Here is a 1146030-nt window from a genome sequence, read left to right as displayed (position 1 = left end):
TTTTTATCTATTATCTACTTTTGAAATCTTTTTCATTGGTTTATGTTTTTTCTTTTTTTTTCTTTGTTTCTAAAAAACATTCCATCACATAGAAACTTTTTTTTTTTTAATCTTAAGCATGAACTTTATTTTGTCACTTGTACTTTTCTATCTGGCCACAAGATGTCAGTGTTTTCTAAGGAAACTACAGAGTTTGGTGCTCACTGAAAAACATGAAACATTTTAATGATATTAAAGGATTTTTCAAGGATTCTATAATTTCTTTTGAGTAAGTTTTCATTTGAACAATGCAATGACATTTATACACATTAAATCTGTTTTATCATGAAAAACGCAGCAAAATCACACCTGCAATCTCAATTTGTGTGTTAAAATATTCTGTAAACAATCTGAAAACAATGTTATCTGAAATGGTAATCATAATGTAAACCTGGATACTTTAACATGAGAATGATCCAGAAACAGACTCTATTTCATGAGAGGTTCTGATATCGATCCGAGCGTCGCTGCGGAGACAGAAAGTCTTCTTTTATTGATCCTCAATGAGGAGAAGTTGGGAGTTCGCTTCAGGCCAAAGCACCCCCCCCCCCTCCCCCGCAAGTCAAACGGAACGTTTGTGAAACCTCAGCAGAAGAGTTAAGAAGCTTCTCACATTAAACTTTCACTGACGCTAATGGTGCTTTCTTTAATCTGCAGAGGCTTTTCTTCCCGTTTACCTCACATGACTGGGAGGAGGTTTGAAGTTTAGTCCTCCAGACACGTGACGCCTCATTGAACATCAGTGAAACGTTTTCCTCAAGTAATGCCAAGAACTTTAACGATTGTGATCGAACAAAGAATATTTTTCAATGATCAACCTCTTTGCATGGCTTTTTCTGCTACACTGACGCTCTCTGTAGGACTACTGCCCTCTGCTGGCCAGTGTTGCGTTTTCTCCTTCAAAATGAAGAACAGCAGTGACTGTTTGGAAGAAAACTAACATTTATACTCCGATTGTATCAAGTGGAAACTGGTTTTATACATTTTAGAGATAATATATTCATTTTAAAAGTGTTGAAATGTGTGTTTGGTGGATTATTTCTATTTTCTGGACGAGTCGCATACGTCAAAAAATTGTGCTTTCAGCTCACAATTAGCCTCCTTAGTTGTTTTCATCACAGTAACAGTCTCTCGCACACTCTCAGCGCTTTTTGGAGACCCTCTTCTTAATTCTGTTGGTTAAACTAAATATTAAAGGAGGTTTTTCTTTCTGTGGCGCAGTTTTCTGTTGTCATACAGTGACATCTAGTGGTCAAACGTGGTATGTTGGGATCTCAGAGAAACTGGACTCGTTCACGTGACAACGGCGTCAAGTGGAGCCGGAAAACTTCCGTGGTGTTTTGGCGTTCTGCTTAACGATGGTCGGAGCGACTGAAAATACAGTCCGACTCCGTGGACTTGGGTCAGTTTCTTTGGAACGGTTGTAGATTTCACCGGAGCCCGACGAGCTGCTCCTTCAGGTTCAATGTGAAGAAGTGAAGCTAAACGTGGAGTCATGTTCTCTTTGTGGAAGATCAAAAGCCACATTATTGAACCGAAGATGAAAAATTGTTGGTTGCTCTTCAGGTGTCCCCCCCCTGACAAACAAATCCAATAAGTTCAGGTTCAATGGGGTGTTAATTTCATCAAGTGGGGGAATTTATGGGCACCGTAAAGCCGGCGGCCTCCGGCTGGACGACGGAGCACGGGCATGTGGAGCGTCTGAAAGGTAGTGGGGGAGGGGCACCGAGGCCACGAAGACATCCTGCTTATCGGGTTTATGTGGGGGCTAATTACAGGGGGGGGGGGGGGGGGGGGGGGGCTGTCAGCAGGGACAGTAATATCTCCAGTGAGGAGGAGGAGGAGGAGGAGGAGGAGGAATGATGCTGCAGTGTATTAATGGCAGCAGGTAATGAAAAATGCAGGCGGGTGGCGACACAGATGCTCCTTCTGCTCAGGTGTCCGCGGCTCTCGCCGGATCTGAAAACTCTAATTAGGATGAATTATTGATCGGGATTGTTTTTCTCCTCAGCACTTTCTCGGAGACGCCGTTCAGAGCCAACAAACTGTTTCTGTGTATGACACAGCGCTGCCCGACGAGCGGCACTACAGCAAACCACAATAAACAACAACAAGCTACAATCTAACTACAAGACCTCCGGATAAATCAGAGTCAATCTACAAGAAACTACAAGAAACTACAAGAAACGGTTTGCGTACGACACAGAGCTGCCTGACGAGTGACACCAGAAGACCGGCACAGTCAAACTACGTCGGTTCCATCTACAACAAACTACAATTCTAAATGAAAAAAACTTAATACAGAATACTCCAAAAACAAACTTTAATAAACTACAAACACCAACATCTACATCAAAACTACAACTGAACACACAAAAGCTTCAAATACAATAAACTACCATAAAGAACTGCTCCAAGTACGACAAACTACAACCGAACATGCAAAAGCTCCAACTACAACAAACTACACCACCTTCATATTATACTATGATAAACTACAACAAATAAAACAAATCCCTCCATCTACAACAACCAACAATGGCTCCATCTACAATAAACTACAACAAATAAAACAAATCCCTCCATCTACAACAACCAACAATGGCTCCATCTACAATAAACTACAACAAATAAGACAAACTACAGCAAACAATGGCGCATCTACAACAAACGCATTAAAGCTGCAACAAACTATAAGGAACACCAACAAACTACGACAATGGCCCAATTTGCTGCAAACCACAAATGAATACAGAAAAAGCTCCAACTACAACAAACTACAACACCTCCAAATGAAAAACAATGGCCAAATCTACAACAAACTATGACTGAATACACAAAACGCTGCAAACTAAAATTAACAAACTACGACAATGTCTCTAACCTAATTAAACAATAACATCTCTAAATACAAAATCGTCTTCAAATAGAACAAACTACAACGTTCCTAACCACAACAAAGAGACTCTAAATCCAATAAACAATGGCTGCAATTACAACAAACTACAATACGCTACAACAAACAGCTCCGACTACAACACAAACTACGATGTTGCAAATACAACAAACACCATCCTTAATGACAACAAAACCTTCCAACAACAACAATGCCATCAATTAAAATAAACTACAAGAAACAAGACCTCCAACTACAACAAATGAGAACAACAAAAACTACAGTAGCAACAACTAAATCACAAACAGACTCAAACACCTTCAACAACAACAAAAGCAACAGTAACAATGATCAACTTTTACCATGTATTTTTGAATTTCCCGTGTTTTGTTTATAGTGCTTTTTATGTATATATAGTGCATTTTATGTACAGCACTTAGATTTTTATCAATACAAAGCGCTTGATAAATAAACTTACTTACTTACAACAGTATCAGAACTGAGAACAGCAATGAAAAAAGAACAAAAAACAACAACAACAATCACATCAACAACACCGACAACAAAAAATATTTTTTTTTACGGTTTGTTAAAAGAATTACAAAAGATTATTTCACACAGTTGCACTATGGAACTGAACGATGAAGAATTTGTAATAAACACAAATGACACAGAAGTTTAAGAAAAATGCTTTTTTTTAATTTTATTTTATTTTGTACACCTTTAAAAAGCAACATTTTTAAAGCACAAAGATTTCCTCTGTATATAAACACCTCTCTCCCGAAGGACTAAAAAAATGGTAGCATATGCACATTGTGCTTGGATTGCAGAGTCTGTACAACGGCTCTGGGCCTCTCGTGGTGTCACGACCCCAGTAAACATTTTATTGCATAAATCACAATTTGACCTCAGCGGTCAATTGTTAAGTTTTTTTTTTTTTTTTTTTTTTTTTTAAACAGAAGGTGGAAAAAACAAAAAGAAAAACCAAAGTAAGAAGCTCTCGTAGCTGCTACACAGTGAACAACAGCAGCAGCTTTCTTAATGAAGGCGTCACAGGTCGTCCTGAAAGGAAAACAAACAAACAAACAAACAAACAAAAGAAGGTGACGACAGACGACAGTTGTGCTTTTATCTAACTAGAAAAACCAAAAATTATCGGAACTCTCCACAGACGACTCCCAACACTCACAGCTCATTTCCCTTTAGAACAATAGCAGGCTAAATACTAAACTCTAGTTGCACACCCCCGTTAACAAAAAGCAATTTTTTACATTATCTGGATTTTTACGTTTTTTTTTTTTTTTTTTGCTAAAATTTATTCACCCGACTCTGGAAAAAACTAGCATCTGTCAGAAGGCAGTGTCTCTCTGCGGCGTCTCCGGTGAGACACGACGTCGATAAATGCTTAATGGAAGTCACTTCGCACAAAAATATACAGATTCAAAATAGACTGGAGTCAATGACTTTGGTATAAACGACATGACGTGTGTCACACACACACACACACAAGCGGACACACACAAACTGGTCTTTGTGGTTTAAGGGGCCCGTGATCCGAATGGTCACTGGTGGGGACCACGACTTCTGTACGCTCCATTTGGGAATTTCGTTTTCCTTTTTTTTTGGTAAAATAGCTAATTATAATATCGGACAGTACTGTCCTAGTGGACCGGGTGGGTACTGAGCACATTTGGAAGATGCGTTTGTGTGGCGAGACGTGAGTGCAGTACCCGCGTCCGACCCATGGTGGAGCTGTGTGCGTTCGGATCCAAAAGGGAAATAGGCGTTTTGCATCAAAGCTAAGATGCCAAAGCCTTCTTTAGAATCGCTTCAAGAAATATTCTCTGATGTCCCCACAGCGTGACCGGAGGATAGAGGTTAATGTCCCCTTAAAGACAGGAAGACAGACATACAGACACACACACACACACACATACATACACACACACAAAATGTCAGTTCCTGAATGTTCCCTTTAAACTACTCTGGACAAAATATAAGTGATCAACTGGAGGAAAAGAAAATCTAAGAAAAACTAATAACTCTACATTCAGGCAAGGAAGCTTTTGATAAAACAAACCCAACATCGATAGTTTGAATCTTTGAAAAGAAATGTACATTTCAACAGTTTTAATGTAAGACATCCGCTCAATGCCCATGTGTTAAAACATTTTATATCATTTTCTAGTACATAAGTATTTTGCTTTCTTCTTTTCAGGCGAGTAGATCTTTACGTCACACCTTTGACGCTTCGCCGGCGTCATCGAGACGTTTCTGATAAAGACGGAACAACATCGTCAAACATGGGAAAAACCTGCTTGTGTGAAAAGAAATAAAGTGAAAAAACTTACTAACAAACTAAAAGGCCTAATTAACTCAAATGAAGAAATGAAAGTCTGATGATTTTATCTGTCATACTTAGAAGACGCTCACAATTTTGGACCAAAACTGAGATTTTACTGTGTTGAAATGAGTAAATTCGCTGATCCACGCGTTTCTGTGATGGCGGGTTTCAATAAAAAGATTCCGGAGGCGAGAATGTGCTGCCTCCCGTTAATAATCTGCGAGGGAGATCGATGAGGGCCTCGCTGATGCCGAGGGCTCTGCTTTGTTTTTCCACGGCGACGCCAGCGAGTGCTGAGTCATCGGCGTCTCGCGACTCTCCGGCCTATTAGCCCGGTGAGTTGTTGGTGTCTTGGCGAGCGTCTCTCCGCTCGCGTGAAAAGCGCTGAGTTCACGGACTCTCGGCAGCGGAGAGCGGCGAGCGGATTATTATTATTGTCGATTTAGAGCGTTGTGAATTGACACGGCGGTGATGGCGGCCCACGTGAATACACAGCGCAGACATCCGCGCCGCCCACACACGTCTCCTGCCATTAGCGTTTTGAAAGATGGGTTACGGAGGAAGGCAGATCCTGAGGCGGCGCAGGTAAATAACGACCTGAGGCGAGACGGGGGAGGGGGAGGGGGAGGGGAGGGGGGGGGGGGGGGGGTGGAGCTACAGATCAGTGCAAAGTTTATTGACGTCATGACAAGTTTCTGGTGAAAGAGTTTTAGTTATCCGGAGTTATCTTTGATCCAAAATGACCTCAAAAGAAGCCAAGAAGTAAAATAAAAAGACGCTTCTATAAGGCCTAATGGGAATCGCACTACCAACTTCTAGATCAGACGTGACCAACAGCTCCATCGATGAAATAAAGCTTTGAAAAAAAAAAAAAAATCTTTTTCAAAAAGACAAAATTCACAACTACATGTTGCAGCAGATGAAGGACTGATGGAGAATCTCAGCTGAGCTTTGGACTGTTTTTCATTTCAAACCAATTTCAAGTGGTATTTATTCATTTATTTATTTAGTTAAAGTAGTGGTTTTGTACCGATTCCAGACGTGTTTTTAAATTAGTTTGATGTTTTTCACATTTATTCTCGATGTCGTAGAGAATCCCTCACTACTGGTTTCCCTTCCCTGGAATCATTAGTGGACCTTTTTTTTTAATTTTATTTTTTTTTTTTGCATTGTGATCCAAGAAAACAACCAGTTCCTGTGGACTTGAAGTCCAAACTCCTCAGATCTCGGCCCAAACCAACAATCCATCATTTAAAAAAGCTGCGAACGCGTTGGCACCTTCAGAGGTCGAGAAGAGTCCGAGTCTCAGCCCGACCTCGATGGAATGGAATAAACCGAAAGCTCACAACGTAAACGTGAAAAAGCAACTTCCTGTTTGCCTGTGATCATCAAAGACGTCCCGTCTCCTGCTTCACCTCTGTGGAGGCGTCTGCAGCTCGTTACCATGAATTATTGAGACGTTTTCTGGGATTGTCTCGGGCCTGGCGGGACGGCGCAGCAGCTGGTGGCCTCAGATGTTACACATTCTGCAGAGCTGATTTTCTTTGCAGCATTTTACCACAGAAAAAAATGAGTAATTTGTAATTACCGAATGTGACTTAAGATTACAGTTTACTCGTATTTATGTGCATTTAGAGCAATAAGATTAGTAAAAAAACTGATTTGTAAGCATTTAAATCAGTTGGGTTTCAAAGTGTGATGAGATATTAACTGTGGAGATCTACAAGCAAAAGAAACCTTGTGCTTATTGGATTCACTGAATTTCAAAAGTCCAGAATTTAGTTCTTAACTACCGTAACTTTTTGGTTCTGTACTAAAGCTTATTTAAAATTTGCAATGTGTTCAGAATTGTGGGTTTTAATTAAGTATCCGAGTTTGACACATATTTCTGGTCATGATTTGTTTGATGTTTGGAAAAGGCTCTCTGGCGCCCCCCAGAGGATTCCACATGCAAACTTTGAAAAACACGGATTTAAACTGAAAATGAAGTTTGATGAACTGTGTAGAAGAAAAACTTCCTGATTAGAGTATTTTAGCAGAGAACTAAAAAAAAACCTAAACTGTTTATATGTTGTTTTTCTTTATAGATATGTTGTTGTTTTTTTGGCAACTTTCTCTATTAGATCATTTGTAATATCTGTTATTTACATCTTAAATGATTTAATAAACTCTAAATATGACATGATGTGGTAAAAAAATACAGTTGCAGAAGGAAACTGGTGGATGCATTGAAGAAACAACACACACACACACACACACACACACACACACACACACACACACACACACACACACACACACACACACACACACCAAACTGAAGTGTGTGTATGAAGATTTGTGTGTGTGTAGTACGTTTGGTTCGTAATAGGAAAACTGAGATGTGTGTGTACAAAGAATGTCGTGTGTGTGTGTGTGTGTGTGTGTGTGTGTGTGTGTGTGTGTGTGTGTGTGTGTGTGTGTGTGTGTGTGTAATATACGTTTGTTGTATGTGTACACCATTTTTGAATTCGTAACAATGTGTGTGTGGAAGTAAGTATATACAAAAGTGTGTATGTAATTAGATTTGTGTGTGCATCACAAACTGTAAACAATTGATATTTCCGTCTCGATAATATGATTTGTAAGTTCGCACTACTTTTTGCAGCCAAACTGATAAAACGTGTTTTTTTGCCATTTCAGATCCAGATTAAGATTTTCTACAAGCTGTTCAGACTCTGGACGTTGTTCTTCATGTTTTCTCACACGATCATCAACACCGTTAGTTTGTAAGAAACAGGAAGTAGCATGGAAGTTTTCAAATATGGTCATTAGCCAATAAAGGGTTATGTACGCACCATTATCTTTACAGACACACAAATCGTGATACACACGCACACACACACACACACACACACACACACACACACACACACACACACACACACACACACACACGCACACACTAATATATCCTGGAACCGGCGGCTCTCGCTCACAGATCTTTTCACTGGTCTAGTTGTGCTTGGCCCGGATGCCTTTCATGTAGCTCTTCCAGCGCTTGACCACATCTTTGAAGATGGGCGCGCTGTCGATGGAGGCCAGCAGCTGCAGCTGGTTGATGTGCGTTGTGTGGTAGTCCCAGCGCGCCAGGTTGAGCGGCGCGCCCAGCATGAAGTGCCGCAGGTCGTAGATGCTACCGGAGCCTGAGTCGTAGAGCGGCAGCATGGCCTTCAGCGACTCCATGCCGCGCTCGTACAGCTGCGCCGCCTCGCGGCCCACCTTTTTCCCGGCGGTCTCCTTCAGGTCGTAGAGTCCCAGCAGGGAGTAGATGAAGCCGTTGAGGACGAAGGAGCCGGGCGTGGTGGGGTACTCCTCGTACCAGTCGTACTTGTTCATGAACACGGCTTTGACGCCATGCTGCGCCGACGGCACCTTGTAGGGCCCCGTGGCCTTGAGGGCCGCGTTGAGGTACGGCTGGTCCCTGGTGAGCAGGTAGGCCCTGATCAGCGTGGACATGGCCTGGCCCTGGGCCATGGCCGAGTACCAGCCGGGCTCCAGCGGCCGGAAGCCCTCGCCCAGCTTGCGGGTGACCATGATGGGCCAGCCGCCGTGCTCGTCCTGGTTGCGCAGCAGCCAGTCGCTGGCGGCGAAGAAGGCGGCCATGTGGGCGGTGGTGGAGATGGTGATGTTGTCCACAAAGCCGCGCCCGTGCAGGACCAGCCGGACCACCCGGCGAGGCATGATCTGGGAGGAGAACACAAACCGACAAGGGAGAGACGTGACTTCAACCAAAACTTGGTCAACGCAGTCAAAATGCTGGGAGGTTATTCACCTGCACCGAGGGCTCACCACAAAGAGAGGAAGAAGATTTTTGGCAAAGTGGTAAAAATAGATGAGAGAAAAGAAAAAAGTCGAAAAGAAAAAGGTTATTTATTTACACAATTCATGTTGAAAAAAAATTGCATATAGAAATAAGAAATTAATGTGGAAAAAACTAGGGATGCACCGATACCACTTATTTGAAGTCCAAGGAGCTAATTGCCAATACCGAGTACAAGTACTTATTAAATTCCATTAAGCCTAATTCATGCTGTATAAGCAAACCATATGTGAAGGCTATGTGATGGAAGAAAACAGCCTCTGTGCCGACGCTACTCACCCCTCCAGCAGTATGCTACTGGACTGCAGTGTGCACAGGGCAGTGTGGCGCCGTGGTACATAAAGATATGCACTGCTAAGCGTTCTGTAGACTGAGGCCACACGCTCCAGTTCACCGTTAATGAGTGTATCAGTCATACTTTAATCATGTTCAGCATGTAGCCTCGCTACTGCATGAGCCCCGAAGCAGGTTAGCATGTAGCACGGTCGGGGTTACGTGTTGCCCCTGAAAGCATCACTCAGGGTTCTCGGTTATTGCAGTTAAAACCGGACCATCATGGCGGCCCGCACACAATCGTTCTCTTTTATTACTGAAAACAGTTCAGAGAAATGTATTTCTGAAAACATCTGAAGCGAGAAATGCAGTTGAAAAGTTAAAACAGTTTTACAAAAGTGAGCCTGCTGTGAGGGGGCGTGGCCTGTCGTGAGGGGCGTGGCCTGTCTTCAGGGGGCGAAGCCTGCGAGTTCGACAGCTTCTTCTCAAGAGTATGAACTCTCCTGCCAAACACGATTTTTTTTTAATGGGAGTATGCAGGGGTCTTAACTCTGCTGGTCCAAATGACAATGTATTAATGTCTGTTGTATCGGGGAGCACATCCTGGTATTGGCATCAGTGCATCACTAGAAAATAATAAACGTGTATTTAAGTGAAAAAATAATTATGTAAATAAATAGATAAATAGAAAAAGAATATCCCTACACCCTGCCCACACCAGGGTGTGAATCGTTTTCTCTTTCCCCAAACAGAAAAACACAAAGTCACCTCGTTTGGTTTTGGTTCTGCAGGACTCTCCATCTTGGTCTGGTTTTTCAGAAAGATTCTAGATTTCAGTATGGTTGTGAAAAGGTTTCTTCTTGTTAAAAGAGAGTTTTTCCATTTCTACTCATGCGGAAATGTTGGGTTTTCTCCGTAGAAGTGGCTTGAAAGAGTTCTATTTAGTGCTATAGAAATTGAATTGTCATCATTCTTCTGATTTATTTTTAACGTAAATTTTTCTTTTTTCAAAGCACTTTTCATTTTATGCAAGAAGAAAAGAAAAACCTCTGTGGCGTTTTAACCTCCAGTGTCTTTCAGTTCTCAGGTCCTTTGACTCACCTTGGTGGCTTTCACAGCCTTGGTGTTGGACAGCCCCACGCCCTTCCTGAGGTCGGTGACCAGGTCCCGGGTCAGAGTGCTCCAGGAGGTCCGGGGTCCGATGCCGTAGGTGATGTCCCGGTCCTTGAAGGCGATGAGCTGCGTGTTGGTCACATAGTGGATGGTGAAGGGCAAACCCTTCTCCGTGGTTTCCAGGACCACCGACACGCTGCTGTTAGACACGAACTTGATGTCCAGGCTGAGGATGAAGTCTTTGGCGTTTCCCAGCAGCAGCTGAACGCCGTCCGAGGACTCTGTGCAGGACAAGGGAGGAACTGAGACTTAATGGTCTATTTACAACGTTTACAAGTAGAAACTTCTGTCGTGAAGCCACAGAACCACTGAAAACACAACTTTTAGAAAACGCTCCAACCCAAGTCTCCGTTGAAATGGCGGGAAACGCAACTTTTAAACAACTTTTAAAATGTTCCTACTCCCCCGGAAACATGGAAACAGCCATAATAAATATTTTTTCTGCACATGCTCAGTAGATGGACAATAACAACGATGTTTTCCTTCAGAGTGTCACGACTCCCAGTTCATCTTCTCCGTTACTAGGTAGGTTTTATAGTCGACAGTCACCGTAATAACAATCAAACTCGTCTGACCATACCATTGTCAGTGTACTCCCACTGTTAATGTTTATATCGTATTGTTCTCTGCAGGCATGTGAGTGTGGTTTCATTACAAAAACAACCAACAGCGCCAACTCGTGGCCCGGCATGCTAAGTACACCTCGGCTGTTTGTGTAAACTTACATCGGATTCGAAGCGTTGCTGCGAAAACGAAAGTGCAAAAATTATGCATTTTCACTTGGAATGTCGAGTAAACAGGTACTTAGATTTTCAGTGTTAAACCTGGGAAAAAAAAAAAACACCGGTTGAAAGAGCTGGTTAGCCTGCTCAGTAACACATTTAACATTTAAGTGCGTTCGGCCTGAAAACACATGACGCCTCATGAGTGATTCTAAAACCCTTCAAGCAGGTAAGCACATGAGAAGGGTCTTTTTATAGCACGCTGTCTGGAAGCCTTTTAATACACCCTCCCTTGATAGTCGGTTTATATGATAGCTCCTGTGTCACCTTATTATACTTTGAAGATTAAACAACTTTGGAAATAAACTGAAAATTGCCATTTTTATTAGATGAGCTACTGTATCGTTACCGCTGTGCGCCTGTGTGTGTGTGTGTGTGTGTGTGTGTGTGTGTGTGTGTGTGTGTGTGTGTGTGTGTGTGTGTGTGTGTGTGTGTGTGTGTGTGTGTGTGTGTGTGTGTGTGTGTGTGTGAGGGAGGAGTAGTAGACGAGCATGAACACACACAAACACTCAAAGCTTGTGCAGGTCCTCCTGGGACGTACAGTACAGACGTGTCACTGCAGACTGGGTTTAATTAGGACAGGAGGAAAGAGTCGAGCAGCAGGAAGGAGGAGTAGAAGGAGAAGAGGCTCTGCATCGCCAACTCCCCCCCCATTCCTCCACATCTCGCCTACAAAGCTGAGAGACAGAAACTCAGTTGACGTTCAGTTTCCAGACTGTCGCCGGGCAAGCTGCTCCGACTGTCACTTCACTGGAAGCTCAGACTTCTTTTCAAGCCCGTCAAACTGTGGTTTTCGAAGTGTGGGACGCGTCTGCAGTTCCTCTAGCAGGTGTGAGAGCTGCGTCCGTGTCCTGGGCCATTTAGACGGACTTGTTCAATGTGGTTCACTAGAACGGTTCACAGTGTGACGTGGATCAGCACCTCCAAATCAGAGTCCAGGATGGAGAGGGAGGGGGGGGGGCGAGAGAGAGCGAGAGAGAGAGGGAGAAATGCAGGTTGTTGGTGCAGTCTCCAAGAAATTGTCTGGCAGCTCAAGGTCTTCTCTTTTGGAAGTCGGACTATTGTGGCAGACTTCAAGCAGGGGGGATCGGCAGACTTCTGCTGCTCCCCCACCCCAGTTTTTCATCATTTTTCGGGTTCCGTTCTACCGTTCCTTCCTTGGGTTTCTGTAGTTGCTGTTGCACTTTTGCTTAAACCTTGTTAAAGCTTGAATTTGTTGAATGACGGAGCCTCATTTACTTTTTATTTTGGGATTGTTTATAAGCATTTTAACTTTGAGGACAATCACAGAAACAAAGCTGTGCTTTTGACAATATATCTGATGACTGGACTCATTTTTAAATGCACTGAGAAAAAAGAAATCAAGTCGAAAATCCAAAAAGTTTTTTTGGTGGGGGCCAAATCGCCCAGCCCAGTTTTCAAGAAACCGTGTTTGGCTTCACTGTAAAATTATGTGAATGACAAAGCAAGAAGGGGGGCTGCGGGTTGGGAAGCACCATTGATCTCTACTTTGGCCTACTTTGAAAAAAAAAAAATAAAAAATAGAACTTTTCCTAATCAAGGCTCCCCAAAGGATGCAGAGGTGTGGGTTTCAATGGAAGGGGGAGTAATGTAAAGCCTGAGCCGAGAGAGGGTGAAAATGAGTGAGCAGACAATAAGACGGAGAGATCTCACATGACAGGAGCTGAAGCAGCAGCAGCAGCAGATGAAGCCAGCTGAGACACAAAGACAGTCGATCAGGAGGCGAATGAAGGGAAGAGACAGTCAGGCAGGGGCCTCTGGATGACTACGGCTCTTTAATGCACTCATAAATCCATTACTTAAGGCAATCCACAGAGTAAGTGGATTTGTACTCTGGCCCTGTGATTACTCTGCCATCAATAACGGATGGGCAGGGAATATAGAGGAGATTCCACCTCCACCGCTCCTCCAGCGCCCCGGCTCTTTAGCAATCAGTCTGAAGGTGCTGCCGGAAAAAATGTCCGCGTGTAGGCAGGGGAAACTCTGTTTACACATCGTTTTCAAGTGAAAATATAAATCTTTGGTTGCGTTTTGTGGGTCCGTTTACACGACAACGTTGCTCGGAGACACTGAGATGCAAGGTGGACAATAACAACAACTCCCAGTCCTTATTCTCCTGGGACTCGGTATGCATGCATGTGTGGTTTCATTACAAAAACAAATATCACAAACAGACTCTCACAAATGAGAAGTTTCTGCTGGAGGGATACAAACCGTCTCACAAGTAATGAGAGTCTCATTTACACCGCTTCCATTCGAGGATGATGAAAAACATCATCCGGGTCATGAGCCGACCTGAACAACTGGACAGGCCTTCGTAATAAAGCAGGCATGTTTCAAGTTTTCTTCTTTTCTGTTTTGTGAATGTGTGATTAAGAGCAAGTTGACAATTAAACCTGTGTATAATGATTACATTTTTTTTATAAAACCATTCTTGATTATAGAGCCCAGTAGTATCATTTTGCATGGAGACTGTGAGTGGGAAGCATTTTTCCTCCCACAGATTCCAATTTGGACTCAGTTTCACTTTGATAAAGTTATAATCGCCCAAGTGCTTATGAAAATAAACCCTATAATTAGACATAGTTCTGTTTTTCATTTCTTTGGTCATTTATTCATTCATTTTCTTCCGCTTATCCGTTTCCGGGTCGCGGGGGTGACAGTCTGAGCACCATCACCCAGATCACATCGCACCATTTAAGAACCTTCCTGCAGGTGGTGGGCCCACGGGAAGGTGGCGCCCGGCGTGGGACACGATCCCCCTACCCTGAGATTGTGAGTCTCATGCTCTACCAACTGAGCTAGCCGGGGGACTTTGATCATGTATACACTAATCGAAATACACACAGATTAAAATGGTAAGATTAAGTTTCCTGTAGATTTGAATGGTGAGTTATGAGCAGATGATAATGATCACATTAAAATAAAATCTAAAATTTTATCTTGAACAAGGTGGATTTTTTAATAAAAAAAAAAATTACATTAGGAAAGATATGCCATTTCTGCATACATCACCTTCTTTCTTTTGATTCCGTTGCATCCAAAAATCCAACCATTTATTTTGTGATGATTTATTCATCGAGATCATGCTACGACTAATGATACTTTGCTAATAATAAGGTCACTCATTACTAATTGCACCACTGCTACTAAAACAGTAACATTTTTCTACATTTACTAAATTGAAAAAAATATAAGTATGTGTACATTTAATTCTTGTTTCAAAACTTCCAACTGGTCACAAGTGAGTGTTGCCATTTGTTTTTTGTAATGAAACCAAACACATTAAGCAATATTCTTAAAACATTACTAATGGGAAAACACAGACATTCATATGGACAGTCCATCAAGTTGGATGGTTATTACTCCGACTGTCGACTATAAAACTACCAAGTCACATGAGACTCTGGACTGGGAGTCATGACACTCTAAAGGAACACATTGTTGTTAATGTCCATGTAAGCGCACACGTGCAGTAGAACCTGTGGTGAGCATGTTCAGTTGCAGTGTTTCAGAAAAGTTGTGTTTTACCTGTTTCCACAGAGATGGAGTTGCATTTTTCAGTGGCTTCCAAGCAGCATTGTCGTGTAAACAAACACCAGAAAGGCGACAAAAGTTTTCTACTGTCATTTGAGCACGTCACATAAGCGGGGTCCAAGTGGAAGCGGATGCCGTGAGGCTGTTGTCGAGATGAGCTGCGTTATCTTCTGTTCAGGATTACAGCGTCTCGGTGTAAATGATGTCAAGCTGGCACTGCAGCAGGCTAATACACAGTGGATTGTGAATATCAAAGCCATATGTCAGCGGTTCATTTTCCTCCTGGTCCTCGTCTGGAGAAACTCCACAAAACATGTTTCTGAACTATCGATCGGCCACATAAAGGTGGCTGCTGTCAGGCCCTGCTGGGTCAGGAATGTGCAGATAGAAGATTGTGTGGGGGGGTATTATCAGGGGACACGCCATTGATCTGCTTGTCAGACGCTTTGAGGGATTGTTCAACACCCGTGCCCTCCATACAGTACGGAAGGGAAAAAAAGAGGAGGGAGGCCGAGACAGAAAGAGAAAGTGACAGCAGTGGAAGAGAAGTTTGATGAGAGAGCAGAAAGAGGAATTAGAGCCGCTCCACCAAATGTGACGTTTAGGAAGCAGCAGAGAGCGCCGAGGGCCGGCGAGAGGGCGGAAATGAGTGCACAGAGGTGGAAGACGAAAAGAAACACGAGATAGAAATACAGAACGAGAAAAAATATGAAAGAGAAAAAATGATGGCAGGAGAGAGAGAAAGAATTTATATTTCTAAGTTGTTTTTGAATAAAAGTGACATGATGAGCCAAACTGAAAAAAAAAGAAGGAAAAGTGTGACTTTTAGTCTGTGAAATAAGGTAGTTACTCCCACCGCTGGGAATGTTTTAATAGTATTAAAGTGTTTATGTGATGTGTGAACGTATGACATGAACAGGTCTTGTAAAAAAGCCATTAAAGAGACAAGCTTAATGCCGTCAGTTCCTAATAAAGATAATGGAGGGTAAGCGACTGTGGCTGATAGCATCTGGATAGTTGTGATCGCTGATGCTGGTGTTGTGGCTCAACACAGTGAAAACACTGTTGACTCCGGGTGTTTTTGTGTCTGGTTAAGTGAACTAAGCAGGATAAATGGTGCACTGTTGAGAGACTGTCCTGTCCTCAGGCTGCTCGCCCTGAGGCCATGTGGCTGAGCGGAGGTCTGACATACCTACGGCGCTGAACTGACGCACCACGGTGGCTCTGGCGGCGTCGTGGAAGCGCACCAGGCTGCAGCCCTTCGACACGCTCCAGCTCGCCGAGCTGGCTCGGCTGTCCCTCTCCTCGGCGGTGTCGTAGACCTCCACGGTGGGGGCGCGCTCCGTCAGGTTCTTGCTGTAGTGGCTCAAGCCGTACTGGGCGATCTGGATGGCGTAGAAGTAGCCCTGAGGCCCCCACTGGGTGGACAGGGGCACGCCTGGGCGGAAGAGGAGCAGAGGACAGAGGAGAGTCAGTGAACGTGAAGGGTTTTCTACAGCTTTTTGTGAAAATCAATGAGTCCAACTCGTTTCAGTTCAGGGGCCACATTCAGTCCAATTTCATCTCGATCGCCCAGGGCCGGTAAAGTGGTACCATAATAACCCTTAGATTTAAACTTTAAAGTTTTTCCTTGTTGTTGCAGATTGGAAATTGTTTTGGCCAGCGGGCCTTATGTTTGACACCGCTACTCTAAATCTTTTTGAAACTACGAGATACTGTGAGAGTAACGAATCGCAGTACTTTCTGGAGGTGAGAGTAACAGTTGCATCTGCCATGAAAGTGTCACGATACAAAATGAATCATATCAAGTCTCACTGGTGTTTATTCATTTGTATTCAGAAACATCCGGGTCAGGGTGATGACTTTTCTTTGATTATTGTTCAAGAAATCTTGATCAAATAAAATGAATACAAATCAAATCTACTGAATATTTAATGGCAACACTTTTTTTTTTCTTTTTTTTTTTAGTTGTAAGAGTATTTAAAAAAATATAAAATAGTATTCACAGTTATTTTATAAAAATATGAAGGAATAAATGTATGTATTTGACCACCAGAGTCCGTTCAGGTAATCAGGATTACCACACAGATGTATTGTCCACAATAATAATCATTTCTAGAATTGGACACGTTATACTGATTATACTACGAACCAGCCTCTGATATTTTGCAGTTCCAGCGACATGTGGCCAAATGTTTTATACCTTTGAATCCATCCATCCATCCATCCATCCATCCATCCATCCAACAAAAGAAAACACACGCGCAGCTGTGGTAAACAGTGAAACTCAAGGTAATGTGGAGCGCTTCACTGGAGGCAGAAATAGCTCCGACAGGCAGGAGAATCACTCTGATTAACAGATAGCTCACTTTCAGACCTTGTGATAGAGAGGGCACATGTGCTACCTGATCCCCCGTCCTCCTGAGGAAGAGCTAATACACTCAGATTAAGGCACAAAATGAGCTGCCACCTTTCAAACTAATCACCACGGCACACGCAGCTCAACACTGTGTGCTTTTTAGGTTCCCACATACTCAGGTTATTGTCATCGGGTGGTATTTTGTCAAAGTATGCAACGTATGAGCTACATCGAGAATATTAGTCAAAACTTTTTGTAATCTTTAAGTGAAAACTGCTTTATTTGCTTACATTCGAGGAGGTTTTATAGGTGAAACCGTTCCTATTAGATCTTCATTGGCCAATGGTACGAGGAACTTAAGAAAAAGCTTGGATAGGATTGTTCGGGACATTTAGAGGGAAGCAGAGTAACGACTGAACCTCAGTTTGGTGAGGGTGACCCCTTCTTTAGATAGGGACATTTTACACTGGGATCATTTAATATTTCCAAGTACTATGAAGTAGTGTTGTAGTCAAGATCACCTAACCCGAGTCCAAGTCAAGACCAGAGCATCGCAACACCAAGACCAAGACTTCAAGGCAGAGTCGAGGTCAAGACAAAAACGCTCCAACACCAAGACTAAAGTGTCCCAAGACCAAGACCTTCTTTAAAATGTGGCCTTGAGACCAAGACCGGTCTTGAATACTACAACACCACTATGACGTATTTCCACATAAAACTGGTGGCAGACCAAGTGTTGTATTTTTTTAACTAAACAGGCAGAACTTACTCTTTGAACTGCATTAGAAATCATAAGTAACTGAATTCATGGTGTTTTGCTCTCCTCCCATCTGTCTCCGAACCGTTTGACACAACCTCTGGTACAATCGCCAAACGAAGAAACACAGTCGTTCATTCCTCCGATTGGTAATCAGGCCAATCCTGCTCTCCATCTATGTACCTCCTCTATCAATTCTGTAACTATCTGACCTCTATTTGTTCTGTATGAATCTTTACCGTTTACCGATGCAGTCTCTAATCTGAATGAAACACCTAAATGAAAATGCAACTAACACAACGGCAACTTTTTCTTAATTGAGAACAATTTAAGTACCGTTAACATCTTTACTTAAGGGCAAATTCCAAGTACTCTTGCCACGCCTGATGTATTTCAGTGAGGAGAATCTTCAAGATGTAATCATCCGTTTCCAGATGGGTAAACCTCACATCAGACTGGGCGAAGCCATCACAGCTTTCAGGAGGGAGACATTAGTGTAAATGGTTGGAGACAGTCTCTCATTTTATTGCTTAGAAATCATGGAACTGCTGATAATGAGCATAATGTTAATAACGATCATAAAAAATGTCATTCTGGCATCATTTCAGCTCATAAAATTTGCTTCCAAGTGCTTCACAAACCAGAAAAAAAGCTATTTCAGCAGCAGTTAAAATGACAATGGATGGTTTTTACTGCTAATAAATATTTAAATTAGTGACACTGAAATAAAAATTATCATTTACGCATGCACGCACACACACAATAGTTATTACCTGTTTCAACTATCGGGTGAAACTGGTTCTGTATTCAGATATTGTTTTGTATAAATAATTAGATTTATGCTTTAATTTGCGTCAATTCCTGAAGAAGGAATAGGAAGCTGGTCTGAAGGGTCACAAGTCAACAACAACCTGAATCCCCACTGGTCAGGTTGATTCAGGAAATGAATCCATGGTAAAAACCTGTACAGACTCAAACATGTGCTAGATCAAACTAGTAAAAACATTAACAGAGGTAACATCAGTACATTCACATATAGATATTGATGTATAAACACGGTAATTATGAAACTTATTTAGTCACCCAGAAAGAAAAAGATCAATTTCTCACTCATATAGTTTGAAAACTAACCCGAACATACAAAACTATGATTTCACGACTGATTCAAATCAGAATCCAGTTTTAGTTCCGCAGGTTGAGAAATGCACAGCCAGATCGCCGCTGCTCAAAGGAAACTTCAGAATTCCCTACTGGATGCTCCACGGCATTATCTGGTTCACTTACCGTTATGTTCCCAGCTCTCCCCGTCACAGACATCACATTTAATAGGCAACCGGTGCATTTACAAGTTCAAAACGTCTCTTGTTAAAAAAGTGTGGAGCTTCCAAACCCAAAGATCTACAATTTGTTCCCGTTGATGCCCAATGGGGTTAAATTTGTGACTTTCAGTGTTGGGACTTGGAATCATGGTTGATGGAGACCATCCTCACTCTGAATATACATTTTGTTTTTTACTTGATCATTCTTGTATTTAGTTCGGTATTTGTGGGCCTGGAGATTTGGTAAGTGACCTTGTGTTAACAGGTTCGAGTCCCACTGCTGACAGAACACTACCATGATCCCCCGAGCAAATCCCCTAACCCACTCTGGCAGTCTACTGCTCTTATTACGTGTAGAAAAAACATATACTTTATTGATCACCTTTGGGAGATAATTTTTTTTTTGTATTTAAGCCATCTTGTTGACGGTTAACTCTTCATTACATGTTAGGAGCAGTGGACTGCTACAGGAAAAGAGCTGAGGGTCAATGGACCCATAATGATAAAATGTCGGTACTAACCTGTGGAAAGTGGGACTCCAATCCCCGAACAAAGGCTCAGTTCTCTAACCTGTATTCTTCCACTGCCCTTGAAGTATCACCCAAACAGGGACTTGAACCCTCCACCCTCAAATTATAACCAGTTTACATGACAACGTTTCATCTTATCCTTTTTGCAAGAATCTGAAAACGATGCCCGTTTCAATGGAAACAGCAATAAGACTGAAAATGGTGTTGTTTTCATGTATGGCCACTAGTGGGTGCTGTTGGTTGTTTTAGTCATGAAACCACACACACATACGTGCCGAGAACAATACACTAGAAACATTGATAATGTGAGCAAGCTGATCCGGTGATGGCCAGCTCACCTGCCAGCCGGGAATGGCTCCAGCACCCAGTGACCCAAAGTTGGTTCAGCAGTATAGAAGATGGATTGATTCACGTTCTCAGCCAGGACCTTGGCCAAAGCCCAGAGCACAGGACTCCAAACATCTGCTAGCGTACAGGACCTAATGCAGCAGTGAGGGCGTGACCCCTCAGCAGTGTCCACTCACAAACACTCACATTAGCATTCAATGGTCTTTCCAAGCGTAGAGAGAAGGGAGAGCTACTGAGGATTGACCTGAAGTGATGGATGGTTGCTGTTTGCTTCAGCAGCTCACAGAGAACACTCCTCTTTTAATGCCCGTCTGAAAATGGTCCAGAGCTTGAATTTCACACACTGTATGTAGGCTGGAGACCAATCATCACATCCCGAGTTCTTGTTGGTCACTGCAGACTTCCAGAAGTTGACGAGCAGAAGCGGGAGCTGTCGCCGCTCTCAGCAGCTCCCTGCAGTGTTTTCAGCTGTCTAAACAAGCCATCCTCACACACTCAGCCTCATCCACACAAGTTCTCCATGTGCTGGCACTGGCCCTTCTTTTAAAAGTCACAGAGACATGGGGACGGCTACTGATGTATGAGCAGCTCCTGTCTGCACTAGCTGAATGTGCACCTTTTCACTTCACTACTCAAATACACCATTACACCATGGAGTGGGAATAGGGGATCCCTTTTCCTACTCGAGATTTTCTAACTGTCAATCTCTGTGGAGGTAATCCATCGCTGCATCATGAGTAGACAGTTGTACACTTGATTTTAAAGTTTTAAAGTATTCAAGCAAAAATGCATAGTTTTTGCATTTTCATTTCAGAAATGTTTCACGTCTACACTGCAACATTCTGAAAACGATGTCCATTTACATGGAAGCAGCAGAAACACTGAAACAATGTAATTATCATGCCGGGCCACGAGTTGGCGCTGGCAGTTGTTTTTGCAATGAAACCACACACATGCTACAGAGAACAACACGCTATAAACATAAACAATGGGAGAACATGGACATTCAAGTGGACAGACGACCAAGTTGGATTGTTTTTACAGCGACTGTGAAAATAAAACTGCCAAGCCCTGAAAAATATGGACTGGGAGCCATGACACTCTGGAGACAAACATTGTTCTTATTGGCCATCGACTGAGCAGAACAACTATTTACTACAGACGTGGTGCGCATGCTCAGTAGCAGACAGGGAGACGAGCCTCGACACGCAGTAGAAACATTTTCAGAAAGTGCTCTTTTCACCCGTCTACTCAACGATGGAGTGCAAGTGTTGTTGAAAAGTTTCACTTTGGTTTGGTTTCCAAACAGTTTCGTTCTTGTGTGAACGGACCCACAAAATTCAAGAAAAGTTTCGCATTTTCACTGGAAATCATATAAAGTGGGCCTAAAGCACATTTTAAACACTCAGTATATACAATTTTTTAAGTATTTCCAAGAACAGCTGAAGTTTACTGTAGGAATTTCCCAAAGGGGATTAATAAAATAGGATAAGTTAGTTAGTAACCCTCCTGGTAACGACCTGTTTACATGACAACAATCTACTGAAACGGCATCTTTTTTTGTGTCCGATTCAAAAAAGTTTCATAAGATCAGTCGGTAGCATCAATAGGTAACACCGAGACAGAGAGAGGGGTGTCTGGACAACATTGCAATAATTCACTCACAACACTGTCATTAATATGAAGAGCAATAAAAGCTTCCGGTTTTCATTTGAAGACATAGTGATGCACACTGGGCGCTCTCACTCTCACTGTTAGCGGAAAAAAGCTCATTCCTTTGACTGTCAATATACTACAGAATTGCCAATTTCCTATTACATCTACTAATCACACACGTTCAGTCTCGTCTTTTCTATAAGGACAGTCAACCAACAACGGCAACGGACCTGGCATGCCAACGGCAACGTTTTCAGCATTTTTGCCGTTGCCGTGTAAATGAGAAACATTTCTGATACGAAAACAAACACGATTTGTTTTCACTTGAAACATTGTGTAACCTGTGTTTCAGACTATGAACACCTTATATTTTTTTTACACCTTTATCTCACCGCACTCCAGCTCCCTCAGCTTGAACAATGTTAGTAGTTTGAAATCCCAACAAATTAAATCCTTTTAAGGCTCAGCAGGAAACAGGGGAGAGTGCTATAATGCATGTATGCCCACTGACGCCACCATTATCCTCCGCTCCAATGGTGGATCCACCATAAACAAATCCAAGTGCTTTTGATGAGCTCCAACTCTTCATTAATGTATTTTCACCAGTTTGATCTCGGCTGATCAGGCGGCGAGAGTTTAGTTTAATGTTTGTATTTGAAGGAACGAGGACACAGCATGATCCAGTGGCATGTTGAAGCAACAGTCATCAGAGACGTCTTTGGGAATGGATACGTTTGATGAATGTGTTCATAAGAGGACAAAAAGAGAAAGGCATATTTCCATTCCCCAGACACGGCTCCTCTCGTTACTGGCATCTCTCTTGACGACTCAAGTCAAATGACTGTCAAAGTCTGAACACGTTGCGTAACACCGAGTAATCCACGTGGAGTTGACTGTTAAGCTTCCACATATTCTAAAGACTCTGGAGAGTGGACGTTTCTAGAAATCTTCAAAACAGGATCTTCTGCCAGTTCCACTGAGTTCAAAGTCTGCTGGAATTGCACCATGCTCTCTGACAAAATCCGTTTACCTCCTCTTTTTTTGATCAGTAACTTTGATTTAAACCTCTAGTCAGGGATGCCATGGTTGGTATGTGATAGACCCTTACACTATGCATAATGTTGAAAATGATATGTTAAAGGGGTCATACTATACAGCTTTTCAACACTTTCACTTGGTCTCGTTGGTCCAAAAAAAATGTTATATTCAAAGTTTATTGCCCCAAATCCAACTTCCCCTTGATTTTCCTCCATTTGAATCTTGGATCATAGGAGCTGCATTCAGAATCTGCTGTGTCTGTGTGAGCTGGACTGGCTGGAGGAGGAAGTAGTTCCTGTCGTGGTGCCATGTGCCAGAGCAGAGCTGCCTAATTGTGGGAGGAGTCAAAGGGAGGGCCTACCTTGATTGGGATTGGCTAAACCCCCGATGACACTATATAGGGTTTGATTTCTGATTGGCTGGTTGGAGCAACACACTTTTTAAAACATGAAACAAGCCAGGGAGAGAGAGGACAGACTTTCCTCACATCTGGGGCGTCATTCCAGGTATAGAGTCATATTACTATTGTAAAACCATGAAAAAGTAAATTTTGTAATATGACCCCTTTAAAATAATTGTTACTTGGGCAAATAATTCCTTCCTTATAATTACTGACGTAGGCATCATTTTGACTATATTACATCATAAACACTGTAAACAAAGCATCCTGGATATCAGATTAATCATAGCTCACTTATTGTGGCATAATAGTTGCAGTTTACAGGATTGTATAATATTTTGCTGAAAGTCAGTGCGATGTTCATGTAATTCCCAGCTATCGATCTCAACCAGTGGAGCCCAGGCGGTCACAAAGTCCTCTTCATTCTAACGGGTATAATATTTTTCTAGGTGTGAAAAATAAGTATGTCTGCACTTATTTCACAAAGCTAATTGGTTTCAGCATATGCACTGTACCCTATCACCCTCTTTTAGGTTAATTAAGTCAGGGACACCGTTTTTCTGTCTGTTTGCTGTTTTTATTTTCCTGTTTTTATTTACTTTTATTTATTATGCTTTTATGTTTACACCATGGGCCAGAGAGAAACAGCATTTCAAAACTCGTCCTGTGCATATGCAGTATTGATAATAAATTTGACTTTGACATTAAAAGTGTAAGCAGTGGAAGAATAAACGGTGGAGCATCAGGTGAATTGGAAAGATGAATCGGACAAAAAGAAAAAAGGAGTAAAATGAGAGTTGGATAGAAAATGGTTTCAGAGGAGGAATGGACAAAAATAGAGCTGAATGCATCTTTTGCGGTGAAAAACTGGCGAACGGAACTTTAAAAATGCAAGCTGAAGCATGACCAGTCCAACAAACACCCAGAGACGATGTGTGAACCTACAGTTTATCCTCAGTGAAGAGGAACTCATCCTTACAGGATACAACAAACTATATTTCACTTACGCTCCTTTAACTTTTGATGGAACTGTACAGAGCATGGCAGGGGGCTGCCTAAGAGTCTGTTTAAATGACAACAGTGAAAACGGGTCCCAAGGTGGAACGTTTCAAAAATTCTCAGGCAAAAACGAAACTTCCTGGAAACTGCCACCTACTTCGTTCTCACCGTTTCTGCCGGTTCCATTTAAATGTGACATTTCTCTGAAACGAAAATGCAAAAATTATGGGTTTTTTGGGGGCCTTAATATGTTTTATTAATATACACTCTTGATACGGTTGGTACAGGCCTATGAAAAAAAGAGCAGAGACAAAAAGAGCAACGCTCTCACACCAATTCTGGACCACAGTTTAATTTAATCCAACATGACACAGATGGAGCCAAACTCCACTCGACTCGATTATATATTGTGGTTTTTGTGGCGTTAGAGTAACCCGGCTGCAACCACAACACTTTGCATTAGTGTCCTGGACAGTGTGCGGAGCCCATTCATCCAGGTCTGCCGCAGGCTGCAAAGAGCGGCATCCATCTCAGTCTGTGAGGAGCAACACAAGACCACCTGCAATTCATGCGTTTGTACATTGAGGTTTTATCAAGCATGGAAAAGGTTAGAAGGCATGTTTTCAGATGCTTGTGAAAAGTTCACACGCAAGAGTACAAGCAGGAGGAAGCAATAAAGCTAGTCCAAAAAAACCAATGGGTAAAAAATAAAGAAACAAGAAGCGGGGAAAAGAGTATTGAGATCTTGATTTAAAGTGTTCAAGAGGATCAACTACTTCAAGTATTGACAGTATTCATGCTGCTCAGGTTAATTTTTCCAGTCTTCTCTTCGGAACCGTTTACAAGACAACTTTTTCAAGAGAAAACGCAAAACTTCCGTAGCATTTTGGGGGTTCCTTTACATAACAATAGTGAGCAGAGCCATTAAAAATGCAGCTTTTTTTAAATGGGTTCCAAGGTGGAACACTTGGGCTGCGTCTCTCGTGTAAACCGGCGAAAACAAGACTTGGGCTACGTCCGACCACGCAAACGCAACACGGCCGAGGTAAATAGTTCTTCTGCACATCCCCGAGTAGCTCGACAATGACAACAATCCTCTTAGTGAACAGAATTTGACATTTGGAAAGCAAATCCCACACGCAGGGAGAAAACTCCACATAAAAATGCTCCGAAGCCTGGACTCAAACCGAGAGATGAAAGTGCAAACCATTTAACGTTACATTCAAAGTGTGAGACGTGTGAATGACGAGTTTCATGCTTGTAGCTTCGGTTTGCTACAGCAGTGTAGTGAGAGAGTGTGCAGCGGTGAAGTTAATGTTAAAACATTTAATGCATTTGGCTAAAAGTCCTGTTAAATAACTTTTCCACTGGTATCGGGGTGCACTGGGAGAGAAATGCTCCTATGACCTTGTTTAAGCCCCGAGGAGGCGCCGACTGTGACAGGCTAATTAATGAACTGCTACTTCCACCTAGGAAAATCTGCTAAGTTGAAGAGCGGCATGTATGATTGTGTATGTGGGGTGTTAAAGAGGAACGGGCCTTGGGCTTAATTCAAAGATCCTGGTGTGTGTGTGTGTGTGTGTGTGTGTGTGTGTGTGTGTGTGTGTGTGTGTGTGTGTGTGTGTGTGTGTGTGTGTGTGTGTGTGTGTGTTCTTGACTATATTAAAAGCAGGAACCAGACGAGACACACTCCTCCTCCAGATTTACTCGATTCCTGTCTGTAACCTACTTAATACGTTCTTCCCCAGGTGAGATAAGGTGGTACCATTTAAAAATGTGAGCATGAAATACTGCGATGATGTCATTGAGTATTGTAATCACAATGTGATAAATGCAAACACTTTGACCTTAATGTCTTTGTGCGGTATTGATTATGTTTATGGTCGATGCATTGTGTCTTGGTGTAAGCGATGCCAAATTAGCCTGTGCGGCTAGCCAGCGATGCTAACTGTTGCTTCGGTTCTGTGCAGGTTCCACATTTAAGAGGCGAATGAGGTGAAGAGATCATCTGTCAGAGAACATACATTAACCGTATTCGTCTTCTGAATGAAAGTACTGACCAACTGTGCTGGTGCATGAAAGTTAAGCAGCTTATTCTATTAGCAATGCAACAATACCAGTATCGAGTCCGATACTACACGGAGTACTCGTACTCATTAATGCAATCCGATACAACCCGGAGAGTATCACGTGACGTCCTGCGACAGCAGCGCCACCCACAGATTGACAAGGGAGCAGGGGCAGCAGTTTGGAGATTCTTTGATATTAATGAGAATGACAGAATTAAGACAGACAGAAAGTTGAGTTCATACAAAAAATCAAGAGGAGGAGAAAGATAGTTTGTACAACAGCAGCAACTTAATCACCATAGACACTGGCACCAGCAGAGTTAGCGTGATGTCGCTCGTTACTTTAACCGATCAGTGGATGCAGGAGGATTTTACTCAGAGCCGTGGTACAAATAGCTAAAAGTTAGTACTCATGCTTGTACTCGTCTGCCGATCACCGATACCGATCACATGGATTGGCTGCATATTTTTTAATTTAGTTATAATGAGTGCTACTGGCTAGATGATTTGGAAAAAAGGAACAAAAGGATGTTTTTACTTTTTCAAGAGAAAAGATACAAAAACCTTGCAGGGACAATGCAGCAACTATTCAGTCAAAAAACAACTGACAAACACTTAATTACCTGCTATCAGTAACACAATCTGCAACAGACTGAAAATATTACGGCTCTCAACAGGCCGCAGGGTGCCGTGTCTTCCACCACTGGGAAAGGCTGGTCATCTCGCCTTCAGACTGTCACGCTCATAAGAACGAGTGTTGCCAAGTGTGGGCTGTGTTAACTGCCGTCTCACTGTTACCGTCTTCTTTTCATTGTCTGCCGTGAGCCTCGAAAACTCACCATACTCTGTCAAGTGTTTGCCGGATCAAGTTTTTTTGTGATGAAGCCTTTTAACGTGCTTCCCCCTGCAAGGTTTTTTTTCGTTGCATGTGTTGCAGGATGCAAACTTTGCATCACTCTCACAAATCTTATAAAAGTTCCACGCAGCAGACATGTTTGTTGTTTAGGTTTGCAGCCGTGCCTGCGCAGTGTGAAGGAAAGGGGGAGGGGGCCCTCTGCTGGTTGCAAAGTATAAGATACAGGTGATCGGTTTTGGTGATCGGCAATGAAAGGCTTTGATCGGCAAACGCCGATCACTTACTTTTCCACGGAGATCGGACGATAATTATCGGTGGCCTGTCGATCGGAGCACCACTAATATATATATATATATATATATATATATATATATATATGCTTTGACTGATGATTAAGTTATTATTCGGAATGTTTTGGCTGCTTCATTTTCCACTTCTGAGTGTGAACTGATTTCTCCACTGCACCGCTGCAGCTTTACCTCAATAAAAGAACGACACTTAATATCTGTTTTGTAATTTCATTAAAGCACACAGACACTGTTAAAGGCAGAGAGCAGAACAATATTGATGACAACATGGTTTCAACGAACATCCTTTTAAAACGAGCTATTGATTCTTTCTTGGCTTTGACTTTAAGGCGAAGCTTGAAAAAGGAAAAACAGATCGGAGGAATGACTGGGTGTAACATGAAGGAAAACATTTAACAGATATCCAGATGTTTGTTTCAATGACAACGAAAAACTGTCGTTATGAAGTTAGGTTGCAGATTAGTCTTGTTTGTGTTGAAGAAAACTGAAAGCGTCCAGAAACGATTGGCAGAAAAGAGCATTTGACATTTAAAACATGATTTTTCTCTTGAGCCGAGCTCTATGAAAGCAGATTTTCAAGGTTGTTTTTTTTTGGTTTTTTTAAAATCCTTGAACACTGGTGCAACTTTTCATGATTCAGAAGAGATGTCAAACTCATTTTACTTCAGGGGTCGCATACAGCCCAATTTCATCACAATGAGGCCAGACTAGTCTAACAAAAGCATGAAAACATAACTCCAAAGCCTTCGCTTAGATTGAGTGAAAAAACATCGTGACAAAGTTAGAATTAAACTGCTTTTCAAGAGATCCTTCCCGACAGCGTCTCTCCGCACATTAATCTGAGCTAAAGCATATTTCTTATTAGAAAACTGGATTTCCTGCTGTTATTCTAGTCTAACTGACACACAATGGCAGTTAATTTGATCTAACTTCAGGTTACCTTAGGTAGCCAGCATTCATAGCTGTGCTGAGCATCTCTCGTCTGCTCTTTGCATGAGGTGTTTAAGCTCGTCGGTAAATTGCAGCACCTAAATACTCCCTATGTGAGGTGTTCCAGAACATCTAGAATGCTGTTCAGTTCTAGTTACTGAAATAGTTCCGGCACTTAGTGGACAAATTAAGAACACCTGTAAGCATGGTTGTAGGCAGAAATCTGTGTTTTGAGAGTCCATCCCCAAAATCAGGGTATTCGAAATGTTTTTGATTCGCAACCGGGGCAGGGGATGTTTATTTAAAAAAATAAAAAAATAAAAAAGATAGATAGATAGACCTTCAATGGTGCATTCCAATGCATTCTGGACTACTGCATACAATGCTGTGACATGTAGATTTTGCTTCTTAACATTTTTGCTGTGTACCTTCAAGCAATTCAAGTTTTTGAATAAAGGGTATTGGCAAAAATTATTCTAACCAAGACAAGATCAAGACTTTAAGGGGCCAAGCCTGTTCGAAGACTAAGACCAGAGCATAGAGAGCAGTGGTGGCCTAGAGGCTAGAGAAGCAGACTTGGGATTGGAAGTTTTAAGGGTCAATTCCCACAGTGGAGAGGTCACTACTGTAGGTCCATAAACATGACCCTTGACCCCCATCAGCTCCATGTAGCACCTTATTGTAGCTGCTCACCGCATCCTAGAAATAGGATAGGTAAATGCTGAAAAAGGAATTTTGCCAACGGGATTAATGAAGTAGGATTAGTTTCTTTTCGTTTATTTCTTCACAAAATCTCTTTGCAAGTAAAATAAAGTGAACTTTTAGCCTATTTTGCTTCATTGCACAGACCGCGTTATAGTGTGGCTTCTTTCATACAACTCTGCAGCTTGGTTGAACACACCCAAACTTAATTCACATTTTTCACACTCATGTAGGACAATTGGGGTAACAATTTGATTCTGATGGTCGACAATTCCATAGTGTTACTTTGTGTTTCTCCAGGTTTGTATGCATGTATGTATGCATCTGTATGGACACTTCATGAAACACAGAGGAAGACCTCTTACCTTCCACTCCACTGATACACTTGACACGATCCCGAACCTCCACGTTGTACGCCTCGAAGGACATGAAGACTCCTTCGGGGTGATAAGGCTCACGCTGGGCGTAAACCTTTGAGTAGCTGTGCTGGAACTCAAAGCGCTCATAGCCGTCATACTGGACTATTTTGCCGTATACATCAAAGTACTTTTCTATCCAAGAGAAAGGCATGTAGACCTCCCCGCCCTCTCGCCGCCCTTTGATTGTCGACTCATCGTTGATCAGGCAGTCGATTTCTTCGTACTTGATCCCACCAACGGCCCCGGCGACAGGCGGGGGCTCCGGAGGCTGCGGAGGATGCTGTTGGCTAGCGAGGCTCGCATCTCCGATTTTGGGACTTGTATCCACGAGAGCGGCGCGGGGCAGGAATCGTATGCCGATGTCGCTGGAGCAGCGGTTCCAGAGCAGCACGGTTATGAGAGTGAAGAGGGCGGAGATAACGATGAGGGTCTTGTAGTTTACTCGAGCAGCCAGGCAGCGCATGGTCACAACCTTCCTGCAAGACACAAACCATGAAATCATGAAATCTCATGGGAGCAGGTGGAGAAGTTCACATCAGCTACCCAAAACAGAGAGGAAACTGTGGACATTCATTTTTGACTCAGTTTATGTTATTGGAAAGATTTGTACAGGATACTATAGCCATTGAATTAAACATTATCCTCACGGATTTCACCTCCGTCACTAAATTTCACCAAGTCCAGACAAGTTTTGCGTTTCTTAAAATGAGCTACTTGCCACCAGTTGGTGCCGTTTGTAGTTTCATTGCAAAACCAACAAATAGTTGGGTGCAGAGAACAATACGTTATAAACATTAGCAATGGGAGTACATGGACAATGGACATTCGCATGGACAGACGACTAAGTTGGATAGTTATTACGGTGACTGTCAAAATAAAACTACCAAGTCCCAGGAGATTCTGGACTGAAAGTCATGACACTCTGGAGATAAACGTTATTGTCCATCTATTTGTGCACTTGCAAAAGAACTATTTACTCCGGCTCTGGTGCGCATGCACAGTAGCAAAGCTTGCACTGTCTACTCAGGACTGCGTCAGAGCATTTTAAAAAAAGTTCCACCTTGGGAGATGTTTTCAAAAAGTTGTGTTTTCAGCGACTCCGAGCACTGTTGTCGGGTAAACTGTACCTGACACCCATTAATGATGTATCTGGTTATTCCATCCTAATTTAGTTTTTTTTTATTTCAAGCAGAACATAACACACTGCACCTTTTATCTGTGGCATGCTCAGCTCACACAGTATCTACAGATTTCTGCACCCTTCTTTGTTGTAAAGGTTTACAGCATCGCTCATGCCTACCACTGATATTTTTGAATGCAGTCCTCAGATATTTCTATGCCATGTCTACATCTAATGTAATGTAACCACAAATTGTTTTCCATTCAGCACCTAATGAGGGATTTGGTTCATTTCTAGTCCAAACATGTCACGTTTTTATTCTGATTGTGTTTGCAATAATAGTTGCTCCAGCAAGGGTTTGAATTACAATGCAACAAGCGGACGTGAGTGAACTGACTGGCCTGGACTCATGTTTTCTAGGTTCTCTGTGTTTTTCCTGACATTTTCACCAAGAAAACAAGAAATCAATACACATCCAAGGGTCTTCCTCCTCTTCCTCCTCCTTCACAGCAATTAGAGCTTTCTGCTCAGAGAATAACTATTACAGTGACGACGGAGCCCCTGGTCCTCTGAGGACCGAGGAGGGAGGAAATCATTACTCCCCAAGTTCATTTCACTATCTTAGCTCAACCCAGCACCGCGCTGAAGGTCAGACCAATTAATGCGCACTAATTGGACAATTGTAATCTGTGACAGCTCTGCAGTCGAACCGTTCTGCAAGTGGCCTCTCAAACAAATTTATAGATTGAGATAACCACCTCAACCCTGAAAGTGAGCTTTAAAGGTGTTTCTATGGGAACAAAATATAGAAAGAAAACAGTGAAGAGGTGCAAGTTAGAAATTAGACATGCATGCTTGGTGGTCCAGTTGGTTGAACGACAGGTTTGAGGATTATTGGGAAGGTTACACGGTAGGTAGCTTGCCGGACTTGTTTGTAGCGGTGTTGGTCAGTGGGTGGTCTTGTTGTATGGAGGGGGTTCCTGGGTTATTGGAAATATTGATTGGTTGGTTAGGTTGCTGAGCTGGTTTGTTGGTCAGTGGGTGGATTGTTTGGCTGTCTGGTTGGTGGGCTTGGTGGAGAGTCTCTTGGTTGGTGGAAGATCTTAATGTTTGGTTGGTAATTTCTGGGGTATCAGTGAGTGACTTATTTGGCTGTCTGTTAGTTGGTGGGAGAGCTTATTAGCCGGTTGTTGGTGTTGTTCATGGGTCATTGGGAAAGTTGGTTGGTATGTCAGTTTAATTGTTTGGCTCTCTGGTTGGTGGACTAGTTGGTTGGTGGGAGGGCCCATTAGCTGGTTGGTGTTGTTGGTTGGAGGATGGCCTCATGGGTTATTGTGAATGTTGGCTGGTCAGCCTGCTGGGCTGGTTTGTTGGTCAACGGGTAGATTGTTTAGTTGTCTGGTTTATTGGTGATTTGGTGCTGTGTAGTTTGGAGCTTGTTAGCTAGTTGGAGGTAGGGAAAGGTGTTGGTGCGTTGGCTCATTGGTTGGTGGCACGATTGTTTGGCTGTTTCGTTGGTGTGCTTGTCGGGAGGGCTTATTAGCTGGTTGGTGGGTGAGTTGACTGGAGGGAAGGTTGATGGGTTGTTTGCATGGAAAATTCTTTGTAGGTTGTTGGGTTGGCTCATTAGTCAGTGGGACAATTGTTTGGCTGTTTGGTTGTGGGCACGTTGGAAGCATTGCTGGTTTGAGAGGAGGTTCATGTTCCAGTGTTACATTTTTTTCCGTTATCTGTGTGTCAGAGGGTGAAGGGAACTGTGGAGTATTTCCTCCTCTGATAAATTATTGTCACATAAAAACTATAAGTGATATTTACAAAAACGACAGCCTGGTGCTGTGATGAAAGATTGGGCTGATGGGAGCTGTGACAATGCTGAAAATGGAAGGTGGAAGGAAGGCCTGGGGACCACAACCTGAAAGATAAGTAGGAGCGACCCTGTCAGGGAGCCAGCTATAAATAATTGGCTCTTTTTATAGTGATTCGTTGCTGGTGTTGAGCTGAGGCTCAAACAGGATATACACCGGCTTAAGCACTGCAGCATGAGCAGCATCCTGAAACCTCACTCGGATATGATCGGCCTCAAGTCGAGTCCCATCGCACAAACATCTGAACGCCGGCACAGCAGAGAAGGAGCTAATGTCACGGACAAGCAGATTACAGCGTGCAGTTTGTTTACGGATCACAAACCATGGACAGCCCGACTCGAGAGAGCTCAGACTCTGCAACATGTGACACCAAAATAAGCATCATACTGTTCGCTCCGAGGCTGAGAGCTAAAATCAACCGTGAACCAACTGGAAAAAGGAACATTTTTCATTTAAAAAGTAGCAGAAAGATCCATGATGGAGAGGAAAAAAGGAGTGTACACCCGGGAAAGCTAGTCATAAACTAATTTTTAACAGAGCGAACCGTGCCCTTGATATATCGTTCCAATCCTTCAAATAATCATTTTGACCGTATTGTCCACCTTTTCCGAACAGGAGTTTTGCATGAAAGGACTGAAGGTCTCTCGATGTGCATGGTCTTATTGAAAACCCTTGGTGTTATTTTAAATTTGGAGAGTTCATGAGTGCACAGAAACATAAATCTTCACAGTTCAGTGGTGTGTATATATATTCACATGTAAATATCGTGATGAACATACATTTGCGATATATTGTCAGTGGTAATTTGGACAGTAATTTTTGTATCTTTTATGTAGAAACATTGCTATTTCATATATTATATGAGAAAATTGTTTAAATTGAAAGAAAAGCCTTGCCAACATTGTTTTATTTCTATTTTTTGCTTCTCAATCATGGTTGAAGGCAAATGTAAGCTGCAGGATACAAATTCAACTAAAATAAAATAATGAATTATTTTATAAAAACACATTTCGAGAACTGAAATAATTTTGATAACATGGTGACTAATTTAGAAGTGTGCAAAACAAAGTGTAAAAGCCTCCAACATTTGCAGAACAAGCATTGCATTGCCAGTGAACTCCAACAACTTCTCATAATGATCATTTATCATGTGGAAAAAAAATCAGGAAGTCCTGCATTCATTAAAGAAAATGTGAGAAAAAAAAGCATGTGCGGCGTGAGAGTCGGGGCTCATTCTCCCACATCACCTGCAATTTGTGCAAACCCACAGTTTTACTTACTTTAAATCAACCATAAACTAAAAGCAAAAACAAGGATTTGGGATTTAAATGATGCAGGAAAATGGAGAAAATTACACTGACGGGTTAGGTTTACCAGCTGCAGACAGCGTTATAATAATAATGAAGATGTTTGCAGATGATCCGTGCTGCGATACGCTGGTTAATTACAAGGCAAACAAACAACATTTAGCTTGTTACGCACACAGTAGCTCCGCTGTCCCTGGTGTATTCTGACCTAAATTCACTTACATCCATCAGGAGTCTGTTCTGAGCACAAGAACAACAGCGAATGCTTTGTTTGCTCAAAAGCTTTCAAAGAGTCTCGTTTGTCTGCGACTAACAAGTGGAGAGAAGTGGAGAGATGACTGTGGCCACTCAGCGGAGCAGACATGAGGAGCTATCCACCAGGTCAGAGCACAAAGGGGGCAGATTCCGCTTCAAATGGTCATTTTAATGATTTAATTCAGGCAAAAAAAACTAAATCTTCGCCACATCTTTACTGAATGTTAATACTTTCACAGTTAGGATATTATATTAGAAACATAACAAATAATCTTGAACATCATTAACAATTTATATTTAATGGTTTTTATTGCTATTTCCATGCTTCTACATGCAAACAAAATGTGTTATTTAGGGCCAGCCGAGGCATGAAGTTTAGATGCTGAACAATTTTTTTGGACACATTTTTATCAAGTGTCAATTAAAAATGTTTTGCTCTGAAGTCATTAAAATGTATAAAACGCCACAAGGTTGAAACAATACTATTTATTGGAAAGCAATCTAAAATATATATCAATTTCATTATCAACTACTGTAGTTGTTCAAATAGTACAACCATGATTATGAATGGTAAATTCGCCTTGATACTCATTTACAAGGCACATTAATGGGAAGATTTGTGTTTCTACTATGTTAAGCTTTTAGAGACAGTCCTGTAGACAGCTAGTTTCAGACAGTGGATCTAACTTTTACATTATTAAGTGAACATGCGCCAATATTGTTTAGTATTGCGATATACAGTACAGACCAAAAGTTTGGACACACCTTCTCATTCAAAGAGTTTCCTTTATTTTCATGACTATTGACATTGTAGATTCACACTGAAGGCATCAAAACTATGAATTAACACGTGTGGAAATATGTACTTAACAAAAAAGTGTAAAACAACTGAAAACACGCCTTATATTCTAGATTCTTCAAAGTAGCCACCTTTTGCTCTGATTACTGTTATGGACACACTCTGCATTCTCTTGATGAGCTTCAAGAGGTAGTCACCTGAAAGGGTCTTCACTTCACAGGTGTGCCCTGTCAGGTTTAATAAGTGGGATTTCTTGCCTTATAAATGGGGTTGGGACCATCAGTTGTGTTGTGCAGAAGTCAGGTGGATACACAGCTGATAGTCCTACTGAATTGACTGTTAGAATTGGTATTATGGCAAGAAAAAAGCAGCTAAGTAAAGAAAAATGAGTGGCCATCATTACTTTAAGAAATGAAGGTCAGTCAGTCCGAAAAATTGGGAAAACTTTGAAAGTGTCCCCAAGTGCAGTCGCAAAAACCATCAAGCGCTACAAAGAAACTGGCTCACATGAGGACCGCCCCAGGAAAGGAAGACCAAGAGTCACCTCTGCTGCGGAGGATAAGTTCATCCGAGTCACCAGCCTCAGAAATCGCAGGTTAACAGCAGCTCAGATAAGAGACCAGATCAATACCACACAGAGTTCTAGCAGCAGACACATCTCTAGAACAACTGTTAAGAGGAGACTGTGTGAATCAGACCTTCATGGTAGAATAGCTGCTAGGACACCACTGCTAAGGACAGGCAACAAGCAGAAGAGGGTTGTTTGGGCTAAAGAACACAAGGAATGGACATTAGACCAGTGGAAATCTGTGCTTTGGTCTGATGAGTCCAAATTTGAGATCTTTGGTTCCAACCACCGTGTCTTTGTGCGACGCAGAAAAGGTGAACGGATGGACTCTACATGCCTGGTTCCCACCATGAAGCATGGAGGAGGAGGTGTGATGGTGTGGGGGTGCTTTGCTGGTGACACTGTTGGGGATTTATTCAAAATTGAAGGCATACTGAACCAGCATGGCGACCACAGCATCTTGCAGCGGCATGCTATTCCATCCGGTTTGCGTTTAGTTGGACCATCATTTATTTTTCAACAGGACAATGACCCCAAACACACCTCCAGGCTGTGTAAGGGCTATTTGACCAAGAAGGAGAGTGATGGGGTGCTGCGCCAGATGACCTGGCCTCCACAGTCACCGGACCTGAACCCAATCGAGATGGTTTGGGGTGAGCTGGACCGCAGAGTGAAGGCAAAAGGGCCAACAAGTGCTAAGCATCTCTGGGAACTCCTTCAAGACTGTTGGAAGACCATTTCAGGTGACTACCTCTTGAAGCTCATCAAGAGAATGCAGAGTGTGTCCATAGCAGTAATCAGAGCAAAAGGTGGCTACTTTGAAGAACCTAGAATATAAGGCGTGGTTTCAGTTGTTTTACACTTTTTTGTTAAGTATATAATTCCACATGTGTTAATTCATAGTTTTGATGCCTTCAGTGTGAATCTACAATTTTCATAGTCAAGAAAATAAAGAAAACTCTTTGAATGAGAAGGTGTGTCCAAACTTTTGGTCTGTACTGTAAATCGAGATAAATTACATCATCTATGTCGATGATGTTAATCTTTGTGTCATGATCTTTTCTTTCAAGTAAAATCAAGTCAAATTCAAGTCTTCCCGGTAAACAAAAATTTACGAACATGAGCTGCCATAAAAAAAAAAAAAAAAAACACTAAATTTATCATATCAGGTTTTGATCATAGTCAGATAAACCGATTCAAAACGTCCGTGATTGTCAAGAAAAATATAAGTCACTTTGGTAAATTAGTGGAATCATGATTGTGTGTTGGAAATAAATCAATTAAGTTAAAATAAATAAGTTACTAGAAACTGTGTGCTCTGAAAACCGTTTTCATGTCAACAAACAGCCAAAATGCAATAAAAGTTGACCATTTTCACCGGAAAACATTGTGTAAACTGGGCCTGAGCCTTTAAACTCCAGCAGACATCAGCGTGCAGCGGCCGGAGGATCCATCAAAGCTTCCACGAGTCGGTTTTACTTTGCAGTTTAAGTGGGAGGACTTGTTTATGTGATACAGTATCTCAGTGTAATCCAGCGGTTATCAGGAGATATAGAGTCGATATAATCCCTGCGGTGATGACAGGGAAAACTACACCGACATAAAAACAGACACAAAGAGAAACAGAGAGAGAGAGAGATGAAGCCGGACAGGAGGTGGAAGACAATCCTGTCGGGGGGATGAAAGTCTCCCGTGCTTGGCAGATTAGGGCAAAAAGACGGTGGAAAACAAAAGCAGCTTTTCAGCTTAGACGCTCCTGGTGTCCTGCTTCGGGGAGATGAAGTGACTGTGACGGCAGGTAAGGGCTTGTTGGGTTACACTAAGGAATCACTCTGAGGTGAATATTTGAATTCATACGTAGAAGTCACAGAGAGCAATGAAGGAAAGCCTTTTTTGTGCTTGTGCCTACACAGAAGCACGGGGATTTGCACCGACACCTACTCAGCTCTGCTCAGTTTGTAGTGTTTTCTATTTTCTGGTAAAAGGCCCCAAGCTGCCTTCTTACTGCCTCACAGGTCATTAAAAAAAAGGCGACGAAAGAATGACGTTCAATAAACCACATCTGAAAATGGAGGTCCTTTAAAGCAGGGGTGTCAAACATAAGGCCCGTGGGTCAAAACAATCTGGAAACGAAATCACAAAGCAAATTTCAAAGAAGACGATGGCTTTTTTTTTTCTTAAACAAATTTCTTGAGAATAGCAACACAACACCAAGACCTGATCTGAGATATCAGTGATGCTGCCATGAAATACCAGCTACCTTGTTGCTGGCAAACTAGCATTACTTAGATTGAGTTTGTGAAAACATGGATCAAGCAATAGCTTTCAGAGAAGTTTGTTTCTGGACATTTCACTGTATTTTGAACCAGAAGGTTTCATTAAAATTGTCTCTCTGTTGAGATTGTAGCCATTTTCAGAAGGAATTGTTCACATATAGTCTCCGTAACAACACAGAAAAGCTTTAAAGTTTAAATCTAAAGAAGAAGAATCGTCATATTTTATTAATTCCCTTCGGGAGAATTCTCCATCGGACTGACCCATTGCTGGGCAGCCACAGTACGCTGTGCAGGGGAGCTGGTGGGATTGAGGGTCTTACTCAGGGAACCGGAGTACCTGGAGGACGCCCACATATGCATGGGAAGAACAGCTTTCTGACTGTATATTTTGAATTTCATCTTTTAAAACCGTCTGATCGAAGTGATTCATCAGAAACCCATCACTGATGAAATAAACATTAAAACTGATCATCAGTCGCATGAGAACTTCCACACTAAATCCTCCACTCACAGCACAGTAATACACTGCTGGTAACTCCCCCCAGACTTGGGTAATGATGCGTCTCTGACAGCCCCTATATGACTCTGCTGACAGCTTCACACTCTTGGAGCCGGGGTGAGTGGCAGCTTCACATGATGACAGGTCGAGGAACTTCACAGCCGTGATTCCGGAGGTCCCACAGCACTCGCATGTCTAATAATACTCCGATTCCTCACTGCTGATCACCATCAAAGCAGCTCTGCTCAGATTGGGAATGCGAGTCTCTGAGCTGTACTGACTGGTACTTATGGATTTATTTCAAATTTGATGAAAGTGACATCAGAAAAGAAGGATTTAAACTGATGAATAGCATAGCAGTGAAATATCTTGTATCACTGCAGAATTGTCTTGCAGGCGTATCTTAGCATCATGATATTGGCGGTATTAAGGGTTTTACACTGTATTGTGTTTCATTGTGAGGCAGCCTGCTGATATCAACCAGCAACCATCACAGCTTTACCAGATCTGGTGAGATCTATCCTGGGGCACGCGTTGGGGCGGAAGCCTGCTACACACCCGGTGAGGCGCAGGTGTCGTAGCTCAAACTGAACTCCTGACATTTCCCCACCACGGGTGAAGTAAGTAAGGTGGAGCTTTCAGACTGCCTGCCAATGCTGAGGCTGTGAGACATAAAGTGTGTGTGTGTGTGTGTGTGTGTGTGTGTGTGTGTGTGTGTGTGTGTGTGTGTGTGTGTGTGTGTGTGTGTGTGTGTGTGTGTGTGTGTGTGTGTGTGTGTGTGTGTGTGTGTGTGTGTGTGTGTGTGTGTGCATTCTATGGTTGTGAGCCTGATTATAATACTGCGAAGGCACCCAGCAAATTTAAGGCAATAACTGACAGGATGGAGAAATAAACAACTTCTCCATTTATTCCAGAAGCATTTTGTGTCGAGAAGTTGACTCACTGTAATCTCTTAATCTGTTTGTTCCAGAACTCGCAGTCCCTCACAGTACCGACAAGTATGTAATTAACGTGACGTGTCTAAAGAGCAACCAGACAGACGGGTACCTGTACTGAGATGAAGTCACCTCAAGCAATAATCTAAGAAAATCTTTATCAGAAAACATTTTTAATGATATTGAGGGCACGTATACACGGAAACAATTGCAAGTGAAAACTTTCATAGCGTTTTGCTTTTCTGTTTCCATAACAATTGTGCCTGGAGCCACTGAAAACACAATTTGTTGAAAACGCTTCACCTACATGTAGACGGGCGAAAACAAGACATTCTGAAAATGCTTGGAGCCCGTGTCTTTGTGGAGGGCGGAAACAATGCTACAGTTCACGGACGTGATAAACTCAGTGGAAGGACAGAGTGTCATGACTCCCAGTCCAGATTCCCCAGGGACTCTGTAGTTTTATTTTGACTGTCACCGTAACAACAATCCAACTTGGCTGACTGTCCATTCAAATATCCATGGACTCCCATTGTTAATGTTTATAGTGTGTTGTTCTCTGCAGCCATGTGTGTAGTTTCATTACAAAAACAAACAGCAGCACCCACTAGTGGCCCAACATGAAAACTACATCAATTTGAGTTTTTCTGCTATTGCTATGTAGACGTACATCGTTTTCATAACTTTTCTGAAGCAAAAAACTTGCATGTTAATATAAACACACTCCTAAACCTTGTGGAAAGCTTGACAAGGAGATGAACCTGGGTGGACCGACATATACCGACATAAGAATGTGATGTCACAGAAGTTCATACACGTGAACGCATGCGAGTGAATACTTTCAGCAAGCTATTGGACATAAACATATTTTGTAAAGCTATTTTTTATTGCTTTCGGGCTTGAACCAGACCTCGGTTCCTAGTTCTGTCCCATCTAATGTGTAAACATGTACCGGCCTGACAACAATGTCTCATAAGAAACTGAAAATGTTGCTTTAGTTTGCATGCCAGGCCACTAGTTGATGCTGTGTTTTTGTTAGACAACCATGCAACAAAACAGTTAAAAGTTCTTCTTTCAAATAAAATACTTTTTCCTCCGTCAAATGATTGCAACTTTTTTTAATTGTATTTAATTTTTAAATTAATTGTGGTCATCAAACTTTTTCTTTCATATTTGAAATCCAGTCATTTACAATTTGCAGAGCATGAATGCACAGTGCATAGAAAGATTAAATAGCGCAGTTAAATCAGTCATTTGCAAGATGTAAATGATCCTTGTTTATATTGCGATCACGATTACATTTGCAACATAATGTGCAGCACTAGTATAAAGATATAGTGTAGGTTAAAAGAAACTGTGTCTCAGCCTGTGATCCAGATGACGGTGTAGTAAATGTACACTTTGTTGCAGAAGCACAAACACTCCGGAATAATCCATCATCCTGTCGGCAATCGACTTTCAACTCCTGACTGCAACCATAATGCACATTTACAGTACAACGCGTATCGCAAAAAATGCCATTTCCTGGTTTCATCGACTTCTAATGCTGTTGTCGTGTAAACAAACAGCAACAACGTTTTCATTTTTCACTTTAAAATGTGTTAACAGGGCTTAGAAGTAATCTGAGGGGGCTCCAAGAAAAAAATTAATAAAAATGCCCCAGATACAGTTTTGTTTAGAGGGAGCTAATAAGTGAGTAAACTGCTTTGAAGTTAATGCATCTGTGTTCTTTATCTCTTGTTGGAAGGATTAGGCAGGTCATTACCAAAATGCTTCCAACTGAAATCTGCTGAGGGATTAAGCAAAGTCTTCATCAAAACGAGGAGATTGAGGAGACAAACACAGGAATCGTTTGGGAGGCAGGTCACGTCGGGTACGTGTTCTACAGTACTGTAAAAACCAGAGGTGAAAAGAGCTAAAACACATCCAGAAATGCAGCAAACATGAACGTAGACCTGCTGCCACAGACCCCCCCCCCCCCCCCCCCCCCCCCCTTAAAGAGCGATGGGTGGTACCAGAAATCACAAAGGGGGCTGAAGGCTTTGTCTGCATGGGAGGCGTTAAAATTCAATTTTCACTTGTCATAGAAAACCAGAACAAGACCCTTTCTAGAGTCTAGAGCAGACGTGGGAACCTGCGGAGAGGTTTAACTGAAGATTGAAGCTCATTTTGTAAGTTGGTGAGAATTACTGTGACCACCAGCATTTTAACAGTGTAATCAGAGATTACAGATGTACCTGTATAATGTTTTTTTGCAGGAAATCTTCGGGGGCTCAAAGGAAAGTAAAATTAAAAAAACAAACAAACACTGTCATAAATGGTCCCGCCTGCTCCAGACATCATCTGTGTTCACTGCTGCAGTCCGAATAGGGATACACTAAAAAACATTAATAAGTAACTAAAGGAGACAGCTTAGCTCCGGTTTGCCTTATTTCTTTATATATTTTGAGTCATTCTACACTGCCTGTTCAGGCTGCTTATAGCTACCTCAATGTTCCTGAAATAATTGATCTTGTGAAACAGACAACCTATGATTTTATCCTCAGATATGATGGTAAGAGTGACTTTTTGCAAGTCAAACTAAAACATTTCGATTCTCATCTTATATAAATCTTACTTCACTGGGAAGATAAAAGCAGGCAAATAGACAGAATGCCATCTTGAGCCGTTTTGTGGTTTTCTGAGCTGATAAAAGTCTGCATTTGTACACGTCTGGAGCCTGTGTGTGCAAACAGAACATTTCTCTGCTTTGCCCTCTCCACCCCAACCCCCCACGCTCACTTTCCTTCTGATTATCCATCAAATGAGCTGAGTTCTGCAGAGGGCCAAATGTCATCGTTAGCGGTGCTCAAACATACACAAACACTTCATAACTAAAAGAACTAAAAAAGAGCACGATTGAATGCCATTGCCCTTTTACACTGATAATCCGAGCAAACTGCAGCAGCGAGCGCTCAGTACGGCATACATTAACTGCATGTTCTGATCTGCACACGACTGAATGTACCAAACGACTTCCCAGAGCTCCAGCACATGTGACGGGGCAGCCGTGCCATGAAATGCCGTGTGATTATCTGCAGATTTTAACAGCGCTGCAGAGCGGCGTGTGTCAGAGCCTCGAGTCGAGCGCCTTCTCCTCGCGCAGACACACAATTACCCGGGTTGCACAAGCTAATGGAGCCAGAGTTATTTCAAAGCGCTGCGTCTCTACTTATGCTATCAGCAGTGATTGGGTGGTGGCAGCAGCAGACATGCAGGAGCCGCGTTGGAAGACGTGCTTATTAATTTCATCAAGATCAGTTTTCCTCAGTGGATATAAGAGGAGAAAATGTATAATTTAATTTGTTCATGCAAAACTCTGTATGTAGGAGGGTTTACACTGCATATTAAAACCTTGTTTAAGCGACAATGTTTCAAGGGACAATGCATGGTTTCTTGAATTTTTGTTTCAGAAAAGTTTCATGTTTATACGGCAATGTGTTCAAAGCGATGTTCGTTTACATGAATGGGAGTAGATGCACATTCATATGGGCTCACAACCAAGTTGGATTGATATTACGGTGACAGTCCCAGGAGGATATGGACTGGGAGTCACGACACTCTGCAGTTATTATTGTCCGTCAACTCACACATGAGCAGATGAGCCATTTAGTTTTGTGTCTCCAGTGACTGTCGTCCTGTAAACGGACACCAAAAACAAAGAAGGTTTTGTGTTTTCACATGAAACCGTTGCCGTGTAAGTGGGCCCTAAGTGTGTGTCTGAGTTTAAATATTAACAATAATAGTACTGCAGACAACATTATAACTAGGTCATAATCGCGGAGCATGTATGTGTAAATTATTCATGTTTAATGTCATGTAGCACTTTTGCTACTTATGCAATGGAAAAGGATTTGTCGGTGGAAGGAGCAAGAGTGCATGCATTAGCAGAACAGACGGATATACATTTTAATTCCATCATACAACCAGGAGTTGATTTCAAAAGCTGATAGAAACGTGGAAATATGGACGATTCAAAAATGTGTCTGTAGGAGACAGCCTTATAAACACAACAAAGGGTTTTAGTACAAAGGAGGAGGAGATAAAGAGAAGGTAAGAAAGAAAAACTAACACAAACAAGAAGATAAAAATGATAAAAATGTTGATGAGGATAAAAAAAGACTAATAGAGTAAAGGCAGAACAGAAGATGATGAAGACCACAAAACTAAGATAAAGGACACGATGAAGCAAAAGAACAAGACGAAGGCAATGAACAAACAGCAGATGAATAAGGAGCAGACGGATGAAGACAAGAAGGAAAAATGTAGAAGATGATGACGAACTCAAAGGAAGTAAAATAATAAGAAAAAGCAGATGAATAAGAATGAGACAAAGATGATGGCGAAGTCGACGACAAGACAAAAAAGACAAATAAGCTGATGCAGAAGAAAAGTATGATGAAAGCAAAGAACAGGTATAAGACAAACACAGAGACGAGGAACATGACTGACATGACAACAAAGACAAGAGGGGAAAAAGACGAAGACGAACCAGATGAAGACGACACAAAAGACTGCCAACAATAAGACGAGGAAGACGGAGAGCATGAAGAAGTCAAATGTGAGGAAGAAGATCAGAAAATGAGGAAGGCAACAAAGACGAGGAAGACAAAGTTCAATAAGACAACGAAGAAGTAAAGGAAGGAGACAAAGACAAACAAAACCAGGAAGGGCAACGAAGAACATAAAGAAAAGGACAAAGTAGAAGAGGAAGACAAGGAAGAAAAAAACAAACAATGATGAGACAGAAAAAATAGACGAGGTAGAGGAAGATCAACCACACAAGAACCACAAATTCAAAAAGAAAGAAAAGAAAAATGACAATAACGGCCAATGCCACATCTCGGTGCTCATCAAGGAGTTGAACCGACAAACGTCTTTAAAGAGTAACGTCTGTTAGGAGCACGGATACTGACCTCCTGTAGTCTGGTCACAACGAAGCGCAGATGTTGGATATGCCGTCGGCCTCCACAGCACCTGCACACCGAACACAAACACACACTCATCAAGCCCGACACGGTGTGTGAGGATGTGACACTCGTGTTCGAAATAGAAAATAAAGTAACACATATGGAGATTGGCGGCACTCCTGACGAATTACACAAGCCCTCAAATCAATCTATTAAACTATTTCCATGGGATGTGATTATCTTTTCACATGCATGTATATAAGAACGACAATTCATATAACTGTTGGTAGTATGGCAAGAAGAAATGTACAGCCCTCAGTTCAATTGTCCAATCGCGATCTCGTACGATCACTGATGATTGCCTGGCCCTTAAAATTCACGATCATGAGGTGAAACTAGAAGTGTTTTCTATCGTTTCTTTAGTGTACATGAGAAGATATATTCATTCATTCATTCATTTTCTTCCACTTATCCGTTTCCGGGTCGCGGGGGTGACAGTCTGAGCACCGTCACCCAGATCACATCGCACCATTTAAGAACCTTCCTGCAGGTGGTGAGCCCACGGGAAGGTGGCGCCCGGCGTGGGACACGAACCCACTACCCTGAGATTGTGAGTCTCATGCTCTACCAACTGAGCTAGCCGGGGGACTTGAGAAGATATAAAAGAAGCAAATCAATTGGACTAACAATTGCACGAGGACGGAGTATTGGGGCGTGTTCATCTGATTTCTGCTGACTGTTTACACTCAAATGAGTAATCCGAAAACTCTATTAATGGATTCACGATGACATTTTAAATGTGCTCTAAACTAATGTGAGGAAACAGATGCACGATTTATAATTGTTTCTGTGATTTATTTATAGTCAATGTGAGGCTGATGTATGCATGAAGTAACACGTAGACTATCCCTCGACAGTCGGTCACCCCCCCATTCATCTATAGCCCCATTGAAACAAGCTATTCAATTAAAGACGGTGCTAAATAGCCACATCAAAGAGAACATATTGATCTTCTTATGAAATGTACTTATTGACAAAGCACTTAAACGGGATATTAGAGAAATGAGGAGCAGGCTTCCTCGGCCGGCTGCAGGCTGACATGACAAGGTGAAGTGAGCAATATCTCACAATGTAATGCTGCCCAATTAGCAATAAGGGAAATGAGTGCGAGCACAATTCATTCCCACAGTGATTTGGCCCGTAAATCGTCTCAGACTAAACGTTGATCGACGGCGCAGTGCTTTTCATCGTGATTGAGTGACTTAAGTGTAGTAATACTGGAGTGGGAACAGATAACTTCTTCACACACGTGGTCATTAATGAGCGTCAAAGGTCGCACATTTACTTTGGAATTTCTGAAATGTTTAAGTTTATTTTCTACAGATTGTCTCTTTTTTCCACGAAGATGTCACAAATATATATGTAATAATGGTAATTGGACTTCACTTGAATAGCGTTTTTTAACTGCGTGAGCAGTCTCAAAGGGTTCAGTGTCTTGCTCAATGACACTTCGGCATGTGGACAGGTGGAGAAGGGAATCGAACCTGCAACCTTCCAATTGGGAGACGACCGCTTTGATAATTGTCTTTGTTGTGTGTGTATGACATTGTTTTTGTAAAAAAAAAATTCATGTTCATCATCTATTCTTGTTTTTAAGTTTATACGGGCAAAAAGAAAAAAAATTTTATACACTTGGCAATATAAATATTTCAGATTCACATATTTTTATTATTCATAATGTTGGATTTTAGGTAAAAAAAGTACGGTAACTTAAATTTCTAAACTTTTTCATAAAAGATCTTTTTCTATTGTCATTCATTTTCACAGCAAGTACAATACAAGTACTCGTACTCCTGAGAGCTCCCCCATACAACCCGGCGAGTATTAAGTCAGCAGGTAGACAACAGAGGACGACGTCAGCGGCTTGGAGATTCTTTAATATTAATGAGAATGACAAAAGTAAAACAGACTGTAAATAATATTATGCCAAAATATCAAGAGGAGATGAAAGAGCAGGAACTTAATCACCATTTGGACCAGCAGAGTTAGCCTGATGTCTATCATCATTTTTTTAATAATGCTCCCCAAAAAAAATCATCCCTGCCAATGAACATTTGATTTATGAAGACGACAGTTCAGTGGATGGTGTTTGGGATTTGTGCATATTTCCGAGGATTGGTGTGTTATTTTGGGTGTGAAAGCGTCTCTCACCTGAAGGGAACCCTGCTGCTCGCAGCCTCAATGAAAAAGGAAGCAGAAATGTCAGCAGCCTTAATCAATATTCCCCCGGCTACTGTACTGCATCACCGGGGCAGCGATGCTCGGTGGGGCAGATGGTGAGGAAAACAAAATGAATGTAAACATCAGCCTGGAGCAGCTCCTGGATATCTGCGCTCTGCTCTCCCAACATCTGGAGGCAGCGTACAGAAACATCCATTCACACGGGGTCGACGCGGCAGTATGAATCTCTGCGCTGACGCAGAAAGAGCCATCAAACACACTCGGAACGGGGGCAACAAAAATGTCTTCCTGCAAGATTCTGATAGATTGGAGTTTTAGATTCTATTATACATACTATATTTATTTATTATTTTAATATGCAAAAGTGTACCTGTATAACTGAAATACATTGTAGTTTGCTCTTTTACAATTTCGCACCGACTCCCATCTCGTGGAACTAGGGAGAAAACATTTTTTCAGAGGTGGAACTTGTTTAAGTGGTCCACTGGTGTTCAGCTTCACTTCCCTATTTTGGCAAAGCAGAGATCAGAGAGGAGGTCCGAAGCGTTTCTCAGAAGCACTCCTCTTGAGGGGGCTTCAAGGTTTGGAAGCCGATCAGGAGCAAACACTTTAATCACAGATAATCAAAGAAGCGGTGATTTCATTGGATTTGATGAGCTTATTTTCAAGGCTACTTTTATCTGTAGTGTTTTGAGTCTGACTGGGTGGCGGGGTGGAGCGAGACGTCTAAAAATAACCTCTTCAGAATATGCAATCAAGGGCAGCAAAAGCCGAGCGGCACTCGAACGCCTCATCAGGAATGCGGCTCCTCGTGCCCCGCACAGTGCTGACACCACTTCCACAGCCTCCTCAGATTGTCCCATTCAATCCACCTTTCTGAAGTGAGGGCCTGACATATGAATCATTAACATCGGCTTCCCGCCTCTCTCCTGTGAATACATCTCCCACATTCGGCCGTGGATATGTCTCGTATGACGGTTTGACTGGGAACGATGAGCGGTCATTCATCTGCTCTCGTGGTGACGCACAGCTGTGTGAGACCAACTAAACCCTGTCTGCTGGACATTCAGGCTACACTCATTTCCTCCTGGGAGCGGAGGGCGGTCCAAACGGTGAATGATCGCACCGCCGCTGCTGCCGTAGTACTGGCTGTAAGCGACCATCTGAAGCCCGTAGCAACGCGAAAGAACAGGAAGTTATGAACGACAAGGAGCGCTGCCGGAACCAAGACTTCTGCTGACAGACCGAAGTTGCGCACGGAAATGTATTCTTTAATTCTATTCCGTCTCTATCACTCATACATAGGCCCTGTTCACACGACAATGGTTTCTAGTGTCTCAGTGGAAAACAAAACTTTTCTGAAACACTGTTACTGCGCACTACAGCCGTGGTAATGGTCATTACATTAACAACCAACAGCTTGTGGCCCTGCAGGAAAACTAGTTCATTTACAGCATTTCTGCTGTTTCTGTGTAAACAGACATCAGTTTTCAAATCGTTGCAGTGTAAACACCAAACTTTTCTGAAACGAAAATGCAATAAACAATGCATTTTCATTTGAAACGTGTGGAAATGGGGCCGAACTACAAGGCTGTAAAGTTTGTTTATCAGGTTTTGTTGCTGGGAAAAGGCGTCCCCCTCACCCCCTCCTGCTGAAGTTTTCTCTGGCCTTGACAAAAAGAAACTCAACCCAAAACTTTGAAAAGCGCAGCTTAAATCAGCAGTCCCCTGCAGATCTGTGCAGCCATCATTGTGATTTCCACACTGGATGAAGAGAACAAAGACGTGCTCAGAGGGCCTCGTCACATGCTGCGAGACGTGCTGTGGTTGTCACAAGTGCTCAAGAGTATGGATGGTGAACTTGGCGCTGCTTTGCATTCGTTTAAGCAGCTCTGTGTCTGTTACTGTGGATCTGATGGAGTGCAGCTGTTAACGTCTGAGAAAATCCGAACCCCGCGACATGTCACCTGTGGCTTCATGTGGTACTTACACACTGCAAGGTTCAGCCGTCTGATCGTGGCGGGATCAGGAGGGAGGTGGGGGGAGCCAGCACAACAACACGAAATCAAATTCCCGGAGAGGGAGGCAGCAAAGGAAAGCGTGCGAGAGGAAGCTGAAGATGAAAGCCAAACTCTTGAGTTTGGAAGTTTTCTTGGGGGGGGAAGCTGAGCAAATACCCCCGGCGCCTGTCGACACTCTGTGACGCTCTGTGAAGAGAATCTTCAGTGCTCACGCTTGTTGGCAAAAGCGGGCGGATGAGCGAGTTTAGCATCAAACTGCAGCAATAAGTCACATGATGAGAAAATAAATCCACAAAAACAGCATGTGGGGACAGAAATACACCCGCCGAGGCTCGGGGAGTCTTCACCACCTCATCAAAGATGTCAGACACAGATTCCAGCGAATCTGTTAGAAACACTATGTTTAGGATTTTCTTTTGTAATAATAGAAAAAATGAGGCAGGCAGGCTACAACAAACGATCAATTCCTATCTTTAAAACCGTCATCAATATACTGCTCGTCATTCATCTCCACACTTTATTTACCCTGCACTGCTTCAAACAGGCTGTTCGGCATGTTTGTCATGAATTAAAGTGGATTAAAACTTCAGGAAGAGAAGATACTACTGATTATACTGCAGTTACTGCTATCAGCACCACTAAAGCTGCTAACGCTAGTGCCAAAACTGCTAACAGCGCTACTGTTGATAACATCAGCGCTGTTACTCCTACAACTGAAACCACAATTATAACAACCACACTCCAATAACAGCATTGTTCTGAACGCTCCTGTCACTACAGCTGCAAGTGACAGTTGGCTAGAGCCACAGTGCTAACACCGCTACTGCCACCATCAGTTAAAACCATTAAGTTTGCACGACTTCCACTATGGGCACGTTTAAACAAAAACATTTGCAAGTGAAAAAACAAAACTTTCATTTTGTTTCAGGGTTCTTTTAAACGACACCGGTGCCCGGAGTCACTGAAGATGCAACTTTGTGAGAACGGCTCCCAGTAGATATTCTCCAGGGACTTGGTAGTTTTCTAGCTGAGGGTGACCCTCATACCGTAATCTGTGAACTCGTTATTATTAATGTTTAAAGTGTTTTGTTATGAAACTGTTGAAAAACTGTTATGAAAAGCGTTTCTGCCATTTCTGTAAAAACGGATATCAACTTCAAATAGTTGCCGTGTAAACAAGATGCTTTTCTGAAATGAAAACGCAATGATGATGCGCTTTCTTTTGAAATGTTATCGTGTAAACAGGGCTTATGGCTGTTACTGCGACCACTACAACCACATCTGCGACTACCGCTGATACTTCAATTTGCACCACTACTACCACCGCAACTGCTGCTATCACTTTAAATGCAACCCCCCACCGCTACTGCAACTATTGCTCCTGTTACTACAACCATGTTTGCGATGACCACCAAAACTGACAACAACCGTTACTGCGACTACCATTGAAACTACCACTTCTATGCAAATAGTGCTACTTACGCTCCAGCTAAAGCTCCTGGCACCACTGCCTCCACTGTTACACAAGCGCAGAAAACATTAATTATAACATGTCAAAACGAAGGAAGGTGTGAATCATTTATCAAGCATAATTTTATTCAATCAAACTCGTTGTTAATCATCGTTAATCCTGTTCACTTTCTGACTTGTCTATCTTCTAATAAATCTGAGAATGAGGTTTGAAAGCTGCGGTGCTGTAAAACAGAAAAGGTTTTGTCTGAAAGGACAGAGAACAGACACTCCCGCGGCCCGGGCTCTGAAAATCAAACGACACGAGAAGATCTCGCTGTGGGCCGAGCGTCTGACGAGCAGCTCTGAAGAAGAGGAGGGCTGCTCCCCAGCCGCCTCGCACATGAAGACAAGACTCGCATCCTCGCAACCTTGTTCGTTCTCTGAAAAGGCCACCGACTAGTTTGGAATATTAAGCAGCTCACGCTGTCGGAAATCAAAAGGATTTGGGGAGCGAGTTGGAAGCTTGAAAAAGGCTTTGATGGTATATATCGCTCAATCTGCAGCAGATATGACGGAATGACAGAATAAAGACGGGCTGACAAAGAAGGAGGGCGGAAGAGGTTATTCTTCTCCTCTCACAATGCTGCATCTGCATTTATCATTATTCCACTCTTAAAGTGTCCAGACATCCGAGTGAAGAGATGGAGAGAAAGAGAGAAACAGAAATAGAAGCTAAACGGGGGAAGTAGGACACCAAAATGTTTCAGGTCATTTATCATATCAGACACACTCAAGAAAGGCAAACTCTCACTTCCAGTAATGTAGGAAGGCTTTGGAGCGCATTTACATCATAAATAAGTCAGTCCTATCTCTGTGGCGCTTCCTGCTTTCAGGCCTCGTACTGCAGCGCGAGACCAGAACAAACCCCACACAAAGTTTTAATACTACTGCAAAATCTTCTCTCAGGTAGATTGGAAAACACAACGACAAGATGGAAACATAATGACATCTCCAAGGTTCCTCTTATTTTTATGGCTAAAACAAGGCTAAAACAAGCCCAGAACCCACCTAAACCCAGTCTAATAGCCGCCTAAATTCAGCCCACAACCAGCAACAAACTAGCCTGAAACCATCCCCAAATGGCATTGGCATGAGGCCAAAAACTAGCATAAAACAAGTAAAAGAAACCAGTCTGAAACTATTGTGTGAAATTAGTATAAAAATGTGAATAAATCTAGGCCAAAATCTGTCCTAAAACTGGTCTCAATCTAGCCAGACAATGCAGCCCCAATGTACACTGAAATAAGGCCTAAACCAATATAAAATTAGTCACTAACCAGTCTAAAACCAATTCATAGCGAACATCAATCTTGCCTGAAACCAGCCGGCTCGACTGCAACAAGAGAAAAACTAGAATCAAACTAGCCTGAAACTAAACATGAATCCAGTCAAAAACCAGCATCCAATTAGCCCAAAATTAGAACGCAATAAGACACAAATTAGTATAAAGCAAGCCCAGAACCAGCCTGAAACGAGTCAAAATTTTAGCCTAAATTCAGGCCAAACGTAACAATCTAGTTTTAAATCAGGCTTAAAGTAATCACAACACTGGCATAGAGCTAACATAAAAAAATAACATAAAACTAAAACTCAAAATTCAGTCCAGAAACAACATCAAACTAGCCTAGAACCAACTGAGAACTTGCAGGTCAGATTCCCCATCTCCCCCTGTCTACATGTTAAAGTGTCCTTGAGCGAGACCGTGAACCCCAAACTGCTCCCAATGGATGGCCTGAGCGCCTTGCATGTCGGCCTAAGCCATTGATGTGTGAATATATGTGTGGATGTGATTAACATAAAGCGCTTAGGGGACTGCTCAAGCGGTGGAAAAGCACTGTATGAGTGGAATCCATTTACCATTTTAAACAAAGACGGAATTCAGGAAATTGGCAGAAATGTCAAAAGTCACGAGTAACAAGAGTGAACATGAGTGGTGTTGCAGCGGGGAGCTGCTCCCAGAGAAAGCTACAAGGCCTGAGGTGGTTAAAAACGGTGTCTTTGCAGGTGACCTTGTCTCCAGTGCAGATTATCTGTGACCGGTAAATTCTTCCTCCCGTCAGAGCGGCGCTCTGCTGCCAATCTTATGCTTTCTCTCCTGGATGTAATCGCTCTTTGATAAATCTGTTTGATTGCTCTCTGCAGCTTTTGCCCCACCCGGCCCGCTCTCATTCAGAGTCAGGACATGTGTTGCTATGGCAGCGCACCGATGCGTTCAGGGCAATAAGGTTATTATGGAACATTTATGGGATTCATGACGGCGATCATGTAGATTTAGAGGCTGTGAAACGAGGCGGTGCCGGGTTTTTTGGACAGTGTGTGGGAAGTCTGTCGTGTTGTTGGTTGGATTGTAACCCAGAAGGTCCGCGAGGCTTTGATGCAACACTTCCCTCACGATCCAAATGTCCACTGGAAGCAATTCAGGAGCAGAGTGACTGTGGGAGCCTCTTCCTCTGACCTTTCATCATTACGATGGGTTACTGTTACATGAGCACAATGACTTGTGCCTGCATGTGGACACGTTGCTTTGTGTGTTTATACTTGCCTCAAATTATATTTGTATGAATAAGTATGAAACTAGGCTGGAACAGATCCAAAAAGCACCACAATGTGGTCGGAAGTGGTGCTGATCGTTACCAACTGAGCCATGTTCGCAGTAACACGTAGTAAATCTAGCTTAGTACCAGTCCAGTACTCGCATAAAAATGCTCAATAAACCAGCTCAAAGTTAGATTAAACTTGACTGAAACAGTCCAAAACTAATATGAATCGAAGTTGAAAGTGGCTCAAAACATAAAACAACACGCCAAGTAGCTCAAAACTGTTCAAAACTGACCTGACTAGAGCATAAACTAACAGCAACATAACCTAAAACCAGCATGAACATTAATATAAAACTATCCCAAAACATTCCAGCTAAACAAAATGAAGTGAGCTCGGATCCAGCAAAGAATTAGTCCCAAATGATGACGCTGGTGTTGTTTGAGCAATGTTCTGCTTCCTCTTGATATTTTAGTCGAACATAATTTACAATCTGCGCTACTTTTGTCATTCTCATTAATATTGAAGAATCACTCATCTTCTCTTGTGTATTTGTGCACGACATTGCTGGTGCATGACGTCACACAATACTCAACCAGATTGTATGGCAACGAGTACTTTGTGCAGTACCCACCACATCTGCAGCCGACTGGATAATAATGCATCAGTATGGAGTGCATCGCATCACTCCACACCAACAAGCCTGTTCCTGTGTTGGAAGAGCCTTTACATTAGATGCATAACGATGGCTGAGGATGTGACATTTGAATGGCGCGGAGCCATCAGCTCTGTCAGCACTAACGGGGCCGTCGGAGCCGAGCTGCATGGTAAGTGTGCTCAGATCTACTGTGGATACGGACCGCCGAGGAGCCTTCATGTGTGAAACAGCTCTTCTCTCCGATTTTATTCAGCTGCAGTCAATCACAAGTCAATCAAGGGGAAAAGTTAAAAATCTCTTCAATCAGCTCAGGAGTATCAGAGCATTGTCATCTAAGCAATTTACCGTATTTTCCATTGCACGGCACACTTTTTCAGTCGTTTGCTGGCCGAGGTTTAGGGGAGCTTAGGGTAAGTGAAACAAGTGCTGATGAAGCCAGTGCACTTGGTCTTGGATAAATACTACCGGAACGTCTTTCGAGCTTTGTATGTCCGACAGATCCAATAAAAACTTAACGGGTCTCTGGGGCCAAGGTCGCGCCTCCCACCCCACAAGAAGGAAAACTTCATTTGCAAGTCTAATGGAGTGTGAATGTCACAGGAGCTCGGCAAAGGATAAAGGAGGAAGGCTAATTTCCTTCAGAGAAGATGAGGCGGCTGTAGACTCTCCCAGTTTTGCCATTTCAGACGGAGTGGAGTTGTAAAGGTGGCGATTAAAACAATTAACTAAGACATCCTTTATCCGCAGTGGGTAGTAAGACTGAATGGCTCTTATGAGAGTGAGGAGGGAACGGCAGCCCGGGAATGTTTGACTGCTCGACTTTCATGCACAGAGCCCTTCAATTATTGAACTGGATGGAAAAGAAAGACTTCATAAAGACAAAAGCGTTTGTCAGCTTAAGTAAATCTTTGGTAAAACCACTTTCCTGCTTCAAGAACAATTAGAGCCATTTCAATGTTCTTTAAGTCGAACACGCTGACAGTGGTCATTACCTTTAAAGTTTCAACATAAACTTTAATCAGTGCTTCACAACCTGGGGTCCTGGACCCCCCCCGAGGAATCGATAAAGATCAGAGAAGGGGCCCGAAGTTGGCGTGAGTGGGGCCACTTTTACATGACAACGTTTCACGAGACAACACCTTGACCGTTTAAAGAAAAGTGTTGCGTTTACACTGCAACAGCGGACACACTGACAGCGATGTAGTTAGGATGCCGGGCCATGGAGGGGCGCTGTTGCTTGTTTTTGTAATGAAACCACACACACATTTTTGCAGAGAACAATACTCTATAAATGTGAAAAAAATCGAGAGAACCCAACATTCATGTTGACAGACGACGAATCGGATGCCATCATTGGTGAGTCACAAACTGTAAAACCACCAATATGTACTATAAAACTAGAATACGGACTGGAAGTCATGCCACTATGAGGGCCGCCATGTTTGTTACTGGCGCATGAGCAGAAGGAATGCTTTACCACAGCGAAGGTGCACATGCACAGTAACAGGGCTTGGTCGCCTCCTCTGTGGGGGGAGACGCGACTGTGAAAGAAAAACAACCAACAGCACCAACATGTGTCCTGGCATGTGCTTCTGACGCTTCCGTGAAAACAGACGTTGCAACACAAATGGTTTCTGAAACGAAAATGCAAAAACAATGCATTTTCAATTAAAATATTGTCGTTAATACGGGGCCAGCAATTCTTTATTTGATGAAAAATGCAATTCTTAGCAACTTTATTAGAGACAAACTACAGTTATAAAATATCGTTTGGTAAAAGATCAGAACAGATTGCCAGTATTTGATCAAAAATAACAACTTAATGGTTTTAGCACCAAGTGGAGGCTCATCCTTTAGGACTTTGTTTTGCCTTAGACATTTTAGAGTATTTTGACTCCTATTTAAACACATACGTTTTGTTTGACACCAAAACAAGGTGAAAGAAGGAGGAGCGCGAGTCGTGCTAACTTTGTGTGTCTACTCTGTCCTTGAAGTTCATTTATATTATGGTAATGTGAAGCCGCCTCCTGAATCTGTTTACCAGAGTCCAGGTTTACCAAACCTCCACAGAGGCGGGGGTGAAAGCACAATTAGCACATCCCACAGTTACAATGGTTGCTATTTTAAGAGGGAAGAAGCATGTTAAACAAAGTCCAAGAAGCTCTCTTTAAATGCAAAACAAGTATAAAGTGGAGAAGAGTAAACACACACTCCTCTGGCACGAAAACCAACAAGCCAGCACGCCTCAGACAAACATGCGGTTTGTGTAGTTGGTGCCAAGTTAAGCTTTTCTGAACCTCGGTTCCATTACAGACTGCGATTGTTTGAACAAGTGAATGACACAGGAAGTCTGCAGCGAGTAATAAATGAAGTGTAAAGCATTCAGCCTGTTAGCGTATCACGGGGGGGGGGCTGCAAACTCTGTTCCAGCGTGAATGAGGCGGCCATTGGAGCTTGCAGAGATCTAACACTTGGGATGTTTGAACAGTTCGAGCACTGAGGTCAGACGAGACGAGATGGAGACAAGTGCTCCACGCAAAATGGAACATTATAAAGTGAAGATAAACTTCTATTTTTGAACGAAAGTATCTGATATTGGTCTCGTTTATTTTATGTTTTGGCGAGAGTCATCAATCACATCAAAATTTCTGTTAATTTCTTTCCATACAAAAACTACAGAAAAAGCCGCAGTAACCATACCTGGCCTGCAGAGGCACTGTAACGCCACCACAGAAATATCACAAAAACATAAGACAATAGAAAAAGTTTTTGCGGACAAAAGACAAAGCAAAACTTCAGCTTGGAATCAGACCGGATTATAAACCCAAGAAATTACCGGAGAATATCAACATAAGATCAGTGGCTTTGGCAGCTTGACCACGACAGACATTGTTGTGTCACTGGTTGGCAGGTTACTGCATGCAGGTGAAGGAAGAGGTCAGAGGTCTTCAGAAAAAGATGCTAATTGAGTCTTTTCAGCTTTGGTCACTTTGGGAGATGGTTTCAAAAATGAGCAATTTCACTTTCTGACAACATGGACTTTGTGAAGAAACGTGTAATGGAAGTAAAAAAAAAAAAAAACAACATGTGGAGCTACACTAAACCTGTCTCCATGTGGACGGGTTGATAAAAGTTAGCTTTCATATTCAGAGCAAAGAATCATTAGAATATGTTGAGGTTGAAAAAGTGAAAATGTGCATTCAGCAGGCTGCAGAAAATAGGAGTCTAGAGGTTTTTGCTGACATGAAGAAAAAAAAAAAGTAGCAGGGAACCTTCTTTTTGGTCCGTTGCAATAAAATGTAAAAAGAAAATAAAGTGTTTTCCAACATTTCAGCTGCACCGAGACGCTCCACCGAAAATTCTTTAATGTTGAAATTGCACTTTAGACTTTGCTTTATTTATCCCTTGGGATGACTCCGTCAGGGGAATTTAAGTTCCAGCAACTTAATAGAAGAGGAGCAGCACACAGAGGACAACAAAGATAAGTTACAGAAAAGGGTACAAAGTATGATAGAAACTCTTAACTAACCTTAACTTAACTAAATAAAGAAGTGGCAAAAAGAATAAGACTCCGAGCAAACTAAAGTACAAAAAATAAAAAATAATATGAACTCTTACTAACCTTAACTTAACTAGATGTAGAAGTGGCAAAGAGAGTAATAATACTCCTACCAAAGTTTAGTACATAAAATAATATAGACTCTTAACTAACCTTAACTTAACTAAATATGGAAATGACAAAAAGAATAAGACTCCTAACAAAATATAGGAGTGAAAGTGGCCGAAAGTTAAATTGCACTGTGGTTACAGACAGAATTATTGCACAAGTATGATCATTTGCAGTGATGTACATTTATACATTAAAAATCCCCTTTAGTTTTTTGTGCTTAAATATCGGCATTGTGGTTACTTATAGATAATCGTGCTGTTACTTTATTGGTGCAGCCCATTCAAGAACAAATGGGTTGCATGTGGTCCCTGAGAGCTAAAATAAGACGAACTTCCTCCATGTTAGCATTCCTCGAGCAGGTTGTTAGGTTCTAGCAGCTGTCAATATGAGCTTGTCCTACTATGTGAATGTAACGCTGAAAACATTTTTATATGACTGCGATCCAGCAGACTGATCCGGTGAATGAAGAGGAGCAGCATGTCTGTGGTCTGTGTGCCCGAGGGCAGTGGGAGCCACTTTCTTTTGTTGTACAGAGTGGATGGTATTCATGCCTGGGGGAGAGTCAGGGCTCAAAAAGTATGCAAACATAAGCTGTCTGCATGTTGCCTTTGAAGCAAGCTTTACTGTGGGGGTCACAGGGCAAGAGCAACACCAGCGTCCCACAAAGAGGCTGAACTCGTCCGCCCCCCTCAACCCGCGGCTGGAAAAATGAGGAAATCTGAGCCAGAAACACACACCCACACCCACACCCACACCCACACCCGGACTTAGGGAGCCATTTTCACAAACGTGAGTTTTCAGTGGTTCCAAGCACCGTTGTTGTTTCAACAGACACCCTAAACCCAACTTTTTTTTTTTCACTTGAAATCATTGCCATGTAAACAAACCCTTAGAAGGCAACATTCTTGATACCAGTGTGTCTGTCCAAATAACATAAAACATATAAATCTAAGAGAATTTACGAAAAGCAACAAAGTCAACACACTGCTTCATGTCTGAAACAAGGTTTGAGGAATCCGACGACTCGCATCAAGAATAAAAGCACCAAGATATTGTCAACGAAAGTGTTTAGTTCGAATCACATAGTTATTGCGATACTTGACATTATAAAGATTATGCAGCTGTAATAAAACATATGTGATTTAGACTCGGAGACAAAAGTCGAACGAAGTCCAGCAGCTTGAGAAAAGGCACAAAGCGATGAGCAGCTTCCTGCAGGATTCACATCCAGGCAGCTCGGCATATCAGCTCTCATCTTCTCTTTGAAACTGTTCTTTTCTGATGGAAAGCACCATCACCAACAAATGTGAGGCCACATTCCTCTTTTCAACTGCAGCCGCCTTTGTGCCGGAAGCCTTTCTTCCTCGACACATTCAAGGTTTGCTTAGGAGGATTTCTCAAGCTCTATGTGGTGATTTATATTTAATAAAGCACTTTATTTTCAACAGAAGCACTGCAGCCTGGAGAGGAAGAGAAGCGTCAAACATTTCTTCTGATACTGTCGGTTTCATTTTGAAGGTTCTGGCTGTCGTGTGTTGTTGCTGGCGGTTAAGCCCATCAGCGTTTGGGAGGTTTGGGAACCACTCCCATTAAGCCCCGTTTACACGACAACGTTTCAAGTGAAAACGCATCGTTTGTGTGTTTTCATTTCAGATAAGTTTTGCATTTACACAGAAAACGTTTTGAGAGTAATGTTCATTTACATCGAAAAGATAGAAACGCTGAAAACAACGTGGTTAGCGTGCCACAAGCTGGTGCCGTTAGCCATTTTTGGAAAAATCACAGCATTGTCGGACCCCCTAAACACTACGAAAGTTTTCCGTTTTCACTTGAGAAATTTGTTGTGCAAACGGGGCTTAAGTTTCATGGTTCTGGCATGTTGTTGATAGTAGTTGTCTCCATCAGTGTTTGGCTTCACTGGAAAAATTGGGTAAATCAGGAATAAAAATGAAGGTCCTCAGGTCCAAGAAATAAAGTGTGGCAACCACCCCTCTAAAGATAAGCTTTTGAGGTTCTGTGAATACACACCTTTCTATCAAACCGACCTCCACTCGGGAGGTGATTAAGAAGTAAATCAAGGCAATAAAAGCTTTCAAAGGAACAACGCCCACAAAACGGCAGGTCTGACTGTTCCTTTGTTAGATGGTTCATGTGTGGAAGACCAAAGGTGTTTGTTGTTAACTTCAACCACTCAAGGCGAGCGGCAGAGAATCTGCCATCTGCCAGCCGGATCACAAACAACATCTATCTGATCCTCTCACCTGAGGGCCAGTATAGTGTTTGCAACTTGGAAATAAGCTATATGAAGATACGTACAGTGCATAGTACTTTTCCAGGAATTTAACTGAGACTATAACCAGATGGAAATGTCTGGTTTGTTGCTAACGTGAATGAAGCACCTGACAAACTGATCAGCAACACTGCCTGCAACATATGTTCTTCTTCTTCTTCCCCAAAAACTCTCTGGCTTCCTAAACATTTCTGCTAACCTCTCAACACATAATTACCATAATTACCAAAGTGGAACAAAGAAAAGAGGCAACTAAGTTTTAATTATGCAGTCGATGTGGGGCTGCATACATAAACATAGATTACCCGCTCGTAGTGACGGCTTGCTGACGAGTGTTGTTTTTCTTTTAGCGATAACTGCTGAGGACAAAAGATAACTATTAAAAAAAAAAGAGAGAGAGAGAATGTAAGCTATTTAAAAGTCCACAGCTTATAGCTTGGCAGCATCGTTTGGTTTTTGTGTGCTGTTGGTGGAAAACAGATGGGAGAGCTTCTAGTGTGAGAAGAGAACGAACCTCGAGTAGACCTTTCCTTTAAAGCCTCATTAAGATGATGAACACACTTTGAGAAAGAGCTCTTGTAAACATAGATGAAAATGCATGTTACATTATGCTTTAATATTTAATCGTTCAATCGTTACAATTAGTTAATAATGTTACGGTAACATTGTTAGGAGTTCTCAGAAACACAATGATGGGAAAACGTAGGCATCGGCAGATATTTGAATAGAGAGCAAAAAGATTGATTGAAAGAAAGAAACATATATATATATATATATATAAACATGTATAAAAAGACTTAGAGACCAAAGAACTGAAATCAACGCATCATTTTTGCCTCCAACTCAAAGTGATGTTTCAGATGCCGTCTTTATACAGTTGGCTTTTGCTTTTCTTCTGCCACAGAGATGGGTCGTCAGGCTCTTTTTACACGACAATGTTCCATCCATCCATCCATCCATCCATCCATCCATCGCCGGGTAACAGAGGCAGCAGACTACGCAGGGATGCCCAGACTTCTCTCGCCCCAGACACTTCCTCCAGCTCTTCCGGTGGGACCCCAAGACGTTCCCAGGCCAGCCGAGAGACATAGTCTCTGCAGCGGTTCCAAGGTCTGCCCCGGGGCCTCCTGCCGGAGGGACATGCCCGGAACACCTCTCTAGGGAGGGGTCCGGGGGGCATCCAAAAACCCGAAATTTCTGCATTTTCGTTTCAGGGATGTTTGGCATTTACACGTTTGGAAACAATGTCCGCTCACACAGAAATGGCAGAAACATTGAAGAGGATTCGCATATTGGGCCACGAATTGGTGCCGTTGGTTGTATTTGGGATGAAACCTCACACACATGCACAAAAGGAACCATATGCTATAAACATCAACAATCGGAGTACACTGACATTCGTAGAGACAGACAACCAAGTTTTATTGTTGTCATGGGTGACTCTAAAACTACCAAGTCCCAGGAGAATCTGGACTGGGAGTCATGACACTCTGGAGGAAACATTGTTGTAATTGTCCATCTCCTCACATTTGTGCAGAACTGTTTACTACGGTGGTGTGGATGTGCACTATTTCCCTCGTTTACACAATGACTGAGCCCTAGGCACTTTTGAAAAGTTCAATCTGGAAAAACTTTCTCAAAAAGTTGCGTTTTCAGTGGCCCTGACAACCGCTGTCAATTAAACAGACCCCCAAAACAAAACCTACATATTGCGTAATAGCATAAATATTCTGTTGCATTAACGGGCCCTTAGTACCATCAAAAACTGAGATACTGAAACATGAAGTTATCTTGGAATAAGAAGCAGAAGCTCTGACTCATCGTACATTCTTATCGATTCTAGAACCATCAAATCAGAATAAATCCAGGTGCACTGGTGATAAGAATGTTAAATGTAGACAGAAACAAGCCGAGGCTCCACCTCTCCAGTGATGAATGGGAGGAGAGCACCCATCTCTCCCACTGGTATTAACTTATCACAACCACCCATCTCCCATTCACATCCACTTCCCTCTGCGAGGGCACAGCTGTGTGTAGATGAGAGGAGCTAAGCATTGTAGCTCCTGTTGTATCTCTTTTTAGAACGCTCCTTATGTGTAGTGGTAAACACCACATCCACGTCTCCCCGGAGAGACCGCCAGAACACCGGCGCGATTCGCCTTGATTTTGAAGGACGCCTCATCTCCCCGCTCCGAACTGTGCTGACTACAAACACTCTTGACTTTCAATGTGGGTGACTAGGAAGTCTGAAGAAGTACCTGTGAGAGACATTCAGCCGGTGTTTAGGTCCCGATTGCTGCCAGTTCTTGTTGAGACAGACATGATTAGACGTCAGTGAACTAACCCGGGAATCACACTGTGCTAACATGGATTGATATTTGTTTATAGGCAACTGAAGGGGAATCAAAGGGAAATTTCCAGAGAGTAGGCCCAGGTTTAAAAAGGTAATTACAACAGTGCACTAGACTGGACGTGCCACAACAGGGACAGATGATGGGAGCATTTTAGAGTGAGGGAAGAGCAGTACCGAGACTGAAACCTGGAGTTTAAACAATTTCTTAAAAAAAAAAAAAAAAACATAAAAAAATGAGTGGGAGTTAGTACAAATGTTGCACCAAACTCGCTCTACATACACATAACGATGACACGACTTTGGCAATGTGTATGAAAGTTTTGCGTTTTCACTTGACATTTATTGGCCCCCTCAGTGTAAGGGCACCCAGGTTCAAATTCCAGATGTGCCAGCAAAGGAATCCTGGGGAAAAATCTATCGTCCTTCAACATGCTGCATGAAATATGTCAAATGGACCACCTGAACAGATGTTTCAAATAGACATTCAGAGTCTTAATTAAAAGTTCACTTCCTGATTCACCTTTACACTTTAAAGTGATCGACATTGCTTTGAACCAATGACAGTTGAGGGTCACCACTGAAGCCCTGCCCCAGTACTACAGGTAATATATCTGATTTCCAGTTGCGTTGGGCGGTGCTACGGCCACAGACAAGAGTAGAGTTCAACAGAAAACACCAATTGACAGCTTTCTGGACCCCTACATTTTAAACCCCGGTGTTTGAAACAATAAGAGAGCTTCAGCCGCAAGAACACTTAACTGCTCCGTGCAGTGTAGAGAAATGTGCTGATTAAGAGTCCTCATCAGAGAAGAGACCGAAATGGCTTTGGAAGGACATACATCAATGATAAATCAAAGCGCACAGACATAAAATTGCAGTCAGCCGAAAGCAGCTGACAGGCAGCAGATAGGCCCGCAGTGTTTAATATTTACTGGAAATGATGGAATGAATGGGCAACTGTGGGTTTAACACCATATTTACAGAGAAGCAGCTGCAGATTCAGCAGTTTGCTCTGTCTGTGTCTACAAAGTACACATTCAGGGACGGTATCAAGCTGTAGGTCAGCCAACGCACAATTACTGTTGTTGCAAATGTAGAAGACGGGGGGGGGGGGGGGGGGGGGGGACTTTAAATGCAAGAAAAGACAAACAAATGGATTGCTTGCATGTCTCATTTGCAAAAACATTAGAAAGGAATCAAATGCTATCGGACACACCCACATGAGGTCATTAGTTAGCCCCGCTCCAGCTTCAAGAAAAGGTCTCATTATAGTTTTCTACTCTATATGTGAAAATCTAACTTTGACAGCAACAAAGCAGAATAAGTGTTACGTCCCCTGGAGAGGGGGATGGACCTCAGCTTGGGAACCACCACAGATTAATACATTTTACTCTAGTTTACTGCGAAACCAATAATTGCGTTTCCACATCTGGTTTACGGTCAGAGTCACTGAGAATTGTTCAAACGGTCCTGGTCGACTGCACCAGTAGATGATTCAAACTGAATACAGAATGAAAGAGTTGAAAAATCCCTCTCGAAGGGGGATGACGTAAATATGTAGGTCAGTACTTTCCTCCGTATAATCATCAACATGTGTGACAGACAAAAAGAAATGGAGCCAAGGCGTGAGGTACAATTTGCTCCACAGCAGGAAATGACCACGATACATTTCAGAGAGGCGGGTGAAGCTGTTGATCAATATCGGTGACTAAAGGATTACTTTGCCCTATGCAGAGATTCATGGATTACAAAGCCCTTTGTTGGGTTTAAATTAGATTCTGGGAGTGTAAGGTTCAGTCAGAGTCTTGTCTTTTCTAATGAAGGATTCCAACACTATCTACTTCTAAATACACACATATTTTGCGGTGTGTTTCATTTCCCAGGTTGAGTCCTGTGACGGCTGAGTAGTCTGCGGTGTGAAGCTAATGAAACGAGACGTCTACGGGACATTTCCAGCCTCGTAGCTGTGTCACAACGGCTGCACAGCAGTCATGTAAAAACTGTGGTGTCACTGTACTAATCCAGTGAACTAAAAACCAAGCTGGAGGCAGCAGCTTCACTTTCTTTTGAGATACTTCACAGTATCAGTATTTATCGAGTATTTAAAACACTGTCCTTCACCTTGAGCTCCACTCTTTGGACGTTTGGACGACGTTTCAAGCTAAAAATCCTCGTTTTTGCGTTTTCGTTTTGGAAAAGTTTCACATTTACACGGTAACAGTCTGAGAACAATATTTACAATGTAGTTTTCATGTTCGGCCACTAGTGGGTGCTGCTGTTTGTTTTTGAAATGAAACCACACACACACATTTGCAGGGAACAATAGAACTCTAAACATTAACAATGGCGAGGATACGGAACATAGACTGGCAAACTTATCAGAGCAGGGGTGGCCAACCCGCGGCTCGCGATCCACATTTGGCTCTTTGTCTGTCAAAGTGCGGCTATTTGATCCGTTAACTGGAACCATCGGCGTGCGGCTCCTCCAGCTGAAGATAGATCTCATCTGAAACTCAGAGTTCGGATTTTCTTAAGTCGTACTCAAACGCATCACTCAGCACAAATCACGGTGATCAACCGCAACATTCGTTTCACTCATGTTGTCACACAGTTTAACACAAAACCTGCCTGAACAAGATAATAATGATGGGAGAACAATAAAGGAACAATAATAGAGGATGATAAACCAACTCCAGAGCCAGTGCTACACTATATTTGCCAGGTCAGGCTAGTTAGAGCGTACAATAGCAAGTGAACAAAGGCTCAGGTCCAGAGACACTTCAGATTAGCCAGCACGGAGCAGGTTTGTGAAGAAGTTGAAATTAATTACTGGATTAGACCCAGACACACCTGATGAGAGCAGATTGGTAAAGTTCCGGCATCAATAACTCATCAACACACAAATGATGCTTCTTTCACATCAGTGTGATGTAGGCAATATGATACAAGGTAAATTTTGTCAAATGTCGTTCTGCAAAAACAACATTATTCTCTACGTGGTTCACTTGATCATACGACAGCACTTGGTTTGATATGTGGTTTGTAGTATCTGTCTTCGCTGTTGTAGCGGTTTTGCAGTTTGCAATTTGCAGACGGTCGCTGCACCTTTTTGTGGGCCGAGGTGATGAAATTTTTCCCGTTAATACTGTAAATCCACGCCTTGCCAGCTCTTGTCTAACTTTTGTATTTCCATATGGAGATGTATCATAAATTATATGTATTTTTATGTCATTTCGTGTCTGTGTGGGAGAGGGAGTTTGTTTGTAAGCCCAGATGTGTATGATGTGGCTCTTCCTAGTACCCCCGTCATTTGTGTGGCTCTTGGTCTCTGACTGGTTGGCCACCCCTGGTCTAGGTTTTGTACTGTCCTCGCTAATCATTAGCTGGGATTGGCTCCGGCAACCCTCGACCCTGCATAAGAATAAGTGGTGTAAAAGATGGATGGATGGAGTACAAGGGCATGAAAAAATAGGCTAGGTGTCATTTTGCCTGCCAAGTAAAGAATCCTTCAACCTTCATCCAACCAATGGAAGGCCAATATCATTCATGATGCAACTAAGTTGTTTGAAGGATACCTAATGTGTCCTTCAACAAAGGACACATTAGGTATGAGCTCTATCCTTCATAAATCCTTCTGTTCAGTGGGTTGACGGGGTCAGGACTATCTCATTCATGGTTTACTATGACAGCTAGCAGTAGTAGCCATTGTTCCGTGTAGGTCAGGGGTTAGCAACCTGCGGCTCTCGTTGCTCCCTCTATTGCAGCTCCTTGAGCCTCGGTCCCACTGTGCAGTACCTGCCGGAGCGGGGCAGGCCGGGATGGTACGGTAAGGCAAAGCGCACCCAGATTTCGGTTAAAATGTAGGCGGGGTTGCGAGCGATACGTACCGACGCAGGTATGCAACGTCATTACGTGAGACCAACGTGGAAGTTGTGGCGACAGTTCCACGGCCGTTTGAGGAAAGCCATGAGCCTCCATTCTCTGTGACACAGCTTGGAAAACGTTCTCATTCTGAGCAGCAGCGTTCAGATCCCGCTGAATGTTTTCCTCTCCTGTTACTGAGAGGAGTGTCTGCACTTCGTCGGAAGACCGTGGTGCTGTGGAGGACTCTCAACATTTCAATAAACCCAGTCAACAAAACAGCCAATGTTGAGAGTGACGATCATCACTACCAATCAGCAGACGTGTGGAGGAACGACGCTGATGGTGATCCGTCACCTCTTCACCTCACTGCCACAGACAGCGGCAATTGTTCACATGACGTTAAATAATCAGGATGTATACAAAAACCGAATGACATTGAAAGTGACACCACTCGCACTCATGGGTCTAAAAACTGTGTGTGTGTGTGGGGGGGGGGGGGGGGTGTTCTGTTCAGTGGGAAACGGTTCCAAATGGCTCCTTAAGTGTTGAAAGTTGCCGAACCCTGGTGTGGATTAATATCAAAATGCCAGTTTTTCGTGGCCCAAAATTAATATGGAATTGTTTGCATTTTCTGGATGAAAGTGTGCACCTGTGTGCTCTCTGAAGCACTGTGGGGAAAGGGGTGGCACCACGGCCATCATAAATAATTCTTCTGCAGATGCCTGAGTCGACGGACAATACCAACATTTGCCTCCAGGGTGTCATGACTCCCAGTCCATGTCCTCATCGGACTTGGTAAGTTTACAGTTGACAGTCACCACAATAACAATCTAACTTAGTCTATCCATACAATGTCTGTGTACTCCCATTGTTAACATTTATGGCGTATTGTTCTCTGTGCATGTGGTTTCATGACAAAAACAACCAACAGCGCCAACTCGTAGCCTGGCATGCCAACGACATCGTTTTCAGTGCTTCTGCTCTCTGTAAATGGACGTTGTTTTCAAAACGCTGCTGTGTAAAAGCATACTTTTTCTGAAATTACAGTGCAAAAACCATTGAATTTTCACTTCAAACATTCCCACATTAACGGGACACTCAATTATCATGTGAAAATAGAGGGATTCTTACACACACGCCCCGTCACCGTTCAAAGGATGCAGCGTCTGAATCAGGACGCTGTCACTGTCTCCCATCGTGTGTATATATATATATATATATATATATATATATATATTTTATTTATTTTTTATTTTTTTTCCCGACTGTCTCATTAGCGAAGCTTCCAACTTCTTCCAGTGTTTCTGCAATCTGCCACAAACACAAGGAACAGCCCACCTCCACGCTCCATCGAGCAGTGTGTGTCTTTTCTGGCACGTTTCTAGTCACCCTGGCTGGCTGTGACGACGCAAAAAAAAAATAAAAGCACCAAGATATAGTTTCTAATAATTGTCCCTAGTTTATATGTATTTGCTTGCTTGCTCCCACCAGCCAGCTGGCACAAACTGGTGCCCCACTAACTTTTAAGCAGCTTTAGTCTGTAAGAATGTTTTTTTTTTTTATATATATATTTGACAGATAAAAAGTTTCATTTGAGGATTGGAGCAAGTGCTAAATGTGTACTGATAAGCTTATTAGTGTGCGTTTAAGTGTAGAGATTGTGTCTGTGGAGGAGAAGACAAAGAGCGTGCAAGGAGAGAGATACTAATTGCGGAAACATCATTATTATACACACTCGCGTCAATAAAGATAACTTAATCCAAGAAGAACCGGCTCATTAAGATTGTGTCCACAGTTCCCGGTGAGGGGATTCAATCGTGACTGAAATTAGTCTACAGTACTCCAGAAACTCCACTGTGTATCAGTTATCGGTCACACTTTAATCATGTTTAGCATGTGGCATCGCTAGTGTGCGAGCCCTGAAACTTTTTAGCATGTAGCATGTAGCATAGCACAGAGTAAAAAAGCCTTCCTGTATGCACTTGGCAGTTCAACTAATGAGCGACATCGGCCTAAATCTGCCGGTCCAAATGTCTCTGGTGATGAAGTTGCTGATGTTGTACGAACTATCTTTCATCTCCTCTTGATATTTTGTCAGAACATAAACTACAGTCCGTCTCAAGTTTGTCATTCTCATTAATATTAAAGAATCTCCAAACTGCTGACATCGCTCGTCCTCTGCCGTCTACCTGCTGCTGGCGTTGCTGACGGACGACATCACGAAGTACTCGCCGGATTGTATCCGGGACTTTTGACGAGTACGAGTACTTTGTACTGTATTGAACCCGAGACCTGATCCGTGTATCAGTGCAACACTTATAAAAAATACTTTTGGTAATACTGTGGTCACTCCATCTTCTGAAAAGTGAGTATTTTTCCACAGACGTGAAAACTCTTTGTGTCCCACTCTGATTCCATCGCCTCTCGGATTCTCATGCAAAATACAGAGCGCCAAACCAGAGCAGCCACTTTTAGAAACGATGTTGTGGCCGGCTGCCAGGCTTCAAAGTGGGCTGCTAATGTTGACACAGCAGCTGCCATCATACTGCAGATTACTACAGCCTCTGGATGATTGTGTCCCATATTTCATTTTAAATTTTAACTAACACTCGCTCAAATGTTTGCTTTCCAGGAGTTTCCACCACAGCTCGGAGTCTGTTGATATCCTCGATATCAAACAGTTTAAAGGTGGCTTTTGCTCGTCCCCTCAGGGAAATCAGCTGGTAACATCAAATCACATTATTAACACACACATGCACAAAAACCTCTTTATGGAAGCGAAAACGGCTCAAAAATCAATTGAAATGTATTAACACAAATGCTTTTTCACTTTCAGGTTAAACTGCATTTTTTGACTCATAAATAAAAATTAATAATCAATCATCCAATGCGCCTTAATTAAAATGAAAAAGAAAATGATGATTAAAATTTAATTTTCAAAAGACACTCCAGCAAATAGTGACCAAAATTCATTTTGAATTGTCACATTTGAAAATCAAAATGCTTTTGCAAAAATGCTTTTTCAATTAAATTACATTTCAAATAGATTTTTGAGCCATATTCGCTTCCATACCTCTGAACCTGCGCGCAGTAAAACTGCCAATGAACGAAAACACAAAGTGACAAACGTAAGACAGACTGTGAATCATGTTCTGCCAGATCGACACCAGCATCTTAATCAACAGCAGAGTTAGCCCGATGTCGCTCATTAGTTTAACTGCTCCGTGGATCCAGGAGGATTTTACCCTAAGCCGTGCTACATGCTACATGCTAAAGACTTTCGGGGCTCACACACTTCCGATGCTAAATGCGAAACATGATTAGTGTACGACTGATACACTCAGCAAGATCCCTCGTTCTACAGTTTGCAGTACGCATAGCGCAGTGTTGATTCACGGCAGCACGTACCGTTTGTGTACGGAGCATGAGTAAGGCTTTATGGCATTTAATCAGTACTTAAATTGGTACTCCATCAGAAAATAGCTAAAGGTTAGGATTCATACTCTTTTAAAAATAAACAAGTGGCTTCCTTCATCACAGGTCTGGTGCTCATCTTAACGTTACAAGATGAAACTGAGCTTTAGAAGAACAACCGTCTCTTTGATCCCACTAATTTTCTGCACGATCCTCGTTTATAAAACCTTAAAACCCCCTGAAAAGATATTCCAAAGCATGTTCAGCTGTCACCATTAAAAACAACTCGTTTTTAGTTTGTGGAGTAACATGCCATCCTTTCACTGCGAAATGACTGATTCATTTCTCCGACCCTTCTGTAAAAACCGACTTGAGGCTTTTTTTTTTTGTTGTTTTGTAATTTAATCAACCGCTCCACTACTCGCTGTTTCATCTCATAACTGGAAGGAACAGCATATGGACAATATCTATTATGTAAATGTGGTAAGGTCCGCTGATCTAAATGTAAATCAGGTCGTATGCCATAATCCCGATACACATTTAGATAAGCAAGGTTTAATTTCCCTCTAGTGAAAAATCCTCATTTTCATATAAAATGAATTGATTAGCCTTGTTCGATTGCTGGTGAGATCAATAACAGTAGAGTCGGAGCCATAAATCAGCCGGCCTGATGTATCCGCTGATGTTTCAGGAGCACTGCGCAGGTGGGACAACGTGGAAGAAATAAGTGGGGGAAAAAAGCATTGAGTTCAATTTTAGAATGTACAACATACATGATCCAACTTACGATAGTACTATATTGCATAAAAGTATTTACCTTTTTAAACGTTATATTTGTACTAGGATTTCTGCGAATTTATTTTAAGGTGTTTTATCAGGCGTTATCAGCTAAAACCCCTGGTTTAAACTGATAACACCTTGAAAATGTCAAGTTTGGTGAGCTTGGATGAACCTAACAACAGGGAGGATCTGAAAATAGTATTTCTAGGAGAAATTCACAACTTCAGTGCATTGTCTTTTTGGAGGAACGGGCAAATGGATGGACTGGTGAGCCGCCTTTCCAATGGATGGATACATTGATGGATGGGTGGATTCTTCAGATTGATAAGATAACCTTTTCACATGGATAGTTGATAGAAGCCAAATTCTACACCGAAGCGTCTCAGTCTAGGAAGTAGATAGAATGCATACCTTCTCCAATGTCACCTTTGTCACCATGGAAACCAATGGTTTACAAGGTTATCTGATCCGCCACACCACTCCTTCCATCTTTTGTCATGGTCGATTGAATTGCTTCATGTTATCACTGCTTGACATTGACGTACACACATCTTACAATTTCCGTGTGACGCCTCCCTGACCTTTGACCCCCCCCCAACCAGCAAGCCAACATCACTGCATCATGTGGCATATCAGAGGATAGGGAATTGAAAACTGAACATTTTGCCGTTGGTTTGACATCAATCAGTTTAAAACTTACCGCATTATGGCACAAATACACCTTTGACCTTTTCATGACCTTGACCTTTGACCCAATCGCTCTCAGAATATAATCGATCGGTTCTTGGCTGATTAGAAAATCATTCCTGAAAATTTCATGCAATTTGCGTCAATGGTTTTTTTTGCAAAAAGTTGGTTACACACACGCATGTATGCATGCGCGTTGGCCAAGATAAAACAGTAGGGCCTGTGTTGTTTTATTGGTAAGAAGTGGTAAGTTACTCCAGGCAGTACTCAGACGTGGCGAAATGAATCGGACCGAGAGCCTTGGGAGATATGTTGGAACAAGTCTGATCTGCAGTGGCTGCACTTCACAACATACAGGGACTCTGGACAATTTTTCTTTTTCCATTTCATGAAGGCACAGGCATCAGATGTTATTTTAAGCCACATAATGTCTATTATAGGAGGGGTGGATCATGTTGGAGCTCATCTGTGCATAACTTCCCGTGACAAATGTTCAAATGATTTCATCTCTTCAAAGTATAATCAAATAATTTTTCCTGAAACAACTGAGGGAAAGTTGTTTATTATACAGTTGTAATTATTTTTGCTGCTGAATACTCATTATCAGACACTTCAAACTCAAAGCACAGTTTCTCTTCATATTCCTGCTGCTTGTCATTCCAGCTTTCTTCTTGTTTTGTCAGCCGGTTGTTTGGTGCCTTCAGCTGTCCTTCATTTCTTTAATGATGCTGCATCTGCCAATTGTTTTTAAAGAACTGACACGGGGGAATATTACCTTCCTACCATTAGGAACACGCTTTAACTTGCATGTTTGTATGTGACTTTTGTATGTACAATTGATATAAAGTAGTTGAATTAAGTAATTAATGATTTACCCATACTTAACATTTATTCATATTTATGTGTCCTAATCATTAGGACCCAGTTGACAAGGTTTCACATGAAAATGCTTGCTTTTGTGTTTTTGTTTCGGAAAGGTTTTGTGCTTACACAACAATGTTTTGAAAACGATGCCAACAGTGCCAACTCATGTGGTGAACTTAACTGCCACTAATCCTTTCTTGAGGGCAACCAAAGTAAATGTCTTCCATGGACTAAGATATATGGCGTCATATATCTGTTTTCAGCAATAAATTCAATATGTTTGAAGTCTTTCAAGTCATTTTAAATCCTAATACATGATGAGGCTCACATTATGAGATATTACTGTTCGTGGCCGTAAGGACAAATAGACATTAAAAAGCAGAAGTTGTCTCTTGTTACTTCATTGTCACTCTAATTATCTGGAGAGTCTTTATATAAAGTTTGCAACTGTCAAAACTTTGGTTTTTGCACGAAAACCTATTGAAGACTTGAAATCCACAGTTGTTATGCCAAGAGTCAAAGTCGAAAAACATGTTTACGTTAGCTGATGACACTAACGCCCCGTTTACAAGACGGCGTGTATAATAATCACTAAGCGATGCAAAAACAAGAACAACACTATTTTTTAAAAATCAGATTAGCCATGATCATTAATGAACTGAAATGATAATGGCAAGACCCGGCTCCTCCATTTACTTGCTAATCAACACCACAAAACAATGCTAGTTTACCGGTAGAGTCAGAGCTCCAGAAGCTACCAAGCAAGCGCTGGCTTTCACACTCACCTTGCCTTGTAAATGATTGGTTTCATGATCCCTTGTGACTTGAAGCACTTAAGAACAATCCACAACAAAGACTCATTCATCGCATGCTTCTCTATAAATGTTGTATGTTGTATGTATTGTTTGTGATCTGATTTTCAAGTGTATGCTTCAGGACTTCAAGGCCCTGTTTACACGACAACTTTTCATGTGACGACACCTAATCAGTGGAAAAAAAAGGAGTGTGTTTCCACTGCAGCAGCGGACACAGAGACAACGATGTAGTTAGCATGCCGAGCCACAGGAGGGCTCTGTTGCTTGATTTTGTAATGAAACTACACAGACGCGTGTGCAGAGAACAATACACTGGATCGGCACACTGGTGTCGTGTAAACAGACCCCAGAAAAGTGAAGAAAGTTTTGCGGATACACTCGTTGTCATGTAAACCGGGCTCAAGAGCCTGTTTACGCGACAACGACTCAACTCATAATGCATCATTTTTGCGTTTCCGTTTCAGAAAAGTTTCACGTTTACACGGCAATGTCACAGTAATGGGATTGAACACCGTTTTTGTGTTTGGTTGTTTTTGTAATGACACCACACATGCATGCACGCAGAGAACAATACGCTATCAACATTAACAACGGGAGAACACGGACATTCATATGGACAGTCGGATTATTATTAGATTCCTCCGTTGAGTCTGGAGGAAAATGTTGTTACCGTCTATCGACTGAGCATGTGCAAAACAACTGCTTACTGTGGCCGTGGTCTGCAAGTGCAATACCAGCATTGCTGGACTTCAATGACTTCAATGCTTACAAAAAGTTGGGTTTTTCTCCGTTTCCACGGAGACAGAGTTTGAGCATTATCAAAAAGTTCCATCTTGGAAACCGTTTTCAAAACGTTGCATTTCCAGTGGCTCCGAGCACCGCTGTCATGTTAATGTACTACCAAAACACTACGAAAGTTCTGCGTTTTCACTTGAAAACATTGTTGTGTAAACGTGGCCCAACTGTTTTGCATCATTTACATTGATGCCACAACAAGTTTAAATCGAAAGGATATTATGGCATTTTAAAGGTCCGGACCACTCAAGATGATATTGGACTGTTTGTGAACCCTGAACCAAAACACTCCTACTAGATAAAACTCCCATTAACTAAAACTTTGTCCGGTATGAACCAAACTTTGCCTGTGATTTTTTTCACAAGGACTCTGAGGAGGAGGCAGACATGTCAGACAACTCAAAAGAGCCCGAAAAACCTTCCAGAGAAGAACAGAATAACAGCTGTGGGGCCACCAAAACAGAGCAGGATTAGTCTGTGTCCAAAGTGGTCCTCTCCCCTGGATGTAATGGGACGACAGCCTGTGGGTGGGGTGGAGGATGGAGAAGTTACTGAGCGAAAGAGAGGCAGTCAACATCCAGAGTGGGATGAGCTGGAAAAGTGCGGCTGCTTCACAAACACAGCCTGTCTGGACGCTAAGCTAACAAGTTTGTCAGTTCGGTGTCATGGCTTCCTGTCACAGCCTCCTCTTCCAGGACAGCAGGGCTGATCTTCTGGAGAGGACAGAGACAGCCAGTCTGACATCCAGAGGATCCACTTTGAACCGGGCGGATGTGTCGTTAGCATGCTGGCTAACCGGGGGAGGAGGGGTGCATAACGGAGAAGGGAGCTTTGAAGTTCCTGTATCCATCCCTCCGGTTCCCCGCACACACACCAACAGGCTGCGGGGTCAACAAACACACTGGCACCGCAAAGTGTGTCACTACCGTCACCGGAGCGGAGACACTGGAAGAAGAAGGCGGGCTGAAGTGTCGCTCCGCTGGTGTGAAACTCAAACATCTCGGCTAGCGCCCAGGATCCGTGTCTGGACCGCACCGAGCCACCAGGACGAACCGACGGCAGCCTTACCTGCACGGGGAAAGGTGTCGCCCGGAGCCGGAGTGTGTTCCCGGGAGCCCGCAGACGTGCTTCTCGGCGATTCGGGCAGTTTGAAACACTCCCGTGGTGAAACGAAGAGGAAAAAGACAGAGGGAGTCCGATCGGCTTCAGAGTCACAACAGACTGAACGGAGAGCGGCGGCGGCTGGCTCTCAGCGAGGAACGAGAAGTATCGCGAGAAACCGCGAGAACTGCGAGGGCCAATCAGAGGAGCCGACTGTAGACGGTCTGTTATTGTTAGAGAGGAGCGGTACAAAAATTAAGATAATATAACAACAAATAAATCATAAGCAACAAAAAAACTAATGAATAATAACACATATTTAATGATTAATAATAATGCAGTAAAATAAAAATAAAAACTTGTTAAAATAAGATTAAAAAAAAAGATATCTGTATGAAACAAAATATATTTGAGAATAAAACCAAAACAATGATATTTTAAAAAAGAAAAGGTAAACGGACTTCACTGATAAAGCGCCTTACAGCTGTGTGAGCAGCACCAAAGCACTTTACATAGCTCATCACATTCACCCATTCACACACCATTGAAGGCTGCACCATCTTTCTCCTCCTCGATATTCTGGCAGAACATGATTTACAGTCTGTCTTACATTGTCCATTGTCATTGATAAATAAATTAATCTCGGTTTCGTGACATGAACACGTTCCTCTGTCTAATGCGCTATCGATGTGTCAGTAATTGGCAGTTAAGAGGAGTGTGTGTGTGTGTGTGTGTGTGTGTGTGTGTGTGTGTGTGTGTGTGTGTGTGTGTGTGTGTGTGTGTGTGTGTGTGTGTGTGTGTGTGTGTGTGTGTGTGCAAAATGAAACACAACTAACCTAAATTAAACTGAGCATACGCCAATAATGAATCAATAAATGTTCATTTTGTAATAACTTACTCGGGGCCACTCAGTACAGTATGGTCAACACTATTACATCACTATGAAATTCAGTTCAATTCAATTGGAATAATGCAAAAAAGATAAAGACAAAACAAAATCTTCCCCTTAATAAAACAAAATAGAAAATAACAGAAATTAAGAAAACTACAAGAAAATTTACAAAACAAAATTTACATAAAGTAAAACAAACTAACCTTTAAACAAATGAGGGAATCTGTTCTTTTTACGATTTCTGCACTTTGTCATGTGGACAGTGATGTGGATCAACAACTATACCTCACAGTCAGAATATTAACAAAAAAAACACCTACATGATTTGAATAACTTCAAGCTAAACTCAAGTTTCCTTTTATAAGTACTAAGTTCCCATGTTAGAGACAAAAGAGCTTAAACTGTGACCACAATAACAAAACAAGCAACACAACCAGAAATACGACGATGTTATCATGAAAAACCTGTCAAAAATCAAGCAAAGGCATCTCAACATGAGTGGAAAGCAGAACCACTGAAGCCTGCACACACCAGGGCATCAGGAGAGAATTGAGCTTCAAAATCCGGTGTAAATTATTCCATCAGGAAGGCGGCATACCTGAAGAAAGACTTTCCACTCTCAGCATTTCCCTCAGGAACATGCAGCTGAAAGCAGACTGCAGATCAGACTGTTTGAGGAGGGAAGCGCGAGACCCAGGTGAGGTGGAATGAGCATTATTTGCGATTACAAGAGGAATATATCGGGTTTTTGTGCAGGAAAATGTCTTTATGTGAACTGAAATGCCGTTAATCCTTTCTTGAGGGCAACCGAAGTAAATGTCTTCCATGTACTGAGATACACGGTGTCATATATTATCTCTTTTCAGAAATATACTCTATTTGTTTGAAGTCTTTTTAGTCATTTTAAATCTTAATACATGATGAGACTCGCATAAGGAGATATTATTGTTCACGGCCGCAGGGACAGATAGACAATAAAAAGCAAAAGTCTTCCCCTGTTACTTAGTTGTCACTCTTAAATATCTGGAGAGTCTTTATATAAAGTCTGCAAACACTACCACAGTTTTCCGTTTTCACACGAAAACGCTGTTGTAGTTCTCTTCGCACGCGTGTGTGGTTTCATCACAAAAGCAAAAAACAGCACCAACTAGTGGTGGAGAATGTGGTGGCTAAACTGAGTAGAGCAGATGGATGGATGGAAGATGCCAATAAAAAAAAAAAAAAGTTATACATAAATTTATAGCAAAGAGTGACTATATTTCCGATACGAGTCGGTGCTTTTTTCGATCCCTGCTGATCTTCACATTATTCTGTACGTTGTGTCTCTCACTGGGATCCATTATTCACTTTGTTCAAGCCAATTTTTTTTTCTTCATCTGAATAAAACCACAATTCATCCATGTTCAGTGCCGACGGTATTCAGAGAGCTTCGCCGGGAACCACAACGACCAGTACGAACCTGTCCATTACAAGTCGAACACCCCGTTTACGCAACAACACTTTCAAGTGAAGATGCAAAACGTTTTGAGTGTCTCACACTAACTCACTCACACACACACACACTCACAAAGACACACACACACACACACACACAAAAAACCCTCACAACTTATCCTTGCTGCAACACTAATTGCCCTTCAGGGACACAAATAAAAACTGAACTGAACCACACGAAGCTGTATGTACACACACACACACAGTGTGTGTGTTTTATTTGCACTGAGCCGACAGATCTAACCACTACACCACCGTACCACCATCTAAACTCATTACATAAAACAAAAGGTGTTGAAAGAAAGTATTAGCCTGCAGTGAGAAACAGGACTGATCGTTACTTCCTGCTGCTTTCAGAGTAAATCCCCCAAAGTCCCATACGGATTTTATTTATTTTTTTATCTGTGTAAAACAGAAAACAACTTTAAGGCTTTGGATCAAACATCACAGGAATTCTTCTTCTTTTTTATTTATTTTTTCCATTTTTTTTACAAAATGCCATTGTTGCAGAAATCGTGGCAAAACACTGACTCCCACCGTTTCCTGGCCCCAGAAGATGTATTATTTAATTCCTGTCCTGCAGCGTATGTCCTCTCATTATCTTTCATTTTTATGGACGGTCCCGTGTGTGTGTGTGTGTGTGCGTGTGCTTCCTTGCAGTGTTTTTGTCTCCTCCCTCCGTCAGACTGTTATTCTCTCCCTCGCTTATCTCACTTCAGCTTTGTCGTCTTTATTTGGGCTGCACAAGTTCCTGTGTGTGAGCTCTTCAACACGGTGTGTGTGTGTGTGTGTGTGCATACACTGGGAACTGCTAATGGACACGTGTGTAATTCATTTCAGTTTTCTTTATATGGCGCCAAAAACAACCTATAATTTCCAAAGAATGTACTTTCAAAAAAAAAAAGAGAGAGAGAAAAGACAATTCCACATGAGCAGCTATAGTAAAGGATCCAACAGAGATGAACTCAGACTCTGTTTACACAACGCTTCAAGTGGAAATGCATCATTTTTGTTTCAGGAAAGTTTCACGTTTACACAACAAGGGTTTGAAAACGATGTCCGTATATGGAAATGCTGGAAACACTTCAGTTTTCATGTAGGGCCCCTGATTGGTCAACACGCTATAAACATTAGCAACGAGAGAGCAGGTACATTCTAGTGGACAGAAGAACAAGTTGGATTGTTATTATTGTGACTGTCAAAATAAAAGTACCAAGTCCCAGGAGAACATGAACATTTTCAAAAAGTTGCCTTTTTCCAGTTTCCAATGGAGACAGAGTCTGAGAGCTTTTTGCTACGGCGTGGTGCGCAGTAGCACCGTTTCACAAAGTTGCATTTCCCCTCATTTACATGGGGATGATGTGTTTTCTAAAAGTTGTGTTTTGAGCAGCTCTGAGCATTGGACACCGAAAATACATCAAAAGTTTTTTCCATTTTCACTTGACCAGGCTGTTGCAGTTCTCTGCACGCATGCATGTGTGTGGTTTCTTTACAGAAGCAAAAAGACGGACGTCGTTTTCAATATGTTGCCGTGTAAAACAGAACTTTTCTGACACAAAGAATACTCGAAAATAAATAAACTGTAGAAGTCTGGAATCACAGAGGACTCCGACAAATTCTGGAATCGAAAACATGAAAGCATTTTTACACACAAACACACACACACACACACACTTCTTCCGCTGGCTGTCACAGCTCGTCAGCGTGAAGAAACAAGAAGAAATGTGGGAGTTTTCAAACATGATCAGTGGAACCATAAGGAGTTATTTTTTGACTGGGATGAGGAAACACTGCTGAAACGCTCATCTGTGTTACATAAAGTGCAATTTCAGGCTTTTTGTCTGAGCTGTAATGCCTTATTCACGAGGCCACATGTGGATATCTCACAGGGCCTTCAGTAAGCTACCCCCCCCCCCCCCCCCGTTCACCATGATGCCGAGTCTTATCACCACGAGAAACAGAGACGAGAGATGATATCATTCTGAGCAAAAAAGAAGCCAGAATGCAGCACGTGCATGATGCAAGACTGCAACATCTCCCCGACGTGAAACCCATGGAAGCTTACTCACACTTTATCTGAGTAAGTGTCGCATATATTCCCCCAGTTAACTGGCAGTAATACAGTCATGGAAGCTGGAGTTGTCCCGAGCTGGGGATGCTCATTAAAGAAATGGCTTTAGACGCACCACAGGCGCCTGGTGCTTGATGGTGGGTTCAAGCAGTGTGGATCTGGAAGGAATTCAATCTCCTTCTGTGTTTTCAACTGGAGTTCGGGTGTTTGTCGACATTAAAATGTTGCCTGTTATTCTTTTAATTAAGTCCTTTTCATCTATCCATCTTCTACACAGCTTTATCTGATCCCATCTGACTGTGGATGAAAGAACAAAACCCCGAGGAATCAACCAGGGGTCTGAAACCTTTATGACCCAAAGAGCAGTTTCTGGGTTTCTTTCCCCAAATCAAATTTAACTGGAGCTGCAAAACTCGTTTGACCTTTAAGAAGAGACTACCACGGTTTGTAAGGAAACACGTACAAAACTATGTCTTATGTTGCCTTTTATGAAGTTTCAATTACTATTTGAGATGATAAACATTTCATAACGTATTCACCTGTTTGTGTACCTAATTTTAGAAGTTTTATCCTTCTTGTGTTGCTTCTTTCAGAATTTTTTCACAATTTAACGTCGAATCGAATCGAATCGAATCGAATCGAATCGAATCGAATCGAATCGAATCGAATCGAATCGAATCGAATCGAATCGAATCGAATCGAATTACTTTACTGCTCCACGCAGAATAAAGATAAATGAAATTGAATATAACATAAGACAGGACAGCGGTTGAATTTTAAAGATGAGTATGTAGGAGACTTAACGGCGACTAATATCTGCACAGAGAAGCAAACCCAGTGTTCTTCCACGCTACCAGAGTTTCTTAAGGCCACATGTTCTCTTCTTTCTAATATGTTCTTCTAATATTTCTCTCTTACAAAAACAAAGAAACCCCCAGTGATATTAATTCTACATGTGTTGCTTGGAACTGACTGTGGGGGCTCATTTTCACAGTGCAGTGATCACATACAGTTTAGCTCGCAGCTCTATTTCCAATAAAGATCCTTCTAACAAACCACCTGACAGAGATAAGAAGCAAAAGCCTCCAGGTCGTTCTTTTAATGGGAGATAATGATCCCAAATGATTCAACAAGGCCTGTCAGGAGGACATTGGAAGGGAAATAACTGCCGAAGGTAGTATGATTTCATACTGTCTGGACATGCCTGGATATTTACACAAATAGCTTTTTTATTTACTTTTTTAATTGTGCTTTCTGGATTTATAAAATCTCTGCAACAGCTTCTGCTTTAGATTTATTTTCAGTTGGCAAAATTCACTTTGAAAAGAACCAGAAATATATTGTGGAATCAATTTATGAATGTATGTGGAGACAAATATAAAAAAAAAAAGAAATCCTCATTAAAAAGTGTTTGAGTTTAATCGAGTTCAGTTTAGTTTAATCTCGTTTAGTCAAATATAATTTCTTTTAGTGGAATCCAATCTAGTTTAATCTGGTAGTCTCGTTTTGCACAGTCTAGTCTAGGCTTGTCTTGTTTAGAATGGCCTTCCTCATTCTCGTTCAGCTTAGCCTTGTCTAATCTAGTTTATAGTGTAATCTAGTGTCTTCTTGTTTAGTCTAGTTTTGTCAGGTTTAGCTCAGTGCAGTTTAATCTTCAACTTTTTTAATCCCGTATTGTCTAGTCTAATCCAATTTACTGTGATCTCATCTAGTTTAGGCTAGTTTTGTGTGATTTAGTCGACCCTAGCCTCATCTAGTTCAGTCTAGTCTTCATCAAATTTAAATTAATCCAATGTAGTTTTTTCAAGTTTATTCTAGTGTTGTCTAGTCCGGCGTAATCTTGTTTCATCTAGTCCAGTTTAATCCCATTGAAACTAGGCCCCGTGTACACTACAACACCAGGGCCACAGTGAATAATTGTTGTTAATGTTTATAATGTATTATTCTCTGCACTCGTGTGTGTGTGTGTGTGTGTGTGTGTGTGTGTGTGTGTGTGTGTGTGTGTGTGTGTGTGTGTGTGTGTGTGTGTGTGTGTGTGTGGGTGTGTGGGTGTGTGTGTGTATTACAAAAACAACCAACAGCTCCACCTCATGGCCTGGCAGGCTCACTACATCTTTTTGAGTTTTTCTGCTGTTTCTGTGTAAGCGGACGTCGTTATTTAAGGTATTTACAAGGTAATATTTCTTGTTTTATTTCAGTGTTTAGTGTTTAGTCCATTTTAGTCTGGTCGACTTGAGTTTAGTCGAGTGCAGTCTAATCTAGTTTAGTCTAATCTAGTTTTGTTTAATCTAGTCGTCTTGGTTGTCTATTGCAGTCATGCTTAATCTTCCTTATTCTGATCTGGTCTAGTTTCTTTTGTCTGGTCGATTCCAGTTTAGTTGAATGAAGTCAAGTCAATTCGACTCATGTTAAGTCTTTTTTATTGTCAGCACATGTTTCTGAAGTGTGGGAGGAAGCTGGGTTACCTGGGGGAAACCTGCGTATCCACAGGTAAAACATGCAAACCTTCTACAGCTCGACCCGGATCCTGCTCTCAGCTGTGGGTTTGTAACAGACATCAGGTGTCTACCTTCACTTAACATTCAGCTGTCATCAGCAAACATGTCTCTTTAAAAAAAAAAAAAAAAAAAAAAACAGCTGTGAAATCCATTAATCTGGGATTAAGTTGAGCCAATTCAAGATCATCTTCCTTTTTTTTTGGAGGAAGAATATTTGGTAAAAAGTCAGTCCTTCAGTAGAAGGAGAATATTTCAGCGCTTAATCACTTTCCCGCTAACAGCCGTCTCCATCAAACCCCTCCGGCCGAGGAAAACGTGTTGTTTCATGGAAATTAACAAGCTCTTTTTTTTTTTTTTTTCCCCCTGAATTTAATTCAAGGGCTGATTAAACACATCACAGCTGAAGAGATTTCTGAGTGTATTTTCTCCTCCTGATGGCTAAAAAGCCTAAGTGAACTTCAAAATATGGGCTTGGTGAAGCTGTTTTAAAGGGAGCTTCAAACAGACGTGCTGTTTTTAATTCCTGTCAGGAATCAGTCCGGAGCCACCGCAGCAGAAAAATGGAGATTAGCAGGTTTAATGTCTTAAAAATTACACTCCTCCGGCAGAAAGTGGAGTCACGTGGATCAAACACTTGCTGGAATTACTAAAGGTGGGTGAGTTTTCCCAGCAGGTCATTTATTTTTCTCTTATTTCTGAGGAGAGAACAAACCTGATCGATCGTGAGTCAGCTGCTGCACATTTGGCACATTGAGTCGCCTTCCAGACCCAGTGTTGCTGGTTCAATCCCCATCTCACCGTGTCCTTATGTTGAAGTGTGATTGGGTGAGATTCAGAACCCCAAATGATCCCCATCAATTCTTCTTTTTCTTCCTTGTGTTTCTACCCCGAGATCCTTCCTTTTATCGTGTTAAAATAAGAAAATGAGTTGGGAGAAGTTCCTTAATACGCGTCATTACTGAATACCACCCAAAACACTTGTGTTTTTGCACTGCAGCTGGTTTTCTAATTTGAATTTGCCTTTCTGAGGCGGCTGTGGCTCGGTTTGGTCATCTCTCAATCAGAAAGTGCCCAAACAGTAGAAAAACCTATTTAAGTGAAATCCATTTACCGTCCTGTACGTCATATAAACACTGTAAAATGGTCTCTTTGGCAAAAATAAAGGACAGGTTTAAAATCTACACATTCTTTTTTTTAATCATGATCTTCTTTAGGAATTACAGGAAATAGGGCACGCAGAAAAAAATAATAAAATAAGACAAATTTAAGGTATACAATACAAGCTGCAATACAGATGTTTCAGTGCAACAGATTTGAACGATACATGCTAGATATGGAGACTGTTGGGTATGAAAGTCCCATGAGAATATGAACTGGGAGTCATGACTCTGGAGGAAAACATTGTTGTTATTGTCCTTCTACTGAGCATGTGCATGAGAACTATTGAATACCGCCCTGGATGAACTATCACCGTCTGAGCCCGAGCATTTTCATAAAGTTTCAATGGCTCAGAGCTCTGTCGTCATGTAGCCGGACACTCAAAACACAACAAAAGTTTGACGTATCAGTTGAACACGTTGTCGTGTAAATGGGGGCTGCAAACTCCACACAGCACTGCCTTCGGTTCCTATGCATGATTGTTAAAAAAAGAAAAGAAAATGAAGTTATCATGAATCTAAAGAGTAAACTGCAGCGTGAATTCTACGCGAGCTGCACCTGTAGCCGAGTGCAGCCAGAGGGGCCGACAGGGAGGATTGTCTGAGGCCAGAGTCCTCTCTTTATGCCAACTCCAAACTGACTGACTGGGGGAGATAAGGTGCTCCGGATCCCCTCCCACCCGTTCATTTGATCTCTGGCTATTTGTATTCTCAGCCTGTTTCTCATTTTAACTTTTGGAAAAGGAGGGCAGGCGCTCCACTTTAATGCGCCTGCCCTCCATATCTGAGATCAGCCTCGGGCCGCCAGGAAGGAGAAATGAAGTGAGCGGCGGCGCGGCGTGAACAGAGATGGAGGGAGGTCTCACCGCGGAGGGACAAACGTCTGTCCTTCACAGCCACGTCAGTCTGGCTACATCATTTCTCTGCCACGTCCCATTTTGCACCCGACTAAGCTGTGCTGAGTGTTTAATGCGATTTGCACTAATGAAGAGCGGTGGCGCCGCCTCATGAAACCCACAGAAAAACCCACAGAGACCATTGAGATGGATAAGAGTTTGTTAGTCAGACTGCTAATTTACATCCTCGCTCCTCGAGTACGCTGAAGCTGTGCTGCTAATGGAAAAAGAAGGAGCGCAGAGGGAAATGATCAGATGCAAATTTTCACGCAAGGCAGCTCGGGGACAGACGAGAGACAAGCCTACATGCAGTTAGCTTTGGAAATTATTACGCCTGCAAGCTGTTCGCCGTTACGTTTGGAAGTGAAGCACCGAAACAGGTTCATCAGTTCAGTTTGTCATTTGTGTCACAACCAGTAAAAACTAACAAACCGCCGTGGGGAAGCATGACGGCAAAACCCCCGATGTGACTCTTCATCACAAACAGAGACTTCTGGAGCGAACGTGAAACATATTGTATGGAAAGAACGAAGCACGAGATGGTGGAATAAGTGAGAGCCAGCAGATAATTCGTTGGCAACGTGATGTGGCCTCGAGCCAATATTTGTCTCAGCAACTGACTAGCGGCCGACGGGGGAGGCTGGAGTTCCTCCGTGCATCCACAAGAGGGCGCAGAGAGACTGTGTGATGCTAGTGATGAAGCTAACAGCTGACTGACACCAACCAGGTCTTGAATAATTTGTTTATAAATCCAACACCAATAGGCTAAACTTCCGGGACGGTGGAGAAGAGATTAAACCGCTGTGCGTCCCCGGAAAGAACTGGATCGGTGGTTCTGGAGGAGCTGGCACCGACATGCCAATAGATGGTGTTATTGCCTCTGTGACACAGGTGCCTCAGATTTTCTAAAACATCTGGCAGTCAGATGTTATTGCTGGCGGACCGGCTTTGGCCTGCAGGCTGGACAGTCGATGACCGCTGCGGTGGAGCCGGTCGATCCAGCTGATGAACAGACATGACGTCCACCATCACCAGGAAACGTTTCACCGTCAAAACGTAACGGAAGGTTGTAAAAACCTGCTTGTTTGAAAAGAGGAGGGTAAAATTCTTATGAATAAACCAAAGGCCCCTATTTGTACTTAATTAAGCCTAATTGAACATCTATTCCTTAGGATGTTTTGTTTGTTATGGTAACAACATCATATTGGTATTAGTATGCCACCTGCTGGCCAAATATGGGAAGTGTTTTTGCATAAATATTTTTGCCTTGGCTAACATCCGAGTCTGTTTATAAATAAAGAAGCTTTGTTTGCTCTTTCATGCAGTAACCAATGAAAAGCCCCCCCCCCCCCCCCCCCCCCTTCTGCTTTCCCACTACTTGTATTATGGTATTATCTGCACTTCCTGTTGAGCAGAGCTTCAGCATGACTCCAGGTTTGTGTCTCCGGCCTCTCAGTGTATGACTGACCTGTGATTGATTCCAGCTCAGCCTCTTTTGTCTTCCCTTCATCTGCTGTCTCAGGCCCATGAAACATTCATACCGTATGACCAGCAGTGTTGTTCAACGTACCTGAAGCCGAGTACTGCAGCGACACATGAAGAAAAAGGAAGATTTAGATTGAAGTATTTCATGAACATATTTCATTTGTGTCTCACAGCTCTACCGTCAGAAAATGTTACGTTCATTGGACATATTCCAAAAGTCCACGAGACAACAGGAAGTTGTTTACGACTTCACGGCTGTTGCTACAATCACCACAGAGCCGCTCGTTCTTTGGGAGATTATAGAAGTGCTGAGCCGGCGGCTCCTCTTGACAGCCGAGCCAAAGCTCAGCTTTTTCTGTTACGATCCATCACCGAGCTCAACCGCACTTAAACACACCTGAGTGTGCACGAGGAAACCCATCGTGACTGGCGGAGGAGTTTGTCCATATTCTGAAGTGACAGCTGGTTAGCGTGTGGAAGTCGACCTCTGGTGGAAACACGGGCCACTGCTGAGAGGTACCCAGTGATTGGCTATCGATTGAAGATGCAGGTTTAAGGCCTCAGTATACTCCTGTGTCTACAGTGTGTCGCCTCTACGCCCCTCCACCCCTCCACCCTTCCACCCCTCCACCACTCCACCCCTCCACCCTTCCACCCCTCCACCCTTCCACCCCTCCACCACTCCACCCCTCCACCCCTGGAACTTGTGTGTCCAGGTTTTACAGTCCATCATTAGAAGGATCAGCCACAAAGCTGCGTGAAACTCATTAATAGTGTTTATCTTATAAGATAAGATAAGATAAGATAAGATATCCCTTTATTTATCTCGCATGTGGAGAAATTTGCAGTGGTACAGCAGGATAGTACAGAGAAAGAAGCACACATAGCAGGAACTAAAAAAAAGCAGATAAAAATGCAATATAATAGAAACAATATGCACACGGTGCCTATAAGGGTGGACATGTACAGGCACATGGCTGCACATTTGCAGTATCTCGAGACCGGTCTGGAGTACTACAACACTTAGGTAGTCCTGGAATTCTCTGGACTTGGCCTTGACTCTGCCTTGGATTAGGTGGTCCGACAACACTTAATACAAATGACAAGGGCAGACGTGTGCTGGGAACAATTATGTTTCTTTCTTTATTACATCTAATAATTTGTTTTATGTAGGAAACGTGGCTCAGAATGAAAGTTTCCAAAATGATGAATTTTACCTGGTGTTGATAAAACACTCTAGAAACCACAGTTCTGTGACGTTACTGGCTTGTTGATAAGAAAATATCTGCTAGGAAAAAGAAGAAAAAAAAACCACAAACTCCTGAATAAGTCTCAGAGGATTTCTCACAATCACTCCTTTCTAATGAATATAAATTCTTCCACCTCATAAACAGCTGCAGCTTTTGTTGTAACACTCCAGATTAACTCCATTTTTCCACAAGAGGAGAGGATGAGTAAATAAATAAAAAACGCAGCAGATTGAGGAAGGTGGGCCACTTCTGGATAATGGAAATTATGCAAATGGAGGGCAGAAAAATATCATTTAATCATCTTCACAGCTTCTCTCTTTTACTGCCATGATTTCTATTTCTTTAAGTAAAGTTTGGAACGTATCAAATTATTTTTATGATCTTTCCATCGTCTATATTTTTGCTATTTCATATATTATATGTGGCTCTTTAGCCCCTCTGTTGTGGCTTCATGAAGCCTTTTAGAAAGTTTTATACAAATATTTATCTTTATTACTTTTTGTATTTGCACACTAGACTCATTTTCAAAATGTATTTTACCTCTTGGTTGAAAATATCCTCAAAGGGTAAAACAGCTGAAATGGCGACATGCTCAAATTGCTAATCTGGCTGAAAAAACTAAATAAGCTAGAAAGCAAAACAATGACAAAGAAAAAAGCAAAATTGCGAGAAATAAAATAGCTAAAAAAGACTACAAGCGCTTAAATATAGAGCAAAAGACGTAATAAATCATCAAACATTCTGATGAACGATGATGATATAAGATACCGTTTTATTATATAGCTAAAACTATGCAAGTTCATAAATCGTATCGTCTTCATTTTCAGATTGAAAGATGTTTTGTGGCTCCAGTTGAATTTTATTTTGTGATCTTTTCTTTTGGCCATAAAGATCACAGACGCCTCGACATAACTAAAGCCTCGTTTGACCAGTTTGTCCAGTGAAACGTTTGGAAACGCTTACGTTTACGCGACAATGGAGCTCCAACGTTTTGAGAACGGCTTTTCGAAAATCTTTTTTGATAATGTCCCGACTACATCTCCATGGAAACTGGGGGAAATGCTGCTACTGTCCATGTGCACCACGGTCAAAGGAAGTAGCTGTTCTGCACATGCTCAGTGGCGTTTCTGACGGACATCTTTTTGAAAACATTGCTGTGTAAATGCAAAACTTTTCTGAAACCCCACAATTAATTTTTATTTTTTTTTACAAATATGCTCAAAAATGATATGTTTTTACTTAAAATGCCGTTGTGTAAACGGGGCCTAAGATTTCATTCTGTTTTTCGGGGGAATGTGGAGAACCGAGCTGATCAGAAGGTACATTTTGGTCTGATGGGTCCGTTACTACAGTACGAGGCAGTAAATGTCCTCCAGCAGAACATACAGAGCAGCTGCTTTCAGTCATTCCTCATGTTCAAACCATCAGAGGACCAAACGCTGCCGCAGCCTCTCAGCCTCTCAGCCTCTCAGCCTCATCGCAGCACAGATTATCAGATCTGTGTCAGACGCTCCTCCACCTCATAATTAACGCCAGGACAGCGCCGCAGATTAGCACATCGCAAATACGTAATGATGCATCATCCACCATGTTGAAACATGATTAGGCCCTGGTAGGGCTGCTCGGTGTGCGTGTGTGTGTGTGTGTGTGTGTGTGTGTGTGTGTGTGTGTGTGTGTGTGTGTGTCCTTCTCTTTCAATACACTCAACCTTTACAGTGTGCTCACATTCCTCTTTACGTTCTCTGTCATTTAGTATCATGTACAGATACACTCACAGACACACACACTCACAGACACACACACACACACACACACACACACACACACACACACACACACACACACACACACACTGATCAGACCAGATCTTTACTGAGCTTGACAGCAGCGGCTGCTCCAGTGTGTGCGGATTTACTCTTGCCATTCCTCCACAGTCCAAAAAACAAGTGGATGTTTGTTGATGGTGTGGATGTGAGCGTGGATGTGAGTGTGCGTCTCTCATGTCCAGTGGAGTTCAGCTTTGATGGTTCATTAAGACGTTAGACGTGATGCTTTGGCCAACCTGCTTATCCTCCCTCACTATCTGAGCTCATTGATAAGAATCTAATCCTGCAGCCCATTAAACTCCGTCCCTAAAGGTCTGCGTGTTCTTAAAGAGGCCCGTGATCGTTGTGGAGCTGCAGATGGCGCTGTGGAGTTACCGGGAAGCATCTGACTGCTCCAGTTGAGCAGAACGGAGAGGCCTCATTAAATTTTAATTGCCGCACAACGTCGAGTGCAAAAGGCATCTACGTGGAGACGCATGTGACCTTCTTCTTTTTCTTCCTTCCCCTCCTTTTCCCTCCATTCACTTCTTCCAAACGAGCGTCTCATTTGGCGCCTTGTCAGCTTTGGCAGCGAGCGATTAAATCAAATGAGCTCAAGGAAAAGCCGCCACTCGACTGGGATGCGAAAGAAACGGGAAACAGGAAGTAGATTTCTCAGACGGGAACAACACAAATCACACCCCAGCTTCCAGAATGAAAGAACCCGAGTCCCGCCTTCCTCACGGGTGCAGGATGGTGTGAGAAGACGAGGTTCACGTGAGCAGGAGGCAGGAGGCAGGAGGCAGGAGGGAGGAGGCAGGAGGCAGGAGGGAGGAGGCAGGAGGCAGGAGGCAGGAGGCAGGAAGCAGGAAGCAGGAGGCAGGAGGCAGGAGGCAGGAGGCAGGAGGCAGGAGGGAGGAGGCAGGAGGCAGGAAGCAGGAAGCAGGAAGCAGGAGGCAGGAGGGAGGAGGCAGGAAGCAGGAGGGAGGAGGCAGGAAGCAGGAGGCAGGAAGCAGGAAGCAGGAAGCAGGAAGCAGGAGGCAGGAGGGAGGAGGCAGGAAGCAGGAAGCAGGAGGGAGGAGGCAGGAGGCAGGAGGCAGGAAGCAGGAAGCAGGAAGCAGGAGGGAGGAGGCAGGAGGCAGGAGGCAGGAAGCAGGAGGGAGGAGGCAGGAGGCAGGAGGCAGGAGGCAGGAGGCAGGAGGCAGGAAGCAGGAAGCAGGAGGCAGGAGGCAGGAGGCAGGAAGCAGGAAGCAGGAGGCAGGAGGGAGGAGGCAGGAAGCAGGAAGCAGGAGGGAGGAGGAAGGAGGGAGGAGGCAGGAGGCAGGAGGCAGGAGGGAGGAGGCAGGAAGCAGGAAGCAGGAGGGAGGAGGAAGGAGGGAGGAGGCAGGAGGCAGGAGGCAGGAGGCAGGAGGCAGGAGGCAGGAGGCAGGAGGCAGGAGGCAGCCTGCTCAGTATTCACGCATGCGGGAGATTTGTGTGTGTGTGTGTTTATCGCCTTCCTGTCCAGGATGGGTGTTGCATTACAAGGTACCGTCTCCGAACTGCCAGAATCAATTAACATGAATAATGAATGGCCGGCTGACGCGCTCCGTCCTGAGCGCTCTTCCCCGTCTCGCCTCCCGTCGTTCCCGCACATGCCGAGCAGTTTAATTTTGCAGGGAGGGAATTCTCTCCGCGGTAAAGGGGAGGTGAAGTACGACGTTCTTGTTCGAGGTGAAAGTCCTCATCAAACCTCGCTGAACAACATGGCAGCTCGACCAGAGTTTAATTCACACAGGGTGGGGGGGGGGAGGGGGCACTGAGCCGACACAGACAGGCAACCCTGAGGCAACGAGGGATGTTCCTGAGGCAATGAGAGATGTTCCTGAGGCATCGAGAAATGTTCCTGAGGTAACAAGGGATGTTCATGAGGCATCGAGAGATGTTCCTGAGGCAACGAGGGATGTTCCTGAGGCAACGAGAGATATCCTGAGGCAACGAGGGATGTTCCTGAGGCAACGAGAGATGTTCCTGAGGTAACGAGGGATGTTCCTGAGGCAACGAGAGATGTTCCTGAGACATCGAGAGATGTTCCTGAGGCAACGAGGGATGTTCCTGAGGCAACGAGAGATGTTCCTGAGGCAACGAGGGATGTTCCTGAGGCAACGAGGGATGTTCCTGAGGCCGCTCCGCTGTTCTACGGTGACATCTTTGTTCTTGGTTCTAAATCGGTGACCCTACGTCGCACTGGGACATCGACTCCAGGACGGCCGTCGTCATGGTGATGCCACCAAAGACAACCCGCGATAAAATTCAGACGGTGTTGAAAATTTGGTGACGGCTGTTGTGAACTACGTCAACTAAGGAACCAATAGAAATGCAGGATGAAGAGACAGACTGATGCTTTGCAGCTACGAAGACAAAACACATAAAAAAAGCATGTGAGATGTAAAGAACAATTTGGGGGGGGGGGGGGGGGGGGGGGTCCTCTCCCGTCATGTTTCGCTGGTTTCTTTGTCGTGATTGGACGGCACACGCTTACAACATTTTGTTATTGTTCAACCACGTCGAGTGGTTCAGCGTGATGCGCCTGATTTCACTCTCAGGAGCCGTGCGACGACAAATTCATTAATGCAGTTGTTTTGAAGCAAAGACGCATTTTTAGGCTCCATTTACGACGTTTCAAGTGAAAATGAAATTTTTGTTTTGTTTTTTTACGAGGAAACTTTTCCACAGTGACTCTCAAAGATAAAACTAAGTCCCAAGAGAATCTGGACTGGGAGTCATGACATTCTTTACCTACTGAGCATGTGCAGAAGAAACACTCAGTGGCTCTGAGTATTGTTGTGGAGGAAATGGACACCCGAGACATTCTGTATTTTCACATGAAAACGTTTGAGAGAAATGTCTCCGCAACCTTACAAAGAAAGGAAAATAATCCCAGGTTCAGTGAAATTATCATTTTTCACTTCGGGGTGTGATCACACGTGTTTCTTGTGTTCTCTTAAAGCGACAGAGCTCAATCTGACAAGAGGAAGATTTACTTTTTACAGTGAACAAACGTGAATCTAAACATAAAGCTAATTAATTATAATGAATCAATGACAGGTACAATGAAATTATGACCTGACTATCTCCTCATCAGATGTTTCCTAAAGCAGCAGGAAACATCTGGATCCTTGGTGTCTTATTAGGTTGTTATGTGGTTACTTCTGGGACGAATGAGTTTGACTTGCCGGTTCTGTGATCAGTAGTTTCTGTTTCGTCAACCTGCATCACGTTAATCATTTCTTCTCCTCTCTTTAATGACGTTCTCACTTCCAAGCAGTGAATCCAGACGGCCTCTGCTGGACGTTTCTCCCCTTTCCAAGCTGCTTTTTTTTCTCTTCTTCATCCCCGACATGATCATGTTCTCACATTCAATCTTGTAATTATAAGCGAAAGATGCTTTTTATAGTAAATGCAGTCGAGACAGTACAGCTGCTGTTTTCATTTCACTCGTATACAAGAGCACCTGTTTCAATTCTGCATCTCAAACATAAAAAAAAGAAATATATATATATATATATATATATATATATATATATATATATATATATATATATATATATCTGCCAGGAAAAGCTGCCAAATTACTCCAACAGAGGAGAACGTGTGCTTTAATCAGAGCTGCCGAGGCTTTTTCTGGTGGCTTCGCAGGCAGCTGCTGTCGGGAGAGGACTTAATTAGACTTAACGGCGACGCACCGTAACCAGGAAGATTTAGAGGCGGTGTGAGGTGTTAAGTGCTGCCGCGTGGAGAAAAGTAGACGAACTACATTGTTCCTGCTCCTCCGAGTCGTCGGCCGGCAAGTTAACCAACGAGGGGCTGGCGTCGACTCATCAGTTCATGAGAATTTAAAGCCGGCCTGCGTCCAGTCGACATGCACTCTGCATATTTGACCTTCTCACTGTGAGGCCAGAGCACCAACAATAGTATTTATATCTCATATTTTGGTGTTTAATTCTAATTTGTTAACCATGTAAATTTGTTGTTATCTTATATATGAGAGACAATGGTAAAAACAATGTTAGTGGATTTATTTATTTTTAAGCATGTGTATTATTCTGCACTAATATATGATATCATCGCTCAGCCAGTTGCATCGTGCCATAAATCACATATATCCACTGTGTTCAATCTTCTCGGGTTTGTGGAGCCGTAACTGTAACGCAAATAAAAGAGCCTCAGTGACCATAAAGTTTCTTAATGCGCAGGCGACTTTTTGGACAAAAACAGGGACAACCTGCAAAGTCCACACTGAGAGTCCTCCAGGCCCAAATCTGAGGACATTCTCACAACTGCATTCCGAAAACGTAGGTCAATGTATTGTTTTGATGTTCCGAGATAATGGTATTTTATTACTCTCAGGTTTTGATACGTGTTAATAAGCATGTCAATGATGTGAAATGACATCTTATAAATTAAAGACAATGAGAAGAAATGGCTGGTTGATCACCTTGTGAATCGTCTGTAAAATGTTCTGGATCATATCCACTTTGTAAATAAAGTTTACTTCTGTGGTTTTTGTTGGTTTATTTTGAAATTAATTTCTCATTGCTCAAACTAATTCTGTGAACTGGCGCTGTCTTCTTATCAAATAGTCAAACACTGCCACCTGGTGGTGAAAAACTGTCATTACATTTTCAATTTCCTCCCCAGAAGAAGGAAGTTACGTTTTCCGTAAATTAAACAATAATCACTTGAAATGTAAAAATAAAAGAGAGAGAGAGAGAGAGAGAGAGAGAGAGAGAGAGAGAGAGAGAGAGACCTGCAGCGTATTTCAAATATTACATTCATTCCTATTTATTTCAATAATTATTCATTAATTGTATTGACAGTGATCAGGATTCAACTTGCGTCAGAGTTTTGAATCAGAAACTAAATTCTTCTCTAAATTAATGCAAGAAAAAACTAATAAACTTGTCTGGATTTTATGGAAAACGCAGCACAATAAATATATAATTGTCGCATTTAAACCATTTGAATAAACTAACAAATGTACAGATTTGTTCTCTCTTCAGTTCAAACATGACAGTTTTGCCCTAAAATCTGAGCCAAATTCACACATTTCTACTTCATAATCAGCAAAATAAAATCAGTTTTTTACTGCTTCTGCAAATAATTCTTTTAAAATGATGTGCCATCGAGTACAACTACTTTTTCTTCTACTGCTACTTCCTTATGTGGGTTTGTATCAACACAGAAATGCTTTTTTATCATTCAAACTGTGGAAAAAAATTCATTAAATGTTCATTTGAAAGAATGCAACTTGAACTTAAGGAGCCACATTACATCAAATTGTCGATATAAAATTGCATTAGCTGGGGTGTGGGCCGCGGACCAGGAGTTTATCCACACTGAAGGTTCAAAATGAGACGCTGGAATATTGAACTATTGTACCAAATGTCAAACATAAGGCCCCAGGGCCAAAACCAGAGGCTCCAATCAAACTAACCTCAGAGCCATGATGTCAGGAGGAGCTTATACAAACACCCATAACGCAATTTTTTATTTATATATTTATCTGCCAAGAATGCAATCAAGTCATTGGCGTATATTTGTTTGTCTGAATGCCTGTTTGCAAGATTATGTTAAAACTACTGCCCAATTTGTTTGTCCAAATATTCACCACGGATTGAAATTAGACGATAGAAGATTCCATTAAATTTTAGAGGTAAGGAAATGTTTCGTTTTTTCTAATGTTAACCAACATCATGTGAGTTATTTGTTAAACGTACACATTATTTGTATGTTTTATCTATTAAATGTCTTGACTTGGATAAAAACTGGTTTTAATGGGACTTAATTTTAGATGCTCCTGCTCAATTGTCTTCTTCTAAATATGAATCACAAAGTGTTGATTCATTCTCACTGTGATTTTCCCTCGAACACAATCAGCACATAAAGAGTTAAACCGTAACCTCACAGTTCTCAGGACCTCTGGTGGCAGGAATTAGTCATTACACCCGGACAAAACTTAACAGGAAGATTATTTGACATTAAAAAAAAAAACAAGAAAGGACAACGACATAGTAAATACAACACAAGAATGAAGAATAATTAATAACTGTAACTGAAAAATAGTTAAAGCAGGAGAGAGAAGTGGAAATGATTCAAAGAAGACAAGAAGGAATACTGTCATGATTAAAATAAGGTAAATATGATGCTAAAAACATAATAACCCTAAAAATAAGACGTGGACTGTTCAGATGAAACGATATTATGACAGAAGAAAGATAAAACTGATATTAACAAGCGCATACATATAATTAAGTTAAATCTGGTTATGAAATCTTGGCCAGAAATAATAAAAAGACAAACGAAAAAAAGATGACAAAGTGAAAAATATCAGAAAAAAGATGATTTAAAACATAAAATATGAAGCTGAAATAAATAAGCAGAAACAGAAAAGGTATAGCAGATCGTGAGAAAATAGATTAAAGTAATTAAAAAATACAAAAAAAATGAAAATCAACTCAAACTAGTTGAAACGTGAAGTCTGAAGACAAAGTGAAAAGAATTAGCAGAATAAATGAAAAACTGATATAAAAACAGACTAAATCACTGAAGATGTGAAACAAGAAGATGAAATATTTTAAAAGTTGTGTCCTTAAGGGTGTTTATGGTTGTTGTTTTTTTTAATATTTTGTTGTTTTATCCGTGTTTCTGTGGTCGTTTTACAAGATGTGTACAAATATACATCTTGTATGTTTGTACTCATTTTTTATATTTGTGTCATTTCATGGTTTGTTTCTTGTTTATTTACATCTTGTGAACTTTATTTTTTACGCTTTTTCTGACCTTTTTCTTTGTTCTTTTGTTCTGAGATGAATTTATGAGGCTTCCTGGGTTTTATTTTTATTTTCAGGTCCTTTCATGATTTTTTGAAAGATTTTCTTTTGACTATTTTGTGTTAATATGGATATTTTGGGGGTATTTGTATTGTTGTTTTGTGTCTCTTGAAGAGAATTTGAAGGTTTTGTGTTGATTTATGTTTTCTTAATGTGGTTTATTATTATTATTTAGTGTATTTTTGTATCATCTGTGGTCATTTTAAGTTTCTTTCTGAATTTTTTGAAGATTATTTTCTAATTACTTTGTGTTTGTAATTGTTTCTCTCATTATTTTTCTCTCTTTAACAACTTGTTGAGTCATTGTGGTCATTTTTCATCTTTTTTTTTCCATCTTTTTTGAGCCATAAAGCAAAGCTCTCTGTTTACCGGTCGGTCTACACCCCCCCCCCCCCCCCCCCCCCCCCCCCACCCCACCCCACCCTCACCTATGGTCATGACGTTTCGGTCATGACCCAAAAAATGAGATCGTGGTTACAAGAGGCCCAGATGAGTTTTCTCAACCTTGATGATGGAGTGAGGAACTCAGCCACTCCAGAGAGACTCAGAGTCGAGCTGCTGCTGCTCCTCCACATTGAGAGGAGCCAGTTGAGGTCGTTCAGGCATCTGATTAGGACGCCCCCTGGTGGCCTCCCTTTAGAGGTCTACCAGGCACGTCCATCAGGGTGGAGGCCCAGAGGTTCGGCCCAGGACTCACTGGGGAGATTATATCTCAGGCTTGGTCTGGGGGCGTCTCAGGGTCCCCCCAGAAGAGCTGGGAGAAGGTGTGGGAGACAGGGACGCCTGGACGTCTCTGCTCTCTACCCTGCCACCTCGACCCCAAACGGACGAAGCGGGAAAGAAGATGGATGGATTGATGAATTTTGTTGTATCTCTTTTTTTTTTTTTATTATTAATCACATTACAATCACAATTATGTTAATCAGTTTGTTTTTATACTTCTCTTGTCATATCATGTCTTCTTTTGATTAGTCTTGTTCTTATTCTTTGTTTATTTCCACAAATGTTTTTTTTGTGTACTATTTAAGCTTCTTTCTATACTTTTGTGATTTTTTTTTGTTAATGCATTCCATTTACTGTCGTTTTTGTCTTCAAATAATTTTTACATTTTCTATGGTAATACCTCTTTTTTTGCTGTTCTGAGCTTAATATGTCCTTTTCTTGTGGTAATTTCCAATCTATATTTTTTAAAACAAACATGAATGGACATTAAACTACAATAATAAAAAATATATATATTTTGAAATAGTTTAAATAATATAAATATAGTTTTAGCTGGAGGTTTTGTGGATTCTTGAGTGTTTGACACTATGGACATGCAGCAGAAGGAGTAAAGTGGAAAGCAGGGCGGCAACGACGGCCATTTTCCCCGCTGTCTTATCACTCGTGCACATTATTTATCTCAATTAATACAGACTCTGGGAAAGTCCTCATGCTGGTGAAGTGGTGAGCGCTCTCACTTCACAGCAAGACCATCTCCACTCTGTGTACCACTTGGGCAATTTGTGTTGCTTTTGCGAAAAGTTTTCTTCTCAATACGAGTTAAAAATAGAAAAAACTATTAAAAACTACTGTAGAATAAACTCCTGGTTTCCTCCCACAGTGCAGAAAACAAGTGTTTGAGGTTATTTAGTGGATGTAAATGTAATTAAATCTGTATATATATATATACACTCTGAATTATGTAAAGCAATAAAGAATTACAGGTTAAATTATTTTTTGATAAATTTTAGTCAAAACCTTGAGATCAACAGTTATTCAAACTGACAAGTTTTTTAATACGGTTATAAATGTATTTAATCTCCTCTTGACTTGATTGGTTCTTTATTGTCAATAACGACTGAGTGAAAATAAACCTTTTCTTAAGTGGGTATATTTATTCTTTCATCATGCTGAGATCAAATTCCCACAAACAATATAAAAACAACAAATAGGTAAATAAATAGAAAATAAGAAGCTGTCCTCTTATGTCCTTTTTAAAAACAATGGCAGAGGCCAATCAGATTAGAGTGGTGGTGGTGGTGGTGGTGGTGGGGGGGGGGGTGTCTCCCTGTGCCAGTATGAAAGCTCCACCCCAATCAAAGCCCCGCCCATTTCAAAGCCAAGTCCATGCCAGTTCTTGTTTAAGCCTTAAAAAAAACATCCGCTCTGCTAGAAGCTCCTCTTTTTGCTAAAATAGCAATAACAGCTAAAATGGCGATAACATATAAAATAGCTCCGATGCTACTTTAGCAGTAACAGCTGAAATATGACATCAGCTATAACATCTAAAGTCACTATAACAGCTAAAATAGCAATAACATCTAAAATGGTTATATTATTTGAAATGTCACAAAGACTACATTAGATATAACAGCTAAAATAGCTCAAATGGCTAAAACAGCTGAAAGGCTATATTAGCTAAAACAGTTAAAATAGCTGACACCGCTATTTACCTTTTAGCTGGTGTAGCTGTTATAGCCAATATAGCTAAAATGGCAATAATTTAACATTGTGGAATACAAAAATTAACGTGAGCGGTCAAAACTGTAGCTTTAGAACTATATTGAACACAAACTTTATATGGTATAATAATCTGTGTTATAGAGCATTTATTTGGCGTAAAGTGGTGATTGTGCAAATCTGTGGTACCAGGACTCATTTCTTTGTTGAGTTTGAGGCACTTTAATTTGCTGATGAATAACTCGATTCAGAGTAAAATCCTCCAAAGTGAATAAATTTGAGTAAAACCCTCCAACGTGACTATTTCCATGTAAACTAGAGTTAACAAACAACCAAACCCCGACAACAAAACCCCACCCAGGTTTATTGGCGCGCTCCTATTGGCTGCTCAGTCTGTAAATCCCTTCCCTCCTCATTCCACCGCTCCCATTGGTCGGCGGTGACGACAATCCCGCCACTCGGTCCCGCCCACCGAGCGGATCAAGTTTGAATGAGCAGCAGCAGCCCGCTCCGGAGGTGCTTTACTTGCTTTTTTTTTTGCGGTAATTATTAAAAGTGTGTGTTCGTGTCGCGGGCGCGCGCGTGCGGGACATCGAGGATGGACATGAAGAAGCGGATTCACCTGGAGCTGCGGAACCGCACTCCGTCGGACGTAAGTCGGCCTCGCATGTAGCCCCGCTTCCTGCTCACCGCGGAGGGGGAGAACCGTCTCGGTGTCACGTTCTGGCGCGTGCAGACACAAAGTTTCTCCTTCCGAAGTTTATAAAGGATGGATGGAGCCGCCAGGTCACGCTGCTGCCGCCGCTCCGCGGCGCGCGGCGGGAGCGGCAGCAACTCCGCGGTGGCGCTGGAACTTTTATCCCGACTCCCGCGTCCGCGCGCGGTGCAGCTCGGATGATGCCGCGGCTCGTTTTAACGAGATAAACAAGGCGATAGGAGCCATATTTTGAACTTTTCGTGCCACCAAACGCCGCTAAAATCCCCCTCCCGGTGGCGGAGGCGCTGTTGTTGTTGCCTTCTGCTGGGTGCACGCTCGCGGAAACTCAAAGTCATATATAACAACGATGAATAAAGAGCGTCGCGTGCCGCCTCGCGGAGGGGTTAAAGCGGGGGAGGGGAAGGGGAGGGGAGGGGAGGGGGGTACCGGAGCGGGGCGGCGCGGGACCGCAGCCTCTCCGGCGGGCACAGGGAGCCTCGCTGGCGGGGACCGTTAGAAGCCGCCGGGCCGGGCGACGACACGCAGGAGTCAAACAACCCCCCCTCCCCCTAAAACACGACCGCGTGGCTCATTGTTCGACCCCCCCATACAGTTAAATAGAGAAAAAAGAAAAAAACGCCGCCGCGGTGGAAGACAAACCATCGAAAGGCGCCGTGTTGTTGTCGTCGCTGCTCCAGTTTTCCCAGAACTAGGACAAGCCTCCCGCCGCCATTTTACTCAGAAACAAAAGGCGATCCCAAACGCACCGTAACCCCCCCTTTTTTTATTCGACACGAGCCGCTTCGTCGTACCTGCGTTGTTTTTTTTGTTGTTTTTTTTAATAATAAAACAAGCTGGAGTCCGTTTAGCGACTGTTTAACTCGAGCAACAATGCACCGTTTGCCTGGCAGCGGTCTAATCGGCTTTAAGCGGCCCCTCCTACTCACGAATGACCCCGTGCACGACTCGTACGGCTCCGGAGTGTTTTTACTCCCGCGCGCATCCATGCGCGCGCGCTCACCCGGAAAATAATCGCGCTTTGTCGCTTTCTCGGGGTGGGGGGTGGGGGTAGACAAATCGTGATATTTACGTAATTGACGCATCGCGAGAATAGTGCGCTGACCGATTAATAAAGATGGAGGTTTTTTTTTTTTGCTTCTTTTGTTGTTTTTTTCGTTTAATACGTCCTCGATGCTGATTGGCTGAGACATGGTCAAGGGTGGATAACACATTATTTGCATTACAGTGTGTTCATACATGGTTTACACTTGCAAACAAAAGACCCAAATGTATTCAAATATCAATATAGTTTTTGTTCCGTGTAAACCAGACCTTGTGCTGTAATGTGAGTAGGTCCTTTAAAGGTGTCACATTGGTGGTAATGACACTACAAATCCACTGGGTGGCAGTATCAAGCCTCACCCTCATAGATAGTTTTTAAAGACCTCAGTATACGACTCTGCTACAGGCTAGTGTCGTGTACATTGTCAGTGTGCAAAGCATTATGAACAGCACGGCAACAAGATTTTTTTGAATTTCTTAAAGGTGCCCTATGACATAGTTCCAATCTTGGCCCTCGTCATTTCAGCGTATTTTTTGAATTTTTGGGAAACGAGCTTCGGTCAGCGCAGAGGTTGTTCGCAGCTCCACACAGCCTCTGCTTATGACGAGTAAATTAAGCTTCAGTAAACCGCTGTTTTGGTCTTGTGCTGAGAACAGATACATTTGTACAGTGACTCATTGCATCATCTTGTGGAAGAAAGTGGTATTGCACAGTTGGACAGCTGAGCTAGAGTGGGCTAGCTTGGTAACGCAAAATTTTAAATCTCTCCATTTACAGTAAACAATGTTTTTAAGGGTCAGTTGATTAAAATGTATTATATATTTTTCATTTCTGAAGGAAGGCGTTGGGAAATGTGAACTACGCTGACGCATTGTGAGAGTGCGCTGACCTGCAAATATTGATGTTGGTATTAATGGTTAATTTTTACATAATACTTGATGCTGATTGGCTGAGACATGTTTAATGGGGAAGTATGGGATACCCGCACGCCTGTGGTGCAAAACACAAGAAAAATACACACCCTCATTTTCCACTGATATAAGGTCTTTATGATGGAACGGTGAGGTATTTGACTCCTTTCATGTTTGACCGATTGGAAAAATGATGATTGCATCTGTTGTGCAGGTCAAAGAACTCGTGCTCGACAACTGTCGCTCGAATGAAGGAAAGATCGAGGGTCTCACAGACGAGTTTGAGGAGCTGGAGTTTCTAAGCACAATCAACGTTGGTCTGACAACAGTCGCCCACTTGCCGAAGCTAAATAAACTCAAAAAGGTGGGTGGTTTCGGGTTCTTTTCCTCCGTGCAATGTGTCCTTCACTGTGGGCTTGAATGATTGCGCTAAACTCTTGATTTACCGAATCGACCGGCAGCTTGAACTCAGCGATAACCGGATCTCAGGAGGGTTGGAAGTCCTGGCAGCCAAATGCCCCAACCTCACACATCTCAACCTCAGTGGCAACAAGATCAAAGACCTCAGCACAATAGAGCCGCTGGTAAGTGGTTCGCCGAGACGCTGTGGGTTCAGGTCAGGTCAGAGATGGATGTGTCGTCTCTCAGCCTCCATGTTTCCATGTGTGCAGAAAGAGCTGGGGACCCTGAAAAGTCTAGATCTGTTCAACTGTGAAGTGACGAACCTGAACGAGTACAGAGACAACGTGTTCAAGCTATTACCCCAGCTCACGTACCTGGACGGTTACGACAAAGACGACAAAGAGGCGCCGGACTCGGACGCCGAGGTCTACGCGGAGGGCCTGGACGATGACGAGGACGACGACGAAGGTCAGTTTCAGGACACGCATACCTTCGTCCGTTCGCCTCTAGGAATTAGCAGGTGATTAACCAGCAGCCGTTTTCACCCAGATGTAGACGAGGAAGAGTACGATGAAGACGCAGCGCCAGGAGAGGAGGAAGAGGAGGAAGGAGAGGAAGACGAGGAGGAAAATGAAGAAGAGGAGGACGACGACCTCAGTGGAGAGGTGGGGCAACAGTAACAGAAATACATTCTCTGTAATTGTTCAGTTTGAGGAAACCACACGTCACCAAATCTTGTTTTATTTCCAAGGAGGAAGAGGAGGAGGATTTGAATGACCGAGAGGTTGATGATGAAGATGAAGAAGGTGAGTGACGGGATGGCGGATTTCACATCAGATCACATCTTATCTCTATCGTTTTATACTTGGACACTTCTTAATGTGTTTCTACAACTACGATTTTTAGTGGAACAAAGTAAAAGCCTGTCCTGACGAGGGTCATATTTAAGGAACTTTTCTCTTGAGAAGAAACTCCTAATATTCATTAGCACGTGTCCACAAAGTGGACGACCGAGACGAGACGTTGCAGACAATGTCTTCACATTTGTGGACTGAACCAGCTTGACTTTAACACTTTTAGTGCAGTTTAGTTTCTTCCTGTTCGTCCAATAAGATCGTTTTCCTCCAGAGTGTCATGACTCCCCACTTTATATCCTCCTGGGACCTGGTAGTTTTATTTTGACAGTCACTAAAATAACAATCCAACTTGGTCCTCTTCCCGTTATTAATGTTTATAGCATTTTGTTCTCTGCGTGCATGCGTGTGTAGTTTCAATACAAAAACATAACGGCGCCAACCCGTGGCTCAACGTGCGAACTACACATTTTTCCATTGTTTCTTCAGTTTCCGTGTAAACAAGAGATTGTTTTCAAAATGTTGCCTCGTAAATGCAAAAACTTCTGAAACGAAAACGCAATATTGGAAACGTGTAAACGGGGCTTTAGGGCGTTCAGGAGGAGGTTAAAATTTGCATAGCACACTTTCTTCTTAGTATTTCTTTCAAGCAGAAACTCTCAAGTAAAAAACCTGGAAGTTAAAGTCGCTTTGCATCGAAATAAAATTCAATAACATTTAATTGCTTTGATTTCGATATTTCACTCGTCCTGTACGTTCGTGTGTCTAACCGTGACTCTTGACGCTCTTCCAGAAGAGGAGCGAGGTCAGAAGAGAAAACGGGAACTGGACGAAGAGGGCGAGGAAGACGAAGACGATTGAAAGTCCTCCTCCAGCTAAGTTTGAACTGTTATAAAACTTGTATCTCCCAGTCACTTCCCAGCCCCCTCCCTCCAGTTTCATATTGCGGTAGGAGTGATTTTTTAAATATTATTTTCTCCGTTATCGGCCAGTCAGGTAGCCGGGGTTACCTGGAAGAGAGGGGAGAAAAAAAAACCCCTAAGATTTGTGTACCTTTGATGCTCCCGTGTTCCTTGAGATCCACTTTTACCTGCTGTGGACGCCCGTTTTGTAATATCAACCAATAGCAAAGACCTTTTGAGAAATGTTTTTTTTTTTTCTCTCTCTCTCTCACAGTTTGTGTACGTTTCTGATGACTTGTGTATTTTAAACCCCCTTAAGAGAAAAAAAGAAAACAAAGAAAAAAAAAACTGAGTGCATGTCTAATACATTTTAAAGTCAACTACTGGATTTCATGTATGGCTGTCCTCTCCTCGTCTTAAACTTATATATTTTTTTGCATTGTACTTTTTTCTTTTTTTTTTTTTTAAATGTAAGTTATGTGTTTGTAGTGTCACCAGTATGCCAATACTCTCTGCTGTCCTGGTGTGAAACTTGTGTCTGATCATGCACAGTGTGACCCCGGGGACATATTTTTAAAATCTTAGCAAAAATAATGTCTGCCCTTGTCAAAGCTGCTCCTCCTCCTCCTCCTCCTCCTCCTCCTCCTCCTCTTCCTCCCTCAAACCCTCAGCTTTGATAGTTCGGAAATTACGTGTTCTTGTAAATAATGACCAAATCTATTTTTTTGTATTCTCTTTGATGACGGCAGACATTACACAGACAACTTGAGGAGAAACTACGAATTGTAATAAGATGTTAGATATGTATGCTGCTTTATCGGAGGGGAAAGAAAAAAAAAAAAAAGAAAGAAAAAAGCGAAACACGCAGTGTGAAATTTCTTGAAATTTGAACATAACTTTGTATGCATAATCCTTCCACGAAGAGGAAATGTTCAACATCAGATCTCATTGTTGCTCTTTTACATTTTGTCCTCCCCCCTCTCTCCCCCACCCCCATTCTTTTCCGTGACACACTGGTCGCAATGTTTGAACTTGTGGTGGTAGTGTAGAGAAGTGCTCGATTATAAAACGGAGGATACACCCGCAGCGTTGTGTGCATCGAAAATTTATTGTTTCAAAGTGTAAGACTGTGGAAAACTCTGTCACTCTGTTTTTCTCCGGTTGTACGCGGCGGTCGAATTGGCCTACCTCAGTGATCTCTCACTCTATGTTGATTCCACTGTCATCAGCCAAATTCAGTTTCTTTTTTCTCCCACTCACTTCAAAATAAAATCCCTTTTCTACACGTGTTTGGAGTCTGCGGTCCTTTGTGCGTCGACGTCTTCGGTCTTGATCTGCACATGGGGGGGGGAAACCAACACGGTCCATTTGTAAACGCATTTTTAAAGGTGAATTGTCGCCACACCGCCAGAGAGAGAATTAAACTGAGCTTCACCTGAATCAAGAAAACGAACATGTTGAATGGCAAACAAACACCAGTCAGCCACAACATTAGAACCACCTCCTGATTATTGTGGACGTTCCTCCTCTGGGCGCCGTTAAGCCAAGATCAGTGGTGTACTCCACTTATTCTTCAGTTAGCATCGTGTACGCCCTTCTACAAATCCCCCATGATGCACCACTCGGCAGTATCGACGAGCCAGATTGACCATCTTTTTCCCTAATATGATGGAAGCTATGACTCGCCCTACTCTACCTGGTGGCGAGTACCCGCTGCATGTTTACCGTGCAGCATGAGGGCTGACGAGCCAATCAGAGGCAGACTAGTACGGGTTGTTAAGAGGTAAATACTGCCAACTGATAAATTATACAGAGATTATGTGAAAATGAAAGGACTTTCACTAAATAGTCGTCTTACATGCGACTGTTTCTAAAATAAAAATATGCTTTAAAAGAAGGCAAAGAACGTTCGATCTGTTCAGTCCTGCAAATTGTGAGGTGGAGGCTCGACCTCCGCCTCCAGGATCCTGCACATCCAACAAATGCTCTGTTGGTTTGGATCTAGGGAAACTGGAGGCCAAGTCAACGCCTCAAACTGGTTGTTGGGCTCCTCGAACCTTTTTAACTTTGTGTGGGGGTTGCATTACCAGCCTCGAATCCAGGACCTCTACATCCCATCATGCATGTTTCAGAAGCCTGTTGCAGCAGGAAGAGACCTGAAACACCCTGGGTGGGGGACCTCCAGGGACCAGGGTCGGACTTGTGTTGTACATGGTCTGAGGTTGATGCTACGTGTTAAAGCAACATGCACATGGATGGAAGAAGATTGATGAAAGTGTGAAACTGCCTCCACCAGTTCACCTTCTTCCTATAATGCATCCTGATGGAAGGTATTCCAGAGGCAAACCACACACACCTGAACCACCGTCCATTACACTGTGGTCCAGTTCTGACGCCTAACTGACCGTCGTTGGTTCTTTTGATGGTCTGCTCTGCAGCTTGGGGCCACTGTCGACTGGGAAAACCCCATAAGACCAGCAGGTTTGGAGATATTCAGACCCAGTTGTCATCAAACAGAAAGTTCACTCAAAGCCAGATATATCCCGCCCACTAACGGCAGGAGCCACGATACAGCCCGGGCAGTAGTCATAATGTTATGGCTGAATGGTGTATCACAACTGTACAGAAATACTTTCAGTCATATTATACTCTCTGCATTGATACTTGACATTGATGGCTTACTGTCCCTGCTATGACGTGACGAGAGAAGACTTGTGACATCCAGACCTGAAATTCCTCGTCACTTACAAATCCCATTCTGATGATGCAGGTCTTTGATTGGCCGTTTCGCTTTTCTGAGGTCAAGAGGCTGGATCGTTGATGTGCTCACACTTTATTTGTCTGGTCGCACCCTGGTACAATTTCTGCTTTGAAGAGTTCATTTGATCTGCAGCTTGTGGCTCCAATCTGATTGAAAGGAGGCATCTGTACGCTAGGAAACGGACTGCGGAGCAGCTTCATTGAAGTCCGTTGGGAGTATGGAGTAAACCTTTCAAGGTTTTATAGACTGTGGCTGAGATCTGAGTTGGTCAATATCCAACAATCCGTCCATCCTCTCCACCTTTTTATGGAGTTCAGAGTCACAGGGTGCTGGAGCCAATGTGAGTCATTCAGAATAACCCAGGGTGCATTGCGTCACACACGTGATTGTACGTTCCCCACCTGGATGGGTTGTTGGCACGACGTTCATGAACCAGCAGCTTTAAAGGGAAGTCTTCTCCCCGATACAAAATATACAGTCTGATAACGTATTCCAGGTTAGTTTGTGACGGTAAACGAGTGAATGTTTGTCCTGTGATGGAAAGCCTCCACCCAGTCAGCCGGGGTTCAGCTGCAGTGATTCGCAACTCTGAATTGAACAAGTCGGTACAGAAGATGGGTGTGACTATGTTGCATCGTGGTTCACCTTGAGCCAGGGTGTAACGGCCGTGCACGCAGCTTTTCTGGTGACGTCGTTGCAAAATGAACATCCCTGCACTTCCAATATTAATGTGTGATTTTAAAAATGCTCTTTTGTACCAGGGAGCAACACCACCAAACGTGAACACTGATTCAGTGTAAGACTGAAGGAACGCGTGTTTCACGGTGAAACGGAGGAATTTAAACTCCAATTTTAGGCCAAGTCTATTGGTACGAGTGGAAAAGAGGCAGATGATCCCAAGTCTCCAGAGCCAAACTACAAATCTACAGGCAAACACGTCTCAGTTATAGTGATATACTTAGCTAAAATGTAAAAGGATGGTTATTATTACAGCTTGTACTGTTAGGATTAGGCAAGAGTACGGCTTCATAACGTATCCTCTTATGCTTGCTGGAGTCAAAGAATTACTACTGTCAAAGGTGCCGCTTCACACAAAACCTCGCACCAGAAACATTCAGCGAAAAATCTATCAAGCGTCACAATCATTACTTGCGCAGCCACGTCATACAAAAACAATGGAATTAACAAATATACACGTTGTTAGCTAAAAAGGTAAGGTGTGACAAATAAATAGAAGCAAATATACATCACCCCCTCCCCAACCTCAAAATTAGCCCTAAAAACCAGCAATAGCCAGCAAAGCTTCCCTTCGGACTGCGTTGCCGCGGTAACGCGTCTCCACATCCGCTCTGCTGCGTCCTCGCAACAACACGGAGCTGTCCCGCTTTCCTTGGAAAAAGACTGCATGTTTAAGAGCCGCGCCGTCTGGAGCTGTGAAGTAGATTTATGGCTGACACTGTAGGTGAGTATGGGATAAGCAGCTTTGTGGTGAAAAAAACAAAAAAACAAAAAAGAAACACGTCTGTAAAAGGTGCAAAACTACTTCACGTCCACCATTTTGAGATGATGTTGCAGCTCGCTGCAAAACCGGGTCTGCAGCAGGGTCTAAGGCTTCAGGGAGGAGGAATCAAAAGAAAGAGTCAGTTCATCCCTACGCTATTCACAAAAGGTGGGATTTCTGAGGTGGTTTGGTCGGTGAGGGAGGAGTCCGGGGACGCGATCAAGGCTTCGTCACTTGGACAACAGGGCAGGAATAGTGAGTAATAGTGAGAGGTCCACGTCCGCAGGTTGATTAGCACTTCTCTAAAGCCCCGATGTCTCTGGGCTGCGACAGCAATTATAGATAGACAATTATTTTCAGTTTTCATGAATCTCCTGTAACGTGAATACCACGCCAACACCCTGCAAATATTTGGTCAAAATATGGCCGGAGTTCAGATTCAGCATTCGCTCAAAATTGGCAATCGAACACTCTCTCGATATTTGTACAACACTCCTTCGACTTTCAAACAACACTATTGACATTTTCACGGTAGTCACTCTACATTTCCACGTTACTTTGTAGAGATTCACACAACACTCGCGAAATGCTCGCCCAACGTTCCGTTAAAGCTACAATGACATCCACTCCACATCAACAGACATCCGCAGCACGTTTTGCTCAACAGTTGCACATTTGCAATAATTGTGCGAGACGTTTTTTTCCCCAATTTCAATCTTGTCAGCAAACATCAAAAGTTATGCAAATGTGAAGATCAACATTCTGAAAGCTCTTTTCTCACACGTTCTACTCCACAGAAACTAGATCGAGAAGGTTTGAGATGAGTTGGAGACCTCTGCAACGACTATGAAACTGTTTTACAAAAAGCACAAAGGGAAGCCTTTCGCAGTTTGTCGCAACCCAACGAGATCGGGGCTGAAGTGATCCTACCAATGGAGGGAATGCCAGATCATTCAAGGGGTCATATTAAACAGCTTTTCAACACTTTCACGTGGTCTTTTCGGTCCAAAAACATTGGATTCAAACTTTATTGCCCCAAATCCAGCTTCTCCTTGATTTTCCTCCATTTGAATATTGAATCATAGGAGCTGCATTCAGAATCTGCTGTGTCTCTGTGAGCTGGACTGGCTCCGCTCACACATGCCCATCTTGGGAAGAGGAGTACTTCCTCTCGTGGTGCCATGTGCCAGAGCAGAGCTGCCTAATTGTGGGAGGAGTCAAAGGGAGGGCCTACCTTGATTGGGATTGGCTAAACCCCCGATGACACTATATAGGGTTTGATTTCTGATTGGCTGGTTGGAGCAACACACTTTTTAAAACCTGAAACAAGCCAGGGAGAGAGAGGACAGACTGTCTTCACCTCTGGGGCGTCAGTCCAGGTATGGGGACGATTAGTACTGTTGGAAAACCTTTAGGAAGTGAATTCTGCATAATATGACCCCTTTCATGTTCACCTATAAAAAGAGAAAAATCCTCAAATTGAGCACATCTTGTCTTAAATCATCTCGAATCTTGATTTAATGCTAAAGTTTCACTCTCTCAACTGTCTCTCCTCCATCACTCATGATATTTGTCGTTACTACAATATTCCAGTACTTGCATCAGTTAAGACATTACGCAACATATTATTGAGGGCACTAATGCGGGGCAGCAGAACTGAAGTCATGATATCATGTGGCATATCAAAAGAGCTGGACGTGACGGCTCAGAAGCTCGTCGGAGGTCAGATGGAGGGGCGGGGCCTTGGGGCGGGGCGGGGGAAGCAGCTTGGCCAGTCCCGGAGGCTGAGAGGTCAGACGTTGTTGGGGCTAACGTTCTTCAGGTTGTTGAGCTCCAGCTCCAGCTGGCGTATTCGCACGTCCTTGGTGGTGAGCTCCTCCTTCAGCCGCCGCAGCTCGTCCTGCTGCCGGAAGAACATGCGCAGGAGCTGCCAGAAGACGAAAAAAACAAGAGAAAGCGTGTCCATGTGAATGAATGTCCACAGAAAGAGGATGTCAACAACGAAACAGTTTGCTTTCGCCCCGTTTGTCAGGTCTTCATTGCTCTCTTAACCATAACATCATATCAGACGTAAACCAAGGAAACAATACAGGTGCGATCAACAACTTCCAGGACATCCAGCATCACAAACAGACTCCTCCCTCCAACCAGAGACATTTACTCTGGTTCTTAAAGAACCCAGCTCTATGTTTAGGCCACGAACAGATCATCTTTGGTGGATTCATGTCACATGACTCAGATGTTAGAGCGAGTCATCTCTCCATCAGAATGTTACTGATTCAATCCCCCTTCTGTCAACGTGCCCTTGAGCACGACACTGAACCCCAAACTGCTCTCAATGGATGTATTGATCGCTTTGCATGGCAGCCGCCTCCACTGGTGTGTGTGTGTGTGTGTGTGACTAACGGGGGCTGTTAAATCAGTGGAAAAGTACAGAAAATAGCCAATCCCTCGGAGCAGCTGAAAAATAATTGCCTTCAAGATCAATAAAGCATCTATCATCACCTGATCGTCATCTTGCCCTATGGAATGAGACTTATACCCTTTAAAGCCACATCAAACAAACACACTAAAGTTTTTACCTCCAAGCAGACAGACTCTTTATTCAGATATGTTCAAATCTAACAACCTCAGAGCAGAGAAAGCCTCAGGCTCCTCCGCCATCTTTTCTCATCAAAGAATTGGATCCACTTCCTCGGAGCGCCGTGATTGCAGCCATTTTCTCTGCATACTTCTAATCACATGCTGGTGCAAAGGGTGAGAAGTCAAAGAAAAGATGCGATATTAAGTGTAAAGGACTTCTCCACACCTCGTTCTCCGTCCTGGGCGGTACGTTCTCCAGCAGGTCGATCCCATTCACCACCACGCTCTTCTTCTCCTTCGCCGGCGCCTTGAACACCAACTGGTTTGGCCGCTCGTAACCGTCCTTCAGGGACATCAGCACCGGGTCTGTTTGAACCACCGAGCACAAACACTGTTCACACAAAGCCCACCGGAGCAGCTTAAGACTCCCAGGAAAGCATTTTTAAGAAGCAGGAGAAATCCTCTGACCATCTCCTGACAACAAACCTTATTTACCCAGAAAACCCTTCAATCTAAAACCTTTTCCATCGGGGGACACAATCGTCATTTTAGTGTTGAACGAAGAAAGAATGAAAAACGAGATTCAAACATGAAAACTTTATATAAAACCCTTTCACAAAGACAACACTGTGAAACACTTACATACAGATACAGTGTGGACCTAAAGTGTGAAGAAAGTACTGGATTTGATTTCAAACCACTGAAGTCGTGTTTTTTTCCTGAGTTGATTTCATGAATTATTTATTTGTTCCAATACAGGATTACGAGGTCATTTCCATCAATATTAGTAAATATCTTGTCGACTGTGTCTGTTAGTTTGTTTTCTTTTTTCTTACCTCGATCAATCCCACTCAGCCATTCACTGGCGGTCAGTGCAGGTTGAGTTCCAGCTGTCATGGGGTAGATGTCCTCCTGGTATGTATCTGACTGTAAACACAGTTCAACACGCTTTAATCTGCTTCGCTTTGAAACATCTGAGACAGTAAAAGAAAAGGCATAAAATCTCAGTATCTTCAAGTAATAGCAGGGATTTCTTTGCACACGTCTGAACAGATTCTGAAACGTTGCGAATTTTACTGACACTCAAGTCAACATGAGGGGGTAGAAGATGTTCTGCTCACCTACATCCTATAAACATATTGTATATACAGGTCATGAGATAAACAAGGTCAAAATGCCTGCGTGTCACATGATACTCTATAAGCATAAAGTCCCCGCTCAGAATTCACAGGATATTTGCTCAACATTCACACGATTTCTGCTGGATGTTCACTATGATGTTCACAATATCTGCACATCATTCCCAAGATATGATTCCCTGACATTAGTCGGACTCTCACTCAATATATCCATGTTTATGGCTGGACATTTGCATGATAACGTTTTGTTATTTGCATCAGATTCGCACGACATTCGCATAAAATTTGGGCGACACCCGATCGAGATTTGCACAGTATTCGCTCTACTTTTGCATGGTACTGCCTTGGCAGTTCGTCGACACTCACCAAATATTCGCTCACCATTCACACACTTTGTGTGTAGAGCATTTGTAGAACACTCGCTCAGTGTTTCCATGACACCCAATCGACATTTCCATTATAACACCTTCTTCTTGGCACGATATTCAATTGACTTCACGATACTCGCTCCACATTTGTGTGGTACTGGTTTGGTAGTTGTTTGACATTCACACATCGCTGTCTGCACGTACTTGCTCTACATCTGCATGATGTTTACTTTGCGTTCATAAGATACTTGATATTCCTGTTGCTTGGCGATTGTATGACTTGCTCGACATGCACAAGGTACTCGTGACTCACTCCACATTTGTGCAATTTTCGGTGTTTGCACGGTACTAAAGAAAGAAAAAGAATTAGAAAAGAAATAAAGAATTAGGACCCAAACCTAGGTGAGGACCCCTGGTAACTACTGACGGCTTATATCTCACCACGATGAAACTAAACTGCAAAGGATTCGAGAGTATCTTACTAAAGTTTACACGTTTACACGGGCCAGTCTGGAAAGTTCTTTGTTCTTTGTTGTTCTCTCTCCCTCTTCTATTCCTCTCTCTTCCTCTTCTATTCCTCTCTCTCCCTGTCCTATCCCATGTACTTCTCCCCCCAACCGGTCAAGGCGGATGGCCGCCCTTCCAGAGTCTAGGGTCCGCCCCACGGTTTCTTCCTGAAGAGGGAGTTCTTATGAACTTCTCTCCATGCGAGGGAGTTTTTCCTGGCCACTGTTGCTTGTTACATCTGCTTGCTTTGGAAGGGTTTAGTTGGGTTCTGTTGTGCTCGATCATTGTAAGAGCGCTTTGAGATGTTTGTTGATGTGATTTAGCGCTTTACAAATAAAATTGAATTGAAATTTGACTCTGTTCTCACGATCTGGACCAGCCCAGACGGATCACAGCTGTATATTATTTTTCTCAGTCATCATCTTCGGTTGAAGCCATAAAAACAAACTTTTCCTCCCTTTGTCCTTGTTCCCTCTCAGCTCTGATTAGTTTGCGCTATAATTCTCTCCATGACGAGCCCAAACACTGAATGTCACTGTGCAGCCAAAAGATGTTAAATGAGGCCATTAAGTGGCTGATAAATGTATTAAACCTCAGCCATGATTGATAATGAGAGAACATTATCTCATTTGTATTAAGCCCCACTTACCCTCCGTGGTACAATCATGGAAATGGGCTCAATCAAACCCTTGAGGGTGACTAGTTTGTAGAAGCGAAAGACCTCGCAGGCGGCCACGTCCAGCCCGTGTTTCGGCATCACACCTGCAGACATGAAGCAGAAGTCACGTGGCGACGCCGCAGTTTCCACGACATCGAAACCTCTTCCCAGAATTCATTAAAACCTTGAAGAGGAAGAAAAAAAATCAACCTGCTGCGAAATGAAGCCGCTGGATGCGTTCCGAGGGGCTCATTAAGTTTCACTGGGGGAATATTTTAATTCATCTTTTCACTGGATGAGTTTGAACCTTTCAGGCGTCGTTTTCTGAGCTTATTTTTCACCGTGACTCATTTCCCTCGTTCCTCCGCCGCTCAAGACGGCTAATGAAGCTGGGAGGATTTCTCCTTTCCCAGAGATCGACGGCGGACTCACCGAGTCCTTTCTGCGGAGCCGGGGACCTGAACTCCATGAGGTACTGAAGGTACGGCTTCTCCGTGGTGACCTCGAAGTACCGGATGTTCCCGTCTCCCTGCCAAAGCAGCGTGAGAGTATCCATATCACATTCTTGATATTTAGAAGTATGAATCCGTCCATCTTCTAACCCCGGACAGGTCAATGGTTCATCAATTATTTACGAGTCTGATATGATGATATGTAATATCTTGGGTGAATGTGAGAACAGCCTGGCCTTGGTTTTTGGAACAAAGCCTGTTAGGCTGGACGACAACGTCTTTCCTTCCTGCTCACATATTTGTAACGACAGACTAAGAAAAGCACGAAACACCGAGGCGTCGTTTACACGACAGTGTTTTAAGTGTAAAAGCATTGTTTTTGTGTTTTTCTGTATCTGTCTGAGTATTTGGTGTTCAGCATAAATAACTTTTTTTCTCACTCGCATTCATAATTTCCATTTTGTGTTTTGACTTGCATGTGTTTGTTGTTTCAAGTGGTTTTTTTTTTCTTTCTGTTTTTGGTGTATTTTGGCCAAGTATAAAATGCTGCAGTCTTTTTGTTTTCACAGACACTTTTTTTAAAAAACCTTTTTGTAAACAGAAAGATTTTAACCTGGGTTAGGGTTAGGGTTAGGGTTAGGGTTAGGGTTAGGGTAAGCTGGATGAAGGAGCACAGGAGATGGATGGATCCGGTGTTTGACATATCAGTTTTATTTTTAAATGAGCAAATTATTAATAAAAAAAAAAGATGTAGTAGATAAAAAAAACAAAAAAAAACAACTTTGTGTCTAACCTTGCCTGCCAGGTACAACATGTGTGTGTCGGCATCATAGAAGGGAAACAAGAGTCCTGAGAGGCCGTCGATGTCCTCATCCACAATCGGCATGGACAAATCCTCCTGAGAAGCGCAACACACATGGGATTACACACACACACACACACACACACACACACACACACACACACACACACACACACACACACACACACACACACACACACACACACACACACACACACACACACACCTGGTCCCAGAGAGCGATCTGCCGGGTGTTCCAGCGTGAGACTCCGGTGGTGAGCAGCCGCTTCATGTTGCCCAGGAACACCACTCGGTTCACGCGGTGGTTCTTACAGCTCGCTTGCTGTTGGAGAAGACAGAGAGGAGAAACTAGAGTATCATAACAGAGATATTTTTCATCGCGGGGGCGCCGTCAGTTTCATAAAAACGTGAGACCTGAAGGACTCGTCCGGAGCGCGGCTCGATGACGCGTAGCTTCTTGTCTTTGCAGCTGGTGGCCAGCAGGCCGCCGTCTGTGTTGAAGGACATGCTGAGGATGACGTCGGTGTGGCAGTCGATCATTTTCACCGGCTCTCCGATCTCCAGGTTCCAGATCAGGATCTGACGGAACCACACAGGACTGTTAGTACCACAGCTACTGCTGCCATTACAGTTGTTCAGTCTGGTGTGAAAACACATTGTGCACCTATGAATCGTAGCAAAAATCTCATTACGTATCATTGCCGCCATACCTTGTAGTCGTAGCCGGCGCTGAAGAGGATGCCGCTGCTGGTGGGGTGCCACTCGATCAGGCCCACCCGCCTGCTGTGGCCGTAGAGCTCCAGCACCGCCTCCGTCATGTTGCGCCTCAATCCGCCCTCTGGGATCTCCCACACCCGCACCTGCAACACGCAGGAACACACGCAAACTCACATTGGAAATATGAAATCTGAAGTCCAAATATGTAGTGTAAATAAAACTTTGAAATGTGTCTATTTAACCTCAACTCGTCCTGTTTAGGTCAGTTTTTTTAAACCAGTTGCTGAATATTTTCAATCTTTGTATTTTTAGTGTATATGAATGATTATTTTGTATTCTCCACTGTTGCATCGAGCACAGAGATGGTAGTGGATATGAAAACATCTGTATTAGTACCATGTAGCAGAACAAATTCCCTCAAAGGTCCCATGTAAAACAGTTTTTCAACAATTTCAAATAGTTGTCAGAGGTCAAACAACATTGCATTCAAAGTATATTTCCCCAAATTCAGCCTTGGTCCTGAATTACAGCCAGTCTAAAAGTCCCTCTAGTGACCCGACTGAGAACAGGGTCTTTCTGTGTCTGTACCTTTAAATGCTAACGAGCCGTGTTTATCCACGCCATTCTCTGGGATAAGATGAGTGTTGCCACATTGGGCTTCTTGGGGAGCCTGTTTGTGTTACCCTTATTTATTTAGTGCAGTTTTGTGCTTATGACACATTCTTTATTATGCATATAATAGTGTTATAGTTTTAACACGCGTTTCTACAGAAGTTGAGTTTTGCACTGGTTTTTGTTGAGGATTTATTGCTCGGACTCGTAGAAAATCTGCTTTTCAACCAGTTTGAACCAGAACCTGGCCCAGAAGGAGGCTCCTGAAGACGTTTCAGAATGGTGAGTGTGTTGTTAGCGACTACCAAGTAGCTAACGCTAGCTCCCGCTAACTTTTACGGTTTTTCAGATTTTACTGAATCTATTCAGGATATCAGTCATCTTTGTAAGTTTTTTTATCTACTTGTGTGAGGGTCAAAGTGAGTGTCTATTACCAGAGGGAGTGGATATTTCCCTGCATGACATCATCAAGGGAAAATCTCAGCTTCGCCTGTATGAGCACAGACTTGCTACTCACACACAGGCTAGACTGTAGGGACACATTAATGTTGGACAACCATTAGAAAGTGAATTTTCTTTATAATGTGAGATCTTTAGAGCTGGACTCATGGAATCATGTGTCTTCTCTTTACAGTAACATCATTACTACATGTTAGTGGAACACTCATTTTGTCTCAGTAATGGCCTTTTATTCTTTTTTTTTTTTTATCTCCAGAGCTTTCACTATGAAATCCTCCCGACAATCAGTGCGACACAGCTCCAGATCAAAAATAGCACCAGCTATCAATGCAGCCGGCTGCATTAGGATTAGGCCGGATTACAGCGAAGGCTGGAGGCTCCATGTTGGACCAGATGAGATTATCTTTCAACAAGTGAAAGCCCGACGCAGGACAGAGCTTTAGTGTGCCTGGTGGAGTAATGTAACAGGTGCAGGATGGAGGAGGACGCAGGCCTGCAGCCTTGCTGATGCACATGGAGGAGAAAGGGAAGAGGGACTGAGCTCAGCTGAAGTTTCTTCAATGTAATACAATCTGTGCCTTGCTCAAAGGTTTTTCACATCTGCTATTTGATGTTTTAAGGGCAGAAAACAGCTGCAAACCGCAAACGGAAAGCTTCCGTTGCATTTTTGGTGTCCGTTTACGAGACAACCGTGCTTGGAGCCACTGAAAACGCAACTTTTCGAAAATGCTTTGACTTTGTCTCTGTGGAATTCTTTGGGGGGGAAAACGCTACTTTTCTGAAACGCTGCTACGGCGTATGTCATTGTGGCCGTAGTAACTAGTACTTCCACGCATGCTCAGTAGATGGATAACAACAACGTTTCCCTCCAGATTGCCGTGACTCATTTTCAAATGTCGTGTAAACGTGAAACTTTTGTGGAAAAAAAACACAAAAAAACCCAAAAAAACGCAAAAGCAATTATGTGTTCGTTTTGTCTTGGATACGAGTGTGCTGCATTAAGTTTGGTCGGTGAGGCCTGCTGTCTGACGGCGCCAGTTTACCATTTACCATCTCTGTAGCTCCCACTAGTGGCGAGCGGCTTCATGACAGTTAAGCACATTTTTACGTGAATAAAATTAGTTGAACAGACGAATATTCCTTGTGCAGACGAGCGTTTAACCGTGGAACTTTAGCTATCATGTGTGTCCACACTTATCATTGATTTTATTATGACATGGGATCTTTAGACAAAAATGCACACTGTGAGAATTTATGGCCATCTTTCAGTATTTCGCAGTGTTTTTAATATAATGTGTGTTTTCAGGAATACTGTGGTGAATCGTTTTTGAAATGAATGTATCCAAATATGGACACAAACCTCTGTTTCTCTGCTTTGTGGCAGTGAGAACAAGACAAAAAGACGGGACAATTTCTGCTGAAGATTTAAAATAGCGGTCTAATGAGCCGGGATGTGTGCCACTAACCGAGGTGTCCTCCGAGCAGGACGCGACGATGTTCTCAAAGAACGGATTCCACTTGATGTCCAGCACATTTCCCTGGTGTCCGCACACTTTGGGGAAGTGAGAGTCCAGGCGGCCGGACTGAAACACAAACGCAAACAAATATTTCAGATTTCACAGAAAAACAAATCATCAGTTTGATAAAGGTCTTCATTGAGCTCTCTGTATTTGATTCGGGCCTCTTTAACATAATGTTCAAAATCAAAATGCATCGATTTTGCATTTTCTTGTAAGAAAAGTTTTGCGTTGACACATTTTGAAAATGTGTTTGTTTCCAAAGAAGCTGCAAAAATGATTAAAAAAACCACCAGTTGGCGCTGTTACTTGCTTATTATAGATATAGAGAATTACCAGACAATCTAAATTGAAAGCATCAAACACAAATTAAGCTGAGAAACAAGAAAAAACTTAGTCTACTTCGTTTTTATAGTATATGGCTAAAATCCTCATGTTAACCTGTTGGGTGGTCTAATCCATTAACTTTGAAGCTGAAAGGACAAAACTGAGGTTCATGCTCCATCCCTGTCTTATCACGCTCTCGTAATCTGGATTTTCTACAGTCTATACACGTAACAAAACGATTCACCATTTTAACTGCTGAGAATTAAAGATGTTTCCCATTAAAGTGTAAACTGCGGTTCTAAACTTAGAGCTGACTTTGGTCTAACTACCAACAAAGAAGGAGGATGAAGCTGATTTTTCACATTGATTCAGTACTGTAGTGGTTTGCACGCTCGCCGCACAGTGACAAGTTCCCCGATTCAAGTTCAACATGATAAGTTAAGATATTCAATCATCTGTCCCACAATGGGGGGAAGTGAACAGTTCATAGAAGAGTGGCAAAATAAAATATTATGAACAATAAATAATAATCATGCCAAACAATAACAACAATAGTAAAATTATACAGATTGATATCCAGGGCCTCGCTGTGGAGTTTTCATGTTTTCTCTGCACTACAGCTTCCTCACACAGTTAAGAAAATGTGTTTATCAACACAATAATTAACAAAAATAAATGTGACTACAAATTGAAGCAATTAAAAACAAAATTTGTACAAAACATGAGCAGAAAATATCAGTTTCATATAATCTCAAATTATTGTCTACTGAGTAAAGCCCCGCTTCACTTTTATTGAGCCTGAACGACTCATATGAGGTAATAAAAATGATGCCACTGACGCCACAAACAAGCAGAATGTGTTGAGGTTATTGCGGAGGGACGTCTGAGGTGTTGCTGTAATAACAAGCACAGTCCACAGGGGGGCGCTGGCCCATAACCACACAGAGTGGAAGCCTGCTGAAGTCAGTCAGGAGGTTGTGAATGTTTCATGTCACCTCAAATCCACTGACCCCCTTCTTTTATTTCCTCTGAGATTTGTTCAGGAGCATCAGGTCAGTGTGTGTGTGTGTGTGTGTGTGTGTGTGTGTGTGTGTGTGTGTGTGTGTGTGTGTGTGTGTGTGTGTGTGTGTGTGTGTGTGTGTGTGTGTGTGTGTGTGTGTGTGTGTGTATACTGACTGTCTATCTATCTATCTATCTATCTATCTATCTATCTATCTATCTATCTATCTATCTATCTATCGATCGATCTATCTATCGATCTATCCACTGACAGCCTTGCTGTAGTGAAGCAGATAAAAAGCAGTGAAATGTGATTTTGCGACTCGCTGCCAGACTCGCTGAGTGCGGCGCTAACAAGACTGAGGGACACGAGCCAAAACCAATAGAAGTCATTCTGAGCCAAAACAGTCCAGCGATAATCCAGCCGAGGTGACAGAAGAGAGGAAAGAGGAGACGGAGTGACTCAGCAAGACGCAGCGATTCGACAAACACAATGGACTCTATGACAAAACCTCTTGAAATGTCAAATTGTGAAATGTGTCTCTCTTTTTCCTCCCTTTTGATATTATTCTGTGACTCTATTGAATGTTTAAAACCATAAAATACCTCCAACAAACGCCAGCACCATGTTACCTGACGGTGCGTTCTCTTTCTGTGCCACTAGGCGGCAGTCATTAGCCCAATAAGTCCACCCAGCTTCACTTTGCCCAGAATGCTTTTGAAGACAATGCAGAATTCATGAGTTAACTGTGATGCTTTTAAATTAATTGTCGTCGTTCAACAATTAAACAAAGGACTTAAAAAAGTGTTTTATTAGCATTTATCGTGTAGCTGTTATCTCAGTTCATGTACTGTATATGTGAAAATTAGATTGGCTCTCGGTGGCTCTGCTTAATGTTTTGAAAACAATGTCTGTTTCCGTGGAAACGTCAGAAACCCAGAAAATTATTTAGTTAGCATGACAGGCCATTCGTTGGAATGTTGTTTGTTTATGTAATGAAACCACAAACACATGCCCCGAGAGAACAATACAATATAAACATTAACAATGGGAGAACACGGACATTTGTATGGACAGACGACCCAGTGCAGTTGGATCGTTATTACAGTGACTGTCAAAATAAAACTACCAAGTTGGATTGTTATTACAGTGACTGTCAAAATAAAACTACCAAGTCCCAGGAGAAAATCATCTGGGAGTCATGACACTCTGGAGGAAAACATTCTTACTGTCCATCTACTGAGCATGTGCAGAACAACTATTAACTACAGTGCACATGAGCAGTAGCAGCGTTCAAGAAAACTTGTGTTTTCACAGATATGGATTCAGTGTATTTTCAAAAAGTAGCAAAAGTACCGTCATGTAAATTGACTCCAAAAATGCTATGAAGCTTCATTTGAAAACGCTGTCTATTAAAACGGTGCTTTAATTCATCTGTGGTTATTTCTTCCACAGAAGAAGACACTGAGACAGGAAGTCAAGCAAAGCGATGCTACCGGTGTTAGCACATGTGGCTAATCAGTTTCTTAAAGCCGAAAACACCGATGGGATACAGCAAAATGTGTCTCCGTGTTGAACTGGGATTAGTCAGACTTTTTGTTGTTGTTGTCATGTGCATGTAGTGATTATTTCTCTTTGATTGCCAGCTCGTGCTTCTTCTGCAGGCTTCAGCGTGTTTTCATAAATTCCCACAGAAAACACGGCTTTGATGCTAATGCTACTCCGCTAGCAATCAGGTATTTGGTCCGTTCCGTGGTCGTCTCTCTTAATTCAACACTTTGTAAAGTGATCCTGAGAACCAGAATGGACCTACTATGAGGACAGTTTTGGCCAGTTTTTAAAGAAAGAAATCTAAAAAGTGTAAGATCCAGGGAGCAGAGTGAGTTCTGGCGACAGCTTCTCTCCTACAAGCGTGACAGTGAGTTTTTAACACGGCCTCAAAAACATTAATAAGACAGGATCCCAGGGACTCCCCATTTAGGAGGAGCTAATTACCTGCAAAGAAAGAAGGCCTGCTGGGACCTGAAGGGTTCAGAGAGCGATATGAGGAAATCAGAAAGGATAATGGAACTTTAAATGAATCAAGCTTCACGTCTTCCCCACTGTTACCAGACAAAACATCCCAGAAACGTATGGATCTGGTATCTATCCACGGTTCCAGCTTCAATCCAGCATCTGTCCATATGTCAGATAGTAAACCTCAAACTGCTCCCAATGGATGGACTCAGCGTCTTGCACGGCGTGTGAATGGATGAATGTGACCAACATTGTAAAGTGCTTTGGGGACTCTTAAATCCGAGGAGAAGTAAAATCCATTGACCATGTACTCATACGTTAGCCCTCCAGAGGCTACGAAACAGGATCAACACGACCAAGGTATTTCTACTTCTATTTCTACTGCTGCTTTCGAATCCAACCGGAGACAGAATCTCTCCAGCCGGAGACGTCTTCGTTTTCCCCAGATGTGCATTTTGCCTGTTTTAGAATTTAGAAACACAGAAAACACACAAACAAACAAAGAAAAAGGTTTTGGGCTCCTAAAACATTGCGCCTTGTGAATAATCAGCCAAAAACGGCGTGTTAATGTGAAACAACGTTTTGGTGTGGACAGGGTCCTCAGCCTCATGGTTTGTTCTAAATACATTTTTATGTATTTTCTGAAATGACTGTTATTTCCCAAATTTGACTGTAGAGGACAGAAAACTACATTTTGGATTTGGTGTGCATTACTATGTTTCTCAAGGTTTTGCCAGGTTTAGCCTAATTTATTAATTAAAATGTATTTATTGCAGATTATTGAATGCAGACCAATAGATGTAAATCATATAAATTAAATCTGGTCATTCAAATAATAACAAATGGGATTTTTTTTGTTTGTATTTTTAAAAAATTACTTTGCGGCCCTCAGCCCAATGTTGGGTTCCTTAATCGGCTATCAAAAGTTGAGAACCTCTGAAATAGATCTTAAGATCAGCAAAATCATTTCATACTGATTTATAAACATGAAAGAAAGCAGGGAGAAAATATGTGACGTCATCTTTATTAACATTAGAATTAAACAAGAGAACTTCAGCTATGGGAATGTATACTTGTTTTAAGATGTGTGTAACTTTAAATTAGAACCTTTCAAACCTGCTTGGCACACAATAACAACGATAACAACAAGAATCACTGGAGTACCAGTGAAGGTCCACGCCCACTCTGCTGCTGGTCTTTGTCTGAGCTGACGACCACGTGTCTGTGACCTTGTGGGTTTTTTCTTTTTTTTAATTTCCTGGGTTGGTGCGTGTGCCAGGTGGAGCCAGCAGCAGTCCGTCCTCCCTCCATATGTTCGTCCCGTCGCCATCATGTTTCAGCCACGCTCACACCTCAGAGGACGTGTTTGTTTAGCTGGTGAACAAACACCTCAACAATTCATTTACATGTGCGTCATTGCTCGGTCCGCCTGCAAATGAAGCTGTGAACTGTGAGTTTCTGCACATTTTCGAGACGATCACAGCAACGTTACGATTTAAAGGGGCAGTACGCACATTTGAAGTGGTTTAAGTCTGCTTTAGGGGGCAGTAGTGAGTCAGTGTGATTCTTGCTTTTCTTTATTTCAGCTATTTTGAAGTTTTATAAGAGTTTTGTCAGTTTTTTATAGTTGGGCTGCAGCCTTTATGGTCTTCACTGTTTGATTTTAATGTTTGAGACAAAAAAGAGAAATTATCACCTCAAACTAAATTTTATATTTGATTTAATTTTATTTTATTTGTATGAATGGTGAAGCGTTATGCATTTTAACATGTGTGAACATCACTATAATAAATGTAGCACAGCACAAAAACATCATAAAAGATGTTTTTGTTTGTATTCAAACTTATTTAATTTAAAAAAGACATACCTTGACTTTAAACTAAATATTACAGTTAATGCATGTAATTGTTAAAGCTTCGTAGTTTCTTTCTGATAAGCAAACATTTAAAAAGAAAATCTAATAATGTAGCGTGAATGTGATGACCTTCTATCTTTAGGTTATTTTATAAACATAAATTAGAAAATTAAATACTTTTCAAGCTTTATGAGCATTAGCAAACACATGTCATCAAAAAAAGTGAGAAAAAGATTAAGCTATAACTAATTTAACACAAAGATACCCAAAGATTAATGAATACCACAAATATTAAGTACTGTCTTTTACCTACAGTTACTATAGTGACAAACTGTGAAAGTGTGCAGGTATATTACAAAAGGACATCAATGGGCCTAAAATAACCTAAATACAATTCAGTAAAACAAATTTACTAAAATAAATTCAGAGTACCGTGTTTTCTGGACTATAACTCTCCTTATATTTAGTTGTTTGCGAAAATCATGTGACTGATACTAAGAAGCAAATTATTTGTCATAAATTACTGTACATTCCATGTTGGACCACCAGATGTCAGTAAAACAACAGAAAAACGTTGTTTTTTTTTTTCACTTGAAAACGTTGCCATGTAAACGGGGCCTCCAGCAAACGAAGGGAGAAACGACCCCGTTTCCAGCAGATCGTTCTGGTTTAAACATGCTCTGATGCATGCAGGAGCCTGAACACTGGGATGTTCCTTAAGGGCTTCGCTGAACAAGCACTTTAATCCACGTTAATGAGGGTCTTAGTAAATCAGTCCCTTTCCGTTCTCTAGCAGTGGCTGATTCTTGGAATTTAAGTATTTTGCTTTGCCTCTTCTTTTCTTGACTTGACTTTAAATACTCATGTGCTTTGAGTCTACTTCAGGGGGAGACAAACATGAACCAGAACATCACCAGCAACCACAGACTCACCTAATCTAGTGGCTCTTCTTCCATGACTGAGCACCTTTAACTCGAGAGTCGCTCAGCTTCCTGAATACGTCTTGAGCCTGATAAGAACTCCACTCACGTGGCAGCCCGGAGCTTTTCCGCCACGTTCTCTCTTAAAGAGGCAGAACCCTTCTCTGCTCCTCAGATTCACGGCATCAAAAACATCCGGAGATACAGACCCTGTTTACATGGCAACGTTTTCCAGTGAAAACATAAAGCGTGCAAAATGTTTCAGTTTCCACGATGACGGTGCTAAAACTCTTTGAAAATGCTTTGACTTCTTCTCAAAGGAAACTGGGGGAAAACGCTACTTTTTGAAAACGTTCCGACTCCGTCTATGTGGAAACGGAATAAAACACAACCGCCAGATTGTCTCCAGAGTGTCATGACTCTCAGTCTAACTTCTCCTGGGACTTGGTAATTTTATAGGTGACAGTCACTGGAACTGGAATTTCTGTGTACTGTCATCGTTAACATTTATAGTGTATTGTTCTCTGCACACGTGTGTCTGTGATTTCATTACAAAAACAAACAACAGCACCCACTAGTGGTCTGACCTGCACGCTACATCGTTTTCAGCATTTCTGCCGTTTCCTTGGAAATGTTGCAGTACAAACATGAAACATTGGGCCAGAGGTGTCATTTTGTAATGAAAGTTGACGTGTCGAAGCAGAAAAATGAATAAAGTTCAGACGGTTTGACAAGCATCAGGTCAGAACATAAAAGGGAACTATAGGAAAGTGATAATATAATGTTATGGCTGATGTGTGTAAAAGTAAGCAGAATGAACTTGCTGACACTGAACTGCATGCACACGTTCTCTTTTCCTTTAACGAGAAGGAGAATTTCACACTTTCCGAAGCAACGAGGCAGTTTTTTTGTTGTGTTTATGGGCGATGCAGCTCGGCCTGGACGAGCTTCTCTGGCAACACCACTCTGGCTTCAGATCTGCGGCTGGCAAGCTTTACCACGCCACTTAGAGTCTGGGCTTCATTTCAGTGAAGATTCCGATTTTACTATGCTGGAATGTGGCTGGAAATATCTGTAATTTTAAGCATGTGCACGAGTAGTCAGTTTCATTACATGCACCGAGTCCAAGAAACAGAGTTGATCCCACAGTGAAGTGGAGTGGAGGAGCTGGGACAGAGGAATGAGGGTTACCTGGGACACCGGGATAACGATGAAGGAGCCCCCGCCGGCGCTCTCCGTCACCACGGCGACGAACTTGGAGTTGACGGCACAGAAGTGGTTGTCGTGGACGTTCTTGGTGATGGGGATGCCGTCGTAGCAGTGCTCCCTGTTGCCCACTTTCCCGTAGACGTTTCGAAACTTGGAGCTTCGGTAGGTCGGACGCCATGACATCTGAGCGGGGGACAGAGAGGTCAAAGGTCGGCATCAAGAGATCTGCTGAACCTGCCTTATTCTATCCATCTATACCTGTATCGGGCCCAATACTGCACGGAGTATTCGTACTCAGATATTCAAAAGATCTATGCTACAACTCACTGAGTGTTACGTGACGTTGCCTGCAGGTACGCAAGAAAGCACAAGCAGTCTGGAGATTCTTTAATGTGATTGAGAAACACAAAAGTAAGACAGACTGTAAACTATGTTCTGCCAAATATCAGAAGGAGGAGAAAGATAGTTTGTACATCCCTCCATCCGTTTTATCAGACGGCAAACATTCGTCATTATAACTGCAGAGAAAGAAGCGGTGAAGACTGACGCTATGTTTCCCCTCTCGCAGAACGCACAGTTGCTGGGTAGGCCGTCCCATCTGTTCACACACGATAAGAGTCACACATGCAGTTGTGGGAAATGGTCCAAATTGGTTCTGGGTGTGAGACGTTCAGAGGGTGAAAACTGGGTGGAAAAACCGCTCTGACAGTGTGGCGTGTCGCCTCAGAGCTCATGGTTAATGTGTCAAGGAGGGAAGGCAGGGGTAAAGACATCAATTACACCACAAACAGGAAGCAAAGTGATTGATTTCTGACAGGCAGGTTGTGGAATGTGTATATACACTCATATTTGTTTGTTTTGGTTCTAATAAGTCTTGTTCAACAGAAACTGGTAAATATTCAAGGTTTAACTTTGGGAGCCGCTCTAAAACGTTTTCAACGGCGTTTCAATTTGCATTTTCACTTGAAATCATTGCCGGCATTAAGCAACTTGTGGTTCATTGTCTTCGACAGATGGACAAGAAGGGATATGAAGACGCCACCAATGGAGCCACCAAAGCCGCCATTGTTTGCAGCCATTGACGCCGACAAAGGCAAACCGATCGGACTCAAGACGCCTCCTTTGTTTGCTGATTCACCACACAAACGCGCTTCTGCTGGAAGCTCTGGATTACTGGTCGAAGTCGACTCAGTCACAGGACGTGAATGCAAAACCACCTTTGACCCCCAAATGGACAGAAGCAGCGGGAATTCCTCCAAGCTATAATTGGGGAAACTTTTTCAAACCGGATTCATTTTTCAATGAGACGAATGACTGAGACTTTATCAGTTGACCACAGGAACTCGGCGGGGAGGGGAGGCGGGGGTTCCGACTGTGGTCAGATCAGCAGCAGGGTGACATCAGGCGATCCTCCATTCAGTATTGTTGCTGGGATAAGGAGAGGAACCGGTGTATGCATGCAAATAGGAAGCTTCCCCTGCTGCCTTTGTTTCCCCCCATCAGCTTCAAACAGACCACACAAGGGACGGGGATCACTTCGTGGTTAATTCAGCTACTCAAATAAAGAACTTTCAGTATCTGGCAGCTATTTTAATATTGCTGTGTGATTATGACAGGATTAAGCGGATCAGGTTACTGATGATACTGGTGATTTACCGTGACGACTACTATATACATTTTGTTTCTAGATGGTGTGTCAAACTTATTTAATCTTTCATCAACTCCAATTTAATCATGAGTGGGCAGAACCTTGTAAATTAGTGCTATAATGAGCTTTCAATTTGAACTTTAACGTTTTTCTTTGTTGTTGCGTGGAGTAGACTGATGAAAAGGTCTATATTTTCACAAAACTAGACAATTACTGCAGAATATCACCAAAATCTCAATATGAAACAAATTTTAATGAAACTTTCTGGTGCAAAATGCAGCGAAATGTCCACAAAAACCTCTCATAGCTGTTGCATTCTGATGGTGATTTGAGGTGATCTGAGCATTAATGTTCATCTTGTTTTAACGTCAGCATATCAAATGAATAAAAGTAACCAAGATTCTTTACTTAATCTATTTAGATTAGAGTTTAGTTTTTTTTACAATGTTATTCACCTCTACGCTCTTCACTGGCCGAATGTTTTACACGAGTTTAAAAATATGCTGGATTATTTTATACACGACGGAGTTAATGAACTTAAAAATGTAGCAAATGGAACTAATCAAATCAGAATGCAAATGGCGCCCGTTTGCGATGAAACGTCTCCAGGCTAAAGACGCTTGTTTGTTTTACACGTGTATCTGAGCGTCTCTTGTGGTTTGTCCATCACAGGCAAGCGAACAAAGAAAACAAAGGAGGAAAAAAAAAAACATTTATAAACCCTCCCAGCAAACTGGGCGTAAACCTGCCAACCTCAGTCTGTTGTGATGTTCTTTATAAAACAAAGCGGAAGCCAAAGAAATACGATCGAGACAAAGCAACCGCACAGAATGAAGGAAAACACGAGGACAACGCTCAAATTCTGTTCGATCTATGGGACATTGCTGAAATGGAAATGCAGAGACTCAGAAGGTTTTTGAAGATGTAAACCAGGAGTGTCAAGCTCATTTTAATTTAGACCAATTCCACCTATAGACCTGGCCGGACTGGTTACATCGAGCCATAATGACCTGGACTGGTAACATCGAGCCATAATAACCTTTAACTTTAAACTTTTCTTTGTTGTCACGCAGAGTCTACGTGATGGAAATGTTACAACCAAACAACTACGACCAAAAATAACTACAATCTGAACATGAAGCCAATTTTAATGAAACCTTCTGGAGCAAAATACAGTGAAATGTCCAGAAAACGTCTCCTACAGCTGCTGCATTATGCACGTTTTTTTTTTACAAACTCACCCTGATAAAAAAATGTGAAAATTTGACTTTGTCTTTTGGGGTTTCAGGATTGTTGTTAACCACAAACAATCTGTAAAGAAAATCTCAAGACCGTTGTCTTTCTGAACAAAGCCTCAATGCTGCAACTACAGATCGGTGTAGTTTCTGGTGTTATTTCGAGATTCTCACTGTCTCGTTCGTCTGTGTTGGTTGTGTTCCTGCATTCCTTCTCCTTCTTTTCTCGGTATTTGGATTTTTGTCTTGAAGATCCTGGCTGTGTTGGCTGCTCGCTCCACCTCCCCTTTCCTCCAGTGCTTCCAATAAAGCAAGTTCCTGGAACCTGAGCAGGCTGAGTCTGGCTTAATGAGTCCTTCCTCAATCACCGATCCCCGACAGCCACAGTGCTGTGAAGGACGCACTAACTTTGCGCAACAGTTACAAGAAAATCAGGAATTCTTGACCTCATAAATTTGGCTTCTCGTTCCAGCGAGAGATCATTTTGTCGTCAGACGTCATAAAAGATGACAGGTGAAGTTTTTGATCGTGTTTGAACTCGTAAGACGGACGGAGATTAGTTGAAGACTGAAAAATCAAAAGACAGAAGCATAAATTTTAACCTGAATCTCATTGAATTTAGGTTTTATGTATGTTGAAGGAATGTCGCGTCACCTCCTGGGAAACTCGGGTGAAAATTGGAATTGACGTTGTAAAATACTCTCACGACACTCCCTTCAGATTTGCAGGTGATTTAATTTTGACACGCGCTCGGCACAAATGTTCCACAACAATCACACGATGTTCCATTTTTGCCAAATACTTGGTCAGTAGACACCGAGCAGAATGGAAATCAGAGAATAACTTCAGAAGCTGCTGGATGAAGACCAGACTCACATGCTGAAACCATTTTGATTTCATTTTCGTTTGGGTGTCCGTCTACATGACAACGGTTCTCGGAGCCCCTTGATGACGCCGGAGCTCCACCTCCGTGCTGCTGCTGCACATTGGTGCCACGGACGTAGGAAATAGTTGTTCTGCACACGCTCAGTAGATGAATAATAACAAAAATGTTGGCCTCCAGACTGTCATGACTCCCCGTCCATATTCTCCTGGGACTTGGTAGTTTTATTTTGACAGTCGCCGTACTAACACACTTGTTCGTCTGTCCATACGAACGTTTATAGCGTATGGTTGTCTGTTGCATGTGTGTGTGGCTTCGTTACAAAAACAAACTGACAGCACCAACTGGTGGCCTGACATGCAAACTACATCATTTTCAGTGTACGGAGATTGTTTTCAAAACTTTGCAGAGTAAACACGAAACGTTTCTGCAGAGAAATCTCAAAAACGTTTTCACTTGAAACTTAAACTGGGTCGAAGTTGTGCAGTTTTTTTTTTTCTTTTAATTTATAAAATTTCAAGCAGCATTTTTCCTGAGGCTCCATGATCTTCCAATGTTCCGAAGCATTTGTGCTTTGCTGGAAACACGTTAATGACAGGAACCATGAACCAGACATGACAGATTAGGAAACGACCAAGAAGAACCTCAAGACACGAATCAGTCAAACATAAGAGATGACGAACGCCAGGCCGGTGACGTTCGGTCCCATTGTGAAGGCCTAACTTGTTGCAGAAGACGCTCTCCCGCTGTATATGTGCAGCATGTAAACATCTCATGCCGTCCCTCTGAAAACACGTCTGTCCTGTGTGAGCAGCATAAAGGCGGCTTGTTAAAGAATTAATGTGGAACAGAAGAGCAGCAGCGAGCCGCCGGAGGGACAGTCGGAGGACAGACACGCTCTTTCACTGGTCAGCAGCACAGAGGGGACGTCTGTCTGAGAGCGTCTTTCTTATCTCATGAGGGAGTTCACAGCTTGACGACACACACACACACACACACACACACACACACACACACACACACACACACACACACACACACACACACACACACACACACACACACACACACACACACACACACACACACACAACAATCTAGTATCTCTCACATCATAAGACTTGTGGGTTGTGAGCATGATTCCCTCTGGCGGCACACACTGTGAGGCCGCTCCAACATACTTTCATGTTGTTTTTAACTCCACTTCCACTCATACCTAATAAACCTCACACGCCTCCTCGGCCTCCTAATGCCACCTGAAAATGTCACCTTACCTTCCCGGTGTCGTCACAGTGACACCTCCTCTCAGAATACGAGCATCCGCCCTCCTCTCTGAAGCAGCCGGGACCTTTTCTCTGCCTTCCTTCCCTCTCGAATGCATTTGCTCTTCTTCCTCCTCGCTCATGTTTGACCCCCCCCCCCCTCCCCTTTAAAACTGGCTCTTCCCACCCTCTTCTCCTCCCACGAGTACAGATAGCTGGAGGGCCCCCCCTCCCCCCTCACCCTCCCCTCTCCCATCCTGCCACTCAGACCCTCTCTGCATCTCTTTCTGTCTGCAGACTGGAGGCCATTCATCCTCCTTCCTCTCTCCCACCCGCAGCTTGTTTGGGAACCACATGGCCTTTTCTGGATGATTCCCAGCCAACGCTCACAATTCCCTCACAACCATTTAACTCTCTTATCTCCACACTTGTAATCCTAAACTTTAACGTGGAATCTTTCTAAATTCCCTCATTTGAGCTCAGTTACGAGGCTGAAGTTACGAGGTAATCTGAGTAATCTGATTGGATGGCATTCACATCATGAAAACACCTTTTATCTGATTCAATTATTACAACTGGGCCTCAAGGCTCTGGTCACACAATGTTTTCAAGTGAAAACAGTGTTTTGGGGGGGTCCATTCACACACCACTGGAAACGCAACCTTTGGAATACGGCTTCCAAGGTGAACCTTTTTGAAAATGCTCCAACACTCCATGGAAATGGGGGGGGGGGGGGGGGGGGGGGGGATGGTGTAAGTGTAATCCTCTGCCAGTCCAAGGCAAATGAAACCTCTTAACTGATGATGAAGATAAAGATTAACGAAGTGAGGAATGAGGGGGAAACCGAGGGAGGAGCCGAAGAAATCAGAAAACCCAGGAAAAAAAGTCAAGAAATCATGATGGAGGCAAACGCAGGGGGTGAAGGTAATGGCGGCGAGGCCGCGGCTTGGGGGAAAAAACTGCAGTTTCTGTGGAAATGTACATAATTTTCAAGACGTTGCCGTGGAAACATGAAACTTTTCGCAAACAATGACGCGTTTTAACTTGAAATTTTTTCATATCGACGGGGCCCAAACCTGAAAGATCCTGTCGGTGCGAATGTGAGCGTGTGCTCACCTGTCCGGGTGTTTCAAAAGTCGTATGGAAGACAGACATCTATTAAAAAGTTTTATTATTTTGCTCTTTCAAAGCTAATATAAATCCAATTTGTAGAATTTCCTCGTTTGTTAACAGTCTGTGGAAAACGAATCAGTTCAAGTTGTTGTAGCTCCTTTTCGTCATGTGATTTCCGAGGAATAAACACTGATGTTCAAATTAACTGGAGCTTCTTCAGGAGCTGATTGCGTCTCATCATCACATTTCACACCACAGTAACACAATGATAACAATACGCAGGGTTGAGCGGTTCATTAAAAGTCATCCCCATCACACGTCAATAGCTTTCATAAGATCTTGTAACATGTTAAATCAAGGATAACATAGATTTATATAATAACGTTTCAATGGTTTTGATTGTGAGTGTTGTATTAGAACGTTGAGAAGCCTGCGGCACGTTGCCACAGTGGATCAGGCTCCAGTTGTGTGTTGGCGGTTCGATTTCCCATCTCACCCTGACCATGCACCTACACTAAATGGTACAAAAACAGTTTCTACCACCAACTATCACAGTTTATACAAAGTGATTTTCACAAGCGTTTTCTTTCCGACCATTATATTTACCTTACGTGAACATGTGCCAATACATTTAGCAAAATGAGCTCACGATCACATTCCTAAAAGAAAGTTTATTTACTTATATCTTCTAAATAAATATTTGTGTTTTCCACATATGTGTTTACCTGGACAGGTGAGCACACACTCACATTCACACCTACAGGACACTAAGGCACCGTTTCCACGACATTTCAAGTGAAAACGAATTGTTCTTTTCAGAAAATGTTTGTTTACAAACAACAGAAACACTGAAAATGACATCATGTTGTCTAAGCAAACCCTCAGAACACTACAAACGTTTTCATCTGACAACGTTGTGCAAATGGGGCCGAAGTTTATTCAAAAAGAAGTTTGAAGAAATACAAACTTGTTAAATCTAAACCCGAGCCCATCAGTTTATTAACCAAAATATGCTTTGCAAGTAAGTAATTCTCCATCATACTTTCACTCCAATATTTCTTCATCAACAGTGTGGTTACGTGATACTTTACGCAATATAAGAACAGTCATTTCAAGCGTTCTGTTCACATTTCAACATATCTGTTCCGCTTTAATGAAACAGAAAGTTTCTGCTCGTCAGTACAAACGACCCCGGGTCGGGTCGAGCCGCTGACGCAGGTGTTACGGTGAAAATTGCTTCCCTTGATAATTGTGTGTGTGTGTTTGAGATCTGGACGGACGCCTGCAGCCTCACTGTGAAGGAGGTTCCTCCTGTGTGTGTGTGTGTGTGTGTGTGTGTGTGTGTGTGTGTGTGTGTGTGTGTGCTGTTGTACGTTAGCTGCACCGTTTATTGCCCCAAGGCGGCGGGGTCAGCTGAGAAAAAGAACGTTTATCAAGATTTTTTTCTTCTTGTTGCTTCAGGACACAGGAAACTGTTTCTTTGTTTTTATACCTTTTCTTTCTCCTCACTCTGTATTTGTTTGTTGAGGTAAAAAACTGTTAAAAGAAAGAACTGGCAGTACAACTGCAAAACAACGCACACAAACATTTTTTTTTTTTTTGGTAAATTGAAAACACTATCACAGCACTGAAAATTTTTTTTTCTTTTAAAATCTAAACTGTCTTATTTAGAATATTCATTAAACCTTTAACAGTCAAATGACAATAAAGGCTAACTTTCATATTTCTCCCTATAACCTTAAAAATAATGATAAGTTAATAAAAGTGGTTGAGAAATGTCGCCAACATTTTGACAATGATGTAGTTACCATATAAGCCCACTAGTGGGTGCTGTTGTTTGTTTGTAATCACAATCTTGGTATCTGTTTGAAGGTTAGACACCAGAGAATTTATTTCCAGCCTCGGTAACATAACTATTTCTATAGCTGTGTGAATTGTGAAAACTCAAACGGGTGTGGTGAGCTGGTTACCTCCAGATAAGATGTGAGCGGTATTGTTGGAGAGAGGAGTTGTATATATTGTATGTAAATATGGGAATATTTGTATTTTTTTTACAAGATGTGATATTGGGGATGTTTTTGGTTCTGTCAAGTCAACTAACAGTTTTAGAACGAACGTTACAGGCACTTTTATAGGCGTTGAACCAAAGCGCCACCTGGTGGACCTGGTGCAGAGACCATCAGGTTTTTATCATTAATAAAAATAACACTACACTTTTATTTATCTGCACCTTTCAGGACACCCAATTTCACTGTACACAATGAACATCCTAAAAGACAGATTAAAAAAAGTGAAGTAAAAACCATTAGTAAACTAGTTATGGTCTAATCTGCGATAATAAGATTAAAACGTTTCCAATTTCAAAGTGTTTCAATGATTATAAAGCCATTCGGTAAAATGAATGGATTAAAATATTCCAGTCGGGGCTTTCTTCAGGTCGGTGCCAGATTAGGAAGTGGGACCATCGGAGCCGGCATTGAAAGGAAACAAAAGGGAAATGGACGGGCCGAGCGGCTGTCACTCATCACGTTCGCAGCTTTCTTCCTCTCTGCTGGCTGTGACACTGTACAGTCGCTCTGATGACTTCCCTCATTTCAAACAGAAAAAAAGAAGAGGGAGAGAGATCCTATTAAATCCTTTGGCCAAATTGTCTCCCAGTGTGAAGTGGGCTCTCCGCCTCTGACTCACACAGGAAGCGTCGCAGCTTGGCTTCGAGTGTTTGGATGTTTTCTGCACTTCTATGGCAGCGACGCCTGATGGGAGAGTCGTGCTTATAAAAGCTCTTTGTTTGCCCTGAAGCTGCAGATTATTAGAGCGCAGATGCTTTTCATTTGTTTTTCTTTTCAGCAGAAAGTCATCGATTGGCTCGTAATCCTCGAAGTCACATTTTCTTTCACATTTACAACTGAACTTTATTAAATATTAATCGGCACTAAGAGGAGTTCTGGTAACCAGTTTCTTTACGCGACATGTTCAATTGAAAACTGGAAACTTTATTTTATGGGTCTGTTTACTGAACCAGGGTGCTCGGAGCCACTGAAACGCAACTTTTTGAAAAGGTGGAACAATTTAAAAATGCTTCGTCTCTGTGGAAATCGGGTGAAAATCCAACAAAAACAACAAACGGCACCAACTAGTGGGACAACATGCCAACTACACTATCACTATTTGTCGTTTCTGCGGAAATGGACATCATTTTCAACCTTGCCAAACATGAATCTCATGCAAACATTTTGAAAACGCAACAGTCTCTACAGTTCGTCTCTGTCACTGGTGTTTATTCTGCTATAAAGACTTTTAATAAGTCATGTCATAAGAGAATAGAGAACAAACTATAGATTAATCCTCAATATGCATAATCTAAATTAGTGATATTAAAATGACTTTTTTTTTGGTCTCACAGCATGTTAATAAATGTAATGTCTTTTACAACTGTAATGTGTAATTTCATGCCAGTTCGACATTAACTTTAACTTCCAAAATATATTTTATGACAATAAATAGCATTTTACTCCATTCTTCAATTATTTGCTCCTGAAAAACAAAAACAAAATTGGCATTGCGACAACATGCAGCATTTGTTACAAGCCATACAACACATTAAAGAAGAGGTCAAACTCGCTCATTGCAACACACATGTACAAGTTTCCATTAAAAAGACAGAAACAGAGGAAATAAACCAAGATTGGTCAGAAACCAAAGTCCTTTTCGCCATATTCAATGGAAGTGTCCCATTAACAGAAGTAGCGGCTCAGTGCAGCCTGCACGGCGCAGCCGGCAGCTGTGAGTGAAATAAACCGAGAAGAGAATAGATTTAGCACACCTGCTCCAGCGGCCAGTGAACCGGTCCATCTGGAGCACTGTCAGACTTTCCAGATGGATGCTTCAGGAATGTTGGAGAGGCTCAGTTTTATTTCAGCCTGCATTAATTTCAATCACTTGTAAAGAAAGGTCACATGAGCTGCTGGAAGTCTCTCAGTCCCACTTGTCTGGACCATTAGGGTACATTATAATATTTCTGTGAGTTTCTCTGGCAATTATCGACACACCAGAGAGGCTCAACGTCCCATTAAAATGAACGTCGGGGTTGACTGAGATTGAAAATGTTTCTATTTTACAATGTCAGTCTTTCAGGTGAGGAGGTGGGAGGGTCACATCTGCAAAACTAGAGCAGGTTGCAGCAAACAAACAAACACAGACCCACATCTTTTAAACGGCTTACTGGACCACGGAAGGTAATCGGAGTACCCGGAGCAGACACACGTAGAACATGCAAACTCCACACAGAAAGCTTGGAATCAAACCTGAGATGCAAGAACCACGACACCATTGTGTGGTCACTCATCTGCCATGAAGGTCGCAGACCCCTGCTCCACACCGACTAAACTACTGACCTGTAGGAGGGGTTATTCATCCTACATGGGACGTTCTACCTGTTTGTCTGAATAGTAAAGTTCATTTATAAATTCAAACCTGATTTTACGTTATTCTTACTAATAACGCAAACAAAACAACAATAAAATCAAAGGAGCCACCTTTCAGCGGTCTGAGCCATATAAACCAGCTGAGCCATAATAAAAGGCAGAAGTATGTCAGAGTGGCGTGGCGAACCGACAGTCCACCTTTGGGACCTTTCCGACAGTTCAGAGCCAACCAATCGTGCTTCAGCTCACGAGACAAAAGAAGATCTCAGCAGAAGTGCTGACTGGCTGATCTTTGCTGAGTCTCAGCTTTAATCTTAACGTGACGGGAGGTTTTAAATCAGTTTGCGGCACCTCGTCTATTGGTAAAATCCCCAGATTATTGACGGTGCCACATTCCTACTGACGTGACACCATCCTACGTTTCTTTGTTGCGTGCATTGGTTTCCCCCCACAGTCCAAAACATACATTTGAGGTTAATTGGCCAGCCTAAGGCCATCGTTAATGTTTACAGCATATTGTTCTCTGCGGGCTGATGTGCGGTTTCATTAAGAAACTAAAAACAATCAACAGCGCCGACTCCTGGCCTGGCATGCCAACTACATAATTCATAAATAATCACCTTTACATGACTGAATAATTTAATTAATTCCACTATTTTTCATGGGATTAAGTAGTTATGTGGCAACAATGAAAACCCAATTTTCAGTAACTTGGAAAACAACAATGAAAGTGTTGAGGTGTTGTTGTGAAGAAGGACTTTTGGAGATCGTGTTCATGGTGACGGGACTTCACAGGCTGATAATGACAGGAGATGCTCAGCTAATGGAGGCTCTCAGGCCTTACACCAGCCTCATTACGCAGCTGTAACGCACACACGAGGGCAGGAAACGCAGAAACAACACCGAAGGGCACTTATTGGAGTGGGTGTCTCACAATCCATCCATCACTGGTAAAACGTTATCATCCAGGTAATCCCATTACTACCAGCGTGCACTGTAATAATTCCTGTACCTGCTTCCAAATATTATCGCTCACTGAAAAAACTTGATTTTCCAATAAAACACAAATCAAAGATGCCATTTTTTTTTTTTATCCTTGTTTCACTTAAAAGGTCAATCATCCATAACAAACAGAACGGTCTAAATTAATAATGTCCCCGGAGCCTGGCTGCTTCTCCCTCAGGAGTTCCTGCTTTCTGGAGCATAATGATGGGCCTGAGATGGGGGAGAGAAAAGTCCAGACAAAAGACCTGCAAACAAAAGATATCATCTGCAGAATCGGGGAATAAGGAGAAAGGAAAAAGGAGGAAGAAAGGAAAAGGAAGGCACAATGAAGAGAGATGAAATATTTAAAGAAACAAAGAAGAGAGCAGACAGGGAGGAGGAGCAGGAGGCTTTTAGCAGACTGATTAACTCCCCTCTGTCAGACCACCTGCACACACACACACACACACACACACACACACACACACACACACACACACACACACACACACACACACACACACACACACACACACACACACACACACACACGCGCACACACGCGCACACACACACACACACACACTGAACAAAGATAAACTGTATATATATTGATGCCGACTGAAAAACTCTCTACAGCAGCAACAAGACAATCAAAACATTAACGACTGCTGCTATTGATCAGTGATGTCACAGAGCTGTATTATATGTAGATATAAAAGCGTGAGACTTTTTGACACAGACACACACAGGCCGCGTTTACAAATGGACATAATTTTAGGCCTCATTTAGGACATTTTCAAGTGAAAACACAAAATGTTTGTATCGTTGTGACGGACGATTTACATGCCAACTGCATCATTTTCAGTGTTTTTGCCGTTTCCATGAAAACGTGAAATATAAACACTTTACAAAAACATAAGGCGTTAAATGTCAACATCCGTAACTATAAAACCAAACAAAATGAGCTTGTATCACGTTTATCTGATATCATGCAGCCAAAACCGGAAAACCAATATGACTGTATGAATATTAGATTAGAAACTCTCTTTCTGAAACAAAAACGCAAAAAATGATGCATTGTGACTTCAAACGTAATAATCACTAGTCACGTAATCGGGGCCTTAAAGTGTTCGACCTTTTTCTTTAAACAAACTGCAGATGAATTGTATCTTATAAGATAAAGATCAAGACATGTCATTAGCAGGTTCTGCATATAAATGAGGGTTTCTACATAACAAGAATGATTGAAATGATGGATTTCCACAGATCTCAGTTCCGGCTCATCAACATCAGAGGCAAAGTTGTGTTATTCATAGAGACATCTAATTTGTTACCTGCTGTACTTCCTTTTGTCCAACGAGTATAGAGTATAATTGCAATCATCTTTCTGTGTGGATCTTTTACAGCTGAAATATGAAACATCGTTGATTTATGACACAGGACACAAATTCCATCAGCTTCAAAATGAAAACCCTCCGGCAGTGTTGCAAATATCTGAAAAATAATATGGAGAGAAATGAAGGAGCACTTTCATCAGGTTATTGAAATCCGTCACTGAAGTACGACTGAGGGCTGATTAATCAGCCAGTGAGTTATGATTTCAGATCTGTGATCCGTGTTGGAGGCTGCTGACTGACTCACAGAGAGGAGGTTGCATCATCGGTCATTTAACCCTGCGCCCGGAGAGTGGCGTGGAGATTAAAGAGCCAACCTTGTCGGACGTCTGCCGCTGCAGCCTGAAGCCTGCTGAGAGACTGTAGGTGGACGAGCTGTTCCATCCGTCCGTCTCTCAGCAGTCTGAGGCACCTCAGAGTGTTTTAGTCAGAGAGACGCTTCATGTAAAGTAGGGATGTTCCTCGTGACTAATGCCCGCTGCACACTGTGCGATTTCTGGCCGTCCCAGACAAACGATAACAGTCATGAGAGTATCGTGGGGATTTCTTTGGTCTTGGCTCTAAATCTGGAGGGGGGAGGGGATAACATACAATATCCTTGTTGTGCTACATATATTATTTGCAGTTATCACACTGATCCAAATACTCTCCAACTGTTTTTCGATTAAACCAGCCTGAACAGCCCTATCTAGACAGTAAGATGATTTCTTAGATTAACCAGCCTGAGCAGCTCTATCTAGACAGTAAGATGATTTCTTAGATTAACCAGCCTGAGCAGCTCTATCTAGACAGTAAGATGATTTCTTAGATTAACCAGCCTGAGCAGCCCTATCTAGACAGTAAGATGATTTCTTAGATTAACCAGCCTGAGCAGCCCTATCTAGACAGTAAGATGATTTCTTAGATTAACCAGCCTGAGCAGCTCTATCTAGACAGTAACGTGAAGCAGGAACATGAATTAACAAAGAGGCAACAACAAAAGAGGAACAGGATTTTTAAAGTTCGAGCAAATGATGACAGAGAACAAGCAACTTCAGAAGTAATAAGATGCGATCACGACGGCTGCTGTGACCTTCGCCAACCAACCAACCAATAGAAATGCAGAGTGAAATGACGCACTGATCAGCGCTGAACCCAAATAGATGCTTTGCTGCTACAATGACAAAATGTGCCAAAAATGGTATGCGAGATGTAAACAAAATGTTGGGGGGGGGGGGGTTTCTCTCCAATCAAATTAAAGCCACAAGGGTGAAAGCTCCGTTCATGTTTAGCTAGTTTGTTTTTCCTGATTGGATCATGATGCACAATCAAGTCGACTCACATTTTCATTGAGCAATCTGCACACAGAAAACTTTATGTTGTGGCCTAAAGTTTGTTAGATTAATGTCGTACGGTGTGGCGAGCTGTGGACTTATAGGATTTCTCGTGGGCACAAATTTTAATTCAGACATTTAGTCAGCTCGTCGGAAAAAGGAATCTACTTAAACTGTAAGAATTTAGCCTGAACTTAGTCCTTTAACCTCCTGAAGCCTTTAGACCTTCATCAGTTAAGTGGAAGCAGATTTTGCGAGTGGGATTATAGTGTCTCTGGATAGATTCTATCAAATTAGCCCCTTAAGGCCACGTTCAGACAAGAACGTTTCAAATAAAAACGGGAAACTTTCATTGCGTTTTAGGGTTCCGTTGACATGACAACGGTGCTCAGAGCCACTGAAAAGTGAACCTCATGAAAACAGCTCCAATTCCATCTCCCTGAAAATGGAGCAAACAAAACTTTTCCTGAAACACATCCTCTAGTCAACACGTTGAAGTGTCCCTGAAAAAGGACCCTGAACCTCACCGTTGATCATCACCACAGGAAAGATGGTGACACAGACTGGAACCGAACCAGTTTCTCTGCTCCATAAAAACATCAGTTCAACGAGTGCTTCAACTAATCTGTTTCTCACACAAACCGTATTTTTTGGCCAATCTGAGTTTTCCTCCAAACTGGACGAGGCACAAAGCTTTGAAGCTGTGAACAGCAGAGCGTCGGTCCAGAACCAGACGGACTGAGCCGAGTGGGGAGCATGAAAGAGCAAACCCAGACAGACGAGTGCCAGACCTCCCGCAGAGCCAATAACTTCTGTTCCCTACCGTGACCGTCTGACCCTGAACGACAATCATGGTGTGGCTGAGATAGTCATATTTCTGTCTTTCATGGTACAGATTGGGTACATAATGCAAGTTCTATTTCTCAAAAAACAAGCTATATAAAGCTATATAAAAAACTAGTTATTTTGTCTTTGCCTTTTTGAGTATTTTAAAGTGAAAACACAAAACCTTCATAGTGTTTTCGGTTTCTGTTTCAATGACAAAGATCCTTGGACCAATGAAAATGCAACTTTGAAAAAAACGGCTCCTACGGTGGAACTTTTTGAGAATAGTCGGAGTTTCTCTCCATGTAGAGGGTGAAACCTCTGCTACTGCTACAGCCACAGTAAATCCTTCCTCTGCACATGCTCAGTCGATATACAATAACGACAACGTGTGCCTCCAGAGTGTCGTAAACGGGGTGTTATTCAACAAATGTGGTCCAAGAAACGAAAAGAGTGAACCAATAGGATAGACTTAATGAATTCCTCCCCCGATCTGAAAGCTTGTTTGGGTCAGTGCTGAATCGAAATAAGTGTCTTAGGTTCTAGTGTCACCCCTGTGACCAACTCGCTAAAACGGCCTCAAAATGTTGGAACGTTAATCTGTTATCAAAGAAAGTTTGGGTTCAAGACCACTTCTTCCCATCCTGTGCACTAAAAGGGTTCATGCTTTTAAGCTTTTTTACTTTTTTTTTGCTTTAACGTTCCTGTTTTGGCCTTGAAACTCAAAACGTCAGGAGGTTATGCAGAGAAATGTTGCTCTTTATTTTCAGTACGTGTGCAGACACCGGGCAGCAGTTGAAAGCTGTAACGGGGCTATTTGTGTGATGCTGTTACTCAGGGAAATGAGATAACTACTGTCCTTGTGGAGGAACCTCTTACAAATCAATATCATATTAGTGACCCGGGTCAGATCTCCGTAATCTCTTTACTGTTACTTGTAATTTAATAAAGTATAGGATATACATGGAAGTGGGATGCATGGAGCGCTATGAGAGGAAGTGAAGAAATGTTTGAGATATCACCGTAGCTTCTCTACGTATGAAGTACACACTGAGACACTGACAGCAGTGATTAAGTGACGATGGAGGAGCTGGACCATTGGTTTACCATAAAGCAGGACAGGAATCAGTGGTGCACAAAATATTGCAAACTTTTGGGGGAAATGACATTATTTGGTAACTTCCAAATCGCTTTCTTTGACTTTAGAATTGAGAGGCTTTTCAAGACGTACGAGACAATTAAAATTCAGAATTTTCACTTGAAACTTTGGTGCCTTAGAGACGTTAATAAGGAACAAGATAGAGAACTTTATTGTGTATAAGGCGTTAAATGTCAAGATTGTGATAACATTCCTAACGGGAATACCCAACAAACTTGCTCACTTACAACAGGAATATCAATATGATGATTGTGTTCAATGAGAGGCTCTCGTGATGATATTAATCAGCTCACTTCAGGCTTGTATAACACACACAAAAAAAGACTCAAACTGTGGTGTGAACTGGCATCTCAGCCAGCTTCATAGTGGGGGAGGATAACTCCAGATGTTCCCATTTGTCCAGGTCAGAGGTCATAAAGAAAGACTCCTGATGAGTTTTTCTTCTTAACTGAGCAGGTTGAACTATAACTGCATTAACAGAGTAAAGCCGTTTCCATCGGTAAACAAGCCTGATCAAATCTGATACACTTCAGCACATTTGGATTTATTTCATCCAGCCCCAACAATATGTCATCTTCAGCTTTTGTTTTACATATAATGGAAGGAAACATGCATTTCCTGTTCAAAAAAAAAAAAGAGGAAAAGATACACAGACAGAGAAACAGGCGGCTGAAATCGCCTTTGCGTCTGTGTGTGATCCACATTGGAAATGACAGTATTCCCATATGTGGATGAAGGTTAATGTGTTGTGAATTTGACCCAATTCTGAAAAGCTACAGTGCTGACGTGAACAAACGCTTTCTACGCAGTCTCCCTCCATCCATGTGCCGTCACCTGGTTTACATCACTGTTTCCACTGCTGCAGAGCATCAATTTCCTGGTTTATAGACGAGCATGACCCTCTCTTCCCGGGGCCAATATGTTGGATATCCATCATATGATCACTCATGCACGTCTTTCCAGTCTGTTGCATTGATCTGCTCGTTGCAGCCTGTCGATTGGACTCACAGTACAGTAAGCTTTTGTGTCCCCGTTTAAAAAACAGACCTGATTTCACTTTCCCTCCGTGAAACACTGATGTTTAATTACGTCAACCGAGGACATAATAAAATCATTGACGTATATTTGTTTGTCTGTCTGTATGTCTGATAGCTCTGATAGATCACGTCAAAACTACTCCAGGATTTTGACAACATTTTCACCACAGATATATATTAGGCGATTGGAGATTCCATGAAATGTTGTAGGTGATCCAGAAGTCCAGGTCAACCTTTGTCGTACGTCAGAAATCTCTGATTGCTCCTGTTATGGATGTTTTTTACAGGGAGTTTTTTTCTTTTTACTACGAACTCACTTCAAAAAGTCCTCCTTTATTTCAGTAGCCAAATGTTAAATAATCCCCATCAATCTGAAACCTCTTCAGAATTTTAATAAAGTATTTCTATTCCATTCCATTCCATTCTATTCTATTCTATTCTATTCTATTCTATTCTATTCTATTCTCTAAAGCTTGAGTATTTCTCGAAATGCTATAACACCTATTTACACAACATTTTAAAGTGAAAACAGAAAACCTTCATAGCGTTTTGGGGGTCGTTTCCATGGCAACAGTACTTGAAGTCACTGAAAACGTAGCTTTTTGGAAACGGCTCCTTCGGTGGAACTTTTTCAAAATGCTTCTACTGTGTAAATAGTTGTTCAATAGATGGACAACAACAACAACGTTTCCTCCAGAGTGTCACGACTCCCAGTCCATATTCTCCTGGGACTTGGTAGTTTAATAGTTGACAGTCATGTAATAACAATCCAACTTCTGTCCATAAGAATGTCTGTGTTCTCTCATTGTTAATGTTTATAGCACCGTGTGTGTGTGTGTGTGTGTGTGTGTGTGTGTGTGTGTGTGTGTGTGTGTGTGTGTGTGTGTGTGTGTGTGTGTGTGTGTGTGTGTGTGTGTGTGTGTGTGTGTGTGTGTGGTTTCATTACAAAAACAAACAACAAACAACTCGTGGGCCGGCATGCTGACCACATCGTTTTCATCGTTTCTGGACCGAAAACCAAAAAAACAATGCGTTTTCACTTGAAACGTAAACAAGGCCTCAGCTCGCTTTAAAATCCCTTTCTCTCTTCGCGTCTTTGACATGTGTTTCTCTCCTCCTCCTCTTCTCTTTGTTTCCTCACATGAATAAATGAACGTGCACTGACGAGCCCAGCCAGTGAGCGCTCTCAGCTGCAGTCAGCAGCTCCCTCAGCGAAGGGGCTCACGGCTGGTCTGCAGACACAGCTGGATCTCAGCTGTCCGGTAGACAAGAACACGCCAAGAGAACACAGACGGCAGGAGGACGGCAGGGCACACGTGAGGCTCCGGTCTATGTGGTTGCTAACAAAAAAGGCTGAATGAGATTAGTGGACTAAATCTTCCTATTCAAAGCACATTAGTTGATATCGAAGGGTAATAGAAGAAGAAGTCACTCAAAGAACTCATACCTCCACCTGTCGGGGCAGTTTGCGTATATAACAACAGAGTGCAAAGTTCTCTGTACTTCATCAGCCTCACTAGATCAACACGGCTGCTAAAAATTGTTAAAACAATGGTTGACTCTCACGACACACTAGTGTTTTCTTTATAAAGAGCAGATTTCTGGAACTACCGACAGAATATAGGAGCCAACGATTCAAAAATCTGTCAATAGGAAAGTCAGACAATAGGCAAGCGACGCAACACTGCCCCTCAATGTTCAATAGAGGCATGACTTAGTGTCCCTTTAAGGAAATGATACCCTCACTATCCTTCTGACTTTTTGGGTTGTAAACAGAAGCTGTCAGGAAGGTTTTTACAGGGATAACTGCCGTTTTCATCCATGAATGTCGACTCATCCAAACATAGTGAAGCCGATTCACGTGACGATGTGTCAAGTGAAAACATTGTTTTTGGACATGGACCATTATTGCCCATCTACTTGTGCTTAAGTTTAGAAGAACTATTTACCACGGGTGTGGTGCGCAAATGCAGTAGCAGCATTTCTGACGTCTGAGCGTCTCGGGGCCGGAGTATTTCCAGAAAGTGTCGTTTTTGCCCAGAGCTCCAGCAAAGTTCCACCTTGGGAGCCGATTCAAAAAAGTTGAGTTTTCAGTGGCTTTGAGCATCGCTGTCGGGTAAACAAACACCCAAAATGCAACGAAAGGTTGAAGATTTCACTTGAAAGCATTGCAGTGTAAACGGGGCTTAAGGCAGGCTCGCACTATTGATGAGGCGTTGTTGCAATAGTAATGCTAATATTTCCAGGACCCGTTGATAATACAGTTCATGTTTGGCTCAGCTGGAGTCGTACGAATTCCAAAGTCCTTTCTTTTTTTCCCCAAAAGCTCTTTGCAGCTCATCTTTGTTGTTGCACCGTCTCTTTTCACACATTCGTGCCCACTGCGTTACTATAGTGACAGCAGCAGAAAGTCAGACAGCTGGAATTATTAACAGATTCTCCAAAAATATGAACCGATTGAGCTTCACTCCGATGTTTCTCAGCTGCGAGGGAAAATATCTGGCAAGAACGTGTCAGGAAGATGGATATTTCTGTTGCGAATTTTATTCCAGCATGAATTAAGCTCGGTGACATGTTGTTGTGGCTTCACAAAAGGCCCTAAAGACAAAACCTTTTTCTGTTTGTTCTTAAATTCGAAAATTATACAGTAAACATCTTAGCATCTGACCTGGTTATAATTACCTGCATCTTGATTTAGTCTTTGAAAATCTGCTTTGTATTGTTGCGCTCTTTCCTCAATTTTAGAAAAGTTAAAGTTAAGTAATAAATCCTGTCTGAGTTCTAGGAGATGAATCATCCCAGATCTCATTTCAAGCATCTAAACAAACCATATGAGAGCCGCTCGTGAAAAGCAGTAGCTTTTCCAACACAGCATTTTCAGAAGTTCTCAGCACACTGACAACTGGTTTGGGTTGAATTTTAGCCTTTGTTGGGGTCAGCGTGTGATCAGAATATGCAAATTACCCTAGTGGTAGGCTACCGGAAGGTTCTACCCTGTCAGAGGTAATTTACATATAAACGAATCGCCAAACAGAAGTAAATTGTTATTTACGGGTTGACAATTACTGATCACTAGCGGTAGGCCACCAAAGTAATGGATTACTGGAGTAATAGATTACTAAGGTAATGTACCAAGTGTAAGTTATGCAAAGCTATAAAGGTTGATTGGAGTAAATAGTCAGTTATCGGCCAACAGCTTTGAGCTAAAAAGGGTCGCCTGACGGGAGGAACCTCCACGGGGTCCAATCGCGAAGGCGGTCCACCAGTGGCACGACCGGTCAACAGGCGTGACGGGTCACTCCTTTGTTGACAACTGCGGGTCAGTGGCGTGACCTACCGAAGCGCCTGTGGACCCACAGGAGGCGACTCGCTGGAGTAACCGGGGAAAAGCTCAAGCTGCGAAGGCGTCACAAATGGCTATTGACCTATCAATGAACAACGGTACTTGATTACGAGTGATGATTAAATTACGGAGAGCAACCTATGATTCAAGTTATCAATGAAACAAACCTGCGATTTGTAAGTCAATAACTGAGGGGAGGCTGAATTACTTCGGTGGAGTGGACCACCGAAGGTGATCTGCAAGTAATTTAGAATGGATTGTTAATCAAACAAGTTTGGTTATTTATCTAATAACAATCGGGAGTAATCAAGGAGGAGTTGGAATTAATTAAGTAAAGTCGGGGTTTACTAATTAAATACAATGAGTTATTTGAATGAGCTAAACCATTGAAATTGAATTAAATGCAGTTAGGATTATTAATTGGATAAACTTGCGCTTTATGAATTAATAATACTGGATAATTGGATGCTGAGATGCACGAAAACCACTTAAAAATGATTAAAAGCACTCTTGAGTATTAATTGAATAAATTGACTAATTTATTAATTAATAAAGCATACAAATTATCTATCTGCAACAAAAATAAATGAACAATAGCTTAGAGACAATTCAAGTTGTGATTAGGTTAACTGGGTAACAGATCAATCAATAATAGTGCGGGTAATTAACCACAGAAAATGCGATGAAACACTTAAAATTATTTAAAAGCAATGCGGGTTATTCCCGTGGAAAACCTGCATTCATTCGCCAACGCCTCCTAGGTGTGTTAAATTACCCAAAGCGTTAAAATCATTGAAATTGATTTAAACCATTCAAACTATTAATCAATTGAATATTACCGTTACTTAATCAAAGTCGGGGCACCAGCTGAAGTTAGGGTCTTAAACGAAACATCAGTCTTAAAAAAAAGAAAGTTCAATTAAAATGTTTAAATTATTATTTCTGATTGAAATGATAATCGCAATTTAACTGAAGCAGGAAAGGAAGGCTGTAAATCCGAGCACTGACTGTTACAACCAGCAGTTGTCGCTGAAAAGCACACAAAAACCACCAAGAATCGTTCAATTCAACTATTAAGTGTTTATTAACAAACGTCTATTCCTAAATCATCAATCTATGAATCACATCTAATCAATAAACATCAAGCAAGATCTCATAAAACAACACAATACAAAACAAAGCCAGCTAATAAAGAGTGTGTGTGTGTGTGTGTGTGTGTGTTCGAGTGTGGGGGAGCGATGTGTGTGAGTGGGTGTGTGTGTGTTCGAGTGTGGGGAGCGATGTGTGTGTGTGTGTGTGCGGGTTTGTGGAGCGAAAGGGGCGTGACTTGGTGAGAGGGTAATGACCACGAACGTCCACCAGAGGGAGGTAGACGTCGGCGGTCCGGTGTAATCACCCGATCTGGCCACTAGGTGCGCGTCGGCGCGCGGGGCAGTTGTGATGACTTAATGCAACCACCAGATGGCGGTACGAGCGGTTGCAATTACCCACGCGACTACCAGAGGGCGCCAAACGGCTCGGCGACCCGGCGAGGAAATCGATGTGATTACCCACCCGGTCACCAGAGGCGCTCGGCGTGCTCTGCCTGGGATAGCGTGACGTCACTGAGCTCCGCACGGGCCGTAGCCGTCGGGAGCGCGCCGGATTCCTTGTGGCCGAGAAATCCGAGCCGCAGTGAACTACACACGGTCCCAGGGACGCACTGAAAGGAGGCGCTTGGAGGCAGCGGCGGCCGTACCGTGCGCTGGTTAGTGAACAGGGAAACAGAGGAGAAGAGGAGAGAGAGAGAGGAGAGAGGAGGGGGTGTCTGACTGTGTACACTGACGCGACCGCCTCAGCTTACACGTACAGAGTCCAAAAACGGCTGTTCAGGCAGATATGGACTCTGGGAGCAGAAGCGTGAGCTGAGGATGAGGAGGCTCGCGCGTGCGTGCGATGATTCGCGTGGATGGCCGTCCACGCGTAGACACAAAAGTACTCAGAAACAGGGATCGGCGTCCCAAAGTTACAAGTACCAACAATAAACACACAGCAATAATAATATCACGTTATTCTAATTCCTGCCCAGACTCTAAGCCTTACTTGGTTGGACGAGGGGGAAACGTGCTTCCGTGGCCAGGTGAAATCCGTCGATTTGTGGCCGCGGGCGGTTCTCTGGCGTCCCAGAAAATAGAGACCTGACGTGGACTACGGAGGGGAAACCCGTAGTGTGATCCGAGGGGCGATCAGCAGCTTCTTGCGATGAGGGGGGGAGTGAAGAAGCGATGCTCAGGTCGGTCTGCAGACGAGCGTGCGGTTGCAGCGCGCGCTCGGGGTCCGGAGGATGCAAACAAAAAAAGGAAGAAAAAAAAAGGGGAAACCAAAAATAAAGGGAATTCCCGCTTTTCTTGAGCTCGTCCAGCGAGGTGAAGAAAATTCAGGCCCGGTCCAGGTGCGTTAACACGAGGCGCTTTGTCTCCTTACGAAAAGGTGCGTCTGGGTTGACGCGATTTCGTTTTGGAAGAGGCTGGATCTCTTCCCGGGCCTGAATTTATACCGTTATGATGTCTTCCGGGCTCCCCGCGGCGTTGGCCGTGGTTCAGCCAATCCACGCGGGGTTGGCTTGCGCGTCACCGGGCCGGTGACCCGGTGATGACGGGATTTTGGGTCCCCCTGCCGTCGAGCTGCAGTGCCGCAGCTAGAGGAGGGGGGACCCGGGGGCCCCCCAGGGGGGGGTCATGTGATCAATGGCGAATTTTCCAGGGTTGAGCACATGGTTTCTTTGTTCTCAAAGAAACGTGGCTCACCCCCCTCCTCGCCCCCCCCCCCTTCCTCATGAGGGTGAGTGAACAAAGGATTTTGGCTCCAACATCCCCCCTTTGTTCCGAAGAGTGGGATGCAGGTCACAGTCTTTGGAGCAAACCTGGGCCGAACAATCCATAGAATCTGTGAACGTCCCCATGTCCTGTGAAACATACTGTCCTTCTCTGTCCACCAGTTCACATGTGAGGTTATTTCCTGAGCAGGCTGGGCTAGTCTGGGCAGGCTAAGGCTAGTCTGGGCAGACTTACTATTTCTATTCTAACTATCTAAGCACACATACATTTCATTTCTTAAGGGTCGTCACCAGTGAACATGAAAGAGGTAGGAAAGGGACAGGAGAGTGAGAAATAGGAAGGGAACGGGTGGTTAGGAAAAGGGTTAGTAGGCCGTGCCTTCACCTCTTGGTTGGGTGAGGGCTGGCCTATTGTGTGTTTGTGGATGGGCCCACAAAACGTGGCGAGACCAGGGTCAGGGAATCCAGTCGGGCCTGTAGTTTCTGGATGTACTTGTACATCGCGTACGCCACTACGGCCGTGATGATCCAGCCACTGAGCAACATTCCGAGCGCTGCCATGCTGATGGGATGGTCTTGGTATGGGTGTCCACCTGCCCGCCTAGGGAAAGTGGCTGAGAGCCCTGTGGGCTTTAAATTGAATTTAATCAATTTGGTTCCCTCAGCCAGAAGCTGGCTTTGGAGGGTGGCATCAATTGTGAAATTGTGCCCGACGAATGCATCCATCATCTCAATCTCCACCTCGTGTCGGTCGGCATCGAGATGATGGAGGATTATGTCGTCAATGTGTACTGTAGCCCCTGGTGGGACATTGAGGAATATTGTTTGATTGGGCAGGGTGAGCTTGGTGGCTATATCATGGCGGTCGTAGGACATGGTCGCTTCAGAATGAGGTGTGTTGACGAGCCATCGACTACCTGCTCTCTCTACTCTGGTCTCGGTTCCTTCATCTTTGATGGACAAACTACCTTGACATTTCTGCTCCGGGGCGTCTGCCCTCAGCCCACATAGATAGTTGGTGACATCTCTAATGAAAGGGTTGCTGGGACAGATCCAGTGAATGTCTTTGGTGTTTGTGCACATGCTGAGATTGGGGACCAGGTAGAGTGAGGGGTTGTCGTCGTGGTAGGCGAGTGTGGGTGGCGTTCGGAGGTGTACGTGTGTGTTACCCTCCCAGAATCCCACATTCAATACGGTTTTTAAACGGTACACATTCTGCTTTTCAATGATTGGTAGGTTTAGGATAAATCCTAACTCTAGGTTCTGTGGGTTCACAGAGATCGGAATAGCACTGCCGAGACTATATGCCAGATGTACCTGTGAAGGTTGTACAACAGTGGTGGTAGTGGTCTTGAGAATCTGTTCAACCAGTGTTAGTGGAACTAAGTACGTGGGGATCTTCCCGGTACTGAGGCTACTCACGGAGGAACTGACTTCTCTAAGGAGATCTTGCATAAGATCCCTGACTATTCGCACATACGTTATGTCCTCACTGACGATACTTGACAAGGTTGTTAAGGCATGCAAGGTGTTATTGATTAAAGCAGAATGCAAGTTTACAGTGAGTATGGTTCCCTGAACCGTTTTGGTCAAGCCTTGTAACTGTTCACTCTGTATTAGGAGTCTCTGTTGGATTTCCGGCATTTCTTCTTCGAGTTCCCCGACATGTCTCTGAAGGGCCTTCAGGCTGACCGAGTTGGCTGCGGAGAGGCCAATCGAGAACAGCGAGCCGATGCCTGCTGCTGCGGAGAGCAGTGCACCGAGGAACCGCTTGGGTCGCTTACCGTCGCTGAGGTCTTTCTCAGTGACCATGAATTTGTCCAACTGTTCAAGCATGTGAACCGTTGCCTGTTTCGCATGCTCGATGGTGTCGGTGGTCTGGATTCCGCTTAGCCTCCCCTCAGTCAGCTGGGGGGGCTTGCGGATGTGGTTGCGGTATACATCCCAGGGGTCTAGGCGCACGTAGAACCTCTGGGTGTATAAGCCGCACCGGGTGATGAGAAGTCCAGGCGACCCCTGAAGGATGATGCCCGTTGGGGGGCCTGGTTCAACTATCACCATGGATGAGGTGACTCGGAGGCTGAGCAGGATGCCAAAAATCCAAGGGAGATCCATCCTGGAACAGATGAGGCGGAAGGATTGTTCTTGGGGGGCTCCCCACTCAAAGGCCTTGTCTTTGCGGAGGAGTTCTGTGAGGGGTCTGGCAATGTCCGCATAATCCTCGATGAATTGACGGGAGTAGTTGCAGACCCCAAGAAAGCTCCTCAGTTCTGACACATTAGTTGGGGCTTTGATGTCTTGGATGGCGCGAATCCTCCCCGCTTGGGGTTCGATTCCGTCAGCGCCAACTGTTAACCCCACGTATTCAACCCTGGTACGGCACCACTGACCTTTGCGAAGTGCCAGTTTGGCGCCTGCCGCCAGGAGCTGGTTCAAGACGTGTCTTATCTCGGCTAAATGCTCCTCAAAGGTGCAGCTTCTCATGAGGATGTCATCCACATAGATGAGGTTGCCTCGGGCGGCGGCGTCACTCATCGCTTTGTGGAGGAAGATGTTGAACTCAGATGGTGAGTTTGAGTAGCCGAATGGGCACCGGTTCCAGGTGTACTGGCGGTTGCCAAAGGAAAAAGCAAGTTTGTACTGGTCAGATGGATCCACTTTCATGGTCCAAAATCCATTTGCCACGTCGACTGTGGAAAAGAAACGAGCACCTTTTACTTTGGCCAGCTCCTGATCCAGGTGGATCATGGGCCAGCGAGAAAGAGGAACCTGTTTGTTCAGCGGGCGATAGTCGATGGTAAGCCGCCATTTACCAGTGGGTTTTAATACTGGCCAGATTGGCGAGTTGTACGTCGAGTTGCACTCTCGGATAATGTTCTTCTCTCGCAGTTTGTCAAGGATCTCCTGGATGGATTCATAGGCAGCCAGCGGGATTCTGTACTGGCGTACGAAGGATGGTGGCGCCATTGGGTCGGTAGGAATGCGCACTAGGTGAAGGTCTGTAACCCCACAATCATGTGCATCCCTAGCAAAGATCGCTTGAAATTCGCGGAAAACATTTCTGAGTGCTTCTCGTTGTTCCCGTGTCGTGAGAGCATCTGCTTTTTCAAGTTGCTGCTCAATCTCTGACTCAAAACCAGAGTACGGTTCCTCCGGTGCAGACCCTGGCTGCCCACCGGGGTTCTCAGCACTTTCTGGTTGAGTCGCCAGCGCGTACACTATCATGTCACCTTCGGTGCTGAGGGTTGAACCACAGATTGCCTCCTGTGCGAGGGCTTCGTGACGAGCAATGGTGATCATGCGGGTGGGGAACGTGTACAACACCTTGTCGAGTGTCTCGTCCCTGATGAGGGATGGAGGTAGGTCGCCAATGACGGGCACCCTGAGCTCGAAGTCGTGAAATGAGCTGTCGACCAAGACGCCTAGTGGTTTTCCCGCATTCACCTGAACCGGATTGTGGGTCAGGTTCTGGACTAGCAGGTAGGCTGAGCGGTTGGTTAGCTCTAGAAGGGGTGTGCCACAAATTGTCAGGCAAAGGTCAGAAAAGCACGGTAAGGGTTGAAAGAATGCTTGTGGGCCAAGCATCCTCTGCCCCTTGAGCAGTGCGAGACGGATTGGGAACCCGGCTGTCCGTGCTGGAATTGTGGCTTCCAACTCACTAGCAGCGTGACACGCCTGCGGGATCGTCTGACCGGATGCCATTTGCTCCGGCTCGGTCGTCAGATGCTGCGTGTCCGCGCTCGCCAGTGACCACAAAACCTGGTTCACGGCGTCCAGCTGGACTCCAAGCCTGACAAGGAGATCCGCTCCTATGTGACAAGGAGGGCGGAGCTGCGGGACGACACTCATATAGTGCATGGCTTTCTTCTGCCCTATCTGCACGGAGAGGGCACATACACCAGTTGCTTTGATTAGTGTCTGCGGCGACCCTGCAGCAAGCAGGCGATGGCTGTGCTGCACTTGGACAAGGAGTGCGTTGTGTTGGCACAGATCCTTTAGAAGATCGGCATCAATGGCAGATTTCTCTGACCACAGAGCCAAGAGTGTCTCTGGGACCAAGGTCCCATTCAGGTGTACCCCCCCCACGATGTGGGGATTGTATAGTGGAGATCCATCGTTCGCCAGTGCGCATAGGAATGATGGATGCTCTCTCCGAGACTGATAGCTCCTAGACTGCCGCGACTGCTGGCCGTCAGGGAGCATGACAAGAGGGGTGTTTGAGCCAGATTCTTTGGAAGGCGTACACATGGGATTAGAACTTCTGGACTCGATGGCAGCGTTCATGCTGTCAGAAGAGGGAGGGTCCATGTCTGGACCGATTCGAGTCGGGTTGCGTACTTGGGCCCAAAGGTACCCGCGACGGCAATCGATCAGTGGGGCTAATCGGTTAAGGAGATCTTGGCCAATGAGTAATGGTTCTGTGTCCAGCGTGGTGACATAGATGGGATGCACCAAAGACATCTCTTGGAAAGTGACATCCACCCAGACGCGTTGGGTGATGGGTGAAGTGTCCTGAGTGAAGCTTCTGATGTTAATGCTGCAAGCTTCGACCTGCAGTGGCTTTCCAAGAGACAGCAGAGCTCTCGCAAGCTCGGCGAAGGTGGCTGAACACGTTAGGCTTATTTCGGACCCGGAATCTAACAGCGCGAGGGCGTTTACACATCCTCCCACCACCACGGATGTGTAGATGCGGTTGGCGTTCTCTCGGTGCACGAGATTGCCTAAGAAAGTCAGGAACGGCAAATCGGTGGACTGGGAAGCTGTCGTTCTTGAACGTTCTCCCGCCTCACCTGTTTCTCCCCCCCACCCGACAAGGTAAACCTTGTTTGTGGTGGGTCGGGGCCGCCGCTCTAGTCAGGAGGGAGGGGGCCTACGTCCCCGTCCCCTTGAGGGGGGGTGGCGCCCCCTTTGGTTGGACAGGTCCAAGTTCTGTACAGCCTCTTTGATGCAGGTTTGAACCCACTGCTGTAGCTCAGTCTTTAACTGGTCAGCTCTGTAGCGACCGTGGTCCCTTTCCGAACCTTTCATTTTCCACTTTGAATTCGGGTCGGGCCCTTTCTTCGGTTGGAAGTTTTGTTCTGACCTGGCCCATTTTCCACCCTTTTGATTCTGTTGTCCCCCCTTTTGATTTGGTTGTGCGCCTTTCTGCTCAGACGGAGAGGGTGTACCAGACCCTCCTCCAGCATTCGTTCTGGGTGTCGGCAACTCATCGCCCTCAAGCCTCAAATCCGTGTTTTCCCTTGGCTCCATTTCCAGGACCCTCTGGTCAATGTCAGGCTTCTTACCCGGGCATTGACGCAATTCCCACACCATCTGCGCGTGCTGGCGCAGTTCCTTCATGGTGGGTTTGGCGGTCCTGCAAAATAGAGCCACATCGAACCTCCCACTGTCGTGGAGGTTGTTGACAAACAGAGACTTGAAGGCGTGATCTTCCTCCAACCCCGGTGCATTGCGGCCTTGGAAGTAGGCCACTCGTAGGCGCCTGTAATACTCCTTTGGAGGTTCAGACTTCCGTTGGGTGATCGCGAATGCACCAAACGTTGCCGAAGCAGGGTCATTGTACAATGAATACTCTTCCCGGAGAGCCTGGCAGAGGGTGGAGTACCGGTCTCGGGTGTCTGGCGGCAGGGATTCCATGAAAACATGGACTGTTCTGGACGTTGTTTTCCAGAGAAGCTTTAGCTTCTCCCGCATGGAAGGACGTGCGATGTCGAGGAGGCAGCGTTCAACCTCACGGAGGTAGTCCTCGATACTCGCGTCCTTGTTGCTCGGGTCAAAGCGTTCGATGTCCTTTGCGAGGGATTCGAGCTGGCGGGTCCGGACATCCCACCCCCTCACGGGACTGGGGCCGTCAGAGTCCTCTGACGACAGTTCCCCGTGGACTGCTGTCTGACGCGGGTCGGGGCCGCTAGGGCCATACAAGGGAGGTCTACTGGGGTGTAGAGGCACCCTCCTGGACCCCTGCTCCCGACTGCTAGCGTCGCGTGGGGGCTGCAGATGGGAAGGAGTGGCGGAGTCGTCGAAGCGCACCGTGCTGCGGCTGCGCGTGGGCTGAAAAGAATCACCATCTAAGCTATATGAGGCGTCATACCTCTGCGTTGTGGCGCATGAGGAGTCGATAGTGCCAGACCTCTCTGGCGAAGCCAGATTACGACGACCCCAATTAGGGTCACGTTGCGCACCTAGGGTGGCAGTGTAAAGCTGGTGTCGGAGATTTTCTTCCCTCTCCATGCCCATCGCGATTAGCGACTGAGCTTCTTCTAGGTTTTCCTTTAACTCCTGGATCTGAGGCTCACTCTCTAGTGTGCACTCATCGACCTTCGTCTCCTTATGAGGAGGCAGAGCCCGTTGCTTCTCGGGCTCTGAAGGCTGATCCTCGTCCTTGGAGGCGTCCAGCTCCTGTCGGAGGCGAGCGTTGTCCTTGGATAGCCTCTGGTTGTCCAGACGCAGCCGATCCGTACGCTCCTCCGCCTCCTTTGACTGTAGCTCTGCTCTACGCTGGTAGAGCAGGCTGATCTGGCCCAGGACGTCCGGCACTGTACGTGCCGGCTTGTCCCCTGGGTTGTTGACAAAACTTACCAGCTCTCGGATCTTTTCTTCGCAAATCTCAACGCTGTAGCGTTCGAGATTTGCTTTCTCCTCCAAGGAGAGACGGACGAGGTGGGACACCACGTCTCGTATGGCCGGCTCAGTTAGCACCGGCGGAGCCTCGGCTCCCTGTGCCCGGGAACTCTTACCCTCCATTGAGTGGTTGAGATTTACGCCCGAAGTCAACAACGTTAGCTGTGGTTAACGGCAAATTAGCTTTGCTACTGCACAGGTAACGGCTGTACCTGTGTCTTACAAACCTCTCGGTTTCGTTAATTGCTCGAGCTGCACCCTATCCAAGTTAGTCAGATGCGTCTAACACCTTGGCGAGCAATATTGTTAGTGTCTATTAATCGTAGTCAGAAATCTTAACACAGCGTGTTAATCATGCGTAGAATGCAGGGAAAGCAAGGCACTAACCACTTCACAACTGATTTCACACCACAAGTGACTTTGTTCGACAGTGCTGAAAAAGTGTATCTTGAAAACCAATTCTGGGAGAATAAAGTTAACGGCTACACCTTAAGTGAACGATTCAGGATTATTTTGTGCAGTTATTCGTAACAATGCTGGTTTACAACAGCCTCACACGGGGCACCATTATGTTGGGGTCAGCGTGTGATCAGAATATGCAAATTACCCTAGTGGTAGGCTACCGGAAGGTTCTACCCTGTCAGAGGTAATTTACATATAAACGAATCGCCAAACAGAAGTAAATTGTTATTTACGGGTTGACAATTACTGATCACTAGCGGTAGGCCACCAAAGTAATGGATTACTGGAGTAATAGATTACTAAGGTAATGTACCAAGTGTAAGTTATGCAAAGCTATAAAGGTTGATTGGAGTAAATAGTCAGTTATCGGCCAACAGCTTTGAGCTAAAAAGGGTCGCCTGACGGGAGGAACCTCCACGGGGTCCAATCGCGAAGGCGGTCCACCAGTGGCACGACCGGTCAACAGGCGTGACGGGTCACTCCTTTGTTGACAACTGCGGGTCAGTGGCGTGACCTACCGAAGCGCCTGTGGACCCACAGGAGGCGACTCGCTGGAGTAACCGGGGAAAAGCTCAAGCTGCGAAGGCGTCACAAATGGCTATTGACCTATCAATGAACAACGGTACTTGATTACGAGTGATGATTAAATTACGGAGAGCAACCTATGATTCAAGTTATCAATGAAACAAACCTGCGATTTGTAAGTCAATAACTGAGGGGAGGCTGAATTACTTCGGTGGAGTGGACCACCGAAGGTGATCTGCAAGTAATTTAGAATGGATTGTTAATCAAACAAGTTTGGTTATTTATCTAATAACAATCGGGAGTAATCAAGGAGGAGTTGGAATTAATTAAGTAAAGTCGGGGTTTACTAATTAAATACAATGAGTTATTTGAATGAGCTAAACCATTGAAATTGAATTAAATGCAGTTAGGATTATTAATTGGATAAACTTGCGCTTTATGAATTAATAATACTGGATAATTGGATGCTGAGATGCACGAAAACCACTTAAAAATGATTAAAAGCACTCTTGAGTATTAATTGAATAAATTGACTAATTTATTAATTAATAAAGCATACAAATTATCTATCTGCAACAAAAATAAATGAACAATAGCTTAGAGACAATTCAAGTTGTGATTAGGTTAACTGGGTAACAGATCAATCAATAATAGTGCGGGTAATTAACCACAGAAAATGCGATGAAACACTTAAAATTATTTAAAAGCAATGCGGGTTATTCCCGTGGAAAACCTGCATTCATTCGCCAACGCCTCCTAGGTGTGTTAAATTACCCAAAGCGTTAAAATCATTGAAATTGATTTAAACCATTCAAACTATTAATCAATTGAATATTACCGTTACTTAATCAAAGTCGGGGCACCAGCTGAAGTTAGGGTCTTAAACGAAACATCAGTCTTAAAAAAAAGAAAGTTCAATTAAAATGTTTAAATTATTATTTCTGATTGAAATGATAATCGCAATTTAACTGAAGCAGGAAAGGAAGGCTGTAAATCCGAGCACTGACTGTTACAACCAGCAGTTGTCGCTGAAAAGCACACAAAAACCACCAAGAATCGTTCAATTCAACTATTAAGTGTTTATTAACAAACGTCTATTCCTAAATCATCAATCTATGAATCACATCTAATCAATAAACATCAAGCAAGATCTCATAAAACAACACAATACAAAACAAAGCCAGCTAATAAAGAGTGTGTGTGTGTGTGTGTGTGTGTGTTCGAGTGTGGGGGAGCGATGTGTGTGAGTGGGTGTGTGTGTGTTCGAGTGTGGGGAGCGATGTGTGTGTGTGTGTGTGCGGGTTTGTGGAGCGAAAGGGGCGTGACTTGGTGAGAGGGTAATGACCACGAACGTCCACCAGAGGGAGGTAGACGTCGGCGGTCCGGTGTAATCACCCGATCTGGCCACTAGGTGCGCGTCGGCGCGCGGGGCAGTTGTGATGACTTAATGCAACCACCAGATGGCGGTACGAGCGGTTGCAATTACCCACGCGACTACCAGAGGGCGCCAAACGGCTCGGCGACCCGGCGAGGAAATCGATGTGATTACCCACCCGGTCACCAGAGGCGCTCGGCGTGCTCTGCCTGGGATAGCGTGACGTCACTGAGCTCCGCACGGGCCGTAGCCGTCGGGAGCGCGCCGGATTCCTTGTGGCCGAGAAATCCGAGCCGCAGTGAACTACACACGGTCCCAGGGACGCACTGAAAGGAGGCGCTTGGAGGCAGCGGCGGCCGTACCGTGCGCTGGTTAGTGAACAGGGAAACAGAGGAGAAGAGGAGAGAGAGAGAGGAGAGAGGAGGGGGTGTCTGACTGTGTACACTGACGCGACCGCCTCAGCTTACACGTACAGAGTCCAAAAACGGCTGTTCAGGCAGATATGGACTCTGGGAGCAGAAGCGTGAGCTGAGGATGAGGAGGCTCGCGCGTGCGTGCGATGATTCGCGTGGATGGCCGTCCACGCGTAGACACAAAAGTACTCAGAAACAGGGATCGGCGTCCCAAAGTTACAAGTACCAACAATAAACACACAGCAATAATAATATCACGTTATTCTAATTCCTGCCCAGACTCTAAGCCTTACTTGGTTGGACGAGGGGGAAACGTGCTTCCGTGGCCAGGTGAAATCCGTCGATTTGTGGCCGCGGGCGGTTCTCTGGCGTCCCAGAAAATAGAGACCTGACGTGGACTACGGAGGGGAAACCCGTAGTGTGATCCGAGGGGCGATCAGCAGCTTCTTGCGATGAGGGGGGGAGTGAAGAAGCGATGCTCAGGTCGGTCTGCAGACGAGCGTGCGGTTGCAGCGCGCGCTCGGGGTCCGGAGGATGCAAACAAAAAAAGGAAGAAAAAAAAAGGGGAAACCAAAAATAAAGGGAATTCCCGCTTTTCTTGAGCTCGTCCAGCGAGGTGAAGAAAATTCAGGCCCGGTCCAGGTGCGTTAACACGAGGCGCTTTGTCTCCTTACGAAAAGGTGCGTCTGGGTTGACGCGATTTCGTTTTGGAAGAGGCTGGATCTCTTCCCGGGCCTGAATTTATACCGTTATGATGTCTTCCGGGCTCCCCGCGGCGTTGGCCGTGGTTCAGCCAATCCACGCGGGGTTGGCTTGCGCGTCACCGGGCCGGTGACCCGGTGATGACGGGATTTTGGGTCCCCCTGCCGTCGAGCTGCAGTGCCGCAGCTAGAGGAGGGGGGACCCGGGGGCCCCCCAGGGGGGGGTCATGTGATCAATGGCGAATTTTCCAGGGTTGAGCACATGGTTTCTTTGTTCTCAAAGAAACGTGGCTCACCCCCCTCCTCGCCCCCCCCCCCCTTCCTCATGAGGGTGAGTGAACAAAGGATTTTGGCTCCAACACCTTAATGTTTCAGATGATCAGTAACATGATGGAGCTTCAGGACCAGAACTGGCCTTCAAAGCAGAAATGACATCAATCTGCCATCAAATGTTTATTTTTTTTAATGAGCGAAAGCCACTACCCTAAATGTACTTTCCATAGAACACATGCTGGATTTAAAAAAAAAAATCCTCCTTGTTTACATGACAACATTTCAAGTGAAAATGCGTAATTTTTCCGTTTAGATTTCAAAAAGTTTCACGTTTATACGGCAACATTTTGAAAACAATGCCCGTCTACACGGCAGTGACAGAAACACAAAAAATGATGTACTTAGCATGTTGGGCTACGACTTGGTGCTGTTGTTTGTTTTTGTAAATAAACACACACACACACACACACACACACACACACACACACACACACACACACACACACACACACACACACACACACACACACACACACACACACACACACACACAGAGAACAATACACTGTAAACATTAACAATAGCAATACTTGGACATCTGAATGGACAGACGACCAAGTTGGATTGTTATTACGGTGACTGTAATAAAAGACTATAAAATAAAGAATATAAACTGAGAGTCATGACACTCTGGAGCCAAACATTGTTGTTAATGTCCATCTACTGAGCATGTGCAGAACTATTTACTATGGCCTTGGTGCTCATGCAGTTACTTCCCCGTCTACGTTTAAAAAAAAAAAAAAAATAAATCTTCATTGACAAGGCATATCCACCTGGTTCAGCGCTGCTATGAGCAGCCAAACCTGTAGGGGGCAGTATAGCAAGAAACATGAAGCCATGACAGCCAATCAGAATCCTAGAAAAAAACACCACGTCATGAATTGTGACGTAAATATCCGCCTTCCCCACCTTTAGATGTAACCGGAGAACCAGAGTTTATAAAGATGTCCACTGTGTAGTTTTCAGGAATCATCGTCTGTGGTGAGTAGTAAGTAGCTGTGTTTATGTGTTAAATGCAAGGCCCAGAGGAATATCAAATATCTCGTTTTTTTCAAATACCCGGATACATGTAAACATTACACTACAGTCTGATGGAGGTCGCGTTCAAAATGCAGTGTGAACGACCACCCAATGAAATCGAATCTCAGGGAGAAATCAGAACTGAGCATCAAGACCTGCAGTGTGAACGGAGAATTAGTTTGTCACAGAAAACAGAACATGAACCCTGACACTTTCTTGCCAAGGCAATCTCTCACTTTATATAATGTCCATTGCATAAGCCTTGTTTACCTTCTGCATCTAAGTCACATAATATTAAAAAAATAAAAATATTCATTGCGTTTATATAACAAAGACGTCAGAGGATAAACTGGCTGTAATTTCTCTCTCTTTTCTCTTTTTTTTTAAATAATCCATGGAAAGTCGTATTTATGTTTTTGCAACTCTCCCAGTCAAATGTGTAGAAAAACATTGCAGATTATTTCCTGTTGAAATCCGATTGCTTTGCTCAATTGGCGCACAGCTGAGTCAGGATAATCCAGCTAAGCAAGGACGCACTTCGATGTTCCTCAACACAGTGGGTCCACCCAGGTTTCTGCTTATTTTCCGCCTGCACCACCTGCTTCCTGATCTCTCCGAGCCTCACTTCCAAAAGCGATCGAACTCATTTACCAAACTGCTGACGCATCAGGCTCCAAGTGCAGCTCAATGCTGACACTTTCACCGTAAACTGCTGCCTTCATAAGAGGCTTACACGTAGGGCTTATATGTTTATGGTTCATGTGACCTCCTCACGTGAATCCCCTATCCATTTCATCGCAATAATGTCCCGGTCGAACACTTTTTATACATTGGCTGCATCTTGTTTTCAACTCACCAAACAGCACAGATGGTCATTAAAAATCTGTGAAAGTGAAGTGAAGATTTGAGGAAGGAAAGGCGGCACATGAGCGAGGGGAATGTAAGAAGTGAAGTGCTCTGTGCTACCGAGACTGAAATCTATATTTACATTGTGATCAGTGCCCATAGGCGATACACAGAGCCGGATTTGACCCTGGCGAACTCCGATGTGAAAGTCTGAGTGAGAGAGAGAGTGCAAGGTGTGTGGGTGGTAGTATTTTCCTTGATGGATGTGCGCTCGCCCCACTCCCCACTCAGTACTCTTGTTATGTTCACTCTGCTTTCCAGCACTGTCATATGCAGTGGAAAATACCTGCAGTACATTTCCCACGAGGAAAAATTCCTCATCTAGTTTAGCGGTGAAGTCTGAAGCAGTGCCTCAACACGATGGGACCTAAACAAGTAACACGTCAATAAACACAAACTTTTCAGGTCTTCTCTTATGAAGGAACATACCACCTGTGGCAGAGCTGTACTCTATACATGAGACTGTCAAATGACACATTCCAAGCATCTGATAAAGATGGGTCCTGATCACATCCAATTAAAGGGCCATGTGAAATAAGAAGGAAGCCCAAGGTTCGGCTCAGGAACTGCTGGAGAGACCCATTGCTGCTACCATAACCCTATGTGGACTAAAGGAAAGTTTAATCACTAAAACGCTGATGAAGCCTTTTGTCCTTCTTCTATATCCTCAGTACTTCATGACATGAGGTCTCTGGTTAGGTTTTTGGATCAAAGTGTGACCCAATCTCAGTCTTCAGTTCATTGCTTTGCTCTGTTTCTCCGTCTTTTCTTGGTTTATGTCTCCCCAGTCGCTCTACCCTAACCTTGTTCTCCGGCCATTGGATTCCTGGGTTTATCTCTCAACTCTTGCTCCTGGTGTGACTTGTGTGTGGCCAAAAATCGTGTTATTCTCCTGTAAAATGATCTTTTAGTGCCATTCTCATCTCAATCTCCTGTCTCTTCCAGGTCAATGTTCTCTCTTTATAGTGTTTACTTTAAAAGTGCTGCTAAATAACCATTTTAAATGTGTGTTTGTAGATCGTACTGTATTAGGAACACCTGGAAAAATGCCGATTGGTAGTATTATTCAATCACTTGGCAGCGGTGCAGCACACAAAATCCCCCCCCCGCATCCAGGTCAGGAGCTTCAATCAGAGATCCAACTGCGACCTCTGTGACGTGACTTTGTCCGGGGAACGACTGACGGTGCCAGATGGGGAGGTTTGAATATTTGCTGAATATAAAGAGATGATCTCCGGGGATTTAAACCACAGGAGTTCAGAGAGGGGCAAGAAAAAGCCCTTCACTAATGAGGGGTCAGATGAAAATGGGCAGACTGAAGTTTTCAGACAGATTCTGGAAGCCGAGCCTTCACTTTGAAGATCCACAAAGGGGTTCAGTCCCGAGGGGAAAGGGATGGAACATCAGCCAAAAGCAGAAATATCATCAATTCAATATCACTAATTTATACAAAGTGGATGACTTGAAAAACATGGCGAGGTTTTTTCTACAACGTCTGGTGAGGCTGCAGCTGTAGAGTTTCCCTCCTTCTGGTTGGAGACCATCTCATGGCACCTTTGGGTAACTATCCCGAGGACATGACCCCGGTATCACAATCACAGCATGCGATTCTGAATTCTAAGAGACATTTTCATACTGTCTGTCTTCTTTAATGAGACGCTTCTTCACAAACCAAATATGAACTATATATCCCTTATGCACGTTTTTAAAGCTATAAAGTTGTGATTCTGAAATGTACGTGAGCTCCCTCTGGTGGTATGTGCGGGCGAGTCATACATTTATTGAATTACATTTTCTTTTTTTGATATATTAAATCTAAAAATAGTACAAAACAAAAAAATATAAACCATAAAATTTACATTGAAAAATAAGTATCAGAAATAAGTCCATAGCTAACAGAGTTAGCCTTCGCTACAGTAAGTTCAGGTTAGTCACTTGGTGGAGCCGGATATTTTCTCAGGTGGTACACCGTGAAAAGCTCGAGAGTCACTGCTATAAATCAGAAAATATACATGGTGATTTTGAACTTCAAGTTAAATCAAAGGCACACAATGCTGTTAATGTATTACGTTACCACAGTGTCTTTACGAGTTCTCAGGTTAAAAGAAAATAACCCATTAGAAAGTTCCCTAAAAACCATTGAGGGGCGGCTCTGGCACAGTTGGTTAGTTTACTGTTAATCGGAGGGTTGCAAGTCTGATTCGACGTCTTCCTGTCACTACTTATCGAAGTGTACTTGACCCAGACACTGAACCCCGATTTGCTTTCAAGTATTTCTATTCTATTCTATGAAGAGTTGAGGATGTTAGTTGTGGGTCAAGATTTCAATGGAAACGCTTTGCCGGAGACCTTACTACCAAATATGTTCTCTTTGAATGCCATAACCGGTCGTCCCCAAACTTTTATCCTCAGAGATTTCTCCCATGATCACCTTCAAGAAAGACGACAAACTCCCTTCACGATTTCAGTAAAAACATGGCAGAACGGAAACACTTTATTTTACCAGCATACAAAACTAGTCAGTGAAGACATTCTCTGTTTTTTTTTCTCCAGATTATAGTGCTTTATTCTGGTATAATTTGATATGTGCAAATGGAAAAAGGACCATAAAGTAGTCTAGAACGGCCAGATGAGAACCACCGATGGTTGTAAAGTTGGTTACTGTCTACTCTCAATTGAAAGCTTTTCTCAAATTGGATTAATGATTGTAACTTTTACATAGTCTTTCCTCCGTCACTTGATTCAGATCAGACTGAGTGTCGTCACGTTCTTGGCATAACAGGTGCTTTTTACCGTAAATTAGCAGCCAATGATTATTGTAGTGAGCTCAAAGAATGATGATATACAGTCTGAATCCACGTCAACCCATTTCCACAGAAAGTCGTCTTTGACATATTTAAGGATATTGTCAATAACACTAATCACAGCTACTGCAAGAAATTCTGATTGTTTCAATGAGTCTCTCACGTTAGTGTCACTGCTGATTCCACCAAAGGACTTGAAGGACTTGAAGGACAGTCAAGAAATGCAGAAAAAGACGAAAGCAGAGAGATATAGTGACATTACAAACAAAGCTGAAGAACACAGGTCCAGGGTAAAAGCTAAGGTGAATTCAAAGAAATAATTGGAAACAAGAGTCTGAGTATTGAGCTTGTGTTCATCACTTTCTTACAGTCGAGTTCACCAGATTTCATTCTCAGAAAAGCCGTGGATCCCCTCTCTCTGATTTGTCAAAACTTTAAGGAACAAAAGCACCCATTCGCACTAATGTGAGAGAGCAGAAGCCTTTAAATAAAAAAAGCGCTGGGGCAGTTTCCCCGATACCATCCAGATTGTGGAAAGTTTATTTACATTTGAGGCAACCTCTATTAACCTCAAGAAATGATCAACAAGCAGCTGGTTTTCACTATTACAGTTTAAATCAAACAAGATTCAGGAAAGTAGAGGCGCTTCTCGCTCTGGTCCTGAACGCCGGACCAAAAGCTCCCCTCCTGTTCAGGATGCAGCGGCTGTTTAGTCCACAAACAGGAAGCACGTCCTCCGTCCTGATCGCAGCGGCTTCTCTCACTGACAATCACACTGACTCTCAGCTGAACTGCTGGTAACGGTCACTCTCTGCTTTATTTTCTCTGAAGCAGCCACACAAATACTTTAGAGTGCTTTTATTTCAGAGAAACCTCCCAAAGTTTGAATGATACAAAAAAAAAAAAAAAAAGAGTGTTTTTATCCAAGAAAAGCCACAACAAAGCTCACTCTCTACAATGAATTCCCCTCATATTTTGATTGGAAGGTCCGTGACATCCGTCCCGTGGAAGTCTTCAGGAATTTATGATGATTTATGCAGAGGCACAAAGAGAAGAAGAGTTTCCCAACACTTGGAAATGCACTTTTCTTTTCACACAGAAATGAAGAGCGTAGTTTTAACAGTCGCTCAGAGTGAGGAAGCTTTCTGACAGGCAGTGAGCTCATGAGATCTGAATGTCTTCCTGTGGTGAATGCTTTTCTGTGGCTTTCTCACAACTATTCAGTTTTTTGTTTTTTTTCCCTCCTCACACTTTTTGTTTGCCCGTCCTCTTCACACGTACAACTCGCTCTCTGTTCATTCTCTTATCGGCACCATTAGGAGCGAAGATTTCGGATTTAGTATTCCTAATCTGCTGAGCTGTTGTGTATTTCTCTTGATTGGGGAATGGCAGCTTTTCAAGTTGCTAGGTGAGAGAGGGTGTGCAAGGAAACGTTTATGGGATAATAATCTGGACAGTTTAGATGTGAGAGGGGTCTATTTGTTAATTTTTTTATGTGAACTGGTAAAATCGCGAAAAAAGTACATTGGATGTGGAGTGGACAGGTAGCTCCGATCTGAACAGCAGAAGCCGCTCTATAAACACTGGAAATGGCTTTCAGGCGTCTTTCCAACCACACGTGTGCGCCTGACATCAGAGCAGAGGCCTCCTTCATAATTGGGGTGTTTGCAGAGACGTAATTGCAAACACACTAGACGCAGCTGGAACGCAACTTTGAATTATACACAATTCACGTCAGTGGATTCAACGCACAGCTCAAAGTGGTGTCTTTGTGTGTGTGTGTGTGTGTGTGTGTGTGTGTGTGTGTGTGTGTGTGTGTGTGTGTGTGTGTGTGTGTGTGATCTTGTTTTATCTATACTAAAGAGGACCTGTGGCTGGTTGCACACTGGGGGCATGAGAACAGTAAAAATGTCTACGCAGCTATTTCTGTGCCAGTACTGTGTCATTATGCTTTATAGGCACATGTGTAGAGTTTACTAAAAGCTGGGAAACTTCAGGAATATGAGACTGAGGCCCGTTTTGAGCGTTTTTTTGTTAGCATGACCTCCGTCCTCTGACGGGGTCACATCGTGCCCATGATTCCCCCCACGAGTCCCTGTGGACTGAGCCAAAGGAGAGGTGACAGGAAGGTAACTGTGGGAAGCAAGGCTCTGGTGCTCTCCGTATTGTTGGAGGACACTGAAGTGAGAACAAAGTAAGGGATTTCAGCGTTTTGCTGTCTGGGTGAGAGCGGATTATTTCATGTAACAGAGCAGCTGCAGCAGTAACATCAGGTCAGGGGAGGCTGAACACCACGAAAAGCAAGTTAAAGAATGATAATAAATACGTGCTACAATCGCTTTAATACAGGAATGTCATGGAAAAGCCCCGGGGTGCCCAAACCGGCCTCGAAGCGGCTCGAATCCGGCGGCCAAATGACCAAGCAAATGGTAAAACTCAAAATGTTGCTTGAGTCGCATTTATGTAAAGGGAAGATACTCGATATACGTACATCACAAGATTATAGATCCTTGGAAATCTGCAAAAATATAGTGCTATCTGGTGTTGCTTTGATCATCTCATCACTTGATCGTCTTCTGAGACGTCCAAGCTTAACAATCTAATATGGGAAGTCCACACGCAGCAGGGTTTGCTCTTTAACCGCTCTTCAGAAGCTGTTCAATGCCCAGTACCTCCTCAGTAGTAATTTTCCTCCCACCTACACGTAACATGTCTGCCAGCTCACATTTGTGTCCTCCCACCCGCGTCCACACAGACAGAGCTGTAATCACACAGCTGATGAGAACACAGAGTCCACATATAGTAATCGCCATCTCTGCTGTCAGCTGCGTCGGCAGACTGCCGGCACAGCGGCAAGGAAAACATCTCATTCATTCTCCCATTTGACGTTTCAGTATTGTTCCAGGTCACGGCCAATCGGCTTCGGAGCGGAGGGAGTCAGATGAAGAATCAGAGGTACTGTGAAGAGCCGAGCTCTACTCAATTATACTCAATCCTCTGATGAAACACAGTAAGTTAAAGTGCGGATTTCCTGCATGTTTTATCGATTCAAATTGTAATCTTACAGCAAAGTAAAGAGTCCGGGTCATGTTACCCCTGTGCCCGTGGAGGTTCTTCCCAGGTACTCTGGATTCTTTTCACAGTAAAAAGTAGTGGTGTGTGAGTATGTGTGATCAATCCATTGGACTGGTGAGCTCTCCTGAGCATAACTCATCCACCATCATTCGAAGTTCGCTTCGATATGCTTCAGAGACGTTTGGTTCGGATGGACATACTTTAATGGAAAGAGACAGCTTTAGGTGTACGCCGGGGATCGTAGAGGGGAGGTGAAGAGGTTTTGGAAAATGAAAGACGAAAGCATGATCAAGATGCTCCTCAAATGGAAAGGAGACCCACAAAACCGGCCATTTCTTCTATTTTGAAAGCTCCTGCTTTAGTATGTCTGTGAATTTCGTCTGGCCACTGTAATGTTTTGGCCAATCGGGAGAAGGACAGATCCACAGTCTGTTTTAACGGGCAATACAGACGAGCTACAGTGTGGTAGCACTCAAGAGCGTTCTCGGTTAGAGACTGGCCTCTAGACCACGTTTTCAAGGTCTCTGTCTTGACTCGGTCTCAACCCCTTAAAGTCTTGGTCTTGGGACGCTCTGGTCTTGGTCTTGTCTTGGACTTGGGATGCCATTGAAATGCACAAACCTTCAGTAAATCAAACACACTGTGTCTGTTCATCTAATTCCTTTCTATTGACGTCACGGAACCCTATTTTCTATTTTATTTCTACACCCGGTGAGATTCCTCATGGTCCAAAACACTCAGATTCAAGTTGATGAGTCTCCACCTGAAACTGTTTAAGGATGTCAACATCGTGCAACTTTCCGAGGTAAATTCAGTGAAGAAAACACATCAAAAACGATAAATTTGAGTGTGACTGGGATTCATCAAACTGCCCTCATGATACACATGCTGACTATGATAATAGCCTGTGGGCTAACATGCTAATATGCAGCTGTACAAGCCAAGAATCTATAATCAGATTCCTCTTCCTCTCTCACCGTTCTTGAAGCAAATTCAAACAAACTAAAGCAAAAATGTTGGAAAGGGATTAGATATTTCTTCAAACAATGTTGTATTTCTTGGTTTTCACCGACACTGTAGGATCATTGGAGTTCTCATCCAAACACTGGGGCAGTACTCGGGGTAATATTACACGTCCATGCAGCGCCTTCAGGTATTTTACACTCATGTACTGTTTTTCTATTTGTGGTATGATGATATTTGGTAGCAGTGTATGAGATAAACATCTCGGGCCAAACAAATTATTGCCTGTAGACTTAAGTGTCGGTCTTAAAAGGCTAAAGAGCTTACAGTCCCGTCTCACAGAGGACTCGGAGCGGTGCGGCCGTGTTTGAAAGCAGAGGTCGCGGATTTAAACCGCGATGACCTACTTTCCATGTCAGCACTTTAAAATAAAAATAAATTCTTCTCTCTGTCCGCTTATCTGTTCATCTCATTGAGAAAGAAGCAGAGTTACATCACACCAGAGACCCAAATTCTCCAAATATTCTCATCAATCAAATGAAACTCAATGCAACACTTGAAATGTAAATGGGGACGTTAACGACAACATCCTCCACCAGTCGCTCCTTCTCAGCCCCAATGCAACAATAACCAACAAGTCACGGTTCACTGTGGACACCTGATGTCTGACGGTTCAGTCAGATTAATGCAGATCTAATCCAGCATGGAACACTGAGGCCTTCCATGCTGCTGCGCTGTACAACTCAGCAAAACACCGAGCTGATAATTAAATCACACGCTTTAAAGAAAAGAAAAAAACAAAACAAAACACTTATCACTTATATAAGAACTCACAGATACGATTTGCCATGAAACACAAAATATGAGCAGTTTAAGAGTTAAATCTCACAATGGAGGATAATTGTTGATGTTTGCATGACTGGCTTTCTGGTAGAGTGGCTCTAACCACTTGGAATGGGAAAAGACATACACACACACACACACACACACACACACACACACACACACACACACACACACACACACACACACACACACACACACAGCTGGTTAGATATAATTTCATTCTTTGGTTTTATTTAATGGGACGTTTGTGTAAAATGTACAGAAAGTTGGTGATGGTTCAGGACTGTCTACGTGACAGTAAAACCGTGTTTACGCAACATTTTCAAGTGTAAACACAAACATTTTGTTGACTTTTGGGAGTCAGTTTACGCGACAATATTGCTCGGAGCCACTGGAAAAAAACTTTTCGAAAATGATGCGACTCCGTCTCCATGGAAACGGAGAAAAAAACGTAACGACATTCAATCACTGCTAATGCACATCCGCACACAGTTGTAGTAAATGGTTCTTTTGCACATGCTCAGTCGATGAACAGTAAGAATGTTTTCCTCCAGAGTGTCATGACTCCCAGATAATATTCTCCTGGGACTTGGTATTTTATTTTGACAGTCATCGTAATAACAATCCAACTGTCCACTAGAATGTACATGGACTCCTATTGCTAATATTTATATTTTATTCTCTGCATATGTGTGCGATTTTATTACAAAAACAAGCAACAGCACCAACCCGTGGCCTGGCATGCTAACTACATCATTTTCAGCCTTTCGTTATTGTGAAACTTTTCTGAAACAAATAAGCGTAAATGATGCGTTTTCCCTTGAAATGCCGTTGTGTAAACGAGGCGTCAGCCTGTGGAGATGATGTCAGTGGTGCCGCTCCTCCTTTAAACGCTGAGGTGACATCACGGCGTCTGCGCCAACACCCCCCCCCCCGTTGTAAATCTACTCCGTGATGATGAGAGGTCAGCGACAATAAACGTCGGGTTGGTGAGCTGCGTGTCGTCTCTGTCGGGCAAGATCTGAAGGGAAGCTTCCCGTTTAGCCCCGTCAGCACTCACGCTCTTGTCCTGCATCCATTCCAAGGTGACTTCTGTGCTGTTGGCAGGCAGAGCCATGAAAAAAAAAAAAAACAGCTCCCCAGACTCTCCCTCCCTCCCTGCCTGCCTCTCCCACACACCCGTCATCCTCCACACTGCTGGATAATGCTGCTTTCATACCTTCCTTCACACAGATGTCAAAGCACTTTTTCCACTACCTCGCTTCATTTCCATAATTGCAGGTCGGAATCGAAATGTGAGCAGAAAAGAAAGGACAGGAAGCGCAGAAAGGTTGCAGCCGTTCGAACCGTTCGGCCTCGTCTGCACACGCATTCGGGTTTCGGTTCGATGCCAACGCATGGACACCTGACCTTCTTTCCTCTCTCAGTTCTCGTAGTGGAGAGCGTCCTCCTACGCAGCAGCACACACACACCACCCACACCATCTCTCTCTCACACACACACACACACACACACACACACACACACACACACACACACACACACACACACACACACACACACACACACACACACACACACACACACACACACACACACACACACACACACACACACACACACACACACAGAAAACTCTGGCAGCACACTGTCTGATTGCAAAAATAACAACATCTATGAGCTTCAGGCTGCAGGTGGACCATCAGGAAATAGGTCGTAGTCCCGTCTCTTCACTCGGCCGTCTATTTTCGTCCAGGTTAATACTCTACCCGGGAGTAGGTGTGCTAATTTCCTCTCTCAGAGTCCTCTCTCGCTCTCTGTCTCTTTCTCCCACTTCTAATTGATTAAGAGGATTCACCCGGCTGCTGGAACCTTAAGCACAGACGGCCCAAACAACAACACACACTCACCTGACGTCAAGATCTGCCACCACACACACACACACACACACACACACACACACACACACACACACACACACACACACACACACACACACACACACACACACACACACACACACACACACACACACACACACACACACACACACACACACACACATTTTCGTTTCTTCAATCTAGATTTATTTGTTTTTATAATTCTATAATTTTACATTTCTGCATAGCTGACATTTTATGCCATTTTATATTTCACTTGTTATATTTCTTGTGTACTTTGGTACTTTTTAAAAGATTTTAGCGTTCATACAGTTTTGCACAGTGAACTTATAGCTTTGCTCCATTTGAACATTCTAATCTGAACCTGTACTGTTTTGTACCTGTGCAAATGGAAACAAACATCCAACCCGAGGCTCGGTTTACAACAATCGACTGAAGAGACGCCATCATTTCTGTTTCTGAGAAGTTTTGAGTTCAGACGCAGCGATTTGAAAACGATAGACATTCATACGGTAAAGATGGAATCAATGTGGTTTGCATATTGGGCCACGAGTTGGTGATGTGTTTTCTTCGTAATATAACTACACACACGAGCACGCAGAAATAAGTACGATGTAAACGTTAAAACTAATTCAAACTGTCTTCATGGTGTAGGTCCACTATCTGTTAGAAATGTTCTCCATTTATGCAGATGATGGTGAAGTAAATGTCAGGGAACCTTAATTGTATTTGGAGCAATGATATTAGAACTTATCAAATGCCCTAAAGCCTAATTCATACTGCAAACGCAAATGATGCATCCGTAATTATTCAAAAATATATTTCTTATCACTTACTTGAAATTATGACAGCATTCATAAATGATCACAGCCACTGGTAATGATTTCCAAAGTAGAAAAGTACATTACAAGGTGTATATTGTGCTCGAGTATGAGTATAATTACATATTTTGTAAGTACACTCATAAATGTATACGTACAAAACCTAATTACATTAATTCCAGTATTTAGAATTTCTAATTTCCACCACTTGTGATATTAAAACTTGTAGTGTAGATTAATTGGTGTAAATAGTATTAAAGTAAAAGTAGTATGGAAAAATATAACCAGGAGAGTACAAATACTTGAAAATATCCCTTAATCACATTGAAGAAAGTATTTCTGATTGGTTACTTGAACTCTGAGTTATCTACGTGGAGGTTTTGTCATTTTCACCAGATTACTGCCACGAAACCTCAAAACTCGACACCCAAACATTAACCGGCAGTCGAGTCTGAACCCAGGAATTTAGTGGTTTCTTTCTGAATTCTGAACCATTCATTAGATAAAAGCTTTTAACCAAAGATTTGTACTAATTAAGGCTATTTGAAGCTAAATTGGAAAAAAACTAAACACCATTAAATCATTGACACTGTACGTACACATAGTTAAAGCCTTCACAGCCCTGCAGTCACATCATATTCACATATTGTTTTATATAATTTCTGAATATTACACAATCATTTAAGCACAATCTGTAGTGTTTTAGTTTTGTACATACAAAACACCGATCATAAGCAGTACTTGTGAATCAAGACATGAGTAGGCCATTAACTATCCTGATAAATTAACATTTGTCAAAGCCTCAGAGGAGCTTTAGGAGACACTAACACTGAATCAGTCTCCAAATTAACCCTTTAACATCAACAGTCTTAAACCAGAATTAAACTCTTTAATACGGACCTGTACTTGTTATACTAAACCAAGAACCAGGAAGATTTCTGACATCCACCAAAATGTTCCCGGATCGCCTCCAAACTTTGGACGTAATCAGTCATACAGAAAAAACAACTATACGGCGATGACTTTATTACGTCCGTGGCGGATGTAATTATACATCTTGACCAGGACTCTTCCAAACAGAACAGGGTTCTTGAAAAGTTAAAAAAGTCTTTGAAGAATCCAGTTGTTTTTAACTGGATTATTTTTAGTTTCAGAGTCTGGAACTTGTTCGAAGTACACCTGGAACTGTTGAAACAGATTCTTAGTTACGGTGGCCCTGAAGGGTCAACGCAACAGCAAAACCCACAACGGTAGGGTCCAGACGGAAGAGCAGGCTCTTTGTTTCCAGGGACAATACTTTGTGATGGACTGATTTGACATCGGGAGAGCTTCATGAATCGTAAGTGAAACGCTGCTGCTTGATGATTGTGATTTATGTCGTCTTCACATTCCACCAATGTTGGTCACTGTTACTTTTCATTAAACTCTCCCGTAATCCAATTAGTCCGTCAGAAATATCGTCCCCGGAACGAAAACTTGTTCTTCTGATCACTGTGCACTTCCGTAGTTTAATTCCATTGGCTGTTGCATTTGCATTGTGGCTTTTGCAACCGTCGTTATTTCTTAGCTTCGGCCTCGTTTACACAACAGCATTTCAAGTGAAAATACGTCGTTTTCGCTTTTTTTGTTTAAGTAATGTTTCGCATTTACACAGCAACGTTTGAGAACAATGACGGTTTCCACAGAAACGGCACTGAAAACGTTGTAGTTACTATGTTGGTCCACAAGTTGCCGCTGTTGTTTTGTTGAAACCTGTTGAAACCACAAACGAGTGCTGCAGAGAACAACATGCTATAAACATTAATGATGGGACAACGCGGACATTCTCGTGGACAGGGGACCAAGTTGGATTGTTATTATGGAGACTGTCAAAATAAAACTACCAATCCCCGGGAGAATCTTGACTGGGAGTCAAGACACTCCGGAGGAAAACGTTGTTGTCTACTGAGCATGAGCAGAACAAGTGCCAGAGTTAACCAAGAGACAGTTTCCCATCTGGATTCTCTGGACAGATGTTAGAATCTCATTAACTCTTTATTTAGCAAATGAGTCCCTATAATCTTGTTTTGTTTAATAATGTTGAATTGAAGGAAATACGACAATATAGGAAGTAGTTGTGGTAATGCTTGGGATAGGTTTAAGGATTGTGGTATTCGTTATTTTACCATAAATACCAAAGAGTGCTTTATTACACGTTAGTGTACTGGATTAATGCATTTCTTTAAAAAAAAAAAAAAAGATCTTTGCATCTTTGCTGTACAAAGACAACTACTTTTTAAGTCACATTTAGTGTATTTTCTTTTTTAAATTACATGTATAGGACAGTAGTGCTCAATAATGTATTGGCAGTTGTTAAAATAGGTTAATGCTAAGATAGAGAGTTAACATTTATGAGAAAATGGTGAAAATCTAACTACACATAATGCTGAATCTGCACATTACAATATCACATTTTCTGACTATATGAAGGGTTGCAATCCGAATATGAAAAAAGTCCCTCATCGCGATCTGGAATGAAGTTGAGATAGTTTCCACGGGGACTAGATCAAACTTCCTCGTGTGCCGCTGACACACTGCAGATGTGAGAAAGTCACAGATTGGAGTCCCACCACGGGCGGGCTGCATTAATAATGACAGACGAACACACACACACGCGTCCCGAGGCGGCAGACGAACCGGCTCCACGCAGGAACTGCACTGCAGCGCTGACCTGAAGCTCGTCTTCACATCACCCGCATGAGAACAGATGTCCTTCAGAGACACCGGAGGAGGGGGAGCCATGCAGGAAGTTGCAGTCTTACCTTTGTGACAGTCATGCAGAATCAGTGTGAGGAGCAGGCCGGTGTCCCCTTCAAACAGAGCAGTGCCGCAGGAGAGGCAGAGTGATGAGGAGGAGAGGAGGGCAGGTCTGCTGAATATGCAGAGAGAGAGAGAGCGAGAGAGAGAGCGAGAGAGAGAGAGAGAGAGAGAGAGAGAGAGGAGGGGACAGACAGGTTAGTGTGTCTGGCTCACTCAGTTTGCTGCTGCAGTGAAGTAATGGCTGGCGGTCGGCGTGCAGTTGGTTACTACAACAGGGAAAAGCTTCCTGCTAGGATACACCCTTCCCTCCTCCTCCTCCTCTTCCTCCCACACACACACACACACACTGTGGTGAAACACTCAGAGCCTGCCTGGCCTGCTCTCTCTCTCTCTCTCTCTCTCTCTCTCTCTCTCTCTCTCTCTCTCTCTCTCTCTCTCTCTCTCTCTCTCTCTCTCTCTCTCTCTCTCTCTCTCTCTCTCTCTCTCTCTCTCTCTCTCTCTCTCTCTCTCTCTCACAATATGATTAGTGATGGCTAATACAGCTTATTGATGAGCAGACAGAGCTGCAGGAGGAGCAGCTGGGACAGAGAGGACTGCAGAGTGAGGAGGAGGAGGAGGAGGAGGAGGAGGAGGAGGAGGAGGAGGAGGAGGGAGCTGGACGCTGTGTCGCAGTCTGCTGCTGAAGCATCGAGCTGCACGTCATCCCTATGTGTGTGTGTGTGTGTGTGTGTGTGTGTGTGTGCGCCCATGCTAATCTTTACTCTCATTCAGTTTTGACTGTTTCCTGACTCTGTTTGCGTGTCACACTTCTACGTCACTCGTTTTCATGTTACTTCTTAAATTATTGATGACGGGATTTAAATCGGGCTATCTTTTAATAATTGTTAATAATATTATGAATTAATAATAATTTGTTTTTAATATTATTATTAGATTCTCGTTTGTATGTTTTGTTGAAAGGAGCCAGAAAAAAAAGATGTGTTGCTGTTGTAACAACAACAACAACAATAGTAATATAATTGTTATGATACTCGCTTAATAACTCAAATTAAAAATGTATTCAAATGAAAGTACATTTTGAAAAAAAAATTTAGGAATTGCAGACAAATATACAGCAAATAAACAAACAAATAAAAAAAAATGTACAAAAAGGTAATTTAAAGGTATTTTAAAGAGTTTTTTAAATAGCATTGTGGGTATTTTATTAGATAGACTCTTAGTAAACCTGATATTTTTTGCCTTAATTTATTTTCAACTGTGCAAAGATGAAAATGATGAACCTTTTCAACTAATATTAAGAAAATGTGTGGATAAGTAAGAAGTACTGTTGTATTTTCCTGGCGTTTCCTCGACACACAGCAGTGTAGTACATGTTCGTCCTCCCAGCGTCACTGAGGGTCTCCACTGTTGCTGGAGTGGAGGGAAGATTCCTGCTCAGTCACCGCGGCTCAACATCCCACATGCTGGAGTTAAAGGTCACCCAGACAAACAGAGTCCAGAGAGGAGGCTCTGGACGACAAGCCACCCATCACAAAGCAGGGCATCGTGCTTTTTGAGTCATCAGAGGCCACACGCTCAGCTTTTCCTGACTGGAATAATAGTTTTTCCTGTTTCTATTTTCATTCTGCCATCGTGCAGAGACGGTCTTCAAAATGAGGATTTGGGTAATTTAATGCTTCGTTTAAAGATGAGAGATACAAATCATGTTTTTATTAGAATTATTTGAACAGTGGTGTTATTCTGAATTTTACTTCATTCTAGCAGAAAAAAACGCGTTTTTTTTTTTTTTTTAAAGTGTTGAGATGGCTTCCTCTGGGGGGCGCCACCTGGATTAAAATCTGTAGGCTCAATGGGAGGCCATAGTTTATTTTTTTTTTAAAAAAATTTCAATTTATGAGAAGAAATAATAAGAAAAAAGACGTAAGTGGACGGTTAGTCACTGCAGGTTTCCAGGGTTTCATTAACAGTGAATTGATTTTAAGTGTAACCTAGAAATAGAAATAGAAAATAAAATGACCCAGGACGACGTTTTAAAGTGAAAACATAAAACTTTTTTTGCGTTTTGAGGGTCCGTTTAGGTCAACGGTGCTCGGACCCACTGAAAACACAACTTTTAGAACTCTTAGACTCAGTAGAAACGGTGGAAAACGCAACTTTTCTAAATCGCTACTACTGGTCCTGTGCTTCACGATCGGAGTAAATAGTTGTTCTGCACATGCTCAGTAGAAGGACAATAACAACGTTTCCTCCAGAGTGTCATGACTCAACACGACTTAACTGTTATTGCAGCAACTGCAGACTATATATAAAAGGTTCAACAGATATCTGATATTGAATATTTATGTATTATGTGAAACATGTTATTTGTTTATAGCAGTTGATTCCCAACAGAAATTGAAAATAAACTTGAGAGCAACTTTAAATCATTATTTTTCTTCATAATTCACATTTAATGTGTCCAACGATCACAGCTTTTTATTGGTATTCTAATGGTTTGTCCAGATGACAATAATATCACAATGTGAACAAAACATGTCTGGCATTCTATTAAAAATGATCTTAAAACCCGATTACCCCACCTCCCCATCATCACCTTGAACTTCTGTTAATTGTTCTCAGATTTTCTCCTAGATAAATGCAACATAAGATACAGCTTTTGTACAAAAATCTAAACTATATATATATATACATATATATATATAATGGTAGAAGCTGTGTTAGCCTTATTTTTAAAGGTTAAACGTGTTTAACATTTGATTTGGTGAAAAGTGACAAAAAACCCCGTCTCCTAGGTCATAAAGGTTTCAGACCTCTTATCTTTACGCTCCTATTGAGGGACAGAAAGGTAGACGGAATTCAAATTAGTGTCAAAAATTAATAAATCACACATAAGTAAACAGTAAGTGTAAGACCTTCTATAATCTATTCTCAATAAATATTGAATATAAACCAAATTTACTGTGACCAACAGCTTAGTAACCAAAGCAGACCAAACTTAAGAATCTGCTGCCCTCTAGCGGCCACGTTACCACAATACATCAACGTGATTTCTCACCATGTGATATTTTCCTTATTTGTTCATTAACCACTAAACTTGTAAACTAAAGCTGTTAAAGCTGGAAATAATTACCTTCAAATGGGCTGCAACCATAAATGTGTCAACATCACTGATGTAAAAATGTGGCCCTACAAATGAGAACAGATGAGAAAAAAATAAATAAATCTCTCACTTTATAATCAGATCTCAACAAGCTACTCGAATACTAGTGAATGGACGTGATACACAATGCATGTGGAAATATTTGTGCATTAATAATAATCAAAATAGAAACAATATACATCTGATTGTATAACAATGAACCATATTAAGTACAATGTGTGTGTGTGTGTGTGTGTTCATGTGTGTATTTATTAATTTATAATGTGTAAAAAGTATACATGCGAGTATGAAAAGAGTTGCAGGGAGATATTTAAATCTGGGCAGACTCCCAATGCTCACAGCTCTTTGGCACATTTCAAATACTCAGGTCATCCAGCTGAGGCTCACTTCCAGGGACTTGCAGAGCAAGGTTCACTGGTCAGTTCTATTCAGCTTTACTTCAAGTTTTTCTCTACAAATCAGGGGCATAGTTGATCTCAGCGTTGACCCAGGTTGGTTCTGGTGCCAGCCTAAAGTCACACGCCCCAGCATTCAGTACATCTATGCGCCCCAACCACCACGCTGGATTACTTACCAACAGGTAACGAGGCGTCTGCATTACACCACATGAACAAGGTAAGCTGTCCTGTTTGTTCTATTGGTGTCACGTGTGGACGTAAAACCAACACTTCCCGCCCCTTACTCTATTTAAACCAATCACTGAAGCATGAGTTTACAGAGGCACCACTGATTGGCTGAAGACAGTTTGATTGACAGACGGATCCTCCAGTATTCCTCCTCTGTTGTTCTATATGTAGTATTAGCATAATTAGCCCATCACAATACGCTAAGGCTAATGAAGTGATAAACATTAAATATGGAGAAATGGCTTTTCTTTTTCTTTTTATTACTTCCAATAATGACAACGAGGTTAAAGGTATGTTTATGTTATGAATATTTTTTTAGCATTTCATCTCCCAGTGATTTTTTTGAAAACTATAATTTGTTTTAAATTGTATTTGTTCTCAGGCTCAAAACTCAGTTAAAAATATCATAAAATATTCTAAATTGTGCAATACAAAACACAGTAGATACGGCAAAACTCTCCAACTTTGTCATCATTTTAAAAAGTAAACATGTTTTGAGGCTTTTTTTTGTGTGTCTATTGATCCAGTCATTGTAATAGAATGAGTTTTTAAGGCTGATAAACATCAACAACTGAACAATTTTAAGTTGAACTTCTGCACCAAAGCTCAATTGTCTAATCCAGGGTTGTCAAACATAACAGCGATGGACCAAAACTCGCCCGCAACAGGCTCCAATCTGGCCGCCAAACCATCAACTTTATAACAGTTTTCTTAAGAGGAGTGGACAAAACGACACCGACGCTCCGTTTACAGGACAACGTTTTCAGGTACAAACGAAAAGCTAATGCTGCGACTCTATAGCCCCGTTTCCACACTGCCCCTTGGTACCGGTGCCGGTCAGTTGGGGGTTGACTATCCGTAACCAGACCTGTATCAGTGCCGCGTTTCCATTACACGGGGAACCGTTTGAAATGTAGGCGGGGTTGTGAACGGTTGCGTAATCATGCAGGATGTGACGCCATAACGGGAGGACATTTTCAAAAAAGTTTCCTGATTGCTGCAGAAGAACTGATTGGAAATGGCTGCTTGCTGGGAGAACAGCGGTTGTCACGGACCAATGAGCAGACGGCAGTGTTGAAGCTCCTCCCCTTCATATCCGGCACATTGTGCCTGGTACCCCAAGTGGAGGGGTAGCGAGAAATGGTTACCAATGGTACCGGTTGGTCACGGTTCTGAGTCAGTGGAAACGCACAACAACCGGTTCCGACCTGACCCGTACCGGCACCAAGGGGCACTGTGGAAACAGGGCTTTTGTGGCGCAGGCAACGGAAATGCTGCTATTGCACACGCTCACCACAGCCATAGTAAATAGTTCTGCACATGCTCAGTAGATGAACTCCTCCAGAGTGTCATGATTCTCCTGGGACTTGGTAGTTTTATAGTCGTCAGCCACTGTAATAACGATCCAACTTGGTCGTCTGTTCAAACGAATGTTTGTGTCCTCCCATTGGTAGTGTTTGTAGCGTATTGTTCTCCATGTGTGTTATTTCACTACCAAGGCTTTTTCACACTTTGTAACACTCGTGTTTGCCTCAAAATTCATGCCCTCGGGGTGATTTGTAAAACCATAGGAGTTTTTTTTGTGTTTTTTTTTTTTACATTTCACCAAATTAGTTTTACCAGAAAGTACCATTAAAATTGTCGTTATGTTAAGAATGTAATGATTTTCTGTACAAATTGTGAAATATTTTGCAAAAACATTGACTTCACCGAAGTCTAGAACGTCACAGCAAAATAAAACTATAAAGTTTAAATTTAAAGTTTATTGTTGAATTATTTTACTGCTCTGTCCCACTCAACATGAAATTGGACTGTATGCGGCTTTTGAACTAATATGAGTTTGACACGCCTGGTATTAGACCATTAGTGCAAAATGATTCTTGGTTAATGATTCACCCTCACTGGGTTTCATTCTGCAGACATTATTTAATCAGCATGCTGAGACGACAGTCCTGAAGACAAAACATTTAATATGAGGTGCAAATGTCTGAAAATGAAGTCTTCTCTGGGAGCCCCCGTGGTTGTTGTTGTTTGGCCCCTCGGCTGAGTCACAGTGCAGAGACCACGTTCTAGTCTCGGTCAGACGGATGACTAAATGTCTAACTCAATGTTAAAACTGCACCGGCTGCTTAAAAACTGCAAAGTGCAGGAAAAGTCATGCTCCATGTGGGACTGACACGTTGCGATTAAATCTGTGTGTAAATCTGAGACAGACTTTTACGGCCAGAAGCTGATAAAGAGTTTTAATAATTGGACACAGTTATCCAATGGTATCTAAAGGGACTTTAATATTCCAATAACATTATTATCTAAATGTATTTCATCTCTGTCAGTCAACATTTTAGAATTACATAATCACATGATTCACATCTGAAATTCTGTCTTTATAAATGGACAGTGCAGTTGATGAAATTATTATAATTATAATAATATATATATATATATATATATAATAATTAAGAAAATTGTAACAATAAATTAAAAAATCACTTTGCTACTTTCAGTTAATCCAGAATCTGTGAATTTAAATGAGAAGCGGTGGTTTGTGTAACTCGTAATAATTAGAAACATCCTCCACCATGAGATTTGTGTGGTAGAATAATAATAGTGAGTAAATGCATTACAGGCCTGAGTCACTAGGTGGCGCTGTGATCTTGGGTCATGATTCACTTCTGCTCTTTAACTCTTTCATGTGTTCATTTTACAGCTTTTCTCACTCAGAGAGAAGAAAGAGACATGAAGTGAAGGTATGTGGTCAGATTGGCCCTTTCGGTTCATATTGTCTATCAAAACCCAACTCATCCACCAGCATGGCCATGTTACCCCCCCCACATTATACCCCAGCTCCCCCTTTCTTTCTCCCCCGTTCGGTTCCCCCGACACAAACCCACCGCATGATTTCCCCTCTCAGAAATTGTTGCTCTAGTGGAACATTTAATGCACCAGGGCTCAGATTTCGGCTTCCCCGGTGCACGGCACAGTGTTCCAGCCAGCCACAGTCTGCACACAAACCACTTCCTCTATCTGGGACCAGGAGAAGAAGAAGAAGGAGGAGGAGGGGGGGGGGGGGGGGGGGGGGGGGGGGGCAGGGCCAGGAATAAATGGAAGCAACGGTCTGGAGAAACCAGTGTCCGAGGGAAGTGGAGGTGAGGTTCAAGTCGGTTTAATCTACATATGATTTTCCGCTGGTTTTTAACTCCTCTTTTCCCTTGGTTTCTCTCTCTTTCACTCTTTTCTTTCACCTGCCGGTGACTGGGGCAGATCTACTGCCCCCATCGATCCAAAGCCAGCTCCTCCCAGACCAGGAGGGGCTGATTGTGAATCAAAGTTCTCAAACTTACTCAGACAATCATAACCTGTCTCATATAGACCCCATGAACCCTGTTTTTTAATCATAGATGGTTAGGTTTAGGAAAATATTGAACAGGGGGCCTCCTGCGGGAGGCGCCAGAGAGCTTGTTTCTATGGAAACGGAGTCCGATTGATTGCAAAGAGTAAAATTTCCCGTTTCCACAGACACCAAGTCAGAGCGTTTTGAAAAAGTGACATTTTTCCTGTTTCCATGGCGATGATGCAGTTGGAGCATTTTGGAAAAGTTCTAACTTGGGAGCAAAGTAGTTCACGAAGTAGTTTCCAGTAGTTCTGAGCACTGATGTCGTCTAAATGGACCGACAAAATTCTACAAAAGTTTTCCGTTTTCATTTGAAAACATCACATAGACAAGTCGTTTAACCATTTGTGTCCCAACAGTCATTAGCAGCAACATCTTATGAGATAAAAAAAAACAAAAAACATTCGTGGAACCAGAATTCAACGGAATATTTGCCCTCAGAGTGTCTGCACCGTTTTCCAGGATGGATTAAACTTTAAATCTCAGATCTTCAGTGTTTTTTGATGGTAGTGAGAATCTAGTGTTGCAGATGTGTGACAGGCTGGTGACTCTTGAAGAAGAGCCCTGCGGACCACCAGAATGGTTCGTATATAAGCTTGTTTTTTGACATTCCTCGCGATCATGGATGGTCTTGAAGTGGGAGTTTTGAAGAAACATGTGCGTGCCAAACCTTGACAGTGGTGGCAGGATAGGTTTATAACGGTTAAACGTCGCGTAAACAGTCATCTGCAGTGACCTCAGTCACCCTGCGGTTCACTTATTGATAGTTAGCTTTAAGGATATTATAGATGATTGAATTACGACGCTTTCAGTGATTTATTTCCTCCCATTCAAGGCTGAAACTGAGAAAGCAGCCACATAGACACATCAGTTTCTATATTTCTCGCCCCGTCTCTTCCTGCATCTGCCTTGTCTCACATACACACTCACCACACACAGAGTCTGGAAAACAACACACTCGCGTTCAGCCGGTGACAGCAGTACAAAGGCTTCACATGTGGTAGCAGTTAAGCAGCCCCTTTGCAATCCAGTAGAGCTGAAATAAAGAAGGGAAAAAATGACTGGAAACAGCACACACAGCTTCTTGTCAAATCTAAATGCGACGGGAGAAAAGAGATACCCTTTTACCTCATTCCAGTCGTCAGGCTCTAATAGAAATGTTTTGCTCTTGATGCAGAGGAGCTTCAGTTCACTCCTTTCTCTTCACCGCACCAGCCAAAAACTGTGTATTTGGTTCTCATAAACTTCACTAAGTGCATTCAAAGCTTATTATTCTTCCCCTGGGATCACTCAGTGAGTCAGTCTGGCAAAATCTGTACATTTAAATATTCCTTCGGTCAGCTCTGTCCCCACCAATGAATATAAAGCGACTTTTATGTTCATTTGGTTTCCATTTGTAGCCACGTTGAAGAATACCAAACTGGTACACTCATATTGAAGTAATATGCTGTCATGATCCTGGGGCAGGTACTGTATACAGTATGTGTCGACTTCAGATATTAAAGATCGTGAAGATGTGAGAAGGTTGGCAGGAATAATTAAACATGATTAAAAAGTCAGTCCTCTACTAATAATAAGATACTCTTATTCCTTCATCCATCTTCAGTACTGCTTTATTCATTCCTCGGCTGTGAGGAGCTGATCAAGTTAAGTAACTCACGTTTTACATGACAACGTTTCAGGTGAAAGACATTGTCTTTGCGTTTTCTTTTCTGAAAAGTTTCGTGTTTACACAGCAACATTTGGAAAATTATGTCTGTTTTTTTATATCTACTGATGTGTTTATATCTACTATTATATCTACTGAGCATGTGCAGTAGAACTATTTACCGCAGCAGTGGAGCACCTGAGCAGTAGCAGCGACTGTTTCAGAAAAGTTGCATTTTCAGTTTCACCTTGGGAGTCGTTTCTCAAAAAGTGGCCGAGTACCGTTGTCACGTAAGCAGAATTATTAATATAACTATTTTAAAAACGTTGTCGTGTAAACAGGTTCTAAATGTCCTCTGACACTCTGCCTCTCTGTGATTGGCTGGCGACCCGTCTAGGATGTACTCAGCTTTTCTGCTTTATCCACTTCAGGCTCGCTGTAGCCGATCCCAGCTCACGATCAGAAAATCCAGATTATACCCTGGACAGTTTGCTGGGCCATTAAAGCAAATACCCAAGGGTTATTATCTTTATACAATTCAGGTATTGAGGGGTTAACAACTTCAAAGAGTGACGTCAGGGGCATTATCTCTCTTCTGTAAGCCCATGAGGCCCCTCTTTGCCCTCAATCAGTCCAAAAAACAACATTAGACCCTTTTTTTGTGATTGAGCTGTTTTTGATCCTCCACTGAGATGATAGTCTAAGACAAACAGGAGCAGGATGAGTGCAGTTGTGTGGTCTGCCTTGCTCAAAAGCAGCAGGGACAGACAGACTCAGATCGTCGTCCGGCATTAAGTCCGACGCTCCTTCTCCGATTAGCGCAGCTCCCGTGTTTGCTTACACAGCTTGCTGGCCGGTCTGAAGTTTTCTCTGCTCGGCTTAGTGCTAACAGGCTATGGCTTATCATAAAAGCAGAGGAATGCTATTGAACCTCCTGCGTCTCCTCCAGTGACATGCCAACAGCGAAAACAACGACTCCTGAATCATGTTTGCTTACATCAGAGGGTCAAAAAGTCAGGTTGGAAACTTGATAGTGCCGAAATATCTAAACCATGAAGAATTCTTTCACGAAAAGCTCAAAAAAGTGACACGTGTTGAGTGGTTTTTCTCGATGTGACTCCTTTCTCTGTTCCGTGTTTATCCAACTGAATTTCAGTCCGTGGTTTACTCAACGTTTCAAGCAAAAACATTTCGTTCTTGCATTTTCGTTTCAGAAAATTTTGGCGTTTCCACAACGTGTTGAAAACAATGTCCACTTGAAAACGATGTATTTAGCATGTAGGACCACTCGTGAGTGATGTTGTTTGTTTTAGTATTAAAACTACAAACAGGTGTGCAGAGAACAATACACTATTGTACAATGGGAGTACACAGACATTTGTATGGACAGATGACCACGTTGGATTGTTAGTACAGTGACTGCCGACTATATAACTACCAAGTCCCAGGAGAATATGGAGTCATGACTCTCTGGGGGCAGCCATTGTTGTTTTTGTTCTTCTACTGAGCATGTGCAGAACAACTATTTACTGCTAATGACACAGAGACAGAAACTTGTTTTGTGGGAGCATTCTTAAAAAGTCCCACCCGTTTCCAAAAAGTTGTGTTTTCAGTGGCTCCAAGCACCATTGGTGTATAAGTGAAGCGAATATTTCACGTTTTCTCTTGAAATTGTTGTGTTAACGGGGCCTGAGTTCTCACAACTTTAGTCTTAATTGTGTTTGACTGAGTTGGTAATCAAACGTGGATCACACACACAAACTCAAACCTGAGGCATCTGACATGCAATAAACCAGACAGAGATGTTCGGGCTGAGGATTCCCCCCGGATTCAATATGACACAAAGCAAATCATATGAAATCGCAACACAACAAAAGAAAGATATTACTCAATGTAAACCTCATTACAGGCTGTGTATCCCATTAATAAATAATTGGATTGCTACTCCAATAGCCTGTTTTGTGAAAATGTGACGAATGAAATAAACAATTTAAATAGCTGAACCATGAGAAGCTTGGTCCAGACTCACAAATGAGAAACAGTTTCAGGAAACAGATTTGAATTAAGAGTGAAACAGTGTGTCTGCAGCCTGCTTTTCCTCGTGACGTTGCATCTGCATGCTTTACATGAGAGCGGTTAATAGACATGCAGACAAACAGCTGGGGGATTGAAGGCAAGCACAGTTATTGATTAAGGTCCCGTTTACACGTTAAGGTTTTCAATTAAAAACGGAGAACCTTCGTAGCGTTCTGAGTGTCCGTTAATACGACAACAGTGCTTGAAGTAATTGAAAACGCAACTTTTTGAAAAAGATCCCACTCAGTGGAAATGGGGAAAACATAACTTTTATAAGATACTGCTGTTTGGTCATGTGCGTCACATTTTATTACAAAAAGTAACGACAGTACTCACTAGTGGCCCAACAAGGAAAACTACATTGTTTTCAGACCATTGCTGTCGAAGCACAAAACCTTTCTGAAACAAAAATGCAAAAACAATAAATTTTCACTTAAATTGTTGTGTAAACGGGGCCTAAAAGAAAAATCTTTTTTTTTTACTCGATTACATACTTTTGTCTGCTTCCATCCGACGTCTCCACAGCGGATAATCCTCCTTAATCTCAGCCTTGCCCCTGCCTCCAGCAACCTTCTCCATGTCCTACTTTACTATGAAACCCCTCTGGAGTCTTCATCTTCTCCTCCTGCCGGCAACTCCATCTCCAAAATACTTAATCCCACCGCTCCCAGGAGGAGCATCAGGCACCACTTTGAACCATCTTGATGTAATCTGGCGATTTTATGCCAATCTGACCGACTCTGACATAGTTCAGTTTTCCAGCTCAGCTTGGGTCGGCTCCGTTTTCTCTTGCCTGCCAGTTCCGAAAAAGCGCTGGTCTTTTCAAACAATCCTGGGTTTTCCCGAACATGTACCCAATCCACCTCTCCATCCTTTCTGTGTATTTGGTGTGCCATTCTCTTCTGGTTTGTAATCTTCCATATTTCTTCATTACCAAAGGCCATTGGATCCCAAGGATGTAATGCAGGCACCACTTAGCAAACACCTGGACCCTGTCTGTGATGGTTTTGGTTCCCCCCCAGGTCTCTGCACCGGAGTAAAACAGCTTTGATGTTGCTATTGAAGATCTTCAGCTTGGTCTTGAGGCTGAAGTTCTGGTTCTCTGCGTTGGTCTCAGCAAAATACAAGCAGAACTAACTTAAACAGTTTTTTCCTGCAAATCTTTTTCAAAGCCAAATTTGGTAGAAATAGACAGGTAAAGGCATCTCCAACATGTCTTATGGAATTGATCCATGATCCAAACATTTTAAAGCTGAAACGTCTCTCGCTTTAGTTCTAAAATGCGTCTTCATCTGGGCCTCCTCCAGCTCGGCCTCCAAACCGAACATATCAGGTCTCGTGAACCTGCCCCTTCACTCTTGCCGCTCTCCTCTTGTCACATATAATCCCTCGTCTCCATTCGCTCCATGCTGTCTTTGGTCCCATTCACACAATGTTTTTAAGTGAAAATTTTAACCTTTCGAAGCGTTCTGGGGGTCCGTTTATCTTGCGACGGTGCTCAGAGCCACTGAAAACACAAGTTTTTAAAAATGCTCAGTCTCCGTGGAAACGGAGGAAAGCATAGCTTTTCTTAAACACTGCTACTGCACATATCTGTACAAGAATGTCTGCTTCCAGAGTGTCATGACTCCCAGTCCAGATTCTCCTGGGACTTAGTAGTTTTATAGTTGAGAGTCACTGTAATAACAATCCAACTTTGATATGATACCAGTTTTTAATACCTCTACATGATATTTCATGTTTCTTCACCGTAGCAGTGCAACAACATAATTTGAAAGAAGAAGTGACCAAAGTTAGTGTTACTACAGATATATGAAGCTGAGCTTCACTGCACACTGGACTGATTATACCTCTCACTTGATCAGCAGTATTTCACACAAACAGTTTCACTGGTCATACAGCAGAGATACGAACGAGGACATCCAGGAGATGATCACCAATTCAGGAGTTAACCCAGTCCCAATCCTTGGGATTGGGTATTGGGTATTGACATGTTGGTAAAGAACTAGTTAATAACCAAGCCCAATCCTTTAAGAAAACTTAACGATTGAGTCAGAAAAGTATCAAGATCTGCAGATAATCAATTCTGGAAAATTGGATCAGGGTCAAAACTTCAGATTGGAAACATTCAGAGGTAAGGAACATAAGGAAGTTCCCAATTAATTATACTACTTAATGTTAAAAAAAGCAGGTGCTGATTTACTTACGGACTTCTCATTATCTGTGATATAAGAGCGTAAAAACACAGTTTATAATGCTCACAGTCATGTGTTTTTGACCTGAAGTCTCCAGGTGCCAAAGCGACTCGATGCTCATAAACTGTGTAAAAGTGTCTGGTGGTTCCAGCTGTGGACGTCCACAGGGGGCATATTTACCTGTTCTGGAACAAGGAAACGATCCCTGAGCCGCTCATGGCTACCCCCCTCTTACAGTAAATCACAGCGCGGTCGGGGTCCCAGGAATAGTTCGAACGTCGGAGTTGGTATTTCCAGCTAAACAAGTCAATCCTGGACACCAGCTGCTCGGCGGAGTAAAAATGGGCCGCCGGCCAGCTTTACGTCGTGGTGGTTTCTGGTGAAGGTAGCTGAGGTGTGATTATTTTCTATGGCTTGTTTTTCACACTCTGTGGTGGAAGAAGTGGAGCGTTCATTATATCTTTAATGTGACGTCTTTGGGATAAGTGGCTTTATTCGAGACAGAGAGAGTATGTGTGCGTGTGACTAGCAAATAAATCCTATGTACTCTTAACCAGAATATTACATTGAATTATATAATTCAGTCGAAGCCTGTTTTAGTATTGGTTAAAAATTTGGAAAAAAAAACAACAGTATGCCTGAATATACACAGTATACATAGAAAGAGGATATAAAAAGTTGTATCCACAGTCGTAATTCCATCCAACTTTTAGGGTAAAAAACTCCTGTGATTGAATTCCTTGAGTTTTAACAGTTTCAGCAGCCGAAGTCAATATAAACGCGGCAGCCGTCATTCCATGCAAGTTTAGGTGCTAAGTACTAACTAATGTGGGATTTGTGAGGAATACACTCATATTTTATTGGTCCCCGAAGTCCTTTTAAGTCACTTCAATGAGTTACAGACAAGACTGTAGAGTTTCTCAGGCATTGCCGTCCCCTTTGGGACAATAAACATGCAAAAACTTCACATGCCCAACATGCCTTCATTCAGATGTCTTGTGTTTTCTGTGTACGTGGAAATTGACCTGGAATGATGTGCAGTGGTTAATGATGCAAAATCATAGAAAGTTTCCAAGCAGCTCTGGAATCTAGTTTTTTTTTTCTTTCTAAGGTAATATATAATTATAAAAATTATTTATGGCTTGTTAGTAACAGTAACTGTCTTTGTTGGTCAAGTCTTGTTGTGTTAAGTTAATGATGGACTGGTGACCTGTCCATAGTGCAAACTGCCTTTGTTCCATTGTTGACTTGGACAGATTTCAGATTTTGCAGGCTTCTGATTTTCACGTTGATGTGAATGAGCATGGTTACCAGTGGTTGGCTTCACTATAAAGTCTTATCCAATCAAAGATTTTAGAGTGAGTCTGCAGCCTTACTTAGGTCTGGGATTGAACAAAGGCACCAAAAATATAAATAATCAGTTCCCATTGTCCAAGAATTTCCCCCCCATATAAGCACCTCTAAAAACCTAACGCTCCCAGTATAAGCAGTTTAATATAGTGTGCTATATTCAGTGGCGGTACTGAGTGAGTGTTAAACACCAGTTTTTTCTCACAGATTTGTCTTTTGTAACGTTTTGACCTTTGCTGGCCGTTTTCACACATTTCATCCCATCCCCCCGGTGTCCAGAGGCCTGCGATTGTTAGGCCCCTTGTTGACCTCAGAGCAGGGCTCCATGTGGTGAGAAGCCAGCAGCAGACCTTTGCTTTGATCACACATTAATCTCTAATGCAACAGATGCAAATCTCACAATCTATATGAAAGCCTTTTGAATTTTTCCAACGCTGAAGAGCAGGTCATTTATCAATGTTGACAGCACAGGTTAAACCTGAACACTGTTATAAAATGTTATGAAACTTTTTTTTTATAAATGTACGCCTGCTTCCTACCAGAATCTAAATATAGCAGGTTTGGTTCATTTGAAGGTCTAAACTGAGAGTGTTTCATCGACGTCTTAGTTTTAACTCAGTAGTTAGTGGCACGTTCTCTTCCTGCCTAGTTTCAGACAGATTTATGGTTCCGACAAGGTCCTGCCATCCATCTTCTAAACTACTTTATCCCACCTGGAGTTGTGGGCTTTGGTTACGTCTTGAACAGTCCACCACCACAGGGCAATCACAGTCACAAACTCTTATATTCAATTTTAGAGTCACGGATTAACTTCACATGCATGTTTGTGGACGATGGGCCGTATGAGGGATGAGTGGATACAGTCGGAGCCAGGAGTGGTGGGATTGTGACACGAGGAGATTCACTGACAGAGTTCATCCACAACGTGAGGGTGTAAAGGAACACGTTTGTATACATCTGTCAACGTCTCTCCTCAGGACTCTCCAGACAAGACGAATCTCCATCTCATGTGATTGAAATGGACGTCGCATACATGCGACTTGACAGATCAGATATGGGTCAGAAATGTCCACAGATTGGTTAGCAATGACTTTGTTCAAAGATCCAAGTCCATGCGACATTCATCTGGATCCATTATCAATATGCATTTTATTGCTATGAGCCCATGTTCATACTGAATTACTGTGTTCCTGGGTTAGGCTTTTTTAAAGTTAAAGTGGGCCTTCTGGAGTTTGGGTGTTTTAGACAGTTTCCAGATTTCCAGAGAGTCAAATGCTGGGCCACGTTCATATTTTGTGTTTAGATCCAGATGAAGTTTTTGCTGAGCTACTAGAGCAACTTGGTTTGATGCGTTTAATCATTTCCTAAAGATTCAATCATATGTTCTTCACAAGCATCCATCCTGAATAATCCGTCTTATGGTTCTGAAACACATCAAAAGGGATATGAAGCAACTGTTTCCAGATATTTATGAAAATGTGTATATTTTCACATTAGACTGAATTGTATAATCTTGGAATGACTAATATCCTTCCACATTGTTGCTCTGCTCACACGGAGGACAGTTTAATTCATGCTGAAGTAATCACATTTTAATTTCTCCCAAGCTCAGCTGAAGTAATTTTTCCAAGATTTAAAGGCCCCCCCCATCCAGAATCCATCCTCACAGATGTTTTTAAACATGATGTACAGCACAAACTATAACAGAATTAAAGCTTGTTTATGGCAGACACCATTTTCTCGCCAAATTAAACTGTTTTTTTTTGCAAAATATAAACATAGTCAGGGAAACTATATCCGTCTTCTCCTGCGCTAAAGAACTGCCAAGTCTGGTAGGATAATAAACAGAAGGCTTAAACTCTGGTCGGAACGGTAGCTGCCAGGGTGTAAGACAACAGAAAGACCCATCACACGTCGACTTTCCCTTTGGAAACGCCACGCCACAAGATGTGTTGCATTAACCGTCCATGTGTTGTCATAGGGGCTGCATTGAGAGAGGCTTAACTTGGTGTTCGAGTGGTCAACCTGCAACAGATAATTGCGTATAAGCTTCGTGAAACCTAATAATTACAAGTAGAAAATTGTAGACAGTTTGGTTTTCCATTCAGGTCCAAGAGCAGGGGGGAAAAAAGATGCCCGATACAGTTTTTCCATCTGCGTTACAATGAGTGTAAATCCAGTGAAACAGGAGCGTGTGTTCGCTCAAATGATGTAGACATGACGGAGGGAGAAGTTTATGTTAGGCCACAAGACGGGATGACCTCAGCCTCTGTGTGAGCGGAGAGCTTCGGTTGGCTGGAGGAATGTGGTGAGGGACGGAAATTCAGTTTGTGCATTTACTCAGTGGAGTAACACAAGAATGCACTGATGGGAAATGACAAAGTACGAATACTTTTTTTGTTGCTTTACATAGACTATTTTTCAGATATTTGCAGTTTGTTTTTTGGACACATCAGACCTGGTCATTGTACAGCCTGAAGACTCAGTGCTTTAGCGGTCTCTGACTGTCCATATGCACCTAATCCATGAAATACAATTGCTTTTTTGTAAAGAAGTTGACCTGAAAGTTTAAGTGGACAAAAGCAAAGCGTATATAAAAAATCTCTGTATCTTTATTAAACATTACAAAATATGCTTTATGTATCTCAGTACCTTATTTTCTTAAAAATTAGTAAAAAAAAAAAAATGTTGGTGTTTTTTGTAGTCATTCAACTTATATTAAAAATCATCTTCAATAAAATTAAAAAAAATATGTTCCATCTGAGACCACTGGATGTCACTGTATGACAACAGATTGCTGCTATAGTACAACAAACAGAAACCTCCGTTACTTCTATGTTTGACTGACAGAGCAAGCTAAATGTAGCCCAAAGAAAACGTTACACTGCAGAATTTAAACAAATAAAATGTAAAAATATTTGCAATGGAGTTCATTGTGTGTGAGAAACTTGTGAGGGACTTGAGAAAAGCACAGAAAATGTTACCATGGTCAGGGTTCACTGAAGGTTCTGCTCCAAACAGCAGGTGAAGGAACTGGATTATCAACAGTTACATCTGGACATGGACAAATAAATGTGATTCATACGTCAGCGAGACGAATGTTCTTCAAATTTAGATTTTTAATAGATGAGTCTTAGAGTGTGGAAAACAGGGTAATAAGCATTTTTTTCCCAATTGCCCTTCAATTTCTCATTGTTAGTGAAAATAAATGTACTCTGAAATATTAAATAATTACTTTGTAATAAATAATAAATACTTTTTTCAATGTATTTGCACATGGACAGAAAAATCATTGACCGTAGTGCACATGTGCAGTACTCTGCATTTTAGAAGAGTTCAGAAACCGGTGATTTCAGAAACATTACGCCAACAAAGTCAAAATTCAACCAGAGTTTTCTGTTTCAAAATGTGTAAACAGTCTCTGAGTGCTGTTCTGTTCTGCAAATTTGCCTCGACCTCTCGCCAAGGGATTAAAAACACTGCTGTTCGTCCCTTTCAATTGAAAAACTAATTTCAGTCACTTGCCATGTTTTTCCCAGATTGGGCATCTGAAAACACTTCAGTCTGTGTTGGTCACATTGAACCCATTCAACATTTGACAATTCAACATTTAGATCGATGAGATCGATGTTGAGCTAATGAGCTTGCAACAAGTAATGAACCCAATAATCCAAAATGAAAGAGGCAGGATAATTAGTTTTGGTAGTTTATTGACTAAAAGATACAAGAGAGAATTGGGAATAGTTTGTTTCTGATGGCATGTATCTGAGAGGAAGGGTGTCGAGGAGTGAGGCCAACTCTGAAGAAAGCGTGGCAGTGCTGGAACGAAGCAAAAACAAAGTGGTCACAAACAGTTTCAGAAGAAAAGAAAAAAAGGCCAATTCCAGCTCACAGTACCTAGATACGCAGCTGGCTGAGTAGTTACCACTGAGGTTCAACAACAAACTGGTGAGGAATGCAGAGGCCCAGTATTTATGCTACAGCAGGTGGAGGTGGCAATCAGCGCAGATAGACGGCAAGTGTTCGGTCAGGGGAGTGGCCGAGGAGCTGGGTCGACATCACACACAACACAGAAGAGGGGAGGGAGAACAGAGGGAAACGAAAAACACAAACTAAAACATAAATCCTAACAATCGAACCGCCAACCCTGGGATTGGAAAATGACTCGCTCTGCCGACATAACCACAGCCGCCCCTTTGTCATTTTTCAAGCTTTCATGAAATTCAAGTTCACGAGAGCTTTACTATCCCTCAAGGGGCAAATGGCAAAATTCACATAACGTAAAGAAAACAACACAAACAACATAAAACCCCAACGTATAACGTAGAGTTACAAACGTTCATTCAAACAGCAGCTGGACCAGAGTAGGTTTCTGAGCACGTTTGTTCTGCTTTATTTTATCTGCGCAAGTCTCCGACTGGAAGGAAGCAGAAACATCTCTCTGCAGAATGAATGGCTCAACTCAGCCAGAACTGATCTGTTTATTCCTTTTTCAAACTTGCAACTTTTTCAAAAACAAGTTTTCTGAATTGCTGGTGCTGGACATGTGCACTACGTTGTAGTAAATAGTTCTGCATGTGCGAGAAGTTCAACAACAACAATGAAGGAATCTGGAGTGTTTGTGCTGCTTTCTCTTTAAAATTTACCAACAAGTGTACATTTACCAACATTTACTGCACCATCATCTGCATACAGGCAGATTCAGTTATTACATGCTCCAGATACAGAGTGGGCCTATAGGTTGAAGAAAGACAGATACAAGGAGCCTAATTTTTTGTATTGTACTGTTCTCTGCATCCATGCGTGGGTGACTGTTTAACAAACTACAGCACGTTTTTAACTTTTCTGCCATTTCCGTGTGTACGACAACTGTTTTTTAAATGTTGCCGTCTGAACATGAAACCTCTCTGAAATGAAAACACAAAAAATGCTGCAATTTTCAGTCGATCATTGTTGTTTAAGTGGAGCCTAAATGAACCATTTTTTGAAATCCTGATATGAACTACAATTCAGTAGAAACCCCTAACTGAAGTTCTTTGCTTCTCTCAATACTTGAAACGCCAAAGTAACAAAAAGTTTCACAAATAATATTGATGTTTTACACAACGTGCATGTCGACCATCGCTGTCTTACTTTTCCTGAAACAGATTAGCAAAATCAGATTCTTCCACTTTTACCATTCTTTTTCAATCTCGTATTTGTACATTTCTTAAAGTACAGATGTCATAATTGAGAAATTGTATATGATGTGACTAGGACTGCGTGTCACTCAGAACTGCATCCACTCCCAGGAAGCAGACTGGAGGAAAAAAAGCCAAACCCTGACAGACTCCTAGCACTTTAGTTCATCCACCGGAGTAACTTCATATGAGCAGAAAGACTTTGTATCTAAGCTGGGTGTCGAGAGACACGGCTTTGCCCCGAATCTGGATGTGTGAGCTTTGCGGCATTCCATGGTCGTTCATCTTGTGGCGTGTGGCTTTAGTTTCCACATTAGTCTATTTCCCCACTATTGCTACTGGCGCAGCTCGACCTCCACAAGCATCAGCCAGAGATCTGGAAAAGTTCGCATGACTCACTCCGAGCTCAGACAGCAACTCTTCTCCCATTTTCTCGATGCTGCTCTTGAATATGCTCATTTAGCTAATTTTCCATTGGTCCCAAACTGCTAATGAAAATACATAAAGTACTTGGGTTTAAAGACCGTGCACAATTGATTAACATGAAGATAACAGTGAATTTATTTGGTCCTCCATGGTGGCCAACCGAAAACTGCTGAGTCATCACTTGCCCCATGGATGTCCGTCCTCAAACCGACTATTAAGTGTCTAATGACACAGTATTTTAGATGCTTAAACCAAACTTTTTGTTCTTCAGTTATACTCAGTGTCAACAGAATAAGTGCTTTGGAGCCATTTTGGTTTGGATCGCCATGAACTTTAGAGGAAAACTAAGTTCTGTTCAGATTCATGACATTACTCAGCCAACAAGCCCCTCATCGAGATGCAAAAACCACAGTCATAATATGTGACCATAGAACTAGGGCTGCACAATCTAAAACATGCGATATTCCAAGATTCTGGGATTTGTGCTTCCAAATCGAACAGTGCTCTTTCTCTTCTTGGACCCAGTTTTAACCAGACGCAACTGTGGCCAGATGTGCGTCTCTCTGTGATGCTGCGATATGTACATTTTCAATGATGATACAGCCCAACGTAGAACACAAAATAAAATGAAGGGAAATGAAGAGACTGTGTTGAGGCTGTGCACTGCCCGATGCACTGTAGATGTAGTAATATATATAAGCTTTAAGAGTATCTAATAAAAGTTGACTATCATCTCTGATGTCAGCTCTGATTTGCTCTCTATTGATAAACTCATTGGCTGACAAATTCGGGAAGGTCGAGTCAGATAAAGGCAAATACAACAGTTGCTCTGGATTAAAGATGAACAATTCACAGTTTTAAATTTTCAAAAGTGGAATTGTCAGCCTGAAATATGTGAATTGCATCAAGTTCAGAGATTTACATCTTTGATTTTTTCGAAGAAATCAAGCCATTTGTTTATTTTTATATCATAATTTAATTCAAGCAGAGGTGCCATTAGGTCTCTACCAGTAAAACAACAAAAACACCTGTAATCATTTTATTAGGTCATTAAAAGGTAGAAAAATATACTATTGCTGCATGTTTGGCTGTAGTAGCAAATACAAGCAGAAATATGTTAATTGTGTTAGAACAGTTGATAAATAGTTTTTTTTACGTTATTCTCCTTGCAATCAAAAACAAATGTGTATACCTATTTACACATTCTTAATTAGGCATATATGGCTCTTGTCTGAAAACAAGACTCATTTCTTTCATTTCTCAGCTGACTCTAAAAGACTTAAATAAGGCATTTAAGAATGAGAAAAATTATCTGCATCTACTGTTAGCAGCTTTCTATTATTTTATATTTGAAATGAAAGAACACAATTTCAGAAATAATGCTGCTTTGTGTGATTTATTCCAACTGGGTTATTATTTCTTATTATTATTATTATTCTGTTAAGTTTAATATCTGGTCAATATTTTCTATTTGTTTTGAGTGATTACATGTTTACATCGTGGGGGAACAATCAAGGCAGTATTTTGATTCTTCTATGTGTCTTGCATGTGTAGTAAAGATTGACAGCAAAGCCCACATTGACTTTGACTTTGTAATTTTAAGCAATTCCTGCTTAATTGCTGCCAAAATTATCATCAGTGTAGAACCGTATCTGTATTTATGAAGATGAAACTTGTTTACATTTCATCGTATGTGAGATACATTCCACATCGGCTTAGTTTATCTTAAAACCACAGAGTGCAGATTAAGTGCATCCCTGTGACAGACTTTTGTTTGCTCAAAATACCGTCTTTGGGAAAACGTATACGAAGAATGTATAGATAGTTTCACATACACATAAAGAGACCTCTGCTCTGTTTATTTACTCATCATCTGTGTAGACACATCTCTCTGCAACAACAGAGGGATCATCTTAAGCCCTATGCATCTTCATGGCGGACAGTAACAGCGAGATAAGTTTCACAGGACCCTTTAAAAAAGAATACATTTAAAAAGTCTGCGGCTTAAAAACCACCAGCTTTCTCTGTCCGCCAGCATTCTGTCACTCAAGCTCTCCTCATCCAGATCCTCTCGCATTGCTTTCATTTGTAGTGTTTTATTAGAAGACTGCTTCCTCCTGCTGCTGAGAGATGATTGTCTACATGTGGTGAAACAAAAGAACTGCAACTTTATCTCCAACCGGAATTATTCCAATAAGTGTATCACAGTAAAAAACAAAAAAAATCTATTTCAAACAGTATTGCAGTAGAATAATTGCTTGAATGTTAGATCTACTACAAATAGATGTTGGTCAGGGATGAGATTCAGCTGTGGTTTCCAACTTGGGAGTGGGTACACCAATTGGTGTCTCCACTTTGATCAAAGATCAAATCTCGAGATTTTTTTTTTTCATACTTCAATATTGTCAAAATTACATTTGCACATGTAAACAGAAAACCAGAAAAAGACACTTTAAGTTTTAAGCTGGCGGTTTTTGCACTTTGGTGCCAATGTCAGTGTCTCAGGATAAATGATGTCAAAGTAGAGTGTGGGAATTTTAGGGAAGGAAGTCAGTTTGAAGAGCGTGTGTCTCCTTTGAACATTCTATATGTCTCTCAAATAGTGTGACGAGTCCAGCTACTCCAACGGCTTCATTGTTCAGTTTCATATTTTTGCATTAGGTGCTAACGGCTAGTGGCAATGCATGAAAACGACATTGTTTTCCACGTTTCTTCTGCCATTACCGTTTAAAAGAACATAATTTTCAAAACATTGCTGTGTAAACATGAAACTGTCCTCACACAGAAACGCAAAAACGAGTTCACCTAAAATTTTGTTGGGTAAATGGAGTCTAAGAGTCCAAGTTTAGATTCAAAACTCTGGAGAGAGTCTGGGTCTGGTTTAAAGAGATTCTGTCAGGTTTAAGAAGAAATTATTGATATCAAAGGGTTAAAAATGGTCTAAAATACATGTTAGGAGTTATAAACAATTATTAGGAACAGACGAGTCCTCTGTTTGGATAACAGTTGGAGTCTGTTGGTTCATTTATTCTCCAGCAAGTAATGCTTGACGAAGACCACTTCCTAACACTTTCTCCAGGTTAATGCTTTACGCAGGGCCCCTCTCTCTATGCACCACTCCGCCCCCACCATCCTCACTGCAGATAAAAGCTGAGCCAAAAACCAGCAGCGTGTTTCAAGAAGTTCCTTGGAGAGGACTTTGAGTGAGCGCTCTGTTGCAAAAAAAACCCCATTCATTGTCTCATCCTGCTCTTGCCTTACTTGGCTGCAATTTATGGAAAGTAACATCTCTACGGGCGATAAACTTCAGCATGTACAGTTGGACGAGTGAAGAACAATTTCCATGAAGTACTTCAGGCAGAAACGGGGGTGGGGGAGAGGGAACTAGAGAAGGGTATTGGACTGTTGACATGACGGCTGCACGTCGACCTCCAGGTCGGTGATGGTGGAGGATTCACACCCAGATGAGCGTCCCAGTCGGCTCATCTGTCTGAGTCACGATGTGAACACTCGCTCACTTTGTTTAGACTTAAGGAAAAGCTGAACCTCTGAGAATTTGAGATATGAAAAAGAAGTGGATAAAAGGGAAGTCATTTCCTTTTCTCATAACAAGCTTTGTCCTTGTCTGCCTTTGAAATGGAAGGTTGTGCTGTTTTCGTGACGATTGGCATGAAAATGGAAAGCATTTAGTTTGATTATGGAATATTTAGTGAATAGGTAGACACATGGCTGTGAGTACTGCAGCGTTGCACTTTATTTACTTCACACAGACTGCACAGTGGCTGTGTGGATACACATCCTCACTTTAGTACACCCACTGCATTTTGCACTGTGTGCATTTCATGGGTGTACCAATTTTGCCTGTTTGTGCTTCTTAAAAATGATCTTCTTCTTCTTCTTCTTCTTCTTCTTCTTCTTCTTCTTCTTCTTCTTCTTCTTCATAACAATGAATGTGACATGTGCTTTACACTCTTCAAGTTAACAGCGCTTCTCTAATAAAGTGTACCTTTAGTACACCATCATCTGGATCACATGCCAAGACACATTTTATTTCTCACAAGCTCATGCTGAGTGGCCCAAAATGATGAAGAAAGACGGTTTGAAGGAGCTTCAATGTTTACAGTGTACTGTTCTCATCATGCATACATAGGTGGTTTGATTGCATGAAGATAGTTGTCAAAACGTTTTCATCTAAATGAAAATGCAAAAACTATACCCACGTCTCATGGGAATTTTTCACCGCCGGACTGACTTAAGTGAATAAAACCGATTATCGATATGTCATGGTACCTGTTAGTAGGTGCAATATATCAGGTAGGAAGTGATCATTTTGTCCCCAAATTCAATGTTTGAGGTGGATAAATTTGGAAAAAAGAAAGGATTTGACCGAGTCAAAGTCAAACCTGCAGCTCACTCCTGTTCTTCAGGGAAGCAAAAGTCAGGCTCATGGACGACCAAGTCTTATTGATGTTGGCCCACGTGGTTCGATCTAACAGACGAGCTTCTGTAGTTCAGACTGCAACAGAAGTTCACGCTGGTTTCAATAGAAACCTGCCAGAACACACAGTATGGAAATGGTGATGGAGCTGCAGCACATAGTCGCAGTATCCCACACTATGAAGCAGGTGGTCGTTATGTTGTGGCTTATCAGTGCAAGCAATATGCTTTGTTTCGTTAGTTTTGTCTTGACCTCATTTTGAGTGTTCTTTTTACATTTCCATGTCTGTCTCGTCTCGTCTACTCATATTTGACTCCATTTTTCCTCTCGTCTGCTTTTTTTGCCTTACTTTTTTCGACTGTTGCCTGACTGATTGCCTTTGAACAGAAACTGTCAATGAGCTTACCAAAGTCCAGTGTCAGCTATGTCAGGCATGAATGATGCAACCGTCAGAGATTTTTCTTGCAGTAAAGAACCAAGTAAAAAAAAAAACCTCTGAAACACAGCTGGAGACGTTTGTGGGAAATGACACATTCGAGTCGGACTCATTCAACTCCGACCTTGGCTTCTGAACTAACGCTTAAGAGCTGACGTCTTCTTGCACAGAAGCAGCTGAACTAAAGTGCCAGAGAACAATCACGGAGGTCTCAAACTCGACAACATTGGAGCGTTGCCTCCTTTTGTCCAATCCCAGATGAGTTGTCCCTTTCCAGCATGAGGAAACAGCCGTATATAGTATGTATATATATATCACACACAAACAGATAATCCGGGGGTGATTGGGGTAATTGCTTGCAGTTGTGGCCCCATGTGGAGGAGGGCCAAGGAAAGGTGAGGTAAGAGCAGCTCCTGTTGTGTATTGATTTCAGACTGCGCTGCACAGTGGGACTCTGTGTGGGGAAAATGAATAGGGCTTCATAATCTAATTTTTCACACTCCGTTAAGTTCGCCTCTAGTCCCACTAACCTCAGTCTCCCCCTCGCAGACGGAGAGCTAAATATCTACATGGCAATTTTGGTTAGCAGGAACGGATTGCATCGGACGGCCCACCACCACCACCACAACAACCCCCTTGGTCTTGAAACAGTGACAAGAAAGAGTCGGACTCTTTGAAACGGCGCTGGCACACTGCCTCCATTCAGAGCACCAGACATTAATGTTAATTGCAGGTTCCTCTCGATCGCTCATTTGTCTTGCGAGCTGACACTGGGAGATTCTTTAGCTCTGAGCTTGTAGCCACAATGCTGAATGAAACAATTCATGTTACGAAACTTTTCATGTTCCTACAAAACTATTTCGTGCCATAACATCTGCCAAACCCTAAAATATTCATGACTTTCCTCACAAGTTTGCTCCCAACCAATCTGAAAGTGGAAGAATGCTGCCTTTTAAAGAGATTGGATTGTGTTGGTACGCTGCATGAGGAAATGACTGCGAGCTGCATTTAACTTTCACTTACTATACAATGGACTTGTGTTTGCAAGGTTATGGCTAAAAATGAAAATCACGATTTTTCGGATCAATTTTGAAATTGGGATTATTGAGCGCTACTTTTCTGGACAACATGTTTTTATTTTAACGTCAGTCGAGTTGTACATTGCTTTCTGTTCTGCTGTTTTTACCTCTGCTCAAGCTCTTCTGTCTTCAAAATGAAACTTAGATACAATTCGTATCCACCTCTCTGGAGCAAAACCTGAATTTAATTCAAGATAAAATACAAGTCAATATAATCATGGCCTCTGGCCCCTTTAAATATTGATCAAATATAAATTTTGAAGGTTTTAACAAAAAAGGACTTTTATTTTGAAAAATGTGGAGGGCTTTTATTTTGAAAGCCAACTAAACTCTAATGTAGCTCGTGGCATATAGGCCACCACCTAACCCCAACTCTCATTTTTCTGGTTTCCAGAGATGAGGATCTACTATAGTGAGTGTGGATGGTGGAGGGTCGTGGTGGCCGTTGTAGTGTTTCTAGGTGGCACTAGAGAGCACATTTTGGCACTCTGGAGGTTATTTCCTACATTTTCTTAAAATTTTCACCAGTCTTGAGGAGCGTGCCACATTTGGTCAACATTGGAGCGTGTTTAGTGGGTCAAATCTGGCCTAATGACGCATCAGGAGTCAAAGAAAAAACAATAAGAAACATGACAAATACAATAGGGTCCTGGCCTTTTGGGCTCGGTCCCTAAAAAAAAGCCATCACAGTTTGTGAATACAAAGTTAAACCATTTTAATGATTCTACTAAGATATTAACACCTAGAAATTTTTTCTGGGTATTGAAATTCATTGCTGCAGATCTCCACATTAGAAATTAAACTAAACATGGTCAAGCTCACATATGATTCAGTCACCGATGCTACAAATGAGCAAAAACTAATCACACTTTATAAAAAGCCCCTGAAGCAGATTCCTTCCACATTTCTCCATCATATTTCAAGGACGTGGTGGGCAGCTACATTATGGAGCTTCGGGGAATCTTGATCAAGGATGCACAGTGATGACTGTGACGCACTGTGGGTATTGAACCTGTGAACTCCCGATCCCAAGTCTGCTTCTCAAGCCTCTAGCCGACCATCCCATGTAATTTCTTCTTTTTCTCTCAAAGAAAGAACTCTACTCTGGGTTATTGGCCACGAATGTAATTTACAGCTTTGCCCCCTGCTGGACTGACTGCGCATTAAACGCTCATTACAACTCAATGGACACATGGGCGTATGAAGGCATTTACATTGTTTGAACAGCACATTTCAGTTTTTGTAGAGTGAAAAGAGCCTTATGTCACATTTGATGGCTGCCATGCAAGGTGTTCGACCACCATCGGGAATAATTGAGGTTCAGTGTCTTTCCCAAGAACACTTTGACGTACATACAGAGAAGATGGGGGACTGAACCACCGACCATGGGATTGGAAGACAACCCGCTCTATAAACGGAGGCACAGCCCCCCTGTAATGTCAGAGTCATCAGAGTCGCGATGACGTTTTTACAGTTTAAAGCAGCGGAAAAGTCCTGACATCAATGGCAGATGTGTATACAGCATCAGTCCGTTTAATATTGCTGACTTCCACTCGCGCTGTAATAGAAGCAGGCATTTCAGGATGTGTATCAGCAGTGCAGGGCGGACTCGCTCTTCACACAGTCAGCGCCACGGTGCGCTTAATTTCCTGACTTGAAAGGAGAAACAAGGAGGCCCAACAGTCCACTGAGGAGAAGTGGTGAAGTAGGACTAAAATCCCAACGAGCTTTTAAGCGCCCTTAATGAAAGCAAGCCTTGATTCTGTTGCTTTCTTTTTCTTTCTTTTTTTTTTTTCTGAGGGTTTGGTTGTACCGAGCTGTTTCTGCACACACACACTGGGCCGATTTGTGTGATCTGTGGTCGCTCTGTGATGAAAAGAAAAGGCACCATGATTGCAAACTAAAAGGAAGTTTCTGTTTCTGCCCAAGCCAAGACTGTTTATGCGTCAGCCGGACAGATTTTCAGATCAACGCTCGTGGGATGAATTGCAGGTTTTGTAGATTGAACTGCACAGTCACAACAGGACTGTTGGATCTTGACGGTTAATGTGTATTGTAACATTTCTACTTTTTAACCTCCGCAAACACGAAAGGTTAAAACTAGGGATGCACCGATAGTCCATATCCAGGTGTAAATATATTTGATCTGGAATGTAATCTACAACCACCGCCGGAGTTTTTCCATTTCCACTTTCCAGCCTCAGGTTGGAGACGAGGCCCACGCAGAGCGGAGATGTGCATTAATGTGACGTGTGGCGGTTCAGCGGCCGAGTGCAGATCGTACTAGGTAACCACAAATTGATTTCAAGAGAGCTAATGTACACAAACTATGCCGTGTTACGTAAACGGGGCTATTATACATTCTGGTGCAGGGGCGGGATGGTTCTACTGTGAGGACGTGAGGTAACCTTCAAACCCGCCGTTAATACGCTGGTTACTTTGCGGTCGTGAAATGGTGATACCGTTTTGCTGCGTAGCTTCAGTCTGAGAGATGTTTTTTTATATTCACTATTAAAACTGTCCTCTTTTCTGTCTTTTAAAATGTACTCAAGTGTTTCTTCACAGTTTATAGGACAAATAAACAGTACATTAGAAACTAAAAAATTTAAAGCCATAGCAGTTACCAAACACATTTTTCTGCAGCATGCGAGCACGATTTGGTGATTGAAATGACACAACAGGACTAAGAAAACATTTTAAAGACATACAGTGAGAATTGTAGTCTATTTAGATTTTTTTTTTTAACTACAAGTTGTGAAATAACATGACATGTTGTTCAGTTTTACACTTCCCAACAGATTTTTGTTACATATAAATAACATGGTTAACGTGTTTTTCTTTATTTGAAGTTAACGTGACTTCAAATGAGACCAAACCAGCCTCTAGATGTCCTCTCAAAGGAATGTTGTGGTGTGCTGCTGGTATACCGTCCAACTTTACAAACCAATTTTCTCCAGCCTGTGTAGCTTTGCAGTACAAGTTTGCACCACAAGATGGTGTATTGAGTCACTCACAGAACAGCAATTAATTGACACAAAGATGTCTGGAGCTCTTGGCTGCTAAACAGTGGTGCTGTCTATGTGTTCAGCAGGTATTCAGGATTTATTTACAATGAATCCAATCAGGAACCCAAAAACAAAAAAAAAAGCCAAAACCTGGTTCACAAAGTGACTTAACACTGCCACCCAGTGTACAACAGAGGAATAACTTAAGATTTACATATTGCCCCTTGAAGTCAATAATGTAAAACTCTGAAAATTAATGAATGTATTTGGAAAAACAAGACATTACAGTGGTAATAGTTTAGTCTAATAGTCTATGAACCACTGAAGCTTTCATACCAATAACTTTCTCGTAGGTTGAGTCGTTTGAGAGGATTCAGTCAGTCAGTGTGAGCTGAATGAGTCTGAGAGAGACGAGTATTCCTGCCTTGTGAAAAGAGACGTCTTCCTCCTCCTCCTCCTCCTCCTCCTCCTCCTCCTCCTCCAGTCTCCTCCCACCTTTCCAAAGATATATGCAGCACTTTAACTCAGACTTGGAGTCAATCAGAGTGGGATCTTTAACTGTGCACAGCACTGGGTCTCTGTACCTCAGTCCACATACACACCCACAGCACTCATCACACACGCACACATACACACGCATGCACACATGCGCACACACATACACACACATACACACATACACAGCATCTAGTCTAAGTTTGAACCGGCTAACATATGGAGTACTTATGGTTCCTCCTGCTCTGGATCTGCAGCCAGCAGTTAGGTGAGTGGAAGGTGTTTATAAGTGTGTGTGTGTGTGTGTGTGTGTGTGTGTGTGTGTGTGTGTGTGTGTGTGTGTGTGTGTGTGTGTGTGTGTGTGTGTGTGTGTGTGTGTGTGTGTGTGTGTGTGTGTGTGTGTGTGTGTGTGTGTGTGTGTGTGTGTGTGTGTGTGTGCGTGCGTGTGTGTGTGTGTGTGTTATTCGGACCTTCCTCTGCTCATGTTGCTCTGCAGTATAATAGCAGAAGGCTAATTGTCAGTTATACTTTGACTTGTTCCAACAGCAACTGGAAACTTTGACAGCGTTGTTTTCAAAAGATTTTCTAAACCCGCGGTCATGGCTTTTCTTCTTTACATATTCATATTTCATTCAGAAACTCAAGCTTTTACTGGCCCTCTGTACAAAACGATTACTGAATACCTGAGGTGGATGAACGGCAGTTTTTTCCGAGTGTCATCACAGCTGGACGTCTTCACCCGGTGGAGGCACATCTCAGTGGCGGGAGGATGCGATGTCGCTCTCAGGCAGAGGTGTCAAACACAAGGCCCTCCAATCTGGCCAGCGAAGTCAGCCAAGAGTCGTGGACAGAACACTGGGACCTAAAAGCAGCCATGGCAGTGACGCTGCCATGAAAAGTAGCTCCCCAATGAATGCAATGGTTATCAGAGAAGTTTGTTTTGGACATTTCACCGTATTTTGCATCAGAAGAAATTAAATCATTAAAATTGGCTTTTTGTTGAAGTTGTAGCCGTTTTCGGTACTAATTGTCTGGTTTTGCGAAGACATCGACTTTTTTTTCTTTTTAAACTTACTATACTTTGCACCACAACAACGAAAATCTTTTAAGTGTCAATTTGAAGGTAATTATGGAACTTTATCACTGGTGCCACCCACACAAGATGAAATTGTGCTGTATGTGGCCCCTGAACTAAAATGAGTTTGACCCCCTGCTGAAAGTCAACTTAAGGTCTGGGACCTGCTTATGAGGGTCACTTGAGATCCCAAGAGAAGATCTAACTTGTCAAAATTCCAAATGTCAAAGAAAACCAGAGAGAGAGCAAACTTCCGAAGTTTCATTTCATGTGTCTTAGTGAAGGTCAGCGTGTCCACCAGTGTTTGAATTTACTGTAAATTTTTGGTAAATCAGAAATTGGAAACCGTTGTCTGCAGCCTTCCCGAGAGGCAATCTGAGGGACTAAAAAGATCAAGTTGATTTAGCTGCTAAAACATCATTGGGTACTGTGGATACAGGTTAATGCTGATGTTAAATTTATGAGCGATTGGAAAGGAGGTCACCAGACATTGTTAGGGGTTTTCTCCAGGGTCTTCATAGAGGAAAGTCTAAGGTCCACAGAGGGGCTTTGCGTCTCACGGGGAGCAGACTTGTTCACACAAATGAAAGCTGATGCTATCTATTTGAGTTTCCAGCGACCGGAGCTGCTGGTGCTCGGCCAGAAATGTGGTCAATTACCAGTGAAATCACTATAACAGCAGCGCATGCCAACAGCACCAAGGAAGACAGAGTGGATGAAGGATACCAGAAGCATGTGCTTTACTCCTTTTTTTATTTTTCCATCTAACTTGAGTTGCATGAATGAATATAAAGCCGCCACAAGTTCAAATAAAGTGTGTTCAATCTACTAGTGGATCAAAATGAGTCCACAGTGAACAGCAGCTCTGTTACTGTTCCACTAAACTCCTGTTTGATAGCAGAGAAGCACCTCATTATGATGCTTACGTGATCTTATAAACTGCGGCTTTAATTGAACATCAGTTTTAGCATTTCTACAATTCTTTGAAATAATGAGAGGGAGAGAACGAGAGAGAGAGAGAGAGAGAGAGAGAGAGAGAGAGAAAACAATATCTTTTATTAAGCCCATTGGGGGAAATTCTTCTCTGCATTTTAATCCATCCTATTCATAGCCTCGAGGCAACATAAGTAATAAATTTGGAGTAAGCCTGCTGTTAGCATTAGCGTTGTTTAATTGTCCTGTCTGTTGCTGTCTTGCTCGACTTCTGTTTCCTCGGTGAAACGCTCCCTTATGAATCCTGAAATGACTCAGTCCTTCATTAGCATTAGGCTCCGTTTACACGTTTCAGGTGAAAATGCATCATCTTTTGTGTTTTCATTTTAGAAAAGTTACACAGTGACGTTTACACTTTAGTTTCAGTTTACACAGCAACATTTTGAAAACAGTGTCTATTTACACATAAATGACAGAAACACAGATGTAGTGAGCATGCCAGGCCACGAGTTGGAGCTGTTGGTTGTTTCTGTAATAAAAACACACACGCATCCTCACAAAGAACAATACGCTGTAAACATTAACAATGGCAGTACACAGTTGGTTTGTTTATACCGTGACTGTCGAAATAAAACTACCAAGTCTCAGGAGAATATGGACTGGGAGTCATGACCCTCTGCAGAACAGCTATTTACTATGGCCGTGGTGCGCATGCACAAGAGCAGAAATACTTAAATAATTGATGTCTGTCACATTTGTTCCTCCAAATCACAGTGATCTTTCTCCTAATCAACTCCCTGCCCTGTTTTGTTTTCCTTACGTTCACGTGTTTGTGTGCAGCCTTTCACAAGCGGCTTATGAACTTATTTTTTGTAATTTTTTCTTAATTTTTGTACTTCTTCACTTCTTTTATGATGATATGCATATTTTGCACCTCAGTATCGCGATAATGATACATTCACAATATTTTGTGATTAGTTTTGTGCTTGTGTTTAGTTTTTTATAATTGAGCTGCATAAGTCAGGTTCATTGAAAGTTTTAAAAGTTCAATAAATTCCCTGCTCCCTTTAAATGCACTGGTGAAGCTTCACTTAGTGATACAGGGATGATGAAGCTGTCATGGGAGGTTTTCAATATGACTTTCACTGCATTATTGTTGGCCTGTATTCACAGCAGCAGTTTTTGAGTAAGCATGTGTCTCTATTTTTGAACTTGAGTTGCTTAAATGAAAAGAGTTGCCACAAGTTCATAAAAAACTAATTAAACCGGCTTTAAATGCACTCGTTAGAGCTCAGTTCAGTGTGAAGTACAACCACAGGATTAATCTTTGTGTGTCTCCATAAAAGGCCGTCGACACGATGTTTTACATATTCAGAGGAGCTGCTGTTACTCATTTCATCCACAATACTAGGATTTCTGTTTAAAAAAGTGTTTGCCTCAAATCATAAAACTAAAGAGTGGAAGAGAAGAAGAAGCTTTCTTTTCTAAATATTTGGTTTGTTTTTGTGGAATTCGTTGGCGTGAAGTTCGGACCAGACTCTGACCTTCTAAGTGGACCCTGTGGAGAGAGACGTGATGCTGGCTGTGGTAGGAAGAAGAAGAGGAAGCTTGACTTCACTCTGCCATTTGTAGACTCCTTAGACTGTTTGACCAGCACAAAATAACTCTTAGCCACGCATTTCAAACGCATGCAGATCAGACATTTACTTAAGCTGGGAAAAGCGAGTGGAATTCCTCTGAAACAGCCGACCCATCACGATACAGCAAATATACGTCAATATTCTTTGTCCCATTCAGGGTCACAAGGCAACTGGAAGTGAAATACATGCTTTTAGACTGTGGGACAAAAAGGGAAAACTTTAAATAGTTAATTATTCTTCTGCACATGCTCGGTAGCAGGACAATAACAGAGTGTCATGACTCCCAGTCCAGATTCTCCTGAGACTTGATAGAGAGTCACAGTAACAGCAATCCGACTTCTCATCTGTTCATACGAATGTTTGTGTCTTATGAATGTTTGTAACAGCAGAAGCTTTGCCTTTTTATGGGATTTCTCTCTAAACACATAAATGCCACAAGGTTTAGGGATCCCTTCATGTTTCGCTAGCTTCTCTTTCGTGCATCCGCTTACGACGTCTTATTCTTCTGCAGTCACGTCGACTCACGTACATTGTGCAGTCTGCACACAGCAAACTTCATGTCATGCCCAAAGTTATTAGATTTGTGCTGTACAGTGCAGCTAGCTGTGAATTTACAAGACTGTTAAAAAACACTCAGTGTGTAGCTGGCCTAAGATACAATCCTCGGAGCGTCCCATTAGTAGATCAGTTCCACAAGTTAAGCGTACAAACCTTTAGTCGACCAGGGTATGAATGCTCTAGCACTGAATAAGTCATTGTCGTGTTATATCGGATGAGAGACTCCGGTTGTCATAAAGTGTGACAGTCATTCATACATGTCCTGTATTGTGCTGCCATGGAGACTTAGTTTGAATCCCTGTGGGCCTTTTGCTCGGCTTCTCGTTAAGCATTGCCCAGTTGGCGGTTGTGTAGTGGGAACATCTGGTTTTCGATACCCTGTGCCTTCCCCAGTATTTACTCCGGTCATGATATAGGGTGCCAAAATGTTTGAAAGTATATCGTCCACTGTAAAAATTCTGTAGTTTTCCACTGAAAATCATTGGGATGGAAACCCAGAATGGATCAATGGAAAGTCATTCCGTTGGGTTCCTGCTGGGATTTGTGTTTATGTGAAGACTCGCACTTGTTAAAGCTCATGCTGCTGGCCTCATAACAACAGACACATGCAGAGTGGACATGCTCCTCTACATGAGCAGAATCTTTACAAAAAAGACTATGGGATGCAGTGCAAATTTTCAAACTTTATTACTCGCTATTATCCCATGAAACTCATTTGTCTGATATGAGGACATCTCCATCCCAGAAGTGTGCGCATTGCTCCCGCACGGCTGCTCTTTGTCAGAGGGTCTGCGGTGGATCTCCAGCGGCTTGGTTTTGCGCCAAAGGCAGCACAAGACTAACGTGGGTCGCACCGGCAACCGCTGGCATGGGCTGTGTTTATCTGGGCATCCAGGCCGCGGTGCAGGAAGCTCAGCAAGACTCCAACTTGCAATTCAGAGCCACCGATCTAACTGGGAATATCTGATTGCTCTTCCACTTTAATGGAAACTGGATTATCTCACTTCTTGTGGTTTCACCTTGACCCCCCCCCCCCCCCCCCCTTCCACCATCAAGGTCGCTCATTTCTGGGGCTAGTTTCCTATTTTGCTGATTTTGGTCAATATGCAAGGAATACATCTTGAAATTTTCTTCATAGTGACATGATGGTTATTATTTTGTCTCTTACAGCAAATTCATTTAGGTTATATGATGGTATGATAAACGAAAATACTGCACTGTGATGCTCCTGTTTGGCCATCCATTGTGTTTCCCATTCAATCAGCAGAACCAACTACATTTTGAATGCAAGACCAGACTGGCTGGTGCCGACATGTTGTACTTTTAGAGTGTCATTTTCATACAATTATCAGCCAGATTAGTTGCACTGAAGATATCCGCTGGACTGACATCAGAATATTTCAGCCCGCTGCCCTCCATTTGTGAGCGGATTTCTGCTGCAGTACACCGTGAAGAGTTTCCTGCTGTTTGAATTTATTTCTTTATGCACTTATCTGTTCCCAGCAATCTATTTTCAGTCACCCCTTTTATGTTTCTGGATAAACAGAAACTTCAGGAGGATGTTTGGGGGTCGAATGAAAGTCCTGCTGAACATGTGAACCATTCATACAACAGGAAATGAGCAACGGGGAGATCGTGTCAATATTTACATGAAGACTCTGCGTGACAGAGATGTCCATTTATTTTAACGTGAAAAAGAACAAATGACCTGCAGTCAAGGTGGGATTCGTCCTGGAACCGCCGGTTCACCCACATAATGTCTGAAGTAAACTTGTGGTCTGGATGGTTTGGGGGGTGGGGTTTGGGGTGGGGGGTCGCCCGCTGTCCCAGAGCCCTTAGCTGACACACAGCAGGAGCAGATATTTGCCTTGCTGGTTGTTTAGAACACGTATTAACACTCCTAAATATTCGCTATCTCAGGAATGCAGACAACATCTAATTTCTGTTGCTGGATCTTTTTTTTGTATTCACAGGAATACAGCTGCTCTCCCCTGCAGCTTGAAGCACAAACAGTCGCACGCTCGAGGAAATAAATCTGCTCAGTGAAAAACTGAAGCCAACCTGAGATCCCACCCGGTTTACCAACAGTGTTTATAACTAAATATTAGTGCCGCATATTTTTTCAACCACAAAAATCTTGTGATGATGTTATGAGTTGCAGTAAAAGACTTTGGCCTTACAACAATTAGTAATACAAAGCACAGAAAACCACAGTGTTTTCAATCAGATGTCATTTATTGGTTTATTTATTTCAGAGGCACACTTTACAAGGGACAATGAGAGCACAGGTTAGCCAGAAAACCACAAACAAGCTTAATCATAAGTCATAAATCTGGTGTTAATCTTGTGTTTGGTGTGCCCAGTCAGATCAGTTAGGCCTTTGTCAGTGTTGGAGACTTCCAGAGAAAGAGGTACATGACCTCTTTTGTAAGTGTTTTTTAAACTGATAAAAGATTGAGATCACTCACTGCCATTGTGTCTTGAGGTAAGTTGAACTCGTTTGAGACGACTCGTCACCGAGATTGGATGTGTCAAACTGGGCAAGAAATTGACCAACAAAGGGACTGATCAGTCAATTGATTATTCAATCAATCGGTTCGCCAAAGTCAGAAATCAAACATCCAGCCAGTCAACTAATAATTCAACTTCCTCATAATGAAGCAGTCAACCAACCAACCAAACCCCCTAATGAATACACCAGCTAACTGCCTCATTAACTGTACCAATCAAACAATTAATCAACTAACTCATCAATTAATAAACCGATCAATCAGCCAACCAATATCCCAACCAAATAATTAATGATCCAATCAACTGAATATCAATCAAATAAGCAACCAACCAATTAATGATCTAATCAGCCAACCAATCATTTTAATAATAAATTGATTAAACATTTAATGTTCTAACAAATCAACTGTTCAACCAACCATCTTACAAACACACACACGAGGCAAGCACTTACGCGCGCACGCTCACACACACACACACACACACACACACACACACACACACACACACACACACACACACACACACACAAACCATTGAGTGAAGTATATTTGTTGAATTTTACAAAATGAAGTAAAAACATTAGGAAAATGTAAAAAATATAAATCCTCTTTTAGTTGCTTCATTCAGAAATCTTTCTTTGGCATTGAGAACATAAATGCTATTCAGGACTGACATGCTTTTAATAAGATATTCTAAAAAAACAAACAAAAAAAAACAACATTGTGATTTGAGTTGCTTTCAACTCCGAAGATAAAGCATGGGATGCTTCATTGATGTACAATTTCAGGGAACGTCTGACCTTGAAATGTCATAAACATAAGGACATATTTGTAAGGATGAATAAATGTTCATGTTAAAAGAACAAAACCTTGTTCAGATCGAGGAAACCAGAGAAGACTCACCTTGAGTCTCAAGTCAAACCACACACGGTTGTGTTTGCCCACTTGTAGACTAATACGCTTCTGAGAATCTAATTTTTCCAGCGATACTGTGTAGTTTTCACCTTTCTATTCACATGCAGCTGTAAATTGACAGTATTTGATGTTAGTTGTTATTTATGAAGAGTTGAGAATGCCAAACATTTCCCACAAGGTCAGTTGAAGAGACTCAGCTGCAGCTTTAGAAAACAGGAGCCTGGTACACATCTAACACATCTATGATATCAGGAGTTGAAGAGAAACACTTGTGGTTTGATGACAGGAAATAACATCAGTCAACTTTTCCTAAATTAATTTTGTTGAACAGCACAATCTCTAACTCTGCTATCAGACCCACACACGTGTGCAGAGAACAACTTGTTATAAACTTTAACAATGGGAGTACACAGACATTCATATGGACAGACGACCAAGTTGGATTGTTATTACAGTGACTGTCAAAATAAAACTACCAAGTCCCAGGAGAATATGGAGTCATGACACTGGAGGAAAAGATTGTTGTTATTGTAAATCTACTGAGCATGCACAAAGCAAAATATTTACTACGGCTGTTGTACGCATGACCAAGTCAAGGTTTGAATCCCAGTTGAAGCAGATGGATCATCTGGTGTAAAAAGTAGTCAAGTTACATTTTTAGGTTGAAGGTAATATTGATGTCAATCACAGCTACCAACTCAACACACAACTGTCCGTCTCACGCCAAATATGAAACTTTGTTTGCTTGAACGGCATCTTTTATTTATTTTTTTTTATTTTTTCAGATCAACAGATACTGTTGACAGGAGCTGTTTGTTTCTATAGAGTAAAAACCAGACGCACATGTGTGCTGATTTGAGGATTTTAGTGAAAATGTGGAGGACGTCTTGTTTCATAATGTTACTTTGTGCATTAGGCAGCAGTAGTGAGTCAGTTTAGTGTTCAGTTTGTGACATCACATCTGTTGTTTTTATTTTTTACAAGCTTCTTTTGCACACTTAACATACATTTAAAGACTATATATAGTCTGAAAATGTCAAACTGTTTTTACTTATCATTTCTACTTTTGCACATTTGCCTAATGTGTATTCTAATAAAATAAAAACTAGCACTAGACTATATTACCTCCAAACATAACTGTATTAGATTCGATTGGTGTGTAAAATCTGTTTGCAGCCAACAGCAAAATTGAAGAACAACAAAGTAAATTGTTGCTGAAACAACTAGTTGATTTAATCAATTAAAAATGATTGTTAAAATAGTTGTCAACCAAGTTAGTCATCGATTAGTTGGTTAATAACATTTTTTACAGTGAGCGGCCAGTTTTTTAGAATTTTCAACCAATCTGTTCCAGCAGCAACCACAGTGTGGCAGTAACGAGCCACCCCCGGCTGTAATCTACCAGCACAGCAGGAGAAGAAACCAGATTGTCATTGGCCTCGTTTTGTGTCACGTGTGTCACAGCGCTGTCAATGCTGACTAAATCCACATTGAAGACAGGTGACCTGCGAACTGAGACAAGGTTGGGACAGCAGTTTATATCTTTGTCCAATTATTGCTCATTATTAATTTAGCTCATTGTTTTACAGAAATAATTTCACCAAAATGCTGTAAATGCTGTTTTTCTTTTTTCTTTGTGAAAATATGTTCTCTTAACTTACCTGGGTAAACAAAGGCTAAACCAAAATGTTTTTAAAAAACAAAATCTTAATCAAAAAATCTTAAAAATTAAAGACAGATTAATCGATAAGCAAAGTAATCATGAGCTGCAGCCCTAAAGTAAAGGACAACTTGTCAAATGACAACCCTGGTAAAGCTGTTTTGAATCTGCTCTGAGCTGAAAGTGTGGAGTTAAAAAGCTTTGTTGGGCATTTCATTTCATTTCTGAGTGTCCTTCTACCAGGAGAGGGTTTGACTCTCACAGCTGCTGAGGCGACTCGGTAGCGGGGATGTTTAGTGTGAGGGTGAAGGATCGAATAAACTCAATGGGGTGCAGCCTGGAGCTGCAGCAAGGAGAGAGGTGGTGAGGTCCATGTGGAGGCCTTTGTGCTCTCGGCTCAGCTGTGTGGCGCAAACTATGAGGAAATACTTTACTCATTCAAAGGACTTATTCCACTCACACAGAACAACCATCGAGTCTCATGTCGGATCAAGTCTAAATTCTATACTGTCAATTGTAAAAATGAAAGTTACACATTTTCCTTATTGTTTGTAGAGGAGTCTCATCATGGAGCTTCCAGATGGACCGATGGATGGATGGAAGGATGGGTGGATGTTGGATTGATTATTGATGAATGAAGGACAGATAACTGATGAAGGAAGTATGGATACATGAAGGATGGATGGACGGATCAATACTGATAGAATGACGGACAGCTAGATTGATGGATAACGGGTAGCTGGAAGGACAGATGGATGGATCGATCCTGGATGAATGGAAGAGGAGAAAGTATGAAGATATGGATGGGTTGATGGATCAACAGATGGATGGATGGATGGAGAAACAGATGGATGGATGGATGGATGGAGAAACAGATGGATGGATGGATGGAGAGACAGATGGATGGATAGATGGAGAGACAGATGGATGGATGGATGGAGAGACAGATGGATAAACAAATGGATGATGACAGAAGTAAAGACAGACCGATGGGTTGACAGAAGAATGTGTGTTTTATGTAAATCAGAAACATCTCCAGAGAATCAAACTTTCATTATAATCGATCCAATAAAGATTTGTTGAATTTTGTTTTTATATATATTTTTTACCAGCAAATCAACACTTTGCTATCGTATCAGAGTCACGTCCTACCTGTCTTTTTCTCCCGTGTCTCAGAACACATCCAGTGTATTTTGATCAAGTACTTATCTATATATCCACCTGGAAGGAAGCAAACAGGTTAACTATAGGACACCGCCCGACCTCGAGATTCTCTCTGCTGCTGAAAACCCACTGAAGCTTTGTGACGCTCCAAATGGAAGACTGCTAATGCTAAAAATATGTACACAATCAAACCTGACAGGAACGCCCCTCATTTAGCTCCTCCCACCTGTTCAATCAGGTGATGTGGCCACGCCCTCCTTCTCACAGGAGGCCATCATGGCTGAAATTCTTCACCACCAAGTGAGACACGCTCTTCACTCCTCCTTTTTTATCATCTTATTATGTTTTCATTTGAAATATTTGGTACTTCATGAGTCCGTAGTATTTATCTCTTGTGAATTGGGGTTAGAGTGACGCTCACAAGAGATTAAAACATCAGAGGAGCAACACAAATCATCTTAAGTGTCTGTCAGCTTGTGAGATTATGCAGAAAACACATGACAAGGGAGAGATGAATGAGAGGAAGTTGGAGTGGTTCTGATTACATATTCTTCCCCCTTGTGCTTTGGCAAAAGTGAAATGTCATCACCTCCATGTGCTCGCCTTCAAAAAGAAGGAAATGTTTGTGTTAATGGTGCTGTCATCATTAATAAGTGACACGCACGTGATTCCAAAAAAAAAAACCTCTTCCAATCGGTATTTTAACTGGAAACGTACATCCGCTGCTCTCTTCTGTCATCGTCGCTGAAATGTCTCCAGAAATTCAAGTACACAATCAGGAAAACAGATTTACTTTGATCGAGTCTTTACATCAGGTTACACTTCATCTGTTAGCTGCAATATAAAAATAAAGCTGAGTCCTCTCAATTGGAAGACTTTAGGAGCCTGAACTGTGCAGTTCTTTTGAAAGTGGATTGAAATTTCTGTTTGATGAGGTAGAAGGTGACTGTGGCTCAGCTGGTTCGAGACGCTCAACTTCCAATGCCAGCGTTTGTTGTTTGGTGGTGTAATCCAGACATCTGGCAAGTACTTTGCTTTATTTGTCACCCGTGAGATAGTTCCCCAAAATAAAGCTGTAAGGAGGAAGGTAAATTAAACCAATGTGAACACAGAGTCACTTTGAATTGTTCCTTAGATATTGTAAAAATGATGTTTTTTTTAAGATATGAATGATCAGTGCATGTATTTGGATTCAGTTGCCCAGTCTTGGTGTAATGGTTAGCACTCACTTGATAGAGAGCGTCTTGAGTTGGCCTGTCATACACAATATCTTGACTGTTGTATCAATTACCATTTTACTGTAAAACGGTTTGTTTTTTCCAGGGAAGAGATTGTTGACCTCTGCCAGGAGTTTTCATTGCTGTTGGTTGATTGGTTAGTGGATAAGTTGCTTGTTTCGTTAGTGGATGGTTGGTTAGTTTTCTCTTCTATACTGCTGCTACAATCAAAGACGAACCGTATGATTCCTCTATGCTTTTATGATTCATAGGACATTAAATGCAGGGGTTAAATGCAGAAAACTCATTTGTGTATGTTTTACAAATAAAGCATTCTGTTTCTTTAAGTAAGCCTGGAGATATGAGGCCTGTTTCTGACCTCAAAATATATCTTAATGCAGGCGTCATTTTCCTGCTTTCATTGTCCAACAGCAGATCCAATCTGTGCCACATAAGAGCAAGAAAATCGGAGTTGGGTCACGTTACACTCACAGTGTAAATGTGGCCAAAGTGTCCCTGGGTAGAACGCTGAGCCTATAATTTCTCCTAATGGAGGTCAAGATGTTAAGATACACCAGAAATGGTTATATTTAAAGTGAGTGCGAGGGAAACTAAAAAATAAAAAAGTAACCTGATTGTCTTACATATAAGTAGGGGTGCCATTGGGCAAAAGTAGCCCATGAACTGGGGGTTTGAGGCCCCTGATGTTGGTGGTCATGCAGATGTTTTACCTGTATTTTTTTTTTTTCTGCTTTGTGAATATGTGTTGAAGAATTGTCAAGGTGACAGACGTCATTAATAACTGTTGCCTTGTGCATGAAGTCTGTGTTTAGACTGCAGCAGAGCGACTGAAGAGAGAGGGCAGGGACTATTTAAAGGACGACTTTGGATGTCTCTGCTGCTTTTTGTTGCACTTAGACCAGATGTTTATACCGTCCATAAAACTGCTGATGCTGCCGTTTCACTCTTGAATAACACTCCTGCAACAATGTGAACATTGAACGAGCTGATTCATGACAGAGAAAATATCTTCTTTTTTTTTTTCTTCTTCCCTGAAGGCTTTTATGACTGCTTCAATATCGACACAAAGAGACCCAGGATCATCAAGGGGCCAAAACAGGCGCAGTTCGGATACACTGTTCAGCAGCACGTGGCTGCAGGGGGAGAAAAATGGTAAGAAACTCCTGCAACGTTTTATTACTTTGCAAATGCGTGCAGAGATTCACATTAGCTTGCTTCAATTATGGTCAGCTTCCTTTTTACCTGTTTTGTCGCTGCTACTTGTCATTATTTCATGAAAGAATTTCTTTCAAGAAGCGCAAGCATCCAGACTATAGAGCATCTTCCTCCCACTGACCGTAACTTCAGCTCACATCCAGATTGCTTCAGTACTGATACTCTGCCTGTCTCGCTGGAAAAAGAAGGATGTGTCATTTTTTTTTGTCCTCTGGGAAAGACAGTGGTCCACTGTAGCCCTCCTGCAGCTTCCAGCTTTTCCTCTCATTAATTACTGCTCGCTAAACAAACTGTGGTTCCCGAGCTGAATAGTTCACATTCGTCATGTTACCTCACAGCACAAACTGGCTCCTGATGCACGCTATTATTAGGCCAGCTGGCAGACTGTGGTGGCCTGGACTCGTTTCTGGCTTCCCCAAAATGGAAAACATTGCATTGGAACCGAGCCGAAATCCACTTTCACTTCTGTGGATGTGAATCATTAGTTTTGTTTGTCTGTTCTGATTCTATTTTTCTGTAACTTTGACTCTTTGGCCTGTGAACCGCCATCATTGGAGAAATAATGAGATGGTTACATTTATTTTAACTCTTGAAACTACTTTTTTTGAATTTTTTGAATTTTTTTTTTACTGCAGTGAGCTGAAATTCTGAAACAATGCACGATCGACAAAAAGCCTCTTAGACATTTCAACATCCTTCTGCGCTGTACGATTCCAAACACAGATTTAGTTGAAAAGAAATGACATATCCACTAACCACAAAGCAGGGCTGTGCTAGCCCTTTAATCAGCCCGGCATTGTCCGCAGACTTTACAGTACGACAGAAATACATTTCAAAATGTGAAAACATCTTTCATTTGGACAATTTCGGGATGTACTTAAATTTTTTCTGCACAAAGTGTGAATAAGGAATAGTTTTGATCGGCTAATAAAGGTCTCTCTGAAATCAACAAACCATAAATAATTATGTGAAGTACCAATATTAAATTCAGAGGAGAATAATACTTGATCTAAGGTTATATTTACACAACGTTTTGAGTTCCCGTTAACACAACATTAGTTCAGAGCCACTGAAAACACAATTTTCGGACATCCCGCCTTCGTAACCTTTGTGTAATGATGCTACTGTGCATGAGCGCCAAGAACATGGTAAACAGTTCTTCTGCACATGCTCAGTAGATGGAGTGTCTTGACTCCCTGTGTGTGTGTGTGTGTGTGTGTGTGTGTGTGTGTGTGTGTGTGTGTGTGTGTGTGTGTGTGTGTGTGTGTGTGTGTGTGTGTGTGTGTGTGTGTGTGTGTGTGTGTCTTTATTCAGCACTATTCAAGCCATTCAAGTCATTTTACAATTTTTTTGACACATGGAAGAAACAAGAAATTGTTCATCAGCTTCAAAAAGTGCTTTAAAGAGAAATAATTATGTAAAATTACAAGGATTAACACTTCATGGTTTTCCAGAAGAACGAAACTTTGCCATGTTTGCTTTAATAATCATTCTTTTGACATGTTTTCCAGATTTTTTTTACTTATTTTTTTTTATTTCTTTGTCGCAGTACTAAACTCTGCCACTGTCGCTCAATGGCAGTGTTGTATCCTGCTTTTTTTAAGAATTTGAAACCAGGTAACTATCAGTTGATTTACTAAGATTTTTGAAAGCTCAAGTAATTGTGGCTAATTTAATCACTGTTGCAACAACATGTAGTTAGAAATTAGGAGTTTATAAACCACCAAAAGAAACACCAGAGAATAAATGCTTTAAGTCAGCGTTAAGATAAGGGCACCAGTGTGTGCAGTAAACCCCGTCCAGGCCATGCTGATAGTTTTTATTGTTCTGGCAGGGTCTCCATCCTCAGTCATACACGGGCACCCTGAGGCCAGTCGTGTTGTTTAAGAGTGTGAAAACAGAGGGAGGATTGTGTTCCTGTAAAGCGGCTTTACAATATTGTACTTGGAGATGAAGTCAGAATTTTCTGCTGGCTGAGAGAATCTCATCCCAGTAGCATCACAGGTCACATTTTCAGTCTGCACCCTAGAAGTCAGCCAAGCTGCAGGCGAATAAAGAGCTCTGTAGTGTATTTGTTCAGCTGTCGTCCTCCTGTACTTACTGTAAGTCTTTGTGAGGAAAGTTCACGACCACTAAATGGGAATATGTCTGGTTTTCACTTTTTATGGCTGGTGTGGGGTTGAGATTAAATGGCGCTAACTGGAGGTCAACGGCAGCACAGGTGGGGTCCTCGGTGATCCTCAATGTCCTCGACAGGCAACATTGCTGCTCCTAGTCCCTTCCAGGCGGCGGCGAGACTTTTTCTTCTGCAGCGTCCATGGTGTAAGCCGAGGTGTGCACTGGCTGTTTCTTCCTGAAGTCATTTACTAGATCTTTGATTTGTTTTCTTCCACATTCAAGATCAAATTGTTCCCGTTTCCCCATTCCACAAAGGCCTTCACCTCCTTGCTGTAGTCTTCCTCCTCCTCATCCTCCTCCTCCTCCTCCTCACTTTGGCTATCTTCACTTTACAGGTCTCGATGCTCAATTCAAATTTCTTGCTGAGATCTGATTTCTTTAAGTGATTGTTCACGCTACACTTTCAATGCGACCTCCATCAGAATGCAGTGTGAACGTTATCCGACCCCAAAGTGACCCTCGTGTGTAAGAAGAAGGTGTGACGTTATGCCGAGTTTGCTATTTACTGGAGTAAATATGGATGGAGATTCACTCTCCTAAAACCTCACAATTTTCCCCAAAGATTAATCTCATCACCTTCGTCGACCATGTCTGTTTCTCCCATGTTTATTTCTCAGACATTTTGGCAGTGGCGCTTCCTCCAGCAGATAACGAGGAACTCCCATGCATGCAGTTTGACCATTCAGACATCGGTCACCTTGAAAGACATCAGATACAGATCTGACTGTGCACCACATATGATGCAAAAATTGGAATTGCGACATTCACAGTCGTCACAAATCAGATCGGATACGGGTCATTTGTGAGCAGAAAATTATAATTGAGTCGCATTTTCCTGCAGCGTGAACGGTAGCCTTTGATTCTTGAACCCATCGTCCCTGCTCAAATCCACTGATATAAAGTAAACAGAGCCCTATCTTGGGCCAGAGAGTAAAACTATTAGTGGCTCTCCGTCTATCTTTACCCCAGGACCCAGTTTTACTGCTTAAAAAAACAGGTTCTTTACCATCCTCAGCAGTCGTCAGCCAACCGGTTCTACCAAAGTCCAAAAGGTCTGATGAGGCTGACACGTGTGGAATAAAGGTCACCAGAGACTCAGCTGAGGTAAACGTCTGAGAACGAAGTGTCAACATTAGCAGCGGAAGCACGGAGCGGCTCAGACTGTGAAAACAGCTATCGACTCGAGCGGAGCTGCAGGGATTGGGATTTTGGCACCTTTATTATGTGTTCGTACTCCAAATGAAAAGCGTCTTAATTCATATCTGATGAAATTTGCGGAGGGAAGCACTGCGGTGGAAAATCTGTAGATATTGCTGATCTTGCAACCGCCGCCAAGGAGGTTATGTGATCAGAGCGGATTGATTGTCTGCGAGATTACAGAAGAAAACACAAGGCTGGTTTTATTGAAACTTGGTGGAAGGTTGCTGCTTTGGCACAATAGGAACAGATAAAACTTTGGAATCAAATACAAATTATTTCTCACTTACATGAGCAGTGTAAATGCACAGCCTGCAGAAAGACCTTGCAAAGTGTAGAAATAACAAAGAGTCTTTCAATGGAAGTAAGTGCTATTCCATATTTGTCCACCGGGGGTCACAACACTGAGACCAGCAACGATGCTCGAGTTCAGTGACTCAGCTATGAAAGCTAACTACTTTATTGCTGAGACATTAGCATTAATCCCAAAGGTTAGGTGAAATCACCCTGTGGCTCGTATCGCTGCACAATATATCTCACATTTGTCACCATCATGATGCCAACATATGCATATCCTAAAAAAAACTGAGTGAACTGAGATGAATTATGTTTCCATGTATGAAGTGTTCATGCTCTGCAAATTCAAAATGACAGAATTTTAAACATTAAATGAAAAGTACAATTAAATGTGATTGGTTCATAAAAATCGTGCAAATAATCTATTTTCAAAACTGAATTGATTAACAAAGAAGAAAACACTGTCATTTGGAAAAAGAAACCTCAAGACGTTGTCTACTACATTGCTATTGCGATACAAAACATTACTGCATTTCACATGTGTCCCTAACTACCCCAGTGGCAGGTCAGAGTTCAGATTGTTCTTTCTTTTTAAAGAAATTTAAAACGTTTTTATGCTTGAGTTTGTGACAAATGCAAGAAAGCTGAACTTCATCAGCGTGCACTTGTAATGTTTGCACTATGGGAAAGCGTCTTTTTATTGAGGGGGGGCGCGGTAGCTCGGTTGGTGGTCGTCTCTCTATCACAAGTTTGCAGGTTCGAATCTGATGGCTGTTAATTTCACGATTGCCATCACTGATACTATGAGCTGCTCACAATTAGTTCAATTCCAGCAGAAAAAGATGATGAAAGCAACAGTAAAGCTGCACTAAAACAAAACTGTAAGAGCACGTCCACATTCCCCAGACCCAGTTTCTTAGCGTACGCCTAAATATTACCAAGAACAACTGCGCTGTTCTGGATTTGATCCGTTTATTTATTTTCTGAAGGCACCAGCTGCAAATGTAGTCGGCTAAGGCCGAGGAAAATGTTCTCATTCTCACTTTTATAAAAAGACTATTCATGTTTTATCAGCTCGAGGTTAGATTAGTCTAGTCTGGATGGAGGTCTCAGACAAACACTTCCAGACGTGAACAGATTTCTCCAATAATTCATTCATTGGCTCCCAGATGTAAAGCTCTTTCTGATTATTTTTTGATTTGTCCAATATGTTAACTCTGTGCACACGACAGGATACTACAGCCACCAGGTCAGCTGGTAGAGACAGGAACTCTGTGGTGATGGTACAGTCACAGAAATTCATGACCCCTCTGATCTTGCTTGATATTTATTTCAGTTGGATTTCAGTGCGGACTTATTTTTTTCCTCAGCAAACTAATAGAATCAGATGAGCTGGACGTGGTCGTTTGACCAAGCCCACATCATTTTGAGACATCTCCTGTCTGGACAAATTAGAATGTAGAGATTTGTTCAATTTCGTTCAACTTTCGATGTATTTTTATTTCCAATCTCTTGCATTTTTATGAATCCTACACTTTTACGTCTTTTTATTCTTAGTTTATTCCTCTTGGGCCCCTTTGACACGACAGCGTTTCAAGTGAAAACGCATCGTTTTTATGTTTTCGTTTCCGAAAAGTTTAGTTTTGCATCCATTTGAACGGAAACGGCAGAAACATTGAAAACGATGCAGTTAGCATGCTGGGCCACTAGTGGGTGCTGTTGGAATTAAACCACACGCACATGAACGCAGAAAACAATTCATATGGACAGACGACCAAGTTGGATTGTTATTACAGTGACTGTCAAAATAAAACCACCAAGTCCCAGGAGAATATAAACTGGGAGTCATGACACTCTGGAGGAAAACTGTTGTTGTTGTCAATCTACTGAGCATGTGCAGTAGCACTATCTTTCCACCATCCACAAGGAAACGGAGCCCGAGCATTTCCAAAAGTTGCGTTTTCCCACATTCCCACATAGATGGAGTCAAAGAGATTTTAAAAAAGTTCTCAAAAGATTGCAAGTAACCTTGTCATGTAAGCGGATACCCAAAATAATATTAAAGTGTTTTGTTTTCACTTAATAATAAAAACAGTATGAATGAATGAATGAATATTTGTTATTTAAGTGTCATGCTGACATGGGCCCAGCCCACATGGGCTTATATGACACGATATACATTAATAGGAAGATGACAGTCATGGTACATCTTCAATATAACACAATTCAAAGTCAAGAGTCTGGATACAAAGATTTCAGTCTCACTGTCCATGCTTTTTCCACATATCTTGCCAAACTAAAAATTTCATTTCTAAATAACCAACTCAGTATATCACCTTCTGCCAACCAAAAAAAACCTGCATTTTTGTGTAAATTTTTTTCAAAGAAAGTCATTCCTAAATCATTATACAGTGGACAATATAATAAGAATAATAAGAATAAAAATACATTTTATTTGTAAAGCGCTTTTTAAGACACTCAGAGACACTTTATATCATCACATTAGAAAATCAACATGCATAAAATGGAGAAACATCATAAAAAACTGTCATAAAAACACCTAATAAAAGAAATAGATTTGTGTTAAGTGATAAAAGCAGTTCTGAACAGGTGAGTCTTGATGAAGGCTTTGAAGGTGTTAAGTCGTGTAAGCAAAGCCTTATTCTATATGCCTGTTTCCTTTAATTATAATTTGGGTAACTGCAGATTATTGTAAAGCACTTTTACAAGACGAACTTTGAGTGATACAGAAGCGTCAGACTGGTTAAACAATCTGAACTGCTTGAGAGCAACACCCTGCAGTCAAACTTACTGCTGTGCCGACAGTTGTGAAATCCGCATCGTAAAGTGTAGCCGCTAAGAAGCTTAGAGCATTGTCAAAATCACACACTCTTGTCACATTCACCCATTCACATACATGGTGACAGCTGCTCGCATGGCGTGCCAGCCCACCGCCGAGAACAACTTCCAGTTTGACCACATGAAGAGGTGAAACAAGGTCTATCACAAAGAGCGAGAGACAGTTACTCGCTGACATTCACAAGACTCAACAATTAAACTTGCACTCATAGTTTTGGACTGTTGGAGAAAACCCTGCAGTGAAGGAGAGGGACCCCGGTACTGCAGTGTTGGGAGGTGCAATAACAGCTGCATTCACACTCCACCCGGACCTGCTGTGTATCTGTAGGAGTGTTTGTGCAGCCCAACGTCTGACAGCTCTCAGCTGGCGTCAGGAATGTTTCTAATGAGAAGGTCCAGCATCACTGAGGAAGAGAGGGTCATTAAATCCTGATAAAAACAAATAATCTCATCTGACTCTCTTCCCAGCTGGTACACGGCGTTTAAACACACGATAACACAGTTCAGGACGGTGCTCTGTATACCGAGCAAGCGGATTCAGCGAATGCTAATTTGTGATTGTTTGTTCCGTGAAGTCCCCGAAATATAAAGTTTGGAAAAAGTTATGAAAGTGTGAATGCTTTTTTAAGTCCAATGATAAAAGGTGCAGCACAGGATTGGCCAATCAAATCATGTGTTCTGGGCGTCCCTTTACATGACAACAGTGCTCAGAGTCACTGGCAACGCAACTCTTTGAAAACGGCTGCGACTCTGTCGCCGTGGAAACGGAGGAAACCAATACCAATAAAGCTGCTCCTGTTGCGTGCGCACCACGGCTGATGTAAATAGTTGTTCTGCACATGCTCAGTAGACAGACAATAACAACAATGTTTTCCTCCAGAGTGTCATGACTCCCAGTTCATATTCTCTTGGGACTTGGTAGTTTTATTTTGACAGTCACCGTAATACCCTCCAACTTGGTGGCCTGTCCATACGACTGTCCGTGTTCTCCCATTGTTAATGTCTATAGTGTGTTGTTCTCTGCTACACGTAGGGCAGAGTTGGTGTACATCTCCCCAGTCCATAAGAAGTACTACTGCATGAGAATAGCTGGAGTTGTATTTGCAAAGAGCTCCTGAGTTCTTCCCCAGTTTGCCTGCTTGGTACCAGATCACTTCATCTCCTCCGGCACGTGTTTCATTTCCACGTTTTTAAGGAGAATTTCTCTGCTTGGTTGTTTGAAGTGTGAGGCAGCGACTCCGCAGCTGCTTCTATTTACTCTATTTACAGAAGTGCCTTTACACTCGTATCATTCAATTAAAAACTCGCTCCAAAGCATACTCTCATAATGACTTGAGTCGGTTTCCCAGCCGCTCCGAGCTTTCTTGTCTCTTTTAAAGAAGAATTTAAAGGATGACAATTGCTGACGTCTGAGCCAAACTGCAGCCTAAACTTTTCCAGAGTTGTCTGAGTTTCTAACAAACCCTCAGCTGTGTGTGTTTGGATAAGAACACGATCGCAGCTGGAAAGTTTTTTTTATGACCTTAACCTGAAGCGAGACAGGCTGGCAGGCTTTAAAATACCTTTAACACCGATGATGATCTAAAAAAGAATGAGTATCAAGTAAAATATAACAAATTCTGTGGAATTACAATCATGTAACCTCTGTTTACCTTTTCCTTCAATCAGAACTGGATTTAGCTCAGTTTTCTTTAAGTCTGAGAGAAGAAATTAAAGTACTGGGCAAGTTAATGTGATAATAATGTGTTAAAAGGATAAATGACTGAATGCTAAATTAGTGGACTTTAAAACTGAGATTTATTTAATTACAGCAGCCAGTTTATAACTGTTTTAGATGTAAAAGTAATAAACACACTTTAGAAAATTAGAATACTCTTTCTCCTTGTGAGATCACAGAGTTAATACTATTATATTTTATTGTGGAAATACAGGAAGTCCAGCATTCAGCCAACAATTAATCAAAATGTATGTGGCAAGATTTTTCCGGCCACATACACTTCTCACCAGTTTTGTGAAGAAATCTTTTAAAAGAGGTAATTTACATTTATTTAATTAAATCGGCGTTACAATGATCAAATAAGCTGTAGAACAAAAACATTTATTTAAAAGTATCCTCCACAAAGCTTTTTACAGTTCTGAACAGTTATTACAATAATTTTTTTTAATTGTTGATGTACAGGAAGTCCAGTCTGTAGCCAAAGTCCTTTAGCAAATGCTCACAATGAGGTTTGAAACAGAATTTAGTTGTTTCTAATAAATAGAATTTAGGATTTGCTTTCATTTTTGTGATCGATTTCAAAACTTCAATAGTTTTTTTGACTCTGGTTGATTCGTTGGACTTGGAAAAAAAAAAGTATGAGTATGACATTTGCGAGACATTGAGGAGTTGAGACGTCTCGAGGCTGTTAACAGTTTCTGTCCGTCCCTGATGGAGCTGCCGAGGCTGAGGGAGGGTCAGGATGTCAAGAATGTGCCATTTCCTCACGTGTGGGACGAACATCAGTAAACTCTTTGCCACGCCGCCTCCACCTGGCGAGAGCTCCCGGAAACCTGATGGGACGACGCTGTTTATTTTCTCTACGGTCGAGATGTGACCTTTACTCTGCAGCTCAGTTTCAAGTCGCAAACCCCAAAACTTTTCTTGGCTTGTGTCCAACACTGCACAGAAAAGTGTTTTTTCACCAATCAGGGGGCGGCGTGGTCATAAAACCCAATTCAATCTATTAACTTTGAGTCCAGACACAGCACTCCCAGTGGGTTATTATGTAATTACAGCCACATTATCCCATTAAAACATGCATTCAAACAGGAGGAGTTTAAAAAAGAGTAGAACAGGACTTTGGTTGTCTCTAAAATCACTCGCTTATAACAACATTGTAAATGACACCTTCTAAAAACAGCTACTTTTAGCAGAAAGCACAAGTAACTGATTACTTCTGTGAAATGAGTAATGCAGTCACAATTACTGACGTTAGCTTGAGCTCGTTAATTTAGACTTTTATTGTATGTAAAAACTGTTGAAGAATTGAAGATCATCTTCCTCCCACTAACTATCAGAGTTGATCTGGCCTGTTTATTGGGAGTTGGACACTTTTTAATCCACATTTCATTTTTCACGTCCCGTATTCCAACAAAGATACGGGAACTTGTAGTGTGTAGACACTCACTGTTTGGAAAGCAGCACATTTGGTGGTGAAAGCATGACTCAGCAGTTGTCAGTCATATTCTGAGACGGCACTGAGTGTGACTCAGCGATCACTCCATGTTCGGTGGCACCATGCTGATGTTTAACAGCCCCCCCCCCCCCCCCAAACACACACACACTCGTTGCTTTACTTTGGTATGATAGCATGCTAATTGCTGCTCATTTTCAATAAACACAAAGTCGGAATGAGGCTCGCAGACCAAAGAACTGTAAACATTGAGGGAATCTTATGAGGGCACCAGAGATGGAAAGTAAAAGGATCAGTGGGGGAATTAAATTTGACCCGAGGGTAACATGAATGTACCAAATTTTTGACTTGTAATTGTTGTTGAGTCGCCGCAAATGTCAAGCACATGGCGACGCTCGAGGAAAAGTCGAGGTCTTCAGTGAATCACCAGTCTGGAACCAGAAGCACACTCTCTGTGGCCATCTATGTACATTTTTTTGAAGTTATTTCTCCTTTTAAAGGCTTTGTTATGGAGAATCGAACAGGGAAGGGGAAAAGCTTTATAGGTCACGGTCAGACTGGAAACCGGGAAAATTGCGGTTCCTGGACTGAATCTGAATCCCGAAGCCACATGTCATCATCATCATCATCATCATCATCACCATCATTATCATCCTCATCATCATCATCATCATCACCACCGTCGTGTAGTTCTGATGGTCAGAGTTAGTATTAGGATGGGAACATTGTACTCGATGAGGTAAAAGAGCAACAAAATACACATGGGGTGGCTATTCTAGGTGAAGTTTAAAGTTATGTGTTCACTATTTCGGATAATGCATTTGGATCTTTTTTTTTTTTCAAACAGGAAATGTTAAAAAAAAAAAAAGAATTCACAGAAAATATACTAAAACTCGACAACTTTGAATAAAAATGGAACAGATTTCAAACAAAATTCCAACCACTGCAGCTCATTAATGACATGAAGCAGAAAGAAGCTTAAGTTATGATGATTAAGTCTGCTGAGGTTAAAAACGTTAAAAAGAAAAAAGTTACAACATACAGATAAGTGACCTATAGTTCAGTTATGTGACACTGAATCCCTCCACAATGTGAAATGCACACACTTTTAAGCTCAATTCAATTTAATGTCTCTTTATAGGTACAACCACCCACTCTGTGTATTATGGATGGACTAAAGCACAACGTTGAAGCTGGAAAGTGCTTTAGGAACAATTAATACGTGCTAAAAGAATGAGCTCTTACTGTTCAACTCCTGTTCGCTCGGGGCTCACAGGCGACGTAGACAAGGAAAAGTAATGTCTTTGTGGGGAAATGATGATGTGATCAGATTTATAACAAAAGGACACATATCCTTCTGATGCAGACTAAAGGAATGTGAGGAGGGAGCGTGACATCGGAGGAGCTCGCTCCTGTTTTTGGGGGGCAGGGATGTGGTTTCACGGCGTATACATCTCCCCCTTCCAAATATGAGAAACATTACCACGTTAATGACAGCCTGGGCTCGGAGCGGGCACAGTCCTGTGTTCCCCGCTAACCGTGGTGGAGAACGTCCGGACGTTCGTCACGAGCCGAGCTCTTTTCTTCTGATGCACTGAGACGTTTCTTCTACGTCGTGATTGTTTGCACGGCTTCTGCTGGAACTCAGGACGTCCAGGTCCGGGGCAACAATGGTGGCGTCTCATCAAGGTATCCTCATCTGAACCTCAGCTTCTGTGTCCCTTCTGGCCAATAACCCAGGCAAATCATCATCATACTAATAGCAATGAAAATACGAGCGCTGCTGGAGCCACTGTGGTGAAAAGACTTTCAAATCTGGCTCGGACAGTGAAAACACTGGCGCTCACTTCCTAACCGCAGGCCAACCTGGAGAGAGAAACATTTATTAAATAAGTATTTGACGATATACAGTATCTAACTAAACAAGTAAGTAACTGATTAACAAAATCTGAACATAACCGTCCTCGGTGCTTTCATGATCTGCTCATTCAAAATGAGACGAGGAAGTATAAAAGTTTAAATTCACAAATAACAGCACATTTTTGATCTACTAACAATCCTGATTAATTTAGAAGAAAAACCAAAAAACCCAAACCAAAGCCAACAAGGTATTTTTAAAAACAACGATGGTCGTTGGAACTGCGAACGTGAGTGAAGGATGAGAATCAGCTGGTTAAGAGAAAGAGCGCCGCTATCTGTAATCAAAAAAACGAATTAACATCATATACTTACGCTGTCGAGCCACTAATACTTTACTGTGCAACACATTGTTTTTGCATCCATCTATCCATCCGTCCATCCTTACTGTAAAACTCCCTCCTGTTTTTCATCACTTTTAACTACATTCAGGGACGAAAGTGAACATTGCCGACTTCTTTTCTTGAAGTATCTTTACTCTTTTATCCATGCTTCCCACAATGCACATCACTGTGCGGCTTGCTCGGTTATATCCAGCAGGATTAGGAGCCACTTGACCCAGAAATCGTTAACGTGAAGATCTGTCTTTGTGTAATTGCTCTGCTGTGACCCTTTGACCCTCGCGGGAGGCCGGCCTCGCTCTGTTTTTGCTATAAAGTGGTGTCGAGTGTCGTCCCTCTGCTTGACTCTCCGCTGTTGTTTGAATTCCTGCTGGCCTGCTGTATTTACTGAGGCTTCTCCGGGAATGTGTTTGGTTTAATGCACAACTGGCTGTTTAATGCTTGAATTAGGGGATCTCATGAGAAATAAACCCAGACGAGTCGCAAAAAAAATGTCACGGCTGAAGATTGATGGACTTTGCTTATGTAGTGCATTTTACAGCTCCTGCAGCCGTCACACACACGCAGATGATAGATTGGTATTTAGAGCATGCTTGCATCAAAATTAAACTTTTGAATCGATTGGCTGGATTTATTATTTTTTTTATGTCATTATTTCTGTGTCCCTTTATTTTCACTGATAAAAACTGATTTAACGCTCCAAAACACACATGAAGAAAATAAAATCAGATATTGAAAAAGAACATTTACTAAACCAATACATAAATAACAAGGAATAACTGTAAGACAAACCTCTCAATGTATTGCATTATGTGTTGAGTTGTGATGCCTCGGGGCAAAAAAACATTTTTCTTTTCGCCCAGAGAAAAGAGGGCAGTCCGTTCATGTCCAAGGTTTGAACTGTCTTATATTTAATATACTTGTATGTTGGTTTTTTTTTGCCGTTTTTGACACAGTCACACAAGTAAAACTTTGAAAAATAAACGTTCTTAAATGGAACCAAGTAAAAAAAGTTTTGTCACTTAATTGATGCACCTTTCTTTGGGAGGATTAGGGTTTTTGCATAAACTGGTACAATCAATAGAAGGGTTGTTTATCAGTGTGTGTGCAGCAGTCGGCAATGACAGTCTTGGAGTTAAACTGTAATAATGATGCCAAAAATAAAACCCAAGTTTACACGTTTCATTCCATTATCGGATTTGTTCTGGACTACACAGTGGCGGAGGGGTCAAATTGTTTGTAATCTTCAATAGACTAAGGCCTTGTTTACACAACAACGGTGCTCGAGGCCACTGAAAATGCTACTTTTTGAAAATGGGAAACAATGTGGAACTTTGTGAAAATGCTCTGTGTCCATGGAAACTGCAGGACAAGGTTCCTGAAATGCTGCTACTGGTGATACATGATTGTAGTAAATAGTTGTTCTGCACATGCTCAGTAGACGAACAATAACGACAATGTTTGCCTCCAGAGTGTCACGACTCCTGATTCTCCTGGGACTCGGTAGTTTTGGTAGTTGACAGTAGGGGTGTGCGATATGGCGATATTAGATTATGATGGATTAGAATGTGTTGACAATCTGACAAAGCAGAGAGATTGAAGAATCGTATGTAGAACACATTCTACATGTTGTAGTTCTATGTGTAGCAAAAGAGCGGACAGCGGTTATATTTTGAATAATATCATTCCATAATCATGATCACACATTATTAGATACATTATATATGATATATAATTAGATTATTTAAAAATACATATTTATATTTTTTATTTATTTATGGAGAACGGGTGGGATTTAATGTTGTACTTCTTCCCACTCCTTTTTGAACATGCCTAATGATTCTATTTTACTACTGTCACTTAGTCACTATTTGATTGGTTAAATAGTTTTGGTTTATTGTGCATTGTTGATTTTGACATTTCAATTTGAGCATCTTCAAAATGAAAACATTTTAATGAAATGAAATAACCTCACTTACGTAAGTTTGCCTTTTTATTTGACTCTATTCTCTAATCTGTTTAATAAATTCCTTAGTTTATACAAGGTGATATTTCTATTTTCCCATTTGAAATAAGTCTTCAGTAATATTTGAATTATTTGATATTTTGTTTTGTAATTTTATTTTACTTTTCATGCTCATGTTTCACTGTTCATGTAAAAACTACCTCAAAATCCAGGCGCAGTTTAGATTTTTATGTTGCGAGAGTACACTTTATCACAGTGTTGTTGTTTACCTTTAAGTCATGAAAATATGTTCAGAAAGGTTCTTTGGCCTAAATTGTCTTTTTTGTTCTGTTAGGGCTCTGTTGGGAAACTGTTTTGTTGCACTGTTCAGAAACTTGCGAATTCATCTTACAAATCACTGTAATCATGATATATTTTTCCCATATCGCCCACAACCAGTTGACATTCATCATTCGTTAATGCTGAATTAGATTATTAATGTTAAAGTTCATGGCTGCTGTGAATCCGGTGTCTCATTGGTTTGCGTTCCACTGCTGACATTCACAGGGTCCGATATGACACTTGTTCGAGATCCAGCAGGCTGATCACACGATGGAAGCCTACAGTTAAAACTTTAACTGACAATCCTCAGCCGTCTATCGTACATTCGTCATATGAGTCTGGACTGACATTAGTTGTTCTGTGACTCCGCCAGCTGGAGGCCTTCACAGTTAAATGCTGCTATTGTTGGCCTGTTTTCACCCTGAAGGTGCTCTCGGCTCAAAACACATGTATGTACGGGTTGTATTATATGTACAGTGACATAGAATTTTACAATCCGGAAGAAGAGCTGCAGGCAGTTGGAGTGTTTGCTGGGAGACGGTGAAACCTGGGGCGAGTGTTAAATGGTCCTCGTGACAACAATGCAGCGCTTGGCTGAAGAAATATGGAGGTTTTTTATTGCAAGAATATCACGTGATGCACAGACACACATCATGGGACATGGCATTAAACTCCAAACCACTGAACCACTAAACCAGGGGTTTTCACCTCGGAGCTTTTTGGAATTTTGTTGCTCCTGTTTATAGAAAATCCTTTCCCACCTGCATGACGATGAGCCCAAAAACCTACAGAACTTAATGAGAATTAACAAATCATACAGTAAAATGCTCCATGCACCGTTTACGCGGCAACATGTTGCATCATTTCTTTGTGCTTTTTAGAGAAAAGTTTTTTGTTTACCCGTCAAGCATTTTCGAAAAGTTGCACTTTGGGAGCCGTTTTCCAAAACTTGTGTTTTCAGTGGCTCCCAAAGCGGACAGCCAAAATGCAGCAAAGTTTTTTCTGTTTTCATTGAAGAGGTTGTTGTTTAAAGGGGATATTAGTTTGCATACTTTTGGAATTAAAGGGTTAAACCACATTCTTGTCATTCACAGTTGAGTTACAGTTTTTGCTTTTAGATTTTTATGTCTTGAAAACAGCTGACCTCTATTACCTCTCACACAAAGTCATTTAAAGCCCTCAATCGACGTTTGATTGAAGACGTGAGGCTGAGCTGGACAAGCCACAGATATTGAGGATATTGACGTTTTCATTGGGAATGAGGACGATCGACAAATTAAAAGTGAAGAGATCAGAGGGACACATCAGCTTGAGAGGGTTTGGACAAGTGCAGAGGAGAGATAGTGGATATATTGGATAAAAGATGATCCATTATGTCAGGAGGGTCACACATTCTATTTCAGGGGCCACACACAGCTCAGTTTTATCTCGAGTGGGCCGACCTGATAAAATAGTACCGTAGTAATCTTTAGGTTTACACTTTAAAGCTTTTCTTTGTTGTGGTCCACAGTATACGTGATGAGAATGTCTATAATTTCTCAACCTATCAGATAGAAAATGACTATTATTTCAACATCATGTCATTATTGGTGTTTTTATCAAACTCACCCTGACAGCAAGGCTTGGAGGCGAATGCTCGTTTGATTTCCTGGCAGCATTGCTGATATCTCAGCTCTGGTCTCAGTGTTGTGTTGTGCCTGCTACTCTTATGAAATATGTCTTTCAAAAATCAATGATTTCTGAAATGATCGATGACATTTTTACAATCTGCTCTGTGGTTTGGCTAAATGGAAGCCTCGACATTACATCCTTAAAATGCACATAATTGATCATTATTGTGCTCACAACCACTTGACTTTATAAAGACTTTTTGGGCAGATACGCTGGGCTAGACATTCTGGATTAGACTGGCATACTAAACAGGATTCATAAATGCTTAATTTTGAAACATGACTTTGGGTTATTTGGCAGTCGTCTTTCAATCGCAAGGTTGTTGAATGTTGGATTAACTCTTTCTGACTCAGTTCCTTGATTTTCAGTCATAGGACAGATGTGCTTTTTCCTGAGACGTTATAGGGGAGTGAGTTTCTCACTATTCTTACTTTTCACTATCTTCCCACCAGAGGATTTTTATTAATGCATTGTCCAGACAGCTAATATTGATCACCTGGAAATAAACTCAACCTCCCTCTCACACTGCCTGGACAGAGCAGACTTCCTACACTTCATCAGGGAGGAAAAGATTCATTTCTCAGTTTATCCAGTAAAGTTAGCGACACTCGGGCTCAGACTTTTTTTAATAAGTGGCCGGATTTCTCCACCTTTACCTTTAAAATAAATAAATAAATAAAAGGGTACGACATGCAATTCTGTACAACATGTCAGTTTCTTTAAAAACCCAATCGATGAAGATAAATAAGAGGATTACTTCAAAGATTGATGGAACTAGTGAGGACATGCAGGCCCTTTTCACACATTTTCAAGTCAAAGCTTTAGTTGCGTTTTGGGTGTCGGTTTACACAGCAATGCTCGGAGTCACTGAAAACACTAGAATGTCTGTTTGCTGCCATAGTTAATGTTTAGAGGGTGTTGTTCTCCCCACTCCTGTGTGGTTTCATTACAAAAACAACCGACAGCACCCACTGGTGACTAGCATGCTAACTGCATTGTTTTAAGCATTTCTGCTGCTTCTGTACATCGGATTTAAAATGTTGCTGTGTAAATGCAAATTTTTTTCTGAAAGTTAAAGGCAAAAACGAGTCATTTTCATATGAAACGTCACGTAAACAGCGTTGAAAATGGTTAATTGAACAGTAGAGGAGGCAGATGATCCACTGTAGTGACCCCTGAAGGGAGCATCCAGAAGAAGAGGCCACTAAGACCCCCGACATAACGGAAACTCGCTGTGAAGTCAAGTGCAGAACTGACTCCTCATGATCCCGACGTCACCGGCGAAGAATGCCTCTCACTTCACAGCTCTGAGCAGATGTACGGATCCTGCAGCCGTCACAGACGGCCGCAATCCTCTTTCTTTATTTCAAAAGTCTGGCAGCCGTCACGAACTCTGTGATTTCCCTCAAAGTATCATTTCAGCTGTGACTGGCAGATTTAGAAACCTCAGAGTTGGGAGTGCATGGAAACCATGAGCGCGACTCCCAGCTGCAGAGGTTCGGCACCTGCTTTTAGCGTTTTATATACAACCATCATATATTATTGGTGATTTATATTCCTTGGCTGATGCCTTGTTGTTAGAGACTGAAATATTTCTCAGACTCGCCAAGAAATACACATTCATGATCCCTTGAGGCCAAAAACCTGGTGACTTTCGTGCATCAGCAATTACCTGATTGCACACATTTTTAATCAGTTTTGTGAATTTTTATTTCAATTTCACAGTTTCAGAGACACCATTTGTGTCTGGAAGATAAATGACACCTTTGATTGAGGTGCCTCAGTGATGATCAAATACGTGCTTTTTCCTCTCTTTTTTGAGTGAATCGGTCTGATTTTGGGTTTCGCTTCCGGATAAATGATGATAACTTAATAATTCCCTGATTTCCACGACTTTGTAAACTTTCACGTCTTCATCCTGCACTTTTTGTTTTCAGTGTTTTGGATCGTCAGCTGAATAATTCTCAGAGCTATTGGAGCAGGTGGCCTTATTCATGTGTGTTTTACGAGGTTTTCCCAATTATCAAAGTGACTTCATTAGTTCATGCTGTTTCCTTGAGCAGACTCGCTCGTGACTGACTCGAGTGGACAAATCTGAATATGCATGATTAATGCAACTGATCTTGTAACTTGTGTATCAAAAACTGCTGCTGTGCTAATGAAATGTCATTATGCAGCTAAAGATTTCATTAAATTTAATCATAATAATAATGATAATAATAATAATACATTTTATTTATCAGTGCCTTTCAGCGCAATCACGGTCTCTGTACACAATGAATATGTTAAAATACACTTAAAAGTAGTAATAACATTAAAAAATGTTCAGGCATTTACTGTGAATTCCACTTATCTGTGAAATTGACTATTGAATTTGCCCAAAATATGGCCAAAGGGGAGGAGCTAGATGATGAAGAGGATGGGGCCTAATATAGAGCCGTGGGGGACACCGGAGAAGGGTGGACATGGCTGGGATCTAACTAACTGAGGTGTGACTTGAATCAGTCCAGGGGTGTGTTTGATAGTTGCGATTGACTCTTTATCGTAGCGTCTGTAAGTCGGTGGGATACACCAATCAGCCATAACATTATGACCACCTGCCTAACACCTGTCTGTTTCAAGTGAAGACGCATAATTTTTGCATTTTATTCTCAGAAAGGTTTCGCATTTACACGGCAATTTTTTGAAACCAATGTCCTTTTCCATGTAATTGGCAGAAACAATGAAAATGATGTAGTTCACACGCCAGGCTACGTGTTGGTGCTGTTGATGTTTGTGTAATGAAACCACACACACACATGCACAGAGAACGTTACACTGCAAACATTAACTATGGCGAGTGCACAGACATTTTATATGGACAGACAACTGAGCATCTACTGAGCATGTGCAGAAGATTTACTACGGCCGTGGTGCGCATGTGCAGTAGCAGTATGACAGAAAACGTACATGTTCCCCCGTTTCCACAGAGACAGAGTCAGGTTTTGTTGAGAAGTTCCACCTTAGGAGCCATTTTGAAAAAAAGTTGTGTTTTCAGTGGCTCCCAGCACCATCGCCATGTAAACAGACACCCAAAACGCAACCTTTTCCATTTTTTCACTGTCGGGAAACGGTGCAGAAGAAGCCGCAGATCTTTTAAATCCTGTTGAACTTTTACCACTTGCAGCAGTGAGCTTTGGTTGTATATGACCTTCCCCAGTTCCAGGAACCAGGAACACCCTGTTAGCAGGGGCTTTTCTAGATACTCTGCAGGCTCTTTTAATAACTTAAGATGTTATGAAAGTGTGAGGCCGATATAAGTTGAGTGGTTTACATTGATGACAGAACAATTGTGAGCCTTCCCTTAGTGTGTCCGCTTCCAGCCACTACTAAGCGCCAACAAGGGGGTTTCCCAACATATTGTTTTTGTGTATTTATTGCAGAGTGTATAAGTGAGTTTCTTTATGTTGCTTCTAACCTAGAATATTTTCAACCCTCTCTGGGAATCGTCTACCCTGACAGAAACACCTCACACTTCTACATCAACAGCAACTTTAAGGACAAAATATTATCTCAACAGGTGCAATTATAAATAGATAATCAGTGTTTTTCACATTACATGATATTATAGCTAATTTGTGAATATTAACCGGAATAATAAAAATGACTCACTGGAGAGGACGAGTTGTGCATCCAGGAACGGTGTGGAACTCTTTGTGTTGAATCCCATCCAGCACCTCTAACCTCGTATTCATAGTTAATTACCAGGAAAGTGGAGGTTTGCAATGTTCTCAGTGAGGCCATGTGTCTGAGTCATGGATAACAGAAAGCCAGAATCCATGGAAAGATATTCTCAGAATTGTCCAAATACAGATCTTTGATTATGACTTGTGCTTTGTGTGTATTTGTAGGTTGTTGGTGGGCGCTCCGTATGAAATGAACGGCCCATACCAGACGGGGGATGTTTACAAATGCTCACTGAGCAGGCGAATCAATGGAAACGGCTGCTCCAAGCTCAACTTAGGTACAGTACCGCCAAACCGCTGGGGCATCACAGGATGCACCACACACTGTAAAAAGGATGCACAACATCTGGATGCACGTGACTGCATGTAACGTATCATTGTTTATATTGCTTCCTTCCAGCGTGGATGTCTGTGAGCATGTTGGCGACATGTGCCAGACAGTTCTGTGGGCACCAAACCAGCCATTCCACCTTTTATGATTTTTCTTAATGGTTTATATACATTTCCACATGTGCTTTTCACCGCACGTTTTACTGCGTGCTGCTTCACACGGGCTGCACATGAAGTGTCGGTCAGGTAAAGATATGAGCGGATGTTGACGCTGCTTTGATTCACCTCACATTCCAGACGGGTGGGGGTGGGGGGGGTAGCGTGTTCTTATGTAAACATGTTGGTAGATTGTTCTTGGAAATAAATCTTATAGCATTGGAAAGTCTGATATTCATCCATCCATCCATCCATCCTATGAGCAAGGACAGGATTCACCTGAACAGGTCGTCAGTCCATCACAAGTCACACAACAAGCCTGATTATCCTCCACATTATTATTAAAAAAAAACATGCATTTGCCGGACAAGTGTGAAAAATTGGTCAAATCTTCTCTCCCAATCAGCTTTTCTTTGCTACTGACTCTTGTTTGGTGGATTGGATGAAGAAGAGAGACGTAACGGCACTTTAACAGTTTCTTCCTGGAACAATCGAGAGCTTCAGCAGCATTTGGAGGATCCAATGAGCCTCAACAGTCTCATAACGGTGCTAGCCTGATTACGGGATTCATCCATCATCTGGCCAGAATCAGCCAACGTGGTTGTTGTGGTCACTTTGACATGAAAATGTTCTATGGGGTTGAGGTTGAAACCCGCTGGCAGGTCTTTCCTTCCTCTCCATTCCTGAGTCTCGGAGGGCGTCTCAGATAAATCCCGCTCTCCTGGGACAAACATGGTCATCTTGGAGGATCTGTGGAGCTATGGGATTGCGTGAGAAAAGATTTGGCCAAATTTTTGGCAAATGTGCCCAATTACAGAATAAAGGAACCAAAACTTGAGGATATGTCCTCTTGCTTTAAATTCATAATACCTAATCTCTGAGCTTGTTTTGTTCTTCTTCTCCTACGTTATGCTACCTTTTATCTAAACTGTCTTTGTCTCAACACACTTTGTGACGGTCGCTGCTGGCATCTATAAGGGGGGGAAGTCATCAAGGGCAGCAGAGCTCCTCTGACTGGCTCAATGTCGTGTTGACATGCAGAACATGAATACAACTTATTACAGGCTCCTACAAGGTGTATTTTTAACAGGTTTTCCACTAGTAGAAGACTTAACAAAGAAATGATCCACCAAACACACATGTTCTTACTTTTTGTGCTAGGTTTATGTGTATGATCGCAGAGATCCTCTGAAATTCACTTTTTCTCAAGGAAGGATATCTTTGACCAACGTGTCAGAACGAAAGGACAAGATGAGGCTGGGAATGACGCTCACATCCAACCCAAAGGACAACAGCTTTGTGGTGAGTCCCGTACATCCATCTTCTATATTACTTTACCTAGCAGGGCAGGCTGACTGCAAACCGACGGGACATTTCGGCCCCATTCACAAAGACAACAGTTTAGATTAAAATCTCACCTTTTTTGCCTTTTTGTGTCGGAGAGGTTTTGTGCTTACACAGCGCTGAAAACAACGTCCATTTCCTCGGAAACGGCAGAAACAGAAAAAGGTGAAAATCTTAATAAAATTCAGAATTGGAAAAAAGTAAAATTACGTACAGGGCCAGAGTGTCACGACTCCCAGTCCATACTCTCCTGGGACTCAGGACAACTTTGTTGTCTGTCACTACAAATGCCCATACTACATCAGCGTAAGTGTTTCTGCCGTTTCTATGGAAACAGACATTGTTTTCAAAATCTTGCTGTGTAAACCTTTGTGAAGCAAAAACACAAAAAGCGATTTTGACTTGAAACATTTTACATGTAAACAGTGCCTCACATCGTGGATTAACTTGCTGCGAGACAAGAGCGCTAACCACTACCCCATTCTATATATAACTGTCGTGATGCACAGGAACGGCGTGCTGCTGCAGAAAAACTTATTTGTGAAGCTCGCAGTGATGTGAACAGAAAAAAAATGGAAAATCCCTCAAGAATTTCTTTTGATTACACGCTTGTTCAATTACTGCTGTCTTCACAGGAGTTGTCACACTGCATGAAGCGAGTGTTTTGTTCTACACTGGGTTTAGCTATGAAGCCTGGAAGCATGGTGCAATTCAGTTCAAGGAATGGGTGTCAAACATAAGGCCTGTGGGCCAAAAAACAGCCCGCAAGAGGCTCCAATCCAAATAACCAAACCACAAAGCAAATTGGAAACATACATATAATATATTATTTTATTTATTTATCTTTTCTTCTACAAATTTATTAAGAGTACCGGAGGTTGAGACTTTCTACTGCTCATCAAATCCATGATTTTGGACTGTGGAAGAATCTTATCCAACATGCACATGGAAAACATGCAGATTTCACACAGAAGAATCTCAGAGTGACAGTGACCAGTGCAAACCACTGCTCAACCATGTGTCCTTAAAGCACGTTATCGTGAATGACCTGAGGAAATACACAGCATCATCTTAGAATATTACAATAGTTCAGTGTTTCTTCCAAATTACTGCAATTTGTTGGTGTTCTGCATACTTTCAAAAGAAAATGATGTGTAATAAAAGCTTCTTCCCCCCGTCCGTCCGTCCCCCCCCCCCCCCCCTTCTCCAGGCCTGTGGGCCACTGTGGTCGTACGAGTGTGGCAGCTCTTATTACAGCACGGGGATTTGCTCCAGAGTCAACGCCAGCTTCAAGTTCTCCAGAACGATCGCCCCGGCATTTCAGAGTGAGCTTAAAAAAAAAAAAGAAAACACCCTGAGATTCATCAATGTTAACATCGGGGGCTTATTCGCTCATTATTCCCTCGGTCGGGAACATCTGGTTTCCTCCATGTGTGCTGCTGATTAAAGCTCATCTCTTCGCACTTCTTTTTCCAGGGTGTGAAACTTATATGGACATCGTGATCGTTCTGGACGGATCCAACTCCATTTACCCCTGGTATGAAGTTCAGGCTTTTCTCATCAACGTCCTGCAGAAGTTCCATATTGGACCAGGTCAAATACAGGTGAGAAAAGAAAGGAGTGAAACCTCAACGGAGAGAAATCGGTAGATCCAGCACACTGTGTCTAAACTTAAACGTTAAAGAAATGGCACAGAAGATATGATATTGAGGTGTGCACAACTTATTCTATCAAGTAAAATTGGTGAATTTGCCTCTCACTGAATCCCTATTCATTTTACATAGACAGGTCAGCCATAACATTAAGACCACCTGCCTAATTATGATTGATTGATCTTTGAGAATTCAGAGAGAGCAGGATGACACAGTGGACTTGCTATCCCAACAAAGAGCCAACCTCCAGAGAATATATTCATGACAAGTGCTAAAGCAGACCAAATACATGGAATTCAGACAAGAAGGTTTGTGGACTGAGTGCAGATGTTTGAAGAACTTGTTTTGAGGGATCAGGTTTAAGGCCTTCACACTGACTGAGTCCTAAAAATGTCTCAAAGTGGAACAATCTCAATTCCTGTCATCGACTGGGTGAAAAGGCTGAAAGTGAAGACGAGAGGACAAACCAGGTGGCAAGGGATGTATTAATTAAATTTTATTTCTATACCGCCAAATACTACAAAGTTATTTCAAGGCACTTTTACAGAGTTTGTAGAGCCCCAAAAAGAATACTGTTATCTTCTGGACTACAAATCGCAATTGTCAAAAAAATCATCATGAAAAAACATTTAAATATTACTGGTGAATAAGAACTTTTCTTTGTCCGTGTCCAAATGTATATGTTGGTAAACCAGGTCTATCAACTGTTGTTCCAGAACCTTAAGTAAATTTATTCTGTTGTACTTTTACCCCACGATTAACCTTCGCTGTAACAGTTCCTCTGCTTTTCTCCACAGATTTCTCTCTGTTTATGTTTTTTCTTGGGTACTTTAATATGTGTTAAATGTATCTTTGTATTGTAGGTTTTTCTGGCGCTGTAGCAGCATTCTGTTGTCATACAGTGACAACTAGTGGTCACAGATTGTATGCAGATATAGTTTCATATGTAAGTTGCTTCACCAGCCAAACCATCGAATAAAAATGTGACTCATAGTCCAGAAAATACGGTAATCATGTGGAATTCATCAAGAAAAAGGTAAGGGTTCAAATAGAAAAATAAGAAAACAGCTAGAATTGAACTTAAACCATTAAATTAGAAGCTAGCGTAGCGTGTAGGAGATCCGCCATGAATACCATCAAAGCCAAATTTGTGTCTCGCTGCATTGCAGCATATCAGAACCAACTGGCTCATGTTAACCTGCTCAGAGAGATTCTGATCAGGGTGGGCGGAGCCAAACAGGCCCGACAGCGGTTACAGTCGAGATATATTCAGCATTGATGACTGTCCTCGTGTTTTTCTGCGCAGGTTGGAGTCGTGCAGTACGGAGAGAAGGTGGTCCACGAATTCCGACTGAGCGACTATAAATCAGTGGAGGAAGTGGTGAAACGGGCGCGCAGCATCAACCAGCGGGGAGGAGAGGAGACCAACACTGCTCTTGGCATCAACATAGCGCGGTACATTATTTCCATTCATTAAAACACCAAAAAAACCAGCCGGGTTACGTCAGCGCTGCGGTTTGACGGAGCTGGAACGTTGTCCCACAGCTCGCAGGCTTTCAAACAGGGCGGCCGGCGGGGAGCCAAGAAGGTGATGATCGTGATCACCGACGGAGAGTCGCACGACAGCGCCGACCTCCAGCAGGCCATCGAGGACAGCGAGAAGGACGGCATCACCCGATACGCTATCGCTGTGAGTCCTCAGCCCTCTAAACACAACTGCAACATCACTTTAATGAGCAAGTTGCAGCTGGGGGATGTTGAATTTACATTTCTGATTGAACTGTGGGCCAGCGGCTGGTCCAGAGTAGATTGTTCAGGTTTGGAAACTGCACTTTGGAAACTGCAATTTGAACCGATGTTCAATCTAAGTAAAGACCGTTCACTTCTCCTAATTTATGCTGGAATAGTCCAGCTTTGAGTTTGAGCTCTGCAGCATAACGAGGTGACCTGATGGGGATCAGTTAAAACTCAGTGGAAGTGCAGTTAAAAGGTGTAAATGATCTCCTCCAGGCCACAGAGGCCTTTGGTTTGTTCCACCGCCGGCAGCAGGCCCCCACCAGGGGATAATCTCAAGCCATTTGGTTCACAACCAACTGGAATTGGAGAAAACCAAAGAGTGTTCATGTTGGGACGTTATGAGGCTGTTAAAGTGCGACAGATTTATCATGCTGGTTGACACTTCAGTCCACAATACATGCACTGTGTCCGCATTGAAATGTGTGTGTGAGATTTTGGTTTTCTCGTGCAACTATAAAGTGTTGAATTAAAAAGAAAAAAAAAAAAAACCTGGTGGAAACTGTGTAGTTTTTCTGGTTTTGGAAGAAGTAACACATGTAGATGGAAACATTTTGATTATGCAATAAATGTTAAATTAAATGTTTTCATGCCATGTCAGGAGTTACAAGTTCTTTTTATTTAACACTTTAAAATTAACCCTTTAGAATTTTATAACTCGTAATCCTACTCACTCTCATTATGTTCCATTAACATGTGTTAAAGTATGTTGACAGTCATTGTTCTGATCAAAATCACAGATTTTTTAACAATTTTGTCTTAAAACTTTAATTTTTTTTATCAAAGATTGTCTACGTCGTTGGTGACAAACTTATTTTAGTTCAGGGGTCACAAACAGCACAATTTAATCTCTTGTGGGCTGGAGTGGTAAAATGGTGTCAAAATAACCTTTACATTTGAAGTTTTTCTTTGTTATGGCGTAACGAATACGGGATTAAAATGACTGTGTTTTCATAAAAACAAACAATTAGTACAGAAAATCTCAACATAAAGGCAATTTTAATGAAACATTCTGGTGCAAAATAAAGGGAAATGTCCGACTAATTGTCCTACAGCTGTTGCATTATGGGTGTTTTTACAAACTGTCCATGACAGCATGGCTTTCAGGCTTTGAGGCTTTGAGGCTTTGAGTCCTGTTAGCAATGAGGTAGTTGGCTTTCATGGCAGCATCCCTGATATCTCATGTTGTGTCAATGTTTTCTTTGAAATATTTACCGTTTCCTTGTCGGTTTTGTGAGACTGGAGCTAATTCATCTCACGGCATGATATTCTTAGTGACACACCGCTTATTGTGTCATGTTGTTTTGCATCGCGTCCACACACACTCTTTTATTTTCTCCTTTCAGGTCCTCGGCTACTACAACCGCAGAGGAATCAATCCCGAGGCTTTCCTCAATGAGATCAAGTACATCGCCAGCGACCCCGACGACAAACACTTCTTCAACGTGACGGACGAGTCGGCGCTGAAAGACATCGTGGACGCTCTCGGAGAGCGCATCTTCAGTTTGGAAGGTTTGAGAAGAAAATTATGAATTGTTTTAAAAAAAAAAATAATGTTCAAAACTGGAATAATTTGAGTTCAAACCCCCACAGAAACCCTCATCTTTAGAACTGATTAAAGCCTCATTTACTTGACAGTGTTTTCAAACGAAAACCTTTGTAGCATTTTGGGGATCCATTCACTGAAGACGCAACTTTTTGAAAACGCCCCGTCTCTGAGGAAACAGTAGAAAACACAACTTTTTTTACTAGAGACTCACCGTATTAACAATTATTAAGCTGATGTCAAGTTTGATCTTGGTTTGACTCAGGAAGATTATAGAATGTAAAAACGGGTCAAGTCCACGATGCACATCGGCCCTGAATCGCTAAATTGCTAAAGCTGTAAGTAATATGTGTTAAATCTTCTGGATGTGAGCTCTCCGAGCCTCCAGCGCCATCCTTCACGTTCCGCTGCCGCCGCGGCTGAACACGCCTGAAGCCTGATTTGTTTCCACAGGAACCAGTAAGAACGGGACGGCGTTTGGCCTCCAGATGTCTCAGGCCGGATTCTCCTCTCACCACGTGGAGGTGAGTCCCACTCTCCCGTCTGTCAGAGCTTCTGCCGACTCCTCCCTCCACAACCTGCCATTTGTCGCCCTGCCCTCCACCCTGAGGTTCCTGCACGTTCCCTCAGAGGCTGAGCTCATCCTGATTTAGGAGCCGCTGACGGCGCAGACAGGCTTTTTTTCCACTTCGGCCAGACAGCGATGGGAAATAAGACACCACTTCTTCCCACGGGAGACAGATCAGGGAGGCAGCTTTTTTTTTCTTTTCTTTTTTTTAACTTCCTCGAAGGTTTTTCAATGCAATAAAGTGCAGAGAGTCGCAGGTGAGCTGGAGGAAGAAGATAAAACACTTTCTCCTCCACTGTTCCTGCTCTTTTTGCCAGATTGTTGATTTTCGTTCTTTTCTTACCGACTCCTGTTTGGACCAAAATCATTTCGGCTGAATCATCTTCATCATCACCATGTTGTTGCTTCCTACTATAAGATAGCGTAACTTTTGAAGCGAGTAAAAAAAGACGGTTTTCACCTTGCTGACATGTTTCAACTGCGTCTGCCGTCTTCCTTAGAACGTCATCTGACATAATTGTGACCCCAAGAAACCCCATTCTGTTACTTCTTGAAAAAACATAGTTTCCAGGAGATTGCATTATGGGTATTTTTACAAACTCTCCCTGACAGCATGGCTTTGAGCCTCATACTAGTCTGCTTGTTTTGCGATATCTCAGCTCGGGTTTCAGTGTTGTGTTGCGTCCACTACTCTTAAGAAATTTATCCCAAAAAAAATCAGTGTTTTCATTGAAATATCGATTTGCTCAGTGGTTTGGCCGGATTGGAGCCTCTTGAGGGCCGGTTTTGGCCCACGGGCCTTATATTTAACACCCCTGCTTCTGATCCTCAATTTTTCCAGTTTGACTTCACAGTGTGATTTGTTTGAGGAGAAATAAATATATTTAAATATACGGCAGACTTTGCAGCTGGGTGGCAGGAGCGGCTGGAAACTGTGTCCACAAGGCCGGATTCCAGAGATGCTCGACAGCACCAACCTGAAAGCAGGAGAACTGCTTGGAAGGAATGTCGGGGGCTTTAAAAGGAGAAAAACAGCCCTCGGAGGACCAGATGGTTTTACTGAATATGACGCGGGCCAACTCTGAGGGATGCTTATGTCATATATGCTGTGCATACAATGCAGATCCTCCATCTGCAGGGAGGGATGGAGGAATCTGATCTACATGTCCCCCCATTATGATGAAATACCTTTTGGACATTGTGATTTTGCACCATTTCTCTAGAATTCTGAGGAGAAAAACTTGAAGTAAATGTTTTCTGCTGCCATCATCTTTCACAAATAACTCTAAACTCTCCCACTGAGTCATAAACTTTGGTTGAATGAAGGATATCAGATGTCTCCAAAACAAAACATATTGAATTCAGTGGCTGACATAAACAGTAAGTGACGTGTTGACAGCTGCTGGTTTGAAAGTGAAAGTTTTAAAAAAAATTCTTTTTTTGTAGAGGTTTCATTTAGATAAAATTACACCAACAGCCACAAACTCAAAATGTCAAGACTTCACGTTGGGTTGAACTTAAAGCTTATTCAAAGACACATTCCTGTTTACCACCATTTGGGATCCCACAGTCTCTGAGCTAATCGAGGAGTCAGACCTGAAAATCTGCTTCTGTTACTTTACTTCATATTACTGAATTACCAGTAAAAGTACTGGTCTTTAGAAACACTTGCAAAAGTAAAAAGCAGAGTTTCTGTGCAGTTACTTCGAGAAGAGAGATGAGTAAACAAATAAAAAAATTTGCGATTTATCATTAAAACCTGCTTTTTCCAGCCTTTGTTCTTCCTTGTAGACTAAAAAGAAAAGAAATAGGTTTTGTCTATATCTATTGTTGATAAAACAGTCATTGTAAGTTTGTGGGACTTACTTCGGGAAGAGCGATGATTGGTTTTGTGAAAGAAATGAAACATATTGGAAGAATTCAGTATTTCCCTTTTTACCTGGAAAAAAAACTATTTTTTCTTTACTGAGGAAATACTGTTTTATAAATGTGTCTGATTAATAAAAGTAATTCAGTGTATGGTATGAAGACAAATTAATCCATGTTAAGCCATGAGAAATGCAGAATTATTTATGTATTAAGTTATTGGCTGCAGTTATTACATTTTCAAAGGTTGTTTGTTTTTTTAAAGCTACTTCAATCATGTAATAACTTATTAAATTATTAGCAAAATGTTATTATGATAATGGATCTAATATCATAAGCTATCGACACATTATAATATTATGGATTTATTACATTGTAAAAGGACAAAATGATGACATCACTGGCGGGTATTATGTTTTTGACAGTTGTTACATTGCAGAAAGGATTCCGCTTGTCTTCTTGAAGCTCACAGACCAAACATTGCAGTACCAGCAGTCACCTTTGGGGGCAGTGTCGCGATTAGAAGATAAATTACAAAAGGGTGGAGGTTCTCGAGGCTTTCAGTTAGCGTGGGAAAGCGTATGTGTGTGTTGTGAAAGTTTAGAGTGAAAAGTATGAGCTCAGTGAGCCGGACAGAGCGAGCCAGCGGCTCCGAAGCACACGAAAGTTTCAGTATTTGCGTTTCAGATGCATACATTGCACTTTTCTCCATCTGCTGTTTGTTGACTATAACCAAACATCTCGAAAAAAACAACATTGAGGTCTCATGTCGGCCAAAACGTTCGGCTCAGATCTTATTTGAGTAGCTGATTCCAGTGTTTACCACCATTGAGGAGGAACTGGTGGGGGGGCTGTATATATCCCCCGTCCACTGCTGTGTTTTCCTTTCAAACCACAGCTCCGGCTCCGGCTCCAGCGAGGCAAATGTCCGTACATGCAGCAGCAGAAATAGGTCACTGGTTTATGAGTATGAGCTGTTTTGGGGTTTCGTTCATTTGCCATGGATACCATTTTGACCCAAACAGATAACCGCAGAGGCACGACACTGCTGCTGGAGAGTGACGTAGTGCGAAACGTGGTGAGCGGAACGGCTGCATACGCTCCAACACTGGAAAGTGTGTTGTTGGCATATTGTGTACGGGAGGAGTAAAAAAAAGAAAAAGAGCTCATTAGGCAGAGTAACCCTGCAATTACAGTGTCAGTGATACAAAGTATGGTGAACCGTGGAATATATAAAATCCCTCCTTCAACCCTTCTCGTGTCTGCAGCTAATTGCACATGATGGTTTGTTTCCTTTGTTCGACGACAAGTTAAAAAGTCACTTCGCGGGGTTTTGTAGCGCTCTAACGACAGACTTTACCCTCGATTATCATTGTTATTATGTATGAGTGCGTGTCTTAGCTTTATCATCAGAAGAAGATATGGACTTTAATTGGGGGCTTGTTGTGGTCGTTTAACACAGTAGTTCCAAAGCCTTTTTGTTTTTTTGTTGTTTTTTTCTGGTTGCCCTGCCAGATAAAAGATGTTTATCCCTCCTCCAATCTCTGATTTGTCAAAACTTTAAAGCCAAACGATGGCGAGCACGGTTGAGTCAACGTGGGTAATAACTGGGTAAATAAAACGCTAAGATATACCGTACTTGTTAAACTTGGGTGTGACAGAATTGTCTTCAAACTCAAGGGATTCAGAGTGTCTGCAAATAGTTTCTGGAGTCTACAGGTGCCGTATGTATAGTTTAAGGAATGACAGGAGTGTCGTAGTACTGGAGAGCAGTCTTGGTCTCGAGACTCGTCTCACATTTTCAAGGTCTCAGTCTTGATTTGGTCCCTTAAAGTCTTGGTCTTTGGATGCTCTGGTCCTGGTCTTGCCACTTTTGTCCATTAGGTGGCAGCAGTGAGTTGTTTTTAGTTTTTTTCTTAAACACCTTGTCTTCATTTTATTTTGGTTCTTAATCAGTCAGAGCTGCAGACTCTCTTCGGTTTAATATTCAGGCTGTTTGACCGACTCGAAGCTGAATTCATAAAACTGGACAAGCTCTGCTAGCTGGTTAGCACGCTAATCCATGCTAACTTCAATAGCAAAACAATGAAACATTTCTTTTTCTTTTTTTAGTTACTGCATCTTTAAGTAATTGTTCTTATTCCATCGTCAATGTTTTTCGTAACTGCTGAACATTATGAAATTAGTAACAAAATGTGTGACGTTTAAGTTTCCTTAAGTAACTTAGTTACTTTTGCAGCAAGTAAAAACTGTCTCAGATCTGCTGCATCTTTTCAGTGAAGAGAACTTTACTTTTTGATAAACTCCTGTTTACCAGAGGAGGAGCATCTCATTGATCTTGCACTGATGTCAACCACATCGTTCACAGCGATGTATTTATTAAAATAATTCCTCTCAGGCTGGTGATCATTTGCACAGTTTGCTCAGTTATTGTAGTTTAGATAGTTTAGTTTTCGAAACTTTAATTTGCACTGTTTTCATTGCATTCCTTTAATGTTTTAATTGCAGTTTGTCTGCCTGTTCACACTTGGAGTTTGTCGTTATTTGCACTAACATAATGAGTGAAGTGTTTTGAATGAGATTGAACTGTTGCTGTTGCTGTGAAGCTGCAGAACTGACTGCATGTCAGTAGTCTAGTTTGTTGCTGCTTCTTCCCATTCTGACATCCATTTATTTTTGGTTCATTTGGTTTTCGGCCCCCGTCCTCCACTTAGACATCTTCTTGAATAATGTAATGGTTCAAATTGTTTCACATGGCAAAAGGATGAGCGTCTTTTGGAAAACAGCCCTTTCTCGTGCTTTGGAGCCCAGCAGTTCTCCCTTACCTGTGATCCTATTTCAATAACGTGTTTAATTTTTTATTCATTAAATCCTTCAGCAGCATGAAACTCGTTCAGTGCTGAGAGTAGAAACTCGTGTCCTTTTAAAGTCATAAAGAAGTCTGAAAGGAACCTTGTTTCAAGTTTGTGTTTCTCACTGTTACCAAGATAACATTTCACCACAAGTAGAACCGCACCATCATTAATCTGCCTGAAACACAGACTGAGCTCTGCAGTGGTGGTTAGAGGGGCTCGTGTTCCACCAGTGTCATCATATACAATAATTACCCTGGTGTGTGTGTGTGTGTGTGTGTGTGCGCGCGTGTGTGCGTGTGTGTGTGTGTGTGTGTGTGTGTGCATGGGCAGCACCAGGCGGCACAAACACACTCATACCCCGGACTCTGAATATCACCTGCAGGACGGGATCCTGGTGGGCGCCGTGGGGGCTTATGACTGGAACGGAGCCGTTCTGAAAGAAACCCGTCAGGGGAAAGTCGTCCCCCCAAAGTCGTCCTACGCTGAGGAGTTTCCAGAAGAGCTGAAAAACCACGGGGCTTACTTAGGTAAGTGAAATATGTTTGATAGGCCTCCAGGGGGCACCGGAGAGCATTAGGTAACATATATAATTTAGATTTAGTGTCTTTTGTGAAAACAAACCAAATAAAATTCCAGACATAAACATCAATAATACCTTCAGATTTAAGGTCAACATTCTAAACTCTGTCATGCAGATTCCATAAACTTCTGGTAAACAGCAAGTTTGACTGCACGATGACGCTCTTCACCGTGTCAGAGGTTATGACCTGCTTCATGGAAGAGTAAATGTGTTTTCCTGTACGACATCAAAGTACGCCACTTCAGGAGATCAATTAATGGAGCTAATTAAGAATGAATCTCGGTGTGGAATCAGATTGAGAGCGTGGTCCAACTTTTTATCTCTTTTGGGAATCTGTCCTTTGGTTGCCGGTGTGCTTTGACTGTCGTTTCGCTTACGGAGACTTGGGATCAGAAACTTGCAGGTTCGATCCCAACAACGGGCAGATCCTTGAGCAGACCCCCACCATGACTGACCACTGATGTGAGAAAAAAAGAATCCTACCAAGGGAATACATATTGTCTGATAAGTTAAGGTAAGCATCTGTAGTGGCAGACGCAGATGAGAAATTAAGATCAGACTGTCTGCGGTCACACGACCAAGACGATGCCTGCCTGTGAACCTCTCACACTCAAGTCTACAGATTTTGAGCCACGATCAAAGATATGGTAAATTGATTTTCACTTATAAAGAACTTTTTCACCACTTGATTGAATACATTGTTAATCACATTCACACACACACCAAAGGAGGTAGCTGCCATGCAAGGCGCTCAATCCATCCACTGCTTTTTGATCAAAGAAATTTCGAACCGTGGACGGGGAAGATGAGGAATTGAACCAGCAACCATCCGATTGAGACTACCCCTCTACCAACAGAGCCACAGCTGCTCCTGCCTGCAGCACAGCTGCTTGTTGTATATATAAGAGGGCCAAACAAAACACAGTGGAATGAAGATGTAGAGAGAATGGAAGGATAAATGGACTTTTTTTTTTTTGTCCCTTAAAAATACTACAAATGTGGTTTAAAAGAGGAAAGAAATACAGTTGAAGTCCTCCTCAAGCCATTTTTATTTCCATGTCCATGAGCCTTTATTACATCCCTCTCGCTGGTGAAGAGGTGTCCGGCCTTCCTAGTAAAAGACTTGTGGTTTGACACCAGTTGTCCGAGCTGCAGCCCGTCTCCATAAAGCGTACCCAGTGCTTCTTCCCATCACGTCCATCCCCGTCCCACTCCACCACACCACAGACCTCTGCTTTTCCCATCAGCGGTTTGTCTCCGAGCTGATCCGCCGGGTTGCCAGCGCAAGCCGTTCTGCTCGCTATGGTAATATGAGGTGGAGGCATAACTTTGGACGTGCATGGAGAAAGTCAAAGCTGGGAAAGATGAGAGAAGGTGGTGGAAAAGTATACAAGAAGTCAGTGGAATTTTTTGGGGGGGGAAACGAAGAAATAATAGAAAGAGAAGAAGAAATGTGAGAAACCTGAGAAACCAGAACATCCAGCTGTGAATATTACTGAAAAACGTTTTTTAAATGGTCATTTAAGGTTTTTTTTATGGTTTCTTTAATCTTCATAATGCAAATGTCTGAATCAATACACTTCACTGAGTTTTCTTCAAGTATTTCTAAGTAATGTGTGCGTGTTTGATATTACCAGGTTATACTGTGACGTCTGTGGTGTCGGCCAGGAACGGACGGCTGCTCGTAGCAGGAGCTCCGAGGTTCAACCACACCGGAAAAGTCATCATCTTCACCCTGAAGAACTCGGGAAACCTCACCATCCTGCACTCCCTCAAAGGCCAGCAGGTACTTTATGTCTGCATAATCTCATTTGTCCAGGTGGGAAGCATCTCAGTGCAGATTGGATCTGGTCAACTGGACGTTCTTCAACTTTATTTGTCTTGGAAGATGTTTCACCATTTTATCCAAGCTGCTTCATTAGTTTATGATCATGTTCATAGTTCATTAGGCCTGACTCGTCTTACATTAAGGTTGATAGGGGTTCCACTTATAGTTTGCTGCAAGGACGGTTTGAGGCCGGGGCCTCGTTTGCACTACTTTTTAAAGTGAAAATTTTTAAATAGCGTGTTTTGTGTGCCTGTTTACACAAAAGCGGTGCTCTGAGTCACTGAAAATATAACTTTTCAAAAACTTTTCAACTCCGTCTGTGGGGGGAAATGCACTTTTTCTGAAACACAGTTACTGCGCATGGCGGCCTCCAGAGTCTAGTGACTCCCCGTTCATATTCTCCTGGGACTTGGTAGTTCTATAGTGGACAGTCACCGTAATAACAATCCATTTGTCGTTCCCTGCTCCCCAGCATTATCTGTGTGCTCTCTCATTTTTTCGGTTTTTGGACTCTTGGATTTTTACCCTCTGGACAACTAATTCTACAATAAGCTCAGTTTTTTTTATGGATTTCTGTGAGTCTGCTCCTGGGTTCCCCCTGCACGCCGTGACACTTGCCATGTAAATGCAAAATATTTCTGAAAGGAGAATTCAAAATAACAATGCATTTTCGCTTGAAACGTTGTTGTGTAAACAGGCTGTAGGATTGAGTTGTGGCTCGGGCAACGCTACTCTAGTTTTATACCATGAGTAGTTTAGCCAAAGACACTCCTTGGTTAGTTTGAAGACGTATGTCTTTAACTGCCATAACTGTGTCAATCACATTGTGGAACTTTTACTCTCCATCTAAACCATTCAAACTGTCCTTTTTTACCTTCTCCCTCACGACCTTACTGTACCTGCATCTCATGGCTCCCATGAACTTTACTTTCTAGCTTCAGTAGTTTAAATCAGGGCCTACTAACCAAACACCAATGAGCCTGACTAAAACTAACCACGGTCATTATGTTGAGCTGAGATCATTCAGATCTGCTGCCTCCGCTCGGTGCCAGTTGCACGCTGATGCAGTCCTCATGTTTGCTTTTTAAGTAGACCACAACACAACAAACAATGTCATAAAATATAGTTATAAATAGTTGCACCGCCACTAATAAAGCTCCTTTCCTCTGATCTTTAATGTCGCTGTGCAGCAACGTCTTGCAAGTTATTCTCATGTCACAGCTTTTTGTGCAACAGGCCCAGTCAGTACAACTTTCACAAAACATCTGAACAATATGAAGCGTTGTCGTGCTCTAAATGTGTTGAATTCTATCAGATGTGGCTTTAAATACAACACGGAACTAATCTTTGCTTAACTCAGTTTAGGACATGAAACATTCCCTGACAGATGAAAGAAATAGCACTGATCGTCTCTTTATCGTGGATTCTGCTGGTGGTTTGGATATATCAGGCTGAAGGGGAACGTTGCGTCTTCAAAGTTGATGTGAGATGGAGAAAACTGGAAAAGTGTGAGGATTTGAGTGAGTTTCACAAGAACTGGGAGAGAGCATCTGCAAACCTGCAGTCCTTGTGAGGTATCACAGGTCTGCAGTGGTCAGTATTTATCTTAAGTGGTCCAAAGAAGGAAATCAGGTTAATTTCTGACAATGTGATAATACCTTATGGCTGAAATTCCTGCCCGTTCTGATAGGAATATGGATTTGTTTGGTCTCAGGCTGCATACTTGCACCACCGTAAAGCCCCCCCCCCCCAAAGAAAACCCCCAAAAATCAGCAGTGTATCAGAACCGGACCACGGATCAATAGAAGACGGAGGTCTGGTCTGTTGATCAGCTTCTACTTGACATCAATGAATTTTAGGTCCCGTTTCCACATCAGCAATTTCAAGTGCCATTTCCCCATTGAATGGTCCTTTTTGCATTCATCATTGAAGTTGGTTTAATGTTGGCATGCTGTCAAGTTCTGTTGGGCCAAATCGCCCAACAACTGCCACAACAACCAAGGCTCCCACAACTAAACCCTGTCAGACCACCACACCTGGCCAGAGGTGTCCTTTTGTGCCATTTTAAAACCATCCCTTCCAGCCTGTTGTTTCATTTGTCAGGTCTCGACAAATCAAAGACGATGAGATATACATATCTGAAGCAAGTCACAAATCCGAACTAGAGGCTCCAGGGTACCAATGCCCGGGTTTGCTCACTCGATGGGTCAGGATGGGCAGTTTGACTTGAAGTCTACGACTTGAACATCAAGTCAAAGTGGTGCTTGAGTAAAGATGCAGTCAAAAAAAGTAAACTCAGACATGTTCAGAAAAACAAAAATAAAATGACTTCACATTGAAATAACATTTATCTCACAATTTCTCATAGTTTCTGCTTTGACCGATGACATGGCATCGTTTGTCTTGTCAGCAAAGACTTTTATGTTTGAGAAGTGCTGGTTATGTACTTTAATAGTACTCAGTCATCTTCAAAGACAAAGCAAACTTCTTTCCCTGGTAGATCCTTTTTTATGAACTTACATAATATGTATAAAAAACAGAATGACCGGACGCGGTGTCGGACAGTGTTTAACACAGATTTTAAGATTTATGGGCTCTTCTGTCTTTCTCCTTCACCGTTTTTGACGTCTCACTGTGCAGCATATCCTGCATACTTAACTTTGGAAAGCATTGTAATAATTCCCAATCATTAACATATGAAATTAGACACTGTGTCTGGAAAAATGATCCCAGCAGTGGAAAAGCCTGGTCGCCAACAGGATTTTCATTGTGAAATTTGAGCTCGGTGAAGAAACTGCTTTACGACTTTAGTCCAAATGACATAAACTTGACAGACTGCGCTGATGTTTCCAGTTGACGCGAGTCGCTGCGTGGGAAGCATTGCCATCTTTTTTACTGTTTATCTTTTCAGAATAGATTCCAACTGTTGTCATATAGCTTTAACTTCACGACTTTGAATAAATCATCTGTCTGGGTTCGGTCTCTGTCTGACTTATACTAAGTTTAGAAGCGGTCATCATTTGGAGGGTATGTGGCTCGGCGTGTTAATGACCGCTACACTCATGGCTGGCAGCTGTTCACAGGCTGCAGGCCTGAAGCGATCCTGCAGCAGCTTACAATGTACCTTGTCAGCAACAGCTCATCCAGAACAGCAGTTTTTTTTACTCTCTTTCTTGATCCTACGACTGTGGAGCAGAATCTGTTTTTACAGGCAGATGCTTTCTGATCTCGGAGCCAATAGATGATGTTCGGATCACTGCAGTGACTGGTCAGCCTCTTGTCTGCAGATATTGCATGTGTAGGACTTCCACTGAAGCAACAGAGCATTTGGTTTACCTTCACATGTCCATTATTATACATAAATCATCCATCAATCATCCATCCATTAATTGATCCATTCACCAATCAGTTTCCACATCTGTCTGTACTTCAGCTCATCCATTTGTGTACAATATATTCAGCCATCATACATCCATAGTTTACATCATCTGACTATCCATCAATTTTCATAGAATCTATTTCAACACCAATCATCCATCCATCCATCCATCCATCCATCCATCCATCCATCCATCCATCCATCCATCCATCCATCCATCCATCCATCCAGGGATTCCTGCTGGAAGGTACAAAGAAGAGAAAACACAGAGTACAAGAGCGAGACATACCCTTTTCAAGGCATTGGGGCTATAAAAAACATTTTCCACATATGAACCTTGTAACATTTATCTACAAGAAGCATCATGTTTTATTTAATCATTGGGGCTTTTGTTCCTTTCAGATTGGTTCATATTACGGCAGTGAGATTGCCCCGGTGGACATCGATGGAGACGGAATAACTGACAATCTGTTGGTGGCAGCTCCCATGTTCTTCAGTGGAGGCCTGGAGAAAGGAAAGGTCTACATCTACAGATTAACCGAGCACGTACGTAATTCACAGCCATGCACCACACACACACGCACACAGATATCGTTCAAAGCAATCCCACGACACAGAAAATGGGTCACCCGAGTGTCCAGTAACGGCAGACTGCTGCATTCCTGCGACACAGTTAACCCACTGGCATGCTGCAGGCAGACATCTGACACATGAACCCGTCCAGATGAAATGAGTCGATCAAATGAGAAGGCCGCGCCATGCCAGTGTGCCGACTTTATTGAAAGTGTCAAGTGAACTCAAGAGGAAAGTATTCTGCCCTTTCTAAACCCATTTCCACTGAAGCATTTGAAGGCGAGAACTTTTCTTTTAATAGAGGGAAATTTCCCGGAGTCCCAGGCCTGCGTTGCTCATTGGAATAATAAATGTCTTCAGCTGTTATGAATCCATCGAACAGGCGGAGAGGAAGGTATTCAGATATATGCTGCGCACCAAACCGCAACACAGGTGGCAGCTTTAACTCCAAAAACAAAACACAAACACCATTATTAAAACCGTCTGTCATAATCAGCACCGGCACGCCACGCGTCACGGGCAGTTAATGTGTAGTTGATTCAGGTGTTGCTATGGAAAAGATCGTTCTGGAAAATCACTTATGGGTTAGATTCCTTCATTAGAAAAAGTGTATTGTGTGGTCAAAATGGATGCTTTAAATTCATAACGTCCGCCTGCCAGAGTTGGTAAAAACATCACCAGGCCTTTCTGTGTGGAGTTTGCAAGTTCTCTCTGTGTTTCTTCCCACAGTTCATAAATCTGAGGTTAATTAATGGCCTTCAATGTATGTGTGAGTGTGTCCTGTAAAGGACTGGTGGTCAGTCCAGGGTCTATATCAGTGGTGACAAACACTTTTTAGTTCAGGGGCCACATACAACCAAATTCCATCTTGAGTAGGCTATCATGAAATAGTGCCATAATAACCCTTGAATTTAAACTTTTAAAGTGTTTCTTTGTTGTGGTGCAGCGTATACATGATGATACTGTCTGTATTCTCAGGAAACTAATCAATTACTACCACAAATTCTTTGCAGACCTGGCTTATTTCCAAAGAGACTCAAATGGTTAAAGGCTAAAATGGTTAAAAAGGCTAAAATTGCTTTTGTAAAAAGCACTACAAACCGTTAAAAAAAACAAATCAGAAAAGAAAGAAGTAGCCAAAATATTTGAAATGGTCAAGAATAGACTAAAAACCTATCAAACTTTTAAGATGGTTAAAATGGCCAGAAAATAAGTGGTCAAAAGTCGAAATGACTAAAACAACCAAACTGGATCAGTTAAAATATCCTGAAAAGATTAAAACTTCTAAAAATGACTACAAAAGCTTAAACTGCCAAATTAATTGCAATTTGTAGTGGAACGTCTGGACGGTATGTTTAGCAAAACTACATAAATAACTTCATAACATTTGGTGGAAAGTGACAAAATCCTCTTTTTTCATGGCAAAGCTTGCAGACTCCTTGTCTAACTATTCTGAACGATCAATGAATTGTAGTAAGGAGATGTACAAAATCCTGTCGTCCATAGCAGGGAAAGGGAAATGTAGAGGTGAACGTATATAAGACAAGTGCCAACAAGCTCAACAAAATACGATGCAAACGCTGCAGAAAACGACCTGAAATCTGACTGCTGGTGGAAAATAAAGCCTTCTTCGCACTCTGCAGACTGCTGGTGACCTTTCATAGCCTCCTCACAAAAGTCATATGGTTCGGATTTAAACAGTAGTGAACCCCCCCCACCCCCACCTTCACCTATCGGTCTCCCTCTTGGTCACATGTGCACACGTCAGGTAGCCGAGCTTCCTAAATCAAACTCCCCTCCCATTTGTTCAACTGAAAAAACAAGTGAGCTCACGTTCCGTCTGCCTGAAGCAAATAGTATGACCGAGCGGGACGCCAAGTGGAGCAATGATATGCATGACTACTGATGGATTCAAGTGTTTTGGCTCCGTTTTGTCAGATCGCTTCTATTCCAGAGATTTTCCAGTCGGGCAGTCGCTTTCAAAGACTCGGATATCTTCCATCTGACTTTATGCTCGCTGAGAATAGAACTTCAAATAAATACACCAAAGCCTTTTTTTTTATATCTTCTTTGGTGAAATTCCTCCTTTTTGTGTCGCAAGATGTTTCAGATATTTCGCTTCAAACAGGAAGAGTTAAAGATTTATGTGGAAATACAGAATCTTGTCTTAACATGAACTAAATAAAAAAATTAAAAAATGTCACTGTCAGTGTGGCTGCATAGTGCTGTAGTGGTTAGCAGTATAATTTCGTAGAGGGAAGGTCCATGGTTCAAGTCCAGTTTGGGGTTAGGGCGGGGGTGTGACAAACATTAAGGCCCGTGGACCAAAACTGGCCTGCAAGAGGCTCCAATCTGGCCACCAAAACAACTAGTAAATTATTAAAATTGCAATGAGACGATTTACTTTTTAACACAGTTTTCTTAAGAGTAGCCGACATGAAACTCTGGTCACGTTTACATAGCAACTTTTCAAGTGAAAACATTGCATCATTTTGGCCTTTTTGCTTGAGAAAAGTTTTGTGATTACGCAGCAAATCTTTGAGAACGATGTCCGTTTACACGAAAATGGCGATGTAGTTAGCATCTCAGGCCACGAGTTGGCGCTGCACATGCATGCAGAGAACAATACACTATGAACGTTGACAATGTGAACACACGGACATTCGTATGGCCCAAGTTGGATTGTTACTACAGGGAACCAGTTGGGGGTCAAGGGTCTTGCTTCAAGTGAAGTTCCGATTACGACCACATTCTCAATCTGATTCCACACCCAGCTTTATTCTTGGTCAGCTCAATTTATTGATCTCCTGAAGGTACCATCGGCAAACTTTGATGTTGAAAACATATTTACTCTTTCATGAAGTAGGTTGCAACCTTCGACGCGAAGGAAAGACTGTGCGGTTTGTCGGTAGGAGACTGTACACTGACTATGGGTCCAAACAGAGACAGAGACGGACAGTCACGTTGAGATTCACACCAACAAGACTTTTAAAGTGACCAAGTAATCTCAAATGCATGTTTTTGGACATTCGGACAGACTCCAGAAGAAAACGGCCTGATGTTGTGTCGGCGACTTAAGAAATGTGTGCGTGCGGGGGGGGGGGGGAAATGTTTTCTTTGTAATTTGGGATTACTTTGGAACCTCTTGGACCTTATGTTTGGCACCGCTGACTTACATGTATAGTAAATTCCTCTGGTTTCCATTAGTCTCCATATGCAAATGTTTTTTTTTCTGAGGGGCAAACAATTACCATGAAACCTTTTACTACCATATGGACTGGATTTCCTTCTTTTTTGATTTTATGGCTACAAAATTGTTTAAATATTTGCAATGAGTGAATGTTTCTGCTCTTTTTTGCAAGATAACTTGAATTTTCAATACCTGTCAGTTCTCCAATTATACTGTGTTTTTGACAATACTGAGAAGCTGGTGAATCTTAACTGTAGAAATCCTGGAAATATGAAGACAAAACTCAAATTCTCTGTTGTCTGCTAGTTTTTCAGGTGTCGAGCTCAGAGTTCTGCAACCTGCAGCTGTGCACATCTGGCTCTTTAGTGTCGCTGTATTGGCTCTCTGAAGCTTTCAGAAAATTATTTCATCCTATTATTTTTTTTTTTACATTATTTGCATACCTGGCTTATTTTCAAAATGACGAGGGGAAAAAAAACACATATACTGCAATGGTTTCCCTTGAAAAGTTCAGTAAATATGACTTGAGTTTTATGTCCGCTACTCTTAAGAGAACTGTAAAAAAAAGTCAATCGTCTCATTACAATTCTTACCATTTCCTTTGTGGTTTGGCCGGACTGGAGCCTCCTGCGGGCCGTTTTCGGCCCACGGACCTTATGCTTGACACTCCTGATGGACATGATAACTTGTCTGAGGTTGTTTTGAGTGAGCTGGATGTTGAGCAAAGACAAGACCAGCAAAGTCTCCTTCGACCAGGACGACTGGAGGCGGTGCCAGCAGGCTCGGACCTGCTGCTTGTTAAATAGGACTTTTCTTGACGGACAAACAGTACGCGTCCTATTCTGAAAAATGTCCTTTTGGCGATTACTTTGGTTTCCAAAGAATCTTTTGTGCTGTACAGCTCATACATGTGTGCTGACTGGAACTATCTGTTCTCCTGGCACTGATTGCACTGTCCAGGCTTTGTCAGTGTTATCAATGCTTTAAAGTCATCATGATGACGAGCTCACTAACAACAACCCAACGCTGGAAATCTTACTGCAGTCTGTTTACGTGTTGAGCTCAATTACCCAAGCAGGGGAGCCCTCCCGTAATTTAATTTTGCGAAGGACCTCGATTTGGCCCTAGGCAGCTCCGCACCCATTCCCTGTCTCCTCACCCTTAAGGAACTCACTCACCTCACCCACTTTGACCTGCTTGATCTCACCTAACGTGGCCTACCGTCCTTGTGGGCAACAGCTTAGTTGTATCATGCTGGGGACAATAAAGAGTGGAGAGATGGGGGAGGGGGGGTGGGGGGGGGGGGGGGGGGGGTTCTCGCTCATTAATCAAAAGCAGATATAAATCTAAAGTCTTTAAAATGAAAACAGGTAACAACTGAACTGAGGAATTCGCTTTTTATTTCCTCGTCTCGGTTGTTTTTGATGGGTCATTTTTTCCTTTAAGTGTGCCAAAAGAGGATTCTTCCAAACGCTGGGCCGATACATAAATTGTTATATACGTTCCAAAATGTTGGAGTAGTTCCCAGAGAACAGCTCCACAACTGAGATTAATTTGACCAAACAAATATCAGCCTGAGCCAAATCTGAACCCTATTATGTTTTTATTGCAGAAAGAAAGAAAAAAACACAGCGAAGGCATGTAAGGTGAAAGAATCGTTCCTCAGACTGTGACAAATTCATAGATAAGTCAATCTCTATTTAACGTATCAAGTAAAATCGCGTCGTTTTGTGTTTTCATTTCACAAAAGTTTTGCTTTTACACAGCAATGTTTGGGAAACGATTCCACGGAAACAACAAACGCTGGACACGATGCAGTGAGCATTCCAGGCCTGGAGTGGGTGCTGTTGGTTGTTTATGTAATGAAACGACACACACGCAGGCAGAGAACAACGTTATTGACATTTGATAATAGCAAATACACTGACATTCATGTGGACAGACAACCAAGCAGGATTGTTATCACGGAGACTGTCAACTATAAAACTACCAAGTCCAGGAGAATATGGACTGAGTCATGACACTCTGGAGGAAAACATTGCTCTTATTGTCCATCTGCTGAGCATGTGCAGAAGAAATATGACCATGGTGCGCATGCGCAGTGCTTCTGCCATCTACTCAGTATGGAGACAGAGCTTTTTTAGAAAGTTGTTTTTTGCCATTTTGGGAGCACTTTTCAAAATGTTGCATTTTAGTGGCTCTAAGCACCGATTGTCATGTAAACAGACCAAAGTAAATAAAGTCTAAAATGGCTAAAAACCTCACTGGCTGTCTTTAAAAAGCTTTGGCAGTCCTGTTGTCTCATCCTGATCACCACGTGAGACAAAGGTTTGAACAAACAGGAAGATTGAAGTGTTCACATTGCTTCTTAAATTGCTATCTGATGCTACATTTGAAAGAAAAATGCATTTGGAGGATGAATAGAGGAGCGAAATTTGTTGCGAAATTTAAAAAATAAAAAACAATAAATTTCATCAGTGTCTCAGCCAAGGGTACTTTGACATATCACTGTTGATTTGAAGGAAACTGACTCACAGCTGCTTGATATTGATAATCTACATCACACAATTCGAGATTATTCATGTCTCTCTTCTTCTTCAGAACCGTTTCATCCATGAAGGCGCTTTGGAAATCCACAACGGTGGGCAGAACGCTCGCTTCGGCTCGTCTCTGGCTCCCGTCCCCGACCTGAACGGCGACGGCTTCAACGACCTGGTGGTGGGAGCCCCGCTGGAGGACGATCACAAAGGAGCCATTTACGTTTTCTTCAGCCAGCACAACAGGATCCTGCGTAAATACAAGCAGGTAGCAACCCATCCGTTTGTACATCATTAGATTATGAGCCTCCAAGCTGCTGCTGATTCAGATTTATTTCAGTCCGGGAGCACATCATCTCAAATCAGTATAAATTATAACGGCTCTGCGCTGAGATGCGTGAAGAGTTTGGATCAAAATCCTGTGAGGTGAAGTCAAACCAGAGCAGACAAGAGGAAAGTTAGAGGAATTAAAATTAACTAGAATTCACTTTAAAAGTGTGTGCATTTCACATTGTGGAGAGATTAGGTGTCACAACAAGGATTAAAAACATCAAGAAGTTGATGAAGTTGTACAAGAAGTTCATTTTAAACTATAGATTACCTGTCGGTATGTGGTACTTTTCTTAGTTTTTTGGGGAGGGAAATGTTTTTTCCCGAATTGACCCATCAGTGGGCAAGAAATTAGGATTACTTCCCTAATATAAACCGGAAAATGTCCTGCTGAGAAAAGACAACCCCCGGCCTCCCAGATATCTTCTGTTCAGCCCTTACCCTTTGAAAACAGTATTTATTATGTTTATATTTCAGACCTTCACAATCACAATACACTACTGGTCTATTTTGGTCCAGGTGAAGAATTCCCTAAAAGTAGTCTATTATATCTTTGTGGTGTCAAAATATTATATCTACATCATAAATGGAATATTGATGCCTAATAACTGTTGTAAGGGTAGGGAAAATGGTATTTATAAGTTTTTAAAAATCTAATTTCAAGTGAATAACTTCACACAACAATAGAGCTGATTGTCAGGCTTCCTTCATATTTAATATCAATTTCAGCAGGTATGAGTTAAATGTTACCTTTGGCACTATGAGGCTACAAAAACACCAAAATCATCACATTTCAAGGGAAACTAATTAAGTGTAGGATTTTTTGAACTGCTGTCAAACATGAAAATAGTAAATGCTTGACCAAAATAGATTTAAAGAGCAACACAACTCGATATACAACATTGCATTAATGTGGAATACAAAGGGAAAAAAATTACTAAAAACCAGAAACAGAGAAAAGTTTAGTTGAAAACTCCAAACCAGCTAAAAATAAGAGATGAGAAGTGTATGTAGAGTAAACTGTGGTGGTTGCAGCCTTTGTGCTGGCGCTCAGATTTCCTCTGGCTCGGTTCTGCAGAGGATCGCTGCAGCGGACCTGGCGCCGGGCCTGCAGTACTTTGGCCGCAGCGTCCACGGCAGCATGGACATGAACGATGACGGTTTAGTGGACCTGGCAGTCGGCTCCCTCGGCGCTGCTGTTCTCCTCTGGTGAGATTATTTCTCACAGTAAATAAATAACAGCGTTGTATTTGTTGAATTCTGGCAGGCTTAGTTCTTCACATTGAATCCCATTTGTTACTCTGAAGGTTTCCTTCATGTGACTAGCTGATTGTTACGTAAAAAAATAAAAAAAATAATGCTATGTTGGCGTCCTTGTGAAAGAACAATATTTTCATCTGTTACACCTCGCCGTCCCCGCAGGTCACAGAGCGTCGTCAGGATTTACATCACCGTCAGGTTCGAGCCCAGTAAGGTCAACATCTTTGTGAAGGACTGTCAGCGAGGTGGGAAAGACGTGACCTGCATGTCGGCCATCGTGTGCTTCAACATCACCGCCCGGACGGCCATTCCTCCCACGCAGGAAATCGGTAAGCCAGAAAAGATTATCCACCACAGTGGAAGCATCTCGATACATTTTCCGAGCTCCTAATCCTGTCTTCTACCAACATTAACATCCTTTTGAGGTTTAGCGTATCATATTTCGGATTGGAGCTTAGCACAAACCAGCCAGTCAGATCTGGATCTGATAGAGGACATTAAGAAAACATGTGTTCATATTTTAAAGTAGATTACAGTTTTAGTCAAACATGTTTTCAAATAATCATCGGTATGTTGTCAAAAATTCTATTTTTCTATTTCAATTTTTAGTTAGCCACCTAGTTTGAGTCCGATCTGTTTTGTAATGCCATGTTATACCACAAGATGGTGCAGTGAGTCTCTCGACGGATATTTTCCTGTATTCAGTCCAAAAATAGAAGACGAAAAGTTGTGTTTTCAGTGGCTTCGAGCACTGATGTCATGTAAACAGACCCCCAAATTACAAATAGTTTTCAGTCTACACTTGAAAACGTTAAACGTCGCTCTTGTGTAGGCTCCACCCCCTTTCCCCCTCCATCAACCAGTCACTGCTAAGCAGAGCTGGCAGTGCTTGGCAGAGGGCAGATTGATTGACAGCTATTACAGCTGATTGTGACTTCACCTCATAGTGTCTTTGTTTAGATTAGCAATGTAGCTTTAGCTTAATTTAGTCGGTAAACACCATACGTGATTTTCTCTTTACAGGAAGTGACTATCCTTTGTGAAATGCCAGATTTTTCTAATATACCACAACAAATTTAAAAGTGAAAGACAGAGTACAGTTAGCTTGTGATGTGATTAATCGATTAATCGAGTTAAAGCTTGAGAGTTTGCTTGGATGTTAAACTAAACAGAAGGAAGATACAGGATGTAGGCCAGAGAATTGATATATATACTTTCCACAGCCACTCCAATGCTATCAAAGTGTCCTTCTTGGTAACCATGGGACCGTGTCTCCAGCTTTATCTCTGTATTTGTTTAAAGTCAGACGTTTTGGTGTTGAAAGCTTACAGACGACTCCAGCCTGGAGAGATGTGGCATACCTGGGCATGAGTGAAGGGTTTCCCTGCTCACAGTTTGTTTTAAGAGCCATCAGGGCCGGGTTCGGTTTCACAGTGGATCCTGAGGGAGGCAGGCGGGGGAGCGTGTTCCCAGTTAACCTCCCGACCTCCTGACATCTTTATCACATCCATCACATGTGCCAAAAACAGAGCGGAGGAAGAGCAGAGGCAGGGAATTATCTTGTCTTCCCCGGCTGTGTACAGTGGAACACGTTTATTTAATTTTCCCCTCGTTGTCGTGTCTGGATGCTAACGTGTCGCAGATGTGCTGCTGTTTGCGAATGTTTTCTTTTACCCTTAGTCAATTTAATTAGATTCTTCCAAATGTCTATTAGCTGGATTAGAGAGTAGTAGCTTTAAATACACTCTGAGGACTATTTTTGGAGGTTTTTATTTTATTGTCACTAAATCTGCTGATTATAGGTGTTGCTTTGCAGCACAAAGTGGGTAAAGTCTGATCCAGAATTGTTTTTTTTAACAAAACAAGAACAAAGTGTGCCATTTTCTGGTGGGAATGAGGAAGATATACAACACTACGGATCCCTTCAGCTTGTTTTTACCGCAGGGGAAATCAAATTTCACTGGCACCTCTCACACAATGACAGTAAAACTCACATAATTAACTCTAAACTCACACTTAAACTACACCAAGTGGCGCATCTTGGCTGCAATTCTGATTTCCTTCGATTCGGAAAGTCAAAACTCGGCCACAACAGAGCCAGACAAAATCTGCAAGTTTTGTTCTTCTTATTTTTTAGAAAACACAGATGAAGCTGGAGATACAGTCCTATCTGCACCCTCATACTCAAGGGAAGCTTTCATGGCACCAGAGTGGTTGAGACGGGACTGAGCACATCAAATAAATGTCTTTTAAAATCAGAGTAAAACAGAAACGTCTCCTCTGCTGGATAAAGGCTGAAACTCACAGGATTAACTCTCAACTAGGGATGCACTGATACGAGTGCAAGTGTGAGTATTAACCTTGAGCTACTTGTCGATACGGTGTACAGATACGAGTAATTATTAGTTGTTATTCATACATACATACATCCATATGCAACGAAGGCTATGCAGTGAACCGCCTGTACTAATGTGTACAGTAGACTGAGGGACCGAGCTCATTGTGTGCCTCCACACGCTCCAGCTCATTCATAATGAGTGTATCAGTCGTTCTTTAATCATGTTTACCATGTAGCATTACCGGTCGGAGTAAAACCCTCCTGGATTCACTGAGCAGTTAAACTAATGAGCAACATCGGGAGAACTCTGCCGGGACAAATGTCCCCGGTGATGAAGGTACTTGTACAATCTATCTTTCTTCTCCTCTTGATGTTTCTGCAGAACATAATTTACAGTCCATCTTACTTTTATCCTTCTCATCAATATTACGGAATCTCCAGATAATGTCATGTGATACTCGCTTGGTTGTATCGGGAAGCTTTTACGACTACGAGTCCTGCTACCAGATGCTGGTATTGGTATCGGTGCATCCCTAGTCTAAACTCACATCGACCAGTTAAGTGGTGCGTATTTTCAAAATTAAAGCTTGTGCTATAGAAAGGAGTTTCATAGGTGATTGCAAAAGGCTTTGACTTTGACTCAAGGCTTCACACCTGAAACATTTATTATGCTGCCACACTTTATTGTGTCAACATCAGTCATCACATTTGCTTTTAATCAGATATGAAGTTCTAATGAAGTTAGAAATGTTATTGTGGTAATAATATTCAGGAAATAAGTTCTTGCCGAAGCTCGGTTCCAAATCCACATCTTATTTTAGTCTCCACTTACTGTATCATTCTTTTAATTAATGTTCTTTTATTTGAACCAATATCGATCTCTGGTGTCCAAACCAAGATTGTAACGATCCCCAAGCTGGTTAATCAGACTGAGGCGAGATTCAGATCTGTTTATATTATCATTGATCCGCACGCTTTGATCGAAGTCAAATGTGTAGAGTTACATCTGACCGACTTTAAGGCTTTTTTGGGGGATTATGATGAATAGACATCGGCATAGTTTATGATTTTCATGAAAGCCAGAATCCAGGTCAGGAATCTGTCGCTCTGTAATCCTCCGTTTGACCCCGGACACACACAAGACTTCAGCCCAAGCTGATTTTTCCTCGTCCCATTAAAACACATGGCAATAAACGGAGAGCCTCTTAAACAGTGTGGTTTGGAAGTGACTGTGCTGTTGAGTTTAAAAACGGTTTGTATTCTTATATGTGTTGGTCACACATCCATTGTATGTTTTGGTTTGATCCGCTGCTCCAATTATGTCGTTCATCAATTTGTCCGCATGAACCCGAATTAAAACAGAAGAGGGTCAATCCTTCAAGGCAAAGATATGTGCGGTGTTGGCTTTTCAGCAGGTTTGAACAAAATCCAATCTTTTTTGGCAAATAATCCAAAAGTTTAAGTCTTGAAAATCAACAGAGCGCCACAGTGGGAAGTTAAATATTGAAACAGGCAGCAACACGAGCAGGAGGGTACGCCCTGACTTAAACTGCAGCTCAATGTCATTTCAATGTCTTTCTGCTCCAACCCATCTGAATTTGATAGTTATTACTGTCACAATCTGGTTGTTAAGAGTTTTCTTTCAGGTTTTCTGTAGAGTTTCATAAAATTGTAGTGTCATATGGTAATACAGACCTGTCGTCCTCATATGAGGACAGTGTAAAGAGAACTACTTATTGTGGAAAGATAAAATGTGTTTATTTTTACAGTATCTGGGCCCTTCTGATCCCAAACAGACAGGATTTATTATTTATCTGATTCAAATCTGACCGTCCACAAATGAGGACATAATGTTTTGGGGAAAAACTACTTCCAGTTCATGTTTAGTTTTTATACTTATTACAGTAGGTCCGACTCATCCCAAATAGCAAAGAGAAATGAAAAGCTAGAACAAAGCTCAGGTGTCAGGTGGTCAAAGCCATTCAGGGCTGCAGTCGATACCCGGAGACAACACAGAACCACGAACACATACAAACGGGAAAGATGTGACACAACTGGAGCAGATCGAGACTGAATGGAAAAATAAAGTCAGCGTGAAGTTGAGCAAATTCACAAAACAGGAAAACGAGTATTAAACCGATAACTTCACTGATAATTACGATGTCTTTTCTTGATTCTTTGTTGGACCCACCAGGTATCAAGTATAATGTCTCAATCATGGAGAGACGTTTCAATCCTCGAGCCTTGCTGGACAACCCGTACATGGTGCAGCCTCAAAACCTCACCCTTCTTCCCGGAGAGGAGGCCTGCGAACACATCTACTTTCACGTCATGGTGAGGTCCACAAAAAGAGACGCCACTTGCTTGACATTTTTGAAGACTTGGTAGACATTCGAATGACACAAGCACAACTAATGGACTATATTCTCTCTACTCACTCTACCATGTGCATGACAGTCGCTCAAGACTTGTTTGACATTCTCAGGACACTGGCTCAACATTCGTACGACACAATAATACCATATTTGCATCATCATATGAGCTCAACCGTCGCATGACACTCGCTTAAACTTTGCAAGGTATTGTGCACAGTCACTTGACAGTTATGAAAAATAATATAGACCAAACCTTGAGCTTGTAGTAAGTCCAGAAGCTGCTGGAGGAATGAGTTAGATTCACATGTCCACTATGTGTATCAGATTATTTTGCAAAAAAAAAAAAATTCAAGACCATCAATATAAGAAAAGTGCAAATTCTGCAGTGTTTCTATTGGAAACGTTTCACAAATTCAGCTCGCGGTCCATCACAGCTCACGCAGATCAGGGTTTTATTTCAGTTTTACTTTTGAACTTTGCATTATGGGACTTTGACGTCATGACTGATACAGCTACTGCATATCTGACATTTTTAAGAATGAAATATTTAGTTTCAACATGTTAAAACCAATAAAAACACATCATTATTCACTTTACTCACGATGAAATCTAAAGCACATTTTAGCATTTCTGCCTCCATTATGTTAATGACAAACTTTGAAAAGCACCAAATATGTGAGTGCCATAGATAAAGTGCCATGATAGAAGAAATCCACAAATTAAACTTTGAGTTTTTTGATGTTTGGCAGGAGACCACAGACTATGCCAGGCCCATAGTGTTTGCTGCACAAGTGGGGCTGCAAGATCCGAATAACGAACCGGTTCTGGATGACAGTTGGCCGACCGTAGTGAAGACTGAGGTGAGAGACTCATCCTGGCAACGGGCTGATTCTATCTACCCATAAAGTAAGAGGTTTTCTAGTTTGTTTGACTTCCAAAAACCTTCTTCTTGGGGAAGCTGCCCTTCTGGAACGGCTGCGACGAGGACGACCGCTGTATCCCCGACCTGGCCCTGCAGAGTATGAACGACCTGATGACTCGAAGGTAGGTACACAACGCAAACACACAGTGTTCACAAGGCTACAGGGAATAAACTCTTCTTTTTCCTCCCAGTCAGTTCTGTGGGCAAACGGTACAGTCTCGGGGCGTTTTCTGTCGCCAACAAAGTGACGGAGGGGTGGGGGGACCTCTGCGGGTGCTCGAGGCAAACAGGAGGAGGATGGTGGTCGACGTCCGGCTGGAGAACAAAGGAGAGAACGCCTACGACGCCCAACTTAATATCTCCTACACCCCAAATCTGCGCTTCTCCAGCCTTATTGTGAAGGTAGGTTTTAATAACACCTTGTCCAATCCTGGTCCTGGAGAGTCACTTATTAGCTTAGGCCCCGTTTGCAATGATTCAAGTGAAAACACACGTTTTTTGAATTTTATGTCAACGTTGTCCAAACACAGAAAACACTGAAAGCGATGTAGATCACATGCCAGGCCACTAGTGTACTGTTGTTTGTTTTGGTATTGAAACCACACACACACACACACACACACACACACACGCACACACACACACGTGTGCAGAGAACACATTATAAACATTAACAGTGAGAGAACACAGACATTCTCATGGACACACGACCAAGTTGGATTGTTATTACAGTGACTGTCAACTATAGAACTACCAAGTCCCAAGAGAATATGGACTGGGAGTCATGACACTCTGGAGGAAAACACTGTTATTGACCATCTACTGAGCATGTGCAGAAGAACTATTCACCACGGCTCAAAAACTTTGTTTTCCCCCCGTTCCCATGAAGTCAGAGCATTTTCAAAAACGTATATTTTCTGAGAGCACCCTTGTGATGTAAACGGGCGCCCAAAACGTTACCAACGTTTTCTGTTTTAACTTGAATATATTGTCGTGTAAACAGGGCTTTATTGTCAAAGTCTCCCAACATATTTGAAAATTATATATCAAGCCCTGCTGAAAACTAAATGACAACCTGTTCATTACAACGCATGGCGATGGCCGAAGGCAGTATGAACCGTGTTATTACTGTCCCAGAAGAAAGATGATCATAAATCGTACTTTCAGACTGCCCGTTACTGACATATGGTTTTGCTGTATTTGATCCAGGACAACTCTGACATCCAAATCGAGTGTTACGTGGAGGACAAGCTGAGAAATGAGAAGATCTGCAACGTCAGTGCTCCGTTCATGAGGGCCAAAACACAGGTGAGATCAGCACTGTGAGATGGCTGAGTGATTTCACTGCTTCTGCAGGAAAGAGTTTTCCTGAATCAGGACAGGACCTAAGGTGGTTGGGGGTTTGAGTCCACGTCTCAGACTTCTATTAGTTTATGTCTTTGTGCAAGACACTGAACCCCAATCTCCTCCCGGTGGAGGTCGAGCACTTTGTAAGGGAGGGTGTGACCAACACTGTAGAATACTTTGACACTTCTGAAATGATGAAAGTGTGCTATGTAAGTGAAATACCTAAAGAACAAAGATGCTCAATTGATAATCCTAACGTGACTTCAAGCCTTGGTTTTCAAATCTTTACATCTGAATCAAAAAGTAAGTGCATCGTTTTACCAGCAAATCTAATGTTTCCAGAACTGAGTTGTAAATTATTTGAATATGTTTTAATTTCTGTTGGTTGGCTGGATGGTTGATTGGTTGATATTGGTTGGTTGGTTGGTTGGTTGGCTGGATAGTTGATTGGTTCGATGGTTGATTGGCTGGCTGGTTGGTTGGTTGGTTGGTTGGCTGGATAGTTGATTGGTTGGTTGGTTGGTTGGTTGGTTGGTTTGTTGGTTGGCTGGATAGTTGATTGGTTCGATGGTTGATTGGCTGGCTGGTTGGTTGGTTGGTTGGTTGGTTGGTTGGTTGGTTGGTTGGTTGGTTGGTTGGTTGGTTGGTTGGTTGGTTGGCTGGATAGTTGGTTGGTTGGTTGGTTGGTTGGTTGGTTGGTTGGCTGGATAGTTGATTGGTTGGATGGTTGATTGGCTGGCTGGTTGCTTGGTTGGTTGGTTGCTTGGTTGGCTGGATAGTTGGTTGTTTGGTTGGTTGGTTGGTTGGTTGGTTGGTTGGTTGGTTGGTTGGTTGGTTGGTTGATTGGCTGGCTGGTTGGCCAATCCCTCCAGTTACAACGATACAGTCAAATGTCCAAAAAGCATGTCCTTCAATTGCAGCTAGTATAGATAGCCACGCTAACATGATTCCACTAGCAATAAGCTAGCGAGCGTTCAAAGCTGCATCACTAAACTCTTTGCTCAGCCGCGATTGTCATGGTCATGTTTCATTCATTATTTTAACTGAGAAGGTGCAATCATTTATTAGAAAGCCAATTTCACTTAGAATCAACTTAAGTAATGCTTTCCTGCTGTTGCCTCCACCTGACCTATCCCATCATTTGGCTTTTTTTTGGAAACACTCCATCACACATGTGATCCATGTTGTCAACAGTCACACACTCAAAGTGACTCTCCATGCCTCGAGAGGCTTTTTTTTTTTTCTTTTTTAAAGATAAAAGATTAAAAAAAAACTAATCCTTATTTTCGGCATAAAAATCAGTGGAGCAAACCCTCCTTAAACCATGAATAAACCTCCCACAGAAAACATGTGGTTGTTATTGCGTCTGGAGATGACACATCGTAGCAACAGGATAAACAGTCGAGGAAAAACCGGCCCCTGATTCAGCAGGTGTGTCTGAGTGAAAGACATGTTTTCTCCTCTCATCTGCTTCTCATTGGCACTTTAAGGCTGCTGATTCTGAGCCTTTCCTCAGGCTTGTAATGTCAACTATATTTATGGGACTCTGCGCTTTCCAACAAACTTTACTGAAATCCATTACCTCTTATTCTTAAAAGGCTGATGTTTGAATTCACTTCACTGGGAGACGACACTGATTGTACATCACACCATGATATTAAAAGCTATTACGCGTCTTTTTTTTAATACAAAAGCCTCATTTTCATTTGATGTCTGAACTATTGTCTGCACTGACGTCTGTGCTGATAACAGAACTGCTGAGTAACAAAGTATTTCTACTTAAATACTGTAATCTCTCCAGTAGTTTCTACATTTCATCCCTCCATGTGAAGAAAAATATCAGATATGTCGGTCCTTCATCTCTCAAACGGTTTATACTTCTTATTTTAACCTCTATGAGGACAATTCAGCGTTATGGTGAAAGGATAAAAACAGCTGAAAGTGATATTTATCAATGCTGAAGCTGCAGTTAGTGAAAGTCCTTCTGAAATATAGCTTTCACACTGATTTCACACGGCTTTGTATAAAGCCAAACCAACTCTAAACCTAATTTAAAAACTATGGTAAAAGCGAACCCTTTATAAGGCACTCATACAAAATGATCTGAAATTGAAAATATCAGAGGTCGAGTTCCATTTGAGAATGTTTGAAGCATGGATGTCAAACATTAGGCCCATTGAAAATGCAAAGCTTTCATTATGTTTTGTGTTACCGTTTATTCAACAACGGCCTCCAAACATAAAACTTTTTGAAAACCGGCTGGAAAATGATGCATCAGTAAAGTTTAACGTTCTTTCCTGCTTTTGTACATTTCTGAACCTCTGCTTCTACACTGGAGAGGAGGCACTGAATCATGTCTCTTACTTTGAAAAGTATCTGTAGTTCTTAACTTTGACTGCTGACAGTCTGTAGACACGTGAAGGTGGTGGAAGGATTTCATGAAACCGTGTCATTAAGGCAGAATCTCCCGAGCACCACAGACATCCCAGCATGTGTCTGCGACGCTCCCCGACGACTGAACCGAGAGGACTCGGTCAGCCTTTAAAACTCAGTGAGTGATTCATTCAGCCCGTTCGGTGTCCAGAGCCGCAGGGCCGCTCGGCTGGGCTCCAGAGCTTGGCAGAAATGTGGCAAACCGGCTCCAACCACCGATCGACAAACGGTTTTGAGGTGACCAGTCATCACCTTTGTTCGGTCGTGCTCCTGCTGCAGCAGAGTCCCACCCCAAGCTCATATCCTGTGTTTTGGGATCCTGTGGCTTCGTGCACGGAGACAAGAGACGGTTAGTTGCTGCACTTAGTTGTTTCATGGTTTACAAAGAATTTGGCTCACGCTGCAGAAAAAAAGCCCACAAGCCCTCTTACAGGCTCACAGAGAAATTCATTTTCTAAATTATTTGTTGGTAAAATTGCTTCTTGACGTCATATGTTTTGTTTTTTTGGCTTTTTCTGGGACGACCTGATCAGATACTTCATCCAAAACTCCACCAGCTGGTAGACTTTTACCATTTAAGGTCACTTTTAGCAATCAGGACTTTTTTTCAATGGACTGTGTCACACACTGCTCTCGGCTCCAGCACCACAAAGCTGTGATATAATCAGATATAATACGATATAATGATTATTCTGGTGTCTTTACATTTATTCCTTAATCTTATTCCAGCAGAGTTTTTGAGACATCCACGTCTTCAGTGGGAGACTTTTGTTTAAATAGCCAGTTCGATTTTCTAGCTTTTTCCAGGCCTTAATGTTCTGCAAAATAAAGATATTGTGAACCACAAAGGGACTAAAACTAAGTGAAAAGTTCCTATTTCAACACTATTGCCTCTGGTGTTGTTGTGTTGTAATTTTAATTTCAGGAGTAAAAGAGGAAAATCTGAGGAATTTTAAGATTTACGGGATTGAAAATCTTGTTCTTTTCTGTTTTAAAATAAAGCAACTATGAGCAATGAATTGAACATATAGCAAATATGATGCAAATCAATACTTTAATACATGCAAATTGACATTTACTTTTCTTTTTTCTGTCAAAATGCAAAACTCCTCTGGAAATGATTTCAGGGTCCAGGCTTTACAAAGTTCAATGGAGAACTTGTGAATTTGTTTTTAATGTTGCTATAAGAAAGAAAAACTTTTCTTCTGTATTCTCATGTAAATCTTTGCTGAGGCTTTTCATTTGAAGTTTTTTTTCTTTGTTTCTTCCTGTTCAGTGTTTTCAAAGCCGATTTTCTTCTTCTTCCTTCATCCTCTCTGTCTGTCTCTGCTGCGTCCTTTTTCTTCACTCCAATACAAAATCCTGAAATTGGAGTAGATTCCTCACTCTGAATCTTCTCTTTGATATATTTTTCCTTGCCTGAATGCAGACGGCCGCCGTTGATTTACCATTGTGCTGCGCATTGAGGTGGAAAGATGAGGAAGAGGAGCGTCATACAGTGATTTTCCACATTCAGCCACACAAACATCATCTCACCGCGAGGATCTCGTCTCCCAAACCCTCGGCGATATCATGCGAGCGAGCGTCGGCCTCTGCTCTCTGACGATGAAACATCTCAAACTAAAAGATGTACCGACGTTTCTGATCCGTACCAAAGAAGCACAGAGGTCATTTTTACAGTTCCTGCTTTTTGTAAGGAAGTTCCATCTGCACAGACAGGATTTCATTCCGACTGTAAACAGCTCTCCTCTTCCTCATCCTCCGCTTTCTGCTGCCTTTCTCCTCAGACGCCGGTTCTCCCTCTGTTTTTGTTTAGGATTCCTCCCTCGTTTTCCATCTGCTCCTTCTGCTTCCTGACTCTTGTTGTGTGAACTCAGCGTCGTCCTCAGGAAAGGGGAAATTCCCTCTTCCCGTCTCTTTAAGCAGCAGCAAGCCGCCTCAGGTCAGAGCCTGAGCATTACTGCAGAGTTATTCAAGGATTTAGACCAGAGGTCTGCAGCCGTTTTTGTCACTTTCCACCAAATCAAAAATAACTGGAGCCATAAAGCATGTTTCACTTTTATAATTAGGCGAACACAGCTCTTAAAGTTTCATATAGTTTTGATAAGTGAACATGAACTGTGGCTTGTGTTGCATTTATGACGTTTCAATTACAATTTAGGATGGTACACATTCCATTACATAGTGTTTCTTGTGCCTGGTTTCAGAGGTTCAGTTGTTTTACCATTTTAGCTCTTTTTTAAAGAGTTTAAAGAGTTTGTGTTGTCCAGCGTGCCCTGAAGGGTATCCTCTCCCCAGGCCTCGATTAGGCACCGCGTCTCGGCACACCTTCAGAACGGACGTCCATCTTCTTTTCCATAGTTTCTTTGGAAAACCACACAGCCACAGCCACATGGGGGCGCTCATGGGGGTCGAGGGTCTTGCTCAGGTACCCACAGCGTCAGCTGTGGGAATCAAACCTACAAACTCCCAAACCCAAGTCCTCTTCTCTAACCTCTGTGCCGCCACTGCCCCAAACCAGGGGCTGTGGCTGCCATGCAGGTTGAGCTTCGGTCATTTATGTGTTTTTTTTTATTTCTCTTTCTGTGTAGGTATCGTTTCGCCTGGAGTTCGAGTTCAGTCGGATCGTCTTCCTGGACCACCTGAGGATTATCCTGGAGGCCAGCAGGTGATCAGAACATTTCCCATAAGATAGATAATATTCATCCCACGATTTTCTCCAATTATTCAATTGTTTAAATCAGAAGCTTGAAATCCTTGTTTCCTTGGATTCCTGCAGAACTGCCTTTCATACACATTATTTTTTTATGCCTGTGTTATTAAGGATTAATGACACACACTATGTTATCAGTAATAACTTGTGTCATTGGACTCAAATCCATCACAGTTCCGATGTTTCCATCTAAACCTGAAACTTTTCTAAAATGAAAACGCAACAACGTTTTCACTTGTGTGAACGGGGCCAAAGTCTTCACAGAAAATCTGATCATCAGCAGGTTTCAAACCTAACGAAAGAGAAAAAATAGTCCCTTGAAGCTCTCTGGCGTCCCTCAGGGTCGGCTCACAGGCCCACTATACATTCTGAAAAGCTCTGATGTGGAGCTTGTGAAGACATGCAAACCAACAAAATATATGTTCAGTATTTCATCTTTATAACACTGTTCAGTGTCATTACATACTATATAATTTCCACATATTTTAAAACCCTTCAAACTAAAACTGAGTTCAATGAAAGCTAAAAAACTTGAATCAACTTCAGAAATACCACAGTCCTACTGTAACTTTCATTCTTCAAATATTTTCACAGTGACGGCGAAGAAATGAGCACAGCTGATAATTTCAACGATATCTACTACTCTTTGAAATACGAGGCGGATCTTCTGTTCACCAGGTTTGAAAACTCTACTTTGTTGTTTTTTTTCCCCCCTTTTTCTTTAATGAACTTTCGCGGTTTCCACTCATGAGTTGACTTTGGAAGCAGTGAACTTTGAGGCGTAATTAACGGGAACAAAGTGATTCCATCACATCTGGAAAATGTTGAATAGAAATAAACTGCACATACTGGAGGAGAAATTTGGAACTGTAGTTATCCGTGCGTTTGACTTCCAAATTTTGTTTTGTTTTCCGCTTTGACAGAGACTCGAATCCGACGAGGTATGAGATCAAACCGGAGCTGTCGCTGGAGGAGCCCGGAGTCATCGGACCTCCGTTTAACTTCACTTTCCAGGTGAGAGTCAGTTTGACCTCAAACGCAGCCTGTGCTTTACTATAATCCAAATATATTCCTTTATTTCATCCGATTTTCCTGTTTAAAGCAAAAAATGATGGCTTAAATTGGGTCAGATCTTGAATCTAATCGGAGGATCTTTTTCTGCACTATGAAAATATCCAGTGCACAAGAAGTATTTGAAGTCTCCACCTCATGAAAGTTTTTAAGAACGAACAAATAAGAATCTACATAGACTGGAGATGTGTTTCTCACCGTTTCAAATTGTTTTTTTGTTTTGTTTTTTAGATCCAGAACCTGGGATACTTCCCAGTGAAGAATGTGCAGCTGAACATCGACATCCCAGAAATGACCAAAAATGGCAACCAGCTCCTGCAGATATCAGACTTCCATATTGACCAGGTGAGCACTGAGAGCCAAAGGTACCCTCCGTGGATCAACAGCAGCCCGTCTCCAACCTGCCGCCTTCTATAAGTACCTTTCTCCAATTTTGAGTTGTTCTGCACTGCAGCTGATCTGACAAGTAGAAATTCAAATTAGTATACATGTTTGTATGAATGTCTAGTTTCTATGTTGACGTCTCAAACTAAGAAAGAATGAACAAGAAAAAGGTGAAAATCAGAACTGGGGAAAGCGCCTCCGTCAGAGTCCAGCGTCCTGACCTCTTCTCCTCTCCTGTGACCCTCAGAGAGACGGCAGCCACTGTTTACCCCCCCAGCATGTGGCGCAGAGCAGAGCCTCCCCAGAGGACCTCTCACGTTTCTCCCGCCTGGTAACGTCCCAGCCTGTCCTCTGACGCAGAGCGTCCGCTCGCCGCGCCCCGTCTCTGAACCTGCGTTTGCTCCCTGCAGAACCGATCCAACACGCTGACGCTGCCCATCCAGTGCGAGGTCAACGTGGCGTCCTACAGGGAGATCTCCGTCCGGATCGCCGGGGCGCTGAGGATAGACACTTTACACGCAGTGAGTACGAACCAGGACACGGGCGAGAAGGTCCAGACTCAGGGCTCGAACACACGATAAGGATTTCAAGTGAAAACACAACACAACTTTTTGAAAACAGCTCCTGATGTAGAACTTTTCTAAGATGCTCAGGGCGCCATCGCCATGTGGACGACTGCTACTGCTCATAGTTTTTCTGCTCATGCTCAGTAGAACAACAATAACAACAGAGTGTCATGACTCCCAGTTCATATTCTCCTGGGACTTGGTAGTTTTATTTTGACAGTCACCGTAATAACAATCAAACTGGGTCGTCTGTCCACTAGAACGTCTGTGTTCTCCCATTGCTAATGTTTACTGTATATTGTTCTCTGTGGTGCGTGTGCGTGTGTGTGTGTGGTTTTATTACAGAAACAACCAACAGCACCAACTCATGGCCTGACATGCAAACTACAGCGTTTTCAGTGTTCCTGCCATTTCTGTGGAAACGGACATTGTTTTCAAAACTTTGCAGTATAAACACCAAACTTTTCTGAAACGAAAACGCAAAAACAACGTGTTTTCACTTGAAACGTTGTCGTATATATGGGGCCAAAGTTTTCATGTTCCAAAATTAAAAAAGGGGCATAAAAATAATGCTTTGAAAAGGTTTCACCCTGATCCTCAGATTCTTTTTTCTTTTTTTTTTTCTGCTGTTCCACCCTCCCCCTGAGGCTCTCGGGCATTCCTCAGGGTCGACTCACGGGTCCACTATACATTTTGAAAAATAGTATGTGAAGATATGCAGACAGTACTGCATATTGTAGTTACTTATCACACAATTTCCACATATTTTTGAAAACCTTTAACAACAGCGCCCACTTGTGGAACCAACACGCTAATTACATAATTTCCAGCGTTTCTGTCATTTCCGTGAAAAATGTATATCGTTTTAATGATAATGACGTGTAAATGCCAGAACTTTTCTGAAAACGGAAACCTCCAGAAGCCGATGCATTTTCACTTGTTGTGACGTAAACGTGGCCTCAGATGAGTTCTGCTTCGTCTCCAGCTGAAGTTTAAGATCCTGGAGCTGGTGAGCAGCGCGTCGGTGGAGCTGCCCCCCTCCAGCCCCATGTTCCTCCACGAGCAGCGGCCCGTCAGACATGTGAGTCACACAAACGGCCCCGGCGGTTTAGAAGGAGAAGTGACGTTGCATTTCATAAACATGCAGAGTGGAGGTCAGAGAACATGTGGAGCAGAGAGAGGAGGCTGCTGCTGCTGCAGCACATGTGCTGTGTGGAGCTGTGTGGAGCTGTGTGGAGCTCAGGGACCGAAAGGACCAGCGGCACGGCGTGTCGGAGCCGGGACTCAAACCCTGAACTCTGCTGCCCCCTGTCTGTCACACTCACACACGTCGTCGTCTGCCTTCTGCATGGAGGGACTTTGTTCATTTTAACTGTTGTTTAGCTGTTGACCGTCACATAGATAATGCCGTGAAGGTCCATACAAACAACATAATTAGTAGTAATAAGAGTAATTACTCTCTGATATACAAAAAATACAATATAATTACAATATATTATAATAAAGAATGTAATATAGTATTGGATTATAAATAATAATATATAGAATATAAATATACCACAAGCAATAAGAAAAAAATACACATACAAATATTAAGTAATAAGAAAAATGAAGAAAAAAATCTTACTTAAAAATAATATGATATAATAACTAATAATACATAAAATATCCATATAATGGGATGTAGTATCTTAATACATTTTGTATATTAAGATTGGTTAAAAGTATATTAAAAGCAACTTCAAGAAACAGAAACTTTACTTTCTGGCAGCGATTACTAAGAACCCATACAGTACTTATAAAAATACTGTTAGTGTGTACTATTTCTTCAGTATATTTTAAAAGAATTGCTGTTTTATACATATATTTTTCCACTAGTTGTGGAAAATTCTGTAACTTTTCCGATCAACTCTTCACATCTCAACCACAGTTGATTGGATGACACATACCTGACAGTTACTCTGAGAGTTTGAGTATTTTACTTGTAATTAGGTGCGTGTTTGATGTTCATATCGTTTTAGAGTGATACCTTCAGTGACCAGAGGGGATTAAAAGTACCAGAGCTCACTAGATCATAGTAAATAAACATGAGATCTGCCGTCGTCTCTTCTTCAGATAATATTGGAGATCAGAAAGGAAGGAGATTACAGAATCCCCACCTGGATTATCGTGGGCAGCACGCTGGGAGGACTCTTACTGTTAGCCCTGCTCATCCTCGCCCTGTGGAAGGTGAGTGATCGAACCGAGGAGCCGGTGAAGGAGTGAAGCAGTGGAAACACACTTTCCCCCTTTTGAGCTCGCGCCTCATCTCGCTCTACTTTTTGTTTCCTCTCTCAGCTCGGCTTCTTTCGGAGACAAAAGCGAAAAGAGGAAGACGAGCAGGGGCCCAACGGGAAAGTGACGGAGGAGCGGTAACGCAAGCTGAGGGCCCCCAGCAGACGCCTATTCCACGGGGGGACCCGACACTCAGGGACCGACCCACCCAACCCCCCCCCCAAACCCCCCCCCCCCACCGACACAGTGGCACCGCGTCGACATGACCGCTGAAGCTGATTGAGTGCACTGGACCCGTCCCACGCCGCGACCCCCGGACCCCCCCGAGTCAGCACTGTCACACCCCGGAACCCCCCAACCCCCCCAACCCCACCCCACCCCCCCCCCCCCCCCCCGGTGGTGTCCCGTCAAGGACCTCAGAGCACCAGGCCCCGCCTACCTGATGATTTCAAGTGAAAACACCAAACTTCCGTTGTGTTTTGAGGTTCTTTTTACACGACAACGTTGCTCGGAGTCACTGGAAGCACAACTTTTTTGAAAAATGGCCCCCAAGGTGGAATTTTTATATATTTTTTCAAACGTTCCAAATCCGTCTCGGGAGGAAAACACCATTTTTCAAAAACACTCAAGCTCTGTGGAAACAGGGATAGATGCAACTTTTCGAATATGCTACTACTCCTATCTCCATGGATACTGGGAAAAACGCAACTTTTTGAAAATTCTCCAAATCAGTCTCCATGGAAACGGGGGAAATACAACTTTTCTTAAACGTTGCTCCTGCTCACACGCACCACGGCCATAGTGAATAGTAGTTCTGCACATGCTCAGTAGATGGATGATAATAACAACGTTTCCTCCGTCGTGTCATGACTCCCAGTCCAGATTCTCCTGGGATTCGGTAGTTTTATTTTGACAGTCACCGTAATAACAATCCAACTTGGTCGTGTGTCCACTAGAATGTCTGTTAACCCTAATTGTTGATATTTATCGCGTAGTGTTCTCTGCAGCACGTGTGTGTGGTTTCATTACCAAAACAACAAACAGAGCCACCTTGTGGCCAAATGTGCTAACTACATCATTTTCACTTTTTTTTTTGCCATTTCTGTGGAAACAGACATCGTTTTCAAAACGCTGCCGTGTAAACGCGGAACGGTTCTGAAACAGAAATGTTGAAAAAGATGTTTTCTCTTGAAACGTGTTTTACGCGGGGCCTCGGTCAGTCTGTTCCAAGATGTTGAGGCTGTTTGAGTCGAGGATCTCGCAGCGCCAGTCGTGTCGCCGCTCATTCGTCTTTCGCCTCCTCATGTGTATTTATTTAACTCTTATAATAATAAATAAGTAAAAAAAAAAACATACATGGAAAACCTCAGGGGTGAAATCCACCCAAAAGCTACCAAAATATAAAGTTCTTATACTGTATATTGAATTCGATGCTTAAAAGGGTTTTGTTTTTGTTTTTTTGTAATTTATGAAAAACAAGATTGAATAAAAATCACAAAGAAGATTCATATTGTTTAACTTTTAATGATCGAGATAAATATTCTAAATATGCTTCCTCTCCTTTTCCTTTGATTATTTTCACCCTGGATAAACACGCAGGGTGACCTTTAACCAGTCAATGCACTTTTCTTTTTTTTTTCTTTTTTTTTTTTTTTTTTGTACAAAATTAACTTGAATTTTGTAAATAGTCAGTTACCCTTTTGTACTCTCTGGATATCCCGGTGGTTTTCACGGTATTTTCCACGTGTTTTATGGCATTACTTTGTAGTTAAAGCAGCGAAGCCAATTTACAGAGTCAGCAGCTTTGTCGTACTGAACTTGTTTTTTTATGAATTTGAGACGGTCGCATGCCTTTTTAACGTGCACTGCATCAGAGCGGAGGGCGTGCACACATTACTGCCGGGGATCGCCGGAGGTCGGAGGTCGTCTTTTGACGGAACTTTAACTGTACAGGACGATCTATACGCACGAGATGAGTGAATGCACATTGTTCCTGTTACCAAAGAATGTCACTTTGTTCTGTTTTGATGAGGATGAAGAGCTGTAATATACCTACAAATAAAACTATGTACATGTCCGAGTGGATTTTCTTTAGTTTCAGAGCCAACAAAATAAAATAGTGACATAATGACCTTTAAATTTAAACTTTTAAATCTTTCTTCGTCGTGGCGTAGAGTATATGTGAGGAAAATACTGATATATTTCCAAACAATTACTAGAGAAAATGACATTAATCTAAATCCATTTTTAATGAAGAATTCTCGTGCAAAATACAGTGAAATGTCCAAAAACCTTTTAAAATACTGATTTGATTTTGGACATGCTCAGTATCAGGTCCACAGTGCACAGCAGATAACCAAATATAGTTTACCACACAAACAGTGACTAACTACAGAAGAACAATATTCTCAGAAAGCGTGTCTGAAAAGGAGTGGAAAGAAGTATAACTCATTAACTCCCACCCCTTCTCCATAAATAATATACTTTTCTTCAGCTAATTAAATATTCACAATATTCACTTATTTGATATTCAATTAATTGAAACATGCTAGAACTATTATAAAAACAAAGTATCTCATGAACAAGTATCAATAACTTACATTTGAATAATTAATGATATGTAATATAGAATATTTTGACCATATCCAATTATACACATATACACTTTACATGCATAGAAATACTCAACATGTAGGCATCCAAACTCTCCATCTTTATTTAAAAATCGTCTTTATATATTTTATTGAATTGTATTATGTTTAGTATCTCTTGAGGTCCACGAACTGTTCCAGAGTTTCACTCCACATACAGAAATAAAAGAAACCAACCTTCTCCTCGTTGTGCCGCTCCGATAGAAATATTGGCCCCTTAGATTCTAGACTCCTTCTATAGCTGTTGCATTCTGGGTGTTTTTACAAACGGCGCGGCTTTTAATATGGTAGGTAGGGTTAGGTGGATGTTTATGTAAGAGAGCACATACATGTTTTTTTTAATTGAGGTATTCAGATAAGTATTTATGCAGGTAGGTAGGTATTTTTGTCATGTTTGTAGGAAGGTAGGTTAGTTTCGTGACGCATCTCTGCAGATGAACTGATCCTGACGGCTGCAAATGTTCGAATAAAGAATATTACCGAACAAGAAGGTGAAAAATGCAGTGATACTGACAGAAGAAGGACAAACAGCAACACGGGAATCTACGTACCTTGTCAAGTACATTACCATTTAAATTGGCTTTGGGAAACTTTCAAACGAAAGACTTCCTGTGGTGTTTAATCACAACAACGACACGACAATGAACTGGAGACTGAATCAGCCCGACGAGGCTCGAGCGCCGTCAAAGCTTTAGACGCTCGAATATGAAAAGACAAGATTGATGGAAATTGCTGAATCAAACACAAGTAACTATTAAGTGGAAGTCAACAACGACAAATGGAGGTTCTGGTCTCGTTTGCCTGCTTTGTGACCTGAACTGAGGCAAAAAAAGAAATCAGTGGAAATAATGAAGTTGGAATTGCTGGAGCGTCTTGTGAGGTTTGTTGGGAACTGACAGGACGATGACTGAGTCGAAAACAGCAGAGAAAAGGGCCTTGAGTTCACAGCAACTTTTTTTTTTTTTTTATGATTCACCTTGGATATAAAACGACCAGCCATAACATTATGACCACTGCATGATTATTGAAACCATTACAAACATTAAAACCCCTCGAGGCCTGGACTCCATTCAGACTAGAGGATGTTAGCAGAAGATCTCTCAAGTCCTGGGAGTGATGAGAGGAGACCTGGACGAGAACACTTGTGTCTGTCTCTGTGTGTCTCACCTCGTGTTTCCAATTAACCAATGGCTTCTCCCTCTGTGTGCGCCCATCGCTGTGTTCCACCTGTGTCCACCCCTTCCTTGTGTATTTAAACCTCCTCTCCCTCAGTTGTCCTTGTCGGATCATCTCATCAACATGTCGCGCCGCTCATCGTATTGTCGCGCCGCTCATCGTGTCGCGCTCCTGCGTTTTCCTCGTGTTCCCTGGACTTTGTTTTAATGAACCTGGTTTTGACGGAACTTCCTGAGTCTGAGTTTGGGTCCACCCTGCGTAACCCCGACAACCTGCAGCATCAAATGTTACAATTCATTCCAATTTATTTTGATTTATACATTACCAAAACAACAGTCATCTCAAAGCACTTTAGAGACAAAAAACAAAACTATTACACATGAGCAAGTATAAAAGAAAAGTATATTTACACAAGAGCAAACCTGCAAAACCAACTCTCTCTCTCTCTCTGACCATCGTTTTATTTATTTGCTTCGGTTCAGCGTGTCGGGACCTTCGTGGCAGTTTTCCTTTGTCTTCAAACCTCGTCTGTTTTGGCCTTCGGCTGTGAAACTCCCGTCTGAATGCACAATCCCGTGACGAACAAGCTTGACATCTTTTACTTTCTCCTGTTTGTTATTAATATATACAGTCATTAGAAATGTTGTCCAACATATTGCCTGTCTGAAACAATTTAAACTGTTTCATTATGCAGTATGTCAGTGATGTGTTTAATCCTCTACATCCCTCAGACATGACAGCTGTGGTCACAATTTAAATTTTTGTTTCCATAAATTAAATAAAAATTGTTATGCTCGGAAATTGCTATTTTTTGGGGACAAATTAATATTTCATGACTATAAATTACTATTTCACTTCCACAAATGACTATTTTTTGGGAACAAATGACTATTTCCTGGTCTCAAATTACCATTTCATGGGAACAAATGACATTTTATGGCCACAAATTACTATTTCCTGGCCACCAATTAGTATTTAGTGGCCTCAAAATTTTATTTTTTTGGCAGCCATTACCATTTCATGGCCACAAATTACTACTTCATAGCCATAAAAGACTATTTCCTCTCCACAAAATAGTATTTGTAGCCTCAATTCACTGTTTCGTGGCCACAAATGACCATGTCACAGGAACAAAATACTATTTTGTGATTACAAATTACTATGTCATGGCCAGAATGTTTTAATTTGTGGCCTCAGTATCGAGTTTAATTTCAGATATCATGTCTTGGTCAGGGTAACCCTAACCCTAACCCTATAGATTTTACTTGGAACTCCATGAAGAAACCAGTGGGGGGCAGTAATGAGCACACATGGTTTCCCTCATTTACAGTGTCAACCCAATTTCTGCTTTCATGTGTTTCTGTGAGATAAAATCCAGAGATAAAATCAGAGATTCAAACCAATAAAAAAGTAACGATACTCAGAAAAACGCCTCAATATGATCATTAATAATTTCTCACTTCATCTTTGTAAAACTTTAAAAGTATGAATCAGATGACGTGTTTTACTTTGGTTAATTATACTCTTTGAAAAATGCATCTTACTCAATTTCAACATTTTGCAATTCGTTACTTCCCCCTTTTACAGATTACACAGTAGTCAATCAGATTAGATGCACACAACTTGCACTAGGGTATAATCTAGATGACATTTTTGACAAATAAATAATAACAAATACTCTTTCGTTACAGAAGTGTGAATATTTCTCCTCCTCTGCTCTCTACGACCTTATAGAAGAAGGAAAACACTTGATGACAGCACAATACAGATCACCCTCGATGTGTTTTTATTAATGTGAACGAGCCTCCAGAACTGGCGTGATGCACGTTAGGAATGACGTCACATAAACTCTGTAAAAGGCAGAACTGTAAAGGAAAGAAATAGATGAGAATCGGTCGTTTAAAGTAAATTTGGGACAAAAAGAACTACAAAATCTCAACTGGAAATAACAATTTATTCAGCGACAGATTTACAGGACCGACATGATGGTAAATTGTTGCATTTATCTTCATGGAAACCGGTTGTTTTTTTTTCCTTCTTCACAGCACGGAACGCAGACCAGAATGAGTTCAGATAAAGAATAAAGACATTCAAAGCCTGTCGGTTTAATCCACCAGTTGAACGGGTGTGTTTTCTTCTGTATGTATGAAACACAGGCCACATGAGTCACATTTCTCCATGAGAACACTCGTTTTTACATGAACCCGCTGTGCGCAGCCTTCAAGCGTCCGCAGCGCGCGAAGCTTTACGCACGAGAAACGGCATCCACGGGTGAACCGCCGAGGTCAGCGTGCATACGGGATGTGTTTGTCCACTGATAAGCCTTTCCGGTCGATGATGGACAGCGTGTGCTCTGCATCCCCCACCAGCTGGAGCTGCACCACCCCCCGGCTCTCGCCCTGCGTCACGGAGCGCGTGGCGAAGCCTTTGCTGTGCGCCGGAGCGGACTCTCTCCAGAACAAGCCGCTCAGCATCTTCCTGATCTCCGGCCTCATCAGGCAGTAAAGCACCGGGTTCAAGCAGCTGTTCGCGTGCGCCAAGCACACGGTGACGGGGAACACGTAGGTGTGCACCATGTAATACGACGTGTCCCAGTTGGCAGCGTTGAATTTGACCAAGACGCCCCAGAAGGTGATGGCGTGATTTGGCATCCAGCAGAAGAAGAAAGACAAAACCACTATGGCTACAGACTTGGTGACTCTTGATCTCCGTTTGGGGTTAGTGCCGCCCATGCTTCTCCTCCTCACGAAGCGCAGCAGCATCAGATAGTTGACGGACACGATGAGCATCGGGATGATGAAGGCGATGAGGATCTTCTGGATGTGATAAAGCGCCAGCCAGTCGTATCCCTCTGGAAACCTGAGGAGGCAGAGCTTCTCCCCGGCCACCACGGTCACGGTGGAGAAGATCATGGTGGGAGCCGTGGCCCCCGTGGCCGCCACCCACAGCACCGCGCACACCCACTTTACGCGCCGCGACCTCCGGTGCGCCTTCTTCCTCAGCGATGTGGCCACGGACAGGTAGCGCGTCACGCTCATGGCGGTGAGGAAGAAGACGCTGGCGTACATGTTCATGACCGTGACCGAGAGGATGATCTTACACATGGCATCTCCAAACGGCCAGCTGAAGTCCAGCGCGGTGTCCACGGCCCAGAAGGGCAGCGTGAGCACGAACTGGAAGTCCGTCACCGCCAAGTTGATGATGAAGACGTTGATGGTGGACCTCTTTCGACCCTGCCGCTGCCTCATGAGGAAAAACACGAGCAGGTTCCCCACCAGACCCACCGCGCACACCACGGAGTACACCACGGAGATGAGGATCCGGAGGATCGGCGTCCCGTCCGCGCTCACGTCCACATCCTCAAAGCTGAACGTGTCACCGGCGGAAGAAGTTCCATTCAGAGCTCCGCTGAGGTTAAACAGCTCCTCCATCTTCACCTGCTCCGTCCGCGCTACTGCGCGTCACAGCCGCGCGCCCTTGCTCACCCGCGTCTCCATCCTCATCCTCCTCCTCACACCTCTGTGACTGACTGACAGCTGACCCGCAGGGGACTTTTATACGCGCGTGTCGCCCCGCTGCACAGCCGCGATTGGTCGGGAGAGACGCGCCAGGAGAGCGCACGGTTTCCAACCTCAGAGAGAAGAAACACATCCTGAATCCAGCAGATAACATGAGAAGAATGAAGCTGCCTGTTTCGTTTCGTGTGTTTATGTTTATCATCCTGACTCTGCAGGCTCGATAGAGGTGTGACAGTGTGCACAAGTCCTGCGTTAAACCCACCAAATAGAGCAATTTATAGAAATACGATCAAGTACTACCAAACAATGAATATAGAATTACGTCTTCGTATAGACTGGATGTCTGTATGAAGGGAGATTCTTATTTTACACGCGGGCGTGTCTGATTTGACAAATAAATTGATGTCATTTCCATATTGGCACACAACATAACCTAGAACAGCGAGGCACCTGTGCAATTATGTCTGAACAAACAAACTGGAATTCATTCACAACACTGTCTCAAGGTGCAATTTGCCGGCTGGATGCACATTTTCTCACGACAATTTTTGTATTCACGTTTTTATATTATTCTATTTTAACATCCTCTCGAAGAACAAAAAGAAGAAATGGAAACATTTTGTTGTTAAAATCAGAGATAAACCCTTCAAAAGAGACCCGGACGTTCTAATAATGACCTGAAGTTTTGGAATCTGGACTGGGACTCCATCTGGAGTATTTTACACCTGAACAGATTTCCTTAAAACATATCCGACTTTTTACATCTTTTCAATAAGCACAATCAATGTCTTGACTAACAAACAGGAGTTCATATTAAAGGTGCAAAAAGCTGGAGTTACATTTATCCCACTGATTTTCACATTGAGTTATTATAACAGGCTAAAGAGTTAAATTTTAATAAAAGAAAATAGTAAGAAATGAAAACATTTCTGCTCTTAAAATCTGAGAGAAACTCTTGGAAACAAGACCTGACTTGAAAAATAAAAGTCCTAGAGTTTGTGAAACACTCCGAATTCTTTAACTTTTTTTTAAAAATAAAGGAAAACTTTGAGACAAAAATAAATAAAAGTAAAGCCAAACAGGACTCCTTAAAAACAATCCAGACTTTTTACAGGCAAATTTTCCACATCAGACTTGAAGTCTTGAATCAAAATCTGGACTTTTCAAAGTAAACTTTTGACTTTTTAAACTTCACCTGGATTCTTGAAGGGACTCGGAGTCTTTGTACTGGACTCAAACTCTCATAAATACACCGAGATAATAAACATTAAACACTTGAATCCATTTAACTTGGAGTTTTTCAACAGGAGCTATTCAACTCATAATTTCTCCAAATACAAAACACGACATCATTTCAAGGAACCTTTACAGAGAAAATCTGTAAATTTCCCTCTCGTTGACGTCTTTAAACTATCTGAAGAATCGTTTCTCCACAGAGTCTTTAAACCCTGCTCTTTTACACCACATCAGACTGGAGTGTTTAAAGGTACACATGAACTCTTTAAGCCTGAACGGTGGATCAGTGAGAATTTCATGGGTTCGAACACTGGGTCTTTCTGTGTGCAGTTTGCATGGTCTTCCTGTAGCTACGTGGTGTCCTCCCACAGTCCTAAAACATCCAGTCCATTGTTCACAGCTAGCTGGGCCTCAACACCTTGCTCTTCTCAGCAGAAGATGGATGAATTCTTTATAAATTGGCTCTTTAGAATGAACCCGAATTTTTCTTCATTTGATCCTTTTAACAGGCGAATTCCCGAAACCTTTTGGTAAAAACATGGCTGGACAGCATGATAAAGGTTTAATTTGTTGCTCTTTTGAATGATGACCTTTTCTTCACAGCCCATCCATCATCCTCTGGCATCCAAAATGAGAATAAAACACGGCAGTGGCTTCATTCGACCGCTAGAGGGAGCACCAAGCTCAGATAGATTCATATCAACGACGAACGTAAAAGTATTAAGACCGAGTTTAGTCAGTGTTTGTTTTTGTTTTTTCCCCCATCAAGGAAAACCTTTGTCATGCGCTGTAGTTGAATCTGTGGGAATAAAATGCCTCTATGATTTTTTTTCTCTTATAAAACGAATTAGAATCATATTTTTCAGTAAAGTCTGGCTTAAAAGAGGCTTTTTATGAGTCCTGTACTCAGAATTTCCACTATAAAAAAACTAGAATGTATGTTCTTAGAGGTCAGAAAGGGAGATTGCAACACTTCTTCTTCTTTCTTTCTTTTTTTTTTTTCTTTTTTTTAACGATTATTAATTTTTTACTCCAACTTTACGCACAGCGGTCTCTCCCAGGTCCTCATCTGACCCATCGAGAACCCGGAGCACTTGGGTCACAGCCAACTGGACCGTGTGAGTCCAGAGGATCTGATTTCTTGGGAGTAGCATTCCCCTTTAAGCGTCCAGGCCTCCTGAAAGATGGCCCATTGTCTTGAGTCCACCCATCTGTGGGGGAGGCGCTGCGCAAAAGTTTGCCGAGGAAAGTTTGGTAGCTGTCACTGTCTGTCGGGAGGAGACTGATGGAGGACGGAGGGACCGGCTGCTCTCACACGAACGCGTCTGCAGAGAAAACGAGTGAGAATGAAGCATCAGACGGGAGAGGAGGCTGGAAACGTTCGGCGGGCCTGAAGCGGAGACAGACGCAGCCGCGGCTCGAGTTCGTGCTCGCGCCGCCGCTAAGAGCGCATCCGATTCGGATGGAGATGATCTGAGGTGGCAGTCGACCCAGTGTGTTGGAAGGGCGTTAAATGGTTGGTGAAAGCCCGGCTCCCGTCCCGACACGATGACCCGTTTGGCGTGCGGGCTGCACGCTTCTGGACAAAGAGCGTCTCCCGTCCGCGTCCTGATCCCGGTTCTTCTGCTGCTGCTGCTGCGAACCTGCAGGGCGCAGCGGGCGTCGCGTGAAGCAGGTCAGTGAGCCTGCATGGAGGGCGAGGAGAGCTTCAAGGAGTTTGCATGTGTGTTGTTCATGCAAAACAGGCGGCCTGCGGGCCACAAGTGGTCGGCCATGTGGTCCGATCAGGCCAGAGGTCAAACAAACAAACAAACAAACAAACAGACAAACATACATAAAATTTACTCCTCAACTCGCTGTTTAATTTCTCAAAGGCACCGTTTACGTCAAACTTTAAAGTGAAAATGCTTCGTATCACCAAAGTTTCACGTGTATAAGGCAAAGTTATGAAAAAGGTGTCTGTTACCAAGGAAACAACAGAAATTATGAAAATGATGTAGTTAGTCTGCCAGGCCATGAGTTGGTGCTGTTGGTTGTTTTTGTAATTAAACTACACACACGTGAGCAGAGAACACTACATTGTAAACATTAACACAAGAGCGTTGGATTGTTATTACTGTGACTGTCAAAATAAAAGTACCAAGTCCCGGGAGACTCTGGAGACAAACATTGTTCTTATAGTTTTATCTACTGAGTATCTGCAGAACAACAATTTCCGGTGTAAATGTACGAACAAAAAAACGCAAGAGAAGTTTTGTGTTTTCACTTGAAAACGCGCCTTTAAGTCTCTCTTGTCCTCCAGTGTGAGGGCTTCACAGACTGCAGAGCATAAAGATCATATTCTGACAGCGTCGGAAATGCAAACCAGGATTTTACTTCTTTACACATCACGAGTGTCGGAGTTTATTGTTTGCAGGTGAGGTTGATCTTATTTCCATATTTATTGTTGCGTTACCCTATTTAGGCACCTGGTGGCGGTAATTAGACACAGGTTGTATATGTAGAGGGCATAGGTCAGAGGAGGAGCGAGTCCCGGGAAGGGAGAGGGATCAGGGTTCTCACCAGAGCAGGAACAGATGGCGAGGACAAGATGACAACTTGTTCCAGGAAAACCTCTGTTTGTTCATCATTTACTACAAACCAGCAACTGAACTGCCAGTAGACGAGACTGAGATTCTATTCTCGGGTCTGCGCCGGTTCACTTCTCGTCCACCTGTGTACTAATACCAATAACTGGAATAATAACATTGAATTGTTGTCATTACGTTGAATGTTGCTACGAGCTTCTCACAACGGATAGAAATACTCCAGGAAATGAAGCTTGAAGCGACAACAGACTGATACTCAGCAGATTTCTACAGGAGTTGAACGTCAAGTCTTTTTCTACGAAGACAATAACTTCATGAATTCATCCAGGAGGACGGTCTTATTCTCACACGTTGACGTCAGTCGTACTGATTGTTTAGAATGGAACCCCCTGTTGGAGCCGTTCTGTAGGCACAGTTGACGTTACTTGAGAAATGGCAGCTTTGTGTCGTTGTGCGGCAGGTTGCTACACAACAGCGGCGCTCGGAGTCACTGAGAACGCTCCGTCTCCATGGAAACGGGGGGGAAACGCAACTTATCTGGAACGCCGCTGCTGCATCGCGTCGCGATGAACTGATAAATCTTCCGCAGGAGAAGGATTCAGTCGTAACAGTGGAGGCGGCGTCGGCTCCTCGCTTCTCTAATGCAGTGAACATTTACTACATCATCGTCTGGATCACATGTCCAGACACGTTTTATTTTAGTTAAAGAAAACGATGAAGAAAAAAGGCTTAATAGGAGATTCAGTGTTTACATCGTATTTCTCTGTGAATCTTGAATCTCTTTGTCGTTGTCCCGCTGAAGAGAACAAAAGTCAGATTAGAGCATTTGTACGCTGAATCGCAAATTATGCAATGAAGTGGCTCTTCTCTCCGTCCCACAAACAAACATTGTGTTAAATTAGCGCAATAACTTCGTGGTTTTATTACGTGAAACGGCACCTACTAGTGGCCATGCAGTTTTCAACATCTCTGCCAATTCTGTGGAAACGGACTTCGTTTTCAAAACTTTTCTGAAACGAATGAATCTGCATGAAAGCGGTTCTGGTGCAAACGTTCTGAACTCATCACTCGTGCAAACGTGTTCTGAGCCAGAAACAACGAAACACTTCAACCAGCATCTGCGTGATCAGAAACTGTGGTAGCCCCCCCCCCCTCCCCCCTCGAACCCTGATCCTGAACCAACACGAGTCGGAGTCGTGACTTTGCCACGTCCGATGCCGTCGCCCCGTCTGTTGGGCTCGTTAGTTCGTCTCCCGCCGTCCAGCTGAGACCGGAGCTTTGCTCGCTGAGAGCGAAGAGCAGCTGGGACTTCTGTCTGTTTACAGAGTGTTTGGCCGACCGCAGCAATTAAAGCCGCAGTTCTGCAGCTCGGCGTGGCCGCTGCAGCCGGCTCGGCGTGAATCATCCGAGGTTGACGTATGGCCCGTCTTTTCCATGGTGCGCTGGATGAAAAGACAAAAGCCCGATGCAGCGCTGACAGTCTGGAGTCTGAGCTCCAGCCTCTGACCCGGCCACTGCAGGGCAGGAAACAGGATTTGACGGGGGGATTTTACAGGATGCATTATTATTAGTCTCCTAATCGAGCCGGTTTCCTCGTGGATGTCATCACATCAGGGAATTGCTCCTCTTGTGTCTGGTCGCGTTCACTCCCCCTGACTCCGCCCCCTTTTCATCCCACTGTGCCTCCACTCAGCTCCTGGTTTGGATGTTAAAAGTCAAACTAGAAAATTTCCCATGGAGTTGTGTCGCTCGCTGCCGACCAGAATCCTCTCTGTTTTGTATTCGTCACCAAAATCCCATCGGCTTGATTGGTACATTTTTCTGTCCTTTGTGAATCGTGGAGTAAAAAATAACCCACAATATTCCTGCTTTTTTTAGCGTGTACACGCTCCCATTTCCACCAAAATCCCATCTGCTTGTGAACAATTCCATCGCAGTTTTTTTGCATTTTTTTGCTGAATCCTTAACAAAAGTTACAGCACACCTTTCCCATGTTTTTTTTTTAATATTCGTTTGTCTTCGTGCTCTCTGGGCAAAAAAAGCCGAATTAAACAGACACTGAGGATTGTAATTGTGCCTCGCCTCTTCAAGAGGCAGGTACACAGAAGAAGCTCTGGTGAGATTACAGAAACAAGCAGGTGAAGAAGTTTATCTTCACTCGGTCTCGTACTGTACGACTGGGCTCCAGTCAGACACTCCGGATCTGGAGGAAACCTTCACACAGTCACGTGGCTGATAAACGGGAATCTGAAAGCACTGATACTCGCATCGTTTTCAACGTGAAATAAGAAAAGTTACGTGGTGTTTTTAGATATACATAAAACTGGAAACTTTGCCTTTTACCTCCTAAATATAATCGGCTGTATGAGGACGTTTCTGTTTCTTATTTTTTGACATAAATTCCTCATTGTAATTCTGAGGAGGTAAAAGAAGTGACACAGTTTAAAAAAAAAAGGCCCAGAAAATCAGTTTAATTGGTGTTGATTGAAGAGTGAACCTGGACTCAGGAAGCCCTCAGGGAGCCCTGCTGGTCCCACACCTTATTTAGAGGCTCCTCCTAAGCCACTGTCTTTTGAAATAGAATTTTAATTGAAATTGGTTTCTTCACATCAAGTAATTGCCTGCCCACCCACCATAGCGGAGACGACTGCTTGTATAACAGCTGCAAATTTAATATCTTGCGTGATTGCAATGCAAGTGAGGAAAATCCAACAAGTGGTATGAAATTCATGCGAATCGGTTTTATTCCCTGAAGGCCAACGTTCCCCAGAACGTGTTCTCAGGCAAAGATTAAAACAAAAAGAATGAATTAGAAGCAGATTTTCATTAAAAAGTTAATTAAAGACGCTGTGCTGTTTGCACTCCTTTGTGGCGATGTTTAGGGTTTGTATCGGGCTGGATTGCAAATTAAATTAGAGCGAAGCATGAATGAAAAGAGAAGAGCCGTTCTACTCGTCCATGTTCTGAAGTTCGAGTGATGCTGACGTGGTGATTAAAGCAAACAATGAGCATCGCTGCGGTCCAGGAGTCTCTGGTCCAGGAGTCTCTGGTCCAGGAGTCTCTGGTCCAGGAGTTTTCATGGTTTTCCACCAAATGAAATCTGACTGGAGCCAGAAAACATGCTAATTATCTCAAATAAAGAAATAAAGTCTTTAAAAAAAATAGCTATAGATAAAAAATTTTAATTTTGATTTGTTTAATTACATTTTTAGTTGTGATTTTTAAAGTTATTTTTCATGGATTGTCCAACTTTTTATTTTCGTCTCTTTAGATATTTTGCTGTTTATAGCCGTTGGCTATACATATATATATATATATATATATATATATATATATATATATATATATATAGCAGTTTTAGCAAAACTAGCAATTGTTTTTCCCTTTTTCCTTTTTTTTTCTATTTTTCCCTTTTTCTGTTTTCTTATTTTTTCTTATTTTTTCTTATTTTTTTTTCTTTTCCTCAAAGCTCTGGCTCTTTTACACATTAAGCAGTTTTTATCCTGGAGATTGGACCAGTTTGGAAAAATCAGTTTGAAATGCAAATAGAAAAAAAATGAAATAAATGTTTATTTCCATGTCATATTGTGAAAAGCTTCGGGGAGCCGCTGCAGGCGAGCTGAAGAGCCACACGTGGCTGCAGAGCTGCAGGTTGCAGACCCGTGCTCCACTCTAAACACACACATTCACATCTAAAAGACATTCAGAATCACTAATTAACCTTGGATGCAAATCGAATCGATAGCCAGCTTTAGCCACTGAATGAAAACGGCATATTTGTTCTCTGACTGCAAACTGCATGATGCAGTCTGCTGCAGTAAACAGCAGCTGCTTGATTCACTGCAGCTGTGAGGACCTGGACTTCATCCATCCATCGTCTGGACACTTTCACATTCGCTTCTACGGCGTCACAGAAAAACCTCAAACAATTGTTTCTGGACTGTTTGAGGAAACTGGAGATAAAAACCTCGTGCAACATGCCGACTCCACGCAGAAAAGCCCAGACTGGACCCTTCTCGTTATGAGTGGTGAGTGAGGCTGCAGCATGACGTTGTCTAGTGGTGGAAGTTTACTGGTTCAAATCCCACAGTTAAGTCCTCAGAATGTTACTACGTCTGCAGTGCGTAGAATCTAATCGGTGCCTTCGAGGTTTTAGGCGCCGAGAACCAGTTCACCTCCACAACACTAGGGGGCGTGAGAGAAAGATGGCTTGAAACCCCATGAAACTCGGTGGTGGTGTTTATTTTTTTATTCATATTGAGAAATTTGACACAAAGATCGAAAGTGACGCTGCAAATTTTTTGCTTCTGTTGCAAAGCCGCAGACGAGCGTCGAGCTCGGGCAAAACATTGATGTTACAGATTTATTGAATTTGCAGCTAAAAAATGTTTTTCTTCTACCATTCCCTCTGGGTTTCCGGAGTTGCTGGTGCACATTTGTTTGCACTTTTGACAATATGTCTGATGTCTGAAGTCATTTTAAAGTGCCTCGAGAAAAAAAATCTATCGAATCCTCAAATTTTCTTTAAAAAAAATTATAGATTTCTTTTTTTTTTAGGTGAAATCGACCAGCCCGACGTCCAGCTACGAGCGAGCTTTCTGCACCAAAACTAGAATTTTCCCTGCACCTGAACGCCGTTTCCTTTTCACTCTTTGATTCAACAGTTTTTCCAGTAGAGTGAAACTTTCCTCCTCTATAATCTGGATCGCGTGGAGGTTCTTGGTTCCCCCGGCGTTCCACCGATGACGCGGTCAGAGGCTGCTGGAGTTTGTGGAGGCGGTTTGCGTCAATGCGTAGCCTTCACTTCTTGTTAGTGTGTGGGGTGTGAATCAGACGAGGCCATGCTTCCTGCACAGTCGCTGCCCTCTGATCCACTCGGGACAGATGAAGCCTCGAGGCCAGATTTCACTAAAAGGCCTGTTTGGATTGATGACTTCAGATGAATTGATGTCTTTTTGGCTCTTTTTGTTTTTCCCTTTAAAAAAATGCTTGAGCGTTGGCTCCCACCAGAAGCTGAGCTCTTCGCCTCACTTCTTTTGGTTTATGTCATTTTTCCTTGATTTGCATGCTTCAGAATAAAGACCAAAAATTATGTGAAATACTTCAATCTGATATAATATAAATATGTTGACTTGCATGGCTTTAAGACAGTTTATTCTGGTTCATTTTGGCCCCAATTACATGACAACGGAGCTCAGAACAAAACGCTACCTTTTGAAAACGCTCCGACTCCGTGGAAACTTGGGAAAATGCTGCGACTGGTCATGTGAACAGTTCTTCTGCACATGCTCAGTAGATGGACGACAACAACAGTGTTTTCCTCCATATTATCATGACTCCCAGTCCATTTTCTTCTGGGACTTGGTAGTTTTATTGTGACAGTCACTATAATAACAATCCAACTTGGTCGTCATTTCATATGGATGTCTGTGTTCTCACCATTATTAATAATTCATAGCGTGTTGTTACAAAAGCAAACAGCACCAACTAATGGCCCAAAGTGAAAACTACAAAGTTTCCACCGCTTTCCGTGTAAACGGACATCGTTTTCAAAAGTTGCTGTCTAAATGTGAAACTTTTCTGACATAAAAACTCAGGAATTGAGTGAATTGAAATGTCGTGTGAATGTGTTCTCCTTCCCTGCAAGAAAAAAAAAAAAAACGAGAGGCAGTTTGCATTCAGAAAAGAACGTAAGAGTAACGGCTCTTCGCTCAGTGATTATCATGCAGCCTTCCTTGGGCGTCCTCTGGGCACTTTGGCTTCTTCTCACAGTCCAATAACAGGTTAGTTAATTGGGCCTCTTTCACACTGCAGGGAAAAACGACCCAGTTCAGATTTTTTTGGACTCACAAATGTGTGAAAAAGCCATTCCGATTTAAAAAAATAAAAAATAAAAAATAAAATAAAGAAAAAAAATGTCCCCACCAGACCCAGGCCTCGTTCATATGTGGTACCAATTCCGATATTTTTTCACATGCGACTGCTTCACTATGGACGTGTGACTGACACGTGTCACTGATGAGCACCGAAGGAAGCGACTCCGCCAAAATGTTAAAAGCTGTTAAAAGCTGCGCTCCTTTATCCTCATTATCCTTCTTCTTTCCCTCCTCATGTGTCCAGGTTTTGTCTGTATTTAACAACCACTTAAGAATGAATCTACACGATCGGACCGGCGTTGCCAGATATGGGGGGGGGGTCATCCCCCAATTGCAGAGCCAAATTCTCTTACTTTTTAACTTTGTTTATTTTGTGCATTTGTGTGTTTATGGGACGTTCTTTATTACATATATACTAGTTTAACAGTTTAATCATGATTTCTACACAGGTTGAGATTTGGGTTGGTTTTTATTGAGGCGTGTGGGTTTTGGCTGGAAACAGTGAGTCACATCTGGCAACCCTGGTGCTGACCGGCGTGCCATGTGTAAATAGTGTGCTCAGCGTGACTCCACGTGGTCTTCTGTCCTCTGGGGCCCGAAAACATCCGGTCCGATCACGGTCACGTGGCATTTGAGTTTGAAACGATCACACCAAAAAATTGGGAATTGAGCGTCAAGACCTGCGGTGTGGGCGGAGCTTTGGTGATTTGGTGATCCTCAATTACCCGTAACTGCACTTGTTCTTGTGGATGCTTGTGTTTTTTCTTATATAAGAGAAAGAACTGGTTTGTCCCAGTTTCATGTTTCATGTGCGCTCATGGTGAAGACAGATCCATCATACTTGACGGTCAGCTGAATTAAAAAGACATGCAATTATCTTAGGACTTAATTGTTTAATCTGCTGGCGACAATGAGGCTGGAAAATAGAGGAAAAAAGGACGGCTTATCCTCTTTCCGCCTGGCTCATAATGGCGAGATCTTTGTCTCTTTGGCTTCATTCTGCTTATTCAGCCACTCCAGAAAAGAGGGAACGAGTTTCATGTCTTAGATTAAGTTTGCTGAACATGTGAGGAAAGAGTAAGAGAACAAAAGTTATGCTTGAAAACCGTATATTCAGAAGACTCGTTGGGCTGTGGCTCGGTTGGTAGAGTGGTTGACCCTCAATCGGAAGGTTGCGGGTTTGATTCCCCATCTCCCCCAGTCCACATGTCATAAGTGTCCCCAGCATTTTCTAGAACACTGCTGTCCAATAAACGGCCTGTGGGCCGAAAGCGGTCCGCACAACACGCCAGTCTGGCCAAACCACCAAGCAAATTGTAAAAATTTAAAAGAAAAAATTGATTAATTAAAAAAAACAACTTAATTTCTCAAGAATAGTGAACACAACACGTTTCAAAAAGTTTTTATGAAGAAGCCAAGGAACAGTTTCATGTCAGATCCAGAGATGTCATTGCTTCGTTTTGCCAAAACTGAAGATAGAAAAGGACATGGACACCGACATGTAAGACATAAAATAAATTCACAGAAACACCCGCCCCCGCCCAGGTGCTATTACATTGTTCAAGCCACATTTTCAATCTTTCTACTAACCAATGGTGTTACAATTTCAGAAAGTCACTGAAAGGTTTCCATACTTGATCAAAGTCTGCCAATCTGTCCTTGAAAATATATTGAATCCTTTCAAGATGCAGTGTGTTTTCCATTACTGAGATCCATGCAGTTATGGACAGTATTTCCTTCCTCCTCCACGGGAGGAGAATCAGCCTTTTAGCACACATAAGACCATTAGAAAGGAGACTTTGAGTTCTTCTAGTTGCACTGAATGTATTTATCAAAAATTGGCGAGAGTTAAGGAAATGTGGCATTGCCTTGGTGTAGTTCAGTCTGTGCAGGAATTTGAATTGATTGCGACAGTGTCGTGCATTAATAGAACACAAGCTCACGTACGTCTTGCATCTTGCAAAACTCCTTATTTGTAGATACCTAAAAAAGTCACTGGCAAGTAAATTGTATTTTTCTTTAAGTTGATGGAATGAAGCAGATTTTAATTACAATAAAACAATAATACAATCGCAACATAAATTAATTAAAACAATCTCAACATATTTAGTGACATTAACTTGAATGGACGATTCAGTTCAACTTCCCAGAGTTGTGTTATGTCTGCTAATCTCACTAGAACAGAGCAACCATGAGAGTGGGCTGATTGGAAAGAGCAGACTTTTTCACTCACACATCCATGGAGCCGTGTTGGATCGCTCTGGTGGGCTGGGTTTTGGCGCGCAGGCTGTATGTTTGCCGCCCCTGCTTAAGTGCTTCTCCATACTTGGCAGCTGTATTCAGACATGATTTAGAGTCAGAAGATGAGACGTCCGTGTGGGTTTGTTTAGAGCTTCCCGGCTTTGTTTACAGCTTTACAACCACTCCATTATTTAATCTTGCCTGTATGTCATGATTTATTGACCTCTCGCATCTTCTCGGACAGGGAGACTGCTGCCAGACCTGCCTCAGTATGAAGTGGTTCACCCCACTCGCGTGGATGCCGAAGGTCACTTCCTGTCCAACTTCCTCTCTCACCAATCTCGCCGCGTCCAGCGCCGGGCGGCTTCGGACGAGTCCGCCGACCAGGAAAGAGTCTTCTACCAGTTCTGGCACGCCGGCCGCAGCCTTCACTTTAACCTCACCTTCAACCCGCACCTGCTGGCTCCGGGCTTCCTGACGGAGCGGAGGTACGGGGGCCTGCGTGGGGCCCGGATCCAGCCCCCCGGGGCCTCCACGTGTCATTTCTTAGGGGAAGTGTGGGATGAGGCCACGGTCGGAGGCAGAGCGGCCATTAGTGCCTGTAATGGACTGGTGAGTAGATTAAACAAATGCTGTTATTGCTCTTGAGTTTGTCTGTCTGTCCTCCGTCTGTTGGCTGGTTGGTTTGTTATTTTGTGTCTGAAAGTCTTCAATTATCTTATGATTTTTAGCATTATATCCTTCTGTTCTTGCATCCATGTTGCTCATTTAAAGCTAAGAGATGTCATTTTGAGGAATTCTGGTGTCACAGAGGATCATGGATGTGTTGGCTTTGAGTTTTAACCCACACATCCCCGGTGAGTCCAACACTGCTTTTTAGCCAAAATAAGCAATTTTCTATATTTGGTGACGCAGGAAAGTTGATAAGTGAATTGTAAAGCATTTTTCAGGTACTCCTGGTTCAGTTTGCAGAATAGGTTGTCTTCTAATACCCAGGTCCATAGCTCAGCCCCCATATTGTCGCTAAGCTCTAAATACCTCCAACTGGATGTTGGGGACATTCCACTGATCTGTCCACAGGTTGTGTGAGTGTGTGTGAATGGAGAAGGATGACTCGGAGTATTAAGTACTTTGAGAGTGCAGAAGCACTCCCAAAGAATACCCTTTAATATACGGCCTATATCTATATGACTTCCACTAACTAGCACTACTCAACTCAGTGTTTTATAATGAATATACTTGTAGGAAAAGTTGTGATCATTGGGGTGGCTCGGTTGAGTGGAAAGTTAAAAATTGACAAGTTGAATAAACAATTTTTGCCATTTTCTATACCGACTTCTTTTAGAATATACTTGGCAGCAGACTGAACAAGATGGCATCCATCTACTTCACTCAGTTTATTTTAATCAGGATGGTTTGGCCGATCCCAGCTCAAGGCAGTCTAAATGAAACAGTCACACACAAGAGCAATTAAGAGGCACAACAACTGCAAGTGCAATTTCTTTTGGACTATGAAAGGAAGCGGCAACCTGGAGAAACCCTCAAACAGATTGCTGTGACCGAGAGATCATGATTCTCTAGTTTCACCATCTCATTGTGCGACACCCCCGTACTTGTCTGTGATCCAAATCCAAACCTCCAGGTCCTCCAGAGCTGATCTGTCCAACATACCAGAGATTACATTTAAAAAGCATCTTTTTGTTATTCTCCTGGGGCTTTGGAACCGACTGCCATCTCCTGAAGCATCATCATCTTCAGTGTTTTAAAGAGGCTGCTGAAAATAATCCCATAACACTTTCCACTGCGGTGACTCGGGAAAACGCTCGCATTAGAATTTGTCGGTGGCAAGTTCCTGATGTGATGCGTCCATTCAGGGTGTAACGGTTCACTAAGCTGTTGCTGTAATTCATAATACAATGTCTGCAATATTTTGGAAAGTGGTCATATTATGCAAAAGTCACTTTCTAAAGGTTTTCCAACAGTACTAATCATCCCCGTACCTGGAATGATGTCCCAGAGGTGAAGACAGTCTGTCCTCTCTCTCCCTGGCTTGTTTCAGGTTTTAAAAAGTGTGTTGCTCCAACCAGCCAATCAGAAATCAAACCCTGTATAGTGTCATCGGGGGTTTAGCCAATCCCAATCAAGGTAGGCCATCCCTTTGACTCCTCCCACAATTAGGCAGCTCTGCTCTGGCACATGGCACCACGAGAGGAAGTACTTTCTCTTCTTCCCAAGATGGGCACGTGTGGGCGGAGCCAGTCCAGCTCACACAGACACAGCAGATTCTGAATGCAGCTCCTATGATCCAATATTCAAATGGAGGAAAATCAACGAGGAGCTAGAAACTTAGAATACTGAAGGTTTCTGGACCGACCAGACCAAGTGAAAGGGTTAAAAAGCTGGATGATATGACCTCTTTAACAAAAAAAAAAAATTCTAGACAAATTGTGGCTGAAATATTTAAATAATTTCTGTTAAATCCAACACTGTATTTTCTCGACTTCTTTTCAACGTGTATAAACTTATTTTTATTCCTGAGGTAGGTACAGTAACTAACTGTAAGGCAGATTTACTTTTCTTTGTTAAAGAAGAAGTTAAAATATCTTTTGTCGCAACTAAAATAGAATTAACTAAATTATGAAACAAATCTCACATAGAATAAACTATGAAGAAAATCTGCTCAATAAACAATCAAAGGGGAAATAAACTTTGTTCCCAGCTTTGGATTTTCTCACTGTGAGAAAAGCCAAAATGCTGCCACATCCACCATCTGATACTGGAGGGAGCTTCTTTTATTTTGAAAGAGCCTGAGACCTCAGACATAACTTTGTCCTCATCTGCACCAATGGTCTTGCCCCTCTGGATGTCGAACACGTAGCGACGTGGGATTTTGTCAAGGAAAGTGTCTCAGCTCAAAAGCGAGGAGCATAACTGGATTGCTTCCTCTGCTGTTTGTATCGCGATGCATTTTTTATCCCACCGATTTAATTCGTCACACATGTTCATAGTTCTTTAGTTGTCTCGTGATGCATCGTTACATCCCGAGTCCAGTGAGATTTAAAGTTAGTAAGTTCATTATGCCTTTAGCTTATTCTTTAGGATTTTCCATTCTTCCGGCTTCACCTCGAACATGTTTGACCTTTGAAGTCAATCAATATGGAATTTCTACACTTCAGCACATGTATAATACATGAGTAATACACTATTCTATTTGATTCAGATTTTATACATATTTATTGAGGGAAGCAAAGCCTTTTTGTGGGAAAATGCTCCTTCCTGTTGAGCCTTGTTCTTCCCTTTCGTCTCTTCTTCATGCTCCGTTTGTATTGTGTTGGCCTGACCGTATTTACCTGTAATGTCAGTCATGGTGGGATTTTTTATTATTGAATGTCAGACTGGCTGTCCTTAGCTTTAGCTCAGAGATTCTAATATTGTGAGATGATGATTCACGCACCCACCCGCCGCCTTAAAGAGCTTAAATTGAGCCCCACCCAGTCCCACAAATGCCACGTTGCCCTTCTTCCCTGGTGAAAGTCTGTGCTGCATTCTGCTCCATTTTTCCCATATTATCATTTATATCTAGTTTGGTTTTTAGACCCATATTTTTCCCTAAAAATCTGTGGTATAAATGTGCCAGCATTAATTGATCTTCTGTATGAAAAAGACATTTTCTGTGAAGCTGCGCCCCCTCTGAAGCTGTCCTCGGCCCCCGGGGGAGGCCCGCCCAACACTTTGATAACCACTGCTGCAGGTGAACAATGTTTTATGCAAGCGAGAAAAGAGAGATCCCTTTAGGGTGAATTTGGTTCTGATCTTTTTGCTAACAAAAGAGGGAAGTTATTGACCGTATTCTCTTATTCTAAGTCTCCGTATTCTAAGTTTTATTTATTTTTTAAACCTTTATTCAACCAGGTGAGTCCCTTTGAGATTGCAGAATCTCTCTTTCAAGGAAGGCATGGCCAAGATGGCAGCAGCACCAAGTTACAATTACATTATTTTTTTCTTCTTTTTTTACTTCAGTGCAATATACATAGATAAAATCCGATGTGTTGCACATAGAGTATATAGCTCGACACTAATTTGCAACTCTCGTCCCATGTACCAAACATTAAAATACACATAAATGATGAAATGCGTACATTATAAAATATACATCATTTTGCATAGGAAGCCATGCATTGGCTTGGAAGGAAAGTGTTTACACGGTCCAATAGGATCTGCCTCCACACTTTTCACCACAAGTTTAAATTTCCAAATGAGAATCAGTCCTTGTAACTGCAGTTCAGCCTGCAAGTTATTCCAGGCCGCAGGAGCAGAGAACTTAAAAGTCCATTTAAGCGCAAACCTTACAGAGAATAAAAGGATGCAATTTGACTGGAGACAATAATTGCTAGTTTTAAGTCAAATGTGCCCACAAAGGTAAGAGGGGAGCAGGCCGAAGATGGATTTATTAGATTAAATTGTACCAGTGTGTGAGTCTGCGAATGGTCAGAGAGTGCCACCGAACTCCACCATTTAAGACGCCACGGTGAGTTACAGCTTTGCAGTCTGTGACAAAACCTCAGAGTCATAGTACACAGTTTCCAGGTAGTATAAGTATTGAACAAGAGCATGCATGTACTACACATCAGCACAGTCGGGCAACGGAAAGTACGTTGCCTCTACCAGTTTGTTCCTATCAGCATAGGAAAATCAGGACTTGTTATATGCAACCATGAATTCCTAATAATGCCTCTGCATGTAAGAAATTAGAGTAGAAATGTATCAAGATTTAGTATGAGCTCATAACTAGATTATAGTCCCGTCAACTTGACCCAACAAGCATATAAGTGTTCCTACAGCTGCCACGAAACTTGCAAGAAAGAGTTATTACTAAATAAACATCCACCCCTTCGCTAGTCGGAACAACAAATGTTAGTCCAATGCCGTTATATTTATGTGCAATGCTGCCTCCCACCACTAGTCGGGGCTACAGAGCACTCAGACCGCTGTCCCAGTTGATGCAGTAGTACTCGAGTACACTGCAATGTTGAAATCATCCAATGTTTCTCTCACAATGTCAATGTGGTTTGTTGGTACTTTAATCTAGAAAAAACATCCTGACATAATCACTTAAATATTAAACTGCATGGAAAAACAGCTTCTCCTGCTTGCAGTGCTCAGTGCTCGCCGTACATCGTTTACCCGGAGACGCTGGGATTCTCCCTGGTTTGAGAAGACGACACAGCTAATCAAGACAATGAACCCACAAGACATGATTCCACTTCACTTTGTTGAAGGTGGGAAAGCTTCCAGAAACTTCCTGGGATTTGTTGAGCCTGAATACACAGTGTTAGATTTTCATTGTTTTCTGAGGTTGTTTTTTTTTTTCTTTTTAGAATTGTCAGCTAGACTTAATTAAAAATTTTTGTTTATTCATCAGAGAAGTCAGTCACAGTTAACATCTGTCATAACTGAGACTACAAAACAAGCAAAATTTTCCAATACGGCTGACATGTTTACTAAAAATACTGCCTATTTAACCAGGAGTTTTCCTGTATTGGGCTGATTTGAATTATATTCACATCAAATCATATGTTTTTGACTAAGAGAATGTCAAATATCGGACTGTCAAACGTCTTTGGAGCTTCATGGTCCAATACTATAGATTATTGCTTAAAGAAAACCCTCTTTTGTACAGAATTACATCATTTACACTCCAATTTAGATAAAACTTGACGTCTGTGTGCCTCTATATGTTCGCCGTGTCATCACATGCCCTATCTTTACTCTTTTTATTGCATAATGTTGGATTAATAGACTCCATCATCCAGGATTAAAGTCAGATTAAAGTTTCTGACTGTGGACTTTGAAATATTGCTGTCATCTTGAAGTTGCTAGTATACTTTTCCGAATCCCAAAGTCAGAATAAATACAAATCCTTATGCTTGTATCACAATTGAAAAGATTTGATGTAAGAAGTGTATTGTCTTAGCGGGAATCCTCAAACTAAAGAAGATTAAATATTCAACAGGATCATCAGATTTGATGAAAACGCTGCTCACGCCACAGCTTCTACACTATTTTCACGAATCCATGCTGCTTGAGTCCCAAGCGTCTTGGGTGTTTTTCAGTGGCATCAAAGGTTTGTCCAGATCCAAGGCCGAGGTCTGTGCTGTCATGTTCTTCATCTCGGCTGTCAGCAGTGAAATCAAACTCCATCTCCAGCTGGTTCATCTCCTCTGATTGGGGTTTTGCAAGTACAAAGAGTTTATATATGCAAGCGCCTGTCCGTGCTGGGTCAGATACATCTATTGTGTGATGTGTAATTCTTTATTGCACACTCCTTTAACTGGAAATGCTTCAGTGTGCAAAAAAGCTGCTGCTGAAGAGCTGAACTCGCCACATCTTGCATCCATATGTCTCCAGTCGACAGCCAGCTATCGTCTTGGATGTGTTACTGAGTTGTCTGAATGAGAACTGCATATCCGGAGCCTGTCCGCAAGCTGCCTGATACTCAACAACTACAAAGAGGTGCAGCTGCGAGGATCCAGATTCAGTCCATCCAGCGTCTACACCACTTCTCCAGCTGTTTGCCCCGTGATGGACCTATATCCAAACATAGATAGCAGCTTCGGTTTCCTCACTCACGTGTCTGAGGGTATTTCATGAATCTGTATTACCCGAGGCCCCGTTTACAGGACGATGTTTTCAAGTGAAAACACAAAACTTTTGTTGTGCTTTTGGTGTCTGTTTTCACGACGGCGGAACTCGGAGTCACTGAAAATGCAACTTCTCATGAGAACAATCCAACTTGGCCGTCTGTCCACTAGAATGTCCGTGTTCTCCCATTGTTAATGTTTAGAGCGTGTTGCTCTTTGTGCGTGCGTGCGTGTGTGTGTGTGTGTGTGGTTTCAGTACAAAAACAAATGGCGCCACTAGTTGACCAAACATCGTTTTCAGCATTTCTGTCATTTCCATGTAAATGAATATCATTTTCAGAATGTTGCTGAGTAAACACAAAATTTTACTGAAACGAAAATGGAAAAAACGATGTGTACAGTAGTAACATGGCCTCCATCGTACACACTGCACCTTTAACACACGCGGTTCCTGTTTTTAGCCATTTCAGACTCAGTATTGTGAATGTCTGTGATCCAATGCTTGCAGTCTGTTTCCTTGAAGTTATTTATTGGCAGGACTGAGAAACCACATTTAACAGACCAACTAAACATTCATGAGAAGAAATCCAGCTTCACAGGCGAGTCAGAATTTCCACAAAAAAAAAATGTGTGTAAACTGTAAAACCTGAGCCGAAATACAGAGCTTTATTTTCATAAATGTTTATAACTTATATGTTTGCTGTACAATGATAACCCAAAGAAAAATTACAATTGTTAATTCTTTGCAGACATCTTGGTCGCCCGCAGGAGCAACACAGTGGATTCACACTGATGCTGCTCAGCCACATTCAAATTCGAGTTTTTAACATTTTTCTGGTTTATTCTGGTTTGAGCTCAGTTGATCTAATGTGGACAGAGCACCATTCAGACTCCAAACAATTCACAGTGCGTCACAAAGGCATGGATGGATGGATCTTTCATTGTAATTCAAAATACACACATGAACATCATTTTGTTGCTAATGACTCCGAGGGTAAGACGTAAGTTCACAGCAAGAGGACGTAACGTAGAGCGCAGTGCATTTTGGGTAGTAAACAAACTAAGCTAACAGCACAAATCTGAAGAACCAGATGCAGAAATAAAAAGTTGGTACATGCCTTGTGGAGTAGTGAGGAAGAAGTAGTGAGGAAGGCAGTCGTTGATATACAATCTGAAGACTATATATCGTGGTTGTTTGTGGCTACCTATTAGCTACTAGCCGGCTAAAGGGGCTGGATGTTCGGTCTGGACCAATCAATGAGCTGGGTTTCTCGCCCCCCCGAACAATCAGCTGTTGCAATTGCATGACGTTCTGGCGGTTTGTCCGCTGTCAAGCGAACCAAACCAATTTCACAAGCCCCTCCCCAACCGAACGACGTTCCCGGTCTATCTTGTTGTGAAAGCTTCCTAAAAGTCCCTCTGCTGAGCTCCACTGAGAACAGGCTGTTTCTGTGTCTATACCTTTAAATGCTAATGAGCTGTGTCTGTCCACGCCTACTACACGTCTGTTTCCCAGTAGCATTAGCGAGAAGTAAAAAAATGCCGTCCTCTCGTAATCTTAGATGGTAGAGCTTATCCAAACGCGGGAGGATGAAAGTGAGTATCCACTCGCAGAGGAAGCTTCTCCGCATGATGTCATGAAGGGAAATTCTCTGATTCTTGTGTATGAGCACAGATTCATGCTGGAGCAAGTCAGTGAAGGAGATGACAGACTTTCTTCACTCCTGGGGCGTCGCACACAGGCTGTGGGGAAACATTATTGTTAGAAAACCATTATAGAGAGAATTTTGTATAATAAGGGAGCAACCTCAAAACAAGAAACCCTGTTCCACCGTACGCAGCTGTGACTCAGATGGTGGTGGCAGTGTGGGAGGTAAAAAACAAAAAGCTGAGACGTCCCTACGTCCCCCCACAGCTTCCTGCAGCTCTACTGGGTGGGAATCTCTCCAGCGTGTCCTGAACCGACTCTGGAGTTTCCTCCAAATCTGGAGGATCAGACCGTCATCAAACAAATAAGAAATGGGTCACATTTCGGATTGAGAAGTTGGACTCTGGTCTGCTCCCATCTGAGAGAAACTGGCAGCGTCTGTCACAGTGGAATGTATCAGAACGGATAATAACAAAAGGACTGAATCGTTGACCTGTTTGGAACGCTGCCCATAGCCACGCAAAGATGCTTGGTTGTCATGGAAACTTGATTGTCTTTCAAACATGAGTGTCAGAAGTAAGTGTGAATCAAATGGCCATATTGCTAATGCAACAACACATCATCAGTAGAGTAAAACGAACCTGTGTCATGACGGTCTAATCCCAGCTCACGTTCCATATCAGTGGTGAACAGTCCAACACTGGTGAATTCTGCTTCACTATGATAGGAAGAGCCGAAGGATCATCGAAGGATCATAGAGCGACGGCACTACTTGGCCGCCGCAAGCTAATTATCTCTGTGGTAACTTTTCTGACATCTTCTGCTTTAGGCCTCGCTTTCACACCAACAAGTGTGTTCTTATGGTTGATTTGCATTTAAGTTGAAGGTGTTTCTGGAAGAATGCCCCCCCCCCCCCCCCCCTTCCCCAGAAAGTGATTATTTGAAGCGTGTTTCCTTGTCGCTCTTATTTGAACCCATTGAGAAGAAAAAAACATTTTCTGTAGTATGAGCAGGTCTATTTGATGAAACTTCAGTACGTTTAGGAACATTGGCTACTTATCCTCATCTGCTTTATCTCTGGGTTAGTGAAAGTTTCCTTTATCAGTCACTTTCACTGACGACATTTTATCATATTAAGATTGTAGATACTTCTAATCCTACATAAGACCTTTACGTCTCGGTCCCGTGTGGCAAAGGTGAAGAACATAAGATACGAAGGGCATTTTAAATTTAATGAAAGCTCATTTCTTTGTGTCATGCAGCAGCTCTAACGAAGGTAAACACATCCAGTACATAACACAGAAAGCTTTGTGAACTGGAGTCTATGGAGGTGAAGACCGATCTGCCTGCACTTGAAAGTACAAATAATGTTGAGTCTCTACATGATCAAGGACTGTAACTGAAAGAGAAACGTCCAGGACACCATCTAAAGCTGTTGTGGTTCGTGTCCACAGGATCCGTCAATTTCTTGCATCCCATTCATTGCGAAACTTTCCTAAAACGTCTCAATTTGCTGCCGTGGAACCAAAACGTGGACAGATTCTGCAACCGCACATCTTATTTCTCGTCTCAAATGTTTTCAGAAATGGATTTCACTGAGCTGATGCAGTAATGAAAGAGAGAGTTTGTGACTGAGCCGAGATGTTGGTCCAGTTTGGACTCCAGTGTTGCAGTAAAACCTCATTTTATCTAGACGCCACCTAGTGGCCAGCAAGTGACACGCCCACCAAGTGTGCCATTTTCAGATGCAAGAAGAAAAAAAAACGCCCCTTTCTCTGGTAGAAATGATAAAGAAGTGGACTGAAAACCAAATCAGTATTGCAGTAGCTCACTGCTGCCACCTAATGCACAACGGAGGAATAAGCTAAATATACAAACGGCTCTTTTAACCAGTTAAAATGGATACAGTGATACCCAGAAGTACCTTGAATCAGTAGAATCGGTATTTATCAACAATCTGATCAATTCTGTCTGTCTTCATTAGGATGCCGATATCAGCTCTCTGCATCCTGCGGCTCCAGGGCCACATGTGGCTCCTCAACCCTTCTGTAGCGGCTCCCTCAAGCGTTCACTAAATTATATGTCAATAAACATTTTATCTTGTTTTTCAGTCATCTTTAAAAGGACGTCTAATTCTTGGCTGTAAACGGCTCCAAAAAAGGCACAAAAAAACCAAAAATGGCTAAAATGACAAAGAAACTGCCAAAACATTAAAAAAAGAAGGAAAAAAAAATTGTAAAAGAGTAAGTTTAGAAACGGAAAAAAAGTTGGTTTAAAACGGTAAATTGTAAAAATGATCTCAAAAAGGCCAAAAATAATGTTTGAAAATGATCAAATCTGGTACAAAATGTATTGAGATGTTTAGTTTAGACTTTGATTTGCAGCACCAGTTAAATTACAATTGGTGGAAAGTCACAAAACTGCACCTTTGGTCATAATAATAATAATAATAATGATGCATGGGTTTTATATTGCGCTTTTTTCTAGAAGACTCAAAGAGGCTTTACATTGCATTATTCAGTCACTCCATACTCAATAGTGGTAAACTACGTATGTAGCCACAGTGTTTCAGACCTCTGTACTATACTATGAAAATTAAATTGACATTTTCAGTTGGAAAAAAACTTCTCATCCCTCTCATTACTCACATTTTTGTTTTTAACTTAATTTTTTATTTAGTTAGAATTTTTTAACCATCACAAACAGAAAAACAGAGGTGCATCTCCAGTATGCATGGTTTTTTTTCTCAGTCCTTTAAATGATTCCATTTAGTTCTTGGTGTCACGTTCCCTGGAGGCATTCCATTTTTTTCCAGTTATTCTCAAATGTATGTCCCTTGTATGTTTTGATTGATAAGTCATCTGTTCCACTGAGTGAAAAATCCTTGACGATCCCGAACCATTGCTCCATGCTTGGTGTTTCCTTTCCTCACATTTTAGTGGAAGACATTTAGAGAACAAAGTGCTAAATTTGGACTTTTAATGAGTGTTGAGAATTTTTGACGGGGGACCAGTTTTTACAACACGCATGAGTTATGAGCTGTTACTGTGTTCATCCAAAAAAAACTAACTTTTTTTTTTTAATGTTTCCACATAACCAGCAGTGAAACGCAGGGCGAAGCCGGGTCAGAAGATGTATGAACGAGTCAAAACAAACTTGTATGTGACCTTACTGTTGTTTTCCAGTCCCTGTAATGGACTCAAACGTCTGTCCACAGATGTTCTGAGTGAAAACACAGTGTTTGGACTATTTATCATGGTGTCGGGTCCCAGCTGGGGTTTCCTTGTAAGGTCTGTGATACACAGCCGATTCACAAACAAAAAAAACCCTCCTTGATCCTCTGAAAACAACAGAAAAATGACCACAAGGTAATTTGGAGGGTCAATTTGTATTGGAATTGAGTATTTGTTATCGTGTGTCGTGATTTGTTTGTTTCATTGTGCCTTCTTTGCATTTGCATTTCGTCATCTTTGTCTGGGATTTTGAGTGTCCTCATCATCCAAGATAATTATCAAAGCAAGACGCTTCATTCTGGACATAATAGTATTTATTTAGTTTTTTCTTTCCTTTTATACGAAAGGTCCTTTTATAGATAATGATGGATTGATTGATGGACTGATGCTTGAAATCTCACAATGCGTTGAAGCGTGAAATGGACAATGAACTTTTTAGCCTTGAGATATATGGAAAGTATAAAATATACACGTATGCCTGGCTTCTGAGTTCTAAATGAATAAGTCTCAATTCTATTAAACAGTACAAAGAATCTATACACGTCTCGTCTCGACAATCGTCCTCTTGTACTAAAAAACCCTGTTATATTCAGAATATCTTCATCCTCTAATCCAGGGATGTGAAACGCAAGTCAATAGTGTCGTAATAACCTTGAAATGTAAAAGTTTTCTTTGTTGTAGCGCAGAGTAAACATGATGAAAATGTTTGATAGTTCCGCTAAAGCCAAACAATTACTACCAAAAATGACTACAATCTCAACACAAAGACAATTTTAATGAAAACTTCAGGTGCAAAATACAGTGAAAAGTCAAAAAACTTCTTTAACAGTTGCATTATGGGTGTTTTTCCAAAGTCACCCTGACGATGTGGATTTGAGGCTTTTACTTCTGGTCTCAGCATTGAGTTGTTAAAAAAACAAACATAGTTTGCTCTGAAATATTTACTATTTGCTTGGTAGTTTGGCCAGATCGGAGTCCTTTGACTAACCTGCCATAATCCCTCCTGGTGCCCTCGGGGCTGAAGTACAAAAATAAAGGTAAAATGACCAAAAACAACAAGCTGCAGGCAAGCCCTTCTCTCCGAGGGTTTAGAGAAAACAGTTTATCGTATTGATTTGATTTACATCATCCTTTCATTCAAAAAGCTTGTGGAGGCTGGGAAAACAAAAGGAAGAAAACAAACATCATCAACAACCGCTCAGCTTCTGAAGTGCTGCGGGTGGAAAGAAGTACAAATCCCAAAACACAAAGGCTTTAAGATTAAATACTTCTTTATTCATTTTGAGTTACAAGTGTAAAACCTGACAAAATCATTTTATCTCGCCGCCTCAATCCGACTGTTTCTCTGTATACATATTTTAACTTTATCTGAAAATGTTCATTTGTCAAACAACCTTTGTATTCTTCACAACATATAAGTGTTCTAATCTTTGCTCATGAGTTTTAATGGATCTTCATAAAAGTCCAGATGTTCTTGTTTGGAAGGGAAACGTTCAGGCTTGTTTTGGACAGTTTCCTCCTGAGCAGCTCCCGTCACGGCTCGCCGAAGCCTCGCTGTCGTCTCCAGGACCAAACTCATCCCGTGGCTAAATACTTTCCTTGTGTAACACATGCAGTACTCAGACGGAGGATACAGTATTTTAATTTCCCAGAGACTCCAGATCTCTTTGTTTTGTCAGGTTGTTTACGACCAAACATAGAAGAGTGTGACCTTCTAGTGGGAAAGACCTTTAAAGCCATGTGTGTACACACACACACACACACACATACACACACACACACACACACACACACACACACACACACACACACACACACACACACACACCGTCATTGCAGGAAAAAGTAATCAGTGTGAATCTTTGCTCCATCCATCCATCCATCCATCCATCCATTTAAGGCACCCTTCACTGATTCCATTCTATATTTACTCCAGTATTACCTGGGAGGGAAAGAAGCAATGCCACTACTTTACTCTTTGAGCCAGAATATGCACCATTCTTGTAATCTAAAGTTAAGAGTTCTAACAATAAACAATCTGTTCACACCCTGACTGTTAAAAATTTAATCTAAAGAAACTTACCCACTGGGCAAGAATTTTCTGATGCAGTATTTCCATTATGGTAATTGACTGCATACACATGATAATTACAACAACATTGAGAGCCTTTGCCTTTGTATTTTACAGTAATGATTTGTAGTCATACTGAGTGAAAGTGCAGAAGCATATTCTAAATGTATATCTGCAGAATATTAAACACCACCTCGGTACACATGAATGCAAGAAGAAGAAAGAAAAGGAAAATATTGATTTAAATCATGTTGAGATGCATTCGCTCAGCTGGTATTGACGCTGTGTGTCGATGAGTCATGGCTGAAGCTTCCAAGACGCTTGATGATTTTATCCGGTAACTATCATGTCCTGTCAAACTGATCGGTCAGTGGTTGTTACTGCCCGACATGTGTGATGGTTGATGGATAATTATGAATCAAATGTTAAAAGGTCTGCATACATAATTTGTGGTTTAAGACGCATCATCTCTCACACATTGTTTAACTCACCCAACACCGTTCACCTCACAAGTTGGATTGTTATTATAGTGACTGTCAAAATAAAACTACCAAGTCATGACACTCTGGGGGAAAACATTGTTACTGTTCATCTACTGAGCACGTACAAAAACATATTTACGACAGCTGTGGTGTGCAGCGCTTTTGAAAAGTTCCATTTTTTTCCCACGTTTTCAAGAAGGAAGGTTTTTTCAAAAAGTTGTGTTTTAGTGTCTCCGACCACCGTTGGCATGTAAACAAACCCCTGAAACGCTACGAAGGTTTCCCCTTTAAACTTAAAAACGTTGTCGCATCAACAAGTGGTGTGTTTGTAACGGTGAGCGGACGACTCCTCCACCAATATTTTATTCAGCATTATTGATTTGAAGCATTGGATTTCAAAGTATATTTGACACATTTGGAAGTATTATTAAGTATATTTGACAACATAACCAAACTCAACAGGGGCGCGGTGCACCGGCTCAGATACGTCTTCAGAAATACGATTTTCAGAAATGTATTTCTGAAAACAAATAGGCTGTGCAGATGAAAAGTTAAAACGCCGCTTCGTAACTGACAGCTTTGAGTGATGCGTTCAGGTGCATCACGTAAACCCGCCTTCCGACACGTTAACGAGCTGCGGGGCTCCTACAGTAGAAACGTTACATGATAAACATGATTAAACAGGGCAGTGCCAAAGTTTTGGGGAGGGGGGGGGGCCTCATGTGCGCAAAGACCATTGTTTGCGTATGGACATACACTAGATATATGAAAAATATATGAAATATCAATTACAAGTAATGTATAAAAGTACATTGTACAGGATTTATTTTCTGGAATCTCATCCGTGGACGACTTGTCCTACAATAGGCGACAGGCGATACTGTGTGTAAATAAACGGCGACACGGTAAAAACAAAGCATCCGTCCCACAGGTTTCATTTTCTAAACTTATTTGATCTGCAACTGTCTGTTGTCTCACACACTTCCTGCTCGGACAGGAGCTGCACACACACACACACACACACACACACACACACTCTTTCAAGCTGCCGTCATTGTCGAGAAGTCACAATCAAACTCTTCAGAAACTGCAAACAAGCTCCAGTGGGTCCGTGAGAGCTGAAAGGTCGCCCAGAATTAAATATAAATCCCGGCTGGTCCACTGAAAACGGAGCTGGGCGACTGGAATCTGCTCCTGGCTCGGCGGCGCTGTGATTGAGGGTGCAGTCGCTGACAGACATCTGATCTTTGTCCCGCCTCAGTCCAGCCTGCGTGTCTGCAGCCATCTGGAGACTTGGCCTGTTGGTAAAGGGATCCCCAGCTCCCGTTGCTGCGTGCAAAGGAGAAGTCAGTGCTGCGAGCCTCCAAAATGTTTTATTCAAGAGGCGTCTGCACTCTGTTGGTTATGTATGTGATGTTTAGAAGACCTCCTGAATAGCCGGGTACAAACAATTATCCATTCTGCATCCCAATATATAAACCGATCTGCATGATTGTATGTATTCACTGGGTGCAGTTTGGGAATTGGCACAGCGTTTCGTGGGAAAACGAATGAGCTGGCGGGGAAAATAACAGGAATTTAAAGAGCTCTTATTATTCTTATGGTAATTCATTTACGCTGGAAAAAATACATTGATAATTACATTAATTACTGATTCATAGAGAAGGACAACAAGATGTCTTTATTGACTGCAGCTGTCAAAAGATTGTTCCATGTGGGGATGAAACTGATTACACAGGGCTGGTAATATATATTTTATATGTATATGTGCGTGTGTGTGTGTGTGTGTGTGTGTATATTCACACATTTGCTGGTATGATGAGGCAGAATAAGCCCCTCGCCCTTCGAGAGGCCACAAAATATAAAAATCAAGCCATAATTTTAGTAAGTAAGCCCTGAAAAAAGGAGAATAAATGCAAGAATAGATCAAATCTATCATTTAAACCAGGATCTTCTGTGAAGTGTCCTTCAGGAGACGATGATGAGGAGGAAAAAGCCGTCCATGAAGTGGACAATCTGAGCGTTTATACTAAGAGAACGTTTCCCGAGGGGAGATGGAGAAGTGACTGATGTCTCTCCCCACAAACTACCTTCTTCCTGTGGACTTGTATTGATATCCTGGAGCTGTTTTAATGGGGATCCAATGACTCTGGACGCTTATTTCTCTGCCCTCCTTCCCAGATCTCTTCTTCTTCTGGAGTATTTTTACGGCAGGGGGAGAATAAATCTCCTCTGTATCCTCATTAAAGTTTTGAATAAAAGTCTTATAAAGCCTGAAGCGGAGTGAAACTTAACGATTAACTGTAAACTCACACGCTGCAGAAGAATTTATACATTCAGTCCAATCCTGTACTTAAAAATCAAAATATATTATTAACAAATACATGGCATGTGTTTTAGGTTACACAACAATGTATTCAAGAGAAAACTAAAAACTTTTGGGCTCCGTTTCCGTTTCCGTTGAAAGCGCTCCAACTCCGTCTCCATGGAAACTGGGAAAAACACAACTTTTTGAAAACACTGCTACTGCGCATGTACACCACGTCCTTAGTAAAAAGTTCAGAATATTTATTCTGCACACGTGTGACTAAATGGACAAGAGTATTTGTGTTTATTAGAAAACAAATTTCTCGTATATAAAGATTTTGGTGAAAACCAAAAAAAACCCACATGCATTTAAAGTTCCAGATAAAAATATTAAATAACCAAAGACCAAATAAAGCTGAAATGAAGACTTACATGAACAAAGATTTACAAAAGTCAGAGGACGACAGTAAAAAAAATTATAAATACACCAAAAAATAAACATACTGAAAAATTTTAATTAATAAGATGAAATGGATAAATGAATAAACTTTTCTTTCATGAACGACTGTTTGTTTTAAGCGTTTTATTTAACAATACATTTACTATCTTGTAGCTCCTCAGGTAGGTTGCTGTAGTGGTAAATCTTCCAAGCTGAAATATTTATATATAGTTTTGCACTTCATTTGTCATTTTATCATTACTTTTAATAAATACATCCTATGAACAGGAGGTTCTCTTGCTTTGTGTTAGTTTGAAGCTATTTTCATTTTTTATCTGATTTCTTTTCATTCCCTTCCATTTTCGTTACAACTCACAGCCTGGTTCTATCCTGATGACATTTACAATTCATTGCATTCTTTTTTCAACATTACAACAGAGCCTCTGGACTTTTATTTTTAGAATTTACACAGAGTTCTTTTTATTTCATTGTGTTGCTTTGTTATACCTTGTTCTTCCAGTCTTCAAAATAAACCACATTTTTGCATGAAAGTGTCTTTTAAATGAAATGGTGTCGCGATGTTGGACGTGACATGAAAGCTGACCTGCGGCTCCTCTTCGTTTCAGACCGGGCTGTTCAAGCTGGCGGATGAAGAGTTTTTCATTCAGCCTCTGGAATCGTGGAGCGACGCCGCCTCGGCGCCTCAGGCCCACGCCATCTACAAACGCCATGCTCCCCTTCCCTCCTCCACGCCGCTCGCGCAGCCAATCTCAGGGAAGCAAGCTCACAATGGTACCTGCGGAGTCAAACGTAAGCCACACAGATGGAATTGGCCATGGAAGCCCATGAGCGTTGTTAAAAAGTTGTCTTTTTCTTTTAGGGTAACAGCTTCTTTTTTCATTGGTGATGGTTTTCACTTGTACTTGTACCTGTGCCGGTACCTGACTCACCTCACTCCAAACTTCACTACATGTACTTGTTTGTGCCCCCTGCATTGACACATTTCTATTATCCTCTTAGAAGTTTTTAATTGACTATTAGAGCTTATTTGTTCTCTGCAGGCCTCCTACAGCTGCGTCCCACATACATTGGTGACGGAGCATGATTGTCAATACTTAAATCAAAATCTGCATTTTCACAGCAAAGAATATTTTATTCTTCAATGAAAAGCATGAATGATGTGCAGTTGTCCAAACATTTTGGAAATGAAAAATTAAATCGATCATAGGTCCATAGAATTAGTCCCACCTGTGTGGATTCTGCAGATAGAATTCCTCCGCATCCTGGACGGGAAATTCGTCCAGATTTCTTCTCTCTGCTTCAGCATTTCAACGCATCAAGATGAGTCGGAGAATTACGAACCAATCAGAGGCCGCCTTTCAAAGCGTATAAACCACATGGTATCAATTGACCAAGCACGTTGCTCGAATTTAGGCAAAATTAGCCAGTGACGAGTAGTGATGGACGTTGTACACAGATTTTAGAGGCTTTGAGCAACACCTCTGCTATTTTCTCGGCCGTCTTTTCCGAAAAGTGACCATCCAAATAACGGCTGGACGGCTGGCTGCCTAAAACCATGGCGCATGTGTGTGTGGTTTCATTACAAAAACATGCGACACCCACTAGTGGCGCTACATGCAAACTACATCAATTTCAGCATTTCTGCCATTTCTGTGTAAACTGACATCGTTGTCATAACAAAGCCATGTAAATGCGAATACTTTCTGGAGCAAAAAAATCCAAGAAAAGCTGTCTTCACTTGGGATATTGTGTAAATGTATTATAGTTTTTCCACATTGCAGCAGCATAAAAAGAATTTTCCTCTCTATTGGAAAAAAAACTGTTAATAACTTGGGAACTGTTTATAAAAAACACTCCAAATCTATTGATAACATCTTTTGGAGGGATAATCATTTTTGAAACCTAAAAACAGGAAATCCAATTTATCGCCTGCTGCAGTTTCACTGTTTCTGTCACTAGTTTGGATCCTTTCACTCTGTTCTCATAGAGGCTAAAGCAATGGAGGATTCAGTGTGAAGAATCAAGGTGGAGAAATTACAGAGATTTGTTTTCACATGTAGAGAGGAAAAACAATAAGACATCTTCAAGCCACTTGCCAAATATTCAATGGATTTCTATAATAAAACGTGAGAACACGTGAGAGGAAAACTGTAAGTAGCTCACATTTTGTACATCCATGTACTGATTACTCAAGAGACGATGAAGATTGAGTGCACATATGGTGGCAGATAAAATATAAATGTCTTTCTCACGAGTCTGTCTCCAGCTAATAATCATCAGCGGTCAGAGGAATTAAGTCTCTGATCCAGAAATCGGCTCTTTTAATTTTACATTAGCCTATTTAATCTCTGAGTATCCAGAGACATCATGAACAGGAGCCATTGATGTTTTCTTCAGGAAGCCTCATGTGAAAAATGCCGTCCGTGCAGTGGCGTGTGCGTTACACATTTCACGTTTTCACTTCGAGTATTTAGGGCAAAAGAATTTATAGAAACTTAACGTGGAAACAAATCGTATCAGAAAGTAGTTTCATGTTTCACCTGATGTTGGACCTTCAGGACCAGAATCTGATAAAGTTTTAGATGTGAGGTAAAAAGGTGTGTTTTTGTCTTCAAACTAAAAGTTACAATTCCTCCGAGTTTTTTTAAGAAAGAAAATTAAATGGGTTAAAAAAAAATGGGTTTAAAAACACTTTATTTCTATTTACACGACAACTTCAAGTTTTCGTTTCAGAAAAGTTTCTTGTTACACTAAAACGATGTGTGTTTACATGGAAACCCAGAAATATTATAAACAATGCAGTTAACATGTTGGGCCACGAATTGGTGCAGTTGGTTGTTTCTGTTTTGAAACCACACACGTGCACACAAAACAGTAACAAACAGACGAAGCTTCATTTTCAGTGGCTGCAGGCACTATTGTCATGGAAACGGACCTCCAGAATGCAATGCAAGTTTTCCATTTCAAAACGTTGTCGTACAAAGAGGGCCATAAGGCAGGGATCTGATTTATTTCGATGCTCTGGTTATCAGGGTGAATCCAAGATGCTCCTCCCCGCTCCTTTCACATTTATAAAAATGAAACGACATACCAAAAGTTTGCAGACATTTTTGACGAAGTCAGTCCAGAGTTTACATGATGAGCTCTGGAGTCTCACACTGTGTCCTAATGAGAAGGCCTTTTAATGGGTTTTTTTCCCGTCCCGCGCTCAGATCGAAGCGTCGAACACGCTGAGCGACAGCGGGAGCGGTGGGAGCAGCGGCAGCAGGGGAGGCGGCGGCGAGTCCATCAGCGCTCGGTCAGCAGGGAAAAGTGGGTGGAAACACTGGTGGTGGCCGACCCCAAGATGGTTGACCATCATGGCAGCAAAGCCGTGGAAAGCTACGTCCTTGCAGTCATGAACATTGTAAGTACTTTTCTTTAACAGAAGGTGTAGTATTGCATATGGACCCGGCGCCCTTGTTGACTCTTTCAGATGTTTTGAATTTCGATACCAGAGCATCAGAATGACACTACATACCTTTATCTTTTAAATGACACCCCGTTGCAACAAGTGGGTCTATTCATGGTTTTTGTAGATCAAACAGACATCATGTGATAGGTCACACGTGTGTCCTCGCATACAGGTGAGGCCAACCAAATTGCCATCCGTCCATCTTCTGTCCCACTTTACCCATTGAGCCGGTCTCAGCTGACTGGGTGAAGACGCGTTACATCTTGAACACATCATTTGTTTACACACACACACACACACACACACACACACACACACACACACACACACACACACACACACACACACACACACACACACACACACACACAATGGGTTTTAAAGAGCATTTGAGTAATTTGGGGGTTGGTAACTTTTCAGAAATGCTGCTACTACGCAGGCACACCTCAGCTATAGTAAATGGTTCTTCTGCACATTTGTCAGATGCAGGTGTTTTGGAGAATTAATTCAGGTCAATGTAGAGCTTGTACAGACGCTTATTCACCATAAAGGTTCTGCATTCTCTGATCTAATCCATCAAAAACGACCAACACTCATCACACTTGGCATGGCCTGGCATGCTCGATGGATTATTTTTAGTGTTTCTTCCACTGCCTGTGGAAACGGACGTTTTCAAAACGTCGTGTAAATGCGAAATGCTTTTGAATGCAAAATCTATGTGCTTTTATTGAAACCTTTTCGCGTAAACTAGGCCTTAGATTGTTTAAAAATTCAATTTCGAACCACTGCATCAGGCCAAACATCGAACTCCTTCGTCTTATCACCAGCTCTCATTCTGAGGTTAAGTAAACTGACTCCTTGTCTCTTATTGATCAACACATAAATGAGTTTTTCCAAAATGTGATCATGTCAGCTCCAGGTATCAGGAAAGGGAATTCACTGACAGAAAAGGACACGGATGAACTGATTTAGCAGACAATAATACATGAAGGAAGCAGCCATTATGCCCCACATCCTCTGGTGGTGCCTTCTCGGAGCTCTTTACACTGCAGCTTTGAACTTTGAAGCTCGGGACAATTCAGTTCAGTGAAACAATCTTCTGGGGGAAACAACCTCTTTGGCGTGTCCAAACAATGAGCCATGTCATCATCTTCCTCAGCTGCTCCATTGTCTCATCGCCGACACAGTCGCCGAGCTGTCCGCTTAACAAGAGGTCCATGTTTTGCGTTAAGTGTACACGGCGGCGTGATTTACACACACGTAACAGCCAGCAGAGTCAACAGAAGGCAAGAAAGAGGAGTCAGTCCACTCAAAATAGCTCCCAACTTCCTTTCACAGGGTGATCTGATGGTGAAGTCCTGCATCTTCTCTGGCGTGTTTGTTATTCCTGTGTGCTTCTGAACCAGTAAGGACATATACTGAGAACTGAGTTCCATAGGACGAGATGCGAACGCATGATAAGTGGCTTGTGTCGACGGACAAAACATCAGCAGAGCATTGCTCTGGGAAGAATAGAAGTTTTAAATAGCGACTGCTCTATTTTAAATGCACAAGATGAAGAATGGCGAAAACTTGATAGAGGATGAAAAGGAAAAGTTTTTAGCTGTGTATCATTTATATCTTAAAAGGAGGTTCTTTTTTTATCAATAGTCATTATTATTTGTCTTTTTATTATCGTCTAAAGAAGTATAGTGCAGAGTTGTTAAACACGCTCTCACAATCTTTTTCTTCTTCTTCAAAGAAACATTTAAGACAAGTCAGTAAGAGAGAGCAACAATATTCTTAGACTATAAATGGAACAAAGAAAAGAGGAAAAAAAACAAAGTCAAAATCTGAGCATGGTTGTAAAGATTCTGTGGTTGAGCAACATCGACGAACCTCCCTCACTTTAGGACATAAGTCCACTCCTCCCATCATGCTTTCATCAGTTAAAGTCACGTTTACACAACAGCGTTCTAAAGTGAATACGGAATCCTTTTGCTGCGTTTTCAGCGACACTTAACAGTGCTTGGAGCTACTGACAACACAACTTTTTGAAAACGCTCCGACTCCATCTCAGTGGAAACGGGACAACGCAACCTTTCTGAAACGCTGCATCACGGCTGTTCTTCTGCACATGCTCAGTAGATGGACAATGGCGGCCCCCCGAGAATAGCAAAAAATGTTGCTGCGTTAACGTGAAATATACCTGAAAAGAAAACCCACAATGTGTTTTCACGTGAAACGTTGTGTAAACTGGGCCTAGAATTAACAAATTACAAACACCTTGTCATTGTGTTTCACTGTGCTGTAACTGGGGATTGAAAGTGAAGCGCCCGTTATTTTACCTCTGAGAATGTTTGGCCAACCTGACGTGAAGACTCTTGGTGCGAGTCCAGTTTTTTAAAGGAGAGAGGAAAAAAATCATTGATCGGTAGGTAAACCATCTGATGCAATGTGGGAGGAGGAGGAGGAGGAATGTAGGAATCGTCTGGAGGTTTGCTTCGAAGACCGAAACAGACTGCGAGAGCTGTGGAGTTCTGGTCCTGGAGGATCAATGTCCTGCATATTTTAAATGTTTTCCTCCTCCAGCACACTCAAATATAATGTCCAGCCTGTTGTCAGTATTCCTGCAGAGCTCGACTCGGACTTATTCATCTGATCTATGCTGGGGAGAAAACTAAAACATGCAAGACAACACCTCCCTGAAATCATTTGGCCCGATTGCACATTGTTGACTGTTAGCTTTGTTCAGCTTCCCTCACAGGTAGCGTAACGCTTGACAGGGAAGGTCACAGGTTTTCACACCATGGCTGAAAAAAAACAAAGCGGTCCTTGTGTAGATTCAAGGTCTTGATGAGCCAACACACTATAATTTATCATCACTGAGCTCTGCATCGCAACACAATGTGCTGCTCATTAAAATGAGACGGAGAGACGAGATATTCATGGCGCCCGCTCCGTGGCCCTCCAGGACCAGGATTCACCACATCTGGGTGAAAACTTAAACTAAAAACCCATATTCAGTGTGAACTCTATGACCGCAATAGCCAGCGGCTACACACCTGAACCCAATGAGCCGAGCGCTGCAGAAAGACGAAGTCACGTGCAGAGAACGATACACCATCAACATTAATGGAAGTAACACAGACTTTCGTACGGACAGTCGACCAAGTTGGATTGTTATCACGGAGACTGTCGACTATAAAACTACCCAGTCCCAGGAGAACATGGGCTGGGAGTCTCTGGAGGAAAACCTCATTGTTAATGTCCATCTACTGAGCATGTGCGGAACAACTATTTACCACGGCCGTGGAGCACATGACCAGTAGCAGCGGTTCAGTAAAGTTGTGTTTTCCCCCCATTTCCACTGAGACGCAGTCGGAGCTTTTTTGAAAAGTTATACCTTGGGAGCCATTTTCCAAAACTCAAATCTAAACGTACGGCCAAAACACAACAGAAATCTTGGTTTCACCTGAAAACATGGTTGTGTAAACGGAGTGATGTGATGGCGTGAATGAAAACCGCTAACAGAAAAGTGAAATCCTGGTCCTGGACGATCACGATCCCTGATATGCATGAGCTGAATATTTTCCATCATGGACGGAATCTCTTCACATGAACTTTTGAAGGATGTTGTTCGTTTGGAATTTAGATTACAGAATGTAGAACCTTCATGGTGAATGAAACGTCTGTAAAACCTCCAAAATACCTGCATCTGATAAATGTGCTTCAACTCGTTACTGGCAGGCGTTTCGTAGCCGTGGGACTGAGACTCTTCTGGACCAGGATGGGACACCACTGCTTTAAAAGCTCTTAGGCAGTGTTACCACTTATGGTGCGGTTCCATGATCCCAACCAAAGCTGGAAGAAGAGAGAAAGTTATACTCTGGTTTGCTCTGCGCCCAGAGAGACATTTTAAACATCAGACCAAACCATGTAAACTAAACACATTCTGAACAGCTGCTGTGATGTTTATTCCGCGACATAACATCCTCACGAATGCCGTGAGCCAAGTAACACAATGCATGTTGGAATATTATGGTGGAATCCTGCTTGTTAAGTTCTGAGAAGTTCTACATGAATTATGATGGATTATAAGGATGCAGAGATTCTAAAGTCCTTCACTTCCCGTGTTTAGGCTTCGTTTTTTTTGATTGCATTATGAGTGTCTGTTTACGTCACATCGGTGCTCGGAGCCACTGAATTTCTCATAAGAATTGCAACTGGAATAAAAGGCCCCGTTTGCCCAACAACGTTTTTAAGTGAAGACTACCTGCGTTGTCTTCTGGATGTCCGTTTACTCATCGACGGTGCTCGGAGCCACTGAAAGAGCAACTTTGAAAAATAAAATAAAATAAAAAAGGTTTCCGACTTTGAGGAAACGGGGAAACATAACTTTTCTGCTGTTACTGCGCATTTGCGCACCACGACTGTAATCAATAAATAACAATAATGTTTTTCTCCAGGGTGTCATGACTCGATATTCTCTTGGGACTTGGTAGTTTTATTTTGACAGTCAACGTAATAACAATCCAACTTTGCCGTCTGTCCACGAGAATGTCCGTGTTCTCCCATTGCTAAAGTTCATAGCGTATTCTCTGCATGCATGTGTGTACAGTTAATTTTTTTTTTTTTACAAAAACCAATAACGGCACCAGTAGCGGCCCAACATGCTAATAAGTACATCGTTTTCAACGTTTCTATTTCTGTGTAAATGGACACAGTTTTCAAAACGACAACAAAAATATCGACTGTTATAAACTAAGGCAATTCTGCAAAATATTATTTAACACAGTCATTTAAACAGGATTTAAGTACCAAAACACAAAATAGCTTATTGAAAAGAGTCAAATAAACGTGCAAACTTAAGTTACTGAGGCGATTTCTTAAAGTGCAGCGATTTAAGCAATTATCAAACGCCAATGTCTATAACCTGACTATTAAACATCCAACAGCTTTAGAACATATTACTGCTCAGACATCTGACACAGAGTTTGTCTCTCCTTCTGAAAAGGAGGCACATTATGACAGATCATGTCTGAACCGTGACTTTTGCAAATCACGGTTGTTTTTGAGATTGTGGTCCGGGGGAAAGCCAAACCAATCCCACGCGATGGATGCATGGTTTCTTTTTGAGATCAACTCCCCATTTCCCCTTCAGCCGCGCTTCCTCGCTACACAACCAAAACAGACACGCTCGTAATTCGCTCTGATTGGTTGGTCAGGTGGACGTCTGATAGAACTGGAACATATAAAATGTGTTCTTCAGATGATTCTACAATCTCATCTGCTTTGTTAGATCGTCAACACGTCTCATCCTTTACAATGTAAAATCGCAGCAAAAAAGGAACGGTTTGAAAGCTTTGGACAGAACAGAATCAGCACCGTTGGGGGTTTTAATGACTTTCTTTTAGGCCACATCCACACGAGCCAAAACAATCTTTTTTCTCCCCGCGGTTCTCAAAAAGAATTCCGTCCACACGTCACTATAAACACGGCTCAACATGAGGCTTCAGGAAATGTAATACACATATAGACTCCTGCTCTTAAAACTCTATACAACTCTGAGTTCTATAGGTCTATGGCCCTGCTCCTCCTGCTGCTAGCGTCAGGAGCTTCTGCAGCTCAGATTGGAAAAGTGTTCAAAAAAGCTTTTAAGACGCCGCCTCGTGTGGATGACAGGCCAAAAACGGTTGGTTTACGTGAACCGGCGTTCTCGTGTGGACAGTCCTTTAGCTACTGACTATGTTGTCTTGGTTCTCTCAGATTTCTCTGCTGCATTTGGCCAAGTGGGCCATGAAACCATAATCTCTCATTGGGAGCTGTGGGTTGGGATCCAGGGCGTGGGCCTCCAGCGGGTCACATCTTACTTGGCAGATCAAACTTGTGTGTGTGTCAGTCACCGCTTCCCTCTCTTGGGTGTTCCACAAGGTTCAGTTTCGGGTCCTCTCCTGTTCTTTCTATTTATTGCCCCTCAGATCCATACTCCTAAAACTGGGTGGCCTTAAAGTGTTTAAGCCTTACTGGCATCCAGACAGGAAATGATTGTTGGTTCGAGCCACTGTGACATATGCCGATCGGTCATCCTTCAATTTCAAAGTTGAAAAAACTGGTGACAAATGATTGTCTTTCTGCTACCTTGGAATAAAGCGACAGCGTTCTACCTCTGTAAAGTTGATCTCCTGATCTAATATAAAACTCATCTGGCTTGATGCTCCCACCATTAAAAGAAAGCGTTTATGTGATGAAATGTTTTGATGTGGGCACTCAGCCCGAACAGTCTCTCAAGGCATTTCGTTAATGAGACCTTTAAGAGAGCAGATCGACAGCGATGGTTTGGTGTTCTCGGTCGATAACGATGCCCACAGTCTTGTATGTGGAACGCAGAGCTCCTGTCACCTCAGGCCTTTCCCTCACTTGTCACGCCTTATCTGTCACAAATCCACTGATCTTCAACAATCTACCCCATGCTGCCTCTAACCAAACATAAAGCAATTCTTAGAACCGTCGGATCAAATCAAGACGCTGCTGAAATTATGCACTGAGTAGCCATAACATTATAACCACTTGAATACTATTATGAATGGATGGATGGATGGGGATACTTTATTATTTTTTTAAAAATCAAATAGTAAAACTAGTTAAACTTGTTACTTCAAAATCTTACTTATGTAATTGTAACGGAGACGGATTCAAATCACATGACTCTATAAGTGGAATAGTTTTCGCAGCTAAAAGCTAAACAGACTCAAAAACTATCAATAAATGATCAAACATCAGAAGTATGGTTCCAGTTACTGAAAATTAGTAGATGACTAAAGTGCTTTTTCTTGGGGTTTTTAAAGTGGACATTTGTTACTGGACATAAAATATTTCTTTCACCGTGTTTATTGTCATTTTTATTTTACCCCTCCCCCAACAATCAATCATGAACAGTAATAAGATACATATACCTGCACCGCCTATAATTCCATCTCTACCAGGTCATTCAATATGAAGGTCCAGGTTAGAGTAATGAAGAATTACGATGAGTATGTGTCTGAGATGCTCATAATTACCACATATGTATCATGGGATGCTCATGTATGCTTCCCAAAATTTAAATTCTTTCATTTGCCCCTGGCAATGTACGTCAGTCACTCCTGGAAAGTTCTCGTTGAGACTTTCAATGTAAGAGGCTCCAAACTCTTCCAACAGAGTGCAGTAGTTCTGCTTGCCTGGAGGAATCCAAAGTCCAGAACTTTATACTTTTTCGAGTTCTGAAAAAAATTTAATTCAGCTGAAGTTTCACGAATTAGTGGAAGGAAGATGCTCTATAATGTGTATTAATTGGAACATTTTACGTGCACAGTGAGTCTTCATATACAGGTACATCCTGCAGTTGTCATTACACTCAAGGTTTAGTGCCATGGTTGATGTCATTATATTTGCCTTTTTATTTTGGCTTTAATGAGAAAATCTTTCTTCAGCTGCAGGTTAACGCCGTCAAAGCAAAGACGATTCGAGGAAACTGATGTGTAATTGCACGAGGTGTAATTGCACGAGAATCATATTCGTGTAGTACTTTAAACCCAATGGGATGGCCTAAATTGGATTAATTACAAGCTATGACAAATAGATTGTAAAGGTCTTGGCATTCATGCATTTAATAACCAGTGAGAACGTGGAGAATAATGAGCTGTAAAAGGTTTTGTGATGAGGGATTGGATAGAAGCCGCCACAAATGTAGCCGCACCTGTTCAACCCAGTGTGTTTGTTCTTCTGAGTGACTCACTTCATCCCCCAGTGTGAAGGAAATCTGTTCCTGAAAGAAATGCATTTCATTCATGGTCTTTTTATGACACATTAAAAATTCTGTGGTGATATTTGTTTTCCATCTGTGTCAAAAAAAAAAATTGGTTGGGATTCAAGCTTTCCAGTAGCGTTGGTATTGTTTTCTTAGTTTAATCTCTATCAGCAGATGTATGGTGAAAGTGAAAAATCTGTTTACAGTAGTGTGTCGGGTCAAATATGTCTCAAAAACATGCAATGTTCTTGAGTTCCTCTGCAGCTACCTCCTGGCCTCAGTTTATCAGAGTCTTATGGAGATAAGGGCTTACAGTATGTGGAAGTACATCTTCAACTTCAAATTGAAATTCAACAATTTGGGGAATAAATCCAATGATTTACTTTTCTATTTCAAGCAGTACAGTGCATAATTTGATGGATTTGTTCAATAAAGACCTAAAATGTTCTAATTGTTTGTGTGGTATAAAGTTAATCAATTCTCGATTATCTTGCCACTCTAGATGAGTCTATGCGGGCTCCTTTTGTTCCTGCCAGTAACTGCCTGTATTGATGGTTTTGTTTTTCAGGTGGCCGGCCTCTTCAGGGATCCCAGTATTGGAAATGCAATCAACATCGTGATTGTTCGCCTCATCTTATTGGAGAATGACGAGGTAAAGTTGAATCCGCGTCTGCTTTGGGAGAACTGTGGTCAGTGTTGGAGTACACAAGGGCGAAAACGATTACTTTTTCACAGACACACATTTGGAAACAGAAGGCCCTGTACACGACGTTTTCAAGTGAAAACAGACAACTTTGGTTGCGTTGGGTGTCTGTTTACACAACTGTGCTCAGAGCCACTGAAAATGAAACTTTTTGAAAATGCTTCGTCTCTGTTGCCGTGGAACATCGGAAACGCATGCGCACCACGGCCATACTAAATAGATTTTCTGCACATGCTCAGTAGATGAACAATACCAACAATGTTTTTCTCCAGAGTGTCTTGACTCCCAGTCCAGATTCTCCTGGACTTGGTAGTTTTATTTTGACAGTCGCGGTAATAACAATCCAACTTGATCATCTGTACACTAGAATGTCCGCGTACTCCCATTGTTAATGCTAATATAGTATTTTCTCTGTGCGCAGACTCGTGGTTTCATTACAAAAACAAACAGCAGCAACTAGTGGCTTGGCATGCTAACTACATGGTTTTCAGCGTTATTTCCTCATTTTACATTTTCTCCACTTTTATTTATTAGCACAAAATGTGTTTTTATCAACAAATGAACAGTTTGACGTTCATTTAAAAAAGATCTATAGATTGCCACATGTGGGATCGTTGATCTGTTCACTTCTCTGTCCTTCATACAACACCCAATTTCCCAAAAGTTTGACTGCAGTGTTTTAAAAAATGTCTTTGTAAATCAAAAATTTGATTTAAAGCTTTGAAAAGAAATTCAGTGGTTCTTTAAAATGTAACCTATTGAATTACCGTGATCTACTTGGTAAACGAAAAAGTTTTGACAAATCATCAGTTTCATTGTTTTTTTATGGTTTTTCTTTTTCATAACACAAAACACAACATATTCAAAGGCTGATGTGTTTATTTCCTTGAATAGATCTCAAGGCTTCAAATAGAACTTTTATTTTCTTTGGTCAGTAGATTAATTGCCTAGTGCTTCTGGTGATTAAATGAAAATATATCAAGATTTCTTCTCGTGGATTAATAACATATTTAAATTCCATTCTATTCTATTCGCATTTTGATGGTTCTTAATTCATCATTCATGTAGAATTAATGAAAGGGGAGTAGTTCAGATGAGCAACGGTGAAGACATATTAAACTAAAAAAAGAATCAATGTTTTCTTTAATGTTCTTTTCAGCAGCAGAAAATTGAATGTGTGCAGATGTGATTGAAGATGTGAATCATTAACTCTGCAGAGCTCCTAAAGCAAACACCTCTCTGGATGCTGACATTTATAGCATTTTCATGCCATTTAACACTTTCGATATGTCAGATTTAAATTACTCATTATCCCCTTGGATAAATTACTCAGGTAACATTCATTACACATGCTCGTGGTGGTGGGATGTTGCTCCTCGGGGGGTTGAGGACCTTTCTGATTATGGTTAAATGGTTAAAAGTGGAATTCAATCCAGTTAACATCCAATCAAATCGCAAGCAAACGCCCTTCACGTTCACGGACAAAACGGTATAAAAATGCACAAATATATTAGACGTGCAATAAAGTAGAATATGCTTCCATACACACAGTGGAATTGCAGTCGGACATCCCGGCTATATATATATATATATCTAGAAAAGGGAAAAAATGGATGCAATTGGTTGTACCCTGACTCTAATGTAAAACGGATTCTGTCCTAAATTAAAGAAAAATATCAACAAAAACATGCCGTCTGAAAATATCAGCGCATGGCTCAAACGTGACAGTACAACAGACAGTTTCTTTAGAAGTTGGAGACAGACGTTGCAGATTTCCATGAAAACTACGATTGGTGTAGAGATCAATGTTTTACTGGACAACCTGTCGATCGTGATCGACGGGTTGTAAACCACGACTCTAAATGCTCTGGTGGTGCATTCACTGCTCAGTCGCATCACTGTAGTGTGTAATTTTGTAATTTCGTCTATTGTGGCCTTGACAGGATGACTTAAAGATTACACACCATGCAGACAACAGCCTGAACAGCTTCTGCAAGTGGCAGAAGAAGCTGAACATGAAGGGGGATGAGCACCCGCTGCACCACGACGTGGCCGTCCTCCTCACCAGGTAATCAGGATTTAATCCCACCATGCTGTTTCTCATAATTACACTTCACATCACAATTAGCAGAGCAGCTTCAGTACCTCAATTGAGATGCTTTCAGGGAGAAACATCACAGTATATCTCTTATTTACGCAATGTCTTGATGCCTTGATCAGGGGTGTCATGCATAAGGCCTGGGGGCTTAAACCGGCTCCGATCCCCCAAACCACCAAGCAAACGGTAAAAATTTCCAAGAAAACAAGTTTCTTTTTACAAGTTTCTTAAGACTTGTGGACACACTCAGACTTGAGCTGAGACGTCCGTGATGCTGTCATGAAAAACAGCCACCTCGTTGCTATCAAACTTGCCTCAAAGCCAAGCTGTCAGGGTGTAAATTACACCCATAATGCAACAGAAAAACCTTAAAGTTTAAGTCAAAAGGTTATTACAGCACAATTTACTGATCCGGCCTACTCAAGATGTGGCCCCCTGAACTACGGTAAACTGTGTTTGACACCCCTGATTTAAACCCATATTTCCCACATGTTTCAGTCCAATTTCTTTTACGTTATTTTGCCAGATTTTACTTGTGCCACAGCCTGGAAATGCACTTTATAGTAAAACACAGTTGTACTGAAAGTTAAATATTATATTGTTTTATGCTTGTAAAAAAAAAAAAAAAAAGGGGGGTTTTGGTTTATATTCAGCTTCTGTACAAAAAAACATAAAGAAATACTTTATTTGTTGTCTGTATCCGGGTTAATTAAAAAAAAACTTGTCATCTATTTCTACAAGCTTCTGGTGAATCAAGTGCAGTCGAAACACTTAATAAGATTTCTATTGTTGCTTGCTTGGTTTTTAATTTGGGATGCACGAAATTTGATATGTGCCGATTTAAAATAAAAAAAATAAAAAATAATAATAATAATAACGATTGCCGATTTAATCCACCTGTGCTTCTAATGCAAACTTAATACTGACAACATTAAATCACAATAACAATCTGGTGCTTTTGTCAACGTGTTGATGGGACTGATGTTGTTTTGTACAAAAATAAGAAAACTGATTTATTTTATGAAACAAACTTAAAATAAAAGTGTAAACTCTCTCTAATAGCTTTCTAACAACTAATGCTTTGTAACTGTGAACAATTTCCTTTTGCAGGAATAATGAAAGCGCTGTTTACAGCACAGCCTATATAGCCTCCTAATCGAAATGAATACATTTTAATTTGAGAGCTGCAGGTGATTCATTTAATGAAAGCAATTTTTTCTCCAGAACAGGAGGCTATGTGGTTATATAATGCTTCAAAATATAAACACAACACCAAGGTCACACTATTGTACACAATAATGTAAGCTCCAACCAGTGACAGTCCTGTTTGAAACAAACTAAAGTAAAGAATTCCTCTCAGGTCCAGGGAGAGAGAAAAATTACAATCCTCATATATCATTTACAATGAGAGGCACATTTCTTTCTTCCTATGCCTTTTCTCAATCTATACGATTCCTCTTCTCGTCTGTGACCCGAGGTATTGAACCGGGGAGCGAGCCAGGTTACATTTACACTGAAGGAAAGGGGTTTTAACTCCCACTTGCATGGCTGACGATGAGCATTCATTCCAAACAGCGACTTCATCTGTTTTTAAACCTTAAAAAAATCTCCATGTTTGATTTTTCTTTTGTGCTCATCAACATAATGACGTCTCTCTTTTTTCACCTCGACGGCCTGGCGTGGTCATGGCGTACTCACTCTGACTGCACCTAAAAAAAAAAAGAAGAAATTGGCAATCAACCAGCAGTGTCTCATGTCGATGTTTAATTCTTTCAGTGGCAATAAAAGACAAAGAAACGGGAGCACATCAGATGTTAAATGGATTGGCACCTTCTGATTGATCTGAGCTTTTACACGTCCATGCTCCAGGTTCCTTCCAGGATCAAACGCCGGTTCACGGAAACGCACCGTTTTTGGCCGAGGCGCCGTTTTATTATCCTGAAAATGTTGTTTTTTTTTAACACTGGTCCCAGAGTGGGGAAATTCTGAAACCCCAGTTTGGTTTTGAGTTATGTACGGCAAAGGCGATCGTCTATGGAATACAGATGACACAATCGCTCCGCCTCTCTTTCCCACGGGACGGTACGGTAAGGCAAGGTGTACCCACACCCGACTCTGTTCCATGGATCCACCCAGAGAGTACCGTTAAAATGGGGCCGGGGTTATATTTATTTACAAACTGCCAAAACCCAACATAATTGGTGCTGCTTATGAGGTAAGAAATCCTACTAGTACTATCCACAACTTTTCTCAGTGGTAAAACACGAAAACCTGTACCACATCGTACCGTACCGCCCCAGCTCATACTGCACAGTGGAAACGAGGCTGTTTGTCCTGTCTGGCTTTTAATTCTAGTGGAGCTCTGACACCTTGATGTATAGCATTGTTTATCTTCCTCTGTCAGGTGGTCTGGGACGGGTCTACTGTGTGTTCCCAGAACCAGAACCAAACAAAGTGAAGGACCATTTCATTTAAACGCTCCTCACTTTTGGGACAAACTTCCCAAACACCTGCGGTTTGCTCAAACTGCCGGCTTATTTAAAACGATTCTAAAGTAATTATATGTATTTCTTTGCCTTTGTGAAGCACTTAGAATGGCCTTGGGTATGAACGCTGCAATACAGATAAACTGGACTTGTCTCTATCGGAAGATACCAACGTTCGGCCGATTTTGGCGTGCATCCCGAAGCTGAAAATCACATTAAGAATAATCGTTGGTTGATATTCCGCTCTTGTACCAAGAAACATTTAAGACAATGAGTGTATTAGGATTCATTTAAAAACTTGTCATCCATTTCCACAGGTTGCAGGTGAACCAAGTGCAGCCAAAACGCAGATCCAACCCTTAATGAGATTTCTGTTGTTGCTTGCTTGAGCGTCAATGCACGTGGGAGCCCATTACTGTAGAATGCACATCAATAGAAGAGCCTGCTGTTTTCTGTGATTGTTAAAGAATCACACACAACGAGGGAAAAATGGTCCTTCAAGCTGCCACTTCTCTGTCGGTACAGGGTTCATTATAAGACTTTTATTGCTGACAGACAATTGGATGCACAGTTTTGATGCATTATCTGATATGAAAATTGATCAAAGAGTATATCAGCTTTAACAAAGCGTAGAGATGAGAGATTTCCCAGTCTCTTCTCCAGTGGTCGGGTTGTCATTGTCTGACATTATCACATGTGAAGGCTGTTCTGCCTTGTTCTAGTTGTTGAATTCATTGATTTCTAAACCGGATCTTGAAGATTGAGAGAACATTGAAGCTTGTGATCCTTCACTGATGTTAAGCAGAAACATCTCAGGACGCCTGCAGAGACAAAACAGATGTGAATTTCGAAAAGGGGAGAGAGACAAGCAGACGCATTGGCAAGAAAAAAGGCAAACGGTGGAAACTCTTTGAAAACCTTCATGGTTTTACTCCATTTAATAGTCATAAAGTGTGATTCCGCCGGGTTGTAAATCAAAGGGTGTTTTCTCAATGATGCAAGATGATAAATGGGGGCAATGAAAGATACTAGGAAAGACCAACAAGAAGACATATGGTGTTCAAGCCTGAAAAGAAGAAATGGTCTAGAAGTGTAGAAACGGTCAAATGTTGCAGATGGAAGGTTTGAAAGAAGGACCAAGTTGTCCCATCTTGTCTTTTTGCCGTCTGATGTAACTCGTGTCCTTTTTGATGGATTTCTTTCATCTCTTTCCATCGGCCTCTTTTCCTGCGTTTGATGTTCACATCAGCGCAGGGCTTTCTCTCTACTCTTCATCCTCCTCTTCCTCGCCGTCTGCTCTGTTTTCGTTCCTGTTTATGGGTGAGAAGCACACACAAACAGGTTGTGGTGTGAACGTCCATCTGTGTCTTTACTGCACATTGTTACTCTCATAAAAGACAGGAAGTGGGTTTGGAAATATAAAAATAATCTTTGAGTTGATTCAGATGGATTAAAAAAAAAAAAAATCAAAGTTGAATACTGGTTTGTAATCATTTAATCGTTTTCTCTATTTTCATCTCTCAAATTTTTTGTCCTTCATATTTTTCAGCCTGAAATGACTATCTCTCTGTTACTACTGTTAATTTGTTTGGCTCAATCTATCTTTGTTTCTTCATCTCAATTTCTCTTTATCTCTTTGTTATTTTTTTGTATTTATTTCCTGTTGTCCCACTCTGTTTTTATTATTATTATTACCATTATTATTATTATCACTGTGTTTTTTTCTCTTTCCTTAATTACTTCTCTCTCCTTTTTAACCTAAATCTCTTTTCTATGTTTTTTGATTTATTTCTATTCTTCTCTCTGTTTCTCGTCTCTCTCGCTCTCCCTCTCTTGTTGTCCCTCCTCTCTCTAATAACTCATATCTCGTTAAAATTCTATACATTTTCACTTCATTATTGAAACAATATGTAAGACATTCTATTGCATGTTGTAGTGAGTTGTTCCATATTGACATGGTTTGCAAAATGTATTGGTTCCATTTTAAATTTGGATGTGATAATTATGGAAAATTAAACCACTCGTAAAATTGTGTGTACGTTTTTACCAACTTTAATTTTATACAATTATAAGGCTGTCTGTCGTCTCAACCCCATGTACAGACGTCACTGTATAGAAAACACATCAGATGGTAAGCAGTGCCGGGAGCAACTCAGCAGGGAACTGATGCAATTAACCCTGAACTCACCCTCTCCTTTTGGATTACACAACAGATTGGAGTCATAATCTCTGGCCGAATACTGGATTGTAATTAGTTTCACATTGAAAGATATTGTTAATTACTTGTCAGGATTCATAGACAATAAACAATTTTTTCCTTCAAATCACCTTAAAATAACTTTGATAATATAACTTCTAGTTTCATCTCCACCTACTCCTTTTAAATTAGATTTCACAGTCACAAGAGACAAATTATTTGCTACTGGATGAACCACGTGGCCTTTTTTATTTATTTCTTTTTTATACGTCTGATGCATGAAATTGAACACGTGTCTGTATTCCCTCTCCAAAGGAAGGACATCTGCACCACCATCAACTTGCCCTGTGAGACTCTGGGACTGTCCCATGTGGCGGGAATGTGTCAGCCGCACCGCAGCTGCAGCATCAGCGAGGACACGGGCCTCCCTCTGGCCTTCACCGTGGCTCACGAGATGGGACACAAGTAAGATCATCAAGACACTCAGAACAGCAACAGCACCATCTCCGGGGGCTTTGACCTCGAAACAATATATCCCGTTCAGTACCAATGTAAATAAATGAACGTTAGTCATTTTAGGGTTGATTTACATATAATTATAGAGAATCTTATCTTTAAAATTCTCGAAAATATATAGACTCAAAAGTTACGAAAATTTGATTTGCTCATAAAAAATGCAACTGGAATAAAAGGCCCCGTTTGCCCAACAACGTTTTTAAGTGAAAACTCAAAACCTGCGTAGTCTTCTGGATGTCCGCTTACTCATCGACGGTGCACGGAACCACTGAAAATGCAACTTTTTGAAAACCGCTCCGAAGGTGGAGTCTGTCTCCGTGGAAATGGGGTGGGGGTGGGGGGTTTGAAACTGCTCCGTCTCCATTAAAATAGGTGAAATTGTATTGAATTAACGTATTGAGAATGCTCAGTCTCGTCTTCATGTAAACAGAGGGGAAAAACACAACTTTTTAAAAATCACTCCAACTCGGTCTTATGGAAACGGTGGGAAATGCAACTTTTCGGAAACACATGTTCTGCACATGCTCAGTAGATAGACAATTAAAAAAAAAAGTTTTCTCCAGTATGTCAGGACTCCCAGTCCAGAGTCTCCTGGACTTGGTCGTTTTATAGTCGACTGTCACTGTAATAACAATCTAACTTGGTCCATACGAATGTCTGTGTTCTCCCATTGTTGATGTTTATCACGTGTTATTCTCTGTGTGTGGGTTGTTGTCATTATATAGAAAAACAACAGCACCAGCTCATGGCCTACCTACTGAAATTTTCAGCATGTCTGCTGTTTCCGTGGAAACGGACATCGTCTTCAAACCATTGCCATGTTAATGTGAAACTTTTCGGAAGCAAAAATGTAAAAACGATATTTTCCCTTGAAACATTTTCGAGGACTTTCCAAGATCTGAACAGACACAGGAAACTGTTGACTTTTTATTTTCTGTTTACATTACATGAGCAACACTAATTTCTCTCTTTACTTTGAGTTGTTCTGTCCATCAACCATGTTTTGTTCTTTCAATGTCATCCCACATTTCTATTAGCTTTTCCGATGAAATGTTCTCACTGTAATGACTCCATAACAGCCGGAATTAATGAAGCCAATCACATATAAACATGGAAAAGCTGCTTTCCAGAGTTAATCTTGACAGGAGATTAACACACGGGCTGCTTTAACTTATCATGTGCCCTCTAATTATTTATTTACATTGTTATGCATATCTGGTTAAAAGCACATAAACTGACTCCAGCTTTATCAGCTTAAAACTAAATATTGCAAACTGTCACTCAGCTCATTTAAATTGAATTCATGTAGTCTTTGTTGACCAAATTATCTGAGCAGTAAAATGACATCGCGTTTGCTTCCTCTGTATTTGGATCCTATTTGGATCTACGGGCAGATTCTCGTCCAGCTGAACGTCCACCCAAATAATTCGTCTGTGATCAGTGTCCTCGTTCTCCATCAGCGCGCGTATGATTGGCATCAGGCCCTTCATGTATGTGGGGATTGGCTTGTATTGAACATGTTCACAAGTCGAGGACGGAGTGAAGTCCCACAGGAGGACGGGAAGAGGCTCACGCAGCCTTCAGAAGGACATCCAACCCTTTAACAGTGACATTTTCTTGGAGTCTCACGCAAGTTTCAGCTTGTTTAGTATTTATGTTTGCTGACGGAAATTACGCCCCGTACACACGACAAGGTTTCAAGTGAAAACGCGTCTTTTTTTTTTTGGTTTTCGTTTCGGAAAAGTTTTGTGTTTGCATGGCAATGTCAGTTTCCACGAAAACAGAAGAGACGCTGAAATCAATGTCGGAAGAAAAAAATACAACAAAAGGAAACAAAAAGCAAAACAAACAACCAAACCCTGGTGTAGTTAGCATGCCAGGCCACGAGTGGGCGCTGTTGGTTCAGATCAGCTGCAATAAGCACCAATCTCAAGAAACCTGGCTCAGACCCCAACAATGTCCATGCCCTCCATCTCATCTCTCCCTTTCATATCCAAAAATACTGTTGCATCCCAGATCCACTCACATCAAACCAACAACAACCTGTATGAGTAGTTCCAGTGTTGCTTCCGTCCAGCACACAGCACCGAGACGGCCCTCATAAAAATATCTAATATCCTCATGGCCGCAGACTCCGGACTTCTCGCCATCCTCATCCTGTTGGTCCGGAGTGCTGCCCACACCAACATCTCATAAATAAAATGCCTCATAATTATTATTATCGTTGTTCTTATCTACGGCGCGTATCTATTTACTATGGTGAGCATGCGCAGTAGCGACGTTTCAGAAAAGTTGTGTTTCTACGGAGACGGAGTTAAAAGGTTGTGTTTCCCTCCATCAACACGGAGTCGGAGCGTTCACACAATGTTGTGTTTTCTGTGGCTGTGAGCACCGTTGTCATGTAAACAGTCGCCCAAAACATGGGGAAAGTTTTGCGTTTTGAAAATGTCATTTTACTAAGTAGAGTTTCTGTCGCCCCTAATTTACATCAGGTGTGATCTGCTGGGGGGGGGGGGGGGGGTCTCGTGCAGCAGGGCTCCGTCTGATTGGCCGATTATGTTGACATACAGTGTGTGAATGTGCACATGGATCCTATTCAGGAGAATTAAAGCTTAACAGACACCCTCACAAGAAAGCAAATATCACAGTCAGATGTAACTAGTACCCATCAGCCACAACATTATGACCACTGACAATTTGATTGAGTACAAATATAGTACTCAAAGCTGATGTGTTTGACAGGCTTATTTTTTTGTATCTGCATTGCAGCGACCTCAGGACTACTGCAGAACACAAATCTCAAATGATTTCCTTTAGCCAGTTACAATTACTGGAATTCCTTACTGTTTCTTATCCAGTACTTCTTTTGTACATGAAAACTATTGGCGATGTATTCTTTTGTCCTCCAGCTGAAAAAAGAAACCTCCCAGCAGTCTTTGCCGCCTGCTGTCAGTGACTTTCAGTCTGAATTTTTTCAAAATGTCAAATCAATATAAGCACAATGCTTTACTCCCTTTTGAGCAAGATTTGACCTTCTGGAACGTTTTCCTCGTCTCATCAAATTCAAATATGCAGCAGTTGCATAAATTGAAATCAAGACTTTGAAATAGAATCTGGTACAATAGGTTTTCTCTTCTGTGTCAATTCAACTTTATAACCTATGTTATAATAATAATAATAATAATAATAATATTAATAACAATAATTATAAGAATAGTCTATGAAATCCAGCCATATTTTCATGGAGCCACATTACTGTTTAGATTTATTATCAAGTGTATCATCAGGAAACATTAGTTCTCATGTAAAAGACGTGTTTTAATACCATCTGTTTAAAGTCCCAGTGGAAAGTTGTGACCTTCATGCTGGTGCTTCATGCCAATGTTTAATATTTTAGTGTTTATCGACAGACTCCGACGTTGTGCCAAAATCAATGTGTATCCCTCGTTGGGAGTCACTGTAATAACAATCCAACGTGGTCGTCAGTCCATACGAATGTCCGTGTTCTCCCATTGTTAATGTTTATATTGTTCTCTGCACCATGTGTTTCTGGTATTATTTTTTTTTTTTAAACAGCGCCACCTCATGGCCTGGCATGCTAACTACACCGTTAGTGTCCCCCCCCCCCCCCCCCACTACCCACCCTGATTGGGAATCACTGCTTGAAGTAAAGGGGAAAAAAATGTACAGAATGTACAGACTCCCACACAAACGTACAAGTCATTTTGATAGTATAATAATCCAATTTGAAAGTAAAACGGGAGGGAATGAAGAAGATATGGGGCCATGATAAAGGAAAGATACATGCAGGATACACCGAAAAGAAAAACACACTGTGCTGTCAATCACTGGAGAAGAAAAAGACTCGAGAAACGATCAGCATTTTGCACCTTCAAAACTGCAGGGATCGTATTTTCAGCCTTTGAAGGTGCAGATGTGAAACAGCAGAAACGTGACGGTCCACGTGTTGTCTTTTCTTCATGGATGTGCAGTGATTGTTGTTCTGTTGCAGGGACATTGTGGCGCACCCACAGTGAAGGATAAACATTACATTGTGCAGTTCGCCTACTGTGTACCTTTGTTGTTGCACACTGCTGCTTTGATGTACATGTTTCATGCCATGCTCACTCACTCCATGCCTCCTTTCTGTTTTTTTCTTCCTTCTGGAATGTGCTTTTATGTCACAGCTTTGGGATTCAGCATGATGGCAACGGTAATGACTGTGAACCCATTGGGAAACGACCTTTCGTCATGTCTCCACAGCTCCTGTACGGCACCGCCCTGCCACGGTGGTCACGCTGCAGCCGCCAGTACATCACCCGCTTCCTCGAGTGAGTCAATTACACATTTACATGTTTATCTTTGAGGGTTTGTAGCGCTGCATTATGTTACAATGGTGCAATATGTAATAATGTAATACATTTTCAACTCTTTATGTAATAACGTCACATTTTGTAATAACTTGTTACATACTGCAACAGTTATTACAAAATGTGGGTCAAATGATTAATTGCACTCAGTGGCGCTTACAATCCTGTTATGTGTGTAATGGTTAGTGGAAATACTGGCTGGCTTCTAACTCTAAATATCTGCCGGCCACAATGGCAGGTGATCTGAAAAGTTAAACTTCATTTCGATCCCTGCATTCTATCATTGCTATGTTGGCAGGACATGAGCAAAAACAAAGAGTAACATATAGTTCTTGTCCAACTGAATCACAATTTTTTCTCATTATCAAACACAGACCCATGTGTACTGATAAAGGGGAAAAACTATTATGTAGTACACCAAATTATAAAATTGTATTCCAAAAAAAAAGTGACAAACCCACATTTTACAATAACTGTTGCCATACGTAAGAAGTTATTACAAAAAGCAGCACATTATTACAAAATGCGGCATTATTACATAATGAGGTGAACATTTATTACATTATTCCATATTTCACCATTATTACATAACGCGGCGCTACAGGGTTCATCAGCTCAAAGCTCAAAGCACGAGGCTCAAACACAAACAAAAGTCTGTATTACGTGCATTTCTATGACATTGTTGCTCCGTTTTGGTTTAAAATATTGTTAAGATTGCTTCTCTTAACACGTGATGATTGATTTTGTATCCACAGGTAATATGATATACCCTCTTGGGCAACTTTGATTTTGTTTGTGTTCCTTTTCCATTGTTTTATGATTAAATGGCCAAATACAACAAAGCTCCTGAATTTCTGGAAACTCTTGTCTATTTCTTTCTTTTTCCATTTTTTCTCCTTTTAGTTTATATATATATATATATATATTTTTTTTTTTTTTCCTGTCCATTTTTTTCACATTTTTATTTTCTCTTTATCGTTCATATTTTCCTTTTTTTTTTTTTTTTTACTATTTTCTTTTTTTGTCTTTTTCTTTTTTTCCCTTTTTAAAAATTTTTTTTTCCGCTTTTATTCTTTTCTCCTTTTTTCCTTTTTATGTGTGTCCCCCCCCCCCCCCCCCCCCCCACAGGTCACATTTTCAAGGTCTTTAATATAAGATCTCAGCCCCTTAGATTCTAGGTCTGGTCTTGGTGACTTGGAGAGTCTGGATTTATTGTCCAAATTGCTTGGCTTGCACAGCGATGTCAAGTAGTGTTTGAAAACTGTGGCATACCAACAGATTAAAGTTAATGGAGAACCAAATTCCAGCAGCAATGAATTAGACTGAGTGACGTACATACAACGCTATGATGGAGTGTAAAATTATCTTCTATGTTTTCCTTGAAGAGGTGTGTACTTCATGTGCACTTCTGATTAATGATGCCGTTTCCTGAGTCCTCGCTTCACAACAGAGGCTGTTTTTCACAGTTGGACACATAATGTGTTTCGACAGCACAACTTTCACACTCTTGCTCCCCCACAAACACTCAAAGGGCCTGTTTTTATAAATGATTTCCTCTCAGTGCTTTTCGTTTCATAATCTCTTCACAGGAGGAAAAAAGGGTCTTCAGCCAGTTCATTTCTTTTTATTATTGCCTTGATTTTCTTCCACCATAAAGCCGGAGAGGAAATAGATGCAGGACAATATGGTACCGCGACGATGTGTTCCTATCAAGGACCGTATGTATACAGAAAAAAAGACGGTTGTTTTATTGCTATTGCTGCTGGGATATTGCGGTCTTTAAGCCATTTATGTTTTGTGAGTTTTCATGCTATACTTGTGCCAGATGACCTTCAACAGAGAACAGCGGGATGTCAAACATAAGGTCCACGTGCCAAAACCAGATTTCTGCAAACCGTATGACCATGAGAGTCTTTTTGTCGCTTTCCACCAATTCCAATGTTAAACACATTTAACCTTTTAAAATGAGAATCACTCAGCTTATAACGTTTGTATGTATAGTTTTGATGTACATACAGAAACTGTATTTTATGTTGCTTTACGATTCAGCATTGGTTAATTTTTTTTCCGTTTTTTGAAGCAATTCTTTTCATTTTTTCATTTTTTTTGCTCTTCATGATGTAGTTTTGCGTGGTCTATTTTTAGTATTGATTTTTTGTGTTTTCTGTCATCAAATGTTGTAATTGTGCTTTTTATTTTATAGCCGTTTCACCGTGTGTGTGTGTGTGTGTGTGTGTGTGTGTGTGTGTGTGTGTGTGTGTGTGTGTGTGTGTGTGTGTGTGTGTGTGTGTGTGTGTGTGTGTGTGTGTGTGTGTGTGTGTGTGTGTGTGTGTGTGTGTGTGTGTGTGTGTGTGTGTGTGTGTGTGTGTGTGTGTGTGTGTGTGTGTGTGTGTGTGTGTGTGTGTGTGTCCCAGTTTCTCTGCTCCCAGCATCTGGAATTCATTGAGTGGGTGTTCAGCTCCATGACAGCGACCCGACTCCACCCAGTGGGGCAGGACTAAAAAGAGCCGCGGGTTCATAGTTCCACTAGTTGGTGACATAAAAGCCGTTGTTTTGTTGTGTGTGTTTGTGTGTGCGTGTCTGTCCGTTGAGACGAAGCTGCCTCGGGCCTCATAAACACAGATTTGTGTTTGGCTTCAGTTGGATAGAAGTTTGTGTTGGTTGAAGCTGAAGCGGCTGTGGGAGGACGAGCCCCCGCCCCCCCCCCAATTCTCACGCTGCACTCACTTTTCGTGTCCCGCCAAGTGGAAATCAGTGCTCGGATGTTTGACTTCCTTCAGTTCCTTCACATTAGAAGCTATTATTGATGTTTTGTTGCACTGGGATCCAAAATGAATTTTGATCAATGAAGTTGTAAGATTTTTCATTACAAACACACAAGATCTTCCTCTCCTGATCTGATAGTGACTGCAGAGCTCAACCACACACTAACAGATTGTTCAGCAGAGTATCAGGCTCTGCACCATAGACGTCTATAAAACCATATATGTACAGTAGGTCTATCTTCTTCACGCTCAATATTCCAAATCTTGTGTAGTCAAATGTGACTTCAGTGTAAAACACGGCATGTACATGTAAACAAACATGTTGCCACAAATCAACCTTGGTTCTATTTTACGACTCAGGATTTTCTTTTATTGAGGTAACTTCAGGATTAACTCTGGGTTTTCTGGACTGTGATGCAGATCCACTTCTTACTGGGATAAATCAGCCCGGTACTCTGATGTTAACATAAACTCTGGGAAACCTTTGTTGAAATCGTATAACAGCTTCAGTGGCATTAGTCTGATAAAGATTGTAATCCTAAACGAACGCAGTACAACGGACCACCAGCAGCTCTTTCAGCAATTAACCTGCTTCAGTTGGTTTCTTTTTGAAACTTGGACCTTTTTTTCAAGCCCATCTGTCCTGTCTCTGCGTCTGGCTACAGGACAAAGGCTCCATTGTACGTCCCTTATGCTTTCTCCACAGGCCTCCGTCTGCTGCCTCGGAGGTTTGATCTGTAGGTGTTATTTTATGTGGAATGTTGAGGGTCATTCTGGAGCTGAGCACTGATGCCATCAGACTGATGCCTCACAAAGACTTCAATGTCCAGACTGTCCAAATTCCTGAAGACAAAACTACTCAAACTTTACTTGCTGCAAATCACAGAAGATGAAAATGTTGTAAATAATGTTTCACAAATCCAGATGGCTCATATCTGGACTGAGGATCAGTTTTGAGTTATTTAGAGTCAGGGAAGCGTTAACGACTGGACGTAAACATTTCCTGGTAGTCCGGCTTTGAAGGCGTCCGCGGGGCTGTTCAGTCCCGAGGCACTCATGGAGAACATTTTAATTGCTGCTGTTGATTGAGTCAATTTGACGTTGCGTTGCGTTAATGATATTATTATTCAGTGAGAAACGGTCTGAAATATTGATCACCTCCAGTCTGAAAAAAATACAAATTCCCTTGATAATCACTAGTATAAATGATAAAACTTACCTTAATCTTAATGCACTATTAAAAGAGAGACAGATCTGAAACCTGAGGATGTTGAATGATAAACTTCTGATAACTGATAAAGCTCCTCTCCATCAGCCCTCCATGATTTCCGCATTGCGTGTCTGCAGACTGTGTGCGGGCCACGGGTGATACATGATTGCATCCATACTACACTCTGCGCTCTCCTCTGTGGGCGTTCCATAACGTAACGTAACGTTCTGTAACGTAACCAATCAGAAAATATCTCCACAACAATGCTGTTATTGAGGAAATGTTAGTGTAAACTTCTCATCTTAATGTAAATGAATTTTGCCTCCCTGCAGTCTAAACCCATAGCAGCTCAACTAAGAACACGGTCCAGAGTGAGCTGAACCAGTCCTTAATATCAAACTAACCACTGTCATTCATCCCAGTATAGACCCATGACACATGTTTCCCCTTCAGTCAGTTCTTCAAAAGAGGACGAGTTACTTCACTGACATATTGGTAGAAGACGATCCGTCTGAAGTCCACTCAAATCTGAGAAAATAAGGTCTTTTCAAAACGTGTCCTTCGTGCCCTTACACAGATGCAAAGGCCTCTGTAAGACATTCACACACACACACACACACACACACACCTTTATCTTCGATGAAGACAGTCTTTGAAGATCGGCTTGTCAGAATTGAGATCTCAAGTTCTTAAAGTACTTCTCTCTGAATTTTCTCCAAATATATACGTATATATATTAAACCTATCTGTGACTTTCTGCAATGTCCTTCCGTCTGGTCAACTCTTTCAGCTCCTCTCCAACAAAATAACAAAGTTCGAAACCCAGAAAAGTTACAGTATGGACCAAGTCTCCTTCAGCTTAAGACGAGGTTGTCGTGTTCTGGTTGGATAATATGAGATTAATGGGGTCTTTAAGATAAGATGAAGCCGCTTTGAGACTATCTATTTTGAATGTAATCCAATAAATAAATATCAACATTCAGCGTGTAGCTCAATGTAAAGTTAAATACTTTAGTTACGAGGTGAACGTTCGTGCCCACAGGATCCATTAATTTCTGGCTTCTCATTCAGTGTCTATGTGAACCGCCCCGCTGGGTGCGCTGTGCTGAGTTTTGAGCTGCGTTGCTTTGCGTCGCTCCGGAGCTTTCCCTCAGCTGGTTGCATAAAGTCGAATCCTTCTTTATGCAAATGAGCAGAGGTCCGACGCATGGACATTGAACTTCCTGTTGTGGAACCAAAATGACGACAAATTAAAAAAACTGCTCTGCTTATTTGGGTCATTCCACAATTTTAGGTCATTCAGGCTATAAAATCTTTAAAATGTAAATCTTTTCTTGTTCACTTTTCTGCTATGTATTCATCAATAATGGGTAATAAACTCTGAAAATCTTGATTGGCTCAGCTCAGGCATCAAAGTCATAATTTTAATGACTTATTTACTTTGTTATTCGCTATATTTGGTGCAATCACAGTAAACAGGATTGCAAATTAATGCTCATGGTACCTTTTTCTCAGTGATAGAAACCAGATCTCTTGCTGGCTGTTACGTAAATGTGTAAAGAAAAGAAATATTGTTTTATCCTCATAATTTGCATCACAGTGTTTCGTTGGGTAGAGAGACATTCAAGCAAGGCTGACAACATTATAAAAACATGAACAGTTTGAAGAGAAGACCTACCTCTGCTGTACCCTTGCTGTAGGGAAGCTGTTTGTCATTTGCATTGCGTCATGTGACTCACTGTCTTCTATGCTAAGAATGTTCTCGTAACAGGGCTCCATGCACGTTGACACAGATTCCTTCTATTAAATCTGCATTCTGTGATCTGATCTCTCCATGTAAGTCACACTGAATTAACTTTCTCGTTCTATTAAAAACTACATGTTTGATGGTGATAAAGCTTCATTTAACATGACCTTCGAAGTTATTCACACGTGTTTTCATGCCAAGCTTGGAAACGGCACATTTCTACATACCTTTACATCAGCCATGTGAGGTTGTGCCTGTTATTGTGATTCTTATCGTAACGTCAGATTCCTTTGATTAGCACAGGCTCATTAAACAAAACAGTCCTCTGAGAACTCATTACGGATGCCAGCTAATTATCATGTGACAGAAATGATTCATGTGCATATCATCTTTGTCTAAGACGACAATCCATTGATTTGTGGTCTTTCATCAGTCACTTCAATGGAGATCTCTATTTATAGCCTGCCTATCCAGTTGTATAATTATTAGTATATTGTAAAGAGCGCATTGATAAAACTTCTTAAAAAACCTTTCCGTTATGTCATTCCTTATCAGGTTTTGCCGGATAAATATTCTGATGTCGTTTAACTTCAGGCCTGTAATTGGGTTGTCTTTTATTTCTGGAATGATACCGCATGGTGGAGTTAATGTGCAGCCCATAGTTATGCTCACACGTGATAAAAGTAGAAGAGGTTTTTATTTTTTTTATTTATGTCAATAAATTTTCATTTATTTTCTTCATGAACATGAAATTATGCACCATATGGTGGTCCCTCTTCAGAAACTTTTTATTGAAGCTATTGTCTTTATAATATATGTCAAGTTCCCTATTAAATAAATTAAATTATAATATCCAGCGACTGTTCTTGTTTTGGGAGTTTTGCATTGAGTCAGGTTTTCTTGGTGATTGCACATAAGATTTTAATGAAGTATGAGTCTTCTCTCATCACTATGCAGTTAGGCCCTGTTTACACAACTTTTATTTTTTTTTACACTTTCTTAGAGTTTTGACTATGGTGCATGGAGCCTAACGGCTCCTAAGGTGGAACTTTTTGAAAACGCTTGGGTTCCGTCCTGGTTACACCGCGGAAGAACTGCTACTGGCCGCATGCACAACAGTGGTAGTAAATATTTCTTCAGCACATGCTCAGTAGATGGACAGTACAACGTTTGACCAGAGTGTCATGACCCCCAGTCCATAGTTGACAGTCAATGTGTGTGCGTGGTTTCATTACAAAAAAAACCCGAAAAAACAGCAGCACCCACTAGTGGACCAACATGGTAACTACATGGTTTCCATGTTTCTGCTTTGTCCGTGTAAACAGACATCCTTTTCAAAACGCTGCCCTGAAAACATCAATAAAACAAAAACATAATACACAATGCCTTTTCACTTGAAATGTTGTCGTGTAAACGGGGGCCTCGGTTGAATAGAATACACACAAAAATGAATTGGATGTGTTTTTGCCAGTGAGGTAGCTTTAGTCACGGATAAGTTGAGTTTTACGAGGCCTGTGAAAAAAAATTGAATGACAGGAGGAGACCAGAATGAGGGAATCGCCTCTGATGCGTAACACTGATAGAAATAAGAAGCTGAAACAAGAAGAAGTCGTTATTAGACTGTCGGTAATCGTTCGCCACATCTCTCATTGAAAATATATGATTTCTCTCATTTTTTTACCCCCTTCAAAGCCAGTTCATTACCGTTTTCTGCCCGGTTCCTTCTGGGGCTTGAGCTGTATTGATGTGCCTCATACAGCGTCTGTTACATGAGTGAGGATTATTCTGGCCACAGCACGAATGAATCAATCAATGCTCACTGATACGCTACAGCTTGATGGAATTGTATTTGTGCCACAATGCGCAGTGTGAAATTTGGAGAACAGGAAAGAAAAAGAAAGAAAAAAAAACACTTGAGCAAAGAAAAACTTAATCTGAGCAAACAAAAATCGATTCTGTGCTCAAGGAAAATATTTTTACGTTTGCAACAGTAATATGTGTGACGTCGAGACGCTCTAAAATCCAATGGCAACTGTCCCCTGAAGACAAGTTTCCGCTCTCCAGAGGTCACGAGGACAAATTGTTGGACCCGTTGATATTGATCGAACCAAACACCAAATATGTAATGGAAGAAATATACATTTATTTGAAAGCACATAACTGAACCAATACAAAGAAAACTGTACAAAATTGAATATGTACCAATAATAGAGGTAAAGAAAACTCAGACTAAACTCCTGCTGGTATTTTGATGTCATTGATTTGTATTTGATCCACGCCAGCAGGGACACTGAGCTCCTTCCTGTTTGACCGACAGCAGTATTTTCCTCGGTGGCTCCACGAGGAGACGGCATGAGAAAACTGCTGCATCCGAGTCGTCTCGCAGCACGAATGTCTCATTACTTCTCTGAGCTCAGTAAACCTCTAGGAAACATCAGATGTCGTCGCTGAGTCGTCACTTCCATCGCTCCTCTGTATTTCATATTTATTCATGCGGTAGTTTCTTTGACCTCTTCACTGCACTGTTCTGGTCTTGTACAATGGTTTTTAGATATTTCATTTTTTTATTTTTTTAACATTCTATGACTTTGTACTGTAATTTATAGGTTGTAATATATTTAAATTTATAGAGCGCTTCAAAATAAAATGTAAAATATTTACTTCTTCCTCCCCATGTGTTAGTGTTAGGGTTAGTATATGCATATGAATGTATATTAGTGTAAATAGATAATATTTTTTGTTTTTATGTTTTTGTATTTTGTTTCATTATTTCGTTTGTAACATGTTTGGAACAAATTAAAAATTTACAATAATTATGATGAGTATTACTTGTATAACGTTTTTACACAATTTCAACAGATCAACAGTACTTGAAAATGTTCTATTTAATTGTAATTCATTTTTCTCAGTATGTATGCTGCTGTTCTGCATTATTATTGAGCTTATTTTTTGTTGTTTTTCATTTTTACAAATCTTTTTTTTTCTACCCTCGATCTCCAGTGTGACTGTGTGCTGAATAATCCTTTTAATTATGTGTGCATGTATATATATATATATATATATATATATATATTAGATTTTTTTAAACTAATTTTATAATGAGATGACTTGAGGCATTTTTATACTTATACTTTATACTTATAATGATCATCTCAAAGCAACAATAGTTTATTTTGAATAGAAATGTAAAGAGTGGCGTCGTTTGTGTAACAAAGGGACCTTTCTGTTGTTTTCCCTCAGGATTTCTATTTTTAACCTTCCTCTCTCTCTCTCTCTCTTCCTCTCTCTCTCCCTCCCCGGCAGCCGCGGCTGGGGCTCATGCCTGGACGACCCCCCAGTGAAAGACCGTCTGTCTGTGACTTCGGTGCCCCCCGGGGTTCTGTACAGCGCCGTCCATCAGTGCCGGCTGCAGTACGGACCCGGGTCTCTGCTCTGCGACGACATGGACGTAAGAATCACTGAAACTGCACAAATACATGTTGTTGTTGTTTTTTTTTTTCTAAGGAGAGACTCAGATTGTTTTGTTTGAGATTGGGATGACCTCCAATGGCGAGGTCAGCGTTCCAGTCTTGCCTCCTGCTTTGTTGCCTGCTGTGTGTGTGAATGCTTGATAGCCGAATGTGATTGAAACCGTAAAACACTTTACGACCATCAACATGGGAAAAAAAAGTCTGAGGGAATTCAGTCCATCCACCATTGAGATGGCGTGTGACTCACTTTTCCCCTTGTTGACTTCTTTCGGTGTTTCTTTCGTGTCTTTTGTCCTTGGTGACTTTTTTTTTGCTTTGCTTTGCTTTGTGTTTTCTTTCTTAACTTTTTCTTACTTGTAGGAGTTACTTTTTGACTTTGATTGTGCGGAAGCCAAAACATGCTCAATCAACAAATTCCGCCATTGTTTATGAGATCCATTTCTCGTTTCTCCTCGTCATCATTGAGGCGGAGCGTACATGCTGGCATCCAGATCGTTCCTCTAATCTGATTGGCTGCCCACATGTCCCACCGAGCCAATTCGTTCTAAGCATTGTTGGAATTTAATGCATTAAGTTGGGGGTGTAAAAATAAAGCTCGTGTTCCAATTACAAGCCTGCGTGAGGCTCCAGTCTGGCCAAACTACCAAAAAAACGGTGAACAATTTAAAGAAATCAAAAAAGTTCTGGACACAACACTGAGACCCGAGCTGAGATTTCAGTGATGCTGCCATGAAAGCTCGGTACCTCGTCAAACTAGCCTCAAAGCCATGCCGTTATGGTGAATTGGTAAAAACACCCAGATTGCATCAGCTATAGGACAAGTGTTTTTGGACATTTAAATGTATTTTGCAACAGAAAGTTTAATTAAAATTAAATTTATGTTGATTATTTCCACTACTAGTTGTTTTGTTTTGGTGAAAATATAGACATCATCATCATGTTATACTCTGTGCCATAACAAAGAAAAACTTTATAGATTGCATATAAAAGTTATTATTAATGCTTTCAAAATTGACACATAATGTGGATTAATCCATCGTCATGATTGAAAATTGTTAAAAAAAAAAAAAAAAAAAGGTTTTTAATACAATCAACCCATCACCCACCAAGTTTATGCAAATATGGGGCGGGGAAGTAGACGCTTCGCAAAAGTTTCCTTTCAAGGTCTGAACTCGCTGTTGTAGAACCAAAACGACCACAGATTCAACAACTGCACTTATCTCTCGCCTCAGATGTTTTCAGAAATCTTTTAGCTGAACTGTTTTATGAATAAAAGAGAATAATAAACGAAAAAGTTTGCGACAAAGAGACGCGTCTTCCTGGACAACGTCAACAAGTCCGGGCAAAACATTATTGTGTATAAATGTTTGTTTTGAAAAAGAGAGAAGTTTTTTGTTACCATAAAGTGTTAAAGGGGTTTAATATCTCGTTAAGTGCAGATACATTCCCCTTTTTCCTTGAGTCTGCAACTCATGCAAAACGAAACACAATTAAAAGTTAATGTTAATAATAGTAGCATAAGTAATAAGTAAGTAATAAGTATAATAATAGTTAAAGTAATATTTAATAGGGAAAAATATAAATGAATCCACAGCAACCCTGTGATTAATTAATAAACAATTTTACCTGCCTAGCCCCTCAACTAAAATGTGTTTAACACCTCGCATTCAACGATAACAACAGGGAATGTCGTGCAAGTGACTGATAACTATTCCAAATGTGTCGCCATGATTTGAATTACTGAAGTTTTTGTGAGCTTAATAAATTCCTCACACATAAAAATGAGTGTGGAGCGGCTGCCTCTCTCCCTGTGTCACCGCTTTTACTTTCTGTTGAAGAGGTATTGCATCATCTGCCTTCAATCCTGAGAGACTTCCTCAGATGTGTTCTCCAGCCGTCGGAGCCCGAGCCCAGTAAATTAGCTCGGCTCATATGTAACCTCAGGGACACAACTGTGCCGCTTCCCGCTGCTCTTTACGTTCGCCCCGCAGGGCGCACAGGAACACCGGTATGGAAATTAAGACGGCTGTTATAGAAACACGTTGGTGGCACTCCAGCATGTTCTGGCTTGAATAAGAAAAATAAAAGAATCACTGTCGTCCGATCAATTTGATAAGCTATGAGGCGAGCCAGTAAAACCCAGAAGACGCAGTGATTGAATTTATTGAGAGACGCAGAATATTCACTATATTGTGTCCCGCACACAAGGATTCATCAATCTGCTGTGTCCACAACATTTCACACAAAGATTTTTAATATGCTCTGGGATTGAGTGGACTGTATAGGAGAAAATTATACTGCAAACCTGCAGTGTGTGTCCGCGCGTGTGCGCGTGTGTGTCACGTGGTCATTATGAGTGCTTAACATTAGCAGTGCGTAGCGTCAACACACTGCACTATTCAGACTGTGGGACCGAGCTTCCTGTGTGCCGCCACATGATCCAGCTCGCTGTTATTGAGTGTGTCAGTGATACTTTAATCATGTTTAGTATTTAGCATCACTGATGTGCGAGTTCTGAAACTCTTTAGCGTGTAGCATGTAGCACGGCTCCGAGTTAAACTAATGAGCAACATCAAATGTCTCTGGTGATTAATTTGCTGATGTTGTAGGAACTATCTTTCTCCTCCTCCTTGATGTTTTGTCAGAACATAATTCACAGTCTGTGTTAGTTTTGTCATGATCATTAATATTAAAGAATGTCCAACCCACGGACATCGCTCATGCCCTCCTATCTATTTGTGGACAACGTCGCTGACGCATGACGTCACGTAAAACTTGCCGGCTTGTATCGGAGATCCTTTTTTGAATACGAATACTCCGTGCATAACAGACACTGGTATTGGTGCATCCCCATTTAATGCCAAATTATCTCTGAAATCTGAGCCTCTACAATTAATTAATCATTGTTATTAAATGCAGACATGGTGATGCAGGTCCGCATGTGTCGGGGTCACTGCGTAACAATGGTTCTTAATGGCAGAGAAGCACTGAGCTGTGGGAACGTATCATATTAACAAGTCATTACCGCCAGAGTTGACCTAAGCAGACTGAGTTCTGACCTTTACAATGTTTAGTTCTGTTGAAACAAGTCTAATGAGCTAATCGAGGCTTTTCCCAGTAAATTAGATACTTTAAATAAACCCAGACAGACACAGCGTGGCGACGACTTTATTTTTCATTGTATTTCTTCTCCATCCATCCATTTTCCTGATCCAACTTTAGAGTCACAAGGTTCTGGAGGTCTAGAGGTCACACCCATGGTCACTTTCACTCCCAATAGCCGTTTAGAAAACATTTAAAGCCCAGCCCAGTCCACAGGTTTCACGAGACTCCCACAGATACGAGCGTTAACGACAAACAAAATCTATATCACAGAATCCACAGTGAGCGACAAATAATCGAGAGACGATGCCCCAAGTGGTTAAAATAAGGAATAGCGGCTCGGCCTAAATCTAGCAGGTAATTGGTAATACAGAAAAAGTGCAGTGAGAACTCTTGAATCTCATGACCGCCAGACTCAAGCCAACCAAGCAGATGACAGCTCAGCATCAGCAGCAGCAGCACAGGGGTGTTTGTGTTTGCTCGGACTGAGCAGAAAAAAAAAAGCTGTGGACAATAGTGAATGGATGTGAATCTGAATGCATGTCTTGTCAGCTCCACGGACCCTGCTGAGGAGCTGAGCTGAATTTATACTCACTGCTCAAGTAAAACTCACATCTCGTGTCACCGGTACTGACAACGTGGATCACGTCTACTGTGATCCACGTTGTCAGTCCCGGGGGGGGGGGGGTCTGCTCTGATGAATCATCAGAAGATTCAGGAAGATCAACGCTGGAACCGATTTCAGTATTCAAACTCACTGCTCAGGAATCCTGTAGACTTTGTGTTAATGCGTACATGATTTCTGATCAGAGGTTTTACACACATTAACCCGCCCCCGCCCCCACACACCCCCTCGCCCCCAGCGATTTCTCTGTGCTGTAAGCAACTTTGATTAAATGCATGCAAATAAGAATAAACCCTTTTCTTCAATTACAGCTTTGACGTTCAGAAGGCTCGTGTAAGTTCTGTTTACGGTCTGACATGAATAAATCACATTTACAACATGAGCTTAATTAGACTGTACAGAGGAGGAGCACATGCAGCTATTTCTACAACCATCAAGCTTCTGTACAAAGGAACATCATGTAAAGTGGCAGTTGAAACAGACTGGTCACGCCATGTTACGCTTTGTGAGGAACAACATTAGAGTACACAGATTTACAGCCTCATTAGATTGCTGTTGAACACACTGAAAATGTACATAAAACTCATATAATGCCTCCTCGATAACGTATTTGAGTTATTCCTTGTAAACAAGCATGTTTGCTAAAGTTCTTTGTTTCCCTAAGGTGTTATTCTCTACTTCCACCCCAGTATTCTTCGATATTATGAAGAAAGTAAATCATTGTGTACAACACTAAACAGAAGGTATCCTGTTAAAAAAAAGGTTTTAGGTGCATGTAGCGCAGTCTAATGCTGAAATACTTTCCAGAGGGGCCACATTCATATTGTCCAGGGACTTGGTAGTTTTATAGTTGACAGTTCGTGTACCGTGTGGTTTTATTGCAAAGACAAACAATAGTCACCGCTCTTGGCCTGGCGTGCTCAATACGTCCTTTTCATCGTCTTTGCCGCTTCAATAACTTTTCAAAACGTTGCTGTGTAAGTGTGAAATGTTGTTGGATATGTTTTAACTTGAAACGTTGTCCAGTGAGCGGCAACCTGAGAAGGTCCCGCAGTGTGAGCCACTGAAGTGAGGACCTGAAAAACTAATGAAGGGATGATGAATCCGGGCTTATGCATCTTTCTTTGTGGAGTTTGAATGTTCTCCCAGTGCAGCAGGGATTTTCTTACTTCAATTTAGGAACGTGTTTGAGGCTAAACGCTGAGTTAAAGTACGTGGATGTGAGTGTTTGTGTCTGTGATGTGGTTGTTTCCTCATAGGCGCCATTTTCACGACACTGTTTTGTGTTCACACAGCAACGTTTTGAAAACAATGTGGTTAACAGTGTTGCCACAGTTACCTTGAAAAAAAAAGATTACTTATTACTAGTTACTCTTTTAAATAGTAACTTTGTTACTTCACTGATTGCTTGTTTTTAAAAGTAACTTACTTAGATTACAAGTAACTTTTTAGTTACTTTCTGCAGCTCTCGACAACACCCCCCCCCACCCCCCACGATCTCAACCGGTTTTACTAAAAACTCTGCTGATCACTGCTTCCTGCACCATGTTTATACATATTTTAACCTTTGACCTTCATTCTTTCTTATATTTATATCTGACTCACGGTTTTATTGATTGATTGAAAAATGGGGACGATTTCCTGCCAATATACCTTTTTGAAAATAGTGTAACATCTCTTCAGTTGTTTTATGATTGCAGTGTTAAGGTTTATTGATGATGTTTGTTAGTTCCAATTCTTTTGTGTCACCTGAATGCATCGTTAGAGCGAGTTGGCCTGTGATTGGCTGAGAGTGGAGAAGTGGGCGGGTCAGGTGAGCGTGCAGAGTGTGTGTGTGTGTGTGTGTGTGTGTGTGTGTGTGTGTGTGTGTGTGTGTGTGTGTGTGTGTGTGTGTGTGTGTGTGTGTGTGTGTGTGTGTGTGTGTGTGTGTGTGTGTGTGTGTGTGTGTGTGTGTGTGTGTGTCTCGGTTTGGAGGAGAATGGAGGAGCGGCCCGGTTCTGTTTAATAATAAAGCAGCTTTGCAAGAAACTCGTCCTGCTGGACGCTGCAACAGTAACGCGCAGTGATTTGGATAAGTAATCTGATTACTGGTTTGGAAATAGTAACACATGAGATTACTCGCTACTGAAAAAATTGGTCATATGAGAGTAACGCGTTACTAATTAAGGCGTTACCGACATCACTGGCAGTTAGCATGCCAGGCCACTAGTGGGTGCTGCTGGTTGTTTTTTGTAATGGAACCACACACGCATAGGCACAGATAACAACATGATATTAACATTAACAATGGGAGCACATGGACATTCTAGTGGACAGATGACCAAGTTGGATTGGTATTACGGCCACTGTTAAAATAAAACTACCAAGTCCAGGAGAATGTGGACTGGGAGTCTCGAACCTCTGGAGGAAAACACTGTTGTTGTTGTTGTTGTTCTTATCAGGGCTCAGATTTAGTTGAGGCTTCACCTGAACTCTTTCTCCTCTCAAGCTGATGAAAGACCTGGTGGATATTTGATGTCTTCATTGGACGGTTGAACGATATTGGAGGAGTTCCTGCATTTATCATTTTCTTTACTACCTTGAATCTTCCAGAAGAAGAAAAAAAAAATCATGTTCCCAGTTGGTATCTTTAATCTGGAGATGTTTTGACTTTAACTCATGCAGCTCAAACTTTAACAACGTGAAGTCAAACGACTCGGAGAACCTGTTTGATCTCTCTTGCGTCCCCCTGAGGGAAACACCACCTCATGCTGTGAACCACGGCACAAACCCTTTCCATCTCTTGAAGAATTGAAACGTACTCTAGTATAACCACCGTTACATAGTGGTGGGGGGGGCGTGTTTTCTTTCTATCTGAGGTCTGACGCCTGGTTGATCTGAATCTTCTGTCCAGGTGCTGCTTCCTCTCAGGTTTCACACGCAGCCTCAGAGCTGAGGTACCTTTTGAGGTATTTGGCTGTAAGTGGTGAGCAGAGCTGCATTTTGCTGGGATTGTATTGACAGGAGAGTCTCATCGGATCGCTCAGGTGTCTTGGTTCAGGGGATTACGGAGCGATGGGGATTTGGGAGGGTTTCTTCTTCGATTTGTTTGTTTTGTGTGCATGACGGGATCGGTCTCGGCTTACCTCTCCAAGGGTTCAGAAAGCTGCAGACCTGCTTTTTTTTTTTTTGGAAACAATAATGTTGCGACACAGTGCCTCAGCTGTTTGCTGTTTGTGTGGATTCCTCCAACGCCACAACTGATTATTGGTTTGTTAGTTTTTGTTTCATTCATTGACTAAACAAAAAAAAAGCAATTCAATATAAATGAAAACTAAAGTTTCCAAAGTTCTGAATGAATGGAAGAATAAACTCTGCCCCTTTGTACCAAACAATCATTTTACGATCAACATTAAAACAAACAAATTGACTCTAAAGGTGGCCTGACAGCGACTCACAGTCATCTTATTCATTATCTAGATTGTTCCATAAATTGAACCCTTTCACAGAAATGCATCATTCCATGAATTTTGTCCTAAATCTTGGTTTCATGAAAATCTCTGTTCATTTTAAGTCATATGTACTTTTTCTTTTTGCAACTCTATTTTTGTCATTGACCAGTAAAGTGTCTTTATGAGCTTCATACATAATTTAATATATTATTTAATCTTTATACATTAATTATATATAATCTACTACACCTTCAAACTTCAATAATTGTAACTGAATGATTTATGGTTTGGATCTCTATATTTTCTTCAACTGATTATTCTCATGGCTCTTCTCTGTAAGATTAAAATTGACGGGATGTTTGTCTTACGGCCATTTCCCCAAAATCCAGCACAGTCGCTCAGATATGGAACAATCAGAGAATTGGTCCGACTGTTCCAGGACGTGTGGTGCCGGAGTACGCAGCGCCGCCAGAGACTGTGACAGTCCTGTGTACGTCTGAAGAATTATTATTATTATTATTATTATTATTATTATTATTATTAGTGTGTGAATGCTTTGATCCCCCCCCCAAAAAAGAGAGAGAATTGGTTGTCACGTTGGAGGTTCAATCTCCTGTGTGTCTTTGGGTTTTTAATGGGAGGTTGAGCGCCTTGCATGGCTGCTGCAGCCATTTGTGTGTGCGTGCGTGCGTGCGTGCGTGCGTGCGTGCGTGCGTGCGTGCGTGCGTGCGTGCGTGCGTGTGTGCGTGCGCGTGTGTGTGCGTGCGCGTGCGTGCGTGCGGAGAACACACTATAACCATTAACAGCGGGAGAACACAGACATTCTAGTGGACAGACGACCGAGTCAAAATAAAAGTACCGAGTCCCAGGAGAATATAAACTGGGAATCATGACACTCCTTGTTAAAACCTTGTTATTGCTCTTCTACTCCGTGGCGGGCCGTGCATTTCAGACCTCGGCCTTTACTAGTGCTCGGTATGTTAAAACAAAACAAAAACAATGTTGTCATGCAGAAATGCAGTGTAAAAAAACCGTCGCATCACAGTTCGATGCTCGTGTCATAAATACCTTTACAGATTAATCTAATCCTGGGTGTACGTCTTGGTTGAAGCAGCAGTGTGATCAACACGTATTTTATGCTGCAGGCGCCTTCAGAACAAGACCGTAAAGGCCTCAGGCAGATTTCTTTACCCTGGCAACAAGTGATGAAATGTGATTGGTTCAAAGCTTCATTAGGTATCATCAAGCGGCGCAACTGAGAGAGAAGCCATGGAAGGAAGCGGACAGACCATTTGGACTTAAGCAGCACAAGTATTCATGTACGAAATATAATTAACATCAGTCTGTGCTTCAGATATTTTTCTTGGGCCTCGAGAGAAGACGAGCCACTGCTGCTCACACATCTGCAGAAGAACTGTTCACTACGCTTTGCATGCGCAGTAGCGGCATTTCTGAAAAGTTGCACTTTCCCCGTTCCGCGGAGGAGGAGATGTCAAAGCGTCTTAAGTGGCTCGAAGCACTGCTGTCCAAGCAAACACCCAAAACGCAACAGAAGTTTAGCGTTCTCTCTTGAAAACGTCGTGTATATGCGGCCCGAAGCAAAGTCCATTTACACTCCCAACAATGACAATCTGTCCAGTTTCTCAGCATCCTTTCTCCCTTTTTCACTTAAAGATGTTGCCGTTTTTCAAACAATTTTCTAAACAATTTCCTGTCTTTAAATGTGACCAGTTTGCGCCGTGATCGCCTCCAACACTGCTCGCTTATATAAAGTAGTATAGAATATAGATGGATGAATATCCTGCAAACATTCAGAAATGTCAAGAAACTGGGAATAAGCTTGGACCGTTTCACCGATGGGCCTTGATAAACATGTTTGACCTTTCTGTGTTATCAGAACCAGATTACCACCTCTGGAGGAAATGAACGTCTCCTGTTGGTCTTTTGCCTGGTCATTGTCGATCTGAACACCGTTTATGACCTGCCTTTGCACCAATGCAGTCAAGGCAAACTCAGCTTCTTCCCGTAGAGTAAAGCAACATGTGCTGCGCCTCGCAGACTTGTTGTTTGAAAAGTTTTTTGGGAAAAGTTTTGCTGTGTGTGTTTGAGTGTTACTAGCCAGAATGAAGAGTTTTATTCTCTTTATTGTTGATGGTTAAATGAAGAGCTCTCGTGTCAGATAGAGGCATGAATGGACTGCATCCAACATGTCATCCAGCAGGCACTGCTGGGGGTAGAGGGGGTGGGGGTGGAGGGGGTGAATCATTAATAATTTGTCCATCGATTGATCCATCGTCTACATGGGGCTGCAGTGGACAGGAAAGAGAGTCTCCCCCAGCCCTCCCAGAGCAACATGAACCGACCAAGAGATAAAATCTCTCCAGCAGGTCCGAGGTCGATATCTGAGCCAAATAACAGGAATCAACATCCTTTTGAATCCCAGTGGGTCTAAAATCAGAGAACATAATGCGTCCTGCAAAACCTGTATTAATCATTTTCTCATATTCCATTTTTCTTTCTCTATTTTGACATACCTATTGCACACGTCCTCAGTTTTCCTGCATTGTTTTACATGCACGTTTTATGTAAGTGTAACCATGAGAGGCACATATGGGTCACTTGGTTAAATACGTGTAACTCCACAGTGGGGAAAATAAATTGTATTTGGGCAGCAAATTCGATCTGGGCCTCAAGACTTGCAATGTTAATGCGGCCATAGTTTCTGAACATGAAGACTGGAGACATGTCCACTAGACATCGTGTTTGGACTCGTTATTTGATGAAGGTTATAAATCTCCTGTCCACGTCTACTGTGAGGGATTATTTACACCGTCTGGGCAATAGCGAATGTGAGATAAATTGTTGAAAATCTCAAAGGTCCTGAGTATTGACTGATAAGAAAGAGCAACTAAAAGTAAAGAAAATAAAAAATACACACATATATCTGGCATGGTGTCACTGATAGAGCACTTCATATGGGAACCTACAGAAAGAGGGGCACACTGTTGAACATTATGGGATTTGGGAATATGGGAAGTGCCGTATTTGTCTGTCTTTCCTTACTATTGTTCTGCTTCTGGACCTGAAATGTGTATAAGATGTGAGTGAGCATTCTCAGTAGGTACAATACATCACCTATTAGACACCACAGTGATTCTTCATGTTTTTACACTCTGTCCTTGACATTGGCCTGAACACACATCTTCAGAAGCAATGGTTTACAAAGGAAATACGAGGAATAGTTATCGTTTATTATATTCCAGCAGCAGCTTCATAAGCGACACTAAAGGTCACCCTGGCAAAGTTCCACATCAGGAAGCCCGAATAATGACGAATAACTGATTTTTTTATAATGAATAATTAAATTTAAGTATTTTTCTTTCAAGTTTTTTACTATTATTTGACAGATATATTGAAAGTCATGGAATTTTCAAAAAAGAGAATCATTATTGTTCAAGTAGGGATTCACCGATTTATTTCTTTTTTTAAAGTACAAGTACTTTGAGCAACTTGCCGATACCGAGTCCCGATAAGAGTACTTAAATGTCATAAAGCCTCATTTATACTCTATACACAAAAACGAGGTTGCTTGCTCATGTGGATTCGTTGGGCTTCTCTGTAAGAACTCTGTAACAGTTACTTTGTTGTATTGGTGAGATATAAATAATATAATAATATTGAATTGAATAGATAAAGGCTATGTGTTGCCGTGAACCACCTCTCTCTGCTTTCCTAGAACGTGTGCAGCACTCTGTGGTGCACCGTGGGAACGACCTGCCACTCCAAGCTGGACGGAGCCGTGGACGGGACGAGCTGCGGCGACAACAAGGTGAGACCTTCGTCCCACAGCCGGAGGTGAAAAGAGGCTTTGTTGTCAGATTTTCATTTTATTTTCGACAAGAAGGACGCTGATGAGGTTTTCAGTGCCGGTGATCAGTGGAGTCAACAAGGCAGGCATCTGGAAATATTCACATGTTTTCTATAGACTCGCTTACAGGAACACTTCAGGTGAAAACACAGAGTTATTGTGCTTTTGTCTCGGAAACATTTTGTATTTGCACAGCAACGTTTTGAAAACATTGTAGTTGGCATGCCAGGCCACATGTTGGCACTGTTGTTTGTTTTTGTAATGAGACACACACACACAGAACAATACATATAAACCTTAATAATGGGAGAACACGGACATTCGTATGGACAGACGATAAAGTTAGATTGTTTTTACGATGACCGTCGAAATAAAATTACCAAGTCCCAGAAGAATATAAACTGGGAGTCATGACACTCAAAACTTGCGTTTTCCCGTTTCCACGGAGATGGAGTCAGAGTGTAAAAGACATCTGATTCTTTGACATATTCAAGTTATTTTTAACATTGATTTAATGATTGAGCTCAAATCATAAAGATTGCAACCAAAATATAATCCAGTTTATCTGTAATAAATGTGATATATTGAATTTAATTATAGTAAAAATGTATGTTTCCAGTGTTTTTGGATTATTTTAAATGCACCTGCAGAAAGTTATACCGACACAACAATTGGCCATAAGATTAAGATCACTTCAGGGTGAAATGAAACCAGAGATCCGAGAGACAGAAAGACATGTTTAGATTATATTTACATAGATAAGAGGCAAAGATATAAATAAAACAAAAGTACAAATGTAGTAAGAAATATAAATATCGAGTTGATCTCTTTTCAATACATACACACCTGTAGATATAAAAAGAAAAGTGAATTCTATTGATAATTGCCTTATTATAAGTCCGTAAATGAGCATTTTCTGTTCAGAATCGATGCTAAAAGCAGAAAAATTAAGGGATGTGAATATGAGTCGGTTTGATAGCAACTCTGTCAGTAGAGAAAAGACAGAAAAAAATATGAGCCTGGGAGGTGGACGGGTTTGAGTAACGGGGATGAAATATTGAGAGCAAGATACAAAAAGCATAATGGAGTAGGTGAAGACAAGTGTCAACATTGTTGTTTTCTCATTGTAATTTGTCAGTAAAATTGGAAAAACGAGTTGCAGCGTAAGTGTACCACTCCTAAAATACCTCAGCACACACACACACTCAAGCATCGATTGCCTTTTGGCTACAAAGCTTCCAGATAAATCCGCCTCGGCTCATTAAAGGTAAAAAAAACCAAAAACTGTTAGTTCTGGTAAAGCAGCTCATTAAAAGTTTCCCGTTTTCCTCCAGGATAGTATGTCAAGTTCCCTGTCTCCTGACCTGATGCCATTAATAATTTAGTGAGAGGAAGTCAGAATTAGACTCATTAGCTTTGCATGACGGCGCCTCGTCTGAAAGTCAGTGTCTTTTGATTTTATTGTGAGGCTAAGAGGAGCCGACTGAGCGGCTGCGCTGGAGAATCATCACACAGGACGACTGTTTGCAGATTCACAAGTCAATGACATCTGAATCATTCATGAACCTGAAATTGTGACTTTAATATCTCTTGTTCTCTTGGTTTTTTTTTTTTTTTTTTGTTGGTTTGTTTTACCAGTGGTGTTTCAGTGGGGAGTGTGTGGCGGTGGGTCATCACCCCGACAGTGTGCACGGGGGCTGGGGCTCCTGGAGCGAGTGGTCCGACTGTTCCAGGACGTGTGGTGCCGGAGTACGCAGCGCCGCCAGAGACTGTGACAGTCCTGTGTACGTCTGAAGAATTATTACTATTATTTTTATTATTATTGCTGTGTGAATGCTTTGATCCAAACCTTTGTTATTACTATTCTGACTTCATTTGTAAAAAAAATGTATGCGGTATTTCTTGTACAATCTTTAACTGAGTAGAACCACTCAAATATCAAAATGTGCAGCTCGTTCAGGACATTCCTATTATGATGTGTGCTTTTATATCTTTAATCATTTCTGAATAAATCGCAAAAAGCTGCGGATCAAGCAGATCAAAGGAGATCAGTGTCTGTTTCCATGGAGACACAGTTGCGAGACGCAGCCTTCAGCATTCACACTTGCACTTTCCTTCTGGAAATGCAAACCTCTAATTAACTATTTTTCTAACTGATGAGTTCATTTATTATTGAAAGAAATATTTTCGTCCCATTTCAACTAGATACGTTTATTTGAGGGAAAAAAGTTCACCAAATTTTTGAAATCAACAATGTCATTTATACCAACAAACATTTTTAGACGAGTTTTTCCAAAGAAATCACATAAATGAAATAAACATGTTTATATATATATATATATATATATATATATAAATGAAAGAGTTCTTGATTTCTTTTGAAAATAAAATAAAAATACTTTTTTATGATACACAGAAGCTTTTCTCAATTCAAAAACTAACTTATTTGTCAGCATATTGTTCTCTCTTCACGTGTGTGTGGTTTCATTACAAAAACAAATGACAGCGCCAACTCCTGACTTGGCATGCTGACTACATAATTATCAGTGTTTCTGCTGTTTCCGTGGAAACAGACGTCGTTTTCCAAATGTTGTTGTGTAAACGCAAAACTTTTTCGAAGGAAAAATGCATCAACGATGTGTTTTCACTTGAAATGTTGTCACGGAAACGAGGCCTCAGTCCTCCACTTTAGTCTGTAGCGCCCCCTGGAGGGTCACCTGTCAAGACCCACTGTCGTTTCCCCGTTTTAGAACATTGTAGAAGGTCAACCCAGGCAAGTGAGCGCTCCTGGTACCGTTTTAACTTATCTTCTTTACTTAAGAAGAATGAATGAAAACTTTTTTCCTGATATAGAAGCAATGTACTTATTTAAGTGGGTCGGCCATCCGTCCGAAGTCCCTTCAGCTTTTAATGACTTGACTTCCTCTTGCGAGCCGTTAAACACGCCACAGCCTCTCATTTGGGTTCGAGTTTCCTTTGATTTTCGAGCGACTCTTCCAGTCAGAATGAAGTATTCTGGTCTCAAAGAGCCCAGACGACGCAGGATTTCAACAGAACGAGTGATTGATGTGGAGATCATGGAGGGAGCAGCTGGGAGGAAATTCAATTCAGTCGAGGCAGACAAATCTCACAGTGCCAGAGGTTTGTTTTGACAAATTGCATATTAGTTTTTCTTTTTTCAGTTTTTCAGTTAAAGTTGGACTGACACGTCAGAACCATCAGTTCAGTCAGAGCTGGAGAAAGACAGAAAGGGTGTTTTGCTGATCCTTCCTCTGGGAGCAGTTTTTGTGTGTTTTGCTCAAGGACAGTTCAACATATGGACAAGTAAAGATTGGGAATCGAACCGCCGACTTTTCCGATTGATGAACAGCCACTCTAGCAACCGAGCCATAGCCACCCAAAAGAGAAGTGCGAGACTGTGAAGACCATTTACAAATACTGGTTAGACAGAGGAGAAGTAGCCCCATATGGTCTTTTTAACATGAAAACTTTAATGACACTTCTTCTAATTTGCATATCGCCCCGACCGCCTTCAAACTTCTGTTTCTCTTGTTTTGTTTTTTGCACATGTTCGGAAATAAATAAATAAACTCTCCGGGTTTCTCTAGGTAATATAAATCCCTGTAGTCGGTAATTGGATCAGTTCATCTGAAACACTCTTTCAATAATGGAGAACTGAATTTAATAACTAAATCACAACGGGAAACTCGTTCATCCATTCAAGCGCATCACTAATCGTATGATGTGGCATTTAGCTACCCTAACACAGTTATGGTTGCTCCCACCGTTCACCCGCTCTTCATTGCCACTGGTTTGTCGCTGCTTTCTTGAGGTTTAATTGTGCACTCTTGGAATAACCCGTTGGATCGTCCCGCAGACCGAAGTACCGAGGACGGTACTGTCTGGGAGAGCGGCGGAGGTACAGGATCTGCAACACGGCGCCGTGCCCCCGTGACCTGCCCGCCTTCAGAGACCACCAGTGCAGCCACTTCAACACTTTACCGTACAAGGGGAAGTTCTTCAAGTGGGAAGCCGTCATCAACAGAGGTGAGCCGCTTCTACCTCATTCAGCCTCCGCAGAGTGAATGCTAAAGATGAACCATGACCGCTGTCTTTATTGTGACTGGACTATAGATTTTGTATCTGTGTTGTAGCTTTTCTATCTATTCTAGGTAGTTTTTGTATTTGTGCTGCCGCTTTTGTATTTGTGTTGTAACTCTGATTTTGTGTTGCTTTCCTTTTGTAACTTCTGAGTTTATGTTGCAGCTTTTTGATTTGTGTTGCAGCTTTTGATGAAAATTCCGCATTGTGGCGGTCCTCACATTTCCTCAATGCTTCTGTTGGTTTTCCTCACGTCTCCGTCAGTGAACCCCTGCGAGCTGCACTGCCGTCCTCTGAATGAACATTTTTCTGAAAAGATGCGGGATGCTGTCGCTGATGGAACGCCTTGTTACCAAGGCAACAAGAGCAGAGACATGTGCATCAATGGCATCTGTCAGGTATTAACACTAATACTCCTCATATGCTTGATCAACTAACATGTTTTGCAGGGTTTTTTTTTCCATTTGCTTCCTCTCTTTTGGTTTATAATTAAGCTTCTTATGGTGATTAGTCTTCTCTTGTCTTTACTGATTCATTCTGTTGTTGAGGACGCCACGGTCTTGTTGTCTCTTCAGGCGAGTGATGTGCATTTGACATTCTGTGAGACAATTAGCAGGTTGACTGAGAAATGTGGTCGCTCTTATCGTCCGCGATAGCAGCCTGCCCTTGCCTATCACCCGCGGGCCAAAATGCCAGTCAGTGATGCAGACGCTGTGTTGATACTGAGTGGACAGTAGCCACAGACTCTGGGCTCTCACGTCATGACATTTGGTGACATTTCTGTGTCTTACCTGCTCCGTTTGTGGATGAAGAAACTGTAATGTTAAAGGCCAAATCTGTATAAAGAGACATTATATGATCAACAAACCCGATGCAGTGGCTCCGAGCACCGTTGTTGTGTAATCAGACCACCCAAACACAACAAAAGTTTTCCGTTTTTACTTGAAAATGTGGAATTTAGGGCCACGAATTAACTTCTCAAAGGCAGATCAAGGAGAAAACCCAGACCTGCACAGGTTCAAACTGGGAACTTTCTTGCTGGGCGGCTTTGCTCCACAGTCTCCACATGGCTCCATAAACATTTGTTTGCACGGTTTTGTAATTTTCTATTTCTGTGGCGTGTTTGTGTGTTGCAGAAAATCGGCTGTGATTATGTGGTTGACTCCAGTGCTGTGGAGGATCGCTGTGGAATCTGTCAGGGTAACGGCTCCACCTGCACCACAGTGAGGAAAATGTTTGACGAGAGCGAAGGACTCGGTACGTTTCTCAGTGTTTTGTCGAAGCGGTGAGCGAAGGCAGGCTACACCTGGACAGGTGACACATCCACTGTCACACCGAAGGGCAATTTTGAGCCATTAACTGAAAACACAAGTATTCGACTGAAGGAGTAAACTGGAGAACAACTGTACACACAAAGAGAGGAAGAACATGCAAAAAACTTTCACTTTTTTTTCTTTTTTTCGGGACTCCAATATGTCCGACTCCACATTTTTGTGCCGTAAAGTTCAGATCTTCATCGTGATCACTCGTGAACCATCGCACAATCAATAGCTTACAGCTGATTGTTCTTATTTAAACAACATCTAAAGCACAGAGAGGCTTCATTTAGACTCTGGTTACACAACGTTTCAAGTCAAACTGCGTATTTTGGGTGTTTTTGATTGAGAAAGATTTCATGTTTACGCGTCAACATTTAAACAGCCGCGTTTCAGAAAACAGTTAAAGGAATCCTTACCATCTTGTTTTTTCTATGTAACTGCCTGAAGGAGTCACTGTTTCTCTCGCTTCCAGAAATCGTACATTTCCCTCCGTTTCCATGAATTTGCATTTTCAAAAAGTTGCATTTTCCAGCCTTTCCACTGAGACGGAGGCAGAACGTTTCCAAAAAGTTTAGATTTCACTGGCTCCCAGCAACTTTGTCATTTAAACGTTTTCCTTTTCAACTTGGAATCATCGTCACGTAAACACGACCTTAAACAACTTCACTCTTTGTAAATCTCTTCTGGAAGCGTCCAGGAGCTTCATGCAGAATGTTAGTAAATCACGCCAAGTTGGATAAATTGGAAAAGGGAGTGGAGTACATGTTTGAATCAACACGTTGTGTTTGTTGAAACTACCAGATACAGTTCAACTTTACATTGCACTTAATCGACGTAATTAACTTGTGATGTAAATCCAGACATGTGTTTACGCGTTGATTACCGTTTTGAGTGGTTTTGTGTTTCGATGTCTAACCATTCGGAATTTTCACTTTCAGTTTGTTTCCAGTCCGTTGTGTTACTCTGTGATGTTTTACTAAAACCTCATGTTCCCTCAGGGTACGTGGACATTGGGCTGATCCCAGAGGGAGCCCGGGACATCCGCATTGAGGAGGTGGCCGAAGCCGGGAACTTCTTGGCCCTGCGGGGTGACGACCCCAACCAGTACTTCCTGAACGGGGGCTGGACGATTCAGTGGAACGGAGAGTACAAGGCGGCGGGAACCGTGTTCACCTACGAGAGGACCGGCCACCTGGAGAACCTCACGTCTCCCGGACCCACCATGGAACCGCTGTGGATCCAGGTACCATGGCAAACGAGGGTATTGTTGTTTAGTGACGCTGTCTCATACTGACACGGTCATTTCAGTCTATTTCTGCAAAGAACTGCACACACCTTCTGGGAATCACTGAGAAAGATAAACAGTGGTGCCACAGTCCAAAAACATGTACTTAAGGTTCATCTGTCTCTCCAAACTTTGTGATGATGAGTGTTTGACTGTCTTGTGATGGACTGCTGATTTGACCTCGTAGAACATTTTCTACAGCAGTGATCTGCAACCGTCTTGAAGCCCTCTTGGTATAAAAATGTTGATGTCTTAAAAATAAGTGAGTCATTATTTGATTCATTTATATCACAAAGTTTAAGCGTTTACATTAGAAGTGAAAGCAGCGGTAGAACACAATGGCAGCGTGTGAGTGACCAAGAGTTGCAAAGAATATGGCTTGAAAGACATAATGGACAAAACAAGGACCTGGTTCATACAACAACGTTCTCAAGGTTTCTTTATTGTCACACCAGTAAACACTGTTACATGGCATGGTGCGGAATTCTGCACTTGAAGTCCATAGACGTTGAAACATAAATAACTAAAGAATGAAATAGAATAAAATATAGTCATGTTAAATAGGACAGAACAATTAGAGAGCTGAATGCATTTCTTAAAGTGAAAAACTGGGGAAAACCGAAGAGTTCATCCTTGAGGAAAAGAAACGCTCGTAGCAGAATATGAAAAAAAAAAAAAAAGAAACTGTATTTCATATATGGTGTGTTGTGAGGTTCCTTCAACCTTTTTTTGTTATTCCACATGCTGGGGTGGAGGTTTCGACAAAGTTTAGAACATTTTGATCCCTCGAGGAAAAGGTTGAGAATCATTGTTGTAGAGGACGGAGGGCAGCACTGAAGTCTGGCACGGGTTCTCATGGTTTAATGGTTTTCTTGTCGGTTTTCTGCAGGATAGTTGAAAGTTGCTGTTGGTGTGTGTGTCTCAGCTTCTCTTTCAGGAGACGAATCCAGGGGTTCGGTACGAGTACACCATCAGTCAAAACGTCTCCGAGGACAACAGCCTCCCGGTCTTCTCCTGGAAACACGGCTCGTGGACTGAATGCAGCGCCACGTGTGGAACGGGTCAGTTCAAAACTTTTCTTTATGTGAACAGAGAGAAAAAAGAGAAACTGCCAAATCCCCAGACATCGTGACAAGTACAGATACCTCTTGAATCGATATTTCAATAATAATAACTTTTTACGTTTTTTACTATAACAAAGGTTTTTAAAGTGGTCTCTCAAACAAAGAAATATCTTCAAGATGCAGCTCAGCAAAACAGAGTGTCAAACAAAAGAAAGACCATTACTGTAAAGCTCATGAAGCACGGCAGAGAGAAAACAGATTGGGACGAACAATAGGAATCCTTTCAAACTAAATAAACAAGATACTGCTTCTGAAACTGGATTTCATATATGGTGTGTTGTGAGGTGTGCACATGCTCAGTAGATGGACAATAACAACAATGTTTTCCTCCAGAGTCTCATGACTCCCAGTCCAGATTCTCCTGGGACTTGGTGGTTTTATTTTGACAGTCACCGTAACAACAACCCAACTTGGTTGTCTGTCCACTAGAATGTCTGTGTTACTCCTATTAATGATGTTTGTAGCACATCATTCTCCGTTTGTATGTGTGTGGGGTTTCGTTACTAAAACAACTCGTGGCCTGACATGCTAACGACATCATTTTCAGTGTTTCTGGTATTTTTTTGCTTCCGTCTTCGTGAGAAACGTCCTGTGACTTTGACATTACTGAAGCACACTGTCGAAACATGTCAAACATATGTTTTAAAATACTTTTCTGAAACGGCGACAGAAAAATACACGGACAATTGAAGGCAGAGAAAACTTAATGGAACTAACTAGGGATGTCCCGATCCGATTGGTAGATATCGGATATGCATATGTGGCTTTTTGGTTTATCTTAGCCAGATAGCATTAGCCTGATTTAGCCAGATGATGCTATGCTAACAGTAATTAAGAGAAGGAAACTGGAGGAGAGGGTTATTGTTTCATTCATCTACAGTCTGTTATGGTCACTTCAATGCTCGGCTTTCAGAAAGACTATTGATAACAGCTTCTGCTGGCTTTATTTGCTGACGTTACATTTACTGTACAATCTTGTGCTTTTTGTGTTTTTATACATTAAGTAGCGGTGAAGTCTGGCTCTTCACCACCTAATTACCTCCTTGTTGGTGTCATAAAACCTTGTCCTCACCTTCCTCTCTCTGTTTTTCAGGTGTTCAGAGGCAGATCGTTCACTGCGTGGAAAAGACAACTGGGATAGTGGAGGAGCACTTCTGCGACCCCTCGACCCGACCCGACACCAACCGGACCAGCTGTAACAAGGATTCCTGCCCGGCTGTGTGAGTTCACACATCATTCACACAGCGGCAGAACTCCACAGGCCCGAAGCGCCGCTTGCTTTTCAGTCCCAATACTTTGTAGTTCAGGGTAATGCAATCTGAGAAATTCCCCACCGTAAAGAGTTTTAAGGGAAGAAAGTTTTCTGTTCTTTTCAAGATAAATTATTGTTATTTTGAGCACTTCACATGTTCAGACAGGGGTTTTTTTTGGGTTTTTTTGTTGTTGTTGTCCACTGAAGGAGAGAATAAAAGGCTGAAACGTCTCACAGCACAAAGCTTAAAGGTTTCTTTGCAGAGATCAGAGAAGTTCATCCCACCATTCATGGTCTATACCTGCTTCATCCAGCTCAGGGTCACGGGGGGCCGAATCCTATCTCGGCTGATAATAGGTGAAAGGCAGGACACATCCAGGACAGGTCGACAGTCCATCACAGGCTGACACACACACACACACACACACACACACACACACACACACACACCAGCAATTTAGGCCACGTTTACACAACAACGTTTCAAGTGAAAGTGCATATTTTTTGCACTTTTGTTGCAGATAAGTGTCTCGCATTTAAACAGCAATGTTTTGAAATCAATGTTTTTTTTCTCCATGGCAACGTCAGAAACACTGAAAATGATGTAGTTTTCCTATTAAGGTGCTTTTTTAATGTAATACAACCAAACCAGAAAAGCTATATTTTCAACTGTTGAATATAAATCAGGATGACGCAATTCAGAGAGAACATTAATGAGACCACACTGCTTCTCCTAAAAGATATCAACACCGGGAATTATAATCCAAAACAAACCACCTCAACCACAGCTTTTACCCACAGACAGTGAGAGCCATTGAATTCTTGGAAATGGTGCAAAGACACATGCTCATTGCTAATTTTCCAACAGTTGCACAGCTTAAAGAAATCAAATTAATACCAGCAGTGTACAGGCTGATAGCATAACAGCCCCTGGTGTAACCCCCCGTCTGATTGGACGCCCCTCTGTGTGCAGGTGGTGGGTGGGTGAGTGGCAGAAATGCTCGGCGAGCTGTGGGGGCTCGGGCCAGACTGAGCGGGCCGTCCTGTGCGTCCAGGCGGTGAGCGTGGACGAGCAGAAAGCCCTCGATCCGTCTGACTGTGAGCACATCCCCAAACCAGCGTCTCAGTCCTCCTGCAACACACACGTCCCCTGTCCTGCAGACTGGACCACCGCAGGCTGGTCCAAGGTGAGTTTGCTGTTTCACCTGTAGGGGGCAACTGAGCATATTCCGTATGGTCACGCATTTTTCTTGTTTCTCTAAAAGTATGGGTGATTAGTTTGATCAAAGAAGACGTCAGATTTCTGATTGAAACACAATCATTTAATGGACAAGTGAAGCATCTGTGATTGTGAATATTTTGAGTCAATCGAGATTTTTAGCCAATTATGACTTCTTCTTTTTCTTGTTTTACTCTTTTTCATTTTGGTCCATTTTACACTTTCAGGCCCCGTTTACCCGACGATGTTTCAAATGAAAACACTTTGTTTTTGCATTTTTGCTTCTGGAAAGTTTTGCATTTACACGACAAAGTTTTGATGATAATGTCCTTTTTCACAGCCACGACGGAAATTCTGGCGCAGTTGGTTGTTTTTTAATATGAAACCACACACACACACACACACACACACACACACACACACACACACACACACACACACACACACTCACACCTGCACGTTTGAGAAACATACGCTACAAACAATAGCAATGGGAATACACCGTCATTTAAAGGTTACTCCTGCAGGTGGGAGATAGAAATCAAAATAAAATGTCACATTAGCTCTGCTCATGATACACAGGGTGCCATTTGCTGGAGGTGGTATTTGGGGTAAATCCCGCCCCCCCTCGTCTGCCTTTTCACCTTATGCTGAATTATAGGAATTGATCAAATCTACACTCTCACAATGAATAGTCCCACTTCACCAGATCAAACGTATCTTATAAAGGTATTCAAAAGTAAAGCTGTGCAGACGCCTCTAACACGAACCTGAACTCACCCAATAATGCAGCTGAGCAATCTTTGACTGGAGGTTACAAGCCTTTGGCTCCATTTACATGAGAACGTTTCAGGTAAAATCGCATCGTTTTTGTGTTTTCATTTCATCAAGATTTCGTGTTTACACAGCAACATTTTGAAAACGTCTGTTTCCCTGGAATCAGCAGAAACAATGAAAACGATGTAGTTGGCATGCCAGGCTATGAGTTGGTTGTTTTGTAATGAATCCACAAATGCACGCGGAGACGAATACGCTATAAACATCTATAATGGTCACAGTCTTCATATTATTAGACATTATTATATTATTGGTTGTGTAGAGCACCCTCACAAAATTAGTATTTCTCAGTGCAAAAAGATGATTAATGAAAAATATAGTTCTCATTTAGTCCTTTACTAAACTTGGAATGTAGAAAAATGTATTCATGATTTTCAGACAAAGGCTGGGAAACACAAAGTGACACAGAGCAACAGTAGCTCAAAAAAATCATGTAAAAACAAAACAAAAAAAAACTGCTTTTTATCAAGAGCTGATTCTTATTGAGCAAAACTCAAGTCAACTTATGTCTCGGCCCTCAATAGTTTTGCTAATTTATCATGTGGCCCTTTGGGAAAACTAGTTGCCCACCCCTGGTATAGACAGACGACCAAGTTGGATTGTTATTACGGTGACTGTCAACTATAAAACCACCAAGTTAGAAGGAATGCACTGAAGTTGATACGTGTAAGTTGAGAGAGAGTTGGGAGAGGGAGCTGCGTATACAGATTACAGAGGACAGGCATTGTCTTTGTTACTGTCCCAAAACACAAAAGTCCAAAAATACTGGGAATCTGTTTATCATGAACTGCAACAAATGTGTCATAAATACACAGTATTTAAAGCTGTTTAATGCGCTGACCTTTTGTGCCAGAAAGAATATAATACTTTAGTGGATTTCTCATAATGCCCCCACAATCTCTGGCTGGAACAGGATCATAGTGACGCATATCCCACTTGATTTTCTAACATGTTTGGTCCACTGCAGAACAGCCACTTTTAACAAGATGTGGAAACTCTTTCTCAGACATATGAACACAAATATGTCTGCTGTTTTGACAGGAGGCCTTATTTGTACATCATGTGAAATGTTGTGCTTGTCATTAATGCTATATTTGTTAAATTTATTTTCTTTAATTCTTTTTTTTATTAGAATCTTTTTTGTTACTTTTTTTGTCCCCCTTGTTATTGTGCTGAGTAATGTTGGTGAGATGTTGGTTTTGTTGTAAAAAAAGAAAAATATTCCAAAAACAATAAAACTACAAGGTCCCAGGAGAACATGGACTGTGAGTTATGACATTCTGGAGGTAAACGTCGTTGTTCTTGAACGTGTGCAGAATAATTATGTACTTCTGCTGTGGTGTAGCGGTGTTTCAGTAAAGAGTTAAAAAGATCCTCCCCATCTTGTTTCTTCGAGCTTCATGCCTGAAGGAGTCACCGTTCCTCTCTGTTTCCATCCCGCAGTGCTCTCTGACCTGTGGAAGTGGGGTCCGCCAGCGTAACGTCACCTGCTCCAGGAACACCGGCGTGGACTGCGACCCCCTGAAGAGGCCGCTGGCCGTGGCCACCTGCTACGTTCAGGACTGTCCCCAGGTCGTGGATAACTTCGGGGGAATCGACTGGTCGGGGAGCGGCTGGTCCAGCAAGGAGGTGCTGAACGAAATCAACCCCATCACCGAGGTCAAGTCGAGGGGCCCGCCGAGGGTCCGAGGCGACCCCAACAACCTCAATGACCTCAACGACATCGTGGAGGGAGACTTCCACTACCACAACAACATCGAGAGCTCTCAGGAGAATAGTGTTGAAGTGGATGACTTTTATTACGACTACAATTTTATCAACTTTCATGAGGACTTGTCTGACGATTCGGAGGACGCTCACACGTTCAGTCCTCCTCAGGAGTCCAAACCGACTCCAAGTCCCACAGAACACGAAGATATTCAAACGAAGAGAGCTGCCACAGCTTCTCCTGTTTCAGTCTCCACTGCTCCCACAGCGCAGACCGAAAAACAGCCGAACACAGAAGCAGAAGACGTGAAAGAATCCGAGGATCAGTTCGACTTCCTCGCTGAGGATCACCTTCTACCTGTCTTCACCACTCGCTCACCACTCTCCTCACACCCGGTGGAAGACAAACATCTGCAGGAGCCTGAAAGCATCAGCACAGATCCTCGTCTGGTTTCCACTTCAGGTCCGCCTGCACAGGATGTGAAAGACGATCGCTTCGAGGAGGAGAAAGAGGCGAAAACTCACTCCAAGGACGTCACCGCATCTCCAACGACGACACCCGCGGCCACGACCGAGGGATCTCAGGAGATGGAAGATCATTATTCTTACATGAGCCAGGAAGATGTGGAGAGTCCTGAATATTTGAACTCTCCCACATCAGAAACTATCATTCAGGGTGAAAGTGAAGTCCAGCTGGATGAAATACCTCAGACACTCAGTACAGCAGCTCCAGCTGTCACTCTGGAGGATCATTTCAAAACATCTTATGCCACGAGTGAAGGCAACTCTGACCTCAGAGCGACTCCTCCGCTTGGCTCTGAGCAACACACTCCTCTTCCTTTTCCCCTTTTGCTAATCTCAGGGAACCACGAGGCCTCCGACGGCCCTGCATCAACAGTTGGAACAGAAATCAGACGTCCTGCTGATCTTGAGGGAACCGTGAAGCTTTCTCCAGATGATGTTCGGCCAGTTCCAATAGAGCCTACGACTCCCGCCAGCGCAGATACAACTGGGCCGTTCTCCACATCCCAGCCTGCTTCATATCACCCGGATTTTGACTACAATGAAATAATTCTTCCCCCGATGCCGAGGAGCAGCAGTCCTTCAGGAACAGAGTTTTCCCCAACATCACTGCAGCACACCGAGTCACCGATTCCAGCTGAGCCCATTTTACCAACAACATCCACAGATACTTCCACTTCCAGGGCCGCCTACTGGATCGCAGGAAACTGGAGTGCTGTGAGTTATCGAGCCTTCTGTCAATTGAAGGGTTGCAGTTCCCTTTAGATAATTGTCCTTCTGCTAATTAAGGGCTTGCATAATGAATTATTGATGCTGTGTTCGAGAGAACTAGCCGTGGGGCTTCATCCTTGATAAGTTGTAAATGGCTCTTGACCAATTTGCATTTATTTGTACCACATGAAATTCCAGGGTTAGCCTCGCACACTGTGTGGCCTCCTTTACAATTCTGTCTTTTTAACCCAGAAATAGCAGGCGGTAAGTGTTCTACTGTGTTTGTGAGGCAGTGCTCCACCAGCTGTGGCCTGGGAGCGACCTGGAGGGCTTTAACGTGCAGCACCCGGTTCGATTCTGACTGCGATCCTGCTGAGAGGCCTGCACCGGCGCAGCGCTGCTACCTGAGGCCCTGTTCAACCTGGAGGATCGGGGAATGGAGCAAGGTGAGGTTAATTTTCATATAATAACATATGCACTAGTGGTCAGCAGCCCTCCGCTGTTTTGGCCCGAGGGCTTGTTAATTACCAGTTCCTTGCCTCTGCTGCCATCTACAATTCAGTTTTGGGTGTCGGTCCTGATTCATGTGTCCGATGGAACTGGACAAGCTGGGAAACCCAGTTACTTTGTTATTCCAAGTGTTATTCCATCAGGTGGATTGGACCGTTGAATTTAGACCAAGGGCCATCAGTTTGACCCGTCTCCTGTTCACCTTTACCACATTTTGTTGACCTTTGGATAAAGATCAAGAAAACAGTAATGGAGTGATTAGAGGAATTTCCCCTGAATAAAATTATATCTACATGATTTGATACCAATGGCTCATTGGTCGAATGGTTGGCCGATCGATTCACGACCTCACTCTATCCGTTGGTCGAAGAGTCTTTTGAGCAAGACATTGTCCCCCAATGGAGTTTGAGCACCTTGAACGTCAGCCGTCGTCATTGACGTGTGATTGGCTGATTGTGAGTAACCGTCATGTCCTCCCCTCAGTGCTCCAAAGACTGTGACGGCGGCGTTAAGTTACGGGAGGTGCAGTGTTTCGACCTCAGGGATCAAAGAACTTTACGACCTTTCCACTGCCGAGCCATGTCCTCCAGACCACCGACGCAGATGCCCTGCAGCCTTCAGCCGTGTCTCGAGTGGTACACCTCCTCCTGGGGTCAGGTGAGCGAAAATAACTGAATAACTACAGACATTGTGAGAAGAACACGCAGTCGTGCTTACTTGAGAAGTGATGGAGTGATGGAATGTGTTATGTGGTCGCTTGATGAGTGTAAATCCATCTAGGTTTAGTCACTTTTTACCGTTTTGTCTTGAGAACCTTTATTCATACATTCACTGGATTTTATATATAATTTGCTGGCAGCTGCAGTGAGTGTCCCTGTCCTTTCATTTTCTCTAATTCTATCCCTTAACTACTAATGGAATGGCAGAAAATCTCCCTCTGAGTCTCGTTCTGCAGCTTTACTTCGTTTAAAAGGGAGTTTTTCTTATCCTCCATCTCCTCTACTTGCTCAAGTGGAATTGTTGGTTTTTCCTTTGTCAAAGGTCCTTGAAATGACTCTGTTGTCTGTGGCCTTATATAAATCATCACAAATCTTCATTCTTTGCTTCATAGATTAACCAAGGTGTTGGAGACAGTGTGGTCTGTTTCTGAGTTTCTGAATTTCCGAAACAAAAACACAGAAACGATGTGTTTTCATGCTCAGTATCGCTTTCATTTTGGTTTTGGTGACCATGACCATGATGGGAATATGGAGAAAATCATCAAAGAGAAAATAAAACAAGGCAGAGGGTAACTTATAATGTAGTCCATAAGTAAAAGCCATGGCAAGCCAGTCGAGTAGATATTCAATTCAATTCAATTTTATTTGTAAAGCGCCAAATCATATCAACAGACATCTCAAAGCGCTCTTACAATGATGGAGACAACAGAACCCAACTAAAGATATCTCTCAGCACAATAACTGCAGCATCTCTGATAAAGACTGCGCTGATTCGAAGCATCTTTTTAAACACAACAAAGACAGACACAATCCTAAAAAATACAAATGTTAGCTAGCAGTAGTCTTGGTCTAAGTTTACTTACTCGTCCTGGAGCGACTTCATGTCTCCGTCAGAGTAACTGAAAGACAAGATTCTGAAATTTCTATTCAAAACAGTAAAACGATGAGAGAAGGCATAAAACCTCAGAAACGAGAAACATATTTCTTCAATATACTGTATGTGATTTCAGCCGGGCCAATGTTTCTAACTCTGAGTGTGTTGTTGTGTCTCTCAGTGCTCGGAGGTGTGTGGAGGAGGCGAGCAGCAGCGTATCGTCACCTGTCCGGAGGAAGACCGATGTGACGGGGACCTTCAGCCCAGCAACATCCAGACCTGTAACGGCCAGCCGTGTGCTCAGTGGCTCACTGGATCCTGGGGTCAGGTACGCCTCACCGCGCACAACCGGCACACGACGTGGACAGATTCACCTCAACCCGATCTCATGGAGATTGATATTCTGTGTTGGATGTGACAGGAGGGGCCTGTGAAAAGAGAGTTTTCTGGTTCGTCCAGTGATTGAAATACTCAGAGTGTGTCGAGTCAGCAATTACAAAACAACACTGCACAGTTTGATTAGTCTCGAGATAGTGATAATGATAATAGTTGTGAAAGTACTAGTATTAGTCGTAGTAGTATACCAGCTTGTTATGATGCTCACCACTTTGTTTTGACAACTTAAAGGAAGAGGGTCTTCTACTGCCGATCTATACAACTATTGTTGTAAAGGTTTCCTAACTTCTCTGCTCAGTGTTCAGCTCCCTGCGGTGGAGGACTGCAGCACCGCCTCATCCAGTGCATGGACACCAAGGCTGAGACGGACAAAGAGGTGGATCAAGCTCAGTGTGACAACGAGCTGCAGCCGGAGAGCACGCGGAAATGTAACCTGCAGGAGTGCGAGAGCGCCCTCTCTGGTGAGTCCAGGGAAGCCAACACGTTATGTCGCGTCTGTGTTTGACTCTTTTGATGTAACTCCAGAGGAATTACGTGAATCATTCATCAGACTGATCGTACAGTGCTGATACCTCAATAATACTGCCGTGTCCACATTATGAAGACAGGACACACTGATAGAGACAAGTAACGACAAACAAAGGCCCCATTTACACGACAATGTTTTCAAGTGAAAATGCAAAACCTTTGTTGCGTTATGGGCGTGCTTGGAGTCACTGGAAGTGCAACTTTCTGAAAAACGCTGCGACGCCGTCTCCATGTATACGACGGAAACGCTGCTACTGGCCATGCTCACCACGGCCGCTTCTGCACATGCAGAGTAGATGGACAATAACAGTGTTGGCTGGTCAATAGATGGCGCCGTGCCCCCCCCCCCCCCCCCCCCCGGTGGAAGCAAGAGGATGTTTGTTTTGTTTTTTTAATTAAAAGATATGAAGAAACTGGAATACAGTAATTGGTCAGATCGCCACTGAGCCCCGCCTCCTCAAGGTGGTTTTCCTCAGCACCCATAGCTGCTCTCACACACACACACACACACACACACACACACACACACACACACACACACTACTAGAGAGAGAAATGAAAAAATCCTCTCGTTTATTGAAAATTATCTGTAGAAAATGAAGCGCATACAGTTCAGGGCTCATTGGTAGTTTGTTGGCATGAACTAATTTCGACAGTTTAACACCGGAGCGGCCGACAGAATTAAACCAATCAGCGTCAATACATATCTGAGACTTTGGTCTTTTTAAATGGCCAATCGTCAGACCTGCTCAGTGATTGGCTTAAAGTCCGTTCTGGGTTGTTCACGCGTGTTTCCATGAGATGTTGAGATGAAGACAACAAGCGGTGAGTCTCTGATTATTAACTCCGTCACTTCTCTTCTAATTTACCGGTTTGAAAGAAGAAAATTGTCTGAAAAGCTGCAGGTCAACTTTCTCCATCGTAGTTATTTTTAAATGCACACAAACAGAAATGTGTTCCGAATTTTGCAAATGTGTCCCGGTTTGTTTAAGTTTATAAATGTTTAGACACGCTCATACTTATTAATCACTCAAAATCTAAGAGCTTATAAAAAGCAGTTTATTTTTCACTCCTTTTTTTTTTAGGTTTCCTTCAAAACATTCTAAAATACATCGAAAGATGGATTGATGTGTTGTTTGAAAATATATCTGATATACCTTTTGTTTTCCCTAAACTCTGACTATTTCCAGTAAATATACTCCAAAACACATACATTTTCTTAAAGGGATTAATGAAGGTTCTGCTTGTGTTTCTTTACTAGTTAATTAAAGAGTCTTAATAAGTGCTCTCTATTCACTCTATAATGTGGTTTATAAACACACAGTATTTAAATTAAGTTAACATTGGCTGAAATCGAATAATAATGAAGAGCCAACCTAGGAATTGTATCACCAGCCGCCACTGGACAATAAGAACAACGATTCCTCCAGAGTGTCATGACTTTAAGTTGAGACTCATAAGAAACTGTTTAAATGCTACAGTATGAAAACACATTATTCCTTGTAACTGGTGTAACTTTGTTATGTTCTTGCATTTTGTTAATATTGCAGCATTTTTGTAATAAAAATACACAACACACTACTATTGAATATTGCTCGGAGCTAATACAGTAACATACAGTCACACACACGCATGCAAATCTTTCGGTGTAGAATATATTTACCTGCACACACATGATGTAACAGTCCTCAGTGTAAAGGAGAAGGTATCTATATTTACTGTTATATAATTGTCGAGCTGCAACTCAAAAAAACAAAGAATAAATTGGCCCAAACAAGCTGCGTTCACATAAACAGACACCCACATGCACGTCTATATACGCATATACACACAAATACTTTGGTGTATGTGCCTTCCTATATACAGTTTCTACGCCACCCAGATGTCGTTATGGAATGAATAAAAAGGATATGGTGATGTTTGAGCGTGCGGTTTATTGATAAGACCTGTTGACAGAGTATCTGATGGGGGGGGGGTGTTGCGGGGAGACCGTCTGCATCAGTGGTGTCCCAACAAATTTTTCCTCGAAGCCGTTTCTCATCTGAAAGGTTCCAGCTGAGTGGCGGAGCGTCCCAACGTTTAACCCACCGGGGATGGAACTGTGAGAGACGAGGGGGAAATTACCATACCGGAAATAAATGGAGTTTTTCCAAAATGAATGCTTTTTCTTTTTTTCATGACCTTGAAAATCACACATGGAGATGCCTCTTTGGCTACTTCAGTGCTTCCATATCTTCCTCGTCCGGCTCCTTTCAGTGTCATGGCTGCTGCTTCCCACGCTCGGGCAAGCATTCAGCTCGCTCCACTAATAAATAGACCTGAAGTGGAATAATAGTCATCCAGCTCCTCTCAGGGCCTCACTTTGGTAAACCTCCGACTCATTTTTGGATTTATTTTTAGACTCTTTGAAGATCCACGGCATCTGCATGCTAATGTGTTACCGCGTGATTTCCCCTTGTTTATGCATCCAAATATTGGTACTCATTATCGCTCTCTCAAAGTAATTGAAGCTGCTTTGCCTACGATCTGGAAGAAACACGTCAAATCAAAGTATTTGAGCCTCCCACACGTACTACCACGCATCGTTTGTGGGTTTTTCATTTCAGTGAAGTTTTTGAGTTTACGCAGCAACGCTTGTCCGTTCATGGTAGAAACACTGAAAGCGATGTAGTTGGCATGTTGGGCGCTGTCGGTTAACGTTACTCTCCGCCGACACGGTGCTCAGAATCACTGAAAACCTTTTGAAAATGGCTCCTACAGTGGGACTTTATAAAAGTGCTCAGGAAAACGCTGCTACTGCGCACCACGGCTGCAGGAAATAGTTCTGCACATGCTCAGTAGACGGACAATAACGACAACGTATACCTCCAGAGTGTCATGACTCCCAGTCCACATTCTCCTGGGACTTGGTACTCTTATTTTGATAGTCACCGTAAATTGTTCTCTGAGGTTTTATTACAAAAGCAAGTCTTGGCCTGGCATACTAACCACATCAGTTTCTGCCAAATAAACGTAGTTTTCAAAACATTGCTGTCCAAACGCGAATCTTTTCTGAAACGGAAACACTAAAACAATATGTTTTCACTTGAAACTTTTTTCGTGTAACTTAAATAATCGTAGAAGAACGCCACCCTAAAAAATCATTGACAGGCTCATTAACTATTATTTAAGCATAAACTTGGGTAGGATTTGTGATGAAAAAAACAAAAAAAACAAGGCACAAAGCACAAAGTTCATTTATTACCTGATTACCTGCCAATGACAATGCCAATGTTAGAAAAGCTCCATGTTTATAAAGGGAAAGAAAAAAAGAGAGAAAGATTCTCTGTGATACTGTACATCCAGGTCCTGGATAACAAATGTGTGTTTTTATCATTTTTGCTGGTAGAAACTGAAATGCACAGTGGCTGTGGTCGTTGATTTGAAGCATTACATTAAATTCACCCACTAACAGCTTGTCAGCCGAAGCTTCCATTTTCCATGTTGTTTCTGCAGCAGCCTCCAGCTTGCAGTGCGTGTCATGACCTGCGATTTTTATTTTCTTTTTTTTTTTTTTTTATTGCACCTTTGCCAAATAAAGCAGAACGATTTCAGAAAATCTGTCAACAGATTCGTTTATTGTCCCTCAGTCAGTTCATGCAAAAGGTCACTGAAAGCTTTGGAAACCCGGTTTTTGCAGTAAAAGCATTTATATTTGAATGTGCAATTTGAGTGCTGCATCTGGATGAAGCCGCTTTAGAAGTGTGTGGATGAATGGATGATGTTGATGTGAAGAACCCTTCAAACGTTCACACTTGAAGCTTTTTGCTTGCAGTCTTCACCAGTAGTGTCGTGCTCCCTGGAGAAGTGGATGTACTCTCGATTGTTGCCTTCTTTCAAACCAGCCAGAAGTGCCTTTAAAAAAACAAACAAAAAAAACTTGCATTTATGTTGATTCTCTTTAGTGAAAATCCATCCATAGTATTTGCTCATTGTGACATATTCATTTAATTTATTCATTTATGTGGATGGGCCAGTGCACATTAATGTGCAAACAATCTCAAGAATTTTCATAAATAAGCCGTGTAATAAATAGCGTGTAATGAATGTTAAGAAAAAAGTGATACAGATGACATAAAATACAAATTTTCTGCTGGAAGTTTTATAATTTTCTCTTCCGATTTCTCTTTTTGGGGACATTGTTCTTGCTCTGTAGCTGCTTTCTGTTGTCATACAGTGACATCTCGTGGTCCCAGATGGTATGAACCAGGATATCTAAATGGACACCCAAATTGTTCCAAAAGTTTTCTGTTGTCACTTGAAAATGTCATTTAATCCAGAAAATACAGTACAGTACATTTTAGTATTATAGCTTCTATTTAGCAGCCATCAACAGGTGTTTTCCATTACCTATGGCTCACCTGTTATCTTTCATTTGCTGTGAGACAAATCGCACCATGTTGATTATTTAGTTCCTCTAGTTCTGCTTAAGAATGTGGGTAACGTAATCCTCCCTTTCAGTCCTTCAGAGTTTCAACCTTTAGTACAGTTTTGTTTGTTTCTCGTTCCGTCTTTTGTCTATTTTGTGTTTTGTCTTTTTCGTTTCTGCTTTTATGTGTTTGTCCACGTTCACTGTGTCTCCCCTTGTCCCAGGTGTCTTGTTGCCCCGCCCTCCATGTGTCTCACCCGGTTGCTCACCTTGATCGTCAAGTATGTAAGTGTGTCCGTGTCTGTTTAACTCCTGAATGTTACTCGTCTTAATCTGTCCTCTGAGTTTTTCATTTGCATTTATTGCTTAAAGGAGACATATCATGCTTTTAAATCCTTCCTTTTTACATATAAATCATACAGTTGTGGTCTATACAACGCGAAACTGCAATGCTTGGGTCTGAATTCCTCATTATTAGAGCTCCACAGGCCCCTTTTCAACCCCTTTTCTGATGTGCTTCTGAGAGCAACTCGTTTTGGGGCGGTCTCTTCAAATGCAAATGACACACTTCATACCCCGCCTCCTCTCCAGGTTGCAGAGGTGATACTCGGTTCAACGCCACCCTGTTCGGCCATCTTTGTAGTTTGATAGAACAGATACAATTATCTAGCGGCGCAGAAACTTTATATTCACACATTATTTACAAAATGTCAACAACGGAAGATTTGTCCATCCAGCCATACATGTTGGAGCCAGAGTCGGACCCGGCGGAGCGAGATGAAAATGACGATGATGCACCTACAGAACAACGTCTTCATATGGATGTAACGCAATGGTGTGTTACTATATTTACACTAACTTCTCCATCCATGCCCACTACTACAATACTGCCTGTATTACAACGACTATTTAACACAGAAGTGACATTATAATCTAAAACGAGCACACAGCGCTAACATATGAAGACGGTGCAACTGCTAATGCTAACAAAACAATGACAGGGACGTCTTATCATCACACTTTTTAGCGTTATATACAGCTTACCGAAGTGCTCTGTTCGTCGTCTCCATAGATAGAAGGAACTGACCGCTCAATCAGACCAAGTCTTTCGGCAAATCCTTCTTTATACTGGCGGAGGTTGTTGAAGCAGTCGTCCTTGAAGTGATTCGCGCACACAAAAATGACCTTACCCACAGATGTGGGTACATTTCTGTGAAAAATAAAACTCAACCAGGCACTTCGAAAAGGTTCTGATGCTGGGAGACGGTGTAACGAAGCTTGTGGGTTACTACATCCAACAACCGAACATTTCGACTTATCCTCTCGTAACTTCGGTTGGACTACAAAATCGCAGCGAGAAACAAAAATGGCGGATTGCTCGAAATGTCGATGTCCTAATTTGGCAGTTCCGCTGAGAATACTGTGACGTCATTGTTCAAAAAACGTAATAGAGAATAGAAAAATCGAAACCGATCGCAAAATATGACCAAAACAGAATATAAAGATATCAACGGAGCACCTGAAGAGACTACTTTGAACTTTTCTGTACTTCTAAACACTCTAAATATACAACAAAATGCATTTAAGGGCTAAAAAAGTGGATTTAGCATGATATGTCCCCTTTAAATCGCAGTTTTCGCGCTGTGCTTTACGTTAGCATGGACGTTACGCTTTCCCTCCACTAGGGGGCAGCTCTGAGTCAACAGACCCTGACAACAACTTCTATGGGAACAAAGTAGCAAAGCAAAGTTGTTGAAGAGACTGTGAGAATGTAACGTTTTTCTGTGAACTCTTTTATCAGGGATTACCGATGAGGTAAAACTGACGGCAACAGTATTTTCCATATTCCGTAATATCCGCCAGGATGTTTGATGACTTACTTAAGAATGAATCTGCAGGCTTAGTAACAGAATCCAGTGTGAAACTTTTGATATATGCATTTTCCGGAGGGTATGTCATTCAATAGAAATCACCCTAAAGGACTCGCGTATTTCATTTTTGTGTCTGTTGCACTCAGTAGCCACACTGCCCCCTCATGGCTACTGATGGTACTTCTTTGTCCGTCCATGTCCCTAAGCTTTTTGTAAACGGCCAGAAATACGAGAGAAATTAACATAAGTGTACAGACAGAAGGCTCTGTTTTTAACATTGACAAAATAACCCATTACAACCTTTTGTCCTTCGTAAAACATGCATGTTGTACATTATATATATTGATATATATGATATATCAATATTATTATATCGTTGTGCCAATATCAAGCAAGTACTTTGGTTAATACTCTATGTTTAAAAAGCATTGTGTGATTTCTGTGATGAATCTATATCTTTAACTGTGTCTGGAGACTCAGTTTGTGGGTGTTTTTGTTGTATTTGGACTCCCTCTGCAGGCTTCAGACTAGATTAAATCTGTGTGACAAAGTGAATAACTCTAGATAACAAAGTGTGAGCTGTGAAAAGTCATTTATAAAAGGAGCATGAAAAACAGTTGAATTTGCTGTTGCTACAGAAAAATATATACAGATAAATATTTCTCTCAGATAAATGATGAAAAGTGATAATGAGATGAGTCAGACTGTTTTCTAAAAGTTTAATTTTCCCCTCCGTGTCCACGGAGGTGTAGTTATTTCAAAATGCTGCGTTTTCCTCCAATTTTATGGAAAATTTGCTTTTGCCTCATAAATAATGATTTGTAATTTGCAGTCTGTGTTTCCAGGATGACCTGTGTCAGCACTTGTGGACCTCTGTGCTACTTTTTGTAACCTTCAGAGTCTACAGTGCAGGAAGCACGTGGATCGTTCTCAAAACAATTCAGTCTTTAGGAGGCGCTGTCTGACTTCATAGTTGGACAAACTCCTGGACAATCATGCAAAGGTTGTACTATGAATAATGTCATAAAATTGAAAATGGTTCTCACTCTGAATCCTGTGTATTCTGCCTCCCTGAGGTTTATACGGGGAAATTCTTCTGACACTCCAGCTGGGACACTCCAGCTACACTGAGAGTCAGAGCACTTTTGAAAAGTTGGGTTTTCCCCGGTTTCCATGGAGATGGAATCAGAGCTTTTTCCAAAAGTTTCATCTTGGGAGCCATTTTTTAAAAACGTGCCGTTTTCAATCGCTCTGAGCACTTACTGGTCTTCACTTGATATGTGTGTGCGTACAATCTACTGCCATTAGCACAAGTTTACATTGAATTATTCTATTTCTGGGCTAATTGTCTCACTGTCTCATTTCAATCAAGTTCAAGATTTTTAAAAAAAGATTTTTTTCATTTCGAATTGAGATTAGGCACTTTGAACCGTCTCAACAAGTTAACGTCACGAAAGTTCTTCTGTCCGCCGCATTGCAAGCTCCAGATTTCCCAGAGGAAGAAGAAGAAGTAAGGAGGAGGAGGAGATAATAGCTGCAGTGACTTCTTCTCATTCCAGACCATCAAACAGCAGCTTTGTTATGACTGGGAATCTACCAGCTCTTCATTAAAGATGCCACATCACAGGCGCAGTGGAAAGGCTGACTGCAGTCGCCTCACAGACTTCCTTTGTTCGCTCGGCACACAGAAGAGGAGTCTGGTTTTTCTTTTTTCAAACTTTGAGACACAAGAGGAAGGCATTTGAAATGAAAGCAACTATTCACAACGGTAAAATTATAGTGTGTGTGCTCGCTGCTGCCTGAAACGCATCATTCATCGCTTGACATTTCATTGGACTTTTCTCGCACTGCAGCAACGGTCAGGAGGTGGGAATCTTTACAGATTATTCTGTCTTTGATCAAACTGGATGGCTTTGGCCTCCGGGGTGTGAAATCGACATCAGCCACACAAATGCGGCAAAATCCATGAAGTGGTGGGTGAAGTGACGACTCCACAGGCCACAGGGGTGGTTTGGTAGTTTGGTACAGGAGGGTCATGATCCCACTGACCTGTGGTGGGCCGCAACACTCCCGTGCAGCTGCGAGTCGAATTCAAGACTCATTATTAGTAGAAAGAAGAGCAGCTGTTTAATATTCATTTTACTCTCCCATCAGATTAGAACAAACCAAACGGAACAACAAACTGTCTTTTTAAGTCTTGAAACTGCAGGATGGTCATATCTAATAACAAGTTCCTGCCTTCTGCTTTAGTCATTTCTTTAGCTCAAGTTACAACAAAGTCATCCCACAATGCATCAGGGTTCTTAAAGACTCTGTTATAATTCTTTGTTATTTTCATCCATGTGAAATTCAATATAAATCTCCATTATTACATAAGGTCATAATAGATCTTTATATCATATCAACATCAGTTCTCTGGAACATTACAAGTGCTATGTTTGTCCAACAGACTCATAACATTCATGTTATAAGGTCAGAAAGTGGAACTTCGGAAACTCAAATTCGAGATTTTAATGTGAAATATTAGTTTTTTAGAAGATATGTTGGATTTTTTAACACTTTTATTGACTGATTGTAGTGGTGGGTAATCAGTTAAGTTATATGTTTTATACATATATATATATATATATATATATATATATATATATATAGTCACCGTGGGAACAGCTTTCCTGGAATCATCTGTTTTACTTGAAATCAATGGAAATGTCACCGATATTGAAATGTCACCACACAGTTTATTCAAGAAAGAGACGTCATTCATCGTCATTCCAAGAAAACATAGAACAGTTTCACATTGTAATTGACTCTGTAATTATCAGGATCTTAGTCGGTCGGTCGGTCAGCAGGCAGTCAGATGCATCCTACTTTCCCCCATCACATGCCATGCCACCTTTATAATGAAGTGGCATAGGTGGATGCTATGGAAGGTTTACAGTTATTTCTTTTCAATATTTCATGCCTGGTAGACCCAAGGGAAGGGAATGATCTGACAGCCACACTCAAACTCGCACCTCTGGACAATTCAGTGCCACCAAACTGGTGCTTTTAATGTTTTGGCTCCAAAGCCTGCAAACAGAACTACATTCCAGTTGAAAAAAACCAAATCAAAAAAATTGTAGTAATCACTTTTTTTCCCCTTTAAAACCCCTGATGTCTGCAGTCCACAGCAGTTGATTAGCATTTAATGTTTTATACATCAGATATGAGATGACCGCATGCCTCAGCCTCGTCCATATATTATCATCTTAATACAATTCAGCTCAGGGGCGCTATTAATTCCTTCTGTTTCTCTGCTGGATCAGTCCACGCAGGGTCACAGCTGCCATTGGGCACAGATCAGAAATGAACAAGAGTAGATATTATATAAGATATAAAGCGATGGAGCACAGTTCATTTCATCTATCTGTTGTGCGTGGAGGATGAACTTGTGTGTGCGTGTGTGTCGGGGTTTTTAAAGGATGATGTTTAGACATTTTTATTTATTTATTTTCATTGTTGTGTGTTAATTAATACTGTACTATAAAATAATAATTACAATAATAATATATTTTATTTATAGCACACAGTAAAAACAAAACTCATATATATATATGTGTGAATGCAGGTTGTTTTTTTTAATCATGTACTCATACATTTCTGCAAAAAAAACAAAGACAAACAATAGTGATAGTAAAAACGTCTAATAAAATACTAGCGCTGTTACTAATCCTTAATACTACAGTTATTAGTGTTAATATTATTAACACACACATATATAAATGCAGATTTTTTTAAATATTTTTTTTCATAATGTACACATTGCACTAAAACGATAGGAAACAATAGTAATTGTTTTTATTCCACAGTTTTACTGATCCGTCTGTGACCTCTGAACTGACAGCCCTCTTCCACATGAATATCAGTGATCACTTGTACTCCCGCCGTCACACGGCGAGTTTCCACATTTCATATCGTACATTTAATCAAACCTATTGTGTGTGAATAGACACTGAGCCCGGTGATGATTGACCGACTGATGCAATACACTGCTATCAGCGATTATATTCTTCTTTTTTCATCTCCTTTACTATTTTCATGCCTCTGTGAGAGTCGAGCTCGAATCAAAGGCAAATAATGGCGGCAGAGAATAAAAGCCGATGGCAAACACGCGAGACGACACGTGTGGCGCTGCGTGAAGTCGAGCCACTTTTCTACCTTTGTGTTGCAGATAAAACAGCAGAGCTGCAGGTCATTAAGATCCCAGCGTGAGGCCGCCATGATTGGCCTCCCTTATCAGTCGGAGGATGACATGTACCCAACGCGGGTTCAGACGTCACGCTTGCTCTGCTACACGTCTCTCCAGTGACGGTGATGTTTCTCATATTTCTGGTAATTGAGCTTCGGGGAGCTGCCTCTGGCCACGACCTCGGCTGGATTGAGGGAGGAGGAGTGTGGTCTGTGAGGGGATGAAGACGGAATATCTCACTGTTTGTTTGATTCATTTCTCTTTTGAGTGATAGAATCAATCGCAGGTGGAATTAGCTCCATTTGTGGCTGTGGGGAAGATTTAATACTTCTACTTCTCTCAGTAAAGTGATTGTGACGGCAGAGCTGCCTTTTGTAAATAGTGATTGTGTTCTAGCAATGTGGAGAATAACACTGCCTTTACTGATAATGTACTTAATATAATATACTATAAGAAAACATACTCAAATCGAGGAAATTAGTGACAATAACTGGAGCTTGGTGAACTGGTTAAAGATTCATTACAGTTGGGTCAAACCAGTAAAATGAGTAAAACTCTAAACGTTTCAATTGATAAAGTGCAGTTTGAAAATTTAAATCCAGCATAATGGATGCATGTTGCCAGCCTGGTGACCGCGTATTGACTTCTGCACATCATTGTTAATGTTGAATTTGGATCTGTTGTCCGTTCGTCCCGCCCTAACGCGTTTGTCTCGTTGTGATCCGTCGAGTAAAATGTCAGTTATATTTTGTTACCGTCTTGCCTCCATGTCTTACTTTCTATTTAGATTTTATTAAGTCTTTGTCCGTGAAAACGCTCCATTGACTAATATTTTCCGTCATAGTTTTAGTCGAGGAAATGAACACTGCTGCACATTGCCTGTACGTCGTCTCCACGTTGCTTTGGGAAAGCCCATTGGAGAGGTTAAGTGGGTGAAAGGTTTTCGAAGGTCCCACAGCTCTGGACACGTGGAGCTAATAAGCTTCATTGAACGCTTTCCCTGTCCACTCCTGAGACATAATCGTGCTCTAATGACTCCTTACGAGACTCCTCCACACCACCCAGTGTAAAAGAGTGAGCCAATCTAAACACGGTGAGTCCAGATTATGCATGTCAGTGGTTTAAAATTGTCATTTTAGCACGAATTGAATCCATCCATAGAATTACGTGACAACGGTGAATGAAACATTAATAAGTCAGGAAAAGGATGTTAACATAAGCTTCCTGTTCACTTCTTCCCGCAGAGTAGTCTCATCTTTATCATAAACAGGAACGTTTTTTTGTTTTTTTTTAAGCAATCTCTTTTTATTTTTGGCGCCAATCAGCTGAAACAGGTGGAGTTTCTCCATGTTTGTGTCTGAAACTTCAGATGGCAACATTTTGATAGAAACTGTCAGAATCTCTTAAAATGATGTAAATTGCCTGCCAGTCACTAGTTGGCGCTGTGTCTTCGTAAAGTAACTACTCACTCATGAACAACAAACTCAAGTAAAATCGCTTCCCACAGCCTAAACACATTTACAGCCAGTAAATGACATGTTTCACTACAATTCCATTCATTTAACCATTTGATTTCCAGTGTCCGTCCTCATTCAGGTGTCATCAGTGTCCTGTGGTCACACGTGAGTTTGGAACTTTAAATTTACATACAAAAGCATTTAAATCTAATGACAATAACACATAATCACATTTTTTCATCCAAACTTCCTGATGAGTAAAGATGCATTTTGATTTGAAGGGATTACAGCACGTAGGAAATATGTGAAGGAAAAAAAAAAAAGTGTTTTATATAACAGTGAGATCCCAGCGACCTCTAAAATATCAATCATCTGTTGCAGCCGTGAGCTGTTTGTGTTCACCGGTCCGTCCCCAGCAGGAAAAGTGAGTTTCTCTCTTTTCTCTGCCTCGGCAGTCGTTCCGCTGCAGCGGGGAAACTTGATCACAGGTGGTGAGAAAAAAAAACGGACTTGCCCTCCTGACCTGTGATGTGAAATAATTCGATTAACAGCTGAAGCTCGATCTGTTTTTTCAATTTCACACGTCCACGCCGAGCAGATCGTCGACAGACAGTGTACAAACACCGGGTCTGATCCGGGAGTTTCATCATGTGTCCTACTTTATTGGCGTGATTGAAAGACCAGCCTGTGCTGAGGTGATTAGTGATTTGAGGGGTCGTGAGCTGAACAGTGGATGATAAATCGGTCTGTTCTCTGCATGATATGTGTGTGTGTGTGTGTGTGTGGTTTCATAACGAAAGCAAACAACAGCACCCACCAGTGGCATGGCATGTAATTACATCATTTTCAACATCTCTGCCATTTCCATGTAAACGAACCAATTAAAGTCATGATGGGCCAGTTCAGGAAAGATCTCTCATGAGGACTGCAGGTTGAGCTGGTTTACTTTTTTTTTTTTTCTTTCACAGTAAAAGCAAACCTTTTCCGACAGTCGGGCCACGTTTACGCAACGTTTTCAAGTGAAAATGTGAAACTTTCATGACGTTTTGGATGCCTTTTCACACAACAGTGCTCAAAGCCAAGGAAAAGGAAATAGATTGAAAACGGCTCCCCAATAGCTCCGTCCCCCTGGAAACGGAGAAAACACAACTTTTCTGAAATGCTGCTCCTGCACATGCGTATCGCGTCCAAAGTAATAATTCCTCTGCTCATGCATGAGTAAATTTACAATAACGACAAAGTTTTCCTCCAGAGTGTCACGACTCCCCGTTCATATTCTCCTGGGACTTGGTAGTTTTACTTTGACAGTCACCGTAATAACAATCCAACTTCTGTCCTTACAATTGTCTGTGTACTCTCATTATTATTGTTTATAGCATATTGTTATCTGTGTTTGTGTGGTTTCATTACAAGAACAACCAACAGCACCAGCTTGAGGCCAGGCATGCTGACGACATTGTTCTCAGCATTTCTGCCATTTCCTTAGAGACAGACATCATTTCCAAAAACTGCAGTGTAAATGTGAATCTTTTCTGAAAATGAAAACAATGCATTTCTACTTGTTTCTACTCTAATGTTGTCGTGTACATGCAGCCTAAGAAGTCATACAAGAAACAAAACAGTGTAATAAAAAGTTTAAGAATAAAAGTCACGGGGAGCCAGCTGAGAAAAAGCCTTTTACCACAATAATAGCACTTTTCCACTCAGCCCTGCTCGCCTCGCCTCGGTCATTTTCCATCACAATATAGTAAAGCCACAGTGTTGGGCGGACACATCCGAGTTTTCCCCGTCATGCACAAGTAATCACCCCTGATACGATGCTGAGCGGACATGCATTGAATATCAGCTCAAATAATGAATTGAATAGTATATATTTTTTTATGTTTATTGATAATAATACAAAATGTGGATCGTTAGGACCGTGCTTCACTGTCTCGTGTGTCGGTTTCACTGGTGCCCCTGTTAACTGGTGACTTCTGCCACCAGCCGTGAGCAGCAGCTGATGTTAAAACAAGACCAACAAACGCTACGATACTTTAAACTTTAAAGGAAATGTGGTTAAACTGTGTTCGCCAGGACAGCTACAGGCTTTGGTCGGGTTTTTAACATCTGCTGTGAAAAGCGGGACGCCGGAGGAAGACGGTCACCAATTAACAGGGAAACCGGTTCACCTGAAACACCGGTGGTATCAGTGGCTCGGAGACTCCCCAATCCTCTCGCTTTGTGAGCGTTCAATAGAGCAGCTGAGCTGATTCGCTCCTTCTTTTCAAGTTCTAAACATTGCCAGCCTTTTCAGACCTACAATTCTCAGCACGCATGCCAAATAGTCACCACACAGAGGAGGGCATTTTGAGTCTCAAATTATTGTCAAAAGTATGTTTGTTTTTTGACTGAAACTGGAGAAAATCTACAGGGAGGACAGGCAATTTCCCTACAGAAAATTCTAGGCTGGAACCAGAGGAGACGATCCTCTTCAATCAGTCTCTTATTGAGCTTCAGCGTCTGTTTAACACAGAAGAAGCATTTAAACAATGATTTTTTTTTTTTTCTGCAAAATGGAATAAATGGTCCTCATTAGATTTTATGCACGAAGATGGCAGCTGGCCTGTCGTCATGACAACACACTCAGCTTGTTATTATTAATTTCTACTGAACGGATCCACCCAGATGATTGGTTACCTGCACAGATTATGTTTTTCTTCCAGGTACACGCTCTCTTTCTCAGCTCAGATGAAGAACTGGGTTATTTGCAGTTGTTTTTGTATTATTTCTATGCTGTACTTAACAAGCTTTCCACCTCATAATTAGTTGTTCTTTTCCAACATGTTACTTTGCTCCACATAAATAGAGCTCAGTGAAACAGGAAGAGTTGCAGTGTTGCTAAGTCGATGAGTGTCATGCTCGCTGGTTTCGGCTTCGACTTGTTAAAGATACAATTAAATCACAAACTGTCCGCAAACTTGTTCAATAGCACCAGAAAAACAGTCGGTTAAAAAAGGTTGTTTTCTTCAGTACTTGAGTAGATTCTAGGCTTTTAATCCAGCTTGAGACTCTGCTTCTGTTTTATTTGTTGTCATTTTATTGCATTTCATTATTTTTTTTACCGAATGCACCTTGTGTTTTAATGTGCATTCATGCACAGCACTTCAGGTCTGCTGTGGTTGTTTTTAAAATGAGATCATCTCGAGTTGAGAGTTTTTTTCGTATTCGTTTCAGAAAAATTTCACGTTTGCGTGGCAACATTTTAAAAACGATGTCTGTTTTCACGGAAACAGCAGGAGCACTGAGAATGATGGCGTTAACATGCCAGGCCACGGGCCGGTGCTGTCGTTTGTTTTTGTGCTGAAACCTCACACATATGCGTGCAGAGATCCATACGCTCTAAACATTAACAATGGGAGAACACAGACATTCTAGTGGACAGACGATCCAGTTGGATTGTTATCACGGTGACTGTCAAAATAAAAGTACCAAGTATCAGGAGAATTTAAACGTGGAGTCACAACACTCTGGAGGAAAACATTGTTGTTATTGTTCATCTACTGAGCCTGATCACCGTCTACACGGAATCCCAGTGTCTTCAGAAAGTCGTTTTTTCGCCCATTCCCACAGCGACGGCGTCGGAGCCGTTTTCGAAGAGTTGTGCTTTCAGTGGCTCCGAGCAACGTCGTCATGTAAACATGCACCCAAAAGGATATGAAAGTTTTGCTTTTTCACTTGAAAACGTTGTTTAAACAGAGACTCCGGCTAATTTGACATCATCTCTACGCAGCTTTAAAGATTTCCTATTATAGAGTTTTTGTATTTCACATGGTCCGGTTGGTCCAGCCCCCGGCTAGCTCAGTTGGTAGAGCATGAGACTCGCACTCTCAAGGTAGTGGGCCCGTGTCCCACGCTGGGCGCCACCTTCCCGTGGGCTCGCCACCTGCAGGAAGGTTCTTAATCGGTGCGATGTGATCTGGGTGGTGGCTTTAGAGCAGGGGTGTCCAGCGGCCACATACAGCACAATTTCATCTTGAGTGGGCTGGACTGGTAAAATAGTGCCACAATGACCTTACACTTAAACTTTAAAAAAACTTTTCTTTTTTTTTGGTGGTGCAGAGTATCCATTCATCCATCCATCCATCCATCCATCCATCCATCCATCCATCCTTCCATCCATCCATCCATCCATCCATCGTCAAGTCTCAGTTTCAGTGTTTGATTTGTTGTTTATCTTCTATCAGGATTGAATTATGGGTTTATGAGAGTTGCAAAATCTTAACGATCCAAACATTGGAAGGCTCTCAGGCTTCGGGGTCGTGCTCAAAGACGGAGGGTAGATGGGGAATTGAACCTGCAACCACCGGATTGTGAGACAGCCTCTATAACCCAATAATGTGACTGTGAGAGCGCCTCAGTGTGTCTGACCGCTGTTTCTTTGCCTCTCCTCCACAGGGGCGGTCTGTCTTCGCGACCGGCTGACGTTTCGTTTCTGCCACACCCTCCGCTGGCTCGGCCGCTGCCGCCTGCCCAACGTGCTGCAGCAGTGCTGCAAAACCTGCAGCCTGCGCTCCCGCCCCAGCATCACACCGCTCCACAACAAGTAACCACAGGAGCTCTGCCAAAGTCAACCAGCCGAGCAGATTTACCCACAGAACCAATTAAAGAACAGTCACACTTCGACCCCGATGGAATCGATCAGCGGAGGCGACGCGTGACGACAACAGACTCTACTGTGGTGTTGTAAATATTTGTTTTGCACTTTTTATGCTGCAAATTTTTACCTGAGGGACTTTTTCTTTTAAACGCCATTGTAGCGGATGGGAATCCCCCAGACCAATGTAGCCTGCTTGTCGGTGCATTATTACACAAACCATCCATCCATCCATCCATCCATTTTCTCCTGCTTATCCGTTTCCGGGTCGCGGGGGTGTCACTCTGCACACCGTCACCCAGATCACATTGCACCGATTAAGAACCTTTCCTGCGGGTGGTGAGCCCACGGGAAGGTGGCGCCCGGCGTGGGACATGAACCCTCTACCTTGAGTTTGAGAGTCTCATGCTCTACCAACTGAGCTAGCCGGGGGCGCTATTACACAAACCACTCATGGAATTCAGTGGTTGCTACAGGGCTTCATTCTGTATTTAGAGGAGCAGAAACTGTGCAGCCGTTGCATTTTGTGGTACAAAACAAAACAAAAAGTAGTGAGATCAAATTGTTCTGTGTATGCCCCCTGAACTGGAATACAAATTGAAGCTGCTGCAACACTTCAAAAGCAGCCCGGTTTTACAGGAAAACCTCCAACCTGGCAACACAGCCCCTGATTTAGGGTGATATGACCGGCACCGGCGAGCCACTTGTGTTCCCTCAAAGCACGATCATTCATAGCATCAAGCAGAATGTCACACATCAATCAGATGTTGTTATTTATTGGCCCCCATATACACAACAAAGGTTTCAAGTGAAAACAGAAACTTTTGAGGTGATTTGGGTGTCCGTTTACACAACAACGGTGCTGGAGCCACTCCGTCTCCATAGAAACGAGGGGAAAACACAGCTTCTCTGATTGCTGCTACCGCGCACACACACCGTGGTCGTATTAACTAGTTGTTCTGCTCATGCTCAGTAGATGGACAATAACAACAATGTTTTCCTCCAGAGTGTCACGACTCTGTCCATGTTCTCGTGGGACTTGGTGGTTTTATTTTGACAGTCACTGTAACAACAATCCAACTTGGTCGTCTGTCCACTAGAATGTCTGTGTTCTCCCAGTGCTTATGTTTATAGAGTATGGATCTCTGTATGCATGTGTGTGTGTGGTTTCATCACAAAAACAAACAACAGCGGGAACTCGTGTCCTGGCATGCCAAATACATTGTTTTCAGCACTTTTGCTGTTTCCATGGAAACAGAAATCGTTTTCAAAATGTTGCCATTTAAACGTGACATTTTTCTGAAACAAAACAATGCATTTTCACTGGAACTCGTGTAAGGAGGGCCTTCATTTAAAAAAAAAAATTTAGAATTTTTTTTTTTAGTTTGAAACCAATCACAAGCTGCAAAGCATGATGTTTGACACACTGAGGTGACGACTTGTATTTAGCTCGACGCGCTAATGTCTTGCTGTGTTTTGCTCTGTTGGACCTCCACAGACCTCCTGTCCTTTTTAGAGTTTCTGCAGCTCCTCTGGCCATCTGCTGCCTACAAACCTGATTTAACCACCACCGCTAAAGCAAATGGTCAGTTGTACTAACATGTCTGCTGCAGCTTGTAAAAAAAGAAAGAAGCGAATTCCAGCTGGAGGGTGGTGTTTCAGTAGCAGTGGGCAAACAGTCCTGGTTTATACACTTTGCTTTGCTCTGTGTAAAAAAGTTCAGAACGGCTTTTCTTTAACTTGCCTATTTGTGCTTCTCCCTTATACATTTCGTACATACATCAGAGTGTATTTCAGAGTGGGCAGTTGTATTTCAAAAACACAGCACCTACTAGTGACCTGGCATGCAAACTACAGCAACTCTAGCAGCAGTCATATTCATTATTGTGTAAACAGAGCAACATTCTCAAAGTAAAATGTGAAAGAAAGAAAAAAACTGCAGGAAAATCTTGGTGCTTTTGGCCGTTTCGGCTCCAAATATTATGGGTCAGGTATTGGCAGGCCCAGTGCCTCTTTCTTTTTATTTTACTCTGTTCTTAATAACCACTCCACTGCAATACGAGGGAAATCTAGTATTTCATACAACGTTATTTTAATGGTCATGTTACATCCTAGAACAGTGGATTTGGGAAGATGTATTAAGGTTTTAGTGATATAAAGTAGTATTTTGTACCTTTATGAATGGTTTTATTGTTGTCTGCACTGTCATCAGCCACGACACACACACACACACACACACACACACACACACACACACACACACACACACACACACACACACACACACACACACACACACACACACACACACACACACATTGTTTCTTTGCTTTATGCGGATGATATTTTGACTTATTATTTTCTGCAGACTTACTGTCTGTAACTACTGGTTGACTAACCCTTAACTTAAACCTCTGTCCCATGGACCCGATCTGGGCTGCAAGTTTTTTTTTTTTTTTAATCGTTTTTAGTTATTTCCCCCTCTACAATTCCAAATTAATATTCCAAGCTTGTGGTAAAAAAAATCTGTTTTTTTTTTTTTTTTTTTCCACCGATTGTCAAAAACTAATGTATTTGCTTTTTTATTTTTTTTTTAAGTATGATGAAAATACATAAGTACACAAGTCATATTTGCCCAAGACAAAGTACCATTTTTTTTGTTTCTTGATTTATTGAAAGAGTTCAATTAGGAAATAAATATGCATCCACTTTTGGTAATTTTGTATTATTAGCCTATTTTCTAGAGTATAAGTCATATGTTGTTGTTGTTTTTTAATTGTTTCATTGTTTGGCTGTTCATGTGAGTGACTATTAAACTATTTACAATTTGTCATATAAAAAAAGAAAAAAAAACACAGCACAAATAAAATACGAAATCCTATACAAAAAATATTTTTTGTAATATCTGACAAACAAGTAAAATACTCCTCAAATAAGAAACACTAGATTCTCTTTAGAGGGGTGAATAGCTTGAAATATACAACTTAAAAACCCAAAAACAAACAATTGGGAGGGTTAAGAAGTGATTTAGAGATGAAACCGTACCTGTAGATATCATGTGGGACCACTAGATGTCACTGTAGGACAGCAGGAAGAGGGGACAGCACCACGGAAAATAATAATTACTGCTGTATTTGACGAAGCAAGAAAAAAAGTAAAAATAAAACTTCAGAGTGCAACAAAGAAATTTTGACAGATGGAATTTATAGTTGAGAAAATACGGTAAGCAGTACTGGGAAAAAAAAATGTAAATTACATTTTGAGTAAGTCAGTCATGTGGACCTCCATTAAGCTTACTGTTGAGGAATGAATCTATATGTGAGTGAAAAAGGTTCAGGCCTTCATCAGGATACATGTTTCTACAAAAGCACATCTTTTATCTTTACTCATCTAAATGTGGTGCTAAAGAACACTTCAATACAATTAAATGTCAATTAAATGTAATAATTGTCTCATAAAAAGTGTAAAACTGACATTGTATGTTGCAGTTTTTAATTTTTTTTAAAAAGCTTTCACATGGATGTCTTTTCACGATCCTGTCGCGTCATCCCCACATAGTCCTGCAAACATGACATCAGTAAAGCGGTTTAGATTCGTATTTAACTCAATAGTTAGACCAAGTTTACACAACAATGTTTTCAAGTGAAAACAGAAAATCTTTGTCGTGTTTTGTGGTCTGTTTTCAAGAAAACTGGAAGTGCAAAATTATTACAAATGAAATAAAAAAAACTTTTTTATGAACCAAATAATGTCACGATTTTACCAATTTTATTTGTAACAAAGCCAATATAGTAATTAATATATTGTCAATAATGTCATAAAATAACGAAATTCTCTTTAGATAACTTTCACATCCATAGTTTTTGATAAGCAAACTGCACAAAAACTAACTGTGTGGTTCCATTACAAAAACAACCCACAGCGCCAACCCATGGCCTGGCGTACTAACTACATCATTTTCAGCGATTCTGCCATTTCCATGAAAATGGACATTGATATCAAAGCGTTGCTGTGGAAACGCTAAACTTTTCGGAAATGGCAACGTAAAAAATTACGCATTTTCACTTGAAACATGTAAACGGGGCCGAGATTAAATTCTAACAGAGCTCACGTTAATTTAACTCCATGATTTAGTTTTATAGTAGTTGCCTGCCTGATTCTACAGGATCAATGAAGAGTGAATGTTATTATAACGGCGTACATCATCAAGCGGAGGAAAAATGCTGTGTGAACGTGAAATCCATTTCTCATTTGCCCACCGCTTCCTAAAAAATAGGATGGATGAAGGTGAATAAAGGAATATTGCCAAGGGCATTAATAAAGGATGATTACTTTTAGTTATTAGTTTAGCTAGACAAACACTTGCTGCCTGATTGTTCGACGTAAAAATCTGAATCAGAAAAAAAAAAAATTTTATCCCGAAGGGGCAATTAGGTGGAAAAAATGAGGCACAGTAAAAAAAAGAGTACGAGGAAGCAGTAGATTATGTTTAATGGCAGGTCTGCTGCCAATAACAGGATGAGTAGTTGCTGCAGAGGTGGCCAAGGCAATAGTTTCCATATAAAAGTGCAAGAATATTAAAAGCAGCAAATAAAAACAGCCTCAATGTAGAAACTGTCCAACCTGACCCTACGGACCGTTCTTTCTTTTTATTCATTTCAATCATGTTACTTTCTTTTTCTCACATTTCATGAAGCTCATTCCATCGTGTGCACACGTAATCGAAAAGGAGGACAATGAAAAGAAAATAAACCTGAACCGAACGTCGGTTTTATCGTCTGCAACAGTCAAAACTCCAACCTCAGACTTCAGACACCAGATTTCTTTTGTGGTTGTCCCCAACTTTTTTTATTTTATTTTTTTTAACTTCAGTCAAACCATCGCAGCTCGTTTGTGTTTGTGCCGTTTAAGGACGTCACATCAAACAACAATGAAGCCAAAACAGAATGCTTTGAAAGAGGTCAGTCCTGCCTGCTTTTGTCAAACCCTCGCATTCGATTTCTTCACACTACTTCTTAACGTGCCAATCGCTGTGTGAGCGTCTAACGTCGAAATGACAACCGCGTCACGCTGAAGCCATCAGGGACACAGGCGTGGCGTTGTATCACACAGTAACGTATGTCAAATTGACTAAAACATATTTTCATGTACTTTTGAGCTGCACTGGTGTGACGGTCGCAAATAAAGAAATCTTCTGTTCCATTAGTGTCTCTTTGTATACCTCTTTGTACGTTTTGATTCAGTTGGTTTCCCAGCAAATAGAAATGAAGTTGCTGAAACAAATATCTGAAAGGTAACGTCAATCCAACATTCACAGCAGCTTTAAAACTTGTCGTTCTAAACAGTGAAACACTAGAATAAACTGATATCGTACTCCACACAATACAGTGCTGCATCATTGAAAATTCCTACATTTCTTCTTTGATGTTCTTTCTGTGCACTCTTTGATGTCTTTTTTTGTTGTTTGTGACGGCCACAGGCTGCACTCCTGTCTCTGCCTTCCTCTTTCAGAGCCTCATCGATCGCCCGCCCCTCCACCTCGTTTAGGGATTGGCTTCACCTGCTTGGAACCGTTGAAAACTCGGTGAATCCAAGATGGCTGCTATTGTGACTGAAACTGCCTAATCTATTTAATTGGATGTACCAGCTCGATAGTCATTGTGGCTGTATTAACCATGGAAATTGACCATAGTAATGCTTTAGTCTCTGAATTTCTAAAAAGACCATCTCCTGTACTTTAGTTGACGAAAGATAATTTAGTCGACTTGGCAGGTCATCTGGGCTGTCTGAAACTGACAGGGTACCAAGAAAGGCTGAGATAAGGAGAATAGTTGTTGGGCCGGTTGCATTTTTAGAGTTGGCTCGAGCTACAGCAGCCACAGGCCTGTTTAGTTCTGCACTTTCTGGTTTCATATATGTATATGGAATTGGGAAAAAATCAACACTTGGAACACAAAAGGTAGAGGAATGGATCAACATGTAGTGTGAAGTTGTTCATTTGGGGCAAAGATTTCTCAAAATACCCAATCAGAGATGCAAACAACAGAACTGATTGGCAACGTGTTCACTGGTGTCTTTTCTGTAGCATATCTAACATTTCTCACTGTTTCATCCATAAAACACACACTTCATACCCTCTGGTGTCACTCACAATCACTGTGTCCAGGCTGGACGCACACAAACCATCACGCATTCAAAACAGAGGATCAGCCATTCCAGTAATGCTTATTAAAGTAAGCATGACATCAGAAATACCTACAAAATAAAAGACATGGTGTGAGTACATCACAGCTACATTTATAGGGGGATACACATGATCTCAGCCTGCTTGACTGCAGTGAGAAATTGCGTACGTTTGTGAATGTCTAACCTGCTCCTCCATTTATTTCTGAAAACTTCTGAATCGAGTGCTTCAACATAAACTGTCTTGACAGAATGAAATGAGATGAATGTATGACCTTAGCTGGAAGGAGGAATGGAGGTTCACAATGGTAGGAAGCAGTTTTACAGCCGTTTGCAATGGGGGTAGATTAAACACACGCTGACTGACGACAGCTCAAGATCTCACTCAGATGAAGCGCCATTAAAATGCTAATTGTAATGCTAAGAAATCCGAGCATTCACATACTGTGTACTTTGGGTGTTTTGTAGGTTTGTTTTTGATCTTCTCCTCTCTGCAGAGAGAGCGAGCCTTCGCTGCCTTTCAGTCGCCTACCTTGGTTTGTTTTGGGTTGATTATGTGGAATTTAGCTTTGTTTTACTTTTGATTGTTTATCATTTGTTAATGTGTCAACCTTCCTTTGTTGGGCTTTCCAACCTATCTTTCCATTTGAGACAGTCAACAGAAAAATACACAAAAGCACAATGAGATGCTTCAGCTTTCCTCACAGATCAGAAAAGTTTAATACAGTTTAATGTGGAAGAAAAACAAAATCAATACACGTGAAACAAACAAGTGTAAGTGAAGAAAGTCAAAGTGGGAATTAAATCTCACTGACAAAAATCATGAATGACATCATACGTGTGTGTGTGTGTGTGTGTGTGTGTGTGTGTGTGTGTGTGTGTGTGTGTGTGTGTGTGTGTGTGTGTGTGTGTGTGTGTGTGTGTGTGTGTGTGTGTGTGTGTGTGTGTGTGTGTGTGTGTGTGTGTGTGTGTGTGTGTGTGTGTGTGTCAGTAGTCGGCCGGTGGCAGTGTGACCATCTTTGTGAACTCCACGTAGTTGATTTTCCCCTTCGAGTTGACGTTTGCCTCTTTGAAGAGTTCGTCCACTGCAGGAGAAAAAAGATTCCTGATTACCCGGAAATGAGTTCAAGTGAAAACACTAAACTTTTGTATGTTTTTTTGGTTTGTAGGTTTACACGACAAATGCTCGGGCTCCATCTCCACGTACACGGCAAAACACACTGCTACTGCTACTACTGCTATTGCTACTGCTACTACTGCTACTGCTACTGCGCCCCATGGCAGTAGTAAATAGTAGTTCTGCACATGCTCAGTAGATGGACAATAATAATGTTTTGTCATGACTCCCAGTCCGTGTTCTCCTGGGACTTGGTAGTTTTATTTTGACAGTCACTGTAATAACAATCCAGCTGGGTCGTCTGTCCACTAAAGTGTCTGCGTACTCCCATTGACAATGTTTATAAAGTATTATTCTCTGAGCGCATGTGTGTGTAGTTTCATTACAAACGCAACCAACGGTGCCAACGTATGGCCGGGCATGATAACTACATCTTTTTCAAAACGTTACCATGTAAACAAAACCTTTCTGTAACGAAAGCACAAAAACAATGCTTTCTCGTCTGAAACGTCGTCGGGCCTAAATCACATTGCAAGTTGCAGATGAATCTATTTGCAGAGACGCCTGACACCAGTGACTGCTTCAGCTGATCCTCCAACCTTCTGAGATGTTTCCCCGCTGGGAGGCAGCTGAGTCTCATTTAACTGTCGGCACCCTCTCGCAGCATTTGGCGTTGTGGCTTTACGCCACGCTGAGGCCTTCGACAGCAAACGGGGGGGAGAAGAAACGCAAACGAACCCCCCAGATTAGAGCAGATATCTGCAGCACTGCAGGGAGTCCTTCCATCATATCTCACATGAAAACATCCTGAGCATCAGAGATGTGAAGCTTCATCCAGCAGCACAATAGAGGAGAAATGAAGAGGAGAAAAAGAGCCTTTCCCAGCATTTTGAAAAGCTGGATATTGGATATGAAGGGTTGACAACCTGAGACAGCGACTAAGCTTTCAAACCCCGGTTGAGACAGTTCAAGGTGACAATACCGTTTTTCAGCTGAAATGTGTCGCATCCTAAAAGTTTGCGTATTGCTGCACAATTTCCAACTGCACCTCCCAGTAGGTTAACCATGGTTAACCCAAATGAAGAGATGTTTCAGGGGAAACTAGTCTCAGAGCAACGTCCAAAAAACAACTGTTAATGTGATCATCAGATCCTGTCATCAACTTATGAATCACTTTTTTTGTTTCAAATTAAAAATCGGTTAATGTAGTGTTCAGAGTAACATTGAATCAAGTTAAATAAAAAAAACAAAAACACCACAGAATTTTTTGTAATGTGGGAAAGAGAATTAATATGACACTGCAGTGGCATGCCTTTAGTGGATGGTGGCGCTGTAGAGCTGACTTTTTTTTCCTACAGATGAGTGACGCTGAATATAGTAAACGGCAATAAAGTAATAGTGAAGGAGCCATAATGGCTAAAACTAGTGAAATAACTCGGTTTCGAGCCATAATGGCTAAAACTAGTGAAATAACTCGGTTTCGAAAACTGACATGGCTTAATCCTAAAATAACAAAAAAGTAACAATCATCCAAAAATGCCGTTAAAAAAAGTCTAAATTAACTAAAATAATAACAAGGTTAAAAAACTGCAACGTTTTGACGTTTACACTGAATTGGCAGAAGTGCAGAAAAACAATGTAGTTGGCATGCCAGGCCACGAGCTGGCGCTGTTGGTTGTTTTTGTAATGAAACCACAGACGCGTGAACCGAGAGAACAAAACGCTATAAACATTAGCAATGGGAGCACCTGAGCATTCATATGGACGTACGACCAAGTTGGATTGTTGTTACGGTGACTGTCAAAATAAAAGTACCAAGTCCCAGGAGATATGAACTGGGAGTCATGACACCCTGGAGGAAAACATTGTTGTTATTGTAAATCTACTGAGCATGTGCAGAACAATTTTTTCCACAGCTGCAGTGGTGCGCTTGCAAAGTTGCGTTTTACCCCGTTTCCACTTCGATGGAGCCGAAGCTTTTTTTAAAAAAAAAAGTTCTACCTTGAGAGCCATTTTCAAAAAAGTTGTGCTTTCAGTGGCTCTGAGCAACCGTTGTCTTGTAAACAGAATCCCAAAACACAACGAAAGTTTTCAGTCATAAAAGAGGCCTGAGTCAAAATGGGCTCTCTGGTACAAGGTCCAGTTTGATTCCTGCTCTGATCTCTCAGTGTCCCCCTCCTCCATCTGACACTCACTCCATCCTCCTCAATGGATCATCTTCTGTTACCATCCCCCACACACCCCCCAGGCCTGGTTCCACTTGTATCTCACGCGCAGCTCATCCATCTGAAGACCTTCAGACCCCAGCCCTCCCAGGCACCCGTGGAGTGCCCCAGGGCTCCGTCCCAGGACCCCTTCTCCTCATCATCATCTACCTTCCTCAAATTCAAGATCCATTTCCACGGTTGTGCAGATGACACCCTGCTCTACTGAACCTCCGAGCAGCTTCATCTCACCTTCTTGGTTTGTGAGTTTCTCTCCCAGCATGGTGAGTTTGGCCCTCAGCTCTGACGCCTGGATGTAGCCTCTCTTCTGCTTGTCGGTCATCCTCAGGGCCTCCAGGATCTCCGCTTTGGGATCCTCCTGCTGGATCTGTCTGTGCATCATGGTCAGGAAGGAGGAAAAATCCACCTCGCCTTTTTTTTCTGAGCAAAGGGGTGAAACAAAAAAAAAACTGACATTTGACCAGCTGCGTGCATTTAATTTCCTAAATCTGTTGACAAGAAAGCAAAAATTAAAATGTCCTAGTTTTTTGCACCAAAACAATTATAATCTGGATGTTGGAGGGAAGATGCTCGATAACCCAGGTGTTACAGACAGCAGATCCACATCTGTTTCTCTAGGCTCTCTCTCTTTATGTGCATTTTTACATTCTATTATGCATAAAAACACTAAATTTAATCTAATTCTCAAGCACAGTGATCAAACAAAAAATTTGCTGAAAATCATAAAATAGTTTATTAACAAAATCAAGACAATGAACCTTTACATCAAATTGTCTTCACTTTTCTTAACATCCCACTCTGTCTCCTTGGTTTAACACTCATACAGAACATAAAAGCACCGCACAGACGCTGAATGATGCCAATCGAGGTACCGGTAACCGCTATAATCATATGATCGTGGATTTAGCCTTGGTGCTACGTTCTACAATAACGTCGCATCGTGAAAAGCCTTTCAGGGCTCAGAGAGCCACACTAAACATTTGAAAAGAAGCACTGTCAAAGGTTAAGAGAAATATCTTCTCTCTTGAGAAACACTGAAATAAAGCGACGAGCAAAGCATCATTTCCATACGAAGCCAATGGAGAAAGGTTTGAAGTCAATGCAGGAGAATGAAGCAACATAATCCAGCAGCAAGGCCAGAAACAATGAATTGCAGGAATTGTCGCTCAATAAAGCCTCATTTACGCAACGTTTTCAAGTGAATATGGGAACATTTGATTAGTTTTATAGTTGTCAGTCACCCTAATAACAATCCAACTCGGTTGTCTATCCATACGAATGTCCCTGCACTCAGCATTATTAACATTCATAGTGAATGTTTTAAAAAAATGTCCACCTTAGGAGCTGTTATTGCATTTGCAGCCAAATTGCAAACGTCCGGTAAAAAGAGCCTTAATTCTCCTCAGTATAATGAAATACACATCGTCGCCTGCGTTTCACCTCACTCAGTTAGCTGATGGACACAAGAAGTCACTGAGAGACAGTTTGTCCCGTACACATGGTACAAATGTCTACTGCTATATCTGGATTATATAAACTTTCCCCTGATGGCGCTCATCATCATCAGGGGTGTCAAACAAAGAAACCTTTTTTTTTTTTTTCTTTCGAAAACTAATTTCTTAAAAGTTGCAAACACAACACTGAGACCCGAGCTGAGATATCAAATGGCCTCAAAGCCGTGCTGTCAGGGTAGGTTTGTGAAAACATGCATAATGCAACAGCTATATAAGTGTTCTGGACATTTCACTGCACCAGAAGGTTCCATTCAAATTGGCTTAATGTTGAGATTGTGGTCATTTTCCATTGTAGTTGTTTGGTTTTGTGAAAATATTCCCACTGTCATCGTGTTTCCTCCGCGCCACAACAAAGAAACACCTTAGATTTTAAATTTAAAGGTTATAATGGAACTATTCTCCCAGTCCAGCCCGCTCCAGATGAAAATGGACTGAATGTGGCCCCTGAATTAAAGGTTTTACACCTTTGATCCAGATCCAGAAAAGGTTCCGGATCACTTCTTCCTTGTTCTGTTATCTGCTCCTCTGTCAATTTCTATCACAGTTTTTCCCCTGAGATTTTGAGTTATCCTGCCGGTAAACCAATCAGCAACGAGGGGAACATTTGGTGGAGCTGTGTCTGTGTTTTCTGTGGCATTATAAGGAGGTAAAACACAACTTCTCACCTGTCCTATAAATACTGGATGACGTACACCATCTCACTTCATCAGTATGATTGTTGTTAGGCTTAAAAATAAAGGAAGAATGGAGGTTCTGCCAAATATTTTCCAGAAAAAGGCGTCACATGCAGAGGTTTATTGGACTTTTACCGATTTTGTGAACTTGCAGGTGTCTCTCCACTTCTCCGAATGTGGGGCTGGTACCGAGGCAGCGCATCACCGTGATCAGGTCCGAGGCTTCGATCCTGCCCTTCTGCTTCTTGTCGTACAGCGAGAAACACTCTTTGAACTCTGCACGGGGGGGGGAAACAGACACTTTCTGAAAGATAAAACAGGATGTCCCCGGGACGGGAAGATGAAGGTGAGGTTGTGTTGAAGGGCGGAGCGGAGCGCTCCTCTTACCATTGATCTGAGTTGGGGAGAAGAATTTAGCCTGTAATGTGACGGGAGAGTCGGAGTCCGTTAGGCGTTCACACAAAACACATACGAGTATGTCAAGCAAGCGGAGTTTTCTCTCACCATGACTGAAGCTTCTTTTCCCGGACGAATCTGCTTCCTGTTGCTCCTCCTCTGTTTAAAGTCCACCACCTGACGTAATTTAAGACGTGTCGCCGTGGAAACACTGATACCAGATCCACCGCGCCGCATTGTCCCGTCACGCCACATCAGCATTGCGGCGTAACTTTACTGATGGTCAGAAGGGAAACAGGGAAATGATCCTACTACAAGCCAGTTGTACAAACTTTGAAAACACCCAGTCGGGCAGAAATCAGGTTAGTTAAGCTCAAGTTTCATTCTCAGAAGTTTCTGCATTTCAGAATGAGTCGTGGTTCTATCTTTATATTTTCAAAACCAGAAACGGTGAGTAGAATTTCTGATTCCTGTTTTTACGGTTAAGACCTTCTTTTTTCGAAAAGCAACATGTGCCCACAGTAGTATCCCACAAAACTGTTATTAAAACTCCCAGATACCCGGGCTCCACCATTTACACCAGAAATCGCCAAACTTTTTAAACGAAACCGATTTTTAATACTTTGCTTCAAAGAAAGTTTGCATAGAACCACAAAACATGTTTAACCTTCAAATTGAGGAGAACGCCGCACATAAACTTACATTTTATAACTGAAATTCATGCCACAATGCTAATAGAAAGCTAACATTAACGCAAGGAAAATGTAGGTAGCGTTAGCATCATTGTCGCTAAAGAGCTAAGATTACAGCGTTAGCTTTCTTTTTTTGTTGACAGCATTTACACTGTATTTAAGTCCTTTCGTCTTGCATCTTTGCCTTGTAAATAAACTATATACAGATACATACAAATAAACCTTGTTTACTTATGTTGCTTCGTCTGCCTGATGTTTGCAAATCTTTGAGAAATAAACCTGGACTGTCCTGGAAAGCTCTAATGGAGTTGTAGTTTGTGTCAGCGGTAAAACTATCTTAATTTCTCGGTGACTTATAATATACAGTATATATAGATTAACTTTTGAAGAACAAGTTAAATCAAGTCTATTTTCTTTAACCACTAGTAAATTGTGAAAATGTCCTCAAGTACGAAAGATTAGGCCAAATTTTGTTTCCGTAATAATATTTGTAAATGTGAACACATTGTCAAGAGTTTTTGATCAGAAACTGATTTTTTTTTAATGTTTAAAACAAAAACAAAAAAACCCACTAACAATATGACTGGGTGTTATAAAGAAAATAACAACTGTTTAGATTGATGAGATGTGAGAAAGATGTAAAACTGCATCCAGGCACAGGGAGAACATGCAAACTCCAAATGGGAAGGAAGCAAAGCTGAGTCAGGAAATTTAACCAATTTCTTTTGTATTTTAATTCAACCAAATACACATAAAACAGATTCTTTCAGTGACAAGATGAGAAATACTGTACAGAACATCTCTTCTATACAAAATATGAGTAATTGTGAAGGACATTTTATCAGCTGAATTCAGTTTGTCGACTGAATTACGTCACAGTGATAATTGTGTTTTCAGAATCAGATTGCGTAATACCTGCGCAGATTGAAGGCTGGAGATGAAAGACTAGTTTGTTCTTAAAGGAGTAATAGATTAGATTTTCAAATAAAAGATAATCCTATAGCGTTCATTTTAAATTAATTTATATTTTATTTATTTAAAAATATTTTCCAGATTTGTTTTTTTTTTCTACTTAAATAAGTCTTAATTCATTGTCCGCCTACTTTTGGTTTAACAATGACGCAGACAGCCATAACATTATGGCCACAGACAGATGAAGTGGATTATCTCTCTATCGTGACAGTGGTTTTCTATATACAAGCTCTGGGGTGACAAACATAAGGCCCGTGGGCCGAAATCAGCCCATAAGAGGGTCCAATCCGGCCAAACCACCAAGCAAATGGTAAAAATATCAAATAAAACATTGTATCGTGAACATAACACTGAGACCCGAGCTGAGATACCGTGATGCTGCCATGAAAGCTGGCTGCGTCACACGTTCTGTCAGGGTGCGTTTGTAAGAACACCCATAATGCAACAGTTTGTTTGGGGACATTTTACTGGATGTTGCACCAGAGTTACAATAAATTCGGCTTTATGTTGAGGCTGAAGTTATTTTCTGTAGCAATAGTTTGAAAATAGTGACATTTTCATTATGTTCAATCTATAGCATTACAAAGAAAAATAAAGTTTAAATTTAAAGGTTATTGTGTCATACATTGCCGGCCCTCTCAAGATGAAATTGGGCTGTATGTGGCCCCCTGAACTAAAATGAGTCGAACACGGCTGCTCTACAGTCTTGATTCAGTGGTTCTAATGTTGTGGCTGACCAGTGTCTACCTTTTGACCTTGTGGGTACCTGAGCTCTGGATTTATCTTTAACAGCATGTTGATTGTTTGTGAATGTGCAGCGCTTCCTGTGAAGTGATTCCCGCGTTTGAGAGGTGAAACGTTCGGATGCGGCCGGTCGATCTGTGTTGGACGGTGAAGCTCAGTTCGATCCGTGCCTCCTTTTGTCCGCGTGAAAGGAGAAGTGCTCTCGAGCGAGCTCGCGTTCGCGGGAAGACCTCCTTCAGCGTCCCTCCTTGATGTGCAGCGTGTAGTACGCCCACGGCTCGGGCACGTAGAGGAAGCCGGGGTACTTGTTCCGCAGCACCGGGTCGCTCCACAGAAAGCCGGACCACAGAGCCACCAGCAGGGCTGTGATGCAGAAGCTGCCCAGCAGGAAGAGGCCGTTACTGTCGGCGCCGAGGCCTCGACGCCGCTGCAGCAGCACGATGGAGAGCATGGCGAGGAGGGCGAGGACGAAGAGTTCTGTGATTTGCCCTTCAGTCACCAAGTACCTTGAAGAGAGACATCAGGAGAACCAACATTAATGTTTACTGACAGTCACACGACTCAGGAAGAATGAAGAAATAAATAACTTGCTCACATGAAAATAGAAGGTGAAACTCAAAAATCTGATAAATTACTTTAACATATACATTTGTTAATTTCACTTTGGTGCACTTCCACTAATCCACAGGCAGAGGGGAGTTTATTGTCTTTTTTATTGATATAAATACATTGTTTTATGTTTTTAATGCTTCCGGTTTTATTATCAAACTATCATTTCCTGAAATGATGTTCAGAAACAGAATCCGCCTGACCCAATAGAGACCTGTTTGATTCCACGTTTCGAGTGAAAACGCATCATTTTCATTTCAGAAACGTTTTATGTTTACACGGCAACAATTTGAAAACGACGTCCGTGTCCCTGAAAACAGCAGAAACGCGGGCGCTGTTTGTTTCTGTAATGAAACCACACACACATGCACACAGAGAAAAATATAATAAACATTACTAATGGAAGTACACAGACATTCCAGGACAGACGACCAATTTTAATTGTTATTACAGTGACTGTCGACTGTAAAACCTACGAGGTCCCAGGAGAATATGGACTGGGAGACATGACACTTTGGAGGCAATCGTTGTTGTTGTTGTTATTGTTCATGTACTTGTGCATGTCGAGAACTATTCACTATGGCCGCGGTGCTCATGTCAGTCTGCTCCAGAGCAGCTGTGGCTACATGCGAAGTTTACCACCATCCAGTATGGAGAGAGAATGAATAATGCAATATTAAGCGTCTTTGAATGTCCAGAAAAGCGCTATATAAAACCAATGCATTCTTCTTTTTCTTAATATTATTATTCATTGCCTTTCTTAACCTCCATTAACACAGTGCAATCTGTTTACCACTACTTTAATGAGAAAGGCAGGAAAGTCTTTATCCTGTTAAAACCGGTCATGCATGTTAGGTAAATCCTTTGTCTCTCCTCTTTATAGTTCAATGTCAATCACATCTTCCTTCAACCTTGTTTTCCACTCGAGTGAGCGTTGCTTTGGATGTGGACCTCCACTTTCTCTCTTTACTAAAAGTAACACTGACAATATACAAAACACACTTGTATGAAAAAAAGAGAAGAGCACCTCCAAAGGTTTACCGTTCTATTTCATTTAAAGCCTCGAAAAAAGTTCATGCATGAGCTCCTATATGCACCAAGGTTTCTGTGACTTCAGAAGACCGACCAATAGTAGAGAGCGCTCGGTCCCAGCAGCAGCCAACCAGAGACGGGGAACGTCTTGTCTTCCTCGGAGCTGGAGAAACAACCGCTGAAGTAGATGACCAGGATGGTGAAGAAAGGAATGTACCTGTGAATAACAAAAAACAGAAGACATTATCAGGGATATAAAGCGTGTCCAGTACCTTCACACACATCGACTCTCCACTGGCCACATGGGCTTCTGGAGCAGGTTCAGTGTCTTTCCAAACAGAAATAACTGAGGCAGAAAGACAAATGTATTTATGAGATCTTCATTCAACTTCTAGATCAAAATGTTCCCACTGAAAACACATCTTGGTTTTACACAGCAACATTTTGAAAACAATGTCCATTTTCATGAAAATGTCACAAACGCTGAGATATGGTGTCGTGAGCGACCCAGGCCACAAGTTGGCTATATACTATATTGTTTTCAGTTTTTAACCATTTCAGTGCAAATGCAAAACCTTTCTGAAAGGAAAATGCAAAATGATGCGTTTTCACCTCCTGATGTTAACGGCGCCAAACTGTTGTTGTATTTTTTATTTTTTTTAGATATTCCTAGAACTTCTTGGTCTAAGCTCTGATAGGAATGGGCCATGAAGCTCCTTGAGGGGGTCTGGTGTCGAACCCAGGAACCCAGGAACCCAGATCACTGCTACTCTATAGGCTGTTATGTGAGAGAAAACCAGACAGAAGCATTTTTCTTTCATGCATATTTCCCCGTTGAAGTCCTTCACCCTGTCAGTTCTATTCAGTCACACTCCAGCGGACACATGCAAGGTGCTCTCGTCCTTTGGGACCAACTGGAAGGTTTCAGTGTCGTGCCACTGAGGCTGAAGTGTTTTGGCTCGTGTGGATGTGGCCTTAAATGTTAGACTTTGAGTTTCAGTTCAGCGTGGGCCTTGCATGTTTTGAAGAGAGATGTGATTCGGGTGCCCAGAGAACGATGGAAACTGTTAATTATTGCCAATTAGTCATCTAAGTACACACACAAATGAAAATAATGAACACACACATACCACATGAGGTGTCCCAGCTGCTCATCGTAGTAATAGAGCAGCTCAAAGGAGTCGATCTGTGAAGGAAGGAGACTCATTACAGCCCTCAGAGGTTTGTTTATTTTACTGTGTATAGAAATCCTGATGCAACAGTGCCACCTGCTGGTCAGTCGGTCTACTACAGCAGAAACACATTTCTTCCACCAGCAGGGAGACCATTGCAATTCTTTCGAGAAAATAGTTTCATGGAAGTAAATATTAATTTCACGGTTTGAATGTTGCTGGGGGCAAAAAGGGAATAAAGACGATCTGAGAGGATCCTGAAGAGACCTTGTGAAGCCTTTTCTGTCTTTTGTGTGTCGCCCTTTGACACTGAAACATGCAGACACACAACACTGAGGTTGACCTTACCTGCAGGGGCCAGAACCCCCCCAATGACCCTGACCCTGACCCTGACCTGGACCCCCCGACCCCTCAAGGTCATAAAATGCGAACGTTCAGAAAAACCTTTACAAATCATCCTTTCAAGATAGAAGACCGCACACACACACACACACACACACACACACACACACACACACACTGGATTTATGTGCCTTTACATGCACTGTACGATGTGTATTGCTGCTCCGCAAAGGTTCTACCAGGTGGCTGCTCGTCCTTAACTTGAAAAACTCGCCCTGATTCACACGGTTGATCCTCCACGTGTCTCCTCCAGATCAGGACACGTAATGGACCAAATGAGGCCTTTGTGACGGCGTCTGTCGCTCTACACAAGCTTCAATAAACCGTGGTCAGATGCGCGCGCTCACATGACTTCTCGAATGGTGAGCGTGACATTGAAGATCAGCCTTTTTTTGGGGGGGGGGTCATAAACAGAGTCTGGACAAAACTGTCCTTAAAGTTTACTCAGAAAACCAAAAACAGTCTGAGCCGTCACATGTCAATAGACACGTTTTCTTACTTTCACAGAAAAGGACCTGATTTGATGGATGATACTGTTCAGGAGGGGTGTCAAGCCAGAGGCTCCGGTCCAGCCCACAGAACCACCAAGCAAATGGTAAAAATTTTAAAGAAAACATTGTTCTCTTTTAAAACATATTTTTGAATAGAAACGGACACAGCACAACACTGAAAAGCGAGAAAAACTGGCATTAATCTCAGCCAGTTGCCTTGAAACAGAGTCAGAGTGTTTTGGAAAAGTTGCGTCTTCCTTGTTTACACTAAGACTGAGTTATTTCATTTTTCCCCCTGTTTCCACGGAGATGAAGCATTTTCAAAAAGTCACATCTTCAGTGGTTCAAAGCCCCGTTGTTGTGAAAACAACGCCCACAACACAACAAAAGCTTTCAGTTTTCACTTGAAAATGTTGTGTAATCGGGGCCTTAATGTGTCTTTTACAGTAAAGAATATTGTTTTAAACAGCGGTCAGGATCTATACACCAGTGTTTCACAAACTTTAGTCTTCTTGTAACCGTCTCCACATGCTACCAAAACATTACAGAGAAGCCAAACACAGCTGGTCACGCCGACTTCAACCTACATATGGAGTACGAGGTCTTTTTCCGAGGAGCCACTACGGCAAGGCTGAAGTGCATCAAATCAATATTTCATGAAGATATAAAAAAAAATAAAAATACAGATTGACAACCTGTGTAATAAGCTACTCACAGGTTAGCAGGGAGCAGACGCCACTCCACTGCTGCACCCACTCACTTCAGCCCTTTGTCATGAAGCGTTTGTCCCCTTCAAGGACGCGACATTGGTGGTGAAATATACATCACGGCTTGGTGTTGCAAAGAAAAGAGTCCTTGCAATCATGACGCGTACGGCTGATTTTTACCGTGTGTTACTCTTCATTAATTTAATAACAAACTGCAATCATGCAGACCTTCATCATCTTTCAAACCGCCAGTATTAGAAAGTAACCTATTGTGTAATCAGCATGGAACCACGAAGAGCTTCTTCAACTGTCATTGCAATGTTTTTGCAGTTGACTTTTACGTGGACTAATCTGTCGAGAGTTTATCCTGCCTGCCTTCAGGTCCTACGTTCTACTACAGAGACTGGAACATTTCATCAGGATTGAAGGTACAGCACTGAACTGGTTTCAATCTTATATATCAGACAGATTCCTCTTTATTCATGTCAATAATGACTCTTTATCTCGGACTAATGTTAAACATGGAGTTCCACAGGGTTCTCTCTTGGGACCTATACTTTTCGCATTATGCTTGCATGTTAATGAGTCTGAGCCCGTTCACCTCTTTCCATTCTTTGAAATATTGACCGATGCAGACTGAGAAAACCCCACGAGTGCTTTGTTCCCCCTTGTACCCCATCTACACAGTAAAAGTGGTCACGGCACGCAGACTGCGGTCCTACCAGCGAGGCGGGCTTCAGGTCTTTGATGATGGGGTTTTCTCGGACTGACAGGTGGAGCTGGTATCCGCTCAGGGTGAGCCGGTGGTTGATGGAATCTCCCACCAGGTGGATGCTGGCTCCCATCACGAAGGTGATGATGCAGAGGTAGACGGCCGTGCGGGGCAGCGCCCTGGGACTGCGCTCGATCAGCTGAGAAGAACGCACACACACACGCACACGCACACGCACACACACACACACACACACACACACACACACACACAATTATTCAGTTTTCTTCACACTTACATGACAGCAGCTGCATTTGACAGAAATCCTCTGCCCGCTAGCAGCTTTAGGAATTGAGGTCAACCGTGTGAAAAGGTCTGATTATCCTGTTATCTGCTTCGCACCAACTCAATTCTTAAGAGCGTTCATGACAGAGGAGTCAAACATGAGGGCCGTGGGCCAAAACCGGCCCTCAAGACTGTCAAACCGCCGTGCAAAATTTCAAAGAAAACATTGATTTTTCAACATATTTCTTAAGAGTCGTAGACACAACACAACACTGGGAGCCTATATGAGAGCTCAGTGATGCTGCTGTGAAAGCTCGCCACCTCGTTGCTTTTAAACTTTCAAACTGTCCTTCAGAAAAAAACCTGATGTTTTCATCTGGATCACGTCGATTCTCCGCCGGACCAGACTCACCTTGAGCATCAGAAAGGGAGCGATGACGTTGTAGGCCATGTGGAAATAGTCTCCAGCACTGGGCTTGTTGAGGGGAAACCACTCCAGAGGAAGCACGATCTGATTAATACACACGAATACCAGGAAGTTACTGATGTTCTCTGCCGCCTGAAACGATCATTGGGTCGTCACGGAACGATATAGAGACAAACGGGTCAATGCTGACCTGCAAGTAGGAACGAATGTATCAGGTTTGTTGTAAAGTATTGCAGAAAAGATGTGATTTGAATACAAACACTTGTGTTGCATCGTCATGCTTTTGACATTTGTTATAACAGTGTTCTTTCTCTTGGCCCTTATTTAAAATCCCTGTGACATTGTTGTACAGCGGGGGCAACAAACTTATAATAGTTCAGGAGCCACATACAAACTAATTTCTCCTTCAGTGGATCAGACCGGGAAAATAGTAACATTATAACTGTATTACATTTAAACTTTAAAGTCTTTGTTGTGGCAGGATTATACGTGGTGAAAATGTGTACATTTCTGAGGAAATTACTACTGAAATTGACGACAATCTCAACACTAAACCAAATGAAACCATTTGTGCAAAATACAGTGAAATGTCAAAAGACGTCTCCTATAGCTGTTGCATACGCAGTTGCTGATCAAACCACTTTGAATTGCTTGGGTGTTAAAATGTGCTTTAAAAATGTTTCTGTCTTGGCCGACATTACTGTCAAAAAATAACAAAAGTTTTCACTGATCTTCAACTTTTTTAAACGCATCTACATGTCTACTTTCAGAGTTGTTTTTGCAGTGATGATGTGTTGAGGTTAATTACTTTCAAGCACATTTCTGATTCTCGGTTTCTTGTATGTATGAGAATAGAATAGAATAGAATGCAATTTAACTGAATTTTAAAGTATTAAAAAAGACAGAATAAAAGTCAAATAAGTAAATAATACATATTAAAATGTACAAGGCTTGAATGTGACTAATAAAGCATGGAAATGGATTGTGTTGTATATTGTCAGTGTATGTAGATCCACAATGGTCAAAATATTAGAAACATTTCTCCCTTCAAGCAAAGATGATTAAATAGGGACGATCATGCTGTGCTATAACTGAAAATCTAGAAAAACATGATGCAATTTGAAAAAAGTAGCTCATCACGTCATTATCTGTCTATTTTTGTTCAATAAAAACTTCAAATGAGTAAAATAAAGCTGGTTTGAGTTGTTTGTGATGAAGCCAAGTGTATGACATTTAATATGATAACATTTTTAAAAGAGAACATGTTGAAATGTAAAAGTTTTTCTTCCATAACTGAATGACTGTTAAGGAATAAACTGTTATTGGGTATTTCTGTGCTGTTTGAAGCCACAGGAGCCTGGTTACCATGACGATCGGCCTCCCAAAGTCCAGAATCCAGTTCTGCAGGGTGAGACCGAGCCACAGGTCCAAGTGGAAGAACCGCTGCTGCCGCTTCCCCTGACGCACATCTTCCTTCTGACCACCGGGGGCGCTGCACACACACAGTCACACTTACTGTAACATAAACTGAACACTGCTGGAGTCACCTTTGCTCTTTGTAATAAAAAAAACAAAAACCTGCACTACTTTATATGATTTTTGAAGTTTGAAGTATGAAGTTTAGCACAATAACTACACAGACAGACATTGAGAATCTCATATTATTCCTACAGATATTTCTTTGGACTATTTTTTCTTTTATTCACTCAATGAGAAGACGAATATTTGGTATACCCAATACTTTCGTTTTAATAAATTGTCGGCAGATGAGGTAATAACCACTGCATGATACTACTTAAATGCCTCTACTTCCAGAATATAATATAGTCTTAATGTAGAACTTTTGACCATTTACAATTAGACAGACATATATCCCAAACTTTTGGCGAGTAGTGTAGTTTAGCATTTGGATTAACAGGAAATTTAGATTTTTAACAACATAACTAAAGTCACATGTCAAGCAGAAGCTCAGTCATGTGACAGCAACAGTGATAGATAGATAGATAGATCGATCGATCGATAGATAGATCGATAGATAGATCGATAGATAGATAGATAGATAACTTTCAGAAAGCATCACTGCATGTTTGTTCATTAGCTACTAACACGTATGTATCAGTGTAATGACGTATATTTGCAAGTGAAGTTACACAATTTTTGGTGTATTTACTTTCACGAGTTTACTTTCGTGTGCGCCTCCTGTAGAGTTTGTTTCTCGGTCACGTGCAGAGGAAGGAGATACAGAGAAGTAAATTGCAAAGTGGAATAAAGGAGAACTAGAGGAGTAACAGCAGCGTAAACCTCGTATTAAATGTTCAAACCCGCTTAAATCGTTGCCCCTTCGTTTCCGTACAGTCTGCATCTTTCGTCCTGTGTATCCCCGGTTAACGGTGCTGCTCTCTTCCGGGCTCCAGATGAGACGTTTGGACCGTTTTAAACCGGATTCAAACTCATAAATGCATGTTTCTGTCAGCCGAGTTTCACTTCCTGTTTACAGCCTCCTCCCCGCCCACTCCAGACACATCCACCAATCACAGTGCATCATTGGAATGACGTGTAGTGACGTTCCACGTTTTGACTGGCGGATCAAATTCAACATGTCGACTATTTTGTTTTTTAAATTCAACAATGATTGATATATTGATTTGACTGAAGTTAGATAATCACTGAGTTTCTGGTGTGAATTTGAATCAGGAAAAAATATTATAATTTTTTATCCTCACCTCTATCCAATATATCTTTCTATTCATCTATTCATTACTTATTTTCGTCTTTTTTCTTTACCTACTTATCTATATATGCCTCCATGAATTTATCCACCCAGCGAATTACTGACCTATTCAGGGGTTCAGTGATTCAGTGTTCCTGGGTCAAGTTATGAACAAGAAAAGCTTTTTTTTTTAATCATTAAATAATTCAAGAAACATCAACTGAAGTCACAGTACTGACTGTGAAAGTCAGGCGAGTTATGATTTATTTATCGGTCAATCCTGTTTCATTTACATTTTAGCAGCTTGACTCGTTCCAACAAAGTACATGTACTTTCATGACGTGACTCTTAATCCAACGCCGGTGTGAAAAGTTAACAACATTCTCATAAACAAGATTATAAGAGGCATCGATCTTGTGGAAAGAGCAGAAAGTCCACCATATCATTTTCAGAGGATACACTGACATTAAGAAACCAATAATGCATTTTCTATACGGCTTTGCAGTACTGAAGGTCGTAGAGGGCTGGAGCCGATCCCAGCTGTTGATGGACTAAAAAGTAAATCTTCATCACCATTTGCTCCTTACTGGAGGTCAGTTACTTCCAGTCTGACACACTTCCACTGATCCACAGTGAAGAAAATGTGCTAAACTCTAGGCTCTGAGCCACTTTTGTTTGTGTGTTTCACGTTTGAACGGGAACATTTTGAAAACGATCGCAGAGCACAGAGAAATGCCAAATTAAAACTTTTGAAAATGCTGTAAAATAAAGTTTGAAAGGATGGATGTGAGGCAACGCATGTCCTCTCCAAATTTACAGAATTTACTTAAGCTAGACATTTGGGATTATAATAATATATATAAAAACAAAGAAGATGTGCTGTGAGACCTCCATACCAGACGATATTTTAAACCGTTATTAACCAAAATTTAAAAGAAAAGTTCTAATAATCAATCATCAACAGGCATCACAAGCTAATTGAGTGTCAACTGGTGATTCACCAACATCAAAAGATGTGGGATGTTGGAAAGGAAAAACAGTCCCCCCCCCCCTAAAATATTCAGCAAACAGCAATGTTATAAATTTCCCGGCAGATGTTGACTGTGAAAGTAAAGAAACATATGATCCCCGTGTTCATGATTTATCAAACACTCAACTAGCGTTCATTTATTCATGCACAGCTGAGCTGAGCGGCTTGGCATATTTGACGGGACTCACAAATCACCACTGGTGTGAAAAATTAACCACAGACTCATGAATACGGTATTTATCAAGCTTGGAGAAACACTGATTCAACAAAGATAAGACATTGTGCTAAATGTAGAAAATGCATGTGTGTGTGTGTGGTTTCGTTACCTTCGCCAACGAATTTGGCCGAGAAAGTTTTGTTTCGTCTGCGTGTATTTATTTATTGGTTTCGTATACATGTATGTATGAATGTATGTATTTCACCAACTTTTTGCAAAAAAACTACTCGGGGATGATTTGTCATCGTCCAAGGAACAATCGATTAGATTTTTGGACGTTAACGGCTAAAAAACTGCAAAAAAGTTTCCCATACAAAGCGGACGGGAGAGGCACCTCATGGAGGAGTTAAAAGGAGATCAGCGTCTGTTGCCATGGAGACGCTCCCTGCTCAGTCTTTAACACGGTGATGTAGCTACCGAGTTAGCATCGATATGAGCTAATGGCTAACATGCAAGCGATGCTAACTTGCTTCCGCACACTTTGGCGAAATGTGCGCTCTACCGAGTGTAGCTCTAGTTACAAATCCAATCAACAGCGCCAGCTGGATGCCTGCTAACTGCATGCTAACTGCAGCGTTTTCAGTGTTTCTGCCATTTCTGTGTATACAGACATCGCTAACACAGCGTTTCGACAACGATGTCTGTGTAAACACCGTGTTAGCGCAAAACTTTACTGAAAGGAAAACGCAAATAAAAAAAGTCTTTTCACTTGACACATCGTCGAGTAAATAAGTCCTAAATTTGTCTTTATTCCAGGATGTGGTGCTTTAGATCATCTGTTTCATCAAATTTTAGTCTCATCAAGAGTCTTTTGTTATTGTTGTTGTTGTTGTTGTTGGGGATTTATTTTCTAGAATACGGTGATTCAGTAGCGCTATACTGACATAAAAACTAATGAAGACACTTAAAAGGGAATCAGTCGCCGTGTCACTTTGATGCACTTCTACTGATCCATAGGCAGAAGCAAAAATAAAAGAAGCTATTTTTTAAGATTCTACAGATGCATTTCAAAAGATTGGAACAAATCTAACTCACACAGTGAAACTTTTTGATTTCTTTTAAACACACACTGAAATATTTAAAGCTTTTTCTGTTTTATTCAATACAAACAACAAATTAAAGCATTAGAAAATTTCACAAGATCTGTTGTTTTGCATATTTATTACGAGTAATCGTGATTATCGCCATTCAAATTTACAAAAGATTCTACAAGCTTTTTATTTATATGTTACGAGAATAGAAATAATGGACAAAACTATTATTTTCACACATATGTTTGAGAAGGTTAATTTTGTGAGTAACCACCACTATATTCAATAATCCATAAGCATTATTAGTTAATTTATATCAAGTTGATTATCTATGAATCAAGCTCCAGAAATGGGTCATGTTGTGCATTCCTTGTAAATAATTCAGTAAGCGGCAGTATTAGAGAAATCCTGACAGATGCCGTGAATAGAGTCAGGTCTGATCTCTATGATTTATTCATCTGTCAATCATCGTTTGTTTTGTTTTTTTAAACACGGTTCTACCAGTTTTTCAAACTAACACACATGTGAAAAACACTCGGGTCTGAGATGAGATCACAGCACGCTCTGAGCCACATTGATCTGGTGAAGAAATGGTTTTTGGTCGTCTCCGGAGTATTAAAGCCACATGTCTTTTATAAAACCTCATCGAGGCAGCGAGACTTGTGAGAGAGACCATTGTGAAGAAGGGGGGTGTATGAACCAGTGTTGTTTGGTGAATGTAAATGGAAAACCTGCTTTCAATCTTTAGAATCGCAGAGTAAACCTTCTATAATTTAACATGGGAATAACAGTGGAGATATCAGACGTTTACTATAAAATTTGACATGGCAGTGGTTTGATATCTCTATTGTGAAACACTTCCACTTCCAGTGGCAGGAAACCCGAATCATTGGGAGGAAAATTGAAAGAAAAGTTGTTTGGCAAAAAGCTTTGGGAATTACTGGAGTGTGGTCTTGGTCTCGAGATTCGTCTCGGCCCCTTTAGGTCTTGGTCTTGGAATGCTAAAGGCCTGACGGTAAGTGTGAGAAAATCACCTTCGTTCATCACTTGGTGGCGTGTAAACGTTCAGCAACTGAACACCAGACCGAAACCATCTGTTGAAAGGAGAAAAAAAAGACTCCTTATGAGGACCCAGACCCTCACATGTGGCCCCTCTTTCAACTCAGACTGTTCGGCACACAAACCCTCAGCAGGGGTCACAGTGCTGTTTCCATGTATACGGGCATCGTTTTCAGAACGTTGACGTTCAAATGTGAAACTTTTCTCAGAGCCTCAGTTTTGTGTTATCAGCGACTCTCAACAAATTTGTTTGAACAAAATCTGTTTTCTTTGAAATTAAAAAAAAATGTAATCTTTGGTTGTTTAGCCGGATTGGAGCCTTTTGTGGGCCGATTTTCACCCACAGGCCTCACGTTTGACACCCCTTATTTAGACCGCTTGCTGATGTAAAATATACACGTTTTCTTCTCTCTATAGACTCCATGATGAGACACAAAGAAGTTTATTACATCACACCAAGTAGCGCCAATGTGAAATGAGCGCCACAGCTTTGAACTCTTGACGCATTCTGCATCCTGTTGACAGTTGCGTATTCCTCTCTGATCTCACCATATGCTCACACTGCTGCTGAACTGATGGCTGGTGCATTCAGACGTCTGGAAATAATCCTTTGGTGCATCGCATTGTTCAATTAAAAAAGGAAAAATAACAGATTATTGTCTAAGACTCAATGCAAACTCATTTTATATGCAGAAAATTATCATTTGAGCTTTCAAACATGAGGGGAATGATGCAGGAAAACCACAGGGAACGCTTCACTTTGTGTTTGCTGTAAGACTGGAAGAGCGTTAGGAACACTCTTATAAGCTGTTGACCACTTTTTAAAAATGTCTCACATGCATTTGCATTAACAGAAGAAAATGTTCGAGAAAAATGTATTTATATTATAGATCAATGGATACTGCTGTCCTATCAGAAGAAATTCAAGCAGTTTAGAGATAAAAACTGGGTAAAAAAAACCTGGTAAATTCAATAACACAAATATAATGCCAACACCATGTAAGAAATAAATACAAATGCTGTTATCCTGTTGATTGATATGATCAATTTCCAATGCAAAACAATGTACATTACATTATCTTAATCACTGCTTTGAAGAAGCAGTTGCTGAATGGCAGTTTGGAGCGTTCAGCTATCAGGCTCCTCTCATGTGGAACCAGGTTCCTGTTTCATCTCGGGAGGCTGGACCTCTGAGCCTGGTTCTGCAGGCTTCTTCCTGTTAAAGGGGCGTTTTTCCTTTCCACCATCTCATCTGCTTGCTCAAGTGGAATTGATGGTTTATTCTGTAAAAGTGCCTTGAAATGACTGTATTGGATTTGGCATTGTACAAATACAATTTTAATTGCAACTGAATCAAATGATGAAATCACAGAAATTTAAATGGGAAGCATCTTTACATAGAGAAAGAATTAACTTAGAAAATTTAAAAAAAGATTGAATGAATGTATCACCAGATTAAAGAGTTTATGCTCACCTACTAATGAAAAGAGGAGTCAATGGTAGCCCCTATGTGCCATCATTAAATAAATAAATAAATAAATAAATAAATAAATAAATAAATAAACAAATAAATAAATAAATAAATTGCGCCTTCTCTCCATGCCCTAAATACTCTGCACTCGCCCCTGCTGTCTGAGACAAACAATGGGGGTGGGGGTATTTACTGGTATAGGGCGTTAATGGTTTTGATGCAACAGCAAATCTCCGTGACGTCCTGCCAGGCAGGAGCACTTCATTAGGAGGAAGAGGAGGAGGAGGAGTTAATGAACACCCCTTCTCCACCTCTCCTGCGCACCGCGCCCACAGACTGGACCACCACTCCCGCATCCCGTCCAAGCTTTCACACCGAGTCTCCCTGCTCCTCTGTCCGTGCACCATGGAGCGGCTGGGTTTTCTGCTTTTTCTTGCAGCCTTCGCTTGCACCATTGGAGGTAAGCCAGCATGCATGAGTGTCCAGAGATAATAAGACACCCCCCGTGCGTAAATCTGCGCTGCGCTGGACCTGTTGTGCCAAACGGGAAACAGCACGTGTGCATGTGATTATTTGAGGTTTTCTTCTTTTTCTTCTTCTTCTTTCTTTCTTTGCTTTTTTTTTTTTTAATGGCACTGCCTTGTAGTACTCATTAAGTGCACGTGCACAAATGTATTGATCTGAATCAGTCAGTCAGAGTTTGCAAAGAAAGTGTGTGCAGAAGAAAACAAATTTTAACATTAGATGCAGCCACAGGAGCATGTAGAGATTCTGTATGGATGCTGAGAAAAAGTACAGACAAGGTCTACACAAACAAATGCAATTATGGAAAACCAAGACTTATAGTAACCCCTCATGACTGTCCTCCAGGAGACCCCCAAGCTCACTCAAAGTTCAATCATGCTCTGTTTTACTTCTTACTTAAATTAAATGCTGCCTCCCATCCAAACAGGGTCTTTCCTTGGGCCTCATGCATTCAGACCACGGACCTTTTCCGTCAGGATCATTTGAACAGGAAGGAATGTGGCAGCTTTGACCTCCAGGCTAACATTTCCTCGGCTGGAGGAGCTTATAGAATACAGCTGTTGCAAAGACCCAGAGAAGAAGCAAGGCTGAGTGATGCAGCCATGGTTGAACGTAGTGTTCCAACAGTAATCTGACTCCAGGTCTGTGAGGAGTCTCCATATTCTCTCTGTGCATGTCTGGATCATTATCTGGTTTCCTTTCACAGTCTAAAATCAGAGGTTTCGAGGTTAGTAGTGTGTGTTTGTCCTGTGATGGACTGTTCACATGGATGGATGGATGGATGGATGGATGGATGGATGGCTGTTACACACATATTGACCAGTAGTTTGACATGTAGTTAGCCAGGCTGTGAGATGGCATTTTTGGTTATTTTTGTCATGAAACCACATACATGTTGCCAGAGAACAATATTATATAAACATTAACAACGTGAGAACACAGACAATCATATGGACAGATGACCAAGTTGAACTGTTATTACAGTGACTGTCAAAATAAAACTACCACGTCCCAGGAGAATATGGACTGTGAGTCATGACACTCTGGAGGAAGACATTGTTGTTCTACTGAGCACGTGCAGAACAACTATTTACTATGGCCGTAGCACATGTGCAGTAGCAGTGCTTCTGAAAAGTCGTGTTTTTCTCTGTTTCCACGGAAATGGAGTCAGAGCGTTTTCAAAAATTTGTGTTTCCACAGAAATTCAGTCGGAACAATTTCAAAAAGTTGCGTTTCCATGGAGACAGGGTCTGACCTTTTTTCAAAAAGTTGTTTCCCCTGGAAATGGAATTGGGAGCTTTTTTCAAAAAGTTGCGTTTAACCTCATTTCCATGTCCACGAAGTGTTTCCAGAGAGTTCCTCCTTGGGAACCATTTTCAAAAGTTTACGTTTTCAGTGACTCGTTGTCGTGTGAACACACTCCCAAAATACTACGAATGTTTTCCATTTTCACTTGAAAACGTTGGTGTGAACGGGGCTTCATTTATTTTATGTACGTGTTTGTGTGGTGTCTGTTAAAATAGGACATTTTTCACACATGCACTCAAAAAGTGTTTTTCATGCAAAAAACAAAACCATAGACCATGTTGTAAATATACACACAGAACAAGTAGGAGTATAAAACTTTAATCACCTCCAGAAATAACCCTCTCTCCACTATAGCCTCGGGTGGGCGGGGCTTAGCTGGCGAACTGAGTTTGTTTCCATTCCCATTGTTGGTGGTTCGATTCCCAATCATCTGATTGCTCTGTCCATGTGTCAAACTGTTATCGGGCAAATCCCATTTAATTTCAATGGTGTGCAAGCACCTTGCACGGCAGCTGTCACCAATTTTGTGTGTGTGTGTGTGTGAAAGAATGACTAACTGAAGTGTGTTGAGGCTGCTGAAGCAGAGTGAATGCACTGCTTAAGTCCATTCACCACCTGCTGTGTCAGATGTTTCACTGCTAACAGAAACAAACCACCTGTCTGAAGACGTTCAACCACACACTAACAGCCGATGCTTCACGATTCCAGTCCAGATTTGTTTTGTAAATACAGTTCTGTAGGATATTCATTTGTGTCGATTGGAAGACTTTAAGAAGTGAACATTGAGCAGGCGGTGTTTCCTGTTGTGTAACACACTGTGAGGAAGCATGAAAGTACCATAAGCCCCTCATTGTGACGGGTCCCCCCAAAAATCTGGGTAACACTGTCATCCTTGTGCCTTTCACGCTGTGTCGCAACACGCACGACCCGCACGTCCTGTTTGTTTCCAGTCTACAGGGACACGAACCCGAGTGAGGCCACGTGAACGATCCCAAACCCGAAAACGATCTTTAAACTGGGATGACGAAGCTCAAACGGTACAGTAGTCTATAGAGAGTGGGTCATCTTCAGGTCCAAACGTTGGTGGTTTAACTCCCCATCTCGCCCTGTCCATGTCTCAAAATGTCCTTGTGCAAAACTATTAACATTGAACCCCAATTTGCTTTTACTGGAAGAAGAGTATCTTGCATGGCAGTCTCGGCCATTGATGTGAGAGAGATATATGAATCGGTGACTTTGGGGCTGCACAACATGTGATATTGATGTTGAACATTGCATTAGCAATATAATTTGGGAATAATATGGAGGAGATGTTGTTTTTGTCTCAGTGGGTGTGCATTTAGGGCAGTCGTGCTCTAAAATGGTGCAGCTCTACTCCAATAATGTAAACCACTTTGAGACTATCGAAACAGGGAAAAATCGCAATGTAATAATTTCCAATTAGCTTTAGAATTAGAATTTGTAATACTTCTACTTGATGTAACTCAGTCTAAAATAAAACAATCAACCAATTGAAACAAAACAACAGTTTTGATGTTTTTTTTTTAAGACAATTTTATGATGCTGCTCGTTTCAGTTTCTGAATCCACCCCAACACTTTCTCGCTTTCAGTTCAGGTTTTGTCCACCAGATGGTGTTTTCAGTCACTAAAGCAGAAGGAGGAATACTACTGAACGCAAAGACGGTGGTGAAACGTCTTTGCGACTACACAGTGGTAAAGTTGAAGTTGCAGGTTGAAGCCCCGTTGTCACCAACGTGTTTCCCTCAAATCTGCATTCATCAACTAATAACGAGCCACTTTGGAATCTCGGCGAAGGATTGACAAACACTCGGGTGACTCAACACCAACACCTTTTAAGATGCGCTGCGTCTCATCTCATAGGATGTTTTTTTGTTGTTGGTCTACGAACCAGAATGAGCAAGTTTTCTGACTTTAAGCAGCCCGTTAACTATTGCAATACCTGTTTGCACCACAAGATGCCGTGTTGAGTCACTGGAAGAAGCTGAATGGGGAATGGTTAACAAAGGCTGAATCTGTTGGCTCCTACACAGTAGTGGAGTCAAAACAATAAACAGCAGGTTGTTATCAACAACACATTTAGTGTGACACACTTGTTTAAAGATGACTGAATTCATTTTAAGCATCAGGTTTTTACTCAACAAACTTTGGAGCGTCACCAAAAGCTTGAAGATCGTCTCTTCAATCCGGACCAGAACTGTGCCATAAGCGCTAAAACCAGTCATAGCAAACTCCACTGCTGGACACCTCAGAATTTACAGATCGCAGCTACACTGTCAACAAAATGTCAGGTTTCTGCCATTTTATTTACAATCTCATTGTGTCCCTTCAGATATATCCTTTGTCTCTTTACATTCACTCAGACCTGCTCCGAACTTGGAACTTGTTGATTGAGGCAATTCATTTAATGGTGATGACTGACTTAGGTTTTTCTGTCGGCACTTTACAGGCTCTGGTTGATGGCGGTTTTAAGGTGAGCGAGGTTTAAAGATCCAGATGGAGAGCAAGTCTTGTTGGGGTAAATGTGACTGTGAGGACATGTCTGAGGTACATAAAGCCCTCGTCAACGTCTGACATTAGTGAAGCTGTTAAATTTGATTAAAAAGATGGGGAGACTCTGCTCCTCCCTCGTTTTGTGGGTTGGATTATTTTTCCAGCAACACAGCAACGTCCCCCGTGTGATCAGATGTCGGCAGATATACTCGAGTACATGTTAGAAGAAGAACACATTACTGTTATCTCGCTGATACTCGCACTGTAATTTGATTATGGTGGGACCGGGGGGGGGGGGGGGGGGGGGGGGGGCTCCAGGGGGGATTCAGCAGAGGACAAAGACAAGCTTTCTTTCAGCTCTTTCTTTTTTTGGGTTGTTGTTATGAAAGAACAGGAAGCAGCCGGGGACCGAGAGAATGAGGAGAATCCTACAGAAAACACACTCTGCCAGATCTTCAGGAAAATGTGCTCCTCATAGGAGGTTTAGGATGATTGGGTTCTGGCTATTAGTGAAGTGATGTGATGCTGCCAGAGTCGCTCCATAACTCAAATGTGTAAACAGCAGTGTGTGATAATGATGATGATAATGAGGGGCAGAGTCACCAAACAAGATGTTTGTAAGGACAGACGACACACACACACACACACACACACACACACACACACACACACACACACACACACACACACACACACACACCGTTTCCTTAACCAATTATTGTAGATCCAACAGGTGGTAGGATGATCATAGTTCAAATTGTTTAACTCTGAATGATTCCATTACTGTATATAAATGCTAATCTGTATCTTTAACACCTTTTTTGTGCAGCAGGACGACTTTCATTAAAACAGAGCGCGTCTTACTGAGTGATCACGTCTCGTCTAGTCTCTCAGCAGGGACCGAACCAGCGCCGACTCCTGAATGAGCTGATGAGGGACTACAACTATCTGGAGAGACCAGTCGTCAATGACTCTGATAGTCTCACCATAGAGTTCAGCTTGAGTCTCATGCAGATCATGGACGTGGTGTGTCCCTTTTCTTTTCTTTTTTTTCTCTCTCTGCACTTTGCATGTTCTCTTGTTTTTTAATCTACTGCACATCGCTCTGTGATCGTAGTGAACGCTCAGTTGTAAATCGCAACGAATGTCACAGCTGAAATCAATTCCCATGCAGAGGAACAATCCCGCCGTACGAGTCGAGTCAATCCCATTGTTAATCGGAGCAATTGAGCTGATCAAGGGCTTCAATTATCTTTCGCCTGCATGGAGACGTTTCGTGTCGGAACATTCAGAATGTCATTTCAGCGTGAAGCTCTGGCACAGCAGGCGAGGGGAGGGTTTGTTTTTCTTTAACTTTCTTTATGGAGCCACCCGAGCTGATGAGTAAAAAAAACAAATAATTTAAAATGATCCCATGTTTCCGCTCGACAAACAAGTATGGATCAGTGGATGGAGCGTGTCGTATTTCAATCCCCAGTTTTGGGGGTTTGGTCTCTCACCGTCACCGTTGGGGCGTAAACTCACTTTCAGACTGCTGAAGCTGCATTAGATAAGTAAAGTCCATTTTATTACCGCGTCTACTTTCAGAACTGCCACGTTCTTTAAATCGTGGCTTCAGACAAAATTGAATCCTGGAGGTTACGAGTGAAGCAGCTTCCAGTGTCCTTGATATGAATTTTAAAGTCTTGAATCGTAGATCTATCTTTCATTTTAGAGTCAAATATTCAATTGACTCATATTTTGGTGATTGTTCTATGAGGTTTCACTGAGGAAAAATAATGTAATATAATTGAGCAATAGCATTAATGAATCTCTTTGTTTCTTCAACAGGATGAGAAGAACCAGGTTTTAACAACCAACATTTGGCTACAGATGGTAAAAGATGGTTCTTCCCTGATTTCATTCATCTTATTGGGCACTGCATCAATAATATGATGCTTTAAGTCTGAAGGTTCAGATATTTAATTTAGATGGTCTTTATTATCATTTGTTAGGATAAATCCCTACTTAAGGGTTTTATTAGTTGGATGCAGAACCAGGCTTTACCCCCCCCCCCCCCCCCCCCCCCCCCAGAAAATTGTTCAGAAAAAACAAACTTGTGATAATCGAGTGGATTGAGAGTGATTGAGTTATTGATATCCAATCATCTTTATTCATAAAGGACGCAAAAGAATCACTGGGACTCAAAAGGGCTGCACCCTGAAATACACAACACAATTAAAAACTTAAAGACGTACAAAATAAATACAAAAACAATAAAAAAAATAAAAAAAAAGAAATTTTAAATCTTAAAGAAAATTTAAAAGAATATTTTTGATAGACATTTTGAAAATGATAAGAAAAAAAAATCCAAAATAATAAAAAGGAAAATTTTTGAAAAATAACTCTCCATATATATATATTTTACAATTTATGAAAAGTTATAAATCTAAAATATAGAAAACATTTAAAGTGTCAAAAAATTAAAATAAAAGGGAAAAAAAGAAAACAATTAGTTTTTAATAATTTAAAAACATATACAAAAAAAATCCAACCTCTCCTGTTGACTCAATGATGAGATCCAAACTGAGGAATCAGTTCAGACTTTCGAGAGAAATTGTCCAAATGTGTTTAAAGTGACTTCTGGTTTGATATAAACTTCTGTCGACTGTTTTACTTTCTCAGATCTTTTGTGATTCAAAGAAAATGAGGAGGAAAAGAAAACGTTATTTGTCTCAGTCGTCCCTCCGAGTGTTTGTCTGTGCTGGAGCGTGTGATTCCCTCGTCCTGGAGCCCGGCGGTCGTCCTCAGGACTGACCCCCACTCCACGTTTTATGTTTCATTGTGTGACCGTACGTCTTCCCTGCAGCTGCAGTGTCAGCGAGCCGTGTCGAGGCCGTTCGTCCGGCCTTAAATCATCCGAGGAGTCGCTTAACTCTGTCTGCAGAATCAACCATCGCAACGCACCGCCTCTCATCTGAGAGCCCGACACTGACACCGGCCTATCAAATCAAAGATATTAGTAGATATTAAGATCTTCAATTAGTTCATCGTGTAACTTTGTGAGTTAATTGTGATTAACAGCACTTTTCAAATCATGTTTTGCAAACGGTTCCTAAGATGGAACTTTTTGAAAACAATCAAAACGCAGAAGCTTTCTGACATGAAAAACTAAAATAATGCGTTTTCACTTGAAATGTTTTTCGTCGTGTAAACGGGGTCTTAGTAAATCAAGTCTGGGGTGCTGGCGCTGAACCAGCGGATAAATTACCAACATGCAGTCCCGTCGTCCTCCGGATGTTATAAATATAAAATAACAGCCCGTGATCTTTCCTCCTGTGTGATTATGAAGTGGAATTCCTCATATCGTCTTTGAATTCCATAATTCTCAGAGGCGCTGCAAAGACATTAAACTCCATATGGTGGCATGTCGCCGCATTAAATTACCTACATCTGCTGCCAACATATATTTATTTTGTCTTTTATAGACCGTGCTGTGAAGCTGTTGGATTACAGCGTGAAAATTTATGTTCCCCCCCCCCCCACAGCACTGGGTCGACCCCTTCCTCAAGTGGGACGAGGCAGGCTACCCTGGTGTGAACAACCTGAGATTTCCGGACCATCTCATCTGGAAGCCTGACATTCTGCTCTATAACAGGTGGGCGTTGTTCACGCGGACCTGCGGGGCTGAAACTGGACACGAAGGAGGAGACCAGGCATGCAGACCCTGTCCTCTGCAGTTTGGGAATCTCAGTGCATTACTCATCACATTGCTGCCGACAGTGATTCCCCGCTCCACTTGGATTTAACTAAGCAATTTGGTACAAGCCTTCTATCGGGTACTGCATGGGCAATTTTCTTTCTCAGAGTCGGCGTGTTTTAAAAATAGTTGTGTTTTCAGTCAATCTAAACACCGTTGTCAGGTTCAGCGACCCCCAACACGCAATGAAAGTCTTGCATTTTGACTTGAGACCGCGTAAACGGGTCCTGAAACGGAAACTCATTTAAATGTGTAGAAAACGAACATTTCCCACATGTTGAAGGACATTTACATCCTTCAAGACTTTAAAGCTAATACAAAGAAAAACCATCACATCCAAGTCTAAAAGAAAATCCATGAAGGATTGAGAGGAGTAAAAGTGGAATGAATCACACACATTACAACATTTCTAGCAAAGAACAAACTGACTCATGGCACAAATTTAACATCGTGCCTCTTTACAGGGGAAGAGGGAAGATTTCTCAATGAATAAATTGTGGATATCCTGCATTCGAACTACGATTGGCAATCTGGTGTATACAAATCGACCTTAGAGTTTATAAATTGAGTCAGATTAAAGACATTCAATGTTTTTTTAATTCAGTCTTCTAGTGAAATAGTTTCACTCTATGAAGAGGAGTGTATGTCTGCTCTCTCTCTCTCTCTCTCTCTCTCTCTCTCTCTCTCTCTCTCTCTCTCTCTACCTTGGTTATCCCACAAATTTAATCCGTTCCTCCCTTAACTTTCTGTGATATTAGCATAACTTAATCAATACTTCAGTGGCTTATTATCCTGAAAGGTGAGCGGGAACGTTTCTCTGGAGGATTGGTGCTGCTCCTCTCGTTAGTTGCAGTGTGAAGCCATAAATCATTTAGACGAATGAATAAACCTTCTGTGTACAATAAAAAAAAGGTTTTATCATGTAATATACTCGTGTTGGAAATTGCTGTTCACCATTAAGCCTGGCTTGTTTGCACGGCAACGATTTCAAGTGAAAACGCAAAACTTTTGCAGTGTTTTGGGGCGTGTGTTTCCATGACAACGGTGGTCGGAGCCACTGAGAGCGCAACTTTATGAAAAAAGGCTCCAAAAGGGGAAGTTTTCGAAAACTGTAAACATGTAAACGGGCGAAACGGCACTTTCTGGAAGCGCTTGGGCACAGTGACCGTGTAGACGGCGGAAACGCTGTCCATACGAACGTCCATGGTCTCCCATTGCTAATGTTTATAGCGTGTTGTTCTCTCATGTTCTCATGGCCTGGCATGCTAATTAAATTATGTTCAACATGAAGCTTTTCTGAATCAGAAATGACAAACTAATCCTGCATGTGGCACATAATAACATACACATATTTACGCTTCCTTTTGTCACATTTCTGTGATGAGTTAAAGGACTTGCAATACAAAGTTTGCACCACAAGATGTCGTATTGAGTCGATTAAAGAAGGTTAAGGCTGAAGGTCTTTGCTACCAAACGGCGATTCAGTCTGATGTGATACGTTGTTTTCGGCGTTTCTGCCGTTGTTGAGTCAGTGTGAATGTTTTCAGAAGTGAAACCGCAAGAGCGATGCCTTTCACTTGAAACGGCGTCATATAAATGACAATCAAACCTTTGAAATAAATGAGAAAAACAGATTGAAGGCATCAGCTAATTATGAAAAGCGGCACTGTGCGGCTTTTCCTCTGTTAGAACTCAGGAAAATCTTGATTTGAGGCTTTCTGAATCGCTGCAGCTCGGCTCTGTCTCACTCTCTGGGGAGTTTATTCAGAGCGGGTGAGGAGAGGGATAGTACCCACCGAATCACCGTCTCCGGGGAAATGTCGCCTCGGATTCGGCTCTTTGTGGCTCCTAGTCTGCAGCAGTAACGACTAGTATTATTTGTATTCCTCTACTACAGCATCCGTTCCCCTCTGTGTTCACAGCTCTGCTTAACTTATCCTCATGATAAACCCTGTTCTCAGATATGAGACCATATTTGGTACCATTTGATCTTGTTTAGTTTTTTTTAAATGTAATTGTGGTAAATTGGTAAGAACGAATACATGATTGAAAAGTTGAGCTGCGCTTTGAAGTGTGTATTGCTTCTGTTCTGACAAAAGTAAGATTTAAAAACCCCAAAAACGATAGAAAAATGCTTCCCTTAAATAATCCTTTAAATAAGCTTATATTTTTCCTGCTCCTTCATTACTGTCTCTGTGTTTGAATGAGTTTATATACACTTCAGCAGTATGAATATAGGTACATTTATACATGAATTGCAAAAAAAATCATAAATATAGAAAAAAGAATGACGAAAAAAATAATTACAATAATTAGACAAAAATAATAATAATAATGATGATAATAATTAGACAAAAGTGTTTTTCCTACTTCTTTACAAACTGAGCTGTAAAATACACGTTTCAGAGACAAGACAAGAGGCATGTAGAAATAAAGTTCTTGGTTTGGTACAAACAAGTGAGCTTATGGTTTATTTCTCAAAAAAGTCTGGACAAAGCCTCCTTCAGCTTCCTCGGGCTGAAATGTTCCATTTTCAAGTAGTTCAATGAATAAAATTTTTCTCCTCAAGGATGCATCAGTGAATGAATTCTGTAACGTGCCTCCCAGTGACGTGTCGTTTCCGTGTTTCCTGCAGTGCAGACGAGCGGTTCGATGCCACCTACCACACCAACATCCTGGTCAAGTCCTCAGGCTCCTGCTCCTACTTACCTCCAGGTGAGACACTCACAACTTCATGTCAGTGGAAATCTCCTGCAAGTAACTGAGTGGGGCACATATTTATATATGCTATATATTTATTCATATTTATAGACGGTGTTTAAAACAGGGGTGTCAATTATTAGTTTGTTAAATCACCCATAATGCAACAGTTATTTTTGAGGGGACATTTCACAGTATTTTGCACCAGAATTAAAATTAAAATTGGCTTTATGTTGAGATTGGATAATTTTCAGGAGTAATTGTGGAGTTTTGTGAAGATGTAGACATTTTTATCCCGTATACTCTGCACCATGACATAGAAAAACTTTGAAGTTTAAATTTAAAAGGTTATTATATCCCCATTTTACCAATCCACCCAGGATGAAACTGGGCTGAATGTGGCCCTCGAAACTAAAATGTGTTCGACACCCCTGATTTAAAGCTGTAAAAACATACAAGAACATTGAATGGACTGGAACTCAAATGGGGTTTTCTGTTATCTTATAGATAGAGTGATTCTACATCTATATAATTAAATGAATGTCACTTCATATCGATTAAACGTCACTTTCATATCTATTAAATGAATATGATTGCAATCAGTTATCAGATTTTAATGGTCATTTTTAAGCGCATCGATTTATTAATTTTTTTGGGCTGCATTAACAAGCTGCCTCCATGATCAATGCACAAATGAAATGGTTTGTATTGAAAGTGATTAGTCTGTCCACAAATGGGTCCTGAAAGAGAGGCGGACTTGGAATCGGACGTTCTTTGCAGGTTTGATCCACACAACAAACGGATCACCGCCGTGGGTCCCTGAGCGTGACCCTTGACCCCCGATTCAGCTCCCAGGAGCTCTGTGCTCATATGGCCGCCGACCGCAAATAGAAATAGGATTGGTCGATATGGGAAAATGAAAATTTCCACAACGGGATTGATAAAGTAAAAAACATAACGATTCTGTTCATAATAGTAGTAATGCACAAGAATCACTGTGCGTATCAGTCACGAATGACGTCCCAAACTTTCTTTTATTTTGTAATGAATTTAATGTGATCGCGACTTTCATGATAATGGATTTCTATTCTATTCTATTGTAAGTAAGGAAAAACCAGGAGGAAAACAGCCCCCCAAAGTGATATGACGAGGTATGATTGAAACGTGAAACAAAGATAAAACGTACTGAAGTGGAAAAACATTTCTATTCTAGATGCACACAGAATTACCACCTGTGATCACATTCTCTCTCTCTCTCTCCCTCTCTCTCTCTCTCTCTCTCTCTCTCTCTCTCTCTCTCTCTCTCTCTCTCTCTCTCTCTCTCTCTCTCTCTCTCTCTCTCTCTCTCTCTCTCCCTCTTTTCTCTTACCTTGCAAAAAAAGAACAATAAAAGAAAACCCTGCCAGTCCACTTTGCCTGAGCATCTTAATCAATCGCCACATAAATAGGCCCATCACTGAGTGTCTCCAGGATTGATCGTCTCTGTCGTTGGCTGATTGCCTTTTATTTTCGCTCCAAATGAACCTCGTGGAGTTCCTCGTCGGCCTCAGAGAGCTGCCGGCCGCCTCGGCTGCATTAAAGCAGTCTCACGGTATGCAGATTGGACCGAGACGGACAAATCATTTGAATTTCCTGACATTCGTCTTAGTCCTTCCAGTTATTAAGAGTCTGTTTCCCCGTCTTCATTCATTTTTCCCTTGGTGTTTATCATCCGGCAGAGTTGTGGTTACTGCCAGCCTCTCATATCTCTTTAAAGAAGAAATGGAAATGAGATTGGCTCTCCTGGAGAAACATCGTCCTCTTTCATCTCACTGTCATATTGAATTTTCTTACTCGTGAGAGGACGGATTGCACTCCGACTCCGTTCCTCTCGTTCCGGCGTTTCTCTCATCTCTTTGTGTAAAACCAGTTGAACAGGCATTCCATTAGAAGTGTGAAGTTCTCCCAGCAACAGCTGTTCACTCCCATCTTCCCAACAGGGATCTTCAAGAGCACCTGCTCCATCGACGTCCGCTGGTTCCCCTTCGACATCCAGAGATGTGACCTGAAGTTCGGCTCCTGGACGTACGACGGCTGGTCCCTCGACCTCAAGATGCAGGAGGCGGACGTCACTGACTACACGGCCAATGGGGAGTGGGATCTGGTCGGTGAGTGACCACCATGGACAAGGAAGTTCTTCTAAAAGCTTCCGCGAGGTCCGTTTCTCTTTCTTTGGACCCGTTGAACTGTAAGAACCTGGACGTTGTATTATGTGCATTGTGCTGGAAGATTTCCCTCTACAAGGCGGCTTCTGCTTGGTTTTTTTACTGGAATATTGTCGATTTAGACAAGAGAACATTTTTAAGGGACGACAGAAAACTTTTGTAGAGTTTTGGGTGTGCGTTGTCACGACAACGGTGCTCAGAGCCTCTGAAAACGCAGCTTTCTGAAAATGGCTACCTACGTTTAACTTTTCGAAAAGACTCCGACTCCGTGGGAACGGCGAAAAAGCAACTTTTTAATTAACTTAATTGTTAATGTTTATAGCGTATTGTTCTCTGCATGCATGTGTGTGTGGTTTCATTACAAAAACAACCAACAGCCTGGCAGGCTGAACGAATCGTTTTCAGCGTTTTTGACGTTTCCGTCTTAAGACATCTTTTTTTTTTTTTTTTAAAGGTTATTCTGGCACTATTTCACCGGTCCGGCTCATCCGTTGTCAAAACATTGCTGTGTAAATGTGAAACTTTTCCAAAATGGAAACACAAAAAGATGTATTTTCACTTGAAAGGTTGTGGAAATGAGGCCTTAAAATGGAATGTCCCCATTGGGCAATGGATGAAGGCGGTTCAGGTGTCATTCACACTGAAGTCGACTTTTTTTTCCCCATATTTGATCCAAACAACACAAACTTTGTTTTTTGTCAACTCCGGCCCAGATCACCGCCACATGTGGTCTTTACATCAGCTCTGAACCTCTGAAATTTAAAATGTGACAGGATTTTATGGAAGGTCTTTTAGTTGCTTGGTACTTGGGGCGTGAGAACTCCTCCTTCCCTTTTTTTAAAATTTGGTTTTAACCTTTTCGTCTTTTTTGTTTTCTCACAGAGGTTTCCGGGAAGAAAAACGAGCGTTTCTACGAATGCTGCCCGGAGCCGTACCCGGACGTCACCTTCACCGTGGTGATGCGCAGACGGACCCTCTTTTACGGCCTCAACCTGCTCATCCCCTGCGTCCTCATCTCCACTCTGGCCCTGCTCGTCTTCCTCCTGCCTGCAGACTCTGGAGAGAAGATCTCACTGGGTAACACACACACACACACACACACACACACACACACACACACACACACACACACACACACACAAAACAAGGTTAATGTTTTTCTGTTTCCTCATGGGGGCGTTTCATTGAAGCGACACACCCCAGTATGTATTTCTCATTCATTTAAAATCAGTCTGAAACACATTTTTTCTGCCGTTTCCACATGATGAAACGTGTTGAAAAGCATTATATTGAACACATTCACACACATTAAATCATTTCCAGAACAAATAGTCCAGAAACTGGATAAATTTCTACCTGGATTTCTGTTCATGCTGTTGACCATCACTCTAATACTATATATCGTATGACTTGTTAAAGGGAATCCTGAAAACAACTTTCTCAAGTATTGGACATTTATTTTGAAAGCTCAGTGTCAGTTTTTCTTTAAATATACCATCTAGTCAGCTGATCAGCAGCAACTATCTCAATGTTGAACATTACAATTTAATCATGTATTCTGTGGATTCTAAAGAAAGTGAACGAGTCACGTCACCAGATAAAGTTGTTCAATGTGGCGTAATGTGAGACGTAGAACATGCTTTATTTGTTGTTGTTGTTGTTGTTCTTCTTCTTCTTCCTCTTCTTGTTCCTCTTCTCCCTCTCCCTCTTCTTCTTGTTTCTCTTTCTCTTCATCATTCTCTTCTTTTTTGTCTTCTGTGTCTTCTATTAGTCTTTGCTGTCATCTTCTTCTAAGTCTTCATTGACGTGAGATCTTTTTTTGGACTTCTTTGACGAAGTAATGTGGTGAAATCTAAATTAAGTTAACAAAGACGTGAGTCTTAATCCTCCTGAAAAGCCACTCTTTGATTCTAAAACACCCGGCGGCTCAGAAAAGTCGTCTTGTTAGTGGGAGCCTGTCCTGTCGACACGAAAAGCCTCTGCTGCTTCAGCGGGATTTTCTTTTAGATTTGATTTGTTATGCAGAGCCTGTTCGGGCAGAGAGGTTCAAAACAAGGATGATTCTCCATGTCATGTGGAATGAATTCCGAAGGAAAGAGAAATAATAAAATTGAGTGCCAGAAACAACTCAGCCTGAAATTGTTGTGGCTAAATCTTTTTTTTTTTTTGATGATGATGATGATGATGATGATGATGGAAAAGTGTTTGTTTTTAACTTAAATCGTCCGTTTTATGCTGATTTGTGACTGAGGACTCTGGTGTCATGTGATGACTGGTGACTTGTACTTGTTATAACTCTGTGACGTAAATAGTTTTTCCTGAAGTGACTTTGAGATTCGATGTCGTTCTCAGGCATCACTGTCCTGCTCTCCCTGACCGTCTTCATGCTGCTGGTGGCTGAAATCATGCCCGCCACGTCAGACTCGGTCCCTTTGATCGGTAAGCTACAGTACAAAAGCTACAGTCAGCAGAGTCGCTCACGGCTGTTAATGGAAACTGAACTTTGCATTAAGACGAATCCACCCGTTTCAGGTCTCGTTTACATAACGTTTTACTTTCGTCGTGTTTTCGGCGTCTGCTTACACGACAACGGCGCTCGGAGCCACTGAGAATGTTCCGACTCCGTCTCCATAGAAACAGCGATGACTGAACTTTACTGAGCTGCTGCTACTGCGCATTCGCACCACGGTCGTATTAACTCATTCTACGGATGCGCAAGAGCTGCACAACAATAAATGCAGTGTCTGCGCTTCACTCTCGAATGTAACAGCGCTTCTCTAACAAAGTGGATAAATATGAGACCATCATCTGCATACATGGAGACACCTTTTATTTCTAACAGATACTGAGCGGACCAAAATGACAAAGGAAGACAGTTTGAACAAGCTTCAATGTTTATAGTGTATTGTTCTCTGCATGCATCATACATAGGTGGTTCTATCACAGAAATGCAGCACCCACTAGTGGCTATATAGGAAAACTACATCGTTTTCAGTGTTTCTGCCATTTTTGTGTAATTATACATCATTTTCAAAATGTTTCCATCGAAACGCAGAACCTTTCAAAATGAAAACACACAAAAAAAAAAGTGTTTTCTCTTCAAACACTGACGGTAGACAAAACCAAAATAAAATAAAAACTCTTGGAAAACAGCCACAATTTCATCCCGTGTGTACAGGCTCAACATTTTCCAATAACTTCATGAAGTTTAAATGTGAAGGTTATTATGGCATTATTTTACCTGTCTGGTCTTCTTAAAATGAAATTAGGCTTTTAGTGGTCTCTGAACTGATCTAAGTTTGACACTGTAGATTTAAACTTTATTGGTTTTTTTTTGTCGTGGCACCGAGTGTCTGTGATGAAAATGTATGTATTTTTCGGCAAACCAGACAATCATTGCGGAAAAAGACGACAATCACAACATGCAGCCAATTTCAAAGAAACCTTCTGGTGCGAAATACACTGAAAAAAAACCTTCTTCTGCTGTTGAATCATGAGTGTTTTTACAAAATCACCCGGACAGCACGGCTTTGAGGCTAATGGTAGTTTGATAGCTTTTTTAGCAGCATCACCGATATCTCAAGATTGTGTCGTGTCCACTACTCCTGGAATATTTCTTTAAAAATCTGTTTTCTTTGAGATTTTTTCCATTTTTCTTGGTGGTTTGGCCGGACTGGAGACTCTTGCAGGCCAGGTTTGGCCCACATGCCTCATGTTGGACATCGTTATTGTAAAAATATGTGGCTTAAGCCTTCATGTCTTCGTTCCCAGCTCAGTACTTTGCCACCACCATGGTCATCGTGGGTCTGTCAGTGATCGCTACAGTTCTGGTCTTACAATATCACCACCACGACCCCAATGGAAGCAAGATGCCCAAGTGGGTGAGTATTGTTTCATATCGCTTTTTTTTTTTTTTATCCTAATGTGATTTAATAGGAAATGTATTTCATTATACATTTTTCACAGCTTTTAACAAAATCATCTTACCACTGTCTAATAAAAATTTACAAAAATCAAAGGCTTTCTGACCAAACGAGTGTGAGAAGCTTGTTCTTGTATCTATTCTCAGCAGGCTGGATTACTGTAACGGTGCATTTACTTGTCTCAGTAAAAAGTGTGTTAAACAAAACACTGCAGGAGGGAGGAACACATAATGCTTGAAATGAGCCTTAAAATCTCCATCAAAATCTGACTTCTTATCTGTAAAGATGAAGCATAAATTAGGCCTTAAAACATTCATGTTTGCAATTTCACTATTTATTTCTTTGATTTCCATAGAACTTAACCTTTATCCTGCATTTTAGTTTTTTTAAACACTGATTTGTAGAACACTGTCTGATTGCTGCTGTATATATGAACTTTCCTCGTTATGTCTTCAGACTCGCGTGATCTTGCTGAACTGGTGCGCCTGGTTCCTCCGTATGAAGCGACCCGGTGAGGACCAGGTGCGCTCCGCCTGTCACCACAGGGGTCCGCGGAGCAGCCTCACCAGCGTGGAGCTCACCGCCAGCGTCTCGGCCTCCCACTCCACCAACGGCAACATGCTGGCTGCCCGCGGTCTGGACCCTCTGCACGCCACCTCGCCCGACTCCGGCGTCCTCTGCGGGCGACTGGGGGCCCGAGCGGGCGAGGACGAGATGCTCCTTTCGGCGCCGCACGGCTCCCCGGTGGGACACGTGGAGCTGGAGCTGGCCAGGATCCTGGAGGAGGTGCGCTACATCTCCAAGCGCTTCCATCACCAGGACCGGGACGAGGCCGTGTGCAACGAGTGGAAGTTCGCAGCGGCGGTGATCGACAGGCTCTGTCTCATGGCGTTCTCAGTCTTCACCATCCTCTGCACCATCGGCATCCTCATGTCCGCACCCAACTTCGTGGAGGCCATCTCCAAAGACTTCTTCACTCGAGATTAATGTGCAGAAACTGCATTCATCGGCCGTAACATAATGACCCCTGATAGGTGAAGTGAATCACTAGCTAATTCTTTACTAACTAACTAATCATACTTTATTAATCTTCTTGGGGAAATTCTTTTTTTCCACATTGACCCATCGGTAGGCGGCCACATTCCGACGTCCCGAAGAGCTGGTTCGGGTCAAAGGTCTCGCTCAGGGACCCACAATGGTGTCCAGTCCGCTGGGGGAGCTCGAACCTGAGAGCTCCCGATCCCAAGCCCGCCTCTGTCGCTCCGAGGCCCCAACCGTCAACACGGGTTACCTCCTCAAGTCAACATCGTTGAAATGGACAAGTTTCACGACTGGGACAGAGCATCTCCAAACCTGCTGCTGTTTGTTTCCCCCGTAAGGTGGTATTTATCTCGCATGTACCTGGTTTACTTAGGCCCCATTTACATGACAATGTTTCAAGTGAAAACGCATTTGTTTCTGCATTTTTGCTCAAGTGAGTGAAAAGTTTCTAACAGTTGCAGAATTGTATTTTCTTTCAAACACATGATGTGTACTTCCAAGCCAGTTATGTTTTAGGGTGTCAGTAGAAACTCATAAATTCAGTCAAATGCTTCACATTTCGTGATTTCAAAGCTGTTTTCCCCGTCCATACATGACTTAATGTGACGGCATGGCAAGTATATTTACAGAGCACCATTCAAACGCAGGGAGAATCCAAGAGCCAATTCATGAAATTCCACTTTCACGTGCAAACAGGTGGAACCTGGTTACAAATCTGTGTCTTTACTTGCAGGAATTTTAAAGAATTTTTCCGAATGTTTATAATGAAATACCAGAAACTCAGCTGGAAATTGTTGTTGCTAAATCTTTTTTTTTTTTTTTTTGTCTTTTTGAAGATAGAAAAGTGTTTGTTTTTGACAAAAAGGTTGAACTCGGTATGGTTATCTGGGTTTCTATGTCTTTTGCTTAATAGTGGCCACCCGAGTGGCACCTTCAGTATGGAGCTTAAAAAAAGAAAAAAAAGAAAAGACAAGTGACGGCAGTCTGCATTGGTCAGAATCTATGAAAGTGCTCCAAGGGTGGAAAAGAGTTGAATCAGGTACAAGGTTCTGGATGACTGGGTTGATGGAGACCCCACCTCACACCTTCCAGGACTTAAAGGAGCCACTAATCACATGTTGGTGCTAATCGCAGCACCCCTACACGTTATTATGCAGGTGACCATAATGTTATGGCTGATCAGTATGCATTGAAAAATGAAAGCCCAAGCCTTCTTCCAAGCAACATTTTTATACTCATGGGCCTGTAAACCTTTTAAGATTAATACTACAGATAAGAGTTTTCATTCAGGTAAAACATGTTTAATGGATTCATTATATTAAAGTTTATCTTGTCACAGTGCAGCATATAACTAGAAAACCTTTAATCTTGTGTACTGTGTGAGTCTGTGTATTACATTAATTCTGTGCTTTTCAAAGTGTGGGAGGACGAGCCCTCCTTTTAACCACATCCCTATCAAACTCCCCAAAATATAATTCCTAATGACTGCTTGGAACTCAAACAATAAAACGGTTTTCTGAATCTGGTTAAATGCCTTAAATTTAAAATAACTGATTATTGAATATATACCATTTAGGGTTTCGCACTAAAGATCCTTTTGTCATTTAAATTTGTCTTGCATGGGTATATGCTCTGAGAATGAAAAAAAAGAGTTTTTAATATTAAAAAGGGATGAATCGTGATTAATCAACAAATTGTGCAAATAAGTACTGAACAATTAACTGATAAAACGCTGCTATTGAGAAGAACAGATCCATTGACATCATCTGCATAAGTGTTTTATCTCAGTACTCAGTATTGTAAAATTAAATTATGACTTTTCCTCATGGTTTCTTTTCATAAAGTAAAAGATGAGCTGAGAAAAGGCCCCGCCCTGACCCCCTTATTAATGCTGTGCTCTCTGGTCCCCCCACAGGAGAAGAACTGTTTTTTTGTGGCGTAAAATAAAATGTGTCAAACGTCACAATAATATAATCCAACCAAAACTTGTATTAAAATGTACATGTTATACATAAATATCTCATCTTGATGTCGTTTGCTGGTGTACAAGTGCAATTTATTGATTATTAACATACTGTAACCATAGACAAATATAACACTGCTCCTTTTTTAATGTAATTTTGTGGTAATTAAATTTTTTTTTAATTGTTTTGTGAGTAATTTAATATTTGTGTTTGTTTTTAATATCTTCATTGTGGCATTTTGCAAGTAATGAGACTACTTATTAAACTGCACTTTTGTCTTTGATTGGCCCTGTTATGCTTGCTTGTTGTGTTGCGTTTTTATTTTTGGTTTTGTTGTTGTTGTTCCCACATGTCCGACATAAACTTTTTCAATTCAATTCAGTTCAATTCAGGACAGAAGAATTTAGTTGTTATAAAAAAGTTATAAGTAGTTATAAGAGCCAGGGGTGTCAAACACCATGTATTTGAAGGTTATTATTCTGTCTTACTGTCCGGCCAACTTGAGATCACAAGCTGCACGTGGGCCTTTGATAATTCTTTCACACTTCATGAAATCTTTGTGCTTTTTCAGTTTAAAACTTCAGATTTCACTAGAGATAAATGTGTCATAATTGAATATTTATGTTTGTTATTTTTGTTTAATTGTGACTAAAGGTTTCAAGAAAAAGCGACGTTGAAATTATTGTCTGAAGCTTTAAAGAAACAAAGCTCTTTCTTTCCTTTCCTTTCCTTTCTTTCTTTCTTTTTCTGGGAACCATTGAATCGCGGCGCGTGTTTTCCTTCCGGAAGTGATTCCTTGCTGCCACGCAGCGCTGTCAAACCGGTGTGCGTCTTTATTATTGGTCCGACTGTGAACTTGCTCGAGCCGCAATAGAAGTTTGACTCGACTCGTTTTTTATCCTCAACATTTGTCATTAACGACTCTAAACGTTTGAGTTGCTGAGATGTCCGAGGCGCTGCTGCAGTGGTGTATGGATCAGTTACACCACCAGTTCGGACTGGAAGCGTGTGAAGACATCGTGAGGTGAGGAAAACCTGATCAATCTGAGCGGTTCCGCTAACGTGCGTGAGCCTCGTCCTCCGGGTTAAACAGCTGGAAATGATTTTAAGGCGATTGAAATCACTTGTGTGTACCTAGAAATGTTGTGAAGTGTCTGTATGTGTGTGTTTAATGTTGAAACGCTGAAAGAACTACAGCCGTTTGACAGACTGAAGGTTATTTCTTCCATTAGTTCATTGAAACTAAAACTAACTTATTGAACTTTTCGCCTGAAATGCAGTGTTTAAAGTCGGGCTGAGTCACAACCAAAATATATTTTACTCAGATGAAGATTGAACCACAGATTTTCACAGTTTAGAACCACTTCACGTGGCTAATCCATATAAAAACACTTAGTAAACCTCTGCCCAGGTTCATATTCTACAAGTAAATCTGAGATGTGTTCAGTTTTATAAGATTTTGAAGTGGATCTTTTGACACACGGGCAGCCAGTATCAGGGACTGAAGCTCAGGTGTAATGTGTCCCTCCTGCTTTGTGTTGGTGAGAACTCTGGATGAGCTGCAGAAGTCTGAGACATTTCAACACACAGTTTAAAATCAACCAGCCTGATGAAAATAAATGCCCCAACGAGTTTCTCTGAATCTTAGTCGATCAGAAAACTTAATTCAGATGGTAGTGAGCTGATTTTGTTATTGTCTATTGATGTGGTTGTTGAATGAGATGTTAGAAAAAATGAAATGCTACGATAAAATCCATCTAAAATAGGAATGAATGGGCTGAAATATGTAAAAATGGAACATGCTGGGTTAAAGCCAGTGAATAAAATTAGGTTTTATGAATTATGTATAAACTGAAATGGTTCCACATTTTAGCCACAGGTTAATGAAGTATTTGATTATTTAAACTTCTCTTTATTCCTGTTGTTCTCTCTCAAGTCCTTCATCATCTGAACGCAAAAGAGACTTGGGATTCAAGAAAAGCCAATCAAATATTCAATGTAAATGTAAAAGTAAAACGGACAAACGTGAAATCCATCTTTAATAGGAGAACACATGAAGCAGTGTCGATGTGGTCTCAGGTTTAAACCACATGTACTCCTCCCTGCTGTGCAGATACATCCTCTCCATTGAGAAGGCTGAAGAGATCGAGGAGTACGTAGGCGACCTCCTGCAGGGCACGGATGGGAAGAAACGCCTGTTCATAGACGAGTTCCTCAGCAGGTGGAATATGATTCAAAGACGGGCTGCAGACAACTCGAGTCCCGAGAGCCTCTTCCTTCTGACCGACACGGTGTCGCCAACAGGTAGGCTGGGCCACTCATGTTCACAAGGACCCACACCAGCGAAACAAAGCATAATTTATTGACCCCCCTCGAGGGAATTGCTTCTCTGTGACTCTACGGCTTTGTAATGTACGGAAACACAACTTACGCTGAGATCAGGTATCTTAAAAATTCCTCACTATTTTAATGGATTTTCTTTCTTTCTTTCTTTCTTGATCCACCAGACCCGAACCGAGACACCCAGAAGAAGTCTAAACGTAAAGGCCGGAACAAGCAGGAGGTTCTGACTGCGAGTCCAGCTGAGCCGGAGCCCGAGGCGGTGAAGACACCCATCGATCTGATGAGGGTGAGAACACACACACACACACACACACACACACACACACACACACACACACACACACACACACACACACACACACACACCAACACAGAGGAATGCTGTACGAGGTTCAGCTACGGCACGGAGAGATCACATCTGATGACTGCAAATAGTTTCACATGGCTCATCAAGATATTTTAATCTGTGAAACATCACTTTGGTACCACCATAGAGAGCCCACAAAATCCCAAAAGTATAGTATACGTTTGGATTATTGAGTCTTTAATGCCCCGAATTGGTTCCAGCCCCGTTTAAATAACCAACACAACAAAGACAAAGCAAGCCATGAAATAATTCAAGAAAAATACCATCTTTCGTTTCTATTCTTATTTTTTGAAGATTAAAAAGGAGCAAATAGAGTTTATAATTGACTTATTTAAATAAAGCACACATTTTAGAACTGCTCTGATATAAAACAACAAGTAGAACATATTTAATGGCTGCAGGGCTCCAAACGTCCTTTTCCAGGAGTTCAGATTTTTGCACTTGGACTCCAATATGTGGTCCGGGGGAGATGGGGAATTGAACCTGCAACCTCCTGATTGGGAGACGACCATTCTGCGCACTGCGCTTTGCGTACTGTGGACTGTAATGCTGTTGGAGGGACACGTAGCGTCAACGCGGAAGCTGTGTGGTGGTGGTTCTTGTACCATACAACGTTTCTGTATAGAGTAGGAATTAGGCTTTATGGCATTTCATAAGTATTTTCATCAGTACTCTCTATCGGCAAGTAGCTAAAAATTAGTACTCATATTTTCCAAATCATGAAATAATCCTCTGATTTGTAGTTGTGACTCAGTTTTCCGTCCCATCCTCAGGCTCAGGAAAGCAGTAGCACTTCATCCACAAAGAAGAAGGGGAAGTTTGTCAAACTCTACGCCAAAGAAGGCCAGGACAAGCTGGCCGTGCTCCTCCCCGGTCGGAGCGGCTGCGACTGCCTTGCCCAGAAGCACAAACTCATCAACAACTGCTTGACCTGCGGCCGCATCGTGTGCGAGCAGGAAGGCTCGGGACCCTGCCTCTTCTGCGGCAGCCTGGTGCGAACCTCTCCCCTTCACGAGTGACGCTTAACGAGGCTTCTGGATTTTTCCGTTCCGACTAATCTGTGTTTGGATTCAGGTCTGCACCAGAGAAGAGCAGGAGATCCTTCAGCGGGACTCCAACAAAAGTCAGAAACTCCGAAAGAAACTGATGGGAGGTGAGAGTCGAAACCTCAACACTCAGTCACGTGTTCGAAGAAAAATGTGTGCGAGTTTGATTTGGTTTGATGTTTTGGTGGCAGACTCTGGAGAGAGGGACTTTCTTCCTCATCAGGAGGCCAAGATGAAGGCCGGTTTGGAGAAGGCTGTTCAGCACAAGGAGAAACTGCTGGAATATGACAGAAACAGGTACTGTTCAACTGGAACTGAAGCAGTCTCCCAAAGTTTTCCGTTTCAATTGAAAACGGGGCTTCAGTCTCTCATAACCAAACTCTCAATGAAGGATCCAATGTCTGGCTGGAATTGTGCAAAAAAAGTACAATTTTGTTATTTAAAATATAACAGGACCAGGAAATTATGGACCAAATGGGTCAGTTACATCCAGTCCTTACGACCAGATTTTATTGAGGTTACTTGTATTTAGAAAGTAACATTTCTCACTCCCTTTGGTTTTGGTGTTGGATTGGCATGTTTTTTATTTAAATTTTTTCTACGATCAACTGTGCACACTGTTTCTCTCCCTACTTGTTCTGAGTTTGTCGTTGTTGTTGTTTTTTTTGTTTGTTTGTTTCTTTTCTCTTTCTTTTGTAAAACAAAAAGGAAAAAGAAAAGTGGATAATGTGATGACTTGTCTTATTGTAACCTGTTGTACTTCACCACTTTTTGAAAATAAAGAATTAAAAAAATATATATATATAACAGGAACAAAAAAATTATGTAAATAATGACCAGAAAGATTCAATACAACTCAAGTCTGAGGGTTATTTCCTGTTTCTATGATACTATTGTTAAATTAAATACATACTAAGGTGCAAGTAGAATCCTCATTACAGCACAAAAACAACAAAACACACATTAATTAGATAAAGTAAATTAAAAATAACATTTTTAACTGTACTGTGTGTACTTTGAACTGCAGTGTGAGGAGAACTCAGGTCCTGGACGATGAGTCCGACTACTTTGCCACGGACTCCAATCAGTGGCTGTCGCCCGGCGAGAGAGAGAAGCTGAAGAAGAAGGAGGAGGAGCTTAGGGAGCTCCGCCACGCCTCCCGCAAGGACCGCAAGATCACGCTGGACTTCGCAGGGAGACAAGTGATCGATGAAGGGAGCAACCTGGACCAATACTACAACAAGTAAGATGATGTAGAAACACTAAGGACCAGTGGAATTCAGCTCTGGTCCTGCAGGCCATTCCAGTTAGTACCTGAATTTCACAATAAAACATTTGTGAGATTAAAGTTCGATGGACCAGAAAAATTTGGGACTGGGACTCTTCAGGGGCTAAAGTCAAACTTCCTGTTGGAAGCAACAAGAGATTAAACATGCATCTAAATAAATGTTAATAACACCCTTTTCCCCCCTTTTGAATGTCCTTTTAATGTCAGTATAAAAAAAACAAAAACATTATTGTTCCTAAATTTTCCATAACGATGCACCTTGTTATTTAATTTATACTTTTTTTCTAATTTTTTTTTTTAATTTCGGGGTATGAAAATGTGAATGTTTATTTTTCTTAACACATTTCTGTTTTTAGCCCAATTGTTTTTCTTCTTTTTTTTTTAATTTAAAACCTTTTTAAAATTATTTTTTAATTATTTTTGAGTAACTTTTTAACAAAAGTTGCTATTTTTAATTAAAAAAAAAATTCTGCAAAAAACAATTTTTTTTTTTCCCCCAATGATTTAATTCAACAGAAAAACTGAAATGTTTTAATCATCAATCAAAAAATATATGAAAATGTAAATGTTTCAAACTTTTTTGTGTTTTTCTTTTAAAGTTTGACCTTTAAGTCATGAAAATGAAAAATCATAAAATATAATTCTTGTTGTGTTTATCACAATGCCTCTTTATAAATATATTCTTAAATATATCAAGAGTGGAAATGAAATGGAGGAAAATACACAACACAGGCTGTTTATCAAGGGACTGGCATTCCACAGGGATCGAGTTCAGGCCCACTACATATCTACATTTCTGGTAAATTGTTCCAGATGTATTTGTTTTACCATTATAGCCTTGAAGTGATACAAGTAAAAATACTATCTGACATTAATAAAATATTTCAGAAAATAGTTTGACAATTTTGAAACTTTAAATTTTTTTACGTTGCAGTTGTTCAAAATAACAGAGAAAAGAATGACCTTTTAAGTGAAATTCATTTGTATTTATATGCTCTGATTTGATGTTTTTAATGTTGCAGGTTGGATGAGACCCTCAAAGCGATGAACCCTGATTCCAAATCTCCGACGTATTCTGGCAGAAAAGGTGGAAACCAGAGCCTGGGAGAGCTGGTCAACCCCAACATCATGCAGTCGGCTCCACAGGTGAACGCTACTATTGAAAAACAGTGCCACCTTGTGGTGGGACTAATGTGCAACAGCTGTTTTTATCAGCTCTCCACACAATTGAGCTCAGAGATTGTGCTAATAAAGACAATGAATGCACTTTGCAGTGGGTGGATGTTGGAGGCAGAGATTTCCACAGGAGAGCCTCGGAGCGTGAGAAGAGCTCGAGGGAGGACAAGGGAGGAGCAGAAGGGCGAAACCGGCTTCGGCTGCAGGACAAAGAGCTGCAGGAGATGTCCGATGGAGGCTGGTGCCTCAGCATGCATCAACCGTGGGCCTCGCTGCTGGTCCGAGGCGTCAAGAGGTGAGCGGGGATCAGTAGAGCTGCCTCCTGCTCGCTATCGGGCCGGTCTAACGTGTTCGTGTTCAGGGTGGAAGGACGGACGTGGTACACGCCGCACCGGGGTCGACTCTGGATCGCTGCTGCCGCCAAGAATCCCACTCCTCAGGAGATCCAGGAGGTGGAGGCCATGTACCGCCACATCTACAAGAAAGGTCTGCAGCTTTTACATATTCATGGATTCAGTTGTATTTCCATACTTTAACTTTCTTCTCTAATTGTCCCTGTTGGACTTTTGTGACACCGAACCAAGTGTCTCGATTGTATTGATGTATGGAAAAAATGTTAAATAAATGAAAAATATTTATTTAATAAAAAAGAAATAACAATAATAAAAATATCATATAAAGAATAATAAACAAGAAAATATTCCTTACTGTTAAATCAATATAAGATGTATATATATTTGATAAAAAATGAACAGATAAAAAGTATTGGTAACGAATAAAGTAAGATTGATTTATATTTGCTCAGCACCCAGACTCTCTGGAACCCCCTCCCCCCAAACATCAGACAGTCAGACTTCATTACATCATTCAAACCTAAACTCAAAACCCACCTGTTCAAATTTGCTTTTGCACTTTAATTGGATTATTTAATTTAGTTTTATACTCCACTTCACTTGTTTTTATGTTTTGTTTTCATTCTTATGATTTTTTTATGCTTTTATTCTCTGTAAGGTGACCTGAAAGGTGCTTCTAAATTAAATGTAGTATTATTAAAGTATGACACATCAGTTTCCACCGGATACAAACAAGTTTATCATGGCTGGCCGGGGGGTTAAAGGGTTTTCCAGATGAGTTAACGTGGATTAATCGGTGATCGCTCTTTCTCGTTTATGCAGAGCCGAAGTTTCCTAAAGATTATCCCACCGGCTGCCTGCTGGGCTGCGTCAACGTGACCGACTGTCTGTCGCAGGAGCAGTTCAAAGAGCAGGTCAGTGGAAACGCATCGCTGCAAGTATCAACTCATTATTTCAGCTCGTCTGTTGGACGACGATCCCGTCACCACCGACGGGATGCAGCACGTACTCTCCCACCAATCGTATCTCCTCGATCTGGGGTGTCACACTGGTAGAATAGTGTTTTTATAACCTTTAAATTTGACCATTAAAGTTGTTCATGATTGTGGCGATGTTGTGGAGTGTACGTGATGAAAAGGTCCATCTTCATCAAACCAAACAATTACAACTGAAAATGACTCTAATCTCAACATGAAGCCAAATTTAATGAAACCGTCAAAATGGTGCAAAATACAGTGAAACTTTCATAAAACTTCTCTTATAGCTGTTGCATTCTGCATGTTTCAACAAACTCACCCTGACCGAATGACTTTGAAAGCAACAAACGACTCAGCGTTTATTGCAAAATCAACCAGAAAGCAGAGAAATACAGTTGGAACTCAGATCTCAGTCGTCACTGTGCCTCAGCACAACCGTCCGAATCACAATCAAGATTCACGCATTTTCCTCAAACACACACACACACTGGGATTTTAAAGAACGGACGCATATTGAAAGATATCTCAGAAAAAAAACCTGTTACTACTCAGTGTGACAATTCTATGTCAACATGATCTAAATAAATCAAGAGGGCTGATTTCTACATACAATACAAACGTTTTATTGGACGGAATCTAATTGAAGTTAAGATAAGATAAGATATCCCTTTATTTATCTCGCATGTGGAGAAATTTGCAGTGGTACAACAGGATAGTAAAGAGAAAGAAGCACACATAGCAGGAACTAAAAATAAAAAAAAAAAGCAGATAAAAATACAATGTAATAGAAAAATATGCACACGGCGCCTATAAGTGTGGACATGTACAGAATATGGGGGTGGATGTATTGCACAAAAAGCAGATAAAAATACAATATAATAATAATAATAATGCATGATTGTAGGATTGTTTCTGCAGAAAACTGTTGTGGATATAAAGCTCATCCATGTAAATATTAAACTGAAAGAATCATTGAGCTTTGATGGTGTTCCAGCTGCTTTTGGATCTTTTATTTGTGGAGTTTGGATCTTCTCCCAGTACACCGGGCTGCGCCCAAAGTCCAAAAACATGTTATTCAGGTTAATACGTGACCGTTAAACTGCCCTGTGATGATGTGACTATCCCACACTTGATTGAATTTATGATCATTAGATCATTTGCACAATTGTTAGTCTAGAATATTGTTTTAGAATGACTCTCCTTGCTTTAGCTTTTTTTCTTTACAAACTGAAATAATGAAAAACTGTGGTTTGGTGAAGCTTTGTGCACAGAAAACTAGTCCCAAGTTTTTATAAAGTGATATCCAAGTCACATACTTCATTATGAAGGAGCATTATGGTTGTCAAAAACATGCATTGTGCACACAAATTTAGTCCAGATTTTAAAAAATGTATTCCAAGTCATATCTGGGTCACTTTATATTTTTTTTTTGCAAATACTATATTCTAAAGGAAGATGGTGGTGTTCAATAACATGCATCCAATCTTTTAAAACGCCTAGAGAGTTGTTAGGCTATAAACATTTATTTTGGTATGTATACATCTAAGGGTGCTTGACGTTGTACATACAATATTGTGGGAATGGTACAGTACCTTCTATCACCAGCAGGTGTCATACTGCACCTTTAAACCCACACTCTCCTAGTTGATTGAAAGACCATGAGAGGCAGTGTGCACCACAGATACGGTAATACCAGCTTTTCTTTTACTGAATCTGTTTATAGGATAAAGACAGACTGTTTCAGGGACTCTGGTTTGATGTGGCTCTGCTCGGCTGACTGCATGGTCACTGCCGTCCGTGTAGCGCTCATAAACTGTTTAGTCAGAGCTTTTACGCCCAAATTAGTTTAATTAATTGCAGTTCTACCGAGTATAAAGAGGAAAATACACCCCGCTCCCCAGTAAATAGTCTTGTGGCTCTCCCAGTCTGTGTCAGTGGAACACATTGAAACCTAATTACATGGCCGTCCTCACCGCCGTCGTTTTGCCTGTGGCTTCGCTCTGGCTGCTCGTCTGAAGAGGACTGGTCTCTAAACGGATAATTCTGTGATGTGTGTGTGTGTCTAGTGTCAGTATCGGCGCAGAAACACTGATTCCATCAATATCAATGTGATTGTGTCGAGCAGGGGGGGTCAAACTCATTTTTGTTCAGCAGCCACATACAGTCTGATTTCATCTTGAGTGAACCACACCGGTATAATAGTGAGATAATTTTGCCTTCCATTAAAGTGGCCCAGTAAAGCTTTTATTTATTTATTCTTTTTAGAGACAGTGGCAGTTACTGAAAATCCATCCGTAGTCTTTGCTCACTATCACACAATGTATTGTTTAGAAATATTTTTATTGAAGTGTTTATTTTTTTTTTTGAGCTTTGACGATACAATACACAAAAAGAACATCAAACAGAAGTTTTCTTTTCTTTTCTTTTCTTTTCTACCACCCATACACCTCCAGGCAAGAACCCTGAGACTGCTTCTCTCTAAGTAACGAAATACAGAAGAAGATAAAAGTAAACAAAACAAATAAGTACATAAATAAATGAAAGTAAATCACCTGAACGAAACGAATGATAAAAAATAAATGAATACCAATAAGTAAGTACTTATTTTTATACGTTTAGCAATATTCGCCTCGCCCTCACCGACATTACTGTCTTTATTGGCTCGTCAGCCCTCATGCTGCTTGGTAAACATGGACAGTAACCAATCAAATCAGTGAATGCAGCCATTACACCACCTAATATCCCATCAGTTTACTGCATAGGCTGTCCAGCTATCACACAAAAGAGCACTGCAATAATTACGAATCATACCAAATATAATATAATGTGAAAAACGGGAAGTCGGATATTCAACCCAAAAATTCAGAATGGAAAGATCTGGTCCGATGCTGCAGGGAGTACCTATACTTCCCGATACAACCCGGCAGGTATTGCGTGACGTCGATTTGTCCGATGTTACTCATTAGTTTAACTGCTTAGCAGATCCAGTAGAGCTGCGCTACATGCTACACGTTACATGCTGAAGAGTTTCAGGGCTCACACACCAGTGATGCTAAACATGATTAAAGGATGACTGACACACTCGTTAACAGCGAGCAGGAGTGTGTGGCGGCACACACAGTCAGCAATCTGCAGTACACATAGCGCAGTGTGTATAAACACTATGCACTGTGCTATGCTCACTGTAGCGCGAAGGCTGTTGATAGTGCGCGTAGCGCCAACGCGGAGGTTGTTCACGTCTAACACATCGCCTTTACATATAGTTTGTGGACGGAGTGTAATTTTGCCTTTATGGTATTCGATAAGTACTCGCATTGGTACTCATTTTGGGCAAGCAGCTAACATTTAGCGCTGTTACTCGTCCTTTAAAAAAAAAAAGTGGTATCAGTGCATCGCTGCAAAAAATACTACTTGAAGTGAGAATTTCAAAAAACTCTGTGAGTTGTGAAAGATTTCCCTGCTTATGCAGATATATATACTTTATGAATACATTTCACTCTATACTTTATATTACCCAGATGCTGAAACAAGTCCTATTTAAGAATTGTATTTAAAAGAACAAGCAGTGCTCCCCTTCTGGGATGTTTCACCACTGTTTCCCACATGCATCCCTGCATAAAGACGGTAGTCTTTTTCCTTTAAGGAAGGTTTAAAAAGAAAAAAAGAATCACCTTAAGAAAATGTGCGCTGCTACACAGTTGCATTGAGACAGCAGGGACCTGTAAATCTAAGGGCTTTCCCCTTTTGTACTCTGTCCTCATTCTCTCCTCCACCACTCATTCCACCCAGGGCTGTAAAATCATGTTTGCAGGCAGTGTGACTGCCCTTTCATCCTGTGAAAGGGTGTGTGTATGTGTGTCCAGTTGCACAGAGCAGCCATAAATAACACCTCCCCCACCCCCACCCCAAACCCCACACAAGGCCCCTCAGAAACAGAGAAAAAAAAAAAAAGAGACAGCAAAGGCAGATGTAGACAATAGTGGAAAAATAATGGTACCAAATGGCCGAACAGTTGGTTAGAGTCTGTTCCAGGCACCATTTTGGAGAAGGCTCTGGTGGCTGGTGTGCATGTGAAATCGCTTTTCCTGTAAGTAGATAAGGCCATGTTGTGGCGGTGCATAGTCGCACATTGCTGAGCTGCTGAGCAGGGTGAGTGGGTGAGGTGTAGGATTTACTGTCCTGTGCTGGCAGCTGTGGGTGGTTAAAAAGGGGGGAGGAGGAGGAGGAGGAAGAGGGGGGTTGGTGTTGAAGGACAGACAGCCACTATTCTTCAGGCTCTTCACAGGGCACGTTTACACCACAACGTTTCCGGTGGAAACGCATCGTTTTTTGCTTGATTGTACAACGTCTGTCCACCTTATGTAGTTTAATACAGTGGGTTTTCATGCTTCCTGTCGAAATCACTTTAGATCATTTTAATTGTTGTGCCTTGAAATGGGCAAACTCTGTATATTGAATATTAATACATTGAGTATTTCTATACATTTTAAATTAGAAGTGTTTTGTTTATTAACTAGTGCCATCAAATGATTAAAGTTTGAAACCAGATTATTCAAACGGTTGCTGTGGATTCTTTTCAATTAATCCCAACTAAATATCATTCATTTTTAATCTTTATTAATCCCGTTTAATTTTGCATGAGCAAACAGACTCAAGGAATAAGGAAATATATCCGCGCATAACATTTTTATTTAACACCTTTTAACAGTTCAAGTTAACGAGAACCAAATCAAACATTTATCCACATGAATGTTCCTGTTGCTGTTTTTTCATGAAGCTACTAAGACTAACTTGTTGACATCGTCTGAGAGGAGAGCTGACGCCTTCTTATTTACAATGTTGCTGCAACTGAGGACAGCAGAATCCCAGACTAACGTTTGCTTCACGTTAACGTGGTACTTTAAGCTGGAAGTGCTTTGGTTAAAAGAAATCTCCTTCCTGCAGAGTGTACATGATACTTTGTGTTGGTCGACTGTCCTGTCTTGGGTTTTTTTTGTCGTCAGATGTCCCATCGAGAGGACCAACATGTTGTTTAGTCTCTTCCATATCAAGTTGGTTCTGTAACGAGTGGAGCAATGGCCCATTGGCTTCACGGCAAGTCTACTTGGACAAACTAACCAAAATGTAATCCCCGTTAACGCGTTGATTTCGACAGCCCGAGTTTTAACCTTAAATTTCAATGTTAATCTGGTGACAAACTTGCCTGTTTTGTTTTTCTTTGTTGTTGCATGTGGGCTGCTGAATAGCTGAATTTCCCTCTGGGTTTTTCAAGAATTTCCTCCAGGGATTAATAAATCATTTCTATTGTATTCTATTAATAAAGTATCTGTCCGTCTGTCCTGAGCAGAAAGTCTCGTTTTCGCCCGTTTCCACGGCGACGGAGCCAGAGCGTTTTTTCTGAGGGTTCCACATTGGGAGCCGTTTTTCAAAAATTTGCGTTTTCACCTAAAATCATTGAAGTCAGTCTGTCCCCAGTGATGCGTGAAATATTCCGAGGAGGTGGAATGTGGGCCGATCGGGGGAGAAACTCTACGAAGTGTAAACACGTCTGATCCACTTCCTCCAGTCGAGGCGCCGTCGCACAACTGGAGACATAAACCCTCGACTCCTGCTGACAGGCAGAGCAGAAGAGACCACCGCAGGCAGAGCAGGATTTCCATCTGCTTGACTCGGACCAATTCTTCCCCTCATTAGAAACTGACTGGTGTATTGATCCATTCTCCCCCATAATCTCTCACTCCTCGCAGCTCTCCAGCCCCCCTCGCTGCTGATAATTGGCCAGCCATTATGAGCCGCTCTCTGTCTCTCCACCCCCTTCAGTGCTCAGCCTGACCTGCCTGCTGCAGAGGGCAGAGGGGGGGTTGTGGGTAAAAAATGATTGGTATGGAAGAGATTCTTTTTATTTATTTTTTCCGTACCTGTAAGAGGCCGAGTGAGATAATTAAAAAGAATGAGCGGAGCCCTTCAGTCAAACTAAGCAGGTTTATTAGTGTGGCGGCTCAGAATAAAGTCAACAACATCAGGTCACAACATTATGACCACACTCTGGATTTCGTGGTTCATTTCAGATCCGCATTAATACATAATAACACATGAACACAAAAACAGTAATCATCATGAAGCCAAATGCAAACAACCAACAGTCAAAGTTCCTCAAACGTCAGTGTGTCGGCTGAAATACAGTTCAATTTCACCTCCAGTGGACCAGACCAGTACAATAATGCTATAATAAGTTTTCCTTTATTGTAGTGCAGATTTTACAAGATGAAAATGTCTATATTTTTCTACCGAAAATGACAATCTCAACATAAAGCCAATTTTAATGAAACCTCCTTTGCAAAATACAGTACAATGTTCCAAATAAACTTCTCCTATAGCCGTTGCATTACGCATGTTTTTTACACCCTGACAGCGCGGCTAGTTTGACAGCAACGAAGTTACTAGATTTCATGGCAGCATCTCTGATATCTCAGCTCGAGTCTCAGTGTTGTGTTGTGTCCAAAATACAGGGAAAAAAAAATAAAAAATCAATGTTGTAACGCTGTTCTAACTCTATCTACTCCCTCACCATTTTTCAGTCTTCCAAGCAGGACAGTCAAAAGTACGTCACACCCCATACGGAGCTTAAATCGGACCATCAGCTCGCTCCCGCAGTGCAGAAATCGATCGGATCGATCCAGAGTCTTAATAAGAGTCTGATTTCTTACTGGAGCCCAAAGACCGTACCGCCTCCTGCACCTGCGGATCTCTGTAAACACGGGTTCAGAGAGGTCTTAAATCCAGCATCGTGTGTTCGGCTCCTACGAAAAGCAGTCTTCATCTTTACATGCGTTATCTCATCGAACAGCCTTGTGAATTTCCTCATGGTGAAATGTTGACATTTGTAAAGCAGCCGGCAAATCGCATCATTCAGAGAAATTTCTGAACAGTGATAGAGTCTGTTTTCTCAAAGGTTCCACAGATGAGCGTGTTTTATTAACCTCTGGTCTGTTGAAGGCTGACATCAAACAGGTCCCCTGGCACACATGTGTATCAGAGACATGCATATTTCAGACAGGACTTGCACGGGGTGGTTTATGGCTGCGCTTCCCAACTGGTGTAAACTCAAGGTTTATGTTTCCCTCCTGTCATTTAAAGGCACAGTATGTCATGTTTTAATTCAAAAGATGAGTCAATAAAAGAAGGCAACAATCAAGCTGTCATATTTTGATGTGTACGTGTTGAGCTGGAGGCATGGGTACTGATGTTAGCTACGCTAACGACCTAGCGCAGCCTGTCAAGGTTTGCGTCGTCCGTGGTCTGGTATCAGCCCAACAAGAAAAATAGCAGAGAAAAGATAAGTTTTATTTGATTCCAGAGACGAAAAATAAATAAATCTGCTGTATATTGGGATACACTATGAATAATGTTTAATAACAGCTAAATCCCATCAAGCTGCTTAGCAGCATATCGATACACAAAACTATTCCATATAGAATTAGTGTAATTAGCATTAATGAACAGTTTGTACCAATGTATCTGAAGCTAAAAAGTAGTGGGCCTTAACATGATCCCATAGGGACACCCGGCCAATACAGTATCTTTACAGTTTCGTATTATGTTATACGAACAGGATGAAACAGGAATAACACTCAATAAAATGAGGATTTGTTATCACCTCTCTTTGGTAGGCAGCTTGTTTCAAATGTGAATTTAAGCCGCCTCAACGTCTTCTGCCTCTTTCTCGTAATCCCCGACTGACGCAGCGATGGTGAGATAAGGGCTCACTGCGGGGGTCACACCATCTGTTGCATCATGCTTTTTTTTTTTTTTTTCCTGTTCTTGACAATCCGGGATGTATGTGTATATTCAAGGATACGTGTAACACTCATTTTAGTTATTCTCCAGTGTAGCTTTAAATTGATTTTGCATATTTCGATATTTTTGAAAATTGTCCCCACTAAGAACCTTTTTGAAGCCGTTTATCATGCTGTTGAAGTACGAGGCACTTTGCTCCATGCAGGTTAACATTTAGGCCTCGTTTACGATGACGTTTTCAAGTGTAAACGGAAAACTGTCATAGCGTTTTGAGTGTCTGTTCACATGACAAGGTGTACTTGGAGCCACTGAAAACACAACTTTTTCAAAAACATTTCCTAAAGTGAAACATTTCGAAAACGGCTCTGAGTCAGTCTCCTTGGAAACAGGGGGAAAACGCAACATTTTTCTGAAATGCTGCTACTGCGCATGCACGCCATGGCCGTAGTAAATAGTTCTTCTGCACGTGAGCACCTTGTCTGTGCAGATTAATATCTGTTTACTTCCATTGTTCATGTTTATAGCACGGCGTTCTGTGTGTGGCTTCATTACAAAAACAATCAATGTCAATACGTTGCCTGCCAGGATAACTACATTGTTTTCAGCATTTCTGCCATGTCTGTGTAAACAGATGTCGTTTTCAAAATGCTGTTGCATAATTGCGAAACTTTTCAGAAATGAAAACGCAAAAATACAGTTTTTACTTGAGATGTCTTGTGAACGGGGGCTTAGCGTTTAGACTCAAATTGGTAACGATGGCTTCCTGGAGCCTTGAATAAGTGGGAGCAGAACTTGTAAGTTAATTGTAATAGTAAGCTGGGGGGGTTTTTTTCTCAAGCTGTGCGAGATTACATTGTACATTGTGACTCTTCCTTGCTCCAGTGAATTGACTACTTTGTTTTCACTTTATCAATTAAAGTACTGACAAACTGCTCTGGTTTTGAGAAGAAATATCCCCAGCTTCACACTGCGCTTTTGTAAAATTTCAGTCTATGACTTCTGTCCGTTCGCTCTCTAGCTCCGACTAGTGGCCGACCTTTGCACGACAGTTCAGCAGCCTAGCTGACGAATCGCAGGCAACTTCATATCTATTTATGTGTGTGTATATAAAGAGCTAAAAAGGCTTTAACCCAGAAAGCACAGCTCTGGCGATGTATGCACACCGGCACATGTCGGCCAACTGAAACCGCGGGCTTATACCACATCACATAGCTGCAAGCCCGGCCACTTATCTGTTAAAAGAAGTGCTGGTTTCTGTGGAATTCCATTTGTGTAAGCTCTCCTTCTGACCTCCACAGTGCAGCTCCCGAGCTTGTTAGGCTGGCTGGAAGCTCGGACTGATGCCTGCGTTTCCTTGTGTGGTAATGTGATATTTATATGCTGAAAGCCTTCCTGCCAGCATGATACACACACACACACACACACACACCCACACACACACACATACACACTCACAGGATATATTGGATGCATTCCAAAGGAAGGGAAGTCAGGCAATGCTATTTTTCCTCTTCTCCCCCTCCTATTTCTCCCAGTAACATAGTGCAAATCCTTAGTAGTGGCTGTTCCACCCTCTTCCTCCTCCCTCTCTTCGTCATTCATCTTCATACCTCCCCCCCCTTCCCTTTTCTCTTAGCAGTATGTTATACAGGTCAGTGCTGTAAAGTTGTATTCAGTCGCAGGGAAATTCAGTTCACGCTCGGCCGTGCATCTTTCTCTGCACAAACCTCGGTCACACACTAACACGCTGACATTCCTCCCCTTCCTACAGTTTTTTTTTTTTTTTCTCCTTGCTGGGCACTTTGCCATGGCGGAGAGGTCAGACATCATGTGATTCTGCAGTGGTGTGTAGAATGCATTCAGCCCTGCGTCCCCAGGCGCTGGATGACAACCAAGCAAACCTCAGTCACAGGTTTTCCACAGCATGAAAAATACATACAACCATCTGCCAGACTCGAAATGGCCTGCTACACCGTTTAGAGTTTCACTGCTGTCCTCAGACCACTTCATTAAATGTCACACGGTTTCTGCTGTTGGAGGGTCAGCAGTGGGGGGGGGGGGGGGGGGGGGGGGGTTGGAAACTTGACAGTTAAGCCTCCTTTTATTATCTCGACTTCTCCTGTTTTGTTCTGCCGGTTTAATAGGGCTCGTTCGTCTCTCGGTATGCTGATCACAGGAACTTGGAGCCATGATAAAGGCAACACGAGAGACGTCTCAGACAGCTTTCTTTGATGGTCTGAGAGTCGGAGCTGTTGGTGAAAATAAGTCAGAATCACAAGGAGGTAACAGAATACCAATATGCACCAAGTGTTGCGCTGAATGCTAAACAGGCTCAAATTCTTCTTTTTGCCTGTAAAAATAACATGGTGTGCCGGTTCCCCTTTCAAATCAGACCTTTCGGATTATTTCTGGACCGACTGTTTCTCAAGTGGAAGTATGCTGCGGGGGTTCCAAACGTAATGTAGCCGTTACTCCAGGGTAGACCTTTAGGTGAGAAATTGAAGAAGCCTGGAGGATACTCCTAATATAAGACTCCTAATGCACTTTAAGCAAAATATCAACTGCTTGACATGTCTTGCCAGAGTATGAGAATGGACATTTTGGGCAAATTAGGATTTCTGCAGCCTTTGGCATGCATGCTTAAGTTCAGCTTCATTGTATGGCTTCCATTCTTTATTATCCACGCGTGATCAGGCAGCTCAACTAATATTGCAATAGACAATAATTCTGTCTGTGACTTTAATTTGTTTTAGACAGGACAGAGATTCTTATTTTACAATGCCAATAGAGGACATTGTAATGATATTTTGTTTGCAAAACGATAACTAATTTTCCATCTGTACAGACGTTGTCACCGTCTGCTGTTCACTTCTGGACCTCAAATCTGCTAATATATACTACTGCGTCTACAGTACGCATGAGGCAGTGTGTAGCCTCCACGCAGCCCCTTTACCCTTGAAGCGGAGGTTGTATGTGCTGTGAAGTAATTCACTGCCATAACACTAGAGGGAGTAGAAGGTCCAGAGCGCATGAAACTTGTTGGTAGTGTTTATTTTTCGGTTGCACATTTGCAGTAATAATGAGCATTTTGGCACAAAGATTAATAGTGATGCTGTGAAATTTAGCTTCAGGTGCAAGTCGGCAGACAAATGAGCGACAAGCCAGCTTCCTGCACAGTGTCGTCTACATTATCGGATGTATACAAAACGTTGTGGACGGCACCAAACCCAGAATGTTTGTGCCCTCCCTCTGGGCGGTGTGTGATCTCCACGCTTGAATTTAACAGCTTCTTCAACAAAGTGCACATCGAGTTCCTTAACTTGCTCCTTAACTTGAGAGCGGACCAATCACAGCCCTCGTGGTCTGCGTACTCCCGCTCGCGTTCGACTGGCATTTAGAAACTGTTGGAGGTGCGCGTGGCGTCGACGCAGAGGCTGTACGGAGCTTGTTCGTGGCAACGGGTAGCCTTCGCATATCCTTTCTGTAAGGAGTATACATTTTTTTCTCAGCTCAATGGTCTTTTGTTGGCAAAACAGTAGCTACAGTCCGCCGTACGGACATGGTAGCCGTCTAATTTTCAGTTCCGGGTCTCGGTGCTGCTTTATGAACTCTGCTTTAATGAAGGACTTATTATGATCAGTTAAAGATGAAGTGCGTTAAATATTGGCAATGCTATTTCTGTGCATTAGGTGGCAGTAGTCATTATCGTCAAGTTTTTATAAATATGTATATCTATATTCATAGCTGCAGCCTAGAGTTTCAAGACTGGACAGGTTGGGGGCTAGCTGGTTAGCATGCTAATTTCCGTGCGCGTCCCCATGGCGGAACACACAGACATGAACAGGATGAAATCATTGCATGTAATATTAATCGCAACACTAATGAACCAGCTTTCATAAATTACCTTGCTCTTGTTTTCTGGTACAATGTCATGAATTAATGAACTGACTAAACAATAAGCTAATTACCGCGAGCTCCCACAGCAACAATCAAGCATAAGAGCCGTCGACAGAATAATCACGTTTCAACAATAGAACATGTCTGTATCGGCTACAACTGCGTCCATGTTGTCATGGCAACAATACTCAATTTTTTCCCATCAATCGAGCAGCATTTCATAAATTCCTTTATACAGCTGTTTAATGCTGACTTGCAACTTTACACTGAACATGAAGAGTGATGATCATATACACTTTCACTAAAGATAATTAATATCTAGAATTAAAGTTTGATATTAGCCTTCAGTCAATCTTCTTTTTTAAAAAAAAAAATAATAATTCTCCCAATTTTTCATTGTTTCGGTGAGTTTTAGGTTATCAATCACCAAGTATTTCCTGATATTGGTCCACTTTTCACTCTTTTCCCAGTACTTGCATACTCATTTAAATTCAGTAAATAATATGATCACAATTCTTGTTTCCACAAAATTACTGACTTATTTAAACAATAACATCTGCATATAAACACACTTTATTATTCTGTTTTTTTATTATTTGGTTTCCCATAATTGGCAACTAGTTATGAATAGTTGGGTCAGCAAATATGACAAACGTTGATCTTAGACGCTTGTATTTTCTTTAAAAATGCAAAAATCCTAAGACGGACGATAAGGTTTGAATCACATGACATTTTTAAGACGATTACTTGTGGGGTTTTTTTTTCGCTGAGCCTTTTTTTTCTGTTAATAATTGTTGAGCATGCTGACATCGTTTTTGCATTTTCATTTGAGGAAGGTTTCACATTTACATTGAACATTTTGAAAACGGCGTCTGTTTACACGGAAATGGCAGAAACGCTGAAAACGAGACCGTTAGCTTGTCACGCCATGAGTTGGCGCTGTTGATTGTTTTTGCAATGAAACCATACAGACGTGCACAGAAAACAATAAACAGGAACAATGGCAGGGACACACACATTCGTATGGACATACGACAAAGGGAAACTTGGCCCCCACTTTGAAATCGATTAACTTAATCAGCAACTGATTGAATATTTATTTGCATCGGGGTTCCCTGCATCAAACTACATTGTTGTCTTTGTCCAACTGCGCCAAACTCCCACACCAGGTAGTAAGTTTCTCAAAATACAAAGTATTGTTGTCAACAGCAGTTGAGTAAATTCAGGAATTAGATTTGTCCCGTAAAATCTGTAACACGTTATAATTTAAAACATTGTCATATGTGCATAGCGTGTCATTGAGTAACTTTGTTTGATTGTTGGTGTGCCGTGGGATTTTATTTAACTTTAAAAGCTTGTTCAACATAAAACGTAATGTTATGTGGAGAGAAAGGCACCCCCCCCCCCCCCCCCCCCCCCGGAGTCTGGAGAACCAGCGACTTTCTGCCACCACATGGTCACACATTACAAACTCAGTTGTACTCTGCTGGGTGACATGTCCGCCCAGCAACTTCCTGCCAGCGACATCAGAAGGGAGGAGAGTATGAAGGAGGCCGGGGAGGCAGGGGGGCGAGGGAGGTCGCTGTGCTTCCAGCACCATTAATCTCTCTCTTTCTCTCTCTCTCTCTCGCTCTCTTTTTTTTTTTTACTTCGTGTGAAGCTAAAAGAAAATATGGCTTCTATTTGCTGCTCGAACCAGCGAGTCTCGCTCATTTTTCAGTTTGAGATCGGAAGAAATAAAATGATCAAAACATAAAAGATGAAATATTCTATATGTGAAATATTCTCATTTGTGTGATGTTACTATTATTCATCATCACACATTGATAAATGTTATTATTATTCAGTCACATTCATCACAATCAGGTTATTTTACGTCCCTGTTGTGTTGCTCTATCGGATCCATCCTCTCCCATTCACCATTTGGTTCGTGATTTGAGCCACTTCACACATCACAGACTGTAAAATCCTCACCACATGTTCCACAGGTTTGTTTCAGTGTCGGACTGCTAATGGGAAACTGATTTCCTTATTGGTCTGTGCTGCTCAGTTAAGCAGCCACATGTGTCCGAGCCTTTGTTTCACAGAGCTTTGGGATTTTAGGTTCTTAGAACTGCTTGTGAATGGTCGGATTACTAATAAAGTCAATGACAAGAGGGGGAATATTTTCTGTTTCATTTAACACTTGAACAAGGCTGTCGAAAACATTATAGATCATAGGCGGCTGCAGTTTGCTCTTTATGGGGTCGCATGAGTGAAAAGATTTGGCAGATTCTCAATTTCGTCTTTGGTTTTTTAGTACACCACTACACTCGAGGTCTGTTTGCATATTTTCCGTTTCCAAACAAAAAGGGGAAACTATGTAAGATCTGTTTACACGACAACGGAGCTTGGAGTCACTGAAAATGCAACTTTTCGAAAACGATCTGTCTCTGTAAAAGGGGGAAAACGCAACTCTTTGAAAATGCCCAATCTCCATGGATGACACAAGCAAAATTCAGCTTTTGCCTCACCATGTGGATCCATTGATAAATCCATCCGCCCATCATCTAAACCTCTGGATCTGCATCTTTGGGCTTGGAGTCGATCCCAGCTGGGTCGGTGGGGTAAAAGACAGGTCAGCAAACAGAGGTTGTGTTTATAAACTACAATCTGTTGCCAACTGTTTTTTTTCTTTTTTCTATGTGTAACATTTGGATAGCATTGTAGTTTCCATGCCCGGGCACTAGTTGGCAGTGTATTGCAGTGGAGCTGTGTGGCAGCAAATAATAATAATAATTTGGTCCATTTTAAATGTAAGAACAACCAATTAATGCTAAAATTAATTACATTTTTCAAAAGGAAATCATGATTTAAAAGATATTGCTGAATTATTTGATTACAACAGAAAACTATAAAATGATAAAATCAGCTTTACTGAATTTAAATGCTGGTGTTATATTGGGGCGCTTTTCCGAGTACAACGTGCAGCGTCGGAACTCGAGACCCGATTCTAGTTTCGATGCATCCTTAGTAATAACAATAAATTCACAACATGTTATGGAACCCCATTAGTAAGATATGAAAACATCGAAGTGGTGCAGTTGAAGGCTTTATGTAAGGAGCCACTTCTCTTTTTCCGACCTCTTGTTATCGTATCTTATAATGAGAAAACCATGAGGAAGTCTGGCATTTCACCAAAATATACTCCTCTGCGTGCGAGAAAGCGTGTCAGATGTTCGAGTCGGGGGTTTCACACTCTGGAATCCCCTGTTGATAAACTATGAGAGACATATTTCCTGGCTTGCCTGTTTTTGTCAATCTGAACTACCGCCTCCAAAGATGGACGTTATGTTTCTATGTTAACCTAAATTACGTATTGATCGCTGATCATGTTATTGAGTTTTTCAGGGAATCGGTATTGAAGCAAGTGAAGGATATGCAGTCTCACTCCCATCGGTGTGAGCTACAGCTTTTTTTTTTCTTCTTTTTTTTTTTCCATGCCTTGGCCACATTTAGTGAAATTTCTTGGAGCACATGGTGCACAAGCCCCTCTGCCACGGTTCACCGAGTAAATATGACATGAATTGCTTTTGCAGGCACAGTGTGTGAAGTTGAGTATTGATTTACATGCTACATCACTTTCTTCCCTCACGAATTTCTGCCGTTCCAGTCTTCCTGGAATGAGATTCAACGTCACTACATGAAGAGTTGTGGCAGTTTTTCTTTTTCTTTTTTCTGACTGCACTGTGTTTGAGAAACACATGCATGTTATCACGATGGAGCAACACATCTTTTTTCCATTGGAATTAAGAGCTGTTTCTGAGTTTCCTCAGTCGTTTTACATCCAGATGAGTCTGTAATAATAATGGAATTCCCCAATAGCAGCGGAGTCATTTTCTCCTCTGACCTTTTGCATGTGTCTGATTTAATAGAGCGTGGAAGAATGTCCAATGTTTATATAAAGCTGTAGTGTGTTCGATGGGGTGTAGGAAGATTTAGATGACCTCAGTAGCTGATATTCTACAGGAAGCCTCTTGCATTGGAAGTACTTCATTTACGCTTTGGACAAAGGATATTTATTCAGATGTCAAGTAAAACCATCTGTGCACACATGTAAGCTTTCTTAAGAAATTGTGCAGTCATCCGTCCGTCTTCGAACCACTTCGTCAAATCGCAGAGTGCTGGAGCCGATCCCAGCGGACTGTGGGTGAAGGCGGGTTACACCCTGGTCAGAATCTTGCAAATGTTGACGAAAACCAGACGCTGTATTCAATCCTTCTGACTTTTTGGGTTTCAAGCAGGAGGTGTCAGGAAATCCACCACAGGGATAACTTGCATTTATTGCAACGTCCCTTTTTGATCCTTTGATATCGGCTCTTCCCGTCATTGTGCAGCAGAATTTACCAAGCGTTGGACCAAGCGTCGGACCGTTCACCCACTAATGGGGTTTGAACCGTCTTGAGACAGGTTAACTTTATCATGCTGATGACGTGTTGTTGCAATAGCAATCCTTGTGGCGGCCAGGGGAAGTTGTGCACCTCGGCCAGGAGAATTAGGTCGCCGACTAATCGTAAGGTTGTGTTTTCCATGTCTTTACACGTCTAAGGTCATCTAAATCTCTTCGAACAAGGCATTTTGGCTGATGCTGACTACATCGTTGTGAGTGTTTTTGAAAACGTTGCCATGTAAACGAAAACACAAAAACGGTGCATTTTCTCTTGAAACGTTGTCGTCTAAATGGGGCATTTTTTAGCGCACTGATTAGTAACCCCCAAAGCGCTTTACAATGTCATTCACATTCACCCATTCACACAAGCATTCACACGACAATAGAGGCGCTCAGTCCCTCCTTTGGGAGCAGTTAGGGGGTTCAACGTCTTGCTCAAGGACACTTTGATATGTGGATGGATGGGGATTTAGAGATGATCTGCTCTACCATTCGAACTATAGCAGCCATTAAAGCAAGTGTTCTTTTCCTTCCTTGTCATGTTTTGGGTATCGAGGCGATGCGAGGCTGGTTCAAAGAAATTGCAAAAAGCTTCCATAGACTTCTTGTTCAACACCTTAACTACTCCCAGTTAGAACATGTCAGTGCGGTTACCTTATCGCTGCTCAGTACCTGATTGTGAGCTGCAGTGCTGACCCACAGGCTTAGAGAAAGCTCCAAGTCGCCTTTGATGAGCATCAAGAGGACAGCCTTTCCTCTGGTGACGCTTGCTCAAACCTTATTGCCAGCCACCAGGGGAGGCAGGGACCGAGCGTAGTTTCCCACAGAGGCTGAGTGAACACAGATGGGAGAGCCACAACCCCAACGCCACAATATCAAAGCAAATAATAACCTTGGGAGACAGACATGTTCATGAACTCCCGCGTCCGTCTCAATTTCCACATTATGGAATCAAATGCCCACTGTGAAGTGGTTTGTAACCTTCCTTAAAACACAAGCCTTTCTGCTGACAGCACCTGTGTTAAGGGGAGTGTGATTTGTGGCACCGATAAAAGGGAGATTGTGGTGGGAAATAAGAAGTTTTAATGCCTTCGATACCCTGGAATTCTCCCTTTGAAGTCGGGGTTTGAAGGCAGACATAGTAATTGTCTCCAGGGGTCCTTGCTCTGCGTGCCGCTGTGTGTGTTGTAGAGGAAACGACTAAGTAGAAGAGTTTGTCGTGCTGTTTGTCTGTAAATATAGCATCTACTTATGCTGTCCTCCAAATCGTGTTTCCCTATACGCAGACCGCGTCGCGTTTCCTCACACCTTCAGAGTCCTACAAATTTGGCTATAGTTCAAAATGCTATTTTCTACACATTAGGAGTCTGTTTATTTTCACAATTTCTGCACTCGTCAAACAGAAGCTGCACTGTGAGCACACGAGAGAAGCCTTTTTTTTTTTTTTCTTTTTCCTTGGAAACTTCCAGCCGTTAGCTTGTTGAGTCTAAAAAGCTCTGACTGTTGTGAGGCAGTCTTGTTTTCTTCTTGCCCGAGGGCCACCGCAGGAGGTGAAGTCATAAACATGGCTGGGAAAGTGGAACCGAGCTAAGTGGGGAAGTCTGTGTGAATCTCCCTGCAAAAACACATGACTTCACTACACCTGTCAGCACGGTGCGGGCCAAGAAAAAGGCTGAAGCATGGCGTGCTCTTTACAGACGTTATTTTGTCAGAGCCGAATTGTTATGCTCAAGACACCCTGGGGAGAAAATACATTTTAATATCTCTCGCTTTTCAGTTGTATGGGGAATTTGAATGGTGGGACTGTTGGCTGGTTACAGCTGAAAGCTACAGAATATATTTTTTAATTTAAAAACAGACTACCAAAAGATAAATACCCTTCGAGCTACATCGATGTGCTGCGCTGTGTCCATCAACACTCATTTCCACAAATTTCCAACCCGCAGTTTCCTAAATCGTTATATTTACAGACAAACTGAAATTTGTAGCCACCAAAGTCTGTTTTGTTTTTGCGAACTAACGTCATCTTTGGAAACCTCCCGCAAGGGTTTCTGGGATATCAAAGATGGCGTCGCAGCAGCTCTGGCAAAAATATCAACATTTGACCGATTTAGCCCCCCAAAAAATTCCGGACTTTCTCAAAGAAAAAATCTTCAAGCCACGAGAAAAGTCTTAAATGTTGTGAGAATGATCGTCGATCATTTTTTCAGTGCAAATTGAGATCTTGCGAGATCAAGTGTACAAACGGGATCTCGCTTCGAGAATCGGCGGCAGTTTCTGCGGCTGTTAAAATGTCAACACACCTGGTCATGTTATGCAATTATTGTTATACAGCTTTTTTTTTTTTTTTTTTTAGTATAATGATGAATTTCCTTCAGAAAGATATTGACAATGTATTAGAGATGTACACCAACAAATTAAACTGGGTCCTAAATTTTTTATTTTTCCTGTGTGGATTCCGGTAGAGTCACATTAATAATGCAATGATGTCCAATCCTGTAATACCTTCCAATAGTGGTGTTATTTTCACTGCTCGAAACGTAACAAAGCCAATAATCTAATCACTTTTCAATAGGGTAATGGGATATTTGAGTATTTTGCCCATAATCTAACAAGGTATGTTTGGAAAAGGATGTCGTTTACAGTGAAATGGCTGAAACACTGAAAACGATGTAGTTGGCATCCCAGACCACAAGTTGGCGCTGTTGATTGTTAATCTTTATAACGTATGTGGTTTAATGATGAACAAACTAAAGTACCCGACATTCGCAAGGACAGACGAAAAATAACCTGTACATCCCCATTTGACTATCTGTGCAACTTTGGCTTAACTTAACGAGTGAATCAGTAATTAAACTGGCGTCTCAGCGAGTACATTGTACAGAACACTGTGATAATACAACAATGTGATCATTATTAAGACATCCTAATGGAAAGAACTTTTGAAAATCATCCATGGCTTGTTTTGTCAAGTACTTCTTATATAAACAACAATAACCATGTATTAACAGTCAGAAATTTGAGCACAGAATTCCACTTTTGACCTTTCCAGTTGTGAAGCATGAACATTGCTCAGGCAGAATTAGGTGTTTTTCCTGCAGCGGAGCAGAGTGACATGGGGGCAGTAATTGGAAAAGCGTGGCTCTGCTGCTGAGCTTCTAATAATGAGTCATGTCTCTTGTTGTGTTGAGGATATTAATAATGTAAAAAAATTCAGGAGCCAGTGTTGGACACTCCTGGATAATTAATGTTCACTCTCCAACTTGACACCAGTTGATTCTGTAGGTGAAGGAGCCTGTTAAATTTTTAATCATCACCGCGCAACCCGGAGTCTGAACTCCATTGAAAGGGACAAAGTGAGATGCAGTCGCTGCTTGTTTAGATGGAAAAGGTTAGAACAGGCTTGCTGTATGCTTCAAAGCGGGGATAGAAACTTTGATCATTCTTAGGGCAACAAAAATTCCTTCCTCACCATTATATTGTATTTAAATTCAGTTTTATGAGATTCATAACATTACCTTTACCTTGTATTTGTTCCATCGAATTTTTTGGTTTGTCTTGTTTTCTACACCAGCTTTATTTCTACAACATTTTATTGATTGATGATATTTTTTAGTCCAACACTGAATTGTGAGAATGACCTCAGGGGAAGTAGAACCGATCGACAGAGACAACCGAACAAACCAGGGAGCCAAATTAGAACTGGTTGAACTAGGCCGAGCAAACGAGCGACCAAGACCGATGAATTTGAAGACCAGGGGGAGCAAACTACAACAGATCGACTGAGACTAATCAGCTGACCGAGACTGTCTGACCGGATGCACAGTAGCAGTGTTTACACAAAGACAAGTAGTGTTTTCAGTGGCCCTGAGCAGAGTTGTCCTGTAAATGAACCCAAAACGCAACTAAAGTTTTCCATTTTTCACCTTAAATGTTAAACACCGAAACGGGGCCGAAGGCCTCATCCACACCAGCCAAAACAATATTTATTTTCTCCCTGTCATTCTTACAAATGTCCCCAACCACTTTGCATCATTAAAATGACCCAAAACAATGAAGGACATAAGCCAGGCCTGTAGGTGGCGCTGTAACTCTGACACAAAAATACAACAAAATGGAGAAGAAGACACAGAGCATGCAAAAATCGTAGTATTCGCCTTATTAAACCAAATAGCATCAGTAGCTTCTGTAGCACGACCTGGAGCACGCAGTTCGCCATTGTTGTTGTTCAGTGACGTCACAGAGTTATAGAGTCAAGAGGTTTGGCCATGACATCATCGTTTTCAGCAAAGCAAGTCTTTCCCATCCATGTGTCAGAGCCGAGGTGGCGTTTTAAAATTTCTCCACTCTGGAACCTGTTAAAAAAATAAAAAATTTAAGGCTCTTAAAACGCCGTGTGGATAATCGTCCAAAAACGAAGCAGTTACACGAAACGGGCGTTGCAGTGTGGACAGGGCCTGAATCTGGTCACAACAAAGTGTTCACCTGATGCACCACCAGGGAGTGTGAGCCTATTTCCAAACACAAAGTGCGTTTCTGAAAAGTCCACATGTATCACATAGTGAACTGCCTCTGTAATATGAATTCCAGTTTAAATTGAATTAATTGACTTTATTTGCTCTAACCTATAAGCCATACAAAATGCAGCAAATACACACACGAGAAGCTGTGTGTCCATGATAAATAGCAGTTTTATTGAAAAACTCATTGTCAATTAATTGGTTATCAAAAGAAGTTGCTGACAGTCGAGTAATCAATTAATTGGTTCTGCTTTAGCTGGCAGTTTCAGCCCATCTGGTACGTACCAATGGCTTTTTAAGCTTGGGGAGGGGGACTTTTTTAAAATGTTTTTTTATCAGTGTTGGGCTGTAATTACTTGGCTGTGCTTAAAAATAGCTTTTTGTCCTCATTATGGAAAAGTCATACAACAGAAGATTGTAGTTTTGAGCTCCACTGCGGACAGAAGCATGTCTGTGGCTGACACGCTACGTGACAACAGAGATCAATTATGCTTCAGAAGAGGCCTCGGGCGCCATTCATACGCGTGGAGTAATTTGGCTGTTTGCCACGCGCAAGTCAAGATGGTGGTCGCGTTAAGCTTTTTACGCAAACCCGTGATGCCTCACAGTTTAGCATCTTTGTTAGCGTGGATAAACCAGCTGACAAAACATTGTGATCCACCTGGAGAACTCGGAGACAAACGCTGCACTCAGATTTCAATCTCAGCAGTGTGTTCAAGCATTTATTTGTTGTGTGTTTGTCACATCCCAGTTTTAACTTCATAAATACTTTTTTTGAGTATCTTTTGTGTATGAATGCTCTGTGCATGTTTTATATCAAACAGTCAAAACTCAGTTTCTCTGTATGTTACACACAATGACAGTTTGTTCTATTCTATACCATTCCTGTCTGTTTTGATCTCAGTCCAGTTCCTGTCTGGTTTGGTTTTGTCTGCTCTGCTCTGATCACTTCTGTTTTATTTCAGTTCTACTCTATTTAGGTTAATCTGCCTTAATCAGAGATCTAAAGATCTACAAACCTCCTTTTCTAGTGAGATTTGTAGTGACATAAACTGCCTGAATTACAACTAAATGTGTCCCAATACAAGTCGAAGCTGAAATGGGAGTAAAATGCTCAATGGAAGTAGAATCCAATAGATGTCAGGATGAACGGCTTACATTTTTTACAACGTGACTGCCATCAGTACAGCAACACTCTTTAAACAGAAAGGCTGGCGTTGCCCACTGGAGCACTTCAACGCGGCTTTGCGGCGCTTTCATCATATATAGTCTCTCTTAATGAAACTCAGCACTTCCTGCAGATGTTTCACAGTAAATGTGACGTGAAAGGATCGTTTCTCCTGGACCGCTGGAAGGCTTCTAACGGGAAACAGATGGAGGAGTGACTTTGCATTCCCAGGAAAAGCTGCAGATGCGAGTAAATCAGAAAGGAAAAACAAAACAAAGATTCGTGTGAAAGCGTGACAATAGTTTCCTTTTGAATATTTAAAACAGGTTAGGTTGCAGACGATGTGAGCTTAGTCATGTTCCTCCATTGATCTGGAGTTGCAGACCTATAAATCCTGCAGGCGTCTCCTGGGGGTCTGGTGGAAACCCATGATTATCAAGCAAACTTTTGTTGTTGTATTGGAGAAAAGTTATGTCAGTGGAAGGCGCCGTTCACTCAGCAAGGTTTCAAGTGGATCGTTTTTGTGGTTTTATTTTAGAAAAGTTTTGCGTTTCCACGAAAACGTCAGAAAAGCTGAAAACGGTGTAGTTTTCATGCCAGGCTGGTTGTTTTTGTAATGAAATCACACACACATATGCGCACAGAGAACAATACACTATCACCAAATCTAGTGGACAGACGACCAGATTGGATTGTTATTACAGCGACTGTCAACTATAAAACTACCATGTCCCTGTAGAATGTGGACTGGGAGTCATGTCTTTCTGTCCGTCTACTGAGCATGTGCAAAAGAACTGTTAACTACGGTCGTGGTGCGCATGACCAGTAGCAACATTTCAGAAAAACAATTTTTTCCCTGTTTCCACAAAGACAGAGTTGCAGCCTTTCCAAAAAGTTGTGTTTCCCTCATTTCTATGGAGACAGAGGGTTTTGTCCATCTTAGGAGACATTTTCAAAACGTTGTGCTTTAAACGGACCCACAGAAAGAAACAACAGTTTTTCGTTTTCACTTGAAAACGTTTTGTAAATTGGGCCTTCAGTAAATTGAGCTCGGCACGACAGATGAAGGAAGTGATAATGCTAATTGGATAGTCACAATGCCGAAGCATTTGAGAAGTCATTTTGGAAGCATTTACTCACCGATATAGAGCTTTTAACCGACAATGGGGAAAATGACACGTCTGCTTGCTCGCTGCCTGAGCGTCGGAAATGTCAGAAATTAGGGCAACAATGTCAACCATACGACATTTGCCTGACTGCTTACATTTTACCGCACTCCTCTCATGCAGTCAAAGTTATCTCGTATAAGCAAGATTTTATGTGACGATATGAGACAGACTGGTAACACAGACGGATGATTGACGCCACTTTATGGACTTTGTGTTTTCTAGCGTGAAGAGTTTGACACTTTGACTGACCACTAAGGGAAAGACCATTACTCCTCATGGGTTGCTCTTGAATTAATTTGGAAGGATTACACGCCAGTTTGAGTTTGTTTGAACTTGACTCAATGAAAAAAGAAAGAAAAAAAAAAAGTGACAGAAATATTTTCCTTTAGACGGCCTTATGAAACATTTGCATAAACCCTGTGTAGCTTTTTAAAATTTACAAATCATTTAAGTCCATGAGGGTATAATTGTAGACTCTGTGCACAGCTTCAATGTGACAGAGCAATCACTGTCAATTAATGTCTTTAAAGGGTGCTGCTACGGATAGGGGACTGGAGCTAAACCCAATGAATTAAACAAGTCTTTCAGAGGCTTAAATCTCTTCTCGTTTTCCAAATGAAATGAATGAAACTGATTTATTTCTCAGGGGATCTTTTGTGACAGTGGTGGGAAGCAAGCTTGGCTTCATTGTAACTGCACATGGGTCAGCAGTGCGTCTCCCTGAGCAAGAACTTTAACTCCTAACACCTCAGGTTGAGTCAGGAAGGACATCCCGCATAGAACTTCTGTCAAAATCAATCAATGTGGATGAAATGATTGTTTTTGAGTTGTTGTTGGGTTTTTTTTCCCGTTTCCACGGATCCTGAGTCTGAGCTTTTTAAAAAGGTGCATTTTCAGTGGCTCCGAATATTATTCTTGTGTTTTTGTTTCAGAAAAGTTTCATACGGAAATGGCAGGAACACTGAGAATTTAGTAGTTAGCATGCCAGGCCACAAGGTGGTGCTGTTGTATTTTTTGTAATAAAACCACACATACACGCGTGCATAGAACGATACACGATGAATTGGATGCTATTAAAGGCAAATCTCAACTATAAACTACTTATATCGGTAGTTATAAAACCAGAATATGGACTGGGAGTCATGCCACTCACATGTCGTCTCTCGGGAGCCGGTTTCAAAAAGTGACGGTTTCAGTAACTCTGAGCACCGTCGACAGTAAACGTAAACGGCACCCAAAACACACCGAATGTTTTGCGTTTTCTCTCGTTTTTGTAGGACTCATACTAATAGAACAAGGCAAACTCCGGGTGCGATGCAGTGTACGACATGTGGATTTTTAGTATTTTAGGATTAAAAAATTGGATGTTTGCAGTGAAATGTGTGTATGATGTATGGATGTGTCAAACTGAAGCTGGATTCACTTTGGTCCAAATGACACAAGCGAGCTAGAGGATCGTCATGTTTCCATGGCAACTGAACATGATGACTTGTGGACTGCCATGTTTTTGTGGCTACCAACTTAAAAATTGTGGATGGTGAGAAGTCACCATCAAGACAATATCATTATCAATATCAATTCTGTTAATATCAATTGAATGTTAGTTGGCTCAATGTTTGCCTACGAATGTTGATATCTTCCTTTCCTCTTTCCTCTCCTGAAAATCCCACAATACAGAGCTAATTGGACCATCAGAGCTTTTTTTTTTAGCTCAAAGTTGTTGGGTATACAGGCAGTTGGTGAGCACCCAAGCACAGTTGTTTTCACGCTACACTAGCATCACAGCAGAAAACAACTGAGCACACTGGGATCACCTTCTAATTGCAGGTGAGACGGCATAGTTTACTCATCGAACCTAGAAGCTCCAACGATGTGAAGTATTTGTGCCTGTTTGACAACTGTTATTGCTGGACGGCTGGGTTAGAGCATCTCCAGAACTGCAGCTCTGGTTGTTGGTTAGTCCTGGTCTTTAGTGGTCACACAGTATCTGTCACACTGTTCCAAGGAAGAAAGAAGAGGTGAACCAGTAAAAGCAGTCATGGATGGCCAAGTCTTATTGATCGAGGTTGGGGAACAGACTGCTGCAGAATTTAAAGCTAGTTCTCTTACAAACCTTTCAGAATTCATAATAGCTTGTTGGGGCTGCAAAAAAAGGAGAACCTACTGTAAACGATTGTATGCAGTATGTATGCAGTTGGTCATAATGATATGGCTCTTCTCTGCATGTTGCCTGCCGTGCATGTTCTGTATATATCTGCCGCTGGCGTGCATGCTGTTCCTGCGCCACGCAGCAGTGGAAAAACAAATAGTACACCCGGTGCGTGCAGAAAAGCTGAAAAGCAGTTACAGTACAGGTTTCCTGAGGGCAGCTGCATTTGTTGGCGGGTTAATGAATACCAGAAACAGGCTTGTGTTGTTTGGGGAGCATGATAGATTAAAGAACGATTGGCCAACGATTGCTGTAGCATTCAGTTCCCAACAACCCCCTTTCACCTCCCACATGTATAGCCCATAGCTCAGAGACAACCCATCTGTTTCTCCATTCCCAGGGTGAAACCAGCCTTGACAGAACTGGTTAAGCAGTATTTCAAAAGTGTCTTTTTTTTCAGGGGGTAGGCACAGTTGGTTTTGTGTAGTTCCCTATCTATCAAAAGCTCTGCCTCTGAGCCTCTTCCTCACCTTAGACTCTTATTATCCGTCTTTCTCTCTGAATCTTATTTCTACTCTCGACCCCCCCCCCCCCCCCCCCCCCCCCCTTTCTTTTTATTCCACCCTCCTCATTTTTAAAAGCCACATGCTCCCAGCCCGTCTGGCTCAGTTGCACCCTGCCAGTGAAGGGCTTTTTATTGGGCTGAGATTGAGTGCAGCCAAGCAGGGCCTGGCGAGGGCTGAGGCTGGGGCCAGCCTCGCCAGCCCCCATCTCTCCCTCCCTACCCTCCCTGTCCCCCCTCCCCCTACTCCACATGCCTGTTCTGGTCTGGCCCTGTCGCCCAGAAGGAGATTACTTGTCTCTGCTGCCCTTAATTGCCGACAGCAGCTGAAAAGAGCCACAGAGAGAGAGAGAGGGAGAGGGAGAGAGAGAGACGCTGTGGATGGAGGAGAGGGAACAGTGTTGGCTTGTTGAGCTGTTACTTGACAAGCTTGGACTCAAAGGTTTGTGTTCCTGCTGTCAGACCCTGGCCCTGTTTTAGTTGTTTTTTTCTTATTAAGATGGATGTTGTTTTCATTGAATGCTGATCATAACTCATGGTGTGTGCACTGCGCCGAGATTGGGGCCGTTCATAGAAAGGAGGAAGTGTGTTGGCAAAAGGGCAAACGGGTACGATATGCATATGAGGTATTTTGAGCTGGACCCATCATTATAAGGACATGTGCAGGTTGGAATTGGTGATAAAAGGAACGGGGGAGGGGCTGGTTTTCAGATGGTCATGATAAAGCAGTGTTTCAGGTGCGCCAGTTGTAAATCACTGTTCGTTTCAAGTAAAAGCCTATAAATAACGCCTGTTAATAGATCGGATGGGGAATCTGGAATTTGACCAGATTTTACACGTTAGTTTGAGTCTCAAATTGGTGGCGCTTTGTGATTCAAACACAATCCTCCCACACTCAAGACTTAGGACCCGTTTACAGGACAAGTGAAAAGGCATAGTACCATGGAAACAAAAGAAAGAAACGAAATGAAAGAAACGAAAGAAATGCTGAAAATTATGTAGTTAGCATACCAGGCCACGAGTTGGCGCTGTTGGTTTTTTTTGTAACGAAACAACACACACATGCAGAGAACAACACTTTATATACACTGACAATGGGAATACACAGACGTTCGTATGGACAAATGACCAAGTTGGATTTTTGTTACGGCGACTGTCAACGATAAAAAACTATAAAACTACAAAAGTTGCGTTTTCCCCCGTTTCCACAGAGTTTTGGGTAATAACAATCCAACTTGGTCGTCTATCTATAAGAATGTCTGTGCTCTCCCATTGTCAATGTTTATAGCATAATGTTAGTAACATTCTTGTTTTCAAAATGTTGCTGTATAATCGCGAACATTTTCGAAAATCAAAACGCAAAATGAAAGCCCCAAACATGCACCCAATCAGTGGAAATGTAATTCATTGCCTTTTGATCTGCTGTTTTGGAAATGTCGGAAGTCTGGCATCCAACCAGAATCTGCTTCTAGGTGAACCTTCCCTGCCGTTCCCTGCTGGTGAAGTGGCTTTAATCAGAGTTTCTCCCTCCTTATGGTAAAAATAGTTAATCGGGGGGAGGAATAGGTAGACCTCAGTGGATATCACTCATCTAATCACATCCAGGACTAGTGCCGTCTTCCTGTCCTCCAACCCTCGGTTACTCTTCATTGCCAAAGGCTTCCTTCCAGCAGCAGGTGCCCCAGCTTCTCTTTTTACCTTTTTTTTTTTTTTTCCCAATGAATTTGTGAATTTCATATTATTGCAGTTGGTTATTGTCGAGTCCCCTCCGGCTCGATCCCAGCAAATTAAATAGTGGGCAGTTTTATTGAATTGACGGTCTCTGCAGAGGTTGTGGTGCTGCATGAATTTTTCACCTCTTCTATTTGGCTGTTTAGTGTCTCGCGTGTCAGTCTTCATTCAGCCGAGCTCCCGATGAATGTTTTGAATCTATACTTACGGCACGTCGGCCACAACCCTGCTTCCAAATGTATTTTCCATACTTGGGGGTACATCCAGAAAATACCCCAGTTTGAATTCCTGTGGTAGATTTATTTGGCAGCGTCTTTTAAACATGAGACGTAACCACTGAGAGGGTGAGGCTTTAAGTGATCAATGCTAGACTAAATTAGATAATTGAAATAGATTATTGTGCCAAACCTGAGCTGAAGTATTGATTATTGTGTGAGAAAGCTGCTAACTTCCTGGGTCGCCACAGCGGATTTGAACAAGCTTTACTCCCGATGCCCTTCATTACACAACCTGAGCATTTGGGGGTTATAGGTCGCGCTCACAAACTGACAGTGGGCTCGAACAGCCTTAAACTTACTGTTAAGTACCGTGTCAAAGCTACGCAGATTCTCCGCAGAGACTCTGAGGCTGGGATTGGGCCGCTCTCCTACGTCATGGGGCATGTTAAGAAACTCCATATATGCAGACGATGGTGTAGTAAATCAGCACTTCATTGGAGAAGCGCTGATGAATTCAAGAGCAAACAGCACACATTGCCAAGTGGTACGACCGTGGTTTGCAAGAGCAGTAGCAGCATCTCAGAAAAGTCGCATTTTCCCCAGTTTCCATGAAGTCGGCACGTTTACAAAAAGATCCACCTTGGGAGACGTTTTCAAAAAGTTCCATCTTCAGTGGTTTCAAGCACCATTGTCGTGTAAACGCACCACCAAAACGCAATGGAAGTTTCCCGTTTTCATTTGAAAACGTCGTCGTCTAAATGTAACCTTAATATAGCCCAGATCTGCCCTCGGACAAAAACTCAACTATTTCGACCTAAATACAGCCGGTGTGAAAGCGCTCAAGACACCTTCTAGAATTTCTTCAAGGCTTCTGCTTCTCTATGTTGGGGAGAGTTTGTCCACTAGCATTTGACTGTAATGTTTTGGCTGATGGGAGCGAGGGGCTGTATCCTTGGGAGAGGGGGACATAGCTGGGAACCGTGGAGCAGATTCAGAGCAGCAACGCATTCCCCATCTAGATTTCAAAGAAATGTTTGAAAATACTGGCTGATAATAACTTTGTTTTGAGGAATTCTTTCCATTTTTATACTTTGAGTACTATGTGCATCTTTTTATTTTAGTGGAGTTGACTCAGGATTTTAACATTTATAGTTTCTTTAGCACCAGTGAAAAATGTACATTTCCTTCCTGTTGAACTCTCAAGTCTGTGATCGCAGATCTAATAAATGGGAAAACACATGATTGATGATCAAATTTCTGAAAAGTTGGCACCCTCGTGAGGTTAAGGTGTATTTGTTTCCATTTCCTGAAGGCACTTTGGAACGCAGCCATTTATTCAATGTGCATTTCCATTTTGAACACAAGCCAAATGGCACGAATGTTTATGAACCAGTGGAAGCCTTTCATCTCCTCATTGTCCTGCCTTTAACTGCAAAAAACTGAAAGCAATCAGCGAGTAATACGAGATGTTTTAATGCCATTGATCTGCACACAACTTCATATCTCTGCTCATGGTCAAAACATTTACTGTTTTTATTTTCTAAATGTTAAATGACAAGAAAACGGCAGTCGTCAAGTATCAGAATCTATTTCGCTTCCTCTTTTTCTTGACTATTCAGAAAATAATAAACCTGAACAAGACATTCAACATGTCAAAAGTTACAAACCCCAACAACTAATTGACAGCACATGAAGGAAAGACAAAAAGAAGTAGACAAAAACAAAACCAACGTACAAATACAAAATATCCAATGCAAAAAACCTAAAGAAAAAACCTGCCTAAACCTAACAAAAGTTGAAAATACAAAAAAAAAAAAATCCCTCCCAATTAAAGCAAAGCAGAAAAAAAAAATCCCATCATCAAATTATTTCAAAAACCTTGAAAAAAGAACATCAACAAACGGACGAAGCAAAACGAATGATGGAAAGTAGAAAAATCCCACAACAATAAAATGCAAATGCCAAAAAAAGGAAAATATAGCAGATAAACAAAAAGTCAGATAAGGGTGAACCATGACAGAGTGTTGGTGTTTCAGTGGCCTGGCCACTAGTGGTTAACACAGTGACGGTTGTTTGAACCTGAATAACACGTCTTAGTGCCACATTATGTAATAATGTAATACATTTTATATTTTTTTTATATTTATATTATATAATAACGCTGAATTTTTAATCTGTTGCATTTTGTTAAAAAATTCTTGAATGTATTTTGTAATAAACTTTACCACATTTTGTAATAACTTGTTACATATTGCAACAATAACAGTTTGGGTTTTTTTTTTACCAAATGTGGCAGATTATTACAAAATGCAGTGTTATTACATAATGAGGTGAAAATATATTACATATTGCACCGTTATTACAATTATTATTACAATGCGGCGCTAAAATGTCTTCCTAAACCCTTCAGTTATGGATTTCATAGCAAACATAATGGATTGGTCACTTCTAATCGGAGCTGTGTGTTGCTGTCAACATTGGCGCTTCCTGGTTCGAGGTCTTGCTTGGACTTTATGGTTTAAAAGCAGTAGTTTATTCACACAGTTTACAAACACGTCTGAGGTTAATTAGTGGCTCTAAGGCCCGCTCTGCATGAAAACGGGTTTGCGTTTTCTTTTTATACAATAGCTTGTCTGTTGAAGTTTCTGTTTTGAATCTGAAAATGCTTGTTGAGTGTCTCCATCGTTTTGGGCGAAAAGGACATGACAGTAGAATTGTAGTGCTCGAGACCGGTCTGTAAAAGTCCTGGAAGTTGGGCTTGACTCAGAGTACATCCACACGACGTAAAAAAATCATCTTTTTCCTCCCTGGCCTTCTCCCAAATAACTTCCGTCCACACCTCACTATGAACACGGCTCAACACGAGGCTTCAGTGCATGTAGTACACATGCCAGGCCTTTAGGGGCGCTGTGACTCACCAAACACAACAGAAACGCAGAAGAAGACAGACCACATAGAAATATAGAAGTAGACTCCTGCACATAAACACATAAACCACTATAAATTACTCTAGTTTTATAGGTCTATGGCCCCGCTCCGCCTGCTTCTAGCTTCTGCAGCTTGTAGTCCGTGATTGTTGTGGTTATTAGGTGACGTTGCGGACCGCGGTGGGGGGAGGAGGGGGGCGATTATGTCATCTTTTTTCCCCGGATGATCGTCTTTGCCAACTTTGCCGTCCACACCCCGGGGGGTTGGATGGCACGAGCCGGGGTTTTAGAATTTACCCACTCTGGGACCCGTGTTCAAAAAACCCTGTCTTTGGGCTCCTAAAGCACCGCCTCATGTGGATGATAGGCCAAACAGAACTCGTTTAGATTAACCAATTTCCTGGTGTGGACGGCCTCTGAAAGTTTTGGGCCACCCCCTCTGTTAAAGGAGACATATCATGCTTTTAAATCCTTCCTTTTTACATATAAATCATACAGTTGTGGTCTATACAACGCGAAACTGCAATGCTTGGGTCTGAATTCCTCATTATTATAGCTCCACAGGCCCCTTTTCTACCCCTTTTCTGATGCGCTTCTGAGAGCAACTCGTTTTGGGGCGGTCTCTTCAAATGCAAATGACACACTTCATACCCCGCCTCCTCTCCAGGTTGCAGAGGTCACACTCGGTTCAACGTCACCCTGTTCGGCCATCTTTGTAGTTTGATAGAACAGATACAATTATCTAGCGGCGCAGAAACTTTATATTCACACATTATTTACAAAATGTCAACAACGGAAGATTTGTCCATCCAGCCATACATGTTGGAGCCAGAGTCGGACCCGGCGGAGCGAGATGAAAATGACGATGATGCACCTACAGAACAACGTCTTCATATGGATGTAACGCAATGGTGTGTTACTATATTTACACTAACTTCTCCATCCATGCCCACTACTACAATACTGCCTGTATTACAACGACTATTTAACACAGAAGTTACATTCTAATCTAAAACGAGCACACAGCGCTAACATATGAAGACGGTGCAACTGCTAATGCTAACAAAACAATGACAGGGACGTCTTATCATCACACTTTTTAGCGTTATATCCAGCTTACCGAAGTGCTCTGTTCGTCGTCTCCATAGATAGAAGGAACTGACCGCTCAATCAGACCAAGTCTTTCGGCAAATCCTTCTTTATACTGGCGGAGGTTGCTGAAGCAGTCGTCCTTAAAGTGATTCGCGCACACAAAAATGACCTTACCCACAGATGTGGGTACATGTCTGTGAAAAATAAAACTCAACCAGGCACTTCGAAAAGGTTCTGATGCTGGGAGACGGTGTAACGAAGCTTGTGGGTTACTACATCCAACAACCGAACATTTCGACTTATCCTCTCGTAACTTCGGTTGGACTACAAAATCGCAGCGAGAAACAAAAATGGCGGATTGCTCGAAATGTCGATGTCCTAATTTGGCAGTTCAGCTGAGAATACTGTGACGTCATTGTTCAAAAAACGTAATAGAGAATAGAAAAATCGAAACCGATCGCAAAATATGACCAAAACAGAATATAAAGATATCAACGGAGCACCTGAAGAGACTACTTTGAACTTTTCTGTACTTCTAAACACTCTAAATATACAACAAAATGCATTTAAGGGCTAAAAAAGTGGATTTAGCATGATATGTCCCCTTTAAAGCTGAATGCTCTCGCCCTGCTGGACTGGTGACCCGTTTAGATAAAGTGGGACACAAGATGGATGAATGGACGCACCTGAAACTGCAAGCTATGATTTTTCTACAGTGCAATCAAGATAATAAAACCTAAAAATATCCATCCGGTTACATGTACATGTTTGTGAAAGCATGCATTGAGCAGAGATAAGAGAGAAACCTTTGACACATTCTCACGCTGCCCAAACGGTTATGGCAAAGGGAATAAGAGATGTTGAACGTTGTGTACGGTGAGGCAGTCATGCAGGGGCTGAGAGCTTTCCTCTGTGCACAGCTCTCGGTAGGTGGTGCTCTACCCAGAATGCCTCGGGGCTGTAAGCCTGACACACCATGCTAACAAACTGGCACACTAACAACTCAGTGGGCCAACACCGAGTCACGTGACGGACTCTGTCACCCGTAGTGTGTTTATGTAAATTCACTCAATAATTTCTTAATCCACCACCTGTGTTTCATAACAAGCTCAGCTTTAATTGCATTTGTAAGCAGGTCGGCTCCCGCTACATTAGATCGGTCCTGATGAATATGGAGGTGCTTTGGAAACCCTCTCTGTCAAACAACCACAATGTTTCGTGCCCTTTTGATTAAGGTGGAATGGAAACAATTAGGTTGTGGGGGAGAGGTAGGGGAGGCAACGCAGCACATTCAACAGCTTTAAATGCTAATTAGCTAATGGAGGATGAAAGAGAAGGCAACTGGCGGGGTCTCACATGAGCACACTCCAGCTCCGGCTGCAGCCACGCTCATTTTCATCTGAATTCGGCAAGACCACCACCATTTTGTCTCCTTGAGTACCACTGACAATACAGCCATCTTGTGTAACCAGATAATTTGTTGTAATGACCTCAAATGAAGCTGAACACATCTTTTCAGGAAGTCGCTCACGCAGGTTTCTCCTCTGGTTTGCAGCTTTAATCTCCGCCTCGGTCTCTCTTCCACAGCGAGGAAACGTCTTTCCTCCTCTTAAACCAGAGAAATGTTGTCATGGTAATTAAGGTTCTGGATCTTTCTTTTTGTTGTTTTCTTTTGTGTTTTTTCTCGCTCAGTTACACCACTTGTAAACACAATCCCTCTCTAATGTTTACAGTGACAACACCAGCCTCACTATTGGAACAGAACAGACAGTACTTCATTCAATCTTTTTAGCAGATTTCCTCACGGAAATCAAACATCCCAGTAGAATTAGAGACGTGGGAAAAAAAGAAATAGAAAGCTGTGTATTAATTATCCGCCCATCTGTCTTTGATAAGGCTTTATCCTATTCAGGACCATCAAAGCTGATTCTGCTTCCAGTCATCAGTCCCATCGTGGAGCAAACTGCGACAAACAATCATATTTAAGGTCATAAATTAATCTTGATTTCGTGTTTTGGAGGAAATCGGAGTACCTGGAGTAATCCCATGAACAAACGGAGAGAACATTCACGAGAGTCAAACCCAGAACCTCGTCTCTCGGAGGCCAGATTGCTGACGACACCAGATGGAAAACTGAGTATTTACACATGAAATAGTTCAATGCTACGTGTTAATGCACAGTGGTCATATTGTTTAACCTTGTGACAGTTCAGGTTATTAGACACAGAACATAGCAACAAATCTGGTTATCTGGTGGGATTTTTCATGCCTGCTTTTATCACTATAACTCTTGAGACCGTTGATAATATCTAGAAAATTCAAGAGCTACCAGAAAGCACAAGAATACAACGGCGCGAATATGCTAGTCGTCATGATTACCCCATGATCGTCCGATCAAAAGCATTCCGCAACTTGTCACGCATTTGGAACACAACGTTCTCAGTTCTGTCAAAAACACACAGGGGTACTGAAAAACGGACAAGCTTTTGGAAAATGGAAATGGAAATTTTTAATTCAAAACCTGCCTTGGCCCGTGGTTAGCTGGGATTGGCTCCAGTGCTCCCAACCCTCAAGTGGATGAAGCGGTATAAACGATAGATGGATGAAAGGGTCACTTATAGAGCATCCATCCATCCATCTGGTAGTTTACAAGCTTGGTTCTCAAAGCAGGTCGTCTTCTAATCCGAATGTTGCTGGTTCGATCGCCCATCTCGCCCTGCACAAGTGCTGAATAGTCTTCGGAACGAGACACTGAGCCATTTTGCCAATTACGGTTTAGTGACGTGGAAAACAGTTAATGCTTCAACCCGAGACGTCGGCGCGACATGTCGGAAAACTGCTCCTGTTGGAACAGGCGCACACCTGCAGCTCAACACACTGTCGAGAGAAAGTGAAGTGAATTAGCGCATTCTTTGGATTTTTTTTTTTTTTTCCTTTCCGGGAGTTGACGTAGATCACGCTTGTCAGATGGCTAAAGGGATAAAATGTGGAGGCTGCACCGCACTGCAGCGTGGCATGTTTCACTTAGAAAACATCTGGTCTCCATTACAGATGGTAAGCTCTCTCGGTTTCTCTTCGGTGAGACACTTGACCAACGTTTAGCTTTCCGTTTGACAGGTGATGTCTAAATGACTGAGGAACACAAACATGCAGCAGGATTTGTTTTGCTTAGCTCCTTTGTTAGGTTTCAAGAGGTTTTCACACATTAACAGTGAAGAAAGTTGGTGAATCCCCTGAAAGCTGGTGCGGTCGGTAGAGCATGGCTCTAGGAAAGGTGGTAGTAATTTGTCTTCCAATCCTTTAACACCCATCTTCATCATCTCACATGTGGAAATGTCCTTGGTGTTTGAGCCCTTTAAATGTCCCCCTTCTCCGTTGTTGCTATTTAAGTAAAATCCATTTACCATGTAAAAGCTATTGATAATAACTCTTCACCTCTAAGGAATTAGTGCAGAGTGCGATGGAAGTGCTCAGGGAGAAGCCTTTTCCCAGCATCATTTATTCTCTTAATCTGATAAGAAATCTATATAAAACAGTCTGAGGACAAAACTATTACATATTTGAGAAAAAAATATTTGTGTTTATAGCATAAGAGATCAAATTAAATATATAAATTAAACTTTAATGCAAAACCACAAGTGTGACAGTTGCAGATTTTATGTAAAGACTTGCCAGATATTTTGAATTGAAAGCTTCGAAGGTCCTGTTTACACAACGTTTTCAAGTGAAAACATAAAATGTTTGTCTCCTGGGACGTAGTTTTAAATTACCAGTCACCTTAATTACAATCTAACTTGGTCGTCTGTCCATACGAATGTCCATGTAATCCCACTGTTAATGTTTATATTGTATTGTTCTCTGCCCGCACAATTTCAAAAAGAACTCACAGCGCCCACTAGTGGCCTGGCATGCTAAGGTTGGTTTTCAACGTTTCTCCCATTACCATGGAAATCGACATAATTTTCCAAATGTTGGCATGTAAACATGAAACTTTGCTGAAATGAAAACCCCAAAACAATACATTTTTGAAATGTTGTGTAAACATTTAGACCTAATAACATTATGGTCTAATGTTGAAAACCTTCAGGAAATCTGATATTTCACCAAAAATTACTATTAAAACATGTGAAACTCCTGTTTTGCACAGAAAAACTGCAGATTCCACATAAAATCAGTGTTAATTTTTTTTTATTAGGAATGTGGAATATCATTAACCTTATTTATAACAATGACATTTCTGGACTCGCGACCTTCACTGTGTTTAACCTCTAATAAATCACATGTTATTTCCTTCAAGGACAGTCGGGGGAATTTTCTAACCTAATTTAATAGAAATCACTCTGCCATTTGCCACTGAAAGTAGCCATCGAGGGACTCGTCCAGGATCCCCACCAAGGGCTAACGACTCCAAGTGTTTACATATTTTATCATTACGCTCAAGTCCACTTTAATCTCCAAATCAGCGTCTCCATCATCTCTCCACCGGCTTGTCAGGAGCCGTACAGACTCTGTCGATTTGCCTTAAAAGCCCCAAATTTGTCACAACCTTCAGGGCTCCTGTGAGAGACTGTGAAACAGAGAGTGTATGTGTGAGAGGGGGGAGGGACTGAGCGAGCGAGCGAGGGAGGAAAAAGCATGCTGTCATGAAGAGAGCCACTTCCTGGCTGGCTAGATGCAATCATGGGCACTATCTGATAGCGCTGGAGGAAATTGGATGAGCTGAGAGCCGTTGGCTGCCAGTGATGGGAAAGATGACTCCTTTGTCACTGTGTCAGTCAATTCCCCACTCTCACCTGAGAGACCAATCAATAACACCGGGGGGAGAGAGCTTTTCTCTTGTCTTTATGCCCCTGTATGCTGTAGGCTGCTGTCAATTATGAGCTGTAAAATAACCTCTCCTTCACAGGAATGCGGCGCGTCGTCCGTCATGCGGTATACACGCACGTGTTCCGGAGGAGGTCTCGTATGATGAATTCCTGCAGATTTGAAAGTGCTTTTTGTCGCGTCTGCACAACATGTCGCAAATTTATTGTCATCGTGACATCAGCATGCGTAAATGCAGAGATTGAGCTGCGCTGAGCGATGTTTCTATTCATGTGGCACAAATTCCAGATGATAACACTTAAAATATGAAAGTTAAGTGGGATCAATTCAATTCACTCACTAGAATTTGACCATCATGTAAAAAAACCTGAACGGTAAAGACGTCTGTTATTTGACCAAACAAAAGTCAAGGCAGAAAAAAATGTACCTCTTTGTATTTATTGTAAATCATATTGCTATCGCCATGCTAAACAAGTTTATTGCTAATAATGTGTGGTTTTTATTCAAATCTGATTTGTAAAATGTTTTTTAAAATGTACCTGATCACTTAACTTGATTCATTTTTGAATATGGAAGTAACAGAACAGTATGAAAAACTGCAACAAGATTTGTAAAATTGTATTAGTTATATCTCTGCATCCGTAAACATACAAATAGAAACATTTTTTTGTATACATGTGGGTATTTTTGTGTGTGTGTGTTTGGATTGTGTGGATGAGTTTGTATAATACACTAATACACACAGACCACAAAGACATAGATGAGTTATATCAATTATATATAGAAAAATAAACACAAACTGTTTTATAAATGGGATTGTGATTGGTATATTTGACGACGTAGACACACACACACACACACACACACACACACACACACACACACACACACACACACACACACACACACACACACACACACACACACACACACCGAGATGAGAGTGAGAGAGAAAGACTTGGATTCTCACTTGTTGTACATTTAGTGTCATCTTTACTGCTCACGAGTGCTGCAGCTGCTCTCATTAGAAGCTGCCTCATTAGTCGTGCAATTATAGCGGCGGAGACCCAGCGAGACTCATAACTATCGGTTCCTGTCAGGCATGTAGTATTACATCAGGCATGGAGGACATGTAGCCCGACGTGGGCGTACAAACAGACCCTCGCTGAATGATTCATCGCCGCCACGCCATCAGGCGCTTTAACATGTCCTCTCTACACAATATGGACACGCTCCTCCGGTGTAAGGAAATGCTAAACTGTTCTTTTCATCATCTTCCCGCAGTCCCCCGCTACCTGTGAGGAGTCTGCCTCGCCATTCGTCTTCATCTGCACCAACCCCCAGGAGCTGCTGGTGAAATTCCCCATGAAAGGGAAGCACAAGATCTGTAAGTCCTACTTCTTTCATGTCGCGAGGGGGGAAGTGGAGTGGGTGAAATTAGCCTCAGCCAACCAAGAACCCCCCCCCCCCCCCCCCCCCCCCCCATCAACTCTCATCTCCTCCACATTTCTCTGCTCCAAACACATGCAGAAACAGACATGAGGAAGTGTGATAATGTCGGGCACAGCTCCTGATTGCTAGATTTTCCATTATTAAAACAAACACACACACACACACACACACACACACACACACACTGCTCCTGTCTGAGAGCCATCTGTAAAGACAGGATTTTGCTGTCAGGTTGCCTGGGGGACACGCCAGGCCTGGATGTGCAGTGTTGTTGCTGTATTGTGTGATTTATAATAGGACTCAAACACATTTTCCCTCCGCTGCCATAGCTGCTCCTGCAAAATGATGTACCTGCAAGCTCTTTTGTTAATATTTCAGAACCCTCTAAACACTTGAGAGGATCGTTTATGCAGCTGTGACTCTTTCAGATCTTCTCCGATCGATGGAGGAGCTTTTATTTTTTTGGGGCGGAGGCCGTACCCTTTCTAATACTTCCAGTGCAATATTGTCAATGTGTCACAACAGGTACGAGGAACAAGTCTTTCATTCTTAAGTTTAAAGGATCACTTGATGTAAATTGTACTTTATTGTGATTGAAATTATATCCTTGAAAAAAAAAAGCACGTTAGAGTAAATATAATTTGATTATAGCAACATATTTTTTATAATGTTGCTTTTAAAAGAGCAAATTCGATTACATGATGTATGAAGTTCTTAAAATGACCAATAACAGTGATGTGGGTATTTGTCATTCTTTACATCCATTCATTACAATTTTAAAAGATCACATGCTGTGATAAATACTCAAGTAACCCAAAATACAACTTAACTACAGTAACGTATTCATAGTTCAATACTTTACAATTATAAAATGAGCAAATGGTGTAAAATATTCTTCAGTATGAGTAAAGTTACTTAAAAAAAAATACACATGAGGTACGATGACAAAACAATATTACTTAGGAAGATGTGACAAATTATAATGAGCTTCAGTAACTATTACAATTTCATAAGAAAACACTATCAATTGTACATAACTATGACCTGAAAATGAATACCTGAAAAAGCCATTTTCAAAAAGTTGCACTTCCCTGTTTCCACGGAGACAGAGTCGGAGCATTTTCTAAAAGTTCCATCTTGGGCACAGTTTTCAAGAAGTAGTGATTTCAGTGGTTCAGAGCCCTGTCGTTGTGGAAACGGACACCCAAAACACATAAAAGTACAAGTACCCTAGAATTTGTCCAAAATTCATGTTGTATTTGTATGTTGTACTTTGTTACTTTCTCTCCTGGTTATAAAACAGCTGGGTTGCTTTCATACAAGTAAATTTAATTTCCCTGAAAGGAAATACTTTGACATTTCGGGTTTTCTCTGCAGGCCGACGTTGTTTCACTCACTTGGTTTTAATAGTCCGTCTTATCGCTGCGCTCACTCTTCTGGAAGTCTGTAAATTCAGCCTTTATCTCTCTCTCTCTCTTCCTGCTACTCTACAAATTTCAGACTTCTTTTAAATGGTCTTTAATTGATGGTCTTAAATAACCGGCTGATCCGAGTGAAACTTGCTGACTCACACACTCTGTACCTGCAGTGGTTTATGAATCAGCGCTTTACTTTTTATTGGTGGTTTAGATACAGACCACTTCAATTCCCAATGTAAATGATTAAACACTGATAGATTTTTTGTCGCGTCCAGCGACCCTCGGCAGAGTAAGCAGTATAGACGATGGATGGATATTTGTACTTGTTTCACGCTACCTGCAGCCAGCTGCCACCCACTTTATTCTTTATCGGGTTTTGAATGTTGTAAATCGAAAAATAATAGAGATAAAACAAAGTAAGCTGCACAGTAGTGGAGTGGTTTAGTGTCTCATCAGAATTTGCAAGATCCAAACAAATCAGTTGGTGAAGTGGATCGTCTTTCCATCCCAAGGTGAAAGGTTCAATCCCTGTGTTTCACCAGAGCCATCTTCTGTGGCTTTGGCCACACCCACCACCCCCAAAGTGTACAATCAGGCTTTTGAGGCCCCGGTTACGCAACTTCAAGTGAAAATTGGAAAAAAACACAACTTTTCTGAATTGCTGCTACTTTGCATGCGCACCACAGGTGCAGCAAGTTGCTCTTCTGCACATGCTCAGTAGATGCACCGTCGCATCAATGGCCGGCCTCCAGAGTCTCATGACTCCCAGTCCAAATTCTCCTGGGACTTTTATAGTTGAAAAACATTTACATTTTCACTTGAAACGTTGTGTAAACGGAGCCTCAGCATCTTTTTTTCTTGACTTCTTTTCTGTTTAAATTTGTGGCTTATTCAAGTGCGCTCAATAGTCTGGAAATTACGGTAATTATTCTTACCATTCCTTGATTGAGTGCATGTTCACAGTGTATGAGCTTTAGTTATCGAGCGCATTGATCACGACAGGCTCCCATCGTTGCACGTGAGGCTGGAATTCCGATTGGTTATCCTGACCCGTGCTGACCTGCACGTTCCAGTCCGTCTTGTTCCTCTGTCACCATCGAGCTTTTCACTCTCTCACTCTATTGCTCTCTCGCCCTCCCTTCCACCTCAATTCCCACTGCATCTCATGGGTCAAGGCAGCGCTGCTCATCTTACTCAGGGGGGCTTAGCACGAGTATTTTTTGCTCCTCCAGCAGCTTACATTGACGAGATCTGCTTGTCACCCACATAGCCAACCATCTCACGCCTCATCAAGAGGAGCAAGAAAAGACATGAGGGCATGTTTTACCTCCCAGCACTGCACTGTTTTGTTGGGATGCCAACCGTGTTTTCATTGGGTCAATCCTTAATGTAGGTGTATTTTGATATTCACTGATCGTTCTCACCACCGACAGTTGAAGGGCATAACACTGACAGGGGTTATAGGGAGAAAATGAACCATTGTCTTTCAAGTTTATAGTTAGAAGCTGGAAAATGGACCAGGAAGAAGATTTCCAAAATATGTTTGTTAGATCACTTGAGGGATCAGAGCTGCTTCAGCAGCTAAAGGGAGCCTGACACAATACTAAGTCATAATGTCATGGCTGATCGGTTTTTGAACAAATTACCTCTCACCCATGTTTATAGTATATTGTTTGTTACATGCGTGTATTTGTTTGTAGTTTCATTGCAAAAACAAACTGCTCCAACTCATGGCCTGGTACGCTGACTACATTGTTTTCAGCGTTTCTGCTGTTTGCGTGTAAACCGACATCGTTGCCATGTAAACCCAAAAAAGTTTTCAGGAACAAAAACGATGCGTTTGCATTTGAAACGTTGCCGTGTAAACGGGGCCAGAGCGTTGGTGGCATGTCATGTGTGAATATGGAGAATGAGAACACAGAGAAGAGAAAGGTCTCCCAGCAGTTTAAACCTAAAGCAGCTTAAATAGAAAATGGTCCAAGCCCTCACCCGTTATCAACATGGAATGGAGGTACTTCAGGCATCTGATTAGGACGCCACCCCCGGTCACCGACCATGTACCCGGCACATTGCCCGAGAGGTTGACCCAAGACCCCCGGGAGATTGAATGTGTCCTGGCTGGTCTGGGAGCCATTCAGCATCCTAATAAAGGAGCAGGAGGACGGCTTCTCGTCTTATTTGCACTCCGTATTGTTGACTCAGCTGGAAAAGAAGGTGGATGGATCACCGGCAAAAGATTTGCATTACTTTAACCGTGGTAACATTTAGAATTACAACATAATAGGATGGATCTGACAATTATCTGATAACCAAAAGCTGCTTCTGTCTCCAGCCGGATGACTTTATAGATAACACACTCGGCAAAGCAAACTCGGGTTGATCAGTCGTTACCCTGTGGAGGAGTCTGTGACATTTAAAATGACATACAGCCCAGGCTGGCTGCTGTAATAAGGGATGAGCATTATGGTTTATAGTCACATCCTGTGAGCAATCGTGTGTGTGTGTGCGTGTGTGCGTGCGTGCGTGCGTGCGTGTGCGTGCGCGCGATTGAGCGTAAGCTGAAGGTCAGTTCGGGTGTTGAAAGGTATTTGGCACTCTGACATAAAACCACATTTCCTTTCTCTGTTCCTTATAGCCATGCTTCACTCCCCCTCTGTTTTTAATAGCCTGACATCCTCTGTATGAAGTGGTTATGTGCACACCGCTCAAACAGTCACACATAAACCATGCACTCTCGTACTTCATACATTTAAACACGCCGCACTCGTTCACCGTAATATAAACGGACGCGTCCCTGTCAAAGACGGTTCCATAAAATTACAGAATTCTCCAGGTGTAAACACAGTAAATTATATAAAAGCCAATTATAATCCTCAGCAGGTTATAACAAATGACTGTATTTCACTGTGATGAGAAAATAGGACGGGTCACAGTGGACAGGTCATTATCTTGTGGCATGCAGGGCTGCGTGACTGAAACCTCTCCGGCTCCCCGCTGATCCTCAAACCAGTTGGATGCATCACAATTAGCCACCAAAGGTGTTCGATTTCATGAGCAGTGTTGGGGTCAGCGTGTGATCAGAATATGCAAATTACCCTAGTGGTAGGCTACCGGAAGGTTCTACCCTGTCAGAGGTAATTTACATATAAACGAATCGCCAAACAGAAGTAAATTGTTATTTACGGGTTGACAATTACTGATCACTAGCGGTAGGCCACCAAAGTAATGGATTACTGGAGTAATAGATTACTAAGGTAATGTACCAAGTGTAAGTTATGCAAAGCTATAAAGGTTGATTGGAGTAAATAGTCAGTTATCGGCCAACAGCTTTGAGCTAAAAAGGGTCGCCTGACGGGAGGAACCTCCACGGGGTCCAATCGCGAAGGCGGTCCACCAGTGGCACGACCGGTCAACAGGCGTGACGGGTCACTCCTTTGTTGACAACTGCGGGTCAGTGGCGTGACCTACCGAAGCGCCTGTGGACCCACAGGAGGCGACTCGCTGGAGTAACCGGGGAAAAGCTCAAGCTGCGAAGGCGTCACAAATGGCTATTGACCTATCAATGAACAACGGTACTTGATTACGAGTGATGATTAAATTACGGAGAGCAACCTATGATTCAAGTTATCAATGAAACAAACCTGCGATTTGTAAGTCAATAACTGAGGGGAGGCTGAATTACTTCGGTGGAGTGGACCACCGAAGGTGATCTGCAAGTAATTTAGAATGGATTGTTAATCAAACAAGTTTGGTTATTTATCTAATAACAATCGGGAGTAATCAAGGAGGAGTTGGAATTAATTAAGTAAAGTCGGGGTTTACTAATTAAATACAATGAGTTATTTGAATGAGCTAAACCATTGAAATTGAATTAAATGCAGTTAGGATTATTAATTGGATAAACTTGCGCTTTATGAATTAATAATACTGGATAATTGGATGCTGAGATGCACGAAAACCACTTAAAAATGATTAAAAGCACTCTTGAGTATTAATTGAATAAATTGACTAATTTATTAATTAATAAAGCATACAAATTATCTATCTGCAACAAAAATAAATGAACAATAGCTTAGAGACAATTCAAGTTGTGATTAGGTTAACTGGGTAACAGATCAATCAATAATAGTGCGGGTAATTAACCACAGAAAATGCGATGAAACACTTAAAATTATTTAAAAGCAATGCGGGTTATTCCCGTGGAAAACCTGCATTCATTCGCCAACGCCTCCTAGGTGTGTTAAATTACCCAAAGCGTTAAAATCATTGAAATTGATTTAAACCATTCAAACTATTAATCAATTGAATATTACCGTTACTTAATCAAAGTCGGGGCACCAGCTGAAGTTAGGGTCTTAAACGAAACATCAGTCTTAAAAAAGAAAGTTCAATTAAAATGTTTAAATTATTATTTCTGATTGAAATGATAATCGCAATTTAACTGAAGCAGGAAAGGAAGGCTGTAAATCCGAGCACTGACTGTTACAACCAGCAGTTGTCGCTGAAAAGCACACAAAAACCACCAAGAATCGTTCAATTCAACTATTAAGTGTTTATTAACAAACGTCTATTCCTAAATCATCAATCTATGAATCACATCTAATCAATAAACATCAAGCAAGATCTCATAAAACAACACAATACAAAACAAAGCCGGCTAATAAAGTGTGTGTGTGTGTGTGTGAGTGTGTGTGTGTGTGTGTGTGTGTGTTCGAGTGTGGGGGAGCGATGTGTGTGAGTGGGTGTGTGTGTGTTCGAGTGTGGGGAGCGATGTGTGTGTGTGTGTGTGCGGGTTTGTGGAGCGAAAGGGGCGTGACTTGGTGAGAGGGTAATGACCACGAACGTCCACCAGAGGGAGGTAGACGTCGGCGGTCCGGTGTAATCACCCGATCTGGCCACTAGGTGCGCGTCGGCGCGCGGGGCAGTTGTGATGACTTAATGCAACCACCAGATGGCGGTACGAGCGGTTGCAATTACCCACGCGACTACCAGAGGGCGCCAAACGGCTCGGCGACCCGGCGAGGAAATCGATGTGATTACCCACCCGGTCACCAGAGGCGCTCGGCGTGCTCTGCCTGGGATAGCGTGACGTCACTGAGCTCCGCACGGGCCGTAGCCGTCGGGAGCGCGCCGGATTCCTTGTGGCCGAGAAATCCGAGCCGCAGTGAACTACACACGGTCCCAGGGACGCACTGAAAGGAGGCGCTTGGAGGCAGCGGCGGCCGTACCGTGCGCTGGTTAGTGAACAGGGAAACAGAGGAGAAGAGGAGAGAGAGAGAGGAGAGAGGAGGGGGTGTCTGACTGTGTACACTGACGCGACCGCCTCAGCTACACGTACAGAGTCCAAAAACGGCTGTTCAGGCAGATATGGACTCTGGGAGCAGAAGCGTGAGCTGAGGATGAGGAGGCTCGCGCGTGCGTGCGATGATTCGCGTGGATGGCCGTCCACGCGTAGACACAAAAGTACTCAGAAACAGGGATCGGCGTCCCAAAGTTACAAGTACCAACAATAAACACACAGCAATAATAATATCACGTTATTCTAATTCCTGCCCAGACTCTAAGCCTTACTTGGTTGGACGAGGGGGAAACGTGCTTCCGTGGCCAGGTGAAATCCGTCGATTTGTGGCCGCGGGCGGTTCTCTGGCGTCCCAGAAAATAGAGACCTGACGTGGACTACGGAGGGGAAACCCGTAGTGTGATCCGAGGGGCGATCAGCAGCTTCTTGCGATGAGGGGGGGAGTGAAGAAGCGATGCTCAGGTCGGTCTGCAGACGAGCGTGCGGTTGCAGCGCGCGCTCGGGGTCCGGAGGATGCAAACAAAAAAAAGGAAGAAAAAAAAAGAAGGGGAAACCAAAAATAAAGGGAATTCCCGCTTTTCTTGAGCTCGTCCAGCGAGGTGAAGAAAATTCAGGCCCGGTCCAGGTGCGTTAACACGAGGCGCTTTGTCTCCTTACGAAAAGGTGCGTCTGGGTTGACGCGATTTCGTTTTGGAAGAGGCTGGATCTCTTCCCGGGCCTGAATTTATACCGTTATGATGTCTTCCGGGCTCCCCGCGGCGTTGGCCGTGGTTCAGCCAATCCACGCGGGGTTGGCTTGCGCGTCACCGGGCCGGTGACCCGGTGATGACGGGATTTTGGGTCCCCCTGCCGTCGAGCCGCAGTGCCGCAGCTAGAGGAGGGGGGACCCGGGGGCCCCCCCAGGGGGGGGTCATGTGATCAATGGCGAATTTTCCAGGGTTGAGCACATGGTTTCTTTGTTCTCAAAGAAACGTGGCTCACCCCCCTCCTCGCCCCCCCCCCCCCCTTCCTCATGAGGGTGAGTGAACAAAGGATTTTGGCTCCAACATCCCCCCTTTGTTCCGAAGAGTGGGATGCAGGTCACAGTCTTTGGAGCAAACCTGGGCCGAACAATCCATAGAATCTGTGAACGTCCCCATGTCCTGTGAAACATACTGTCCTTCTCTGTCCACCAGTTCACATGTGAGGTTATTTCCTGAGCAGGCTGGGCTAGTCTGGGCAGGCTAAGGCTAGTCTGGGCAGACTTACTATTTCTATTCTAACTATCTAAGCACACATACATTTCATTTCTTAAGGGTCGTCACCAGTGAACATGAAAGAGGTAGGAAAGGGACAGGAGAGTGAGAAATAGGAAGGGAACGGGTGGTTAGGAAAAGGGTTAGTAGGCCGTGCCTTCACCTCTTGGTTGGGTGAGGGCTGGCCTATTGTGTGTTTGTGGATGGGCCCACAAAACGTGGCGAGACCAGGGTCAGGGAATCCAGTCGGGCCTGTAGTTTCTGGATGTACTTGTACATCGCGTACGCCACTACGGCCGTGATGATCCAGCCACTGAGCAACATTCCGAGCGCTGCCATGCTGATGGGATGGTCTTGGTATGGGTGTCCACCTGCCCGCCTAGGGAAAGTGGCTGAGAGCCCTGTGGGCTTTAAATTGAATTTAATCAATTTGGTTCCCTCAGCCAGAAGCTGGCTTTGGAGGGTGGCATCAATTGTGAAATTGTGCCCGACGAATGCATCCATCATCTCAATCTCCACCTCGTGTCGGTCGGCATCGAGATGATGGAGGATTATGTCGTCAATGTGTACTGTAGCCCCTGGTGGGACATTGAGGAATATTGTTTGATTGGGCAGGGTGAGCTTGGTGGCTATATCATGGCGGTCGTAGGACATGGTCGCTTCAGAATGAGGTGTGTTGACGAGCCATCGACTACCTGCTCTCTCTACTCTGGTCTCGGTTCCTTCATCTTTGATGGACAAACTACCTTGACATTTCTGCTCCGGGGCGTCTGCCCTCAGCCCACATAGATAGTTGGTGACATCTCTAATGAAAGGGTTGCTGGGACAGATCCAGTGAATGTCTTTGGTGTTTGTGCACATGCTGAGATTGGGGACCAGGTAGAGTGAGGGGTTGTCGTCGTGGTAGGCGAGTGTGGGTGGCGTTCGGAGGTGTACGTGTGTGTTACCCTCCCAGAATCCCACATTCAATACGGTTTTTAAACGGTACACATTCTGCTTTTCAATGATTGGTAGGTTTAGGATAAATCCTAACTCTAGGTTCTGTGGGTTCACAGAGATCGGAATAGCACTGCCGAGACTATATGCCAGATGTACCTGTGAAGGTTGTACAACAGTGGTGGTAGTGGTCTTGAGAATCTGTTCAACCAGTGTTAGTGGAACTAAGTACGTGGGGATCTTCCCGGTACTGAGGCTACTCACGGAGGAACTGACTTCTCTAAGGAGATCTTGCATAAGATCCCTGACTATTCGCACATACGTTATGTCCTCACTGACGATACTTGACAAGGTTGTTAAGGCATGCAAGGTGTTATTGATTAAAGCAGAATGCAAGTTTACAGTGAGTATGGTTCCCTGAACCGTTTTGGTCAAGCCTTGTAACTGTTCACTCTGTATTAGGAGTCTCTGTTGGATTTCCGGCATTTCTTCTTCGAGTTCCCCGACATGTCTCTGAAGGGCCTTCAGGCTGACCGAGTTGGCTGCGGAGAGGCCAATCGAGAACAGCGAGCCGATGCCTGCTGCTGCGGAGAGCAGTGCACCGAGGAACCGCTTGGGTCGCTTACCGTCGCTGAGGTCTTTCTCAGTGACCATGAATTTGTCCAACTGTTCAAGCATGTGAACCGTTGCCTGTTTCGCATGCTCGATGGTGTCGGTGGTCTGGATTCCGCTTAGCCTTCCCTCAGTCAGCTGGGGGGGCTTGCGGATGTGGTTGCGGTATACATCCCAGGGGTCTAGGCGCACGTAGAACCTCTGGGTGTATAAGCCGCACCGGGTGATGAGAAGTCCAGGCGACCCCTGAAGGATGATGCCCGTTGGGGGGCCTGGTTCAACTATCACCATGGATGAGGTGACTCGGAGGCTGAGCAGGATGCCAAAAATCCAAGGGAGATCCATCCTGGAACAGATGAAGCGGAGAGATGTGATCACTATTGGGGAGTGGATGGTGGTAGCAGGGTTAGTGCATGCAGGGTGTTATTTGCATGCAAGTTGCCAGGCCCTACTAGTGAGCTTGTTATTGGTCTTGGCCGAGAAGTTCTCCCCCCTCGCTTGGAGGGGTTTCAACCTCTCGGCCCGGGAGACTGAATGGCTTGAATGGTTTGATCTGATTTGCATGGACCCATTTGTATACCGGGGGTTGTCTTGGCTTTGGGATCCTGATCCGGTAAGCCACCGGTGACAGTTTCCCCACGATTTCAAACGGGCCCGACCACCTCGGGAGGAACTTCCTTGAGGTCCCTGCGGGATGAGCATATTTGAAGTAGAACACCTTGTCGCCCACCTGGTACTCCTTTGGGGATGCAGCGCGATCATAGTAGGCCTTTGCCCCCTGAGCGCTGGCTTCCAAGTTTCCTTGGGCCCAGGAGAAGGTGGTTTTAAGGTGTTCCCGCAAATCGGTCACGTATTGATGTGCAGTGTAGGCTGTGGCCACACTGACATCTTCGGGGTGGTACAACAAGTGGAGTGGAAGGGTCATTTCCCTGCCGGTCATCATCTCAAAGGGAGTGACTCCTGTGGAGCGGTGCGGGGTGGACCGAATGGCCATGAGCACCAGGGGGAGTTTCACGTCCCAATCCTTACCATTGCTGCTGACATACTTCCTGAGCATGTGCGTGATGGTACGGTTGGCCCGTTCAACTTGACCAGATGACTGGGGGTGGTATGCCAGATGGAATTTTACCTCCACTCCTAAGATGTGGTACAGGTTTGTCATGACTTGGGACGTGAAGTGAGTACCTCTGTCGGAGTCGATGGAAAGGGGAAGTCCCCAGCGGCTGAACACGTGGTTCAGAAGGAGCACAGCGGTCGTGGTGGCTGTGTCGTTGGGTGCTGGGAGGCACTCGACCCACTTGGTGAAGGAGCAAGTGACTGTGAGGAGGTATTTGTTACCTCTGGCGGACTTGGGGACAGGTCCGACCCAGTCTACTTGCAGGTGCGACCACGGGAAAGTGACCCCCCTCCTTTGGAGTGGGGCTCGGTTCAGTGGTTGTGACGGTTGGAACTGGCAGCAAACTAGGCAGCTCTGGACGTATAGTTTGGTGTCATGGGCCATGGTGGGCCAGTATGCCACCTGCTGGAGGGTTTGGAGGGTTGCGTGGGAGCCGCGGTGGCCACCCACCGGTAAATCATGTGCGTGTGCTAACATGATTCCCCTGTGGTCGGTGGGAACCACCCAACGGGTGGGACCCTGGCCTTTAGTGTGAACCAACAAGCCCTTCTCTAGCGTCAGGTGTGGCAGCTCGCGGAAGAAGGCTTTCAGTTCGGTTGGGCTGCCCGCTGGAGCTTGTGGGGTCCCGTCCGTGTACAGGTCCTCCACCAGCTGTCGGACAATCACGAGCACGGGGTCTTGTTCCTGCATCGCGATCAGGTCTGCATCACTTGGCTTGCGTCCGAGGTGAAGTGTCTGTGCGTCAGCGTCGGCACCCTCTTGCCTCTCTCGCGCTTGCCTGCGGGTGATAGCGTTGACCCCACACGGTTGAGGAGGGAGCCACTCGTGTCGGAATTCCCAAGGCCTACCCTGTTCTGCCCCCAGCTTGGCTAAGCGATCAGCCTCATCATTCCCAGCTTTGTCGGGTCCTTCAACTTGGGAATGACCCTTGACCTTTTTCCAGTACACAGTCATTCCCTTGTCAGTGACGAGCTGGTCACATGTCAAAAACAGCTCGGCGTGTTTGACGTCTTTGTTCCGGGCATTCTTCATGCCATTCGCTTTCCACGTGGGGAAGTGCGAAATGAAGCTATGGCGGGCATAGTTCGAATCAGAACAAATCACCAGTTGTCTGATGGATTGCCCAGCTGCTTGCTGGAGGGCGATGACCACTGCTGCGATTTCGGCGTACTGACTGGTTTTCGGACCCAGCTGGAAGTGATCAGGCACCTCGCTTCTGCCGACCCAAACAATGCCCACGCCTGCCCTCATTTGGCTGTCGTGGTGGAAAGAGCAACCATCGACATAGACTTTCGGCATGCCGTCACAGATGTTTTCATCATGGTAATGATGATTGGAAGGGAGGGTCTGTGTCTTGACTTGGAGAGGTTGGATGTTGGACTGTCCCTCACAGTCACAATGTTGGCACGCAGCCAGACCTTGGCCCAAAGCCATTTTGTGGTTTTGTGCGTATTTAACCTCGATGTCATAACCTTGGAGTGCCATCATCCAGGCCGCGATGCGGCTGTTGGACACGCGTCCTTCCCTGAGACGTTGGCTGTTCAGGAAAGAGACTGGTTGATGGCAGGTTTCGATTGTCACCTTCTGACCCCCAATGTAGCTGCGGAAGTGCTCCACAGCCCAGACGGTGGCGAGGAGAGATTTCTCACAGTCGGAGAACTTAATCTCTACACTGCTAAGAGGTCGGCTGGCGTAGGCCACGACTCTCTTGTCTGTGTCGTACTTCTGTGCCAGAGCCGCGCTCAGGCATTGAGCAGAGAACCCTGCCTCAAGGAGGAACTCTTTGTCCTTATCTGGGTACGCCAGACAGGGTGCCACGCAGAGTTTCTCCTTCATGAGGCGGAAGGATTGTTCTTGGGGGGCTCCCCACTCAAAGGCCTTGTCTTTGCGGAGGAGTTCTGTGAGGGGTCTGGCAATGTCCGCATAATCCTCGATGAATTGACGGGAGTAGTTGCAGACCCCAAGAAAGCTCCTCAGTTCTGACACATTAGTTGGGGCTTTGATGTCTTGGATGGCGCGAATCCTCCCCGCTTGGGGTTCGATTCCGTCAGCGCCAACTGTTAACCCCACGTATTCAACCCTGGTACGGCACCACTGACCTTTGCGAAGTGCCAGTTTGGCGCCTGCCGCCAGGAGCTGGTTCAAGACGTGTCTTATCTCGGCTAAATGCTCCTCAAAGGTGCAGCTTCTCATGAGGATGTCATCCACATAGATGAGGTTGCCTCGGGCGGCGGCGTCACTCATCGCTTTGTGGAGGAAGATGTTGAACTCAGATGGTGAGTTTGAGTAGCCGAATGGGCACCGGTTCCAGGTGTACTGGCGGTTGCCAAAGGAAAAAGCAAGTTTGTACTGGTCAGATGGATCCACTTTCATGGTCCAAAATCCATTTGCCACGTCGACTGTGGAAAAGAAACGAGCACCTTTTACTTTGGCCAGCTCCTGATCCAGGTGGATCATGGGCCAGCGAGAAAGAGGAACCTGTTTGTTCAGCGGGCGATAGTCGATGGTAAGCCGCCATTTACCAGTGGGTTTTAATACTGGCCAGATTGGCGAGTTGTACGTCGAGTTGCACTCTCGGATAATGTTCTTCTCTCGCAGTTTGTCAAGGATCTCCTGGATGGATTCATAGGCAGCCAGCGGGATTCTGTACTGGCGTACGAAGGATGGTGGCGCCATTGGGTCGGTAGGAATGCGCACTAGGTGAAGGTCTGTAACCCCACAATCATGTGCATCCCTAGCAAAGATCGCTTGAAATTCGCGGAAAACATCTCTGAGTGCTTCTCGTTGTTCCCGTGTCGTGAGAGCATCTGCTTTTTCAAGTTGCTGCTCAATCTCTGACTCAAAACCAGAGTACGGTTCCTCCGGTGCAGACCCTGGCTGCCCACCGGGGTTCTCAGCACTTTCTGGTTGAGTCGCCAGCGCGTACACTATCATGTCACCTTCGGTGCTGAGGGTTGAACCACAGATTGCCTCCTGTGCGAGGGCTTCGTGACGAGCAATGGTGATCATGCGGGTGGGGAACGTGTACAACACCTTGTCGAGTGTCTCGTCCCTGATGAGGGATGGAGGTAGGTCGCCAATGACGGGCACCCTGAGCTCGAAGTCGTGAAATGAGCTGTCGACCAAGACGCCTAGTGGTTTTCCCGCATTCACCTGAACCGGATTGTGGGTCAGGTTCTGGACTAGCAGGTAGGCTGAGCGGTTGGTTAGCTCTAGAAGGGGTGTGCCACAAATTGTCAGGCAAAGGTCAGAAAAGCACGGTAAGGGTTGAAAGAATGCTTGTGGGCCAAGCATCCTCTGCCCCTTGAGAAGTGCGAGACGGATTGGGAACCCGGCTGTCCGTGCTGGAATTGTGGCTTCCAACTCACTAGCAGCGTGACACGCCTGCGGGATCGTCTGACCGGATGCCATTTGCTCCGGCTCGGTCGTCAGATGCTGCGTGTCCGCGCTCGCCAGTGACCACAAAACCTGGTTCACGGCGTCCAGCTGGACTCCAAGCCTGACAAGGAGATCCGCTCCTATGTGACAAGGAGGGCGGAGCTGCGGGACGACACTCATATAGTGCATGGCTTTCTTCTGCCCTATCTGCACGGAGAGGGCACATACACCAGTTGCTTTGATTAGTGTCTGCGGCGACCCTGCAGCAAGCAGGCGATGGCTGTGCTGCACTTGGACAAGGAGTGCGTTGTGTTGGCACAGATCCTTTAGAAGATCGGCATCAATGGCAGATTTCTCTGACCACAGAGCCAAGAGTGTCTCTGGGACCAAGGTCCCATTCAGGTGTACCCCCCCCACGATGTGGGGATTGTATAGTGGAGATCCATCGTTCGCCAGTGCGCATAGGAATGATGGATGCTCTCTCAGAGACTGATAGCTCCTAGACTGCCGCGACTGCTGGCCGTCAGGGAGCATGACAAGAGGGGTGTTTGAGCCAGATTCTTTGGAAGGCGTACACATGGGATTAGAACTTCTGGACTCGATGGCAGCGTTCATGCTGTCAGAAGAGGGAGGGTCCATGTCTGGACCGATTCGAGTCGGGTTGCGTACTTGGGCCCAAAGGTACCCGCGACGGCAATCGATCAGTGGGGCTAATCGGTTAAGGAGATCTTGGCCAATGAGTAATGGTTCTGTGTCCAGCGTGGTGACATAGATGGGATGCACCAAAGACATCTCTTGGAAAGTGACATCCACCCAGACGCGTTGGGTGATGGGTGAAGTGTCCTGAGTGAAGCTTCTGATGTTAATGCTGCAAGCTTCGACCTGCAGTGGCTTTCCAAGAGACAGCAGAGCTCTCGCAAGCTCGGCGAAGGTGGCTGAACACATTAGGCTTATTTCGGACCCGGAATCTAACAGCGCGAGGGCGTTTACACATCCTCCCACCACCACGGATGTGTAGATGCGGTTGGCGTTCTCTCGGTGCACGAGATTGCCTAAGAAAGTCAGGAACGGCAAATCGGTGGACTGGGAAGCTGTCGTTCTTGAACGTTCTCCCGCCTCACCTGTTTCTCCCCCCCACCCGACAAGGTAAACCTTGTTTGTGGTGGGTCGGGGCCGCCGCTCTAGTCAGGAGGGAGGGGGCCTACGTCCCCGTCCCCTTGAGGGGGGGTGGCGCCCCCTTTGGTTGGACAGGTCCAAGTTCTGTACAGCCTCTTTGATGCAGGTTTGAACCCACTGCTGTAGCTCAGTCTTTAACTGGTCAGCTCTGTAGCGACCGTGGTCCCTTTCCGAACCTTTCATTTTCCACTTTGAATTCGGGTCGGGCCCTTTCTTCGGTTGGAAGTTTTGTTCTGACCTGGCCCATTTTCCACCCTTTTGATTTGGTTGTGCGCCTTTCTGCTCAGACGGAGAGGGTGTACCAGACCCTCCTCCAGCATTCGTTCTGGGTGTCGGCAACTCATCGCCCTCAAGCCTCAAATCCGTGTTTTCCCTTGGCTCCATTTCCAGGACCCTCTGGTCAATGTCAGGCTTCTTACCCGGGCATTGACGCAATTCCCACACCATCTGCGCGTGCTGGCGCAGTTCCTTCATGGTGGGTTTGGCGGTCCTGCAAAATAGAGCCACATCGAACCTCCCACTGTCGTGGAGGTTGTTGACAAACAGAGACTTGAAGGCGTGATCTTCCTCCAACCCCGGTGCATTGCGGCCTTGGAAGTAGGCCACTCGTAGGCGCCTGTAATACTCCTTTGGAGGTTCAGACTTCCGTTGGGTGATCGCGAATGCACCAAACGTTGCCGAAGCAGGGTCATTGTACAATGAATACTCTTCCCGGAGAGCCTGGCAGAGGGTGGAGTACCGGTCTCCGGTGTCTGGCGGCAGGGATTCCATGAAAACATGGACTGTTCTGGACGTTGTTTTCCAGAGAAGCTTTAGCTTCTCCCGCATGGAAGGACGTGCGATGTCGAGGAGGCAGCGTTCAACCTCACGGAGGTAGTCCTCGATACTCGCGTCCTTGTTGCTCGGGTCAAAGCGTTCGATGTCCTTTGCGAGGGATTCGAGCTGGCGGGTCCGGACATCCCACCCCCTCACGGGACTGGGGCCGTCAGAGTCCTCTGACGACAGTTCCCCGTGGACTGCTGTCTGACGCGGGTCGGGGCCGCTAGGGCCATACAAGGGAGGTCTACTGGGGTGTAGAGGCACCCTCCTGGACCCCTGCTCCCGACTGCTAGCGTCGCGTGGGGGCTGCAGATGGGAAGGAGTGGCGGAGTCGTCGAAGCGCACCGTGCTGCGGCTGCGCGTGGGCTGAAAAGAATCACCATCTAAGCTATATGAGGCGTCATACCTCTGCGTTGTGGCGCATGAGGAGTCGATAGTGCCAGACCTCTCTGGCGAAGCCAGATTACGACGACCCCAATTAGGGTCACGTTGCGCACCTAGGGTGGCAGTGTAAAGCTGGTGTCGGAGATTTTCTTCCCTCTCCATGCCCATCGCGATTAGCGACTGAGCTTCTTCTAGGTTTTCCTTTAACTCCTGGATCTGAGGCTCACTCTCTAGTGTGCACTCATCGACCTTCGTCTCCTTATGAGGAGGCAGAGCCCGTTGCTTCTCGGGCTCTGAAGGCTGATCCTCGTCCTTGGAGGCGTCCAGCTCCTGTCGGAGGCGAGCGTTGTCCTTGGATAGCCTCTGGTTGTCCAGACGCAGCCGATCCGTACGCTCCTCCGCCTCCTTTGACTGTAGCTCTGCTCTACGCTGGTAGAGCAGGCTGATCTGGCCCAGGACGTCCGGCACTGTACGTGCCGGCTTGTCCCCTGGGTTGTTGACAAAACTTACCAGCTCTCGGATCTTTTCTTCGCAAATCTCAACGCTGTAGCGTTCGAGATTTGCTTTCTCCTCCAAGGAGAGACGGACGAGGTGGGACACCACGTCTCGTATGGCCGGCTCAGTTAGCACCGGCGGAGCCTCGGCTCCCTGTGCCCGGGAACTCTTACCCTCCATTGAGTGGTTGAGATTTACGCCCGAAGTCAACAACGTTAGCTGTGGTTAACGGCAAATTAGCTTTGCTACTGCACAGGTAACGGCTGTACCTGTGTCTTACAAACCTCTCGGTTTCGTTAATTGCTCGAGCTGCACCCTATCCAAGTTAGTCAGATGCGTCTAACACCTTGGCGAGCAATATTGTTAGTGTCTATTAATCGTAGTCAGAAATCTTAACACAGCGTGTTAATCATGCGTAGAATGCAGGGAAAGCAAGGCACTAACCACTTCACAACTGATTTCACACCACAAGTGACTTTGTTCGACAGTGCTGAAAAAGTGTATCTTGAAAACCAATTCTGGGAGAATAAAGTTAACGGCTACACCTTAAGTGAACGATTCAGGATTATTTTGTGCAGTTATTCGTAACAATGCTGGTTTACAACAGCCTCACACGGGGCACCATTATGTTGGGGTCAGCGTGTGATCAGAATATGCAAATTACCCTAGTGGTAGGCTACCGGAAGGTTCTACCCTGTCAGAGGTAATTTACATATAAACGAATCGCCAAACAGAAGTAAATTGTTATTTACGGGTTGACAATTACTGATCACTAGCGGTAGGCCACCAAAGTAATGGATTACTGGAGTAATAGATTACTAAGGTAATGTACCAAGTGTAAGTTATGCAAAGCTATAAAGGTTGATTGGAGTAAATAGTCAGTTATCGGCCAACAGCTTTGAGCTAAAAAGGGTCGCCTGACGGGAGGAACCTCCACGGGGTCCAATCGCGAAGGCGGTCCACCAGTGGCACGACCGGTCAACAGGCGTGACGGGTCACTCCTTTGTTGACAACTGCGGGTCAGTGGCGTGACCTACCGAAGCGCCTGTGGACCCACAGGAGGCGACTCGCTGGAGTAACCGGGGAAAAGCTCAAGCTGCGAAGGCGTCACAAATGGCTATTGACCTATCAATGAACAACGGTACTTGATTACGAGTGATGATTAAATTACGGAGAGCAACCTATGATTCAAGTTATCAATGAAACAAACCTGCGATTTGTAAGTCAATAACTGAGGGGAGGCTGAATTACTTCGGTGGAGTGGACCACCGAAGGTGATCTGCAAGTAATTTAGAATGGATTGTTAATCAAACAAGTTTGGTTATTTATCTAATAACAATCGGGAGTAATCAAGGAGGAGTTGGAATTAATTAAGTAAAGTCGGGGTTTACTAATTAAATACAATGAGTTATTTGAATGAGCTAAACCATTGAAATTGAATTAAATGCAGTTAGGATTATTAATTGGATAAACTTGCGCTTTATGAATTAATAATACTGGATAATTGGATGCTGAGATGCACGAAAACCACTTAAAAATGATTAAAAGCACTCTTGAGTATTAATTGAATAAATTGACTAATTTATTAATTAATAAAGCATACAAATTATCTATCTGCAACAAAAATAAATGAACAATAGCTTAGAGACAATTCAAGTTGTGATTAGGTTAACTGGGTAACAGATCAATCAATAATAGTGCGGGTAATTAACCACAGAAAATGCGATGAAACACTTAAAATTATTTAAAAGCAATGCGGGTTATTCCCGTGGAAAACCTGCATTCATTCGCCAACGCCTCCTAGGTGTGTTAAATTACCCAAAGCGTTAAAATCATTGAAATTGATTTAAACCATTCAAACTATTAATCAATTGAATATTACCGTTACTTAATCAAAGTCGGGGCACCAGCTGAAGTTAGGGTCTTAAACGAAACATCAGTCTTAAAAAAGAAAGTTCAATTAAAATGTTTAAATTATTATTTCTGATTGAAATGATAATCGCAATTTAACTGAAGCAGGAAAGGAAGGCTGTAAATCCGAGCACTGACTGTTACAACCAGCAGTTGTCGCTGAAAAGCACACAAAAACCACCAAGAATCGTTCAATTCAACTATTAAGTGTTTATTAACAAACGTCTATTCCTAAATCATCAATCTATGAATCACATCTAATCAATAAACATCAAGCAAGATCTCATAAAACAACACAATACAAAACAAAGCCGGCTAATAAAGTGTGTGTGTGTGTGTGTGAGTGTGTGTGTGTGTGTGTGTGTGTGTTCGAGTGTGGGGGAGCGATGTGTGTGAGTGGGTGTGTGTGTGTTCGAGTGTGGGGAGCGATGTGTGTGTGTGTGTGTGCGGGTTTGTGGAGCGAAAGGGGCGTGACTTGGTGAGAGGGTAATGACCACGAACGTCCACCAGAGGGAGGTAGACGTCGGCGGTCCGGTGTAATCACCCGATCTGGCCACTAGGTGCGCGTCGGCGCGCGGGGCAGTTGTGATGACTTAATGCAACCACCAGATGGCGGTACGAGCGGTTGCAATTACCCACGCGACTACCAGAGGGCGCCAAACGGCTCGGCGACCCGGCGAGGAAATCGATGTGATTACCCACCCGGTCACCAGAGGCGCTCGGCGTGCTCTGCCTGGGATAGCGTGACGTCACTGAGCTCCGCACGGGCCGTAGCCGTCGGGAGCGCGCCGGATTCCTTGTGGCCGAGAAATCCGAGCCGCAGTGAACTACACACGGTCCCAGGGACGCACTGAAAGGAGGCGCTTGGAGGCAGCGGCGGCCGTACCGTGCGCTGGTTAGTGAACAGGGAAACAGAGGAGAAGAGGAGAGAGAGAGAGGAGAGAGGAGGGGGTGTCTGACTGTGTACACTGACGCGACCGCCTCAGCTACACGTACAGAGTCCAAAAACGGCTGTTCAGGCAGATATGGACTCTGGGAGCAGAAGCGTGAGCTGAGGATGAGGAGGCTCGCGCGTGCGTGCGATGATTCGCGTGGATGGCCGTCCACGCGTAGACACAAAAGTACTCAGAAACAGGGATCGGCGTCCCAAAGTTACAAGTACCAACAATAAACACACAGCAATAATAATATCACGTTATTCTAATTCCTGCCCAGACTCTAAGCCTTACTTGGTTGGACGAGGGGGAAACGTGCTTCCGTGGCCAGGTGAAATCCGTCGATTTGTGGCCGCGGGCGGTTCTCTGGCGTCCCAGAAAATAGAGACCTGACGTGGACTACGGAGGGGAAACCCGTAGTGTGATCCGAGGGGCGATCAGCAGCTTCTTGCGATGAGGGGGGGAGTGAAGAAGCGATGCTCAGGTCGGTCTGCAGACGAGCGTGCGGTTGCAGCGCGCGCTCGGGGTCCGGAGGATGCAAACAAAAAAAAGGAAGAAAAAAAAAGAAGGGGAAACCAAAAATAAAGGGAATTCCCGCTTTTCTTGAGCTCGTCCAGCGAGGTGAAGAAAATTCAGGCCCGGTCCAGGTGCGTTAACACGAGGCGCTTTGTCTCCTTACGAAAAGGTGCGTCTGGGTTGACGCGATTTCGTTTTGGAAGAGGCTGGATCTCTTCCCGGGCCTGAATTTATACCGTTATGATGTCTTCCGGGCTCCCCGCGGCGTTGGCCGTGGTTCAGCCAATCCACGCGGGGTTGGCTTGCGCGTCACCGGGCCGGTGACCCGGTGATGACGGGATTTTGGGTCCCCCTGCCGTCGAGCCGCAGTGCCGCAGCTAGAGGAGGGGGGACCCGGGGGCCCCCCCAGGGGGGGGTCATGTGATCAATGGCGAATTTTCCAGGGTTGAGCACATGGTTTCTTTGTTCTCAAAGAAACGTGGCTCACCCCCCTCCTCGCCCCCCCCCCCCCCTTCCTCATGAGGGTGAGTGAACAAAGGATTTTGGCTCCAACAGCAGCACCTTGAGAAACACGAGCCGGATCTTGTGTTCTGGAGATCTGAGCTGGAAATGCCGTTATCTTCAGGTTTGGTCCCTAAATTTTCCTAAAATGTGCACAGGTAAGCGTAGACCACTTCACTGCACCAATGAAGATCACTCTCCAATGACATATTTGGCAAAATGACAGACCTTTCTAACATCCCGTTTACATTTACGTTGTGTTTTGGGTGATTGTTTACACAACTTGAAAATGCTCTGACTCTGTGGAAACGGGGGGAAAACACGAGTCTTCTGAAGCGCTGCTACTGCACATGTGCACCACAACTGTAGTAAAGACTTCTTCTGCACATGTTCAGAACATGATTAATACAATACCGTGCTCCCTGTTTACTTTTTATGCTTCTACCTTTTTATTACTGTTCACATTTTTCTATTCATATTTATTTTGTATCTGTTTATATCTTTTTTTAAGGAGAAGTCATGGACAATTTCATTTTACATTATATATTGACAATAAAACTATTCCGATTCTGAATACCAACGTTGTTTTCCTCCAGAGTGTCTTGACTCCCAGTTTTATAATCTCCTGGGACTTGGTAGTTTTAAAGTTGACAGTCATCGTAACAACAATCCCACTTGGTCGTCGGTCCGTACGAATACCTGTGTACGCCCATTGTTAATGTTTATAGCGTTTTGTTCTCTGAGCGCCTGTGCGTGTGGTTTCATTACAAAAACAACCAACAGCACCCACTATTGGCCCAACATGAAAACTGCATAGTTGTCAGTGTTTCTGCCCATTTCCTCATAAGCAGACATCGTTTTCAAGCTGTTGTCGTGCAAACGCAAAACTTTTCTGAAATTAAAAACCCCCGAAACGATACCTTTTCACTTGAAACGTCGTTGTGTAAACGTGTCTTAGAGCTGAGGTTTATTTTACAATCTTTCATACTGAAATGAGTAAGTTCATGGCTCGAGCAGTAAAAGGAGCTTTGGGAGGATGTGTGACAGCCGTGTCACGGTGTGTCAATTAAACTTTGTCTCAGAATTGCTCAACGAGCCAAGAAAGGAGGAAATAAACACTACAAATTCTCAAGGCAAATGTTCCGGCACGAGAGGAATACCACCACTGCAACAGATTAAAGAATGCGGTTCATTGGTTTAAGACATCCAATGTTCGTTGTTTCATCTTGAAATCGTTTGTTGGCTTCAAAGCGGAGCTGGCTCAGAGTCACTCTGTGATATAAACATTCAGTTCGGCGGTGTGAATTTCTTCTCGGGGGGGGTTATGTGTTTTCCATCCAACACACCACGCTAACAAGTGCTCTTGCACATGAGATCAATATTTAAATTATTCCCCCGTAATTACATGGCGTACTTGTCACGGAGTGTACTGGAGGAAAACTGTTTCTCATTAACAAAGCAAAACATAAAAGCTGCTTTTAAAGGGGGAAAAAAGGTCATTTTGAGCTCTTCGTTCTGATTGTATAACTCTTGTGATACGACACACGAAGTCTGCGAGTGCTTTGTGGAGACTGGCTTATCTTCTCCTATAAAGATTAGTCACACTGATGGCTCTGCAGCAGATACAAAGAAGCTCTCTTCTGCTGAGATTTCTAAGTGCAAGAAAGGAAGTCATGGGTATAATTACTGAGATGAGAAATTCAGCTTCAGCAGCAGGTCATGATGGGATCTTTTTATCTGGAGTCTTGTAAGTCATTGACATATATAATCTGAAAATCACTGGAGACTGGAGTCATTTCAAAGGACCTCAAGGTCGATAAAGTACTTCTCCTGCCTTAAGCCCGGAGCGTCAACACCATTTTCCTTCAGTTCCTCTTCAAGTGCCATTTACACAGCTATTAATAGAAAAGATTAGTTTTACTGGAAAATACTCCTCAGACACTGTTTTCAGTTTCTAGATAATGACGTTGGATCATGAAAGTAAATTGAACTTTTTTTAAATCTCATAAATTACACACTGTGTACTGGAAGACCATTAGTGTAAATATGTTTTTTTCATGTATTTTGTGAGTGTTCTTTTTCTTCTTCTTTTGGTTTTGGTTCTTCATTGTTGTGTTGTTCTCCTCTTGTCTCCTTCTTTTTAGTCGTCTTCGTCATCGTCTTCCTCCTTTGTCATCTTAACCTTCCTTGTTTTCTTGTGACCACACTAACTTTTCATTTTTGCTCAAATTGCTGAAACGTACGCGCTTTCAATAGTATAATAAACACAACTGAGAGAAAACAATCTTTGGCGTTATCGACCATAATCAGCAGTTTTCTGCCGTCAACGCAGAATAAACTGTTTATTTCATTTTGATAGAAAGCCACGATGCAGAATGAAGACTCAAGTATTAGCAGCCTGGTCTGTGTTTATCTTGTGTGTTTACATGTTTTCTCATGTGAAATGAGCGTGGGCATTTAGATATCTCATGGATTCCTTAAATTACAATCCTATGAAGATTTCGATTTTTGATGATTCCTTGATGCAGATAAAAAAGATGTGATTTCTACACATTTCGCTGGTGGAAGTGTAAATTTCCATCCAATCCAACTGACGGTTGTCGTGACGTCACTGTGTGAAACACTGAACAGGGAGCGTCTCCATGGCAACAGACGCGGCTCTCTGATCTCGTTGAATCTCCTCGTTGAATCTCCTCGTTGAATCTACCTCTTCCATCCGCGTTTTCTGGGACATTTTTTTCTAATTTATTCAAAAACGGTTAGCCAATAACATCCCGAAATCTGATCAATTGGTTCAATTAATAAATAAATACACACAGACAAAATCCTAATCTTCCGTACCAACTTTCATAGACAAAGGTTAAAAACAAAGTTACAGAAAATAATGACAAACCAGACATGATCCTAACTCAATACTGCCACCTAATGCACAAAAGTGGCATTACTTAAATTTTATGTTTAACAGCTATAAGCCGGCTATTTTTTTTTTTTGTTGAACAAAAATATAATTAGGGAAAGCCAAACTTGGATGAACATAACCTCATACAAAAATGAAAAATACCATCTAAGATGATTCTTACATTCAATACTTTCCATTTTCCACCATAAAATACAGCTTCTCATACCTAAAATTAACTAACTGACTTCAACCTGCTTCCCTGCTTCTCTAGTTGTTTTATTGACAGTGTAACACAGTCAGACACAAACACAATAAATACTGTATCAGCCACACATAGAGTAACATATCCACTCGTAGTTACTGCATGCTTGTCTAATGATTTGTCTCCAATGTGCTGTGGTAAGTATCCAGAGCTGTACAATACATATTAAGCACACTTATGGGAATTGCTCAGAGCAAAGAAATCTATATTTACTCGTTCCTGTGCAGCAGCCCCGAGCCCAGGGACCTGTGAGTGTACATCACAAATAGATGATTCCCTTTATTTGTTTGTTATGCAGTCAACATCGTACGCCGTGTACACACACAGAGCACTTCCAGCTCTCTTTGCAATGTCATTTGCATTTTGTATGCATAGATTATTGAGTTATTGCAATATATATGGATTTTTGCCCTCTGGTAGACAACATACGGAAGTAACACAGTGAAAATATTGCAGGAGGGGTTTTTTGTTTTTTTTTTGCTCCACTAACCATCAGCTGCACTCTTCCCTTCTGATTGCCTCCTTTTGTGTTACTTGTGAAGTGACTGTGGGACAGTTTACATGGCAACAGCTTCAAGTGAAAACTAGGGCTGTCAAAGTGAATGCGTTAATGCAGATTGATCTGTCATCATGATTAATCTGATAAAAAAAAATGTAATGCAATTAACCCATCTGCAGTTGGAGAATGACACAACATCACTGAAAAGTCTCTGTCGATGCAGTTTGGACAGTATATTAAAGTAGATTCACTGTTCCGCTGCACAAATGGAGCAGACGGAACCAGCTCAATATGGAAAGCTCTATATAGCATGTTGGTACTCTCAATGGTACATTTGAGTACAAGAAAACCCAAAAAGGAACAGTAGACCGACATAAAGTATCACGCACACTCTGCAGGAAGGAGTTTTCTTTTCACCAAAGTGCTTCCAGCTTAAAATACCACATTAACACGAAGCATAAGTTAGTCTGGGATTCTGGCAGACAAAACTGTAAATAAGAAGCAGTCGGCTCTCCTCTCAGACAATGTCAACAAGTTAATTTGTCTTAGTGGCGGCTGAAAAAGTAGTAACAGGAACACTAACATAGGTAAATGTTTGTTTTGAAAAAGAGTGACGTCTTTGTTAACATGAGCTGTTAATGGTGTTTGATAAACATGTTAAGTGCATAACTATTGTCTCCTTTCTTGTGTGTTTGCTCACGCAAAATGAAACGCGATTAGTATAGATTAATTATGAATGATAGTTAACCGTGATTAATCAATATTTATCCACAGCAACCCCGTGATTAATCAGATTTTAAAAAAAATTGAAATAGACAACATTTTTGAGTGAAAACACAAAACTTTCGTTGCATTTTGGAGGTCGGAGCCCCCAATGGTTCTCGGAGCCACTGAAAACACAATTTTTTAAAAAAACTGCTCCCAAGGTGGAATGTTCGGGCTCCATCATCGTGTAAATGGGCGAAAACAACACTTTTTGAAAACTTTCGGGCTCCATTTCTGTTTAGACAACAGAAGCGCTGCCACCGCACATGGTAAATAGTTCTTCTACACGAGTAGATGATGTGCAACTTTTCTGAAATGCTCTCCTGAGCCTGGGTAGTTTTATAGTTGACAGTCACCGTAATAACAATCCAGCTTGGTGTTCGTCGTCTGCTCATACGAATGTCCATGAATTCGCATTGTTGATATTTATAGCGTATTGTTCTCTACTTGCCTGTGTGTGTGTGAGTTCATTACAAAACAAACAACAGCGCCAACTAGTGGTACATGCTAAATACATAATTTTCAATGTTTCTGCCGTTGCCATGTAAACGGACATTGCTTGGAGAACGAGTAAATATGAATCTTTTCTGAAACGAAAATGTAAAAACGATGCCTTTTTACTTGAAACTTTGTTTAGTGAATGTGGCCTGTAATGTGGGACAGAGCCAATTAGCTTACAAATGTACCTTTTCTCCTGAGGTGGTCTTATTTTTTTTCTGCTTTCATTTCTCTATCTACCCTCTGCTCTTCTGTCGTCCTCCGCTGCAAGAAAGAAAGAGGCTGGAGCGACGGAAGTCCTTTTTTGGTTTATTTATTCATGGATTTTGCATTTAATATTCATACTTTTTCTCAGGACTATCTGGGTGCAGGGGAGAATTTGCTGCCTTGGAGGCAGCAGGGGCCAAAAAAAAAATCAGGTTTCAGCTCCAATGAGCCCAGCGGATGAAGGGAAGAGAGAGAGGGGCCGGGAGAGAGAGAGAGAGAGAGAGAGAACGGTTTCATGTGTTCTCTAGTAAATGAGAGGCAGGCCTTGAAGGTGACAGGCTGTGTTTATTACTGATCTGTCAGCCGGTTAATGGGGAGAGGAGAAGAGAGGAGAGGGAAGAGAGAGGCGAGCTGTTGAGTGGAGACCACAGCGAGCAGCCAGAAAGAGCCCCGAGCAATAAACTTTGCCACACCAGATCTGCTTGTCCTTACAGGTTCAGCGACGGCACTCCTGCATGCTAAATTAGGATCCATTAAAAAAAAAAAAGACAGTATATCTTGTTGTCGTGTTAAACTTGTATAATGTGAAAATACGGTGATGGGCTCCTTCTTCTTGACTACATAAAGGCATACATGTCGACCCAGTGTTTAAACTGTGTCGGACCATAAAGACCGCAGGCATGCAGAAGTCTGGGAACACATCTAATTCATTGCAGATGTCTCAAAACATACACAATCTGTATTATGTGAATGTACATAACCACAAAATCAATAAATCTATACCCAATGTAGACATGTCTATCTAAACATACGTATATACCTGCACTTGGAAATACACATATTTCTAGTTCAGTATGTCTGAAAAGGGATCGAATCTGATTCAATTTGTGCTCATGAACGAGGCCATGTAACTCAAACAAACCCGGACATTGTTTTAAAACTAAAGATTGTCACTGACTGCTGTCTCCATCATCAATGTCATCATCACCCACAGGAAATAATTCCACAAGGCTAACAAAGAATAAAAGCCATTTTTTGTTTTTATGCGCAGGAAAAAGTCCAGAATTTAACCATCTTGAGAATCTGCAAACTTTTGGTTTTGTGCAGCGCTGCTGTTGCTTTAATCATCATTAACTGCTTTTCTATTGGTTGTTAGCAGATTTAGAATGTGGCAGCAAAGCAGCGAGGTGGTTCTCGTGAAATTGTCAGAAGACCATCACACACACGGTCTTAAGGATGCCTTTGACGTGTTTCGACGGTGTCTTTATCCGAAACGTGAAGAAATCTAGGTGTGTGAAAACAGAATGTTTCTGATAATCCAGAAATGTGTTAGTGATGCGCTGGTGATCCGATTTTTATTGTGCGGGTAAACGGGCTCACGGGTTCTACAACCTGATCTGGTCAGAAAAGTATCAAGATCCGAGGCTTATGTTCATAAAGCAGAAATATAGAAAGAAAATCGGACCTACAACCGAACCCTGTGGTACACCTCAGATAAAAGGATCTGCATACGTTGTGTGAGACCGACCTGTAAAGTTTGGCTGCGAAAAACAGGAATGAAAGCAACTAAGAGCAGTGTCTATTGAGAAGGAGGCCGAGGACACGATCTTCTTTTCCACGAGAGTTGTGAGACTTTCACGGCCTCCTGCTGGCAGGAGCTGAATGAAGCAGACAGCTTAAAGTCTGTCAGCAGTTAAGAGTTGGTGAAGAGTCCTTTAGCAATCCCGCATTTCTTCCTAAAGCCTTTCTGTGTTTAAGCGTGGGGGTAGTGCCCAACTTTCAGCTCACAGCGTGACCAAGAACCGTCTCATTCACTATTTAATTGTGTTGGGGGGAATTGTTAAATTTTCCATGGCGGCGTTATCGGAATATCTCCAATGCGTAACAGATTACAATAAAACATAGTGGAAGATAGGGGTGGGTAATCCTGTAAAACCAAATTAAACACAATTAAACCATATTCATCCTTGTAAGAGCAATTTGTCTTCTTTTTTTAGATATAGTAACGTTGCTGTTCATTAGCAACTGTGCAATAGATTATAGGGCTAAAATTCTGTGTATTACTCATTGTATGTTTTCTGTAGTAAATTCAGTACAATACTTTTTGATAGCTGCTATACCTTATTTTATTTAAGACAAATGTATTATTAGCTGAACTTACATAAATTCTCCTACTAACTGATGTATCTTTATTTATTTATTTATTTATTGAAGATTAAACCATTTTCACCTTCCAATCTTTACCCACATTTACTTCCACTCAGTTCTCGCTCGGTGAATTCGGAGTATTTCTTTTACTTTTCTTTTTTTAACCTCCGTAAAGGAAAATCGTTCCGTTGAGTTAGACTGTCCTAAAGGTCAACACACAACGTATGAAAGTGTTTATCCATTGACCATAGTGGCATGAGTAGAACTGGCCATATTATGAATAAATTATGGGAGTTAATGAGGTCACAATCTTTGCTTGGTATTTAAATCTCTTTTTATTGTTTTAAGATGATTTATGTCAGGGGTGTTAAACACATTATAGCTGAGCAGCCACATGCAGTCCAAATCCATCTCAAGTGGGCCGGACCGGTAAAATGGTGCCATAATAATTTTTAAATTTAAACTTTAAAGGTTTTCTTTGTTGTGGCGCAGACTATATGCGATAAAAATGTCTATATTTGAATAAAATACGATAATTCCAAAATAAAGCCAATATTAATGAAACCTTCTGGAGCAAAATACAGTGAAATGTCCCAAAACAAACTGATGTGCGTGTTTGGACAAACTAACCTTGACAGCATGGCTTTGAGACGAATGCCAGTTTGATATCTTTCGTGGTAAAATCACTGATATCTCATCTCGAGTCTCAGTGTTGTGTTGTGTCTGCTACTCTTAAGATAGTTGTTAAAAAAAATCAATGTTTTCTTTGAAAATTAAATATTTGTTTGGCGGCTGGATTAGAGCCTCTTGAGGGCCAGATTAGTCCAACGGGCCTCATGTTTGACACCCCTGTTTGTTAAAACATGACTTCTGGAACCATTTTATAATATATTTAGCATCTAGAATGTATAATTTGCATATTGACTCTAAAATTTGTACAGTTTGATGTCGATCTCGATTTAAAGAGATTCCCACAGAACTGACAACATCGACCTCTTGAGGTGGACTGAAACCTGCTTCGGCCGAGTTCTTTGTTGGATTTGATTGCACTTGAGCTGCAGGTTTTGTCAGCTGCCCCCCGGTAATGAAACCTCGTTGCTCTGCTCCGCTTTCAACGGGTGAAAAGTCTGTGTAGAGAAATTGCTGCTTGTTGTTAGATAGATTCGTCTTTCCTTATCTTAACGGGCCTTTGTTGCCTTTATCAGTCACCATTACAAAATCCATATCAATCAGTAAGTGACGTTCCGGCCACTCTCTGTCGTTTCCCTCCGCCCGGCTCCTTTAACGCACTGCATCTGCACATTTAAGCCTTTGAAATGGTTTTTAAGTAATTATTATTCATGTTTCACTTTGACTATGTTTATCCAGCAACTTGTGCAATGGCTCATTTCATGTATGTGCTGATATTTTTGAATATTTGGGTGAATTCTCATATAAATACTCATTAAATACAGCTGTTCGTGGCGTTTCAAACACTCCACTTACAGTTGAACGCAAACAGCAATATTCAACCATAGTGAAGCTTTACTACAAGTCATCACTTCTCATTTCCTATTTCAAAAGAATAAAACTCCTTCAAAAAATTAAAAATTTTAATGAAATTCATTCATAATGTCCAACCAGGATCTGATTTTCTGTTTAAATTATTTATTGTCTGACTCAAATCTGTGATTCAAAAATCTTAATTATGACTGTCATAATAAACCAGCTTCATCCAAACAGATGAACATAGTATTACATATAACAGCATTCTAAACATGTGTCCCCTCCACTACAGACAAAAAAGGTTCAAAATGATTTAAAAAAAAAAAAAAAAGCATCAATAAAATTAAATAATTAATTTTCAGTGTTCAGTTGAGTTCTTTTCTAAAACGTGTCTGTGTGTTTTTAACAAGTTGCTTATTTAATATCTTCTTGTCTTATGGTTCGATGTTCATCCATGTAATCGCCACCTCTTCCCACTGAGCAAAGACTGGTCCAAATCACGTCTTTAAGACGTCATTTCCTCACCTCCAGAAGACGTCTTCAGGGAAGCAAGAACGAAGGTTTTCAGCACGTCTTTCCTGGACACTGCGTTGATGTCCTGTCTGGACGTCATATGAACGTCCAAACAAGACCTCTGGATGATGAGACGCATTCCAAAAAAAATAATTTAAATTGCGATCCAACCTTGAATCAAACTCGTACCATGTGTATGTTATGCAAGACTCCTTTCCAGCAGACATTTTCAAATTGACATTTTATTAAATTGTTTTTATTTTCCTTAGTTATTGGGCCAACAGGTATTGCATTGTAGAAGTGTCTCATTGTAGATTTAGTGTCTCCAGTTAACCTAACAAGCATGTTTTGTGGATTGTGGGAGAAGCCGGAGCACCCGGAGAGAACCCACACAGGCACAGGGAGAACATGCAAACTCCACACTGAATGTTGCTATGAGGTGACAGTGCTAATCACTGTACCACTGTGCCGGCCACGTTTCTGCCCGACAAACATTAGATGCAGTAAATACAAGACTTCACAGTCTATATTGACCACACTTTGTTGTTGAAGGGCAGATCACACTTTTGCTAGAAAACCACTCATGAAGTAGGGGTGAGACAGCTAGGGTGAGACAGGGTGAGACCGTGTGTGATGACATGAGACGGGGTGTGGTTGGGTTTGGGTGGGGGGGCTGGAGAAGGACTGGGCTGGCAGCTCCAGTTGGGATCTTAGGAACGATTAAAAAACTCTGATCCGCCGCTCCCAAAATGATTTCTTCTTTTTGCTGATGGGGTGCATCTTCTTCTCCCAAGCCCTGATCATATTTCCCAGCTCGGTGGCAGACATCATGTTCTCCATGAGGCTTGATTTCAGTTTCAATTCCATGTCTCCAACTGCTTGGACGAGCTCAGACTGCTCCTGCTTCCACCTGGATCGTTCTTTCTCCAGCTCCTCCAAGATCGTGACCGTGTGATCGAGACAGAATGACTGCTGCAGCCGGCGGCTGTTGTTCGATTGGCTCACTGTGATTAACCAATGGTGTTATCAGGCGGGATACGGGAACCACGACCAAATTCTATTGGCTCTGATGGTTCAATAGAGGTTCCACTCACCAGGATTGGCCAATCCGCTGCCGGGTTGTCGCCCGCTGTATCTCTGGCAGCACAAAGAGCTTCATGCAGATCAGACAGAATGTTGAGAGATTTAATGAATCTGAAGAAATAAAGTCATAAACTGTTGTACTTGGATGTAACAGACACCAATAATCACATGTGTATATGCAAAATACATCGTTTTAATACACTTCAAATGGCTCAGATGGTACCACATGAAGGACAGTAACAACTTTGTCCATTTTATTAGCAGACACAGGTTTTTGGTATCTCATAGTTTTGGTGTACTTTCTTCCCCGAGAGGAAGACAGAAAGTGTTGTTTCCCTCCCAGACCGGGGTCAGCGGCAGAGTTTGTTTCTTACCTGAGGCTCTGTGAGCTCACGGCTGATCATTCATGCTCAGCGCAGACCGACCCTCGGTTCAAACGTTCATCGCTCCGTCTCACCACAGCTTCCTCGCTGGTCACACATCCTTTATTCATACGGATCAGTGTACATCAGTGGAGACGCGCTAGATACATGAATGCACTTCAGCCCAGGAGCTTCACAAGCAAGGAAGTCATAACCAGCCTGGATATGTCACTACGTCTGACAGTTATATAGACTAGAGAGTGACTGCTGATGTATCAATTTTTTTACTTTAGTTGTACCAACTAAAAAAACACGAGAAATACTGTTTTGAGCAAAAAAACATTTAAATTAAGAGAAAATAATTATAATTCAAGAGGATTGTGTGTCTTTGAAAGAGCTAGTGTCAGAACCAATGTTAAATATAGATGTATTTCCTTTCTGGGAGTCATTTTATGGAATGGACTTAACGACGACAACTTAAAATTGTGTAAATCTTTGTTATGCTTCAAAAAAAACCATTGAAAGGTAAAATAATTAATGGTTACGATGAAAAAAGATTTCTGTTACTTTTTGTTTTGTTTTCTTTCGTATTACTTCTGTTATTTTATAGGTTTTTTTTCAATCTTGTATCACTGGTGCCCTGGGTAACTTTATGGGTTTTTAAGGGATAGGCAAAAATAAGAGTTGGCTTCTGCCTAGATCCATTTCGACTACAGATATTGTGAAAGCAAAACAAAAACAAACGTGTACACTATAAAATGAACGCACAAAAGTCAACTTTTGCACTGAAACTGTAACTGAAATAAACCATTCATTCATTCACTTGAGAGGCGGTGCCTCAGTAATCCTGAAGTAACTTCTGACCGTATGCAATATTAGTATTCACGGTCATTATAGCTTTTCACCTTCTTTTATGAGGTGCGTGTAGTTTGGTAGTTTAATTAAACTGTTTAAAAACATGTTCATTAACGTCCAGATTGCAGAGCATCTTCCTCCCACTGACTGATGTACCTTCACTAACATCCAGATTAGAGGAATGAAAGTACTAAAAATCAAAAGGTAGTGAAGTTACTAGATATTTACTGAAAATACCATATAACTGATTACCTGGAAAAAATATATTTTTCATCAAATAGGATGTTCTTCTAATCAGCATTTTGTTTATTATTTTGTAAAAGAGAGCTGTTAATGCTAAAAGGAGAGTCGTCTACAAATCAAGGGACATTCCCAACAGTAATGTATGACTTACATTTCCGAGTAACAACTTCCTTTTTAATCCCAGTGGTCATCAAGTGCAGCGACAAACTCAGATGCTAATGCTAACGGCTTTGAATGCTACATGCACATTACTGAGACGATATTTCTTCTGTGCTTTTTCCTCGTGTTTCGACACATTTCCTCCCCCTCTGTCTTTGTCCCCGTCAGAGGCCTGGTGTGGTAATCAATCTGAGGAGGGGGGGGGGTGCAGACAGACGCGCTACTCAATGTGATCAATGGCCTTGATTAGTGACAGATTAGCCTCTGTGTGTGTGTGTGTGTGTGTGTGTGTGTGTGTGTGTGTGTGTGTGTGTGTGTGTGTGTGTGTGTGTGTGTGTGTGTGTGTGTGTGTGTGTGTGTGTGTGTGTGTGTGTGTGTGTGTGTGTGTGTGTGTGTGTGTGTGTCTGATTGGGAGAGATCTGCTAGTTAGGAGCGAAACTGTTAGGCTGCTGCTTAGATTTAGTTTATTTGTCAGGCGAGGAGCGGCGGATCAATAAGTGGGTCATTTGCACACTTCAGATGGGAGGATTGAAGTGAACACGCTGAGCAGACACGGCTGATGAGTCACTGTTATTTTAAAAAGTGTCACTGGAGGTCTCTGCACCCGGCTGTGAACTGAATCTCACACTCCAGTCTGAAATGTCACAAAAAAGTGAGTTCTTAGATTAACTTGACAAAGGCTCCGTTTATTATCCGTCCATGACCTGAAACCAGACGGAGGACATGACGGTCTGGAGCCCGATTTATATAATGTACAACTCCAAACTATACATGAGAAAAACACACGTGCATGTGTGTACTGTATATAATGTTTACAAAAGTGTGTCTGTCTACATGTATATATGTATAGGTGTACACCTACAAGTATATATATGTACAAAACACATGTAGATGTATATAGATGTGTTGTGTGTGTGTGAGAGAGAATTTGTAGTCAGGTGGTTGTTTGTAAAAAGCCTTTTTTTATGCTAACAGATATATTTTGTATAGACAGAGCTGATGGAACGCCTAAAACAGGTATAAAGTGACTCCTAGATGTCTGAATCTCATGTATTCATGCAGACGTGTGTCTGATATAAACATCTGATCATCTTTTTCTCTTTGAGCATCTCCATCCAACACCATGCGTCACGGAAAAAAATCTGGAAAATGAATTTAGTTTCAGTTTAAGCAATGCAACGGTGTTTGAGTAAAGGTTTAATTTCTCTCTCCACCTGTGTTCATACCTCAGTAACACTGCGCCGCTGCAGCACTTTGTCAGCATCTTTTTTTTTTTTAAATTGTGTTCGTCACGCTCGAGAGGAATCTGAAATGTAAAGAGTGACCTACGAGGAGCACTGCTGCGTCAGTACAAACACCGACGGCCCCGCTGCCTTAGAGCCATCAACATTTCCTTCAAAACACATCTAATCACCTCACGGCACTTGTGAGAAAGATCAACAGTGGTAATTCCCCCTCGGCCGAGCGCGGCAGCTTCCCATCAGCTGTCAGCGCTTTTTTTTTTTGTTCTTCTTCTTCTTTTTTCACCCCGCCTGTTTTCAGAGCAGCATCTGAATGTCGCAGCTTCTCCCGCAGACACATGTAATAGCCATTAGCCTCGGGGAGAGACGGCACAGATGTGTCAACAGGGCCCGACGTTTTACAGTCCGAGTGAAGTCTGTGCAAACAGAGGCTGTGTGGAGACCTGTGTGGCTGAGCAGTGATCCAGGGACTCCAAACAGACCGTGACTCCAGCTCTCATTACAAGAGTGGGTCAGACCACCCCAACACGGAAAATAAATAATGCAGGGGAAAACCTGAGTGCTGCCACCTCCTCCGACATCCGTGCTCCGGCTCTTTATACTCTCCCAGAGGAGAGTGTGTTTATGTACCGCCTCACAATAAGTGTGTTTAAACATTGTTAATATTAAAAATCCAGGGTAATTTTCCTGATAGTTCCCCCCAGATAAAGAGATAATAAGCACAATTCTCCTCTTGCTCGTGGGTTATGTTCAATTCAAAATATCCCCTCAGTGTTTAATCGTTGCAAGTTATTCTAATGTAAAGCACTCAAACGTCACCCGACGGCTTTTGTTTATCTTTACTGAACTCAATAAAGGCTATTGTAAAGATTTAAATGAAGTTATTAAAGAATTATTAGAAAAACAGCAAATATCATGTTTAGGAAACTTTAGAATCTATAGAAATGCTTAAAAAGATTACCGTATTTTCTGGAATATATGTCACATTTTTCCAATTTTTAAAAGATTTTAATACAAGATACGTGTATCAGAATATACCATCTGGGACAACAAGATGACTTGTAATACAACAGAGAGTGGGCACGGTTCCACAGAAAAGCTTCCATTATCACTGTATTTGACAGAACAAGCAAAAAGTCTCACAAAGGAAAAGTTTACGCAGCAGAATTTAAAGTGAAATTGCTCAAATGTGCATCAGAAAACAGAAAGAGAGCGGCAGAAAGAGTTCAGCGTGTGTGAGAAACTTGTAAAGGAAAAAAAGAAAACGTCACCTAAAACAAAGCTGACACAACAGAAGGATATGGAATGGTAGCTGCTGGACCTGGATTACCAATCTAACAGTTGGACACGGAGAAATAATTGTTCTCATGCGTGTTTTCTCCTTTTTAAAAGATTCTACTCGGTTGCTCATTATAGTCAAGAAAATATGGTAATTGTTTCTGAGAAGGTTACTGGTGTTTTGTCAGATCTTTATTTTCTGGGCAGCTGGTTGGTTGGTTGGTTGGTTGGTTGGTTGGTTGGTTGGCTCATTTGCTGGTTGAATTTAATTGATTTGAAAGTTGAATAGATTTCTTCAGTCATTGGAGAAATCCAAACATCTATCTCATGAAATCTGAACTCGCTAATTTCTTCCTTCCATAATTTCTCATGGCGTCCCGAAAAAAAAAATCAAATTCTCTATCTTAATTTGATCTCAATTTCCTGTAGCAGCCGCAAAGGAGAGACAGAGATGAAAGAGTTGAAATTCTAATTAAGCTGTAATGGCGGCAGCAAGTTGATATTTTTCCTGCCCGTACATTTCTCCCCAGTCGGCCTGACTGTATGTTTAGCTTGATCTCTTCAAATTTATTTCCTACTTTGTAACCAGAGGCAAGAGCCCTTGACTTGCTGCCCCCACAGCCGCAGCCAAGGCAGCCATTTAAGTAGTGATTAAAAATTAATGGTTGAGTGAGAGGCAGCAGAGAGGGAACAGAGGAGGGCACAGGGGGGGGGGGAGACAATGCCGGAGCACGAGGGCTGCAGCTGCTCCCCGGCGGACGGGTTTCACCAAGGTCCTCTCACAACTCTGCTGTGCTTAACTCTGCCCGCCTCACGCCACACCATGAATATTGCATTACCGCACCGCGTCGCTCCTCGTGTTACCCCCCCGCTGGGTGCAGGAGCGTCCAACTGGAATCTGCCCCCGCTGCGAGAGGGGCGTCCACATTTCACGCCACATCGTCTGCGGACTGGCTCAAAGGTGGCGCCTGTAGGTGACGACGATCTCCAGTGAAAGCGGTTCAAAAACTTCCGCCGCGGTTGCCATGACAACAGTTATTTCAGTTGTTGGTGGTTTGCGTCAAAGGCATAGCGTGTGCATTTTCCACCCAGGCTGCCAAAACCACTTTCATTTACATTTCGTTGTTGTCTCTGGTTTAATTCATTACAATTCAGTTCAACTTTATTTATTTAGCACCAAATACAACCCGGTCATTTCGAGGTGCTTTCAACAGGGAGAAACCCAACGGATCCACATGAGCAATGGTGGAAAGGAAAAACTCCCTCCAACAGGAAGAACCCTTTGCAGAACCAGAGGTGGCGACTTTCTGCTGTTCCGGTTGGGGTGAGGGGATAGAGGAGAAAGGGAGAGGACAGACAGACAGATGGGGGAGGGTTCCCCCTCGATTCAGGGGTATTAATCTGTGTGTGATAAATAATCTGGCTTAGAAAATATGTGTGTCATTTGGTGTTTGTGTGAGAGAGGGAGTTGGTTTGTGGCTCTTTGTAATACCGTGGTCTTTGTTGTGGCTCTTGGTCTCTGACTGGTTGGTCACCCCTGGTCTAACCATTGTTTCTGCCACATAAGAATTTCTCTCCATCCATCAAACAAATAGGTAAAGATAAATTACTGCTCGTAAAAGTAAGCAAGTCTTTCCATGTTTAACCAAACCTTCCATTGTTCTTCCACACTGGAAACTCTGAAAGCAGTCCCCATTGTCAAGACCACGTTTCAAGGGAAAACACATCATTTGAGCGCTTTAGTTTCGGAAAGGTTTCGTGTTTACACGGCAACAGTGAAAACGAAGTCTGTTTACACGCAAACGGCACGAATGCATCAAATGCGTAATAGTGCCAGGTCACACAGTGGCATTGTTGTTGTTGTTTTAATGAAACTACACACGCATGCTGGCACTTTTCACTTGAAAACATTGAGTTAGCAGGGCCGCAGTGACAGGCAGCGGACAGGCAACACATGCTCCAGCTCACAAACTATTGATCTACTGAGAACTCCTTTTCAAAGATTGGTGACTGCAGCGACATTAAAAATGACCAAAATTATTAATTACTCATGATTCTATGAAAACTGTCGAGATCCATGACAGGGGGGCTGAATAAATTCAGCTTCAGAGTCCTGCAGATTGAATGGTAGAAATAATACACTGACTCACTCCTGCCACCCAATGCAAATAAGAAGCATTGCCGTAATTTCTGGACTATAAGACTTTGGACTTTGAACCCTGCAACTTGAACAATGACACGGCTAATTTATGTATTTTTACGGGTTAACGAGCTTCGTGCCACTGATGATGCATTCAGGTGCATCATGTAACTCCCACCTTTCTTTTTTCTTTTTAAATTTGGTGGGCGCGGCTTATATTCAGGAAAGCTCAATAGTTCGGAAATTACGGTACTTAAATTCTACATCCTGAACTTGCCTGAAGAGCAAAGGAATAAACACTATTGATCGACATGAAAACTCATTATTTACTGACTTTGGGCGGCGTTATGTGAAGAACTACATTTAGAGTCTGTTCTTGTGAAAGGATTTCCAGTCCCACAGCAAGCGAGAGTTGATTTCACTCACATTCAGTGGCCACGATTGTTTGTAAGAGGTTTAATTTTAAAATATTGAATTCCTCTCCGGGCAGGGTCAATGAATCAAAGGCCACTCGGTTACAGCCCCACTTTGTCAACTCAATGCACCGAACTGAGCATTTCTCTGAAAGCCCAACAGAAATACCACGAGCCCACACAAGGTCTCGACCCTGACTCCAGCAGATGATGAGTAGTGGCACTCACATCACGGCTTGGCCTTTTCTTCTTCTCCTCCTCCCCCCTGGCCTCGTTCTCCACACACTTTCATCACAGCGTTTCTCAGAGTTCATTACTGACTGATACCTGCATTTCACTGCTGCCTGGTTTTATTCTCTATATAGTGGATTGTTGTTTTTTATTTCAGCCCCTAACTTTTGGAGTTTAAGAGACACATAATCCAAACCATGATATCTTTCTTTTTTTAATTTTTGTTCTCAGGTGTTAATCTGTGATTTTGGGTAGAGTTAAAGGTACAAGATTGAAGATTTAATAAGTTGCTCCGAGCTCCATTGTCGTGTGAATGGACACTTTATGCAAAATGAGCTAAGCTAGCTGTTTGTTTTCGTTCTTAAACGTGCTAACCCATGCTAACCGCTAACACAGCTCTGTCGCACTGTTAACGTCTAAAGTGGCGGCTGGATTCACCCTCTATGTTACATGAGGTAAAAATTCAAAAGTATATTCGAGGAAAAACACTGCTATTATATATATTTGCTTGTTCAGCACTTTTGCAAAGACGTTGACTTCCATACAGACGTTCTTCATCCTGGTGTTTACCCCGTTCAGTGTACCTGACAGCTCTCCGGCTCTCCTGTGTGGAACATGCAGTGCAGTTTAATCTCGGCGTCGTGTCTTTGATACAAACCACTTTCTGCCGCCCGTCTAAAAATACTCCAGAATGAGCTGAGAGCAGGTCTGGAGTCTGGAAGCAGCCATTCGCTGGCGTTAAATGGACTTCGCTGTTATTCAAAATGTTGCTTTGAGTAATGAACAACACTGTAAAGTGCTTTACTACTGAAGGCACTGGAAAGTTTGCATCAGAAACATTAAGTCGGGTAGCGATCCAGCGGCTTAATGAAGGAGAGTGAAAACAGAAAAACATCACATTAAAGTAGCAGGTTGAGATGAGTAATGCTAATAATGAGCCAGTGATCTGTGAAGCGGTTTATCTGCTTACAGCTGGCTGAAATAAACATCCTATCATTAATCCATTATCTAAAATTTAATTTTTTTTGTCGGGATGCACTGATACTACTGTCGGGTTCTATACTGCATGGAGCACTCGTGAAAGATCCCTGATACAACCCGGTGAGTATTTTGTGACGTAATCCGCCGGCAATGTCACCCGCAGGTAGACGAGAGGATTAGTGATGGCGAAGATTTAGAGATGACAAAAAGTGAGACAGACTGTAAATCGTGTTCTGAGGAGGTGATGAAGTTCCTACAACAGCAGCAACTTCATCACCAGAGACGTTTGGACCGGCAGAGTTAGCGCGATGTTGCTCATTATTTTAACTGCTCCGTGGATCCAGGAGGATTTTACTCCGTGCCGTACTACATGCTACATGCTACATGCTAAAGACGTTCAGGGCTCACACACTAGTGATGCTACATGATTAATATGACTGACACCCTCATTGACAGCGAGTTCGTTCTACCGTCTGCAGTACATATAGGACAGTGTGTAGACGGATGCTGCGCACTTCGAGAATGCGTTCTGTAGTTTGTAACTGTTAGAGGAGTGAGTAGCTCAATGCAGAGTCTCTGCAGAGGTGGCTCGTGGCAACGCATAGCCTTTGCGTATCGTTTGCATATGGAGTATAAATTAGGCTTCATGGGATTTAGTAAGTACTCGTACAAGTACTCAGTTATGGCTAGTAGCTAAAGGTTAGTACTTGTACATGTACTCATCCTTTAAAAAAAGTAATATCCGCGCGTCCCTACAGTTGAGTGTATGAGTGTAACTGGACCAACCGTTCAGTTACACTCCCAACAAAGTATTCCCTTTTTAAGTACCTGCAAATCGACAAAAGAAATGTGATTATTTGAGGTTTTCCTGAAGTTTAGACATTTTTCAGTCAGCAGTAGCAGCTTGAGTCATTATCGCAGAACATTGTGGTACTCCAGTTTAATGCATGTTTTTCAGTGAGAGGTGTGAAAACACAAAACCGCTCAGATGAGTAATGGTGATAATTAATTTGTAGAATTAGTGTTTTTGTTGCTAATAAAAGCAGTTTGGCTGCCTTCGCTCATTGACTGAGGCGGAACCTTTTATTGCAGATGTGTGAAAAACCTTCAAATTTTCCCATGTGTATTATAAATAAATAGCGATGAATAGCGACGTCTGTTTTATGTACATACACGGGACCAAAGAGAGAGAACACATCACATACATTAGTGGCATCAAAAGGTTTTTATTGGAAGGTCAGATATAAACGTTGTTCAATATTGCAGGATACGTCGGATTAAACAAAGTAACAAGAACTTTTAGGCCCCATTTATACGACGAAGGTTTTTAAGTGAAAACGGGAAACCTTTCTTGTGTTTTGGGTGTCCGGTTATGCCACAACGGTGCCCAGAGCTACTGAAATTGCAACTTTTTGAAAGTGCTCTAATTCGTCTCCATAGAAACGGGGAAAAATACAACTGCGCATGCGCACCACCGACGCAGTGAATAGTTCTTCTGCACATGCTCAGTAGATGGACAATCACGACGATGTTTATATCATGTGTTTAGATCGTCCTAGAACTCTTGCTGTGTTGTGGTGTCTGCCGTGCAGGAGATGAACTCCTCCAATAACACAGTAATTGTTGTTGATTGTTTCCCGGTCTGATGGGAAATAATCTCCTGACGCTCTGCGTGATTTATCTGTCAACATCAGAGAGTGTTTTCAGAGAGCAGCACTGTAAATGTGTCTCATCTAACCAGAGTGAGGTGGATGTCATCTAAGACCGTCAGGTTTGGGGTGTAATCACATTTGTAATATGCTGCTGCCACCTCCTCCTCCTCCTCCTCATCATCATCAGCCACCTCCTCGCTGCTACACTCTGTTCCTTCCGTCCTCTCCACGCTTCTTACATAATTTGTTAATTCTGTCCTATTTCCTCCGCTGCTGCCATCACTCTTCTTGCTTTAGGTGTTATTTGCAATGCTGATGAGGCGCGGCAGCAAGAAACGGTTTGTAGGGGAAAAGAAGCTGGCTGGAGAGATGGTGATATGGTGATACGGCTCACTGTGGCACGCTGTCAATTCTCTCTGAGACATTATTGCACTCACACACTGTCATTATGTAAATTGTACTAGATCTTAGAAGCACAATCAAACGAGCAGAAAAGAGATTATCAAAACCGAAGCCCTTACACCAATCACAATTTTTAAATTGGATGTCTTCATTCACATAAACTCTTTCAGGAAAATTTGATGATTATTATTGGATTGTTTTTTGGTTTTTTTTGCATCATCAAAAGCTTTTTGAGACAAATAGTCTCTTCCGTGTCTGATTTGATCAAAATGTAAAAATGAATCATTGTGGAAAATCCATCCATTTGTCTTTCAGAGCAATTTCAAGTCATTCCAGATGACTTTGGCCAAAACCCAGGTTTCATCCTGGAAACGTCAGCGGTCCATCACTGGATAAAACATGCAAAAATACACACTTACACCTGCAGGTACTAAATTACATCTATACATTGAAACTGGAGTACCTGTAAAAAACCCAGAACAAGCGGACTCCAGCGCGTCCAAATGGTGACTCGAACCAGGGGTTGATGAAACAATGAGAACATCCCTGGTTCGAGTCGGTTTCCAGTGCGATGAAACCTGTGGTCTTTTCAGGACGAATGGAGTAAATTCGACATTTGAACACTGATCAAACTCCACTTACCTCTTTAGCACGGTTCTTGTTAGTTGATAGAACATCACAGGCAGCGAGTGAACATTTTGCCATTAAAGATAAAATTGAAACGTGTGAGGCTTTGAGTGAGTTTGATAACAATGAGCTCGGCGCATCGTCAAACTGGTGTGTTGCTCTCAGGATTCTTCAAGAATGGTCCAAGAAGGTAAAAGACGTTGATAGTCAACAGGGTCAGTGGACATACATGTAGAGATGGAAGGCTAGCCGAAGCGGTACAATCTCTCAAATTGCTGCCGGCTCTTATAGAAAGCTGTCAGTTTACACAGTACAGCACATATTTCTTGGGGAGTGTGAGGCTTCAGAGCTTTCAGGATGCCCATTCCGATAACTGTCCACCAATGTAATCACCAAAAACGCTCAGGACTGGACCTTAGAGGTACGAAAATAGGTGGTCTGAGCCAATGACTCAGGTTGTCTTGGTATGCGGTCGATTGGGGAAACTCGTAGAACCCAGATGCATTAAGGAATGAAGGCAAACCGGTGAAGCAGTCTGATGCTTAAAGCAACATTCTGCTGGAAAACCGTGGATCCTGTCATTAATGTCGATGTTACTTAGACAAGTAGCACCTACCACATTGTTTTAGACCATTTACACCCTTTCATAGAAATGGGATTCCCTTTGAGCTGGACAACGCACCTTCAAAAAGGGTCAAATAAAAAAAAAAGTTGAGCATCTGTAGGTCGTATTTGTGAGAATCTCATAAAAAATGAATGCGCAGCATGGCCCTTGGTAGCCGAGGCTGAAGAAGGTGCCATCTTGCAGGTTTCAAGATCTACTGCTGACATCTTGGATCCAAATACCCCAACAGACCCTCAGATATGTAGTAGAGTTCATTTCTTAACAGGTCAGAGCAGTTTTACCGTCAGAAGGTGAGACTACAGCATCTTTTACATGTGGCCATAATGCTCTGGCTGATTTCAGAATTTATAAGAATACCTGCCAAGTACGAATTGTACTTTCAATCATCGCCTTTCCCTTTTACCCCTGATTGCTTTCAGCCAGATGCTTGTTGACTAAAGGCGGCGAGCACGAGAGCATTACTCGATTTCATTCCGCGTCCCCATCAGGCAGCTTTCAGGAGGCAGCGCTCCACTTATCTCGCCACTGTCTATGTGATTGAAATTACAGTCACGCCAATAGCAAATGCAAGTAAATGGATTATTGAGCAACTGTAAGTGGTTCATTCTCCAGTGAGCTGGCTATGTGTACTCCCTCTGACCAGATACACAAAGAAAATCCTAACAATAGTAATGTACTGCCTGTCCCAGCTATCAGATGGATGGAGCAGATTTTATTTATTTTTTTAATCTAGTTTTGTATATTTACAGGAAAGGTTTTCATACCAATTTCCTCTCAGCTCTGTAAAAGGCAAATCAGTAATCTAGCATTTCCTACCTTTTGTCCATTTCTGTTGGTTCCAATGTAACTGCAACGTAGAGCTCCTTGTGCGCAATCCATTTCTAATTATTCACCAAGTAAGAATATCACATCGTATTATGATATCGAGAACTCCTTGTCGCTGATTTCGGTATGTATAATCATAATTTACTCAAATTAGATCCATAAGATCCTTGCTTATAATTCTATTGGTGTTGCCTGTGAAAACGCACAACAAAAACAACGTTCACACCTGCTCAGTTGACATTTATTGTGTTTTCTCACACATGATTAAAATGTTCCTTGATATGAAGCATAATGCCATTTTTGACCCTTTTTTTGTCCAAACTGCAATTATCACCTCTCCGCTTTACGTTTTGTCAAGAGTCTAATTAGAGGAATGGAGTACGAGTGTCAGATCATGTGTGAGGATCTTATTTCACCCGGCAGTTAGACTGTCTCTGGTCTTTTATTGTCTCTTTAAATGTCTCCAGTGGTGTCCAAACTGTTCCTTAATATCTATTTGGAATTTTCAAAAAGATACATGTACATCATTTAAGTAGATTACTAGTCTTACACTGACAGAAAACCATCCCTCCACTCTGCTTGATTGAGGTCGAGGACCTAAGCGGAGATGCTTTCATGTTTTTCAGTGTTTAGGACCGACGGCATTCAGACAGAAGAGGAAAGCCTGGGGACGTTATGCATTTGCCTCTTAGTTTGTTTTGTTGTTTTTTTTTGTTCCCCAGCAGCCGGTGGATTACCATGTGTACGTATGTGTGTATGCAGGGGATTAAGTTTACCCTTTTTGTTGAACAACGGGAAAAAAAAGAAAGAAAAAAATAATAAGCTCAACCGGCATGTGATTGTATTTGCCTGTAAGCTTTGTTTTGGACACACTCGGCTTGAACTGTCAGTTCTGCTGGAATGCGGATCACATTCTGACTCCGCTCTGGTTTTATTTCACTGTTTTTGTCCACGAGGGGAAGCGCGGGCTTCAGATAAGTTATCTACTCATCACTGACTCTTTTGGACTTTGGTATAATTACCTTGTTTCACTTTGGTTATTAATTACGATATCGCGACAGCTGCTAATTGACCATTAGAAGCACAGTCTGTCAATGAGTTTTAGCTCGCCCAGCAGCTTTATTTTCATCTTTTTTCACCGGAGAGTCCCTAAAAGAGAAAGTTTTTATATAACCATGGGCTGTTGCTCATGTAAACACCCAGCAGTTACAGACCCACGTGTTCATTATTGACACTCTATTGTGTTAACCACTGTGAATTAAATATTTACTGCAAGATAACGTGTTTAAAAAGCTGTGGTTTTGATCGCGGTTCATTTTTACACTCCACTTTCAGTTCAGAGCACAAAGATGCAGCAGACATGACAACAGACTAACGGATGCAAATCATGAAACTACAGGGAAGTTTTAGCCTAATGGATTCTTGCTTTGTGCATAAACGCTTCCGTTTCATCGAAAGAACATGACACATAAGTAAAAGAAAACATATAAACATGTACGTCCATGTCTGATTCACCCATCTACATCTACCAAAAATCTACTTTAATTGTAAGATATTTCAAAATGATTTATACATTTTTGCTTAATTTTTACTTTTTTAACTTGAAAGCAGCTGCATATTAAGGTTCTGAGGCTTCATGAAAAGAAGCGAAAGCAGTTCAAATTCATGTTTTTCCATCATGAAGACATCAACCATGTTGTTTACTAAAAGGAGAATATAAAACGTGGAGGATGCGGTGCTCCGCCGGTTTCTACTGTGCGAATGAGTCGGATGTGAAATGTAGATTATGAGTCTGCACTTTACTGAGCCTGATAAGTGACACCGAGCAATTTGTGCAGAAAATATTTCGTTTTTTCACGCTACAGCACTTGATTATTTCCTGGCTGATGCTCCAGGTTGTTATGAAGGTTTAAAAAAAAAAAAAAAGCTCTACATGTTGTGGAAGGATTGGACAAGCGTCCCCTCAGCTTCCTCTCCAGTGAACTCGGCATGTTTCATCCACATGTCGGTGTTTTATAGCGTCTGGCAGCTGCTCCATTCATTCTTTTAGATTATAAGAGTACTTTTTTTTCTCGTATATTTGCTCGGTCTTACTTTAGGACTGTGTTCACAATGTCGATCTTTTTTCTATTTTGACTGTACTTAAATATTACATCTGTAATTATTGAAATGACATGTAGGTGGCAGTATTGAGCCTCCCCAGTTTTTTATTCGTATTTGCGAGTGTCGACGCGTACTTCGTATCGTCTGTTTTCATTCTTGTTCAGCTGAAAATAAACGAAATCCCAGAGTGACTCACCGCATCATCTTGTGGTAGAAAGTGGTATTACATGACTTTACATGCTAGGGGCTTGTTGGCTCGTTTGCTAACTTCTCTTTAAAGTCGTAGAACACAAAGCTGTTTTATACATTTTTTTTTATCCTTTTCATCATTCTTTAAGAAAATAAAGTCAATGTACTTCTTTTGAAGAACTACAAGACAGAAAATGATATTTTTAGTAGAACCCTTTGTGACTTTTGCGTGTTTGGAATCAAAGACGCTGCAATTCGGTCATTATAAGTTGATGATTAAACAATGAGTGATGAATGCTTGTTGTGTTTGTAAGCGCACACTTCAAGCCAAAACGCAGACAATCGGGGCAGAAGGTCAGGGGCAGGTCGGATCGACGTAACGTGAACTACAACCAGAGCGAAGCCGCTAATCAGGGTTATCCAGTGGGCTCGCATTCAAATGTATTCTTCTCTTTTAACCGTTTCAACTGTGGTAACGTCACTGTATGTTTTAACTCCTGCATCGTTGCAGCACTCATTGTCCATTTAGTACTGTTCTCTCTTTTTTTTTTTTTTTCCAGCAGCGACTTCATTGTGAAATCCGTTTGAGTAGCACATCACTTAAAAAGCCTTTTCACATGAGATGGCCCGCTCCCCACGGGGCTTGAGCACTTAAGCCTCTTCGCACACACACACACACACACACACACACACACACACACACACACACACACACACACACACACACACACACACACACACAGAAAGGAGAAAATGAAAAGGCATAATACACACATCCATCTCAGTCCTCAGTCATGTTTCCAGCCAGATAAAACCTACAGTAAATATGGATTCACCAGCGTGCTTTCATTGTTATCCTCTGTGTTGTCCTACATCCCGACAGCTGTGTTTTTGTTATCACTGATGAGAAGGATATGCTTCTTTATATTCTTCAACATTGGGGAATGTAAAATATGTTCCATGTTTAAAAAAAAAAAAAAGAGTCCTCAAAGTGTGATGAATTTATTTTACTCCTGTTGGAAACATGTGGAGCGATCGCATTCCAGTTGATAACTGAAAAAACGGAATTTGTCTCATTCATCATGAGATTATTAGACGTGAGACAGGTTAGTTTTACCAACTGATGATGTGTTGTTGGAATAGTAATTATTTAAGGCTTTAAAAAGTAAACGGGATAAAACAAGTCAGAGCATACAAAAGATGTTTACCAAAAACTCCACCCAAAGCCCTCTTAACACAACGCTTTTAAGTGAAAACTGAAGTCGTTGTAGAGGTCCGTTTTCACCACAGCAGCGGTCATTGAAAACGCAACTTTTTTGAAAACGGCTCCCAAGGTGAAACTTTTTGAAAACGCTCCATTTTCACTTCGTCGTTCAAACGTCTAAAAACCTCTCTTTCAACTCTCTTCACATCACCTCCAAGTTATTTACTTTAACGTTGTGGTTTTTTTTAGGGTTGTTGGGAATCATTTTGCATTTCCCGTAACAAACAGAAATGGCGGATTTCTGGGGGGAAGTGTTTGAGGCTGGTAGAGGGGGAAAAAAAAAAAGAAAAACGAAAGGGAAGACGGATGATGTGACACTGGAATCGACTCTCTGAAGCAAACCGAGGCGGTGAGGTCTCGTAAGCTGAGAGAACCGAGGTTGAAGCGACGCTGACTCTTTCCCTCTCGCTTCAACTCGCTCTGCAGCTTTTCTCTCTGTGAGCTCATGAGTCTTTATCTCCCCCTTTTCTCTCTCTGCCTCGCATAACCCTCTTCACACTTCGCCTGGAAGCACCTGAGCTTTCAGGAAAGGACACATATATATATGAACACACACACACACACACACACACACACACCCAGCTGAGCCCCCCTGCTTACAGCGGTGTTACCACTGCGGCTCTCTCCCTCAGCTGTGGAAATAGACTGATTACCGACGGCTGGGAAGGGATTTATCCCAACACCCAGAGATTTCCAACAGAGGAAAATCAGCTCTTGTAATGTTTGTACACCAGACTTTTATGTATTGCTCTCTCTTCATTCAGTGGCTGCAAATGAGCCAAAGAAAGCATCGCATTTGCGCTGACAAGAATGTGGAAGTCGGCTGGAATCCGCAAATTACGATTGAACAGAGCCATGATGGGAGTCGGACAATTCCTCCTGGGCTGGAAGAACGAATAGCTTCAGTTTGCTTTCCCTCCAATGTGACCCAATATTTCACAGGAAATCATTATCAAAAGTGGAATAAATGACAAAAAAAATCACATTTTTAGAAGTGAATGTGATGTAAAGCCTATTAAGATGAATAAAAACGAGAAAATAAGCAAAAAAAAAAAAAAAAAAAAATGTAAAAGATCTGATTGCCCTTCTTACTTGACTTCCCCTTTCAAATCGGATGCAACCTAATTACAATTGACTTTATTTTACAACAGAAGTTAAATTAGTCTATTTATTATCATCGAATTTGCCCAAACCTGAATTGACCTGCTGTCGTGGTCACTGAGCTATGAGGTCGTCTGCTGTGTGAATGCTGTGGTTACAAACTGAGGAGTGAAGCCACATAAAGAACCCCAACCCCCCCCCCCCCCCCCCCCCCCCCCCCCCCCCCCCTCGGTTGAATGACTGTACAAACAGCTTCTCAAAGCGTCTCTCGGCCTCAAAGGTCACCGATCTGCCAGAAACACTTGCACCGCTGCTGTTGAATCTTCCACTTTCATTTTATGATCTAATTATTTAGAGACGATATCGGAGTCGGTGAGCCTTGAAGCCAGAGCAGGAAGACGCCAGTCCAGAGACGGATGTGGAGAAATGTTTGTGGGAAAAGACGTCGAGGCTTTATTCTGAAGGTGATAGCGCTGTGTAAGGCCGGACTGGACTTCCTTGTCTTCATCATGCTCTTCGTCTTTTTCCTGTTCTTCTTCTTCTTTCTCCGTTCATCTCGTTTATCTTTGTCGTCTAATTGTTTGTCCTTGACAACTTCATTATCTTTGTCTCCTCCGTGTTCTCCATGTTCATCATCTTCCTCTGCAGTTTTGTCGTCTTGTTTGTCCTTCTCTTCTATATGCTTTGTCTTCTTCTTTGTCTTTGTCTTCTTCCTCTTCATGTTCGTCTTGTTCTTGTTTGTCCTCTCCATGTTCTTTGTCTTCTTCCTCAGATTTTTTTCTCTCATTCTACGTGTTCTTAAATGTTTGTCTTCTTTTTTGTTTATGCTTTATCTTCTCATTCATCTTTGTGTCCTTTGTCTTCGTCTTGTCCCCCCCCCCATCTGAGTCCTTCTGTTTGTCTTCTTGTGAGTCTCAGTATTCTTTGCCTTCTTCACGTTTCCTTTTTTCCATCTTATTTATACTTTCTTTTCCCGTACAGTTGTTTTGTAGTAGTGTTGTTGGTGAAGTTGTTCATTTGAACAGAAACATGTCAAACCCTCCTAACATGAACACGTCTCTCAACCCGTCCACCCTCTTCCCGCTGTACCTCTTATTTCTACGTTGTACATTAATGCTAGTTAATGTGTTAGTACACCAATTAAATAGTGAAAAATAATGTGAAGAATAACAGTGGAGGTGATATTGTAATTAATGAGAATCCAACATGTCTGCAGGGAAGAGAAGCACGTGAGCTCAGTTGTTGGGGGGGAAAAAGCACAAGTGGAAGGCTGAAAGTGTCTCATTTAACAGATACCTCTGGTTATTTCTTACCGGTCCAGCCTGACGCCCACTCGCTCTCTCATCTGTTCTCCAGCTCTTCCTGCAACCCCCGCTCCCTCAAACATGCCTTTCTCCTCCTGCTAATTATCAAGAGCGCTGCCTTATTCCTCTCGCAGCTTGTTAAGCTCTCCGGGAGCACAGTTGACCCACTTTACACGCAGACCTGTAGGCTAAAACCCTGCTGATGGCTCCTTTTTGTCTCTGTTCACTGAGACCAGCAACACCATAGATATATATTAGACACTTAACCTGCATCAGAGATGAAGAAAAAGAAAAAAAAAAAGCACAGCATGAAGCAAAGAAAGGCTGCACGCAGCGAAAATGCTACTGAGGTCAGATCAGATCTGTGGATGTTGGACTTTTTCCTCTCTGGATGCATTGAGCACCAAAGACTCGCCAATTAATGAATTATTAAGTCGATTCTAGAGATTCATTGATACCACCGCCAGTATCTGGTATCGTGTCTGATACTGATTATTCATGAAAACTCCTTGATACAACCTGGCGAGTACTGCGTCGCCCGCTGGGACGCAAAGAGCCCGAGCGATGTCGGCGGTTTAGAGATTCTTTGACGTCAAACGCAATGACGAAAATCAGACGGACTGTAAATTCTGTTCTGTAGAAAGATCAAGAGGAGGCCAAAGAAAGTTCGTACAACAGCAGCAACTTAATCTCCAGCAGAGTTGGCCCGATGTCGTTGATTAGTTTAACTGCTCAGGGGATTTCACTCCGAGCCATGCTACATGCTACATGCTAAAGAGATTTGAGACTCACACACCAGTAATGCTGCATGCTAAACATGATCACAGTATGACTCGCACACTCTTTAACAGTGAGCTGGAGCGTGTGGCGGCACGCAGAATAATGTGTCCCTCAGTCTACAGTACGCGTGGCGCGGTGCGCAGATGGACGCTATACGCACTGCGCCATGCGTACTGGAGATGCAATAATATATTGGAGCCTTTCAGACTGTCATAGCCTTCACATATCGTTTGCATATAGAGTACAAATTAGGTTTGATAGCTTTTAATAAGTACTCGTATCGTTACTCGATATTGCCAAGTAGCTAAATGTCACTACTTGTATTCGGTGGAGCACTAGTGAACACGCCACACCAGTGTGTTTCAGCCCGAAGAGGTGGAATATATCTGTCCAGTCAGCCCAACAATATCGGCATGCGGTGTCATGTAAGGTGTAAGGAGGATTCAGGCGCCGACAGGACGAGGAAGTTGAGTTTAAGAAAAGAGTTTATTTAGGCGATCTCTCCAGCGGGCGGACAATCCTCGGAGAGTGGCGTGAAGGCGGAGGTTGACGTCACCGGACAGCGATCTCCCGAGCTGGACAGCGCGGCGCACACCGGGACTGCACAGGAGGGGAGTTACACAGATTACTCAAAATACCGTAGTATACGATAAACAATTGGCTTTACAATAAGGCTCGAGGGGCCGAGTCAAAGTACCGCGGGGGTAAACGAGACGATCTGGCGATGAGAGCCTGGAAACCCGGTTCCTATATAGTGGCCTCAATCATCTCTTTCAGGTGAGCCTCCTACGCCGTCCGCTCCACCTACGCACACACACACGCCCACACACACACACAAAAACAAACACAGCAGTATACACTGCGAAACGTGACAATGCGGAGTACACACTGCAGACAAAAGTCCATTCGCATTGTAATTAGTTGTTTTTTTTCTTCGTGTTGCTCAGCCAATTACCACAAAGCAAAGCGGTCCTCCTCTCTTCTTTGCTAGGAGGTCGCCATCGCGCTTTGATTTGCATGTGTTGAACATCGCAGCATATGCTCACCCACCAGATCGTAGCGTGAGCAGGAGTCTCTGCAGGCCTCCTGCAGGATGCCGAAGCCATTAATTAGCCTGTAATTTGGTTTGAAAGTCTCCCTGCGGAGACGTTTCTTCTTCAGCTGTGATACATCACCCAGCGGATGGAGCAGCTAGATTCTTGTGGGTCACGTCTTTTTTTTAAGCTGTTTCATGGAAAAAAAATGTGACAGTGTGAGTGAGAATCCTGAATGTGTGAGTGTGTACTGAAGTACTCTGCTAATGTGCGTTATAGACATATTTTTAGTATTTGACGGTTGGAATAGTGAGACATTACAGGTGTTCACAGATGCGTTGAACGTGATACGTCTTCCCTGAAGCGCAGTTTTTTAGTTTATGCTCACCTGTTGATGAGGAATGAAATGAAGGGAATTCTGCCTTCGTCTGTTCAGGCTTTTAAAAATAGTTTGAAATAGGATAGAAAAACAACATGCGATATGATGCATAATGATAACTATGAATGAAACTAGTAATCAGTAATCAGATTACTTTTTCAAGGTATCAAATGCTCTTGCATTGTGCGTCTTTCGTAGTTTTGTCCATCGACGTCCTCCGGTGTCGTATCCACTCTCAGTGCATCCTACCTTATTGTACCCGTTCAGATTGTTTTATAATAACATCATTATAATACTCAGACATATTCTTGTTATTGTAACTTAGGCCTCGTTTACACAATGCTATCAAGGGAAAATGCTAAACTTTTCTCACGTCTCGGGCATCCCTTTACATGAAAACGGTGTTTAAAGCCACGGAAATTGCAACTTTTTGAAAGCGGCTCCCAAGGTGGAACTTTTCGAAAACACTCGTGGCCTGGTGTGCTAAAGACATCATTTTCAGCGTATCTGCTGTTTGCAAATAAACATCATAGACATCATTTTCAAAACGTTGCCATGTTAACGGGAACATTTTCTGAAGCGAAAATGCAAAAATGTTTTCATTTATTAATTTGTGGTGGAATTAGAAGCTTTTCCTTTTGTATGCATTGCTGCCATGCTGGTATATCGTACTGTATTATAACGTATTATGTCTTGTTGTATTGTATTGTAACCTCTTGTTACCATATCATGTCTTTTTCTATTGTACTTTTCAGTCATTTACTCCGTGAGACTCGTTGACGGTACAGATTTCGAAGTAGTTCTTCAAGTCCATCCGTTTCCGTGGCATTGCCGCTGTATAAACCATATTAACTTTTTATTTGACGAATTTCACTCTGATGTTATTTCATTGCTCTCTTTATGTGCGAGCACTTACCGCGGAAGCGTTTTATGAAAAGAGGAATGCTGACTGAGAACTGTGGTTTCTGGAACTCATATTTACATTTTTAACCAAATACCCGACGGTGAAATTAGTTTTGCGACATGCACGTCGCTGCGAGTTTTGAATTAAATAAATGTGTACGTCCGCTCCCCTGCAGAGTGATACGCTCACCCATGGGTGAAACACTGATCCAGCTCGGTCACAACTGCGACATTTCTGTGGTTGCAGCCACGCCTCTCACCCAGAACACATCTGTGGTTTCATCTCACTGCTTTGACGTGTGTTGTGGGTGCCGCTATTTTCCCCCCATTTAATCTCTCAGCTTTGATGGCGAGTCTGGAGGAAACCCCCCGCTTCTTCAACACGCTGTGTCACAGTCTCACATGTGTCTCTTCCAATAACCCCAGATGCAGATGTGACAAATAGAACCATTTCAACGACGATCTCTGCTTCAGTTCATGAATAAAAGTGCTATAATGATCCAATATGTTCATCAATGAATCAAATAAACCTTCGCTCTCAAGTCAATGTTTGCTCATTAAACAGAGACGACGGAGCATCTTATTCAGGCCCCGTTGACAAGACAGCATTTTCAACTGAAAGTTGAAACGGGTGTCCGTTTACAATAACTTTTTGAAAATGCTCCACCTCTGTGTAGACGGTGGAAACGCTGCTTCTGCACATGTGCAACACGGCTGATGTAAGCAGTCGTTCTGCACATGCTCAGTCGATGGACAATAACGTTTCCTCCAGAGTGTCATGACTCCCTGCCCAGATTCTCCTGGTAGTTTTATCGTTGACAGTCACCGTAGTAACAATCCAACTTTGTCGTCTGCCCACTAGAATGTCCACATCATCGGTGACACTGCCCACCTAGTGAACACATTATTCCGTACTCCCCTCAGGAAAAAGACTCTGCAGCATCAAGGCCAAAACAACAACAAGGTTCCAGTGCAGCTTCTTTCCAGAAGCTGAGTCTCATGAACAAAATGCCTCAGACCCTAATGCTGCTCCACCACATCAAACTGCATTATTTATTATCTGTTTCTATCTATATTGCTGCACTATTCAGCCAAGATTCCTATGTTCTTATTTGTTTTGTTCTATTTTATTCTCAAAAATGTTGTGCCAATGTATGCTGCTGGTCCTCAGGAACACATTTTGTTTGCATGTGGAAGCATGGAAACGACAATTAATTGATCCATTGTTAATGTTTGTAACGTATTGTTCTCCGTAGTTAAAACCACACAGACACACATGTGCACAAAGACAAACGGGGCCAACTCGTGGCATGGCATGGTAACCACATCATTTTCAGTGTTTCTGCTGTTTTCCTGGAAACGGACATTGTTCTTAAAATGTTGCCGTATAAATGTGAAACTTTTCTAACGTGAAAATGCAGAAATTATTTGTTTTCACTTGAATCGTTGCCGTTTAAAATGGGGGGCCTGAAAATGTGGAGTGAATCTGTGAGCCGCCGTCTCTCTGGGATCAGACGACATCCGAGTATCTTTTCCCTGTTATGATGAGCCTGAATGTTCTGCTGATGCAGCCTGAAGGCTCGTGGCCTCTTCCCCCTCTGAACGTTACACCGTGTCCAACACAACTCTAGAATTCATCAGGCTGGAGGCCCCCCCCCCTGCCATTAACACGGGCCCCCCTTATCTGCAGCCAGTCATTTTAGAAATTTCCGTCATTAGCCCTTCATCCCCCTCCCCTTCCTCCTCTTTCTTTCCCCACCCCCACTCTTCAAAAAAAAAAAAAAAAAAAAAAATCAATAACCTCTGCTGCCTTACAGTTAAGCCTGCTCCTCTGCTGAAGGAGACAAACAGTGGGAGAGATAAATTGATTAAGCATCCGTCTATTTTTAGAGATGAGCTTGTCCTCATTGATGAACCGGTAAAATGGGCACAGGGTATTGAACGCATTCACAGAGACGGTTTCCAAGAAGAATCTTTACTCACAGCAGCTTGAGGCTCCCCGTGTAATTTTACCACCCAGATCATATTTATTACCTGCTGCACTGTGTCATGTGGATTTTATAAACTTGGGTACAACAGTTTGACCACACGTGTCATAGTGCAGGAATAACAAGGTTATCATGTACGTCCACTCCGAGGCCTCCAGGAGACGGGGAAATGAAGACAACCGAGTGGGAAACATTTCCCACGTCAAAGTTTACTACTTCTTTGTTTTAGGATCAGGTTACACAGCAGCCTTTCAAGTGAAAATCCATTGTTTTTCTACAAGTTTTGTGTTTACATGGCAACGCTTTGAAAACTATTTCTGTTTTGGCGTGAACGGCAGAAACGCCAAAAAAATATGTAGCTCGCATGTTTGCTTAGCCGCTATTTAACACTACACACACACTCAAAATACATGTTTCGCTATTAACATTAATACACGGACATTTGTATGGACAGACGAAGACGTTATTTCAGCAAGTTACTATAAAACTACCACGTCCCAGGAGAACATGGACTGGGGGTCACAACATTCTGGAGGCAAACATTGTTCTTATTGTCCAGCTACTGAGCATGTGCAGAACAACTGTTTACTACAGACGTGGTGCACATGTGCAGTAGCAGCATTTCAGAAAAGTTGCGTTTACTCCTGATGAGATATTTTTCGCTCGATCTGACCTGCTTGCAGGGAAGGGATATTTGAATCGCCTCACAAAGGGTCACCCTTCCACATATTGACAATATAACTAAAATTTTATGTTCAAAATGTTGTAAAAAAAAAAAAAAAGAAGGGCCTCAATGGTAAAACGCACATGAACTCACCAGCTGCCACAGCATTAGGAATAATGATGAGCAGGCTCCAGCACACATGGTGTCTCCTCACCGAGCGTTGGGCACACGCCTGCAGTCGCTCGGTGTAATTAGCACGTGACAGAGAACATCGCTAAGCTAACAAGTGATGCACATCACGGAGATAATTGCGTGTTGTGGCATGTTTGCCACAATCATCAGCGCTGGCAACCTCCACAGCCATCATAGAAATCGTCAGCTCTTTAAGTATCACCACAATACACGTGATTTAGAACTCAATCAGGAAATGGTTTCCACTTCCTTCACCTCCTCGCTGCTGTTTGAAGTGTTTCTGTGCCAGGATACCAGAGGAAGTGTTTGTGTACACGCTCATGTAAACAGCTCTGCAGGTTTCCTCGGGCAGCATTAATGACTCCTGGATATGCAGCGAGGCTCCTCCGTGGAGCCCCCACGCCTCGTGATTTCACAGCCGTGTGAGGCCACGTTTGTTTTTGGATGGATCTGTTGGTCTGTGTGCAGAGTGTCAGCCGTGCGCGCGCGAGCATAACACGGCTCAATTTCCATTTTTATGAACAATCCAGTTGCCCCTGTCAGGGAGACTGATGGAGAGGGGGTCCACTGGATCAATGTCATCCTGCCTCTGGCATGCCAAAGAGCCTGTCCCCCGTGTCTCTGCCTCCCCCTCCACACTCAGAGGCTTTTCAAGGCTCAGTAACAGACCTTAAAACCACTTCTCAGACCCCCGACTGTCAGACCCCCACATGCTCGGTTTGGTTTGAAGTCAGATTCCCTGATGTCTTTCACTCTAGAAGACATCAAAACAGTTTGGATCCAGTGGAATTTGACATTTCTATGAAGTCTTGAGTAAAATTCATCTCCATGAATCAAAATACACAAATTATATCAGAAAAATGTTCACTTCAATAAAATAATTTAACAGTTTTAGCATTATTTCATTAGTTTGTCCTCTCAGAAAGTGAAAACAAACACACCTAAGACCACGTTTACACTTTCTTCGCGTTTTGAGTGTGTATTTACAGGACAAATGTGCTCTGAGTTACTTACAACACAACTTTTTGAAAACCTAAGGTGAGACTTTTTAAAAAAAGGCTCGGTCTCCGTGGAAACGCTGCAACTGCACACAGGCACTATGACTGTAGTAAATAGTTCTTCTCCACATGCTCAGGAGACGGACAATAACGTTTTCCTGCAGAGTGTCATGCAGAGGGTCGTTTTTTAGTCCACAGTCTCTGTAATAACAATCCTTGGTCGTGTGTCCATACGAATGTCCGTGTCCTCACATGGCTCGTGTTTATAGTGTGATGTTTAATGTGCGTGTGTGTGAGGTTTTATTACGAAAAAACAAAGAACAGCACAAACTCCCGGCCTGAAATGTAAACTACATCGTTTTCAGCGTTTCGGTCATTTCCGTGGAAACGGACATTTTGTTCAAAACATTGCTGAAACTTTACAGAAGCGAAAATTCAAAAACTATGCATTTTCTCTTGAAACGGAGTCTAACATCACCTGAAGAAATAAAAGGTCAATCAAGAGACTTTTGATAAGACTTTGCCTTTTTGATTACAACAGTGTAGAAAATATCTTAAATGAATTTCAATCCCAGATGAATGAAGCTTGTTCTGTTGGCGTTGCTGTTGGTTACCCTCATCTCATTTCTAATCAACTCGCTTCATTTAACCGAATAAAAGAAGGCACTTTGACAGGGGAAGAAATACGTCTCTGGAGCTTCACAAACAGAACGTCCTCTATTAATTTGCTGCTCGGCTTGTTACTGTCTGTCTTTGTTGCTGTGAGTTGATTAAATCACAATCAGATGTAATTCAGTCAATTTAAGCAGGTTTCATGGATTTGGAATGTAAATTAAAACGTCTCGCACTCAGTGATTTTGGCCATCTCTGACTAAAGACGTAGTGAAAGTAGTGATGATATCTTTGATTGTGGAATAAAGTCTGTAGTCTTAGGTTGTACAGTGGGAGGGGTTAAAGGACGGTCATGTGACCTAAAGCAACCTGAGATCATCTTTGAATCTTAGAGATTTTACAACCTTCCTCTCAGTCTGAGTGTTGCTACGAGCTAAAGCTGTTAACATCTTACCGTGATTTATGGAGCTCTTTGAAACGGGGCTAAAGGATTAAATAAAAAAAACAAACGTGACAACTCCTTTTGTTTACCTTCGATATAGGGCAATGAAGTGACTACATTATGAATAAGTCAATGTTTAATTCACTGTTATTTTACAAAACCTGAACAAGTCCAATTTCCCAAAAACCTTCACCCTATTCAAAACCTACAATTGTGACTGTCAACTATAAAACTACCAAGTTTCTGGAGAATTTTGACTGGGAGTCATGACACTCTGGAGGAAAACATTGTTGTGAATCTACTGAGCATGTGCAGAACAACTATTTACTTCAGCTGTGCATGCGCAGTAGAAATGTTTTCAAAAAGTTGCACTTTCCCCAATTTCCGCGCAGAGTTGGAGCATTTTCAGTCTGTTGAGCATCGTTCTCTGAGTACAGTTGACCCAAAAAGCCACAAAAGTTTTGCGTTTTCGTTTGAAATTGTTGCCGTGGAAACGGGCCGTGATGCTCAGGCTTCTTATCAAGAACCAGAAACCAAGAAGAAACTTGGTGTTTACGCATTTCTCCGGAGATATGATTTACAAGGTTGGTCACTTTGAAAGCCCCAGCTGTTATTTTTGTTAGAATACACACACACACACTCACACACACACACACACACACACACACACACACACACACACACACACACACACACACACACACACACACACACACACACACACACACACCAGTTGGCGCAGGCTTTTATCCAAAGTAGTAAGACTGATGTGCTCTGAGTCTGGCAGTGTTTGTGCTCCCCTCTCCTGATTGAGCTGTGCAGCGCCACATGGAGCTCACAGATAGATAAATCCTGGAGCAGCGTGAGATTAATCATAAATGATTGTGGCTATTAGACAATGTCAGACAAATAAAATGTGTCCCCCCGGTTCTTGTTGATGGCAGCGCAGGAACACAACTCGCCAAATGAAATCCCCCTCGGGGCTTGTATGATAAACAGTGTGGAGATAGTGTGGCGTCTTTTGGATTTGACTGTCAGAACAAGAGGAATAGACACACACACACACACACACACACACACACACACACACACACACACACACACACACACACACACACACACACACACACACACACACACACACACTCCTTTGCATGTCTCGTCTGAGACATGTGAGCCAGAGGTTTTGTTCTTCTCACCCACTGAGCATCTTAAATATTTGAAAGACGGGAAGCGAGCTGCAAAGAGCCTCACGCTAGCTTTATGTAGATGTCGTATAATCCCGTGAAAGTACCCTGCGGGCAAAAAGAGGGATATTGAAAAACAGTAAAATATTACTTTTAAAAAGCTCATCGAATGCGGAGACCGAGTGCTGTGCATCTGTACCACCAAAAAAATAAAGTATTCTAGGATAAACGTTTGCTAAATTATTCAGAGAGATACACTGACATCTGTTTCAGGAGCACAATCAATAAAAAGACTCGTCTTGTGCCGTCTGTTCATTTGTTGTTTTTCCTCAAGAAGATCATAATCTAATCACGATCGGTACATGAAGCTAAACTTTGATGGATCGTAAAGGTTCACCTTTAGTAAACAGGGAGATGTTGCTCGTTAATGTTCACGTGAGGAACTTTGTTTCTGTGGAATCATTGAGCTACATTTGGAGTTTTTCACTTGTCCGTTTTCACAAGTGAAAAGTCGTTTTTGATTTTTTTTTTTGTTTGAGAAAGGTTTTTTTGTTTACACCGCAACATTTTGAAAATGATGTCCGTTTACACAGAAACGGCAGACACGCTGAAACCGATGCAGTTGGCATGTTTTTACCCCATTTCCACAAAGACCAAGTGGGAGCGTTTTCAAAAAGTTCCACCCTGGGAGCCGTTGTCATGTAAACTGAACCTCAAAACGATGAAGGTTCAATTGAAATAGTTGACGTGTAAACAAAGCCTTATTCACGAACCAATAAAAACATTATAGTTTTCACTTCCTTTTTGGCTAGGAGGCTGATTATTTTTAACGACTAACTTTAATCTTCACTTACTGCTGTAACTGCATCTTTAGACGATACAAAAAGCTTTTATATCAGCTGGTCTGAAGTATTTGATAATACCGTTGATCGTGCTACACTTTAGAAAGAAACTTCAGACAGCATTGTGCCGCTAAAGAGATATGTAAGCTCTTTATTGGTTCATATCGAAAAGGTGTCCCTCAAGGCTCAGTCCTTGGTCCTGTTCTGTTCAAACTCAATAGAAGTGATTCTGTTCCTGCTAAAGCTGCATGCTATCAACTTTTGTATTTGTACATCACTGTATTTTGCACCAGAGGGCATCATTAAAACTGACTTTATGTTGAGATTGTACTTATTTTCTGTAATAATTGTTTTGTTTTGTGAAAACATCAACATTTTCATCATGTATACTCACAACAACAACAACCAAAAAGATTTAAAAGTTATTATGGCACTATTATACCGGTGCGGCCCACTCAGACTTGGCCTGTGCGTGGCCCCCGAAATAAAATGTGTTTCACACCTCTGATTTAGTGTTTATGACTCTCGACAAGTATTTACGTCTAATCGTAACGCAAAACCCGATTAACAAAGTTAAAAGAAAATGTAAAATGATTTCAGAGCCCCAGACTGCGGCTTTCTGAATGAATATCTGGTAACAGGTGCATTAGTTAATAGTTTGCACCAGAAGATCGATATCAATCTCGTGCATGAAATATAAAGCTGGAGCCAGAAGCCAATTAGTTTAGCTTAGCATAAAGAGTGGCAGGGGGAATCAGTCAGCCTGCGTCTTTCTGAGGGGAACAAAATCCACCAAGACTCGCTAATTAACACGTCATTTCTCGGAACTGCCTCTCTGGGGGTCCAGCCACTTCCCGGAGTCGTCGTAGTCGGGAGGTTGTCGTGCGACCTGCGGAGGTCTCACCGAGAGTCACCACAATTCTTTCTAGGCAGTTTTTTTCAAAGAAAACAAAATGTGGTTTCTGAGCCGCAGCGTGTTAATTAGGAAGCTTTAAAGGTTCATTCTCCCACCTTGGAGAGCCATACTAGCTGTTTGCCTGCAGGCTAATAAGCTTCCAGTCCTTATTATAAGACAGACTAAGTGGCTGCTGGAATTAGAGAGAAATTACCTGTATAAACATGCAAACGCAATCATCTAACTCCTGTGCGGGGAGGTAAAGTACCGAACCCCCCCCCCCCCCCCCCCCCCCCCCACACACACACACACACACACACAGATACACAATTGTTGCTCCATTCATTATTTGAGTAATCATGTTACTGATTGTTTTTACCTGGAGAAGCTTCTACCTCACACCCCCTCGTGTGCATCAGCGACAGTCTTTCCTTTATGTGAAAGCATCTTGGTTTCCCACTTATTCCCTCGTAGTTTTCCTGAAAACCTTCCGCCAAATGGCTTTTTAGTGGGTTTTCATTCCAACAACAGGAAATAATCAGATTTTATAACCCCCGACGGTCCTATGTTCGCGGTCCCTGCGACTGACAGTAACAATTTTAATACGCAGACGAGTTTGTATATAGGCACCAGGGTGTGAATTATTTTTGACTGAATGTTTTTGTCTTCGATCATTTGGATTTTTATCGGTAAACATTGAAGAACTTTAAGTTACATACATACATATACTGCATGCGAGCATACACACACCGATGCAAAGATTCATACATGTACACACATACATCCATTTACACACACATACACACATATCCCAAAAGTATATGTATGAATGTATTATTCTCAAAATCTTTAAAGACTTCCTCCAGTTCCCTATAAAAAAAATTTCATGATCCACAAAGACGTTTCAAACCTTCTTTCTGGACGTTTCTGTCTTGTTTGGAGCCTCAGTCTTCAGTCAAAGCTCGGTGATGTAAAGGAGAATCGTAAACCTTTACATGTATGTTTCCTTACCAGTGGGCACATCTATTTAAAAATATTCTAAGTACTGTCACGAATCTGTACCCATACATAAACACATGTATGAATGGTAATGTGTGTGAGTGGCAGCAGTGAATGGCCTGCCTCACTGGGTCCTCTCCCTGGAGACGGGCTCTCGTACTGGAGCCGACTGTTAAACAACGCGCACGACTGTACATCACCGTGCAGGAACAAAGCAAAGCCTCCCATCTCCTGACCTTAAATCTAGTGTGTGTGTGTGTGTGTGTGTGTGTGTGTGTGTGTGTGTGTGTGTGTGTGTGTGTGTGTGTGTGTGTGTGTGTGTGTGTGTGTGTGTGTGTGTGTGTGTGTGTGTGTGTGTGTGTGTGTGTGTGTGTGTGTGTGTGTGTGTGTGTGTGTGTGTGTGCGCACGCACACACGAGCATCTCTGTTTGTGTGTGATTTCATTTCTTCTCTGTGAGGAGAGAGTGCCTGCAGGGGCGTCAGCGGAGGTTTAAGATATTCAGCTTGCTGTCAGCACCGACACATTTCTCCCTCTGCACCGCTGCACAGATATGCAAATCCAGCCTCCTCAGAATGCAGAGCACCAGATCAGCTTCAATTTATTCCATTCTGCTCTCTCCACACTCACCTTCCCTCCCTCCCTCCCTCCCTCCTTCCCTCTCTTTCTCTGCTGTCTCTGCTCTGTCTTTGGTTTTCTGTTTGGTCTCCTGTTCGTGGCATATGCCCTCAATGAGGAATTGTTAGGGGGGGGGGGGGGGGGTTTCTCTGAGCTGCTGCATGCCCGGGCTTAGTGCAAAGAACCGCATCATTCTTTCAATCTGCTACAAGAGGTGTAAGATTGGCTGGGTGTGTGTATTGTGTACCTGTGTCAGGGTTTTCGGGCGCGTTTACACGGCAACGATTTCAAGGGAAAAATACAAAATCTTTGTGTTTTAGATGTATATTTACATAACAACGGTGCTCAGAGCCACTGAAAACACAAGTTGTTTTATTTAAAACAGTCCCCTGTGGTGAAACTTTTCAAAAACGTTCGGGCTCTGTCGTCATGTAAACGGGCGAAAACGACACTTTCCACGACGGAAACGCTGCAACTGCGCTCCACGACTGTAGTAACTAGTTGTTCTGCACATGCTCAGTAGGAGCAACAATAAGAACAATGTTTTCCTCCAGATTATCACGACTCCATACTCTCCTGGGACTTGGTGGTTCTATAGTTGACAGTCACTGTAATAACAATCCAACTTGGTCGTCTGTGCATGAGATTCAATTAAATTAAATTAAACTTTATTTATATAGCACCAAATACAACACAGTCATTTCTAGGTCCTCCAGGATCCATGAGATGGAAAGACTAATCTTCCGCTTGAGATGAAGGAGGGACACAGTTCCAAACACTGTTGGAGTGATATTTCTCTGCTCCCCTACGGGATTTGACTTTCCTTTTTTTTTTTATTCATCCTATGTGTTAAAACCTGACGTGAATGTAATACCGGCTGACTCTGAATTTAGATGTTGATAGAAGTGTCTGCTTATATAAACAGACATCTACAGTGGCACAGAAGGGCCAACAACACAACACACCAACAAAAGCCACGACACAACAACAAAAGTCACAACACAACAACAAGAGCCACAACACAACAACAAAAGTCACAACACAACAACAAAAGCCACAACACAACAACAAAAGTCACAACACAACAATAAAAGCCACAACACAAAAAAAAAATGCCACAACACAGCAACAAAAGCTGGAACACAACAACAAAAGCCGCAACACAACAACAAAAGCTGCAACACAACAACATAGAGTCTAAACACAACAACAAAAGCTGCAACACAACAACAAAAGCCACGACACAACAACAAAAGCCACAACATAACAACAAAAGTCACAACACAACAATAAAAGCCACAACACAACAACAAAATGCCACAACACAGCCACAAAAGCTGGAACACAACAACAAAAGCCGCAACACAACAACAAAAGCTGCAACACAACAACAAAAGTCACAACACAACAATAAAAGCCACAACACAACAAAATGCCACAACACAGCAACAAAAGCTGGAACACAACAACATAGAGTCGAAACACAACAACAAAAGCTGCAACACAACAACATAGAGTCGAAACACAACAACAAAAGCCGCAACACAACAACAAAAGCCACAACACAACAATAAAAGCCACAACACAACAAAATGCCACAACACAGCAACAAAAGCTGGAACACAACAACATAGAGTCGAAACACAACAACAAAAGCCGCAACACAACAACATAGAGTCGAAACACAACAACAAAAGCTGCAACACAACAACATAGAGTCGAAACACAACAACAAAAGCCACAACACAACAACAAAAGCCACAACACAACAACAAAAGCTGCAACACAACAACATAGAGTCGAAACACAACAACAAAAGCTACAACACAACAACACAATAACAAAGGCCGCAACACAACAACAAAAGCCACAATACAACAACAAAAGCCACAACACAACAACAAAGAGCCACAACACAACAACAAAATGCCACAACGGAAGGACGCAGCAGTCAGAGAGCTTTTAAGAACTTATGTTGCTGTGTTGCGACTCTTTGTTGTTGAGTTGTGGCTTTTGTTGGTGTGTTGTGTTGTTGGCCCTTCTGGGCCACCGTAGACATCGAAACATTGCCATGTAAACGCTGAACTTTTCTGAAACAAAAACGTAAAAGATTCTGCATTTTCACTTGAAGCGTTGTCGTGTAAACGAGGCCTGGTCGGAGGGGGGGGAGGGGTGTTGTGTGTGAATGTGCGCTCGCAGCATTCTACCTCTCTTCCCTTCTTTGTTAATTACCAGCAATAGAGCGGCCTACATTGCAAGTGGGGAAACACAATTAGTCAGTTGCCAAGCTGCCCTCAAAAAGGCTATCTCACCAACACAGTGTCATCAGTAATCTAGTCTCAGCATAATCTAAATGCCAATGTCTATCCTCGGTGATCCATCCCCGGCCCACACTACATTTACATTCTAATTAGATGTGGCCGAGGCCGCTTTATAAGGACCCTTTTTAATAACATGGCTGTATTCACCTTTTCATAGTCCCACTGCGGCTGTAGGAAAGTAGGCTACACTTTATATTTTGTCCCTTTGACATTGTGGTTACTGAGGATTTAAGTAGCTTTTTAAAGCCCTCAGCAGCCGAGTGTGTGTAGCCTGACAAGAGGTTTCTCTTGTCTCCGGAGGATGAATTATAAATGGAATTGTAAGAAATGGAGATGTGGTGTCAAAGCAAGGAATAAAGTGCTGGAACTATACACGTCGCGTCCAATTTGTTCATAATTAGGCATAAAGGGCATTTAATCGTAGCCTCTGCAGGATTGTTTATATTATTTATTTGAATACTTCATTTCACGGTATTTTCTTGTTAATGCTGATAATGGCATGTTTCAACAGTAATTAGACTTTCAGCTTATAATCATTCCCATTATGAGTCGAGTCGGAGCTTTTTGTATCCACTGATTTAGTGCCATTAAATGCGTCTCTCAAGAAACCCCACATGTGAGCGAGTGTCCACATGACTTATCGCCTGCTTCTGTGCTTACATATGTGTATGCATAATGCATGTGTGTATCTATGAATATTATTATATTGGAATATATATGTGTGTGCGCATGATTCTAGATATGTGCTTGTGTGCATAGATGTACAGTGTGTGGATGTTTGTGTTCAGACAGTATGTGTGTGTGTGGGGGGATGAATATACCGTATATGTCATATATATATATATATATGTGTGTGTGAAACATTGCTATATATTGTTGTATATTGATATCTCAGTGTAGGTATATGTGACGATGTGTGTGTATTTTAGTGTTTCCATAAATCTATAATACTGTAAATAATCTATTTCACTAATTATTTAATCTCAAGCTGTAACGTCCATTTAGTAAGAAGAACTGGAGTTTCTGAGTCCGAATCTGTCAGTTCTGTCACCTTTTACATCAAATGTTTACACAGTCGGTCCTTGTTTCTCGTTTTAATAATCGTCGGTGTTGAATGAATAGTTTTGTGATGATAAAAACTCTGCTGAGAGGTGGCAGCTGGTGAAACGTGTTTGGAGGAGCTGCCTGTGTCGGGGTTTGGTGGCAACACGTTGTCGTAACGAGCGGCTGTGATGGAAGCTAATAGGAAAAGAATCAAACATCTTCAGGCTGACTGCCCTCATTTTCACTCTGGTAAACTCTCCCTCCTCGGTGGTGAGAAGTCTGATTTGGAAGCCAGTTCCTCGCATCATTTCTACTTCAAACTGGCACCGGGTTGAGCGGACCATGTTTTCCTGCAGCTGTCAGTCAGAGAACATCATGATCAGTTGTGTTTGTCTTGTTTGTGGGGTTTGAATCCATGTTGCTTTTCAAGGTTTGTTTAGTTTTAGCTACAAACCAACGTGGTGAAATCCAGAAAAAAGGTAATGGATCGTCTCAACTGCTTAACAGTAGCTGAGTGTCTATAACATCAGTTCCAAACTCAACTAGACTCAGTTGTCAAAGAAAACCAGAATCAGACGTTCTGGTTGATCGGAGGGCGTCTGGAAACCTTTCTGGGACAAGTCAAGACCTTTATTCGTCACAAACACAGTTATACACGGTAAAACATGCAGTGAAATGTGTTTAGTACTTGTTCCAGTCCGAGGCAACTATGACAATAAGAATAAAAATAAAACACACAAGAAATAAATACATATGGGAATATATACATGTAGAGAATATGCTTGTAAATGAATCGAATAAATCAGAATCTTCCTGGCCTTTAACCTGCATCATTTGTTGTAAATGCCCTGCAGGTTGGGGAGGGTGCTTCTGAGGGTGCGCTCTGTCGAGCGGACCACCCTCCTCAGAATCGATAATCCAGAGCAGTGGTTCTCAGTCTTTTTGACCTCGGGGCCCAATTTCCCCGGTACAAAGTGGCACGGGCCCATTTTAAAACAGTTTTAACACTTTCATTTCAACTGATCCGAGTCTTCAATAACTAAATGAAGTCCACTTAGATTAACAAGGTAAAACCTCGTAAAATAAATGACACGATACACTGTGATGATCTCAAAAACATTATTATTATCTTATGTATGTAAATCTGCATATTTAACACTGAACAGGATAGTAATTATAACAACTCAAGTCACTACAAGAACAAGTATAAAGGCTCAAGTCAATATTAACAACAAAAAACTAAAATCCCAAAATATTTTTGACAAATACTCAAAATACTGCAGAGGAATTAAGTCAAATCAAATAAAGTCAGGGTTGTACTGGCAGACATATTTCGCCTTTGAGGAGGGGGTGGCGTCCCTTTCGTCTTCTTTTTATCATTTATCGTCTTCTCCATCACTTGAGTCAAAAGTTTACATCTGGCTTCTTCTTCTGCTGCTTATTGGAGCGTGTTAGACAACTGAACGACGCGTCACGGCTCCAAGTGGTGGGAAGTGGCATTGCACTCCCGCAGCTCGCACAGCCCAGTAGTGGGCCTCAAAAATCACTGATCTTTAGGATACCAAATATTAAAACTTTAATCACAAGTTAAGTAAAGACTCACCAGTTTCTGATTTAATTTGTTCTCATATGTACAGTGTGACAAAACTGTAAAATCATCCAATACTCTGAAAAATTATCGAAATTGAAGAGTGACTTTCTTACACTCAACAGCCACGTTACTCGTTTCAGAATAATTTAAAGAGGCGTGTCTTGAGTTAATCTCCATGTTTCGCTTTGGTAGTGCAGAATGAAGCATATGGTTTTATTATATAAATATATTATATACTGTATATATATATGTCACGTCCTGGTTCACACTTTGACTCACGATGGAATAAAGACAGAATTCTGCTGCAGACTGGATCTGAACGACGAGCTCACTGTGTCACTTCCCGTTAAAGTGTATCTACAGCGTAAACTATGGGACTATTTAGCATTCTAAAACAGAACCGTCAGTAATGTTTTCTTTTGTCTTTGTCCAAAATCCCAGCTGCTTTAACAAATTCAATTTCTACTTCACTTACTGGAACCAATACCGATCTAAAGCTACAGATAAACTCAGGACTCGACTTAAACCTCAATCTTTCCAAGATTTTGTGTCTGTCAATCAGCGTAATGCAGACAAATCTTATTCACTTCACAACTGAAATCCTGAGCACAAAGCCCCGCATATCCAACGCTGTAATGGATGTTTTTGTTATAAGCAGAGTATCCTACATTCTGCGAACATGATTACACCTTCAGCAGCTGAACCGGCGAACCACAAACAGAAAGAGGCAAAGCTTATAAGTGCTGGAATAATGAGATGGACTCTATTGAGTACTTTTATTTTTCTATTTGTCCCCGGTCACGATCCTCCATTATCCATTACCTCTGATGTTCCCCTCAGACCAAACTGAAGGAGAGTTAGCAGAGATGAACTCATGAGAAATCATGTACTTGCTGAAATGGGTTTTTAGTTTCTCTTCAAAGCTTCACGTATGAACATTTAATTCTTCAATTGAGGCCGAACAATCCTAAAAACAGCTCAGCTGGCTGAGGAAAGGAAATCATTCAGGCCCTGGATACACAACAGCAGTTTGAAGTGGAGACATTCTTTGCGTTTAGGGGTCTGTTTACACAACGGTGCTGAAAACGCAACTTCTTGAAAATGGCTCCCAAGTTCCACTTTTTGGAAATACTCCACGGAAACAGGGGGGGAATGCAACTTTTCTGAAACTGCCACTGCACATCGATATTTTCCCCCAGAGTGTCATGACCCCATACTCTCCTGGGACTTGGTACTTTTATTTTGACAGTCACCGTAATAACAATCCAACTTGGTCGTGTGTCCACTAGAATGTCTGTGTTCTCCCACCGTTCATGTTTCGAGCGTTTTGTTCTCAATATGTGTGTGGCCTGGCTTGCTAACTGCATTATCTTCAGTGTTTCTGAGATTTCCGTGTAAAAGGACATCGTTTTCAAAACGTTGCCATGTAAACGCAAAACTTTTCTCAAAAACAATTGAAAGTTTGTGTAAAGAAGAGGTTCACTAGCAGCTGCCCTGGTAAGATTTCTACTGCCTCTGAACCCTGAGAATCTTTTGAGGATAGATTCCTCGGGAAGTTCAAAATTATACAAATGTATTGTGATCTTATAGTTTATTGTGTAAGTAACTCAATGGGTGGGAACTGGCCGCACAGCTGCTGTTGTATTTTAAAATACATATATTCTATGTTTTATCCGCTGATGAAGGTGAAAGACTTTAATCGCTGTGAGAAGGAGATGGATCTGAACCTCCTCTGCGATCAAGATAAAGCAGGAGTAAAGATACAGATACAAGACGAGGCAGACAAATCACTATAATGCGATTATTTATTCTCTATCAAAGGAACGGAGCTTCATTGTTCACATTTCTCTAATAAATAATAATATGTCTCTACTTCCTGAAATTCAGAACTGTGAGCAGACTATCTGATAATAACTAGCAGAAATCTGTTACGCGATGAGAAGAAATTCCCGTGACGTTTCATCGCCGGTCGGTTGAAGCAGAAGTGACTGATAATCCACCACCTCTGCTGGTGTTCAGGAATGAGTCTCAGCTGCCTGGGGAGCCGGCGCATTAGCACTGCTGCTCCCAGGAATTGATAAACCTTCTCACTCAGTCATTACAGGCCTCCCAGTATTTGTGCTTGAAAACCCAGAATCGGTGTCTGGTTTTAGCCGCTGGTGTTTAACTCTCCGGCTCCGAGGGTCGGTGAATCTGTGGCAGAGAGGAGCCGCGAACCACCAGGATGAAGAACCTTCTCTCACCTTGTTATCTTCCTAAATAAAATCACATCATTAATATAGGCTGGGTTAAACCTTTTGTGTCATTCAAAATACAAATACATAACTTAGAATTTTCATTCAACGTGAAGAATCAGAACATTTCCTAGTATAGAGTGACAAACTACAAGATGTGCAAGTATGTCGAATATGTAGTATAGTTGGATTGATGCAGTAGCAAATGTGTTCACAGTAGTGTGTCGAGATGAAAGTAATTATAACGTGTTATAAGATAATTGTTTATATGTGGATAAATGGAGAGATACTATGGAATAAACCACAGAGGAGGGGAGGCTGTTGCATACATACGGATGGATAGATAGATGGATACCATGGATGGATGGATGGATACCATGGATGGATACCATGGATACCATGGATGGATGGATGGATGGATACCATGGATGGATACCATGGATACCATGGATGGATGCCATAGGTGGATAGAGACTGTAAACATGGACTGTAGATAGATTGGTAGAATCCATTGAGAAATAAAGTCCATAAATAGAGACAATGAAGAAAAGCCCTGTGTGACGACCATGGATAGGTAGTTGGAGACCATCTATTCAGCCAGATAAAGGCCAGTTATCGAGCTATAGAGACGGATGACTGTGAGACCATGAATGGATAAAGTGGGCCTTTCTTCAGTCCTGTGGTGGTTGGTTCAATACCCAGACTTTTGTATTTCGGATTGTGTTTGTAATAAAAGCACATTGCTAATCCACTGTTAAATGCCTTTAGTGTGTTAATGATTCAATGCACCTGTGTTGAGCTTCAAGACGGCTGAAAATCCAAATTGCGCTCATAAAACAAGTTGAGCAATAGAGGCTGGATGTTTTTCCTCCTCGCTTCTCTATCAGCTGTCTCCACACTGATATTTCATTCCTACCGAACCAATTTAGGTCTGTAGCAACAAACTCCTGAGCCGGCTGAAAGGAACAAGGTTGTGTTTTATTGCTCTGTGAGTTTGACCTTTCATTCGCCGGAGTATTAAAATGCCATTTTAAAAGCTGCATAGTCCTGCCAGCGAACTCCACATTCCCTTTATTAGAGCGGCAGCGAGAGGCTTCGCTCTGTCTGCGTGCAGCCGCCTCACACAGCAACGTTTAGATAATGCATTTTTCCTGCTTCGCTGTAGCCTGGGGGAGCTCCGCGCAGAAACACCGCTGAAATATTATGAAGACCTTGAAAATAAATAAATAAATTCACTGAAAGGATAATTTCTTAAGCTGACAGAACGGAGCTGTGAGCAGTGTTTGAAACATTTATTGCTTGTTTCCAGAGGACTGAGTACATGCTATAAACGTCCAGTTTGCACGTATTTGATTGGCTGTTGACAGTCTTTTCATGTCCGGGACTTCCTCTTTCTTTTTTGTGCTCACGCATTTTAAATTGCACAAACATCAGCCGGGCTCCCGAGGTTGTTGAGGAAAATGAAGCTGCACAGACGGAACCTCACAAAGTGTCTGTTACTATGAGGAGCCCAGCAGTGAAAGAAAACCTGGATGTTCAGATGGAGGAGAAATTTCAAAGAGGATGATTGATTTCTTAATTTGTATGGAGCTGATAGAGGGAGACTGTATATTCACATCACCACAGCAGCTCTCTGATACAAACAGCAAAGCTGCAAGGCCTGGATTGGAACCAAGGTTATTCTTGCTTTGAGTTGTGTTGTTGTCGAGACCAAGACAAGATCAAGACCTTGAAACGATCTTGGTCAAGATCTTAAGTACTACAACACTGCTGTGAGCTAAGTAGCACACCACTAGACCAGTGTACGGCTCCAAATCGATTCTTATTTAAAGCTCCAATTTATTTAGATGCTTTACGGATAATTACCAAAATGTCTCTCCAGACTGAAACGATAAAAACTGTAAAAAGAACTAAAATAATCAATGAAGAAGTGTTTAAGCTGCTGATTTTATTTGGTAGCTTTTTTTAAATTCAGACGAAACTATTTGGGGTTTTGTCTGCTTCCTTCTGGGGAAACAAGACTGATAGACAAAATAGATGCATGAACCTATGAAGCGGAATTCAGTTTGTAATCCTAATTAGTCAAAAAGTTTGAGATTTAAATGTGGACAGCAGCTGCAGCAGTGACCCCCGCCCCTCAAAGCTTCCTGAGCTGTAACTCGGTCCCGCTGAATGTATTTATTTTTACGCAGAGTAACCTCCAGTGTGCGATCAATCTGTATACTGTGTGGCACCGCTGTCTGACTCCCACTTCTAGTTCACACAATTAGATTGATTAGTGCCAACAGGCCTCTCTCCACTGAGACGGTGATGGTGTGGGCATATCGGCGCTCTGCGGAGCGAGAACCCTCCATCATTAAACCCTATGCATTCGTGTGAAAGAGACACTAAAGATTTAGGATGCTCGAGTTTGAAGATGTACTCCAGAACTCAGATGGATGATTAAACACTGATAGAGACAGAGGTCTAAATAAATCTTCAATTAAAGTCTTCAAATCTGTAACATGCTGATGTTTTAACTCTTTGTTCTTATGTTTGAGCCGTTCCACATGCTGTGAGGCCGTGTTACACCAATCAGCCAAAACATTATATATTTGTGTGTGCGTGTGTGTGTGTGTGTTCACTAGCAGACTCTGGCTGATCGGTGTGAGGCGCTGCTCTGACGGCCTGCTTTACAGACTCGGCCTCTTCATCACTCAGTTCTGTAACTGAGCTCTTCTCAAAATGACAATCTGACAGCCGTGCTTCTGTTTCAGAGCCAGGTGCTTGTCTGAGTGAAAACGGGCAGCTCTCCAAGTTTCCTCTGTTTGTTTTTTTTTCTTTTCACTTCTCTTCCAGATTCTTCACGTTTTGATTTTGCTTCTGTTCAGGCTGGAGGGTGAACTGCACGACTTTCCTCTGAGCTGGCAGTGATTGAGTTGTCGATGCTTTCAGAGGGAAATAAAAAGAAAAAACAAGAGAAGTGAGGCTGAAATTGGAATCAAATTCCAAACAAAGATCTCAAACAGAGACGCTGACTCTCCCTGCAGCTTCACTCTGGCTTTGTGAATCATGCATCAAGGAAAAACAGAAACCTCTTGGATCATTTCCAATCCAGTCCATTTAATTCTCCACCACTCTCACACTTTCTTTGACTTTTGAGATAATATTCTGATCGACACCAACATCACACAACCTGTAATATGTGAAGAATGTTGCTTTACTGTGAGAACTCCATAAGTTAAATTTATCTGAAGAGCATGACGACGTGTGCAGATTATATGAGGGTGATGGAGCCAACAGGGGAGGTGGGGAAGCATGTCCTGTTCTTGATTTGATTTTGCAAGGACGGAAATGTTGGTTGGCTGGTTGGTTGGTTGGTTGGTTGGCTGGTTGGTTGGTTGGCTGGTTGGTTGGTTGGTTGGTTGGTTGGCTGGCTGCTTGGTTGGTTGGTTGGTTGGTTGGCTGGTAGGCTGGTTGGTTGGTTGGTTGGTTGGTTGGTTGGTTGGTTGGCTGGTTGGCTGGTTGGTTGGTTGGTTGGTTGGCTGGTTGGTTGGTTGGCTGGTTGGTTGGTAGGCTGGTTGGTTGGCTGGTAGGCTGGTTGGTTGGCTGGTTGGCTGGTTGGTTGGTTGGTTGGTTGGCTGCTTGGTTGGTTGGTTGGTTGGCTGGTAGGCTGGTAGGCTGGTTGGTTGGCTGGTTGGCTGGTTGGTTGGTTGGTTGGTTGGTTGGTTGGTTGGTCGGCTGGTTGGTTGGTCGGCTGGTTGGTTGGCTGATTGGTTGGTTGGTTGGCTGGCTGGCTGGCTGGCTGGCTGGCTGGCTGGCTGGTTGGTTGATTGATTAACAGGATAATCCAAGAACGTCTGGACTGAATTAGATCAAAACTTGTAGGCTGACAGACAAGATCCCTAACATTTTCTCACCAGGTGAACGTAAACACTCTTGTTGTTGTTTCCAAAGAAATCATGTTTATAAAAGCCAAAAACCAAGAATGAAACTTATATTCATGTTGTTAAATCACACGTTTTTGAATTACTTAAGGGATTTAGCATCCATTTATAACATTTTATAATATCAAAAAAATATATTTGCATAGATAATATTAATAAAGATAAGTAATCTAAACAATTGGCTCTGATTACAATTACATGGTAATGTCCATAATCGGATTATAAATGTGTATGTAGAGATGAAGCACAGATAATTGTTCTCCATGATTCTATTCATCCAAAATTTGATGAACTAATCCTACGACATATTTTCTCATATCAAGCCCAGGCAACAACAAGCTGTAACCGAAGACCGTTGCTGGATGAAGTCTCTGCCTCTGCGCTGTTATGAGCAGGCGATCGCTGTGTCCTCTGTGCTTCAGCTTGGCCCAGCACCACCTTCACTGTCCCCGACTTGTCAGACACTGGTTCTCTAGCGACTTGTGACGAACTGTCATGTGCGTGACTAAAGCGGCTCCGCTGGTTGGAGGAATCACTCAGCCATTACAGCCCCTCAGTGTCTGTGAAAACAGCTCCAGGCAGGAGGCTTTGGACGGACCGGGAGACGGAGACAGCCTGTTTTCTCCGCAGTGGGAAACGCGGTGTAGGCATCTTCCTAACCCCTTCTGCAAACAGCATGCCGACAGCAGCCTCAAACAGCACCTTCTCTATCCACTTGTAAATTCAGCCGCTCGGCAGCACAGGAAGGGAATGTAAATTAGGTGTGACTAACAGCGAGATGGGGATCTGGGCTTATTTCTTTTGGGTTTTTTTCCTCTCCCCTCTTCGTGCTGTTCCACCGAGGGTTTGTTGTACACATTTTTTCGCTTTCCTGCAGCTCGGTTTCAGGGTGACTTCAGCTGATGGTGTCCAAGCTGAGGCCCGATGAAAAAGAAGCGATAAAAAGACAGTTCTGTGGAGTCAAAGTCAGACACGATTAAATTTGTCCTGACCTGCGAGCCCCTTTCACTCAATCTCCGGGACCATCGGACCAGTGTCACAGTGTCTGAAGTGTGTGAGATACCACCGCCATGTGTCATTTCTCTGAAACATTAAAGCTGTGACGGGCCGGTGCTGCTTTGTTAACACACAACTTCAATTCCCATATAAGTTAGGAAAGTCTAGCAACTAATGAATGTCCAATAATGGAATCATTTTGACCAACGTGGATCTGTTGGGCTTCTCTCTATAAAAATCACCTAGAAATGATTGTTTTGCATTTGGTGCTTTATAGATAAAGCTGAATTGAATTGGAAAAAAAATCAATGTTGGAAAACAATTGAAAACAAAGAACCATCGGTGACAGAGTTTATCCATAGTTTATCCTTAAACTCTGTTTACGCGACAGCAGTTCAAGAAAGAGCATTGATGAAGAATCATTGTTGTTACGGTGACTGTCAAAATAAAACTACCAAGTCCAGGAGAATATAAACTGGCAGTCATGACCAGTTTTTGATGAGCAAACTGCACAAAAACTTCCAAAAATTATTTTATTTCAAATAAATCGAGTCTCATTTGTGTATTATTACATTATCTGCTGCAAGTGCACATGATTTTATTCATGGTATTTAAAAAATAGAATGACCAGCCAGTGATGTGATCCTTTGTTAAGTTATTGGCGACAATATTGGCTTCATCACATTTAAAATGGCCAGACACTGAGTAAACTGTAAATAAATACACTTGTAAGAGGAATTTAGTTTGAAGTGTTTTGCTCTGGTCTACTGGTGAAGAAAAATAACTCATATTGGACATCTGAATATAGCAATGGAGATAGAACTTCAAAAACTACCAAAGAAAATCCAATCGTTCAGTTTTTATCAGTTAGTGAGGGAAAGATTCTATAAAATATACTTGCTTGTGTTTCTCAAGTAGGACAGAGAGACAGCAGCTCTAAAACATTTCATATATGACAAAAAAAGACACACCAGCTACTAATTTCCTGATAATAATCAGTTACCTTCATGTTTCGGCCCAAAGTAATCCTCTCACTTCACAGTTGTGATTATTTAGTTCAAACTCTAGTTGGAGACCGTCTTTTCCCTCGTCTGTGATTTCCACATGTGTCTGAGGCTATTTTCTGCATCGCAAACAAACTCCATAAAAAGCTGGAAATGAAACGCAGCCTTGATAGAAGCTGTTCCTCTGAGCCACAGAGCTCTGCTGTACTGTACTTCAGTGAACACGGGCCTTGCAGTTTATTTTAAGTCCGTCCCACATAAGACCGGCTCGGTGCTGCGAACACGCTCTCCGGCACCGCAGACGTTGGAGGAACTGGAGTTAAAAACCACAATACCCTGCCTGGCGGGGGCGGCGGACTTACAGGCTTGTATTTTTAGCCCTTTGGTGATGAGGCTCAGCAACTGGCACCGTCCCGGCAGGACATGTGTTGGAAACATCTTCAACAACTATTGATTAGATCACACTCAAATATGTGTGTGACGTTTGGGTTTTTTCCCTGATTGTTGGTTTTGGTGAGCATTTCCCCAAAACCCCCCAAAAAAATAGTAAAGTTAATTTTTTTGCATTTTCGTTTCAGAAAAGTTTAGATTTACACAGCAACGTTTTGAAAACATTGTCCGTTTACACAGAAACAGCAGTTTGTTTATGGAATGAGACCACTCGTGTGTAGAGAACAACACGCTATAAACATTAACAATGGGAGAACACGGACATTCGTATGGACAGTCGACCAAGTTGGATTGTTATTATGATGACTGTCAAAATAAAAGTACCAAGTCCCAGGAGAATATGGACTGGGAGTCATGACGCGACGGAGGAAAGCATTGTTGGCCATCATTTTCAGAAAGTTGCACTTTCCCCTATTTCCACGGAGATGGAGATGGAGTTGATGTACGAATCGTTGGATAAATGTAAGTTTAGTAAAGTGTCTCAGTGTGTTTGCCCTTTGATTGATTCGCCCTGGCCATAACCTTCCTTCCACTCGCTATGGTCGGCTCAAGCTCCCAAAGTCCTTCCCCTGATTAAAGAGTGTATTGAGGATAGACGGATAAATGGCTGATTGGATGACTGCCAAGGCAAGGTTTTTTTTTTTGGGTTTTTTTTTTTACACAGCAGCTTTCAGAAACAAGACATTTCAAGGTTCTTTAAAAGACCCTGGACATACATTGAAAGAAAAAGTGCTGCAAAGCCATTAGTGGATGAATGTAAGGTGTTCAGTGGTTGGAATACCAATGTTTCGCCTGCAGCAGTTTGAGTGGTTTATTAGTGACGATTCACAATGGCATGGATCAGGTGTCGTGGTCTGCTGGTCGTGAGGCGATAATAATCCCAATGTTTGAGGCTTTTTCATTTCTTTTCTTTTTTTAAGAGTTTGTAGTTTTTTGGGAGTTTGTGTTTTGAAGCCCTTCGTCCATGCTCTATGTTCATTTCATCCATATTTCTCTCTGTCTCCCGGAAGCTTACGGAAATGGGCCAACGTTGTATTACCGCCGGCAGCCACAGGGGCAGTGTTGAGATTAGAAGTGAGTAAGAAATGGAAGAAGTTCTCCAATAGTGGCTGTAAGATACTTTGAGGTGTTCTCAGAGAAGGTGTTCTTCTGGCTCATTATCATTTTGGTGCTACAACCTCATTTACCATTGAGGCTATCGTTGACTCTCATCTTCTTCTCCCTGAAAAAAACATGGCTCCCATTCTTCTTGGTATTTTTCCGATACGTCGTTTTAGGTCCCGTTGACACGACGATGTTTTGAAATGGAAAAAGTTCAAGCTTTCATTGCATTTTGGGAATGTGTTTACACTCCAACGGTGCTCGAAGCCACGGAAAATGCAACTTTTTGAAAACTACTCACAAGGTGGAACTTTTCGAAAACACTCTGACACGCAAACTCCAACTCCATCGCTGTGCAAACGGGCAAAACGTAACTTTTCTGAATCACCTATGGGAAACAGGACAGACAGTGATGTATTTACATCATGTGTTTTTGTATATACGTAGAGGATTAATAGATCTGTTTATAGTTGGCTCAGCAGCAAGAAATGTGTGTTTTCATATATTGAAATATGGTTTTACTACACAGCGAATGAAAGAAAAATTGTTCATATATAAACAAGAGAGTGATTTATTAGATTATAAGAGGTAGCTGTGGGAACGGAGCTTAACTGGGAAAGTCAGGAGAAAATATGCAACCGCAAAGCGCTGAAGAAAACCCGCCGGCTATCATTAAGTGGGCGTGGATTGAAACATTTAATTTCACAGAAGTGCATCTTTTCCAATTCACCTTGCCCTTTGGCCTTTTTATAGAAATGAAACTCTCCCTTTCTAAAGATTTACATCTCGGTTCTGAATAAACAACCTCAGACAACTGCCGCTTTTTGTTTTTGTTGGCGATTAACAACTTTTCGCCTTCACAAAGCAACATTGACTTTCTGCCCAGCGGATTCTCAACGAATATGAGCTCGTCTATAAAACAGGCTGCGTGGATTATTCCTTGACACCACATGCAAATTCAACCCATTAAAACCTGTTCAGTTTAGGCTTCTTAAAGCCTTTTCTCCCTCCGAGCTTCTTTCTACTCTCCAGGCAGTTCACTTCTGATAGACTCTTGAATTGGTTATTGTGGGAGCCCAGTTGGGATCAGTGTAACAGATCCTGTTGAAGGTACTACATTCAATCATTGCTGCTGCTGCTGCTGCTGCTGCTGCTGCTTCTGCTGCTGCTGCTGCTGCTGGCGGGGCTTCACTTTTCACTTTCTGTGTCATCGTTTAACGGAGTGAAGTAATTTCCTCTCGTCAAAGTGTGTCTTCTGAAGGAGTGTCAACATGTGGTTTAATGCGTGTGTGCATAACTGTGCCAGGTTTATTATTATTCAGGTGCACTGGGAACAGCGCGTAATAAAAAGATACTATAAGAATACAAGATTCTGCCCGTTTTTCCTCCCCTCTATTCTCCAGAGCAGCTCCTCACAGAAAGAGAAACAGCAACCAGCCAATTATTCCTGTGATTATTATTGCTGGGGAGCTGAAGGGGCCTGCGTGTTATTGATGTCAGGAAGGATGTCAATGGGTCTCTTTTTTCACTCTCGTAAATAATCTTTGCGCCGCTGCCCTTGGATTTTCAAGGGATTATGTGAGAGCATTTTTATATCAACAGCAAGCTGTATTCTCCCATAATGTGTCATGGTAACAGTATGTATGCGGTCATCTTGGTTAACCCTTTAAACGTCTTCTCAAAGGGGAAAAAAATAAAAAATAAAAGCATGGACTCTCTGTACCAGACCCAGAGTCTCTCAAGTCGACACGTACAATCATAAACCACTCCTGAGTAGGATCCTCCAGAGCAGAAGTACTTTAAAAAGCAAATACAGACTTTAAAGAGCAGATTCTTAAAGCCAGTCCTGAACTTCACCACGACAATAAAGCAAGGTTTACCTCCGATAACAATCCCACTTGGTCACCTGTCCATACAAATGCCTGTGTCCTCTCATTCTTATTGTTTATAGCGTATTGTTTATAGCGTGTGTGTGTGTGTGTGTGTGTGTGTGGTTTCATTACGAAAACAGCCAACAGCGCCAACTCATGGCTTTGCATGATAACTACATCTTTGTCAGTGTTTCTGCTCTTCCTGTGTAAATGGACGTTGTTCTCAAAACGTTGCCGAGCAAACATGAAACTCTTCTGTAATGAAAAACGCAGAACCGATGCGTTTTCAACCAGAAACGTCACGTAAATGAGGAACAAAACAACTTTTCTAATCAAACCGCACTTTGAATCTTCAACGTGGGACTAAAATCTTTGTTGTTGACTTGAACGCTACAAACCAGATGTGGAGATTTTAAATTAGACTTAGTCCCTGTTTACACAACAACAAAAAAGAGTGAAAACTGTGATATTTCAATGCATTTGGGCCTTTTGTTTACAAGTGAATTAAGCTGCAAATCACCAAAAATTATTCTATTTGAAGAGTTGGGCCAAAGTGGACATTTAGAAAAACACAGTCTTTCCATTTGCTTGAAGACACCCAGAGTGAGACGGAGTTTGACTTCATTATGCGACAGAAGCGTTTCGGCATCATATATGTGCGACACATAGTGACAGCACAACAAACCAACACAGGTTTATGTTTTTACTTGTTTTGTACTCTTAACGCCACATTTACAAATAGATCCACTTCTCTATCGGTCCAAACAAACGATACGGCGGTGCTTTGTGTTTTCCAGGATTCTGATTGGTGAGCATGGCTTTATGCTTCTCGTAACACTGCCCCCTATAGGTTTGGCATGCTCATAGTAGCTTTTAATGTTATTTTTGAAAATGCAGGGGGGAAAACATCTGTTTTTACAAATACCCGGCTCTGTGTAAACATGGTCTTAGACTATTTGAAGTGTACCTGGACTCTGACTAAACACAGGTTCTTAGACTCGGCGACTATATAGGACAACTGGATTAATCAACCACAACGTTGACTCTTCAAACTACATCTATAATCTTTAATCTTGGATTCATGTGTGCAAATGAGTGAATTTTACAAAATTATCTTTACTAAATGGTTGAATAGGATAATGAATAGTCTATATATATATATATAGACTATTCAGAGTTTCTCGGTGTGTTGTATGTATGAGCGAGTGTTTGCGAGTGTGTTTTATGGTCTCGGTGATGGAGCTGGCTCTCTGCAGACAACCTGTGCTTATTTTATGGCCTCCTCCCCAGCTGCAGCATGTGGGCAATAAACCTTTCTCCAGCAATCTCCAAACAGTGCAGCAATCAATGGGAAATTATCTCAGCCAATCGATGGGCCAGCCTTTCTGTTTCTCCCTCCGTCTCCCTCTTCCCCCCTCCCCTCATCCCTTCTGTCTCATTTTTGCTGTCTCCCTGTTTTTTCCACCCACTCCTTCACTCCCCTCCCCCTCTTCTTCTTCTTCTTTTTTCTTTTACTTGCCTTCCCTCCAGCTCCCTCCAATCTGCAAGCACCTATTTTGAAATGCGACAGCTCAGCAGCTCCAGAGCCATTAACAAAAGTCGCTTTCACACATGGAATATGTAGCGCTGCCGGACTGACTTCCCTGCTGAATATAATGAGTGTGACTGGTTGTAAAGCCCCCCTCCATCTCCACTTTGTGTTGTTGCATTGGTTGTCGGTGGCTGCTTGCACAAAAACCTTGTTATTATTCCAGGTTTCGCTCCGGGATGTATTTTTAATACATTCAGAGCATTTCTGAAAGGACACTTCTCAAACTGTTACCCTTCATTACTAGATATACTAAGTGGTTTCCAGCAGTTAGACCTTTGAATACTCTGTGGGCTGCGCTCACACACAAGCACTCAGGGGGAAGAAATAAAAAAAAATAAAAAAAGACTCAAGTGAACTAAAAACACAAGGTTATTTCATGCATTCATCTTATGTACCACTTCAACCAACTTTAAGGTAGCAGGGGGAATGTAGCCAATGTCGATGGATGAAGGCGTCTTCCACCTTGGTCATGTCAGCAATCCATCATAAAAACAGTCACATTAAAACCTACAGGTGATTTTTAGATTCACCAATATACCTAAAACCCAGAGTGTGTGAGAAACCTTGGAGAAATCCAGGCACGCCTTGGGAAAGCGAAACAGGCGCTTACGATGCTGAAACCAGTATGGAGGTCTGCGGCACTGACACCCCGGATCAAGTTGAGAGTCTTTCAATACAGTTACACGACAACAATTTCAAATGAAAACGCAAAACTTTCCTTGTTTACATGAACGAGTATTCACTTATTCATAGTTAACTTTGTCAACGAAAGTTAGGTGAGAAGGTTATGTTTTTGTTTGCATGTATTTATTTATTGGTTTGTATGTATGTATTTTACCAGCATTTCACAAAAACTATTAACCCGAATTGCATGAACTCTTCAGGGATGATTGTCATCATCCAAGGACCAGTCAATTAGATTTCAGGATGTTAACAGCTGACCATTTCCGAATAAATCCCCAAAAACTTGAAAAAAAAAGAAGAAAATTCCCATACAAAACGGATGGGAGAGGCACCTCATGGAGAAGATCAGAGTCTGTTGCCATGGAGACACCCCAGAGCTCACAGCTAATATCCAGGTTCGGCAAGTATCCAGAAAACACTGGTGTGAGCGCATTGATCAGTGTCTCACGCGGCGATGTTGCTATCTGACAAGCTAGTTTGCATCAATATGAGCTAACGGCTAACATGCTAGCAACGCTAACTCGGTTCCGCAAACAAATAGTGTCAGTAGAGGAGACGGAGGAAAGAAAAAACTCTTTTTGACAGGAAGAAACCTGAGGAACCAGACTCAGAGGTGGAGACATTCTGCTGTTCTGGTTGGGGTTGGTGGAGGATTGAACACAGAGCAATAAGCAAACAGACACACAGTAAATCCACTCGCTGCAGACGAAGCAAACTGACCTCCTGAGGTTACTGTCCACCAACTCTTCAGGAGAGTGAATTGATGAAAAACGGTCCATCGACCCCATTTTGCATCACGACCCACCAGTTGACGATGTACTGCGTTACAGTATCTGCTGCAGGCTGTTTCACATTACGGGTGGAGTCTTCCCGAACCCGTCCGGGCCACCCAGGGGCGGGCTGTAGTGCACCGCCACGAGAACCATCGAGGGGATTCTCCCAGGCAGACTGCGTGGACCCCGGCCATTTACCTTTCTTAGCTGTTTCACGTAGTCTTTAACTCTTTCTTCAAAGTCCCTTTCAACTTTCCCTGAAGATACCTGTTGGCCATCGTTCCTGTAGAGTCTACTTGGAGTTTAACACCTGCTTCGGGCTTCATTTCCAATCGACATGGATCCGATAAGACCGGATCCCGGTTTGGAAGCACTCACAAGCGCTGAGTAAATTTGAGAACCTTCCAATGTGCTTTAAGAGTATTTCTGTGTTTGGTTGGCCTTGTTAAAGATGAAGTGAAGTGAAGTCTGTGACGACACCAGTAAAATTTGTAATTGAGAGATTCTTGATGTTGAGAAAGCGCGTAAATGTGGTGACTTGGAGTGATTCACCTCATGGATGCTGAAAAAAAACATTTCCTTCCTTCGCCCAGATCACTGTATCAGTAATGTGATTCAGGAAATCCAAAAACAATTGTAAATCTAAAAAGAAGCCATGCAAATAGTCGCCATTGAGAAGCAGAATTCTCCTACGATAAGGTAACGTGATTAATTAAAAAGTACAAGTAATCAGAAAATAAAGATCTAAGGCAGTACGAGACATTTTATTAGTACATTATCTAGTGTATAAAGGTCACCAAGCAATTTAACATATATTCACAGTACTGCTGGCAAAAGTAAGCAACGCCAGTGATTACTCCCATTTGAAAGAGCAGCCTGGAGTCAGAAGTTTTCAGACGTGCGGTTTAATAAAACCAGGTTTAAGCCAGGTGAAGAGTTACTTTTACTTGTATCGTCTGCATTAGATGCATCTTATATGAATCATAATAGCCTTTATTGAAACAGAACTCCTCATGTATACAAAGGTGTCATCAGCATAGTAATGAAATAGTACATTTACAGAAAATATGGCCAAAGAGGAAGGAGCTAGACAATGAAGAGGATGGGACCGAGGACAGAGCCCTGGGGGACACCAGAAGAGAGAGAGGATGGCTGGGATGTGAAAGATTTTAATTGAGTGAACTGAATGCGACGATATCTTTCCAACTATTACAACTATGCCATTTTCAGAGTTTCTTACTGATCAGATGATATGTTGATTATTGACACAACAATGAAATCTACACGTGCTACTTCCGTAGAACAAACATTTCAAAAAACTTTACCACTTTTCCTGTTTCAAGCGGAGCATTAAATGCTGCACTTTAAACTGTGCCTCAAGTTGAAGATTTCAGTGGTTCAATCTGCAGCTCGGCTGTGAAACTCCTCCGGTGCTTGTTTTCACTCAAGTAATCAGTTTGTTTTCTTATATGCTGATACACAACATCTCACAAAATGTCACTGTGTCATGGCAAGCAAAATTGCTAGAGTCAATTTTCCACAATATTGACTCCAGCTTCTCGCTCTCACAACACCCAAAAGGAAGCGAGGAAGCGAGGAAGCGAGGAAGCGAGGCGGGGCTGAACGAGTCGGAGGAGTTGGAGCGTTAACCCCCCCCCCCCCCCCCCCCCCCACCCCCCCCACCCCCCCAAAAAAAGTCTTACTTTCATTTTATTTTTTGCTTTTTCTGGAAATACGCCACTCTGACTCCAACTCTCCTGAGCTCAGCTGCCAGCTCAGTATTTTATGATATAGTTATACAGCTCTTACCATGGAATATTTATCTTCTCTGTAAAATACACACTGTAAAAAAAAAAAAACCTTTTCAGCCTATGATGCATGTCTCTTACAGTGAATATACCATTAAGAGTAATCTCCAATAACCTTTTGGCAGCAATCACACAAAAATTCCAGAGGTGTTTCCACGCCTGGAGCGGCGCTTGGCTGCTGGCAGAGCAGACAGACACTGACAGGCTTGGAAATGGTGAGCAAACAGCACTTCTCCTGAACACCTTGTTTATGCTGCTGCTACCCGCAGAGTTCAGCCGTGACGTGACGACATGGAAAGAAAGCACAAGTGACAACCAACCTCCCCTGCCCGTCGCACTCCCATCACTTTATTTTATTTTTCTCCCTCTGTCGGTCTCAGCCGAGGAGAAAACAGCCGGCTAATGCAGGGAAAGGTTGGACAAACGGGAGGCTCACACACACACACACACACACACACACACACACACACACACACACACACACACACACACACACACACACACACACACACACACACACACACAGTTATTATTTGCTCTGCAGTTATGGATGGGGTCAACGCGGGTTATCGAAACCCAGCAGAGGTTGTTGTGCGCAGGAAAAAGGACGAAGCGGCCGACCGTAGTTTGTGAGAATGAGCTCTCACTGAGGAATTTGAACCGGGATCAATACTGGAAAGGCTTTTCTGACAGAGGGTGAAGTTGTGTTGGATTAGGAGGTCGGCTCCGGTCAGCGGCTGCAGGGAGTTTGTTTACACGCCATGGCTACAAGCATTTATATAAATAGCAGCTGAATAAAAAAAAAGAAAATGCCTCTTTTGGATTCTCAGCTGTTTGTAATGTGTACACAACCAATTATAAGCATGGAATTTGTCTCAACAATGGGAGCTACTGCTTGAAAATGGCTCCTCAACAAGTTTCTGCTGGTGGTGCCGATTCCACGGTCCAAACAGATTAATGGGGAAAAAAAATCCTTCAATTTGGCATTCCTCGCAGATTATGAGGCAGATATTTACATTCCTTGGATGCAACAACAGAGTGGTGTTTATTAGTTACTATTCGCACCAGTGAAATGAAGGGAATATGAAAGGGATATCTGCTTACACAAATCACGTGTTTTCTGTTTAACTCCGACTGGAGCTGCAGACATAATTAATTCAAGTTGGTTATGTCGACAGGATCAACTTAACTTCTGTTAAGTTTTGTTTATGGAAAAAAATCACCTTTATTAATTCAACAGCTGAAGCAAAGTGCTGTACATAAATATGCACCAAAGCCTAAAAACATGAGGTGTGATCAATAAAAAGCAATAAAATGGAAACAAATAAAACAGGACCAGTGACTCAAGGGTTAAAAGCCAAGGAGTAAAAATGGGTCTTAGGATTTGTTTCAAAATGAAGTGAAGGGGCTTAGCAGTAGTAGCAGCTTGTTTCATAACTTCAGGGCAGCAACAGAAAAGGTTATGTCCCCTGTGAGCTTCCAGTTAGACCTCGGTACTTCCAGGAGCGGGCGAGGCTATTTCCTATGCTTTGCGTCTTAAAAAATGTTGTAAATCAAAATGTAGCACAAAAGATAAATGTGACTCCTTCCACTACCGCAATTACATCACACAGCAACGTCCGAAAGATAATATAAAGATTTTTTTTTTTAAACATACTCTTTATTTGTTACAGTTGATGGCATCGGCATTTCCCTTATTCATTTATTATTATTAAACAAAATCGTTTGTAATTTTAGCACTTTATGAAGTATAGCCTGATCACATTAATATTTCTTGTTCCAAACTTATTATTTAATATTATTAGTATTGCAATATATTTTTATGCTGATGATACGATATTGCTACTGTCCCTTCCACAAAATCAGACATTTCTAAATGATCCATTGAAGGAAATAGTTATGTACTAATTTACTCACGAATAGCATTTATTTTTTTAATGTGTAAGATGGCTGGTATGTCTTTATGCTGATGATACCATCATTTATGTCGTTGCATTTTCCACATTAGGCCATCTTTAGACTATGATGAAGCATCCAAAAAAAGGTTTAAATAGTTTTTATCTCCAAAAGAATTATATATGTGTTGTGTTTGGATGCTAGTATGTTCGTCGTTATGCTGATGATACCACTTTGTATGTCAACATTTTCTTCATTCTTTATGCAGTTGAATAAAATCTATTTACAGCTTTACGCTGATGACACTCTCCTGCATGTCATCATCAGTCTAAACATCATTTGCAGAATAAATATGTGCACTCTCGTTAATGTTTTGGAGTTTCCTCTACAATCCAAACCATAGGTAGCCACATTCAGCATAATCACAGGAAAATCTGTTTATCCATCTTTTACACCACTTTGTCCAGCTTGTAGTCACTGGGTGCTGCAGTCACCAACTGTCCTTAAATGTATTTTATCAGACAGTTGGGGGGGGGGGGGACTTGCACAAGGAGAATATGCAAATGTGGACATGAAAGAGGAATATTCTCAGTTAAAACAGCAGATTTCAATTGATTTGTTTCACTTTTCCCAAAAGCTTTGAATTATCATCATTGTAGAAGTCATTTTAATATCTACATGATATTAAAGGTATATAATGTGCTGCTGCCGCTCTTGAAATAAAAGATGCTGTTCGCCAAAGGGCCATTCAGTACGATGATTTTAATGAGTTTGCGTGGCTGGATTGTCCTCGTGTAATCCGGTGTATTTAATTTGCTGAAAGACGGTATTGAAAAAGAGAAGGCACATTTGCTTTTAGCTCCGCGCAGCGTTTTAGTTTCTCGAATGTGCATCAATACTTAACTGAATAAAGAGACACCTTGTTTTGTTGCCAGCAAAATCTGTAGTGGAAGCTGCCTTTGGTCCTCCACTTCATGGTCCACCCGAGGCCGCCTGTAATCAGCAGGCCTTGAGCTCTCGGAAAGGTCACGCTGTCCCTTTGATGGTGTTTTGATTCATCCTTTCCTCTCCTCTCTCCTCCCTCCTCCCCCCATCCCTCTCTCAGGGAAGCTGGAGAGCCACTACCACCAGGGAGCCAAGAAGGGGCTCGTCCCATCAGCTGCTGAGTGACGCCAGAGGAAAAGCCCAGCGGGGAAAATGGTGTGATCACACAGGAACACGGCCAGAACACAGCCTGAGCACACGCTCCACCGGGTCACCTGCAATCTGAGCCTCAAGGTTCAAACTTGTTTAAATCACTTTGACTAAATCCCCACATTCTTCTTCCGGCTCGGCTTGTTTTGCATGAATATGAAAAGATCATTTTGTTTCTCGCACAAATGAAATTAAAATCTGATTTGTCAAAAGAAAAAAGAAAGAAATGAGGATGCTGTCTTTGAGAGATGTTTTTGAGACTCTAACGCCAGAGGAACTTTGGTTTTAATTAACCTTTTGCGCTTCGCAAGGCGACAGAAGAAAAGAAATAAAATCATTTTCAGTCTGGAGAATCTCGATAACCACAAAGAAGAATGGTTGTTCATTTGGAGCCTGTTATTACCCCCCCCCCCCCCCCCCCCCACACACACACACACACACAAGGCTGCATTTAGCCCAACAATGGCGTCGCGTTAAGAGAAAACACAACCATCTCATTATTTCCAATGAGAAGGTTTCATCAGAACAGCGGGGGGGGGGGGGGGGGGGGGTCGACTCACCCTTGTAGTGTTAAAATCTGCAAACCGTACTAATTGTTTTGTTTACCTCGCGATCATTTAGGAGGAAATGGTTCCTTCCATGATAACTTTTCTCTTCAGAGTCGTAAACTTTGATGTCCTGTGGGCACACCGTGCAACTTCTCAGATCGGTATTTCATCTGCTCGGCTCTACCTGCAGCAACTTGCCCACTCCGGGGGAGAAACCTTGGACACGGGGATATTTTCAGTCTAAACAGCGTGGGCTATCTGGCATGTGGGCTTCCTGCTCACCGCAAAACTCTAAACAAGTTTCAAACTTCAGGGCTTTTTCTTTGTTTTGTTTTGGGTTTTTTTTTTTTTTTAGCTGCGGTTGATTTTGCAACTCTTTCAGTGTTTGGACGTCTCATTGATACAGATCTCACTTTGGTTCTTAAACACTTTGACTGCAAGTGGAGAGAAAAACATCAGCTGCGTTTTATTGGACCCATCAGCCTCAAGTGGGTTTGATGTATCACGGAGGAACTGAACATTTAGGAACTGAATGTTTAAACAAGGTTTTTCAATGAAAATGAAAACTTTCACTGCTTTTCAGGTGTTCATCTACACAACAGTGCTCCCAACCACTGAAAACTAAACTTTTTTAGTGGCTCCGAATAAACGGACAACCAAAACAAAACAAAAATGTATGTTTTCATGTGAAGACGGCCCTAAGGGGTCCGCTGCACGCCTTCAGTCCTCAATCAAGACCTCCACAATATTAGACAGCCGGTCGTAATTCTATGGCTGATTGGTGCTTGTCATCATAACAAGTCTCGGCATGCACAAATACATTTCATTCAAAATAAAGCTCTCTTGTTTTTGAAACATATAATTGCCGGTGATTTCAGTATGAATGTGTCGAAACCAGAAATGCTGCTGGATTACTGAAGCCGTTTCTCGACACCCGCCGGATAAAAGCTCGGCGTCGCCCACTTCACTGGGACCAATCCGGCTCCTACCGACTGCGAGCTTCACTCCCACAAGTTTCCTGAGCAGAAGCAATGATGTGGTATCGATAAATATAAAACTGGGGCGGCTCTGGTTAATTGCCTAATCTGAGTGAGGCAGGTTTATTCTGAAACCTCAGTTCATACCCAAAGAACGGAGACACAAAAACACACGTACACTATGTACATTCATGAGTATAAAAACAAGAAACTAGGAGGGATACAAATAGAAGGGGGGGAAACAAAAAAAGACCTTTAATAGATGGGGGGGGGTGGATTCTTTTTTTTTTTTTACAAATTTCTTAAGAGTATCAGACACAAGAAAACGCTGAGACTTGAGCTAAGATATCGGTGGTGCTGCCATGAGAGCTTGTTGCTTTCAAACTAATGTCAAAACCTTGTTGTCAGGGTGAGTCTGTAAAAACTCCCATAATGCAACAGCTATAGGAGAGGTTTCTGAGAGATTCCACCGCATCTCTCTCCAGAACATTTCATTCAAATTCAGATTGTAGTAATTTCTCATAGTAACTGTTGGTTTTTGGGTGGAAATACAGACATTTTCATCACGTATACTCTGCGCCACAACAAAGAAAAACTTTACAGTTTAAATTCAAAGATTCTCATGACACTGTTTTACCGCTCCGGCTCACTCAAGATGAAACACTTGTGCTTTAAAGGTTTAAAAAATACTTCTTTGATATGTAATGTCCTGTCTCCCTTTTAATTAGGTTTAAACTTTGAGTCTTCATGTGTAGGCTTTAACTGGGGTTTTCTTATTTTATCATTTTGATTTATTGTTTTTACACTTACAATAAAAACAAATTTATTAGAACATGCATCTAATGTTCAAATTCAATATTTGGATCTATCGTCTAAACACGCTGGTACTTTATGATGAAAATAATACATTTATCTAGATCTGAGGTCAATAAAGAAGAGGAGGAAAAAAATAGGTTACCTGACTTATCATGATTTCCTTTTTTTTTTAAAAAAAAGAATGATGAATAAAAATGATGGTGGGATAAGGCTTCCCCCCGACCCCGCTGAGGCTCTCCGTGAGATTTACCATGAAAACTGCTGCTCATGTGCAGTTCATCATCTCTGGATCATTTCTCACCTCTGAACTGTGCAACTCGCTCACACTCCCCCCGATGGTTCACTCCCTCCCAGTCGTGTGCTCATATTCAAGTTCCCACAGGCTCCCTGACGTCTTTATTAAGTTCTGTTGTGACAGACTCTGATTGATTTTTATTGTGCGCGGTGCAATTTTACATTTCAACGTTTCCCTCGCGCTTGTTTATTTCTTTTTTAAACCTGCGCTGAGTGGCTCCTTGACTGAGCTCTCTGGCCTTGGGGCGTATTTCAACACACACACACACACACACACGCACACACACACACACACACACACGGTTTGTTGTGTTTTTTTTTTTTTTTTCTTCTTTGTGATTCGCTGTTGATTATCTTAGATTTACTCTTGTTTGAGTTGCAGATTAGCTACAACTCTGCTCCACTCCATTCAGCATGAGAATGCATAATTGCCCCAGTAATCTCCCACCCAGAGAACGTAAGAGGTCTCCTTTGAGTTCCTCAATAGACAGAGGTGGGTTTTTTTTCCTCCTTTTCAGAGCGCTCGCTTAAGAATTGACTAAATTCAGCCTCCAGTGAATGAACGATGACAGCGACTTGCCCCGTGGGTGGCCTCTTCTTCTGTCTCCCAGATCAGGGGCATTTCTCTGGAGGAGAACAGACATCCAAGTTCACATAAACAAGAGCTCTGCGCTGTTACGCTCCACAATTAAGCGCAGGCAGTTTTTTTTTTGCTAAGCCTCTTTAGATAAACACCATGAGATCATGTGCTGTTGGTTTTTCCATGCACAAAAGATGATGCGGTGTACTTGTGAGCAGGAAATGCTCATGTTGATCCCTTTAAATGGTGAAAACGACCTCGCTGCTGTCGACGGAGGCGGCTCAAGTACTCCAGCAAAACACCTTTTTTTTTTTTTTTTTACAAATCGTAAAAGCTTATTCACTTTTTCACATCAGGCAACATCTGACAGACTGAGACTTTATATGACAACGTTTCTGGTGAAAACTCATTGTTTCACAATCGTTTTGCTTTTAAACAAACTATACACATTTACAATAGGAGTACATCGGTGGATTGTTATGATGGTGACTCATAGCGAAGTCAAGACGAGCAGTGCCCCCCTCTCTCCCCCCCCCCCCCCCCCCCCCCGACGTAATCAGGGCGTTTTCAATAAGGTTGCATTTCCCCCCGTTACCACGTAGGCCAGTCCTTTTCAAAAGTTCCACTTTGCGCTGTTTTCAAAACATTGCATCTTCAGTGGTTCCGAGCACCAGTGTCGTGTGGATGAACCCTGAAACGCAATTGTCTTGAAATCAACCCTTGTAATGCAGCGACGGTAACATCAGTGACTCGTGTTGATAAAACATATTTACATTAAGTTCATCCTACAAAGTAGCTTCTTGCTAAAAACAACTCATTTTAATTTGGTGGAAATACTTCCTATAATTTTATCTCAGCAAGTTTTGAATTCTAACATGTCTGTTTAAAAAAAAAAAAAAAAAGGTCATCCGTAGTTAAATAAAAGGTTTTGTTCTTGTTTGACCTGATACAGTATCGAATATTTAAGTTTTTTGCCCCAATTAATTAAAGCGAGCTGCTGATAGATGCACTGAGCTCCATGTACTGCAGTTATTGGAGCGATATTGATCTTCTCATCAAAGTTAAGAAGAAAGTTACAGAGTGAAGCCTTTCAAAAAGTCCAACTTTCCTTTAAAATCCCTCCTTCTCACTGTGAGCGCGGTGTTTCTTTCACTTGATCAGTGAGCCGGAGGCTCGGCGTGCTGTTCCCGCTCTCCCACCACCCTGCTGTTAATGATGCTGGTGAACAGGGGAGAGGAACTAATCAGGGTAGATGAAGCAATAGAACAAGCACGGCATCATCCAATTTCCATGCGCCACCTGTTTCTGCTGCAGCACCTCCTGCTGAAGGAAAAAAATCCTCGCCGCCGTCCAAGTTTCATCCAGTTAGCTCAGGTTCTGAATTAAATCAGACTTAAGAGGGGGTAATGTGTTTATTTGGGCTCAGAAAGATGCCCGGCTGAATTGTGTGATTGAATCGAAACGTAATTGACTCGGGTCCAGCAGCGCGCTCGTGTCGCCGTCAGGCCAAGTTCTCCAGTTGTAGAAGCAGCAGGACCTTTGTGTGCTTGCTGAGCGACTGATTGGTCTGAGGGCAGAGGGTGCCCCCCACCCCCCCACAATCGCTGCCGGCCTGGAAGAGGCATCAGGCTTTTGAGCTCTTCAGAGGAGGTGGTGGCAGCCTGAGGAACGATACGACATGGGAACCGCTCGCAGCTCGTCTGTCTCGTAATGCGTCACTCAGCTGGTTCAGGACAACATCTCCTCCATATTTGGTCCTTTGGGACAATTTGACAGCAACAGTCGGTCACTGCGATGGTTCATGACGACGTTGTACCACAGCCTCTGGTTGCTCATATCGATCTCATTGTCCATTTTCTTGTCATTTGAAGGAAACTATCCTGTCATCAAAAATAATTGAATGACTTTTATCAGTAGGTGCTCGTCAAAGGCTGTTTTGAAGTTAACGGCTTAAAAGTCACTTTGTTTTTACATTTTTGGTTTCAGGAAGGTTTCGCATTTACACGTTTTCAAAGCGATGTAGTTAGCATGCTAGGCCACAAGTTGGCACTGTTAATATTTTTTGTAATGAACCCACATGGACATGCACACAATGGAAGTACACAGATGTTCTCTGGGGAAACAGCCAAGTTGGATTGTTATTACGGTGATTGTCAACTAGAAAACTACCAAGTCCCAGGAGAATCTGGACTCGGGAGTCACGACACTCATTGCTGTTATTGCCCCTCGACTGAGCATGTGTCTGAATGCGTATGACCAGTGGCAGCGTTTCCTAAAAGATCTTTCGCCCTCTTTCCACAGGGACAGTTTTTTCAAAAAGTTGCATTTTCAATGGTTGTCATGTGAACGGACACCCAAAACGCTACTTAAGTTTTGTGTTTTCACTTGAAATCGTCACGTAAGTAGGGCCTCGGACACTCCAAGTGTCATCGCTTCATATTTGATCTTAATTTTTAAAAGCATTACTTACACATGATCATTGCTTTTTATTTTATAGACACAGTATCTACACAGTACTTGTTGAATACTCGACTGCTTTCTACAATAATGAGCGTGTATTTATTGCCCCAGGTAGCAACTTTGCACCATAGTTTTTACAGCAGAAGCCCGTCCTGCTGCAGCCGGGACTCATTTTTCACCCAGTGTGTCTCCAATGTAAAAGTTCATCAGTAAACATTCAGCCCTCGTAGCTGGAGCCAGAGCGCTTTAGCTTAGCTTAGCACAAAGACTGCAAACGGCTATAGCCTGGCTCCGCGGGCTTCATATAAACACGGACACGTGTTAATTAGAGAGTTTGAGATTTGGTGCTATCTGCGGATTATGTTATAGTTGGACAGCGTCTGCGTTTCGGCTTCCAGCTCAGCCGAGCTGCAGCCTCATGTTCACTGCACAGACATGAAAACGATGGAAGGAAGAGTGAAACAGAGGTGTTTCATTTGATAAGAGTAGATCTGAAAAACATCGATCAGACACTGCACAGATGGGAGCCCCTTATATCTGGATTTTGCATGTTTTCCTTGTGTACTCCAGTTTCCTCTCGCAGCCCAAAAACACACGTTTGTCAGTAATCTGTGATTCCATTTTCCTTGTAGATGTGATGGGGTCTGCGGCTCCCAGAACCTCTCACCCCAAACATTTTCAAACGATACGAGCTATCCTGGAAGAATGAACCACGGGGTTGATGTTGACCATCACCACTGGTATCAACTTTGCTATCCAATCGCGTAAGCTTGGTGGCTAAGTGCTAAGCGCTATTCAACTGCCGTCGTTAACGTGCAGTCGTCAGCTACGACGGCTTGTCAGAGTTAGCAACAGTAACTAAGAGGGGCGGGGCTTATCCAAAGGTCAATTGGACTGGATTCAGCAGCACAGAAGAAGGATGGGATGGATAGCTCAGACGGTTCTCATGTTCAAAAAGAAAAAGAATCTGCAGCGGGATGGCAGGCGTGACCTTAAGCAGCGTAAATGAGCCTTGCAAAGCGACGTCCTTGAATGAAGCTCGTTCCGTCCTGTGTGATCCCGGCCATCCTTCCACTGGACGGCCGTGACTCGTCCTCAAATACCAAGGCTGACGGTTGGATGCTCCATCTGTTCTTGAGTTGAAGTGTCCTTGGGCAAGACAGTGAACGCCAGGCTGCTTCCAATGGAGGTCGAGCATATTGGTGAGTGTGATCATGTAAAGCACATATGGACTGCTTAAATTAAAAAAATAAAGAAAAGGTTAATAAGGGAAGTAATTTGATTTTCCTTTGAGCCGTTGACTTCTACATTGTGGCACAATATACCAACGCTCCGAATCTCTTTCCTACTGCTGCTATTGTCCATTAAATCAATGCATTAATGCCTTTATTGTTTGTGATATATTTAAACAGTTTTTCGCGATGCCTGCCAAACAAGTTGCCCCTGAGGTTAATAAAGATATCTTTACCACTTCACTGCTTGGAAACATTTTTCTGATCGGTACAAAGGAAATGGACTCAAAAGAGCAGACTTCCCGCAGAAATCTCCACTGTGTGAGTCGAATTTTATTAGTCCAGAGGTTCGAGGTGGGCCCCATCTGAGGAGAGGAAACACATGAACTTTTTGAAAGCTTATATCCCCTCAAGGCCAAGTGAGTAAAACACAGCGAGAGATCTAAGATGAGGACGACTGTATGAGTTCTGGGTTCATGCAGAGCTACAACCTGTTTGCCCTCGAGGGATGGTACAACAGAGCTATAAATAATCCATCCACCTTCTACTCTGCTTCATCCAGCTCAGGGTCATCCAGGGCAGCTGGAGCCGATTCCAGCTGACTGTGGACGAAGGCAGGTTCCACTGAGGATGGGTCAGCAGACCAGCAGAGGACACACACAGAGACCAAAGTGTCTGCGACACACTCAGGCGTCGTTTACGCAGCGATCCAAGTGAAAACACGTCTTTCTTTTTTTTAAACAGCAATCCAACTTGGTCGTCTGTCCATACGAATGTCTGTGTTAATATGTGTGTGGTTTCATTACAAAAACAACCAACAGCGCCAACTCGTGGCCTGGCATATTAACTGCAACATTTTCAAAACAGTGCCATTTAAACACAAAACTTTTCTGAAACGAAAATGCAAAGACTATTGAAACGGGGCCTAAAATGAAGAAGTGGTGTAATGGTGAAAAGACTCCGCTGTATTTAGAACCTTTTCACTGCTTCATCGATCTCAAAGCGCTTTACGTTGTTCGTCACATTCACACATCTTCACACGTGACGGCCGCCATGCAAAGTCCTTTTGGGTTGGAAGAGCGCCTACTCTACCAACTGAGCCACAGTCCCCCAAAGTACCCAGAGAAAACCAACACATGTACAGGGAACCGAACCCTGCAAGACCGGACCCCAACAGGGGATTTTCCAGCTGAGTAGCAAGAGTGCAAACCACTACACCACCGCAACTAATCTTTGTCTACAGATGAGCGTGAGCACAGGGGGAAGGAAAACCAAGCTGACTTCTGGAAGGACTGCTGACTTTCAGGATCTGGGAAGGTCCGAAGGAGAGCAGAAGCATAAATTCAATTAAAAATGGATTTTCCATCACAAATGGCTTTTGTGAGCCTCCATTTTTAAAGATCCACTGATAAGGGATCAATTCTGTTCGTGACCTCCTGACCTTGTTCGATGAAACTGTTTGTGTAACAACACAAATGCAGGAGAGGGGGAGCATTTAAAATTATGGCCACATCAATTTTCCAAAGTGACTACGACAACAACAAAGACACACTTGGTGAAATTACTGACACACCGATCTGAAGAGACTCCTGGGTGTTCGCATTTGGATTAAAATGCCTGTTCACAGAGGGGGGAAAAGGCACCACCAGGAGGTCTTTACAGCTTCTCTGAGCTTTTTAACTGACATGATGCCGCGCTGCAGACATCCGTGTCTTCAAGGTCTCTTCTGTCAAGCAGGGCTGAATCTCCAAACACACGGTTTTGTCAAGCTGCAGTCTCTTGAATATGTAAAACAGCCCCTTCCAGGCGTGCTGTTTTCTCAGGAGCAGGCACTGTAACAGATACATAACATGATTACCCTGGATTAACTATTAGCATATTGCTATATGATAGACAATAAACCCATTTTTCACCACAGGCTTGAATACGACGCTGCTCTCATTCTGGTGAAAACACGGTCGTAGATGTGTGACAAAGCTGCTACAATCAGTCACTTTTATTGAAATACAAAACCGGTTGGATTCTGTTTTTTTGTTTTGTGGTTTGTTTGTTTTGCACAGTTTCCTGAGAGCAGCATATGGAACAAAACATTCAAACCTGCAACCTGAAAGTTCAGTTTTGTAATATGTTTGCTTCATAAAAGTCCCACGTTATACAGTTTTTCAACAATTTCCCATGATGTCAGCTGTCCAATATTGTATTCAAGGTATATTTTCACAAATCCACCCTCCTTCCTTAATTTCAGCCAGTCTAAAAGTCCCTCTAGCGAGCCCTACTGAGAACAGGATGTTTGTGTGTCTGTACCTTTCAATGCAAATCATCTGTTTCTGTCCACGCTTACTCTTGTCTTTTTTCGAGTAGCATTTGCAAGGAGGAATAAATGACAACCGCACGTAAATTTAGAGGCCGGAGTTCATCTACCTGTGGGAGGGTCAAAATGAGTATCCACTGCCAGAGGAGGTGGTTGTTTCCCTGTATGATGTCATGAAGGGAGTAATCTGATGTGCCTGTATGATCACACATTGGCTAAAAAAGTGGAACAAGCAAGTGAGGGAGATGACAAACTTTCTTCACGTCTAGGGCTTATTAACACACAGGCTACAGGGACACACATTACTGTTGGAAAACAACTATAGAGTGAATTTTGCATACTATGGGACCTTTAAAGTATTTAAACTCAATTCACAAAACACAGAGGAATTCAAGACTAATGCAGACGTTCAATATTCTATATCGTCAAAACCATCCTGCTAACACCTTTCTGTTAAGATGTATTTTGATATGAAGAAGAACTGAAGTCAAGTCGAGGCCCGGCCCGGCTTGGCCCGGCTTGGCCCGGCCCGGCCCTGGACAGTGCTCTTTAGACGTGGCCTTTCAGGAGTGGCTGGTTGACGCCATTAAAGGTTTTCTTACCTCTAAATTCACCCAGACGTTCCAGTGAAGCCAAACAGTGGTGAGCGCAGTCGAGCCAACAGGAACGCCTTTGTTCCACACGTCTCACACAATTTGATCCCACGTCTCATGACTGTGGCATGAAAGCACAACAAAACCCAACAAATCGTCTGATGTAGTATTAGAAGATGCAGTAAAAGATTCCTCTCGTACTTGGTGTCAGTTGTTGGCAGATCTAGCAGAGTCGGATCATGTGTTAAAGGACAACCAGCTTTTACAACTTGTTAATCCCCTTCTTTCTTTCTTTCTTTCTTTCTTTCTTTCTTTCTTTCTTTCTGTCTGTCTGTCTGTCTGTCTGTCTGTCTGTCTGTCTGTCTGTCTGTCTGTCTGTCTGTCTGTCTGTCTGTCTGTCTGTGTTTTCTCTGGCCTCTTCGTGTGATATTTAAATGGAGAGAGCAGATCTGTTTTGCGAGCAGGCTTTAAAGTAACCTCAGATATTAGCTCACTGGCTGATCTCCATCATGTTCGGGGTTAAATCTTTGCTCTCGGTCGACGTCACGTTCCAGAAAAATACATTTCATGTATGTCGTCTTCTGTTCGTCTGTCGAGCTTCGATGGTGGATCACCTTCACGTGTCTTTCCATCAGACCACAGAGTCAACAATTCAGACATGGAACCTGAACAGTACTCAATTATTCTGTAAAATTTCTGTTTTTAAACGTACAAAGTAATTCTACTGAAAACTACAATTTACTGGATGTTGATGGTACTACGGAATACGGATCAGCACCAAGAAGACAAAAGTACTGAAGTTGTGTGTCACACCGGCCAAGTAGCTACTAAAAATTACTCGTTAATACGTTAAAAAACTGAAGAATAGTACTCAATTACAGTAGATGAGTAATTGTAATTGTCGATTACATAATATATATTGTGTATATTGTACTGAGTAGGAGTAAAATCAGTTTCTCTTAAAAGTACTTTCTATATCACTCCATTACAATAAAGTAAATGTAATTCACTGTCTTCGCTTTTGATGAATTTTAAAGTAGCAAAACAGATTACTGTGTGAACTGTACTTAACTGTGTAGAGTTACATGGTAAGAATACTCCAAACAGCACATGTACCAGAAAATGTAATTACGAAATCAAATTCGTTTCCATCATTTTAAAATGAATAAAGTAGCTTACATAGTGTAAATTATACTACCTAACAGTTACATACTTCAATAAATATTTCTTTTAAAAGTACTAGAAAATACTGCTATCACAGTTATTTATTTGTAATTTGTTGCGTCCACCAACTCTTGCATGTACACAGAAAATAATAATCCAAGCAAGCGTCTTTAAACTCTATTTCTTTGCTGTAAAAAAAAAAAAACTGTCTCCACGTATACCGATGATTGTGCAGTAAATGTCAGTAAATTGTTAAACAAGCACTGTTAAACTGAAAAGACTGAGCAGAACTAAAACTCTGAATAATCCATTGTTATGGTTGTCATGGCAGTTTTTAGAAATGGTCATTTTCAGAGATTCGCAGCGTCACTGTCATGAAAACAAACAGTCAAAACGCAACAGATGTTTGCCAGTTTTTCTCTATCAGAATATTATCGCATAAACAGGAACTTACAGTCGGAAACCAACGTCAAGCACTTTTCTGGACCGCTGGACCAAACGGGACAACCTGGAGGAAACTCGTCCATGAGCAGGGCGAACGTGCAAAAGGTCCTCAAACAGGCTCGGGTAGTATTTTGAATAGTTACGCAAGTATATTTTTTTTTTTAAAGATGTGACTGTGAGCATCTTGCACCTATTTGCTGATGACGCTGGATTATTCCTGGGAGGGTCCAGCTTTCAGTCCATACCTATTTCTTTTGGCTGCTCTCTTCAGGCGTGGATTATCTGTGTGCTGGTTACATGACCGATCCCTTACGTTTGTCATCTGCATGTTTTTCTCACTAGTTTTATGTGTGACGCATTTCCTGATTCGACCTCCACAATTCCTTCGTAAGTGGGACCGGCACCAGAAGTACACAGGAAGCGGTTGGTATTTCTATATGATTTCAATCTTGTATTAAAGTCTCTTTAGTTTCTAAGTGCTAATTAAACCAGTTTCCTGAAAGAGACAATAAAGCTGCTCTTTGACATTTTTCATGCCTTTTGCCTTGAAATATGCTTATTTGTGCTCTGTGGTAGAGTTGGAAAATAAAAACCTTAAATTAATTGGATGGAGGCTAACATAGGGAAAGATAGTGGGTCCACCTTGAGCCGGCACTTTATCCAGTACATCTAGAATTCCAGGAATCTTTAGTCACTTCTGGTAGATTTTGTTCAATTATATTCAGTGTGAAAGTTATAAAAGTCATTTTATGAGTATGTTGGCGTTTAACAGGTACAAAAGTACAAGTTATAAAGAGAAAATTTCACTGAAATTAGGTTATAAGGAGAGATACAATTTTAGATGAAATAATCAGGTGTTAAACTCTGTGAGGAGTGTATCACTCGGTTCTACGGTGGAACCTGCATGAGAGACTCTTGCAAGTCTTTGTGGCTGCAGGTATCCATGACAGTTGTTGTGATTGTCTGGTCAGCAGCCAACAGGGCTATTGGACAAAGTAATTGTTAGCATGGGACCACAAGACAAAACACTGCACAAAGTGGATGACATGAAAGTAAAGGAACCTCTCATGAGACAAAACATCCATCAATCCGTCGGCTCTGCCCTCGTCACTCCAGCTCGGGGGCAGTAGGAGGGTTGGAGCCAGCACAGGGGGAAAAGCAGGGTAGACCAAGGATACATGACAGGGTCACCAGATGTAAACCACCTACAGCCAATCACTTGACACACGTCTTTGGACGAGCCCAAATCCCTGGAGGAGCTTTTTTCAGCCAACAGGCTCAAACCAGGAACCCTCCTGCAGGGACGACGCAGTACGAACCACCACCACCACCACTGGGAGACGCACGGCTGCAGATAGAATATATTGATTGAAGGTACTTCACCATGAGACCGACTAGTACAAACGTCCGTGTTTACGTAGCGTTTCAAGTGTAAATACATCGTTTTTGTGTTTTCACTTCAGAAAAGTTTCGCGTTTCCACAGCAACGTTTCGAAGACGATGTTACACTGTTGTTATAAGATAAGATAAGATAAGATAAGATATCCTATTGTCCATTTACTAATGCATGTGAAGAAGAACTGCCGTATTTTACGATCTATAAGTCACACTTTTTTTTCATAGTTTCGCTGGTCCTGCAACTTATACGTCAAAATCTATGACATATATAACACAGCTGGTGTTTGGGTGAACAACGCCTGTCCTGTTCTGTCCAGGATGCGACGACTCGCTTCAATCTCTTTTCCACCAAGATGATCGAGTATGAAGCCAACTTCATCGGTCAGCCGTTAGCATAGCCACCGGCATCGGAGATCACACGCCCGACCTAAACACGCCCAGCCGGTCGGGCACAGCCATCGAAGCCGAAGGGTTGCAAGAGAAAGGGCAGAAAAGTGTGAAAATAGTAACAACTGGTCATAAGAAATCCCATTTCACAGTGGTGCTGGCATCTTGTGGAAATGGACCTAACTTGCCACTGATGGTCATTTTCACACGGAAAAACATGACAAAAGACTGGATAACTTCTCCTTTCAGAGTAAATGTCTGTTCTTGCTCTTGGATTTTGAGAAATAAATTTCAAAATAAGTGCGACTTATACTCCAGTGGGACTTATACTCTGGAGAATACTGTGTTTATTTTGGCCATGGTATACATGACCGTTAGCGGCATTTCAAATAGTTACACTTTCAGTTGTTCTGAGAATTTTCACTCGGAATTGTTGCTAAAATGAGCCCGAATATCTAATCAGAGTCGTCGCAGTAAAACTCACAACAATAACTACAAACACACCAAGTAGAAGATTTCAGAGCTCAACAACAAAAATATATTGTTGTCCTTTGCAGATGCATTCATTACGTTGTTTATTTGGTTTTTATTACATGGTTACTTTTTTTTTGAAAGATCATTTTTACAAAAATGAAGACATATAATGCTTTGTGTTTTAAAACGATTACGATATCTTTGACATAAAGTTGCGTGGTTAGACATGAAACAAATAAATGGACAGTGAGAAAAGAAGCTAAAGAAGGAAATGAAATACTACTGTAACTGTGCTGCCAACAGTCTGTATTTTTACACAGTTTCACACGTCTTTACATTCATTCAGGCGCAGTGGATACAGAAGCTGCTGCGAGAGCTTGCTGCTAAACAAAATGTTTTTCTATCAATGAAAATAAAGCCAGAGTTTTCCAGTTGGAACGGAACACATGAAAACAACCACAGCAAAGCGGATCCAGTGCGGTGGGAACAGTGGGCAGACTGAGTGTCTTGTCATTACAGACAATGACAATCAATGTTATCAGTAATTATGTTGTTTACAATCACTCCATTCTGCTGCGTCCATCTCGCCGTCATTTACAAATCTGCTCTCGGCTGCGATCTGACACACGAGTGCTCGAAAAGCATGCCTCCTCTCGACGGGCGCCGGGGCTTTTACAGTTTCTTTTATGGAGTCATGGAAAGATGATCACATGAATGGAGCCAGCCCCTCTGTGATTCCACATGGCTGCCTGATTAGCCCCCTTCTCCCACTGATGGAAAACACATGCCGTCCACACAGCTTGTTCATTTCAGGTTTGTGAGGCTCGGGATGCTCAGTTTGGAGCCATCACCAGAAAATCTGCACCCTCCAGCCCCCCCCCCCCCCCCCCCCAAAAAAAAAGCGGCCACCGACTCTTCTTTAGCTCAGCGATGGAGGCGGGCTGCTCCCCGGGGGGAGGCCAGAGTGTGCCTGCCAGCAGGAATGCATCAGAGGCAATAAGAGGAAGATGGAGGATGGTGAGGAGCTGCTGCTGCTGCGTTTCCCTCTGTGTGAAAATGAGTCCATTAATTCACCCCCCCCTCCCCCCCCACCGCCTTCCCGGCCTCTCCCCGAGCCCTGCCTGTGCCTGTTGTCTCTGTTTGTTAGCGAGATGATTCCTTCTGTCATGTCAAAGGCAACATTATCATATTCTTGTTGCCTGGGAAACCAGCGCCGAGTGAGACAACGACTTAAAGCCTCGGTGGTGTTTGAAGCTGGTAAACATGAAAGGTTATCCGTGCAGGCTGTGAGAGCTGGAATATCTCAAAGGCTCTCATTGTCGGAATCAGGTTTTTGGTTTTTTTTTTTTTTTTTCTTTCTGAGAGATTCCCCTCCGGTTATTTGTTAGTAAATCTACTCCAATAAAACGAGGCGCAAAGGTAGCGTGCACACTTCCCTTTACGATCGACTCTTCACCTCAGCGCCGACTTTTTTTTTGTGTGAGTTTAACATGAGTAAATATTGATTTGTCAGAGGCGGGTCTGGAAAAAATTAAGCGTCGGGGGCCAATCGGAGGAACCCGAAAACTGCTCCATCGCCCTGCCATGTTGACTTTTAAAAGTCCTCGTGGCGGCGCATCGGATTGTTCCGTGTTCAATTCCCGATTTCACGAAAACATTTCAAATGAAAAAGCAAAGTTTTTTTTTTTACGTTTTTCTTTACACAGCGACATTTTGAAAACCACATCCGTTTACATGGACACAGTGAAAATGACGTAGTGAGCACGCCAGGCCAATAGTGGGTGCTGTTAGTTGGTTTTTGTAATGAAACCACACACACACACACATGCGTGCAGAGAACAACACGTTATAAACATTAACAACGGGAGAACACCAACATTCTAGTGGACAGACGCCCAAGTTGGATTGTTGTTACGGTGACTGTCAAAATAAAACTACCAACTCCGAGGAGATTAAGGACTGGGAGTCATGACTCTCTGGAGGTCAACATTGTTGTTATTGTCCATCTACTGAGCATGTGCAGAACAACTATTTACTGCAGCCAAGGTGCGCATGTGCAGCTGCAACGTTTTTAAAAAGTTGCATTTTACCCATTTTGGATGGTAATAGATGGTAAATGTACTTCACTTATATAACAAGTTTCACCTGCGCGAGCAGCCCTAAATCGCTTCCCATCGTTAATCACATTCACCCAGTCACACACACACACACCAATGGCGTTTTCCCGGAGTCGGAGCATTTTCATAAAGTTCAATTTTGCTATTTAGCACTGTTGTTGTAAACGGACACCAAAAAACACTACGAGATTTTTCCGTTTTTACTTGGAAAAAAATGTTCAAAGGGGGAAAATTAAACACAAAAATGTTCACGTCAACGTATGAAAAGGTTGAAGAGTCTGTCATTAATCACACACATTCAAAAAAATCCAACACTACTTCAAACAGATATTTTTTATAATGTATTTTATGCTTCTCATCAACGTAGAAAGAAAAGGGAAGAAATCAGGATGTTACCAAATACGGTCACTTCCTCTTTGCATTGGGGCCGGCTGGTGACCCCCCCAGTAGCACCCACAGTAGCTCCGCCCCTGGCGTTTATGTCCCGTTAAAGCAGATGTGACTGCACACATCATGAAGTCTTAGACATCAGCTCCAATCTTCCCACTTGGAGAAGCCCCATTAATGTGGAATAAATACTCAACTGAGGTGGGTTTTTTTTTTTTTTTGTTGGTTTACAAGCTGCTGATATCGGCAACATTCGCGTTGCCAGGTTGTGACAAATCCCCTTAACTGTTGTTTACCCTCCTCAGATAAGCTCTTTAGTTCATCGGGTGGAGCTCCAGCGGGCTGATTGGCCACTTTCCTCACGGGAAAACGCCGCATGAACAAACCGCCAAAAAACACCTGAACTCATGAAAAATGGATCCAAACTGCAGCGGGGGGGAACAAATGATCAGTGTTTGTATCTGCAGCCGGAGGCTTTTTCACAAGCTCTGTTAGAATATTACCACTGAGACTCTCTTCCTCACAGTGAATCGAAATCAGTCTCATGACCCAAACAAAACGACAGTAAATCGTATTAAATGGTTAAAAAAAACTCAGGACCCGTTTACACGACAACGTTTCAAGAAAACACTTCGCTTGGAGGCGGCCATTGTTGTTGCTGCCCATCTACTCACACATATGTGCTCATAACTACGGCTGTGGTACGCATGACCAGCAGCTGACGCAGGAGCGCTTTCTAAAAGTTCCACCTTGGGAGCTGTTTTCAAAAAGTTGTGTTTTCAGTGGCTCCGAGTACTGTTGTCATGTAAACAGAGTAATCCTAAACCCTGACCCTGTATCTACCCACATCCTGAACTTACCCCAAACCTGATCCTAAAGTTACTCCTGCCCTGATCCTAAACTTACCCCAACCCTGAACTTAACCCAACACTGAACTTACCCCAACCCTGATTCTAAACTTACTCCTTCCCTGATCCTAAACTTACCCCAACCCTGAACTTACCCCAACCCTGATTCTAAACTTACCTCAACCCTGAACTTACCCCAACCCTGAACTTACCCCAATCCTGAATTTAGCACAGCCCTAATCATAAACTTACCCCAACCCTGAACATACCCCAAACATACCTCTAGCCTAATACTGAACGTACACTAAGCCTGAACCTACCCCAACCCTGACCTTACCTCAACCCTAAACTAACCCCAACCCTGAACTTATCCCACCATAACCACAGCCTGACCAGAAAAACTCAAACCTCAAAATATAACGTTTTTAATGTGGACCACCATATTTACACACACACACACACACACACACACACACACACACACACACACACACACACACACACACACACACACACACACACACACACACACACACACACACACACACACACACACACACGTCTCGGCTCCAGCTCCGGAACGGCTCTAGACTCCAGCTCCGCGTCTTGCGCTCGGAGCGCCGGTGCAGCGCGGCAGTTCGATCCGGGAGCGGGCCTCCGTGTCCGGGCTTTCCACGCTGCCCTGGCTGCCGCTGCTCGGCTACATTGTATCAGTTCCCACACGAAGCAGCAGCAGCAGCAGTAGCAGTGCTCGTCCTCGAACACGGTGAACACGGAGGAATTACCCTGGATGGAGAGCTCTCCGCGGTGGGATTAATTGGCGGAAGGTTTCGGGGGCAGAGGAGTGAAGTGGCGGCGGAATGCGTTCGGGACGCGGACGGTGTCTCCCGGTGTGATGGCAGCCCAGTGATCGCTGGCCTCCCTCCTCCTCTCCCGTGGTGGATGTCTTGGGGCTGCCTCTGCTTTCTGCCGCTTCGGGTTTTTTATTTTTTTATTTTATTTAAATTTTTTTTTTAAAGCGCTTTTCGTCTCACTCAAGCCCGCCGCTGTGATTTGTCGTTTCCCGGGGGCGCAAACCGCCATGGACAGACTACGGTTTGGAATAGGAGTGTGTAGTTAAGTCGGTAAGTTGGAGCGTTTTCCCCTGTCTTGCTCGTGTGTGTGTGTTTTTTTTTCTCCTGGTATTGTTGACGGTTCTCCGGCTCGTTAGCACGGTGCGGACGGACTCGCTCCACACTGCATGCGGCGGGGCTCGGGGCTCGGGGCTCATTGTTTCAGCCTGTCAGCCCGCACGCAGCCGCGGCGGGCTCGGCTAGCCCCCCCCCCCGTTAGCCTCCGCTAGCATCGAACCCGACGTATAAACACGGCGGCTCGGCTCGGTGCTAACGGCTAACGGCTAACTGGAAGCGTTCACCCGGACTGACAGCCACCTCCAGCGGCCACACAGCGCCTGCTCCGCTCATAATCCCCCCCCCCCCCCCGTTTAAAATGTCAAAACCGATTGTTTTGTGTAAACATCTCACAGCAGCAGATTCCCACAGTCAGGTGGTTTCTCAACCCGGGCACCGCGGACCCCACTGGGGTCCGTGGGGGGGGCAGATTTAGGGCCCCCGTCAACGGAGTCCCTTCACCCTGGAAGTTCTGCGTCAACGTGGTATTTGCCAAGGAAGTAGTTCACCGCCGCAACGCTAGGTGGGGCGTAAAAGAAAGATCAGGCGTGCAACTCGTTGTTCGCGGTTTATTTTCTGGCCCTAAGCAGCCATTTGGCTATAAGGTTGGCGGTGACGTTGCAAATTTTTTGGCGTGCTAAAAGCTAGCTTTGTCCGTATTTTGTTTTCGGTGTGCTCAGCGTTGCGGACGCCGCTAGTACCTGAACGTCTTGACCTGCCCTTCGGCGGCGTTTGCAGTTCACTCTTCAATTTAACGGCTTCTATAAATTGCCAATTAACTCCACGATCCATCGCATGTGGAGTTTCTTAGCGTGACGAAGTAGGGGGGGATGAATCACAGCCTTCGTGATCTGCGCCGTGTCGCTCGAGGCGTTTGGATGTAGACGTAGCGTCGGCGCAGAGGCTCCCCGGAGATCGTTTGCGGCAATGCATAACCTTCCTGCATCGTTCGCGTTTGAAGTATAAGTGAGGCCTCGGGTGCCGTTTACACGACAATTCAAGTGAAAACACATTTCAGAAAGGTTTTTGTGTTTACATGAAAATATTTTTAAAAATGTCAGTTCACATGCAAACTGCAGAAATGCTGAAAACCGCGTACGTATCATGCTGAGCCACAAGTTTGCGCGGTTTGTTTTTATGATATTAAACATACGCGTTTATGCTATAAACAATTTGAGGACATTCGTACGGACAGACGATCAAGTTGGGTTGTTGTTACGGTGACTGTCAAAATAAAACTACCAAGTCCCAGGAGAACATGGACGACAAAAATTGTTGTTAATGTCCATCTACTGAGCATGTGCAGAACTGTTTACTACAGTCTTGTTGCACAGTAGTAGAATTTCGCAAATGTTGTATTTTCTCTTTCTTTCCATCGAGACAGGGCATTTTGAAAAAGTTTTACTTTGGTAGCCGTTTTCATAAAGTTCTGTTTTCAGTGGCTTCAGGCACCGTTGTCATGTAAATGGACCTTAAAACGCAACGACATTTTTCTGTTTTCTCTTGGAGATTTTATCCCGTAAACGGAGCCTTCAAGATTTGAGAGGTAACTGTTGCTTTTTGTTTTAATTTTACGGAAGTATTACTTCACATAGGCTAAATAAGTATTTCAAACAATATTTTAACTTGTATTTTTGTGTATAATTCATCCTTGAATATGATAACAATGCACCCTGAGAAAACCCCTGATAATCACAGTTAAAGTCAGTGTTTATTTGTTACGTCCACCACTGCCAATACCGATGATGTTTTGAAATGCTACGCTAATGTGCGAATTTTAGCGTTGAGAAAATTACATTTAGTAAGCTGCTGTATGGACAAACATACATAGAGATACATTAGGTAGCTTTAAATTGTGATCAAAATTAGATAATTTCACAAAAATTGTGCGATTAACTATCAATAAAAATCAAATTGATTGCGTATCCAAATTCTTTTTTTTTACCGGTTAGCTACATGGTAGCTATATGGAAGCTAGATGAGGATAGGTTGTACTAGAGCGTCTAACATTATGAGTGTCTGTTTTTCACTCCTACTTATCTCCTGGAATGAGAGTATTGTAGACACCGACAATATTGTGAAACTGTGACGTGGAAATGACAGTATTAATATTTTGTTAGCTGGGATGTATCCTTGACGGAGAGACGAATGTTTCCAGTGATTTTTTACTGCCGGTAGTAACACGTCTAAAGGAAACGGACTGACCGACACGGTTGTCAACTCCTCTCATAAAATTATAATCCAGGGCAAAAAAGACAAACTTTTAATTAGTGCAGGTTAATTTTGGCCTTTGTGTGCCGTTATCATCATAATATCTTAAAAATGGTAGCGTAATGTGTTATTTTGAGGTACCAGTGAACAGCAGCTGTGATTACATGGACCAAAAGTAATCCAATAGTGATGTCATGTAAACAAGTCAATCTGATTAGATTGACTCTAACTGATTGCTAAAGAAGCTGACGATGGTGAAAATGTATCGTTAATCTGCTGAAATGGCTCAAAAATGGTAAAAACTCTAGATATAACCAAACTGTATGTCAAGGTTTACGAGGTGTCTGATCTACATGATGAAGGTTCAACATGTTTTGTGGCACCGGATGAAGGGGGAAAAAAAAAAAATCATCTTGTATAGTCCTAAAGCTTTAATTCTGTGCTTCCTGGTGTGTTTTGATCATGATAAACAGTGTTGGAGTTAAACCCCGAGAGTGGTGACAGGATAAGAGGGTTAATTCCCTCCAATGTGACAGAAAATGAAGGTCCGCTCCATGTCTGTTGGCCCGTGTTGTTGGCCGTCCCACCTCAGTGAAGTGAGTCATTCAATTAAAGCCCAACATTTTCCTCTTTACAAGACCACTCTGGGCTAACGCTGCGCTCCGTGCTGCTCCAGAGAGTGTGTCAGCACCACATTAAAGACCAACCAGGACGTCTGCAGCTCGGGACGCAGCTGGAGGTTAAAGTATTCAACATGTTCAGAAAGTCAAGGTCTCACACCACAACTCTGCATTTCATTGAAAGGCCGGCGACGCTACGGTTTACTAATTTGTCCTCGTGTGTTGATACAGAAAATGAAGAATCTATTTCCTGCCTCCGAAATGAAGCAATCTCCATATATAAAAGTGACGTTGTGTGTACGCACAGCGTATATAAATATGAGGATGTGTACTTTGGAATGATTTGGCTGGAGCCGTCGTGACATGAGCACGCTCGGCGTTTGCACGGCGCGCTCGCAGTTAATCAGATGTGACCGGCTGATCTCATTTGTCATGTGTTGCGTGTTTCTGTTTTTACAAGTGGAGCTGCTGGAGTGCTTACAGCGCAGCTCTCAAGGTCCTTTACGTGGCGTGTCTGAACGCCAGGGCACGGAGCTTTCTTCATTACCGGGCTGCCTGATATTTGGGAGATTGTGAGAGGACATCAGATTCAATTGAGCTGCGAGTCTGTTCAACGCAGACCCGTAGAATTGGCCTGGCCAGTCTGTCATCTGTCAATATTAGCTTATCGCAAATATGCTGTGCGTGTGCGTGTGTGTGTGTGTGTAAGCCGTGGCTGTAGCGTAGCTTGTGAACTGAAGACACAACTTTCTATTTACTGCTTGCACTTAAAGTCTCAGTAATATGTGTCTTGGACATGTTTCCTTTCACAAACCCTTCCTATGTATATATATATATATATATGTATATATAACAAATCTGTGAATTTGTATAATTTTTGTTGAAGTGGATCATACAAACCAGTTTAATGTAAATGGGACCAGTGCAGCAAAATAACCTATAAATTATTACTATTTTATGAGTTGGAGTGTAAAAAAGTCGAAAAACACTCTGAAAATGTTAGTTAGCGTAACACTCCAGTGATTTTTTTTTCATCTCCATTTGCAAGAAAAACTAAAACAAAGGAGCCCTTGATAAAGTTAAATCGTTAACAAAAACAGGATGGTACATATAATTCTCCGTTTTTATAGCAATGTAAAGATTGAAACCTGAATGAATTAAAGTGAGAATGATTCTCCGTCCTTGAGTCTGATGTTATGAACCTACTACAGGAAGTAATGCAGTTAAAAGAAGGTGTTGAGTAAAATTACCTTTTCAAAAAAAAAAAAAAAAATAATAGCACAAATAATCTCTAAAATGTATCCATCTTCATTATAACAAATAATCCATGCATTATAAGACATTATTACTGACTGCAAATTATTCAATTATATCTACAAAAAACAAAACTACATTTAGGCTACTAAAGCTCATGTTTTCATCATGTAAGTCTCCTTGAAACTCTTAACTTGCTTCTTTCACGATTTCTGCAGTTTTTAGCAGGACGTTGCCACAAACTCGCCCACATTGAGGCTTTCACGCTATTGCTGTTGTGTTAGCAATAAACTAGCTCGTTTCGCACATTATCATCAACAGTCCAGTTCTTCATTGAAAAATGACAATTCATATTCACGTCATTAGGATTTACCACAGTTTACACTCCGTAAACCAGAAATATGAAGACAATCTAGTCTTGATAAATTGTCTTTATACAAATTCATTGAACAACATACGTGAATCCATTTCAGAAAGTCTTTATCTGATGTGACTGTACGAATCAAATAGGTCGGTTAGACTATTCAACTACTAAAAACATTGTTTGAAAAATAAAATAAAGCTAATAGGCGCAATCTTCTTGCACTATTCAGTTTTTTTCTTTTTATATGGGAAGCTCTAAATCCACAGAGTGCATGATGTGCTTTTTTTCAATCGACTCATTTTTCAACACTGTACCTAAATGTACTCTTAATAAAGAAGAAACCCATTAGAAAGGTTGTGTACATCAGTATTTCCTCATCGGAGGTTTTGTGAAAGCGGCTAACAATGGCAGGAAAAGTAATACTTTCATTCATGTTCTTTTATTCTGCATTATTACTCCTTTTGCTGACGATCTAGTGGTATTATCAACTGTTGCAATGATGTGGGTGTGTTTGTAGAACTTGTCCACCTGAGAGACGGCGTGTAGTCATAACAGTTTAAATCCAAACGACCTTTATGTCAGTCATTTGAACTGAAGAAACATAATTTATTAAAAAAATAAATAGCACTAGGTAAAGCATAAAAAAACAGGCAAAAATACCAATTAAAGCTACTACGTTTCGGTGATAAAGATTTATGTCAGTACTCAAGAACAGACAGACTTGGTAAAAGAATATCACATTTACTTAAATCTGTTATATAAATGTCTTCTGGGTTTCTTGGACGTGTGAAAATGTCATTTTGACAGCCTGAGAGAAGAGACCTAGCCTCGGGCCCCTCTTGTGACCCCGGGGGTCCCGGACCTCGGGCTGCAAACCACTTCTCTGAATAATTCAAGCCTTTGACTTTGGCTATGATGGGGTTTGATTAGTGCAGAATTATTACTGGCTCCTTTTGTATTGATTCTGTGCATTTTGAGAGCATTTGATCCCGGGTCTTAATCTTCATTCTTCTCATGCGCTCCGCTGCACTGAAATCAATCCAGAAGATTGTAAGATAACGGTGTCGAGCCCCGAGGATTTGCACCAGAATTGAATTCATACAAGCTCAGGTGTTCCTGGTAATAACAACATTGCTTCTTGAGAGTAAACATCTTCATTTCTTTTTCTTTCAGTGATTCAAACGGCTTTCTTTTCGAGCTGAATGCCTTTTCAAAGGCCTCTGAGTCTGATTACCTTTTTTTTTTTTTTTTTTTGTTGCAGTAGTAATTTGTTCTAATCATTGTCGGGGTGTTGGGAGTCTCGTTGCAGCATGCCAGACACATTTTAAACAATCTTTAAATCTTGACGGAGTCGTCGCTTGTGAAGTGAAATGTTCCACTCCACGCTGAACAAGAGTAATGTCACTTGAGGAAATTCCCACTTTCTTATTCAGCAGCAGTTTGGTGTGCGTGTGATAACTGAGCTGCGACATGTCAGGTTTACCTCACAGGCAAATAAAGCCACCGTGACTTCATTCAGACGTTTGTGAAGATCTGCGGTTGAACAGCATGTCAGGTCGATAAGAATCTGAAGGAGATATTAAAGGGAAATTATCCTTTTGTTAACTTTTGTAGCTTTTTCTCGGCACATTTTAATCGAGGCGTATGAAAGATAATCAGAGATTATGAGGTCCTATTTGGACGACAACATTTCAAGTAAAGGCTGGTGTCTGCATTTCCCTTTCAGAAAAGTAAAGCTTTCACACAGCAACGCTGAAAACAAGGTTGGTTTTTTGGGGGGGGGGGTTTGTCCGCTTACACAGTGACGGAGTGTTTTCGAAAGGTTTCCACCTGGGGTGGTGCAGCATGGAAGGTTGAAGGTTTGATTCCCATCACCACCTGTCCACATGCCGAAGCGTCCTTGGGCAAGTCACTGAACCCCAAGTTGCTCCTATTGGGGTGTGAATGGGTGAATATGATGAACTACGTGAAGCGCTTTGGGACTGCTCACACAGATGAAAGGTGCTATATAAGTCCATTTACCACCTTTCGTAAAGTTGTTTTCAGTGACTCCGATCACCATTGTGGTGTAAACAGATGGTCAAAACACCACCAGAGTTTTTCACTGGAATCTGTTGCTGTGTAAACGGCTTCTCTCAAATAAAAATCTCTGGATATGTTTTAGTAGAATTACTACAGAGGTTTTCATGCTGTGTCACACAGTACTAGTTTTTGTATCCATGCTCTACTTTGTTTCATGTTGAGATATATTGTTCACAACTAGAGCTGTAATATAGCAAATGTGTCATTGAATTTGCATATACAATATACACCTGACAAAGTACTGAATTCTAATGAATTATACTTTCATGCACTGTGCAGTCATTCTGTTCATGTAAACAAGCTTGACCAATCAGGTCGAGCCTTATTGTCCCAGATACCCACTCGATGGATAATTATAATTTTTTTTATTCTTTGTGACATTACAAAGAACATTGTATTTTGAAAGAACATATCCTGGAGCACATCTTCTACTTTATTTATCGCAACATTCAATTAGATTATCACATGTTGCATATTTGCCGATTCAGCAGCTGCACTAAAGCTATTTTATAATCTAAACTTGTCTAATTACACTTACAATAAATCCAGTTCTCAACTATCATGATTTCTTGGGGGGGAAATCTGAAACTGTCATGCTGGAAAAAGCTAGCTACTTTCTCCTGAAGCTATTTGTTTTCACTGGTATCAGTCACAAGTGTTTAAATAGGCAAATTGAGTATTAGCCATCTTAAAAAGAGCCAAGGGTTTGTTTTCTGTTGGGATTCAGTTTGTTTATCTACCTTTTTAACCCTCGTATTCTTATCGTGTCACAGGATTAACTTGCATAGTTCTAATACCAGTATCTTCTAAACCATTTGCAATATCCCAAGAATTCCCAGAAAGCAAACGAATGATGCTTTACCTCCGTATGCTAGTCATTACAGTAGCCTGGAGCACTTTCACAGTACAACTGTCAGGTCACTGATAAGATTCAGCAACTATGGAGTATCGCCAAAGACACATAATATTGACAAAATGCCAGATAATTTATCTTGAAGGAAAAATGGAGCAAGAGGCACTCACTCTTTTTTTTTGGCAAGGATACAGCTATAAAATAAAAATATACCCAATCGTGAGTGGGTTGGGCCTGGTTCTTTGTCTGGGTGGATATGTAAGAAACGCTGTGGATGAAGAGAACCAAGCAGTGTTTGTTTAGAGGTGCAAAGCATCAGATTATCTCAGGACAAGGGGATTATGTTGGCTTTGAAAGGCCACCGTCATCTCGTGGCCCCACACCAGCTGGTGGCAAACGAACAAGATTCAAAAGGTGGCGAGTTCGTCTCAAGACTTTCAGGCACCCTGAGAAGCCGTTCAGTTCTGGCCATTCTGTCCACATATTGACACATAATACTTTCTTGTTTTTTTTTTTTTTCTGCTTTTGGAAAGACAAAACAAGCCAAATGGCCGTTGGCTCATATGAAGCCTCGCAGTGTAGTTGGCGTCATTAAACCAGGCTGAGATGAGATGCAGCTTCTTTGTAATTTATAGCGTCGTACAGGTTGAGATTTATTAGAAGCGATTGGTCCTGAGCGGCGGGGGATGGGCTGGTTTGAGCGCACTGGTGGGAAGCGCCCATCACCCAAAGCTCGAGTGGAAAAACAACACATGACCCGACTTCAAGATGGGAGGCTGGAAATGTAAAGTCCCATTAGTTCATGAAGATCTATGGAAAAAATGAAAGATTGCATTGATTTAAGCTTTATCGGCTCTCAGTTTGTAGGGCCAATCCCAGGTAGAGGGATTATTGGTCCATCACTTGAGCAGCGAGAGTAATTATTTGTGGCTTATATCCATAAATAGTTGTTTCTTGATGGCATCGTCTTGGTTTTAGCACAGACTCATTACCTTTGCTAGTAACTGACCAAAGGAGATCTCCAGATAATTATTGATTAATGCTCATTAAGTCGCTGGTCAAACTCGGCCCCGTTCAGGTTTTTAGGTTTCCATTGCTCTACTGCTGGACCCCGAACACTGAGCAGTTTAGGTATTTACTGCATATGTTTTAACAGCTGAGCAGGTCTGCTTCTGATAACCGTCACATTTCTGTAATAAGTGTTCTGTGAAGGAGGGGGGGAGAAGTATTTTATTGGGCTGTTGTGGTAAAAGAAACTTGGACTGGTGGCAGATTGTAGTCATCATCTTTCAACATGAACAAAATGATGAGGTTCAGATGTCGTTTGCAGCGAAAGCAGTGCTTATTGTGGACATGAGAAACAGATGCAGCTCTTGGGTTTTTCACGGGGTGAGTGACACCAGTTAACCCACTTTTGATCTTGTTTATTTTAATTAGTCCATGAACCTAATGTGTTCCTCTGACATTTTCTAACTGCATTTATTTGGAGGTTTGTCCGTGAGGAGTAATTTAACTGAGGAACTACTCAGGACCTGTCCGAAAGGAATAAAATCAGGTTAACTGAACAGTATTTCTGTTTAGATTCCCAATGCCAAGGCCTTGAAAGTAAAAAGTCTCCCCTAAATTCTGTCATTTTATCACTCGATAAGCTCATTAGCTGTTATTAACCTGCGCGATGTGGGTTTTCTAAACTGCAGGAAATTCAGGAAAGACCTCATTGGCCTACGTCAATATATGAAGATAATCATGTTCCTGTATGTCGTCTATATACAACGAAGAGAAAAATAAATTCAGCCATTGGAGTATTAGTAATGCAGTGAAAGGAAAAAATTCTGGTTTGGGTGAAACTGGTCCAATATTTAACCTCCATCAAAGTCTGCATGCTGTCGTTTGGTCCAAAGCTGCATTGATTTTTACATTTCAGTTGTTTGTTAGACGGATAGCGAGAGAATAATCTTTAAATTTAGACACGGTCACTCATCGCAAGATTATCACAGCCTATCTTTAGCCGCACAAACATTTATTCGGCCATCCGTGAAAGCGTCGACAACGTAATACTAAAGCTTTAAAGTCAACACGGTTAATCTCATCATCTCGGCTCATCAAAATCTTAAAGTGTACATCCAACTGGATCGTGTAAAACATTTAGTTGTTTTGATTTGAAGCTGCTCTGAGGTGCTTCCTTTTCCGCTTGACCAGTAATGTGAAGAGTCAGAGTGAACAAATGGTGTGAATCTGATCTGCCCCTCTATTGTCCCCATTGATCCGCCCATCCATCCGTCCATCCTGTGGACCAGCGAGCATCACTCGTGATGGGGGACAAATGCTCCTGGGTTTGCTCCCAAAATAGATTTTATTTTTATTTATTTTTTATAGAACTGCAACATGAGAGTAGTACTTTTTATTTAACACACCTGCCAATTCACTCAATATTTAACATAGAAATACAAATAAAATCTTTACCTTTTACTTTTATATCTTGTCTTTTTTATGTGTGTTTTTCCTCATAGTAAAGTATAATTTCCAACATGCAGTCTACTTTTATATCTACCCGTTGTAGGTTAGCAGCTTAGCCTATATTCAGACATGCTTCTCGGCTATACATTTATATAGAGCTAGAAAAAATGGCTTTATGCCGATATTTGTCGACAATTGTGTGATTTTCTCCACACTGTTTACTGAACAACGCTGTCAAGTGAAAAACAGCATAAAAACGTTCTGGGTGTCCGTTTACACAACAACGGTGCTCGGAGCCAATGAAAATTCTACTTTTTGTAAACTTGGACTTCAACTTGAACTTGGAATATTTGAGTTGTTTTTTTGTTGTTGTTTTTCATTTGTAATTGATTACAAATCCAGCAATACTTGAGTAGCACATGTAGTGGAGTCGTGTCTGAAGCCCAGTGTGAATGTGGGCTGCAGCAAGAAGTGTAAACAACAAATAAAAGCTATTCGGCACTAAAGTGCAAGTTGCAATAAATTCCCAAAAAATCCAACAAGTCCTGAAATAAAAAAAGAACCAGCTGACAAGACAGTTACTCATAGTACTTGTACTTGATTGCAGCTTTTCCGTACTTTTTCCACCTCTGAATATGATGCAGTGATTTCACACACAGCCTGGGAGTCCACAGGCTGCAGAGCTCACCAAGTCAAAGCTCACAATTGAGTACAGTTTAAAGCACCGTAACAGCAGCAGTACTTGAGTATTTTAAGTACTCTTTCCACCCCTGCACACAGGGTTTTTGCTAGTTTTTACAGCACCGATTCTCGTTTTTAAATTGCCAGTTACAGCAGAAAAAAAAAGAGAGAAAAAAAAGCACACTTTGTGGTTGCTGCTTTGCCAGAAACCGGTGATCCATCTTTTCCTGGGATGCGGGCCCAGGTTACACTCGACCCCCTCACTCACTCACACACACACACACACACACACACACACACGCACACGCACACGCACACGCACACACACCAGCTATAAAGATATTGTCAGCTTTTGTGGGCACAGCAGCACAATCTTGAGTGCTGCAGAAACGCTGGCTCGTTTGCTTTGGTTTTGAAGTATCGTCCTCTGCGTCTCTTGGAAAGGAAAGCCGCCGCAATTATGGGTCAATTCAAGCCGATTTTTTTCTTTCCCTTTGGCGTGTGTGTGTGTGTTTCACAGTCGTCATTACAAAGCTCTGTCAATTTGCATTTTAGTGTGCTGAACACCCTATTGCTTACAGGACTGTCTTCATTCATCCACTCATAACCAACGTGACCTCGTTAACCAGACAGGCCTCACTCGTCCCTGACACTGGTGATCTTTTCACCACCGCTCCGTCTACAGATAGTAATTTTCCATCTATAGATGGTTGATGAATACGCCAGCATGAAGGAAATGTCATGAATTGTTGTTTTTTTTAAATTCTTTTTATCTTTCCACTTTTTTCTTCCATCTTGTCAATTTGCAGACTACAATCGCCCACCCCCTACCCTGCTGTAAGTCGGGGTTTTGAGCTCTAAGAATGTCACATTCTTGCGTATAAAGACTTGCTTTCGAGTAGAACTCGGATTGTAGCCAGAAAGTTCTTTTGAAGATAAGATGTGTGGGAATTTCTCCGAACCCATCAATACTGCGGCGCGGTGGCAGCGAGTGGGAGGCCCTCTCCCCGTTGATCTAATCATGCTGCTGGATCCGCCGTCGCGTGTCCAATCAAAGACAAACCGCCGCCTCTCGCGTGACTCCAGCCTCACTTGCGATATTGACGAGCGAACGAGCAGGAACGTCTACAAACGGTGGAGACGGATGATCAATGGGAGCTGCGGCTACTTTGAAACTTTCATTGTGTCCAAAAAGAGTTGATGGTTATGCAACGGCCTGTTGTCCCGTTTCATCTCGCTGCCTGGCTACACGTGGAAACAGATGTATAGAGTTTTACATCGTTTTAGTTTGAAACACGTTCCCATCAAAGCGGCTCCAACATAAAGACCACCGAAGGGTTACTGCCTCGGGCTCACGCTGATTATGTCCAGCTCCCTTTTAGCTGCGCATGGATAAAGAATTAACTGGGATTAAAGGCTGTAATTGTTTGATTCTGCAGCAATATGCATGTCAGAGGGCTTGTTTCCCAGGAATTATATATTTCAGCTGTGTGGTGGATTTTTTTATTAAAAAAATGTTAAGCTTTACTGGCTTCAAATGGGATTCTTCCTTGTGTAGATTTACAAGAAATTCCCATTAGATTCACCAATCTCCAGTTTTGGCACGTATTTGCTGGAAATGTTACCCGGACCCTCATGGGTTTGATAGTAATGATTGGCCGGTTGCCCTCAGCGGCCACATTTGGATCATTTTCAACCATTTCATATTGTCTGGCTGCTGGTTTTGGTTACTCGCACATCAATTACTCCTTCGCACAGTTCTGCGGAAGAAAGTACGGCTGTTCTGTTTTCTAGGAAATATGCTAAATATCTTTAAATTATTGACAAAACAAGCAAGAGTCCAAAGTTGACTATTGCAGGCAGATAACAGAGGTAGTTAAGTGGAGAAGTGTAGGCCGATCAACAGAAAATGAAAGTGTTTGAATAAGAAGTCGTGTATTTCCAGGTTCTTAAATTTGACATTTTGCTGTTTTTTCATCACACATGGCAGCAAAGAGGAGGTTGAATGTAAAAGGAAGCCGCCTGGGAAAAGAGGTCGTTCATATGAAGTCAAAATAGTTTCTGTCATAAGTCAAACTGTGATGGAGAATGAAAGCTACGAATGCCACATTTTTCTACGCTGGCGACGTTTCCTCTGAATATCCAAGTGAGCTAAACAAAAGCATCTCTTCATTTTGCAAACTACATATTTTTTCTCTGAGCTAAATTGAGCCACATGTGTTGTTGATTGGACCAAGTTACATCAGATCAGGAATAAATAATTGTCACATTCTTCCATGTGGACGGTTTGTGCTTCACATACTCAACAAAATGAATCATTTAAAGACAGTACACCAGTTCTGTGTATCATTGCGCTGCTTTCAGCCACCTTTGGGAATGGTTTGCCCAAGTTACATCACCTCTGGATTATATATAAATTGGACTTCATCACACCTTTGCACACCAATGTGAGAAACTCGAATTCAACTTTTTGCCCAAGGACACTTCCATACATGGTCAACCAGGTTACAACCCTCAGTCCGTATCCATTAGCTTTTAAATGGTCATCTAATTTCCAGTAATAATTTGGTTCCAATATGAGAGCAGTACCACGATAAACCTCATGAAATAAGAAGAAAAACACATTTCCCAAGTTTTTATCTTTTCTTTATAAGCTTGTTTTCCTTTTATCTCTTGATTTGTGTGAAATTCTTCACAAATAATTCAGTATTTCACATCAAATTTCCTCATTCTCTCTTCCTGCAAGTGTCAAATGTGATGAATCATGATTTATTTGAGGCTGCTTCCTCGTTCTGCATCGAGTACAAACGCCTTGCTGGCATAAATAAAATCCAGCATTGTTATTCAAATGTGGAACAAACCCACTCGACTTTGAATCTTTTTTTTTTTTTTTTTTACCAGAAATCTGTAAATATATAGAAAATGGAAACAGATGGTTACAGGGCCGATAGATTATTTATAGATGTAAATAGATGAGGGTCATAGATGTATGGAATTACACATTATTTACACTGAAATAACACTAACAAAGAAACAAATGCACACAAGAGATTTTTTTCCTCAATAAGTATTGTATGTAAGTATACAATCAAGAATAACAAAAAAAGTACTTCAATAGCATACTATCTTTGTTCGTAAAATGCTTTCATCCAAGTGTAGTTGACACAAAATATTGTACATGAGTACTAAGTGTGTATAATTTTGAACTTATGTTAAGTAAACAGAATAGGAGATTTAATAAACTGGTGGGAGACGGTAAAATATTAAGAAGCAGAAAACGGTTGTTTCTAGGTTTAAATAGCAGTCACACATGGTTTCTAGGGTCTCAGGATCTTTTTATTGTGGTCAGAAAATGAATCCGCTAAGCAGCCACAAATGCTGAAAATTAATTGAAATATGCATATAAACAATCCGGTTCACACGATGTTAATATTTTTCCCGACTCAGCTAATTTTGCAGGTCCCACTGATCAAATCTGACACAAACGACAAACTCGAGATTTAATCATGCCGCAGCGAGTCATTATCAGCTGTCCTGGCTCATTTTCCCAATAATCCAGTGATGGGCCATATTTTCTTTTATTTGGAAAGAAAATGCCTGTCTTGGCCCGATAAACAGTTTTATGTAATCCCACAACTGATCAGCGACAATCGGCACATAAAACAAGCACACATAAACGGCTGGATTATCTCGTTAGTCGGGGCTCCAATACAAATCTACAAATGCTGTTATCAACAGCAGGCAAATGAAGCAGCTCTTGCAGCTGAAAGTGGGTGACGAGAGCGGACAGGTCAGGCTGTGGTGCCGCTGCAGGCAGTGTGTGTGTTATTGCCCCGTGGCTTTACTGCCAATGCCGTGACAAAAGAAACGTTTGCAGCGAGAGCGTTTATCTAAACAGCCAGAGAAGCAATCTTGTGGCTTTAACATGAGTGGTTTGGACTGCCCGGACTGGTTTGGGTGTGTAACGTTCACTTGGCAGTTTAAGGGCAGATTTATGCCTTTGTGTCGAGATGTTGTGGTATCTAGGCGCGGGGCAACAGGGGCTTTATGGGCTGCATTCAGACGACAAGAGTTGTAATGCAACTGCTTGGTCTGCTTTGTGTTTTGTGCTCCGGTCTTTTTTTTATTGTAGGCAGTACTTATTTTGATGAAGACAACAAGGCCAAGTGTGTAGTTTGTGATCTTGCACAGTCGTCTTTATCAGAACCACAATCCAATCCGTCTTTAACATGGAGAATAAATGGAGGGAAAACTCAATTATTTTGATCACTGTTGCGGCCTGTGCTGTCGACAAGCTCAAAGTGCTGTATAGTGTTGGTTTTAACTTTAGTATGCAGGTTTCCCTGTGCCGTCACCTTGTGACTTGTGGGTTTGTCTGATTGATGAAAAAATTGCTGCGAGAAATTGCAAGCACATTTCAGGAAATGGGTTTTCCAAAAATCTTCGATTCAATTTTATTTGTGTGGAGCCAAATACAAGACAGTCATTTCGAGGCACTTTTACGGAGGAAAGGCCAACAATTCCACATGAGCAAACAGAGCAGATGGGGAAAGAAAGAACTCCCTTTTAACAGGAAGAAAACTGCAGAACCAGACTCGGCTGTTCTGGTTGGGGTTCGAGGATAGGAGGAGAGAAAAAGACAGACTGACATTGTAGGAAGGGATTCAAGCCCTAGTTTTGGTAGGGGGGTTGGGTTTAGTTTAAAAAAATTCACAGGGATTTACTTGTAAGTCTTCAAAAACGTTTGCCTTAAAATTCACATAATGTTTAATACAAAATAATTTTTTTACCCACAACATAGTCTTGCATTTGTCTAAAATGTCTTAAATGGATCTTGAACAATTCCCTATATATTTTGACAAATTAGAAAACTCAAGAACTGAGAAATTCAGCGTGTCAGTCTGGTCTGTGGAAAATCATTCATGCCTCTGTCGCCCGACGTTTGTGCCTCTGTGGACGTTCGTTGTTAGTATGCAGCTGAGTGAGTGCCCGCGTTGTGATTAAGTATTGTTAGAACAATCAGTCTAAGCTTCTGCTCGTGAACCCCAAATTGCTTCTAATCAAGGTCAAGCAACTTGCAGGGCAGCGATATTGGTGGAATCTATTTTAAGTAATATTCAGTCCCTCCAGGATTTCGCGGGTCTTTTTCTGATTGTTGGGGGCCAATGTCCTTGATTTCGCCAAGTTTTTCCAGAAAGTTGTGATAAAAGTTTAAATGTTTTTTAGGTGTTTGCTGTGGTGAAATTCAATTCAATTTTATTTGTATAGCGCCAAATACAACACAGTCATTTCAAGGTACTCTTACAGAGAAAACCCAACAATTCCACATGAACAACCATAAGCAACTGAGGAAAGGAAAAATTCCTTTTTAATAGGAAGGAACCTGCAGAACCAAGGATAAGTGAAAGTTTTGATGAATAGTTTCGATTTTGGAAAATGAGAAATGAACATTCTGAATTAATGAAATACTTTGACGAAAGAACAGAAACTCTGAAAATTGGCCTTAATTCAGCTTAACATGACAACCAGGACTACAAATATCTAATAGAGCGGTTGTCTCCCAATCAGAACGTTGTAAGTTCGATTCCCCTGTCCACCTGCCAACATGCACCTCCATGCATGGCTGCAGCCTCCATCAGTGTGTGAATGTGTTTAATGATGTAAAGCACTGTGGGACTGCTCGCACAGTTGAAAAAGTGCTAATTAAGTGAAGTCCATTTACCTTTTATATATATATACAAAGACTATCTTGTGTTATGTTCATTAAGTTTCAATTACAATTTAGGATCGTCAACATTTCTTTACATTTTCAGCTGTTTTTGTCCCTGATTTTAGTGGTTAGACAATTTTGGCAGAATAGAATAGAAATACTAATTATTATTAATTATTTGTCCTGGAGGGAATTTCCTTTCAACATTGTTCTAAAAAGAATAAATAGAAAGTTTAATATCAATCACGGAGCACAACGACACACACCTTACAGAAATCATGATCCAGCTTTAAAAAGCATAACACCCTAAACAGTTCCCCCCCCACTCTTGCACAAGACATTTAGAAACCGTTTTTCGGTCTTAGTCACATGACGGTTGGTCAAAAATTGCGTAAAAGTTGCAAGAATTGGTTAAAGTTGCAGGCCATGATAAAATCGCAGGTATCTGTTGAATTTGCATTAATAGTTGTGATTGCAATATCGCGAAATCCTGGAGAGTCTGAATATTATTCGCCTCTTTCAACACAATTTTGTTTTGGTTTTTTTCCGTTTTCAATGTTCTAATAAGTCGTTTGAACCAATAAATACAACTTTTGCCTCAATCAGTTGCACCTTGTTCTCGTTTTACGTTTGCTCCTTGTAGTCTGAGATGTTTTCAGTTGTATAAAAACATACATGAAGAGGTCTGAAGATGTATAACCCATCTATCCAGTGAAGTGACTGTATATTATGAGTTTAAGGGTTAAATCCATTCTGGACTATTAATCGGTTTCTACACCGTGGGCAACTATAATCAAAGCAGAAAAAAAACAACCTGTCAGAGGAGCAGAAATTCAGCTTTCGTGTTAATAGTATTAAAGTGAAATATTGAGATATTCCAATGTATAAATATACATCGGGCTAAATAAAACCCTGCTCAGATCCACATTCTTCATCCACGCTACCATTTGCCAGGAAAAAACTTAAATGAGATGTTGACATAAAAGAGAGAATATGCTGTTTGACAACCCAACTGATTGCTTTGCATTTTAATTTGGCCGGGACTCTAAAAGAAGATTGACTAAGCTGGAGGATAGTAAAGCGGAAAGACTTGCAGAGGAGGAAGATAGATGCAGAACTGAAGGACAAAATTTTGTATTCATGATGGTGCAGATCAATACAAACACATCAATCCTTCTGGTACCAAAGGTATCCGTTTCTTCAGTTAACAAATCTATATTTGCGTCACATAGTAATTCTAGTTAAGCCTGTCTGTTCCATCACAGAAATGAATTATTAAGCGATCTACAGGATAATTTCCTCACCATATGGGAGTAGCTATCTCTGCTTCATAGTAATGAATGAATGCCCCACACATTTACAGTGTGTTCATCAGATCTGAGGTTTAGATGAGTAGTGGTGGTGACAGATGCAAGTGTTGAGCTTTTATAGCTCTGAAACCGTATTTATGAATAACAGGTTCCTCTTGTTCCTCTGAGACTCTATCATGTCGCACGTGACATAATACTGGAAACTGAATATTAGACTACCAATATAAGACGACCCAACTTGTTCAGACCCAATGACAAAGTCCATTTGATTGATTTGGTACCTTTGGTATTGAACATCCCAATCCGTGAAATGAGAGAACGTGTATTCTTTGCTGGATGACATTGCATTTGATCGCGGGCAGAGATTACACAGTGCTTGAAAAAGTAGATCTTCAGCAATGGATGACCAAGTATCACAGTGGTAGCAAATATGTAAACGTTAGTGTCAAAAGTCCAAATGAGATAAATGAAAGAACATCAAGTTCCCTGAATGTTTCAGCATGACTTGTATAATACTTTTTTTTTCCTGCTTCCAGTAGTCTCAACATGCTTTGCATGATCAGTCACACTCACTCGTTCTCACAATCAATGACGGGCTCACACGCCAATGGCCTTGGCTGCCAAACAAGCAGCTCGCACACCACATCGGGCACAACTTTGGTTTGAGCATTTCCCCCAAGGACACTTAAATATGCATGACCAGGCCAAGATGGAGGATGGAACCGCAACCTCGGGATTGGAAAACACTGCGCCCTCGCCAAAAGTGCCCCATAAATATAACAGAAAGAAACCTGACCCTGGCCAAATACGGTTCCTTACAGCTCCAGGTGTTAAAGAGAATCTATAAAAGGTTGAAATAATGTAAAACTGGAGTGTTGCAAGATTGATATATACCTCCACTGAGTTAGGATTTGTCCACTCCCTTCACCGTGTTTCTTAATAGAGGTGCTCACCAACAGAAAAGCCTTCAATAAACACCTTAGTTGTAATTAACTGATAAACGTCAACGTCCAACTTTGTTCTCATTTGTCCAGCTCGAAAGTGTCTCAAAGTAATTGAATCAGGTCAATTACAGTTGGTTTGTGCTTGAATCAAGTGGCTTCATCAACTACGGCCGTAGTAAATCGTTCAATAGTTCTTTAGCTAGCTCATGCTAGTAAATGGTAAATGGACTCACTTGTATAGCGCCTTTTAGTTGACAACAGCCCCGAAGCACTTTTCATAGCTCATCACATTCACACATTCACACACATTCAGACCACACCATAGAGATGGGAATCGAACCTGAACCCTTCCGATTGGAAGGTTCCGATTTCCGTCACTATCAACCGAGCTATGCTGCCCCTCAACCCTAGTAGATAAATGGAGTCTTCGCTCCGTCCATTTCCTCCTGGGACTTGGTGGTTTTATAGCAATGCAACTTGGTCGTCTGTCCATACGAATGACCGTGTCCTTGACATTGTTAATGTTCGCGTATTGTTGTGCGGCTTCATTACAAAAACGACAAACGGCGTGAACTCGTGGCCTGGCATGCTCACGACATGGTTTTTAGCGTCTTTGCCGTTTCTGTGTAGACCGGCATTATTTTCAAAACGTTTTGGTGTAAAGGTGCATTTTTTCAGAAACGCAGCAGTGGTGTGTATTCTCTTGAAATGTCACATAAACAGGGCCTCGGGTGCGTTCATCTACTTTTAATGTTTTTTTGTCACACATTTGTGAAGCATTTTGAGTTGCACTTTGTCTGGACGGCGCCACATAGCGATCGATCGGCCGATTTCCTTCGTCGGAAACTACATTTAAGTTGTTCCTCACGGCCGTCACTTGTCAGCTGTTTTGATTGTGACTGGAGCCTCTCAGGAGATCAGCAGATCACTGCCGCATTGATTCTGGAGAGCTGCCGTGTCAGAATGACAAAGCCATTTGAAGCCCCGCTTGTTGACTCGGCCGCCGTCGTGCAGCTGCTGGAATAGAGAGGCGGGCAGTTATTTGAGGTTAATGGTTGTCCATGCCCTCTCTCTCTCTCGTTAGACAGTCACATGGCAACACCACAACTGTCCACGGTACAAACAGTAGTGCAGTATATTAGCCAGTCAGCCGTGACCTGCTGTCCTCCCGCAGTTAATCCCTCGACTCTCTGCAGCGGCGGCGTCCTCCGTGGGGCTTTAGTTGCTTGAATGCAGTTAATAGCTGATCGTCTGTTGGTCAATCGAAGAAATTCTACAAAAATGAAGTTGAATTAACAGTTTAAAATTTCCAGAGCGTGTCCGTGTGAAAGCCATTGGCTTGACTGAACGCGTTGTGCACAGATGGCTGTTTGAGTTTTCAGCAGGAATTCGTTGGAATCCGGCCTGGCGAGCTGCCCGAGCAGGAATGCATGCAATAAACAGTCCACAGAAGACTGCAGGGGGAAAAAAATGTCTTTATCTTATTCTGTTATACACACACACACACACACACACACACACACACACACACACACACACACACACACACACACACACACACACACACACACACACACACACACACACACACACACACACACACACACACACACACACAGAGCTGTGTTCGTGGAGACTTTCTGCTCTTTAGCCTCAGGCCTTGTCCTGTCACAACTCCTCCTCCCCCCTCGTTTGTCAGTCAGCGTCTCAGTTAATATAACAAGCTTATTTTCACCAACACATTTATTTAAGTCCTTCTCCTACAGCGGCCATTTAAAATGATACTAAATCACCGTCGGCGTAGCTTATAGCAGCTTCACCAGGGAGTGTGCACTGCTTTTGTACTATAGTACAAGTCTACAACGGTATCAGGGAAAATGTAAAGTTAAGCCGCCGCTTCTTTCGGGATTTGCATTCTTGCGTGCACACACACACACACACACACACACACACACACACACACACACACACACACACACACACACACACACACACACACACACGGTTTCCCTTTGAAAAGGGTCCAACTACAAAGCAAATCCTTCAGCAACATATTGTAATAAGTGACTGCTTTTAAATGTGTTCCCGGCTTTCATGTGTAAATTGTGTAGGGCTAGCATTGTAGCATGGAGCTTCCAGGTACTTCTAAGTACTTTACTTTCCCATGTTGCAGCAATGTCACATATGTGGAAGGTGTTTTTCTTTTTGTCTCATCACCATCGGGTTTCATGGTTTCAATAAACTGCAGCTCTTACATGCTAACTAGCATGCTATTGTTTAGATAGCTTAGAAATGTACGTAAAATGAAAGTGTTTCTGAATACTGTTGATTCTTAAAATATGACTCCACAGTATACTTCCAGGTACTGCATTGTACTTGTATGTTGTAGGAAAATGGCACATTAGTTTTCTTTCTCTTCATTTCAACCTGGAATAACTGTTTCAAGAAACTCAAACTCGTTTGTATATTAGCGTAGTATCAGATATATACCTTAAATTCTTCACTTTTTAAGTACTGCTCTGTATTGTACTTCAGTAGTAATTCATGTATTTGAAAGTTATATTCTTCTATAATTATCTTCATCCAGTTTTCTGCTTTCAAGAACCGAAACCTGCTATTTAGCATGTTGACGCTTTTGAATTACTTCTGAATGCAACTTACATGAAAGTATTTGTAAATACCGTTCAATCCCAAATTGCTGGACTGTACTTTGTCTTCCAAGTACTGCACTCTGGCCCAGTTTACACAACGTTTTCAAGTGAAAACACAAAACCTATGTTGCATTTTGCGTGTCCTTTTACATCAAAACGCTGCTCGGAGCCGCGTAAAATGCAACTTTTTGTAAATGGCTACCAAGGTCGAACTTTTTGAAAACACTTCCTTTTCCGTGGAAATGGGGGGAAATAAAACCTTTCTGAATAGTTTTCAACGTTTCTCCCATTTCCGTGTAAACGAACATAATTTTCAAAACGACGCCGACTGGAGCAAAAATGTTTTCACTTGAAACGTCCAGTGAAAAGGGTCTTTTATGAAAAGTACTTATGATTTTAGCTTCTTTGGGTAGCTTCAGAGATAATTACTGCGAACTATTCCAGTGTACTGCATTCTGCCTTCAAAAACTTCCATCATGTACTGCAATGTGTGACAAATGGGAGTTATTAGATGCTAAAACTGCCACAAGTAAATTACCATTTTGGCAACTTTCAATAATGAGAAAAATGTACACTGTACTTGTACTGAATTCGTAGAGAGAAAGACGGGCACATTCCTAGTTGGCGTCGCTTTCACAGGCTGCATTTGAAGCCTGATTTCAGTCGCGCTAACTGGCAGGGGCAGTCAGGCGTGGCCGTCACGCTGGTAATTCTCTAATAAGGAAGAGCCTGAGCCCGTCGAGTCAACTGAACACCACCAGACCCGAACCTCCCGCTGATTCCCCGGTCTGATAAAATCAAAACATCCTTGTAAACTGACTCTTAAGTCGGGGTTGTTTATTTTAAGCAGCTCGCTGACTAGAGTTTGAAACCATCCCAGGAAAGAGCCAATGAGGTGCTGAAGAGGAAATGGCCATCAGGGAGAAATGATCGTATCTCATCATGTCGGAAGAAATGAGCACAAGTGAAAATGGGAGAGAAGGAACAGATCTACAGTTTACAGCTCCGGAACCACATGCAGATGTTTCATCCACTCCCTGGAAAAGAAAAGGGAATTCGTCCCACATGTTCTTAACCTGACTTACACACCGATCTTATATCTGTTTTTTATTAAGTAACTCAATGTTTTAGGGCGTCGCATTTGATTCTAATCCTACTCAAACTGGCCGATGTTTTAAAATGAATCAATCTACAGACTCTGTGAGAAAAACAACCCGACACTCACATGAAGGATCTCCTCACCTGTGAACAAGTGAAACGAGCACAACCTGTGATTTTCAGTTTGAAGGCAACACTGTAGGTAATGACAGGTTTTCTAGAGATGTGAGGAAGAGAAAAGTGTGGCTCTTATACATTTGTGTATTGATAAAGATGTAGGTACTGAATAGAAAAATGACAACTTAGCAGATATATTTGTGTCGGGCTGTGCCAGTTGACGCTTTTCTAGACATATGAACTCAAGTGTTTGTGTACAATGACCTGGTTGGATGTGTAAAGTGACGATCCACCTTCCACTGTTATTTAAGAAGAAGGAAATTTAATGGGTCGCAGCTTTTCTTTATCTTTGACTGTATGTTCCATATTTTATCCAGTTACTTCAAAGTAACCAATGGAAATTCTTTTCTAAACTCACTATTTTTTTTTCTTTATAATCACAATCTTTATCTACCGTTTCCTTTCTTTGTAAAACATACATAGCTAATAAAATACCATCAGTTCTTGAAGGTACTTTTATAAATGCCTTAAAAGTGAAGTTGTGTTATTTAACTGAAGATACATGGGAGCGTTTATAAGCCATATTTACTGAAGGTTAAATACATTTCATTTGGTGAAAACGTTGGGGGGGGGGGGGGGGGGGGGCGTTATACCTACTGATAATTATAGTATTCAAGCTTTAGCTTTTTTTTTTCCTCGTGGGGGATTTTCATCTTTTGGCCCACCAGCCCTGCAGACAAATTCCTGTAATATTTCCACTGTGGTGTATTCCACATAATACATGCATGTCGGTACCGAGCTCCTGGAGTGTAAAGTTAATTCTGACTAATGAGCTTCCTGCTATGCCATTCACCACCTCCTGAAAATAACATCTTTTTAAAGAGAGATCTCACCTCTCTCCTACAGCTATGAATGAGCTTATTTATGGAAATAAAATGAAGAAAAAACCTTAATCAGCACAGATTGTGTGAATAGAATTGGGAAATTGCTCATCTTTAAGATTTTGACATCAGCATGTTGGGTAAATGACTGGAGAAACATTTATTCACCATATTTGTACAACCACAGCAACACTGATGGTTGTTGCTTATGTATTTACTGAGCAAAGTTGACCTCCTGGGGCTATTTTTCTGTTGACAAATTGTCATAAATGTTGGAGTTGATTTTATATAGTGAGAACCTCTCGTTATGATGTATGAGTCCTGTTTCGTCAAAGTAAGAGCCCAGACACTAAAGCCAGCACAACAAGGCCTCACGGGCAGCCTTCCTGAGGTTTTATTAATGCACACACCGAATATCTGGCTGCAGAGAGGCTGTCATTGTCGATGCTAAAGTCAACACTAAGCACTTTGAGAGCTCCATCATCTCCACTGCTTCTTTGAATAATTTAAATTCATGGTTAATGGGGTGGTTCCTATGCTTTGTGTTCTAGCCTTACAGATGAATTCAAAGCAGTTTGATTCATTTGTCTGTTTCCACCAATGAGCTTTGCGTCCAAACCGACTGAATCTGAATACATTTTGTTTGCAGGTTGCATTTTTTAGGATTAGAGAGACAAACCTGTGAAAACTTGCATATTGAAGCAAATTCAGTCACCCTTTACAATTGCATTTGTTCTGTTGATTTATGAGCACTGTCCCCATAAATGAGTAAATATGACTCACTCGCAGCCTGTTTTATAGATTGCACTGCAGTTTGCACAGCTTGCACATTTAATGTAGCGCTTTCCTCCATTATTAGCATCACAGAGCAGGTTTTTTGTTCTCCATCCTCTCTCTTGGTCTTTCATTCTTCCTAAGCTGCTTGCCAGCAGCCTGTCTGCAACCAAATTAGTTTCATCTTGATAAGAACCACCAGAGCCGTGGGGACGGGAGTACTGTGGTCATCGCTGGATTATCTTAAATCTTCCATGAAAAGCAGACATCTTGTGTCAGTGTAGGTAGCTCTTCCTCCACCACACCTCGCGCAGGCCTCATAGACGTTACCACATTCTTACATTATGCAGATGACTGCAGCTTATACAGTCGAGTGTCTGAATCTGGTGTAGTTGAATACTAATGAATCCAAGATTGTGGAATTTGATCATTCCTCCTGTAGAAACGGTATCAAAGAAGACTACATGTTCTTTAATGTAAAGATTATAAAACCATCCATATGTCCTTTATTTGACGATGCAGATGAACAAGAGCCTCTGCTGTTTTTATGTTCTTGTCTTGACTTTATAAGATGCCAACCTGTATTATCTTTGATCTTGATTAGCAAAATATTACCCAGATAAAAGAAATGTCTGATAAACCTAAATAATTAGCATATCATCTACTGTATGTAGATGATAATGTATTTCATTATCCTGATGTTGAATGCCATATAATCATTTCATGTTCGTATAGCATGTGGGTCAATTACAAATCAACTAAATCTGATGGACATTTTCCAGAGATTGTTTCTAAGAATTTACTTGCTGTCATTTATTTCCTGCTGGTATTTTTCTTGATTGGTGCAAGATTTGAAGAAAGTATACATCTTTTCCAAGATACTTGACAGAGAAGGTGTTGGAGTTGCATGTTTTGCGTTCAGAAAAACTGGGTAATACTTTTAAAATGGTATAATATTTGAATTTCTAATTTGTAAGCATTTTATTTTAATTAAGGAATAATTTGTCATTTGGGGTCAAACAGTTGAATTAGTGCCTGACATACTAGTATAGGTCTTTTTGTGTAAGTTTTCACTAATTTCTAGTGATTCCTAGATGATGTCTAAATAAGATGACAAAACATATATGGACGTGAAATATGAAAAAAGAAGAAGCTTGAGAGGCATACTAACAACAAATATTAAAACTGAGTGAAATTCCTTTCGGTTAATTATAAAATTGAGAGACACACTGTGAATATTATGCTGTGATTTATAGTATTGTGCAGAATATATAATTATTTGTAAATTTCACTTACATTGACTGTTTTTTCTACTTCAGTGGCATGTATTTTTTTCTGTCATTTTCTAAAATATATGAGAAAAAAATTTCTTATTTCCAAATCCATACAACTCAGTTTTAATGAGTTTAGATTGATTTTGTTCAGCGTACGTTTCATTCTTGCCGTGTTTGGTGAAGCTGGGTATTCCAGTCCTAAAGTTAGCGTATTGATTCACCTACACACCCTGACCAAGACCCCAGAAGAGTTCCACTAGAAGTTTCTAGCGTCTTGGTCTCTGTCCGAATGTGAAGATGGTCGAAGTTAAGACCACATTGGCTGTAGTTTGGTTGGTAGAGTGACTTGGGATCGGGAGTTCGCGGGAGCAAATCCCACAGGGAACAGGTCACCACCATGACCTTATCAGCTCTCTGGAGCGCCCTCATGTGGCTGCCCACTGTATCTTAGAAATAGGATGGGTGAATGTGGAATAAGGACTTTACCCAATGGGGTTAGTGGTTAGTTCAGTTTAGTTACGTTGGTTCTTGAGCTTAGAGAAACGGATTTGGGGTTGGGACTTTGCAGGTTCGTAGAAATAGGATGAAAAAAGAAATTTCCCCAATGAAGTATGGTTGTTGTTCTTCTACGTTGACCTGCAAACACATACAAGTGTTCCTCGGTGGAAGCTGCCGTGACAAAATCAGTTTGCATCCCAACGAATTGCCTCGATCTCCAGATGACGAGAGTGGAGATAATTAGAAGTGTTTTCTGAATCTTAGCGGTTGGCTTTGGTGGCACCGGAGTCGTGGCAGAGTGGGTTGGCTCGGCATGTTAATGGAGCCGCTCTCGTTTCTGCTCGAGGAGAGAAATCAATCTGGCTCCTTGTCAGTGTTTTAAGTTCCGGGCTTTCATTTCATCCCCTGCATCAGCTGTTCCCACAGACAAGCCACAATTTGATCATTTCTTTGCACTCATGGGTGCATCTAATTACCATCTCAGGCGTCTATTTTCGATTGACAGTGATGAAGTGTGGTTTTTATTTGGGTTTCTCTTCTTCCACCGTATATCGTGGAGCGATTGGAGGTCTGAAGTTACTCCTCAAAGTATTTGACAGGCTGAAAAATGTCACTGACTGCTACTATCAAAGAACAGCGAATGCTGTGGATGTTGGCTTTGAGTCGGGCGAAGCAGATGTTTGTTTTCTTCTGATGGTTCGACTCATCAGTTCATCCCAGTTTGATTACAATTCACACGGAGCTGCCTTCATCTGTCAGCTGCTTAAGCTTCCACAGCAGGTCTTTATTCTTCCTCCTTAATCTATTGATATCACGATCAAAGCAGGCAAACGGTGTGAAAAATACTCTCTCACACAAAGTTAACACAGTTTAACTGAATAAACTGGAGGTTTTTTTTTTATGTTTTAAGCTTTTGTCTCACTCTGGGATCATCTTAGGACTTTAACAATAAAGTATATAACATAGTAACACAAATAGCTGTGGATTATTTTTCCATCTACTAATTCTGTTAAGTATTTGCCTACTTTTCATATTAAGATGTTTTATGATAATTTCCACTCCAACGTTGATGCAGAGGAAGTGTTAACGAGAGAAGCAACGATACCACTTTTTTTACAGACTAGTACAAGTACTAACCTTACCTACTGGCTGATAGCAAGTACCAATAAGAGTACTTATGAAATGCCAGAAACCCCTTAGCATGTAGCACAGTTTGGAGTGTTTAGGAGTTAAACTCGTGTGCGACGTCGGCCTAACTCTGCTGGTGATTAGGTTGCTGGTGTTGTACGAACTATCTTCCCCCCTCCTCTTCATATTTTGTTGGAATATTCTTATTAATAGTTAAGAATCTCCAAACCGCGGACATCGCTGGTGCTCTCTTGCGTACCTGCTACTGACAATGGTGATGAATGACATGTAATACTCACCGAGTTGTACACGCCGCACAGTATTGGACCTGATACGGGTACTCCTTTATGAAATAGTGGTTGATACGGGAACAATGACCAGTGTCAAGAGTCTGCTGGTGTACGTGGTCAGAGCTTTTCGAGAGGTATAAAGAGCTAAGAATGTATCTTCTTCATGGAATGGATATATTTTTATCCAAGGTGTAGGCACCATTGGTTCCAGGCCAATAGAGTAGGTAAGATCAGTGATTATAAGTTTTCTGGAGCTATAAAGAGGAGAAAAAAATGTAATATTTTTTATTAAAGTCATTACAACAGTGTACACAAGTAGCCAAAACTGCAGTGTTAAATGATGTAGCAGTAGAACATTATTATATGTAAAACGTTTTCGATTTTATCATAACATATTTTTCTATTCCTGCTACAGCGTTTACCCAAACTTTTGTTAGGAAATGTCTTTTTTTTTCTGTATCTGATGGGAAGACAACCATTATTTAGGATACTGAATAATTCTAACGTAACTTACAACACTGTAGATATATTATGTGTGTTATTGTAGATTGTGCTGCTGGTGCTGTGAGGTTCACTCTGCGTTGTGGTAGTTGGCCGACACATTTGATAACACACCTTCACTGGGTATATTAGCTGCTGTACTGTTAGCACGAAGCACCAGAGAGAGTAAATGTGTTTATAGAGAGAATATTTAATCATATTTACCACACGTTCGCAAAACTTGCTTCTCTCTCACATTTCTAAATTCAACATTTGATTAGTTGGTTTTATGAAAACATGTCGAGTAAACTGGCAGCATGAGTGTGTGTATATTGTACCTAATTATTTTGTGAATTCTATCATGCCCATTGAGCCAACACTATGGTAAAGAACACCTACATAACTGGTGGTAATGGGGAAAACAAACAGATTGAAATAGAGGTCATATCTGCTATGAAATACTTGAGGCTTTAGTTTTCCTCTTCATTTTAATAATTTGATGTAAAACACAAGATAAATGGATCAGACTTGAAGTCAGTTAGGATTTTAAATGCCCACTATGGTTGAAAACTGATCTTCTCTCTCTGGTTTTCCCTTCATTCTTTAACGATCCATTGGTTTGGTCTCCAGAACATGAGCTTTTCAAACTGACTCTCTATAGTGGTCATAAATGTGCAAGTGCAGGTCTTGGAGCTTGTAAACGATGTAATATACCTGCTCAGACACGGTTACTGTCTGCGCTGAGAGGAAGTTATATGAAGGAAACGATCTCCTGCTGCCTCCAACCTTTTCTGTGAACAATCGCTCCGAATGCAGCCATAGTGCGATCACATAATAGTCTTCATTCATTTAATATATCGCAGCAGTCACAGCAGCATGGTAATTACTGCAGGTTGATACTGAATGTCTGATTCACCAAGATCTCAAACACTGAGCTAAATGACATGCTCCCAGAAACAAAAAGCAGTTTCACTTTGCATCCACACATCTTAAACGGGAGTATATACGCAAGTTTTATGCATGTGAGAATGTTGGAATGTTAGCATCCACACAGTAGAGTCGCGGTCAGTACTTTCACATCATAAAGAGTACAGCTCAAGTACTTTTTCATCCAGCTGTCTATAAACATGAATTTAAGGCGAATATGGAGACATCGTACGTGTGAATCTGAATGTGATGTGGTTAGATAGTCTGTGGTGACATGACCGGGACAAAAGACGTCCATGAACCGGTCTGATTATTCCCAACAATGAGAGATATAGAAGATAGGCACCCGTATTGGGTAATACACACTGCCTTTAAATGTGGACACAATTATAAACTGCTTTGAAAGTCACGCCACGTGGTGATTTTTATCTATTTTAAAGGAGCATAAACCCTTCTCAGTACTCTCTGTATGGATGGTACCTGTTCTTCTTACATGCCTCAGTTCAGGTAGGACAGTGGTCACCATCCTCTTTCAAGCCAAGATCACTTTTCATGTCAAACAAAAATCAAAGATCTACCATTTTACCATTTTAGATTTACTTCACAACATTTAGAAACACAGAAATCAATCCATGACTCATTCGGTATTGTTTAATTGCGAGAAACATTTTTAACACACATTTGACAACTGACATGTAAATTAGTGGCAGAGTAGTGAAATGTATTTGCAAATATGAGCCATTGTTGTTTACATTTCAACATTCAAAACTGAATGGCAAGAATGATTCACAGCACAAGACTAATCAACCTGGAGCTCTGCTTTTTTTAGGCGTGTCAAAGTCAGTATGATGTTGTCCCTGCAGCCCATCAGTTAATGCGCTGTCGTTGGGCTCATAGTTGGAGACACCTAATCTCACACAGTCAGACGGGTCCTGTGCTTTATTGTTTTAATGTGTGAAGACGCCACCTCACAGAAATATGTGATGCCAAAATTGGCCCAAATCGTGGCCTTATTTTTCTCCACCAGTTTGGTAAAAAGTTGCTGCTGGACCTTCAGTGCCGTCTTCAGCTCCATGACCTAACTGCTGCCCGAGACGCTTTTAGGGGGTTTTCCTCGCTGAACTTGCCGTGATTTGTGGTGTAGTGACGCTCCAAGTTACCTTACTTTGAGAGAGCAGCTGACCGGTGGCAGATGAGGACTATAAACTTTTTGTTCACATTGGTTAAAGACAAACCTGTTCCCATTCAGAGTGGAAGTGGTACTTTTTTGCCTTTTTTCTGTGTTTGTTCTCCCATCTCGATAGCCAGCCATGAAGAGCACCTCCTTCTTCGTTGGTTGAAATGCTGATAGCCTAAAGGCTGTTAAAATGCCGGTAGCACTTCCGCCTTTTAAACAAGTGAAGAAGAAGCCGTAGCTATGATCCAATCAGAGACTGGAGGCAGAGGTGGCAGATTTGCATATAAACGATGATTCGTCTAAATTTGACTTTGAACTGTGCAAAGATCTACAGGTTGATCGTGATCGACGGGTTGAAGACCACTTGGGTAGGGGGTAAGAATTGACTGGGAGGGATACAAAGCCAGATTTGGCTAGGGGGTAGGGATTGTGTGGAGGGATACGAACCATGGGTCGAGCAGGGGTTGAGACATGCACCATCGGTACGATCCACAACTTTTGCAAGTGAGGCCGCATGAAAACCCGCCCTGCCCCGTTCCTCCCCAGCACAAACAGCATTTGTAGAGCCGCTTCAAAACATGTCAGCAATTAATATCGAGTTTTCATGTCTTTAAACACGCAAAACGTTCAGTGAGTTTGTTTCTACTGTGATCAAAGCCAACGACTTGAAACCTGCACATCAGTTCCTCTAACCGGTAGACTAGATTGCCAGACTAATCCCTCTTCGGTGTTGATGTGCCGATGATGTTGGGAACAAACAGCGTTCCCAACAATCCCTCTTTCCTGGAAAGCCTCTGTGCATAATGATGCTGTTTGAGTGAGACCTTTGTCTTTTGCTGCATCACATTAGAGGCTGAGCGTTTAGGCCTAATCAGCTGGGGAGCAATCTGCATATTTCACACCTCTCTGGTAACTGTTGTTTGGAGTCATACTGCTCCCAGTTCCAGACAAACCGAAACCCAATGCAGTCCCATTTACTTGAGTAGGAACGTGATTGAACACTGAGTGTTGACCATTTTTCTGACAAGTACCCGGGTTCTGTAGCTTCCTGCATTCTTTACATTTGTTCCACTATAGTAAAGGCAAGTTGAAATAAATTGGAGTACATAATGAAATACTTTATCCAAATATACTTATAGATGATACTCATCTGTTCCCGTGGGCTCACCACCTGCAGGAAGGTTCTTAATCGGTGCAATGTGATCTGAGTGACAGTGCTCCGATTGACACCCCCGCGACCAGGAAACGGATAAGCCGGAGAAGATGGATGGATGGATGGATGGATGGATTGATGGATGATACTCGTCTGGTACATTGGTTTATTTTATTGAAAAATAGCTGGTAATATCTACTTTGGTATTTTTACACTTGGCAGCGTCATCCTGAGGGGCGGTTACGATCTGCTTGTGAGTAAGTTTGAATGTATTTTTTACACTAAATCTTACTGACGGCAACTTTTTTTTCAGATCTGCTGGATCAACAGAGCAAAGGTTCTGTTTTATCTCCACTAGCGGAGGCTTGAGGATTCATAACTTTGTCAAAAATTGGGACAGAACAAAAGCAGAGGACTGTGGAGGACACTAACTGCTTCGCTACGGTTTAGTCGTCCTTTCCAGTAGAGGAGGAAACTGGGAGGAGTTTCCTGGACCAAGTGGTCTGAAAACTCATATTTGAAGCCAAAGAATGTTTTTTATATAGCTGACACCATTCAGACATGAGATTATTTTGAACACTCAAGAAGAACCAATGTTGAATTCTCCTTTGGGGTTGTATCCACCTGCACTTTTGTTCCCATCGCTGCCGCCACTGGTGGTCATAAAAGCCCCGTTTACACGACAACAATTTCAAGTAAAAAGTCCAACCTGTTGTTGTGTTTTGGGTGTCTTGTTGCCATGACAACAGGCTCAGAGCCATAGTGTCGTCTTCTGTGTGCATGTGTGTGGTTTCATTCCTTAAAACAAACGACAGCAACCACTAGAGGCTTGATATGCCATCTACATCATTTTCAGTGTTTCTTCTGTTGCTGTATACATCAACATTGTTTTTATGGCATTGCCATGTAAACACAAAACTTGTGAATCAAAAATGCAAAAACTGCGTTTTCACTTGGAACGTTTTGTATCATCAGGGCCAAAGTGTCATTGGTATGTTTTCGCTTTCAATCCTGTAGGAAAGTCTTTTGGGAACTTCTTTTGTAGAAACAACTAAGAAGCAGGCCCAGATCCAACAAAAGGCTTCTTCTGGTTGAAAAAAGACGTACCTGCTCATTCATTTTGGAAACTGTCTTGAGTTTCTGTCACTGACATATTTATTAGCAATAGAGATGTGGTCTGACCCACAGACTCCTGATTCCCATAACCTGGATTGGCTGAATCCATTTCTATTTTGGTAATCAGCTCAAGCACACAATCCACTTACATGGAGGTTACTGTGGTTGGGGGCTCTGCCTTTAAATGACCTGCCGAGAGAGACAGGTGAGGAAAAAACAAAAAAGATGCCCTCTGCAAGACTTTGCACAAACAATTCCAGATTGTTTTCTCCTGCGGGTTTTGCTTTTAATCTGCTACCAACTCGTACACTTTGCATCATATCTGGACGATTAGTATTCAGAACGCTTGCCAGATACACTCGCTGCTAAGTGTTTTATTTTGGTGAGTACATACAGATCTTGTTCTCATGCATCTCATTGTCATGCAGCTGATTATGGGCTGTTGTATAAGGCTCAAGGCTTTTGCATATTTTCATGTTTTTAAAATTTGCTTGAGTCTTTGTGTTGCTGTACCAGAGCAGAAACCACAGTAAGGTTCATCCGGTTTGGGAAATGATATTCCTCAGGATACCAACACGTCTGCAGGGTTTCCAGTGCGCGGTCAAAACTGAGACTAACAATTTTAATGAAAGAATAACCAACTGGTGTGTAGTCAGTTAAAACATATTAATTTTAAACACATGTTACAGAGGCCAGCGGCCTCAGAGCTGCTTACTTGGTCCCATCCGTACCAATAAACCTACACATTTCCATTTTAAAGGATATGAGATGGACAGAAAAGTAACAAACCATCTGCTTAGTTTCGCTGTGAAGTTTATAGTTTCAGTCGTGTGTTTGTTGTTGCTGATCCAGCGTCGGTCCCTTGGATGTTCGTCAGTGTTGAAGGGAGAAAAAAAAAAAACCAACAGACAAGAGAATTTCTAGTCACTTTGGAGGAGCATCTTTCAGCCTTTTAATGGGATTTAGAGCTGTGGGAAAGGAGATGAAGCAGTTATGACTGAATCTATACTTCAGTAAAACTAAATGAAAACATGACAGCTTAGCGTTGGCTTTTCTTTTTTTTTTTTAGATGATGGTAATTATACCAAGAAACACACTAAACAAAAGCCTGGGCTCCAGGCTGTCATAGAAAATGTTTATTGTGACTGAAAGCAATGCGAGTGACATATGAATATATTCATTTTTAGCATTTTCTTTTCCTGAAGTTGGGTTGGTAATTATTCTCGTATAGTTTTCGGGGTGAAAATTTCATGTCTAAACATGTTTAATCTAAGGGTAAATCTCATTATTCCTTATGCTTGGAGCTGTTTTTCTACCAGTGCGATTGAGATTGTAATTACCTACTGTTTATACTACCAGCACTGGTGTATTTCAGTTTTTACTTGAGCACTTAATTCATGGTTATTTTAAAATCTATCCACCAGATTTTTTTGAATCTTTTATGTTGGATTTAAAGTATACGTTGGTCTTGTTTGCAGTGATTTTATTTGTTGGTGCGAGAGCAGCCGACGATGTCCGTCTGTCAATGTGCTATACATAATCATTATTATTTTTTTCTAAAATAAACGCGCATATTCACTTGTTTTTGTTCTGTTTTTCAGTCGTCTACATTAGTGCACTGAAAAGTGCTGTCATTTTTTTGTTTAATAAACCCCCGGGTCAATGGAGTGTTTTTTTCCCTCCAAAGTGTGTTTTATACTCCACTAATGGAACCACACCATTTAGTTTTTTCACAAACTGAGTATTGTTTCCAAACGTTGCTGTTAACGTCTATCTATTAGCACAAGTGCAGAAAAATATTTACTGCGGTGCGCAGTAGCAGCATTTCAGAGAAGAAGTCCATTGGTTTGACGGCGTCGCAAACACTTGGGCAAATGTGCTTCTTAACATAAAACAGCAACTTGGCATCGTTTCTATTGTGATTAGTGGGAGACAAAAATAATTGTTAAAGTAAATCACTAAACAGATGAGAATGTGAACCTTGTGCTTAATTTGCAGTCAGTTTTATCTTTAAAGAAATCTCTACACCGATATTACTGCCTGGAGCAAGCTGCTAGCTGATTAGCATATTAGCTGCTCTGCTGATAGTGAGGCGTCACTTTATTTATATATATATTAGCAAATTTATCACTAAATCAACATGGGCAATGTACACATGGCAGAAAACTAACTGAACTATAATAAATTATGTTTGGTGAGCTGTGCATTCACGCTCCACAAATTTAATTATGAAAGAAAAGATTAATCTTTATTACCGCACAAAAAAAAAATCAATTGACTGAGAGAGAGAACTGTCATTTGTAAGAATAAATCTCAAGGTATAAAGATGTTTATCATAAATATTTAAATAAATTTATACAGAATCATGTTGTTACAAGTGCAGTCCTTAATACCTTCATATCTTTAGTTGCATTTAAGCACAGAAATCACACATGGCCTCGTCGACGATGTTTGAATGAAACCACAACCTTGTTTGTAGAGGTACCTTCTGCTCACATTTCTGCCTCCTGCGCAGATGGTGCTCCTAGCAGTCACATGTAAAAAGAAGAAGAAAAAAAACCCTTCACAATGCTGCATCGGATTTAGCTCGGTGTTCCCCCGCCAAATCGAGCAGAAATCTCAGTTTCCTGTCTTTTCTCCAGCACTTTGAAGGCAGCATCACCTTTACATGGCCTCTGATGGATGGCTGAAAGAAACTGGATCTGTGAAGAAGGGGGGGAAGAAAAAAAAAAAGGACAAGCACTCTGGGAGTTGAACAGCTTCGCATGCCTTTGGCTCAATGGGGCACTCACTGGGACATTTCCTCCGTGGAGTCCTTTGAAAAAGGGCTCACGCTGCAGTTCCAAGCTCAGGGCAGTACAGTGGGTCAACTACCGATAGAGTTACAACCTCTCCTTTGTGGCAGCGACGGACAAATTAGACCTCACAACTGTTTACCCAGTCATAGAGAGACAGCTGGGTCGCTCCGCCCCCCCAAACCTGTCGCCGACTGTCGTTCCTTCAGAGCCATCTGTGAGGAAGAGGCAGGCGCAGTAATCAAATGATTGTTCAACACTTTTACCTCTTTCACTGCTGGAGGGGGCATCGCGTCGGCCCGGGTGCTCCACAACGTCTAGCCTCTTGATGGTGGGAGATAAAATTAGCGTGCGTGCGTGTGCGTGCGTGCGTGCGTGGTTTTAAAGGGCGCCTTGTCTTCTGCTGATGTGATTATTGGCCTCTTTTCAAATCCTTTTTCATTTTTAATGTGCGTTACGCAGGTGCTAAAAGTGCTCACGTTCTTGAATAGAACTGCAGGTACTTGGTTAATAAAGAGTGAATGTTGTGATTCGGCCTCGTTAGTTCAGAAAAAAGCTAATTAGTAAAAACGGCAGGTTCAGAAATTCTACTTCAGTAAAAATACATTTTTATTGTTGAACGATGCCTGTTTAAATTGGTATAGAGCTATACCCACCTATTTTTCAGGCAGCATTGCGTGCATCCACTTCCAAATCCCCCATGCTGCACCGCTCAGCAGTCTATTTCTTCTCATTAATTGATTTCATTGGTTGATGTCTGTGTTTACCGCGCAGCATGAGGGCTGACGAGCCAATCAGAGGCAGAGTAGGGCGGGTCATGACGTAGAGAAGGACCAAGAGCAGAAGTCCCGCCGCTTTAGCCTTCGGTGGCTAGGCTAATTAGCCCTTGGCTAATGAGTAGCCACAAGCAACCGTGATATAAAGTCTTCAGAACAGACATCAATGAGCGCTTTTCTCACTACGTCTTCCTCACGACTCCACGTCGGCCCTCGGGATAGTTTCCAAGTTTTTGTGCTTCCGCTTCTTCTGATTCGCAGAGTTAGCTTTTAGTATTAATAGTTAGTATTGCTGTCGAAAAAATGTCTGTAAAAGTTTTGCAACTGACTGCGACTGTCCCTGCGAACACTCTGTAGGGTGAGTAATGTGTTGCCTTGTTGGTGGAGATCGTCTGCCAAAGCTTAGGTTGGAAGTTTGATCCCTGATCTCGTCCTTTCCATGAGTAGAAGCGTCTTTGGGCAAGAAATCTAACCCCAACATTAATCCTAAAAGTATGTTAGCACTGTGTATAATATTTGTGAGTGTGTGAATGGTTGACTTTGACAGAACATCTAAATCATCCTGAACAACTAAAGAGGCCAAGAGAAACCTTCTGTTTGAGTTTTTACATTCCTGTTCCTGAGTGCAGACGAGGATGTGTTTGTGCTCTGGTCCTCAATGTGAGTTGGTTCAGTTGTTTTCACGCCTACTTTTCTGGTTTTAACGTTGCACCAAGTGCTGCATTGTCTTATTTCCATGACTAATGAGAACAACGATGTGGGAAGTGTCACTTTTGTGTGGCTACAACCAGCTTCTCTCTTTCTAGTACTCAGTGTTTTCCACTCAGATATTTCAATACTATTGCAGAGAGTGATTAAAGCTCCTTTTTTTTTTTTTTTTTATAAAACAGACACATCAATGTTTCATCAAAGTTTTTGATAGATGTGTGTGGATAAAAATATCAAACCAAATACCAATAACACTTGGAATGAAGGTTTGACTTCAGGATTGACGAGTCTGATCGTGTGTTGTGATATAACAAGTTGTGAGAATCAAGAATCCAATGTTTTGATCTGTTGGGATTGTCTGTCACTCATATTTATGGATTTCCCAACATTTCCTACTCATCAGATTTTTTTTTTTTCTACATGCGAACAGGGAGTTTCTGGTTTATCTCAGATGAATGTTTAGTTTTGGCTGATAAAACAGATTCTTATTATTGCTGAAAGTGGTGTATGACCTGTGTTCTCTTACAATAAAATCACTAATCTGGCCTAATTACCAGGGAACAAAATAATAATCATTAATAAACTAGCATTTAAAGCTTTTAACGGCTAAAGTTGGATTAGAATTGGTACTGATACTCATGACCAGATGTACAACTGGAAGATTACATGCTGAGCAGGGATTGATCCAGCAGAATTGATGATGCCATCCCATAATTTCTTCTTAATTTTCCCAACATCTCACTCGATGCCTCGCTCATCGTACTACAGGAGCCTTTTCAGCTCAAATTCAGCTCAAGCCACATCGGTGTTCGATACCCCGACTCACTTCGCTCATACTAAAACAAACCCAACAAAAAATATTCTTCAGGTTTTTAATGTGGTGTACGTTTAGTACGTTTACCTTTTCCAATAACTGATACGTTTTCCTGCAAAGATCTGCAGACATCCTCACGAAAATATCAGTGTTAAGCTCCGAAATCTGTGTGGGCTAATCCAAAATAAGGCTTTGCTTAGATAAATGTATGAAGAGGGTCTCAGTGGGACGCCACTCGGTGCCTCTTGGGCTTTATTTTGTCAGCTGATGCTCGGCAGGACAGAGAATCACCACAGTTCAAGGCGATATTGATCTCCTCGCTCTCACCGCCACTCAGGAGTCTTTTGTGCTCCGGCTAGCTTATCCTCCATGTTCTTTATAGCAGGGAAACACCCGGAGTACAGATGTGAGTGGTTAATTATTCAGCTGCATGTGGGAGCAGCTCAGAACGAGCTGCGAGCGCAAGATGTTCACAAAACTGACAGATTCAGGCTCATTGTCTCTGCCCTTCAGACGAGGACGCCCGTTTGAACCTGTTTGAAATGGGTCTTGTTTAGAAGACCTTCGGTATGCATTTGTTTTTTCTCATAAGATTTGTTTTTCACATTTCAGACACTTCATGTAAATCAGGCCCCGTTTACGCGACAACGTTTCAAGTGAAATGCGTCGTTTTTGTGTTTTTGTTTCCACCAAAACGTTCCTCATCATTCACTGCCGTGTGAGCGAGCCTAAAGCTGTGTGTGCTTGTGCAGAGAGCAACAGTTCAATAAAACAATGCAATAAATCCTGAGTAAATCTCATTTAATAAACACATGAAACACAATAAAAGGTGTACTAAATGATTAAGGTAATACTGAGAATAACCATCGAAATTAACAAACATTGTTGAATACAGCAAAACAGGAGTGACAGTTCTGAAAAACAGGATTGTATAGTATTCCATAAATAAAGTATTACAGATTTTTGAATGTGTTACTTGGTTGTACTGTGGTTTCTGTGGTAGAAAAACACATTTACAACAACCACACACATACAGAGATACACTCCTTTGTACATCTGTTGAACAGGAAGACTAATGTACACACACAGCAGTTTAATATACAAGTCAATTAGACCCGAGTAATGAAATCAATAAATCACATATTATTAACCATTGATTTCTAATATGACTATGAAGTAAAGGAAAAAAGATTATACGCGTTAATAAAGTGTCATTGCTAAAATGATTATATAACCAATGGATAATATAGTATTAAAATAGCTCAAAATGAAAATCGGTGCTGGCTTTTTAAAGGCTTCATGTGTCCGATTGTGTGTTCCCCTGTTTTATTATGGTATTAGTTCACAAAGTTTTGGTTTTTTACGTTGACATTTATCTGATGGCTGTTGCTTTTGCCAAGGTGGTGGTGAAAGATCGTCTAAAAAAAGAAATATGGCTTGACAAACACATTACCTTAAAACTATCAAAGTCATCCGTCCATCTGATTGGTGAAAACATACTGAACATATTCGGACATGAAAACCTGATTTCTTTCAGTTTTGCCAGTATTTTGTAATGTTTACTATGCATGTACACACACACACACACACACACACACACACACACACACACACACACACACACACACACACACACACACACACACACACACACACACACACACACACACACACACACACACACACACACACACACACACACACCAGTTCAATAACACAATAAGACCTGAGTAATAAAATCAATAAATGCTGTTTACTGAAAGGTGAACCTTTAATGTTTAAAATGAAGAAAAGATAAATTATTCTAATAAAACTGCCTTCTTATGAAATTAAACTAGCAACAGAAATAATAAGTAATAATCTGTAATAATCCTTAATTTCAATGCATAAGTAACAAATATGTGTGAAAATGCAGTGCAACATAAACCAAACCTACGTTAATGAGGCAAGACATAACGAAACGTTGTAATATGCGACTGGAGATGTGCATCTACTCTTTTACTACCAATAAAATGATAAAACACACAAACTTCTAGTTAGCTAACCACAGAGCTCTACCAGGTGCATTTCATTACGATGAGCATTGATGTACAGTAAAAAGAAACCCGTGCAGGAACTTATTTATCTGTGATAATGTGTATGATCTGCTGTGGCTCGCCCCCTGTGTTTGACCGTTTTCATTATTAGGCTCATTTCAGGAGCCATAAACATTTTCCCTCACACCCGGTGCTCTCGACATCGAATTAACGAAGTAGTTGGCAGATGAGCAGTAATGGCACAAACACGGCCACACACTCAATATAAATAGCATGTGTTATTCACAAGGACACCGCGGTGCGCGTTACAATGAAGAGTCGCTCGCAACATCAGTTCCATGAAGTGTATAGAAAAGATGTTTTTAAGAGGCCTTTTTTTCACAGTCGCCCACACACATTTAAAAACAAACAAACAAGGAAGCATACGAGTCGATGCTTCACGTTGAGCTTATTTTATTTTTCCTACTGTGACTGCAGTCACATTTGTGATTTTGCATTTAAATATTGCGATTCCATAGGAATATCTTCAGGTACTGCCCCACTTCTGACACTACACGCTGTCGGGAATCTGTATGGGAATGTTTGCTCAGAGATATGACGACCTTTGGGCTGGATGATGTGGGCAAATACCCTCCCCCCCGCCCCAATGAGACAAACACTGCTTCATTCATTCCTGTTTAAGCTGCTCTGTTAATGCAAGATTACCATTGTGCTCCGGAGTTGAAAAGGCACGACTCGGTAAACCAGGCGGGGGTGTGCGGGGCCAAGCTACTCCTTATTTATCGGTGGTGACACTATCAGCAGCGCCTAGTGAAAAGAGAGCCAGTCATTCAGGAACAGTGGGGCCACCTTGGCTGTCAAAGCAGGATTTAGGCTGCATTTCCCATGGTTGCCATGACGACTGTGGGAAGTGATTATGAAGAGAGGGGTTTTGAAAGCGGTGCTGTCACACCAGTGGGTATTACCATAGTGGTGATCATCAGAGAGCTACTGGCTGGTGATCAAACAATCTTTTTTTATTTTTTTTTTTGTGGTGTATCCAGTGAATTGCTGGGCTCTTTGATGGCAGACATGTTATTTCTGTATCTTGACTGTTGGTCTAACTCGTCTCTTTTCTTCTTCTCTTCCCAGGGCAAAATGTGGTTAAATGGGACAGGAACGAGCAGGACGTGAGGATTCTCTAACCCTTGCCCCCGAGTCCCAACCGTCTGAGAGGGTGTCGGACCTCACTGAGGCAATCCTGGGCCGTTGGCACTAAAATGTCCCTAAGTGGTGGCACTGCAGGCGGGAAAGGTGTGGACTCTAATGCGGTGGACACTTACGACAGCGGGGATGAGTGGGATATCGGTGTTGGAAATCTGATCATTGACCTTGACGCTGACTTAGAGAAGGACAAGCTTGAGATGTCTGGCACCAAGGACGGCATGGCGGCACCGCCCAGCGCAGTGGCAGCGTTGCCCGACAACATCCGGTTTGTTAGTCCAGTGTCTGGCTCTCAAGGCAAGGAAAGCAAATCCAAATACAAGCGCAGCAAGAACTCTAAAGACAATAGTAGCAAAGCTTTAGCTGGAGATGGAGGTAAGAAGGAAACTACAGGACGGACTCAAGGCGAGCCGACCGGCGCGGCAGCCGCTGCCGGAAACAATACCACCTCTGGGAAGAACATGGAAAAAGGGGGCAAAGCCTCCAGGGGTGTTCTTGGTGGTAAAAAAGAGAAAGAAGGCCCGGGAGGGAAAAGTAAGAAGGACAAAGCGGATAGCGCCCCGGTTGTGGCCATAGGTGTCGTGGAGAAGGATGTTGTGTCTCAAGCCCAAGTGGCTCTGGGGAATAGTCGTAACGCGTCCTTTGAGAACACGCAATCAACAGACTTGGCAGACACCAATCAAATGGGGAATATTGCACTTGAACCTGTTGGGATAGTACCAGCACTGACCACGAAAACTGAACCGGAGGAGGTGGAGAACGGCAACAGTGAATGCAAGACGCTAAAGAAGGTGAAAAACGAAAAGGTATGTGTAACCCCTTTTTTTAAAACTCTTTCAATGGTGCTTGGACATGTTTCATACTGACGTACAGATCGATATAAAGACATTTAGATTTACTATGCCAAGTATGGCTGTTTGTGAATAGATCTCATTTTAAATAAACACATGATTAAATGTAAGCGATGCTAAGATGGCGGAATAAAAGCCCCGCACATGTTGAAGCTAAAGATCGTTGTGTCAGATGCTGTTTGCTTCAGTATCTATATAATCGTGATCATTAGAAAAAACAAAACACACACATCTCACTCTCCTCTCTTACATTAGAAGCTTTGCCTTAAGTCCAAAGTTCCGGTATTGGCTTGGTATCTTGGTCTGGGACCCGATGGACACCTCATTGGTGTTTGGTGCCGTTTCACATGTTGTCTTGTTGATTCTTTTGGTCTTTGTTAAAAGAAGAGACTCATTCCTGATTCACACGGTTTACAGTCGTTTTGGGGATAATGCTGTTTGTCATTCGACTCTTTATCAACGATACGCTTTTCTTAATCGTGATTCGGTTCTTAAAAACGCCATCCTCTTTACCATGGGCCAAAATTACAGTTACAATTACAATCGTGTTGGGGAATTGGTGCCACTAATTTCCCATAAAGGGCTGAATTAGAATGCTTGTATTTGTTCATTTCGACCATGAAATGTATTTAGTGGTACAATATTTAAGGAACAGTTGCGACTGACATTGGTTTCATATGTGATTATTTGACCTACTTCTTTGCTTGACCGATTTGAAAACTATCACAAAAATACAGATGAGGGGCTGCATGTCGGCCTTTATGAATCTGTTGATTCTTCTGAGTAGATATTTTAATCTTGTTTTGATGATCTAATATGACTTAATCTAAGCTAATATCAATCTGTTTTTTCTCTCTCTATTTTTCCACAATGTGGAGATCCTTGACTTTAATCTAGTGCAGATGAATCACATTTAAACGATTCAACACTTAGTGAGAATTTCAAGCAACGTTTTGATAATAATCCATAATATTTGATGAGGATATTTACTAGGTTGTCGGTTGTGCTGAAGCTTGGATGGTTACAAGTTTAGAATTTTCGAGTTAACAACATTCAGATTGCAACAAGCAACATGGCCGCCTCCGGGAGGCTTTATTACAGCTGTCAACAATTACTACCTGCATCTGGCAGCGCTCTCAAACCTCCCACTTTTCCAGTGGGAAACTCCCAGTTTGACCTGGTTTTTACCACAATGATGTGGGACTTTTCCCATTTGCCACTTAATGATGAATTCTCCCTCAATTTAGTAACCATTTGTGTTAAAATCCTCAGTTTGAGAGTTTATTTAAAACTTGACGCGTATTTAAAGTGTCACATTTTATGTACTTTTTGATACATTGGTAGTTTTTGTCGCTAAACTAACTGCTAATGCTAATAAGATCAAAACACAAAGTTTGTCACTTTAAAACTTTTCTGTTCCGCCTGGACTTTAAATAAACACTGCCAGAATCCTCATTTTATGATCTTGTACCCATCTGAAGAGTCGATGTGTGTTAAAATGATTGTGATATTAAACGACTCAATATGGCACGTCGCTCGCCTGCAGCTTCATAAATTGCATTTTTATCATTTAGCAAGGTTATTTTTGGGTAAAGTGTTTGCTGAATTGAACAGTTAGAAGCTTTAATATGTGTATTAGCAGGAAGAACTCTCGTGACCTTTCCAGAAGCCTGTGAAAATGGTGCTTGTGATTTTCTTGATGGTGAACGTGAATCGATACAGCGAACGCTGAAACTGAGCCGGTGATGAGCCTGTTGCTTACAACACGCTCGGAGAAGCTCTGCATTCCCCGAGGCGGTCCGACATGTGACACATAAAAAAAAAGAAAAAGAAAGACCCACCCACCGCTGGACCCCCCCCCAACCCCCCCCCCACCCCTTTTTATTGCCACACGATGAATAAGGGCACCCTTGACGAATACGATGCCGAGACCGGCTACAGGAAATGGCTCAAAGTGCTTGATGTCCTTTTCCTTCCTCTAGCAACACAGCCTCCATTGGCCAATGAAAGAATGCACGGCTCGCCTCGCGTTCCAAACATTTCATATGCTGCATTAAAAATGAATACCAGCAAAGATCAGCAGCAATTAAGCACGGAGGTGTTTTGCATGACAAACGAGGATCTAATAGAGACTGTCAGCCGTCTGCATGGCGCCTGTGAAGTTAATGTCAAACCTTTTTCTTTCTTTCCCTTTCTTCTTTTTTGCTTCATACAATTTCAACGCTGATATTGTGGTGGAAGAACAATATAAAGATCCGTGTAGCTATTCACCCACACTTATCTTGTTGACTCATAGAGTTGATCTATCACTGCGTCTATTGTACGCCTCATAGCAGCCCTTTCAGGCTATAAAAGACAGTGGAGCAGGGAGGTGCTGAGGACCGTTTTTGTCTGTCATCGTGTTCCTTTCTTAATCCCACAAGCCCCGGCAATGCCTGGTGGAGCAGTGTGAGTGTGTGGGGGAGGGAGCCGGTGCAAAGCACGCCTTCCTCCTCTTCTTTCTTTTTTTTTTTTTTTTTTTTCCTCCCCCTGCTGCTCTCAAAGTGGCGAGGAGGGGGATGGGCTGCGAGGAAGCCTGTTTGATTCCTTAAATCCAGGACACCCAGTCACGAGCACACACCGCACAGCCTTCTGCTGCCAGTGGACGATTCAGGAAACGTCTTTGTAATCATAACGTATTAGGAATAAAAAGCCTTTTTCTCCCCCCCCTTTTTTTTTTGTTTGTTTTTTCCGCAGCATGAATTGGTTGACGGCAGTGAATAAAGCGGAAGGGGTCACAACCGCTTTCAAACAGTGAGCGGGTGAAATGTATCCTGGAAACATGATGGGGTGTAAAGAGGAGGCGATTACTCCGCCGCATACATAAAATACAGCCTGAAGTGCAGTTTTCAGCTGGAAACCTTCATTAATGGAGGTGGAAAATAACCCCATCACAACACAAATCCATATATGTATTTATGTATGGCAGCTTCACCTTCAGTAAGCTGGACTGGATGTGTATCAGCTATTTGTACCTCAAACACAAATGATCCGTTTAGTATTCATATGTCGGGAGTTTAGTGCTACAATTATCAGTAATTCCGTTATTATTCATTGTAATTACAGTTTTTTTTATCTCTGCTATTAAAGCATCTATTTCCAGAACATCTGGTCTTCTTTTCATGACTCCTGCAGTTTTAAATCTAATTTATACTCCTTACGCAAAGGCTAAGTGTCGCAACTGCAGGCATTTTGCAGTTGCTTGGACTACTACTAAGTGTTGGGCGGCACGGTGGAACAGTGGTTAGTCCTCTTGCGTCACACTACTTCTCGCATCACATTTGCTCCATTTTGTCTTGTGATCACGTCACTACATCACTTCTGATTTGTACGACTTGTAATCATAAACAATATGTAACGGATCCCAATAAATCACTTTAACAGGTTTACGTGCTCAAAATCATCAAAGTATGGATGCTAAGTTCAAGTAACCTAATGTTTTTGGACTGCATTAGTCCCAAAAAAAAAAAGCTATCACACCTCCAGTATTTTCTGTGTAAAGGGATCCTGTGGATGTTCCCTCTGGCCTCAGTGAAAGCAGAGTAGAGAGTTTCAGCAGTCGGAGGAAAACCAACACTGATACACAATCCGCTGGGAAAAATGAAAACGGATCGGACTCACACCTCCCACCTCAGATTTATGGCAGGATCAGCACATCATGCTCACTTTTGTACTCTTACACCCTCTGCTCCTTCATTTTCCAGCCTTTCCACGATAAAAATCATGATGCTGCTCGATTTTGTTCTTGTGGGCTAATTGCTGAGACCCGCTATTAATTTTTACCCATTTATGATTACTTGATCTACTAAACTATTTTAATTAAGTAGTATTTCTGGGTGCGTCTACATTTTTTGTTGTTTTTTTAATTATGTTATTTTAGTCACAAATACAAATTATCCTCACAAGATCTATCTTAAAAAAAAAAAAAAAGGACATGGAGCCCAAAAGTGTACTTATATACAGTAATGAGTATTTATACATTTCACACTCATTATTTATTTATTGTAAAAGACAAAAAATGCAGATGAAGTGCTTTAAAAGTGACTATTATTCCGAGATGTTTCAGAAACATTACTTTAATGTATTAAACTCATTGGTTTTGCTTTGGTACTCTATGACGGTGTGTCCTGGTGTTTGGTACTGTATGACGGCGTGTCTCTTGGTGTTTGCTACTGTATGACGGTGTGTCTCCTGGTGTTTGGTGCTGTATGACGGTGTGTCCTGGTGTTTGGTACTCTATGACGGTGTGTCCTGGTGTTTGGTGCTGTATGACGGTGTGTCTCTTGGTGTTTGGTACTGTATGATGGTGTGTCCTGGTGTTTGGTGCTGTATGACGGTGTGTCTCTTGGTGTTTGGTACTGTATGATGGTGTGTCCTGGTGTTTGGTGCTGTATGACGGTGTGTCCTAGTGTTTGGTACTGTATGACGGTCTGTCCTGGTGTTTGGTACTGTATGACGGCGTGTCTCTTGGTGTTTGGTACTCTATGACGGTGTGTCCTAGTGTTTGGTACTGTATGACGGTCTGTCCTGGTGTTTGGTACTGTATGACAGTGTGTTCTGGTGTTTGGTGCTGTATGACGGTCTGTCCACGCTGAAGCTTCGTCTCTGAATAAATCATCTCCAATTCCTCCATACGAGTCTCTCCCTCCCACCTTCCTTTACACCAATCTGGAGGAGTGAGGGATTCGTCAGCTTCCTCGACGTGCCACTGGCCCTGATAAATGGAGCAGCTCTCATGGAAAATTACGTTGGCAGTGTTAGTGCGAACAGGGTGGAGAGAGAGCGAGAGAAAGAAAGAAAGAGGGAGGAATGAGAGAGCAGAGCCAGTGCTCGCCACTGCTGCCCATGTCCAGCTCACAGACTCGGAGAATCTCTTGAGAGCCGGCTTTGCTCTTCGCCTGTGCCCGACTGACTGCTGCTATTGTGTTACAGCGCGCTCCTTTTAAGTAGTGCCAGCCATTTTTAAAAGGCGAACAGCGCAAGAGAGGCCCACTCGTTTTAAGGAGAGGTGCAAACGACAACAACAAGCCCGCTGCAAAGCTGCTGCGTGAGCTGCTGGTGTTCTCTGCGCACCAATGAACAGAGTTCATGATTTATTAACGGAGCAATGAAACACATCCAGATCCTCTCAACTCCTCTCCTTTATAGAAAAAGCTTTTAAAACACTTTGATTGTTCTAATCTTTAAGTTGGTCAAGAAGCTGTCGTAGCCTCTTGTTCATTACTGAACCCTTAAGTAGTGTTTTTAAAATCTCAACTTTCGTTCAGGTACGATGAAACTCCAAGCAAATGAGTCTGGTCAACGGGTCAAATGTCTTAGAAGACGTTTGACTCCTGATATGAGTGGATTCATCAGCTCATGCTGTTCATTAGACAAGAAACAGGAAGTCCTGTAAGATATCTCCTTACTTAAGTTTTTCTTTTTCTTCTAAGATGTATGAGACCATGCTTCACCCTTTTCTTATTCATATTCGACTTCCTCATACTGTTCAATATTCCTTGTACCACCCTTCTTGTAATATTCTTCATCTTCTTTGTACTATTCGTCATTGTTCATACTATGTTGTTCTTAGTCTTCCTTCTTTGTTTTGGTCTTATTGGTCCTTGTCTTTATCTCTTCATCCCTGTCTTTTAGTTTTTCTTCATCTTCTTCCTCACTGTTGTTGGTCTGTGACGTCATAAGTCGACTTCAAAAGGCTCGAAACTGATGAGCTAAACGAGTGCGTGTCCTCATGTTGGCAACATGATGTGATCATTAAACCGGTTACACTCCTGTGAACAAAGTCAGCAGTCAAATTAAACAAACACATGTCCTAAAGGTATTATTGGCTCTTTTTGATTGATGGGTTTTCACAACATGCTTTTTTTTGCAGCTTCGAAAGCAGCTAAATCTCAGAAACTGTTTAAAACCTGACATTTATTTGGTGCAAAGACATTAAATATGAAAGAAATCCAAGATGTTTGCTTTGGAGACTTGAGGTGCTTCCACATGGACCCGTGTTCGTCTGTATCTGAGCTCTGAAGGCTCAACAGGAGCTTCAAACTGTTTGATTTGGACTAGAAACCTCTGCCAACTGGTTTTAGTGAAGTTCAAAGTTTCAGTGTCGGCTCAGCAGGATGTTTGGACTCCACATGATGAAAGAACAGAATTTTTTAGTTTGATATGACAACTGTATGCCAAAAGAGTGTGTTTTTAAAGCTCAGCCTGCTTGGAGTCATGCCTTTATAACAGGGTTACCAGTCCGACACATTCATGTGATCAATATCATGAGTCCAAGCAAAATGTGCTTGTATGCGGAATGGCATTGAATCATCTCCCCGGCTCCGGTTCACTGCTGCTGTGACTCCTGCATGGTTGCCTCTGCCTGTTTGAAGCATTCGCCCTCGGGGAGTCCCTCACTTAGACAGGAAGAAAACATTTGACGCTAATTGTTTTCCACATTCGCTATTAGCTGCTCCCTTCACAACAGTATGAAATGCTTCAAGCTCGTAGGCAAAACAAAACACCACCAGACTACATGAAACATTAAAAAAAATAAATTGTGTTGACTATCGAGTTCTTTTTAATCACTGAACATCTGCGAGACAGAGTATTAAAACTTGTGATTGTAGCAGTGCTATCACTGTCTGGGTCTCTTTGTGTTTTCATTAAATCTGTCCTTGAGAAACGGAGTTTTCTGCAGCAGCAGCAGAGGATTGTGTTGCATACCATGCATGCCTCACATCTTTAAGGTTTACCATGTCCTCTCCCCCACCGGCAGGCCTGCACAAATCAAAAGAGCTCGTACAATCAGCGTAAATCAGAATAGCCGGTGCTGTCACATGATGCAGGGAGGAAATATGCAGGCTTTTAACCCTCTTACAGCTATTATTATATTCAGGCTGCCCGTTTTTTCTTCCTCTTTTTTACAAGATAACATTAACTTCCAATATCTTGCAGTTCTTTAAAAGTGTGTTTTTGACGGTACGAACCAGCTCAAGCAACAGAAATGTGGTGACTCCTGCCTGTCCTTGGACAGTCCTAACGATTAGTGTATCGACACAAGGCTTTCTGATAGCTAGTGAATTCTTTAGATGACTTTCACCATTGTGGAATCTGCAAAAATGTCCTCATCAGTATCAGAGGCCCACAATTTAACTTTATGGTAGCTAATTTAATGAAAACACGTATTTTCTGGACTATAGGTCCCATCTGTCAAAAAATAGGTTGCAGAAAGTTGAGAGCGACTTATCGTAATGTGTGCAGGCTCACGTGATCGGCTGTTTTTCCCCTGATGTCACATTCGTGTCAAAATGAAAAAAATGTTTTTACATCCATAACAATTATCCGTAGGTTTTTAGTCAAAGGCGTTTGGACCAAAAACCAAACGTGGAAATATATATGTTTTTTTATTATAAATTTTGTCAGATGATAGAGGAGATGGTGGACGGCAAACAAAAACTGGTGGAGTTCCTTTCTAGCCCATAAGCAGAAAACATCTAATCTGCACATGAGGTAGAGCGGACGGGATGTACGTTATGTACAGATCTGCAACATTTTTCATTGTCATGCATGTGGTTCGCCAACTCGCCATTGTCTGTAACAAAGGTCAACCGGAAATGGCCCAGGAGTTCATATCCCCACCTGTCGCCATGGAGTCACCATGATTTCAGTAAGAGCGATTAACCTCCTGGTGCATGTATACTGAGACAACGACAACAGTTCAGTGACACGGATTAGTCAACCTACGGTTATGAGTTGCACCTGCAAGTCAGGGGTGTCAAACATTAAGCCCGTCGGCCAAAACCAAGAGGTTCCAATCCGACTCGTCAAACCACCAAGCACATGGTATAAATGGCAAAGAAGACATTTAAAAATGAAAAGATCTCTTTAAGCGTAGCGACATAACACGACACTGAGACCTGAGCTGAGATGTTGCTGATGCTGACATGAAAGATACCTACCGTGTTGTGATCAAACTCGCCTCAAAGCCGTGCTGCCAGGTTGAGATTGTAAAAGCATGCATAATGCAACAGCTATAGGAGAAGTTGTTTTTTATTTTGTTTTGTTTTTTTGGAGGGGGGATTTCACTGTATTTTGCACCAGAAGGTTTTATTTGAAGTGGGTTTCATGTTTTCATGTGATGATTGTGGTAATTTCCCATAGTGATTGTTTGGTTTTGCCAAAAACGTGACCTTTTCATCACGTACACTCGCAACAAAGAATAACTTTGAAGTTTAGATGCACAGGTTATTATGGCACTATTTTACCGAGATGAAATTAGAGTTTATGTGGCCCCTGAACTAAAATGTGTTTTACCCCTCCCGGTGTAAATGTACTGAATCTCTCTGAGTAGAGGAAGTGGGCTGCTTCTGAAGTCCTCTTCCACCCTCACCACCAGCTGCTGGTCCTCGTGTAGTTTATTCTCAAAACGCCTCCCTGGAGACAAGTCATTCTCTTATTTCCATCTGTACTAAATACTTCTGCTCCTATGAAGCCCTGAGATGCAATATTACAATTACAGTCAGCCATCACCCTGCAGTAAAGACTGCTCATTAACCTCAACCCTCAGTGTGAACCACCGTCTGAGATTCCTCAGCTTGCAGCAGACCACTGGTTCACATATTGAATTAGTCGAAGAAGAATTTCATGGTGAGCAGAGTTTATGGCCGCCTTGTACAGGAAATCCTCAATGAGAGGCACCGCTGGCTTTTTGTTTGGAAATATTAAGTACTGCACCCGTTTCCAGCCAAACACTGCGTCTGGACTCACCTTGACCTCAAAGAACATCGAGCTGGGTTTGAATCTGGCTTTTGCTTAAAAGGCTTTTTAGGATGTTTGTTGTCACTTTTGATATTGAGTGTGAAAAAGAACAAGTTCAATCTGGAAAATGAAAACATTAGTCAGAAAGTGGGACATTAGAGCCTCATCGGTAGTTTTTCATCTTTGATTGAGACGTTCAAGATGCAGATATTTTTGTCTCGACTGTGATCCATGAATGTTTTAGTGTCAGGTTGACACGGGAGAAATTCTTCAATCCACCTATCTCCTAGACTACCTCTATCCCACTTTGAGTAGCAGGACAGCCGTTTTAAACCAGAGGTCAAAGTTGGAGATGAAACCAGAGCAACTAAACTGTGCTTTTCTTTTGAAAATGAAAACTGGGTCTAATCTAAGCTGCTACAGAAAGAAAAAACTGGCCTGATATCACTTTGTTGGAGGAATTGATGTATTATACAACAAAAAGTTTGGATTTTCACTGCGCAAAGACTGTTTGGACATCATTTACCCAGAGTGATCCAGCCTGTCAAGTGAAAACAAAACTTTAGTTGTGTTTTGGGTCCCTGTTTACACCAGAACGGTGCTTGGAGTCACTAAAAACACAACTTTTCTGAAACGCTGCTACTGCTACGGTGCGCCAAGGCCATAGTAAGTAGTTCTTCTGCACATGCTCAGTAGATTGACAGAGTGTCACGACTCCCAGTCCAGATTCTCCTGGGCTTGGTCATTTTATTTTGACAGTCTCCGTGATAACAATCCAACTTGGTCGTCTGTCCATGCGACCGTCCGTGTTCTCCCACTGTTAATGTTTATAGTGTATTGTTCCCTGCACAAATGCGTCTTGTGGTTTCATTGCAAGAACAAAAAAAAAACATCGCCAACTCGTGGCTTAGCATGCTAACTACATCATTTTCGGCGTCTCTGCTGTTTCTGTTTAAACTGCCGTCGTTTTCAAAACGTTGCCTCGTAAACAATAAACCTTTTTGAAATGGAAAAAAACAAACTGCATTTTTCACTTGTCGTGTCAATGGGCCCGAAGAAAATAATGCAGCTCATCAGGAAAAGGACACGTGAAGGCTCCAGGACATTGTGCTAATTTGTGACTGTGTTCTTTGCGTTCTTTTAAAATTTCAGCTTAGTGGGCCGTGAATCTAGCCTCTAGTTTTGATGCTCGAGAAGGTTTTGTACAATTAGAGAAACTTTACTTTTAATGATCATTAGATTTAGATATTGTATTTCAAACTTGTGAATGATACGTGCGTAATTTTACATTCAGACAAAAGATATCTTACAGAAAACAATATAAAAAACACAGATGGCATTTCAGAGTAAGAAGGTCTTTTCAGACATTGTCGTCATTCGGGTGAATACAGATTAGTCTAGTATTAGTATCAGTCAGGAAATCTGGGCTCGCATTAGGAACAATGTGATATTACGCTGTCATGAAGTGAAACTCAACCTTAAAGCCTCCATTCGCCGTTGATATGAAGGTTCGCCATCGGCAGACAAAACATGTTGGGCTACTTGTGCAGAAAGCAATCAGAGATGTGTCAAACAAAGCCTCTGTCACGCTTTGTCTCCTCCTCCTCCTCCCCGTCTTTTCTCCTCACTGCTAAGCTTTCCAGGAGGTGTGCTTGTGTGCTGCGTCTGGATGGGCTCGCTGTGAGGGAGGCATGCGTGGGGGGAAGGGAGCTCAGGCTTGTACAACTAATTCAGCTCATGAAAGACTTACGCAGCCAGAGCAGCTGTCTTCCATTGTCAGCCTGCAAAAATTTCCAGCGTGCTTCGTTTCGCCTCTCCAACGTACAGGGGGGTGGGGGTGGGGGGGGGGGGGGGGGACTGAAGCGAATATCACAACTTTCACAGCTTTTTTAAAACGTTTGATGTGTCTAATAATAAACCACGAATCCATTCAGACCCAGTGAGTATGTAGACAGATACGTTTAAAAAAAATAATATATATATATATATATATATATATATATGTGTGGTGAGAAGGAGCGAGAGGGCATGTGAGGGGTAAGAGGAGGGGGAGGAGGGGATTAGGGGCAGGGGGGTTGAGGGCTCGAACAGTGTTATGAATGGATAGAGTCTTTAACCCCCCAACACAGTGAATAGTTTGTCACAGGCTGCTGCGGCTGTATGCGGACGGAGAGGAGCTGGCTGAGAGCTCTCGGATTCCTGAATCCTTGAGGCATGTGGTCTGATTAGCAGAACAAAACCCACACAGTGGGGAGGAGCAGACGTGGCTTTTCCACCCGCCTCTCACCCTCTCTCACCCCCTCTCAACTGGAATTTTCTCCCAGCTGAAGGGAAAGAGGTGGCTGGGAGTTTGCACTGACTTGCTACGGTTGTAAAAAAAAAAAAAAAGAAAGGAGAGAGTGAGTTTGGGGATTTCTCACTTCTTCCTAAAGGCTTTGTTTTCTGCACAGCCTCTATTGTTTTAGTGTTTTTTTCCCCCTTTTCTTTCACTTGGGGCTTTAAACGTGGACGTTTTGCATGGCAGACCGCAACAACAGAAAATCGACACAGAAACTGGTTCGACCACAAAATTTTCTCGGCTCACATGAGGTTTTTAATTGCGACAAAGAGGAAGTTAGCAGCAAGGCAGTGTTTGAGCAAGAGTGATTATAGAGGGGATTACTTGCTTCTTGCCCTGCCCCCCCCCCCCTCCAACCTAATACTCATCTGAAGGGATTGTTTGCAGCCAGTTTGGTAAATGGAGCAGGTCCAGGGAATCACTTCTGCTGTGAGATTCAGGTTTTCAAGTGAAAACCCAAACATTTTTTTTTAGCCTTTCAGGTGTCAGTGTACACGACAAAGGTGCTCCGAGCCACTGAAAACACAACTTTTCAAGGTGGAAGTTCTTTACAAAAACAACCAATTGCGCCAACTCGTGGCCTGGCATGCTAACTGCATTTTCAACGTTACTGTGTAACGTTACTGTGTAAACGTGAAACTTTTCTGAAAGGAAAATACAAAAACGTTTTCACTTGAAACGTCTTGTAAATGGGGCCTCATGTACCCGATTTTAACAAGTGAAAACTGTTCAACATTTTAAACCACATATCTGTACGGAGAGCCAGGCTGTGTGTTCAGTACAGTTAGTTTTAATCTGGGATTGGATTAGCGGCAGAAGAAAAGACACTGGTCAACAGATGTTGGTGTGTTTTCAATGTCGAGGGCCTTTTCAACTGCGTCTCAGCTATAAAATATGTACCAACAGTACCACAAACATTCCAGTATTTAAGCTCCATCCTCACGGAGAAGAGGTAAGGTTTATCCAGACAAAGTTATTGTAAATTAATTGTGTTCGGACTACATGAAGCTTTCGAAGAGCAAAATTGCTCATTTCTTGTTGTTGCTACTGGCTTGTTGTCTTTTACAAGAAACGTTCACACTCCAGTATAATCCAGTTTGACACAAATCAAAAGGTCGTCTTAATTGTCGGTCCACACAAACAACGTCCAGAATTTCCCGTTTGAAATGTCGGATTCATGTCTTCTTCTGTTTCTGGTGTATTTCTTTGGCTGCGTTACAGCGCCTCTACACGTCAGACGGACACACTTCTTGAAATGGTTTCTTTTATACAGAAACCATTCATATGCAGAAACATTTTAGTCCCCATGTGGTTTTGATCCCAATAAGTTTTTCTTCCATCCCTCCATCTTTTCTACCAGATTATCCACTTCAGAGTCGTAGGATGCTACCTAATCATAGTAATATAAGACTTTCCACTCGTGATTTTAACAGGAGATTACAGACTTGAGTATGAATGAAATTACAAACTTGAGCAACATATTTACGAGATGAAAATACCTACAAAAGAATCTGTTACAATACTGGATATGTGATCTTCTTTTATCTATACTTAATTACATAATGTAACTTGTCTTTACAAATGTGTAAAAATCCCTGAAGTGAGTCTTAAAGTTTGGTACTTCCTCCTGGTATTTGTTTTGAGTATGTATTTCTGTAGTACGAGTTCTTTCGATAGCTCGCTGTTGTTTTTTAAAGTGAGACGTTCCCTGCGAGGCCTCCGGCTGAACCTCAGCGCCTGCCGCTGCAGAACATCCAGTCCAGACAGGACGACACGGAGAGCCGTTGTCATTTTTTACATACCAAACGCGATTTGGAAAGGAAATTCACTCCGACTCCATGCAAGCGCCGCGTGTTGAAGCTTGCAGTATAAGACGAGCCAGGTCCTTAACTCACATCACCTCCCCGCGTGTGATTACGTATGATTGCCCTAAAAATACCAACCCACCGGTTGTACTGCCCTTTGGGAAAACAAGTATATACATTTGTGTGTGGCATGTTTTGACTGTTTGGAGATGTAGGGTTGTTTTTTTTTTTTTTATCTTTGGACCAGAGAGAATGTGGTGAGAGTCGTCTGTGGTTTCAGAAGAACATGCTGGGTTTATTATTCTCTTCTTTACTATGAGACGGGAGCAGTTCCTTCAGATAATTGTGATCGAAACGCCTTTTCACAATTTCAACAAAACACATGCAAATATTAAAATGAATGATCAGATATTTGAAATTGGTATTTAAAACATGAGAGAGGAGTTTCATGGTCCATTCTTTTCACACAAAACTCTTTCTACAAATATTGTCGTCAAAATCATGTTTTTGTTTATGATGGCCACAAAAAAGGAAATTTACTGACTATACGAGTAAAAGCAATGAGAAACCAGACTTACACGAACAGATTCAAACCTGAATACTTTCGGACCTGTTTAAAGTCGACAGAAGTTTTTCTTCCTCGGCCACATGTCATAACGTGGTTAGAAGAAGTATTCGCTGGCGTGCGAGATATTTATGTCATTACGGTGTTTTTCCTGTCGTCTCCCGTTACGCACCGTTCGCCTCGTCATCTCGCACTCATGGAGGGAGACAACTGAGCAACACATGTAATGGCCAATCTATTTTCCTCTCCTGTCAGCCGGTGTTGTTTCGCCATGTTAGCGCAGAGCTTCCCCCTTAAATCGGATCATGCGTGTCCAAAACGCCGTCGGCCCCCCAAAAATAGAGCAGCCGTGGACATTTGGGGGGTCGGATCGTGTGCCATGCGTCTTCCTGAGAGGTCAGCAGAGCTTCCAGAGCAGCTCTTCTCTCTAATCCTGCCACATCCGCAGCATAATTGAATATCATCTGTTTAAATTTACATAGCAGCTCCTTGTGTATTAAAAATAAATCATGGGAGCATATAGATGTCTGCTGATTTCTCTTTGTGTGAGAGGCTGGCGTTGGAGGTCGGGCGTCGGTGTGCTCGTGAGCGTGCACGCGGCCTTCCAAGCTTGGAAGTAGAGATCTGAGATGAAAGGATTTTCTTCCTCGTTCTAATCCACACAGACAGCCAGGCCCTTGTGATTATTCCCGCCCCCTTCTCTCTCCACTCATCTCTTTGAATACCGGGCCTTTCTAATTCACCCTAAAAAGGCTTTCAAAAGGGGATTATACCGCTGATAGAAATTAAAGGGAGAACACGTCCGTCCTTTGGGACCAATGTCAAACATTTATGAGTTGACGGATTGCTCACACTTTGGTCCTGTAGGACTGAATATGGAGCAGCTGTAACTGGTTTACCAACATCTTTTTTTAATTTGTCTTCCAAAAAAAAGGGGGGAATTTTCTTTCTGAAAACGCCCTGCACCAGAGGTGTTGAACTCATTTGTGCCAACAGATCGCGAGATAAAGTATAACATCTAAAATTATTAACTTTTTAATAGTGCTTTCTGTTTAATCGTTGCTACATCAGGTCAAAGAACTCATAATGAACACCATCAGTTTCTGTTCACGCGACATTTAAAATTAAATTGTTTTAGCGTTTATTTGTTTCAGAGAAGTCTCACGTTTGATGATGAAAACGATATCTGTTTACACGGAAACGACAAACACTGACGACGATGTAGTTTCTTTGTTGGGCCACTAGTGAGTGCGTCCGTGCCGTCTACTCAGGACTGAGCCCGAGCGTTACCAAAAAATGTAATTTATGCCGACGATGGTGTCTTGAGTTTTTTCAAAAAGTTCCACCTTGGGAACCGTTTTCAGAAAGTTGCATTTTCAGTGACTCCGAGCGTCAGTGTCGTGCAAACAGACATCCAAAACACAACATTTTCTTTATTTGTTCCCACCACATGCATATGTGAGGTCACAGCAAATCTCATACCGAGTAAAACCACCAAAAAATATTGCCAGAGTTGGAGCGTCTCACTTTTTGAATATAAATTATAAATATAAGTCTTTGTCGAAGGGTCTGAAAACTGGCTCCATGAGGTGAAAAAGTCACTAAATTAGCCACTCTACTTCATGTCACGCTGTAGATTTAAGACGTGTTTAAATTGATTTGCAGTAAAACCCAAGTTTAATGTCAATGACAATAATGTTACTTGTCCAAAATGTAAAATTTGATCAATTGTGCAGCAAAGATGACAGATCAGGGACAACATTGTGATCGCAAGCTTAGAGCAGCATTTTACTCACAGTTAAGTTGCTTTAGAGATAAAACATTTGCTACTTTTCCAGCTGAGCTTCACACGTTTCTCACAAGTATTAACATTTTTACACATTTTTGTCACATTCGATAACGTCACACATCTTAGAAAGGTCCTTTCTATCAATAGGTCGATTTTACATATAGTAAACTTATAAAAGCTTTTTGAATTGGAATTAAAACCATCAAACTCCACTAAAGAATGACTGCATGATCCATTTTTAAAACACCAGCCATTAGAAGTGAGATAATAGGTTGCAGGATTGGTTGAAACAAAATCCATATCATGCATCACTACAAATTATGCAAACTACATTTTCTGACAGAGAAATTAACGCTGCTGTTGGGCTAAAAATGACTTTCTGCTTCGTGCCATGTAAGAGGCTCATTAAAGCCGACAATTACGGAGAGAAATGTCATGGCAGCCGAATTCAAACAGTATTTAACTGCAATTGAGGGTCTGAGTCGTCTAGAAATTGAAAGGTTTTCCACTTTCTTTATTAATTTGAGTTAAAAGATATCCGAGGATCTTTGTTTTAATCAAAGCCCATTTATGTCATTCGGCTTATGTTTGCCTTGGATTTACTTATTTGGCAGAGACTGATTCTCATGGGAGTGTCAAACCGAAGCTGTTTTTGTTGAACACACTGGGAAAAAGTGAACATTTGAGAATGAGGTAAAGCGTCTTGCGGTTCGGTGACCTCGGACTTGGTCCAACTTAACGCGACGCTTCCATCGCAGCTGAATCCTTTAAGCCCTCGCCCCAATCTACTGCTCTCCAGGAGAAAGACGCAAATAAATAAATTACACGTGTCAAGTGTACAAACACTGTGGGATTGTTGTGTTCTCGGACTGAAGTTTTCTTCTCGGTTGCCAAGTTCCCTTCCAAAGCTGACGACATGTAAGTATTTGACTTTGGCATCAAGGGCTCGGTCACTGCATGACATTTGAAATTTACGTACCCGGCAGCAGCTCTTTGGCCAGGGCCAGGCTTTCCTTACAAAAGGGTGAGAGCATTAAAATAACAATATAAAGAGTTATGATGACGGTACTGTCAGCAGAACACCCAATTAAAGGAGCTCTACCTTGCAGATGACTCGACCAAACACGAACTCCGGGGCAGGCGGGAAGGTTCGGGCGGGGGGGGGGGGGGGGGTGTAGTATTTAATGCCGAACTTTAGAGTTTAGCTTAACGGCCGACGCCGTCTCCTGTAAATTAGATTGGTGAACTGTGCCAGAAAGATTTATGGACTAAATGTTGAAAAATATTAAATTTGACTTGTACCAAAGTCTTTTTTTTTTGTTGCAACTTTACCCTTTCATTCCTTCTCTTTCTCCTGGAAATCATGTACTCATATTCTCGACTTTTGACTCCTACGTGCTATAAATTATTTGTATATGTGTGATTTACTGAAGGAAAAACCTTAAATGCCTTAAGTGATAAATGTAGGTTGTCCTCCACTTCTGCCTTTCTCCTAAGACTGGCAGTGTGCCAGTGATTTTTATAGTCTCCAGTGTATGAAGGTTTGATTTTCTCATGCTGTTTCCTTTCCTTAAACAAGAGTACCACATGCATCAAAGTCACCTCTGCCACCGCGACTCCTCTCATGAATGTTGATACGCTCACGAGAGACCGCATCATTGTCCTTGAATACAGAACCGTTGCATTATCGGTTGTAGGCAGAGGAAGAACCTGCCCACCCCGTCACAATGTTTCTCATCCTCCCATCTCCCATCCGTGCACCAGACGCCTTTGGTCAGCACTCTTGTCAGAGGGTCTTTATTTATTGCAGTTGTGAGTTGGACTGTGATGTGGGGAGTACTGCTGGAAGTAATTAAATCACCATAAACTGTGCAAAGGAAAAACTTTTAAGAATCCAGGTGGACATAACTCTTTATGAGCATCACCATTGGCCGACACCTTCCAAACTATTATTCTTCCTTTGGGGTCAACCTTCCCCTTCGTACCAGAAAGGCTTTTTATTGTCCCCCAGAACACAAAATAATGGATTCTGTTGGAGCGTGAGGAAACCAGAACCACCTGAAGAAAAAACCCACCCAATTCAGGCACTTGGAGAAGACGCAGTCTGCTATTGCTAAAATGACCTGGCGAGCACCTCGTGTAGCTTTTAAAGCTTTGTTGGCTTTGGTAGACGCAGTAGGGTAGTAAAATTGAGCTTTCAGATTGGAAACAAATGTAGTATTGGTGGAAAAAACTTTGAATCCAACCCAAAATAACAGTTTACTGTTTATTTTATTATGTCCATTGAATATACATGCAGGGAGATTTCAGTTGGATGGAGTCGTCTTATGAAAGCTTATTTGTCTTTCACTGGTGAGCAACGGTCAGGTGAGGTCACATGACATGTCAGAGGAAGCTTGTGTGTTTGTTAAGCTCTGATCAAACACATCTGAATAGGCAAGAGAAAGCGGCGACTGTTTTGTTTTTGTTTTTGAAGTAGAAAAGACATTTTTCCAGTGCAGTGGTTCCCGACCCTTTGGTCTGAGACTCTTTTGGAAGGTCTCGAGGTCACTCAATCACTCATGCCCATTATGCTGAGTGGCGTCTTGGACAACAATGTGATCCCTCCGCTTCTGCCGGCCTTTTGCCATAAGATGCTGCTCCAGGACTTTCCCATCTGTTACATGTCTTTCTCTACCATCCATGGCCACGTGATCTTCAGACGACCCCTCCTGTGTTTGCCCTCTGGTGTCCAGCGCAGGGCAGCTTTGGCAGTGGAGGTTTCTTGGTGGGTGACATGACCAATCCTCCTCCAGCACCTCAGAAGGATGGCAGCCACAGATTTGGTGTGAAATGTAAAATCTTTTTGTTTGTTCAGCCTTTTAACCACAGATTCAAGCAGCCTAACGCAGGAACCTCTAGATTCTGGAAAATGTCATCTTGTGGTCGTCTTTGCCATATTGAAATTTAATTTTGACAACCTTGGTCTAGGCCTAGCTTGCGTCCCTGTTGTGATCCCTGATGGATGAGCCTGCAAAGAGGCTTCACATGTTGGGAATCACTGGCATAGATAGCTTCCTTTGACCCTAATAATGAAAGATTCTCCCAGTGAACCTTTTATTTCCTGTTGGTTAGAAAGTCCTGAGTGTGTTTTTCCCCCTCCCTTGTTCTAGTTTAGAATGTCCCAGAAGAGCTTAAGTGTGTGGGTGTCGGGGCGAGCAGAGGGGATGTGCAAGTAGATCAATGAAGGTGAAGTTAATATGGAAATGAGCTTGTGTTTGCAGTGGAGGCTGGGGAGTTGTTTAGTCCTTGGCGATGAGCTGAGCTCGCACATTCAATTATGTTTCGTAAGCGGGGCCCCCTCTGTCCATCTGGAAAACTAAATTATATTTAATCATATCCATTAGGTTTATGTATCCCTTGAATAGTGAGACGTTTTTGCTGGTAAATCCATTCACTTAGGCCACGCGACACGATTATTATGATTTTATGTTTTTATTGGTAATAATATAGCTGAGGAGATTACTTTGGAGTTTGGTTATGGCAGAATAATGGGGCGTTTAATAAAAGTAGAAAATACAAATTTCATTGGCTTCATGTCAACGTGATGACCACTGGATTGTGCAGACTGATTTTCTGCAGTCTTGTTGTGTTTTAGTACACGACAACGGTACTCAGTGTCATTGACAATGGAACTTTTTGAAATCAGCTCCTGAGGTGAAACTTCCACCGTGGCTGTTGCAATGTAAATGTGGGAAAACGAAAGCATCTATAAACGCTCGTGTTTATGGCAGAAATGCTCTATTGTGCACCACGCCCGTATGTCTTATTCACATTATTAATATTTGTCTTGTTTTGGTCTTTGCACTTTAATTTAAAGTCAAGTTCTTTAATCATCACACACAATAATTATACACGGTACAATGTGCAGTTAAGTGCTTTAAGTGCATGTTCCGCACCAAAACAACAGGTCTTTATATGATAGAATAATAATAATAATAATAATAATGATAATTTAGTACATGCAATAATTGTGTGTGGTTTCATTACAAAAACACCCACTAAAGGCCAAACATGCTAACTACATTGTTTTCAGCATTTCTGTGGGAATTTACATCGTCATCAAACCATTTTCATCTAAATGGTTTTATGCCCCCTTTTGTGGCATAATTCCTCACAAACCATAATTCTAACAGTTACAACAGTGTCGTCTTATATGTAAAGTCCAACTAAAACAACCAACCAAAAAGAGCTGAGATATGGCATGAGAGGATCTTCCTCATATTCATGTGCAGGATGCAGAGTCGTAAGCGTTCACACAGTGCAGAGAAACCTTCAGTCAACTGAGATTTTTTGAATAATTTCTAATATATACTCTGTGTTTAATTAATAATTCATCTCAAATATTGCATCGAGTATGAATTATTTAGAATGAAAAAGGCAAAGTACTTTAAAATGTACTCCAGAAACATAAAAGCCAAGTATAGCTGGAAAAATGTTTTGAGCTTTGTTTCCCGGAGCGAACTAATATTGGATTAGTGGGGGAAAACTTCACATCTTAAAACTTTTAAACTGCAGATACATAAACTACACAAGTCGCACTGTGTCAGAAGACATTTATCTTTAACTAACGACTCATAATGCTGACCCCCTGCTTGCCTGTGAAGGCTGTCACTTTGACAGTAAGTCCTCAGGATAAGTAAAGATGGAGGTATCATCTGTGTTTATGGATAGCAGCTGCAGACAGGGAGGAGGAGGAGGAGGAGGAGCAGGAGCAGGGGGAGGCGGTGGGGACTACAATGACTGCACTGACTGTTTATTTTTATCAGGGCATTAGCAGATTAGGCACTCAAACTAACAAGGTCATCAAACTCTGATGGCTGAGAGCAGCAGACCTCTGCTAAGCGGCTGGCCAAGAGTGGAGAATTGGTGTGATATAGTGGGTTTCGCTTTACTACCCGCACTCACGACACGGCCGCGGCTTGACTTTATTAGTGCTTTTAATGATATGAAGGGCACAGGGAGATAATTTGCGCAGAGATTCCCCTCCTGCAGCTGCAGGGCGATGGCTTCACCCCGTTGCCCCGGCACGTCGCTGCATGTTGTGTGATTGAGTGTCTGGGAAACATTTGAGGGCTCAATCTGCCTCTGTTGCCATGCCAAAGTGGCTCCAGCACACACCTTGCAAGCTTTTCAAACAGCTTCCAGATTGATTTGATACGTGCTAGAGTGGATCTTATATATATCAGCTCGTTATGGCCTGTGTTTCACTTCAGACAAGGTTGCTCAGTGTGGGATTTAAGTCATGCTGCTGCTGTTCATTGGGGAACTGGCCTAGACTTCACTTATTGCACTGCGGTCATGTGGAGAATTCTCTGCTACGACCCCAGTGCTCTTGGGTGGTCCTCCATGTTTCATGAAATTAGTATTTTCTGTTTGCACATTTCGTGATCTGACTCACACACAACAGAATTTTACTGCTTTCACCTCTAAATGTTGTTCTAAATGCTTCGCTCAGCAATGATGCTGCCTGCTGCTCAAGGTGTTTGACCTTAGAGGTCAGTAGCTTTGGATTCCAAGACGACCCAAGACCCCGTTCACACGACATGTTCAAGTAGAAACGGAAAACTTTTGTCGCGTTTTCGGCGACATGACAGCGGTGTGAAGAACCACAGAAAACACAACGTTTTAAAACGACTGCGTGCAAATGGGGGACATGAAACTTTCCTCAACTGCTGCGACTGCGCATAGACACCATGGTTCTACTGCACATGCTCAGTAGATGGTCAGTAACAAGTTTTATAGTTGACAGTCGCCGTAATAACTATCCAACTTGGCTGACTGAGTCACAGCTGCTACTTTTTCATCCTCTCACCCTGTGGCATCGCTAACGTCCAACACCATCGCGGGGATAAATAATAATGGTGAAATTGTGTTGTATTTTTGTTATTTGACCTTGATTTTTGTGCTTTTTCATGTCTGACTTCTGTCTTGAGCCACCAGGTATGACGTAAAGTTTACATTGTGACGTCAGACGTACGACGCTTCACTATAAACCAGCTTGGCCTTGCCTTTTGGATTATTTCTGAGAACGTTTTGCTGTGTTTCTACGTTGCGTTATCCTGTGTGTTATTAATGTTTAAAGTCTTGTTTTATTTTTGTTTCTGATGGCTGTGGACCGTTTTCCCTGAGGGGGGAAATCACACTACCTTTTGACCTTTTTGTGTGCAGACTTCCTGTCTGACTCGATCTGTACGCTGCTGAACTGCTTCAAGTACAAACTAATAATGAATTGCCACAAGCTCTGTTAACAAACATAAACAGTCGTTTGTCTGACTTTTTGTGTTTTACCAATATTAGTTGGTGTTTAAAGTGGTTGAGTTGATTCGTGAAAGTATATCAATATATAGGATTCCACAATTTTTATGCTTTTTAGGCTTTTATGTATAATATTACCCGTATGCTGTGTTGATGGATTACAACGCAAATGACCATCATCAGACAAAACACACACAAGAAATAAAAGAACGTGACTTGTGTAGCCATAAACCTTGCTTATCATAACTGTGTAACATAGAGCCTTTCATAGGAGATACTGTACAATACTGTTCAGTAGTTATTAGTACAACGAATGTTTCAGTCCTCCACAATAGTCCTGGTTTCTCGTATCGTCCTCTTGGGGAATATTAATTTCCCATCACTAGGTTACACAGAAATCCTGGGTTACCAGCTTAAACCAGTTCACCATGCGGACCAGTGGGAGCTTCCAGCTATTTTTTCTCGACTGGTCCTTCAAGCTTCCTTATTGGTGAGAAACTTGCAATTCAGCAGAGTTAAACCAAAAACTTTACATCTCTTACCTTCAGTCTTTAGGCTGTACTCAAGTTATTTCCAACCGGTAATTACAGAAATTGCTAGTCCTGCTATATGGTTTGGTAAGTACACAGTGGGGTAGCTTCACACCTTTAGAAACCTGCCTTTTGTTGCCCTCATCTCTGCAGTCAGTATTGAAATGTGGTGCGGTGTGAGCTGCAGAAGTCCTCGCCCCCCGAGGTGCAGTAAGGTGTAAAAGTCTATTGGGTTTTGAAGCTGCAGTGGGGAAACTACTGGCACTTGGTAATGGTGCACATCGCTGTCCATTAAGATAGACACGGTTCAATGAGGCAGCCGGCAGTGGAGGTCAATCAGAGTAGCAAGCCCGGGTTAAAGTGGCAACGTGAGGGCCAGTGCGGCTCCAGCACCATTCCGAGCACACTCCTCCACATGTTCACATGCGTATTCCTACTCCCACTGCTGCGACCTTCACCTCTACACCTTCATCATCATCATCTGCTTGGCTATGTGAACAGCTTAGAGCTTTACACTGTTTTTTTCCCCCTCTAACATGTTGAGCCGTGAGCGGATTTTGAATCCAATCAAAGGGCTTCTAAAGGTTATCCACTGAACGTTGTCTGACTATATGGAGCATTTTATTCCTCTTTAACTATACACAGATTAATATATTGCCTTATTCAGGTTAATCCATCATCCTATGCAGGGGGTTTTCGACACATGGAAGACACAAGTCTGCAGTCTTCTTCTTAATGAGAATTAAAGAAATGCAACACAATGGACAAGACGAGTGTGTGGCTGAAGATCGTTGTCCCCAGAAGATTAATCTCACAAGCTCTTCATGTTGAGACTTTGGGAAAAAAAAAAAAAGATAACAATAATGCTTTTCAATGAATATATAACAGTCACTTCCATTTCTTCCCACAGTTGATAATTGGTATACAAGAGCTACAGCGATTCCACTCTTTTAGAGGACAAGCACAAATACAAGTACTAACCTTTTGCTACTTGCCGATACCGAGTACTCATTAAATGCCTTTGAGCCATAAATATACTCAAGGCCGTTGCAGTGAACCACGTCCACACAGCCTCTGCGTCGATGCTACAAACACCTCCAATAGCCTTGAAGGCTCCAGTATAGTACTGCGACCACAGTACTCTTAGCGCAGTGTGTAGCGTCTATCTACTCACTGTAGACCGTAGACTGAGCGATGAGTCCATCAGTCATACTCTAAACATGTGGAGCTTGTCGCATTGCTGATGTGTGAGCTCTATAGCATGTAGCATGTAGCACGGCTCGGAGCGACATCGGGCTAACTCTGCTGGTCCAAATGTCTCTGGTGATTAAGTTGCTGGTGTTTTTCTCTTCCTTGTGATATTTTGGCAAAACATGATTTACTGTCTTACTTTTTGTCATTCCATTAATATTGAATAATCTCCAAACCGCGGACGCCGCTCAGTCCGTCTTGTGTGTCTCCTGCTGGGTACGAGTGAGTACGAGTGCAAATACTGTGCAAGTATTGGACCCGATACTGGTATGAGTATTGATGCATTCCTACATAATACATGACGGTATGCAAAGTGTAGTATCTGTTGTAGAAATCTTAAGTTAATATTTTTTAAACATTTGTGATGATCAGAAGATGAGCCATTCTTTTCATCTTGCTCAAGTTTGACATTTTGTTTTAAAGTAAAAGTTTTAATTTGATTGAACATTGAATTAATATTCACGATCTACAGAGGATAAGGTGAAATCCCCATCAGACGTGTCAACGTTTTGTCCTTTTGAGTTATTTACTTTGATTTAGAACCAAAGTCTTAATAATAGAACTATTTTCTAACTACAGCTGTACTTTAAATGTAATTAGGATATTGCTTAGAATATTTACAGCTAAGTCTCATAGCATTTATGTTGGAAATTCAAGTAAAAACTCATTTTTACATTCATCGTCCTCAGAAGATTAATCCTACATACTTGTTTTCTCTTTTCCAGGAAGTATAAGTTGAAGTTTTAATGAAGTTCGGTCCAAATATTTTTTTTTCTCCAGAAGTTCAGGTAAAATTGCAAAAGCAGGGTGAAATCTTGTCTTGAAATACGGTCGGTTCCCATTGCTGTACTCTGTGTTTATCTAGAAATTAGTGCAAAAAAAAAAAAAGAAGTATTTATTGTGGAACTCTAAATAAAATAAAACAATAGAAAGTAATTTGATGCAAGTCGCATGTGAGTTTATTGATTTGTGGCGGAGGCTTGTCTTTCGAATGTTTGGAGAAGGCACCACCCACTGCAGAGCGTCAACACAAGGGAAACCGACGAACAGAACGACTATAAATAGTTTGAGGTTAGGGGCTCTGGGGAAATCTCTCAGCCTGAATAACAACTTGTTTTCCTTGTACAATACCAGCCACCACTAAAATGTCTTTTGTAACTTGGCCGACAAGGTTTCTCAACAGTTTTTTCTTTCCAGTTCTGCTAAATTCAAGCAGTGTTGGTCTTTTGAAGGCAGGAAGGGAAACGGTAGGTACCTGAAACTCAATCGTAAACATTAAGTTCACTACACAGGCTAGCAGGTTCTTTTCTTTACAGGCTGAGCTCACAGCCTCGGTCAAAGCCCCGGGGCTTGTGCGAAGTCTGAATCATCGGTATTTGGGTGGGAATCGAGGTGGCTGAGCCGTCGATGACAGCCTCTCAGTTTGTTGTCAGGTTTCCCTTTGCTGTGAGATAAGATTTATGACTATAGAGAGGGGCTGGTGAGAGAGAAATCCTCGTAGGCTCAGCTCAGCTTATCTGGATTTCTACTCCCAGCACAGCTTCTCTTCCCAGCCGATGCTCGTGGGTGACCTTGACAGGAATGTGGCTTATTGTTGTAATAGATACTGTTGCTGTCAACTGACCTCTGGCCAGAGCAGGAGGATGAGAAATGGGAGAAAGGGAAACCAGAAGCGGATCACCAGCACGGCCCTGAATCAACATGCTGGATTAAGTTCCGATAGGTTACGACTGATGAAAGATGGATCTTTCTGCATACTTTCAGTGTCGGAATAGAAATAATCTTTTCATTGGAGCTGCGACAAGAAATCGATTACTTCAACACAGGTCATCTCAATACACTTTATTTATTTATTCAGATATTCTTGCATTTTAAGGATGAAAAAAATACAATAATGTCGGAGTGGGAGGAGCCGTACCTGGTTGGCTACGTCAGAAAAACACCTGGTAAATAACGATTTACATCCACATTCAACCCAAACATTTGGCTATAATCTGCACAAAGCCACGTCTGCTGCTTCCACACTCAGGTTAATTATAAATCATTTACCCAGAGACGCTGTTAACCTGTTCACTCTGACAGAATAACGCAGCTCATCTCCATAGTGACGTCACAACATCTGCTTCCACTTCACTTTGTTGAAGGTTTTAAGGCTTCTGGGAGTCAACGGAATATGTTGAGCTAAATTTTCAGAGCGAGAAATGATGTAGTTTGCTGCCAGACCTCGAGTTTATCTGTTTTCGTAATGAATCCACACACACATGTACACACATGTACAATACGCTATAGAAATGAACAATGGGAGAACAAGAACATTCTAGTGGACGGACGACCAAGTTAGTTTGTCCGAGAGGAATCTGGACCAGGAGCCACGACACTCTGGAGGAAACGTTGTTCGTCTACTGAGCGTGTGCAATTATTATTACTGGCCATTTTCATAAAGTCGCGTTTTCAGTGCCTCTGAGAACTGTTGATGTGTAAACGAACATTGAAAATACAATGAAACTTTTCTGTTTTAACTTGAAAGCGTGTTCAGGTGTTCCTTTAAATTACTGCTGATTATAAGAGATTTGCAATGGGAGATATTTTAAATAGTTGAATCTTGAGCATTTAATTTTTTTAATCAACACATAAATGAATCTCTAGAAACATCCTTGTTACAAACAAGTTTCTTTTTTTTTTGTTGGGGGTTAACAGACATTTTACAGATATATAGAGTATCACGACATGCGATACTCTATCTATCCATAGAAGTGCAGTAAGTTGCATTATTCTGTGTAGTGGAGAGAAAATGCAGCCACAAACCACAGACTGAAACCAAAGACTGTCTTAAAAACCGACCAGGCAAAGAGGGTTGTTTTCTCCCCATCTTTTTTTTTTTCCCCGTCTTGTAATATAATCAAGTACAGATGAATTATGTTCAGGCAGCCGCTCACACACACATTCAGCACATTTCTTCTCCAGTAATGATAATGGATGAGTAGGTTTCTCTGCCTCTATATGGAGCGCTCTCAGAGCTCAAGATACTGCACAGCCCGCCCCGGTGCGCTTCTAACCCAACCCCCACCCGGCCATCCAACAAACAATACCAGGCCTCGTCCCAGAGCAGCCGGCTGAGCCGGAGAGACGAGAGGAAGGAATTAGGTTGACAAGGTCAAGCTGAAGCAAGACGAGAGGAAAGTGTACCACACCACCTGCTGTATGTTAGCCAGTCAGTCAGTCAGGCAGGCAGGCATCCGCTACCGCCTGCCAAAAATCTCAGCTAAGCAGATACAAATGGTGCCAGGTTTTTTGGTGAGTACTTTCCCATTCCTGCTCGTTTCCAGAATTGCCATCTCACTATGGAGCTAATGCAGCCTCCCCATCTGCCCGGGTCGCAGTGTTCGCAGCGTAGCCTCAGGTACTGATGAAAAACGGAGGCATTTAGTTCAGTCTGCACGATCCGCTTGTTTTCATCTCCACAGCTGCTTCTTCACGTGTGCAGATGTTCAAGAAGTCGGTTAGTTTTATGTAATTATAACGACAGAAAATAACAACATGGACCATAAAGACGGACCCAGCTTCACATTAACCTCGTTTACGAGGAGTGGAAACATTTCCTGAAGGTTTCCCGTCCACACAAAACGGCGTCAACAAATGTCTGTCCATGCAAAACACTGTATTATTCATACTTGCCCTTTCGTGGCACTATGGTGCCGTGACAGAAATACGACACATCACAAATGGAGACAAAGACATTGAAACATACACACAAAAGTCAAAATCCAAAAAAATGACAATGGTGAACTTGTTGCCAAGACACACCGACACGCGTGTCATTTGTGTAGAGCAAACCCCTCTGTGTAACACCAGTTTACAAAAGCAAAACATTACAAAAGAAAATTGGTTGTAAGTCACAAGAGGTTCAGTAGCTCCTGGACGGATTGAGGGTTGGCTGTTTGGCAGCATTACAACATGCATGTTTTTGGACAGCAGGAGGAAACCAGAGTTAGGCCCCGTCCACACGAGCCAAAACAATATTTTTTTCTTCCTGGTGTTCTTTAAAAAATGTCCGTCCACACTTCACTATGGACACGGCTCAAAACGATGCCGTACATATGCCAGGTCTTTAGGTAGCGCTGTCACTCTGCCACAGAAAGACACCAAAAACGCAGAAGACACGGGGAGTCATTTTTAAACCGACTGGCATCAGTAGCTTCTGCAGCACAATCTGGAGCATGTAGTCCTCCATTGTGACGTCGAGAGGTGGGGAGATGGAATTCGGCTAATGTACGTCTTGGCCATAAACACCTAAAAAAACAAACAGTCTTCAGGTTCGAATGTCCACGTACTCCCATTGTTAATGTTTATAGCATATTGTTCTCGGCACGCAGACAAACGCCACCCAACATGATGAAAACTACATCGTTTTCAGCTTTTCTGCGTTTTCTCTGTAAATGGACATTGTTTTCAAAATGTTGCTCCGTAAAAGCAAAACCTTTCTGAAAACAAAATACAAAAACTGTGTTTACACTTAAAACGTTGTGTAGAAAACTGCATGTATAAAAAGTATGTATGTCAAAGCTAAAACTAACCATGAAGCTCCTCCAAAATACGTAAAAAGAGCCATCCATCCATCCATCCATCCATCCATCCATCCATCCATCCATCCATCCATCCATCCATCCATCCATCCATCCATCCATCCATCCATCCATCCATCCATCCATCCATCCATCCATCCATCCATCCATCCATCCATCCATCCATCCATCCATCCATTGTCTACCACTTCTCCAGGCCGGGTCGTGGAGGCAGCAGTCTAAGCAGGGATGCCCAGACTTCCCGCGCCACAGACACTTCCTCCAGCTCTTCCGCTGGGACCCCAAAGCGTCCCCAGGCTGGCCGAGAGTTAAAAAAATGATAAATGACACAACGAAGTACCATTAAAAGCTCATTTAGCACTGAGGTTGCAGTTATAGTTTTGGGTTGCAGTTCTGTTGCCTTCACTAAAATGTCGCTCCCTCCACTCAATATGGACCTAGTTTCACTCTTCCAGTTTGATCCTGGTATTAAAAGGAGTTTTTCCCTGTGTGACTTTGCTTCGCTGGGCAAATTAGGCCACTGCTTCATAAGTGAGCAAATTGGTAAGCTCTACTTATCTTGGCTTGGTCCTCTTCCCTGCGGTCCCCGGTGCCTTCTGTCTTTTTATATCACTTTTACTTCCCATCATGTAGCCGGTTGCTGTAGAAGCCGTCTCCTGACTAATGTATGTTGTCCTTTCATCAGCAAGTGCAGAAGCCTCTAATGCTCTCGCTGGAGGTTTCTCTTTGACAAAGCTTTCTGTACCTTTTCGCCTCGGTATAATCAAAAAGCCTGTGTGAAATACCAGCTCTGATTTGCGGCACACAGCCATAACGTGTCACTCTGAAAAGATATTAAATTTGATTACGACTGAAATTTACACAAATGTGAAAGTGCTCCGTGCCGATTTAACAGTGGAGCTGTAATTCATAGCTGCTGTTGCTGCTGTTGCTGAGAGGAAAGTTCACCCGACACAAATCTGTCGCCTTTTCACAGACATTTTTCACGTTAACGTCTTGTCTTCAGCTGCTCTGTTAGCGACCTTGAAGGGTGCAAAGCATCATAAAACATGAGCTGCGATGCCAAGTATCAAAATCCAAGATTCAACAATCTGATTTATCCTCAAGGGCGAATCTGCTGCAATCAGCAGTCATTTAAAGAAAAACTGGGAATAAATCAGGAGACTTTCAGACACTTGTCAGAAAGAAAAAAAATCCATTGTGTGAACTAGAATGTCTAAATAGCGCCGAGACGAGTGCTGTAATTCTGGACATAATTATAAAAAAAAATCCATAAGAGACGGGATGTTTCTGGTGAAGAATTTATTTGAGGAACAAACTAAAATTAAAATTTTAGTCGACGACTCTTTCTAAATTAATAAACACAGACGGAACCATAACCTTCTCAGCCAACTTCCATCGGTCACCCAAATTCATTGGCAAAGGTAAAGATGTTGTTCCTAATTGGTCCACTGGGGGACGCACTGTTTCTGTCAGCGCTGTGGTTGAATCAGAACACTGATTGCAGATGAGGCGTCGGTGCGGCGAGGCAGCGGTGACGGCTAGCTAGTTAACGAAACAGCATCGGAACAAAGTTAACTTTGGAGTTATTGTTAATTATAGGTCATTATGCTAAACAGTTGCTGCTGGAGTCTAACTCAGATAAAACAGCGCCGTGTTCTCACTGCTTCAGGTTTGTTCTGTAGAAACGCGTGGTTAGTATGCACGGCGTAGCGCGGAGGAGTCATATGGCAAACGGCTTCTTTGTGAGAAATAACTGTTTAGATTGAGATCCTGGCTCACTCATTATCGCTCCAGAGAGATTGTAGGTCATGGGTGACTGGCTTCATCACAGCTTAGTTTCCTCCCTGTATTATTTATGTGTGGTTATGCCTTTCCGAAAGCACAATTAGCAGCTAAAACCGAAGAGTTGCCTAGAAACGGAGTGCCTTATGGCAGCTGGTGGTCTGCGGTGGATGTCAGGTGTTCCTTTCTGTGATTAGCTCCAAAGACAATGGCAGCGTAGGTTTGACAAAAGAGATTAGGCCCGTGCGTGCCTTTTGAAAACAATCACAGGCTCGATTTTAATGTTTTAATAATCAAATCAGATGAGGACCGTGCGCTTGGTGTCAATCGCGGCTTAATTCTAATAACTGTTACTTCAGTGCTCCTAATAAAGCGGCTCACTTTAAAAGCTTACTCGCTTGGCCGTGCGCCGATAACCAGACTCGTCGGGACCCTTTTGAGTAAAAACGCTCTTGTACTTAAATTCATTATGCAGATTGAACTCCGCAGTCTCTCATTGTTTGCATGACAGCACAATAAAAACTGGCTGGGCTCCATTCGAACGTGTTGAAAGTGGTTCGGCCTCGGAGCGTAATCTTTGCTGGCCTTCGACCTCTGAAACTCACCAAAGATGTTCACAGCCCCTGGAGTTGAAGAGAATTACATAATTGAAGCAGGAACACTCAACTTGGCCAACTAATAGCACTTCAGCCCGGGCTGCTTTTTACTTAATAATGACTCCTTGTCAGAAAGAATTACATTTTCTCTTTTCCACACAGATGTTTTCTTTCTTTTGATGTTGAAAGTGGTGTTACTTCACCCCCTCTGCTTTATCAGCTCAGGAAATCTCCTCCTCTCAGAGGTCAAACAGTAAACATGAGCCAGTTTAGATGAGTTGTAGTCGCTTCACACCGGGGTCATAAAACATCACATATATCAGCTTTTGATTAGATCTGGATTCAGGCTGCTGTGATATTTGACTGCCAAAAGTGATTTTTTTTTTTAGATTCTCTTCTGGCTGGTTGACAACACTGACGGCATAGTTGAGCTTTTTATTTACAACTTGTGAAGCTGTGTATCATGAGTAACACGCATCACTGGCTTGTACCATACAAGTGTCTGTTAATGTTGTCAGTGAGTTTAGTTCCTCTCTTCTCAACATGTATATGAAGGCAGCTGTATGTATATAGAAAGGACTTTTTGATGGAGCTAATCACAGGTAAATTAACATCCATCATCACTTCATCAAGAGAGCGTGAACAAGCAGATAGTTTACCACCACATGTGCTCTTAGCCTGAAGCTATACATAAATATAGAGAGATGGAGATACTGTACATGCACACAAAGATAACTTGATACATGTATCTGAAGATAACTGTCTACATTTCTATAAATCTGTCAGTAGATATGCATTCAGATAAATATGTCATTATATAAATACATATATACATACATAGATTAGTATTGCATAGATAGATGTGTACATGGCTAGATATAGATGTAACAGCATACATAGAGTGGTACATACATAGACAGGTAGCTACACAAGAACATATATATACACCGATGGGTAGCAACATAAGTAATAAAAGATAGCTATGTATGTATGTATGTATGTATGTATGTATGTATGTATGTATGTATGTATGTATGTATGTATGTATGTATGTATGTATGTATGTATGTATGTATGTATGTATGTATGTATGTATGTATGTATGTATGTATGTATGTATGTATGTATGTATGTATGTATGTATGTATGTATGTATGTATGTATGTATGTACATAAAAAAGATGTAGTGCATAAATAAGTTATGTGTGTTTGCATAAAAAGATGTAGTTACGCACATACATATATGTAGTACATAGACAGGTAGCTATGTAGTACCTCAATCGAGGAGTAAATTGTCTGTAGTGCATACATAAATAGTTAAACACATAGCTAGGTAGCTCCAAACTTAAGAACGTGCGGCTGTAAATGGAAAAGTAGCAATGTATGTATGTTTGCATGTATATATGTACATAGGCGTGTGTGTGTGTGTGTATAAATAGCTATTGTTGTGGTGCATCCTGAGACATCCATTCTTCTATATTGGATTTATGCAGACTGGAGTTGTGAAGCACTGGAGCCTCTCTGAGCCGACACAGGCTGAAATTGCAGGGCTAACATGGAGACTCAGACAACCACACACTTGCTATTTACTCACAATCTGCAGGCACTAATTAACCTCAGAAGTACGTATTTGGATTGTGAAAAGGAAGCCAAAGAGAAAACCCACACAGAAAGGCCTCCGTCGACCAGAAGGTTCAAACCGATGACCTTCTCGCTGTGAGGCACTGCCGCCGCTCCACCATGCAGCCCAGATGAAGAGACAAAATACTTTTATTTCAAACCAAAACAAACAACGACAAACCCCCACATCTGTAGTCGCTCCACATGATGCAGTTTATCAGATGCGGTTGACGTAGCCAGTTTCCAGCGATGATTCATGGTTTTGAAGAGCACTGTGACCAGCAACCCTTGAAAAGACACAAAGTCAGAACAGCATGTGACGAGCAGAAACCGGCTTCACGGTGCTCCCGTTTTTTCAGGTTTGTTGTTTTTTTTTTTTTTATTGCCAGTGCCGAGAAAATCAAAGTGATTGCACGGTTTGGCAGCACAGCGTGTTAAGCTACCGTTTTGCAGACGTTGATTCTCGGTGAGCTGCTGTGACGGGGAAACTGTGACCACGGCGCTCGTTGTAACACGAGGTTTGTTTGAATGTTGGTCAGAGGTCAGCAGAATGAAACTTGGCTGTCGACCCACAACTGTTCTCCGACAGCTCTATCAGATTGTCATCAGAGGGTTACAGCCGTCATATCCAGAGTACACCAGGTTAAACGTAGCCACTCTATCAGGGCGTCGGTTTGTTTTTATGGTTCTTATCGGAAATGGTACCAGTTAGCCTTTACCTTCACCAAATATTTCTGGCTTTTGTTGTAGAAATACAGTATGAGGCTCTACAAAATCAAACAACACGAACTAGTGGCCCGGCACACCAAGTACATCGTTTTCACAATGTTCTAAACTATGCCGTTTCACTTGAAATGCTGTAAACGGGGGCTTGATGTCCTCTGGGTGTGATTGTGAATGTTGTGTAGCTCACCTGCTCACCTGTCCAGGTGTAACCTGCCTTCACCTGAAGACCCCACAAGCCCGGGCTGGATAAATGAGTGTGGAACGTTTCCGGACTCTTCTTGGTTCGGCTGTGTTTGGCTCCTCACACGAGTTCAGGCGAGACAGGTGTCTCAGTATGTCACTGCAGTGTAATCCGATTCGTAATCCTCAGCCAAGCTCAGTGCTCAGTTTCTTAATCCCAACTCTAATAAACAAGTTAAAGCTGAATTTAATGTGTCCAGTGGGAAGAAGAAAAAAAAGTGCAGCGTGCGTCCATCTGCCGCGGTCGTCTTATTGTGCGATCGCTGGAAATCCAGCCAGACGTCTACATCGGTCAGCACTGGAAGGTCCAGTCCAACATTCACAGGAATTTTTGTCAACGAGTTAAAGATTATTTCTGCCAGTGAGGCTTGTTCTCTCTCTCCCTCCCTCCCTCCCAACCCCCCCCCCCCCCCCCCCCCCCCAGTAGCTGGCATGGGGTTTCAGTTAAGAAAAGGTTTGCGTGACACTCGAGCATTGTGGTTTTCGGGGAGATTTCCAAATCCTTCTGTAAAGTCTTGCATGGAGGGAAGAAATCATGGAACTTGGCATCGACTGAGCGTCGGGCACAGCCTTTTAATCTGACAAGTTATGTACTTCAGTTGCATGCGGTTTTTCTCGAAAACCTTGTACAAGACGTCAAGCATTTCACTGTGTGGGTTTGTGCCTTCTGCAGCCCCGCCAGTGAAAGTCCTTTTGTTCACTCATCCATTGACAGAGCTTGGAAATAGAGCGCCATTGTTGGCGCGCATTGTAAATGCGGTCCCGTTTCCGTTGTGATTCTATTTTAATTATTTCGTACAGTTTCTCCGTGAATGGTTTCTTTATTGTGTTGGAGGCATTAGACTGACATGTCACTTGTAATTCTGACAGCTGAAATGAAATAATTGCCCTTCCTCTGCTTGGTAACAGAAACTGAGTGAGAAGGGGGAAAATACAGCTCATCCAGTCAAGGGTGTACTTAAATAGAACATGTAAGATAAAGCTGTAATCCATCACTTCATTAATGGTAATTATTAACCTCGGTTCTGTTGAATTGCACTGGGATTCTGTAACAATCGCCGGTTTTAGTGGAACTAAATTGAGAATAGTAAGACGAAAAAGGCTTCCGACACGGAGGCTGCTTTTCAGGAACACAAAGAATCACCTGTGCTCCAGTACTAAAACATACAATATGTCAAAAAACACATGCCTCAATAAATCTAATCTGTGTAGACGGAATAATAATAGTAATAATAGTAATAAGAACAACACATCAAACTTGTATAGTGTTTTTTTTTATTTTTTATTTTTATGCACATTTAGGCTTAAATATAATGACATGACTGCGTTTTTGATTGAATTTCTTTATAAAAGAGTTTAGTAATGGTGCTTTTGTGCATTAAGGACAGTAGCTTTTAGCATGCTAACTTGTTTATCCATACTTGACAACACATGATCATCAGCATAATGTCATAGCTAGTACTAGATCAGTTTGTGTTGAGCACTTTTGGTGGACTATAACCAAATATAAACCTGACAATTTGGATTTAATTATGACTGGAGCACCTGTTTCATGGAGTAAAGGACGTCACTCTCGGGCAATAATTGGTTCAGCTAACTGCAGCCACAGGAAAATCCAAACGGCCCGTTTCTAAAATGTCACCCGGCACGTTGGGTGGGTGGAGCCGGTGTTAGACGAGGCCTGGCAGGAGCCTGTTTGCACCTGTCACTCTGCAGTGACGTCTGCAGGGCTCTGCGGGAACGCTGTGTGTTGACAGCCCAGGTGATTACCTGTCCCGTCTCATTCAGTCATCCGGCCAGCAGCTCGGCCACGCCGTGCATCACAAAGTGACACGCGGTGATTATGATGTCGTTAGCCCCGACTCTCCGCCACTCTCTGCACGCATTAATTTGCTCTTCTGTGAGCACCGGCAGAGGAAAGGGCTATCCATGCTTATTTCAGTTCTCCATGAAATATGAAGCTTCTGTGATGACAGGTCTGAAGCTAATACCAAATTTAATCAAGGGCCGATGTTTGATTTTCAAAGCACTGCGCTCATCAATTCGGTGATTGATGTGTCTCCATCCGAGTAATTCAGGCTCTGTATTTTTGAAGTGTAGCTAAAATTGAAAAGAAACAGAAATGCTAATCTGTCTTCATGTTTATGCAACAGTTTGTGTATATGTGGTGACGGTTATGATGGGTCCAGACTGAATTCGTTTAAAAAAGCTTGAAAAATGTTCTTAATCTGGTTGACATGAAGCATCCTGATGATTTTTATGTGGGTTAATTTTGCCACATCTAATAAAAGCAAACAGGTCTGTTTATTTGGAATTCCAATATTTTTGCATTTATATTTATAAGCACTTTTTTTTGTTTTTCATACTTGCATGATTACGTTTTATGATGCTATTCAGGACCTGTAGATTCACAGGTGTTTCGTTAATAAGACGGAAGCATGATTTATCTGGTAATCACTGATATTACTCATGCATTACATAAAACACGTCTGTTTAGTGAAATAATGGTAACAACGATCCCTTTTATGATTTCCCAAGGCTAAATACAACTCGCAGTAAAAGGCTAATGCCAGGCGAGAAATGGCACAAGATCCCAACGCCGGTTGGATTTAGCAAGTTCCTTTCATCTGGGTTTTAGTTTGCTGATGGTGCTTGAAGGTACAGAAAGCTGTATTTTCAGTGATATAATCCCAAAACAATCAAACTGAAGTAAAAAGCTGATAGTAGAGGAACAATAGAGATAGATCTCACTTTGATATCTCATTAGCTTGCAGTGAAAACGCAGTGTTTTTGCATTTTAGTTTCAGAAAAGTTTCTGGAAGGAAGCGACTATTCAGATCTCAAAGTAAATATCCGGATACTCCCACTGACCGAATGTTCGGCTGTTCCACTCCAGCCCTACAGATTAACTCCAGCACTTTTTTCTGGAAGGAACCAGGAATGACAGGAGAAATCGTTCAGGTAGAACATGCAGACCCCACATAGAAATGATCCACAAACCTGGAATCAATGTATTGACGTGAGGCGAGGCTGCCAACCACTACTGACGGGACAGAACGATGTTGGTGTACCGTCTCGTCTGGAGTTTTCTACATCGCAGCCTGTTTGGAACGATGAGTAAATTCGAGCAGGCTCGTAATCCGGTGTGTCAATTGTTGTTTGGTCTTCTCAGTCTAATTGGATCCAGCGTTGGCAGCAGGTTCCTCGAGCACCGAGTGCTTTATGCCCAATTAATAAATGTGCGGCGTTGGCCACAGCTCCACATTCCTCCTGCAGTTTGGTGCTAATGATTTAGAGCGCTTTAATGTCGGCTGCCTTGAATAAAGAGCACTAAGCCTGGTGTCAACGTGGCCCTTAAATCACCGTCTGTCCTGTCTTTTTTCCACCTCCACATCTCTCTGCCGTCAGTCTCTCTCTCTCTCTCTCTCTCTCTCTCTCTCTCTCTCTCTCTCTCTCTCTCTCTCTCTCTCATCCTCTTCCCCTCACCCGCTCTCATCATCCGCCGCCCTCGCTGTCCTTTTCATTTTGGTTTTTCCTCGTGGACCCGCTGCCTCTTCTTCACTGTGACAGTGTGTCAGAACAGGTGGAATCAATTACTGACCCTCAGCAGCCACGCTCCCTCTCCACAACCAGCTCTTTAATTGAGGGAATTAATGAGTGATCAGTCTGCGAGATGATTTGATGTCATGGATCTTGCTCTGCAAAGTGCAAGGGAGGGAAGCGAACGTGGGAGATTGGACGACGCTGCATAACTAATTCCGTCTTTTGTCGGAGGAAGTCACAGTTTGCCTCTCTGGCCAGATAATGCCTCCTGCCTCACTGAGCTATGGAGTGTTGCCACTAGAAATGTGCAAAAATTCGCAAATTCACAACATTTCCACCCAGAAGTACTTTGCATACACCTCGTGGAGATTACGAGAACCTTGTATGAATTTCAAACTTGACACTTGCCTGACGATTTGCATCCATTTTGGTGAGTTTTCACATCAGACCTATGATTTTAATCAAAGTTACCATATACAATCTCTTCCAGCTTTTTCTGGTGTCTTTATGACGAAGCTTCTTAAGTAAATAACCGCTAGATACCGCTAGACACAAGAACCACGTAGTGATCAGCATGAGACAACGTAACAATGGAATTTTCTGTTTGTCATGGATGTTTCAAGAATGTTGCACCAACTCCGGGAAAAACTTGACACTTCTTGTGTTTGTGGCCTGAATGTTGACAGAACCTGTCATCTGAACTCTTGGAGAGGATTTGGATCAGACTTGTTCTGGAGTTCACTTGCCTGTCACAAGATACTTGCACAACATTCATAAGATAAAATTACAAATATTTGGCGTCGCATCTGCACTTGTCAATGTCAATTAAAAATAAGCGCCACTTAAAACCATGCCTATAAATAAAGAAATAGCTCCGGTTACCACTTTCAACCTAAAAGACTCAAACTTACACTTTTAGTGCAAATTGACAAAATTAATCTTTATCGTGAAAGTCTGAAGTTTACTACTTGGAGTGAAATGATGTGATCTTATGATTAATGATGCTTTTACTCTTTAACACCTGTTAGTTTATGTGAAATCCAGCATGTTTATTTGATTCGTCTCGTCTGCTTGTGAAGTAGCTTTAATTATTGAGAGTGAGAGAATCCTTATTTTTAATAATAATAATTAGATATGTTATTTATCCCCCTTGGGAAATGAGTTCTCAGCTTTTAACCCTTCCTCTTTATCGTTAACCCAACTACGTTTTAGGACAGTTGGCCGCTGCAGTGAAGGTCTCGGGGGGCTGTTGGGGGTCAGGAGCTTCATTCAGGGACCCTCAGTGTTTAACCCCGGATCTCTTTAGGCAAAGATAAAAAATGTGAGGAAATTAGGAAATTTGTCATAATTTTCTCCTGGAAGCTGAGTGGGTTAGTACCTTGTTTGAGTCAAACGGACATTTTAGAAACTCTCTTCAAGGTAAAAATTCACTTTTGGTTCATGTAGATGTTGCCGGACGCACCTGACACACAACACATTCAAGAATTGTTGACCAATTAAATATGAAATCTCACCAGCAGAAACTGTTGGATTAGGACCTCAAACTGGTTGATAACCAGACTATAGACATGTATTGACAAATATTGACACGTATTGTGTTGGTCTACAATAGTGTTGCAGTACTCCAGGGGGTATTTTCAAGGTCCAGGTCTTGACTGGGTCTCGGGCTCTTAAAGTCTTGTCTTGGTCTTAGGAGGCTCTGTTCTTGGTCTTGACCCGGTCTCCGGTCTCCGGTCTCCGGTCAGGTGATCTTGACTACAAAGTAGTAGTGGTGCGGGTGTGACTGGAGCAAATAATTAGCAAAACACTTTGATTGTTTTGAGATATTTTGTGAATTCCTTCCTGACAATCAATTGGTTGCATGACGTTCAATTCAGGGCTTCAGGTTGAACGTCCACACAGAGACACACAGCAGCTCTGAGGTCTTTGCTGTCCTGAAATACCAGACTGTCCTTCATGTGTGCAGCACTTTGCTCGCTTCCTCTGGTCTGCCTGAATCTCAACATCTGCTCTGTGTCTGTTTAGAGAGCCCATCTCAAGTGCCTCATGTGTTTCATCCCCTCTTCTTTCCCCACAGATGGAGTCTCCTGTCTCCACGCCAGCTCCGCCGCCCCTCCACCTCCTGGCCACGGTAGGCAACAGCGAGATCGCCTCGCCGTGCGAGCAGATAATGGTCCGCACGCGCTCGGTGGCGGTCAACACGTCCGACGTGGCCCTGGCCACCGAACCCGAGTGTCTGGGGCCCTGCGAGCCCGGGACCAGCGTCAACCTGGAAGGCATCGTGTGGCAGGAAACCGAAGACGGTGAGTCAAACAGTTTATAACACAAACCAGACATAACATCCTAAAAGTAATACCTGATACTTAACAGGAAAGTGAATTTAATCTGGATTATACTGCTTTATCAACCATTGACCTTGTTGCCTATGTTGATCCTTGAAAGTTGAAAGGATCTTGTTTCCCATTGGAAGAAAACATCTTTGAAGTCTATTGTTTTGGTGCAAAGCGTACGCCACATTTACATGGCAACGATTTCAAGTGAAAATGCGAAACTTCAGTTAGGTTTTGGGGATTTGTTTCTATGACAACGATGCCCAAAGCCACTGAAAATTGCCCTCAGGGCGGCCGAAGGCACAGCCAGTATTGGGCTGCTAAATTCAGTTTAGTGTTTCTGCCGTTCCCGTGTAACCGGACATCGTTTTCAAAATAATGCTGTGTAAATGTGAAACTGTTCTGAAACACGAAAATTATCACAAGAAAGTTCTCGTGTAAACAGAGTCTCAATATCTCGGTCGCCCCTCGATGGAGGCCCAGGCCACACTTTGTAAACCTCAGCCAAACTTTCTCTGGTTTATGATGCTCTTGAGTGACTCTCTTCCCTGTGAAACAAATGAGTCCTGGATTGTGGCATGAAAGAAAATAAGCAGGAAACACATGGCAGCGTCGGCTTGATCCTTTCATATTGTTGACAGAGCCCGTGTGGTTGTGTGGTTACATTAAGACATCAAAGAGCCATTGGTTTCTCAAGGTTTTAGTCAAGCCTGCGTCGTTTAGAAAATAATCATCTTGCTGTCATTACCGTACATATTTTTCTCAAGGAAATGTAATTGGATCTGCCCGGACTGCCGGAGGAAACCGTGGTGGGACTAATAGGAGCTTCAGCAGCTCACATGCTGCCTCATATCTCCAGGAAGAACAGCAGTTGGAATGCAGTTCTTTGGTGGCCTTGATTTGTTGTATTTTCTCTTGCAGAGGAGAGTTTGTTGTACAGCGATATCTACTCCACAACAACACTCCTCAAAACACAAAGCACTTCTTTTTTCTTTTTTTTCTGCCAACATGCCAGTCGGGAACCAAACTGGCTCGTCTCCTGCCGAGAGGTCCGAGACAAATTCAAGACACTGTGGGGGTTTTTTAGTTTTTTTTCCTCTCCTTCTGCCCTTGATGGAAACTTGCGTTTGAGTTATTTAATTTTGAGATATATCAAGAGCGCTATCGAGTTCTGCCGGGTCTGGAGGAAGAAAAGACCCCCTCCCCCTCCCCATTCTGTTGTGCATGAGAAATAATGCAAACACCTCATTTTCAAAGCAGCTCGCGCTCAGTCGCTCTACGGGCATGCTGAGTACAAATCGCCCACACATCCACAGTGCTGCTTGTTGGTTCACTTGGAGGAGGAAAAAAAAAAGATCCCTGCCTCATCAACATTCCCAAACAGAATCCTTTCTATTGAGTGGCTTTTCCCCTCTTCTGCCTCCCTCTCGCTCTGTTTCTTGATTTCTGCCCCGGCCCTGGGCTCTGTCTGATTCACCCTGTTTCTCCGCTCAGTTGCAGCTCTTTTCTGTCAGCGAACATGCAGCCAGTCACCCCTTGACTCTGTTTCCAAGCAAACTGGGAGAGAGCGAAGGGGTTTGGAGGGAGGGGGGGGAAGGGGGGGGGGGGGGGCAGCAAACACACAAGGCTACTTCTGTTGGTGACACAAACATGGCTCGGAGCCAACACCAGTACTATGTTTGTGCCCCCTCGTTCTCTGCCTCCCACAGAGTGATTGAGCCTCCACGTCCCTCCCCACTTTTTCCCTCCGACCAAGTCGCTCCTCCGCCTGCACTCACTGCCTCAGAGCTGCTATTTTGCCTGAAAGAGGTGGTGGTTTGGCCTGACGGAGCCGTGTTGTCTTCTCAGTCCACTCTGTCGGGCTCAGTGGGGAGGAGGCCGTCGGGAGCTTTAGAGTGGCTTTAAAAGTGGTGCGGTGGAGAAGAGTGGGTGAGTGCCAGGAGGAGGGGGGGGGGGGGGGGGGAGGGGGGGGGGGGGGCTGCAGGTGTAGGACGCAGGTTGTTGTGGCCATCAGAGCTCTCAATCCTCCAATCCACTTCACTCTCTTTGAAGCTTCTGTTGTTATTTCAGATCGTTAAAAAAAAAAAAAAAGGCAGCTGCACTCATCTGGAAGCCAGGTAAATGCAAGGTGGAGATTAAAGAACGGAGCTGCACGCTTGATAACCAGGAAGTGACCCTTTAATGTCTACTACTTTCCTCCATGTTAAGAGTGACTTCCACTCAGAGCTCATGGCGACGTCACAAAAATAGATTACAAACGTTTCCATGCATTTCAACAGATTATGGCCTCGCGGCCCTGGATTGTGTTTCACTTCATTAGTTCAACATTGCATCATACCTGGTAGCAACAGGTTTGAAATCTAAAACAAAGGCACTAACATCTTGTGAAGAAGCGAAGAAAAGTGATTCAAATTGGGTCACGGAAGAGAAAGAACACTTCTATCAATAGATTTGCATAAGAAATCAACATCTTGTACTGAAGTGTTTATCTATTTCAAGCCATCAAAATACTCATTATCACACGTCAAACTGATGAATCCGTCTTTGTACAAATCTATTCGTCCATCAATGGACATGTTTATTTATCTATCATTTATGGATGACATTGATATTTATATATCTAACCATATAGCCATCTATTGATGGATGAACGTGTCTATATAAGTGGCATTCTATCTACCATAGATAGAAGACAGTTATCTATAGGTAAACACATTGATTTGTTTACATTGCTATGTATTTCTATTGCCTTTGTGATTTCAGATTATAAAAGACATTTGGCATTATTTGCTTTATTACATCTAATATGGTCACATGTGTGACGTTATTGGCCGCAATTAAATTATTGGTTGGGTGTAGCACCTTGACTAGCAGAGCTAGCTTTTCTTTACTCATTAATTTGGTGATTAACATTGTAAAGAAAAAAACTGTAAATGACATAACAAATAGTTTTTTTATTTACTTATTTACTGCACTCAAATTTCAGTGTCGCAGAGCAACAGAAGCTCTTAAAGATTGTGTTAAAAACTGTCAGTTACAAGTCAGCTTACGTCCCTCAATAGTTGTGCTGATTTTTCATGTGGCCTTTGGGGATAATTATTTTTTCCTCCTCGGACTTAGAGCATCACAGTCTTATCGCAAAATCTATCACAATATCAACATGTGGAACATGCATATTGCAAAAGACTGACTAAACCGTCATGTTTCCATCCACCATGCAGTCGTGCTCTACATATTCGAAATAACAGATTTCTTCATTCTAACGGATTCTTGGATTAAAAAATAAAAACAAAAACCCAAAGAATTTACAAATTGCAAACAAAGCAAACAAAGCCCTAATTTCTTTATCCCTGGTGGTCTGATGCACAAAAATAAAGCAAAGATGGCCCCCAAAGAATTCAAGTCAATAAACAGACACTAAAATAAGTTCAAAATAACCACTTAAGCGAACGTGCAACTGTCAGCAGGATGAATGACGCAACCAATCATATATAACTGTGGCTTCAGGGTTTGTGTGTGTCGCTTCCTTATGGGGCAGTAAATGCAGTGAACTGCAGTTTCAGGGACGATGCTGCAGCCTGAGTCAGTGTAACGTCCACTGGGACGCTCGCATCAACACAAACTGTCCACCGCACACATTTCCAGCAGGTGTGTGAGCAGATTTTACAGCTTTCAGAGTGAAACTACTCGCGACATTTATAAATACTGTCCAGTAAACGGGCCGGTTCGACCTCTGTTCTTGTACATGGCTTGAGGCATTATGTTTTTTATTTCCACGATCAGGAGCGAGCGCAAGAACAGATTTCCTTGACATGTTTTCTGACTTTAACTGCAAAAATGTAAGTCAGTATTGCAGAGGAAGTGGACATGAAAACCAGACAATTAGATGGTAGCACAAATACAACCAACATGAGTAAATGTGTGTGACGGTATAAAAACTGCTGGAGTGGTAAAGTGCACGGAAATGTAACTAAAGTCTTTTTACTGCTCACTTTAGTAAAAGGAGTGTACAGTGTTTGCATATTTCCGGTTATTAGCGCTCATTCCTGTGGTGCTTTGTAGCCCGTTCACTGCTGACAAAACCGTTTATAGTTTAATCTTTTTAGTGATGTCTGCTGCTTCTGAATCTTTATTAGCTCTTTAACTGTCAGTCTGAAGCACCATATAAACGGCAAACTGCGAGCAGAGCTGCTTCGAGCAGATCCGGGTTTGGTAAGGAAGGAGTTTCTCAATAGCCTCTGTTGTCTTCCAGTTTGCACACGACATTAAGCAACACAAAGATGTGTATTCTTTTTACGTCATTTTAATGGTCGGAGTCCTGAACGACCCACTGGCTGGTTCTAAAACGAAACAGACCCAGATGCTGCTCGCATCAAACTGAGCGGCCGTTCAGTTGTTTCTCCCTGAGAGACCCGTGAATGTGTGGCACCAAAACAAACGAGAGCCAAACGAGGAAATCAAGCAAATCCAGACAGAGTACAAGGGAACAGCAACAGACAGAGTACCAGGGAAGAGCAACAAACAGAGTACCAGGGAAGAGCAACAAACGGAGTACCAGGGAAGGGCAACAAACGGAGTACCAGGGAAGAGCAACAAACAGAGTACCAGGGAAGGGCAACAAACAGAGGCCCCAAAGACAGAGCCCAGGTCCTGATTAGCAGTATAGATGAGCAGAGCCTCTCCCCTCCACCTCCTCTCTGCATGACATGCCTCATGCAGAGCAGTTTAGGCATGCACAGCGTGTGTGTGTGTGTGTGTGTGTGTGTGTGTGTGTGTGTGTGTGTCATTTAGCATGCCAACCAACAGCTGCTTCATCACCTCCGCCTTTCGGCCGTGTGGGAGTAAATGAACAACAGGCTCCAAGTAATTGTCTGTGCTTCACCCGACTCACCGAGAGCCGGGCGGAGAGAAATGGATGAGGAGGAGGAGGAAGCAAACACAGAACACGATGTGATCAGAGGAACGGCTCCACTCTGGGCTGAAACATGCTTTCCTCTGGTGCAGCCAGAGGAGATATGAAGAGTTTAAAAGGAAAGTAGTGTTGAAAAAGAAAGCCTAATACTTCTGTACGATTGGAATAATTCCGTTATTTTATCATCAATTTTGGCTATTTAATATAATGCCTAAATAATATGAAGGTTTCCTCCATCGTGTCCTGACTCCCAGTCCATATTCTCCTGGGACTTGGTACTTTTATTTTGAAAGTCACCATAAAAACAATCCAACTTGGTCGTCTGTCCACTAGAATGTCAATGATCTCACGTTGTTAATGTTTACAGTGTATTGTTCTCTGCAGGCATGTGTGTGTAGTTTCACTACAAAAACAACCAACAGCGCCAACTAGTGGCCTGGCGTGCTACATTGGTCTCAGCGTTTCTGTGGATACAGACATTGTTTTGAAATTGCAGTGTGAGTCCGACATTTTTTTGTGTAATCGGAGCCTTAATTACATTTATTTTAAATTCAAGTCCATTTCCTCTTCAAAAAGGGACGGATTCAGGATTTTGTTGTATCAGTTGAGTCCAGACTCAAAGTATTCCAGGATGCTTAATAGATTTATTGGAGTTTTTATTTTATTTTTTGGGGGGAAGCTTTTAAGAAAATAGTTTGCCAGTAAAACTGAACAATTGTTTTTGAATTTGTCATTAGTTGGCACACAAAGTTTTAACTGAAGTACAGGTTGGGGGTATCGATTAAACTATTATACTAATTCTTTAATTTGAACTCCTCTGAATACTTCGTATAGTTCATAGTGTGTGAATTTGTCGGTTTCTTCTTGTTTTCTGCATTATTTTGCCAAATGTGACCCGATCTAAATTAAAGTCAAGTATATACAAACACAATGTTTAGATATAGCCACATTTTCATACAAATCTGGATAACGAGGAGACTAAAATAAGTATTGTGGATTTCTCAATGAACAAAATAACATAGTAGCCTTTAAGAAAGCACTTAACCTTTGCTGTATTTAGTCGTGCGTGGGAGCAAGAGAAGTGGATAATATGAGAAGGAGTCAGTGTGTGTCATGCTGTCAGTCTGGGGGGGAATGAAGCGTAGGCTGAGGAGAAAGAAAAGGGAGCGTGGGGGTGGTGGTGGTGGTGGGGGGGGGGGGGGGGGGGCAGAGCGGTGGTATTTTAAGGCCCGGCACTGACACAAATCCCCTCAGCACAGACCAGGCAGTGGCAGCTCCCAGGGTCGAGTCGGCAGAGCGATGGGCCAACCCCTCCCGGGCTCAGCATGCTGATACCTCCAAATGCCATCTCCAAAACGCCGGAGAAGTTTATTGCTCTTGAAACGCCGCCCAGAAAACGCCTTGGCTCCTGCTCCGGGGCAGAGGGAGCACAGAGGAGGCCCCTTTGGCCAAACAGCACAGCTCGGTGCCGGTGCCAGTGTGGCATTCACAAACACACAGCGACCCTCCAGTACACAGCAGGCTGTTCCCCGCGCAGATCCCACAGCTTCTTAAGCTCCCTAATAGATAAATAATACAGGCTGTTTGTGATAAATGTTTGTCTCGTGGATTATTTATGCAGCACACATCATGGCAGCATTGGCGTTAGCACAGGAGCTAAAAGCTGTTTGGCATCTGCACAGAAAAGAGGTCAATATGAAACGGATATTCCTGTATAAACATTCAAGAGATGTCTTTTTTTTTTTTCCTTCTTCTCCAGCCCTGTCAGAGAGTTGAGATTGGGGGGGGGGTTATTGGATGAAAAGAGTGCTTGGCTCTGCAGCTCACTTGCCAGCTATGCTTCCTCGCTCCTTTGAAGACCACCTGTCAGCGGCCTCATTGAAATGTTTTTACAAAGGCGAGCGGTGGCTGCCGTGTGTGAACTCGCTATAGAAACTGTCCTTGAAATAAGAGCGCCGGCATTGTCGGCAGGCCTGTAGCCGTCTGCCAGGCCAGCGAGCGACAGACGAAGTCGGAGTGAAAAATCAATCACACGAGACCAACTTCTCTTACCGGCGGAGGAAGAAAAGAACAAAACGTAATGCTTCTCCTCCCTCCTTCCAGCCAGGCACGCAGAAGATTTTCATTTGCCACTTCCTCGGCCACTTCTCTTTCCAACTTAGCGAGCCATTCTTCAACCTCATCAGCTTTCACTGCGCAGGAGTGAAAATGGACAATTTCCGGGGGAACGAAATATGAACACCACTTCACAAGTTTATTTTTCTTTCCCCAATTACGCAGCGGAAATGACACACCGGGAGCTTCAGATAATGGCTCTCTGCTTTGTCGAGGAGGATTGTGAAGTTCGTCACAAAATTCCCTCCCGGGGAGGTATTTCCAAGATGACGACACTGCGAACGGAAATATCGAATTAGCCCGAGTGTGTGGCACGCCGCGAGCGGCAGAAGCTATCGTTCCGTGCAGGGTGATATCCAAACAACGGAGCCCAAAGTGGTGACGGATAAACAGACCTTCAGAACACAACAGAAGTTTCTATTTGTATGTTTTGTCCTCGGTGTTAAAAAACAAACAAAAAAAAAACGCATGTTGAAAACCTGATCAGGAGTTTCAAATGTATGTTTTTAGACTCTGAGAGGAAACCGATGTCTCCCAAGAATGGGAAGAACATGCAAACTCCACACCCAGCATGTGGTTTTCTGTGTTGAAACGAGGATTACTAACCACGATACCACTGCCGCCGTTTTGCTGAACGTAGACGTCCCAGACTCGTCCTTAAACCCCCGCTGACTGTACGATTAAAACTAAATATTCCAAACCTCGATGAAAGGTTTCACCAGGACTGTCCGTCTCCCGTCTGCCAGAGTCACTGAATATCGTCCTTTTGAGATTTCCTGTTTTATTGGCTGACAGCTGCATTTTTCAAACCCCCACACAGTAAATCTGGTGCCTGGAGGAATTGTAGGCTTCGCCCGGGGTTGTCAGAAGATATCATGTTTGCCTCACACACGTCAAGGAGAGTTTGAGTAATGCGCCTTTGGCAGACTTGAGTCTTAATCTCATCTCCTTTAAGGAAAAACACCAGAGGGGCTGTTTCGGTATTTAATGGGTACTGCTCCGTGCCTCTGTACAAATTATTTACTGTCACAAGTTCATATAAAGTTGCTGGAGATGTCAAATATTTATTGTTCTGCTGTTACAAACTCGCCCGGCTCCTATTTTGTGATCCAGTCGGGCTGTAAGAGTAAACATGGACTGTTTTTTTTTTTTTTTCTTTTTCCTTGTGAGGGCGTCTGTGCTGCATGCAGCTGATAATGTGGGACGATGTGGACAGCATACTAATGCCTCCCTTCCTTTGCCTCTCAGTGGTATGAGAGAATTGACCTTCTCACAGGCTGTTATTCTTGTCACAGAGAGCAACTTCACGCTCTTACCTCCCATGAACTCAGAACGCTGCCTGAACTTTCCAGAAAGAGAGAATTAAAACTAGTCGACCAGTTTAAAAACAAAACAAAAAAGCAAACCAGGGAGGACATTCAGAAACCTGTCATGGTGTATTCACCATCGAATATCAAATCAGTAAGCCGTCAAACTGGGCGTGTCAAATGCATTTTAGTTCAGGGGCCAGAAACAGCCCAATTTCACCTCGAGTGCCCCGGGCTGGTGAAATAGTGAACTAGTGCCCGAAACAGTCACCACCAAAATGACTACAATGCAAACCAGTGAAGTCGTGACGTCCCACATTCAGTCCACTTCTTTTACCACTCGGCCACCGCTGCCCCAAATTTATAAAAAATAAATCAATTGAGCGCTCTGTAGCGCCGGCTAGTGGTGGCCACCTGCATTACAGATGAACAGCTTCTGACATGAAGAAGCATTAATTGATTTAATGGTGCTGATTTGCAAGGGGGCCAAAGTTTAATGGTTTACATGAGTAATCACACTTTGCGTCTATATATCGTTCTCTGCTTTTTGCAATTTGGTAGAAAATTGACAGTGGATCAATTTACCATTGAAATATTTGATTATTGGGATGAATGGGCAATAAAAAACTATTGGAGGCATGCTGTATAGAGGTGACTGAATGTTGAAGGCAGCGTTGATATCGGTACTATAAACACTATTATGCAATTTAAGTTAAATAGATTCTTTATTTAACCTCCCCTTTTCAAGATTTAGAAGAAATAAGGGATTTTTTGAAATACGTCCCCAACCTCTTTACATTAACGTGACTAAACAGTCAAATTTCGTTTAAATCAATCGCTGATAATATATCTGTTTGAGGAACCTGCTTTTCGGTGTTAGCACGGTATTGTGGCAGTCATTTAACACCTTTTCACCTAAATGAGACATTTAACCTCCAGAGCTTTCGGTGAGTCACAGAGTTCGTCTGAAGAGCGTCTAAGCTAAAGGTCGGTCTGTTGGACTTTGTCTCCGGACGTTACCGGACAAGCCCGGCTTGTTTTAAAGCTTGTTTAACGTGCAGAAACACCATTAAAAGGGGCCGTTCGGAACACGCTTCATTCCTCATAGTTACCGTTATTGCTCATGGCAGCACCCGGCTATCTCTTATTTTCTCTCCGTAATGAATCCTGACACCATTTCTCTCATTGTTCTCACTCTCTCGTCTCCACGCCGCCTCGACAAGCCGCGCTTTCGCTGCAGAAACATCGCTAATGGAAGCGAGAAACATTTGTTTAGCAGCGCAGAGAGTCTGTCAATAATTACATTAGTGTCTGACTGAGTACACAAGGTGATAATTGCAAGTGCAGGTAATTGCTCACCAGTATTTTTTATTTTTTTTTATTTGTAAAGGTTTGCCTTGTTTTAATCATAAAACTCATTCGCACGTTTCCAGATGAAGGATTTAACTTGATATTTAGGGAGAGCGGTCATATAACGTTACAGCCTCGGACGTGAGCTCCCATTTTCAAAGCTAACAAAGGCGTTTTGAGCGGGTCAGTGAGTGAAAATGTCATTAACCTCGGAGGATTCCTGTAGAGTGGGAGCAGGGCAGAGGTCAGCCTGTGAACCCGGAGCCCTCCGCCGTCACCACCAGCTCAGGACCTGATATTTTGGCCGAGCTGCAGCCTAATGAAACGTGTTAAGTAGGGAGGAGGGGAGTTTTCAGGCAGGACGTGGCAGTCACCCATGCAGCAAGACGAGCTCCTCCCGCCCCCCTTTTCTCATTACCCTCTTGTTGGGGTAATCTTATATGACTGTGCGATGCAGTTTGTCGTCTAAGTAGAGCCGCCATTTGTTGTTGAGCAGCACTGAAAAGAATGGAGTGGTAAAATTACACACCAATTCCTCTCATTAATGCGGGCTTCACTCAGCTGTCCTGGGTGACCCTATTAAGATCGACACTGATGGGGGCAGGGGGGCCGCGAGCTGGGTTTGCTCTACATGCCCCCACCACACAACCCCCACCGCCCCGCGAGCAAACAAATCCCAAGTGAGCCGCAGTTCCAGAGAGCAAGTTTTATTTAGTGATCTTTGAACTCCCGTCTGTTTCTCCCCCAGAAAACAAATCCAGTGAGCAAAGAGAAGGATCACAGCCCACACAGACACTCGCATGCAACTTCCAGCGTGTAAACAAATGATCACACTCGGGAAGTCGTCCCAGCTTCTTGTGTAGTTTGTTTTCTGCCACAGGACAATTTGTTTGGGCTGTGTTGTCGAGGACTTTCCATGTTTTGACAGACTTGACGTTGACGCCTTTGTACCGAAGACTTGGAAATCACTCCCGAGAAGGAAAGTGGACAGACCGACGTGACGGGCTGCTCCCAGTGTCCAGCCTTCACATTCAGTCAGAGTCTAATTCTAAGAGCTTCAGTTTCATGTCAGATGTAATCTCAACGTGAAGAGCGATCATCATCACTGTGTTTTCATTCGGTATGTTCATTAAGTTGTATGTTTTTCTCCTGGAATCAAGGATCTACTCATGTTTCTTTCATGTTATAAACAATCAATCGACTATATGTCTATCAAGCTTTGCGCGCTCTGGCTAACTACTTTCTATCCATCAAGCTGATATTTAGCTGTCAGAACTATGTTATCTAGTGAGCGAGCTGACTACTTCAACTTCCGTGAGCTATTATCAAGCTATCTAGCTATCTGACGATTCTGGTCGCTAATTCAAATGCTATCTATAGTGACAACATTATCAAGTAAAAACACAAAACCTTTGTTGCATTGGGGGAGTCCATTTACATGACAACGGTACTTGGAGCCAGTGAAAACACTCCATCCCCGTGGAAACAGTGGAAAATGCTGTTTTCTGAAACTCTAATACTGCAATTTGTTAGTTTTTCCCGTGTGGAAGAAGGATTTGTTCCTTGCAATGAATGTGTGTGTGCTTTTTCACTCTTGAATTGACCAGCATTTCTCTAATAAAGTGTGTATTGACTACACCCTGATCTGGATCACATATCGAGACACATTTTATTTCTTACATACAAATACTGAGCGGACCAAAACAACAAAGACAGATAATTTAAAGGACCTTCAATATTTACCCACGACTAGTGGGCCTACAGGAAAACTACATCTGTGTTTCTGCCGTTTCTGTGTCAATGGACATCATCATCACAGGAAACTGGCATAGCATAGCATGCTATTTAGCAAGCTTGCTTCTATCTACATCCTGGGCGATATAATGATGAGTATTGTCTTACCATCCAGCAAGCTCACTAAACTAAATACTCGCTGCCCAAAACATGTGAATTTATTTCCACCTTTAATTCGTTATTCAACAGCGTAGTCAAAGTACAGACACAGTATATCATTACACTTATCAAAATTAGTCTGTAGAAAATACTAGACGTCCCAAAGTGATCAATAAAGTCCCCTGTAATCTAATCTGCACTAATCTACAAACGTTGGATGAGCAGTTTTCTGTGAAGGAGCGTTTTTCCTCTCATCGTTTTAAAACTAATGGCTCTTCTTATAAATGGATGTGCAATCAGCGTATCTACTCGTGGTTCATTAAGCTGTAAATTCAGCTCCCTGTTGAAGAGAGAACGTCATCTATACAAAGTAGATTATTATGAAGACACTGAGTCGCACTTGTGTGGAGGACTTTCCATGTTCTGACAGATTTCTTTAACGGTGACATCGTTTTGTCCCTAATGGTTGCGGATTACTCCTGTTGATGAACGTCTGTCACTCCCCAGCAATTAGAGCTTACTTGTAATCTCACTGCACTCCATTGAGCATGTTTGGATTACTTTGCTCAGAAATCGATTCATATCCTCTTTTATCTATTCTCATAATAATATAGAAACATTTCACCTGTAAGTTTTGAGTAAATATCTGTCTCCGGCCCTTCATCCAGGAGGATTCACTCGGCGTTTATTAAGATTTTTCTCTGCTTATTGGAGAAAGTGTGATCGACACACGGCGCAGGGCCGTGAAGAAATACTTGTGTGCGCAGTAGGGTGAAGAGGGAAGTGAAACATTAGCTCTGGAAAATGATCACTGTAATCAGAGGAAAAACTGAGTGTGGCATTAGTGTAAAATGATTTTTAAATATCACTGCCGCTGCTTTGGCTGTGTTCATGTTGGATTTTTCACAGTCAGACTGTGAAGCGTTGAAACTTGAATTTCCAAGCTCTGATGCAACTTCCAGCGTCGGCACTGAAGACTCTTCTCACTTGTGCCCACGATGAAGAGCGTGATGTAAGAACCTGGCCATTTCCAGTCATGCTCACACCACAACTTTGAAAAACACACACAACTTTCTTCTTTTCTTTTTCACATTCAAACCACCAAAACTTAAAGCTCTCCAACAATTGGAATAGTTTCCTTTCCACTCTCATTTAGGAGCAAAATTTCTTTGAATGTCCTTGCGATGTCCGACTTAACGATGAAGGAAATGCGTGATTAACATTCAGATGGAGTGTAAAGCGGAGATTTGAGGCGACACACAAGAACAAGGACCGAGCGCTTTGTGGTTCCTTTAACGGAACGTTTCAAGTGTAAACACAATGTTTTTGCCTCTTGGCGTTTCAGAAAAGTTGAGTGTTGACACGCCGCTTTGAAAACAAATTCCGTGAACGCAGAAACGGCAGAAATGCTGAGAAACGACGCAGTTGGCTCCGGCTGGCTGATGTGGTTCAGTTCAAGCTTTGACTGAAGAGTGAATGCTGAACAATCCAAAACGCAGGATCTGTGGGACTTCAGTGACTCTGGCTCCTCAGAAGTTTCTGTTTAGGACGGTAGTATTTCTGCAGCTGGTTTGACTCCACTGAAGTCGATGAGTTCTTAGTAATAAAATATAAATACTCAGAGAGCAATACGGTCATCAAGCCTGATTCATTCCAAATCGTCATTATACAATCACACTTACGGTCATACCGAAGTAATGTAATCCGCACCGTACAGTCGGTAATAAACCTATGAGAAGTCAAAGAGTTCGTTGAAGTCGTGCAAGTTGGGAGACTGAAGTAGTAATCACTCATCAATTCACTCATCCACGGGGTTCATGGGGCGTTTCACGGACATTTGATCCTCAAAGCACCAAAAGTCACTGAGTTTTTCATCTTTATCTATTTAGTGGAAATGCTGAGTACGACGAAGAACCACTCGTCTTCCCAGCTGCTTTGTTTTCATAGTTTAAGTGTTTGAAAACCGACACTGTGGGCTGTTCTTCACCTGCAGACACCCGAGAGTTACACTGTTCACTGACATTCTTCAGGAAAACTGTTGAAAACACCCGCAGCCTGTCGGCTCACAGAAACACTTGCTGTCCAGCAGGACTCTGATCCTTATCGCACAACCTGATACATCCTGGCTCTTTTTTTTTTTTTTTTTTTTAACAACAAGATGGAGAAAGTTCCTGATAAGTGAACCGAAGCCCGAACCTGCGTCGTGATGGAAAAATGCTTGTAGTGGCTTGAAGAAGGTTTCTCAGATTCTCACCTTGATTGAGCTGTGGGGGGAACTACAGAAAAAAAGTCTTTATCTTCTGGTGTTGAAAAGTCTGCAGCTCTCTGTGTGTTTCTGAACATAGGAGGTTTGGATCAGTATCTGCTTGAAGAAGTGTGACTGTCCCACTTTGTTAGTCACTATAATGTCACAAACACTTCAAAATGTTTGTAGTAATTACGAACATTTAAAATCTTTAATTACTTGTTTATATGTTTTGTTTATTGGTTTTATTTAATGTTTACATTGATACAGAGAGAGCACGTCTCTCCACTGGCTGCCTGTGCATTTTAGAATTCGTTTTAAGATTCTTTTATTTGTTTTTAAATCTCTGAATGGTCTTGCCCCGCCCTACCTCTCTGAGCTGCTCCACCCCTACACCCCTGCTCGGTGCCTCCGGTCAGCTGATCAGCTTCTTCTGGAGGTACCGAGGTCCAAACGAAAGCTCAGAGGGGACAGGGCCTTTTCTGTTGCAGCCCCTCTGTTGTGGAATGAGCTACCACTGCCCGTCAGACAACCCCCCTCACTGTCCACTTTTAAAACTAATCTTAAAACCCACTTTTATTCCTTGGCTTTTAACCATGTTTGAGACTCTGTCCCTGGTTTTATTGTTGCCAATCTATTGTTTGTTTATTGTATTTCACTGTTTTTACTCTTTACTCTTTACTGTACTTTTTTATTTTACTCTTTTATTGGAAAGCACTTTGGCCTCAGCCACAACTGTTTTAAAGTGCTGTATAAATAAAGCTGACTTGACTTGACAGTTTACCGAAGCCAAATTCCTTGTATGTTAAACATACCTGGCCAATAAAGCTGCTTCCGATTCTGATATTTTGACTCTAAAGTACTGGTTAAAGTTTTTTGCAGACATTAAGTGAAATATACGCCCATATAGCTCATCTTTTAAAAACTATACATCAGGGGTGTCCACAACTGGCTCGCAAGAGGCTCCAATACAGCCGCCAAACAACCAAACAAATTGTGAAAGTAAAAAAAAAAACTAAACTTAAAATTAAAAACACATTTTTTGAGTAGTAGACACTGAGACCTGAGCTGAGATATCAGTGATGCTGCTGTAAAATATAGCAATGTCAATGCTATCAAACTAGCCATGCTGTCAGCGGGAGTTTGTTAGAATATCTTTAATGCATCAGCATTAGGAGGGTTCTTTTTAACATTTCACTGTATTTAGCACCAGAAGGTCATCATAGTCATTTTCTGTAGTAATTGTTTGGATTCATGAAAATATAGACATTTTCATTTATGCCACAACAAAGAAAAACCGAGTTTAAATTTAAAGCTTGTTGTGGCACTATTTTACAGATTTTTATTAAATATCAGAATTCCTTTACTGTCATTCTTCTTCAGAAGCACAATAAAATAAAAAATTGCAGCTCTCATAAGGGACAGTGTAAACAACAGAAAGTGCAAAGACAATTTGTGCAAATGCCATAAATACAAAAAAACTGCAAGAATAAATAGAATAGTGCAGACATAAAAACTTTAAAAAAACTGTACAGTCCCCAGGGGATATTTACAAGAAAGGGGGGTAAAAACAGCAGTTCAGGGTTTGTTGGCGTTTGAGGCGTTCAGGGCAACAACAGCTCTTGGGAAGAAGCTCTTTATTAGCGTTTTGTATAATTGGCTTTTGAAAGTGACAAAGGAATATGTCTTGATATATTCATTATCAACACCTGAGCGTTTCCAAGTATTTGTGCAATGTAAAAGGTTAAGCATGACACACTGAGCTAAAAATCATTAAAGAGCGTATAACAACTCCCTGTGTTAATGTCTGAAGCGCTCTCAGGAGGACCCGGGGAAGGCTGTATCCTCCACATCATGAAAGGCCGCTCATTCATTTGCCCCGCCGTGATTTACATGCTGCCACCACCAGCTGCCAGAGCCATTTTGTGTTGGAGTGTTTGGAGAGCGTTGGGGGAGGGGAGAGCGCGGTGGGGCGGCCGCGCCGTTGAAGGCGTTTTAGAAAAAAGGTCTGGCTTCTTTTAATGTGACAGAAATCTGAACTCCAGGACCTCTCCACCTCCCCCTGCACACACACACACACACACACACACACACACACACACACACACACACACACACACACACACACACACACACACACACACACACACACACACACACACACACACACACACACACACACACACACACACACACACACACACACACACACACACACACACACACACGCTTGCAGTTGGACCCAGCCTTGACCGAACACTCGTGTTTTCAGGACATAGATTGAAGAAAGAGACTTGTGGCCAAGTGTCAGCAGGTTCCTGTAAACATATATAAATACCTTCTACTCGCTGCTTTATGCCACAGACGGCAAAATGAGTTCTGAACTGCGACTCGTGTGTGTGTGTGTGTGTGTGAGAGAGAGGGGGAAAAGATTGTAAGCCAGGGACGGTTATACCATTGAAAAGAGGAAATGAGGGTGAGGGTGAAGGAGAGAGGGAAAATGGGGTGAGCGAGCGAGGTTTCCTAAGCTAATAAAATGCTGGGAGGGATGGAAGCTGCCAGCCAGCATTCCTGTGCCATTAGATAAGTTTGCTCACTGCAGCCTCCAGTTTCTCTGCAGTGCTGAAGTGGCAAGCTGAGGTCACCACCGGGGAGTGAGGGGGGAGGATGGGGGGAGGGCAATAAATCCACAGCGCTTTTGTGCACAGTTGCTCCTGCACCTCCGACGCTGCTTCCCCTTCATGATTTCCTTTTTGAATTTATGGAGAAATATTGCAAATGATCCTTCCTTGGGTCTATTTAAAACACCCTTCAATAGTATTCAGTCTGTGCCGAGATTCTTTTTATGAACCTGAAATGTGTTTTCTGCACAGTACAGGCTTTTCATTGCCTGGTTTATTCATACTCTAATACATTTGTAGCATGAGTTTTTTTTTGTTTTTTTTTACTTTCCTCAAAAGTACAGTAGTATTGAAGCACTGAAAGATATTGAAAGTTGATGTTATTTCGGAAAGTAATCCTGTTCCAAGGCCTCGTTTACACGACAACGTTTCTTGTCAAAACACACAGTTTTTGTGATTTTGTTCCAGAAACGTTGTGAAAACATTGTCCGTTGACATGGAAACGGCATAAACACTGAAAACGGTGTAGTTGTTTTTGTAATTACACCATGCACACATGCTAAACTACACCGCTTTCAGCATTTCTGCCGTTTCTGTGTAAACGGACATCGTTTTCAAAACACTGCAAACACAATGCGTTTTCACTTGAAGCGTTATCGTGTGAACGGGGCCTTAAGGGATCTGCTAACGTCTTGGTGCCAGATGCCACAGCACGGTGGTTCTCAACCTGAGGCTCAAGTCCCTCTTTTGACGAGGTGCTAGAAATCACAGATCTAAGGAATGGTCCGCCACCGTTCTTACGGGAGGCTTCAAGGAAAAGTCTGTGCTGGTTCAGCAGTAATAAGAAGGGACCAAAGCAATCATTGTACATAGAAAGCTGTGATCCTCTTGAACTAATTTTAGCTTTTAGATGTGAGCTCAGGTATCACAGTCAGCGCCGGGCGGATTGTGTGGCTCACACCGAGCCCTACCACATTCACACCAGCCACATGGCGACACGGAGGCTTCTAATTGTGACAGATTGCAGCAATACCGGTGAAGTCAGGAAGATTTTCTTGCTCCTCTGTTTACAGTCTGTCAAACTGAACCACTCATGTTGGAGTTTGTTGCTTGTTTTTTTTTTTTTTTTTTTTTTTATGAAGCTGTTGTAGTAAATCCACATTCTCCCCGAGGTAGTAAATTTCTGAGCTGCGAAATGCGATAGAGGGTTGCAAGAAAAATATTTGCCTCCCAGTTACTCTCCTGCAGGGAAATCTCTCGCGCTGTGCGATAGCTTATTTAAATGGAGAGGGTGTTCAGCGAGTATTCCCCTGTTAACCTCTGTGTGATGGTTCTTAGTGAGACCTTCTGCCAGTTTCTTACACAGGTTTTTACAATACTGTTGAGTCTGTTCCAAGTCGTTTAGAGGATATCAGTCAGTCGCGCCCCTACGGCTTTACTGTGTGGAGAAGATTAAAAAAAGGATCTCTGACTTGTATAACCGCCTTCCGTATGACGACGCCCTTTAGCAAAGATTAACGCATTGATGCAGCAGCCCAAATGCACTCGTCACTCCTCTAACGCATTCGGTTCTACGTGGCTCTGACAGCACAATGAGCTTTGTTGTGTTTGGTAAAGGAAGCGTCACCTTTCTGTGTAGTTTCTATGTTTTCCTCCATTTTAACAGGAAGTCCCATTCAGATAAAAATCTCTTTTTCAAAGTAGAAGTGGCCAAAGGTGGCAGCCAGTTAAAAGGTTGAGTCACAGGACAAAGTAGAACCTGCAGAACATGTTTACAAGTACATGAATGAGGACTAGTTCAGTAAAATACCCCCCTCCCCCCCGACCTCCCCACCCCCAGTACTTGCACAGTACAACCATCCAATCACAGACAAGGTTCAAACAATGTCATTTTCTGTGAGTGCGAGAGAAATGCTGAAAACAACGTAGTTTTCTTGTAGGGCCACTAGTTGATGCTGTTAGTATTCACATAGAGCATGTGCAGAATAACTGTTTAGTATGGCGGGGCTGTGCATGTGCAGTAGCAGTGTTTCTGTTATTTACAAGACCACGGAGTCGGAGCGTTTTCGAAAATGTATGCCTTTGGAATCCGTTCTCAAATATTATATTTTTTGTTAGTTTGGAATGTGAGTTTGTTGTGTAAGCGGACTACAAATAGCACAATAAAAGTTTTGCGTTTTCACAAGCTTCTCCGTACCATCGGAAAACACACAGTGACAGTGAAGAAGTCCCAGATAATGAAAGTTAAAGTTATCTTTGGAAAAAATTACGTTCACTCATTGCATCTTTTTTAATGATTCTCCGGCCATAAAATGAAAGTAATTTAGTCCAGTGTTGTTAAAGAGGATTAAACCACCCGGCAGCCTGAGAGCGGAAACAATTACTACATACTTGAGGCTGTAGCCATTTGTTTAAAATGATTGTCCGTGGTAATGCAAACTAAATCACTCCTAATTCCTTTTTTCTTGCAGGTATGCTGGTGGTCAATGTAACCTGGAGGAACAAGACCTACGTGGGCACGCTGCTGGACTGTACACGGCACGACTGGGCTCCTCCTCGGTAAGGAGCTCCACGCTCTTCACTGTGCTTCAGCTGGAGGGGGCGGGGCTTTGCATGCCATTAGATTTACTGTCAGGCATGGGGGTTGTAAATGTCAAGGTAAAAAGGAGTTCACAGACGCCAGGAATCACTGATGCGTTCGCTCCATCCCATCTCTTTGTACTTGGGCTTCTTATCCTTCATATTCTGTGCGATATGAATCTGCTGTAGCCGCATCAGCTCAAGGATAGATGGCCTAATGCACCAAATTGCCAGCGCGTCACTGGACCTACTGAGTACATGTTAGTCTTTATGTGGAGCCTGGAGGAGCCGGATTCATTGGCAAGCGGCTGATGTCCCTGGAGGCGGCCGGGGAAATAGAAAGCTACTCTAACAAGCCAGATTGCAGAATCCAATTATTGGACTAATAGCTTTTTCTCAACACTGTAGAACGTTCTCTATCACAAAGACTGCAGTTTCTTAGATCAGTGTTATGTGGGCAGAAAAAGGTGTTTCTTTATTTTTTTTTATCATTTCTACATACTTGCCTTTATTATGCAAACTACAAGGATGTGTAAAAATATAAGCAGTTGCTTTGATTCCAAACACCTGTCCTGCACTGTATCTAAATGTAAATATAAATCTATATTTGAAATGCATAGTTAAGTGCAATAGGAAAAAAAAATCCAGATTAAAGCTGTGCTAATGGAAAACAAGGAGATGCTGCATTCCACTAATGTTTCACTGTATATCACAATAATGCTCAGTACGTGAGGTTTGCCAAGCTGCATTTGCACAGAGATACTCTTCCAGTTTGCAGCATGACTACATTAGGGACACACCATGAATAATTCAGAGAGCTTTCAATGGACTGAGAATAAACTTGGGCTTGTAATGAGCCTAAATTCCTGTACCACTGTCAGACTACGGATGCATTCACATCCCCTGCTGGGGCTGAAATAGTTTGGAGAGACTTGTGGAGGAAGCTGTGAGTCATCCCGGCCCGGTGTCTGACTTTGTCACAGACTGCTAACCTTCACTGCCGCGCACAAAGATAATTACATTACTGTTATGGAGAGATAAGGCCGAACTGCTATTTTAAGTATTTGAATGACTGCGTGTTTTGATTACCAAGCAGCCCGAATGCTCATGGCTGTCTTTTCCAGATGACGTTTTCATGTCTTTCATTTGGAGCCATGTGGCTTTGTCCAGAACATTCCCTCCCATACAAGTGCCCAGTATCAGATCGGTAGGACAGAACAATAGTGAATCTATTTTGATATCACTGTCGTTGTTTACAACAGCGTTGAGACTCAAAAGAATTCAAACTCCCCACTTTCCTTCTTGTTGTTACTGAATATCCTGTGAGACAATGTGGAATTGTGGCTTGGTATTTGGCAAATCAACACAGTAAATAACAGAGTATCTGAGATTCCCTAAAAAAAATATGAACAGAGCTTTCAGATAAATTTCAGATGAACTTTGGCAAAGCGCTGAAGTGACCGAATAGATAGGCTGACATCAAAGCTAAATTGTTGAAATGCGTCACTACGAGGGCCTCCGGAGACCAACGCAGTTGCTAAAATGGACCTTTTTACCTTGAAAATCAAATGTTTAGCTTCTGTGCGTTTCACTAATAGAAAATAATAAGCGCAACTGGGATTTACTTTCCAGGTACGAGTGCATTTTGCGTAAGATCAATTGTCACATCTTGATTACACACAGCTGATTTCTATTATATAAAAACAATCGGCGTACCTCTGGTGAAATTCATTTGTTGTTTTCCATCAGAGTCAAAAAAGTCAATTATATTCACAGTGATTCAATCTGATAAAGCAACAAAAATGGAATACTCCCCTTGGGGTATTTACAGGCGTAGGTCACAGCAATATTTATTTCCAAATTTGTATCTGAAGCCCCGTTTACACAATGTTTTCAAGTGAAAACCTAAAACTTTCGCTGCGTTTTGGGGGTCTATTTACATGACAAAGTTGCTGAAGCCACTGATAAGGCAGTTGGTTTTTTTTGAAAACACTGCAACTCCGTCTCCGTGTAGATGGAGAAAAACAAAAATGTTTTAAATCACTGCTACCAGTCGTGCACCACGGCCGTAGTGTAGAGTTCTTTTGCACATGTGTGAGAAGATGGACAATAACAACAGTGTTTGTCTCCAGTGTGTCATGGCTCCATATTCTCCTGGGACTTAATAGTTGACGGTCACCGTAATAACAATCTAAATTGGTTGTCTGTCCGTATAAATGTCCGTGTACTCCAATTGTTGTTATGTATAGCGTAGTGTTCTCTGCATGCCTGTGTGTGTGGTTTCATTACAAAAACAAAAATGGTCCCAACTCGTGGCCTGGCATGCTTACTACATCTTTTTCAGTGTTTCTGCCATTTTCGTGTAAATGGACATTGATTTAGGAACGTTATCGTGAACTTGAACTTTTCTAAAACGATAACTAACCAACGTTTGCACCAATCTAGTTAAAAGCAGTTGTACTGGTGACTAATTCTAATTGTCCACTTTCGCAGGTTTTGTGAATCTCCTACGAGTGATCTGGAGATGAGGAATGGTCGTGGTCGAGGGAAACGAATGAGACCGAACAATAACACCCCGATCAACGAGAACAGCAACTCATCAGACAACAAAGGCACCACCAACAACAAGACACGCGCTGCTTCTAACAGCAAGGGTCGGCGAGGGAGTCAGACGCCGTCGGAGCGCCGGACTCCACCCAACAGCAACGCAGAGGACATCAAGGCCAGTCCCTCCTCAGCTGGGAAACGCAAGGCCAAACCAGCCTCAGACATGGAGCCCAACTCTAGCTCAGAGGACACCAAAGGCAACAAACGTATGCGGACAAACTCTAACAGTGGCGGTGTGGGACCTACAGGTCTCAATATCCCCTCAATAAAGACTGAGCCTCTTCCACCTCCCCTCGATCGCAGCTGCCCCTCCCCCGTCCTCATTGACTGCCCACACCCCAACTGCAACAAGAAGTACAAGCACATCAATGGTCTCAAGTACCATCAAGCCCGTGCCCATAATGATGACGACATCAAGTTGGAATTAGATGGAGACAGTGAATATGGAGAGGACTCGACTCTCCATCCTGAGCCTGGAAACTGTAACGGAGCATCTATCTCACAGAAAGGATGCTCATCTCCAGCACGCTCGGTTACTCCAAAGGGGAGGAACTTTGACGCTCAAAGTCCTTCCCCATCTCCTGGCAAGTTTGGTTCAAAGCAGAGTAAAAAGAAAATGGCTGAGACAGACCCAGAAACAGGAGGCACACCCATGGATGGGTGTGAGGATGGACCGTGCCTCACTGATGAGGCCAGTAACGATGGTATAGATGATAAGAGAGGACCTGATAAGTCAAAAAAAGGTAGCGCAGGCACAAAAGCAGATAAAATGGCTCAGAAAAACTTGAAGTCACCACGGCCTGTTGGCCCTGGCACCGCAGGAGCTCAGCAGATGTACTCGTTTCCTCCGGGAAACCCAAATTCTTCTCCAGGGCTCACCCCGATGATACAAGGGGTTCCCAAGAGCCCGCAAATGAAGGGTACACAGCCTAAAGCCCCAGCGATTGGAGATCCTGCCTCAAGTAGCTCCAAAGACAAAAAGAAGAAGGACAAAAAGAAAAAAGATGGGGGGAAGGAAGCTGACAGCCCGAAGCCTGCAGGGAAGGGAGGAAAACTGGAGGAGGGAAAGCTTCCATACTCTGAACCTTGTGATCAAGGGAATAAAGGAGAGGGTCTCCTCAATGGATCCTCAGATCCTCATCAGAGTCGCCTAGCCAGTATCAAGGCTGAGGCAGATAAGATTTACAGCTTCTCTGACAACGCCCCGAGCCCATCCATTGGCGTTGCCAGCCGGATAGATGGCAGCGGGATGCCGCAGCCTCTCACGCCACTTCACGTAGTGAACCAGAACGGTGCTGACAACTCGTCTGTCAAAACTAATAGTCCTGCGTATTCAGACATTTCAGATGCTGGTGAGGATGGTGAAGGGAAACTAGAAGGTGTCAAAGTCAGGACTGAGGACCAAGCCATCAGGGAAGGTGTCAAAAAAGCACTCTTTCCAAACCAGACACCCAACAAAGAGTCCCCTTACTATGCTGGTTATGACACTTATTACTCACCCAATTATGTGAACCCCAGTCCTGGCGGGCCAAATCCGGGCACACCAGTGGCTGAAGGTCAGGCTAAGATCAAAAGGGATGATGAGCAGGATCAAGTTGACGAAAAAGTCAAAGTTGAGGTTCATGAAGACCGCAAACCTGACAGCAGTGGTCCTGGCCAGCCGCAAGTGCAGCAGCCACCGCAGCTGCAGCTGCAGCAGCAGCAACAGCAACAGCAGCAGCAGCAACAGCAACAGCAGCAGCAGCAACAGCAGCAGCAGCAACAACAGCAGCAACAGCAGCAACAGCAGCAGCAGCAGCAGCAGCAACAGCAACAGCAGCAGCAGCCCTCGGTCATCCAGCAGCGATCTAACATGTACATGCAGCCTCTTTACTACAACCAGTATGCTTACGTTCCTCCATATGCATACCATCCCGATCAAGCCTACCATAACCACTTGATGAACACCAATCCAGCCTACCGGCAACAGTACGAGGAGCGGCAGCGGCAGATGGCCGAGCAGCATCGTGCTTCTGAAAAGAAGTCTGATGTGGTCATGAAAGAACGTGAAGCCTCCATGAAGGAGGAGTGGAAGCAAAAGAGCCCGATGCCGCCAAGCCTCTCCAAAGCGGCAGGTCAGTCGGACGTCGGAAAGACGCCGCAGCCCCCAAGCAAATCCAGAGACTCGCCCTCTGAACCCTCCTCCAAATCCATGGGAAGCATGAAGGGGGAGGAGCCAAAGTCCCAGCAAGCTGAGGGGCTCAAGATAAAGCTGACTGAAGGCGGGCACCACGGCAAGGAAGACTCGAAGCAAGCTTTGGAGTCCAGAGGTCAGGTGGGGATGGAACAGGCCATGTGGTACAGACAGGTAAACACCTCTTAACAGTTTGTCTTTGTAACTTTGTTGTGAGTGTCTTTTTATTTTGCAATCTTGCTTAACCGGGACTTTCTTTGTCACCTTCAGCAGTATCCTGAGAGCCAGAAGCCCCAAGGAGAAGATGAACACCAGCAACAACCGCCTCGGTGGAAAGATGAAAGGGACAGGGAGCGGGAACGAGATCGGAAATTAAAGGATGAGAGGGCCCGGCCCAAGGAGTGTCAAACTGGGCCCAAAGAGGACGGAAAAGACGGTAGTGATCCTAGAATCACCTCAGAGGAGCATCGAGCTTTGAGCAAAGACTCTCGTTCTAACCCCCACATGCAGTTTTCATCACCACTAGCACAGCACCAAGGATACATGCCCTACATGCACGGTTACCCCTATGGACAAGCCTATGACCCCAACCACCCGGGATATAGGAGCATGCCTTCAGTCATGATGCAGAATTACCCAGGTATGATGATTGATCTATCCCATCATGGTATTGGTACATGGAATGGATTTGGTGAGTTTAATTGATATTTGGAGTGCGAGGTGTTTTCTGTGGACTTTTTTCTTTTCTTTCTTTCTTGGTAATGTCAAATACTGAGAAAGTTCTAGGGTGCATACAATAGAAATACATCACCTTCAATTCAACAGGATAAAACATTTTTGGCATTAAACAAAACATATGTACCTCCCAACCCTTTATCAGTGACCATATTTGGCAGGTTCTGCATGTCGTTTTGGTCACTTTTTTTTTTTAATTGAAAAATAATTGCATGCAATAGTTGTTGTTTTTTTTCTGTTTTCAAAAAGCCACTAAAGTAAAACAGGTTAGATGTTAAAGTTCCCCAGGATTAGAACGAGTACAGGATTAAAGGTGCCGTTTGAGTGATATCAGTTTTGTGTTAGGCCAATGTCTGTTCAATTCCAGCGCTTTATAGTTTCTGTCGGAGTTTTGGGCGTTTTTTTGTATGTTTTTCTTTAGTAATAATATAGTTCGAGTTCCAGCCTATTTTGTTTTTACTATTCAATCTGCAGGACATTTACAGGACTGGGGATGGCTGCTAGCAGGTTAGCATGCTACATAGGTGTGTCGTTTCAAGACCAAAACACCCAAGAGCGCCAACACCAACGCATTGTTTTCAGCATTTCTGTTGTTTCTGTGTAAAGTAACTGTTTTCAAAACTTTCCCTGAAACGACAACGCAAATACGATGCATTTTGACTTGTGTTAACCGGGCCTCGATTAAAGAAGAAGAAAAAACATGTATGTTGACAGCTGCAGAGAAAGTCTTTGACCAACATTTACCCTCGTGCAGAAACGAGCTCTGTTTTTTCTGCAGGCCTGGAAAAGCCAAAACGTACAGATTCATGTCGTTTGCTGTGTTTTCAGTGTAACAAAGTCAAATAGAAAATACATGCCACATATAGAGGATGTGGGTTTTCAGGAGGCATCATTGAAATTGACATAAAGTTGATGAGATGTTGATGTTCTTGTACTTCTTTGCTCTGAAACGGAGTGGAAACACTGTGGAGTTGTGGTTGTGTGTAACTTATGATGCACTCCAGATCAGATTGGACTTTTTGTGGCCACTGATCCAACGTGAGTTTGACACTTGTGCTTTGAGACTTAAAAACTTCTGTCCCTTTAAAGAGACTCACCGTCCAAGTGGGCACATTCAAGACGCCCTTTGGTTTTAACCCAGTTTCCTCTGCGAAGAGGATGTAAACACAGCAGCTTTATACGTCGGGCCTGATGTGGTGAACCACATCGCAGTATTTACAGCATGTGTGTTTGTTCACGAGAGCAGAGACGCTTTGGGACTGGACTGACGGAGTCCGGGTGGATTAATGCGAACTTCTCCTCATCAGGTTCTTATCTACCCGGAGGTTATCCCTTCTCTCCGTACGGGGGTAAAATATCCGGGGGCGAGGACGCCGGCGACAAGTCGCGCGCCAGCCCGACCGTCACCAAAACGGCGACGGACTCCAAAGCCCTGGACATCCTGCACCAGCACGCCAGCCAGTACAAGAGCAAGTCCCCCACGGTGGGCGACAAGCCGCCCCACGAGCGGGAGCGGGAGCGGGACCAGGATCGGGGTGCGTCCGGGGACCGGGAGAGGGAGCGGGACGTGGACCGGCCGCGGTCCTCGCCGTCCCAGCGCATCATGCCCTCCCACCACCACCTGGCGTACCCCCTGCTGTCTGGGCAGTATGACCTGTCCTACGCCACAGGTCAGTTCCCCCCACAACACGCAGCATGAGCGACCACCGGAATACTCTCGCGTTGAAGTTTCTCCAAATGACCAGCTGTAAGGGTTGCCGTGGTAACCACTGTAAGCATGGGTAAAGCAACACTCACAAAGTGGTGACGGTGGAAAAAAGTAACGCAGCCATCTCGAGTCTGTATCACATTCGTCAAGTACTCTGCGTTTATTGACTCGTGCAAAACGTCGCATTGTCGTCATCTCATCGTGAACAATGTACTGATTTCTGTGCATTAAAGATTCAAACTGACAGAAAGTGTTGTTAGTTTAATAGAAATTAAATTAATTGTATCCAAGTTAAATTTACAGAATTTATTTACAATTTATAATAAATAAATGAAGTGAAAAAAAAGTTTGTGTGAATTGGATTAAATAATAAAATGACCAAATTTAATGTTAAGTTAGTGGCATAGTAATTAATAAATGAAATGAATGTGGGATGAAAGGATTACATGTATTTGCGTCACTGTATTCAAGTATTACTATTTCATGGACGTTGCTTCACTCATATTAAATTACCCAGAAGTGGTCTTGCAGTTTGTTCCTCCTCTTCAATCCTCTGAGACTGAACCCTGCTGACACACGCAGCAGATGTGTGGCTGCTGCGCGACGCCTCTGAACGTCCTGCAGAAACAGAAAAAGAAGTGTTTTTGTCTTTTTCTGTTCCACCTGCTCAGAAAGCAGCCGGGTCGTCTCTGCTGCTGCTGCTGCTGCAGCTTTCAGCTCCTCAGCTCATCCATCCTGAGCAGGTCCTCTGAGGACAAGTGGATCGTCTGTTGATAATAGAGACATTGAAGGAGCTGGAAACACACCGAGCCGCTGCAGCAGCCTGCGCTGACATCTAGTGGCAGATATCTGCTGTTACACTGTTGAATAATAAGTCTGATATGTACAGATTGCAGTAAATGTTTTTCACTAAAAATGACAACTAATGAAATTAAACACCCAAAAACTAAACATTTTCAATATGAACATGAACATTTTTTCCTAAAATGATATATTAGATTGCATCTGTGTGAACCTAATGTCATAAGAGCAAACAATATTCCAGAATAGGAACAAAATAAACTGGCTTTTCAGTGAAATGTACTTAAGATATGAAGAATAACGGTGTTTTGTAATAGTTCACTCTCATGAATACTCCTGTGTAAACCTGGATTAGTTCCTCTTTGCTCTGCCAAATAAACTGGCTGCTACTCTTTCATCGATAATACTCTAGAAGTTTGCGCCGCGTGTCAATTATCTTTATACGTTTATATTGCTGAGTCAGTACGCTATCGACTTTATTACATTTAAAAGCACCAGAATTCAAATAAAGTTGATTGAATCCATAAAATGTTATTTTCTCCGGAGTTCTTTTTTTGTTTTCATTAAATACTTGTCTTTTCTCTCTTCTCTTCCTGTCTTCCAGGGAAACCCGACCGTCACACCTCAACCCTGCAGAGATTCATGTGACTGGCTCACATGTGAGGCCGCCGCCCGGCCTTACCTTTAGACATCAGTTAAATGGTGTTCCTGTCCACCTTTTTTTCTTTAGTTCTTCTTGGGTTTTTTTTCTCCCCTCTTTTAAACAAACAAAAAAAATCCCCCCCCCCCCCCCCCCTCCAAAAAAGAAAAAAAAAACAAACAAAAAAAATTAAACACAAAAAACATAAAAACATAAAAACCTTGGACTGTAGGAGAACTGCTTGTATCCAGGTTGTAAGCCATGACTCTGCCCCAGCACGCAGAGGAAACTGCCCCGCCCCCCCCCCATCTGCCCCCCACCACCTAGTCTTTGCACTGTCAACAAACACAATGCAAGAAGAGACGATCGGACTGAACAGCTCCTTCTTTTTTTTTTCCTGTTCCTGTCTTCGTTTTCTGTCACGCAGAGAGAAATTGGCTGGGGGGGGGGGGGGTTTCAGGGAGGGGGACGGGGGGGACGAGAGCCAGGAGTCAAATAACCGTTTTTTTAGAATGATGGGACGAGGAGGGAACGGCTGCTTTCTTCAGAGACTCCAGAGCCTGAGACTTGTCCTTCATCCTCCTCACTTCTCCTTTCAGGGATGACTTGCTTTTTATTTGTTTTTCTTTAGCGAAGGGACCGCGAACGCCTAAAATAGACCCCCCACCCCCACCCCCACCCCCACCCTCACCCCCACCCTCACCCCCCCCCCCCCCCCCCCCCCCCCGTCATGTTCTGCCTCATATTGTCTCGTTATGTCATGGTGAAGCCACGTCAGCCCGCGATGCCTTCAGGGGCTCATTTCTTTCTTAGTTTCAACTGATGGGTTGTTGTTGTTTGTTTTAACTGTATGATTGTGCTCTTTTGTTTGTTTGTTTTAACTATGATTGTGGGTTTTTTTTTTCTTAGTTTTAAATTCATGACAGCTTTTTGTTTTTGTTTCCTGTGAACAATGTGAAACTTCACTCCAGGTGTGTATTCTCCTGCTGTAATATAGACTTTCCTCCTTCTTTCTTCCTGCGTAAATGTTCATATTTATCTCGGCACGCGGCTCGTTAAAAGAAAAACTGTTAAAAAACCTTTGTTAGCCTTCACAGCGTCGCCGGATGTTTGTGTGTTTCTTCTTAATCACCACGGATATTTATCACATTCGATAAAGAGTTTGTGTAAACTGGATGATAAATCGTTTGCTCACGTGGCTTCACCGTCTCTCGCTCACCGTGCAGGATGACAGATTCATCCACAATGTGGGTTTTTCTTTTTGTTTGTTTTTTAAAATGCTGACATAAAGATGATCCAGAGAAATGTTCCAGTCGGTCCTGAAACCTGGAGACGGTTGCTGCAAACGGGAGTCTGTCTGGACAAATGTTCCTCTGTGCTGCATTCAGGAAACGTGGGGGTCAGGGGGACGCCTTTTCCTAAAAGGATTTTCAGAATAAGTCTAGATGAATATTAATATTAATCAGTGATGAAATGCACTGAAGTGTAAAACTGTAATTTTTCAATACATTAGATAATTACTAGATCAGCTCTTCACTAATTATATTGCAAAAAAAATAAAACCCTTAAAGATGAATTTAACAATTTTGAATAAAACACTTTGGCTTGAATTTATTTTAAGTTATAAAGAGGATGGAGTAAAAAAACTAAAAAAAAAAACCTTTAGTGCAAAAACATTAGTGAAGACTATATATCAATATTTTCCACATATTTTATATAATTTAAAACCTCTAACGAGAAGAGTGCAGCTTTTTCATTGACTGAATCCTGACTATAAATCCATAGTGTGAAAATTTCACATAGAAACTCCTGATGAATCAGACGCTTCTGGCTCCAATTATTCTTATAATAAAAACACGATTAGACCAGATTTTTTTTTTTATGATTAGAACATAGAAGTAACTAGTGAATTTTTAACTTACGGCTGTGCCCGACTAATAAACTTTACACTTTCAAAGTTCCTAAAGTGAAGAATCACATTTGAAGATCTTATTGTTAGAAGAGGTTTTGAAAATAAATAAATACAGAAATTTCAAAGCAAAAGTCTTGTTTTCTTAAATTTAATGAATCTGTATTAGACGTAGAATAAGTTCAGTGCCAAGTGTTTTGTCATGATTTTATTTAAAAAAAAAAATAAAAGGTCTCCCCTGCGCCCCCCCGATTCTCCCCATGTGATGCTCAGTAGCGCCCCCCGGAGGGAAAATCCTCCCATTCATCTCAAAAACGACAAGCTTATTCACCATGTTGTCTTTACATTTAATTTTATGAACTTTACAACTTTCACAGTTTCCATTATCGTATTTTTTTATCCTCCCCTCCATTGAAACTCTGAACTCGTCCGCTAGCCGCCAGCCGCAAGCCGCCAGCCGCTAGCCGGGACTCGACTCGTTCTTTTCGAGGTTCTTGGACATTCCAAGTGAGAAAGTTTCCGGTTCCTCGTCACCAGACGGTTTAATGTTTTTTTGACTTATTTAGGCATCTTGCAGAAGAGTGGCTGAATGTGTCTGTGTTGGACTTGTTGGTGATGTGAGGGTGAAACTAGGCAGCTGTGACGTCGTCCTTGAAGTCGGTGGTTTTAGTACCAGCAGACTGCATTCAGTTTTTTGTTTTTTTTAACTTTTTATCAGACGGTGGTTGTGACAAGTGCATTTGTTCTCTCTCCGAGAGTAGTAATGTTATCTGAGTAGTAAAGCGAAGCCCAGTGGAAATCATATATTCTAAAGTGTAAATGAAAAAGCCAGAAAAGTCCTGTTCGCTATCGACATATTGGAAAGTGCTTGGCTCTTGTATTTGTTTCATGGTGAAGAGTATATTTATTGGCTAGCGGTTTGTCTCGATCGGTGCCTCGTCCAACATGGAGACGCCGGCTCGTGAGCCCCCTCCCGACCCGTGAGCCCCCTCCCGACCCGTGAGCCCCCTACCGACCCGCCCACTGTCGTACCTGACACCCCCCCCCCCCCCCCCAACCCGCCGGAGCTCGCCAGGATGTTTACAATGTTTTCTTTCTGTGTGAGAAGTTCACCGCTCCCTCCTCCTCCTCCTCCTCTTCCTCTCTCTCTCCTCGTTCCTCCCTCCCTTCAGGAGTTTGTGTAAAGTGTACATTACCATGGTTCTTTTTTATACAATACTCTGTAACTTGCCTTTGTAAATTTGGGCTGGAAAAAATAAATCTTTTTATGAGACAATCTGTCCTGAGAACTGATCAATGAGCTGTGTGTGTGTGTGTGTGTGTGTGTGTGTGCATGCGCAGTGTTCAAAGTGGCCACAGGGGGGCAGTGTGTGTGCAGAGGCCAGTCATGCTCAGCTCCAGCAAATAACACTTTTCAGCTTCCGACGCCCGGATTTTTCTGCTGAATCATCAGTTTTACTGCTGACTCATCGTTTTACTGCTGACTGAGTTTACGACTGACTCATCGTTTTACTGCTGACTCATCGTTTTACTGTTGACTCATCGTTTTACTGTTGACTCATTTTATTGCTGACTCATTGACGCACCTGAGGAAATGTCTTTTTTTTTGTTTTTTTACATTTATAGAATCATTAAAGAAGGATACGAATATATCAATAGTCTATTCTCTGAAAATGCTTGGCAGTCATAAAATACACTTTTGATGAAAAATTACACAATTAAATTAATGTACAGTAATATTAAGCGGTGTATTATTTAAGGTAGAAACAGATATTAATAAAGGATTCGTGATTAAAACATTTAAAGATACAATATGAAAAGGTAAGTAATGCCATTTTCATACACTGGGGGCAGTAGAAAGTGATTATCGCTCACTGCACTTTAAAATTAAACCGTGCAAAGTATTTACATAAAGCATAACAATGTTGAAAGATTTTTCAGCCAATAATGAGAAAACACAGTACATTATCCACTGTAAACTGAAGTAAACATGTTTTCAAAGGTTTTAAAGCCGTTACAATCCCCCCAGGTACTGTATTCTTTTTTTGTATGATGAAACAGTTTAAAAAAAAAAAAAGGTTATTCGGGTCAGAAAAGGTGAAGTATGCAAAATGTAAATAATATCACTTTTGTACACTTGGTGGCAGTATTGAGCCAGTTTCAACATTCTGACCTCCACTGCTTCTCTTCTGAGACTGAAGGAAGGTAAAGAGGTGAAATGACTCGCTGCACCACCGTGTGGTAGTAAGTGGAATTGTAAGACTGAGCAGGCACAGGCTACCTGGTTAGCTTTTGTAAATTTCTTCTCGAAATATTTTCCTAATTGTTTCGGCTATTGTATTACTTTTTTATGGTTGCCACTTATTTTACTTTTCATTTTTTAATAAACCATAAATACTATTTTTATAAGGCATAAAATATGTACTTGAGTTTATTATAATTCTAGAAATCTGATAAAATCCTGCACATTTGTATGCATAAGAAACATTCTGCATCAGCTGTTAATTTTTGAAGTACAAAGAAATACAAAGAATAAGTATTTTGCCCCCTACAAGAGGCCCACCCGACACAAAAAAATGGAAATACAATATAAGCTTTAGGCAAGCCACATTTGTTTATAGAGCACCATTCAAACACTGGACAATCCACAGTACTTTGCAAAGAAATAAAAACTATATTAATGAAAGAACAACCAGTTACGACTGTTGCAGGCTGCATGTAAAGGTTGAAGGCATCAAACTAGCGTCAGAAGAGGTTGTTTCTTTCTTTGTATTATGGATTCCAGTAAGTGAACAATATTAATAAAAAACACACCAGGAAGTGTCGTGACTCATCCGGCGTCGTTTTCTAACACAATGTTGGAAAAATAGCATGAAAGCAGTGAAACCACTCAGAGAGCAGCGCGAGGAGACGGATATGTGTGTTTGAGCCTCCCGTTCATCACTCGACTGCTCAAACTCTATCTGCCCTGGTACTCCCCGTATCAGGCAGCGGAGGTATTTTTAACTGCCCCTAATGCCCCTGAAGCGAGAGTCCGCCCCGGGCATTAGCATAATGCAACATCAGTGGCGGGGAGTGATTATGCCGGGGATGATTTTGTTGAGTGTAAATGTGAAATCTGATTATCCTCCATGCTCGGCAGAGGGAGGAGGAGGAGGAGGCTGGAGGAGGAGGAGGAGGAGGAGGAGGAGGAGGAGGAGGCTGGAGGAGACACTGAGAGGGAAGGAGGGGTTGAGATACTAATGTGCTGAGCCAATGGCTTTTCCACAGAGCAGCTGGCTGGCATCAGGACAGGACAGGCCGCTCGCAGAGAAGGAGACCTGGAGGACGACTGCTGCAGGACGCTGAAGCCGACTTCCAGGAGGTGTTCATGGGATGCACTATCTACGCAGCCAGCCCTAAGGCCCTGCCCGCCGACGAGGCCCCCGGCCAGGACAGATACTACCAGCTACCCCACTGCCGCCACCCCCATGGTAACTGCAGTCAGAGGATAGCCGCCAGCAGAGCCAGGTCAGTGAACGCCACACAGGAAGTGGACTGAGGAGGCTGAACATCAGCCCGGAGGAGACGGGTGGAGGCAGGGACACTTCCGTATGACTTGCAGGGCTTTTCAAGGGGGATTCTGTATTTTTAAATGGTTTTCAAGGTAGATATTGTGAGAACGATTTTTTTATTTTCTATGAGTTTCAGGACATATTTGGATGAGTTTTGTTTGGGTTTTGGTGTACAGTATATCTAAGTAGATTTGGTATTAGTTTCGGGGTATACTATGTATATTTGTGTTTCAATGCATAGCCGGTCAAGTTTCTGTGAGTTGCAAGGGTATATGAGGGTATACATCTTATCTCTCTTTGAGTTTTAGGGTATATCCAATGACATTTTGTCATATTTTAATGAGTTTCAAGGTAAATCTTTGGAAAGTTTGTGTGAGTTGCAGGTAATTTCTCTGAGTTTATGTTTGTCAGTGTTTTATGAGGAACAGGTAATATCTGGGTTGAGTACATAATACGTTTCAAGGTCTATCTGGCAGGAATTGTATTTTTCAATAAGTAGAAGTGTGAATCTGTGCACACTGGCTTTTTGTTCTGGTGGATTTCGCATTTTTAAAGAATTGTGGAGTATATCTAGGTAAATATACAAAATGTATTCATACTTTCACCATAATATGTTCAGAGAAAACACAGGGTGGAAAAAAGTTCTAATGCCCATTGTGTTTCCACCACAAATCTGAAGTACAGAGAGTATAATGCCCAAAAGCTGGAGCGATAATAAAGAAATGAAATGCAATACCCCTCCAATCCAGACGAGGGCGATAAGAAGAAGATCAAAATCACACAACAGAGATGCCATAAAAGTGAAAGAAAGGACGACATCCTGGTTTGATGGACCGTAAAAGACGAGGTTAAACTTTTGCTGTTTTTTTTTTTTTTTTTTTTAATTGGCGCTTTACTGCGTTATAAACGGTTTTATTGAGAAGCTGGAGAGGAGATGAGCGCTCGTAACAAAGCGGATCCAAAACGTCAGAAGTCCTCCATACGATGAAAACATGGCCGATAAAGGAAGAAATACATGCAGTTTCTTCATATACTGGATGGTAAAATATGATACAGCAAGAAGTCTTCACCCCCCCCCCCCCCCCCCCCGGTTCCCAGTACTATGGAAAAGTTCTCATGATGGTTCCCACTACTTCTCCTGCTCCTCTGATTATCTCCAGTATTTGTGGAAAATTACTTTGACGGTTACTAGTACATGGGGAAAGTTTCCACGATGGTCCCTTGTACTTGACAAAAGTTCTTGTCATTGTTCAAATTTCTTGTATCATTCCTCGAGTATTGGAGAATGTTTCTGCAATGGTCCCTCGTACTTATTGGTTCCTAGTGCTCGGGGAAGGTTTCCACAATGGTTCCTAGTAATTTGAGAAAGTTCTTGTATTTATTCGTATTACTTTGGATTATCCCTAAAATGGTTCCTTGGATTTGTGAAACGTTGTCATGATAGTTTCTAGTACTTGAGGAAAGTTGCTGAGGTTCTTCTGTGGTATTTGTTAAAAGATTTCATGACAGATCCTTGTACTTGGGGTAAGTTCCTTTGATAGTTTGTAGTACTTGTGGAAAGTGTTTGTGATGGTTCCTAATGCTCGTGGAAAGTTCCTGTATGGTTCTTAGTACTTGGGAAAAGTTCCTCTATTCTTCCTCATACCCGTGGAAAATTCCAGTTATGGTTCCTGCAACATTTGTGATGGTTCCTAGAACTTGTGTAAAGTTGCTGTGAGTTGCCACATCATCTTTATAACTTTGGTGAAAGTTAAGTCGGTGCACTGGTGGGTGCTGTTGTTTGTGTTTCTAGAAAGAACGATAAACTATAAACATTAACGGGGGAACACGGACATTCACATCGAGAGGCGACTAAGTTAAGTTGTTGTTATGGTGACGGTCTAAAAAAAAAACTACCAAGTCCTGGAGAATATAAAGTGGGAGTCATGACGCGCTGGAGGAAAACGTTGTTATTGTACATCTACTGAGCATGTGCAGAAGAAGTATTAACTACAGTACTGAGCATGTGCAGAAATATTAACTACAGTACTGAGCATGTGCAGAACTACTATTAACTACAGTACTGAGCATGTGCAGAAATATTAACTACAGTTCTGAGCATGTGCAGAAGAAGTATTAACTACCGTACTGAGCATGTGCAGAACTACTATTAACTACAGTACTGACCATGTGCAGAAGTATTAACTACAGTACTGAGCATGTGCAGAAGAAGTATTAACTACAGTACTGAACATGTGCAGAAGAAGTATTAACTACAGTACTGAGCATGTGCAGAACTACTATTAACTACAGTACTGAGCATGTGCAGAAGTATTAACTACAGTACTGAGCATGTGCAGAACTACTATTAACTACAGTACTGAGCATGTGCAGAAGAAGTATTACCTGCAGTACTGAGCATGTGCAGAAGAGGTATTAACTGCAGTATTAACTACAGTACTGAGCATGTGCAGAAGAAGTATTAACTGCAGTACTGAGCATGTGCAGAAGAGGTATTAACTACAGTACTGAGCATGTACAGAAGAAGTATTAACTGCAGTACTGAGCATGTGCAGAAAGGTATTAACTACAGCACTGAGCATGTGCAGAACTACTATTAACTACAGTACTGAGCATGTGCAGAAGAAGTATTAACTGCAGTACTGAGCATGTGCAGAAGAGGTATTAACTGCAGTACTGAGCATGTGCAGAAGAGGTATTAACTACAGTACTGAGCATGTGCAGAAGAAGTATTACCTGCAGTACTGAGCATGTGCAGAAGAGGTAATAACTACAGTACTGAGCATGTGCAGAAGAAGTATTAACTGCAGTATTAACTACAGTACTGAGCATGTGCAGAAGAGGTATTAACTACAGTACTGAGCATGTGCAGAAGAAGTATTAACTGCAGTACTGAGCATGTGCAGAAGAAGTATTAACTACAGTACTGAGCATGTGCAGAAGAAGTATTAACTGCAGTACTGAGCATGTGCAGAAGAAGTATTAACTGGAGTACTGAGCATGTGCAGAAGAGGTATTAACTACAGTACTGAGCATGTGCAGAAGAAGTATTAACTGGAGTACTGAGCATGTGCAGAAGAGGTATTAACTACAGTACTGAGCATGTGCAGAAGAGGTATTAACTGCAGTACTGAGCATGTGCAGAAGAAGTATTAACTACAGTACTGAGCATGTGCAGAAGAAGTATTAACTGCAGTACTGAGCATGTGCAGAAGAAGTATTAACTGCAGTACTGAGCATGTGCAGAAGAAGTATTAACTGCAGTACTGAGCATGTGCAGAAGAAGTATTAACTGGAGTACTGAGCATGTGCAGAAGAGGTATTAACTACAGTACTGAGCATGTGCAGAAGAAGTATTAACTGCAGTACTGAGCATGTGCAGAAGAGGTATTAACTACAGCCAGGCGGTACATGGGCAGTCGCAGCATTTCCGAAAAGTTGCGTGATCATAGAGTTGCGTTTTCCTCCGTTTCCACGTTGTCCGATCATTTTCAAAAAGTTCCACTTTGGAAAAGTTGCGTTTTCAGTGACTCTTGACGCCGTCGTCTTGTAAACTGTCGCTGTGGATCGAGCCCCTTAAGGAACTTTCTGGATCCGCCACTGACTTTACCTTTTGATTGTTTTTAAAGATGAAGATTATAATTACCATCAACTTAAAAACAAAGAAGGAGAGTAAAACTAGACAGAGATGATTCTGCGGTGGTTTCCGTGTGTGAACTGTTGCGGTGGTGAAAATAGCTTCTTTAATCCGCTGGCTGTAAACCAGGCTCATTAGTAAGCTAGCTCACCTCCTCCTCTTCCTCCTCCTCCTCCTCCCCCTCCTCTTCCTCCTCCTCCTCCTCCTCCTCCTCTCGGAGGGACTCGAGGCGGCGGTTCCTCGGTGCGGCTCTCCGGTTTCTCTCCGGCTCTCTGCGGCTCTTCGGGCTTCGTCTCTCCGCCTCCACGCTCCCCTTCCCGCGGACACACGGACTCAGCGGGACATGCGGCCCGGAGCGGAGCCGCGTCCTGCCGCCGCACCGTGAACCGCGGCCCGGGAAAGAGGCGGCACGCGGACCTCCGCAGGTGCAGGTGGGAGTCAGGCTCGAGACGGGGCTGGGGGGTGGGGGGGGGGGGAGGGGGGTTACACCTCAAACCAAGATACTAAAGTTACATATGAGTATAGTACTCATTAAAGTACAAGTACAGTAATATTTGCTACTTTCAAGTAGTGAAGACGATGTAAAATGTGCTTAAATATAAATATGAATTACTCCTAAAAATAGAAGTACTGTAGACACTACTTACAGTAATATCAGTATTTTTTTAGCTCCTTATTTGTGTAAATTGTTCTCCAGTACAAGTACTTCAAATACTACACTACTTGGTCACAGTAATGTGAGTATTTGTAGTCACTGCTTCCACTTTGTTGCTTTTTAAAGTAGATAGTAAGCAGGTACTTAGCAGGTACCTGAAGACACTACTTCGTTTCATTAATGTCAGTATTTTTTTTACGTCCTTATTTGTGTAACTTGTTCTCCAGTACAAGAACAACATCACAACACCTGATGGCCGTAAAATCCATGTTCTCCTGGGACTTTGTAGTTTTATTTTGACAGTCACCGTAATAACATCCAACTCGGTCGTCGGTCCACTAAAATGTTTGTGTACTCAATCTGTTATTGTTTACAGCGTCTTGTTCTCTGAACACGTGTGTCTGGTTTCGTTGAGGCACAGTGCTAAACCAGGTCCTGGCATGTCGGCTGCAGCGTGTTCAGTGTTTCTGCTGTTTCCGTGTAAACGGACGTCATTTTGAAAACATCGTCGTGTAAACGCGAAACTGCAAAAAAGGTGTGTTTCCACTTGAAACCGGGTCCTGATTGACCTGATTGACCTGATTGACGGTGCCGTTAAGGTACGCTCTTAGCAAATATCACAATAAATAGAAAATAAAATAATTACAATATCTCAGGTAGAACTTGTGATTTTTGGTCATTTTAATAATTTTTCTGAGATTTTCTTATTGTATTAAAAAGCCACATTGGTTTATCTACACTAAGATTATTATATATATATATTTTTTTTTATTATTTCATTTAAAAGTAATAATTTAAAAAACACTCCCCACAGCAAAACTTCCAATCCAAGACAGTTTGAATTAAAAGGATTAGAAGAGATCAGTCTTTTGATATCTGCCCCTTTGTTACCTTAAAATCACTTTACATCAGTCTGTTAATTTATTAATGTCCAACTTTCTAAATATTTGCACTTTACAGATATTTTTGTGTATTTTATGTAGAGTACTTACGAAATACAAATACAAAACCAACATTTTCATGTTTGTTTAAATCAAATATCTCACATTATTTATGTCCAAATCTAATATTGATCCAAGTTGAAGCACCGAGGTGGGGGGGGGGGGGGGTCGTTAAAGGGTTAAGTGCTGACATCAGTCATCAAAGGCTGTTTTGAGGTTCTTGCACAATGAAGAAGTTATTTCAGGAGGTCTCAAGCCGCGCAGATAGAGTATCTCAGAGTCCAAAGGCTGCTCTCGTCCCGTCCCGTCACACACCGTGGAAGACTCAAAATGAAGTTAATGTGCAACAGTGTCGAGGGAAAATAGCAAAATAAAGGAAAATCCGAGTGCCAAATCCCCAAAAAAACCTCTGAAAAGTATTTATGTGCAAGTTCAAAGGTTTAAACTCAAACAGACGAGCTCCTGTTGGAATTTAAACCTTGAAGAAACCTGCAGAAAAGCCTGTTTCAGCTCCGTTTCACAGCCTCAACAGGGTCAAAGTAATCCTTTTAGAGTACTTGTAGCTGTAACTTATCCGACATTTATCATCCAAGTAAGCCTGTATGCGTCAAGTAACTATTAAACTATAAACAAGTATTTTTGGGGTAATTTTTACTTCAAAAAGACATCTCATTAAAGATGCAGAAATAATATGGAAGTAACAAGTTACAGTGTAATAGAATACAATCAAAGTAGTTTAATCACAGATACTCAGTTATTTTGGGATACTTGTACTGTTAAGTACTTTTTAACTGTGTAATTTTACACATAATTAAAAAACGTTTATGCCATGTAATCTTTGATAGTTTTAAAAATAAAAGTAACCAATAACAAAAACTCTACATTATTTGTAATTAAGTAATGTTTTAGGATAAATGTGATTGATTTTAGGTACGTCAACGTAACTTATTTCACTTCAGTAAAATGTAACCAATAAAATCTACTTTGTTACATCTAAAAGCTTAAAAGTGGAAGTAATAAACTACAAGCAACTATAGTTAACTTGTATTATGTATTACCTACATTACTGTAATCAAATAGTATTTCATGAGTAGTTTTTAAGTATTTAGAGTACCATTCATACTACGTAATTCCCTTGGAAGTGTTGGAGGTATTTTAATACAAACACTAAATTACTTTATTTAGATAATAATTTTGGTTACTTGTGCTTTCAGGAGTATTTTTGTGGATGTATTATTTCTCCTGACAAAATGTATTCCAGATAATCAACTAGCTTCTATGAAAAAGATATTAAAGTAAGTTATAATATATACTCACATTACTGTATTTAAGTATTGAGTAATTTGGATACTTTCAGGAGGATAAAAGGCAAATTCAGGCCCCGTTTCCATGACAACGTCTCAGAAGGGATTGACGTTTACATGACAACGTTTTGATAAACGGTCTGTTTCCACGGAAAAAGCTAAAACACTGAAAAGGATAAGCTTACCATGTTTGGCCAGTAGTGGGAGCTGTTCTGTGTTTTTGTAATGAAATCACAAACACTATTAACTTCCGTTCAGAAAAGTTGCGTTTCCACGGAGACGGAGTCGGAGTGTTTTTGAAAAGTTGCGTTTTCAGTGCCTCAGAGCACGGACAACCAAAACATTACGAAAGTTTTCTGTTTTTTCTTGAAAACATTTTCGTGTAAAAAAAAAAAGGTCTTAAATGTATTTAAACAGTATCGAATACTTGTTGTCATTTTGGCCAAGTATACTTTGTAACTAGGCATAAGTATTTTTGGGAAAACAGTACTTTTACTTGTAATTAAGACCAACTTGTAACTGTACTTTTAGTGTTACATTATGGTATTTTCGGGTATTTGTACTTTTATTAGTATTTACACTGTAACCACAGTTTCAGCTGTAATTAAATACTATTAAAGCAAGTTGTACTTGTAATCAAGTACAATTTAAGCAGGTTATTTCACTTGTATTTAGATCCCGTTTTAAAAATGTAACAGTACATTTTCTTGTAATTGAGTATAATTTAAGTAGTTTTACATGTAATTGAATACAATTCAAACAATGTGACCATAGTTTTACTTGTAAATGAGTACAATGTAAGCAGTTTAACAGTAGTTAAACTTGTTACTAAATACAATTTGCACAAGTATATAACTAATTTTCTTTCTAAATATATACAATTAAACAGTTTAAGTAGTTTTACTTGCAATTAGATACAATTGAAGCAGTTTCTAAGCAGTTTTGCTTGTATAATTAATTAAAATTCAACCAATGTAGCAGCAGTTTTCCGTCGTCTTTCCACGTCTATGCAGACGACGTAGTAACGGATGTTCTTCAGAGCTAAACTGACGTGACGCTCACATGGCGTGACGCTCACATGACGTGACGCTCACATGACGTGACGCTCACATGGCGTGACGCTCACATGGCGTGACGCACACATGGCGTGACGCTCACATGGCGTGACGCTCACATGGAAGTTGAACTTGGGTTTGCTTCGGCCATTTGCATTCAGAAGCAACACGTTTGAGGAAATCCTGCGTCCTCAGACCGAGACGCAGATCAGCGAGCGTTCAGAGACGAGCCACCTTAATAGGATTAGACTTTATTGGATTGGAGGATGTCTTGTGACGGTGTTTGTGTGCAGGAGGAGGAGGAGGAGGAGGAGGAGGAGGAGGAGGAGGAGGAGGAGGCGGCTCATTGTTTTCTTGTTTATTGTGCAGAGGAAAGAGTGGCACATTGTTGCAGACTAGGTCAGGCGTGTTCTCCAGTTTCATAACTGCTGACATAATAAGCTGCTTCCTCCTCTGTTACCTAAACTGACGACTCTGTCCTGCTTATTTGTGGGACAATCAGACACAGCGTGGCAAATCCTGGGGCTGTGAAACTGGTCCGCTCCTTCCTCCTCCTGGTTCTTTCTCCTGGTTCCTCCTCCTTGTTCTTTCTCCTGGTTCCTCTTCCTGGTTTTTGTTCCTGGTTCCTCCACCTGATTCTTCCTCCTGGTTCCTTTTCCTGGCTCCTCCTCCTGGTTCCTCCTCCTGGTTCCTCCTGGTTCCTCCTCCTGGTTATTCCTCCTGGTTCCTCCTCCTGGTTCCTCCTCCTGGTTCTTTCTCCTGGTTCCTCTCCTGGTTCCTCCTCCTGGTTCTTTCTCCTGATTCTTCCTCCTGGTTCTTCCTCCTGGTTCCCTCTCCTGGTTCCTCCTCCTGGTTCTTCCTCCTGGTTCCTCCTCCTGGTTCTTCCTCCTGGTTCCTCCTCCTGATTCTTCCTCCTGGTTCCTCCTCCTGGATCTTTCTCCTGATTCTTCCTCCTGGTTCCTCCTCCTGGTTATTCCTCCTGGTTCCTCCTCCTGGTTCCTCCTCCTAGTTCTTTCTCCTGGTTCCTCCTCCTGGTTCCTCCTCCTAGTTCTTTCTCCTGGTTCCTCCTCCTGGTTATTCCTCCTGGTTCCTCCTCCTGGTTCCTCCTCCTAGTTCTTTCTCCTGGTTCCTCCTCCTGGTTCCTCCTCCTAGTTCTTTCTCCTGGTTCTTCCTCCTGGTTCTTCCTCCTGGTTCCTCCTCCTGGTTCTTCCTCCTGGTTCCTCCTCCTGATTCTTCCTCCTGGTTCCTCCTCCTGGTTCTTTCTCCTGATTCTTCCTCCTGGTTCCTCCTCCTGGTTCTTTCTCCTGATTCTTCCTCCTGGTTCCTCCTCCTGGTTCCTCTTCCTGGTTTTTGTTCCTGATTCCTCCTCCTGGTTCCTCCTCCTGGTTCTTTCTCCTGGTTCCTCTCCTGGTTCCTCCTCCTGGTTCTTTTTTCTGGTTCTTCCTCCTGGTTCCTCCTCCTGATTCTTCCTCCTGGTTCCTCCTCCTGGTTCCTCCTCCTGGTTCTTTCTCCTGATTCTTCCTCCTGGTTCCTCCTCCTGGTTCTTCCTCCTGGTTCATCCTCCTGGTTCTTCCTCCTGGTTCCTCCTCCTGATTCTTCCTCCTGGTTCCTCCTCCTGGATCTTTCTCCTGATTCTTCATCCTGGTTCCTCCTCCTGGTTATTCCTCCTGGTTCCTCCTCCTGGTTCCTCCTCCTGGTTCTTCCTCCTGGTTCTTCCTCCTGGTTCTTCCTCCTGGTTCCTCCTCCTGGTTCTTCCTCCTGGTTCCTCCTCCTGATTCTTCCTCCTGGTTCCTCCTCCTGGTTCTTTCTCCTGATTCTTCCTCCTGGTTCCTCCTCCTGGTTCTTTCTCCTGATTCTTCCTCCTGGTTCTTCCTCCTGGTTCCTCCTCCTGGTTCCTCCTGATTTTTCCTCCTGGTTCCTCCTCCTGGTTCTTTCTCCTGGTTCCTCCTCCTGGTTCCTCCTCCTGGTTCCTCCTCCTGGTTCTTTCTCCTAGTTCTTTCTCCTGGTTCCTCCTCCTGGTTCCTCCTCCTAGTTCTTTCTCCTGGTTCCTCCTCCTGGTTCCTCCTCCTGGTTCCTCCTCCCAGCCTCAAAGAGCCACAGTAAACTGTCCCAGGCCTCTAAAACCTGTGAATATTTAAGTTACAATGGATCAGCTATTTTTAAGGATGTTATTGACCCAAGAAAAGACTAAACATCCCACGAATAATCTCCTGTTATAGTTTGAGCGGGAGAAGAACCAGAAGAACACTATGAAGGCTGGGACTTTATTTCTATCAAGGGTGTCAAACATAAGGCTCGTGAGGCGAAACCGGCTCCAATCCGGCCGAACCTTTTGGTCATTTTTATGAGGGAGAAAACACACACACACACACACACACACACACACACACACACACACACACACACACACACACACACACACACACACACACACACACACACACACACACACACAGAACAGTTGTCTGTCTACTGAGCATGTGCAGAAGAACTGGTTACTATGGCCATGGTGTGCATGCGCAGTAGCAGAGCTTTCGCCGTCGACCAGAGTCAACAGATTTTCAAAAAGTTGCGTTTTCCTTCATTCCCATCGAGACGGAGTCTGAGCATTTTCGTAAAAATTCCACCTCGGGCGCTCTGTTTTCAAAAAGTTGCATTTTCTGGTGTTGCGAGTGCCGTTGTCTCGTAAACGAACAACCAAAATGCGGGGCGTAGCACGGGGCGTAGCACAATGACTTGAACATGCGGAGGATTAACGTTCCCACACTTTGAAACCCTTCGTCTCAACAGAAAGTACATTTCCAGGAAAAGTGACCCTCGGCGCTGCAGACAGTGTGACTTTCAGCATGCAGACTCCTCCTGTATTTTCTTTGATTTGTTATGAAGCTTTAGACTTTCCAGGCTTTCTGTGAGCAGCTTGTTTGTTAGTTTTTTTTTCTCCTCCTGCAGTCCAAACGCATGCAAATGTGTTGGTGTATCCGCCTTGTAAACAGTAGGTGTGGATGACTGGATGTGGTTTACTCTCTGTGTGTTTGCCCTGTGATGAACTGTTGACCGCTCCAGGGTTTAACCAGGGATCAGGCCCCTGACACCCCGGGCCTGATTTATTAAGATCCTGCATGTGCAGCATGTTAAATTACAGAAATGGATTGTGGCTTAAGTCTGCATGCGGGTGATGGACTCAGAATAACACCATGAGCAGCATCACGTACAAACAGAAGAATTCAAATGAGGGTTTTGTGTTCATTGGGTTTGTTTGCACGAGTATAACTTGCTGGAATCAGTATCGCAAAAACATATACTGTGGAGTCAGACGTGGTGGTGGAAGCACGTTCTCAAACACATCAGAGAATTACAGCAAAGTTAATGTGAATATGGCAAAAAAAATAAAAATACGATAAAAAATAATTTCCCCCTTTTCCAGAGTGGGAGTGTTTTCGAAAGGTCCCACCTTGGGATCCGTTTTCAAAGCTTTGCTCCGAGTGGCTCCAGAAGGTTTTCTGCTTTCACTCTAAAAGCTGTCGAGGAAACGGAGCTTCAGCCTCTTTATTACATTTTAAACTTCTCATCAAGCTGCTGGCAGACTGAAGTGTGTTGTGATGATTAAAGAAGCGACGACCAAGTAGCATGGAGCGTCACATGAAGCTTATTTACCTGAAACAGGTTTAACACTGCCGAACAAGAAAAGTCAAGCCTGAGTCTTAAATGGAGATAATACACAGGTAGAGGTGCTAATCTAGTCAGTCTACCAAAAAAAACAACAACTACAGGTTGCAGTGTCGTTGAGGCACGTTTACTTTTTGATTTGTTTAATTCTAGTTATAAAAAGCCCAAGCAGACTAAATAAAACCCATTTTTGAAAGAAGCCCACAGCCAACCTTATAATGAGCATGTTTATCCCCAGTGTGTGTGTGTGTGTGTGTGTGTGTGTGTGTGTGTGTGTGTGTGTGTGTGTGTGTGTGTGTGTGTGTGTGTGTGTGTGTGTGTGTGTGTGTGTGTGTGTGTGTGTGTGTGTGTGTGTGTGTGTGTGTTTCATGAGATTTTTTCAGACGGCGAGCAAACAGTTTGTGAGCCAAAGTCTGTCTGTTCACACAGATTTCAAACAAGGTCATTTAAAAAAAAAAAAAAGAAAACCAAACAAAACACGACCCAGATGTTGGGTAAAAGAAAGAAAAGAACTTTTTCTTTATCTAAACTAAAAATATGATGACGAACTTATTATTTTGCCTTTGAATCTCCTGTTGTATTGTGTTACTTCATGTGGGAGGAACTGGCCGAGCCGCCAGACTGAATATGCAAATGACGTCTGGCTATTGTTTTTACACATTTACATGTTAATAGATATGAACTCTCCCTTAAATCTGTGAAGAAATATATTGTTTTTATTGTTCATGCGATTTCAGACTGTAATTCATGATGAAATGAGGAAATTGAACAAAAGCCAAAAAAGAAAAAGGTATTTAATAATACTTTTACTGAATGAAAACTCAAATCAGGACAATGAATGTTACTGGTGTCGCGGTAATGATGAGCTAGCACACACCAACTGATGTCATTGTTTATCTCTGGATAACATTATCGTTTAATGTAGAAACACATTCAGTGTCGTATCCAAAATACAACAGTACACGAAAGAATCAGAACGCAAAAAAAAACCAACACATTAGTTTTGACTCCCACGAACTCCGATCCTCCGCGAACGAGCGATCTCTGGTCTCTGGTCGTTTACGAACGATGTTTCCAGCGGGCGGGGGGGGGGGGGGGGGGGGGGGGGGAGGTGGTGACGCAGTGCCCAGTGCATTCTGGGTAGTAAACAAACAAAGCTAACCGGGCAAATCAGAAGAAGCAGACGCGGAAAAAAGAGACGTGGAGTGGTGAGGAAGAAGTGGTGAGGAAGACTCACCGAGGTCTGGGCTGATGACTTTATATCGTGGTTGTTTGTTGCTGAACATTAGCCACCAAATGAAGGGGTGAAAAGTCTCGGCTCCCCTCCCCCTCCCAAGTGAAAGACCCCTTAACCTCTTCAACTTGTAGAAGATTCGAGTTATTAATACCAGAGAGTAAAGTGATGACTAACTGGTTAGCGTGACAAAGGGTCAGGAAGTTACAGATAACATGCCTTGACTAAAGATAACATCCATCATCCACATGTGGAAAACTTCAAATAACTCATTGGGAATCCTTGAACTGAGGTAATTAGAGACTAAAGCAGAGGGTACTGGAGTAACAATGAACCTGAGAGTTGCTGATAACATGCTTGTTCATTGTCCTCGACTCTCCAGTTCAAACTCTCCAGTCACTGGATGATTCAGAGGGAGTCATTGATGTCGCTTCAGTCTGTAAACCCCCACAAATCCATCCGTCCGTCCATCTTCTAACCCGCTCTGTCCTGTTCAGGGTAGCACATACCAGCTATGGGCAAGGGCAGAGTACACCTTGGGCAAGTCCGTCACAGTACAAACACACAGAGAGACAGACAATCACACACACTCACAACCAGGACACAAACTGACCTCAAATGATTTTGGACTGTGGGAGAAAACTGCAGTACCTGGGGGAAACCACTGCACTCACAGGGAAAACATACATACCTCCAGACAGGAAGCCTCCCCTGGTCAACCACCTCTGGAATCAATGAGCGTCTCGCTAAAAAGTTCACTGCACCACTGTCTGGTCCAACGACAGTCAGTCAGATCGTCTCAATCCCAAAACCCAAAGTCAGGAATTCGTTGTCCTTTTCACAGTTTCGACTCTCCAGACATGGCAATTTGAATTTATTGACTTTATTGTAAGGAAAGCTCCTTGAGATGCAACGTCTCGTTTACAAGGGGGACCTAAGGAACACAAAACACAAAGACACAGAACATAAAACAATTGACATGCAGTTTCAATATCCAGCACAATACTTAATAAGTGTAACTCTGGACAACAATAAGACAGACATAAAACACCAGACAGTCTTGCTCACACAACCCGCTCCCTCAATCCTATCAGTTAGAATAAAAATAATAATAATGATAATCTCAGTCTCTAACCGAATTCAGACAGAGAAAACACATGACCAGTCTTCATGTAGGACAACAATTGAGATCATCAGTCTATTTTTCAGTTTCGTCTGTCCAGTTCGTCAGTCTCGTTTACATGATTTACAAGTGAAAACTCAAAACTTTCATAGTGTTTTGGTCTGTTTACATGTCAACGCATTGAAAACCCTCCAACTCTGTTGTGTTGACTGGCAAAAACATATTAACATATCGTTAACATATTGTTCTCCACACACGTATGTGTGTGTGTGGTTTCATTGCATAAACAAACAACAGCGCCAACTCGTGGCCCGGCATGCTCACTACATCATTTTCAGTGTTTCTGCCATTTTGGTGTAAACGGACATCGTTTTTTCAGAACGCTGCCGTGTGAACGTGAAATTCTTCTGAAACGAAAACGCAATAACGGAGCGTTTTTTCACATGAAACGGGGCGTAAACGAGGGCCGTAGTTTCATTCCATAACGCCAACCTTTATCCCTCAGCTTTAACATTCATACAAAACCTTACTTAAATAAACTAAATAAACATCAACGAACAACTTTAGCACTTCTTTTAAACGATGATTCCCATGTTTCCAAGAGAAACGTAGCAGCACGAGCCTTGATTTTTACCCTCAGGACTACATGTGGGATCACACACACCCCCTTCTGAATCCCCTGAAAGCCGTCTTTAGGTGAGAAAACCTCACAGACCCTGTCCTTGTCTGTTACAATGGAGCCTTTCACCTTCCCATTCAGCCCCCTGTGATCACAGATAACCAGTCAGATGTAACCTCCAGCTCCAGAAAGCTGCTTTTGTTTGAGCAGGTCAGCGACTGACGTAACGCTTCTGGCCAATTAGAGATAATACATTGGAAACTGCATGCAGGAGCTCATTTCCATCAGCACCTGTAATTAAGGCAGAGCAGGTGGTAACGACTTCCACTCTCCCAGAGGACGGCGCGAGGTAACGTGCGGGCGTGTGTTTGTCTGCTGTGCATGTGGGAAAGACGAGGGGAAGAAAAAAAATGTCGACAACTGGTGATTGCTGACTGATAAACAAGAAGGTAATCATAAAGACGGCGTAGGCCCCGTGTACACAACGTTTTGGGTGTCAGTTCACACGACAACGGTGCTCAGAGCCACTGATAACGCAACCTTTTGAAAATGGCCCCGGAGGTGGGAACTTATTGAAAATGCTCTGACACCATCGCCGTGGAAACAGGGAGAATTCGCAACTTTTCTGAATCGCTGCTTTTCCGCATGCGCATCACGGCTGTAGTAAATAAACTTTCTGCACATGTGATGGACAGTGTCATGACTCCAGATTCTCCTGGACTTGGTACTTTTATTTTGACAGTCACCGCAATCACAATCCAACTGGGTCGTCCGTCTATACGAATGTTCTCCCATTGTTAATGTTTGGAGCGTTTTATTTTTGATCTAAAAGAAGTTTTCAGGGCTGATAATGTGAAATTATATAAGATCTTCTGTTCTATTACACGCCATCCAGACCGTTAGTTTTTATGCACCGGATATTTGGAACAAATATTACGCCTTGATAGTTGTGGAGGCCGCAGACTTGTTTCTGATGTCTGATCTCAGCTGTTTTCTTCTTCTGCTTCGTTGTCGTACAGTTTGTGTTTCACCCCCCCCCCCCCCCCAGAAGCTTTCCATCTTTTCTGAACCTCATGCAAATCACAGTCAACAAGCCGTCACGGCGGCCCGTCATCCATCACAGTGAAGGTGAAGCTGTGGTTTGGCGGCTCCTTCCTCCTTCCCTTCGTTGGCTGAGCTCCGTCTTTACATGCGCCACTTGTTTGTGGAAGTCTGCACATCTCACCTTACACGGCTCACGGCCGCCGTTCTCCGGGAACAAGTTTCTCCGGAGAGACGTTTGGTGCCGCAGAGTGTATTTTTAAAAGTTTGAGTCAGCTTCCAGCAGTGCGTCAGGTCAGCCATCTGCACAACCCCTGAGGTGCTCCACTTCTCCGTGGACGTCTGGCTGAGAACAAGTGCAGGTTTGTTTTTTTTTTGTTTGTTTTGTTTTGGGGTTTGTTTTTTTTCCCCCGATTGTGGCGCAAAGCAGCTGAATCAGACTTTGCGATGTTGCGTCACCGATGTGTTGACTCTGAGAAGTGCACTCGTTTGCCCCGTAAATGTTCGGCTTTGAAGCCGGACCCGAAGACAAAAAAAAAACAAACATGTACGTGGAGATGGGCTCGCGGCGCTGTTGACATGGAGCCGTGTGTTTGTGTGTGTGCAGGGCCAGGAGCATGACCGAGCAGCAGGAGCCCAGCGAAGAAACAGGCCTGATCCCCGCACAGGACCTGGACCCCTCCAAGGACGAGGACACACACGGCCACTTCAGGCAAACACACACACACACACACACACACACACACACACACACACACACACACACACACACACACACACACACACACACACACACACACACACACACACACACACACACACACAGGACTGCTACACTTGCTATCTTTGCACGTTTTTTTTTTTTTTTTTCCTCTTCCCACCACACACCATCTGTATCCTGTGCATGGTCATGAGTTACAGCCCGAGGAGATTTATTTTCACAGCACTTATTTTGTGCTTTTATTTCAGCTGTATTTGATGTGAAACAATGGTCACACGTACACACACACACACACTCACACACCCACACACACACACACACACCCACACACACACACAAACACACATCATGTAGTTTTTCCTCCCGTGAGGCCTTAGAAAAAACTGGAACTTGTTCTAAAATGTATTAATCCTTTGCATGTCTGTCTGCAGACTGAATCTGCTTGTGTGTGTGTGTGTGTGTGTGTGTGTGTGTGTGTGTGTGTGTGTGTGTGTGTGTGTGTGTGTGTGTGTGTGTGTGTGTGTGTGTGTGTGTGTGTGTGTGTGTGTGTGTGTGTGTAAGTGTGTGTGTGTGTGTGTGTGTGTGTGTGTGTGTGTGTGTGTGTGTGTGTGTGTGTGTGTGTGTGTGTGTGTGTGTGTGTTATATAAGAGGGAGTCGATGCAGGAGCGGTATAATCCCGGGGAATCTGTTCTGCGATGGGATTTAGTGCTGAAGCATGTTGTGTTGGGAGACTCGCTGAATGAGACGAACACATTGCACACATGTCAGTCACTCGGTGAGCACTCTGTGCTTCTTGTTTGTCTCTCCAGACACTGGAAATTACAATATTTCAGCTTTTGATTATATTTTTTTGGGGGGGGATCCACAGTATTTTTTTGTAAAGTTAAGTTAAGCCTTAGACTACAACAGCATGAAAAATAGTATTTCAAGCTTCTCTACATCAATGAAACACGAGTTTTGAAAGCAAATGTTTACATTTGCTTTTCAATTCATAAATTTACTACTGTTAATACTGCTGCCGTGTAAAACGCAACAAAAGTTTTCCATTTTTATTTGAAAACGTTGTCATGTAAATGGAGCCTAAGGCACCTGATCCAGTAGTTTTAAAATTCAACACTTTCACTTGGTCTGGTCGGTCCAGAAACCTTCAGTATTCTAAGTTTCTAGCTCCTCCTTGATTTTCCTCATTTGAATATTGGATCATAGGAGCTGCATTCAGAATCTGCTGTGTCTGTGTGAGCTGGACTGGCTCCGCCCACACATGCCCATCTTGGGAAGAGGAGGAAGTACTTCCTCTCGTGGTGCAATGTGCCAGAGCAGAGCTGCCTAATTGTGGGAGGAGCCAAAGGGAGAGCCTACCTTGATTGGGATTGACTAAACCCCCGATGACACTATATAGGGTTTGATTTCTGATTGGCTGGTTGGAGCAACACACTTTTTAAAACTGAAACAAGCCAGGGAGAGAGAGGACAGACTGTCTTCACTTCTGGGGCGTCGTTCCAGGTATGGGGACGATTATTACTGTTGTGAAACTTTTAGGAAGTTAATTTTGCATAATATGACACCTTTAAAACATTTAAACATAAAAGAAACATCAAAAAATGTTTTTAAAAAGTTCAGGTGAAACTTGAACATGAAAAACACACATGAAATAATAGTTATGATCATGAACAGAATTTATTGTAAAATAACAAAATAACGTTATTAACTAGTACAGGAAGTGTTGTGCTTCTCAATTTGTATGGATCAAAATTGTTGTTAACAAAAAATGTTCATTTAAAAACATTCAGAAATCCTTCATTCAAACTGAAATGTGGGCGGCTTGGTGCGGTTTGGTCTTATCCCCCCCCTCACTTTGTCTCACCGGAGGATTTCACACTTTTGAATCTTCTCACGTGTACTGGAGTCTCCCGGCGTCTCCATCATCTCAGTCCCAGTTTTGTCTCCTCCAGCCGAATCACGGCTGCAGCCGGCCGCCGGTGGGAGGTGTTCGCTTTCTAATTCAGGATTCAATTTAGGAATCTTTGAGCTGGTAATTAGCTTCACTCCTCCTCGCAGCCGAGGGCTCTGGGAATCATGTGCGTGCACAGACTAGCAAGTTTGGGTTTCAGTTCCAAACCACAGCTTCTAACAATGACGGGGGAGGGGGACTGTGGATGGTTGTTTTCTCCCAGTGTGTGAGGATCCAGGTTATTAAGCCTCATTACAGCACATGTGCCAGAATTTGATCGCTTTCAAACATCCACCACACTCCATTCAGTCCCTCAGCTCGATGAAAACCAACAGACAGAAGCCGCTCCCTCCCGGGCCTCTGATTTAAAACCCTCAGAATAATGTCTGAAATAAAAGTGGAAGTTCCGCCGAATCTGTCTCTATCATCCCAACATCCCCGGGAACGGTGCAGTGGGAATAACCCCAGGCGCTTCTCTCTCCTCACACTGGCGGTATTGATTAAGACCTGGATGTTGAGACAGATGGAGAGCCGGTTAGTCCCCACAGGGCTGCTTGTGTTTTTAATAATCACCCTCCTCTCTCCACCTGAGAGTGCACAGCGTCTCCGCAGCCTATTTATAGAGGGAAACCAGCAGGCAGCGTGAGCAGCACACTTACACTGTTGTTCATAACAGGGTCACATGACGAGGGGGCGACCACGTCGTCTGCAGCAATTTAATGTGAAACAACTGCGAGGATGAGCTTCATGCAATCATTCATTCGTCGTTCTTACATTTTCACTTTCACACATTTACACAGCATCGTTTCCAAAGAGGCAGGAGTCAGAGCATTTTTTAAAAAAAGGGTGCTTTTTCATTGGCTCAGAGCACCGATATCATGTGAACGAATCCCCAAAAACGCAACAAAAGTTTTGCGTTTTCACTTGAAAGCGTCATGTGAACAGGATAACTGTAGGAAAAGGTCAAACAGAGGAGAGGTTTCACTCTGGCAGCAATGGCCTGAGTTCTACTTGATTTTTGGATTATTTACTGTGACCTTAAATGGATTTGAAATGCACATCTTGTCTATATTATAGATGTATAACATACCCAGTGATGATCGATCTATCCAGAAACGGATAATTATCCAATAACTGCAGGTTTATGTTCCTATTTTTGTATTTTTAAAAGTTTGGGATACTAATGCATCACTAAAATACTTCATGATGAGTATTCAAAGTCACAAAAGTTGCTAATAAGATTTTAATTTACTTAGAATACACTCTGTGGAAAGGGACCAAAATTGCTTGTATTTTTTGATTTAGAGCTTCAAAATGAGATTTAATGGGAACTATATCTTAATAAATAGGCCCACAATGTTACTGTTATCACTGTGATTAAATATAGTGTCACAAATATATTCATATTTTATCACATTTCCTATCTATCAGGTGTGTTTACTGTGAATAAAAAGTACATTTTTGCAGGCATACATTTGTGTTTGTGTGGATATATGCAGTTATTACATTTTGAAAAGATTTTTTTTTTGCTGCTTGACCCATGTAGCAACTTATTAGATTGGTAAAATGTTATTCCAATAATGGATAATACATCTTACTACACTATCGGCAAGTTATTACTTTGTTGGCTTTAGTGCATTGGAACAGGCCAAAATGATTACATAATTGATTTTCATTCTTCTCCAGGCTCAAATACATAATGGCTGAACTTTGATCAAATGTCATTAAATATTTGAGTATTTTAGGTTTATTTAGGTTAAAATTGTACATAAATCCAGTTCCATCACCTTTCTCTGAGCTCAGTCATCTTTATTTCCCGACTTAATCACCATCTTGAAATCGTCCCGTCGGGGTCAGAGGTCATAGTTCACCTCTCGTCAGGAAGCAGGGTCTCAGGACGGAGGTGGCGTTCTCTCCTCACCCAGAGGAGCAGAACTCGTCAGAGGAAACACGCCGACCGTCCTGACGCTGTGACGGGCATTTTACCATAACTGCACCTTGAGGTAAACAGCAGAGGACGACGCTCAGGCAGAATACCAATGAGTTCTCTGGAGCAGAATCATTCTGAGAAAGAGATTTTAGAGAAAACGGTGTATTTATTATAAAACAAACACTTTCACAGTTTTCAGTCTGATGCCGGCTGATTGTTAGATTACTCTGTTCCTCACTATCAGTTTACTCTTCCATTCATGTATTAAACTGGATATTTTAACTGAAATGTTTAACAGCCAAAAGCCTAAATCTGACATCGAGTAGAATAAAAAGAATGTGAACTCTGCAAAAACAAATATTTTGAATTTCAGGGTGAGTTGAATATTAATAAAGGATCAATGAGAATTTGAGAAAGAAAAGGACGTTTCTATAAGAAGTTCTGGGTTTGGGGGAGGTTGGGGTAGATGGACGGATCATATGTAGAACTATAATGATTGAAACATTTTTAGTCTTCTACTGAAAACTCACTTTCTGACAAATGGCTTCTACTGAGTGAGATAAATGATCATGATACACATGAAGCAGTTTTATTACTATTGCCACCAGCAGCTGTTTGTTTGTTTTTTTGTGCTGAATCCCACTGTACTCTTTGTTTACACTGTTAAAAGTTTCATGTGTAGCAGGGTTGACATCAGCCACTGCGAACTGAGCATGTTTCTATTGTATTTACTCTGTTAGCAATACAGTATCATGCAATTCTGCCATAATGCAGTTAATATAGATTTCCAAAAAACAATGCATGTTACAAAAAATAACCAATACTTTAATTCATATCATATTTTATCATATATTAAATCTACTTTAGGGTGATTATTGATTGTTCTATAATGACACGTACATGGAACATGGCAAATTAATTGATATGCTTCAAGAACAGTCTAAAAAAATACATTTATGGAAGTATAGACGGAAGTACAAATAGAAGGTCAATTAATTAAAATGTTATTATAATATAGCTCCAAATACAAGACAAGTCATTTCAAGGCACTCTTACAGAGAAAACCTGACATGGAGGAGACGCCGCGAAGTACTAAAGTAATAATCAACAAAATGGCCATGAGTTAAGAAAAGAAAAGATGACGGGTGTACTTTAGAGCGATTCTCAGATGGAAAATATCTAAATTCCCAGTGGGAAAAATGCATTTGATCCTTTGAAACAAGGTGAAACACAGCTGAGGTTCTGGTGAAAGTTCAGTAATGTAAACTCGTCGTCATTCAGACGCTCCCTCTCGCCACCTCAGTAAAACACACTTGTTTTTTTATAGCCAAAAAGCTTTATGGGGAATGACTATAGCCACGGTTAGATATGTTAACGGCAGATTTATGGACTCTGGCAGTAAAGACGCCCTGACGGACGCGGCCATGTTGCTGGTTTGTTATTGCCATGTGAACGCTTATAAACTGGGAACTTCTCAACTAGTAAATGTCACAATTCCTAGCTGTGCGAATGCTGAATTATGTCCACATAAAGTTGCCCCTCCCAAAGTACATAGTTGGTGGTTAAAGACAGTAAAGTGCTTTACTTTTCTTTTCTTTTTTTAAACCCTGAATGAAACTAAAGGATGACAGTAATACGGACAGGTAGAGAAGGACTAGTGATGTAGTTGATTTCATATTGGAATACTTTTCTGTTTATTTTCACAGTAAAAAACACAACATACACCATCCACTCCGTGTCAAACCAGTAAATTATAAACCCCACTGGCTCGATGATAAGGAATCCCGTTAAAATGAGTGACGATAATCCAGAGTAATATTACAATAAAAACATGACAATAAGAAGGAATCACAATATGAATTGCATAAAACGAATGGCTCAACCATCCACAGCCCTGCTCTACGTGCTATCAGACAGTGTCGTTTCTGCTGTTTTTCCAAACAGACCTGAAGATTTGCAGTAGAAGAGAACAATATAACCAAAAAGATGTCAAAAAAAGGTGTTTCAGCATCTAATTTATCCGAAAAAAAGCAAGCGGATGAAATAAATACATTAACATCACTATTGAAGGGGCCTAAAAGCAAACCATGTGGAAGCCCACAGTCCACTTTATGTACAAAAAAGACCTTCCAGAATTATATAAAGCTAAGTTAAATCCTTCTATATATGCCAATATGCTCTGTTTAAGAATTTCTAATAAATCCGTAAGCGGTTAATTTGAGTATATTAATACAATTTACAAGACTCAGTAGCCTGAATATTGAAGAAATGTATTACAGCCTTTACATCTCACTCCCAGGTGCCTCTTTTTACTACTGTTTGACCAAAGATTCTCTGTATCGGCTCCTTTGTGTTTCATATTGCTGAAAAATAACTTGTCTACACTGATGAAATCCTGCTGTAAATTCACTGCGCTGTATCATTTACCGTGTAATACTCCCAGAAAGAGAGGGAAGTCTTTGTGAGGAAAAGCCCTTCTTCATTGTCGCGTACAATTCTTAATCTCCCGTAAAGCAGCAGAACTGGGGCAGCAGTTCATTCCTCTGACATTTTCCTTAAAGGTCTGATTATACTGAGTTTTATCTGCTGCTGGGTGGTTGTGACTGCTTCAGCAAAAAGAGACGGGTATCATGCTGTGACATCTGCTGCACTGCTCTGACTTATTCCTCTTGAGGCCACTTTGACGCCAGTCGTGTGTGTGTGTGTGTGTGTGCGTGTGTGTGTGTGTGTGTGTGTGTGTGTGTGTGTGTGTGTGTGTGTGTGTGTGCGTGTGCGTGTGCGTGTGTGTGTATGCTGTTAAAATGGGTTATCTCTGCGTGGCCACTATTTGTGTTTGAGCAGCTCAATATTTATCTTTGATTATGCTGTTTTCTGACAGCCGTCGTCTCTCTGCATTTGTGCGTACTCTGATGATTAAACTCTTCATGTGGAAGTTTTGACCCAGACAAGATTTTCTTCATGCACCGTAACACATATCACACACACCTGCTGTACATGTGCAGTCGACCTAACCCGGCATCGGTCAAGTTCTGCTCGCTACGCTCTTTTTCGGCTCATCTGATGACATGATTTGCATTCAGACATTCAGACGTGCTCACAAAGACATTCCGAGCTCTTTTTATGCAGAGTAATTTAATTGTTGTTCCTTGTTTTCCTTCGTTCCAGATTCATTGAGGACTTGTCTTATGAAGATGTGAAAAAATGTTACAGGGGCTCGGTGAGTTTCACTTTCCTCCCGTGAACGGGTCCGTTTGGTTTTGTTTTGGTGTCGTGGTTCGTGCTCCCGCCTCGCTGTGAGAATATCCCCGGCTTTAGTCCGACTGGAGTCTCTTTCTGTGCACTTAGTTTTACACCAAATCGAGATTGAGCAAGTTTTGACGTATTTTTAAATAAAAAATTGTAAATTATGTTGTTTTTTTTTCTGGTCTTTTTGGTCAGTTTACATTTTTCACATTAGATTTTATTTCATATAAAAAGTGCATACTAGTTAATACATTCAGAAACTTAGCCTTTAAATATGTTGAAGTAATAAGCGGTAGGTTTCAGATTCACACAGCAATATTTTGGAAAAAAAATGGAAATGGCAGGAATGCAGGCCACAAGTTGGCACTGTTGTTTGTATTTGTGATGAAACCACACACACGTGCGCTCAGAGAACAACACGCTATAAACATTAACAATGGGAGAACACGGACATTTATATTGTGTTGGATTGTTATTACGATGAATTTCAGATGATGTTTTTGTTTGTTTTGGTCTTGCGTTTAAACTTGCTAGTAAATTTTCTATTATTAAAAAATTGTATTGTTGCAGAGTTTAAAAAGTCACAAAAACATAAGAAACTCAAATTTATATATATATATATATATATATATGTATAAGAAACTTAATTTGTGAGTCAAGTATTGTAATACCTATCCAATAAAGAGTTAAAGACTTTGCACATTCAAACATTCACCCAACGCTTCTGGTAAATTATATTTAAGTTACTTTCATTTCACCAGCCGGACAGAGGACGTTAACTGGTGACTAGTTCGCCCCAGGCTTTCACCTGCTGGTAATCGAGCCCTGATGCGTTACAGTAACATACTGTGAGCACCGCGATCCTGAGGACATGGAGCCGCTCTAACACCGGCTATAAATAGAAAGACAAAAACAGGAGCGTCACACAACAACAAACCGAGTCCATGGCAAGATGGATGTGACACAGAGCAGGACGCAGAAAGAAGCGGAGGACAACGTGGCAGGGCTGCAAGAGAGAAGAGGATGAGGGGAACAAGTGTGGGGGGGGGGGGAGAAACGAGTGAAACCTCTTGGGTGTAAAATAGATTATTCTCTCTGAAATCTGGCAAACAAACTTAGACGACAGACTGAAAGCCGACAGACAGCGGGAGGGAAAGGACTGAAAGCGAGAGTCGTCAGGAGTACCTGTGTGTGAGCCAGAGTGGATTTCTTTTTTCTTTTTTTTTTTAGCTCAGGATGATGAAGGGTGTGTGTATGTGTGTGTAAAGACGGAGAGACGGAGAGGGAGGGTGTCAGCTGGGCGCTGCAAAGTGTAGAGTCACTGGAGGTGTATTTGAGGCAGAGAAAGAGAGCCTTGTAGTTGGGAAAGAGCTCAGTGGCTGTAAACTGAAGCGTTGTTGTTGTAAGTGTGTAGGTGTAGGTGTCCACGGTAGCTCTAGCTCCAGCTCTGTGTGTGTGTGTGTGTGTGTGTGTATGTGTGTGTGTGTGTGTGTGTGTAGAGAAGAGGTAGAACCTTTCAGCACTGACCGGCGGCAGGGGGAACAGTGTGTGTCTTGCAGCAGCTTGCTCCAGGCCTTGGACGTTCGTGAGTGTGTGTGTGAGTACGGTGCCAACGTGCTGAGCCTGGTGCAGAGCTCGCGTCCTCTGAGGGAGAGGGTGGTGTCGGCGCCGAGCGGAGCCGGGGTGCCCTGCGGCGGCGTTGGTGGTGGAGGAGGAGGAGGAGGAGGAGGCGGAGGTGGAGGTGGAGGTGGAGGTGGCGGCAGCAGCGGTGGCGTGGTCGGTGGCGCTGTGCAGGCGGGCCGGTCCACCAAGGAGCTGCTCATGACTCTGCCCTGTCCCTCTGCACAGACTGTCAGCAAGTACAACTCGCAGTACCACAAACTGTTCCCGTGCGTGCCCAAGGATGAGATCCTCATGAAAGGTACGGTCACTCCGTCCACCTACAACACTGTCATGCGTTTGTGTAATTTGCTGCTTCGAGCTTCAGCAGGGCTGACGACTTCTGTGCTCTGAGATTTTTCCAGATGCAAAGACAGACAATTCTTTACTACTATGAATAATAATGTATGTATGAAAATGCACGCACATATATTTTATTTCTTTGTCACTGCAGGATGAATATCTGCTGTTCAAGTCGATTAAAGTGACTTTGGACTTAAACAAAAAAACCTTTGTGACATAGACTGTTTGCTAGCTAAGGGCATCAGTGAGTTTACACTTATCTTTCAATTAAAACATACAGTATATGTCTTCAATGCTGTTAAGCAATGTGCCTGTTTCTGCATTTGTGTGGAAATCATGTGTTTGGGTGTCTTTGCTAAAGACTTAACAGGCATGTTCAAAATGACTTTTAAATTAATTTTAAAACTTTTTATTGAGGGGATTTCAATTTGGTCCCCGTAATGTTCATGGTCCCCGAGATGTGATCGTGTAAACAAGATGGCGTCCCCACAACGATAACAATAAGAACACACATGTATTTAGTAACCTCAGATTTAAGAAAAAATATATATAGATACATTTTTTTTAAGATATTTCAGAATACACAGACATCAAAAAAAGGTACATATGATCGGATCATGCAAGGAAAGGAATCCCAGTGAAAAGTTCTGGATATTCTGCATCAATCATCAGTGGATCATTAAATTATCTTCTTCTTCTTAACTTCCGGTTATTTATTGTTGGAGAAAAAAATTGACACTTTATGAGTTTTCACAGTTAAAAAAGTAACGGGATTAACAAGCGTTTGTATCAGTGTGAAAAGATCAACTTATGTTTGGAAAAACCATCCCTCTGAACCAAACATGTCTTTCTGCTGCTGCCCCTCCCCCACGAAACAATCAGCAACACGTATTTTCAAAATCACTGAAATGATGCATAAAAAAAAAATCTCCTCAGCTCTGAGATTATTCATTAATATTCTTACAAAGAGCTTATGGATTGTTGGAGTAGCATTGGAAAAATATCTTCTTATTGTATTTGTGCTGATAGAATGTTTATCTGTGTGTGTGTGTGTGTGTGTGTGTGTGTGTGTGTGTGTGTGTGTGTGTGTGTGTGTGTGTGTGTGTGTGTGTGTGTGTGTGTGTGTGTGTGTGTGTGTGTGTGTGTGTGTGTGTGTGTGTGTGTGTGTGTGTGTGTGTGTGTGGTGTGACATTGCTCTCTACACAAACTCACTTTACATCATTTGTGTTTGTTGTCTATCAAAACAGAAAACTGATTATTTAACAAAGGAACCTGAAGAAAATGAAGAAATCAGTATTCCACCATTCATTCAATTATAGTTCAGATATTGATTTGATATTTTGAAATACAATTTAGCTCGGTCCCTCGGTCTCCAGTACTCTAACCTTTAGCTTTGCATCGATACCGAGTACCGATACAGTTACTGATGAAATGCCATAAAGCCTGATTTATAATCCATATACAAACAATGTGCAAAGGCTGTGCATTGCCACAAACCACCTCCGCACAGCCTCTGGGTCGATGCTGTGCCTCCAGCAGCTTTACAGTCTAGAGTACGCATAGGTACTCATACTTCTACTCATCCTTCAAAAGAGTGGTATCGGTGCATCCCTACTTATTATAAAGCCAAATTCCTGATTTTCTTGCTTTTCTTTGTCCGGTCTCTGGTTGTTGAGAGTGTTTCTCTGTCTCCTCCTCCTCAGTGTACTCCTGTGCTCTCCTCAGAGATATCCTTCTCCAAGGCCGGCTCTACATTTCCAGAAACTGGCTCTGTTTCTATGCCAACCTCTTCGGCAAGGACATCAAGGTGCGAGTGACTGACGGCCGCATTAATAAACTCAAACCGGCGGAGCGCCGATCGGGAAGCGAGTGACTCCCGGTTCACGATCTGACGAGCCCGATTGGAAAACTTGACAAGTCATTTGACTGGAAGTCGGTCAGGATTATTTACTGACATGAAGCTTTGCGGCTTTAATTAATACCTCGACATGTTAAACCAATTTGTCCACATGCTAGTTGAATGAGAATTATGAACCTGCTGCAGGTATTACCCTTCACCAGCACTTTGATGTTGTGCATTGCACCTTCTCCTTCATTTCCTTGAAACCAAACCTCTCCTGACATCTCATTGACAATAAGCTTCTTATTCAGGCTGCATTCTTCACATTCTGACTGAAATTAGACACCTTTCATGTCCACCACTGATATTCTCTAAGGGGTGGGTTTTTCTCCTCCACTATTGACAGAGATCCTGACTCCTGATTCCTACCTGAAATCTGAGCATTCATTTTCTTTACCTTTCTCCAGGTGGCCATCCCTGTGGTTTCAGTGCGGCTGGTGAAGAAGCACAAAACAGCCGGCCTCGTGCCCAACGGCTTGGCTATCACCACAGACACAGGCCAGAAGGTAAACACCTCTATCACGCTCGCCGTAAAGTGAAATAGTTGTGCTGATTAGTGCAGCGTGGCAGCACTTTCCAGCAGGGGGGCTGTGATGGAAAGAACAACACCGTGCTATAGATAGAAGCAGAGCGGCGTCGCAGCCTGACGTGGCCAGGGAGGAGAGCAGAGGGGTTTTTCCACCATTGCAGCAATGCTCACAAGGGCCTGTTAACTCTCAGTCACATAAGACCCAACCTCTGATCAGGTGGCGCTTCCCAAGAACAATGCGTACCTTTCAGCGTTTGTCCCAACAGCAGCCCATGAATAATGACGCCCGGCGAGCAGCCGTCGCATGTGGAGAAATCTGGTGCATTTATCTTCAGCTTCCAATTAGCGCCGGAACAAAGGAAAACACCCGCAATCACACCGGAGTGGGTGAAAAATGTTTGACTGAATTGTTTCCTTCAAGTCAATTATTTGTGTGCGACACGCCTTCTGCTTCTGGAGGGAATAAGAAGGGAAATGAAGTCATTTGAAAACATGATTTGCTAAATGGAGGGAATAATGTGACAACACCGAGCACACAGATGAGTAATTTGGAGCTGCAATTCCTACATCTCCCACCACAAACACCTCTCTGTAGATCGGTTTGGGTTTAAAGTGTGGAAACCACCCAAATCGCACACTGCAGAGGACGTCTCACCCAAGTAGTAATTTCTGTTACCTGATGTTTTTCACATTGTGAGAGGTAATTATCGAGAGCTGGTATCACCTATAGGCTATAAAATGCTGAACTCTGCTTATAATTTCAATGATCTTCTTAATCTTCATATAGAGTCTGCAGCTGTCATAACAGTTCAGTTCAACTTCATTTCTATAGCACCAAATATCAAAACAAAAAACTGTCATTTGAAGGATTTTACTGTGAAAAACCCAAGTATTCTCTATGAACAAGCAGAGGAGACGGTGGAAAGGAAAAACTCTGTATTTACAGGAAGAAACCTGCAGAACCAGGCTCAGAGGTGGAGACTTGCTGTTCTGGATGGAGTTAGCCGACAGAAAGAGAGACACGGATTGGACAGCGACAGAGAGCAACAAGCAAACAGACACAAATCCACACATTGCAGGCGTGACGGAGGTTCACACCACAGACTTCCACTCATGATTTCCCACTAAAGCATATTTGATGCGTTCAACTCATCTGTACTCTAGTGAGTTCTTGGTTGAATGCTGCTCTTTCTAATGATTTTTGCTTATAAGATATCATTAAACCATTTTGTAGTTGGCTTCAAAAAAATAATAATTTCTCTCAGATTGTTGTTAAAGCTCAGATCATCATCATGTGCACACAGAGATATTTATTAATACAATCCACATATTAGAAGGACTTAGAGGTTGAAAGCCCATTATTGACATTATGCATACTGTTGTAGCAGTGACATTTTCATGCTAATCCCAAATAATTTAGTCTCCATCTTCTTTTCTCCATTGTGAGAGCTTCCATTGAAAACCAGACAATACATTGCATAATATTCTTTCTATTTGCAGCAGGCACATTTCAGGCTTCTTCGTACTGCTGCCAGAGCATGTGAACCGCATAATGGAGCGGGCTGCTCGGCACGATGAGAGTCACATAGCTCAGAAATAGCACGCAGTCTAAAAAGACCCTCATGGATCCGCACGGAGGGAGCACGAGGCTCCGTCTGCTCCGAGCTGGTCAAAATTAGATTTTCACATGTCAAGGAAAAACAGAATGAGACACTTTCTAGGATCCAGAAGAGACATTGGAAACTGCTGCGTGTCCACTGGTGTTTTTTAGCTGATTAAGATAATTCTTGTGATTTTTTTCATTTTAATCAGATTTTACACATTTATTCGTAATATGTTAATACTCGGGGAGACGAGTGTGCAAAGCTTCACAAAATGTTGTGTATCCTAAAGCCCACAAAAACACTTTTGTTCAGGCTGGAAAAAAAAGATAATAACATTAATAATCCAAGGAAATCCAATAGGGACCTTCTGCACTTTCAGTGCTTGGACCCTAAAAAACAAGAGACGGATCAACTCAAGGAAGAAAAAGAAGAAAAAAATGTCCACATGAAAACAAGTAGAAGTAAATCCAAACTACCAGTCACTTAATTCTAACACAATAAAAGCTCAAATATAACTTGACCTAGGCCCTTGTTTATGCGTCAAGTGTAAACAGAAAACTTTGGTTGTATTTTGGGGGTTTGTTTCACCGACAACAGGGACTGAAAACAGAACTTTTTGAAAACCGCTCCGTGTCTGTGGAAACACTGCTGTCGTGCATGCGCACCACGGCCATAACGAGTAGTTCTTCTGCACATGCTCAGTAGATGTACTTATACTTGGTAGTTTTATAGTTGACAGTCACTGTACTGCCATTGTTAATGCTTATAGTTTATTGTTCTGTGCGCATGTTTGTGTGTTTTTATTACAAAAACAACCAACAGCACCAACTTGTGGCCTGTCCTGCGAACTACATCGTTTTCAGTATTTATGCTGTTTCCGTGGAGCTGGACGTAGGTTTCTTGAATCTTGCAATGCGACTCATTAAATTTGATCTCATGTCTCTTTTACATTACGTCAAAGCACCGCCCAGCGGTAATTGTTAAAAACACTGAAGATGCTCTCAGTTGAATGACCTCCGAGGGGACATACGATGCCGCACATCTCAGCCAAACGAACAAACTGCAGCTCAGCCTTTCTGAAGGTTAATTGGGGCGAGACATTGAGCGTATGAATCGTATGTCTCATAACAAGGACAAACATGCCTCCCTTCACTATTGTGTAATGTATGTTATGTAACTTCTATCCCATGCATGAACGCTATGGGCGCGCGTGTTTGTCGAGGGTGAAGGTTCACGTCAGCTGTCCTTCACTGTTCAGACTGGACTGTTTGAGTTAATCCGAGAACTGACGCTGGGAATCATCCAGGTCAGGGCGAGAGGTGGATAAACCCTCTCCGACCCGTCGGGAAACAATAACCTGGAACAGAAATGTGATTTAAAAAAAAAAAACAGTTGCGCTCCAGATTAAAGCTTCTGTGTGATGGAAGTGTTGCACTCCCAAACCATCATTTTAGAAAGATTTACTTCTCTTCTTCTTCTTCTACTTCTCTTCCACCTCTGAGTCTGGTTTTGCAGAACGTCTCCTCCTCCACCATGTTTGGTTCAGAAGGTTCAGAGATTTTCCTTCCCATCATCTCTTCTTCTTGCTCATGCATGATTGTTCTTTTTTCTCTGTAAAAGTGTCTTGAAATCACTGTCTTGTATTTAATTTAATTTAATTTAATTTAATTTAATTTAATTTAATTTAATTTAATTTAATTTAATTTAATTTAATTTGAATAGAATAGAATAGAATTAATGAAGAAAGTTAAAAACCCTTAGAAAGAATTAACACTCAAATCCAATTTGTAAAGAATCTTCCAACTTCTGCCTCTGGAAGATTGTTTAAATGCATCGACGGGGTCCAATTATCAAGTATCAACCTTGTCAATTATTTCAACAGGAACTTTTAATAAGAGTGTAAATATAAATTATGAATAATCCTTGATGGAGCACAATAAAAATGTGTTTTTATGTGCGTTTGTCTCTTGTGCTTCCTCAGTATGTATTTGTGTCGTTGCTGTCACGGGACAGCGTGTACGACGTCCTGCGCAGGATCTGCACACACCTGCAGGTCAGAGGTCGCGCACCTACATGCCGATCTGTGCTGTGTTCACATGTCAGATAACGAGGTCGTCTCCTTCCACTCCGCAGGTCAACGGGAAGAGTCTGAGCCTGAAGCAGTTCATGGAGGAGCCCACTCTGTCGCTGGTCAGTCTTTACCAGAGAGGAACCGGCTTTATTAACACAATGACGTTTTCAGAATTCTGCGTGTTGTGCGAAACATGAACCAGAAGGCTGAGAGGATCAATAGATCATTCTGCAGACGGAATTATTCCCAGAGCCGCTAGAGACTATCTAAACCCTCTCTGCAGTGTGTGTGTGCTTCTCAGTCACAGAAGAGCTTTTGTAGCTTTTGTTTTAAGGAATAATTAGCTTCTGTCAACATGCTTGTCCTTGATCGCGCTCTAACCTGAACTGATAACGTGAGGAGGGGAGGGGGAAAGAAACGGTGTTTGTACATGAAGCCAGTGTGTCATGATAAAACTTTCACACAGCTTTGCAAACCCCTGACAAAGAAACATGACACAGAATCAGACTTAAGTTAATTCAGTTCAGTTCAGACGACCATACTGTGGCAGAGTGTACTTATTTTCTTAGAATTACAATTTCTTACATTTTGAGGAGAAATCCCGAAAAAAAGAGAACAAGTGGAGTTTAAAACTTATATTTGTGTTATTTGATTACGTATTTTATATCATTATTCAGCGAAATAGAAAAAAAAAAAACAGCTCCAAGACAAAACCATAACAGGTCCAACAGTCGCAGTACTGTATATATAGACATATGCAGGGTCACTGAAGTCCTTTACCTTTACATGATGGTTTGATTTTGCTTTGTGGTTGCAGAAAGGTTTCTCGTTTAAAACACTGACGCTGAAAACACTGCAGTTATAATGCCAGGCCATGAGTTGACGCTGTTGGTTGTTTTTGTAATAAAACCACACAGACATCCACGCAGAGAACAATCCGATATAAATGGAAGTAATGGCAGTACACGGACATTTGCATGGACAGACGCCCAAGCTAGATTATTATTGCAGTGACTGTCAACTATAAAACTACCAGGAGAATCTGGACGTGGAGTCATGCTGCATAATCACAGCTGATTTCCAAGAGGAGGTTATACAAAGACCAGACCGAGCACATGTACAGAAACCCACCTGGAAATGCTTGGTCTTTTTCTAGTTTTTATACCTCCATCCCTCCATGTTCACCTCTACAGAGAAACCAAGCGTTCCATGCTCTACATGCTTCAGGATAAGCATCTAATTTAATTTGCTTCTTGTAGGGTTTTGAGGTGTTTTTTGAGCTTCGGGTGGCTGGTGACACATTAGAAATAATTACTTTAGTACATGGAGTACCAACAGTTACGTCAGCAACCTGTACTGAATTGGTTGCTCTCTCTCTCTCTCTCTCTCTCTCTCTCTCTCTCTCTCTCTCTCTCTCTCTCTCTCTCTCTCTCTCTCTCTCTCTCTTTCTCTCTCTCTCTCTCCCTCTCTCTCCCTCTCTCTCCCTCTCAAGACATGTGCAAATTAGTGGTTAATAGCACTCAATAAAGCATTTGTCATCCAGAAACAGTCCCCGTTTTTAGTTTCAATTTGAGCTTAATAGCATGCTGGCAGCACACGCTTTCAATTTGGAACATTATCAGTTGCAGTTGGATCAGTGTCTTTACTTTCTCTCGCAGTTTTCTTTCCCAGTAGGGCTTCATACTGTGCATAAAAAGACAGAAACCGACTCAAAAAGAAAGATATGCAACTTATTTCTGTCCAATAGCAGCTATCCTTCATCTGTGGCAATTACTGAGTGAATCACACTTTATGAAAGATTGTCTTGCTTATTTTGTGCCATGATCCAAATGAAACATTCAGATAAGTTGATATTCCTAATATCAAAGTTGAAATGTTCGATATTCCTCATAAATACAAGAAAACAAGAACAAAAAGTCCCAGCTCTGTGGAACCTCATATCACTGTAACCTTGAACAGTAATAACTTTGTAAACTTCTCCAGCAACAAAATTCTAACTATTTGACATAAAATAGAATTGATACTCCCCAATGCTGTCATGGATCTAACAACAGTATCTTCATCAGATTTGTCAGTAGAACCGTATTTACAGTTGGCCAGCCTCCATCCTATTGAGCTCTCTGAGTTATTGTCAATCGTGGCTTCATCTAACGACATGCCTGTTAGATCCAGTCTCCCCGATTCAGTACATAATAGATAACCTGTCTTGATCCAGGTGTTTAAACAAGCTACGGGACAATGTTCAACCTTCCTTTTATTTCTAAAATCCTGGAAAAGGTTGGTTAAATTTTCTAACTATTTCACACAAATGTTCTATTTGAGTCATCAAAGCACAGAGTAACTCTGGTCAGAGTTACTAATGATCATCTCATGACCTCAGACAATCGACTGGTCTCGGTTCTTGTCCTCTTACATCTCAGTGCTGCATTTGATACTGTTGATCATAACGTCCTCTTACAGACTGGAACGCAGTAGGGGTTAAGGGGACAGCACTAAATAATTATCATCTGAGATTGATAAAGTATTTTCTCAAGTATTTTCTAAACTGTTTTCGATCATATTTATCAGGCAGATACCACTTTGTTCATATTAATTCTCAACACAGTCTAAGGTTAGCCATAGGAGTTCCACAGGGCTCTGTTTTAGGTCCTACACTTTTTCACATTATACATGCTTCCTGTAGATAATATTATCAGGAAACACTCCGTTAACATTTACAAATCTAGTTATCTATGAACCCAGATGATAAAGATCAACATGTCAAATTAGAAGCTTGTCTTAAAGACATAAAAGCCTGGATGAGCTGTAATTTTCTGCTCATATGAGTAAAGATAATGGGATTGTAGTATTAATTCCTCTGTGGCTATCTTCATTGTAAAAAGAATTTAAATGAGCAGAAGCACCACTTCTGGTCCAAAAATCATCGTTTCAAGCCAAAAGCAAGACTTATAGTATTTCTGTGTGTGTTGCTGTCTCCTCCGCAGGACGAGTTCCCGGCTCCAGACGAGTTCCCGGTGGTTGACGAATTCCCGTCAGTGTTAAAGTGGAGGAGGAAACCCTCGGTGGTGTCTGTGTCCTCCTCCCTTCCGGACCTCCTGGGGAACTCCACCGGCAGCCTGAGCGCCGCAGACACACCCTTCAAATCAGAGCAGCCGTTGGAAGGTGATAAAACCCCAGAGAGATGTTGCAGAGCTAACAAAGTCCAAGGCCAACCTGAAGGCCACGCACTTTATATTGAATGACGTCACAGTGAGATTTCTTTTGCAAAGACGACGTGACCAAGTTATTAGCCACTACACCATGAGAGAGCGAGAGAGAGAGAGAGAGAGAGAGAGAGAGAGTGATACGTACTTGTCAGGTACAACTATTTTTTGTTGCTATTGTCGTGTCGACGGGGCATTAGTTTAATTTGAGTTTATTCTCACGTTGCTGCCCTCCAGATTGTAGATGTTTATCTACAGAGTGTTTGGGGATCCGGGCTGCAGCAGGTTGACACTTTCTACAAGAATAACACAAAAACCTTTGGCATCTTAAAGGTACACACCATTCTGAAGAATCTGGTCTCAGTGAAAACCTTTCTTTGGTTTCATTTTGGACAGCGTGCACAGTCTGGTTCTACACAGTGTACCTGTGCTTTTGTAAAGCTGATCAGAAAGTCCCTGCATGCCTGCAGTTTTAGTCCACCAAATGCAATAAAAAAACATAACAACAGCCAGGGTTATTTATTGTTGCCTACTCACAGTAAAGGCTGGATATCAGCAGCCTTTCAGAATCTACAATATTATCTACCCTGCTGCTTTAAGTATTGCACAGGAGTGCAGTACAGAAAAAGAAAATGCCCAGGCAGCAGTGGACTGGATGTGTGGAATAATGAGAGTCTGCATTATGTGCTTTAAGAGATGTTGAGGGACTAAATGATTTCAGGAGAGCTGCCAAGTGAGGAGGTGGTGAGTTTTACAAGTAAGAAGTAAATGAAAAGGAGTACTGTTTTCAGTTTAGCGAGGCGCGCTTCCTCCAGGAGGCGCCAGAGAGCCACAGTGGGAAGAAGCCGGGTCGGGGGAGGGGCTTTTCCTCCAGCTTTTCCCTTTAAAGTTTGAGGAAAAAGCCACAATGAAATCAAATAGCTGGACAGTAGATTTGTTGATTATTTCTTGAAAACAAACATATTTTGAAATCACTCCAATGGAGACAAGTTAAAATTCTAAGCTGAACTTTAGTGTAACAGTTGGACGATATATTTCCACATTTAGCAGATAATTCAAACTGAAGGCCTTATGAGGATTTATCAGCACTAATAACTGAGGCCACGTTCACGCCAAAACTTTCTCAACTGAAAACAGAAAACTTGACCGCGGTACTCGGAGCCTCCGAAAACGCAACTTTTTTGAAAACGGAACCCCAGGGTGTAACTTTTTGAAAATGCATCGACTCCATCTCTGTAGAAAAGGTGGGTAAATGCAACTTTTCAAACAGGGGAAAAAACAACAGCGCCAACTTGTTGCCTGGCATGGTAACCTACTTCATTTCTGGCGTTTCTGCCGTTTCCGTGGAAACGGGCAACCTTTTGAAAACGCTGCCGTGCAAACGCACAAACAATGCATTTTAACGTCGTGAAAAGGAGGCGTAAGGCAAATTTATTTCTATCGCACCATTCAGATACGAGGTAATCCTCAGGTCTTGGTAAAGAAATGAGAGAAATACATTAAAACAAAGCAATTAAGAATCTGAACATTATAACAAAACGATTACAAGGGCGTAAATATATGAAAAACGTCAACCAGAAAATGTCTACTTAGCATTTGTGAGTTAGGAGAGAAATATTCCCACACTTTGACAAAAAAATAAAATACAATTTAAACTATATCAACACAGATTTGTCAAACCAGTTGTAATTGATAAGTAATAAAGAGACGTGAAGATTGAACAAATGAGCTAAAAAAAACTCAAACAATTGCTGAATACCCGTCAAAGATTTATCTCATAGTTCAAATGGAAAATATCTGACGAGCATGAGAAGAGCCGAGCTTCTTATTTCTTTTAGTGAGATAAAGTGTGTGTCACGAGAGTCGGGGGGGGGGGGGGGGGGGGGGGGGGGACACTTCCTCTCATTGAATAGAAAGTCTCTAAAGACGTCGGTGTCATCAAAACGTTTTTCAGACCTTTTTGAAATTTACTGTATATCACAGAGCATTGATGTAGTCACAAAGGATTTCATTGTTAGTTGTGTGTGTGAGAGAGAGAGTGAGAGAGAGAGAGAGAGTGAGAGAGAGAGAGAGAGAGAGAGAGAGAGAGAGAATGAGTAATTGCTTCTGGATGACAACGTTTCTCTTGCGTAACGACACGTTAAGCTCCAAATGGAGAGGAAATCATGCGGCGGCTCGTATTAAAAAGCTCCGGGCAGATGCAGATTAAGTCCAGATTATCACAGACAATGTCGGCTGTCAGAGTTTATGTGGGGACACTTTTCTTTTTAACGGCCCAGACAGCTTCAGATTGTCTCTCAACGCTAACAAACACTGATTGATCAGTGTGTGTGTGTGTGTGTGTGTGTGTGTGTGTGTGTGTGTGTGTGTGTGTGTGTGTGTGTGTGTGTTATTATCACCACTGAAAACTGATAAATCAAAGACTTGGCTTCTAGCAGGGATTATCAGATTGAGGGAAGATGAACCCTGTAACAACCAACAATGGAATACCTGCCAATAACGTCATAATTTCGTCTGTTTTCAATGTATTAAAGCCAATAATGGAATATTTTTGGCTTTTTTTCTAAGGCAGCAGTGTTCCAGAAAAGATTGTCCTGAAAATAAAACACACAGAAAGTTTTCCACTTTCACTTCATAACATTGTGTAAACGGGGAGTGAAATATTCTCTGTCCAACATATTTTCTTTGCCGATGACTCTTTGTTTTTTTTTGGATCAGTGATTGAAATATGTAGAATCAAGACATATTGGCACTTTACGATATTAATTTTACAGCTTTAAGGGTCTTAAGGGTCTGGTCCTAAACTGTACAGACTTTAACATTTACAATACTTTCAGTCTGTCATGGAGTCTTTATCACAGTGTGTGTATTGCTCATGTCGCAGAGCCTTATTAACGACTGGGGCCCATTTCCCTGATTTCCTCTCAACAGGTGGGCCTGCAACCGTCGTCACCGAGCTGCACGTCACACACACACACACACACACACACACACACACACACACACACACACACACACACACACACACACACACACACACACACACACACACACACACAGCGCGCAGAGTGATGTTAATGGTTTACTGTGTGTTTCAGAGCGAGCGCTGCAGACGGACAGAGGTCTTTTATCAGAGCCGGTGGCAGAGCTGGGCCAGATGGAGTACCAGCTGCTCAAGTTCTTCACCCTGCTGTGAGTTTACAGAGGGACGGACACACAGACCACAACAGCAGCACCTCCACCTCCTCACGTACACACACACACACACACACACACACACACACACACACACACACACACACACACACACACACACACACACACACACACACACACACACACACACACAATCAGTTAAGTGTGTCGTCCTTCACCTGGGAGGCCGACGCAGCTCTGCTGACGTGTCCCGAGCCGTTCTTAGATTACAGCCCCCGACACAATATCACTCAAAGATGATGTAAAGAGTGAGCAGGGTGCAGTTTGTGGCCAAACCAGAGGGGGGTGCAGTTTTATTAGTTTTCACTGTTTACAACAGAGGTCTGCAACCTTTATGACCAAAGAGCCGTTTTAGTGACTTTAAACTAAAAGAAATTGAACTGGAGACACGAACCCCCTTCAAAATAAGGCTGACGCAGCTTCTAAAGTTTCAAATATTATTTTAATGTTTGTACGAAAACTCTATCTTATGTTCTAAATCTAACGTTTTAATTACAATTGAGGATGTTAAACACTTGTTTTAGTATATGATTTTAGTGGTTTCACTTATTTATTAGCTGATTTTGTTTTCTTTTAATAAAGACCTTTCTTTTTTAAGCTGTTTTTAGATTTTCTTTTCACCATTTCTTGTGGTTTTAGCTTTTTTTTTTTTTGACATTTTTTTTAACTATTATTATTATAACCTCTATTAGTGACAGAAAGATCTTATGGAATATTTTTGATCAATTACTATATTGTATATTTTAATTTCCAGGTCTGAGAAGCTGAACTCGTGTAGAATAAAACACCAAAACAATTAAAAGAGTTCCGTTTATGTGTAATAAATGTAAAAAATATTCAGGTTTTATGGTTTGTGTTTGTATTATGGTTCATAGCCGGGAAACTAGAAAATACTTTTAATTATGACAATAATGACAAATAAATCATCAGATTGTATTAGATATTTGTAAAATTCACTATTTCAGTAAGATTTTGGGAGAAATTAACTCTTCTCTTATATCCATACGTATTTCTTTAGATAAATCAGTAGTAGTAGTTCATTTGTCCTCAATAAATACCATAAATAAATACCAATACCTTTTCTTGTTTTGTAGTTGTGGCGAATTATAGTTTATTCTTTTGAAAAATAAGCTAAAATTAAAATAAATGTCACTGTGATGCAACAATACAAAGCAGGTTTGAGGGTTTGAGCTACTTGTAGAGAAGTTTTATCATTAGGAAGGGCAGTGGCTCATAAAAACACATTCAAATCCCATTTCTTTTCACTTTGAATGGATTTAAGAGGATTTAAGGAGGATAAGTATTGTGACATGAAGATAAATGCTGCCTCCCAGTGGTCAGGAAGAGACATTACAAGCTGAGGATCCTCAAGAACACGTCCAGCTTCAACACGGAGTTAAAAGTTTCATATTCACAACGTAAAAGGAAAACAGTTTTTTTATTTAATATTTCAATTGATTCTTCCTAATATTTAATTCCAACTTGGATATTTTGGGGATATTTTTATTTTCTCATCATTCCAGCCAATTCATCCATCTCATCCGAGTGGATGTTCAGGGGTCACTATAGTAGGATAGTAAAAACCATTTAACTGTAGTACTGGAAAGGACAAACACAGTAAAACACACAACCACATACAGGCAATTTAGGGTCACCAGTGACCCTCTCGTGCATGTTTGGGAGGAAACCCACACACACACACACAACCTCCACACAGAAAGGCCCCGGGGGGTATTTGAGGCGTTATCGAGCGCGCGAGCCCACTGCACCGCCGTGCAACAATCCTGAAATAACTAACTCGTGTCTCCTCTTTGTTTGTCTTCTTCCAGTATTATTCTCCTCATCTTGTCGTCCTGCTACTTGGCCTTTCGCGTCTGCAGCCTGGAGCAGCAGCTGTCCTTCCTCAGTAACCCAAACCTGCCCCTGAGAGAGAGGTAACGACTGATCGAAGGCAATAAATGAAGGGTTAAACACACTGAATTTAACGCAGTTATGATGGTTGCAGGCCACATATAAATACTTTCCACCCTCGACGCTGTTCTCAAACTGTTGTATCTTCATTGGCTCCGAGCACCAAAACTTTACGAAAGTTTGGTGTTTTTCCAAATCGTTGTGGCGTAAACAAGCCGTGCTATTCTGGTAAATACGGTAATAATCCGCCGTCTGCTGCTCTGCTCTACAGGTAACCTCCGAGTTCCTGCTGCGATCCGTCGAACTTGCTGCTGTTTTCTGAAGGTGCAGGACCGACTCCGCCGCCATCAACCAGCTGCCCCACCTGGGGGGGGGGGGGGGGGACTTCCACCCGACTCCAGCCTCCCACTGAGGAACCAGTGATCACTTCCAAACTATGCAAACAGACTGTGTCTATTTATTTCTGATGAGAAAGTAGATTTTACTTTAGATTATGATCGTCTTCCCACAGTCTCTCCTTCTCATACTCATTAATTAACCACGGAACCTGAAATGGGGTGGGGGGGGCGCGTTACAATGGATGCTGGATGATGATAAAGGGACGAGATAATTCACTACTAGAAAAGTAGATAACTACTTGAAAAGACTGAGTGGAGATATTTCCGCTGTATTTGTAGCAGAAGTGACTCATCCATTAATTTCTGACTGAATCTGTTTATTTTCCTTTGACGTTTCACCACAGCTCTGTTTAAAACTCGCCAAGAAAATGCACTTTTTAACCACCCTGTAGGTCCATTCTATTTCACATGTACATAACAGTTTTTTGTTTGTTAGTTGTTGTTTTGTTTTTTTGCTTGATGATAGGTACTCACTTGTCATTTCAGGAGGTATTTATGGAGAAAATTGTTGTGAGGAGAGAGCAGGGTGCGATTTGTGGGGCTATTGCTAATTCTTTGTCTTTTTTCGAGACAAATTATGACAAAAAAAAAGTAATAAATGGACTTTAAAACTGATGTTTATTTAGAAGTGGAAGTAGCAAAGAAACATTTGAATTAAAGAACATAAATTTAACAGATGCAACAGTTGCAGGGACTCATATGAAGCCCCGGGCCTCGTTTACGCGACGTTTCAAGTGAAAACGCATCATTTCAAGAAAGTTCAAGTTTCGAGTTCCACAAATCGCAGCCTGTTTCTTAAATCTAATGAACTGAACAGATAATGTGATTGAGACGTGTACACGACGTTTTCTTTGCTGTGTAACAGCAGATGTGTTTCTTTTCCCTACATTTAACATGAAGACCGAAGTCCTGAAATAACACGAGGCTCATCTTCTCTCTTGACTGATTTTTGCAGCAGTGAGCGAAATGTAGCCCTATTTTGTGAAAATCCTCATGAATTAAACTGGAAAGAATGTGTAGATTCAAGTCAACGGCCGGTGGCCAGCAGTTTGTCTTTGCTTCTCGTTTCGGCTGCCAGGTCTTCTCCGTCATGACATCCTGGCACCGCCGACATGTTTGACCACTGCAGGGATCAGGAAGCAGGAATTCTAAAACCACAGTACAATCTTGGCAGAAATACTCGCTGATAAATTGCCCGTGGTGTTACTCCACATGCAACGGCTCGTTTCAAATTTAATGAATCGGGGAGTATTTTGTAGCTAATAAAATTAGATTTCAGTCCAAGAATACATTGATGGAAGTACAGGTCCGACATGAATTGAGGTTTGAAAAGTATTTGATAAATCTAATAATATCCATGCAGAGTTTGCATTTTTCTCCTTTCTCATCGTGTGGGTTTTTTTTTTTTTCCGAGGCTCTCTAGATCCCCTCCACAGTCTAAAAACATACATGTGAGGTTAGTTGGTGACTAAAAGATCAAGTATCCTCAACACAAAATACTCGGACGGCTTGTGAAAGGCAGTTTAATGAAGCTAACCATGTGTACTGCCCATGTGTTTGTGGTTTCGTTACAAAAACAACCCACAGCGCCCACTAGTGGCCTGGCATGCTAAAGACATTGTTTTCCGCGTTTCTACCGTTTCCAACAGCAAGACTTTTTTTTTTTTTTTTTCTTTCTTTTTCTTTTCAAAAGCTTGCTGTCGCCCGGTCTCAGCTGGGAGCGTCCAATAAAGCGTCTCCAGCGTCCAACAACCCAGAACCAGATCAAACGTTACCGGTTACGTCCGGATGAATCCATACTTCTACTTGTGTTTGTTTCGCTCCTGTTCTGTCAGTTTCAGTCATGTATTAATGCTGCAAAGAAGCAATTGATTTTGGAGTATTAGCTCATGGAGCATTATTCACTATATCAGCCTGGAAACCTTCTGCAGACCTGATGAAGCACCAAGGTCAGAGGCCAACGACTGCAGCTCTGTGTGTGTGTGGGGGGGGGGGGGGGGGGGCAGCAGATGGCCAGACGAGCTGCGGCCCCGTCCAGACCTCCGGGGAGCCGAGCCGTCTGTCCTGGTATGCTCTCCAGGACACCTTTGACCTCTGCAGTGTGAAGGAGAATGCTGACTGAATCTTCACGGTGGTGGACTACATTACGCTTTAATGCCAAATACTGTAAAGACTAAATTTTCTAAATGTACAAGACTGTTAAAGATGTTCATTTGTCTTCTACGGCACTGCAGTGCAAAGAACATTTGTCAGTGTTTTGCAGCACTGAGGCAACTTATTATTCGAAATATAAACAACTCGGCAATTTCATTGTGTTTTCAGTTTCCCATGGATCCAATCTAATATCATGATTTACTGAGTTTTCTGAAACAATACAACCGAGCTCAGGACCCGGTCTCCTCACAAGGTGACAGACGGGTTACATATATATCACTTGATGACATTTAACCTAAAAATGTCTACAAATCAGGAGCAGTTTGAGTCGACTGCTTCGCTCTGATTATTTATTGCATCTATTTAATGTATTTTTGTTTGTTCTGGTCTGAAGGGGAAGTTTTTCTTCAGATTTCACTCTGCTTTTTCTAGTTTCATGCCGGCGTCTTGTTTCTCAGCTGCATGTAAAATACATCGACCGCAGTGGGCGAGATCAACTATCAAAACAAACATGGAACCGAGTTTAGGACACAATTTAATTTCCTCCTTTGTTCTCATCTTCCCCTCTGTCTTCTCGTCCTCCATCTGCACTCCATCAGCCCTTTGGATCTTTTCCTGTCTCCTTCCAGCAGCAGCTAATTGAAGCCAGCGAGCCCGTCCGGCAGAGACCCGCGGTCTCGTGCGACGCGGCGTGTTTATTTACCGTTCAGCCACTTTGGTTACGACGTTTCATGAAGCCAGTCGGGAGACAGGAAGTGGAGAAACAGTTCAGGAATTAGTTTGCATGTTCTAATTTGTGCAAATTAGGACCGACGGACCAGAAGAATGGTCAAAATGAGTGGTTTGTATACAACCCGTCTGAGATGAGGAACTTTAATGCAACAGCACTGAGTTTACTGCAGATGCTGGTATCACATCTTTATACTGAAATCCTTTCAGAAAACCCTTTTTATGACAGAAAACATTTACATTTTCCACGGTATTCCAACGGGGCCTAAATGAGATCACTGATCTTATTCTCCCTATAAAGTTGGATTTAGCGATTTATTTCATCTCCTTAATGAAAACGACGACTTTCCAAATCAAAAACCATTGAGATCTTCATGAACGATCTGGAGCAAAAACCCAAAGCTGAATATGAATTTCAGGGGGAAAGAGAAAACGAGGCATCGGAGCCAATCTTACAGGTCCATCGAAGTAGATGAAGGGTTGTGAAGACAGTTGGAATGAACGAAGATCTTGATCATATATTCAGGCCCCATTTACACAACGAGTGTATCCGCAAAACTTTCTTCACTTTGGGGGGGGGGGGGGGGGGGTACGTTTACACGCCACCGGTGTTCTGATCCACTGTATCCGTGGAGTTTTCATCCCGGCTCCCGAGGTGGAAAGATTCTTTCCCGGTCTCTGTTTCCTCCTGCTGAGACTGATGGAGGCTACAGAGCCTGTTACTGCTCATCCCTCTCTCCCTTCCTCCCTCCTCTTCCTTCCTTCTACTCATCCACTTGTAAACAAACATGGCCGACCCGTAGTGGTTTGACTCGCCGTCATATTCTAGTTTTATCGTCCATATCAGTAGTTTTACAGTTGAGACTCTCCCCTGATAGCTTCTGATGCGTCATCAGTTCATATGAATGTTGGATTCTCTCCATTTTTTTCTTCTTCACATTTGTAGCGTATTGTTCTCTGCACACGTTTCTGTGGTTTCATTACTAAAACGAGCAACAGCGCCCTCCCGTGGCCCGGCAGACTAACTACATTGTCGTCAGTGTGTCTTCTGCTGCAGTGGCGACGCACCGCATGATGGTTTTTCTATGGATGAATGTTGATATTCAAAGTTTGGTGGATTGTATATGGGGTTTTGTTTAGTTTTATTTAAGTACATAGAATGAAATCAGGTTTGGGTGAAAGAGAAAAGATATTGCTGGAGTGTTTTGATTGTTTGCGTTGTGTAAGAGTTGAGGCCATGTTTACTCGTACCCAGGTATTTTTAAAGAAAAAAAAAAAGAAGCTTATATTTCTCTGCGTTTGAGTGCATGTACACATAAATGCAGTTCCGACTCGCCACAAACGATGATTCCTTAAAACTCCGGCCACAGTTTAGATCTGGATAAACTCCGTGTCTCCGGTTGCATATAAATGTTCGTATGTTTTTTCCCCAGGATTCTGATTGGCTATCTGATTGGATGTATATCAAAGAGTAAATAACAATTACAATTCAATATATACGTGAACAGCAGCTTGTTTGTGTGTTTTATTCATCATATGTGACCGATGGCCTGTTTTCCAACGAGGGTGCAGATTATGAAACAACCCTGAGTGGGTTATTTACAGCTGCAGGAAGAAAACAACAAACCACAAACACTAAAACGCTTTGTTTCGCTCCACAGAGAGAAAATCCAGGAATCAAAAAGGGGCAAAGAGGATTTAAATTAACTCCTGAAGGACACTTTGACCGGTGAACTGGGGCGATGGGGAACCAAACCTGCAACCTCCCGTCTGAAGAGCGACTGTTTTACCAGCCGAGTCTGATTCAGGGTGAATCTGTGTGACTGCAGCCGGGTGGGGAACCTGCGGCTCTGCTGCTCCTCAGCAGGACGGAGGTGAACCTGAAGCCGGTCGGACCGGTTCCGCCGGGATGAACATGTCAGCGTGAGGCCGGGGCCGATTCCAGGGAGGCTCCACTTCCTGTACTCCTAAATGTAATGTAACTGGAATGTACTCTGACTGTGTAGCTTACCCGGAGAGGCCAATTTGCCACCATTAAATCACTCCAATATTACAATTATACTTTAAAATAACATATAAATCATCAGCCTGCTTTTAGAAACAGAAAATTATAAATCTATTTAAAGGAGTGGAAGTTACAAACACCTGAATAGTTTTTTATTGAGGTACATATTACTGATATGGGAACTTTAAAGCACATTCTAGAATATTTTCATTTAACTTTAATGATACTTAAGATACATGTGATCTTTTCATCCTGAAAAGCAAAGGGACAAATTACAAATACCCATTACTGTAATTTAGTACTATTTGGTGTGCTAAAACTGTTATCGTTTGTATGAAATCATACTTATGTACAATTTCTGTAATCCAATCTCGTTCTGTTTAAATGAATCAAGGAAGGAATGAAACAATAAATACTTGCATTAATGTAAAATAGTATTTGTATTTAAAGTGTTTGTTTCTTAAGTACTATTTATACAATTGAATCTACTTTGTTCCTTTCAGATTGAAATTGCATATAAATTATTGAAAATAAGTACTTTTGGTCACTTTTTACGAGTCAGTAGATCTTTTTTAATCTATTTTTTATTTTATTTCTCTAATTACATTTTTACTGATTAAGTACAAATTATACCATGTAATCTACTCCATTACTTTAGGGTTAAAAAAAGAATAAATAAATTGCAAATACTGCATTTAAATAAGTTTTTAATTTACGCACAATGTAATTTTACTGATACTTCTGTCCAGTTTACAGTATTTAATGTACTGTTACTTTTATAATTATAAAAATTTTAATCAAAATAGAGAGTGCTGTAATTAACTATTTCATGTACGAGAACTTTTATGAATTTTCGCAAATGTAACAAACTCTTAAGTAAAGTTTTACATTAGGTTGTTAGAATTGAAGAAATAAAATGAATACTCACAGTACCGTAAATAAAGAGTACTTTAATATAAGAATGTTTAATGTCAATATTTCAGTTCAATTTGCACCATGTAAATACAATACTTTACTTTATGGAATTGTTGGTCTTTAAAAGTTCACCGTCTAAATTCCGGGAAATAAAAGTTTGCTTTCAAAATAAAATGACAAAATATCTTCTGGAACTTAAATTTTTTTTTTATAAATAAATGGAAAAAAAAATAAACTGTCAAACAAAATACAGTTTTACTCATTTTAATAAATGATGTTAATGTTCAATTATTGTCTCATTTAAAAAAAATAAAAATGAAAGGCGTATTTTTGTTCATGGAGGAAACGTTCAGCAAACATTTCTAAAGAATTTTGTCTACATGTGTAAAGTGTGCTTTACCGAGCTTTCATTAAAAAGAATTTAATACATTTTACAATAAGTGTATTGCTGAATTTAAAAATTCCTTGAAGACTTTTCAAAAACAAACTTTAATCTAATAAAACAAGACGAGCAAACAAAGCAGTTTTACCATTTTACCTTCAAAAAATTTGACTTTTATTCAACCAACAGGTTGTGATGGTTTGTGACGACATGACGTACGTTCCACTTCAGTACGTTCCACTTCAATACGTTCCACTTCAATACGTTCCACTTCAATACGTTCCACTTCAATACGTTCCACTTCAATACGTTGTTCGTACTCGACGCACGTCGTCGTACCGTCGTACAGAAAAACCTCCGAGGCCGACCTGGAGCCTGGACGACTTCTGCAGGTGGAGTTTTTTTTTTGTGTGACACAGAAACTGTAAATGTGTCTCTTCACCTTGACCTCAAGTGGAAGTCTTGAATTCTCCCTCAGTTTGGACTCACAGGCTCAAGTTTATCAGGTAAATGTCCAATCGTGCTAATTTGTGAAAGAAAATTGATGAAAATGAAAAGTAGCGAACTTGCGAGTCTCAACTGAGGGACAAGGAAGCCCCCAGTTAGGGAAGTCTCTGGCAAAATTAAATTCTAAAGAAGGGAAACAGACATTTACAGATCCTTGGACACACACAACACACACACGCACGCACACACAACACACACACACACACCTCCAGCTTCCAGTAGCCGTGGACGACGCGACGCTCGGTCCAGATGAATGAGCAGAACAGATGTGACATGAGGTCGGAGCCAGAGGGCAAGATGCACATTCTTATTGTCAATTTAGTTCATTTTTAAAACGACCCTGAGCAATAATCTGTGTAAACATTTCTACAGTCGCTCCAAGCTCATGAAATGAAGACGAAGAAGGAAAAATAAAAAATAAAAGTCTGTGCCTTCCTTGTTCTAGAATCCTCCTCTCTGAATTCGTACGGGAAGTAAAGGTTTGTTTATAGGCATGCTGGTGTTCTGGACTGAGTGTGCAGGGAAACATGACACCGCCTGTCCACCGTTAAAGGTACAGTATGTCACTTTTTAGAAAAGTTCAATCGGGCCCCGTTCCAAGGTTTTAAGTGAAAACACATAATTTTTTTAGTTTTACTTTCAGAAAATTTTCACATTTACACTGAAATGTTCTGAATGTTTGTTTCCTTGGAAACGGCAGAAACACTGAAAACGATGAAGTTAGGATGTTGGGCCACTAGAGGGAGCTGTTTGAATTTTGATGAAACGAAATGGAGATGGAAAAGATGCGTTCTCCATAATTTCAACGACGACTGAGTCGGAACATTTTTAAAAACTGAGTATCGTTGTCGTGTAGACGCACACCAATAACGCAACAAAGGTTTTGCGTTTTCACTTAAATCAGTCGCGTGAACGGGCCAAAGTTAGAAAAAAACCGAACCTCCATGTTATTCCAAGAGGTCTGTGTCGTGCCGTCGGCATCAGGCTAACAAGCTAGCAGCAGCACGTCAAGTAACCGAAGTGACTCACTACTGCCACCCGATGCACAGACCTGGAATTGCTTCAAAAGCACGTACTGCACCTTTAACGATCTGTAGCATTGCTTTGTTTTGGGAGTAGGTTGGATTGTACGATAAATATCTGGTTGTATATATTGACGGAGCGCATTCAGGTCCTCCAGCAGTCCATATGTGCGGCGGTGCTGGTCGGCGTGCTACGGGAAGGGCAGCGAGCAGCTGAGGTCGCTCTGGGCGAGGCTCTGGATCAGTCTGCTCCACTCGGCCCTCTTCTGCGTGATGTAGGCCGGGGTGATGGTGTGGCCGGGGAGGCGCGGCGAGCCCTCCGCCCCGGCCTTCTCGCACAGCGCCTCGGCGATGCAGATGACGTACATGCCGCAGTCGTAGCTGTTCTGCTGCGACGGGCACGGCTCCTCCACGAACAGCGGCTTCCTCCCGGCGCCCAGGAAGGGCTCCAGCTTGGCGGCGATGCGCCGCGCGTGCAGCGAGTTGGAGGCGTTCTGGGAGTCGTAGTGGGCGAAGTGGTTGGAGCTGCGGCAGTAGAGCAGGAGGCTCCAGTGGGAGCCGCCCGCCGTCTGGTCCGAGTTGTCGTTGACGGCCAGGAAGACCCAGCGGCGGGAGGCCAGGCCCAGCGGCTCCAGGAAGAGGGCCAGCTCGTCTGGGCACGAGGCGCACTTGATGAACTGCGTGACCTCGGGGCTGATGAAGGTCAGCGCCTCCCGCAGGACCCGGAAGCGCTCGGCGGCGAAGTACTCGAAGGCGAAGCCGATGACCTGATCGTTGAGCCAGCACGGCCCTTCCAGTAAGGAGACGTCGGAGCGCCGCAACAGGCTGTCCTGGAAGCTCAGCACCACGGGATCCATCGTCCTGCAGCCTGCACACACAGGACCAGCCACAACATTAAGACCGCCGATTAGCTCTGGAAAGTTCAGGCATCAGGGCGTTGAGACTCCTTTTTCTAGTTGCACTGTTTAGTTCAGGGGTCATAAACGGTCCAAGTTAACCATGAGTTGGCCAGACTGGTAACATAGAGCCACAATATCCTTTAAATTTGACCTTTAAAGTTTTTCTTTGTTGGGGCGCAGAGTATACATGATGAAAAAGTTTTTATTTTCACAGAAACCAAACAATTACTACTGAAAATTACTCCAATCCAGTGCAAAATATAGTGAAATGTCAAACTCTTAGGAAATGTTTTATTTTTAGCACCTTGTTCATGAAGCATTCGCATGTCTTGAAGAAGCTTTTAGTTTGCATTAGGAGCAGAAATCACTGACAAAACTATTAAATTCTCAGAGATAGATTATTTTTAAATGCCTCTGTTCATTCTGTAGTGTTTTGTCTAATGAGTTTGTGAGCAAAGACCAGAATTACAATATTATAAGAAATGTTGGGATAAATGACAAACTAATATTTTCTTCAATTATATTCTATTTTTTTTTTTAGACGTACTAGTGTTTGAATTTGTTTCTATCATTTGTGTTTTTTCACGTCATCACAGTTTTTTTAACATGGTGATTGTGACCTTGTGTTGATCCATAAACTGTATTATAATATGATTAAATTCTATTTTTAGATGCACTAGTTTAATTCTTAAATTGTGTGGATTTATTTTTATCTTTTGTACTTTTGACATAACTTGTTATAGGTATATAAATGAAATATATTCCATGATTATTTTTTGTTTGATAAATAGGACACATAAAACTATTATTATATTATTATTATTCTATTTATTCTGTTGTAGGTGTTTTTTCTTATTATTGCATTTTGACATAGATTTTTATGTAACTCCAAGCTAATATTATCATTTGTAAAATAAATTGGATGATTTAATTGTCCATTTATATGAATTGAAATAGTCTTCATGACGTATTTCAATGTGTTAAAATAGTTTTACTGTGATTAATAAATACTGAAACTGTCAAAGTTTACAGCAGCTGACACAAACAGATCCAACACATTCTGTGAAGTATTTTACGAATTGACAATAATACACCTGAGAGTGCCTTGGTAGATGAAGAAACAGCGTTGTTTTTGGTACATTTAGATGTTTTATCGGTTTTAAATCCATAAATCCACTGCGGAGTTTCTCATCACTGCAATGCGTTCACTTAACTACAGCCCGGCTAACGGCTAACGGCTAACACACACACTCCCACCACCACGGAGCTGAAATAACTCACTCAAACAGCGCAGTCAGTCCGCGCAACACAGACGACAGACCAGGGGAATCAGAACGCGCGATTTCGCTCCACGTCCATACCTGAAAACGACACTTTTAAATCAAAAACACCATGAAAACTGCGATGTTGTCCCTCATTGCAGCGGCCGGCGTAAACATTCCGCGACGACGTGGGCGGAGTCAAGCTCGCACCTGATTGGCTGCTTTCATCCGGGACTCTGCTGTTAGCTTAGCAGACGGGCTAACGCTCCTCCTCGAGACGTGCAAGCGAAGTTAAAGTGATTATAATACACATATCTCCGCCGTATAAGATAAAACCACGTACCCACGTGGAGACGTTTGGTATTCGTGTCACGATAAAAGTTGCTGCCGTTCCATGTGAAGATAGAGCTGAGTCTTCTGTGTCGTTAAAAAGGGTGGTGTAGTGAGCGGTGAGTGTCGCCGTGCTGTTTGGTGCCCGCCCCGGCGGTGTCGCGCCGCGGCTCCTCCTCCTCGTGTTATTATCCCCCGCCTCCGCGTGCACGCGCAGAGCGGCCGCACTGATTAACAGAGGAGTTTCTATCCAGCGAGGAGCCGCGAGCGGAGATCTGCCTTTTAATTTACCCTCAAACAACAAAAACAGAGCGAAATGTGCACGATTCCGGCACGGATCTGAACTGTGCGGAGTTTGTTTTTTCTTACTGAAGAGAGAAGAAGAGAAATTCCCGGTGCGGGAATGCAGGGAATTAAAGGCGGACTTAGTTAATTGTGCGTGTTTTGCGGAGATCTGCGGTTCAGTCCAGGAGAGAAGGGGATAAACTTCGAAGTTACCTTCAGCGCACGTCTGGAGGTAAGACTGATGTTTAGCAGGAGTGTGTTTTGCTGGTTTGTAGGGTCAACGAGTCTATAAATCACTCCCGAGTCTCTGTGACAAACCTGTTTCCTCGGATCTGATTTTTATTTGCATCTTTAGGTGTGTGTGAGATTTGGAGAAAAAAAAAACCTAACAAATAAACTTGACACACGGCTGCTTTCACAACCGAAACAGTGATTTTAAAAATACCATTCATTTAAATCACATGAAAAAAGAAATCCCCCCTCAATGCACAGTAACTTGTTTCTGTAATCCAGAAACTCTGTAACCCTCCTGCAGCCTGTCAGATTATTTCCAGCTTGCCTGTGCATCTGTGTGAGCTTGCAAAAACTTCACACACATGATTAAAAAATACTATTTATTACTGAAATCTCACGAAAGTGTAACATGATCTCTTTCATTTGTTGATTTGCTTTAACACACAATAACTTGCAGGATTTGTTTCTATAATCCAGAGTCTGTACCCCCCCAGCCCCCCCCCCCCCCCCCCCCCCAGCCTGTCACTTGATTTCCAGCAGTGCATGCAGCGCAGATGTAGAATCAAAAGTCCCCATGAGTGTGATGTTTGGTGTTTCTGTTTTTTTTTTAGGAAATATGAGGGAGGAGTGTGTGTGTCTGACTTCATTACAGGGCGGGGTAAATGTTTACATGGATTATTTAGTGGAGGTCACACAGTCCCACTCATAATGCAGCGAAAGCAAAAGGGAGGTCTGATGGGATGAGGAAGCTGCTGAATCATGGGCGTTCAGTCTGAGTCTGTCAGCGGGCAGGAGAGTCCACTTCAGACACATTACAACACCAGACTTCCTGGCTCTCTCTGTCTGTGTGTGTGTGTGTGTGTGTGTGTGTGTGTGTGTGTGTGTGTGTGTGTGTGTGTGTGTGTGTGTGTGTGTGTGTGTGTGTGTGTGTGTGTGTGTGTGTGTGTGTGTGTGTGTGTGTGTGTGTGTGTGTCCAGTACACCTAGATGACTCTACATCTTTCATGAGGCTATTTCAGGATGTCTGGTTGAGTCTTACTGTATTTTGCACCAGAAGGTTTCATTTAAATTGGTTTCACGTTGCCATGGTAGCGATTTCCCACAGTCACTGTTTCATTTTGTGGGAAAATAGACATTTTCATCACGTGCACTTTGTGCCACAACAACAACAAAAACAAACTTATTGGTTATTATGCCACTATTTTACTACTCAAGATGAAATCGGGCTGCATTCCCACATGGCAGGTGGAACGTTTCAGAGAACCTGAAAAGCCACGAAAGCAGATTTATTGGACAAGTAACACTTTTTTTTTTTTTACTGAAGTATTAATTGCAACGCTTCCTGTACTCCATTGAAACAGACATGATGGTTTTAACTTTAAAGCTTTATGGTTTAACAGCTCTGTGCGGGAATGTTTTGTCTCTTGAGCTCCGTTTCGCCGTCGCTTGGTGTTGTTGAGCTTCTGGACTCTGTCATGAAGCAGCTTCCTGCTGTTCTGACGCTTCTCATCGGTGTTCCTGACCATCGTGTTCGCCACTGACGGTTACACAACACGCGTATTAAACTGAAATCTGGATTATTCCAATAAGTGCCACAAGTGCTCTTTTCATTCCGTGAAAAAATAAAAATAGAGACGCCGTTTCATAAGGGGCAGAAAACTGAAGGAAAAGCAGCGGCGAGAGCCGGCGCTGGCCTGGGATCTGCACAGGTGACGAGGGGCAGAGCCGGGCCGTCCTGCAGGAATGTGACGTCTGAGAAGATGCAGCTGCTGCAGCAGCGCGAGAGGCGGCCCGGCCCGGACTCCGGCAACTGGTCCGCGATGACATCCGACACCCCGCAGGCCCTCGGGCTGCCGTTTCTAAAGGACGCGCCTCGGGCGTCTATCGAGTGATATCGACCACGCCGCCTGAAAGAGCCCAGCTGCAGGTTTCAAAGTACTTTAAGAGACACTCGGGCTTTAAAGACAGAATGATAAGACGTCACAGAAGCTTCCAAACGGAGGTAAAAACATTAATATTATCATGTTTACGTGCAAGAATCCAAAAGTGCTCAACGAGGGATGCTCCGACCCACGTTGTTTCACTTCCGATCCCGAGAACTGAATTTGGAGATCTGCCAAAACCGATAATCCGGACTGGAGCCGGACCGGAGGCGGACTGGAGCCGGACCGGAGGCGGTCTGGAGCCGGTCTGGAGCCGGACTGGAGCCGGACCGGAGCCGGACCGAAGCCGGACTGGAGCCAGTGTGGAGCCGGACCGAAGCCGGTCTGAAGCCGGACTGGAGCCGGACCGAAGCCGGTCTGGAGCTGGACTGGAGCCGGACTGGAGCTCGACTGGAGCCGGACCGAAGCCGGTCTGGAGCCGGACCGAAGCCGGTTTGGAGCCGGACTAGAGCCGAACCGGAGCCGGACTGGAGCGAGGACTGGAGCCGGCCTGGAGCTGGACTGGAGCCGGACTGGAGCCGGCCTGGAGCCTCTTACAGGCCGGTTTTGGCCTCATGTTTGACAAGCCTGATTTACAGTTTGTTTAGACACCGACAACCATGTTCTGATCTGTAGTCCGTTTAATTTACGTGCAGTGGAGAATTCTTCATGCACAGATTCTAAAGCTTTTTTTTTTTTTAACAACAGAAAGAGAAGATGTCAAACAAAACCTGAATGAGACACTTTCCAGGGTCTGGAGGAGACGTCTTAACTTTTATTGGACTCTTGCTGAGATACTTGGAATTTCAACCCAATGAGGTTATCCAAAGCTGAAAACTTAACGAAACCACTTTTTGAAGACTTGTACATCACTTATTCATCACTCCCAAAGTAAATTATACCTTTACGTTCAGTACTTTATATATTTACTTGTTACCTATAACTTAAACAGTACCCTAAATGTGACGGTGTAATTGAACTGGTCCTTAAGAAAAAGTGATGAATTGTCACATATACTGTATTGCTCTAAATGCACTTTATATATATATATATATATATATATGTATATATATATATATGTGTATATATGTGAAGCGCTGTTGGGCGATTTTCACGACCTACGATTGTGCTGTAGAAATATTGGATTCGTTATTTGTGCAAAGATTTCATCAATCGCACTCGAACCTTTACTCCCAGTATGTGTGCTAATGAAGTATCCGTTATGTGTGCAGGGCAAGTGGTAGATCGCACCCGTCACCCTAAAGTATATGCAGTATAATAGTATATATGCAGTGTTTGTGGGGCAGTTTGATGATTTTGTTGCGTTTGTTGTTGTTTTTCGTTACGTTTTTGCAGAGCGTGACTGCAAAACACACGTCATCTCATCTCAGTCTTTTACGTTATGCATATTGTGAATATTGGCGTCGTGATTACGATTAATTCACAATATATCGTGCGGCGTTACTCCGAGGAAACTCTCTGTAAAACCCTCCTGCCCTACCGTGGCCTTGGCTTGTTGCTGGTATAACCTGAAAGCATTATCGTTGTGTCGCTACCTGAACCGAGTGGTGAACTTGTGGGGTTTTGGTTTTTGGGGGCGGGGTTGAGTCGCATGCTGCCGGCTCACCTGATGGCGACGTCCTGACTAAGTGTTGCTGGCCGCACGGTGGGATTGTATGTTGTAAGTGATTGGCATGCACATGAAGTCATTAAAGAGGAACCTGCTTGAGTCGCAGTGAACAAAGCTCCTCTTTCTTTCTTCTGCCGGCCTTTTCTACGAGCTCAGCTTTGGCCTCACCGGCTTGGCTTCCCCACGTTTTGCATTTGTCCTCATTAACTCAGCGTCGCGGCGACCGGTAGCGGGAGACGGGGGCAAATCCTCTTGTTCTTTTAAATTAGTCGGTGGCAGTGGGAGACGACCAGGATCTATATGAAGCTCACTTTGTTTCTCTTCTAATGAAATTCTGCCCCATGTTTGATTTGGACGCGTTAGATTTGATCATTAAGATTGATATGTTTTTTATGTTCTCTCGAATCCTGATTTATCATTATGAGGGAATCTTGGAAGGAAATTGTTAAACTACCTCATGTTTTTTTTGTCATGACCGCAAACATTTCTGAATATTTTTTCGATATTCATGGAATTGAGGGAAGTTGAGGAAGAGTAAAACAAAGTTTTAAATAGCCTCATTAGAGGTACACTGATACCATTGGTATTGTGTAATTGTGAGTACTTAATAACATCATAATTACGTTTCTTGCTTCTACGTGCCTGTAAGGATTTTCTATGACTGACATTTAAACCCCGTTTGCACAACAACAACATTTTTGAAAGCAAACTAGGAACTTCCGTTGCGTATTGGGGGTCCGTTTACTAAACAACGGAACTTTTTAAAAACAGCTTAAAGGGTGAAACTTGTTGAAAACGCCCTGCCGTTTCCATGGAAATGTTTTCAAAATGTTGCAGCGTGAATGTGATACTTGTGCGTTTTCACTTGAAACATCGTTGTGTAAAATGGTGTCTTTACTTTTTTTTTTTTAGAAGAAATGGTATCTAAATAAAAACAGCAGGAGGGTGAAGCTATTAATTGTTTCATGAATAGATTCCTTGGTGACGAAATGAGCTTCAGTGCATCAAACCGGATGAGGCAGCGTTTTGCAGTGTGAGTGGCGGGTTCTGATGCGGCGGGTTTCCGTGTTGTTGGCTGCGACGGGAGCTGCCGGCCCCCTGCAGCCTCACGGCGCAGACCGGACAGGCCCGCCGTTAATCCCCAGGCATGTGCTGTTGTGTAATGGTGCACAATGCTGCTCACTGAGAGCAGCGCAGACCTGAAACCACTTAAAATGTCGTCCCAAAGTGTGATTGGTACTGAAACAATGGGCCTGATTTATTCTGGAGTATTTAGAGACATTGGCGTTATTAGTTGGCCTGCGCTGCGTTTGTCGATGACGTCCGGTGACATTAGTTTTGGATGGATCTGTACTCAGGCTGGGCGATTTGGCCTTCGATTTGATTTAAAAAAATTTTTTTTATAAATTTCTTAATGCGCTTAAAAATGACTGCAGATTTCAGATATATTGTCAAAAGGGCAACTTTATTGCCGTGATTGTCGTCAGAGTTAAAATGCATATAAACAATCCCGAAATAAAAAGTAAACGAGGCTCCGTCATTCAACAAATTCAAGCTTTAACCAGGTTTAAGCAAAAGTGCAACAGGAACTTCGGACACCCACAAGGAAGGAATGGTACTACGGAATGCGAAAAATGTCAAATTGTGGTGAGAAAAAAACTCGAATTTGCCAAATAAAAACTTTTTTAGCAACAAATTTGATTAATCGAGTAAATCGATTATTTTTTTATTTGCCCTGATCTGTACTGGTCTGGACTTTAGTGGAATCTGGGAAACTGCTTGTATTTAGTTCATCCGAAAATGTGTACAAAGTCTCTTAGGAGTAGTTTCGTAAGATAAAATTGAAAACTGGTTCAGTTGTTAAACATCAGTAAATATATATTTTCTGATTTCCATGTCGAGGCATTTAAAGATAGATTGAGAACCTTCGCAGCCTGTTATTGCCGAATCACTTCAGAATTTACTCAACAACTGAAGAGAAGTATTTCTTTTCTTAGAAAGCCAAGAGAAAGACAGCAGACGGATGTATTCTAGGTGAAAGGTTCCCCGCTTGTCCTCCCGCCTGTCTCTCTTCTTGATCCTGCATTTCCTTTTGCCAAAGGTAAACAAGACGTCGTATCGCAACAAGAAAGCAGAGACGCTTCGTAATGAGAAATATCAGCGTGTTCCGCTGGGTGATCTGTCACTGTGTGTGAGTTAAATCTGCTGAAATCCCCCCCCCCCCCCCCCCCCATCCCCCCCAAAAAATTGAGTTCCGTGATTTGGTGTTTCTGAGATGAAGAAATGGAGCACAGCCGTTCGTCTCCGCTCTTATCTGAGAGGAACTCTGGCAGTTTACAGTAGTCTGTTCACTGTCAGGATGAATCGGGAGGCGAGGAAGAGAGGCGATACGTGTGTGTAGCTGACAACAAGCAGACTGCGATAAGATGGATCTGAGACGAGCCCGCTAATAGCCGGCATTCCTCTCCCGCTTAATCTATAGTGCAGTTATCAGTGTAGTCAACGAGCTGATAGGAGGGGAAACCTTCAGATTATGACTAAATCCAGTCATTAGTGGAGGGAATCTGCTTGGATTTGGACTCCTTCATTGAAGGAAACGTGTGAATATTAAATGTATTCAGACAGGAGACGCTGCAAAGCTTCCAAATGTTGTCAGATCTGGACGATGGGTCGATGCTTTTAAATGAGAAAATCTTTAATGAATAGTGTCACTGGGTTCAAACTTCAGCCTTCAGTGAAACTAAAGAATTGCTAATACTCGCATTACTGTAATTAAGTAATTTATTTCATTCAAGTATGTCATTTTAGTCAAAATTACATACAATTTGCGACTTTTAAGACTATAAATTACTCCCGAGTACATCCACAGGTTTGTAGACGGAATGTTTTTACATCAGGACATTCAAGCTGTTTATTTCCGTCTGTTGACAAAACTACCATCATGTAATTTTGATATACTGAACATGAGAAATGTGCTTTCGAGGAAGATATATATATATATATATATTTTTAACAGATTAATTGGTTGAAATGCCTTGTGTTGATGGTGTTAATAAAGAAACCATTGTTTTCAGGAACAGTACTTTAATCTGAATATTTCTGATAAAATGTGACCAACTGTTTAATTTCTGTTTGCAACAGAGAGGTTTTAAATAATAAGAGTAACTGTTTGTTTAAAAAACTAAAAGCTATAGTGTCATTTTTCGTATTGATTATGAGACTGAACACTGGGATTAAAAACGACTACCTGGTTGTTTGTCCTTCAAGGGCTCATATCATTCAGCTTTTCAACACTTTCACATGATCTCGTTGGTCCCAAAATGTTATATTCAAAGTTTATTGCCCCAAATCCAGCTCCTCCTTGATTTTCCTCAATTTGAATATTGGATCATAGGAGCTGCATTCAGAATCTGCTGTGTCTGTGTGAGCTGGACTGGCTCCACCCACACATGCCCATCTTGGGAAGAGGAGGAAGTACTTCCTCTCGTGGTGCCATGTGCCAGAGCAGAGCTGCCTAATTGTGGGAGGAGTCAAAGGGAGGGCCTACCTTAATTGGGATTGGCTAAACCCCCGATGACACTATATAGGGTTTGATTTCTGATTGGCTGGTCGGAGCAACACACTTTTTAAAACCTGAAACAAGCCAGGGAGAGAGAGGACAGACTGTCTTCACTTCTGGGACGTCAGTCCAGGTATGGGGACGATTAGTACTGTTGGGAAATCTTTAGAAAGTGAATTTTTAATAATAATAATGATAATCTTTAACAAACAATGATTCTGGTTAAAATGCTTCCAACACCGACCTTACAGGTTCAGTTCCTTTTTCCTCTTAACGCTGATCCACGAGTATTATATTCTGACCACCGGGTGACTCGTTTGCAGCATGTACATCAAAGAAACGCTAAGTGACTTGTACTTCTGGTGCTCAGGTGAGAGAGGTTGGACGTTCCCATGCTTCTTGAGCATCAGCTGGTTTCACAGTCAGACACACTGAAGACGATTAGTAGGTCCTTGTTTCCTTCACAAATGTCTGAGTCCTTCATCCAGAACCCAGAGACCACTCCACTGTGACACCGTCACAGATTAGTGAAAACATTTTCCCCCTGCACGTCACACCGGCTGAGCTATGGAGCAGTACTCGAATACCAGCTGTCCTCATTCTGGAGATGGAGAGTTTGAAGCAGGAATTAACTCGGTAGGAGTGCAGATGGAGGGTTGGGCGGTCCCGACCTCTTCAACACTGAAGTACTCTTCACAGGCTGCATGAAAATAAAGTTGTTTTTAAAGGTAATTATCCGCTGTGTTTTGGGGGAGTATCACAATATGTGGCGTATGGCCACAGTGTGAGTTTTAACATTTTATGGAGACATATTGTAGGATTGTGGAAAAAATATATTGAGTGATTTTTACAAGATACGTAACTTCAACTTTCAAAGCCTGGCGATTTTTAAATATTACTCTGTTTTACCAGTGTGTGACACACCGTTTCCACCAGACACGATATATCTATTTGTCTGCTTTTCTCGTTCTGTTTTTCTAGTTATCATGAATGTTATGGTAATGATATGGAGGCATGTCAGATCTTAATAATTAATAAATGATAATGAATTAATAAATAAAAAAAGGTTTGAGGTGGTAATTTCTATATACAGATTATAAATGAAACCCTCACTTGCTTCTTTGATTTGTCCAGTGACAAAATGTTGAGATATTGAGATTAAGTGCTCATTTTTTAACGTTTAGGCCCCGTTTGCACGACAACCTTTTCAAGTGAAAACGAAAAACTTCCGTTACTGTTTGAGTGTCCGTGTACACCCGGCGTTCTCCCAAAATATTCTGTCCACACGTCACTATGAAAACGGCTCAACACGAGGCTTCAGGGCATGTAGTACATATGCCAGGCCTTTAGGGGTGCTGTGACGCACCAAATACACCAAAAACACAGAAGAACACGGAGCATATAGAAATTTCGAAGTAGACTCCTGCTCAGAGACTTCTATGTAAGGGAGTTCTATAGGTCTATGGCCCTGCTCCTCCTCCTGCTAGTGTCGGTAGCTTCTGCAGCGCCGCCTGGAGCATGGCGTCCGCCATTGTTGTGATTATTAAGTGACATTGCGGACCACCGTGAACCGGCGTTCTCGTGTCGACGGGCCCCTAAAACAAGCAACAGCTCCAACTCGTGGCCTGGTGTGGTTTCAAGAGTAAACAATTATTGTTTTTAAAACACGATAAAATCAAACTCCCTGTAGCTTGTTCAGCTTCACCTTGGGGTTAGGGTTAAGCTAACCCTAACCCTAACCCTAACCCAGGAATATTCTTGGTGAGGTTTTGGGTTTTTGTTTGTGACAGTTGGTGTGTTTGCCAGCGTTTGGCTCCACTGTAGTGGAAAAGATTTTTTTTTAATAGATAGTAATGATGAGGTGTTCACATTAATAAAAAGGCAGGGAACCTTCGGGCAATGTAAAGTCATTAAGTACTTATGTTCTCCATTGTCCTTTTAATTCTAGACACAATACTTACTGGTGGTTGAGGATTTATGCGAGACAGTGTAGAGATTCCTCCTTGATTCCTCTGAAAGTCGACACAAGCTGCACATGTGCTCTGTGTTTTAGATGAAACGTTCACTGCCTGCTCGTCTCGGTCACGCTTCACTTTTGCTATCATTCCCTGCTCCAACAAAACAAACCCAGCAAAGTCAAACAAGACTGTGCATGTTTTGTAAACTGGCATTCTGGGAAATGGAGGAGAGCACCATCTGAAAGGCTTGTTGGGTCAACGGGTCGTCTCCCGATCTCGAGGTTGGCGGTTTGATCCCCCATCTCATCCTGTCCAGGTGCTGAAGGGTCTTTGAGCAGGACGCTGAACCGATGGAGGGTTGCATGTCAGCTGTGTTGATGTGTTTGAATGGGTGAATGTGGATAAATGGGTAAGGTAGTGAAGATCAGCCAAGAAAACAAAACTTAGAAGTTTCCATTTTAAAAGTGACCAAAACTCAGTTTCTACACAGATTCTTTCTTTCAGGACTCTTAATTTACATCTCGGGTTGAACTTTTCCTTTCACCACCTCCCCTTTGTCTTTGTCTTTGGTGAAAGTTCGAGCCCTGCGATTGGAACACTACACGTTGCCTCTCTGGAGATTTTCGCCAACATCTTCCGTCATCTCTTTGAAGCCAGAAACTGAACTTGCCTTATCATCCTGCTGCAGCTCCGACTGCAGCAGCGGGCTCAGATTTCAAAAAGCTTGCGGTCTGCTCAAGGCAGAAAGACGACAGTCAACCCCCCCCCCCCCCCCCCCCCCCCCTACCCTCCCAACACCACAACTACCCTTCATCCTCAGAGAAGACAGTGAGAGCCTCTGTAACTCTGCCCTGTAATTACAGGTCATGTTTTTTCCTAATACGCTAAACAGATGTGCTTGAAATAATGCTTAACATGCAGGCACAGGGTTCGACATGAGTCCTGTCATTACCATCAGCTGGAGGAGGCGCACTCTGCGTCTGTGGCCTCACTCATTTGCCATTGGCCCGGTAATTAAATATCAAATATTAAATTGCAGCTTCAACTCAATAAAATGGAACTTGGCGTGTTAGAAATATGTTACCCGATAGAAATGACATGAAAACGACTGCGAGCAAAACATGTTTTAAATCAGAAACCGAGAAGTATGAAAAGTTTTCCGGCATCACAACACTGGAACCCAAGAAATGGGAGGAACATGTTTCGTAGACATTAACTGAGCTGGTTGAACGTCATGTGTGAGCTTTGACTTGGTGATCGTAGCAGATTAGTTAAAGGTTGCTGGACCTTGTTGTTAAAAGCTTTTTAATGCTGCATTATGAAAGTCTTTGGATTGAAGGTGGGACCGGAGCAGAAGATTGAACTGAAGACTTTATTAAACATTATGGAACAAGTCCCTCAAAGTTGCACTGTTAAGTTTATGTCCAACTCGTGTGTGTGTGTGTGTGTGTGTGTGTGTGCACATCCTGATACCAGTGTCTAAATATATTACAAGCTATGTACTTCCTACTGAATCGTTTATAATTTTTACTTCTAACTGCTTACAGTCAGACCACAAACCGCACAGGTCCACAGCCACCTTACCTGTGAGTGCAGTTTTACACGACCCAAACCGCATGTTTATACTACAATGCGTCATTTTGCTTTGATCGTTGATGCCCACTCATGTATTTCATGATTCATCGTGATGTTTTAGAAAAGAACTGTGGCTGTAGGTGTTGCGTGCCCTGAGGGGAAAATCCTCCATGTGTATCTTTCATGGAAAAACTTCACAAAAGAAACTCTTGACAGGTGATTAGACTTAATTCACCATGAAGGTGATTCTTCTGGCATAACCTGAATTTAATGCCACTCTCCTCCTTCTTTGTGTGTGTGTGTGTGTGTGTGTGTGTGTGTGTGTGTGTGTGTGTGTGTGTGTGTGTGTGTGTGTGTGTGTGTGTGTGTGTGTGTGTGTGTGTGTGTGTGTGTGTGTGTGTGTGTGTGTGTGTGTGTGTGTGTGTGTGTGTGTGTGTGTGTGTGTGTGTGTGTGTGTGTGTGTGTGTGTGTGTGTGTGTGTGTGTGTGTGTGTGTGTGTGTGTGTGTGAATGCTTGACTTGATTTCAGGTATCTGCATTAGGAAACAGTGTTGATCTTTGTGTGCACGCCCCTGTGTGTCTCTGTGAGGTTGGAGGCATCTTGGCACGGAGCTCCGTGAGCAGCTACAGTCATTATTTCTCATCTCCACTCGGCTGTGAAAGACGAGACGAATCCTTTTGGCATCGCTGAGAGAGAGAATCCTGCTACCTTATGATAATGGCTTATGTTTACATCCTCACACAAAGGTGTGCAGCGCCTCCTGCTGGTCGGCGTGCTGGGTTAAGTTTGGCAGAATGTTCTGGGGCCGACGTTCTGATTTCCCCGCCGCTCCTCCAGGCGACCGAATGGCTCCGTTTGGCCCAAAAGGCCTTTTCTGAGGGGGAAATGGAGCGTGGGTAATCCAGGTCAACGATACCTCCTGGTCCCAAACCATCTTCCTCCTCCTCTTCTTCATGTTCTTACTCTTTAAAGCCCCACATCCACCTCACGTAGAACCTTTTGATCAGTTCTGTTAACTGTTGCAAAGCATCAGTGAATGAACGAGGCCCCGTTTACACGACAACGCTTTAAAGTTTTGAAAACGATGTAGTTGGCATGCCAGGCCACAAGTTGGCACTGTTGGTTGATTTTGAAATGAAACCACACACACACACACACACACACACACACACACACACACACACACACACACACACACACACACACACACGGGCAGGGAGAACAATACACTGTAAACAATAACAATGGGAGAACACAGACATTCTAGTGGACAGACGACTAATTTGGATTGTTGTTACTGTGACTGTCAAAATAAAACTACCAAGTCCAGGAGAATCTGGACTGGGAGTCGTGACACTCTGGATGAAAACTGTTGTTCTTGTCCATCTACTGAGCGTGTGCAGAACAACTATTTATTATGGCCGTGGTGCATCGACACGTCATCAAACATGAGATGACGCTCTCAGTAAGACTGTGGAAACAGGTAAAAATATCCTTCACTTCTTTGTCGATAAAAAAGAAACTACATGATAAAGTGAAGATGACAAAATTAATCTAATTCAGCAGTATCGGCGCCATTCAACGTGTTTCACAAAATCTGTACGACAGTAATTGGGGAGGAAAAAAAAAAAAAAGTTCCAGAAGTTTGTAGAATGCTTGAATTCAACAACTCCTCTCAAACTCAGAGTATCAGTTACTTTATAGCCATGCTCCACAGTATTCTCTATCTCGACTTGCTTGTTTGAAATCTTAACGTTTAAGGCATTTCTTTCTAATGATTATCAAAAATGACATCGTGATCAATTTTGGAAACCAAAGTCATTTTCTTTTAATCGAATAGAATTTTTGGCTGCAAACATGAACCGCAAATGGTTTGATTTCAAATGACGGACATATTTGTTAATTATTATTATTAAAAGTAGAAAAGCACATTACATGGTCTAAATTATACATAAGTACAAGTGGAATTGGCAAAATCACAAAATTACCCAGTAATACTCCTCAATTACAGGAATGTATTTTATTATTTCTCTTCAAGGAACTTTTTCCCAGTTCTTCTGTTGTGTCCGTTGTATTTGTGGTCTTTAAGTACTGCGGCTGTTTGTATTTAGTTACTCACACCACTGGACTCTTTACTTGCAGCCCTGTTTTACACACACATGTCATGGCGTTGTGTCCGTTGGTATTTAAGTGGGATCCGTATTTAGCTGCAGCTTTTAGTGTCGGATGTTCACAATCCTCGCTTCTTCAGTTTCCACCACCCAAAACCGTCCTTAATACTTATATTTTTCCTTTACGTTGTCAGAGACTAAAATTCAACACACGGATTTCTTTGATGTGATTTCCAGGAAAACCGTTCAAACAACAGCTGCTGCTGATGCGTCTGCCATTCGCTGGCCTGGTTTACTGCGGGGCGGTGGACTTTTCCGACTCGGTCGGCCAAATGTCGACTGTGCAGTATTGATATTTCCACAGCAAAGATAGTCTGAAAGGAAAAACATTTTTCTACTCTCTGAAACAATAAAATATAAGCGGGAGGTCAGTCCAGGAGCGAGAGGCTTGTTTCACTCTCGATGATCAATAGACTGTACCCAATGTATCCGGGTCTTCCAATGCAAACCTTTGATTGTGATCGGGTTGTCGTGGACGTGGAGGTGTAGTGGATTTTCTCTATGGAGTTTTCTCGTGGGTTTTCTTCAGGTTCTCCGATCGGCCCACACAGGCGAGCTTCATTGGTTCTTATAGTCGTACTTTTCCTCCGAGGCGCCGTTTACGCGACACGTTTCAAGTGAACAGGCGTCGTTTCGGAAAAGTTTCCCGTTCACATGGCAACGTTTGGTTGAAGCGTGACTGAACAACGAGCTGCGGCGCGTGTTGGCACACTGCCAGCTCTGTCCCTCGGTCTACAGCCTCCAGTACTCAGAGTACAGCACGTACGCTGAGTACTGCGGCTGTGCGTAGCGTCGTCACGCGGAGGTGGTTCACGGCGACGCATCGCCTTCAGATATCATTAGCGTATGAAGTTAGGCATAATGGCATTTAATAAGTACTTGTATCGTTACTCGGTGTTGCGAAGTAGCTAAAGGTTAGTACTCCGTCTTTAAAACAAGCGTCATCGGTGCAACTCTGTTCATCATCATTAATCAGGAGCATTTTTATTATCAGGTGTGTTTCGTGGGATAAGACGGGTGAATGTTTCTCTGCGTGTAGGTATTCCGTTTTATTGTGCAGTGATTTTCCACATGGAGGCCTTTCTTAGAAATCCCAAATAGAACTCACCTCACCAATGATTCCCGATAGCAACAAACCTAATGGAGCCTGACTCACGTCTATTCACTTTTATGGCTTTGACTCAAGTTGACCTGCTCTCGCTCTCACATCACCGAGCGCCGCGTGTTTGCATGCGAGATGCTTCACTTCGATAAGAAACAAAAAGAATCGCAAGAATGGCTAAACAAAGTCCTCCTGCCTCCAAATAGCGTGCGGTCCGGGGTGAGCGGGAGGCAAACGGAAGACGGTGTGTGAGCAGTTGGCGCAGGCCAAAAGCGTTGGATCAGCGCCACGGAGCTGGACGCAGACGGGAGGTTTTGGAAGCAGGTGTCTTCAGGATCAGCCGACGTGTCGTCTGCTGCGAATGGAAACGGGGGAGAAGTCGTCCAGTATGAGCCACTGAGGAGGAATAAATAACATTCTTAGAGAAACAGTACAAATATTCACATTTGGCTTCTTGGCGATGCAATTACAAGTTCTAGAATTACTTTTAAAACGTTTTGTTTTTCCCATTAGACGCTATTCATTTACCGAGGCTGACACATGTTTACACATCCAGTGCAGAGCTGCAAAAAAATGACAAATTATTAAATGGTCGTTTGGTTATCTGCTGAGACGTTTAACTGTGTGTGAATGGCAATATTTCATTAAAGACGTACTTTAGGATACGATAGGTCAGCTTTGCAAATTTTAAAAAGAAGTGTTTTCATTCCGGCATGAAATGTAAAACGTTCCCAAGCTCTCAAAGTTTTTACTTTGCATTCAATTCAGTTTTCTTCACACTCCCGTCAGAGGCTGTTTGAAAGTCACCGACGAGGTGAAAATCCGTCTGATGGATCTCGATAATCGTCTGACTTTTCCAGTTTGTTCAGCGGCATCGCGACCTGGAGTTCTGGTAAAATATTGCCGCGTTTCACTCGGTAACGCTGAGTTTATGAGTGAAGTCATGACGGAGATGGGAACAAAGCAAGATGCTTCGCTACGTTGACTTTTCGACAAAAGTAGAGAAACCTCAATTCATTTTTTTCCCCAAACGTGACATCATCACGCACTTCACTAAAAGCATTAATTAATTAATCAAACTGTCCCTTCAAGCCTTTGACTTCTGGCCTATTGCCACCAGATTGGATGTAAGAATGATTGAATGGAGTGAAATAGGATCATTCAGTAATATAGTCGTGCTCAGTCGTCATGGAAACGTGACGTTCCACCGTGCAGCGTACAAGTACTGATTATAATTTGGTGGAAGCAAACCTTAGGAGATTTTTGTTTTGGGATGAAGGTAAAACGTTTTAAAATATTCCATGTATCCTCTAAAGTCTCTCCTCTCTTCTACGTTACTGGCTTGGTTCCTTCCAACACTTCGGGCCTCGATTCAATTGGTTCTGGAAGCCGACTGCTCGTGTCCAGCGAAAAGATCTGAAATCAATCACTAACACATTTATATGTGGCGCCACAGCAGTGAAGTCATTGTTTGGAGCAAACGTTTCACATTCAAACTCTCTTGTTTTGGTTTGTGTATCAGATTGAGTTTATCAACCATGCATCCATTTAGGAAAAAAAAAAAAAAAAAAAGTCGTATTGACAAAAAAACAATTCAGACGACCCAAAAATAATCCCTTTCCAACGCACACCGAGTGTTGGTAGTGGCTGTAATGGTTTTTGGTTGCTCCATTTCCCGTCTCACCCAAAGCTGCCGTCATTGTGCTGGGAGTGGACACAGGAAGGGGAATTCTTCATGGCGACAGCAGAGGAGTGGTGCTGTTTACTCCCTAACTGTTTGTAACCCGCATTTATAGAACCCCCCCCCCCCCCCCCCCCATTGCTTTATTTAATAGCCAGTGTAGCAAAGGTCAATTTGTGGGCTCCAATTTTTAGAAGAATGGCAAAAGCTTTTGCACGAGAGGCTCCAATCCAGCCTGCGAACACCAACAAGTGAGGTAAAAATTCTAAAGAAATGTTGATTGTTAAAGAGCAGCGGACGTGTCGTCAAGCTGAGATGTCGCTGAAGCCGCCATGAAAGTTTGCCGCCTTGTCGCTGTCAAACTAGCGCCAAAGCCACGCTGTCGGGGTGAGTTTGTAAAAACATGGAGAATACGTCAGCCATATGAGATTTAATTTTGTTTTTTTAGGTTTTATTAAAATTGGCTCATTTTGAGATTGTAGTAATTTTGTGTGGTTTTTCTGAAAATAGACATTTTCCTCATGAATACTCTGCAGCAACGATGGAAGCTTTTGACGTTTAAAGGTTATTAGGTATTATTGTACAAGGGGAGAATTTCTTTGGGGCCTTTTAATTGAATTTTCCACCAGAAAATATCGTTGAAATTAGTTTCTATGTTGAGATTGTTGGAAATTCTACAAGCAAAGTTTTTCTAAATGTATACCGGACGCAACAACTAAGAAAGCTTTAAACTTAAAAAAAAAAAGTAAAGGTTATTATAGGATTATGACTATGATGTGTTAACTATGAAATTATCCAGGACAATATGGACCAGGAGTCATGGCACTTTTCCATCGACTCGCGCATGTGCAGAAGAACTATCGTGGAGCGCCTGCGCAGTAGTAACATTGCAGAATGAGTTTTCCCTTGTTTCCATGGCGATGGACCGTTTTCAAAAAGTTCCACGTGGGGAGCCATTCTCAATAAGTTGCATTTTCAGTGGCTGGGAGAACCATTGTCACGTCAACGGACCCCCAAAACGCTAAGAAAGTTTTCTGTTTTTAACTGTAAAATGTGTTAACGGGATTAAAACCTGAATTAAAGACTGTGTCCACGTCTTTAACTTTGACTGCAAAGTCTTGGAGCTTCCGAAAAGCAGCACACTTGTTTTTTTGTTTTTGTTTAGCCTGACGTTTCATTCAGATTTACACCAAAAACCAGCAGGATTTTCTGTAAACTCCACGTCAAACTGCGTCCACCAGTTATCGGCGCAGCAGCAGGCTGGAGCACTTTTCTGTCTTTGGACAATGTTGTCCTTGGGACTCCTGCTGCACTCTGGATTAATTTCCTTCCTCTGCCCCCCCCCCCCCCCCCCCCCCCCCCCCCCCCCACTCACTTCAGACTCTCCGCTTCAGTCAACAACAACAATAATAGCCCGGCACGGCTCTCAATTTAGCAGACACGCATGCTACTTCCTGCAGTGTCATATTTGCACGCCGGTCGTGTCACCTGTTGGTGTTCGGCCGGAGGAATGTGGAGGGAGTTAGTGTCGGCCCAGCGCTCCATTCAGAGTGACCAGCCACACTTATCCTCTGCTTGTGTGCACAGACGGGCCCGAGAGGCCTTCAGTCATTTTTAATTACGGTGTGGAGGCTGATTCCGGCGTGGACTTGTTCCAGCCCGTCTCCGGCTTCGTGGACTCGGGTGTCTTTGTGGCACACTTCTTACGAACGAAAGCACCTACAGCAAGACGGGAAGCATGTTGTGGTTTATTAATCCTTCAACTGAGCTTAATGTCTTGAAAGAGCATTTTATGGGCGTTTCTCTCTCCTGATATACACGACTGTGCACAATGTCATTTATCCATCATGTAATACTGGTAGGAATTCTAATTACTGAAAGAAAAACCTCAAACAGGGGGCTTAAGAGTTTGTGTTGAGGTATTAAAGTATCATTAACATCACAAAGGATTAATTTTCTAAAAACGGCATGCCAACAACTGCAAAATGCAATCAGTTGCTCTGATTTTGTCTCCATGGAAAAGGGGAGGAAACCCAATTTTTCTGCTACTGCTCATGCGCACCACCACTGTAGTAAATAGTTTCCCTGCACAAGCTTGAGTGGATGAACAATAACAATGGCGGCCTCCAGGGTGTCATGACTGACCAAAATGTGATCGGTTGAACCTGATGATGACCAATCATCCTTAAAGATTTCATGCAATTCGGGTGAATAGTGTTTACGAAAATATGGTAAAATACATACAGTACATACAAATCAATAAATAAATAAATGCAGACAAAAACATAACGCACTCGGTTGGTCGCCCGGCTTTCGTTGACGAAGGTAAACATCACAAAAACGCTGTGTGAAACGCAGGACAGTGAAAGTCTCCATGGCAACGGACGCTGATCTCCTCCATGAGGTGCCTCTCTCATCCAATTTGAATAGGAAATTCGTTCACAGTTTTTTGAGAGTCATTCAGAAACTGTTTGTTATTCACGTCCCACAATCTAGGTGATTTGTCCTTCGATGATGATAAGTCATCCCTGAAGATTTTATGCAATTTGGATAAGTACATGGTAAAATACATACATACAAACCTGATTAGATCAATAAATACACGCTGCCAAAGTCAGAACTTTCTCGCCCAACATTCGTTGGCGAAGGTAACAAACATGGCAACGAGCAATGAGCAACGAGCAACTAGCAATGAGCTCGCTATCTTTCACGGCAGCATCACCAATTTCTCAGCTGGACTCTGTCGTGCCTGCTACTCCTCAGAAAACTGTGTTCACGTTTTGATGGAGTAAAACTTTGGAACAGACTGGAAATACAAATCAAGCAATGTCAAACTATATACAGATTTAAACTGTTATATAAACACCAAGTCTGGTCACAATATAGAGAGGGTGGGTCTTGATTTACTATCAATACTCTGTCTACTAGTGTTTATGTGCTTTTGTTTCCTTACCATTGCTGGTATGTTTTATTTATTTTATTGCTTTATGATTTATTTAATATTGCTGTATAGATGATTGACTAATCCGCTTTGAGTCCATAGTTTATGGAAAAATGGAAGATGTAACAGTGAAGCTCATGATATAGAATATTGATTGAGAATGGTGGTGGGATTTAAATAAGTTTTCTTCTTCCCACAGAATTTCTGGCAAAATTGGAGCTTGCTCTCTTTTTTGTGTTAAAAGTATGTTGATATGACATGTTACAAACCATGAGATGACTTGTGTCTCCACTGTGGAATGCTTTAGCCTGAAATGAATAATTAAATAAATACATTAAATTGATAAATAAATGGTTTCATTTGAATGTTTTCAGTGAGCACGGTGGTTTGGCAGCCATATTGGAGCCAGTTGCAGGCCGGCTACGGCTCCCGGGTCTCATGTTTGACACCCTTGTTCTAAAGTTTAACTAGATCCTGTTTCTGGGTTTGCTGGGTTTCACAATCAAGTGAATCTACATCGTGTTCCATGTGGAAGGCAGAAAGGATGTGTTGTGTTTCCTGGATTAGTGGAATCAGCTGTCTGTCAGGCTCCTTGTATCAGTAATGTGGTGCCATTACGTTAATGTGGTGCCATGCTGCAGCCCGGCTACTCTCTTTCATTCCTCTCACTTTCCCACAGCTCAGATTTCAGGAAACCAACATCCTCCTCCTCTGTCTGCCTCTTTCTCTTTCTATCTCCTTCATTTTCTCTCTCTCTCTTTCTCTCTCTTTTTCTCGCTTCCTCTCAGTTTTAAGCTGTCTGTCTCGTCCCGGCTGGTTCTGACTTCAATCCGAGACCACCACTTCCCGGTCATGAGCAGTTAAAGACCTGAGACCCATGCGGGTGTTTGCAAAGTGTGTTTTACTCGGCGTACGTCAGCCTGATTTTCACTGCTGTCAGTTTCGTGAAAACACGTCTCTCATCTGAGACTTGTTTCAGTTCGGCGTGGACACTATTCACATCCACTCCCTCATTCCTCTCTGTTGCTTCATCGCGCTGATGAATCAAGCTTAAGTAGATATTAGAGCCTCATTAATAATCCCACTCGCAGGCGGTGCCGCTCTTGATGTCTCACAGGTGTCCGCTTTGTCTTTATTTAGCTCATAATATCAATTGCAGCTGGGAAAAGGGATTTTTACTAGTTGGGAGTTTCCTAGTTTTAGTGTCCACATGGCAAGAAGAGACAAACAAGCTCGTTATTGCATAAATCAACCAAGAAGGGAATGACATTCAGTTTTAATTCTATGGCACCAAATACAACACAGTCATTTCTCGTCCACACAGGCAGAAGAATACATACCGCAATTTTCGGACTACCGAGCACCCATCAAATTTAAAAAGAAATTACGGTATTTTAAAAGAAGTAAAAATAAGAATGATTTAAGAGGTCAGGAACATGTCACTCATTAATGAGCTCTACTTTATCAGCTTTCATACATTTACCCTCTTAAAAAAAAAACCCTACTTGCTCTGTGTTTGTGTGTCGATGTGTTAAGTTGTACACCAAAGCCGTTTAACCTTCAGGATGTGTTGCAGACCGTGTCTAGTTTTCAAATCTTATGCTTGGGTAACTTAATAAGGGAGCTTTTAAGATACAATATTTACCCTCGAGACTCGATGGTAAAGTCGAACACTGACAGAAATGTCACTGCCCCAACGTGGAGTCTTTTCTCTTCTCTGATGCTGCTGTCACCCCCTGAACAAGATGCCCGTGCTCTGCAGCCGCGAGCTCAGTCTACACATCCGAGCTCCAAGGAATCGTCCGTTGCACGTATTGACTGCGATTTAAACCCCCAAAAAACCAAACGGTTACAGATGCTGACGACAGGGTTTGCATCCTGCATTCCTTGTCTTCCATTGACCCAAATTAGCACCAAACATGGTGGAGTTAAGTACAGGGTGAAGCTACAGTAGACTGCAGTGCCATGTCCTCACGTTACAGTCAATTTACCACACAGTCTAGGAAAACCTGACCTCTGTCAGCCGGTCGCGTCTTGGCAGCCTCGCTGGAATGACCCAAAAAAAAAAAAAAAAAAAAAAATTTCCGTCGGAAACAGTGTAGAAAGCTCGATGTCAGCTGTGTGTAAGCTGGTTCTGCAACTTACATGGATACTCCGCCTCGGCGCTTCCTGATATTTCTGCATGTTGTGTCGACTCTAAGGCTGCAACCAAGCAGTGGGGCTGGGCTGATCTTGTTCTCACTCAGATTGTTGGATTGTTTCTCTACAATTCACATTGTCTACACACTGAAATGTGTTTTGTTCGATCTGTAGTTCTCACAACGGGGCTGCTCAATATATCTTGAATTCAATGATAGTGTCACTTATTTCAGGTTTGGCAAACATACATAAGGACCCAATAGCACAGTTTGGTTGTACCATGAGGTGGAATTGAAGGTGTTTTCGCAGCAGTATCAATGAGCTGCAGTATTGTTCTGAGGCGGCTTCACCAAAGACTTTTTTCTCTTTAGACTAAACTTTGCAAAAACAAGATCTGGCGATAGATTGAGCATAACGAGCTACTTTAGCATGACACAGGGTTTAAATTTACTCGCCTCAATTGGACCAAAAACTTAGTCGACCTGAATGTGACCAGAGTGAAAACACAGTTTTTGTTTCTTCAGAGGACCTTAGACGAGCTGACGGCTAACATTTCCACCAGTGTCTGTGTGGTAGCAGTAGTTGGTACCACTGTCTGTCCGTCTGTCGATCTATGTAACTCAATAAAAGGTTTTATACAAGTAATGACGCTACTGAGCTCGCTCGCTCTCTGCGAAGTAACTTCATTAAACAAGCATTAATTGTACTTTTACTCCAATTAGTATTGTGAGCCTTTAAAACTTTGGACTTTCTTGATAAATTCTTCACTCACCAACCATCTGGATGATACTTTTGCTTTCATTCAGCCTGTGAAGTAATCATTTCGACTCCGGCTGTAAAGCTGTTGTTTCTTTATTGGCGTTGAAGGAGTCCCAACATCTCTGGGAAGTTATAGCGCCGCCTGACGAGGTCAGTGCGTCTGACTGAGCGCCGCTGCTGCCTCCAGGGCCGAAGGTGAACTATTTCTGCGGAGCACCGCAGTGGCGTTCCACATCAGTGCACTTGGATTGAGGGAATTGTGGCCTGTGATGACGTGTGTGTCCAACATGTCGCTGCCTGCATGGCCCGTCTACTGGCCCATCAATCCTCTGACCTCTCCACTTCCTCCATACCGACGGCTTTCTGCTTCCCGAGTGGCCAAACGTCCACGCTCTACAAATCTTAATGTACTGGGAACGTGAACGCAACCAACTGTTCCGAGTTACATGCTGGAAACATACTGGCACTAAAACGATGAGATCACCATTTACCCAGCGTCCCTCGTGGAAAAGACGAATGCACAATTGGGCAAGCGACCATATTTGGCAGCTTTCACGTTTCTTCTTCCTGTTGCTTACATATTACAATCAGATAATATACGATTAAACAGTCATATGCGATGCTTGTTGTTCGATTGTAACACTTTTGCTTCTGAGGCCTGGTTTACGCAACCATTTCAAGTGAAAACGGGAAAACTTTGGGAAAATGCGTGGTTTAGAAAATGTCTGCGAGGGGGAACTTTCTGAAAATGCTTTGACTTTGTATCCATGAAATTGGCGGAAACGCAACTTTTTGAAAACTCTCAAACCCCGTCTCCATGGAAACAGAGAAAAACACAACTTGTCCCACTCTAGTTAATTTGAATTGCTTTATAATTAAAGTTACTTGCTTGCTTGAAACTTTAAATGTGCACAGCGGCCATAGTAGTTAGTGGTTCTGCACATGCTCAGCAGATGGACGATGACAAGGTTTTCCTCTGTGTCATGACTCCCAGTCCAGATTCTCCTTAGACTTGGTAAATTTAGAGTTAACAGTCACCGTAACAACAATCCAACTTGCTCATCTTCCTTACGAATGTCTATGTACTCTCATTGTTAAAGTTTACAGTGTATTGTTCTCTGGGCACGAGTGTGTTTTTTCATTACACAAACAACCAACAGCGCCACCTCGTGGCCTGGCATGAAAGCTACATCGTTTCCAGTGTTTCTGTCGTTTCCTTGTAAATGGACTTTGCTTTCAAAACTTTGCTGTGTAAACGTGAAAGTTTTCTGAAGCAAAAAACGCAGTATTTTACCAAGTAAATCGAGCCTTATGACTCAAATAAGCTGTGCGATGTTTGGCTGTGGGAGATTAAAGATTGGTCGAGCCAGAAATTGCGTTCTGCATGAATTGCGACTATAAAGTTGCTGATAGGACTTCTCACCTCCCCTTTGTATTTTTTCCAGTCGCTGGTGCTCATCCCTTTTCTTTACAGTTCCTTTTATGACACGTTTTGTTTGTGTTTTATGTGCAATTTCCTCTGCCTGTAAGAGCGAGGGGGTTGGGCCTGTTTTTGAAGGCTGTGCAGTCACTATTTAAAAGCAGGGAAATTAGTTTCTATGTGGTATGCGAGCTGCATAACGTTCAGTCTGGCTCCCCGGGCCCCATCTGCCTATAAATCTTTGCCATAATTAGTGTCGTCTGACATGAGCGTGAAATAGGTAGACGGGAATACATTCCAATCTAATGTAAGCTCTGCTATTGGTGCACTTTCTCTGTTTATCTTCCCTCATAATGAAGTTTTCAGAGTAAGAGAACGATACAGAATGAGGTTGTTTTCACACCATCTGCTCATATGGGCAGTTTTAACATCAGACCAGGAGATGTAAACAAAAGACTACTTAAGAGTTTGTATTTACTCCTGAAGTCAACGATGCTCACATCATTGTGCTTTGAAATGAGCTCTTCCACACAACTGTGCTCGTTCTTTCTCTTCCCCATAATTTACAACAGCTTGAACTGGATGGTGTTTTGGGATTTTGTGAATTAGACATGATTTCAGATCGTAAGTTGAAAACATTCGAAGTTGAATGCGTTATAAAACATTAAAACATAATTTGATGCTGTTCAGTCAGTCTTTTGCCATTTTATCATTTTGCATACTGACATTGCAGTAAAGATAATTTTGCGATATATTGTGCAGTTTAAAGAAAGGGGTCATTTCTAAGTGAAACAGTGTTCATTAATAATGACTCACCTGAAAAACACTAAAGTCACTTACAATTTTCTATTAAACAGTCATTTTGGCTGAATGTTGAACTTCCTGTATTTCTATAATAAGGTTTTATTTGTGAATGGCTATTGGGATTTGTAGAGATCGTAAAAAAAAAAAAAAAATTGTGTGAAGTCTGGTTTGTCTTCATATTAAGCCCTAAAACCGTTGGACTTGTTAAACCTGTGGGTTTGGACCAGAGCTTGTTATGTAATTTAATACATCTGTTACATTCAGCTCTAAAATATGTGTTTTCATGAACCAGATTATCAGATTGAAACGGTTCTTTTGATGTTTTTGATTAGAAGTTGTTTTCACACACTATATGCATGCTGGGTAAAAGTCCACTGCCCCCTCATCGGGTTCACTCTAAAAAACACGCCCCTGGATTCAGTGTGTGTTGAATGATTTTGGTGCCACAGTTGAAAACCCAAAACCAAAATGACATAATGATGTCAAAACAATTAGGGGAAAAAAAAAAAAAAGCACTGTTGTGTATGTTTCCGTTGCATCTGAGGTTCATTGCAGGTTGTGTTTGGAGCTCTTTGGTCTGTGTTTTATTCAAGCTTCAAATGTTATTAAAAACACATGACAAGCGGTTTGAAAGCTGCATTACACTTTCGACTTGAGGCTGTGGACCCCCGTGTCTGATCTGTGGTGTCCTAAAACATTACAGTGAAGCCAAACACTGCTGGAAACACTCACTCGTACCAAGATGTCAAAAAGTGGAGCCTTCAAAAAGAAAACACTTTAACAAATCTGCTGTAGCATCCAGAAACGATCAACGACAACACTGCCAAGTGAACACAGAAAACTTTAGTTGCGTTTTGGGTGTCGGTTTACACGGCAACGGTGCTCGGAGCCATGAAAATGCAACTTTTAAATAAACGGCTCCCAAAGTTCCAACTTTTCGAAAATGCTCCCACCCCATCCACATGGAAGCGGGAAAACACACTTTTTGAAAACACTCTGACTCCGTGTAAATATAGGAATAACACAACTCTTTGAAAACAGCTCCCAACGTGGAACTTTTTGAAAATGGGGTGAAACACATGTTACTGTGCATGTGCAGGCTGTAGTAGCTCATTCTTCTGCACATGCTCAGTAGATGGACAATAACAATGTTTGCCTCCAGAGTGTCATAACTCCCAGGGTACATCCCAATAGTCCCTCTTTTCTCCTTTCCTATCCACTTGTCCTTAACCCCGTGGATTATGTCACAGGGTTAAGGAAAGGTGTTAGGTGACCGCACTTCCACTAGGTGGTGTAATAATAATCCGGTGGCGAAGGTTAGTGACGTCTGCCGTGGTGAAAAAACTACAAACTTCCAGAAATGGACTACAAAAAGTGCATTTAATAACACTTTCCCCTGTGGCTGTAAAGATTGATATAATGTCAAATATCACAAAGATTGAATTTAAATCAAATGAAAAGAGGAAGTAAAGGTAAACGGCTCCCAGGTATGTTTGTCACCCTGTAACGGACGGGCTGCATTGCCTTAGGGTGTAACCTGCCTTTGTCAGCAGGGATCAGCTTGTGCAGAAGATGGGTGGATCAGCGTTCCTTTAAAATGTTAAATATGTAACTGTCTTACAATATCGAAGAACACCCTTGGGCTGAACGTTTATGACTTCGCAGTGAGCGTCCGGTTCATGATTAAGGCTGTGTTCACATACTGTGACGTTTGGTCTGGTTACAATGAGCGCTGGGAAGGTTGTACATTGGTGTGGTTCCATTGCTGGTGTGAATCTGGAGCCTGCTGACAAACGGAATGGACCAACGAGTCCAATCACATGACGTAAGAAGCTTTCATCCTACGACTGTTATATATACTACTGCGTCTACAATAGCGGTGCGTATCCTTGGCGCGGTCCCTTCACACCTGGACGTTCTGCGTCGAGGTCGTATGAACCACAAAGTGTTAACACTCGGGGGCGAAACCGCGTGAAACTCATTGGAAGTGCTTATTATCTGGTCATGCTCAAAGTTCAAAGTTTGGCAGCGATGTTGTGAATTTTAGCTTCGGGTGCCAGCCAGCGGACTGTAGCGACGAGCTAGAGGCTAGCATCCTGCATGTTGTCGTCCGTATCGTCGGGAGTTGTTGTGGACGACACCAAAGCTAGCGATGTTTGCCCTGCCCCTGGGCGCCGTGTTTTGAATCCTTTCGAAAAAGTTCATCATTATTACACCGTCGTCTTGATCACATGGAGGTTTTTGTTTTACCTCGGAGGTGCCCGTTGCGCTAGGCAGAGGCTGTGTGCGACAACACATGGCCTTCGTGTATCGCTTGCATAAAATGGCTTGATAACAAATGCATTTCGACTTGTGTTTTGAGTCTATACATTCGATGTATAGATGATGCAGATGAAGAGTTCCTTGCTGGTAAAAAATCTTTCTCCAACATGCAAACATTCTGTCAGGCTAGCGGCGGCCGAGTTCAGCTCTGAACTGTCGGGAGGATTCCTGCCTTGTTTTTTTTGTTTTTCCAAGTCTGGAAATGTGACCTACCGCTTCACAAACGGCGCAAAGAAGGTAACAAACTTGGTGGTGGATATTAATATTTTAGGAGAATTTCACTCTGCAGGCTTGAACGCGAGCATTGTCTGAGAGGAGCCTTGGTGGAGGTTCCCTCCGATAGGAAACTGAGGAGCGGTTCAACCATGTGAGTCACTCGTCAATGGTTGTCATTGTTGCTGAGAAGTGAAGGATCAAGTTTGGTCAGCTTTCTACGATGTGAAGTCATCCCTGTGAAACGCTGTGTGTGTGTGTGTGTGTGTGTGTGTGTGTGTGTGTGTGTGTGTGTGTGTGTGTGTGTGTGTGTGTGTGTGTGTGTGTGTGTGTGTGTGTGTGTGTGTGTGTGTGTGTGTGTGTGTGTGTGTGTGTGTGTGTGTGTGTGTGTGTGTGTGTGTGTGTGTGTGTGTGTGTGTGTGTGTGTGTGTGTGTGTTGTCATCAGCGCTAAGCTCTTGTACCAAAAGCTCGTAAACTTGTGGTGCCTCTTTGTTGTCCCTGCAGTCGCTGGGGATTTGTAATGCGTTGCACTAAGGTGTGTGACTTGGCACCGGACTGCGAACCTCCACATCCCGTCTGCAGGTTTTGGACGGTTCATTTACTAATCTGACGACTTCATGACTTTAAATTTAGCTGCTGTGTTTACTAGCACAGAAACACGCCGCTGGTTTCTCGCCACGGTGCTAATGATGAGCTGTACGGGCGCCTGAACCTTTCAAGCTGTTTCTCCTCTTCTATCGCGCAAATTTGCACAAACCAGATTCAGGCCACGTTTTCATGACAATGTTTTGGAACGTTTTCGTGAAGTTTCACTTTGGCAGCGGTTTTCAAGCAGTGGGTCCGGACACTGCTCTTTTGTAAGCGGACTTCTTAAAACTTCTTAATTATGCTCAAACACATACCTCAATGCTAGTCACAACTGTTTAGTCATTGGTTCTTTGATCGTTAATCAACAGGAAGAAGAAATTCAGAAGCTACCAAATATGGTCACTTGAACAAGATGGTTTCACTTTATTTTGAAAGTGAACAGAGACTGTCTTGTGTTTCTGAACATTTCTTTTTTTTTTACATTTTAAAGACATTCTGACGTGTCAAGATTAGATCTTCACAAAACAATCGATCATTTGTGTCGCTTTTAATGCAAAAGTCATAAATATGTGAAAAATACAGGAAAAAAAGAAAATTTTACAAAAACTTTCCGACATGACCAGTGTTACCAGAGTTCATTTCAATTGTTTTAAACTCGACAAGTGAACACGCCATTAGATGAAATTAATATTTTATTTATGAATGAAAAAAACAAATGTGTTTCCTCCTCTTTCTCATGCTTGAGGTATCCTTCAGTACTTGATCCAAGTCTGGATAATTTCCAGGTTTATGTGCAAAGTTTAACTTTGATAAAAGCTCAAAGGAGGAACTTGCATATTTAGTCTTTTACAAACTTCATGTCCCGTGTGAATTCCAGCTTTACTCCACTGAGTAGATTAGATCTGCCCTGATTTGCAGCGTCTTGGAGGGAAATCCCCCTCAAACTGGTTCCAGGTCAGATTACTTGATTCCTCATCCCCGACCATTCATGTCGTACACCCAGATCCGTTTCTGGCTCAGTAATTTGAGGAGAGCAGAGTTGAGAGGCCACTGCGGGTCTTATCCAGCTGTGCTGCATCTGCTTTGTCACTTCCTCCAGGCCTCGGACTTCGTCCACGTCAAACCCCTTTAAGTTATTGTGCAGACGCTCAGGTGAAATCACTTCATGCCGCTGACATTCTTCCTGCATTTACTCACTTTGTTTTCATCTTTCCCGTAGAGTTTTCCTATGTAGGGATGTTTCGGGCAGAAAATGTGTCTGACTAAATGACATTTTAGCTCAAAGCCCTTTTGAACAACGTCTGATGAAAGCAGATCTTGTGATTGCTTTATTTCCTCCGACTGGGCAGGATTACAGTGTCTCTAGTTAAAGGACGTCAGATGTGTAGCAGCGGTTGTTCCATGCAGGTTGACGTCATAAAATGTTGAGTTAAATTTGCGTTGCTCTCGTGAAGAAGTTCCCAAACGTTTTGTGCGGGGGTTTCCTTTTAGAAACACCAACATTTCCATTTCTCACGCCCATATACTTCATCCCTGACTAGCGGTGGGAGACTAATGAATAAACCACTAAGTGGTTTTACTAAAAGGTGAAATGTCAAAAATAAAAACAAAAATACTGTTTTACAAACTCAGCCTATGTATTTGTGGGAAGAGCAGCGGGGCTGTGTGAGTCTACCATTTCCTCAACAATCCTTGCTTCTCTTTCTCTTTCCTCCTCAGTTTATTTAACATTGGACAGATAAGTTTGTGATGCCAGTTGATAAATCTGCTCTGAATGCTCATTCTCATGCAGTTTCTCTCTAAAAGAGCCTGTAATTTAAAAATAGTTTAAAGGTGTAGAACAGCAGGAAACTGCTTGATTTTGATGATGACCGTGATTCGTCTTGTTGCCGGTAACGTGACGTCGCCTGTGCAGGATTTCCTCGAGTCGCCGTGATTGACGACATGACAGTGGAGATACCGGCGAGGCGTCCTGCGATTGGTGCAGATTGGTTGTTGTTTTCCCCGGAGGAGACGTCCATTAGTTGATTGCCCCGGTGTGATGGTGAACAGAGAGGCGGCCAGCACCGCCACAGCCCTAATTCCCTCCTCCCTATCCCTTAAGCAGGGAGCTGACCATCTGTTCGAGACGCCGGTGCTCAAAACAAGCACAAACACACACAAACACACACAAACACACACAAACAAACACACACAAACACACACACCAGCAGTGACACAAGCTGGGAAACACACAGTGACTGCCTGCATTTGTGTTTACAAACTCAGTTTTGCAGACGGGGTTATAAAGCGTGTGTTTTTACAGGACTTGCATGCGTGTGTTTGTGTGTGTGTATGTGGTCGTGTCAGAGCTGCTGAGGTGACACACGGCAGGTTGGACGTCCGGAAACGAGCAGCTCTGGACCACTTCCCCGCTGGAGTCCCGTGGAACTCGTCTCTTTGCGCCGACATTTCCTGTTTTCGCTTTTACTCGGCCGCTGGAAGAGAGATCCGTTGTGTTGTTGCCTGAAGCTGAATGAACACTGGAAGTCAGAGGTGTGGAAGTGGATTCGGCCCTAAACAAGGGGCCTGAATGAAGGCATGAGGAGTGTGTGAGTGCAGACAGTTTCTTCAGCTCATGAACGTGGTGACTCTATGTTCAATTTTCAGGCATTTTCATTTCTTCTTTTTTTGTTTTTCCTTCATTTTTTAAATTTAATTTCAGACAGGCTCAATCAATATCAGGTCCCCAGTGCACACCAGATCACCAAAGATATTTCACCACACAAACGTATATAATTACAGAAGAACAATATACTCAGAAAGCGTGTCCAAAAAGTAGTGGGAAGAAGTATAACTTCATAAATCCCGCCCCTTCTCCATAAATATATTATTTTCTTCAGCTTCCACTTATTTAACTATTCAATTAATTTAAACATGGTAGAACTATTATATAACACAAATTATTTGATGAAAAAGTCTAAATAAATTCCATATTTTTTTAATAATTACATGTAATATAGAAAAAAATATAATAATGTTGTTTGACCACATCCAATTATACATATATACAATTTATATGCATAGAAATGTATTCACACATAAATCCTGATTGCTATGACGCCGGCTTTTGTATGAAATATTAGATAGTTGCTCTGGTCTTTGCTGTAAATTTAAAATCTTGATGTCATTATGGCACTATTTTGTTGGACCGACCCACATGAGATTAAATTGGATTGTGTCCCTAACGTCCTTAATGTGTTTGACAGTCCTGATCTTCTTTATCACAACATCAGCAGAGGCTGTAAACGTAATGATAAACTCACCATCCAGCCCCGCAGGGCGCACAAAACTCTCTTTCATGTTGTGCTTCATGAAGATGTGAAAAGTTCCGAGCCAGTCGCACCTCTGAGCTTTGAAAATGAACGTGTGGAGTCGAAGATGAAAGGTGAAGTGAAGCAGGTCTGACGTCACTTCACATAACTGCCGCAAAGCACCCAACGTTTCAAACGGATGAAACACTTTGACGGCTCGCTCGTCTTTACATGTGCTTCACCATATTATGACTGCAATTATATTTAGGACACTTTGATTTTACAAAATGAGCGCGAGCTCCTGCCTCTTTTTACAAGATAACTCAATTTTTTTTTAATCTCGTCTGTGATCGGACAGTCGGACTGCAGAAGTCCTGCAGGCATCTGACTTGTACACGGACATAAAGCTCTAGTTCTGTGTTTACTGATCTTCTACGCCCACGTTTACAGGACTGTTTTCAAGTAGTGTTTTGGTGTCCGTTCACACGATAACACCACATACAACACAATCATTTCTCACTACTTTTGACAGAGAAACACCACAAATCACTGAAGACTCTGCATGCCCGCCTCAGCCTTAGTGAACGCCTCATATCTTTAACTCTAAAGTTTAAATTTAAAGGTGGTTATGGCACTATTTTAGCGGTCCAGTCCACTCAAGATGAAATGAGTTTTCTCTGCTCTAGAAGCTAGTTGAATGATTTGAATATAGCTAAAGATGAGTGACACAGTGGTGGCTGTTCTCAGCTGGGCTCTCTCTTCCTCCTCCGTCTCTCTCTGGCCTCGGCTCTCGATGGGAAGTCTCTCCGCTGTGTATTAAACAGCCAACTTGTGAATGGTGTGATTGTGCGGTGAGGACGGCAGCTGCTCTCGGAGCTTAGGCGTGCGCCCGCCGCGAGCATGTGTGTATGTGTGTTAATGATAATCCCGCGGATCCAGATGACTTATCCGTTATCCTTTTATGAGTGTGCATGTCGGGGGCTCCAGCCACATCATTCGGCCGATTACATAACAGCACATGAGGTCCCCGTGTCATAATCTGACGAATTTCGTAATCTGGCAGATTGCAGGGGGCTGCGATGAGACGACTGGTGTCGGATGAGCGGAAGATGCACTGGAAGTTTCATTCTCCCGCGTAGATCAGTGACTGCAGAGCTGGAAGTCGATCAATAGAAAATCCATATATCAGTGTTTGGACCTTCAGAACAGGATTCTGGATGGCTGATTGGACCAAACAGGTTATTTGGAAACTTCATCTTCTGGAAATTTTTTTAGGAAAACGTCAATGTGGTAGATTGGGATATACCAGAAATATTTACGCATTACATTCAGAACTTTGTTTGTTTTTCCTGTTTATCCTTCAAAAAAAATAGTTTTATCTATAAATTGTTGTGCTGAAATTTTTCACAAATCTATCCAGCTACCCCAAGGCTTCAAGAGTCAACCTGTTGTCGTTATTCTGGAGCAAAAGTAATTCAAGACCTGTCTCCTTTAGCTGGGTGACTTGAGTGTAACCTCAGGGCAGTTTCACAGGGAATCTGACAGTGATTCACTGTTTATGGACTCAGGAGTCGTTTCAACTTTGCAATGATTCATACATTACAGCGCCGCTGTAATCTTGTTGATCCGGAAAACGCAAATCTTTCATTGCCTTTTGGGAGCCCGTTTACACAACATCAGTGCTCAGAGGAGGCGGAAATGCAACTTTTTGAAAGCTGCCCTCAAGGAAATGAGGGGGGGAAAATGCAACTTTGCTAAAATGCTGCTACTGTGCACCACAGCCTTTGTAAATTGTTCTTGTGCACATGCTCAGTAGTTTGAAAATAACAACAATGGTTGGCTGTTCCTACGAATGCACGTGTACTTCATTGTTGATGTTTATAGCGTATTGTTCTCTGCACGCTTGTTTGTGGCTTCATTACAAAAATAACCAACAGCACCCACTAGTGGCCCAACATGAAAACGTTATGAATGCCAAAGTTTTCTTCAAGGAAAACTCAAAAACGATGCGTAGTCTTTTGAAATGTTGTCATGTGACCGGGGACGAAGACGTTTTGATTTTACGGATGTTTCTGGTTTACGAGATCCTGACGACTGCTTGTTTCCCGTTTCAGTGGGGATGTCTTGAATCGGCGGCGCCTCCTGCCCAGTGAAGGTCGTGCCAGTGCCGGGCTGCTGCTCATGGGAACTCCTTCTACGCCATGAGTACTCGAGATGCCGTTGGTGGTGTCGGTGGTTTGGGAAGCCTGGGCCGGCGGCAGCGCTTCGAGAACTCAGAGTTCACCGTGCGCATCTACCCGGGCGCCCTGGCCGAAGGCACAATCTACTGCCCCATCAGTGCCCGCAAGACCACCACCGCCGCCGACGCCATCGAGCGCGTCATTGAGCGGCTGCATCTGGACCGCACCAAGTGTTACGTCCTCGCGGAGGTGAAGGAGTTCGGCGGGGAGGAATGGATCCTGAACCCCAACGACTGCCCCGTGCAGAGGATGATGCTGTGGCCCCGCGTGGCGCTGGAGCACCGGCCGCTGTTGGGCGGCGAGGATTACCGCTTCCTCCTGAGGCAGAAGAACCTGGACGGCTCCATCCACTACGGCGGCAGCCTCCAGATGTGGCTGCAGGTCACTGAGGAGCGCAGGCGGATGATGGAGCGCGGACTGCTGCCGCAGCCCCAAACTCAGGGTGACCACGCCGACCTGTGCTGCCTGCCGGAGCTCAACGAGCGCTCGCTGCTGGACAACCTGCGCTCGCGCTTCCGCCAGGAGAAGATCTACACCTACGTGGGGAGCATCCTCATCGTCATCAATCCCTTCAAGTTCCTGCCCATCTACAACCCCAAGTATGTGAAGATGTATGATAACCATACCCTGGGAGACCTGGAACCGCACATTTACGCCGTGGCGGATGTGGCGTACCACGCCATGCTGCAGAGACAGAGCAACCAGTGCATCGTTATCTCCGGGGAGAGCGGCTCTGGGAAGACGCAAAGCACAAACTTCCTCATCCATCACCTGACGGCTCTCAGCCAGAAAGGCTTCGCCAGTGGCGTGGAGCAGATCATATTGGGGGCGGGGCCCGTGTTAGAGGTAAGAGAACCAATGTCTGTCTCCTCTAACTCTGTACGTTTGATACACTTTCTTTGTTAGATTCTGTGTCGATGACTTCATTTTCTCTGAAGATAAACCGTTTGGGTGTTTGGTGAACGGCTCCCGCTGCATCTCGCTCAGTTTCAAACTTTCACTACAAAAGATGAATCGGCTCTAATTTTGCACATTAACTCAGTGAAGCCATATTCTATATAAACTCTCTTGGTGCAATCGTTTTGTTTTTTCCTTATTTCCAGATCATTTTTTCTCTTCAGACAGATGCGCCGCCATTTTTTCTCCAATTGCTTTCTTTGTGAACTTACCTTTTTGTATATTGCAGACAATTCCACATATAAAATAGTTTTGATCAATTATACTCTTCTCATGCCTAAACATTGTTTTTTTGTAACATAAATGAATTAGATGCTGACTCACCATTTTTACATAAATTCTTTTACGCATCAAGGCCATGTTATAAGGCTGAGTTTGTGCATCTTTGCTCAAAAACTGAGGGAACATTATGGAATTGTTGGTATTTCTGGGTTAATATGCTGTTATTTTTGTGTTCTGACCTTAAATTGAGACTAAATTGAACTTGTTTTGACCTTTTAACCACAATAAGTGTGATGCCGCTCCTGTAGAGTCAATTCTCCTCAACGTGACTTTGCCCTGAATGAGTTTTTCTGTGTGACTTTTGACTACAGTTACACAACAGAGCTTATCCACAACTGTCTGTGGTTGGCTTGGAGTTGTTTCTGCCCCCATCCAGAGGTTTACTGCACTTTTAGTCCAGCTGTGAGGGGATTATCCAGCGCACAGTGCAGCTCTGTCCGCGCAGCCAGTGGCCGATCAGGGCTACAGCTGTAGATTCTTGCTTTGTGAGATAGTTCTCTTTTGTGCACACTGGAAAGATTGTCTCAAGGTAGACATTGCCAAGGCTGCGAGAGGAAGCTGGTTGGTTTCACATCAGTCAAGACATTCCACTCATACTCTGTTTCTTTTCCTGGGGACCTGTCACTTTAATATACACCTGTCAATAGTATTTGTCAAGCGCACAGCCGCTTATTGTTTGGCCATTTGTCAATGTTAACTGAATTCCTGAAAGTTTCACAATACTCTTCAGCCATACAATGCCGGAGGATTGAACGGTGAGTACTGGTTATATATTGTCAGGAGTGTTACTGCATTCTATAAAACGCTGTCACATCAACAAACAAACCTGCACGTCTTTACTGGTATTGCTTCATCCGGGTTCAACATGCCAGTCAATCATTTATGATGAGGTAGCCATCGTGATCCTCGCGCCAAATCAGACAAGATGAAGAAATAACCATGAAGACATGGCAACTATTCAATAATAGTACCTGTTGATCCTAATATGGATTGTACTGTTTTAGTCAGAGTCGCATATAAAGTGATAAATTTTGAAGTGTCTTCGCATTTTCTGCACGAAGACTAATAGGAAATAATTTTCAGTGAGAACATCGGAGCTGGACCATTCAGCAATGGCAGAAGGGGGTCTGATCTGATGGGTCACATTGTTTTGTCTTGTGTGTCGTTCACATGGAGAACACGCCGCAACAGGATGTAATATGAGACGCTGTTGGAGCTGCGTGATTTACTATCCACAAAGATGTTATTGTGAGACGTAGGACCAACCAAACCATGTTCACACTTTCAAGGAAACCGCATTTCCTGATATCATGTGCTTGTGAATGGCTGAATGTGGATAACAGTGTAAAGCACTTTGAATCTTATGAAACAGTGAAAAAGTCCCATGATTGCAGGATAATGCACCTGGACCCAAAGCAAAAACCAATCCACGAGTGGCAAGAGTAGTTTGGGGAACCCTACAGCCAGCTTTAGCTGTTGATTCAGCCTTCAAAGTGTCTTTCACATCCCACATGTGCAATCAAACCAACAATTGGTCTCCATGGAGGCCCCACCTCAAAACCTCCCAGGCTTAAATCATCTGATGATAACATCTTGGTGCCAAGGACCATTGGAAACCTTGAGAGTCCATGCCTTTAGGCTACCGCAAAAGCAGGATCTACTGTATGTATATAATAGTAGGCAGGTCTTTGTAAAGTCATGGTGTAAGATTAAGTTAGGAAAGAAAAAAAAATCTTGCAACGAGTAGCTCTACTTTGCATTTTATTGCTCCCGGTTGAGCAAGCGCAGCTCTCAGGAATGCCATTCATTTGTACGCGGCCGGGGTTAATGTGTCAGCACACCGAGTTAATCCTCACCACAGCAACACGAGTGAGTAGCTTCAAGTGCAGAGGAGCAGCCTGTAATTGTTTGCATAGCGAGATTGCATATCTGCTCTTTGGTGATTGATGCCAAAACCAGAGCTGCCGTGCTACTGCAGAGAGGAAGATGGATGGGCAGACGCGAGGGACAGCAGCCAACATTACCTCACAGGAAGAATTCAGCGTCATTTATTTGAGGCTTTTTCTCTAATAAAAGTGGACGTACAGTGTGAGGGAGCGTCACTGTCTCTGGAATACGTTCACTGGCACATTGTGTGGGTTTTCCTTTCCCTGTGTGAGTGCGTGCTTGTCTCTGCCAAGAGTTTATCATTGACTCGAGGTCCAGTTTCAGTATTACAGGTGGAGTTATTATTCCATCACTGTAATGTAAAGAGCTCTAAACCTCACCTGTAACTGAACTCTGGTTTCAAAAAGCTTCACTCGCGTCTCATTTTACACTTCAGAGTCTGTTTGAACGCCTTCGAGCGAGATTCAGGATTAGAATAAAATAGAAATACTAAAAAAAATTCTAAACAGCAATTTCTATAATTTTACTTTTACCGTTCTTCCTGTATAATTTCTTTGGAGTAGTTTTACCATTTTTCTTGAAACCCTCAATTCTGGCAGTTTTTCTCTAATTTGCTATTTTTAGTCTGGGAATCAGTTTTGAAAATCAGTGTGGAATGCAAATAAAACAATAAAAACTGAATGTATATTTGCTTCAGGGAGCCGCTACAGAGGAGCTGAAGACGCCTGATCTAGTTGGTACGTTTAGATCATTTATCCAACATTCATTATCGAGCGTGCTCTCGTGATACATTTCCTGCATCGTAACTCACATAATGTTCACGGCATTGCTATTAGCTAAGACAGGCATGTCCAAAGTCCGGCTCAGTCACAGTTTTAGTTCTGACTTCATATGGTCCAAATTCTCTGTAGTTTATTATGTCTGATATTAACAAAATAAATAAACAATACTTATCTTTGGGACAACATGGTTGTGTTGCATACCGTTCCCGCCCCAGGAACAACATGCAGTTCACTCATCTATGGCAAAGTTGTAAGTCTCTAGTTGTAATGCTGGTTGTTGTTTATGTTCACACAGTTTAAATCGTGTCTGAAGGAGTCAGAACATCCACTGGAGCTCAAATCTGTTAAGATTAGCTGCTGTGATATGAAGGCCTGTCACTTTTTGCGCAGTGGTCTTCCCCTTTTTATTCATTTTTTTCATAAAAAGCCCCCCAGAGTGTATAAATCGGTGAGGGGGTCCAATAAATCCAAATAACTCAAAGACAATAATTCCAGATTCTGGCAGACAGACTGTCTAACCAACATACCAAAATAAAGTATTCAGCAGTTTCCAAGATCTCTGCGAGATTCTTGAGAATTACTTATTATGGGTTCCTTTGACATGCGCCCCCCCTGTGATCTTGGCGCCGATTCTAAATGGGGGGGGGGTGGTCAGACCCCAGGTTGGGAACCGCTGGTTTAGAAGACTTTCGTCGCTGCTTCATTCAGACTTTAATCACACTTCATTGGAACTCCACCTCAGCTTGTTTTGAAACATTCAAAACAGGTTTGGTCTTAAACTCCATATCCCTCAGAATTTGATTGGTAATATTCACACGTCCACAAATGGATTGCTCCGTGCACAAACCACCAAATGGACACAATCTTTGATTTATCATGAATTAGTATTTACGACAAATATTAAAGCTTTGAAAAAAATAGAAGGGTTCAGAAATTCTTTGGAATTTTCTGTTGAGCAGCCTTGTACTGTTTTGATATTGTGTCTTCATACTCCTGCATCTTTTCACAATCTGACTTCAGTGTTAGTAAGTTCAGTGTGAGATTTCCTGGGAAGGTTAAGAGAAAATAAGCTGTAGCCTAATATGTACATAACCCACAGCACTCAGAATTTTAAGATTTTCATTGAGCAGCAGCTCTAATCACTATGGAAGCTGTAAAACTACAAAGTCAACAAAGCACAAAGAGGTTAACATCATCTGCATAAGTTTTTATCTCGAATCCTGTCCTTACCACAATACTCTACTTGGACGATTTTGCAGTCAAGCTTATGCAGGCGGCTGTATCTCAGTTGGTAAAGCGAGTTGTCTCTCAATAGGAAGGTTACATGTTTGATCCCAAAGTGTCCTTGTGCAAGACGCTGAACCTCAAACTGCTTCCAGTGGATAGACGGCGCTCCTGGCGTGTCGGTGGAGTGTGAATGTGGGGGCTGATGAATCAGTGGAAATGCTATTCAAGAGAAAATGTTCATTCTAACTCTCAACTTCGAAGGGAGTTTCTTCTTTTTTGAATGAGTAAAAGTGAAGGAAGTTGTTGACGTTGTGTTTTGGAGAGGGATAAACCTTCATAGTAACACCTTTAACAATCAGAGTGAAGTGAGTTTGGTGTTCATTTCCAGGTCAACTTTAGCCACTGAGACACACTTTCCTCCTGAAATCCTCGAGCAGCACTGACATCCAGTCTAATTTTCTTCTAAGGTGGAAAAACACAGTCTTCTGACTTGAGTAGTGGTTTTGCTTGGTCATCATTCATTCAGACATGATTGATCTCAAAGACCAGGACAGTGTTTAGGCGTCGGTGCCCACTGAACCACACTAAACCACACATTTTCTACTGGCTGTTAGTCGAAGGGCAAACACAGCCCGAGGCCTGAAGTGCACAGAGGGACTTTTTTTTTCTTCTCCCACTCCCTGCAGAAGATATCACTTACAAAGGGGGTTTGGCCTGGAAACCAGCCAACAGCAGCAGTTATGTGTTAAGACCCTGACAAGCCCCGTCACCGAGGTGTTTCAATTAATGAAACTCAGTCGGAGATGAAAACAGACTCGGTGAGAAGCTTGTTGTGCTGGTTAGATAAACACTGCAAGTCTTAACGTGGTTATTATTCCAAATGAAGGCAATTAGAGGTGTGACAGGCCTCAATTTTGGGTCGGAGCTCCGAGAGGAAAAAAGACTCCTGACGGCTTTGGACTTGAGTTGACCCTGTGGACCGAAAAATGAATGCAATCGTACAAGAATATGACAAATACTTCACCTAGTGTTGGTTTAGCTCTTATCTGCTGTCTGTCATTCCTGACGTTGTTTAACTTCTTGTGCCAGATACAACTGAATTGACCGTAAGCTTTAAATTCCTTCCGACTACAAGCTTCTGCAGTGGAAATTAATGTTTGAGACTTTTAGGGTTCTCTACATTACTTTTTATTTTTGTAAATTTTTAATTGTACTTTCAGTAAGGCTCAGTTTCTCGACAACACCAATGTTTGTTGTTTGATGACTATCAAGAAGCAGTTGGCATCGACACACTCGCACTGTAAAGATAAACTATAAGTTAAAATCACTTGAACAATTTGACCCAAATGAAATCACAATCTGACTGGAAGTGGTAAAATGGTCAAATGGGAAATGGACTTGACTCGTATACTGCTTTGCAACTGTGTGAGCTGTCCCAAAGTGCTTTACATCGTTAATCACATTCACCAATGGAGGCCCTGTTCATGATCCAATAGGAGACCATGTAAATGGATCAGATTACTTTGCACTGTTGAAACTCTGTAGTTGGGCGGGACAATATTTTCAAAATGTAACATTAATGCGCTACTTTACACACTAAACATTGCAAATGAGTGACTTAACTGCGGTAAATAGTGTTTTAACATGGTATGCATTCATGCTATGCAGACGCAAAATAGAATTGACAAATATTTAAAAAAGCGATTAATTACAGTTTTTTCACAAAAATTAATAGATTAACAAAAAAAAAAGCAACTCAACAATTATTTCATACCTGGTGGCAAGAACAGTTTAGAAGTCAAAATCACAAAGACAGAAAAATTCCCCAAAACAATAAAAGGACAAGAGGGGCACTTTTACAATATTGACATCAGCTACTGAAGTATTTATCGCGTTTCATCACGTTCCATCGCATGTTTAGCAGATATCGTGTAGTACTTTTAAGATGGCTTTTCCAGAGCTCAGTGAGCGTGCAGGAGCTCCCGATGTGCTCCTTCCAGCCCTCAGCTGACAGAAATACCCCCGGTGTGAGTCATCCCAGGTCAGCAGTTTCACCGCTCAGCATCTCCTCCGCTGCTCTCTCAACACACTCGCACAGTTAATACAACCTCCGCAGAGTACCCACTAATACTCAGCAGATTACTTTGCATTACAGGTTTTCCCCTGACTGGCCGGGGTCAGATTTACTGTACCCCGATAGTGTCGTTTTCCTCCGGCTGGTGCATAAAAAACAAGGACGGGCAGAACAAGGAAGGATTTAACCACGTTCATGTGATGGATCCTCCGGCGGGGTGTAAAGTTCCAGCGCTGTGTGTTTTATTGAGGTTAAACTTGTGTAAAGTGTGTTTGTGTGTGAGACAGTGGGACATGTCAGTGTTTGCTCAGTGGGCTTGGTCGCCATGTTGAATGAGTAATATGCAAGGTGTGAGTCTCAAGTGCCGCCTTATCTGCTCTCGCTGGAATGTGACAGGAGAAATGTTTGCAAGTGAAGAGTTTCATTGCGTTTTGAGCGTCCGTTTACACCACAGTGGTGCTCAGAGTCACTGAAAACGTTTTGAAAACATTTCTCAAGGAGGAACTTTCAAAACTTCTCAGTCTCCATGAAAAAGGTGGGAAAAAAACGCAACTTATTGAAAAAGCTCAAACTCTGTTGTCTCCATGTAAACGGAGAAAAATGCAAGATTGAGATCTGGATTGAGGATCTCCATTAGTCACTCGCTCATCACGACACATTTGCATTCTGCTTTGTTCACAGAAGCTCTGTGAGCTGACCTCAAGTCATTTATCATGTTATCTTGTTCTCGGTGACTGTTTTAGAAGGTATAACATCCTAAAGGTCGTCGGATTACCTGAACTGTCTGATGGGATGTGCTTCTTATCTCACTCAGATGATCATGGCCTTCCTCTGCTCTTTATGAGCTTTGAAATTATTATTGGTCGGAGTCATAAAAGCACATCTGAGGAAATGAATCGGTCGCTTTGTTCTTTACTCGTCCTGCATGGCGGAAGTAAGTGGTGGAAGAACGAGCGATGGCTTTTACAAGTGGTTGTAAAGGTTTGAAATGACGGGAAAAATGTAAAACTTAAGAGTTTTTTTTTTTTTTTTTGCAAATTGTGATGTCATTTACTGATGTGAAATACGAGTAACATTGTGATGATCACTGATTTAGTCTCTTTATTCTGGCTGGTGTGAAGCTCTGATTATTCCCTGAAACGGTCTACAAGAGGACTCGTTGTGGCGGCGGAACAGGAGCACTCTGTTCCTGCGTCGTTCGCTCCTCGGCTCAGAAAACCTGCTGAGAGGACACACTGACGTTTTTCCACTTTATTTCAGGTCACAAAAGGAGCCAAACGTTTTCACATCATCCAGATATTTAGTCATTAGAGGTAAATATAGGTTTGGGTTGCGACCCTCTGAAGTGAAACTCGATGCCACACCTGGTCTGTGTTTTTGATGTTTGACTTTGAGGAAAGCGGATTCACTGCTGTTGCTCGGGCCACGCCCCTTTCTCCCTCCACCAATCAGTGCAGGACAAATTCTTTCTCCCACAACAACATTTCAAGTGAAAATACATCTGTTTTGTGTTTTCGTTTCATTAAAGTTTCGTATTTAAAGCATCAAATAGCTGCTTTAGTTTTACATTTGTTTTATTGCATATTTTGTACTTTATGTTGTTTGTTGGACTAAAGATGGAGATTAGCTTCCAGCTTAATCTGGCGCTACACACAGTTTCTTTTTATGGACCGAGGTTAATGTTCACAACACTCATTGTCATCGAAGGTCAATTTCTTGAATTGTTGTTGACGTGAAAAAACAGGGATTGTAACTGGCAGACACACAATTGTAGGCACATTTTCAGGAATCTTTAATGTTTTGTTTGGGAAAACGTTTTTTTGAGAATAAAAAGTGAGTGTTGAATTTATTCACACTATATGGTTCTGTTGAGTGTGTTTAAAAAAAAAAAAAAAAGGTTTTAGTTATAATGTAGATGATATCTTGCGAAATACAATATTTCCCTCTCTCGGTACCGGTTTGACCATTAAGCGTCATATTTTTGTGTGTTATATTTTAGACTATAATATCGGTTCAAACTGCACTTTATTGCATTTGGATACGTATGAAAAGTTAGAAATGTCGATGGGTTCTGAAGCCAGACAGGATGAGAAACGCTGATATGATAAACAGTCCAACAATCAATAGACGTTTGAAGCCTCCCAGCAGCTCCAGATGTGAGCAGCAGCCTCACAATGTGCCTGTTTGTGCGGCAAACAGCCTCTTCATTTATGCTGCAGGTGCATCGACACACACACACACACACACACACACACACACACACACACACACACACACACACACACACACACACACACACACACCTGCACCAGTGCGTCATACAGAGATGAAAAGGACAGAAAATACTTTATTTTCTATTCAGGGTCATATAATCTGTATTAAACAAGTTATAAGCAGATTATTGCTTAAATGTCTGCAACCTCAACAATGTGGTATTTGAATAAACCGTTATATTAATTCTAGTAATTTTGGGACTTTGACTTATCTAAACACAGTAATGTACTCCACAGCCCAGCATCTTTTATCAAAACTCAGTCAGCAGGCTGAATACTGCAGTAATACATGTTTACATGCAATAACTAGTAGTGTTCATGCAATATGCTGATGACTGTATTTTATTTTAGTGCAGTGACTGCTGATCCATAATCCTTTATACATTTGTGAACACTGAGCTGAAGTGTGTGGACTGGGTAATGTACGTACATTTCTATTATAAGACATGAAAATCAAGCCTGTCAAAATGTTAAAATAAGTCATAGGACACACACACACACACACACACACACACACACACACACACACACACACACACACACACACACACACACACACACACACACACACACACCAATAAAACAAACAAACGAACCTTGAATTGAAAGCAATAATCCCAAAACATTAAAAGATGCATTAAGTTGACTATTTAGTTTTTTTTTGCATGATTGTTCAGCAAGACGATTTCCCTCCTTGTACTTTTCTTCTCTCTCTCTCTGTGTTTCAAGCGTTTGAATGTCCCTGACATCCACCCTCTGCCAGATGTTTCTCCACATCGTTCCTCCTCACGGGGAGCAAATCTCAGGATTTGTTTCCAAAGCCCTCCGTTGATGCTCGTTCTCCTCCTACGCTTTCAGGAACTGTTCACTTCAGTTTAGAATCTGAAGGATGTTTTAGATCAGGGCAGTCGAACACAAGGCCCAGGGTGAGTTTGTAAAAACGGCCTCGGCATCAGCTCGAGAAGTTTTGTTGACATTCCACTGTGTTTTGTACCACAAGGATTCATTAGAATTGAGTTTATGGTGAATTTATAGTCATTTTCTGTAGGAATTATTTGGTTTTGCTGGAAAAAAGAAACTTTTTACTCTGCGCCACAACCAAATCAAACTTTATAGTCTACATTTAAAGGTCTTTATGGAACTATTTTACCGGTCCTGCCCACTCTAGATGAAAATGAACTGTATGTGGCCCGTGAACTGAAAAGTCTTTTGACGTTCCTGTTCTAGAGTTTAATCTATAATTAAATCTTTAGATATCGGGACATGAATTTGTAGCCGTAGTCTGCTGTTGCTCGTCACCGAGGTCTGTTATAGATTACATAAATCCTGCGAGTTCTATAAATCCTGGCAGGTGAGCTCCTCATGTGGTTTGTGGTCGTCTTTTCCCTCCCGTGTGTCCACATGTGGTGCAGTGAAAGTGTGTGAGGAGTGCGCACATCTGGGCCGAAGCGGAAAGCGTGAGCGATGTCAAATCGTAAAAAAAAAAAGATGGTCCCCGTGTCTTCAGCCTGTCTGTGCCCAGATGACCACACGTTTCCCACATAATCTCCTCTGGCTGGTCAGAACCACAGAAAGTGGGCGAAGATATGAGGTTTGTGTTTGTGATACGATATCGTTGCAGGAAATGTGGAGCAATTATCAAACACTGTTATCTTAATTGTTTCCTGTCCGTTTCTCTTTTTTTTTTTTTTTTTTGTCCCGTCACTGCAGTAAGAGGCCTTTTGTGTCTTTTGGCTCATTTAACAAGAAGAAAAGTGACGATGCTAAAAATGAGGGCTCCACCGAGACCACCTCTTCAAAGAATGAGTACCAACTTTTAGGTACAACAGCGTACCGATACTAGTACTTATTAAATGCCATTCGGCACAATTTAAACTCCAGTCACAAACGATACGTGACGGCTACAGGTAGATATACTGTAGTGACAAACATATAGATGTAAATGAAGCTACGGATGAATGTCGGTACTGAAATAACTACAGACTCGGATACATATAGAAACTTATGGATCAATAAAGTGTCCATATATGTAGACTAATATTGATAAATACATCTATATATGTATTTACAATACCTACGTAAATATATTATGGAATATAGATGGAAACAGAAAGCTATACGGACATAAACTTTATGTTAAAAATGGAGCCACCAGATTTCCCTTCAGCCCCGTCGCTCCATCTCTAGTTAACACCAAGAACAACACTAATAAATAAAAGCACAAACCAGAGATACAGATGGTTATAGAAACGTCCATATGTTACCTGTTTCCTTTCTCCGTGTCGTTGTTGAATAAATCAATAAAAGATAACTATAGTTTATATAGATATAAAGGGATATACACACAGAAACATAGTGCTATAGAGATATAGGTGTAGATAGCTACAAGTAAATATATGTTCATCAATGAATTTAGATAAAACAAGCTACAGATACATTTATAGATCAAGTAGGATATAGCTCTATATATGGCCACAGATAGATAAAGATATAGAGATAAATGAAGATAGTGATGGTTATAAAACACTATAGATACAATTAATTTCTCTTTACTTGAGAAAACACAAAAATGGATTCAAATAGATATAGACGTGTAAAGGTACATTCATTTAGCTACAGAGATGTGAATGTAGATGGCAATGGTAGAGATACATTCAGGGGTAGATATGGAAAAATATACTGATTAAAAAGGTATGAATGTAGATAGATGTACTGTAAGTACTGATGTAGGTTGAGATACAGACGGGTACATACAGTATACGTACGGTTACGTTTGGATAAAGATCAACAATGCGTCGATACTGTCATGATCCCAAAGGAAATTCACAATGTCAGCCGATATGATGTATTAATGCAGTAAATCTTACCCTTGATAAACACATGAGAGCCTGAATGTGCCTGTAATTGCCCCAGTTGAACACAGATGTGTGTCGCGTGGGGCAGAAGATCTGCTGGATGCTCGCTGAAGGACTGATGTTTGTGTTTCTCTGCTCTAATTGGATTGGCCTCCTTTGTGCTCGCACCACGTGTCTGAGCTTTACAGTAGTGTCCGTGTCGAGTCACTCCCCTCACCTGGCCGCCTCGCTTCGACCTACAAATACAGATAAGACCACCTGTTCTGACTTTACCCCGACCGCCTGGACACGACCTGGGTGTTGGCTAATGGCGGAGAGGTCAGCGCGCACATGCTGGAGGCCAGCACACACACACACACACACACACACACACACACACACACACACACACACACACACACACACACACACACACACACACACACACACACACACACACACACACACACACACACGGCAGCTGACATTAGAGGCTCACTGGAGGTTATATACCTTCATCCTTTGTTATTGCAGTAAAATGCTGTTACTCAAGCAACACAGAGTGAATTACTTAGTTTTGTTGTTTTCGTAATTTCTTCCCGACGTTCCCATACTTGATATTCTGAGTGTTTTAGAAGCGACAATCCGACCCGTCACAGTTTTACTAGAACCACACGCTCATACTTACCAACACGCCGCCATCAAAATATCATTATGGTCTTTTGACCAAACTAAAATCCCTGCAGAGTACTTGACTAAAAGCAGTAACTTTGTTCTTTGCCTTGGACCCTTTCTTTTTGAGAATTGCTCCCAAGGTGGAACTTTTTGAAAAGGCTCCAGGTCCAGCTCTGTAAAAATTGGTCTAAATTCAACCTGTTGAAAACGCTCCGTGTGGACGGAGGAAAACACAAGTTTTTGAAAATGTTCCTTTTCCACCTCCATGGAAACGGGGGGTAAACGCAACTTTTTGAAACTCTCATCTCTGTACAGATGGATGAAAACGCAACTTTTCTGAAACGCTGCTACTGCGCTCACACGCCACGCCCGCAGAAAATAGATGTTCTGCACATGCTCAGTAGATGGACAATAACAACAATCTTTGCTTTAAGAGTGTCACGACTCCCAGTCCAGATTACACACACACACACACACACACACACACACACACACACACACACACACACACACACACACACACACACACACACACACACACACACACACACACACACACACACACACACACACAGTGTGTGTCGACAGTCATCGTAATAACAATCCAACTTGGTCGTCTGTCCATACGGATGTCTGTGTTCTCACATTGTTAATGTTTATAACGTATTGTTCTGTGTCTCTGGTTTCTTTATAATAATGGAAAAAAAAAAAAAAAAAAACGTACCAACTTGTGGTTTAAAATTAGATTTAAAGGTTATTATGGCACTATTTTACCGGTCCATCCCACTCGATATGGAATTGGGCAGAATGTGACCCCTGAACTAAAATGAGTTTGCGTTTTGTTTTGCTTTTTGTTGTCATGTGCCACAGTCCCTGACTCGACCTCGTTTCACCTGAGGAACCAGAATTGCACTTCAAATGTGTTTGCTTTAACCAAGAGTGGCTCTGGATGGTAAAATGTGCCAAGGGCGACAGTTTGTAAATGGTGTATGGTCGTCCCATAAACCAGCCGTTACCCACCACTTAGGCACGATAAGATCGGTCGCCCAGCCCTCGAGAAAATCCACAATATGATCAAAATATCAAGCGAAGATGAATTTCCGTGAAATATCTGTTCCAGAAACGAAATAATTCAATAAGGATGTGGCCTAATTTCAATAAGGCACGTTTAATATAATCATAATGATGTAATTATAGGTCATCCCAGCAGTTTGAAGTAAAAGAGAAAAAAGGTTTTCACCTGAATTGAAGTCTTTTGTTGCCTCTCACACACACAGGGTTCAGTTTGAGGTCATCAGGTGACACACATTCCAATGAGAAACCAACTTCAAGGACAACACCGGGATATAGGTCAAACAAACAACTTTTCATAACTTATCAAAATTGTATTTGTACATACTGATGTGAATAATATGGAATCATTCCATTTTTTTTTTTATCCAAACTCAATTAACTGATTTCATATTGGGAACGTTTCTATAACGTTACGCTCCATTCACACAAATCTTCTGAAATACGCTCCGCCTCTGTCTCCATGGAAACGGGGAAAAACACTTTTTGAAAATGCTTCGTCTCCGAGTTGAGGATGGAAATCGCTTCTACTGCTCATGCACAACGCGGCCGGAGTAAATAGTTGCTCTAGTCAACAGCTGTCAAAGCAGCTGATAAATTCATGCAGCGAGATTCTATTTCAATTTGCAGTCAGAAGACAAGAAATCCGGAATGCTGCCGGACCTGAAACGTTTCCTCCGCAGCCGGCTCATGTGGTTTTCATGCCGCCACAAGAATCTTCCAGCTGCGTGAACTGACCTGGATCTCTTTCACACAAACAAGACGTCTGTTAAATATTCAAAACCGACACCTTTGTGTCTAAACTCAAACTTGGGCCGAGTTCGTTCCGCCGCGTAACGGATCCTTCTCCTGTTTCACGTGCGCTGTCATCGCGGGCGCTCCTCCTGCGTTCGCCCTGCTCACATGAGAAACTGGGAAAGTTGATGTGGAGCCCAGCAGCCGACGACTGATCTGTAATAACAATTAGCAGCAGCTTTGCACCGTCGGTGTGCGGAGACTGGAGAGACTGTTGAGCTTGTGAATACTTGAGGAGCGGGTTTATGTTTCTGTGGCTGACTAATCCTCTTTGTTCTGCAGTGTGAACCGTTCTGCACCCGGTTCATGTGAGGAGCTGTGGACTCGGCCTACGTCAGACCCCGTTATTAGCGGCTCTTTTCTACATTCTTCTCTGGTTTCTTTACTTTTGAGGACACAAGTGTCATTTTACATTCTCCGACTTCAGAGTGTTTTTTTTGGGGGGTAATTTAACTACAATAATAAAAAGTTGTTTTCATGGAAAAGTTGGAGGATATTAACCTTGTAAGGATGCGAAACTCATTAGATCCTCTCAGACTTCAGGTTACGAGTTGAACCTGAAGGAGCTACTTGTGTCTTTTTATATCATTTTCAGACTGAAACGGGAACTTTCCTCCAATTTTTGAAACAGGATGGAGTCTGTGACATTACAGGAGCAGCCGATCTGGAATCAAACGCTTCAATATATTGTTGGCTAATCCAGGTCAAGTGACGGATGAATCTTCTCCTCCCCCTCAGTAGAAGCTCCGTCTCTGTGTTTTATGAGATAAGTTCCATTTTGCTAAAGTTTCCTCCCTAGTTTCTGTCCTCGTCTTGACAGTTGGTCAAAACTGTAATAATTGAGTTTTGGTCCAGATGCTCTGTGTCCTTGGTCGGTATAGTCGCCGATCAAACCCGTTCGTGTTAAGTTGCGTTTACTATGGAGGACTAAATGTGCCAAAATCAAAACATACACCATTAAATAATTAATGAAATGTGTCATCAAGTAATTAAAATTGTAATTGAATATATAAATGTGTCGTTAAATGTGTCATTAATTCATTATTTATGTAAAAATACGGTGTTGCACTGCTTCATGAACTTTATTAAGTGGTGTATTTATTTATATAATTTTGGCACATTTAGTCCTCCATAGTTCACATGGTAACGTTTTGAAAACGATGTAGTGAACATGCCAGGCCACACACACAGAGTACAAAACGCTATAAACTTTAAAGATGTTGAGAACACACACATTCATACGAACAGACGACCAAGTTGGATTGTTATTACGGTGACCGTCAAAATAAAACTACCAAGTCCCAGGAGTCATGACACTCTGGAGGAAAACGTTATTATTGTTCCTCTACTGAGCATGTGCAGAAGTAATTCCCATTACAGCCGCTGCAACGGTTCAGAAAAGTTAGTTTTTCCACCGTTTTGTTGTGTAAACGAGGCCTAAATGCCTTGAAAGAAAAAATGTACTTGTAATATAAAGTACTGTTATGTTTCACTTGTGCTTCGTAACTCTGCCTGGAAAAGGACTTTTATGTCCTTAATGCTTCTTCTGAATTCCTTGTGATCACAGGTCGTATGCAGTACTTGAAGAAATTGTCTGGGGTCGTTGTTTGGTCAATGTTTAGACCTCATAAATTCGTATAATTATCAGAAGCAGAAAGATCTTTATTATTAAAATTCAGCTTATGAAGAATCAAAAATTCACATGGCAGTTACAGATACTTCCTCTGGTAATAACTTGATTAATAACTTGATGATTCTTCTACTGTTGGACCAAACTCGGGCACTCGGTCCGACTTGAACCCAGCTGAACTTTGTACTTTCAGCCTCTGAAACAGGAAACGCAGTTTGCCCTTCAGAATAAAATCAAACGAGGGAAGCAGTTAATCATGTCAGCATCGACGAGTGCGAGACTAATTTACCGGAGACTCCTTTCAGCTCTGCATTGCCTTTGCATCCATTAAGAATGAAAAGTTTGCTGCAGAAGAGGAAACTGGAGATAATTTACTTTTTCCTTTTTTGTTTCTTCCCGACTTTTCACTGGAGGTGGGATGTGACTCCATGTTTTCCAGGCCATCGTGCCCCCGCCGCTCACTCCCCCTCGCCGATACATTCCACTCCACTGTATAACGGCCAGATTTGGGCAGCTTCCCGCCGCGTCTTCCCGCATTTCCTGCTCATGTCTGGATTGTCGGCGTCTCCCGGGTTTACTAGAAACTTCCAGTCACTTTCTGGACGTCATGGGAAGTGAAGTACACAGTTAAACTGCTGCTCATACGATCTATTAACATAAACATGCTTCAGATATTCTCCATTGTCTCTCCGCTAACATGTTTAGATGATGAAGGTTCAACGTCAATCCCAGAAAAGCTGGAATGCTGAGTAAAGAGAAATAAAGACGGGATTAAAAGAATGGCATTTTACATAAACTCATATTTCATTGATAAAAAAAACCAAAACAAACAGCACCAACTAGTGGCCCAACAAGTTAACTACATAGTTATCAGGGTTTCTGCCGTTTCTGTGTTTGGACATCGTTTTCAAATGACAAAAACGCCCTTTGATCGTTGTTTCACCTTAACTTTTCTCTCAGTTTAGTAGATTTCCTTCATATTCTAAAAGATGGTTTGATCTGGGATTTGTTTTGCGGGTTTTTTCTTCCACAAGAGCAGGTATATCTTCAAAAAGCTCCCAGAACTTTGTGCGATGACGGAACACAAGTAACATTTTACCATTTCAAGCTAAATAATACAGTATTTTATTGGCAGCGGTATTTACTGGCGTCCCACCTTCCCTCCACTGAAACCATCATAAAAGCTCCTCCCCTGCTCCCGGCTCTGTGGCGTCTGCTGGTATCTTGCGGCTCTCTGGCGCTGAGAAATTGCGTATTGACACAGGCTTCTGGAGTGAGCGGGATTAGTGTTTGCTCTAAAAGATAGGCCTGCTTTCCTAATGGCTGAGCACATTTACTTAGCGCTTGTCAAACACATCCTATACAGGCGGGCAAATTGACTCAGGTCACTCAACCCTCTGTCTTCATCGGAGCTCGGCGCTGACTGGAAAACCTCCAGGTTTTCCTCCTGGTTCAACGGGACGCCGCGTTCAGCCGCCGGCTCTGCAGTTTTTCTGGAGTGTGCGACTGTTCTCATAACAATGTGGGGAGAAAAAGGATGCTGTGATTTTAACAGGTCCCTACATAAAGGGAATTAAGAAAATGCAGTTTTATCATTATTTTAACAGCTTCGCTATCATGAATTGAGTCCAGTTTAGAGATAAAATAGTGACATGATAGCCTTTGAATTTAAAGTTTTTCTTGTTGTGGACCAGATGATAATGTTTATATTTTCACAAAACCAAGCAATTAGTCCCAGTATTTAGAGTCTATGTGATGGAAATGAGGAAAACAGGGAAATTTCATTTGGCAAAACTAAACAATTACTTCAGGAAATGACAGCAATTACAAAATAAAATGATATTTTGTGAAACCTTCTGATGAACAATACAGTGAAATGTCGAAAAAAAACCTCCAATAATCTGACGGCCAGTACAGAATGTAGTCGTAGAAATACTCCTTTAAAGTGTCAGGGGACATATTCATATCATACATGAACATAAACAGGAAATTATGAGTTAATGGTGATAAAAGAAGGAACCTTTAAATCGTGATTTTTGTGTTAAAATGAATCTCAGCAGAGGGACTGAGGGAGGAACTATTGAGCTGCACATTTGTTTCCATGTTAAAGCTTTCAGTGGGACCACACCCATGTCTGCAGTGCTGCAGTGTGCTGGCAGAGAGTCAAGCTCTCTGTGTGTGTGTGTGTGTGTGTGTGTGTGTGTGTGTGTGTGTGTGTGTGTGTGTGTGTGTGTGTGTGTGTGTGTGTGTGTGTGTGTGTGTGTGTGTGTGTGTGTGTGTGTGTGTGTGTGTGTGTGTGTGTGTGTGTGTGTGTGTGTGTGTGTGTGTGTGTGTGTGTGTGTGTGTGTGTGTGTGTGTGTGTGTGTGTGTGTGTGTGTGTGTGTGTGTGGATCGATACCACTCATGCTGGCCTGTGTGGTCCACTCAGCCCTTTTTTTTTTTTTTTTTTATAAACGGTTCTCCGCCTGCTTTAACGTTTCTGATGTTTCAGGGTGATGAATACTAAACACCTTTTTGCATTTTTCATATCTTCTTATTTCAATGACTAAAATTATTATTTTTTCTTTCTCTGGAGGAACTAGTTAATTATGCTGTCGAATGCTTTTGAATACCAAAGCTGCAGGTTAATTTCCATCAAGAAAAGCCATCATCCTTAGTTCACAACCCTCAAATGTGCAATTTATAGCACTGTATACCAAAGAATCCTGCGTTTCAAAGATTAGCGCCTGTAAATGTTAATTGTTTTTGTATTAAAATACCCAGAAGAGGATCCAGTTACAACTGGTGCAAATAAGCTTCAAGAGAAAGGTTATTTAAAATATAAGCCATTAACATCATGTGCTTTAATTCATTACGAATCGAAAGGTTATCCCTATTCCTGATAACTTTATCACTTTGTTTATCCGTCATCGTTCCATTCTAAGAGAAACAGATATTTTGTTAAATAAGCTTAATTCGATGTACAATCCACATTTTTTCAAGTTTCTTTTCTCTGTGCTACGAGACATTGTGCAATTTTGTAATGATTGTTTTTCATTTAAGATGCATCGCTTTAATTACTTCTGACCCAAACAGACTTAAGTGACAGTTTAGTCACTCGGCCCATAAAAGGCCAGAAGAAACATGGAAACTGGCAAAGTCACATGGCTTGTTTTGTCTAACAGCCCAAACGACTCATACGTTTGAATCCTGCAACTTTTTATGGCCGATAATTGTAGTGGGAGCAGCGGTCAGTCTGATATTTGACTCAACAATCAGGTCTTGTTGCTCCAAATGTTGGTGGAGTGAGTCACGGCCCCGAGCCGAGCCCGTGGGCCGGCTGGAAGGAATGACAGCATCTCATGGATCGTCTCCGTCGGCTCCTCCTGATGTTCTCAGTTCAGCCCAACACTGGAGACGACTGATTGATAGATTACACAGAAACTTGTTTGGAACCATCAGGCCCTCTGTTCTGAATAACACTTGAGTTTCCATTTGACGGATTTGCAACGCTGCTGATGAACTTTGTGACTCTGTTTAAATCTGATAACATAAAACAGATGACAAGTTACTGATACTTGATAAGCTGTAAATTATGGCAGAAAAAAAAAATCGACAATGAAATTAAGTCATGTTGCTTCATATTGTTGGCAAGTGAGAGTATTCGTACTTTGCTTCTGTTGTTACCGTATTTTCCAGACTATAAGACACTTTTTTTTTTTTTTTTTTGTAGTTTATCTCTTCATGCAACTTAATGTCTTCTATATCAGAATGTACCTGCATATACCATGTTGGGCCACTCGATGTCAGTGTATGACAACAGAAAGCTGCTACAATACAGAAAAACCTTCATTATTACTGTGTTTGACTGACAGAGCAAGAAAACGAGCATCAAAAGTAAAATCGACACGAGATTTAATGTAAAACAGATCAAATGGGAAGCAGAAAATAGAAACTTGTTCGGCACTAGAGAAAGAGAGTATATACAGCATTTTACCATTTTTCAGTTGTTCGGCTGGTCATAGAACTCGTATTAAGAATTCACTGATATAATAAAATCTACCAATACATAGACGAGCGGTCACGGTATGACGACAGAAAGCTGCTTCAGTACCACAGAAAAACCTCAATTATTACACATTATATACACATTATATTTCACTTTCAGAGCAAGCAGAATGTTGGTATAAGAAAATATCAAAGATACACAGCAAATTGTTAAACAGAACTTGTTATATATGCAGAAAGAGAAAAGCAGAGAAACTTAACAAAATGGACCAAAATTATCAACAGTTACATCTGAATATAGTAGAAAAGCATGTCCTGTTTATAGTATTTTTTTTTTAAAAAAGGGAGGGGGCGGGGACTTATAGTCTGAAAAATACGGTAATTCAAAGTTACTGAGTAATACAAAGGGCTACTCGGTTACCGTATTTTCTAGAATATAAGTGTCACCCTCTTTTTTTAAAAAGGTCTACCAACTTATATTCAGGACCAAACTAAATATCAAAATAAAGCGATGCAAGCCTTTTGGGACACACAGGATATGAAAAATTTCCAAACTATTGGCGCAAACCAACTGGAAAGATTTTTTTTAACTTCTCTTTAGATCTTTCTGTCTCCCCCCCCCTCATTTTTTCATCCCTTTGGGTGCCTCTCGTTTGCCTCATCTCATTACCACGAGGAAACACTGCACTATTGTTTACACGCCGAATGTCCCAGTGAAGTTGGAGCTTTTTTCTTCTGCTCTTTGTGTCGCTTCAACTTGGAGGAAATTGGCTTGTGCGTCCACATTAACCCTTTTTCTGACACTAAAGAAATCCGAGCGCTCTTATGTAACGCCGGGTCAGAAGTTCACTTGGGGGGGGGGGGGGGGGGGGGAGTTTTTTTTTTTTTTTTCCCCCCGTTCTCTTTGTAATTGTCACATGGCAGAAGGAGCAGGAATAATGAGACGGACGAGTGAAGAACAGAGCAGACTCTGTGTGCCAGGGTGAGAAATGACATTGCGTCAAAGGCATCTTGACAATGTTTGAACTAAATCCCGTGAGGCAGCTGTGCCTCACAGAGAAGGAAGGACGCCTCGGCCACAAATAGTCGCCCCGGCGCTGCAAAGGACCGTAACTGGAGTCAGACCAGAATGTGGTTTAACTTCTTTTTGGAGGAATGCAGATCTACCTGTCATGAGTTCTACGCTCTCCTGCCTGTTTTTTGAACCTAAAAGAGTTCAGACCAAAGCGGGAATCGGGTTCCTTCACTGTGCTACAGGTGGAGAAACAGATTCGGACCTGGACAAGAGCATCGGTTCCAGTTCTCATATAGGAAGGAAGGAGAGAACGGTCTGCTTATGGGGGCTTTGCTGTGTCCAGCTCTCTGTGATGTCCGGCTCACCTGTCCAGGTGTAAACCGCCTTCACTCATAGCTGTGGTTAATTCTACCGTTATAGTAAATAAAAAACACAGGCTATGTTCTGTTGAGTATTGTTATGGTATGGTAGTATGTTGGGAGTGTTCCTGATCCGATGTTATGGGCGCCTGGAACGACCCACAATGCATTGCTACAAGGGCTACAGAAGACAGTGTCGCTCAAACCTGTGCAGTAAAGCCCCGTTTACGCAACGTTTTAAAATGCAGCTTCTTCAAACTGCTCTCAAAGGAGGAACTTTTTGAAAACGCTCCGACTCCGTCTCCATGGAAACGGGGGATAAAAGCCACTTTGATGAAACGCTGCTGCGGCGCATGCGAACCGCGGCCGTAGTAAATAGTCCTCCCGCACATGCTCAGTAGATGAACAACAAGAACAACGTTTCCTCCAGAGTGTCATGACTCCCAGTCCAGATTCTCCTGGGAGTTTTATTTTGACAGTCACTGTAGCAATAATCCAACTTAGTCGTCTGTCCACTAGAATGTTCTTGTTCTCTTACTTTGGCTCCAGGTTTGGTTGCAGTTGGGATTTTCCTTCCCCAGGTTTGATCTCATGTTCTAGACTCCCAGAACAACCTGCAAGTTACAGCTCAAAGGGCGACAGAAGAAGTTTTGCTCAGACTTATGGAGTAAGCTGGGCTGTGCTTTTTCATGGGAGATTGAACCCAAATGGTTTTCTATTCTGGTGTTATTTGTGATCCAAATCTGTTTTTTTTTTTAGTTTTGTTGCTGTTGGTTTATGTCATATAAAGTGACAAACACCCTCTTTGGTCACATTCACTGAAGCAATACATTGATATTAAATCCTGACTGACACAAAATCTTTCACTAACTATTCCAGATAAAAGCAGAAGACATTTGTTTCTGGGTTCGAGGAACGGATCTGTTGGGACCCACTGTGCTGTGGGATATAGCGGTATTAGAGCCTCCTCTGCAGACTAACTATATATATATATATAACTCAATTTATTGGATATGTCTTGTGAAAACTAACATTCAAACGCAGCATTCCTACAGTGACGTTCACGACGAGGTCAAATGGGATGTTTAGCTGCACAAGTAATGAAACTGTTAGTTTGAGTCATAACAAATCACTTCTGCCTTTTATTGAAGCACAAATTAAATTTGCTTCAATAATTTTATAGTATATCTATAGATTGTGGATACAGGTGTGTGTGTACAGTAACTTTCCGAGTTCAGTCGCCTCCCTGCCTGCGACCACACGTACGGCCACGCCTCATCATCAGCATCTCTAATTTCAGAGAACTGTGTGTAGAAATATTGTACACTCACTGTACACACACTGTACATACACATACATCACTTTTGCTTTTTGTGTGGGTGTGTGTGTGTGTGTGTGTGTGTGTGTGTGTGTGTGTGTGTGTGTGTGTGTGTGTGTGTGTGTGTGTGTGTGTGTGTGTGTGTGTGTGTGTGTGTGTGTGTGTGTGTGTGTGTGTGTGTGTGTGTGTGTGTGTCAACATTGCTGTCTTTGCTCATCTGCATACCTGTCTGTGCGTGCTGCTGTTTTTTCAATTGTACTTAGTTAAAATCAAAATATATATATTTAAAATATGTAATAACATCTTTAAAAAAAAATTTAAAAAAAGAAAATTTTAAAGTAAATTTTTTATTTTTTGAAAGAAAATAAAAAATAAATTCTTTAAATCAATAAAAAATACAAAAAAAAAATTACAAAAAAAAAAAAAAGAAGAATTAATGAGGAGCATGCTGTTTGATCAGAGAACATTCTCATATCTCACCGACTTCCTGTTTGTAGGACGATCATGGTCTTCTGCCAAGTGAGACACTTTGATGAAGCTAAACGATAGATGAGTTGAGATCTGTTTGGTTTTCTTTGAGTTGTTTCCTCTTCATGACACTTCCCACATATTGCTTATTTCAGGGTTTTTTTCAAACAGTTTAACACGGAGATGTTGTAATTCAACAATGCCTGTAGTTTTGATTTTAGTACTTTTAAGTATTTGACCTTCCATCTGGGGCAAGTGGTGGTGTAGCGGCTCACACGGTGAGGTTCTCCCTGGTTTGAGTCCAGGTTGGCCCTTCTACCCTATGTTGGATAAAGCGGTTTAAAATAATCCATATTCTCTCTGCAGCGTGTCAGCCGGTGCAAATGAGCTGATGACAGGATTTTGTTGATGTTTGCCAGTTTCAGGGTTTCATTAAAGTTCTGTTGAAGATGTGTGTGAGAGGGTTTATGTGTCAACGCGACAGAAACGGGACTAAAGAGATGCCAACACGAGGACACACACACACACACACACACACACACACACACACACACACACACACACACACACACACACACACACACACACACACACACACACACACACACGCACGCACGCGTCTTTATTGCAGCTAAGGAGTGACTGCACATTTAACAGGTGCTGGTTTGTTTACTAGTTTACCCAAAGAGTCCTTTAGCACGCAATCTGCAGCGGTTTCTGTTGAAATGACTTTTTTTTAAAGTTTAACCTCAAGACCTGATTTCACCCGTCATGTTACGCTGGAGGGTTTCTAAACAGGGTTGCCAGGTCAGGCGTCTTGGGCAGCATGTTTCTCGTACCTTTCTACTTGCAGCTGTGCTCATATGACGCGTTCTTTATTGTGCATATAATAGTTTTATGGTTTTATCATGAGTTTTCTACAGAGGCTGAGATTTGGGCTGGAAACAGTGAGTCAGATCTGGAAACCCTGATCTCTCAATTTGTCTGCGTGAACGTTCCTAGAAAGTTCTTTCTTCTGTTCCCAGCTTTGTTTTTGTTTTGTTTTCCCCCCCCCCAACGTAATTTTCTCTGCTGCTTTTTCACATTACGCTTCCACTAACAGCAATTACTGCGAGTGTAAACATCTTGTCTTCGGGGTAAGTTGGGGATCAGATTATCTCGGTTGAAGTCGCTCCATACCTTCCAGATGATAATCAGTAAACATGGGGAAAATGATCCTTCCAGATATGTATATCCTGCACTCAGCGGTTTGTTGTCATTTCTGGATCCCCACAATTTCCTGGATAACGTGGTTCCACTTGTTGAACGCGGAGGAACGACGAGGCCCGAGGACACGGAGTCCGTCCTGCTCAGGGTTTCGACCGCAGCTCAGCTGTTTGTGAAGCGCCATGGGAAATGAATGGCTAATTTGGAGTTGAAGTTTGTCTGAGGGGCCTTTTTTTTTTAATTTAGGAATGCAGCTATTTTCCACTCGGAGAGGTTTATGTTACATGGGAGATGTCTCGGATAGCGGAGGAGTCCTGGAGATGTCCGATTATTTTTCTATTACGTCTGACTTTCATCTCCGTCTCTGTGACTAATGTTCACTTCCTTCTCACTGACACAGGACCGATCTCTGATTGAGGCAAATGCTTTCTTTGTGTTGCACCTTCTTCAGAAGGGATGGTGGGAAAAGGCAGCCCCCAGACCCCCTCAGGGGTTCTCCGCTCCCACACACTTTGAAAACCACAGTTTCAGAGATTTGGGATAATTAAAGTAAAGAAATTTAATAAACTCTGCTCTTTAAAAGTCCCAAGCTATACTGTTTTTTTTTTTTTTAACAATTTCACATAGGTGTCAGAGGTCAACATTGTATTCAAAGTGTGTTTTCACAAATCAAGCCTTGGTTCTGAATCTCATCCAGTCTAAAAGTTCCTCTGGCGACTCCACTGAGAACAGGCTGTTTCTGTGTCTGTCTGAGTCTTTCACTATATCCTGTCTCTACCAGTAGCGATGGACGCTAAAGGAGGTTGGTCACCATTTAACAGGGAAACAAGTTAATCAAATACACTGGTACGATGCGCTAATGGCTACAGTGGATTTATCACTATGATTCGTACAAATGCTCTTTCAACCAAACCAGTTTGAAGCAGAATCTGACCCAGAATGAGAGGCTCCTAAAGATGGCGAGTTAAAAATACTGTGTGTCTGAATGTGTTACTTCGTTTGGTCGTAATGTGTTAGTACAGTTGCTACCAACGAGCTAACGCTAGCTCCTGCTAACTGTTAAGGTTTTTCATTTATGCTGAATTTATTCTGTATATCAGAAAAGGCAAAGCTCCACCGCCAGAGGGAGTGACTGTTTCCCCTCATGATGTCATGAAGAGAAAATCTCTGATCCGCCTGTATGAGCGCACATTCGCTAAAACGTGGAGCAAGCAAGTGAGTCACGTGGCTGTCGTTCCTCTTCATACTCAGGCTATGAGGACACACGTTACTGCTAGCAAGCCATTCAAAATGAATTTTGCACAATATGGGACATTTAAGCTTATATTTAAGTTTATCAACCAACATTAGATGTTTACAGTCATCAGCGTAGAGATATTATTCCAGAATGTTTACCTCACAGCTAATTTAATCACCATAACTGACCACAAGCCAAAGTAAACCCCATTTCTTTATTTTCTTTACTGTCAAACCACCGTCCACTAAGTTCAGCATTGTTATTACAGAACATGCCACGTCTGCGTTTCACTCTAAATCTCTTTTTCCAAGAAAAACAAATAACCGGCAGCCGGTGGCTCCTGTTGAAATGTTACACAAACGTACGATTCCTTAGGTTTTAATGGAGAACCTCAACATAAATAGCGCAGAGAGTTTACTCTCACCAGATTCGCCGGATAAACGGATGCAACCGCAGTTTCTTCAGAATCCGAAGCCAAAGTTTCGCTGTGTACAACTTTGGTCGTAAATCTTAAACAAACAGCCGCCAGAGTTTATGTAACATGTCAAGTTACTAACTTCAGTGGACCATCAGATTGGCCCCCGGGGGGGGGGGTTTGAGGCCTGACGGGGGCATGGAGCAGGTCTTTGGTGACTCAGCGACGAAAGGTGGAACCTCTGCTTTCTGAGGGTGACAGTATATTTAGTTTATGGGAATTCACGGGTGGTCACACTTGACTTCTCTGATCAGAACCTTCACTGTTATTGCTGCGACGACCTCTTTGTTGTGTCATTTCCTTGATCATAGCCTGAGTTATGTCATGAAGGTTTTTTTTTTCTTTTCTTTTCTAACTTATCTGACTAAAGCAATAAACAACATTTAAGTATTAATAAATATTCTGGTAAATATGTTGGAAAAAAATCATCAAACTGACCAAAACATTTTTAAATGATAAAAATTTCTCACTGAATTTCTGGAAGAAAAAAAAATATTTATATTTGTATTTTTATTTCTATTGGTTCACTTTAGACATTTTGGGATTAAGAGGTGTTGTCTTGATCAATGGACACACTTTCATTGTAAATGCTTTAAACTGAGGAGTATTGCGACGTATGAGTCAAATACTGACTCAGTTATTTTTTTGAAGACATAACCGATGTGTGCAGGTTCAAGTCTCACCCTCAGACGCATCTCGCAGCGTTTGTTTTGACAGAGGCAGCGGCTGCCAGAGCCCAGGTCCCATCATGCTTTCACTGCGCTGGGAGCCATGACAGCCAATGACTAAACAACCACAGTGACCGCAGGCCACTCCGGCCGGCGTGGCTCAAGGTGTGAGATTACAACTCTGAATTGGACTCCGGAGAACATTATCGTCCTGCACGCTCCGTGACGTAACTGTGAAACGCGTTGGACCGAGTCGCTGGGCTCGGTTGACTTCCTGTCCACGTTAATGCGGCACACGACTCTGCAGACTCACATCCTCTTCCGATCCTATCATCAGAGGGCGAATCAGGAATGTTTCTCTGAGTCACACAAAAGGTTATTTTCTACTGTCAGAGAAGGAATGCAGAATATTTTAGTGAGTCTTTATTAAATCATTCCGCACTTTTTAAATCTTGGAGCTGGTTTCTTTTTGACGATGTGGAAGTCAAACAAAGCTTCACTGTGAGGAGTTTTGAGACCAATCTGTCATATGACACAAGTGGAAATTCATCTAGTGGGTGATGACGAGCTAAAGATAAATCAAGGCTTCTTTAAGAGAGACAAGAGCAGAGATTACAGGCTCTATAGCCTCTTTTGAACACTTGGAAACCCAAGATTATTTTGGGTTTATGCTAAATCTTAACCCGCGGAGTCTCTGATTTCATTTCTTCTTTAGTTTTTGTGTATGTTTCATAAAGTGTCAGCACTCCAGTATCTGAAATATAGTTTTACAGTTTAGTTTTGTGGACCTCTTTCTTTGTCGAAATAAAAGTAGGGATACATCCTCTACCAGTATCAGTCTGACAGTAGTGCACAGAGTACTTGTAGTACAAAAATGCTCAATACAACCCGGTGAATATTACATGACTTCATGGGTCAGCGGCATCGCCCGAGACTACAAGCAATGTCAGCGGTTTGGAGAGTGGTATCAGTGCATCCCTACCTTTACATCTAAACTTTAAAGTACTTCTGTGTTGTGGATTATACATGATAAATGTTTAAAATCGACTACAATCGCAACAGAAAGCCGATTTTAATGAAACTTTCTGGTGCAACATACGGTGAAATGTCCCCAAAACTTCTCCTAGAGATGTCGTTTCTTGGATGTTTATACAAACTCACCCTGACGTCACGGCCTTATGTTTGACTCCCCTGGTCTGAATACAAGCTTTCCTCCAAGAGAACCGTAAGCGATGTGTGAGCGCTGCTCTTGTGAGAGGATCCCCTCATCCTCCCCGTCTGAGCTCCTCTGAATGACTTTGACCTGAGACACATTACACCCAGAACACGCTGGCACCGTCTCAAGCTCGTCGTCGGCCCGCCTCCGGCTCGGTCGACAGTCTGCGGCCAAGAATAATGTTGTTGACCTGTTGAAGTGACTGAAGGGGTGCGAATCATCCCTGTACAAACAGTTTCCAGTCGGTGTCCCTCTCAGGCTGGGTGACTGTTGCAAAGAGGTGGAAAAAATAAAAAAAAATCCCACCCTGGAATATTTTCCACAGTTTTAAAGTTTTCTAAATGTTTTCCTCATTATATGTGCAGTTGTAAATACCTCGGTGCTCCCAGGCTTGAGCTACTGACTTAAAACTCCCAGAATAACTTTTTGACAACTCCCATGCAGAAAGGAAAAGAACACATTAGCATTGTTGTGGGTTGTTTGCGTCGGTGCAAAGAACAAGAGGGCAGTGGAAATAATATTTGCATTTGAGAACAAGTATCTGGAAGTAGAAGTTGTATTCAGCTCGGTTTGGGGTCAGTTTGGGTGAAGACGATGATGCATCTTCTGGAGCCGATCGATCCCTTGTTTGTTTTTCTACATTTTTCTCTTGTTCTTCACCAAATGCTTCTGGTTCTGTCCGGTGTGACTGACGTTTCTGCAAAATGAAGAGTGAGGAGCTGGACAGGCAGAACACAACGCTGTCAAGAGGGAAATAGAAAACTTTCACTGTGTTTTGAGTGTCTGTTTATACAGTTTAATTTTGGTCGAAGCCACTGAAAAGGCAACTTTTCTGAAATGCTCAGACTCTGTCTCCATGGAAATGGGGAGGAAAACACAACTTTTCAAAAACAACCTAAGTCTGTCTCTGTAGAAATGGTGGAAAACGCAACTTTTCTGAAACCCTGCTACAGCACATGAACACCATAGTCATAGTAAACGGTTCTTCTGCACATGCTCAGTAGATTGACGATGACAACGATGTTTGTTTATCTTCTCCTGGGACTTGGTAGTTTTATAGTTCAGGGTCTAATGTCCATGCTTTTGCCATTGTTGATGTTTGTAGCGTATTGTTTGTTGTTCTCAGCGCACATGCGTGTGCGGTTTCATTACAAAAACTACCAACAGCACCCACTAGTGGCCCCACATGGTAACTACATCATTTTCAATGTGTCTGCTGTTTCTGTGTAAATGGACCTAATTTTCAAAACGTTGCCATGTAAACGCAAAACCTTTCTGAAACAATGTTTTTGTTGTTGTTTTTTTTACTTGAAACATGTAAAAGTTTCCTGAGAGGAGTCGACTGACGCTTCTGATTAGGATGGTCGACCATCATCACGGGTCAAAACTCAACTGGAAGGATATGGGCTTCCTTCCCGTTGAATATTGACCTGTGATGGTGGTTTGGCCTCTTGAAGAGATTCAGTCTTGGTCTGGGATGGAGCCAGTGACGTCTGGGCTTCTCTACCCTCCACGTTCCCACCGTCACCCCTTGTGGACGAAGTGGCAAGAAAACCAAGATAATCTTCAGCTGTTTCGTATAATTGTAGGGTTTCGTCTTTACAGCATATTCCTTACCCCCAGCAGATCATCTTTCAACCGCAGTGTTGCAGGTTTGATTGTCCATCCGACCATAAGTCAGCGTGTCCTTGAGCAAAACACTGGACCTCAGATTTTGCACACTGGATGGGTTGAGCAACTTGGCAGCCGCCACTATTGGTGTGTGTGAATGGGTGGTAATGGGTACAAATGTAAAACTAGGGACTGCTTGTGCACCGTATATAAGTAAGGTCCATTTAATATTGATGATATTTTGGAATCCAGAGCCGTTCTTGACCTAATATATACTTCATAATTTTGAATGTTGCATGTTTGAAGGTGTGACACAGGAAAAGAAATGGAAAACCTGCTCTAGGATCTGCAGAAGAGATAGAAATAGACATTGTCCAGGTCTGCTTTTTAATTCTCTCTTCTTAATCTCTGGTAGGACGTCACTGAATCATGACCCTTTTCAGGTAACCTACAGACTTTTAAAGAAAAGGTTCTTAGTTGTTGCACAAAATCTAGTTTAAATCAGCTGAGACGTTAAAATAAAGGTATTCTGTGTGTATTTTTAGGTTATACCTCAATGTTGGCAGCCTGCAGAGAATTCTGCCCCTTCACTTGGGAGATTCGTGTTTTATTGCCGGTAATACGAAGCGAGCCAAGTTTACAAAGACTACAAAGTGTCGGCGATAAAAACGTCTGAAACGATGCGTCGTCTTTACACAGACCAGGTGGAGGAGTACACGGAGCTGGGCGTAAATCACTCCGCTGTGTTTAAGCTGTTCCTCATCCTGTTTCCGGCCGGTCCAAAGCGAAATGTGAACCAACGGGACTGGAAGGTGCGATATCTGACGTTTTGCCTGACCCCTCCGGGTTCATCGCGCAGCAAGTCCTCTGCTACCAGGAAGTTCTAACTTCTGAGGGACCGACTGGTGTCGGTCTGTCCTCGTCTGACCCGCCGTTCCTGAGTGTTTTAGGTTGACGGATGGAGAGTGCCAGCTCCTCCGGGAATATCGAATGCACCGGGCGTCGCACTGTAGAAACACACATTTTTTTGGATGTGAAGTGATGTTGTCACCGTTCCACTATTTGACCATGTGTGTTCCTCCGCTCTCCAGACGGCACAGTCGGGTGTGTTTTTCCACAGCGTTTGCCTGTTTTAAAGTTTTTTCTTCAGCCTTGTGAGTCATACGTGAAGGCTGAGTTTGTTGCTCTGATTCATTTGTTGTGAGCGAGTAGAGAAACCAAAGTGTTATGAGACAATAAAACGATATGAAGAAACGTTCTCGTTAAGACTTTTCGTTGGTTCTAATCCACGTGTAGCCAAGTACAATTGTAGTGTCCTTTTTAATTTTGGTTGTACGAGCTTGCGACGGCCTACATCTAGTTTTGCAATGAAGTCATTCTGTCTTTCCTTTTCTAATCTTTGTCCTGCTCCGAGTCGGTTGTTAGAGCTCCTTTATCCTCAATGTACGAATAAAACCGGATATGTATGTAAATGTCAGCTTCATGCCTCAGTGCGTCCATTATAATAAGCCTTTGTCAGCCAATCAGAGGCCACCGTTCTACAACATACTGCACCAGCAGGATACCAAGAAGGAAACTCCTTTTTAAAGAGAATAAGAACGATAATTTCGATGCCGAGGACATAGTTGATATTGAGAAGGAGGTGATGATCTTCGAGGCGGTTAAATACACCCAGGTGTCACAAATCCACTCTTTCAAATGATTCCTCAATTTGTTTAACTCAACACTGCCCCCCCCAATGTAGCTGGTGGTACTGCAAGATGGATCCGTATCCGTAAGCTTCTGAGAGGCGGACAGAAATTCATACAAAATGAACGCAGAGTATCATCGGACGTTTTTGTACGTATCTGTACGTCTCATGAGCATAAATGAGCCTTTAGCTTTAGCATCAACCAATACCTTAATAACGTTTTGCCATTGTAGTCGCTTCTTTTGTCATTAGTTCATAAATATGTTTCATTCTTAAACAGGTGGTCTGACAAATTCTGCAAGATTCTGCTGAAAAGTATCCCAGTCACAGGAATGTGTGCAGTGGAAAATACAGAACCTCAAACAGACCAAAGTAACGTGTTCACCAACGTTAGACTTCTTACTAAGTGATATAACTTTAAGTAATATCCAGATTATAGAGCATCTACCTCCCGATTTCAGATATAAGTTCAGATGAATGAGTTAACCACTTTTTTAAGAGTGCTTATTTCACTTATAAGCAGAAAAGACTGATAGCATTAGCATATAATCTTTTAATACAGTAACAAATATAGATGTTACAGGTTGTTTTATGTATTTCTACTCCATAGCAACCACACTATAACAAGGTAACCAACTGTTTATATCAGTCATGTAATACCACTTTGTGCCACCAGGTGGTACAAGTATTCTCTCTCATTTCAGTCCAGAAGATTTTGACACTATCAGTGAATTTAAGCAACAACAAACGTTAAGAGTCTTTGTAACTACAATATGCACGTCATTACTTTTACTCGTCACTGGTTATAATTGAAGCTTCCTAACAGTATATTGAAGTATTTAACAGCAGTCGTCCTTCATATTGAATTTCCAGGATTGTTCCCGCCGCTGGCAGTCTAAGTGGTGTTGAAGGGTCTGGTCAGGGGCTGTTTGGACATTTCTGAGTTATTCACTGAGGAATTTGTTTACTTGCGGTGAAGCTACAAATAACTGCAGGGTTTATAAAGGGCGAAGAACGACTTCCCCTCCAGGCAGCCGTACAACATAAACAGAGCAGTGAGGGGAAATACTGGAGCGTCTTATTAAAGCGCAGCCGCTACACATGTTCCACACGGCCACATGGATCCCATTACTCACCCAGGAGCTTTTTGTTTTTTTATTACCCATCAGACCCGCTGGCCGTTTCTCCTTCACTCTCACTCTAAAGTTAATAGATCTTAAAAACATGTTATTAATCTGAGAGGAAAAGCTAACAGCCTTTCGAGACAATGTTTGGATCTGAGCCAAATCCTGTGTCCGTTTGACCCACAGACGAAGGTGGACTGGGGATCTGACCTGGGACATCTGGCTCTAACCTGTGTGTGATATCTCGTACGAGGCCTCGGCTCATTTGTCTTTCTCTTTCAGGCATTTGGGAACGCCAAGACGGCACACAACAACAACTCCAGTCGATTCGGCAAGTTCATTCAGGTGAACTACCAGGAGAGCGGCACTGTGAGAGGGTAAGCAGAGGGGGGAGTGGTCACTGTCTGTGTTTACCGTGCAGCATGAGAGGCTGACGAGCCAATCGGACGCTGAGTAAAGGCCGGTCGGGACGAGGCAAATATTGCTCACCGATAAATCTAAAGGAACTTATGTGACAATGAGCAAATACTTTGGACGGATTTTTCACTGTATAGAGTCGTCTTAAAAACCACGGTTTTTCCAGAAAGTGGTGTTTCTGGTCTGCTTTACACGAAGGCAGTAATGGAGGGTAAACCCACTGCTCCAGGGACTATGGTTTGTTGATCTCACTGGAATTAAGCACATTTGAACCAGGTTTCAATTGAAATTACTCCCGGCTGAGTGAGAAATATCAAATACATGAATGTAGATTCAAAGAAGACACTTTTCTATTGAATTATATAAATGATATTGTCAGCCCCATTTTTGGAATTTTGTTTACAATTATGTCAATTTTGGCTTTTTTCTTCCGCTTTTGTGTGTTTTTCAAATACACATCAAGTAAATAAACACACGTACACCAAAAACATTTGTAATTGCAACAGTTTCTTCCAGAAATTGTGTATTTTCTGGAAAAGTTCCAGGGGGTACCAGTAATTCCATCCATGACTGTAGATATTGGCCCTTTCGGTGCTCTTAATGAAGTAAAGTTGCCTATTCCTCTTCTTAAGTCTCTAAATTAAAAGTGTAGCTGAAAACTTTCACCGTAAAAAAAACAACTTTTTAGCTCTAAAAGACTCTAAACCTGGAATAACCCATCAGGGACGCATGCAGACTCAAACCCGCAACCCCTTTAATGAACTGATGACGCTGATTCAAATATAAAAGCACAATATTTCATAGTTTACCTCAGACAGCAGCTCCATGCTTCTAATGCTGCTGGTTAACTGCAAAAGTCAAAAGCTTGTGGACAAAAGAAGTTCTCTCTGAGTTTATCCATGTTGGAAAACACTTTGTGACGATGTTCGTTGAACTTGTATATTAAACTGTTATTTATTATTTTTGATGATACAGTATGTTGGTGACGCCATATTTTCTCTTGTTCTTGTTTGCAGGGCGTATGTGGAGAAATACCTTCTGGAGAAGTCCAGGCTGGTCTATCAGGAGCACAATGAGCGGTGAGCAACACCTCAACATATGAATTATCGATTGCAAAGTAGAAGTTCTGTTTTGAAGATGATATAATTGGTACAAACTGCCTAGTTGCCAAAGTATTTACAGGGACTGGAGCAACTGATCTCAAATACTCTAATAACTGTAATCTGGACATTAATGAGTCATTTTTTTCCAAGTTTGTCATTTCACTAATTCGTAGGTATAAGTTTCACCATTTAATCTACTTCACTACTTTCAATTCAGTACCAAATATAAAATTCGGATTTGTATGTACAGTTTTAAACATAATGTAGTTTCTTTCTACACTTAGTTCATTGTGGAAAATGTAGATATTCTATAAACCTGTTAAGGTCAATCTAAATGAACGCCTGCTAATATCAATGGAATTAAGTGCAGTGAAAAGATAAGCCCCATTTTAAGTACTTTTTTGAGTATTTTGTATTTTTTTCTTCTACAATTCAAGCAGTATAACATTTGTTCAGGGCACTAAAGCCAACTGCAAGAAATGCACCATAATTGTATTTGATCAAAGGTCATGTTTTATGTTTAGCCCAAAAAAATCTGAAAAAATTCTGCAGAGTAAACCAGCTAAAAACTGAGCTGTTGCTTAATTATTATTGTAATATCGCTTCGTAGCACAAGGTGGTGCAGTGTTCAAACCGATAAGACAAGATGAAGAACAGTGACTCACTACTGCCACCAAGTGGACAAAAGCACCAATAATGAAATTAGTCATACTGTACATTTGAAGACTCCAACAAAAAAAGATGTAGTTTCAGTCCCGTCGTCTGTGTTGAGTCAGAATTGCGACGTTTAAGCTGTTTAAACATGTTTACACATAAATGGAGCTTAAATTGGGAGAACTGGTGCTTGTGGGTGGATTCCAGACACGGCGCCTGTTGTTTGAGTTGGTGGAGGTGCGAGCTGTGAAGTGAGTTGACGTTTAAGTGGGGCTGACAGTAATGTGCTGGACTGGCTGGATGGTGTGGCGAGCGTTGACCTCACCGTGGGGGGTGGTGGAGGGGGGGGGGGGGGGAATTGGCTCCGGGGCCCCTCGGCGAGGCGACTCTCATTGAGACGGATGGCTGACGCAATGAAAGCTTGTGTGTGCAGAGACCTTGGTCGTGCAGCTGCAGCTCACTTTTGTCTTTCTAACCTCTGCAGCTGCAGCCAGATGCTTCAAGAGGAGAGCGCACGTGCACGCACACGTGCACGCACACATACTGATATGCATCAATTAGCAGGACTTGATATCGAGTATTTTCCAGTCGATTTCTAGTTTTCTCTGAGTTTGGAATCCTCCCTGCGGTCCCTGGGCGATACGTTTGTACGTTTCAAGTGAAACACACGGTTTAGTTTCAGCAAAGCTTTTGCGTATACACGGTAACATTTTGAAACTGATTCCCGTTTCCACGGAAACGGCAGAAACGCTGCAGTGAGCACGCCAGGCCACAAGTTGGCGCTGTTTGTATTTGTAATAAATCTGTACATACAAGTCGCGTCGGGGGTGAACGGACCCCCAAAACACTGCAGAAGTTTTATGTTTTCAGTTCAAAACATTATCCTGGAAACAAACTTTGTAAACCTTTTCAAACTTTTAAGACAAACCCATTCTTCTTCAAACTGCTTCAGTCTGTTTTTGTTTTGTTTGTTGTTACTAATATGTTTTTACTTAATGTAAAGTGACCTCAGGGATATGAAACAACAAATAAAATCTATTATTATTATTGTTGTTGTTGTTGTTGTGATTATAAACGGGGCCTGCAGCTGAACTCTGAACGATAATCTCAATCATGCTGAGCAAAACGACCGTCTGACCGTTTTTGCTAAAGCATTGCATTCTGGGTCGTAGCGATGCCTTGGGGTTACCACCTTTAAACTAAATATCTTATCTTAGTATTTATCAGGTTTTTCTGCTGAGTTTACACTGAAGCTTTAATTAACTTTAACTAACATCATGATTGTTGTTCCCTCTGTTTTTTTGTTGTTGTTTTTTTTTAGAAACTACCACGTGTTTTACTACCTGCTGGCAGGAGCGAGTGAAGAAGAGCGGACGGCCTTTCACCTGATGCAGCCTGAAGAGTATCATTACCTCAGTCAGGTGAGACTCGGAGTTTTATCATACGACAAGCGTGTGTTTGTCACGTTGCGTGTTCCTGTGGTCGCTCACTGGTTTGTCTGTGTCGTCGTCCTCAAACGGACACAATTCCAACACTGTTGATGACTGAACCTCCATGATTCAGAGCGATGGCTGTTTTCGTGTGTGTGTGTGTGTGTGTGTGTGTGTGTGTGTGTGTGTGTGTGTGTGTGTGTGTGTGTGTGTGTGTGTGTGTGTGTGTGTGTGTGTGTGTGTGTGTGTGTGTGTGTGTGTGTGTGTGTGTGTGTGTGTGTGTGTGTGTGTGTGTGTGTGTGTGTGTGTGTGTGTGTGTGTGTGTGTGTGTGTGTGTGTGTGTGTGTGTGTGTGTGTGTGTGTGTGTGTGTGTGTGTGTGTGTGTGTGTGTGTGTGTGTGTGTGTGTGTGTGTGTGTGTGTGTGTGTGTGTGTGTGTGTGTGTGAGAGAGAGAGAGAGAGAGAGAGATTTGACTTCTTGTGCCCAGAGCTGCAAGTTTGTGGCTTTTTTTCTCGCACAAACGTTTGTACAACTTTCCACCGCGGCAGAACAACAGAAAGGGCGTCTGTCCTCGTCTCTGCGGCCCACCGGGGAAAACGGGTTTCACGTCACCGCCGGGCCGGGCCATAAACCCAAAGCCATAAACCCGTCGTGTGTATGGAATGTGGATGTTGTGTAAAGCTCGTTGCGTTTCCGCCTCTGAGTGGCGGCGACCCGCTGCCCTCCTCCCAAATCTTCACCGCCTCCGCAGAGGAGAGCAGGGAATTCCTCCCAGCCGCTGATGTGCACATGCAAACACACATGCGTATACATGTGCTCTGGGTATTGCACCCTTCTTTTTGTTTGCCTTCCCTTCCACTTTTCTGAGAAATCATCTTCTGCAGAAAACTCGAGCTTTTGTTTGGCGACACAAACATGTTCAGTCTTTACGTATTGGCGTCTTCCTAACGCCATGGACAGAGTCTGAAATGGTTCTATTCAGCTTCAGCCGCCGTCTCCTCTGGTAAACAGACTCGTTAGTGCAGATCGACGCCATCACTTTTGACATGAAGTCTGTTTTTGGATTGATTCCGATGTTAACAAATCAATATTCACATTGGAGTCTTATAGATTGAAACCTTGAAGGAGGACGGGTGGACGCTTTCCCCCATTTCTAGGATATTACGAATCCACAGATTAAAGCTCCAAAAGCACAAAATCAAGGCCCCCGTTTACACGACAACATTTTCAAGTTAAAGTGGAAACTTTCTTAGGGTTTGTCCTCCTCCGTGTAAACGGGGGGAAACACAACTCTTTGAAAATACTCTATTTTATAAACATTAACATTGTTAAGGTTTATAATGTGTTAGAATGCATGTCTGTGGTTTCATCACCAAAACAACTAAAAACAACTACTAAACAACAAACAGCGAAACTTTTCCGAAATAAAAACGCATAAAAGATTTTTCTGGAAATGTTGTCGTGTAAACGGGATCCACGTTAAAGAAAAAAAGATTAGTCATTTTTCAGTTCTTGATATTTAAAATAACTTCGTCATGCTGAGTCAAAATGTTTGTTATTCTTTGGAGACGGCTTGTTATCAGATATGATGGTTAGAGGTTATACTTTTTTTTTGTTCTACAGCTGATTTTGTTTGCAACGTTTTGCTGTCTTGTAATATATGCTTTACAAAATAAAGGCTCGCCTCATTTTTTTTCTCTCATTATTTTTACATAAAAAATGACATTCTGGGAAAAGAATTGATTGAAATATCTGCTATATATATATATATATATATACTATTAATATATTATTATATATATATAAGATTAATATATGTACTACTGGATTCTTCACAAATCGCCTCCGAAATATTTGCTGTTTAAGCAAATATTCACACAGACTGTATCACCCGGGTGTCTCAAGGTAAAGATCCGGCCTGTTGGATGTTACATAATCCATCAGTTTTATTTCAAACAAGACGAGTTTTTCTGAAATGTTTTTGATTGACGAGATACGAAGCTGAAAAAAAAAAAAACCCTCCTCTTTCTGGCGCAGATGAGCAAAAGACTTTTTTCTGTGAAGCGTCGGTTCGCTGCTTTGATGCAGATAAACATCAGATGTTGTTTCCCGTCTGAAGAAAACCTGGATCACGTTGACGAATGTTCCACTTTCCAAACTGGAGCCGCAGTGATTGCTTTAACATAAAACAGAGATTGTAATCGAAAACCTGCTGCGACGCATCTGCAAGCTGGTTTTCATCCTCGTGTGGCTTTGCTTAGAAACCGACGGTGGTTGTGTAACGTGCGTGTGTGTTGAGCATCTCCGCTCCGGCCTCTGGCCCTGCTCTAATGCTTCAGTGTGTTTGTGGGTGTTTGAGTTGGTTCAGTTATCAGAGCCCGAGTAAAGAGTAAAGACTTCCTCTCACTGGGCTGCAGAGAACTGCACTTTAGAAAAACGCCTTCCAAAACATCCCCAAACATCCGCAAGGATTCCAGTCGTAGCGTCTCTCAAGCCTGTTGCTGGGATTTCCTCCCTATTTATCAAAGTCGTTGTGGACGTCTGAACGGCGTCTCGAGCCATTTTCAGTTTGGGTGTTTGGTGTCCGCCGCCGTGTGAACAGGAGGAAACACAACTCTTTCAAAATGCTCCGTCACCGTGGAAACAGCAGCAGCGCTTCTCCCGGTCATGCACACCACGATTGTAGTGAATAGTTCTTCTGCACATGCTCAGTAGACTGACAATAACAACGTTCCCTCCAGAGTGTCACGACTCCCAGTCTACATTCTCCTGGACTTGGTACTTTTATTTTGACAGTCACCGTAATAACAATCCAGTTTGGTCGTTTGTCCACCAGAATGTCCTTGTCCTCTCATTGTTGATGTTTATAGCGTATTGTTCTTTGTGTGTGTGTGTGTGTGTGTGTGTGTGTGTGTGTGTGTGTGTGTGTGTGTGTGTGTGTGTGTGTGTGTGTGTGTGTGTGTGTGTGTGTGTGTGTGTGTGTGTGTGTGTGTGTGTGTGTGTGTGTGTGTGTGTGTGTGTGTGTGTGTGGTTTCATTATTAAAAACAAACGGCACCCACTAGTGGCCCAACGTGAAAACTACATCGTTTTCAGCGTTTCCGTGTAAATGGACAGAATTTCCTAAGGTGAAACTTTTCTGAAATAAAAAACGCAAATATTCAGAAGTCTGTCGAGCCTCTGTTTTGCGACCCTTGAGCAAACGTTATGCAAATTCTGAGGAAGTGTTGTACGACTAATGGCGGTCGTGACGAGTGGACGTCGTGATCAACAGATTTTATAAATCTGGAGGAACTTCAGGGGAACGCTGACGGAGTGCTGTTCGACTGTGAGACGCTATCGCTAATCTGCCGCGTGCGTCATTCGGGTCTCGAGCCTTTTTTTTTTTTGGACGTGAGCTTCAATTTACTGTCATGCTGAGTGACGTGGATTTTAAGCGAACGTATTTTAAATCCCACCGGTTGTGATTTGAACGTCGTCCAAGTTTATGTTGTAAATCTATCGCAGGCAGACGCTGGTGCAACTCCTACTTAAACTTTGTTTCACTCTTCCTGCAAAGCTCTTGAAACATGCGTGCGACTTATTCAGCGTGACAGCTTTAGCCAATTCGCATTCTGTTCTTGTGTTTTATTGTCTCTCAGCTTCAGGTTGTGCGGCCCAGTGAGAAAAGAGTCTGAGAGTCCATGAAAGCTGTTTGTGTGTTTAAATGTCTGTCAACGAGTGACGTCTCACTGCGAGTGCTTGAACCGCCCTGCCGGTGTCGCCCCTCCATCGCCGCTGTGTTCATGTTTACGTTCATGCTGCTCTCTAACACTGACCTTGCTTCCATACGCTCTCCCCCAACGCTTGCAGATGACAAAGACAACCCAGCGGCGGCACTGGGACAGTTACTGTGACAGTGAACCGGTCAGTATCTGTGTCTCCTCGGTGTGTCTGGCACATGTTGGAGAAACCTGCAGCTCCAGCCACACTCGCTCTGCTCTGTAGTCCACCCCCCACCCCCCCCACCCCCACCCCCCTCCTGGTTTGGTTTGGGTTTATTGTAGTCTTGTTTGTTTTTTTGCTTTTCCCCCGTTGTCCTGCTTCTCTGGGTCGTGGTGGCATGTCCAGTCACATCCTGGCCACTGTAGCCACCTGAGTCTTTCTTGATCATTGACCTGCGCCTGATTTCCAGTACTGATCCTTCTCCTCCAGGGGGGGACCAACTCAGTTTGGGCCCCGTTTCCACGACAACGTTTTGAAGTGAAAACGGAAAATTGTCCGTAACGCTGCTCTCAGCCCATCGAGGAAACCACAATTGTTTTTAAATGCTGCAACTCTATCTACACCACATCTGTAGTAATTCGTTGTTCTGCACATGCTCAGTAGCTCGACAATAAGAACAACGTTTTCCTCCAGAGGGTCACGACTCCCAGTCCATGTTCTCCTGGAACTTGGTACTTTTATTTTGACAGTCACCGTAATAACAATCCAAGTTGGTGGTCTGTCCATAAGAATGGTCGTGTTCTCCTGTTGTTAATGTTTATATTAAATTATTCTCTGTGTATGTGTGTGTGGTTTTATTACAAAAACAGACAACAGCACCCACTAGTGGCCAACATATAAACATAATTTTCAGAATTCCTGCTTGTTGTGTAAATGGACATCATTTTCAAAACATTGACGTGTAAACGTGCAACTTTTCTCAAATGAAAAACACAAAAATAAGGCGTCCTCATTTGAAAAGCCCAGCCCGTTAATTAATGGCCTCATACAGAATAATTTGATTTTAATTGGGCTGAATGACTGAAAATACCATTTTCTCTTAGTTTTATTGCAAACAAATCAGTTTTTAATTAATGAACAACAGCATGAGATTTCTAAAGAAAAAAGTGCAATCTGAATTTGACCTGTCGCTGTGTTTCTATTGCAACTAATTCATTGGGTTGAATATTTGAAATTCATTGTGAGAAATGAAACCGTTCACCTCTTTATAGTGGATCTGAAGAGAAAAGTCTGGAATCCAGGAAGTCAATGATCTTTTTTTTTTTGTGGTATTTTGTTGGGTTTCTACTTATTTATCACACTTTTATGTTACTTTTCACTTGCATGTGATTAACTGATGATTTTTCCATTCCAGTCTCGGTTACTTGTGAGTATTTTGGAGTACTGATCACTCAGTTTGTCAACTCTTTCATACAAGCTCATGAAATCTGACTTTTTAGTGTATCAGTGAGTTTTAAAAAAAGATTAAGATAGAAAGTCACCTGATTACGGTCCAGGCGGTTTGACTACGTCCCACGTACGAGAACAGATCAGAACAATAAAACCATAGCAAACATAGAATAAGATAAATACACCTGAAATACAACTGAAATAACTGAATGAATATACAATTTGTTTTAGGAAAACAATTGAAGGTATGAAGACCAGAAAAAAAATCAAACATAAGGCCCGTGCTCCAGAACAGGCCGGCAGAACTCTCCAATCCGGCCAAACCACCAAGCAAATTGTAAACATTTCAAAGAAAACATAGATTTTTCAACAAATCTCTTAGCAGACACGACACGACATGACACGACACGACACCCGAGCTGAGTTGCTTTCAAACTCGCTCAAGGTCCGGGTGAGATGGTAAAAACTCCCATAATGCAACAGCTATAGGAGAAGATTTTCACTGTATTTACCACCAGACGTTTTGATTAAAATAGGTTTTATGTTCAGATTGTAGTGATTGTTTGTTATTTTGCAACCATATAGACGTTTTCATCTTATATACTCTGCCTCACAAAAAAGAAAAAACTCAAAAGTTTGAGTTTACAGGTTATTTTGACATTATTTTACAGGTCCGGCCCACTTGAGATGAAACTGGGCGTTTTTTTTTGCACCTGAACTGAAAAAAGTATTTGACAAAACCTGATTTAAAGAGAAATTTGATGATTTGATGTCAATGGAAATATTATAGCAAAGTCTCGGTGAACGCAATCAGTCGACTTGAAGTTTGATTCCACATCTGGGAAAAGATTAAATGTCATGATTTATTGATTCTAGTGAGGAGAAATTTAGCCGTTCAGACACACTTTTAAACATGAAACACAGGCCCGTCTTCAGGTAACTCTGATGGTTAATGTGTAATGTGCACATTAAATGTACAGAAAAAACAACACTTAAAAACTACGAAAACTTTAAAGCACAGTAACTCACTGCTGCCACCCAGTGGCTTATAGTGGAATCTCTTAATCTTACATAAAATCGAAGTTTATCTTGTGTTTAAATACAGTGCGAAATTTAAAATGAAATTTTTTGCATTTATCAGCATCCTAACACGGACATTATGCTAAAATGTTGAGTTTTATATCATTTTATGACGCCAGTTTATCATTTACGACTCGGCAAAGGCCACAAACGGCTTCTCTTCTCGGCTCATTTAGCAGCTTGCCAGATTCTTGCGGTTTGGTTTAAAACCACGAGTTTCCAGGACACGAGCGGAGACGTTCGCTCGCACACATCAGACCGAAGTTTCACCCCAAACTTCTTAATGATACCTTATTCCACTGTGAGTCATGCCTTTCGTCCGCTTTGTGCAGCCTTGCAGTTTTTTCTCGGGGTTTATACTACGAAGTAATCTAAAAACAAAGTATTTTGAGTGTCTTTGCGAGAGAGTCTGTAAACATTAAAGGCATAAAGCCACGGCGCATGTCAGCAGGATTTCCTCCGTCCTTCTAAACCTCAGTGTAACTTGTCATTAGCTGCTTTTTTTTTGTTTTGTTTTTTTTAACATCTGCAGCCCCGATGAGACGAGCAAGCTTTCTTTATAGAGGATATTTCATATATGAGGCAAATTAATGATTATACGTTTCTAAATATGCCTAAATAGAACTGTGGGCAGAACTGAAATCTTTTAACGTGATCCGATCGGTTTTAATTGGGATGAAAACTGGAGCTGCAGCTGTTGGAGGGAATCCAGTCTGAAGACGACCGAGTCTCTCCTGGTCTTTCTGGGACAAGATAAACTCTGAGATGCTGTTTTGTTTTTGTCACGTAGGACTGCTTCACTGTGGAAGGAGAGGACCTGAAGCACGACTTCGAGAGGCTTCAGCTGGCCATGGAGATGGTGGGCTTCCTCCCCGCCACGCGCAAACGGTGAGTGAAGATGTTCCAGTTTTCACCTGGGAGGCCAAAACTGCTGAATACTCTGATAGTTTAAGCATGAACGTTGAAATATTCATGTTTAAGCCTTCAAAGGATACTCATGGTTGAAATACTCATTTTATTTCCCGAGTGCCAAATAAAAGTCCTTTCAAGATTCCACCTTCGTTTTCAGAGTCTGTGGTGTTTTTACCAATCTTACCGAAACGTTTCTGACGTAGTTTCCAGTCTTTGTCATGTAGAAATAATCTCATTTTTTTTTTTAAAAGATTGATCACATGGAGGCACAATTCAGAGTCCAACGAGGAGGAGGGGGCAGATCCTCAGAAAGAAGAACTAGGAAGCCAGTAACTCACAATACAAAAAGCCTCATGGCTCACATAATTGGTGAATTATCTTAAATTTGATGGGAGAGTTTTCACTGCCTTCAGGTCACGTTCAGGGTTTAATAAGCTGCAGGGTGTCGGGGGGAATTGATCTGTTTTAGTCTTTACATCAGTCTCCTTCAGCGTGCAACGAAAAGGGGACGAATCCAGGCGTTTTTCAAAATCGCAAATTTTGTGTTGCGTTTTGGTTGTTTGTTTACACGACAACGATGGTCGGAGACACTGAAAATGCAACTTTTTGAAAACGCCACGACTCCACCTCCATGGAAAAACGGGTGACAATGCAACTTTCTGACGAAACTCTCGGGCTCCGGTTTCGATTAGACGGCGGAAACGCTGCTACTGGTCAAACATACCAAAACTGTAGTTAATAGTTGTTCTGCACATGCTCAGTTGACAGTCACTGTAATAACAATCCAACTTGATCGTCTACTCATACCAAAGTTTTTGTTCTCCCATCGTTGCTGCCTATAGCGTTTATAATGTAACTTTGCCACTTTGTGGCCCAAAATCCTAAAAACAGACACCGTTTTCAAAACGTTGCAGTGTAAACACAAACCTTTTCTGAAACGTAAACACACAAACAATGGGTTTTCATTCCTCCTCCCTCATTTTGAGGACAAACCACTGAGACGGTTTGAATTGTTTTCCTGCCGTCCAGGATCTTCTGTCTGCTGTCGGCCATCCTCCACCTGGGAAACATCCGCTACAAGAGGAAGACCTACCGAGACGACTCCATCGACATCTGCAACCCCGAGGTGCTGCCCGTCGTCTCCGAGCTGCTGGAGGTACGTCCACTGGGTGTTCCTGTGCGCCCTGCATTCACGCTCTGCAAATCCAAAATGACCTTATATTAGATGATATATTCACAGTATCTGTGCTATTTGAAAAGACGGTTTGAAAGAAGCTTTTTGAAACCAGCTGTGTGCCGATGTCGTTGTGCACCTCTAACTACTAATTAATATCGCGATTTCTGTGTATATTTGGGTAAAATGGTTTATCTTCCTACTGAATTGAAGTTTAGAGGATTTTTTAACAGCTTTTCTTCAGCTTGCCAGAATCCTGTTAAACTCTGATGAAAGATAAGCTTGAGAGCAAAGCTTCCCGTGTTAAAAGTCTTTCACCGTCTTCCTCTCTGCAGGTGAAAGAAGAAATGCTGTTCGAAGCTCTGACGACTCGGAAGACGGTGACTGTGGGAGAGAAGCTGATCGTTCCTTACAAACTGTCCGAGGTGAGCTTCAGCCTCTTCTTAGATCACAGTGAGAACCTGCTTCTCTCATCAGCTTCCACACCAAACAATGAACTCCTGTCCAGACTTTGAGCTGCTTCTGGTTATTTGAGGCGATTATGTTTCCTTTTCTATTCATTTAAAGCGAGTTTTAGTTGTTGGGTCATAAAAACGTCACGTCTGAATTCAGTCATGATGTTTTTACCTTGATGAGACTTAAGCTTGGTACAACTGATTTAACGCTGCAGTCTGACGTCTGCTTCATTCCAGACAAATTAAACTGTTTATTATGATACAAAGATTATCTCACATCTCACAAAAATAATGAGCTTTGAGCTGATCAAATATCAACACACTAATCCCACTCATGCATTTATCACGGCTCCCAGTTATAAAAGTTCACAGAGTTTTATGACATCGTCAGTATTTTTACAAATGAGACACTTAGAGACACACACACACACACACACACACACACACACACACACACACACACACACACACACACACACACACACACACACACACCCGTCTGAGTGTTTTCAGAGGAGCTGAAGGGAAATTTAAAGCTCCACAGTTTTCATGGGGTTTGACTCTGAAAACAAAGACGTGACGCTCTGAGACGAGGCGACCTGCTTACCGTCGTTTACTAGAAACACCTCGTGAAGACTTGTTTATCCACTGTCGTACAGGGGGAAGCTCTCTTCCTCACATGAATGAATTATTTCTCTTAATCTTTGATGTGTCATTTTTAATCCAAGACAAGCGGCTTCCGCCTTCCAGGGAATGGCTGCACCTTCGCCCACATTCCCACCAGAAGCCGCTCCCGCCTCATCGTGTCTCGTTGGATATCTGGAAGTGGATTCATATGAACAAACTGTGGTTGTTTTGGTTGCACTCTGGGTGGTCTCTGGGTAAACAATGCCCCCACAGTATCAACAATCTCATTGCCCTTTTAACTCCCCATCATCAGACTGTCAAAAAACCTCAAAGAAAAGTGCTTCTGTGACCAGTTTTCACCGTTTTCTCTGATTTGTGAGCCTTTTGAATTCTTTAACTTCCTTCACATGAAGAAAAGCTGATGGATCATTACGGTTCAGAATAATATGTCCCGACAAGTAGAGGGGGTGTTTGGTCTGAGCGTGCTAAAAATATCCTGGTTAATTATGAAAAAGCAGGGGATTTTTTAAGTTTAGGGTCGCCTCACAGTAGTTTGTTTTGTTTAAGACTGTGGCTCGCCTCCGCTGCCGAAAGGTCGAATGTTTCCAGTAGATGGAGGAAGTGAAGCGTTTCAATTAATGCTATGATAGTGAAGCGTTTGTGAAGTGATACACAACACGGGATGTAGCTCACTGTCGCCCGGGTCCGCCCAGCGCTGAGCTCTGTGAAGCTTATTATTGTAACGGGAACATTAACACGTAACTCCTGTATCTTCTAAATATTTAGGCCCCGTCAGCACAAAGTTTCAGCTGAAAACATGCGGTTTTGTGTTTTTGTTTCAGAGAAGCTTTGCTTTTACAAAGCAGCATTTTGAGGATTATGCCTGTCGTTTCCACGGAAACGGCACAAATGCTGGAAACGGTGTAGATGGCATGCCGGGCCACAAGTTGGTGCTGCTGCACATGCTGCTCGATCGACTCACGCATGAGAGGAACGATTATTCACTACGGCCGTGGTGCGCATGCACAGGAGCAGCACTTCAGAAGTTGCGTTTTCCCCCCGTTTCCACGGAGACGGTGTCGGGAGTGTTTTCGAAAAGTTGCGTTTTCAGCGGCTCAGAGCAGCATTGTAGTGTTAACGGACACCCAAGACGCAACGAAAGTTTTCATTTGAAAATGTTCGTCATGTGAATGGGGCTTTTTTTTTTTTTTAAACATCTCTTTATTATTTTTTAACAATTGAGGAGCAATGAACTGTCACAACTATCTTGTGCACATATACATACAGATAAACAGGAAAAACACATATATATGAAATACATATGAATCAATAAATGATCTAAAATAAAGAGAAAAAATTTGAAATAGAAATAAAAGCAGTCCCAACAGTTAAATCAACGTCGAGACAATTTGTTCTTATCAAGTTGACTTTAGGATGAATTCTCGTTCCATATATCAAGTTGGAGATCATTTTGGACTAACAAAGTGTAAAAAACTTTTTTCTTTCTGGAATGAAATGCTCACTGTTTGCATACCGCAGAATGTGAGAGTGTTAAAGCGATAATGACGCCCATGACGTCATCGTCTTAGACCCCGCCTCTTTCTGTTTTTTGAATTTAGAGTGAAATATTGAACTCAGTGTGTGAGATTTCATTTTATTAATTTATTTATTTGGACGGGACAGTTCCTATTAATGAACAAGCCATCTCTTCATGAGGTCACCATGAATATGTCGGATTGAGAACAAGGCTGATTTCCCTCCGTTGTCCCACAATTTGATTTGTCAGCCGAAGACATAAATCATCATCAAGTCGCTGTTGGGATACTTACAAAAATTGCAGCATTAATAAACTTAACTCCAAGAACTTAAGAATATATTAGTTTCAGTCCAACTTCTTCTTAAAAGTATATAATAATTACAACCTGAAAGAGTCCAGACGCTCCAGACTTGACTCCAGTGATGATGACCTGAAGGAGCTTTTCAGAGTATCGGTGTCAGACGCCTGCTTGGATTGTAGAATCGCCTCTTTTCTCCAAGATTTCTGCTTTTCGCATTAAAGAATATCCAGTTTTGTGCTTCCCATCAGGAGCGGAGAGTTGGAGGGATTCCTCAGAGGACTGTGGGGGAAGAGATTTACACTCCGGTCAGAGTATAAAGGGGTGATTTCCAGTGTACATATACACGTGTCTGCACTTCCCGGCTCCTTGAATGACGGCGTTTCAACCAAGCCGGTTGTAGTCCGAGTCTCACGTGTTGACCTTGATGTAAATCTCTTTTATTTAAGTGAGTCCAGTCGTGGTTTTCCCCGCACAGACGTGCAGCGTTGGCGGGGCGAGGCGTTCAAGGTCGAGCTCCGATGTGTGCTGCAGATGTGCGGCGCTGCTCAGGATTACCGTCTGCAGCACTTTGAGTTACTGTGCAGACCGACGGCGAGACGGTTCTTACACTGACGGGGCTCATTCCACCAGGATTTACGATACACAGAGATACTTTGCTCTATACTCATAACACATCCCCGATACAACCTGACGAGTATTACGTGACGTTCGCGTCAGCCATGGCTGCTGCGGGTAGACGAGAGCAGGAGCGATTTGGAGATTATTTAGCGTTAATGAGGAGACGGATTGCTCGTACAACACCAGAAACTTAGAGTTCACCTCATGTCGCTCAGTAGTTTAACTGCTCAGTGGATTCAGGAGGTTTTTACTTCGAGCCGTGCTACATGCTACATGCTACATGCTAATGAGTTTCAGGGGTAACACACAAGCGATGCTACATGCTAAACATGATTAAAGTTACTCTACCAGAAAAAAAAAAAATTCTTGAAAATTTACTTCCGGTAAACAAACACGCCAAAACAAGACCATGACCGTTTAATTCTACAAATTTCCAGCCTGCAGTCGCCTAAATCATTAACCCCAAAATCGATTTGTTTACCAACAGACCGGAGTTTGTAGCCATCACTGAAATAAAATAATTATATAAAATATATATATATAGTTATTTTTCTTAAAATATGGTTGAATTGAGCTTCACCTGCTTCATGTTTAAGGTTGTGTGACGCGGTGAAGGTGAGTGACCGTGACTGAATGCGGTGGTGTTTTTGTGTCTGCAGGCCGGTACGGTGCGAGACTCCATGGCCAAGTCTCTGTACAGCGCTCTGTTCGACTGGATCGTCTTCAGGATCAACCACGCCCTGCTCAACATCCGAGACCTGGAGGAGACCACCAAGGTGAGACCACCCTTCAAACTTTATTCATAAACAACTCTACAATATCAGCGGTGCTTCACCACTGTTTTCAAGACCAGAGTGTCGTCAATATAACATCGATCTAAACAACCCAGTTTTTAATGTCGTCATAATTTTCCACCTTGTTTTGTTTGTTCTTCCTCAGATCTTGTCCATCGGAGTTCTTGATATCTTTGGTTTCGAGGATTACGAGAACAACAGCTTCGAACAGTTCTGCATCAACTTCGCCAACGAGCGTCTCCAACATTACTTCAACCAGCACACCTTCAAGCTGGAACAGGTGAGGCAGGAGAAGACCAAGGTCTTTATTCCACCTTTAGATTCTCAACATGTCGTCGCTGACAGGCTTTTGAAGGCTCTCTCTCTCTCTCTCTCTCTCTCTCTCTCTCTCTCTCTCTCTCTCTCTCTCTCTCTCACTTCCCTTTTGCCTTTTTAACAATTTTCTTTACATTCATCCTTTAATTGCCTTAATGGCCGAGAAGGTCATGTTTTCGTCTGCATGTTCTTTTATTTAATGGTAGGTAGAAGTAAATAGGTAGGTAGGTGTAGGTATTTTACTACCCCGAATTGCATGAAACTTTCAGGGATGATTTGTCGTCCAAGGACCAATAGATTAGATTTCGGGACATTGAAGACGAACCTTTTCCGAATAAATCCCTCAAAAAACGACAAAACAATTTTTCCCATACAAATCGGATGAGAGAGGCGCCTCATGAAGTTCAAAGCAGATCAGCCTCTGTTGCCATGGAGACGCTCCCTGCTCAGTGTTTCCCACACTGATGTAGCTTCCTGACAGGCTAGTTAGCATCGATATGCGCTAACGGCTAACATGCTAACGATTCTGCAAACAAATGTGCCGGTCGGTGAGGGTCTGCGCTCTACCGAGTGTAGCTCTAGTTATCAATAGATAAATATTAGTCTTAAAGTCCAGCTTGTCATAATTGTTTCGTCCTGTTTGGTTTCCTCTTGGATCACACTCTGGATATTACACCCAGACGTTGGTTCTGTAAATCAAGGCAGATAAAACTGAAGTGAAGAGGTTTGGAAACGTGGGTGAACCTCATGCTGGCAGCCTGGAATCCAATCTGAAAACGATCCAAACGGGATTTTCTGAAACTCGCCTCACAGCCTGTTTCAGAGTGACTGTGAGTTTCCGTCCGTCCGTCCAGCGTGAGTCACTGCGGCTGAACCTTCTCCTCTGGCCACTTCGAGCCACTCCGAGCAGCAAACCTTCTTCTTTTCAACTCTTTCCTACGTCGACGCTGCCAGGCCAGAGATCACGTCGCTGAAAGACATGAAATGAAGAAAGAGATTGTTAGAATAATAATACATGTAATAAATAATACACTATAATCATGAGTGTACAGCGGGCCAGTAACCGAGCATCGGTTTTCCAACTTTTCCATCTGTTTCCATGAAGAAAGCGACTGAAGTGGAAAGAAAAGAGACCGTTGGTGGTAAAGACCCGATAAAGCTTCCAGTTCCTGGAAGACTCAGACCTGATTTGAAACTTTTTGAAAACGGCTACCGTTTCCGTGGAAACAGAAAAACATGACTTTTTAAAAACATTCCTGTCTCCATGGAAACAGCAATTTTTTTGAAAATGGCTCAGAAGGTGGAACTTATTAAAAAGTGCTCCATCTCCATGGAAATACTCTGATTCCGTCTTCATGAAGATGGGGTTAAACAATTTTTGGAAGAAAGACGCCCAAGGTGGAACTTTTCAAAATTGGCCTGTCTCCATGAATGTGGGAAAACGCAACTTTTTTTTTAAACGTCCGACTCTTGTCTACATAGAAATGGTGAAAAATGCAAACTTTTTGAAACCTGTTCAGAAGGTGAAACTTTTCAAAATGCTCCATGTCCATGGAAATGGTAAAACGCAATTTGTTGAAAACACTCCTTGGAATCGGGGGGGGGAAATGCATTCTTTTAAAAACAGCCTGACTCTATCTACATAGAAATGGAAAAATGCAGCTTTATAAAAATGCTCCGATTCCGTCTCTGTGGAAATGGAGCAAAACAATTTTGAGAAAAATGGCTCCCAAGGTGGAACTTTTCAAAACACTCAGTCTTGATGGAAATGGGGAAAACTCAACTTCTTAAAAAAGCTTCCTACGGTGAAACTTTTTTACTTGAAACGTAAAAGGGACCTAAACTGTCCTTGTGGTGGAAACTTTAAGAAAACTGCACTCACAAGAAGTACCAGCTGGAGGAGGAACGGTGGCTCAATACTGCCCCCTCTGCTTTACAGTGGTATTACGTAAACCTCACATTTTGTGTCTTGAACGTTTCAGTCAGAATGAGCCCGAATCGGAGCAGGAGGAAGATTTAAAATCTGGGTGTGGATTCAGAGTCCCGCTCCCACAAACCACAGCTCGGTGATTACCAAAGTGCTGACTCAGCTCCCGTCTGACCCACAAATTTAGTAAAATGTGCTTCACATGCTCTCACGTTGCATTAAACAGGTGTGGGCCTCATAGTTTCCAGCGTCTTCTTCTGCTTTTACTGTTTTTTAAGCTCTTTCTACCCAAAGACACAAATTGGATTTGTTGTTTTGTTTCGGTGGTAAAACCTCAACATGCCGTCGGTTTGCAGGAATGAAACGTCGAACGCGTTTGTTTACTGGAGAAGAGGATTTTCCTTTCAGACTCACTGTTTCCGGTGAACTCCTTTTCCTCCGCGCTCACAGTAAACAATGTTAATTAACTTTTTGACTTCAGGGTAATAAGAGAAAAGGGGATTCCAGTGATTTTTTTTTTATTCTTTCTTTTCTTTATTAAACCTCCCCCGGATTAGGCTCGTTACTGGTTAAATCTCTTTCCCATGAAGGAAAAGAAGACGCGTGGGGAAGAAAAGAGAAAAGTGAAGAATGCTCTGGCTGTTTTGTGTCATTATGAAACCAAACAGGTCGACCCACAACTGGCTTGACTTCACAGCAGTTTATGTTCTCTGTTTTTATTAGTGACTGGAGATATCATCACTTGCATGTCTTTTTTGAGGAATGTTAACACGCTTTAGGCGTCTTCCTGTGTTCCCCGGTCAGCCACAACAATATGACCACCTGCCTGAGTACGTCCATCAACACAATATGCTTTCACTGTGTATTCATTCTGAAATGATGCGTTTGATGAAGCTCCGTTTATACGACAGCGATTTCAAGTGAGCGCATGAAAGTTTTGCAGCGTACTTGGGGGTGGGGGGGGGGGGGGGGGGGGGGGCGTTCACACAGAGTCACTGAAAACAGGAGGAACTTTTTGAAAATGCTCCAGCTAGGTCTCTGTGGAAATAGGGGAAACCCAACCTTTCTGAAACACTGCTGCTGCACATGCAAACCGCGGCCGTAGTCGATAGTAGTTCTGCACATGCTCAGTAGAACATGTCATGACTCCCAGTCCATATTTTCCTGTGACCCGGTAGTTTTAGGCCCCGTTTACACGACTATGTTTCAGATGACCACTCCTAATCTGTTAAAAAAAAAAAAAAAAAAAAGAATAAAAAAATGGAGCGTTTACACAGCGGACACACTGACAACGCTGTAGTTAGTCTGCCGGGCCACGCGAGGGCGCTGTTGCTTGTTTTTGTAACGAAACCACACAGACGCTATAAACGTGACCAAAATGGAGAGAACCGGACAGATGAGGCATCGGATGCCATCAGGGGAGAGTCTCAACTATTAAACTACCGATGTGGACGATAAATCTACGATACGACCGCGAGTCAAACGACTACGGGTCGGCCATGTTGGTTTACAGGCGCATGAGCAGAAGGAACTATTTACAAATAAAGGGGAGGGGGGAGGAGATGCGCAGAAACAGCGCTCCGTCGCCTCCAGTGGATCTGCACACCGGTGTCGTGTAAAGAGACCCCCCCCCCCCCCCCCCCCCCCCCCCCCCCGAAAGTGAAGAAAGTTTTACGGATACACCTTCAAGTTGCCAGTCGCTGTAATAACAATCCAAGTTGGTCGTCTGTCCATACGGATGTCCGTGTACTTGCCATTGTTAATGTTTCTGCCGTCTTGTTCTCTACACACGTTTGATTTCATTACAAAAACAGACAGCAGCACCCACTAGTGGCGTAACATATAAACTACATCGTTTCAGCGTTCCTGCTGTTTCCGCGTGTATAGTATAAACATATATATGATGCGTTTTCCCTCGAAAAGTTGTGTAATTGGGGCCGAAACTCAGATCAGCCTTCATTCCTCAAGTAATCAGTAAATCTGGATCATCTGTGGTCCTCTGACAGACGGACTCAATTCCTCACACTCATCCATGAGTCCGCTTCCAACTTCAGCTTCAAGTGCAAAATGTCGTCTCTTAAGTCAGGAGTGTCAAACACGTTTCAGTTCAGGGTGGCTTTAGTGAGCTGATTGGTAAAATGGTGCTTTAAATAACCTTTAAATTTTAAGTGTACGTGATGTCTGTATGGTGCTTTAAATAACCTTTAAATTTTAAGTGTACGTGATGTCTGTATTCTCACAAATAACAAACAATTACTCCTGAAAATGACCACAATCTCAACATGAAGCCAATTTTAATGAAACCTTTGATAGAGAAAACAGGGAAATGCCCCCCCTCCCCCCCAAAACCCCCCTCTCCCTATAAGTGTTGCATTATGGGTGTTCAGCCCGACGCCTGATATATCCCAACCCAATAACGGTCCTAATGTTTTGGCTGACGGGTGTATGAACCGTACGGATGGTGGAAGCACCACAGGAAAGTGAAGTCGGACATCTGATGTTGTTTTAAACCGAGTTGCACTAAATGATGCTCCCTGCAGGAGGAGTACCGGGCCGAGGGCATCAGCTGGAGAAACATCGACTACATCGACAACACCGGCTGCATCAACCTGATCAGCAAGAAGCCCACGGCGCTGTTCCACCTGCTGGACGAGGAGTGCAAGTGAGTCTGTATTTCAGTTACCATGGATACAGGCTAATGCTCATGCTGCCGTTAAGGCGACCGAGGCGCCGCTTACACCGCAGCGTTTTGGATCAGAAAACCTTTCATGTTTATAAAACGATGCCGCCATTGGTGGACGCACCTTCGTCTTCGTTTTTTCCCCCCCTGGACACCATGTCTGATCATATTTCTGTTTTCATAAATACGAAAAGAAAAAAAAAAAAAATCAAGCATCTAAAGAGTCGTCTTCTTCTGGAGTCGTTTGCTCTCGTCTTCCTTTACAAACGGCTGTAAATGTCTGGATTCTTCTCCTCCAGCTTCCCTCAGGCCACCAACCAGACGCTGTTGGATAAATTCAAGCGGCAGCACGAGGGGAACCGTTACATCGAGTTCCCGGCGGTCATGGAGCCGGCCTTCATCATCCAGCACTACGCTGGGAAGGTCAAGTACGGCGTCAAGGTCAGTGGGACCCCACCGGGGGGGGCTTAGTCGGGAGCGACACGCCGCTGAACTTTGAAGTTTTTCTTTCCAATTCGATGCCTCGCATTGTAGTAGTACTACAGTGTAGTAGTGACGTGTAATAATGAAGCATGACTCAGCGGAGACGCAGAGAGGAAGGAAACTCGTTTTCACATGAAAACAGAAAACTTGTCGCGTGAAAACGCAACTTTTTGAATACGCGCCTCCTCCATCTTCTTTTCTGAAACGTCGCCACTGCGTCATGGTAAATAGTTCTTCTCCACGTGCTTGATATCGATGGACGATAACAGGACTGGCACGTTTTCAAAACGTTGCCGTGTTAACATGAAACTTTTCAAAAACGAGACGTCTTCACTTCAAACGTCGTCGTGTGAACCCAAACCCAAACCCAAACCCTAACCCTAACCCTAACCTACAGCAGTTTAGCTGTGGAAGCTTTACTAGTCAAGTTTATGATCTATGGAAAATATTTAAAAAAACAAAACCAGGAAAAATAAACGTGTGTATCAACGCCAGTCACCTCGGCGTTCCCGGGAACCTTTGCAGGTCATGAGCGACTCACGACTTACTGATATTGAAGAACTGACCGATAATAAATGGAAGTGTAGAAAAACAGAAGCATCTCACGCATTACCTGTAAATAAAATAATGTAAATAAATCCAGTGGTTATTGAAGAAAACTTGTTAATTTGAGAGAAAAAGAAGCTGAAGTCGTGTTTTTTTGGTTTTTTTTGCTCAAATCAGGAGCTTTTTTTGACTATTTTAGTTCAGAGGCTAAAATAAGGTCCAATTGCATCGTGAACAGGCTGTACCGGTAAAACGGTGCTATATTAACCTTTATATACATATATATATATAATATATATATATAATATATATATAGATATATCTATATATATCTCAACATGAAGCCAATTGTAATGAACCCTCCTGCTGTGAGGTACAGGTAAAATATAGTTCCATTAATCTGTTGTCCATGTCTTTGCGGCGGGTGCAGGACTTCAGGGAGAAGAACACGGACCACATGCGTCCGGACGTCGTTGCTCTGCTCAAGAGCAGCAAGAACGCCTTCATCTGCGGGCTGATGGGAATCGACCCGTCAGCCACGTTCCGCTGGGCGGTTCTCCGAACTTACTTCAGAGCCCTGGTGGCTTTCAGGGAGGCCGGGAGGAGACACACGCAGAAGAAGAGTGGTGAGGACACACACACACACACACACACATACACACACACACACACACACACACACACACACACACACACACACACACACACACACACACACACACACACACACACACACACACACACACACACACACACACACACACACACAGAGGCTTTTCAAAGAGGACGTCAACACTTGAGCTCAGAAACTAGACGTCTCACTTTTGTACCTATAATGTTAATTAATATTAATTAAATAGTTGTTGAAATTGTTCATTATAGAGTTAATCTTCTCACACCAGAAATTTAATTAAAATAAAAATCCCCCCAAAAAATGAATTTTGAATTGAAATTGATGTGCTCTGATATTAAATTATATTCAATTCTTAAAAGTCTTAATTGAATCTATTTCAGTTGTAATTCTGTTAATGTTCAAATCACTAAAATAAAGAGTTAAATCAATGTAGAGAGACAACATGGCTGCTTTAAACTTTAAGGGTCACAGATGACTTGCTTCAGTTTTAACTCCTGGGAAACTCAGTTTGACCAATTAGATATAAAACACTATATGCAGGTGAATCCCAAAAGAAATTCAATAAAAAAACTAAACAATTAATTGCCTTAGTTTGAATCTAATGTTAATATATTTTAGGTTTGTTACGCATTAAGTTTTAAAAATCAGTTCTATAGAATTGAGTGTGATCTCATCACTGCATGTTATAAAATCAGTACAAATGTACAATAAAAGCATCTAGAATCAATCAGAAGTTAAGATTTCAGCTTTTACATCATGTAAATAATAAATACAGTAACTCAACAAAAATATGCAACATTTTAGATAAATAAATAAATTGGTTAATGAATAAATACGTTTATAAAAAAATAAATAAACTAGTTATTTTGCAAATTCAAACTCATTTTTTTCTTGTTGATTTATTGACTTTATTGTACCGGCTGTTCTCTCCCACCTAGTTCTGTACTTGTGCTTTTTCTTCAACGTCACTTTTTTTGGTTTCAGGTTTAGTTTCTGGTGTCAGAAGATTTATTCCATCTAAACACTGAATATTTCTGCTGTCTGTAATTTGAGGAAACGTCATGTTGTGTGAAGACCTCAGCATGTCGGCACATAAATCTCTTTGCAGGATAAACTTTTTATCTTATTTAGAGTTTCAACTTGCCTTTTCCCCCAAAAAATCTGCATGAAATCAGAATATGAACCAGATCGATGCAGGAGTTCTCAGAGGTTTTGTCCCGTTCCTATATTACAGTTTCCTTCACCTATACTATGTGTTTAAGTCGTCGCCTGCTGGTAGAATGACTTGTATTGACGGTATTTCTCTCTCAAGCTTCGGCTCTTCTCCAACGCTTCTCTCCTGTTGTACATTTTCTCGCTGCTCTTTGAACGCTGTAGATTTGATTTCCTTCAGCTCTGCCGCTCTGCACCTCCTCGATTCTTCCTGCACACCTTGTGTCGATGTCATAGTGTGGAAATGGATTTGAATAGTTTGCTTATGTAGTAGACGTGTTTTAGAAATCTTTCTAACTGAACTCTGCCACCCAAAGGACTCCGTTTACACGTCTTCTGGTAGATCTCTGCAGGACTTCATGTTTTAATCAGCATCAAATCGATCGGTGGGCTTTCAAAGTTTGGGTCGGGTCTTATCCTGCTGGAAATAAAGGGGCTCCCAGGGGGGCTCCCAGGGGGGCACCCAGGGGGGCTCCCAGAGGGGATCCCAGAAACGCCTTTTCCTCAATTATTTTCAATTGTTAACACAAAAAAGTGGAGGGTAAAACTGTGAGCTATTCTCTTTGATCACGCATTAGAATTTCAATAGTTTATATTTAATTATTGATTGATTTTTAAAAACTCTTACAATGCCACGGTTGTTGACTTTATCTACAGATACAGCTACACCTAAAAAAAAATAGAATAACAGTGGAAAGAATTGTCATTTTTTTTGTTTTCTTTCTACTGTGATTCTATTTTTTTTTCAGGTGCAGCAGTATCTGTATAGAAAAAAATAGAATAATAGTGGAGAAATTTTTTTTTTTTCCTACATTCAAATTAGGTTTTTTTTTATAGTTTAATAATAATAAAAATAAGATTTAATGAAAATTTTCTATGTTTTACTGTATTTGAGATATTCATGCATCATTAGCTACAGTAATAAAGGATCATATATTTAAATTTTAATGGATAAATCTGAACTATCCGCACACTTGTTTCTAATAGAAGAAAAAATGACTTTCCTATTATATTTTTAGGCCCATTTACACGACAGTGTTGTTCTAAGGCACTGAAAATGGCGCTTTCTGAAAACAGTTCCCAAGGTGGAACTTTTGGAAAACGCTCGGTCTCCATGGAAATGGAGGAAAATTCAAGTTTTTGAACATTTTAAAGTTTAGTCTGGGGGAAGGGACACTTTGAAATTCCCAACAATCGGCGGTTGATCATTTATTAAAATGTGAGTTTTAATGAATTACAGTGGTGTAATTTAATATTGTCCGAGACGAAGAGAAACGCTCGGTTGACTCGGGTCATAACAAAAACCCAGAGAAGACAATATATGGGATTTCCTTTGGGGGGGCAAACGCCTCCACACACAACTGCAGTGACAAACGGATGTCGATCATCTTCTCTCCTGACTTCTTGCACAGGTTTCCCTCCAGTAGACGACTGCATCTCTTGATCTGCTTTTTTTTTTTTTTCCTTCGCTGTCTAATCTGTCATTTCTCTCTCTCTCTTTCTCTTTTCTTCTCTCTTCTGTTTTGCTTCTCCAAGGGCATGATGACGCTGCTCCCTGTGCAGTATTGAAAAGTGTGGATAGTTTTAGCTTTCTGCAGCACCCTGTGCATCAGAGAAGCTTAGAGATCCTGCAGAGGTGCAAAGAGGAGAAGCACAGTAAGGCCGCAAATAACCACAGAGACTCTGACCACGACTCGGGGAAACCGTAGGGACGGCAGGGACCAACAGCATCAAGTCAACGTGAAATCCAAACTTCCTCTGATTCAATTGAAAGCTCGATGCCTGTTGGCCTCTTGCTCCCTCCGTCTCCCTCTCTTGTGCACATGCATGCGTTTTCCTCATAGTCTTGTCTGGCATGTCGGTTCGCCTCAGCCGTCGTCTCGCTGCTGCAGCGGCAACAATCTTGCACAGAAATGCATGCGTGTTTAGGCGTCTTCTCAGTGGTTGGAGGGATGCATAACCTCTCTGTGTCCATCAGCTTCATGTCGGTAACGGCACATTGTTGCAGCGTCTCATCGCTGCTTTTCCATCCACACGCGTCTGAAATCTTCACCTCGCTGCCACTAATCCCACAGAGACTGGTGACGGTGACCACGGGGGGTCTGCAACGCTAAAAAACTATATTTACATACCATGATTGACACACGAGGCTTTATCCAAACACTTTGAGATCTTTAGAGTAAAAAGATAATAGACACATTCAGTAACATTGAAGTATAAACACACAGAGGCAAGAATCCTTTGTAATTTCTGTGTTTTCTGCATTAATCTGCAATAAATTGAGATCCAGTCTACATTTATGTCGCAAGTACAAAGTGCTGAGCATAACAATATTTGTTGTATTAGCCATCTATAGCAGGAGTGTTAAATATAAGGCGTGTGGGTCAAAACGGCTCCAGTCCTGCGGCCAAACTACCGAGCATATAGTAAAAATAAAACTTAACAATGATATGATAACACGTACATAATACTGTACAATAATACAATCACCTTTATTGTGAGGTGTTCCACAAGGTTCAGTATTAGACCCACTTCTCTCTTCTTATTGTTGTGTTACGTACTTTCACACTCAAAACATTGAAGCGTAGGAGTGTCAAACTTTTTTTTTTTTTTTTGCTTTAACAATAATAATGATGGGCTCTCATTAAAAAAAGGAAAAACATCTGATATTACGAAATATTAAAATATTTTGTCAGCTATATTTATATAAATTTTTTTAATTTGCATGTTTTTAAAGATCTGATTACAAAATTCATAATTGTCTGTAAAAATATGTAATCAGAGGAAATTCTGTAACTTTTACCTATATAGTAATAACAAGTATGCTGTTAATCTTTATTTACAAACCAAACTTTTATCACCTGCTGTAAAAAGTGTGTTTTTATGTTATGTTTAATGTTCAACACAGTAAACTATACCGTCTGGTGTTCCACAAGGATCGGTGTTCGGCCCACTTCAGTTCCTCTTAGTGTTTAGTTGCGTATTTCTTCTTTTCTTCAGCGTAGGAGTTTCAAGCCTTTTTTTAAGCTTCACCAGGAATAATTATGGCTTCTAGTTAAAAAGAAAAAACAAGGAGAATACATCTGATATTATGAAATGTTTTAATATATGTTTTGAGCTGTTATATTTCTTTAATAACATAAAAAAAAAAGGTTCCCAGCATTTCAATTTATGGTCAAAATCTAAAATACAGATGGAAGATTCACTTTTTGAACTAAATTAAATTATGGGGAACATTTCCACTGAGAAGCACATGCAGTGGCTTTTTTCACACAATATAGACAGAATATTAAACCTTTTTTCATGATTTTGTGTCACAATTTCCAACTTGAGCTCCCAAATAGGAAAGTCTGAAGGATTGTTGTCCCCCAAATTACAAATTAAACAAGTTCCAGAAGGGTTAGAGAGTTCTGAGTTGCAGACCCCTGATGTGAAATGTTCATTATCATCTCTAACTTGCTCACCCGTGGTGCAGGGCACATTATCAACCTCACACTTTTCACTAAGGTCAATTTTTCTTCTCCACATGTCTCATCACACTCAAATGTGTTTGTGTGTTTTTGTTTTGTGCCGCCCTGCAGCTCCAGATGAGAGTGAAAATGTTGTACAGAGTGATGACAGTGGAAACGGTATACCGGTTTAGTCACCGATGGTTTCATTAGAAGGCTAACAAACTGTAGAAAATGTCTTCAGCACTGTGTTTGTTTTGGCAACGAGGATCGATGGCACTTGGTGAAACCCACTAAAAATCACTGTAGTGGCATAAATACACAATTTTGCTCAAATTTGTATGTAATCACAGGATGCTATGTGCATCTGAGGCCCCATTGATGCGACTACGTTTTTGAAAATGATGTTTGTTTACTCGGAAATGGCAGAAACGCTGAAAACGATGTAGTTTTCATGTTGGGCCACTAGCGGGTGCCGTTGGTTTGTTTTTGTAATGAACATGTGCGCAGAGAACAATACGCAATGGACAGACGACCAATTTGGATTGTTATTACTGTGACTGTCAAAATAAAACTACCAAATCCCAGGAGAATCTGGACTGGGAGTCGTGACACTTAGGAGGCAAACATTGTTATCGTCCATCTACTGAGCGTGTGCAGAAAAGTTGCGTTTTCCTCGTTTCCGTGGTGACATAGTCTGCACATTTTCAAAAAGTTATTTTTTCTCGCATTTCTACGGCGATGGAGCGTTTTCAAAAAGTTGCGTTTGCAGTGACTCCCAGCACCGTTGTCGTGTTTGTTTGTTTTTTCCGTTTTCATTTGGAAACGTTGACGTATAAACGGGGCCTTAATATCTGCAGACTTAACAAAATAACTTTTAATTGGCACTAACATCACCTCACCGTTAACCTTATGAATTATTAATATTAATAACCTGCAATGAGGTCCATTTCTAATTAAAATAATAATAATAATTATAATACTCACTGTAATAACACTGGACTGTCACATGATGTTTGTTTCTGGCTTGTGTGTGTGTGTGTGTGTGTGTGTGTGTGTGTGTGTGTGTGTGTGTGTGTGTGTGTGTGTGTGTGTGTGTGTGTGTGTGTGTGTGTGTGTGTGTGTGTGTGTGTGTGTGTGTGTGTGTGTGTGTGTGTGTGTGTCACACGATGCCAACCTGTGTGTTGGTGACCAGGTGTGACCAGGAAGAGTCCGCGCACGCCGCTGTCAGACTTGCAGGGAAGCAACACCATCAACGAGCGCTCGCCTCGGTAAGTGTGACAGAAAAACCTTTGTTCAGCTGATGGAAGTATTTCCAAGTATTTTAGCAGCAAGTGAGCAAAATAAGTAGCAAACGTGACTAAAATGTACTCCACACACTCTCCTCACACTCCTCTCCTCACACTCCTCTCCTCACACTCCTCTCCTCACTCTCCTCTCCTCACACTCTCCTCTCCTCACACTCTCCTCTCACTCTCCTCTCACTCTCCTCTCCTCACACACTTGTTTCCTCACACACTCCTCTCCTCACACACTTGTTTCCTCACACACTCCTCTCCTCACACACTCCTCTCCTCACACACTTGTTTCCTCACACTCTCCTCTCCTCACACACTCCTCTCCTCACACTCCTCTCCTCACACTCCTCTCCTCACACACTTGTTTCCTCACACACTTGTTTCCTCACACACTCCTCTCCTCACACTCCTCTCCTCACACACTTGTTTCCTCACACTCTCCTCTCCTCACACACTCCTCTCCTCACACTCCTCTCCTCACACTCCTCTCCTCACACACTTGTTTCCTCACACACTTGTTTCCTCACACACTCCTCTCCTCACACTCCTCTCCTCACACACTTGTTTCCTCACACACTCCTCTCCTCACACACTTGTTTCCTCACACTCTCCTCTCCTCACACACTCCTCTCCTCACACTCCTCTCCTCACACACTTGTTTCCTCACACTCTCCTCTCCTCACACACTCCTCTCCTCACACTCCTCTCCTCACACACTTGTTTCCTCACACACTTGTTTCCTCACACACTCCTCTCCTCACACACTTGTTTCCTCACACACTCCTCTCCTCACACTCTCCTCACACACTTGTTTCCTCACACACTCGTCTCCTCACACACTCAACCCTTTGTCAGGCCAGTGTATAAACCTTGAAATGTGTATATGATTTATACTCTGGAGGTTTTGTGGATCTTCCATGATTTATAGGATTTTAACAGTCATGTGCAGCTGTAAAGACGAGACCCTGAGAGGGACTGTGGAGGAGAGACGAGAGGCTTCTGCACGGCGACTTTACTGCCGAATAAAAGAAAATAATCCAAAGAAAAAGCTGCTTTTTCGTCTCTTCACATGGACTTTCTTTTCAGCCAGTTTTCACACTTAAAAAATATTTGATCCCTAAAATGTCTGAAGACTGCGACTTCACACAGTTTTTACTTTTGGCCATCGTCTTCCTGATCGTTCATATTCTCAAAAACGTGATCTTATTAAATACCAATTGGCCTCCACACACGCTGGTGTCTCTCCAGGAATGATCCAACCATAACGCGGTTACCAAACGGTGCTGTGATCCATCGAGGAATTCTCATGAATGATGTGACTAGAAACCAAATAAAGTGAAGAGCTCGGCCCATGATAAACTGCCACAGCTGTTCTCTGGGATCAGCGTTTTACTGCTTAACTTGGACTCCGTCATGGTTGAAGAGAAGAGTTGGCGTTGGTGTTAACCGTGAGCCGACCGCTGGAGCTTCTGTTTGTGTTCTGGTTTCACCTTGAAGCCGTCTGAGGTCTGAGCCCGCCAGGCTTCGGTACCAGAAATATTTCAGGCTTGTCGTCGAGGTAAAACAAGGAAACTGTTGATCCAGATGGTCACTGTCATTGAACCATTCCTTCCTTCCTGTCTGTCTGTCTGTCTGTCTGTCTGTCTGTCTGTCTGTCTGTCTGTCTGTCTGTCTGTCTGTCTGTCTGTCTGTCTGTCTGTCTGTCTGTCTGTCTGTCTGTCTGTCTGTGTAGAGGTTCTCCAAGTCCGGGCTGGAACAGCCGTGTGGGTCGACAGAGCCGTTTATCGTCCAGCGGCTCCACCACAGAAGAAGACGGCGTCTTCGTCAACTCCGCCAGCAGCAAACTGCTGGAGAGAGCCCACGACATCCTCATGTCAGTATCTGACCATATCTGATATTTTCACTATTAAATCCATTGTAAAGATTATGAGTATCTAGATTTTTTTCCCTTTTAAAGATCTACAGTTTGTCAGATTTTTGTTTAATATATATATTTTAGTATGTAACTACTGGCTTCTTTTGCAACTTCACGTTACTGTCGACATTTAAAAAAAATCCTCATATTTTGATATTTATCTTTAATATTCTCATTTTTTAATATTTTGTTCGGTGTTTCACTCCTGTGCGATGAATAGTCTTATTTCTAAAATTCTACGTGGCCAATGAAAAGAAGGATTTTAGCTTTAATTGCGTGTTGTCTTGCAAAAAAGTGAAATATAAAGCTTCTTTTAGCCTTTATTGTATTTTACATTGATCAGTTGTTCTGCAATCTTCTTCCCTGTTGAATTGCCCTTCAGTGACGTTCAGTCTGACCTTTGACCTCCCCAAGTGGAGGGAGTTGTTGTTCTCCACGTCGATGGATAAAATTCCACTTTACCCACACTTAGGAAGAATTTACACAATTGATTAAAAGCTTTTTTTTAATGAGTATTTTGATATTTTTCTGCAGTATTTAACATTTAAGTAATGCCACTTTTGTTCACTAGGTGGCAGAAGTGAGTTGGTGTAACGAGCCTGAGTTTTCTACTTAGTTTTGTAGTTATTGGTAATTCAATTTACAAGACTAGACGTAGTTAGTGTGCTAATTTAAGTCACCACAGCTGCGTTTTTACAATTTCAGTTATACGGTATTTGAATCTGTTTTTCTGTTTGATAAACAGGAGGAACAAAAACTACAAATCCAGGCCAGTTCTTCCCAAGGTGACCTTTACGATATCTTACCTGCGTGATGTAACTCAGATGTGTTGTTGGGGCTTGAACTGACGCTGAGTTGACGTCTGCAGCATTTACTGAACGTCAAGTCCCTGAAGTACCTGAGCAACCTGACGCTTCACGACCGCATCACCAAGTCGCTGCTGCACCTGCACAAGAAGAAGAAACCACCCAGCATCAGCGCACAGTTCCAGGTACACACACACACACACACACACACACACACACACACACACACACACACACACACACACACACACACAAAGCCGAGGCCCTCGAAGCTCTCTGACATCATGTCTGCTTGATGAAGTGAAGAAAAAATAGAAAATGAGCTTTTCCCAAAAAGTGTGGAGCTTTTAAAAATGTTTTTGTAAATGTGGGACGGAGAGATATTCAATCTGCTTCAGCAATAATAATGATTAAAAAAAATAAACACATGTAAAGGACATATAAGGCTTCTTTATCTACTTAAAAAATGTTTGTAATAAAAGTGTTAATTGTTAACACAAACCCATAGAAACGCAACTAAAGCACACGTAGACGTTGTATCTCAAAATCTTAAAATTCTTGAAAGACTTTTAGATTTTTTGGGTGATTTTTTAAATTTATTTTTGAATTTATTTATTTTACCACCATTAGTAATTCATTCCAGACATGTCAAAACATACAGAAAATACAAACGCACACGAAATAATTTAAAAATATTTTCACTAATTTTGAAATTATATATGTATAATATATATGAAAATGCATACATCTAGTTTAAAATGGGCCTCAATTTCCAAAACGTTATTTGATTATTTGTTGAATATGTTATGGAAGTGGAGAGTAATTTCAACACAAAATTTTTCATCTACGTGAGTAATCCCGAGATTACTCGACACAAACTCCAATTTGAAACTTTTTCCAAACGAACACCCGTCGATCCCACAATTTTAAAATGACATAAAGTAAAATCCATTCATTTTGAATGCCAGTTTATGTCGGGTTTACACGCAGTCTCCTCTCTCTCCTCTATTTCTCTTAAACGGAGTGACGCCGTCACAAAACACTTGTAGGTACTGCAGTAGTCAATGGCACACAGGTAGTTTAGTGGTAGTGACCTCGACTCCCATCGACTCCCACCTACCTGCAGCAGGACGGTGCTTCGATCCTGGACTGAGGCACTATTTTTAGGTTTGTTTTTTAAAAAACATTTTGATCGGTCTCATTTGCACGACGACGTCTCAAGTGAAAACGTGTCAAGTTTTGCTTCTACTGCTCGGACGGTGATCAACTCTGTGCTCAGAGCCTCTGACCGCCGCCGGTCACTCAGAAGGTGACTTGTTGCCTCTCCTGAACCGGGGGTTTCCCTCGTCTCGCCCCCGCAGGCGTCCCTCAACAAGCTGATGGAGACTCTGGGTCAGTCTGAGCCTTATTTTGTCAAGTGCATCCGCTCCAATGCTGAGAAGGTAGGAGCCCGGCTGTTTGCTCTCAAAACATTTTTCATTTCCTTTGAAGTATTTTAAAGCTGTTCATCAGTCCTCCCCTTCCTCCTCTCTCTCTCTCTCTCTCTCTCCTCTCTCTCTCTCTCTCTCTCTCTCTCTCTCTCTCTCATCTCTCTCTCTCTCTCTCTCTCTCTCTCTCTCTCTCTCTCTCTCTCTCCTCTCACTCTCTCTCTCTCTCTCTCTCTCTCTCTCTCTCTCTCTCTCTCTCTCTCTCTCTCTCTCTCTCTCTCTCTCTCTCTCTCTCTCTCTCTCTCTCTCTCTCTCTCTCTCTCTCTCTTTAACTCCCTCAGCTGCCTTTAAGGTTTAACGATAACCTGGTGCTGAGGCAGCTGCGCTACACCGGCATGCTGGAGACGGTGCGCATCCGGCAGTCTGGGTACAATGTCAAGTACTGCTTCAAGGTAACACGCGCACACACACACACGCGCACACACACACACACACACATGCACCAACCCACACACGCACGCACGCACACAGAGTTATACATATGGACACACTTGGCTATTTACGGTTATACACACACATACATATATATGCACACACGCATGCACTGATGCAAATACACACTCAGTTATACGTACACATAGTTACACACACACACACACACACACACACACACACACACACACACACACACACTTTGATCTTTCAGTAACACACATAATTACAGATGCACATATGCAATTACACATAAAGATACACACACACAAACCCACAGACGCTTACACAAAAACACAAACCGTCATTTCTTGGGGTTTGAATATTGGACTTCCTGTATTTCCACTGAAGGAAGTGAAGTCATGACCTTCACTGTGAATCAGAAGATATTCCTTCGTATGAAGTCCTGCAACTGTTGGATCTGTTGCACTTCTGAAGTTACACCAGAGTTTAGATCGTAATTTATCCTCTTTACATTTGTATTCAGATCCGAGTGTCTTAACACAACAAATATCTATTTTAATCTCCATTCGTCAGGATTTCATCAGGATTTCTTCTGAAAACGTGACCAGATCAATTCCCACAAACTCAAAGTGCCCTCAGGTTTCCATCGGCCTCTGGAGTCATCTCCAGGAAACTTGTCGCTGATGCTGCCTGAGTCGGCAGCTGTGTGTGTGGGGTGGGGGTGGTGGTGGGGGGTCGGTGTGGGGGATGTTAACCACACTGGCTATTGAGCAGATGATGTCAACCCTGTGAGAAATGCTTTGTGACTGAGACGGCACGTAATGCTGGAGGGAGATATGGGAGGGAGGAGGTTTGGGAGTGGCTCCACTCTTTTCTTATGTTACTTCGTATTTTGTGGTTCAGTATGAGAATCTGTGCCTGTCACGTCCTGCCAGAGTTTCAAGATTAAGTCAGCGTTCTGGCTTACTGACTGACCAAATTGTTCACAAATTTATTTTACCATTTCAAAAAAAGGAAGAGAAATAGGGGTGTCTTTGCTTTATTAGCTGGAGTTCAGAGGTCTTTACCCCTAAAATAAATCAGAACTCCAACATGTAATTATCAACTTAATAGTTTTTATCTGTGAGGCAGAAAATCAGACTCATTTTAAAAGGCGAAATGTTTTTACAGTAACTGGCAGGAAGGAAGTGGCAGAAATGCTTCAAAGCATGTCGGGACAGTAGTAGGCGCTGTTGGTTGTTTTACTGATGAAACCACACACACATCCGTGCAGAGAACAACACGCCATAAACATTAACAATGGGAGTACGAGGACCTTCGTATGGACTAATGACCAAGTTGGATTGTTATTACGGTGACTGTCAAAATAAAACTACCAAGTCCAGGAGAATCTGGACTAGGAGTCGTGACACGACGGAGGAAACGTTGTTCCTATTGTCCGTCTACTGGGCATGTGCAGAAGAACTATTTTTGACCACCATGGCGTGCGTGCGCAGTTTCGTAAAAGTTGCGTTTTCATGTGTTTCCACGGAAACAGAGTTGGAGCCTTGTCCAAAAGTCACATTTCCCCCAGTCTCCATGGAAACAGAGTTGTAACCTTTTTTTAAGATTGAAGCGTTTTTTTCCACGTTTCCATGGAAACGGAGTCTGAGCGATGTCAAAAAGTTAGGTTTGCCCCCGGGTTCCACAGAGAAGGAGCTTCTTCAGTGGCTCCTGAGCAACGCTATGGCGTAAACGGACACTCAGAACGCTACCGAAGTTTTCAGTTGTCACTTGATAACGTTGTCTTGTAAACGGGGCCTAAGTCGGTCACATTTTAAGATGGCTTTGACTTCGTCTAACAGTTAATAAACATGAGTTTAGGATTAACTGGTGACTGAAAGTGTCGCGCTGGAGTAAAAGTGTTTGTCCTGTGTTGGACTGCTGACCCGTCCAGATGTGTCCTGCCTCCAATACCCGCCGCCAATCTGCTCCAGTCCTGAAATAAATGAAGCTGTTAAGAACTTATAGTGGGAAAACTTGCTGGAATTCATGTGCGTGTGTGTGTGTGTGTGATGACCGATCCTTTAGTCATGTAACTTTTCAAACTGTCCTCATTTCGATGACCTGACTCAGATCATTTCACCGCCAGACGTTGCGTTCACCAGAAATTCCTCCAAACATATTTAGCGCCGCGGTCAGCGCTAATGAGAAATATCTTGAGCCGAGTATCGCTTTGAAGGACTCTGCTGCTCAGAACAGAGCCTCTCCATTGTCCGCTTGTCTCCGAAACACTCCCGCTGCCCCTGATTGTATAAACACAGCATCTCTTCCCCTTCCAGCCCAGCATTCACATTGTATTGGATTCAGACAATGGGCCTCAGTTTGACGAGTGGGAGTTCAGCATATTTGTGCCATGATGTTTGACAAATATTGGACGGCGTGGCCCTTTACCTGAAACCACATGTGCTCGGTGGCGCTTCTTGTCCTTCGATCAAGAAGTTTCCCTTCTAGTCATCGGGATACGTAGCAAATCCACCCTCACCCGAATCATCCAGGAAAAGTTTTCTATCAGATCCACCGACGCACTGCTTGTGTTTGACCATTACGGAACGCTATTACCGTGAGCACTGTGGAAATGTATAACAAAGCAGCTCAGTAACACATTTTCTTGTTTTCTTCTCAGGACTTTGTCCATCATTTCGCTGTGCTGCTGCCAGAGGGCACCAGTGGCACCAAAGAGGGGATCCAGCAGTGTCTGAGCCAGCTGGACCTACAGGCTGATGGCTACCAAGTGGGAAAGACGCAGGTACCGTCTCTCTTCTTCAGTTAAAGCAGGAGTGTCCAACATGAGGCCCGTCGGACAAAACCCACCTGTAACAGGCTCCACTCCGCCGCGCCGAACCACCAAGCAAATTCCAAAGAAATCATGGATTATTTTCACAGATTTCTAAAGATTAGTAGACAGATAGCAAACGAGCGTTAGCCTCAAAGCTAATGCTGCCAGGTTGAGATTGTGGAAACACTCATAATGCAGCGGCTATTGCAGAAGGTTTTTTGGATATTTCACTCTATATTGAACCAGAAAGTGTAATTAAAATTGGCTTGTCTGTTTATTGTGAAAATATAGACATTTTCATTCTGTATACTCTGCACCACAGCAAAGACAAAGTTCAAGTTTAAAGGTTATAATGACACTAATTGACCTGCCCGGCCGACTCCAGATGAAATTGGGCTTTAATGGCACCTGAAACACAAGTCGATCTCAACACTATGGACATTCGTTTTGTTCAGGCTCATTTGTGCTCAAACTAAAGGTGATCCAATGCAAAAATATACTTCTGCTTCTTCAGTGAGAATATATGTATATAATAATATATAATTTTGTGGACTAAGCAATATACAAATCAATCATTATAGACCCCAATTTATATGTAAGCAAGTACTATTGGTACTGCACTGTCAGTTATATGTGATACTGAACAGAGTCACCTGTTGAGGAAGCAAAATTCCTCAACAGGTTGGGCGACAACTAGGATATTTTGGTCCTTCGTGATCTTGTAATTTGATTATTTAGCGTTATGGACCCTTATTGGGCGTCTTCCATCGCTCTCAACACTCATTTTGAAGTTTCCTTATGTATCGTCCTTAGCCTGGCCAGGAGGTTTGTTGAAGTGAATGTCCTCTGGTAACACGTAGAGAAAACAATAAGGGTCCGACAAGTCAACCCTGTGATTGTAACTGGATGGTGTTAAGCTTGTTTCGACCAAAGCAATGTCAAGTCTATTTACCAAACGTCTTTTTTTGAGACAGTTTATTGAATTCTCATGTCTTATATCATTGCTTATGGGAGATTGGCGAGTCCAAATTGTTGAGACTATTCATATATAACACCAAACATTCATCTTGGCGTTGTTTGATAAAGTTGTCTGAGTTGATCGTCAATGATCTTTGGTAACACGTGAAAAGGAAATTGGTCAGAGCCCGAGGATATAGCCCTGTGGAATACCATTGAAAAATGAATTCTCATCTCTAAAGTCATTGTTTTGGGCGAATTAGAGAGTTGAGGTAATCAAAAATAATTGTTAAGGTTTTCTTTGTTGACATATTTTAGTGCAAAGTATAAAAAAACGGGTTTATTGGGTGATTAAACTCTCACATGTTGCAGTCTATAAATAAAGCGACAGACGCAGAAAGTGTCGTGTTCATTACTTGAACACATCGGAGCTCCATGTCTGGTGTGTCCATGTCCACAGTATGAATGGACGTGATCGAGGGGTCCCTGCCTCTGGGATGCTGTCTATATTATTAGAGGATCATACCTGACATTCTTGTGACCACGCATCCGGCCAGGCTTCTCTGAGCGCTCTGTGTGTGTCTGTGTGCGATTGACTGCGAGCTGAAAGAATGCGTTTGTGATGTGTCTCAATAAGTGTGCCGCGGTTCCTCCCCTCAGGTGTTTCTACGGGAGGCTGAGCGCCAGCGGCTTCAGGCCTCGCTCCACGGCCAAGTCTTCCGACTCATCGTCACTCTGCAGCGGCGGTTCAGAGCTCGGCTGGAGAGGAAGCAGTTCGTGAGGATGAGAGAAGCCGCCATCTGCATCCAGGTAGGACTTAACATCGTGTCGTTTTATTTCTATATACACACACACACACACACACACACACACACACACACACACACCTCAACTCATACGCACATATAAAACATGTCTGAAAAGGGGTAAGAAGATGGTTCAAGAGTGTATTTTTGATTTTCATGACTAATAAGCCGAAACCATAAAGAAAAAGAGCAGTCAGAGATTTCTGATCTCCACCAAGGGACACAGGAAAATTGCACATATTCCACATCCTGATCTAGGATACAGGATTTGATCTGGATCACCACCAAAATTTAATGAGTTCTTCCTTTGATACAAATGCACCTTTGTAGATCTGCTCATTAGTTTTTTAAATATCTTGTTAAAAGACAAACGCGGGTGATTTTCTATCCTCCTTGGGGAGGTAATAAAACCTTTAAGACTTGAAATTATTATTTATCACCTACAGTATGTAATTTCTTGTCAAGTAGATGTGAAATTATACAATAGTGTCACTGTTCAGCTCTTTATGTTGGATAATTACTTTTTTTAAATCTCTTGTACATCCAGAGGATTTTTTCTTTTTGATTCCTTTTTAGAATAAACTCCTTTTTATTGATGATTGATGAGAACATTCAATACATCCTTTGAGTGAAAAACAATAGTTCAGTTGTCGTTAAAACTCTTTGATTCACCATCTTTTCCTTGCAGAAATGGTGGCGTTCTTCTCGCTCCATGACGTTCCTGGAGGACTCTGCCCCCGGCGTCCAGGAGGAGGCGGCGTTGTGCCTGCAGACACGGTGGAGAGGTTACCGGGAGCGACAGAAGTTCCGCCTGTGGAGGGACTCGGCTCGGGTGCTGCAGAGGGCCTGGAGGTCGTGGCGCTCTCGGCGCTGCGCCGCCGCTCTGGTGATTCAGACAGCCTGGCGCTGCCACAGAGCCCGGGAGGATTACCTGCGACTGTACCGAGCTGTGGTACAACTACAGACCGTCAGCAGAGGGTACCTCACCAGGAAGAGGTAAGAACCAGACAGCAGATCATGTGTCCTTCCAAAACAACGGGGATTTTCTTACTACGTTATTCTAATTACATCATCGTACAAAAGTAAATAGTTTCATCAGTTTTTCTGTGCCTCTCAAAGCAGCTGAATTAGACTTCGTCTCGCAAGACGTTTCGTCTTTATCCACGTCTCTGATAACAGATGAAGCCACTTGTCCGTTTACATGACGCTGGTGCCGGGTGCCACTGAAAAGTTTAGAAATTTTCATAAACATTTTCAAAGTTTTCAAAATCTTGCCCTTTAAACACGAAACAACGAGTTGTCAGTAATGTGGTTCAAGACATATAACTAAATCCAGCTGACCTGGTTCAATTTGAGGAGTTTTATCAGCTATTTTTGCATTCATAACAAATTTAAGTGTTTTTTTTTTCTTCCAATTTTAATTATGAGAATTATGACCTTGGATTAAAACGGAAAGAAAATCATCAGATCTCCTCAAATATTCAAATAACAAACTTTTTTCATGACTTTTAGACTAAAATTATACTAAAAATGACTTCAAATGTTTCTTTGAGGGAGTAAAAAAATGTAAATATACCGCGATTAAACAGTTCGACTCGAATTTATGACGACTTTTTTTTTCACGAACAAAGAGCAAATATTTCTGAGTTTGTGTGAGTGTCTGAAAATAACTCCTGTGAGTGGAAGACTGCATAATATTGCTAAAGCTGGTTGAAAAGCAGATTAATCTTTGCACACGGCCCCTCCAGTGTGTTTGAGCTTTGTTCGCTGTGCTGACCGACCGGACTCGCTAAGAGCTCAGTCTGACGCAAGCAGTTCAACCCAAAGCAGCTCTGGAATCAGCTGAGCTGCTGGGAGGGACTGAGAAGCTATGATGGTGTGTGAAGGGAAGGTTGGTTGACTGTTTTCTCCGTTGGCAGCTTCCAGAAAGTGAAGGAGCAGAGACGGAGGGAGGAGGAGGAGAAGAAGCTGCTCCAGCTACAGAATGGACAGGTGATCCGTTCAAGGGAGCAGGAGGAGCAGGAGGAGGCTTCGCCGGGGAAGATAATGGGGCTGGACCTCAGCACGTGGGAGGATCGATCGTACGAGCAACGGGAGAAGAGCCTCCAAATCCTCAGCTGCCACCAGAAGGGCTCGGACAAAGACGAAGGAGAGGAGGAACATGAGAGAGAGCAGTCCTACCAAACTGAAGCAGCCTCGGTTCCCGAGTCGGTGGTGGTGGTCCGGGAGAGGGTCCGATCTGTGGAGGAATCCAACCAGAAGACCACCCGGGCCAAGAGGGAGAGCCGGCGCATGAGGGAGCTGGAGCAGGCCAAGTTCAGCCTGGAGCTCCTGAAGGTTCGGGCCAACAGCGGCGGGGCGTCGTCCCCGTCGGAGGACCGGCGCTGGTCCGCTGAGCTGGTCCCGCTGGAGAGCCCACCTCTCCGATCCCCCCTGGGCACGCCCGACAGCCAGAGCTCCAAGGGCAGCTTCGAGCTCCTCATGATGGACGACGAGCCGCCGAAAGCCGAGGAGGAGGTGACGGACGGCGAGGATACCTTCTCGCCTCTCCCCCCAGTGGAGGCGGAGCCTCCCGTAGCCCCACAGAACAAAACGGACCCAACAGCCCACCCCGCTGCCGCACATCCGCCCAAAATCGAGAACTACCTCCCGACCTTTTACGTCCCTGCAGGTGTGAGGAGCGCCGCAGCCTCCCACCATCCTGCTAAAGAACACGACAAAGATCCCAAACCCGTCAAAGACAGACGAGAGTCGGCCCGCCGGCCGGTGGTGGTGGTCATCAGCATGCAGAAAGAAAGCCCGCTCAGCCAGGAGCTCAGCCACGCAGTCCGTCCCCCTCCGGAGCTCTGGGAGTCCGCAGCCCAGACCCGTCCGATGGCGGCGGCCGACCCCGCCGACCCCGCCGTCATGGAGAAGCTGCTCCGTCTGAACGAGGTGAAGGAGGAGAGGCAGCGCAGTCAGCAGCTCCAGAACGAGAAGGAGATGATGGAGCAGATCCGACAGCAGAAGGAGGCGCTGGAGCAGCAGCGTCTCTTCTTCGCTCAGTACGAGAGGGAAATGTTCGAGAAGCAGAGAGGAGAAGCTCTGCACCGGATCCAGCAGAGCCGGCGGCTCGGCCCGGATTCTCCCAACAGGCCCGTCCGGCCCAGTTCCCTGCTGATCGAGAGAACCGCGGCGGCGGCGCCTCACGCCAGGACGCGATCCGACTCCTCCGCCCCGCCGCCGTCCCCCAAGCTGCCCCCGCCTCCCGCCTCCGCCCCCAGAGAGAGACGCCACGAGAAGAAAGCAGTTCCCGAAGGCTGGGCGCCCAAACTCACGCTGGAGTCCAGAGACGGAAGCGGAACCAGAACCAGGACGGGAAGCAAGAAGCCGCCAAGTAATCAAGGAACCGCAGTGAATATGACGGACAAGCATGGAAACATCTTCTTCTCTCCAAAGGACAAAGTCACTTTCACAAAGTGAGTTTCTTTCCTCGTTTCTCACTCATTTTGATGTCAGGTGGGCCGGGCCAATGGAGGATGACATGGTGATGATTTAGGCCCTATTGGGTTTCAGGGTCCGTTTACACAACTGGTGCACAGAGCCACTGAAAACACTTAAAGCTTTTTTAAAACGGCTCCTAAGGTGGTTTTCAAGGTTTGACTTGAGTGTGATTGAAGGTGTGATCATCTTTAATCCTGTTTGTATTGATGTTTTTGTCTTTCTCTCCAGCAGCTTTGACAGTGACGCTGCAGCTAAAGAGACGTCTGCTCCCAGAGACGGACCCACGCCGTCCTCCAAACCCTCCAAAGGAGCCAAAACACGAGATGTAAGTTTAAAAATATGAGTTTAATACAACATGTCTTCTTTCAGGAGTTGTGTTTTGTGTTGTATTTAATAATGTATAAAAAAAACCCAATGCAGATGGGCGACATGGTGACTCTGCATATTCTTTATTTGTTTAAAAAACCATTGCTAATATCACCTGTGGCGACTCCAGGTTGGCAGAGTGGGCCAAAAAAAGAAAGCCCGAATGGCTCGGACCCGCTCCGACTTCCTCACCCGCGCCCCCGTCCTCTCAGTCGGGGGCGACTCGGACGAGGATGACTATGACGGCGACGGCGGCCTGGCCGGCCCCCGTCATTACACTCTGCCCCTGTCCAAGCTGAGCTCCACGGAGGCGGGCTTAAGAGAGTCCTGTTTCAGTGATTCAGACATGGTAACACATGACTCCTCTCCTCTTCACCCTCTCCACAGAGCCGACGTCCTTCTGCATCACCTCTGACTCAAACTGCTTCCTGTTTCCTCTAGTTTTTATACGAGCGGAAGACATTTCAAAGCATTTCAAAGCAGGAATAAATATATATATATATATGTGTATATATTTAAAAGTACAGTATGGATCGTTTAGGAAATACCACTTTTTGCACATGAAGGAACAAAATCAAGATTGTGGTTTTCCTTTAAATGTTTGTGAAGATTTACACTTTCAAAAAGCCACGCTGTGTCATCAAACACAATTTTCAAGCGGTCGCCAAAACAATACTTCATATTTTGAAAAGGCCTCCAAAAATAATGGATCTGGATTATTTATTGACTTTATTGATCCATAATGAAAACGCAGTAACATAATTCTCTTGAAATGTTTTCTCCGAAACATTTTCTTACATTATTTTGCTTTTCTTTCTATCAATTTAATCGAGATTCTTTCCCGATTAATTCTCTATATCTGCATGTTTTTTGATTCTATTTCCCATTTTAGCTTCAAAAAAATGGATGAATCACTTTTTGAATCTTTACTTTCTTCTTCGATTAACAAAATCTTTCTTTTCCTAGATGAACTGACTCTTTTCCTTTTGTAGGATCTTCTGCAGATCGTTTCTCTGCTGCTGTTTTTTCATGTTATAAAACTTTATATCTGCTGTTTGATGGATGGATGGATGGATGGATGGATGGATGGATGGATGGATATAGTTGAACAAACTCAGAATCAGAATTAAAGTCTGAATTGTAATTAGTTTTTCTTGATAGTCCCAAAAAATTCACTTTTTATTTTAAATATTTAATTTAATTTGTTATATTTGTTATATTTTGTGATTTATTTACTTTCTAATTTTATTTCATTTTCTTTTCTTCATTATTTATATATTTCTTTATTATATATTTTTTTTATTTTTGAAACAACTGCTTGATTTTTTTTATTATATTTTTTTTATTAATTTTTTTAGTAAAATACTCAGGATACTATTGTAAATCCTCTTGTAGTTGATGCGGCTCCAGTGATGTGACGGCGCCACCTGCTGGCTTCACTCTGTCTCCAGATCAGAACCCTTTCACAGTCTCAGTCTCTTCCTCGGTAACGTTCCGTCCTCTTCTTGTTTCAGCCTGCGAACTCCGAGGAGCAGAAGAAGCTGCACAAAACCATGTCGTCGGGGGATCTGGGAAAATCCGACTCCATGCGCAAAAACTCCCAGGATGGCAGGTCTGAACGTCGCAGTGACATCATCACACTGACATCATCACTCTGACATCATCCACCTCCAGCATCGTCCTCGCTGCTCGTTTCACCCTGAACTTTGTCTTCAGGGTTCGTAAGATGCGTTTCTGGGGGAGGACGAAGTACAACGACAAGAAGACGTCCAGAGAGAAGCTGATCTGTGGCGCCGACTCCCTGGACGGAGACTACGGCGACACGGGGCCGCTGCTCGGAGAAGGTCTGTATCCCGCAGGTCTGAGCCTCTTTACGAAACAGCCGCTTTAGGAGGCGAGGAAAACGGAAAACTGCTTCCAGAGGGAAGCATTTTAGATCCTCGAAGTGAAAACAGAAAACTTTCCTCGCGTTTTTGGCGTCCGTTTAAACAATGGCGGTTCTCGGAGCCTCTGAAAACACAACTTATTGAAAACGCTCCATCTCCGTGGAAACAGTGGATAACGGAAATTTTTGAAACTCTCCGATCTCCATTAGTAGAAAGTGCAACTTTTTGAAAATGCTCAGTCTATGTGGAAACGGGGGTAAATGCAACTTTTTGAAAACGCTCCTATCTCCATGGAAACGCGATAGCGTAGCATTTTGAAAAAGCTCAGTCTCCCTGGAAACAGGGAAACACAACTTTTAGTAAAGGTTCCGGCTCTGTGTAGATGGGGAAAAATACAACATTTTGAAAATGCTCCTTCTCAGATGAAACGGCCGGAAACGCAACATTGTGAAAATGCTCTGATTCCATGTAAACTGGGAAAGTGCAACTTTTTGCAAATGCTCTATTGCAGTGTTCTGCATGTTGACATCCTGATAGCGATACGTATTACGCAGCTGTCTGTTGCTGGTCTGAATCCTCTTTCATTTTGCCCCGCAGCCGGTCAGGAGAATATGTCGCCGCCCTGCAGCCCAGACTCCACGCTGGATCGGGGGTCCAGGGACCTGAAGGAGAACAAGGAGCCGTCCCCCAAAGTGAAGCGGCGGCGCAGCGTGAAGATCAGCAGCGCGACTCTGGAGCCGGCTCAGTGGCAGAACGACTCGCTGCAGATCCTCACCTGCACCAACGACTACCGCAGCATGAACGACTTCCTCATGAAGAAGGTGAAAGACGCTCTTCATAACTGAAAAGTCAAGTAATTAGAATATTTAAGGCATCATTGGCAAATTATACAAAAAGCTTTATGTCAATCAAAAGAAAGAATCCAATATAGTAATTGCAGAAGATGTATGGCCGCAGCTTTGGAAAAATAAATCCTGTCAACAACGGGAAATGGACTTTACTTATGTAGCACTTTTTAAATGCGTTCTCAGTCCAAAAGCGTTTTACATCGTCACTCACCAGTGGAGGCCGCTGCCACGCGAGGCGCCGTCACTACATTGGGAGCAATTTGACAAGTTTATTGGTGCGTCTTAGATTTTCTAATAAATGTAATTAGATTTTTCCATAAACCCCAAATCAGAAATCAAGATGAAGATTTCTGGTTTCTTCAGATTTCATTCATATAATTTGCCCAAATCTAAAAGAAAGTTCTGGAAGGAGGTGGAAGAATTAATATCAGGAATGGTGTGCAGACATCTGGACTTTTCTTTTGTCTAAATGAAAAGTGTGAAAGAGACTCGTACCTTTTTGAGTAGTGAAAAAGTAGGAACCAAATGCTGCAGAACCCATTTTTCACTTGTTGTGTGAACGAGGCCGGATCGTTCATTGCTTCTGTACATTTAGAAGCTGCGTTTGGTTCATATTAACTCCATATTAACGCCATATTAATGCCTGCTACATCCGTTTTTCCTCTTTTTTTAACTGTTAGATCAACGACTTGGACACGGAGGACGGTAAGAAGGACACGATGGTGGACGTCGTCTTTAAAAAGGCTCTGAAGGAATTCCGCCTCAACATCTTCAACTCGTATTCCACGGCTCTCGCAGTGAGTCGGGGGGGTCAATGTGGGGGGTGGGGGGGATTGATGGGGGTCTGGCAGGGGGCCGAGGATTGATGCGGGAGTTGGGGCAATTGATCTTGAGGATTGATGAGGGGGTCACGGGGGTGATGTGGGGGTCAATGTGGGGGGTGGGGGGGATTGATGGGGGTCTGGCAGGGGGCCGAGGATTGATACGGGGGTTGGGGCAATTGATCTTGGGCTTGAGGATTGATGAGGGGGTCACGGGGGTCATGGGGGGGTGATGTGGGGGTCAATGCGGGGGTCGATATAGGGGTCAGGTGGTTGCCTTTTCTCAACATGATTGTTTGTATGAAGTTTGGCGAGATAAAAAGATCAAAAATAAAAAAAGCAGCAGACGTATAAAACGCGCCACTCTGAGATGAAGCTGCCACTGTTCATGTCCATGTTGATGTTTGGACGTGACCCCGGGACCCCCGGCTGTGTCTCCGTCCAGATGGACGACGGTAAGAGCATCCGCTACAAAGACCTCCACGCTCTGTTCGAGCACATCCTGGAGAAGACCATGCGTCAGGAGCAGAGGGACTGGAGGGAGTCGCCCGTCAAAGTGTGGGTCAACACCTTCAAGGTCTTCCTGGATGAGTTCATGACGGAGTACAAACCTCTGGACAGTACGCTCAGCAAGGTACCCGCCTCCGGACGCCACTTCCACTGACGGCACTCACCTTTAGTCTCTTTAGCTTCTCCAGGACTCCAGCTGTTGCGTGAGGTCAAACCTCTCGCTGAATCACTGCTTATTAAGTTGCATCGTTGAAGAAATGAACCTTCCAGTTCACTGTGAGTTTTATTTTTAGTAACAACAAAGTAACTCCAGTACTTTTTGTGACCGTGATAAAGTACTCAGAAGTGACTTTAGTAGTTATAGATGAGGCTGCGGAGTATTTCATTACTTTAATGTTGCTTTTTCATACACGTCTACATATAGAATATCTTTAAGATCATATATATTTTTATATTTATATATATTTATAATATATTGTTATTGCATTGTTTTTCACTTATTGGTATTATATAGTAATTATTGTTGTATATTATGTTACATGTATGTTACACTTTATTACATGTAAGTAAAGGATGAAAATCAGGGTCAAGAGAAAGAGCACTGTTATCTCTCTGCAAAAATACATTTCCATCATATATCCTGCATATTTTTGAAAATCATGTTATCTCAATATTCAACTCAGTTTTTCTAATATTTATTAGTTGTATAACTCATTCTGACAAAAACATTGTCAATCTATTAACACAAAATTATATAACTTGTTTCTCTCAACCTTGGTGGTACTTATAATATAATAATATAATATAATATAGAAATATACATTATGTGTAATGGGTTTGAATCAAACTGCGATTAATCAGAGTTTCATAGTTTTATTTTCTGTTCATCAGCAGGCTCCAAAACCAGAACGCAAAAAACGAAGGAAGAAAGACACCGACATTGTAAGTCTGCCTTTACTTTCTATTGCAACTCACAGGGTACATCCTAATAGCCCCTCCTATCTCCTAATAGCCCCTCCTATCTCCTAATAGCCCTCTCTACCTCCTAATAGCCCTCTCTACCTCCTAATAGCCCCTCCTATCTCCTAATAGCCCCTCCTATCACCTAACAGTCCCTCCTATCTCCTTTCCTATCCACTTCTCCTAATAGCCCCTCCTATCACCTAACAGTCCCTCCTATCTCCTTTCCTATCCACTTCTCCTAATAGCCCCTCCTATCTCCTAACAGCCCCTCCTATCACCTGATAGCCCTTTCTACCTCCGAATAGCCCCTCCTATCTTCTAACAGCCCCTCCTATCTTCTTTCCTATCCACTTCTCTTAATAGCCCCTCCTATCTCCTAATAATATTTCCTATCTCCTAACAGTCCCTCCTGTCTCCTTTCCTATCCACTTCTCCTAATAGCCCCTCCTAACTCCTAACAGCCCCTCCTATCACCTAATAGCCCTTTCTACCTCCTAATAGCCCCTCCTATCTCCTAATAGCCCCTCCTATCACCTAACAGTCCCTCCTATCTCCTTTCCTATCCACTTCTCCTAATAGCCCCTCCTATCACCTAATAGCCCTTTCTACCTCCTAATAGCCCCTCCTATCTCCTAACAGTCCCTCCTATCTCCTTTCCTATCCACTTCAACTTAACCCCAGAAGTGTTTAAGTGGCGGCCATGATAAGGAGCGTTGGGATTCTCACTAAGCTCAGGAATGGAGGCTCTATGCTTTGATAGTTGACGTTCTATCAGTGGTGAGAGCGACAGAGGAAAGTGTTAGAAATGCCCTTTTTGTAGGTCATTTTCGGAAATTTGTAGTTTTTTCACCGCGGCAGACGTCACTAACCTTCACCGCCTTCCGATTATTATTACACCACCTAGTGGAAGTGTGGTCCATCCGTCAAAACAACAGGATCATCTTTTCCTAACTCCTTTAGGAAGCGTTCTAACATCTTTCCTTAACGCCGTGTCCTCATCCAGGGGGTTAAGGAAAGGTAGAAAGGAAAGGTAGATAGGAAAGGAGAAAGGAGGGACTATTGGGATGTACCTGGAATTTCTTGTAGAAACTGCCTCCATTCTCTCTTGGAGAAACTTGAAGAAGTGTGTGTGTGTGTGTGTGTGTGTGTGTGTGTGTGTGTGTGTGTGTGTGTGTGTGTGTGTGTGTGTGTGTGTGTGTGTGTGTGTGTGTGTGTGTGTGTGTGTGTGTGTGTGTGTGTGTGTGTGTGTGTGTGTGTGTGTGTGTGTGTGTGTGTGTGTGTGTGTGTGTGCTGCCCCCTGCAGGTGGAGGAGCATAATGGCCACATCTTCAAGTCCACCCAGTACAGCATCCCCACGTACTGCGAGTACTGCTCCTCGCTCATCTGGATGATGGACCGAGCCTGCGTCTGCAAACGTGAGTGTGCATGTCAGACAGTTTCAAACAAGCTTTTTCTCACGACTTTTGCACAATTGATATAAAAAACAATGAAAACGTCTCAAACAAGCAACGCATCTCACCTAAGCTGTGGTCTCGTTATAATTCAAAATTACATTTCCTGGAAGACTGAAAATCTTCATAAACTGTCTGAAGGTGATTCACTGATAGTTTTAGTAGTTAAGTATGAAAGCATAAAACTGCCATAGTTAAGTAATAAACAGTATTTCTGAACTGTTTCTCATCATTGCAGGAATGTTTTCTCGATACAATTCCCAGATCAGTACTTCTGGCATCAATAACTCTTTAGCGGAATGTCATCGGCATACAGACTAAGTCTCTTTTTCCATCACAAGTCACCGGCATTACGAGCAATGTGCAGGGACCGTCTGCAAATTACAAACCACTGCAACAGTAAAGACAGTTACTACAAAAATAACAAATAACGTCACTGGTTTTCACTGGAGCTGGTCATACTACACCAATATCCATTCATATTCAGTTCATTGGCTTCAAGGTGTCAGCGCTCCACCTATTTCACCAACTTCCCTGAAAAAACTTCTCACTCGAATTGCATGAAATCTTCAGGGATGATTTGTCATCATCCAAGGACCAACGGATTAGATTTTGAGACGTTAACGGCTAACCATTTCCGAATAAATCCCCAAAAACTGTGAAAAAATGTCCCATACAAAGCGGATGGGAGAGGCACCTGATGGAGGAGAGTAAAGGAGATCAGCGTCTGTTGCCATGGAGACGCTCCAGAGCTCGCAGATAATATCTCTGTTCAACAAGTATCCAGAAACAGCGTTTTGTCCGTGTGACCCCGCGGATGTTGCTTTACACGTTCGTCAGCATCGACATGAGCTAACGGCTAACATGTTAGCGATGCCAACTCGGTTCCGCTAACAATTGTGGCGTTGGCGAGCGCACGTTCAAGTTCTGTTATTGTTTGTATTCGTGTTGTTTTCTCAAAAAGGATCTCGGTGCTAAAAGTGGAGTGTGGCCTTATAAAAGTGATTAAACACTTTTAAAAACAAAGTAAAATCTTAAAAACTAATCTGGAGCGGAGAGGAAGCCATGGAGTGAGACTCAAACTGGAACGGTGTGCTGACGTTACCTCAGCTCTTCACTTCTCTCCACAAGAACAAATCTTGGTGACACACTCCGATTTGTGTTCGTGTCGAGCCTCCCCCCACCCCCACCCCCCCCCCCACCCCTCCCCCGGCCATAATCAGATTGTTTTCAACTGGACTCATGGGGTCTGCGGCTTCGTCGCTCCACAGATTTCTCCACACAGTTTGTCCTTTATTCACACAGGATGTTGCCTTCGTGCCAGCAGGCAGACCTGGCTCTGGTCGCTTTCTTTTCCTTGCGTCCGAAGTCCCGCTGAATGATGAGGAGGCACTGCCTTTCTCTGGATATTGGGAATGACCTGTTTGATGTTTCTGCCTGTGTTTATCCAGTGTGTCGCTACGCCTGCCACAGAAAGTGCTGCCAGAAGACCACCAGCAAATGCAGCAAGAAGGTCAGTCGGCCGCATTGGACCAGCCTGTTTCTATTTCTGTAGCAGCAGTGACCACGTAGACATCTGATCACACTTTTACATCCAAGAGAACGCCGAGAGAAAAACCCAAACGTAAGCGCATGTGACGGTGAAATAGAAACGCTCAGGTTCTCCATGAGGAAGTGGAAGATTTCTGCAGCACCAGTTGGGTTTGGAAGGTCATAAGAAGATGGAAAAGAGGAGCGATCACAAGCAAATTGACAACAGACGTCCAGCTAATCCACACTCTGCTCACTTAATGTGCGTAGGAGGCTCAGGGCACAAACTTCCACCCTCATAATAGCGTCCCGTGACATCAATTGTGTGACTGTGTGAGGGTTTCGTACCGACGTTCGTGTCGCCGCAGCATTGCTGCTTTTCACTGGAAATGAAACGTGCATTGTTGTCTTCCGTCCGGGAACAGTTCGATCCAGAACTTTCCTCCAGACAGTTCGGAGTGGAAGTTTCCCGTCTGACCAACGACGAGCGCACGGTGCCCCTGGTGGTGGAGAAGCTCATCAACTACATCGAGATGCACGGCCTCTACACGGAGGGGATCTACAGGAAGTCCGGCTCCACCAACAAAATCAAGGAGCTCAAGCAGGGACTGGATACAGGTATGTGACCGGAGGCGAGCTCGCGTTTAAAAACCGGTACAGGGAACTCTGTAAGGAGTGATATTGTTTGTGTTCAGAGCTCATTGAAGTGAAAATCCATGGTTTAAAGACACCGTTTTGAAAATGATGCCTGTTTACATGGCATAAACGCTCCAAACGATGTAGTTAACGTGTAGGGTCACTAGTAGGTGCTGTTGCTGTGGTCCTACATGCTGACTTAAGTTATTTTTAGCATTTCTGCAGTTTCCGTGTAAACGGACGTTTAAACGCATTTTGACTTGAAACGCTTTGTAAACAGGGAAAGTGAAAAATAACAATTGCTGACCATCTCTTTGATTTCTAATATACAATCTGATTTAGAATATCGGGAAATATCAGACTTCGAAGTGTTGTTGATAGTAGTTTTGTTGCTAATATTTATGGATACCCAGCTGCAGTAAACCCTCACACGGTATCTTGTGCTGGAAGTCACCAGAAACAATCCTTTATTTTATTTACTTTGAACATCAGTATAACAAACAAACGGTAATATTTACTCCTCGTCACCAACAAAATTTATCCAGAAATCAAGTTCAAACTGTGAATCAGATTGAGATTAAAATAGAAAAATCCCAAAGAAAATGTATTTGAAATAGTTTTAATTTTCTCAAATTGCACGTGTTTAGAATAGTTATGTAAGTGATGCATCACGTGATTATCACTTAATTCAAACATGATTATTTTAATTTTTTTAGTTTAACCTTTATTTGACCAACAAGTTAAAAAAAAAAAGCAGTTGAGATCAGGATGTCAAGCATGAAGTTCCTCAGATGATCTCTGGCCTTGTCTTTCTTGTTGCTCCTGCAGATGTGGACAGCATGAATCTGGACGACTACAACATCCACGTCATCGGCAGCGTTTTCAAGCAGTGGCTGAGGGAACTGCCCAACCCTCTGATGACGTTCGAGCTGTACGAGGAGTTCATCCGGGCGATGGGTGAGCGACGGGCAGTCTGACCGTCTGCATCCGGGGGCCACGAACCGCCCACTTTCATCCTGAGTGGACCGGACCGGGAAAATGATACCGTCGTGACTTTTACATTTAAACTATAAACTTTTTCTTTGTTTTGACGCAGAGCGTACGTGATGAAAGTATTTTCACAAAATAAAACATTTACTACTGAGAATGATTACAATCTCAACGGAAAGCCAGGCTTAATTACCGTAATTTCTGGACTATAAGCCCCTACTTTTTTCACACGCTCTGAACTGTGCGGCCGAAACGACGACGCGGCTAATTTATGCGTTCAGGTGCATCACGTAACTCCGACCTTTCTATAAGTTCCTTTTTTTTTTTTTTCTTTTTAAATTTGATTGGTGCGGCTTATATTCAGGTGCGCTCAGTATTCCTGTGTTTACATCCTGACAGCGCGACTTTGAGGCTAATGCTAGTTTGCTTCTCGTGACATCATCTCAGCTCGGGATTCAGTGGTGCGTTCGCTGCTCTTAAGAAATCAATGTTTTCTTTGAAATGTAAACAATTTGCTTGATAGTTCGGTGGCCGGATTGGAGCGCCTTGCCGGGACTTATGTTTGCCACCCCCTGATCTAAACGTTGGAGAATAACTCAAATGTAGTGCAATAGTAAACTAATATCGAACATGTACATTTCAACACCAGCGGACACGCAAAACACTGATTTAAAGTTTGTGTATCAAACTCAAAACGTGGATTCTTCCACAAAAAACATGAATGAATTCAATGTAAAGTCAATGAAAGATCATTTTTCTTGTCATTATGCAGTTAGAATTGTGAGATTCTATCACTTCTATGATCGTTCTCTTTTTAAATGAATAAAGCAGACAAAAGGTGTCACTTCTAGATAAATCTAGTTGATGCCTTTTCTTGCTGTAATAAGTTTGTCTAACCTTGAACGTCTCCCCAGGTCTGCAGGATAAAAAGGAAATGATCCGAGGCGTTTACTCGGTGATCGACCAGCTGAGCAGGACTCACCTCAACACCCTGGAGCGCCTCATGTTTCACCTGGTCAGGTAAGATGAAACAAAACGCACCCGGGTCCTCCGGCTCCGCTGGTTTTGCGTCCGGCTGCGCGACTCCGATTGTGTTTTCCCGTGTTTTCAGAATCGCCCTGCAGGAGGAGACCAACCGCATGTCGGCCAACGCCCTGGCCATCGTGTTCGCCCCCTGCATCCTGCGCTGTCCGGACTCCATCGACCCGCTGCAGAGCGTCCAGGACATCAGCAAGACCACGGCGTGAGAATCCAACGCACCCTCTGGGGACCAGCAGGCATCCTCCTCACTACAGACACATTACTTTAACTCATAGTCCACTTCATCAAGTAGATTTGGACAATGTAATATTGCTCAAGTACACTTTCCGCTACATGTCACTGTATTTAAACTCGTTCAAGTAGCTGTGACTTTATGAATGTGATTTCATTCATGCTGAAGTACAATTTACATGATGTAATCTACTCTGGTTAAGCTTAAATTGAGCAGAATTGGAAGTAATAAATCTCTAATACATATATAAGTCACTAAGTAGTAGATTTAAATGTATTTATGGATATAAATGTACTCATATTTGACTACAACTTACATTATTCCCTCTTCTATGATCATATAGAGTGAAAGTAAATATCAGAAATACTGTCATTACCTAAATGAAGTGTTATTGTAGTTTTTGTTTTTTTTTTTACTTTTAAAGTATTTTTGGAGAATGTAGTTTTGCATATGTACAGTTTACACTATATATAACTCACTATTTTCAAAACACATAGGAAATACAAATACCAGCATTACTGTAACTAAGTAGTAATTTAAGGTAACTGCAATTTTAAGGATGTAATTTTGCTTATACTTAAGGAGTTTCTTTCCTTTTAAAGTAAAAAAAATAGGAAGTTTTGAATTAATAATACTCACATTACTCCAACTTAATAGTCGTTTTGAGTATCTGTAATTTTATAAGATGCAATTTTAGTTGTACTTAAGTATAATTTACAGAATGTCTATTTTGCTCACTCTTAAAGTCATATGAATTGACAGTAATGAATGACAGATACTCATATTACTTAAAGTATTATTGTAAGGTTTTTACATTTTTTTAAGGTATTTGAAACAATGTACTTGAGTCCACTCTATATTGCTATACTGAAACTCATACAGGAATAATTAAAATAGTCACATTACTTTAACTAGTAAATTAAAGTAGCTATATATTTAAATAAGTAATTTCACTTCTACTTAAGCATAATGTACCCGGAGTAATCTGCTCTGTTACTAAAGTTAGGTATTAGTAGTATATTATTTCTGGGTTTTTACACTATTTTAAGTGTTTTTTGACAATGTTATTTTAGTACAGTTTACACGATATATCTCTTAATTGAAACTCATAGAGGAATTACAAATACTCCCATTACTACATCTTAGTAATAATTCTGAAGTGTATTTATGGATGTAATTTTAGTCATGTTTAAGTACATCCTTCATAATGTAATCTACTCAACTACTTTGAATAAGTCTTAAAAGGGAAATTAACAAATGGCAAAAGTAATTAAGTAATGTTTAGGGTATTTTATGAGGTAATCTATTCTGGTTACTTATAAAATCATAAGAATTGGAAGCAATGAATCATTTAACAGAATCAATAAACTCATTAATGATGTCATTATACTAACTGATCACACTCCGCAGTATCTCTTGAATGTTGTTTTATTTTGACGGGGTATTCTAACAGCAGTTGATTTTAAGTAAAAAATCTTCCCAATCAGAAGTAGTAGTAGTAGTAGTTTAATTGGTAAACCAAATACAAAATGCAGCAACAAAGGGAAAAACAACAAAAACAAACAGAGGATTTATTTAGGAACCATGAGGCAGATTGTCGACCAGACGTAGCAAATAATAGAAATTTAAACCCGAAAAAGAGTAAAATCCGTCAAAGAAGTTCACTGAGTAAAGGAGTAACTGTGTCTGAGAGCTCAAATCTGCATCATGAGTATTAGTCCGATTAGAGGATGTTTGATTTGCTTCCTCATCGTGGATGAAATGAAGGACATGAGAGGACGAGTTCACTTCCTGGAAGGAAACAGAAGACGCAGATTGTGATGTTTGAATAGAAGAAAAGGCTCGTTTATTAACCTGACATCACCCAGTATTTTTATAGCTTTTCTAGTATTTTCTATTCATTCTAAGTTTTTTTTCCTCTCTTCTATTCTTTCAAGGGGTTTTCTTCACATGTTCCACTGATTTAAAAGGGTTTGTCTTCCTCTCTGCAGGTGTGTGGAGCTCATCATTTGCGAACAGATGAACAAGTACAAGGTGCGACTAAAGGACATCAGCACTCTGGAGTTCGCCGAGAATAAAGCGAAGAGCAAACTGACCCTCATTCGACGCTCCATGGTGAGCGCCAACAACACTTTATTTTTTCATTATCACACTTTCAAAAAAGAAAATAAACACTGCAGTACCTTCCAGTTATTTCCTCCTAACTTTTCCTTCACTACTAACCCGTCCCCGGAGTTTGTCCTCCTCTCCAGACCCTCCTCCGACCCTAACGTGTCCTCTGCTTTACCCAGAGACCCGTACTAATAGCGGTTAGATTTCCGAGCACAGCTGTGATGGTATGTATTCCCTCCGCACCATCGTACGACCAGTGGTGGTGTTTTTCCGTGATCGTCTTGTTTCCCTCGTCCTCGCGGCGTGAGCCCCTCGCTTCGCGTTTACACGACAACGTTTCACGTGAAAGCGCACAGCTCTCGCCTTTTCATTTCAACAAAGTTCCGCTTGTAGCACAGCGACATTTCCAAAACAATGGAAGTAGGCAGCATGTTGAGCCACGAGTTGGCGTTTTTGGTTGTTTTTGTAATTAAACCACACACACGTGCAATTTACCCCATTTCCAAGGAGTTTTTCGTTTTTTTATAAGTTCCACCTTGGGCGTCATTTTAAAAAAAACTTGCGTTTTCCCCCGTTGCCACGGCGTCTGAGCGGGTTTTTTTTTTCAAAAAGATGCGTTTTTGGTGTCTCCGGGCATCGTTGTTGTGTAATCGGATCCTCAAAACACAAGGAAGGTTTTCCGCGTTCACTTGAAAACGTTGTGGTTTGAACCCCGCCTCAGCCTGGTGCTGTGCTGCTTCTGTATTCTGTCACGTTCTCTTGCAGTTAATCACATTTTCTAGAATAGGTTTACCAGATGGATGCCGAACTTTTGAGTGAATAGCTTCGTCTGATTGATGTAATGTTCAGCTAAACACAAAGTCTGAGGTCTGTTGCATCTTCTTACTGTTAGTTTTATTTAAAGTGGTGATTATCAGCTAAAAGAAAAAGGCAAACAAATTGCGGGTAGCAGTATTTTATCTGGGAATTTTTTAAAAAAACTCAAACTAAAAGTTAGTGTAGTGACGCCTGATCGCACTCCATTTCATAGTAATGTGAGGTTTAATGTCTTTTCACTTATACTTTCACTTATACTCTAGTATGGAGTGACACCATATAATAAAGAAAATAAGACCTAAAATCAGAAATGTCTCATGAAGTGGAAAAAAAATATATACATGTAACCCTAACCCATCCAGACGTAGGTAGAATAATGTTTTAAAATGTCATTAATGTAGACACATTTCTCCACCTGTGTAGTAATGCTGAACTGATTCACCGCGCAACACAGACTTAAGTCTGCCCCCTGGTGGTCAAATAGATGTATTGCAGTTTATCACAATTTCTCATCAGCTGGCGAATGTCATCTGGCAGGTTTGGCAGTGATTCAAATGGATAGAAATACCAGCATTAAAAATAAAAAGTTATAGTCCAGAAGGTAAAAGGGTATATCTGAGTAGAAATCCTCACTTCTATCTTATTTGTGCATGAAAACAGCGTTGAGTCTCTTCGAAAAGACTGAAATTATTCAGAACATTGTTCTATTTCTCCCAGTACGTCCCCATTTCCCCACCGCTTATCAGTCGGCTTGTTTTCTTTGCTTGCATCCTGTAACATTTGAGTTTTTCCAGGTTTAAACTGGAGCCTTATTTAAATCCACCAAACAGGAGTGGACGTACCAAAGTTGAGCTCCGCTGCTCTAAAGGAGCTAAATTCAGAGAATCAAAGCCGATGTTATCAACTGTCACCAGAATGAATTTGCTTTTGCTGATTCTTGTCTGTTTGTTTTTGCTTTAAAGCACCCACATGCAGCTAAAAAGGTAAAAAAAAGGTTTTAATCATGTGGTTCAGTTACTGAAAGAGTAAATAGCTGCTCCAGAAGTTTGTTTAAATGCAAAATTATAATTTCAACTTTAAAGTAACCGTCCTCGACTCGCTCCCTGTAGGGGAAAGGCCATCTGCAGCGCTTGAGCTACCATGCGCCGTCGCCTCCGGTCAGCCCGCGGCTGCCGCCCGTGACCGGCGCCGTGGTCGAGGAGAGCGGCGGCGAGGAGGCGGCGGAGGAGGATATCCCCGAGCATCAGCAGGAGGCCATGCAGCAGGAGGAGAGAGCGCTGACCGAGCAGATTGAGAACCTTCAGAAAGAGAAGTACGTCAAATCCTCCAGCTTGAACTGAATCTCGGTGTGTTTGAGGCGTCGTTAACGGGCGCTCGCCTCCTCAGGGAGGAGCTGACCTTCGAGATGCTGACTCTGGAGCCCCGGGCCTCCGATGACGAGACGCTGGAGTCGGAGGCGTCCATCGGAACGGCCGACAGCTCGGAGAACCTCAACGTGGACTCCGAGGAAACCATCTCTGACTTCTCTGGTGCGTCACTGTCCACATCAAACACTCCTTTTGATTCACATTTCAGAATTGAAATTAATCCTTGTAGCAATGAATGATAATGTTTTAGCCAGTAAACTTGTCAATTTGTACATTTTTAAATGGAATAAAGCAAGTTGTGTAATAACTTGTACCAAAAAAAACCATAATTGAGTACAACATAGTATCCTGTCAGTGAATATGAACACTGTCATACACTGCACCTGCAAACAACAAAATCAGTAAATAAATCATTAAATGTGGTAATATGTCGATATTATTACAATATTGAATTCCGTGGCGACACTTTCAAATACTTTTTTTTTAATGCTACTTCAAAATGTTACTGTTCGGCTAAAATACTTCAACTGTACTATCATATTGGCTTATTACATTAACAATATGTACAATTATACTTGTAAGTATAAGAAAGAAGCACGACAATTTTACCTAGGACAGCAATAATATATAATATGTATATAATGGTGTAAAATAGACTTAATAAATGTGACGGAGAATATTTTTTATTTGAATAATGCCACACTATATTTTGTATTTAAAAAGTAAATGATGAAATTCAAATAGTATATTATTATTATCTGTAAATGTTCTTAGTCACTATTATTATTAATATTATGTATATGTGCATATATGTGTATGTATATATGTTTAATGTGCATGTATAAACTGTGCATATAAAACTTGTGTATAGTGTATATATTGAATGTGTATTGTAAAACTAGTAATATTAGTTTAAGAGGTTTTTTTTGTGTGTGTGTGTGACATCATCTAGAGAGCCTTGTTTGTTTTTAGTGACGGGGGAAGGTGTGTATTCAACCTTCTACCTTTAGGGGGTTAGTTTGATAGTGTTTGTTCTGTTTTTGTTTTTCTGAAGACTGCCGAAATAAACTTACATACAAATACAAAATATATATTTATATATATATATATATGTGTGTGTGTGTGTGTGTGTGTGTGTGTGTGTGTGTGTGTGTGTGTGTGTGTGTGTGTGTGTCATTATTATATAATTGGTTTCTACATTCAACTTAAATCTAAACTAGACGTTCTTTCCCTTTTTGTTCCAGAAAGGGGAACCGTGTTCTCCTCCCCTTGGCCTCGGAGGTCCGACGGGAAAAGCCCCCGGCGCCGCGGCCTCCGCCGCCAGCCCGACTCCCTGGACTCGGTGGACTCGTGCTCCAGCGTGTCCTCGTACTCCTCCTCTTCGCACTTCCAGCCGTCGTCCGCTTCTTCCTCTGCCGCCACCTCGCGGCGTTTCCGCTTCCACTCCAAGTCCCCCACGGTGGGCTCCAGTCCCACCCTGGCCCAGCCCCTGAACGCACCGCAGGCGGAGACCGGCCCCGCGGCGGAGCTGGAGTGCGACCAGAGGCCCCAGTTTTCCAGCCGGGGCACCTACAACCCGGAGAAGGGGAAACAGAAACTCAGGGGGGCCCGGCAGTCAACCCTGAGGCACTCCAGAGAAGGCGGCGGCCGCGGCAGGGATCCCCCAGACATACCGCAGCACATGGTTTTATATGGTAATAATGAATTCATGGTATGAAGGACACCGGGGCGGCCCGGCAGGCACGTACGATGCTCTGAGTGGAAGCTGACCTCCACTCCCGCAAAGCACTTTTGTTTCGCCTTTCTTTGCAAACAAAAAATGCGTCCCCAAAGTGCCGTGTACAGCGTTCCCACCTCGGGGCCGGGGCGAGGCGGCGGCGGCGGCCGTCAATCAGTGGAAAGGCTCAAACTGCCACCCGAGCTCTCGCAGTGCCTTGACGGCTCCGAGACACGACAAGCCGGAGGACCGGGGGGGGGGCAAAAGGGAAAGCTGGAGGATGGTGCAGCGTCGGGGGGGGGGGGGGGGGGGGAACGTTCCGGAGCCGGAAGGCTGAAAGAGATAAACACTTGGGATTAATACGAAGAACCCAGGCGCCGCGGATGCTACAGAGAACTTGAAGCTCAGAATTATTAGCTGCTTTATGAGTTTACAGGTCAGAACAATCAGTGGAAGCAGTGGAAGTTCACTACGGAATGATTTTCCCTTATTTAATAACTTTTAATGTCACAAATTCTTTATAGCGTATATTATACAGGTATAAATACTGTACAAAGCCGGAACACCAGCCGCTGCTGGGTAGCTGAAGTCGAATATTTATCTTTTTTTTTTGTTTTGTGGACAGAAGTTTTGGGCAGTGGATGCTTCCATCGTGTTCGTGTGTGTGTGTGTGTGTGTGTCTGTGTGTGTGTGTGTGTGTGTGTGTGTGTGTGTATGTGTGTGTGTCTGTGTGTGTGTGTGTGTGTATGAGTGAGAAAGAGGAAAACAAAAACCACTTCATGTGTTTTAAGTTCGTGCTGCTTCGTTTCTCCCGCTCCGAAGAGGAACGCCGCCATCAAAGGGACCAAGTCAGCTGGAGTGCGTTCCAGCCGCGGGGGATCCCAGCTCCGTGACGATGTTCGGATGTGTAGAAACACAAAAAGCCCCGCGTCCACTGCTTAAACAGCCATACAAGTGTAATGTACAATACAGTTCATACGTGTACAGTATAGGGGGGGGGCGAACGCCATTCTCTTCTTGGATCTGTTGTTACAAACTCGCTCCCAAAGCCATCCCTCCCCGTCTGTAAAGTGTTTGCTCAATAGCAAGAACATGAAACCACCGTGTCTTCTGTCATTCTTGTGCTGTGGTGTTATCGGCTCGTGACCCGACACTCACTGACGTTCACACATACGGGACATTTACGGTCAATAAACGCAAATGCATGTTTTAGGACTTTAGGAGAAAGAAAATGGACGAAACGGTGAATCCATTTAAAGGCCTTTACAGGATGTTTCCACCTGAAATTCACCGTTTTTGCATTTTCAGTTTGTTTCATTTGGCTTTTGTGTTTGTATGGGTGGATACGTCCGTACGAACACAAAAGATTGAATGAAAGCGGGATGTCGGAAGTGGTTATGAAAACCCGTTGAATGAAGGTACTTTTTAAAATATGGAGGAAAAGAATTGATCAGGTAAGTAGAACTGCTTTTTAGCAAATGGTTATCAAATCATTCAAACAACACGATTCCAAAATGAAGGTCAAATGTTTTCTATTTCTTTTTTGCATTTTTAGTTATTTGTTCCAGACACATCAAAACTGTGACATATAACAAAATACAAGCACATACAGAAAAAAAAATCTGTCTGCCTGGGTGTGTTTGTATATCTGTGTAAACACACACACACACACACACACACACACGTATAAAACCCATTGCAAATAATGTAAAAAATAATTAAATATTTTTTTCAATATACTTACTATGAAAGAAAACACAAGTTTTGCCAAACTAAATGACTGATTGTTTCAGGGTATTGTTTACTAATCTTGTGGTTTTCATGTTTTTTTTTAATTTATATAAGTGGATCTATAAAAAGTTTAAAAGATGTTTATTTCCTTATCTTATTTTTTATAGAACTTTATTGAGCATCAGTGGAAGCGACAATCAAAGACAAGTAAGCAACTTTGACAAATGTGTGAATATTATTGGAAAAAAAAATCACAAAAGTTATAAATTGTGTAAATACATAAATGAAATCTGTGAATTGAGAGTAAACTATAGAAATACAAACAAAAGGGACAAGGGAAGCAAAGGGTGTCATTTTGAACAGTTTAAAATATTTTTAACAGTTTAATTGCTTTCTTGTCTGTATACTATTTTTTTAAATATTTTAATGTGTTTAAATTCAATAGAGACCTGAACAAAGTTTGGGTTTACATTTGCCAAGCTGCATTTGTGTGTGGAATTTGCCCATCAGAATTACTAAATAAGCTATGAATTCTATTTTCTCATTTGTGTAATCATAGTGAGTGATGACATTTTTTTTTAAATCAATGTTTGCATAATTTTTTTGTTTTACACAAACTCTAGTTTGGAATTTTAATCCAGATGGTGGTTGAATATAGGCACTAAAGAAATAGCTGAAAAATGGATAAGAGTTAATTGGTTCCATATATATATTGTGTAAAACAATGTTTACTTTAGGATAGCTTTACTTTTTAAGCGACATGAGTAAGGAAAGATGTTTTCTTTGAAGTAAGGCGATCCTAGACAGAATTAACATAATTCCTCTTGTTTAATCTGATGCAGAACGTGTCTGATAACCAACCACGCTCCCTGCCAAATCAATGTCTGTTAAGATTTCGTTCCAAAAAGCTTTTTCCTCCGCGACATTTTAACCGATTTTAAGTGACTTACACGACGTCACACTCCTCTGCTGCCGCGCATGCGCAGAGCGTCCCCGCGCCGCGCCATCGCCAGCAGTGTCAACCGCCGGGGAGACGACGCTACTTCATCTCCATTTCTCCTCGAGTTTCCCCCTCAAACTCCACCGTTAAAGCAACATGTCGGGCTTTGACAGCAACCCTTTCGCCGACCCGGTGGACGTGAATCCCTTCCAGGTGAGAGAATTCCCCCACTTCCTCCTCTAAAGTCGAGCTTTTGAAGGTTTTTGAGCCGAAGGGAGATCCGCTGAACAGAAACCTGTTTGGTCGGTTGCTGGGTTTGGCCTCGGCATTTCCTGGATCAGAATCGACTCTAATATCAAGTTTGGTATGTTTTGTGGCGTTTATCCGTCCGTTTGTGTGAGACATGTCGGAGAAGTGTGGATTTGTTGATGGATAAGTCACCTGAGCAGGTGAGCAGAGCTGCTAACAGGTGTCTGTAGCCGTCCACATGAACCGCTGCAGAAGAGCCACGATACTGAATAAATCATATTTCTATTAAATTAAACACTCAATATCCATTCTGAGGTTTATTTAATTCATATTTGCAGTTTTAATAATCTCTCATGAGGGGTGTCTTCAGACGTTATAGCCTCAGGAAGTCATGTTTATGAATGAAGGCGTGTTTACTTGTAGATATTTGCTTGTTCACACACACAAAAAAAAAAAAAACGTTTTAACATAAAACTGGTTTAAATGAAACAAAAGCTGTCCAGATCCAAGAGTGTATTAATAGTTAATGCTGTGTGACCAGTTCAGCCTTCAGGTCCTCCACCCGGACTGGTTGGATCACATAAAATATGACTTTTCACCCACTCACGTTTGATAACACGTCTTCTTTTTTTATTTGTTTCATATATATTAACAGGATGCTTCAGTCGCAGAGGCCACCAGCCGAGCCGAGAACATGGGCGAGTACAACCCTTTCTCTTCACCTGAGCTGGTGAGTTTCTACAGGAAGACCCGAGCTCCAACCGCATTCATCCGTCCGCCTCCTACACACAGTTTTCATGTTATAAGTTGACAGAAAGACCGTTTGATTGTCTGTTCCCTGATTACAGGGAGTCATTGTACCTTGTTCCATAGACGCAGATTGTTTTTACTCCTCCTGCCTCAACCAAAACTCTTGCCTCCTCACCCTGAAGGTCAAAACTCGGGGCCCGTTTCCACGATGGTGATTCAGGTTTTTTTTTCGTTTTTGTTTCGGGGAAACAAAACGTTTTGAAAACGATGTCCATTTACCAAAGCGTCTTACCGGCCCGGCCCGCTCTAGATTAAATTGGCCTGGAGGTGGCCCCTTGAACTGAAAGGTGTTTTGACTGCCGTGGTGGAGTTTAAAGTCATTGGACGGCATAACTTCCAGTGGGGAAACTAACTTCAGGAGAGAGAAAAAAAACTGGATCAACAGATCAGATAAAATGAAAACAACTTCTTTTACATGTGACTTTATTATGATTGACTTCTCACCACTGAGCTGCAGCCCACGCTTTAAGAATCACCAGAGTTACGGATGAAACTATCCTGATTTTCAATCTGGAAGCTCCTGTTCCTGTATTTTAGTGAGTTTTTGTGTGTTTGGCTTCACTGAATTGTTCTTGACTAACCTTGGATTGGACTTTTCATCGAGGAAATCCTGAGTTCGGTCACGGCCAAGTCTGACGTCGCCCTTTTATATTTCACCTGTTCGTTTAATGCCCATTAAATTAATGACTTCATTCATTAAAAGGAGATATTATTGCATTACAGGGAAGCGTCTCCGGTACAACCATCCCCATGTCTACTGCTGCCGCCACGCAACCTGCCATCCTCCAGACATCTGTGGAGCAGAGCCCGAAGGTGACACACACACACACACACACACACACACACACACACACACACACACACACACACACACACACACACACACACACGTCAAAAAATGACCTCGTATTTGACAGCATGCATTTATCTGTATACATTCAAATCATGCAGAAGGTTTGTAGTTGAGTTAATTTATTTAACATAGACGACTTGCACTGTTTTAGCACGAGGTCACTGAATATTAAAAACTTTATAAAGCTCAGTCATACTAGTTTGACGCCCCTCCACTGAACTAACAATCATCTGTGTGTGAAAAGATTTACATAAAAAAGTGAGATGAAATATAAGTGTTAATACATTAAAGAAACACGAGGGAGATGAAAAGCTTTGAACAAAACTTACCATACAGGATGCAGAGGTTGTATTTAGTAGTTTAAAATTAACAAAAATCCCATCCCAAGACTGCAGGCGGGATAAATTCTAGAGTGTTAAAGCAGCTTTTATTCCGCCGTCAGGCCACTGCGACGGCGGCACAGGCGAACCTGGTCCGACAGCAGGAGGAGCTGGAGAGGAAGGCAGCCGAGCTGGAGCGCAAAGAGCAGGAGCTGCAGAGCCGCAGCACCGGCCGAGTGCTGAGCCCCGGAGGTGAGCGCTGGAAACTCTGTGTGTGTCTGTGTGTGTGTGTGTCTGTGTGTGTGTGTGTCTGTGTGTGTGTGAGACTGTGTGTGTGTGAGACTGTGTGTGTGTGTCTGTGTGTGTGAGTCTGTGTGTGTGTGAGACTGTGTGAGTGTGACTGTGTGTGACTGTGTGTGTGTGTGTGTGTGACTGTGTGTGTCTGTGTCTGTGTGTGAGACTGTGTGAGACTGTGTGTGTGAACACTGAGGCTGATCATCTGGAATCTGTCCCCGTCAGAGAAAGAGAACAACTGGCCGCCTCTTCCCAGATTCTCCCCCATCAGGCCCTGCTTCTATCAGGACTTCGAGGAGGAAATCCCCGAGGAGTATCGCAGGATCAGCAGGAGGATGTACTACCTCTGGATGTGTACGTAACTTTCAACAAGTCCATTTTCACACTGGGAACTCCAGGCTGGATCTACTTTTACATTCAGATATACGATTTCCCTGACGTTTCGGCTCCGTTTACACGACCATGTTACGTTTTGCTTCTCTGTTTACATGACAACTGTGCACGGAGTCACAAAAAAACACAACTTTTTGAAAATGGCTCCCAAGGTGGAACTTTTTGAAAATGCGCCGACTCAAATCTCTGGGAAAACGGAGGAAAGCACAACTTTTCCAAAACTCTGCGACTGTGCATGCGCACCATGGCTGAAGTAAATAGTTCTTCTGCACATGCTCAGTAGATGGACAAAAACAACAATGACAGCGTCATGGCTACTTTTCACCTGTTTCCATGGAAACGGACACCGTTTTCAAGATGTTGCTATGTAAACGCGAAACGGTGTGTTTTCACGTTGTCCTGTAAACACGCTGAAATAGAGCGATGAAATAAATTAAAATAGGTCGATTCCAACAGCCTATCAGCTGTAAAATACTATCAGTGCATATTTTAAGTCCCTCCCTCGCTGTGAGGAGCCACATGATATTAGATCAGCTGCCTTGTTCTCACTTCAGAAGGAAAACGGCTTCAGGGACGAAGGAGTTGAAGTCAGAGCAGGAAGCCAGAGGATGTCAATCGCCTTCTTATTTATTTACTTAAATCTGAAGAAAAGATCAAAAAAAAAAAAATCAACATGTGTCCGTCCTGTTTGACCTCTGTGAACCTCAGTCCACAGCGCCACGCTGTTCCTCAACGTGCTGGCCTGCCTGGCTCTCTTCACCACTAACGCCACTCGCGGCATCGACTTCGGTCTCTCCATCCTCTGGTTCATCCTCTTCACCCCCGCCGCCTTCGTCTGCTGGTATCGGCCCGTCTACAAAGCTTTCAGGTACGCTGGTTTGACGAGCTGCAGGCACCGCCGGGTTTAACTCTTTTCTTAAGCCGAGCGTCTGCGAGCAGAGCTGCTGTCCTCAGCCTGAGGCGGCTGAGAAAATAAAGGAGTTGCAAATGTAAAGCCTTCTTTATACAACCTCTTCCTGTGGAAAAGTAAACTTTTGTTGCGTTTGGGCGGCGTTGAGATCAAGTGTTTCAACCGGATGTTTTAGAATTGCGTATAGACCAATTCCAGGTCAGATGCTTATATTTCATTTTTATTTTGAGAGGATTTCTGATACAGCGACACGTTTATTCCCAGATTGTTGATTGTGATTCCAAGTGAAAACTGTTACGCATGAATCTGGAGACATCAGGAATTACAGACGAATCAAATCGTTAAAAGCGTCTTGAGTTGAAACGACATTTTGAAGTGAAAATGGAAAACTTTTGTTGTGTTTTGGGTCCTTTTACGCGACAACGCTGCTCATAGCCACTGAAAACGCTCCGTCGCCGTGGAAGCGAGGATGAATTGCTGCTACTGGTCAGGCGCGCCGCCGCCGTAGTGAATAGTTGTTCTGCACATGCTCAGTAGATGGACAATAACAACAATGGTGGCTTCCAGAGTGTCGTGACTCTCAGTCCATATGTTTGACACGTCTGTTCTACACACTAAACTCCATCCTTGTCCCCATACACATTGTTAAAAAGGGCCTTCGGTCACACCAGTTTATTCTGCTCAGGTCTTTTTTCACTTCATTTCAATTAAAGCATCAATTTCATGTCCTGACTGGTGGAAGAAGACCAGTGTTGCATCCGTCTCCTGTGATAAAGTGGCAGAAAACAATCTTTCAGTACCATGTAATGTCAAATATTCTGGGTTTTTTTCCTTCTTCTTTCCCTCTCTGCAGGTCCGACAGCTCCGTCAGCTTCTTCTTCTTCTTCTTTGTGTTTTTCTTCCAAGTGGCGGTGTACATCATCCAGTCTGTGGGGATCCCCACCTGGGGAAACAGGTGAGTGTGATCGGGGGAATTCCCCGAGGCCGTGGTGCCGGCGCTGGTGCTGGTCGGTGTGTGTTTGGGTCATCAACCACCTCTGTGTGTATATTCGTCCCCTGGATCTCCTCTCTCTTGCATTTCTTTGACAGATTCCTGCTGACCTAACTTGTCTGGGTGGCGGCTTTGTAAGTGTGTTGGGGTTCTTTCCTTTTATCATCTAGTCTTTTTTTGGTTTTTTTAATCAATCGATTCAGTTTCTTTATCTTTCTCTTCCTCAAACTTCACGCCTTTTCATTAATAATTCATCAAAGAGGAATTATCTCACTCACGTGATCATAGTTTTTACTTGCTGGATCGTAGACGCCGTCTTTAAATGAAGTGTCTAATGTTTTTGTTTCTGGTGTCAACAGTGGATGGATCACATCGATCAGTGTGATCGGTACAAACCTGGCTGTGGCCGTGATCATGATGGTCGTGGCCGGCTTCTTCACTGTGAACGCCGTCCTGGGAGTCATCCTCCTGAAAATGGTGGGTTGATGAATGACAGAGGTGTTAAACATGATAAATCCATACTCACACAATGAGTTTAGGCCTCCGTTACACAACGGTTCAAGAAAACAATGCTTCGTTTCTGTTTCAGAGAAGTGTGTTTACACGATGATGCTTTGAAAAAAAAAAAAAGTTTCCATGGAAATGATGTAGTTAACATGTTGGTCCACTATTGGGTGCTGTTGGTTGTTTTTGTAATGAAGCCCCACACATTAGAATAACTAACGTGTCACAAGCTCGCTTTGTTAAAACGCTGTTTACCACGACGACTCAGAAAAGCTTTGCGACTCTTCAAAAAAATGATCGGACAGAACAATGTAGTTTGCATGTCATGCCACTAGATGGCACTGTGTGGTCTGTAAAATAAACACGTACGTACGATCTGAGCATTTAAACTACATTTATTCAGTCTCGGCGTGTGATTGGATGGCGGTGAAAATGTTTTCTTTGTTGAAGAATCGATGTTGCGTTGATTCATATCATCACCCAGCAATCCTCTGACGTGAGAGTTTTGGTCTGACTCGCACATGAACACAGGAAACTGGTGATCATTACATTAAAAACATTTTCGAAACGCGTTTTTTTTAGAACTGGATTTGATGTAAGAGTATTAGAAACAAATGCAAATCTTTAGCTTTACTGCGAAACAGTTTCTTTATTCTCTGTGGCGTTTGTAACTGTTAAACTTATCAGGCGGTTTGCTGAATCCAAACGGTTCCAAACAAGAATATTTTACAATTTTTAATTCTTTGCTAAGTCTCTGCGTAGTCCATTTATCACAATTACTGAGCTCAGTGTGTTTGTCAATCAGTATTTAGTTTCAACACAAACAATTGAATACAGACGACGCAGCAAAACTAATGAAATTCCATGAGAAGAAATCCTGAAGTGGGACGTCAGTCAGAATCCGGTCTGGTTTTGTTGTTGCATTCGTTTACTGAAATAATTAAATTTCTGTTTCCATACGAAGCGTAAAGCGTCACCTACCATGAGTCTCTGGGGACGGTTACATAAACCTAACGGTGCTATTTTAAAGAATCTTGTGGTGTACACGTACTGACGGAGAAATTAAAGATGGCGGTGCCTCGTGATTAATTCAGCTTTCCCAGAATAGGACTCTGAACGCGCTGCAGCACACAAGGATAAATCTGTGTCTGTTTATGTCCATCGCACTGAGTGCGAGAAGATCAAAGATGGTGGAGAATGAAACTTTAAGAAACTGTTGTCGGGTCAAAAAAGGTTCAAACGTTCAGAGACGGACCGTTATACCGCTGCTTGACGGAACATTTATCACTTAAATTGTTGTTTCTGACATTTCTTTCCCTCGAGGCCTCTCACACGGCCTCCTGCCTCTGAGGCACAAAACCTTGGTTGCATTGCAGGCGTCGGTTTACACGATAACGGGAAAAGCAACTTCCTGAAAATGGCTCCCGAGTTGAAAACGCTCGGACCGTCTCCATGAAAACAGGGAAAATGCAACTTTTTGAAAATGTTCTGACTCCGTGGAAACCGCAGCGCTGCTGCTACTCATGCGCACCGTGGCAAACATGTAGTTCTGCACATCATCAGTAGATTGACAATAACGGTGTTTTCCTCCAGAGTGTCGTGACTCCCAGTCCATCTTCTTCTGGGACTTTTATTTTGACAGTCACCATAAAAACAATCCAACTTAGTCGTCTGTCCACTAGAATATCCGAGTTCTCCCCTTGTTAATGTTTAGAGCGTGTTGTTCTCTGCATGTGTGTGTGTTTTATTACAGAAACAATCAACACCAGCTCCCGGCCTGCCGTGCTCACTAAAAACAAATGTCGGCGTTTCTGCAGAAACTAACATCTTTTTCAGAACACTGTCGCATAAACGCTAAACTTTTCTGAAACAAAAAACACAAACGATGCATTTTAGTTTGAAACGCTGTTGTGGAAACGTGGTCTTCCATTTTAATCAGGTTTTCAAGCCTCCGTCTTTCCTAAGCTGCCTCCTGTCCCCCTCCCGGTTGCTGCAGGTCCACTCCAAGTACAGGCGGACGAGTGCCAGCTTCACCAAGGCCCAGCAGGAGTTCTCCAAGGGGGTCCTGACCAACCAGACCTTCCAGGCCACCGCCGCCAACGCCGCCTCCACCGCAGCACAGGGAGCTTTTGGCAACAACCAGGGAAATTAGACAGTTTCCCACATCTTCCTCAGGCTAGTCTCTCTCTCTCTCTCTCTCTCTCTCTCTCTCTCTCTCTCTCTCTCCCTCTCTCTCTCTCTCTCCCTGAAAAAAGGAAACTCACGAGATTCGCCAAGTGAAGCCGTCCTCATTTTTCCAGGTCTGCTCGGATGCAGGAGCGAGACGAGCGAGAGGGCTGGCAGTGTTTGAAATCCGTGCTATTTGAAGTTATTCTGGGGAGGTTACTCGGGGGAAATCACAAACACAAGTTTTAAGGAGCGGCAGAGCTTGAACAACTTAAAAAAAAATTAAATCATAAAAAGACTTGGCAACACATTATAGCAGCGGAGCTGTTCTAACAAGACTAAAGAGATGGATGCAATAAAGATGTAGAAGATTTAATAACATTTTGATTAATGTCCGATACCAGGTTTTGTTTCGTCCCCCTAGTGGACAAATCAGGAATATCACTTACTTTTATTCAAGATAGGCTTTCAATTCAGATTTGTTTTTCCCCCGTTTATTTTGTATTTTCAAAATGTTTGAAGTCTTCCATAAGCCAGATTCAACCCACGAACACAAATCTGTACGACTCGACAAAAGATGGAGCCCCTGCCATTTACCCTTTGTGACGCAATTTCCAAAAGTTCATAAGCTATGAGTGGAAAAAGTCATTTCTTTAAAGTAGTTGCCATAATTATTAAGATATTGTTATGAAAATGACATTTTTGTGGTCCTAACTTGCCGTTCGCTGCTGTGGATGGTCGGTTTTTGGAGCTTCTCTTTGACACTGCTGATATGTAGCATGGAACCCTGGTGTCATATTTGATTTGTTTTAGAAAACATTAAGAACTCCTGTCTTCACATTGTAGTGACGTTAAAACACATTTTTTCCCCCAAACGTGCCTCCTCCAAGAATAATAGAGGCAGCGGAATCGATTCTTTAAGGTGTTGAAATACAGAAAATATCTCAAATTAGATTTTGACGTCGCCCCGCTGCGAGAACTGCCGGCGTGACCCAACATTCCCCCCCCCCCCCCCCCCCCCCCCCCCCCCCCCGATGCATTAAATACAAAGATGAATGTTGCTCTCCAAGTATGAGCTGGTGATTAATGAAGGTGAAGGGATGAAGGTTTTTTTTGTTTGTTTTTTTAAATCAGCCGTTTTCTGTTGGGGTGAAGCTCAATGCTCCTCTGATGGCAGATGATGTTTAAGTGGGATGTTGTATATATGTTGTTGTTTGTTTTTTTCTATGTTGGTCTCAGAGATTTGCTGCAATTCGGACGAATGAAGGTGCATCGATGTCAATTTACTGACACATATAGGTCGGACATGTATTCACTTAGAAGTGCATTAATGAGCAGAAAGAACACAAAACATCTTTGAACTGTTTTTCTTTATCAAAGATTACTTCCTGTCTTTTACATGTGAATATTTAAATTTAAACTCTGTCTTCTTCTTTAGATGTAACCACAAGTGCCTGTAAGGTCATTTAACCTACTAAGTTCCTGGTTACTTGTGATTTTGTCTGTCCTCGTGGAAATACGTGTTATATGGTGACGTTTCCCTGCTGTGATCAGAATGTATATTAAGATGTGTCGTGTGTGTGTGTATATATATATATATCGGTGATCTAATTTAAAACGTTTTCTTAAAGGGTCTTTGTCAGATCGGTTCTATATTTTAACATTTAATAAACTGTCACTGCCTTTTTGATCATGTTGTGGATTGTAATTTACTTACAAAGACGTCGGCCCCACTTCCAGGACTTTTTCAAGTGAAAACGGTAAACTTATGGAGCATTTTGGTTGTTTGTTTACACCACAACGGTGCGCAGAGCCACTGAGAATGCTTGTTTTTGAAAACTGCTCCCAAGAAGGAACTTTTAGAAAACACTCTGCCTTAATCCAACTTTGATCGTCTGTCCATACAAATGTCAGTTTACTCCCATTGTTGTTGTTTATAGTGCAGGAGTCTGGGGCCACGTTTATACGTACCTGGGTTTTTACAAAAACGGATATTTCCCCCTCTTATGTTGACAAAAAAAATCGTCTCCACTGACCAGCATATACGACACCTGGTTCACAGCTACTATGAGCAGCCAGACCTGTAGGGGGCAGTGTAACGAGAAGCACGAAGCCATGATAGCCAATCAGAATCCTGGGGAAAAACACGAAGTCATGATTGCGACATTAATCTCCGCTTGCCTCCCTGCAGGCGCAGAGTTTTTCTAAATCTCCACTGTTGCCAGAGTTTTCAGGGATGGTTGTTTGTGGAGACTCGTCGCTGCGTTTGCGTGTCAATGCAAGGCCCAAACGCAGAAATACGTGGCCTGAGACCCCTGTTAGAGCGTATTGTTCTCTGCGAGCATGTGTGTGTGCTTTCCATTACAATAAACATCAAAACAACAGCGCCAACAAAAAGCTAAAATTATGTATTTTCACTTTAAACATTGTTGTGTACACGGGGCGTCGATAATGTTCTAGAATCTAAAAAAGTGTCTCACCGTCCAGCCCACACGAGGGTCCCATACCCCCGGAGGGAAACCATCACTCTGGAGCAGTGCTGTTGATTGGTGGTCCTGGAGGGAACTCTGCTTTACAAGTCTTTTATCCCGGCTTCCCAGTGGGGAAAATAAATCTGAACTCTGTCCTGAAATCAACATTAATAATGAAACATTTTCTGTTAAGTCATCTTATCGTCCTCAAACATGCACACCAAAAGGTTTGAATTCTCCTTTGATTTCACTCAGATTATAAAGGTTATAAATTCAAATTAAGCCATGTTTAAAACTAATTAAATGCATTTGATATGAATTTAAACTTCCAACTTTACTTTAACCCCTGAAAACAATTTGTAATAGAAACATGTTGGGTAATGTAAATTGTACAGTCATTGCACACCTTGCTGGTATATGTGTTGTTTCCTTCGTATTAACAAATTCACACAGATTTGAATTTAATTTAAATTTAAAGATTTAATTTCCCTCTGGGATTGATAAAGTATTTCTATTCTGTTCTGTTCTGTTCTCTAATCCATGAGCAGGACTCTAATAAATACATGCCGACACCACGTTGGCAGTGACGTCATCACGTAACTTGTACACGAAGCGTGTGATTGGTGGAGGTAGAGGGGGCGTGGTACGCTGAGACACATTCAGAAAACCCCCGCAGTCACGCCTCCGTATTACCTCTTCGTCTCCATGACAACAGCTTCAACTGTTGATCGTCCCAAGATGGCGGAGGAGGAGAACGCCACCGCGGTGAGTACAAACCAGAAGATATCAGTCATTTGGCCTGTAAAAACACCAACGTTTGAGATGTAAAGGGAGTTTTAAACACCGCGAATAAGTGAGGAGGCAGGTTTGAGCACGGTCTTTAAATGACGTCTGTTTAAGCCATTAATTAGCCGTGTGGCTAACTGTAAGTAGGAGCTAAACCGGTGTTTCGCATTGACTGGTTTCCCTGTTAACTGGTGACCGACGTCCTTTTGCGTACCTTCCTGCTAATAACAGCAGATTCCGTTGCTGTGTCGATGACAGTCGTTTAACCGCATTTACAATAAAGTATCGAAGCGTCGGACCTTCCGTGAATTTCTATTTGTAACTTCTGCTGTTACTAGCAGCAACGACGGACGCGAAAGGAAGTTAGCCACCAGTTAACAGGGAAACCAGTTCATCCAAAACACCAATGACGCTACAGCGACCTGAAACTATATCTGAGACTGTCAAATTCATCGTTTAGACAAATACAGACATCTACAGACAGCTGCAGGTGTATTCATTATGACTGTAAAAGAAACACAACATGTCAGTGCATGCAGGTTGTGTTAGCCACCGTTAGCGTCAAGGTTTATTCTGTTAATCCGAACAGAACTAACTGGATTAACTAATCTGGCAGCTAAATTGTTGCTACAGGAGGAAATTATATGACGAGAATTGAAACAAAACTATCTACCTTCGTGAAATAACGCACTAAACCACAAGTGAGCTTTAAATATGGGAAATACAGGTGAAGTAAAGCCGACCTTGCATGCAATCATCCCAAGTAGAACACAAATTTAGGAACAACACTGCCCGAGTAGTCATATAATCTATTAAATGATTTTTGTAGTTTTTTTTTTCTGTATAGTGGAACTCTGCTATAATTACACCCACTTATTCAGAAACTTAGACTTCATTTCCATGACAATGTTTCATGTGAAAACGCGTCGTTTTCAAGTTTTTGCTTCAGAAAAGTTTTGCGTACACACGGCAACGTAGCCAGGATACTTTTTTAGGGACGTTCCACTGTATTTTGCACTGGGAGGTCTCATTAAAATTGGGTTCAAGTTGAGATTGGAGCCATTTTCAGTAGTAATTATTAGTTGTTGTTTTTTTGTCAAAACAGAAACACTTTGAAGTTTAAATTTAAAGGTCTTAATTTCACTCGGTTGTCAGAGGGCCAACAACATTCTATTCAAAGTGTATTTCCCTAAACTCAGCCTTGGTCCTGAATTTCAGCCAGCCCTACGGGCCGTTCGGACCTGGCATTAACATGCGTGCCAGGTGATCAGATCACGGGGGCCCTGACAGGCCTGTATCCTGCGTTTCAGGCTAACCACTTGAGGTCGGCATGTGTTAGTATCTCTACATCAATTCAACTTTATTTATATACCAACAAACACAAAACAGTCATTTGTCGGTGCTTTTAACAGAGAGAAACCAAACAGATCCACATGAGCAACTGTGGAAACCTTTACAGAAACCAGACTCGGAGGTGGCGGCTTTCTGCTCGCCGTCCACTTGCTTGCTCTGGCTGGACGGTCGCCTCTGGCCAGGCCGCCATAAGGCACAATGTCTCTGCAGACCTCCAGGCAGAGACCCCCCATGCTCTTTTTCGTAGTTCCTTTAACAAGTTGAAAAGACTGTATAACTCAGACTGGCGCTTTTTCTTAAACAAAAACATGGCATTCACTGTGACGCCACCATCCCAGGATGTGTTTGCGATGCATGCTGTTCACACTACACAGCCTATGTGGTCAGAGCGCTTTGGTGCATGTTCACACTTATCTGTAGGGCTGGCCACTTGTGATCGGATCACCTGAAATGCAGGTTAACCCCAGGCAATGACAAAATATCTAAAATTGAAGCAAAGAAATCTTCTGCTCCTCTCAAACTCGTTGGATTAAGCTTTTCGATGGTTATTCAGTTATAAAAGTCAGATTCTGCAGTCTGGTCCATATGTCCTAGAGCCATGAATAAAACAAAACAGGCAGCTTGTGTTTGATCTACAGCTCTGGACGCTCGCTTATTAATGGCTTATAACTGATTTATACAGCCGTGAAACTGGTACCTTGTTAGAGGTGCAGGGCCATAACCCAGATCAAATAAACATGTTAAGATTTAAGTATGATCTCTTGATTTAAAGAAGAAACTTGTGGATGAAGTGACTCAATCACGCAGATGGAGAAATGAGTGTGCGACAGTGTGCTTGGATTTTACTGAATTTTCATCCTTACCTATGGAGTACTTTGTACTTCTGAAGTTCTTTGACCTTTCAAAATAAATCTATGATATAAGAGAGGCATTGACACACTTTGGAGGTGAATAAAGATTAAACAGACGTCGGCATCCAGGTTTTTATCAACAGTTTCTCGAGTATCGTCTCCAACAGAGATCTTTATATTTAAATTAGTAATTAATGAATCAGTCAGTTCAATATGAAGATTTCTAAACTTCGCAGACAGATAGAACTGCAATAAATCGTGTTTGCAGGCATTCTTTTGTTATAACACAAATATATCAAAAATCTAAGAAAATTGAGATTAACATGATTCATTCACAAAGTTTTTGTGATTAATTAAAATCTATTAATACCGACAATGAATTTGTCGGTATTAATTGATAAAAAAAATATTTCAATATTTTTGCTCATCAAACTGTAAATAGTATAAGTTTGAACCCCTCCTCTCACTTGTAGAGTGAGGTAATTCAGGCCGGTCTTTGTATACAATCCAAGCTGTGGCCGTCCTTGAGGGGAATACAATCTATATACAATAATATACAATATACTCCACCTGTATTTTCACAGCATATTCAAAGTGCAGCATTCGAGTTGACCTGTGTTGCTACGCAGCATTTAATCAGCCTCCGTGTGGCGGAGCAGGTTTACATAAACATCACTCCTATCACAGATGTGCTTTGTGCTGTGACTTTATCCATCTTTCTGTATTCTTAATGTTTCAGCTCCCAGTTGCTACTGAGGCCAAGAAAAGACGAGCACCTAAAGGTACGATTTTCCCTCAATTTCATACGACACTTTTAATATTTTCTTCATTCTTCTCGTGACATTTTGTGCATGAATTTAGCCTCAAAGTGCCTAAACTGTCCTGCAGAGGTCACCCTTGCCCTTCACTCGGTGTCCTCTAAAAGGCTCCACACACCTCCATGAATACAAAACTGAAGATATTTTGTCATCATAATTGCATCCTAATGTCCCATTAACCGGTTAATGCTGACGCACATACATTAAACTTTTTTTTTTTTTTTTTGCTTGGATTGTGGTGCTTTGTAATGATCACGAGGCCCTATGGAAGCAATTAAATACATGTCGCAGTGTAGTGTTGCATTTCCCCGCAGCGATCTCTCACATGGTACAGCAGTGTGTATTGGTGTCCACTTAGTGTAATTTACAGAGGAAAATCAAATGAAAGCCTGTTGGTGGAAGGTACAATTAAAAAAATTAAAAAAGACTGAGTGCAGAGATTAGATTTTAATTGCTTAATATAATGGTAATGGATATCATACCAAAGTGAAATGCTAAAAGCTTCATAACTACGTCAGATTACAGTTAATCTCACTTCATGCTTATAATGACACGAGGCTCACATGTACATTTATGAAGTACAGGCCTTGCACATGCAGCATACCCACACGCATGTTAACCATACCTACACACACACACACACACACACACACACACACACACACACACACACACACACACACACACACACACACAACAGTAATCTGTTAAAATTCTCTTTACGGTACTTATATTACTATTTCAACAACACATCATCAGTAGGGTAGAACTAACCCGTCTCACAACGGTCTAATCCCAGCTCACGTTCCCTATTGTGAGACCTTTATGGCTCTTTCATTAGATTCCCTCTGCTGTCGCCAAAAAACCGCCCCCACCTGCTTTTATCACGGCTCTCCAGCCGACGCCCCGTTTACACAACGTTCAAGTTAAAACCCAGTGTTTGCCAGTTCGTTTCCGAAAGATTTTCGCGTTTGCACAGCAACGTTATGAAAACGATGTCCGTTTCCATGGGAACAAGAGAACCGCGGATGGTAATGTAGTTCGCGTGCCAGGCCATGGGATGGCGTTGTTGGTTGTTTTTGTAATGAAACCACACACACATGCGGGCAGAGATCAATACGCAATAAACATTCCGAATGGCGAGTACACGGAGGTTGGATTGTTACTCCTGGAGAATATGAACTGGGAGTCATGTCACTCTACAGGCCGACATTGTTGTGATCGACTCTCTACTCGCAGAAGAACTGTTTACTACGACCGTGGTGCACATGTACAGTAGTAGTGTTTCCAAAAAGTTGTGTTTTCAGTGGCTACAAGTACCGCTGTGGTGTAATGGACCCCTAAATCTTAAAAGTTTTCTGTTTACACTTAAAAATGACGTTTCACTCTAGAAGACTTCTTCACACGTTATTTTCCCCGTTATTATGAAAAGACCAAACAACTCAGGAGTTAAACATGTGTGAGTAACTTTGTAGGGAATTTAATGGATGTGTGTGAAATCAGTTATCAAAATAATCATCGATTAGTCGATTCATAAAATAATTCCTTTAACGATAAGTATCTTGCTTTTTTCACATTTTTCAACTGATTTGTTCTAGCAGCTACCACCGTGTGGCAGTAATGAGCCGCGTGTGGCTGTGATCTACCAGCACAGCAGGGGAAGCAGCCAATAGTTGGCCTGGCTTTGTGTCACTTGCGCCACATCGAAGTCAATGCTTCCAGCAAGTTTGGCGAAGGCGGCTGCTCGAAGTTCCAAGAAACAGTGGAGAAGAGAAACATCAGGAGAGAAAACTAAAAAGAAAAAGTGTAGGAACACGACACAAACTGAGACAAGGTTGAAACAGCACTTTATATTTGTGTCCAATTAGTGTTTATTCGGCATAATTAAGCTCAATGGGTTCAATTTGAGCTGTTTTACTGAAATTATTCAAATAAAATGCTGTAAATGCACGATTCTCTTTTTCTTCATGAATATATCTTCTTAATAACTTACCTCGGTAAATAAAGGCTAAGTTTGAAAAAATATAAACCCATGAGCTAATAATCGTAAAAAATAATTGACGGATTAATCAATAAGCAAAATGATCATTAGTTCCGGCCTGAGATGTGTGACGGCGTTCAAAAAGCTAAAATTCTGACAAAGTTGCACAAATAATGAGCTGCGTTCAAGGACGGCAGTCGTGTGTGTGTGCAGCTTGAATTTCCACCAGCTGATGGAGAATGAAATGTGATTCCAGGCTCAATAAATGCACTTCACAATCAAACGATCTTGTTCCACAAAAGTTGTAATATTTAATTATGTAAAGAGCCGGAGACCACAGTTTAATTGTGTAAGTCAAGCTCATTCTCTTAATTACCATCATGAAATGTAATTAGTTATTTAACACACACACACAAAGTTAATTACAGTATGTTGTGTGTAAAAAGTAAATTATGGTCTTTGGGTTTTGTCCAATACACGAGCTCAAACAAAACAAAAAACCCAGTTTGGTTCCAACATCCATCAGGATCATTTACGAACAAGAGAAACTCCTACAGGGTTTGTTTGGTTTTTTTTGCAGCGTTTATGGAGCACTGTTGTCGTTTTGTGTGGACTTTTTTTTTAATTTGTGAGGGAGCCAGATAGCTTCAGGGGTGGAAACAGCAGAAAGTGTATGAATAAAACACGTTTTACTGAATTAAAATCACAACTTGATTTGGAGGTACCCAATAACCTTTACCTCTGCACAGGAATTCCCACTTGACCAAGGAATCTTCTGGCTGTGAGGCACAAATGCACAACGACTAGAGCTGCACCGAAATCACATTTAAAGCCGTCAGGAGATCAACATTAGCAAAATACATATCGCAAAAAAAAAATACTGAACTGCAGTAAATCATGTTTCCATGCCCTGTTCATCCGTCCATCCTACTGGTGTTATTGTCAAAACCTGCAAGACAAAGACCAGAGCATTCCAACACCCTCAGGCCTGGTTCACGATCCGCTCTTAAAGTGAATGTGAACGCCAAATGAAGGGGTGAAAATTCTCGGCTCCGCCCCCTCCCGAGTGAACCGAGTCCCGGACTACCTGAATGTGAAAGGCCCCAAAGACAAGACCAAGACGGCCGAGTCCAGACCGAGACCGGGACAAAGCCAGGACTTCAAGGGTTCGATAACGAGTCAAGACCAAGATCCTGAAAATGTTCTCGAGATTAAGTCTCGACTCAAGTGTCTCTACATTACTATGTACTGAACTACATACTTCTGACAACATTTCTCTTATTTATTTCAACATCACGGCTCACATGGTGGCAAGTAACAGAAGTCAGAAACACAAAAGCATGAAAAATGAGGACAAAAATGACTGGAAACACTAAATTACTCCAATTCTGACTCTCAGTTGGTGGGAGCGGCAGAAGTACCTGTGATACTAAAAAGAAATGTTGTTGAGATGAGATGATTCATCCCAAATGGGGAAATTCAGTTATCACAGCAGCTCCTCTTTTGACATGAAAGTAAGAATATCAAAGATTGAAATTACAAAAGATTTTTTTTAAAATACAAGAGGAGAATAAATAAAAGCTGAAGAGGAGAATCGGCGCCGTTTTCCCAAAGACGTCAAATCCTTCACAAGTTGCATTGTGAACTCGCCTGTTTAACTAAAACCGTGTCCCTGTGATATTTGCTGGAAACACCAGAACCGAGTTACTTCTAAAACCCCAAACATCTGCTCTCTTTCACCAGGTTATTGTTCTGTTTTCGGTGCGGCGTGCTTCAGCTTCCCAGAGTCAAGTGTCAGTTTTCTGACAGCCGAGTGCTAATCTAGCTTTGCTGCGTCTTCTTTTTAAGACTCTTGACACTCACTCCTGGCACAATCCGGAGACTGAGGCTCAACGTGTGACTAAATGACTTGACAAGTCGATGGCTTTCTGAAGATTTTCTCTTTGTGGTAAAACTTCTAAAATAATTTTCATCATACTTTTCATTACGTTCTCCCCGTGTGTCTTTTGATCTCAGCACGCCTCCCCTCGGCTCCCATCCCCCTTTTTAACAGACGGGTGAAACACATGGAAGGCAAAGCTGCCTTCTCCTTAGCCAGATCAAACGCAACCATGAGAACATTCCTCTCTGTTCGGGATGAAGTTCTTCACAGAACTATATTTAGGAGACCCCCCCCCCCCCCCCCCCCCCCCCCCCCCCCCCCGCTGGGCCCCTCTGCTTTGCGCCTTTCTCCCCTCCTCTGGTGCAGTAATACATGTGTCCCGTCTCCCCTCCTCAAATCTGCCCCGTCTTTGTGTGTGTGGACAGCAGAGCACAACAGGACCGCAGCTGAAACCCGGAGACAAGGACATTATTGCTGCCTCAGCAGGAAGAAAGCGGATTAGGTTGCTACAAATAAGACCAATCCCAATCTTGACGAGGCAAACGCGTGAATCCCGGGCCGCCGGTCCCCCACTCGGCGGCGGAGGGGATTTCGCAGGATGGAAACAGAAGGGAGCTTTGGTGTAATTCACACTGTATTTTCATGCAGGTGCTCCATTAATGACACCCCACCCTCCCCGCCTCTCCTACACTCAAAAGGCCCGCCACTTTTTTTTTTATTTTTTTTTTTTTACAAGTTCTAATTTTAGCCCCGGACGCAGGTAGTAGGTGCGAGATAACAGGATTACCAGAGTCAAGTGAATTTGGATTTTCTTTGCAGGTGAAAGAACTGTGTTGCCTTGTAGAGCAGGGTGTCAAACTCATTTTAGTTCAGGGGCCACATACAACCCATAATAAGCTTTTGAATTTGAACAATTATTTTGTGTGCCGGGTTTGGCCCGCCGCCTCCCGCCGTGTGGTTTGGTTCTTCAGGGTACTGAACCCGTTCCAGAGCTGCTTTTAGCTGCTCGCTCCTCTCTCTCTTCTGTCACAAGCACCTGGCTACTGGAGACATTGTTGCCCTGGCAACGGGAAGAAAATCTCAACCTGCCGAGACATTAAACGAGAGCGAGAAGAAAGAAGAAGAAGAAGAAGAAGAAAAGAAACAGCTGTGTTTGTAACAGAAAAACTTGCCTGGGTGACGTTCACAGTGTGGCTGGTGAATTGATTGGAGTTTAGCCCGGGGTTGTTGGTTGATGTGTTAACGTCTATGTTAACTGTCAGATCAAAGAGTTGGGTGTGACTGTGGAGGGAGGGCGCTTTCACGATTATTTATTCAGATGTCAAATAAAAAAAAAAAAGCACATACATTTAAAAAAAAAAAAACCAGCCTAAACAGACACGTCTCCTATTAGTCTGAGCCGTCTATTCATAGGAAGAGGAAAAAAAAACAACTTGCTATCCATCAGAGATTTACAGTGTCTGGTGAATTGACTGAGAATTAACGGGTGGATTTAGGTTACAGCGGTACGTCTGTGTTAGCTGTCAGATCAGAGGCTCACTAATGACTGCAGAAGGAGGGCACACTCAGGATTAATTCACACGGCAATTAAATAAGACATCACCTCAACGGGAAACTGTAAGAAGTTTAATCTTTCACACATTTTCATGGTAATTCTGTTTTTTTCACGCAGCTCCAGATCTTCCCATTGTGGAGAGGCGAAACTGGCTGATCCACCAGCACTACATCCGTAAAGACTACGATACCTGTAAGGTAAAGAGCTTCCATTCAGCGTTCGGGACAATGGATAAAGCATTTTGAACATGCACATGTGAGAACAAGTAAACATGAACCGTCTAAAAAAATGACTCACCAAAAGTAAAAAAAAAAAAACAACCTTTAATCCAATAGTGATGACATTTATCTCAATATAAAACAACATTACGATATACGATACTTATGTATACATATTCATAACAGAATTATATATAGTGACTAGTGGTGTAGTGAAGACCACTTAACACGAACCCAGCACAGAAATGGAACCGGAGTGTTTCAGAAGAGTTTCACCCTGGGAGCCAGTTTTAAAAAGTTTTCAGTGATTCTGAGCTCTGTTGTTGTGTAAACGAGCCGCCAACACACAGCAGAAGTATTGCATTTTCACTTGAGGATGTAATGAAAAGAGTTAAAGGATAATGGTTAATTCAACTTGTACCAAGTTATAACTTCTGATTTTAAAAGTACAAAATTCGATTCGAGGATGTAAGTTTTCGTGACCAAAAAAACTACAGCCTAATCCGAGTATTTGTAATTTGTTACTTTCACCACTGACGGTCTTTTACGGGTCCTGAATAAAACTCAAGCACACGGGTGTTCAGTAGAGTTTGAACTGCAGCTCTGTGAAGCACAGCGGACGTTAGTTTAATCTACTAACGCCGTGTCCTCGCAGGTGATCATCAAAGAACAACTGCAGGAGACGAACGGCATGTGTGAATACGCCATCTATGTCCAAGGTGAGCCGTCGTCCTCACAACAGCGTCCCCTCTCACACAGTTATTGTGTATGATGTTAATTGAGAGCTGCGTTGAATAAAATCCTCTGTGCTGGTCGACTCCCCGGCTTCCTGGCACGTCGTTTAGTTTCCCCCAAATCTGCTCGCCGGACCCCCTGCCGTGCCTTTGATTACCGTCTTTATTTCCTGCCGCAGCACTAATCTTGCGTCTTGAGGGCAAGATCCAAGAGTCCCTGGAGCTGTTTCAGAGCTGCGCCATTCTGAATCCCTGCAGCACCGACAATCTCAAGCAAGTGGCGCGATCACTGTGAGTCCACCTCTCATTCAGCCCAGTGCAGGAAAAAAACGGTGGTTCAGACTGTAGAGTCCGAGTCTTCATTGATTAAAATGTCTTCATTTCTCATTTGTTCCCTTCTTTTCCGCAGATTTCTTCTGGGAAAGCACAAAGCGGCCATTGAATTCTATCATGAAGCTGCACGACTCAACGAGAAGGACTGGGTAAGAGAAAAGCGGCACTGTAGAGTTTCTGCTTTGTCTTCCCGTCTCTCAGGGAGTAAGTGATTAGTCGCTCTGGCATCTTCCACCGTAAAAACACAGCGTGGAGTTTATTCCCCCACATTTCCAATTCAAAATGGCCCAATTGAACCTCTTTTTCTTTCTCACTCCTCAGACAATTTATCAAAACCAGCTTCATCCTTTCGAACTGATCTGGGCCCTTTTTAATTCGGCGCCTGTGGAAGTTGTATTCAACCGGCCAGGCAGCACCATTAATCACTTGCACTGATGTGTTTTGGAAATTTGCACTGTGCTTCCGAACACTACTGTCAATTTTACTGCTGAATCTGTTGTCTTAAAGGTACAGTGTATTAAAAAAAATGAGCTGATGAAAAGTTAGAGGACGTCCGGTGCGGTAGGCGTGGATACTGACGTTAGCAGGTTTACCAGCTTGTCTAGGCTTGTCAGTGCAGCATCCACTCCAGGGGTGTCAAACATGTGGCTCGCGGGCTAAAGACGGCGGGATGATGGCTGTTCCCACAATGTCCACTAGGTGTCATAAAGGTAGAACTCAAACACGGCAACAATTCTCCTAAATTGGAAAAAAAAAGTGCATTTAAGGTCATTTTTAATGACGTACTTGTACTGTTTTTGCATAAAATTAATATTTTTGGTTTTATCAGAATTTACAGACGTTATGGGTTTACTGCTCCGGCTCCATTCAGATCACACTGGCCTGAACTAAAAGTAGTTTGACGCCCCCTGTTTGTCCTCGTCTTTCTCAGTCGCACGAGAAAAAACGGCTGATTTTCTCGTGAACACATAGCAGAGCCGACAAACTTTATACTGCCGGGGCTCACTGCTGCCACCTAACACACCCGGCACTTTTAACCGGCATTCATATTTGGAAGACAAATTTCAGCTGTCTAATTAGCATGCAGCAGCGCTCCATGTAAAATGTGACATGCTCTCACCCCAGGAGATCAGCCATAATCTGGGGGTGTGTTTCTTCTTCATCAAAGACTTCAAAAACGTGAGTACGCCAAATTTACCAACACCATACGATACAAAACGCAGCCGTTCCTCTGCGGGGTGGCATCATTTTGATCTCCCGTCTCCGTCAGGCTGAAGAACATCTAAACATAGCTCTCCAGATAAATAAGCACGACAAGACTTTCATGATGCTGGGGAAGGTTCATTTGCTGGCGGGAGAAACTGACAAGGCCATTGAAGTGTACAAGAAAGCCGTGGAGTAAGTAAAGCTTGCACGTGGGTGATGCTAACAAGCAGCTAACAGGAGGAGGCCTGGAGTTTGCACAATTAATATTTACAAAGTGTTGAAGTCTTCCGAGATTCAGGACATATTTAAAATGGGAAATATTGCAACCTCAATTCACCCCCAAAAGAAATGAATAGACTTCAATGATTTGCTCATAAATCTGCTGTTTTATTCCCAAAAGAACGTAAACAAAACATCAGACGCTGAAACTTGTTTTTTTTTCTTTCGATTTTGTCGAACATATGACCTAATTCTTAATTTAATGGCAACATGAGTTTTAAAAAGTTTGAATGAAAGGTAAAAATGAATGAAAAAAAAAAAAAAAAAGTCTGCAATAATAGAAATAATGTCTCAGAGTTGGTTAAAAATCACACAACTCTTTCCAGTGGTTCATTACCATAATCCCAATATAACTCAAAGCTTCAGTTTTAGCAGTTTTGAACCTGAAACCTTTTCAGTTCAATATAAATCCTCCTCTCTCTCACACCTCTATTCACACTGTGAATATTTCAACATTAGTTACTGGCGTAAATAAGGAAATGACATCAATGTCTATAATGGAGCTCATTACGGCTCCCTCCTGTTGAGGGGGTAAATGAATTAATCAAATGCCCCAATACTGCTGTCGCCTTTAATGAGACTTGCCACTGTGAGTCTTATTTTAAAGCCGATCTGCCTCTTCCACATCATTCCGCCACAGGTCATAATTAATGCCCCGCAATTATGCTGAATCAAAGCCCGATTGAATAATCAGCAGATTCCCTGAATATAAACTATGTTTGCTTTGGAATAAGCGGGGGCATTGAATGTAATTATAGCTACAGATGAAGTGACGTTTCTCTTTCAGATCCTCTCCAGAGAACACTGAGCTGCTCACCACGCTCGGTCTGCTCTTCTTACAGGTCTGTGTCTAATAGTCACCATTTCACTCAAATCATCTGCATAACAGTCAAAGCATTGAATGTTTTCTTTTTTCTTTTTTTTCCAGCTTGGGAAATACCAGAAAGCATTTGAACACCTTGGAAACGCCCTCACCTTTGACCCCAACAATTACAAGGTATGATGGATCAGTCGTCAGGCCTGAACTTGGAACACCAGAGTGGACCTATCAGCTCATCCAGTATCAGGCGTGACACTTTCATCTTGCTTTAATGCCCCTGTGATCATTGTTTCCATCATTGTTTGTTCTGACAGGCCATCCTGGCTGCAGGCAGCATGATGCAGACTCACGGAGACTTTGATGTGGCCATGAACAAGTACCGGGTGGCAGCATGCGCCGTGCCGGAGAACCCCCCGCTCTGGAACAACATCGGCATGTGCTTCTTCGGCAAGAAGAAATACGTTGCTGTGAGTAGAGTGTGTGTGTGTGTGTGTGTGTGTGTGTGTGTGTGTGTGTGTGTGTGTGTGTGTGTGTGTGTGTGTGTGTGTGTGTGTGTGTGTGTGTGTGTGTGTGTGTGTGTGTGTGTGTGTGTGTGTGTGTGTGTGTGTGTGGGTCATGTACAAAATATATCAATGAATAAATTGCTGGATCATGTACACGGCCAACATATTGATGCTTATCCCACTAATGCATATTCATGAGGTATTTCTCTCTCTCTCTCTCTCTCTCTCTCTCTCTCTCTCTCTCTCTCTCTCTCTCTCTCTCTCTCCCCCTTCAGTTGTGTCTTCAACACAGCAGATGTTAACCAAACCGATCAATTTGAGGCTCTGACATATATACAATATTAATAACTGTATGTGTTGTCATTTAATTTGGCCCGTACGTCTCGGCTGCATTATAAATCCACCTCGGCTCAGATTCCCGTGTTTCTGATATTCTTCCTCTTCGTATATTATTAATGCCTTGGCTGAACAGTGCTGACATCCCCTCTCTTCCCACCCTGCGTTCTCCCACAGGCCATCAGCTGCCTGAAGAGAGCCCACTACTTGTCTCCCTTTGACTGGAAAGTGCTGTACAACCTGGGCCTGGTCCACCTGACCATGCAGCAGTACGCCTCGGCCTTCCACTTCCTCAGCGCCTCCATCAATCTGAACCCGCGGATGGGGGAGCTCTACATGCTGCTGGCAGGTGCAGAACCCACTCGGACAGGCTGGGAAATCCCCCCCCTGATGTCTCCTGGATGTAGTTTCTCTACACTGAAAAGCCTCAAAACAACAATACCGCTGCTCTGTATTCTGCAGAATTCTGTTTTTGAGCCTTGAGAATGTTTTAGTAGTTTTAGGTGGTAAACAGCTGCGTTTAGATCAGATTGTCCCGTTTACATGAACGCTGACTAAAGGAATCAGACTGATGGTTTACTTGCATCACCACTTCAAATTTGTCATTAATTGATTTTACCTAATTTTGAGTAAAAATTACATTCGCAAAATACTACTACGGCCCCGTGTACACGACAATATTTTCAAATGAATAGAGAAAACTGTTGGGGCGTCTGTTTACAAAACAACGGTGCTCAGATCCACTGACTGAAAACTGCTGCACATTCGCTCCGTGGCCAAAGTACATAGTTCTGCACATGCTCAGTAAACGGACAATAACAACAGTTTCCCTCCGCCATGTCTGGACTCCCAGTCCATGTTCTCCTGGGACTTGGTGGCCAACCCGTGGTTCCGCACGCTATCGACATCATTTTCTGTGTTTCTGCCGCTTTCCGTGTAAACAAACATCGTTTTCAATGCGTTACTGTGTAAACACGAAACTTTTCTGATGTGTTTTCATTTGAAACGTTGCATAAACGCGGCCTTAAATCCAGTGATTTGAGTATTTCACAGTTCGTTGGGAGTGTTAGAAACAAAATAAAGAGTAGCTGAGTAGATTTCATGGTGCAAATTAAATATGAGTGGAAATAGATTCATTAGAATCGAGTGAAGGAAAAAGATACATAGATAACATTAAATTAATGTAGATATATGACAAATTAGTTAATCACGAGAAAAATACATATTTGAAGTTAATCACGAGAAAAATACATATTTGAAATTTATACTCATGAAAGCAGAAGTACACAAAGTACTGTTTAGTTACATTGAAGTAGGTATTTGACAAATAATAGTGGAAAAATGAAATTCCAAAGTAAGCAGGCAGAAAACATGATGAGATTTGTTTTTATGAGTACTACAATAGTACTTTCTCAAGTAATGTGAGTACTAGTCACGAGTTACACTCCGTAGTAGATAAACATGAAAGCTTCCTGCATTGAATGAGCTGTTGATCGTCGATGGTTCCACATGTTGACAGATTAAAAACAGTGTTTGAATGTTCCTCAGAACTTCCTGTCTCTTGTTATTGATCCACAGTGGCTCTGACCAACCTGGAGGACGTGGAGAACGCCACCAGAGCGTACGAGCAGGCCGCGACGCTGGACCAGTGAGAACCTCTTCGCTTATTCATCTTTTAAAATGTTTCCTTCGATCTGATCTGATCTGTACGGAGCCCCTCACGTGAAAATAAAACTCCAAATTGTGGCTGCAAAATAGTTATTTGGGGCCACAAAAAGTAATTTGAGTCCAGGAAATGGTAATTTTACTCCACAAAATATTATTGAGTAGCCATGAAATAGTAATTTGAGGCCATAAAAAGTTATTTGAGGTCATAAAATACTATTATATGGCCATGAAATACTATCATCTGACCACAAAATACTACAATCTGGCCATGAAATAGTAATTGTGGCCACTAAATGGTAATTTGTTGCTATAATTCCAAGTTTTCTTTCAATAGTCATGCCTGGGGCTCTGTGGCGTGACGTGGCGTGGCGTGACGTGACGTGGCGTGGCGTGACGTGACGTGATGTGACTTACTCTGATCTTATGTCATTCACCTCCTCCACCTCCTCCACTTCCTGCAGGTCCAACCCTCTGGTTAATCTGAACTTTGCCATCTTCCTCTACAATCACGGGGACCAGAAGGCGGCTCTGGATCAGTACCAGGAGATGGAGCGGAAAGTCAGTGTGGTCCGAGACGGCAGCGGCAGCAGCAATGAGTTCGATCCCGAGGTAACGGACAGCTTTTGATACCTGGAAGTAACTCATTGCACTACTGTAACTGAGTAGTGGTTGAGACGACTTGTACTTTCATTAGTATATCAGTAGTTGTACTTCAACCCTGTGCCCTTTGTCCTTCTCTTGTGGGCCCCTCTTGCCTGGGGGGGATTCCTCTCTGCATTCTCCGTCGGGTGCTTTTTGGGCGGGGGCGGGGCTCTCTGGGGTGGTTCGCTGGGGTCTCCCCGGGCCTGGGGGGCTTCTGTCTGCCGGGGTGGCGGGGTCCGGGCGCGGTGGCCTCGGACCCCGGGGTGTCACCACGGGTCCCCCCACAACAGTTCCGGCCACACCCAGTGGACAAGCCACACGCACTCACACACACATACACGCACACACACACACACTTTCACTCCTCACGAAAGGTGCTTCTGAAGTTGCTTGTTGTCTGTCATCATTTGCTCAAACTTTAAAAATCATGTTCCTCTTTTGTTGTTGCCTCTTTGTTATTTCATGTTCCTGCTTCACGTTACTGTCTAGATAGAGCTGCTCAGGCTGGTTTAATCTAGGAAATCATCTTACTGTTTAGATAGAGCTGCTCAGGCTGGTTAATCTAGAAAATCATCTTACTGTCTAGATAGAGCTGCTCAGGCTGGTTCAATCTAATAACAGTTGGAAAGTATTTGGATGAGTGTGATTATTGCAAATAATATATGTAGCACAACAAGGACATTGTATGTTATCCCCTTCCCCCCTCCCCCCTCCCCCCTCACCCCTCCCCCCTCGACTTTCTTCTCTCTCTTCTCTCTCTCTTTGTGCGTTCCCCCCCGGTCGTGTACGGCAGCCATGCCAACTTCTGACGGAGAAGGCAACAGGAGGAGACTCCAGGTCTCTCCCTGTTGCAAGACCAAAAACTGTTCTGACTCCGAAGGCTCTCAATCACATCATATTGTTGGCCCAAGCTGCCGAACAGGACAAGGGCAAAAAGAAAAAAAAAATTAAAAAAAAAAAAAAATCAGTAGTTGTACTTCAACACACATTTCTAATACTCTTCCGACTCACATTACTGTAATCAAACAGTATTTTTGGATACTTTTATGTGTATTAGATTGAATTGATTTCCTCAATCCAGCCAAACCACCAAGCAAATGGTGAGAATTTCAAAGAAAACTTTGATTTTAAACCCATTTCTAAAGAGTAGAGAACAAAAGCCGACACAGAGACCCGAGCTGAGATGTCGGCGAAGCTGCAATGGAACATAGAAACCTAGCATGAACCTCAAAGCCGTGCTGTCAGGGTGAGTTTGTAAAAACACCCATAATCCAATGTTTCTTTCTGTGAAAATATCAACTTTTTCATCACGTATACTGCAAAAAAAAAACCAGAAAAGTAAAATTTTAAAGTGTAAATTTAAAGGATGTCACGGCACTACTTTACCAGCAGGAACCGACTCAAGATGAAACTGGGCTGGATGTGGAACCTGAACTAAAATGTGTTTGACACTTCTGATTTACACCGTGTTCTTAAAAAGTGGTCAGGGATGGACGTCATAATATTGTTAATAAGTAGTATTTTAGGTTATTTGTATTTTCATTTGCATTAAATTGAATTATATGACTGCTGTTGACAATAAAAAGTAGTTTTCCTTCAAGTTGAGTCTGATTATAGTTTAAATAAAAAGAAGTCACTCAGAGTTCACACCTTCCCGTTTGGATAATTTCCCGTTTCCAGCCTCTTCCTACAATTATACCCTGATAAATCTGGATCAGTTATCCAGCAATCAGTCAGAAGAATGGAAATCCATTCATAACTTTATCATTTTAAAGACTAAATTATTACTAGAATCTGATCAGATCTCACAGAAAATGTTTAGTCAAATTCTCTCCACAAGTCATATTCCATATTTACACAAATGTTTCATGTGAAAACTTTTGCTCTTTCGTTTTAGGAAGGTTTGTGGTTTACACAGTGTGAGTAAACAGTGTAGTGAGCATGGCAGGCCACGAGTTGTCGTTGCTGGTTGCTTTTGTAATGAAACTACAGACACAAGCTGGAGGAGAACAATACTCTGTTTACAGAGTATAGATACAATGTATAAATACAGAGTATAAATACAATGTTTATAGAGTATAGATACAATGTATAAATACAGAGTATAAATACAATGTTTATAGAGTATAGATACAATGTATAAATACAATGTTTATAGTGATAAACATTAGCTCCAGACGGAGTTATTCACAAAGTTGTGTTTCCCCCCGTTTTTCAAAGACTTTGAGCACCGAAACACTACGGCAGCTTTGCCTTTTCACTTTGAGTTTTCCTGTCGGAGGTAAATCACAACGTCTGCATCCTTCCTCTGCCGGCAGCTGATGGACATGGCTCAGAAGATGGGCGCCGCCCTGCAGGTGAGCGACAGTCTGGTGTGGACCAAACCGGGGAAGGACTCCAAATCCAAACCTCAGTCGGCCGCGGCCACCAGAAGCCCCGGCGCCCCGCTGGGCACCAACCAGGCTCTGGGGCAGGCCATGTCGTCAGCGGCGAGCTACAACAGGAACATCCAGCTGCCAGCAGGTACATCCGGCGTGTTCACAGCCCGCCGCCGCGGGGAGCCGCCTGCCGCCATGTTTAATTAAAGGTGAAGGTGGCGTGTGTGGAAAACCTGACAAGAAGTCCACATGAGCCACAGCTCCCTGTTCCTCTCGCTTGTACGTTCACTCTGAGTCCAAGAGGTAAAAAAAAAGAAGAAATCCATCGCAGAGGTCCAGTGAAGGTGATGACGAATTTCACAGCCTCCACCTCTCTTCTCTCCATGAAACCATTGAGTCATTTCTCTTCTGGCCCAGATTGAATATATGAGCCGAGGCGAGAACAGAAGTTAACCTCTGGCTTGTTTACTGTATATTCTCCGCAACAAAAAGAATCAGTGGCGTGGAGAAATGATGCTTTTCTATAGCACATTATTTACCTCCTGTGTTTCACAACCGTTCGCTGACTCGGCGTGTCTTCTTCCCGCCACCGATGACACACGTTACACACTGAAACCGCCGCAGTACGAACCTTTGAACCCAGGCGAGGTTGAACCAGTGTGGAAATGTGAATCTCTTTATGGAAATGAGAAGAAATCTGAGGAGCAGACACAGAGCCATCTGTCAGTGTGGAGAAGCTCTGGAAAGGTGAAATCTCCTTGTTATTCACATGTGTTACCAAGATTTGACGTTTTCTGGGAACGGACGCTGGGAGAAGTTTGAACGGTTTACATTTCATTAATTGGACAGTTGTCTTTTTTTTTTTTTTTTCAGGATCTTACAGTAAAACATAGACATCTGCTTAACTCAAGAAGACACTTTTAATCAGGTCCAAGGTCTGATTTGTGGGAAAAGATCCCACATTAACAGTGGTTCTCAACATGTGGAGTGAGTCTCCTCTGGGGGGCGCCAGAGAGCTTCAGGGGGTCTGCTGAGAAATCTGAGGGTCAGAATGATGCTTTTTTCCCCCAATATTATTTTAAATATGAAGTGAAGCCTAAAGGTCGATTCATCCTCCATAAGAACAAGAAGAAAGTTCGGCACTCCGAGGTCCTGCCGAACAAAATGGCGTCATTTGGTTCGGCTGTGCGAACCGTCCGGGCTGAGCTACGTCGCTGCCCACGCACATTCCAGCTCACTGATTCACTATCATATTTTAATCATGTTTAGCATGTAGCCTCGTTACTGTATGAGCCTCGCAACTCGTTAACATGTCAGAGGGCGGAGTTACGTGATGCCCCTGAACGCATCACCCAGGGCTGTCAGATCCTGCAGTTAAAACCAGACCAACATGGCGGCTCGGACACAAACGTTCTGAAACGGTTCAGCGGAATCTATTTCTGAAAACATTTGAAGCGAGAAATAAACTGTCCAGCTGAAAAGTTAAAACGCTGTTTCACTGATATGTGCCTGCCATGAGGGGCGTGGCCTGCGAGTTGGACATTTTCCTCTCGGAGTATGAACTCTCCTGCCAAACAAACATTTTTTTTGTCAGCTGAACAAAAACTTTGTCACAGCCGAACTTTTCTTCTTGTTCTTATGGGAGAATGCATCGGCCTTGAATCAGACATTTGCAAAATGTACACTGGAGACAAATTGAAAAGACAGAATAAAACCCCGTTTACACGTTTCAGGAGAAAATGCATCGTTTTTGCGTTTTGGTTTTAGAAAAGTTTCGTGTCTACACTGCAACGTTTTGAAAATGAGTCTGTTTCCACGGAAATGTAGTCGTAAGCCTCCCAGAACATGAGTTGGCGCTGTTTGTTTTTGCTTTTGTTTGTTTTCTGAAACACACACAGAGATGAAAATGCTTCCAACATTAACGATGGCAGAAACACGGAAATTCGTTTCAAAACGTCACCGAATAAACATGAAACTTTTCTGAAACAAAAGCGCAAAAACGATGTGTTCTGACTTGAAATGTTGCCGTGGAAACGGCACCTGAACCAGCTTCATGATTTAAAAACAGGTCAGATCCAGACGGGTAGCATGAACCTCCTCTGTTGTTACTTCCAGGAGTTTCCAAAAGCACATCCGCGGCTGCTGAGTCCGACCCGGATGTGGACGCGGCCCCCAGCCCGCCCTCCGACCCGCCGGGCTCGCCAGAACCAGCAGAGCCAGAAACCAGCAGACCCCGAACCTCCAAGAAGAAATCCAAAGTGGAGGAGTGAAAAACAGCCGTGTTTGTGATTTCTGGTTAGACGGGAAGGCGAAGACGTCTGGCAGGTTCTCATCATGTGCATTTCTCCAAATCAGCCCCAATAGATGTTGCAGTTTAAAACAAAAAAAAAAAGTCCATATAACAACATGGAAATGTGAGCATTTGTGAAGTGTTGAGAGCTCGACGAGCTCAGCAATAAGCTTAAATCCATTTCTCCTGGTATTGTAACTGTGAAGTGGGACTCGTGTGAAGGCGATGCTGCGACAATCAGAGGAAGGCTTCCCTGTAAGATAGCACTCCAGTGTAAATACACACACTCGCTTTTCTATGTGAATAAATGTTTATAGGAGATGATGTATTTAATATTAAAAGAAGCTTTAAATGAAATTTTTAAAAAAGGCTTGTCGTGTTTCTTTACGCTCATTCGTTAAAGATCTCACGAACTCTTGAGGGTCGAATGGAGAAAAAAAGAAAATGTATAAATTAAGAATGAACTGCTCCAGTTCAGGATGGGACCTCAAACTCTGTCTACTGAAGGTCGTTTTATAAACACACATTATTAATAGGGTCTAAATTATCATATGCATGAAGCAATTTGTACATATTAAAGAAACAAGTTATGGAAATCATCCAACTGACACCCTCTGACCATTTAAACCATTTGTTTATTTTCTCAGATCATTTAAAAATAAAAAAGGATGCAGACCCTCCATGGAAAACTTCAGTAAACCAACTCATGAACGAAGAGCAGCAGGATTCTAGAACTGTGATCTCTTGTCTTCTACATTTTTCTACATCGTCTGTGTTTTTTATTGCACAACTTCATATTTTGAAGCAAAGTAGTGTTGCAACTGTAAATATCTTAAAAAAAAGTTTAAATTTTTAAGTAGCATGTAGTTTTTATTTATACATTTCTTTCTGTAGTGATCGGTTTGTACAAACCGTGAGTCAGATACAGTGGCGACACAGCCCCCCCCTGGTGGAAGCAAAAGGAAAAAAAAATGTTACTATAGAATATGTGAATAAACTTTAATACTGTCGAAATTAGTTCATGTCAACAAACTAACAATGAGCCCTGAACTGTATTTCCTTCATTTTCTACACATAATCTTCAATAAACGAGAGGATTTCTTCATTTCTCTCTCTCTCTGGTAGTGTGTGTGTGTGTGTGTGTGAGAGAGAGAGCGAGAGAGAGAGAGAGAGAGAGCAGGCTGGGGCGATGAGGAAAGCCGCCCTGAGGAGGCGGGGCTTAGTAGCAATCTGACCAATGACTGATCAACACCAGAGTGACTGACATGACATTAAACCAATCAGCGTCATGTCATGTGGAGACTTGGGGCTTTTAAAATGGCTTAAAGTCAGTTCTGGGTTGTTCTCACGTGTTTCTATGAGATGTTGAGATAAAGACTCTGAGTCTCTGATTATTAACTCTGTCACTTCTCTTCTAATTCACCATTTGAAAGAAGAAATTTGGCTGAAAAGCTGCAGGTCAGGTTCAACTTTCTCCAGTATAGTTATTATTTTGAGGTTTCTTTCAAAACATTCTATAAGCTTTGAAAGATTGACTGTTGTTTGAAAATATACCTGATAAAGCTTTTGTTTTCCCTTAACTCAGACTAACCAGCCAGACAAACCAGACTAACTCAAGTAAACCAGCCCCAAAACACATTCATTTTCTAAAAGGTATTAATGAAGCATCTGCTTGTATTTGTTCACTAGTATGTTATTTAGAGAGTTTTAACAAGTGCTTTTTATTCACTAACCGTTTCAAAGAACTATAATGTTTCACCACTAGGGGGCTCTTTTTTCACTAGCTGTTTAATAGAACTGTAATGTTTCATCGGGGATGATAATATTGAAGAGACCCACCTAAGAAATGTATCACCAGCCACCACTGGTAAAAGGTATAAGAATTACAAGCTTGTCTATAAGAAACTAACAACCTTAATTCCAACACACCTTATATAATGTATTTCTTGCCTGTGAATCCAAGCAAACATCAACAACTAATTATTGTAATGTGAAATTCCATTTGAAGTCCGACGTCAAAATGTGATTCTTAGATATTAAGATCGCCAAGTGATCTTAATGTGAACTGTGATTTTTATTCAGGTGTGAGACTTAGCAGCTCTGCTTTACTTAGATTTAAGGACACATTTATTTACCATTACACACCTATTGAAACGTGTCACAGTTATTTATGTTACCAATTATATAATTAAGTGATGAGTATTTAAAGCAACACAGCCTGACCTGTTGGCAAGCATATTCATTTTGGCTGATATTTGATTTGAATGTTGGTATTTCTTATATTGATATAGAAAATTACAATTTGTAATTGTGTTTCTGTAGTATAATTTACCCCTGGAGGCATTTCATTTATGGTTTAGAAAAACTTTCATTCAGCCATCAAAAAAGTTCCATTTTCAAATGAATCAGTTTATTGAAAATGAGTTGAAAACACTTCCTGTCCAACATTAACAATGTTTTCTGTCTTGATTTCCTACAGACAGCCTCCAAATCTTGCTTTGCTCTTGTTGTCATGGCAACAACTTTCAACTTTCTCACCAACATTGATGACATCACTTGTCACTCATCACATCACATTTGTAACGTCTTTTGAAGCATCAAAGGACCATTGTCCTTTGATCATCAAAAGACCATTGTCTTTTGATCTCTAGAAAGCATATGAGCTGCACTCAGTCCAGTCCTGCCAGACAGTAATTGTTAGAGATACTGGGAGCAGCCGCTAAGCAAGAAAATGTTGTCACTTCAAGATTCAAGCCTCAAAATGTTTCAACCTGATTCACAGCAAGCCCCTCTCCAAAAGGGGGAGCCAAAAGACTCAGGACTCGAGGTCAAAGTCGGCAAGTCGAAAAGAAGACGCAGGAGGAGAAAAGGTAAGGGTTCTACTCTCGTGACTGGCCTCCCCCTCATACATGAACATCAGGACGCCGCGAGTTTTGAACCAAAATGTTCAGAAACAGCAGCTAACGTGGACCATGGAGACACAATGAAGAAATCCACAGCACCTCCAGAGCAAGGTAGTAACAGTTTAGAATTTTGGATTAGTTTTTTTTTTCTTCACACCATGTGACTGTGCTAATAGACAGTCGCTAACAATTCAAATTTTCCTGCATTCCTACACCAGCAGCAGACCCAGAGTCGCCCTTCGGGCTGCAGGCCCCTCCAGATTTCATGCAAAGGCAGGAACTACAGTTCAATCGGCTTTTGAATGAGAGGGAGAAGAAAGTGGCCAAACAGCAGAGAGAAAACGCTCTGCTCCTCAGTGAAGTTGAAAACCTGAGGAAACAGTTGGCCTCCAAAGAAAAGGAGGTGAAAGAAGTACAGGCAGTCCTGTTTGAGGAAAAAGAAGAAATGGAGAAGCTTCAAGATGAAACTTCCAAAACGATTAGCCACTTGGAAGTCGCTGTCCAGGCTGAGAGCCTCAACAGGGTTACAACTGAGAATGCCCTGGCTCAAAGAATCAGCGAGGTGTTAACACTCACCACAAACCTGGAAAAAGCACAACAAGATCAGCTGGAAGAAAGAAGCCAGTTTGAGGCGGAGAGGTCGCACCTCCTGGCCGAACATGAGGAAACCATGTCTGCATTGAAGGGGACTGTGGTCACGATCTTGGAGGAGCTGGAGCAAGAACGATCCAGGTGGAAGCAGGAGCAGTCTGAGCTCGTCCAAGCAGTTGGAGACATGGAATTGAAACTGAAATCAAGCCTCATGGAGAACATGATGTGTGCCAGCGAGCTGGAAAATATGATCAGGGCTTGGGAGAAGAAGATGCACCCCATCAGCAAAAAGAAGAAATCATTTTGGGAGCGGATCAGACAGTTTTTTAAGCGTTCCTAAGATCCCAACTGGAGCTGCCAGCCCAGTCCTTCTCCAGCCCCCCACCCAAACCCAACCACACCCCGTCTCATGTCATCACACACGGTCTCACCCTGTCTCACCCTAGCTGTCTCACCCCTGTTTGATGAGTGGTTTTCTTGCAAAAGTGTGATCTGCCCTTCAACAACAAAGTGTGGTCAATATAGACTGTGAAGTCTTGTATTTACTGCATCTAATGTTTGTCGGGCAGAAACGTGGCCGGCACAGTGGTACAGTGATTAGCACTGTCACCTCATAGCAAGATTCAGTGTGGAGTTTGGATGTTCTCCCTGTGCCTGCGTGGGTTCTCTCCGGGTGCTCCGGCTTCTCCCACAATCCACAAAACGTGCTTGTTAGTGTTGGATTCTTTTAACTTGAATTCTTCTATGTAGTCTGCCATATTGGGTTCACTGTTAGACACATGTGCGGTCGCTGTATCGGTCCGTCGTGGTGAAGAAGGAGCTAAGTCAAAAGGCGAGGCTCTCGATTTACCGGTCGATCCTCATTCCTACCCTCACCTATGGTCATGAGCTTTGGGTCATGATCGAAAGAAGGACATCCCGGATCCAAGTGGCTGAAATGAGTTTCCTCCGTAGGGTGGCTGGGCGCAGCCTTAGAGATGGGGTGAGGAGCTCAGTCACCAGGGAGGAGCTCAGAGTAGAGCCGCTGCTCCTCCACATCCAGAGGAGCCAGCTGAGATTACCCAAATGTACGGATCGATAAAAACATGGTCCTGGACCATGTTCTCATGATGATCTGAGATTTGGTGTGCATATTGTGAGTTTTGAGATGGTTATTTGAATGAGTTTTTGGTCAGTGAACCTTTAATCCGCAGAGTCGGGGACCTGCGTCATAATCCTTGGAATTATGAGAGATGTTTTTTTTAGAGTTTTAAGGATTTAACTTTTGTATTTGGGTAGTTTTGAGTCGTACTTTTTGTGAGACTCATAAATAAATAATAATACTGGTAATAAATAGAGATGCATGTGTGGTTTCGGAGTCAGATTGGAGGTTAACTTTGTTGATTTGTTGCACGTTTGATTGTTTTCTGTGGACGCGTTGCAAAGTTATTGTACCAAGTGATTAAAATCACTTTGTTGTGTGAGTGTGAAAGTTTTGTGTTGGTTAGCTGTGTGGCTGCAGCTTTGTGAACTGTGTGTGTGCGTGTGAGAAATTTTGGTTGTCTTGCTGACCGTCTCCCGCCGGAGAACAAAAGGTTTGGTGTGTTTGGGGAGAAATCCTTTGTGAGAGTGAAACTCCTGTGTGAATGAGATGCAAGTTGATTAGAACCTCTTTTTGGATGTAAACCTTCTGAACTGTGTGACATTTTCACACTTCTAATGTTTTTAATGTGTATCGGAGACTCGGTGGTGACTCGGTGCTAAAGTACCAAACTAACTGGAGTTAATTGTGGCTTTAATCCCAGTGGAAAAATTAGTGGTTCAATTATTTAGTGCTCATCAAAGTAGTGGTACACTCAGAAACTTATTGGATTTTTGAAATTGGATAATAAAAAATTTTAAATTAAGAATTGGATGACAGATTTTTTTTTTGTGTGTTTACTTTTGTTTTTGTTTGTTTGTGAGTTTGAATGATTGTGTATGACATCACTTTGCAGCGCTCCATGTTAAGCTGCTGAGGTGATAATGCTGCTGAATGGTAACAACTGTTGTGGTACAGCGGCTAAACATCTCGTCACTGATGAGGTTTGGGAGGGGGCCAGAGAAAATTACTTTGTCTGAAATGATCCGCGCGTATGTGCACACTGACTCTACGTTAGCTTTGAGGACCTCAGACTTCTTCAGGCGAACGTCGTTTCCACCACAGTGGATTACAATCCGTTTAAATCTCAGTTTAATCTTGGTCATTAGCTTTAGCTGGGACTCAATGTCGCCTGCTCTGGCCCCAGGCAGGCAGCCAACTGTGGCCGCTGGTTGTCCTAGGTTAATGTGTCTCACTATTGAGGAGCCAATAACCAGCGTGTCCTTCTCAACCAGCGTGCTGCTGAGTGGGGCAAACATATTGGAGACACTGACGGAGGCCTGCGGGGTGTAGCGGGGGTGTCCGGTAGACTTCTTGCTGCTACGTTTACCCCTGGCAGTCACCCAACCGCCCTGTTCCCCCGGCTGCTCGGGGGCCACTGAGGGGGGGCTAAAGTTAGCAGCTACCTGCGCTGCTAAGCTAGAACGCTCCCCTCCAGCTAAACCTGGCGGCTGCCTACTAGCTACAGGGCTAGCCCTAAGCTCGACAGAGAGGAGACGTTCCTCAAGCTGACTCAGACTCGCCTCAAGTGCTACAATAAAGCTACACTTTTCACAGGTCCCTGTGTCAGTAACTGAGGTCGAGGTGTAGCTAAACATCTGACATTTGGAGCAGGAAAAAATAGGAGGAGAGGAGGGGGAACCCATGACGAGACAGGAGCTAATAGGAGCTAAAACAGAGCACAAACAGAGAGAAACTGGAAGGCAATCACCTTTTCGGTTTAGGAATCCGGTTCTTTCCGTCCAGTAGTTGGGTTTAGCCGCTCACCTGCTCTGAGCACCGCTCACCTGCTCTGCTCAGCTGATGATCGGTCTGCCCTTGTGCCTGTGGTGCTGTTCTATTCCCCGGAAAAGGAGGAGGTGTGCACGCAGAGCGCGACACGGCTGATCCCCGCACCACGGAGGAGGGCGGCGCAGAGAGGAGGAGTGGGTATCGGTGTCCACAGCTTGCTCCATCCATTCCCCCAGGGGACCCTATGGCGGCGGGGCCGCCTCTGTAACCGGCCTCCTGAGGAGTGATTCTGACAATAAAAGTATGTCACTTACATATGACAAGCTTAAAAAGTATTTGTAATTCGACTAACAATGCCCCAAATAACATCAATTCATACAATGTCAAGGAAAGACGTGCAAAAAAACTTTCATTCTGTCTTCCCTGAAGATGTCTTCTGGACGTATGGAAATGACGTCTTGATGACGTGATTTGGACTGTTGCTCAGTGGGGTATGTGTGAATTTTCTGCGGTGCTTCAGTTAACTTCCACAGTGCAAAATAAATTAAAACAAAAAAAACATCAAGAAAAAGGCATTTTATGTTTATTGGTGACACTCGTGTGTGTGTGTGTGTGTGTGTGTGTGTGTGTGTGTGTGTGTGTGTGTGTGTGTGTGTGTGTGTGTGTGTGTGTGTGTGTGTGTGTGTGTGTGTGTGTGTGTGAGAGAGAAAGAAAGAAAGAAAGAAAGAAAGAAAGAAAGAAAGAAAGAAAGAAAGAAAGAAAGAAAGAAAGAAAGAAAGAAAGAAAGAAAGAAAGAAAGAAAGAAAGAAAGAAAGAAAGAAAGAAAGAAAGAAAGAAAGAAAGAAGATGTCACACATTGTGATGGTGATGATTCTGTGACATCACAGCTTTGATGTGTGGTTGTGATGTCACAGATCAAAGGGCAGACTTTGAAAGGACAGACACTGCAGCTGCCCCAGAGTTCATTTGTGTCATTCACACGGTTTCACTAGAAGTACCAGGTTATAGGATCTGCCAGATTGTCTACAGAGCAACATAAACAAAGAGAGGAACAATGTTCAAGGCAAAAATTAACAAGTTTCTGCGTCGTGGAGGCGATATTCGTCCTCTCCTCTCGAATTATGAGCACTTAGAAGAAAGCCACTACGATAAGTGCTGTGCTGTTCTTGAGGAAACAGAAGCCATCAAAACAAAGAACAGCGCCCTGAATCTCCAGCTGGAAGAGCTGAACAACAAGCTCACCAACAGCCAAGACCTCCAGGGTAAGTATGAAGAGCTGGAAGCTGAGAGAAACATGGTCAGAAGGTTGAATAAACTGTTGGAGAAGCAAGTGCTCAAGCTCAACAGTAAACTCAAAGCTCAAGCAGCTTTGGAGGAGAAATACAGGGCTGCACAGGAAGACAGGGACAAATTCATCCAGGACAACCAAGCTCTGCAGCAACATCTGAAGGTGATGGGCAGCAGACTTAAAGACTGCAAAGCACAGGAAAAAGGCTGCAAGGCAATAAATGCAAAGACCAATGCCCTGAGGCAAGATAATGAGGCTCTACGAAGGAAGGCTCAAGACCTCCAGCAGAAACTCGACCAGCAAAAACACTTGGAAGTAAAACACGAGCGTGAGCAGGAAATGAGCCAAGACTTTACGCGAATCAGAACCAAACTTCAGCGAAAGCATCTGGAGTTGAAAGAAAAACAGAAAAATGACATTCAGCTGACAAGTGACTTTTCATCAATATCGGTGCGAAATGATTTGCAATTACAGCAAATCAAGAATCCACAGTCCCAAACGATGGACCTGAAAAAGCAGTACGACCAAGCATGTCTTGATCTCAAGACAAACACAGACCTCAGAATAGTGACTGATGTGGGTTACCAGGAAGCTGAACTTGAACAAGAGTACAAGAAGATTACTAACGAGCTCAGACAACTTTCGGCTTTGAAAGGCGAGTACCTTCAGGTTAAGACTTCCAAAAGGACAAACTCTCCTCTCTGCAACAAAATGGAAGAGGTGAGCAAAGAGCTCCAGAAATCTGAGAGTGTTGAGGACAAAGACAGAGTTGTGACAGCAGACAGAGTAGCACAACAAGAGGAAACACTTCAAGGTCTGAATCTCCAGCTCAGCCAAGAGGAGGTCAGAGCAAAGCAAGGGACTGCTGAGGGAGAGAAAGGTGAAGGTGGGAACCTCTCCCTTCATGAGATTGAATTTGATCCTGTGCCGCGGAGCCAGACTACAATCCTGACCAATTGGACAATGGCTCAAACCAACATGATGCAGACAGGAAACCTCATAAATTTGATGTGAGAGGACCAGAGGGGAGCCATCACCAGTTCCAAAGCTCCTTGAGCTTCTCTGGGGCTTTTCCACCAAAAAGAACCAGGAGCTAGTTCAGGGCCAGTGCCAGAGCCCGTTCTTAAATGAGCACCACCAAAGAACCAGTTCTTTTTCCACCGTTAACGGAGCCAAGTGGGAGCCACGTCATTGCATCACTCCAAAACGTGATACGTCACTGATTTCACCAATTTCGCGCTGACAGCGCTCATACAGGTACAAGGAGACGGACTATATTCATCGGTTTAGTCCGGGTCGCTCCATCTAGTTTGGCCTGAACCTAAGATGCAGACCAAAGAGAAAGAAGACATTACGTCTCTTAGTATCTCTATTGGTGTTTTTTCATGTCCGTCTTGTTATAGCACGGAGCCCCAGTGTGGCCATTGAGGGGAAAAAAAAGGAGGTGTAAAATGATACAACGCAGCTCTAAAAACTGTTTCCAATGGCAACCTCCGTAAACACACTGATTAAAATTCTCTTTCACATGAAGCGCCGTTAAAAGGCTCCTTTAAGGAGTCACGTGACGCGGTTATCAAGATGGCTGCCAAGGTAAAACGCTCCATCAAGCAGTGTTTAATTTATCCTGAAAATCTTGTCCACGACCACGAACCAACGGATGTAGTGTGCCAGAAGACTACAGTGATTAGCACTGTCACCTCATAGCAAGATTCAGTGTGGAGTTTGGATGTTCTCCCTGTGCCTGCGTGGGTTCTCTCCGGGTGCTCCGGCTTCTCCCACAATCCACAAAACGTGCTTGTTAGTGTTGGATTCTTTTAACTTGAATTCTTCTATGTAGTCTGCCATATTGGGTTCACTGTTAGACACATGTGCGGTCGCTGTATCGGTCCGTCGTGGTGAAGAAGGAGCTAAGTCAAAAGGCGAGGCTCTCGATTTACCGGTCGATCCTCATTCCTACCCTCACCTATGGTCATGAGCTTTGGGTCATGATCGAAAGAAGGACATCCCGGATCCAAGTGGCTGAAATGAGTTTCCTCCGTAGGGTGGCTGGGCGCAGCCTTAGAGATGGGGTGAGGAGCTCAGTCACCAGGGAGGAGCTCAGAGTAGAGCCGCTGCTCCTCCACATCCAGAGGAGCCAGCTGAGGTGGCTCGGGCATCTGTTTCGGGCATGTCCCTCTGGTAGGAGGCCTCGGGGCAGACCTAGGACACGCTGGAGGGACTATGTCTCTCGCCTGGCCTGGGAACGCCTTGGGGTCCCACCGGAAGAGCTGGAGGACGTGTCTGGGGCGAGGGAAGTCTGGGCATCCTAGCTTAGGCTGCTGCCTCCGCGACCCGGCCCTGGATAAGCGGAGGACGATGGATGGATGGATGGATGGATGGATGGATGGATGGATGGATGGATGGATGGATGGATGTTAGACACAATAGGATTGCATCCTCCCATGTGTTTTTCTCTCCATTTTGTACCATGTGGTTTTACTGATACTTAGAGAAAATAGCCTTTTGAAATGTAAGGACAGGAGTCCACTATGATTGGCCAGAGTGGTCCAGGGTCATAGGGAGGGCCCGGGTAGGGAAGTCCGCCTCTGTGATTTTGTGACTATATCGTGAGTTGGGACGGTTGCTTGTTAAGAGTTTGTGGTCGGGGAACCTCAAACCCACAGGGCCGGAGGTCCCGTGATCGAATTTAATGGGGGTCCACTTGATCCGTGTGACTTTAGTTTAGATTAGTAGTGCGACAGGTAACCCAGAGGTGATTACCCAAATGTACGGATCGATAAGAACATGGTCCTGGACCATGTTCTCATGATGATCTGAGATTTGGTGTGCATATTGTGAGTTTTGAGATGGTTATTTGAATGAGTTTTTGGTCAGTGAACCTTTAATCCGCAGAGTCGGGGACCTGCGTCATAATCCTTGGAATTATGAGAGATGTTTTTTTTAGAGTTTTAAGGATTTAACTTTTGTATTTGGGTAGTTTTGAGTCGTACTTTTTGTGAGACTCATAAATAAATAATAATACTGGTAATAAATAGAGATGCATGTGTGGTTTCGGAGTCAGATTGGAGGTTAACTGTGTTGATTTGTTGCACGTTTGATTGTTTTCTGTGGACGCGTTGCAAAGTTATTGTACCAAGTGATTAAAATCACTTTGTTGTGTGAGTGTGAAAGTTTTGTGTTGGTTAGCTGTGTGGCTGCAGCTTTGTGAACTGTGTGTGTGCGTGTGAGAAATTTTGGTTGTCTTGCTGACCGTCTCCCGCCGGAGAACAAAAGGTTTGGTGTGTTTGGGGAGAAATCCTTTGTGAGAGTGAAACTCCTGTGTGAATGAGATGCAAGTTGATTAGAACCTCTTTTTGGATGTAAACCTTCTGAACTGTGTGACATTTTCACACTTCTAATGTTTTTAATGTGTATCGGAGACTCGGTGGTGACTCGGTGCTAAAGTACCAAACTAACTGGAGTTAATTGTGGCTTTAATCCCAGTGGAAAAATTAGTGGTTCAATTATTTAGTGCTCATCAAAGTAGTGGTACACTCAGAAACTTATTGGATTTTTGAAATTGGATAATAAAAAATTTTAAATTAAGAATTGGATGACAGATTTTTTTTTTGTGTGTTTACTTTTGTTTTTGTTTGTTTGTGAGTTTGAATGATTGTGTATGACATCACTTTGCAGCGCTCCATGTTAAGCTGCTGAGGTGATAATGCTGCTGAATGGTAACAACTGTTGTGGTACAGCGGCTAAACATCTCGTCACTGATGAGGTTTGGGAGGGGGCCAGAGAAAACTACTTCGTCTGAAATGATCCGTGCGTATGTGCACACTGACTCTACGTTAGCTTTGAGGACCTCAGACTTCTTCAGGCGAACGTCGTTTCCACCGCAGTGGAGTACAATCTGTTTAAATCTCCGTTTACTCTTGGTCATTAGCTTTAGCTGGGACTCAATGTCGCCTGCTCTGGCCCCAGGCAGGGAGCCAACTGTGGCCGCTGGTTGTCGTAGGTTAACGTGTCTCACTATTGAGGAGCCAATAACCAGCGTGTCCTTCTCAACCAGCGTGCTGCTGAGTGGGGCAAACATATTGGAGACACTGACGGAGGCCTGCGGGGTGTAGCGGGGGTGTCCGGTAGACTTCTTGCTGCTACGTTTACCCCTGGCAGTCACCCAACCGCCCTGTTCCCCCGGCTGCTCGGGGGCCACTGAGGGGGGGCTAAAGTTAGCAGCTACCTGCGCTGCTAAGCTAGAACGCTCCGCTCCAGCTAAACCTGGCGGCTGCCTACTAGCTACAGGGCTAGCCCTAAGCTCGACAGAGAGGAGACGTTCCTCAAGCTGACTCAGCCTCGCCTCAAGTGCTACAATAAAGCTACACTTTTCACAGGTCCCTGTGTCAGTAACTGAGGTCGAGGTGTAGCTAAACATCTGACATTTGGAGCAGGAAAAAATAGGAGGAGAGGAGGGGGAACCCATGACAAGACAGGAGCTAATAGGAGCTAAAACAGAGCACAAACAGAGAGAAACTGGAAGGCAATCACCTTTTCGGTTTAGGAATCCGGTTCTTTCCGTCCAGTAGTTGGGTTTAGCCGCTCACCTGCTCTGAGCACCGCTCACCTGCTCTGCTCAGCTGATGATCGGTCTGCCCTTGTGCCTGTGGTGCTATTCTATTCCCCGGAAAAGGAGGAGGTGTGCACGCAGAGCGCGACACGGCTGATCCCCGCACCACGGAGGAGGGCGGCGCAGAGAGGAGGAGTGGGTATCGGTGTCCACAGCTTGCTCCATCCCCTCCCCCAGGGGACCCTATGGCGGCGGGGCCGCCTCTGTAACCGGCCTCCTGAGGAGTGATTCTGACAATAAAAGTATGTCACTTACATATGACAAGCTTAAAAAGTATTTGTAATTCGACTAACAATGCCCCAAATAACATCAATTCATACAATGTCAAGGAAAGACGTGCAAAAAAACTTTCATTCTGTCTTCCCTGAAGATGTCTTCTGGACGTATGGAAATGACATCTTGATGACGTGATTTGGACTGTTGCTCAGTGGGGTATGTGTGAATTTTCTGCGGTGCTTCAGTTAACTTCCACAGTGCAAAATAAATTAAAACAAAAAAAACATCAAGAAAAAGGCATTTTATGTTTATTGGTGACCCTCGTGTGTGTGTGTGTGTGTGTGTGTGTGTGTGTGTGTGTGTGTGTGTGTGTGTGTGTGTGTGTGTGTGTGTGTGTGTGTGTGTGTGTGTGTGTGTGTGTGTGTGTGTGTGTGTTGAGAGAAAGAAAGAAAGAAAGAAAGAAAGAAAGAAAGAAAGAAAGAAAGAAAGAAAGAAAGAAAGAAAGAAAGAAAGAAAGAAGATGTCACACATTGTGATGGTGATGATTCTGTGACATCACAGCTTTGATGTGTGGTTGTGATGTCACAGATCAAAGGGCAGACTTTGAAAGGACAGACACTGCAGCTGCCCCAGAGTTCATTTGTGTCATTCACACGGTTTCACTAGAAGTACCAGGTTATAGGATCTGCCAGATTGTCTACAGAGCAACATAAACAAAGAGAGGAACAATGTTCAAGGCAAAAATTAACAAGTTTCTGCGTCGTGGAGGCGATATTCGTCCTCTCCTCTCGAATTATGAGCACTTAGAAGAAAGCCACTACGATAAGTGCTGTGCTGTTCTTGAGGAAACAGAAGCCATCAAAACAAAGAACAGCGCCCTGAATCTCCAGCTGGAAGAGCTGAACAACAAGCTCACCAACAGCCAAGACCTCCAGGGTAAGTATGAAGAGCTGGAAGCTGAGAGAAACATGGTCAGAAGGTTGAATAAACTGTTGGAGAAGCAAGTGCTCAAGCTCAACAGTAAACTCAAAGCTCAAGCAGCTTTGGAGGAGAAATACAGGGCTGCACAGGAAGACAGGGACAAATTCATCCAGGACAACCAAGCTCTGCAGCAACATCTGAAGGTGATGGGCAGCAGACTTAAAGACTGCAAAGCACAGGAAAAAGGCTGCAAGGCAATAAATGCAAAGACCAATGCCCTGAGGCAAGATAATGAGGCTCTACGAAGGAAGGCTCAAGACCTCCAGCAGAAACTCGACCAGCAAAAACACTTGGAAGTAAAACACGAGCGTGAGCAGGAAATGAGCCAAGACTTTACGCGAATCAGAACCAAACTTCAGCGAAAGCATCTGGAGTTGAAAGAAAAACAGAAAAATGACATTCAGCTGACAAGTGACTTTTCATCAATATCGGTGCGAAATGATTTGCAATTACAGCAAATCAAGAATCCACAGTCCCAAACGATGGACCTGAAAAAGCAGTACGACCAAGCATGTCTTGATCTCAAGACAAACACAGACCTCAGAATAGTGACTGATGTGGGTTACCAGGAAGCTGAACTTGAACAAGAGTACAAGAAGATTACTAACGAGCTCAGACAACTTTCGGCTTTGAAAGGCGAGTACCTTCAGGTTAAGACTTCCAAAAGGACAAACTCTCCTCTCTGCAACAAAATGGAAGAGGTGAGCAAAGAGCTCCAGAAATCTGAGAGTGTTGAGGACAAAGACAGAGTTGTGACAGCAGACAGAGTAGCACAGCAAGAGGAAACACTTCAAGGTCTGAATCTCCAGCTCAGCCAAGAGGAGGTCAGAGCAAAGCAAGGGACTGCTGAGGGAGAGAAAGGTGAAGGTGGGAACCTCTCCCTTCATGAGATTGAATTTGATCCTGTGCCGCGGAGCCAGACTACAATCCTGACCAATTGGACAATGGCTCAAACCAACATGATGCAGACAGGAAACCTCATAAATTTGATGTGAGAGGACCAGAGGGGAGCCGTCACCAGTTCCAAAGCTCCTTGAGCCTCTCTGGGGCTTTTCCACCAAAAAGAACCAGGAGCTAGTTCAGGGCCAGTGCCAGAGCCAGTTCTTAAATGAGCACCACCAAAGAACCAGTTCTTTTTCCACCGTTAACGGAGCCAAGTGGGAGCCACGTCATTGCATCACTCCAAAACGTGATACGTCACTGATTTCACCAATTTCGCGCTGACAGCGCTCATACAGGTACAAGGAGACGGACTATATTCATCGGTTTAGTCCGGGTCGCTCCATCTAGTTTGGCCTGAACCTAAGATGCAGACCAAAGAGAAAGAAGACATTACGTCTCTTAGTATCTCTACTGGTGTTTTTTCACGTCCGTCTTGTTATAGTCCGGAGCCCCAGTGTGGCCATTGAGGGGAAAAAAAAAAGGAGGTGTAAAATGATACAACGCAGCTCTAAAAACTGTTTCCAATGGCAACCTCCGTAAACACACTGATTAAAATTCTCTTTCACATGAAGCGCCGTTAAAAGGCTCCTTTAAGGAGTCACGTGACGCGGTTATCAAGATGGCTGCCAAGGTAAAACGCTCCATCAAGCAGTGTTTAATTTATCCTGAAAATTTTGTCCACGACCACGAACCAACGGATGTAGCGTGCCAGAAGACTACAGTGATTAGCACTGTCACCTCATAGCAAGATTCAGTGTGGAGTTTGGATGTTCTCCCTGTGCCTGCGTGGGTTCTCTCCGGGTGCTCCGGCTTCTCCCACAATCCACAAAACATGCTCGTTAGTGTTGGATTATTTTAACTTGAATTCTTCTATGTAGTCTGCCATATTGGGTTCACTGTTAGACACATGTGCGGTCGCTGTATCGGTCCGTCGTGGTGAAGAAGGAGCTAAGTCAAAAGGCGAGGCTCTCGATTTACCGGTCGATCCTCATTCCTACCCTCACTTATGGTCATGAGCTTTGGGTCATGATCGAAAGAAGGACATCCCGGATCCAAGTGGCTGAAATGAGTTTCCTCCGTAGGGTGGCTGGGCGCAGCCTTAGAGATAGGGTGAGGAGCTCAGTCACCAGGGAGGAGCTCAGAGTAGAGCCGCTGCTCCTCCACATCCAGAGGAGCCAGCTGAGGTGGCTCGGGCATCTGTTTCGGGCATGTCCCTCTGGTAGGAGGCTTCGGGGCAGACCTAGGACACGCTGGAGGGGCTATGTCTCTCGCCTGGCCTGGGAACGCCTTGGGGTCCCACCGGAAGAGCTGGAGGACGTGTCTGGGGCGAGGGAAGTCTGGGCATCCTTTCTTAGGCTGCTGCCTCCGCGACCCGGCCCTGGATAAGCGGAGGACGATGGATGGATGGATGGATGGATGGATGGATGGATGGATGGATGGATGGATGGATGTTAGACACAATAGGATTGCATCCTCCCATGTGTTTTTCTCTCCATTTTGTACCATGTGGTTTTACTGATACTTAGAGAAAATAGCCTTTTGAAATGTAAGGACAGGAGTCCACTATGATTGGCCAGAGTGGTCCAGGGTCATAGGGAGGGCCCGGGTAGGGAAGTCCGCCTCTGTGATTTTGTGACTATATCGTGAGTTGGGACGGTTGCTTGTTAAGAGTTTGTGGTCGGGGAACCTCAAACCCACAGGGCCGGAGGTCCCGTGATCGAATTTAATGGGGGTCCACTTGATCCGTGTGACTTTAGTTTAGATTAGTAGTGCGACAGGTAACCCAGAGGTGATTACCCAAATGTACGGATCGATAAAAACATGGTCCTGGACCATGTTCTCATGATGATCTGAGATTTGGTGTGCATATTGTGAGTTTTGAGATGGTTATTTGAATGAGTTTTTGGTCAGTGAACCTTTAATCCGCAGAGTCGGGGACCTGCGTCATAATCCTTGGAATTATGAGAGATGTTTTTTTTAGAGTTTTAAGGATTTAACTTTTGTATTTGGGTAGTTTTGAGTCGTACTTTTTGTGAGACTCATAAATAAATAATAATACTGGTAATAAATAGAGATGCATGTGTGGTTTCGGAGTCAGATTGGAGGTTAACTTTGTTGATTTGTTGCACGTTTGATTGTTTTCTGTGGACGCGTTGCAAAGTTATTGTACCAAGTGATTAAAATCACTTTGTTGTGTGAGTGTGAAAGTTTTGTGTTGGTTAGCTGTGTGGCTGCAGCTTTGTGAACTGTGTGTGTGCGTGTGAGAAATTTTGGTTGTCTTGCTGACCGTCTCCCGCCGGAGAACAAAAGGTTTGGTGTGTTTGGGGAGAAATCCTTTGTGAGAGTGAAACTCCTGTGTGAATGAGATGCAAGTTGATTAGAACCTCTTTTTGGATGTAAACCTTCTGAACTGTGTGACATTTTCACACTTCTAATGTTTTTAATGTGTATCGGAGACTCGGTGGTGACTCGGTGCTAAAGTACCAAACTAACTGGAGTTAATTGTGGCTTTAATCCCAGTGGAAAAATTAGTGGTTCAATTATTTAGTGCTCATCAAAGTAGTGGTACACTCAGAAACTTATTGGATTTTTGAAATTGGATAATAAAAAATTTTAAATTAAGAATTGGATGACAGATTTTTTTTTTGTGTGTTTACTTTTGTTTTTGTTTGTTTGTGAGTTTGAATGATTGTGTATGACATCACTTTGCAGCGCTCCATGTTAAGCTGCTGAGGTGATAATGCTGCTGAATGGTAACAACTGTTGTGGTACAGCGGCTAAACATCTCGTCACTGATGAGGTTTGGGAGGGGGCCAGAGAAAATTACTTTGTCTGAAATGATCCGCGCGTATGTGCACACTGACTCTACGTTAGCTTTGAGGACCTCAGACTTCTTCAGGCGAACGTCGTTTCCACCACAGTGGATTACAATCCGTTTAAATCTCAGTTTAATCTTGGTCATTAGCTTTAGCTGGGACTCAATGTCGCCTGCTCCGGCCCCAGGCAGGCAGCCAACTGTGGCCGCTGGTTGTCCTAGGTTAATGTGTCTCACTATTGAGGAGCCAATAACCAGCGTGTCCTTCTCAACCAGCGTGCTGCTGAGTGGGGCAAACATATTGGAGACACTGACGGAGGCCTGCGGGGTGTAGCGGGGGTGTCCGGTAGACTTCTTGCTGCTACGTTTACCCCTGGCAGTCACCCAACCGCCCTGTTCCCCCGGCTGCTCGGGGGCCACTGAGGGGGGGCTAAAGTTAGCAGCTACCTGCGCTGCTAAGCTAGAACGCTCCCCTCCAGCTAAACCTGGCGGCTGCCTACTAGCTACAGGGCTAGCCCTAAGCTCGACAGAGAGGAGACGTTCCTCAAGCTGACTCAGACTCGCCTCAAGTGCTACAATAAAGCTACACTTTTCACAGGTCCCTGTGTCAGTAACTGAGGTCGAGGTGTAGCTAAACATCTGACATTTGGAGCAGGAAAAAATAGGAGGAGAGGAGGGGGAACCCATGACGAGACAGGAGCTAATAGGAGCTAAAACAGAGCACAAACAGAGAGAAACTGGAAGGCAATCACCTTTTCGGTTTAGGAATCCGGTTCTTTCCGTCCAGTAGTTGGGTTTAGCCGCTCACCTGCTCTGAGCACCGCTCACCTGCTCTGCTCAGCTGATGATCGGTCTGCCCTTGTGCCTGTGGTGCTGTTCTATTCCCCGGAAAAGGAGGAGGTGTGCACGCAGAGCGCGACACGGCTGATCCCCGCACCACGGAGGAGGGCGGCGCAGAGAGGAGGAGTGGGTATCGGTGTCCACAGCTTGCTCCATCCATTCCCCCAGGGGACCCTATGGCGGCGGGGCCGCCTCTGTAACCGGCCTCCTGAGGAGTGATTCTGACAATAAAAGTATGTCACTTACATATGACAAGCTTAAAAAGTATTTGTAATTAGACTAACAATGCCCCAAATAACATCAATTCATACAATGTCAAGGAAAGACGTGCAAAAAAACTTTCATTCTGTCTTCCCTGAAGATGTCTTCTGGACGTATGGAAATGACATCTTGATGACGTGATTTGGACTGTTGCTCAGTGGGGTATGTGTGAATTTTCTGCGGTGCTTCAGTTAACTTCCACAGTGCAAAATAAATTAAAACAAAAAAAACATCAAGAAAAAGGCATTTTATGTTTATTGGTGACCCTCGTGTGTGTGTGTGTGTGTGTGTGTGTGTGTGTGTGTGTGTGTGTGTGTGTGTGTGTGTTGAGAGAAAGAAAGAAAGAAAGAAAGAAAGAAAGAAAGAAAGAAAGAAAGAAAGAAAGAAAGAAAGAAAGAAAGAAAGAAAGAAAGAAAGAAAGAAAGAAAGAAAGAAAGAAAGAAGATGTCACACATTGTGATGGTGATGATTCTGTGACATCACAGCTTTGATGTGTGGTTGTGATGTCACAGATCAAAGGGCAGACTTTGAAAGGACAGACACTGCAGCTGCCCCAGAGTTCATTTGTGTCATTCACACGGTTTCACTAGAAGTACCAGGTTATAGGATCTGCCAGATTGTCTACAGAGCAACATAAACAAAGAGAGGAACAATGTTCAAGGCAAAAATTAACAAGTTTCTGCGTCGTGGAGGCGATATTCGTCCTCTCCTCTCGAATTATGAGCACTTAGAAGAAAGCCACTACGATAAGTGCTGTGCTGTTCTTGAGGAAACAGAAGCCATCAAAACAAAGAACAGCGCCCTGAATCTCCAGCTGGAAGAGCTGAACAACAAGCTCACCAACAGCCAAGACCTCCAGGGTAAGTATGAAGAGCTGGAAGCTGAGAGAAACATGGTCAGAAGGTTGAATAAACTGTTGGAGAAGCAAGTGCTCAAGCTCAACAGTAAACTCAAAGCTCAAGCAGCTTTGGAGGAGAAATACAGGGCTGCACAGGAAGACAGGGACAAATTCATCCAGGACAACCAAGCTCTGCAGCAACATCTGAAGGTGATGGGCAGCAGACTTAAAGACTGCAAAGCACAGGAAAAAGGCTGCAAGGCAATAAATGCAAAGACCAATGCCCTGAGGCAAGATAATGAGGCTCTACGAAGGAAGGCTCAAGACCTCCAGCAGAAACTCGACCAGCAAAAACACTTGGAAGTAAAACACGAGCGTGAGCAGGAAATGAGCCAAGACTTTACGCGAATCAGAACCAAACTTCAGCGAAAGCATCTGGAGTTGAAAGAAAAACAGAAAAATGACATTCAGCTGACAAGTGACTTTTCATCAATATCGGTGCGAAATGATTTGCAATTACAGCAAATCAAGAATCCACAGTCCCAAACGATGGACCTGAAAAAGCAGTACGACCAAGCATGTCTTGATCTCAAGACAAACACAGACCTCAGAATAGTGACTGATGTGGGTTACCAGGAAGCTGAACTTGAACAAGAGTACAAGAAGATTACTAACGAGCTCAGACAACTTTCGGCTTTGAAAGGCGAGTACCTTCAGGTTAAGACTTCCAAAAGGACAAACTCTCCTCTCTGCAACAAAATGGAAGAGGTGAGCAAAGAGCTCCAGAAATCTGAGAGTGTTGAGGACAAAGACAGAGTTGTGACAGCAGACAGAGTAGCACAGCAAGAGGAAACACTTCAAGGTCTGAATCTCCAGCTCAGCCAAGAGGAGGTCAGAGCAAAGCAAGGGACTGCTGAGGGAGAGAAAGGTGAAGGTGGGAACCTCTCCCTTCATGAGATTGAATTTGATCCTGTGCCGCGGAGCCAGACTACAATCCTGACCAATTGGACAATGGCTCAAACCAACATGATGCAGACAGGAAACCTCATAAATTTGATGTGAGAGGACCAGAGGGGAGCCGTCACCAGTTCCAAAGCTCCTTGAGCCTCTCTGGGGCTTTTCCACCAAAAAGAACCAGGAGCTAGTTCAGGGCCAGTGCCAGAGCCAGTTCTTAAATGAGCACCACCAAAGAACCAGTTCTTTTTCCACCGTTAACGGAGCCAAGTGGGAGCCACGTCATTGCATCACTCCAAAACGTGATACGTCACTGATTTCACCAATTTCGCGCTGACAGCGCTCATACAGGTACAAGGAGACGGACTATATTCATCGGTTTAGTCCGGGTCGCTCCATCTAGTTTGGCCTGAACCTAAGATGCAGACCAAAGAGAAAGAAGACATTACGTCTCTTAGTATCTCTACTGGTGTTTTTTCACGTCCGTCTTGTTATAGTCCGGAGCCCCAGTGTGGCCATTGAGGGGAAAAAAAAAGGAGGTGTAAAATGATACAACGCAGCTCTAAAAACTGTTTCCAATGGCAACCTCCGTAAACACACTGATTAAAATTCTCTTTCACATGAAGCGCCGTTAAAAGGCTCCTTTAAGGAGTCACGTGACGCGGTTATCAAGATGGCTGCCAAGGTAAAACGCTCCATCAAGCAGTGTTTAATTTATCCTGAAAATTTTGTCCACGACCACGAACCAACGGATGTAGCGTGCCAGAAGACTACAGTGATTAGCACTGTCACCTCATAGCAAGATTCAGTGTGGAGTTTGGATGTTCTCCCTGTGCCTGCGTGGGTTCTCTCCGGGTGCTCCGGCTTCTCCCACAATCCACAAAACATGCTCGTTAGTGTTGGATTATTTTAACTTGAATTCTTCTATGTAGTCTGCCATATTGGGTTCACTGTTAGACACATGTGCGGTCGCTGTATCGGTCCGTCGTGGTGAAGAAGGAGCTAAGTCAAAAGGCGAGGCTCTCGATTTACCGGTCGATCCTCATTCCTACCCTCACTTATGGTCATGAGCTTTGGGTCATGATCGAAAGAAGGACATCCCGGATCCAAGTGGCTGAAATGAGTTTCCTCCGTAGGGTGGCTGGGCGCAGCCTTAGAGATAGGGTGAGGAGCTCAGTCACCAGGGAGGAGCTCAGAGTAGAGCCGCTGCTCCTCCACATCCAGAGGAGCCAGCTGAGGTGGCTCGGGCATCTGTTTCGGGCATGTCCCTCTGGTAGGAGGCTTCGGGGCAGACCTAGGACACGCTGGAGGGGCTATGTCTCTCGCCTGGCCTGGGAACGCCTTGGGGTCCCACCGGAAGAGCTGGAGGACGTGTCTGGGGCGAGGGAAGTCTGGGCATCCTTTCTTAGGCTGCTGCCTCCGCGACCCGGCCCTGGATAAGCGGAGGACGATGGATGGATGGATGGATGGATGGATGGATGGATCGATGGATGGATGGATGGATGTTAGACACAATAGGATTGCATCCTCCCATGTGTTTTTCTCTCCATTTTGTACCATGTGGTTTTACTGATACTTAGAGAAAATAGCCTTTTGAAATGTAAGGACAGGAGTCCACTATGATTGGCCAGAGTGGTCCAGGGTCATAGGGAGGGCCCGGGTAGGGAAGTCCGCCTCTGTGATTTTGTGACTATATCGTGAGTTGGGACGGTTGCTTGTTAAGAGTTTGTGGTCGGGGAACCTCAAACCCACAGGGCCGGAGGTCCCGTGATCGAATTTAATGGGGGTCCACTTGATCCGTGTGACTTTAGTTTAGATTAGTAGTGCGACAGGTAACCCAGAGGTGATTACCCAAATGTACGGATCGATAAAAACATGGTCCTGGACCATGTTCTCATGATGATCTGAGATTTGGTGTGCATATTGTGAGTTTTGAGATGGTTATTTGAATGAGTTTTTGGTCAGTGAACCTTTAATCCGCAGAGTCGGGGACCTGCGTCATAATCCTTGGAATTATGAGAGATGTTTTTTTTAGAGTTTTAAGGATTTAACTTTTGTATTTGGGTAGTTTTGAGTCGTACTTTTTGTGAGACTCATAAATAAATAATAATACTGGTAATAAATAGAGATGCATGTGTGGTTTCGGAGTCAGATTGGAGGTTAACTTTGTTGATTTGTTGCACGTTTGATTGTTTTCTGTGGACGCGTTGCAAAGTTATTGTACCAAGTGATTAAAATCACTTTGTTGTGTGAGTGTGAAAGTTTTGTGTTGGTTAGCTGTGTGGCTGCAGCTTTGTGAACTGTGTGTGTGCGTGTGAGAAATTTTGGTTGTCTTGCTGACCGTCTCCCGCCGGAGAACAAAAGGTTTGGTGTGTTTGGGGAGAAATCCTTTGTGAGAGTGAAACTCCTGTGTGAATGAGATGCAAGTTGATTAGAACCTCTTTTTGGATGTAAACCTTCTGAACTGTGTGACATTTTCACACTTCTAATGTTTTTAATGTGTATCGGAGACTCGGTGGTGACTCGGTGCTAAAGTACCAAACTAACTGGAGTTAATTGTGGCTTTAATCCCAGTGGAAAAATTAGTGGTTCAATTATTTAGTGCTCATCAAAGTAGTGGTACACTCAGAAACTTATTGGATTTTTGAAATTGGATAATAAAAAATTTTAAATTAAGAATTGGATGACAGATTTTTTTTTTGTGTGTTTACTTTTGTTTTTGTTTGTTTGTGAGTTTGAAAGATTGTGTATGACATCACTTTGCAGCGCTCCATGTTAAGCTGCTGAGGTGATAATGCTGCTGAATGGTAACAACTGTTGTGGTACAGCGGCTAAACATCTCGTCACTGATGAGGTTTGGGAGGGGGCCAGAGAAAATTACTTTGTCTGAAATGATCCGCGCGTATGTGCACACTGACTCTACGTTAGCTTTGAGGACCTCAGACTTCTTCAGGCGAACGTCGTTTCCACCACAGTGGATTACAATCCGTTTAAATCTCAGTTTAATCTTGGTCATTAGCTTTAGCTGGGACTCAATGTCGCCTGCTCTGGCCCCAGGCAGGCAGCCAACTGTGGCCGCTGGTTGTCCTAGGTTAATGTGTCTCACTATTGAGGAGCCAATAACCAGCGTGTCCTTCTCAACCAGCGTGCTGCTGAGTGGGGCAAACATATTGGAGACACTGACGGAGGCCTGCGGGGTGTAGCGGGGGTGTCCGGTAGACTTCTTGCTGCTACGTTTACCCCTGGCAGTCACCCAACCGCCCTGTTCCCCCGGCTGCTCGGGGGCCACTGAGGGGGGGCTAAAGTTAGCAGCTACCTGCGCTGCTAAGCTAGAACGCTCCCCTCCAGCTAAACCTGGCGGCTGCCTACTAGCTACAGGGCTAGCCCTAAGCTCGACAGAGAGGAGACGTTCCTCAAGCTGACTCAGACTCGCCTCAAGTGCTACAATAAAGCTACACTTTTCACAGGTCCCTGTGTCAGTAACTGAGGTCGAGGTGTAGCTAAACATCTGACATTTGGAGCAGGAAAAAATAGGAGGAGAGGAGGGGGAACCCATGACGAGACAGGAGCTAATAGGAGCTAAAACAGAGCACAAACAGAGAGAAACTGGAAGGCAATCACCTTTTCGGTTTAGGAATCCGGTTCTTTCCGTCCAGTAGTTGGGTTTAGCCGCTCACCTGCTCTGAGCACCGCTCACCTGCTCTGCTCAGCTGATGATCGGTCTGCCCTTGTGCCTGTGGTGCTGTTCTATTCCCCGGAAAAGGAGGAGGTGTGCACGCAGAGCGCGACACGGCTGATCCCCGCACCACGGAGGAGGGCGGCGCAGAGAGGAGGAGTGGGTATCGGTGTCCACAGCTTGCTCCATCCATTCCCCCAGGGGACCCTATGGCGGCGGGGCCGCCTCTGTAACCGGCCTCCTGAGGAGTGATTCTGACAATAAAAGTATGTCACTTACATATGACAAGCTTAAAAAGTATTTGTAATTCGACTAACAATGCCCCAAATAACATCAATTCATACAATGTCAAGGAAAGACGTGCAAAAAAACTTTCATTCTGTCTTCCCTGAAGATGTCTTCTGGACGTATGGAAATGACGTCTTGATGACGTGATTTGGACTGTTGCTCAGTGGGGTATGTGTGAATTTTCTGCGGTGCTTCAGTTAACTTCCACAGTGCAAAATAAATTAAAACAAAAAAAACATCAAGAAAAAGGCATTTTATGTTTATTGGTGACACTCGTGTGTGTGTGTGTGTGTGTGTGTGTGTGTGTGTGTGTGTGTGTGTGTGTGTGTGTGTGTGTGTGTGTGTGTTGAGAGAAAGAAAGAAAGAAAGAAAGAAAGAAAGAAAGAAAGAAAGAAAGAAAGAAAGAAAGAAAGAAAGAAAGAAAGAAAGAAAGAAAGAAAGAAAGAAAGAAAGAAGATGTCACACATTGTGATGGTGATGATTCTGTGACATCACAGCTTTGATGTGTGGTTGTGATGTCACAGATCAAAGGGCAGACTTTGAAAGGACAGACACTGCAGCTGCCCCAGAGTTCATTTGTGTCATTCACACGGTTTCACTAGAAGTACCAGGTTATAGGATCTGCCAGATTGTCTACAGAGCAACATAAACAAAGAGAGGAACAATGTTCAAGGCAAAAATTAACAAGTTTCTGCGTCGTGGAGGCGATATTCGTCCTCTCCTCTCGAATTATGAGCACTTAGAAGAAAGCCACTACGATAAGTGCTGTGCTGTTCTTGAGGAAACAGAAGCCATCAAAACAAAGAACAGCGCCCTGAATCTCCAGCTGGAAGAGCTGAACAACAAGCTCACCAACAGCCAAGACCTCCAGGGTAAGTATGAAGAGCTGGAAGCTGAGAGAAACATGGTCAGAAGGTTGAATAAACTGTTGGAGAAGCAAGTGCTCAAGCTCAACAGTAAACTCAAAGCTCAAGCAGCTTTGGAGGAGAAATACAGGGCTGCACAGGAAGACAGGGACAAATTCATCCAGGACAACCAAGCTCTGCAGCAACATCTGAAGGTGATGGGCAGCAGACTTAAAGACTGCAAAGCACAGGAAAAAGGCTGCAAGGCAATAAATGCAAAGACCAATGCCCTGAGGCAAGATAATGAGGCTCTACGAAGGAAGGCTCAAGACCTCCAGCAGAAACTCGACCAGCAAAAACACTTGGAAGTAAAACACGAGCGTGAGCAGGAAATGAGCCAAGACTTTACGCGAATCAGAACCAAACTTCAGCGAAAGCATCTGGAGTTGAAAGAAAAACAGAAAAATGACATTCAGCTGACAAGTGACTTTTCATCAATATCGGTGCGAAATGATTTGCAATTACAGCAAATCAAGAATCCACAGTCCCAAACGATGGACCTGAAAAAGCAGTACGACCAAGCATGTCTTGATCTCAAGACAAACACAGACCTCAGAATAGTGACTGATGTGGGTTACCAGGAAGCTGAACTTGAACAAGAGTACAAGAAGATTACTAACGAGCTCAGACAACTTTCGGCTTTGAAAGGCGAGTACCTTCAGGTTAAGACTTCCAAAAGGACAAACTCTCCTCTCTGCAACAAAATGGAAGAGGTGAGCAAAGAGCTCCAGAAATCTGAGAGTGTTGAGGACAAAGACAGAGTTGTGACAGCAGACAGAGTAGCACAACAAGAGGAAACACTTCAAGGTCTGAATCTCCAGCTCAGCCAAGAGGAGGTCAGAGCAAAGCAAGGGACTGCTGAGGGAGAGAAAGGTGAAGGTGGGAACCTCTCCCTTCATGAGATTGAATTTGATCCTGTGCCGCGGAGCCAGACTACAATCCTGACCAATTGGACAATGGCTCAAACCAACATGATGCAGACAGGAAACCTCATAAATTTGATGTGAGAGGACCAGAGGGGAGCCGTCACCAGTTCCAAAGCTCCTTGAGCTTCTCTGGGGCTTTTCCACCAAAAAGAACCAGGAGCTAGTTCAGGGCCAGTGCCAGAGCCCGTTCTTAAATGAGCACCACCAAAGAACCAGTTCTTTTTCCACCGTTAACGGAGCCAAGTGGGAGCCACGTCATTGCATCACTCCAAAACGTGATACGTCACTGATTTCACCAATTTCGCGCTGACAGCGCTCATACAGGTACAAGGAGACGGACTATATTCATCGGTTTAGTCCGGGTCGCTCCATCTAGTTTGGCCTGAACCTAAGATGCAGACCAAAGAGAAAGAAGACATTACGTCTCTTAGTATCTCTATTGGTGTTTTTTCATGTCCGTCTTGTTATAGCACGGAGCCCCAGTGTGGCCATTGAGGGGAAAAAAAAGGAGGTGTAAAATGATACAACGCAGCTCTAAAAACTGTTTCCAATGGCAACCTCCGTAAACACACTGATTAAAATTCTCTTTCACATGAAGCGCCGTTAAAAGGCTCCTTTAAGGAGTCACGTGACGCGGTTATCAAGATGGCTGCCAAGGTAAAACGCTCCATCAAGCAGTGTTTAATTTATCCTGAAAATTTTGTCCACGACCACGAACCAACGGATGTAGCGTGCCAGAAGACTACAGTGATTAGCACTGTCACCTCATAGCAAGATTCAGTGTGGAGTTTGGATGTTCTCCCTGTGCCTGCGTGGGTTCTCTCCGGGTGCTCCGGCTTCTCCCACAATCCACAAAACATGCTCGTTAGTGTTGGATTATTTTAACTTGAATTCTTCTATGTAGTCTGCCATATTGGGTTCACTGTTAGACACATGTGCGGTCGCTGTATCGGTCCGTCGTGGTGAAGAAGGAGCTAAGTCAAAAGGCGAGGCTCTCGATTTACCGGTCGATCCTCATTCCTACCCTCACTTATGGTCATGAGCTTTGGGTCATGATCGAAAGAAGGACATCCCGGATCCAAGTGGCTGAAATGAGTTTCCTCCGTAGGGTGGCTGGGCGCAGCCTTAGAGATAGGGTGAGGAGCTCAGTCACCAGGGAGGAGCTCAGAGTAGAGCCGCTGCTCCTCCACATCCAGAGGAGCCAGCTGAGGTGGCTCGGGCATCTGTTTCGGGCATGTCCCTCTGGTAGGAGGCTTCGGGGCAGACCTAGGACACGCTGGAGGGGCTATGTCTCTCGCCTGGCCTGGGAACGCCTTGGGGTCCCACCGGAAGAGCTGGAGGACGTGTCTGGGGCGAGGGAAGTCTGGGCATCCTTTCTTAGGCTGCTGCCTCCGCGACCCGGCCCTGGATAAGCGGAGGACGATGGATGGATGGATGGATGGATGGATGGATGGATCGATGGATGGATGGATGGATGTTAGACACAATAGGATTGCATCCTCCCATGTGTTTTTCTCTCCATTTTGTACCATGTGGTTTTACTGATACTTAGAGAAAATAGCCTTTTGAAATGTAAGGACAGGAGTCCACTATGATTGGCCAGAGTGGTCCAGGGTCATAGGGAGGGCCCGGGTAGGGAAGTCCGCCTCTGTGATTTTGTGACTATATCGTGAGTTGGGACGGTTGCTTGTTAAGAGTTTGTGGTCGGGGAACCTCAAACCCACAGGGCCGGAGGTCCCGTGATCGAATTTAATGGGGGTCCACTTGATCCGTGTGACTTTAGTTTAGATTAGTAGTGCGACAGGTAACCCAGAGGTGATTACCCAAATGTACGGATCGATAAAAACATGGTCCTGGACCATGTTCTCATGATGATCTGAGATTTGGTGTGCATATTATGAGTTTTGAGATGGTTATTTGAATGAGTTTTTGGTCAGTGAACCTTTAATCCGCAGAGTCGGGGACCTGCGTCATAATCCTTGGAATTATGAGAGATGTTTTTTTTTAGAGTTTTAAGGATTTAACTTTTGTATTTGGGTAGTTTTGAGTCGTACTTTTTGTGAGACTCATAAATAAATAATAATACTGGTAATAAATAGAGATGCATGTGTGGTTTCGGAGTCAGATTGGAGGTTAACTTTGTTGATTTGTTGCACGTTTGATTGTTTTCTGTGGACGCGTTGCAAAGTTATTGTACCAAGTGATTAAAATCACTTTGTTGTGTGAGTGTGCAAGTTTTGTGTTGGTTAGCTGTGTGGCTGCAGCTTTGTGAACTGTGTGTGTGTGTGTGTGTGTGTGTGTGTGTGTGTGTGTGTGTGTGTTAGTGTGTGTGTGTGTGTGTGTGTGTGTGTGTGTGTGTGTGTGTGTGTGTGTGTGTGTGTGTGTGTGTGTGTGTGAGAAATTTTGGTTGTCTTGCTGACCGTCTCCCGCCGGAGAACAAAAGGTTTGGTGTGTTTTGGGGAGAAATCCTTTGTGAGAGTGAAACTCCTGTGTGAATGAGATGCAAGTTGATTAGAACCTCTTTTTGGATGTAAACCTTCTGAACTGTGTGACATTTTCACACTTCTAATGTTTTTAATGTGTATCGGAGACTCGGTGGTGACTCGGTGCTAAAGTACCAAACTAACTGGAGTTAATTGTGGCTTTAATCCCAGTGGAAAAATTAGTGGTTCAATTATTTAGTGCTCATCAAAGTAGTGGTACACTCAGAAACTTATTGGATTTTTGAAATTGGATAATAAAAAAATTTAAATTAAGAATTGGATGACAGATTTTTTTTTTTGTGTGTTTACTTTTGTTTTTGTTTGTTTGTGAGTTTGAATGATTGTGTATGACATCACTTTGCAGCGCTCCATGTTAAGCTGCTGAGGTGATAATGCTGCTGAATGGTAACAACTGTTGTGGTACACAATCTAAAGCCCCGTTTCCACCGCACAAAAAGTGCAGGGAAGGAACGGAGCGGTACGGCAAAGCAGACCCAGACCGATATTTGGGTGGCGTTTCCACCGCAGAGAGGAGGGTTAAAATGTAGGCGGGGTTTAGAGCTCCACAGATTTGTAACGTTGCTGCAGTAATCTCGTCTGGGGCGACAGACCTGGACCTTATCAATCCTCTGTTCTTGTTTACATTCTTCGCTTTGCAGTAGTTGTTTAGTTATTTTTTATTAAAAAATTTTGCAGCCACAGAGCTGCAGCTGCAACTTCCGTGTTGGTTCTGAGAGAGTGAACGTCGCCCCGGCTTTGTGATACCGGAGCCACTCCGGTCGGTGCCGGTGTCGCGCCGCTGGTTGTGACGACGGCAAACTTCCGCATGGAGGCAGAGGTGGCGGACGCGATGCCAGGACAGACACCGGGGCTCGGACCAGCTCCGGAGTCCCGGCATACCGGCAGATTCCAGCTTCAGAGAACCGTAGTACTGGGTCGGCACACGGCGGTTCACGCAATGGAGCACCGGCCAGCGACGTGACGTGATGCAACGAGTGGACTCGGTAGAGCGTCGGTTACACCCGTAGCGTCTGCTCCAGAGTCCCGGTCTCCGTCCTGCCTCACGTCTGCTCTTCAGGGACCAACATGAAAGTTGCACAGCAAAAAACCCACAAAAAAAACAAAGAATTAGTGCAAAGCTGAATCTGTTAACAACAGAGGATTCATACAGACACATATTCAAATACTGATGGAGGACGAGGCTTTGACAGGAACGCTGAGTTCTTCTCTTCATTTTTGGAAAACAGCGTTTCTTCTCTCTGTGCCGCCATGAGAGCAAATGTTTCAGGGCAACATGGCCGCCGCTTCTCCAGTCCAACGTCAAAGTAACGTCATCCAATCAAATCATGTCTGATAGAGACAAAGAAATAAGGTGTTTTGCAGTGGAGCTGCGATTCTGAATGTGATAAAACCGATGAAAGTAAAACAAATTGTAAGCAGTGTCGCAGTTTGTTTCCTCGAATGAATGAATGAATATGACGACTACGTCAACTTATTACATTATTGACAAGATGTTATTAGTTAATTGGCTTTATTACGATGAAAAAGACCGACATTATGACGTTATTGGTTGTTACCATAAGTTTTTCTCTTTAATAACTGTAAGAGTTTATAATCATTTTTAATTGTTCACTTGATGTCTTTAGTCTCTCATCTTGCATTTGTTGGCTTAAGTCTTCATGTTTACTCAACAATGTTTTTCAATGAAAACAAAACTTTCTTCATGTTCTGGGGTCTGTTTACACGACAACGGCGCCAGGAGCCACTGAATAAGGCGCTTTCTGAAAACGCTGCGACCTCATGGAAATGGGGAAAAATGCTGCTACTGGTCATGAGCACGACGGCCGTAGTAAATAGTTTGTTTGTTGCGTATTCTTCCCTGGAGCATGTGTTTCATCATGAAAACAAACAACAGCGCCAACTCGTGGCCTGGCATGCTAACTACACCGTTGTCAGCGCTTCTGTGGAAAAAGACATCGATTTCAAAATCGTCTACATGTGAAACTTTTTTGAAACGAATATGTGTTTTCACTTGAAACGTCGAGTGAAAGGGGCCTTTATTTTGAAGGGATTGTTTCTGAGCAGAAACCAGCAGGAAGTCCGGGGACTGTGAGTTCTTCTTGGACTTGCTTAATAATTTCATTCAATATTAATTTTACGGTTCATCATTTTCTGCGATAAGGTGATTTGTAAGATGTATGAAATTACATTTTCCACGAATAATAAAAAGTGCATATTTTCATAGTTTTTTAAAGAATAAAAGAGAATAATCCTTACAGTTTAACTAACCTAAATCTGAATTATATGACGTATTTTGGAGCCTAAAATTAGACCCAATGAAGGAGCGATGCAGCAGTTTTTGTTTGTTTGTTTTCAGTTTTAATTGGATTCCCATGTGAGCAGGAAGCTGGTGGATGTGATGCATGTGACACAGAGCGGAGCGTCGATCTTCATGTGACTCTTTTGTGAGCAGGCAGATTTCCCAGGAGGGACGGAGAAGATGGAAGCCGAGACTTCTGAGGAAAAACTATTTCCTGGCAACATTTATCTGCCAAAACTCCAGCGAACACTGAAAGTTTCCCGAAACGTTTGTAGAGGAGGTAAATCACGTCATTAAACGGAACTCGATTATTCCTGGTGCATTTGCAGCTTTTCTGTTTACACACGTGGGGCCGTGTTTATTTCTAGACATTGCAGTTTTAGAATTTTTTTCCATTTTAAATGGAATGTATTGTCATTCACTTCCACCGTCTGAACCAGTGTACCTTTTTTGTCTAATAAAACAATACTTACAAAAATTATAAATAAATCCAGAAAAAACATTAATGTACTTTCTACAAAATATGCACAATGTAGAGTCGGGCCCTGTTTCCATGACAACGTTTCAAGTGAAAACGTGTCATTTTCATTTCAGAAAAGTTTCACATTTACACCGCAACAACAGCAACTCGTTGATATTTCACTAGTAAAGGTGGCGAATCGTCGCTCTGCTTCACACTGAGCTTCAGACACGCCTCCACCTCGACCCGCCGCCGTTACGTTTTCTTTCCGTCACAGCATCTACCTTGCTCTGCCGTCACTGGTCGCAGACGGACGTTTTTTTTTTTTTTGTTGGTTCACGAGGTGCTTGTTGAACTGTGCATGCCTGGATTGCTCCTGGTCGTAACTTTTACCAGCCGACTGATGGCCTGTAAGTTACTGCTGCTGCTGCTGCAGTTATATATTTCAGAGCAGCTGTGGAAGATTGCTTTTCCATTCCTCAGCTCCTTATGATTCAAACGGCCTCTGGAAGTCTCATATACACTCGCGTGGCTCAAGGGAACTGAAGCTTCGCTGTGTTTTCGTTCCTGCGTTGCGTTATTGACGTGCGAGAACGCAACATATTAAGAGACCGAACTGGAAAGTGGATTTTTCCTTCCAGTGGCTGATGCGCTTTGATTGTCGTGTTGATTTCACTTTGTTTCTCCTCTCTTGATTTCTCATCCGGAGTTTCTTGTTTTTTCCGTCTTATTTGGTGTTTGTGGTTGTTTCCTGCAGCTGTTGTCAGACTGCCTTGTGAAGACGCTCTCGCCCTGCAGGCTGTGTTTTTTTGTTTGTTCCGTGACGGCACACAGCAGGAGGAGGCCATACATGTGCCAGGAGATGAAGGATCTTTCTTGTTTTGCTCGTCCACCAAAGGCTTCTGGTTTGAAACACGTGGCGAGCAGCGAGATGAGCATCCTGGTGGTTTAGATCAACTTTACCAGCAACCGTCTGCCTGTTCTTCTACTTAACAGTTAAAAATCTGAGATCTTAACTTGCCACTATACCGACAACTGTTTTAATTTAGTCTCTCCTCCATTTGGCTCTTGTAAATAGTTCTTGAGGTAATAGTAAGGGAAGTAAATATTTACACCTCCCGTTATCATACGTTTTGGGTGATTCCATCACAAGTGGGCCCTGACGTAGAATATGTAGGCAGAAATTGGTGTCCAAAATAGACTGGTCGCTGCAACTATATATAGTATATGTCTATATCTATATATCCATATCAATATATATATCAATATATCTATATCTATATCTATAGATATAGATATATATATAATTATTTTTTATTTTTTTTCCCCTTTCGTTATTACAATACAATCATTAAATAAAATCAAGTAAATATCTAAAAATAAAAATAAATGGAGCCAAGCCGGGGGGGTGGGGGGGGTCTCCTTAGGAAAAACTAAAAGAAATAGACCTTAAAGGGTGTAATCTACTGCATTGTGGACTATTAAATACTGCATTGTGACATGATGAATTGTAGGACCAGTTGACATTGAAATATGATATGGAAGAAACATACGGAGCTAAAAGCACATAACTGAACCAATATAAAGATGTATACAATATATATATATATATATATATATACACCAATAATATATATATATATATATATATATATATATATATATAAATCATTATATATAAACAAAGATGTATACAAAATAAATACTAAATAAATTTAACTTCAGTCCAGTTTCATCTTTAACGGGCCTGACCAATAAAATATTTCCATACTAAAGTTTAATTTTACACTTAAAAGTTTTGTTTTGTTGTGGTCACAGTGTACATGATGACTCTGTCTATCATTTTGCAAGATCAAAAAATTTGTACTGAAAATTACTACAATCTCACATAAAGTCAATTTTAATAAAACATGCTGGTGAAAAATGTTTAAAAAAAACGCTCCTATAAATCCTATAACCACCTTGCTCGGTGGTTTGGCCAGATTGAAGCCACTGGCGGCCGGTTTTTGACCCCCGGGCCTCATGTTTGATTCCCCTGGTGTGAAGTGAAAGTGAAGCTTATGTCAGCTCATGAAGGTATTAACAGTTAAAAGCTCTCATGACAGTTTGTCCGTTCAGTACATGGTGTCGCTCATCTGCTCACTGTCTCAAATGACGGCTGGACGACTCGCTGCCTAAAACTGCTCTCTACGCTCGTCTGAATTGTGTTTCAGGTGAACCACTTGAGTTTGGATTGTGTTCTTACTTCTTAATTCAGCTTTCTCAGTTTGTTTAGAACGTTTTGAAGACATAGAACTCAGACTGGCGCACGCTGATGACGTTTACATATTGTGACTTATTTTCGTGTGACGCCTCCCGGTATGGTGACCTGGTGAGATGGTTGGAGTGAAACGCTTTAGTGCCTGTTCACTTGTGTCTTTAGGGCTTCGCCACTTGTGATCGGATCACCAGAAACGCACGTTAACGGCGGGTGTGAACAGACGCCCGGAATTCAAAGGAAGTTTTGTGTTTTCACTTGAAATCGCCGTCGTTGTAAACATGCCCTGGAAGTCACATCCTGTAAGCTGTAAGTTTTAGTTCTTCCAGAAGAGAGCCTGGACTATCCTGGAATTATGCACTGAAAGCTGAATATCTAAAAACTCTTAATACATTTTTAACGGACTCCTTCATATCATTTTCCACTTTGAGCACATTGAGCAGAAGAAAGCAGGTTTAGCACCTGTCCGATGTACGAACCACTGAGGGAGTTCTACTCAATCTAAAACTGCAGCGCCGCTGAGGTCCTGACGCAACGTTACACATCAGGAATTCAATCACAAACACGTCAGTTTTCTGTGAAGATTAAACTTGTTTTGAGGAGTAATACCAACAGCATTAAAATCCAAGGCCACTTTATATCAAACTGATTTTGCCGCCTCACCGCGGGGGGTTCGCACGTCTTTACAGCCTGGAGAAACTTCAGCAGCGAGCTGCTAACGCGCTACGTCAGATAGGAAGCTGATTTCAGACGCATCTCGATCTGATGTCTCACGGAGAACGACACTTTCCTGCTCTTGTGCTACAAAAAAAAAACCAAATGTAATCTGGTATACTGTTTACGCAGCACAATCTCACCATATATATAGAGTCGTTGGGGTTTTTTTTTTTCCCAGTGAACTCTACAAGTCAGAAGAAATGAGAATCTCGCTCTCCGGAGGGTGAAGCAATAATCAGAGAGGAGATGCATGTTGTAAATATCTGTATACCGCCGACATCTGAGCAGCAGTTTAACCTCCGATCAGCAGAAAAATCCTCTGATATTAATAAAGTATCTTACACATGAGACTTTTTCTCATGAATCAAAGTGCACAAAGGAGACGGACAGCTTCACATCTTTTATTTATTTATTCTGTAGAGGATCCTACATTCACATTGAAGGAAATCCCAGGACTGTGGGAAAGAGGGTAAAAAAAAAAAAACGGTTTCATTTGTTTTTCTAATTGACCTGTTGAATAAAGGCTGAACTGAAAATTATTTTTCTTTCATTTACAGAATCAAATAACCAGGGAGCGATTTGCTGGCAGCTTAGGGGGGATAAACCACCTTCTGCTCAATGTATTGTTTTATTACGATCGCCACTGGAGAGGGAGGAAAGGCCGTCCTGCATAATCATTAAAGCTACTTCACTATTTTATCCTTGCGTACATTTTTCTTCCTGTAAAATATCTAATTAAAGATTAAATGTCGGTGTTCTGCTCTACATATCCCACCTAACTGCCAGTGTTGTTCAGCTCAACTCAAAATATCACTACAGAGGTTCTGAATGGTTTAGTCCTGCGGCTCTACAGCCACATGTGGCTCTTCAGCACCTCCGCAGCGGCTACCTGAAGCTCGCATGTAAATTAACATTTGTTTAAATGTGTTGTTTTTTTTAAAATCTTATTTACATTCTACACCCATTTTCAGGTAAGGTCAAAGAGCCTAGTCAACTGTGAGGAAAAGGAAAATTAGAAGAAAAATTTAAAAAAGAAAGGAAAAAAATACTGACACTGATACTGATACTGACACTGATACTGACACTGACACTGACACTGACACTGACACTGATACTGATACTGACACTGATACTGATACTGATACTGACACTGATACTGATACTGATACTGAAACTGACACTGACACTGACACTGACACTGATACTGATACTGATACTGACAATGATACTGACACTGATACTGACACTGACACTGACACTGATACTGATACTGACACTGATACTGACACTGACACTGATACTGATACTGACACTGACACTGACACTGACACTGATACTGACACTGATACTGACAATGATACTGATACTGACAATGATACTGATACTGACCCTGATACTGACACTGATACTGATACTGACACTGACACTGATACTGATACTGACAATGATACTGATACTGATACTGACACTGACAATGATACTGATACTGACAATGATACTGATACTGACACTGATACTGACAATGATACTGATACTGACACTGACACTGATACTGACACTGATACTGACAATGATACTGATACTGACACTGACACTGACACTGATACTGAAACTGACACTGATACTGACACTGACACTGATACTGACACTGATACTGATACTGACACTGACACTGATACTGATACTGACAATGATACTGATACTGACACTGATACTGACACTGACACTGATACTGACACTGACACTGACAATGATACTGATACTGACCCTGATACTGACACTGACACTGATACTGACAATGATACTGATACTGACACTGATACTGACACTGACACTGACACTGATACTGACACTGACAATGATACTGATACTGACCCTGATACTGACACTGACACTGACAATGATACTGATACTGATACTGATACTGACACTGACACTGACACTGATACTGATACTGACACTGACAATGATACTGATACTGATACTGATACTGACAATGATACTGATACTGATACTGATACTGATACTGATACTGACACTGACACTGATACTGATACTGACACTGACACTGACACTGACACTGATACTGATACTCACAAGAGGGTCCAGGGTCGGACCGGGGCCTCATACCTGCAACGCCTGCTGCAAACTGCCACGTCCTGCCTTACCTGGAAGGGGTCATAATGTTGTGGCTGATTGCCTCCATCAACAATCAGCACCAGCTTTGGTGAGAACAGGAGTCGATGGAGGCTGACGGAGACTGAAGAACACTTTGATTTGTTAGAAAACAAAGTGAAAACAACAGTTTTCTGCTCGTCACCGTTTTTACCTCCTCCAGATGTGAAGTGGTTGAGAAATAAGAGCAGTTTTCCTTAAACACCCTGACATACACACTGATGAGAAACCTTTTCTTTTTTTTTTTTTTAATTCCTCTGTCGTTCCAATCCCCCCCGCCAGCTGACCAGGACCAGGAATGAACGTCTCGCCGTGGCGCTCGGCCAGGCTGATTAATTCATGAGAGCTGGCTGGAACCGGCGGAGATAAATCGGCTTCATCAAGCAGACGAGTCCTGATCAGAACTTATTAGCAGAGCGCAGGAGATCAAGATTGGATTTGTTCCCTGGATTCGGCCTCACAGATTCACAATCCATCGATGAGTAAAGAAACTAAATCAGCCCAGTTTTAGTTCAGGAATCAATTTTCCTTTTAATTCCGGAAAAGATGCTTCGTCTCTGATGTTGTTAGAACCTCCAATGAAACATGTTTATCTCCTCCTCCTCCTCCTCCTCCTCCTCAATAATCTGCCTTGAACAACTTGACATCATCTAGAACCCAGATCCCAACTAGGAATGTTCTGGATGTTGTAGAACCAACACAGTAAAGTCCAGTTTTAGTGCCGCCTCTTCTCACTCTGATTGGTTCTTTATTCACCTGGTAGCCGTTTCCCTTTACTTCCTCTTTTCCTTTCATTTACATTCAAACCTTCAGATATTTGACTTTATATCAGAGGTTAGAACCTCAGAGGAAAGTGAGAGGAACCACCTTTATACTACTTTTTATCACATTTCCTGACTCCTCTAACAATCCTCCTAGCACCTTTCCTTAACCCCGTGACGTCAACCAGGGGGTTCAGGTCAAGTAGATAGGAAAGGAGAAAGGAGGGACTATTGGGATGCAGCCCAGGTGAGCAATCAGTGGAGGAAAGCAGCAACAGACCGGCCTGCTGTGCAGTGAGACACCAGAGAAGGTAGGACAGTGAACTTTGCTGCTGCTGAACTGTTTGGATTGTTTGTGGATTCCAGTGTTTGTCTCCCTCTGACGTGATTATTGGGATTTCATTTAGTCAATCGGTGAGTTTTGCTTCATTTAGTTGTATTTCTAAATCTTGATTCTGCTAAAAGTTTGTCTGGGAGTGGAGCGGCTTGAATGTTTGATAAAGAACAGAGGTCCGCAACTGTTCTGACCAAAAACAGCCTCGTTTGTGACTTTTAACCAAATTACATTTAACTGACACGTCTTATGAAGTTTCTTTATATAGTTTGGTTTGACTTACAAAAATGTATTCTAAACATTTCATTACATTTTTAGCTGTTTTTATACCCGATTTTAACATTTGACATTTATTTTTAAATTTTTTACTTTGAGCATGTTTTCTGGACAATGTTGATATTTTATCGGTTTTAACCTTTGTGCCTTTTTTAAGCATTTGTGCATGTTTTGTTTTCCATTTTTAACTTTTTTTTTAGCATTTTATTTCCCATTCCTTGTGGTTTTAGCAATTTTTTCACATTTGATCTGTTGTGCCTTTTATTTAAAACACGTTTAGCCAAGAGATCTGATTCCCTTTAAATCCCTTTTAATGGAGGAAAGAAAAGCTGTTTGGTCATCGAGTGGCCTCCGGTTGACAAACTGTGAGTTGATGGTTCAATTCCTTTAGTGACAAAGCTGCACAAACTGAGTTGACAGTCAACTTGGTCTTCATGTTATTACTGTCTTTCTTTTCTTTCTCTCTTTCTTTCTTTCTTTCTTCTTCATTGTCACAATTGTCATCTACAGCTTCTTCATCATTGCCGTCTTCTTCGTCACCTCACCTTGTCTTAATCATCATCTCAGTTGTCGTCAACTTCTTTGTCTCTTCATCTACTTAGTGTTTTTCTATGTCATCTTCTTCTTCCTCTTCTTCTTTGTCACCACCCTATTGTTGTACTTGCGGTGTTCTTTTTCATCATTGTCTTCATCATCTTCATCTTCGTTCAATGTCAGCATCTTATTGTTGTCTTTGCAGAACTCATTATTCACTATGCCTTCTCCTGTTCCATCCTCCTCTTCATTGTCTTATACATCTTCATCTTGCTCTCCACCCTCTTCTTCTTCCTGCTCTCTCGGTCACGAGGCAGAAGAAAAAGACCTGGAAGTGAAATAAGACCTCAGAGTTGAGACTGTGTTCGTGTAGTGTGTGTTCATGTGGTGTGTTCATGTGGTGTGTTTATGTAGTGTGTGTTCATGTAGTGTGTGTTCATGTAGTGTGTGTTCATGTAGTGTTTGTGTTCATGTAGTGTGTTCATGTAGAGTGTGTGTTCATGTAGTGTGTGTGTGTTCATGTAGTGTATGTTCATGTAGTGTGTGTTCATGTAGAGAGTGTGTTCATGTAGAGAGTGTGTTCATGTAGAGAGTGTGTTCATGTAGTGTGTTCATGGTGTGTGTTCATGTAGAGAGTGTGCATGTAGAGAGTGTGTTCATGTAGAGAGTGTGTTCATGTAGTGTGTTCATGGTGTGTGTTCATGTAGAGAGTGTGCATGTAGAGAGTGTGTTCATGTAGAGAGTGTGTTCATGTAGAGAGTGTGTTCATGTAGAGAGTGTGTTCATGTAGAGAGTGTGTTCATGGTGTGTGTTCATGTAGAGAGTGTGTTCATGTAGTGTGTGTGGAGTCTGGAGATGTGACCTGATTTTACAGTCATAGCAGCTTCAAAGCTTCAGCTCGTATCATAACTTGCTCTACTGCATCACGTATCACCGTAAAGCAAAACTCCACCCTGGTAATTCGCCGTGTGGGAGTTTCTTTCTGACTTTTCTCAGGTTGTGTCTCCTGCAGCTGAATGTTTTCATCACGGCTTCCTCAGATTTCCTCTTGAAATATTTAAAATCTTTGTATAACTTTCATGTCTGGATGTATGAAGCTCAAACTGTTTTGCTTAATCTTCTTTAATGAACGTGTTTCATCCATTTCGTCAACTTTTACACCAACCAGTGAGGGAACGTCACATCTTCACCCCACATTGCTTCTGGTCCAGGCACAGTGGAAAAACCAGTCCTTTTTTAAAGACCCGTTTACACGACAACGTTTCAAGTGAAAACGCGTCGTTCTTTGTGTTTTCGTTTTGGGAGCACTTTGAAAACTTATATTGGTTGATGATGATGATGATAACGTCCTCCTGTTTGGTTGACTTCGCCGTATCACAAAAGTGGAAATCCGGTTCTCATCATCGATTTCAAAGCTTTCTTGATAAAAAATGTACGACGGTTTTCTCTGAAGATTCCCACCCTTCTCATCTTTCTGCCTTTAGAGGCGACACTCGGATTGATCGGCGTTTTAACCTCGACAAGCTCAGACTATTTCTCCTCAGTAAAGAAAAGCAACTTCATGTTTTCATGGATTCCAACCACACAAGCAGCTCTGCTGCTCGTCCCACGAACACGCGGTTAAAATGGCGACGACCAGACTTAATCAGATCGACTGCAGAGAGGCGGTGAAGAACTGATCTCCCAAACCCAAATGCACCTCTCCTCTGGTTCACGGTTTATTTGTTTCCTCACTGTTGTGGATTATAATTTGGGGTTCATTCCAGCCCTTGACGTTGTTATTTTATCCACGGCGGAGACGCTTCCCTTGAAGTTTTCGGATTTTAAAATAAACCTTTAGAAACATGCGACATGAGTCGTAGTCTTGTGTCTTTTCGCTTCGATGGATGCCCTTTCATAATTCCACTTGGCTTCACACACACACACACACACACACACACACACACACACACACACACACACACACACACACCAGTGTTTGGGATTTAGGGCAGCGGTACACGGATTACAGACAGACAACCAGCTGAGAGCGACGCTCCTTTGAGGTGCCGTTTCACGTCATTAATCTGCCCAGCCTCTCCACACTGCCGCCGTATTTCACCGTGACAATAATGCCTAATTATATGATGTTGTAAAAATCTTAGTTGGTGTTTAAACATGTAATTTAGCCTGAGTAATGGCGCATATAATGTGTTTTACTTTTAATCACTCCGGTGTTTTTCGTGAGGAACTCGACGAGCGGGGCTTTGCATTTCAATAAAGCCACTTGATGAGGGGAGCGCGGTTGTTGTTTTTCGGCAGATACTGTTTACTCTGAGCTTCTGCCTCCCAAAACTCCCCCCTCCCCCCCTCCCCCCCCTCCCCCCCCTCCCCCCGCTCCTTTTCCTGGAGACATCTCAAAGACCCCCTGCCGGCAGCACAGTGGAGCAGCTTTATCTGGGTTCTCCTCTCCCCGTCTTTCCACCAGCCTCCTCTCATTGTGTCACCCCAATGTGTCAGCCACAAGCTGCAAGTCACTGTCACACACTGCATCCCGGGGATGAGAGAGCCATTCATTAGAGCATCACCAGCAGCCCGCGACACAAAGGTTCACTGTTTCATTTCCCCGTCGCTCCATATGCATGGAAATTTAAAAAAAAATAAATAAATTAAAAAAGCAATAAAGAGACGGGAAAGTGGAGGTTCTGCTGACAACAGTTCGGGGAGTTTCCGTGCAGGGCAACGGAGATAATTTTCAAAGTTGCCTCTTCAAAGGGATTAAAAACTGATGTGTACACTCGCGGCTCGGCGAAGCATGAAGCATGGTCCTGATAGCCGTGTGAAATATGTACAATATGTACAGGAAGGAGAACGTGACGCCCGAGCCAGTGGGTCAAACCCAGAGTAACGATGTAGTACTTCAGAACGGTACTCGGGTGGATTCTTCAGGTATTTCTGCGTTAGTCTTTTAATCCCACCTTTCTTTTCTCCTCCGTCTATTCGTCACGCTCGTTTGTTGTTTGAAGCCAAAGCTCTGATGTTTCAAGTGAAACGTCTTTTCAATTCCGAAAACATTTTGAAGAAGAGGTCCGTTTCCACGGCGGGCCAGACCGCGAGTTGGTGCTGCTGCTTGTTTTTGTAATGAAACCACACATGCATGCAGGGAATGATGAGCTCTAAACATTAACCATGACGAGAACACCAACATTTGTACGGACAGACGACGACGTTCTATTGTTTTTTACGGTGAATGTCAACTACCAAGTACTAGCAGTGTGTCCGCCGTCTACATGGAGGGAGCCGTGATCAATAAATCCAGCAGATGGCGCTAATGCATGGATGCAAACAGCTGTTAAAAATGTATTTTTACTTTTGTACTTAAATCTGTATGTTTGCTATGTCTGTTTCTGAGACATATTTAAATATTCTGTATTTATGAGTTAAACTCAGGTTGATCTTTTGATCAATGAATCTGTGGGTGAGAAAACTGAGTCAATCTGAAGAAAAGCCTTGAGGATGTCGCAAAATATAATATAAACAGCGATGAGATGGTCCGACACGCATCTCTGTGATGTGATTCATGTGTTGTTGCTTCATTTGAAGGCATAAAAACACAGAATCCCCTTTGCATTATTTACAGGTACAGAACTCAAATTTTGTTGAGTCACTTTCTGACATGTAACCCCAAAACTTTGCTTGTGAGAAGGTTTGTTGAAGATCTTTCTGAATTTTTAAGATAATCCACCTCTGCAGAGTATTTCAAAGTATTTGTGGTGTGTCACAGCAGACGGCAAACGATTTTCGTTTTGCAGCAGAACCCAGGAAGACGTGACTGTTGAGCGAGGGAGGATTTTTTATTTTAATGAGGCGACGCTTCAATTATTTATTTTCACAATGACACTTGAATCTGTAACGTGAGTAACATCCGAGGCCAGGCTATCGGCTCTTATGTTGTGGTGAACCAGACTTCCATTCTAAAACTGGACCATTGAAGCTCCGTTTACACCACAAAGTTTCAAAAAGTTGCGCTTCCAGTGGGCCTGAGCACGATTGTCACGTAAACAGACACCAGAAACGCAACGGAAGCTTTGCGTCTTCACTTGGAATCGTTGCCGTGTGAGCGTCGTGTTGAATTATAACCACACTGGATGAAGTCGAGCATCTGAGTTGTGTTTTCTGCCAGCGGGAAGAAATATCTTCCTGCTGTAAGCCAGCGACAGAATAAACTACACTCCTCGCTGTGAACGAAGCCGGTTTGCTGAGTCATATAAAATGAATTGACCGTACATCACCGGCTCGTCAATCCCTTCCTCGGCCCTCATCTTCTTTCCGTCTGTGTTTTTTCTGCGGATTTTTATGAGACGTGATTTGGCCCTACAGGAGTCCACTCAGGCTCCTGCACTTCACGGTTTTCACATCTCTCTCCTCTCAACCGGGGAGAGATTTTCACTCGTGTAAGCAAAATACTGTCACTGCGGTAATCCTGCAAGAAAGGCTATTTATTTCATCCCCCTCCGGCTGTATCGATTGTTGGAGCCGTCTGAGCCCCGCGGTGGGATTGTGTTCCATACAGCGTCCAGGCAGGCAGGTATTCAGGACCACTGCGGCGTTCACACGTCCGGTCATCACTTTCTCCTCGGCTGAAACGGCTTCAAATGCAGCGAGTCCTGCCGCTACGCTTGCATTTGATTAGTGTGTGAAAGAGTGGGAAAACTGGGCTCTTGTTTTCTGGCTGTGTTCCATGATGGATGAAGGGTTTCTGCTGGTGGAGCCGGACCCTGCTGGTGGAGCCGGACCCTGCTGGTGGAGCCGGACTCTGCTGGTGGAGCCGGACCCTGCTGGTGGAGCCGGACCCTGCTGGTGGAGCCGGACTCTGACGAGTCAAACCACTCAAACCAAGTCACAGACCCTGTTTACACAACGTTTACAAAGAAAACACATTTTTGTCTTTTTTGGTTCAGAAAGGTTTACGCAGCAACGCTTTGAAAATGGTTTCCGTTTCCACGGAAACAGCGAAAACACTCGAATTGATGTAGTTGGCATGCCAGACCACAAGTTGGCGCAGTTGGTTGTTTTCAAGTCGAGGCTGTTGTTCATCACACACAACAAATACACATAGTATAATGTGCAGTGAAATGTTTTAAGTACCTGTTCTGCACCGAAACAACAGTTTTATATGGGATGGAAGAATACAAATAAATATCTGGAACACACATAATTGAAAATAGCACATTAAATGACATTAATAATAATAATAAAGAAAATTATAAAGAAAAGTTTTTGTAATGAAGCCACCCACACATGCACATTAACATTAACACACGCGGACGTTTGAAGGTACAGACGACCAAGTTGGATTGTTATTACAGTGACTCTCAACTCTAAAACTACCAAGTCTCAGGAGAATGTAAACTGGGAGTCATGACACTCTGGAGGAATACGTTGTTGTTATTGTCCATCTACTGAGCATGTGCAGTAGAACTATTTACTACGGCCGTGTGAGCATGCACAGCAGCAGCGTTTTGGGTTTACCTCATTTCCATTTCCAGTGTTTTATGCAAAGTTCCACCTTGGGATCCGTTTCCACTCACTCTGAGCCGTGTTGGGGTCTAAACAAACACCCGAAACGCAAGGAATATTTAGCATTTTGACAAGATGACCCGAGGACCAGAGTCTCTCAGATCAGCTTCTCGGAAAGTTGGAGTGACGTGGGCCAAGACGGCGTTTCTGATGATGTCAATGTTAAAAATAAACTTCATTCAACTACAAGTAAAGAATCTGAAATCTGTCTAAGAAATCGAGTCAGACGTGAAGTTGTCCAACTGTAAGAAATCGGGTTAATTTAAAAAAAAAAGACATCTTGTCTTGACAGCTGATCTTATTTCACTTTGTTTTAAACGTCACGATTGGTGGAAAGCAGAATGAATCAGAGTCACAGAAGCACCCGATGGCAGCAGGTGTTGACGATGAGCGATGACCAGACGACTCTGCAGGGTTCTACTTGCTCCATTTCAGTGTTTTATGTTCAGCTGTGCCGTTTGATTTCTAGGTATCGGTGCATATTTACACGCATAGATTCACCACTTCAGCTTTTAACAAAGACACCAGGGTTCATCACTCGTCACCCTGTGACGTGATATCAAAGAAATGTGAAACTGAAAATAAAATAAAAGCAGCGGAAATGGAGGAAGAACAGCCATGCCCACAGCTCTATGTTGTTCCACAGCGGCGCCGCCACTTCAACAGGAACGCTGGCATGCAGACACGACTGATCTTGGCTCATATTCATTTTCTACCCCGTTTAAGCGAACACACCTCAGCGGCCACACGTGTTGACATTTTGTCTTTGCCAAAGCAGAGGGGGAATGTCATTAGTTTGAGGGCCCGAGGCGACGAGTGTTCATGTGTATCTTCACGATGCCGATTTCACCTTTTCCTGCGTTTGTCCAGGTCACGCCGCTTTTCAAAGGTCATTGGTATTTTGAAAATGACATCATTTAGCGTTTATGTTCCATCTGACTCCAGAGGAGAGAGGGTACACGTTCAGCTGCAGGTCTTCAGAGCTCAATAGGTTTTTACAGTGCAGGAGACCGTCAAGGCCACGCTGTCTTTGTGAGAATATCGAAGGTGTCCAAGCCTGGTTTCAGTCCAGGGCTCTGGTCTTCTCTTTGTGCAGTGTGCTTCCTGTGTGTGGGTTCCTTCACTTCTCTCTTAAAGCCACAGTGGTTAGCCCTCGATGGACTATTGATCGGTTCAAGGTGTACTCTCCCTTCACACGCTGCAATATACTCCAACACCCTGTGATGCTGAGCGAGATGGAGCGATGTATAATTCTATTCAATTTCATTTATATGGTGTTGAAAGTAACTCTAGTCTCATTTCCACTGAGAAAAACTCAAATTTTCAATGAATGGATGGATGGATGATTGGTGGATGAGTACCAGTAGTATTACAACATAATTTTACTTCCAATAAGCTTCATGTGGCAGCAGGGGAAAATTAAAGGAATCGTTATTAGTAATCAGTTTAAAAACAAACATTAGTTCTATTGAAAAGAAGTGGAAAGCAGTTTAATTGGTGAAGATTCACATATTATAGTGGGAGATAAAATGTCCAAAACCTCTGAGCGTCGCCCTCAACGGGCCTTTAAAGTCTGCAAGAACAAACCAAACGAATCTATTCCCTACGTGTTTAAATATCTCGCCTCAGAATTGGAGATCAGATCTTAGATTTATTTAAAATGTCAGGAGCTGACTGGGCACAACGAGCCCTCTCTGTGAGAGAGGAGGAGAAATTAGAACAAGATGTTGGAGGGTTGAGTTGCCAGAGGGGGTGTCAGTAGTTCTTATGGAAAACATTTGCCAGTGATGATGTCAGCGTTTGATAAAAGCTGGAAATAATGTGGGGTCATTCACATATTTGCCCCGAAGGCAAAAGCAGTCATACAGTAAATCTCATGCTCACACTTTAATCGTTACCAGACAAACAACCGCTATTGGACTTTCATTCTAACCAAACAGCGGACTAGAAACACAAATTCACAGATGATGATGGCGATACTGCGAGTTCCTGTCGACACGTTTCTCCAAATTTAGACTTACAGAAATCAGACCTGAGGCTATTTCATGCAAAAATAAAAAGGTATGGGCTGTATTCTTTTTAAAGCTCTGGGCTTAACTGAAGGGCCATTTAAACCACATTAATATCACACTGTCACTGCAGCAACAGCCGAAGCAGAGCAGACACCTCTTCATAATAAATACATCCGTACGATAAATCCATGATGGCGGAAACATTGATCATCTGTGAGGAGCTGCAAACAGTTTATCCTCGACAACAGAGGTCTCAATGTTTTCAAGAGAAAACAGAAAGCTTTGGTCATGTTTTGGGGTATGGTTCACACAGGCTGGACAAATGGGTTGAGAAAACAGAATTTAGCATTCTTTGTTGACTGATTTTCAACATCTTGGTAATATTCTCCTGGGACTTTACAGACGGTCGTCTCCGTAGGAACAATCCAACTTCATCTGTCCATATGAATGTCTACGTTCTCCCCTTGTTAATGTTTAAAGCGTATCGTTTTCTGCACGCATGTGCGAGTGGTTTCATTACAAAAGCCATCAACACGGGCCCTTAATGAGAACGACTGATGGTTTCTAATTTCAATCAACATGAAATTAACAGTAAAACAGTAATTTGGAGTAATTTAAACTATCTGATTCAAATGTGCTTAAAAAAACACGTTAAACAGGTTAAGCAGGAAACAGGAAGTGAAACAAAATAATCGTTAAAGAAAAGTGGATTTTATTCACTTTTCTAACATTGTGATTCGAAAACTTGGGAAAGTGAACTGATGTTACAGATATCAGTTTAAACGTCCTGTCAGTAGGAGTTTTATTCATTTATCAAAATGACTTTTCATCTGTTAGTTAATCAGTTTGTCTTATGGGGATAATTGTGTTTTTTGATGCTGTCAGTAATAATATAAACTGGAACGGGCACTCGGTAGAGCGCACACCTTCACCAACGCCACATTTGTTTGCAGAACCGAGTTAGCATCGCCAGCTTGTTAGCTGTTAGCTCATATCAATGCTAACTAGCCTGTCAGGTAGCATCATCACTGTGTGAAACACTGAGCGGGGAACACAGATAAGCCATTACCCGAGTCACTGCGCTCACGGCGGTGTTTCTGGACACTTGCCAAACCGAGATATTAGCTGCGAGCTCCAGAGCGGCGTTAGCAGTGTGCTAGCAGGCGGCTAGCAGCAGCTTCCTCGCTGCAGGCCTGTCTGACCACGGCGCTCCAGTGTGTCCACGATAAATAGAAATATCTCACCTCTTCAGGAGCTGTTCGATCCCAAAATGTACTGGATTGGTCCTTCAATGACGACAAATCATCCCTGAAGATTTCATGCAGTTCGGGTAATTCGTTTTTAAAAACTCCAGTGAGTCATCTGAAGTTATCTGATGTGAGGCGGATGGATCAGAGATCAACCCCCTTGTCGGCAGTGTGTGATCAGTGTCCTCCGCACTGAGCTTCAACTCAAAGTAAAATCAAAGGTTTTACACTCCCAATTTATACATTAAGATTTTTTTTTTTTAACTCAGAAGTTGTGTGTGAAAGTTAAAAAGACTCGGACTGCCTACATCGTGGACACCGATAACATCTCAAAGCAGAAAACCAGCCGATAGGCTTTCTGTAACTTATAGATTGAATTGATAACTTCAACTCAGAGTGTATCAAAGTCTGAGAAATCTCCGGCGGCGGCGGCGGCGGCGGCTACGGGGTAGCATTTAAAATGTGTTTGAACACAAGAGCGAGGCCTCCTGCATGGCAGCTGATAAATAAAGCTGGTAATCAGGACACGCAGTCGGACGCACTCGTGGCTTCACGGCCTCGTCTCGGTGCAGAGGAAGAAAAGAAGAGCTGGTTGAGTCAAATGGACGGAAAGCTTTGAAACTGAGGAGTCGGAAACATCAGGGGTTTGAGTTGTGCAGATCACGAGGGGCAACAATAAAAAAAATAAATAAAAAAACACAGCAGAGGTAGAATTATTTAAAAGTGATTATCGGTAAAGTTGTTGCACAAGTTTTTTCTGGAGTTATCCACTTCCAGTTCTGATAGGCCCCGTTTCCATGAGATTTATGCATTTTTGTTTTCGAAAAGTTTCCTGTTTAAATATGTAGTTTTCGTGTTGGGCCACTAGTTGGTGCTGTTGGTTGTTGTTGTTATGAAACCAGGCGTAGAACACGCTAAGAACATTAACAATGGGACGACGCTGACATTCGTATGGACAGACGACCAAGTTAGATTATCATTACAATGACTCTCAAATATAAACTGGGAGTCACGACACTCTGGAGGAAACGTTGTTGTCCTCTACTGAGCATGTGCAGAACAACACTTACGACAGGCGTATTCATTCCTTCTTCAACGTTAACAGGAATGAGCTCCAGCCCTGCAGCCATGTCTCAGATAAATAAAGCAGATATAAAAGATGGATGGATCTGACATAGTGTTGCTCCATTAAACAGCCACTCATGTGTTCCTGGTTTCTGCTGTAGCTTTAAATAGGAAGCAGATAAGTGAGAGATCACAAACTAAAGCCAAGGTCACTTGTCACCACATTCATTTTCCAGCCATGTTTGGTGAGATTTACATGATGGATCGTTGTATTTAAAAAAAAAAAAAAAAACCCTCTTGTTCTACAACCATCATTCATATTTCCTCCACAGCTAATGCTGGGAAATATGTATTCCAGTCATCGTCGAAGGGTTTGGAGGCTGTGATGGCTGATTGAAGGCGAAAGGCAGGGTACGCTCAGAACCAGCCAGCGGTCCATCACAGAGAAACACGACCACACACCCTCATGATCACAACCGAGGAGACGTGTCAAAGTCACCAGTTAACCTCAGACATATGATATTCTCACTGTGAGGTGAGATTGCTAACCACTCCCCCACTGTGCAAACCACGCTCTGCTCCCTCGCAGCGCTTTAAAGTCATCGATCAACTTCACCTCAGCGTTTCAACAGAATCTGGAGGAGTACCAACGGAAGGTCCAGACACAGAGAGCATGCAAACCCCACGCAGAAAGATACCTGGCGATACTCTCATTGTGGGACTGGTGAGTAGCAGAAATACTCCTGACCTGCGACCTGAAGGCGGTGGAAACCACTGCATGTCTGCTGGGTTTGTCACCAGGTCACATGGTGGTGTAGCGGCTGCTGCTCGCTCCTCAAGGTGACAATATCAAGACTTCCTGTATGATGTTTGCATGTTCTCCATGTGCAGTTTGTTTTTCTTTATCATTAAATAAATATTAATAATAAAAATAAAGCAAAGTCTAAAGTCTTATCCCGGGTACTCCGGATTCCCTTGTGAGTTGAAAAGTTTCAGGTCCTGTTTCAGGTGAAAACACATCATGTTGTTATTTTACCTTGACACAGCAACATCTTGAAAAATGACAGAAATGCTTTCACATGGTATACTGTAGTTTTCATGCCAGGCCAAAGGATGGCACTGCTGGTTGTTTTTGTAATTAAGCCACACACACATACACACACAGAATAAAAGGCTGTAAACTTTAAGAACGAGAGAACATAGACTTCCGTTTGGACAGACGACCAAGTTGGATTGTTGTTACGATGCGAACAAAACTAATCGTGGTGAGCCAGCTGAGGAAAGACTCTCATAATCTGCTCCTAATCTATTGTCTTAAATCACTATGTCACACTGGCAGCAGCTTTAACCCTAACCCAGAAAACATCAATTTATTTTATTTTTTTTTACAAACTTCTCAGGAATAGCGGACGCAGCACAACGCTGAGACCCGAGCTGAGATATCGGCAAAGCTGCCATGAAAGATGACAAACAAGCATTAGGGGTTTTTTTTTTGGTAGTAATTCTTTGGTTTTCACATATACTCTCCACCACAACACAGAAAAAAACATTAATATTTAAATTTAAAGGTTTTTATGGCAGTATTTGTTCACCAAAGTCTCTGATACGAGCTGTAATGACTTCCTGTGGTCATCCTTGTAGAAAAGCAGCTCAAATTGACCAAAAACAAATCAGTTGCTACTGATTTGATTTGATTTTTTTCAGATGAGCGATAGAAAAAAGGGGAAGCAAATCTGTGTTATCCAAGGTTTGATCCAACATTTGAAGTATCCTCTTTTACCAAAGATCAGTGAGAGCGACCCCCGAAGACTTCCGTTCAGCGGGGAGGCGCCGCGGAAGTTTTTGGGTTTATGACGTGAATCTCGATGACTTTCAGACTTTCAGACTTTGAGACTTCTGCTGTGTGTGTTTCCTCGTTTCAACTCATGAATACGGCAGCAAGAGAGGCAGTGCAGAGAGGCAGTGCAGAGAGGCAGTGCAGAGAGGCAGTGCAGAGCGGCAGTGCAGAGCGGCAGTGCAGAGCGGCAGTGCAGAGCGGCAGTGCAGAGAGCGCTACAGCAAAAGAGGTGAACAGCCTCGGGCCGAGGGTGAGGGACGGTGAATAATTGAAAAAGTCCTGCCAGGCATGAGTCAGGCGATTTCCTCCGCTGGGATCAATGGCGGCACGGCGGCGTGTCCGGGTGAGGTGACACGGGGGGGGGGTCCGCTTGGGATGCAGATGGTCACGGGTGGGTTAACTTCTCATGTGGAGTCCACATGAGTTACAGGATTGGGTTTGTGGATTTTGATTTTTAAGGCTTCTGGATATACGCTGGTCCTGTGGGAGGTTCGTCTGAAGGGAATGTGTCGGTGTCGTCGGGGGGGGGGGGGGGGGGGGGGGGGGGATCTGGACCCTCAAAGCTGAGAAAAGGGACAAATGGCGTCTCGATAAATAATTTTAGGAAATTCAAATTTTGCAATTAATGAGGCCAGAAGCACACGCGCCAGTTATACAGAAATAAATGAAAAAAGACAGAAAACAATATCCTTGATTCTAATTCCAGCCTGTGGATCAGTGGAAGTGTGTGAAAGTAACCGAGTTCTATTTATAGACGCCTTCACAGACATTCAACTAAAACAAAAGGCATCTCTGGCTCTTGTATTTATTTCAATCTTTAAATATTAAAAAAAAAAATCTGTAACCAGTGTAGTGGTTTGCACAGTCACTCCACAGTGGAAATATCATGTTCGAGTCCAGGTTTAGTTTACCACAGTCCAAAATTATGCAATAGATTTACTCTCTGAACCTGTTTACACAACATTTCAAGTAAAAACATAATTTTTTTTAATTTAATTTTAGAAAAGTTTTGTGTTTTGCCGGTTGGCTGTTGTAATGAAACTAAACACAACCGCCTCGGACAACAATACGCTATAAACATTACCAACTGGGCGACTCTGGAGGCCGCCAGGGTTGTAATTGTCCATCTTCTGATCATGTGCAGAAGAACTACGTATTTATTGCAGCGCATGTGCAGCAGCAGCGTTTCAGAAAACTCTAGTCTCTCCGTTTAAAATGGTGTGCTTTCAAAAGGTTCCGCCGTGGGAACCCTCTCACGGTGGGAACATTTTCATTGTTGCAGGAGCAAGTGGACCGTAATAAAGAATATGAAAAACCTTCTTTACTAAAAAACAGTAAGAACTTAAAAAATGTCAGATAACATTCTGTGCTTCCTGCCGGCTTCTGACTCGTTTCACATCCATTTTCTGCTTTTTCAGTTTTTGTTCTTTTCAAAATTGTTTTGCCATCTCATTAACAAAAGTGAAAGTACACTATTCTTAAATTTTCTGCATGTTTTGACGCGCTTTTTTCTTCACTTGCTCCATATAATGTGGGATTAGTTATTTAAAACAACGAGCACCTGGAATAGTATTCTCTGTGCCACACTTCCAGAATTATATACAAACGAGAGAACAGTGACTCCGAGCACCGTTGTGTAAATGAGCTCCCAAAACACAACAAAAGTTTTGTGTTTTTACTTGAAAACGATGTTGTGTATCTCAGACCCAGTGGCAAATAAATAAATAAATCAATAAATAATCTTTGCCAGTCATTCCCTTTCCAGTTCAGTCTGTTCGCCTTGTCCTGCGAAGCGACATTGAGCCAAACTGAAGCTTTAGGACCTTAAAGTGGCGTAAAAACTCCCTCCAGTGTTTTTCACCCACTTGCAGCTTTGCTTTTAGCGGTCTGTATGGCGACTGACTGACATGCTGTACCCCCCGGGCCTTCCTCGGCAGCTGAGGCCAGCGCTGGCACACACACACACACACACACACACACACACACACACTGGCCTTGACACTTCCTGTACATGACAAACTGCTGCTCCATATACTAAAATATACCCAGGGGATGGCTGGAGGGGATTGGAGACGTTGACTAGCTTCGCTCTTGGTCGTATTCGCGGTGCTTGTTAGCCTTTTCTTTTCGTGAGCATCGTGTTCCCGACGACCCGCTGAGCTTTGACCGGTCGACTGCCGCAGTCAGGTTGAGTTTCATTGACGATAACAACCTCAGGTGAGGAGATACACAGAAAACCACAATAACCACAGAGGGAAGGGTTTTGTAATGAGGCGTTTAGAATGAACACCTCCGCTGATGAAGCAACAGGGACAATCTGACTGTCGGTACATGTGTACGTTAGTATAAACCAACTACTACTACTACTACTACTCCCACCGCCTCCCTCCAGGATGTCCTGGTCCACAACAGGAGCTCCTTCAGTAACAAACCAACCAATGTGACTCCTCCTTTTAACGGTCACACCTGTTCTCCACGCTGTAAATATTTAGTCACTGTTAAGTCTTGAATATCTTCATATTTACTTATTTATATATACTTCTTGATAACCAGCAATCAGTAGTAGCAGTACTAGGAGAATAGAAGCAGCAGTAATGTTGAGTATGAGGAGAAAAACAATAATAGCCCAGTGGAATGTTTTTTAACGAGGCTTTTGTTAAAAATCAGAAGGTGTATTTAAGAGCAAACGCCTCCAGCGTGCAGCCGCAGCGTGCAGCCGCAGCGTGCACACGCAGCCGCAGCGTGCAGCCGCAGCTCTCCTGGAACAATAAGTGACCTCAGTAAACACACCAGTGTGAAAACGTCGATGACAATCTCTCTCTGTTGGTGCGCGCAGACGCACACATATGCAACAGAGTTTTCCATGTCATTGGAACGGGTCATAAATCAGCCCTGACCTGGGTTTAATTGCCCCCTGAGCAGCCGTTCCATTGTTTTAAATGCCTCTCCACCACGGCACGGCAGCACAATAACTTCTTGCTGCGAGGATTTTAAGACAACCCGGCAACAAATGCCGCTGGTGGTGCTGGAATTGCTTCGTGGAGACAAGCTGAACTACCCGGCGTAGCATTATGCTCCTTCACGGGAGAATCGATCGGAGGGAAAGGATGTTACTCGAATTAGGCCTCTTGCTCACTGAGTGTTTCTCAGCACTAAAACGCTCCGATGTTTATTCAGTGGCCCGGGCCCGTTTGTCTGGGGGATAGGAATCAATGGATGAAAGAGAATGGGCCCATTCCAGAGAATACGCTTCATTTTCTTAATTTGCTTATCTAGTCGAGCAAATTCAAAGGAATCAAAAAAATCCTTTCAGCTATTATTCCTTCCCCTCACCTCGTTTACTCCCTTATTAGACCTTCGGTAAATATCGGCCCACTAAAGCCCTCAGCTGCTCTTCTACACATTCATCACTCATAACACACCACAACTCCCTAATCACCTTCAAATTATACTCTTCAGTCATTTTCATGCAGTTTGATACGTCCTTTTATATCAAACACGAGCTCTGTGGACCAAAACCTGCGAGAAGCTCCAACCCGGAGTCAAACCAAGCAAATACTTACAATTCCGAAGAAAATTTCTTAAGACCTGAGCTGAGAAATCAGATGAAAGATAGAATATTTGCCTGAAAGCCACGCTGACAGGGTGAGTTTTGTAAAAACACCCAGAATGCAACAGAAGAACCAGAAAGCTTCATTACATAGAGATTGTTGTCACCTTCATCGGTAAGAGTAATAGTTTGTCAAAATATAAACATTTTCATCACATTTACTCTGCGCCACAATAAATGAAAAGCTTTAAAGTTTGAATTTGAAGGTTATTGCGGCACTATTTTACCAGTCGGGTCCAATCAATAGGAATTTCCTCTGTTTGCTGCATCTGAACTAAAATGTGTTTAACAGGTTTACATGTCATCGCGTCTGAATTCATTCAAGTCCTTCTTCTTTTCCCAACGGAGTATCATCAGAAACACTTTGCAGTGAAGTATTTTTTAAGGTAATTATATTTAAGTTTTTTTAATTACATTCTGAGTTTTTTATATAATAATAATAATAATAATAATAACAATAGTGTCTGAAACAAATTCTGAAGCAACATGAGTGAAAACTGACATTTCAATTCATTTGTTTGTTTGTTTTTTTTGTCACGTAAATGAAGCTACAAGTCAACTAAAACATTTTTATCTGAAACCTCGGGTCAAAGTGGAGATTTGGAAAACATCCGAGCTTCTGTTTGCACGTAGGCACTCCGGCAGAAGCGTCATAGGCATCATAATGTACGACTTGTTCGCCGTCCCTCTTCTCCAAACTGTCCAGCGTGTCCCCGTACTCTGATGGACAGTCCCAGTCCATATTCTCTGGTTTGGACTTGTTTTGGATTCTAACGCCACATCTAGGAGGAGCTCCATGACATCATTGCAGAAGGAACAGGAAGTGATTCCTGTCATTCGTTGTTGTTTTTCTTCCAGGATTCTGATTGGCCAGCATGGCTTCCTGCTTCTCATTACGCTCCCGCCTGTCGGGTTGACCCGCTCATAGTCGCTCTTAACCAGGTTTGTGTGAATTTTAAAGTGATTATGTAATTTTTATTTTTTTTTAAAACTCTGAAGGGGGAAATATCTGTTTTTGTAAACTAAATCGTAAACGTGTCCCAAAAACTCAAAAACGCTGCATTTTTCACTTGAAAAGTCGTTGTGTTACACGGGTTCCGACTGGAGCTCCGGCGAGCGCGAGCGGCGCAGAACGAACTCGGCGCCGAGGTCAGATACTTCAGTGGAAGTGCTGCAGCAGCTTTCTGAAGCCGGACCCCCCGCTGTGTGTTTTCTCTCTGCCAGCCTCCAGCAGCTCGCAGAGATGAGCTGTCTGGGAAGAGAGAGGCCAGTGCAGCGCTTCTCCTCTCATCTCCTTCTAATCCGGCACCTCACATCCTACACCCCCCCTCCCCTCCCTCCACCCCCTCCACCCACCCTGCTCACTCGCCACGAACCGGCCCTTCCAATGGAGCCCAAATCCTATTTCGTCTCCCACTAATTGGAAACCAGGAGTCTCTCCGTCTTATTTTCTTGCCGTGATTTGTTTCATAATGTTTTTCCCCACATTCCCCCCCCACCACCCCCACCACCACCACCACCACCCCCACCCCCAGTGTCTGGCTGCCTCCATTTCCTCTCTCATCTCCATGTGAGTGACAGACAATGAAGTAACCCCTCAGTCGTAGAGAAATGAGAGCGTAACCCGTGGAGCCCTTTTTTATATTGCTTCATCTGCATGCAGGAGACGGCGAGGGACCGGCGGCGTCACTGGAACAGACGACCTCGGGTTTATGTTTCATACATCATTATCTCAAAGACAGTCTCACTTTGGCTTTTAAATGCGCGGGCCTACAAGCGCACCAACTAACACTCTTTATCTTCATCTCCATGTCTTTTCCTCCCCACATTTTCTTCGCGCCACGCCGGGGTTTTCGGTCCGGGGGCCGCCGGTCGCGCGCTCAGTTCTAACACCAATTACCTGACGTGCGGCGGCTGTGCGGCGAGTCCTGTGGAAATCCATCAAAACGCAGCGCGCCCGGCGGGCCTGTAATGAACTGTACTGCATATCACATCAGAGTCTGGAACAGTGTATTAGTCACGGCCAATAAAGACCTAATCCAGGCTGGAGTGTACATTTAGGCGCTGATCGGGCAAAAAAAGAAAAAGGAAAAAGTCCATTCAGGTCTGATAATGGTATCTTATTTTTTCCCGCAGCGTCAAGTTTAATCTTGGTTCGTTACGTCCGTGAATTTACACAAAAGGGCGGCTCATGTTTCATCGTCAGGATGTGATTCAGCTCTTCTCACTGCGAGTCTGAAGGCAGGAGATTATCTCTGAGACACAACCGACGCACGTCTGGAACGAGATCATGTTGGGGTCTTTGTTTTATAAGAGGTGCGTTCGGAGGCTTTCTGTGTGCAGTTTACATGTTTATGAGCTTCAGTTGGCGAATACGTGGCACGACGCAGGACTGTCATCTTTTAATATGGAAAACTGTTTAGTGGTACACAGAAGCATGAGAGGCTCCAATCCGACAAACCACCAAGAAAATAAAAGAAAATTCTTTGTAAACGTAAAGTTTTTTTAGTGAATTTATTCAGAGTCGCAGACAAAACAATATGAGAAACGTTGTTTTCTCATTTCTGAATACAATTCATTGTAATCCCCGTGTTTGTTTGACTTATTTATCTGTTTTTATTTGTCCCTATAATGTGGTTTGGTGCTTCCCTTCTAATTTTCTTTTCATTCTTGGATTGGTTTTGTTTTTTTAGTATTTTTTATTTTTTTTTTCTCAACCTTTGTATAAATTTTCATCTTATTAATTTCTGAACGCCGATTTTAAAACATTTCCATTGAAAGCCCAACAAACTAAAACTAAATCTCAATTCTCTTTGAAATGTCACAAGACAGATTTTCCATTACGGAGGTGTTTTTTGTTGTTGTATGTAAGATGTTTATAGTTGAATTTCGAATTCTGTGAATTGTCATTGGTTTTTTTTGCAGTTTAATTGTTCTGATTCTTTAATTAAAAAACAAAAAAAGCAAACAAAACAACACTAAGATGTAAAAACATCCATAATACAACAGTTATAGCAGTTTTTTGGACATTTTACTGTATTTCGCACCAGAATATATAATAAAATTGGCTTAATGTTGAGATTGCAGTCAGTTTCTGTAGTAATTGTTTGTTTCTGAACAGGAATAGAGCAGCAGTGTCACACATTTTATTTCAGGGGCTCATTCCTGAGTGGGTAAAAGGTACAATAGTGTCATAATAACCTTTAAATTTAAGCTTTTAAGTGTTTGTTTGTTTGAGAATATGTTATGAAAATGTCTATGTTTTTGCAAAATCAAACAATTACTACAGAGAATGACAACATTTTCAACAACTTTAATGAAAACTTCCAGGTCAAAATACAGAAAAAAGAAAGAAAGAAAAGGTTCTCCAGTTGCTGTTGCATGTTTTGACCTGGTTTTCATGGCAGCAGCGTGGAGCTCTCAGCTCGGGTCCGTGTTGTTGCGACTCTGAAGAAATTTTATTCCCAAAAATCTTTTTTTTTGAAAGTTTTATCTTAGTCTTGGTGGTTTGGCCGGACTGGAGCCTCTTGCCTCACTTTTACCTCCCCCGGCATAAACAGCCTGACCTCCCTCCTCATCCGACTGTGACTTCTGGTAAAATTCATGGAACAAGTCAGATATCTGAGTGTCGGAGCTCCGGCTGGCGCACACTGTGCATTGTGTTTGGAGTCACCTCTAAATCACATTCCCCTGTTTGACAGTCGCTACTGGTTCAGCAGGAAGTTTGGCGGATTCATTTTCTCCTCATGACATCCCATTTTAGGATTACCTGTGGGGGTATTGTGTTGCCACGGACAAGTAACCTCCTTTACTAATCTGTCAGTGGGTTTCTATTTGGAATATAATGATCTGGTTAAGCTGTCAGTCAGAGTGTTTTCAGACGTCAGAATGCCCTCAAGGCAGGAAAAATCCAATATTCTCCTGGCGAAGCGGTGGGAGGCTCACAGGTGAAATTAAGCTTATTGATGTGGCATTTTCACATGCTGCTTACAGAACAACACAGGAGCGAGAGGAAACACTGGGCTCAAACGTTGTCACAGATCCACAGCTAACCGTGGGGCCGAGTCGAAACAACGGCGCTTTAAATGCAAAACAAAATGCAATTAAGAAGGAAGGAAATTCATAGAGAAGAAAATATTCCTTTTTAGAGATGACAAGCGAAACTTTGTGGAGAAGATTTGAGATTTGAGAAATACCCGCAAAACTTTCTTCACGTTTGTTTACGCGACACCGGTGTTGTGATCCACCGTATCCACAAAGTTTTTATCTCACAGTCGCCGTTCCCTCCTACAGAGACCGGTGGAGGCTATGGACCCTGTTACTGCTCATCTCTCGTCCCCCATTGAAAATAGTTCCTTCTTCTCATGCACCTGTAAACAAACATGGCCGACCCGTAGTGGTTTGACTCGCGGTCGTACTCTAGTTTTATCGTCCATATCAGTAGTTTTATAGTTGAGACTCTCCCCTGATAGCGTTATAGTGTTCTGTTTTCTGCACACGTCTTTGTGGTTTCATTACAAAAACAAGTGACAGCGCCCTCGTGTGGCCCGGCAGACTAACTACATCATTGTCATTGTGTCTGCTTGCTGCAGTGGAAACGCAACACTTTTTTTTTTTATTTTGCGGATTTGGTGTCGTCACGTGAAAAGGTGTCGTCTAAACGGGGCTTAAAAGCAATTCAGAAAATTAATCAAGTTAATTACACTCCCACTTGGCTCGGCCAATATTGTTTATTTTTGGGGCCGATTCCGATATTGGGGAATAAAATATTCCATTAAGTGATATATGGGCTGATTACATTACATAGTGCCGGAGTGACACGTCGACGTATATACGTGAATTAGTAATGAGGTGCATCGACACGTCATCATCAAAGATGGCAACGTCCGGTTAATGTGGCAGCAGCGATAAAAGCGCGGACGGAGAACGAGCTAACATATTCAGACAATCATGAACGACACATCGTCATGAAGCAAACCAGGTCAGTTCAGTCAGCGTTCCGTCAGCTTTTCTCTCTGTTGTGACGTGAGACGAATGGAGTCAGAGCGCCCTCTACTGGCAGCCGGCGCATCCTCCTCTCCTCCACACTAAATATAATGACATCAGAAAAACACCGTATTCCCTGGATTTTATTTGTGAAAAAAAAAAATAAAGCCTGAACTTCAATCGACTAACTTTTTCTCCAATTCCCGAAGGTTCTCTTCTGGCGATAATTAGCCGATTAATTCATACTATTCCCATTTCAGCGACTATACTACGTCACCATTTCAAAACTACTTAAAAAAACTTTTACCTGACGCAGGACGACTGAGGGCCTGTTTACACCACAACGGTGCTCGGAGCCACTGAAAACACGTTTCTTTGGAAACGCTCAAGACACACCACAAGCGGAGTAAATAGTTCTTCTGCACATGCTCAGTAGATGGGGACTTGGTAGTTTTATAGTTAGTTAGTTGGTTTTATTTCATTGGTCAACAAGGGAAACCAAACACTGTATTACCGAACCAGCTGGTGACTTGAGAGTACACAAAGTGAGTTTTACCGACACGTGAAGCATTCAGCTGGGATCCGTGCAGCGTGGGCTGAGCTGTTGCAGGAGTTCGTGTAAAGTTGCGTGGACTCCGTTTACTTAAAAGCCGTTCAAATATGCGAATCCATCAGAAATTTAGATTATAAAGTAAACCTGTGACAGGCAAAGAAAATTAATAAGCCGTCATGAAAGCCAGGCGCACCCGAGGAGTCCAAGTGTAACAGCGTTCATGTCATTTCATCACTTCTCCCTCACACAGATTCTAATTTCACATTCTGCATCAGGAGCAGATTCAACACACACACACACACACACACACACACACACACACACACACACACACACACACACACACACACACACACACACTGAAAATACTGTCATTACCTTAGTACTTTTTTCAAGCATGTAATTTACTCATACTTAATTACTTTTTACTCCATGTAATTGACATCACAACTTTGAATATCCCAATTACATTCTGAGTACTGAGTACACAGTCCAAATGAATATTCAAATCTTGTGATCCAAGGTCAAAAGTAACTAATACTTTTGGGGGAAAAACACTTTGCACACCTACATTTTTTTAAACTTGTAATTAAGTACATTGTCCACACTCCAGAAGAAGAGGTAACAAATTACCTTTTAGAAATACTTTTTTTTTTTGAAAAGTTCAACATTTGATTCACAGTTAAGTACAAGTATGAGCTGCGGTTTCTAAGTAACTTTTACTTTGAGTACTACATGCACGCAGGCACACAGGAAGAACATGTAACAGTAGCTGTATTTGAGTATGGTTTTATTATAACCAGAGGTAATAGATTCATTTTAATATTGGTACTATTATGAGTAGTTGTTTTTAAATACAGCATTTTACATATTGTATACTTAAGTACACACACACACACACACACACACACACACACACACACACACACACACACACACACGTGGGGGGGCATGAGGTCTGGGGTGGTGTGTGTGTGTGTGTGTGTGTGGGGGGGGGGGGTTGACAGCTGGGATGACTCGTCTCCTCACCGCCTCACACCTGTTCCATATCATGTCTGCTACAGCACACACACAGTACGCCGCCCTACACACACACACACACACACACACACACACACACACACACACACACACACACACACACACACACACACTTCCATAAATAAAACACCGATGACGTGCTCGAAAGACCTCCCACCCAGAGAATCTTCATTATTACACATTTGTTACTGTTGAAAATGAAAAATCATTGTTGTGACTTGAGCTAAATTCTTGGCGCGTCGTTTGTTTGGCACCGAGAGTGAATAATGAATCCTGGGACATTATCAGGACATTAATTAAAAGCACAGAAAGATTATAAAGCCTGCTGAATTTTGAAATTCAGTTCATGGACTCTGCTATTCATCCAGAAAGCCTTTATCTCTGCGTGAATTCACCACTGAATTATTCAATTTTCTGCTTTTCTTGTAGCAAAGTTCTCCCTTAGCAAAGCTTCTGTCCGATATTTCCTATCTCGGCAGAGCCCTGAAATTAATCACAAAGGGGAAATGATTCAGTCTTGTTGTAGACGACCCACAATGTGATTAGTACTTTACGCAACTAAAAAGTCTGAATAAAGACAAATCTGGCTCATATTCAGAATATTTCTTCACAGGTTTTGTTCAGCATAATGGAAAAAGACGCTCGCTCACAAAGAGCCAGATAAGAGGATTGACCCTACACTCGATGTAAGGAAGCTATACGCACCAGCAAGTCGGTTCGGCTCAATCAGCGGCTTTCAAAAGATGACGAGTCATCTTCTATCAATCATTATTCACCACCATCCCGGTGAAGTGGGATGAAATGCTCAAACACAACGTTTTCAAGTGAAAATGCAAAACACTCGTTTAAACTGTTTAAACAGTTTAACGGTTTAAACAGAGTCACTGAAAACGCAACTTGAATGACTTTTCTACATCGCTGCTACTGCACATGCATACCAAGGCCGTAGTAAGTAGTTCTTCTGCACATGCTCAGTAGGTGGACAATAACAGCAAAGCTTCAATGAGTGCCATGACTCCAGGTCCAGGTTCTCCTGGGACTTGGTAGTTTTAAAGTTGACAGTCACCCGGACTTTCTCACTCTGAAGCCAGAGCGACAACCACTGCGCCCTCATGCAGCCAATAATATTACAGAAATAAAAATGCATGTCTTGGTAGTGAAACAATTTTTTACAGGTTTTGTGCAGCTTGTTTATCTAAAACTGGTACACTGGATGGGATAGCTATAAAAACACTTTATTGGCCTTATTACAATCAGGATGGCCAAAATTGTCATTGGACATTATGATGTTATTGGTTATTATAATGGCTAAAATGGCTTAATGTCCTAAATGGCTAGAATTCTTATTTTCCTTGATCCCAATACAAATAAACAATAACATCTTATAATATGAAAATCATCTGGAAATCTGGCATTCAGCCAAGAATTACTGTGTGTGAAACAAAGTAGATGTAGCTCCGCCCACATTTATATCAAAAAAAATCCTAATTATTGAGGAACAACTGATATCCGGTAGATTTCTCAGAAGTCAGTTTGACTCCAAATCAATCAGTTTGCTATATATATGCACGTGAGGTACGAGGAATTCAACTTGGAGATACACAATTAAAGAATCATTAGGTAATGAATAGTTCATCAGTATCTGAAAATTTACACTTCTTACATTAATTACTCTTAAATAAGTCTGAATTAGCCTTTGAGCAGTGCAAAACTATTAGCTGCTCATTCATTATTAAAGATGAGCGTGAATATTTCTGTTCCCCCTCAAGTAAAATAAAAACCATACCCGGGTCCGACAAATACGCAAAAGATTTGAATGGTTACTTTTAATAGAATTGTGCTTTAATGCTCATAATTTCTAAAATCTATTTGAAATTTGATTATAACTGGTATTAGTTTTCTTTAAAAAAAATATTTTTCCAAAGAATATTCTTAAAAACTCAAAACGGGACAACGGAGCTTTTCTGAAATGCAGCTACTGCTCATGCACACCACAGCCAGAGTAAATATATTCTGCACATGCTCAGTAGACAGACAATAACAATGCTGTCATGAATGTCGTGACGCCCAGTTCATATTCTCTTGGGACTTAGAACTTTTATTTTGACAGTCACCGTAATAACAATCCAACTTGGTCGTCTGTCTAATAGAATGTCTGTGTTCTCTCGTTGTTAATGTTCAGAGCGTGTTGTTCTCTGCAGCATGTGGTATGTTTTCATTTCAAAAACAACCAACAGCACCCACTAGTGGCCTGACACGCTAACTACATTTTCAGTGTTTCTGCCATTTCCATGCAAAGAGACATCGTTTTCAAAATGTTGCTGTGTAAACGCAAAACCTTTCTGAATCAAAAGTGCAAAAACGATGTGTTTGCTCTTCACCCCTCGTCTCGTGGCTCCTGTAAGCCCAGAGAAGGTTTGACTCGCGTGCAACTCGCATATTCAGCTCTGCTGCTCATCCCACAAATGCACGTTACTTATGAATGTCGCGCCATTTAGAAGGAAAACGATCAAGCTTTTTAATGGTATAAGATTTATTTGCCGGTTGTTTAGTTACAATAATGAAACGATGTACGAAACACAGATCGCCCCTTCACTAGGTTCGGTGGCGTTCACGTTCACTTTGACCAAACAGCCTGGAAAATGTCATGCAATTACAACAGCTGCTCATTTGGGGGCGCTGTTGCCTGAAACAAACACTGGCCGGAGTAAGTAAAGAAGAAACACGACACATTTATTGGTCTGGAACGAAAGCGGAAGCCCCTCCGCTTTAGTCTGTGGTGGCTAGGCTAGTTAGCTCGTGGCTAATGGGTAACCACAAACAACCAGGATATATTTTCTTCAGACCAAATGTCAGTAAGAGTCTTCCTCACTACTTCTACCTCACTACTCCACATCTGAAGGCAAGATATGTTCCAACTTTTTCTTTCTGCGTCTGCTTACCTTTGCATGGTTAGCTTTGTTTGTTTACTACCCAGAATGCATTGCGCTCTCTGGTCCCTGATAGACTCTCACTGTGGTTGTCAGACTCCATCTTCTCTCCGCCCAACAAAACTAACAACCATTTATTTCTATTAAAACTGACCCGTCCATGTAGAAGAACGTTCACCAAAAGGCCACGATCGTCTGTTAATATTCCAGTTCTCTGCACACGTTTCTGTTGTTTCTCAAACTATCGGAACCTTTCACTCGGCAAAAGCAAACATGAGACCTGACTGTTTATCAAAAATAATAAATATAGGAGGAATTTCTCAAAAAAAGTCAACCTGTTAAAAGGTCACGGTTGTTTCCTCAGAAGTTCTCCGGGGAGAGTTTCAGTATTGACGGAGGAAGAACAGCTCAGCCTTGAAAGCTGCCTTTCATTAGGAGTAAACATTAGCCAGGAAGCTGAGCTGAAAAAGCCGAGGGCAACCTCAGGTCAGAGCCCAAAGAACTCCGAGGTCAAGTGAGAAAGACACTCGCGGCTCTTTTGTTCCGTCTTAGTTTGTGTGCACAGAATCAAAGTGCTTCTTCGAGCTCGGAATGATTAAAGACGCTTTGTACCATCAAACAAAAAAAAAAACCCAAGAAAATCCTCAAGACGATTCAGCAGGATCGATCTGCAGTCTGACGCGTCGGCAGGTAAACGTACTGACGGAGTATTCCTCCTCCACGCCCTGTGAGCCGGAGCTCCGGGCTCCAGCAGACGACCACGATCTGGACTCGATTGCAGTCGATAGTTGTAGCCGTGTTTTTCCATTACCAGAACACAGTCCTGCAGAGGAAGTCCGATTTTTTTTATCTATCTATTTTTTTTTTTTCTGGCGCCGTCCAGAGCAGAGCCTGAGCGCAGGTTTGGTCCAAAGGAGACCTGGGAGGATTGTGAATTATGGAGCAGTTGTGTTCATAAAACATGAGGCCTGTGGCCTCTAATTTGGTCCCGTGTGCTTGAAATATTTACAGCTTCTCCGAGGGAGAAAGTCGGATCAGTTTTAAGTACAGGAAGGAAGGCTTTCTGCGTTCAAACAGATTCAAGGTGGCTGATGGACGGCGGGGGATCAGTCGGTCGTCCGTCTGATTTCAGGTTCAGAGACTTTCCCCAGTGGCGTTTCCTCTCGTCCGGATAAACGTGTTGTGGATTCACCGAGTACCAATACTAACGGAGTGGGTTGGTGGTCAGCGCTCAGACCTCGGCGTGAGAAGACGGCGGTGTGATTCCAGACTTGGATCTTTTCCATGTCGTCCAGCTTCCTCTCAGTCTGAACACAAGCATGTTGGATTCATCATGAAAATCAATGATGCAAACACACACACAAAACACACACCGACCACACAACACAGCAACACACACCGACCACACAACACAGCAACACACACCGACCACACAACACAGCAACACACACCGACCACACAACACAGCAACACACACCGACCACACAATACAGCAACACACGCCGACCACACAACACAGCAACACACACCGTCCACACAACACAGCAACACACACCGTCCACACCACAGCAACACACACCGACCACACCACAGCAACACACACCTCTGAACAAAGAAAAGATATAGAATATTGAACGTACACACATGCATGTTCTCTTCACACAAAGAAGCACAGACACAAAAGACGCACACACCTCTGAACACAGAGAAGATATAGAAAGACGCACACACCTCTGAACACAGAGAAGATATAGAAAGACGCACACACCTCTGAACACAGAGAAGATATAGAAAGACGCACACACCTCTGAACACAGAGAAGATATAGAAAGACGCACACACCAACCTTTGGAATTATTTTTAGTGACTTTTTTTTTTTTTTTTTTTTTCCAAAGGAGTCACATTATTTCAAACGTTGTCTTATTTTCAACAAACCCAATAAAGAGCCAGAATATTTAATGAATTTATTGCCCTGAAGACATGTAAATGAATGCGAAGCCTCGTGTATCATATTGCTCGGTGTCACTTTGGGTTAAATATTATAAGCAGAATCTGGCTTCTCTTCCTACCAGAACCTCACAGGCTGAATCAGTCCCAGTCAATCTCACATTAAGACATCATCCTCCGGCTCTAAATACTCGGGAAACAAATATATGCAGGTCGACGGGTGAAAGCAGTGCGGCGTCGACGCATGCACAGCTTTACTAAATAAGATGGTGTCTGGGAGCAGATTTCTACATCAAAAGAATAAATAACATTTGCTTCTTGAGGAAGATTCAAACACACAGTCGACTTTTAACCTGAAAGACTCACGGGGAGGAAAAACATGCAAACTCAAACTGAAATGCTCAGAAAGGTGAGACCGAATCCAGCAGTGCGAACCACTTCACCACCGTGCCCCTCAGGCCAAACATCAGGCTCAACATGACATGCTGAGCCAGATTACATTAGATTAGATTAGATTTAATTGAATGAGATGAGAGTAGAGTGATTAGACTTGACTGAATTAGATTAGATTAGATTAGACAGGCTTTGTTGAATGATATGAGACGAGATTGTGTTGGATTGACTTAGATGATTCGATTGGTTTGGACTGAGTCGGATTAGACTGAATTAGACTGATGAGACTGGGTGAAATCATTGAAAATTTTGGATGAAATAATCTTTCAAATGGTCTAAAAATCGTAATGATTTTTTAATCTGCAGCTGGTGAAGATTGTGTTTTGTTTAGTTTACTGTCACAAATAATCCCTGATGTGACGGAGGCTGCAGCGTTCAGCATGAATGCAGCTCACACACCCAAACAAGTTTAAATGAAACGCTGCAGCTCTAAATCTCACTTGTGTCCAGTCTTTAGCCGTTTGAAAATGAGCAGAAGCGAGACATTTGCCCTCTTTATGTAATCTCATATCTCAGTTGGATTAAAACATTTGTGATGGAACTGCATTCAAAGATCATGAAATAATCCCTCAAGTGAAAACAGCTGTTTTAAATGGTGTCTGTTTGGTGATTCATTATAGAAGTGTGTCTAATGTGTGAGAATGTGATGCACATGGAAGCAGACGTCTTCTCTTCCTTCTCCACGGTGTCGGTTCGATTCCCCCGCCGCCCTCTGCGGCTGACTGAAGCTCTTCCAGGTAGCGTTAGCTGGCTGCCCCGAGGCCGCTCTAACCTGAGAGGAGAGACGCACCTGTACAACACTAAGCCGGGATTGAGGCACTCAAGCTCACTAAATCTCTGTCCACTCAACAGGTATTAAACCCCCAACAGTGAAGCTCCACAGGGGGGGGCTGCACACCTCCGCCACCTCCTCCTGCTCTCTGCTGGTGTGGACGACTGCAACAACCAGAGTAAGACGCTCTTATATTTAGTCACGTTTGCTTGTTTTGAGGAAAATAATGTGCAAATGGGGGGAAAGACGCTTAAATCTAATCCATGTAAGAAAGAAAAAAGAAAATGTGAGTTTGCAGGGATGCACCGATACCATGTGTCCGATACTGCAAGGAGAACTCGTAAAATAACATATAATAATATATAATAAGTAGGAAATGCAAGACAAACTCTGAATTATGTTTTGCCAATATATCAAGAGGAGAAACAGCAGCAACTTAATCAGCAGAGACATTTAGACCAGCAGAGTGAGCCTGATGTCGCTCCAGTAGAGCCGTGCTACATGCTACATGCTACATGCTAAAGAGTTTGAGGGCTCACACACCAGAGATGCTAAAGTCTGACTGCTACACTCATTAGCAGGACGGGGTTCCTGGCTACGTGTGAGTTAAATCTGATTGTATTTAATATCAGTACTTGGTATCAGTAAGTAGCTAAAGCTTAGTACTCATACTCGTCCAAAAAGTGGTATTGGTCCTTCTGTAGAATTCAAAAAGATTTTTTTCGTAAGGTTTTTAATCTCTACTTTGGGCAAAAGAATATCTAAAATAATATATTTTTCTATGAGCAAAATGAATTAAAAAAACGATTTTGAAAGTTTTTACTTAGCTTATATGAGGATAATTTAATTTGAAGATAAGGCTTTATGTTTCCTTGGAGAATATTGTGTCCAAGCACAGGCATCTTCCTCCAATTAGCAAATTTAGATTTTGGGTGAAATCTTCAATCTTCCGTTGCATTTCGCCTGTCGACATGACTGGAAACACAACTTATCAAACGCTCAGACTGCTGTGCCTGAGCCCTGCAGCCCTGGTAGAGTATAGTAGAGCCGAGGAGATGAACAATAACAAACAATGTTCACCTCCAGAGTGTCAAAAACAACCACCAGCGACACCTATTGGCCTGGCATGCTCACTACATTGTTTTCAGGTGTTTGGCCCTGTTGCATAAACATGTTCTCATGTTCTCTTTAATAGTTTTCTTGCCTCTTCCTTGGGTTAGGTTTTGTTACCTGGTAACGTGTTTCCCTCCAACTTGATCCAAACGGTTCTGTGACATAAATGAGCTGCACACTCTTTCAACAACTCTTCATCAAACCTTCAACCCTGGTTCCTCCTCACCGCCGTCTGTTTGTGTGAACTGAGCAACGTGTTTAGGTGACCCGGGCACCAGGGGAACCACGTCCGTCCGTCCTGGAGGAGAATAATATCACATAGCTGCATCCGCCACGGTGACTGGTTCTGATTATGGAGCAATCTGTTGCTCAGGTTGCCCGGCTCACTGCAAAACCCTGCAAACATCCTGCCGTATATCAAACAAGCCCCGCTCTGCACGCAGACGTCCGCATGCTCCTCGCGTCGTGTTTATCCAGAAACGTATCTCTGATTTACTCTGGTGGCTAAATTATACGTTTGTCCTTATAGCCACAAGCTGTGATTGATTTCTCCGTTAAGCCCTTTTATCCCCGAGGCAAGTCAAGAAATACAGCCGGCCTTTTTATTTTAATGCCAAGGTTTCTCAGTCTATACACCCAGGTATCCTGGTGCGGACGACTCCACACCACACGGACAGAACACGGTGTGTGTGTGTGTTGTTTGCACCTCTTTATTTTTTCATCAGATGAGAACCTGTGTTTCTCCGGCAGGACGCTGGTTAGCAGATGGTGATTGATGGTGTGGCGGTCACCATGAACGCAGGTCAAAACCACAAGGGTTACATTCCTCTCCGTCTGCGGCTCTTCATCTCTAATCACCTTTCTTCACTTCACTTCACTTCTCTATGCGCACACGCACACACACACACACACACACACACACACAGAGGAAATACTGAACAGTGTTTTTCTAATGAGGTCACATGTTGTAGTTTTCTAACCTGGAATTATTTGTTAATGATATGGAGACGTTTTTCCAGATTAGACGGTTGATGTAATGACCTGAACGATTAAAGAAAACAAAGAAAAGCAACTGAAGCGGCGATCCAGTGCTGTGGAGCTCCGCAGAGGGTTTTACAAGCCGGAGAGAAGCTTTAGCTTGTATTTAATCATCCAGAAATCTCTACAAACATATTCTGTTCCCGCTTGTTTGAACACTCAGCGCCTCACAGAGAGCGTTCCCATGTGCTCCACTGTTTTATGAACTGTCGCTGCCCTCGCCGCCGCTCGTTACAGTGGAACAGTTTGAAGAGGCAGCCTGCGACGGAGCCTCACACACACATTTCCTGGGGGGGATTTCCCTCACCGCGGCTCGGGCTCTTTGTAATCCGAGCCGGGCAGGTATGTTGATGGAGCTCTGGCGTGCGTGCGTGCGTGCGTGCGTGCGTGTGTGTGTGTTCCATAGTGATATTCCGAGAACTAGTAAAGGTCAGAATGTTGATGGAAGCACTGAAAACCGACCTTACCTTTCCAAATGCTGCTACATTAAAGTGTGGAGTTTTTATGACGCTGACATGTTTCATCTGGTGTGTGAAGAAAGAAGAAGCTCAAAACACAACGTGCATCACCACAGAGACCGGATTTAGAATAAACAACAAACTCCGAGGTGTTTCAAAGCCGAATGAACCAAAGAGTTTCTGAGAGATCAGACTGTCTAGAAGATAAACTGATGAAGTTTTCCTGCTCAACAATGAAATTCCAAAAACCAACTTCAACGATACATGATCACAAATTTTGAAGAAGCTTTCGTTATATTTAATGCAACATACACGGATCGGCCACAACATTATGACCAGTCATTTTGCAGCAGATATAATAGATGGATAGAAAAGCCTTTACATGTTGGTCTCTAGAACTTCTTCAAACCATATTTTCAAGATTTTGACTCGCTCTTGGCCCTTCAAAGTCTCGGGTTCGTTGGTCCTCGACTACGACACTATTCCAGTTTCCTCCCATGGTTCTCGACCACGTGGTTAACTGGTGAATCTGCATTGCCTGTCGGTGTGTGTTGTCCAGGATGAGCCCATATTTACCTGAACCGGATCGAAGTGGAGTCAAAGATGGATGAAAAACAAAGAACTGCACCAGTGATGAAGCAGTGAAAGCTTATTGGCTGTCCTATTGAGCGCCAATATTTATTGTTTGTACAGGTTTGGGAAGGCAAGAGAGGCTCAGAGAGTCCGTCCATCCATTGCAACTAATCATACTTTATTAATCCCTGAGGAAATGCCTTTTCCACATTGACGGAGGTGTGGCCACATTACGGCCCTCCAAGGAGCTGATGGAGGTCAAGGGTCTTGCTGAGGGACCACAGTGGCTGCAAACAGATGGAAGGATGGATGGATGGATGGATGGATGGATAGCTTGCATTGGATATTGTATGTTATTTAATCATGTATTCAGTGACTGTCACCAACTTATCATTGGTATCTTTGAAGTAGAAATGTTTAAAATATCTTTAAATTGACTGATGAGGGGTAAATAAAAATTATCTTATCATCAGCAGGTGAATTTTCGCTGAGCAAACGCAGATTAAAACCCGGGATGTATAGTTGTAGTAATCAGCGGGATGAGGGACGGCGGAGCTAATGGAGTCGCAGAGGGGTGTAGATACAGCGCAGCGCTCACTGCTGTTCACCTGAGGAAGCCAAATGGCTCATATCTTACAGAGGACATCCATCTATTAGTCCCGCCACCTGGTTAACGTCGGGGAGAGAGAGAGACGGCGTTGTTTCAGGCTGCTGCGTGGGGAGTCCCTCAGGGCTCCGCTCCTGGACCTCTTCATTTGTGTCAGCTTCTCGAAACGCTACGAGCGGAAGCAGTTTTTGGGAGGCTCCATTTTGAACTGCTCATTAATCATGTGGTGCCAGAGTGAGTCGTCAGGAGTGAGTCGTCAGGAGTGAGTCTGCAGCCTGCTCGGCTCCACAGGTCGCTGTCAGCACGGCAGCGGGAAGCTGGAGCGCGGATAAAGGAAATCCAGTCCAGAGAGGAGAACCTGCCAAGAAATTAGAAGCTACTGAGTCGTTCACGTGGATGATGGATGGATTTGAAATATCCTCCTAATGACCAGCTTCTCTGAGCCAGTTGTGTTTGTGTGTTCTCCAACCTCAAACTGAAGGAACCAAATCACATTGACTCACACTCTTATTCTGTCTCCTGTGCTTGACTTAAAAAAAAAAAAACCTCTTTTATCAGGTTGAAGCAGAGCCACTTATCTGAACTGTTTTTGGACGCGTGTCAATCCCAACATTGATCAGGAGATGCAGGTAATCCATCTGAGGTGGAGATTACCGGATCAGAGCGGCACCTGCTGCAGGCAGAGCTGCGTGAATAAAAGGGTTGTGTGGTTAATCCGTGAAGGAGGAAACTTCAAGCCGGGGGGGGGGGCGCTGCCCGTCTCTGTAAACAAGAAGTAATGAAATACTTTTTAATTAGAGTAATTTAAAAATATATATTTCTGATGAAATTATTATCAAATTCATTTAGTAATTTAGTAGGATTTTAATAACAATTAATAAAGCATGTTTAAATCATTGGTAATTAATTCCTACTCAAAATCTGTACAGAAGTATATTTACATTGAGTAAATTACCAGTATTAGTAATTTTTTGAAATAAAGTTTATTTAGAAATCAATTTATACTGATTTAAATGCTTTGAGATTCACTAAACAATTAGAAGTCAAGGTGCACTGGTTAAAATAACTTAATACAAGTACTCAAAGTATTAGCTGCTTTTATAGTTGATGATATATTTTATACTTTATGTTTTCAATTCTTTACTTCCGTCCCTGATTTAGAGCAGAAGTGGACAAAGTCTAGGAAATTAGTACGGAAGAAGGGAAGAGAGGAGTAAAAGGAGCCAGAGGGTAAGTAGACTCACCCCTTGTATCGGGTAACTGTACAGATTTTATATCGAATAAATTCAGGAGGCGCCCGTCGTTTCCATCTGCCTGTGATGCAGAGAAGCACATCAGAGACGGGTTAGTAATACAAAAAAACCTGTGCTTTGCTTGTCAAAGTACATTTTCTGCACAACAGGTAAAATGACTGTTACGCTAAAGCAACTTTATCCAGGTCTGACATTCTATATGGTCCATGTTGGTGATTTGTTAACGTATTAAATCATGTGAGTCACTTCACTAAAGATCAGCCTGAATATCAGAGCTCATGTCGGTGTGGTGAATTGATCCAATTGGAGCGTTTTGAGGGCCGGTTTTGGTCCACGAGCCTTTTGTTTGACAGCCCTGATATAGAGAACGTTGCAGAGTCTGTTTTTTTAATGAAATAACACGACTATCCCAGCCACTGTATGTAATTTTGTTTTTAATCAGGAACCTGCACAAAACCTGCAAAGAACTTGTACTTCCCTCCCAAAAAAAGCATTTTTATTAATGAAGGAAAAACAGTCATTAATGTGTTCATTGAATTGATGAGGAAACAAGAATGGAATTAATCACAGTGTTATTGATAATTACCTTAAGCAGAATACATGGAATAAAACGAGATCTGGGGCTCAAGCACCAGTCTGTCCTGGAGGACCAGGCTTCAGATGGTCAAGAGCGCAGAGTAAATGAAAACGTTGGTTTATAAGCATTTCTTTCACCCGTCCCTGCACATATGGTGCGGAGATCAAATGTTGTCTTTATCGAAACTGGCTACATCTCGTGTTCTGTCCCGAGAAGTTTTAGACATCACAACCGTACTTTCTTCTCACAAGCTGGATGTCACCTTGACATATGTTACAAACTGGTGTGTTTGTAGTTGCATCCTCCCATATATGGTCGTGTTATTAACAGTTCTGAGCAGAAGTGAGACAAGCTGATTATACTGGTAAGCAGGCTAGTGCATTGATAACTCATAACATCTATTTATTTTATTAATGTATTATTAAATGTTATTACAGTAACATATTATTACACTGATGGCAAGTCATTGCATTTTTGGTTTTTATCCACTGAAAAAGCTCAACATTTTGACATTTCTGGTTGTTACAACGTTTGACTCTCGTTAGTAGTTTAAAAAAAATAAAAAAAAATGTAAATATGACTTTCGAGTAATCTGAGTATTTGAAGTCCATTCCTGATGGCGAGGCTGCCTGCCGGGGTACGTTGGGGGTCCGTCGGGTTCAGGGTTCGCAGGTTCAGGCCTGGGAAAGGAAGTCCTGCTGACATATCGGCTCTGGATGCAGAGTCGCCCCCTCGGATATAACAGCCCCCCAGTGTGTTGCTTTTACCACTTTTAGCTGCAATAATGGAAACGGCTCGAGCTGTTCCACATATAAAGTAACCACGAGGGACGATCCTCAACTGTTTGTTTTACCTCTTTAAACAGCGAAGGTAAACAGCAGCGTTCATTAGAGCTCAGCCGTGACTTCCAGCTACGTTATACAGCCGCGTCTCTCAGGTTACTCTGCTACTGTCAAATGTCATGTTTTACAACCCCTGGGTTGTATTATTGGGCCCCGTGGCTTCAGTTCACTGGGCCTCAGTGTGTGTGTGTGTGTGTGTGTGTGTGTGCGCAGTTCTATCATGCCACTCCGAGTTGTTATTGGAAAAAGCGGGGAGTTGAGCGGGGTCAGGGCCGCGGCGCAGCACCTCATCCGTCAGCCCGTCAGCCCAACAGGAGGGATTGTTTAAATCTGGCTCGGTGCCTCGTCTTGAGTTTCGTCCAGATGGGCCGACGGGGCGTTGAGGGACGGGTCCTCGGTCGGTCGCGGCCCCTCGGCCGCCCGCTCCGCTTCAATTTCCAAACGACCGCTCATTTCACGTGACGTCCTGCGAGTTTCTTTCTCTGGGAACGAGTGAAGGGAGGAGGACAGAAGAAAAGCCAATTCTGCTGCTGATACTCATAAATTCACCGTTTGTTTGAGTTCACCGCACAAGGTCAGAGAAATGTGTTCTGGCTTATTTCACGGGAGCGCTGGTGGTTGGACGAGGCTCCAGACGGCCTTCTGGACCACATGAGAAGTGGTTTCACCTGCAGTGCAATCAGGCGACGGGCCCGACGGTACCTCGTCATTAAAAGCAAGCCGACACGTTGCTGGTGGTGCGTTATGTCACCAACCAGCCGCTGAACGCTTCCATATGTTTCTACTCGTCTGCCTCCTTTAATGAATAGAACTGTTCCCATTCATGAAATGTTGTGGTCGTTATTGTTGTTCAATGTCACATCCAGACGGCGTCTATTCATCCAGCTGCACCGCGATATAAACCCCCCCCCCCCCCCATTGTTTATAATACATCTACACTTATAGATCTGGATCACATTATGTCTTTAAAAATTCTATATAGATTTTCTATGTACAATAAGACCCATTTTTTTCTTCTGGAACCTGAATCCAGAAAATGATCCGAATCTCTTAGAATATTAAATCTTTTCCTCCTGCCTGACATTTTTAATCAAAAGCAGTTTTTTAGTGATCCTGTTGACCAAAACACCAAAAACTGTTTTTTTTTTTCAAAGAGTCTGTTTGTACCTGAGACCTTTTGAAATCACAGTAGTTCATCAAAAACATGATTCTAGAAAATGTCAAACTGACTACAACTGCACGTAATGTAATATAAATATTGCATAGTAGTATTTATGTGACGAGATGTAAAAAGTCAGTACTGTCCAACAGTCTACTGCATTAGTGTCAAACATCAAACCGACCTGGAAGAAGCTCCAATCCCGCCATTAAACCTTCAAGAAAATTGTGAAAAATCCAAAGAAAACTTCATTTATTTATTTATTTTTACAATTCTGGCTGTTATACTTTATTTAGCAGTTTTTAGCCTGGAGATTAGACCTTCAAAAATAAATATATATTTTTAAAAATTGTGTGTTATGCAAAAAGCTGCATTGTCAGTGGCCCTGATGTCATTTAAATGGAACAAAACGCAACACAAGTTTTCCATTTTCACTTGAAAACGTATTGAAGCACAGTTTATTTTATCTGCGTTCACATTTTTTTTTATCATTAGTTAAACTAATACATGAAGTCTTAAAAATGATCAAATTAAATCTATTGTTTAACCTCTCAACAAATTGCTCTTTCATTGGATTTCTTTCTATTTATATAAAAAGCTCCTCCCGAGCCAAAACCACCCCATTTTCTGCTTTCATCACAAAACTCTGCAGCGTTTTCGTCCTTTCTGACCCTAAAACCTGATTTATTTGGGTCTATTTGTTTTCTTTGGGGTGTGTGAGTTGGTGCTGAATCCTCAGCTACGTTCCAATCAAGGACGCAGTCGTTCGTGATCCGCATCTCAACCTCTCATAAACAAGAGCCAGACGCTTAATAATAAAGTACTGTGTCGAATTTATTTTTATTTATTTTTTAGCACTTTTTTTGACCTGAAAAGGCTCAAATTTCTAAAACCGCAGCCGGGAAATGAGAGAAAAAAGGAAATGAGAAAACAAAACCAGTCGATAGCTTCAACGTGTGTTGCTTTAACCATAAAGGGAGATTTTTCCAGGACAATTATGTTGTTATGATCCAGGAAATTAAACATCAATGGGTTTCTTTTATTTTTTTTTATTCCTGTGTCTGTGTTGTATAGATTTTCTCTTTCTCCTGGATGTCTCTTCCATTTCTTTGTTGAATTAATAAAAGGTAGCCGAGCAGATTACTTTCTGTTGTGGTTAATTAAAGAGCTCTTCTCTACAGTATTTAGCTTTCCCCCTTTATAGTCGGTCATTTCTGCATTTCTTCCTTTAAAACTAATAATTCTGCATTGACGTCGATCATATATCCCATGGTTGAATACTTGTGCTAAACAATGAGAAGAGTGATTCTTCTTTGAGCCAATTCACCTGATTGATGTTTTTAATTTGAAAGTCAAACTAACATGCACCTTCAATTTAGAGACTTTTGAAGTAAGAAATATTGTGGTTCCGTTTTTGTTTCTTTGCTATTTTGAGATTCTAACTCTTCCCTTGTTTCAGGCTCCTGGTGTCTGATTGCTGTTCTCTGTCCTGATGTGTTTCACCTGTTGCGTGATGTCGGGTGACTTCTGTGAGTTCTGCTTGTCGGTTCGTCTGTGTTTTGCTCTCCAGTGTCTCATCGTTCTCCCCTGTGACCTCGACCACTTTGCAGTTTTGGATTTGAACAAAAAGCGTTCCTGCTCCTCCAACATCAGTGTCCGGCATCCTGAGTCCTCCTTTAATCCAACCCCGGACGGGAAATTGTGAAATATATGCCATTATGGTCAGTAGTCCTGCTTTATAACATATCTTATCATGCGCTAATGGAACAAATAGTGTTTTATTCTTAATTTAAAGTAAGGAAATATAGTTGGAGGACGCTCTGTGGTGCGGTGTTTCAAATAAATGCCACAGCTTGTTAACTACAAAGAAAGACCTATATAGAGGAAGACAACAACGACAGACTCAGGCAACTGTGCGCTGTTGTTGTGTAAACAACCTAAGGTGCAACTTTTCAAAAACACTCCAACTCCATCTCCGTGGAAACGGGACAAAATACAACTTTTCTGAAATGCCGCTACAGCGCACGCACACCACAGCCGTAGCTCCTGGGTTTTATTGTGGTTCGTTTTTCTCTATTCTTGATCTTATCTTAATCATTTATCGGTGACTAGTGGAACATCGAGCTCTCGCTTTGTCTGTCTCGTTTCACTCGATCAATTATCGGCTTGTCTGCTTCATCGTGTGTCTTTGTTTGTTTACAACGTGACAAATGCATCACAAGAATCTGTAAAACAAATCTACCTACAGGTACTAATAAAATAACCTTGAACCGCCTGCATATGCTCAGTAGACGGACAATAACAACAAAGTTTTACTCCAGAGTGTCGTGACTCCCCGTTTATATTTTCCTGGGACTTGATAGTTTTATTTTGACAGTCACAGTAAAAACAATCCAACACGAATGTCCGTCTACTGTCATTGTTAATGTTTAGAGAGTGTGTGTGTGTGTGTGTGTGTGTGTGTGTGTGTGTGTGTGTGTGTGTGTGTGTGTGTGTGTGTGTGTGTGTGTGTGTGTGTGTGTGTGTGTGTGTGTGTGTGTGTGTGTGTGTGTGTGTGTGTGTGTGTGTGTGTGTGTGTGTGTGTGTGTGTGTGTGTGTGTGTGCGCTTTCACTTCAAAAACAACCAACAGCGCCAACCCATGGCCTGGCATGGTAACTACATCGTTTTCAGCATGTCTGCCGTGGAGGTGGGCATCGTTTCCAAAATCTTGTTTTGTAAACAAACATTAAACCATTTCTGAAACAGAAATGCTAAAACGCTGCGTTAACCCTTCAAACATCGTCGTGGAAACGAGATCCAAGCTGTCTCAGCCACACGATGAAGCTTTAATGATGCAGCAGGTTCGATGTTAGTTTGTGAAAAGGCACAGATGCTTCTGATGATAGTGGGTATAGATTAGAGAAAACCTCATGTAAAAAGTGAGGAGAGAGAACGAGGAGCCAGATGAAGGCGGGGACTCAATCAGGAGAATCGCAGCAGACCTCAGATGAAGGACTTTGAAAAGAGAAACCACATTCCACCAGCTGGTCTGAGACCAGAGAAACCAGAAGAAAGTGAAACGGAGCGACGGACCTCTGGATGACTTCTCTCCTCCGGTACACGACGGCTGGGTGATGATGACGTGGGAGTCGCTCTAATTATGAAGTCAGATCCCGTCCAAGTCAAGTGGAGATTAAATAAATATATTTTTTTAGTGAAAGCTCGGATAGTTGATGTTTTTCAAGAGACTGAAAACGTTTATCACCTTGTGATTACCGCTGGGTTAATTAAACATGGATTCATTGGCTGCAGTTGTGTTGACAAGGTTCCAAACCCGAACTGAACTCTGCGCTGGATGAACCCGGCTTGAGTTGCTGGATGACAGGAGAACCCACGGTTCCCCCTCCACTCCCACAGGACACTAATGTGGTTTAAAGAAAACTATCACAAAGTTGAGTTGACTAACTTTGGTCTGTGATGGACTCAGGACCTGTACAAGCATTTTATCCAATTAAAAAAAACACGAGAACTTTAGTGTAGAAGCAGATCTTTGATCAAGTCTTGGCAAAACACAAGTCCAAGTCCATAGAAAGTAGTTTTTTTAACACCAAACACATAAGACACAAGTATTTAATATTAGATTAGAGCGTTTTCGAAAAACTCCACTTACGGAATTTCGAACGCAGTTGTCGTGTAAAAGAACCCCGAACACACTTCAAAGGTTTTCTCAGTCTTGCCCGACGGATTCATGACGGCAGGAAACTTGCAGAAACTGTGTAACCAAGGAAACGTCGTACATTGACCAGGAGAGAAAGACTTGGTAAAGAGTATTTCCTATTGCTATTCTTCTTTCTTTTGGAAACTTCAGGCTCTTTATGTTGAGTTCAAAAACATCAGAATTTACTCGTACGTCTCTGAAGTACAACTACATCAACATAATGTACTTGTTTTGTGGTTTTGGCCATGATAAGATAAATGTGAGTAGTATGTGTCCCTGAACCAATATTAATGTGACAATTTTAGTTCCAATATATTTTTAGGAAAACCCGTGGGGGAAAACTAAAAACAAAAAACCTGGCATGAGAATGATAAATTGTTCTTTCTCCAGAATTCAGTACTGTGAATTATTTTTAATATGAAGTTTAGAAATCACTGAAGTTGCTTTAATACCTCTGGTAAAGTACCTCGTTTTATCTCCTCCTTTATGCAATAATCAAGCTACTGTTTATATAACGAAGAGCTCTGAGCAGTCGTCCGACCATTAAAAACAATGATGGAATAAAAGGTTAACACTGTATTTTCATCCTGCTACTAAAATCCTCTTTATTTTAAAACCTCGAATGAGACGATATAATACGGTGCGATACAATTTCACGAGCTCCGCTATAATTTCGAGCGCCGTATCATTCAGGCCTCGGCCCCCCCGTTATCGCAAACTCATCTGGAGGCTGCTTGTCACTTGAAAAGAGCACATCTGCTGCACGGCCTGATAGCGACGGCCTGATAGCGACGGCCTGATAGCGGCGGCGTGCACACGCCGCTTTCACACAACCACAAAGATATTTAACCGTTCTCGCCGAGACTCATTCATCATTGTGGCCGTCTTTAGTGGAGAGGAACACATTTCCCCTTCTACTTCTGTCTGCAAGATGAGCGGCTCCACTGGCTCTCTCTCTCGCTCTCTCTCGCTCGCTCTCTCGCTCTCGCTCTCTCTCTCTCTCTCTCTCTCTCTCCCCCTCTCCCTCTCCCTCTCCCTCTCAGACGCCACTGATGCTTCTCCACCTTCGAGCTGCAGGCTTTTAGCTTCAAGCACATGTATTGTTGCCGCGGGATTAATGCTGATGGCCGCTACATATGTTCATACGCAGATTAAAGAGGCCTCGCCACGCTTCTATTTATAAAAGTAACCCTTTTTAATCCAAAAAAAAAAAAAAAAAAGAGTAGATAGACGATCTGTGAAGTAGGTGAATGTAAATCATGTCGGCTTCCCTCCGCCCGTCCCCGTCGCCACACCACATATTTCATGCTAATGAAGGCAGCACACATGTCCAAATGGCTTTGTGTTTTTTTTTTTTGTCAACGTTACTCTAAAGCTTTTGTAGTAATCCATATGTTATTCACTCCTCCACTTTGTAATCCAGCCCCAGTGGAAGAAAAACACTTTGTGGGAAGAAGAGTAAACGTAGATAAAGCGATGTTCCCCCGCTCAATAGGAAAAGTGCCGGCTTGTTATGTGGCTGATACACAATGATAATGCTCAAGGTTGAACTGAATCCTAGATAAAAAAAAAAAAAAGAAATAAATAAAAGAAAAATCTGCAAAACGAAAAATCTCTCCTGCTCACGAGCAGGGTCGGGCAAAAACACTGAAGATGTTGAAATTCTTCTCACGCGGCGTCTTGAATTAGTGGCATAGCATAACAACGACCCCAAACCGACAGCGGAGTCATAAACACTCATCCTGCCGCAGCAAGAGGAACGCATCCTCTAAAAGACGCCACGTGCTGCCTCGTCCCCACAAGAGCCTCAAACCCAACCGAAATGAGTCCGACTGGGATTAGACGAAGAGAGAAACGGCGTGAAAGTGCACCCGGGAGAGCCGCCGTTATTCTAAAGACAAACACTGAGAACATGAAATATTGATTGAAGGTACTTTTCCACTTTATGTTGCTTGATTAATAAGAAAAAACTCGCTAAATGATGTTTACAAGGGGTTTGCACGGTGGCGTAGTGGTTGGTACTCTCACCGCACAGCGAGGGGAACCCCGGTTCAGGTCCGGGGTTTTAATGTGTGGGCTGCACAAACATGCACCTTTTAGTGGAAGTGAGCGTGTTTGGGTTTTTCTCAGGGTCTTCCATTGCGGTGCTGCTTTCTCGCTGCTTGCTGAGATTTGAGGTGGAATTTTCCGCCGTGGATAAAAGTTTTCTTCCCACGCACGGCGCACAGCGGACAAAGGTTTTATTCACCTTTTACCGAGTGGAACTCAAAGTGATGTGGGTAGTTGTGAGGATGAAAACGCTGCACCAGGACACGGTTTGTTCTTTACTCTGAGGTCATGTGGTTTTGAAACGTCTCACCAAACAAAATCACGGTTCGGTGACCCTGTAACGGCGCAACGTGGCCCGCATGCGGGAAAAGTAACAGTAATCTAATTAAAAGTAAACCCTTACTTTACTCATTACTTGAAAAAAGGTACTCGGATTACAGTAACGCGTCACTGCCCATCAGTGGTATCATGTCCTTTAAACAAGGAGAACAATGGACACAGACCTCAGAGTCACGACGTCCTTTATTCCATCAACACACCAATAAGGGATCGACTGGAGGACCCCCAAACCTAACTTTAATACAGTGGGTATAAAAAACCCGTTTACACGACAGCGTTTTAAGTGAAAACGCATCATTTTTGTGTTTTGCACGAGCAGCATGAGCAGAACAACTATTTACTGTGACTGTGGTGTGCGTGTCCAATAGCAGGGTTTCAGAAAAGTTCTATATTCCACTGTTTATATGGAGACGCAGTCGGAGCATTTTCAAAAAGTTCCACCTGGGGCACAGTTTAAAAAAAAAAAGTTTGAAGTGACTCTGAGAACTGTTGACATGTAAACAGGGTTTTCACTTCCTGCTCACCAACCGTTGGGTAAACGTTGCCTTAGTGGCGGGTCACAGATATCACCAGGCAGAGGTGGAGATTTGAAGTTTTAAAACACTTTAAAGCTGTAAATGTGCAATACTTTCTGGAACATAATCACATTGTCTTCCGGCTTTAAAACACTCTTTAAGGTTTTGAACAGTGAACCTATTTTCTGCCTTTATTCTTTTGCAGCCTAATAATCTATGGAGTGAAGGTCCAAATGTTTTCAATTAACCGAGACGTTAAGCTGAAGTAACTGGTGCGGAGATCAAATGTCAACAGGGGGCGCTGTACTGCTGTCAACGACTGGACCTTAATTGACATATGATTGCATGGATGGATGTGAACGCCCTCCTAAATAAACCGATTTGCCGTCACGCTCAGAAGATGATTGAGGTCGACGCTGGAAACAGATTTGTGATCGCAGAATGACTCGGGAACTTGATTGATGGCGGCTGATATGTCAGAACGGGGGCTGCGATTCCGCGACTTCATTTCTCTCTGAGCTTGACCTTTCTTTTTTTTCCCCTCCCAATACTCATAATGAATCATCCCCCAGAAGCGTGCTGATGAGTGCTGAGTCCGCAGTAACGATGACTGATTGATGAATGAGGGTCCGGCGCGGCGTTTGTCCGCGTCGTTTTCTTGGTTCGGGCTGCAAAGTGCTTCGCCGGGCCTCATCTGCACATTAGGACGTCAATAATCCCAGAGACTGACGCCTATTTTCACAGCAGATTGACCAGAGGAAAACTTTAGTTTGTGTCGAACACGAGGAGTTGAGTCTCTTTCTATCGGTACGTGCGAGAGCAGTTTTCTTCTCTCGTGGTTTAAATGATCGCGGCTGCTTTGTGAGTTTTAGTCGCCCGTCGCCGGCCGTGTGATTGTTCCTGAGGACATTGTGTCGTGTAACGGGGAGACACACACCGCTGCTTCTCTGAGGGCCCCCCCCCCCCTCCTCCACCACCACCCCCCTCCACCCCGTCCCACCTGGCAGAGCTGTCAGAGGCATGGCTCGGTGCCTTGGCACGCAACACGCCGTGTCCCTGGCACGTCCTCCCGTTGTGGGACTGAGAGGCGGGGCCGTGCCAACTGGGGCTCCTCCGATCATTGTGATTGTCCACTCGTTTGGATCTCAGGACGCCCCCGGGATGGCGTTGCCACATGTTCAACAGGAACCTCAAGTGTTCCCCCCCCCCCCCCCATATGTCACCCACATTCACACCAGCCACTGTAACCGGAGAGTCTTTATTTGAACGGCAATTATGGCATCAAAGAAAAACACAAGGGGGAAACTACATTTCTTAATTTTCTCACTCAGCTTCCGCTGCCAACAATCCAAACTGCCTCAAACCTGCTGATCACAACACGCCGGCCGTGAAGTCGCATACGGACAACGAGCAGTGCTGCAATGTGGCATGATGCTGTAACGCCACGACGGTGGGCCGCCACGACGGTGGGCCGCCATCCAGCGGTACGATTCCTGTCATGAAAACATCAAGTTAAGCCCCGATTTACATCACAACCTTTCAACTTAAAATGTCAACTTTACACAGCAACATTCTGGTAAACAATGTCTGTTAATACAGAATGACTACATGGATGAATACGGTGACTCTCATGTTACAGTGACTCTCATGTTACAGTGATTCTCATGTTACAGTAACTCTCATGTTACGGTGACTCTCATGTTACGGTGACTCTCATGTTACAGTGATTCTCATGTTACAGTAACTCTCATGTTACAGTGACTCTCATGTTACAGTAACTCTCATGTTACAGTGATTCTCATGTTACGGTAACTGTCATGTTACGTTGACTCTCATGTTACAGTGATTCTCATGTTACAGTAACTCTCATGTTACGGTGACTCTCATGTTACAGTGATTCTCATGTTACGGTGACTCTCATGTTACGGTGACTCTCATGTTACAGTGATTATCATGTTACGGTGACTCTCATGTTACAGTGATTCTCATGTTACAGTGATTCTCATGTTACAGTAACTCTCATGTTACGGTGACTCTCATGTTACAGTGATTCTCATGTTACGGTGACTCTCATGTTACGGTGACTCTCATGTTACAGTGATTATCATGTTACAGTGATTCTCATGTTACAGTAACTCTCATGTTACGGTGACTCTCATGTTACAGTGATTCTCATGTTACGGTGACTCTCATGTTACGGTGACTCTCATGTTACAGTGATTCTCATGTTACGGTGACTCTCATGTTACAGTGATTATCATGTTACAGTGATTCTCATGTTACAGTGATTCTCATGTTACGGTGACTCTCATGTTACAGTGACTCTCATGTTACAGTGATTCTCATGTTACAGTGACTCTCATGTTACGGTGACTCTCATGTTACAGTGATTCTCATGTTACGGTGAGTTTCATGTGCAGCAGCAGCATTTCAGAAAAGTTTAGTTTTCTTGGAGACGGAGTCGGAGCATTTTTGAAAAGTTCCACCTTGAGAGCTTTTTTTTTCAAAAAGTTGCATTTCAAGGGGCTCCAAGCACCGTTGTCATGGAAACAGGTCCCGGTGACCTTCGTTGCCTTTAGGGTGTCTAACGGCTGTAACTTAAGCTGAAGTTTCATTAAGAGAGAAAAATGGCAGCTTACAAGTTACTTTCCAGGTAACTAGTGAGTAACTAGTAGTTTTAGTAACCTGCCCAGCAATGGCATCATCTTTGGCTTTGTTGCTACTTGTCGGATATAATATGGTTTAAACTTAATCAGATATGTTATTTACTCAGCAAGTGTCCATCACAGAATTATGAATGGGAGGGTTTTAGTGTGAAAAACGTTTTTTTTTTTTTTTTTTAAATCTAGTTTTACGGAAACAACATTCCAGTGAAGCCAAACCTTCCCACACAATAACTGAACCAATTGTTGGAAACCATTTGTTTTCACTAATATTTATGATATTCATGCTGCACTATGTTTCGTGGGATTATGAAACCAGGAAATAAAGTGATCTATTTTTTTAACGATAACATAAAAGCTTTCCGCTCTAAATGATTGCTCTGACATTGAGTACACGCAAAACACGTTGGTGAAGATTTTCGTAACGGCGTCGTCTCCTCCAACATAACGGTGAGACTGAAGAGTGAACGATCGGGGAGCGACAGTCAAGCTTTTATCTTCCACGTGATTATTCCTTGACAACCTGTCTCATTAATAAACAGATAAAATATGTCCTCCGTACACATTATACTTCATTCACCAGGTCTGTCGAGAAAATTCTTACCTTTCATGCCCAGATGTGCTGTTTTTAGGGTTTCCTGGCTCCGATCCTTCTGCCTCTTCGCAGCTCTGCTTTCTCTTCTGTTGCTTTGGAATCTCACATCGTCCAAACGCTGTTGGCCAGACGTCTGTTATGGTTCGCTAATGTTATTAACTGGCATCAAACGGAGTATGACTCATCTCTGTTGGACTGTATAGAATTGCATCCAAGTTGCTTCTGAAGTGTATTTTTGTATAAAAGCTTCTGATATCACAGGAGAAGACACACGGTGCGTGACATGTAGGAGGACAGACGCTGTTGATGTGTACATCTTGTCCAGACGTCTGCATGAGGGAAATTACATCTTTTTGGATCCTTTTGTTAATTAGTTTTCTTCGTTGCACAAGTCAAATGGACAAAAACTAAATCACTAAAGAAACGAGATAAGACGGTTCATGTCTTTGAATAATGTCCATTTCTTCTCATTTCTTCAGTCTCCTGCATTAACTCTCAGACCAAAAGTCATTTTCTCATTTGTGTAGCTCTCTTCCATCATGTCCGTCTGCGAATTCAGAGCATCAATTTTTAACCAATTACTGGTCATTTAGCTTCCTACTGCCTATGATCATTGTCCTGAAGAGGTTGAGATCTTCTTTCTTAATTAACCCTTCAGGGGTCAGGTCCAGAGACAAAATCCAATGATCCTTAAGAACCTCAGAAAAAGAGGTGCCTCCTAAAAGTCTGATAAGACTGATAGATCAGGATTACTATTGGAACAACACATCGTCTGTCATGTCAATTTAACCAGTCTGACGACTAAACTGTAGCTCAGGCTCCCTATTAGGCCTAATTCATACTCCGTATGTAAATGGTGTGCATTAAGCTTACAGCTCGCCACCACAGTCGGCTGACTTGAACCCGAAGTTAAAAACTGCAGCATCACCAGCAAACTTTCATCCAAGTTGCTCAATCTGACCAGAAAATAAACAACTTTCATCTCAAGAGTCTTCTAAGTCATTAAGGCAGTGAAGTACTTTGCTGTCGACCAAACCAACAAGCAAATGGTGAAAATTTCAAAGAAAACATTGTTTTAAAAAAAACGAAAAAAAACATTTCTTACAAGTAGGTGACACAAGACATCATTGAGACGCGAGCTGAGACATCGTGATGCTGCCATGACAGCAAGCAGACTAGTATTGGACACAAAGTCGTGCTGTCAGGGTGAGTTTGTCACAACATGCAGAGTATTTGGCCTAAAGGAGAAGCTTTTTGGACATTTCATTGTATTTTGCTCCAAGAGATTTTATTAAAATTGGCTTTATGTTGAGATTGTTGTTATTTTCAGAAGTAATTGTTTGTTTTTTGTGACGATATAGACATTTTCACCCCGTATGCTCTGCGCCACAACAAAGGAAAACTCAAACGTTTACACCGAAAGGTTTTTATGGTACTATTTTACTGCTCTTGCCCACTCAGTATGAAATTGGGCCACATGAACTAAAATGTATTTGACACATCTATTGTACATGCTGAAGTATTGCCCATGGAATTCTGTAAACATCCATATCATTTAGAAACAATCCAGGAAGACGTCTGCTTACGGGCTTCTAACAGACTCTTTACCACCACATTACAATCTGCTCTGTTTTTAACGGAATCATAAAGAAAAGTCTTATTGTGTCCCGCCGCCTGCCTTTTCTCCCTGGTCTCCACTCTGACGCAGCTTTCGGGTCCAACTTGCGCGAGCCCGAACAACTTGTAGGCAGTGGAACAGGTTTTCACTCTGGTGTTTTGAATGATTCTCCTCTGCGACTGTACGCGTGGCTGCAGTCCCGCCGTCTGTCTGGAAGATGTCCTTTTAGTTTGAAGTCTGCATGCGCACCGTCACTCCGTTAACAACACGTCGTGTCACGTACCACACGACACATCAGGCTTTTTCCCAAAACAGAAATAACCCCTAAGGGCCCGATTACGCGGCATCGTTTTAAAGTGAAATCACAAAGCTTTCGTTGTGTTTTTGGGGCCCGTTCACACGGCAACCGTGTTCGGAGCCACCGAAAGTGCATCACAACACTATTTATGCATCATGTGGGCCTCATGTGGCCGATTGTCCAGCCTGAGTCTGAACTTCTGAGCATGTGAAACCTACAAAGCATGCCAATTTCAAATAAAATCTCGTTGAATAGAAATCAGTTTCGCTGCTTGCCCTCCGCCGCACTACACTCTATTTAAGTTCATCCCTGTCGCCCTTGTAGCTAAAACGTTCTCTACAAATTCGCCTTGTCAGTTTCTGCATGATCGGAGCAAAAAGGGACTCGTTTGTTTTATCATTGAACCTTTTTCTTGTTAAATTGTCTTCATGTTTAAACCTAAATATGTAACCTTGTGAAACTGCGCCTGCAGCCCCGTTAATGAAAAATAATGAAGCTGGATTGAAGCGAGGTCATCCTGTGGAGAGCGCGGACTTTACTCTGAAAATATCTGTCATTTCAAAGCACTTTCACTCCGTGACGCACATGAATTGAAACGGTGCCGCCGTACGAGGAGCTTTCCCAAGGTCACTTCAGCACATGGAGAGATGAGATGGGAATTGAACCAGAGACTTCGGAGCTGGAGCTACAGGCTCTAACAGAAAAACAACTCGAGTCGAAAGAAACAACGTGATGTCATTTTTGATTTTAAGTAATAAAATCACAAGGAGCCGATCAGAGTGAATTTATCTTATAAGTTCTGTGTACAGAAGTGAACATTAATGTTGGATTAGCGTTAGTTAATCCCTATTTGGTATCATACACAGGCCGTATTGTTCTCGGTTCTCCAGAAGGTGCCTCTCTCATCCGCTTTGTATGGCTCTTTTTCACAGTTTTGGGGGATTTATTCAGAATGGGCCCGAAGGTAACGCCCATAATCTAATCAATTAGTTGTTGGATGATGACAAATCATCACTGAAGATTTCATGCAAGTTGGGGGAGTGTTTTTTGCAAAAATTTTGAAAATTACTTACACACATACAAATCAATAAATAAATACACGCAGATGAAAAAACCCAACTTCGTTGGTAACAACCAGCGACGCCACCTCGTGGACTGGCGTGCTGACTCCAACGTGTTCAGTATTTCTGGCGTGTCGCGTAAACAGACATCACTCTGAACACGTGTACACGTGACACTAAAAACGATGTGTTTTCTCCTGTAACGCTGTGGTGTAGATCTGGCCATAGTCATTATGAGTGTCATGAAGGTCATTGGAAGCGTCTGTGAGGCGGAGTGATCCGCCTGTGAACAGTCTCACCGCTGACTATAAAACCTCATCCAACGTCTCCCGTCCAATCGGATTCTTCTGTGGGACCCAACTGTTGCATATTAAAGAAATATCAGTAAAACTAGAAGCTTCCATGTAAGAACAAAGTCACCACTTTCCCTCCATCCGTTCTAACTTTAATGATAGTGCACAGCAGTGGCTTTCAGTACATTCCAACTCCTGACAGATTCTACAGTATCTTGCAGTCGCTCCACATCTTTTAAAAGATCAGACCGCCGTGCTGAACTATTCTCTTTGTGCTCCGCTCTAAACGTCTGAACTGAATTTGAAGATTCTCTTCCCTCTTGGTGACTTAAGTTTACGCCTCTCACTGAAAGTCGCTTTAATTATTGAACGTTTCCACAGTGTGAATTAGGAAAACCGATCTTAAAAAATACATATGCTCTTGATATCGGCGCTCTCAAAGCTGCTGGAGTGACTCTGTGCAAGTCAAACGAAGGAGGCTTTGTTCTGATCTCACTAATGCAGAACAGATGGAACAGCAACGTTCCTAAAAGAGCTCCACATGCCGGAGAAATCCGTCTTTGCCCAACAACTGAGCTGGCAGGTTTTTAGTTTTTTATTAGCCGAGCTCTTTGTCTTGCAACTTATGAGTTGCTTAATTGGCTGCAGCACCGCAAGCGTCACACAAAATGTCAGTGGTAAAAAGAGAGGCTACCGAACCCACTCCAGTGATGATGTCAAGAGAGAGTTTCTGTCAGGTGCTCCCGGTTCACAGAACCGTCTGGGCTGACTTGTCGTCATCGCAGCTTGTGGCAGCTTCCATTGTGCAAAAGAACAAAGAGTCGATCAACGGTGGGAGAATATTCCCACTTTCTTTTGCTCTTAGATGATCAGAAGCTTCATAAAGCACGTTGGTAGATACCCCAGGACATACAGATGCTGGGAAGAAAGTAATTATGGCTCGATTGTTTGAACCACATGGTTTCCCCCAGTATGGGTTAATTCGCCGCTTATTAAATTAATAAATTAACACGTAGACATTTACAATCCATTAACAACTCTTCGTCATTTTGTGGTTCGACTGAAAGTCCACCAGACGGATGATTTCCTTCACCGCCGCTTCCAGTAACGAGAGTGAACCTTTGAACTCGGTTTCTGAATTATTATTACTATTGATGCATTAATCCGTTCTCCTGTTATCTGTCCTCGCTCAGGGTTTCCAGAAAGCTGGAGCTTCACTTTTACACCAGCTGGGCAGATTACCGGTCTATCACAAGGTTAACACACACACACACACACACACACACACACACACACACACACACACACACACACACACACACACACACACACGTTCTCACCTCAGGCTGTTTAAGACTCACCAATTTTCTGAACCTGCATACGGAGAGCCTGGAGCCAAACCTTTTCAGAATGAGCAACGCCGGGGAAAACTTTCACAATAAGCGTTGCGTCGGGGTTTGTTTCACAGCTGCTTTATAACCGGTTTGAGTTTGGGATTGGGAGCCTTCATGCACATGTGCACATATAAATTTTATCAGAGTCCCACAAAGTCCCAAAATACACAGTGGAGTTTTCCCTAAATCCAGAATGGCCTGTAGGAGTTTGTGTTCGTCCTGTAATGGACGAGAGACGTCGGTACACGGACGTCTCTCGTCCACGACCAGTTTTTTCAGCATTATTGATTTGAAGCATTTCAAAGTATATTTGACACAAAAACATGCTAGTATATTAAGGTAGACAATATCGTGTAATATCAGCATCTTTGATATGGAAAACAGGATTTGTTGGAGCGTAATAATAATCAGCTTGATTTATGAGTCGAACGGTCTGAAGTAAAAAAATAAAATAAAATAGGATCAATGTTTGTTTTATAATTATTTCCTCATATTTACACACCATAACTCAGATATGGAAGAATCACACATTGTCCCAATATTTGTTGCTAATTTTGACATCAGGATATTTATATGCAGCTTCTAACTGAACTTTTCATCAAAAGTAATTCCTAAACATGTATTTTCATGCACTTTTTCACTTTGTTTACCATTAAGAGAATCATAAACAAAGACAAACAAAACCGTGAGATACTATGCTAAATACAGATGGACATACACTAGATATGTGAAATATATATATATCAATTACAAATAATATGTAAATGTATATAGTACAGAATTTATTTTCTCAAAAAACTTGTGCTGAAAAACTCACTCATGGACGAATCGTCCTACGATTGTGGTAGGGAAGGTAGGGAACACACGTCCTACATGTTTTCACTCCCTGCTCAGTGACCATATTCTTAATGACAGCAGTAGTCAGTGGGACTAATTGGCAAAAGGCCGAGTACGACGGATGTTGTTGTTTTCCTGTGGATTGCAGAGCAACGTGCAGACACACTGAATTCTTCCATTAAATGATTCGCAGGCGGCCAAGTGTCTCCATCGTTCAGCGCTCCTGGTGTTATTTGTGACTTGAGCAACCGAACTCTTTCTGTATGACAGATGACCGACTGAGACAACGCTATGCTCATTTAATATTCACAAATCTGTGTTATCCATGTTCCAATCTGATCCTATAGGCTCCTCGCCTCCCGAGAGTCCCGGAGCTGGTTTCTGCTCCCTGATTCATTTCATATCACATTCCTGCAACGCCCAATTGTATCAGGGAATTAATATTCCCTTAACACCACTTCACGTGAGAATATATATTTGCTATATTTCACCTTCAAAGCGAGTACTCGCTCAATCTCCTGGGAGCGTTTGTCACACCGAGCTGCACATGCGCTCGGATTTATGCAGCAGCTGGCGCAGTAAATGTGCTGTAATTGCACAGTCACACATGGATTGGGGTGTGTTCATAGTATCGCACCAAATCTATTCATCTGCAGTCCGTGTGATAATGATGCTGCTCGCCTTTGCACTGCGGCACCACCTCCCTCTCAGCTCGTCTCCAAGTTATTTAAGGCTATTGTTGCTGTGCCCATTCACCGACTGCATAGACGTGCATAGAGGTCCGTCTGCATAATTCCGGCTGATTGGAGGAAATGCTTTGGTGTGACGATGTGATTGGGCATCAGCAGCCGTCTCCGCAGTAATGACCCATGCTGGGAGGTGTTGCAGGAGCAGATTTGGAGGCGCTATCGTGTTAACAAGGAGCCTGCTGGGACAGGCTGTGAGGAACAGCGCTCGGAGATGTGTGACTTCATGTGAGGCCTGCCTGTGCTAGACAGCTGGTGATCTGCGTATCACGTTATTGTTAGTGCTTTAGATGGAAAGGAAGCGTGTAAACATGTTTTTAATCAATGTGATTCAACATGACTTCAACCGTCCATATTTCTCCTGTCAAGTAGATTGACCCTTTGTCAGGCAGGGGATCTTATTTAATAACTTTCTTCTTCTTTCTTTCAATCTCACACTGATGAGTTAAAAGAGTCATATCATCCAGCTCCTCCTTGATTTTCCTCATTTGAATATTGGATCATAGGAGCTGCATTCAGAATCTGCTGTGTCTGTGTGAGCTTGACTGGCTCTGCCCACATATGCCCATCTTGGGAAGAGGAGGAAGTACTTCCTCTCGTGGTGCCATGTGCCACAGCAGAGCTGCCTAATTGTGGGAGGGGTCAAAGGGAGGGCCTACCTTGATTGGGATTGGCTAAACCCCCGATGACACTATATAGGGTTTGAGTTCTGATTGGCTGCTTGGAGCAACACACTTTTTAAAACTGAAACAAGCCAGGGAGAGAGAGGACAGACTGTCTTCACTTCTGGGACGTCAGTCCAGGAATGGGGACGATTAGTACTGCTGGAAAACCTTTAGAAAGTGAATTTGACATAATATGACCTATTTAATGATTTAATGGGTTTATAACAGAGAATAGAATTTCTGGATTCTAAAATGTGTTATAATTCTATAAAGTATCACATTTCTAGAATATGTCAGAATTCTAGAATGATTCAGAGTTCTGCAACGTTTAAGGAAAAAATATTGTCATAGTTTTACAATAAGTCAAAGTTCTAGAACATTTGACAATTCCACAATGGATTATAAGATGACGAATGTGCGAGTATTCAAGAATGTGTCAAAATTCTGGAATATGTGAGAATTCCAGAATGTGTGAGAAATCTAGAATATGTCAAAGTGCTGGAAGATGTGAGAATGGTAGGATGTGTCACATTTCGACGTTTTCGTGTTTAAAAATGTGTCAAACTTCTAGATGGTGTGATTCTAGAATGTTTTATTATTCTGTAATGTATCAAAGCTCCAGGATGTGTGAGGATTCTAAAATGTATCATACTTCTGGAGTAGGTGACACATAGACATATACTAGAATTATGTGACTTTCTAGAATTATGGCACATTCTAGAATCCTTAAAGTACTTGAACATGTGAGAATTTTTTGAGAAGTCTTTGTCAAAGTTTTAAATGGAGTGAGAATTTTAGAAAGTGTCGCAGTTCTAAATGGTGTCAGATTTCATTAATGTGTGATCATTTTTGAATGTGTCCAAGTTCTAGAACATATGTTGTAAACGTCTAATGTATCAAAGTTCTGGAATATTCAAGGTTGTAGAATATCTCATAGTGTTTGTCATAAGTCGAGAACGTCTCGTAGTATTAGAATGTCTCAGTTTGAGAATGTGTGAGAATTCTAGAAAGCGGCACGTTTCAGAATATATCAAAGTTCTGTAGCGTGGGAGAATTCTAGAATGTTGTTCTAGAAAATGTGAGACTTACAGATCGGGTCATAATTCTAAAAAAAAAAGGTGTCAAATCTAAACATTGTGTGATGATTTTTAAAATCCGCCTCAGGTCTCGGTCGTCTGAGAATTATAAAATAGGTGAGCGTTCTAGAATATCTTGAAATAAAAATCTCAATTATAAGGGAGTAAAAATGTACGTAGTTCTAGGAGCCAGGTCTTGAGGGGGTTTGTCAGTACTGGAAGACGTGCTGAAGCCAAACGAGGCTGGAGAAGGTTTCCCTCCATCACCAATCATTGGCAGCACAATATTTCACGGACACAACGAGATGGGACGAGGGCTGATTGATCGTCAGGCCGGACGTCACGGTTGTCATGGTGACGCGCTGCGCCTGTCTATCTCAGCCAGAGCATCAACATTATTAGGTAAAGCATGCTACTGCTGGTTGAATGAAAAGTTTAATATGAACATGTGGATTTCCATTTTATTTACTGCTACTTTTATGACCCGGTTGCCCGGCTTCATCTTGAGTTTATGGGGTTTATGTGGAATGAGTGACTCACTGGTGAATCTTGGCTATGATTGGACGATCTCTCTGCAGAAACCACGAGGCCACTATGATGAGCAGTATAAAGACACAGAGCTTTATTTCTGTTTTCTAATAGATATAGAAGTTGAAATTTAGAGAAAAGTGTATTTCAATTCGGGATACACCAAGCCCACTTTTTTAAAGGATGAGTACAAGTACTAACCTTTAGCTACTTGCGGATACAGAATACCAATACGAGTACTTATTTAATGCCATAAAGCCTACGTCACACTCCGTATTCAACTATCGCAGTTGCATTATCGGACCTGATACCAGATACTGGTATCTGTGCATCCAGAGTTTTAATAGCCCTTTTATTCTACAACCAATACTTAATATCAAGAGTTCTTATTAAGTAGTTTTATATACGACTACACAGAAGGCATGCTGGGGAAAACAACATCCTCACGTTGAAGAGAAATCGTGTGCTCTATGTATGTGTGCCCTCTTTCCTTGTATTTTTTGTGCTGCAGGAAGAAGCTTAATGCACACTGACTCGGATGTTTATGCTTATCGATTACTTGTCTACAGTGGATGTGAGCCTTCTACCCTTAACTGGCTTTAACCCTATAAACCCCAAATTAAAGTTTAAGCATCAATCTCTTTGATAGAAGTACTTTCACACTGAGATAAAGCTGATTGCCTCCACACCGCATTGCACTACACACACACACACACACACACACACACACACACCAATAAAAGGAGTAACACTGTGAGAATCAGTCAGAAGCTAAATTGGAAAGTGAAGTACATTCATTCATTATGTAAAGTGAAACATCGCCTGCTGTCCAGATATAGGTAATGTACTGGGAGTACATGCAAATGGTCGGATGCATGACCGATGCCCACGTGAAAAATAACAAATACTGTTTCCTTAAGTGAACAAAGGAAGAACTATCCATCAGTACTGAAAACAGCCGTGGTTACTACCCTCTGCTCCGAAGGCTACATGCAGAGTAATCCCCAAGGGGATGTATTCCAGACATAATGAGAAAGAAACATCGGGCAAAACAAATCGACTTTTTTTTTTATGCAGGCAGGTCTAATTACAGGGCAGGAATAAATAACTATTGGGAGAGAGCTGAGGCACGCTAGCGTAATGCATTGTAATGGGTCGGAGGAAATTAACGCGCCGTTTTCCTGCCTGTTGTGCGCTCTGGCATGTGCAGCTCACGTTGAGGTGCTGCAGTCACACACGTTTAGCTGCGGTGGCAACTTGCCGCGGTATGTGGGGTTTAAAGTCACTTCTGACGTAATCTGGTTGTCACACTTTGGCAGAAACGTCTGTTAATTTGCCCAAATTATGTACCGGCGTCAGTCGTTTTGGTCCCATCCCGCCCAGTGGTGAAGTATCATTTATTGTGGCTCCCTCTGTTGATTTGAGGTCAAACAAATAATTTAAGTCAAAATAAAGTCTGTCAATCAAAGTTGTGCTGAGTCCAGCAACATTCCAAGTGAAGAGGCATCATTTTGTTTTATCTCAGAGTAGTTTACACGGCAACGTTTTGACAACGCCTGTTTCCGTGGAAACAGCAGAAACACTGAAAACAAACTAATCTTTGAAAACGAGGAGCGAAAGAGTAAGACTAACCAATTAACACCGAATGCGTGTTTCTTCAGGGATGATCTGGTCCAAAAATGTAATGTTAGTCTTTGTGTTTTAAAAGGATTACACGACCAAACGACGAGATCAATTTCAACTGAAAGGAGAACATACCCTGGGACCGGTTCAGGTGGGGATCACACAGCGGTGCCACACAGCCATGTCGACCACAACAATGGCAGAGGGAAACGTCTGGGCCGGCCCGAGGCCGCCCGGCCCGAGTGTCACAGTGATAAGCTCTGGAACCGCAGCAGAAAATATTTTCACTTTCATGCATTTCCGGAGGGAAAGCCGGGATTACATGTCACAGGAGATGGGTGCGTCGCATCCCAGCCGTCATCTTTGCCTTCTTATTTGGTGTCTGCTGTATTTTCGGAGTTTCTTTTTTCAGTGCGACCACCAAACCTCCAATCGTCTCTTCTCCTCCTGCTTTAACGAGGTTTTCCTTTCAGCAGCCTTCAACTTCTTTCCTTCACCTAAAGGTTAACATGCGTACCGACCTAAATATCCCATTTCATGCAATAATTATTATGACATTTTTCAACCTGTGTTTTATTACCTTAGAGGAGTAATATTAAAGCAGAGCACACCCGGTGTAGGAACATTGTCTCTTTATGGTGCAATAAGAATTTTTATGACTAAATATATATATTAAAGAAAAAAGCATTTTACTTATAGTGTTGGACAAACAATTTCAAGCAAGCAAACAGTATTTTTTTCATCTTAATCTTTCAGCGACTCCTTTAAACTTTTCCTCTAAACTTCTGAATATTTGTTTTAGCTTTTAAGGTAAATTATACATTACGTGTTTTATATGTCATAATTCAATGAGCCGCATATAAAGAGTAAACTTAGCAGTGTTTATATAGATATCTTTGCAACAGGCAAGATTTCCGATTTTCAGGTGAAAACGCAAAACTTTGTTTGCCGTTCAGAGGAACGGTTACTTGATGACGGTGCTTGGAGCCACTGAAGATGCAACATTTTGAAAAATGGCTTCCAAGGTGGAACTTTTCGAAAATGCACTAACTCCATCTTCATGGTAACAGGGGGAAATAACAACATTTTGAAAATGCTCCAACTCCGTCAGCCTGGAGGCAGGGGTGGAAAACGCGACTGTTTGAAAATGCTCCAACTCCGTCACCGTGAAAACGTTCGGAAGACGTAACTTTCTGAAAACGCTCTGACTCCCGCTACGTGGAAACTGGGATAACAGAACGAAAACAAAATAAAAACCCAATGCGTTTTCACTTGAAGCGTTGTCGTGTAAACAGGAAACATTATGGATAATGGTTTGACTTCACTACTTCACTCTGGCCTCAGATCACTGTGACTCCGACGTTTCCTCGTACTGATCAAACCTGATCGTCTCTCTCTGTTTTTACTGCGATGGACTGGTGTAGCATGTCTTTAACCCCACATCAGCTTGTCTCCGATCCCGTCTGTATTTAACCCTCAGGGTGTGTTATGACGTTTGGTCCAATTAAAATGGATCCTGGTACAGCTGCTGTATCGGTGCAGTTCCATCTGAAACCTCGTGGCACAAAACAAGTGGACTGAGTCTGTATGAAAAATACGTCTGTAGGTCTCAGTACGTTTGCAGATGCACTGTGGTAGAGTTCCATGAAAGTTTAATTGAAGTTTGAACGCAGCTTGGACCATAAGAGCTGCATGAAGATGAAACACAGGACGGGGTCGACATCAGGAGGGAAGAATCCTCAGTTTATTGTGTCTGATGGAGGAATTTCTACTGCTGTTTTCACATCATTGACTAGTGGTGGGTTCTTAGCTCATAAACTAGAATCTAGTGTATCTTTATAAGGATAAGAAGTGACTATATATTCTATTAAACCTGGTATGTAAAGAATAAAAACACTCATGTAACAAATCAGTTGTTTAAAAAAATCTTTCATAGATACATAAGTGATTTTTTTATATGTTGTTCCGTTATGATTTCCAACAAATGTAATGTTTGGAGATCAATAAGATGAATGGATGGATGGATGGATGGATGGATGACAGTTTGATGGCATTTTTGGTGTCTGATAGCCCCGTTTACAACATTTTAGAGCGAAAATGTAAAATCTTGTTGCGTTCTGGGTGTTTGTTTACACGACAATGGAGCCACTCGGAGACACTGAAAACACAACTTTTTGAAAATGGCTCCCAATTTAGAACCTTTTGAAAACACTTCAACTATGTCCCCGTGGAAATGGGAGAAAATACAACTTCTTTGAAATGCTGCTACCGCGCGTGTGCACCACGGCTGTAGTAAATAGTTCTTCTGCACATTAGATAATTAGACAATAAGAACAATGTTCCCTCCAGAGTGTCATGACTCCCAATCCAGATTCTCCAGGACTTGGTACTTTTATTTTGACAGTCACTGTAACAACAATCCAACTTGGTCATCTGTCCATATGAATGTCAGTGTTCTCTCATTATTAATGTTTACAGTGTGTTGTTCTCTGTGTGTACGTGTGTATTACATCAGCACCCACTAGTGGCCCTACATGAAAACTACATTGTTTTCACCATTTCTTCCGTTTCCACCATGTTGAAAACGTTGCAGTGTAAACACCAAATCTTTCCGAAGCAAAATGTTAAAACTGTGTGTTTTCACTTGAAATGTGTAAACAGAGTTTTAGTTTTAGTTTGTCTCCATCTTCTAGTAAAATCCACATAGAATCTAAAAATCTCTCATGTCCGTCCTCGGTGCTTTGTGCAGCTCTTTTTCCCCCAGAAACCTTAAAACTCCTCGTAATCGCTCAAAGCCTCTCGTCTCCTTCCAGCCGCTCTCTCCTTCTTTCTCCGTCACTGTTGAAGTTTGCAGTTGTTGCTTTTTTCACAAATGTTATTCAAACAAGCAGAAGTAATTCAAGATGTTACAAACCAGGCGACATGTTTTGGCAGTTACTCCTGCGCTCCCCTCTTTACTTTTTTCTTCCTTCATTGTGGTCGCAGCATTCATGCACTTCATGACAGATGAGGTGGAGACTGAATATTCCCCCCGTCACTGTAATGGATTCAGTCTGCTCTGCCAGAACAGATTGTAGTGTTTTGCTTCCCTGTTGGAGAGCTGTGTATTCCTCCTCCCTCCCTCTCTCATTCTCTCTCTCTCTCCCTCCTCTTGCCATCCTTCCAATATGGCACTCTTCATTCCATTGTCAGTCTGTGCGGCACTGCTTCAGCGTAGACTTGTTTCGCCGTGTGCCTAGCCCACTGGCCGCCTCTCGGTTGAAGGTGTATGATCATCAATCATGGACGAAACATTACACTCCACCCATGTGGTCACCGGCTCCGGCTCAGCGCACAGAATACACGCCGATTAAAACGGGGCCACCTCGTATCAAAATGAAACACTTAGAGACTCCTCTGCCCGATTTGTCAGGTTAAATTGAAAGCATTTCTCTGAACTGTGAGAGCGTGGCGCATGCCAGATGAGGCGCTCCCTCCCTGTTTTGTGTTTTTGGCGGATCCCGTTTGAGGAGTTTCAGTCCCGCTGATTGAGAAAGCCCCTGTAAGTGACCATGGCAATTCCAACAACAACAGTCAGCCTCCTCTGGCAGGAAGAAGGCCCTTAACCACAAGAGCCGTGGGTCTGGGGGGGCCGGCGGAGGAGGTCGTACATCTTGGAGAAGGCTGCATGTGTTGCCCAGACAGCCCCTTAAGTGACTTCACCTCATCTCAATGGTGCTCATTACAAGGGATAGAAAGCCATCCATTCAAGAAGCAGCATAAAACAAAGCGAGCCCATCTGGAGGAGGGAAGACGAGAGTGATGGAGGTTCTGTACCACGCTGTAAATAGTTTAGGGTTACGCGCTCGCAAAGCGTGAATTATGGGTGTCGATGAATTCTCACCAACGCTCATGAAACCGATGGAAAAACTGAAGAGTGGATTTGTTGTTGGAGCGAGGCGACTGCTGATTCCACATGTTCGTAGACAAATTGGTGCAAAATGAACATCACTAAGTCCCGGAAGAATGGAAAACTCTCGTTGCGTTTTTGTGTTTCTGTTTACACGACAACGCTGCTCCAAGTCACCGAGAAAGCAACTTTTCAAAAATGTCTTCCAGGGTGGAACTTTTTGAAAATGCTCTGACTCCGTCTCCATGGAAACGGAGGTAAAAAAAAGCACCTCTACATGGACACGGGGTGAAAACACAAGTTCTTGAAAGCGACCTCCAAGTTGGAACTTTTTGAAACAACTCAGACTCCATCTCCATGGAATTGTGGGCAAAATGCCATTTTTAGAAGACGCTCCGACTCTGTAAATGGGGGGAAAGTACAACATTTCTGTAGTAAATCGTTCTTCTGCACATGCTCAGTAGACCGACAATAACTCCAGAGGGTCACGACTCCCAGTCCAGATTCTCCTGGGACTTCGTAGTTTTATTGCTGAGTCACCGTAACAACAATCCAACAGCATCATTTTCAGCATTTCTGCTGTTTCCGTGGAAACGGGCATAGCTTTCAAAACGTTGCCATGTAACCGCAAAACTTTTCGGAAACTATGTGTTTTTCGCTTGAACCTTTTGCGTGAACGAGGCTAAATTCTAACAGTAATGCAGTAGTAACAGATTACCAGAGGTGTTACAACAAGGTATTTGTATTTTATTATACTATTAAAAGCAAGTTTTACTTGACTATTTTGCCGTAGACGTTTTTACCCTGTCGAGTGAAGACATCATTCTGCTTCCATTGTTGAAGATGAGCATTACAGCAAGAGGATGGTAACATTTATCCACACTAAAGCTGCAGACGGTGATGAATTTAAGAGGAATCGAGTTGCATAAATAATCAAATCTCTGATTCGAAACGATGACGGAAGCTGATTCCTGATCTGTCACTGCTAATGATGGTGCCGCTGTATCAACCCCATTATTACAATACTGTGTATGATGTGTGTCCTGCATACATGTAATTCGAGGGTTGGTTAGTTGGTTGGTTGATTAGTTGGTTGGTTGATTGGTCGGTCGGTTGATCCCCAGATAGAAATATAAGTGTCACAGCATCCAGGTACAGAATATAATACAAATATACCAATATAACACAATAAATAGCAAGTTAAAACTGAGACTAGAGGTCATACGAATATGTTTAACTTCCTGTTTAGCAAACTTCAGCTGAGTGAGTTTGTGCTGCTGATAATTCACCAAATAGGTCAAATCTATCAGCAGTTCTGCTATTTCAATGCTCTTTCAACTAAAAAAATGTTAAACATGGCAAATTCAGCCCAGCATCTCTTATTCATTCTGAAGTGTGACTTCCTGCTATTTGCCTGGTTGGTCGAGCATCTGAAAGCAGGAGCCTCCTGCAGGGACGTTCAGGAAGAAGCTGCCTTCACAAGATGGAGTCAAACCGAGGAGACGCGAGTGACGGACGGCCGAGCCGCCACGCCTGCACTATCTTCCAAAGTCAGATTTATCCGAAATGCCACATTGGACAAATTACACCTTCCTTCCTCCTAATATCCCCGTTTGAAAAATGCCTTTTATTTCCCCGAGCGTCACGCTCAAACTTACAGGCGTGAGCTTGGAGTGCAGAAACTGTCCGTACATGTGTCGAACCACAGAAATGGTGAACAAGCCTGAGCTGAACTGTGGCAGGATGAACACGCTGGTCGAACAAAGAGCCGCCGGGCTCAATGGCCTTCATTTGGAGTTCTATTCCTTTCATTAAAATCCATTGACATTTTAAACACTCTTATACTCTATTGTCACGGGCTAACCTTTAAAAAGAAGAGTGATGCATCTCTACCAGAGAGACCGATGTTTGCCGCACACACACTTGTTCGGTTTATTCTGCTTTGTGGTTTGCAAATGTTAAAGGAAACCCACAAAACAAGCTCAAGAATAAAAGATAAAAAGGGTAACATTAGTGGATGCTTTAAAAGAGTCCATTTTCTGCAGCTTGACAAAGCAGCAATTTCCACCTGCACAATTATTTTTGGACATAAAAATGTTCTTTTATGGATTCTCTGGCGTGTTTCCTGTAGAAAAGCACTCTGCTTGTTGGATCTTCAAAGCGTCACAATTCTTTCACCGTACATTCACAACATGACTGTTTGTTCCTCGTCCGGAATAATAAATGTTTCGGGGTCCTCGTGGTCTCAAAAGATAAAACTGTAATCCCTTCATGACAGAGGTCTTTAACCTCAGTGCCTCAAACAAGGAGAGGTTATGTCTGCTTAGAATCCATTTATCTGTGTAGAAGCCGTTTCCCATCGTCTCTCCTATTAGAACAGGCGTCTGCAACCTTTATTACTCAACCAGCCGTTTTAACTATTATCCACCAAAAGGAAATTTGTCTGGAGCTGCAAAATGTGTAAATTCTTTGCTTTACAAAGAAAAAAATAGGTTGCATTCATAAAGTGTCATAGGTACAATTTACATATACTTTATTACATTATTAGGAAAGGCAAGACAAGAGAAATGTATTTCTAGAGCAACATTCAAACAGCAGTTCATATTGCTTTACAAAGAAATAAAAGAAATACATAAAGGCTTTACCAAGAAATATATTGATAAAAGAAATACATTAGAGCTTTCAAAGAAATAAAAGAAATAGCTAAAAGCAAGCAATGAAGAATCTTAATCTCCAGACCTTTAAGTATTTTAACCACGGATCACTGTTCTTTTTTTATTTTCCTTTATGTTTTTTCGTTTCCTGAAAACCCCCAAAACATTACAGTTGAGAGTCCCAGGACTCGCAATCCAAAAACAACCAACAGCGCCAACTCATGGCCCAGCATGCTCACTACATCTGTTTTCAGCATTTCTTCCGTTTCTGTGTAAACGGACGACATTTTCAAAACGTTGCTGAAACGAAAAGGTAAAAACGGTGCACCTGAAACGTTGTCGTATAAACAAAAACCAAAACCCAAAACCAGAACAACACGAACCGCAATGAATTGTGAGGAAATACACGGAGAAGCGAGATGAAAATGAACTGCCGGGGCTGGAGCGCCGCTTCCTGTTGTCCCTCCATCACACCTTTGATTTCTCGTGTGGCATTGTTGAGGGGTTTTTTTTCTTTTCTGCAGGTCGTGGGAACGTTCACCTGGTCGTAATAGAAGCTATAAATAAAAGTGGATTGAACGTGTGGTGAAGTATTACACTGAAAGGAAGCACACAGGCCTTTCAGGATTTGAACCTGCAACCTGCTGTTCTGCCCACTGGACCTCTGAGCCCACACAAAGCCCAGCGGCTCCCCCTGACGTACGCGATAATCAAATAACTCGACGTTTCTCCCTCAGATTCACCTGCAGCTCGGCCTCTTTAGGGAACATGTGGCTCTGGAAACTCGTCCATCAACCTGATGATTTCCAGACCGTTTCCAAGCTGCACCAGCTTCCTTCTCTCTGCGATAGTTACTTCCATGTTTACATACTTTTGGTTTTCTTCCACATGGTGACCAGATTTCTCACAGCCGAGTCCATGTTTCCATGTCATTGGATTAAAAGGTTGAAAAAAAAAAAAAAAGCCTGGGTGGAAGAAACAAATTATAAATGTTGAAGTAATGAGTAAGTGATCTCTTAAAAGGAATCAGTATGACTTGATGTCCCTTCATGAGCACTTTTCCAGGTAATGGCCGGTTCTGCGCTGTGTTTTTCTCTCTATAAAAGGAAGTCGGCACCTGAAATAACAGGATTACAGAGCAGCACAGATCCCAGGTTTTCGGGTCACCGTGAGAGCAGATTTCATTCTCTTCGTCTTCGTCCTCTCCGTGACTTTGACATCATCGCCGCGGCTGGTTTCAGCAGGTTGCTTCCTACAATAGCAGCACACTGTGAGGTAATTAGAACAATGATTGCCAGAAAGAGTGAAGACGGGAAGAAGAAAGAAAGTGCTGACATGTGTGAGGGGGAGACGTGCCAGGCTCTGAAAATGTGCCCAGGCTGGCACATGTATGACGATGGGTGAGCGACCGGCTGCACAGTGGCGGCTTCCTGCTGCAGCCAGGTGGGAATCCTCTCAAACATATGGCCCACGGCCCCGAATCCGGCCTGCCAGAGCGTCCAGTCTGACCTGCAGGAGGAACCAGCTCTGGAAAAATGGTAAAGAAATTACCTGAAAGTTCAATGAGGATAATTCCACTATGATATTCCTCATTTCTGTGTTCTAGAAGACATGAAGAGCAGCTTTGCACATGATCGATCAGGGATGCTATTGAAAAACCGAGGATTAGCATTAGCACAACGTGAGAGGGAGGTTTTATTTTATACCAACATGCAGTAGAAATCTTTTAGTCTGAGAGTCGACGGGTTTTTACTGACGTCAGTCTGACGACTCACTGTCATGGTATTTGTACCACTTATATAGCTGTAGCTTATTTCATTGTTCTAATGGAACCCGTGTAAAGTAGAACCCTCACGGCCCCATAATGAATCGTCCCCTATTTTATTCATAAATTCAACGTTGAAAAGAAACGGCTTTTTAATCGCATAATGTCGACTTTTTCTGAATCTTCTTCTTTTCACAGAAACTAAGTGGAAACGTGTTTTTTATCATGGTATCCTTTCACTATTCCAGCCACCTTCAGCCATCCCGTTTACTCGACTGTACGAGGCCCCTGAAGTAAACTGGCTTTGACATTTCTGGTCTGCGACGCCAGGCGCTGCAGTCATCCGTGGCCAGAGGTTTGGAGCAGGAAGACACGGCGTCTCAATTCAGTCCAATTTCATTCAAATCGTGAATGAACGCCAATAACAACACGCCCAGCTCAAGGCACAACTACACAGAACAACTGTTGCACATCTTTTTGCTCCTGTCAGTCAAATCAGAGGGAATAATACTGCAGGTGGAGGTCAAAAAGCGTTGACCATGATCTATTCAGGTGTAGAAAGTCGTGGTTTGCCTCAATGCAGAGACCCGCCAGGTTCCATTCGGGGCTTGTGGATCTTTATGTGGCGAGTGGATGAGTGTCCAAACTCACTCATATCAGGTGAATCTGTGTTTCCTCGCACAGTATGGCGGTTCTGTCTTCTCTCAAGAACTATGTCAGTTTGAGTGGAGCCAAATGCTGATCTGATCGTATATCGGCAATCCAACGGCCAACTCTTTATACACAGGAATGTTTTCAGGCCAAAACACAAGACTTCCCTTGGGTTGGGAGTCTCCAACAATGGCTTACGCAGTGCAACGTTTTCAAACTGCACAACTCTTTGTATTCAAGTAAAACACTTTTCTCATGTGCTCTGCGGTAAGTGAGAAGTTTTTCTACACATCAGGGGTGTTACACATGAGGCCCATTGGACAAAACTGGGCCACAACAGGCTCCGATCCGACCGAACCAAGAAGCAAATTTCTGAAGAGCAGCGAACACAAAACGAAACACCGAGACCCCAGTTGAGGAATCGCTGATGCTGCCATGAACCATCGATCCTGTTGACATCAAACTGGCCTCAAAGCCATGCTGTCAGGGGGAGTTCGTAAAAACAAGCCTGATGCCACTGCCACAGCGCCAGGAGGGTTTCCTTTGGACATTTCATTGGATTTTGCACCAGAAAGTTTCATTCAAATTGTTAAGTTAAGATTGTGGTCATTCTCAGTAGTGATTCTTTAGTTTTGCGTAATACATATACTCTGCTCCACAACAAAGAAAAACTTTAAAGTTTGAATTTAAAGGTTATTATAGCACTATTGTTTTAGTAAATAGAACCGTATGTTGCCCCTGAACTAACGTGTTTTTGACTCCCCGGGTCTCAATCGGACAATTACAATGAAGGATTCCTGAGTAACGCTCTCCCTGCTCACTCTTTTGAATTTAACAAAGCTTCCTGAATAAAGTGTTCATTTAATACACCATCATTTGGATCACACGCTGACACACTTTCTGTGGGACGTTCACCGATCCCAGTGTGTGGAAACTCCAGCTAATTGCCCCCTGCCTTTTACCCCCAGTCCGTTGGCTTTGTCTCAATCTGAACTCAGACAAAGCAGCACAGAAAATGGACGCATGGATGAATTTGCTTTGTAATTTAGCAACGCCGCTGCTCTTTTGTGCCCAGCGAAGCGGTGGACGAGGTGATATCTCATTCAGAGTGTGAATAATCCTCAGGATGTGCCAAATGTCAGCGTAAAGACTGTTCATCTGGCTCCACCACCAGATGAGCGCCTCGCTTCCTAATCTGGCTCCGTACGAATAAGATCATGGATCATGCTGGGATCACGTCCTGCTCAGTAATCCACACGGGACATTTGAGCAGAACAGCTCATTTGATATTATTTCAGAGCGGGTGAGTTTACTGAGCAAGATGTTTAAAGATTAAATATTGTGGCATTTAAATGGGAGGCAAATGTTGAACAAATCCAGAACAGATTTTAGAGCACATGTTCTTTAACCCTTCACTGGGCACCGCCGAAAAGAAGTGTGTGAGTCGTAATCTTTAGCCCCAATGTGTTGTTGCGGGATATGACTAAACTTTAAGTCTTTAGAGTTGGCTTAAAGAAAAACCATCATGATAATACAATCAAATCTCCACAGAGCGGTTTAGAACTCAACACAGTCACACAGATCTTACAATGTCTTAGTAAATAAAGAAAACCTCTGAATGAACTGTTATTGAGCACTACCGTCCTACAACATAGTGTCTTATTAACAAAAATCACACGAAATATGATTTGCTAGACTTATAGTTTGTTTGTTTAAAACGGACAGTGTCAGGGTTTCTGTGCACAGAGAATATGATGGAGCACAGTTTATGTTCCAGACAGATAAAGATATCCAAAGAGGGAATCCAAAAGCTAAGTCAGAAGACAAGTAATGTAAAAAAAAACAAAAAAAACCTGGGAAACACTAAGAACATGAGAGAATCCAGAAGGTCACGGGATCTCATGAACACAGAGGTTATATGATGATCTGGCAGACGGTTGAAACTGTGATAATTTTAAATGTTTTAAAGGCTCATATTATGTAAAATCCACTTCCTAAAGGTTCTCCAGCAGTACTAATCGTCCCCATACCTGGACTGACGTCCCAGAAGTGAAGACAGTCTGTCCTCTCTCTCCCTGGCTTGTTTCAGGTTTTAAAAAGTGTGTTGCTCCAACCAGCCAATCAGAAATCAAACCCTATATAGTGTCATCGGGGGTTTAGCCAATCCCAATCAAGGTAGGCCCTCCCTTTGACTCCTCCAACAATAAGGCAGCTCTGCTCTGGCACATGGCACCACGAGAGGAAGTACTTCCTCCTCTTCCCAAGATGGGCATGTGTGGGCGGAGCCAGTCCAGCTCACACAGACACAGCAGATTCTGAATGCAGCTCCTATGATCCAATATTCAAATGAGGAAAATCAAGGAGGAGCGAGAAACTTAGAATACCGAAGGTTTCTGGACCGACCAGACCAAGTGAAAGTGTTGAAAAGCTGAATAATATGACCCCTTTAATGATAAATGCATTAATAAGGTGCGTTTACACAAGGGTGTCAAACACATTGGAGTTCTGGGGCGACATACAGCCCAATTTCATCTTGAGTGGGCCGTGGCACAGACCAAACAATTACTACTGAAAATTACTACAATCTCAACATAAAGCAAATTTTAAAGACGCAAAATGCAGTGAAATGTCCCAAAAAACTTTGCATGCATGTTTTTACAAACTCACCCTGACAGCCTGGCTTTTAGACTAGTTTGATAGCAACCAGGTAACTAACTCACATGGCCGCATCACCAATATCTCAGTTCAGCTTTGTGTTGTGTCATGTCCACTACTCTTAGGAAATGTTTTTTCTTTCTAAATGTTCTTTAAGATTTGTACCACTTGTTTGATGTTTTGACCGGATTGGAGCCTCTCACAGCCACTTGTGGCCCACAGGCCTTATGTTTGACACCCCTGATTCATAGGAATTCTTATAAGAAGAACAAGAAAAATAATATTAACCATTTAACTCCTATTTCCTTCAGTTTTCCTTTCGTAGCCTCAAAGCAAACATGAAGAAATGCCCATTTTAGCAAACGGTCATTTATCCGATTACAGGTTCATCTGTACTCGGTCAGCCTTGTATTTAAGTTTACACGCTAAATTAAAAGCAGGGTCAGGCTTAATGCGCTCCATCCATCCTGCTTAACGACGCTCTCACTGCACATAATGCTGCCACTTTCAGAGTTAGGAATATTCAGAAACCTTTGAAATAGTACGCTCCACGGCCGCTTTCAGGGCCAGTTAATCCACCGTCCTCTCCGCGCCGTAATCTGAAGGCCATTTCCTCGAGTGCGTGGTGGCTTGATTCGTGACGCGAGGATCACTGTAATCTGGAGTAAAATATGTCAGGAAGCCTTCGGGTCAGGAAGCGTCTGCTGGACGAGAACCTGGGATTTATTCCATTTAAAAAGTCACGTTTTTCACGTTATTGGCCGTTATTACATCGTCGATTGTGGAGCAGAGCGAGCAATTATTACGTAAAGATGGTTAAAGGAAAAATACGGTTATTATTTACTTATTTACTGAAAGTCCCTGTCTTTTAAGGGAAAGACTGGGAAAGAAAAAGTGTCACAGATCAACAGTCGCTCATAAACATTGTGGAAAAAAACGCTGCTTTTTATGAAGAGATATTTCTCTCTGAGTAGAATTCAAGTCAACTTAAGTCTTAGTTCTAAAAAGTAGAGCTAATTTTTTCATGTGGCCCTTTAGGAAAATGAGTTTCCCACCTTGTTGCACCTTGTTAGGGTGAGTTTCCATCCTCCTGCTCTCATGCTGCCGTTTCGTACGGGAATATTCATCTATAGATCTTGAGCTGTATATGACATATTGTGTTGAGGTTTAGGAAAATACATACAGAACACACGTAGACCCCTATCATCATGAAATCCAGAAAAAGAATTATTAGAATGATAAATAAAGCTTCCTATTGGGAAACCACTAATAAACTATATTCATGGTATCTTGCACATTAAAATGTCAAAACATTGTATACTTATACTATTCTTTTGTTCTTTTTAATTAAGAGAAGATAATTATAATTTAAGAGGGCTGGGTATCTTGAAAAAGGTCGTGTGAGAACCAATAACAGATGTGTTTCATTTCTGGGGGTCATATTATGGAATGGACTTAAAATTGTGTAAATCTCTGTTGTTCTTCAAAAAAACATTGAAATGTAAAAGAATTAATGAAAAACGACTGAAGTCAGAAATGATAAGAAGAATAACTTAGAGTAACTTTTAGTTTTTTCCCTCTTCTATCGTATTACTTCTATTATGTTTTTTTTTTTCTTTTGTATTTTCTCTAGTATTACTGCTATTCAGGGTAACTGTAGATGTTTAGGGGAGAGACAGAACTAAGCCTGGGCTTCAGCCGAGACCCATTTCGGCTACAGAAATTGCAAAAAAAATTAAAAATTCTGTGTATAAACTTTTCAGAACTAAACTGAAAGTAACTATAACCAAAATGAACCGTTCATCCATCTTCCTCACTTTGGGAGGGAAGACGTAGTATTCGGCTGGTCGCAGTATTTTGAAAACGTTTTCTCAGGAGGTAAAATCTTTTAGACAAACTGTTTTTGGGGTAAAATGTACCAGAAGAGTTTTCCGGTCACACGTCCGGTGCTTTCCTTCTTCACTGCAGCGCTCAGCCTCGCCTTGTTCACACTTACAGGAATATTCAGGTTGTTTGAACAGGGTGGAGGGGATTTCTCCACCCTGGATGGATGTAGTACTGCACACGGACCTCGGAGGGAGAGTTACCTGAACGCTATGAGCACAACGAGCACAACAAAAAGTATTTCTTTCTTCATCAAAGAACCTGTACGTTTGAATTTTTTAACACCCATTTAACCACAGCCTCGGTTGTTGGTCAAAGTTACTTACTTTTATTACGTTTTGTAACATTTGTTATTCAGTGTAAATACAATTCAATACTAATTTAATTCAGTTAAATCTCCACTATGTACTGTGAACCATCTGTGAACCTGTTGCCATATTGCATTCTTCTTATTTTCTATTCTATTCTTTTGAAAAAGGGCAAAACTGAGTAAAAAAATGGTCGAATAAACCCGGAACTCCGGATCCACTTCTCATCCTCGCCGACTTCTGGTTCTCAACTCGACTTAAAAAATAACAAACTACAATGTAGAATGTTTACTTTTCTTGTTGTCTTGTTGTGCTTTCTCTTTCATGTTTGCGTTTTTGCTTTTTGAATCTGCCTGTTGGGTTTTTGGCCCCGCGCTGGCCTTCGGGGTCGTCGTACTTGAGCCACTGGAAAACAGCAGATTCTGCAGAAATGAGTATTTTTTTTACTAAAATCTAAAATCGTGCAGAAAATGTGACGTTTTGAAATTGATGCAATTAGTTTTGATGAAAAAAAAATAAAACATGGCTTCTAAACATGGCACAAGTGTATATGAATAAAACATTATCAGCCCGAGAGGTGAGCCTTGAGGCACGCCGTGCAGCCAGTGGAGCAGCGAGCGAGGATCATTACTCAGGAGTGAAAAGGTTTGACACTTAAAATGAGAACAAGACAAACAAAAGGGAGTCCCTGTCATGCTTAAAGAGGAAGAACTATCCATGTCAAATGTGTCATAGATTAGTCCGGCCAGTGGGGGGCGCTGTCCCACGTGTGTGAGTGTGAGTGACCAGCTTTGTTTTGCCGGATGGTGCAGCAGTGATTGGATGCTCGCTGATTCCCATGCAGGACACTCTTTTCTCCCTGTTTTCCCTGAAGCTGCACTTTGGGTCTCTTCTTTCATAATTCTGCTCCTTGGAAGAGAAAGTGATGCAAATGTCAGACAGTTCACTCTTAATACTCTTTTAATTCCCCTTTCTTATGTAAAACACTTACCTGACCTGCTCCTTCGTCCCCAGATCAACAAGCCGAGTTTATTTTAAGCAACTTGGGCAGAAGTTTTTTTTTTAAGGGGCTTTAATCCCGTCTCCTGGTTTCCAGCCATCATGTGACATAATCTGCCGGAGTGAAGTTGCAGATGTTTGCCCCTGCATCAACACTATTCCACGTATCCCAGAGCATCCTCTCGTTATATCTGACGTACGTGTGCGCTGGAGTTACGAGTGCAGCACGGCGGCTTGTTGGTTTACCACCGGAGAGCCGTTTAATCACGGGACGAGCTCGTAAAACGGCAACAGAAATACCAAAACCAGATCGAACGCTCGTGAATTCATGGCCGGTGAAAAAAGAGAGAAGGCCTCCTGTGACACGAATTAACTTGATGCTTTATGGCTTTTCTATTGAATCTCTGCGCTCCCCTTGGGGATCATGAATCAAGAGCAGTGGAGGATACACCCACCCACATGCAATTTAGTCTATCTGCTCAACACAAAACCTGCTCAGGGAATCTTCCCATACAGAATGAAGAGGCTTGAATCTGGTCCTTTTAGAACTACAGACGAATTAAACAGGCGCGTGTTCAACCCGATCCACCTCGGGTCACACTGATTCTACTCATTTCAGTACTCCGTCTACCTCGAAATGGGGATTCCTTACACCTCTATATGTACTAGAATTCACATTCCCAGTACTAGTTTCACCTTTCGTTGTACTTTAGTACACCCTCCATTTACCAAAGTGTTTCTATTCGGTATACTTCCACTTGTATGTGTACCAGAGTAGACATTTTCCAGTACTCTTTCCTCCTCTTAGTGTATGAGAATACACTTTTTGGAATTCCTTACATGTCTAAATGTAATAGACATATTTTCTGTGCTATTTTCACCTCTAGATGTACTCAAGTACACTTTTTGAGTATTCGTCTACCTTTGTGTACTAGATCATAGCATTAGGTACTCTTTTCATCTACTGTTATATCAGAGTCAACATTTTGGGTATTCTTTCAACTTCTGAGTATTAAATTTAATTTTCTTGGTACTCTTCCAGTACCTTTTTGTATCAAAAGTACACCTTTTGGATATTTTTTCACCTCTGAGTGTACTAGAGTTCACCTTTCAGTTACTCTCTCCGCCTCTGGATATATATCTCCTTCATTTAACTGTTTCACTGCACTGAAATGTTATTATATTATTATATAGTATTCCTGTTGGGAGTCGTTCTTATTTATGGTGCGCAAAGGACCGTGTGTGTGAGAGAGAGAGAGAGAGAGAGAGAGAGAGAGAGAGAGAGAGAGAGAGAGAGAGAGAGAGAGAGAGAGAGAGAGAGAGAGAGAGAGAGAGAGAGAGAGAGAGAGAGAGAGAGAGAGAGAGAGAGAGAGAGAGAGAGAGAGAGAGAGATGCTGGGTTTGGTGAGAAGTAGTCCCACACCGTATTTTAGCTCTCGCCTTCACACACACACACACACGGACTCAAAGCCAGGATCCAAACTTCCGTGTGACTCCGCGCCCTGTTTTCCGGGGAGCCGCTGGAGATCCAGCCCTTCAACACGCTGCTCTCTTACGTCCCGTCCGTGGAGCAGCGAGCTGTCCGCGGCGGAGATTTCTCCTTCTGGCTGGGATCTTATCTTTTCTTCTTGCCGAGCCTTCTTGGTTTTTGTCCACGTCTTTTTACGCGCGGTGCGGATCTCGGAGCTTCTCCGCGGCGCTCCGCCGGGCGCTGATCTCCCTTTAAGGCTGCGCCTCCGTGGCAATGGATTGATTTTTTTTTCCGACCTCTGCCTCGACCAAGTTGAGAAAACAGTCTGTAACCTGCGGCTCTCTCCTTCCAGCTTCCATGTTTCAAAGTACCTGGCCCTGGATGTTCCTGCACAATTTAGGACTTTGAACTTTTCTCTTTTTTTGGGGGGGAGGGCCATCTCTTTATGCATTTTGGGGATTTGAAGGATTTATAAATTTTTTTTTTTTTTCTTTTTGAAAGAGAAGCTTCTTGAAGCCTGCAAAGATTTATTCGTGAAAAGTGATGGCCGAGCGGGGAGCTCTGTGGCTCCTCTCTCTCCTCTGTCTCACCTTTCTCTCCACCGCGGCGAAGCATGCAGACAAAGGTAAATCCCCGCAAAAGCTCCGTGCGTGCGCTGCGCGTTTTTACGCATCCGCTGTGAGTGTGTGTGGGGAAACTTGGCGACATTGTAGCAGGAGTTTAAAAAAAAGAAGAAACGTGTCGGACGTGGTGTGGAGAGGGGGGGCATTTCTACTCTGTTCAACTCAGATACTCTGATTACCACGTACTTTTAAAAAAAAGTAGCCTACTTTCTCACACTAGTTCTGCTTCAAACGGGGAAAGCAACACGCTTTCTGAAACACTCCGTCCTTTTGTCTGCACCCAGAGCTGTTGCTGCTCTCTGCTTGTCTCTCAAATCATTCCCAGACTGTTGTTACACACACACACACACACACACACACACACACACACACACACACACACACACACACACACACACACACACACACACACACACACACACACACACACACACACACACGCGCGCGCGCGCCTGTGGATTATGTGCAATTAAATTACAGACACCAAGGAAGTGCGTCCAGATGTGTGTAAGAAGCTATGTGGTGGACCTCTTGGCTGAAATCTGGATGGAAAGAAACGAAAATATCCCCACGCACAGAGTCATTAAGTGTTGAGCGTCAGGTAATAAGCCAGCATCATCAGTCCTGCAGACATCTCATTACCTGGGCGTCAATACATGTTTAGCTGATGGATAAACAGAACCCAATTCATTTGCTCCTGTTAATTGTTTTGAAGTGAGGCCACTGCAGTGCTGCTCCTCTGGCTGCTGCTGCTGTCACAAGAAATCCACTGCCACGAGGAGTGATTGCTTCTTATTTCACATTAATTACAATATCTCTATATACAGTAAGTGTGTGTGTGCTTTTCAGCATCAGCCTCAAAGAAGCCATGTGCTGAGTGTCTGGAACAAATTGGAGAGTCATGAGAATAAATATCCTCCCAGGAGTGCTTCAGCTTTTTTTTTATCGCGTTTCCCCATCGTGACAGAGTCATATCTTCATCATTTAGGCTGCGAGAGACTTGACAGCATGTGGTCTGGAAAATTAGGACTCTCGCTGGCTGTTGTGCGATGTGGCCCAGTTTCGCTCCCATCTTCCCTGTGCTATGCAAAGTAGCTGCATGTGAGTGTCGGAACAGGCAGACAATGTGCTTCCTTTTTTTTTTTTTTTTGAAGGTGTGTTGTTTATTTTGTCAGTTAAGAAGAATGAATGTGCAGAAAGAGTGACGGGCCTCAGCGAGCTGTTGGGCTCTCCTGCGTGTGGAGCCTGATGAAAGACCCTCTCCTGCATGAAAAGCTCTCTGCAGTAGTGGAAAAGAAGAGAGAGAGAGAGAGAGAGAGAGAGAGAGAGAGCCCCTCCTTGGCTTTGCTGGAGATCAGTACAAAAGAGAGATGGGGGTAGGGTGAAACAGGCCGACTGTCTGGAAAGTAATAAAACCAGGAGATTAAGGGGTCCGGGGAGTTCCTTTGGGAGCTTTGATTGATTCCAGAGAATTGGACTGGGACCCACACGCAGAGAGAGTCTCAAATTACTAATTGTGGGGTCTCTTTAGCTGAAAATATCTGTTTATCCAAAACACATTTCTCCTGAGGTCCTGACTGTGGCCAGGGCTTCTCTTTATCAACAGTTGTGGAACCAAAAACTCCAAGTGTTTGCTTTAGTGTGGGGACACGCTTTCTCTGAATTCTCAGCCAAACTTGTTGCTGCTTCTTGTGCTCTTCCTCCTCTCACGAGTTGGTGCAACTTTAGAAATGCCTTTTGTCAACAAATCTCTGTCGGGAGTGTAAAAATCCATTTAGCCTCTATCTTATCTGTGTAATCCCGCAGGGAGGGAACTGTGTGCTGATTGTCTCCCGGTGGACAATGCAAATAAGTTGCTGAAATGTGTAAACATTTGGCAACCCCCCCTGCCCTCTCCAGCACACTCTCTGGGCTCTTATCCACACAGACCACCTTGGATGAGGCCAGACTTTACCAACAACTGTTGTTTTTTATTCTTTGGTGCATTTAAGGACTTCTGTGTGGATTCTTCTGCTCAGAGAATAATTTACCACCCTTGTGTTGTTGGGGGGGCCGGGGTGGTCCGTCAACCTGCTTTGTGGGGAAAATAATTGAGAAGGCTTGAAGTTTTTCGGTTCGATTTCCTCCACAACTGGCAGCCATTAAAATTGCGTCTCGGAATAGCGGCGTCTCTTCCACACGTACGCATCGCGTTGTGGTGAGTTTTGGAGGGAGCGTGGCGTAGAGTCCTCTGCTGCCTCCGCCGTATAGCCAGTGCTGTTTACTGATCATTTATTTATGGGCTCCAATCGCTCATAAAGTCCTAATGACCTCCATCCACAGAGAGATGGATAATTGCACATTTGGCCAAGTATTTGATTCATGCGCTTCACTAATGAAAGCAACCCCATTAGGATTGCTCCAGCTCACTGTTGTGGGGGTTCGGCGTTTGTTGCCCATTGTGGAGAAGACGGGGCGGCGAGGTCGGCGCAACAATAAAGATAACAGTGTAAAATAACAGCTTTGGCTGCGGCTTGATCCTCTTTGCCCTTTTCTGCTGCTAAATCGTCTTGTGCAGGTTTGTGGAGGGCTGCAGTGAAAGGAGCCATTCAAATCATTTGCACTAACTGTCGCAGCAGTTTATCAGCTGTAATTGGCAGGGTGAGATGCGGGGATCAATATCCCCTGAATAGACGCTCTGACATCTGCTGTTGCATCTTTTTGGTGGTTGGAGGTCAGTGCAATCACACGCTTTGTACTTGGAGCAGATTGAGCGTACAACCAAGAGGTCTTTTGTTCTTTGATTTGATGCAACACGGCTGCTGAGCTTGTTGATTTTCTTGATACTGCTGCTTTACTGTCACGGCGGAGTGTTTTTCAGTGTGGGAGGATGAGCCCTCCCCCCTGAATCCTCATGCCACAAATTCTTCGTCTCACAAAAAAGTTGTTATTTTTAGTGGAATGCCAAACTTCCTCATGCTGCGTACGTCATAATATAATATTGTTGATGGCTATTGGGGTCCAAAGGTAATGTAATAAACCTAACTCAATGTGTTTTTTGCTTGTTATATTTAGTCTGCAGCTCATTTTATAGTTTTTGTTTTCCTAAAGTTTTGTGCTTTAGTAAACTTTCATTGTATCTTTGGTGTCCGTTCACACAAAAACGTTGCCTTTTCACTGGAAACGTCACGTAAACAAGGCCGAAATTATGAGTATCATACCGGGAGCCTAACGTTTCTCCTGGAGCTGGAAGTCTTTAACCTGGTGGAGACAAACTCTTCAGGATTGATGAAGACCACTTGATCCCAGTGGTTTTTCCTTGGAGCGTACCAAGAGGCTCACAACATTAGCGCGAAGCCAAACACTGCTGAACCAGCCGGTTCCTACAAACGTATGAAAGTGTCCTCTTAATTTTTGAACATGTCCCAAATATGAGTTTCAGATACATACAAGTGGTCCCCGGACCCCAGGTTCAGCACCACCAATTAAAACGAAGTGCAACAACATCCCCATCATTTGCACCGTGAAAAAAAACCCCACCTGTCATGCCTGAACACGCACATGGTTTGATCCCATTTCCCATCGTATCAAAGTTTCACGCATCAGCTGCTGGTGTGGATATTTAATGTCTGCACACCAGACTGAAGCTGCAGAAATACATTTTAATCCACTATTTTTTTTTTCCTTTCTTCTGTTTATTGATCGCGGTGCTCTTTAAAGCAGTTACTGATTGTGTTTCCCCAGTTGCATCTGAGGCGTAGCCTGCTGGTGAAGCTGGGTGGGTGGTGGGGTTTCTGTGGAAACAAAGCAAGCCTGCATCGTGGCCGAAACCTCCGAGGGGATCACGTGGAAGTTCTCGGCTTCCGCTGCGCCCCCTGCTGAGATGAAATGGCTACTAGGCTGCAGAGACGCACAGTTGGACGACTTTTTCTGCCTCTCGTCGAGGGAGAGGTGTCACTTATGGATGATGGATGAGTCATCGCAGTGTCGAGCCCGTTATACTGACCTTGAAGATGTTTACAGAGCCAAATGGCATTTCTGTTTCGCTGGTTTAGAATCATCTCTGAATTTTAAAATGCTGGGTTTTGTTTTCTTTGTTTTTGAATCAGGCACTTAGAATTGTTCTTGAAAGCACTTCCAGGCCAACACACTTACCTCACCTTTACACGTCATGTCAAGAGAAGCCTCATGGTAACATTAAGTAAAATGTATTTCTCTTGCTCCAGAAATTGGTTTCCAATGTTTTTGTTGTTTGTAAAAATCAAATTTATTATTCCAAAAATGAAGGGAGGGCACAGTCGACGGATCACATGGTTTGCCATCTTCGCCAGCAGCTGCAAGTCCTTCCTGTTCTGTTTCTCCAGAAGAGCAGCAGGTCGCCCAGGTGATCTTGAACGTTGGTGGGAACTTCCCTTATTTTGTAGGGGTGTTAGTGTCTCTGAGGTGGAGGGAGTGCTTTGTTGGTTATAAGACCTGTCACATCGCCACCTGCTGCAGGTCCTTCCTGTTCATTAGGCCTGCTGCTGTTTAAGCCTCATTTACACGACGACGCTCTCAAGTCTAAACGTAAAACTATCATTGGTTTCACAGTTGACCGTCGATGTAATAACAGTGCAACGTGGTCGTCTGTCCACATCGTTGTGTAAATGTGACCTCACAGCGAAACATTTGAGGTTTATGTTCGGTCAAAGTGAAACTCTCTCCTCAGTGATTCCACATTCTGTTTCGGTTACTTTATGGTGAACCTGAGGATTATTCAAGCTGTAATTTCAAATATATCTGCCTCTTGGTTTCCTGCTGTGAACCCTGAACGCTCCAATTTAAGCAGGTGCCAAAGGGGAACAGGTGTTGTCCTCAGACTTCCCCTCTCGCTCTCTTTGTGCTTTGAAAGGCAGCGGCAGCCTATTCCACGTTGTTGGACCGGTCAGTTCACAGAAAGCCGCTCACATCAAGTGCTCTCCTCTTAAAAGCTGAACTTCTCTCGGCTTCAGAGGCGCCCCCGCTGTGCCCAAAGAGATGTCAGACGCCAAACCTCTTCCAATCCGGCTCCTGCCTGTCGTCTTTGTGTCTGCTGCTTCTTTTATGTTGAAAACAAACAACAAGAAAAAGAGAGACTCGTTGGGACTTTGAGAAAGTTGAATAGTGTCTCGAGACTATAAAGCTGTCCACACTGGCCTGTGTGATGTTTCCTTTGAGACTCTGGTAACCCCAGAGACACTGCATCAACAATATTCTTTGTCTTTTTACTGGGAAGGGAGGGAGCTGGAAAAAAAAAAAAAAAAGTTGTTTGCTTGGCAGATTTCCCTTTAAAAATAGAACAAAATGCTAAATTTCTAATTTGCTGTGGCGCTGTTGTGCTCTGCAGGCTTTCCTGTTCTGCTGTGATTGAATGATGCTCAGGCTTAATGACCTGTGGGAGATCCGAGTCTTTCCAGTTTCCTCGGTGCTGACGCACGCAGCGGCGGTGCGAGCGGAGCATGCGGAGCGGAGCATGCGGAGCGGAGCATGCGGAGCGGAGCCTGGAATCATGGCGACGTGTCAATAACAGTCATCTCTGTTTTCTGTGCCTCGGTGCGCGCCGGCTATAAGGCAACTTGTGTCATGGTCTGGAGAGCTGAGCCGGTCACGCTCTGTTTCTCAAGCCTTACCGCAGTCCCGCACACACACACACACACACACACACACACACACACACACACACACACACACACACACACACACACACACACACACACACACACACACACACGAATTGTGTGCGTTGTGTTGATCCAGGCGCCTTTGTTTGTTTTTTTTCTTTTAAGTCTGTAATCATCTATTTATTAGTGTATTTCCTCTATTTTGGGATTACAGTATCATTTTGTATATTGGTAAATAAACACTGAAAAAAAAAACAGTCAAAATATTTGTATTGACGTAAATGTCACGTTTATCGGAGTATTTATACTTTATAATTTGTACTAATACTTAGTTCACACATGTAAGTGATGCTACTTCATGAGTTATGAGTCCATCCATCCTAAAATGTAGGTATTAAAAAACTAATGGTAGTAGTTGAATGTGATTAAAAAGTTGTACTTTGAGTATATACTTTAAAATTTTGTATTTCTGAAGTGCAATCCAAGCAATTTAAACTAAAAATTATCCACTTGTGCTTAAACTAAATTTAAAGAAATCGAGCTGAACTGAACACTGTCTTCTGTCTTGGATTAATACAGTGTTTGTATTCTATTCTATTCTGTTCTATGTCGACTCAATACTGCCCCCTTTCACCAAAAAGCGACATTACTTGAATTTTCCATACTGCACCTTCAAAATGTTAGTAATTCATTTTTCTTTGGTCAATAAACTAGTTCATTTATCTTTTGAATTATACCAAATAATTCAGTAAAATTATTACACATTCGCTACTAGAAATGTCAGTGAAGGCCCGATTTACAGAACGTTTCTGGTGAAAATGGCAAATTTTTTCATTTTCGTTTCAGAAAAGTTTTGTGTTTCCACAGCCACATTATGAAAATGATGGAAACTGTAGAAATGCTGAAGACCATGTTTTGGGCATGCAAGGCCCCTAGTCTGTCTGTCTTTGTAATGAAACCACACACACATGCACACAGAGAGCAATCCACCATAAACATTAACAGATTGTCATTACGGTGACTGTCAATGATCAAACTACCAAGAACTTGTAAATGAACAACCGTTTTCCTCCAAAACGTGGCCGAAGTCTGGAATAAGCCACTGCGTAATTTTAAGTAAGTTAAGTGCTTTTTACCAGGAAAAAATGTGAAATGTGAATAAAATCTGTTTGATATGTCTGCTGGGGCTGGTAGATCTGTTCCGAGCTTCATTAACCAATTTAGTTCCGGTGGTTTAAAAGCGTGGGACAGTGAGCGTCCGACTCTGAAGGGATTCGTTGGGAAGGCCTGGAACTAGTGGCAAGTCGATCATGATCCGCTGCAGCGTCTGGACGGGAGCGGCCCTTCTGATCACACTCTGCACAATACTTTCTTTAACTTGTGATCATTTCTCCTCCGTGACGACAAGCTGGCAGGATCTCTGCCATGTGGACTCGCTCGTCATTGCGTGTGGAGGGTTTACGTCCAGCCTGTCCTGCACGCTCTTTTTATTTATTGAAGCTTTTACTGGAGCAGCGCGCCGCCTTGTAAGTGAGAGCAAGCCGCAGTCTCGCCCTGTGACGCATCCTCTAATATTTATGTTCTGCTTGCCTGCAGTCACAGTCGGTCTTGTTCTTCAGGACAGCGTGTTATTGTCCACTGCATGCAAAAAAAAAAAAAACGTCCAGGAGCAAAGCTTCTGTGATTCAGCGCACATCTTTTCTAAGTGCAGCATGACAGCAGATAATGGCAGTGTGTGGGTATTGATGTTCGCTAAAAGGCCTTTTCCTCCCGGCTTGTTATTGAAGCTAAACCTTAAAGAAATGGCTATACCGGCTCGTCCGAAGGAATCATTTCACCAGCTCAGTACCACTTCTTTCCTCCCAGATTTTTTTCCCTCAAACTTTTTGCCATTTCGGTTGTGCAGCGCTGCTGTTGTGGTGTCTCCTGTCGACGGTGGCAGCTGCCTGGGATTATGACACATGCAAGCTGTGCATGTCAGATGAGCCTCAGCTAATGTGTGCAAGGCTCCGTTGTACACAAAACTGTTTTTACAACCCCGGGGGGGGGGGGGGGGGGGGGGTGTAACAGGCATTTCTATTAAAGTAAGATCTCTTAAGCCTTTTAAAAATGACTTAAAGTCCTGTCTTTTTACTATACAAAGCCACTGTGGAGTATTGTGGTAAAGTTCTTGTGACACTAAATGGATGGAAAAGAAGGCTGACTTTGTGATTCGCTGTTTTTAGTTCACTTTTGGTATATAAGGGAAAAGTGTGTACTCTGCCATATAGTGACGGAGTGAATGGACAATGGAACAAATGAGCTAAAACTGAAACGATAAAAGGCGGCTATGGTTGAGGATATCGGAGATGATCTGCTGTGGAAACCCCTGAAGGGAGTCGTGCTCAAACCCTTTTTGCCATGAAATCCCTGAGGATGGCCGCCGACTCCGTCTCTGATTTGACAAACATTCCAGTGACACCGAATGCCGGGGTACACACTCGCTCTCACCCACGGACAAAACATGAGCACTGGGAAGCTTTCTGGTCTTAGACCCCGCTGGCGTTTTGAAAACGTCTGTTTACGTGGAAAAGGCAGAAATGCTGAAAACGATGTCGCTGTAATGTTGGGCCACAAGTAGGCGCTGTTCTTTTAATGAAACCAGACACACGTGCACAGAGAACGATATGCTCCAAACATTATTAATGGAACATGGACATTCTTGTGGACAAAGTGTTGTCCGTCTACTGAGCATGTGCAGATGAAGTATTTACTATGGCTGTGGTGCTGTGTAGCAACATTTCAGAAAATTAGTTTTATTCCTTCTGTACAGACGGAGTTGGTACGTTTTTTAAATGTTCCACCTTCGGAGATGTTCTCATGTACCACTCGACGGACGATAAAATCGTCAGATACCAGATTACCGCTTGTTAACAGCTTCACTCAGCGAAGCTTTTCTCACTTTGTTCCCTCAACTAAAACACAGCACTAACTAGTGGCCTGGCATGCAAACTACAGCTTTTTAAACATTCCTGGTGTTCCTCTATACGATTGTTATCAAGCTTTATGAACTTTTCTGAAACAATTACGGAAAAATGAAGCTGTTTTCAGTTGATTGTTCTCGTGTGAACAGGGTTTTACTAGTTTTCAAGTACAAAGAGCCGCAGCTGCCCACAAAGGGGTCCGGGATTCCAGGGTGGGTACCACGGCTTTAGATGAGAAAATGAGAGCGTAAAGCTCCGTGTATTAAAAAAGGCATATCAGCACCTCGTCGTCTGGTAACGTAGACCTCTGGAGCTTTAGTGAAAATGTTATTTGCTCTATTTTGGTAGATGTTCTGTCTTTGAACAGGATTTTCAGTCGAGATAAAAATATACTTGCTTTTCAAACGTTACAATAAGCTGCAGGATAGTAGAAGATTCATTTTCACTAGAGTCAATATTTTACAAAAGGAGCAAAAAGATGAGATTTAAGTGATCAGAAAACACAAGTACAGTATGAAGTAAGAAGAAGGCTGGTTGCAGCGATTACAACTTAATTCCAGTACATTTTTACAACAGTGGTAACGGGAGCTTCTCATGTGTGGTTACGTTAAAGAACCTTAGAATTAGTGCAGATTGTATTTATATTATTTTTCATGTAATCGCTCGGAGTCGGGTTTCTCTCTTGGCAGACGTCCGGGTTGTAAATGAAAAGAGTCTGATTTTCCTTTTGAAATGGATTAATAACCTTCATTTACTCACGCCGTACGTGCCGGAGCTCCTGCATGCTGCACCTCTCAGACACAAATTTATTCTGTGCCGTCTTTTTGGAGGACGTCCAGGGTGTTATGAATTAACCTGGAAGTCTTTTCAATGGTGTAGTTCACAGTGTAGTGCAGTTGTTAAGTAGCTCATGCTTCAAACGGGCTGCAAGCAAACAAGATTCACTGCGACTCTTCCAATGCGATGATGTCTCGCTCATCGCTGCTGCGGCTGCCCGGTCACTGATTTACAGTCAATGCTGCAATTCTCAAACAGGGATGAAATAATAATGATAAACATCGCTGTTTGTCTTCCTCCTTTGTTACGCCAGCTGTGACCCAGTGGGCGGGCGTCTTCGGCTCAAGGTCTCCATCTGATTGGCTAAATGTGTCGACATGCAAAGTATGGACAGTGCATGGAAACGTAATTGATGGCGGTCTTTCGCAATACGTATATTGTGCAAGTTATTTGCAGTGGATGGTGCAGCCCTCCAGGGATCTATACTAATCCCGGCAGGATTTCATAAAAGCATTAATTTCTTAAAATGGATTATTCTGGGGATGCAACCCGGCGAGTACGTAGGCAACGTTGCCCAAAGGTAGACAAGAGAGCAACGTCAGCGGTTTGGAGATTCCTTAATGAGTGACAAAACTAAGACTGTAAATTGTGTTCTGCCAAAATCTCAAGAGGAGGATAAAGCTAGTTCATACAACACCAGCAACTTAATCACCAGAGACATCTGAAGCCTGATGTCGCTCAGTAGTTTAACTCCTCAGTGGATTCTGGATTTTGGCCTTCGAATATTGCTTGCGTGTGGAGTATAAATTAGGCTTAATGGAAATTTAATAAGTAATATCATCCCCAGATCATTCAGTGACTTTGCTCCTCATATTGCGGTCTTTAAAGGTATGTGTAGATGGCAGGGAGCCTCCTCGCTCCCCCTCATAAGGTATCATTCACTCAGTTACACATAGAGCCCCTCAGCCTCCATTCGGTCAAAGGGACTTTTCATTTGTTGACAGGGTGTGGGGGCAGCCGGTCACAGAGAGAGGATTGTGAGCGCTGCTCAGTCCAGCCGGCTGCCGTCGGCTCGTACGCTCTTGGCAACTTTCAACGTGGTGGGATGTGTGTGTACGTTCGGGTGGGTGTTTGTAGAGGCGTATGCCACCCATCTGGAGTCGAACAGCTTGAACCAACTCTCCAGCAGGAAAAAAAAAAAATGTTTACCTGCTTTCATGGAAAGTAAAGTCGACTGTTTTCATTTAGCCTTGAGTTTGTGGAACAGCTTGCAACCAGAGCGTCACTGATTCAGCATCAGGTGCCGGCGACATGTTTAGACAAATAAAACTCATTCTGGGCCATCGAGGGCGGGCGTCGATACCCATGTGTCTTACATAGGCTTTCTCCTTTTTATATTTGCGAGTCCCTTTTTTTTGGTCCGAGACAAAAATTGCAGATCCGCTCACAGCTGTGAATTGTAAAGACGCTGGTCGACGTGTGGTTTGGGTTTGTGGAAGAACTTTGATTTCTAAAAATGTGCTTCGCAAAAGATTTTATGAGATCCGCATGAGTTAAAACCCGATGTTTCCCATTGTAAAGTATCGACATGTGCACTGGCAAACCACACTGTGATTAAGTCGATCAGTCCGACCCAGACTTCAAACTCCGTCCGTTCCGAGCTGCTTCACATGATGTGAAAACTTTTGGAGGAGCTCTCTTTGAAGTTACTGTATTTTTTTTCTTCTTCGAGACATTCTGTGTCTGTTTTACAAGTTAGAAACTAGTTTATCTGGTTTCTGTACTGAAAATCCATAAAAACCACATAACTTCAAAACGCGGTTGTACCATGTTACAACTTCAGCAAGAACAGAAGAAGGTGTTTTTTTTTTTTTTTTTTGTTTTTTTTTAATGCCCCACGGTAGTTTTCCATTGCACTGTCTCGGCTTGTAGAACACCGCAGCATCCTGGATTGTTGATTCTCAGACATTAAGTTTAAACAATTTAAGGTTTAGCGTTAAGACCAGCAGAGGCTCTGTGTGTGTTATGTATACATCCCTTCTGTTCAGTCAACCTCCCAGGTTTATTTTGACTGAACCTGCTGCTATGGTGACCCCCCCCCCCCCCCCCCCCCCCCCACCTTAAAAGAAAAAAAGTCTCCTGGTATTAACCAATGTTTCTGCTACTAAATCCAAACTGAAACAAGTCTTTGAAAAGTGCTTTTTCAGATAGAGGCCCCTTTGTGCTGTCGGGAGCTCCCCTTTGGCATCAGGCTCTCCTGACGGCTGCGACTTCTCACCATGTTATTGGAACTAGTTCCTCCTGCGCTCTGAGCTCATGTAAAGCAGACGGAGGTCACAAAAGGCAGCTGAAATGTTGAAATTAATGCTTCAAGTCGTTTTAACACACAGTCGTGATGTAATGGAATTGGCCATCTCTTTTTATTCGGGTTTCTTGGCCCTTCACAGTTGAATAGATGCTTCTCTCAGCAGCACTCGAGAGATTATGACTTTGCTCCGTTTTCATTAATATCACGGAGTTCTGACAGAATGGGCTTGAGCTCAAACATAAAAAAACCCACCAATTACACCTTGAGATTTGACATGCGCTTGGTCGTAACCAAGGTGAACGCGCTCTGTCTGCCGATCAGATGGAATATCAGGACTGGTGAAGTGACTAACGCAGATTATCGCTTTAGTGTGGCGCCTCTTAGTGGGTGTGAAGCAACACAGGAACATTTTGTTCTCACAGTTTGTGTAAGAAGCAGAAAAAAGTGGTAAGTTTAAGGATGTTAGGTTTGGCTTACCTCAGGAACACATAGCTTCAGCATGCATGATGGGAAGACGGGAATCCCGTTAAGGCTGTGTGATGCTTTGAGCAATGTTCTACTTCCAAACCGTGACTCCAGCCATTCACATGGACGTTACTGGGACACGTATCACACCGAAACATGTCTTTTATGCCTTTTATGGAAACGTATTCCCACATTTAAGTGGCCTTTCTCAACACAAAGCAAGAATGGTTTAGGGATAGTTTGAATTGTTGATTTTGCCTCCAAAGTCACGAGATCTTTATCCAATCGAGCACATTTGAGATGTGATGGACAAACGTGTCCGAATCGGGAACTCTGCGATCCTCAATAACCGAGATCTGCTGCTAACGTCTTGGCGTCTGATACCCACACATCTTCTCGATCTCGTGGAGTTCATGCCACAGAGGGTCTGGGGGGCCTGTGCATTAATCCTTTGGCTGATCAGAGGACATCAAACCTCATGGGAGAAAGACTTCACTAAACAGTGGCAGACAACAGAGGCCATGGTTTCTTTGCAGTCTCCATGCAGTCATGCACCTGGTCAATAAAATGAGACCCCCCCTCCCCCCCCCCTATTTTCTGATGTGGATATTGTCCTTGACCTTTTGAGAAGATTATAATCTCCACTGGTGTCTTTTTTTAATGGAGTCTGATAAATGAGGAGGTTTGGCTCTGATCTGAAACCTGAGCTGGTGAGGAGTCCCGACACTGATAGGTTTACACAATAGCAGGTTAGATTGCTCTATTACTACGTTATGACTGGTAGCACTGCCTCCATTGTGCCCGGCTTTTCAGATGATTGCAAAAATTGGGAATAATTTCCCCCTCGCCTCCTTTTGGCCCAGTGCCAGAATTACCCTGCTGTGTTTCACTCACTGCTGGATGAAGCCGGACAAAACCTGAGCGGCATCTGCGACGACACAGCCTCCTGAGCTGTGTCTAAATACAGACGTGACCTTCTTCTGTCTGATACAGAGGAGGAAGAGGAGGATGAGCTTGCTCGGGAGGATAAGTGAGCGAGCGGAGGTGAAGAGCAGTGAGCCGCTGGAGGTGAGGATTTTTCATGCAGCTTGAAGTGGACGCGATGGAAAGCAGCTGCATCCATTCTTACCGATTCCTTAACCGCTGTCCCTTGAACCTTGACTCCGCCGGCGTCCCCCCTCTTACTCTGGGTCAGTTAGCTGCAGCGGTGGCAGGGTGGATGGCGGCCGGCGGGGAGCACCTGCGGAGGAATAGCAGGCGAGCAGCATTCCATCACAGGACCCCGAGACACAGATGTCATATGAGACTCCAGGGAGGTGGTTGGAGTGGGTGGGGGATGGGGGAAGGGTAGTGGCAGAGGTTTTTTGGCATAGTGGGGCAGTAATGGGGTGGGATAGCAAGCCAGCTGCTACCAACAGCTTCTTAATGAGGAATCCCATCAAGAACACAGGGAGAGGAACATTAATGACTACAGTTAAACTTGTCTGTTCATTTACTCCCCCTGTTACAGTCGCGCCAGGACGAGGTGCTTGACATAGTGGGGAACTTGGTAATTAGGTGTTTTTTTTTTTTTTTTGTGGCGCTGACAGTATTCAGAGACCTGATATAAAACTGCAAAAGGTAAATGGATTTTATCTGGTTAATCAGATGGTGAAAAATGAAAACTGATCTATTTTGATTTTGTTATTAATAGATGCAAGTCATTAGTACATAAATTTTGCAAAACAAAACCACAAATTCAACAAAAGCTGCTGGCGCAGTCGTGTCCGAGAAGAGAAAGTGGACGGTTATTCGGATATCCAAATCCCAGAGTGTTTGGCTGCACTACATCAGGTGACCATGCCACAATGTTGGGGAATAGTATGATGACAACATGAGTTCTGATTAATACAATTAAGTAATAGATGTTGATGTCTTTTGAGAATTGTTCGTCCAAATAACAGTGCTCTTTCTCTTGCCCCTGATTCATACCATCTGACCTTCCCCCTTCAGACCTGAATTGGAGCCGTTTGTTGTTGTTTTTGACCATTTTCCTTGATGTTTATGCTCAAATTTAACATAATAAAATGAAATGCGATTGGTTTTTAACTTCATTTTGAAAATAATTGGATTTCCAAAGGCAACTTCCTGTCAGAGTAAATCCCCTCTGTGCTGCTTGATATGGCTTCCATCTGTAATCGTCTGTAGAGTGGACCGCCGAGTCGCTCCGCGTGGGAACATGAGTGAAAATCACCCAATGTTTGATGATACTTCGCAGTTGGCCACAAGTTTTTATTTGTCAGAACGTTCCTTTGCTTGTTTCGGTTGCTTCCACATTCACTGCGTTCACTAATCTCTCTCTCTGATCACTTCTAACTGGTGGGTGGGCATCAACTGCAGTAGGCCTTCATCTGATTGAACATGTGAATGGAAACATAATCCATCACTGCTCAGTCTTTTACTATATCCATATTGTGATTTATTGTGCAGAAGAGTAGAAACAAGTCGCATTTCAAACAAGCTTGGTTTTTTTTTTTTAGGTAGATTTTCTGTATTTTGACTTTTTGAAATGAAAATAAAAATAATCAGCTTAAAACATTGTCCTTGAGCACATTGTGTTTCCTCCTGCAGAAGTTACACAATCTCAACGTTTCCCTTTTTTTCCCTCTTCTCGTGCTCCAGGCATCCAAACGACGCAATAACCATGAAAAAGAACCATCATCGAGGACGTGAACGTGTGTTTCTCTTGTGAAGGACACTGAGTTTTTATATAACCTTTCCTCTGCGACCTACAATCCAAACGCTTGAATTAGTGGCTCTGGAGAGAAGTGAAATGCTTTTTTTTTTTTTTTTTTTTTCTTTTCCTGCTTTCATACTTCATTTACCTGGAGTGGCCTAAATTAGTCCTGAGTGCATAAGCATGTCATTCAAGCTTTGTGGACACCTGCTGAACAAATTCACTCAAAGAGCACACGTACACACTGACGCGCACACACTGAGCGAGATCCTAAAATATGTCCTGCAGTCTGTTTGTGCCATATGGCAGATAATATTGTAGTGAAGTGTAGCAAGTCTAAATGAAAATTCACCCAACATTATCTAATTAAGCAGGTGTGAAAGCAGCTTAATTCCAGACATTTTTGGCACCTCTCCCCCCCCGGTCCATATTCAGAGCAATGTTAGAGTTCATTCAGCTGGAAGATACAAGTACTTCTTCTTCTTTTTTTTTTTTAAGCACACTTTCTCCTAAAAAGACGATGTCAGAAGTGGTCTTGAGTTATAGAGGGTACTGGTTTTATTTGCCAGTGTGAGACGGCGGGGTGCTTTTTGTTGCTGAGTGACAGGGGACCTAATAATGAAGCTCTCTAACCCAATCAACCCTGAATCAGTGGAGCCCCTCTTTCCCTTCTTTGTCCCTCCACCAATCCCCCGACAGTGCCACTGCATTCCCAGCCTGGCGGGGCAGTGTCTCTGGGCCAGAGCCATGTCACGCACCCCTTTTGGCCCCGAACGACCGTGGTGGGGGGGGTCAGGGGTTCAAGTGCTCCCCATGGGGCGATGCATGGGATGCCTGGTGACGCCGCGGCTTGGCCCCGGCACCGGCCGCATCGGCAATTCATTTCTAATGAGAAAGAAATTGGCTAACCTCACAATATCTTTCCCTCTTGGCTCTAAACTCGCTCTTACTGCCCCTCTCCCATTTTCCCTTTCTTCCACACAGATTTGAAAGGAGGGGCGAGGACAGCCCCTCCTGGCCCGGTGCTGATAGCGAAGCGCTCAGAGAACATTCCTTGCGTGCTAGACGGAGGTTGAGTGTGGATTTTATGGCCTGTGTTTCTGCTGGTCCCACACATACCTGTGGCTCATGTGTATGCTGTTGCAGCTTAGCCATGTTAACCCCTTCTAATGTGTAGCATCTGAAATGATTTAAAAGATAGGGCGACTTCCTGGCAGCTGTAAAGCTTTCTCACTCTATCTATAGTGCTGTACTGCTCTGTACTTTCTTAGTTCTGTCCTGTTCAGAAGTTGAACGTTTTTGACTTATTTATGTTTTCACATTTGAAAAAGAAAATCTTTTATCGGAAACTGCCAAGCTATATTTTAGGCTTGACAAACTATCCCTCTATCCATCTATATAAATGCTTCAAATGTAGTCAGATGCTAGAAAACTACAATAGACCGGCAGTAGAAAGATAGAGGCTATAGAGACAGGATAGAAAACTAGATGGACGATAGAAGGGCAGACTTTAGAAAACTAGGAATCCAACTAGAGCGACAAAGACCGGCGCTAGAAAGGCAGATTCTGGAAACTAGACAGAGCGAGATACATTCTAGAAAGACGTGCTAGAAAACCAGATAGAGTGAGACAGATACTCCAAAGACAGGCGGTTATTAGAAAACTAGGGCCTTGTCTACACGAGTCAAAACCATCTTTTTTTCTCCCTGCCATTCTGAAAAAAATCATTCTGTCCACACGTCACCATGAACTCGGCTCAACAGGATATAGTACTTATGCCAGACCTTTAGGGGGTGCTGTGACTCACCAAATATACCAGAAACGCAGAAGACACAGAGACAAGAGAAGAAGACACGGAGAATACTCCTGCTCTTCCTCGTAATTGAGGAATCCAACATATCACCATATTAAAGTGAAAAGCATCAGTAGCTTCTGCAGCCCGACCTGGAGCATGAAGTCCGCCATTGTTGTGGTTAAGTGACATCGTGGAGGTGCGTCGCGGCCGGGGGACCGCTGGTGGTGATGACATCATTTTCCCCAAATGTGGGTCTTTGCCTGTCCACACCTCAAGGCTGAGCTGGCATTTTGAACATTCCCCAGCCAGGAAGCAGTGTTTAAAAAAAAACCAACAAAAAAACTGTTTCCAGGCTCCAGAACGCTTCGCTGTGTGGAAGATCGGCCAGAAACGATGTGTTTACATGAAACGGCGTTCTCGTGTGGACGTGTGGACGTGTGGACATCTCGGTATGGAGCTGGATAGATAGACGCTACATAGCAACATAGCTACCTAATATCCATCTTGTTTGGCTTTCTAGTATTTATCTATGTACTTTTCTACCATCTATGTAGTTTTTCTGTCATCTCGCTCTCCAGCTTTCTAGTATCTATCTAGTTTCCTAAAATCTGTCCCGCTCGCGATCTGTGTATTCAATTCTCAAATGCACTTAAAACCACGCGCAGGCATTTGGGAGAATTCATTTATATCTCGTCTCACAAAAGGTTTAGGCTGAACATTCAATGAAAATTTCATATGTATGCATTTAATATGAGAGGAGAAAACACTTTTATACATTTGGTGTGGCTTATCGGAGAGGCTACAAGCGGAGAGGAAAAACAGCTTTGAGTCTTTGAAAAGGAAAACGGATTAACAACATGGCAACTCGAAAACTGAATCTTTTTTTTTTAAAGCTAGAAAGCGAGGCACCATCAAAGAGTGAGCAGGGTTCCGTTCAGATGTGTGAAGAATGGGTTGCGTTATTTTCTTTTCCTGCGTATGTTAAATATGTGCGTGCAGCGTTTGTTGGTGGATATGGGAGCGTTCTGGTGGCCACACTGACTTTAATGGTGTTTTTCTGAAGGAAAAGCTCTTTCTAGCTTTCCATTTGTTCTTTTAATCTTCTCATAACTGCCCTGTCAAGTTTGAACAAGTTTATTCCAGCAAGACACCCAATAAAGACTTTTGTATTTCCTAATTTCTGTTGTTCGCCTCTCGGTTAAAAGCCCGATAAAGAAGAAGGTCATCGTCGTGTTTGAAATATTACAATAACAGCACAAAAGTCATTGTCCCATTCAGAAATGTTTAATTAAAGCACATTATCCAAGTGTTTGGGGGGTTTTGTGGCCTGCACGCCTGCAATCTGTATTGATAAGGTTTCCTGAGGGGAAACAATAGTGTGAAATGCAGGAAGCCATTAGGAAGCCAGGGACTCATGTCTCTCCCCGCTGAGTAAATAGTGTCTGGGCCTCCCTCATTTCTTCCACTTCTGAATGAGCCCGGCACTCGCAACAATAAAGGCAGGAAATGAACTGTGCTCGCACAAGAGCGTGCAGGATGCTCATTGTGTTCCTAATTGACCAAACTAGGTTGGCTGATAAAAGGGAGAGTTTGGACAAAAATAAATCAAAGGTAGAAGAATACTGTAGGTGTGGTCCAAAAAGCAGCTAATGAGGCAGGGTTTCATTGCATGATTTTATTAAAGGTTTTTTATTTTTTTGGGGGGGGGTTTGGTGTTCGTGTCCCAACTGACCCAGTTTAGCTGAAACTGGAGCTCACAGCTTGAATCCCTGACTGCTGAGTGGAGAGTTTCTGCTGGGGAAGTTATGAGTTCTGGCAGTCCAGTGCTTTATTCTGCTTGACAGAGGCCAAAATGGAAAAAAAACCAAAACCAACCCCCCCAAAAAACTTGTATTATACAGTTTTCTGTCATTCACAGGCATATTTCAGCTTCAGTGACTCTTATTTCACTGTGTTTACTTCTGCTTGAAGTCAGAATGTTATCAGTAGTCTGGTCCAGGGCCTCCAGCCGCACCACCCATCAGCTGCTGGGACGAAGCTCCTGCTTGAATAAAGGCTTGTTGACTTTGTGAAGTACAATTGTTAGCAGCGGTTGACACAGGTGGAGCTCTGCAAACACTACAGTGTGCGTTTTAGTTCACCACCATTGCAGTAGCAACAGTTCCAGACCGTAGAAGCTGTGCCAGATATTCTAAGGTGGAAACGCAAAACGTTTTGTTTGTTTGTTTGTTTACACGACAACGTTCCCACTCCTTTTCAGTGGAAACGGAGGAAAACACAACTTTCTGGAAATGCATCACAAAAACAACCCACAGCGCCAACTCAAGGCCTTTGCATGCTCACTCCAGAATTTTCAGCATTTCTCTATGAACGGACATCGTTTTCAAAATGTTGCTGTGTCGACACAAAACCTTGTTGTTGCACAAACTGTCCTGGTCAGGCGGGATCAGCAAACTGTAGCTTCAGTCTGATGCTATGTTGAGGAAGATGCTACAGTCTGAATCAGAGCATGGAATCTATTGGTTTTCAGAGTATAACCCCATTCAGCACCTTTTGAAATCCCTTGACCTTGATGCATCATATAGAATTTAAAGACATTGACAGGAAGGACCGATAACACTTGGTACTTGTCTTGTGTGACACCGAACATGCTGCTTTACTTAAACCTGTTTATGATTTGCTAAACTCATCTGGCTCTTTTCTTTCCTCTGTGGTATGCAGACTTGACGGGCAGCCAGACGGCGTTGCTTAAGTTGTCACCTGAGAAGCCCTCCGGGGGGAAAGTTGTTTTGTCCTTGAGTGGAAGAGTATTTGAGCCGTTCTGCACCGGGAGCAGATTGCCAATGTTAGTAGGGATTGAGGTTACGTCTACTCCCAATCCTACTCCTCATTAGACAACATTCAGTGTGTGTTCAAGTATTGCAGACTTTCCCCTTGAGCTCTCGGCTATTATCTTTCATTAACATTTGCTATGCTTTATAAAGTAACGCGTACCAATTATGCACCAACAATCAAGTAAACTCGTTTTTAAATGGCTCTCCTTATCATCGTGCAAAGAATCTGTGATTGTCTGTCCCACTTTTCTGTGCCTGGTGTAATTGATATTTGGTTTGCCCCCAGATTAAGTGACAACTAAGCAGGTTAGCATTTGGGATTTTCCCAGATTAATTCCAGGAGTCCAATCTGAGCGGGCTGGCCGCGCTCCCTGAGTCGTCCCAAATGTCCGCTTTACCTGGGATTTACTGGCATATGAAGGGGAAATGAGATCAGAGGTGGTGATAAATCCTCCCCAGAGAAAATGAGACACACACACGGGATTGTCAACCGCCACTCATGAACTCCTTTCCTGTAATTTGACTTTTGGTGTTGAGGTGGTGAGAGGTGGAGGAGTCCATCACAGAGGTGCTGTTTCAGCTAACATACCACCTGAATAAAAAGAACATTTTCATCCACCAAATGAACTTTGTCTGGAGCAGCGAAACCCATTTCACCTTCAAAAGGAGCTAATCCAAAGTTTAAATCATATGTAAACACTAGCTCACGTTGAATTTGTGAAGTTTAGGGACTCTGATAGAAATCTGTCATTTTTTAACTATTTGGCCATTTTACCATATTAGTGATTCAAGGTTTTTGTAATTTTGCTTTTTTTTTAAAGCCACTTTTCACAATTTTGGGGCTTTTGGGCAGTTTTAGCATCTTAAGTCATTTCAATTGACATTGCAAATTCTTTTTTTGGTGCCATTTTATGAGATTAGCTGTTTTAGCCATTACTATTCGGCATTTAAGCTGGTTTAGATATTTTACTACTTTTAGTTTTACCTTATTCAGCCAGATTTACGCTGTTGTTGCTATTTCATCCCTTTTAGTTATTTTGAACCCTTTCAGCCTTCTTTCCAATGTTGATCACTTATAATGAAAGGCAGTGTGCATGTGATCCATATTTTTGTTGAATTATGTCATTTAAGCATCACATTTGTGACCTTAAGCTGCGAGAGAAAAGTCTCTTTTAAAGATGTTTTTACTGTGCAGCAAAAAAATGGGGACAAATATATTGAATTCCACATGATTTGGTGAAAGCTGAAGGTTACAGACCTCTGAGGTGAGCTCTTTGCCATGGACTATCAATGTCTACCTTGCAAATACGTGTTTGCATCTGTAAATAAAAGTGCTGCATTGAGGCCGTCCTCCACCCGGAGAGCCTTTGCACTACGTCACCCTGTTGGTTTCCCCCACGTCCCAGCAGATTCACAAGCAACTAATTTAGGTGTTGCTAAGTGATTTAGCATCTGTCTTTTATAGGACCCCAGTGAGCTACAACTGCCACCCACCCCCCTTCTGCTCGTCCCCGTCGCCGCCTGTGGCGTCAGGACTGGCTTTTGAATTTCAATCGGCCCGGCTTGCATTGTTGTGTTTATTATGTGGGGAGGATGGGTCGAAAAGGCGTGTTGGTCGCAGCGACTGGTTGCGACTGTCAATCAAATACTGGGCGTGACCAATGAGCAGCTCGGCGGAGGCGAGCTGGTGTGTTCTTAAGGGGGTACGAGGCTCTAACTGCTGCCCGCGGGCGAACCCTGCCCTCCATTCTTTATATGCCTCCCTCACCCCCACCCCACCCCACCCCCCTCTTCGTCATCCTCCTCACAACTTGAACACAGGCAGTACAATCAATAACGGCCTCACCCGCCTCCTCCTTCCACCGCCTCCACCTCTTCGGTCAGCCGCTCCCTGCTTTCCATTTATCAACACTGCGTTTGATGTTGGCTTCATCATTCTCTGTCAACCCCCAACACCTTGATGTGTGTAATTGTATTAGATTTGTCATGGTGGCGTAGTTATTTGGCCTGCCCCAGCTGGTGTGAGGCCAAAGGGCCTCATTCCATGTACCTGCAACCCTGGCATTAGTTTTAAGTATCAGTGCTGCTTAATTCATTTCCATATGGCGTTTTGCTTGGTCGGGTTTTCCCATCACCCCAAGGTACATTACGCAGTTTATTAAAAACTGCTTCTTTTCCCCTGATTTCCATTGTTCCAGGGATCCTCCTCTTTTCTTACCAGGCGGCGAGGCGTAAGTGGCGTTACATTAAAAATCAAAGCCCGCAGCAGGCCTCTTGTCGGGGATGAGTGGAAGTGACGAACAGAACAGCCTCACACACAAACAGCCACTCAGACAGATGCCAGCATCGCCGTGAAATATTCCTACACAAACGTATCATTGGATCATTTGTGCTACTTGTGTTCATTAGCACCTAATTTCATCGAGAAATATTTGACAATAACACTTTTGATTGCCTGCAAAGGGAAACCTGGCATTAGTGACTGAATATCTGCTCTCAGTGTTTGTGTGTGTGGAGTGTGCTTTTATTTGTACCGGATGTAAACAGTTGATGTGCAGCTGCTGCTTGGTTTCGATCGGCACTTTCTTCTGAGGTTGGAACAGTGGATTATTCAATTTACACGTTTGATCTGGAACACGTTTTAAACCAAACGACCTTTTGAGTCAGCCAGAGCAAAGAGAGTCTTTCCCGGTGGCCATGGGCAGTTTATACGAGCAAACTTCCAGTTATACCCCCGCTTCCCAGACTTATAGGTCTCCGCTGACCATAAAGTTATGTAATTAACTTGGGATGCACAGGATACCACAAATCTGTAGTTAAGTGCAAAACGCTGACTAAACTGTGACTAAACGCTGCAAATTCAAAATGACTAATTTCTCCACAAAAAAATGTGATTGATCACAATTAAATCACAAACAAATTGCTTGTTTAACCAAACATTTTAATAGATTGACCACAGTAATTATCTCATAACTTTGATTCCACATTGCTCAGAAGCAAATTTTGCTTGATTTTAGATCTGAAAATGGAAATATTTTGTTGGGCTCGAAGGACTAATCTAATACTTAAACCTTCCAATGACAAATCTCTCACTATACCTGTTTTTTAGTTTTTAAATAATCTCCTATGTCTTCTTTTTGCTTGTGTTTTATTGTCCTTCGTAGAGCTCGTCTCATCCTCGAAAGGCTCGTTTCAGACAATCGTACATTTGATTTGAGACCAACAATGTATAATTTCTTAATGATGAAGTAAGACGCCAAAGGCAGCAGGATGACATACTAAAAACTGTGTTGGATTTTAAAAGACTTCTAAATTACATTTGGTTCTAAAGCTGTATGCTTTAATGAAATATAAATACCAATCATCATCATCTTGTTAAAACCTACAATAAATATGACATTCAGTGCAGACACACACACATTCTGAAAATCCTACCTGCCATATGTTTTGGTAAAAAAAAAAAAAAAAAAATGGCTGGACTGAACCGCGGGCTCATTAAACCACAGGCCGACTCGGGCTGTTCACATCCTGAAATTCGAGCTTTCCCGGCAGCAGAAGAAGTATTCATCATGTTACTATATTTACCCAGGTCTCGTCTAATCCCTTCATTAAATTATATTCATTTACCGACAGTAAATTAGCTGCTTTGTGCAACCTGTTGTGTGAGGATAATCTCTGGTCAATACGTCGGGAGGAACAGTAGCAGGAAGCGCTGCGAGATAAAGATCGTGTGCAATGAGAAAGACTTAAGAGGTGCAGTGAGAGAATCCGTCGGTGTCGATTATACACGCACTACAACCTTGACGACCACATTAGATCTCTTTCTTCTTACACCAAACCACCATTAATAATGGATACAGCTCTCTGGCTCTTTTGCTTTCTCCCACCCCTTCCCCTCACCCCCACCCCCCCCAGCGGTGCCCCTTAAAGCATCTACCCCTCTTTCCCCCTCTTCCTCCTACCTCCATCCTGTCCTTCCTCCCCCCCCCCCCCTCTTCCTCCCCCTCCCCCCACGCCGTTTCAGCTGCGAGACCGCTCGCCAGGAGCCATGGCAGGTGTGCATACATCATGGTGGGGCTGGCCACACAGCCTGCAGCCCCCCCCCCAAACAGTCATCAGGAGACAGACTCCTCCACCTGCCCGAGAAGGAACAATGTGGAGTAGTTGGGCTCCTCTGGTTTCCTCTGTTTTTGCAGCAGTCGCTGTTAGCCGGGGCTTACAGGAGGACGTCGATTTGTTTTGTTTCTTTCCGACAGAAACCCGCAGACAATGACAAATGAATGACACATTAAGTCAGCGGAGACGCTGAGAATAAAATGGAGCGCACACAAGCCATTGTTGACACTCATCTGCATGCACAGCGGGGAGAGGCGTGTTTTATTAATATTATTCCTGTTTGATTGTCACTTCAGTGTTGCGAGTGTCGTTTGATTCAAGATAACGTTCCCTAAACACGAGCCTCTCAAGATTAACCCTGTAATGTCCTCCCCTCGGAGGACAATGTAAAGATGCAGAATCCGGCGCGGGTATAACCCCGTCCTGCAGGAATCTCACACAATGGCACGCAATCAGGAGACACACAGCAATCACCCAGGCCTGGACTGAATAAAGATCTGACATTATTTCCACCGCCTTCACTGTATCACCGATTTATTTGTTCTGCTACTGGCAGAGGTTCATCTATCTATTTATCCCATAAATCCCTTTATATTTACTGAAGATGATTTTATCTGAACTTGTGAATCCAAACCTGTAATTCTCGGCTTTACTAAAAAGATACTGAAATTGTCTGGCTTCATCAAGCTGCAGGCTGTTTTTGGGGTTCAGAAAAAAGTCGCTGAGATGTTAAAATTTCATCAGATTAAACTTGATTCAGTTAGATTTCAGAATAAACCATGATAAACCGTGTATTTCTGATTGAGGAGTTCCTGATATTTCTATTGATTTTTGCACCGATTCATTTCGTCATAGAAGACTGTTAAATCGTGATCTTTATAGCACCTCGGCAACTCATCACAACCACCATTAAAGTCATTAATTCAATTCAATTCAACTTTATTTATATAGCGCTTAATACAAGAAAGTCATTTCAGGTCACTTTCACAGAGAAAACCCAACAAATCTACATGAGCGAGCATAAGTGACTGTGGAAAGGAACAACTCCAGTTTTTATAGAAAGAACCCTTTACAGAACCAGGCTCAGAGGTGGCGGCTTTCTGCTCTTTCTGTTGGGGTGAGGGGCTAGAAGGAGAAAGAAGGATCGGACAGAGATCCACCTAAAACACTGCAAGATAAGTACAGTGACGACAAACGAGTGAAAAGATTTAAAAACCAAAGAAAAGCCAGCAACCTGGTGTGAGTATCTATATTCAGCACGAAATGAGCATCGGCCAGCAGCAAGTGGACTCGATGCAGCATGCAGTGCGACTGTACCACATTGCGAAGCCTCATCGACAGTGTGCAAACATGTGACACTGCTAATCACGTGTATGGGATGATCGGGGATCATATCAACATAAACACAGGACATTTGGCATTTGAAAGCCACTAATACCCCGCTAATCCTTCCTCAATAAAGAACGAGACGTATACACCAGAAAATGAGACGGGGATGTATAGGGCACGTCTCTGCAGTGATGTTAATGCCTCTGGAGTCATTACTGGCCTCTAAACATCCGCTCCTCTGGAGGATGACACTTCCTCACGGGCTCAGTTCATAACACCGCGAGAAGAAAAAAAAGTGTTTGGACTTGAGGTTAAAGTGTCAAAAGATTGATTTGTTATGCAAAATGCATCAACCCCCCCCCCCCCCCCCTTTTTTTTTTTTTAGCTTAGTTTTTTTTACAAGCATTTTATGTTTGATCTAATAAGAAAAATTCAGTTCTATGTCAAGAAGTGTGAAGAGGAACTTGGTGATTTTGATTGTAGAACGTGATCACGCTTCACTCCCTTGAAGGCTAGCGGCCCCAGCTTAAGTGCTTCCTATTGTAGCTTCACCGTTACCTCCACTCGCTTCAAGGTTTTCTGTTTGAGCTTTAATGATGCCTTCTTTAATTTCAGTACCACCTTCTTTAGCGTCCCTGCTACATCCTTTAACTTCAATGCTACCAGTTACACCTTTAAGGTTTCTAGTTTTCACATAATGGTTCCTTCTTTCAGTTATCGTCCAGGCTACCAATTTTAGCATGAAGGTTACCTGTTTTAGCGTCAATACTACCTGCTTTAGCATCAAGGCTACCTATCGGAGGTAGCTCCGTCCTCTAGTTTCATGATCCGGGGCTACGTTGCGTGCCAGGTTGTATATCTTCTTTTCAAAAGAGACCACCAAACACATCAGACTCATAACACCATAAACGTCAGCCTGGTTGGACCCCTGTTTACTGTTGTCATGGTCAAACTGGTGTACGATAATAAAATAGAAAAAAAAAATCAATGATAAAGTTGAGTGGAAGGTTGGAGGGTGGAACGGCTCCCAGCTGACAGATTAAGGACAGGTTTACAACACTCATAGAGGAGAAATCATATTTCCTCCCCACTTCTGCGGGATTATCCCGTCCTCTTTAACTGTGCATGTCCTCTACTGTATTTGTGGAATCGTTAATGTGGTTGAAAGCACTGCAGGCTGTAATGCTCCTGGAGTAGTGCGACAGCGTTTCCACCGAAGCGATGACTTGCACAGAAGAAGCAATGCAATTGTGGTCTTAATGGTTGTAGGTTCAGTCGGAGGTCTCACACTCCGCTGACCATGTGATCAAACCTCACTGTGTTTGTGAGGAACCATGTCATTGGCGCTCACTGTGAACAAACAGCTTCTCGGCTGCTTGTGAATAATTGCTGACCTTTTCTTAATTAAGGTTCACAGTAGTGCAGCGGAGAGTAGATCTTGGTGTTTCTGTCAGATTAACACATTTGTGCCTGTGAACGCTGCTGAAGTGCCACAGAGACGAAGCCGGGAAGAGACAAACATGGCTGCTGGTGAGGTATCGAGGCTGCAGGACGGAAGCATTGTTGTCCGTTGGAATTTGTTTTCCTTTTCCTCAAGGGAGCGTCCTCTCTTTCCACCTGAGGCGATCTGTCTTCCTGTCAACCTATTGATCCCCTCCAGCGCTCATTAATATGGGGAAAAGGCCACTGAGCTTGAGATGTGAGGCAAGTGGCTGCTGTTTGACATTGAGAAGGTGTGCAAATGAAATAAGAGGAGCGCTTCATCTTCCCCAAACTGATATTCCTGGAGCCGGGGGGGGGGCAAGGATTTTATGAATGAGGGTAAATAAAACTGCAATATCATCTGAGCACAGCAAGCCACGGTAGGTGTGCTGGAGATCTTTGACCTTGTGCCCATGACTGACAAAACCCTTTCAAGGGGAGAGTACACAGAAACAAGGGGTTTTAATCTCTTAGCATCAAGTGGCCTTGCTGAGCTGAAGGCAGCCTGGAATCACTCTGCTGAATGTCAGCTTGCTATCTGTCTGCAGACACTCTGCCTCAGCGGGAAGGGAGAGCAAGCGGAGGGCAGTTGCACATGCATCACGATTTGTTGAGTCGGAATGAAACTAAACACATTTCAAATTCACCCAAGATACTGCATGTGTGTTTTCTGATTTCTTTTATCTCCCCCTCTCCGATTCTCTATTTTAATTTGCACTTCATTTACATTCATATTGAATTTGTTGTGTGCCATATGCTCCCCGATGTTGTCATGGGATACAGGCCAGACTGATCATTTCCTTTTTGCAGGCAGCTGAGCGCCTTCATTTGTATTTGTTTTAAGCGATGAGATAAGAAGAAGTTGCTCCTCAGGCTGCGGGCAAATGCTAGATAAAATCAAGATGTTAACATGGTCCACAATTCCATTTCGACTTGACATATGCAAACTGCCAACAGGTAGCTCCTCCGTCAATATCGTGTTGCACCGACGTGTGATCGTTAATCAGGGAGATTATGGTCTTTTGAAAGGTGCAGGCAGTGTGCGTAAATCTCCTTTAAATGAGCAACAGGAGCTGCTGTGGTTTCCTTTAAGCTTGATCTTCTCTCCATTGTGATGAGGTTCATGGCAGGTGAGAATCCGTCAATGTCAGATTTTCAAATATATCAATCCAGTATTAATTGCTCGCGAGCAAGTTTTCCATAGGTTGGTTTTATACCTTTTAGCACTTGTATACATTTTTTTACAGTGAATTGAATTTGTTTGGCTCGAGGGAACGTTCCACGTTCTCTGGGGTCCGAATCAAACGTCTTCAGGTGGATGCATTTTAGAGGTCTGTTTACGCCTCAGGGCTGGTCGGAGCCTCTGAAAACACAACTTTCTGAAAATGGCTCCCAAGGTGGAACTTAATTAAAAAAAATATGTATTTTCACTTAAAAACGTTGTGTAAACACGGCCTAGATCAAGGGTGGGGCAAGACTTTTAATATATTGATTTACCTCTAGTAAAAGTTAGCAGTATCTCTGATAAAGGAGGAGTTGGATGATTTGATATCATTTATCCAGAGACACTGTAATCTTGCCTGTTCCGATGAGATAAGAAAGCTCAACACAACAGTGACATCACAATGTCTCCTTCCACTTTGTGTCAGCTGAAAGGCTTGTTGAATAAACGGCAAGGACTGTTTTCCTTTTTTGTGTCTTTGAGGTATCATGCGGGGACTTTCCATTGCTGAGTTGAAAATTATAGACCAATATGTAAGGTTTGGAAAAAAAAACAATCTGAGTTGTTATACATAAAAGATCTATTGTTTGGAAATTGAAAATTTCCAATAAGAGTCAACAAACATTACATTTGTGACAAACGAGGAGAACGCCAGACTAAATTTGTTGGCTAAACCTATTTTATATGGGATTGTCCAACACAAGTCAGGCTCAGCTTGGAGCTGCCCCACCTCATGCGTCTCGCAGCTATCTGACCAGAAAATACATGAATTCAGCAATTTCAGTCAAAAGTATTGAACTGACTGAATTTCCAGCTTTTTTTATGGTTAATGTCAAGTAGCGGGGTTGTGTCGTTCAAACTCACCGTGAATGAGAGTAAAAACGATTGTTTCAGATGTACAGTGCAAGGTCCTTGAACATCCAGGCAGGTCTGGTAAAATCAGGAAAACTCGGTCATGCAATTTAGAGCAAAGCTTTTCTTGAACCTGCTCTGTCCATTCAGCCCTTCCTGAACTTGTTAGTAAATCAAGGCCATTGTGAGGTGACACAGAAATTGTCCATTAATAAGCACTATGCTTAGTCAAGTGGCACAGGAGGCGCAAGGGTCAGGCCCGCCTTCCAATCATTATACCTGATTCACTTCCTAGTAAAAGGCCCCCAGCCACTCAGCTACAGGTCGCCATGGAGACCCAGGAGCAGAATATAGTGGGGGTGGGGTGGGGGGTGGGGGGGACTGGAGAGCGGTGCAGACAACCATTAGCAGCCCATTCCATGGTAATTAATGATCATCCCAGTGGCTCGAGAGCAGGTCCTGGAGAAAAACAGACACAGGACTCACTCTCTGAGAGCAAAATGTCACAGTAGAAAGAATTACGTCCGAAGACTGGAGAGGAGGGCTGAGGCGCTTTTTGTTATTCCTGGAAAATGGCGACAGGATGCCTTGACAAGCTATAGTGTTACACAGGGGGTGAAGGTGATTTATGGCCACGATGGAAGGATGGGTGGATCGTGTGCAAGGAAATAATAGTTTTATATTTGCATAAACATCCCTCCACACATAGGTCTGCCTCCTGTTGGGAAGCAGCCGTCACAATTGACGAGAAGATTGTACAAAGCCCGCCATTTTCACCCCTCTGCTTGTTCGACACCTTTTGACTGGTGTCTGTCCGTCTGACTGCGCCGAAATAATCACTCGTCTAATCGAGTCCTGAGCGCTGTTCACGTTCACAAATACGAAGCTCACATTATTGGTTTGGTAATCAAATCTGAGGTCTGCTTGCCCCTCGGGGGAATTTCAGTCAGCCGACAAGCCAGCCAGCCAATCAGCCAGCCACAGCAGCTTTGAAGTGCCGGCACAGCAAACTGCACATCCTCCCCTCCTCTCTCCTCAAGCAGATAGCCGCCCAACCAAATGTGCATATACTCAGACACAAAAGCAATCCTCTGGGCAAATGAATATGCAAACAAATGCCACACAGATGCCCATGTGTGGGCGCGATGACGGGGCAGTAGACGTGAACACAGGGTATAACACACAACACACACAGCAGAACAATCGGTGGCAGGCAGGAAAGGCTGCTGCCACATTGAGAAAGGGCCAGCGCCGCTTTCCCTGACGAGCATGCAGCCTGCGCTCCCTCAGTCTGGGCACAGCATCCACACCTTTATCACTCCGACACGCCACACAGATTAAGGGGAAGTTGGCCAGTTTGATGAAAGCTAAAGGACGGATGTGATCGCATCAGTGCAGAATTATCTGCCTTTCCTGAAGGGCACTAATTGTTATACGCCACAGAATTGAACACGAAGGCGGCAGTTTTATTCTCACTTATAAATTGTTTGACTGAGGAACATAAAGCTCTGAAAGCCTTGTGCTGAATTTAGGTTTCATGGTTTTTATCTTTTTTTTCTTCTTTGTGCTCATTTATCTAATATTTGAACTGTAGGCTGCATCGGACTGCTGCTTTTTTGGGGTTTTTTTAAAGAAAGATTAATTCTGGAATACAGTGATACTCGAGGTGCGGTCCAGGTTGGATAGTTTACCTTACATACCCATCAGTCAAAACATTATGGTTTAGCAGAGATTAATTTCTATTATTGTACCTTTTAATGGGTGTGGTAGACAAAGCAGTGACTGAGCATTTATCCTCAAGGGTTCACATATTGGAAGCAGAAATATGGGAAAATGCAAGAATTTAATTGCATTAATTTGACAGAAAACCAGCTGCTGTAGGACTTTCTTGGTCCACAGTGGTTAGTATTTACCAAAAGTGGTCCAAGGCAGGAAAAGCAAGGAGCCGGGTGATGGATGGCCAAGGCCCATTGATGCACGCGGTCCCATCTCCTGAATTTGAGGATTTATAGGAGGGGTGTACAGACCTTTTCAGTCTTAAGTGTTAAGTTAAGCTGATGGGAGGTGTTGCCAGAGACAGAAATTCACTCATATTCATACAGACAAGGTATCATCAGTTGACTTCTACACTGCAGACTCTTCACAGAACGGCCGAACCTGAACTCGAACCGGTGACCTTCTTGCTGTGTTGTTGGGTTGTTGACTATTCGTTTAGGTGAAGCTTTCAGTGAGTTTGGTATTTAAAAGCTCACGTGGAAATGAGCGTTACCATGCTGATGTACACATGAAGCCAAACCAAGTGGGAATCAGGCCCCGTTTGCACATTTTCAAGTGAAAAGAGAAAACTGTTGTAGCGTTCTGGTGATCGGAGCTGCTGAAAGTGCAACCTTTTGAAAATGGTCCATTTCCATGTAAATGTGGAAAATGCAAGTTATTCTGAAACGCTGCTGCCATGAGCATCATGGCCGCAGTGAATAGTTGTTCAGCACATGCTCAGTCGATGGACAATCACAACATTTTCCTCCGTCGTGTCACGACTCCCGGTCCACATTCTCCCTGGGACTTGGTAGTTTTATTTTGACAGTCACTGTAATAACAGTTAATGTTGATAGCGTACTTTTCTCTGCGTGTATGTGTGTGTGGTTTCAATACAAAAACACCCAACAGCACCCACTAGTGGCCAAACATGAAAACTACACCATTCTCAGCGTTTCTGCCATTTCTGTGGAAACGGCCATCATTTCTCATGTGTTGCTGTGTGTCGGTATCGGTGTATCAGCTTTTCGAAAACCCAAGCATGATCTGTTATCTGTAAACGGGGCCTCAGACTTCACTCTTCTACCATTGTTGCTTGTCAGACTCTTTGCTGCTCGTTGTGCTTCCCTATCGGAGGTCCAGCTCGCGGTACAGGCGGTGGCTGTTGTTATTCTAGACGTACCTGCTGAGGGAAGCTTTCTCCTCCGTGGCATGGCAGCGAATTCTAGCGTGTCTGTCACCCACCGACTCATCCCAAGGGCGCTATCAGTGCTCAGCCTCTCACAGGCATGCATGTACATACTGTGTCCCACTCTCTTAATCCCACCCTCTCTCGCTCTCCCTCTCTCTCTCCTGTTTTCTCTCCTGGTGCACTTCTTATTTATCTCCCCCGCTCTGCCTTTGCTTTACCTTTCCTGGCCTCCCTCCTCTTCTCCTCTCCCGCTTCCAAGCTATCAAAGGCAGTGAAGAGTATTATCACCTAGGAACCATCCTCTCCGTCGCTGGGCTAATGCAGCCTGACCACACACACACACACACACACACACACACACACACACACACACACACACACACACACACACACACACACACTAGTACATACATACAGTGTATAGAGAAGGAAAAAGGAGTCTTATCAGCGCACGCTGGCGTCAGACCCTCAATTAATTTAGTCATTAACTGAATCCCATTACTCCCACTGCCAATGCAACAGCCATGACGCCTCACCCTCACTGGTGGAAGTGGACACCAGCGCACGCACGCACACACACACACACACACACACACACACACACACACACACACACACACACACACACACACACACACACACACACACACACACACACACCCACACACACACACACACACACGGAAATGCCAATTCTGTCATTCCTCAGTCACATCTATTTACATCCTAATGATGGAAGCAAATCCCTGCTGCGATCACGTGACCTTTCACCCTTCCCCGTGCAGCCGATGTGGCGGGGAGGGGAGGGGAGGGGTGATGGATGGGGAGGGGAGGGGAGGGGGTGATGGATGGGGAGGATACAGACAGGCATGGTGAGGAAGTACAGAGGAGGAATAAGTAAAGAGAAGCAGCAGGGTTATTAAGAGATAAGAGAGCGCATACCTCAGAGATGAGGTGAGAGAAACCTGGCAGGAATCCTCACACATCCCTCTTGTTTTTTCCTTGTTTTTTCTTTCTTTTCTTTTTTGTGACCTCCTCACATCTGATGTGTTGATGCGGCCCCTGGGCTGCACGGGGGCCAGCGGTGAAGCTGTTTACTAGACTCAACGGCTCATTTCCTTGGGAGGGAAGCGCTGGTGGCTCAGGACCTCTCATGCCTGCTGCCAATTTCCCTCCTACCGCTCGGCCGTGTCTGTCTCTGCAGCCCTCTCCTCATCTCGCCACAATGATCTTCCACAGCGGGCTGCGGTGCACAGCAACCAGACTCCATTTTGAAACCCAAGAGGACCTGTTTTGACTTCCCGACTCGTGGAGAAAGAGATCCTGGCCACGGGACAGAAAGGGGACAGAATTTAAACTTCCCGAGTCTGAAGTGTAAATAGTGCTGATTTTGTTATTGTATTGCAGAAACTAAAAGCTGCCAGAGTCTTATGAGCTTAATAGCTGCTACGCTGTGTGTATGGATTCCATAAACTTAGGTCCAAGCTGGAAGATTCAAGTCTGATCTTGTTCATTCAGGAAAGTCAGGATCCACAAACCACCACAAGAGGCAAAAATAAATCCATGGAGATAACCAAGCTGTTCTTGCAGCATATATGTGCTTGGAAAAAATCCAATATAAATAGAAGATGAACAATGGGGATTAGGGTTAATAGAGATGCACCGATGTCAATTTTCTTAAAGGACGAAGTATGAGTACTAATCTATAGCTTCCTGTTGATACAGAGTACTGATATGAGTACTTAAATGCCATTAAGCCTAATTCATACTCCATAAGCAAACCATATGCGAGGCTGTGTGTTCCTACAAACCACCTCAGCACAGCGTCTGTGTCGACATACCTCCAGCAGCCTTAAATGCGGCAGTATACTTTTGCGTCTACAGTATGCATAGCGCAATGCAAAGCACCTACGCACTCTTTAGCATGTAGCATGTAGCACAGCTCAGAGTAAAATCCTCCTGGATCCACTGAGCAGGTAAACTAACAAGCGACCTCGGGCTAACTGCTGGTCCAATTGTCCCTGGTGATTAAGTTGTACAGACCATCTTTCATATCCTCTTGATATTTTGGCTGAAGACAATTTATGGTCTGTCTTACTTTTGTCATTCTCAAAAATAAAGAATCTCCAAACCGCTGACAGATGCCGTCATGTAATAACTGCCGGGTTGCATCAGGTATTGTTCACAAGTAAGAGTTGGACTGTGTTGTGCAGTATTGGCCCGATACTATCATCAGTACATACCTATTTATTAGGAATCTTGTTGCTTTGATTGTTTTTTTCCGCAGCTTTCCTATTTGTTGCTAGGAGCTCAAAGCAGCTGTACGACATAAGACCTCAGATTTCTGTCCTGATGATCACTTATATCTCCTCCAACCGTAAGCACACACTGTACATCCATCTTCAGGTGATGTTCTGCCGCTGTTATGTATATTCTCCTTTCTTTCCCTGTCTCTAGCTCTGAGTGAGTGTCTCTCTCACTCTCTTTCTGGCACAAGAATCCCTTTTTTCCCTTCCTTGCACATAGAATTTGCTTGCAGTGCACTTTGCGGTTTTGACTGAGCTCTCTGCGCTGGATACCGTGTGCTCGTGGCTTACGGTTCGAGTCTGGTTCACAGCTTACAATGCATTTTACATTATCCCCGCATCATACTGGAAGTGGTACAATGCCAGGGTACCCTGCTGGTACATTTGGCTCGGGCTTGTATCTTTTCCCCGAGACCCCCGGTGATGATCTCCAGCACAGAGTGTGTGCTGCACGCCTTCCCCCTACTGTCTGTCACCTCTTTATCTGTTGAGCTCAATGCGACAATTTATGGAGGTGTGATATTTGTGAAAATGAGTCTTGTGATAATTTGGGCGAAATGAAAAAAATAAAAGCAGGAATAATTATTTGGATAAAAACGTCCCTAAGGAAATGCTTTTGAAGAATCTGTGATACGTACGACTGTGAAAGCCATCTGACACCGCGGGCTCTGCACAGCACGGCCTAATCCATGCTAACTCAGATGAGACTAACGTTTATAATATCCCAGCGTGCCAGCCGCACCCCCCGTCACCACATCCCTGTTCCCTGTGCCCTAATCAGCAACAGTGTAATGGATGATCTGTGATCCATACGGATCACCCCCATCAACTGTGGATTAGATGAAATTTAACTACAGTCATGTAAAATACAGCTCCACTGATCTTACTACGTTTAAAGCAATAATACGTTCTAAGGAAAAGCCGCTGTGTGAAAGGAGCATGTTTAAAAGCAGCTGACGTTGACGGTGGATGCTGAAGTGACCATTAATACACAGGGAGTATTCTGTTTTTGTTTGAGTTTCTATGAAGACGAAATGTTGAAGACCGCAAGGCTAAAGTAAGTACAGGAAGGTGAAAGGTTAGATGCAGCACAGACGGTTTGTCACTCCACAACAGGTCTAGAACTCAATCATGAGATTATACACCAGTGTTTGGTTTCACTGATGTTTGAAGAAGTGATCAAAAAGAAGGTGTGTCGCTTTTTTTTTTTTCTTTTAAAGATTTAGGCCCCGTTTACACAACAATGTTTGTAAGGGATCGCTGACACTTTTTGAAAATGCTCCATCTCCATGTAAATGGGCAAAAATGCAACTTTTATGAAACGCTGCTGCTGCTGCACACGAGCCCCACGGCCATAGTAAATAGTTCTTCTGCACATGCTCAGTAGTTGAACAATAAGAACAATGGTTGCCTCCGTCGTGTCATGACTCCCAGTAAACGGGGTCTAAAACACACAAAGCGACAGACACACATCAGAGTTCGGCTTCACTGTTTTGGAAAATACGACATGGTCTGTACCTTCTTCTTAGTACAGAATCTGGGAAAACCTGTTTCTGGACTCATCTTTAGGGTTTTTGCTTTGGGTGATGATAAAAAAAAAAAAATACAAGACAGTTTGTGATCCATTTCATCTCCACCAATTAGTGGCACACCCTCACATTAATTTTGCCTCACGCTTAATAATCACTCCTTCTCCTAAGCAAACAGCCTCCATCCATCCTCTTTGTACTACATGTATACATGTATGTTTTAGTAGCCTCACTGCTCCTTTTTCCAAGCCCGACCCCTAATTCTGTCTCTGTCTCTGTCTCGCTCCCTCCCTCCCTCTCTCTCTGTCCTCCCCACCCTTGCCCAGGGGGCTCCATAAATATCATTTCATCCTGTGGAGCCGCTGACACGCTGCAAAGGGCCTACGATAAATAATTCACTCCCTCGGTGCAGGGCAGGCAGACTCCCCTGCTTAGGAATTCAGCATGAGTGTGTGTACATTAGGGTAGTGGGGCTTGTGTCGGTGCCGGGGAGTTGCAGGGTGTTGATAATACACACACACACACACACACACACACACACACACACACACACACACACACAGTCATGTAGAGTAAACATACACATCATAGTCACGCACCGTAAAGAATTGAAATGTTCAGCAGACTCCATAGCATTGATTTTACCTTCACTGACGAGTGGTCAAGTCAACCAAAATGTCCTTTAAAAAAACAAAAAGTCATGCATTGATGTCGGTTCTCTGTCCATCCGCAGCTCTTCCTTTTTCCTGGTCAGTGATAAACCAACAGCAGCTCCCATCTTTCTGCATCGCTCACAGAATGCAGAATTAGCCTGATCTGGGGGATTGTGCACGGACCATCACCTGCCTCCTTTAAGTACTGCCTCCCTGATTTATTGATGATGCCGGGGATTATTAATGCCAATCGCCTCCCCTCTCTTTGCTTTACTGAGCTGGCATGAGGGCCCGGCCCGGCCCGGCCCGGCGGTGTCTCGGGGCTGAGAGATGGAAAGAGGCAGACAGTGGAGGAGACACTAAGTGGGCTTTTGTGGAAGCTTTGACTCGAGAGTGGGAAATCAGCGTCAGACATGTTGTGGTCCGAGCTGGCAAACTGAAACAGACACTGCTCATTTTGGTAGTTTGTTATTTTTTTTCTTTTAACTTCTTGGGGTTTTCCAGATGGTGTGAGGGAGGATGATTGACAGGATGACAAGATATTGTGTGGGTGTGTGTGTGTGTGTGTGTGTGTGTGTGTGTGTGTGTGTGTGTGTGTGTGTGTGTGTGTGTGTGTGTGTGTGTGTGTGTGTGTGTGTGTGTGTGTGTGTGTGTGTGTGTGTGTGTGTGTGTGTGTGTTGCATTAGGATTATTGATTGTAGCTTCACTGTCTTGGCAGGTTTGTCTTTTTCACACCATTACCTGCCAACTTGCCTTATTTAGACTTTACAGAATAACAGATGGAACAAATGTTACAATGAACAAATGTTACAATGAACAAATGTTACGATGATTAAATGTTACGATGAACAAATGTTACAATGAACAAATGTTACAATGAACAAATGTTATGATGAATAAATGTTACGATGAACACATATTACAGATGTAACAAGCTACAGTTTAATTTTTATTCCAATTTATCTTATTTAGACTTAATAATATCATTAACATAATAACAGATATGACAGATGTTACGATGGACTAATGTTAGTGGAAGGAGTTACTATGGCAACATGTCACTATAGTATTAAGCAACAAATTATACATACATTAGTGTCATTATGAAGTATTTTGGTTTTCTTTTCAACATATTTCTGTACATTTTGCATCACGCTGCTTTAAAATCATCAGGTCTTTAAATAACTTACAAAAGGTCGTTTAACTCGTTTTGAATTTTAACTTTCATGTGAAATCTTCATCCTGGTGATGTTGAAATGTCCAAACATTCATACCTGCCGAAACACATAGACATACTTATTCTACTTGAGTAGTTTTGTGAAGAGTAGTACTTTTTCTTTCAATTGAAACAAATAGTAGTTGAGTACTTTTTCCACCTCTACTGTCGGTAGGAGTATTTAACCTTTGTAAACTTGGATTTTCCCGTTAGTTTTAAATACTATTCAACCCCTTCTTACTCTTAAACCTCCTGAGCCGTGAAGGCCTGATTTCTGCTGCTCCTCCTAAGAGCAAAGATTTATTGTGATTGGAGATTTTTACTCTCACATTTTGGATTCTGCTCCCGCAGCCCCTGTTAGCTGCAGATTCTTGCTGCTATCCGGTCCGGCTTTTTGCTCTAACAACAATGTTTTCTTGTTTATCCGAAGCTTGAATGAGTACTGCTCCATTAACACTCGCTCACACAGCCTCACTGTAAATAAACTTAACAATAGAAAGAGCTGAGGAGCTCTGTGGCTGGAGGAAGGCAGAGGCCACTAATGTTTGTCTCGTCTTCGCCTGCCACCCCTTCTAATGGATGCCAAGGAAGAGAAAGAGAGTCTTGGATTTGATTAGCCTCAAGCTGCAGCGTCTAATTGCCCCTTCCACCAAAGCCATATTGAAATGATTTATTCATCATCAAGCACCAAACAGTCCCTTTGTAAGCGGCTGCCAGAAAATCGGAAGCTCGATCCCTGCTCCCTTGCCTTGCTCTATTGTCTCTGTCATAGGAGAGGATAATGGCCGGGATGTTTCCATTGCCAGCAGGATGTAGGTTGATGTTTACAACTGTAATAATAGTGGACAATACTGTTGTTAAACATTCAGTACGTGTAGGAGGGAATACTATCATGCCATAATGGATGGGTGCGACCAAGTGTGCTCACTGCCGTGCCTCCCTGATGCTATTGTTGCATCTGCGGCGAAGCCACAGACCATATTAGATGCACTCTTACACACCTGATTACTTCATGAACAACTGTGTGTTCTCTATTTTTAATTTGTATGGGACAGATTCTCATCCCTGCTAACGCCAAAGGTTTATTTAAAGAAAAGTCACAGCTGGACACTACATATCTGTAGCTCGAGCAGACTACTTCAGCCCTCCCTTTGAACCCGAAGCTAAAGAAATTTGTTAAAGACTTGGGTCAGAAAGTGTTCGAGAAACTTTTAATCTCTTAGCTCGCTTCATTTCTGCGTCGATCTGCTCTTATCTTTTAACCAAGAACATATATTCCCAGCAGTGGGGCTGTAATGGCAGTCAATCCCAGGCAGAAGAGCCTCTTTCGTATTTAAATATGCTCTTTAAAAAACGCCTTTCAGCTTAGCGTTTGATATCAAAGCATGATCAGGCAATCATATTGGTTATAGGATGTAAATCATACAGAGTGGACCACTTGAAATACTGACGTATACATTTCAGCTGTTAACACTTTCCTTTGAACTTTACACTTTGCTTAAAACCTCCAGATGCCAGGAAGGCAGCTTGATGTCACTCGGGCCTCGGAGCCTCTCAGATCAGTTTAACACCTAAGCAAATCGGCTTTCAACAGAGTTATATTAATACGTTATTGGCCACCGGCGAGCAGCAGGTTAAATATAGGATGCTGGTGGTGTGGGGCTATCGAGGTGACCCTGTTACTATTCAAAGGGAAACAGGAACCCCAGGCACATTGGCTCAGTCGGCTCGCTCCGAACTGGCTCGCATGTAGGCCATGTGTGTGTCCTGTCAGCCACAAAGAGTGGCCATATGTAGTGTCAAAGGGCCAAAAGCGAGCTCTGCAGCTTTCCTCGTGTCGATGGCAGCGTAACCTAAAGCAGCCTGCTCAGCCTCGCGGGCCAGCATGGACCCGGGTTCAGAGAAATGGCAGGGGTTTGTCCCTCCGATATTCTCATCTGCTGCCGTTTCCCTCTGACCTCGCTCGGTCTTTCTGCCATGTGGAGCCAGATTAATGCTGTTCCACAGGCCTCGGCTTAATCCTCAAAAAGGATTGTTCTAAGCCTTGACAAGGTAATATGGCTAAACAGATTGCACTGGTGCACAATCAGAGTTAGTGTAATGTGACGCTACAAATCTGGGTGTTATTGTATTAGCACATTATCCTGTAACCTTCACAGGTCTGCAGATTTTGCCACGGTTGAGGTGACCCTAGTTGTATTTTTTTCCAGTCTTTTACAATTTTTTTACTACTTTATTCTTTTAGAATTATGCGGTGAATACTTTTTTTTTTAAAGCTAATATTATCCCTTTGTACTATCTGGTTCAGTGACTCCAGTGAATGTGCTGAAAAAAGGAGCAGAGAAACCCAAAGGTGATGAATGCTTATCAAATTGAAAGTGTCTCCTGCCATCACATTACTGCCTGCAAAAGCTCCATCATCACCGTCTTTCCTGCCAAGTTTAAAAATGCTTGCAAAGGACGGAATGAAGGCCAGAGGGTTTTATTAGGAGATAGCCTCTTTATTTTTTTTACCTGGAAGTATTGAATTGTGTTACCATTGAGGTTTCTTAGAGAGCCCAATATGGAATTTAAGTGAAATAATGTGTGACGAGCCTTCTGGTAAAGCAAGAGGACATTGAAAAGTAAGTGTACCCTCCATCCAACGTTGACTTGTGAACGCGGTGATACTTTATTACTGAACATTTTATGGAAAATTCACTGAACTCATGGAAAATGACATCCAGGGTTTACATAGGCTCCTTCGGGAGTGTTGTGAATGTTTTATTCCTACTTGTGGGCTTAACTGCTTCCTCACATGTAGAACTTTTGCTCTTACAATGCTTCTTCTAAAAGAAATAATTACTTTCCCCGGCCATCGGCAGCCCGGGCCTCTTCCCTTAAAGTTGGCTGGCAGAGTTGGAGACTGAAAGACGTGGCTGAGGGCTGCCTGGCGACTGAGAAACCCACCAGTTTGACATAGACGATGAAATGTCCATCGAAGGCAAGCGATTTATTCATGTGTGATTAGTGTCCGCTTTCTTTTTCTCTTTTTTTTGACAGGCTGGTTTTATTTGGCTGGAAGCAGGCTCAGAGAAATGAGGGCCAAATTGATTCTGAACGAGACATACAGGCTGGTTAATGAATCTGGTTAATTGACTGTGTAAGGGGCTGCCATAACTATCAGACAGTTAAGAGCAGCAGCAGGAAGACCTGCCAGCTCGTCCCAGATTACGTCACTCCGGTGATATTGATTTCAATCTTCATGTCATGACACCATCAAAATGATTGTAAGGAGGTCAGGATTATGAGCGCGATCATGGCAGTCATTACCGCTCCATCAGTAGCATTTGGATGTCTTGACACACTTGTAAAGTGATTAGTCTTTTCGCAGAGGGTGTGGAAGAGTCCCATCGGGTTTGGCTCCCTTGTCTCTCCTCTGGGGACTTGAACTGACAGCTGCATGCGGGAGGGTGGAGACGGAGAAACTCAGACACCGTCCACACAGAGGCCACGACCTCTGCGTTCGCAAAACGTTTGATACACAAGAAACCGCATCAAGAAATCTCAAAGCCAGTTTCTAAAGTTAATACGCTTACCCACTAGCTCCCACTCAGCTTTATTTGACTCGACTCAGCCTTGGTCGTTTGCCATTACAATATAATACGACCACGGTGTGGGCGGAGTCATCGGAGCTTTTCCCCGTGGTGTGCAACTAATCAAACCGATATGATGTGGCGCCAACATTCATTGGATATCAGCTCAAATAATAAATTAAATTCTATATATTTTTATATGGTTTTAAATAATATTACAGAATGTGGATCGTTGAAATCGTGCTTCACTGTCGGGTGTTTCAGTTTCACTGGTGCCCCTGTTAACTGGTGACTTCTGCCAGCAGCCGTTAGCAGCAGCTGAAGTTAAAATAATACAAACAAACGCTACGATACTTAGAAGTTTAATGGAAATGGGTTATACTGTGTTCGCCAGGCAAGCTATGGATTTTGGTCGGGTTTTTAATCTGCGGGTGAATCAGCCGCCCTTTCACTGTGTTGTGATGCGCCGGCCAATCAGCATCCTGCCGTCTGCCGACGTCACATTGTCTACCCAGTGGAGCTCACTCAGTCGAGGAGGTACCACCAAAGTACCTGGTCAATTGCGTCTAGTAAGGCTGAGGAGGAACTAGTGGAGAAGCGCCATTAGTGTTGTGAATGTTACGACTATCTGATGGATCTCCCTCAGCCGGTGTCTGTGTGGACGAGGCCTGAGCTGCTCTTCCCTTGGGTGAAGTTTGAAGAGTCTTTAAAGACACTTTAGTTTTTCCTCCTTCACATGAAATGAAACGTGGAGCTCTGGACCGCGCAGTGACAAAGAAATCCATGGTCCCTGTTCTTAAGCGAACGCACGCCCACTCATGCACAGACAGCTTGTACAAACAGTGTCTGAGGCATCTCCCTCCGTATTGGCGGGCCTCTCCAGGAGCTGCCGCCTCCTCACAGCGCTTTAGATCATCAACACCTCGCTGTGGAGATTTTATTAGCCTCTCAATTGTCTGGGTCCCAAATTGGCCTCCGTGTTTTCAGGAAACCTCCAGCACTACCACCAAGTCCTCTTTGTTCTTTGTTTGTCACTTATTCCTTTCGGATGTGCTACTCCGAGTTTCTGCTCCTCCGTTCTGCTTTCCCGTGTTTCCCCAACAGTTCCTCTTTTCATTCCCCTCCACGCACTCCCTCCCTCCCACCTTGCCGGCTCCAGCTCAATAAGCAAACAAACCCACTTCCTCTTGACACTCGGCTCCGTCGCGGTGATTTGCTGTGCTTGTCAGGTCGAATATTGAGCGACATTGTGGCCCCTGTCAACAAAAGGACGGCCCCGGAAGCCGGAGGGGCGGCGTTATTTGTGTGTGGGGCCGGATTATCTCCCCACACGCCATTCTGCCTTTTCCTCGTTGTCTGGCGTGCAACCGGCATGCAGCGTGTCGATGCCAGGACGTCTCCCTTGTGGCATCGGCGGGGCTCGGTGCCCGCAGTGCTTCAGTTAAAAACTCTTTTTGGTGCCATCGCAGTATTTTCATACAACCTGTTTTGATGGGAACTACAAACACTGTCCATTTATTTATGGTTGACTTAGGTATTTTCTGACAACTTTTTACTTTTATTCTCTACATTCGAACAGTTAAAGCTTCCACGATGCTTCTTTTAAACTCTATGAATGGAGACCGAGCCGGAGTCGGCGCGTATTCAAAAACCTCAACCGTGGCAGGTGTTTTCAAAGAGTTGCGTTTTCGGTGGCTCCTGAGCACAGTCGTCATGTGAACGGACCCCAAAACACAAGAGAAGTTTTCCATTTTCACTTGAGATCATTTGGTAAATCAAGCCTGCGTCTCTGAAAGCTAACAAGACGTCTCACTGCATGTTCTTTTGTAGAAGATGCAAAACACAGAAGATATACTCCTTTTAACCCCCCCTTTACTTCTCGGTCCCATTATTACATGACATCGGTGTCTGTGCACTGAATGCAGCTCGTGTGATTTGTGTGTTAATGTTGGTTTCTGTATTCATAATTCTGCATCTGTCGGACATCCAGTTTTCACAGAGAGCCTTCCCGCTGTGCAAAGACAAAGAATACACCCCGGTAAAAAAAAAAAAAGGATTTCAAAATGAGGATGGGGCTTTGTCTGAGGCGAGGAAGACCCCCAAAACAGCCATCCTCCCACATTCTGATTACCCCCTGCTGGGCTACAGTTGGCCATTGTAATCAATGGCGCAGCAGGTGCCTCAGCCCTCATTGACACAGGTAAAGCCTGGACCCATGCCGCTGCGTGCAATTTGCTCTCAGATGTGACACTTTTGGACACCAGAATTAGGCCTGCACACCATACACACTGTTTGTTTTACCCCGAGTAATTAGATGCAAATAACCATGCACGGAGAATTGGAGACCCCAGGAGAGGACGGAGAGGGGGGTGGGGTGGGGGATATGTCACATGTGTTTGCACGGCGGGCCATTCTTAGCCGCTAAACCCGGCAGACAAACAGATTTCACGGCAGGAGGCAACACGACGTGTCAAAGGTGTCATGCCAAAATAGGATATCACACCAGTCTGCAGGGGGGAAAAAATTCAAAGGCATGATGGCCCTGGATGCTTTCCACACCTTCTGACATTCTACTCCGTGAGCCGGCCTGTTTTCATGCTCGTATTAAGGACGGGAAGTCAGTTTACCGGTGAAGCAGGAGGCTCTGGTAACGCGGAGGCTGCCAGTTTACAGGTCTTATTATATTATTCTGAGAGAAGGATGTTTATTGTGTTTTTGCTCGATAAATAGAAAGGTGAAGGAAAGAGGAGAGCGAATAAAGCAAATCAGTGTGAAGCAGGGTTTGTTTTCTTAAATGTGAGAGAGCGTCAACCATCTCCGGTTGAATGCGGATGTTTTTCATGTCGTATTATTGTAATCAGCAGTTGTTGGGATCTAAAGGCAAAGGTAGGGCATGTTGTCACGCTAGTTGTATGCTTTTCGTTTGAAGAATTAGGGGTTTGGAAGATGTCGTTTTTACTTTTCCCTTTCAGAAAAGTTTTTACGTTTGTGTGGCAACGTTTTGAAGACAATGACCATTTACACGGAAACGGCAGAAAAGCTGAAAACAACATAGCCAGCGTCCCAGGACACGAGTTAATGCGGTTTGTTGTTTTTGTAATGAAAACATACACGTGTGAGCAGAGAACAATACACTATAAACATCAACAATGGCGAATACGCAGACATTAGAAAGGACAGACGACCAAGTGGGATTGATATTCTGGGTGATTCTCAACTATAAAACGACCAAGTCCCAGGAATATATATGGACTGTGAGTCTTGACACTTTGTTATTGTCCATTTACTCATGCATGTGTAGAACCATTCACTACGGCCGTGGATTTCCTTAAGGTTTTTTTTAAAATGATTGCATAACAACATTTTAATTGAAACTTTAAACCTTTTCCTTGTGGTGGTGCAGAATATATATAATAAAAACATCTTTTTTTCACAAAACCAAGCATTTACTACTACTACTACTACTATTATTATAATGATTACAATGTCAAAATAAAGACAATTTTAATGAAACCCTCTGGTGCAAAATACAATGAAAGTTTCACAACGCATGTTTTTACAAACCCACCATGACAGCATGGCCTTTCTTAGAAAATGCATTGATTTCTTTTAAGATTCTTTTTTAAACGTTTTTCTTGGTGGTTTGTTGGTCCAGAGTGGAGCCTCCGGTGCCGGTTTCGGCCCATGAGTCTGGCGTTTGACAGCCCTGCTGTATAGAATATGTTTAAACACAGTCAAAGATGACAGTTTTCTAGTATTGCTTCAGTTCAGTGAGTTGTTTATTTTTTTCAACCATATACTAAGAGACGGAGCATAAAAAGCATGCGGAGACGCTACAGCCTTCAGTCTGATGTAGGTCTGAGTGCTGACATGCTTTGTGTTTCCGGGTTTATACACACTGACATGCAAGTGTCGGCTGAGCGGTTCCGTCGTTAACTTCTAATCTCCCAGACAGTGGCTGTAAATGGTGCGGCAGGGTCTTTGGCATGCAGCGTCACCCATCATCTTGCCTGCACGGAAACTGGCAGCTCGCAGCTTCTGGGACCCTCTGCAGTGGCAGACGGTGCACTGAGGGGATGGACTGGGGCATGCTGTTCCTACCATCGCCTTGTGAAGGACTCCAAAATGCCCCCTACCAGCAGAACGGAGACCTGCCATCATTTAGCATGAAAACCAATGAACAGCTTGTCTGATGGTTTGATTGCAGCATGTGAAGATTTGTTCAAACGTGTTGGCTTTATTCTCTGGTCCACAACAGTTGATGGTTATGCTTGTTTAAATTCACCATATTTTGCTCATATGGACCCACACAGGTTCATAGACCAATTTTTTTAAGGATTGTTTGTCTTTAATGTGACACGTTTTTCATACATTTGTTTAGGGACTTTAATCCTCCATGACCATAAATGATCAAAGGCAACTTTATTACTACAACGTGTTTCTGCATCAAGGCAAGTAACTGACATACATGAGTAGATTAGTTAACATTAATGCACTATGTAAGAGAACAAAGAACTGAAAAAAGAAATTGAATTCAATGCAAAAGTTAATATGGTGAAGCCTAAAACATATTGTGTTACACAGCTTATTTTCTAAATGTGGGGGGAGGCTGGTTAAAAAATTAGGGTCAGAACGACACATTGGGTGTATATATATATATATATATATATGTATATGTGTATAAAGACATAACAATGGTGGTAAAAGGTGTCGTTCGGACCCTTATTTTCTGCCCTGCTCACACATTTTGAAAATCAGTTGTGTATTTACATGACTACAGTGTGCGTAGCCATTGAAAACAACAACAACAACAACAACAACAACAAATGCTCCCAATTTGGACGTTTTTTTACAACGCCCAGACTCAACTGGGGAAAATGCAACTTTCTGAAAACGCTCGGGCTTCATCTCCATGTGGATGGCGGAAACGCGCAACTACACATGCACACCATGGCTGTAATAGATAGTTCTTCTGCACATGCTCAGTAGATAGACAATAACAACAATGTTTGCCTCCAGAGTGTCGTGACTCCCAGTCCATATTCTCCCGAACTCGATAGTTTTATAGTTGACTTGGTCGTCTGTCGATACGAATGTCTGTGTTCTCCCACTGTTAATGTTTATAGTGTATTTTTCTCTGCATGTGTGTGTGGTTTCACTACAAAAACAACCAACAGCACCCACTAGTGGCCTTACAGGAAAACCACATTGTGGAAATTTTATTGGCAGCTAGTAAGAAAGAGTAGTACAGACTGGAATTCCCAACACTTCAACAATTGCTGCACATCATCGAAGAGATGCATGTGATGGAGAAACCACAGCGAGGTGTCCAAGCTTTGGTCTGCCATCCAAAGTGGCTAAGTGGCTCCCAGCACATATAGAGTATAATTTACACACATTGGATTTATACTATTATGCTTTAGACCACGACAAATAAAGCATATAGTCAACCAACAGTGGGTCTGATTGGAAACAACCAACAGCACCAACTAGTAGCCCCACAGGAAAACTACACTGTTTCTGCCGTTTTCATGTAAACGGATGTCGTTTTCAACACTTTGTCGTGTAAACGCATAACTTTTCTGGAGTGAAAATACAAAAATGATTTCATATGGCTGTATACCGCATAGTAGCAGTGGCTGCTCCCCTCCGAGACGACTCCTATGAAATTTATGTCCTCCTTTGCCGTTAAAGCTGCCTTTCCATATAGCCCTCAAAATCAGTCAGATTTATGAAGAAAAGATGTCAGTGGGCACGTGTAATGAAGGAAACCGTTGGCCCAGGCTGGGATGTCGGAGGTAATTGAAAATGGAACACTTCACTGTCACTCGGTTGTGTAGCCGTAAATTGCAGAAACATAAAAGTGCAACAAGGAGCTATTTGATATTCATTTCTGCGCCTTCGTTTGATGACGAGTGGAGGGCGGCAGGTCCCTGGGGGGGGCTTTGGGGGGGGATCTGGACATTAGTCGTGATCGAGTCGTGTCACAGTGAATGTCAGGGTGTTTGTCTGGCTCCACACAGAGGATCTAAATGAGATCTAGATTGCTGTTTTATGCATATTTACTGGTGTGCCTGAAGCCATTATCTGGGGCCTTTGTGCATGGAAACACAGACCCTCAGTCGGCCATCGGGATCTCTGCTTGTAAGACGCTTCATGTATTTTAATTTATGTCGATTGCTATGTGTGGGTGACCGTGTGAAAGGAGGACGCTCTCCTTCAGGTTCAGGAGCTTCCATGTTTGAGCGCCGTCACATCTGTTGTGTTGTGTCGTTCACATGTGTGAAAGCGGTTGTTGTCTCGGTGGATACGTATGCCTTTCTACGTGCTTTGGCTTGTTGCATGTTTGCAAAGTGAAAAGTGAAAGAGACTTGGAGACTGGGAAAGAGTTACTCAGTCTCTCTTCCAACCACCTCCCTCCAATTTATAGCTCTTGGAGAGAGATCTGTCTGACAACAGGCCTGTAATTAAAGTTGAGAAAAAAGCTCTCTCCAAATGCCCTGCAGTCCTCCCCCCCTTCCTATTTCGTTTGGGGGGGAGGACTTGAGGGAAGAAAAAAGCTTTTCCAGCTCTATGCTGTAACTCCAAACTTTACCTGCAGGGATTATCGTCGGCGTATAGTAAACACGATGTATTTTAAGTTCTTTTCATCAAAGTGGGATGTGATTAATGCGGCGTCTAACCATGCAATAAAGAACCGAACACTTAAGTACAAGATGATACTGTAATGTCTTTGTGCGTTGGGATTTTAAAATTCAATCCGTGAGATTTCCGCGTGTCAAAGTGTCTCTGGGTCCAGAGTAGGCCGATCACCAGCCGTCACCATTAGTGTCCGAGTGCATGAAATAACTGATCCCGTAAGAGTAGAGTGGTGAAAATGCTCTGTGAGTGAATGGACTAGGACTTATGGAGCGCATTATCCTACTTTAGCAGTCATATTTCCCATTTCCTTTACCCTTCACCTCGAGGTTCAGGAGCAACGTAGTTGTTGAGTTTAGGTTGTTTCTCTGTTGGTTTCTGCCCTCTGATTTGTCCTCTTTTTATTTCATTTATCCTCTTATCCTCTAACCGGGATGAAAAAATGTCTTTAAAAAGTTGAAACGCACAACTTTGGTTGTGTTTTGGTAGAAAATGGAGCTCGGGGCCACTGAAAACACGACTTCCTGAAAACACTCGGGCCGCAAAGCTGTCGGTATTGCCATGACGATTAATTTTCAATAAATCCTTCAGCCCTACTTCGTACAAACAAACCATTGAAATGTCATCAGAGCCTTTTTTACGTGATTCGACAGGATTACCAACCTCAGCCTGGAGCTTCGGAACGCTCATGTAGCAATTTGTCCGATCGCTATTTTGGCCACATACCGTTGCACATTATAGGCTGACATTGAGCCCTGCTGATTGATCCGAAATTATGGCCCGGCTGCGTTTTATGTTTAAATTTGACAGCTAATCAATGACTCCATCAATAAGGCCTGTGTAGAAAAACCCTGCGGCTCCTCATCTACAGCTCGCAGGTCTTGGGGTTCAGGGATAAATCAATCACAAGGTCCTAAGACACTCGTTTATAGTTCTTTAAGTTGTTTATATTCCACAAGATTTATATTTGCCAGCAGGTCCTCACTCTCAAAACCCGGATTTGCCCCGGTAAACCCACATATATCACCTAAATTATAAATACAGTCATGTGTGTTGTTAATGAATGGAGTTATTTATGAGCTGACGTGTTGCAGCGAGTGATATAGTGTTTGCTTGTGCTGAAAACTTCTTGCCAGATATTTGTCTTTGGGAACAAAAGTCGACTGCTATTTCAGAGAAAACGTGCACATGTGCACTCACACAATCGCCGCCCCCAAAAAGCAGCTTCACACATTTTCTTACGATAAGAAGGGAAGTGCCATTGGATGGTTCCCAAACAACAGATCTGTAGGTTTAGCTGTGAAGATATCTGCGGGAGCTTGAGGACTCATGCTGAACTGCCATTTCTTTTTCTTTTTTTTCCATCAATGAACTTATTTGTGTTGTAGTGGAGAACAGCCTTTGTTTACGCGCTCGTAGCCTTGAACGCGGAGTCACACATGCCTCTTTGTGTCCTCACCGAACCTCTGAAACCACATGAAGGTGTGCATCATTGTTTTATTCTTTACAGCACCTCTGACATGTCGCTCTAATTACCTTCCACAGTCTTCCCATGTGCACAGGTTTGACGCTCAAGGCAAAAGCATGAAAATGCATCGGAAAATTATTTACCCAAATAATTTATTAATTTATGATTTTCTTTTGTTGTTTTGAACATGTCCCCCATAATAACCAGTGTACACTGCATTAAATGAGATAGCTGGAGCCTTCTGATGGTTTAATAAGTGACCTTTTTGCCTGGCCGTCCTTGCAGTCTCCTTGGCTTTCTGAACTGATCTGACATGGCCACAAAGGAACAAAGGGGTATTGAAGCTACTTTTCACAGATGGGGAGCTCTTTCTCCAGTCTGCCGAATCAAAGGATCCAGCAGGACTCCTTTGGGAGCGTGAAGGTCTGCACCGTTACCCCGTCGGAGAAAGAACACTCTCTATTTATCAGTTTAGGAAACCATTGTCAGGAATACCGTTGTGCATGGAGATGTGGGTTTATTTTCGGTAAAAGCTACTCGGCACACTCCATCTGTTTGCATCTCTTACATGTTTTAAAGACTCCTTTATATCTCTGACCCAAGCGCAGATGTTCAAGCCTTTGCTGCAAAGCGCTGATGGATAGGAAACAGTTAAAAGCTGCTCAGTCTGCCGAGGTGGACCTGCACAGCCAGTGGACTGGAGCGGGACGAGCCCAGTGACTGAGCAGCGCTGGCCGGCTGCCAGCAGCGCCCCACGCTGCAGACAATACCCACCTGTGTTAGCCAGAGGAGGGGGTTGGTGTGTGTGTGTGTGTGTGTGTGTGTGTGTGTGTGTGTGTGTGTGTGTGTGTGTGTGTGTGTGTGTGTGTGTGTGTGTGTGTGTGTGTGTGTGTGTGTGTGTGTGTGTGTGTGTGTGTGTGTGTGTGTGTGTGTGTGTGTGTGTGTGTGTGTGTGTGTGTGTTATTTTGTGCTCAAGCAGGCAGAGTGTAGCTCCTCCCTCATGCCGCCGCCCCCTTCGCTCTCCACACGTCTATCAACAGGCTCCAGCTCTTGTTTTGGCTCTTTGTGCTGGACGCCGATGTTTGAAAGCAAACTCGCGGATGAAAATCGAAACTGGGTTCTGAGATGACGAGGGCTTTGCAAATGGACAGAGGCTCTATTCGCTGCTGGTGCATGTGTATTCAAAGGACAGGTCCCCCCCCCCCCCCCCAAAAAAAACCCTCCCCCATCCCACCTCACCACCCTTCACCGGTGCCAGACACCCCCAGTTGGATCCCGGCGACCCCTCCACAAACGTGCCGGAGGCGAGGAGGGGTGAGGGGAGGGAGGTGAAGGGGGTCCCTGGGGGTCTTTACTCTCTGGTTACTGCAAAAAGGCTGCCACTGCCAGAGGGTTGCCATGGTAACGCTATTTGATTCCTACAACAATGCTGGAGCCGCACTCCCCCATCCTCACCCCCCTCCCTTTTCTGAGCTACACACACACACACTCTCTCTCTCTCTCTCTCGCTCTCTCTCTCTCTCTCTCGCTCTCTCGCTCTCTCTCTCTCGAGGCCCGTGTGATTGGACGATTATGTTGGGGATCATGACTGAGTCGCCACCATCGTTGATTCAAAAGAGGCCGACAATGCCCCGATGGATTAAAAACTGAAAGAAAAAAAACTCCCTGCAAATCAATTCATATCACATAGTTATTATCTTTTCTTAAATTCTGAAAATGATATCAAATACAACAATGATCAGATAAGTTGTGAACACTAAATAAAGACAGCTTGCAGCATCCCAGTCCAAGAACTGGATGCTGAATGAAGACGGCTTCCAAATACACTTTCCCCAACAATGAATGAAATCTCTGCTCATGTATTGTCACATAAATCACCATCATCTGAGAGCAGGCTTCTTTTCACGCTGCGTAATGTAAGTGAATGTGACATTAGAAAACCTCATGCCATTAACAATGATTCCCAGTGCAGCATTTAGGTAATTTTCTACCCCAATTACAGACATACACAATACAACGGTGTATTTAAAAGCTTCCAGCTACAACAGCATGCTACATAATCAAATATATATATATATCCTCTTACGCCCCTCCAATAAAGTAAATGAGGTATTTTTAGCAGACCTGTTGTGATGCTGATTGGAGAGTGAAGCCAGGTGCTCAGGCCCTTCACCAGTAATAACGAGAGAGAGAGAGAGAGAGAGAGAGAGAGAGAGAGAGAGAGAGAGAGAGAGAGAGAGAGAGAGAGAGAGAGAGAGAGAGAGAGAGAGAGAGAGAGAGAGAGAGAGAGAGAGAGAGAGAGAGAGAGAGAGAGAGAGAGAGAGAGAGAGAGAGAGAGAGAGAGAGAGAGAGAGAGAGAGAGAGAGAGAGAGAGAGACTGACTTTTTGCTCCTCTTACATCAGATTCTGACAGTAGAAATGTTTATTGGTGGATAGACCAGTGAGGAGAGAGATGTCAAGACAAGAAGTCGGTGTTTTAGAAAGGCTGTGTGTGTTTCTGTGTCCGAGAGCTTCAGAATACAGACCAGAGAGGAAGAGTACACTTTGTTGTTTGATTGTTTGAGACAGATTGTGTAGACTGTGTCTGAGCCTACCTGTTCCAACATGAGGGTGGATTTCACCATCGGTTTCTGCTGTGTGTGTGTGTGTGTGTGTGTGTGTGTGTGTGTGTGTTTGCTTGTGTAATTGTGTATGTGAATAATTGTGTGTATGTTGGTATGAGTAAATGCAAGGGAGTGGTGTGTGTGTGTGTGCATTATTGTGCATGCGTGTATGTTGGTATATGAGTAAATGCAAGTATATTTTCATTTGTGTGTGTTTGCTTGTGTAATTGTGTATGTGCATAATTGTGTGTATGTTGGTATGAGTAAATGCAAGGGAGTGGTGTGTGTGTGTGTGTGTGTGTGTGTGTTTGTATAATTGTATGTGTGTATATTTGTGTGCACGTGGGAATATGAATAGATGCGAGTGTGTTTTCCTTCACATATGTGTTTTGTGTGTTGGTGTGTTAGTGTGTGTGCATGTCTGTGTGTGTGTTGTGATTTGTTCAAGGACACACTCTTCCTGCTGAGGGATTACCAGCACTGTGCGGTTGTGCTGTTCAAGTCCTCACAGATACACAAACATTTTCTCCATCCAGTTCTGAGTTGGTTTTTTTTTTGGGTGTATTTCTCTGTTGCAGTTGTTAAACCGCTGACGAAGCAGTGTTTGTGATATTTAAATCCCTTCCAGGTGTCAGGATTGACTTGCATGACGTGTATCCTAACTACTCGAATAACGTCGGTGCCATGTTTGTGTCCCCCTCGTGAGCTGATGAAACATAATTGCTTGTGGTAATTTGCTCTCAGAAAATAGGAGCTACGGCTAATTTGAAAGATTTGCTGCTGTGAAAAATCAATAGGAAAATCCTGCGCATGCGACATAGACAGTGGTCGTGCCATATGTCTGGAACACGCCCGATGGCGTGCCCGGTGCCTCGCTCCGGGGTGTGGGCAGGAAATGCCATATTGGCCTCGCAGGACAGTGAGATCACTGGCCCGGACCCCCAGGGTGTGGACACATGGTCCCAGACTGCCTCGTTCTCTTGTCCCCGTCCTTTGTCCTCCTGCTGACATGACAAGCTGCACGCTTCCAAGAACTCTTTTGAACCTTTTCATCAAGCCTTCACCTTTGATTGGCTTTCCTCTGCCAAGTACAAAGACAAATGCTGGAAGGGTAACGGTGAGATGATGTCAGACATGAACATAGGGACACCTGTGGGTAATTTGGACTTTAAAGGTAACCAAGAGGCAGAATCGTGGGTCATTTTCTTAATCACAGACAATTGGAAGGGAAGCTTGTTGCGTCTCATGTTCAGATTGAAGCCAAGGAGTTATTACCTATATCTTGGCGATAGCTGCATGGCCCTTGCTGGCCAAGCAGGGTCCCCTTAATATGATTAAGACGGATTACGGCGTTGTCTGCACATCAAAAGAGCCAAGACCAATTATCACCCAGGCCTTTCAGCACGACACTCACTCACTCCTCCTCCTCCTCCTCCTTCTCCTCCTCCTCCCTCCCTCCCTCCCTCCCTCCCCGCAAACATGGAAAGAAAAGGAGAAAACAGCCCGGGCTCTCGTAACACTCCAGAAGCTCCACGCTAATGGACGGATCCATCATTCATTCAGGCCTTTCATGTACAGTATTAAACAGTGGTGGTGCACAGTTGCCTGTGCTTTGGCTAGTCCCTAAAATAGATGCGCATCAGAGCTAATTATCTCCGTCCCAGAGGCATGTGTGAACAGGTTTGCATGACAGAAGATGTGTTGTGTTTTCTACGCCGTCCAAAAGAGTGTGAAACCAAAAAACAAGCATCCAATGCCTTCAGGTGATGTTTGTGAATATGCACATTTCTATTATTTGTGAGTCTTCGATCTCTCCTTTGCATGTTTTTGTAATAGATCTTGTGTGCGGGGTAACAGAGGCTGCAGCTTTGCTTGGTTTTGCAGAGGTACCCATTACCATAATCCCCCATCAGAGCGGGTCTTCCATTACCCCTTTGTGCTGTCTGTGCTCATGACAGGAAATCAAATGGATGTGGATAAAAGTAGTCCCCGTCCCTGTTCCCTCCCCACTCAAACAACCACACTCCCCTTCGTACAACACTTACACACACTCTGCTCGGCTAAATTACTCTCATAGTTTCACTTTTCTCTAAAGTGCCAGAGCCTAAGCTCTGGAACAAAGGTGCCCCCCTGGATCCCCACCACCCATCGAAGGCAGCGCTGGAGTCGACCCAGAGTCCTGTCAGGAGTCAAATGAAGCCATTAAAATCCCTTTTTTCCACTGCCATGACATTCACTCCTTTGTGTGCAGCATTGAGCTCCTGCTTGCACCAACAAAACGAAGCATAACTCATGTAGCAACCCAATAACGGGTCTTCCAACATCAGTGTGCCCCGATTTTCTTTGATACGGCTGAATAGGAAGGACTCTGTATAACACCGCTATCTACTGTTAGATTAACTGATTCAGATAAGATCTGAACACTTTGAACCCAAGACAATACTACAACATTACAAATTGTGGCAGGTACATTTTAACGTGTACATTTTAAAGCTGGTATTTGACAGTCGGCCTTTGTGTTTGGCTGGTATACCAGCTTTCTGCAGGTACTCCGGTATGCCCACTCCAAACCTTTGCGTTTGAGGTATATTGGTTTCTCTAAATGTGTAATAGGTGTGAATGTGAGCGTATATGACTGTATTTGTCCTCTGATGGGCTGGTCACATGTCCAGATTGTACCCTGCTTTCACCTGTAGCCAGCTGGGATCGGGTCCAGCACCGTGTGGCCATAAATTAAACTGATGGCTGGATTCAACTATATTTAAATCCCTTTCAGATGTATCTATTTTGGAGCTGGATGAGGCTGAGGACGTCTGTAATCAATCCATGATGACATTTCTTTATTCGTTTGGGAAATGACAGTAAGAAGCGAAACCCCTATTCAATACATTCAATGCACATTCTCATTTACTCCAGTTGATTTGGTCCAATATTGTCCTTGGCCATGGACAACCCTAGTGCTGCTGCTTACATCTGGCTACAGCTGCTAACAACCAGAACAGAATTGCATCAGGCAATGATGGTTTGAAGTTCACCAGTAATAGTTTCCAGATTCACAAGGATGTAAAAAGCTGGAGCGTGTCCACATTGTCCATTTGGTTTTGTACCAAGCAGTTTCCTACCCAATTCCTCGTCACCTTTTGTATTTACCTCCTGATGCTGCCAGCGGTGTACGTAGGCGATGTGCATTCAGTGGATTTGACACTGTGCAGTCAAACTTACTGTCACACCCATGTTTACCAAATCCACGTCTCACAAGTCTGCTAAAATTGTCCAGTCTGTCTGAGCCCTGACCCTAACCAGCGGCAGACCGGGCTCTTACCTGCCTGTGAAGATAATTATTCTCTATGTTGTGAGCTGATTCCAAGGCAGACCTCTCCCCATATCGCTGCACCACAGCTGCTCTCAGCAGGCGCACTTCCAGCTTTCCCGCGGTGCTCGGTGTAATCACACAACCTTTGCTAGCTACGGCCTTGAATTTCCAATCCAGTTGGTTGCACGCCGCATGTGGATCCATGCCTCCATTGTGTTCATACACAGGCCATGTATGTATAAGCAATGTGTTGGGTATACAAGTAGATCCACAGCTACCATGTCCAGACAGCCCACATCCCTGTGCCCGATTAGCTCATGAACACTCAATCACAATCCCCATAAGCATGTAAACAAGGGCTGAAGACGCCTCTGCGCACTGCATACTGCCGCCCTGCCTTTTGGTTAACCTGCACCCTGCAAGGCCAACATTAATAATTTAACCAAACACCCAGACGTGATGGAGCAGACGAGGAAACCCAGCGAGCAGCGCTCCGGTGGAAAGAGCCTATTAAATATGAAAACTATTTGTGGTGACTAATAGTATTTTTGTTTTCCCAGAGCTTAAAGTATCACGTACTGTAGCAGCACACGGCCCGGTAGAAGATAAATTGTTTGATCAGCAAAGATTAGGCTGGAAGTGACAACGGTGGAGATGTAAATTGTCCCGCTTGCTGATTCAGTGCAGGTTATGCAGGTCCGACTATACATCCATCCGTCGCTGCATCGTTGTGTTTTGGTTGCTTTTCTACCACCTAAATATTCAAAATGGCAAGAAAAACATTAACCAGTCAGTTTGATTTGACTGAGATAGCACCAAATACATCACAGTCATTTCAAGGCACTTTGAGCAAACGGAGGCGGTAGAGAGTTTAAACAGAACCAGGCTAAGAGGTGGAGACTTTCTGCCGCTCCGGCCGGGGTTGGAGGATAGAAAGAGAGAAAAGGATAGGACAGACAGATCGTGTCATTGATTAACTTAAAGTGCATGTTTCTGGACTATGGGGATCAACCAGAGCAACCCACCCACAAACTCTGAGATCTTGGTATCCCCTCTCTGTGAAGCCAGAGTGCTCACCACTGAGCGACTCCGGGGTCGGTCCTGTTTCGCTCCTTCCAATGGAAACCATTTCAATTTAGCAGCATCATTATACTGCCTGGTTTGCATTGTTTGTTTTTGCCAAGTGGCTCTGTTGGGCAACTGGAAACAAAAAGTGTACGGCAGCAGATGTGTTGTCTGGTGAACTTCTGTCAACCCCACACACACACACACACACACACACACACACACACACACACACACACACACACACACACACACACACACACACACACACACACACACACACACACACACACACACACACAGACAGACAGAGTGGACGGTTTACAGCACCTACTTGTGTATTTATACATTCATGGAGTGCTGCTGTGTGCTTCATGAAAAAACACAGTCACACACACACATATATGCGTACTGGGGCCTTATTCTTGTGTTGAAGATTAGATGGGTTCAGGGCCAGAGAGCGCCCCGCTGCTTGCTGCTCTCGCCTTGGCGTCGTGTTTGGTGGGTTGGTGGGTTGGTGGGTTGGTGGGGTGTGCATGAAACCCTCTGGGGGAAAGACTGCACAGCACACAAATCATTACTGCTCATCAGTTGCTGCCACTCAGCCACTTATTTACTCAGCGGCTTGGCTCGGCTGAGACACGGATAGGCGGACACTCACACTTATGGAAGCGCACCTCATTATACATTAGGTTTGGAGAGAAAATCGCTGAGAATCACTGCTGTTTGGGGAGCAATGTGTTGTAGTTTTGTGAGCGCTGATTGGGTCAATACCTCGAGCTCGATGCGTACATTTCTACACATTTCAAAGTCTATTTCCAATCCTGCTGTTCCAGTTGATATCGGTGGGAAGTCTTTGCTTGGCAGAAAACCGTCAAGACATCCCGACATGACAAAAGTGTTGTTTCAGCAATGCATACTGTTGGCTCCTATCTAACACCTCCAAAGTGAATTATTTATGACCCCTATACTACGTAAGCTATATGTAGCATATTAAACACATAATCCTCTCATCTTTTATTGATGTGCCTTTGATACCATCCTTGCTGATCGGATTGATAAGAGAGCTTAATACGTAGGACTGTAAGAAGATTTAACTGCCACATTTGAACCAATACTGATGAAACTTTAGCCAATTATTGAATTATCAGTAATGCAGTTTGCTTTAGAAGTTCGGACCGGCTGGGGGGGGGGGAGTCTGAGCAGATCACTCTGGAGGAGATTACGTCTTCCTATGATATACTGTAAACACTTACACACAAGCTGGCCATGCTCAGCGGTTCACTGTTTACACACCTTGGCTGACAGATAAGAGGGAATTTCAGCTGTGCTCTGATCAAATCTGCCCAGGACACGTCTGTGTCAAGTGCTCCTGGTCTCTCTGCTTCCTGTGTTTTTATTGTGAGAGGAGCAGATAGAGGTGGTGGGGTAGGGGGGAGTCGGGGTCCCTTTGATGGGTTAAAGCTCCTGCTTTGTGATTTGTTGTGTGCGCACACAAAAACTCACATGCATGCGATCAGATCGCACAATGGAGCGGAGATACAGGCCGTCTGCGTGCGGGGAAATAGGACTCATCCATTTAAGTCAACGGCTGAGACGCACCAGCGACCGCACCGATAGGACTCTTTTGTTGAGCGCCGCCAAATTGATTCTGATTATATGCTGTAATTGCTGCAGACAAATGAGTCCCCATTAAGGAAACAAGTTATGTCTTTTTGTTGTTTTCATTTGGGAACCCTCAAAATACAAACAGACTTATTAGCAGCCTAATCTGCTGCAACAATAAACCTGTAAATACGTCTGAAACCAACGCAGCTTGGTAAATAGGCTCATTTCAATGTCCCGCCATTGATAGAATTAATGTTTGAATCCCAGGTCATAAGCATGCGCACATTTGTTTGCTCAATTTAACGACCAGTAAAATGTTTGTCACATCATCCACAGGTTGGAATGCATACCATTTGAATCTGATTACATCTATTCTGATAACGTCTCATTTGTCCAGGTGGGAGTCATGAAAACATTTTATTGTTGCAGTGTGGCAAGAATCCAGTTGTTTTTAATAGCCCTTACAAGTTTTGGGGCATTTTCCTACCTTGTGCATAAAGGTTCATAGTGCAGGGGTGGAGTTAAAGGGAAACGCTTATTTATCTTGGTGCAATTACATATTTGTGGTATCTGATGAATTAGGCTTGTATATGTTGTAGCGGTCATTGTCACGGTTGATGGAACTCAAAGCGTTGATACATAAAGCATTAGATAAAAATTACACCATCACCAACATTTTAACTTGTAACATGAAAATGTAGAAATAAATGACTCCCGTTGTCTATATTTGCACCATGGGCCAAATGTATTGGAGTACTTCCACAGAGGTGTAGTGCTTCAACAGCAGTGGTTTAATTTAGGGTTATGAAATGCAGAGTTCTTAGAAAACTGGACTGCAGGTTTTGTCCAATTGGAGTCACATCTTTAGGCCACTGAAGTCGGCTTTACTTCTCTTTTTACCTTCATTTGGTTCCTGAGCACAGACTTTATAACAGCTGCTGCTGCTACACCGAAAACACAAATTCTTATAGTAGTTTTTATCTTGTGATGGATCCTTTAGAGAGGCATTCTGGATAAACCCATACTTGTGCTGAAGTTCGGATTTTGTTGACAGGTGAAAAAACCATTGGGGGCGGGGTTGTTGAGTATGGATTAGCAGTTTTGCAGTGTGGGTTCAATGTGTGATGATCCATCCGTCCATCCATCCACTTTAGATATAAACCCTCCCCCTGGTCCTGTGCCTACGTTGGGGGTCCTTCCAGGTTGTGGATAGACTTCCACCTACATTTTCCATTTGTCGAGCACAATTTCAATCCAATGTGATCGTGCCCAACGCGACTGTAAACAGGATCTGGAATGTTTGCACAAGCGACAAGGTGACATTCAGCTAAATTCTTCATTACGACGCCATCAGAGGGTTTTTGTCTCGACCGGCTCATGAATGGAACATCCTCCATAAATTGTAAACTCTGATACTGTTGCAGAAATAATTGGACAGTGAGAAAATGATACCTATTGAGATTGAGTCCCTCTGTGCTTTTGTGGCTGCAGGGACACAAGGGCCTTTTCCCCATTCAGCTCTTATCTAAGCCAGACTGATTGAGGCCACATAGCCTTAATTCTTTTTGTAAACAAATGAGAGGACCTTCCCCCCCCTCTGTGGTCTTCACACAAAGTGAACGACATTCACCTTGCTGTGTCCTGTTGATTTCTTTTTTTCCTGACGGTTTTGACTGCACAACAAAAAAGCCATTACTCCCGTCTTGTTGCCACATCACTGCACCTCTTCCTCACCTGCAATATGATCCACATTAGCATCCGAGGCAGGCTGGGAAGCTCCCGCTGTCCGAGCCGACAGCACTGAGAGCAGAGATAAGCTCACTCTGTAATGAGTGCTCAGCCTCTGTTGGGCAGGAAAAAGAGAGGGAGGCCCTTCAGCGGTGCAGCGTGAGGCGAGGAGCCACACAAGTCACATGCATGTATTGTGCAGAAGCTGATTCTCCGGCGTTTGGATGTGGGCTGATGCGCTGCTTTTGTTTATGGGTGATATTTATGCTGTACTTCACCTCCCCTTCATGACACCGGTGGCACAACACCCACAGACAACCTTTGTTGTAGTCGCACCCTCAGAGTCTGGCACGAGCTCCCTGTTCCACGGTGGAGAGCGGGAGAGATAAAAGCTGGTGACAGTGGAACAAAGGTGTGAACAATGGAGTGTAATGGATGAGCAGAAGTGGGCGAGTCGTGTGGAAATGAGCGTAGACGTGCTGAATGAAACGATCTCAAAGGAGGGAAAGTGAGAAGAGACGAGGGGATCAACAGATAGCATCATCCTGCCGCGAACCGTCCCTCTCTTTGCTGAGATCTGGGCAGGCTTCGCTCTGCAGCTTCGTCCCCCGACTCTGACACACTCACCATAAACACCAGTCAAATCAGCAGCGCCTGTCTGCCAGAGCGCACAGGTCCCGTCACTTTCAGAAGCTTGTGTCTGAACACATTGCAAATATTGGTACATCTGTTCAGTACTGTGTGTGAAACGCAATCAGGTAGCTTTTCTGCTCTGACGGAGGAAAGCACCATTGCTCGCAGTGCAATTGGAATTTTGCTGTATTACATTGTGGACACGTTTGTACAGTCGTAGTTCACATAATGAAATATCTTCCTCTGATTGCAGTGTGTTTGGAACCGAGATGGTGGGAATCTAAACGTCAGTGGCCTCTTGAGCAAGAAGTGAAGTGTAGAGATGTGTGTTAGAAATTGGCACAAACGTGCAACGAAGTTGTGATTTAATACGATATTTCACTTGCTAATGTTGACATTTCTAGGTAGTATAATTCCTTTTACTTCTGAAAACTTACAATTTAAAGATGTTGACCTACCCTATAATAGTCTAAACATCCAGACTTTTGTTTATATGAGAAATCACACAGAGAATTATTGTTTGTTTACACTGACGCACTGAAGTCTTGGATTATCACGACAATCGAAACCAGCTTAAACAACATTCTCAAGCGAAACCCGAAAAAATATTCTAGCGTTTTGGGGTTCCGTTTAGATGACAACTGGGCTCAGAGCCAACTTTTTGAAAACGCTCGGACTCGGTCTGCGTGGAAACTCCCAGTCCAGATTCTCCTGGGGACTTGGTAGTTCTATTTTGACAGTCATCGCAAAAACAATCCAAGTTGGTCGTCTGTCACCCAGAGTGTCCGTGTTCTCTCATTGTTGTTAAAGATGACAGAAATGGAATTAAGAATTTGGAAGTCTGTGAGCTTGTTACTTTTGTCATGAATGAGAACAGCTGCAGAGCTCGCTAAAATGTTGTGCTGACACAGCATTCTCTGAAGCTTTTCTGTCAATGTTTGCTGAACGTCTCATTTCGGCTCAGTTAATTCACTGACAGCAACCTGAAACATGTCAGACGACGAGCAGCGTTAGCATTAGCCTGTATCCACAGCAGCAGTGATTCATTTGCAAACTAAAGCGTTGGCATAACCTGACAAAGGTTGTCTTTCAACTTAAGAGCTCAGTTCAGCTTTATTGTTGCTGTTTCTGGTTGTTTTTCGAGAATAGGTGTTATACAAAGTTCTGCACTGCTGCTGAAATAGTTTCCCTCCGTTGTTGGAGCTCTTGCTGCTAAAAGTAACATACTTCTATAGACTAATAATAATAGAACCAATATCCAGTTCAAAAATACATGATTTTCTTTTTTTTTTTTAAGAAAACCCGTAATCAAGACTTATTCTTTAGTCACTTTGGTTTATGTGAGTTTTGGGTTGCCTCTACCTTTATGGGAATGAGTTTTTCTGATGAGGTTGTAAAACCAGCGAGTGAGGCCAGGAAAGAGTTGACTTACTGGTCAGATTGAGCAGCGTTGCTCTTTTCTCCATGAACAACAACAGATGAGATCGTCATCTGAGACAGGAAGGCACATTCATCTTGCCACCCACCAGCTCCACCCCGTCCCCACCAACCCTGATACTAAAGAAAATCATGTGGCTGTAATGAGATATCCTATAGATTTTTTAATGAAACACAATATTGCATTCTCTTGCCCCTGGTTTTTTGCCATCACACTCACTCACACAAACATCTACGCACACAGAGGAAAGAAAATCGATATAATCCTGTATGCCTTGCACAGTCAAACACCCGGCAGTTTATCAGCATTGGATTTCAAAGTCTGGGTCTTTGCCTAATATGTCCTTGACTACTGACATTTTTGAACTTCCTTTTTTCTATAATCACAAGAAAGACGAATAAAACATGCTTACTTTACTTCATAGTACGATTCCCTACGCGGGGCTCGTAACTGTGGAGTACAGCGCTCGGTCCTGAAGAGCCAGAGATGAAGGTGCCGTGCACATCTGAGGAGACTGTTGGAGGTCAAATCCAGCAATTCACTTGATCACAGTCTTTGGTTCGGCCTCCTTTAGCGGTCAAGTGTGGCCAATCTGCCTCTGATAAGCCTGATGCCAATTACCAGCCCCAGACACAAAAACATTTCCAACTATCTCAATTTCTGTCCTTGTTAAGATAAGCATCAGCATGCAAATTCGACTAATTACAAGAGGGCTGAGTCACCATCGCCCACTTTGAAACTCCCAGCGAACACTTACAAACTATTACACCGGCCTATTATTATCGCCGCTAGAAAAAGGGCACACTTTGGGATTAAAGTGGAAGAGGGTGACGTTTTTGACAAAAAATTTTTTTGATAGTTAAAATAGTAAGAATTTTGTTAAAATATAAAACTTCACAACAAAACATTTAAGTTCCGTCTGCTTCCTGTTTCCAACGGTCCTCACGGGAAATCCTCGTAGCGCGCATAGTAGCTTAAAAGATTGAGGTGCATCGGTTGTAGAACCTTACTATAGCTGCACGTTATAAAACACGTCGTTTTCCACACTTTCGTTTCAGAAAAATTTCACGTTTACAAAGCAACGTTTTGAAAGCGGTGTCTTTTCACACGGCAACGGCAGAAATGCTAAAAACGATGTAGTTGGCATGCCAGGCCTCAAGTTGGCGCCGTTGGTTTTTCTAATGAAACCACAAACACATGCATGCAGAGAACAATACACTATAAACATTAACAGTGGGAGAACACAAACATTCTTATGGACAGACGACCAAGTTGGATTGTTATTACAGTGACTGTCAAAATAAAACTACCAAGTCCTAGAAGAATCTGGACTGAAGTCATGACACTCTTGAGGAAACATTATTATTGTTTATCGACTGAGCATGAGCAGAACAACTATTTACTACATCTTTGTTGCTGAAAAATGTAGTTTTCACCGTTTCCACTTCTGCCGTTTTCAAAAGATTGCATTTTCAGTGGCTCCCAGTACCATTATTGTGTCAACGCAGCCAAAATGCAAAGCAAGTTTTGCGTTTTCACCCTAAAAAATCTAGTAGCACCTTATGTATGCGTTTATTTACTATTATGCAAATGACATGACTGTTAAAGTTGCATTTTCAGGGACTCCGAGCACCGTTGTCATGTAAACGGACACCCACAACTCATTAAAAGCTTCGCTTTGACGGGCCTTAATCACTATGAAGGGGAAAGTCAGTTGATCACAAGGGTGGGCTACATTGACCGGAGTGAGGTTCATCCGAATTGCACCATGGTTGATAGCAAATGTAAAGCGTTGTCTTTAAAACTCAACATCTAGATGAATATTCCAAAGTTTTAATATGGTCTTCGGTTTGTGTAACCTTCCTCACAAAGTTGCTCTCCGCAGTACATTCCCACCAACATAGCCTCCCCCGATACAAATATGCAGGACTCCTCATTCTTTGCTCTTTTTTGGTCTTTTCAGACTTGTTTTGCGGCTTCAAAGCGCCCGGCGAGAAGGTGCCGTTAGTCGGCCGCTGATAAAAGAGAAGCCAGTCGCTGCGTGTTCACAGCGATTTGGAGGAAAGCATTTAACACTGGAGTACGGCAAAGATCAAAGACTTCCAGCTCAACACAAGGAGGGAGACTCAATTACTATTTTACTTGAAACCGGATGCTCACCCCTCCAAAAAAAAAATGAAAAAAAACCCCAGATCCTTTAAATAACTGGACAAAAAAAAAAAAAGAAGAAACCCGGGCAAGTTTGTGAAGCGGGGGCTCTGGAGGGGAATGTGATCCGTAGACTGCAGTAATAATGGTGGAGTTAAGTGTGGTTACAAGGGTTAAGTGTTTGCACCAGGGGCATAGTTAGATTGCAGAATGAAGAGGCCGTGCAAGGCATGAAGGTCTCTGAGATGTTATTACTGTCGCGTCCAAGATAGCAAAGCTCTCTTTGAAGCAATGAACTAGTCTTATTTTTCCTGGAGAGCAGCACCGCCCTACGGCGCTGCTCTCGTCCGCCATCGTCTGCGTTTTTCTACAAGGAAACATTTACCGTTTTCAAAAAGTTGCGTTTTCGGTGACTCCAAGCACCGCCGAGTTTTGAAAATGTCGCGTGAATGGAGCCTTAGTGATATTCTTCTTCTTCTGATTGTCACAACCCAATAGTCGCCGAAACACTCCAACCTGTGCTCACTCTTTTTTGAACGGTCTTTTAGCGAATGGTGTAATTTCTGATGGTTCAAGAAACGTCTGCTTGTCTTTACACACCGAGCGTCCAGCACTCATCGCTGCGATCTACTGATTTCTGTCCGGTTCTGACGTGTACGTTCTACCGCCTCCTTTTCTTTGGATGTTTAAGTTAAAGAGCATTTCACTTATCAAAAGAAAAAGAAACTGCAGATAATGGCAGCTGCTCCCTCAGTAAGAATTTAGCAGACTTTCTTTAACAGCCAGAAAAGGTTATTCCAATTCTGAAATCCTGACATAAAGTGATGGTTTTAACCTTTAGTCCAACTGCTCGGTTTGTAGCCGTCGAGCCCCAGAAGCATGCTGTTTCTTACTATTTTGCGTCCCAATTATTCACGGCGAGGCGGCGTTTTCCACGTCTTCTCACACGGCGCACATGCGCGATGAGGATGCCGGCTCCTCGCAGCGCTCCCGTCTGTGTTGCTGTCGTCTCAGTGGGCCAATCCTTCATCTGGGGCCCGTGGGGAGCGCGATAAGAGGGAGTTTGAGCCTCAATCAGTGCTGGTTAATTATCACTACTAGATGAGGTGAGAGAGGTTTCCCCATCCGCCCAATCCCTCGTCGCACACTCATCTGGAAAGCTCCGTCTTGTGTTACTTTTTCCCTTTTTGGGCCATTTTCAACGTGATTCTTTTCCCCGTACGACTGCCAGAGTCATTTCTTTCCCCATCATGACTTTAATTATTTGAAACATTTTAGTAGCCTTCACTTTATTCATGGGCTAATTTATTGCTTGGGATTAATTTGCATAAGTGTTCATACTCATTTCTGCAGTAGTGGGTTTATAATTTGGTCACTAAGTGTCAATCAAATCATGTTTAATTAAGAGTCATGCTTTCGTATAGTGAGTGATTTCATAATCAAGAGCTCAATAGTTTGATTACACATTGTTTACATGCAGCCATGACACGGGAATACAAATATGCATTTTTTTCTTCAACATGGCTTTAAGATGAAAAAAGCTGTCAAGACAAGGGGAGAATTAAAGCGAATCCAATCAGTGCAAAGCATAAATCACTCAGACTTTCAGAGAATTTAACCACTTTTCAGTCAAACCATTGCCTGAGTCATTCTTGAAGCATTTATAATGTGAGCTCAACAGATTTACGGGCCAAAACACTAAAGTTTCTGTAAAAAACTCAAACTAAAAAAGTGAAACAATCTCTCTCAGACCAACCTCCAAACACGGCTTTTGCCCTTTGGAGTGCATACAAAAATAGAAAAGAAGCTTTGGTCAGATTGTTTGGACCACTGTGGCCTCAAAGGTCAGTCATATTTAAATCATGAATCTGAACTGAATGCTTCAATGTCAACTTGGTAACATGAATTGTTTTGGAACGTATTTTCGGTCATTATTACTTTGACCTTCTCTATTTGCATTATTAACTTGGGGTCACTGTTGGCTGGACTCAGTCCGGTCTTACCACTAGAACCCAGAGCAGGGGAGGCAAACAGAAGTCCTGTGGGTCAAACCCGGGCCACAAACCCACCAAGCAACGAGGGCGAGAAGACAATGGATTATTAACAGAACTTTCTAGCAGTGAGATCCGAGCTGAGATGTCGCTGCCATGACGGAGCGCAAACTAGCATTAGCGTCAAAGCCGCGCTGTCAGGATGAGTTTGTAAAAACATACATGCAAAAAGCTGCAAACTGCAACAGTTATACAGTATATAGTTAGAGATGTTTTTAAAAAATAGATATATTTTACATTATTATAATGGGCTTTTGTTGAAATTGCTGTAATTTCTGGTGCTAATTATTCAGATTTTGAAAAATAAACAAACTGACATTTTCATTCCGTATACTCTGCGCCAAACAAAGAAAAACTTAAAAGTTAGAATATAAAGTTCATTATGGCACTGTTTTACGGTGTTCAGTGTTTTTGCTCAAGGACACTCCAACATGGGGTAACATGGGAGAACAAACCGCCACCTTGAGTTGGACCAACCAAACCACGGCTCAATCACTTCCTTTAGTGCAGATCGTTGATATTAAACCCAATGTCTTTTTGATTGCATGTTGTGTTGGAGTTAGTCTGGCTGTTGGATAAAATCTCCAAGGTGGTCTTGGATTAAGCGTCAGGCTTTCATGAGACAAACGTATTTAAGGGTGAGTATGTGTATGGCTGTTTGGCGGGGAAAGGATGACTTACTCATGAGGTGCTACTGAACTGACGTCTGAATACAGTACGGAGAGCAAAGACATAACAGGCAACCAGAATGAAGAATCCCCCAGTCATTGGTCACGGTTGTTTGAATGTGATGTTTTGCCAGAGTCTTGCACTCAAAGCGTTTGCTAATCCTGTTAACCGGAGAATCATTGGAGTCGGATCTGTTTCTTCATCTGATTAAAAAGAGACTGACGTTGCTTTCAGAAGAGCGTTTCCCAGTCCAAGTTGTTGCAGTGACCCGGCTCCGGCTCTGACCCCGTCACGTTGTCTCGGCGCCTCCGGAGTCTCGCAGTACGACAGAACTGTGGATCCTTTCCTCTTTTTAATCTGCGAGTTGAGTGGATGCCAGCGCAGGACAGCCAGTGTGTGTGCAAGGCGCCCCAAATCATTTTGTCCTTCCCTTTATGGCTTGGCCTCAACCTCTCATTTCCTCGGCAGCTGTGAGGAATGTAGAGAATACCAGAACCAGTGGGTTGTAGTGTCCCTGATCACAGCTCCACGCTGCTCCACCTCCCCCGGAGTGCCAGGCATTGTGGAGTACTTGTGTTGGTCAAAGTGACTCTTGACAAAGCTCCGTAACAAAGAAGGGGAGGTGAGGAAAAACCCAAAATGCTTTTCAGTATGATCTGATATTTCTTTGGAGGGAGGCGGGGGGCTGATTTTTTGTGCTTGTGCCAAATCACGATGCAGGAGTGTATCGGGGACGGTCAAGAGGAAGAGACCACTAGTTGACCCATGTCCAGTGGTGTGATGGTTCCTGGAGAAGTGGGTATGCTACCAAGTGTCGCCTTCTTATTTTTTTATTTTTACAAACAGTGGCACTCCTTTTAGTGAAAATATGTCCATAGTATTTGCTCATTCTAACATAAATTCTGGATAATTTATAGGTTAGCAATATTTACCTCGTCAAGGCCCGCCCCGCTCTGCCTCCGATTGGCTGGTCAGCTCTCATGCTGCACGGTAAACATAGACATTAACCAATCAAATCACTGAATGCAGTGAGTACGAGCCAATTAGAAACAGAGTAAGGCGGGTCATGAGGGGCTGAGTGGTGCATCATGGGGGATTTGGAAGTGGATGTAGGTAAGGCTGACTGAAAAATAATCCACATACATCCTGGTCTACACTGCTAATGCCCAAGTCCTTCTGAAACGGTTTTATCTCTCGTTTGGTCCCTCCAAACAAAGTTCCAGTGATGCCGGTAGTAACGCGTTACTCTCATATGACCACTTGATTCAGTAACAAGTAATTTAACCTGTTACTATTTCCAAACCAGTAATCAGATTACAGTTACTTCTCCAGGTCACTGTGTGTTACTGTTGCAGCGTTCAGCAGGACGTTGGAAAGGAAGACGAGTTTCTTGTCTGTAAAGCCATAACACACACACACACACACACACACACACACACACACACACACACACACACACACACACACACACACACACACACACACACACACACACACACACACACACACACCGGACCCGCCCCCCTTCTCCACTCTCAGCCAATCACAGGCCAACTCCCTCTGACGGTGCGTTCAGGTGACACAAAAGAATCTGAACCAACAAACATCATCATTAACGTCAACATTGCATCAACAACACAACTGCAGAGATACAATTTTTGTAATTTTTCTGAGTATGAAGATATATTAGCAGGAAGCCCCGCCCCTTTTTGGGGGTTAAAACTGGTTATTTGTATGTTGCGACGGTGGTGGGTGGAGGTCTGCGTCCAGATTCACAGAACTGTGAGAATCTGATCGATTGTATCGGTGCATTCCTAATATTTAGCCACTCCCATGTGCTCCATCATTACATGCCACTTGTAATAGTTGGTGCTCATTAACCAGCAGACACAACTCAGGCTTCATTCTCTCCCCGTCGCCCCCCCCTCCCCCGCCTCCCCTCCACAGATGGAGCCAGGAGTGGACTCCCAATCATGGAAGACAATTAAAGTCTATTGTGACTCTTTCCCTTCAGATCATATTTAATTTTTATCCCCCCGGGCAGAGATTTCACCGTCTCTGATGTGTAAAGACCAGCAGCCTCGCAAATGTCCTTCACAGCTTTCAAAACACTAATCTATCTTAATGAATCTGCCCTTTCCTTTCTCTCTTACTTTATAATGAAATAAGTGTCTCCTCTCAAAATCTTCATTCCTTTGATTCGATTCAAGTCAAGTGCCCAAATGTCAAACTTAACAGAATGAAAATAAGTGAGCTAACTGCCTCAACTTGCAATCACTCTCTAATAGAATCCTTGGGGGAACCTCTGCACTCACTGTTTGATGAGAAAAGGACACCTTTTTCCCTAAATAGACATGCACCTCAAATTTAACGGTTTAGGTGCAATTTTGTCTCCCGTTCCATTAAAGACACCTCGTCTCTCCTCGCCCGGTCTCAGGATCATTGTTATTTCCCTGAGGTGTTTCTCTGTGACAGATGGGCTTTAGATGAGTGTGTGGAGAGATGGGGAGGATGAAAGATTCAGCACAAAAAAATAAAAAATAAAGTAGAGAGAGAGAATTGAAGTATCAAGATGAAGGAGGAGAGCGGGGAAGTGTGGGTGGGAGGCTGAGACAACCATTTCCATTAGTGTCATTAAAGCAACCCTGACGCGGAGGGTGGAAGGACAAACAGTGGAGGGACGGAAGAAGAGAGACAGCAGCTCGGAGAATGAAGTGCTCAGGTTCATTACAAAGAGCCTTCCTGCTGCTTCTGTCTGTCATCCTCCGTTCATCCTCCGTTCATCCTCCGTTCATCCTCCGTTCATCCTCCGTTCATCCTCCGTTCATCCTCCATTCACCCTCCGTTCACCCTCCGTTCATCCTCCGTTCATCCTCCGTTCACCCTCCGTTCATCCTCCTACTGATTATTTTATCATTATTTGGCCTTTGTGTTTCAGATATTTTAGGCAGATGACCAGAATGAAGCCATGTTGTAAAGTACAAGTAGAACTTTTTGTTGCATTTTTATCTGGAAGAAAAATGGACTTTAGGGTTTCCACCCTCCGTTCTACCATTCCTTGTGGGTTTCCGTAGTTTGCTTAAACCTGAGTTAAAGCTTGAATTTATTGAATGACGGAGCCTAATTTACTTTTTATTTTGGGATTGTTTATATGCATTTTAAATCTGACTGCAATCACAACAATAAAGTTGCACTTTTGACAATATATCTGATATCTGCAGTCTTTTTTAAGCCTGAGTTGCACGACAATGGTGCTCAGAGCCACTGTAGACGAAACAGCTTCCATGGTGGAACTTCTTGAAAACGCTCCGACTCAGCCTCTGTGGAAACGAGGGAAAACACAAACATTTCTGCGAACATGGCCATAATGTTCTGGCTGACCGGCGTACGTTACTATGACAAATTGTGACTGAATTTTTAATTAATTTCTTCTTCATATCCCTCCGCAAGTCGTCATCAAGCATGTTTATGTTTCGTGGCGTCATGGGTTTGGTTTTCCTCCACAAGTGGAAGCCACAGAGAGGGTCTCTGTTGTGGAGAATGTGACTGGTGTTGAGAGCGGTCTGCTCTGTCTCAAGAGCAGCTCAATAAGGAGGGGAGTCAATATGGCTGCTCTCAGACAGCGGGTCAATGAGCAAAGGAGGCTTCCCGCTGAGCCGAGGGGAGAATAAGAGAAAACAGGGGGTCTTTGTGTGGCGAGCGACGGACCCTCACCCACCGCTCTTTGGTTTCTTTCCTGGGAGTGCACCTTGAATTGAGAGGCTGACTGTGTAATCCACAAACCGCAAAGACAGAAATTGATCCTTGCCATAAAAAATGCTTGTCACAAAGGCGAGTTTACCAGCCAGCTGCTGGGACTCCCTTTCACAGATTTCTAAATACACCGGCTCGGAGATGTTAAAGTTGTGGCGCTGCGGTCTGAGCACACACTTCAGCCTGACATTAGGCTCCGTAAGGTCTGGAAAATCTTGCTTTTAAGGCCGGCAAAAAAAAGGGGGGGGAATTCAGCGCTCCACTCGGTCTCTTTCACTGGAGCGTGAGCGAGCACCTGGGAGGAAGGGAGCATATGGGGGCGCCGCCTTAAACTCTGCTCCCAAACCTTTTATGACTGCTGAGAAAAGTGGATTTGGGACTCGGGTAACAGCCCATACTTATCAAGCAGACAACCTCATTTTCTAACCCCTTGCTCTCTGCTCCCTCATTCTACACCAGTTGCCCGGCGTGAAGGTTCCTATTTTTCAAACACAAATGGGGGGCTGCTACCCCACCCCACCCCACACACACACACACACACACACACACACACACACACACACACACACACACACTGGTGGACCTGAATAGATTAGCCTTCTAACACTGTAATGTGGTTTCTGGCAGCCCCCTCTTTCTTTACCTTTGCAGCGTGTGGCTGAAAGCCTGCAGTGTTTCTGTCTGTTTCTGTCTGTTTAGTTTTAGTAAACAACCAAAACTTTAACAGTTGTGGAATTTGCATGCTGATACATTAAGCCCCGCCTACTGGACTTTGGTCCCGTTTACGCCTCAGCATTCTCAAGTCAATGCGACCTTTTGAAAACGTCTCCCAAGTTGGATGTTTTCTCTGCTACTACGCCTGAGCACCACGGCCATAGTAGATAGTTGTTCTGCACGTGCTCAGTAGATGGACAATAACAACGTTTCCTCCAGAGTGTCATGACTCCCAGTTCATTTTCTCCTGGGACTTTTATTTTGACAGTCCCCGTAATAACAATCCAACTTGGTCGTCTGTCTATACGAATGTTCCTATTCTTCCTTTGTTATTGTTTATAGCGTATTGTTCTCTGCAGGTGTGTGTGTGTGGTTTCATTATAAAAACAAACAGCACCACCCACTAGTGGCCTGACATGCTAACTACATTCTTTGTCGTCTTTCTGCCGTTTCATGTAAATGCAAAACTTTTCTAAAACAAAAACGCTAAAATAAATTGTCGTGTCTATGGGACTTTATCCTTTGTTTTAATCTTAACAGTGTGTAACAACAAAACCTTTTAATGTGAAATTCCTTACTAATTCAGAGAGCTAGCAGTTTGCTAATCAGCTTGAGATGACAGAGTTGTTAGAGTGATGCTTCAGAGTTATGCTTCACATAAAGAACATTCATTTGATATGTTTTGTTTGGTCTGCTGGAGAAGTGGCTTTAATCACTGTGAGAGGAAAAATACAGATTCAGCAGAGGTGGTTGGATCCAGCTCAGAGGGGGGAGGGCCTCCCTGCTGTCCTGCTCTGCTGCAGTGAGTAAGCACAATGTTGACATGATGTCTGCAAATCTCTGCTTGCAAAATATACTGTCACAGCAATATCAGCATTCGCAAAATGCATATTTCAAAAGATTTTACTACAATGACGTTCGGTGCCCCGGGATCTCATGCCCTGCAGTGATCAACACATCTGACCAACAACACCGAGCCTGATTCTAGTGACACCCGGGCCTCGTTTGGACGACGTTTCAAGTGAAAACACATAGTTTTGCTTTGTTTGGGGTGGAAAACAATGTAGTTAGCATGTTAGCAGCCTTTCAGAAAAGTAGCATTTTCCTTGTGTTTCCACGGCGACGGACAATTTCTACCTTGGCAGCCATTTTCCAAAAAGTTTCCAGTGACTCTTGGCACCATGTAAACAAAACCCCAAAGTGCTATGGAAGTTTCCCGTTTTCACTTGAAAAGGTTAAATAAACGGGACCTGGAGTTCTTTGGTGCTTCCGAGTTCTCAAGGAGACAAAAGCCAGGTTCTTTATCGGCAGTGTTTTCTGGTTCAGAACCGTCCCACACCCCTTCCTGCAAAAGCAGAAAGTTTTCATACAGGAGCTGCTGTTCACTTCATCTCTTCTTCATTATGTTCTGTTCTGGCAAAGTTTGTCAAGATATATAATCTGTGCCCTTTGATGAATGGGAACACAACCTCTGTGTTTCTGTTCTGTCAATGACGTCTGCAGCGTGCATCGGTAGAACGTGGCTCCTTCTCAGCTCTTCATTAGTCATTTCTTTCCATCCTCAAAAACCCCCGAACCTTGTTAGTTCTCCAAAGTCAAACTTTTTCCTCGGCTCTCACACAAAGGCTGACGCTTCCCTTTAATCTCATTGTTTCGTGTGTGTGTGTGTGTGTGTGTGTGTGTGTGTGTGTGTGTGTGTGTGTGTGTGTGTGTGTGTGTGTGTGTGTGTGTGTGTGTGTGTGTGTGTGTGTGTGTGTGTGTGTGTGTGTGTGTAATGAGTTTGTGTTTAATCACATGCTGCAGATACAGATCCTTGCTTCCTGCTGAGATGGCTGGCCTTGCCCGGCTCATTTAACCTGCTTGCTTATCTTCCTCCGTCTCTTCCAGGAAAAGCACTTTGGGCTGGTTTAGATATTAACAGTGGACACTAGTTTTCTGCTCTCTTCTCATCCAGGTGGAGTTGCTTATTGTTAAAATCCAGAAGCTTCTGTTTTTACTCCTTAAATACCCGAAGAACTGGTGTAAAATACACTTTTGGCTGTGGACTCCTCGAAAACTAAAACAATGCTTTTCCTCTCAATCATTAGTTCCAGCTTCTCTGTATGCTCCATTCACATTATAGATTTATTATTTCTTTTGCCTTTTATTCAAAATGTTTGTTCAGATTGTGTGTTTATCACACCGTCTCTCCCAACGTGGCTGGAGTTTGGACTTGCTACATGCTGCATCATTGTTTTGATGGGTTGGATGAATAGAGTATGGATTTTTAAAGTGTGGGAGGACGTTGCCGACGGCATCGCGACCTTGAACCACAATGCTTCAACTCTCCCATTAATGTTTTGATTGACTGTCGAACATCGTAATCTTTTTCTCCTTTTTTCAGCCAGTCTTCAATATGTGTTGAAAAACAATTGTAATTGATGAACTTTTAAAAGTTCATGTCTGTTAGTTGTTCTGGTGCATCAGTTTGATCGGCAGGTCATTAATAGCTTATTAGAAATAATGCATTAAATAATGAAGTCCCAGTCACTTCATGTCACTTCATCCTAAAAAGGTGCAACATATATATCTAATCTTATCTGTATATATCTTATATATCTTATCTGTTTCTTATAATGCAGATTCCTGCATTATAAGAAGCAGATCTTAAAATCTGTTGGGATTCACAGGCAATGAAAAGTTAATGGGGACATTTGCATTTTTACAGCAGCAGGTAGAAAAATAGCAAAAGGAAAAGAATACAAACAATAAATAATAAGTACACAACAATAGTCAAATCAAAATATAAAATGAAGATAATGACCGTGACATCATCTCCATGTTTTTAATTCAAATAGCAAGTCTTCATAATTATGTTGTTTCTAACAGTCGTAACTGTTACTCTTATGATTTTACATTAGATTTTATTTTGGAGTTCATTTGCTGGCGAGTACTCCCCTTCAGCTACTTGAGTATTGCTAAGAGTAATATTAAATGCCATAACGCCTCATTTATTCTCCGGATTCAGATGAAAGGCTGTGCGATGCAGCGGACCTCCTCCACGCCTCCAACAGCCTTGAAGGATCCTGTATACTGCAGTAGGTAGCGTCTGCGCAGTATCAGACCATCTGTAGTCTAAATAAAATAGTGTCACATTTTAAAGAGAAAAAAAACCTTTGTGATTCCAGGACCCTCCATGTCTTTCTGGAGCCTCCTGCTTTATGTGTGTTTCAGGGTTTTGGTTTTTAATGGAGAATACATCAGTGGCAGGTAAATCCTACTTTCACTCCTGGTTTAGCCCCCCCCCCCCCCCCCCCCCCGCTACCGCTCCCGCTACGCCGACGGTGGATGTTGCAGATGGTTCGTCCATCTTGTAGGACGGCGGAGCTGAAGCTAAGCCGTCCCCTGCTGTTCAGACGACCGGGATAAAAAAGCTGCTCACTGCAACCGCTCTGGCTCTGGTCGCACGCTGCAGGCTCTTCAAGCTCTTTCAGCTCTCTTCAGATGGAGAGTGGCTCAAGTTGGTCTTTTGACTGGGGAGAAAGAAAAAAGCCAAGCCGGAAGCTCTGGGAGCTCTGGGAGCTCTGGAAGCTCTGGCTGTTCCAGCGGCGTGAAGCAGCCATGATGGAGCTTTCTACTGCCTCTGGTCTGCAGCGGTGACGAATTCCCCCAACTTCTCCTCCACCCTGCTCTCTCTCCATCTGTCATTTACACCATCAGTGAAATACATTGGCCGGCGTTGTCAGTGTGTACTCTGATGTTTATTGATCTTCTCCAATCAGCTGCTTACTTCTGCCTAATTTCACCCACTCACCAAGAGTTAGAGTTGAAACTGCGTCGGCTGAATTTGTGGAATTTATTTTCTTCCTCGCTTCTGTTTGTTCCATTTGAATTTTACATCCACTTATTTCTGCCTGAAGGGACTTTCAAAATGTTTAGAGCACTTTTACTATCTTTCTTGCATCAGCAGATCTAATAATAAAGTTTAGCATCCCGAATTCTTTATTTTTTTTGCTGTACTTTCTTTTCAACCCGTGGCTGCAACTCGCTGGCAGTGCCGTGACTCTAAAGCAGTTTCAGGGGGAAATAAAGTCAGGTAGGAGCCAGCAACGCTGACTGAAGACATTTTCTTTGGTCTACTGTGAAGAGACTCTGCTAATCAATCTGGCCTGGATTCAGACGGAGAGGCCAAAGTCCTCCGCTGTCCACCGAGACAGAATGAGGCCACCGCGCTGCCCCTCTGGTGAAGTTTTCCTTATCGCTGAATTAATGCGGAGATGATTGCGCCGCCTCCTTCGGTTGTCTGACATTTATCCCCCATTGTGAAAGTGAAGAAATCCTTCTTCTCCGTCACTTTCTGCAGTAATTATTTGTGTTTTGAGGAGAACTGAGTGCATGGAGGACAAGCAGCTGAGCTGCCATCGTGTTGGACCATACATTACACTGTATTACACTGTTTTACACTGTGCTACACTGTATTACACTGTATTACACTGTATTACACTGTATTACACTGTGCTACACTGTATTACACTGTTACACTGTGTTACACTGTATTACACTGTATTACACTGTTTTACACTGTGCTACACTGTTACACTGTATTACACTGTATTACACTGTTTTACACTGTGCTACACTGTATTACACTGTGCTACACTGTATTACACTGTATTACACTGTATTACACTGTATTACACTGTGCTACACTGTATTACACTGTTACACTGTTACACTGTATTACACTGTTACACTGTATTACACTGTATTACACTGTTTTACACTGTGCTACACTGTTACACTGTATTACACTGTATTACACTGTTTTACACTGTATTACACTGTTTTACACTGTTTTACACTGTTTTACACTGTGCTACACTGTATTACACTGTTACACTGTATTACACTGTGTTACACTGTATTACACTGTTACACTGTCACACTATTACACTGTATTACACTGTTGCACTGTGTTATACTGCGTCACACTGCATTACACTGTTACACCGAGTTATACTGCGTTACAATGCTTTACACTGTGTTATACTGCGTTACACTGTTATACTGCGTTACACTGCATTACGCTGTGTTATACTGCGTTATACTGCATTGCACTGCACTACACTGTATTACACTGTGTTACACTGCATTGCGCTGCGTTTTACTGCACTACACTGTGTTACACTGTATTACACTGTGTTATACTGCATTGCGCTGCGTTTTCCTGCACTACACTGTGTTACACTGTATTACACTGTTATACTGCACTACACTGTATTACACTGTGTTACACTGCATTGCGCTGCGTTTTACTGCACTACACTGTGTTATACTGCACTACACTGTATTACACTGTGTTACACTGCATTGCGCTGTGTTTTACTGCACTACACTGTGTTATACTGCACTACACTGCATCTCACACCAGGGACTTGGCGCCACAATCTAGAGAAATTACCTCCCGGTAGTTAAATAGCTGAACCATTGACATAGCATCTTGTGCTGGCTCTCATTTTCTTTTCCTTTTTTATTTGTCGTCGTCTCGTTTCGTCCCTTCTCGCTCGCCCCTGGAGACAGAAGAGAACGGGCATATTTTAAACTGCGTTTAACACCCGGCCACTTATTTTAACTCCACTCGCTGCATTATTTAAATACCTTCATACCCCCTTAATTATTTTTTCCAGCTCTACCTCATCCCCGCAGAACTGATAATTGGTATTATTTATCCAAACAATACCACGGTGTGACTCTTAGGGCGCGAGAGCTTGAATAATGGATGAGGACAAATGCAAAGCAATTGCACTTCCTCTGACTTTGGCACCATCCATGTCGGGGCGGCGTTCTGCTCGGGGAAAGGAAATGGCAACCACGTCCCGATGTGTTTACTCCTCCGCTGCAGTCTGTACTTATGATAAAGCAAGACGTGATATTAACTCTGCCAGGGAGGCTAGACTGGGTTAAATTTGTCAGTTCCTCTTGCCCAGCTCCAGCGGGGCTCGTGGTTTGGTAATAAAAAGCCTCTCGGAGTCTCCAGGAGAGACTGAAGCGCCGAGGCTGAAAGGACAGAATGAACAAAGGGATGCTTTTGCTTCGGGAACATTTCATTCAATGTTTGGGGCACCACTCCGCCACTTCCTTTCATTTTTAGAGCAACTTCTGAAATATGCCATTGAAGTCAGTGACGTCTTTGAAAATGTGATTTGCAGTCAACACACATGTGATTGAACTAAAAATGCATCTTTTTTCTTTGCGGCTTTCTTGAATCATCTGCTGCAGAGTAAATATGAGACGGTTTAAAAGGAAGAGTTTAGGACCACTTTCCTTACTTTTTACACAGTTGGCGCTTCCCTAAATGTAAATTTAATGTGGTTGGTACTCACCTCTCTCTGCACAAACCGAGGAAGTGACATGAAGAGTGGTTCTAAATAGAAACAACTGGTGATGTTGCTCTGTATCGTCTGATCGTCCTCCTGGTACTTGGTAGTTTTATAGTTGAGAGCCGCGGTAACAATCCAACTTGGTCGTCTGTCTATAAGAATGTCCGTGTTCTCTCATTGTTGATGTTTATAGCATAGTGTTTGTAGCATGCATGTGTGTGTGGTTTCATTACAAAAACAATGCCAACTAGTGGCGTGGCATGGTAACTACATCGTTTTCAACGTTACTGCGGTTTTTGTGTAAGCTGTTGTTGAAATATTGTCACATAAAGGTAAAACCGTTATGAAACAAACGCAATGCGTTTTCACTTGAAACGTTGTCGTGGAAACGGGGCCTTGGTCCAGAGGAATGCCTCCCCCCATCCCCCCACTCCCCCACCCCCCCACCCCCTGAGATGTGACTTCATCCCAAAAACAAACCAAAGTCCTGCTTTTCAGATGGATTGACTGCGTGTTGCCTTGTTTTCATGTTGGCCATGCGTTGATGGGCTGCAGCCCTCACACCACTGCAGTCTGAATAAAGACGGATGGATGCACTGATCCGTTTTAATGGTTACACATACTTGGCTCAGTGCTCAGTAAGACATTAGATCATGTTGAGGCTCTTTAGTTGACAGAATCTGAAGCAAGTGTTACATTTAATAAATTTACACATGGCTGGTGTGACTAAAAAATCAATAACGACAACATTGGCATCAGCCGCAATCTCCATCCAACATCAGCTGCTGGATGTCAACGAGGATTTCATGCGATTTAAAGTCTCTCTCTGTTTTTAAAGATGGAACCCACTGAACTCCTGCCTCCCCCCTCTTCTCTCCTCCCCCTCAGGTTCGGCAGCACACCCGTTCAGCCCCTTCTGGTTCACGGTGGAGCCCCAGGACACGCTGGCCATCCGGGGAAACTCGGCGCTGCTCAACTGCTCGGCGCACAGCGACGCCGCCACGCCGGCGCGAGTGGAGTGGAAGAAGGACGGCACGTTCATGAGCCTGATTTCAGACGAGAGGCGACACATTCTTCCCGACGGCTCGCTGTTCTTCACCCACGTGGTCCATTCGAAGCACAATAAGCCCGATGAGGGCACTTATCAGTGCGTCGCCACCATCGACAACCTGGGTTCCATTTCCAGCCGCACGGCGCGCCTCGCCGTCGCAGGTAGGAGCCATGTTGAGCTTTTTAATATCTCTGATTTCACGGTTAACGGCGACTCCAGGAACGGAAGCTGTGTTTACATGGTCACGTTCTTTCAATATGATCCAACTCTTTACAAAAAAGGGATCAAATTGTTTCTGTCGGCTTCCTGTGGATGTGGTTCAAATCGGTATTACGAAGGTTTATGTTGAGCCTTTTCTTTTCTTTTTCCCCAATTAAGTCTTTATTAGAAGTCATATTTTTCATATAGAAACACAAATAGATACAAACCAAAACTCAATGTCACTTTGGATATGATTTCATGTTAAAGTGTCTTTAAATGCGGGATTGTTTATTATTCTTCATAATCCAGTTTTGTCCATTTCATTTATTTGTTACAGTTGAGCTTCTTGCAGTCTGAGTTTTCCAACAAGAAGATGTCTTCCTCTGTCTTCAGTCACTTAAATCTCCCATAACTGCTTTCTTGCTTGCGACAAACGTTTGTCATTCTGTGGGACATTTCTTTGTCCGATTTTCCATTTTGGACCAAACGGCTCGTATCCAAATGTTTTTTTTTAAATCTTCAGAGACTTTCCCCCCAAAAAACATGTTTTTCCTGACAAAGTGTCCACAGTCTGTCCAGCAGACCTGTTGGACAGGTAATGGCTTGCTCTTTATTTTGGGTTATTAAAGAAGCAAACCGGAGTCTTCCATGAAGTGAAGCGTTGTGTTTTCCCACATATTGGACCAATCATCAAGCTTCTTTTCCCATTTTGCTTTAATATATTTAGTCGTGTTAATTCAGTCCTTTATAAAGTGATAATCTTCGTATATTTGTTTCATTATTTGCTTAACTAATCACTTTAATCAAATCATTTAACTGTGGAAGAAGTCAGATGTGGAGCCCTTCACTCATTTCTAATGTTTACGGTCTCCTGCGTCGTCCAGCTGCACGCGGTGAAATGTGGTTTACATCGACTCTCATTGGATCATAAACTGGCTTCGCTCAGTGTGATAGATCGAGTCGATCTGATCAGATAAAAGTGTTTACATGGCGCACTTTGATTCAGATCAGTGATGTTACATGGTTCATTAGTAATAATCCATTTAAATGCCTTTTTTATTATGTTGCTTCTGCAAAAACTATAAGCCAGGGGCGAGAAGCTCATTTTAATTCTGGGGCCATAAACAGTCCAATTTCATCTTGAGTGGAGCGGACTGGTAACATAGTGCCATGATTATCTTTAAATGAACTTTAAAGTTGTTCTTTGTCAGAGTGAACGTGATAAAAATGTCTATTTTCACAAAACCAAACAATTACGACAGGAAAATGACTACAATCTCAACATAAAGCCAATTTTAATGAAACCTTCTGGTGCAAAGAACAATCAAATGTCCCAAAAGCTTCTCCTGTACCTGTTGCATTATGGGGGTTTTCTCCATGACAGCATGGCTTTGAGAGGCTTAGAGCAACCAGGTCGGAGCTTTCATGGCAGCATCACTGAGATCTCAGCTCGGGTCTCAATGTTGTGTTTTTGTCTGCTAATTGTACGAAATATTTTTAAAAAATCCATGTTTTCTTTTTCCAAGTTGCTTGGTGTTCTGTGGGGCTGAATTGGAGCCTCTTGCAGCCAACAGGGGTTCTGTTTGACCCTCCTGCTATGAACGCATGGACCCAAACAAATACCTGATAAAGTAGAAATAGAAAAATTACACCCGACCAGAATGGAAAACAAACTAATACCATCTTGGTTGTAACAAAGACATGAAACGATGTCAAGCAGCCTCGTGTTTCAAGCATCATTGTCCTGCTTCATATCTTCAGCTGAGAAACTCATTAGCTTCATCTCAACCTGCCTCTCAGGAATTCCCTTCTACGACAAACGTGATGAATTAGCAGTTTTTATTCCAGAGACGCGAGCTGACGGTTGTTTTGCGCCTGATGTCTCCACACATGCACCTGTTCTTTGGAATCCAACCTTCAACCAAAACTGTTCAGGAGCGTCTTTCACTATTTCCTTAATGAAGTAGTTTTAAATAATGAACTGTTCTTGCAGAGAGGCACTTTTCTTGTTTCGCTCATCAGAGCCGTTTTCTCAAATAAAAAAAGAATAATATATAGAATATAGAATAAATATGAAAAAGGGTGACATCATAGGCTTAGATTAATATCTATATGAGATATAATCTATCCATGCGTCTAGCTTCTATACTGATTCAAAGAATTTCACTCAGTAAAGCTTAAAAGCCCGAACCAGGGTTCATAGCAAGAGTTCTAACCACGACAGCGCGGCTTCTTATATACAACATATCTTGCAAATATTGTAGTATTTAAGGCAGCAATGCTTAATAATGTATATAATGTGGTAATAAGATGGTAGCAGTTCCATTTTACATCAATCCAGTGAGAGATGTTATTCAGCTTTACATACAGTAAAATCTCTGTGGTTTTTAATGTGTTTTGCATATCTAGTATGAATTCGCCTTTATGACATTTAATTAGCACTCGTATCGGCAAGTACTGTAAGCTAAAGGTGAGTACTTGTACATGACTGGTGCAGAGTTTTCTCTTTCTTTTTTCCGTCCTGCTCCTTGTCGCTGCCTCCTCTGACGCTGTCCATCGTTGACATTTGGATCGGAAGGCTCCACACTGCCGTCGGCTTCTGAGCAGGTGCTCGTCCCGTTCGGACGGCGTAAACTTTTATGTCTCAATCGGTGGTTTCAAATGTGCTGAATGAAAACCTTCTGCTTCAGCCCTTCAGCCACACCGCTCTTAAAAGTTTTTTTACATACTCCCACTTGGTGCTGTCGTAAAGAAACCCGGTCGATCTCGCAGCTCATCTGCTGCTGCTTTACCAAACCAGGCAATGGTAATAATTCTATTAATAACTGTATGTGTGAAGACCCGTTGGAGACAATGAGACACTCACGGCTGATGTAAAGGTCAATAAAAGGACATTTTTGTACAATTGGTGTCGGCAACATTGACGTAATCTAGCAAATATCACGATCTATCATGTAAACTACTGCTGTATTCTTCTATATGCAGAATTAGCCAAACTGTTGGTGGGACCCGAGCTTTTACTCACCCTCAAAAAGATATTGGCATAATAATCTGCTATTGAAACTATTTGAATCGCCTTTGAAATCCTGCTCAGTTCCCATAAAAACCCTAATGGTTTGACTCCTCGGTTCATTTCGGGCTTACTCACCGGTAATAACCCAGTCCGGCCTCTCGGGTCATCAGAGGAATCTTCTAAGTTTAGACTCACGTCCAGGGAGGATGTTTCCACCGACTGCGCTCGCCAGAGGTCCATCACTGCCGTTTCCACATCCAGAAGGAAACTCCTTTGGGCCTGGAGTTAATTACTCTGCTTAACAGTGATTGGACAGCAGGTATTCACTTCCATTGTTTGTCCTGTTGTGACTCTGGGTTTGGTCTCCTCCTCATTCCTGGATTAAGCCGAATACAAGGTGGTTAGATGGTCATGAAGTTTTGATGTAACCCTGACAGAAGCACATGATAATATTAAATGAAAATGAAGAGTCGTGTTAAAACCCAGGATACCTCTACTTCACATTCTTAGGTATTTCTCAATGATTGCTCCTCCACGGCTGTGCTGCCGCCGCTCACCCACCGAACGTCTTCCGATATAAAAATAGTCCTTTGTTGCTTCTCTTTATTATGTTTTTGTCCTTCCTTTGCTCAGTCATTTACGCGTTCTCTCCTCACAATGTTTTTTTTCCCTCCTCTCTCGCCTCGCCGCTGCCTGAATGCATTTCCTTACCCAATAAACACTTCTAAAAGGTTCTGTCTTTTCTTCCATTACCGCTCCTACAATGTGACCTTGTCCACTTTTGGGAACAGCGTATGACGTGGGATTATTAGGTGTTGTGAGTCAAGTCATGCCCTGAAATTCAATTTGCAGCTGGAGGAGCCCCAGAATGCATTTACTGTGCACTTTGTGCTCCGCCGTGCTGTGCCAGATTCCAGCCGGCTGCAGAGAGGCCCTCTTGTTGACAATGGGATCGTACAGTACAAGCCTCTCAGATACCGAGCGGCACGGTGAAGTTGGCGTCTGCCTGCGATTCTGTGCTTTATGAGTAACAAGTTAATGAGGCAGTAAGTTTCTATTGGGGAGGCTGAGCGAGGAGGAAAGCAGCTTTGTGAAGAGTCGAGTTGTATAACTGCGTCTGTTACACAATCGCTCAGATGCTACTTGTCTCAGCGGTCTGAACTGGCTCTCCTCACGCTGCTGCAGTATATTTAGATATACCCTGTGGAGCTTTCTGGTGGGCCAACAAATATTAGATTTGCATGTATTGTTGGGCCGTGCAGGGGTGGAGCGGGTTGGCAGTCCCACCGCACTGCGAGAAGCTCCGGGTACGATTCCTATTTTGAGACTTTGCTGTGCAGAACGATCTTCATTCCCCCCGTCTGGGATTTGTTCTTCTTCAAAGACGAGTTCAGAGGTTCCTAAACTTTTCACACTGTGTACCACCTGAGAAAATACCCAACTCTCCGAGTACCACCGCTATGGCTGACCTGAACATACGGTAGCTGAGGTTTACTAAAGCAGGGGTCCCCTACCACCGGCTCGTGGACCGGTACCGGTCCGCTAAGACACTAAAACGTTTTCTTTTGAAACTGTCGGCACTCCAATCAGCTTAACTGTCAATCTTTATTCACACACCGTGAAGCCGTTTCCCTCTCAGCTACCACTTACCTGATTACCTATAGCTATTACTTATATACGTATTTTAAAATCCTATGTCTAATATTTTTCATTATATTGTGATGATTTTATATATAAATTTTTATATATATATATATATATATATATATATATATATATATATATATATATATATTCAACTGGGAATGTTCCCACCCACTACTTTTGCTGTCGCTTAAGTCAATTTTTGTATTTAAAAAAAAAATCTAAACTAATCTAATCTACATCGTTTTCAGCGTTTCTGCCGTTAACGTGTAAATGCGTTCCCACTTCAAGCATCATGGACGGTGCTGGTTTTGTTTTGTCTTTTGTTTTTGTGCTCGGAGGTTAAGAACCACTGCATTTGATGAAATAAGACCATATGAATCGTTATCATCTTTAGTAAGTTTATACATGCACACAGACGCAATAAGTAGGTTAAATAAAAAGTCCTGCACTCATCAAAACCCTACATACAAGTGAAAATATGTAAAAATGTAAAAATTATACAATTAACACTGTACAGATACATTATTCAAGAAAATGATTCATGAATAATTTAAAAACAGGTTGAATCCACTTAACAGTAATATTCTACATTAGACTTTGCAGTTCAGCCTTTAAAGACTGAACGAAGAGCTCAGAATTGCAGGTATAAAATTTTCATGCTGTATTTCCTTGTTTCATTGCACCAGCTGACACACTTCTTGCTCATCCAGCAGGAACAGATTGGTGGATGTGTGCCTGGTGGAGAGCACAAATAAAATCTCCCCCTCTGCTTTGACATGTAATGCGGCGGGGACTCGCTCAGTTCCCGTTCCGAGATGCGCTCTGCTATCAGACGCCATCGCTGCCAGTGGGATCCGCCTGGGTCAGCCATGATGGGATGTTAGATTCAATCAATTTCTATTTGAAGAGCAGAGCAGGTGAAATCTGTCAGCTATTACAGGCACACATGCTCTGACTCACTTTTCACACGGAGATTCATAGACTTGAAAGCTTGAACCGCACACACACACACACACACACACACACACACACACACACACACACACACACACACACACACACACACACACACACACACACACACACATTTAGCCATCGCTTTTATGCCTCCACTTACGCACATGCACGCAGGTCGATGTATCTCCAGCTGGCTGGCAGGTGGCCAATAAAAAGGTTAATTGCGGTGTAGAGAGCGCAGGCCATTAGGCCGCCGTCAGACCCGGGAACGGCGGCGCGGGCAGGGGCGGGGTGGGCGTGACCTCTCAGATGTAATGACGGAATGAGTCACGGATGGCTGGCGTGGCAGGGGGCAGATCTGACAAATACCCGGGTAATATCTGGGATTGATTGCTCTGAGACGGGCGGCTCCTCCTTCTGGTTGGAAACTCCTCTGCTGTCGCACGTCAGAGGCGAGGAGAAGCAGCTCCTCCACCTCCGGACGGTGTTTGAGACTAAAAAAACCTGCAACGAGGAAGAGAACCGAGAAAAGACACTATTATTGGTGAATAAAAATGTTTTGAAAATGATCTAAAATGGCCATATTAATAATATTATACCACTCAGGTCCTGTTTCCACATCGTCCGTTTCCACGGCAACGGCAACGGCAGAAGTGCAGAGAACAATGTGGTTGGTATACCAGGCCATGAGTTCACATAGTTGGTTGTTCTTGTGTTGAGACCACACACACACACACACACACACACACACACGTGCATGCGCAGTAGCAGCATTGCAGAGGTGTTGCGTTTTCCCCGTTGCCACAGAGACGGAGCATTTCCAAAAAGTTCCACCTCAGGAGTCGTTTCCAAAAAGTTGTTTTCAGTTGTCCTGTAAAACTGACACCAAAAACACTGTGAACGGTTTTGTTTTTCCACTAATAATGTTAAAAACAGCCCTAATATGTAAAAGGGGGCAGATATCTTAAGATCAACATCCTGGTAATTATAAAAACGGTAAATGTGCAACACTTCCTCATGCATGGAATAAACAAACTTGAACTAGAGTTTGAACTTAAATCAGGTAGTAATCTACATAAAATGCAGTAAGAGAGAGAATGTGAGGTTAAGCTGCACGACCTGCTGCAGGAAATCAAAGACAATATCGTTTTCCATTCAAACTTTGTTGTTGTTTACTCTGCTTGCATTTCAATGAATTGTGGCTTTCGCCTTTAAGCAGTGGAGGTAAAGTCATTGATGGTTTTATGCTTCGATTCGACTCTGATATAATCATGTTGTTGTTTATTGTTTTTCTTCAGAACTGAGCCTCTTTATTCAGTATTGAATGACATCTTGAGTGTGTGGATCAGTCGTTTAAAGTGTTGTGCTGTGTCTGCTACTCTTGGGAAATTAGTTCAAATAAAAAAATTTTGGAACGTTTTCTTTCAGATTTTGAGAAGTCGCTTGGTGACTTGACGGCCGGAATGCAACGTCTTGTGGGCCGGTTTTGGCCCACGGGCCTTTTGTTTGGCACCCGTATGCTAGGATGGTCACAGTACGGCATGCTGTAGTAATATTTAGTGTAATATTAAAACCCTGACAGATATTAAAAGTTGAAGTTCTCTTTAGAAGAATGGCTCCACCTCGAAACAATCCTTTCGCCATAAAATGATATTGAATGAAAGCGTCTTCCTCATCAGAGGGTTGATAAAATTAGGTATTATGGTTGTGGGGACATTTTTTTTTTTAAGAGCTTTGCGGTCTCAGTCCTGTGCCTGTGTCTCCGTCCCTCTGCGTCCTCTGTGTGTTTTGGCCTCAGTCAGATACTGTGGCAGCGCAGCCGGGATGGAAGGGAAGGGGACTGCGATGTTATGTATTCAGTCTGAGTCTCAGCAAGAAAGAGAGGGAGGGAGGGAGGGAGGGAGGGGGAGAAATTATGGAGAAAGAGCGAGTGGTTTATAGTGGTGATGGCCAGGACATGGAGCGAGACGCGAGTAATGAGAACCCCCCCCACACACACACACACACACACACAGAACGCCTTTGAACCCTCCTCCAGCCCCCACCTCGTCACAGGGAAACCCCCCAAATGAGAAAATAGACGCTTCAGCCTCATTTACATAACGACGTTTCAACTGAAAACTCAGCGTTTCTGCATTTTGGGTTCTGGGAAGTTTAACGTTTACACGGCAACTTTTGTGAAATGACGTCTGTTTCCATGGAAACGACAGAAATGCTGAAAACAAGGTAGTTTGCATGTAGAGCGAGGAATTGCCCCCGTTTGTTTTTGTAATGAAAACACACGCACAGACACACACACACACACACACACACACACACACACACACACAGACACACACACACACACACACACACACACACACACACGCACCCCACCCTGCATGCAGATGCGGCTGCTCCCGCCTCCACCACCGTTTCCTTGATGCTCCTCGTGTTTCCATCTCCCACCTAAAGGCCGCTGTGGCTCAGCGATAACGACTGACTGCAGCTTTGACACCACGTCTCCCCGAAACATTACCTCTCACAGGTCGTGTGTGTCGCCGCACATCGAGCCTCGTCTTTTGAAGGATTTTTTTAGGGGGGGGGGGGGGGGGTCGGCACAGACTTTAATCCCCTTTTTGATGTATTTTAATCTGTTTTTGATGGGAGGCGTTACACCCCCAGAGACGTGTTTGAAAACGATTGCGTCACTGTTGTCGGAGACACTTTGTTCGACACACACTTGATTAAGTTGCTAACTTCACATATTGAACGTAGAGATGTTGGTGTCAGCGAATTCTGGATTTATATTTTATGTGGTGTTTTGTCCTTTGATTAATTTTATGTATTGTTTTTCCTTGTAATTTGTGTGTATATATATATATATATATATATATATATCTTGTTGGGTTTTTGGAATTGTATTTACTTTGTGTCTGTCATCTGGTAATCTAACTGACTTTCATGTTATTAGTTTTTGCGTGTCTGCGTGTGATGAACTCTGGAGAAGGAGAGCTGATGTAATCCTCAGTGATTCTTCTGAATCGGAGATGTTTGCCCTCTGTCTGCAGGCAAACAGAAATATTTATAAGAGTGTTTCGTCCAGAATGCTGTCAAGGTGAAATACTGGTCTTTCAGATGAGCTCCCGTCTCTATGCAGCAGACTGATGTGATGTAACTCTGTCGATCTGTCAGCCATTGTTTCCTTTAAACGGCTGTGGCGATTGCTTTGTTTGTGTTTGTATGTTGATGTGAGTCTGTTTCATTGGGATTGTTTCAGTCGTGTCTTTTTTTTAAAGGGCAGAAAATGACAAGTTTAATAATAGTTGTTTGGATTTCTCTATAAAATTTGACTTTTTTTTGTCGTCTCAGATCTTTCTTGGGTTCTCTGTTGTCACATCTATGCACATTTACAGTGTTTACATTTATATATGTTGTTGGTGAAGAGATTTTCTGGTACTTCAGGCTGGAGATCATCGTTCCTGTTATTTGTGATAAACGCATCAGCATACATGAGTTGATTTACTTGCTTTTAATAGTCTAACATTCAGAATTCTTAGATGTATATGCAACTTGGCAAACGTCGTTAAGTTTTTATATATATATATATATATATATATATATATTAGATTGGATAGAACTTTATTTATCCTTCTGGTGCAAAAAAAACACGTAAGCTCCCTGCAGAAATGGTTTTCTTGCATGTTGATTTTAATGGTAAATGGAATTTGTTCGTGAACCTCTTCAGTCAGATGATCAGTCACATTCACATAACAATGAACAAGGATCATTCACAGTGTTTGCAGATCACTGGGAGACATGTTGAGGGTCTGTGTCGTCTTCAGGGACACTTCAGGTACAATGAGGCTTGAACCACAGACTTTATGATTAGAGGACGACCTGCTTGACCAAGTCAAGCTTCAAAACTCTTTGTTTTATTCCCACGGCTACTTCATCCAATCTGGAGGGCGGCGATGCAGGACGAGCTCACATAGACACACGACCGCACACATTCATACATATCACCAACGTCGGCCTCGTTTACACAACAGCGCTTCAAGTGAAAAAACGCTTCAGAAAACTTGTGTTTTCTGCAGTTTCCACCGCGTTTTCAAAAACTTGCGTTCTTTTCCTCCCCTGGTTGCGCAGAGTTGGAACCACTGCGCTCGTAGCCTTTCCTCTTCGTGCAGCACATCTTCAGTGCTTCTCAGTGTGGCTGCGGCACAGCGAGACCAAGTCAGATCCTGACTTGTAGATGAGCCACTGCATCTTCAATTATTCAATCCAAACTGAAATAAAAGCCCTTCTAGTAAATGGGTCAGGAAAACATTTTTAAAAAAACTATCGAGGAGCCTCTTATGGCTGTCCAACTTTCTCCAAGCAGCTGCTAACTGAGGTTCTTCAAGCTTCAGGCGTTGCTCTAATTGTCATATTGTCAATATTAGTCACACTTATTAAACTTGGTTATTAGCATGTGTTGATTCCAAAATGTGAGAATCTTCTGTCTGATAATGTGCTGCGACTCAGTGGAGAGAAAATAAGCCCTTCTCGTATTAATAACCGGGTTTTTGATATCCGTGTGCTGAAGTCATTCTGATTGAAATAAACATAGAAACAAAGAAAAAAACAGAACAAACACACACACACACACACACACACACACACACACACACACACACACACACACACACACACACACACACACCCCCGTCATGTTGGAGCAGGAAGCTGCTGAGCTGTCTGCCGAGATGTACTTGTTCTCTACGTCCTTTCATCTCTATCATTTCCCTTTGTCTTCCTCTCTTTATCACTCCTTTCCCTGAATCATCAGTCTGTCCTTTCTTTTTTACTTTGCGCAGTCCTCTTCTCTCTTTTTTTTTTTTCGTCTTTATTATCTTTTCAGTGCAACACACACTCACACACGATCTCCACAGTGGCTGCACCAAAGTCATAAAGCATCAAAATGTAAAGTAATAAATCTCAAAAACAACAAAAAAAACCATCTCTCTTGTTCTCAGAGGAACTCCCAGAAAGAAATGCATCAACCCATGGCATTGTTTTCCCTTTCATGGTTTGTTTTTTTATTGTTTTTGTGTGTCAGAAACCTTTAGCTATGTCCACTGCAACAAAACAAGCAAACAAAAAAAAACCTTTTCTTTTTTGTCCTGTTTTAAGTTGACAGTCTCTCAAAAACGGATCAAAACCCCTGAACGCAGAAGCCAGTAATATTCATCTCGTTACGCCTGTCTCCACGTGTCACATCGCCACTAAATGAGCAGTTTTTCAAGTCAACGTGTCGGAAACAGGAAAAATGCGAATGGGGATCAGAGCGACACTTGATCACATAATAACGGGGTCAGAACGGCTCCGGTGTGGCAGATTGGGTTCGTTTATTCTGGAATAAAATAAACTGCGGCAGGGAGTTCGAGAAGAGAAACTGGCTTCAGGAGAAGTGGACCATTAATTCTCAGGAGGTTTTCTTTTTGGAAACTGAGCTTTTTTAAAAAGTTGCGTTTCCCCCGTTTCCATGGAGATGGAGTTCATCAGACTGTTGTGTGTTCAGTGGCTCCGAGCAGCGTGGTCGTGTGAACGCAGCCTCCGTCTCTTCTGCTCAGTTTAAATATCTCAACTTAAATCTCTACATTTGATTTCATGAGCTACTTTCTCTGTTATGCGTCAGTAAAATCTTTATTTATTTATTTATTTTACCAGCTTTCTGTAATAATGCATATTCACAGTGAAGATCAGTAAAACCAAAGCTCTTCTCTTTCCTGCATCACATATAATACGTTTAATTTTACTCCTAATGAAGTTAAGATATCCAGGAAATGCCCAGATTCCAGCTGCAGTATTTAAAATTCTCAGCCTCCATTGATGTGGTGCAAAGAGCCTCAGAAATGTGAAAACTTCTCGACACATGAACCATGTAGAAATACAAGAAACCTCATCACACCCGTCACTTTTATTTATTTCCATCATGTGGACGGCTTGATGTGTTTTGCTGGAAATATGCAGAACGCTCCTGTAGGTAAACCACAGACTTTTCTCCTTCCCAGTATTGTTACTTCGGTACACTACTCAAATATTCTTGCAAACCACATCCACCACTTTGTGGAATCTGTACTCCCTGATGGCAGTGCCCGTTTTAAGCAGGATTAAACACTCAGAACCTGATTAAAATCTTTCCGAGGCCAGATTATAAACACTTGTAGATGCTTGTTGGCTGATTCGCAGCTGCTCTGGGTTCAGGACCCCCCCGACCCCCCCCCCCCCCCCCCCAAAAAAAAACATTATTCACCTTTTCATATCTATTGAAATGAATTAGGATGTAGTAGTCAACATGAAGAAAAAGACAAGTTTACTGATAAACTACAACATGACGTGTAAATGAGAACAGAGAGAGATATGTTCACTTTAAAAGCTCAATTAGCTGCTTTTTAAGAACTAAAACTCTTCACTCTCATATCACTCGACTGCTTTTTAATGCATGAATAGTTAAAAAAAAAAAAGAAAAAGAAACGTAGACTGTATTGTAGCTTCAAAATGCAGGTTTGATCAGCCACTTCAGCTTTCGATGGCTTCAGCCTCTCACAGAAGGAGCAGAACACACAGTCGTGCTTGTATTTCACCAAACCTACAGAGCGACATTTTAAAATGTACCCCGGCCCCGTTTGCATGACAACAAATGAAAAGTTCTGCGTTTACACGGCAACATTTTTAAAAACGAGGTCCTTTTACGGAAAAACTGCAGGAACAATGAAAACAATGTAGTTTTCATGTTGGTTTGTTTTTGTAGTGAAACGTTCTAAACATTTACAATGAGGAGAACCCAGACGTTCTAGTGGACAGTCGACCGAGTGAGATGGTTGTTACAGTGACTGTCGACTATAAAACCACCAAGTCCGGGAGAATATAACCTGCCAGTCATGTCACTCTGGAGACAAATGTTGTTATTGGTCTTCCACTGAGCATGTGCAGAAGAACTATTCTTACCTGAAGCGTATTGTTTAGCATAACTAGCGACGCTACGTAGAAACTACATTGATTATCAGCGTTTCTACCATTTCTATGTCAACGGACTTCTTTTTTCGAAACATTTTACAGCCGTGTAAACACACAACTTTTCTCAAGGGAAAATGCCAAATCAATAAGTTTCCTCTTGAAGCGTGTGAACGGGGTCTAAGAAAGCCTCTGGAGCTCAATCTAACCTCTGATTAACCAAAAGTTTACCGTGATGTTGACGGACACACTCGCGCTCACCAAAGACACGGTTTCTCAGCTCTGCTCTAAATTCTAGAAAGTGTCTCACCCTGACTTTAATTTGTGAGCTGGTGAAGTTTTGGACGCCTCCTGCCAAACCTGCTGTGGAGCAATGACGTTATGACCACGTTTATCCTTTTTAAATTCCTGAATAATGCATCAGGCAGCTTTCCCTGCACTCATCATGACGAGCATAAACTTTCTCACTGTGGCTGAGAAACTATTACCCAACTCGTGTAGCAGGTTGTGCGCTGCGTCACGCTGCTTTGGACGTCTGTCAGAACAAATATGTTGTAATTTCAGCTCTGGGTATGAATATATGGATGAAAAGGTAAAGTTAACCGAGCTGTTGGGCCCGATGGGACCTGAACAACTGCTGTTATGTGCAGTTTTTCTTCTTTTTGTTGTGGCCAATTAAAACAAGAAAAAGAAACCAGACTTGGATTTCCATCTATAATTTCTGGTGTTTAAGCTCAGTCGGAGTGAAGGACGATGAAATGCGAGGATGTATTCCCATAAAAACGGTTTTAGGAGTCCCATTACTTTTACAATACTCACCTGGCTGAGTCGGTGTCCACGCCGAGCGCTCCCTCTCTCTACCAGTCACGTGCTGCCTTGCTGCTGAGCGCCGGGGTCGTTGCCATGACGAATGGTTTGAATGTGGGAAAGCGGGGTCGGGGTCACTGTGGCTCCCGTCGCACTGATTTCCGTTCGACTCCGCGGCGTGTCGGGAGGGACGGGCCGGACAAGACGGGAGACGGTGTGGATAAAACCCTCTTCTACCGAGGTGCATTAATCTTATTTTGTGTTGAAATCGAAAACTTCAGGTGCCTTTTGGAAGAGCAAGTAATGGAAAAAGAAAATAACAGAAATGTGGGGTGGAAAGAAAAAAAAGTGTGTTTGAGCTGTAAAGAAACAAGACTCACAGCCAAACACAGCGGCTGGGAAAAAAATGATGCAGGATATCTCTGGTGAGGATGGAGCTGTCGGGAAACATCCATCTTTCTTTTTTTTTTTTCTCCACTCTGGAGGATGACGGCGGGAGAAGAGTGTCGGTAGGGAGTCTGTGGGGTTGGAGGTAGATGACGGCCTCCATTTTATGTGTATTCACTGACTGATTAGGTCCTCTGGGTGGGTGGAGAGGCTGATGAAGACGGCCCCTATCTCTACTCTCCAGACACCTCAGTGCCTGCTCTGTACTAGTGTGTGTGTGTGCGCGTGCGCGCGTGTGTGTGTGTGTGTGTGTGTTTGTGTGTGTGTGTGTGTGTGTGTATATGCATGGGAATCACACCAGTGTAATTAATTCTCTTTATACATTTTCATAATCTTTCCTCTGCGTGTGACGTGTCATTTGTCCATATTAGCAGAATTCTAATGCTGAAGTGCTGACGATGAACCACACGTGTAGTAACACTGGATTATTCTGAGCTTCTGGGTTTTTTGACCCAACTGCTCGTGTCTTTCGATGTGATGAAAATGGTACTGCGGCTGTACACAGCAAAGTTCTTTTTGGTGATTTGTCATGTTTGACAAGACTCCTTCCATCCATACACCTACATGCAGTTTAGAGTCAGCAGTTATCCTCCAATGCATGTTTTTGGATGGTGGGCGGAAACGAGTAGAAAACCTCACGACTGGACTCGAACCGAGATTTTATCACCGTGAGTCAGGAGTTGTAACCACTGCAACTGATATTTGTATTAGTGAAACTCATATCTTCTTTACTGAAGATCGTGTGGAAAAATGTAAGACAATTCAGATTCAATGTCGCCAGTTTTTGCTTTGATGTGATTGATTATCGGGGTGAGAGGGGGCGGAGCCTGTGCTAGCGCCAATCAAAAGACACATGCGTGACTTTAGGAAACCGTTTACATGTTGTCAAGTGAAAATGGAAAACTATCGTAGTGTTTTGGAAGCCTGTTTACACGACAACATTGCTCAGAACCACTGAAAACCAAACTTTTTGAAAACGCTCCTTCCGTCTCCATGGAAACGGGAGAGATCCCAACTGTTGTACTACTGCGCAGTTCTTCTGCACACGCTCAGTAGATGGAAAATAAGAACAATGTGTTCCTCCAGAGTGTCATGACTCCCAGTCCAGATTCTTCCGGGGACTTGGTACTTTTATTTTGACAGTCACCATAATACCCATCGTTAATGTTTATAGCGTGTTGTTCTCTGCGTGCATGTGTGTGTGATTTTTTATTTTCTTTTTATTACAAAGACAACAGCGCCGACTTGTTGCCTGGTATGGTGACTACATCGTTTTCCGTGTTACTCCCATTTTTGAAAACGTTGCATTGCAAATGTTTCTATAGCGAAAACACAAAAATAATGCGTTTTCATCTGAAACATTGCCGTATAAACGCTTCCTCGGGAAGCTCCTGAACCTCCTGAACTTGGATGTAATACTAAAACCCATTTCATCCATCAGTGTCTTAAAGCTGAACCATTACTTTATTCACAAGGCATGTCTTTCTTGGAAATAGATGTAGCGATGCGTTTATAATGACAAACCTCCGTGATGGACTATGTGTTGGAACTCCTTACTCTATTACTTTGGCTTTTGTATGAGAGGTTGGCACAGTTTTTACAACAGTTTAGTGCCAAACGATGGCCAGGAAATGTCAGCGCTCCCATAGCCAAGTATTTAAATCAGATTGTGAGTGGGAGTGCAGACTCGGTTCAGATCGCTGGTGTTCACTCATGTAAGAGCTTTGCTCTGCGAGCGCTCCGTACCTGCTAGGTTGGAAACACACCGGAGAGTGAAAACTCTGTTGTCATACAAACACATCTTCAGACAGGATTCCGATGTAGATGGAGCTGGCTCTGCCAGTCTGTGTGTGACCGCGCAGTGTTTTGGAGGAAGAATCAAAATGCCAGGAGACGTTTTGTTCGGCACAAAGAAGCTGCATTATTAAGAATTTCAAAAACGAAAGTGTACCCGTCCAATTGAACCCGGGCCATTTCGTGCCTGTTTCGACTCTACGCTGCCGCAATCACCGCCTTCTAATGAGAGTGATAATTGACTGCTGCAGTCAGCAGATGAAGATAAACCCTTTGTGCATAATGACTTCCCCAACTCGCTGTGCTCCTCCGTGCTCCGGCGTCCCGCCGACTGAACTTCCAGTTCACAGCTGCACAAAGTGCAGGAGGCGTCTGCACATCAGTCCTGATTCCTCGCCGCTCAGGGCTTCCCCTGCCACCTCCGAGGTTTCCCTCAAAAATGCTCTCGTTTTCACTGCGGACCCGAAGGATGGGATGATCGTGGCGTCGGAGAGAATTTGGCTGCTAGCACGGCATGCTAATCAGCTGGAGTGTTTGGTCGGTTCGAGACGTTTCGCTGCCATCTGCCCTAAACGCTCTTCTTGAACTTGAGATGCTTAATTCGGGGATCTTTACAATTTTTGAATTGTCCCCTCAATAAGTTCATTTGTGGGATCACTCAGAGACTTTTTACACCAAACTTGACTCATTTCACAGGCGTTCACTGCAAGAATGTCACAAATTAAACATTTATCATCTTTAACAGCACTTTGAAGACACACACACACACACACACACACACACACACACACACACACACACACACACACACACACACACACACACACACACACACACACACACACACACACACAAAGCACTCGAACCAGATTTCATGCCACACATGACAGTTTATGGTTGAATGCTGGACCTCCTGATAGTTTTGCGTTTTTTTGCAAAATGGAACTTTCCTCGTGCTAATCAACTCGCTGTCCAGACGGAATAAGGTTTTACCTGCAGTTGCATTTTTTTTTTTCCTCAAATAGATATTCAGTTCACACTAAGTCTACGTTTTCAGAGTGAAACTGCAAAAATATTGAAACAGGCTACTAAAATCTGCTTAGTATCCACATCTTTCCAGAAAAATGCTGTAATGTTGATGATTCATGAGGCTGGAGTGTACTACTGCGTCAACAGTCCATAGCGCAGTTCGTAGCCTCTACTCAGTCCTTCACCCTGGAAGTTCTGCCTCGAGGTTTTAATGAGCCGCAAAGTGGTTCACCACCATAACACTAGAGGGCGGAGAAGGACCGGTCGTCAGATCGCATGAAACTTGTTGTCTATTTCCCGGTTATCATGAACAATTTGGCCCAAGGTTGGGCAGTGACGCTGTGAATTTTAGCTTCGGGTGCGAGCTAGCAGACTGCAGCCGCGAGCTACAAGCTAGCTTCCTGCACGGCGTTGTAGATTTTATTGGAGGTGTGCAAAACCTCGTGGACCGCACCAAAACCTGAATAGTTTGCCTTCCCCCCCCTTTGCGGTGTGTGCTTGTGTTCTACAGCACTTGACCAATGATTTACTACACCGTCATGCTAACGTGCTAACGACGACGTCGTAGCGAGGACCAAGCACTTCTTCCCCTTGCTTTAAACACGACTTAACTTAATTTTTCAAAACTGTTGGACAATAAAGTTTACGTGGGGAAAGGGCAGAATCGCGGCTGTATGATGGTTGTCCTCCCCGGTCTTTAAAGGGTTAAAACTGCGCCTGTGATTGACTGCGACAGAGCCAAACCTCAACCCCTCCACCAGCTTTCGTATCAGCGAGCTTTGAATCCTCATCATTCAGTCCCGAGCGCAACCCAACAGTAATGATACTTGTATTTGTGAGTTTTGGCAGGAAAGTGGAACGTAATGACTAAATGAGTGGCTCCGCTTTCAAAAAAAAAGAGAGGGGGAAAAAAAAGCATGAGATTCCATCTGAAGGAGAGCAGTTTTCCTCTGCAGCATTCAGATCTTATCAACCAAATTACTTCAACCATTTCGACTTAATTCTGGAGTTGTATTCGGTGATATGATGTTTGCAACTGGTGTCACTTTGTAATGTTAATACCTTCTAAAAATAGAATTCACTTGACTTTTATTTACAATACTTTCACACAGTTTGGTGGGATTTCAAGGCGTATGGATTGCTTATGCAGTCATTTCCAGTTTTATGCAGACGGCAAAAACTCTCCAGGTGTAAACAACAACAACAAAAAAAAAAAGTTAGCTGGGGAAAGCGTTATTTAAAGCTATGAGAAGTTTTGCCCGGGACCAATCCATCACTCTCATGGCTTCACTTAATCTGCATAAAAAAGAGGCCCGACTGCACTTGAGAGCGTGTTGTTTATCCTCCCCTCCCTCATTGGCATTCACCGTCCATGTCGCCCTCCTTGCGTGTCTTTACAGAGACACCTACGTTGTTTTGAGCCGGTGTGCTAATCCCACCTCGTCTTTTCATGCCCCGATGCCGGTCCGAGAGAGAGCATGCATGAGGCAGTTTGGGCTTTTTTTTCATATTGAAACATCCCCATCTTTCAAAGCTGAATTGGGCTTCATAAGGCTTTTGAACCCTGAAGGAGTTGACTCTTGCAGCTTTTTTCTTTTCTCTCTCTTTTTTGGATGGATGGGGGGGGGGGGGGGTTATGGCTACCTATGCCTCAGGGATCTCTTTTGAAATGCACCTTTGCATTCATTAGACACACAGGATGGGCAGAAAAAGTCAAACCGGAGTGGGAAAAGTTTTTATTCTAGATTGATGGCGGCCCGTCTGCTTAGAGTTTTCAGATTCAAGGTCACTTGTCTCAACACCTGTTATTTTTTTAAAAAGGAAAGACTCACAAAAAAATCATTTGGACATCACTTTTCATGAGCCGATTTGCTCAGGCCTCTAGCTTTTCATTAAATTCAGAATTATTGCCATTGGGATGGATCAATACGTCCCCTGGTTGCCTCCTATTGGAGGAAGCACCACCAACTGGAAGGAGACACCGAGGTCGACCCAGGAAAAGATTCTTACTTGGCCTGGGGAGTCGTGGCTCATGATTAACTTCAAGTAGCTGAAGGAAGTTGCAGGAATCAAGATTGTAAGATTCCTTTGTTTCTCATAATGTCACCATGACCTCATGTGGATTGAGCTGGAAAGAAGATGGATGGATGATGATGAGCCTGTAATTTATTTTTAGGGATTTGTCTTCAGAATGGATGCACAATGCTTTAGTGTAGTCGTGTCAAACTCATTTTCAGTTCGGAGCGACATGCAGCCCAATTTCATCTTGAGTGGTAAAATAGTGCCATAATAACCTCTAATGTTGAGTTCGTTGTATTTGAGCCTCTTGCGGACCAGTTTTGGCCCACAGGCCTTATGTTTGGCTCCTTTAGTTTAGTAGTTTGTGCGCTCGCTTCATAACCCCAGTTCTGCTCTGGTTGGAGGCATTTCTCTCTGCGCATTTCTGGGTTTTTTCTCAAATAATCAAAAACATATTTGTGGTTAATTTGTGTCTTTTAATTTGCTCCTCGGTGTAAATATGAGTCTTTGTAAAGTGAAGGAGTAGCTACCTGTCGAAGGTGTAACCGGTTGTCATGTGTATTCAGCTGGATCCCCTCTAGCGCCCCTCGACTGGAATGAATAAAGCGTATCGGGAAGGGATGGATGTTAGATTGACTTGTTTTGAAGAAACCAACCTGTGAGGTCCTCAGCATCTCCGATTTCTTCTGCTTCAGGGACCGGCATTATTTATCCATAGACTTTTGTCACCATGCGAGCCGTCTCCATGAGCACTGAGGGGTATTATGATGGTCCAGCAGAGGGCGGGGCTTGCCCCAAAAGGGGCAAGTCTTCGGGGTTGAGTGGTGACACCTTGAAAAGCATTTGTCTGCTTCGACTGTTCATATTCAATGCACTCTCTTCCACGTGACTGGATTTCACTTCCCCCAAGCCCCGGCGGAAAATAAAAGCACTTGTCTCCCCAGTTTACCCCAATCCCCTAATTATGGTACTTTCACTGATATTTTCTTCTCCAGGGACAAACAAGGAGGGTTTTATCTGAGGAATATCCACATTCTGGTTAACAATCCCTAATGGAAACTTCATTAGCATTTATTTTGTTGCTTTTAGCCAAAGGCAGACAATCTACATTCCTCACTCAGTGTCACTCAGGGCTCATGTGAGGGAGGAAGAAAGGGGTTTGAGGGTGTGGGATGAATGGGTGGTGCCGGCCAAGTATTCCGACGTCTTCTCCTGAGCGACAGGGGCATGCATCAAGACAGATATTGAATGGTGTACCGTACGTGCTCCTCATCTGGAATAAAGAGTGTTGGGGGAGCTGCCGGAGCCTGTTCAGACCTGCTCTGTCTTACTGCGCAGCAGCATGACATGTGTGATGCAGGCGAGAGCGAGGTGTGAAAAAGAGGAGTGTGATAAACAAGGAAAATGGGAAGCGAGAATTTGACGGGGTGTTTCCATGATCCCGTCAGCTATGCTGAGAACGTGCAGAGACTAGGAGGGTTCCTGAATAGACCACGACCTGGACGACTCCGGATCCTCACAGACAAATGTCACCACAAAGGCATGCAAACACAACCCGTGTGTGTGTTGGTGATCTTGTTTTCCTATCGTGGTGGGGACCTACACTGACTGCACACACCCGTTGGGGACTCGTGCCACTGTGAGGACAAGTGAAACCGTCGGCCTCTAGAATGTCATGACTCCCAGTTGATATTCTCCTGGAACTTGGTAGTTTTATCGTCGATTTGGTCGTCTGTCCATACGTTAATGTTTATAACGTATTCTTCTCTGCATGGATGTGTATGTGGTTTCATTATAAAAACAAACAACAGCACCAACCAGTGTCCCAACATGAAAACTACATATTCTTTAGCGTTTCTGCCATTTCCATGTAAACTGACATTGTTTTCAAAACGTTAGAAAAGCCGAACATTTCCAAAACGAAAATCTAACAACGACGCGTTTTCACTTGAAACATTGCATAAACGGGGTTTAAGACTATAAGCAATGGTTGGGTTACAGAAACTAGTCTGCTGGTTATAGAGTAATTCTGCAGGAAAATGATGCAAGTCAGTGTGTGAGAGTGTGCCCCACTTTGCCCGAGCTGCCATGAACTCTGTGTGCCTGGGCCCTGGGGAGGGGGGAGGGGGGGTCCTCAGACTGCTCCTCTCAGCACCATGCAGCGCCGTCATGCCTTTTTGATTGGCGCATTAAGCCGTGGAGGTGTCGGATTCAGGCTTGATCGCACACACCCATGGATTCCTGACAATGTGGAATTGTTGCACTTGTGGCGTTAAAGTCTGATGAGGCTTGATTGATGATTAGAAAAAAATATATGAACTGGCGGCGTTCAAGCGGCGGCTCCCTGCTGTGTGGGTTGATGTGTGGTATTATAGCATTCCCTTTTGTTTTGTGTGTGTGTGTGTGTGTGTGTGCGTGCGTGCGTGCCTGTCATAGTATATTGAGTTCTCACTTCTTTCAGAAGTATTGTATGGATTTCTATTATGTTTCTATGACTTACATTACACGTACATTGACCTACTTGAATTTTCTTTGGATTAAGTTCGACCACTAACATTTGATGTCAACAGGGACCGTCTTGAATCAAGGTCAATAGCAGATTCACTGTATTTTCATCAGTCCCAGAATCTGATGGATATTTTACCTTTTTTTCTTATTTAAAGTATTTCAGTCTTTTCCTGTATTTGTTGGTTTGGGTTTCCCTTTCAGTTAAAGACAAGAACGGTCTCTGCTCTTGTGATAAGGTCTGCTCCAAGTTAATTGGATTCTAGCAGAGAGACTGATGTTTCCTGTGGGAAAGGCAGGTGGTCCAAAAAGCTCGGGGAACAGTTTCCCAACAGGACCACATCCTTTCCCCTGGATTTATCTTCATGCCCTCGAGCAGAAGGTGTTTTTTTTTTAGTGCCAAAAAGAGGAAAAGCCATCCTACCAATGCTCCGTTCCTTCAGCCATCAGACTGCTGTATGTTGGGAACTTTGTCATATTAATGTTCATCCTGACTCTGAAGCAGATCTTCACCTCAGTGTGTTTTGATCTCCATATTGAGGACCTTGTTTTTTTGTCCGTCTTTGTGTTTGTGGAGAATCTGTTGTATTTCCTCACCTGCACCAAGTGCAAGGCCACACACAAGCTTGTTCTGTTTCTATGTCTTCTGGGATAAAACACTGAGTGGCATTCATTTCCCAGCGATGTTGTAACTCAGGTGTGTCGAGCTCATTTTTGTTCCGGGGCCACATGCAGCCAAAGTTCATCTTGAGAGGGTCGGACCGTTAATGTAGTGCCGTAATCGGCCGCGGTTTTATCCCACGGGCCTCATGTTTGATTCCCCTGTTGTAACTGGTTACCTCACTCTAACAATATTTATTTGACTTCCGTCATCTAGACCTTCTTTTTTTTTTCCACCAGTGTTAGTGTGCAGTCAGGTCGAGCGCCCCACCAAGTATAGCAGAACACACACACACACACACACACACACACACACACACACACACACACACACACACACACACACACACAGCAGCAGCATGTGTTTCCACGCACCGGCAACTCTTTTTATCCGTCATGCGTCTCACCTTTCAGCTTCCTCGCACCTCGCTGCTGCATTTCAACACTCAGATATCAGCTCCTCTCACATCTGTAGTCGGGAAACACGAAGCAGGCGTGGATCCGGCGATGGCGTCAGTGCGTTTGCCTTTCACGTGAGGGATATACGTAGTAAATGTTTCTGCAGGTGAGAGGGCTGCGGTGAAAGGACAGGAAGATTCCCACCAATTTGTGTCAGACAAACATAATGTGCAGATGCATATGATGCTAGTCTGAGCTGTGGGTGTCTCACCTCCATGTTGGGCAATGCTCACACACAATTAACGCTCATCAGAGGTGGATTCCGTTTAAAGGCGTCCGTCAGAGCATCTGCTCTGTTTGAAGGCGTCGCTCTGCAGATGGACTGAAGTAATTGCTAATGCCACACTGTCGGGCCATCCAGGTGTTCCCGGGATCTGTTGCATCCTCTTGCATTAGGCTTGAGTGATTGATTAGATTGGCTTCATTGTCACACCGCCTTCCTCGCCGTTCCTGATGTGATCATTCCAGCACCTCTGCTTTCTTTTCTTCTCTTTTAAAGGAACAACAACAGTGTGCATATTTGCCCTAAGTGAACAAATCTATTTCATATTTCTGGATTTAATCGACAACAGTGAATAAACCTGTAAGTGGCGCGTGAAGAGATGTTTCACACTGTGATCCTCATCTCACCCTCCTGCAGACTCTTCAGTCTCTGCAATATGCTTCGACAATATTTGATGTCTGTGTTTGCAGCAGTTTGTTTATTCTGTTTTATACATGGCATCTGCATCTTACCAGACGGGGCTAATGAACTTTGAAAGTGTGTCATGTTTTATGTCTACACGGAGAGATTGGCTCTTCCCATCGTGTCAGATCCCTCGCAGAAATGTGAACGGCTGCGGTTGTTGTTTTATTGAAGCTCCCCGAAGCATCACAAAAAGATGTTTACATGAATGTAGAAAAAGAGAAGAAAAATCTCAACCTTTTTCTGATCCCTCGGCTTTTGACAGCAATAAGCTTTTTTTATGGTTTCAATCCAGACTGTATGCAGAGAATAACTGTTTGTGAGCTGCAGCTCATTCGTTAACTGAGTTTTGTCACACCTGGGTGGGGAGGGGGGGGGGGGGGGGGCACGACATGTCTTTGTTGTTATTGCAATTCTTAGACCCCATTTCTACGACAACAATTCAAGTGAAAACGCATCGTTTTTGTTTCATAAAGGTTTTGTAGAAACACTGAAAACGATCTAGTTGGTATGCCAGACCACGAGTTGGAGCTGAGCTGAGTTGGTTGTATTTATAATGAAACCACAGACACACATAGAATAGTACACACAGAGAATAGTACATGAAAACCATTAACATTGTGAGAACACGGACATTCTAGTGGACAGACGACCATGTTGGATTGTTACAGTGAATCTGGACTGGAGTCATGACACTGATTGTCCATCTACTGAGCATGTGCAGAACAACTATCTACCACAGTTGTGCAGTGCATGCACAGCCGTAGGGTGTGTTTTCCACAGAGACAGAGTCAGAGCATTTTCAAAATTTCCACCTTGGAAGCCATTTTTAAACAAGTTGTGTGTTCGGTTTCTGAGATAACCGTTAACGGACGCCCTAAACCTAACTAGTGCTTCACCTTTTTTACCTGAAAATGATGCATGAATGGGCCCTCGACCTCAGGTTCATGTCATTTGGTCCAGATTATGACTTTAAATATCTTTATCTTTGAAATATATCTCATGTTTTGGTCTGGAATCCATCATGAGATTGCGGAGGCGTGTGTTTGATTCCGGCGGGATGGGGAACCGCTAAATGCCGTTAATTTGCCACACCATCACGCCTCATGACGAGGTAAACGATGATGAATGCTCCTGGCCTCGTCGAGTGACTCGGCGCCCTGCGCTACATCTGTGTCTTCAGAAACATCTGCTGCTCACAACCTGCCTGCCTCGTGCTCACAGTCGTGCACCGAAACACACGACTCTGATTGGTCAGTCCGTGGCCTGGCACGCTACCTACATCGCTTTCAGCGTTACGGAAAACGCTACGACGGCAGGCCTTTAAGACCAGTCCGTTCGAGTTGAACAGTCAGGAGTCCAACTGAAGCTTTGGTTGCACGCTCGACTGCCTGAGCCACTAATTGCACATGCAGCATCTTTTCCAGCATGAGCATGTTTTGTTTTTTTCTTCTTCACAAACCCAATCCAAATAACAGACACAGATAGCAGCTCACTCTAATCTCACTTATGCAGAGGAATGGTTTTGTTCCTTTGTAGTTTCATTGGGGTGTAATTTAAAGCAGACGCCCACACACGGTGTCAGAGATAAGCACTAAATCACGCTGAATAGCTCCAATCAGCGCCTGCATGTAGTGTTTGACACATTAGCTCCTATCGATCAGCAGGAAGGGAGAATTGTTTGAGGAAAATTCAGAGTTTTTTTTCCCCCCATTGATTTACTATGATGATCAAATATGGATTATCATTAATTGTTCATTTTTATTAGTTGCTCTGTTCGATCAGACATGTGAATAGGTGGAAGCTTTCTGTAGGGTTCAAAAGGTTTTCCTCTTCTTGGTTGTCTTCCTCTCTGCCGCTCACTTCATCATTCCTGCCACACAAAGGTGCTCCATTTTCTTGTGGCCCCATCCTCCATCCATCTCATTTCACTGCGAGCTGCACTCGCAGGGCTGGAGCATAAACAGAGCAACAGGGCCGCCGATAGCATCTCACAGATGTGCCTGCAACATCCCCAGATAAGAACCGGCAGCAGCATGCCCCTCTCCGGCAAACAATAGAGCCCCCACTGAAATGTAGGAAGATGGAGTCGAAGAGGTGGGGTGTGGGGTGTGGAGGGTGGGGGTGGGGGTGGGGGGGTAATGGGTGGACACGGGATGAATTGGACAGTAATGCTGGGAATGAAAGGGGTCTGAAAATATTGGATGGAAAGACGAAGGAAATGGAGGTGGACTTGGAGAGGTTATCCCTCTACATCATATCGGTCAACAGGAGGGTGGGAGGGGTGGGGGTGGGGAGTGTTTGGTTAGTTTATCTGGATGGGGGTGGGGGGGGGGGGGGGGGGGGGGTCATTCCAGAAAAAGAAACAAGCACTTGTCGAAGGATGTGAGGACAGGTCGGCCGGCAGTAGCTGCTCTTTGTAGCTGATGTGTTGGATTTGATTGACGGCTTCTTCATAATCCCCCGGCTGACTCCTCCGACATCCGAGCTCTTCTCCGTCGCCTCCTCTCCGATAAGGGAGGGAGGGAGGGAGGGAGGGAGCGCCGTCCATACGGCCTTAGTGCCGACACATTTATCTGCGCTCGGGCAACGGGAGCATCCGCCGCCGCCGCCGCCACGGTCTCCAGTGGCAACGACCTCTGCACAAGGTTAGCCTCCAAATGGGGCAAGAATGAGCTAAATTTCCACTGATAAAATAAGACACCTTAACATGATTAAAGGCCCTAATTTAATCGGTATTGTTCCAGCTGCTACTGGTGAGATACTCCAGGGCGTCAAACAGGCTTTCTCCAAACCGCTTGTAGGAAGTATTCTCCCGCAGTAGGAAGTCGGCTGCGGCTCCAGTGCGTTGGATGAAGTTTCCCAGCAGATGCCCTTCCTGAGGCAGCAGCTGGAGGTGAAGAACTGGGGAATGCTTCCCTCACCTCCAGGCCACCACAGCCCCACGGGCATCGTTTCTCCATGTTTTCTGCAACCCTTACCTTATTTTGGAATCATTTGGAGCAGCTGTGGTAAATCCCTGGTGTGGTGGAATTAAAGATCCTGCACATGAATGTTGAAACACAATAACCTGGCTCCATCCATTATGCAAGTTAAATACGCAGACAGAATGTATTTAATTTGAAATGTGGAGGAATGGAACATTTATAAAATCCAGTAATGAAATCTTGATGTTTCCATCACTGGTCGGTCGTGTGTCCGACTCCACCCGTCACATCCATCAGCCTCCTTGTAGTGTCGGTGTCAGTCCCACTACAGGCAGTGAGACGCTGTCAGCGCTCCAACTGTGCCAACAATCTCATTCCCACATGTCATCTTACACACACACACACACACACACGCACACGCACACGCACACACACTCACACTTGATTGTCTGCAATTTCAGCCTGATCGCCTTTTTTTTTTCTTTCCATGTCTGCTTCTCCAGCATATGCAAATCAAAAGCGAATCCAGCAATCAAACGAGCAACTCGTCACCACGGTAACATGCACGATGGAGACGGCTGACATTTGTCTGGTGCAGACCTTTAATGGCGACTGTCTTCTTAAACTGCGTCGTCTGTCGTCGCTGTTAAAAAAAGGGAAGCGGCTCCCGTAAAGACGGCGGGATTAAAACGGAGGGACCTTCTCCGCCGTGCAGCTGCAGATAAAGGTTCTGATCTGCAGAGCCTCGTTATGTTGCCTCCACATCTGGCCTCCACCCGGAGTGGTTTCACGGTTCAAAACATCCGTCCCCTGGCGGAGAACTTTCAGAGATGTTTAGTAACGTACTTAAAGGAGTCAGCTGGCGGAGGATCCATGCCTGGGATTACACCACTGCTGCTGCGCCGGGACGCTCATGCTTTTGTTTTCAACCATTGAGTTAACTCTTTATTGGCCACTTAATGAATTCTCTCTAAACGGTTGTTTACATGTTACTTATATCTACAGCAGCTTTGCCAAAACCGGCCTGCAAGAGGCTCCGATATGGCCGACCAAAACACCAAGGAAATCTTAAAGATTTCAAAGAAAACTTTGATCTTTGGACTTTGGATTAAATTTGACTTTATGTTGAAATTGACATTTGACATTTTCATCACGTATACTCGGCGCCACAACAGAGAAATATTTTCAAGTTTAAATGTAAAAGTTATTATTGCTCTTTTCCTGGTCTGGCCTACTTGAGAGGTTTTTTTTTTTTAAATACATTGTGCTTTCGGTACGTTTTACACTTTCCAATAGATTATCAAGTCTTCATGACATTTACCTTTTTTTTTAAAACAGAATCAAAATAGTCTCAAATCAGTTGTTGAACATCTGATTAGCCCTATAAACAGATAAAGGTTCTGTTTAATAATAATGCTTTTTTTTTTTGTCTAAATCAAGAATTTTGTTTACGGTATCTATAAAAAAAACCCTAAAAAGACAACAGATTAAAAAAAAAACTGATTTAAAAACAGTTTTTATGTATGAGCCTTTTTTGCACTAAACTAAGCATTTCAGATATTCTTGGGAGAATTCATTGAAATTAATGGAGGTTTTTTTTATTTGAGGCTCAGGATCAAGTATGAACATGACGGGTTGAATCTAGATAAAGGAGAAATGGGATTTTCCCAACTGGTAACTGTTGCAGCAGAAAGCAGTAAAAGACTCAAGATCACAACAAAGGAAATAAATTCCCTCCATCAGGCTGACATGTCTGTCTTTGACAGCTGTCTTATCTTTTTACTGAACTCTCTTCATGAAGCGACGGGTTCCAAGGTCAGGACGCGTCTTCTTCTGTCATCTTCTGCATTCTAGAGCCATTTTTACAGCCCGGCAGATAAAACGAGGATCCCTGCCTGACTTCAGTTGGTGCAATGCTACTCATCCATCTTCAGTAGGCTTCTGTGACGGGCGGACACAACGCAGGCGTGTCTGAGTCGGGGTGTGTGTGTGTGTGTGTGTGTGTGTGTGTGTACGCCTTAGTGGCAGCCATTGTTCTGCTAACGTGTCATTCAGTTGAAATCCATGGTTTCATTGCGAGGACGCGGCCTCTCCTCTGATTGGCCGATTGTCCGCTGCGTGTTTCCGTCTGCCTCGGAGTCACCAGACAGAACGCTTTTATTTTTATCTCCGCTGTTGAGCTGCGTCATTATTAGGAATTTGTCCTGAAAGACAGCAGTTTGGATCAGACGGAACCGAACAGGTTCCACAAGATCAGATCCAGGCTGTGTTTATGGTGTTCGTGGCGGTGACGCAGAGATGACACAGACGGGCGTGTGCGATTCAGGCCTGTCAGGCTTCACACGTGATGGATCGTCTCACTGACTTCTTTATTAGATTCCAGAACGCAGCCATTAATTAAGGCTGTTTTCATTCCTGTCAGTGTGGGGGAGACCTCCCACCCGTCACCCGTGGAGAACTTCAGGAAACAGCTCCTCTGATAGTGAAACTCACAGGCTCTGATTCTGAAACATCACACTTAAACCACAAAAAAGGCATGACTGAATAATAATAATGACGAGGACGATGATGATAATAATAAAACTATATATATATATATATTTTATATAATAAAAAGAACAACAAATGTAATACAATGGTGTCAACAGTAGCGATAACAATAATAACCACATTATAACAGTGCCAATAACAACCACAACAATAACAACAATAAAGATGTTGATAACAATAATAATCGTAAACTTTTGATTGTATACTAAATTTTAAACAAGTCATGTAGTTCAAATTGTAAAAAAGTTTTGCAATCGGTGCATCACAATAAAATAATGTATTGAAAAAGATACTGATCAGTTTTATGTCAAAAGAAAAAAGCCGACTAAGTTACTGTTTTTTTTGTTTTCCTGAGTACAATTTGCCTTTTTTTTTTTTTTTTGCCTTTAAAACTATGATCAGAGTTCAATTATTCAATTATGAGCTGAGTCATTGCGATGATTCAGCTGCCGTTTCCATGGTGACAAACACAGGTTGACAAACAACAGTTAATAGTGTGTGTTTTTGTGTATGTGTGTGTGTGTGTGTGTGTGTGTGTGTGTGTGTGTGTGTGTGTGTGTGTGTGTGTGTGTGTGTGTGTGTGTGTGTGTGTGTGTGTGTGTGTGTGTGTGTGTGTGTGTGTGTGTCAAATGACGCAAAAGTTCTCAGTCAGTGCTTAATTCATTACGTACAAAGAATTGGAAGTCCTGATTCAACTTTTTCCTTGAATTGAAGCAAAACTCTGCAGGTAATCCAACAGTGAAATAATGAATTTTGTTAAGATTTGTAAACTTTTTTCTGGTTGTGGTGGTTGTAAAGGGATCATATCCACCGATGTGCTGCACACATAATTGTTCTTATTATTGAAATCCTGTCTGGCAGCTTGGCTCCGGCTGCCCCGTCATTAACAATGACGGAGGCGAGGATTCAACCTGCTTCATACGTAGTAATCAAGACTGTTGTTGAAGTTTTCAAGTGAAAATGGAAAGCCTGAGGTCTGTTTTTCAGACACCGGTGCTCGCAGTCACTGAACGTACTACTTTTCGATAACGCCTCGAAAGGTGGAACTTTTCAAAAATGCTTTTGCATGAAAACTGGGTGAAATACAACTTTTCTGAAGTCCGCTGTCTGCGCACGCACACGACAGCCAAAGTACACACTTCTTCTGCACAACAGATGGATGATAACATCAATGGCGGCTTCCAGACTGTCGGCTTTATAATTGAGTCGCCCAGAATAACTTGGGTTTCTGTCCATACGAATGCCCGTGTACTCCCATTGGTAATGTTTAGGTTGTGTGAATGTGGCCTGAGTGAACGTGTTGACAGAGTAGTTTTACTTCCACCAGAGTGTAGCGGTACTCTAATGGACCATGTGAGTACTTGGGCCTCCTCTGCTGCATACGCAGGTTTATGTGTGTTGGGGCTGAACACTGTGTTCACAATATGTTTCCCTATCAGGACTTTGCAGGATTTATAATTAAACACTGAGGTTTTCTTTGTATTCGGCCCAATTTCCACCACATCCGTCATAATAAACCAAGATGAAGCCGCCGCTCCTGGCGTCGAATATAAAGAATTCTTTCTGTGGTTTTGGTGTAAAACGCTCAGCCCCAGAGCACCACCCCTCAACACTACATTTCATAATCATGCAGGCTGCATGGGGGGGGGGGGGTTCCTTCTCTGTACCATGAACACTGATGTGCCTTTATGAAGAGTGATGGGGGGGGGGGGTTGTGCTGTTTGGATGCTTTGGAGTGTTTTGAGTGGGTTTTGCAATACAATTCAATTAAAGTTTGATAGCAGATTGAGTGAAGGAGAAATATCCTCACTGCTGCCATCTGTTTTCCTTTTAATGCATCTGATTGTTTTTCTCTGCACACGAGCTTCTGTGCACATGAATATATTATTAATCCAACCCTGCTAATGCTTTGCAGAGGGGTTGGGATGGGGAGTTATTCCCTTATATTCAACCTTCACAGATATTCTGTGAACACTATTTTTCTTTTTTTTCTAACAGGCCCTGAAGGAATCGGTCCGCTGGTGTTTTAATCTACTCTCAAAATGTAAATGTAAAGCTTGAAATTGGATGGTAACACTTAAATTGAATGAAAGCGGACGGATAACGTTTTTAAAAAACTGCTAGTTTATAAGACTTTAATCCAGCGTGTTAATGGTTCCTTCGGAAAAGAAATTAGGGAGATCCTCACAGTTTGGGTGCAGGAAGTCGAGGAAAGAATATTTCTGTTTTTATTTTTAAGCGGTTAGATACAACATCCACATTGGCTCTCACATCTCGGTCAGAACGCTCAAGTTTTGCCTCAAAAATGTTAATTAAATTCCAATTATTCAGTGATCGGAGATCTCTTCTGTATGTTCTAGTGAATGATGCGTCAGCCTTATGATTGACAGAGGAAGTACCTTAGAAAACCACACGCCGAGGGAGAACATGCAGCCCACAGTGAAGCTGAAGTTCTAACGTCTAACAGTCGATCGATTGCAGTTGTTTCTTGCAGCAGAAAGAAAAAAGCTGCAGGTCTGATTGCGTAAACTTCAATCTCAAATTCTTTCTTATTTGCTTTTTATTAACTTCTATATCATTATATTCAATGTCGGAATATTTGCAAGTTATTTGATATTTTAATATGTGTTACTCTTGAATTTCTTCTTTTTTAATGTCTTTGTCCATTGTGGACCTGCTGTAGTAACTGGATTTGATTGATCTTATCTTAGAGATAAGTAACTTTCAGCTCTCTGGCGCCCCCTGCAGGATGCCTGCCCCACAATTTGCATTGAACTCTTCATGTGTACCTTAAAGGGGCCTTTCACATTTGGGGGGGAGGGAACCGAGAATTTTCACCCCTTCATTTGGTTCGGTGGCGTTCACTTTCCTTTAGAGCGGATCAAACCGCTTGGAACATGTCACGCAGTTACAACAGCTGCTGGTTTGGGGGCGCTGTCACGCGAAACAAGCACTTACCAGAGAGGAAGGAAAGAAGAAACACGGCTCATTGATTGGTCTGGACCAAAACCGCAAGTCCCGCCGCTTTAGCCCGTGGTGGCGAGGCTCGTTAGCCCGTGGCTAATGGGTAGCCACAAACAACCGGTATAGAAAGTCTTCAGACCAGATATCAATGAGCACCTTGCTCTCGACTTCTTCCTCACGACTCCACGTCTGAACGCAACTTGTTCTTTCTGCCCTTTCTGATTCGCGTGGTTAGCTTTGTTTGTTTACTACCCATAATGCATTGCGCCCCGCCTGCCAGAAAGATTGTTTGTAAAGGAACCGAGAGACACTTTTTTAAGGGGACCGGCGATCACCTGCTCGCTCCGGTTCAGAGTTCGTGGGCGTGTTCCCCCGTCGCCCAAACGAAAACGATTTCCCCTGAAGAGACTCGGGTCCGGATCAAACAGGAATGTGAACGAGCCCTGAGAGGATTCCAGCTTCCAGACTTGTTCCAAACTAAATACTCACAACATGGATAAAGTCTTTGCTGTTGCACTGCGGGAACGCTCGCAGGCTAACCACTGTGATTTATTGTAACGGAGGAAGCCCTCAGAAATATTCTCCCCCGAAGCTCCGAAACCTTCAATTAGGAAATTAATTATCACTTAAGCTGCAGCTGGTCTTAAAAAGAGCAGGAACAGAAAGAGCCAGCGAAGTGAATAAAGCGGGGAGTAGATATTGTACGGGGAGATTTCCCAGCTTCAGACCGTCCTCTCCAAGTCAATGCATCCAGCACACTTCATTGTCTTTTTTTATTTATTTATTTATTAGGGACTGCCTCGTTCTCCTGACATCTTCGCTTTTCACCGCCATTAATTGGACGTCTTCACAGTCTAATTTGCTCTTCATCTGGGGGTTTTATCTGTCACTTCACTCAATGAGATTTTTTTTTTTTTTTTTTCTTGGCTCAGCGAGCCTGATTTGGCTCCGTCTGATATTGTGAATTTCATAAATGCAGCAAACAGCAGAATGCTGGTTGTTTGTGTTTGTGTTGCATGGGTTAGTCAAGTGAAAGAGATGTGCTGATAATAGGAGACAAAGAGGCTGTTATTATTCTGTCCTTTGAGTGCTCACACACTGCATGCTACCCTCATGCACACTCAGAGCAAGTCGATCCAGGGATTATTGGGACATGAAGGGGTTTGGATTTACATTTTTAGTGGAGCCTCTTCTCCTTCAGCCTGACTTGTTGGACTTCAATTTGAGGTATTGATTTCCCACATTTCCCAGAATGACTTTCGGCACTCCTCAGAGAACTGGCTCCAACCTGTAGAGTCCACAGAGGGAGAAGTAGTGGAAATAATGTCGTGACGGGAACCAGAGTCTCACTTTGAGGCTGGTGCATCTTGGTCCGCTGGCTTTAGGAAGGAGTCAAGAAGGTTCAACGTCTCTTTCTATCTCTTAGTTTGCTGTTTTGCTTCCTGCTGACGGTAAAAGGTCATTCAACAGTCATCTTGAACGGTTCATATAACCCAGGGTTAGTTGAACTTTACTTCTTCGACTTGTTATTAGAAACTGTAAGTAAAACTTTGTCTGTTTACACGACAACGATGCTCGAGTCCACTGAAAATGCTATTTTTTGAAAACGCTCTGCCTCCGTGGAATCGGGTAAAACACAGCTTTGCGCACCACGGCCGTGGTAAACGGTTGTTCTGCACATGCTCAGTAGGTGGACCATAGCAGCAAGGTTTACCTCCAGAGTGTCATGACTCACAGGTCATGTTCTCCTGCGACTTGGTAGTTTTGTAGTTTCCCATCTGAACGTCCATCCCTGTTGATAGCGTTTTGTTTCATGCGCGTATGTGTGTGTTTTCATTACAACACTGCCAACTTGTGGCCCAACATGCTCACTACATTGTTTTTCAAAACCTTGCAGTGTAAGAGCAAAGCTTTCCTGAAACGGAAACGGGAAAATTATACATTTTTATTTCCAACGTTGCTTAACTTCCGTTGTTTTCAGCGTTCCTGCCGGTTCTGTCGAAAAGGATCTCGTTTTCAAAACGTTGCCGTGTAAGCATGAAACTTTTTTCACACAAAAATGCAAAATGGATGAGTTTTCACTTGAAACGTTACGTAAACGGGGCCGGAGATACAACCACAGACGTAAACCTCATGACATATTTTGGCTTCTAGGTAAAACAACCTACTACATGAAGCCTCGAGCCTCTGGAGCCCAACAACCAAATCTTTTATTTGAAATTCTTACAGATGCTACAGCATTAATTCAGATTTAATGGAAGAGAGTTTTCCTGTGTTTAGCTCTGCTGGTGAAGGAGCTTTAATGACAGTGAGGCCGAGACTGATTACTTTTTTTTTTTTTTACCACTTCGATCCAGAACCTCTTCTCAAATATTTACCACTGACCTCCTCTTCCTCCGCAATTAAACTCAAATTTAGATGCGAAGCATCGATATTTACATAACGTGCTCCTTGTTTTGGAGTCGTTGCCACGATTTATCACTATTAAGTGCAGTACTTAATGCAGCAGCGATACCAGATCGATGGCTGAGTTTTCTGTGTTGCATTAAAGCCCGGCTGTATTTCAGGTTTACCGTAAGCCTGCAAATACCTCTGGCTGTAGGGGCTTTACCTGGAAAGCAGCTCAGGTGACTGGTCAGCTCGGGCCAGAGCAAACAAACAAACCAGCCCACAGCTTCATTGCAACATGTGCTACAACGCTCCTGTTTAACTCGTATCCCATAATGCCTGCAGGCACGAGTGTCCAGCTTCACCTCCGCTTTGGCCGCTGCTGTAATGGTTGTTGTTTTAAGTTTATTTGCTGTAATAAACCGCTCAGAATGCTCCAGCATATAACAATCAGGATGGAGTCAGTTAGGAACACAGGAGCAAACAGACACAGAAATAATTCATTACATTTCAGAGTGTTTACCTAAAATGTAAAACCAATAATCTTTATTCGTAGGGAACTTTACAAAATGTATAGTTATGATATACTGAAGCATTTTTAAGTTAAAACACAAAAACTTTCATTTCGTTTTGGGGGTTTGTTTACATGACAATGGTGCTCAAGGCCACTGGAAACTCAACTTTTTCAAAACATCTCCTGAGGTGGAAGTTTTTGAAAACGCTCCGACTCCATGTAAACGGGGGGAAACGCAACTTTTGTGAAACGCTGCTCCTGCTCCTGCTCCTGCTCCTGCTCCTGCTCCTGCTCCTGCTCCTGCTCCTGCTCCTGCTCCTGTTCCTGTTGCTGCTCCTGCTCCTGTTCCTGTTCCTGTTCCTGTTCCTGTTCCTGCTCCTGCTCCTGCTCCTGCTCCTGCTCCTGTCCCTGTTCCTGTTCCTGCTCCTGTCCCTGTTCCTGCTCCTGCTCCTGCTCCTGCTCCTGTCCCTGCTCCTGCTCCTGCTCCTGCTCCTGCTCCTGTCCCTGTTCCTGCTCCTGTCCCTGTTCCTGCTCCTGCTCCTGCTCCTGTCCCTGCTCCTGCTCCTGCTCCTGCTCCTGCTCCTGCTCCTGCTCCTGCTCCTGTCCCTGTTCCTGCTCCTGCTCCTGCTCCTGCTCCTGATCTTGCTCCTGCTCCTGTTCCTGCTCCTGCTCCTGCTCCTGTTCCTGTTCCTGCTCCTGCTCCTGCTCCTGCTCCTGCTCCTGCTCCTGCTCCTGCTCCTGTCCCTGTTCCTGCTCCTGCTCCTGCTCCTGCTCCTGATCTTGCTCCTGCTCCTGTTCCTGCTCCTGCTCCTGCTCCCGCTCCTGTTCCTGCTCCCGCTCCTGCTCCTGTTCCTGTTCCTGCTCCTGCTCCTGCGCACCACGACCCTAATAAACACTGTAACTCTTCTGCACATGCTCAGTAGATGGACAGTAACAACCATGTTTATTGTGTATTGTTCTGTGTGTGCATGTGTGTGTGGTTTCTCTACAAAAACAACCAACGGCGCCAACTAGTGGCCCAACATGAAAACTACATATTTCAGTGTTTTTGCCATCAGACATCGTTTTCGAAATGTTGCCTCGTAAACTTTATTTCAAAAAGTACAAATAAATATTAACAAATTAAATAGACACCGATCATTGCAGTGAATAAATAAATGTTAGTTTCATTACGTCACATTTCTGTTGCAGACCTTAAAGCTGTAAATGTTTTCCTATGAGCCATAACATTATGACCGCCCTCCTCATATTGTGTTGGTTACTTTTTGTCTTGAAGCATCTTTGACGCATCAAGGTATTGTTTGCATTAGACCTTTTCTTTGTTCTCCCTGTTAATCCAGATAAGTAGGACCTCATATTTATAATAACTAAACTTTGTTTTTGTACATAATTTCTTTTTTTTAAAAACATTTTTCCTCATACATAGACAGTCGGGCTTTCATAATATTAAAAAAAAAATCCTGTCTGTATGAGACCAGAAGAGCTAAATTACTGTTAAAAATAAACAACAACAACATTTTAGCCTTTTAAAAAAAGTCCTTCTCCGAAAAACCACTGTCCTCATATGAGGACAACTGGTCTATACGACAAAATGTTCACCTTCTGCCTAATATACCCCGTACACTAACGTCTACCCCGAGAGAATCAGTGTGACGCCCGTCACCGTCATGATTGGAGTGTGAATATATGTCTTGAAGAGAGACTTGATAGCACACACACACACACACACACACACACACACACACACACACACACACACACACACACACACACACACACACACACACACACGGTCTCCCTCCTTCCTCACATGTATCTGTGAGACAGTTGATCTGAGCCGTGAAGGAGGAGCTGGAATCATAACCAGGACAGAAAATCTTCTGCACGTCCACAGAAGCTTTAAAAGTCCTCAATAAAACCTTGAAATCAATTCTTGGAAGTCAATGACTTGAAGCTAAAACAGAAGCTTGATGTTCTTGTTTCTTGGATCAGAGTCGGGCTGAATGAATTCTTCATTCAAACATGCCTAGAGTAGGAAAAAATGTCTGGCATTTGTCTAAATATTGAGTACTTCTGCTGTCTGACACGCTTTATTTCATTGTGCATTAGTACTAAAGGAATTTCAGTTCTTTAACATTTAATTTCTCTGTTGTTTCTTTGAATTTTTAGCAATTTACATAAACAATATCAATAGATTAAATTATGCAGGATAACTGTGCCCATTTTATTTTCTCTATTTAGACTAATGAGGTTTTTTTTCTGATGCTAATTGAATAATTAAAGGTTAAATTCGGGGAAACATGTCAAGTTAGATCATGTCCTTTAGGTGCTGGGATTCCGTGGTTTGGAAAATCTGAGCCTTCACTGCTGTGTCTGCTTTTTGCATGATTTTTTTTTCACCACGGAAAATGGATTCTTTCCCGTTACTAGTCCAAACACAGCACATTGTGGGGCCGGAGCTGCTGACGGAAACACGCTCCCCTCTGGGCTCCTCGAAAATGTGAGCCAGATTCAGGTTTTCCCCTTAATTATTTAAACTGACACTACTTGAAAATATGTGAGGTGGAGCTGGGCTGTGTTGCGTTCCAAGGTGAAAGGCAGCCGCTCTGCAGTCAGCTGCTAATTCTGAGGAATCTCGAGGGAGATCCTTAAAGCCTCCTGAATATTCCATTAAGCTGCTCATTGTTATTCTATACCTGATTTTAATTAAGAGTAGTAGGAACCCAACTGTGTGATTTAAGGGTATGTCTGTGTACGTGTGTGGGTTTTTTTTCTGGGGTAGGCAGTCGTTGCGCTCCTTCTCTTTGTGGTGCTGCTCTTTTTTTTTTCTTTTTCGCTCATCTCCATCGGATGATGGACACATTCATTCATTAGCATTCATGTGATTAGAGACTCTGCAGGCAAAGCTGAGCAGATGATGTCAGGTTTGGTGGATCTAACTAACCACTCTCCAAAACAAGGGAGAATCTTTCTATCATCGCGTTACATATGATGAGAAAACATTTAGCAGCTGTAGTAAGCGCCACAAAAGTGGATTTAATTTGTTTTCTATGTACAAATATTAAGTAAAACGTCTTGTTTTTGGCTGCAACCGGGTGGAAAACAGGTAGTTTAATGTATTTGTTGAGGTTTTATCTTAAGAATAACAGGTTTAGTCAGAAAACCCATACGTTTGGACTCTAACTGAGAATTCTTTGGTGTCTTTGAAACGGTGCTCGCAACAACCGGAAGTGCAACTTTTAAGAAACTGTGTGTGGTTTCATGATGAAACAAACAACAGCACCAAGTCGTCATGCCGACGACATCGATTTCCGTGTTTCTGGCGTTGCCGTGGAAACGTGAAATCAAAGTCTTGCTGTGAACAAATTCAGGAGTTTTGCCAATTAACGCCACAAGCTGGGAAATCGGCCTGAGATGTAAATTGTTAACAAGTGCTTGGACATAAGAATAAGCCCACTGATGATGATTTAATCTTTTTCTGGACATTTTACTGTTGAGCATTTTTACTCCATTTCTGCTTCACCATTTAATGAAATATTTCCTTCAATAAGAACACCAGCACTAATATTGATCAGCCGTGCAATGACTCCACAGTTTACTAACCCAACTCAATTATGGAATTGAATTCTCCGGATTACCTGGTCGGATACACCACTTTCCTCGTGACAAAGAAATTATTTCAATAACTCTCAAAGTTGTTTTAATTATCTGTCTCTTTTACACACGACGTGATATTACTCCGACTGATGAAATGGATTTCACTTATTTATTGCGTTTTAAGCACTTCAGCAGTCTGGAATGGTTTTATTCGATGTTAATCACATTCACTCATTCACACACACGCTTCCATACAAGGCGTTTGACTTCCATTGGGAGCAATTTGTGTTTCAGTGTCTCCCCCAATGACACGTCGACATATGGATGTGGCCAGATGGGGGATCGAACCAGCAACACCGGAAAACAATCTACTCTTCCGAAATGAGCCGCAGCTTCTCTAGAATACTCAAAATACCAAACAATTCAGCAGTACACCACTTGTGTTTACTCCGAGAAAAGATACAGTCAGTCTGTTAAAAAAAAAGAAAAGACTTATCGACAAGTTTCCTCTGAAACACTAAACTCCCCACACAGTCCATAAATCCTTTCTCTGGTGGAGCGGTGACATTTGGAATAATGGGGTCAAAGACGAAGGCCCTGCGTTGAAGCTTCGGAGGTCGAACGCTAAAACCTGACACTTCTTGTAAAGGCTCAAGATTTCTCATTTGGCACAGCGATGAAATTGGAAAGTGCATTAAAGTCACCTGGAGACATGACGTGAAATCAAACCTGGAGAAACAAGCCTGACTGCATGATGTGAATCAGGAGAAACAATAGCTTTAGCCTCGACACAACGGGGCCTTCCCAATAGAATTAACCAATCAAGTTGTTCCAGTTGCATTCATGTGCAAGAAAAGAGCTCGAACCTTAGAATCTGAAAACAATTGTTCTGCTGCAGTGCTAATGCTGGTCATTTCTGCTGCAATGGTAGCTTTTGGCCTCGTTTCTCCATGTAGACCGTGGAAATGCTGCTACTGCTACCGCTACTGCTACTGCTACTGCTACTGCTCCTGCTACTGCTACTGCTCCTGCTACTGCTACTGCTACCGCTACTGCTACTGCTACTGCTACTGCTCCTGCTACTGCTACTGCTACTGCTACTGCTACTGCTACTGCTACTGCTACTGCTACTGCTACTTCACACCACGGCCATAGTAACTAGTAGTCGTGCACATGCTCAGTAGACGGATGTTTTCCTGCAGAGTGTCATTACGCCCAGTCCATGTTCTCCTGGGACTTTGCAGTTTTATTGTTGACAGTCACGGTATTAGCAGTCCAACGTGGTCGTCTGTCCACTCGAATGTCCGTGTCCATTGCTAATTTTAAAAGTGTTTTGTTCGCTGCATGCATGTGTGTGTGTGTGGTATCATTTTAAAAACAATTACCAGCACCCACTAGTGGCCTGACATGCTTACTACATTGTTGTCAGTGTTTCTGCAGTTTTTTTATAAATTGACTTAGTTTTCAAAGCGTCACCATGTAAATGCAAAACCTTTCTGAAACAAAAAACGGTCTTAGTCCGTAGTATCAGCCCCCCCCCCCCCCCCCCCCCCCCCCCCCACCCCCTATGGTGGAAAGACTGTCGAGAAATTTCTGACACCGTGGCGCCCTCTCACTGTAAGACCACAGAAATAATAGCCATGATCAAAGATACTGCCATGATTATCTCTCGTTACACTTTTATGGGAAATTCAAAGTGTATAACCACCTTAAACACAGAGAGAACTTTTGTTGGAAGAAGGACAAACGCCGTCGCCTCACATCTGCGGTTTGTTGTGGACACTTTCTGACTCGGTTTGCAGTCCCTCGGCTGAGCTTCCAGCTCTTAAATCGACTAAATCTTTGTTCCTCCAGCCTCATCACATCTCTCCAGGCTGAGTTCATCACTTTTGTAGTGTGTGTGTGTGTGTGTGTGTGTGTGTGTGTGGAGATGACTTAGCCACGGCGCTTTGTCACCGTCGGTTATAATGAAGTGGATGGTTATGATGCCATGAATATGCATGCGGGGGTGTTATGTGCTAAAGTGTACATAAGCACATTAAGCGCGGGTCAAGGCGGGGCACGGCGGGGCACGGCGGATGGGAAGTGGTGAGCGTCGATGCTAACACTATCGATTCCAATTAATCACAATTCTCCCTTTAAATCGACTGGGCAGGAGCTTCATTTTCCACACCCTTGGTCAGCAGCAGCTATTGAACTGAAGCGCTGTACTGCCAATCTCCACTCCTATTAACAAAGTGTGACGAGGCCAAATGACTGCAGGAGTGCAATAAGGAGTGAGAGAGGTTACTCCAACATAAATCACTTCTTTTGTTCATTTCAAACAAGCTACAGGAGGGCAAACTGCATCGAGAGGTTAACCTCGTTCCACCACTAAAAGCTCAGCAGATACTGGACTTTGTCTCTCCTGAAGGGATGTGTTCTCATGTTTTGGCTGTGTGTTCATGTATTTGATCATTATTAAAGCACCTGAAATGCTACTGCTTCAACAACCAATGCACAGTCCGATTCATGCTTCCATAAAAAGAGCAATCCTATCAGAAGTGAAACAGCTGATCGAAATATAGCCTGTAACTACAGAGTGAGATCAAGCAGCAGGAAAACACAAAGAGGAAAACTGAGAGAGATATGTTGCTGCCGTACACTAACCGTAACTTCTGGACTATTGAGCGCACTTGAATATAAGCCACACCCACTAAAATTTGTTTTTTAAAAGGTCGGAGTTACATGATGCACCTGAACACATCCACCATGTACAGAGACACGGAGCTCGTTAACTAAAAATCCATAAATTAGCCCGAGTCCTTGTTTAAGCCGCAGGGTTGGAAGCATGTGAAAAAAGTAAGCCGCTTATAGTCCGGAAATTACGGTAAATGTTTAATGGTAAACATGAATATGAACTAAGCAGACACGTTTTTCAACATGCGATTGAATAAATCTGAGGTTTTTTTACCGACTGTTTTTTGTGCAAAATGTAATTGAATCTCTTTAAAAAAACAACAACATGTTTTTGTGCTTAGACGCTTAAGTTTATGTGTTCAGAACAGCTGCTCTTCCTCTCCAGTGGAATTAAAGCTGTCGTTAAAACTGATCAGTTTCTTCTGATACGTCTTTATAGGTTTATAGCGTATTGTTCTCTGCGCCTTTGCTTGTATGGTTTCTTGACAAAAACAACCAACAGCGCCTGCCTGTGGCCTGGCATGCTCACGACACGTTCAGCATTTCTGCCATTTCCATGGAAACAAACATTGTTTTCCAAACATTGCCGTGTAAACGCGTAACATTTCCGAAACATTCTGTACGATGCAACGCAAAGCTTTAATTCTCAGCACATACGCCATTGAACGAAAATATAGAATAATAATTAGCTGTTGCTTATTGTATTTAGCTTTTAAAACGTTTAATCTGTTCTGATTGATGAATTACATTTCCAGGTAAAAGGATTTCTCACCAGCAGCTAATCATCAACCAGATTCGGCTGAAAGCTTCAGTGACTCTAATCTAAATTATTCTCTTTCTCTCTATTTTTTTTTTTCCTACCGTGGCATAATTGTAGAGTGGATGATTGGCAGCACTGATAGAAATAATATCAGCACTGGCATCAGCTAAGCTCGTATTAGCTGAACCATTGTGCAGAGATATACTGGGAGAAGCTGTGCACCGGCCAGCAGGCGAGTGTGTAGCTGTTGGGCCTGATCTTAAAGTGTGATTTACCCCGGAGCCCGTCTTGGCAGGGGATTTGACGAGACGTCTGCAGGTGAGAGGGGCAGATGCTAAGTCATCACTCAACCAGTCTTCAGCATCACTGACTGTGTGAAAAGCTCGGCCGCGCCACACACACACACACACACACACACACACACACACACACACACACACACACACACACACACACACACACACACACACACACACACACACACACACACACCAATAAACACACACTGAAAACAGCCGCTTTCTTTCATCTTTATTCATTCTTTTTTTGTTTTTTGTTTTTTATCCAGTCACGGCTGTTTCCCAACACACACACACACACACACACACACACACACACACACACACACACACACACACACACACACACACACACACACACACACACACACACACACACACACACATACACATTACTAAGGAGACAACCACAGTCGGTCCAAAAACTCAAGAGGCCCTGTATGGTAATAACACAGCATGATATTCACTTTATTCTGGGATGGAGTGGCCTTCCTCTAAAAAAAAAAAAAAAAAACAACTCTTTCCTTCTGCCTCACTAATAAAGCCAAGAATACCATTTTCAGTTTACACATTGTAAGTTCTTTTTAATTGAAGCCATTGTGTGCGATTGTTCCGAAAGCGGCCCGCCAGTGTTGGTTTCAGATCAATGGCTTCAAACGCAGGAAATAATTATTTAGCGTTGAGATGAAAGTCGGGTGCAGAAGCACAAACAGCCTGTGGATCCAGCCTTTTTTAATTAGGGCTCTGTGTCTCCTGCTCGGCGTGGCAAATTAACATCTTCCATCCAGGATAAGTGATTGTGTTACACAAGTGTGTGTGTGAGAGGTCGAGGTAGGGTGTTGGTGGAAGTGGGTGAGTGTTTTTTTGGCCTCTGCCACTTGAGAAAAGTTAAGTCCTGAATATGGATTAAAAGATGTTGCTTCCAATGTGCCGTTGTGTTTTCCAGCTCTGAAGATTAGAGCGAATATACGTCTTGACGTTTTTTTTAAGCAGAAGTTTTTAATAACTTCCCCTGATGCTGTGTCGAGGTTTGTTTGTTTTCCAAATGGCCTCGGTAGAAATCTGACTTCATTCCATCTGTTTTATGAAAGTGATGCAGATAAAACTGTGACATATTAGTGTGAACGTCAAGATGTTCCTGTTTCAGTCTGCAGAATTTCATACATTGATTTCTTACCGTGCCATGAAACTGGAAGAAAACTTTGTACTGATGTACAACTCTTGTCACAATGCTTAAATTGAACACAAAGTACCGTTGCCTTTTTAAAACGGAAAACATGAAAGTATTTGTTGACTCAAATATTAGGGATTTTTTAACTAGACATGGCCATTGTACTCAAATACCAAAAGCTGCTACTTCATTACAGTAATTTTGTGGTTTCGTACTTCCATCCTGAATTTAGTTTATACATGACAGTTAAAATGGAAAACTTAGGTTGCTACTTGGTTTTCTGTTTACGTGACAACGGTGCTCGGAGTCACTGAAAATGCAACTTTTTGAAAAGGTGGACTTGGTCAAGTGCTCTGTGTCTGTGGAAATGGGGAGTAAGTACAACATTTCTGAAATGCTGCTACTGCACATGCTCACCACCGCAGCAGGAAATAATTCTACTGCACATGCAAGAGTAGATTTCACTTGATGACATGGAAATGCTACTCATGTATAGATAATGTGATGATCAGTTTGTTTTGGGGGATGTTTGTTTTTACTGTTGTTGGCATGTTGGATTTGCTGATGCCACACCAACAGATGTCAACATTCAAACTAGTGTTGTTTAAATATATGAGACCAGACCTTATTGCTCTGTTGCCTTTGAAGCGAGTGTCAGAATTTCACATCCTCTGTCTTGATGTCTTTCCAGGCATGCCGAGATTCGCCAGCCAGCCGGAGGCAGCCACCGTGCACCTGGGGGACAGTCAGGTGATGGCATGTGAGGTGAATTCAGACCTGGTGCCCTTCACCCGCTGGGAGAAAGACCGGCAACCGTTGGAGCTGAGCGGCAGGTTGGTCCAGCTGCCCAGCGGAGCTCTGGTCATCAGCAATGCCTCGGAGGCCGACGCTGGACTCTACCGATGTCTGGTGGAAAACGTGGGCTCCTCCAAGGCCAGCGATGAGGCCCAGCTCCAGACGGCGCCAGGTAATTTACAGAAATCAAGCTACGTCAGACAGCCAATGAAGGACCGAATGGCTGTCATCTATTCATTCTTCTGTTTAGGTCCCTGTGAATCAAACATTTCACACATTCTCCACTTCCTCCTTGAGACGCTCCCAGATCCTCTTGTGGAGTAAATTGAAGTTTATGTTCAGTCCAGTGCGTGGTTTGATTACAGGGGTTCTCTCTGGGTTCCTCATTACCTTTAGTTTGAGGAGACCTGCCCGGCTGTGATGAGGAATGGCTCGCTGCTGGAAGCAGCGGTCAGATTCCCAGCGGGGTTATCAGCGATACCACACTCACCCAGCTGCAGCTCCTAATCAGTCTGAATTCCACCGTGGCAGGGTCCTGTCTCGCCCCGCTACAAGTTTTATTTACTGAGTTGTTAAGCACCAGCCTCCTGCCAGCACGGAGAAGATATTAGTGGCTGTAAATCAGGCTTCAACAAGACCTCAGCAGGAGTCCACGTCTCTGTTTGCCTCCTCTAAAGATGTGTTTTTAGAGTGGCAATAAGTTGTAAGCATGCAGATGGAAAACTCATAAAGCTGTGTGAGGAAATTGGAAGAAAATTTGCTCGGATGCGACCAGATGTTGAAGCTATAGAAATGCTTTTGCAATTATGTGTACTTTAGCTCAGTTTTTCCAATGAGTGAAAGCTTTATGCATCTGTTGTTTTTTTTGTTTTGTTTTTCATTAAAGTCATGGTTAAAAACTTGTGCATATGTGCTAAATCACTGTGACCTTCTGGATATGGCCGAACGCTACAGAGGCAGGAATTATTCTGCGCACTTTGAACTCCTACGGAGCCGACACTCAAGCTGTCCGAGACATCAACACGCACATTATTCATTGGACTGCTCTCGGTTTTTGGGTGTCAGAAAATCCTGCCCGACAGACACGACTCCCTTTTTGAAGTTTTTAAGAAGGATGACGGCCGTAACTCGGATGATTGTTGCTCAGCTTTCCCTTTCTGACTCCCACACAGCTTTGACCCTGTGATCTTTCTTTTCTCCCCCTTTCAAGAAACCGGAGAAGACAGGAAGCTGGAGTTCCTGGAGCAGCCAGTGTCTGTGGCCAAGGTGGTGGGCGCCAGCATGCTGCTGCCCTGTGTGGTCACCAGCTACCCTGCGCCCAACGTTCGCTGGATGCATGGAGACAAGCTGCTAGAAGAAAGGTATGAGAGCTGAGTGTCCGTTCGTGGTTTGATTTTCTACTGTGCACCATGAACACTTACTTACTTGTTTGGTCTTACTTTAGTGCCATTTGAACCAGCTTAATACAATTTAGGATGCTGGAGCCAAGAGCCAATCCTGGCCTGATATAAACCAAGCCCTGTACAAATCGTCCTTCCATCCATCCATCCATCCATCCATCCATCCATCCATCCATCCATCCATCAGGATCAAATGTAGTGGCTTACTTGTGTAAACGCATCATATTTGGGCCTTACCCGGCAGCATTAGCCTCAACGCTCCGCCACCCTGCAGCCATGCCACTCAAAACCCATTCTTAAAAGTCATCTGACACTAAATAAAGCCAACAACTGCCAATATATCCTCCAAACCCAATAACCACTTTGTTGAGCCTCTCCTGGCTCCCTCTGTTTGCCAGCTTCTGAGAAGCAGCCTCGGCTGCTGTGCTCCGTTAACCCCGGTGCCTCTGGCCTCCAGAAGCTAAACTGTTAGTCCTGGCGCCTCCTCCCCGAGGTGTAAATGCTATTCTGCCACTGCAGCCCTGAGAGCCCCGCGGGGGGACCTGGACGTGCCAGCGGAGCCACTTCATATGGGAGACAGGGCTGCGGGGTTGCCAGCTGAGTGGAAGTTCACAAATTAAGAGCCAAGACGGAGTGTCACAGCGTCTGTGCTCTCACTCCTCTGGCTCTCATTAGCTCCGGCAGTGCAGCTGAAATCCTCAGAGAGCAGTGCATTGGACATGGGCTGTTTGATTCTTACCAATTAAGAAAGCACTTTGTTTACCTAACCCCCGCGTGCCAATCCTCCAGAATAATAACATTGCATCTCGCGGGGTCAACAGAAAAAAACGTAAATAGGGCTCATTTATCTAAATCCGGCCCAGATTGGGATTTCTGTCTTCAGTGAAATTAAATGGAAGGTCATCACATTGGTAACCACAAGGCTCCAGTGCGGTGTGAGCTAGAATATCATTAGACCTTCCAACCTTCAGTTCCAGGCGCAGCTCCACGGCTCCAGTTGAATGTCTTTAATGCCTGTGGAGTTGTCTGTGAGCGCTCTGACCTCCAAAGGGAGTTGGCTAAAAAGGTACTTATTAATCTACCTTGTATTAATTACAAAACAGTGAACACCCCGGCCCCCTCGGGGGTCTCCGACTGTAATTAGCAGGAATACTGAACAACCGGGGGAAAGTCTGGGAGATATTGGAGAGGACCCCGATGTTCCTGCCTTCGCTACAGGAACTGATTGTACTGCGAATACATTAACCAGACTGTTTCTTTGATTTCAATACGACATTGACAATTAAAAAGAATAGCAGTGGAATTTTTCTCCTTGAAAGTCTGGTGTTCCTCTCAGGCTTTACATGGGAGCTCGAGGAGCCGCTGTCAATTAAGAAAGCTGTGTCAGGGAGAAAGAAAGGCGACTCGCCAAAGAGCACCTAATTGGTCTTTGGTGCGAAGCACAAACAGCAGCCGCAGACGTGAGATGAAAGTTGATGAAGACGCGTCAGAGCTGCCGATCGAAGGCGGGGTGACTCGGTGACGGGAGGGATTATCTCCTCCGCCTCCTGCCGCAGACGCCTGAACTTTGTCGTGTCACTTGTTTCCGCTCTCTGCGCCTCCCCAGAGTCTGAACTCACAAATATCAACCCAGCAGAGTCACCATGAGCCGCAGATAATGCGGGCGACTCAATATGAGTGCAACATGAAAGGCGTTTTTTTTTTTTCATACATCCCTGATTCTGGGACGTGTCACTCTCCTCAGTCGCTCCACTGACTGACTGACTGACTCCACAGCAGGACTCCAGGACACTTTAAAAGACACAGCGGAATCCTTCAAAAGTCTTTCCACAAAGAATTTCTGACACGAGCTGGTTTCTGCTTTTAGTCTTTGAAGAGTCTCATTAGTGTGGTATTCATAACCTGTCAGAGAACAGACATGACTGTTCTGTTTGTAGGGTTTGTTTATATCGTCTTGTAAGGCTTGACGGCTGCTATTAAAGTCTTTGTTGTCTGTGCTGATGGATGGGGACAGAGCAAAGATCTAAAAAGGAACTTTAGAACAGGTGGTTGTCAAACATTCGGTAGATTTCTCTCTTCAGTATGAACAGTTTCTCTTCCCGGTGCCATCAGGTGGGCTGGGATTGTCTTTGTGTGCCAGGATGGTCATTGTTTTTCTGATGACGTCTCTATAATTATAAATCAATGAAACTTTAGTTGAACCAGACTTTACATGCTGGCTAGTTAGTATTATATTTAGGAATGTACTGATAGCAGTTTTTTTAAAGATGAGAACAAATATGAGTAGTAATCTTTAGCTATTCGCTGATATCAAGTACCGATACGAGTACTTGATAAACCGCGGATATCGTTCATCCTCTCTTGTCTCCCTGACGTTGCTGATCTGAAGGAGTACTGTGTTCAGTATCAGACCTGATACCCAATACTGATATCAGTGTATCTCTACTTATATTCATACAGGAAAGTACAAGATATCAACAAAGAGGCATGAAAAAGTGACTGGTCAGTAAAAGCTAGTGAACACATAAGACTGGATTAAATTACCTTTAATTAAACATAACCCTAATGATGAAAAACAAAATAAATTAAAGCGACAAAGAGAAGCTTATTCTGAGGATTTAGAAGGAAGGAAGGTTCTTTTAATTTGTGTTTGAGACAAACAAGTCAATGTGAGACGAACCAGACGCTCCCTCCTAACACATGAATTGTAGACTGATGAGCCACAACAATATGGCCACCGGCATGTGAAGTGTGATCGACTCTGTATCATGACTGCTGTTAGTTAGTTTGAATTATTATGCTGCAAGTGAAAGTTTTGTCTCTAAACTTTATGTCAGAAGCAGAGAAATGTTAAATTGTTTGAGCGAGTTTGACAATGACTCGGTCAGAGCGTCTCCAAACCCGCAGTTCTTTATGTGAATGTCCGGTCTCCAGTGGTTCGTATTAATCTTAGATCCAAGGAAGGAAAAGAAGAAAACCAGTGATGGAACCACAAGCAACGAGCTTTCTGCATCTTTATTAAGGCCTCGTTTACACAACAGTGTTTTCAAGTGAAAACCAAACAATTCGGTAGCGTTTCGGGGTCCATTTTTCAGCTTGATGTATACACTACATCGTTTTTTTGCTGTGTAAAGAAAAATGCAAAATCAATCAAACCGCTCTTTAGATAACCTAAAGAACATGCAGCTTATATTGTAGGGCCAGATACTACGCCACATCTGTCAACATGAAGGAGAGTCCATCCTTTGATTGATTCAAGGTACTTAACAGTTTTGTTTTCATACGTTCAGTAGAAAATGAAGGGAATACCACTCCATTTCCTGTTTGGACCTGGTTGTGCTCATGTGCAGAGGTCAGATCTCAAGCTTTGCAGTGTGAAAAGAGAAAATTTCAGTTCCCACATGTCAGCATATTTGCAGACTCACCACGCTGCGTTATGCCCACTCAGTTCTAAAAGCAGCGTGGCGTCTCTGCACAAAGCTGACTCACCCACAGAGGAGGTCAAACCGTCCAAGAGCATCCGTCTCCGCCCCTCCGCTTCACAGCAACGTGTCCAATAAGTCTGCCGTTTGTAGGCCACCCGTCCTCGCCGTCTGTGTCCGACTTCTCTTCGCCCACCGTGACATTCACGCTCCAACCATCCGTCATCCTGGCAACCGCTCCTGAGAGGCTGCCGCCTCATCTAGACCAGAGCACCAGAGGTAAAGTCGGGATGTATGGT

At 42.6% G+C, this 1146030-nt stretch overlaps 17 protein-coding genes across 29 annotated transcripts in view; 11 read left to right on the top strand and 6 right to left on the bottom strand.

Moving 5' to 3' along the window:
* Positions 1 to 3816: 3816 nt before the first annotated feature.
* On the bottom strand, positions 3817 to 73919 carry glceb (glucuronic acid epimerase b). 4 transcript variants are annotated; one of them, XM_080458183.1, is made up of 7 exons: positions 73761 to 73919; positions 44197 to 44257; positions 29564 to 30093; positions 16120 to 16365; positions 10516 to 10808; positions 8258 to 9005; positions 3817 to 3997 (listed from the first exon to the last, which is right to left on the bottom strand). In XM_080458183.1, exons 3-6 carry the CDS (start codon positions 30078 to 30080, stop codon positions 8274 to 8276), a joined length of 1788 nt encoding a protein of 595 aa, XP_080314309.1. In that variant the 5' UTR covers positions 30081 to 30093; positions 44197 to 44257; positions 73761 to 73919; the 3' UTR covers positions 3817 to 3997; positions 8258 to 8273. The 4 variants fall into 4 exon arrangements, 3 of the variants coding, with proteins under 3 accessions (XP_080314309.1, XP_080314307.1, XP_080314308.1); XM_080458181.1 differs by having other exon boundaries at positions 3817 to 5209; positions 73761 to 73916; XR_013935149.1 differs by lacking the exon at positions 3817 to 3997 and adding an exon at positions 6370 to 7596 and having other exon boundaries at positions 8217 to 9005; positions 73761 to 73916.
* Positions 73920 to 97080: 23161 nt separating this feature from the next.
* On the top strand, positions 97081 to 102404 carry anp32a (acidic (leucine-rich) nuclear phosphoprotein 32 family, member A). Of its 2 annotated transcripts, XM_080489674.1 has the most exons (8): positions 97112 to 97307; positions 99541 to 99690; positions 99788 to 99910; positions 99998 to 100196; positions 100278 to 100393; positions 100480 to 100534; positions 101376 to 101445; positions 102097 to 102404. In XM_080489674.1, the coding sequence occupies exons 1-7, from the start codon at positions 97254 to 97256 to the stop codon at positions 101441 to 101443; spliced, it is 765 nt and encodes a 254-aa protein (XP_080345800.1). In that variant the 5' UTR covers positions 97112 to 97253; the 3' UTR covers positions 101444 to 101445; positions 102097 to 102404. The 2 variants fall into 2 exon arrangements, with proteins under 2 accessions (XP_080345799.1, XP_080345800.1); XM_080489673.1 differs by having other exon boundaries at positions 97081 to 97307; positions 101376 to 102404.
* A 1899-nt stretch (positions 102405 to 104303) lies between these two features.
* Positions 104304 to 172261, bottom strand: coro2ba (coronin, actin binding protein, 2Ba). 2 transcript variants are annotated; one of them, XM_080489647.1, is made up of 12 exons: positions 171914 to 172261; positions 122891 to 123091; positions 115531 to 115647; positions 112987 to 113136; positions 112691 to 112855; positions 112482 to 112598; positions 112247 to 112351; positions 111434 to 111530; positions 110993 to 111105; positions 109166 to 109256; positions 108556 to 108695; positions 104304 to 107673 (listed from the first exon to the last, which is right to left on the bottom strand). In XM_080489647.1, the coding sequence occupies exons 1-12, from the start codon at positions 171926 to 171928 to the stop codon at positions 107539 to 107541; spliced, it is 1446 nt and encodes a 481-aa protein (XP_080345773.1). In that variant the 5' UTR covers positions 171929 to 172261; the 3' UTR covers positions 104304 to 107538. The 2 variants fall into 2 exon arrangements, with proteins under 2 accessions (XP_080345773.1, XP_080345774.1); XM_080489648.1 differs by lacking the exon at positions 171914 to 172261 and adding an exon at positions 127949 to 128086.
* Positions 172262 to 201525: 29264 nt separating this feature from the next.
* On the top strand, positions 201526 to 276417 carry itga11a (integrin, alpha 11a). The gene is made up of 30 exons (XM_080488709.1): positions 201526 to 201684; positions 214150 to 214264; positions 234138 to 234250; positions 235669 to 235760; positions 237013 to 237127; positions 237279 to 237406; positions 238761 to 238909; positions 239000 to 239144; positions 240595 to 240760; positions 241248 to 241318; positions 246466 to 246610; positions 248301 to 248449; positions 252273 to 252416; positions 258235 to 258438; positions 259579 to 259709; positions 259923 to 260089; positions 264293 to 264432; positions 265223 to 265333; positions 265432 to 265517; positions 265587 to 265797; positions 266605 to 266703; positions 271767 to 271843; positions 272483 to 272566; positions 272812 to 272902; positions 273191 to 273304; positions 273591 to 273674; positions 273754 to 273864; positions 274895 to 274990; positions 276025 to 276138; positions 276247 to 276417. The coding sequence occupies exons 1-30, from the start codon at positions 201636 to 201638 to the stop codon at positions 276322 to 276324; spliced, it is 3579 nt and encodes a 1192-aa protein (XP_080344835.1). The 5' UTR covers positions 201526 to 201635; the 3' UTR covers positions 276325 to 276417.
* A 5535-nt stretch (positions 276418 to 281952) lies between these two features.
* rxfp3.3a2 (relaxin family peptide receptor 3.3a2) lies at positions 281953 to 283531 on the bottom strand. The gene has a single exon (XM_080458287.1). It carries the CDS (start codon positions 283439 to 283441, stop codon positions 282296 to 282298), a length of 1146 nt encoding a protein of 381 aa, XP_080314413.1. The 5' UTR covers positions 283442 to 283531; the 3' UTR covers positions 281953 to 282295.
* Positions 283532 to 286003: 2472 nt separating this feature from the next.
* Positions 286004 to 389778, top strand: adamts7 (a disintegrin-like and metallopeptidase (reprolysin type) with thrombospondin type 1 motif, 7; the record flags this gene model as incomplete). The annotated part of the gene is made up of 24 exons (XM_080458043.1): positions 286004 to 286439; positions 295714 to 296081; positions 312917 to 313100; positions 315524 to 315717; positions 324102 to 324185; positions 326180 to 326304; positions 331333 to 331482; positions 335721 to 335864; positions 344929 to 345073; positions 355990 to 356082; positions 357760 to 357905; positions 359999 to 360168; positions 360487 to 360620; positions 361359 to 361479; positions 362540 to 362784; positions 363752 to 363887; positions 365044 to 365170; positions 366176 to 366389; positions 368702 to 370204; positions 370492 to 370644; positions 371192 to 371365; positions 372483 to 372629; positions 372996 to 373158; positions 389627 to 389778. Exons 1-24 carry the CDS (start codon positions 286313 to 286315, stop codon positions 389776 to 389778), a joined length of 5199 nt encoding a protein of 1732 aa, XP_080314169.1. The 5' UTR covers positions 286004 to 286312.
* Positions 389779 to 396696: 6918 nt separating this feature from the next.
* calml4a (calmodulin-like 4a) lies at positions 396697 to 402107 on the bottom strand. The gene is made up of 5 exons (XM_080458594.1): positions 402043 to 402107; positions 401926 to 401956; positions 401674 to 401814; positions 399582 to 399770; positions 396697 to 397093 (listed from the first exon to the last, which is right to left on the bottom strand). The coding sequence occupies exons 1-5, from the start codon at positions 402043 to 402045 to the stop codon at positions 396996 to 396998; spliced, it is 462 nt and encodes a 153-aa protein (XP_080314720.1). The 5' UTR covers positions 402046 to 402107; the 3' UTR covers positions 396697 to 396995.
* A 1232-nt stretch (positions 402108 to 403339) lies between these two features.
* cln6a (CLN6 transmembrane ER protein a) lies at positions 403340 to 412686 on the bottom strand. 2 transcript variants are annotated; one of them, XM_080488878.1, is made up of 7 exons: positions 412501 to 412686; positions 411545 to 411671; positions 410165 to 410263; positions 409478 to 409666; positions 407114 to 407169; positions 406078 to 406200; positions 403340 to 404848 (listed from the first exon to the last, which is right to left on the bottom strand). In XM_080488878.1, the coding sequence occupies exons 1-7, from the start codon at positions 412539 to 412541 to the stop codon at positions 404578 to 404580; spliced, it is 906 nt and encodes a 301-aa protein (XP_080345004.1). In that variant the 5' UTR covers positions 412542 to 412686; the 3' UTR covers positions 403340 to 404577. The 2 variants fall into 2 exon arrangements, with proteins under 2 accessions (XP_080345004.1, XP_080345003.1); XM_080488877.1 differs by lacking the exon at positions 407114 to 407169 and having other exon boundaries at positions 403404 to 404819; positions 412501 to 412623.
* A 5416-nt stretch (positions 412687 to 418102) lies between these two features.
* Positions 418103 to 435595, top strand: chrna7a (cholinergic receptor, nicotinic, alpha 7a (neuronal); the record flags this gene model as incomplete). The annotated part of the gene is made up of 10 exons (XM_080458042.1): positions 418103 to 418157; positions 422929 to 423068; positions 423873 to 423917; positions 425570 to 425679; positions 428417 to 428496; positions 430461 to 430628; positions 431568 to 431762; positions 433038 to 433124; positions 434457 to 434566; positions 435065 to 435595. The coding sequence occupies 10 exons, from the start codon at positions 418103 to 418105 to the stop codon at positions 435593 to 435595; spliced, it is 1521 nt and encodes a 506-aa protein (XP_080314168.1).
* A 2853-nt stretch (positions 435596 to 438448) lies between these two features.
* Positions 438449 to 569566, top strand: trip4 (thyroid hormone receptor interactor 4). Of its 2 annotated transcripts, XM_080493417.1 has the most exons (13): positions 438449 to 438637; positions 439727 to 439917; positions 440121 to 440242; positions 441097 to 441315; positions 441398 to 441476; positions 441561 to 441666; positions 442397 to 442612; positions 443680 to 443803; positions 443932 to 444128; positions 444195 to 444319; positions 445009 to 445100; positions 482931 to 483033; positions 569111 to 569566. In XM_080493417.1, the coding sequence occupies exons 1-13, from the start codon at positions 438558 to 438560 to the stop codon at positions 569173 to 569175; spliced, it is 1719 nt and encodes a 572-aa protein (XP_080349543.1). In that variant the 5' UTR covers positions 438449 to 438557; the 3' UTR covers positions 569176 to 569566. The 2 variants fall into 2 exon arrangements, with proteins under 2 accessions (XP_080349543.1, XP_080349542.1); XM_080493416.1 differs by having other exon boundaries at positions 438468 to 438637; positions 441398 to 441666.
* A 17201-nt stretch (positions 569567 to 586767) lies between these two features.
* znf609b (zinc finger protein 609b) lies at positions 586768 to 695256 on the top strand. 2 transcript variants are annotated; one of them, XM_080493579.1, is made up of 8 exons: positions 586768 to 587353; positions 627709 to 628586; positions 667158 to 667383; positions 686325 to 686412; positions 688927 to 691387; positions 691484 to 691853; positions 693256 to 693618; positions 695062 to 695256. In XM_080493579.1, exons 2-8 carry the CDS (start codon positions 627837 to 627839, stop codon positions 695103 to 695105), a joined length of 4302 nt encoding a protein of 1433 aa, XP_080349705.1. In that variant the 5' UTR covers positions 586768 to 587353; positions 627709 to 627836; the 3' UTR covers positions 695106 to 695256. The 2 variants fall into 2 exon arrangements, with proteins under 2 accessions (XP_080349705.1, XP_080349706.1); XM_080493580.1 differs by having other exon boundaries at positions 691487 to 691853; positions 695062 to 695252.
* Positions 695257 to 700146: 4890 nt separating this feature from the next.
* On the top strand, positions 700147 to 745889 carry gramd2aa (GRAM domain containing 2Aa). 3 transcript variants are annotated; one of them, XM_080458519.1, is made up of 13 exons: positions 700147 to 700516; positions 716443 to 716547; positions 723603 to 723654; positions 725529 to 725601; positions 727346 to 727449; positions 727950 to 728048; positions 731657 to 731728; positions 731809 to 731865; positions 734731 to 734908; positions 738048 to 738141; positions 739995 to 740099; positions 740348 to 740400; positions 745019 to 745889. In XM_080458519.1, the coding sequence occupies exons 1-12, from the start codon at positions 700377 to 700379 to the stop codon at positions 740349 to 740351; spliced, it is 1083 nt and encodes a 360-aa protein (XP_080314645.1). In that variant the 5' UTR covers positions 700147 to 700376; the 3' UTR covers positions 740352 to 740400; positions 745019 to 745889. The 3 variants fall into 3 exon arrangements, with proteins under 3 accessions (XP_080314645.1, XP_080314644.1, XP_080314643.1); XM_080458517.1 differs by having other exon boundaries at positions 700276 to 700516; positions 725226 to 725601; positions 745019 to 745790; XM_080458518.1 differs by lacking the exon at positions 745019 to 745889 and having other exon boundaries at positions 740348 to 742783.
* Positions 745890 to 746293: 404 nt separating this feature from the next.
* Positions 746294 to 750834, bottom strand: senp8 (SUMO peptidase family member, NEDD8 specific). Of its 3 annotated transcripts, none has more exons than XM_080490844.1 (2): positions 750369 to 750834; positions 746294 to 749056 (listed from the first exon to the last, which is right to left on the bottom strand). In XM_080490844.1, the coding sequence occupies exon 2, from the start codon at positions 749043 to 749045 to the stop codon at positions 748380 to 748382; it is 666 nt and encodes a 221-aa protein (XP_080346970.1). In that variant the 5' UTR covers positions 749046 to 749056; positions 750369 to 750834; the 3' UTR covers positions 746294 to 748379. The 3 variants fall into 3 exon arrangements, with proteins under 3 accessions (XP_080346970.1, XP_080346972.1, XP_080346971.1); XM_080490846.1 differs by having other exon boundaries at positions 746527 to 749056; positions 750693 to 750834; XM_080490845.1 differs by having other exon boundaries at positions 746748 to 749056; positions 750449 to 750533.
* A 60-nt stretch (positions 750835 to 750894) lies between these two features.
* Positions 750895 to 876660, top strand: myo9aa (myosin IXAa). Its single transcript, XM_080458538.1, has 45 exons — positions 750895 to 751196; positions 783390 to 784361; positions 816659 to 816753; positions 817810 to 817872; positions 819872 to 819971; positions 823830 to 823883; positions 827002 to 827099; positions 828153 to 828279; positions 828633 to 828722; positions 832495 to 832611; positions 832775 to 832909; positions 837412 to 837533; positions 837851 to 837992; positions 839011 to 839206; positions 841963 to 842082; positions 844008 to 844055; positions 845071 to 845146; positions 846906 to 847046; positions 847834 to 847873; positions 847957 to 848079; positions 849256 to 849336; positions 849663 to 849773; positions 852443 to 852565; positions 854213 to 854362; positions 855047 to 855354; positions 856278 to 857816; positions 858073 to 858166; positions 858338 to 858556; positions 859722 to 859819; positions 859924 to 860051; positions 860691 to 860914; positions 861622 to 861738; positions 862208 to 862396; positions 863164 to 863214; positions 864539 to 864650; positions 866138 to 866199; positions 866642 to 866834; positions 867681 to 867809; positions 868757 to 868862; positions 868954 to 869085; positions 871107 to 871230; positions 873006 to 873026; positions 873153 to 873355; positions 873430 to 873572; positions 874655 to 876660. The coding sequence occupies exons 2-45, from the start codon at positions 783477 to 783479 to the stop codon at positions 875125 to 875127; spliced, it is 7902 nt and encodes a 2633-aa protein (XP_080314664.1). The 5' UTR covers positions 750895 to 751196; positions 783390 to 783476; the 3' UTR covers positions 875128 to 876660.
* A 1180-nt stretch (positions 876661 to 877840) lies between these two features.
* On the top strand, positions 877841 to 886978 carry scamp2l (secretory carrier membrane protein 2, like). Its single transcript, XM_080489306.1, has 9 exons — positions 877841 to 878011; positions 878703 to 878777; positions 879581 to 879670; positions 880153 to 880282; positions 880550 to 880678; positions 881426 to 881585; positions 882481 to 882582; positions 882978 to 883095; positions 885119 to 886978. The coding sequence occupies exons 1-9, from the start codon at positions 877955 to 877957 to the stop codon at positions 885272 to 885274; spliced, it is 1017 nt and encodes a 338-aa protein (XP_080345432.1). The 5' UTR covers positions 877841 to 877954; the 3' UTR covers positions 885275 to 886978.
* Positions 886979 to 888472: 1494 nt separating this feature from the next.
* Positions 888473 to 908754, top strand: bbs4 (Bardet-Biedl syndrome 4). Its single transcript, XM_080458759.1, has 16 exons — positions 888473 to 888524; positions 891489 to 891531; positions 897103 to 897182; positions 897859 to 897922; positions 898117 to 898228; positions 898347 to 898419; positions 899396 to 899449; positions 899541 to 899668; positions 900543 to 900597; positions 900684 to 900752; positions 900890 to 901042; positions 901592 to 901763; positions 902993 to 903062; positions 903544 to 903691; positions 906043 to 906247; positions 908218 to 908754. Exons 1-16 carry the CDS (start codon positions 888498 to 888500, stop codon positions 908370 to 908372), a joined length of 1608 nt encoding a protein of 535 aa, XP_080314885.1. The 5' UTR covers positions 888473 to 888497; the 3' UTR covers positions 908373 to 908754.
* Positions 908755 to 1019003: 110249 nt separating this feature from the next.
* The window catches only part of neo1a (neogenin 1a), a 220984-nt gene continuing 93957 nt past the window's right edge, over positions 1019004 to 1146030 (top strand). Inside the window, exons 1-4 of the mRNA XM_080458855.1 lie at positions 1019004 to 1019123; positions 1096902 to 1097225; positions 1140806 to 1141081; positions 1142120 to 1142270. Coding sequence (XP_080314981.1) covers positions 1019042 to 1019123; positions 1096902 to 1097225; positions 1140806 to 1141081; positions 1142120 to 1142270 — 833 coding nt within the window. The 5' untranslated portion in view covers positions 1019004 to 1019041. The remainder of the gene's footprint in view (positions 1019124 to 1096901; positions 1097226 to 1140805; positions 1141082 to 1142119; positions 1142271 to 1146030) is intronic.

Source organism: Lipophrys pholis, assembly GCF_963383615.2.
Source record: "Lipophrys pholis genome assembly, chromosome: 2".
Taxonomy (NCBI): Eukaryota; Metazoa; Chordata; class Actinopteri; order Blenniiformes; family Blenniidae; genus Lipophrys; species Lipophrys pholis.
The sequence above is the reverse complement of the archived record's forward strand: the minus strand, read 5'-3'. Positions and strand labels throughout refer to the sequence as shown.

Coding starts and splice junctions, on each gene's coding strand:
- gramd2aa (XM_080458517.1), top strand. CDS start 700,377: ATGGGATGCACTATCTACGCAGCCAGCCCTAAGGCCCTGCCCGCCGAC. Junction 723,655..725,225: donor AAAAATGTTACAGGGGCTCG/GTGAGTTTCACT, acceptor CAGGGGGAACAG/TGTGTGTCTTGCAGCAGCTT. Junction 727,450..727,949: donor TCTTCGGCAAGGACATCAAG/GTGCGAGTGACT, acceptor ACCTTTCTCCAG/GTGGCCATCCCTGTGGTTTC.
- cln6a (XM_080488877.1), bottom strand. CDS start 412,541: ATGCAGACTGTACGGAAACGAAGGGGCAACGATTTAAGCGG. Junction 411,672..412,500: donor AGGGGCAACGATTTAAGCGG/GTTTGAACATTT, acceptor GTGTGTGTGCAG/CGCCCCCGGTGGTCAGAAGG. Junction 410,264..411,544: donor TTGGGAGGCCGATCGTCATG/GTAACCAGGCTC, acceptor TGTATTAATCAG/ATCGTGCTTCCTCTGGAGTG.
- znf609b (XM_080493579.1), top strand. CDS start 627,837: ATGTCCCTAAGTGGTGGCACTGCAGGCGGGAAAGGTGTGGACTCTAAT. Junction 686,413..688,926: donor CACGACTGGGCTCCTCCTCG/GTAAGGAGCTCC, acceptor CCACTTTCGCAG/GTTTTGTGAATCTCCTACGA. Junction 693,619..695,061: donor TGACCTGTCCTACGCCACAG/GTCAGTTCCCCC, acceptor CCTGTCTTCCAG/GGAAACCCGACCGTCACACC.
- scamp2l (XM_080489306.1), top strand. CDS start 877,955: ATGTCGGGCTTTGACAGCAACCCTTTCGCCGACCCGGTGGACGTGAAT. Junction 878,778..879,580: donor CTTTCTCTTCACCTGAGCTG/GTGAGTTTCTAC, acceptor ATTGCATTACAG/GGAAGCGTCTCCGGTACAAC. Junction 883,096..885,118: donor GAGTCATCCTCCTGAAAATG/GTGGGTTGATGA, acceptor CGGTTGCTGCAG/GTCCACTCCAAGTACAGGCG.
- coro2ba (XM_080489647.1), bottom strand. Junction 112,856..112,986: donor GCGCCGGCTACGACTACAAG/GTATGGCGGCAA, acceptor TGGTTCCGTCAG/ATCCTGATCTGGAACCTGGA. Junction 112,599..112,690: donor GCTCCGGACGAGTCCTTCAG/GTCTCACGTTTT, acceptor CTTCTCCAACAG/CAAGCGAGCTGTAAGAACCA.
- itga11a (XM_080488709.1), top strand. CDS start 201,636: ATGGAGTACTTATGGTTCCTCCTGCTCTGGATCTGCAGCCAGCAGTTA. Junction 248,450..252,272: donor ACTCCCTCAAAGGCCAGCAG/GTACTTTATGTC, acceptor TGTTCCTTTCAG/ATTGGTTCATATTACGGCAG. Junction 274,991..276,024: donor AGCAGCGGCCCGTCAGACAT/GTGAGTCACACA, acceptor TCTCTTCTTCAG/ATAATATTGGAGATCAGAAA.
- rxfp3.3a2 (XM_080458287.1), bottom strand. CDS start 283,441: ATGGAGGAGCTGTTTAACCTCAGCGGAGCTCTGAATGGAACTTCTTCC.
- myo9aa (XM_080458538.1), top strand. CDS start 783,477: ATGAGTACTCGAGATGCCGTTGGTGGTGTCGGTGGTTTGGGAAGCCTG. Junction 828,723..832,494: donor TTCCTTACAAACTGTCCGAG/GTGAGCTTCAGC, acceptor TTGTGTCTGCAG/GCCGGTACGGTGCGAGACTC. Junction 860,052..860,690: donor GGGGCCGCTGCTCGGAGAAG/GTCTGTATCCCG, acceptor TTTGCCCCGCAG/CCGGTCAGGAGAATATGTCG.
- glceb (XM_080458183.1), bottom strand. CDS start 30,080: ATGCGCTGCCTGGCTGCTCGAGTAAACTACAAGACCCTCATCGTTATC. Junction 16,366..29,563: donor GTGTATCAGTGGAGTGGAAG/GTAAGAGGTCTT, acceptor TCTTCCGCCCAG/GCGTGCCCCTGTCCACCCAG. Junction 10,809..16,119: donor GCGTCAGTTCAGCGCCGTAG/GTATGTCAGACC, acceptor TGTCCTGCACAG/AGTCCTCGGACGGCGTTCAG.
- trip4 (XM_080493416.1), top strand. CDS start 438,558: ATGTCCGAGGCGCTGCTGCAGTGGTGTATGGATCAGTTACACCACCAG. Junction 441,316..441,397: donor GCCTCTTCTGCGGCAGCCTG/GTGCGAACCTCT, acceptor GTTTGGATTCAG/GTCTGCACCAGAGAAGAGCA. Junction 445,101..482,930: donor AGGAGCAGTTCAAAGAGCAG/GTCAGTGGAAAC, acceptor ATCTTCCCGCAG/TCCCCCGCTACCTGTGAGGA.
- bbs4 (XM_080458759.1), top strand. CDS start 888,498: ATGGCGGAGGAGGAGAACGCCACCGCG. Junction 897,183..897,858: donor AAGACTACGATACCTGTAAG/GTAAAGAGCTTC, acceptor GTGTCCTCGCAG/GTGATCATCAAAGAACAACT. Junction 900,598..900,683: donor TCGGTCTGCTCTTCTTACAG/GTCTGTGTCTAA, acceptor TTTTTTTTCCAG/CTTGGGAAATACCAGAAAGC.
- anp32a (XM_080489673.1), top strand. CDS start 97,254: ATGGACATGAAGAAGCGGATTCACCTGGAGCTGCGGAACCGCACTCCG. Junction 99,911..99,997: donor TCAGCACAATAGAGCCGCTG/GTAAGTGGTTCG, acceptor CCATGTGTGCAG/AAAGAGCTGGGGACCCTGAA. Junction 100,535..101,375: donor TGATGATGAAGATGAAGAAG/GTGAGTGACGGG, acceptor ACGCTCTTCCAG/AAGAGGAGCGAGGTCAGAAG.
- senp8 (XM_080490844.1), bottom strand. CDS start 749,045: ATGGATCCCGTGGTGCTGAGCTTCCAGGACAGCCTGTTGCGGCGCTCC.
- calml4a (XM_080458594.1), bottom strand. Junction 401,815..401,925: donor CTCCCCAACTCAGATCAATG/GTAAGAGGAGCG, acceptor CCCCCCGTGCAG/AGTTCAAAGAGTGTTTCTCG. Junction 397,094..399,581: donor GAAACTCACAAACCAAGAAG/GTGAGATGAAGC, acceptor TTTCTCCTGCAG/TGGACGAACTCTTCAAAGAG.